Source organism: Agelaius phoeniceus, chromosome 6 (assembly GCF_051311805.1).
Source record: "Agelaius phoeniceus isolate bAgePho1 chromosome 6, bAgePho1.hap1, whole genome shotgun sequence".
NCBI classification, from domain to species: Eukaryota; Metazoa; Chordata; class Aves; order Passeriformes; family Icteridae; genus Agelaius; species Agelaius phoeniceus.
In genome coordinates this window covers 21761768-22852841 of record NC_135270.1, presented here as the reverse complement: position 1 = coordinate 22852841, position 1091074 = coordinate 21761768, and the positions used below count along the sequence as shown (strand labels likewise).

General features: G+C 36.8%; 2 protein-coding genes and 1 long non-coding RNA gene across 15 annotated transcripts; all 3 read left to right on the top strand.

Annotated features, from left to right (window-relative positions):
* The first annotated feature begins 115123 nt into the window (after window positions 1-115123).
* LOC143694344 (uncharacterized) lies at window positions 115124-176160 on the top strand. 3 transcript variants are annotated; one of them, XR_013182745.1, is made up of 7 exons: window positions 115124-115586; window positions 115850-115929; window positions 161660-161726; window positions 162567-162809; window positions 167582-168047; window positions 172521-172593; window positions 173442-176160. XR_013182745.1 is itself a non-coding variant. In XM_077180005.1 (7 exons), exons 4-7 carry the CDS (start codon window positions 162757-162759, stop codon window positions 173642-173644), a joined length of 375 nt encoding a protein of 124 aa, XP_077036120.1. In that variant the 5' UTR covers window positions 115124-115586; window positions 115850-115929; window positions 161660-161726; window positions 162567-162756; the 3' UTR covers window positions 173645-176160. The 3 variants fall into 3 exon arrangements, 1 of the variants encoding a protein (XP_077036120.1); XM_077180005.1 differs by having other exon boundaries at window positions 168002-168047; XR_013182746.1 differs by lacking the exons at window positions 115124-115586; window positions 115850-115929 and adding an exon at window positions 153752-153845 and having other exon boundaries at window positions 168002-168047.
* Window positions 176161-486527: 310367 nt separating this feature from the next.
* On the top strand, window positions 486528-971756 carry LRRC4C (leucine rich repeat containing 4C). Of its 11 annotated transcripts, none has more exons than XM_077180002.1 (8): window positions 486528-487177; window positions 687488-687576; window positions 767214-767346; window positions 873113-873198; window positions 874415-874552; window positions 919126-919258; window positions 952690-952753; window positions 969108-971756. In XM_077180002.1, the coding sequence occupies exon 8, from the start codon at window positions 969150-969152 to the stop codon at window positions 971064-971066; it is 1917 nt and encodes a 638-aa protein (XP_077036117.1). In that variant the 5' UTR covers window positions 486528-487177; window positions 687488-687576; window positions 767214-767346; window positions 873113-873198; window positions 874415-874552; window positions 919126-919258; window positions 952690-952753; window positions 969108-969149; the 3' UTR covers window positions 971067-971756. The 11 variants fall into 11 exon arrangements, with proteins under 11 accessions (XP_077036117.1, XP_077036116.1, XP_077036119.1 ...); XM_077180001.1 differs by lacking the exon at window positions 952690-952753 and adding an exon at window positions 946857-947457; XM_077179996.1 differs by lacking the exon at window positions 952690-952753 and having other exon boundaries at window positions 486529-487177.
* Window positions 971757-1005328: 33572 nt separating this feature from the next.
* On the top strand, window positions 1005329-1039517 carry LOC143694218 (uncharacterized). The gene is made up of 4 exons (XR_013182570.1): window positions 1005329-1005405; window positions 1005926-1005988; window positions 1026298-1026381; window positions 1039255-1039517. It is a non-coding gene; the product is annotated as an uncharacterized LOC143694218 (long non-coding RNA).
* Window positions 1039518-1091074: the final 51557 nt, after the last annotated feature.

Sequence of the window (1091074 nt, the reverse complement as noted above, 5' to 3'; positions counted from 1 at the left end):
CAAACCCAAGCTTGTGGCAATAACCCTGTGGTAAATTTGATAATGAAGCGGTGTCATTATACATTTGACTCCCATTCCTGTGCACTGCCCATAAATCAAGTACTCTGGAATCACTGCAAGTTCTCCAGAGGAAAAATAATTTATTTGTAAAATTAATGAAGTTTTCTGTTTTCCTCAGAGGAAAAAAATTATTCCTATCCCACAAGTTCTCCGGTTTTTGGTAGAGGACCAGCCTCAGACAGAACCATAGATGGGGCAAGAAAAGACTTCTCTTATGACAGAAGAAGACATGATTAATAAAAACTTCACACTGGAACAGTGGTTTAATCCCATGAACCAAACCTGGAAGGTTTCTGTGAATAATAAAGTGACTGAAATAGATCCATTTGTTCACTTATGCTGGATGAGCAATTGCTCGTGAATTCTTCTAAACTCACATTTTAGAACTGGGCTTAAGCCAGTAACAGAGGTTTTACATGTGAAAGGGTACAGCAATTACCCTCCATCCATTTTAAAAATCTGTGGAGATCTTTTCAGAAAAGGGTGTCCAGATATCACAAGGCAATACAATGAGTACGTAACTATATTCGCAGATGTAAAGCCTTTTATTGGCACACAAGAAAGGTATCCTGCACAGCTATAAGCACCTAGCTGCTGTCTTCAGACAAGCGCAGATTTTCCACGAATTCCTTCTAGTGTGCTCGGGTTTTCCTGCAAAATTTCTCCCTGGCGAGGCGAGAAATTTTCCCCATAGGAGCGGCAATCCCGGCGCCTGCTGCACGGACGCGCTCCCAGGCGGAGCCAGCAGGCGGCGCTCGGCCCCCGCGGAGGAGCCGCTCCCGGCCGCAGGACGGTGCCGGCCCTTGTGGCGCTGTTTCCCTGCACCCCGCAGGGCCCTCTGGAAAAACGCCTAGTCTGTTCCAAGTCACATCTCCAAATTCAGCCGAGAAAAGGGATTAGAGAAATAGAGCCGGTTTTTTCTTTCTCCCTGTTTTTTTTTTTTTTTTTCAGGTTGCTGCTTTTGTACACAGTCTGCTTGTACCCCTCTTACTGCTTACCCTGCCACAGTGTAAGCAATGTAAGAAATGTAAAACATCCTTTTAAATCGTTTGTGAATGTGTTAGTAATGCTCCTCTTTTCTACAATCCAGAAGCGCCCACAACCCCCACAAAGTGTGTGCTGGGCGCATTAACTGTGCTCAATCAGTGCTCTCGTTTGCAGACCGAAATGCTGCATGTCTTTCCACATGGGCAAGGCTGGCTAGAGATTGAAAACCCAGCCCTCTTCAGAGACTTTGATTGTCTTGTTTGTGTGGAACATTCATACAGCACTATTAGAGACAAAACATCTTGAAGAATATGAAAATGGGACTGTGAAATATGATATTTGCATGCAAGAAGACTTAAAAGCAGACATAGCATCCACAAATTGTTTATCTCAAAGAGCATCTGTGAAAGAGGGAAGACAACTGGTTTATACTGAGTTTATGCTAGTTTTGTTGAGAAGTTCCGCAATGTGTACAATGCTGGCTAGGACAAATTAATAGGACAGATAATGGGTACTCCATCCTTCATTAAAAAGACATAAAACGATTGGGATGTTACTTTTATACAGGCTGAAGTTTGGATGCATTGTGCCTCTCTGCTATGATGACCATCATTGACTTGCTATGCCATGATTCCTATCTCCTGGAGCATTTCAGTGTGAGTCTGTTGCTTCTCTGGGCTCACTCAGAACAGGTTTCATCTCTGTATTTTGCCTCTAAGCTTTTGCATTTTCACACTGCCAGTTCATGGTCCCCCACAACAGAGAAGGATCTCTTCAAACTAGAGAGTGATGGATTTGATGGGTGGACTGTTAGATGGATTAGGAGTTGCTTGGATGATTGCCTCCAGAAGGTAGTGCTCAATAACTCAGAGTCCCAATGGGCATCAGTGATGAGTTGTGTTCCTCAGGGGTCTGTATTAGGATGAGTGTTACTTATTATCATCATTAATAACATAGAAGGTGGGATCAAGAGCACCCTTAGCAGATAACATCCAGCCAAGTGGTGCAGTTGACACACATGAAGGGCAGGATGCCATCCAAAGGAAGCTGGACAAACCTGAGATGTAGGCTCAGGGGAATATCATGAGGTTTAATAAGATCAAGGGCAAGGTGCTGCACCTAGGCTGGGGCAATCCACAGTATCAATACAGGCTGGGGGATGAACAGATCCAGAACAGCCCTGCTGAGAAGGCCTTGGGGGTGCTGGGGGATAGGAAGGTGGACGTGACTCACCCATGGGCACTTGCAGCCCAGAAAGTGAAACATGTGCTGGGCTGCATCCAAAGCAGTGTAGTCAACAGGGAAAGGGAGGGGATTCTGCTCCTCTGCTCTGCTCTGGTGAGACCTTACCTGGAATTCTGGGGTCCTCAACACAGGAACGACATTGACCTATTGGAGTGAGTCCAGAGGAGACTTACCATGTTGGTCAGAGTTTTGTCTCTTGTGAGGGAAGACTGAGAGAGCTGTGATTGTTCAGCATGGAAAAGAAAAGGCTTTGGGGTGAGATAATTGCAGCCTTAGACTACTTGAAGGGAATTTACAGGAAAGATGGGGAAAGAGTTTACAAGAGTGTGTAATGACAAGACAAGGATGAACAGAGTTCAAATTGAAAGAGTGTAAGTTTAGATTAGATATTAGGAAAAAATCCTTAACTGTGAGGGTGGTCAGGTACTGGAACAGCTTGCTCAGGGATGTTGATCCCCCATCCCTGGAAGTGTTCAAGGCCAGGTTGGTTGGGGCTCTGAGCAACCTGGTTTGCTTAAAGGTGTCCCTGCCCATGGCAGGGGGGTTGGAACTGGATGATCTTCAAGGTCACCCAACCCCTTCTATGACTCTATGAAATTCCCTACCACTTGCCTCTTGCTTGATGAATTCAGCCATGGATGCTGACCCAGCTTGCACACTGAGCAGCTTGACATCCTGTACCTTCCACTGCTCCTGAGGCTGCTGCTGATGAGACAGCTGTTGCCACTGCTTCTGAAAACACGTGAGAGCTGCTCTGCAGCACAGTGACAGATTGGAAGTGCTAAAGCCACATGGCAGCAGGCTGTGAAAACTTTCCCACAGCTTCTGTGTATTTGCAGTGGCATTTGGAATGGCATGGAGCACTGTTTTCATCTGTGCTGGCTGATAAGAGTATGAAAATGACAGTGGCTACACAGAAGGAGCTAGATGGTGACAAAAGAGACAGAAGAATTTTGAGGACTGCGATTTGTTTTTAGTTGGTTCTGGCAATGTTATCCAGACATACTTCAGAAAAATCCCGGCAGTGTGGATGAAATACCTGGAATACTTGGAATGTATGCTCAAGTAGCACTTAATAATGGTCCGTGCCACCTGGATGACACACTGTGGGCTGTAGCAAGCTGTGTAAACATGGCTATGGAAACCACAGTCTGCAGCACTTGCTGTGGTCCAAGTCATAGTTGAAATAGGATCTCTAAACAGATGATTCTTTTCAACTTGGAACTTGACTAGATTAGAATGAAATAGTATTCCTCTGGCACTTTGAGCCACTCTAATGTGAAAAATCATCCTAAATAGATGCAGACCTTTGTTATAATGGAAAGAAATTGATGGCAAGTTGAATCTCTAATTACTCTGAAAAAAGAAGCAAAATATTCTTTTTCCTTCTCCCATTTCTTGAACTAGAGAAATTAGATTGCCAAAGAGTTTTTTTCTGGCTTAGCTCTAAGACTTCTGTTGTCATGGGGATGTCAATTAATGGGGTTGTTTTTTATGTTCTTAACCTAGCTGTGCCTGTTCTTAACTAAGCTTTTGCATGCAGACCAGGTCTTACACCAATCTGAAAACTCATAATAATAGGAAATGGGCTTTCTGTATAACAAAGTCTCTTCTGAAGACTTTACTGTATGCCTTAATGTTTTTTTCCTCCTCAATATCATACTTCATTAAGTAAATGAATGGATGGACATGTATTGCATACATACAAATTGGAAGATGCTGTAAACACAGGTTTTGTTAATGCACACAGATATAAGTAATCTGAACTTTACTGGCAAATTTGGCTGTGTGCAGGTCCTGCAGGTGTGCGCTGTAAGGTGCAGGCTGTTCCTGTTCTTTGTATGATCTGCAAAGACACTCGTAATATAATGCACAAATATGTGAACATACGTGCACAATGTCTGGCATCCTGCATGTGTCAAATATATAGGCGTGTGTGCAGTGCATGCCTGAGTGCATGATTACATATTTTGTTGGGTAAATACAAAATGTTTTACACTTTGTATACTCATTTGTCATAAATATGTGGGAGTCTATAGAATTCAGTGAAGAGATTTTAGAGTGTGCAGTGTGATGCATACATGAGGCTTAAAGCCTGGAAAGTATATTTTTGAGCATGTTTATATTGCATAGGCAATTCAACCTTTCCCATGAAAAATATTTAAAAATTATTCATATTTTCAATTGAGCTCTGTGTCTACCATGATTGCTAAAAATGCTGAACAGGAATAGATATTACAACAATTTCCTAGATATTTTGCATTGGAGCTCTTCAACTGTCTCCTCTACCTCAAGAAACTGTTTCTTGAAGCACATGAATATTCTGTGCTGAGTAGAAACCCTTGCTGTCTGCCAGCAAAATGTTGGTAGTGTCCTTTGTTGGCTTCCCTGGGGAGTTCATGCAAATCACTTTGAAATACAACAAACAATAAGATCCCTAAATGCTTTTAAACAAGACCAAATTAGAAAAAGCCTTCACATTGAAAACATAATTTTCAATTAGTATCTATTCAGTGGGAATGGGAATGAGGTGGGGGAGAGCTGGCATGTGAGATAAACTGGATTTGTTAACATGCCTTGAAAACACTTGCTGGCTAGCATGTCTTTTTTTCTCTTGTGAATACCTTGCTGTAATTTGGTGACATTTCCATAGTCTCTCTGCTCTTGTACTACAGCTAGAAATGAACTCTGCCCAGCAGGCGGTAGACTTGAGACAACCACCAGCCTGCTGTGTTATGCATCATGTGGAGAGCTGAGTGTTGCTGCACAGGCTCAAAGTTGGGGAAGAAAAAGTATTTTCTCTCCTCAGTCCCTACCTATTACTATCCCCCAGTTCATATAGGAGAGCACTGAACAGGGAGGTGAATAACTGAATGGCCAGAGACCAAAGTTACATCTCATCCCTCAGGAGCAACTCAATGTGTCTTTGGTAGCACTGATGTGGGAGGTGTTTTTACATGGATAGAGAGTGCTAGTCTGCAAGAAATGCACTGGAGACCCTTCACTACCTGAGTGCATTTTGGCAATATTTCTCTCTCCTTACAGAGAAAGAGCAGAAAGTTATTTGTATGCTGCAGTTGCTAACTACTAGAAGAGAGGCATGAAATACACCATAATTAGCTACTGTTTCTTTTACCCTTTATTAATTGATTAATTTATTCTTCCTACCCTCCAGCATGTGGCAGCATCGACCATTTTTCCTTGTTTTTTGCATAAGGGTGAGTGTACCTAGTCCTTTTCTTCCTGCTTTGGTTTACTTACATTGGCTTGGACCTTCTTTAGATGACCTCCTTGCCTTATTTAATTTTTTCTGTCCATTCTCACTTTCTTTTGTTTCATGTTTTTGCTCTTGTTAGGAATTATAATTTTCTTTCTCTGATCTCAGGAAATATCAGCCCTGCCATGTCTTAGCATGGCTATGCCATGTTATTTTGCCCAATATATGGAGTGGCCCATCCCTGTGTTCCTTTGTATGTGCTGTGTAGGTTACCTGCCTCTCTCTAGCATTTCAAGCCCTATGCTAGAGATACTCTTTCACATCTGTCTGTGTATCTCTGGGACCACAGGAACTCCTCAGACCAGTGCCTCTCAGCCCATCACCTGCTCAGAACAGACCCTGGGATGACCAGTGCTGCCTCAGGTCCTTAGCACTTATTTCCTCACCTTCATTCTCTGTTTTGGCAGCAGAGACTGATGGTATTTATAATGGTCAGGAGAATCCGCACAGCACCTACTGGAAAGAGGAGTCTAAAAATTCCTTTATCAAAGTGAAGGCCAGTAGCATCTGGTACTTTCAGAGGTTTTCTGTCAAGACATGGAAGTTCTAGGACACTCATTTCACTAGTTGCACCTGCTGTGCTGAAAGTATGAAGATTTTGTCACACTGTTATGAATGCTGTACCTAGCTGAGTTTCCCTGCTTTTTCAAAGAGAAAGAATTAATTAAAATATGCACATAAGAAAGTGACACAGAATATGCATATCATGTTTTCAGGGAGTGAAAGTACTTTTTTGGGGGTATGTGATGAATACACTTCAGTGAAGACAAGGGGATGTCTTAATTTCTAATTGTAGCAGTGAGAACAAAAGAACCTTATAATAAAAAAACTTCTAAGAAAGTACTTTTAACATTTTAGAACTAAAGCTAGCATGTGGTTGTGTTTTGGGGTTGTGTTGGGAAGTGTGTTGATAATGGGGAGTTATCAACAGTGCTCTGCTGAGCAGTGCTCAAGGCCTTTGCTCCTCCCTACCAGTGGGGAAGCTGGGGATGCACAAGGAGTTGGGCAGGGATACAGACAACACACCTGACCCCAAGTGACCAAAGGGACATTCCATACCTTATGGCAACATGCTCAGCTTGGGGAAGAAGATGAAGGAAGGAGAGGGATGTTCAGAGTATGGTGATTTTTTTACCCAAGTAACCAGGGTATGATGGCACCCTGCTCTCCTGGGGATGGCTGAACACCTGCCTGCCCATGGGAAGCAGTGAATGAATTCATTGCTATTTTCTGCTTATGTGCATGGCTCTTGCTTTACCTTTTAAACTGTCTTTATCTCAACCCATGGGTTTTCTCAGTTTTACCCTTCTGATTCTGTTCCCCATCCCATGGTGGGCAGTGAGTGAGCAGGTGTGTGGGGCTTGGTTGCTAGCTGTGGTTAAACCACAGAAATTCTCTCTGTGGTTCTCTCTTTTCCCAGACTCTGAAGCCAGAGGTGTTTATTATGTACATCTTCTTGTTATTCTCTGAAAAATTGTCCCTCAACTCTACAAACTGGCCATTTTCCTCTGTCCCAACATCTCATCTGTAATATATTCTGAATGAGGTCCAATGCCTTGATTCAGTGCCTCTTTCATCTCTGCATTGTTTAGACAATCCCAAGCAAATGGTTATCTAGTATAATTATATCTTTTCATGATGGAAATCTGCAGTTGCAATACAATCTTACACATACTATGGAAAACGGAGTATAATACATAGTAAGAGTGAAAAACAAATTCACTCTAGAATGATGTTGCAGACATCATATAATCTCACGACAGTTTGGAAGAGGCATAGGCTTGGCCTGAATTTGTATTTTCTAAAATGGTGTGAAACAGTGACTAGTGAAGATGTGTGAGGGTCAGCAGAGTTTGTGGCAGTTTGTGGACTGGCTACACTTTCTCCCTTACCAACTCACTCCTCTTTCCATTCTGAATTTATGACAACAGGAGACCACTGAAACACCTTCTCAGCTTTGACCGAGTATTGCCCAAACCATCTATTTTTCAGTACAAACTGAACAAACTTGGTAAGAAGATCCTCTGCAGCTACATATTCCTTCCTGCTTTGTTTGATGCGGCACTGAGAACTGTCTCCTGTAGGGGACAAGCAGGGTACAGCCTGTTTCTCTTTAGCTTAAGAGACAGTCTGGACTTTTTCTTCTGGCATGGGTTTAAATTCCTTGATTATTTTCTGCTTATAGTTTGGCTAATAATACAATCTGCAACATGAAGAGCTCTGAAAGAGAGACCTATGATTCCCCTATTAAGATACAGGCAGAAATATCAGCTACTGTCAAGGAAACAGCAAAAGGTTAACCTTCTGGACACGCACTCTTTAGAAGTTTACAATATGAACTGTTCCCTCATTAGCCTTATTGGTCCCAGTGAGGCATTCCATCTACTCCCTTTCTCTTGCCCTTGAATTTGTCCCTTTGGGCAGCCAACTCAACTAGCAATTGATTATTTATATGAAACTTAGCAAGGAGCAAGACAAAATTAAATGTCTGAATCACAAATGGAACAGAGACAAGTTTCTTAGAAACACCAGTTGTTTTCTCAGAACTCTCCATGTCATAGATGAGTGACTCTGATATCCTGTGCAAAAGAGAAATTGGGTTGGGCTGTTGTCTCTTCTGGATTTATTTAGCCGTTCCTGGAGTCAACAGGCAACCCACTCAAATGTAATCTAAAATATATGTCAAGTGATAGATAAAGGGGAATTTTGAACCAGTCTTGATTATTCAAGATCCACGAGCACTTTTTGATGATGCTAGTGCTCAAATCAAAACTCAGATCTCAAAGTACTTCTTTATATATGAAAGAGGTATGTGAATCTCTTGAATGACATGTTCACACATGACCCTTTCCCACTTGCACACCAGAAAATGTTGGAGTAGAGCTGAACTAACCCAAACTTTTTGATTCATCCCTATTAAAAGCCTATATAACTTCAATCACATTTTTAATTGTAGACAGGCTGTGGGTTTTTCTGTGCTCTTCTGAACAGCTGCAGTGTTCTCCCATGTGTTTCCTGTGTTTTATTGGCAAGTCACAGGAGTTATGAAAGGGATTAGATGATATTGTTGCCTGTGATAGCAGAGGACCAGACTCAATGACCCAGGCAGACTCTGCCAATCCTATGTCCCTATTTTCCTGTAGACGACGTAAATGATATTAGAGCTGCTGGCATGAAAGCCACAATGCTAATCTTTTTTATTATTGCTTTATCCATTTTGAGCTAGCATATCCAAATCACAGCACTTGATTTTCTGTTGTCTTGCTGCTTATGCTGTCATTTAAACTAACGCATAAAGGATGTCAGAACTTATCTGAATCAGACTGGAAAGGTTTGAAGTTTATTTTTCGCAGATGTAAAATGATTACCTATGCAGGGGGAGATTAATCCCTCACGTATATTTTGATATACCAAAACTCCAAAGCCATTCTTATACTGTTGGTCTGTGAACTTTTCTCAACGACTTAACACTTCAAAGTATAGACATGCCTGTGCAAACAAAGGATTAGGATGTTCCAGGCAGAGGATTATGAACACAGGAGAACTTCCATGCAATGAAAGTCTTCTTTTCAAGAAAATTACCATCATATATAAACATGTAGTTCTGAGACCAAATGAACTCCGATTTCCTGTGGGTTTGTATATTGTGGTTGGATTTCCCAGTATCTGTAAGGTACACACTGCAGGTGAGGCATTTCAGACAAGTTTCTTCATCAGAACTCTAATGCTGAGTGAAGATGATCATATCTCAAAAATCTTCAATTTCTCAGACATAAAAATATCAGGTAAGAGCAAGACTTACTCTGCAGCATTGTTACTAGGGCACACTAGCCAAAGAAGCTGGTGCCTTTCCTCCCATCTGTCCATTTATATGACCTGGTACAGTGCACCACTGGTAGATTCAGGAAGAAATGTGCTGCTCTGCAGCCCATCTGTGTCATGGGCCACATCCAGTTCTGCAGCTGTTTAGCTGTGAGAAGCTAATAATTCAGAGGCAGGGCTGCACATACTTTCTGTGAGATGTTGGCTGCTCCTACAAGAGCCTCTGCCTGCTTTCTGTCACCCTGGAACTCATTACAGAATAAGCATTTTTTTTGTAATGACAAGCATATAATAAAGCACCCATGACCCACTCAAACACGTGAATCTTCAGCTTGGCTCTAAATAACTCTGCAGCTCTTTTATTTTATTAAGGCCCCAAAATGGGCATTTTGTTGGCCTCTGTGAGGCAGGGAGAATTAGATTGCTTTGCACTGCATAGCTCTTTTATTATAATAAATGCATTGAGGATTGAGCTCTTTAATTAATATCTGGTAAAGAAAGGGAAGAATCTACTACTGAAGCCCTTGGGCCAGCTCAAGGAGAGGGCAAGAGTTAGAATTAGCTGGAGAAAAAGAAATGAAGCAGCTTTCTGAAAAGAATCCTCCTTGATACTCACTTTATGTCCAAGTACCATGGGAAACAGGATGTTTATTTACTGGAGGAGACATTCCAGGACCATCACAGAGAGCAAATCATGGTGTCATTTGGGTCAGCATCACATTTTATCTTTCCTGAGTCACTTTCTCTGAAGGTTCCAAAAACAACTGAGCAATGACAGTTTGGCCTTCTGCCATCTGGAAATCTGTGTGTAAAGGTTGTGGTTTCCTTTTTCTACCTGGCGAAGTGTAGCACTGGAAAATGACAGAGCAAGGTACACAGCAAGGAGGTCAAGAGCCTTTGAAAGCAGCATTCCTCTCCCCTCTCCCCTCTCCCCTTCTGTCTGTGGTGTACATGCAGTTTTGCCAGTTATTCGTATTTTCAAATTTAGGAAAAAACCTGCCTTTTTCTGGCTGGACAACCAGAAGTTTGGACTGGCAACTTTCACAGTTTCAAGTGAAGACACTGGGAGGGAGTATGCTTCTGACACATAAAACCGTTCTCCCAGGCTGGGTGGCCAGGACTGGAATGTGTTACAGATGTAACCCACACAGCTCAAACACACAAAAAATTGGGAAGATTAAATACCTCCCAATGGAAACTTTGACAGGCAATACATCTCTCATAAATATTGAATTCGCATGTAAAATAAAAGTGTAACAAAAGAAAGAACAAAGCTAGTCTTTAGCAAAATACAACAAATCATGTTGTATTCTTGAAAGAATGTCAAGAACATGTGAGTGGTAAGTACAAAATGAACTCTACAGTCTCTTTGGCAGCTCTTGCTCATTCTGCCTCCTAACTTGCAAGCTTAAACTTGCTAGCTTAAATATTTAACATTTAAGAGGCCCATTTTTTCACTGGACTGGAAGAATCCACTTAGAATCATAGAATTTTAAGGCTTGGAAGGGACCTTAATGATAATCTATTTCCATGCCTGCTGCCATGGGCAGGGACATCTCCCACCAGACCAGATTGCTCAAGGCCTTATCCAACCTGGCTTTGAACACTTCCAGGGTTGAGCCATCCACAACCTCCCTGGTTAACCAGTTCCAGTGTCTCACCAGCCTCACAGTAAGAATTCCATCCTAACATCTAGCCTAATTTTCCCTCTTTCAATTTGTACCCATCACTTCTTGTCCTAGCATTAGACTTCCTGATGAATAGTCCCTCCTCAGCTTCCCTCTAGGCTCACTTCACATACTGGAAGGTTGCTATGAGGTCTCCACACAACCTTTTCCAGGCTGAGTAGCTCTGACTTTCTCAGCCTGTCTTCATAGGGGAGGTACTCCAGTCCTTTTACCAACTTCATGGAATTGCTTCAACAGTTCCATTTCCTTATTATGCTGGGGACATTAGAACTGGATTAAGCACTCCAGATGGAGTCTCACAAGAGCGTGGTAGGGGGACAATCCTCTCCTTCAGCCTGCTGATCATGCTTCTTTGGATGCAGCCCAGGATTGGTTTGGCTTTCTGGGCTGTGAGTGGCTCATGGTGGGTTTTTCATTAACCATTGCCCTCCGGTGCTTTGCAGGGCTACTCTCAAGCACTTCTCCACTCAGCCTGTAGATGTTTCTGGGATTACTTCTATCTAGTTCCTTGCACTTTGTTGAACTTCATGACATTTGCCTCAGCACACCTCTCAATTGTGTTAAGGTCTCTTCTTCATCACTGACTCCAGAAGGTATCCCCCTTGGCTCAAGAGATGTTTTGCTTACCATCATTTACAATGGTTCAGCTCCAGTAACTGTTGGAGGGTACTGCAAAAAGTGGTGTTTAATTTTTGTATATGTTTCATTTTTAACTTATGCCATTTTGACAGAGCAGCTATACTACTTCTGGATTTGGTGCCAGCCAGGTTGGCATTAGTGGGGGTCAATGCACAAGACAGCATTGGGCAGTGCAGACAGAATTCACTCATTCTCATTCTTACATCCATGAGCTCTGAAGGAGTTGATTCAGCGTGGCTGGATTTAAGACAGAATCAAGCAAAAATGTTATGTTACCAAGTAGGGTGAAATTTAAAAGGTCCAGCCCCACAAATTTAATTCAGGTGAGCTATTACAAGGAATCAGTCACCCTTGGGAAAATAGGCTTGTGGCTACACTGTGGAAAGTTGCCTAAAATGGCACAACAGCTCCTACTTGTCTTTTCTTCCAAACCTGTTCTAGAAAGGCATAAGGAGAGGCTGGATATACAGGACCGACTTGAAGTAGCATCCTTTGGTAATTAAGATCTGACTTGCTGAATGACTTTGACGAATCTCTGAAGCACTGAACTGAAAAAACAGGAGATTCTCTTTTGGCATGCTAATACAAGCTTCTGCTATGAGCAGCTCCAAGGAACCATGCAAATACAAATGAAGTCAGAAGATGAGTTTATGAAACAAATACCAAGTTTGTCTTTCATTCTCTTTACTTTGATCTCTGCTACCAATTAAAAGATAAAAAAAATTTACAGCACATATAAGTCCAATTAGATCTTGTAATGAAATCCTCAAGTACTACTGAGGTGGAACTTGCAATAATTAGTTTTGATACATAAATAAATTTTCCAAATGCAATTTTGTTCTTTTAAGATCATGTTCCACTTTGAGTTCATAGTGTTTTATTATTTCACTGATGTGTGAGAAGTAGCTTCCAATGTTTTTGTTCCCCTGGTTCTTACAGACTCTATGCTAATGCATTAAAAATAAGGAGAATTAATGACAAATCTAATAAGTAATTATTCTAGTGGCAATGCTGGAACTGGAATTCTAGCTTTAGGAATGAGTGAGAAATATTCATAGTCCCTTAGTTTCATACCCTCATCCATCCAGAGAAGGACAAAGAAACTGGATTATCACGGCACTGAAGGCTTAACATAGATTTTACAAGTGAACAGTCAAAGTCATGGCTAAGATGCTGTGCTTGAAGTTATGATGAGTTTTGTAAGCAGCTAATAATTTCACAGGCTGCAGTAAAGATTGTCTCCTTAGTGAGGTTATTTGAATAAAACCCCAAATATCTGTCCCACGTACCCTTTTCTGGAGAAGATTTAATGCATTTATCAGGTAGAGCTCAAGCCATGCATAGGTAGAACTTTTACACTTGCTGCTTTACTACACTCCTCTAAGATTTTTTTTTTTTTATTTAAACAAAGCAAGGTACAGTCTCATAGTTTACACTAGGACAATACATAGAAAGGATGGTTTTCTGGCTAAAAATCATTACAAAAAGTGAAGATTGTGAAAGCCCCCTTTTCCGTACTGCACATTTCTGAGTTGATGTAGACCTTCATGTAGAGTAAGTTTTTGGGGCATTAGCCTATACCTTCAGAGGGTCAGAGCCTGTCCCCTTTTTTCTGGCAGTTTATGTTGTTCAGGTGTTTAAATCCTTGCTTTGAAGGAGCAATAAGTGTGTTGTAAAAATAAATACATGAATATTTATAAGAAACATATGGAAATTCAGATAAAAGTTGATTTAGTCATTCTTAAACAGCAATGTTTTCAGGTGTTTGTACCATGGCACTGGGAACTGAGTTACTGCACACAAAAGATAGGCAGATGCTAATTACCATCGCTCATGCATGGCTTATCTTCAACAGCCATAGACATTCAAATGACAGGGGCTTTCCGAGTTTTGCAGGATGCAAGGCATAGTGTTGCAGCTGCTACCAAGTCTCCCTCTTCTATCATGCTCTAAGCCCAGTCTACTGACTTATCACCTCAAAAGACTCTTCTCTGGACTCCAGTCTCGGCTGCCTTATCAGTGTACTTCTCATGCTGCCTTCTTGCTTTCTTCTGACTCTCTCTGGGAACATAATCCTAGCTCTGTCAAAATAATTTAATGCTATGTCCTTGCTGCACGTCTTAGGGTTTATCTTTGCTGCCATAGAGGGAAACTCAGGTAAGGCTTAGGCATATACATTTCAGACCTAAGTCAGTGCAGACAGTAGAAGGGGGAAAGGCCAGGCTTGTTATCCCACAACACAGTCTGTGGTCAAAAGAAACCTTTCTGAGAAGAATGGCAAGCTGCAAGGGGCTGGGAGTTGGTGGACATGGTAGACTGATGTCTTATACTCCCTGATAGCTTCTGTTGATTAAAACACCTTCCTGCTTTAAGTACCACAGAAGCCCATGCAAAGGACTTCTCACCCAATTGGCTCTTTATAGATGTTTACAGTTAACATAGGCAGGCCATGCCACTTCTACCTGGCTACAATGCTCATTCCAATGGGAATATTTTCAGCATCACAAATTGTAGATCCAGCCTGATGCACGTTGCCTGCTTTAACAATCATGCTAAAAATCTCACAGTCTTTATATTTCTGACATCAAGATTATATAAATTTCTATGGCTTTCAGTGGGAGCACACAGACTGGCTTCATTCCATCTAGTCTGGGATGTTTAAGTCAAGCACTTCACTGGGGATCAAGGTATAAAGATATCTGTAATCAAGGGAAAGAAAGTGATGCACCTCCAGATGATTACTCAGGTATAGCTAGTAACATCCCTTAGATTAACAGAACATGACAACTAACTGAAGTAACACCTCTAGTCTGGAAGCCTTATAGTTGCCTTATAGTTGCTCTGTATCCCAAATTTACAACAAAAGCACATCTCTGAAATGTGGTGGGTTTGAATTATGTGTACTGTTCATGTACTTCTTCCAAAGTACAGCTGGAGCCAAGCCAGTTTACAATGTTGTTTCAGTACCTTACAAATAACTGTCAGTGAACTCCCAGCTCCAAATACAGCTAATGGCAACATGGCTACAAAAGTCTGCTTTTGTCTCTGCTAGCAGACAACAGGCATTTTTCATCCCATGGCTGTTTAGGCAGTGAAGGTATCAACCATTTGATGGGGTGCTCTGTCATGTAATTTGCAATAAATTAGTGAAAACAAAAGAAAAACTTGCTTGTTATGACTCTCAGCAATCGTGACCATAATAAAATGTCTTTTATAAGACAAGTCAATCAAAATCTTATTTTTTAGCTGGCAAAATAAATGTCTGCATATCAAGGATACTAAATCCCACAAAAAACCATGTGCTATGGACATGCTATAGACTACCACTTACAAGAATAAGAAAGTTTAATTATCTCAAGAATCATGGGGAATCTGAATATTCATTGCATATCATCTTCACTGAATCATTTTAATTCAGCAAAAAAAAGGTGAAATGTCTTTTTCAAAACACCTGTCAGGAGCCAGGCAGCAGAGGAATCTGAGGTGTCTGGTCTCAGTGTTTATTAGAAAGTCTGTAAAATAAGCCAGTGTGTAGGAGCACACAGAAGCTGCCCATCAGCATCTCCTCAGTCCATGCACAGCCCTGGCAGTCAGCAGGGACACAGTGGAGGGATTGTGATCCCTGAACTGCCAAACCAAAGCAGGGCATTCCTCAGCTTGAAAGAGGAGGTACACCAGTAGTGGCATTTCCAGTGTTCTCAAAGAGGAAAAGAGAACTGGATGATAATATTCCAGAGCATAAATATTTTTTTACACTTTTTAAAAATGCTTAGACCTGTAGTGACACACAGCTTCCCTGAGTTTATTCCTCTCTAGGCAGACCCTTAGAGATTGATGAGATGGGTGTCAGAAAGGACGAAGAACAACTCAAAAATGGCAAAACTTCCAGTTCACGCTCCATTTCCCCATGTCCTTGGCAGGGTGCTGTGGACACTGTTCTGGAGAGGAGCTGGGTGTCACATCTCTACCCAGCAACAATGTGCTGTGATGTCTTGTCCCCTTGGTCCAAAAAGTGAGTGAACTTAAACAGGAATGGAGATGCTAATAGGCAGAGAAAATAAGGCTTTCTTCTTCACACAGAGCTTTCCCTTCTCCTTCATCCCAAAGATTTCCTCAAACCAGCAAACATGCTTTTAATTGAAAATTTTAAACCATCAATCATATAAAAGAGCTTGCCACATTCTGCACTGCCTACCACCTGCTTATGAGGAAAAAAATAGAAAGTATCAGAGGAGCATATGAATTGAATTGTACTGAAAATTTACTCAGTCAATCTTTTGGGGCTGATTTTTGTCTTTCAAAACTGATTTCACTGCACTATTTGTCTTGGTAATATAACCAGATGTGTTTTCTTCCTTCTGGGAATTGAAATGCCTCTTGCTCTAACCTGCCTGGCATCTGAAAACATTGGGGCTCTATTACCTACTGAGCATAGTCCAAGCCATTAAAACTTTTCTATTCTCCATTGTGGCCCACTTTCAGGTACCCTCTGCTCTGAACAGAAGAGACAGCTGTTGGGCTCAATAAGGCATTCCTTCAGAGATGCCTGGTCAAGTGCATGCCTTACTGTCCAGCAGTGAAAAGAGAAGATTGTGATAGACCATGAAATAGTAGACTTTACACAGGGTTTGAACACCACAGTACTTAAATATTGCTGATGTTTTACTCTGTTTCTGAAGAGAAACTGATTTTCTTGTAGCTAAAGCCTTTAATAAGAAACATCATTCTGAAGCTGCAGATTTTTGATGTAGATACTGAGAATGAGGCACTAGAAACAGAACTACAGAAAGGTTTGAATTGCGATGGGATCTTAAAGATTACCTAGTTCCAACCTCCTGGACATTGTAAGGGACACCATCTACTAGATCAGGTTTGTCAGGGCCCTATCCAGCCTGCCTTTGAACACTTTGAGGGATGGGGCATTTGCAGCTGCTCTGGGCAACCTGTTCCAATGTCTCATCAGCCTCACAGTAAAGAATTTCTTCCTTAGAACTAATCTAAACCTGCTCTCTTAGTTTAAAGCCATCCCCCCTAGCCCTATGACCTTGTAGTGGCACTCCAAAAGTCCCTCTGGCTTTTTTTAGGCTTCCTTTTGGTACTGGAAAGCAAGTTAAAGCCTGGTGTGCAGGCAGGTGACACTGCAGTTGCTCTCAGCTATCAGTATTTTTGCAAAGACATACCTCTAACATGTTTGTATTGATCTTTGAAGGAGAAGAAAACCCTTTTGACAAGAGCCAGGCTTTTTTCCTGTCTTAAATATTTCCCACAAAGGATCTGTTCCCAAAAATCCTTGGTATCATTTCTTGCCTTTTCTTGATCCTTCTTTCAAGTCTTATTCTAGAAGATTGATTTGTCTGTAGTGTCCATGGGAAATCCTCACATGCCCACTCTACACAAGCCTCTAGTCCAAGCAATTTCTCACCTGCTGCTGCTATGATCTATGGGAACAATAGATATTGACTGGTGGCTGGACATGAAGCTGTGCAAGGCTGAAGGATGCTTCTTTTATTGGGAACCAATTCCCTGCTTGCTCCATTTTCCTGTTATGAGCTCCAGAAGCAGAGATTAATGACAGCCGTTCCACTTGTTTAAACAGCTGATGTCTCAGGCCTGGCTCCCACCTGGGGCTCCCGTCTGGACAATAACAACATGCCATTTCTGAGCTAAGCAAAAAAACACTGTAAAAACCAGCAAAGTTTTAACTTCCAACTCGGCAAAGAAAATAATTTCTTCAGGAGCAGAAAACCAGTTGAGGGACAGAAAATGAGGACCACTATGGGCAGCCACAGAATTTTTACTATAGTCCATTACTACTGAATTTTCATAGGCACAGATTACACAATGCAGCCATTGCTGGGGTGAGATGCAGCTGTTGGTTATGAAGAGACACAATTGCCATAACTGTATGATGGATGTGTTCACGGTGAATGAAATGTAGAAGATGACAGGGTCAATAATAATAAATGTGTAGATACAGAGGGAGAAGCTGGAAGAATGTAACAACAAAGAAGAATAGGAAAAAGCATATGGAGCTATTTTGGGCCCCTGCAGCAAGTGTTTTGGACACAGAGAATAAAGAGGATATAGACCACAGACCAGCAAAGCTGGACCATGGATTAAAACTGATGCTTTAAAGAATGCTGACCTAGGAATAAACTTGGCATTTCTAGTTTCACGCCAAAAGACCTGGATGAAGATATATATAGCCCAAAAAAAGATGTAGGCTGCTTTGCTGCTTCTTTGGCTACAAGAGAAAGAGGTTGGCAATGTTAATGAAACATAGAGAGATAGTGTTGCTGCTTCATGTGCTGCAGTTATTCTTTGTTTACAGGACTTTGGATTCCAAGGGTCTTGTTCTGGTGTAAAAATAAAATTATTGGGGAAAATGGCCAAGAATAATAGCTAGATAAAAGGACTGCTTGAAATACTCCTACGGGTGAGTACTAAAGGTTCATTACTTTCTATTCAAAAGTTCTATAGTCAGGTAATTTTTTTTTTTAATATAACATACATACATGTTTTTCAAGTGCAAAATTTCACAATTAACTCTCAGGTGCAATCAGAGAAATAAGAAATAGGCATCATGCAGCCAATAAACTTTCCAATTATATTTTTCTTCTTCATTCCACATGAAAAATACCAGCTGAGCCTTGAGTTACATACCATTGTTACATCCTGTAGCTGCCCTTACCTTGCAGAGATGGGGGAGTTTGGAGAGTGTTATTTGGCCACTATTTATTTGACTAAGCAACAAATAGGGAAAGGAAATACTCAACCCTCCACCCCTGTCATCACCACTTTGTCTATCTCCATCTGTCATCCACACAGGCTCTTAGTGATTAAATTTATAAGCATTTGCAGACACATTGAGTGAGTACTGCTGAATCAGGAGAATCGCAGTCTGGTCTCAGCAATGAGTTAATATTTTAGGCCTCATGTTAGTTAAAGGACTTTTACAGCTCCTTGATAAAAACCCAGCTGTTATTTTCAGAGATAGTGAGCCAGAAGAGAGCTCTTAGATCCCAGTTCCTGCACTCTGAGACTTTGGGGAGGAAGAGTGAAGAAAATTTTATTTATCTGTGATGACCCAGTTTGTCTCCTATCCCTTGTTTTGGGCAAAGGAAAGCTACTAAACTTCACCAACGCAGTGAGAAGGCTGGGCTGGCCTGGCATAGCCACTCTGAGGTGTTCAAAAGGACAAACAAAAAAGTCTGGAGGGGGCTTACTCTGCAAAGTGCTTTGGCCTCAGCGAGCTGCAGAGCAGCCTGGCTGAGCTGCTTCTGCCATGATGGAACCAGATGCTCTTGTCTGCTGACCTGACTGTGCTATTCTGCAGTGATGGCCCAAAATGACAGAGTGCTATTCTTGGTGTTGACAACTTGATAAAGGCTGTCATTGCCGGGGTTGCTTGGGAGGTAAATAAAGATGGGAATTTCTACTTGGAAATTTTGCGGATTTTATTGGTATGTCAAAGAAAATCCCGTCTTTTGAGTTTACTTCGTACTATTGCTTTGGGCTTTTGTGTAACTACCAGGCTTCCCTGTGCATCCTGATGAATCAAAGAGGTTGCTATGTAAAAATCAAATAATGTGTCCTCAAAGGCTGAAATTTTGATATGTCAGATAAAGGATTTTATGGAGAGAAGATGGTGGCAAGCTGCATAAACCTCACATTTCTACTGAGAAGCAGCTTGACAGCAATTTCAGGCAAAGGAATCCTGGCTCTCAAGTTAGAACTATATGAAATAAAGCTCCATTGATCCTTCCTGAACTGTCTCACTAAATCTAGTTTGACTCTTCAAATAGCTCCTGATAAAATGAAGATTCAACCTCCAATGTAAGTCTTTAGCCACTCCTTTCCTTTTGCAAACAACACATAAATGTCAGAGTGGTTTTACTGACCTCAATAAATGCTTGCAGGCAAGCAGGGATGATCCCAGACACTGCCAATAGGAGGCCATTAAGATTGATGCTATGTTTCCACAGACTCTGTCAGCTGAGAGAACCTTTGCAGTTTTTCAGTCTGGTGGTAAGCTTGAGTCTGGTGTTGTTCAGGCAAGAGTAGCATGGGGGAAAAACCCAGGAGATTGTCTTCTTCCATTCCATGTCTGGTAAGGGCTGAGCAGCACTTGACAGGCAGCTCCCCTACAGTCAGGTGGGATGGTGATTGGAAAAGGGCAAAGTGAAAGGGAGGAGCTGCAGAGATATTTTTCTGCTTCCTACTCAGTACCAGCCAGTACCAGAGTTTGCTCATTGCGTGGGTGAGAATACATTATGCCTCAGGATGGATTTTAGGAGCAGGAGTGATTCTTTGCATTCCAGAATACTCTGACTGCTTTCTTTAGAGTCCTGAGGGGCAAATTGATCTCTAACATGAGTAAATGGATTTTCACAAGAGCTGAATAAATTCCACTCTCTTTTGTAAGAAGAATAAGAATGTTTTCAGCAGCTAGGAAAAAAAATTATGTGATAGGTCTGAAATCAAGCTCACATGTGGTATATTGTTTCTGAGTGACAGATACAAGTGTCTTCCCCTGCTCTCTCCAACAGCTTCAACCCAAGGATGCTCAAGGTGTGCAGGTACCAAATATTACAGGAATGCTCCCCTGGTGGGGTGGCAGAACAGCAGGCACACACTGACCAAGGAAGGGCTGTGCTACAGGACTTTTGGCTGCTGTGCAACTGCAAATTCTCACAGGCAGTTAAGAGACAATTAGGCTCTGCAGCAAGGAATCCAGTGCATTGTGGCTGTGTTTCTTCTGATGTTAGAGACAGAACATTGTAACATTTATTACTTGCTCAGTTTCCTGGTGCTCATTTTCAAAGCCTCCACAGGAGAACTTTGCTTTGTTAGCATGTTTCTAGCCTTGCCCTCTCATTTTGGATTTTCTACTGTACTTTACACAGATTAACAGAGGGAAGATTGAGCAGAAGGTGAGAAAACAGGATGCTGGCTCACATTTGTACATGAAAAGGAGTCTGACCTCAGCTGGAGAACAATGCAGGATAGCATATGAATGTTGATGCTACAGAAGCCTCAGATTATTTTTAGTTTTCCATCTCAAGGACAGGAACCCCATAGTGCAGGTAGAGTTTCTCTCTGAAGTTGCTAGACCACACAAAACAGGCACACACATTTATAATGAAAGAATTTTGGCCAGAGCTAAATAAAGTTGGGTTCTGCTCACAGTTACAGCAGCAAAAACTGAATAGGAGTTCTGATACCAGTGACATAATTTTGGATTTTTTCCTGAACACTGAGCAAATCTCCAGCCCTCAGTCTTCCTTCCTTTATGTTCACAGGAACTTTCTACTGAGAGTATGCATTAGTTTGTACCTCTCTTTTCATCTTTCTTTCAGCATGTAAAATCCCAGACTCAAAGTAGAATTTGGAAGTAGTAGTCAAGAAACAGATGGATCCAAAGAAGATGTAGAACTCAAAGGATGATTTTGTCTATACAGATCTCAGCATACAAGTGTTAGTGAACTTGGTGAATATCTTTTCCAAGTTTATTTCAAAGGCTTCCACTACTCTGAAGAAAGCTGGGTTTGGTCATCCCTTCCTTCTTACATTGTATTCCACTGTGATCCTTTGAAATACTTCACTGTTTCACAGGAGCTTTTCTCAGTCTAAGACATTGTCTTTGCATCTTTGAACAGAGCACAGACAAGGTAGAAACAACTGCCACTTCTTTGTTTGGTACCAGAGTGAAACTTAATTTCCAAGCAACTGCATTTGCCACCCAGACTGTGGGTCTGACAGTCCTGAGGAGTGAAGTTTCCTGTGGAGCAGAGTTATGTGTTGAAAAGCAATGACTCTTCAGAAATCTGGAAAGAAAGAGAGACTTTATCTTGCTGCATCTCATCTTCCAGGGAACTCCAGCTATTCAGTGTTTTATCCTTTCTCAATTGATTTTTTTTTTGTCATTTCAGTGAACATATACTTTGGAGGAAGCACTTGCTTCTTTATGTTTTAATCTTGTTTAAGTCAGTTCCTTGATCACAACATACCAATGATACAATATTTAGTGTATGCTCATTGCAGGTTGTTTTCAAAGACTTCCAATATTTTGTGAATCTTCTGTTTCAGCCATATCTTCTTTCCAATACTTTTTCTTCATACCTTATTTCCATTGGCTCTCCATCATACCAAAATGCCATATTTAAATCTCTTTTGCATTGTCCCTTTCTCTAATAGTGCCCTGAAAACTGCTGTTGTCAAATCCCATATTAATTTTCAGTTTATTTTTAAACTCTCTGAAGGTTTTGAACTTCAACATTTCTGGCCCTAATTAAATGACTTTAATAAAGCCATCCACATATTAAAATGTGCTAAATGATTTATCTCAGGAGAATTGTACAGCTGCAGCACTTCCTCTTTTTCTCCAGACAGAGTCTTAAACCAACAATCCCAAGAGGGCTACAGGCCTCTGACAGCCAAAATATAAATCCACATTCTGGGGAATATGAATGGATGGAATTTTGTGAGCACAATACTTGTAGGGAATGTTTTTGAGATTATGGGATATATCTGTATTTTAATTAATATCGTTGTCCTACATTCTCTTCTGAGAGAAGGGCAAAAAAGCACAATTTTAGTGAGCTCCCATAGGTTCTTTTCTGGGTAAGTGATAATATCCAGAGACAAAATTCACCAGATTAAGTCAAGGGAATCTTAAGAAAATGTCTGGTTAATGGATCTGATTTTGTGTAACAGGGAAGCTATATATTGTATGTAAAGAAACTGTAAAAGAGACTTAAAGATAGAACACTGCTTTGTAGAGGATTGAAAGCCACTCTGACAGTAGTAGGGAAACAGGAAAAGGTATCAAGGTATCAATTTAGGAGATGCATGTGAATGGAAAGGTAAGAGATTTTCCAATGGTGAGATCAAGAAGATGTTAAGTGTTGGAAGGAGAATTAAGGTTGATGAAAAGCACCATCTGTCCTTTTGTATGTTGGTTTATTTCAAACACATATTTTCACTTATATATTGGTTTATGTTTTCCTCAGCTTTTCCAAGGTAAAGTATTTTTCAAAAGAAATTGGAATAGGATTATATTTAAAAAAATTATACTCCTTTTTAGCTGAAAAAAAGGAGAAAGTTTCTGTAAATATTGTCACTAAAACCAAAACAGTATGGATATAATTTCCCAACAGAAAAAAAATGGTTTGAAACCCAGAAATAATTAAACTTTCTCACGGAGTGAAGAAGAGTGCCTTAGCTATAAAAGGGAAGAAAGAAATTGGAGCACTAGGAGTAGGACCTTGGTCTGGATGTTGGCCATAGGCATATGGTCCTCTTGCTGACTGCTGCCAAGCATTCAAAAGTCCTTGTTTTTCTGCAGTAAGAGGACAGAGGTGACTTTGTTACATTGCTAATAACTGGAGACTTATCTGTAGTTCATTTGGGAGAAGCTCTTGGTTTTGAACCAAAAGCCTGTCTGAGCATTCTTCAATCACAAGGGGGTTAATCTGCCTGACCAGTGGATTGATACACCTAAGGACAGACCACAGCACTTGTGGTTTGCAATGTCAAATTCAATACTGGCATGCATAAAGTGTTATTACCAGGCAGCTGCTTGCTGATGTGGCTAATTGTCTGAGTAACAAATTGTTTGCTAACAGCAAAGCACAGAAATCAGAAGTAAGAGATGGAAGGATCCCAGTGGCAAAGTAATAATTTATCCAAATCAGTCAGTTGGGTCTACATGAAGAATCAAGATCATAAATCATATTTTAATTTGTTGTGTCTCCTTCAAAAACTGCTCTATTTTAAGATATAAGTTTCTGTATGAAATACATGATACATTTTGAAGTCAGCTTTGCTTTGCTTTTCATTGCCGTTTATTATATCTGAAAAATATATTTCTGATTCTAGTTCAGTAAAAATCTCAGGTGTGTCAGCCTAAACAAAGAAATTCAGCCTAAACACAGGAGTAAAACGTACACAATTGTGGCTGGAAAACAAGGTGTTAACATTGTCCACCTGCTGACAAGCTCTTGCCATAGGTGAAAAATAGATTTTGCCTCAGTCCCCTCAGTTCTGATTAACCTCAGTTTGTCTGGAGTGTCTCTATTCACTTTAAAAATGGAGAGGCAATATCTGCAAAACCCAAGGTGTTCAGAGTCTGGGGATTGAAGATAAGGTCTGTTGTTCCACAGAGAAACCCAGGAACATGGAGGTCTCTATGAGTATTTTCTTCCCTTACCCTTTACCTGTCTTCCTAATGTTTAACCAGAATTTCAGGATTTAACAAAAAATTTAATCATCAAGCATGATTATTAGTTCCTAATATTCTATTTCAGTCAGTTTCTGAAGCAAACTGACTGGAAGATTCATAGTGCCACAAATTCAGGCCCAAAACATATAATTTAGATTCTTAAGAAGCTTTTTTCAACAAATTATATAAAGCGTCTGATGGGTCAGAATCTTCAAAACTTAAATATTCTTGCTTTTCTTCTGAATAGAATGATTTTTAAAATTTCCTCTTGGTGACCTTCATTCCTCTATCTGCTTCTATAATTTTTACAGGAGTTGTGATTTGTTTTCTGAACTGCCTTTGTCTGGGCTGCTTCTGTCTTGAGTGCATTTTGTTCTGGCTTGCTGTGTTACCTAAACCATTCCTTGTTCTTTGATGATATTAACAAATCGAGCTGTCTCACTGGATTGACTTTTGTCCTCATTTATTTCAGAGAGCCTTTTGGATTGAAATCTCCAAGCACATCACAACTGCCATTGTAAATCAAGCTGACAGTCAATTACAAGATGGACTATGTATTCGAACAAGGCCAGCTTTGAAAGCCCAGCTATTTCTAATACACTTACAGACCTGCAAATGCTATTTGCTTGCAGGACACAGGGATGTCCACTACATGTGAATGGCTGGTGCTGGGGTGCAGTGTAAAAAATCAGCAGCACTTTAAAAGAACTCAGAGGATTTTAGTCAAAACAGTAAGAAAAGTGTTATCTGCCTCTCAAGAAATAAATCTTAGTCGGTGGGATACTATTTTCTATGAAGGTTTATTGTGTCTGATGCATTAACAGTTGCACTGCTGACAGAGAGCAGACATGCTGGGATGTACCAAGGTGCTTCAGAAAGAAACTGGGCACATTGGAGTGGACAGGAAACTTGTGATCCATTAAGAGATGCACAATAAAGTACCTTGCACCACTTTTAGTTCTAGTAGAAAAATATTGCAGCAAGACAGTTTGTGATATGGGTGTATGTGTCTGTGAGTAAACTCCAGTTAGCACTTGGCATAGTTGATTCCTCTCCATTTGGCAATTCATCTGGTGTTCTCCCTTCTGTTGCATTTCTCAGAATAAAGTTGAAGGGGCTGTCTTCAAGTGTATGAAAAAGAGGGAGCTTAGGCTGCACAATGACCATGTTCCTGATGCGTAAGAAATGAGAGGAGTTCTGATAGATTTACCATTCTGTTATGGTCAATAAAAATCTGCAGAAATGTGGAAAGAGCACTGGCTGGACAATCCTGCAGAAAGCATACCATGGACTTTCCTCATGAGAGCTGCTTCACTGGGGTGGTGTGTATAACTCTGTATAACCTCGTATTGAAAAAGGTCTGACGAAAGCAAGGAAAATAGCCCTTACTTCTGGGAGGATGCAGGCAGTCTAGCCAAGGTGTGGCAGGACATAAGAAATGAATACACTGTGAGAGTCTCTCTGTCAGTCTTCCAGTTTATGGTGCCAGTAAATCTGCTGGCTTGATTTGAGCAATAGTAAGAATAATATACAGTAATCTAAAGAAAGAATGGTTTTGTGAGCAGGTGGTGGAAAGAGAAGTTTAATTTTTTAAAAGGGTGAATGTTGAAGCAGTTGAGGAATATCTTTTTGCCTTGGGAATCAACATATATTTTATGACTCAAAGACCTGGACTGGAAATAAAGACAGAAGTCACAACTCACATGCTGTGCTTATGTTACTAGCAGTCCTCTCTCCCTTGCCTGCAGGAACTTTCACAGCACAAGGCAAAGCACAGGAAATATAGTTGTGAAGAGTGTACCAGGATTAGCGGGGAACAGGCCTGTCCCCATCTGCTTCTATGGCCCCTACTGCTCTCCAGGAACATCCTGTCTTTGTATTAGCTTAGTCTGGGGCAGAACAAAAAGGAAAAAACACCATGGTGTTCAAGCATGATAAACTGCAGTAGATGCAGATAGTGAAATGGCCCAGTGCTGCTCTTCAGGTGCTCTACCACTGACCTGTCTACCCTCTCCAGGCTGGTAGGAGGGAGATTAATTGAGATTCTTGTCTCACATCAACTCTTTAAAAGCCCTCTTCATCATCTTGGCAAGATCCTCTTCCTTTTCTGTGCCAGGTGGACCCCATCAGTGGACCAGGTTTCCCAGAGAAATTCCCATGGTCTCAGTAGGCACACATCTCAGTAGGATGCTGCATCAGTCCTGTAACCCTTTGTTGAATTTCCGGACCTGAACGACCCTTTCAAACTCCTTTCCTTTGATTGGCAGGATTGATGAAAAAACTACCTGTGCTCCAGAGTCCCTTACCATCACTCTCAGAGCTCTGTAATCCTTGACACACCTCAGACTGCTTCTGGCTGTATCATTGGCATCCACAAGAAGCAAAAGCAATGGGTAATAGTCTGGACTGTAAAAGGCTCAGTAGTTTCTCAGTGACAACTGTGACAGGAGCCTCTGCATCACACGTTTCTAGAGAGTGTGTCAGTTTAGCCAATGAGTGCCTACATAGGTCTCAGAGGACAATGGCCTACTTCTTCCTTCCATTGCCTTTTCTTAGTTGGGCTGGTTGTTACATGGGGAGAAGATCGCGCTGCCTTACTCAGCTCCAGTCCTTTCTGATGTGATGGATCTTTCCTCGTCTGTCTGCAGAGCTATGAAACTATTCTGCAAAGGCATCTTGGGCTTCAGGGGAAGTCTTTTCCTCCTGCTGGTCCTTGCTGTTGCAAGCTTCCATTCACGGGCATTATTGGCTACCCTCCCTTCTGTGTATGCCTGTGAAGGAGTTCTTGGCGGTGGGCTGTGAGTCCACTGCAGACTGCACTTGGAAGCAGCCTTCCAGTTCCTTCTCAGCCTTCCTGATGCTAAGCAGCTCTCTCACTGCCTCCTGCAGCTCAGCCACTTGCCACACAAAGTGGGGGACAGTGTTTCTCCTGCCTCCATATTCTTGGCTGCTGGCAGCTTTGTCTGTTGATGGCATTGTCCCCAAAACTGCACAAAAACAAAAACTCCCCAACAACATTTTTTAGTGTTAGAGAATTTAGACATTAATTTATTCTGGCTAGGATGTTTTGGCCAGAATGTTCAATAGAAATCACTTCTACACATTGCCTGAGTTGTGCAGAGAAAGTAATTCCATCACACATGGTCTTTACTAGATTTTTCACATAGTTATTCAGTCAAAACCCAGAGAAATTAATTGGTTCAATGTTCTTTGGTCCCAAATCTTCTGTGCTACTCCTAGCCTGATGAGATGTTAAGCTTATCAGGCCTTGAGTGGTGAAATGCTCCTTTAAAAAGACACTTCAATTCCTTTACCCCTGGGCAAAGGTGGACAGAACCCTTGGCTAAAGCTATAAAAAATTTTTTAAACTTTGTGTCATTTCCAGCAAGATGAGACTGAAGTGAGAATGACCTGTTTGTTGGTACTAGTGGCACAAGAGGCAAGATAACAAACTGTCCCTGCTAGCTACTCAGCATCACCCATCTATTGTGTGTAGTTTTTTGTCTTTCACTCAGCTGTAACTTGAATTTGGGCCATATGTTCTGCTGTGTGGATGAAAGAAAGACTCATTCTTCTTGGACCAACAATAGTTATTCCAAACTTGCCTCAGGTGGAAGTTGTACATTGCACATTTTATTCTGGCAAGGTTATTGCAGGCAGTGCAGTCTGGTTATCAGAGTCAATTCTCAGGACAGGTGTCTACTCCATGCTATGATTGTGTCAACATCTCACCTAAAAGCTCACAATGAGTTGTGGCAGGGCAGGGGATGGATCCATAAATGCTCCCAGAACAGGAGGCAAAGTCTCCCGCTATTCCAGCAATGCTGCAAAGAGCTGTAGTGGCCCTAGATCTGCCTCAGGTATTGAAGTATTCCTAGTGAAGAAATGCCCATCACTCCAGAGGCCATACAGTATGCTTTAAGCAACTTTGAGGGCCTGTTCACTCTTTTGACACTGTTTTAGGAAAGAAACGTCAGACCTGTGTCATGGGTGATAGGGGGGGCTTCAGACAAAACTTATTAGAGAAGCCCTGTTGCTGAGCCATGAGATGCAGAGAGGACCCCCTGCACTGTAAACTCCTTCTCAGAGGAGTCTGGTGATAGCTGAGCCCAGTCTTAGACCCAGAGTGTCAACCTTGTCCTGCAGGATTAAACATGGTAAATCAGAAATATTTATATAAAATGAATTCTTTATTATGACAAATTATTAGACCAAAATATTGATCCAAATTAATTACTGCACAGTGTAAAAGCTAGAACTACTTGTAGTGTATAGTATAGTATAGTATAATGCACTATATCAAAGCAATAACATTAAAGCTATCAAAAAGAAACAATTATTAAGCAGAGATTGATGTACCTCACTATACCAATGCTCGTGTGCAGATCTCTTTCACTCAGCCTCGAGGAGTATCCTTGAAGGGCTGTCCTCACTTTAAGGGAGAAACTTCATACACACTCTCCAGGAAGGAGTATGTTGGAATAACCTATCATATAAAAGTGGACTGGGCTTTTATGGTGTAAAGTGATATGACTGCCAGTCATATGGATTTTGTTTATCCTGCAGTTTTGGTGACAGTTTATCTCCAAGTCAGCCTGGCAGTTTATCTGCCAAGTCTTTGTTTCACTATGCAATAAAAAATAAACTGTTTTTTTTTTTTTTTTTTTTTTTTTTTTTAATTGGGAGTTGATGCATCAGATTGGTTTTAGTAGAATTCAACACCAAACCCTATATGACACCCCCTGTCAGTCCACCACTGGTAGCCTTGCAAATAGGGTGTTGTCTGAGTTGCTTGACTCTATTCCAGGGCAGAGTGTCCTGCTACAACCAGCAAACAAAGTCTGCTCTGTATGCTGCAAGCTGCTTATGTATTTGTTATAAGACTCATGCAACAAAAATCAACTATGCAAGTCAATCAGAAGGTCATTTTTGAAGAGGGTGTGCACAGAAGGATCTCTGGAAATACTACTCTTTCTGTTTGACACCCCAGAAAGAAATGATGCCAGTAAGCTAGAATGAGATCAGATAATAAAGGGATGAACAAAATGACTTATTATGAAAAATATGTGAATGATATACAGACTCATTCTGGAATCTTTCTGCAGTAGAAACTTATTGTAATTAAAAATAAGGAATGTGAGAAATACACATGCCTCTGTGTAGAGTTCCAGGTATTTGTACCTGTTTCCTTATATTTTTCTTGTCCCCATATTTTTTTTAGATAAAATTTGTGGATTTCACTTTTTCCTTATCTGACTATTTATGGCTCCAGCACTGTTCTCCACCTTCATCTTATGTTTAAGTTTTTTCTTCCTTTCTTTGGTCATTTGCATGAAATCACAGATACAGCATTCTGGGGCAATTAATGCTCACCAGTTCTTTTGCACTTGCTCTGACATTCATTTTCTGGTGCTTTTATATACCCACATTTCTATTCACATGTCATTTATAACAACATAAATGCTTCCTATGTTAATAATTCTGTGACAGGTTTCTTGAATGAATGGCAATATCAGTCACTTTAAAAGTATACAGTATCAAAGAGTGAAATTTATTCTCTTGCAGGGAGCCACCGCAGGCTTTAGGTACCACGCAAGTCCCTTTGTCATGGCAGAAGAACTTGCTGAGACTTAAGCAGAGAGAAAAGTGAGATTCATTCAATAGCCTTACTTTGGCTGTCAGATCTCAGCCTGAAGGAGGGAGAGATACAGTAACTCCTAAGTATGACTAAGAAGTGAGAAAGAAAAGAGCTTTCACATGTAGTTGACAGCACTCCTGGTGCTGCAGCATGGCTGTGACAGGACTGCTGCAAAGTGCGTTGTCAGGCGGGATATGAGGATGGTCCCTTCGTGCTTGCTGCCAACTTCTGAGCTATTTGAAACCTCCTTTTGAACCACCTCTGTATTATTCCCTTTACTTCAACTGCATCACCAGTTTTAATGAGTATCACCTCATGTCATGCTGGGGAGGAGAACTCCAAGAAAACAGTATGTTTGCAAATTTGATCTAAAGTTTCAGTTAGTTCATAATATGGGCCATCTGGCATCCATGCTATTGTATTATTTTATGTGCTTGTGATTTATAGACTTCTTAGGTGTCTAAATATTGTGTTAGTTGAACTTCCTAAACAAAGAGATATTTACAGGTAACTAGAGGGCCAGGTAAACTACAGGTAAAATGGGCCAGTGTAGAACAGCACCTTATACTGGCATTTAATTTTTCAGAAGTTTAAATTATCTATACAGTTAGCATTTTTAAAGACCTTTTTTCAAGGAATAGTGAAGATACACACCCAGATTTCTTTCCCTATTCTTAAATATTTTCTCACATCCCACTTTCTTTTCTACATTAGCAATAATAAAAACAAATCCAGCATCCTTTCAAGTCATTATATCTTTGATCAATCTTCATGGAACAGTGACCCCTAATTCATACTAAGGTCTTTTTCCTCCCTTGTATTTGTGTAAGGTACCTTGTTTCATGGAAGAAATGGGTGTGCTGGGAAAGCAGTGGTGCTGTCTATGGTGCTGGAGTAGGGGAACAGGCAATAAATCCCATGAAAAGAAGATAGAATCAAAAATCTATCCCCTTCACTGCAGGAGAATGCATCTTTTGGACAAAAGATGAAATGTAGGTCTTTTTCCAAGATCTTTTGATCTTTACTTGTTCTTGAAGAGATATTCCAATACTGCTGCAACCATTTTGATTGAGGCATTTTTCTTTCATTACTCAGCAAGTAGAAATGGATTGTGATCCTTGACAGTCTATCTCCTATGCCCCTACTGTCTTTCAAACATGTCAAACTCAGGACCTAGTAAGAATTATTTTCAAATCTACAATTAAATGTTAAATTGATTTTTAATCCTCTAGTCTTTACCAATCTCATCTGAATTTGCCATAAATTGAATGGATCATTTGGTCTTAGACAAGGCTCACTACTTGGAATGAACAACTGTACACTTGGTAAGCTCAAGGCCTCTTTTAATACAGCTCCAGGATTTGGATACTCTTTGTAGGACTTAAGCAATAAAGAGACATTGAATTCAATTTCTGAACAAGAAGAAACCTTCTAAATAATTACACGGAAGTTGTGAACTATGTATCCTTCGATCTATTCCACTCATTTTCACCAAGTGATAAATGGATATGGGTATGGATATCCATATAAATGGATAAATGGATATCCATTTACTCCAGAGGGTTCTCTGTCTAGTTCTCTTTCATAACCATTTATCTGAAACACCATAATGGATGTACAGGGAAGGAGGAGGGAAAAAAGTCCCATTCTACCTTAAAACTGACAATTTCTTGATGAAGTTGTTCTCTTTCTGTGTAATTATTCAATTTCAGAAGTATGGGAATATAATACATTTCAGTTGTAGTGTTCAGATTTCATGATTAATAAAGGACCTGGGTAGGTTTTTTTTGTGGGTTGGTTTTGTTTTGTTTTTGGTTTTTTTTTTAATTTTGAAAATTTTGTACAGAGGCATTTTAGCTGAAAGAAGATATGGTATGCTTTAATATTAGACATCCCTTGAAGGAATTGGCTGGTCTAAAGATCAGGAAACTAATGACATTTTTTCATGTGTCAGGGTGACTTTTTTAAGTATATTTTAGATAATTCAGCAGTTTGTGATAATATTGTAGATTATTGTATTTCCTTCTTCAGGCTTTATATTAAATGGATAAACATTTCTGGGCAAGCAAACTCATCTCCAGTTCCAAAGTTTTTTCTCCTTGTTCTTTATAGCAATGCATTTCAATTAAAATATTTCTTATTACTCTGTTTTTTTTTTTTTTTTCTCCTGGCTTTTGTTGTGAATGATTTTTCCTGTGGAGGTAGCAGCACAAATTCTCTCTGCCTCATACTGGAAAAGGAAAACGGACATAAGACCTTGGGCTCCATGTATGGAGGCAGGGGATCTTAAACTTGCTCTCCCATTCACAGAACCAGGAACATCTCAACTTTTTTAACTGAGTCAACTGAACATTGCAGTTGCTTGTGCAAAGTAGCTTTACACCAGTGTGCATTCATTGCCTAATATGTGATTTCTTAGATATGGAAGACTGTGGCAGCACCTCTCTAGCCACAGAGAAAACACACAACTTTCCCAGGCATTGTCCTGGGGAAGGCTGTGAGCAGATCAGAAAAAAGAATGATGAACAATTCTTATCTTCACTTGCTATGCCTGTTATTGTGAACATGTGGAATGTGTTATAGAGATTTGTTTACCAAGGGGTAGTTTCTTAATTAGCCAATGGTGATAGCGTTTAGATTCAAGGACAAATTAAGTCCACCTGTATCCTGACTATCTGTAAGAGTGATAAGTTTCTTGATAAATATAGTCTAATAAAGTGATTGATCAGCCTTCTGAAAAGCATAAAGTCAATGCTAATTATTGCCCCTTTGGGGATGCCTAGTTACAACAGAAGACAGATGTGGAAGATTCATAGATATGGAAAGTCATGTTCCAAAAGGATGGACACACAGTATTTGTGTTTCGAAACCAGTTCATCTTTTCTGCAGCGCTGCTTTTAAGATTCAGGTACTTACAGTGACAAACAGTGAAGGCACCAGTTGTTCTGTGTATGAACTAGTAAAGAACATGAAGTGTTGGATGGGCATCATCTGGAGAGGCAAAAGAGAGCTGCAGTAAAGCCAGTCTATGTTTACAGAGTTCACTTTGCACAAAAGCTGTGACTCACTTGCCTTACAAATACTTTTCATGGAGAACCTTAGCAACAGAAATCTCACCTACGTGGCACTGGAGCATGGGACTGAGGTCTCTGCATGCCCACTAAGTAGGTTTTTACACATAGGTAGGGCAGTAACTCTGCCTGGGGATACTGGTTTTTGTCCTGAAAGCAGTGTGATCAGCTTAGCCAGAAGCACTGTATAAGACGTAGGTAATTGTCTCTGTATCTGGGCTGGACTTAAGTGCCTGGGGAGCTCTTTGCATGAGTGTCTCTGATTTATAGTGTAATACAGTCATGATGGAAAGCTGTTGTAGGAATGAACAAAATCTTTCACCCTGTGCTCAGGGAAAATTTGATCTATTAGAGACACAGTCTGCTTAATGTGTTCCTGATAATTCCTTCTGAATTTCTAAACTGCTATGTTGCAGTTCTTACTCATGGACATGATAAGTTAGGTGCTATCTGGTACAGAGAGACCAAAGACCCTGATGAGCAGGAGACTGTTGAGATGGGGATCTGTGCTGTCATCTTGGGTCCTGAACCTGCACACAGCCTGGCAGATCTTCAACCCTAGTGCAGGTAGGGAGCTAAGAGACAAAAAAGGGTGCTTTTGCTGTGGCACATACCTGGCATACATAAAATACCACATAAATTATCATCTCCTTTGAAAGGATAGATGCTGACAGCCTGTACTAAAGAAAATTATTTACCTGAGTAGATAACAGTAAATGCCTCACAGAGAGCTGAGCTGTACAGGTCCGGGTCTAAGATACTGCAGCTGTAATAGAGGGATGAAAATGCATGAGGTATGTTAATTGAGCAATAAATGAAATGTATGATTAAATGAAGAGGTAACCTTTCTAAGTTAATGCGTGTTATGCATTATGCCTTTGGGCTTTTCTACACTAGAAAAATAAGCTGAAGTAAGGTCATGTTGGGTTCAGTTAACTCTGACCTAAAGATGATTGCTTTGCTAGTATAGTTGTGCTGCAATGTTTTATGTCTCAAATGAGCAGGTCAAGGGGTAGCCTTGACTCCCTGCAGAGTCAGAGTGATCACAGAAACAGTGTTTTCTACCACCTGTGCTTCTGCCTTACCCACTGCCTGGAAAACCACTGCAATCTGTCCATTGTGACAGGCATCAGGCACTTGGGTGAAGTACATGACTGTGAGCAAGAACGACAGCAGGTGGTTAACTCACATTCCTGAGATTCTTCCCAGAAGAATTGGGGCATGGCTAGGAAATATGTAGGGAAACCCCCAGTCTGTTTCACCCTGCTGATGCTCAAAAAGCTTGTGAACATTGGCAGCTGTGAAGCTATTCATATGTCCAAAATCTACAGTACTGAAGAACGGGGGACTGGCTGAGAGCATTATTTCTTGATGATGAACTGATATTATGGGTAGAATGAATATATTTTTGCCAGACAGTTGTCTCATGGCTTTCTGAGTCCACCTTTGACTACTTTCTGTCTCTGTAAGGAATTTTTGACATTTGCTGTTTGGATTTAATTAGGGTGATGCAATGCCCTTAAATGGACCACTCACAGCATGTCTTGTTCTCCCGAGTCTGGAAGGAATTTTTCTTCCTTCTGCTACTGAGGTCCTCTGTAACTCTGTGGATCACGTGTGCTTCCCCATGCCTGAATGGGAAACTGCTGAGATCCCCTGAATATTGCTGGTATAAGTTGAGGCTGCCCTGCTCTTCTGTGATCAGCTATCTATAGGTACTGTTGTACTTGTTCCTACAGAGTCTGCCATTTGCTGTAGTGCATGGGTAACTCAGTGAATTCCAGCTATTTCCATTCCCACATTTGGACACTGAAGCTCATCTTAAGTTTGGCATTTCTTGTTCTGCCTAAGTGTATGTGCTTACACGCTCCACAGGCACTCTGTGATAAGACTGAGGAGGATTAAAGTAACTCAATCTGCAAATCCAGTTGTGATGCTGAGGAAGAGCCAAGCCAGATAAGCATAGCAGTCTCCATGACTCTGTGATATAAAGCAGACACACTTTGTAGTAGGTTTAAAAAGACGTTGGCAGTGAGGTGGTAGGGCCACAGCTTCATGCAGATAAATACTCATATCTTGCAACTCTACAAAGGCTTGTACATGATCTCTCTCCTTCAAGAATCACAATTACATTTACTCTGCCATGTCTCTGCTGTGTTCCAGATCCTGGTATCCCTTTTAGCCTTGCCAGGAGCAGACTCACTCAGAAGCAGCTGGGCAGCCTAGGGGAGGTCAGAGCACCAGGAATGCGATGAATGCAGAGTTCACCGACTTCTGACTGCTGTGTCTCAGATTTGAGCTGCACCAAGGTCAGTCAGGGGAGCTCAGATGGAAGAAAAAGGAGATCAGACTGAAGGCAGTAAAAATATAGGAGCTGTCCTTTGAGTATATATAAGGACTTTTTAGTCCTTTGAGTATATATAAGGACTTATTAATTTACCGCCAGTAAGTGGAGCTAAAGCTCCATGAGAGGTTATTTCTTTAAAAAACGTATGGTTAAAAATTGCTGATGGAACCTTTTTCTCCCCATTTCCTTGTATTTATTTAGTCCTTTTGTTGCACATAAACAGTCACACTGCTGGGAGCTCACGGTGTGAGCTCTTAACTTTTCTATTTCATTCCTTGAGTCATAGACAGAACACAGGATCTTTGCTGCATTGACTGTGCAGTTAGCTCTTTCCCTTGTTATTAGTTTGTTTTGCAATAGTTCTTCTCCTTGCTAGTTTCACGCTCAAATTTCCCCTGTCAGTTAAACACAAAATAATTGCACTTGTGTATATGTGAGTAGTCATGTTTGCAAGGGGACTTTCATATTCTTATTAATCTAATTAAATTAATTTCCTCAGTGGCAATACTGTGTCCAAGCTTTTGGGAAAAGCTGTCCTTTGGCTACATAGTTAGTCAGTATGTTCATGTTCATGTTCATGTTCATGTTCATGTACAATATCTAAGTTTGTATCTAGAATTTTGAGTTGCGTTACTTTAGTGCCTCTGTGCTTCCTCTCATAATTAAAAACATTTTGCAATTGCACTTATTGGTCTCCATTTTTGCCTGGTCTGAATCACTTTATGCTTTTATTCATCTTATCTCCTGTTTATAAATGTTAGCTCCCCATTTGAAAGATTTAGGCAGGAAAATACTTAGACTTATGTGTACCTTTAAGTATGGGATCTGTACAATAGATTCCAATGTGACCAGTTATAAAACCAAAAGTTAGGAATGTGATTGAGGGCTTCCTTGGATCAAGGTCATTAATACTTCACCTTGACTTATATGACTAAGAACCCAGCTCAACAGTGGACAACCAGAGACTCAGGCAGTTCTGTGCTGCTTATTTTCTCCAAATCCACTAGCAATAATACAAGTCAATAATACAAGTCCTTTGCAGACCTTTTTTTTTTTTTTCTAACCTAGGCTATTGCTTGAAGCCATAAAATGTATTTTATTGAGCTCAGCTCAATCTCTACTGATTTTGGCAAACTCTTATTTTGCTACTGCCGTGGTTGGCCATTTAACTTGAGTTCTTGGCCTGTGTTCTGGGAAAACAATGATCACAGAACAGCCCAGATCTATCATGTGTATTTGCAGCAATTCACATCTGACATTAGCAGACCCACAGCCCATTGGATCTGCCTTTTAATTTATTAAATCTGTAAAATGAGGACCTACTATCCTGCAAAATTTCAGTGTGATCCTTTAAGCATATTTTAGTGACACAGGGTGGGAAGGAGAGATCTGTGGAGTGTTGAAGAAGAGAATTTCTGGCACTTAGTTTTTCCTTAAAGTTGAGTAATTCAACCAGTTGTTGCAGACATTCTGAATCTTTTCTTCTGGGTCCCTTTCCACAGACAGTGGGAAGATATTTCAAAATCATTATATGAACACATGCACACTTGCTTGTATCCCTAAAATCTCTCTGATATGAGCAAACATTTTTGGCATTAGGGTAACACTAGAGCAAGCACCACAGCTGTTTGAGATGTGAGGGGATGAAAAAGAGGACTGGCATTGCAGGGTGAGGTTCTGCCAAAGGCATTTTTACATGAGAATATTTTTCTGCACATAAAAATGCTGTATTAAATCAAGTCAGAGCTTGCCTATCCCTGCTGTGTGCTTCATCCACAGCTGTGCCTGTAGCAACATAGACAAAGGATGTGTGGGGGCATCTATTCCTTTGCCATTCACTGGCCAGGGCCCCACAGCGATAACTGGACAAGCTCAGTGGAGATGGCAGCAGTTTCAGGAATACCTTGCCAAAGTCAACAGAAGAATAGGAATAGTTTTAGAAGGCCCTGCTTGATGAGGCTGTCTGAAGAAATAGTCTTTCAGGATAATCAAGTTAAATTATAAGGTGTTTTAGAAACACTAAAGTGATAGTATAAAAACATTTGGGTCTGAAATCTTTGTAGGCTGATTATTTTTATTCTCAAAATAATTTTATTTTGAGAATTAAAAAATTCCTTTTTTCTTTCTCATCCATTTCTGGAGACTAGGGTAACCAAAATTATTTAGGGGTTAGTTTTCATGAAAGGATGGAATTATGTCAGGTATGACACTTGAACGTTTGCTTTAGTTTCTTGACATAGGTTTAAGGTCCTGTCTATGCTTTTAATGCTTTCTGCCTTCCTGATATGCTTCATTTTCCCCTGGGAATTTCTAATACAAGCACTGGCTATGAACAATTGCTTTAAAATATGTTTTGACTTGTTCAGTACACCATTCAAGCCCTCAAACAAAAACTTTTTTTCCTTAAGCCAGTTTTATCTTCTTGAAAATGACTGTGCATTTAAGCTTTTTCCAATGAGAAAAGATGATTGGGGCATCATCTGATTGTCATTTCCATCACAGTTTTGTGCACTCAAAGCGCTTGAAATACTCTGCCAGCTCTGTACTGGCACTTCTATTGTCTTTAATGGCTGTTTGGGCAGGCATCAAAACTACTTAAACTGCTGCTCCCACACCATGAACCTTTGTCCCTTTTCACACCATTTCACCTAAATCCAAGAAAATGGCTGATTGCTACAAAGTGTGAGACAAGTGCAACATGTACTCGTAACAAGTGAGCATCTGTAGATAGTGGCAGGCAAAATGTCACCAGCCTCCAATGACTGGCATTCCTTCTGCCAGGATGAGCCACTCACAGCCAAAATAACTTGCTACCTGACAAGCTCAGGTTGTGCTTTTGCAAATGCTGAGCCTACAGCTGATCATTTGCTCTCAGCCTGATCTTGGACACTAGCAGCCTAGGACTGGGGAATTACAGCAGTCTTGCACTCACCCAGTGAGAAAATAATATGCAGTAGCAGAGTTACAAAGCTGCTAGAATCTGGCAGAACCTGATCAGAAGAGTTGGACATAACATGATGGTTCTAAGCATGAGGCCAAGGGCATGAGGATTTCTATCTCTGACCTGCAGCAGGCTGAAAGGCAGCTCAACATCTAGGCCCACACTACTGGATGGAAAGAAGATGCTTATAATAAATTCCAATTTTGAACAGACAACCTCTTATTATTTTTAATGTGCTGTCAATACAACACAAAACTCTTTACATGGCCAGAAAATGTACTACCTTTTTTCCTCTCTGAAAAAGGACTCCCCTGGACATGCAGAGGCATAATTATTACCTGCTATTTCTGTGGTAAGAATTTGTAGACTCCTAAGATGCCAGGCCATTTTCTGCCTGCTGCTCTATGAACACAATGACACACCACAGAGATGGTACAAAGGAAAATCTCAGAGAAACAGGAAGTTCCAATCCTACCCAGCAGTAGCATTCAGAGTGTGTACCCTCCAAGCTAAATTTTAGTCAAACAATGTTTTATCAACATTATCCTGTGCTTGAAGAGGCACCTCTTCAAGCAGGGCAAGAGAGTAATGATTTTATGGATTGGGTCTAGGTCCTATGGAGCAGATTGACATGCTTGAGGGATTGTCATTCCCACAAGACATCTATCCTTACCTCCAGAGAAATCAGTGAGAACTTGCTTTTCAACTCACACTCTTGGGTAGCATCTTTTGAGACAAGCTTCACACAAAGCAGGAATAACATTAAGACTGTGAATTCTCCTAACCAAAAACCAGTAAATGTTGTATTAATAAAGATAATGTTTTTATACTAGCTCAGGGACCTAGGTAGCAATCAGGCCCAAACTAGTGGATTTGGACACTGTGTTGTGTTTGCGCACCTTTTCACTCTAGATCATTGCACCATCTGGGCAATATAAGTAGGACAGCTTGGATAACGGGGTCTTAACCTGCACAAGAAACGTAGATGCAACCAAACTTGCCCTTGAAATCTTAGCTGTCCTTTTATGTCTCACAGTGTGTGCTTTCATGGTGCAGTGGCGGTACCTTTCCGTATGGAGCCTCATTCACAGCACAGCATGGGCCATGCTTGTGGACTGAGTCTGGCTTACACAGGATGTGAAATAATTTCATGTGAGATGCCTTTGTTGTGTGTTGGAGATGTTAAACAATGTGCAGCCAATAAGACAAGGACTGTCAGGAAGAAAAGCAAATTCTTGTCACTTGGCAGCTGCCTGAGATATTACAGACTGTTATGCAGTATGTTATGCTTGCTTCTCCATTTCTTTATCTATTGTGAAAAAAAATCTTCGTAGGAGATTTCTATTAGGAAGTTGGCAAGTCATTTAAAGCTTTTTTTAAAACACAGCATGTGTGTGTTTCTCATTTTCTGGGTGCCTAGCTTCTAGCTTATTTTGGCCTCAAGCCATTGAACATGTTGAGGATAGAGACCAAGACTAAGAACTTAATTTCACATCCTTTGGGAAGCTCATGTACAGAGCTGAAGACTGGTAGGTGCATTTGCCATAACCCCTGTAGCTGAACTAATGTGCTGTAGCTTTCTTCACTAGCTGGATTTTCCTACGAAGCACTGTGAGAGCTTGCCATTGAAAACTGAGGAACCCAATTCATGCACAGCATTGACCGAACGGGCTTTTTTATCAGTAGCCTTGGGTGCCTGCACCAGAACTGCCAGCTCTATGGGATGTGCACTCTGCCAGTTGGCCTAACTTGCTTGAATTCTACTTCAAGCACCTGTTTTTCATCCATGAGCTTTGGCTGAATGCAGAGAAAAGAAACAGAGCTGCTCCTCTGATTATCACTGACAATGACTGAGTGTGTAGTCTAAACTCTCCTTGGAGCACTTGAGCAAATGAAGAAGCATGATGGATACTTCCAAAAATGTACTGCACTGCTCTTTAGAGCTATATCCAGCTTTCCTTTGTCTTTGGAGAGAAGAAGAAACCCGACAGCCCATTTTAGTGTGAGTGAATGCGGGAGGAACTAATCTCAATCATATACAGTATTTTTGCATTTATGTGACATTAAATGTGCATTATGCATAGATGCTTATGAATAACATGGAATATTTGCCACAGGCATGATTAAACTGCTCTGGCCAACTTTTCAGCCATCTAGTCAAATACACTTTTTAGCAAGAGGGCAAGTACCATCCATGTCCCTGGACAGTTAATATTCCTGTGGTTAATTTCTCTTCATCCCAAGAACTGAGCACCTCTGTGTAGAGTAGTGAATGTGCCTTCTATAATCTTTGGTACTGCCAGCGATAACATGGGTTTGATTTCCATGGTCTTTCACTTGAGATTTTGATCATAACCAGCAGCTGGGTGCTTCTCTGTGTATCATATTGTCACTCCAGGCTGTTCAGAGGCCAATATTTCAAGGTCATAACTGCTGATCCCACTCTAGTCTATCCCTTATAAGCAGCTGAAGCATCTCTTTTGCTGTTTTTTGAAACATAATCTGAACTATTGGTTTTGATCATTAGGAGCAGAAGCAGCTGGTACACAGAGAGTTCCCACATTATCTACCCGGGAAGCTGAAGTCAATATCAAGTTTACCTAAATTGAAAAGAGAAGAGGAGCCAAAATGCACAATTGCCTTTGATATTTTGTTGGGTTTTTTCCCTCTGAATTACTGTGGAATACAAAGGAAAAACCAATGAAGGAAAGGGTTTTTTGTGTAAGGGGTAGGGTAGGGGGCAATCCTGACTCTACTATAGTAAGAGCTCCCAGTTGAGATAAATGGTGCTACTGTTGTGGCACCAAGCTTTATCTTGGTTTCTTGGCTGTAACATGAAAGTGAGTCTGGATCTGTCTCTGAAATTTTATGTTCTGCATTTGGCCACAATTTGTTGGCACCTAGTCCAGTGCTGCATCATGCAGGTGCTCATAGCTCTGACTTATTTGACCATCTCTGGTACAAAGTTGAGCATTGAAGGTAATAGTCAGCCTGTTCAATTTTCTGCAGTTCTGTCAAAAATATGGGAGTTTTAAGGTGCATCATATTGGGGAAGCAGAAGGGCACTAAATATTTAATACCAAAAAGTTAAATATTATCATAAATGTAATTTAATATAAATGGCTTTCAGCAAATTCTTATCCATATTTCATGATTGAAATGGGTGTCTGGCTTCTAATGTTTGCACGCAATTAACTTTAATGGGTGCAGCACATTACTTCCAATCCTTTGTCCCTCAGAGACCCTGGCCCTATCAAGAAAAGAAAATAGCAGGACATCAAACATCAGTGACAGTGAGGGTGATACAGTGTCCTGTGTATAAATCTGAAAATGACAAGTTAATAGGCTATTGATAGTTCCTGAAGTGTATCGAGACTAATTATTCTGTGTATCTGGGGGTAAATGAGAAATGGCAGGAACTCCATAAGGTAAAGATATCTAAAAATATGAATATGCATTAGCAACATATAAAGCTTCATTTTCTCGTGTCTTTGTAAAATGTGAGCCGAAGTCACTTTAAATAGGTGGTAGTCTTCCCACCGATTTAACAGGATTTAGAAGACGTCTTCAGTGAACTTTGGATGTGTATCAGGGACATCATAACAAATTTTGCTTGAGTGAGGTCAAAGAAAAGTTCTATCATCTTCCAAACACCTTCATGCCCACTAAGATCTCTTGTGAAGGGCAAGGCTGCATGATGAAGCAGACTCTATGTTTTGCAAATGATTTAAAGTGCAGAAATTGCTGGATGTTCACAAATGTCCCTCCAGATTGCATGAAGATGTGTAAGGTGTCTGATGACCTCTGAAATAACAGCAGAGATTTTTAAAGCTAAACAAATATGTCTCAGGCCATTAAACTGGACAGAAGAGAGGTTGGCACATTTGATTCCAGAAGGAATTTCTGAAATAGTGAAAGTGAAAAAAATAGGTGGTGCAAAACACATTCTAACACTAAAACTGATTTCATTGTGGGCTTCTGGGGATGAAACTCCCCAGCTTTAATTAGCATCAAACTTAACTGTCTTCTATTTCAAACCTGAATATTAATTAGTGATGCCCTTGGGGTAATCAACCCTTATGGATCTCTGAGAAAAATGAACTGATTAGTAGATTGACCTTGAGAGTTCCAATGGAAGATGATGAAAATACAGATTGTTCAACTGTGCTGTACGGTAAGCTTAGCTTAGTGTAAACTAGTGAATTGGGAAGCCCAAAGGAAGAAGGAGAAACACTTCATGAGGAGGTTAGTTACAAAAGATGCCATTCATTTTTCCACTTAAAAATGCAAGCTCTTATTGGTTTGCATTCAAGCCATGAATGGAAGTTCATCTTGAAATACTTTCAGAAGAATCTGACTTTAATTGAATGAATCCTTAAAAAAGTCCTCTGAAACATATCTCAATCGTTTCAAGTTTAATTTTTGCTGCTTCGTAGCAAGCAGTTGATGTTTTCAGGAAATGGAAATTTTGGAAAAAAATGGAGGGATACCTAGTAAAGTACACCACCATATCTGGAGTCAGGAAAATCTGCCTGTAGCTTTCTCATCATGCTATGGATTCTTTGTTAGAGTCTTCTTCTCCCTTTGTCAATAGCTGTATAAATCTGGACAAATTAAATGTTTCTCCTTGCCTTTTCTGAGTAGGAATGAAGAATAAAAATCTCCATTGTCCATGATACCTTGTGATCTGTTGATCTGAGATGCTCAGAGTGCAAAGAAAAACTTCAAAAAGTTTCTATGCCTTAGCCTCTTGCATTAAATTTTGCTGCTTCTCCTTGCTAAAGCCTGTTTCTTATATAACAGTTTATCCTCAAATAACTGTTTTATGCCATTTCCAACTTTCTTGTCCTCCAAGTACATCTTACAAAATGGAACATCTCTCTGTCTTTGTTGTGCCTTTCAACATCCTGAAGCCTCAGCTAAGAATTCCACTGCATAGGCACATGACCCAAAGTTGCCATTCAAATGTGCTTTTCAGTTTTGATTTCCCAAAAGTGATCAGAAGATGTGAAGGTGTCATTATTGCAAAGCCGTAGGTTTGTATTTCAAAGCACATTTGAAGCTAGATAAGCTGTAAAAAGTACTTTAGGCAATGAAAGAATCTCAGGCTTACACGGTAAAATAGAAAAGATAAGTAGTGATGTGCTCTTGGCACATAGTTAGGTGGTCCGGATTTTTGTTTTATTGTTATTATGGGGTAAAATCAGATAACATGATGATGTGCATTCCCTAATAGACATTTCTAATATAAGACATATAGTGATACTGAAGGGTAGATAAGAGAATTCTAACCTCTGTAAAACTCATTGATGTCATCTTACCCCTAAGAACAAGTCAAATAAAAGGCATCTATTTATAGCAGTTTGAGAAAATTTGATGCCAGTTGAAGGTTTTCATCAAATTTTCTTGATATGCTTGAAGATTCAGACTCTCAGTTTGTCACTTCAGGTATAGTGAAGCTTGAAGCAGTCAGAGGAAGTAGCCTGCTAAGGTGCCTCCTGAAGGATATGGGCTATTTGCACCACCTTCCTCCTTCAGAAGAAATCTCAAATGTAAGAGCCACCAGAAGAATTGTGTAGTGTCAGCTTGCTGTCATGATTCAGTGAAAATATCATATGTGTTCAGACTGAGGCTTGTTGACAGTAAGAAGAGGAATGTCTGCTGCTGAATGAACCAGAAGTCAAACCTCAGAGAAGACTACATGATGGTCAGATTGTGGTGTAGCATGCAGAACTGGGAATGGTTTTAGATAGATGCAGGAGGTGGATCAGGAATCAGAACAAGGGGGGCCATGGCATAGGCCACATCCCATTATTGCCTGACTTTGCAAAGGCAGAGAGGCCCAGAGAGTGGGAGCCGGGCTGTGGGTGGTGGCTGCTGTAGAGGATAAGAGTGAATGATTCCCCACCAGCAGTCTGTGGGTCCATCAGTTTAGATGCAAAATCTTGCCTAGTCAGGACTCTTCCATGTGTGTTTTGTTCTAGCTCTCCTTGGACCAATTTCCTGGGACCACATTTTCTCTGTAAGTGATGCTTCAGAAAGAGTGATCCTAGTGCACAAAGACTGCCTGGGTAAAGTACAAATTAACTGAAATTGACACCTCTGTTGCCATAGCTAAACTATTTTTGGTACCCAATGTAGTTTTTTTCAGCCAGCTAAGGTTTTGTATGCTACATTGAATTCAGCAGAGTACAAATGTACCTGCCATATAATTAGAACTAGATTTGGAATATCAGAATGCATTGAACATTCTGGGATGGTGATTTTAGTCCTTTGTAGTGCTGAATGTCTGCCAAATTTAAACTTAATGTTAGACCATTCCATTACATAGTGTTAACAAAGTCAGAAATAATCTAAATAAACTGGGTAAGAGACTGTAATTAACATTATGTAGATTGAATTTTAAATTTTCTTTCCTTCTCAATGTTATACATCTTCCTGCTCTGCTTGTAAGTGTTTTCAGAGAGAAGTTGCATTTTTTTTCTGTGTGTGACATTAATACAGGGACTCCAAACCCACTGGAATACCTCACAGAAGCACTGAAGGTCTATTGGCTTATAAAGAAACACAACACTTTTGGACCCAGACATCCTGATTGCTAAAGCTGGCAGCACTCTGAGAGGAATGTGGTGCCTGGAGGATGGGAAGCAGCTGTGAAGAGATGAGTAGAACAGTGGGGGGTGGCTGTGGACTAAAAAGCCAAGTTGTGGAGGAGTACAGTTCTGCTAATCTATTGACTAGTGTGTGTCTGAGTAAAATTTAAGGAAAAAAGACTTAGGAACTGCAGAAAAATGGGAAAGTATTTAATTCTTGCTAACATCTAACAGCTAACATTGCTGTGTCTACTTATTTCAACCAGCATTTTATAATTTCTTAATTCAGAAATAGATCTGTGTTTTGCTAAAAATCTGGAGCAAGTAAGGTGGAAGCCCAAATGACTTTCTCATAAAGTGCTGGATCCTTTAATTCCTTCATGGCAGAGGTCCTGATTACTACATATTATGGCAGTAGCTACTGTGAAATTTGCTTGTGGTTAGCTGTAGTTAAAGTAAAACCATTTGTTTCAAGTATGCTGACAAGCATCTACATTTACAATGGATTTATAAAATCTGGACCTTGGTCTGAGAAGCATCGAAGATCAGAGGGCCTAGGAAATCCTACAGCAGGTCCCAGCAGCAAGCTGGGCTCAATGATGGGGCAGCGGTAGGGGCTCAGTGCCATCATGCAATTAGTGCAGGGTCAGGCTTTTCCATGGTGACCTGTGGATCAACACTTCCTTCTGTGCACCTTGTGCAGGACTATAAGTTCATACACTGTTTTTATGGTCCAGAACTATCTTCCATTCTGTTGCTTTTAAAAGCCATAGTCACTTTTAGGATACTGGATCTCTGCCTGGTCTGCTCTTTCTAAAATTTCCTCTTCATCTAAAACTTTGACCCATAGGATCTCAATATCCTTCATGTTGTTGTGTTTTATTTTTCTATTTATTTATATGCTTAGGGGTTTTTTAGATTTTTTTTTTTAATTTTTCCCCTGGGTGAAGCAGGAGATAGGGAGAGGAAAAAAATCTACCTTTGATCAGAAGTGTTGTCAAACTAATTTTTTCCACAAGTTGCTGGCAAACTACTAATTTTTGATTACTCTGTTGCTTTGGTAAGGCAGTGATGGTACTCCACTTGAAATAGATGCATTAGGAAAAATGCATCTAGCCATCATGTTCCAACCACAAATAAAAGTCCTAATATGCTGCAAGACTCCTGGATTTAAAACAGCATTCAGGACAACATAGGCAGGCAGACTGGCTGCTTCTGCACTATCTCCTGTCAGGTTAACAATTAGTTAATTGGTGCTGCTAATTACAATGTTTATTAAGCAATCCCAGGTGGCAGGTTTACCCTTCCTATCCATATCACTGAAACATTATGAATAGGACTTCATGCACAAGTGGACGTAATGGTACTTTCTGTCTCTCTTGCACACAGACATGGTAGTGTGAGTGATATTCAACCTCCCATGTCATGTACTTCAGCTTCATCTGGGATTACTACCTGGCCTCATTTCAAAGAGAAGAATGGCATTGTTCTGTTACAGAAATGCTACTCTGTTTTGGTTGTTAACTTCTACATGCTTTGCCCAGTAGAATAAAGATGTTTGGTTTCATCAGAATTATGCCATTAATAATGCATGCGACTTACAAAGAAACAGTGATTTACATGTCCAGAGAATTGTACAAACAGTAATGCATAATAATTTGTATAGCCATAATCTCAGAAATAAGACCCAGGAAGGATGCATTAGGCTCCTGTAACCGGTTCTTTCCCATCTGCTTTCTGGGTGGCTGCAACTACTTGTTTAAAGCAAATCATCCGAGTTCCATGTTGTTGCCGGGGTACCCCACTGACTCCTGCTTCTCTAGACACCAGTTAACATTTCTGGAGTTCTGGGATTATGGTGCACTCTCATCTCATCTTCTCCCCAAGAAAGCAAAATACATCAGGCTTTTTCTCCAAGATTCTGCTTTGTACTTCTACCTAATCAATAACATTGCTCATATTTCAGGTAAAAATCCCCTGCTTTCTCTATGTTTTTATCTCTACGGGTCTTTTTTTCTCATCTCTTCTGCTTTAACTTCAAGGTAATGCAGTACATTGGTTTGAAGCACTGGCTGTAACAGGTAATGTGGATTGTATTTCTGACTGAGTTATTTTGAGATGAAAGAAAGAAGTAAGGTGTCCCTAATTCAGAGTCCTAGATCATTGAAAGTTGCAATTGTCAGCTAAAAGACACTGTGTACATACAGAGTGCTGCTGTAGGCACTCATACAGCTCCTCTATATGGCTTTCTCTATATTTCTTCTGTTAGCATGATTTGTTTGATTCTCTAGATGTTCTTCAGTCTGTAAAGCCTTTTGTGATGCATTAACCTGAATGATGCTGCATGAACTTCATGATGAGGAAAATTGTGGAAATGCACTACATGATCCAGCCTGTGGGACACAGACACTACTTTTAATTTCCTTTCTGATATAGAGGAAAAGACAAGGTGTGTTTTCCAAGCACTTTGTTCACTTTTCTGTCTTTCTGAGGCCCATGTTTCTTATCTCAGTGAAATACCCATGCCATAATGGTGAACACATAATGGTGTAGACAAATTTCCTTTTAAATACATTGCAGAAAGGACTTTTAACAAAGGCTCTCAGATGATGCCTAGAGGAAACTGTGCAAAAAGCTATTCTATTTGAAGGTGTTATACAAATTCTCTGGCAAGTGTATCATAGGAATGCTCCTATAGGTAATTTTGGAAGGATAACCAAAATGCAATCTTACATAAAGCTAGGAGGATAACCAAAACCTGAAGTGTCTTTTTTCTTTCATTCCTTAAACAATGGTTTTGCTCTTTTCCCGGCTTTTATGGAAACTGCAGGAAAGCCCTTGAGAAAGTCTCATCAGAACAAGATGCTAATTCCTGCCAATTTTAATGTTTTCTTCATAAGGCATTGACTAGAACAATTTATTTAGGGTTTCAGTGTACTCCCTGGACCATTACAGAGAGCTCTGCACATGGGCAGTTGAAAATAATTGCTGTCTGGAATAAGTTTTTGGCCTTGGTGTGTGGTTCAGCTCTAAGGAACCAAACATTTTGAGTTGAGCTGGTGGATAGTCCAGGCCCTGCTCTGTGCTGAGCTCTGAATCACATGAGGCACTAAAAGTTCACAGTGCATTGACTTCAAGAAGAGATTCTGAGGTCTGGCCAGGACATCTTGTCTTGATGAAAGGACACTTTTTCTGGCCAGTGTTTCAAAGTCCTTTTCTCCCCCATGCAGTTTTCCTTTTAACTGTTTTTTTTTTTTCCCTTAGTGTTTCGGATGCACTTTCATTTCTCTTTTAGCAGATTTTTAATTATCCTGGTGCCATACTGAGATGTGGCTGAGATGAAGACTCTAGCTGGTTTTGAGTCACATCTGCAGATCTTGTAGGAATAATCTCTATGGTAACTGACCCATGTTGGATAGAAGAAAAAATGCCGAGAACTAAAGGTTAATTGCTGTTTTGTTTATACATGTTTTGTGCAACTCCAGTGTTGCAAATTAGGTATCCAATTAGAATACAGATATTAACAGATTGAGTATCTTTTTTGTTTCTCGGACACCTGCAGAACTACTTGAAACACAGAAGAAATACTTTAGAAATAACGATTTCTTTTTATACACTCTTGTGCAGGGAGGGATTGTATCCCAGTCAACTCTTTTTTAAAAGGGGGAAGGAAGGTATTTGCCACTGCAGAGGGAACCCTTTTCCTTCATATAATAGAAAAGATCTACCTGTCATTCTTCCCCTGTCCAGAAGAAGAATAGCTTTGTGTGGTCATTGTTCTATCAGGACACCTAGAAAAAAAGCACAAGGAAAAAGCAACTAACTAAACAAATCAACAGATGAAATTTCTCTCATGTCACCCATGACAAGCTAATGTTCTGTACAAGGTTTTGGAAATCCTTTTGCTTTTCAATGTGTACACAGTGGTCCTCAAATGAAAGAGCTCAGGTCTTTAAAAATCTACTGTTGAAGTGTCTGGTTTCTCTTTCAGGGGATTTCCTAGATTCATTTAAGAAAGTAAAACATTAATTCAATTTAAGAAATGAAAGGCTTGCTGACTAGTTTTCTCTCCTTACAGTATTTTCTGTCCCTGTGAAAAGGCTTAAAAAGTACACTGCTGTGTACTTTCTAAGTAAGGGTTAAGGGTTAACTGTGTCACTTGAAGGAATACTGTTTTAAAAAAAAATTCTTCTTACTTTTCATGGGCAAATGTTATAGACATCATTCCTATATGAATGTGTAGAGAGACAGGTGTATCTGTGGTGAAATATTTAACCTGATTTACAGAAATACTGAGACAACTGGTAATTATGGATTGTAGTCAGTTTAAAGATGGGACTGCCTGATATGAATTATCATTTTAATTCCTCAAGTGTGTGCTTTTGGGTTGTGCTGCTCATGAATATACTCTTTCATCTTTTTTAGTATGTCTATCTTTTTATGAGGCTGTTTGAGACTGCTATTTTTGGCTTTCCATGAATCCAGTAAAACCTGCTTAGAAAAACTTGTATCTTTTTTGCACTTATACACACAAAAGTGACTCTCATGGGGCACACAATTGTTATCCTTCTACATGAGCATGGAAATTTCTAGTAACTTGTCATTATTTTATTCATTCTGTAGGAAGAAATGTTTCTGCATAACCATTTTTGCAATTAAAATCTTCCAACAGTTCTTAATGGACTCTGGGAAGGTCTCTCTTCTCATAGATCTTAGCAGAGTGAATTAATCTGTGTTCAAACAAAATTAGAGATGTAATTACTATAACCTTTAAGAAAATAATTATGTTCCTAACACAATCATCCATGTTTTGGGGACCATATTGCAAAGTCTTGTGGCCCCTGTTGCAGACTGACTCCTTCTCCTCATACTCCCTAACAGAATAGAAAAATTAGACTTTTGAGTCCCTTGAGTGCAAACCAGTGACCTTTGGGTTCACAGTGAAACATTTGGTATTTCTGGCTCTGTATTTCTTAGTGTTTTGGGAATTGCAACTCAGAACCTGTGAATGATATTCTAAGTGTAGGAAATCTGCTTAAATTGAATGAAGAAAAAGTTTCTAGGGATGCTCAGGTCTAATACTTTTCTAAACAGTAAAATATTTGCCATTTGTTTATGTCAGTAAAATGAGAAATATTATGACACATCAGATGCTTGGAAAATATTATCTTTCACCATACATTTCTGAAAAAATGTGATAAAATGTCCTGGAGGTCTAGATGTATTGCCTTTCTGTATTTCTAAATTAAATCTGCTCATCTGACAAATACAAAAAATGTTTTGGTTTAAAACTAAGTCCTAAATCTTCAAGGCTGCCTGCATGTTACTAACCAGAAAAACTCAACTTTTTGAATAAAGCAGTATTATTAATGATCTATGTGCTAGCTTCCTCACAAACATCTAAGTCCTGCATGATCATCAAAAATAAAGAGAAATAAATGGTTTCAGTCTGCAGAATCAGCAAAATGCTACATATTGACGTTAGAAACTGAATGGAAATGATGGCCAACATGATTTGTGTACAATGAATATTCATCATAGCATTAAAATAATATTGGAAAATGCTATCATTATAAAAATTCAAGTCTAAAAAATGCAACATGGAACAAGTTTTAGCAACACACTTAAATCCTTTCTATTTTTGATATCTCACTGTGCTGGTATCCAGTGTTTACTCAAATAAATCTGTACAGGACTAGCTGTGATTTTTATAAATAGCTCAATCTTATCTATATGGTTTTAGCAAACACATAAAGTCATATGTACTTGCAATCAGAAGATATTACATGGGTAAAAGGCATGGGTACTGTGTTACGAGGACAAGATGCTACATCACAAGTAGTAATATAAATTTGAACACACAGGAATCAACCAGATAAATAATAGGATAGGACACACCGTTAATGTAGCTAACAGGTACCTAGTAGCTATCCCTTGGGCACTCTGTGCCGTCTGATCCACCTGGCTGGAGAGTCACTGGGCTCCTTGAATTGAGATCCTCACAGAACCTGGACTCTCCTGTAAGGTAAGCCTGTCTGGTTTCAGAAAAACTGAACACAATTCGTTTTTGTCCCATCAGCTGTTTAACTGGGTTAAAGAAATATACATCAGTAAGAAGACTCACATCCATGTTTGCTGTCCTAGGATCTATACCAAACCTGTTAAAATCAGAAGGAGTTTGATGGGTTACTCTGCTAATCAGGCAACAGGTAAAAGCTCCTTTTGAAGACACCAGAAAGAGAATATCTAAACTTTTGAAGAAAAATATAACTGCTTGATCAAATTCTAGTAGTAATTATTACAAGGTACCACTCGCTGCCTTGAGCAGTCATGTAACTTGTACATGTCATTTAAGAGCTGCATACCAAGATGAAGCTATTTATGCAGCTGGGTGTGTCTTTGGAGATCTTTTGGGATGACAGACATAATAAAAACTAAAGCTGAAAATGAAAATGTCCAGGGGACCACTGTAAAGGATGAAATTAAATGTCTTTTTATAGGTAGACGTTCTTGAGTAAAGTAGGTGATTTCACCTCTGTACCTTATCACTAGTTGCTAACTAAACACGAACTGCTGCCCAGTTGTTACGTAAGATGCATATCAGGCTGACTACTTGCCTAAGGGTCTGAACACAGATGAAAGAGAAAGGCAGGTTTTTCTGTACACACTGGCTGTTTCTCTCTTGTGGAAGAAATGCCTAGTATATTTTGAGTGTGACAGCTGCCCCCCATAAATAAATATCCACTGACAAATGCTAAAGAAATTAGCCATATGAGCCTGTTCTACTTTATTAAGAGCTTCAGGGAAGAGCCTTAAAGTTATTGTAAGGATGAAAGAGGAGTGTGTTATGTATCCTGGTCACAGTCTCTGAGCTAGTGGTGTATATTATTGAAGCATTCTGTAAAGAAGCATAAATTCTCATAATTTAATAAAGAAATTATTTTGTTGCTAGTGCATATTCTATAAGGTGGATTCAAGTACACACCTCCTAACTTCTGTGACTTGAAAATAAAGACAGGCGAGGATACTAAGGTAGAAGATATCTGTTTCCCTCTGCGCTTTCTTTCAGATTTTTCTTGATGTTATGGCTCTGTTTTTATTTTATGATGAAATCTGTCTTTGCCCCAGAGTTTATCAGTAGTAATGCATTTCCATAGTACTTTAAGGCTATGAACACAATAAGCATTTATTGTGGCTTAATACACGAAGTAGTAAAGTGTCAGGATGATGATGTATTAGAGGCAAGTGAGACTCAGGAACATCTTGGGGCCATGAAGTGATGGTTCCTGAAATTTTCCTTAAGCTTATCAGAAAATCTTGTATGACCATTGTAGGAGCAGCACTGTCCATACCAGGAACTTTGGTTGCCTAGCTAAGGAGGGGGACAAGAGATATTCAGTCACCCGCAGAGAGCCTTAGAACATTATTTGACTAAATTGTAGAACAAGAGGAATAATACCACTGTTACTGGACTTTAAAAAAATCTACAGTAGTTACCATCTTGAATTATGGCCAGGATGGAGGTTGACGGGTGACTAAAGTTAATCATCTTATGATCCTGTAAACAGTGGTCCTAAGTTAGGTCCATTGAGTTCTCCTGGACCACAGCAGGCTGTGCCAGCATCTCTGTCTGAGTGGGATGCCTCTAAGAGCTTGCAAACTCTCAATTTTGCAATACTCAGAACTACCCAAAAGCTGATGGTGGCATCTGTGCTGATACCCCACTCCTTGACGCTCAAGCCTTGAATATTGAGAAATTCAAAGGCATTCAACATGACTACTTCTCTGAACTTGAGGGGAACTTTTAACTGGTCTGACATTGTACATTTACATATGGACATCTTTGTATCTTTGTGTGTTTGTCTGTGAATCAATTTAGGCACCCTGTACAACATATACTGTATGTTGCTGTCTTAAACTATAGTTAAGTCCCTGTTGTAACTGTAGTAAATTCTACTGAAAAATTTTGTAAACATCAAAGTAAGTGATAAAGTGCTGCTAAATCCTTTCAATATATGCCATTGTCCAAGTCTGAGACTAAGATTGGACCTAGCCACACCTAATCTTGAACGGGAGTTTGGAAAGCAAGGGGGCCAACTCTGACCCTTGTGCCTCAATGGGAGGGTCTCCCTTACCTGTTTGTGTCCTTACCCTTTAGCGCCTATAGTCTCTGTGTAAACCATTCAGAATTGACTGTAATATTTTTTCCTTTGTATGTTTCATCCACGTTGTAACAATAGAGTGAATCTTGCCATCAGACTTTGCCACACTTTCTTAAATTTGTATTAAACCTGCTTTTGTTAATATCTTTGATGATGATTCTCTAAGTGACCTAAACCACTCTTTTCATGACATTCATAATTTTCCCAATTCCTAATTATTTTCCTGCTCTTGATAACAAGAATGTGCTGTGTGTTTCTGGCTATGCTCATTAACTGTCCCGTGTTGTGACAGGATTCAGGATGAGAAGAAAAATTTTCTATCTTTATTGATTGATACTCTCAATTTCTTTGCCACATGCTGTCAATATGCAGACTCATAGTAGCAGCAGAATTGCATAAAAATACGTAATATGAGAAAAATTCTTGAGCTTTTCAAGAGCTGACTGAGCACAGCCCTGCTCTGAGCAGTTGGTTGTACTGGAGAGCTCCAGAGATCCCTTAAAACCTGAACTACTATATCAGTCTATATTTCTAAGACAGATTCACAATTTACAGGAGTTAGTAAGCTTTTCTTCAGAAACTATCCACATGTATGCCTAAGTCTGAAGTAAGTGTGAGGGACTTTGAAGTTTAGTGTATTACTAACCACAGGTCTGCATCACAATGTGTCATGTGGCCAACTGCTTCATTTGCTCACGTCCTTAAGTGTAAAATTGGGCAGAATGGCTAGGGTAAATTCAGGAAACAGGGACAACAAAGCTCACATTTTAAGAGCGTAGCATTTGCAACAGGAAACATCACTGCAATCACAAGGAAATTGAAGGAGGTTTCACTGGTAGCTTTGTAAATTCAGCAGTTTGGCAGGCAATCACCTGCAGTGAAAATATAATCTGCCAGGAGGTATGTGAGTGACAGCCCTTGTTTCACGGTGAAACCTCAGACCACAGGGAAAGACTTATGCTTGGGCCTAGACTACAGCTGATGGCATAAGATGAAGGGCCTCTTGGAAAAGGCTTCATCATCACAGTTTTCTCATATCATATGAATCATTCAGCTTAACTTTGGTGCTGGGTAACCCCAAACATTTAGTTTAGCAGAGGCTGACACAGCACCTGGTGCCCTGATTTCTTTCCAGGGAAGATGGAGAAAGGACTGGTATAGACATGGGTGATTTACTTCTCACAAGGTGCTGTGGTCTCTTGCATAAATACAAGCACATAAGCATTTGTCTGGCAATAAAACATTTTCTGCTGTAAGCACACAGGTTGGTACTGGCAGCTTTGGGTAATTCAGCCATTTTGTAATTTATTAAGTGTTGTCAGAGCAGACATTTTGAAATACTGGTCTCTTCATCACTGGGAAGTATTTACAGCGAGATTTTCATGTGAAAATCATTCTTGATCCATTCACTAGTATTTACCATCCCTTTGATTTTTAGGTCAAATACAAAATTATTGTTTCTTCAGGGAATCAAGTGTGAAAGTCAGACATCCCCCCTACATCCCTCTCCTGCCAAGCTGAGCACAGGTGTAAATAGGACCATAAACTAGGAGGTTATCCCTGTGCACTTTGCTTGACTGGCTAAATCTGGTACAGTGTAGTGCTAATCCATGCCTGTAACTCTTAAAAACTATGGAGATAGAAAGAAATAGCAGTTTGTTTAATAGCAATGATATTGCTGTTATATACTGACAATAATGATAATGATGGTGATTATAACAGCAACACCAACAATAGTAGCACTAATAATAATAATAATAATAATAATAATGATTGTTTATTTGCATTATTTTTAGAAATGCCTTCTTAGCTGCAGCTCAAATCAGCAAGTCAAGGCTCAAGGAATGAAGTCCATTTGCTCTGTTTTGAACAGGCTTGACTGGCAGAATGTTCCAGTCAGGGAAGATCGGCTTGCCTAAGAAGGAAATGTACATGTGAGATTTTTTTTTTTTTTTAATTGCAGATAGCCAGATATTTTTTCTTCACTGATTGGCTTTTGGGGCTTTTCTTTCAGCTGTTTTTTTTGAGAAGGCATTGTCTTGATGGACATAACTTGGTGAAATGTTTAGGTTGCTCATAACAACCATTCCTTAGAGTAATCACCACAGAGACCTAACAATCTCCTTTGCCTGACTGGTCAGCTGAGTTATTCAATGTGGTTTCTATTTTCTATGTACTGTCAAGAACAACAAATTTTTATGCATCCACAGCTTTTCACAAGTTTTCATTAATGAAAAATTTCCTGTATTTGGAAAAATATAGTCTTCTAACAAAGCAAACAAAATACAGCTGTTCAGTTCTTCACAGAAGTGAAGCTGAAAAGATGATCAGAGCGACTGACTTGACCTCAGAGCTCACTTATGTTTTGCATTTGCAGGACTGAACATGCAGTGAGAGGACTGTGACAGAAAAGAGAAAAATCATGAAGAGATGCTCTGTAAGGGCACATGCACCATGGGGGACTGAGGAATACAGGGATCTGAGATGTGCTTTGATGGTACAGGAAGATGTTACCTACACTGTGATATTCTCTATGGCATGGCCTGATCTTGTCCCTAGTGTGCACTGCACCCCTCTGCCAGGAGGGACCATGGGTCCCCTCCACCTCACCACAGACCCTTGTTTCCTTGCAGGGAAACACACAGAGAAAGTCTGGGAAGCCTCTTCAGTGTACTCAAAGAAGATCCATTGTCTGGACACAGAGACCATATAGAAACCTATTCCAAAATGCCAATGCAACCATTAGGATGAAAAAATAAGGGAGTAGAGCAGGTACTGAAACATCTGCAATCTAGAGACATGATTGACTATTGTCCAAAGACACTGAAGTGGCCAGCTATAAAGTGCTACAACACAGTGACAAAAAGAGCCAGCTGAGGTACCAATGCATGCTGAATGTACCCATGACAGATAAAGAGAGGGTCAGTGCTGGAAGGAGGAATGTCACAATTGTAAGCATGTGGGAGACAGCGAGACAAATGTCAGAAGTGTTTTGGCAGTGGTAGTCAAATATCCATTGTGGACTGTGGAAGCATTAGTGTGCCTTCCATTACCTTTGCACTAAATGTGCAGGGCTTGGCACTTTCTGGCCATAAAGTTAATTCTGTAGGTACAGAAACAGATGGATAGATAAGCTTCCAGCTGCAGAGCAGTCATCTAAGGGAAAATATGGAAGGAATGTAAATTTGTAAGCAGATCAAATGAGACTACAGAAGATATCTAATCATAGAACCCTTTGGATTGCAAGGTAGACCTAATAGGTCTCTTTCCATACACAAGAATTCTTGATCTGAAGCTTTATTATTATCCTTGTACATAGATATTTTCCTGAAGAATCTTCATTTTGGTTTTCATAATAGGGGTGAATATTGATGCTAACTAGATATTCAATACATTTTGCACTGAAAGATGTTGAATTAGGACAGTCGTTACTTTCACTTGGGCTTTTGTCCGTCATGTTTTCTTCCTACAAACAGAGTTTTGATTTAAGTGGGGGAACTACAGAGCTGAGGCAGCATCATGCATCTTGTGATCACTTGCTGTGTTGCTCTTTAGAGAAAGAAGACTAATGGAAAGAGTGGTATTGCATAAAGGAGCTGTGTAACCTATAGTCTCAGGTAAATGTGTGCCTGGCAAAATCCAACATGGATGCTTCAAAAGAAGGGCATATTTATTCTCTCATTGAGCCATGAACAATGTATCTCTGGATTTCTATTTTGACCCCTATTATTCCCTGGCCCCACCTTTGTGGTAGTGGCAGAGCCTCAGCTTTGTATGTGATACCATGCAATAATATTCAAGTTTGTCATGTTTGTTTGGAATAGAGTGCCATCAAAATACAAAGATGTAACCCTGACTTGTTACTCTGACTGTATCTAAATGGACTGGCCTTAGTCCACCTTGAGAGTGGACAAAACCAGATGAGCAATGAGGTCTCCATTGCTTGCTTTAGTCTCTGCTGCAAGCTCCTTTATTGCTCTCCCTAAAAATCACCTTTGTTCATGAGAGTGGTGTGCATAAGGAAGCACCTGCTCTCCTCCCTCACCATTTGAAAGAAGCTCTTTTATGCAATACCACTCTTTCCATGCTCTGAAATTCCATAGAGAAACCCTCTACTGTTTTTCTTAGTGAGTGCCTTGTTTCATTATGAGGCTGAGACTCTGTTAATAGGACAAATTCAAAATTAAACAAACAGATGAATGAGAAAGAGTTTTAAGGTTTTCACAGTGAAGTGCAAGTGAGCTCAGTCAGAGAGAGAAGTACAACTGGTATGTATTGACTTGCTGGATTGGTGCGTATTTAGCCACATCAACACCCAGCAAAAGTCCCTTATTTTTTGAGATTTCCTTTTTTTTCCTTGAGCAATAATAAATGCAAATGATTATATTTGGAACATATAAGCAGGGTGACATTGAGACAGCTGCATTTGTATGATTTCATCTGCTAAAGAATTTAGCTCATTTTTAAACATAAGGGTTGTTTTAGAACATATCAGCTCAAAGTGTTGTAAATTTAGTACTGTGATATAAATATTATACATATATATGTACAGACATATGCAGCCACTGGGGCTAGGTCCTCCTCCTCTGCCTCCACATTTCCAACTCAATTTATCTGAGCTAGAAAACAGTTCTAGTAGAGTAAGCTTTGCTGGTTTTCCATTCAATTTGTAGCTCTATTCAGACTGACTCTGTAGCTTTATCTCTCTGAGATAGCACATTTTAAAAAAAGGTTTTTGCATATGTTAAAATTATGGCTTCTTCATTGTAGCAGTTCTAGGCAGCATGCGAAGTTTGAGAGGAACAGACCACCCCTCCTGCCTGGCTCTCATTTCAGGCTGCTTCTGGTAAGAAAAGAGTGTGACGCCCAAGATCAGTAAACTGCTTGTGTGCAATGTGTTAACAGGTTTAGATTGTAGGGCCTGCACATGCCTGGTACTTTTCATCCTGTTCAAATTAAAGTGTGTATAAAAACCTGAAGCAACTCACTAGATTTAAATCACTTTGCATGGTCAAGACCTTAATAACCGAGCTAGTTTTACACAGAAAGTCCTACACAATGATTTGTTATACATAGGGGAATAAAGATTTCTTTCTTATGCTTCAATTTTCACAGGGAATAAAGTTGCATAATTGAGTCTGGGTGGCTTAAACACAGGGCCATAAAACAGAGCATTCCTTGTCATTCTTGCTTTTAGCTTTATCCAAGACAAATAGCATTTAAGTGTGTTATTATGTTATGACTGTTTGGTACCATCTGAAATTTTTTTATGGGCACTCACATCCCTTAATGTAAAGCAAAATTGTACCATACTTATCTGGGTCAGCTTTTGAGTCAAGAACTGAATGTACACAGAGACTGAATTTCCTTCTGGTGTCTCAAGTACGACCTGCTGTGCACTGGATATAACAGTATGTAAAGGAATCGTGTTTTGCTGCTGATACAACTTAGAGACTTTCTGCTTCAATGCTGCTTCAATTTTATTTAATACACAAATCCAATTTTCAGAAGACATTTTGGATTCCTGTGATGATGACAAAAAATGGCTCATGAAATAAAGGGACTTTTAGACACTTGTAGGTGATGATGTTAGGGGAGATTTTGGGCTCCCTTTCTAGCTGAACAGGTAACTTCATCTTGGTGCAGCCTATGATGATAAGCTGATTAACACATTTGCTCATGAGATTTTCCCTCTCACTGTTTTCTCACACATTGTGTCTCATTTATACAGAAATGGATTGACTTTTTTGAAAACCAGATGAAGATCCCATAGAATATGAATCTATGTTTCCATATCTGGATGTTCATGACTTGAATACTTCTTAAATTGTGCTGAGCTGAGTGTAGCCAGATGATGAGTAGAACCATCTGAACAATGCTTCCATCAGCCCTTTGAAGCAGATAAACCCATGAATAATTCAGCACAGGAGAGTGCCTGGCTCTTCTCTGGTAGCTTCACAATAGGTCACAAGTGACTAAGCTCAGAAGAGGATGTGTCCTCAGTATAATTAGTCTTTCTTTAACACTACTGAATTAGCACTTCTGTTTTATTGTACCCTGAAGGTAAAATGGTTATTAGGTCACAGAACAAGCAAATTATTGCTAAATGCCTTGGGCGGATTACTCAAGAGCTTCTGACTATCACTTTATTAACTACAACTTATGTCATCAGAAAATATTAAACTACCAAAATCAGTAAAAAAATACAAATGTTACTGTAAAAATCAAAAAACAGGCTACAGGGACAGAAAAGGAATTAGAATTAAGCAGTTGCCCAAGTCTGATGTGCACTATATACATAACACATCAGCCATTGTTCCCTATGTCATAGTTGTTCAAATTGTTTATGTAAGATTTCTGTTTTATTATGAGATTATTAAAAAAATACAATTTGAACATTTAGCTTGAATATAAATAAAAAAAATTATAACCCCCTCCTCTTCTCCCCCATTCCTAGGCTCAGTGTTGCTGCAAAGAGGTTCTTTCAATTGCACTAAGCTTGTTCTTTACAGAAACCTAAGGTGAGGCAACCAGGGGACTATTTTCCTGGACCAATTTCATAGCTAAATTACTTTTTCTAACCCGGCTTAGAAATTTTAGAAGGAGATCTTGTGCTTGACTAGTTCTTCCTGATAGTACCTTCCAGGTACAGGGCCCTGAACAGTGGTGCCTTGGCTGGAATCATTACATGCAGGCTTTTGGGAGCCTTCCAGGAGCTACATCCTAAGGATCCTTATGATGCTGTCCCAGAGGATTATTTTACAACTGATTTTACTGACCTGATATAGTGCAGGTACCTCAGCAGCTGTGTCGGGGTAACTTAGTGGCTCAGTGGGATGCTGGGTTAAAGAGGAGAATGAACAGCACTTGGAAGTGCAATTGGAGCCAAAGTTATCACCTTGGGAAATTAGAGTCTATGTCACTTTGGCACATAGATTTTTGGCCTGAACACTCACAGGTATGTCTCCTGGGCATTTAAGTCTGCCTGCAAGTTCCTCTGAGCCACTGTTACAACATACCCTCTGTCTTCCTCTTCCAGCAGCTGGAAGGGGTGATCAGAGTACTGATGTGGGGGATGGAGGTGCAATAGACTGACCCAGGTGCAAAAATGGTGGGATGGAGCCTGCAGACAGCTCAGCAGCAGCCTGTCCCAGATGGATGGACCCACCTGCTTGGATGACTACAGTATCAGGTTCAGTGGCAGGTGCCTGTCTATCTGATGCTTTGTCTGTGGTAGCCCTACACATGTTACACCAATCAGAGTGAGAAAGTGCTAAAAACTGATGATTGTGACTGAAATTTTCTGTTCATTTTTAGAATCATCAAGAGTGAACAGCCCCAGTTCTGGTGTTGTACTACACCTTTGTGAAGGTGTATGGATGTATTTAACAGGTGTGCATTTTAATATAAATTGTAGCCACAAATATAAATCACAGAAAAAAGACATGGAGTGGTATATTAGCTCATGAGTCAAAGATTCAGCAGAAAGTAATTTCCTAAAATCATTTTATGCTGGAAATAAATAATATTTAAACTTTTAGAGGTACATAAGTAACTTCTCAAAACTTCAGGAGTCACAAATAGAATATGGGAGTAAAATATGTTGGGAAGAATCTGAGGACCAAATTTGCCGATAGCTGTATTGCACATTTTGACATGCAACAATCAGCTACCACAAAAATTAGGAAGTTATTTTGTGGCATTTTAGAGCTTTTAAGTAGACAGAGAAATCTACATAAATTATCAAGAATTTCAGAATAAATGCACAGATTTTAAATGCACCTTGGGGTCTTCTTTAATTTTATATGGGGTTTTATTAACAGGCATCAGCTTTCAATCAAAGGGCCTGAGAAGATGAATAAATTGGTAAGGAATGGATTGCATAAAGCTGAAGCAATGGCAGCCCAGTAGGGGAGCAATCAGGGAGAGCTTTATAACAATGCAAAAGACAAATTCTCCACATTGCAGATAGCTCAGACCTTGCACATGTCAGACAGATAACTTACAGTATATTTAAGCAATGCTCTTTTTCCCTTGAGGCACTGCACATCCCATAGAACCAGGATTTTAGCTGGGCTTAATTGGTATTGCATTATTTTTGTTAGTGTGTCTAAAAAAGTTGGTTTTTGTTTCTCTAACCAGATCAACTGCCCTTCCAGGTAACCCTCCCCAGCTTATATACTGGCCATGACATTCTGTGGTGTGGAATATCCCTCTGGTTAGTTTGGGTCACCTGTCCCAGCTGTGGTCCTTCATAGTCTCTTTACAGACCTCCTCACTGGCAGAGCATGAGACGAGGAACAACAACCTATGACTCAGGAAAAACATGACTTAGCAAAAACTAAATCATTAGTGTGTTATCAACACCATTCTGCTTCCTAATCTAAAACACAGCACTGTAACAGCTACTGTAATTTTACCCTAACTGAAAGCAGGATAGGAGCTAAAGTGCTGCTATTTGTCTGCAATTAAACTTTTTTTTCCCTACTATGCAGAAGCTTCTGTTTAGAGGAAAAGATGACATAAACCCCTTTTGGATATTTGTTTGACAGCTCAGTGTTAAAGGTACTCTGCTAACCATTTCCTAGGCAGAGATGATGGCAGTATTGGATTTTCTCTCTCTTCAATAGCTGTAAGTTAATGACCTGCAAAGACTTATGAATAAAATTGTGGTAATGTGATCTAGTTAAGTCAAACTTGGAAGGAAGGTAGGTTGAGAGAGGTTTGTGTTTGGATTTTGGGATCTCCTTTTGTGTATTATACCACCATATTCCATAGTAACAAAATGTAAGACAGATGTTCCCTATAGTGCTTTTTCTTAGCAGGATGGCATTTTCTTTTGTGAGATCAAGAACCCAGAGCCCAGGAAAAATTAATGGAAAATCCCAATATAAAAACAAATTGCAAATGATTAATTTGAATGAAGCTGCTATGAAGTAAAGTCTATCAAATAGTCAAATTTCAATATTCATTAGTTTGCATCAGAGCAACAGAACTTCTTTGGGTAAGGTAAAAGGTAAACAGCTGTAAATCTGTTGCCATGCAGAGACTCGCCAACAGATTCCTGCCTTCCTACCAAAGGTCTGGTGGAAGGGGAAGGATACTGGCCCCACTCTCTTAGGTTAGCCTGGGATTAAACAAAAGGTGTTATGAAAAAATAATTGGATGCCACTTGGGTGACATTAGGCAGTGTAACTCCCAGTATTAATTGAGTTTTCATACTGTGCCCAATACAGTTTTAGCAGACTGAAGCATGGCATATTTGTGGATGTAGCAGGTTTTCTATTTGTGTAGTAGTACTATGTGCATATTATTTCATAGAAATGAGGGTAGAGCACTGCATTTGTATTCCATCTGATCCCTCCAGGACTGGAAAACCTTACAGCTGTGGACAGTAACTAAAGGTAATGATGAAACCAAGAAGTGATTTTGAGGTAGTAAACGAAAAAAAATTAGACAGAATCCGCACTCAATAACTTATCCTCCTTGAAACATGTTGAAAGATGTGCAGATAAAATGTCAGGGTTAAATTAAGATCTTAGTTATAGATATGGCTCAAAACAAAAAAAAACCCCATTTTGTGTGAGTGTCCAGAAAAACAGAATCTGACTGACTTAAAACCAAGTCTGAACATGATTTCCTATTCTGACTGATCTACAGATATTTCTTTTATCCCTTAAACTCCCTGAACAGAACAAGGACCTTGCAGTGTAATATGTTAACAAAGTTAAGTTGTATACAGTACTAGTTGTAGGTTTCCATGGCAATATCTACTAAAACTCTGTGATTTGCCAGCGCTGAAGCTGACAAAAATGAGAAAAAGAGAAACCTGTCTTTCTTATTGCTCCTCTAAGGAAAAAAATTGAGAATTCCATGTTAACCATACACAGTGACAGTTTTTCTTTACAGGTCACACAATGAATTTTCTGCAAAGGTTGTATGTTTCTAGATATCATCTAGGATGGCATGTTTTCAAATTTTCTTAGAATCTTTGGCAAGTGCTCATATTATTGTGAATGGGTAAACTCTGCAATCCACACCAGATTTTAAAGCATGTGGTCACTATTTACTTAGTGGTAACATAAGGTTTCCTTGGGCAGGAATTCCAGTTCCCATTTATGATCAGAGGTTTGTAAGGAACTTACATGTCTAAAAATTCATTATTTCTTTATCGATTAGGATTATGATTGAATTTATTCTTTCACATGGTGGTTAATGAAGACAGAAAAGAAGACAGAAGAGAGGCAGAAGATTCAACTTGGCTATCTAAGGTGTAGATGAAGTTCAATGAAATTTTGGTGCTTTTTTGGAGATATTTAAAAGCCATGAAAGGCAGCTGATGTAGATCAGCAAAGTAAGAGTTTTCTCACACAGCTCCAAGTTGTAAGAAGATGTGCAATTTGTTTTCCATAATTTTTACTATTTTTGACCTTGAAGTGAAATTAAGCATCCTTGTGAGCTGTCCTGAAAATCCTGGATTTGGCAAAATCACAAAGCCATTCTTTCTTGCTGTGACTTCACATTGCTTGTTTTCTCTTCAGCAGAAAATCAACCAAGCAAAACAGACTGAATATAAGAAAAGAATAAAACTTCCTGATGCTTAACCAGACTCACTTAGCAATCACATTCTGAGTGAAAATTCTGCTGGGTTGACTGGGTTTTAAGTTACCCATGTTTTATGTTTTCTCCCTATTAAGTTATCCATTTCTCCCTATTTAAGTTACCCATGTTTTATGATGTCTCCCTATTCCACAGCAGTGGCATTATTTATTTATATTATTTATGGATTAAATATTGCACTCTGAATTCAGCTGTGTTGGCTTTAACCAAAAAGTCTGTTTCAGCTGATGCATTGCATGGCTATTAGAGAAAACAAAATAACAGTATTCAAAACATTATTTTTTTGCTATAAAGTACTTTGATTTCTACATATTAAAACTATATGAAGGGCTGTAAATTATCCTGAGTTCTACAGATTGTAATTATTATTGTAATTATAATCTTTTTTCTAGGAAGGGATTTTACTGCTCTGGACCAGTCTTTAAACCAACATAATCCACCAAGCACTTAACAGTTCATTAACTCACCAGTGATGCTGAGTTCTGTTATTAGAAGTCTTTTATGAGGGCTACTCAGGTCTGATGGGCAAAAGGCTTAATGGGCAAAGGATCAGGCTTGTTCCTGAATTCACTGAAAGAGCTCCCAATCCAAAGGAGGAAGCAACGGATAGCTGGCTGTGAGTGTTGCCAGGATATTTCATTCTGAAGTAAAAGCTGTCAGCCTGTTATTCATGTTGATGCCTTGTCTGTAGTGTTTGCTTAGTATTGAAAAATCAGGTTTTAGCCACTTACTGATTTCAATGCAGTGATAGGACATATAATCAATTTCATCTTGCTTGATATTTGGAGCTTCCAGTTTCAGAGGGGAGTATAATATTGGGGCTGATACATAATCTGTAACAACTGGGTATGAAGTTATTACAAGAACAAATTACAGTTATTAATAAATGGTTAACTTAAGCTGCAACTAATCATAAAGCACCCTGAGTTGGAAAGACCCACAAGGATCATCAAAATCCAACTCCTGTCCTTGCACAGAGCAGTCCCAAGAGTCACACCATGTGCCTGAGGGAGTTGTCCAAACTTTTTTTGAATTCTGTCAGGTTTGGTGCTGTGACCACTTCCCTGTGGAGCCTGTTCCAGTGCTCAGCTACCCTCTGGGTGATGAACGTTTTCCTGATATCCAACATAAACCTCCCCTGACTCAGTCTCATGCCCTGTCCTTGAGTCCTGCCACTGGTCAAGAGAGTGAAGAGATTGGTACCTGCCACTTTGCTTCCCCTTGTGAGGAAGTTGTAGACCACAATATTTCCCCTCAGCCTCCTCTTCTCCAGGCTGAACAAGCCAAGTCACATTAATCACTCCTCAGCATCGTATTCCCCAGTCTGTCCCCACATCCAGGGCTGTCCCAACACAGGTGCAGAAACTGGCACAGTTCTTTGTTCAACTTCCTATGAGGAAGCTGAGGAAAACTGGCCCTAGAAAAGAGGCCTGAAGAATGCCACTGGTCACCAGCCTCATATAAAGCCATTTATTATAGCCCTTTGCATCAAAACCATGAGCCAATTTCTCACCTATTTTATGATGTGTCTATCTATTTTTTACTAATGTTTACCTAATATTTAGAATGCCATTGTATCTTTTCATTTCTCTCATATGAATCAAATTATAACCATTCTTCTGCATCCTGTGCAAGTTTACTAAGGACAACTAGAGAACACTGCTTGAATTATTCATGCTTTTAATGAAATGTGGTCATATATATTTCTAGCTTTGGACTGTTAAAGTAGAATCCTTCCCAAATCATTCTTTTATTTAAAAAAATGAACATGAGGATAGAATATACAGATTCAGGCTGACAGACACAAAATGTTTTACTTAAGTTTTATGCCTCAAAATTTGTCAGGTATTTGTTGAAGAAAATTGCATTTTCTAGAAAGAAAAATATTCTACTAAATACTCCACCACCTGCCTCATGATGGCTAACTTATAGGCAACAGCTTATTGTTTTAAGTAGATATTATTAGGAGCTACTGTACAAAATGAGCATTTTTTTAATATTAAATAGAATAGGTTTTCACTGGTATAGTTTTGTGTAACAGGGAAGTTCTGCAGTGCTTTTTTTTTTGAGTCAGAAAAAAAAAGAGGAAAAAGTCTTCCTGGCTTGCACCAGACTGTTTATGTTCTTGACTGACAAAGTATAATGACATCTAGCAGGAATTTCAGAAAACCGGGCAAATCCTGTGCCTCAGAAATGTGTGATTTATGTGGGGAAGCAAAGAGTGAGGAGTCTGTGTGCAGTATGAGCTTTCACAGGAAGTATACAATGAAAACCCAGGCTGCTTGCATTCATTAAAGAGCTCATACTGCTTTTCACAGGACAGAAATCCTTTTCCCAAATTGTGTAGTTCATAAAAAATGTATCTTAATTATCAAACTAATGAAAGATGATCTTATTATCATCTGCTAATGACCATGCCCTCCTACACTGACACAGCAGACACCTGTTGGAGAAGTTTCTGTTATAGGTTATCATTAAATATTTTTAAACACTCACTATATTGCACTCCTATAAATACATATTTTGTAAAATATTTAAATTCTAGTGGCATTGCATGAGAGAGAAAATCGATTTGACTCATTATTCTGATGGGAAGTAAGCGCAAAATGTTTGTCAGTGGGCCAAAATTAGCTACAATTAAAATAAGGATAGGGAAATCTCCATGGGTATATGGATAGTTGAACAAAAAAGCTATCCAAACCATTTGCACTCCAGCACATAAGTAAATTACTACCTGTTGGGGTCATGAAGAAAATTGTTTCAGAGGCATCTTATTTCAAAATTGTCTGACAGTTGTTAAGAACTAGACTACTTACATTTTCCCTGCTAATAGTTTTTCAAGTTTATACTATCTTCCCTGTCTCCACTATAAAATTTTTCTTGTCTCATGTAAATATGTCTATGTGAATAGCACACAGTTGCTCAAGGGAGGTGCTAAGAGTTACTGACGCAAAGGCATATTGTTATTTTTAATACTATTATTCTAATGGGAAAAAAGCAGCAAAATATTTGTTAGTAGGCCAACTATTTTCTATTACTAAACATGGCTTATAGGAAAAAAAATGCTTTATAAATCCATTGAAAGGATTTCTTCAAGTATCTGAAGACTGAGTATGGTACTGAATCCACATTCTCCATAAAATAGCTTTCACTGTGGTCGGCTTCATACTTATATATACTTAAGTATTTTGGATGCAAGGACTTTAAAATCCTTAATGTTCTGTTCCTGTACCCATGAGAGTCAATATTTCCTTTAGCTCCAGTTGCACAGAAACAGTATCTAACAGGTTAAATCTTGTAATCAAAATATAGGTAGTTTGTCACCATTTAGGCTGCTTTTGACAGTGGGACAGGCTTGAACAATGAAATGTCAAGAAAAGAGAGGGGACAGAGATGTAAACAAATGCAAAGATTCTTAGCTCTTTTCTTTGGCACTAAAAATTAGGCTGCACAGTCTGTAAGATTTTTCTACTTGCAGACTCCAAGCATTTTGAAACTGTCTCACACAGGTGTGTCCAGGATGCTTAGGCTGAGAATGTTCCAGGTAACACCTGGCTTCATTGGAACACATTTTTTTTCTATGTGAAATAGCTAAATTTGTTCGCTTAACAAGCAGATTTACCAGCAAATAGATTAGACATGGCTTTCACTCCTAATCAGTAACATGACAGCTTCTTAAGCAGACTCCTGTTCACCTATTTGGTGTTCTGTTTGAAGGAACTTGCCAATCACTATTAAGGTGTCTTAATGAGTTTAACTTGAAAAATCAGCTGCTGTGCTGCAGATATCCATCCATCAATTTGCTCCTGCACTTTCCATCAGGCATGCTTGACTGTATGGTTATTTATCTGCTAGGGCAGTAAAACTGTCCCAACTTCTCATATATTCTGATGGGCATTTAAGACACCATAATTTAGAATTATAGAGCTATAAATTCATCTTCCTTCATTGTTTAATAAGCAGACCCTAGCTTGATATTATATATGCTTCATTGTTTGTAGATCTCATGTCCTTTCTGTTATATCCATCTATCCACGTTGTTCTGGCCAAAGATAATAAGACCTTACCATAGAGAGAGACTTTATTCAGAAAAATAATTTATTCCAGTGGCTAAAGACAAAGTAATATTATAACCTATATTTACCACTGGACAATTTGTATAGACATGGCGTGAAGTGAAAATGTAATGATTTGGAAAAAAAATGAAATGTGAAATAGTGAATAAAGTTTCAAGTGGAAGGACCTCTTAAGTAGACAGCAGGGAATTTTTTCTGTGAAACTTTGCAAAATCCGAATCTTGGATAATTCTACTTTTCTGTCAACTATACTGAAATAGAGTAGTGGGAAAAAAAAGCCCCATAGAAAAAAGTTGTACAATGTCATTAAAAACAGTCTAAAAAGAAGGGAAAAAGATACACAGAAGTTCATTATCTTAACTTGAATTCCCTTTGATTAATTTGTAAAGATGTCAATTATTTTCTGTAAAGCTCAGTTAAGTATACCATATGTATGATTCTGGTCTAAGTGACTCCTAAGTCAATTGAAACTTTTGTAAATCTGTCACTGTGCATCCAAAACACAGATCTCCCTTCTGTAAGGAATACATAAGTGAAGGAAGGGTGTAGTCATGTTGTGTAATTATGGTGCAGTGGAGACATGACCCCAGAGTAAGAGAATTCGTAATCACCTAAAAGATGGACTGTACTTCTCAACACCCAAATGCATATAAAAAGGGTCAGGAAAAGACCACAAAAGAAATGTTAGAAACACAAAAATCTCCTCAGTAAGGAGGCATGGTGTCTATTCAACAGCTGCAGAAAACAAAAGAAATAAGGTAATATAAAAGGATGAAATCGGAGTCAGTGAAATAATCTTCCTGATTTCTTTCTCAAGGAGAAAAACAAATGAAAACTAGTGAAAATTATTATGCAAATAGATGTGAAGTGCTTTTTAAGATGAATATTAATTGTTGGTGCCATTAGTATTAATTGTTGGTGCCATCAGACATGATTGAGATGAAGCTTGAAGGAGGTTTCAGAAAAGAATTACACATTTATATGAATAACAAACACACAGAATGAAATTAAAATAACTGGGGCCTATTAGGTTCTTCTTATTCAATATCATGCATCTACCACATATGCTAGAACTAAACTTAGATCTATATCATACTATAATGCAGTAACAAACAACAAGAATTATACTTCTTCACTTAATGGACCCAAGAAGGCCTAAAAGGAATTATAAATGATTGACATATATAAAAGTTGTTATATGCAACAAGACCATGTGGGGCAAGCAGCCTGTACCAGTATGAAAGCCAAGTAAAAATTCTTAGAATTCTGTTTCACGTCCTGACAAGAATAAAGATTAAACAGACTGCAGAAAATCACACTACAAATAATTGAACAGCTTCTTCTCAGAAAATAATATCTTCCTAGAGAGACAATTTGCTTGGTAATTAACAGAATATTTTGCTATAAAATAGAAATTTCATGCTGTAAGTCATTACCTCCTAGGAGCAGTTTTACCCTGGCTGCTGACTGAAATGGCATTTTCTGAAGGCAACCATCCCAAGGCTGCCAAATTCTTTCACTGCAATTCATGAAGCCAATGCAGCACCTCTACTTGCATATCCCATCAAAAAGATATGAACCCTATTGGTGAAGGATAGGAAAGTGTGTGGGGAAGGGGAAAGGAGAAAGAGAGTATGGGGGTGTGTATGCGTGCAGGTGTGTGTGTTCACTCATGCCATGGGATATGGCTCTTAGAAAGTGTGAAGAGCTACTTCCAGGCCACATGGGCTAGAAGAAGGGGTAAAAAATTTTCTGGAAAAAAAGAAGGAAAGAGGAGATAAAAAAAGCAAAAGGGACTAGACAGCTGATCCCTACTTCATTTTTGGACCAGGTACAGTTTTCCTTTGTGTCACTACAATTATCTGCTGGCTTAGATAGAAGGGCATCTGCAAAGGTCTGCTTTTTCCTGGCTCAGGGAAATGGTTACCATTCATAATTAGAGATGACAAGCTAGACTATACAGACCCCATGATTTGTTTACTCTTTTGTGCAAATAATACTTAAGACGCTGCTAAACAGCCAGCTGAATTAATTTTGCCCAACCCAAAACCATCCCGAGGGAATTCACCTGTCATATCTCTACCCACACCTCAGTGCCTCGACCAGCACCACGGAGGAGTTGTGTCTCTTACTGCCTTGCAATGGCTATGATGTAGTTATTGCCAATTTCACAGTACATGTGATGGATGGGAATCAATTAAAATACTGTATTCGAGACAACAGGATGTTTACTTGGAATAATTTTTTTGATTTAGGAAATGGTAGAACTAATAAAAGAAATTGCTTCTATCAGCATTCACAATAGTTTAAAACTTATTGAGCACAGCCAGACAAGTGTTTAGTTATCTGGAGGAAAAAGCTTGAGCAATGGGCTGGAAAAGCAAGGTCTTTTAAAATATGCCCATTTTTAAGATTTAGTTTCAGTTTCTTCTTTCCCTCCTCCTTGTCAAGTAATTAAAGTTCTTGGCTTGTTTCAAAATGGCTTAGAATAAATTTCATTTTGTTAAGCACGTCAATTTTTCAGCTAGGAAAAAAAAAGACCATTAGGAATTTGCATTATCCATTACAGCCCCCTTCATGATCTGAAATTTATATGGGAAATGCTAATTGGACATTCATCATAATAAAGATAATGATTTCTGTAGTCTCCACAGTGATAATTAAGATGAAAGATGAAAATAATGCAAAGCGAACATTATATTCTTTATTTGCTGTGAATAGAGAATGGAAAATTAATTCTGTCCTTGTCTGCAGGGTAGGGGTCCAGACAGGGATAGAGGGGGACATGTACAAGAAGTTGTTTTACCTAAGACATCTGAATTTGCTCAGGGGTTGTGCTGATTTTACTCCAGTACTCAGATGAAGAAGGCTGATACTGAGTGTAACTGCTTCTTACTACTGGGAGCTGTCCTGAAGACAGATGTGACTAATGAGGTTTTGTTCATTATGCTCCACTGCACTGTGCTTGCCTTCTTTTGCTTTCCAAACAAAGTGTGCTCCCAGTTCCTTGAGGGGAAGAGTCATCTTCCATGATGTGGAGTTCTACGTGCATGCAGTGCCAGAATCAGGCTTTGTGAGTTTACTGGTCAGAATACTCATTGCCACATCTACATGTATCTGTTTTGAGATTAAAACTAAGCCAGTAAAACAAAGTTTTGTGAAATAGAAAGAATCCTACACAAAAATCTTTCTCTTATATTTTGTTTTACTCCTTCTACAAAAGAGATTTGGTGAATCAAATCCAAGATTGAGATTGTTGACTGTTATTTTTTCTGAAACTGGAATGAACTTAAACTGTCAGCTTGAAGTCTTTGGCGAACCCACACAGCACCCAAGAAAATCCAATATCACTAATTACCCATTCAGAAGGCCAGTGTGGCTCTGGATAGGTGTCATTTGTCAGGGGCTTGCTGGATACATATTTTTCAGGAAGGATTTATGGTTTCTAGGTGCCTCTGTGGGCTTCTGCTCCTGAAAAGAGGGTTGGACAGCAGAGACTACTCTGAGCCTTGGCGGAGCCACAGATTGGTTCAGGCTGGCAGGCACTGTGTAGTGTTGGGCTGAGAGCACTGTGCTGCAGGCCCCTGGGAAAGTGGCAGTCTGGAAGTAGGTGGCCAAGGCTGGACCCACCAGGCACCTTCACAAATTATCTAGTCCTGTTGTCACTGAGGGCTAATGCAAATGAGCCCCAAAAAGAGCTGGAATGACAATGCCTGGTCTGACAAGGGTTGCTCCAGCTGGTGGCTTCCCATTGCAGTAGGATGAATAATATTTGGGGAATAGAGATCTATTATTCATTCCTAGTTTTGGAGAGTGAGATCTATGGATAATGGTATCATTCAATAATCCATAAAAATATTTTACATGTGCCCAGAAACATGGAATGCAAGACAAACAATTGCACGTGCAGAAAGACAGACCACGGAATGTGGCTAAAAGCTCATTGTGTATACACTGGCACACGGTTATAAGGAGGAGACTGTACCATTTTTCTTTCCAAATGGAAAAAACCAGAGAGACAATTCAATTAATAGTGCAACTTGTCTTAATAGCTACTGGTTTTAAGCCATTTCAGTAGCATCCTACAGCTTTATGAGGCCATAATCTGGCTCCTGAAAGGAAGAACGTTGAAGACAAGTAAGATAGTGAAAAACAAGCACTATGCCTAGTGTGAAAAACTTCACATGGGGCTGTGCAAATAATTGACTTCTTGGTTTGCTTGCTGAATTATAAGGGAGAGGGGAAAGGTGGACCAGCAGCCATGAGAACAGAAAATCAATTTACTTGCTTGTTGATCCAATTGGATCAACACAAAATGAATGAACAGAAGAATAAAATTTCTTAGATGATTTTCCTCAAATACTGCTTAAAAAACAACAAAAAATTTCCTCCTTTTGGAGGTATTCCACACTACAGAAAAGTTTTGACTAGTTAACAAAGGGCATGGCATGAGTGGTTACGACATTAATCTTTGATGGAGCCATTTTAGCAGCTGCCTCTCTGCTGATGGCCTTCTGTTATCAAAAGCACAATGGAACAACTTCAGAAAAACAAGTTCTTCTGAGCTTCAAACCACTGGTCAGAACAAATACACTACCATCTTCTGGAGTTTACAAAGCCACCACTGAAATGGTTTCCATGTTTGGAGAATATCTGTGTGGGGCTATTTATTTAGTGATACTGCTTTTTGCTGAAGAAACCAGCATATTTTCTGTATATATAGTAGGGGAGAAAGTTGCAGATAATTAATTTTACTCTTGAATTGAAGCATTTCCTAGATTATAATCATATTTAGAAGGAATGGGAAATTGAGGGCCCAAGAGATAGATTTTTCAGAAAGTCCTTAGGTGCTTTAAATGTCTTAGTTCAGAGGTCTTGTCTGGAACTACTCTGATTTGGCCATAATAAGATGCCTGTCTAGAATTTTTAATATGAGACTCAATGAATTCCTGCATCAACCTGAACTTTCTTTTTTAGCTTGCTCATGCTCAAAGTTGATCTATCTTGAGCTTTCATATGCAACTCAATGTCAAGCAGGACTTCTGATAAATCATGAATGTTGAAAGCATTCAAAAAATTCTCCTGCTTCCTTTTTCGTGGTCAAATTCTACATCCGTTCCTGGACCCCCAGAGAGTCCAAGCAGAAGAAGCAAGTGCCAGACATTTCACAAACTCTTTTTCCCAGGAGGTTTCTTGACCCATTGCAATAGGCTTAAAAGAATAAAATTACTGTGATGAACTAGAATAAGAACTCAGATCCAAATCCTGCTTTTCATGGTGCTTGAGCCACTAAGTTGAATAATTGTTTTTCTGATGGTTTAATGCTTTATGGAAGACATGGCAATTATCCACAATTTTTACAGATATTCAGAGTATCTTTCATTTAATAAAGATACTTTAGCTTTTCACACACATTTTAAAGCATTGTTCATTCTGTTTAAAACAGCGTACAAAAGTTTAAAACTGACAGCTAATTGAAAGTGTGTATAATGAATTGCTCATGAAAAGGAAAGCCTGCATGATCATGTCTAGGGATGGCTGCTCTCCGCCATCCCATGCCATGTTCATGGAAAGCTCTAAAGTGATCACACTAGAAATAAATAATTATCAAATCAGAGGTGCACAGAGTGGTTCACAGGTGATGTTTACCTTCTCAGAGTTTATCTTCTTTATACTGCTTCTCTCTTTTTTTGTTTTTCTTCTCCCTCTAATCTACATAGCAATGCACACACTGTTTACAAAAGGTTGATCCTTTCTAAAGGGAATATCTTGTAAACCAAGACAATAAAGGAATGTAAAAAGATTCCACAGAAATTCCATTTTCATGTGTTTGATTTTAAAGTGCAGCAGAGATCTAGAAAAGGAGACATGGTTTCCAAGCCTCTGCCTGTGTCATCTCAGCCTTTGATTTCCTCAATTCTAATGGACTAAGTAATCTTAGGTTTTGTTTGCATTGGTATAAAAAGTTCTGAATTTCATGATCAGGCACATCAGGGAGCAAGTCTTAAACTATCACATGATTATCCATCAACTCATGTGCATGCGCACGCACACATACACACACGCGCACACGTGCACACACACACACACACAAAATAGCTTTTTAAAATTTATATAACTGCAGTTTTGGGATTATGCCCTGGTCAATTCCTAATGATGACTTAATTTTCTGCTATTCTGAGGCTATGGAAATTGATCTTGAAATAACCAACAAATCTAAGATTGTTTGGAACCCAAGAAGGTGAGGAGCCTTGTTTGCAGATAACAAGTAGTTTATTCTGCTAAGTGTCTCCTTAAAGGTACTATATAATGTCACTGGATTGAAGAATTACCTAATTTTGAAAGGAACTAGTATGATTCATTGGTGCTGCTATTTTAAGTGGTATGGCACAGCATCCTGCAAGTCCTAGGATAGAGCTTACAAAAGGCTTGTTCCTAGCCTACATCTGACATACATTGCAAGACTTCATCAAATTCAGTATTTTCTAGAATAAGAGGTAGTTAAAAAAACATACTTTACTGAATTAGCATGGTGTGTGAGGAAAAAATGAGGATGCATCTTTAATCTTAACACATTTGCTCTACATAACTGAGAATTCTTGTGTATTAAGGTAGTGTTTGTGGAGAACCATATCACAGCCAGATGTGTTCATAGGTTAATACTCACCTCCTTCACAGTAGGGTTACCAGCAACCTTAAGAAGAAAGGCAGAAGGGGGAGTGACAGTGCTTTCATGGAGCTGGCTGCAAAATAGATTGCAAGCAGGCAAGCAGGGAATTTTAAAGAGATTGAAAGATACTGTGGAATAAATAGGATATGAAAACCTTACTATGTGTCAGAATTTTTTCACAATAGTTGCTGTAAAGACAGTTTCTCTTTTGGGAAAACTCACAGCTGTGGAAGCATTTGTAACAGTATCAGGAACATTTTTTCTTAAGCAGTACTGTCTTGCAGCAGACGTTCATCAGATCCTGTTAGATAACTAGACTCAGGCAGGCAGTATTTGACTGAGGAGGCCCAGAAAGAGCATTTACAGCTGAATGGATGTTAGAAATCTGTAGGTGGCATTTTCCTTCTGGCACAGAATCAGCTGAGTGGTAGAAAAGTTGTTGTACCTTAACAAAGTCTACAAGGGCTCTCATTACAGACAGTGCACTCAATTTGTGGGTGGATAATTGTACCATGCCAAATTTCACTTTGGGTAATTCAGGTGAGTCTATTCAGCTTTATTTGGGGTTTTCAATGTTCTCCTTTGCTTCCCTTTCTATGAAGCTTTCAAGCTTTCCTTTGGGTTCCTATGGGCACCCTCCAATAGTGGGTTTGTCATAGCAAACAAAATAATAATTATTAATTTTATTAAGTTTGTAAACATAACCTAGGCCCTATGTAGATAGTGGTGGTATAAACATAGCTTTGAAGCAACTGCTTAAATATAAATGGTGAGGTGGAGAATTTCCAACTATTAAGGAAGGTGACAAAGGCCTTGCATTTTTCTGATAGTGTCCATTAAAGGACATTGTTCTCCTGTGGTTACAGGCCCATACGTATTGTATTCACTGCTCTATAAACATGCATACAAAATACAAACACCAGAGGATTATAGTATAATTAGAAGAATCTTTGTGTACCTGTTTGATTCATGTAGAATCTGTTTCCAGTCATTGATTCAGACAGAATTCGCTGAGCTGCCTCCTGAGGATGAATAACAAAACTCATGTTTCAGGAACCAGTGTTTCATGTAACTAAGAAATGATTTTGAAAGAGGCTGAATGAAGAGTTGATGACAGGAAAATGGAAATCCAGGTGACAAAAACCTTTAGTGTGTATAAGCTGGATTCTGCTGCCTTCAGCTAAAGTTTTAGTGTTCAGTCTTTGTTAAAAACTAGATTGCTTGCTCCTAAGAGAGAAAATTTTCCCATTCTCCTCTCAGTGACACTTGAGTTTAGTGCTTCCAGCTAAATAGCTAATTGCTTTTCTCAAAATAATAAAACATGCATTGGCCAAAGACAGGCTTTACTGACAAAGAAGACAGGAAGAATGGGCTTGTTATTAAAATTTCATATGGAATCATTATAAAGAATATATATAGATTTATAATTTATTTATGTGCTTACTTCTAAGCTAAAGTATTGCAACTAACCTTTACTTGGGTTTGAACTGGGAAAAAAAATACTGATGTATTTTCTTTTTGAAAATCTTTGCAGTCTCATGGCAAGTGTTTTTTTTTCCTTTTCTATGTTCTTTCACTTTTTCTCAAAATCACAAGGTGCTTCTTTCAGTTCTCAAATGAAAAGTTTGAGCATTTCTTTTAAAAAAACATCTCTCAGCAGGACTTTCACTTCAAATACTGTAATTTCTGCTGTGACTCACTGTGTTCAGCTTTGCTAAACATAGCTAACACAGTAATCCTGGGGCTGGAAACCATGTCCTAAGCCAGGGAGCTGGCTTTGATGCCTCCAAGCTGCTCCAGCCCAGTCATCTTGACTAGACAGTTCCCAATGTAATTAGGCTGCACCTTAAGCTGAGTGACCTAGAAACCTAGGCTGCACCTTAAGCTGGGTGACCTAGGACTGATGGAAGCACATATACTCCAAATCTCCATGCCTAAATGGGTGATGTCTACTGGAGTCCTTATGCAGAGTTAGTCCTCAGTACAAAGAGAATCATGTTACTGGCCGCAAATTAATTAAACTGGAAATTCCTATTCTTTTTAGGCACTATCTTATGTTTCACTCAATAGACAGTAGAATTCACTGTGGTTCAGAAACCCAAAACATGATCTATGCCTCCCTTGAAGTTCAGGGTAATATATTTGTCAGTCCTTAAGTGACTGAATCTGGTACTATGACATGAATGATATGCCTGTGGTTAAGAAAATATTCAGAATACATTCCTAAAGCAACAAGGCAACTTCTAGCTCAGCTTTGATAAAATATATCATGCCATTCAGTTTTGATACTCCTATGAGCTAGCATTCCCTCTATATCTGCAGATTACTTATATGGTCTTCATCGCTTTAGCATTTTGGTGCTATGAGATATGCACATTATAATATGCAAAACTTTAATGAGTAACTTCTTGTCTAGAGAATTAATGGGAATTCCAGATAGATGAGATTAATAGTTCTTACAGGCTGAGTGGCTCAAGTGACTTTAAACAGGATGTAGAGCTGGCTGCTCATTCAAATTCAGCCTGGGTGAGTGGTTTCCAATATTCTTCCTTTGACAAATGAGGAACTGGACTGGCTGCTGCAAAAGCAACAGAGGTGACAAGTCAAAAAGTTACTGGGACTTGGCATGAAGGAGCCATGATTTAGCAAAAGAGGCTGCAGGGGGTTTCAGATGAAAGTGAGAATTATGGTGTGGGTAGCAGTCACTGGTGACCTTCTGGGCTGGGGTAGCAAGGTGTTGTATAAGCTCCCTCTGAGCCAATAGGCCTGGGTAGGGGGAGTTGGAATGGATGCAGCAAGACACTGTGCAGGTCAATTTGAGGTGCACAGGCAGAGTGGTATGTGGGGAGTTAATATAAAACCTTCCTAACATGCTGCTGGCTTACTGCCAGCAATATTAAATCCTTGACTTTCTGCTCACAATATACACTCAGGATGGAATTTATGAACACATTGCTCAGAAAAGAGTCCCTGATCCCCACACAAGCTGTACATTTCTTTTGGCATCTTAGTTTCTTTCAGTGCTTAATCCCTCTTCACCTCCCTTGTCTTTATCTGCAAAGTCTTTTTAGCAGCTGAAAGAATATGGTTCTTAATACTTTAAATGAAGTAACACATTTACATTTTGGTGTAAATTTAGTATTGTTTGCTTTTTCCCCCCTTTTTTCTTTTGGCTTTTTTTTTTTCAGTGAGATGTCATCACCTCTTGGATTTTAGATTATAAAATGCAAGGAGGTTTTTGTGTGAATTGAGGAAGGATGAAATGTGGGTTGACAAAATTGTACTATGAAATTGAGGATTGCAAGAGGTTGTTTAACATTTTTACTCACATGTTTTTCATGGCTCTTTTTATATTCAGTTCCATATTTATATATAGCCTTCATGCTTTTCATCATGCACATTTTGATATTGGCAATTTCAAAAATCAGAAAACATATTTATCTTTTATAAAAAATTTAAATTGTGAAATTGTGCACAGTAAGTGCACACCTACACAATGAAGAGTTTTACCTGTACATATAAAAAGATTGAGAGAATTTTATTAATTTCAGTGCTGCCTTCAGGACTAAAAAGAATTTAAAAATGATATGCAGAAGCAAGCAGTCCTATCTTCTCAAAAGTCACCGATGTCCAAAAGAGATAATAAGGGCTCAGCTGCAGCCACTCAGTGCTGGGACACCCTTTGGCTTCCCTGAGGCACTTGGAGCAGTGAATGGAGACTACCATCAGCTGGCCATGGGAAATGTTCCCACACACAGTCATAGGTTAAGAGCATGTTTTTCTTCTAACTTAGATGTGAGGGAAGCCTGATGCATACTACACGTTTTGGGAAATGCAAAGAGGGATGCAGGAAAGACAGACAAAACACTATGTATGTGTATAGGTAGACTTGCAAAAGTTGACAGGTGGAAAATCAGCATTACAGCTGGCTACTTCCAGCTTTGACAACATATGGAGATGGAATGGAGTGGGCTTCAGAAGGATTTTTATTTTTCTAATTTCACATGGACAACAACATGAATTTGAGCTTGCTAATAATCACAACTTTGTGCACAACTATGCACAAAATGTGCATAGCGAAAAGATGAGACAATATTATTTTGAGCTTGTTAAATGTTTGCCCAAGCAACCAGCAGACCTTTGAGTCAGCTTGGTGTCCCAGAGATGTCATGAAGGTCCTTTACAGGTATTAGGTCCTTTTTCTATTGATGAGAAGGTAAGACTAGAATCTAAAACACTTTCTTTTGAAACACTCACCCAGCTCTAACTGAGGGCAGGTTGTATAAGGAAGGTTTGCTCTACTTCCATTCTGTAAGTAGTAGTCTTTATCTTCATCCAGAACTGTCAACCTTTATCCTCCATGAATGCTACATGAGCTTAAAGAAAGCATTTTTAAAAGTATTTGTTTATTATTTATTTACACATATATATACTTTCCATCCCATGAGAATGACCTGCAAATAATAGATCAAAACATGAGAGCATGTTGGAACATGTTTGAGCTGAAGCTATGGGCATGCTTCAGAGAGATGACAAAGTTTCTCATTTATAGAGTTCCTTTCATAACATAAAATTAACTATTTATATGGTTGATATTGTTTTATACAAAATTATGGGCTTTAAGCTTATTGTGATCATGCAAGATTGAGATGCTTCACGCAGAATAAAAAGTTTTGGGAAAATGATGGCAGTGCTGAGCAACAGTCTTAAATATATTCTAGTCGTTAGGGCCAAGTGAGTGAATGAAATAGGGAGCAGCATTATACCATTCTAGAAATCTATGCTGCGGTTGTGTGGTTGCAGCTCTGTTCTGCTCATCTTAAAAAGTATATAATAGAAATAGAAAAGATTTGGAAAATGGTCAGGATTTGTTTTCAAATGATGAGTGACTGTGAGTCCATGATTTCTTTGAGCCTGGAAAAGAGGTGACTTGAGGTCTATGAAACCATGAGTGTCACAGAGATGGTGAACACAGGCCAGTTTGCCCTGTCTTCCAAGAGGTGTTCTAAGAGTTGTCTTGCTGATGTACCAGTGGCAGGTTCCAAACTCTCCAATGAAAGTGGTTCTTCCTGTGATGGAGATGTAAACTTTGCAAATAAAACTCTATTCAGATGTGAGAAACAATCTTCCTTATTTCTTCTACCTTTACCTTCTCGGTAACTTTGGACATTATATAAAAGACTAGGCTGGGAGCTGATAGCTCCCAGCTGGCTTGCTGGAGTGATTTCTCTAGAGCAGCAAGGACTCAGTAGTAAAAAACCCAAAACTAACCCAAATAAAATCCATCAGGCCACACTTCCCTTTAAAATGGACTGAAAGCAACTAAAGCTAATTGACTAGCCACTACAACTCACATTGCTAAGTTCAAGAATGCCGTTCAGACACAATAGATCTCATATTTGTTAGTCCAGGAAGACAGGAATGGGATGAATTCTTTGTAGCTGTTGTTTCATACACTACTCCTTAGGCAATGAGAGCTTTATTGCTGAGACTACTGACACTAGATCAGATCTTTGGGAAAAAAACCCAAAAACCTACAAACATTTTATTTTGTGAATTATTACAGTTGTGGAATGAATCCCTGCTGCTGTCTTGAGTAAGCTGGGGCTGACTAATGTCTGCAGCCACAAGGAAGGAAGGTTTTGTAATCTACACTCTCTCTCAGAAGATACAATTCCAACCGCCATACTAAATCACAGGGAGCATTGCTTCTTGTCGAAAGTCTGAGATTAAGGCAACAACAATTTCCTTTTCTTAACTCTGTTTCTTGTTCTTTGTCCATCTGTCTTTAAACAAACAGGCAAGAAAAACCAAATAAAGCTGAAGCAAAGTAAATAAAAAAACAACAAAACCTTTCCAGGATGATCTTCTCCAGACCAACACTGCATTTCAGAAGTGTCTTTTTTTAGGATCTTGAATGGAATGAAATTTTACAAAAAGACACTTTATGCAAGAAATCTGTGTCAAATTAATGGTCGTCGCTCATAGCCCATTTTAAGACAAGGCTGAAGAGACTGATGTTTTACTCTTCAAAAAACAGGACGACTGTTTTTAGCATTTGTATTAGAGCATCTTTAGTTGTACAAAGTTGTAAAGTGCTGATGAGAACTGATCCTACCCAGTGGAGGGTGGCAGAAAGGGGCCCTGCCCTCCCAAGGCTCCTGTCACCTCAGCCACCTTCTGCTGAGGCTTTCTCTATTAATTTCTGCCATCCTTCCTCAGGCATGAGGAGGTATTGGTTAGTCTTCTGTGGTGCACAAACAATCAGGAATAAATTAGCTTTCCACAGCAAATAAAATTCAATTGTTTCTCTCCAAAGAGCAAAACCAATGCATTTTTTGAGTTATCATTTTAGTTAAAATAAAGTCAGCTTTCTGGCTGTTTTTTCATAAAGTCATGCACAGCAAACAGCCATGCTGCTCTGCAGTCTTTGTCCTTGACTACACTGTAACCCCTTTCCTTCAATTCTCCCAGCCCCTGCAATTACTGGTGCAAGCCTTCTTGTAACTAGAACAAGAGAAAAACTAGATCAGAGTTACAGTAAGCATTTTAACCACAGCATTCCCTAAACCAAACACTTCTCAGTCACATGAAACCCATTTGTGTTGCAGGTGATATTAGCAATGATGGGGTGGTGTCAATAACAGCAATGAGAGAACAAGGCAACTTGTCTAGACAGGCTCCTTTTCAGAGCACACTTCTCATACTTCGCTTTCACAGACCCACACCTTGGAAACTTGGAAACTGGTCACACCTTGAAATATACATGGGATTGTTGTAAAGGGACCTTTATTCCTGAAGGCCTCTGTATTTCTCAGGTTATGAACGTTTTTGCAGCACTGTTGGACATGGAGGTCTTATAGAAGCTGAGGTCACATTTTGCTGGATGGTTTATGGACCCTTGTAAAAAACATACATATACAGACTTAAATGCGTGTTTGTGGTTTATGATTATTAAAAAGACTATTATTACAGACTGTATTTTGTTAGACTCTCTTGATAATGAGAAAAATGGACAATTTTGCAATACACAAACCTTTTTTTTTCATTAGAACAAAAGCAATGAACTTCAGAGAGCAAGCTGGGATCAGTGACTCTAACGTAATTTAATTATTCTAATCAGATTGAGAATTAGAGGGAAAAGGTGACTGGTATCCATGGAAGGAAAGGTCCTAGCAAAGAGAGATGTGAGAATATTGTTAACCTCAAGGGGGAAAGAGAGGAAGATAATTATCACCTCAGGAGATGGGTCATGGGGTAAATTCCAATGTGCACTACACAGCCATGTATTTAAAACCAATATCTACAGAAAATATTTATAGTCAAACCAAGTTAAGGGAAACAAAGGTGCAAATATGGGTGCATTCTTTTTCTCTATCTTCCTCTGCTCTAACTTTCTGTAGGAAATTGCCTCTTTCACAGCTCCTGATACACATCAATCTTTAAGAGAGAAAGTATGGCCTGATGAGGTGAGGTAGCCTAACTCCAGGTGCCCTGTCAATAAATCAGCAACAGAGTTAGGAGCTGTGACCTCTCTCATCCTGATGAACCCACCAGACATAACTCCTCGCCCCTGCTGGAGGCTGAAGTTGGATCTCAGTTGAATGGTTTTCTTCCTTCTATGTTATTAGCTGTGTCTGAAAATGTTCTTTTATTAGGCAGCTTTGCTTCTAGGAGAAAATAAAAAACTGAAATAAAGGTTGAAGAATAAAATCCACCTCTGAACTTTGGAACAGCATGAAAATGAAAGCTGTTGGGAAGAATGTCTGTCTTTTAAATCACTCAACTTGGACAATAAGCAAACATCTCGATCTGGTGGAGCAGGTTCACTCTCTGGAGGGAAATAGTTTACATAGGATGAGCATTTATATTTCCCCTTTATTGTCTGATTGAATGCATAATAAAAGACAGTCCAAGTGAGAGAGAGATCATTAGCATCTGTTAATATAGGAGGATTTAATAATTTGACATATCCTGGCCAAAAGATGGGACGGAAAATTGGAGAGAAAGTAAAAAAGATAAATTAAAAATGATGTCTTCCCTAACTTTCATTGCATTATTAAAGCTCTTTCCATCTGATCTCAAATGCCATGTGGATGGGTCAATTTGCAGATTGCCATGGACATCCTAATGTTCATGTAGGCACTTCAAGACAAGCTGTCATAAATAGTTAAGTTGCCCTGGGAGCAGCGCCAAAATGCATTTCAGTGATGACTGCAGAGATGCCTGCTAAAAAGCAAACAGCACATTAGGCAGCCCTCAGAGTTATTGTGCAAATGGAGTGTGAAATTCCGGTCCATTGCTCTGCACTATAACTTTTTGTCTCCCTGATAATGATTAAGAGAAGCTTTGCTTGATTTGATGGTGGGTGGAAAGAAGGGTGTGAAAAATGGAAAAAATCTCCTTTGGATGTGTCACTTGACCTTCAGGAAACTCCAAGGGAGGGTTGGTTGCCTGATTTACACACAGAGGAATTAACTGGATTTGTTTGTTCTAAAATCTGGTGCTGAATTAAGAAGCCCAGGGATGCATGATGTGGAATCACCATAAAATAAAATGTCCCAAGCAGTTATTAAATATTTAAAAAGCAATCCTAACCTAACTGTTGGTTGAAATGAATGAAGAGGGAAAGATCATACTGTAGCCTTTGGGAAGAAATTCTATGCTTAAAACCCACAAGATCAGTACTGATTTGTGGTTCTGTGTTAATTTACTGGAAATTATTTTTTTTGCACTTTCATTATTATTATTAATGATAACACTTCATACTTTCAGACCATCTTACATCTCAAAGTATTTCAAATAATTGAGCCTCCTAGTCATAGAATGATTACTGCTGGTGGAGCACAAAGTGCAGTGCCTTAAAAGGTGGGTAAGTATCATCCCATTTTACCTCTGAGATGTAGAGGGATGTAGCGATTTGTCAGGGCTCGCTTTGGTGGCAGATGCAGGGTCAGAACATAAATTTTCTGACCTGTAGCTCCACTTAACTGTGCTGCCTGTCCAAAGCATTTGTTTCATCTGTCTTCTGCTACCAACTGATAGGCACAAAAGTAACGGCCTAGGAAAATGACCCAAAGATTGCTGAAATCAGTGGCAGTGCTTTGAAGGAGCTTTAGAGCAGCCTTAAAATTTGATCTTTAACTTCATGTGCATTTTATGTTCTGCTTTTCAAACACAGGGACCATTTAGGTTTTAAACAATGAATGCCTCCAAAATTGTGAATTACCTTTGAAACCTCAGAGGCAAACCAGAGAAAGCAGGGGTTTAGTCTGCTTAAGCACTAGGCTAAACTTCTTCCTGTAATTGTTTTTTGTGTCATGCAGTGGATAAAATATATTATAGTGTTCAAACACACACATTGGGCCAAGCTGTAGTTCTTCCAAAGAACAGATTTAGGCAAAGCATTTGTGGATTTGTCACTACCCCAGTTTTTACAGAAAACAGGATGAATGCCTTTGATTTGCAGTGAAAAGCTTTCATCAGTCACCATTTGTTACTGAAAAAAAGAAAAGAAATAGAAAACAAAGCTTAATCAGTAACTGAAAACTAGCAGGGAAAAGTTTGCTTGTGGATCTTATGACATCCTGCGTAGTTTTTCAATAGTTGCTGCAAGTTTTACTAGATTAGCTACCTCTGGGGAGAGAAGATGAGACTTTCTTTCTGCCAGTTGAACAGTTATGCTAAGTACTATGTAAGAAGTCCATGAAAGCTTTAGTGAGGCCTTGAGAGTATGCTATGATCAATTAACTAGATCAGTCTAATCCCCAAATTAAAGACATTATCCAGGCATCACAGAAGGCAAGGAAACTACACCAAATTGGAGTCACATCCTATCTAAATGAGAAGAAACAAAGTAAGAAAAAGAAGAGATGAATTATATACTCACTGCTAAAGCTGAAGCAATACATTTCCAAATTGCAATACATTTCCAAATTTCCTTAAAATTGCAGCTCTATTGTGTTGGAAAGCTCCGTAGTGGTAAATAATAAAAATATTAGTTTTCCTACTGCCTGTCAAGAATGAGAAAAATTAAAAAAAAAAAAAAAACAAACCAAACCAAAAGCCCCCAAGAATACTGAGTGTCATATATTGTGTTTCAGTCACTGTAGGGACCAACACAAGGATGCCTGTGGCTTGTGTCTTTTCTCAGCTGACAGATATAGGCTGATGGATACTTGCTTTCCATCATAAGACAGTACCTGGAGAAGCCAGTTGAAACATGGGTGACTTTGGCTGCACACTTACACACATGGGACACAGCAGCACATACTGGGATATGGAGAGGGTCTGCTTGGCCTGGCTGACCGGCCTTTGGCTCTGAGGTTCCGACGTAAGTGAATAGTCCTAGCTTGGTGAGCACAGGGTCTGAGACCACTTTGTTTCAGAGTGACTTTCCTTGGTTCAAGTTAAACTGTTCCTGTTGTACAGATGAGCTAGATGGCAGAAGCACCAGCATTTTACCAGAGTCAAATCCATGTATACATGCACAGAAGCTTGGAGTAAGCTTCTTTACTCTGAAGTTCATAGCACCTCAATTATTCCCAGTATGGATTTTTTCCTATGGTGAGTATATAAAGAACACCAGCTGAGGCTAATGGGCATTTGGAACAAGAGAGTAGCTTTGGGCAAACACTGTAAAATTAAGAATTTGTTTGACAAATTTAGTCTCCTTCTGTATTTGCAGATTATTCATGAACAGACTTGGATTTGTTCGAATCTGCAGAGCTGGTCAAACAGAATTTGCCAAGTCCTAGGCTCTCTCAGCAGTGTCCTTGACCTGGTTTGGGGAATATATTTGTGCCTAAAAATATCCAGCTAATATCACAAGGGAATATAAAGGAGAATAATGAAATAAGATGGCTTTCCAATGAATTTTCAGTTCCGAACCAGACTTGTCATCAAATACTTTAGCTGCTGTTCACCTGACTAGATGAGCAAGCTCCCTGCCTCACAGGAGGCTGAAATAAGTGTTTTGACTTTGCTACTTAGATAACCTCCAAAGCTTTATGAATAGGAAAAATGCAAACACAGGTGAATCCAACCAGAATTTTAGTTGTTTTCAATATAATTTCATCTCTGAACTGACTTCCTTCTTACCTATGTCTTGAAAAAAAATTCAGTGGTTTATTTACACAATTTAGTTGCTTGGCTACTAAAGTGTGTCAGTCACAGACGTTGACTTTTTTTTCACAAACCCACCCAGTGTTTTCAAGCCAGTTGCATAAATGTGATAGAAATGGGTTCATGTCTATACCCATAACCTTTTCTTTCTAGAAATAGCTTTTTGAGCACAAAAAACTATGTGAGTAGTTAATAAGTCCTATGCAAGTAGTCTACAGATCCTATAAAAAAAGGAATAATAGATTTTATTCAATGTGTCCAAATGCTTTTTACGTGTCTGTTTTGTACTCTCTGTTCAGTATATTTTTTTCATATATGCACTGCATATCAGAAGAGAGATTTGAGCTTAAAATATCAACCTTTTTAATTATTAACAATTATGCTATGTGATTAGTATAAATAATAACCAAGTTCTATTGAACTTTTACCAACTGGTGTGCAAAGACCCTAGGGATGATAAAACTGCTACAAAGCACATTCAAATCCCAGCAAGGTCACATGTTTCAGCTTTTGGAGGCTCTGTTTCTAAAATGAACACTGAATTTTATCCTGCATGCTGTGTGCAGTTTCAGCTAGATAAGGTCTGCAATGTTTCAAGAGTGAGTTTCTGGCAGGTGTACATGACATTTAAAGAGATATTTTCTATATTAGAAATTTACTGCATGCCTCTTCAGGTAAACCTTTCTAATGGAGTTTTCTTTACTCATGAACTTTGTCTATTCTAAACAATGAATCAAATTTACTTTAATAATTTCACAAGGTCCCTTTAAATCAATACCATTGTTTCATACATACTAATTCCTCATCCACCTTCAGCCAAATTTACTATAATGTAAGGAATGCTGTTGCAGGCTCAGGATTTCATAAATGCTCTGGATATAAGTAGGAAATGTGAAGACATTGTATGACTCTGAGTATTAGTAGCAGATAAATTTTGCATTTCATTATTACTACTTTTCTGAGCACTGCTTAACTGGAAAGCAAATCAGATGGGAATTGCAAATGGTGCCTTTAAATTCATCCCAACAATATTTATTTAGGAGCTAATAATTTTTGGCAGAAGCATGAGAAATTTTTTAATTCCAGGTGTTCAATGTAATGGTGGTGAATTTTGGTTTTTACTTGATGTTTATAATGCCTTAGCATAGTTGTTTTTGTAGCTTTCTAAAGCTTCTTTTAAATTTTTTTTTATTATTTTTGGACTGGTTGAAATATATCATACAGGAGAGGCCTCAGTGGAGTAAAATGCCAGATAATAAACCAGAGCTGAAATTGTTTTGTGTTACATATAAACTGGATGGGTTATACCCTGTACAGCTGGATAGACAATGGCCAAGGCTTTCAATTTTTAACATTATTATACATCATATAATGACTATCATATATTCCACAACAGCTGATGAATACATTTGTAGTCTGGAAATCTGAACACCCTTGAGGAAAATGCTGCAGCCAGTGACAAACCTCCTGAGCATACTCTAACATACAGACAGCCTGAACCACTCAGCACTGGGGGTGGATTACTAGAGTGTGAGGAGAAAACAGGAAGAATAGATCAGGGTGTTATCTCCTTGGTTTTGGGACACAAGCAGACATATTGAGGAAAGTGTTACAACATAAGGTCACACCTTTTTTTAAGAGGTGAAGGAGTTATAGATAACCCAGGTAGGAGCATAGATCTTTCCTTAGTTTAGAGTTTTATCTAGTCATTGAAGGGAAATATTTCCAGCAGTGAATTTGTTTTCCTTTAAGAAAAAGCAACTCAACAAGTCTGTAAAGAAGAACAAAACTGAAAATAAAGCAAAACTCAAACTGATTCTGACATCAAATGAAACATCAAACTGGGCTTCTCCAGCACCCCTAACCATGATCCTTCTGACATACCTCAAAATTGTAATTTCTAATATCTTGCATACCCAGGAGGAGGGTATGCAAGATATTGGAAATTACAATTTTGAGGTATGTATACCCATACATCAGGAGAGGACTCCTGATCTCTGTGGTTTGCTCTTTTACCTCACCATATTTCGCATCTGAAATGTTCTCTCCTTCTCTTGAATGGGAGAATTGCTTTGAGAGGAAAGTCAGGCACAGCTTGTGCAACTTGTGCTCTGGTCACCCACTGGTGACCCACTGAGGCATGGTGGGCTCATTTACAACATGCATGGGACCGAAGAAGTCTCTTTTAGCCTCTCAGGTCATGCTCTTTGTCCCAGGAAGAGTTTATGTATGGCAGAGCACAAGATCTCCTGTTGTCCTGGGACTGTATAATCTCTCCTCTGTATTATTTTGGCTCTTCCTCTCTGTGTGACAAAAAGAGGAAAAGAACAACTACACCGGAGGCAGGAGGCTGAGGGTCTACCTGCAGTGGATCTGGTACTGACAGGAAAACAGATGATGATATCAAAATGTGTTCCCTGTCTGGTCTCTGCCTTTAGAACACTGTGGGCTCCTTTCCACAGCTTCTCAAACAGCATCTTCAGGACACTTGTTCTGAGTGATCCTCACAAGAGTTTTAAGTATCAATTTGTTTCTGATGAGATATTCTGTGTTTATTCCCTGTGTGGTTTTCCATAAGATCTATAGCCGGTTGATGTCATGAACTATTACAATCACACACTCTCAAAGTGGCATAATGAGATTTTCTTCCTTTATCTGCAGTCTTCTTCTTCAACATTTTCCATAAAGACACTGTTTGTGATGAATTCATTCCTCTGATTGTGATGTAATTTGCATTTATATTGTAAGTTAGAATTTTGGAATAAAAGATTCTAGCTTTGTTTAAAACTTTGTGGCTTAGAAAATCTCATACAGTACAGATAAGTACAGATAAAAAAAAACGAAGCAGCCTTTTGTTTAATTAAGTAGGATTTTTGTCTGTGCAGGTGAGTCCTTGGATATTGTAAAAATTCTTATCTAAATCTAATGTTTAGGTCACTTTTTAATACACAACTTGCTTGAAAGCTTAAAATAGACAAAATTTCATTTAAATAGTTAAGGATATTTGCTGCCTGTGAATCTTGAATATAAATTACTACAAGCATCTATCTTCTGAGAAGTAAGCAATATATTGGACTTTGTTATTTTAATTTTCTTTTCCCAACTTCATTCATCATGCACCTGTCAGTGAAATCCATCTACTTTCTAGTCCATCAAATAAACTTGTAATAGCATTTGGTTTTGACTGGTTTTGAATAACAACTTTCAGAACAAGATGGAAATTCAGTAAACATGAATTGTGAATCTGGTCCAAAATAGATGTTTCCTACTGTGAGGAAGTAGTTGTCAGTTTTTTTCTGCCCCTAGCCAGTCATTCTTGCCCTGTGGCAGCAATGTCTTGCTTTTCCACCCCTCATTCCATTATTTTGGGGTGCTCAATAAATCTGATAACTAAAATGTTCCAAGTTAAAAAAAAAGTGAGCTAGCAAAACATCGTTTTAAACACTTGAGTCATTTTGCAACCAATGCTATTATATCATGTAGTTCTTAATATCCTGGTATGAAAATCAAAGGAATAAGTGTCTTCATGCTGAGAAGAAGGCCTAAACTGATTATTAAATGACCGGATAAAGATTATGGCTGGGTGCCAAAAGTTAGACTTGGTGTTGCATGGTATTGGCTTAGCATTAGACTTGATAGCCTACAGGATGAAAGAAGAATTAATTCTTGTACCCATAACAATTTCAGTGTCCTCCCTAAGACTGAATGACTGGTAAAGTAGCTTTGGAATGGTGGACATTTGCCTTCTAACATCATGGACCAAACCCCAACAGTTCCTGTTGAAAAACAAAAATTAGGCAACCAGCAGGCAACCATCAGACAGTAAAATTCATTTGATATGATTTTATATCTGTGGTCCTCTATAGGTATGATTTGTTCATACAGGCTGGAAGACTCCTTGCCCCATTTCAAATAAAGTTGCTTTATAAAGGTCCTTGAAAGGAAAGCTCAGGCTGTTATCAGATCACATCTGCCACACAGTAGTTCAGCTTAACAACTCTCAAAACAAGCTAGTAGGAATGTGTTAAATCTTGCTTATATAATAAGTCTTAATTTCTGTGTTTCTGATGCTGTTTGACATGGCTGGCATAGCTGGAATATTTCCTGGTTTACACATTCTTTTAGTTTGTCTTTTATTTTCCTTGCATTTTACGCAGATTCAAGTAGTCCTTTGTGAGGTAACAAAAAGTTTGAAAAAGTGCCTTAATATTTGAAAAACTGCATGTCAGGTAATGGAGATAGGAGTGCCGCAGGAAGACTGTGTTCAAGGGAACCTGACTTTTACCACTGAGTAGGAAAATATAGATTATTCTTGCAAGATTTGCTCTCTAGAATCACAGGCAATTTAGCAGCATAGCTGCATTTAGCAGAAGACATAATGGTCTTTCCTTTTAAGGCTTTGACACTGCCAGCCTGTGTACATTTTTATGCATACAAAACATACACTTTGAAGTTCAACCAGTCAGTTCTAAAAGCTATTTTTCTCGTGTGCTTATTACTCATCTGTCAGGAAAAAAATGCATATTTTGTAGGTGAATTGAAAGGCCCACTTTAAAACTGAGAAGCACTAGACTGTTTAAGATCAGCTTTAATAAGTTAGCAGTATGAGTGCTGACATTTTAAAATGACCTACGAACAGAACAGACTACAAAGTTGAAACTCATCTCCAGTTTAACCCTTGAAGTCCTAACTTCAGGCAGAGATTAGAAGGTAGCCCAAAAAATGTCTGTAAACACTGTGCTCAATGCATAATTTTTATGGGTATAAATAAATGTGTCCAGATTTCCAAGTTTGTTTGTGCTTTCATTTGGAAGAAAATAAAGGCTAAGGAGAGTATCTCCTGAGCTGTAAGAGAAACAAATTCATGAACATTTGTCAGGGTGTTTGCATAGTCCTTCTCTTTAGAGCTGAAAGATGAGAAGCATCTGGAAGAGAAGCAGAAGAGACAAGAGCAACAGCTACTTTGTGCACACCTTGCTCAGTCAGTGAAGGATGAAAACACAGCCCAATGCTGGGGCCATAGCAGCACCTTTCAGGTGAGCATGGGGCATGGGCACACAGAGAGGGCCCAAAGCATCAGACGTGCCCCAGATCTGGGAGAAGTGTAGGAATGAGGCAGCAAGAAGGAGAAGAACCTGTAGGCTGAATCTGATAACTTCATCTGCAAAATCAAACCTGTCTCTTTTGGTAGGCAGCTGTTGGCTTCAAAAGTGAGAATGGTGTTTGATAGCAGCATTGTCTGAGAACTGGAGACCAAGACATTCAATAAATGCAGTAATGAGAGGTTTGACATCTTGCACAGAAGATCCCACACTCCATACCAAACCCCACAGTTAAAACTAATTGGCGAATATGAAGGGTGAGGAACTATTTTACAGATTAGAGCAAACCTGCAGTTATGCATTGAATAATGGAACTATTTTGTGAAAATATAATGAAATGGTGTATGAATAATCCTACCTATAGCTACAACATGTTGAAATGTTTATTTACAAATATGTGTCTACTTTTCTAATCTGTTAAGAAATAAAATAAACATTATCCCCAAGTAAGTCCTTCTAGAGAAGACTGGTTTTGAAAAATGCTCCTGTTGAATCTTTTAGCCCACAATTAAAAAAAAAAATCCTTGTATTTATCTTACTACACCCAAGTCCAGGAAGACTGTCTATGAAAATACAAGAGACCTTTTTTTTAACAATTTTAATTCAGTGGTGGACTCTCTGTCACGTTTAATTAAGTTCCTCTAGTTTCCTCCAAGCATAACATTTCTCTTTTTATTGAAATGTAGCAAATAAACATGTATAGGAAGACATGCTTATCATTCAGCCAAGGCATTCTAATGTATTTAGACCTGGTGTAACAAAAGCTCAAGAGCAAAGTGACAGGTAATATGGTATGGGAGTGGGGGGGACAAAGTTACAAGGGATGATATCACATGCCTTGTATATTTGTTTTTTTATTTTCTTTTTAGAAAACATTCAAAAAAACCTTACTCTACATTGCCTAGATTTCAAATCATCGGAGGTCTTGGCTTGCAAAATGCAGATGCTCTCTGCAGAACCTGAAGACACCATTGGCAAGTGCTGCAGGAAGGCAGGTGGTGTTTTTTGCCATGTCTATGGGTTGAAGCTGCTATATTGGGTGTATGTGAATCAAACTCAGACTACGCCTTTTCATCAGGTCCTCTGACAGAAGAAAGTCAGCTGGGCAGGCTTTGGCTTTGAATGTACTTCATCTTTTCTACAGTAAAGACTGTGTAGTTGCCTAGTACTTCTTTCAAAGCCAGCAGTGCTGGTTTGAAAGAAAATGTATTTCTCAGGACACTTGCCTGTCTGCTTACTCAGTCAATTTCTGTCTGCCCACCTGATTAACTGTGTGTACCAGTGTTCTCACCATGATATCTTCAGTACCAGATCTAAATGTATTCTAAAGAAGAATCTAAAGAAGAAAGTTAAAACTTTTCTTTCTTCTGCTGCCTCTCACCACCTCCCAGAATACATATTGGCACCTGCTTGGAACAAGCACTAAAAAGGTATCAAATCCTCATCAAAAGAAGTTAAACAATAGGGGGATGGAAAAAGGAATAGAACTAATTTTTTGTAAATTGTTTATTTATGAGCTCATGATAGTTCTCTGAAGAGCAGAAAAGGAAAGGCAGGCCAAGGAAATACTTAAAGGATATATCTTAAGTTTCTGAATATTCCTCTCCTTAAGTGGAACAATCCAGGATTTTGATTCATAATACACAAAACCCTGGAAGTAATAGATCTGAGTTCTATAATGTGAGTTAATTTCCTATTAATATAACAAGTAAAATGTTAGACATGCTTAATTCAAGAGCAAAAAAGCATTTAACATCAATATGTGTTTTTCATCTACTATAAGTGACAGCCAGCTATACCACCCAGGCGCCTTAAATACCCTTGTCTTGTGAAGCATAACACTGACATCTTACTTAGATTAGAAAATAAATGATTTTACTTGTCTTTATAAAATTTTAAATCACCACCAGACAGTGGAGCTAAAGAGCCACAAGCAGGACTTGGAGCACAAGCAGGAAAATGAACTTAAGGTTTCTTTTCTACATGTTTGTGTGGAGTATGTGTATTTACAAAATAGTCAAGCAGGTATAATTCATTTCTACATGCAAGTGTTAAGTCATAATATATCTGATTGAGTGCAAAGTAAGAAGAAAGTATGTTATAGGCCAAATTGAGTCCTGTCACAAAGGAAATAACTGGTGAATTCAGAAGTGAATTTTGTCCATTGAAAAAAACACGGTACCTATTCTTTCTGGTTCCTTTGGAACAGAAACAGAAAATGCACCTATAAAGTCTTCCCCATTCAATTTATTTCATGCTGCATGCAAATGACTTAAGGCCTGTTCCAGTGAAATTGTGGGAGACTTGGTCCTGCAGTGCTTGTTGAGATGGGGAGAGGCAGAGCAGGGCAGGTTCACACCGGACAGGGGAGAAGCAGCTGTCTGTACCATCATGTTTCTGAAAGGTTGAACAATTTCACAGAACAGCTCCAGACTGTTATTTTAAAGGAAGTGACAGAGGGCTGCTGAGAAGAAATTGCGCACGGACATGCTGTGCTGAGATGCAGCAAAAAGCCTATAATTTAAGGTCCACTCTTACTGTTCTAAAAGCCTTTTCTGGCACAAGGAACGCAAAGTTTTTTGCCTTATTAGTGGTAAAATGTAAGTTTGGAGGGTTTTTTCTGTACCAAAAGATGTTTAGCTCCTTTAGGAAGACTTGAGGATCTTCCTGCTCTGATCTGCAGCTTTAATACTATTGTGTTTTTCACACAGATCTCATCCTACAGTTCATCAAAACAGACTACCTGTCCTTCTTCTATACTGCAGTCTTTTTCCACCATGGGAACTCAGATATGATGATGGTGAGTTTGGGATGCACAGAGATATCTCTACACAAAACCTGGATCATCTGTGCATTATTAGAGCTGATATCCTCTTTGTAGGAATTCAGCCACTAGAGAGACAGAGTCACAAGCATGCGAGTAGTTTTGATTCACTGCCCTGCAGCTATTGTTGAATTGTAGCACATTCATTTTAAAAATCAATTGGTATCTAGTTAATGTTTGCAATAGTGAAATAGGATTGAGTTGGATGTTGAAACCCAGGGACATTGTACAGTTGGTGACTGAAAATGAAGAGGTAATTGTCTTCACTTTGACTGCCTTATGTTGATATTATTCATATAAGTACACCAATAAAAATGGTTGCTTCAGCCCCTCATTTCATTCACTAGACAAAATAGAAGCTTATTTCCTTTTCTCAATTGATAATAGTTAATTGGTAGGCACTGCAGTCTGGAACGATACCTTGAGGAATAGTTATTAACTTCACCTCTGAGCTAAATCCTTTGGCTCCTGAGCTTGTTTAAGCAGAGATCACTGAGAAGAATGCACCCTGAAATTATTTTCAAAATGACTGCTACATACAGAAATCCTTTCCATCGTCTGGAAGGGAGGATCCTCTGCTCCATTATTTCTGTCTGCTACTGGAAAATGTTCTTGGTATTGCTACATAGTTTTTGGGGCCATGCCTCCTTCTATTTATTCTGAAAGAAATTTGCAATGTTTTTGTGAATGAGGGTTGTCTGGAACCCTGGTTGTTGGGACAATCTCAGTGGCATAAAGCTTTGCTTAATTATAGGTGGGCAGGGTACAGATAGCAGCATGCGGGCTGCTTCAGTAGGTTTCAAATCTACTTGAGGAGGGATTAGGGGTGGTGTTCAAATCTGAGCATCCATGTTGTGCTTGGCTTCTCTGCTGTCACACCAAAATAGCAAGGGTGACTACAAGTCTCACAGTGTTTCACTCAAAGCACATTCTCCCTTCAGGATCAGGATAAATATGGGAACCATGTAAGCTTAATAGTATAATAAATTGATCAGACTTTGCATTCACAGCTCCCTCTGCCTAACTCAGTCAAAGCTATCCACTTCTCCTGTGGGCCCTCCACAGCTCAGAGATAAAGTGATTTTCCTCATTGTCTTCTCAGTTAAGTTGGTTAGTGACAATTCTGAAATCCTTGGTGGACAATAATTTGTTTCAGAATTTATTTAATACTCAAAAAGCTACATTAATTTCAATGAACATTGTGAGGATGAATATGCAGGACATTAAATTTAAAATGATACTGCTGTGTCTAAAACCACTAAGAGTTTTACCTGTTATTTCTGGGTGAAGCACCTTGAAATTTTGTAGCATGACTATACAAGAGCTCGACTAGTCAGTGCACTCTGCCGCATTCCTTATGTCTAATCTAAGCCTGCTCTCTTTCAGTTTTCCACTCCTGTTTTTACAGCTTTCCTCTGGTTTGTCTCCAATAGTATACACTCTGCTAGGAGTATCAAGAGCTTGGGATATCTTGATATTGGGACAGGACAGAAATATAACTCCAATGGCACAAAAGTATGAACTGAGTAACTAGGGACAGAGCAGGGATGCAAGGTAATAGCTTCATGATGAAGCACTTCTGCATTTCTGAGGGTGACTAAGGAAGACAATACATGTCCACTCCCTCAGAGTGTCCCTCACCAGGTCATCACTAAAGCTTTACATTAATAAGCACTACATACAGCACTGAAAAAATAGTAGGAAAGAGATCATCTGGATAATAGACTGATTTTGAGCTCTGTTTGTGGAGCACTGTGGCTTTTGAAATTATCCCTCATGGACAGAAGAGTACGTGAAAGTGAGCTAAGACCAAAGCCCCAAGTAAGATAAAAGTTCATTTTCCTATTCCTAGGCCTTGTCTACAAAAGCATGTTGCACAAGTTTAATTCAGGTTATTTTTTAAATTGATATAGTTAAAAGTAATACAAATTCTTTATGGATCCAGTTAATTCAATAACTGAACTGAGACAAATCCATATAAATCAGTTATGAACCAAACCTATTCATATGGGATATGGAACAATTTAACTAAATCCATACCTATGCCTAGGTTGTAACCAAAGCAATGCAACTCTTCTGTGTCATCAAGGCTGCAATAACCCATTATTCTATCAAATCTTTTCAATTAAGCTGGAACATATTTTTGAAGCAAGTCTGTATTACTGAAACAATTTTTTAGATTTAGAACTTCTATTGTTTATGTTGTACTTATTGTATACATGGATAAAGTAAGTCTATAATTGAGATTGTTCACTAAGACATCTCTAAAAATGCAGCGGTTCATTTTCAAATACAAATCCTTTCAAGTTTCATGTTATGGACAATATTTTATCCATGTTACCAAGAGGATATTGAGCTACAGAAAAATTTCTGTCAAATATTTCCAAAAGTACTTTTTACTCAAGTCCTTAAACAGATGTGCCATAGCAGGAGGCAGACCAAGAGCACAGAACCTTACATGCCCTGAAATCTTTAGGAGAAACATCAACAGACCTACGTGGCAGCAGCAGCAGGAGGCACTGCTACGACACGGAATGAACTGTGCTGCCAAGTGAATTAAGAGGGATAAGAGCTTTCTTTTGACCCTGCTCCTCAAGTATGAATTTCTGAGCTATTGCCTGTAAATTACAAAGCTTTGATTTTCCAGTGCACAATTTAATACATGCTTTGACCTTTCAACGTGCCATATGAAACTTTGATCCTTACCAGCCGACTGTCAGGGTGAACTTTGCATAAGATGAAAACAATACATTTCAAAATCATATTCTCCCTCCCTTTTAGAAAACCCATAAAATATTTCTGAGGTGGAGAAATCTCGTCTTTATACACTGACTAAGGGTAAATGCTACAGAAGTGCTACATTTTAATGGCTATGGTCAGAAGCCTTGATTATCAAGACCTTTATGCAAGGTTGATACGAAACACAGATTGTCTAGGAAGAAGATAAATGCCTAAGAAGAATATAAATCAAGAATACTCAAAAGAATATTCTTACTTCAGCCTTACCTTGGAAAGGATGGTGAAGTCACTGACAGGGCAGTCCATTGCTCAAAATGACATTGGAACTAGGAGGTAGTTGTATAATTTCATGCACAATTATAGGGTGAGTTCAAAAGGTCTAGTTCATTCCAAATTAAGAAGAGCTGAGAGATTTCTGAACTGCTCACCTGAGAACAATGAAAATTTCATAAACACAAAATCCTGTGATATTTCTAGTCTTGCTAATGCTAAGAAAGTAAGAAAAAAGAAAACAAACCAAAAAACCCAGCAACCTCAGGATGAAGAAACTAACCCAAAAGCCCAAACAGAAAAAAAACCAGCACACAAAAAAGGTGAAAATAAATGTTTGCAGCAGAATGTACTCCTTAATTTATTTTTGTTTGTACTGGGCTTTTTCTGTCTGGAAGCCCTATAAAATCAGATTGCAATATTTTAAAGACTAGATGTATTCTGCTATTTCCCCCATGCATGGTAACCCTATATAATTTTATATCACACACTATAACCTATTTTAATCAATTTTAAAGATAAAGAAATTTGCAAATTTGTCCTCAGTAAAAAAGCTCTTCATGTTTATTCATGTTTAGCATAGATGCATCCTACTTCTTTTTTTTTTTTTTTTTTTTTTTTTTACTGAAGGATATTATGAAACCTCCCACTTCCAGAAAGACAAAAAAATCATAAATCCTCTTCTATGTGTGAGCTGCAACATTGCCCATGGAGTTGCTGTGCTGCTGGTATTTAGCTCTTTGTCTTAGACTGCACAGTGAACATCCTCAATATCAGTTCACAGTCTACTCTAAATAATTCTTCAGACCTACAAGCCTTGGATGTCAGTTTAAAGGCAAGCTTTGTCAGTTTTAAATGTCAGTTTTTTTCTAATTTGGAAAGTGACTCTAGAGGCAGCATCCCTGGTATCACAATCTTCCTTCAGTGCTTTCTCTCAGAAACATTCTGTTCCCAAGCCAAAAGATTTCCTGGCTTTCTTCTGACTGCCAGTAGGCATATACTCCCCACATTCACAGAAAACCCACCAGCATAAATCTCTCTGACTTTCCTCCCTTGTCATCATGTGATCAATGGGACTGGAAAAATGTGTGCAGATGAGTGCAGTGACAGGACTCCACAGCCCAGCAGGAGATCCCCATTGTGCTTAGCGCAGATCCTGGAGGAGGGGACACCACTCCCCTCTGACCCAAGGCAGCCTGGGGTGCACCTTCTGATGCTTGTTTGGTATGTACTAACACCCAAGCCATGCTAATTCCTGACTGTCACAGTGTACAAAGGACTCCCAGGGAGGGTGTTATAGCCTTAAAACTGGCTATACAGATTTCCACATCAGTCAAGATTGGCTTTTTGCCTCAGAGCAGTCAAGCCTATTTTGCTGCCAGTTTATGCCAGCACTACTAGCTGACCTCCTCAGCTGCTGGCATAAATTGCTGCAACACACCCCTAAATTTCCTCCACAGGGAGCAGATTTGTTGAATTAGAAGGTGCAGTCTTTAGATGGCTACTTTTCTGCATAACACGTGGAGGCCAGGAAACACAAAGAGTGCATCAACTTGATGTGTGCTCAGTGAGGAACCAAAGTGTCACAGAAGCCAGCCCTGGCTGCTGCGCTGTGGGGGCTGGGAGGACAGCAGGACCGATCCATGATAAGGGGAGACAGACATGGAAAGTGAACAGAACCATGATTACAGAGGAGAAATGAAGAGTTGCCTGACAGTGTCACACTGGGAAAGAAAAAGGCAGAGAGGATTAAGGATGGCATCAGAAGATATGTCTCACTGCTCGGTGACTCCCGCATGGCCCTGCTGGCAAGCCAAGGGGGTGGAAATGTGGTTAAAAAATACTGTCTAGGAAAGTGATGAGGGCCTGTGAATCACTGGTGATGATTCCTGCTTTTATTTTGATTGCATTAGTGGTTGTGGTGTTTCAGGACCTATTTTCAGTAAGGCATTTCCTTGGTAACAGGAATATAGTTTCAAATGCTTTTCATGTAAGACTTGGAAGTGTTAGAAACAGAAGTCCGATAGGTAAGCCTAGAATGGGACCAGATTGAATAAAAGGTGAGGCAAATTTCTTTTAACTCCTCTGTGCTATTATTAAAAGGCCACTAATTAGAGATAGAAGATAATGCTTGTAGACTTTAGCCATCTTCACCACAGCTGCAGTGGTGTTATTTGGGAATGAGAGGGAGAAAGGATAAGATTATAAATGAGAGGGATCGTAACACAGGCTTTCAGCACCACCAATTAAACTGTGCCTCGAGGACTACTTCACATTTTCAGTCATTTGGAGACCTCACAATAATTTATAGGAATAAATCACATGGTAAATCATGTGATAGCTCCCTTGCAACCTCAAATAATTGAGACTCATTGGGGTCAGCTAAAGTCAGCTGAAGTAATTTTCACTTGGTTTCTAAACATGCATTAAAAATTAGCTTTGATTCAGCTGGAGAAGGCAAAGGAAAAAACACAAATCAAAACAAGTAAAACCCAACATATGTATGTTCTCTCTGAGGTCTGCATTTGCCTGATCCACTGTAGCCTTTCAGCACCTTCTCCAGGTCCTCTCTTAATGATATTTGATAATTTTCCCTACTTAATAATTAGAATCTTGTCTTAAAAGATGTAATTTTTTTGGGTAACAGAATATGGATATGGTATATATACTTCCAATTCCAGCAAATCTGAAAACATTGTAAATGAGCACCTGGCACATTGGACAGGCGACGTTTGGGACATCCATGTTCAAGAATTGGAAGAAATTGGAATATTTGATCCAGGACTTGTGACACTAGGTTTATAAGAGATGTTAGCTAGGTAAATTTTATGCAGACGTCCAGACTTTGAGACTAGTTTCCTCTTAAACAACAGTTTGGAACAAATTTTGAAAATTTTATACATTACCTCATGTAGTTGACTTTGCAGAGATTCTCCGTTTTTTGAATTAGTACTATCCCCCTACCACATTAGTGCACTGAACCTATCTGTTATTTAAACAGCTTCCTTGTGTGGATCACTATAGGCTGCTGTCTTCTAATTGCTGAATCAAGTATGCATAAATAATTTACTGAAATTGCATTGTTGCACTTAGACAGTTTTTGAAATTACCTCATGTAACTTCATTAAACTTCAAGTCTGGAACGTTAATTTGAGGGAAGAAAAATCACTGTTTCTGTATTATTAGATCATTCAGCTGATAAACACGTTCTCAAAAAAGTCACCTGACGAGTTTCAGTCATCAGATTCAAATTGTAAATGGAATCATTGTCTATGTATTAGAAAAGCACATGCCATGTTTTGTTAACATAATCAGAAAAATGGAGCTGCCACAAATCCTTTCCCCATCTGCCAGTCATTGCACTAAATGTTTCTGCAATTTTATTAGAATCCTGTCTCTGCAGATCCTGCTCAACTGTGAAATTGGAATTGCAAACAGAAATATTACATTTCTACGTACAGTAGTGAATAAAAAGTCCAATTTTTACATGTAGAGAGACAGGGGAAATGTTTTTTTAAGACAGAAAAACAGCAGAGGGAATATCCTCTCTTTCCCCAAGTATGAGGCAGAAGGTAAAAGCGTCTGTTTCCTTTATGACATTCTCTATGACAGCAGGTAGAAACTGAGAGCAGCTTTCTGTCAGGAGCTTTAACACAGAAAGGACAAAAGACTGCCCATCCTTCTGGTCCTTGGAGAGGGTAAAGGTTAATAAACCTGAGTTGCTTTGGCTGCTGCAGATCAGACTTCCAGAATGGATGAGTCAAGGTTGGAGAAGGAGTGGGCAAGTCCTGCTGCCTAAATCCTTGCTTGTAGCCCCATTTTTACTGTACATTTGTTGCAATAATGCAAGAGATATTTATCTAGTTTTGATAACATCACTTGTATTGGATATTCCTGAAGTATTATTTCCAGAGCTGATAAAGCACAGTGGTTAAAAAGAGTTTTGTGAGTCTGATGATTGAAGAATCTTGTCTACAGGGTGTTTTCACACGTCTCTTAATAAAAAGTCTCAATATAAGGTGTTTCTCCACTTCCCCACTCTCCCTCCTCCCATCTTCCTACTCTCTTGGTATTTGTTATCATTTCTTAAAGGGTATTTTCCAAGAGTCAAATGCAAACACTTTTGCATGTTCAGTTTGCCTGCAAAGCACATTTACATACTTTCTGGAAAATGAGAAATTGAAGTGGAAAGAGGGACATGAGAAAACTCTGCTTGTTCAGCTCCTTGTGCAAGCATCCTATCTTTACCATTCAAGACACAGGAGATGTAGAAAGAATGACCTCTAGGATATCTGGAAAAAAAATAGCAATGCCTCTGTAGAGCTGCTTTTTTTTTCCACATTGACTGAAATATCTTAGCCATGAAGTTTAATCAGTCCTGCATCAGCAATACTTGATTTTTCAGCTCTTTGCATTGATTGACACTTACCTGCAAACAAAAGGTAGAAGCTACATGCACTTAGTCCAGCATTCCTAAAGAACTGCTACTATCTCCTTTCACAAGAATGAATATCCTTGTTTTTTTTCTCTTAATTTAATAGGATGTTCAAGAGCTGTTAAAAAATTTCTGTCTTTTTCCACAATTTTTTCTTCAGCAGTCTCCACCTTGGATCAAAGTCTTGATCATACTTTCTCGTAATAACTGAACTCTGGTATTAGCTATGGCTTCTTGTGATTTCTATCTAGTCTAGGCTTCTGTAATGATTCATAGAAAATAGCATGCAGAGTAGCAACTTTGTCATGCTACCTGGCTCAGGACACAGGATCTGCAGCTGCCTTCACTCTCTGATGACATTATGAATACTTCATAAATACTGCAAATCAGCCTGCTGCATTCATCTTTCTCTCTCTAATAACATTTACCCTTAAATATTTTTAAAGAAATCCAGCTACAGCTGTGTCCCCTTCTACTTCTTGCATGGGGCACAGCCCACAAGGTGTCTCTGTGCTCCCTGGTGCCAGTATGCAAAGTTCTCACTCAGGACAGGAGCAAAAGGCAGACTCCCTCTCTCTCTGGCCTGTGGGCATCAGCACCTTTCCCTTTGCTGTAGCCTGGGCTGACCTGATACCTCAGAACAAATCTGTTACAGAACAGTGTCACAGCTGGTTACAGGACTCCCCTAGGCAACATCCACCAGTCCCCACCCTAGTTACTTTTTTCTGAAGCTGCTTCTTTTTCTGTTTGCAGTTTGAAGTGTGTAGGCAGATGTTTGAGTGTCCACACATACAGAGTTCCTCTCACAGCTAAACCCTTAAAATTAACTCTCCCTCCTTCATCTTGTGGTAGACAACTATAGGTACATCCTTTTGGCACCTGTGATGTACCTATCATCTGTTGCATCTTGAAGCAATTTAAACTTGGTTCTTAATTATTTACATCAGGTTTAGTCCAGCGTTGGTAAGGTGAAATAACAGTGATGCAAAACTTGTATAAGCAGATAAGAAAAGGAGACCCCATAACTCTCTTTATAATCTGCCTTGAGTCAGCCTTCTCATAGGCTGCTTAGAAGGATTTCTTCTTGCCCCCAATTTGTAGGTTCTACAAGCTGTGCTTTTGTACAAGTCTTGTTTAATTAGGATTTTATTTTAGAATAAAGACACGCTTCCTTGGAAGGTCAGGGATGGCTAGATTTTAGTCTCAGACAATTTCCTCAAATCAAATTCATCCAAGGATAAACAATGAATTCAGAAAAGCTGTGTAATGTCCTTCTAAATGTCCCTGGATATAGGCAGGGGGCAACATATGAAGAGCTTCAACATTTTGCAGTCACACTATAATACATAATCTAACAATTTTACAGAAGAGAGATTTTCATACCTCTGCAAACTTGTCTAGAATAATTTTAAAACCTGTACTTTCTTGACAGGACCTACTCTACATTTCTGAGTTTCATATTCCATGTGAAAAAGAAACTGGCACTTTCAGCTTTACTTCAAAGAAAACCAGTGAAAAACAAAAAGCAAACACAAATTTGTTGTGAAGGTGTATCACAGGGATTTCTTTTTTAAGCTGCCATCTTGAATCTCTTCAATGTAGCCATTAAGCAGGACTGCTAGCATTTAAAAGTGTTGCATAGAGAAAGTAATAATGAAAATAACATCTTTGTAACACTGTAATGAAGAATGAGATTCTGCTTTCACCCACATTTCATTTCCTTTCGTGATGACCTTCTTGTAGTTGTCAACATGGAAGCAGGAAAATGAAGCTTACCATGGTGTAAATTTACTGTTATGACCTTGATGCATAACTAAGTCATAAAAATGGACTAAGCTAGGGTTGTGTAACAACTACAACAAATGAGCAAAGTCCTGAAGAGAAATTGAACTGATTGTCTGCAAATGTAGCTTGTTCCATAGAATGTTGAACAGTATGCAACAAAGCCAAGTCAAAGGACCACAAGCCAGAGGTTGGCAGATTTTTCTGGAGTTGCTTTACTGGCTTTAAGTGAGGATGAAGATGTGGATGCGTCTGAACACAAACTGAACAAGATTCCCAGTTCAGTTTATCCTAACTATATCCATCTAGGTCTAGATCTAGATCTTCATCTTTTTCATTATAGAAGAGTGAAAATATTTTCGCTTGCAATCTCAATTCAGTATTCCCAAACTTTTTGTTTAAGCTCAAACACTTAAAGACTTTGCCTGTATTTGGAATAGTTACAACTTTATAAAAGCCCTATCTGCTTTCTTAAGAGATATTATGAATTAATTTTCACCCCTACAAACTGTAGGGTTTTTAGCAGTAGATGTCATTGTCATCTGACTTGTCTCAAGCTCGTTTCCCAGTGGAGCACAAATACATATGACACTGCAGACTTACTCAAAATCAGACCATGACCAATTTACTCCAAGACCTCAAAGTGACATAAGAGTTTAACTTTGCATCTGATCTCATTCCTTGTGAGGCTTCCTCTTAGAGACTTAATACAGATTTTTCTGATATGATCTATAGATTTGAAGAAATGCAATGAGATCTATGGGAAGATGATTGGGGGTAAAGTTAGAGAAAACTGGGAAGTTAAGGTCACATTCTAACAAATGTTATAAGAGCACAGAAATTATAGTAAAATGCAGCTGCTACTTCCTGGATGGAATGTGGTTGGCATGCAGAAAATCTCTTCAACAATGATTTCCCCCTGCCCCCTTAAGCAAGCACCTGCAACCTTAAGCAAGTGCTAAGAGGAATGAAATGGAGGGTGGAGTGGAATGGAAACACCAAGGCCAGGCTCTGCAGGGAAGGGAACCTGATGGTGCCATGTAGCCAATAAATCGGATAGCAACTGTCAGCCAACGTCTGTGGGACATGTCCTGCTGTTGAACCAGCAACCATGGCAAAATTACTGTCCTTGGATTAACTTGCTTCATTGTAATCTCATTGCAACATCAACGCACACCTGAATCCCTGGAGTTAAAGCCAAAGTTACCTGCCTCCAAGGTACAACTGTCCCACACTGAAATTGCTCTCTGTATTTCATTGACTACATTTTAAGAGTGAAACCAGAGAATTTTACACCAGTCAGTAACAAGGGTATGTATGACTAGAGTCACTCAAGCCTCATGCAAATGTAAAGAAATAGTATAAAAATGAGGTAAGGGTGGGGAGAAATTAGGGAAGACTCCATCATAACTTCAGGAATCAGTCAACAGGCTGAATCTATATTCTCCTCCATAGAGATGCGTATTGGTTAACAACCTTACTCTGTGTACACTAAATGACTATCTCAAGATAGTCCAATTTTATATTGTCAGTGTATTTTTTATTAAAGTTTGTTATTCCATCCTTTAAGGATGCTAGCAGTTCCTGGCAGTGGATATTTAACTAGGAGTGGGGAGATCCAAGAAGGGGATCTTTCTCACTAAATTGCAGTAAAGGATTTGCCTCTGATTCACTATTGGCATGTGTCTCTAAACAAGTCAGTTGAACTGGCCTCCAATATAGCAAGCTGTTCAGTGGAGTCCCCGTAATGGGACACTGATAGACTAAGCATCCACAAGGGTCTCATCATCTCTGGGGCACTGACACACTGATCAAACATAAGAAGGTTCAAGAAAACCAGTTTTTCACTTGAAAGGATTACTAGCTGATCACTGATTTTCTGCAGTTTCTAAATCATTTATCAAATAGCAAGAACTGACATACCTCAGTGCTTCTCCTGTAAGAAGCTATGAGATGAAAGTCTTGCAGTATTTTCCCCATGGCCTGAGCTACCTTTTCTTCAAGCACAAAAAAAAATTCCCTGTTTACGTACCGGAATTATTACCTACAGTGTTAACACAGTTATAATACAACATTAATTTGGATATATTTGTTTCCATCAAATCTAGCTATTGAAAAAATAGGAATATCAACTGGGTAGCAAATATGATTTTCTTAGCTGATGGCAGGATCATATGCTGCCTAGCTGAGCATATAACACCATCCAGGGATGTCATACATTTGTGTTCTCAGGGTTTTATTACTATTTTACAGGTGGCTTCTGGATTGAGTTGTAGTAGTCTGACTCAACCTATTCTGGCTTTTTACTCCAATCCCACTGTGAGATTGAATGCTGCTCTGGTATGAATAGGGGATGACTTTTTTGAAGTCAACAGAACAGTATCAACTTGTGCCAAATGAGAATCTGTCCCATATTGCTGTTTTAATTACAGTCATGTCAGAGCTGCTGTTTCATACATATCGATTAATCAAAATGTTACAGGAAACATATGGCACCAACAGGAGAAGGGTAAAGGACATCATCTTCCACTAGGACATCCACCTTCCACAGTCTTACCACATGAATATTAAGTCATCATTGCTATCAGATAATACTTAATTCAAGTATATTTCTGTCAGGTGTACAAAACTACGGGGATATAGTCATCACTATTAGGTTGATGCAAACAGCTGTCCACATGGGATAAATTTAATGACATACTCCACATGCTGTTGAAAACTGGCTCCAGAAATCCAGCAACCTGCCACTACTCATCCTTCCAGATCCAAGCTCCCAGCTTCCAAACTGAGCTTTTCATCTTTTAACAGTGCTTAATGACAGCTGATCCTGTAACTCCATAAACAAATCAAGAGATATGGCCCAAGACCAAAATATTCTTTCCCTGAAGAGAAGTCTAGACACATCACAGTATTTTTTATTTTGCTGGCTATTTTTTTTAACACTGATTAATCCACCCAGGCTTCATTATGAAGCATCGCCAGAGGCAATTTGCATAAGCTATTTTGTGTGCATGGTTTCTCTCCATCTTTTCAATATCTTTGTATCACAGGAATCACTCTGATCTATCTTAACTAAGTGTGGTGGCACCAAGCAGCTGCTGCTCTGCCATTGTTCCAGATTTCCAGAAATATAGAACAAAGGTCCCAACCTTTTGTGGTCATTAAAGCTAGTCTTGCAATTTACCATATGGATCAAGTTGTTGTGCCGCTATGCTCTTGATGGAATCCTGTCCCTGATAATTGCTCTGCCTTTATAAATTACTCTGCTTTTCAGCTTTACACTGGTTTTCTGATTCCATTGAAGCCCTTGGGTGGTTTTGGCACTTCACTACTTAGCTCAGTGAAATTGCTTTTTAAAATTACTAAGTTGCCACTTCTAGTGCTGAATGTGACGGCAACTTCAACATCATTCAAAGATACTCAGTCGTTAAGAAAAATAATGATGAAAAATGTTGAAAGTCGAGTGCGGATTACTCAATAAACAGTTATTGTGTATGCTGGATTTTGGCCAGATAGGTTTGCATCTCTATTCTTATGAGGAGTGGCATGAAAGACACACTATTAAAGACTGGAATTGACATCAGAAGGTGTAATGTGTAGGGAAGGATACTGCTGTACAGCAATACAACTGCAATTGCTCTTGCAGGTCTGCATGCAAAGCCAACTGCTTCCATCTTTGACCCTGATTCTTCTACAAAATTACAAAGGAGGTAGATTAAGCCCTTTTCTTCCTGAAGTAAGTTTTCTACCTGGGAAATGATCTTCTAATTTCATTTGTGGCTTCATAAACTATCAGGACGGTATGTGGAGCCAGATGTAAGATAAAAACACTATGCTCTTAGTTTTGTGGGTAGTTCCTCAACTATAATTTATAGAATAGGCATAACTTAAACAAATGTCATGAGCACTTTTTTTTTCTGCATAGGAAGAATAAACTGTTTACTTAACATTTCAAATAGCATTATCCCTAAATATCTCTACTTTCATTGAGTAGACACTCTGAAAAAGATTCTCAAGCAACAAAAGATAACATCAACACTATGAGCCTGCATCTCAGGTGCATCTTCATCCAGAAACATCCGTACGATAAATGCCAAATGAAATTATTTATAAGGAAATAAAGGAAATAACTGGCCTTAATAGACTGGACTTTCTTATCTGTATCCAGAGTTATTTTTCCTGTCATTTGAGAATCATCCAGTCACCAAAAAATTTCCAAGAGAAAAAACATAGGTCTTTTGCTCCTGAGGAGAATCTGCTAATGTAACAATGTGGAAAACTAGGCCCTAAGGAGCAACTGTCAATTAATTTCACTATTACACTTCATCTGAAATGCTCATGGTTCTCTTATTAAGATATAAGCTGTTCATCTTAGAATAAAATGAGAAGTATTTGTATCATTATGCTTGCTTTCCTTTGCCATCTCACAAGGAAATGAAATAATTTTATGACTTTTCAAAAGATCCTCTAATCTTGGGCACCTTTTCTGAGACACTACAGACATTGATTTCATGGGCAGTTGCAAATGTGCAGCTGCTTAGGAAAATCTGGTGCCAAATCTCACCCTGAAGACGGTGCACTTGGAAAATATGGAACCAGGTGATTTTGTTGGATAGCCTTGAGAAGGGGCCAGACAACGGATTTCTCAGTCACATGTTTTCTCTTCAGCTGAGAACAGTGAAGATGAAAATCTTATTAAAATAATTCCTTCTAGGTGCTTACAGCCCTTTACTAGTAATATAAAACCCGCATCTTTCTGTGCACTATCTACAATGTAGAAACAATTTGCAAACAGTGAAATTAATAACTGGAAATTTTATCACAGTACTGACACCTTTCAACAGCAACCTCCAGAAGTCAGTACTTCAAGTTTGATGAAGAAAACTGAGAGGGGCAAAATCCCCTTTCTGTCCCAGAAGTAGTCCCATACACCTACTAGTAGAAAAAAGCTGCCAAGGCTTTGGGAGCTTAGCTACAATTTGTGAGCTCCAGTCACATCAGCCATGTCTGCATTTTTTAAATTTCCACATCCTAGGAGAAGGGCAACTCGATACATTACTGAATTCATATGCATTAATGTAAACCCTTTGTACATTTCCCTCAGGTCCTCCTTGGAGAGATGTCTTAACAGTGATATTTATCAAAACCTCTCACAATGTGATTTCAGAGGAGAGTTTTTGCAGACTAAGCTGTGTTAAGGTAGAGCAGGAAAGGGAATAAGAGAAAACAAGATACAATTCTTAATCTATGTATTTTCTAATTTTTAATCATTGTCTTGGGACTAGGTGCAGGTGGCACTGACCAGTTTGACACAGGCTGTATGTTAGTTTGCATTCTTATACAGAACAGGCTGACATCTTGAAAACCTGTCAAGGTTGCTACTGTCTTTTAAGAGAAGTTCTATTACCTGGGGATACAACAAAATAGTCATAAAAGTATTTCAAAAGTGTAGAAGCCTAATTGACATTTTACCCAAGATCGCAAAGAATTCAACTAACTTTTCAAAGTGATTTCTGAAGTACAAACCAAAGTCTGCACATACGCAAATTCAAGGTCATCTATGTGTTATATTTTTTCTTGCATGGAAAGCACGTTGGTGTTTTTATTCTGAACAAGACATCAGTTTAGTCATGGGGACAATGAAACCCAGGAGAGAAAACAAGAAGTCAGCATACATCTCTTCCTTCTACGATCATCTGCTCTGCACAGCTCAGTGCATAATGAGAGCTGTTACAGGCTCCCAGCCACTTGTTATTCTTCTGTTCCAGGGCAAAGTCAGCTGGCACAGCATAGACAGCCTTCACTGCTGTTTTCAGCTATCATGTTTTCCTTGTGCTGCAGTAGATGAGGATCACTCACAAAACAGGTTCCTTTCCTTCTGCTGGCCTTGCTGTGGGGTGGGCAACCCACCACAGAGATGTGTTATCAAACTAGATGAGGTTTAATAATGTCTTCTTGCAGAGAATATCTGAGCACAGGCTGAATTGTTACATGAAATGTTGCATAGAACAGTGGCTGTTCCTGAAGCTAGGATCACATGAGAAAATTTAAAGTTATGGTACAGGTAGCATTAGAATACTGCAGGGCACAATTACATAAAATAAGGAAGGTTTTTGGCAATTTGCACCCAAAGCAAAGGTGGGGACCTCTTGTTTGAATAGCTGCTTGAGCTTGAGAAAGGATGCTTACAGTCCATGTGCTGTTCTTTGTTTTCTGATAGTATAAAACTAGGTTAACATGAATCATAGTACTTTTTTTTCTTTTTGAAATTATTAACTCTATCACATTATTTATGATGTACTTGAATAAAAGCTCAATTTGAATTGATGTTGCAGTTGTACCCTTAAATAATGACTATTACAGCTGACGAGGGATGAGCTCTAAATCAGGTTTGAAATAATTAATTATTAGGTCTTAAAGATGGTTGCACATATGTTTGTTTCATTTTATCTTTGTGTCAGTGAAGTTGTGCTGAAAAATCTGTGGCTAGAGAAGCAGCTTTGTTTAGTTACCATTTGACGATAGAAGAAAAATATATTGACTGTTTCCATGTAAGCACAGGAGAAGTGTCTTTCATTCCTCATCACAAATTGCTATTCTCCCTAGTCAGCAGTTACTTGCATGGAACTTTACTGTCTCTGCAGTAAAGTTTGTATTCAACTGCTGTGGAAGGAAGGACTAGAGAGAAAGTATTTGACCTGGAAGGTCAGGCATTCCAGGGAGAGAACTTGGAGTTTTGCTGCGGGTGTCTCGTTAGCTGTAAATTCTTAACCCTGAACTACACGTGCCACTTTCATTCTCATTGCTTTTAGGTTTCAATTAAAATGCAAGCACAGGAAAACATTTCATTTCTTGGAGCTATGTACAGGCTTCTTCATGGGGACTTCTTGACCCTTGCTTCTTAAAAGAATGGAGATTCATATGTGAAAACAGAAAGACAGGTCCTGTTCTTCCTTGTAACAGTAACAACCAGAGGCCATTAGAAAGGCTATAATCCAAATTGAAGAAGAATTGAATCCATTCAATTTGGATTATAGCCTTTCTAATGGCCTCTGGTTGTTACTGAGAAAATCATAGCAGACTGACAGATATGGCCTTATATTAAAGAGATTGGGATCAAAGGGGTAGGACACCTGAGTCCAGTCAAAATTAGGCACAATTCTTCCTTAGGCTTCCAAAAATAATTTTCAAACCACTTACATTTGATCTCTCTAAAACCTTCTCTTGTTGCAGGTCTTGTTTACTTGATTGAAAGTTGTTTTTCATGAGCACTGTTTCTTAGTGTAGTATTCCTAGATGTACCATCCTAAATGTACTATTTCTAGGCTTTTAGGATCACTTAGGGTGTCTCATTTTTTTTGAAATACAAATAATATGCATAAATAGAATCTGATTTACTTAGGAAAAGAAGGTATAGTGAATACTTGGCATTTAGGTGTTTCTCTGGCCACTGGTCAGTAGGATCACAGAGAAGAAAGACAGGAAAAACTACAAGAGAAAGAATGGAATATATCTAGAAGGAAGGTTATACTGAAAAAGAAATAGGGACTTGAGAGATTGAGGTTACAGGAGGGTAGAATTGGGTACAGAGAAAAAAAGTTTTAAAAGAGGTAGAACAGAAAGAAAAGAAAAAATATGGAGGTGAGAAAGAACCTGGAAAAGAAAGAAAAATAAATGGGAAGACTAGAAAAGCAATGAAATTTGGGAGAAAAGATTTAGGAGAAACAAATACACTACAGAGAAAGAAAGAGGATAAAAGAATAAAGAAAGCATGGAGGAAAACAAAAAAACTCAGAGTACTGCAATACCTTTGTTCCCAGAGCATATGCGTCCAGTGGATATAGGAGATACAGAAAGTCATTCTGGTCCGTAATGAACTCTTGATTCTGTAGGATGGTCATTAAATACTTATATACTCATTTGTGTGACTGTCTTAGGCTAGAAACTACCTTATCACTGAAAGAACAGGACTTGTCTCTGAAGTATTTGCCTTGGGTGTATTCCAAATAAGCAGTATTTTAGCACTAAAAGAAAGCAGGAGTAGATGGAGTAGGGCAAAATTGGAGAAGAAAGATCAAGAGAAAAAACTAAAAGAAAACCCAGGTTTAAAATTACAGTTGACACCTTAGGTAATTATATTGGCAGGATCATTCAGTCTCTGCTCTATTTCATTAGGCTGCTGTACCTCTTAGCTTTTCCAGGGTGTGTTCACAATGTTTACTGTGTTTTGTTCTTCAGCAAAAATTACTGACCAGTATTATTATGATCGAGATAAATAAAGAAATAGATCAATTTATCTTGTATATTGTTTATAATAATTCAGATGCTCACTCTGACTATTCCTTGCAGTGGCATAAAGAATTGCAATCAATGGAGTGTTAGAAATTACTTATATCTTTCTTTCCAAACCTAAGCATGCTTCCCCTTGTTTTTAATCTACTAAGTGACATTAAAATAGTCATTTGGAAAATGTCCTCTGAGGCTGCTTTGTTCAGTTGACTGTTCTTGATTAGACTTGTATTAGTAGGACTGAAACCCCACTTTATAATCTGGAAGCTGTACTAAGACTTGTTCTAGTTTTATGTAATATTTTTATATTTTTATATTTTTTCATATTTAACCATACTTAAGATTATCGTGAGCCCTAGAAAAACTGTCCATACTATTTAATGATAATTTGCACTCACTCTGGAGGTTTACTGGTGCCCTGTGTTGAGGAATAAAGCTGTAGGTTCCTTATGTGGGCCTGTCTTTAGATGCGTAATCTAGACACTTAAGATATTTAGATAGATAATGGACAGATAGTATTGCTCGTTCATTTGGTAATAAGCAGGCCAGAGAATGTGTCCTGAATGGAATCAGAAATTAGTAATAGCAAGGTTCTAAATCGTTACTAGTTAAGGACATTCTTAAAATGCAAAGGTTGAGAACCCTTCTAACCTCACCTACTTTTTGGTTCTATGATAAAAGTGGTGATGTTACATGGCAGAGACTCTTTGCACATTTCCATCTATTACATGAGACAAGGATGTGTTTCTGAGGTCACAGATGCAAAAGGGACAGAAAACTAAACATATCTGTAACTGTTCATGAGATAAGTGACTCCAGTCAGCTTCTATTGTCCAGGTGATAGACCTGTCTTTCCCTCCACAACAATGATTTTCTAATTAGACTACATCAGGTCAAAAGACTTGAGTGGGCCTGTCTTAAATGGACTTTTAGATGCCTGCCATTTAAACTATGACTTAAGATAAAACACATGGACAGTTTTTCAAGAATAAAGTATGTGAAATCCATATTGTGTAGTGCCAGTAACTTGCACAGGATTTTCCTTCTTTTGTTGTACATTTTTAGAAGTTGCTTTTTTTATGAGGCAGGAATTTCAAGACAATAAAGTCTCACAGTTAAAGCAGACATATGCTGAACTCAAGAATTAGGTCTTATCTTTTCTGATGAATTCTGATGTGTTTCTTAGCAAGTTTCTTCAAATCCAAGTGGGGTTTTCAGATGGGGTCATTAACAGTTTGTTCCTTTTTCCCAGGGTGCCCAGCATGAGACTCTTTTTCCTGATTGGCAGGAGTGTGAAATCCTCACAACTATAGCTGCAGTCAATCAAGGATGTGCTTTCAGCATACAAAATCAGATTGACTGCTAAATACTCTGAAAACTTAGGTGCTACATATCTCAGAAAGTGTGCTTGGTGTTAGTGGCTGTGTTTGACTTGAACTCTCCTGTGGCTCAGTTTTAGGTCTACAATAAGAGGATAATGACAGCCTTCACTTCACCTGGGCTGGAGACGATAAATTCATTAATGTTTGCAAAGCACTTAGATATTAGTCATCACCACTATAGAAAAGTCTGCAAGGAAATGAACAGTTATGTATTCAGGGCAGGGTTTGAATGCAATGCAGTAAATAAGAACTGAGAGCACACACTGAACAATAAGAAGAAAGTCAAATATTAAAGAGCTGCTCATTAGGTACATCCTCTGAATTCTGAGCACTGATTGAGACCACAGTTCTCTGTAAATAAAAACGAGTGATCATGGAACTAAGAGATGTATTGTGATGCATACACACCAGAGGCTAAACTAGCTTTGCAGGTACTCCCTTAGTCCTGTAATTTCCTAATTGTCAATTCTTACCCTTGAAACTTTGATAAAATTCTCAAAATTGTGCACATAATTTCATTTTGATGTACATATATTAATATATACATACATCTTCTCATAAACACACAATCACAGAGCACAATCTATTTTACATGTTTTTATATCTTTCTTTTGCTTTTCCACATTTTTCTGATGCCATTTCAGCATCCAATCTGATTTATAACTGTAAATGTAGATACTATGTCTAATGACATACCTAAGTATAAATCTGAAGGTTAAATAGTTAAAAATATTAATAGATAAAATAATGACTTCTTGTAAGTAATCAAATACATTTTTCCAGACACATTTTCATCCCAATATTCCAAATTGTTAACCTGGCAGTTTCCCATATTTCTCCTTGATATATTCCGTTCATTGCTTTTTATGTTAGAGCCAGGTTTACATTTGCAAATGAAAAGCGTTAGTTTTTAGAATGATAACTTTTAATGCTGGACTCTAAAAGCACAGTGAATATAGCTAACAAAGGCATTTTAAAGATACAGAGCTAACAATGCTGCAGGTTAGAAGTGATGGATATTGTAAAACTGAGTTGCCATCACAAAAAATATTGAAGGTGAATCACTTTTATATAGAAGACAGTGCTTATTTTGCATATACAAATGAGATACAGATATAAGATGTGGTTTTTATTTAAAATAGATCTGTGTACTCCATGGTCTGCCAATATCTTAAGAAAGTCATTTACTTATGTCTGGTTTTAAGATGAGCGACAAAAATTACCTTACTGCTGTTCTGATCTGTTCTGATTCCTGTTAAAGGGCAGCTTTTCAGGATGTTTAATGGAATGTTCACTTCAGGTTTTCACCAGAACCAGAAAGTTCAACTCTGCTGTGAAACTTATACTGATGTGCCTAACTTTTGACAAATGGGGATTTATCCATTGAAGGCAGCTCTGAACAAATGCATAGAAAGGTGTGGAAAATATATAAGTAATAAACAGGGATTTCACAGGCATAGCATCCTTTTGCTATTATTGTAATCCAGACCCTTGTATGGATCACAGGCAGGATGTAGTGTCTGCATGAGGAGAGGAGCACAGGTTGAGGGATGGATAGTTTGAAGATGATAGAGAGTCTTTATACACAGATTGAAAATTATAGCTAATATTCCAACAGCACTGAACATAAGTTTACTTAGCAAACACTAGAAATGTGAATCCTCTCACTATGCTGTGCAACAGAATTTATACCATTTATAGCTTTACAGAAGAAACAATCCTGGGATCAGGCAAATCCATGAGAGACAGATTCAGGGATAAACATTTCAGTGTTGGTTTAATTTTGAGACTGATACAGTACAAGTGATGTAAAATAAATGTCAAGGTGTGATGAGTTCATCAGAAAGAATATAATTAGAGAGTGTTGATTATGTAAACAAAATACCATCCTTCTCTCATGTACAGAAAAATTAATTCCACAGAATTAATTTTGAACAAATGCTCCTCTCTGTCAGTGATTTTTCCTGATATTCATAGCCAAGGGATAAGTTGATTAAATTTATTTTTCTGATACCCACACGACCACCCTCATTTTTTGACATGGAAAGTTGCCCATGCATTCAGGCTGGTAAGATTTGGATGCGTTTTTTGTTCAGGGCCCACTCTGCAGGAAATTTGTACATGAATAACCACTAATGAAAGCTAATTAGGAGCAGTCCAATGATCTGTTTTAGAGAAGATACAGTGATTGACTTAATTCTAGGAAGTATGGATTTAAGTGGAGTATTACTTTTTATTTTCAACATTGATATTCAGGGCACAAGTGGAAAAAAAGAAGAGCTTAGATGCTGGACAATAACTCATTTGGAAAGGCAAGAAATAATTTAGAGGTGTCTGTGAATTGCAGAGAAGAGTAATGGTGTTACTGTATGTACCATGGCTCTATACCTGAAAAAATAACAGGACTTGATCAATGATAACTTATGTAGAGGAAGGATGGGAGATGATGAAGAACCAGCAGAGGCATCCCTAAGAGAATAATGATATCTTTCCCCATGGTCCACGTCGCCCTACGCAGCAGGTGTGCTTGGATTGATGAGAGCTGTGCTGAGGGCAGTCAGTAGTAATTTAGTGTGGTAGGCCATGCACAAACGACTTTTGTTACTGCTGACAGCTTCATTACAGCAGGACCATCCTTCACTTATTCTAGACCTTCTTCCATCAAGCTGAAGACAAATGCAGGAATGACTAAGGCCCTATATGTTTGCAATATTATCCTCTCCATTACTGTACCCTGGCCTGTTTTGTCTGTAAATTCTACAGTTGTACCTTTGAAGTGTACAGCAAAGAACCAGAAACATCTCTAATGCCTTCATCTGCATGCACTTACTGTATGTACTCCAAAAGATACACTAGGAGAAAATGAAAGAGGGACTTTAGCATAGTCTGAAAGTGCAGCTTTTCTGATATCTTATAGGAAATGATTTCTGGAACATGCTGGGTCACCATGGAGTCTTTTTCTTTCTGACATGGTATGAACCATCTTTCTCTAAAACTGAGTTTCCAACCAGCTTTCCAATGCCTTTTCTAAGAGAATTATTAGGTTTCTGTAAAGAAATAAAATTACCCAGACATGAGTCATCCTCCTTAATCTTTTATGTGGGTGTATGCCATAGAATGGAGCAAGGCTGCAATCAAGTCTGAAAATCTCTTTTTCTCACAGCAAGAGAGTCAAAGCAAAAGGGAATTTCTCTTTTCTGTGATAGAAAAAAGTAGCATGAAGGAAGTAAGGGGGCTGTTCAGATACTTTATACATACAAGGACTGCAGGAACACAGATTGATGGAGTAAGGAATACACAGGCCAAGGCTGCATAGAGCTAGATGCAAGAAATCAGAGGAATGAATTTTAAAGGATCTTAGACTGGAACTCTGTATTAGTGTCTCCAAATGCATGTGAGAAGGTGCATTTTTTCCTGCTGGTGAATGTGGTTTTACTAATGCTACAAGACTGATGGAATTGTTTGTGAGTTTCTATAAGCCCTGTAAAATCACTGTTTATGACAGCATTTGCCTCTGGTTGTTATCATCCCACTCAGGAGATCTGTCAGTGCCAATGCAACAACTGAGATTCTTCCTTGGGTAAGTTCTAAGTCACTTGTTAAATTATACATTCAACTACCTTAAAAAACCTCTAGACACTGTACATATAACCACTAGACTTCATAATAATATTTATAACAATAATCAGAACTTTGAATGAATATAAAGTTCTATCAAAATGTTGTATCTTGGATTTGGAAGATGTTTAAATTTATTACTCTAAGGCTGCATACCAGATAATAATGTAATAATGTTTTTTATTGACTACAGTGTCTCTAACTGCATCGCGCTATCTTTTATAGCACTCCCTACTGGAGGCTTGGCATTTCATCATGAAACTTCAGGACTTCCATGTATGAATGATCTGTGCATTTGTCACACAGTAAGTTCACTCTTGCAAGGGGCATGTGCATGTGTGCGTATCTGTAAAATTCTAACACTCCCTGCCTAGTGCAGGAACTCCTTGAAGATTCAGCTCTCTGACCAGGAATGTGCTGATTGTGTTGTAAAGAGGGGCCATCCATCTGGCACAGGCAGGCAGGATGAAGGTGCAGCCTATGTAAAATTGGTAATTGTGGACTATGACTGCACTTCAACATTAACTCAGGAAATACTGAATAAAACAAGACTTCCAGCTCTGTCCCAAAATGGCCTGAAATATGGCTATTGGGTCAAAGGCAAGAGACAGGACACACAGAACTCTAGCCTGAAGCAAAGAAACCACTGGCACAACTGGGTTGGTATAAAGTGATCACATATTCACAACTTACCAATTGCTAACTATTATAAACATGTGGCAAACAGTAGCTTTGAAGGAACACTTGTATGAAGGCAATTAAGTAGCTTTGTAAATGTTCAACCTAGGATTCTTGAGTCAATACTCTTTGTTCCATGCTTCTTAGGAAACAACTTAAAAATACTCACTGTAGCAACAGGATCCGGCAAAAAATCCAGTTATCATTCTAGTTTATTTATTTTAAAAATTATATGTTTTATATAAAACCCCTCCACATAAGTACATTATGCATGATGACTTTTCTGCCAGGTGTGGAAGTGGCAAATTTCATGAGCCATCTGGACAATTACCTAGAGAATGTTTTTCTGGAGCTGTTGGTGAATGTTCATGTGGGTAACAGCAGCAGTGGGAGAAGTAAAGTGGAGATATGGGGAAAACCTACAGCTATGAGTGAGACAGTTGGTGTAACATAAATCTTAGGCACTTCATGGAAGGGCAATAAACAGTGGAACTCTAGAAAATCAAACAGCAAATCAGAGACCAAAGCTTTATGCTGAGGAAAACACAGGGACAGAACATCTGCATTATTGGTGTACATGGTTAATATAAATTAGCATTAAAAAATAAAATCTCTAAATTTGCTCCATAGAAATTCTTCAGATTAAAATTTCATGCTTAAATGGGGAGAATATAATGCATTGTCTTGACTTCATGATGAGGAGGGGAATGCTGGTTATGTAATACTGTCAGTGAAAAGAGAACCTGCAAGGGCTGAAGACACATCTGCAATGAGACCTCTCCCATTAACGTTAGCTAAGTGTCAAGGTAAAACACTATGCAGAAGTTACATCCTTAGAAATCACTGGTGAGTGTCCCTTGAAGCAACTCTCTTCAAAAGGAAGAAAAGTTACTACAGATTCAGACTTCAACAGCAAAATTTAACTTCATAATGGATGTTGAGACTCATCCCCGTACAGGCCACCAATTGTTGGCATCAGTGCTTGGCACCAATCTGACTGTCACCATCAGTTTATCATCTCACTATAAAACTTTCATACCTTCTCTCTGTGAGTTCCCACAGGCAGCTTCTTACAACACTAACTCCTTTTCTCTTCTTCCTGCATGGCTGGCAGACTCCTTCCTGTCCCTCACACAACACACTAACCTTTACTGTCCCTTATGCGACCACCTTACCCTCACTGCTCCTCTCAACACAGCCAACAAACACCAGGTCTCCTCTCAAAGAGCTAACACACTCTTTTATAGCATCCATCCTTAGTGGACACAGCTGTGGCCTGTGAAGGGCAGGCCTTATTGGATATAGCTGTGCCCTATTAAGGGCAGGGCTGTTCTTACTCTTTGGTAATTAGTACAGCTGCAACTCCTCAGGGGCAAGATTGCCTTCAGCACTATCTCTACTCTCCTACAATCCATCCTCCCACAAATGGAAACTGTGGTAACCAGGAAACTTTTTTAAAGGATGAAGGGGAGTAATAAAAAGGGTAAAATATTTTTGAGACCTTTTAAAGGCACCTTATTGCTTCCTCAGCCTAAATTTTTATTTGTATAAAAATACTGTAAATTACAAAAAAAAGAGAATGTGGTTAAGGAAAGAGGGAAAGAGGCAATTATAAGTAAAAGGATATCCCTCAAAAAGTAGAATTTGTATCCAAAGGTGCAAAACTAGAAAATGTGTAAAAATTCTGATATACAAAATGTAAAAATACAATAACCTGTATCAACACTGATTCTGAGTATCAGTCTGCTAAAGGCATGGAAATTGGTAATACAGTCTCTCTAAAACACATGAAAACCAAACATCCTTCCCATGTCTGTAGGGCTGACAGATGGCTGAGCCATGGAAAAAGCACTGAAGGATGCTGTGGTCATTGCAGAAAGGCTGAGAGAGCTGCTTACATTAGTGCTATCCACATGGAACTTAGAGACGTTTCTGCCTTTACTTACAGGAAATGAGTCTGAAAATCTGCCTCAAAGTGAAGCATCAGCAGAAGGGGTTTTAGAGCAGATCAATAAAATGTATAATAACAAACACCATAAGAAACAGATGGTATTAACCCAAGAGTTCTCAAAGTTGCTGCTGAACTACTAACTGCTCTGAGTGAACTCTTGAATAAATTAGTGTTTATTCCAGAGAAAGAGCAGGTGGCAAGCAGAACAACCATTTTTAAAGGACCCCTGGCATCTGTGAGGGTGGGGAATAAGCACACTGTGAAATCTACAAACAAAAAAGTATGACTTTCTTATCAAACAAATGGACAGAAGCTGTGATAAAAAATAAAAATAACAGATGTGGATAAATGTGACATTTTCAGGCAGAGTCAGTAAAGCAACAATAATCTGTTCTTGAGATCTTTGGGCATGTCTCATCCTTTTGACATAATGCATTTTGATTTCCAAAACACTTTTGATCATGCTCTTGTCCAAAAGTCTGTTGATCTTAAAAGAGCATAATCTCATAAAAAAAGAGAGACTGAGAGAGTATGTCAAACATATAAGATCACAAGTAATTTGAAGAAGGTAAATAGGAATGATTATGCACTTATTTCACAAGGAACTGTGATTATTAACAGAAATAGCTTAACAAACCTGGAGTAAAAAAACCCCAGCTTTTTACTCAATGGGTAATTAAAATGTTGAACTTTCAGTCAAATCATTACAAGGTTTAAAAAGTGACTGTAAAAAGTGATAAAGTGTAGGCACACCATTAACTATTAACATAAAAAGTGTATTTAAACCCTGAGTTAATCTTTGGTCTATATACAATGGGCTGGTATAGGCCTCCTTTCATGTTCTTTCCATAAGCATCATTTTCTGATCAGTGTTAGAGAGATGCTACTGTCCACTGCTGCTATTCTTTTCACTGTTTCTCTAACTATCAGGAAAACAGAATTTTAAAAAATTCACCTAATATAATAATATTAAATATTGTATGACTCAAAAGAGCAGAGAAAGTGATGGAAATGTTATGGAGAGAGACTACCAGTAATTTTTGGTTTAACTGATATTAAAACTTGAGAAATATGTTAAATCAAATAAATTTAGTATCTCTATCTTTAAAGATATATGGGAGAAATTTATCAGAAAGGGTGGTCCTGCAACTAGAGTATTAGACTGGATTTGAACTTGATACCAAAATCCTGTCTGATGCATTGCAAAGACTCTCCAGGTTCCTCTGTTTCCCATCTTCAAAACTGGGTGACCTCCCACAGTAAGTCCCAACTTCAAGAGTGTTGTTAGCATAAGTACTTAATGTTTCAAGGCAGCCAGAAAATTTGTTTGAGAAGGCTCCTAGCAAGTTGCAGTGTCATTAATCTTTGCAATTTGTTTACAAGCCTTCAGCCACTTTTCAGTCCATGCAAAAAAGGCTTATATCCAAGCCTACCTGAATTAATTCTTGTAAGACCTTGTGAGGCGTTGAATCAATATACTGTTTTCTGTTTAACTTACTCTTGGAAGAATATTTTACATTCATATAGCTCTTCTCAACCTGAATGGTACTGAAATGCTTTGCAGACTATGTTAATACAACTGCAGCACTAAAATGCTGCACTAGCAGAAAGTGTTGAGAGAGAAAATTGCAGCCAAGGACAACAGGACAGACTGTTTCTGTTGTAAGGAATTGTTTCAAAACCCTTACTGCACAATGACTGAAGTTTGCACAGAGAAATTCTAGAATGGTCTGTCATTGATAACAGTGCTGCCAAAGCAAGAGAGAAACTGAAATATCACGGGGTGCTCAGGAATCCTGTGCCTTGCTTGGAATCCTTCCTGCTCCCATGGTGTCTATCATGCCTTCTGCTCTCCTTCTGTACCCCTGGATGTGATGAGGGCTATGCCGCTCTGAAGCAACCCTGCAGACACATCATCCCAGGGATGACGAGAAATGTGTTTCTCAGTTTTGTGGAGTTTAGATTTGCTTCAGAATCTCTGCCTTGCTGCAAAACTTTGGGAACTGGTTTAACTTTCATTCAAAAAAGGGCTGCTTCTTCTGCTGCGTAGGAGGATGTGATGCTGGAGGCAGGAGCTGTGCCTATCATCAGTTTCAGTGCCTTACCATAACTGTAAGTGTGTGGGAGTGAGATCTGGGATTTCTCCTACCTGACATTAATTTCAGGACTATTTCCATACTGCTGTAATCCATTCAGGTACTGTAGGCAAGTTTCTGATATTTGTTTTTCAAATTCCCTTTACTTGGGAGTGCTGGCAACTGTATTCTGCTCTGCCTCTTTCCCTCAAAGGCTCTTGGATTGAACTCCAGTTTTTATCTCCTTTTTGAGACATTCAGGAAAAATGGAAGTCAGGAAAATGGAAGGAATGAAGGAGCTGGAGATATAGACCAGCACACAGTGTGAAGTGAGGGCTGTGGAAAGATAGACTGGACATGCATTTTGTCTCTGCATGGAGTCTCATCTCTGCTGAGATGAGGGATCAGAAACAGAGTGAAATTCACCATTTCAAACCCTCCAGGGCAAGCAGAGAAGATACCGGTCCTCAGGGTCACACTAATGGACTCTTCATTGTCACAGCCCAGGCTCCAGGGTTACAAAGAGAAGGGAGGCAAAAGAGCCCATCAATCATGGAAGGTAATTGCTGAATTGTACATCCATGGACCTCCATTGTGAAGTGCCACCATGGTGGTGGGGGTATGTAAGAAGAGTAGGGCTGAAGGCTGTTACAGAATTTTTCTTATCTCAGACTTTGCTTTCCTGCTGCTGTTAAGTAGATGGCACTCATTTACCATAAAATGACACAAATGTCATCTGGCATTCTAAGACTTTCTCAGTGCAGCCGTGTTACTAACTGTAGAGTGTTCTTTAATGGTCCCATTACTAAAACTTCAGTGGCTACCTAAATTTCACATGTAATTTTCCTTTATGTCATTTCATACCTACAAGTAAAATTCTTTCTCTCCCTTCAACACTGGATTTATACAGCTGACTTGTGGAGGAGGACTGCTACTGACCCTGCTCTCTTCCTCCACTCCTTCTGGAATCACTTGCAAAGTTTCATCTGATTTCAGAGAAACAAAAAATCTCAGCCTGACTTTCTCTCATGACAAAAAGAAATTTCCTTAGGTCCTGAAGTCAAGGATGGCTACACAGGACCATGTTTTTAAGGTTTAAGACAAATATAAATGCTAGGCTATGAACCTGCAGCACCATCCAAAGTAATTTGCTGCTTCATGGGTTGCCTGGCAGGAAGAAGCAAGCTGAGATGTTTAGAATTTTTTTTAATATGTAATTAGAATAGATTTTATTAAGATCAAGTTTGAGTCAGATTCCCAACAATAAATCTGATGGCACATGAAGTCCTGAGAACTGCAACGCAAGCAGAACCAATATGTGAATTTTAAGTAGAGATGTCCCACTTTTCTGGCCCCCAACAAATCTCACTACTAACCTTTGCTGCCCATAATAAAACGTGCCAACCCAGTAGGTTTACTTTGACAATGGGAAAAAAGAAAAATAGCTGTAATGATTCACAAGGGATAGTTATCATTAGATCCCAAGAAAATAAGGACGTAGCACATGAGTTAGCAAAAGGCTGCTTATCCAAGCTAGATTCATTTTGCTATTGCTAAAATTTGACAGTGATAATAAATTCCATGAGGTGCAGATCAGGTTTTTGTTCTGTGCTTACAATGTCCAGCATTATGAGGTCCTGATCTACATCAGAAAGTCCTGATGTAGTCCACCAAACTATAATTAAAATAATTATAAATCTTTGCTATAAATTGTTCCTTCTCCAGTTTTTTATCCAAGCATAATGAACATGTTTTTCTGAATTGGTTTGCAAAGTACCTGTGTGAGAACTACCAAAAGAAAATGCATTGTTTTTTCCAGAACTTTTTATTGGAATTTATATTTTTGGATTTAATAGTTTTTTGTTACTTTTAACTGAAAATCCATTCATTCAAACTTTCCTTCCTCTTCCTAAGAAGCATCTGAAACAGTGGAAGGAGAAGTGGGATGGGTAGAAAGAGAGTGGAAAAAAAAAGGGGTTCAGCAGAGCTTCTGCTGAGATCAAAAGTGGAAAACCAGCTATGGTCATGTTGCCTTTAAGTATTCTTTGCCTGAGTTACATCAATACTGGGCTGTCCACCTAGAACAGAGAGGATACCTATGTAACCCAGGAGTAACTGCTGCAAGAACATGGGTTAAAATGTGCTCAGTTCTAGTCACAAATAAGCATCTTAATTCATGTGGATATTGTGACTAGACCCAGACAACAGCAAGCACATTTGTCTCTGTGCACATGGACAGTTATTGCCTGTAAATAACCTGTCTTTAAATCAGCCTTTTTCCCCATGATGTATTTAAATATATCTACCACTCTTAGCAGCTACTGTCTAATCTGCAGGATTTGGGAGACTTTCAGATTCCTGGACCCGCTGGATTTTTGGATCTAGGCATTTATTTTGGCCACATTCAGACTCATATGACACATACGACACCTGGGATGCACTTTTATTCTTTTCTGTTGCCTTCTTATCCTGGAAAGGAGCCCAGAGTAGAACTCTGTTGTTTCCTCACTGAGCTGGTTGATTGAGCAATTTTGTAAATATATCTCCATATGTACGTGGATGCTCCTGCTTTTTCTTATTACAGAGAAAGCTCATAACTAGAGCATAAAACACAGGTAATGTTTAGATTGAATGTGAAACAGTTCCACATAAAATTAGAAGAAAATCACTTCTTCCTGCAGTTTGGCCTAAAAGGAAATTAACTTAATTGAATATGGACAGCTGTATTTTGCAAAAATATTACAGCTAAAGATAATTTGGTTTTTGAAAATATTTTAGTAGACTATTTCAATTTCAATGAGATTGCTTGCTAGAAAATTAAATACATTTTCAGTTAAATGTAATAATGAATTCCATTGTCTGCACTGCTCAGGCAGAACTATAATTGTGTTTAATACAATTAAACCCAGTTTTTCTTAAAAGTAATAATGCAGACTATTGTCTACATTACTCAGGCAGAACTACAATACAATTAATGTCTCGTATTGAAGTCACTCAGAAAATGTATGTGCATTATTACATGCTCATTTTAAACATTGCATCCCCACAGCTCTCCATGCTGGTAAAAAATGCTTTTCCTCGTTCTAGTGGACCTCTGTTGTTACCAGCTGGCAACAGGTATGCACAAAGTAAATTTAGTGGTTTTATCCCAGTTGTTAGTGTACTCAAACCAGCAAGTTTTTCAAATCTCCCATCCCAAAGCATTTCTCCTCAGTTTTTGCCATCTCTCATGCCTTTTAGCTAGGGGTCTAAGTATCTTGTAAAGTGCTCCAACAATCCTGAAAGCCTCCAATGATCCCACAGTGAAAACTGCTATATACTCCGGTTAAAAAAGTATTTCTATTCTAGAATTGTAACAATTTAAGTAATTTCTAAAGCATCATAGAGTGCTTTACTCAAGAACCTGAGTGTTATACAGACTAATAAAGTAACTTATGCTTCTTGAGAAAGCAGTGAATGCTAAAAATTGTGGTAGAGTGACTGGTTTTTATAAAACATAAACAGAACATTGAAGAATAGGAATGGAAACAAAAAATTGTGGAAAGAAACAAATGTGATTTTGGTAAGGGGTTCTGTCTAACTGAGAAAATATTCATTATTCTTTTTTGAAAGAAAACCTTTAATAAGCTTTATTTCTCTTCAAAAGGTCATGAGAGGAAGAATGGGAAGATGAGGACAGGAATTTACAAAAATGATCAAAGATAGTGGAAACACAGTAAAGAGATGTAATACAAACAAATAAATGGAAATAAAGGTGGGGAAAATTCTTGGAAAATTTTTTGATATGGCTCAGAAATGTTCTGTGAGTATCAGATCAATCCTGATGACCTGCTTGGCATAATTTCTTCTAGAAGCAGAATTAACCCCGGAAAGAGCAGATCTGCTAAAACTGTTCTTTTACTTTGTTCATCTAATTTTTTTTTTGTTCTTTCTGTTCCTAAACATGAGTTTGATCTCATATGTTCACCCAATGACACAAGAAGAGAACTCCTCTTCCCCTTCCCCTCTCCCTACTTTTTTCCTATTATTCTTTTACCTCCAGAAGGCACTGAGGATGTCACTGTTGTGGAATCAACGTACAGATGCATTGCTGTATTTAGCTTCCAGCACAACTTTGACTAGCTATGGAAAATTAAAATCTTTAACATTTTCAGTAGCATTTTATCAATAAATAAAAGTATTGCTAATAATTTTGAGGCCTGGGTGGTGAAAAGACCATAAATGGATGGGAAGATTTTTGCTTCCAAGATTTGTTGCCTTGGTTGGATTCCACATCATAGCTCCCTGTTTTTCACTGAAATTTTCTTCCTACCTCTGGAGAATCAGCTTCTTTTAGGGGGTGGAGGTTTATAAATTAGGGGTATAGAAACCTGCTCCAAGAATGTTCTTCTGCATTTATGTGGATTTTGCTTAGTTCAGTTTAGCAACTACGTAAAACCTGATACAAAGATGTATTGACTGTTAGCTGTAGAATTATTTCTTTGGGTAACTCAGGAAAGTGATGATGGAGAATTTAATGGTTTTAAAGTGTCTGTGATACAAAGGGCTTCTACTGCATGGTAGGCACCTGTTGGCTGTTACGCCCATTCTAGTATTTCATTTTCAATTTGACACTCAGATTTTGTCACATTGGAGATAATTATAGTTATTTTCATTACAATAATGCCTGGAGATTTCAATCAAAATTAGAAAATTAGAAAAAATTTGCCAGGTAGTATAAAAACATATGAGAAGACATAATTCCAGCCCTGAGAAGATTACAATTTAAATAGACAGGATGCACAGTGGGAAATCTATTTGCATCTGCTGGCATCAAACCTCAGATCTTGAATACCAGACTATAAGTGGCTTGCCCAAATGTAAGTGGGATTTGATAATACATTTCCGGAGCTCCTGGCAAGTCTTTAAAAAAGGACTGCAATAGCTGCAGTGTGAAGAATTATTTGCAGTTTTCTGAAATTAAGTTCTGATCTGTAACCATTACTTATTATGTGTTGTGGAATTGGCTGTGTCCCAGCTCACTGCTGTTCTCACTCTCAGGACTCACAGATGCTGCTGTTGTATTCACTTTGACAATACACCTCACCCCAGTCCCGTTACTTCCACTGCCAGCCAAATACTCCCCACATGCCTAGACCTTCCAAAGTGTTGCTGACCTTACCTAAAAATCCTCAATTTCTCATCTTCTAAGGGGTCTAAATGATCTAAAGATGATATTAGGATTGTGCAACTAATTCTCAGCATGAATCAATAATGTAGATGTCACCTAACTCTTAATTTTGGTGATCAGTCTCAAAGCAAAACCAGCTATCCAAAGGTAAGACGCTCAGTACCTTTTGCATAGCTCAGTTTTAGCAGCTCCCTGCACTAAACAGTTTTATGGGAATATGAGGGCTGAGAAAAACATAACAGAAAATAAGTACTGAAAGACATAAAACATTTCCAGGTGGCTAAATCAGTCTAAGCAGCAATTTCATATCCAATAGAAAAAAAAAAGAAAAAATTCAAAGCCTTTTGTACTAGACCTGTTGTATCCTTCAGTGCATCATAAAGACAGAATAATTTTATTGCTGTTTACTCACAAGGAGATTGAGACCAAAGTGTTGAGCAATTACCACTTCTATTACTCATGAGACTTTTAGACTTAGATTTCATAATGTATCATGTATGTTTCTGTGTTTGGTTTTGGTGGGGAATACTGGATTTTTTTTGTTTTTTAATTTGATTCAGTTGCTTGCCTTTGAATGGAACAAAAGCAACAGCTGAATTCCTTACAGAATGCTTTGTGGTTTTGGGATGTCTACAGACATTGCTGGGAGAAATTAATCTGATGTCCTTTGTCTGTAGCTGTAAGTCAATCTCTCCAAAACCTGAAATAAATCTGAAAATATTTAAAAGGAAAAAGTTATAAAAATCATGGCTGTAAATAAAGAAGAGCCCCCCAAACATTATCTCTTATAGGCAATGCAACCTAAATCATCACAGCAGTCTTTGCAGTAACATGGAAGAAATTAATGTGGTAAGGCAAAATGGAGAAGGCTTTGCCTCTCTTTACAGTAGGTATTTATCTAGTCTTGCTGCTACACTATCTGAGCACACAAGAGTTGAAATATATTTATTCACCCAGTGCTACTAAAAATAGAAGCTTTATCTATCAGGAAGCTCCGTGAATTGCAGGTAGTCACAGTGAAAATGCAGATAGTTGAAGAGTGGGCTTGTGCAATAACTTTGGATAATCCTTTCTTTCTCATGAATAATCACAATTACCTCAGATGGAGCACATGAAAGCAGTGGTACTGTGGCTAATCTTACAGAGTTTGCCCTGTTTCCTCAGTAAGCTCCCAATGATCAGGGGAGGCACACAGCATGGATAGTAAGCTTTGCCTGAAGCTCCCACTGCACCTGTGACACACATCTCAAGAGTTAACTGGAACAAAGGATAAAAATTGAACAAAACTGTGAGCTTGTTTCCTAACATCAGCTATCCAGATGCTCCAAAAGTTCTATCCAGCCATCTATTCCTATGATCTCCTCTCAAATCAAACTACTTGAGTAGTAAAGTAGCTGAGGGTTTAACATACTGCAGTCATACAAATATTTTAATGAAACGTTCTCAGAGATTGAAATCTTCATATATTATGCATCAGCACAGGTCTGTTTACAGGTGTATTTTATGATAAGCCTCCTTGTATGCAGACCAAGCTGGCAGATGAGAGAGGATGAGTGCAAGGAAATAAGAATACCTGATGTGTTTTCATAACTTTATATTTGTTATTTATTATTCATTCACTCATTAATGACTATGCAGCCACTCACTCAGAAACAGGTAACATTCCAGGTAATTAGATTATAAAACCCACTGCAAACACTGGGCAGTGAATCCTTGCAGGACATAGCAGTTTGATTTGTGGACCCTTTGCTGAATGATCACCATTAACAGAGATGAACATGAACAAGGCACCAAAAGAACAAATTGAATGACTCGCTATGAACATATTTTCAAATCAGATTTGATGTGGAAGCATGATGCTGTTTTAGAGTGTTCTTCAGTGAGAATCTAGTGAAGCTTCACAGGTTCAGCTGTCTACTCCAGCTGAGTCAGGGCCAGGCTCAGAATCTGCTGGGACACTTTCCCTTAAAGAGAGCTATTTCTTGCATTGGGATGAGCAAATTTTTGTTTGTTTGTTTGTAGTTCTGTTTCCTTTCCTTTCCTTTCCTTTCCTTTCCTTTCCTTTCCTTTCCTTTCCTTTCCTTTCCTTTCCTTTCCTTTCCTTTCCTTTCCTTTCCTTTCCTTTCCTTTCCTTTCCTTTCCTTTCCTTTCCTTTTTTAACATATTATGAAGTATTTAAATTTAGGATATTTCTATCCCATCTTATCAGCTCCATATGGTTCATAAGTACTTCCCCTAGTTAAAATGTAGTGACTGAAAAAACAATTTTTTTCTCTAAATAGGCAGGAACAAATGTGGGGTCTTAATCAAACATGTCTAGTAAGTGACAGAAAGCAAACACTGAATTAGATGCAGGGGCCAAATTCTGTACTATAACCTCTTTTCAAATTGCTTCAGGTGTAAAGGGTATGAATGAAGCAGAGAAGGTGTAAATGCCCTGTCAAGATCAGATACATATGGGCAAGGTGGAAGTTCTGTTCATTGTCAGTGTTCATCTTAACATGAAAATTTATTTGTTTCTCCTCAAGGGGCTAAGAGCTGCTGGAAATAATCCAAATACAGAATACTCCTGTGAGTTAGCTTAGCTTTCAGGGAGTATTTTGTCTGCTCTAGTTCAGGTCCGATTGATCATACTTTAATTATTAATCAGAGAGATTAATTTCTGGCAAGTCTATTACATCAGGTTTTAACTGATAGCAAAAGCTAAGTGTAGTCCTAGAAGTTTTTGAACAGACTTGAGTTTTGGCTTACTTATCTCTTTCCTGATATGTATATATTGGTAATGATTCCCAAAGTGAAGGGATGTGGCACAAAGAGAAACAGCTGGTGAAGAAAATTAAATAGACTTAGAAAACAATAGAATAAACTCATAGAAGAAAATCCATCCAAGACCATTGAAAACAAAGAAACCACCTCTAATTCAGAGAGCTTCTGAGCTGCAGACCCATGGGTATTGATCCCCTATCCTGGTATATGTTACCTGGCACTCACCTACTCTTATATTCTGCCCTAGGCATCTGTCTAGGACACTGTTGGTAATACTGATCTGGCTGGACCGTTGTTCTCACTCGTTATAGACATATATATTTTTGTGTGACAAAATCTCAGATTTCACTAGCATTACTGTGGACATTATTGCTATGGAAACAAACTACTGTAATTGACTGTCTACACTTTAAAAATACATTAGTGTTGATGCATTTGCATCAAACCTCATAGAAATCGACGAAAACCTTTTGCATTTTTTTTACACTTCTGTGCAATGATCCAGCAATGAGGACCTGTCAGGCTAGACCAATGGCTGGCATTAATGCAGAAACATTTTAAAAGCTCCATACTGATGAACCTCTGATATCTGCATAGGGCCTTCAGGGCAAACAATTTGGTTTTTATAGTGCAAGACACAGGAGGTGAAGACTCCAGGGCTGTTCAGCCCAGAGCCTGTTTCCTCTCCTCAGGAGCTGCCAGGAAGAGGCAGAACATGAGTTCTCCAGAAGAAGCTCTTGTTACCACCCCAGCAGCTATTTGACAGCCGTCACTGTGGTTCTGTGCTGGGAATGCTACTCCATGGAAGAAGTTACCATCTAATGATATCAACTGTCTCTACAAGTCTTTGGTCCCACTATTTCTAATGGGATTATGGCAGGCATAGATTTCCTCTATAGAGTTTGTGCTGAAAGTACCATTAACTCAATTATTTATTTCAGATATTCCTCCCAAACCTTCTATGCCTGCTAAAGGCTGTCCCAGCGCTCAGGGTCACTACCTTTGTACCTTGTAAGTCCTGAAGGAGACATTTTCAGGTGTGGAATTTTTCCAGTGAGATTGCTGTGGTACACATACATCCTCCTATGCACGTGAAAAAACAGGCATCACCTCTTCTCCCCTAACTGATTAATGGTGAGGATACATTATCAGAGCTAATAGGAGTCAAATGAAGAAAGCTAGTCAAGTGAAACCGTGTAAATTGGTTCCTGTGCTTTTTCCATCTCTTCTAATACTTAATGCCAGGAATTTTCATTTGTGTCCAGCCAGAGCTAAAAGGGAAAGGATTAGAAAGTAAATAACTCCCACATCTGCACTAGGGGAGCAGTCAGCTGTTTCATTGCCCCATTTATTAGCAGGACAAAAATGTAAATTTACATCACAGAATTTTTTATCCTGTACAACCTGTCATTCTTCTTGGAAAAGCAGATGTGCATACTAGCCTTTCACCCATATGTCCATATCAGTATGTCTATGCACCTTTATTATTCTCTTCCCTGACCTATATGACCTTTACCTAGGTGAAATTATCAGTTTTCAATAGGAATTTTGCTACCAAAGGGCAGGCCAGTTTTGGTCTGATGCTCTTAGATGTTCTATTTTACCACTTTGGTTTTAGTTTAAAATTCCTACCATAAAATTCTGCTTTAGAGCCAGGTGGAGAGTCCTGTAAGCATAGACCAGGGAGTGGTGTTCTGAAGACCTAGTTCACAGACCTGCTGAAAAGATGCTGGTAGGTACACTCTGTCTAGCTTTCAATCAGCCATTGCCAAGGACTAGAGGTGGTGGGAAAGCTTATAGGGGAAAGCTGCATAGATTGGAGCAGATCATAGGTTGATACTGTCCACCTGTTTTCCATGTTGATTTCCCCTTCTGTCTCATTATCTCTCATTTATCTACCACATCAATGAATTTTAAAATCTATAATTGCCATTAAATTTTTGCCACAAAAATATGCAATACTGGAAAAATAATATGAAATGAAATGAAAATATGCAAAAGTGGAAACTATTGGTCTGCTGGAACGGAACAGAAAATTATACTGATCTTTGCAGTCCTACTGCTCCCAAGGATAATTTTGAGAAGCTGGGGAGATTTGCTGTACCAGTGAGCATTCAGAGGGGCTTGATGTCTGTTTGCCTCTGAGATTCTTTCCATGCTCTGGGCTGTTCCCATGCTTTGATATCATTACACCTTCTGTAAGACATGCTGCAGGCACCTGGGAATGCAGGGTTGCTCCTCTGGATGGGACTGAGAAATGTGCAGGGAGATAAAGAGCAAACTCATTTCCTATGCATAGAAAGATGAAATTTCTCTACATGCACATAGCTTATTGTCCCTGCAGTGGCTCTCTCTCTCTCTTTGCTTCTGTCACCCTGGTGATGGTTATCTCCCAACACTGATAGTCAAGGTGTCTCTCCACCTTGACATAGACTTTGATTCAGTAAGCCTATCTGTGTAACAGCTGTTGTGACAGAGCACAGAGTCTCAGGATTTTCTTACTTGAAAGCCAGACATATTGTCTGTTTTCTTTATCTTCTTTTCTCTTTCAGTTTTAGAAGGACTACATTAACAAAACAAATTATATAAACAGTCTGGAATGTCTTCTCTCCTTTCTCCCTTCTCCTCTGAGTATTGATTATTTGAAAGTAATGCAAAGACAATTTCCATGCATAATATTGTTATACATATCTTTCCTTTTCCCTAGTTAAAGAGTATTAAATTAAATGTGTCAAGCTGTAGGACATTGTAATCAAACACTGTGAGCACAACAGGTTTTGTCTTCTTGTTTGAATAACATTTTTCTCATTATTTTTCAGCTTGGATCCCTGGAAAACTGTAGAATCAGTTTCATTCTTTGTGTTCTCTTTTTGAAGCTTTATTTAACATCCTTCTAAATAAAAAAGCCAGTGACCACACTTGAGCCATCAACAACAAACTTTTCAACTAGCAAATTATCAGTGTGAAACTCTGAATTAATAAACAAAATGAATGCATTAAATCACAAAATGTATCTAATTCTGTATCTGACAAGCAACTATACCTCTTACTGAACTGTAAACCTATGTCTGAATAGCAACAAGCCCAGAGGAACCTGACCCAGATTTATATCTTTTATTACTACAGCAGAAATTATATGGTAATAATAATATTATCAATGCACTCCCTTTCTCAACAGTTCTGAGTGTTCCAGATACACGATTCCATGCAAATGCCTAAAAGCAGCATTCCAATAACAAACTACTTTATGTTCTACACCATTCCCGATTATCTCTACTGTTATTTTTTTCTATGTATGTATCCTATTTGTTAATAACAGTGGGAATGAACTTATGAGCTGTTCACAATTTCATTATCCTCTGGGAAGTAATCAAGGCACGTCATTGCAACCAAGCTTTTTCTTAACTGTGGTCCATGGTTGTGAGAATCACATATATCAGATTAAAAACAATTGTCAGTGATGGTTTGATGTCAATATAGGTGTTACACAAAATAACCAAGGCCCAATTTTTTTGTGACTGTGAGATTTTCTACATGAGATTTGGTGGCAATCACAAATGTGATTCAGTTTAATAAACTGAACTATTTTTAGAAAACGAAAGACTATCTCAGTATGGCTCAGCTAGAATTGCTGCATAACTTCATCTACACAGCTAAAGTGGCAATGTTGTCCATTTACTGCTAACAACCCAAGTGATCCAGTAAATACAGAAAATGAAATAGCCTATTTGCATGTCAGTATAATACCATTTTGTCCTGTTCTATTATTCCGTATCTCTCAGAATCTCTTTTTGTCTCCTCCAATAAAAGGTATGAAACAAGAAATGCTGAAAATAATAACTGGGAGCTATAAAGCCAGCTGATATCTCAAAGAATGCTGCCATTACTTCTTTGTTTGGGTCAGTACTGGACAGTCCTGACTGTTAAACACCAGTTCACTTATCCTTCACAGGACTAAAATAATATTTCATACCATACTTACTAAATTCCATAAGAAACTGCTACTCCTTTATGATCTAGCTGTTTTTGTTTTTTTTTTTTTAACTATGAAGATGCAATATTTGTATGAACAATGTGTAATGCTGGTGCAAACAGCATTGTCCTTTCAGACATTAACTAAAAGTGGTTTAGAAATCCATCAGTCATACAATTCTCACTTTATTGCTGAGCAAAGTGCACCATAACAAATGGTGCTGAGCAGAACAAAACCACAAAAAGGAACAAATGTTCAAGCTGAAGCTAGATTGGAGGAGAGAGACCTATCCTTACAAACTTGTGCTTATTTTTAAATAAATAATATTGCCTCAGGCCTGGGACATGTATAGGAATGCACAGATCTCTGTGACTAAGGGCTGCAATGTCATGTGCACTACATGCAGAGTAATATCTTCATTTCTGTGTCAAAGGAAAAGGAAAGCTTTCAAATATTTAGCAAAAAAAATTGTCTGGACACAGTAAGAAATATCTCTCTAGCAGTCATTTAACTTTAGTGAAATGCTCCTATTATTTCCAAAATTAATCAGGTATGAAAGCTCTTCTTTGTTCTTTTGAGGATAATGTCTTTATGGCAATTCATCACAGCAGCCATGAAATCTTGATGACAAATCCATAAACCCTGAAAAATATTGTAGGGAAAGTAATCTCCTAATTTAAACATGAACTAGTCTTGTTCTTATTATAACAAACAAAGGAGAAGTAATTTTCTGAGTAATGTGCACAGATATTTAGTGTGTGACTTGGAGTGTACACATCTAAAAAAACTCCAAACCCTCAGCAGTTTAATTCCCTTGTGTAGCTGGCCCAGCCCTGTCTCTCTGCTACTCCTGTGGGTGCCAACTCACCCACTGGTCTGTCTAGTCCTGCACATGCTACTGAGCTTAGTAGCAGCAGGACATTTGTCATGTCCTGACCTCATCATGATATAAAACTAAGTGTTCACCTTGCAAGAGTAAAATATGCATCTTCCAGTTATTTTCTTATAGTCCTACCACCTGCTGTTCTAGCATATCTGAGCTTTATTATTTTATTTTTTTGCTAGCTAACAGAATCAGTATTTAATCAAATCAATATTTTATTTTCCATCTGAAAATATTTTGCTTTTCAATAGCAATTCCTGTTTCAAGAAATTTCAGTTTTAGATGTCCTGATTTCAAACAGTCACATAACCTTCTGGTATGGTGATTGTTTTATTATAGTTTCTTTTTACATGGAGAAGTTAGGCACAAATGTTTTAAACTAGTTTGTCAGTATAAAAAGTTACACTGTTAATAAACCAAGGCTAGAAGTCAGAAGACTTCAGACTTTTTATTGAGTTATTTCAGCCTATGATCTGGCAAAACACATCAATAAAAACATCACGAATAATTTCTGGCATGCCCCTCTACCGCTATCTTACACAATGTTGGGCTTTAGAAAGTCCAGTTACATAAACCAGACTTTCATGCAGCTCCAATAATGTCACCCAGCTGAGGTCCAGTATTTATAAAATTGAATTAACACTATATTAACAATATATAATTTCTGTGAAATCTGATGAGTGTCACCAATATTTAAAAACTAGAATTATTTTTTTCAAGGTTAATTCCATCTATTACTGGATATTTTAACTGCCCCAGGAGCCCAAGAAGAAGCCAGCACTCATAAATTTGTGACTGGTATACAAACCTTTACCTTTTGGTAAGGTCTGATTAAGGGTTTTTTTAAAAAAAATAAAAACAAAACAAAACAAATCCACAATATATCTAGCATCAAGTTCATCCCCATCTTTTTTACCCTCTCATAATGTCCATTCTTCAGTGCCTGTGCTAGTCTGTTAGACTGGCCAGGTAATGTTTGTAGCCATCCTGCACCTCCTGCAGCAGACAAACTGGGTGCCCACAGCCCCACAGCTCCTCTGCCAGGCAGCTGAGGGGGACAGTTCTACCAGCCAAACAAAAAGACTTTCCAGACCAAAACAGTCCACAAATGATGACAGATCCGAATTTGTCAGAAGTCTTTCTAATGCCTTAGCCAGCTTGAGCAGAGAAATTCACTTTTTCTTCCAAACTAACCAGTATCACAACTATCTTCTGTCCACTTCTATGTCCCTGCTGAGTAACACCCTTATGACTTATAGGAAGTTGCTGCAACATATAAATTAGTATTTGTAAAACTCCTTTCCATGGTATCCTTCTGTCAATTCTCTTTTATTTATCATTGTAACCTATATCTGTGCACAAGAGAACAAGCAAGGACATGACTGATACATACTACATTCACAGAAACTTGAAGTAACTGTAAAAATCTAGCAGTTTTCTGAAACTGAAACATTCAAAAGAAGTGATTTGGTTTTTACAGAGTTGTGATGTGACCAGGCTACTGTCAGATCTTCAGTGTGGTGCCTTGGGACCTGAACACCTCAGCATCCCATCTGCTAGGCTGATCAGAGTTGGGTGTCCAAACAGCCTGGCATCCAACCCTCAGCTGCTTGTCAGTCTGGGCTCCCAACTTCTGGGACAGCCAAACCCACAGAGCACTTCCACAGGTTGCACACCCCAGGGAATCTGTGCTGTAAAGACCATGGGATCTCAGATCTCTAGCGCATTTACCAGAGAAGTAAAACAAGTTGGATTTTTGTCCTGAATCAACCCCAAATCACATTTCAAAGTATTGTCTGTGAAGTGGAATCCTACATCTCTGCAAATTTCATGAATTGTGTTATTAACAGCAAAGAAACACAGTACATGCAATTTTTAGTAGACCATCATCAAACACCCAACCCTCCTTCCCCCCCATCCCCCCCGCCAATGCCAGCTATTTCAAAGCTTTTATTTCATGTTATAGTAAAAGATATACATAAAATGCTTTCTCAACATAAATGGACAGAAGAAAATCAATACTTTACAAATACAAAGACCTTCCATCTTTCTATTATAGGCACTCTTGGATTTAGCCTACATACCTTAAGGTATTTGACAAATTTAACTTGGCTGTAGCAATGAGCTATACAGAACTAGAATTGATTTATCCAATGTGACATAGGAAATCTTGAAAAGAGCCAAGCCAAGAATCCAGATCTTCAGAATTCTTGTCCTATGACTTATCCATGCATTTCCTGTCACTCTGTATTTCTTTACATGGGTTACAAGGCTTGAAATTTATGCAAAGTGAGTGGAGATATGCTAGGTTGTGTTCCCTTTACTGTCATAGAAGACAGTGTTGGAAATACTTTGGTAGGCCATATAAGGAGTAATGGATTGCTCTTTGCTAATCAAGATGTCAGCTGACAGGGCACCTTTTCATCCACTGCAGTTCCAACATCAATTTACAAAGCAATAGTTTATACTAGGAATTGTCAAAATCATTAAAAATGAGAGTTTTCATAACCTGACACATGATACAGGCACTCTCAGTAGTAAGTGATGTCTGAAGTCAGTAATAAACAATGGTATATTTTATGTGTTTCCTGTTACTTTAGCTGAGTCAAACAGATATTTGAAGTGCATGCCATGATCTCCTGAGATGAAGGAATTACATAATTTCCAAAGATGAAAAAGTGGTGTATTCTATAAGACCTGAATGTGTTTGCAGTGCTAGCAATTCAACAAGAAAAAAACAGAATGTAAGTTTGGTGTTCTGGTACAGGGCTGAAGAAGTTGCTCTTGAGTACATTGCTATTCACCACACAATGAAGACAAGGTCATACTATCAGTGGTTTTTGGCTTTTGAATTCTAAAGGGTCTTTATCAGGAAGCAAAAGGAACCAGCCTGGCAGTTCTGAACACTGAACACCTTTGTAAAAAAGCTTCATCCACACACTCCTGCCAATGTGTGCCTTCAACGCCAGGCAGTGAATAGCCATAGAGCCCAGAGTATCTCTCTGCCTGGAGGTGCTCCCTCTGCATCAGAGATGAGGAAGGTCTACAGAGAGAAATGTGTGTGGTAGTGCCACTGCTCAGACTTCTCTAAACATAAACAATGGACATCAGTCTTCAGGGCTGTCAGCCTACCATTCAAGCTGGCATTAAACTCACTTTTTAAAAGAATATTACTGATTGATAGAAGAGTTTAACAAGGGCAAAACATGGATAACCTAAATGTGTGAAAAGAACAGAGGACATGTTCTTTTTCAAGAGTTTACTTCAGAGTCTAAAAGACTAATAGCAAATGGATGAAAGCAGGGAATACACCAAAGGATATTTTCAATGTTTTTTAGTGCCACAGATTTTCAGTAATAAGTGAGATGGCTAAGCTTGCATGAAAACAACAAAAGGGAAAACTTTAAAAACTGTAAGAAGAGATGCTCGTGTAAAGTTAGAGTATTCTAAAGTTAACTGTGTCCTTTCTCAAAGCCCACAGCGCTTTCCCCAAGGAAAAGTTATGGCTAGTCTAAATACTTCAGATTTCTGTTGTATAAGAAAGAGGATATCAGGATCAAGTTTTTTATAAAACAATAATCTATAAGGCAATCTGTGACTTGGTTCAGGAAAGCATGTTTCTATTGCACAGTCAAAAGAAAATTCTTGAATTGTGGTCATAGACAACTTGCTAAAGCCTTACAAACGGAAAAGATGGATTTCTAAATTTCCAAGATGTTGAAGAGTGATGGAAAAGAAGGAGCAATGGTGAAGTTATCTGAAAAATGGCTGGTAAATTTTAAAGTATCAGGAGCTACAAAAGTAGAAGCAACTGCAGCACAGAGGAGTAATGGGAAGGGCGAAGAATGAGGTTTTTTTAAAAATAACAGCAGCTGCCTTTACTTTGTGGTTAATCTGGAGATGAGAAAAATGATCAGCTCTTAAGGATCTGTGCTTCTAATAAAGAAGCTATGAGACTGGTTAACATCACTGGTGAAATCTTGTTCTACTTTGATAAAATTTTAAATGAAAAGACCCAACCAAACTAAAATCTCAGTTCCTATTAAACCAGGTTAAACATGACTCCTAAGGTCTCTTCTTGTTAAGATCATTAAATTCATTACTACATTTCCTCATACTGTCTGAAAGTTCTGGTAATCATAACTGAGAAGACTAGGAACAGGAGCAGAGTTGATATCAGATTAAAACTATAAAGCCTCTCCATAAGATTGTCAAGGATAGTCCTTTTCAAGTACATGATGTTTCTCTATTTTTTTTCTTCTTATGACTGTTTGTATCATAATAACACTTACTGGATAGAGTGAATGGTGAGCTGCATGCTCCTAGCTGTGTTTACAAATAGAAAGAGAGAGCTGGTATCCTGGAGAGCTTATCCATTAAGTAGGCAAGAAGTATGAGGAAGAAAATCTCAAAGGATTAAAGCCTGGGATGGTTAATCCTCTCTTTTTGCCCAACATATGGTTCCAGAATAGTTCATGCATACTGGGAAGATTCTGAGATACAGAGTTGTAAATGGCTGGGAGTATGTACCTTGTTTCTAATTAATTGAAAAATTCAGTTCAAATATTGTAATTTCCTTTTGAAATGTAAGAAATGTATTAAAACCTCAATAAGAAAATCACTTTAATAAAACGGATTATGCTATTCATGCACAACTCTAATTTTGTGATTAATGCAGTCTCCCTAGCTGTCTCCATGTAATCTCCCCAATCTGTCCCCATGGGACATTTCTAAGTGTTCTCAGTCTGCACTTCAGTAAGCAGGTAATATCAAAAGAAGAGACTCAAGAATGGGATCAACAAAGTTTGCTTTTGTGCACCGTCAGCTATTGCCTGTAGCAACACTAAGTTAGGTGTAACAAGAGAAGTAATGTTTTTGAGAAAAAGCTAATTTCTGGAGGTCAAAACAGACAGGAGAGCTCCACTTTTTTCCCTGTTAAGAAAATGAAACACTTTAGAGGTTTGTGAGTCAGTGGAGGATGACAGATACAAATCTTTAAATGGCATTACTTTTTGTTCTGAAGGAGGCAGCAGAGACACAAATATACTGGTATTTCCTTGTTATATGGAGGTAACAACAATAGCCTTGCATCAAAGATTCTCTCTCATTGCTGCAAAGGGATTTTTTGCTAAAGTCAAAGCAAGTACATTCAGTTTAAATTTCCACAATACTGAAATCTGATTCTGAAAAATAACAGATCATTCTAATTCAAATATGTGTAAAATTAAACTTATTGATACTAATGTAGCAAAAAATCAGTCCACCCTGTCAAATCTATATGTCTTGAGCTTCTAACATATTTAAATATTCTTTTTAATTTTTGGTTTTGCCCTTTCTTTTCACTTGAACTAGCTTATTGGATGTTTCAAGTTTCATGGGTGACGTGCTCATTCTTTAAGTCCCTAGGCATGTGCAGGCATGCAGAGGTTACTAGAGAGTGTATGCTCATTGCCTTGAAGGATGAATATTATATCCAAATAGTCTTTAAACATATACTGGAAGTTTATAAACCAGTTAACAGTGCTCTAATTCACAGGATGAAAAACCCACATCTATTATTTGTTTCAGATGCAAGAAAATAATAAAAAGAATCATAAACATCTGCCTGCTACCTAGCAGGGAGGCTGAAGAATTCCTGTACTGATGCTAAGCAACCCTGGAGGAAGAAAGCACTGACTTCGAACACAGTCCTTTCAAAAATGGTGTTACAGCAGAATCCCACCAGTACTTTCAAATCTGTTACAGCTTTCTAAAGCCACTGTGTGAATTGTCTATGACAGCACAAAAATAAGCAGTGACAGATAGGAACCCTTCATTTAAGAACACCAGGATATAATGATATTCTGAACGATAGCAAAGATGCAGCCAGTATGCAGAGGTTACCATACCTTTGCTTATGCAGCTGTTATGTGGGAATGCAATCGAAATTCTTTATTGGAAGAATCAGAAGAGTTATTTGGCACATCCTGTCAGGGAGAAATAAGCCTCACACACAGAGACTTTTTCAGATTTGGGAGATGATAAATTTTAGGGCAGATATGAAAATCTTCAGCTTGCTTTAGCATTTTAAAGGCAAGTTTTCGCAGATGTCTTAGAAGTGAATAACACCCTGCTTTTGATGGGTTGTTACTGCCATCACTTTGCTAGATGAAAGGAGACCTGCATTCTCCAAACTGAAGTGAGAGAGGTTGAAATACTTGGTTATAGAAAACTGTGGGTAGGGCCTTCTCTGGGACTGAGACAATCACTTGCCTAAAGGGGAAAATGCTCTCAGAGCATACTTCACAGACTTTACAATCACCCAGGATGTACTATATCCTCTCAGTTCTGGTTTCTGTCCTGTTGAAATAGTCCTTTGTTCTGCGGTGAAGAGTATATTTTCATGCACAGAACTTACTTACTGTTTATACTGACAGTCTACCTCATTAACTGTTAATTTACAGGTTTCCATAAAATATCTGCCACTAACAAACATGTTATACATTTAGAGACATAGTATTATCCAGTTCACTCCAATATTTATGCTAACAATATACTAGTTGGGTAAGGAAGATCACAGGAAGATTTCCTTCCCTAGCACTAATGAAAATAACTCACAGTTTTCAAACTTTTAGTCGTTCAATATTTAAATACTCAAGAAAAAAAAAAACAAAACAAACCAAAAACCATGGTTTGTGACTCATCTGGAGTGTTTACAAGTCCAGAAAAGCTATATGATCACATATGTTGGTTGTTAGATGTAGTATCCTTATGATAGCCATTACTATTAAGGGGGTCTTCAGAGCCTCCATACACTGATGAAGACAATCCAGTAGTTTTAATAAACATTTTCCTTAGAGACTGATTCTACCTAATCTTCTGGTAAGCTTCTACTCCCTTTCTCTTTTTTTCACAGTCATTGTCATGGTATCGGACTACTCTGCATTTCACTTAACCTAGTTTTTAACTCTTTTTGTTTCATATAAAATAAAAAAATCGCTAACCTCTTCTAAAATGTTGTGTGATATTCTAAATGGGTTGTAGAATGCATCACATTTTAACTGAGAGAGGCAGGCAGCTTTCTGTCATCTGACTCTGTCTTGAAAAATTAATTCTAATATCTTTTTAAAGCTCCTACACTGATAAGTCACAGCTGGGAAAGAAAATGCTTCATAAAATCAATGAGTCACTTCTGATCTGTTGCCTACTCCTCTGCTAAGGTCACCCCTGCCCGACTGCTGATTATCTGATGGAGATAACACAATGTCAATGGGTATCTCCAATGGGAAAACAAAAACCCCATAATAGCTCACCTTTTTACCTGCTGTCTGTAAAAGATATGATTTTTTCCCTAGAAACTTGTCCTTAGTAAAACAGGTACAATCTTGGAGGTCATTAAACTGAATTTAGGTAAACAGCTTCAGGGACTGTGCGCTCCTTGTCACTGTTCTTTCTGGTAAAACTTTCTGCTATGAAAGTTCCTACCAACCCTTTAATGACATTGCAGAGGATGTACACGTTTGGCTACTAAGAGGTGATCCTAGACTGTTAATCCTGCATGTTCCTGACAAAATTTGCCCTTTGATGGTCTCACTGTAAACAACATAGATCAGATCCTTTCTGATCAGAGGAAACAGCAAGCTCTTCCCATACTGGCCCTTTCCCAAAGCTGTTTTTCAAAGTGGTCATTCATTCTTCATTGACACATCCAAGCCCACACAGTTTAAACAAGTTTCAAAAAGACAGAAGCTACTTTTAAAACCTTTTGATCTTGAGCTAATTTTAAACCTACTCCAGCTGAAATATTTACTGCATGTCTTCCTCATAAATTATGTCATATTCAAAAAGTGAAAATCCTATTTCAGCATCATCATCTCAAGTGGAAAAACTGCAAATCCTCCAACAGAAAATTAGGGAACATTTGTTCTGTCTGTAACAGCTCAAGTGTGCAGCAATTTTTTTCCCTGGCACAGATGTGTTTAGGCTTGCTAGCTGAGGAAACTATTGTAGCTATTCTGCTGTGTCCCTGAAGCCAGGCATCCTATGGCTACAAATGACTGTATTATTTAATCATGAAAAGACAAGACTTTGAATAAGAGAAAGCATTTCTAAAAGAAAAGTTACCAGGAACTCTGGGATCTGACTGCATAATTCAATCTCATTCCATTTTTTGAATGAAAATGGAATGCTGCTGAAATGATGTATTTGTGCCTTGGGAATACACTCAACGAACACTGAAGTGCAATGATGTACTTTTTTCAGCCTTGGATAAAAATCAGCTTTGTCTATAAAAGTACAGGAAGATATGCTCTCTGAGCATTTCACAAACATTAATCACTTCATCCCTCCATTGGAAAGATATGCACACTGTCCTTAATTTGCAAAGTACTTAGCACTGCTTCCAGCCTTAGGGTGCATCTGAAATTCTTTGAAGGGGTTTCAGTTTTAGTAAGCATTTGGTATTTTCTACTGCAAAATATGTTTGGTAAAATACCTCTATGGAAACACTCAGTTTTGAAATGTAAAAGACATCAAATCATCAGCTATGTATGCACTTTTATATTGAATGCTACCATTTTGCTCATGTAAATGCGACACAGCTTTTTTAATTTACCAAGAAGTAACTCAAAAATAAAAGACCTGGTGAAATTCTGATGAAGCCTAAGCAACAAATACATATTGCAACTAAATACTAGCTGGCTCTTTGAGTGTACTTCATTTCTTGCCCTTTACATTTCCTTTCATCCATATCTGATTTTTTAGCTTCAGTTTTAGCAAGTCACGTTTTTACCTGTTCAGTTGCTGAGACTAAAAGCAGCTAAAAGTAAATACACGTTATAACAGTCTAAAAAAAGCAACAGATTTAGGAAAGGTGGCAAGCACAGGAAAGTAAAAGTATAGCAGCAACGCAAATATGGGAACTTTATCAGAAATAAGGTAAAAATAAATCTTATACCCCTAAAAACTAGAAAATGCTAATTTTTTTGCTGTCCCTGAGAGACAGAAATATTCCTTTAAATTGGAGCAAATAAGGAAATGTCACTTTTAGATTAATGTTTGAGATGTGAACAGATGTGTTTCTGCTGCGTTCTTAACCTTGTATGCCTGTTTAAGCTCCCACAAATGACTGAGTCCTGGCTATGGGAGATTAAAAGAACCTAAGGTTAGTGTTTAATCACATTTCACTACACCTTTCAATTAACATCTCTCTATGGTTTTCCCCTCCTGTTGACAGTGACTGTCATGGCTCATTCATAGCTCATCATTGACAAAAAGATTAAATGTTGTCCAAGGATATAGAAAATGGCAATCTGTACACTAGGGCGGAGGCAGATCACATTCAGTTTGACATCTGACTGCAGGAACTGATTCCAGAACAAGCTCTGCTTTGGTCTCTGCAGGTGTCACCAGTGCTGTAGAAGAAAACATGCAGTGCAGCTATGGGAACATTCCCTCCAGGAGCAATAGACTCAGTATTGAATAGAACACTTTACAATGGAGAGTTAAAATATTCTGGCCCTCACCTTTTACAACATTCTATATATAAAATGGCACAAATTTTCACATTAAGTGTTAATTTTGTCTTTGTTTTTTAAGACCAAAACCTCAAGTATATCTGTGAATGGAAAGGATACAACATGCCTATAGTACTGTATTGTCACATTTTAAATGCTATCACACAGATTTATATATGATCACAGAGAATTATAAATCCAGTTAGACCTGTGGCAAACAGGCTGTATAGTGAACAATATCATATAGTTTCATTTACCAATTCTTGAAAAAAACTAGGAGTCAGCTGCTTTGAAGTTGTACTTTGATCTCACTGAGACCTACAGCCCAGCTTGTAGCCAAAGAAAGGGACATGCCATGAATGAAAAATTGAGCACCAGAATTTTAGAGTAGTATCAAGAACACAAACAGAGGGAAGCTGAGACTGCTAGGAAGTCAAATTTCATTTTATAATCACTAAACTTTGGGTGGTAGCACACAAGACAGATGAAGAAATTTTTGTGGTGCTGAATCCCATGTTATGCTTTGAACCTGCTATTAAGATTAGCCAGTAATTCTAAATAGCTTCCTGAGGTCACCCCATTCACTGCACATTTAAGGTCCAAAAGAAAAGACATGCAGGTGAACAGACTAGTTAGGCATGAACTCAGACAAGCTTCATTGTTAAACTGTGATTGGATGTAAAACAAGAACATTTTCATCCCTGTCTTCAATAACACTCTTCAATCATGTTTGAAAAAATTATCTTCAGTTCACTACTACAATTATCACTCTGATTTCCTTCATGAGGTCTCAGATTTTTAGCTCCTCATCTGAGGTCATCATGTGGTCCAAAGGTGGGTGTGATACACCACCACACATTCCCTCCCTCTTCGAAGCCTCTAGGATGTTTTGCCCAACTACTTCAAAAGAAGATCAATAGGTCCTCATGCACGTATGCTTGCAGTTTCACATTTTTGCTGACACAAAATCCTTATCTTGTAACAGAAGGAAAATATTATTATTTTTCACATTGTATACACACTATATGAAAAAAACTTTATGTACTTTTACAAAGTTACCTATTCTTTATCCTAAATTGAAGTCCCTATGATAGGGACTGATATGAAGTCCTTTTTGTTTCTTTATAGGCTAGAAGATCTTCAGACAGAGTTTTCTTTTGCCCTTCCTTTGTTCCTCCCTCCTTTCCCTTCGTTCCTCCCTCCCTCCCTCCCTCTTGGCATAATTTATCGACATGGGCTGTCTGACATTTCATTGTGATGATTACCTCTGGGAAGGACACTTGATTATTAACAGGTCAGCTGGACTCTTTATGCTTAAAGAGCAAAGTTTCCCTCTCTTCCAAATGCACCCTGAGTTTAAGGATACCTAATTTAATACTTTGACTCTTTGCAAAGAGATCACAGAATATTCTGAGCTGGAAGGGATCCATCAGGATCATCAAGTCCATCTCTTAAGTGAATAGTCTATGCAGGGGTCAAATCCATGACCTTGGTGTTCCTAGCACCATGCTCTGACCAACTGAGCTCACTGATGTGCTGAAGAGAGGCTTACTAACAACTACATCAGGTATTAATGACAGATAAATTTATATCAAACATTAAATGTTCTGGAATCACTTTGTTTCTTGAGTTAAACACCCAAGGCTAATTCAGAATAGCATACCTGTACCTTTGTTTTCCATGTGTAAAACAGAACTGTACCTCTCTTCACACAGCTGATATAAATATTAATGTCTTTGCTAAGAACTATGACACAGCATCATGAAGACAATAGATTGGCCTTTAATTCTATATTCAGTGAAAGTATTAGATGGCATTTAGTAAATAAAGCATGAGAGTCTGTGCAATAAAGGCTGAAGATGAAAGGCACTATTGAACAGCTACCATTCAGTAAGTACTACCCAATTGGTGCACTAAATGAGGCAAGGGACCCACGGGAAACATTTGATCTTGTAATTAAAGACTATCAGAAAGGCATATGCAGAGGGGATCTGAATAAATGTTGCACTGGAAACATTAATTCTGGAATTTCCTAACTTCAGAGTGTTCTATTTTTCAAACTTGATTTATTTTAATGTCATTTTAAGGAAATATGTAATATATATGATATTTGCAGTCCTTTATACTAAACTGTGCTTCACTCACAGCTTCTGAGGGGAGGAATTTTATTGTCAAGGGCATCAGTGAATGGTAAAATATCTTTGAAATCGCAAAGGAGAGTGACATACCCTAAGCAGACATACTGAACATTGCCAGAATAACAATAAGATGTAAGAGTGCTGAGGCCCATTCTGTAAGTGCAGCTGTTAAAAGAAAAGTTTTTTCTGGTGAAAAGCCCCATTACTCAACAAATTTTAAGAGTAGGCACTGGAAAAGTTATGAATGAGAATGACCTTGTTTTGACAGGGAAGGTGAAAAGGCCTCATGGAATCTGAAAGAGCTCTTTCTAGATTACATCTGAGCACTGTTTCAGTCCACTTCTGCCCCGGGGTAGCTCACTGTTACACATGTGCTCACTGTTCTCTCTGCTATGGGGTTGGACTTTAACTTAAGTAAATGTGGAAAAGTTTGCAGCCAAGAGCTCTGATTACTAACTAGGGAAGATTTTGCTTAGAATCACTGACATGTCTCCTCTCAGAGGTACTTTGAAAGTGATGGTGTCACAGTCTGAGGGAGATGTGTAGCTGATTCAATTTTACCCAGAGGTTCAGCTCAGCTGCCGAGCTGACTAAATTTTTCTGCTATGCAGAACCTGGAAGTAGATTCCTAATGTGAATAATCATATCAGTATTATTACTGAACCATGACATAAAGGCATAATTTAGGATTGCATCCTATTGGTTTGACAGCTATACTTTTCCACGTCCAGAAGTCAGGCCTTGCCAGCAGGAACTCGTCTCAAAATCTCAGTCAGACTGATGAAGCTATATGCAGATAAAGCTATAAAATGCCATCGATTTTGGACTTGCCTACAAAGGGTGCAGTGCAACCTACATCACAGTCACTTCTCCTGGAATATTCACCTACTGTCAAGGAAAGTCATAGAATCAAATATCACCATCCAAACATTCTAGGGAGAGCCCTGGATTGTGGTAGGCCTGTGCTGCTTCAGTGTTGGGATCACACTATACAAAAAAAGGAGAAGCAGCTTCAATGTAGTTCTGTAGCGATCTAAGTTCTGTAGTTCTGTACTAATAGTACAGCAGAGTTAGTATCTTTTCTTAGGAGTGTGTTGCATTATGTGGGCACATCAGTATATTTAGCATAAATGTTCCCATTTAGCAAAATGGTTCCCTGCTTCATGCAAGCAGCTCAGACTGCTTTTGTCTGCAATCAGAAGCACCTTCCATCACAAAAAGTCACTTAGCCAGCTGAAAATAGGCCTTTAAGTAGTTGTGATTAATCTAAAAAAATTTTATGGTGCACAAGTCTCTCAGATGTTACTGCTAAATTCCAGTTCAAATTCTACATATCTGTATATTATGATGTGCAAAATCTAAGTGTTCATCACATTCTTCCCACACCAGACATTTAGAATACTATGATATATATCTACAAGGTACAACTGGCACATATTGCAGGTTGATCTTTATGTAAATGTACAAATTTTTAGGTCAGCAAATCAACAGAAACTACAGTTCTAATCTCATTGCAAATAATATTATTTATTTCTTCAAACTTCTACATTAAGAAATGAAAAGAAATACCTTAACACTACAAATTCACAAATACTTTTAAAACTTTAGCGTTTCTGTTCTATGCACAGCATAGTTTGTGACTTTATCAGTTTGTTTTCCTTAAAGCCAACTAAATGGCAAGAAATCTTGTCTGATCTTTCTAGTAAACACAACTTCAGACACAGAGACAGTTTTATAGTGTAAATAACAGTCAGGTTAAATTGCCACTATAAAAACATTCTACTCATGATCAGTGGTTTCTACTTTTCTAGAATGTATTTGCATTTTGACATTGCAAAAGCAGAATATTTTTTTTTTGTTCTTGTTGCTTTTGAATATATAAAGAACCCAGCCCAGCAGCTAAATCAAGATAAAAGACATCAGTATTCTCTTTTCCCTGGGATGTATCAACCATCATTAGGAATGCAGACAGTAAAAAGGCAATTTGGGACTCTGAGAGCAGGTTGCAAAAATAATTTACAGTTGTGTTCACTGTTGGCATAATACTAAATCACATCAAGACTCTTCATTTGTTCAGCCTACATTCAGTATCATATTAAAAACAAGTCTTTCCATTGGTATTTTTATTGTTTTTTGCAAATAAGATATTTTCTTCTAAAGGTCTAATGTGCCAATAGAGACATCTCTGCACAGATAGCAATTAGTTACTTACGTTGTAACGATAGACATTACAAATCAGGCACAGTGTGGAATGAAAGGAACTTATTACAGCATTTGTCAGGCAAAGTTGCTTCTCCTTCCTTTTCAATTATACGCAGGAGCAGTTCAATCAATGCTCATATATTAAATTTACTGCCAGTTTTAATTACTGAAAATCTAGGACAAACACACTGAAGTCTTACATATTTACATATTTTACGTATTTTTTCTTTCTGGAACATTTTTCTATTGAGTGCCATCTCAAAGTGCTTCATAAACTGTGAGTTAATCAAGAGAGCCACATGTAGCAATTAATAATGTTGCCCCTTTCTGTAAGCAGTCTGTACTTAAATAAATAATTTTTCTAGCATCTCAGACTGAGCAGTGGAAAAATCAGAAAACCTTCTCCGATTCTCATAATGACTCAGTTTGGTGTGTACCAAGTAAAGCTATCTTCTGTCCCCTTCAACTATGATCTGACACAAAAATACTTGTTGGGATAAAACTTCAAAATATGATTACCTTTGCTTATGTTGTTATTCTCCTCTGTTTAGAAAAACACTTTCCCTCTTTGCTGGATTCCCTAGTTTCTTCTTCCATGAGCCAGAGACTGCTGTCACTGAGACATGTTTTCACTGCTGCTGCACTGCTATGCAAACTCTCCTATCACTCAAAAACCAAAGTCTGTCTGAGTCCTTGTCCTGTCCTTGGCACAAATCTGATCTTTATACTGTGAAATATGTATACTAACCTTCTTTTCTACACTGCTTATTTTCAAGCTTTGTAACTCTGAACTCTTATTTTCAAGATCTGTAGCTCTGTAACTCTGGGTTCCAGACAGAGAAGAAACACCCAACCAGTGCAGGCATGATCCATTTCACCAAGATTAGAAGCTCGTCTTTTATGATTACAAAGTAGTTTAGATCAATAAATACCTCCCCCTCTGAAAACGTTAAAAAAAATTTTCTTGATTAGTAAATTTTAATATTCTTCTTCCTTATGCCTTTGGAAGGATAATATTCTTAAAGAAAAAAAAAAAAAACAACAAAACCCCAAACCAAAAACATTTAGCAAAAAGAGAAGTGTTTTAATCCGGACTCCAGAGTATCTCTAATCATCTGAATTTTCAGGTGCTTTTCTGAGGTGCCCTCAGACGCTGTCTGGGTCACAGGCTGCCCTTCTTGGCTTTGAGACCCCAGTTCTTTTCTCTAGTGTTAGAGCTCACAGATTATTTCCACATTACCCACTACCGTAGTGACTGACTGACATGCTTTTGTCCTTCAAAGCAAGGCTTTTACAGTGTGGTAACAGGGCTAAGAACTCATTTCCTCTGAACTGCAAATCTGAAAAGAGGCTACAACGGCTTGTGGCACCCTGTCAAATACTGTAAATTGTTCTCACAGCACCGTATTCCAAAGCCGATGGCAGTGTAAACTTATGGGTGGGTACGGTTGGAAGGTAACACCCACAGTGAGATTGTGGGGTATCAAATCTGCTCTCTGTCAAGGAGGTCAGAACAAATTGGCTCACTTCAAGAAACAGAATATTTTTTCTGTCAGGTCTTCAGAACCAGGCTAGATTCCAAATCCTATGTGTGTTAATTCCATCTTGTGTATTGCTGACTGATGATTTGTGAAAATGGAAGAAACATGAAAGAAGAAACATTTGCTCTCTTATATTTGTATTGTCTTGACAGGGAAAGAAAAAGGAAGTTTTTGTCTCTATTAAATCTTATTGATGATGCTGGCACCAAATCTGTGTCATTCTTTTTGAGAACTATTTCTGAAGTTCTGTGAATTTTATTGCAAAAACCCCCAGTAGTGCTTCAAGACAGATGGAATATAACTATTAAAAAACTCTTTGTTTTAAAAAAAAATTGAAAATATTTTATATTTAACAATGAAGTTATGAAAACCTATATGATGACTTAATTTATTACTGTACTAAAAGCATTATATGAAATGCTAGTAGAAAATGTAGTATGCTTGCTATCATAATGTTAATGGATATCAAATTACCAAGATGGTAGAAGTAAGTTGTCAAATTCCAAACATTCACTTCATTGACTTGACAACTCAAACAAACTGGCTGCAACCTCTTCCTATGGCAGAAAAGAAGCCATTATTAAAAAAAAAAAATAATTACAGATTCCATGTAAGGGAAGAAATTTGGACAGACATGATAAAAAGGTAAAAATTTTGTTTCCTCTTCAAGCCCATGAATAAAATCTGGTATAAAAAGGAGAAGATGAACTAGTTTTAGAAAGATAAAGGACTTGGTGATAAGAAAAAGTCTCTTTGATGCATTAATAATTAGTGTTTTTTCTTTTTCTTAGAGATCTTTCTTTTAGAAAAATCTAGAGATTTTTCTAAAAGAGATTTTAGAGATCTCTTTTCTTAGAGATCTTTCTTGGTCTGGAAAGATTTGCATGAGGTCAGGCCTAAAGTAACTTTGCTTAGATTTAGAAGAAAATGAAAAATAAACCAAAGATTTTGGTTGTTTTCCAATTTTCTTTCAGCTTGCCGTAATTTTTAAGACAATCATTACATATTTAATAAAAATGTAGAATAATTTAAAAAATTGATGTCATAATTAAGGACTTTAATGACTATAGAGTCAGCTTTCTAAATTATCTACATTATGCTTACCCTGTCCTCCTGCATCAGTAAAGAGAAATGTCATATACAAGAAATGCCCTATAGAAAATGATATATATATATATATATATATGCATACATATATATATAATATATGTATAAATAAAATAGGAAAAAAAATGGAATGCACCAGTGGAAATAGAATTTAAGAAGTATGAAGCAAATTATCTACTCACTGATATGAATAATGATCAAAATCCTATAATTTCAATCTCTTTGAGTTAATTCAGTCTGCATAAAAAGCACAATAAAACAAAGAAAAACATTGTTGTACAGATCACCTCAAGGACTTGCAACAGCTTATAGTACGTTAGCTTTGTAAGAAGCTTAGCAAGTGAATTTTGGGGAAGCCTTGAGTATCCAAGGGATTATTGGCCTGAGGCAATGAACCAATTATAAGAGCACAAGGGATGGCAGCATGTTTTTCTTCTCTGGCTGTATGGATCCCAAAAGATGGCTTATGATAATCTTCCATTGTGTCTTTTCCTCTTTCCCTTTCCATAAAATGCAGGCCTAGTAGTAAATGTGAAAAGTTTTTTTTGACAGCAAACATAGCAAAATGAAATATGCCTAGCAGACACAAAAAATTGGGTGCATGAGAAAACGAAAATTGTCAGTGCATCCCATTGCCCATCAGTCTCACAATATAATTATTAATTTTCTAAGGGAAGTGCATAGAATATTTCAATGAATTAAGGAGAAAGACCTGAACCTGAACGATGTTTTGAGTCTGGCTTAATCAATAGCATTAGGGAATACTGTGCTTAAATTATGAATATATTCATATTTACTGAAGCTAAGGATTGTGAAAGATGCCCTGGATGACAGGCTGAAAAAATTAATTTCTATCATTCTATTTGATCTCCAGCCTGTCAGTTATAGAGAGGGTATAGGCAATTTCATTTAGCTACGCAGTACAACTCAAGTGTGTCCTATAACACTCTGAATACAGTCAGCATTATTTATAAAACCAGCCTATGCCCTTATTTAATGATTTGGCAGTCGTGCTAAACCATTGAACCTTTTAGTGAATGGTGTTAGCTGAATGTCAATACGTACATATGATTGCCTTTCATCTGCACAGAGAAATGGTAATTAGGATTTCCATTGAATTTCTGACAGAGGCGAAGCTGAATTAAAGCCTATTTATAAATATTTTAATATCATAAAACAGCCTTAGAGCATTCAATTTGAGCAGCACTGTAAATATGCCCTTCATTATGTAAAGGTTGGCTGTTTAATAACAATATGCAAATATCTTTGCAAGAGAACTTGCTTTTTGTTTTTTTCCTTTGTTTTTTAGGCACAGTGTTTCTCCCACTGGGGAAAGTGTACAGACAACCCTACTATCACTTTCATTATTTATTTGTATGTATAGAACTTATTTATAGTTTTCAGCTGAATCAAAAACTTATAATCCTGGCAGCTTTTTTCATTAAAGTTTCTATTAAAACTTGCATAGTGTCATGGGAATATTCATTATTTACAAGTCAAAGTCTAGTTGCAGAAGCAGAAATTCAGACACTTTTTAGCATGTATGAACTGTTGCATTCCACTGACTGCAGATAGGGATCCATCCCATAAATCCAAATTCTTTCTCACACTAGAATTTCATTCACTTTGCCTGTTTCTAGATAAAGCTGATCATCTTGCTCCAAGGGTGACTTCCTGCAGCCATAAGTAAGTGACTTTATTTTGGAATCGGATTTTCTGCCCCAAAAAAGTCTGAAAACACCTAGCTTATTAGTGAACTCCTTTTTTTTTTAACACGAATTCCAATTATGTTAGGATGACGCAGAGACAGGAAAAAGGAAATCAGAATTTGAATGAATTTTGACAGATGCAGGTGAGATTTCTAGTAAACCAATAAGGTGCAAGATGTCAACCTGCCATGACAAGCAGAGGAGGCAGACCCCAACAAAACAATATTCCTGCTCACCTGTAGAACCCCAGCAAGGTTAAAGCCTATGATCTGCAAAGAAATCAAGAACATTCTGACAATTTTACTGCTAGTAAGTTATAGACCTTCGGGTTTTGTGTGGAACTGTCTTTCTATTCAGAGCAATATTATGTGTTCTGTGTCTTTTGTCTCTTTCTTTTACAACGTAGTTTCATCCTTCATCATCAACTTGTGGTAGATTAAAAAAATTAAATTCCAAATATGTTTTGGCCTTTATACATAGAATCTCTTTAATTATCTTTCTGAATTTATACAACACTGACACAAATTTGCTATCTTTCTACTTGTTCTGAAGCTTGTTGCATTAGCTGAAGTAATATACAACAATTTATAGATCATTAAGCAATTTGTTTACAATGCCAGGGATCATTTGTGACCTAATTTTTATGTGGGGGGTCAAAATGAAAGAAGCACAAAAACTTATATGTATGCTCTGAAAACTCAGACAAGTGACTTTGCAAAAGTTTTTGTGCAAGAGTCACCTCAAGGAATCATAGAGGAGAGATGGAAATGACCAAAGTGCTGGAGATGTTCCCTTCATCTCAATTGGATTTCCTAGCATGTCCATCACCGAAGACAATTACAACTACAGAATGGTGGCTCAAAAATATTAGGAACAGTTGAACTAGAAGAACACCACAAGGTACCACTTCAGCATTTACTAGTGTACCAGCAAAACAATTTTACACCTCATTTTTTACTTACTGATCATGTAGTACCATTCTGGATCACAGAGGAAAATCCCAAGTAGTTCAGTTCCTCTGTGGCAAGCATATAGCTGCTTGCCAAGGAAAAGTGAGACTTTCACTTGTCCAGGGAGACATTGCAAACCTAGCATTTGGTAGAGTATCCTGTAGGATAGCCATTGTCTCAAATATCAGTGCTGCATGGATGGAGTGCAATTTCTTGACTCGGTTACTCCTATTTCAACTGGGCAGCTCTCTAGAATAGCTTGCCTCCTTTAGTAAAAACTTGGAGGTCACTAAAAGCTTTGAAAATGGGCCTTAGCTGACATGTTTCAGCAAAGAAAACAAAATATTAAGCACTACTTATATCAGCAGTTTTGTGCTTGTGAACACAAAACATCTTGTTTATATAAACATCTGCCAAAACACAAATATAGAAGTCATGCTTTGAGGTAGCTCTCTGTATTTTTCTACATATGCTGATCTTTACTATGAAGTTAATTTTAATAGGCTGTCTAGAACTGATCAGATATTCAAGGAAAAATGAAAAATAATATTGGGTGAAATACTTTAAGATTCCACTTACAGCTTCTAAGTGTTTACTTACTGTCACACTTGAATGGCATTTTCCTTGGAAGAAATATCTCCTTTTTATTAAATCTGAAGGAAGGACACTGCTTACTGAATGGAAAAGTTGTCTTCTAAGACTGCTTTGGCCTGTCTGTGCTTACTTTATGAGAATTGACAACATATTTGACTTCCAACAAGGACACATACTCAGAGAAAATGCCATTTATCCGTGTCCAATCCAAAAGCCAAAAAGTGGGAGAACACGATGAATTAAGCAGTTGTCATGCTATTAGAAGGTCAAAACTCTAATTTTTCCTAGGAAATTAATATAATTGTAAAAAGTACAAGCTGTGACAGTGTTAACTGAGGAACCAGGGGAGTTTCAAAGATATTTCTTTAGTTCCAGTCAGGATAAGGCTTTGGTTTATATCTCCTGAGTGTCCCCACTTACTGCATTTTTATTCCTAGCTCATTAAATGGCATCCTGTCAGACCAAGGTAAACCAGACAATGTGCTCTAGTAGAATATCTACTGGGCTTCAGCTACTAATGGGTCCTCAGGCTACCAGAAAAAAGTAGATACAACTAGTCTGAAATGGAATTGCTGGTAAGGGAATAGAATTCCAATAGTGTTTATTGTCCTTGTATTGTTAATGTTTTTTTTACTCTTTATTACTGTTCTAGTATCCACTCCTATTGTACCATGCTATTCGCTAACAGTTGTATCTAATTCTCTAACTGGCAGCTTCTCCAAGGGCTTGCTTCATGTTGATCAAATATACACAAGACACATTGAAAAAGAGTTTATGGTCTTTTCCACAGGAGCAGTCTTTTTGGGGAGTTTATTGAGAAATATGAAGGTCTAGAAAAATCTTTAAAACTATTGTCATTATTTTGGTGAATTACTTTTTCTTTTAGTTCTCACAAGCAGAGGCAACAAAGAGAAGAAAAAAATGCCAGTCATGTATCGCTTTTTTTCCATGACCAGGTAGAAAGAAGATTTCTGAGCACTCTCGTCAATGGTAAATATTCATTTGATGCTTCTCTGTAATCATTGTATCATTTGTCATGAAAACATATGTATAGGTAGAATTTTCAAAGAACAGTGGCTCTGCTCTGGGAAGACAGAAAGTATCTATCTTCCACTAAAATCATATAAAAAAATTTTCATGTCAAGACTAACAAGGGTCAAAACGCAAGATGTTAATCCTGAGAAATGAGCACATTAGATCACTCCTATGTGGAATTTTTATTTTCTCTGGCTGAAGCTGACAAGTAGACACATGATATTATTAGATATGGGTCATTAAAGAGAGCTAATTAGCAAAGGCTACCTGTAGGAAAGGCTAGGGATGGGATACCACACCTCAGCATCAGGCTAAGTGCAATGTAAAGCTTGTCTACCTACTCCAGTCTCAGAAGGTACATAATTACTAACGCACCACCACAGATATTAAAGTTTGTTCCAAAAAAGCCTAATTGTCTTTTTGAACTTCCATAAGACAATTCCTGCAACCTTAGCCAAGTACTGTAAAGGTATTGTTAAGCAACCTATGATCTCAGAATTTATGACCAGGTAATAATCCATATACACTATCAGCTTTTAATTCTGAAAACTGAGGTTTTATTGTGCTCTTTCAAATTAATTCAGGAGTTAGCTTTCTTTAATCGTATTATTATAAGTCCTTTCCCTTCACAAGATAAATTTGTAATTTAAAGTTGGAATCTTCATACCATTTAATAAGACCCAGAGGAGAGAACACCATATTACAAAAATTATTCTCTATTGATTGCATTAAAATTCTGTTAATGACAGCATTTTTAAAATACCCTAGATATTGTATAGACCAGGATCCCTAGTAATTACTTTCATCTAGTAATAAAGATGTGAGAAACTAGCAAAATATACAAAACAAGCAGGATAGACGAGTGTGTTCACAGAGATTTGAGTAAGTATGGTTAAGAACAAATAGGAAGTATAGAATCCTTAAACATTCAGCTGTAGCAGTAGCAACAGCTTTTCCATGAGTTCCAGAAGAACTGTCAGCAGAGGAGCTCCAGTTTCCTGAACTGAGGCATAAGATGCCAACCCAAATTGTCCCATGAGAAGTATTTTACACATTGCAATGGCACAGTATAGAGAAAGTAAGGGATTATATGATCTGAGAACTCAGTTACAGTTTCTGAACTTTAGGAAATATCTGGTCTCCCTGTGAATTCATGGAGAATTTAAATTCCAAAAATAGAAGTTAAAAACTACAAGTACATGAGAGTCTTAATTGGTGGCTGACTTAAAAAGTATAAAAGGTGTAGATGAAACAGAGGTTCAGACAAGAGAAGTCCTTAATATGATTGGTCTGGAGTGACACAATTCCTGAAGTAATAAATAAATAATAATAAAAAAATTACCCAGGACCAATCTATCTTGCCTGCCTTTTTAGTGATAAACAGGGTGAAAACAGTGCAACCACAAGTTTGGCAATCTCTGAAAAAGATCTGACCACTTCCTGTTTTCTTTTCCTGAGTGCTAGATTTGCATCAGAGAGCTTAAGTATTGTCTGTATGAGCTGATGAAACCCAGAAGTGTTCTCCAAGATATGTACGACCTGTAACTATTGGTTTGTGCTTGTGTCAAAGAAAAAGGGAGAGGGAGAGGGATAGTGGTATATTTATTTTTCTTGTAATCAAAATATATAATAGCTTATGACAAGGTCTATTATCCCCTGGAAGGAAAAGGAAACAAGGAAATGCCTTTATGCTGCAACAAAAGCTAAATCACTTCAACTGTCAGCCTCCATTAAGACACACTGAGCAGGGACAGTGATTGCTAAGCCAATTTGTCCATCAGTTTTTGAAAAGTGCTAGCAAATATAAATAAAGAGAGACTGTGTTTCTATAGGCATTATTACAGTTGATTTCCATAGATATAAGCCACCCCTGCTGATAATATTCATGTCATTTTGGAGATCAGTGCTAGGAGCAAAATACAGCTCTGCTCCAGGATGCTGAGAAACAAAAAGTAGTATTTGTTTTTATGCTAATAAGATTGGAAGAATGTCCCTTCATCCTGGGGGGTTTATCTTTCAAAGGACATCAGTCACTTTCCTGAACCAGTGTTTAGGTTTGATTTATGCATTGTCTATCATCTCTAAATTAGGCAACCTGCATTAATAGATTTTCAAATCTTGGTTATCGTCCTGTATCCCGAAAGTTCTCCATGCAATCCAAAGTCTCTTTCCATATGGTACTGAAGCAGTCTGCCCACAGAAGAAGGTGGAAGTCTGCTAGAGGCAGAATCACTTGGGCTGATGATTTGCCAGCAGGTTCTCAGCAAGCCCATCCCATTGAGAAATGCAGCCAGTAGAATATATCCAATGTCCATGCTTCACAGGGTGGGTGTTAGTCAGGCTGAGAATTCATGATGCGGAAAGGCAGAGTGTGCTGGGTTTGGCTGGGGCAGAGTTAATCTTCTTCACAGTGACTGGTATGGGGCTGTGTTTTGGACTTGAGCTGAACACAGGGTTGGTAATACATGTTTATGAATGCCTGAGCAGAGCTCACATACAGCCAAGGCCTTTTCTGCTCAGTTGTGGCTGGGGTTGAACCATAAAACATAGAAAAAGAATCTGTTTGAAAAAGAGAGAATTACTTTTCTTGTCCAAGATGAAAATGAATGTTTTTTTTATGTAGTAGATGGGAATTTGTGGATTTGCATCTTGCATTCACTCCCACATCTAGTCTGAGCTTCAATTAGAGCAGGTAGCATAGTTTGTTTGCTTGAGGTAGCTATAGATCATAGTATCTACCTATTCACCTTTTTTTTTATTACCGACTTCATCAATGTGGGTCAAAGTACTTGCTTGAAACTGTCAAGGTAATTTACTCTGAATTCTTCCCTTGGAAATGCAGAGATACATGGAGATTAAGAAAAAGAGAAGAAAATATGAAAAGAATGTTCTTCCAAGGCTTGAAAAGAGTGGTGCATGAGTGTAAGGGCTTGGCCATGACAAGAGAAAACTTTAGACAGGGTCAATGACACATTAACTTGCTAAGTTTTACGGATGACAACTGGGCCTGTTTTTGCACAGGATAGCTCATGATACAAATATCAGAAAGTCCAAGCACTCCTCAAAGAGCTGCCTGATGGATGTCAGCTAGGCCTCCAAATATCTTTTTTTTACTGTCATCTGTATGATGAGGATAGTAACAAGTGTGATAAAGTCATGTTTAAACTCCTTAGGAGTCTAAGTCTTATGTTAGTCACATTTTAATTATTTTTTAATCAGAAATCTTATATTACCTCTTTTTAGTTCTGTGTTTGTTTCTGGTTTCACTAAAGGGATTTTTTTTTCTTCAAATGATTAGAAATTAAATGTTAACAAGCAATAATAGCAGGAAAAAGAGCTCATAGATATAGGACACGTCTTTCAGTAATATCAATTAGCATCACTAGGTTCACTGAAATCAATGTGAACTGAGTCATTGACTTCAAGAGCTCTAAAGGCCACCAGGGATGTTTTAGATGGAGATATGAAAGGAAACCTGGAGAGATTTTCAGGCAAAGGTTTTCTTTTGTTTGTAGCAATCTTACTGGTTTCCATAGGGATTTCTAATGAGAAGAAATAAAAGGGAACTGCTCACCTAGAGGATAAGAGCATATAATCAATTTAAAACAAATTAAAGATCAGGTATCATCTATAACTGTGTTTCTTCTTTTTGATTTATTTTATTCTCAAAAGAGAATTTGGAGTCCTAAGAAAACTCAAAATACTGTTAAAATTTACAGTTCTTAACAGTGAAGAAAAATCAGTTCTTAAAATCAGTTCTTAACACTGTAATAGCATTCATTAACTTCTGGAAGTGCTTCAAAATCTAAAACATGCTCTGTATTGCTATTCAGTTTGTATTTCTAGTTTCAGGGACTCATCTTCTGACTTTTGAACAAGTATGTTTTCAGCTGGTTTTAAGTCTCTGTACCTCCTCAGAGCCACCATGACTGACAGCTATGTCAGTCTCTTACTCTCTCTTACTCTCAATAGTAAGAAAGCAGGCTGATATGTGTATAATTAGTTGAGAGAGCAAAAAATTCCTGATAATATCAAGTTCTACCAACTCAGACCAGCATGTACATAAGTTTTGCTGCGCAGGGAATTTAATGAAAAAAAGATCCTAGCACAAGCTTTCCTTCCTGGAAATTGGTGTTTTGAACCTGCTTTATCAAGAGCCTAAATTGTGACTCATTGGTATTGCTAAGGTGAACTCTTAAACATAATGGCAACTGGCTTCTGCAAGAAAGTCTTCAGATGCAGACCTGTACATCTTCCTTCTTCAACCAAACATAACAAAAGAGTGATTATAAACATGGCATGGATAACTATAGAGGTTTAACTGTCTGCCTGATATAATTAGGCTCAGGAATGCCTAGGGAGTGTCTTCCAAAGCAGCAAGTGTTATGGTGTCACATGAGAGCCTTCATTGTGGTTAAGAACATCCTGGGGCTTGGTGTTCTCAATCTCTATAGACTGGTCCATTTCAGCTTTTCACTGCAAGGATTTTGGACCTAATGTCCTTCATTTTGCTGTTGGTATGTAACCATCCAAGGTGCAATCTCATTAGATGACAGTGTGGATTCCTGTGACACCTGTACTATTTGTGACTGCTATTTCCCACGAGGGAGTGGCACCGCAGAAGGCCCCTGAGATAATTGGAATTTTCAAAGCCCCAAATTATACTGAGAGAGTTTTTGTCTCTCTATACTTCTGTAAGCCCCCCAAGACTCTGGCATGTGTAAGGGAAGTTTTGTCTTCAGTTTTCTGCTCAATAAAAAGTCAGCAAAACACAGATGATGCTTTGAGCTATAGAAATATTTTGTTATCCTTTTGCCCAACATATTTTCTTACTTGAGAGTGTATTCACTTCCATTCTTATATCACATTTCTCCTAGGAATATGATATTAGGAACTTACTGCCCATAATTTCAAATTGGCCCACATATGCCTTTAGTTTTGACAAAATGATTGAAGAATGCCTAAAATAAACCTTTAAAATACTTAGTTATTCCAAGTTAACTGCCAAGATTTAACATGAAATAAAAATTTCTGGTGAAGATCAGTCCCAGAGTTTATAAAACCTTAGTAAAAAAAGAATTTTGTAGAAAGCTCAGGGGTTTAGGATTTGCAAGAGCCCTTCTCAACCCAAGCTTTGGCAGCAGATTTAGCTTCCGCATATCTGCAAGGTGTGGAGAACCTCTCTCTTGATTGCTGTGACAGAACAGCATCTTGCAAACAGCATTTGACCCTTGAGAGGCTCAGGAACTAGTCCTCCTCCTGGTATCCTTGGAAGTGGTTACATTCACTGAGGAGAGTGAACCATCAGCCTTCACTTTCCTCCTGAGCATGATCTGGGCAGCTGAGAGGAGCACAGCATTCTGCATAGGTCTGTCAAATTCTGAGCTATCAGATACTCTATGGAAAGTGAGAAGGAGGATACTTCTGAGATACTGAAGCACTTTTTGTGGAATAGACCTACTAAGAACCCTTGGGTACTGCTGCTACTACAGTCACATGTGGATAATGGAGAAAAGCTACATGTAAAGTAAAAATAATTATATCATAACACCCGATACAAGAGCCTACAAGCTCCATTAACATAAGGGAGAAGAAAAACCTTTTTCTTGAGAGTTGATAGAGTGCTTGACTTGCATAATCACCTTGTTCACATTTTCCTCTGCAACCAAACTAACAAGAAGATTTTGTAGATATAAAAATTACATATACAGACATGAATTTCCTTTATAAGATAAATACACAGGTGCATTTAGAAAATGACTGTAGACAAACAAACAACAGATATATTGAGATATTCTGTAAATGGTTGAATAGAATGGAAGGTAAAAATTATTACAGAAATGTTTGGACATCTTAAAACAACAAAGAGTTCAATATGATTTATTTAGTCAGGGTAGACTAAAATTCACTAGTATAATAACAGAACCATTTGTCTTAGCAAGTATCTTGTTATTGGTGATCAATAATGTAGCTGAGATGACTGATGGCTTTGTTTTCCTGTGGTGCCTCAGCCAGACTAAATTATTTATTTGACATGCTGCCTCTTGGCAAATGCTAGGAAACAGTGATAAGAAATTTGCATGCCTCTGTATATACCTCTGAATGAATATGAGATGTTCCTCAAACTTTTGGTGAATGACATATGGCTGTAGTTTGAGGGACAGTTTTGCTCACTGGACATGCTTTTGTCTCCTGGCATGAATAGCAATGTAGACATCAGAATGAAACCAAGAGGCTATTTTATTTTGGTTGTTGTTGTACATGACGAGGAGAAAATGATGGCATTTTGAGAAATATCCAGAATTTGAATGTCTCTGAATACTTAAGAACCTGCCTCAATTTGCCAGGATATTTAAGTTGTTAGAGACAATTTTAATTACCTTGAGACAGGGAGAAGTGTAAAAATAATAAAAGAGGATAAAAACGTATGAGCAGGATAGAGAAAAAGTCTCCTAAGCTCATTATTAGTGCCCCTGACAGTGGCCAGTGGAGGAAGATGACCTGAAGAATGAATGTAAGAGTATAGCCAGTTCAGAACAGTATTTGCCCTTTTGTATTTTGCCATTTTTGTGTCATCTGTTTTCCACACTGAAGTGTTCTTTTTTTAAATATATACAAGCTTTTCAATAACTCCAGGCATCCTTGCTCTTCTCCGTGCTGTTGTGTTACAGTCTATTAAGATATGGCAATCAAAACTGCACTCAAGGTATGTGTGGAAAAGGACTTACACATGGTTAAAAAATATTAATTTTTCCTATGTTTTCTTAATGAATAAGTAATAATACATTTTTTTTTCTTTTTATATTTAATCCTATTTTACAGCTAATTTTAAACTCTTGCTGAGCATGAAGCTGATACTTTCAAACATCTATCCACAATAATTCCAGTGTCTTTGGACAAGAAAAACATTTCTGTCTATGAAAAATGATAGTTTAGAGACAGTCATCAGGCACTGTTTTCTCCTTACACATTACTTTGGTTTTTTTCCATTTAATTTGACTTGCTGCATTACAAACCAGTTGCTTAGTATCACAAGACCCTTTTACATGACTTATTTGTCTGGCCTAGTGTGCTAGCGCCAGCCTAGAAAATGTGCTCCTGGTACTATGGTGCTGCACTGCAGCTCATAAGTTCTCCAGCAGCCACAGCTGTGGCAGGGCTTGGCATTTGTTTGGCTCTGCCAGGACACCAATGGCTCAGTGCTGGAGGATGGAAGAGGGGTTTTGCTCTTTTGTAATTCACAACTGGGGACCACCACATTGACTTCCACTGCAATTTTTCCAGTATTAGGAACTAATTTTGGTGCTCATGTCTGGCCAATTTTGTGATAAATAGCTTCCAATATCTTTGATCTTGAGATCTGTAGTGCAGCAGGATGAATCTCTTGAGTGCTGGAAAAAACTGTGTTGTGTCTTACATAGCAGCTAACAGCACTCTGAAACTTTTGTTTATTGTACCTACTCAGAGAAAATTAGTGTGCTTTGAAGAGGTAAGGCAGAATGGATGATTACATATGCTATTAGTTCTCATTTGCTTAACATAATTTCCTAATTCACAGCTCTAAAACTTTTCACAGGACCTTTAAAATACAATCAGTTTTCCTTGTCTATTTCCTAATAATTCAAACTGAGTGCAGAACCTGACATGCAATCAGGCTAATACAGGTCGATATCCATTTTCTTTCAGTTAAAGAGGAATTTTAACACAGTGATACGAGCTTTGGAATCACAAACAGCTACTGTATATCTATCTGTCTGTTTGCTGAACAGGAACGGTGGGGACTGACTCAGCTGCCTTTAGTCATGCTGAATGAAACCCACCACTGTAACTCACTAGGTAAGACAAAGCATATCACTGCTGATTAAGATAAAACTTGTTTGAGAATCATTCAACCTCTTTCATATATTTTTCATTTACATTTCATTCATAAATATAAGACTTAAACACTTTACAATTTGGTGCGATCTCACTTGGGAAAATGGAGAGGAGAAGATATTCTTCTCTAACTAGAAGAGTTTAAAATATAGCTTGTGAGATCAAAACCAAGCCCTACATAAAGTACATACAAAAAGTCCTGAAAAAAATTACCCACTTGCGTGCAGAGGGATCTTCCGCTCTGTTTTTAACATCACACAGTAATGGAAGTTGATGGCTAGAATCTGCAAATCAATTCTGCACCCAGCTGAAATTGCCACAAAAGCTTAGGATGCCATGAGGGAAGAAACTGTCAGAAGCTTGCCTAAAGACCACAGCGGATATTTGTGAATAGAACTCTGAGATGTCCAGGACTTAATTTTACATCATCTAAAAAATGCCACAGTCCCCCCAGATGATATAGCAAATTATTCATGCATAAACTTAATTACCCATATGACATTTATCACAAACATCTATCTGCATTTGCTGGTTATGATAGCCTGAATTCTGAGTTTTTAATATTGCTATGATGCAGTCATTAAAACAAATTAGGGACAGAAAAGAATTAAAATTGCTTCATTTTTTTTACAGCTAAGGTAGTTTTTGGTTTGGTAACTGTTTTCAAGGCTGAGTGACTGAGATTTTGCTGATGCACCACTCCATAGAGGTGAATAGTCTACCTGAAAGTGACTGACTTAATTCTGCTGGATCATGGTTTACAGAACATGGATAAAATGATTAAATTCAATTTGTTTCTAGGTTTCAAGGTATCATTTGCTTCTGTTTGGAAAGAAGATGAGTGCTAGAGATCAAAAAGGAGGAAAAGACCCATGGCAGACAAAATGATTGAGATGAATGGTGGACTACAAATAAAACTCTTATAAACAGTTGCACAGACAACAAGAAATCCAGAAAAAAGAAACTAGGAGAGGATTTCCATCAGGTCCGGATGAGCTTTATTGTCATACTCACCTGGCTCCTTTTCATTCTATTTCACTGCAGGTGGGTGAAGGAGATATGACAAAGTTGCATATAAAGAAATAATTGACTGTGAACATGTAGACAGGTTTAGGCTCTGGGAATACTAAGCAAATACCTATGAAAATCCTGTGAGAATGCTCAACACAATTGAGCAAAGTTGACTAGAAGAGAGTGATGTCTAGTCCAAGAGCTATGAACCCCAGTATAACTAATTCTTCTGACCCCTTAGTCACCATGATTTCCAAGGCATGCATGTGAGGGACACATTATTTATTGGGTGAGAATACTAGGACTTGACCCTTAAACATATGCACTATATAGCATACTGTATTATTCTACTAAGGTAGATTCTGCATTTTTGCATAACTTTATTTATGTTCATTTATTGTTTGAAAACAAACAAGGTCTTACTTAGAGGAGTTGTCCTTCCTTCTTCACTCTCCCTTCCATGCTGTTGTAATTCAAACCCTTTTTTGTGCCAGTTTCTCTATTAAACTGAGCTCTTGTATTAGGTTCAACACAATTTGCACAGAAAATGAGACTAACTGTCCCCTATGGTTTGGGTCATCTGAAGGATAACATCTATTGGAAGAACTGTGTGAATTTTACCTATGGAAATAGTGAGGGGGGAAGTTTAAAAGACTTTAATTAATTTGCATCCCTAAAGGTGAAGAGTTAGGCACTGTTGAGAATTAGAGAGTTAATGTGACTGTGAAAGCTACATGGGATGATTTGGTGTGTCATATTGAATTATGACAGCCTATATCCATGTCAAACAATGTATCTCAAAGGAGAGGATGTGGAAAGCCAAGGACAATTTCTAAAGGTACCACCATTATCCCTGAAGTTCCCACTTCAGAGTGGATTTTAAATAAATACTAAATGTTCCGAGCAGAAATGCAGCCAAGAAGGAACAGTTTGGAACCAAAATATACAAGGGCTCTGTAACCACAGAAAACTTCTGCAGATTGTTAGGGGAGAGATAGTTGAGACACCTCCACCACATGCTTTAAATGGTTTAAAGTCTTTTACAATGACATCATTATTTTATTTGCATTGCATATAAGATGGAAGATCAATGCATCGGCATCAATGACTGTGACAAATCTTTACACACAGGCACAGCCTCTTGCAAAGAATTTTGTGCTATTGAAAATTCTGAAAATTATATATAGAGCAGGAGTTCTTGCCCTTCCAGAGATTATTGTGGAGCCACAGGCTGCTTTATGCAGGCGGTTTTCTGAGGATAGGCACAACTGAAGATCTCATGTCAGTTGAACAATGAATTTAAAAAACCCCATCTTCATGAAATTCTGTATGCAGAAAAGAGCAACAGGTTTTTCTTAGTGCAATGATGTGCATCTAAAAGATTGCTAAGGTTCTAATAACTGTCCCATCTATCCTGATAAATGTCTAACCAGAACTCCTCCTTCCTGACCTTTGAAAACAGTCCATTTTTTGTGATAATGCCATCTTCAGAAAGACCCATTATTCACCTGCTTGAATACTGTATAGGCTGGTAAGGTTGAACAGTTCATTAATACTTCCAGTCTTGCATTTACATTGGGCATAGATAACCTGAGAATCCAATGCAAGAGATCGGTAGACAATCTGGACAGGGCTGCCATGTGCTAAAGGATGTGTTCTAGTTGCAACAGGCGAAAAAGTAATCATCCTGTCCATCAACAACACAGGTAATAGTGCAAATACAAAGCTGAGGAAAGGAACTCCTTGATTTTAGCGAGTCCATACAAAAGATACAAGAGAGATACAAAAAAGATACAAAAGATATTTGACGGGACCCATTGGTAGACATGCAAGCTGCATCATATTACTTTGGCATGAGAGTAACTCAAGCAACAAAATGATTTGGTGATAAGGGTGCTAAAAAAGGTGCTCACATCTTATCTTAATCTTTTTTTTCAACTGTTTAACAGCTAGCTTTTTAATGGCAGCTGTCTTGCAACCTCTGCTATGATCTATTTTGCTCCAGAAGTACAGACAGGGTAAGGACTACCATCCCTGTGCTGTGCTCTGAGCTCAGCATCTTAAATTCAGTGAATCTGAAGTAATATTCAGAAGAGAAAGCTTTAGTATTGGTCATAATACCATATCTAATCTAATGTAAGAGGTAACTATATAATTTGTTATATTATTTGTTATATATTATATTATTCTTTTTAAATACTACACAACTGGACTAATATTCAGTGCCTGCAACTTCTCCTTGTGTTCTGGGTTAAAAAAAACCTTCTTTGTTACCTCTTTAAAAATTGTCTTCTGAATTTTCAAGAGGTTTATCGTTATTTAAATTTTTGTTTTGGGAATCTGTGATAAAAATAACTAGAAGCACAGAATTTCCTCCTTTGCACAGCTCATTGCATCAGAATTTTCTCTTAATCTTTTACTTGCCACTACAATTTTGTTTGTAATCTCATGCATGAAATGGGCACTTTGCATGAAACATATACTTGCAGTATCTATTATTTTATTTTTGTCCTTTGTGGTTTTTTAGTGCTCACTGTGTCTTTGGCCTGTTTACACAGATGGAAAAATCCCCAGGGTCTATATTTTAATCATTTTATTAAAGTTTCTGAAATGGCTAACCTGCCTAAGTTTGGACTAGGGATATTCTGAAGTCTGTGATATATGTCTGGAAATAGATTATTCAGACACTTAGTTCAGATACTGGATTGTCTGTACCTGTACAGCTCCATTTGCTTTCAAGGGGTAGCACTGGGGACACCTGAGCTCTCAAAGTAGTCCAAGGCCTTTCTACCATGCACACTATGCAGCCTTGGAGGTGGAGAATAAAATAGAACCTGGATGTGAGCAAAGTAAATTTATCAGAATTATAGTTCTTCTTTAGTTCTCATTTTTAATAGAATATCTGTGACAATTAGACTGTTTACAGAAGTGAAAGTTTGTTAAAATCTGGTTAAGGGAAAGGACTGGGAGAGTCACCATCTCCCTGATACTGCAGCAAGCTTTACTCCAGCCCTGAACTAGGAGAACTAGCAGTTCTACTGCAACAGTATTGTTGGGTCTGTGACATCAGCCAATGCATTTCATTTTTTGCCAGAGAACTCAGTCTCTGTCATTTCACTCTGATACACTGAGAGCCTACATTTGTGTGATATTGTGCTGCAGTTTTAAAAGAGGAGCTGCTAGATGAAGTGACTAAAAGTGATCTCAAAAAGAGGATTCATTTGGGTCATTACACTGTGACAGGCACTGTGGGTCAAACTGGTGCCATCAAAGGTGAAAAGCAAATGGATTAGTCTAGTGCCCTTTGCATCCATAACCATCATACCAGATGTCAACAGTTCTACGTTTAAGCTGAAGCATCTTGGATACAGTTTCTTCCAGTTCCTGGAGTGACAGACAGTGGCTCCTCTAGCAGATTTTAACAAAACCTCTTGGGACTCAGAGCATCTTTTTTTTTCTTTTCTGTCGATTTACTTATAAAGCAGGGAACATTCCTCCTGCATCTTTCAAATCAATACCAAGGCAGCAGGGTGATCTGCATACAAATCGACTTGCAAATTTACACCCTGTCTGACTCAGCCAACGGGATTAAAAATCGTTCATGAAACAACAGCTCCCTGTAATCACATCCTGAAATCACAGGCAGATTTCAATAATAACTCAAGCATATAAAAGCCTCTTGGTTTCATATGTATTAAAAATAGTTTCTTCTCATTTTCTACCTTTTCCTTGAATAGTAACTTCCTATTTTTTTGAAAGCTTTCAGGTCTGTGTTTTATCATCCATTCTCCAAAACCCCCATCTACTTAGTGACTGGAAAGATTTTTCCTATTAACCAAAATAAAAGGCAATTGTTTATACCCCAATCTGATAGCAGACAGGATTTGGAAAAAAACCTGAGTCCTCATCACTTCACCACATATCGCAGCCACTGTCACCAAATTGTCACTAAATTTTGATGTACAATGAGCCTGGTAGTTATAATTCTACTCTCCGTGGACAGTTGCCTACTTCAGAAAAGCCATCGGTATCCTATTTAACATCTTATGAACAATATTCAATCTTTAGTAGGCAAAGCAGTTAGGCTTCCTCACTGGGCTGCTTTGATTTCTGCTTCAGATTATGACGTGACTGTGTAATTAAATGTAGTGCCTGCTGTCTATTATTACACTGCATTTTTTTTCTGGTTCACAGATTCATCTTGGTACAGTGTCATTTGCAGTTATTGTGGAAATAGAGCAGAGAAAAAGGGCTTCTCTGTAAATTGAAACAATACATAAATGCAAAAAACCATACTCCATCCTGCAGTTCCTTTTGTCCAGGAGAGCTGAAACAGAAGTCAGGAGCTGTGAACAATTTTTGTCTTTCAGTGACAGGGCTGTGAAAGACCGATTCCAGTCGGAGTTCTTGATCGCCTCATGGGGACGATCTGTCATCATTTGTCAGGGGTGATTCCTGTGTTCACAGCTTTAGAAAGAGTAGTTACTGACTGCAGGTATAATAGGATGCATGAGTTTAGAGGGCAAAGCAAGGTTTTTGGCAAACATACTTAACAATCACTGCAGAATGAATTCAGTCTGAAGTGCCTGAAATCTACTCGTATCTTTTAGTTACTTAACCATTTCAGCACTCAGAGCACAGATCTGAAACTCAGCACAAACTCCCCCAAAATGAAATGATATAAAAAGCTACAGTGTGTTAATTTTTCTCCCATTACTTTCTTTTACACAAACATAGTTATTAATTAAGCAATCTGGAAAAGCATTACTTGTAATAATTATTCTTTTACTCTTTTTTTATTAAAGGGGCAACAAATTGGCAATCCCAGGAGAAAATATTTGAGAAGATACAAATAGACTGAGTTGCTGAGAATGGATGAGACTTTAGCTCAAACCAGTCACCTTCAATGCAGCACTGGGGATCAGCACAATGGTTTGGTTTCCCTTGTGCACATAGTAAAACTGGCCTTGGCATTCATCATATATCATGTGCAACAGGCACAATGCCTGTGCTTCTTGAGTGTTTTATGAAGAATATATCTTGCAAACATCCAAATTCAAAGCAGCTTGAAACAGTGAAATGAGTTTGAAAGCAACTACCAAGTGGTTTCTTTTCCATTACATATATTGCTGCCTGCTGGCAAAGAGGAAGAGTTTCTCAGCCATGCCATTACCTCCATTGTCATTACTTAATAATGCCATTATTTGTTTTTACTGCTTCCACAGTGAGCAGCTGGGACGAGGCCGGCATGGGAAGAGGAGAGTGGGCTGTGTAAGTTGAGAGCTGTGGTGAGCGAATTCCTCTTAGAGCTGCTGGAGTGATGGTCTGGAGAGAGGGGGTACAGTACTTACTGGTGCCGCTGAGAAGGAATATTCCATGCAACATCACTACCTCTAAATGTCATCCAATCCTACTGCTGGCTGATTCCTATCAGGAATCAAATCTGAGGCTGACAAAAGGCATTACAAAGGAAAGAGCTGGAATGTGACTATTTGCTGCTCTCAATGGTCTGCTGTCCTCATCCACAGCCTGCTTTGCTCATGTCTTTGGCCTAGGGCTCACAGGACCCCATATGATGAATCCACCCCTTCTCAGTGAATTAGCAGCAGCAAGGAACAGCATCTGATTGACTTGATAGGCAGTACATTGCTCCAGTGAATTAAAATTATGAAGAATGCTTTAATGCTAAAATTAATCTGTCTTGAGAAGCTATGCCACAAATAGGGCCCTAGGCTTGCAGGTCTTAGATGCACCAGAATCTGGGGTGCAGAAGTCACAGAAGAGTTTCAGTGTAGTTTTGCAGCAACACAGAAGGGAAAAATCAGACAGTACTAACTGAAGTGCTTACTTCTTGTATTTGATAGAATAATAAAAATATTTTTATGTTAATATGTTCTGCAACACCTTTAATTCTTTTGCTTTATAAAATGACTTCTTAAAACATACTTATGCTGTGAGAACCAAAGAGAAAGCAAGTAGGTCTGCTTAATGCATGGACCTAGCAACTTGCCTGTTTAGAAAAGGCCCTCAACAGAGGCAATCAAAAACATCCTGAATGAGGTTGTAGTACCTAATTTTGATTTTCTGACTCTAGCTATTCATTCAAATGGACTCCTTATGTACTGAGGTCACCTAAAACGAAGACTGGAAAGTCTCTCCAAGGAAATTTATTTTTTGCACCTAAGCAACTACTTTTCATGTTTTCAACATATGCTCTTCACATACTTGCATGTTCAAAATACACAAACCAGACTGACTCTCATGACTAAGCTATATTTGCCTGATACAATTTTTTCTCATAGAAAAGGGCTGTGGCTATGAAACTCAATGCTGTTAGTGCTTTCACATGTGCACTAAGAACACCTATCCATTACCTAAGGTAGGACAAACAACACCCAGCAACTTCCTGTTGCTACACTGATACTTTTTGGAGATGCTGAAGAAGAGAGGTAATACAAAAATGCAAAGTGTTTTCTACTGTGCAGATCTGTGGATTTACATGGCTACATCATCCTGGCCTTTAATTGAGATCTCCTTTCACTGGTAGAGCTGGAGGCAGAACTTTTGGGATGGTGAACATGAGAAACTATGAAATGTTGCAAGCTCTTCTTGAAAACTGTCTCTGCTAATAAATCTTGGTAAATTCCAAGGGCATTGAAGCTTGTTTGCTAGAGTGGCACCTGGCATTTGGCCCATCCAAATAGCAGCTTCCCAAATTATTCCTGAGCTTTGCTTATTCCAATAAGCAGTTTGCATGCAGCACCCTGTTTCAGAAGCTCAGAAGCTCACAAAATAAACCAGCACAGGCATGGGACATCCTTTGCCAGTTGGCATCAGTATCTGGGAATGTTCCTGTTCATTTACTACCATAAGATGTAGCTGGAATGCCTGATGCACAGGGTGTGTTAATGAGGGACTGCAGCCTTCCTGGTCCCTTGGCAGTTCTGCACCTGTTTAAAGCAGCCACTGTGCATCGTAAAAGAGAAATCGTAAAGAAAACAAGGCACGGAAATGAAATGATTTCTAGACTATTTGGCTTGCACCGCTTAATAAACTCAATTTTGGAATATCTGCTTTGGTGCTCATTTTCTGGCAAGGGAGATGTAAACATGCAATCCAGCCTCTTTGGGAACACATGTCATAAGACATTAAGGAGGCAACTGGACAAATGCCAAGAAATATCTATAGGACTTTGACAGATATGCCAAATAGCAAACATCACACTTGCTAGTCATATTCCCTTGAGTCATCCTGTAATTGGGCTGTGAAATTGTGTGCCAGTGCTAAAGGCTGTGCCCACCTCCTTAGGTACAGCCAGGCAGTGAAAGGAGGGAAACGTTGCTTACATCCTCCCCATACTGGACTACTGCTAAGCTCTAAAATATCACCTGCTGACAAGGTGGGCCAAGTCTGACAGACACATGGACTGGTGCTTGACATTGGAAACTCAGTCTCAATTCAGAGTGATACAGAAATGGTGGCTATCCCAGGAGAAAATAATAATGTCAGACACAAAGCTTTTCCCTCCTTTCTCTGAGGAAAAGACAAGATGCTAGATGGAGTATGCCAAGGTGAGATTTGGCCTGCATGCCACCAGCCTGGCTGTACCTGTTTAGAACTTCCTGAGGGCTACTCCAAACTGGATTCCCAAAAAGCCAATACTGTCATATGTTGTTTAGGCCTAAATCCTATCAGCATTGTGGCACAAAGATCCCAATTCCCCCCCAATTTATCAGACCATGGTCAAGACTGTTTTATTGAATATGACAATGAGGCATGACTTTGGTCACACCAAAACTTCATCCCCTCCCCTATTACAGTAGAAACTCTGAGATAGGAACCTGGGAATGAAATGAATTACTGACAAAACAAGCAAATGAAGTAAATGGGATAGAATGTCTCTATTTCAGAGTTACTTATGATACCTGCAATGCATCAATGAACTGTAGAGCAATGCTTTACAAAAGTTATTAAGATTTGGTAATATGAGAACACATGATGATAACCACTGGGAGAGATGTGCTTAGACCTGGGGTGAGTCTATAATGTCATTCCAGAGGAATAAAAAGCACTGATGCCATAGACTTAAGCATTAGAATCTACACGGTTCTATTAACTCACAAGAGAGAAAAAATTGATAAAATGCTGTCATTAGGATGCTTTTCCTTAAGTAATTTGCAAGACCACAATTTACATGTGATACTAAAATGAAAAAAACCACTGATTTATACAGGTTTTATCACTTTGAGCTAGATGTGTACAAACCACCACAGTTCTCCTATAAAATATCACAAGCTAATAGTATCTCTGGTGTAAAAGCTATCTTAGTGCCATGTAAGAAACCAGGATAAATTTAGATTTCTGATTAAAACAGCAGTTGGTATTAGGTATACAGGAAAATTTGTAAAGAATTTTTCTGATGGAGTGTTGAAAGTACTAATTTGTATGAAGACTATGTATTATGAACTTATATGAAGATCATGCATAGTGCATATTCCTCTTTCTTTCTTGTGAAGCTAATGCAAAACTAATAGCTGGAGAGGTGCTTTCAGAAGAGTAAGGCAATGGCCTAGATAAGGAAACATCACCTGGTCAGGTATATTCTAGCCTTGACTGTTATGAACAAGTGGTTGAGATTGCTTTATGAATCACCAGCAAATTATAATAAAAACCAGATTTAATACCAAGCAACAGTATGACAGAGTTCATTGGCAAGGTTCACTCTACTGCTTACTAGGTGGTTAAGGCACACCAAGGAAAAAAAAGAGCTACAAACAAAATTCAGTCAATGAATCTAAACCGAAATTAACCAAGAACTCTGTATGTTTATGTGTGTGTGTGTGACAAAAGGATAGCAGTAGCAAGAATAAGAAGAAATATGGCCTAAAGGCTTAACAGCACTCCAGCTTAACAAAACTTAACTTATAACTTAACAATTTTAGCAAAGGAACAAGACTTTACCAGTGTTTAACTTAGCTGATAAGTTCTTTTCAGGCCTAACTCACTTAGATATATAAAGTACTCAAACCTCTAAGAGAGCAGCATTTCTCCCATGTCTGCCATAGCATTTGTATCCTTGTATGCACACAGACATAAAGAGTCAGTGCAAGGTACCTGTGACAAACTCCCTGGAAGGCCGTGAAATGCTCACCTTGGACGCCTTTGTGTCTCCTGAAGGGCCGAAGGCCTGGGCCTCGAGGAATGGGGGTTTCAGCCCGGGATCCATCCTTGTTCAGCAGCCTCTGAGCACAGCAAACAGGAGCTCCCTGGCTCTAGGAGCTGTCCCTCAGGGGGAGGTGCCTCATCACCCTCACTGCAGTCCAGGAGAGCTCCAAAGGCCTCATTTTGGATCTCTGTCCACAGGCCGCAAGTGAGGGCCTCAGTCATAACAATGTTTCACCCTGGCCACCGTTTGGGCAACTTTCTTTGAAAGTTTAAGAGCAAATATGTCATGCCATTCAGGCAAGAAAAATAGTTTCCAAGGCTGTTCATAGTAAAAAGAGCAGGAGCTCTTTAGGCAGCAGCAGTTTCTGGGAGCAGACGATGTTGCTGAGGCACTCAGGAGACGCTGAGCCCAGGTGCTGCTCGTCAAGGCTGAGGCCTAACGAGCGATTCTGGGATCCTGGTGCGGCCTGGAAAGGGGGAATGCTCCTCCACATTAACAAATGGGTTCTTTAGCTTCTGATTACTTTTTCATACCACTGAAAATCTGAGATCTGATATTGTACCATGTCTGTGTTACAGGGTGCTGGAGAAATGTGTCCTGTCTTCCTCACAGATCAGACTGACAGAGCAGTAGAGGCAGAAGAAAGAGCTGGTAAGGCTGGTACAGGCATGTCACAGCTGAAGTATCACGTTTCAACCCCTTGGATGTGGGTAACACAGCACACATACCAGTCTTCCTGTTAATTTGAAATATATGCCTTTAAGTCCTGTGTTGCATTTAGGCAACATCAATTTGCCTTGTGACTCTGTCAGTCAATGCTTCTATCTGCAGGATTGTGAGAGAGAAATCCACTGGGTACAGTGCTCATTGGCACTTCTGAAAAAACCCCACTGGTTTTGAACCCTAGCCACTGTAGGGTTTAAATTGGTGCAATCTGGCCAGACGACTGCAGATGACAGACAGGCCAGACTATTTCAGTACTGTCACAGTTTCCATAACACTATTCTGGATACACACTGTGCTCTCCTAAGTGCAAAGTAACTCAATCTTATGCAAGACAGCAGTCAGAGTGAGTGGAATAAAGGATACTTGAATTATGACTTTCTCTGATGCTACATTACATAGGGGGAAACTGAGTAGTTATTTAATCTTATAAATGTCAACTTCCCCTTCTGTGACTGTGCAGTATTTTCCTTTGCAAAACACTAGAAATCTTTAAATAAAAAGGACTACCTAGTGGTAATTTCTCCCATATAAATGCATATTCATGTCCAAGATAACATGAGATTAGTAAGTTTCTTGGCCTTTTCTCTGTACATTGAATGAATCAGGTAGGCTTATATTAGTGTTTGATTATACACAGAAGATATGATAATATATGTATTTAGTCATCATGCTATCAGAGTCAGGATGGAAGGCAAATTGAAATGTTCAGCACTTTTGTATATGAGAAACACAGACATTGCCACATGCTGAGCACAGTTATGTTTCTGTTACAGGTATACTGGATCTGGGAAGAAGTGATGTCATAACACCTGCACCTAAAAAAACTGGATTTAAAACTCTAATTTATTCCAAAATTTACTTGTTTAACTTAGTCCATAACACAACTGTAGTGCCTGTGTTAGGAAAATTGTATCTCCAAGATCTCTCTATAAAGAATAGGGTGATATATAAAGGTGATATAGGTTGGATAGGGTGAAATATAAAGTAATTTAGGCTACTTTTACTTTTTCACTAATCATAGAAGAAATCTCTGGCTAAAGGTTTTTACCAGGCTTTAATTCCATGATGATTTAAATAGAGATAAGTTCAAATCCCTGGAAAATTATTTCCTCCTCCTCCCATGTTCCAGCTATGATGCTCATCTGCCCCTCTGGTGAATGTGTTCAATGAGTGAAACTAGGAAAAAAACTATTTTTAGAGAAAAAAAACCAAAAAAAAACAACCCCAAACCAACCCAAGAAGTATCTTTCCATAAGTTTCATTTCCTGTATGGGATAATTTTGCAATATGAATTGAGGACTTGGGCTGGCCCCAGAGATTAGTCAAGTGTGATTGTCTGGAGACAAGAACACAGATCTGGGACTAAGAACAGGATCATGGCAATGCTAACTTACATCTGCTTTTCATCAAGAATGTGTGGATTTAAATAGAAAACAGAGATTGTGCACTGGAATTGAAAACAAAAGATGCCACGGAAATTCAGAAGCTGTAGATACCTGCAGAATTTCAGGCCTAATTTTGGGCTTGGCTGTAGTTATGTTTATGAGCAAAGACAAGCTTTACTCTGTATCCAGATTTGTGCAAAACAAGTGCAGAGTGAGTTCAAAACATTGTCATATCAGAATGGAAGCTGTGTCTAATTAATTCCCTTGGTACTATAGGATAATTTTCCATTGCATGCTCAACAGTATTATGTTCAATTGTGAATTTTAAGTAATCTATAATTTTGGGTATGTGGTTTTTGTAAGAAAAGTATTCCAGAGCTCCAAACCACTGCTGATGGAAATCCTTTGAATGATCCTTTATTTTCCTTAATTTACTCTTAATTTTTCTATTTACTACTTTATCTAAGTGGCAGGCATATTGATGGGAGATAATGAAATTTTAGCAAGCTTTTATCTTATCTAGAGGGAATGATAGCATGCAAATCTAGCTAATTAATAAATCAAAGCAAACTACAGCTCCAGGTTTGCCAGCACAGCATTACTTGATAACCAGTTCTCAAGAGCAAAAAAGCTCTGCAGCTGGAAAGGTGTTGGAAGTGTAAACTTCTCATAGCACAGCTGCACTGTCTTAGGAATGGGAGCTGTGTCTCAAGTCCAGACTCCCCAGGGCTTCAATGCCAGCTCATGTCTGGAGGAAGTCATATGGCTGGCAGGCTGTAGATGAGGCAAAGACTGAACTCCAACCTGGAGGCTTGAACTCCAACCCAGGCAAGCAAGTTGAGTCACCTGGCACAGTGAACTGAAGCCACAATCAGTCAGACATAAAAATGAAGTTCTACAAATGATTTCTGGGTGAGAGGAAGAGGCTGAAAATGTGTTACTTGCAACCTATCCTCAAGGTTAAGGAGAGCTAATAGACACTTGTAAGCTGCAGTTGTGTCAATAAAATATTTCCCGAGGTAGCTCATCAACTGACTCAGCAGATGAGAATTTAAAACTTCCTTTATTTGCAGGAATAAGAAGCAGCACAGCCATTATCTCACTAAATTATGTTTTTACTGGATCTCTTTCAATTAAGCACATTTCCAACAAGTCCATTCCATTTTGCACAATAATGCTCCTTAGTGCATATGTTATGGAATATGTGAGAAGAAGGACAACCAGCAATTTCAAACCTCACCTCACCAAAGCTTTCAGTAATATCTAGTAATGGCTTACTCTGCTACAGTGCCTCTCATCACAAGGGACATTGAAGCCACTTAAGAAAGCAGGGAGAGAAAATGACATCACCTTTCACCAAAATGCTGCCACTTGTGAGGACAAACACTCAAATGGCAAAGAGAATGATGGCAAATGAAGAATGCTTTCTGCCATGAAAAGCAGAAAAAATGGAAACTACATACAGCATCCCATCATGAAGAACATTTAAAACACCACCCTTCCCTCTATCCGTGGGAAAATTTCCATTAGTATTTAATAGCCACAGAATATCAGGGGGTTTCTTGATTTTACTTTCAAATTAAAAAATGACTCCTGGAAGCACAATGCCTCCTAAAAAATACCAGAGACCTTTTTATTATTAACTTGGAGTGGAAATTGTTATAATTTAATACTGCAGAACTACATCATGCAAACCCCTTAAATTTCACTGGAAGTTTCTATCTAACTACTGACCCATGTTGTGACATCTCAAAAAATCGTAGACTGAGGCAACATAATAATAATGCTACTTGGCACTTTACATCTTTAAATAACTATGGAAATGTTAATTAATTTTCACAACAGCCTAGGGAGTAAATATTTTCATACTGATTTTACAGATTAAGGGGATGAAACATAATGTGTGGACATGACTTCTCTAAGGCAATCTATCAAATAAGTGTCAGATGTGGGACTAGAATTCAAAGATTCATCAGGCTTTTAAACAATGGTGCCTGGGGCAGCCACTTATTTATTTATTAAAAGTAGCTTAAACCATTTGCAGATTCTCTTTAATATGCTATTGTACTGCGTATTGGTTATTTAAAATAAAAGCTGATTATGAGGACTTGTTTTGTTCTATTTTTACAAATAATTTTTTTATATTTCAGCCTAAATTTCAATATTCTTTTCCATAAAATTAAGTGCAGAAATCAGGTATGTTAAAATATGTTCAGAAGAGATCAGGATAGTGTATTGGAGCAGAATTCCTGTGTCAGAATAGGTGTGTCAAAATTGTCTTTCTTTCCACTGTTTGGCTGGTTCTTTTCTTAATGATATTTAATTTTTATAAAAGCAGATTGTATCCTTTAGGCCTGTTGATTTGTTTTTTATTTTATTTTTGCTTTGTAACAGTAGAGAGAAAAATTTCAGATGCATATTTTAAAAAATTATTATTATCCTAAATCTCCTGTACCCTAGAGCTCCAGCATCTTTTGGAAAGCTTTTTAGTACACCAAAACAAAAGGCTCAGAAATATAGCAACTTGTCCAACAGATCAACTCAATGGCCAAAATGCAAAGTATTTGATCAGATAAAAAACCTAATTCACCAAGCAAATACATCTCAAAATTCATATTAAATACAAGGACAAGAAATCAGATAAGACAGATGTGCTACCTTACTGCACAATGATGAAAATTTTTTGCCTGAGATAGTCCAAGAGCAAATCCCAAAGCTAAGGAGACCTCTTCTTCCTCTGCTTGATCTTCTCCCTTCTTAAGTATCTGAAGTCTAGTCTAACAGAACTAAGAGATAATGTTTTGCTCATGCTACCCTACAGCACATCTAGGAAAACACACTTTGTAATACAAAAAGCAAATGATCCACTTCCAAAATAAGCACTACTCTTTCCAGTCAGTGTCCCAGTTTTGTCAGTCTTAAGTCCCTGAATACACTTGAGAGCCAAGACTGCAGAATTCTCCTGACAGTATTAGGCCCATGCAAAATCAATCTGTTTCATTTTCTCTTATTTAGAAAAGAAGCTCTTCAGCTTCATCCTGCAGAGCATTCACTCATCTATGCCTAAACAGTGCATTTCACTTCCAGCTCACAAGAATTCATTTCATTCACTATTTGAAGACTGAGCCAGCTGAATTGAAAGCTCTATATTTTCCTATGAAAGAGAAAAAAAGAATTTCTATAAAGTCATTTGGAAGGAATTCTGATAAGAATCTGATTAGGAGTCCCACTCCAGATTTTCTAGAACTCTGTGTACATTTTAATTCTGTTACAGCTACCAACATACAGTATTGTGTTCTTTACACTTGCTTATGGCAAATATCAGTGCCATTTTGTTTTGTTTGTTGGCACGGTGTTTTCCTTCCCTGGTAGTGAGGAGTGAGGACTACCAAGGCACATTAAAATATGGGATTCCCTCTCTCCTCTGACAAGCAGAGTGTCTCAAAGACCATAACACAAGCCTTCTGCAAAAAGGCATCCCATATCTTATTCAGTTATGGCTCCTCCGTTAATCCACGCGCAGCTGATGATGCTCTGACATCCTCTAGAAATACTTTCTTGAAAAGACCTTTTCCTTGCAGTATCTGTTTCCTTGCAATACTCTGTTTCCTACGCTTTTCTATGGTGTGGTTATGTGCTCTTTGCTGTAATAAAAAGCCATAAATTTTTTCACTTTTTTGGTGGCTACTCTTCATATAAATATCATGTAATATGATGGGAATCCACAGTATGACAGAATCCACAGAATGTGCAAATGTACCTCAGTCCCAGTATAGGGAACTGTCTCAAGAAGCAATGAGCTTTGGATGCTTTAGGTTTTATACTTAATTAAATTAATTCTTCAGAGCTGGAAACAGGTCTTTTTTAAAAATTGTTGTTTGCTTTGCTTTGTGATTTTCTAAAGGTTTGTTTCAAAGAAAGTTAGGTCAGAGCATTAGTCACTGCTGTCAGCTTCTGTCATCTTTGTTCCCCTGCGACAGGATCAGAAGGGCTGTGTGCAGTCGTACCTATCTCTGTCCTAAACATGCATCAGTGGTTACCTGAAAGGCTGTGGATGAGAAACTGCCATCTCCCCTTGAATAATTGTAACAAGGAAGGAGGACGCTGTGTGCACAGGTTTGACAAAGGATTAACCTGTTTCCTCTACTGTAAAGTTGTAATGGGCTCATTCATTACTCACAGAGCTTCATGACATGTCACATGTTAGGGAATGATGCCTCTGGTTCATTCCAGGAGGTGAATGGTTAGGACAGAAGGGATGGGAGACAGACAGAAGTGCTGGAGGAGGAGGGCTAAGTTAGATAATGATAATTAACGCTGATATAAACTGGAATAACAATTAACTGATTTTAAGCAGTGTTTTAGTGCTATGAAAACATTAATTAACCTTAAATTACCATTGTTGGGTAAATATCCACCAGTACACTATGATTTGCCCAAGAAATCCACATGATTTGAGACAGCAAGAAAGAAAGAAAGAAAAAAATTGCTGGTTGCAATATGCACATATATTTGAAAAATAAAGCTGTGCAAAAGTCATTCAACCCTATGGTTTATGTCTTCACCATGCTGTAAATGGCTGTGGTTTTGGGGGCTGTCAGTTGCACAGAATGGAGCCCTGGAGCAGTGGTGAGGTGATGCTGGCTGGGATAGTCAGTCAGCCTCCCCCAGTGCATTGTCTCCACTCTAGCACAGGCAGACAGCACGTGTGATTGCCTACACTCCACTCTGGCAGCCTCCCCATGTCAGGAACCTGGCCCATTTCCCTATGCTTAAAATTTAATCAGAGATTTTACTGCTCATCAGCAGCTTAACGGGAGCAGTTAGAACTCTAAAACTTTGCATATTTTGGCTTAATTACCACTAACAGACAGATGCCACTTTCAAGCACTCTCCTTTCCCAGCCCTTGCTCCCTGCAGCTGCTCAAACCTGGAACATAAATTCATTGGTTAAATAACTGATAAGAGGCAAAATGATTAGGGATTAATGGGAAAGACAGAAATCTCCTTATTTCTCTTTGATGTTTTAATTTTGGTTATCTCTGCTAAATTGCAGTCTGTACCTCCCAACTGGCAAGATAACAACTCCTCTTTTCCCTCCTTTAAAGCAACAAGTAAACAGAGACAATATAGAATGGAAAAGATCTTGAAGTGTCAGGGCTTACTGCTACCATGTGTGATTTGTATGTATAAGCAAGTAGAATTACAACACAATAGGGGAACAGCTCCTGATGCCCCTTCTCTGGATAGACTGTTTCCATTTGGTCCTTTTTTGGGTGCTGGGTTTCTCCTTTGATAGCGGAAGTAGAGCAGCAAATAAGCAAATAAGCGAATTGTTGTTTTAAATACAGTAAAAAATGTCACAGTGAACCAGGAACAAGAATTAAAGTGTTCATGAGTGATGATGGCTGTTCCTGGGACAAAGGAGCTGTATTTATGTGGGAGAGACATTAATATCCTACTTTGTGATTTCCCATTACTTCCAAAAACCCACATTTTAAGTGCACTTGTGTTGACTGAAGCAATAAGGAAACTGGTGCATTGAAAGAGGAGCCCAATGTTCCACTTTTTAAGTTCTCCTGGAGGAATGAATTCTGTCTGCACTTCTTTTTGTTTTGTGGAACTATCCCTTGAAATGGAGGAAGAAGAAATGCTCTTCTTGTGGATCTGAATATTCTCACTAAGGATTAAATGTTTTGGAAGGCAGAGCCTAGGATGCTGTTTGTTGTCACTTATTTATAAGGTAACTTATGAGGTTAAACTAGATCTTGGATTGAATGTCTGCACTGATATCTGCTTTTCTCAGAACAATAGTTAGCTTTGGATAGAGAAAATTGTAGTGAGCTCATAAGAAAAATATTAAATGAAAAGCCGTTTCTAAATTAGCACATGGGTGGATGCATGAGCAAGCACAGGATTTGTGAAAAACAGATTCAGGATTTGTCAGTGTCAATTGAAAATTTGTCATTGCCTCCTAGAAAACAAAGTTCATACTTTTAATGATTTTTTAAAGAAATAATACCACTTAGAGGAACAGATTCTTTTATGTCCATAAACTACCTCGGGGAGAAAGGAAAGAAAAAAGCCAAAAACCCCAAAGAAACACTCAACCATGAAATCCAGCAGAACTTTCAACCAAATCACAGTCAAAACCTGATTCCCAATCCATGTGGGCCTACGATCTTGCAAAAAATATTTTCTTGCAACAGTTCTTTTACCTTGGCAGAAACCTGAGAGAATAGAAAATGAAGTTTGTTCTGTCTGTTCTGCCTGACACGTTGCATATGTGGAAGAAAATAGACAACAGAAGTTCGGGATTAACAACCCATGAAGAGCTCATTAGTACATCATGGGACAGATCCTGGTTTCCACCATGCTGCATTTGTTTCACCTCACTAACTCAAGAGAGGAGATACTGCTTGCATCTTGCCAATGCAGCAAAAGTGGCTTTCTGCACTTGTTCACCTGCCTAAATTGAGGGACACGAAGGGCAAAGTCTCAAACGGAAATAGCCCTGATGCTGTCCTGTGTTGATGTGTAAGCAGCAATGAGTCAGCAATTAGAGGTCCAGTAGATGGTGCTCAAGACTGCAGCAGAATCCTAGGTTTTGTAGAGGGTGCACTTCAGATGTTTTTTACCATACAGCTCTTTCAATCCACCTCTTATTCAGCCACCTCCCATTTATACAATGCTTTCAAAAGGGCTTCTCAGAGCTCCCAGACATTAGAGGCACCCCAAGACTGGTCTTAACTTTCACAGAGTCAGCATAAATCTGACTAAAATTAAAAAACCAAACTGTTTTTCAGATGCTGTAGTCCCAGTAAAAATTGAATATAAAAGAGGATCTCAGTATTTTTAACTTCTAATAGCTCTAGATTTCAGAGAAGGGCCTAGGGTTTGCATAGTAATATTTAACAGCCATTTTGTCTCTATTTTTTCTACTTTTCTGGATTTATCCCTGCCCATTGCAAACATATTTTTAGAAGCAGTAAGACTTTGTTCCTTACTCACCATGGCAACTGGTGGCTACACCAGCTTTACAGCTCTCTTTTCAAAACTTGGTAAGGCTGACTAAAGGTACAGTAGAAGTCTGTATTTCAGAGCATAATGATCTTTGTGTTGCATAATTATCTCTTTAGACTTGGCAAAGTATGTAATTTGTCTCATTGTATAGAGAAGAATTTGGTTTTGTTCTTTGAGTGATCAAGAGATCTGGGTTCATTTGGTATGGCCACAGACTTACTGTGTGACCTTGACTAAGCTGCTCAATCTATGGCACCTTCATTCCTGTTTGTCATGGGAGACACTTCCCTACCTTTCAAGTTGCCGGAAAACTGGACTTATTAATGCATGTGAAGATTTCTACAACTGCAATGATAGAAGCACTTAAAATGTCACAATACATTTGTATATCTTTCCAACTGACATCGGTAAAGTCATTCTTTGATAGAAAGGACATAGGAAAGTTTAAGCATTTCAACATACCTGTGATATCACAAACAGTTATTAATTTCCATATGATTCCATATATTTCATCTCCAGAATGTTCTCCCTTCAATGAACAATAGAGCCTGTGAATTCTGCAGCAAATACTTGTTCTTCTGCAAACCATTCTTGGGAGTTTTATTTTTAGATATGGGAATTAAATGACTCAATTTTCCCTCTTGTTGTCTCCTATCTCAGCAAGCAATAAAATGTCAGCACTGTGGTAGGTAAAGGGAGGGGAAAACACCTCTATTGACTGAATAGAGTTATAGCTGAATATTTTCATGAACATTCTACTGGTGCCTTAAGCACAATAAACACTGCAGGTAAAAGATATCAGAGATAACAGAAAATGAACTGAATACAAATGAAATCATTCATCGGGTGGCAAAATACCACAATTCATACGGAAGAGCATTTTACGCTTCAGCCAGTTACTGCACTTTATTTTTTCAAACTACTTTTGGCAGGTTCAGATAGAAGATGAATACAATATCCAACAAAAAATAAGATATGCTGCAGTAGTCTACCCCAGTCACTGAACTTAAATCATGAAGCATAGTGATTGAAAGATTGTTCTACGATAGGTTTCCCAATTTAGGTAAGGAATATAATTAGAAGTAAAGAGGTGAATTTCAGCTCATGTTCTGAGTGTTGAGCTTGGAATACAGGAGGTATCATCAGAGTATTTATCACTGCTTTAAATAAAGCTGGAGTTTCCATAACCCAGGGCTGTGGTTTAAACCTAGCCAGTAACACAGCTGCTCAGTCCCTCCTAGTGGGATGCAGGAAAGAACAGGAAGAGTAAAAGTAGGAAAACTCATGGTTTGAGACAAAGATAGTTCAATAGGTAAAGCAAAATCCACACACACAAGTAAAACAAAACAAGGTATTAATTCACTACTTCCCATGGGCAGACAGATGTTCAACAATCCCCAGGACAGCATGGCTCCTCCACTCCTAATGGTTACTGGGGAAAACAAATGCCATATCCCTGAAAGTCCCTTCCTTTTTGTTCTTCCCTCAGCTTTATATGCTGAGCATGACACAATATAGTCTGTAATATTGTTTGGTCACTTGGGCTCAGCTGTTCTGGCTGTGTCCCCTCCCAGCTCCTTGTGCAACCCAAGCCTGCTCACTGGTGGGATGAGATGAGAGGCAGAAAAGGCCTTGACTGTGTGGAAGTGCTGCTCAGCACTCAGCAGTAACAAAAATATGCCTGTATTATTAGCTGTGTTTCCAGCATAAAACCAAGACATAGTCTCCTATACCAGCTATACTATGAGGAAAATTAACTCTGTCCCAGCTGAACCAGAACACCAAGCCAGACTGAGACTCCAAGTAGTGTGGCCATGCTGAAAAAGTAGGTTCACTTAGGGCCTCTGATTATATATAAAGAATGTTGAACTTTTATATACTTAAAATTGTCTTCATACCCTGCTTTTCTTAAGTCTAGCCTCTCCTTAATACCTTCTCATCTACTTTTTTCATGCTCCTTTCCAGCTGACTGTGAAGTCAGCAGCAAAGAAAGCAGCAAAACTCCCTCAAGCCTTTTCTCCAAGAGTTATATAGGACATGTGCTTTCTCTGTCTAGTTCTCAGCTCTCAAACCGCTTCAAAGAATTCAGAGCATCTTGCAGGAACTCCCAGGCAGTCACCTATATCTTTCATCATATCTGCAAGCCCTTTGGTTTGACCATACAGATCACAGGTCTAGCCTCCCTTTAAATGTTACCTAGATGGAAATCAGACCTTGTCCTTAGAGTCTGAGAGTTGATGAGGTATGTCAAGAGCTGTGAAATTTCTTGTCTAAAAGCCTGACCTAACCTCTTCTCTTTCTTTCATGAGCTTCAATTTAGAGATCAGAACAGAGCTTTCCATATGTCTGATGGCATATATATTACACATACACTTAATGTATTACCTAAGATTCATATATTAGATATTACATATCTATATATCTATTGTCTATATCTATATCTGTATGTTCATCAGGTCCTCTGATGAAGTTGAGAAACAATTTATCCAGACAATATAAACTGCAAGAATTTCATATGGGGCACATCTAATGGCACTAGTAACTCTTTTCCCCAAAGGCTGCATGCAGTCAGGCTGTTGGATGGCTTCATTGAGCTCAGTCAGGCTCTATGTTCATGATCAAAAGAGTAAGAAAAAATAGCTAGGAGAATCACCAAAGATTGCCTGGTGAGTTAATAAGGATCCTGATCACACAGCAGGGATGATAGGGGGTAGGGGGGCTGTGGAAGTCTGCACAGCGTCTGCCTTCCAACTGAGCTGTACTCATGGAGTGTGTAATTAATTGTTACTGTTCATTTATTTGTACAATCAATGAATTTTCAAGTGAGTGCCACCCAGTGACAATCTAACAATTGACATGAGACAGCAAAGGCAAAGTTTCCTTCTGAATAGCAAAAGGAACTCCATTTAATTTTTTATTTTTTCAGGTCTGCCCAGACTTGCTTGCTCCAGTCTTAGGCTACAGAGGAGTCTTCTTGCCCAGAGGTGTTGTTTATGTCCCATTACTGGAAATGTTCAAGGCCAGGTTGGATGGGGCTTTGAGCATTCTGACCAAGTAGAAGGTGTCCCTGTACAGATAATTAAATCTGAATCCAAGGACAAAGTTGTGTATTTCTGAGATGTGATATCAATGAAAAATACCATGTAAATAAAAGCACATATTGTTGATTGCCCCAGTTTGAGATGAGTTAGGAGGATTTATCAAAGTTGTCTTTTCTGATTTGGACCTCACACTCCTTGTCCTTTACAAACTTTTCCTTTTCCTTATGTTACTATCCTACCTTAATGAGGCATAGCTGTGACTTTGCATAGACAGAGACTTTTAGTAGATTCTGTTTCTACTTCTATGGGATTTTTTTTTCAAATGACTTTGAATGAACTTCAAGATTAAATGAGCCAGAATTCTCTTTTCCATCCCTAACATTTTAGTTATTAATCATCCTATTTACAGCTGTTTTAAACATAGGCTATGATCTAACTTGGAGTTTATTGTATAGATGAGAAGGGATGTTGTGTGTGTGTGGGTAAGCACACAGGCAGACATTTAGGAAGCTGTGAAATCTCCATGACCTTCAGTGCAAGTTTCTCATGCTGAAGCAGCAGTTTTCTGCAAAAAATCTGCCTAGTTTAAAACAAAAATCTCATTTCAGTCTTCCTTAACTTAGGTTTAGAATATTCATTTGTCCTTCTGGATTAGTTGCTGATGAGGCCTGAGGTATTTCATTTATCTGAGCCTCTGCTCCCTGTCTGTAAAAGACAAGAACAAAGAGCCTTGCCTTTCTGCATCTGGTGCTTGAATGTTTGTGGCCTGAATCAATCATCCAGAAGTTGAGAGCTGTAACTGAGATGAAATGGGCAACTGAGTAAGAGAGAGGATTAGTTCTTGAGGCTGCTGGAAATGAAGGTCAAGATTTCTTTCCAAAGATGCACAATTAGACACAGCAATTTCTATGAAGAGAGAAACTGTTTAGGGAAGCACCTTTGACATACGCACACAGAATGCCACTTCCTACAATATTGTATGACTCATGAGTCAATGTTCAAGAAGCTTTTCCCTCCTGCAGAGCAATGAGTTTGTTATCAGCTTGCACATCTCCTAAAATATATTATACTGTGTAAAATTAATACATGCTGCCTTTTTTATTACAACTCACTATTGATTCTGGCTTATTTATAGCATATGAAAATAAAATGCTGTGGACTGTGTCCTATATGTAATTACTTCCAAAGCCTTTTATCAGTGCAGAGAACCTAGCTGTTAGAGAAGCTGTGGGTGCATTTCCTTCAGGGAAAATATAATCACTTTTTATTCCATTCTAAACCTAATTCTTGCACTATATCCTCACTGTAAATTGAGATGACAGACAGGAGCTGAAAGATTGTCAGAGCAGCTGCCATAATTTGCTGACTTCCAGCAATAAATGTTCACCTGAAACACAGTCCACAGACTTAAACTGAAAGGGCCCCATGAAGGAAAAAAGGGAGGAATTCTGTAGGGATGGTAGAGAGGAGCAATAAATCTCACATGACACAGAAGCAGAAAAATAATGACTTTTTCCATAGCGTTCAGTCTTTACTTTTTGTATTGATTATTAGGTCTCAACCTTTTATGTAAGTTCCTATAGTTTTAATATCCTTAATGTGCTCCCCATGCATTCACTAAATTGCTTTTCTGATTCACTTTCACCTCACAGCACCTGTAGGTAAGCAATAGCTAAACATTTGCAGAGCTAACCCTGCTGTCATGTTACTGGATTGCCACTAATCTGCATTTCTTTCCTGTATTGCGTTGCGTCCTGATTAATGTCCATATTCCAGTAAGGTCATATAGAGATTAGACCCATAGGAAATTGGGTTCTCCATGGACATTGTTTGGATTTAATCTTGGAAATGGGACTACTGCTCTGAAGTGACAGGAAGATTGTGGGGGGATACAATTTGGATTAATCAAAGCCTTTTTCCCTTCCCTTTTCTTGGAAGAGATGGAAAAATATTTGTGTTTCTAATTAAAAGATTTAGAGCAAATTTTGCACAACAAGGGTGCTATTTATTTCAATTTGAACATCTGCTGATATTTTGCTGGGCAGTCCTGATAAAGAAAAAACAGCCCTGATCCAGGAGTCAAAATTACTAAAAGCTAATTGAGTTTTGATATCAGCACTGTTTATCAGCAGCAGATAAGCACAATCCTTCTCCGGTGGATTTCCCACTGAAGTCAGGACTACCATCCTAAACATGCTGGAAATATGCATTTTAGTGTCTTCTCAGAGCAGGTCATAGTTTTTATATGATATCTATTTAAGGTTAAAACTACAAATTCACAACTGCGAATTAGCAGCAGTGAATGATCTATGCTGAATCAAGCAGCATTTTCCAATGAATAAGTTCCAAAATATTATGAATTAAGTTTTACAGACAATCTGGAAAAATGATGTGACATCAGTTTATGCTTCTGATGCTGTCTAGAGAAACACAAGGAAATGTTTGGAAGGCCCTTTAACAAGTGAAGTTAGAGAAAGATACTCCAGTAAACATAGTCACCACTGCTTTCAAAGTTAGATAGTACATAAGGAAAGCCAAAATACTTTTCTGTCCCCCATGACTACTACCTAGTGGCTCTAATAAATAAACTAGTTTTTTTTTTCCTTATCTACAGCAAAAAAACTTATGCTCTATATAGTTCCAGATCAGGTTCTCCTAAAGACTGTTTGAAGCATCTTCGCTATTTTCATTTGTCCTCTAATCTTTTTCTTGGCTGAGTAAGTCAGTGAAATAGGCATCTCTCTTTTTTTTTTGTTTTTTTCTTTGCTTGCATTTTTCTTGTTTTGTTTTATTAAAATGAATTAAAGAAATTAAAAGTGCACAGTGAGGGCACTTTTGCCCTCTCCCACTTACTACAGTTGTATTGCTTTTGTATGTCTAATTCCACTCACATTTTCTATCAGTTGCACCTTTTGGACAATAGCATTAATGACATGTCGGCCAGAAGTCTAGTGAATCGAGGTATATTCTTTTCTGTATTATCACAGACCTATAGAAATCTGTTTTATAAATAGACATCTTGTGTATCTTGTTTTACAGACAAGAAACCAATACAGATGTATGTACAGGTCAAAGCCTACTAACTTTTCTCAAAAAGGCTGTCCCACTAACTCGTGCTTTGAACTAGACTAAGACTCCCCAACTCAATTCATTTTCAGCTAATAGTAATCTGTTTCTTCAAAGATAAGATTATTTTTTTTTGATACTACTAAGCAGCTTATAAAGCACTTAGAATGTCTCAAACTATTTCAAGAAGTTTGTATTTTATATTGCTGGCTTTTTTCGAATTTCTTTTAAAAAGTTTTTGTGGGCAGTATTTTGTCATGTTTCCTGCTCAAGCTTTCTCTGACTTTTTCTTACTAGTGTGTTAGGAAATGGATTCTTATTTATTACAGACTTATACCAAGAGGAAAAAGAGCCCAGTTAACGCCACAAAATAGATCATAATGTGATGCTACTGTACCCTTCCTTTTCTATAAGGCTCTTTGAAGATGCAAATAAATCCATCTAAATTCTACCTTTAAAAATTTCCAGTTGTTTCTTTGATGGCTGAAGAATCTCTAGAGTAGTCATTGTTCCATTTTAACAGAGAAAGAACAGCCCCAAATCTAAATCCTTGAGGAAGTATATGATTAGAGTGAAGAAAAAAAGCCATTTGTTTTCATTGTGCTGGAAAAATACATCAGATGGGTGCAGTTTTCTTTAAAAAGAAAATCCAGAAGAAATGAAGTTTTGCATTTAATGAAGTTTATTCATCTTTCACTGTCATGAATAGAATTTTTTTCTATCACATATCTCAGTTCTAGTTGATGGTAAGGAATCAGAATAATTGCCTCAATTGTATTGACTAATATGAAGTCTGCTTCCTGATTTCCTTACATAACAGCTTTGAGATACTATTATCCTGCTCCTCTTCAAATGGACAGTAAATCAGACCTGGTAAACAGCGATCCTTTGAGAAACAAAGGATTGTGCATTCAGATAAAGAAGAGCTAACTAAGATTAAAACAGTAAGAGCTCAAATTAATTTCATACATTGCATACATATATATACATACTAAAAAAAAAAAAAGAAAAAAAAGACAACCCATAAAATATCTCCTTACCTTACCTCTTTCCAGTAAAGGGACATCTACATTTAGAAAGGGATTATGCTTCAAAAGATCTACATTCTATTGTCAGAACACCCAGCTTTGCCTTCCATAGTTAATCTCCTGTTTGCTGACATAGTTATGAAATTAGGGTATTGAAATCAATGTAGTATTTTATATATTTCAGCCTGTTTGTCTGAATCAACTCCATTTCAATACTTATTCACAATTTCCCATAATCACAATTTACTGTCAAAATATGCTGGTATAGGGTTTCATTAGTACTCAACAGCTGTAACCTAGAGTGAAGTCAGATCCTGGTGTAAATCATCCTTTTTTTCTCAGAATATAAATAAAGTTAAATAGGTGTCTTCCCTATAGGCATGTTTTAAATCTAAATTCCATTATATATAGAGAAAAATCTGAAATATTTATACAGAAATCTGGATTAAAGAAAGAAAAAAAGATCATTGTTCAAATCAGAGGGACTCTAAAGTAATATGGGAAAAGGTTTGTGATAGATGCCAAGAAATGACCTTGACAGATATTTAAAGTCTCTGTTTCGGGAGACAGAGAAAGAGGAATACAGTTGCTGATAACAGATTATAAAGTAGCACGAGAAATTATGACTCAAAAATGTCTTCAAAAGATGTAAAGAACAAAGAATGTGTATTCTTAAGATATGATCAATGTTACCACTTCCTTTAGGAACAGGATATTTGACAGAATAATTGGCAAGCTGCAATATTAATGCAAAGATAATGACTGATTAATAAGGGTTAGATACAAAAAATGAAGCAATTTCACCTTGTACATCAAGGATGCTTACTTGAGACATGATAAAAATCTTAAGGAGTAAAAAATAAAAAGGAGTCTGGCAACAGTGGGGTACTATAGATCAGTAAACCAAGATAGTATTATAGATGAGGCCTTTTGTGGCTACTTAACAGGTTATCTATAGCAAGAGATTGCATGATAACAAGAGATTTCAAATGCACACATATAGCCTGGGCAAGAAAAATGGTAGAATAGAAGATGGGGGTAGGCTATTTACCTAAATTTAATAAAAGATTTCCTTGGGGCTATTCAGAACACCTCAGTTTGGGATATTATTGCTTTGTCCAGCAATCCATGTACAAGTGATTCAACGAGTTCTTAGGCTGTTCTAATAATTTTTTGACTATAAAGGAAGGGATATGTGAAGGTAGGATTAAGCTCAAATGAAAAAGATAAAGTGATTGTATTTTCCAGCCACAAGGAAAGGATGGAAAGCAAAATGCAAACTTAAAGAAACTCTGTGTGGGTCTGTATCACTTCAGGGTGAAAGCTAAATGAAAGATAAAATATAGGCAATAGATTTTTCTGTTTGGTGTTTTTCTGCTTTCTCTTCAGAAGTTGACTCATGCTGTTGAATTTTACAATATAACCTAAGGCTGAAACAGTCTCAAATTTTTAACTGCTATCTGATAACTCATGCAAGGCAGATAAGGCATCAGAAACCTAGAAAGGACACATCTTTAAGCAAGAAAAAGGAAAGCTTGGTGACATAGCCAGCAGCTTACTCTCAAGTTCATAAAGTACTTGAACGAATAATCAAAAAATAGTATTTATGAACATTGGAATTTTTGTCAGGGAGTGAATGACAGCAAGTAATGAATACACTAAATCACACACACAATGTCTAAAAAGATAGTAGGATTTAAGAGTAAGAAGAAAGTACCAGAATTTACACAACTACACTTCAATGTTATAGTGGCAGTGTGTGGCTCTATTCTGTCTTGTCTAGTATGTTGTACCTGAGTGAGTGACTAGAAAAAATCCTTCAATTTGTACTTAGTACTGCATCATGACAACAATCAGGTGAGGCTTCAAAACTTTCCTGACATACTGGGGGAATGGTCTGAAATAACAGAATGCAGTTTAACAAAGCAAAATGCAAATTGCCACATTAATCTAAACCAACAATCCTAAACCCTTGGTAAGGTCAATGAAAAAATCAAGTGCATCTTCTAGGAAGGTTAGTTCCTTCAAATTAGTTCATATAATGCCTATTTAATATACCCATGTCCACAAAATCCTACACTCAGATTCCTCTCCTGCCTTTTAAAGAAATGTTTTTTAAAAATTGGATAATTTACAATTAGGTAGTAAATAGAAAAGTTTAGATTTATAGTCTAGTGGCTGGTGACTTGCAAGTACCAGAAATATAGAGTCCTTAATTCTAGTCTGCCATGATTTCTTTTTTTCTGTTAGCTGAAATATTCCTCCAAACAAAATCACTGAGGACAACACTGCTCTCTCTTTCCCTCTACTTCCCCATTAGTACTGTGCTTAGAAGGAGTGCAAACATTTAATTCCATTTCATTGGTCTTTTACCTGCCACTGTTCTATATTTTTCATAGTGCAAAATTTTCCATAGTGCTTGCATATCCCAGGCACAGGCATATCTAGGTGGTATTTTTCTGTGCCAGTGCTTTGGCTGTGTGAAATAGCAGGAGCCAGTAGCAGGCATTCCTTATACATGGGACAGCCTTGCATGAATTGCATGCTGAATATTAGCAGTTGCAGACATAAATTGCTGCCTTAGTTACATGGAAAATGCACATTTTTATTTTTGATACTGCTCCTGTTTTTAGGATATGCCAAGACATGATGATACAAAGACAACACAGGACTAGTTATTATAAAGTATTAGTGGAAGAAGGATTCTTGTATCCTGTAAAGAACAGCTAGTACCCTGTATGCTCTCAGTTTAATTTGTGTTATCCAGGCTGGTTTAACTATTTTTAGTATACTGGAAATTTTCTCTCCATTTTTCTTAAAAAAGCAAACATACCCTGAAAACAAACCTTGTCTGATTTTACAACACCTTATAGTCATGAGCCAGCGAGTAGCATTTTGGATTTTTTTGCAGAGATAAATCTGAAAACTCCTAAGGTTCAATTTCAGACACCCCTATACACAGGAAATTAATCACAACTATATAATTTCATTTGCAATGTTTTGCTCTGAGGATATATAAAAATACATAAAAAAAAAAAAAGCTCAGAGAATGAATTTTAGGGATTCTTATGGTAAAAACAAACGTTTAGTGGTATGAAAAATGACACATCTTGCATTGCAGCAATTTAATACATGCCCAGACTACTTTTCAGAAAAAGCATGAAACAGATTATGAGCCAAGTAAAGTTCTGGTGAAAAACTGCTACACTATTTAAAACTAAATTACATTTATTTCTATTTTTGCTATTGTACTGTGCAATAAATAGTGTTCTTTCTAGATCCATGCCTTCAGTGTCAGTGAGCACAGTTGGAGAACACAGCAAGGCTAAATGTCACACCATCTGGAACTTGAAAGTGATTTTGGCTACAAATTCAGATTTTGTATCTTGTGTTCAAAATCAAAATCTGAGAAACTATTGCTTTGGAATCTTTTTGTTCTTCTATTACTTTGATTTTATCAATTCCCCGAAGGCAATCCAATTTAGGCACTAAAAAATGCAAACTAAGTGAAAATTGAAATGTCCACTTTGCATAAATATATCATATATAGATAAATTGTACTATAAGCAGCATTTGATTTGATAGCATGGGGGGCAACCACTGACTTTTTTCCTGCTGGTGTAAATGAATTCAATTGAATGACTGTCATCATTGTCATTGACAATCAATGCTGATTTATAGCAATTTATTGACCTGTGCATTTTATGCTAACACTGACAGGCTTCCAATACAAATCAAAGAAAGTCAGTCATGCATTTCATTATAAACTTAATAATTACTTCACACTAGTCTGAAGTCTACTAATAGATTAAAATATTGGGGAAAGATTCTGATGAAAAGGTTTTGTAGAAATGGAAAGCTGTTTTATTATACTCAAGGCCTTAGGGTCTTCAGTTTTTAATTTACCCAAAAAGAACAGAGTGCCCAAATGAAGGGCTAGACTTTACCTACAGGTTTTTTCTTTGTTTATTTCTTCCAGGACAAAATAACTGTTGAAATACTATGCTATGAATGGCGCACATTTCACTGTCCTACTGAAAAAAAAGTCAAAAAACCCATGAAAAATGAGATCATTAGCTCATTTTATTTCTTTTCAAGATGGCTTGGTGCTATATAAAAAGTATATTATAGTAAATAAAGAAGTGCATTCAGTAAGTCTCAAAAATACCACTGTAAACCCAGCACAAGTAAAACTTGCACTTGCAGCTCTCCTTATAACTTTACTTACTTATCTGAATGAGACCTGTTCTGTTTCTGTTTCTGTTTCAAGCCAAACAGAAAGATTTACACAATTGCTCATAAAATTTGCCTCACTTCTTGTTCACCTCCAACATATTCACTTTTCTGCAGCTATTGTTATGGTCCCTCAGTGACTTCAGGAGGGGTCTTCTATCCGGCGCATTAGCCAGTGCTAATGTAGCTGGAAAACTCCAAAGCCAAATTCCTGTTCTGCCATCAACTCCCTTTTAATGCTTCTGGGGGAATCCCTTGGGGTGTGCCTGCAACATGGAGTCAAGTACTGCATGGAGATTGGAAACAGGAGCATTCACACGGCATTGCTCAGTGAGGAGGAGAATCATGAGACCTGAAAGCAGTCTGACCACATTTGACATTGCTATGCCAGACTCATAAGTTCAGTATTTCATCACAGCAGTGTATTTGGTTCAGAGGCTGAGCTGAAACTGTACTGCTTCACATTTGGAAGCAGCCTTGAGCATTGCTGTCTCAAGGAGGTATGCTTCACACTCCACTGCATTGTGCAGACGTGCCAGCAGTCTGCCTGAACCCTGAAACCTACCTGTAAAAGAGGGACAATGGTTTGACCTATAAAACATACAGATACAGTAAGTAATACATTTTGACAGTGTTGTAAAGTTTCCCTAGAGCTCAGTGTAGTGATGAGGGCCAGATGAATAATGCAGATGTTTGAGCACTCATGCAAAACTACACAATCCTTACATTTGTTTCCTCAGAGTTAGTGGATATTTTTGAAAGTATCACTGATTTTTCCCTTGTTCTAAGATAAGGTAAGGTCAGTAAAGGTGTCACATCCCTGAGGACACTCAAAAGACTAACATTTATGAACAGTGTCAGCTGGTATCTCTATCCACCCTCCTCCTTTGCTGTTGTCAGGACCAGGGGCTCTATTTCAAGTCAGGACTTCCCTTCCTTGGGTTGTGCTGTGGAGGTGCTTGTTTCCAGTTCTGCCTGTATCCCTAAGCCTCACAGCACAGCTGTCTCCTGCAGATTTGCCAGCAGTGCCCAGAGGAAGCAAAGTCTTGCTGTGCCTGGGGCTGTTGCAGGGCCCTATCTATGCCTGACTAAGCCCCTGCAGGCCAGTACCAACTGGTGAGCACACAGTCTGTGCAGGGCTCACCTTGGCTCCTGCCCTGACCCCCTAATCACAGACAGCTAGCCCTTGCTGCCCCCTGGCAAGTACTAGACTGGAGAGACCCAGGCTCTCCTGCTGTTCCTTTGGCAGCAGGACAGGACATACCCTGCTCTGGTGCCAAGCACAGCTCTGCTGCATTGTTCACAATTGGCTGCTTCTGCCTGGTTTTGGCCAGCAGCCTTGTGCTGCCACTCTGGAACCCTGAATGGCTGAGAAGGGGGTTAACATGAATAACAATGGGAGGCTGGATCCTAGTGATTCTTACTCTCAAACCCTGATGTCACTGAATTAGAAGTTAATGTCCTTATTAATATTCTCAGTTTTCTGAAAAGCCAGAATAATTCCTTTATCTAGTCAGAAATGTAGGACATTTGAGAGACTGATGATGTGGTGAGGAAGACAGCAATAGCCTCTTGACTTTGGAGACAAGTAGAGATTTCACCAAAAGTAGTAGACATTGAATTATGAGTCTACTGGAGGACAGGGGCATTAGCCTGCTCAGACTGTATGGAGATAAGGTACTTGCCATCCTCGTTTCAGCAGCTGACTTGCAATGATACTGTTGAATGCTTAACTGGGCTGATTTTGCTGTGTGCTAAATACTTAGCACTTGTACTGAGTTTTACATCTTCAAGGTGCTTTTTGGACACAAATTAACTGCTATCATTTTGATAGCAAGAATGAAGAGAGAAGGATTAGAAAGATCAGAATTATATCAGCAGCAGTGTATGACTGTACCACGTATTTTTCTGATTTAGACTCAAAGACCAGGTAAAACATAGCACTGATAAGAAAAGTCTGTCAGTTTTTCAGGTTAGTTCTTGCTGATAGGATCTGAAGAAATAAAGGTGAGAAGGAAATATAATAGAATTTCTACCACGCTCTTATAGAATACTTTTGAAAAAGATGCCAAAGGACTTAGAATATTTATAAAAGTGATGGGAATTTTATTCTTGGTGACTGAAAATCCCAAATTACCCACAGAAGAATATGGTATAAAATCATATTGTATATTACTAGCAATTAGTTTTCCTTTGTGTATTTTTCTTAGAAGTCACATATATTCCTTATTAATTTCCTGTTTCTTATGAAACTACCAAGGAGAGAGGCTTGGGATTAGACTGAGACTGTCTAAATACTCTGCATAGTTCATCAAGGTAACATCTGCTTCATCTGCTCTGAATCCCAAATCAATAATCAGGAGGTAAAATTTTGTGTCCATCTATTTCTGCTGTCCTGTATCATTACGGGTGGGAGAAGATAAGTGTTAGTAGGGAAGATTTGCTTGCTAGTTGTGTATGACTTCTCTTAGTGACTATTCCTTCTGTTTCAAGACAATTACCTGTATTTTCATGCACCCATAAACTTTTCAATAAGATAAATTTGATGTCAAAAGCAGAGATTTATGCCTCTATATGAAGAAACTCTTTCTTAACAGGCTCTTCTATCATCATGTAGGTCAATTAAATCCATACTAATTACACCAGTGATTTTTAGTGGAGCATGTGCTGGTGGGGCAAACACTGTCACAATCTGATGTAGGATTATTGCCAGAAACTCCTAGGGTTCCTACTGTCATATTTTTCTCTGCCTTGACTTTCATCTGCTATATCACTAAAACCATACAATCAGTGCATACAGCTACTGCCATGTTAACTCTTCCCAGTTAGACAGCAGTTCAGTTTCCCCATCTCATATTTTATGTCCATTAACAAGTTAGAACATGAGTTAAAGGCATAGAAATAATAATTATATCTTATTTTCCCTCTCCCTGGAACAGCTCAATTAATTTGTAATGAAAGTACATACACTTTAAAGTGCTTTGATCATGTTAGGTATGTGATCCTTCCAGCATCTCTACAAGGTACTGATTTCACGTTGTTTACTCATTTTGTACATCAAGAGACCAACAAAATTGGATGCCTTTCCCATGGCCTCACACAAAAAAAGGGTATGTATTGGGGGCCATGCTAAAATGAATACTTACGTTTCCAGAGCCAGTGACATTACAATGTAAGTCTGACTCAAAAATAAGTAATTTTTTCCCTTTCAAGAAAGTTTTGCACTGTTTCTCTGTAAAGCTGCTTACGGGGTATATAGTTTCTCCTTTTCTAGTCTTTGGGTATTCTTGCATTTCTTCTCTTAAAACTCCTGGTTTTCTTTGAAATGGAAACATTCAAATTGTGGTAAATTCAGCAATATTCTCTCTCATCTTCTCTGTTGCAACACTCACTTTGTTTAAACTGCATCTCATTCAAAGGCAGGAATCTCATCCACTAAATTTAGAGGACACTTTTCTGAAGGTCTGTAGGGTGCATGTACTTTGAATGAAGATATAAATGAGTTATTTGGAAGATAGTCCAGGAGGACAGGATGTGTACTCACTGTTTCAGAGGAGAACCTCAAAATTTGTTTCTCTTCTTCCTTTAAACGATCCATGCTAGGATTCCAACTCCAGAGACCAAAACAACTTCCCTTCTTTCCTTTAAGAAGCTGTGCTTAAGGAACTGAAACATGGGCAGTGATTCACCGTAAGAAAGAGCTCCTTTCAACCTTCTCTGTAATGATCCAGTCCTTGTCATTGTCTGGCTTCTCTGTCAGAGAGATTTAATGCAACAAACTTACAGTTCTTTGACAAAAGACTAGGCATAAACCTTCTAGTTTGTTGCATGAAAGAATTGCTCTGTTGTAAATGAGCTATGAATAAATGTGCCAAAGGAAAGCATCACTTTTTGTAGGTTCATATAGTATACAATAAAAACACATAGTTCCTCAGTTATAAAATCTATTGAAGTTTTTCAACAGTCCCATATTTTTAACATGCCTTCACAACTGCGAGCAGCTGCCTCTACATATGTTCCTTGATTTTTATGCCCACGTTACAATGGCACTGGAGCCCTCCTGGCTGTGCAGGCACATTTTTTATCCACCTCCAGCCTTCTGTTGCTGGGAAGGTAAATGAATTTGATAGAAGAGGAATGAGGGCATGAGGATAATATAGAATATGTGGCACAAAGTCTCTGATGGAGGTAAGGAGGATTAAAACCTAGATGTTTCTTAGCTGAACTATGGCATGTATGAAGCATTCACTCAAATATATTCAATCTGTCAGGCCTGCTATACAAGAATGCTCCTTTATACTTCATGATAGGGCCACAATTTTATATAGAGGCTTTGATCTGGAATTCTCAAAATAACTAAATAGATTTTCTATAAAAGAATGCTGTTTCTGTCATGGCTGGAGCACAGCGAGAAAAGAACTCTGCTTTGTAGTGGACTATGTAGGGATACAGGGGTATCCTCCTTTCAAGAGTGAGGAATCTGGGGGCACCAGTGGTGCACTTCAAAGGGTATTCCTCACTGTAAGTGCCATTAGAGTGAAAATAGTACTTTTCAGGTCTCATTCACACATCTTTTTAGTAAATTGACTTGGTATTGACTAGAGTGGTTTTTTTAGATTGTTGTGTAAAGAACAAAATTTGCAGCAGTTTAGGACTGGAAGTGAAGGCATACAGTCAGCTGCAGGAGCAAATGGGCAAAATGTAATTAGTCAATGAAATTTTGATGCGCAGACTTTTGTAACAGTCTTCTTTTTCTTTTTAAAGTAGAAGTATTGAGTAGCCTGCATAGTTTCACAGGCAACATTGACATAATATGAAAATGCATCTCTAAATATTGTCTTTCAGTCTTCCTAATGTTTTCAAGTTTCCTATTAACTGGTCCTACTTAATTTGTAAACTTTGATCTTTTAAGAGAATGGAGTCAGCATGCCATGCTGTGTGTGAGAGTAATGCCTGAAAAAAGACTTCATTTAAGAAAATAATCAGTGTAATTATTTATGGTGTTGTACAAAACCTGGCTACAATTCCAATCCAATTTCAGTTACTTCTTAATGTTTCTCTAGGCTCTGCAAAAAAAAAAAAAAAAAAAAAATCAAGCTGATTAATACTTCTGAACCTCAATAAACACTAAACACACTTGGTCCCTCATGACTTAACAGTGCCAGTAAGAGCTAAAGAACTTTTCCTGGTACTGCCTTCCATGAAGGAAAATTCAGGGCTTTGTCTAGTCTATTCTTAAACAGCTGTTTAAGGAAAAGAGGTTTCACACATTTCTTCTTTAAGACAATCAGAACCTAATAAATATCTCTGATAGGGAGTACCTCTTAGTCCAGCCCCAAACTGTATAGCTACCATCTGCTTGGACAAAAAGAGAAAAAGAGGAGTGGAGTGCTTTTCTCTGTCTCTCTGAGAATCAGATAAGTAGATGCTTTCTTGCACTCTTAAAGTTATCACAATGTCTTGCAGTGTGTGAGGAGAAAGCAGCATTTGCTCTACCAGCAGAATAGACCCTCGACAGTTCTCATGGGTGAGCATACAACCATTCTCTTTCAGCAAACAGGTAACTTTGGTAAGCTTATTCAGAGGCAGGGAAAAGTTAATTTGGCCACATCATATCTGTCACTGGATTCCATATGATACAGGGAGTAAGAACTCTTGGTGAATTTTTATTCCCAAATCAGAACAGCACGTTTTCTGACACATTTTATTTCTCCATGGGGATATTGCTCCCATGTGAATTCTGCATTAACAACATATTGAGCTAAGAGTGAGGAACCTCAGCATTTCTCTCCTGTGCTGCTTTCCTTTGCTTAACCTTGTCAACATGTGAAACTTCAAAATCTCATCTGAATTTCAGGTTGACGACATCTACTAGAGTGAAATTACATCTTGTCATTGAGTATGGATGGATAGAGACAGCGGGTGGTACAAAGCATATTCAGCAGTAGGAGCTGCTATTAGTCTAAGAAATTTTCTGCTTGAGTTCTGTGGCTGAGTGCCTGCCTCCTTATGCTTGTGAAATAATAGAAAACAGCCGTAGACCAGCACAGATCCATTATGCAGTCTCTTGTGGGAGTAGACGTTTTTGTCTAGTAACAGAGTTCATTCCTTCTTAGAGGAGCCCTCTGCAAGGTTTTAATCATGAAAACACATCCAGATGTCTTCGCCAATCTTTGCTGTGTGTTTATCTTAAAAGGAGTTAAGAATAAAATGAATTAAGGGAAGGAAAAAAATTGATAGTACAAGAATCCCATTTAAGTTACTGCTATTGAATCTCATCTAAGCTAAATAGTGCAGTAATTAAAGCAGTATTTACAATGCTATAAAGACAAAGCTAATTACTGGGAAATATGAGATGGATGAGGCTTTTTCGTAGGGAAACTAGTGAAGAATCAGGCCAGAGCAATAAATCCTTCAGCAACCTCATCTGTTAATCATGTTCATAATCCTCTTGCTTGTAATGATCATCTGATTTATTACCACGAAACAGGAAAGTAATGTAAGGTGAAACAACTGAGGCAGTCAAGTGAGTCAAGTTTGTAAGACTGACTAACTCTTCGTGCTGTGTGCAGGAACCAGGGCTGTGGAAAAAGTGATTTTGGGTATTGACTTGTGCCAAGAGAGTTGAGACTGAAGCAGAATCTGTCAGAAGGCAGAGGCTTCATCTTAGATAAAGCTGTGTGTTGCTTCTACACAGCAGATATTCATGGGGATCTTCTCAGAAGACCTTCCTATCATGATTTAAAATCATGGGTTTCCTAGCTATTCTAAGTTTAAGACTTTCAGGGAGGACAAATAAACCAGATTATTCTATCAAGCAAACTGGAAGAAACTATTTTAAGTACATAACTAGCCCTTAATTAAATATGGTACATTGCTTTTTAAAAAACACACCAAATGAAGTCAGAGCTTATACACTGGTTTCCATTCTCTGAAGGAGTCACTTGGCTGAGGGTGTGAAAGAATTATTTGGGAAACTGATTTTCCGGTATACCTGTTTTTTCAAAGTAAGTGAACAAGTTCCTTTTTTCATGGGTTCTTAACCAGGTAGGTAGAAGCAAAGGTCACCATAGAGTTAATTAACTAGTTAAAATATAAGAAAAGTGGGAAGGAATGGTCAGTGTTGGTAGTAGAATGAAGTCACGCAATAGAGTCTTTCTATGTCTTGTACCCTTTGGCAATTAAAACACAAGAGAAAAGGCAGATTTTCCCTCAAAGAGCTTGCAAGTCTGATGTTGAGCTTTTATCGTCCAAGACAGAGTTTCCTGACCTGACTGTTAAGTGAATTGAACTGCAAGTGGAGACTATTACAATCCCATACAGATGTTATCTTAAATCCCAAAACCAACTTTGCTGCATCAGTGTGGCTTTGCATGTAGACCATTGTCAACACTGTCCTGCTCATTGGCTGAAATTCATTTATGAAAGTGCAATGCCATGATGGCATGGTTATATAGCATTTGATGGTGATCTGTGGCAGCACAGGACCCCTGTTCCAATTCCCACTATGCTTAAATCAGACAGATCTTGAGAGAACAGAAGGCAGAGATGCCCATGTCTGGGAACCAGTGTGACCACCTGAGAACCACTGGTATATATTTAAATCTCAGAAAAAAATATAAAATGTGAAAGGAAACACAGGGCAAAATAGGAGAAACTATGAAGAAACAAAAAAATGTCTCCAGAAAGATGAAGTCATGCTTTTGAAACTCCTGAACAAAACACGGATTTGGTTTGTTATCAGTCACTGTCCATGAGCCCCAAGTTCCCCAGGTACACATTATAGCTCTCAGTCACATTACTGAGGAAAGCTTACAGCCAGTGAGAGTTGCCTGCAAATGTGAGGCTGAGTAGGACCTGCTGGTCACAGAGAGCATCTGGCACAGTGCTAGGAGAACAGGTAAGGGTGGGAACAAATAGAAAGAGAATTAAAATAATTTTTACTGTGTGAGAGCTGAATGACTGACTCTTTCCCTGAGCTGTGCAGACATACCAGGGCAATAAAATATATTTTCTAGACATGACATGCCAGCAGTGAATCACTGATGGTGACGACTGTTTTATTCTTTCTGCTTTCTAAGCCCCACAACATTATTACCCTTTTGCACTGTCAGATATTAAAATCATATTAACGATCAGGAACTGTATTAAACTGTCTGAAAATGAAATAATATGGTAGCACATTTGAAGGTTAGAGAGAGCCCTTGGGTGTTATTCACTAAACTGTAATCTACCTGCCTGCTACTCTGCAGATGAAGCAGAAAGCATTGTTTGTGGGAAACTAATTACCGCCAAGATATACACTCCCCTACCCCCAGACATGCACACAAACACTACTCTGTGCATCTCAAGCTGCTGTTGAAGCTGGGCACCTGGGAAAGGATAGTCATGTGTGCACAAACCAGTGTAACAGACAACTTCATTGCACCATCACAGTTTTCTGTAGCAGGGCCATGAAGAGAAATGTGTTGCTCCAGTTACATGCAAAGGTATGTGGGAGAGGGAAGAAAACCCATTGTCTAATGATCAGAGAAAGAATTAGAGAATTAGAGATACAGTCCATTGCCACAGCAAAATAGACAGTTACCAGGAGTAGTTAAGGAGTTCTTTGAGAGGTTACTGAAATCCCCTAGAAGAAAATAGTTTAGTCAAGGTAACAAGACCCAGCCAATTCTGACTATTGGTGTTTGTAAAAAGAGATGTCTGTGCCCCTGCCCTTACATTATTGAAGCAAATTTAATTACTGTTTAAACTTACTCTTCTCTATAACACAGGTGAGCCATTAATCCAGATTCCAAAGAAAATATAAATCAATCAGTCCCTTATGAAAGGGTTGTACTGTCATAGACGTGCCATAAATCATGTAGAAAGGTGATGCCCGAACCCTTTCTGAATTTCTATAATCTAATTTTATCCTCTCCAAAATGAAGAATGTTTTTTCTGGCAGACAATAAAATGGAGACAACTTTATTAATTATGTTTATGACACAACTGAAATGAAAGAGATCTCTAGAATTTAAGTTTGTTCTAAAAGGGTCAAATATTTTTTTTAATTTGATTTTGAGGACACAGTAGAGGAAAAAGGCAGGGAAGGGAGAAAACCATTGGAATATTTCCCCCCATATCTCGAGGGATTTTTTTAGCTCCTGCTTCTTCATGGTTCTGTAAAACTGAGTGACAAAATCTGTAAGAATGAAAGATTTTGTAAATATGAGTATTTTACAAAAAGCTTGGGGCTATCCACAGACTCTTATTTGATCTCATTGCTGAACAGGGTCACAAGTCCTACAGATGCTATGCATCAGTGAGCTTGCTACTACTGCCTTACTGATCTGGAAGCAACTACATGGTGCTTTCTCAGTGACAGTTAAAATTACAGGAATATTCATTATCATCCTATTTTTCTAACGTGGAAATATGAAGGTTTGAGATATTTTTCTCTGCAATTAAATCAACTACAGAGAAAGGACAGGACATCTGAGGTTTATTGTAGAATTCACAGATGAAAGAGGCAAACTTGTTGAGGGAGTAGTGAGAGGGACCCTCCCTATACTGCACATATATAAACTTTCACAGGAATGACTTCTATGTGTTATTTGATGTAAATAAAATAGACAAAGAACATCATCAACTGTCAGAATTACTTCCAGTTGTAGAGTCAATGTAAGTGAACATTTTTGATCAAAACAGAGCACAGTACTTCAGTAAAATGATTTGCTAGTTGATTGTGACAATTCTTTGTGTGTCAGAACAGCATTTTAATTTCACTTTACCCTGTCCATCTGAGTGCCAGCCAGACATGATGTTCTTCTACTAATGCACTCACATACTCGTGGATAAATGCTACACTAGACAATGATGCACAGGTCTCTGCACTTGCATGAGTCTGTTTGGTACCTCTTGGTACTACTTACTGGTAGTACCAAGTAAAAGATTGGTATCTCTTTGGTACTACTTACTGAGAAAATATATATTTTTCTGAGTGAATGATATTGAGAGATGATAGCTTTTTCAGGATGAGCTGCTACCACCTTGAATTGTTTAATATGCCTGTCAAATCTATCAATTCCTCAATGCTCCTATCTTCTTTATTTCTCCACTACAATTGGCTCACAATGGCAAGCAAAAAAATGCAGAAAATTCCAGCAGCACTCTCTGTTAATCACAAAAGTTCTTGATTATTGTATAGCTGCTATGGTGGATGCCACAACCCATTCATCTAGTCTTCTTTCTTTCCTAGAAAAAAAAAGCATTTATCTACTATTTCCACCTCTTTAACCATGGGCAGCTTCTGCAAAGCTGAAGGTATTAAATGACAGTTACATTTTCCCTGCTAATAGAAGATTGTGGTATTATGGTCATGCTAAACAGAGGTTGAGTGAAATGTCTTAAAAAATTGAAGTGTATCACTTTTTAATGAGGAAGTACACGTCATTATATACTGCAAGTGAGAGTCACCTGCAGCTAATAAAATGCATAGTTTATGTGCACTGAGACAAGGATATACATTGTTCTGTTCTCTCTACAGAAAGTTTTATTTTGTGAAATCTCTCTGAGATGGCATACACTGCTTAGTGGATGTCATATACTTTTGCTTTCAGTAAGCTCAAAATATATTCAAACACTTAAAAAAAAAGTTCTCCTGAGAGGTAAAAGTTGTATTTCCTAGTTGAAAATGATAATTTTAAGTCCAGCTTGATGTAAATACAATGAAAAAAGAATTACGGTGCTTTTCTGTTTCATGCAGATCATTGAACTAAATATTGAAATACTATTTCAGATATTGTTTGGGTGTTAATTAGGCTAAGCTTTGGCTGAGGTCTCTGGGAGATTAAAACCCCAGTTCTCAAAATATAATCTAATTGCAAGTATACAGCAAATGGATCATCTCAAAAGTATTTGTAAGATAGGTGCCAGAGAATCAGCTTATGTGTTTGATTTCTGCTTCATTTCCTGCTGTTCAATGTCATGCTCCAGTTAACTGTGGAAAGATTATTAATATGTGAAAACAGTTCTTAGTTGGAGTGATATTGATAAGTCATTCCAATTCATGAAGGATCATTTGTGATACAACAGCATTTGCATATTAGGTTCACCGACCTAAAATGCCTCATATATCTCCAGGACTGAGGCAAATAAACTCACATTTTGGCAAACCCCTGACATTTGGTATATGCTTTCCAGTCAGAATTAGGGTCCTGGGAGAGACTTGCTTACACCATGTGAGAGAGCATCTCTGGTCAGTGGGGTCTTAGGCAGTAGTGAAAAGGTCTCAGGGACTTTTAGTTTCCCACTTTGCCACAGAAGACCAACAGTAAGGAGGATGGTGGAATAAAACCGCAATGCATGAAGAGAAAAACCCCATCATTTATTAGATCAAAGACCCATTCTAACTAATAGCAGCCTGGCATCCTTTTGAATGAGACATATCTCTTCTGCCTTTGAAATCATAATGTGATGCTGTTTTCTGCAATCACCAGAGTAATCACAGTATTTGACATAAACTCTCCCAATATTTCTGCTGCATTCAGGATTCTGTTTTTTCCCCTTTTCAGAATGGTTGATTGGCAGACACAGCTCAATAGCTGCTGCATTGTACCCTGTAGTAGCTGCTTTTCAACAGTGTCTGTTCAGTAGTTACTTCAGACATATATACATCATTTACTTTATTGTGAGCAATTGGTATCTTTTGGAATGATGGTGACATGATTAATCTGAGTTTCACTACAGGGATATTTGAGTGAAAGCTGTCCTGCCTTTTGAGCATTTCATTTTATGCTGCTTCTCTTGTAATTATCAGCCAATACTTTTCTAATTGCATTTTGCTTTTAACAAAAATGACTATAAAATGGATAGAAATTATCCATGCCAAATGACTGTTTTTCCTGCATGCTAAACCTCTTCATAATTGCCTCCTCTGTGGGAACATAACTTGGAGGATTTTTATGTTGCTTCGAAATTCTAGGTCTTTCTGATTTGAAATTAAAAAATGGAGAGCTCCCCTTCCTGTTTAGCTCAATTTCAGGACGGGCTCAAGGCTCTCTTGAGCTATTCAGCATTCAGCCTCAGCATTCAGAATGTTGGGGCTTTGGTGTGAAAGCTCCTCCAAACATAAATGTCACTCCATCTCCCTGAAATCATACTTGTAATCCATGAGTTATGTCAAATACCTAATACTATGTCTCCCTTGTGAGTCAGTGTTAATAGACCATGGTTCCAAAAAAAAAAAGAAATTATTTTTCTGTCAGATGCTTAGGAAAAAAAAGAAAAACTGCATAGAGAGAGGCCTAAATAGAGTCCTGTTTGCCTGCTGTCCTGAATCTGTTGTGTTTACCAGCTGCCAATGAAACTATAATGAAAAATAATTACTGACTGTTCCTCCGAGTCAGTAAGTTTATAGTTCATCCCAGCAGGAGATTGAACCTCATGGGTTTTGCAGGTAATATCTGCAAATGAAACCAGACATGCTGCAAACTCCCCTTCACCCCTGTGTTTGAAAGAGATTCTGGAAGGCATTCACAGCCCAGTTGGCCATTCTGTACCAGCACTGTCATGCTGGTGCCACGTGACCTCTAACATCTGTTCCTTCACCAATTAGACCACTTCTAAAGGATAAATTAAAAACAATTCTAATTAAACACTATAATGGAACTATCAATCTGTGTTACTGAGGCAGAACAAGGATGTAATTAGTTATTGATACAAAAAGATTTGTTTAAACTGGTTTGGTTTGCTATCAGCTACCATAGGCTTTGAGTGAGCTTATACAGAACCTGAAAAGAGCCACCAATGTGTCTTTATTTTAATTGAAAGATACACAGGGGAGCAGATTCTTGTAAACTACTCAGTCATTCCATGTTCCTCACTACTTTAGGCAAGAGATTTGCCCATTTACTTTAATACTATCTCTTTTGACTGGCAATGCACTGCTTCCACTATTCAGATGATCTATTTAACATATATTGTATTCAGACTATAAGCAGCCTTTTTTTTAAATATCTAAAAACATGGAGAAGAATTCTTTACCATTGCTACCTCTGTTTCCAGACAAAATGGTGTTTTAAACTCAGACAAAATCATGCACAGTCAGATTTAAGAGAAGAGTGTGGAGAAAACATGATGACTGTATATGAAATGCAAGAGGATGTGGGAAGTTTTATCTGAATGGGAAATGAATGTGAATGTCTCTTCTTTGTATCACAGAAATTGGGTGTGTTTTTTTTGTTGGGGGGTGAACTGTGATGAATGCACAAAGTCCACAAGATTGCATTGATCAAATTCAGACGTTTTACTAAAAAGAAATATGGAAATGGCTGGAAGTGAGCTGGCTTTAGTAAACCAGTGTTGCATTTTATTCCATTTTCTTTTAATAGTTTTAATTAGTTTTCCTTCACTATTTGCTCTATAGCTCTCCATGATCTTATGGTAAGAGTAGTCCCTATGGTTACCCACATCATATTGTTCGGACTCTGTCTTAAACAGAATGAATTGTGCCTATTCCTCAAGTATTGTACCAATTCTGTTATCATAGATAAAGCTGCCACATATGCACCATTTTTAAATGTGTGGCTTCTTCATACATCTACAGCTCTCACAAAGGCTGGACTGTTCATCAAGGAAAGAAGCAGAGAAATTCTTCCAGGGGTCTACTGGAAATAGTTTGTAATCTCTGCTCCAGTTTGCATCTCCTCATCTACTTCTGCTTCCCAGGCAACAGAAGTGAGTTCTAATGGAACAAAGATCCAGATACTGTAGATATTACAGTAGAGTAGCAACTTCATCTGAGTTCTTCTCAAAACTTGAGAACAGTACCTTTCCCCAAATTAATTTTATTAGAGGATTAATTAAAAGGATAGTGTAATCTGATAGCAGTTTTTTTCTCAGTAAATATAAAAATATAGTAAAAAAATATTTTAAAAAGTATAATAGCTTTGTGTTTTGGTGTAGATTTTATTCAACCTTCAATTTGCCTGGTTGTCCATAAGAAGCCTAATAAAATTTTGTACTTTTAGAAAATAAAAATATAAAATTATTTTTGAATAGCCGGGGGAAATGGTTTGTAAAATGGAGGCAGATGGGGTTATTTTGTTCCAATAAAAGTACACCTCTACTGAGATGAGCACTGTACTCAGTCACATCTTTAACAGAATGCAAAGCCAGCACCAGGTCTCTGCTGCATAGAATTTTTCATCTGCTACCAGAAAACAATTAACTCTTTGTACAACATGGAGGCTTATTAAAAAACACTCTTCCATCAACCTGGATTTATTCTATTAAATCAAGACCAAACTATTTTCCTCATACTTAGCTCTGTCAAACTGAAGGAGGACTGCAACTAATATAAGAGAGCATTTCATTTCCAATCATAATTTTGGCACAGAGTCTTAGTTATAATCCACATATAAGAAGCCAGTGAATGACAGATACATCATAGTAAATTTGTGACATGATCATATCACCAGCCTGTTTGCTGGTGTTCATCTACAAAACTGTCAGGTTGTGACCACTCTGACTACAGACAGCTTAGGCCTGATTTAAAAGAAAAAAAAAATCTACTGAGTAAAAGCTGTTAATTTTAAAGGTAAATTCCACTGCTCAACATATTGGTTAACCCACAAGGGTTCTATTCTATGGGAACAATAAGTTATGTAGCAATTGCTAACATATTAAAAGAGCAGCATGTCTCTGTTGCAAGGCTAACAAAAATCCTACTCTGCTGCATTTTTCATTTTGTTTTGCACTCCCTTCAATGAGGCTTAACTCAACCTTTGTAGAAAAAATAATGTAAAAACCATCTGTATATGGTTTAGATCAAAACAAAGATTTATGGCCTTATCATCACTTTTTATAATCAACTTCTCTGAAGTTCATTCTTGCTTCTTTTGGCCTCCTTTTTTAGAGAGTAAAAGGAAAATATGGTAATTTTACTCTACCAGACTTAAGGCTATGATGAGAAGTGCTAAAGAATAACCAACCAGCTAATGCATCTGAGATCTCATTTGTTTTATTCATACTAATGCATTTGTGCAGTAAAAACTGTGTTTCTCCATGCCTATTAGAGAATAGTTGGTAGAGCACAATAGTGTCTCAAATTAACTGAAAATGGAATTTAAGGGCCATTCTTTTTATTCAGTTTCTGGGTATAATCTGCTAAAATATTACTTTCAAATTTATAATTGCACTTGAAGACAAGAAAATAAGAAATCATGTTACAAATTACTACAGAGGGAGGTGCTTGATGGGAGTAACATTTGTGCCATTTGCATTGCATTTTAAGGCCCAGAATTGCCACCCACCAGTTCTAGTGAGTAGCAAGCACTGCTTTATATGAGTGTGGACCAATTTTTAAGCTTTGGGAGAACAGGACACCACATACATGACACCACATTTGTCACAACATACAAAAAAACCAGGCCAAAACTTATCAGTAGAAGATAGACATGTAAGTAAGGTAGGCATAGCTGTATGGCTAATCAGCAGTGTCTCCACAGTGCCTAGGAAGATAAGATGAATCATTCTCCGAAATAAATGTGAGTTAACTCAGCTGCTCTCTATTGGCATAGATTATATCTTAAACCCATCACCATTCAAATTGCATTTCACTAGCAAAAATTATCATGCATCCAGAAAGCATTAGGATTCTACAAACAATTTCTCCCAGGTGTTGTGCCATTGAATACCATTCATCATGAGTTTCACCAAAACCTATGTCAAGTGAATATTCAGAAAATAAATGTTTCTGAGCAGATATGCAATTCACAGGGGTGAGTATTTCGGTGAATGTTTGGTTATAGTGAAAGCAGTAACAGAAATTTTTATTAAATTATAAATAGAATTTCCCTCACCACCAAGAAAAAACATGTTTTGATTCAATAGCTAATTTGTCACAAAATAAAATTAGATTAATTCAATTATTAGACCAGAAAAACATGCACAGTGATGTTTCTAACTTCAAATACAAATAAATTAGAGAAGGGCTCATTTTCCATAAAGTAAATATTCCTTTGTGTTGATGGATGCTATGGTGGCCTTTGAAAGAAAAAAAAATCCTATCTATTCAGGGTACTGGACCCAAATACAGAGTTTCTATGTTTATAAACATTGAGGATATACAGCTCAAGGTAAACAGTCCTCCCTTGTTAGAATAGAAAACAAGTTTCAGGTTCTGTTCCTCTACTAACTTGGAGAACTGTAGATTGTAGCAGATGGAATACACCATGGGACCGACTGGGGACTTTGGTAGTGTTCACAACCAGCTTCCATTATCACATTCCCTTCTAGTTTTGCCACTACTGCAGACTAAATCAAGAAAGATTAATATTTCAGAAAGGTGCTATTGCTGAATGTCCTGGGCCTTTTGTAAGTGAAATCAGTTTTCCTTGGATAAATAAAGGTTTATTATTGCTTTTTTTTTTAATTTCAGGGGGGTTTTTTTTGGTACTGGAGTGTCTCCATCAACTTCTATGTGACTGACAGAAAATTTCAGAGTATGATCTATGAAATGCCCCAGTGACTTTCACAAGCCATAGAAAATGGCCATGGGGGCCTGGTAAAGAGTGTACTGTGAATAAGGGTCTATAGCAGTCCCATGAGTTGTGCTCGTGCAACTATTTACTGCAAATCAATAACATGGTTGGAACATTAAAGGACATAGATGAAGTGATAGCACTTGTTACAATAAGGTTAGAGCTGAAAAGCCAACTGATTATGTTGCAGAACCACAGTGGAGGGGTAACCAGAAGAGAAACTTTGTGCAGATTGATACCATTCTTTTTCTTGAGATAGTGTCACATTAGTAATTAGCTGGCTAGATTAGCTAGATAGGTAGAACTTAATTATTTGGCTGTTAAGAGGATTGTACAGAGTAGAATTTTAAATAGGAGTTCAAATTTCTGAATTAAAGGCACATCTTTTAATAATTATTTAACAATTAATAAACTATTAATAGATACCAAAACCAAGTTATAGACAGGAATATCATGGGTCTAGATTTCCAGTTGAAAACAAAGAAGATTACTGTAAACCATAGTTCCAAGCAGTGAGCTCACTGCCTGCTTTGGATCAGCTGAATAAATGTCCTGTTTGCTATCAAACTGGAGTTTTGCTTTGATAACTTTCTATATACTGTGTAATGACTTACAAGGGAAAGATAATACAGTTTGGTCCATAAACCTAAGTGAAAATAGAGTGAAGTGGTGATTTGGACTGTTCAGAGACTTTTTTTATTAAGGGCCATTTCCCAAGAACTGTGAGTGTAGCCTCTATATTATTCTCTCCCTTGGAAAGAACACCCAAAGATGCAAACACCGAGCAAAGCTTGGCTGCAAAGCTACCAAGAGTAATGCATGCTGAGTTATGATTCCCCTATGATATTCCTCTGTCATGCTTTCTTGTAGAATAAATGGGAATTTATGTCATAAATCCATGGCAATTTGGCATTCAATCTTCATTCATAGTTCAGAAGTCTATTCTGGGAAGGTGATTTGCTGTCATAAGGCAAAGTGTGCAGTGGAGTTACGTATAACCTACTCCCACCTACTTAAAGCATTATCTAAGTGAAGTGACTGGATATATTTACACTATATTAAAAATTAAATTGGATGAGGTCCTCCTGTTCCTGTAAATTTCAGTATATGAACAGACTGATAGGACTGGATTTAATTTCTCCTTAATTGGTGAAGTCCTTTTGTTATGACACCTATCTCTCCCTTGACAGAGCAATGAGGAAGGCATGGATTCTGTACTTGAGCTCTCTGTGAAGGATCAGGCCTCTTAGACTGGAAATGACCTGGAAGATCATGTTTCCAAGTACTTTGGTGTTTCATTAACATTTTGGCTTATAGTCAGGAGATTTTCAAGAGCATCAGCCTGCTTCTATTATGTGGTGCCTTTGGTATATAATGATATGTGACTAAAATGGAACTTATGTAAAATATAGTGTATAATTTCATAAGGAGAAAGTTGCTTCACATTTTTTTTACTTTTTTTACAATTCTGAAAGAGAATGTGTCCTGATTTGGGCTGGAACTGCAATTTTCAGCCTGTAAACTGGGGACAGTTGGCTGGGAGGTACCAACCACTGTTTGGGGTTGGGCTGGGCATTGGTCAGTTGTTGGTAAGGAGTTGTCTTGTGCTTCACTAATCTTATTTGGGTTTTATTCCTCTTTCCCTTTTTTTCTTTTAATTATTGGTAGGATTAAATTTTAATTTATTTCACTTCTTAGACTGTTCTTATCTCAGCCCATGGATTTAACCTTTTTCTGGTTCTCTTTGCCATCCCACTGGGGATGGGAGGGAAAGAGTAGCTGTGTGGTACTTAGTTGCCAGCTGAGGTTGAACCATAACAGAATGTTATAACTTTACTGCTATTTATCGTCAGAGTGTCTTAAATGCTTCACCTCAGATCTAGACCCCATTGCTTTATGCAGTGTAAAAGGGCTGAGTACTATTTTCCACTCCTTGTCTTGACATCTGGTACTGTGTTCACCATTTAATTTCCTCCATACTTGAAATGGCTGTTTCCTGATACTTTTTAAAGTGACTTCTCAATGTATAATTTGAAAGTGCTTCGGAAACCTGCATGAATATTGTATAAATAACACTATATGAATGGCAAAGGATAACGACCATATAATTTATTGATTTTTGAGATGCTTTCCAGATTATTTATAAAATAAAGGTGCAAAGTGGGTTTAATTGCAACATTGGGTTCTAGCTGGTGTACCTACCCATTCACAGTATGGAAGTAAGTTAATTTTAGTCTAGTTGACAGCTTTAAAAACAAAACAAAACAAAACCAGAAAACACATCACATTGAAGCACATAAAAATTCTTCCAAGAGAGAAAAACAAATCTCTGCTTCTTTCATTCTGGTTACTTCTGACTTTCTCTGCAGTAATTACAGATCAGATCAGCTAGTTGAAGAAGATAGAGCACTACATTTCCTTTAATTCTTATTTTAAAAGGAAATCTTCTGCAAAAAATATTGCTTGCCCTCAAAAGCATGGAAAGTAAAAGGCTGAATTTCTTTTTGAAAAATGCTTCTCTTTCTTTGCCACCACATTTCTGATATGTAAAATATATCCCTGCAGGGCATAGAACAGAAGAGCCTGCAAAGTACTCTGTAGGAGATTCTGTGCCAAGGGTTTGGGGGTTTTTGTGCAGACTGTGGTAAAATCTGGGCAGATAAATCTAAGTGGGAGCTATGGGACATAACTGAGCTAGCACACATATAGATTTGGCAAATAAAAACGGGTTACTTAATTATATGGGAGAGAGGGTTTATCGCAAAGGGCTAGCATAAAGATTCTCACAAACAAAATGGCTTTGGTCAAAGATTTATTGCTTGAATTATTTAACTGGTTTTGATGAACATGTGATAGAGCATTGGAAATGAACTGGGTATCTCCTCAAATTTCTGAATGGCCTAATTCTCATCTCAGCTCGATGAGGACCCTTTGTTGCTACCTGGATGTTCCCAAAACAAAGGCTCTGTTATCCCTTATTTATTAAAACTCTTTAACTTAGAAGAACAGAAGAAATGTATTCAATATAAATAGTTCAGTGTAAACATTTCTGTATCATCTGGAAATTAGAGGAAAAGCTAATTATTTTTTATGTGAAACTTCCAAGCAGAGCACTCTATCTCATTTCTTTTTAATTATATTAATACCTAAATCCCCCACAAACCAGGAATATAAATCTAAACAATAATATGGTATATTAAAATTGATATTGATTATTGGGGGTAAAAGTGCTTTATAAGGAATAATAACAACCCTTTAAGATCCCTAAGGAAAAAACATCGTAATAAAACTAAAATAAATCACTACAATCCAATCAGGTTTTAAATAACTAAAACTCTTTAGTGGAATTTATGTTGTCAGAAGAGCTGTTGCTTTTAAACACAGAGCAAACAGCTGCTGCTGCTGCTGCACGCAGTTAAAGCATGCAGGAGCTGTGTCGACAATCTGCCCTCCTGATTAACTGTTCATTGACTCATTATTTCTCTCTCTGAACCGTTTTTTTTCACACTTTTGCTTTATCTTGTGTCTTCTACCTCTGTCTTTCCAAGATTGACCCTAAGGGCCTGAGAAGAGTAGGGAAGTTCATGTGGATCAGCTGCCCTAAAAGCGGCCTTTGATCTCACTTCTGCTAATAAATTAGGATTACATGATACATTGCCCTTTGCAAAATGTATCTTATAGTCTTGCCCTTCTTCTGTAGAAGGAAGCCCAGAATGTCTTATTTTAAATGGCACATGACTTTTCTTCAATATCTGTTAGAGAAGATAAGTACTTTAGAAAAGACAAATCAAAGAATTAAACCTTGCATTTTGGCTCAGAAAAATGAGATTTTTGATGGCCATTTTCTGCTGGGAGAGTTCAATGACAACTTTACACTAATTTCCAAGACAATTTCATCCGCATGCATGAACTTTCCTATCACTGAGAAGAGTTCAAGGTCCAAACTGTCATTCCTGCTCAAACTTCAGATATGCCAGGTCCAGACAATTGCATGGTTCTAGGGGAAGGTGTGACTTTGAACTCAATTCAGTATTTTATAGTAAGGAATTTTAGTGAGCAGAGGACACACTTGATGTGCTTTCAGCAGCCTGTGTTGCTAGGGAGACATGTTATAATGTAATGTTAGGAATCCAAGTGCACAAAGGCATTGTGCCTTGGTCATCCTGTCATGCAATGAAGACATGAGAAAGGTAGGAACACGAAAATCCCATTTCTCACCCATTCTAATGTGACCGTTTGATATCTGTTTAGTCAATATGAGCCCTTTTGTTCCAGGGACCTCTGATTAGTTGCTAATTTAAAGTTGCTCCAAAATAACTTTTTCAAAATCAAGTATGAATTATTTTGTTCCCTCTAGTACTTGTAACAGATGAGAGATAAGAGTTGGCTACTGTACAATGTTATGGCAGAGGAAGAGGCTGTCCCTGAATAAGTTCATCTGAAATGAAAGCCGGCAGTAAAGCACTTGAGTTACTTAATGCCACCTCGCCCATCTTCACTGTAACCACTGAGGCCTAAAGAAAAAGCTGTGGAGAGTGTCAATGTGACGTATGAAATACTGATATTGCAGGGCATGTTGCCTTACATACTTCTGACAGTCTTGCTGAAGCGATGAAATTCTGAAAGAGTAATCTGTATTATTTATAGCAAGAGAGATCTTTGTTATTTTTACTGACATGTTATGGGACAAATTGAATATTCAGTAGAACTGGTGTTTACCTTCAGTTACATTCTCTGCTGACAGGACCGAATACTTATCTGTGGCTGCAAAAATGATGCATTTCTAGTTCATTTCTGGGCTATACTCTTTGAACATATGCATACTTAGGTATGCCAGTGAAAGGTGGGAGAACTGAAGAGGGGGGCCCTGTTGCACATTAATATTGGGAACTACTGACTGGCTCTGGAAACCTCATCTAACCATACCGCAGGCTAGTGAGGTGCCATAGGGGAATGTGTCCACAGCATGCAAACAACACTAGGGCATCACCTGGTCAGCAGGCTAAAGACTCATCAGGTAGCACTGGGACTACACTCAGCCTGGTGTTGTACATCTACAGTTTATCTTATGACAGTCATAGCTCAACAAAATGAACATCTTAAGCAATAGCAGAAAATTTCCTGATTTTGAAGAGTCTTGCTTTTTCAGAAATATCATTGAGTCCAATTACATAAGAACAGATTAAAAACCACACCAGCTTGAGGAGAATTCTACAGGAAAAATTCCTGTGTAGGTAATGTTTATGTTCTACATACACTTCCCTCGGGTTTACTTTGTCCCTCAACAAAGTGAATCCAAACAGGCTGCACCACAGCATTCCAATATGTAATTCCAGGTAATAATCCATCCTTGAAAGGAACAGGAAACATTCTTTACCACTGGCTTAAATTCATCCATTTACTTGAGCAGGGGGTCACAGACACCTCTCAGATGCAGTAACACAGACTCAGTGATGCAGTGAAGTTTGAAGATAGATCCACAAATAGACCCCTGATATCACTATATGTAGACGGTTTATGTTTCAAGCTGCAGACAAAACGACACAAATGAATGGCATTGCCAAAATTGGAGCCATGACCAACAGATACTTTGAGCAAATTAGTGACATCTTGAATTGGTTCAGGTGTCATTGTTTTGCATTAAATATATATGATTTCATGCTTACATATTTTGGATATTATTGCGTTAATGAACCAATGATTTCAATGGTAGGTACTAATTCACACTGGTTCTGAAAGCGGCTTGTATGGGTGCCTGTATTATTTAGACAAATAATTAAATATGTCATATTAAATATATCAGTCCACTCCATTTGAAAATGTGGAGATCAGGTTCATCTCTGTGCCTGATATAATAAGCTTCTTCTCATGGACTTTTTTCCACCCTCCCTGAGAGCATAGGACACATAGTCATTGTCCCTGAAGGTCTGCATGCATTCATTCATTCATTCATTCATTCATTCATTCATTCATCATAATGTCGTGCATTTCTGAACTACATATTTATTTTGATTTATATGATACACTCAGGCCCTCCTATGTTTTATGAAAAGCAGGAGCAAAAAAGAATTTTTAAAAAAACCCTACAAGATGGGTTGGCCAATGCATTGCAATTTTTAAAATTCCAAATTATATTTCCTTTTGTCTAGAGGAAAAAAAAAAACGTTTGAAGAATCCTCACTGGAACATTTTACCCATTACAACAGTGTCACCACTGTCTGGTTGCATAGAACAAAATTCAAATCAAGGTATTTGACTTGGACAAAGTGTTGTTGGACGTAAACGAGATTACATGAACGTCATGTTCCATGGTTCTATAAAAATTCTATTTCTGGGCAATCAGTTTGCTCTTGGAAGATCCAAGGTCTATTTTTGAGCAAGAACTGAGTCTCATTTTGCTAACTTTTCTTCTTCTTGTGAGAAAGACAGCAAAAGGGAAAATTAGTACCTTGAAGATACAATGACCTTCACACTAAAGATTACTCATAATAGAATTTAAATTGTTAATGACTTTCATAATTGTCTTTTTGATTTTATATAATTTTGAATTCCTCTACTATAAAACATTATTCCCTTCCCCACCTCAGATGCTTCATTACGCATAATATTGCACATTAACTCTCAAATACTACATTATTTCTGTGTCATTTTGGTGCTCAGTTTGGGTTCACTGAGTTTGTAATTGGGAATCTCCTGTATTTTTTCAACAGTTGAAGACAGCATTTCATATTCTGGAAGACTACTGAGGCTATTATTTTTCATTTGATTTCTCTATAACTATGAAGTATTTAACTTAGGTCAGTACTCTTAGCAGCAGAATTACCCCCTTACTACTCTTTTTTTCTATTATTATCTTTGCTAATTGAAAGATAATTTCCATCTGAAAATTGTTCCATATCATGTCTAACAAGAATTGAAAATTCAGTCTGTGAAGTGTGCCCTAGTTTATTAAAGCAGTGTTTACAGCATCATTTTATGATTTCAACATGATAAATCCATCTCCAAATACTTGGGAAAAGTAGAGTGAGAATTTATGATATGTTCTCCTTTTGGTAAAAGAAAATTCCACTGACCAGTCTTTGCTATGACTTCTTTGTTATGCCCTTATGCTATCCACCTCTCAGAACTGATGCTTGATTTTGCAGCCTGGATTTTCAAGTTAAATTACATTGATCCTTTCTTTGACTCCTGTGTTAAAAATTATCCTGAGTGGTTTTAGCATAGTGACCCAGGAAGGTTTAAATTTAAAATGAATGACCAAGGGTTCAGCTTTAGTCCCTGTCATATTAGGAATTATACTGAAAAATCTCCAATAGTGTCCCTGTGTGCTGGAAAAATCTTTTGGATGATACCTTGTCAAAATCCTCACTTTATTCTTGCTAGTTTTATGTTAAGTTGCTGTCTGCTGGAAACACGTTTGATCACAGCTGGAGTTCAGGCCAAGGTATATTTCAGAACCCCCAAGCAACACTTCAGAGCTGTCACACTTACAGAAATGAGTGTTCTTCTGTCTCTGCCCCTCATGGGCAGGGGACAAGCTCCAGGTCCTGCTGATGACAGGTGCTACAGTACAGCCTGCATCAGCCTGCATGGGCTGTTGCAGTCAGAGCCAAGGCTTGGCTTAGTGACAGTAGCATGTGACTGACAGTCACACCAGCCAGCCTGCAGAGATCATGGCTTGCCTGGGTGAGCTCAGAATGCCCTTCTGGAGGGCACACAACAACAGTCTGAGCCAGGAGCAGTGCTGGGGTCAGGGAGACCCAGCCTGGAATTTAACCTGGCCACTCAGAAGACACTGGGGGTGCATGAGCTGTAAGGGCTGAAAAATGGATGCCTCTTAATTCTTCTTCTAATGCGGCTAGTCTTAAATGTTCCCAGGGATGGGCCATCTACCACCTCTCTGGGCCTCTCTGGGCAACCCGTCTCAGTGCTTAACCACCCTCACGGTAAAAAATTCCTCCTTTTATCAAGAAAGATCCTTCCTTTTATCTAGTTTCTAGGATTACAAACTCATCAGTTCTATGAATGATAAACCAGGTTTCATCATTTCTACTCTCAACATACCTAAAAGAATCTGAAAGTATCTCTTTTTTTTCTACTTATTTTATTCCCAGTCCATTGTGCAAAACTTAATTGAAAACTTTATTTACTGCATATGCTTATAAAGGTCTTCCAATATCAACTTCCCAGAGAAGGAAAAAAAATTATCTAGAATAAGTACCAAGTCTGGTAGTTGACACAAAAATATCTTTCCCTGCTTTGCTTCAGGAGGCACTTTTCTCATGTGAGGTCAATGTATCTTTTCTGCTGTATTTTTGACATTTGTAATATGCCAAGCCAGTATCTGTGGTATTATTATTCTTTGTTAAGTTTTTACCATTTTGTTTTAGTTTTTATTCCCTTAACAATATCCTTTTTCATTAGTTAACTCCAGTAAGTGGTGTAGCATGATAAAAGTAATGTATCATATAAGGATGGAACTTTGATTTCAGAAATGGCCAACCAACCTAACAGCTTACATTATCTCCTGAAGGTTTTCAACCTGACCTGTTGTTTTTGAGTCACAGTTCAAACTGGCATCTTTCCACGCGGTATTTTCAGTTAAGTATGAACTTCTCACCTCTGTTTCTTTTTTGTTTGTGAGGATAGTACTGATGATGACCTCAGAATTATTAGGATTTATCTGTGTAGTTCTCTGCATTAACTCCAGGGTATACTTTTCCCTACACTTTCCTCTGGTTTAGAGTTGTTTGGGATTTTTTAATCTTTAACCCAACACCTCTTCCTCTCCCTTAAGACTTGCCAGGATTCTCTAGATGCTGGCTTTCTCCCAGATAAAAATATCACTAAATCTTACTAATCTCAATAGCATAAAAATATTTTATATTCTACAGAAAAACCTCACATTCCAAAGCAAATCAAAATAACAGTCTTCACTAATCTCCTAAAGAAGTATTAACTATCAGAACATGTATGCTGATGGTATAAGGGTAGAGGCTTATATGTCTTTTTTAGGTAGCTGTTTGGCATCAGCCATATGGCCTAAATTTTATTCCTTGGTTAGTTATTGAAACATTTTCTTTTTTACATCATTTTTCAGTAGTTTTGGGTCTCTGTAAAATCAGAGCATTCTGTTAGTTTCTTCCTTTGCATTAATAATTTCTCTGCTTGTTTGTCTATTTCCAAGTCAAGAAACGTCCTTAGTTTCTCTCAGCCCTCAACTTTCAGGCAAAGAAAACTCAGGACAGAAATAGTATATTGGGTGTGCTTTTCTGGCTTTACTCTGACAGGTGATACAGTTATTTCATTAAGAGTATCCCTATTCTCTGGAAGCTGACCTTCAGCTCATCTGCAATTGTATGCAGCTAAACTCTACACTCTGCTTATTGCATAACAGGGGTAAGCTGGCCCCTGGATGGCCTAAGTTTTTACTTTTATTTTCCTACTGCTGAGTTCTTTCAGCACCGTCTTGTTTCTGGCCACATAGTGTGCATGTCTTTAGGATCAAAACCTCCTAAAGACTTAATTGTGTGACATTTCTCCCAGTGATAGGATGTGCATGAATTGTTCAGAGATACACCACGGTTGGTATAGGTATTAGCAAGCATTTTTTTTTTTACTAAGAGGGTGGTCAAACACTAGAACATGCTTTCCAGAGAGGTGAGCAGTGCCCCAAGCCTGTTAGTGTTTGAAAAATCTCTTTAAGAATATTCTTTAACTTTTGGCCAGGCAGTTGGACTAAATAATCTTTGTAGGTTCCTTCCAACTGAATGTATTCTGTTCTATTCTATTCTATGTAAAGAAGTAAATAAATACTTGCTTTTATAATAAAAAAAATACTTCTTAAATACTCATCATGAGAAGAGCTTCTTCTCTGGGGCAATAAGAAAAAATTTCACACACTAAGTGAACACGTTAGTGACAGAAATCACACAATCCATTAAAGGTCTTCTACAAACCCATTGCTTGTTGATTCAGGTTCAAGGCTCTTGTCACTATATTTCAGACAAATTCAGCTCTAAACGTTCCAATAGCTCTGTATTTCTACTCAGTATAATTCTCTTTACAATTTATTTTCTTCAGACAGAATGCAGTATTTAGGATAAACTAGCCCCCAAAATACAAATTTAACTGTTTTTACATAGCAGTACTTGGGTTCCTATAGCTATTCTCCAAATATTGGTATTTGGGGCTACATGATTTATGTGTATTATTCAAAATATTATACAAATTATGCTATTGTGTTGGGAGGGAGAAGTGCACACAGGATGTTCTTCTAAAGAAAAATAAAGGATTAGAGACTTTGATGATGCAGAGTCATCATGCTCCTCAAAGCTCTCAAAATTAAATTAGAATTTAGAAGAAAAATATGAGAAGCTATTTCCCAGTGTTCACGTATTTCAAGATGTTCTTTTCCTTTCACCTTTTGCATTCTTCATCTTCTCCTATGGTTGCTAAATGACTTCCTGATATCTAATTTTGACCCTGCTCTGAAGTGCCTGCTCCTAATTCTGTACTATTATACCTGGATGATTAACTGGCTTGTCAAATAAATCACTATGAGCACTCAGCTACCATTATTAATCTATTAATCACTTTAGCAAAGAAGAAGTTAATGCTATTCTGTCATCTTTAGACAATTCTAGAACTGAAACAGGTTGTGGACTTGAGCTTGCATTCCAATGTGACTCTGCACATGCACACCAGCAGCAATATAAAACAAAGATTATTGATAATTCAGCATTTTTGTAGAGAGATAGACTGGAATCAGGCCAGCAATAGTACATGACATTAAGATCTATTTTACAAAAAAGGCACTATCGCGTGCTTGTCTGCCTGGAGTTGACCAATGATATCATCATCAGAATGCATGGTGAGAAATGGCCACCAGGATGAGCAAAGTCTAAGAGCAATGGCCATTGTATCACTCCCATGATATCATTATATCAGAGGGATGGCTCTGAAAGGGGCCTGTTTTACCTTTCTGAGATAGGTAATTTTGTCTTGTATCTTTCAGCTCTGGGTGCCTCAGGATGCCTACCCAAGGCTTCTTTCTGTTCTTTGTATTCCTCAAGTTTTTTCCTTGTTCTAATCTCTGTTCAAGTCTTGCTTTTGCCCTGATGCCTTATTTAAGATCTGCATCAACCCTTGGCTTTTCTACTCTTCATATTCCCAATCCATCCCCGTTAAAGCTTATTCACAAATAAAATATTACAAATATTTATTTGTATTGAAGTACTTTACCTTAAAACTAACCAAAATGGTCAGAAATAGATTCACATCCTCTTCCCCATAAGAATTTAGGCATTATTGTTATGTTAAATGTATTCAGAGATAAGGAAGGGAAAATACATGTTACACTATATTCACAGGAATGCCATTGACTTAATGGCACCGAGAGGGATTTACATTGTAGAGAGAGGGAGAATTTTAAACTACAGACTTCTTTTCATTCAATATGTTCTCTCAATTCCACTATCTGAGTTTGAAGGTTTTGAATGACAAAATGGCTACTCAGATTTAGACAGGTTTAACTGGCATCAGGTTTTGGATCTTTGTTTCTTTTGTGTATCTAACAAATTACGCTTTTATGAGGAAGATTGCACTTTTGGTCTATTTGCTGTAGGAGCAACAGACATATTGCTTTGATTCATTTTTATAACCCTTCCTAAAAGCAATACATTCTTCTTTATTTATACTTAGGCTGGCTTTTTACAAACCTCAAGAGAGTGTGAGATGTTCCAGAAGAGAGATGTTGAGAAAGACATTTCTGAATGACTGCATCTTTTCTCATTGAACAGCATTAATTTTGTTATTGCATAAGAAAATGTAGTTCTATAGATTCTCAGTAACTTTTTCACCCTCTGTGAACAAAAACATAACTAACTGAAACAAAAGCCATATTTTATTACTAGTGATGAATGGGTCTTTTTACTCGGCTCCACTCTTTAGTGAATGGAGTACCAGGAACTGACAAATTTGAATTGAATTAATAATATGAACACATTATGTTTGGATTCTTCAGTCCCTGGTTTGTCTCTCCTAAGGTAGAAATAACACAAGTCTAAGAGATTGAATACAGCATTCCTTTTGTTTAAAAGCTGAGACACTCAACTTCTCTAATAATTAAGGCTGGGATAAAATATGTTGCATTTGCAGTTTCAGGCTTTGCCTTTTTTGTGTATTTGTTTCTACCAAAAACTTGTGCCCAACCAAAGCACCTGCAGGACAGCATTAGAAATGCATAGGATTTGCTGAGGCAATGTTATTAGCAGGCATTGAAAGAACAGAATTGCTGGGAGTTGGCAGAAGGCCTCAGAAGGTCCTCTCTAGGAGCTCTTCTAATCAGTTCTTGGGTCATGGCAGATAGTTTCCTCTGCCTGCAGAGCACACAATATGTTAGGAATCCCTCAGCTTTTGAGATGCAGAACTTGGTTCACTGAGCTCCCTCATGTATGGCAGACCAAGTGCAAGTAACGTTCTGACAATTCAGAAACACTAATCACAAAAATATAAAAATGTCTCCTTCAAATCAAATAAACCATAAATAAGCTCCAAGGACAAAGGTCTAGTTTGAAGACTGATAGCAGAATCCTATTGGCGTCCTGGTGGGACAAGGATGCTAAGAGTTGTGCAAATTTTTTTTTTCGAGACATCTTCAGAACCATTTGTTTAGCCTAATAACATGAAGCAAAGCAACGCTTGATGGCAAACTATTACTTGATTTGCTTGGGGACAGGTAACTTCAACTTTCCTTTGTCTTATGCATTTTATCAGAAGCTTTGATATACATTTTTTTCTATGTAGGAACTTTGGCTCATTCAATATCCAGAATGAGTGCAGAACTTTATAGATTCAGCATTGCACATGCTTCTGAGATTTTCTTCCATAAAAATTCTTGATTCATCTACTGAAAAAAAATGTTCCTTGTATAATTTTTCTGCATTTCTTATAAGGTATATGAGATACATATCCAGTTGCTGGAGTGTCTACTGGAGCATCTCCCATACTCCAAGGCTTTCAGCCATGTGCTCTGACCTCAGACTGCAGGGCAGGAAGCAATATCTTGAATCCTCTAGACCCTTCTTTTCTCTCTTAAATAGCCAGCAAATTTCTGAGGATTTCTTGTATCAAGGACACATATTATACATGCTGAGGACTGCATGCATTCTGTGCTAAGAGCTGAGAGTCCAAGCAGAGCAAATCACCTCAAAAGTCATCACTGAAGTATTTAGTGACTAGGGTTTTTTCAGTTGCTAACAAGGTAAGATTATTTTTGTATAAGAAAGCTGCCACCTTAATGTCAGCTGGGCCACAGTCAAACAGAACTTGTAAAAGCCACAATTGAATAACTTTTTTAAAAAATGAAGATTCTAGAAATAAAGTCATAATAGTATAATAACAAAGTAAGAAGATTAGCTGAGAATAGAAACAATGAAAAGGAAAACAAGCCTGTCCATTAGGAATGATAAAATATCCTGAGTAGAGATCCCTTAGAATATATACAGAGGGGAATTTGTGGGAAAACTCTAGCATTTTTTTAAGTGAATCTATTCCTTTTTCCTAGTGAAGTTGATTTTTAAAAAAGATTTGTATTAGCAATATTGGTAAGAAATGCATTACAAACAATGATTGCTGGTGGTTTAGATGAAGCAATTTTGCGCTTATCATTGTTAACCCAACATGTTAAAAATGGTAAATCAGGCTACATAAATCATTATTATGGAAAATGGGGCTAGACATGAACTCACTACATGACCTCACCACTACTCCACATCTTAAAGCAGAACCAATGAGAGCTTAAACATCCCTGGGTAGCAACCTGTCCAGTTTGCTCTTAAAAACCTTCACTGGTGGAAAATCATAAGCTCTCTAAAAAAATTGTCCTTCTACTTAACTATCTGTACAGCAGAAGGGTTCCTTAATGTTTAACCTCAATCTCCCCAGCTGCAATTTTAAACCCATAAAACTAGTTTAAAAATCATGAGATTTAAAAAGTAATATCCCTTGGGATCTTTATATTATTTGCCTTCTAGTGTTTGATCCTTTCAGATTAACCTTTCCAAATGTCTCCTAGCAGCCATGAGAACTTGAAGCTTATTTTCTGAAAAGAAAAATGAAAGTTGGATTTCTTGTAAAATAATATAACTGTAAACTGGGGTTTCAAGGGGAAAAATCCCACCCAAAATTGCAGGGCTTGTAATAAATGTACAAGAGCAAAAAACTGTCTGTGAGAAATACATGAGGACTGGTGTGCCATATTCTGTTAGTCTACATCACAACTAGGTATGCATTTATACAAATTAACACAAATTTAAGGCCTGTTTCAGAACTCCCTTAGACTGGTGAAAATATGGAGAAACATTGTTAGAGTCAGTGAAATGTAAACTGATGTAAAGTAAGAGTAGATCTCATCCTTAAGGATGCAAAGTTGTGGGGTTTCTTTTGTCAAAGAATACCTTTTTGATATTATTTCTATGAACTGTTTCCACTGAAAGAAAGGCTGGACAGAAATAAGCATGCTGTACACATTTAAGTATTATAGACCACATCAGCTGGAACAAGCAAATTTGGAGCTAGATTAATTTTTGAAAGCATTTCTAATGTTAACTAATGTGTGTTCCTGAAACCTATTTATTAGACAGCATTAATGCAAAGAGGTAATATAGCTTTGGCTACATTTCTGGGAAGTTAGATATTTTAGTTCATTCTCAGTGCAACTAATTGCAACTTTAATTTTCTATAAGTAAGGGAGAAAAAAAAATCTGGCTTAGCACTTGTAATATGCAATTTTTAACCTAATTAGAGGATCTCTCAACCCTGCATTCATTGTATTGTTGGGAAAAAAAATGCAGTAGTTATAGTAGTGCACTTCTTTGCTTTTACCAATCCTTCAGATCATCAGTGTATAGCTCTGTATTTTCTTTATCTGATGTAGGACTGAAGATGAAAGGCTGTAAGACTTTTAGACATGCTTATACCTTCCTATGCCAAAATTACTTGCTTTTGTATTTGCAGATGAGAGTACACTGCTGCTACTACCCATGCCTGACTTGGGAATTGGATTACTGCAATATGCTGTGCATGGAAATAAAATATAAATCTTATTAGAAGGAGAGCTGATGCAGGAGGCAGTGAGCTGAAACATGGGTGCTGTTTGTCAAATGCAATACAAATGATTGGCTCTGACCTATAGAGACTCTTGTGACTTCAAATGTGAAGACCAGCAGGACTTTGCAATAATGTCACAGGTGCCATCAGTGACCATGTTAAAGTACCCTGGTTTTAAAGGATCTTCCATCAATGAGTCCTCAGGGATTCATCCTGACTATCAGCTACCAATCCACAGATCTTCAGGATAAACTGCAAGCCACCTTTTTTGCCATACAACACATGTCACTAGGGTATAGCAAATGGAGAAGCTAAAATGAAGTAATAGACTAGAAAGTGGAAATGTTTGTCTAGTTCTGCCACTGACATTTGGAGAAGCCACTTTCCTTCCTTGTGCCTCTATTTTCCTTCTATAATTTATCTGTGCAGCTAAAACAAAAAATGTGAATATCTACAGCTAATTTTTTTTTTTACTTTTAGATTGGCTACAACAAAAAGAGCTAGAGGAAAACATATATACACAATCTTAGGGTTATCATTCATTGAATGAAACTTGATGCTCTTTTGCCCCAATATCTTTTCCTTAAAGTGCATCCTCCTCCAAGTATAAAGCTAATACAGCAAGAAGGAAACTGGGTTACAGACCAATTTTATAAACTTTAATATCCATGTTGGACTATTCCAAGGAACAACTGGTCTGATGCAATTTCCGTGATATGTCCTCCCAGATTTTGACAGTCAATAATCCAAATAATCATAGAATGGCTTGGGTTGGAAGGTGGAAGGGACCTTAAAGATCATGCAGTTCCAATTCCCTGCCATGGGCAGAAATGACACCCACTAGACCAGGTTGCTCAAAGCCTCATTGAACCTGACATTAAACACTTCCAGGGATGGAGCACCAAGTTTTCTAGACAATCTGTTCCAGTGCCTCACCACCCTCACAGTGAAGAATTTATTTCAAATATATAATTTAAACTTTTCCTCTTTCAATTTAAAGCCATTCCCCCTTGTTCTATACCATAAAATGCCCCTCTTTGACTTTGACTTTCTTGTAGGATTTTTTCAGATACTGCTCTGTGGTCTCCCCAGAGCCTTTTTTTCTCCAGGCTGAACCTGAACTCTCTCAGCCTGTCTTGACAGGGGAGGTGTCCCAGCCCTCTGGTCATTGCTTTGGCTCTCTTTTGGTCTTACTCCAACAGGTCTACATCCTTGTGCTGGCGCCCCAAAAGGTGGACTCAGTGCTTCAGATGGGGTGGAGTGGAGGGGGAGAATCTTCTCCCAGAGACTCCAAATGCCAGTCTGCACCTAAATGGTTCTGTGTTTTTTGCTCTTTGACTTACCCTCAACAGAGTTCTGTGATCCCTTTTTGGAAGCATTCCTGCTTTTGGCTTCCCCTATGCACTCAGAAAGAAAAGCACAATAGATATTGGTATCCATTGTGCTTCTTGTGGTTGGGGAAGAATTTTTTTTTTTCACAGTGCCTGGGAAGGGGTTGTATTTTGGACTTCTTCAGGTCTCACTTTGTGTTATAATAATCACTCATTTTTCATGAAGTCCCACATCTCTGCCAAAGGTCCAACACAGAGAGTATGTAAAGTGAACATCTGTGTTCTTTATCAGATGCCTACCACAGGAATATGCTGGAAAGCAGATTTGATTGCTACTATGGTGCTCTGTCTTTCATGTCTACTCAGTAGCTTATTTGAGAGTAACGGCTTAAAGGAACAAAGACAGTGCCTGTCTCCCTATGTGTCTGACCCTTCCTTAGTTGTGAATCAAAGAAAGGAATCAAACCAGGAAAACATAGCCCAAACAAAAGCACATGCTCAAAAAGGAAGATTTTGATTGATTTTAATGAAAAGTTCTAAATGTTTCTCTTCTGTTGTCCCAGCCTCTGACCGATAGCACACAATAAGAAAAAGAAAAAACTCGGGAATCGCATGCCACTAAACCAGAAGTTTTGTTATGTTGAATTTATTAATCAACCAAGCTACATTAATTCTCATTTTGCTGGAGATATCCATTTTAAATCAGACATTAATATATTGCAGAACTGTATAATATAATATAATATAATATAATATAATATAATATAATATAATATTATATTATATTATATTATATTATATTATATATTATAGTGGTAAAAAGGAACTATCAGGCCAGAATGTCTCCCAGGAATTGTGATCTGTTTTTGTATTAAAGTAAATAAACCCAGATATTCTTACAATAATATTTCTTGTTTACCTTGTAAAGCCATGCAAAAATGACCAGGACTTACATTTTGCCTTTCATAAAAATATGGCAGAGATCAACTTCTGTGACACTAAAAAACCAGAAAAACATTAGTCTGGAAAGACTCCCAACAGAGACGTGAAACCCATTCTCTGCTGAAGCTATTAAAATAGTGAGGCAAAACCTCATGTAGACCAATCTCCTTCTGTACAGGCAGACTCCATTTGTAATGGAGAAATAGCCAAATTATGTTCCATTTCAGCATGCAGAAAAATTATTCTACCAGGTAACCACAGATAATAAACCCAACATGAATGAATGGTCCCAGTGCCATTGGTTGCTAGACCGAAGGAACTCAGCCCAAAAGAAAACTAATGGTTTTAGCACTTACTGAGGAGAGATCCAAGACATGATCTCTCCTGAGAGACATCATGGTGTAGCATGATTATGTCCCAGTTCAAACCCCATTACTCAGAGGAACAAAAGAAAAAGAATTTCATTTCTTGGTAAATATGTAACACAAACAGAAAAGCTCCTATGTAGCATAGGTAGACAGGAGACAACGCTTTAATCTATTTGTTGACAAATCCTTCAGAGCTCAAAATCACAGCTGGGCAATGGGGTCAAAGTAAGGCCCTCTGAAAGGGCTTCCAGTTCTCACTTTTCCCAAGTACCTGTATGTGACTAGTAGAAAGGTACACTGGTAATCGGAGGTAATAAAGCAGTTCATATCCTAACACGCACATCGCAGTCGCTTTTCTGTAAGTAGAAGCTACACTTTCAGTTCTTGATCTCAACAATCATCCAGCTCCCTTCCACCAGCTAGGAGCTGAAGTGTGAGCTGGCTTCTCTTCAAGGATAAAAACTTCCTAAAATGAATGGCAAAATGAAGGATGCTGGAGCTTTTATTATATGATGGAAGAAAGGCTATTTGGTATGTTTCTAGCTTTCCTATACAGTTTGTCAGTCACTGGTGTGAGGGATTCTCTTACTGTTTTGAAGATGTTTTCCTCCTAAAGATTCTTTTCTGAAAAGGAACATAATATGAAGTTTGAATCTGAAAATGCTTCATAGTCATATACCTTGTGATTTAAGAATGCCTCCAATTAATGGAGAAGACAGGAAAAGCCTGAAGAAATAAGAAATGCTGTAGTGCAGAGCGGTATTGAATTAGACCCTGTAATTCCCAGTCCTGCAGCAAACCATGCTCAGCAGAGGCACATTGGAGACAGCATAACAAATGCAGAAGAGATTAGAGTTTGTTAAAGGAGCAGAGGCATAATTCTTTATCAAGCTCCAGAATTTACATAAAGAACTGTGACCAAGTGATAGATTCTGGGAAACACAGGACAAGTAAGAAAACTCTCAAGGCTTCTCCTGTCTGACATGGGTCTTGCTGCTGAGTGACAGGAGATGACCTAATGTATTGATGGTTGTGGACCTTTTGCTGTATATCTGAGAAAGACAGAAATAGAATGAGACAGAAAAAAAGTCCGTCTGCTGCATGTTGATCAGGTATACAGAGCAGATCTGATGCTTCTCTTTAAGCCTAGTATTTCTGAAGGGACACATTTCAGATCTGCTACGACCCTCTGGAGGCACATTGGCATTTCTGGTTACACGCTCATCATTACACTTTTTAGTTTCTGGCTTAGCATAGTAGTACTATGCTAACTACTATAGTAAACCAAATGTTACGCAGAACTTTGATATCAGAGTGTTTGAAAATGTAGAAACATGTAAAACCATGTATTCCAGTAGTATCAGCAGTGGACATGCAGATGTACGGGGAGCTGGAATGTCATAGAACCAGGTGTGCTGGAGTCATTTATCTGGACATAATTTTGCCCCTGAGCATTTAGTAAGAAATTCTAGTTCTCTTTTGCTGTAAAGTGAAACAAACTGCAATCCAGGTTATTGCACAGACTTTTGAAATGTGCTATATATAATGGAAAAGCTACATTGCTGATGGCCTCTCTCTGCAGCATTTCCACTGAAGGCAGGACAAAGTGCAGTTCCCTTTTCTTTCAGCTTTTTTTAAAACTGACACTAGAGATTTTATTTTTGTAAACTGCAATGAAAATGCCTCTTGATTATTCCATTATGATGCTGGTCTCATGGATGCAGTAGAAAATAATAACTTCTAAATTACTAAGTGTCTTAGCTCATAAAATTTCACTGTATAAATAGACTGTATTCCATGCTACTCCTGTTGGGAGCTCTATAGATTATTCTGATAAACTAGGTGGATGCCCTTCTATATACTATTATAACATATTGCATCACTGTCACTGTGGCTACTGTTCTTCTTTACCTATTTGGACTTCCAGCTTCCTAAAAGGAATTACAGCTAGGTTTCTTTTCCTTCTCTTCATTCATTAGCCAAAGGAAAGCCAGCAACAGTTAAGAAGGTGCAGGCCATATTTCAGGTGAAGGTCCCCATAAGGACTATTTGTCTGAGAAAAAAAAAGGAATGCTCTTCAAGCAGATTAGTATTTTTGCAGAATCCCAGATAAACAGCTTTCTTTCACCTTTGACATTTCACATTCAGGGATCCACTCCTTTGTCATTTCTTTTTGCTGTGCTGCTGCTTTGGTCCTTATCACACTAGTTATAGCACACATTTGACAATTTATGTGGAGCTATTCAATGAGAAAACCAAACATAACACAGAATGTGATGAATTCTCTAAGATTATCTACATAATGTTGTGCTGTTTTGCTATTCTACATACTGAAAAATTTTGGTAATGAGAAATATAATTAAGGTTTCCAGAAATATTATAATTTCAAACAGATTTTTTAAAATTATATACTAAAAGGGGACATGTTGTTCTGCAGATATTTATCCTCTGGGTTCAGATCTTTTCTCACTACTTGCTTTGGATGAACTTTGAAGTTCTTTTCTTTGCAAAATGCACTTTTCTATTTCACAGAAAATGTATTTTTACTGGAATAAAGCTATGTTCCACACATATTTTTAAAATACTCAGACCAAAAAGTCTTTTCCGTTTGAATCAGTTTTTCTACTGACTGACAGCTAGGGTATTTGGAAAGAATCAAAAGCAGGCTGAATACCTTTAAAATTAAATATATTGTGTTTTCTAGTCATATGTTGTGATTTTTGGGAGACTTTCAAATACCACTCTGACACCACTGTGTATGTCTCTCTCAGTGGCACAGTTTGACTCAATTATCCTTACTCTAAAATCTTTTGATATGAGCTGTGATAATTGGAGTTGTTTATGCTGCATTAATCTAGGAAGCTACAGATCAAAACTGCCAGAGTGTGAGATCGAGCTGACTTGGAAGAAATGAATTCTACAAGACCAGCTGCCAAAATTGCTGCAGAAACATTAGGAATAGGGGCTATGAATATGCCCTGATTTTTTTTTTCTCATGAGGCAGAAACGCATGTCACAGAGTTAGTCATGTTGATTCATGTCTAACCACTTCAGTGTTCTTTTTCTCATTGTGTTTTGTTTACAAACTGACTGAGGTGCTTATGGTGCAGACTAGGACTAGAGGCTCTGAAAGGCACTGCTGTGGGGTTTGACAGAACCTGGTTCTTGGTGAGGTAAAAAGCCTTTGACATCCTCCCTAGAGTCCAGGTAACACTTGGAGCTAAGGGATATTATTGTCACCCGGGCTGCAAAGCTCAGTTTTCCCTCTCCATGAAACCAATAGCGTCTGGCATCACAGTGCCAGAGGGAAGGAGTATCCATCTTGATCCCAGTGCTTATTGCACCTAATGATAAGAGATTGACCAAGATGTGGGTGGCTTTTGGACAACTTCTGCACTTGTGATTTTGTGGCTGCAGTTAACTAGATTCCAGGTTTCCTACAGAAGCACATGAAGTGTTGCAAACAGTTGAATCTCTGTAACTAAATTACTCCCTTTGGTTTTTAAAAAATAGGAAATTATACCTTTGGTCAACATGTTAAACACATTTACCTGAATTTCATGGAAAACTGAAATATTTGAGTATATTTGGGTTTGAGCTTCCAAAAAAATTAGGAAAGAAAACACAGATCTTTTGGGTAGCGGAAGAAAAGAGGAAGGGAATTATAATCTTAGATGACAGAAATCAGCATTTGGATAAGTGTCCCCTTCACAAAATCAACAACCACTAAAAGCCTCTGGAACCTCCCCTTTCACCCATATGGATTAATATGTAAGCATTCTACCCCAAAAAATTGCTACAAGAGGTCTTTCTTTGTGCTTTGCATTGCCTAAAATTTTTGGTCCTTTTTCATTTTCCTTTCCTCACTTTCAGGTAGTGTGAAGTTGTTGGATTGAAAATCTGGAAAAAGTAAAACACATGCAGGCAAAACTGAAAAGGCTTTTCTGACAAGGCAAGTCATTGAGTAACTTTATGGTTGGAATGTTTACATATGAACATCTCTATCTGGGAAAATACTGATGGGCTTAGACTGTCAAGTCATACTTTAATTGAATGCACTCTTATTTTTCACAACAACGTTAGACATGACATAGTACATGAAGGGCGGTTAGCGGAAGCTCTGTTAAAATTATTCCTTTGGGGAAGTCATCTGGGAGAGCAGTGATATCTTAAAAGAGGCAACTCATTTGTAGTCAGCTGGGTCTTACCAACTCAACATCAGCTGGGGCTGTAAGAGTTCTGGATGAATACTTAAGATCAAATGTTAATAAATCCAAACAAGGGCATAGTATCTTTGATGAAGTAAATCCCCATATATAATAGAATACAGAAGTTCACTCATGAATACACATAAAATGTAGATAAATCCTCACTGTGCTATTATAGGAATAGAGCCCAGAGAGAGTAATTTTGTTAATATCCTGGGCTGGAAGAAGTTTGAACTCACACTAAGTTTTATTGGCCTAGCATACAAAAGAGTCTATGAGTCCCGAGAATTTCAGCTATTTTAACATTTCATCAATTTATTCTTAATTTTTTAATATAATTTAGTATCACTACCAAGTGTCTGTTCCTATTTTCACTTTTTCATTGTTTTTTTCCCCCTTTCATTGGTCTTCTACATTCCTCCTCAGTTAAAAAAATAATAAAATCAAAACAATTGTAGGGAAGCAAAATAAATTGGGGAAGGCTCTCATAGCAGAATTAAACTTAAGGATTTTTTTTGGTGAGGAACATAGATTGTAAAATAATTTTTATGTAGAAAATATAGAGGAAAAATTAAAGTACAAAACAGAATGACCCAGGGGCAGGTAAGCAGAGGGAGCCTACAGGACATGTGGAGCTGGCTGTCTCTGTGAAGAGTTCCTTCACCATAAAAAGATTTGGGTGACATTTTTTGCAAATTATCCTAGTAAAAATTCTTCAATGTATGTCTAGAATTCCCAGAGAGAATAAATATGACTTCATTTGGCCTAGAATATCCTCTCTATCAGTTATCTCTTACACTAGAGCCTTTGCCCTAAAGTTAATGTGTTTTCTCATAGGACTGAGCTCATGTGGATAACTGGTGCAGGTGAGAAGAGAGATTTAAACAAGCCCATTTCAAAAGGCAAAACCTTATAAAGGGGTTAAATCTAATGTAGGATTTTTAATAACATTGATAGGACAGCACTTCCTAAAGTCTGAGAAAGGAAAAAACAGGTACATTTCAGTTGAATTTTTTAAACTTTTGGGAACTGGCCTTCCTGTGGATAAAAGATTTAATATTGTTAATACTACATATTTTTTGTGTTCTGGTCCATTCCATGGCAATACAAATGTCTAATTCTCTTTTCTCTCTCCTCATATGGGCCTAATTAAATCTGTTTCCCCAGGAGAGTGAAGCACACAATTTATTCTTTTTTTCAAAAGTGAAACTTGAAGGATTCATCAAACTGCATCTGGGTCTGTGTTTCTAGCCCCAAAATATTTTTCTCTGTCTGGAAGCAAAACTGTTTTATTTCTGCATATCTATGTTTATCTAGCTGTGTAATGGCGTGCAAGAATGAATTCAGAAATGTGCATTCCAGCTGGAACAAAAAGCAGTGAATGAACTTTGCAAACAGCCTTTTCAAGAGGCGAAAGCACTTGCCTGCATTTACACTCAGCTAAAGTATTGCTTTAGTGTGATTTAACATTCTATTAACCAGACAGCAATTTGTACAAGAAGTCCTCTTCATCCTTTGACCTTTGGATTATTTGGTATTGCTCTGACAAGACAACCATTTGAAGTGAGCTCTTCTGGGTCTTTCATTGTACATCTTGTGGATAAATCTCCAGTTCAGTGTGGTAATCAAAGGGTTAATGCAGGATGATTCAGAAGGGTTTAGTTGGAAAAGAACACTTAGAGCACCTCTCCTTTTTTTGTATTGCCTTGTCTGCAAATGTTCAGCCTGCTCAGCTCCTCTTCCATTACACAGCCTTGACCTGGCAACATGTCATGACAGCAAACTTGGGCTGAAAGGATGTGTCTAGGTTGTAACTTCTGCAGTGTTTGGCTAGTGGGGTGCCACATATGTGTTCAGATCTGAGACCATCTCACAAGGCAGACTGCTCTGTAATATCCAGCTTCCTTTAAATCTGGAATTTGAGGCAATAGATGGCAGTGTTGGACTAAAAACTTTGGCTGGAAAGGAAGGTGACTTAAGGGTCCTGCTGATGGCACCCTCTCTATCTGCTGCAAGAAGAGTGAACCTCTCCTCTGTGCATTGCGTGCACACCCCTGCTGCAGTCCCCCTTTGCCAGGGCTGGGAGGCTGCTCTGCACCCCTCCCGGGGTTCAGCACCCACCTCAGAGCTGCATCAATCGAGAAATAGGCTCGCCACTTCTCCTCTCCCCTTTTGATCTTTTATTGGTAATCTGATGATTAATAGCTCCAGGTGAGTAATAACAAAAGAGAAAAGTTAGTTGTATGTGCTGCTGTTATTGAATAGCAGACAGATTAAATGCTGCATGATGCTGAGGTTTTTAAATGAGAGTATTTACTTGAGTTTGCTTCCCTCTCTTGTCTGTGTATTTTTTTTTTATGCTGGTAGAGAGACTTCATTAATCAATAGATTTTACAAGGGACTATGTATTTTAGCAGCAAATTGTCAGTTACAATTCTTTGCTGCTTAGTTTGTCCTCCAGCACTGTTTACTTCATTGTTCCCTATTAATCAAAGCACCAGAGGTGAGGACAGCTAGGAAAACTTGTGCTGGATGTTTCTGTTCATTCATTTATTCTGTGATTTGTTATTCTGCCCATCTCTCAGAATCTTCCTGTGCTTACTCAAGTGGATCTATGTCATCATCCCCAGGGTTATAAGAAGAAAGCGCTGATTTTTAATTTCTACCGAGCTGAAGTCTCAATTTTTTAAGCTACAACAATGAAAGCCTCTATTTTGCAGTTTTGAGTGGTTCTGGACCAAGATGTTAAAAATTGAATCCCACAGCCCCCTCAAAGGCAGGTCAGCCTTGCCTAATTTGGCAGCTGAAGCAGTAAATCATGGATTTTAAATGTGTTGTCCAAGGTCATGATGCTGCTCAGTAGCAGAACAGGGACTAGGACACAGAATCATCACGTCTCAATTTTGTTTCTTCTCCTCTTTACCCAGATTTAGCCACCAGACTGCACTTGAAAAACTGATTTTCTAGTACAATTAAATCTTAAAAGCTGCAGGCAGAATTCTGTTTCAAATCCCACTGACAAAAACACTCATTGAGCAATGCTGATCAGCTACATTTCCCAGATGGAAAGACTGTATTTCCCTCATCAAAATTTCTCCCTGTACAAGGAAGTCTATGTGTAGACCTCCATGATTTCTTTGTATTCCTACTGCCTTTCCAGATACTTTGTTTCACTTTCAAATGTTTCTTCCACTTCCTGATAACAATGCTGTAGAGGAAGAAGCTTTGTTAATGTAATATGGAGGCGGTTCAGATTCTTGAAACAGAATAGTTGTACCAAAATTTTCAAGGCTTTAGGCTCTTAGTATTTTTGGAAACCTGGCAAAATGTAAGAGTTTTGATCAAGAAGAAATTGGTCAAATATCTTTCAGTTTATCAAGAATGCAATAATTGTACAGTAGCGATTTTGCTGCCATTGTTATTTCTTTCTTGACTTTTTGCAATGGTCTCACTCCTGGAAGAAAGAGGAAATATAACAGCATGTTGTAACAGTCTATTTGGAAATTGCTTTGATATGTGGCCTGTGAAAAATGTTGTGTGAGCTCCTGCAATGTTATTGCTCTCCAAATCAACTAGAAATAGATTGAACAGGGAGAACTGGTAGAAAGATTCAAATGCATGACTGTGGAGACAGACTAATGGTATTGCAAGAAAGTGCTGTGATGAAAGCTACCATAGGCTAAAGTTCCAATTGAGGTGAGTGTGGAAGGATTAGAGTGACTTTTATATATATACATATATATATATATATATATATATATATATATATATATATATATATATACACATATATATATATATATATGTATATACCTGTGAATTTATTGAGATTTGCAAATTAATATTTTCACTCATACTTTAGTCCACTTTTTCTGCATCTGAGACCTCCATTTTTGCCACATAAAATCATGTGAAACAATCACTACTCCATGATGTTTTTCAATTTGTCACAAAACTGGCACCATAAACATTTGTGACCAAGCAGAGATTAACAAAATTTAAGTTATAACAAAATGTTCTACTATTTAACAAATTCAGATCAAGATCTTCTGATCCTCTGGCAGGCAATCCTTGACAAGGGGAAGTTGCGTTTTAGTGCATTAGTTATTGAAAATTAGGAACTAGTAAAGGAGCTAGTAATGTTTGGGAAAGGGGAAAAAAAGGGTAAAGGAGGGCATAGTGGATTCAGTCAGCTTATTGGGAAAAGCAGATCAAAGGATAATGAATATTCATTCTCTCTCTGTGTAGAAGTTAGTGGTTTTTGGCAAGTGTGTTAGGAAAGAAAAGAAGAAGATGAATAAAAATGAAAAATATTCAAAAAACCAATCAAATTAGTAAGGTGTGTCTAGTGTATCTGATCTACTGAGTTGCCTTTAGAAATTATATTTAATGATGCACCAAAGAAAATGAAAGACAAAATTACAATCTGAAATTAAATGTTTGAGAGTTCTTTAGGAAAACTAGGAAATATTTCTTTTCCCATTTCCCTAAAACAGCTGTCCATCTAAGTCCTGCGGGGAAGTGGGTCTTTCTGAAAAAACTTTTGTGTTTTTTCATGGCCAGAGTGGTCATTTAGATTTGGACAGTAAAGCCTACTCAAAATATCCCTTACCATTGAAGCTGGCAGGAGCATAGGAGCTGCAATACTTGTTTCAATGTCACATTCTGTTTTCCTGTCTCCTTTTCAGCAATGGCAGGTAATGGATGCATCAGAAACACAGGACCATAGAAAGGTTTAGATTGAAAGGGACCTTAAAAATTGTCTTGTTCCAATTCCACTGTAATGGGCAGGGGCACCTGGTTGCTCAAAGTCCCATCCATCCTGGCCTTAAACACTTCCAGGGATGGGACATCCACAATTTCTCTGGACAACCTGTTCTAGCTCCTCAACATCCTCATAGTGAAAGATACTTGTTCAGGCATTGCACACTATAGTACATGTATATAGTGCAAAATTCTGCTCTCTTCTGGGTCTAGATAAAAATAGGATTATGTCCCAAAGTGTGCAGCTTGAAATTTATAAAATTAATTGAAGCACTAAGATATTAATCCATTTTTACTTCAATTTTTTGAAATGTAATGTTAAATATGCCCTGATTCTCTATACTTGCTGTGGGGCTATTTATTAAAAAATAATCAAATCTGTGTGTTTATCGGTCAGGCCTGAGTTCTTTGAGGGTTCAGAGCTTTGTAAAACTTTCTGCCATAACTGAATTAGAGGATAGGAATAGCAAAATGGATATAAAGTTGCAGAGTGGCAGAGAAACCAAGAAGAAAAATGGGATTTTGCACATTCTAGGTTCTGGCAGGACCAGGCAGCCTGAGCATGACTGTGACAGGATATTAAGTTTCATAGTAACTTCAGGAATATTGTTTTCTGTCTTACATCAGGAACTCTCTCAGTTTCCCCAAGACTGAAATGTTGTTCAATTAGTGAATTGCTTTTTGTGAAGAGTTCTGGTAAATGGGAAGTGCTTCATATTGGCAGTCAAGGCTACAGAATAATCATCTAGGAGATTTTGTGAAGGTCACATTGATTTAGTCATTTGCAGCCAAATTGGACAAAGCAGAGGAGATTGTTTTGTCAGCAACAGTCCTGCACTAGGATGAAACAGCCATACACAGAGGATCAGAACAAAACTTAAGTAATCAGATCTTGTATAGAGATGCTAAAGGGAATCTAAGTGAGGCACAAGGATTGTGTGGAACTTTTAGGATATTCAAAAATATTGTAGGGGAACATAGCCAACATTTAAACTGCAACTACTGATCATTTTCTTTTTTTATATGTTTTCATCATGGTAATATTAGAGGGTACAGTTATTGGATAACACTAACTGCAGGAAGGTAAAAGAAACCTGAAATCACTACTGAGCAGGAAAGAAACTTTTGGGTTCAATCTTACAATGTAGCCTGTTGATGTTTCCACTGAAACGACATCTGGTTCTGTTGTGTGTTCTATATTGTATTCCACTGTGTCCAGTCTTACATTCCTCTGTCTGTCTCTTTATGGACAGGTGTTGTGAGGTGAAAGGTGAGAGCAGATCTACTAATGGAAAAATGATTCAGGTTTACAAGTGTAATTTCTGGCTTTATCCCAATCTTTGTGGGTAAATTATATGATGTGCTTCTACCAAATTATGATTTGTTCTTCTACATAACACCCACTGAATGAGATGTGCCTTTTCCAAAGTTTATTTCCTTCTAGTGAATACTTAGATATACTAGAGCAGACTTTTTCACTGATCTGTACATATGCTAGTAGCTTGAAGTCCCAGTGTGAGTGCTGAGTGGTTCAGTTCATAAAGCAGCTAGAAAAGCCCTGTACCATTGTTGAGGGGCAATTTTTGGCCTGACATAAGTTATTATAAGAAGTGCATCAGAAATTATTGCATATTACCAATGATACTGTACTTTCTCAGTAAAGAGAATGAGGACACTGCCTCTTAAAGAGTGAAGCTAATTCTGTGGAAGATTCAGCATTTTCTCCAAGAATAAAGAATAAGACAGAAGTTGAAATGATCAGAAATCTTAGTAAAGAAGAAATCATCTATGAAATGAGCAGTTTTAAAATAATGATACTTTTTTTCCTTTTTTGAAAAGAATCACTTTGAAAACATTAATAGTCAGTAAACTCCTGTTTAAGTACGATTATTTCTGCTTTTACAAACAAAGGAAAAAACCTTGACTTTCACTGAAATCACAGGGCAATGCTACTTTTTATGCAAAGAAGAGCCCATCACTCTGCTGCTTGACTGTGAAAAAAGTCTCAGTGGCACAGAGATCCCTATGTGAGAAAACTGTGGAATTTATATTTCATGAAATTAGCCTAACTATAACTTCTGACTTTGGGGTCAATCAGCTGCCAGCAATATTTCATAATTCCACTGCCTCTTTGGTTGTGGAGTTCACCTTTGACAGCATTTTTGCCAACAGAAATACCAAGAGAGACTAAAACTGGGCCTGAAGCACCTCAGAAGCATCTGCTTTCTTAGTGAATTTAGAGGATTCTGTGTCATAAGCTGAGCCAGTGAGGTTTTGAAGATTGAGTAATCCTTCTTAGCCTTGTATCCTGCAGGGAAAGGGGCTTGGAACAACATCTAACAGCTCACACAAATGAAAAGACTCACTCAAAGGCAAAGCTGTTCACTCAAGTAGTTTTTTTCTCAAGTTCTACACTGGCTCTTAGGACTTTACTATTAGAAGAACAGAAATGGTTATATTAGGGCATCTAAATCACATTCCCCATGCTGGTCCTCTTTAAATTGTATAGAAATTCTTGAAAGGGGAATGCAACCTAATGAAATATATAGTATTATAATGCACTGTAATACAAAAAAATAAAAGTAATAGGTTACAAATGTGACTGGAGAAGAACACAAAATGAAAATTTGAGCTAGTATTTTTATATTTTACAGCTCAGATTCAAAATCTGCAGAAATCTGCAGATGAGGTGAACAATCCTGATGTGCTCTTGAGATGCATTGGGTTTGCACATGCTTATGTTTCTCTCTTCCTCTCCATGATTTCTTAATTACATACAGGGTTTTCCTTTTTGACATATGTAAGGATAGAAAAAGTTCTGTCTCAGGAGCTCCTAGTTTTTATTGGTGTAGCACTTCAGATTCGGGGATGGTTCTGAGAAGAAGTAAGAACAGTCATGAAATTCCTGATTGAAGAAAATTTTCAGAATTTCAGAGGTAAGACAAAAATTTAGGTTCTTTCCATTTTCACACAATTTCCCTTAAAGGTGTGGGGAATTCTGCTTCAGGAGGTATTGGTTGTTAGTGCTCTGGTACAACATAATGAAGGAAATCTGCCTTCAGACCTTGCATTTTTGAAAGAATATATTCATGTTTTGCTCTCAAATATACAATTTATCAACACAGTGCTCATTAAAGTTACACATGGTTCAAGACTTTCTGGTAAAACCTTTACTTTAAAAATTGTGATTTTGAATTATATGTACCTCAGATTTTCATTTAAAAAAAAGTTAAATAATCCAAATCTAAACATCCAACTCCAGAACATTCTATTTTAATGTCTAAACTATTTTTATTTTACAGTAATTTTCAACTGAATGTGAGTCTCACTATTGTGTTTTGCTGCCAAAAAGCTAGCAAAAAAATATTCAGAATACATGAAAGGAAATAGTTTCCTATTATCTCCTCATAAATGTGAAATACAAAGCTGTGTTTTGTGTCAGGTACAAACGGGCGACGTGTGTATTTGTGAATGCGAAATGTGTGGACCCCGACAATGGGAGAGCTGTGAATTCTAATAATAACTGAGGAAAATAAAGCATGGAAAAAGGCCTTTGGACCTATCTTTTGTTTGCAATTAGCCCTCGTTGATTTAGGAGCATTGGAATTAAAGCGTTAAGGATGTTGCTTTTTGCTTGCAGTTAATCCATAAAGAGCTCTGCAATAATAACCTTTTGAAGTATAATTTTAGTATATTACTTGTATCCTTGAAACTATTGCTTTGGAATATATATAAAGGAAATATGCCTATCTCACGCCTTATTGAAGCAGAGAAAAACAGCTTGAGAAAGGAAGATGACCATCACCTTAAGGATTCATGGTTTCGACCAAGGGAAGCTGGACATCACTGTTGTTAGGTTTATAGTCTCTGCAATTAAAAGGTGGACCCACATCTGGGGAGCTGGACTCCACCAGATGGGATTCATCTTCCTTCTTTCGGAAACTGGACCACCACCATCTGGGATACTCCTTTTGAGATACATCCTGAGAAACTAACATCACAATAGTGTATAGAATTGTGATGTAATAATTTGGAATAAAAATTGCTGATGAGTAAAAAATTGGAAATAGAAACTGCTGAAAAAGCTGATGAGTACCCCTATAAATACCTGTAACCCTCAACTATCGGTGTGCAGTTGGAGGGAAAACTTCCTGCACTGTACCCAGCGCTGTATTGCTCCTACTTTACCATATTAAACAATAAATTGATTGCTGCTTGAATATTGGCCTAGTCAAGTTTCTTATTCATAACATAAAGAAGAGTAAATTGCACCATATCAGTGCTCCTTATAATGAGCTGTTCAGCCATCTAAAAGATTTAAAATTATTATCAATATTAGTAGTCATAAGCCAGACTTTTATTAATTTTAAAATGTGGAGAATTTTAAATTTTTGAGAATTTCTGAAAGCAGCTAAATAAACAACCTACCTTAGCCTAGCAAAACAAACCTGACTGTGGTAAATATAGAGGTGTCTGAAAATGTATCTATATGTCAGAATTGCAAGAGAAAACACCAATAATGAGAAAGAAGTAGAAGCCTAACAGTTTGGAAAATATTCAGTGTGTGTTTCTTAATATTAAAAGATTTAAGAGGAATCCTTTTTTTATCTTTGTATTGTAGTTGTGTATTTAGGACTTTTCATCATGTTAGACATTTTCCTACTTTGCATCACAAAAATGCTTAACTGCCTCTTCTGTATAAAACACAGTGTAGCATTCTGATGAGTTTTTGTGATTGTGTGAGGAAAATTTTGAGAACAGAATTCAAGGGCAGCTGAAACTGAAATCCAAATGCTGTGAGCTTTGTCTCAGATAAGTTAAAAAGTACCTCTGGGTGAAACAGAGGTTTGTCCTTGAAGCATCATGTCTAGCTGTGTTCTTACAGGCACTTTAAACACAGGAGGAGGATACTATGGTGGCCAGCCAAAAATGGCCCTTGGTGCAAGAGACAAATTGAACAGCTCAGGAAAACACTTCATGTTGAATCAAAAAAAAAAAAAAAAAAGAAAAAAAAAAGGAAGTGTAGAGAGTAGAAATATTTGCAGAAAAGAATGTCTACCAAATAAAGCAGAAAAGCAGACAGCTTTCTTCAGGTCAACTTTCTGACATTTTTTCTTATCCAATATGAAGTAGCTTGTAATTTTGAAAATTCTTTTTGCTATCAAAGAATTGTTGAGAAGTTTTGTTGTTGGATGACCATCAAAGCATTTCAGCCATCTAGAAAGAAATTAATACTTCCATATTTTTAATATCATTTCCCCTTCTATTGGAGCTGAAAATATTTGTACAGGTTTACCCAAATTCTGCAGTTTCTGGGAGATTGGGTTTTCATTTTACTGTTTGTGAAAAAATGTCATCAAACCCTGGTCTTTAGCCTCACATTTTAAAAAGTAGATGTAGTGTGTCTTCTGCCAGCAAACCCTGATACAGAGTCTCAAAGCAAATGAAAGCAAAAATTACTGAATTTGCCACTTGCAACTTTCTAAGATTAAAGAAAGGCTATTTATTGTAAACAAGAACAAATCATATTCAGGAATAAATAAATGAACAGTGTTTTTCTTAATTTGTAAGATGAAACTAGAAGGGAGACTGAATTGTGTCTAAAACTACTTCACTGTGTGTTTCTGAGGTAAATGTCATTGCTTCTAACACAGTTTTCTTAGCACCTTCTTCACAGTTTGATGTCTGTAAGTACAATGAGTGATTCATTGCTTGTAGGGGCTGACCATCACTGACAATCAGACAGTGCAGTATCATTGGCTGATTTTTTTTTCCACATTGCAAGTCCATCAATATTTCAATTAAATATACTGGGAAAAGAATTGTCAGGTAAATGCTTGCAAATATGTTCTTGTTTTTGTACTTTCCGTTCTAGTAAATAAATGGTATGAAACCCTGCCTGCTAATCCTCAATCCTTCTCCTTATAATCACAATGTCACATTTCTTCCTGAATTTTAGGCCTTCTGAAGCCTCATAGAAGTGTCCATCTCAAACTTGCAGGCTGTGCTTGCAAGTGTAAGACCAAACTTCCACCAAATCTTGTAGAAAATGTTGATAAAAATACTGCATACTGCACTGTTAATAGCAAAATTGGCAATTGCTAGCAGCTAAGTTTCCTTTCCAAAAATTAACTGCAATATAGCTTTAAAAAGTGGCATATATTCACAACAATATATTGTAATTTGAAATACATGCCGAGGAAGGAATATCTAGATTATGTTGAAAATCTCCACATTTCTGCACAGCCATTGTAATTGTCATGATCCTATTACCCTAAATGTACCTGACTGCTGCATTTCCATTAAATCAGGCATTTAAAAAAATCTCATTTAATAGCAGAAACATGTCTTGAAATTTAAATAGAATATCTTGATGCTCATATGCAAGTAAACTTTGTTAGATAATTTGTTAGCAACTACACATAAGGTCTGTATATAAGAATAACCTAACTATATTTGTTTGCCCATTCTATAAGGACCTGGATATTCATATTTAAATTTAAAAATTAATTAGAAATCAGATGTAGTACATGACCTCTTCTTCAAATGTAGAAGTTTACAAAAGTCCATAAGGGCATTAAGTATTTATATACATAATTTTATAGAATGAGCAAACAAGGCCAAAAGAATGCTTCTATAAACATGACTTCTGTTGAACTCTAGGTTCTCACATCAATTTCTTCTCTTTTTGTGCTTGACCCCAGTGACTATATTTTGATTGGCAAGATGAGTTTTTTGAATGAAATCTCAAGTTACAACTAGTATGTGTGAGGCAGGGGTTGAGGTTCAGTTCTCCTAATGGTTCGTTCCAAGGAAAAAGTTAGGATCCTGTCATTCAGCATAAAAAGTTTAAAATCTCTGTGTTTTCCTATAATAAAGAATGTACAGTGTTAACTAAGCATTAGAAAGTAATTTATGAACATCTGATGAAGAAAAGACATTCTGACCCATATTAGTATCCCCAGAAATACACTACTGTGCCCAAGGGAAGTACAAAAAATGTATGCCTCACTTAATAAAGCTCTTGATTAAATACTGTGAATAAAATTAAGTATGCATACAGTTTCTCTTTCTGCTTTTGAAAATCTATGAGATTTCTACCAATAGCCAGAGGAAGTTTACACTGTGAATGTTTTACATAAAGAAGCTCTGATTTAAGATGTATATACAGCATTGTTTGTGTCTTTGTTTTAAAAAGAAGTGTATTTGGAAAGAAGGCTGAATCATGGCACAAAGATGAATAATTACTGTTGGTTTTACACTGACTCTTACAAGTGACATCATCCACTTCCACTGAACCTGCAGAAAGCATAATTCTCCTTCCACTGTGAAAATGAAAGTGGTGTCTCAGACACCAGAGAAACCTGTTCTAAATATATCTTGTCAGAACAGTGCATATTAGTTTTAGATGTGGGTGCATGTGTTTCTTTTTCTCTTAACCTTCTTTGTAGTTTCTCCACAAGCATGATGCAGAAACTCCTACTAAGTATTCATGGCACTTTATTATATGGTAATATTTTTTAACTGGGATCTTTCTACACCTAATTAATTAATAACTAAGAAAAGAAACATTCCACAGGCCAACAAGTAAGAAGCAGTTTGGATAGACTTACAAGTAAAAGATCAGTAGGTATACTTGGTATATTTGATGTACATTTGCAGCAGAGCAGTCACTGAGATCCATTTGATCTTGTGAAATTTTGAAACCAGTATTTACTAAGATGAACTTAGCAAAGCAGACGTCTCTGTCTCAACATTCTCTGCAAGAAAAGCTTAATGATTTGACTAAGTTAACCTAAGAGCTCTCTAGCAGATTTTTCCATGTCAAGTGTGGCTTCTTGAAGCACAAGAGAGTGCTCCATCTGTAAGTAGCAAAAGTGTAAATTTTACTCAGAAATGAACAATTCAGAATTATTTGTCCTCCTAATAAACACTTTCCTTGGTGATAGTGGTGTTGGTGGTGAGAGGGAGGAAGAAGAGATGGGGAGTAAGACAGGGAATCAAACAGTTAATTAGATATGCAAACATCAGCTTTAAGTGTGACTACTTTGAAATAATTTACTTCTCTTTAGTGTATTTGTTAAAGGTTGCAGGAATCTCCAGGGCACAGCTCTTTTTTTTTCTCTTTTTTTTTTATTTCTTTTTTTTTAAAGATGAGCTCAGTTTAGGGAATTAGCTAATTTGGGAGGACTTGATCTGTTTGTCTTTTTCATAAACTGAGTACCATTGCATTCTGTGAGCAATGTCAGTGATGCATGATGCTTGAATTAAATGTCACTTTGGCTGAGGCCATATGTCTCAGACTAGACATTTAGAGATATAATTCTCCCATTGGCTTTTACAGTAAAAAAAGAAGCTATCTACATAGACGTAAATGACAGATTAATGTTAAAATGTGAATGCTGATTATCCTGGTCATTATTGTCAAATTTGTAACTTGTATGGTGAGAGGAAAGATGTTGGGCTCAATTCCAAACTTTTACACCAGGAAAGTCTGTTTGTGAAACTTCAGCTGTCTGAATTTAGTGAGAGAACTATCTCTGTGCACACTTTAGTGGTAGACTGTTATTTAGTATTTACTTCTATCAAGTATTTACTTCTATCAAGCCTATGTTCTCAAGCACATCACTGATTTCATGTAGATTTCCAATCAGATTAAAGGTTTTCTCTTCACTTGAGTACTCAAAGGGAGGAAGAGGTTAATTTGTTCCTTCCTGAGGAAGAGTGTCCTGCATGTTTTAAGGCACAGACCCCTAGGAGATATACCCCTTGAATTTAGAAGCATATCTTCCTTTTGGCAGGAGAAGGTTCAAACAGCTCATTTAGCTCTGCAGTATTTTCTTACTCAAGTTGCTTTCCCAGCAGTCTGTGAGTCTCTGGGGAAAGAAGAAGTGGAAATCTCTGAAGCCTGAGGAGAAAATGCACAAACTTCCCAGTCAGCAGGAATGCCATCTATAGTAGACCTGGCTCTGCAGCCCAGGTTTGCATGACCTTTCAGTTGTGACTTCTGTGGCTGAGGATGTGAAAGCAACTTTAAATCATCCTGGAATTCAGGTTATGTTTACAGAGTTGAACAGACCCCAAAGAAGACCTTTGAAAACTGTTTATGCCGTCCTTTTTTATCCCTTTTACCTGGGTTAAATGAGAAAATATTAATTTATCTTTGATTTGTAGCCCTTGGATAGTCCTCTGGCAAATAATACAATTTTAAAGTTGTACTGATGACTACACCCACAAACACTAGGCACTGCACCAGCATAAGAATTAAAGCCTTTCACACCTTCTCACTGAAAATGAAAGCAAACTTGAATGAAAGACTAGGGGTTATTTGGACTAGTTTGTCTCAGTCTACCACTAAATTTACATAAAACACATTCCCTGAAAATCCACGTATTCACCGGACTGTCTATTTTAGCTTTCTTATCTACTTAATATTTCAGAGAGAGAGAGAATGATTTCCACATGATACACTGGCACAGCCCCCCTGTGTAAATACAGGGCCTTTACCTGAGCCTGCACAAATGTGTTCACCTGTGGTTCCTGTCTGCAGCATTGTGGGAAAGTGTGTACAAGCACTTAGTGACCACTGTGACCACTAATCATCTCCACTGATTTGTGGAGATGTTTAGAGTCAGAAGGTAGTATCTTAGTCTGATGACAAATGATAACCTAGGGAGAAAAGGTGGAGACATTTCTGCCTAAGCACAAGGGCTGACATACTATCCATAAATCCTGTTGTGTTTTGTTCCCGATGACACCTGCCTACCACCATCAATATTAACCTAGTTCTCATTTTACATTATCTTTAATATATCTCAGGGATTATAGGGGTGCTCAGGTACAGCTGTAAAGTTTGAGACATATAATAAAATGCTATCTTTTTTATTTTTGAGTAGTTTAAGACAAAGAGAACAGCATAGTTTTGGTGGCTTTGATCAAATGACCACAGGAGAGGTTAGAAAGGAAGGGTGATCCCTGATTATAAAAAGTTTTGGAAAACTTTTAATCATTTTCCTCTGATTGATCTAATCATTATTGTAAAAAGGGACTACAGAGTTACTGTTTCTATAACAACATTATGCCAGTATGAGTCACAAAGAGTAAGAGTTGGAGGAAGAAAGTTCTGAGTATGCAACATTTGCAGCCTTGCTTTGAACGGCATGAATGGCATATATAAATCCATACATACAAATAAGTTACTATAACACTCACAGCTTTTAATTCCAAAATTAAACAATCCAAAATACATGGGAGGTTCTCACAACAAATGCTTATTTTCTATTTTTCCTATTTCTTATCTTCCTTAGCTATTCAGGGATGAAGACAACAGGACATGAGAATAGGAAAGAACAGTAAACTCTATTTATGTATTGCAGAAAACTTTCACATATAAAAATAAACAACAAAATTAATAGATCTATCAAAGCTTTGTGAAAAAACACAAATCAGGAAAAAAAAATATGCTCTGGCAGTACTCTTTTAAACCTGTGTGAAGTTCTCTCTGAAACCATGAGAATTTTCCATTTCTCATCATAATGATACTTCAATGCTTGGGACTGCAATAAGGACTTTGTGTCCACTACTGGCTATCGATAACATACAGTCTATGCTCAAAATCACAGGTGGAAATTAATGGCCAATGTAAAACCCTGTTACTATTCCTCTTTGAAAGAAAAGAATTATTTTTTCTGTCATCAGTCATCCACCCTGCAACAAAAACTGAATGCAAGTCTTAATGCTGTGATTCATTTTTCCAGTCAGATCAAGAAAGAAATAAACCTGCAACTAAAAGTACGAAAATACTGAATTGTGTTCCTTGGAGTAACAAGACTTCTTCTGTGGGAACTGCTAGAAGAAAAAATTTCAATGTTACATTAAGGTATGGCTGAATAAAAAGGGTTGTTTTCTGTTTAAAAATCACGATCTTTCTGTGGGTGATTGAATATATGTACGGAAAGGAAAATATATGGGCAAGTGTTTGAGAAATTTTCGAACTCTACTTTTTAAATTTATTTCTTTGGGACAGAATTTAGTGCTCAAAGTTTCTTAGCCATTTGGAAGTTGATTCTGAAGTGTTTTATTCTTTTCTCATTTGTATATGTTAGCAGTACCACTGCTGTCGATTGGTACTAGGTATGTGGTGTAAGATGCATTTCCAGCTCTGTTCAGCATGCTACAAAGGTTATTGTTAAAAATCCAACATTCATCCACTGTAATTGAATCTCAGATAATATAGCCACTGGATCAGTGGCTGACATTTTAGTGACAGCCATAAAACTCTAGCACAGAGAAATATGTTGCAAAGCCCTGTTCTCTAAGTGAATCTCATACACTACAGCACTTTAGATAACAAAGATTTTTATTTCTTTCAATAATATACAGACCTTTAGAAGTATTAATGCTACATGCAAGAGTGACACACAGTTTTACCACAGCTCAGAACATCTATGGTCCACCTAACTATGTTACTCAGAAAGATTTTTGGAAAGAAAATAATGTCATGGTTTTAAGGGTGTTTATGAATGTTGATTGACAACTGGCTAAACATCAGCCAAGGTGGACAAGAAGGCCAATGGCAGCCTGGCCTGCACCAGCAATTTTGTGGCCAGCTGGACCAGGTCAGGCATTGTTCCCCTGTACTCAGCACTGTTGAGGCCACACCTTGAGTGCTGTGCCCAATCTCGTACAATGAGAAGACACTGAGGTGCTGGAGCATGTCCAGAGAAGGGCAATGGAGCTGGTGAAGGAGCACAAGTTTTGTGAGGAGCAGCTGAGAGAGCTGCAGTTGGAGAAAAGGAGGCTCAGGGGAGACTACCTCTTTTTACAACTACCTGCTTCAAATATTTCAATTCTTCTACTCTGGTTATATTTTAAAGGGTACTCACTGATTTCACAGACATTAATAATTCTGTCATTTATAACCAGAATACCTAAAACAGGTGATAAAATATCATTTATCAGTGTATATTTACAGGTGAAGTGTGGTCTATTGAAGAAAAATGACCTTTCATTAGAACAACAGAGAGAAACTATTGCCAATGGCAATGAAAGAAACCTAAGGTTTGATAGTTCAGTGACAGGATAATGGACAAGAACTTATATATTCCAAGTGTTTATTAAAGAACTTAGTTCTAATAAAATGTCAGTCTTAGCCAATGTTATGTTCTAGTGACTGGGAAAATGAAAAAGCCAATCAAGAGCTTAAGTTATCCATGCATATCAGTTCTACCTGCATAATGTTTCATTTCATTTGTACTATCCCTTTTTCACAACAAGCAAAGAAAAAAATGAGCAAAAAAAAAAGCCAAAAAGGACCATCAAATAATGTATAATGGGGGTAATAACCTGTAAGTATGTGATGTTTATGATTGTGCTACTCCTTCCAGTTAAACCACCTGTCTTAAAGTACTGAAGCACTGCAGAGTAGAGGAATTCTGGTACTAAAGAGTTCCAGTGACTATTTTTCCTATTTCCTGTGGATGAATTTTCAGTTCTGGTAATTGAAATTATACTGTTGTTATGATCCCCCAGTTAACAGACCTTACAAGACATGGAAGTTTTTATGGTCATCTGTCTTGTTTTATCAGAATGGATTGCAAAATATTCTTCAAGCCTTGTACGGTAGAAAGCAGAATGCAAAAAATTTGCATCTTTTTAGATATCACATAGATAACACTTGCACCCACTGAGGGGCAGAACTAAAATAAAACTAAAATAAAGACTTAAAATGTAACATCTGTCTGCCTCTACTTCAGAAATTACACCATCTGATGAGATATGACACTAATGTCCGCTAATATTGACTGAGGAGCAATTTCCAGTAACAGTAATAGATTCATCTTGACAACATGTTATTCAATGCCAAAAACATGCCCTTGGCTCTGTGTGGAGGGATCTTTTTGCTGTTTTGGGGAAACAGCACCAGAGAGAGAGAGACTCAGGGTTAAAGTGAGTGAAAATGTGTTTAGCAGGCTGATCTGGATGTTCTGCCTTGTTAATTCTCCCATTGCTTCAACAGACTGGAAAAGTTAGTCTGATGTGGAAAATCCCTGTGTAAGCATCCATTAAATACAGAGAAAAACTGAATATAGTAATACAAGTGTGTTCCCACATGTGCTGAATAGAAAGGAATAATGCCTCCCCGCTTGGTATGTGGCTGGCCTTCTTTGTCTAAGTCACTCCTAACTCAAACTCAGCCTGCTCTTCATGAGCAACCCTCTGCCCATTTCTGCACAGGTGTGTTATAGCAACTTGCCTGTTGCTTGTTGCCTGTTGCTTGCACCTCATGTACAGGATTCTGCATTTGCTTTTTATGGACTTTATGTGGCTCCTGTCAGCCCATGACTCCGGTCTGTTGAGGTTGCCGAGTAGCTGCTGTACACTCCAGTGCATTAACAACTGCTCACAATTCTTCGACATGCTGATGGTACATCCATCTCATCACCAAGATGGGTAAAAAAGATGATAAACACTCTCAGTTCCAGTACTGACCCATGAGGAATGCCAATAGTAATGAGCTACCAGCTGGTAGGGGAAGTAGCTGGCACAACAAGCAGAGAATCAATCCATAATTCCTTGTAAAACAGGGATTGTGCCAATAGAAATCTTGAAGTTCAAGAAGGAAAAGTGGAAAATTATGTGTTCAGGGTAACCCTCTGCACACTGTGGGCTGAGAACCAGCTGGCTGAATATCAGCCCTGCTGTAAAAGAATGCGGAGCTGTGGTGGATATAGGGTTAAATATCAATCAACACAGTGGTCTTATCTGAGTAAAGGAAACCACACACTAGACTATGAGAGGACTTTATGTGATATGGGGATGTTAAGGGATTGTATAGAACTGCTATGGACTTATGCCTGTAACACAAAGGGACAGCATAGCAAGCAGGATAATTGGATAATATCAGCTGAGGATAATATCAGCTTTCTCCACTCAGCATCGCTGATGTCATACCTGAAATACTGTGGCTACTTTTGGCTCTCCACCTCAGGAGGGATGTGGAGATACAGAGGGGTTAGTTCCAAAGACAATGAAGCCCTACTCTTCTCACTAAAGCCAGTATAAAGAGGTGCAAAAGCCACTTATCATTTATGCATGATTAGAATAGATGCTGGGGCAAAAGAGGTAATCAGGAAGCTGGATTGCAAGGGGAGAAATTACCCAGAGAGGATGCATAATTTCCATCCTTGAGATTTTCAAGGCCCTGCAGAACAAGGTCATTGTTAACCTGATCTAGAGCTTTACATGAGTAGTCAGAATCTAAAACCTCTCAGAGGTCACTTTGAAACAGAATTTCTGCAAGGATTTAACTTTCATATCTAAGAAATTATGAAAATATACTTTCCTTCTTAGTGTTCATTACCATAAACTCAGCAAATCCTAGGGTTCTAATGGGACTTGTTTGATCTCATACTAGTCTTGCAATTTTGTAGGCCATTGTGGTTTAATTTCAGTTGGCAGCTAAGTGGCTAAGACACAGCCACTCTCACTGATAGACACATACAACCTGGTGGGAAGGGGAGGATGATCAGAAAAAAGGCAAACCCTGTGGGGTTTGATAAGAACTGTTTAATAATTGAAATAAAATAATAATAAAATCCGCCTGGGTCATAAAACATAATGAACCCACCTGGATGATGGGTGAAATCTTTTTGAGTTGTACTCACTCAGGGATAGAGATCAAGTGGCTCCCTCTTGTTCTGCCTCATCCTCCTTTTCTACTGGTGGTCCTGCTTCATCCACATCTACTAAAAAGGCTGGCTTTCATTATTATTTTTTTCTTCTGTATCAGGGCAATTATACTGGCATGGGCTAGTTCTCTTGTTCAGTGCACTGCCTGTCACCAGGGCTGGAGTAACCACAGTGTCTGCCACAGGACATGCAGTAGCTGCAGTGTCTGTCACTGTGTTTTCAGATGTAGAAACCTCCTTTTCCTCTTGAGAGTATTGAATGGTATTGAAGAAGGCTTGGTGGGCATAGGTTAGGTCCCAGCACCTTGCAGTGATTTGTGTCTCTCTGGAATTGCCAGAATGACAGCATATTTTTTCCAAATATTTCACTAGTTTTTGAGATTCTGGACTTGTTCAGGGGTAGAGTTCCAAAAAATTGAAGGCATCCAGCCCTAGGCACATGCCTGTTCTATCCCTTGTACACTACCACTTATGGTTACCCAACCTAGGGGAGATTGCTAGGTGATATTAAACATTGTTAAACCTTAGAAAAGCTCCGGAACTCATCCAGCAAACTATCTTAGTTCCTAGCAATAGGTTCATATTGGTTTCAATAACTCAATGATATTAAGAAATTTCCAAGTTCTCAGATGGTGTTTCCCCATTCCCACTAAACTTGTGGGAATGTCTCCTCCATAGGCTGAGCCTCTGAGGAGAAAAGTTTAATGTAGTTAGTTTTAGTAGTTGCAGATTGTAGTTGCAGATTGATGTCTCCCAAAGTATGGAGACCACAGCAATGCTGGGTACAAATACCAGACTAGTTTCATTACAGACAGTTCTATCATATCATAACCCAGTGCTACAAAGTACAGCAACATGATAACCTTAGCCCTGTTCCCAAGGGTGGTAAATTCCAACAGGGAGCATACACTGTAAATAAGAAATAAGAAAATTAATATGAAAATTAACTCTATCCCAGCCTAAACTAGGACAAGACTGCACCAACCTTCAGGGAAACCTCAAAATGGTCGAGGCAATATCACTTCTTAGGAACATAAGAAAAAGGTAGACTTCTTTGCTCCTTCAATCTAATCCTTGTTATCATAGGCAACCATGTAATGACTGTATTTGACAGATTTGCTGCCTTTATGAACTGAAGGTACTACACTGACAGTCTCACAGGTGCAATATTGAGGTCTTCAGGATCACTGAGACAGGAGCACAGTTCACAGAAAATAATATTCTGTTCTTAAAATTCTGCCTGCTTCCTAAATTTGATGGATTTGCTTTTTGTTCCTACTTGTGGGATCTCAGCACATCGTTCCCGATGTCCAGAGATGCCAGGAGAACCCTTGGGGGTCTCGAAAATCCTGGAATGTTGCCAAGAGTGTTTGGTGGCTTGATTTTGATCCATCCACAGAAGTAACAAGAGTTTGAGGACAAGAGAATCACTTTAGAGTAAGAGGTGTAAAAGAGACACATTTAGAGGGTGAAATACAGACTTTAAGGTTTTTAGTACAGGGGGGTTATGGAGACAAGATGGAGGGATCAGGGCGTGTCTCGTTCTTCTTCTTTCTTCTTCTTGTCCTCCATCTCCTGTGATGATGTTGGCACTTGGGGATTGGTTTCTGGTGAAGGTGCACTTGCTAACATGGGTGAAAAGCATTGGGAAATAAAGGTAAATATTGTGTACGTAGATTTTAGTATAAAAAGATATGACCGCCCCGTGGGTGGTCAGAGAGTGCCTGTGACTGCTTGCAGATCAGACCTCTGTTGGGCAGACAGAAAAATTTTGTAGATAAAAAATAATAAACAACCAGAAGACCGAAAAGCTGAAGAGTCCAGACTCGTCCTTTGAATCGCGTGCCACCCAAGAACCACTCTACCCGTGTTGGGGCAGAGACAGACAGCCGAACCCGACACCTACTCAGATAGAAAGCATTCTAATTAAAGACTTATGGGAGAATTTTATTTGGTTAATTCATTGTGAATTTGGTTTCAAACAAAGGTTTCCTCAGGACGACAGATTCCTTTTGCAATTATACAGTGGATACTTGTTCCTTTGCTTTCCAAAGAGATACTTCAGTATCTTGCAAAGCCATTAATTCTTCACACATCTTCAGGCATCTCTAAAAGCAAAGTCTCATAATCTGCTAGAGATAAATATGAGCAATATACCCAGATTCAAAAAAATCTCAGAATTTAGAATACAAATGTTAGTCCTGATTTGAACTTCACGAATGACTTTTTCATTTTAGTATTGAACCGCAACAAAGTCCTTGTGTTGAATACCATGTACTTGGAGACCATTTAAGTAGTATCTGAGGTTCAGTGTTTTGATATCTCATTTTACATGACAATCTAATGACTTAGTTAAGTGACTTAGTGCTACAAAGTAGTTCAATGTAAAAAAGTTCATCTGTATACAAATGTAACAAAGCTTTTACTGCAGGAATCAAATTGTATACGCTATTTACCATGCAACAAATCAACAATTCCAGTTCTTCATTTATATGAAAACAGAAATACAACATAAAATTTGAGTTTTGTATGACGCTTACATTTTCCAGTGACAGATAAAATGGGAAAACAGAAAGACAAAAAAGATTCTTCTCTGAATAATTCCACAGCAAGTTTTGCCATAGGAATACCAGGTTTACATATTTGGTTTAAGCTCAAAACAAAACAGGAATAGAGGGAAGCATTTTTGCAAAACAAAATAAAAATAATATGCAGTTTTCTCTCTAATCACTTGATGTTTACTCACTTCCCCAAACTGTGGAGGAAAAAAAAAAATCTATCAAAATACAGGTAAAGAATCTCAAGAGAGTGACTAGTCACCTCTGCTATGCCCTTCAGATACCTGCTACAGATAGGCGATTAGTAAGTAGAATACAAGGCTAATAAAACCTGTGCTATTTATTCTGCAGTGCAGTTCTTTCTGGGCATGTTTCCTTAGAAAATTGATTAGTCTATTTATTGTGCAAACTTGAAAAATTCAAAATGATTAGACACAGCAATTTTTTAAAATCCTGCTCTTTACATCAACAGTGCCTTGATCCTTCTGGTATTGCCTATGCTAGTGTGAAAGTTGAAGTTCAGCCACCAGCATGGAAAAATATCTTGAAGGGCAATTTGACTGCATTATAATGAGGGCTGAGAAAAAAAAATGAAGCTTTCTGCCTTCACAGTGAGTCACTAAGTTTACAAGGAAAGTTTTACATGAGAGGAAAAAAGACTGCTCTTAATGCACAGAATATTGCTATGTAGATCAACTACAATATCCTTTGCTCCCCAGCCTGCTCAAACTGAAGACAGTGACAAACCTCTCTGTATTTTTAAACTCTATCTGAGAATGAAATTCCTCTGAAGTAATTAGTTAAAATAGTGGGGACTGCCTTAAATTTTGCCCATTTTGATTTTCACAGGTGCAGGAGTACTTATGTTGACGTAATCTGGAGTTCTGTTTTGCTTTCACGCATAAGGGAAGGGAAAACTGTGTTTTGGCTCCCAAAAGCTTTTTTTTTTTTTAAGTAGGACTCCTGTATGACCATGCTTGTGGCAGCAGCTAGCAAAGATCTGATTACAGCTATTCTGTATCCAGACTAATGAATCAAACAAATGCACTCCTATCTGGAAACTACAACATCAATTGCCTTAGAAATCCTACTAATCTTGGTGATTCAGGATCAGCAATTGGTCAACCGAGAGATGAATAAAGTGCTCTTCATCCCTTTTGTTTCTTTTTTGGGCTACTTGGGAAATGAATTCTTAAAAATGCCATAAGGACAATCTGCCTTCCAGATTTGTCACCCTTCTCAAGACAGAAATTTCAGTATTAACAATACCTCCAAAGCAGAGTCGAGAAGAAAACCATAGGGAAAATGTACTACTTGTACTTTCACTGGTATGTTTTCTACCGAAAAACTAAATATGGAGGAAATAAGAAATTAATTCTCTGCTCATTCTTGGAAGACAGAGAAATTATGACCTGAAATGTGCCTTAAAAATTACTGCAATTGTTATGTCTAAGCACCCAAGATTTAGTGAAATGATTTAATGAAAGAAAAATACTGGGCCCACCAACATCCAGCTTTTCAGAGGACTTGTGTTTGTCTATATCAGGAATGAAAGGGCACAGTCTAGAAGACTCCTTTCACAGATTTCTCAAAAAAAGGCTGTGGAAAGGTGTACAAGCTTATTAGATCTATTCTGCTCCATCATCTCCCAGGACAGAGAGGTGAATCTTTCACACATATTTGTAGAAATAAGTGTAGCAGAGTCGACTAGATCTTGGAGTATTAATTTTGATCTAAAGGCATGAAGATGTCTTACAGTAAGCAATAGCATAGTCTGGCACTCTTCAGCACCTCTTTCCAGCTCCATTTAGTTTAATGGGCCCTGCTGATCAAATTATTTCCATAACGATAGAGAGAGAGAAAGATGAGGAAATGCCATGACATGACTGAATCTGATCCCACATGAAGACAGACCAATGCAGTAAGCACACAAATGGGGCTTTAGTAATTTCTGATGGCTCAAGGCTGGGAGTGGGCCTCACTTAACAATGGTGAGGATAACAGGACCAAAGTTCTGTGTGCTGTCCCATTCATTTATACAGCACCAGAATAGAAATCCATTGGTATTGCTATGCAACACCTGTTCAGGGGACACAAACATTTGACATCTAATTCTGTGAGAATTTTAGAGGGCAGGAGCATGCACTAGTACTTAATGCACAAGTAGGATAACGAGCTCTGTGGTGGTTTCAGCTGTGCCAGGTTTTTTTTGCATTCTCTGACCTTGGACAAATCATTTTAGTTTTCTCTGTTGATACTCAGCTTTTCACAGGTGCAGTGAGAACCTTGTAAGAGTGCAGCTACAGTCAAGTGTACAGCATTTTACTCATGAAGAAAAGATTCAAATCTTCCTTTCAGAGATGGGTAATAAAGTAAATTTCTGACAGTAAATCAAGCAAAATCCCTTGAAAATACAGTTTGATAGGAATTTACATCTTGCTTGATGATTCATTTGAGAGATGAAAGCTTTTTTTATTATAGGAAAAAATGAACTTAAAAACAAAACGACTGAAAAATAAACTCTAAAAGCCTCAGTTTCTGCTTTCCTCTTCTTGAGCTCCAGAAAATAAATATTCTGAACACTCGTTTTATCAGGGACTCTTAAATGGAATAATTTAAGGGAAAAACAAACAGCAATTGTATGATTGTAAAAAGAAATTAGCATTTTGCTCAAAAGGAATAGCAATTAGTAATGATGACATTGTGATTTATACTAATTGAGATTAAGTCAGACAAAATGGCAACATTAGTAATCATTTGAAGTACTGTATTACTCATTATACTGTGCTTTGTAAACATCTCTCTTGAAATTAAAAAGTAATTAGTAGCATTTTAGTAATTTAATTCACTGTAATTAGGATTTAAGGGAATCTACAGCACTACTGCTAGAAGCCCTTAAGGTTTTGAATTGAAGGAATGGTGGGGTTTCTTCAATCAGCTTTTGTGGTGGCTCATTTTCTGTGGTCCACTGAGGGAAATGTTATTATTTGAAGTAGTATGAAGGTATTCATCAGAGATGGCTTGGAATGGACATATTTATCAATCTTAATCTGGTGCTGTGAACTCACTGGCTTGGAGGGGTGTTAGTAGGGTTACAGGGCCACATCTAGATCTCAATTTAAAGTCAGTCTTGACAATGGTAATATTACCTTCAAGGAAGCCTAACTATGTCCAGTGCAAAACAAGTTGTCATCTAAGCACGACAGGTGGCATGAAATTTTCCTTCTTATAGAGGATCCAGCAAAAGGAAACACTTGGGCTAGTATCTACCTAGTACTTTAAACAAGCAAGCATTCATCTCTGAAGGTAAGGTGTGTCTGCAGAATTATCCTTCTAAATGATAAAAGGACACATTTGTAGAAAATGCAGCTTATTTGACACCTTCTAGTGTGGATAATCAGCTGGCTCAAGGAAGGTGTGAAGTCCTTACCCTTATCTAAGGTGTCTCGTAAACCTTTATAGGACTTCCTGTAGGAAGTGCTTAAAGACAGTATATTAAGGGGCTGAGAAAATAAATTGTAACACACAAAACCAGCCTCATCTGTACACAAAGAAAGCGGGATAACACAGAAAGACTGGTTACCAACAATGGCTGCAGCACTATAGGAATGCTGCTTGAGGAATCCAAAGCAGGAGCTTGAAACTCCAGTGTTGCACACCCAGTTCAGACCTTTTGGTTTAAGGAGACAAACGTTTTGTTTTTCTCACTCTGTCCTGATGGGGCTATTTCAGTGGTGCTAAATAATTTAGCACTTACTGGGATACAAAACTGACTCATTCTTCTGAGTCATACACAAGAGGGAATGCGAGTTCAGGATTTGAAAACAGATTTTAACAGCTCTCATTATTGTGACCGAATACCTGAACAACCAAGAAGTTGTTTAACAGGATTGGCCTTTTTTCTGCCCCACTAAATATTATGTAAGAAGCTCTAAATCAAATTTTCTTAAAATAACCAGATATGTAATCAGAGCCAAAACTGTAACCAAATATACTAAAAGCATACTGTCATCTCAATGCATATTAAATTGTATTATGAAAATTAAAACTGTTTATAGGACTGTGGAAAGACAAAAGTGCTGAAAATCTAGTTCTGACTCTCCTAACAGGAGTGTTCAAAATGGCTCAAAAATTAAGATTCAGTTCCTCTGTATTTATTATAAAATAATCACAATAAGGAAACTGCAGTGGTTACTGTTTTCTGGTTTTAAATTAAAAAATGAAAATATTCCCTGAGACACTAGTCTAAAGTATACTTACTATGTTTATAGTTATAATTATATTTACTTAATGAAGCACTGTAATTTCTTATAAATATACCAAAAAAAGCCCATAATGGTAAATGTCTCTGACACATGTCAAAGACAAATTATCCCCCCCCAAAAAGGATTTATTTTTCTCACAGATGGGTTGCAGTAAAAGAACAGCAAAACAGCACAAGACAGAGTGGAGGAAGAAAGTGAGTGCCTGTCAAGTTGAAGTGCACTTATTTTAACATGACTTCTAAATGTAAAAAGTGGATTTTATCAGAAGATTCTTATAACATTTGAAGCTGTACAACCAAAGTATTGGCAAGCCCAGAAAACAATTTATTCTAAGAACTGATATTCATTTTTTCTTTACCAACTAGGTTGAAAAAGTCATCTGCAAGTGTTACTACTAGTGATCTACTTTTCACTACCCTTTTATAGGCTTTAGTTCATGTCCTTTCATCAAATCTTTCTGGATTTGTTCCATCTCTCAGACTCCACACCCCATTTATGCAATCCTTGCCTTATTTCCCTTCTTAGACATTCCTTCAATGTATCTTTAGGCAGGGGACAGAATAGAAGGAAAAGGGTCTAATATGTGGAGCTCCCACTGCCATTACAACCTTGGGCTGATCTCATTTTAGATGTGAGCCCTTTTGACACTTATTATCTCTTTACTGTTTATTTGCAGTATTTTATTTTTTTAAATCTACTTAATCCTGTAATTTGATTCCACAGTTTGAAATCTGCTCTTGGATGTCTTGTCATCCATTTAACACATCATTTGGGCAGAATCAGGTTCTTAAATAATAGTTGGTCCAACATTTTAGTTATACCACAAGGAAAGTGAAGGAAGAATCAGTAATCTGACATCTATTTTTCTACCTGAATTGTGTCTGATCCCTGCAGAAGCCATATGACCCGGCATATGTAAACAACAATAGGTTTCCCTGACATCTTCTGGGATTATTTTGGTTATTTTGGCTTTAAGGCATGAAAGAATGTCCCTCCATCAAGGGATGTTCTTACATTTATTGCAGATGTTTACCTGATTTTCCTGCTATCATTGGAAGAGGGCTGAGAAGTTGACCTAGAGTGTTTTATACATGCCTGCAGGATTCTGTAGGAAGACGGAAGACTGCATTGCAGCTCAGGGTACTGTAAATGAACATATTTAAAGAGGTTTCTGAACTATTTACTGTTAGAGGCTCCTTCTATCACTGCATTCTCCTGGAAAAAAGGACTATTAGGAATTTTTTTATCCGCACAGACAAGATAGAGCATGAGTGGGCTGACTATATATCAAACTAACAAACAGTTTTGTCCTGATTTTAATAGTGTTGTATTACACCTAAAAATGGAGACTGATTTATGCACAACATCCACTCTATTTATTATTTAGACTTTTCTGTGTTATCAAATTAATTTTTGACCTACCTTGGATGCTTAATTTTTATCTTTTAGTTTTCTCTACTGTGTTCAGTTCCCATCCATCACCTACATCTACTAGTTGGAACACAAACTTTACAATTTGAAATCAAGCTACCCCATCCACCATGTTTATATATTTTCAGAATCAGATGAAATTAATCAATCTGTTTTCTCAGTGTAAAAGGACTGTCAGGATATTCCTGATTCTCCTGAAAGATTGTTGTTCCCAAAGAGTTACAAAATCTGTAGACCTTGCTCTTATGAATAGTAAACAAACAATCTCACACCACACAGTTCCAACCAGCTTTGTAAAGTCAATTCACCCAGTGACAGCTGAAATCTCTCTCTTTGTTAATGTGTGCCTTGCCCATCTGGGAGAATGTACAGATCTGTAGCTGGAGGGTTTTGTATAGAAACATAATGCCAGGAAGACAAAAGCTTTATGCTCCATCAGGGTCATTCCACAGGATAAAGAATTTGGTAGTTAGAGTATTGATAGTGCATTGGAATTAATGAAGGCTGCCATGCCACTTGAATTGACATCATTTGTTCCTGTAATCACTAGTGATTCTACTGTTCCAGAATGCTCTACTACTTCCTCAAGCTCCATTAACAAACTTCCTTTTTTCTGCACAGGTGGTTTCTTCTCTCTTTTTCCTTCCTCTGCTAAAGACAATAATCATTGCCAACTTACTATCTAAATAATGAATATAGAGGAGGATGGGCCCCAGCTCAGTCCAGGCTTTAACTGTCTTTAAATCAACTATCTGTTTCCTCCACAAGAACAGCACTTTTATAATTGTCCCAATGCCAATTAACCGAGGGTTCAACTCTCCTCTGGTGCTTGTAGGTAAAAATGCCAAACTCATTTAGCAGCTGCCAAATATGCACAAACACACAGAGAACTAATAAATACTCCAGTCAATGATATTGGAATAGTGGGAATTCACTTAAGAAGATGCAGATCAATGGCATAATATAAGGGTCTGGCAGTTTGGGAATCTCTCTTTAACAAGGGGAAGTTTCTGTTATTTTTAAAAAGAAACTAATGGCTGATAGATGATGATAGTTTTGTGAGGGATATTAATGTCCCCATTGCATTCCTCTACTTTTATACATATTTCCTCTTCCTTAGGGAAAGTTCTTTATATTAAATGTGCCTCCCTTTAAGTAAGAGGAGCTGGATACATCTCCTAAGTCAGGAACATTTCTAGCTCAGCTTTGCTTTACTTCTGTCAAGTTAAAAATTGTGCCATCTGTATTTAATTCTGTACACTTGTCTCGTTTGGTTTGACGTGAACAAGGCTCCCCTGACAAATACTGCTAGAAAGAGACTGGGTGGGATTCTTCCCATGTCACTTTCCAAGAGACACCCCAAAAAAGTCAACCCTACCTTGAAAAAGGAGCTCTAAATGAGAAGGATATATGTGTGAGAGGTCTTTAAACAAAAATAAGGGAGTGGGCTGGATTTGAGAAATACTCCATCCCAAGACCTAAACTACTATTCTGAGATTGTAGTTATTTCTTTAGAACTGACAACTTTATGAGACCTCCATTATACTAAACTTTTTTGCTGTTACCTTTAAAATTTATTATTAGTCTACGGAACACAGCATAATTACTCTGCAATTACAGTGATAAAAATTGTAAACCAGGCAATTAACCTTATGACTACAGAAGTGTATTTTCAGTACAAGGAGCAAAACATGTTAGTTCAGAATAATGACACTGCCATGTACTGAGTATGACACTCATGAGACGATGATGACTTCACTTCTGTAGTTAACCTCCCTGTTACATGAGTTAGCTGCAATTACCAATATAAAATCATCCATTATATAATTGCATCGTAGTCCAAGAAAAAAATTATCTCATATCAGGGACACACTCTTGCATCTTGATTTATCTAGTAAAGCCAAATAATCTCATTCTATAGGCAACAGAAAAATAATCCCCTTTATGGGAACATTTTTAAGACTTTGCCACAGTTTTGAAGATTACATGTCTATGTTTATGTCCTAAAATTTCAATACTACTTTCAATAGTAAGACTATCAGCCCAGATCTCAGTGTGAAGGACGGGTAGCTTAGTCAAAGCTCTGCCTTGGTTAGCTGCCTGACATAGAAACATCTCAGAAAAATGAGTGAATTTTCTCTTCCATTCACAAAAATTCAAAGCAGAAAGACTGTATGTGTATTGAAATTCCAGATAGATATTAGTACAAAAAGAGTCAGCTACTGAACCCTGGCTAAACTATGTGCTTCAGGAGATAACAATTTTATTATTTCTGTATTAATTTCCTCTATTATTTTATGCCAAAAAAAAACCCCATGGAAAAGCTGAAAGAATTTCTCCTGTGTCACAGAAATTAGATCTTGAATCTTACAGTTAGATATGAGCCCTCTTGTGCAATGCAAGGTTGAAGAAGTAACAGTACAAAAGTGTCAAGAGGTTCTGCAAGAAATGTCGCTTACTGTTGTTGAGGGATGTTCTGTTATTACCTGTAAACTCTATGTGATTTTTAGCTTTAAAAAATTTCTCTCCACTGCTTGAATAGAACTACCAATAGTAATACACCACAAGTGCAGCTGTTGGCATTTCTCCCCCTTGTTCCCACATCAAAATCTCCTGTATTAGGGAGCTGGGTTTGATTTGTTAGTCATAATGAGAAAAATAAACTGAAAACATGTAACTCTATTTTGTCTCTATAAGTTCCCTCAGTAGTTTTATTTTTTCAATTTCTAGATTGAAGTATTCATGAAGTTACTACACACTGTTTCATCCTTGCACAGTTTCATCCTTCACTATTAGCAGCTCTTTTCTAGTCATGAGTAAAACTCTATTTTAATCTTTTAAAATAAAACACAACACCAAGTAATCTTAGCTGGTAGAACACAAACTATTTTCCAAAAGAGCTGTCCTGTTTTTCTCTTGAGGAAACAGAGACACAGACTTGTGAAATAAATTTCCAAGATTTTGAGGAATGTCAGTAATATCAAGAGTTCTCTCTCTTGAGCTGAAGTGCTATGCTAATTCTAGTGTTCTTTATAAAGGTATAATATAAAATACTCTGTTCAAATGCAGGAACACATGTAAACAATTTATTCAAGATAAAATATTTAAGAAAAATAGAACCTTGCCAAGTTCTGAATCCTCCCTCTCTAGCCCATGGTCAACAATTGTAGCAACCTGCAAAGACAGTTACTTATTTTGCATCAAGTACTCTGTGCTTTCGACAGTGAAATTTATTTCAAAGAGGTTCAATCCCTTAATAATCTAAGAACCTGGTGGAAATGAATGATTAATGTTGTTTCTTTTATTCACAGTTAAGATCAGAGCAGGAAGAATCTCTTGTTTCTCACAGACAACTCCTCAATCCTGTAATTAAACTTTTTCTACTAATCTGTACAATCCCAAAACATGTCACTGAAAACAACCTTTAACTGAGGTATTTAGGCCCTTCATGTTATAGGTATCCACTAGGTCCTTTAAAATATGTAAATAAAAATATATTTTACAATAAATAACTGGTAATGGCAGAAAGCTAATGAGGATTAAGCACAGATAGTGGTACAAGCACAAGAAGTGGTAAATTTGAAAATATAAGTGTTGTCATGAGGTATACGTAGTTCCTGCAGATTCAAGTTAATAGGAAAAAGAGGAGGAATTTTAGATGGGGAATTATGAAACAGATAGTAAAAGGGAAAAGTAGGTCACAAACTTTTAAGCTGCATAGGTGATTAAAATAATACTGTGGGAATTATGTCAGAGGGAGCACAGGCCCAGAAACAAACTGCTAAGAAGTAGTAAGAAACTACTGCATTGGAGGACAAAGATTTAAAAGAATAAATGCAAAGAGGAAACCCTGCCAGAATGGAATCTGTAGATTTCAGTTGAATGCAGGCAGAAAATTACTTTTTTAATCTATTTACCTCTTCTCCTGTTTTCCCAGGAATTAAAAAGCACTTCAGACAGTCCTCTGATGGACAACTCCTTAGAAGTCCAGTAGGAGGCAGAGAAAAAGATAAGAAGTCATTTTCATAAAGTGCCATGATAAAAAGATGTAGATACTGAATAGAAGATCTTCAAAGAATTAATTGAAACACTATCAAACAAGTAAATCAGAGGGAAAAAAATTTCAAACTATTCATAAAGAAACTCTTTTCTTGTGAAAATATGACAAATGGAAAGCACCAAATCTTTTTGCAATCTTCTCCTTAACGCTGGATAACTTTCTTAAGTCCAAAATGTAGTTGTTTGGAAGCTGTTTTTTTCCAGCCAGCTAGAAGAGACTACCTTCCCCCTTTCCCTGGAGTCCCACTTGTTCACTTTTACTTTGTCACCTTTGATTTATCACCTGCTAAAATGGAGGAAGAATGGAATGCAGCTCTTGAGGCTAGAATCAATACATGCTTCATGCTGACAGGCAATAGAGGAAAACTTTGGGGAACAAATGTCATTTCTGTTGGAATTGTTTGCATATTGCAAAACATCATTTGCATTGTGAAATGATGCTTTCTACATGCATTTAAAACGGTAGTAAAATTTGTAAAATACAGCAAAACAGTTCTTAAAATCAAAGAGATTTTACGGACTCTACAACATAGAAGGAAGGTACTTTGCAGGTATTTTTAGAAAACATTTTCTAGTGCTTTATTTGTATCTGTAGCTAACCTATGAGAACCATTGATGTATTTTTTCAATGAAAGCTTTATAGGACTTACTGTGGTAAAAGAACAGCAAAAGTACTAAGTTTAAAATCTCTCTTCACTGATTTTCCTCCCATCACTTGCAATGCTATGCCTTTCTTAGGTCAACATCTCCATGGACTCTCCATTAGTAACAACATCATGATTTAGTGTCCCTACCTCTACTATGCACTCTGCTCCAATTAAGTCTTCTCATATCTTTATAATTCAAAAAGTAGAAGACAATGTATAATTTAGTCTTTTTTCTTCAATCACTGTTCTTTCATGCAATTCCATCTACAGAGTTCCCATGTTTCTCTAGGCTTTCCGTCACCTTTTACCCTTTGAAAACACTTTGTAAAATCTATCACCTTCAATCATGTCAGAATCAGACTGGGGAACGGCTTCAGTTTGTCTGTCAGCTACATGGACTGTTTATTAGTTAATTTTCTTTTCCAACCAATTCTTTACGTACAACATGAAATAAAGCCATTCCAGTTTTGTCCTCTTTCTTCTCTTTTTCTGTAGGTTACCTCCTGTGTAATTATTTCCAGATCAAAGAATTTCAGAAGAGTGGTCTCTATATCCTTGCCAGTAGTTCTGGGCATACTAGAAGTGCTTATAAATTAATAAAAAGGAAATAGAACTCCAATCTTCTTATGAAACTGAGAGAATATATATGTTTTAATCCCTTCTCCAGAGAGATAGGAAGAAGCTAGGATTGAACTAAGCATTATTAAAGTCTCAGGGGGTTTATTTGCCAGGATGTATCCATGTTTGGGTGCATATATACACATATGGATGACTCCCATACTTTTCTACACAGATGTGGTTTTTGAAGTGGAATAGAAATCCATATGGTAGTGGCTAAAGCACAAGAGACTTCACAGACAAATTGCTGTCCAAATTCCTGATGGTGGGGAAGCACTATGATGTACATGCATAGAAGAACTCAAGAGGAGCTACAGTAACAGTTTGTATTAGCTTTTCTGTGTGATATCCTATGGCATTTGACAGGAACAGAGAGAGATCAAGACATTCCAAGGTTAGAGGACTAATTGAAGCAGGGAACAAAATCAAGTTGCAAAGTACCTTTTTAGCCCTAAAACTTTATTTCTGATTTTGAATAGAAAAGCTTCTTAGTGGGCTGAATATTGTCTCTGTCAGAAAATCTGTGATACTTGCACTCTCATCCACTGCATGGATGAAAAAAAATGAAAGAAAAAAAGGGAAGTCTTTACATGCAAGCAGCATAAAGCATAAGCATTTTAAGTTCTAGAATAGAACTTACAAAGAATTTTAACAAAAGAAGCTATAAAAAGTACTATCTCTATTATTCAAAAGCTCTATACTAAGAAACTTCCTTAACATTGATTTTTAATAAGAAAGACCTTTGTTTTGGAGTGCTCAGATGGCCATCCTAAAGCTCAAGATGTTACAGGAGATATTATCATCTGCTAATATACTCATATTTTAAAGGCCATGCCACAATATTAGTTCTCAATCAACTGGATGTACTGTCTGCTGTAGACCAGAGGATTGAATAAACTAACAGTAGAAATCTAATCTTAAATCATAACCTACTTTGAGTGGTTAATGGGCAACTGATCCTTTAAGATTCTTGAAATTATGTTTTTCAGTAGTATTTACTTCTCAATCCAAACCCCAAGAATGGGCTCAAATTTCAGTTCTATATTTTCAAATATGGAAACAAAAACTTTAACTCCTTTCAAGAAATAATGTTAAAAATGTATTTTACCTAATGAATTTACCTCTTTGAGATTTAACATGATGAATGTATGAAAAGACTCAAAATCAAAGAATCTTAGAAGCACAGAACCATAGAATGGCTTGGGTTAGAAGGGACCTTAAAGATCATCTAGTTATAACTGTCCTGCCAGGGACTCCTTTCACTGGATGAGGTTTCTCAGAGCTGTGTTCAGCCTGGCCACTCACAGTGGGGGGGTGTCCACAGCTCTGGGCAGCCTGTCCCAGTGCCTCACCTTCCTCACAGGAAGGGATTTCTCCCTAATATCTAATTTAAACCTGCCCTCTTTCAGTTTGAAACCATTCCCCCTTGTCCTGCACTCCATGCCCTTGTAGATTGTACCTCTCCATCTTTCTTGTAGGCTCCCTTCAGGTACTGGAAAGCCACAGTTTTGATAGTTTCAACTCATTCTCATCTTCCATATATACATAATAGACAAATTTTTATGCATTACTTTTATTCTGTGACTTATTTCATTAAAATCTACCAGGATCTCCAAAATCCCTTGTATTGAAATTTTATCATTCTGAGCTTGATTCATTGTGTTGAAAGTACCTAGTCTTCCCAGTCCTTAAGTCAAAATACCTTAAATTCATGTTATTTATTCTTGCTTCATTCATATGTTTCTGGCTAAACAAGGCATGTCTCCAGCTAAGGTGAGATATTGCTGACAACACTTAGTAATATGTGAACAGGTTGATTGATATATCCTCTTATCCTCCAAGATATAAGAAAAAATCTAATTCATTTGACATGCTAATAATACATAAATGCTTGAGCATTGTTTCTAACTTGGACATAAAGTCTGTATTGAGTAATAATCTGATGTGCATTTACAAAGCTAAATTTTCGTCCTCATCCAAAGGCTCCAAAGAATAATAGAACAAAAAAAACCTTCATTCTCAGATAAATCTATACAGATTATTTATCCAGAATAACAAAACTAGTCTGCTGAACCAATTCTGGGTGACTTTTTTCTCATTTGTTTCTCCTAATTCTGATGCTTTACTTCAGTGACTGGATTTTGAAAAATAATTATTTATAGAGATTTCATTGTAACTGACACACAGGATTTGAAGTTTAAATTAGGCTAAATATCTTTCCAACAGTGGCTTCCAAATGGCAGTTCCAGTATCTACCCATATATCCTTTGTCCTCTTCCTCAAAATGGAAAACACATGCTATTCTTTTGAATTTTCAGGATAATATCTGTAATTTTAATATTCTACAAAAAGCAGGAAAACTGAAAGAAATAATATCTTTATAATTTTCTGGGGAAAAAAAATAGAGTTTTGAGTCACACTCTTGAAAATTAAAAATCTTTTTTCATCCCACAGCCTTTTGAATTTTTTAATGTTTTTATTGTGAATTTTTTTTTACAAAACCAGGTAATCTTCAACCAGTTGAAAAAAAAAGATTCCACTATTGAAACAAATCCTTTCACAGAAATTTTTCAGTGTAAATAAAACCAGGATATTCTCCAGGTCTTTTACCCCACACTTGACCGGTACACTGAGTTTATCAAAATAATTCCAAGGAAAATAAAACAATGGCATTGATATTCAATACCATTCTTTTTTAACTACAGTTATAGACCCAGGAGCTGCTGCATCAATCTCTAAACTCAGGCAATTAAATTTTTTCAGTAAAAAACCTCTTCAGTGATAGTCTGCCTCTCTTGAGGAGATTTCCACAGGACCAAAAAGGCCTGAACACACCTAAACAAACAAAAATAATTGCAACCCATATTTTAAAAATGAAAAAAAAAACCCTCCAGAGCTCCTTTCATTAAATTTGAGCTTGTCACTTATGACTGCTCTAATGATACATTCTAAAGAGAACAATCTCAAGATATTGTTATTGGCAGGGCAAACCTCCAATTCTACCTTTCCTTTCCCTTCACTTCTTGGCATTTATGTTCTCCTCAGTGCCTTTACTAAATATTGACATGAGTATTGAATGTGTTAATTCATCTCAGTGAATAAAATCATTGTTTATACAGGTCATGTTTTTTGCTTCTCCATGTGGTATTTAGGGACATGAAATATAGTCCTCAAATAAAATTGATTTATTTCTGAAAATCATAGTATATAATCCAAAATTAATTTTAATTTTAATCTGGATTAAATATATCACTGAAATTCAATGTGAGGTTATTAAAAGTTTTGATCATCATTTTGACAACTGCTGGGGAAGAAGACATTCAAGTCAGGCTGATGATTTTAACATTGACTCTAATATATTTTTAACTTAATTGAAGAAAGGGATGAAAAATTCTTCAATACACTCTGGAATTGAATCAAAATATGCTCTTCCAAAAAATCGAAGACACTTTTAGAAAGCTGTCTAAAATATTTTAGAAGATATAACACAAATGAAGGAATAATCAGTCTCAGCTAGGCCATAGCTAAATGAACCAGTTTTGCATCCTCTAATCTACATCTATTATTGTTCTTGTGACCTGCTTCAGGGAAGAATTGCTGAATTACTGGTCTTGTTAACCAGGAGCAGAGTGCATCCTCCCCACTCATGTCTAGCCCTTTCTAAAACCAGTTTGCTATATCTACACTGCATAGCACTTGGAGCATTGCCTGCTGGGAACATATTCCATAATCTCTGTGCCTACTTGATGCAAGTACCCTTCAGCACGGCACACTGACCATCTGTCTGCCCTCATGTGCCACATTTCTGCACCAGAAAATTTTGGAAACAGCCATAAGAAGCCAAGCTCTTTTCAGAGCTCCTGGAGACAACAAGCTGCATCTGCAGCTGCCACTGCTGCATTCCCAGTGTGATAATTGTTACCATCCTGTCAGGTCTGCCACTGCAGACGCTTGTGGACCCATAACCAAGGTCAGTCTTGGGATAGGATATCAATGATCAAAAAAAATACCTTTGAGGAAGAAATGAAGAATGGACTTCTTGGTTACGTGTGGAGACCTACAAAGTTGCACTGTAGCTCAAGGAGCCCAAACCTGGACACAGGCCTGGTCTTCTCAATTTGGGAGTAGAGCATCTCTTCTCTGGACTTGGTTTTCTTTTCTGCCAGGGTGTACTGCTGGCTCACATAGAGTTTGCTGCCTGGTGGGACACTTGTGTCCTTCAGAGCTGTCTTGAACAGACAATTCCTAAATGCTCACGTTTGCAGGGTTGTTTTTCACTGAGTGTTGCACTGCCTGCCTCCCTCACGCAGGTGTTGCGCCCAGACACCGCTCCCACACAACGTGCCAGGGGCGGCAGCAGCAGCTCTCCTTCTTTCTGGGCCCACCGCCACCCACTCGGCCCCTTCCTGAGGGGCTGCAGCCTGTGGGCAGCACGGAGGAGCCTCACGAGGGAACCTCCAGCAGTACTGAGGAGCATTGACTCCAGTAATGGATATGTGAATCCCTTGGGAGCCAGTCTCATACCAGGTGGAGACTGAGGTGAGAGAGGGCTGGGGAAGTCAGGGGGCTGTGAGGGAGAACTGGCCACGGCTCCCGGCCCTCACAGGCCTGCCGGATCCGAGCTGCCTGTGGGCTGCCCATCTGGGACTGCTTCCAGCCACCCTGAGGGCCTGTACACCGCTGCTGTGACAGGCAGGAGCTCCTGACCTGCTGAGGAAACTGCAAGAGCAGCAGCACCATTTTTCATGGTGCATATGCTTGAGAATTCTGAGACAGAGCAGGGGTGAGTGTTTGTCACTCCTTGCAATGACATTTTTACAAATCATTTATTTACTTCACTTGTAGCTGCCATTAGAAATGATAATTATTCTGTTGTTGGATCTGACCAGTTTGAATTTTATACACCCAGTCCAGCAAAGTATTTAACTTTTCAATAGAAATGTCTATGCACTCACTGGTCTTTCTTGCATATGTTTATTGTTAAGTGTCCTACACAGACAGGGACAGCAGCTATTTTGATTTGGTTGGGTTTTTGTAGATTGGTTTGGTTTTTTTTGGACTCTGCATACTTTCATTTTGCTGGCAGAATTTCAATCCCAATTAGGTTCTCACCCCTGGTGTTGCTTGCTTGAATGTTCAATCATCACCACCTCAAGAACAAAGTGAAAGGACTGTTGACCTGACCTTAGTCTGAGGATTTGTCAGCAGCTGAAAGGGACACATGTTCTCTCAGGTCTTGGTCACTAACAGTGTCAAGGGCTAAAAATCTTTATGAGATAACTATCTGATTTTCATATACAGATAGTTTTGGATACAGCTTTGTCATTTAACCTTTCAAATTATGTTCTGCATTTTATTCTCTCACAGAATTTTCAAGGTAGTTTCTGTGACACGAATGATCAAACACTATAAGTGACAGCCTATCACAAGCTTTAATATATTCAGGGCATGTGGTATAGACAGTCACTTACTATGACATCATTCCCTTATTTTGAAGAACCTCATGTGGCCTTCATTTCAGAAGTAGATTTCTTCTATATTAGTAAATACAATTAGTTAGTTTGTAAAATCTTGCCAGCAAGTAGGCTGGGGGTGCACAAGAATCTGGGTGGAGATACAGCCAGCATAGTTAACCACAGCTGACCAAAGGGTTATTCCTTATCATATGATTCATGTCCAGCAATAAATCCAGGGGAAAGGAGGAAGTAAGAGACTTTTGAGTTACTGCTTTTGTCTTCACCAGTAACCATTGCATGTGGATGTTGCCCTGCTTTCTTTGGAAATGGTTAAACACCTGCTTGCTGATGAGATGTAGTGAATTAATCTCTTATTTTGTTTTGATTTTTTTGGTAGCTTTTGCTTTGTCTATTACACTGTCTTGCCTCCTGGGCTTAACCCACAACAGAAGTTGTTTTAAGAGGAGTACAGCAGTTTAACATCTCAGTAAACAGTGGAATCAATACAGGATTGGACCTGAGCATATTGAAGCAAGTTCTTCCTAAAAATGATCAGTAGGGAAATACTCAATATTAACATATAAATGGTCATTTTTATGTTTCAAAGTTAACAAGCAATAAAATGAATGTAACAGTTTAGCTGCCTTGCAGAAAATGCAGTAGGTTAGCAGCAGAATTCAAATTTTTTAGAAAATCTGTGTATTAAAGTAATACATCTACTATGCATTATGCTCTTCTTGAAAACAGATCAACAAACTTGATATGTTCTGAACAATTATTCTTACTGAGAATCATGAATACTGTGATGAGATTTCTCACCAATAACTCAAAAATGTGTAGGTTATTTACATCTTAAAAATGGAGATCTTCATGTCAGTGCCTCTTCATCTGTTTAGTTAATCAATAAGATTGGACTTCATGGATATGCAGTTTGCCTGTCTTCACAGTATTAACTAAGAATTTTGTTCCATTTTTTGTAATGTCTCTGGCTAAAGACCCAGGTTATCTTCATTGGAATTCCTGCCAGGATTTCTTCATAAAATACTCCATAACAAGAAAATTTCAAAATTAAGTGTTCTTTGGGGACCTCATAGTCTCCAAGCCCTCGTTAAATTGCCATTTATACAATATGCTTCCTAACCACCAGGGTCACTTTGCTGTGAAGGTGCATCACAAAGGGAAAGTAGTAAATCTCAGTGAATATTTCACAACCCTCTCTGGCAATTAAAGTTTTAAATGGCATCTTCTCTGCATAGCCAATAAAATGAGAATCAGAAGGCAACTGCAGGATAGCCCAGATAAAATGAGCCCACTGCTGTCTCATAATATTTCACATTGAGAGAAAGAACACACACTAAACTGAAAGACAATATACATTGTTATGGCACCTCACTGTACAGCAACAAAAACTTCTGTGGAGTTCTACTGACTCATAGGGCAAAATACAGGAGATAATTTCAAAAACACTGACTATCTTCATCATCTAAGCATTTAGAGAATGAAAATCCATTTTCTTTCTCTCTGTTTGAGAAATGCAGTCTGTTGCCAAGGATCTGCTCTTTAACTGTGAAAGGCCTTCATTGCATTCAGTCTGGACAATTTCTTCAGTGCTTCCCTTTTCCATTAAACGGGGAACAGGATTATATGGTATTTCCAGCCAATTTTAGAAGTTTTCAATCCACTGATCATGAAACACTTTTTGCAGTAACATCATAAGTGAGTGGGGCTAGACTTGCAGAAGCTGGAGGGTTGAATGTATTTTGGAAAAGTACTTTTTCTGCTTGTATTTTGGATACTTAAAAATGCTGCAGAGAGCTGTGTCAATGCACTTCTCTGTTTTAGTGCAAAAACAAGGAAGTCCAAAAATATACCCAAGAATTTTATATCTAGATACTTCTCAAGTACTAGATAATTCTCCTATTGTCTGTGAAACCTAGAGATGTTTTAAATTATATTTTGAAAAATGGGAAAACCAGGAAGGAAATTCAGGAAATTCTGGAAATGATTCAGTGAGGGTAAAACCAAGACACTGTCACATACATGTGGATGATGATATGAAAGATGCACATATATGAACTTTATTACACAAAAAACTTCACTGGTAAAGTCACAGATGAACTCTAAGCCATTAGTGATGACCCTCCATTTGTAACTTATTCCAGGTATAATATTTAAAATTTTTGATATAGTGTCATTTATTAACTCCTGTCACTGAATGTTATCTTGCTACAACTGTAGTCCATATGAATTAGTAAAAATCAGTTATTTACCAGGTGAGAACTTGAAGAAGTCAAGAAGTTCAAAATTTGCTTTTTATAGTAAAAAATAAGGAAAAAAAAAGTAAATAAGTAAGGCTGCCTCAGAATTACCTGCATGTGTCTTGACAGTCTTAATGGAACTTAAGAAAAAAGATCACTGATCTATAAACATAAAAGATCTTAAGAATTATTAAATATTCTGATGGGCTGTTTTCTTAGGTAGCTCACTTACAAATTTTGCATCTCCCAAAGTAAACTTGTATACTTAAACAAACCCTTAAATCATCAAAGCATGTTAATTTTAAAATGCTTGATTAAAATTTGGCTTTCATCAATTATTCTTTATAGCAATCTTGTGTTCCAGAGATTCTCAGCCTTCTTTAAAGTTTCACTTAATTGTGTGAAGGGGTCACTTTTTGGCATGGAAAAAAAATCCCCAATACTATCAAGGTTAAGAAATAATCAATAAACTCAGTAATTTTTAAATACAGATAATATGAAAGAATCTTGAGTCTTCCCATCTGTTACTATTTGTAGGAAGCTCCATCATGGATGTGAAGAAGAGGAATAAGATGCTGTATTGTGTTGCTGGGCAGATAGAAGTTACTCAAGACTTGAATGCTGGAACAGTAAGTCCTATAGAAACTTACAGTTGGCAGAAACTTGTTGTGAGGTAGAAATGAAACACAACTTTCTCATATGACTTTAAAATAAATTGCATTCCAGTATTGCATGATTTTTTGCATATGGGGGGTTGTGGATGCCCCATCCCTAGACGTGTTTAAGGCCAGGCTGGATGAAGCTCTGAGTAACCTGGTCTTGGGAAAGGTGTCCATGGAAGGGGGCTGGAACTAGGTGATTTATAAAGTCCCTTTCAACCCAGGTTATTCTATGATTCAGTGTTTCTATGATCTGTACTCCTAGAAGTGATGATTTTGCCATATTTTTGAAAAGCAATCAAGCACTTACATTAAAAATCAAGAAAAATGTAATGAAGGTATGTTTTTCATTCAATCTTTACAAGCTCAGGAACCCGTGTCTTTAATTCCTATGAAAAGCCATTTAAGATTCAGCATACTCTAGGCAGAAGAAAAGGAAGCACAAATTCAGATAAAAGATATTCTAGTTTTTACAGTTTTGTCTCAAAGGATTAATGACACTTATTTATAAGTGTAATACAAATCTAGCTATCTTTGAAAACCAGAGATAGCACAACAGACCCACTTGAACTTACAGTGTGTTTCAAACTGCAGAGCAAAGATAGGCTGCAGAGAATAGATGTGTGCTGTGTGGACAGGAGTGATAGAGGTGATAGAGTGATAGAGGCTTAAGTGTAATGAAAAATGATATTTCTCTGTAATCTTTTTCTTCATACAGTAAGTCTTGCAGAGAGTGCTGAAAAACACTGTTCCAAAGATCTTGAAATTAAGAAAAAATAAAAGTGCTCAAACTGGCAGGATATTTCACAGTAGAGATAATGAAGGTTTTCTTTTAAAATTATGCTTAATGCAGTGAAGTTTCACTCATCTGCATACCAAGTCCTGCAGACTCTGAACTGTCAACACTTGGTGAACTAACACACACAAGGAACACAGGAGATGAATATCAATGCAGTAGTCAAACCAAAGTAGTTCTTTACTTGAAAAATTATTTCAACTGTTTTGACCCTTCATTATTGAACAACTTATTATGCTTCTAGTTGAAAAAAAAAGAATAAAAAGAAGAAAATTGGTAAAAATCAGGAAATTTAATTTTTCTTCATTTTAACCCCAAAAGAGTAGGGTTCAAAGGAATATGCAAACCAAGTGGCAGGCTGACATACATGCAGGGGCTATTCCTCAGCTGTGCTCCTTTGTGCTTTTCCTTTATGCCTTCTCTCTGACTACATGGATGCTCTGCAGCAAAGTAGAAGTTAATTAAAGGCTAATCAAATGTTTCTAGGGCAGCCCTTTCTCTTCCTCTTTCCAGCAGCCTGCTAGTGTGATGTATGAGAGGATAATAAATCTGCTAGAGAACAGCACTACTTGGAAAGAATGCAGCTGAGTTTGTTCTGGTGATGTTGCATTGACCTGTTATTGACACTTAGAGATTAACTTTCATATAAATAACCCAGGTTTATTCTTGTGCACTGGACTTTTACAATAACCTCTTCATGTGCTTTAATTCAGCAGGCTAAGTTCTTGGAGCTTAGGGAAAGATGTCAGAAAAGAGTCCCAGGAAATACTTTAGTTCTTCTCTAGCTGTCTTTGTATAAAATATGGCAAAATCTTTCTGGCAAAAATAACCTCCTCCTCAAAGGTGAAAACTCACAAACATTTATTCCGACACTACAGGATCTTGTGGCTTTTGCAATATCCCAAGATTTACTAATTGATTTTAACAATTACACCAGGAAATAATTTTCAAGTTTTTTTCTTCTTTTTCCTCTTCTTTTTTCACCTCTTCACCTTTGAAAAGCAAGATTAGAAATTGCTCTACCTCTCCATTCCCCAGTGGCAGCTCTGACAATAAATTCACTTATCTAAATTTCATACCATCACGGTTATGACTGTGTTAAACACAGTGTCCAGTCTCACAGCCTGACACTTGGGAATCATAAATGTACCATCTCCAAGGAGAAAGCAAAGGCTATCATTGTCATTTAGTGTGACATTAAGTTGCTCCTGTGTGAAAATGTTATCTTTTGGGAATACCCAGGAACAGTTGGAGAGAGAGGAAAGAATTTCTTTGCAAAATGGTTAATCATTACTGCTTATGGTTGCCTTTGAGAATTTGAACACATAATTTGGTAATTAGCAGATTTAATTGCTTTCTGACACTGAGGATTAAGTAGCCTGCCCTGCTCTCCACTCCCAGAGCCATTAGTGTGCCTGTTGCCAAGGTCAATTGAGTGCATTTTGGAACTATTTCTCTTCTATTTCCCCCTATGAAGTGGGGACTCCAGGATGCCTAAGAACAGAGCACGTATCAAGGCTCCGTTTTCTCTCTAGTCTCTACTGCAGACAATTTCAACATAATCATACCCACTTGTTTTACTCTGTAAGCTATTATTTATGTTAAGATATCAGCCAACAAAGTTTATAAAATTTTTAGTGCTCAATACCTTTTTTCTGACACAGTGGCAATAATAATAATTACAGAAAGTGTGACAACATCACTTGACTATAGGATCAGGAAGCAGAATTCAGCTGCAGTGTTAAGTCCTATGACTTCATGTGGATTGTTTAACTTTTCTTACTTTCTCAAGTCAGGTACAATTATTTTAACTTCTATTTACTCTATTATTTATAGCCATTGCATGTTGCTTTCATCAGTCCTGAAGATGCTAGGAGCTGAAGGGAAAATGGGCCTTTGTATGCTTTTTGCAAATTTCTGTGGTTGACTTATTGAAACTAAATTCTTTATTGCAGTGATTATACTCACATGTATGCCCATGTGCTGTTTCATATTACCTGACATGCATACTGGAGTTTAATACTCACTAAGTTCCTTAAAATAATGTCAATACAAAATGAATGTCAATACAATGTCAAATTATACTATTATAAGGACCATTATCCATAGCATGAAATATATGGAGATACTATCAAAACACAAAACATTGAAATAAATGCTTTCCACTGGAACGAGGCAGCACAGATTTCTTAATTTAACTCTCCAGAAACCCAGTTTGATTTTGCACTAAGGAAAACTGCCAAGGGTTTGTTATATTAGTGAATCATTTGGAGTGGCATGGCCAAAAGAAAAACCAAGAAAAATATTCTTTGATCACTGACATAAAGGTAGAATTTGATCAATTAATTTTTTAAAAATTCTTTTTTCAAATATGGAGAAGTGATTGCACTCTAGGATTTTTAAGGAAGCTTGTGGATGGCGAAAATTTAGATGGATTTGGAACACAAACAAATTAATAGAAAAAATATTCACCTTGAAGTTTTAAATACAAAAATCTTTATCTCCAGCTGCTAAAATCCTCAAATGATACACTCATGGTTTAAACTGTAGATACGAACCTAGAGTTATATCCCAAAGAAGCACTTGATAGTTAATAGTGGAAGCTCTTACCTTTCATTTTAGACACTGTCAGACATATGGTCTGATTCAGGATATTCTTTTCTGTGAAATATGAAGACACATTCCTTCTCTACCCCAACCACCCACATACAATTTTCTCTAACTGGGAAGAATAAGAACACTGGAAGAAAGATATCATTCAGAGCATTAGGAGACTCAGCTGATGCTAGAAGAAAAATGTTTGTTTGGTTCCAACACTTATTTCATACAATAACATGTTTAAGGATGTTGATTTTGTCAAGAAATGGATTATTTGATGTGAGCCTTTGATGTTAACAACCATTTTTGTTTTGATTTCGAAGTTCATAGCCCAAGAACTCAAACATTTCAATTTCTTACGTGCAATTTAGTTTATAATTCCTTCATTATTATTCGGATTATTGCTCTCATCTTACTGGCTTTTCCACCTTGAGCTAAAGTGACATTGCAGTACTATGGGAAATCAATGTGGAAAAAAATTCTTATGCTACCACAACAATATTGATTTAGGTACAAAGACTAAATATCAGCTAATAGAATGGATAAACAGATTAAAAGTAAGAAAACACATGTTTTTGGATGTCTAATAAGTTTGTAAAAATGGGTGTAGTCTGTTGGGTAGAAAAAGGCTTGCTTGTAAAGTGCATGAAAGCTGAATAAAGCTTTCTTCAGGCATAATTAGCAGTCACTTTGCATCTGGATGTGGCCGTACACTTCAGGCTTGACCAAGATAACCAAAGGGATAGTCCAGACCAATGACATCATGCTCAGTATATAAAAAAGAAAAAAGGAAAACTGAGTATGGTGATGTTCTTGTCAAAAGTACTGCGACTTCAATGAGGATTATTTGGGCAAGCTTTGGTGCATTTCCCTGCACTTCTTGTCATCCCATTCACTTCTATGGTTTTCTCTTAGAAGAAATTAAACACTACCAAAAAAAAAAAAAAAAGAAGAGAAGAATTTAAAAACTAAGTCTTCTCCTCACCCTTTATTTATATTTCTTTTCTGATTTCAGCATTTGAATCGGAGTAATTTTGGCAAGTTTTGGTCCTTTTCACTGCACCACATTTCCTCTCAGTCCATTTGGTTGCAGGTACTCCATTTCCAAATTTCTCAGGTTTTTTCCATATATCCTTGGTTTTGATCATAGCTGCTTTTCAGAGTGTTTGTTTGACTTTGTTCTCTGATTTCGAGATTTCATTCCCTTTCCTGAAAGGAAGAGTTCCATCATTTATTTTAGGGTTTTGAGGGACACAGACTGTAAAAAGACAGCAATAAATGGTGGCTTAGTAGTATCTTTGAAGAGGTGGCCTAAATTCTGTAAGGGTACCTGGTTAATTGTACATCTAACTGGGTCACGTCTTTCATTCTTTTACCCTGTGTTTCTTGTCTTCCTTTATGCTTGTGGTTTTTCTGCAAGGGGTTTACAGCTTCATTTATGTGTTTGTGTGAATATTTGAGAGAGAGGCAATCTGAGCAAAGATGGAACACCTAGAGAATGTGCCTGAAATTAAATTGATTTTCTTAAATTGAACTGCTTCCTAAATGAAAAAAATTAATATTCAGTTTCTCTTACCAGCAGCCACAAATGAAATTTTCTCCATTTTGCCATGTAAAATTATTTGTCATGATCAGAAATGACATTTGTCCAAACCTGACTTGAAGTCTTCATAATTCCTTTTTTATTTTGTTGAATGTAAGTTTATATCAATATTATTTCTTAAATATTATATTGTAGATGTCTACAGTGAACTGGAAGGGAAAACTCCCTTTCCTATTGCTCTACACCATTTTGCCAACATCTTTAAGGTTCAACTGATTTTTGCACAGTAATGCAAGACATTTTCTTAATAGCATTATATATAAATAATATATATTTATATAGTATTATTTTATATATAGTATTATTACATATATTTCTATAGTGTTGTTGGATAACATAGAATTCCATGCTAACATAAACTATACTGGATGTATAATATACCTTCACTACTTTAAATTTGAATAGTTAGATTTAACTAGTAGTTAATTTCTATAGGTTTGGTGAATTGCCATTCCCTTCTACTCTCTTCTCTCGCCCTTATTTAGAAGGCTATTTATTCATTTTTCCTGTTAGAATATAGAGAGAATAAATTTACATAGTTCATTTTTAAGTGAAATAGCAGTCATCCTCATGACTAGAAACAAGCTTTTGTCAGCAGGTTTTGACTTTTAAAATTAATTTGAGATAAAGTTTGAACAGCAGTAAAAGTTCTTGGACAGTTCTGATTTTAAAAAAGTAGAAAAAGGTGCATCCAATATTTAGGAAGTTTTGGATTTCTCTTTTTGGCAATTAATGACACCCTTATGACAAGTGTTTATCATAGCAGGCAGACAAAAGAATAAAAAAAATGAAAGGAAGCAGTGGGGGAAAACAAACCACTCCTTATAAATTCTAAGTTTCTTTGGACAAAATAGGCAGGGAAATTTAAGGATGCCAATTGTTCTGCTTTCTTCAAATGAGAGAAAGATAAGAAGAATTACAGTAAGACAAGAATCTCTACCGGCTTAGATTTAGAAAAAATATTTATTCATATGTTTTGGATTGGTCTTTACTGTCTGCAAATTAAGGCTGGCTATGTAGTGCAAAAAACTTTTTTCAAAGCTGACCAGTGTAGTTTATTTGGATAGATATCCTGATTAATTTCAATCTCTTGTGCTGAAAAAAAGAAAAAGACATGGATGAAAGGTAAGGAATAAAATCTGGTTGATGGGTTGTTAACCTCCCAGTAAACCTATGGTACTATAATATTGCAATTATTTTTTCTTTTTTTGCTTCCTTTTTAACATCTCTTTTTATTATGCAGGTAATTACCTAATTAGTATAACACTCTTCTCTAAATATTAGAAACCATTTGCAAATACACCACAAAAAAAGTGTCTCCCAAGGTGCACTTCATCCCACTTCAGATAAACGGCTTGATTTTCAGCATTTAGTTTAAATAAATAAGCTTAGCATGTTCTCAGCAGTTAAGCGATCAAAAATGGTTTCCTTTTATCATCTTAGTAGCATATGGTGCCTTTAGGCCACCAGCAAATGAAGAGTCAAACAAGGGTATTTAGAGATTTTCTTCATGTGGGAAATAGTAAAAGTAGGCCTGTTCCTGAAAAAACCTCCAAACACAAATAGTGCTCCATGTGAGGAAAACCATAAATAGTAACTACTGCCAGATTTAACTTACATTCTTTGAATAGACCAGATCTTTTACAGCATTAAAATTGCTGTGGTGTAAAATAGCAACTCTTAAACAAGCAAGACAGGTGCCTCAAACAAGCAAAAAGAAATACCTATTACAGTAGAGCTATGTAACACAAGGTAGTTAATAAGTGACAAAGTTAAGAGGGTTTCTTTTTAGTTTAGAGAGGGAGAAGTGTAGGAAATAGTAAAGTTAAGAAGATTTCCAGAAAGCTGTAAAAGCAGGCCTTAGAAACAGAAAGAACAGAAAACTCAGAACTGGCTGCAGCTGCAAAGTCTGAAAGTAGAAAGGTTACAACAGTACAGGAAGCAAGGACATGAAACAATAGCTTGAGCTTTAGGCTTGGCTAAGGTAGACCTTAAGACTGCAGAAAAATATGCTTAGCAAAATAGTAGAAGGTTTTAAGCTTAATAATGAAGTATTGTGTATTGTAAATAGAAAGGCAGACAAGCAAGCATTGTGTGAAGCAGGTGTACGTGTACTTTTAGTCATTGGCTAGAATAATTGTCTGTAAGCTTTAGCAATGGGCTATTGGCTAGAAAGTTTTTTAAATTATCTGTAACAAAGAAATCTTTGGCTGCTGCTGGTTGTACATGAGCCCTTGCAATCTTTCTATTGTCTCAACCATGTAATGAGGCTGATGCTGCAATAAAAGCTCAAGAAATATATCTCAGCAGTCCCATCCCGTTTGTGAAAAAACCTCTAATCACACACTACAGGAGAATTCAAGTACCCCAGAGTGAGGCCTGCTTAGAGCCAAGCCTGAGACTGGGTTCAGAAATGACAGAGATGGGGAGGGAACATTTCCATAATTTGTGCTCTGTCAAAATCCTACCTTCTAGACAGACTCTGGATGACCATATATCTGCAACGAAATTGTAACAAACCTTTGGTCTATTCTAATACACAGAAATGGCTCCTGCAGGTCTAAGCCTGCAAGAATGAGCTATACAAATATAATCTGATGTAGTCATCATTTTGTTACTGTGAATGTGACAACAGTGAATGTTCCTTACTGATACTGAGCATTTTCTTTTTGCCAAGAATATTTGGAGAGGACAAATTCCTTCTTTGGCACTCCTGTATTTTGATACTTGGGCTTGCCAGATCTTAAATAACCTCTCAGGTGTTTTGAGAACAGTGTGCATGCCTTTTCACAAATCACAGGGAGCATTAAAACTTTTAAGCTGTCACCTTAGAAACTCTCCAATGGGTTTTTAATCAGGGTAATTGCCAACACACAGAACCCATCAGAAGAACTATGCACCAAAGGGCATTAGAGAGTGGAAAACTGTCAGTCAGAAACTTGTTTGTAAGGACTTCTTAACCAATGCACTTGTTTAGATAGGCAGGACTTGATCCACCAGAAGCAAAGTTACACCAAATGTAATCATTAAACATTTCCCCTGAAAAAAAAAACCAAAAACAAAAAATAAAACAAACCCAAAGAGTATGTGACAGCCACTCTGAGTAGGGTTGTATCTGAGCTACATGCATCTTTAGTCCCATTAAAAGGCCAAAGGATTTGTTGTAATATTTCCCCTGTTATATGATAAACTGGGAAATGGAAAAATCAAGAGATTACTGATATTTTTTCTCATGCTAATCCACTTGTCTGACCTTCCTAACATAGAAGTAGCAGCTTTTTCCCCCAGCAGCCCAGGTTCAAAAGTGGATTAGAGACAAAGCAGCAGAGTTAAGAACTTAAAGCATCAAAACAGAGCATTTATCAACTAAACATCCCTGTGACCTTGCTCCTCACAGAATGCAAATCTGTTTGTTATGTACCCCAGATATGAACACAGAATGTATACTTTACTCAAAATCAACAGTGTGACCTGTGAAAAACAATTTCTGCTATCAGGGACCAAAAGGCAGAGGGTTTTAAAATATTTTCTAGCGAAATATTAAGCTAAAATTCACATGTCAGGATTAACATGGGGTGTGAACCTGTGTCTCAGCAGCCACCAAATCTCTACGAAAGTTTTCTCTGATAAGTAGCTGTCTCAAGAGATCAACAAAGCTGGAAAAACAGAGCACCTGCAGATACATTTCTAACAGATATTTAACACACGACTAGAAATGAGGATAAAGGGATAATATTAATATCACCGACAATTTAATTTTCTCATTGAATACTGACACTGCTGATGGGAACATGAAAAAGATAGCACAAGAAATCAAACCCTTCCGATTATTTAAGGTATTCCTGCTGCTTATTTGAGTATTTCTTCCTTAGCAGGTAACTACATGCTTTAAGAACTATGTCTGTTGTACAGAATAGCTGCTTTTTTGCCTCTGACAGTGGTGATCTCTTAGCTTTCCACCAATTGCCAAATCCAAACGCAATGGAATGTAAGAACTATTTGTTTTCAATGAATGTTACTTTGTAAAGAGCAGATAACATTTAACACCTACGTTAGAAGCCTTGCCAAATAATTTTACTACATCTCTGAATGTAAGTACTTCTTTCTCTCAGATGGAATATTAATTTACTGAGACTAGGATAATCAGGGAGAGAAATTGATGCATGAAAGTAAATGAAGGGTCTCCCTACTCAGGATTCCACGCAGCAGGAGATGACAATTTTGTAATGACACCTAATATCATATATAAGTTGTAAGCTGCGTTAAGCACATAATTTTTAGTGTTTGTGCAGCATTAATGAAAATTAATCAATGAAAAATAACAAGTGTGGAAGAGCTAAGAGCTTCAAACTGAATAGAGAATTGCCTGAACTAAAACATAATGTACAGCCCTTATTTTCAGAAAGTTCCCTTAATAAGATTTCATTTGAGAAGATATCAGTGTGTGAACTTGATCTTATTAGCTTCATATAGTATGATCCTGTATGTCAGCACAGAATCCCCTGGCATAGATCAACATTTCTTTATATTCTAAAATGCTTGAGGACACACACAAAGACCTCACACAACTGCCTGATATAAATGCTACTGCTAATGTCGTGGTACTTGCATAGCTGGAAGCAGAGTTTGACAGTAATAGACTGGATAATAAACATTAATGTTTTCACTCTGATTTGTGCTGCTGAAGGTGTTGAGATCATCTGGGATCTGTATTATATCATAAGAGTCTATAATGTCTGTGTAAGAGGCATACACAACGTCTGGCGTCATAAGATGATTCTGGCTTTAGCAACTTGCCAGTAATACCAGTATGAACCGGAATCCAAAACAGATGAGTGGAGGGTAGCAGAGTAAAAGCACTGACCTTCCCACTCTGCCTGAGGGAGCTGTTCAAGTGATGCAATTAGACCCTAGTGTATATGCAGTAACTGTGACTTTAAAATTCCCGCCTGCGCCGCCGTTCCCGCCTGCCAGCCGACGGAGCGGGAGGAATTCGCGGTTTCTCGGTTCGGCGCGCGGGAGCCGCTCCGTCGACAGGCGCGCCCCGCTCGGCGTTCAGCTCTGCCAGAGGCGGACAAAAAGGCACGGGACCACAGACAGGGAATGGGAGGGTGTCCCTCCGACCAGGGCCAGTCCAGGTTTTAGTCCAGAACGCGGAGTAACACCCAAGGGAAGCCGCCGGATCGAAGGGCGGCGGGAGGAGGGAATACACGTGTTATATAGGAGAAACGGGAGGGGGAGAGCTCAGACAGGCAGCGAATGGGAGCCCACCGTGAGCGCGGGCTTTCTCAGAGTGACAGAACCGGTAGCCAACCAGAGAGCTCAAAGGTGGGACCCCCCCGGTACCCGGCCCAATAATTCCATGTATAACACCGAAGTTTCTGGATAAAAGGGGGGCATTTGGGGATGACAGAAAGGGCGCGAGTTTCTAGGGTAACTAGTGATGGACAGATAACTGGGAAAGAGGGGGAATTCCAGACAGAACCATTATACAGAAAAAGGGGTAACAGAACATTCCAGCTTAAACCGGGGGAGCATAATAACACAACACAACAGGTATATCCAGAAGAATTAGAGAAATCCATTCCCTGTCTCCATTATACTCAGAAGTTATGCAGTCATTTTCAGGTAACTTTTCTCTGTAATCATTTATGAGATGACATCAATGAATAAGATGGGTCAAAAGCATTTACACCACCAGTAAAACAGAAAAGCCTCCTTGTTCACCTACATTTGAGCACTGGGTAACTATATCTAATTTATCCAATTTCCAATGCTTGAACTAAATAGTGCAATCTAAAGGTGAGATTGCTGCAGTGAAATATGGGATTTTTTGAAGTAGAAATTGCCGTAACCAAAGGGTCATGAAATAAATTCTTCAGAACGATCCAAGCTAAGATAGCACCCTTGTCACAGATATTATCCAAAAATGTAAGCAAGTTGATAGAGGCAAGTATTGGTCTCTAGCTCTTCTCTAGTTAGAACAGGTTCGTGGCTTAGGTAAGAGGGGAAGTATCTGTGAAGGTATGAAGTAACACTTTCAGTATGATTAGCTCTGCTTGATAAGCAGGGCAAAAAGCAAGCTTCTTTTCACTATATGACTCCCATCAAATGCCTTTTAGTATCTTCAGCTGCAGAAGAATTGCTTTTTTGGCAGGCTTGCTCCATCTTGTCTGTGCCAGCTGGCTCTAGTATCCATGTGAATTGGGCAGTATGAACAGCCAGTACTTCCACACCTTCCTTTTCTAGATCTTCTGTCCCTGGAAAGTCACCAGGGTGATTTTATTCTGCTAGAAGTCCAACATATACTGCAAAAGAACATAGGAGAAAACCAGCTGCGTGGTACTTGAGCTGCATAACTCAAGCTTTGAATGCCTGTTCAAGAAATCTATGGATCTTGGTCTAACTCACACAGTCTAAAGAGTGATGACTCAGCACTTAGTGATGAGTAAATCTCTGTAACTGGCAGCTCTTCAGCTACCTCTATAGGAGGCTAATAACAAAACAATGATCCTGCTCCTAGCATAAAGGGAACAGCAATTTTGATGATTATTGCAGGCATAAAGAAGTTTCTGTCCCATTGCATGGATCAGCCTGATTATTGTAGTTTTTTTATTAGCTGTTTTTAATAAGAAGGTTGATAGGGAGATACAAAATTGCTTTCCCCATTATTATTTATATCTTAGGCTATAAACATTCAGTAGTTTCATTGTCTAGGAATGCATTTGCCCTTTCCTTTTTCCTCTCTTTAATACAATACAAATCTCTCCCTATAAAATGTTGGACTATTCCAATGGTAAACAATTGTAGGAATTTACCAGCCTCCGGGCAATTTAGCAAATAAATTATTGATTCAAGGACACTTAAAGCTTGTTTAACAAAACTTTAAAATTTGCTAATTTATTGTCTTTGTGTGGTTAAATTTTTAAGTCCACATAACCAAAGTCTCCCAACAATCTCAGCACATGCAAGACTCACAATGCATCCTGTAAAAGTCAATATATTCTATAATTTGCCTAGAGCATCTCAAATAAATACACAGTTGTTACAGCTGGTAGTAGCTGGGCTCTAAAATTGAAAACTTCCTCCTTCACAGGTGGAAAATCATGGATATCTCAGCATACGCTCAACCTATTCACTGAGCTTTATCACTTAGCACCTTGTGGTTCTGAGAAGGCTGATGCTGTATGGTAACATCTGAATAAGAACCATATATATACATGTGCATAAAAGGAAAGACTATTTGGGGAGCCAAACCCTCTATTTTAGTTATGCTTGGCTGATAGTTCTAACCAAAGTCCTCACAGTAGCAGACAGACCCCTTGACTATATTTCACTGAATGTGACAACCACATATCTCCACCTTCTTGCCAAGATTTTCCTGTAGTGTGGAATGCAAGAAGATAAACATGAACCTCTTAAATAAAAATGACAATATCTTTAATAAACAGGCTTGAAAATACCACGTCTCACTTTGTCTCCATGGGGCTCTATAAATGTAGGATATTTCAGATAGACTAGAGAAATGGTAGTGTTTAGTATTCCATAGCTAACCTACCTGATATTAAGGTAAATCTCTTTGTCATTATTGTTCTGCATAGTGTTTAGTTCCTGAAGATTTGCCCAACTAGGAATAGATTGGAAATACAGAGCAAGAACCATAGCCAAGGAGAGAAACTAAAGAACAATTTCATTTTCTACAGTGTGCTCAAACAGGAAGATCCTTATTGTGGTCTCTTGAAACTATCAGCTTTTCTCTTTCTTTTTGCTACTTCACCTTTCATTTCCCCCCTCTCACATTTCTATCCCTCATGAGAGGAAAAAACCACACTTGTTTCTCCAAAATGATTGCAATCACTGTATCATCTCAGATAAGTTACTAGCAGCAGGCAGAAAAGAGAAGTGTTGTAAAATACTTGTCCATGTTTTGTAAGATAAAATTTGTCAGGGAAGGATGTACTTAGAGTCTACTCTGGGGATTTTTTCCCACCTGTTCTGTTTCCACTCAGTCTCTCACACTTGCAGAAAACAAGTACTTACCAAAGGTGCTTCCAGGACTCCTACTCTTGTCTCCCAAAGCATTAGAAGGAAGAGAGAATATTCCTGGGCAAGAACTCTGGTCTTGCTCTTTGTGGTCCCCCTCTGTCCCCCTGACTGCTGGAGATAAAAATAAATCAAAACAAAAAGGCTGACTAAATGCTCCTCCCTGGCTTAGTTATATGAGGAATTTTCTCAGCATCTCCAGTAATAGCAAAATCAACTCTTTGTTATAGCATTTTGGAGACTGTACATTCTTCCTCATCACTTTATGAATTTTAGCTTACTGAGCAAATGAAAGTAAATACTTTCAGGAAAGCCAGGGTATCTCTGTCCTATGCTCTAACAATTTCATTCAGAACTTCTAAGTGAAGCAGTAAAATGAGTTGAGAGGACCAAACATTCCCTTTTCCCATTAAAAATAAGTATTTACAAGCATCAAAGATTGCTATCCTTACTTTATCAACACATAGACATGACAGATGAGAAGATAGAATAATTTGACTGAGCACTGGTTAAGTAAGACAAAGTCAGGATTAGCTGCCATGAACCTCAGTGCTTCCTCTAGTTTAAATACATAAAAAAGAAAAAGGAAAAAGAAAGATAAACTTTATAAGAAGCTTCCTAGAAACTTTGAGATATTTATTGGGAATCTGGGAAGTTAGTATTTTGTACACCTGCTTTGGTTTTAATAATCTATTATTTTTGGTATTTAATTTTCTTCTTACTTCTCAGCCATCACAACTTTCATGTAGAGTTTTACCCCAGTTGTGGTTTCTTGTTCTTGTCTTTTTTCAGACAAACAGTAATAAATCTGAAATATAAACTGAGACAATGTCAAGTTGAGACAGCCACAATACACAGAGTATCACCATACAATACCTGAGAGCTTCAACCTTTACAGAGCAACACCACATCAGAAGGCTTCAAGCATCTGCCTTTCTTTAGCCCAATCTTTTATACCCCTCATGTTCATGCACTGCACCTGTGTGCCCTCTGTTCCCTTTGGTGATTGGTCAGTGCCCCTGGGCACTCCATGGCTCATTGCTGTCAATGCTGCTCACCTGCTTTTCATAGCTGCAGCCCCACTCCCAATTACCACAAACTGTGTCCCTACAAGAGAATAGCCTCCTTCAGTAGCTTGTATCAATTATTGAGATTTATATTCTATAAACAAGCATAATTGTATTTTTCTGTACTGCACTGTACATCCCCTAGTCTTCTGATTTTTGTAGTTGTGCCTTTAAGAGCTTTGTATGCTTGGAAGCATGGCAGTTCTTTCCCAGTGTACACAATAACATTCCTGAGGTTCATAGCATCTGTTTGACAGAAATAAGAGAAGAAACATAGAAAGAAGAGGAAAATTTCTATTCCTCTTGTTGGAGTGGTTGGCAAAATACTTTTTTTTTTTTTCAAAAAACCCCACACCACTGTTTTACTGAAAGATATCTTAAACATAGTTGTATTATCTTAACATCTTAAAATATTATATAATCACACAGTCTGCATTAGATCTCCTGTACCATTACCTGGATTCTCTTTTACAAATGGTGATCAGACTGTTGGAATAAAATCATGAGTGAGAATGAGAATAGCTGCTGTTTCATTACAGGCAGAGGGAGGCTAACATGAAGGCTATCCAAGACAGAGGTTTGGGCATGAGCTTTCATACAAATAGTATTGAAAGTTCTGAAATCTTTTTTCTTGATATCACCTTGGAGACAGCTTGTGCCTAAAGAAAATGTATTGTAGGCCTTAATGTAGTAATCACTGTGAGTTGCATTTTTAATCCTTTAAAGATGTCGTTTAAATATTATCTATCCTCTATGAATATTTGATGCTCATTAAATATTCCCTGGAAAAGTAAAAATAACACTTACATTTGTTGAAAGATTTTGGCAGCAGTAATATAACCAGAATAGTTTTCACTTCTAGAATTAGTAATACATCCTCTTTCATCTCACTCTTAAATATTAGAAAGATAAATTCCCAAAGATGGAGGACAAACAATCTGGAAAAGGTCAGATGGAGCAGAATCAGAAGTAAAGCTACAAGGGAGGAACCGTGGGATATATTCCTCTCTGATTTCTTCTATAAGAGAAATATATTGTGAAACATCACTTTAAGAAAATGTATTCCAAATAGCTATACTGCCTAGATAAATCAACCCCTCTCTCCAGACTGCAGAATATCAAAAAGATGAGATAAAAGAACATAACAGAGTGGTCAAAATCAAGAGTATACCATTAATTCCATTCTCTTCCCTTTCCCTCATCCTACTATACATATGTGTGTGTAGGTCTGTACATGCTTGCACATGCACACATAGGCACTTAGCCTGGCTAGTTTAGTTTAGTTACATAAAGTGGAGCTTTCCTAGCAAAATCCCCTGTTTAACAATTGTGGTGTAAATCTGATTAGGACATATTTTTAGGCTTATGAACCTTATTTCTCAGCAATTTTTGTAGCCTGAAACTTCACAGGATAATTTTCATCCAAGAAGGATTTTTATTTTGTCATTAAAAAATATATTGTCCTTGTATTCTGATGCAATGTCAAAAGGGTTCCCCTTTTAATTTATCTAAAACTGTTTATTATTTTGTGTAAGGTTGATGTGACCTCTGTTCATCCCTCTAACAATAACAAAAAGCAGTAGTTTCTCTGTTGTCTGTTCAGTGACTGACATATCTTTTACTGAATTATTCATCTGCCCCCTATTTTAAAATTGCTTTCTCATGAGAGATTTTCATTCCAAGCAGAGTAGCAGTGTTAAGACTTTCTTAGGTGTTCTATCAGTTAAAGATGTTCCCTGTTTACAATCTTGAAGAAGCTGTAACAAGCTTTAATAGTCACAGTCATTACTGTGTGTCCTGAGTATGCAAATGCAGCAAAGCTGTTATTCCTCTCTTAACATTTCCTTCAGGGTCTGTACTGTGAGTTAACACTTGGTTATATTAGTGAGGCCAGGGAAATGATATGTTTACCACTGCAGCTCAGGAAATACATGGTTAAGTGTCAGTTATTAGCTTGGCCATAAACCTCCTTTGCAACATCAAAAAATGGCATTTATCACCTTAGGAGAAGGCTAATTAAGCTAGAGGACTTTGTTTAAATTCCCAAATAGCTTGCAGTGCATGAAGGTCCCTTGTGCATAATCCATTCTGATTCAAAATGCTACAGGAAAACAAGAGCAAGACAGAGACAGAACTGGAGGAGCAAAGGGGCCATGGATTAAAGGCACATACATTATTCAAACATTTCTCTGGCTGCAGTGGAGAATTGAATTAAATGTTTTTGAGCTTTCATTATTGGGATATGAAACTAAGTTCTTCCTTCCTGGGCAGGCAAGAGTGTCTTATCAAATGTTTAGCCAGCCATTATGAGTGGGATATATAAGTGCTGGAATTGAGTGAATATCGACGTGAGCTTGTTCTCTTTATAACTTGATACATAAACAAACTGGGACTACAAAAAGCTTTTTCTTTTTCTCTTTTTTCTCCTTCTCCTTTTCTGTAGGAACCTTTTCATTCAGGTTTCTGAAAACCATGTCCCTGATCTATAGGTATATATCTATATGAGTAGTTATGGCTCATAACTTTCAGCAGTGAGTGCAGCCATTCTGATGTGATGATGCCAGAATTGCAGCTGCAATGAGCTGTACAAAGGCTTACTTGTGGATCTGGAAAAGAAAGTGTCAATCTCAGCGTGAACACAGGAGCCTCATAGCAGTAAGAGGAATCAGAACCCTTTCTGGGCCTGGTACCCAGAAAGGAAAATGTTACCACAGATTTTACAGCAAGTAATTGCATATAGAGGGATAATTGGACATTAAAATTTTTGTTGATAACTCTATACGCTATAATAGCTTTATAACTCTGTGTGTTATAATAGCTTTACTAAAAAGGCAAGCTAACTTTTACATGAAGTAGACCACCAGATTTTTAAAGGCGTTATGGAAATAACTTGGTTTCTGACAAGACGTGGGAAAAATTTGAGCTAGCACCTGTTTGAAGGGTTTTGAAACAATTATATATACAGTCAAGAGTTGAGAAAAAGCAGATTTATTTATAATAGCAAGAAGCAAATAATTAATGCGATCCTATTCTGAAAGCAAAATAATTGCTTCAATTGGGAAGGATATGTGTGCATACAGATGTGTGAATACACATGCATGTACATGATATATGTGTTGAATACTTGCCTGCTTCAGATTTTTCCAGCTGTGAGCTATTTTATTCATTAATAGGTTATGCCCTAAAGCCAAAGTGGTTTTCCTGTCTTGCAGCTGAGTTGGTCAGCTCTGTATAAGTGTTATTCTATGTGGTTTTTGACCTTTTATCAGTTTACCTGTTGAAGAGAATCACAGTTTTGCATCTGCTCATGTCTTTGTCCCTTATTCATGGAGTTACATGTACTTTCATCTTTCTTTACACAAAATTTAATTAGTTTATTCTCACACAGTAATGTCTATTGATTTATTTCCTTATGTTTTGATTGTGCTGAGACAAATGTCTTCTCTGCTTGACTCTACTTGCATGTAAACTTAACTACCAATTACTTTTCATATATTCCCTTCCTTTGTTCTTAACAGATTGAGAACAAAATCTGTCTTTAAAATTGTATAACTATTTAGTTGGCTTTAGTTAGGAGTCATGTTGGTGAAAGTGCAGTAATTCTTTGTTTAAAAAATAATTGTGTTGTCTTTAAAGGAATTCAAGATATGCTTGCTTGTGTTATGGTCTTGTTATGGTAAATAAGCCCACTGAAATAGTGGCTCAGATAATTTTCAGTGCTTACAAGAAAAGAAGCTGAATAAAATTAATGCACATACAGAAGTGTGCAGTCTCTTAGACTAGGTTAGGAACAGAAATTGCATTGTTGATGCTTCAAGGCAACATGTAAATATTTCTGTTAATATAGTGATTCAACTGTAATGACCGTTCTGTAAGGTCACACTCAGGCCAAGGGGGAAAAGGAAAAACAGGCAGAAATTTCCTGCTCTTTGAGAAAACAAGACAATCTGGAGATAAGAGAAATTAGAGGGAAAAAGTATAGGAAAAGGATAGAAATGAATCCTAAAGTTCAGTAAGGCAGTGGAATTTCCCATGTATTGAAATAACTTTCAAATGCTTTCAAATACAAGTCTAGGTTGGGAATCCTTTCATTGCTGTTCCCTTCACCCTCTGATTAGAACTATCCTTCATTGTGATAAAGATGAAGTTCCTTAAGAGAAGTTGGAACTGTGGCTGAAAATGAGTGCTTTTCTGTTAGTTTTTGAGATGACAGCAGCACTTCACTACATTTTGTTATGAGTTGTAAAAAAGTAACTGTTGTTAGTGAGATCTACAGTAGCTAGCAATTTAGTGTGGTGGAAGTAACTCAGTAGACAAAAAAAGGTATTGAGGCCCCTACAACATTACAGGCAGTTTGGGATTCTTACTTGGGACTAGATCTATTCTTTTCTCTGGGTCAGTTATCCTCACCATGCAAAAGGGTTACAACTATCCAAAACACAAGTCTTTGGTTGCACCTCTTCTGTCCTGGAGAAGGGCTCGAAAATATGGTGCACACTCATACCAGAGAATCTTGTTTAGCTCCCTCCCAAAAGAATCTACTTAACGTGTCTTAGAATTTCTCTGCAGAGACTAACTCAAGACAAACTGGGTTAAGTGAGAGTTTATTTCAAAAGCATATTACCACCACACTAAGACACTTTCTGTTCTGTCTCTGAATATCAAAGTTATGACTTTTTGTTGGAGGAATGACTGAAAAAAAGGGGCTGATAATGGCGAGTCTTACACAAATATTTTCTCATTTTGACAGTGTTTTACCAGCTTTTTCACAGTTGCTGACATAGGAGAAAATGAATTGCAAGGTGCTTAAAGAAATCCTCTTCATAACCTTCTGTGAATGACATATTAAAGAAATCCACTCCAAGTTTTAGTCTTCTGGAGAAAACTAAGTTCATTACTAGGTTCTGTTTGGATGCCCATACCACATAGGCAGGATCAATAATGGGGATAATTCTTTTAATACTGAGCCATAAAATATTAACTCAAAGAGCAATTTTGTTGGGATAAAGTTCCAAATCCTTTCACTACTGTCACTGCTGAAGAATTATATTCTATTTTAGGTCACCTGCAATTTAACACATAAGTGCTATAAGTAAATGAGCTGTAACATGCCTTCTTTCCCATTATGTGTGTCCAGAGATATTACTGTTATCAAAAAGTTTCTCTCTACTGGTTATTACCCCTACCATAATGGAAAAGAAGTGAATTTTGTTTGGTCACAGTAGCTTCTTCTGAGAAAAGTTTTTGTTGTTTGTTTGTGGGTTTGGTTTTTTTTCATTTGGATTGGAAATAAAGCATGTGTCTTCAATTATTTGTAAGTGTCCATATATATGCAGCTCCAAAGGCACAGTAATGCTCTTCCAAAATGAACAGGTCTTTATCTCAAATTGCTTCTTGAGGCTTTTGGAAGAAAATATGTAGCCAGTCGGAGCTGCATATTAAGGCATTTATATTTGTCCTTCAACTACTTCATGTTGGTAATACTTAAGATTCTCTGACTGAATAAAAAAATTCCATTAGCAAATTGAGCTATTGGCTTGTTATGAGCTCATGCTGGTCTATCATGGTTCTAGTGTAGACGAGGGAGTCAAATGGGTATTAAGTTTATTAATCAGAATGCTACAGACTTCCTAAAAACCTCTGAAAGGTACTTTAAAAAAGTTCATTTCACTTCTTGCAAAGCTTAAAACTTCTCTACTAAAAAAAAAAAAAAAAAAAAAGAGCTTACTTCAAAATGACACATAAGAAAGTGGATGAATACAAAGTGAGATGCTGCAAATGGTGCAGGATGACACCACTGCACTCCCTGGTGATATCACACTGCTGGTATTCTCTTCTCTCACCACAGGACAGAGGAGGGGAAGGCACAACTGTATTATCTTAGCTGTTGTGATATATTAAGCCTGACATGCTGCCAAACCCCATGTGTATTAATAAGTTTCTCCCACTGATCCCCAATGGCACTCAGATGGGTTCATTGGTAGATTGTGGCAGACATTTAAACGTTTGAGCTGGGGAATTTGAGATGAACTGTCATGATTCATTATCCCTATTGAGGGAACAGTGCCAGGAAGTATCTGGTTGATGACTTGAGAGACACCTAGTAAGCAGAATAAAACCCCAACTCACTCAATAAATCCTGCAGCATTGCTGAGGGGTCTAAACCCAATGACCAATACAACACACTGCCACTTGTAATAAGCCAAGAATTAAAAGCTGCTGTTATTAGGGACTTAAACTCAAACGTTGGCAAACAATATGCTCCCAAATCACAGTCTACCACCAACTGACAGCTACTGCCTGCCCCTTGCCCGCTGGGTTATCTGGGTGTGTGTAAATGCAGATTAGAAGACAATGAATTACTGGTTACAGGAATAAACAGCTCCTGATTTCTTTTAAAATGTAGTTTTTCAAATATCCCTGCCTCCTTTTAAGGAGCTGATTGTTGAGAGCAGTGCAGAGCTGCGCCATTTTGCAGTAGTAAGTAAAAACTTTTGACTAAAAGGGTCAAGGTGACGAAGGGAAGACTGATTGCTTTTGAATCCAGCCTATATTCTATCTTCTTAGGTATTCTAAACAGAGTTCAATTGTTTTGCCTTCTATTCTTTCTCAGGTAATACACAGAATCTTCAGTGTAGTGATAATAAATCCTTATACAAACCTCTAGAGGTTTTACTGTCCAGAAGGCTATCATAGAATGTTGTAGCTCTATATTTAAAAAAACTGAACAAACACCAAGAAGTTATTTGACAGAATAAGAAGAATGCTAAAATTCTGGGGGACAGGAGTCATATTTGACCTATAACCTAATATAAGGAGAAACAGATGTGTATATCTGCCCTACTGAAATATGACTTTTCTTTATAAAGGAATGACTTTTAAAGAGATACTTTTTGTTCCATCACTGCTGGATGATTAAAGGTCTCAGGTTTCTTCACCTGCCATTGTAATTGCAAATATATTTACATATTTTTGTGAAGAAATGGATGAACCATTTTTACTGAAGTTCTTTTAAAAATCTGTAATTAACTATGTTTTGGCACCAGGACAGAATCTTCTAGCAAAAGGTTAAGCTCTGTAGCTTTACAGTTCGAGTCATATTTGCAGCACCACTTTGGTCTCTTTACACTGCTGCTTAGGCTTGCAAGCCATTGTGGATTGCTATCAGACACTTTTCAAAGACTATAAAATAAATTGTGTTTCTTCAAAAAGTATTTTCCTAAATCTCTTATCTGCCATTTGTCCTCTCATCTGTATGCATTTATTAAAGATGTGTCAGTATGAATGGTTTAGAGATGTGATTATTTAGTCTTTTTGGTGGAAGAAAAAACAGCTAAAAATACCAGAGGAGCAAATCAAATGCAGCACTCTTTCATATTTGAATGAACACCTCCATCGTTAGAGAAAATGAATTTTCTGACCTTTCCTACTATTATCCTTTGTTGTGCAGCATTCAGTATGAGTGGTGGTTTTTGCTTTGAAGGCACATTCAGTAAGTCAGCATTAGGGTACCCAGCTGCCTGGGAGCCAGGGTGCAGAAAAACAGAGGCCAATGACAGTCAGGAATGAAATGCCTTTGCAAAGCTACTATGGACAAAGGTACAATTATGTTGTATTATGATTCTTTCATGCATCTCCTAGTCTATAAGTGCAAATACACCCATTTCTCTTGTCTAGATAATGCTTTGGTTTGAAAAAGCTCATAAGGAATCCTCTTGTCTCTCATTTCTTGTTGTGCCACAATGATTTCATGTGTTTAGACAGTATAATTTGGCTTAATTGAAATCTATAGCCAAAATAAAGCTCATTTGGACCTGAATTTGTATTTAATATCTTTCAGTGTAGCAAAATAAGGAGGGTTTAATTAAGGCTCACTGATGATGTGTGCTGTCAAAAAATGCAGTATAGAACAATTTCAAATATTTTCATTGTAAAAAATATATGATAAAATGTAAACTGGATAAATAAATATCCAAATAAATACTTGAACTTTCAAATGTGGTGTTTTAAAATAAATTCATAGGTTCCAATTTTATGTTTTAATTTATCATCGTATTCTTTGTTTCTGTTTTTCTTGCAAGAAACGAGACATGCATTAGGACCCATTTTTAGGGATTATTTTTTAATATTGATTCTTTGAATATCAGCATAGTCTAAAGAACAGATGATTACTTTTTATCTGGGAAAAAAGACCCAAAGAAAAAAATGTGTGCCAAAGGTAGTATGCTTCAAAGTAAAACTCCTCAAAGCAGAAAAAGCTTGACTCTGAGATGTGTTGCTTTTTGATATAATTAATACAACAGCAGATGAGATGAAAAGTGTTGCATTAAAATTTACGTTTGATAAAACTGGTTGTCTGCTTTTTAGTATCCCCTCTGTGGGTACTGAACCTTATATATGTTATCAGTTAGTGATAGAAACAGTAGGAAAATAAAAAAGACAGAAATTCTTTCCTTCAATTTATTCTATAGAATCACAGGAAATTTTGGCTTGAATTTACAGGTGTTTAGGCTCCTCCATACCTGTGATTAGATGCAACATTAATTTACCACATATGTGTGAAAATTTTACATCCCCCAGAAATAAAAGGAGCATAAAATAAAATTAAACCTGTTCCTTTATATCTTAACTCAGGAATGTGAAGTAGATTTCAGCTCGATCATCAATTTAAATCAGCTCAGATCAGAAAGAATCAGAAAGATGCCCCTGCATGATTGCTTTAGGGCAGGATTTGATAGTTTTGAAACCAGTTTCAATGAAAAATATGTTTGATTTTCAGACCACACTAGGGAAACTAAAACTGGTTGTTACGCACTTTAGCATTGTCAGATAAAGGACTGAGGAGGGAAATAGCTTATAAAAAGCAAATAATCCTATACATAGCCTGCAGAGATCCTTCTTTTAGACTGCAGTACTTCCTAAGTAGCTACTTAGGTAAAAAGCTTGTAGTGATTCTGGATTGTGTACAGAGAATCCATTGTTTAGGGCTGTCAGTTCAGAAGCACAAGAAACCATGTTAAGAATTTGCAATTTTAGCTGTAGGCAGAAGTGGAAATGATCTCATTTGGGACAGCTACACTCTTAGTAAAGAATTTAAACAAAAAAAAATTAGAATTGGCTCCTCATCTGTAAGCAGGGGTTAGTGACTGTGTTTGGGTTCGTTTGGAATTCGTTTGGAGTTTAGATACATTGTGACTGGGTCAAGTTTTACCATGTATGTTGTGCCAAAAAAAGGAGCACTGTTCAGGATCAGGCTGGATAGGAGTGCTCAAGAAAAGCAAATGAATGGTTTTTATGGTTCCCAAAATTAACGTAGTACAAATTGGAAAATAGTTCTGACAAGATGAAGGATTTCCTGTTTTATTCTCTTTCACCTACATGTATGAAATATGAATTCATGCATATCCACAAAGAGACTAGCTGTGGGGGTTTTTCTCAAATGAACTTAGAGCATCCATCCATCCATCATCTGCAACCTCCTCTATATTTCTGTAATCAATTTTGAGTATTCATGGCTGTTTCATACAGACTGGGCACCATTCCTCCTCCAATTGGAGTGTCTTGTTAAGTTAGACAGAAGTGGCTGGTCCAGAAAATGCATTGTAGCTTATAAAAGAACGCAGGAATTCATATCAACAAACACAATGTGTTTGCTGTTTTGCAAGCAAGTAAAATATGTCTTGTGTCCTCCTCTCACTCTTTTTTCCTTCTCACTTTCTGATCACCATTTTTCTGAGTAGAGAAGAAAAAGTTCTCTAAACAGCTAACAAATTCAGTTTTGATTTGCATGTAAACTTTTCTGATTTAATTTAAATCAATAGTTGCTTACCAGAGGGCTGATTAAGCATAACAAAATTGATTTGCAAAACAAAATTATGTTTGACATAATTTGAAGGCTTCTGACTGTCAGTTATTTTGCGGGGTGTCCTACCTAGCCACAAAAATGTTTAATCAAGATTCTTTACCACTGTTGATTCCTTCTGTCAGAGGATTTAAATCACACATTTTGACTATGCAATACTATAGCTTTAGGCTGAAATATGTAAATATTTTTTATTAAAAATCAATTCAAATCCTTTTTTAAGGCCTGAGGATTACTTAAAGCAAGACAAATCCTCCTCTTAAATGACATCTTACGATCTCAAGCTCTCTGTCACAATACTATGATTAGTATATAAAACTCCATTTCATTCAATAATGAGTCTAGCTAATGTAGGTTCTAGCCACAATTAGATGCACATGGAACTACTCAGATCTGTCATTGTTTTCTTGCTCCTTTTCCTTGTAGCATTAGCAGTATTTTTTTTTTATATGCAGTAACAATTATTTGTGCTTTTAGAGCACAAGTATCTGGTTCTTGTTGCTGTTAATGAAACTCCAGGTGACCGCAAAGTGCTGCAGAGTGACAGCTGTAAAATCCTTGGTGGCCACAGGTTTTTCAGAATGCAAAACAGTCAGAAATAGGACACTTTGTGAAGACAGTCTTTTTTGTCTTAAAAGATACTAGATCTACCCACAACTCTTTCATCTACATTCTCAAGAAATAAAAAGATGGGATATTTAAAAACAGATTACTGTAATTTTAGATCCACCAACAGCTATTTCAGTTATGTTTCAAAATAAATCTTTTTCTTTTAAATCAAGTGTCAAACAGAATTACATATATAATTACCTTAGATGTCATATGTGTAAAAAGTGCTCAAGTTTTACACTGGTGTGAAATAAATATATCAGGTTATCCTTTGGCAACATTTAGTTATCAATATAACGGTTAAGGTAGTAAATCAAGAGGTGTTGTGTAAGTATGTATTTAGCCAATATAGCAAAGTTATATATTAATAAAAAAATTAGGAATGTATTCATGATTTTTCTCACTCAAGAGCCATATTCATAAAGAAAGTCCCCTCCAATTTCCCCTGTCATATTACACAAATTTATAAAAGAATCTCTGTAATTCCTGTTTTCCAAAAGGTGATACAGAAAGAGTTACCAAAACACTTTCTAGGTTTTAATAGAAAAAACCACAAAGTCATTGGTAAAGACTGAAGAGGGTGTTCTCAAAGTCAGAAGATAACTTCTCCACTTGCCAGACTGTGCCTTTTACTATTTTGTTAACATTGTGTTCAATCTCTTGTAGCAAAAGAACTGAATGGCCAGTTGGATTATTAAATACTTCTAATGGTGTTTCTATGCTTACAGTATAAACAGTGATACCATTACTCATGCCTAATAATATCTATGTCAAGAGCTGCACTGTGAAAATGAAGAAGCAATACAAACTCTTGTACCACCTTGCAGCTTCCAGATAATCCTAAACTCTCATTCAATCTTCCTTTAATAACCCAATGAAGAATACCAGAGCCTTTATCCTCAAAAATTAATCTGTCTCCTTCTCAGGGGCTACCAGCTCTGAAAGAAACTCTGCAGTTCTCAAGGTCTGACAATTTCTACAAATTTTAAATCAGGGAGGAGCAAGGTGTAGCATGGTAATCTTTTTGTTCTTATATTTGTGTTCCTATTTCCAATCACACTGAGTGAAATTCTCCCTTTCTCTCTTATTCAACATCTATATACTGTAAATTATGTTTAAATACCAAAGTGTTATTTACTGTAGCCAGAGGGGAAAAAAAAAGAGATTCTTGCCCTGAGTTCAGGGATACTCTTTGAGCTGTGCCACAGGTCTCACACAGACATGACTAGTTTTTGTAATCCCCTAAGGCTGAACCAATAAACATGATGGGAATGAAATCTCACCATGTGTATCTAATGGCCCCAAAGAGACTAACTAGAATTGGTGCTGACACAGCATTTGGCTTGTGTTAAAGGTTTAGCATACTACACAAATGCCTGTGTCTTTTAGATCATTAAAATAGGCTGTAGTGAGAGACTGTCCCAAATTACATGCTAGTGAAATGTGTACTGGTGCCATAAAAAAGCTTGCAAACTGAGGTGCTTTGCTCTGTTTGGACAGGGCAAATAACCCTAGGAAAATACAGGTGTATACATATGTCTAACTCTTGTTCAGGCAGGAAAGGCAGAGCATGAAGCAGTGAAATGTATTTTAAAGTAATACTAAAAAGTGCATAAAAAATAGAATATTAATTGTTAACAATATTATTAATTAGTTAAAAGTAAGGATTAAATTGATTAGTAATTTAATATTAAAGTACTGTAATAATATATAAAAGTATATAAATGCATGACAGTGTGAGGCAGTGATTGTTAGATGTGTGTGTGCATATATATCTATACATGTACATACACATATGTATGTATCTGTGTAAATATTGCTTAAATTTTAGGAGACCCATTTATATTGGCACACAGTGTGAATCCCATACAGAACTGTACTTTCCTCCCTGCTAACTGATGTAAGAATAGAAAAATGCCACTGAAATGAAAAGTTACTGAGGGATTCAACCAAATGAGAATCAGATTCTGAAAAATAGATGTAGTCATATATCAGAACATCTCTCTCAGTCTTTATATAGTCTTAAACATTCTAGTGTAAGAAGCACTTTGTTATAAGTGAAAGGTATTCTGTGAATAGAATTGTTTTCAGAAAATATAGATTCAAAATATTAAACTTATTATAAAAATTATTTTCAGACAGTTAATTTCTCCTTGAAAATATTTCCACTGAACAACTTCAACTGGATTTTCTTTCTTGTTCAGATGTACCCGGTTGTCATTACAGTGCAAGAGTTCTATTGTCATTATATTGCAAGGGTTCCATATTGCTAGAGTTTCATACCTTCTTGATGCTTCTCATAGGCAGCTCCTCTAGGCACTGACTCTTTCTCATGCTCATGGTAGCCAACAGACTCCCATTCCCCCTCAACCAACCAATCCACCCTTTTATAACACTCTTCTGATTGGCTACAGCTGTGGCCTGTTAAAGTCAGGCCTGCTCCTAATCCATAATTATTGGCTCAGCTCCTATTCTTTAGGGGGTGATATTACTTTTTATACTACTTTTATTTACTTCTGTTCTATCCCCCTACATACATTACATGAAGAATTGCTTTTTTTCTTTAGTGAAGTTTTTTTTTCCTACGTGCTAGGAAATCCAATTCATTTGAGAAATGCTCAGCAAAATTTATCACTCAAATATTGCAATTACAAGGAAAGCAATTTATACATTAACAGACATAGATTTCAAAAAGTTTGCTGGATTTAATACTAGCATTTCTTATTTTTGTTCTTTCCTATATGAGGATTTCTTTATTTTAGCCTTTCCTGTGAAAAATGTCTCCTATTTTTGACATTTCTCATTGCTTTCAGTTTCTTTGTTTACTTGCTATTTTATCTTTGCTATGAAATTTTGTTACTTGGGTTGCTTGAGTATTCAAGTAATAAGCCTCCCATTGCTTTTTTTTAATGATTTCTACAATTCATTGGTTTAGGCTCTATCAACCGTGTCTCAGTTAACTATAAAAGTGAGTTCTAACTGGTCCCTGCTCCATTTGTTTAATAATAAAAGTCTAAATTCAGTGCAGCCCTAAATCATGAGTTCAGGTTTTGTCCCTAAAGTAAATCAGTTTCCTTGTCAGCCATACCAGAAAATTCCTGTCAGATTGAATTGTCAGTAGATTGAAGGTCAGCTTGGGTTATTACTTTATATTTTTATACCATGTGTGCTGCTTATTGTTACTTAGTTTCCAGCAGTTCCTCAGGCTTCAGTTCATCCCACTTGACTCAATTTGTATGTTTCTTGATAGCCATGAAACATTCTAAAGGATTAATAAATAAAGTTTGTTTCTATATTTCTGATAATATTCTATATAAATGAAAGACATGATAATTCAGAGAATGAGTGTACAATTATGTGGATGAGTGTACAATTATGTACCTCACTTAACGCCTCTAAAATATAGCTAAGAAAAATTCAATAGAAGTGTTTATGAAAATTACCCAACACATATGTAATTTTCTATTGTACATGCAAAATGACCCCATTCACATGTACAGCTGTACCTACTTTTCAAAGAAGGTATGCAGTGTTATTAGTATTTGTGACCATACCAAAAATGCCTGAAAACAGCGCTTGTGGAGATCTGAGGTACCTTCCCTCTTTCCCATGAAGCTTTCCCTACTGAGATCCTATATGTGATCAGTGTCTGTGGAGGTAACAAGTGTCTAGAAAGATAGATGGCTGACTGTGAATGTCCTGAAAATGAAGGAAGTGTGAAGAGTCTGCTGCTTCCAGTACAGCACATACCAGCTCATATGGCAGTTGTCATGAACCAGAATGTAAATGCTACAATATCCTGCCTGTGTACAGGCAAGGGTGACAATTTTGGTGAAGAAATTCTTGTGTCACAGTATTGAAAGTACCTAAAGTGTCCTAACTTTCAGCTGAGACAGGCCATCTCTCAGAATCAGCCTCCTCTCTAAGAGATGCAGGTATTCATTATGCATCTTGTCCATTCTGAGGATTGAATAGGGCCTGTTTAAAATCTTGTTTCTGTCTAATTGCTGTCAATATATATTAAACCTCATTGCAAAAACAGAGCAGAGCAGGGAAATCAGCTTCACTGCTGACAGCCTGAATTAAATAGAAAGAGGTAGAAGCCAGCTTTATGCTATGTTTCTCATGGAAGAGTAGGTTTTAATTTAAATTCTGCTAAGCAATTTGGATGATCTCTAAAACAATGGCAACATAGCTGCTGAAAATTGAAATATGTTCCACAATTTCATATTTTTTTATTATATTACCCTAATTTGAACCTCATCATTCAGCTTCTACCCCTTCCCTCTGAGTGCTTGTGGAATCAGACCATACTGATAAAACTACAAACTGGCCATTTAAGAGAAAAATGAGATTATTTTCTGGAAAACATTTCTGCAGTCATCGTCTACTGCAGCCACAGGCTTATGCTTTTGGGAAGCAGTGCTCTGCCTCCAGAGCTCTTATCTCAGGAGAACCACAAGAACTAAAATTGATCTATGTGACTTTTTCTCTTTTTGCCTCTGCACACTAGCACTGAAGGCTTCCATCTTTTCTTCCTCCTTTCTAAGACTATTCCCTTGAGCAAGTTTTATCTTAGATGATGCTTCTGTAAAAATGCTCTGGTGTACCATTAATGAAACAGCTGTTATTTCCTTAAGTTCTTTCAGCTCACGCTGCTTCATACCACCTGAATTGATTCACAATGACATATGGAGAGGGACAGCTGTAGTCTTTTTAAAAATTCCTTCTTTAGAATCCAGTACTGAGTATAGTTTCAACTGTTTCAACTGTCACTTTGTTCAGCCATCTAACTGTTTACAGCAGTTGTTCAAAATTTCACTGTGTTCCTACATTTTCAAATTTCCAGTGGTATCCAAATATTTCCACTTGATTTTTTTTAACAATTTTGGTCATTTTGCTCTAAAATTCTATATCTATCATAGTAGCTCCTCTTTTGGAAAGCCCTTGAGTTCCTTAAACTTTTCAAATGTCATTAATTGATAAACTTTTGCTAGAAATCTAATAACAACAAATCGTCTGTGACAGCAAATATACTGTTGAAAAAGTCCTGTTCTATCTCTCAACAGTATGCTCTATTATGTCCATGAAATAGTAAATGTCATTTGTGTTTTCTGGGGAAACTGAGCTGAGAAACCTTAAGAGACTTTATCAAGGACACAAAATAGTCTGTCCTAATTTTAGGACTAGAGATAAACATGCATATCTTAGTTCTCTGAATTAAAGCTTAGTTTAAACCTTAAGTTTTCTGAATTAAACCTTAGTTCAGCTGTTCTGAGAAGAGGGCCTTAGGAAACCACGTCAGTGAAAACTTTTGAACTGAAATGGTAAATAGATGATCACCAAGTCTCAGCTAAAATCCAAATCCAGAAGTTTTACTGAAAAAATTGGTGCACAGGGAAAAAGGAAAATGCATGCATTTTGGAGCATAGGGGAAGTTTATAAATCTGGAAGTTAGAGAAGAACAGGTTTGATTTTCACATGTTTTGGATGCACGCTGTAATCACAAGGAGACAACTGAAGTTGAATTGGATAAGGTGAATACAGAAAGCTATTTATTTATTTATTTATTTATTTATTTATTAGAGACAAATGGTCCAAAGGAAGGGTTGAAATGAACTTCAGGATTCCATTCAGTTCACCCATCTCGAACAATGCAAAATAGATAAAAGTGCCCTCCATAATGAACAGTCAAGTTTATTGTTAAAGGTAGTTAGCAAAGGAGCTTTCACATCCTTTCTAGTCTGTCTTGCAAGGTTTTCATTCTACTGCTTCAATGCAATCAAAAATGAGGAAGTAAAGGGCTTTTGAGAATGGAGGAGAGGGATTCTTTCCACATCTCTATGCCAGGTAAATTTCATGCATAATCACTAAGGAAAGCTATCCTTCTTGTGCCTTAATTAAATAAGCCTTAAGGATGAAGTACCATGAGGGACAAGGTCATGGCGAAAACTGTAATTATTTCTAGAGCTAATGATTTTAAATGATGCATATAACTTGCATCTAATAATCTTACCCTGAGTGGCAGGTGCTATTTTGGGCTGTGTCACTTGGGAGAGGGCTTGTTTGGACACATTTCATCCCGTGTGTCTACGTTGCTTAGTGCAAAGGTTGGTGTGTGGGAAAGGTGGCTCAATATCACGCCAAGGGAAAAGGTTTTACTTTTTTGTTAGGGCAACTAAGATTGGAGAGGATGGAGAGAAGAGAAACTGAAAGAAGTGAAAAGAAAGAGATAATGTGTAAAACAGGCCAGAACGGGATATCTCTGCCTATCCACTGAGTATGAAAGGGTTTTGAAATCAAGATTCCAGAGGATGAAAGAGTTTCTTCCAATTAGAAAATTCCCAAGGCAAGAGTTCATCCCTGAGTTATAATATATCATGATTCCTTTCTTCTTTGTGTATCTTTTAAAGGCCTAGCAATGGAAAAATATATTTATCAAAATATTACTGTACATTTTATCTTTATCTTCAGAACTTAAAAACTATCAGCTGTGCATATAATCTCCAAAAATTGTGTATTTCACAGACTTTAAGGTTCATGAAGAAGGCAAGAAATCTGTGTGTTGTGAATACATTGATTTTGTGTCCCTCAGTCTTTCCAGTTATCCACAATTTAGATGAGCACTGCGCTGATGTTATAAATTATTTTACACTCTTATTGTTTATCAGGAAAAACTATACCTCTGGGTATTCTGCTTTAGAGAAGCAACTTTTTTCCCCAAAAGGGATCCAAGAGATTCTCTGAAAGTGTTCATGTTATTATAGTTTGTGTACATCACAGATCACAGCTAAATTTTCATATAATCTAAATTTTCATACTAAACTGCTTTTGTTATCTCATCTTTAAATGTGCCCAGGTAAAAACCACTTATGTGGACTCTTCTATATGGAATAAAAACCCCAACAATAAAAGAAACCCATAAAACAAAGAGATCTTAATTTCATGTTTACCAACCTGCACCAAAACATTACAGGATGAGCAGTCTACCAATATTCAATCATTTACTGGTTGTCCTGACTAACTGAGGAGGTTCCATGTGTCTGAAAATCTGACACTCATCTATAAGCAGGGCTGGGAGGAGGATCCAGGGAACTCCAGGCCTGTCAGCCTCACACTGGTGCCCAGGAAGTTTAAGGAACAGATTATCTTTGGAGTCATCACTTGGTACAGACAGAACCAGGGGATCAGGCCTAGCCAGCATGGATTAATTGAAAGACAGGTCCTGGTTAACCAACCTGATCTCCTTCTATGACGAGGATCCAGAAAACAAAGGTTATTACCATATTTACAGTAGATACTCTGCCTTGCTTAGCAGTGGGTGAAAGAATTAGCTAGACCATTTGAGTGGAACTTTCTCACTTTCTGAGAGATTTGACTTGGCTGCAACACAGATGGAACAGGCTGGCAAGCAGTAGCAAGGACAAATTTTGTTCAGTTATGGCTCATGTTGTGCCTATTGGAAGGACTAATATAGACTTTGGTCACTATATCTGTCAATCTCACACTTCCCACTGGTTCACAAGCCAAAACAAATGAAGTAAGTAAAAGAAGAAGGTAAAAATAAAAAAAATTGGAAAATAAAGAAAGCACTTGAAATAGTGAGAACAGTTCCAATACACTGATTACTTACCTGACAAGGTTTTAACAACAAGATGATCTTCACATACAGATGTTACAGCTCAAAATATTTTTAATATCATTTGGGCTTTACTTGTTTTTTTCTTTCCTGCACTGCCCACATTTCTGTGTGTCTCTCTTTAATCACATAGCACTTAGTGTCTCCTCTGCCATTCTCACTAATCATCACCTCTGATTACTAATGGCACCAGGTCTCCCTATGATTTGCCCTTTGTGGCCAGCTACTTTTAATTTGGTCTGCAGCAACAGCAAAAACGTTAGAGGCCAATTACAGAGCAGAATGATGCTTGGCAATAGGCCTAGAGGTGTATATTTTTGGTGACTTTAGAAATAATTTTACTATTATTATTTGCTAAAACTATGGGGCACACTAAGATTTCCAGTTTGGGAAATAACTTAGAGATATTACCACTCCACTCTGATTTAATCTACTATTTGAATGAAAAAAATATCCAAACCCAAATGATTTTATATTAAAGTTTTAAAACTGATGATTGGAAATCCAACTGGCTGAATTGCAATTCTAGACATGTATTAGCCACCTTTTATGATAATTTATTTACATGAGTAATACTGCTGCAGTGTTTATGTAAATAATTGTTAATCAAGGAGTAAAAACTGTTTTGAAAGAAATTGTTCATAAACAATCATGAGGTTTTCATTACTAGATTAGATTGCTACTAATCTTTGTTGTATATTGTCTGATAAAACCCAAGAAGATAATCTTAGGAAACAGCATGATATGAATAACACATCAGTTCTTATGGAAGTTTAGTAATTTCTAGTATATAACTGTTATTTACTATCTTAAATAGAATGGTAATGCTGCATTGTAATTTCAGACAAGGACTGAAACTGCAGAGAAATTTACTTTAGTTCTACTCCTGGTTTTTCTGAATGTCCTGCATTAGTAAATATACATGTAGTAAAATTCATGTAGTGAAGGAAAGGGCAGATCACCTTTACTGAGATTGAGTGGATAGGTAGGTCAGTGATTCTTTATTTCACTGTAAACTTGCATCCCAAGTAGAACTGCATCAACCAGATAAGGATTAATTTAGCATTGAAAGGAGGTAAGGACTAATTTCATATTGAAAGAATATAATTCTAAAGGATAGATCTTTCTTCACTCATGCCTCCAACAGCTTTGCTTAGAAGCAAACAGCACTACTTGTCTTTTGCTTTGAAAGTGTTGGACTTCCTTTTTGCTTCACAACTGCAATTCCTAGCAGTCTACTCCCTTGTATACTCACACGCATAGTCTTCTTTTTATGCTGAAAGAAGGTACTGAAATGAAGATGCTGAAATATTTTCTGTTCATTGTTTCATAGATATTTCAGTGGAATGGTATTTTCTAAGGCCAAGCCTGAAGGTCTTATAACCACTGCAAATACAACTACTGAGTGAAATGCTGTCATTTCTTTCCTTTCTTTCACTGAAAATTATCTTTGATCCATTCTTTATAATTCTTGTTATCTGGTACCACTACTAGTCAAGGGAATGACTGGCCTTCTCTCAGAAACAGCAGTCATATGTAAAGGCATAATAACAACTGATTCTAAAGAGCAATAGTCAGCTGTGGACAGAATGCAGACCCAGCAATAATAGGTAAAGTTGCAGGATGAAGCCAAGATGCAGTAAGAGGATTTTGTACCGTGTTTTCTGGGAGCTGGTTCTAATAGCACCTGTGATAATTCACTGCTAGTGTCCTCAAGAAAAACATGTGTCATCTTTGCCTACACAACCCATACCTGAAGCTGTAAATACAAGTAAAATTCTAAATAAATTCTTAGTAATTCTAAGTGAAATAAGCAATCTCTTAGAAGGCAAGTCAATAATATTGCGTGTCACTTGGGTTAAATTTTTATCAGTATTTGCAAAAAACACTGTAAATGAGATCAAATTATGCTCTGATAATCTGATTTCCTCTTACCAAGGAAAAAAAGTGTCTTCCAGATAGGAGACAGGAGTAAATCTATGGCTATTACAATCTAAAGATGGCACTTTCAGTAAGAGGATATTAACATTCATCAGTTGATGGTAGCAGACCATGTATGTTCTTGGGCACTCAAGGATGAACCTCAAAGACACTATGAGGTTGAGAAGCTATGAAATAACCTTGTGTACATGATAGAATATATTGGTCTCTTTATCTGAAATATTAACAGGAAAAAAAATTTAATACACATTATATAAAGATTTTAAAAGTTTGAAGGGTACTGAGAACATTTTCCATACCTAGAGGACATTATAATTGTAAGTTCTTATGTATATAGGATGACGTTTTTCAATTTTGTCCTAATGGTGCCAAACTGATGACCTTGAAATCTCTGAGCTCTAAGCACTCCTTTGCTGAACACAACAGAACAGACAGAATTACTGAAGGCTTCATTTGAACTGCAGCACCATTTGTCTGAACTTTCAGCCTCCAGGGATCTGCTCTAAGTAGCGGTGGTGCACATTCATAAGGATGTCACTTTTGGTAGCAATTTTTATGAGAATGCCTGAGGAACTTGTTCATTTCATGTAAACTACTAAAAAGATCTCTGACAGATCTTTTCAAAAGATCTCTGACTACTTTTATGGATTTGAATATATTAGCAGAGGCAGAGTCATGTTACCTAAAAGGACATCACATAGCACAGAATATAGATTACTCCTCTCTAAAAATTACCAATTCTTGTAATATATAACCCATTGACTAATTTTTGAGTATTCAAGGCAGAACACTGATTTAACTGAAGAATTCTCAGTGCACTAAAGTACATGAATCTTTAAAACAATTCTGTCAAGAAATGAAATCACCAAAATTCTGACTCATGTTAAAAAATAAATGAAGATGTAGGCCATTGCTCACAAAATCCATTATAAATTGAAATGCTTCCCACTTTGCTTGGACCATGAATAAAAGTAGGGAGATTTTTAACTTCCTGCTTCACTTTGAATCAAATTTTAGTAGTCTTACAAACTTGTCTGAAAGTGAACAGAATATACATAGTGTATTTGGCCAGGTCCATCTCACTGAACATCTAATTAATTCATTCTGGAGTGATATAAATAATAAAATATGAACAACCTTTTTAAGCTATTTTTCTTTCGAGACATATTTTTATCAGTGCTTTTTTAACACATCAGATCTTCTATTGATAAAATAAGTCTAATTTAAATTGAAAAAATGAATTTGAAGCTTCTGCTCTACCTAAAATAAATGGTTTGCATATTTTTCACAGGTTTTTCAGTAGAATTGATACAAATACTGAGTTCTCCAGCTGAGATTCAAAAGACCAATTGAGTGTAACAGAGGAGAGATAATTTAAGCTTTTCTTGTAACTAAAATTTCAAGAAGAAAAATGCAGATTTTCTTTTTAAAAGTAAAATCGCAATGCACATATTTGAGATAGTCCAGCATTAACTTTCTACACTGTTGATAGCACTAGCAAAGGTTTGCTAATATTATTTAGAAACACCACAACTTAAACACACAGATTATGGTTTGATCAAATTGAAGAGATTAAGTGTATTTAGGGAGTAATCTGATGTAGAACACTTCTTTACTCCATTCAGTTAAGTATGATTTCCCCTTCATATACTGACTGCATAAAAATTAAATTGACTAAATTTAATTTTTGATCCATCTGGCCTACTGACCATATTTCCAGTGGGAATTGCCAGGAGAAACATTCAATATTTTGATGACTCACAAACAAATACACAGCTGGAGAACTTTTAAAAAGTTATTAATTTTTTAATTTCTTCATTTTTTTCCTAATCAGTAAGTCTCTAACATTTACCCACTACAAATGTATCCACATTTTTCTGCCTGCTAATCTTGAGCTGTAAAGTCTCTGCAAAGTAGTAAAATCTTGAGCTATACAGCTTCACAGAAAGTCTAGGTTTGATTTATTTCCTTATTTGGGTTTCTTTCATCATTATTCCAGCAGTTTTGTTTATTAATGTGGTAGCTGACAGAACATTAATATCTCACACTAGTAGATAGATTTGTCGATAATGAAAGGATCAATGGGCTGAGGGTGCAGTCTGGTTGAGGTGTCAAACCTTTTTAGTACTGCTGATATTCTTCTGAAAATCCAAACTATAAAGTCAAAAGTACAGAGAGTTACATCAAAGAATTTTAATTGCAGCTAGATTGGTAATAGAATTGCCCTCTCCTGGGTATTCTTAGAAGCTGAATACATGTTTTTTCAAAGTCAGCAGCTGCACTTCAGTTGTTTCACCAAATCAATTAGGAGGTTCAGCAGAGCATGACTTAACATCTATCAGAAGAGTACTAGTATACCAGCACTTTTCTGGCATAAGAAGCCACTTTGGCTGAAGAAATGGTAACATATTTAAGCACTGAATCGTCAAAACATGAGAATGAAAAATGGAACATTAGTGCAGATGTGTAGAGACTAAAGAAGTCTAATTCTCATTAAAAGTGGCTTGTTGACATAACACTTATTGATTTTACAGGAGGCAGAACTTGAAGCAGAACCAGATCACCCCTTCTTCAAGAGTTAGTTTACATGTACATACATAAGAAAGAAAGATATCTAGTGTGCATTGGGAACAAAATAGGCAGTGCTGAGATGACTCAGTATATTTAGAATACAGAGGACACTGATGTAGTAAATAAGTTAATAACTGAATACATTTATAAATCAAGAGCTCATTCTATGAAAACTAGATAAATCATAGGAAAGAGATTGTAAGCGCTTTGGAGAGCATTGTGTCTCCTCACACTGGAGAACGTTGTGTCAGAAGGCAGGGCCTTTATCACTCCTGAGACATGATCTTCTCCTTGTTATTTGAAGCCTCTCATGGTCTGCAAGCAGACTACACTAGTGCTTACTATTCTTACCATTGGAACTTCTATCACCAACATAGTCATATTACCTCTTTTTGTACAGTCATCTCACACTCATTCCATTTCTCTCATCATAGAATCAGCTATTTTACTCATTATTGTTTCAATGACCATTGTTTTCTCCCCATATCTTCCTTCTTAAAATCTGTTATGCATAATTAATCAGGACTCTTGGAAAAGACAGGTTTACAAGGATAGAGAGGGTTCAAATAATCGCTTCATAAGTGTAACATATTATCTCTGTTTAAACTTCCTAGTAGGATTATTGGACTTTGCAGTATCATGATACTGTTGGCCCATATTTCATATCTGAACCACTATAATCCATACATTGTTTCTATGGAATTACTGCCCACCTGTCTCTCTGCAATAGCATTGGTTGAAACACTCTCTACTGTGTTTTACACACTTCTGTTTTCAGAATGCATTGTCAGGCTGCAAAAAACCTTAATTGCTTGTCCTTTGGGGACTACCCTGTTTATGGGAAGAACAAATATCAAATAGGTCTCCTTATGATAACTATTCAAGACTTAATGTCTAAATCCTTGTTGCAGATCCATTTCAAAGGATTAATTTGGCTTTCAAAAATATTTAGCTTTGAGAATCAACTAGTTGCTTCAAATTTTACTTTGATCATGAATTTTGTACAGAAAGGGTGAGGTCATAAAGAAAAACTTCTGCATTCTTTGTACTGTAAAACTGAGAGAAGCATGGAAATAATAAGGCTGTACTTAGAAAAGTTTGACATAGAGGCATTGAATTTTTAGGTTGCAAAATCAAGAACTGAAATGAGAGGTGTTGGAGGTATACACAAATGACAGGAGGGACTCCAACTCTCTTTTGATAAACTATCCTGATCACTTCCTACTTATACTTAGTGTTCTTCTTGGAAGAAAAAGATATAGTTGGAGAACAGACTTTTTTCAGTGTTGCATGCCCTGTGTGAGAGGTTGGCTTTCTTACATGCTGTTTCCCAGTTAGGAATTTGGGACTCTCTCTGTGCTGACTTGATTCCTTGATTGTAAATCACTTATAGGCAATAACCTGTGGTAACACAGTCAATAGACATGGTTGTGGTTGCAGTTAACTGCCAAAGGCTGGGATAGTAAATAAATGTGACAGGAAGGAATGTAAGTACTCAGAACAGATTAACTGAAACATAAATTAAGGAGGTAGTACAAATGAAAATACTATATTGAGGAAAGAGCTAGGAGCTCATTTAACAGTAGCTGATTTTAAGGAAGCTTTGTGTAGAACACAGAAATAAAGACATAAGGAAGGGGAAGGTTATCCAGTGACCAGATGGGACGTGAAGCATAGCAGGGAAAAAACACTATCAAGTTAAATTTGTGCCAAGAAAGCAGCATTCCACTTGTGTTAGAACCTCACAGACGACACTGTTGCTGGGCTTTTTTCCTTAAGATATTTGAACTAGGCGTCATTGACTGCATCCAGTTTACTACTTACTTTTTTTCTATAAACAATGAACTTCAAGTTATATGTTGATTTGAATTTCACTCATTGTCTTGTCAAATTAAATAGCTAATTTTTTCACCATTTCCTTATCCCAGATCTAGTCCTGTCTATAACAATATGAAGAAATTACAATACCAATTTGAAAACATATTATTTTGAAAAATAAATCACATTTTCCGTTTCTTTTTGAGCTAGATCATTACTTTAGATAATAAAAAGAAAACTAGGATACTTTTTTGATCACTTTACTGTGAAGTCTGCCTTAAAAACTTCTGATAGAAGTGTGAAATTGGTCAACACTTGTGTTCGTCTTTGCAGCAGCTTATTATTGCTGCTGCTCATCTTAGCATTTTTAATGGTGTCATGTTCCAAACATTCCAGAGCTTAAAAGTAAAGGTGATTTTCAAATACAGAGGTTTAGTAATTCTTTCCTTGATTTTCTGCAGCAGCCTAATGAGAATGACAAGTCATTGACGGAGACTCTTGCACGCAGAAATTTTTCCTCCTGTTAAATCTTTCTCATGGTTCAGTCTAGACACAATATTTTAGATCTTTTTCATGAGCAGTGTGGATAAAATGGAGATTGAGTCAAAGGGAACAGCAGTGCAAAGGCCGTGTACTTTTGCAATGACAAGTATTTATTCAGCTGTGAATGTAAAGTGCTGCTTTAATGGTTGTTCTCTGTCTTCTCTGAGGCTGCAGGAGAAGAGCTATGGGATAGATGGAATCAGTTCATAGTCTATTTATACTAAGTAAATGCAAACTGTGGGAGGCAGATGAGGGATGTATTAGCCTAAATAAAAATTATACTAGGACTATTTTTTATGACATCAAACTCTACTCTAGGCAAACGAAGTAAATTTTTTTTTCTTTGTAGTGGATTTACCTTGGTTGGATGCCAGACACCCCCCACAAGCTACTCTCTCATTCCCCCTCAACAGGAGGGGGAAGAAAATGAGAAAAAGTTCATGGTTCATGATAGAGACCGAGAAATCAGTTACCACGTGCCCAGGATAAACAGACTTGACTTGGGGAAAATCAGTTCAATTTATTGACATTTAAAAATAGTAGTATAGTGAGGAAATAAAAAGACAAAACTAAACAGACTCTTTTCCCTTCTCCCTAGGCTCAACTTCACTCCTTTATACCTGACTCTTCTATTTCCTGAAGCCCCAAGTGGCACAGGGGTATGGGGAAAAGGGGCTAGAGTTAGTTCATAACACTCTTTTCTATTCTTTCTTCCATGTGCTTTTCCTCCCTGCTTCACCATGGAGTCCCTCCCACAGGATGCAGTCCTTCACAAACTGCTCCAGTGTCCATCTTTCTTCAAGAGCTGCGCTAGCATGGGTCCTTTCCATGAAGTACTGCTTATCAGCAATGCCCTGTTCCAGCATGGATGCTCTCTGGGCCAGAGAGCTCTGTGGGCTCCTCTCCATAGGCTGCAGTTGATTCCAGAAACTAGTTTTGATGTGGGCTTCAGCATCATTCAGTCCTGATGATGATCTTCTTCACAGGCTGCAGGGGAATCACTGCTCAAGCACCTGAAGCACGTCTTCCTTCTTCTTCACTGACTTGGTGTCTGCAGGGCTGCTTCTCATATTTTTCTCACTCTTTTCTCCCACAATTGCTGGGCAGCATTTTTCACCCTTAAATATGTTATTGCTGAGGTGCCACCAGCATTGCTGATAGGCTCAGATTTGGGGACCTAAATGGAGTAATTGACCCCAACTGACACACAGAAAGCACTGAAGCCACCCTGGCAGCCCCATTGTACCCTTCCTACCAAAGTCTTGACACATAAATAAAATGTATCTTGAAAAAGTTCTTATATTTTTAAGGTATTTATGGAACTAGGAAGAAGATGTCCACATACTAGCCAAGAAGAAACAAGTTGCTTTTACAATGACACAGGGACTAAAAGGGAACAGTACTTATTTTCCTGGTGACTGTGAATAAGTTGTTAAGGCACTTAAACCTTTTTATTTAAAACACCTCTCAAATTGTATTGCTATCTATACTCTGTTTATAAGAAACATTTCGAGTAAAAAATTGCAAAAATCAGTTGCTGCAGGCAAAATTTCAACTAATTTAAAATTTTTCCAATTGAGATATGGACAACACAAGCAATACATGCAGGCCTTTCAATTAATTTTATTGCTTAGGGTTTTTTGCTTTTCTAAAAGTATATAATTGAACCTTTTTTGATCCCTTTTTCCTTTCATTTACTTCAAAAGCATAAAAAAATTGCAAACCAAATGCTGCTAGGTTCTTCATTTCTTCTGCCTGAATGATATAATCACTGTGTGCCACCCCAAGGTTTAAGGAAGCAGATGCAGCAGTTTCCATACATGCTTGTACAGCTCTGAACCAGGAGGCAACAAACAGTGTTGACAGGACAGGTCAAGTTTATGAAACATGTAAGACTTACCCTCGAGCTTTGCAGCCAAATATAGAAAGAACTTATGTATTTGACAGTTATTTTTAAAGATTCCTGTAATGTGAGTCTTGTTACCTTTGAAAGAAGATAAAAAGCACAGGCAGACAGATGCATGAACAAAAAACCAAACAAATCTTTTTCCTCCACTGGACTTCTGATGCTGACACTATGTTTTGCAGAACATCAATGGAACAACTGTGTGAATAATATTCATACAGAAAATGTCTGCCAAGGTTGTCAAAGAAGGGTATGTCAGAGTTAAGAGATGAATCATTCCAGTTCTCTAAGACAAGTGATTCTAAAGAAATTCACCTTGTTCCACATTGCACGCATTCCATGAATTTTACGCAAGATTACTGTCAAGGGAAACTGAATGTGCAGGTCAATAACACCATTTGTTTCCTATGCAGATTGAGGACAACACGTGCCAGCAGTGCATGCCAAAGTAAGGACTCAGGCAGAGATGGAGTTTTGCAGACTTTACCCAGGCTTCACTGAGCATGGCTTTTGGGCTGCTGTAACACAGCAGCTCCCTGATGGCATTCCATAGGACATGATTTTGTGGTCTTATTTGCCATGCTAAGCATGTGTTTTCATTTGCTTAATATCTAAAGCTGTTTGTGCATTAATGTATGGTTTTCTAACCATACTGGGAAAACTCAGGCTTCTGAAAATTCTGGGCACTGGTTTTTTGCACAGGTTTGCAAGCCTCTCCCAGGCACTCACTGCATTTGTGTGCATCTGTTCCTTTCCTAAGTGAATTACTGAAAACCTTCAAGACTGAGAGAATTAAACATTCTTAAAATGCCAGTATAAACACAATGAAGAAAATGCTTGAGAAGAATTGTAAGCTGTAATTTTTTTTCTGAGGTTCCTCCTATAGTAAGCATTTTAGAAAATAAACAGAGATGGTTCTTGCCCCAAGGAACCCTTATGTTTTACAGTCTTTACAAGACATGAGGAAAGGATATAATCAGGACATTCAAATCATATTTTGCCTTCACCCTACTGTTCATTTAGTTAATTAAGTCAGTTTTATTTGAAGAAAATAAAAACATTTTACCAGGGTTTTGTTTTTTTCTTTCCTCAGCTAAGCTGCAAACTTGTAAGTATTTTAGGAACATGTATATGACAATAGCCTCCAGATATGAAGGCTGTTAACAAGTTTACAGGGAACACTTCTGCTTCTACATGATACCAGTGGAAGCACTGCAGTGGGACTGCAAGAATATGGACACATTTGGGAAAAATATGTTACAGAAAATGTAAGTATGACCAAGAAAAAGGCACTACAATGAGAGTTAAGCCAACTGAGACAGCCTCTGAATTAATTAATCATTTTATTATGGTGAAGCTAGAAACCCTACATGATGCTATCCTACTTGAAGTAGCACATGAAAAAGAATGTGTTTAAAAAAGTCAGCATGTACACTAAATTTTCAAGATGATCATGCTGCATTAATCTCAAATACAGACATATTGTAAAAGAGTATTTTTAAATGCCCTTCTGATTAGAGAATTGTGTATGTGAAAATGCCTTTCTCCAGCAAACCATGTCTATTACCCAAATTTAATTTGACCTATTTTCTTTTGCATCAGAAGTATATTTTCAATAATATTTACACAGGTTAACAATTAGAGATTTATTTATAAATTCTATATTATTTTCATCTAAGAAAAAAACCAATAAAACTGTAGATTGAAATATAGATGGAGTCATTAATGTTCTATTTATATGACTATTAGAAGAAAAAATAAATGTATGAACTTACTGTTTGAAAAACATGAAGAGATGATGCTTAATTCCAAAGTACTCTGTGTGGAGAAAATCTGAACTACTACAAAGAAACCAGCTTTACATGACAAAATGAGCAATAGTCTCACTTCATGTGCCATGGAACCAGAGAAGTGCCATATTGATTAGGCTGGCTCTTAAGCTATGGGAATACTTTGAAAGGTGCATTAGATCAGGACCTATGCAGAAACTGTATATCTGGACAGTTTCCAGAGGTTAATTTTTATGGAGTTATTATGAGATGTTGCAACAGAAGCAGAATCTGCACTGTGCTTAAGAGCTGACGAGAGAACTATCCTCAGTAAATTTCCCTAATCCCATCTTCAACGTACATAGGTTTCCAGAACCTAGGAACCTGGGGTGATGAGTTCCACAGATTATTATCACACCAGAAAGTACTTTTCTGCCTTTTCACTAGAGCAGTTTCCTGACAATTTCCCAGACAGCCCTCTAGTTCCTGTGCTGCTGTTTTATTTTCTGCTTTCCTTTTATGATTTGTAGACATCTAGGACACAGCCTATTCCAGCTGTCTCTTTTCCAAATTGAAAAGCTTTATTTAGTCATTCCTTGTATGGTAGCCCTTTCCTATCAGAGTTATTATCCTCACCTCTGTCATCTTAGATTTTATGATAGTTTTTAAGATGACATACCGGAACTGAAGGAATACTCAGCATATGGAAAAATAATGTAAAAACATATCTAGTCCAATGTTCTGCTTTGTTAGAGCTTTCTTCCTAAAAATACTATGACTTGAAAAATCAGAGCATGGCATTTTTTCTGAATAAAAGCCACATATAAAGTAATCTTACATTTGGTCACTTATTTTAAAAGCTATGCTAGCCACATGGGAATTTAAAAAGTAAGGGCTTACCACTGCAAAAATTTATTTTTTCTTTTATTTCATTGTCCTCCTGAATTTGTGCAAATAGCTTATGGACTTTGTGAATGGCTGCTTATGACTTTGTGAATGGCTGCTCTGTTGTAATTGAGATGCTAAGTCTGAAGCCTAATAACAATGTAAATAAAATTGTTATATTATTCAAAATGTGTCATTTCAGTAGAAATACTGACATGCTTTGGAAATATGAAAGAAGATAGTACACAAATCAATACTTTCCACTCCCCAAGTTCCATTGTAAGCATAAGATTTTAAAAGGCTCTTTTCCAGTGTTTTATATTCAATTTAAAATGTCTGTTTAAGAAATTGTGTGATTTATTTTTGATAGGTTACACTGGTGCCCTGCTATAGCTAATATTTTGATGTTTGCTAGCATTTTGTTTGCTGTTTCTTTGAGCGTACATTTTTAAAATCTGTTTAGAAACCTCTGCTTTTCATAAGTATTGCAATGGAAATTATTCATTACTAAAGTCTTTCTGATAAAACAAAGTATAAAATCAACATCAGTGGCATTACTTTGCACATGCCATGGACATTAACGATACAACAGTAATATGCAAGGTCTTGGATAACAATACCTTCTGTTACCCAGTAGCTAAGTTATTAATGCATGCTTTAAAGTATCGGCACATTGCTCTGATTTTCCTCTTCTTCATTTTGTAATCCCAACATCTGACTTCAAGCATCTGTGACATAGCAGTTGTTTGTGCCAGGAAGGACTAGAAGGGAAAGCAGCTATCATCACCACAACACTGAGCATTGAGAATGCGATCTCTGATGAGAACATACTGAAAGGCCACTTCACAGAGACACTGCCAATGGATTTTTTATGCCACCATTGCTGCCAAAGTACACTGCAACACATCAACTTATTTCATATTGAGTTGTCTGTAGGGTATGCCAGTGTGGTATGCCAGATATGATTCAGCTGACTACGTTCACATAATATTAAATATATGTGTTTCATCAGAATGAAATAAAATGCCAAGCTAATATTTCAAACAAACTTTTGCCTTTCAGTGGAAACCATCTTACCAATTAATTTCAGGTGTTAGGCTGCTGCAAAATTTCTTTTCAGCTGCAATTTACTCATAATTATTGATCATGAACATTAGGTATTTGACATTTGTGTTGTAGCAAGTAAAATGAACAGCATCTGAGACAACTTTGCAGGAGAGCTATGTATCTGTATTGAAATCAACTGGCCCACAGAAAAAAACCCAGTCCTTGATTATATGTGTTACCTTTGATATAAGAAGATCCTACAACTTGGAGTTTCCTTTTATTTGTCAAGATCAAAGGTGAACTGTACAGTTATGTTGAGTTTTATCCAATAATGCCACTGTCACCACTGAGTGGTGACTCACTTCAGTAAATGAAGATGGGCACTGACAGAAGACTCAAGCTTGGACAGAAAAGATTTCTTAAGCTGCATTAGATCATCTTTATCTGTCATTCCAGACTTAGGCCATCCTTGTCTCTAATGTCAGCCTAGGCCAACATGTTTGTCTGACCTCAGCAGATTGCCTGCTGTCTCACTAGGAAAGTATTCCTAAAACTGAGCCTTTCCTCCCCTTTTATTTCTCATATGTTGTAGGGTCTAGGAGTAATCCTTCACCTCATGTGTTTTTCCTCTATAAGTTTCTTATCCTACTCTGCATAACAGAATTGCTGTGCATTTTTAATATGCCCTTATAATGAAATCCAGTGAAATTCATTTATGAAGCGGTCTTTAGCTAATCTTAGACTGAGAGAGTTATCATGGGATGCTCTTGACCTTTCCATTTTAGAGAATAATGCACAGCTGGGCACTTGGATTCAAGTTCTATTTAGCAGAAGAAGAATGTAAAAGTTCAGAGGGCTTACAGCATCAAAATGTCAGTCAGCATTTTGTCCCAAAATCCATTCCCAGGGTTTGGGGTTTTTATTATATTTTTGGGTTGTTTATTTATTTGTCTTTTTGGAAAATGTTGTTGCTGTTGTTGGTTTTGTTTGCTTTCTTTGTTTTAGTTTGGGGTTGTTGATATTTTTATTGTTCGCTTGGTTGTCTTCATTTGGTTGGTTCTTATGTTGGTTTTAAGGTTTTTTTGTGGGTTTTTTTTTTGGTGATTGGGTTTTCTATCTCCCCTACAAAGTAATATGCATAGTTCAGGCTGGGTTGAAATATTCTTTGTTTCTATGTGCTTCTTTTCTCATTCAGAGATAATGGCTCAGTCACACTCACCTTTTGCCAAGTGTTTAAGTCAAGTCTTCTGTCTAGATTTTTGTATCCTTAAGTATGTTTGCATAAGGATAGGAGCAGAGTGTTTCTATTTCAGTAAGGAAATGTCTAAATTTAACAGTCTCTGCAAAATTTAAGCTCCTTCATTAACTAATGGGTAATTAGAATCCTGAACAGAACAACTGAAGTAAGGCACCAGGCTAATTCTGAAGAATCTCTCAAACCCACAGGAACTGCATTAACACATGCTTAAATCACCAGCTACATGTCTGCTAAGAGAATTCCAGACCCCAAGTGTATAGAATTCTTTGCAGAACTACAGTGTGTGTTGTACATCTCACAGTTAAGAAAGTGATGATTTAGATCAAATAAACTAATAACCTGTTGTGAACACATAATTTTGTAGAACCAGAATCAAAATCTTATTTCTTTCAATAAAATTTGAAGAAACCCTAGTCCAAATACTCCAGTTATGCAGTTTCATGCTGCAAGAACAATGAAATTACAGTTCACAGAGCTTCTCTTTCTCAGTTTCTGTGGGTAGGATTCCTTTTATTTCAAGATTTTCATATTCAGAAACCAAGCTGTGGCATGCATAACTGTTTACGCAGAGCTTTCAGGGAGGTGAGAAGCAAAAACTTTGTTTTCTTGCAACAGTATCCACCCCAAATTAGAAGTAAACTTTTTTTCACAGTTACATATTAAGGTGTAGTGTTAAAAAACTAATTGTAAAGTGCATGCAGAGGTAAAAGAAGATCTAAGTACCCCATGCAGCACCATTTTCTGTATGAGCCAATATTTATAGATAGTCCTGTAGAATGAAAAGGTTTGCTATCAATGCAATTGTATGTATGGGATAAATTCGAGATTCCAATCCTCAAATTGGTGGAACACAGGTGACAAATAAATTGGCAGGAATTTCTCTTCAACTTAGTTGATGGGGGGTTGATAAACTGTGACTTTCTTTTCATTATCTCAGGGAAATGTCCAAGACATCTCTAATTGTAGTAGATAATTACAGGTAGACATTTACTCTCCTTCATGCTATGACCATCAAACCATGTCCTAATTTGACAAATTTTACATAATAACATAATTCTACAAAAGGTTTTAGGACATAGCAGTCAAAAATGATCCCTCTATGAAAGAGTTCAAAAATATTTTCCTTTTTTCTTCGTTGCAGGTGCTTGAAGTACATAGCTATAAAATTATTTGTGAAAAAATCCTATAAAAATAAGTACTATAATATTAGGAGATACTGGTGTTAAATAATAAGTGAAATGGCTCAGATAAAAGATTGTTATTTTCTATCCTTAATATTAAATATATAAAATATAATTAGGCATCATGCTATTTGAAATAAGAAACTCTATTTTAGGAAAGATAAGAAATGGTTTTGAATGCTATAAATAATCTCTATACCATGTCTACTAAGGCCCTAGCAAAAATTAAAATCTGAGCAAAATAGAATCTGAAAACCTCATAATCTAGTTATAATTAAATAACACTTATTCAGCAAATATGGGGGTTTGATCAAATTGATTTTTAGAAAAGATTTAAAGGAAGGTGAAGGCTATTGTCAAACCTGTTAAGGAACAGATTCTAGGGGATATTTTGTCACACAATTCTATTTCCCTGTGTATATTTTGTGTTGGTCAACCAATTGTGTTGGTTTTCTACTGTCTTGTTCAGCTCTCTTATCTCCCAATCTTCATTTTCTAGAGCAATTACCATTTAGTAGTATTTTTTTAGTCCAGTTAGAGGCTCTAAATATTATCTTTGTCTGAAAGAAAATAATACTACATGTAAAGAGCAAGACCTAAAATAGTCTAGAAGAAAAAAAGAGAGTGGAGATATTGTGGTCAGTCAATGTTGTAGGAGAAAGGACAATCTGCCCTTAAACTGTAGCCCATATTTCAAGGTAAAACATTTTATTTTTCTAACTCTGTGGACAGCAACACAGGCATGAAATGGTCCGTGGAGATCATGGAGTCTTCCTTGAGAGATACTATTAGGAACAGATTAGAAAAGCACTGGGGAAGAATAATATAAGCACACTGATTTTTCAACCAGTGAAAGAATTGGAGGATGTGTGAACATTGCTCTCTGCTTTGAATTTTAATATCAGATGTTAAGAGGAGCAATAGTTCTCACTTTTGCTGATACTTGTGCAATCTTCCCTGTTTTGCTTGGTAAAAACTGTAGCGTCCTGCAGAGTGCTGGAAAGTGGAGACAGAGTTCAAACAGTTTTGGCCAGAGAATCTGGACAGGTTGGAGGGATGAATATCAACCTTTGCAAACAAATACCTAACTGTAGAATGATGCCAACAAGTATTAATACTGTGCTATGAATCATGTCCTTTCCTAGCAGTGCCATTCACTAATGCTCACACTGCAGAATAATACCTTACCATGCATTGGCTTTGGCAGCCAGTCTGTGTCACCCAACTCTCTACAGTTTGTCGCCCAAAATCTCTACAGTTTTTTTCCTCTTAAATTTGATGTATTTACAAAATACTTTTAAAGCAAAACAGAAAAAGGTTTCTGACTGCTTAGCAATTCATTCCTCTAAGAAAAGAGAGAAGGTTTAATGCTTATTATTTGCAGTGATATAGCACCCAGAAATAGGAAACAGAAACAGCTCAATGACTGTTAGAAAGAGAACTGTAAATGGAAAACTTCTTTCTGTTATTGTCACCCCTACCAGAAAATGCCCATGAAATGGGTGTCAGGTAGGGATCAAGTGTGATCAATGTCAGTCATGATATTGATTACATTTTCTTTTTAAAGACAACAAAATAGAAAGGTTTCATCTATTGAACCATTCATGCTGAGAATGAGTCAGGTAAGACTTAAAGCACTCTAGACTTGTTAATAGTGAGCCTCCAGACTTTCTTTCCTACAGTCAAATACTGTTTAATTCTAAACAGATCTGTTTTGAATTTGGACTGAGTTTTATTTATATCTAAAAATAAATATTGTAGGAGTGAGTATTATTTTAGGAATTCAGCAGGGACAAAGAAAAGAACAAGAGGATGGCACAATAAAGATCCTGGTAGAGTTTCTATTATCTCCCAAAAGAATTATAACTACATTTGGAGATTTGTGCATTTCAAATTGCACAGGCTGCTGCACTATATGTGAGCTAATTTTCAAAGAGTATAAGCTTTGACCAACCATCAGACAGTCTGATTAGCATTTTACATGAGACTATTTGAATATATTCTAATTAGAAAAAGTATAGACCTATGAATATAGTGTAGTTAACAGCTATAGTGTATAGTAGTCAACTATTCTGTAGTCAACAGAATATAGTGTAGTCAACAGGATAGAAAAATCCAGGGGATTTACCTTATTCTGGTAAATACAGTGTTCTACTTTCCCAGTGAGCATTAACCAGATAAAGAACATGCAGTCAGTAACAAAACCATCAGATGAACAGCCAGAGGCTTGACCCCTGTGATCATAAAATTACTTTGGCTGCATTTTCATGAAGAGTACAGACCAGTGTCTTGGGAAAATAAAAAATTAATTATAAGTAGTATTTCTTCTCTTTCATTTCATTTGGAACTACTTCTGACATTATATTTGACTCTAAATTTCAATATATGTTGTGATGCAATAAATAGCTGAAGAACAGATGTGTTGCAATTGACATATGGAGGAATTTATTTTCTTACCTGATAGAAAAGAAGAGTTTTACATTCATTAGGCAACCTCATGTTACATCAGCCTCAAGTGAAACTTCATCAAAGTGCCCAGTAGGGTGTTGCTATAAGTTATTTGCAAATCTTGGGTAATCATAAAGGATTTCTTTCTCAAGGGATTATTCCTGTTTGTCTATAACTAATATTCACTGGAGACTTTTACAAATATTGATTTAATATTATATAGGAAACATTATCTGAGTTATTTCTGAAGTTCTGGGTACTGTGATTAGTAAATACCATTTCTGTAAGGCTAATTTTAGAGTTTTTTATTTCCTTTTTCTTATTCTGACTTTTAATATATTGTATGCAATTTAAATTATTTAGAATGATAGACACTTGTACATACCCATCTATAGTCTTACATTTTTCCTTCTTCTAGGAGGTGACAACTTTAAAGTACTTATATTTCCTAGAGACTGACTATAATTTGACTTGAGTGTAATTTATTTGTAAATCATTGGCTTATATTCAATCTAAAGTTATTCTCAGCTACTCTTTCCTTGCTATAAATGTTTCCTAACTAGAGTAACATTACAAAGCAGAGATTTGAATCAAGAAAGAGATCCCAAAGCATTTAATCAGAAATTAATATCTTATATGAAATGGAAGAGGAGTGGGGTAATGAAGGATGGAAAAAGGCCTAAAGAAAAAAATAATGCATTTTTCTTCCCAGGCTCTGAACTTTTAATAATATATGTAACTTCTGAAGTAGATTAAATATGTAAGAGAGTTTTAGGAGAGACTCCATTTCAGTACCTTTGGCCAACTAAGACTTAATATAGTCTATTAAGAAGCCAAGGAAAACTTTAAAATCACAGTGAAATTATTGCTGAATAAAAATAATTTTATGCCTTTTCAAGCATCCCTCATGGAAGGCATCTTATGTCATATTTGTATTTTGAGTTAAGAAATTTCCCTTATTCATCGTAACTTTTCCTTTTTCCTAAACACACACTTAAAAAATGTAAATTCCTTATTGTTCCTTATTGCATATCTCTTCCTATCAATGTTCATTATTCCTAGAAGAGGACAGGACTGACTTGCACACCAAAGGATAGATTCATTGATACTTGCAAAACCTACATTCTGTCTGATTTATCTGTGACCACTCATAATGAAGGATTTAAGTAATGAAAAAGTTGTAACTACAGAAAAGCAATGTTATCTTTTAGTTAATAACACGTGAAACAAAAATGAAAAAAATAGGAATCTCCAAGTGCTAGAAGTATTTATTTTCCCTTGGTCTCTTTCCAACTGTTGAATTTCAACATTTTTTGAGACTTGTGTCAATTGAACATGCCACATTCTTCTGCAGGGGTGTTTGCCTTCTGAGAATGTCTTCTGTATGTGCCAGTATTGTTACAGATCTCTTGGAGTGTGCCTATGCCTGTGTGCTAGTCATTGGAGATCAGAGGAAGGATAAATGTTTTAATAGATACTTTCCACCTGATACGAAGGCGAAGCTTCATAAGTGATTTGAGCTAGTTCTTTCCTAATTTGGGATCTTTTGTTGCATTGTGGTGGTGATAGTTGCTCACTATCACTGTTGGCAAGAAAGAGCATTTCTTATCAGAAAATGTCTTTTCAGTGGCATGGATATGATTAATAATTTTGACCAGTACTCAGGTTTACCTTTTTTTGTTTGGCTGGTTTTTGGTTTGTTAAAGTTTTTAGCTGATTCACAATTTTGAAATTCCATGTAGCATTTCATATACATGTTACACGTCTTGCTGTGTGACAGTTTCAGTTGCACCTTGCCTTGGTGACTGTGCAGAGTGATCACATTTTGGTCTTGAAGCAGGTGCAATCACACTCACAAAACCCTGCTTTAGAGGTCAGGGACTCTTTCCATTGGGTTTAAGCAATGTTTACTGCGGTGCAAATTCAGAATTACTGTAGTGTGGGTAATACTTGGTTTAGACTCTTTCTCTGTTTTGAGATTTTCAGTATAGTTATCTGTGGTCCATAGTATCATTTGTGGATTCAACACCATTATTTTCCTTAGTCTTCCTACTGTCTTATCAGGCTTTGTGATAGATATCTCTGGCACAGAGGGAGACATAACAGTCAGTAATTGCCAGTTGGAAATCTATGTGGTTCATAGTTCTGTGTAAATCAATGCTTGTCAAATATGAGTTTCAAGTACCTCAGAGGCTGCCACTTATTATGGTGTATGATCCTAGGGGCATGTTGCACCTGATCCTGTGTAATGCTGGTTAATCTTAGTTTTTTAGGAGAGCTAAGATTCTTCTCTTAGACAGACTCATGAGATAATGGTGTGTCTGTAAACGTGCTTTTCACCTGTATACAGCTGTAGCACCTTAGGTGCACTGCGTGCTGCATCCAACATTGATATACTGAATGAGTGATGGAGTGATCTCATAAGAGATTGGGCAGAATTGATGAAAGCTGTATATTTTGTTCTCCCATATAAAGCAGATATAACAGATGTTAACAGATATACATCAACATACTTCTACCTTTTCCTCACGAGTGATAAGTGGTCAATGTCATGAGGATGGAACAGTATGTTGTGTATGCTCTCAGGAGAATACTATTCTATCACTTCAGAACCTTAGAATAAGGGCCTGTAAATATTTATATTTAGACCATAAAAAGACCATAAAAGCCAGAGCTAAACCAGATTGTTTATTCTTTAATATTTAAAAAATAAATAAATAAAACAAATAACAAATAAACAAATAAATAAAATATTTATTTTGTTTTACTCTCTATGAAACTAAACAGTCCTCACACATCCCAAATATTTAGAGCGCTAATAAGATGAGCCTACACCTGCTCCCATTTATTTCTGCTGAGAACTTTCAAATACAGAAAAATATTAAGTTTGAGCAGGAAACCAAAAAATTGGTGCCTCACATAGGTAAATCATTGCCTTGGGACGTATTTTGACAGTTTGAAAGTTCATCAAGCAAATGTTTAAAACAAAGTATAATATAGTTTTATTCCTAATTTCTTCTAGCTGGAAGGGTGTTATGGTACAATAAATAATAGTAATTTTTTTTTACTGTCTTATTTATCAGAATGTGCTTTGCAAATACATTGCTTTTAGTTATAGCAACAGAGGCCATGTTATTGCTTCAACCACATGATTTTTGATATAGAATCAATATTGAAAAAAATAATGTCCTAATGGGTTCTGATACAGCAAAATCCTGTTTATGAGAGAATATGAGTTGTCTTACTTTCAGTTACTTAAAATGTTTTCCTATGATTTTTTATAATACTGCCTATTTAGTAAACATATTTATTGGGTGAAAAAAAATTAATCTACTTATTAGCCATTCCCATTAGGAATTTAGCTGATGCAGAGAAGAATACATATGGATTTAGGAATGGTGGTGAAAATTAGGAACTCTTATTATTTGTACTGAATGGAAATTAGCCCATCAGCTGTTACTTGGCACAAGATTTGTTTGGACACTTTAGGTCTGTTTTTAGCCTATGCTTCAGTATAGTTTTAGACTATGTTTGAGTCTGTATTACAGGACTTCAAATGTCAGCTTTATTGTAGATGTTAATTGTATCCTGGCTTTGTCTTTAATTAAGTCACTTTCCATTTTGTAAAACAGGACAATAATAGTGAACAATGATAGTGGTTTGGAACTAATTATAAGTTTAAATAAGGTCTCTGTCTCTAGTCTAAAACCTTTTTAGACTTTTTTAAACACCCAACTTTATTTTAAGACAAAATGCTTTTTGTTCAGTTAATATAAACTGCTCATTAGAGAATTAATATATGAAATACTTGCTGACTTGCAATCAGTGCTTGTATAGGTCTATTTAAGATGTAGGTCAGGATAGGTGAACCTTTGCTTCAGAACCTCCTGGATACTGCAGTAACAAAGCTATTCAAGCCCTAGATATATTAATATCTTAAACCATGAGAGTTCTCACTGCCCTTCTAAGTCAAAAAACAGTGTATATAAACTGCTCTTGTTGAAATATTGTATTTTAATAAGAATCAGTTTGTTGAAAGGGCTACTAAAGTAGAATGGAAGCCAGAATGGATAGCAAGAGTCTTCTGTCAGCTTTCTCTACTGTCTTAAAAGTGCTGAAGTTCCATGATTCTTTGAAAAACAAAAGGTAATAGAATACATGCATAAATTTCATCTAATTAAAAGTTAAACTGTGCTGCTTGGTAGGGCACACAAAATCTGTTCACCACACTCTTTTTGTTTTACAGCCAAATTTTGTAGTAGAAAATAGATTTTGTAAGGGCATATGCCTTCTTTTGAGCTAATAATATACTGTGAAATAATAATTGAGAACTCATAATGTTAAATCTAAGAGAAAATTCTAAAATTCAACTTCTATGAGAAAAGGAATTGTAACTTCATGTTAATGTGAGCATTTGCATCACAAGTCTGCTAGGCTTGTTTACACAGGTGGTGGATGCATAAAATCTGGCCTTTTTTGAATTGATGTCGATATAGAAGTGATAAAGAAATTGAGTCTATACAATAAATTCTAGTTCTGCAATGTATTATACAAAGAAAATTGGTGCTTAACATGTTGTTTTGATTGGCTCTTTACAAATAAGAACAACTGCTGCTGTACCTAAATGAAGCTCTCATGGTTCTTTCCCAAAAGTAAAAATATATATATTATTTGTTTGTTATGGGAAGCCCAGCACTGGAAATAACAGGAGGTAGTACTGAGTAACCTCTGTGTCCTGGCCATTCTCTCTCTGGGCTACTGCAAAAATTAAAACTGGCCTGGCCAGAACCAGGACAAGAAGCTAGGAGACCATGGTTAATATAAAGTGGCAAGAGCCACTTTTGTTTGTAAGGGATGTGTTGGGACGCATGGGGATGCTCTGACTGCTGTCTGACTGCAAGGTAAGTAAAAAAAAAGAAATCAAATTAAAATCATGGGAGCTCTGGTGGTTACTATAACTGGGGAAAGGAATCATCAGCTTGTCTACTTGCCACAGACCTAAGCCTTCTGATTCCTTTTATATATACATTAATTTACATCTGAAATGATAAATGGGAGAGTTTGATGTTTTCTGCCTAGACAGTAGATAGTTTTACTTACTGACTACCCTGAAATATCAGTTTCTTGCATGTTGCCCTCACTTTGAGCCTTCCCTGGAACACATATAACTTTACAGCTTGAACAGTTTGGCCGGCCCCTGGAATCCTAATTCTTGATGATGGAACATGACAACAGTTTGTTCCCTAAGTAATCATGTCATACCACAGGAAAGTTCTTGGCAGTGGCTAATCTCTAAGTAATCCCATCACAGGGAAATTCTTGGCAGTCACTCCTTGAAAAAAAAAAAACAACAGGGAAACTTAGTTTAAAATATTAAACCAAATAGATAACATGATCACATTAAAAAATAAAACAAGACAGGATTAAGTCAAGAGAGGGAGAAAACCAGATCTGATTGGATTTTTTCCATTGCAAATTAAAGTACAGCTGCTTGGGGCAGAGACATGATGCTAGGTTCTTCTTGCAGTAATTAGAAAGCCAGTGATGCCAAAAACTGTTTTCCCATCTGCCACTCAGTTTGCAGGATGTTCCTAAAGCCCCTCTCAGAAGGCTGGTGTTCACTAATCCCCGTCAGCCATGAAAATGGACCTACAGCCACACCAACAAAACAACCCCAGAAAGGAAACTGGGAGAGTACTTCCCTCTGTGGTCATGTTGAAAGTCTCAAGGAGGCCAAGCCTTGATCCTGAAAAGGACAAAACCATTGTTGATGTTGGTGGTTCCTATGCACATGGAGGAATGGCGGGCCTTTCTAACAATGTTTAAAGTGTTATCTTTTTATCAGTTTTGAGTTGCTTTAGAAATAGTCTTAGGATGTTTTGAAATCAGACAGATTTTATTTTCAAAATATCAAAATTCACAACTATTAAGAAAAGGTACTTAGTAATTTTCAGTTTTTGTGATGAGGAAACAATGGTGAATTAACTGAGTTTACTTGAAAAGGACTAATAAGAGAGGAGATCTCTCCTACTGGAACATAAGACCTTAGGCCACTTTTCCATAAGTGCAGTGTCTTATTCTATAATACAATTCTTTAAGCTATTCTGATTTTGTACTTGTTTGAAGATGAAGTTTCTATTGGATAACCCAGTTGCCAGGCTGATATCTATATTTCCCACATGGATTAGAACTACTTCACTAATATTCAGTAGATAGAAGTTAAACTGATCAATTTTAACATTAATATGCTATAAAAAGTCAAGAGAATATACACTCAACATGACTAAAAAATGCTTCCATATGTTTTTTGTTGCATGTGAGATGAAAGTTTCTTAAATGTAAGATGATGATTTTTGAGAGACTAATACAGAGGGCTATTACTTTTTAAATCTCTTATAAGCAGAGATATTTCAGGTATTTCACACCCATTAAGAAAAATGTGATCCAGTTCCTTAGTAAAACTAATACTGAACTTAAATATATAACACTAAATATTATAAGGCCTTATAATTTGATAGATTTTTATTGATAGATTTTAATCCATATGTAGTTGGCATGAGTTTTATGGCATTATTAAACACATTTTCACTTTGTCATCATTACAGTTTCTCACATACAAGATTGCAACAAAATGTTTAACTCTGTTTTGTTGCATGGACAAGTGAACCTGTGCTGTATTCATGCCAAGGTGTTCTCTCAATGTGCATGAGTATTCTGAATTTGCAGTGTGTAACAGTAAGACTCTTCAGAGAATTTAAGGAGAGAGATATTCTCACAGTCAGCTCCAAATGTCTCAGCACTATGCAAGTAAATAGCTAGCAGCATGAAATCCTTCAACTGAATAGCTGATGGGACTCTTTAGCTCTGGCAAGACAGAAATTGGTTGCCAATACCTGAAATGGCAGAGAATTGCAGACCAGCCCCCAACAGGAGACAACCATTGATCCTGAACCACCCACTGGGTGAGCTGGCAGAGCCTCCTGTGACAGACAGAGCTCTTAGCATGGAGGTAGAGGTCATTGCACAGCATGCTCATGGGCATGGCTTGCTAGCAATTTTTAGAAATGTTTCCAACATCTCTACTGCCCAGCAGCATTTTTTTACCTGTCTCTCAGCCTTTTTGGATGAACTGACAGTCCAGAAACTCGAGAGAGGAAGCAATCCTGTGACCTCTGCGGCAGCATGCAAACACCACTGTATGCACAACTTGTGCTCAGCAGCATTAATACAGAGAGAGAATAAACTTCTTTCAAGCAGTGGCTTAAATCAGCTACAAATAATGGCAGAAGAAAATGTATCTCTTTGGCCTTTCTTGCTTCCTTTTTGTTCATACCAATGCTACAGTACAAATCACAGGGCTACACAGAAGTCAGCTGTTTTTGTACTTTCTAGAAAATCACCCTCCAGAGGCAAATACTAAGAACTTTTGGTCACTGAGCAAGTGGTTGAAATAATTGCACAAAAGAAATACTTGTAAAATAAAAACACTTAATCATAATTAATTAGAATATTTTAGTATGACATGCTTGAATGCATCATATACAGATGAAGTTTCTTGGATGAATGTTAATAGCTAGAGTACCATTGTAACAGGTTAAGCAGCTATGATCAGAAGAAACAGTGTGTATCTGGGAGGATTTCTCAGTTATTTTAACAGATTTACTACTAGCTCACTACAGGATTCTTGGCACATAACCCAGTGTTATAGAATCATAGAATGGTAAGGGCTGGAATGGTCCATGAAGTTCATCCAGTCCCAATGACAGGGAATGAACACCTCCCAGTAGAACAGGTCACTCAAGGCCTTATCCAGCCTGGCTTTGAGCACTACCAGGACTGGCACCCACAACTTCCCTGGGCCACCTGGTCTCAGCAGCCATGCAGTTCCAGTGTCTCAGCACTCACAGTAAGGAATTTCTTCCAAGAATCTAACTTAAATTTTCCTTCTTCCAATTTGAACCCTTTACTCCTTGTTATATCACTACAGTTCCTGAAAGACTCCCTCCTCAGCTTCCCTGTAGGTGCCCTTCAGATATGGAAGATTGTAATTAGGTCTCCTTGCAATCTTTTCTTCTCCAGGCTGAACTGCCCCAACTTTCTCAGCCTGTCTTCACAGGGGAAGTGCTCCAGTCCTTTTGCCAAGTTCATGATGTCCTCTGGACTTGCTCCAACATTTCCATGTCCTTCTTATGTTGTGGACATCAGAGCTGGATGCGGCTCTCCAGGTGGGAACTCACAAGAGCAGAGTAGAGGGGGAGAATCCCCTCCTTTGCCCTGCGGGTGCCACTCCTTTGGAGGTAGTCCAGGACTGGTTTGGCTTTCTGTGCCGTGAGTGCACACTGCTGGCTCATGGTGGGTTTTTCATCAACCACCACACCCAAGAACTTCTCTGCAGGGCTGCTTTTAATCACTTTGAGCTTTAGTGTACTCCCATGCTAATGATGGAAATCAGGCATATTTAACTGTTCTGAGAATACACAGAACTCTGATTTAAACTGAAGGTACATCATTTAATGCAAAAGAAAGCACTTTTGGCTGTCCATGTGGGTGTTAGACTGGCTGTTACCAAACTTACCAGATACTTTAAATTACTAGAGAGTTCCAGAGAACACTGTATGTAATAAAATTGAGTTAAAAATTAGGTACACATCACAGCAAAGTGTTTTTAACATTTTTCATAATGGATATGTCATGAAAGAAGATGTTTACCTTGCAAAAAATATAATTTTGCCAGGCCAGCAGAAAAATCAACCCAAAATGAATCTCCACTCATGATACAGAAGTAATGACATATGAATATATTTTGCAAAAAAGTAGGAATGCAGGACAGCTTGATTTATTACATAAATAAATGTAAGGCGTATTAGTAAGATTAGTGTATAAGGGTGTTAGCACAAATCAAAATATGCAGTACAAAATTCAATTGCTTGCTGCACAATAGAAGTACAGCACCCTAATGGAGAAGATATAGTATATCATAAAAAAAGCAGAGTGGTTTCCAAGTATTAAATATATTAATGTTATTAATAATAGGGTAGTGCAAGATCTTGTGCCTGTTCTTATTAAACATACTCATTAATAACCTGAACCTAAGAGTAACATTTTTAATGAAATTTGCTGCTACTGATGACTTTGTGAAGTTTCAAGCCCTCTCAAAGTATATTAAGACACCTAAAAAGCCCAGCAATAGGACTGAAATTTAATATAGAATCAGTCTGTGAAATGCATGTGCTACAATTTTGCTATCTTCACTGCATAATGAACTGAAGTTTTACAATTCCAGAGACATACATAAATATAACATGCATATGAAAGACATCCAAAAATGTGGCTTCTGTTGGAGAGAAAAGCCTGAGAATCATGAACCTTAAACACTAGACTGTGATAGAAGAGCTATTGAAAATTATTTTACAGTGCAATATGGATGTATTTTGGGCTGCACATACATATGCATCCTACAACATGGCAGGAACATTTTATCTACAAGTCTAGGGTGCCATAGGACCCCTACCTTCAATATGTGCACACCATCAGACACATGGTGGAGTAAAAAAAAAAATATTTGGAAAAATGGATATGATACCTGCATAATAAGTCATAGCCGGAATACAGAGTTTAAAGTTAGCAAATTGTTCTAGGGAATCTGCAGAAGTGTGAAAACAAGCAAGCATGCAAAAAGTTCACAGATCTAAGGATATCTTACCTATGTCAGAAGTATAAAAATTATGAGTAAATATCCATTAGTGCTTTTAAATAAGAAATGGCCAGTTTCTGTATCAGTCACAGAAGTTTTGGAAGTGATGGTTAGCTTGGGTCTTCTGTATGGATGTATGGTCTGAGGCCTTGACAAAATAGTTTCTTTACATGGGACAATACCTCTCACAAGAAAATAGGGCAGTTATATCATCTGGTACTGCAAAAGCTAAATTGGCAAATAATGATAGAAAAGCAACAGTCCTTGGAGTTGTAAAGTTAGCTCAGTGGATTAGGAGGGATGTAGAGATCTTCCCCCAGCTTCTATAAATATTATCCATATTTTTATCCATCAATATCAAGTTCATACCATATCTGGTAGGTTAAAGATATTAAAGCATGAGTTTTTCAAATTTCACTGAAACAAGCCACAAACACATTTATATTTTCATCTTTCATAAATTTGAAAAAAGTTGTATCTAAAAACACTGTATGAGAAATATCAAAGCAGTTTAAATGATTTGTCGGAAGTTAAATAGGAAACAGTCACATATTTCATAGGAAAGATTCACCTGAGATGTTCCTTTGGCTTGGATCCGTCTGTCATTACAGCACAGTGCATACTGTGCCTCATATTGATTCACGTGCTGCTCAGATATGTCAAGATGGAAGTGTTCAAGGCCAGGTTGGAAGGGGCTCTGAGCACACTGGGCTACAGGAAGACATCCGTGTCCATGGCAAAGAGTTTGGAACTAAATGATCTTTGAGGTCCCTCCTAACTCAGGCCGTACTTTGATTCCTTGACAAACAGATGTTTTTTAGAGATCCTAAGTGCCTGGTGGGCTGCTGCCAAAATAGTTTAACTGCTGTTAGTGCTATAGGACCAAGAGATGGGAAGGTGTCCACTGGGTTTTATCCTTGTAAGTTATCAAAAATAATTGAATGTAAGACCCTGTTAGTGTTTTTCACAGTAAATAATATATTTGCTGAATGTGTTAAATGTTCTCTACACAGATGATAAAACCTTAAGCTGCCAGTTACAGTAATTTTACTGCAGTTTTGTTACTGGTTGTCTATATCATACTGAAGTTTTTTCAGTGCTTTAGTGAAGAGGAGAAATTTTCCTTCAGCATGGTGAGGATTTCTGGTATTAAAATAAATTATATATTGTAGAGTGCAGGCAAATAAGCACAGTAATGCCAAGTTTAATATACAAGTAAAAAGGCCATATATGCCACTATTTTGAAAAAAAATAGAAGATGAAAAAGTAAACTGAGTTGTCAAATTATGTTAAATATTTTCAAGCCTCTCAATTATGTGGCAGTAATAATGACCAAAAAAATATAAATCAACACACCTTACTCAGCACATCAGAACAGTTGTGGGTGAGGAGCAGCTTGAACCTGAAGTTCAAAGGAAAGTAAAAGTTTAAAACTGTATGGTATCATATTCAGTGTCCCATGGCACATAAAGAGCAATATACTGTCATTCATGCTAACATTAACTACTATAATATTTCAGGTAAAAGAGTATATGTCTCTAAGGGATAATACATTCAATTAATTAGGGATCACAGTCAGGAATAGGTTCTCAAATAATTTCTGCTATTCCCCACAAGATAATTTCAGAACTGTCAGTAATATAAATGAAAAACTGTAGCAACGCTATCTGGCACTAATTATAGCACTTACCCCTACTGTGATAGTAAAGATTGCCTCCTGCAATGGTAATAACTAACATTTGAATGGTGCCTTTCATCTCCAAAAATCCCCAAATACTCTACAAATTAGAAATTTGATCTTTCTGGGTATATGCAAATCCTTGATGAAGGATGTCTGAGACAGAAAGAGTATTGCTTTTTTTAACATCTATGTGTCTGATGACCCTGTAGACTTTATCCAGAAGCATACATTGATTTTTGGAAGTTAAATTACTCAGACTTAAAAAATCATTTAGACATGAGGAATAAAACCAAGTGTGCAAACGATATCTCCAAACCCTCAAACAGTGTTTAATTGGCACAAAAATATTCAAAGAATTGTACTTTTTAATGAAGTTTCTTTTCCTTCCTCCCTCTTTGCATAAATATAATTTTCCTTTACCCAGTTACTCACCTGTAAATATACAAAACTCCTTGTAGCAGAGGCATGGCTCAGTATACATATTTGTTATATGTTTTTACCAGTATTAATTCTACCATCACCACACAGGAATAACTCCCATCAGTTTATGTGACACATTTAGAAATAGGAATTTATTAAACAGACCTTCTTCATGTTATGACTGAGCCAGCCTCGAGGTTAATAAACGATATAAATGAACTATTTTTCTAGATTGAAATGACTGCAGAAATGGGCTATTTTATCAAGGCAAATGTGGCTACTGACAGTGACATCTGGGCTGGGTATGTCACTGAGACACAGGCACTTATGAAAAGATTGAGGGGCCTTTGCAGACCCCAGAAGTGAGGAATCTGTTTTCTGGCTCACCTGTGACTCAGTGGTAAGAGCACCTCAACTGATCTTCCTCACGAGCATGGTTATTCACCTTGTTAGAGGAATGAAAGCTCATTTTGGCTTAGCATTTTTTAATACAGAAGAGATAAAACTTCACTTCTGATTTATCTTTTTTAATGTTAAACTGTATTTTCTTCATCAGCCAGTGAGATTTCATATAGAGGAAGGAAAAGTTCTTGTTCATTGCAGATGCATAACACCTAAGCTGGGGCTCTGAAATTCTCAGAGAGCTTTAGAGAAAAGTCAGAAATGTAAGTGTTTGCAAATTTAGGCTTTAATCGAGGTGCTAGCCCAGCTTTAGCAGAGCACTGAAGTACATTTTTGAGACTAGTTTACTTTGATGGAATATAAGCACCTGCTTAAATTGAAACACATATTTAAATAAGCACCTGCTTAAGTGATTTGCTGAAATTGAGTTTCCACTACTCTCTCTGGGAGAGCCTTTATGCCCTTCTCAGCAGTAAGCATCAATAAAGAGACCTGATTACATTATAAAATGTCTAACAAATACTGTTTAATGCTGACTTTTTAGGTCATCACTTCTGGGAATAGCAAATAGTTTTTACTTTGCCAGGTGAGATTAATTTCTAAATAAATGAGGCTACAAAGTACCCTACACAGCACCTGTGGGCTGTTCTACTCCTGTAACTGGAGAGATAAAACAGATAATGATGTTTTTTAAAATCTTCCAGTTTGAAATATGTGGCAATATATTTTGTTTATTTTTCTCATTAAAAAAGAAAAGAAAAGAAAAAATCACAGACAGCTAGAAATATTATAGGTAAAATAATGGACAATGATTTCCTCTTGTAGCTGTGCTTTAAAACAAAATGCTGATTTTTTTTTCTCTCTGTAGTGTTAAAACATGCCAGCATGGATGTAAATGGAATGTACAAATAGAGGAAGACTGACCATCTCTCTTAAGAAGCTGCTAGTTTCTAATAAATACCCTCACTATTTGGAGCTTTCTAAAAGTTTTATTTCAAATTGGGAGAAAACAAGTAGTCTTTATTAACAAAACCTAACTGCTGTCAGTGCAAGTAAAGTAAGGCTTACTTATGCTATTCAAATTTAATCGTGTCCAGTATGAATCTGCTCTACTAATCACTTAATATTATTAAATTCCCATTAAACAACAAATCTATATTTTTCTTTGACAATTTTTATGCATTGCTTCATCATTGGTGTCACCTACTAATATGATTTTTTAGAAGATTTTGCTTTGAAAGAGACATAAAAGAGGCTGACAGAGATCTGTCATAGAGGGCCTGTGCAGATAGGCCTGTTGTGAGATAGCGCTGGTTCCCTTACCACTAAGAGGAAGTTACTGCCTTTCCTTGGCTAATTGGGTTCTTAAAAACCCATAAACATAAAAATGGAAAAAACATGGGAAAGAAACCTGATAGAGAGGATAGGGAGGACTGACTGTCTTTAAATGGCTGAATACACTCTAGAATGGAAGGGGTCTGCTTAGGATAGATTGGTCCCTTCCCACTTCTAATCCATCCCCAGAAGAATCTGCTCTACTGCTGAAAGGAGTGAGACATAGGTAACTACTGTCAACCCACTCAGACAGTGTTGGATTAGTGTTCAGTCAGGATTTAATGAGGGTTTCTGTGGTAAAGTGCATTTAACTCTGCCATACCAAATTTTAGTTCCTTGAAAAGGAATATATTGAGCATTTCCCTAAAAACTTCAGTGATGAACACAAATATTAAAATTATAATCTTTGCAGTTTGACATTTCAAGTGTGTTCCAAATGCATCCAAATGAGGTAGGAGGAAGAAGATGGCAAAAATTACTTTCAAATATAGATGTCCAAACCCCAATTTGAAATTAACACATCTGGGATAACTCACCTGAAAATTCTGTTTGGAGATCAAACAAATCTTCCATTTAACACATTGCTCAATCGTCTATGAAAATATCCATTCCAAAATAAATCATAATGAAAACCAAGAAAACAGATGCTTTCAATTGAATGCTTAGAACCCCAAATCACTGTTTTTCTGTATAGAAAGAGATTATTTTCACCTTCTTGATTCTTGCTATATTTTAGCATAATTTTAAAATATGTAAGTTAAAAAAAGAAAAATAAATAGAAACTCATCTGTTTCTTTGAATCCTTTATTATGATATATAAATTTATACATTATATATATGAATATAAAGAAAAAATGGCCTTCTAAACATCTGAGAGTTTCCTCAATGGTATTAGCACTTTTTAATTACACTCCAGAAGAACCACATTCATGATTTTTCAAGCACAACTGTTCATGACTTTGCCTTCTGTAGAATGTGGTAAGAAAATTACCACTTGAAATAGGAGAAATATGGGCACTTCTGCAGTCAAAGATTTCTGCAGCCCTGTTCCTGTGTGGCATAGATTTGTCCTGCTCAAGCCATTATTAATTAACATGATGCCATGAATAAATGAAGGTCTAGATAATCCCCCTGCACAGAAGTTTCCAACATTTTCAAAGGTTTTGCTGAAGCCTTCTATGGTATGCAGTTCAGATTTTACAATGTTTGAAAAATCAAAGCACCTTCCTTTTTTTTTCATGTTTGTTTTTTTTTAATCCGTGTTCATGAAATAGGTGGGTGAAAGACAGTCTGGGGAGCTGGTTGATCTTGCAGGCTGTCTTGTGGTGCAGAACTGAGTATTCAGAGTTGCTTTTGGTTGTTTGATTACAATGAAATCTCAAGGCCGCTGACTGGAAAAAATCCACTTTGTTTTGTAAGCCAGTTGTAACTTGATGCAACAATGTCTTTCTGTGCAAGTACCCAGAGAAATATAAATGCTTCAGCAGGGTGTTAACGTCTAAGCCGATAATATAATTGTTAAATTTTCCAGTCCCAATTACTGTTACCTTCTGGCCAAAAGGGGAAGCTATTTTTTCTTTCTGTATTTTACTTTACTCAGTAGTGGCAAGCAATTACCTCCACGTTAAAACTTTGAAAAATGTAGATTAAAGGTAAGAGGATGAGGTTAAAATGCTGAAGAATCTTATTTCCAGCTAAAGGAATAATTTAGTTCTCATAAGTTCAGTGATAACAGAAAACATCAGACTAGTCTTACTTCCTTTTACATTTTCTAAATAGCTGTTCTAGGAAAAATGGACTCTATAATGTCATTTGTTTACCTATTTCTGTAGTTCACCTCTTCTCATTTTCATTTAAGAAAATACAAGCCCAGCACCTTACTTAACCTCAAATTAACTTCTAACTCAAAATCAGGTTTCTCTACCACCTATTTTTCTCTATTGAGAAAAAAGCCCCCATCTACACTATATTTTTGCAGCTGTATATAAAACTTAATAGGTTCCATTGTACATGTGATAGAATTAATTTTTTTTGCCTGAATATATTATAAATCATTGTGTCAAAGACTACAACTCTCAATTCGTCAAGAAATTTAATGATCTGTTTAATTCAGAACACTCACAGTTCATTCAAGTAAGCACCCCACATGTTGGATCAGTTTCCAATGCCATTAGTGTATATAGGGTCAGGTGCCTTCCTGCCTGCCTTTCCTCTGCTTCTCTCTTTCTGTCTCTCTTCCTTTCACTTTTTTTATGTGTGCTGGTTTTGCATTATAGCAACAGGTAAGCAGCTTATATATTCATAGCATGTAAGAGAAACCCAATGGCGCTTCTGATACAAGAGCAATTGCCATTTGTAGATCTTGTCTCACAGTTCTGCCTCAGGCCAGAATCCAAACTCGGCTTCGTCTTTTGCTCATTAAATGTATCTATTTTTCATATAAGAAAAAAATTCTTAACAGATTTAGTTCCTTGTGGAAGTAGGCATCAAAACTCAACAGTTAATGAAAGAAATAACAGGAGATCAGGATTACAGACAGCCTCCTCAGTCACAAATGTTCAATTCAAATAGTCATGAGTCTATGAGGCAGATAAGTTGTTTTGCTACATTATAAAATTTGTCCCTAAGCTTTTCTTTATGTATGCATGCAACAAACATTTACAGTGGCCTAGGCAGAATTATTCATTTCCACTTGTTCCAGCTGTTTCTAACTATTTCTGAACGTAGCACTTACCAAAGGAAATGCAACAGGTTATTTTTTAAAAAACATGTAACGGAGTGATTTTTACACTGCTAACTTTTCCTATGGCTGCTTGGATTCTTGTCACTCAAATGAAAGAGTTATTTTGAAAAACATAAAAGTCCTTGACTCTATCTTTTTAAGCCCTTTTAAGGCAGAAGTGCTGCTTGCCTTTTTCCAACTGTTTGGTATTTCTTTGCTATTTCTTTTTGCAGCCTTTAGACTGGGTCTTCCATACTTTTGCTGAACCTCCAGCCCTCTTGGGACTAAACCTGACATGTAATGGTCATTGTAATGCTTTCAGGTGAGAGCATGAATCAGTGCTGGAAACTCTCATGTTCTACTTTGAGGAATCCAATATGAATACTGTGATTCACATTATAGAGAATGCCATATTAAAATGAGATGCCTACTGCAATGCTGCATTAGCACTTTTTGACTTTGCACTGCTCTGAAAAAAACAAATTAGCTCTGTCCCTGCCCAACGCTCACAAGAACATGTGTTCCAATGAGCTTATCACCACAGCACTCCAAAGAGGGGCTATCAACTTTTGAGGCTTTCAAAAATAATTCCATCTTTCCTAGAGAGAGACAATTCCGTGAAGAGGGAAGACAGGTCTTCTTTTCCCTTCACATAATTCAGCCGTTCACCCCGAAACTGATGCACAACTTCATCTGTTTCCCATCAGGCTTCCCTTTCCCTGTTTTTGAAACAGTAACTTACAATTTTTTTGTATAATTCCAAGCCATGTTTTAGCAGACTGTGTTTCCTGTCGTTTGTTAATAAAGGCTAAGGCCAGTGTACCTCTGGGTGGCGTGCTAAAGCCTCAGAAAGCACAGCTGACTCTGCCTAAATTGTCTCAGTCTGACCTGTGCAGTGACATGTGCTTGCTCCTTTCATCTCCTAGAACTGGTAACTCTGATGTTCCGTAGGTGTCCTTTTGAGTGTTTTCATTGTTTATTTTGATTATTTTATCAACTCTACTTCTCTTTTGTGCTTGATTTAACAAATGAGGCATAAAATATCATAAAAAAAAGTCCTTTTAGGGGGAGTATTTTAACAGTGAGAGATATTAACACAGTATCATGTAAAGCTGGAAAACAAATTGAAGATTGAAATAGATTGGAAACTCATAAATAACTTTCTTTTAGGCTTTGGTTACATGTAAATTGATTTATTTGTTGAAAAATACTGTATAGCTCCATTGAAGAAGCCATAACATTCCAATGCTCTACTACTTGTTTTAGCTGCAAAAGTCTCATCATGCAATATGTGCAGTAAATTTTTTGAGGTAAATCAAATCCTCCACTAAACTATGTCCTTAAGTGCCACATCTACATGTTTTTTGAACACCTCCAGAGATGGTCCCTCAACCACTGCCCTGGGCAGCTTATTCCAGTGCCTAACTTCCCTTTTAAAGAAAAACTTTTTCCTAATGTCTAATTTAAACATCCCTGTTACAACTTGAGGCCGCTTCCTTGTTACCTGGGAGAAGAGACAAATCTTCACCCTGTTACAACCTCCTTTCAGATGAGGTTTGAGAACCTCCTATACCTAAATGCTGGAACACAAATAGTCATATATCTGTCCTAGGAAAAATGATAACTGGTGTCTTCCTCCAACAGGGATGGTTTGCACTTCCAGCTATTCTCTGGCCCAAAGGCCATTTGAAAGTCAGGCAGAAGGATTCATGGATTCATGGTTCTGAGAGTGATAACCAGCCTGTTCTTCACCACCATTTTTCCCCGAGACTTATCAGAGCACTTGAAATTGTAGTATGTGAGCAATGCATCTCAGAATGATGAAAAAGGCAGCCAGCAGTAGCCTGTCACCATCAGAATAATTTATCTAGCCCAAAGTCTTTTGCCAGAAGACCATCTCAAGAAAAATGGCATTCAAGAGCAGGTAGAGGGCCAGGTAAGTAGACCTAGTTGACCTCCTGTAACATCATATAACTCATATAATCTATGATTTGTAGTGTTAGAGTAGGTGCTCATTTTGTAGCCAGCACTAAACTTAATGCTAAATCTAACTTCCAAGTGTTCCCTTCATGTTTAAGTTGGCTAAGGACAGCTAAGAAACAAAATGTAAAATCATCTCTCTCTCTTGCATGGGAAATTTTGATTTTCCAGATTTGTTTTCATCAAAAAAAAAATCAAGCTGAAATGCCAGAATTTCTTGTGAAACATATAATTATGTTTATATTTTAATTGATAATATTAATATATCCCTTTTCCCATTACATTAAACTGAGTTGCCATGTTAGTCTATCTGGAAGTCCTTCTTCAGGGGCATATGGAAATAAATGGGGTCGGAAATAGAGAGATTTCCAAGGGGCAGTGTGACTACTTAGATCAATAAACAGACTGAAGGTAGACCATCTCCAAAACAAACATTATGGAGGCCTACATTTTGCATTAAATCATTGTTATTATGAAAAACTGGTCATTCCTTATATTTATAATGAATATCTGTTCTGATCCTAGCAAGTCATCATTGTATATGATCTTCTTACAGACTTGTTTCTATGTTTACATTTGTATATCCATACAAGGTACTACATGTTGATTTAGGAAGCTCCAAAGAGGCTCCAGACATTTTTGAAAATGACGTGCAAAATCAGATGTCAATGAGAGATGATGCATAAGACAAATTAACTAACACCTGCAAGTACAACTCCTCAAAAATCCCAGTGTGTAAGTATGGTGATAAGAAATAAGACAGTCCCTTTATTCATTCACCTCACTACTGCAAGTGATAGTTGGATTTTTTTTTTTATAGACAATTTTCCAGGTGTTCTCACATTATCCTTATGGCCTCATATGAGGGGAAACCATGGGAGCCATCTCTACCTCACCACGATCTAACAGCAATATAAAACTAGGTTAGTTCTAGATCATTCCCACTGAATACGTACTTAAGCAGCTATGTACGTGTTTTCCAACTTAGGGCTCATAAATGGATTTATAGTAGTAATTCAACAGTAAAAATAATCTTGATATCATTATTATGACATTTCATCATGCAGTGTCTGCAATAATTTGTAATTGTCATTTATGCCATTGACTTAAATAGCAATTATACGTATACATAAGCCCATACAGACATAACCAATGGGTTAAACTTAGAGGCTGGGAAAGCATTTAAACTTCCTGGCTGCAAAATGAAATTCTTTAGTAGGGTATGTAGAAACTGTCTTTAAACAAATGAGCCCATTGCTGGGTATCAGAATCCAAATGGGAAATGCTATTTAGTGGTTAGAAAAAAATTGTCTGTACGGTGAGGAATAGATTAGGCTACCTCACAGTGACTGAGCAGAGATAATAGAAGATTATATGAATGTGGAAATAGCAATTTCCAATGGGCCTTGTAACACTTGTAGCATGTATCCGAAAAGTCAGAACATGGTAGAATGGTTCTACCTTTCCTTGCTAAATAAAAGATGTGCTCCAGACATTTGCCTGACTGAACCTTGTGCAACCATAAGTTTGCTGACTCTTCTGCTCTATTTAGGACTGGCTATTTAAACAGTTACACTAACAGAATGGTTTTATTTTGAACAGAGAACATGCCCCTGTAGCCAAATTTCTGAAAATAGCAGTTCTAGCCTCTCAATTTTGTGGCATCCTCTGCACTATTTTATTTGACTTTCCAAAATAAAATTATTTGAAATCTTTAACTTTTAAAAAACCTCACCACAGAATCAAAGAATCATATAATATCCTGAGTTGGAAGGGACCCACAAGGAATCATTGAAGTCCAACTCCTGGCCCTGGGGAGGCTGTTCCAGTGCCCAAACACCCTCTGTGTGAAAAATCTTTTTCTGATATACAGCCTAAGCCTCCCCTGACACAGCCTCATGCCATTCCCTCAGGCCCTGTCACCAGTGACCAGAGAAAAGACATCAGTGCCTATCCCTCTGCTTCCCCTCTGTGAGGAAGCTGTGATGAGGTCTCCCCTCAGTCTCCTCTTCTCCAGCCTGAACAGTGACCTCAACTGCTCTTAAGGCCCTTCACCATCTTCATTGCTCTCCTTTGGTCACTCTCTAATAGCTTTACATCATTTTTATATTGTGGCACCCACACCTGCCCTCAGCACTCGATATGAGGCTGCCCCAGCGCAGAGCAGAGTGGGACAATCCCTTACCTTGCCCAGCTGGTGATGTTGTGCCTGATGTCCCCCAGGACAGGGTTGGCCCTCCTGGCTGCCAAGGGCCCTGTTGACTTATACTTAATTTGCCATTGACCAGGAACCTCAGGTTCCTTTCTACAGGGGAGGATTCTCCAGCCTCTAGTTCCCCAGTTTGTCTATACTTCCAGGGTTGCCCTGTTCCAGATGCAGAATCTGGCACTTGCCCTTAAACTTCTATGATTCTTGATTGCCCAGCTCTCTAATTTGTCAGGGTCTCTCTGCCTTTGAAGGAGTCAACATCTCATCCCAATTTATTTTTGTTGGCACGTTTACTTAGTGTACCTTCAAGTCCTCCATCCAAGTCATTTATCATCCATGCTCTACAGGAATCTCCTGGGCAGTGTGTGCCTGGCTGTCTTTCCAGCAGAAAGCAGGGTGGCTGAAGCTCCCCATGAACACCAGGGCCTGTGAGAGAGGCTCCATCTAGCTGACTGTAGAAATCTGACTTTCTCTTCCTGATGGGGTGGCTTGTAGCAAACACCCACCCACAGCAGTGTCACCCATGTTGCCTGCTCCTTAATTCTTACCCATCATCTCTTTTCTTGTTTTTCATGCAGCCCTAGGCAGACCTCGATATAACCCAGCTGCTCTCTCACATAAAGAGCAGTTTCACCACCTCACATTGCTGGCCTGTCTTTTCTAAAAAGTACGTAGCCATCCATGATAGCATTCCAGTCATGTGAGCTATCCCACCATGTCTCTGTAACTGCAATGAGATCCTGGCCCTGCAACCTCACACAGATCTCTAATTTTTCCTGTTCTTTCCCCATGCTGTGCGCATTGGTGTACAAGCATTTCAGAGAGGTAATCAAGTGTGCAGATTTCCCACCAAGGGTGCAAGAGGCTCCACCACAGCCATACACACCCTCAAGGTGGTTTGGCTTCTGGATCTTGTTTTGGGGGGCAGATAAGGAACATTTGTCACTGCTCTGGTGGGCCTGGCTTATTCCCAGCTGGATGTGAACACTGTCTCTTTGGATGCCCTGCCCCGAGTCCTTCAGCTTAAAGACTGCTTCACCAAGATGGCCAGCCTACTGCCAGATATTCCCTTTCCTCTTCTAGACAGGTGGATGTATATTTGAAATATATTTGAAGGCATGATTCATAGAGTTGGAAGATAGTGTTCTAAATTAGTTGCCAAAAATAGAAAAGAATGAAAGAGGTTTATCTGTCCTTGTCAATGATGCAAGATTAACAAACTCAACAGCTTCCCTGGGGTACCTTGAGACTCTATTTGGTACTGAGATGTTGTGCAAAACTTCAAATTTTTCACAGTACTATTAAGCACACAACAGAGAAAGTTGTTCTCGCAGCCAAGGTACTGTCTCCAGATATTTTTTTTAACAAATGATGGCCTGAGCAGCCAGCTGGACTTAAAGCTAGAATCAGATTTTCAAAATTCAAGAATCTGAAAATAGTTATGGCATGTTATCAAAATAGTTTTATTGATGAGATGATGCTCCACATACTTCAGAAGTTGCTTCCACCTTGTCTTTTGTCCAAAGAAAAAAAATCATAGAAAATTGGAACACACAGAATTATGGCAATGATTCCATCAGGACTAGAGGGGTGCCAGAAGTGCTTTCACCAAAAAAAAAGTAGACAAAAGAAGACAAACATGACAGAGGGTTCTCTGCAAGCTGTGGCAACCTGTATATTTCTCTGCTTCTCTGACCTGCCTTTGAAGAGGGAGACTTCAGTTGTGTTGCTTAATTGTCAATGGTTATTTTATGAATCCTGGACTTTTTATTAAAAAAAAGTTGCCTACAAGCTGTTCTGCTACAGCTTGAGTTTGAAAACAACAGAGAAACAAGGTAAGAAATACCTTTCCTGTTATGGATTCATCTGGTTTTCTTGGTGTTAGGCACTAGAAGGATATCCAGTTCAATTTTACCTCTCTTAAAACTGGTGTTTCTACTCACCATATCTCTCAGAATGTTGTCTTTAATAACCTGGACTGAATGTTGTCTAATACTTTGCTACTTTACATTAACAGAAAGGGTGAGCATAATGCCACCACATCAAAAGCATGTTTCCCATATACATTTACACTCTCTTTGTAGAGTAAATGATAACATATTGAGGGTCTTGGTTCAAATTTCTTTCTAATCTTCTTATACTTTATTTTTAACAAGCTATATTTAAAGCTGCATTAAAACTTAATTTTTGTGTGGCATTTTCCTTCTATCATTATTTTTCACCTGGTTTTAGTTAATGTTTGAACAGTTCTTTGAAGAGCAAGCACCAAGTCTTGGGTTTTCTTTCCTTCTATGTGAGTGGAAAAGCCTGACAGCCCTATACATAAAGATGAATGAATGACTTATAAATAATTTGAGCAGTGACTGCTGCTCCTTTATCATTCAGTTATATCCTTTTCATTGACTAATGTGGAATTGCAGGGAGCCCTGTATATAAAAAGAGCTATGTACTTTCATCTCTTTAAGCAGCAGAGCACCTAACTGCTAAATATATGTGCATTCAAACACAAAGAATTATGTAAAGATGTAGAATATGCCCTAGGTGACTTGTTTAGCCTTAAGGACTTGTCATTTCTTTCTAAGAGGATGAAAGAGTGTGATGGGAAAACAAACACACTATCATTCAGATAGAGAGCTCACCAATCCCACTGACTGCAGTACTCCTGGCAAGTTATTGTGTCAGTTCTACAGGTGAGCAAACTGAGATATGAGGGTGACATTACTAGAGAAAAATCTTTTAGCATCTCTGCATGTTGAACAGTTCATTTGACTCGAGGGTTTTTATGATGGACAAGCAAGAATGAGAGGTTACTGTTGAATATTGGATTAGCACTTGCCCTAGAATTTTCTGTACTATTGTCTCTTCCCCTTTCTTTAACTAGGAAGACCATGTTTGAGATGTATTTTTGGGGGGACCTTAAAAAATACACATATACTGTGTCAACAAGCTTTCTCCATAGGGATAGATATTAATTACTGAACATGAATGATGTCTAAGGAATTTTCATTGTGATCTATGATGTGATAGTGAATAACAAAAGAAGCACTATTAGTTTGCCTCTTATTATCAGATATTGCTGCTTTCTTTGTACAGAATGGCCATTTGTCAGCACTTAATAGTGGAACTTCAGAAAATGTGTTCATATGATAAGTAAGTTGCAGGTATGATGGGCTTTTCTAGGAGATCATTATAGCACTTGCTGGGAAGCATGCAGAGGAATAAGGTTTCTCACGAGTCTCTGATGAAGTGATATGTCATATGTTGCATCAAAAGCAGATGGTAAGTCAGTCACACCATATTCATCATCACTTCTGATTCTTGAAAGACTGAACCAGCAGATATCAGACAAGAGTGGATGCTCATGAGCTTCCATGCCTCTACTGCTAACTCTTATTTCCTGAGGACAGGCTCTGCAAGACATTTCAGCCTGCCAACTGCATACAGAAAAAGAGGAAGACACACTGTATACTTCAACTTTGAAGAAGGTTAAAAATGTCTTTTCACACTTTTCTGCTGTCCATATCCTGATAAAATATTGTAATATACTGTCTATACTTTTTCTTCTGTTACAGTCTTTATTTTCATTTTGCACGAGAAAGGGATTTTTTCAAGTTCCATGACTGAAATCAAGTTACTCCTCTCTTCCAAGTGTCCTTGTTCAATGGAATGTTAGGAGACTGTCATCCTAATAAATTTCCCTAGAGTAGCCAAAGAACTGCAAAATGCAGCTGAACTGGATAGCATAAGCTGTTCTAAGAACTCTATGGTAGAGACAGCATTGCTCAGCATTACCCAGGAAATTTCATGGACTTGTCTCAAGACAGACTATGAACCACAAAGGTCACAAATTACTTTGCAACATCAGCTTATCTTGGAAAATACAGGTGAGGGAGGTTGAAGTTCCTTAGTTCCCTCCACTGTCTGCAAGTCAATTGTTTTTAAAAAAGATAATGAAGGATGAGAGACTTCCATTCCTTCCCTTGTTCCAGTTTATTTTATCAGGTATAACATATTCACCAGTTCAGGCCTCCTCATTTCCAGTGGCCAGCACCTAAGAAGACACAATCAAGGCAACAGGAAATGGAAGTTGCTACCTGGACCAAAACTGTATAAATGAATAGAATGAGATCATATTCCTCTTGTTGGTACAGCTGTACAGAGACGTGGGAAACTCTTGTCTCAGCTAGCGGGTATTAAATATTGGGACAATAACCCATTTTCTGCACTGATACAGTGATATATTGTCAATTCTTTGTTTTCACTGGGAGGTATTGATTCCCCATAGGAGTTGGTGTTTGATAGAGTTCAGATTTTACTTCAGTATTATAAGTTCTGATTGCATTTATTACAGAAACTATCTTTCTGGTGCTTTTGACTTCAAGGGAAAACTTTTTAGGCATAAAAGTACTTCCCAAATTCTATATTGCCTTTTTTTTTTTTTCACAAGTAGAATCTTTGTTGCAGACACACTGCTCAGTTCTTCCATGAAGAGCTTCACAGAATATATAGGAGTATTTCTAAGAAAGATCTTGACAACCATGCCATGCATAGAAGCACACAGGTCATTGGCTCCTTCAGTCTCATTTAATAACGTTATATCCCTTAGAAATTTGCAACAGCCTGCTTTGATAATTGCTACAAGCCTTTAGGTGCCAGATGGGTCTCTCTTAGGAGGGATGTACTTTCCAATACTTTACAAAAAAGACTCCACACTTCATTAAGTTGGAAAGGACCACTCTCCCTCTCCCAGAGACATTATTAATTTGCCATGTTTTGGCAGGACAGCATGTCCATGGAGAAGAGAGCAGAAGCTGCTGAGAAGCAAGCACACCTTATACAAATAATTCCAACCTTAGTTCTTCACAGGAAATTAAAAAGTTGTGTTTTGTACACACAGATTATACAGCTTTGGAGTAATTTATTAAGACAATTATAGTCATTCCACCATAATATTTTTTTGCCTTCTGTAAGTTAAAATCCATACAGACTATTTTTCCTCTCTGCTCAAGTGTCTTGTGCCAGAAAACAGTTGAAAAGAGCCATGTTATGGGGGATCATTCTGGAGGATAGTATGATAGCATACCAAGGCACACACAATGCTCAGTTTTCCATGCCTGTGGCTTGGAAACAGTTTTTTACCATTAGATTGAGAAAAAGAACATCTACTGAGCCCTTTCATGCCTTAGAGTATCTTAGAAACCCCAAAAATGGAAAACAATTACATAATTATGACCTGGTTTGCTTACCTGGTTGTGATTAAATCCTTGTGAAGGTTTTATGGGAGTGATTCTGTTTATTTCTTTAGTCAGTCTCTAAGTTATGCTTACAGTGCACTAGCTGCATATGTCTGATTATTTTGCTCCTAAAGATCACTGGTTTACTGGAAATAATTTTCCAGGAATCTAGCAGTACAATTTTTATTCCTGTGAGATAAATCACAATAGTGTGAGCACATCCTTATAGATGTCAGAGCTCTGACAGTACAGATATTGCAACATCTGTCAGAGCAAAATTATATTAATGATGTGTTCCGTCATTTATTCCAAATCTAACCACTATATGTCTTTTACTTTTGTAGATCTGCGAAACTGCAACTGATTTAACAAAAATTCCTCTTCTCACCCTAATACAGTGTCATTGTCTCAGACAGCAACTAAGGGCAACACAGGCACTAGCTCAGTCTGCTCCCCACTCTCCTGTGACAAGAAGAAATGTAAGAATGGAAGTCTTGTGCATTGAGATAAGAATAATTTAATAATTGAAACAAAAGAAAATATTACCATTACAATAATAGTAATAATTTTAATGGAAATGAGAGAAATACAAGAAATAACACTTGAGAGAAAAAAGTGGTGCACATTTCAGTTTCTCATCACCAGCTGAGTGTCCCTGAGCACCTTCCAGACAGCTCCCCCAGTTTGCATGCTGGGTGTGGCATCCTATGGGGTGGAAAATCCTTTTGGCCAGTTCAAGTCAGCTGTCTTGGCTATGCTCCCTCCCAGCTTCTTGTGCACCTGCTTCTTGTCAGAGGCTGGGAAACAGAAAATTCTTGACTTAGAAGAAGTGCTACTTACAACCAAAATCTCAATGTGTTGTCAATATTATTGTCATACTAAATCCAAAACACAACACATACCAGTTACTAAAAAGAAAATGAACCCTCTCCCAGCCAAAACCAGGACAGGCGATCAAACCACGCATTCTAAAATTGCACATTCTGGCATTCAAATCCTTATCAACCTCTCTGATCTAACAACATGGCATGACAAATCTTCTCTGATATAAGCTTATGAGAATTTAGTTCTAAAATACTCCTTTCGCACTCTGTTTACATCCTCCTGTTTGTAGGAGCAGACAAGACTAAAAATAATGTATATGAGAAGTTAAATTATTTTTTAAAATATGCACAAGAATATCTGATGGGCTGAAGACAGCCTTAGGAAGTCATCAGAGCCTGTATTTATCAAAGTAGTTAGTGACTTTGACAGCCTAGCTGCCAGAGGGGTGACCTTTTGCCTCATTTTCACAGATCCAATTAATCATTTGGAATCTATGTGAAAAGAAGATGATCAGAGTAATGTTAAATCTGTACATACATTGCTCAGACTGTGAGTTCTCAAATGGAGACAAAGACTGTACCCTAATTTTTGTCTATTAATAATGACATTTTTTCCGCTAACTGGGGTTTAAGAATTTGGCATCTGGATCCTTAATTCTCTTTAGTGAAATATGTGAGATTGCCCATCTTGTTTATAAAATAAGAGCAGACGGGCTGTGTCGAAACTGAGTCTTACAGATTAGCAAATCATAAACTGCCATGCTCTGGTAAATAACAGTGATAAAATAACTTCACTTTTTATTGATATTCCACTGTTCTGGAAAAACAAAAGCTATTAAACAGGAAAATGAGAAAGGTTGTTTTTCTCTCCCATAACTTACTCTACTAGGCAGACATCAAACAAGACCAACAGGGAAGCTTGGTTCATAAACTGAAGTATATGATGCTTTATTCACCGTGAAAAATTGCATGGTGCCTTGAGACCTCTTGTTGATGTATATGCAGAAATCTCTGCCTCTTAGAATGAAGATCATGCACAACATGGTACTGTGAGGAGTAGGTGAGGTCCAGCAGAATAATGCCTCTAGGCTTGTGGTACAGAAGAGAGGGAAGAGGGAGAGTTGGCATATAGAGAACAAAAAGAATATTAGTTTCCCTTCTTCCATTTTCAGTTTTGCCGTCTTACGTGTGTGACCTGATAGAAACAAATGTTTAGTTTACTGTCCTGAATACTCTTTTTCTTTGCTTATCTGTCAGATGGGTACCAAATGAAGACACAGACAATAGATAATGATCCATCCAAGCTTGAAAGAGCTTTTCTCAACTAGTGGATAACAGCTCCTGTGGGAACTATGAAGTGGAAGCAGGGATTAAAAAAGTGAGTTGCTGAAAATTTTGCTAGAACTCAAAATATATCTAGTTCTCTGCCTTTCAAGATTCAATTTTCTCTAATCATTTTAAAGCATAAACACACAAATTGTGCATTCTTGTCAATGACATTTCCTTTTTATTTATTCAACAGGGTTACCAGCCAGGGAATGATGGCAAAAGATGTCTTAAGTCACTAGTACCTCTACAGTCTGATGGCAAGAGACAAAGTAAGCAGCAGCTAGGACTGGGTGGTTCATTTGTTACACAGTTAGCTTTGAAAGTTTTCTCTAGCCTAGCCAAAAGGCTGTCATTCTGTAACTTGTAGTTCTTGTGAAAGCAAGAAAAACCAAAACTCCCAACATTTTTCTTATTTTGAAAGACTCTGCACAACATGTTTGGCCTGTCAGCTAAGACTCTTTGGAACTGAAAATATGGCCTTAAGGACAAGGAAGACACACCTTCCCTTGATTATATTCTGTCTCTGTCATAACAAAACAAGATTTTTACTGTTGAGTTACAAAACAAAGTAAGGTTTGGGGGAGCTGTCTTAGTATATTTTGACAAATCTCTTCTTTCTTGTGCCAACTAAGGCATCACAATATAAATTAGTTGCTCCAAACAGCTTACTACCGTAATTAACTCTGCTACGCTCTAGGGTCAGAAATAGCTGGTTTATAACTGTTGCAAATCAAAGTGCTCTGCCATCCAAGCAGTCACTTACCAAGAGACCATGACACCTCATCCTTTAGATGGATATTGCATGAAAACACCCTTTTTTATTTGTCCCTGTGAGGCTGAATGGGCATCCACTATAAAATTGTGCTGAGGGAAATGGGAGTTGAATCATTGATGCATTTAACAATGCATAACCTTTATTATTCTGCTCCCAGGAGCATTGAATTTGCATGGCTTAGCAATTTGCAAGCTGTAATGACAGCACTTAGGACAGACATCAGTAGCAGCAATAGAGATCCAGTGAGAAGAGTAGACATAGCCCAGCTTCAGAACTTGCAGAGATATTACAGAGCTGTTCAGCCACTGGGTAATAGCCCCTAATTCCTTGGATATTCTCTGTAAGACACCATTATCCTTGCTAAAGCTATTTGCTTTTAATATGGTTATAATGTGTAACACTATCCAGAAATCGGAGGGATCCGGCCATTATGTTTTCAGTATTTTCTATTTTCCCTACTATGCTTTATCTAGTCAAGAGGTAAGAGAAAACCATGCTGTGTGATAATGCAACTATGTCTGGAACAAAAAACCCACTACCTATGGCCCAGTGGAACAGCATGTCAATCAGTAGATATATTTTTGTATGAGCAGATGAATATAGAAAGATAAAGTTAAGCTACCATTAAATATCTTTAAATCAGGCTAAAATATCTAAGTGTTTTTGTTCTAGCTAGAATAGTTAGGTATTCCTAATATTCTTAAAGCAAATTTATTTCATATTGGTGTCCATTAGATGGTGAAATAGTATTTAACCTATTGGAAATATAGTGCATATGAAATAAAAGTTAAATAATATTTTTTTCTGGCTCCATTTAAAAGATTTTTAGATTTGTTACAGCAATATATTACATGAAAACATTTTGTATTTACTTATGAGCTGAATGCTTTTTGATTTCTTGGGGTGATTAAGGCAGGCAGATATGTCTATGAGCAGGGTATTATTTTCACTTGATCACTGGTCAGGATTGGTGACACTAATTTATTGGGGACTAATTTTCCCCAATATTCTTGTCTGTCACTGAAAAGTCATAGGAGATGATAGGAAAAATCCTTGTGCTTTGCTTGAGAATAAAAAAATATGAGATGTGCAACAGGTGGTGGTGCATTCAAATACTACATTCTTTCAGAAAAAGATGATTATGAGCAATGGTTTATCAGTTTCTCAAGTCTAAACCTTATCAGAATAAGGCAATGAGGTAAGAGATCACTAATTGTATCTGATGACAGAAAAGAGGTGCTGATTACAAAGGAAAGAGGAGGACAGGAAGAGGAAATAGGAGAAAGAAAAGCTGACCAGGGAGTAGATAGGTGTCACAGGCAGAAAAGCAGTCGGGTGAGCACATGCTGCCAAACAAAATTGTATTCCAAAATTCACAAACAAATACAAGTTATGAGACATGTGAAGTATGTTTAGTATTCTTACAGCTGCCTGGGGTTTGTACTCTTTCAAATGAAGAACTGTGTGTTAAATCAAGGACTGACCTTTGAATTTTAATCAAAGTTATTTTAATGGAGCATAGAAAGCAAAGGCAGACCGGTGAGTTTACCAGAAATTATTATAAATTTTCTAAGTAATTAGAAAGCATAAGGAAATGTGCTTATCTTTTAACAGGTAACTTACCTCCTTATACTCTGTTAAAACTTCAAGCAATGGATTCTGAGAGTCTTCTGCTTGGAACAATGGAGAAAGAGGCTCAGTTAATTAGGAGTTAGATGATATGCACTGTCCAGTAAAAATCCACCAGTATCTAAGTTGATACAATGGAATGCTGTTTTACTAATATAAATTGCATTCATTCACAGAAGAAAGTAAATAATTTCAGGGTATCAGCCTCTGGAATACACCCAGATGTTGCTCTTTAGCTAAGGCATCTATCACAATGAAAGGGTAATTCAAAGCAAGATCCCTAAACATTTGCAGGTTGGATTTTCTTTGAATTATTGTATTTAGAGTAGGTATGCAGTGAGAAACTATATATAGATTAAGAATTCAGTTTGTGTTACTGGAAAACACTGTAAAAATTAGAAGTTATTAATAAAAAGCATTTTAAAATAAATTATGGTGGGTTGAAATGTAATTGTATAGCTTTGTATTGTATTGGGCTGAATTTAAAGTTATGTGTACTGGAAATTTAATGACTCCTGACTTTTGAACAGGGCTGCACTAATTAATCAATTGGTAATTACAGCTGTGATTAACAGCTGTGATCATGACTGGTAACAAGTATTGATTAATTCCCCAATAATTCTGGCACAGTTTAGAGTAAGAAGCACTTTGCAGGATGCAGGAAGCATGATTAACAAAAGCAATAATAAAAACACTTTCATTACAGAGCTGTCTTGGGGGAAAAAGATTTGTGAAAGTGGGAAACCTAGGTAGATTCACAAAGTAAAGCAGCAAAAGATTGCCTTAATGAATGAGAATGATTGGGAAAAGTGGGTGCATTTTTTCATAATGATAAATTTGTTCCAGACTTACAGTTGTTATGTCCCCACTACTGAAGTCTTTTTTCATAACAATAGTGTGTTCATTTTAAACTGGACTCAGAAACTTTTTATTCCCATAAAAAATAACATTTACACACTTTGCAAAGTGGCATGTGAATAGAGGCTCATTTTCTACTCCTACAAAGAGCTACTAATGACAGGCATAAGGCAATGAAATATACATCTGCTAACCAAAGCTGACAATTTCATTTTGTGACAATGTCTTCAATTTTACTTTCTTTGTTCCCTAGCAGAACTGAAAAGAAAGCTTTTGAGAATGTTTGGAAAAAGCAGGATATTTCAAACATATCTATTCAAAACCAAACTCTCAGTTTCATATGGTCAAAAATAGGTGGATATTTATGTTATCTACTGGCCAGATCATCGGCATATCCAGCTAGGGGGCCAAGGGTCCTATTCCTTTACAGCTGGCACAAAGATTTTAGCCTAAGACATCTGTGGGCCAAGTGCAGAATGAGCTTGAATCTGGATATATGCAATAAAAATAGAAAGCCTTCTGGTTAGCTAAACAAACAAAAAAAACAAAGAAAAAAACTCCCACAAACAAACAAAGCAACAAAAAAATAACATTGCTGTTAATATTGTAAAGGATGTAGATGAAAAGAAAATTTTTCCTAATGTGTCATTTATTGCATATCAACTTTGGGCACCATACCTATATACTATGAAAGAAAAGTGAGTATGAACTGTTATATTTATCCTCTGGAGAACTACCAGCAACAGGATGTTTTTTTGCAGTGGACTTCTATCAGTTGGGATGAGAAAAAAATCAGTCAGAATCGAGAACTTCTTTCCCAATTCCATGATCTTCCCATGCAATTTAGAACAGAGACTTCTGAGTCAAAATAATTTTTATACTCTCAACTCTTGCCATTTTATTATGATCTTTGTTGTTTATTATGATATTAATGTTTTGGCTCTGGAAAGTTCAGTCAGCTGAATATATGAGTAGTAAACCATTTAAAAAGAAAACTTAATATTTGCTAAAAGCAAAAAGAACTTACTCATTCCCTTGATTTTAAAGATTAGTTTGAGAGGCACAGGTGGATGGCATGTCATAGGTGACTTTTACCTTTGAAATTAGGAGACAAGGCATGAAAATAAGTTGTAGCTCTAACTTCTAAGCTTATCCCATGATTTCTAAACATGACATTTTTATGAGATATGGATATGCTGTTTAAAGCAGCTATCACAAAGAAAGTTTCTCCTTCTAGAGGTCTTTTGTGTCTTTGTAGATCCCTTTGTCTTTATAGAGCTTTCCTTCAGCAAAATCAGATATCCTTGTATAACCCTGTAAGATGGGCAAGGCCCTGACAATGTTGTCCTCTACCCCCAACTGTTTCCATGATCCCAAAGTAGTGTTGCATGAAGGAAGGAAATGGGGTAGGTGAGGGGAGAGAGAGAGAGGGACTTTTTCATATGTAGTGAAGATTTTCCCACCAAGGCAGTTTAAATGTAGTACAAGTGACTAAATTTAGGCCCTCCTCAATGAAGTCTATATTTAAAAACTACCAAACACTGTGAGTGTTCGCATTCAGGACCATGTAAATGGTGATCCAGTATCTAAAGAACTAGGAATCAAGAGCAGATATAGCTGGTTCCTTTATCACCAAATACATTTTATTTAGAAATTTTTGTTCATAAAAAATTTGGAGAGACAGTTGAAAGCCCTGCTTGGTTCCTGAATATTTATAAGGGTGGCTGGTTCCTGCTGCAGCTGGGATTCTGTGGCCTGTGGCTCACATGTCCATCTGCAAAACTTAAACTGTAGGTATGGGCTAGGGGTCCAGGGTCCTTGACAAAGCATCTAGAAGTGGTCAGAGATCTGCCTGAGGTGAGGCTTTTCAGGTTATGTAGTTTTTCCAGGCCTTCTGCCTTTGTGATCTGAGCTGTATCTTGGAATAGGCAGCTAGGATGTGTCTCACTCTGGATCTGGTAACTCAAGATTTTCAAATATTTGTAAACTCAGCTGCCATCTTGAGACTTGTTGCAGCGTTTTTGTTCCTTTTACCTTTGATTAGGTATGGGGAGTAGCTTAGAAATTAAAAGCCCTGGGAGTTTTAGTTGAAATTAGAGGCCTTAGGCTTTGGATTTCTACACTCCTTTGTTTAAGCAAACTGCAACATTTCTACAGTTTTGTTTTGAATTTTATTTCTCTATATTTAGAAATTCCTATCTTTTTTTCCTATTTTTTCAAAACAAAGACAGCTTTTTTTTCCTAGAAGATCAACTTTTCTTTCAGGGCAGCCAACCATTCAACTACCTCTGCTCAGGAAACCTGAATTGTACTTTTAACACCTGGTTAGATGATGACACCTCTGTTTCAGTTTCTTTATTTCTAAAACTATATCTATGATAATCCTGATTCTATTTTTGTTGTATCTTATATATTAGAGCTGAGCTAAATGCTGCTTGTACATCATGAGTGAACCCATTAAATTACATGCATGAATATTTGAGGGTGACATCAGGTTCAGATTTAGTCTGAGAACAGGGGGATTTAATTTCCTCCATACAGACAATTTTCAGAGATTTGATTGTCGGAAGAGAAATGGACAAAAATCCTACCCCTGATTACTTTAGAATAATATTTGCTTAATATGCATCAGAAAGGTTCAGATCAAAAAATCAGAGGATTCAGAGGTCATACATTCCAAGAGTATATACATTAAGGGTATATATATCAAGGGTATGAAAATATCTGTATATTCTAGTGAGCACAACTGATTATGGTTTACTGCATGACAAGGTTTCTTATTATAAAAATTAATCTCATTGAATCGCTTCTAGCACTGTTGTGAGGAGAAAGGAGCAGGCTGAATCATGGTAGGTACAAGTTTAATTTTTCTGTGGTCCCTTGGAATCTTTTTGCTTTCATGTGAGGGATTAGCACATCTTTTTCTATATAATTTCCATCCATCTTGCATTGAAACAGAGGAAGGAAGGGGAGGATGAGGGTGATCACCTCTGTATCAGGTATATATAGAGCAAAGCAGCTAAATTTGGCCAAATCCATAAATTTCCTTAATCAAGCAATTTCATTCCCAGGCAACAGGTAGTATCAATTAGAGTGTGCTTTCATATGCTAATATCTACAGACTTCTCTTTCAGAACAGGCACAGTAACAGGACCTTTACAGAAAGCAGAGGAGAGAGGACAACAGATTAGGAGGAATTATTAGATCTGAAAGCATTACAATTTAATGAATAGTTGTAGAGTTACCCTTTGCCCACCAATAAACATTCCAGGCTATGATTTACCAAGTTTGAGAGACCTTGCTAGCCAGTTAGTGGTACAACTGGAAAATTTGAATCGACTTATTTTCTAGTAGTTCTACTTCTCTTGTCATTAGTCTATTTTATTTTCATTACACAAATGGGATTTCTTTATCTACATGGTGTATTATGCACCACACAGAAGGGATATCTGGTCCAAATGCCTTCTACCTTTGCTCCCAGAGAGATTCAGAGTCCAAAGCTGGCTCTTCCCTAGAAGGTGACTGTAGGAAAACAGATACTATGCATATGCATGTAAGGACGCACTTTCTCTATGGAACCAATCTGATAAAACTACCAGAAACAGAACAAATAATTCATATAGCATTTTCTTATGTTGTCTTTTTCTAGTATCACAAAAGTGTGCATTTGCATTTGCTGTCTTAATTGTGGGTAAATAAAATCACAAAATACACTTTGCTGTTTAGCAAGTGCGTAACCTTAGTTATGAGTTGCATTCGAATACAGTTTATTTGGCCCACAGGTGCCAGGAGGCTGCAGTAGTTGTCTGCATTGTGATAATATGTAGGCAAGACATCACAGGACTTTTCTTTCATATGCTGGTTTGAAAGAAAATGGGCACCAAATGATCTGTATTTCACTCTGCTCTTGTGGTCATTTGCAGTGTAAGAAGAATCAGTGTGAAGAAAGATAGAGATCACACCAAAGCCTGCAAAGGCAGCAGACACAAGCAGCTGTGGAAACAGAACATGAAAGGCAAGAGACCTACACACATATTGACAGGATCCACCTATAAGGAACTGCATGCTGTGCGGTGAATTTATCTCATGTATATTTCCTTGGGAGAAAGCAAAGTTTGCCTTCCTGACAGGAGGGTAGGAAGAAACACCAAAAGAGAAATTATGTGAATATTTTCTTCCCAGAAGATAGTCTATCTCAAAGGAAAAAACTATTTACTATTCTTAAAAACAGCTTCTTTTTTGTGTCTCAGCAGGTAAAATTGGAACTTTCTCACACTTGAGGAATATTTCTAAACACTGAAATATATATATGTGCTTCATGCATAAAATTTTCTACCTAAAGAAGTGTCAGGAAAAAATATATAACTCTAAAGGTGGATGGAGTGCACCTGTAATGCTATTAAACTCTATAGGATGATGGTCATTCAACTCAGTTCCTCATTCTCCCTATAGTATGCCTACATCCTGTTCGTGACATTTTTACAGTAAAAATGCCCAAAACACTTAGAGTAATTAACCTTGAAAAATGAATAGTATGAGAGAAACCTTGACTGATGCCATGGAGTGTATGATACAACAAAACATTTCTATTTTCTAAAGCTTTTCTTGTATTTTTTAAAGCTGGCAGATTATTCATAGGAATGTGATGACCACAATAACATCTGCTACAAAGCAATGGAAATTTAAAGGCATCTTTTAACTGAGGAAACAGCCCTGTGATTTGCTGTCAATTAGAAACCTGCAGGGAGATTCATAGAAAGATCCCATCAAGAGGTAACAGTTTAATAAAAATTCATTTAATTTTTATGTAGCTGTTCAACAAAACCTTCTAATTACCTCACAACCATGCAGTTAAATTACATCAGAAATTATAAAACCTCTCAGAGTAATACATAATTAAAATAGTCAATCAAATTTAGAAGAAATGTGTGGAAGTTTCTTGAAAAAGAAGATGAATCTATGAACCTTCTACATAGTTCTTTAATAGCTATGATAATGATGTAGATTCCACTTATGGGATTCCTTTTTGACTCTATGGGCATTGAAGATATTTACTTACTTTCCATGAAGATGACACCAAGCTTAGTGGTTGCTGTTGACACACCTGAGGGATAGGATGCCATCCAGAGGAACCTGAACAAGATCAAGAAGCGGGACCATGGGAATCTCATGAGGTTTAATAAGTCCAAGTGCAAGGTGCAGCACCTGGGTCAGGGCAACCATGGGTATCAACATAGGCTGAGGAATGGACAGATCAAGAGCAGCCTGGCCAAGAAGGACTTGGGGGTGTTGGTGGATGAGAGGCTGGACATGACCTGGCCATATGCCCTTGCAGACCAGAAAGTCAAATGCATGAAAAGCAGTGTGGCCAGCAGGTCGAGAGAGGGGATTCTGCCTCTCTGCTCTGGAGAGACCCCACCTGGAGTGCTGCACCCAGCTCTGGGATTCTCAATGTAAGAAGAACCTGACCTACTGAAATAGTCCAGAGGATGTCCATGAAGATAGTCAGAAAGCTGGAGACCTCTCTTAAAAAGATAGACTGAGAAGGTTGGGGTTATTCAGCCTGGAGAAGAGAAAGCTCAGGGGTTACTTTATTGCAGTTATACAGTACTCAAAGGGGCTCTATAAGAAAAAAGGGGAAAAAATTTTAGTAGTACCTGTTACAATAGGACAATGAGTAGCAGTTTTAAATTAAAAGAGAAAATATTTAGTTTAGATATAAGTTTTTTACAACAAGAGTGCTGAAACATTGGCACAGGTTGCTCAGAGAGGCGGTGGGGTGGATGTCCCATCTCTGGGAACATTCAGTGGCAGGTTGGACAGGGCTCTGAGCAGCCTTCTCTAGTTGAAGATGTCCCTATTCATTGCAGAGGGGGTGAACCAGAGGAATTTTAAAGGTGCCTTCTAACCCTAAATATCTTATGATCTTATGGTAAGTTGTTTTAGACCCTGACTAGAACTTGCAAAAACATAAAACCACCATCTGTTTAGCTAGAAAGAATATGGGTTATAGCATAGAACAGGAAAGGAGGAAAAAATCTCCCTATTTTGGAATTGTTGCCCAAAAATTTGGAATTGAAACACCTGACTTTGGACAACATCATTAAGAGCCATGGAAATGCACCTTTTTAATACACAGGTGTCTAGATTCTAGATTTCTTTTGTCTCCTCTGTTCTCAGTACAAAACTGCCAAGTGAGCAGCATGGGGGCGGCTCCTCAAGGGAAGGTGAGCTGACAGCCAGGCAGCACAGGGACCTCTCTGACAAGGGCTCCATCCCATGGGGCTCCAGAGTCAAGCCAGGGAGTCAAGTTAAGAAAGCAGAGTCAGGACTGGCAAGGTACCAGGCAGGCATGGCACACCCATGGTGCAGCTCAGTCAAGGATCAGGGGCCAGGGCATGACCTCAGCTGCAGTTCTGGAGCCCAAGAATGTAGGGAGCACACTTGGAGCCTTAGGGTGGGGCATCTCTCAGTTTTTTCTCACAGCTTAGCTGTTTGCACAGAAGCCTGGCTCAAGGCGCACTGTAGCAGGGCAGACCCCAAGGACTGTGATGGAAAAGGGGAGAGGTTGCATAAGAAGACTGAAAAAGAAGCTGCATACAGGCTGGTCAGGGCAATTAGGCCCTGTTGCTGCACCCAGTGCTTTCATATCTCGAATATGTGTCAAAACGTAGTTTGAGTACTTACAAAGATGGGCAATAAACCTAAATCAGCAACTTCCTATGCTTCACCCATATATTTATCCCTAGAAATGAGGGAAAATAAAATGAGCTGTGACTTTTATTTCTGTAATAAATGTAAGTATTGCTTAAGATTCACCTAAATTCCAATTTTAATTCTTTGATGGCTATTTATAGTCTTCTTTCATGCATGAGTAGATAGACAGAGATATATGTCAGTGTTTAATTCTCCCTGTGACTAAATGATTATAATATAACTCACTCTCCATGATACACTGGTGTGTCTTACTGAATCTGCCAAGCGAAATGCATGTGTCCATGGAGAAGGATCAAAGCTGCAGAATCACAGAATTGTTTCATTTAAAAGGAACCTCTTGCGATTGTCTGTTCATGTCCTTTCAAATACCCTAAATTTGCTTTCCGATAGAATAACTCTAATCAATGATGCTTTTCTTTAGGAATACTAATTTCTTGGTTATCTTTTGTTTATGCAAGGTTCTTGGTTTTCTCTACTTTTACTTCTGTTCTTAGTTTTATTATGTTCCCTGATCAATTAACAGAGTTCCAAAGTTTTTTTCACCAGGTACTCAAATGATGAGTCATCCATCCACTGGGATAGTCTTTTGTACACTTCCTCACACAGTTATGATTTTCTCAATAGTAATGCACAAAATTTTCTCTCAAATTTCATTAATATTTTCAGATGGCTTCGTATATTGATGTGCTTTCTCCTCTTGAGCTAACTTCTGCATACATTTGTGTAATTAAACTGAGGAAATTTTAATTTCCAAGTTGTGAATACAACATATAGAAGGAGAAGATTGCATCGACTGTGGAGCTACTGCTTGTACAAATGCCTGTGTAATCTCTGAGTAGACTAAGCTACTACACTGCAAAGAGCAATTAACATATCTTTATTTTACATATATACACTTTGTTGAATTTTTTGTGTCTGTGTTCTGTAGCTTTCATATCATACTTGTAGAAAAATGAATTGTATAAGTAAATTTCATAAGGAACGCTTGCTTTGTGGTGCTGTCTTTGGACAGATATAAAAAGGCAAATGAGAAAAAAAAGCAACAATAGAAAAAGATGGATACTGGCAGCAACTGAGATTTGCTCAGTGGGTGAGAGTATGGTGCTAATAATGCCACAGGTGCAGGTTTGATCCCTGTATTGGGCCATTCAATTAAGAATTGGTATTAATGATGCTTGTGGGTCCCTTCCAACTCAGAATATTCTGTGATTCTCTAACTGAAGCCAGAGTTTGTATTTAGGAGATGTTAAACTGGCATAATTGATCTCTATCCAACCCTGTTGTCTGACAGCTTTGAAATGTCTCTTCTCCGTCCTCCATGTGAGGTCCTACAACAACCCATTACCCTGTTGAAATCCAGCAGCTGTTTCCTGGGCAGGGAGAGAAGCACTGCTAGAGTAGAGAGATTAGGCAGATGATAGCTCAGTGCAGAAACACAGGTAAGGGAAAGAAATGCAGTCACCATTCAGACCAATAAAAGAAACAGAATTAGCAAAATCATAAAAGACTCATGAGATGATAGCACAGGAATTACATTGCAGAGAAATTGCTTGAATGTGCGATGTGTGTGATGATAGCAGCAGCTATTAACTGTGGCCTAATTTCACATGGTATGTACTCAGAACCATGATTCCACTGCAGTGTCAGTGGGTCTTGCCCTCTGTACAGTCACTCCATGTTAGTTCAGCTAGGGGTTTTCCCAAACTAATGCAAGTTAAACTGTGGGGAAAAAACCCCAAAAAAACAACAACAACAAAAAAACAAAAACAAAAAAAAAAACAAAAAAAACCCACAAAAAAAACAACAAAAAAAAAAGAAGCCCCATACTAGAAAAAGCAAGAGTTTTATCAAGTTAACTCAAGGTCTTTATTAACTCCCTACTTTATGTTTTTTTAACCTTTTACATATGCAATACAACCCTGAAAATGTCCAAAAGTTTTCCAGTGGTATCTTGATTTACACAGAACACCACTGTATTGCTCATCATTAACATCACAGAAGGATCCCAGTAAACACACCAAGTATCCTCATGCATTTTTCCATTAACAACTTAGTGAATGATGTCACACCACAGGGTTAACTAATTACATTTTTAATTATTCTCTGAAATTAAAGTTAGTTATATTTAGAACTTATTTAATTTAAATAGTCAAACCATATTTCATGTGCCTACTGTAGATATTTTCAGAACTTCCTACTCTTTGCTCCACCACAGACATAATTTACAGGAAAGTTTTCGGTGCAATTTCAAGAAGAAAAGCCAGAATATCTTTTCCAATTCTAATGATAACAAGCAGCCTCATCTCCCTGCACTTTTAAAGTGGGTTGGTAAGGAATATTTGTTATTCAGCACAATATGCCGCAGTGACATTTCTTATCATTACAGCACTATGGGACCAGAGGATTCATAAACAGTATTTGCGTCCTTTTGATGCTGGGGCTGTGCTCAGTTGAAAGAACCCCCAGGCTATTTCTCTACTTCCAAAAGTTGGTATACTGTTTCCTGGAGAAAACTAACTAACTAACTAACTAACTAAGAATTTATAAACAAAACATGCACCAAAACCAAGAGTAACATTAATTACTGCATTTATTTGGCTGTAACAAAAGCAAAAAGATAGCTTAAAGGTTACAAGAGAATCACAAATGGAGAATAGTGTCCCACAGATTCTCTTCTAGAGGTGTATAATTACATAAAACCCCTGAAGATAACCATGAAGCATTTCAAAATTCAGGACTTATTATTCCTGTTTCCCTTAAATTCTGCATCCATATGGTTCTTTCTGAAGGTTTTGATTTACTTGACATCTTTGAAAATTAAACATATTTAGTATAAAATCCCTTTTATTGTTGCAAAGACAGAGACCTTTTAAAATCTGCCATTCATTTTGACTTCAAAACTGATACTATTTATTAATATTTTCAAAAATGTTCAAACAATTTCTAAAGGAAAAAGGACAAGATTCATGTCCAAAGATGTTCTAAGTAAAAGGACTGGGAATGAATGGCAATGGCAGACCAGGAGCAGGTGCAAGAAATGAAGCAGCTGTGGAATGAGGCATGGGGAGCTGAGCCAAGCTGAGCACTGCCTCCACAGCTGTCTGGAAAAGTGATGGTGCAACACAGACAGTCTGGTTCTGGGGTTTTGTCTGTCATTGTTTTCCAATGTCATGGGTTGGGGATGGGAAACACCAGCAGTGGGAACAGCCACAATCCTGTCTCTGTCTTGGTCACCACGCAGAACTAAGTTGAGGTGGTAAGCAACATTTTAGGGACAGAACCTTCTCTTTCTGTGTACTTTTGTTCTTAATATTGTTGCTGTTACTGTGTGCTCCTTATTCCATTTGTGTTTGTTTTCATTGAATTATTATCCCAACCTAGAGTCTCTGCCCTTGTTCTTCTCTTGCTGGCAGGGGTGGTGGGGAAGGGAGTGGATAATTTGGAATTTAATTTCTGTGGCTGTCTGTGTAACAAGAAAGGCTTAACAATGTGAGACTTAAATATGTGAGCGTCACTTTGACATAGGTTCTTGGAAGGCCTTGTAAACTGTAAGGTGTGATGACCACCCCAAATGCACTGAAATTAATGCACTCTATACAAGAAAACATTTCTGTTGTACCGCTGCTGGTTTCAGAACCAAGAATTTACACATTTAAAAAATAATTTCCACATAACATACTTTTCTTTTGGTTTTTTCCTCACATGAAAGCTAGCAAGCAGCTGCTATTCATGCAAATACACTTGTTCAAAGGCAAGGCAGGCTGCTTCAGCTGATGACTTAAAATAAACCCCTGTATTTCTTGAAAATATTTTTTCTTACTCCATTAAGTATAGAATTGCTAGGGTTTTCTTTCCTTTTTCTTTTCTTTTTTTGGCAGTGCTTTGTCCCTAGTGAATATTAAGGTGCCTCCTCTCATGAAACAGAGGAGCAAATCAATACAATGTCTTCATTTGTTGTGGGCATTTGTGGCTGTAGCAAACCTAAGAGTGTCTTGGGGCAGTCTCAAAGCTTGTTTTCTACTCAAAGAAAAATTGCACAAGACAAAAATATGCCTCTGAGGTTTAATTATCCTTCTTGGTTACCTCTCACAAGAAAAATAATTTACTGTAGCTCTCTGAGTTTTTCCATGGCCAAGATACCTGTACTTGTTGCTTTTTTTCTTGCCAGTGGTAAATAGGTCTTTAAAAATGAATTGTTTCTCCTTCCTTTTTTTCCCTGAGCTCTCAAGAGTTTCTCTCTTCTGCACAGGTGTGCAAATGTGGTGATGGAGCCTAGGAGAAAAATTAATCTAATACTCCCCATGTCTGCTTTTCAGTTGATGTATTATGTTTGCCACCTGCTTTTTCACTTACAGGGATGGAAGTCTCAATTATGGAATGGTTTTCTGATCCCCATTGTTCTCCATCAGCTCTTTCATTGGGCATAAAATTTTTCTTTCCTTCTTGGCTGCCTTATTTCTTAACATTTTGCTAAGATAATTTTTAAAAACCACTAAATTTTCCTTGAAATTTAGAGTGGAAGCCTTACTTCCACTCTAAGTAGAAAAAAGAAAGCTTTTTAGTAATATGGCCCATACCGGCCGTATTAGGAAAAAGTTTCCATCATCTCATTTCTGTGGAGTTGCCTGAATCGTCTAAGGAATAAAACCACTGGTGGGGCAGTTTAGAACAAGATATGTCCTCATATTCTGTGATACTGTTGAGTGACTGGTACCTTCTGATTCTTCTCTATCTGGTACTTCTGAAATTTTTACTGAATATACCTTATTTAATGGCATATTTCCCACAGGATAACACTTGCTTCTCCTGCATAAATGAAAAATGAAATATAAAAATCAACCCTGTCATGTTGTGAGGGTCTGATGCAGCATCTTTCACTCCCACGACATTTGTTGTTCCAACTGACTGGAATCTTTCCAATGGCTCTGCATGATTTGAGGCCCTTGAAATTTTTCCAGCAGCACTGTGAAGGCCAGGACAGAGGCCTCATTGATGATCTGGAAAGGAGGTGTACATTTTGGACCAGTTTTCCAGCTGCTAATATAGGTTGTGCTGTGGAGATGCAGACTGTTGCAGAGGGCATGCATGATGAAATTGTGAAAGGACTGGCCTCCCTATCAGGAATCACCAAACATAATTACCCCACATTTCTGCAAAATAAATTCTGTGTAGTTTTATGAGCCAGAAATAATGAATATATTTTATCCCACAGATTTACTGAGAGAGTAGTTGACTATGTCCTGTGTGGTCATTAGAATAGCCAGGCAACAGAATTCATAAGAAGTAACTTTCTGCTGTATTTTTCATTCACACAGAGAGTTGTAATGGTAGAAGAGATGTTAATTAACTTTGTTCAGTAATATTTTTGCTCAGAAACTTACTTCATTACATTCATCTGTTATGTTAAATGTAGAGATAAGAAGAGATTTAAGATTCTCAGCCCACTAGAATGATGATAAAAGACTAAAGCAAGTATCATCTCCAGCAGATTATGGCAGGAAAATTACGGTCTGGATTTTGAAACCTTTTCTTATCCTTTTTCTTTTTCTTTTTGGCCTAGAGCTACCAGGGTCCTCTCCAACTACTTTTTACCTAATTGCTTTTTCACTGCTTGTGGAATCATTTTAGTCTTTGCTGGATGTTTTCCAGCCTCTCCTACCAGAATTGGCTGAATTATATATGCTTGGAGAGAAAAATGAAATGAAAATATCTGGTGCTATAATAAAAAGTATCATAAAGAAAAGATTTTTACTCAGGTGTTTATTAGTGTAGAACACAGGATGGATAATTTTGGTTTGCTAATTAATGACAGCAAGTTGCCCATGGTTCTGAGGCCAGCTGAGTGTGGTTACCTGCTGGACAGGAGCATTGACTGGAGTAGGAACAAACAGTGGAAGGCATCAGGCCTTGGGCACTGTCACTACCAACCCTGTGGCAGCACCAGTGCCTAGGACACTGTCACTTCACTGGGGTGACAGGCTGTGCTGCTCCCAGGAGGGACCAGAGAGGGTGAGGGCCCAGTGGGGAGCAGGGCCAGAGCTGGGTTGCTGCTTTGCAGGGGCTGCATGGGGCCCAGGACAGTGCAGGCAGCAAGGGCAGAACCCTGGCTCTGGGCAGCCGTGTTCATTGCCAGCTCCTCCAGCTTCCTTGGGTGATGTAGGTTTTACAGTGCTCCTCTCCTAAAAACAACTAGGTACTTCAATGTTTCAGAAACAATATTTCCTTTTTTTTTTTTTTGCCTGGAGGGAAAGGATAAACTGTAATGATTTCCAAGGTTTAATATGACATTCTGCTACTTAGTGATTGCTTTCTTTATCCATATACTGCCTGGATACACAAACTCCATTTGCAGCTCTGGTACATATATCTAGCTGTATTGTTTTGATCTGGCCTCATGAGAATGGTGTTTGACAGTGAATGTCAATTTGCAAAACGTGTTGTCTGCACTTCTTGAAAACAAAGCAAGATACTGATTTTTGAATTATATTTTTAAGCCAACTATAAAGGTCTGTTTTTTTAACATTAATTTCAATGAAGTATCAGAGCTTAAAGGATTTAATTATGACACAAAGTGGAAACAGCCCTTAGAGAACTTATATTCTTGATGACCTTTCCCACATGTTCTTCAGTAAGAACAATAATTTTGGGACTTGGCTGGAAAATGGATTATACTGACAGAAAAGTGTAATTTTTTAATATTTGCTGAGGAAGATCATGCACTTGAACCACATGCCAGTTACATCAATAGAAATACTTTTCAATACTTTTCAATTGTGGCTTGTTCTGTTGGTGTTGTATAGAAAACAAGGAATGACAGCATGAGATTTGGAAAGAAAGATAAAAGAACACTATAACAAATGGACTGGTTAAAAGATAAGCTATATACAAACACTTTGTACACCAAAGTAGATGAAGAATTATCTATTGTGGTTTTAATGAGGTTTTGTTAGCAGTAATAAACACTTAGGATAGAAATCTAGCCTGTGTATCAAGCAACCATCCTAACCACAGAAATTTTTTGGTTGTCAAAAACTTTAAGGTTTTTGTCTCTGTGGCCTTTTAAAATCAGGTAACAATATATATCTTTTAACAGGTTTTGTGTTTTGTTTTTAGGTTATTTCCAAGCATGTGGTAATTTTCAAGGGTGCTGTTTATGAGTGTCCTGGGCTGGGGTTACTGGGTTATTGGTAACCCCAGTGTGCTAGAGGGCTGTTCATGAGTGTGCTGGACTGCTGCGGTGAGTCTGCAGCCATTTCACTCAGCTGCGCTGTGTTCTAACATTTCATGTGTTCTGATACACAATTTCACTGGGTTTGCAATAGCTGGAAAGAAAGGAAGGGTTTGTGCTTACACAGCACAGGTTAAGACATAAAAGGTGCAGTGGAAGACTTGTAGGTGCCAGGGATTGCGTGAACAGTCAGGGTTGCTTGTCATATTCTATCAAGTACTAGGGGCAACATGGATGTGGGCTTTACTGCGGTGGTGGAGAATCTGATCAAGCAGAATACCTTGTATTGATGCCTTGAGAGGCTATGTAGAGCAGAGGCTAGACAGTGTTAAGGGAAAATGGTAGGTATTTATTAAAATGCCTTCAAAGGACACACCTTGGACAGTACAAGACAGCCCGGCCGAGGCTACACCCAAGATAGAAATGGGTCATGAGTTTTCACACTTTTATAAGTTTTGGTCCATGTATTTATTGGGGTTAATTGTCTAATTACAGCTTCAGGTTATGAAGTCTCATCCTCCCAGATTGCTCTCCTCAGTTTGCTGTTGTTTATACTTTTTGGGACTGAAGCTGTAATGGTGTCCTTGGTTCTCAGGCTGGAAAAGGATTGTTTTGTCTAAATAAACTGTGAAGAGAACTTGCTAACACTTTATACAAAGTTCAGAGTTATATACTAATGCAGTACAGAATCTGGAAAATATGAAAGCTGAGAATTAAGGCATCAGTATGATAACCGCTCAAAAGCACTTGAAACTTTTGTTACACTTCAACACAGGGGGGATATTATTCTTTTGATTTTTGGTAGAGACTGGGTCTTTTCCCTTTTTTAGACTAAAACTGGAGAGGATCCTGGAAAGATTCCTTATCACACACCCTAAAGATGTATGAATGCAGTAGCAAACACTTCCTAAAACTCTGTTTTCTCTGTTATGCAGTCATATTACAGGAATATAATGATTCTTTTGATTTGGTCCTATGAAACTCCATGCAGATTTGGCTTGAAAAGTACACTTACCTTATTTTCTTCTGCTGAAACATCAAAGTGCATAGGGGTAACCTGACTCTCATACGGGAGTTCTATGTAGTAAAGTGTCTGAGCAAATATCTTATTTACAATCTTTAAGGACACTGTTAGATTGCAGCAGAGGAAATGTATATTCTGGCCACAGTGGTCTGATGACATGGCTGTATGTGGCTTCTGGACCAGAGCTGACTCACATTAGTCAACTGGAAATGCAAACAAAAGAATTCACACATGTGCACACACCTCACAAGCCCTCTGTCTTTAGACATCTTTGAAAGTCCAATCAGATTACTGAATATAGGTACCAATAATGTACCAAATAATGATATCAAAATCATGGAATCTTAATTCCAGGTTAGAGACTCAGCTGTTTCACCTCCTGTTATAAGAACTATCAAAAATAGTGTTCCATTTTGCTGTTAGTTTCACAAAGAAGAAAGAGATGACAGAAGATGACCAAGTGATTATAGAGAATTTGCAGGAAAGTTAGTTATAGTATCTGTGTATGTGTGCATGTCTATGCAAATCTTCTGACTTCTAAATTCAACTAAACCTTACACAGGCTCATTGGGGAAACAAAGCTTCATGATATTGTTTTTATGGACTGGGTTTTATAATTGGGCTTTGCACTTTAGAGTGTGAACAGTGCATAGTATTTGCAGGATGCTGAAAAAACACTTTCCCAAAAACTTCCTTACCAATGTTAAACCTAATTTAAATAGCTTTAGCTTTAGTTTAATAATTTAAAACTGATATAATTAAGTATTTTTCAAAGGAAAATACATGCTGATGTCTCTGCATACTATTAAATATTTAAGTGAACACCATTTCTGCAAATTTTGTGATGGAAAATAACTTTACCAAAGCAGATCAAATGAGCACATCATGTCTCCCTAGTACTAAATGTATCCTTCTCTTTGAATTATTCACCACTATATATCTACTTATGTACACAAAAAACATGCAGTAACTGTACAAAGCAGAGCTTGAGTGAGTTGAGTGAGTCTATTGAAAGGATGCTTTCAATAAGCTCTGTCATATTTCAAATTGCAGATCAAGCACAAAACAGGTAAGGATTTTCATGAAAATTACTGATGTGAGAGTTGTGAGAATTAGAACAGCAAACTAGTGAGAGAACAACATGGTGTATGAGACTGTCTCTTGGGGAGAGATTAATTGATGAGTATGAATGGAGCAAAGGAATATTGTGCACTGTTCACTTTGGCCTCATTATCATGCCAGAACTTAGTTATGTAAAGCACTGAAATACAAAGCTGCTCTTACTTTGACACTGTATGTTCTAGATGAGAACTCTGCACTGCACACAGATATTAGCCAGCTGGTTTGTCTTCAGCAGCTCTATACAGCCACAGCTTAAGCAGAGAGTGCTATCAGGAAACAACTCTGATGTCAATTTACTGAAACAAGTCAGTCTTTCCTTATTCATAGGATACATTTATTCTTGGCTTTGCCTACCAAAGCTAATCTCTGAAAGAAAGATGGATAAACTCCCCTGGTTTGTGTAATCTCTTGTAAATATGCTTTAAACTGAGCAGATGTCAAATTGTCATGCTTCTAATGTCGCACGTGTATGAAAGTTTATGACATGCGTGGCAGCATGCTTCAGCAGCAGAGCTAATGCCATTAGTAACACAGCAGTCAGACATCACAAAGTAGAAATAACAAAATTGGTAAGAAGAATGTGCAAGAGGCCAATCGCCTTAAATCAATCCCATCTCACATGACAGAACAGGGCTACAGTTCTAGCCCTCTTAATTTCCTGTTTTTCTAAGTCTTAGCAGTAAAAGCATGCATCATCATAAGAAGAAAGAAATGTCTCCAGGTCTTTCCTTTAGCAAGGAAGAAAAATTCTGATTCCTCTCAGACCTACAAGATAACAGGAAGATGCTGACCCTTGAAAAGGAGTTTGAGTAATACCACAGTTACTCAGTCTGAGTGATTCTAAGCTAACACACTGTAAGTCAGGACACCAGAGACCACAAATAGAGCTACGATGTGGATACAGAGGCAAAATTATCTTCTGTGCCATCAGAGACACTGGCTTGTGACAGATAATGGTCAGAACTTACTAATGGTGAAATGTGCTTTTTGTACTTAATTCTTGTTTTTTTTCAATTTGCCTAAGTTTTTCAATCAGCTGGGATTGATGGCATCAGACTGCAGGAATACAAAAGGCAATCAGAAAATGTCAAAGCCATCCAAATGCTGACTACCAATTGTGACTCAGTGGGCTAAAAAACAGTGGTATTTTTCTTCCAGCTAACTTGCCCAATCTAGCCACAAGTCTTACCATACTGGTAGCTGGATGCCTTCCTGATGTCCCCATCATGACTAAACTATCCTAAGTTACACCTACTCACTCACTGACAACAGGGCAGTTGTTAGGAGGCAGTGCTGTGACTTGGCAGCTGTTAGGTCTGCAACTGCACAGCAAATTAAAGATTGTAAGGCTTTATCAGCAACCTTTACAGATTGCTTTATCAAAGAAAAAGAAGATAAGGTAAATGTTTTGACTTTTTTCAGTACAAGCCCTTAGGTTTTTTTATATGAATCTGCAAAGAATTTTAAATCTTTCTCTGAAGACTTCATACAGCCATATGGATAATGAGAAGTGAAACTTGTCTCCAAAAAGATGTATTGGCAGTTTTATTCCCTTCAGTCCATGCTTGGATTCTGGCTGTTTGCTGTGAGAGGTGTCAGACAGCTGAGCATCAGAAACATCTCATGCTGGCCATACTCATGATAGGCAGGTACCACATGTCACCTTCACTTTCCCTAATGCAAGGAGACAATGTCATGAGGAGCTTCAGTGAAGATTTACAGTCCATTGAGATACCTTTTTCTCTTCTCAGGAGCTAATGTAAGCAATAAAGTACACAAACTCATGGAGCTACATAACTCTTTTTGTCAGCTCTGTCATTTGGATTCAATATATCCCATACTAGGTGACAGGAGTGTCTGCTATTCTGTGGTGAATGTTCTGAAAAACCAAGCATAGCACCCACCTCTTCCCTTACCACACAACCCAACAAGCAGAATCAAGCCTTTGGACAACAGCAACACAAGCCTTGCAGGTGCAATAATTTATTTGCAAGTGCTTTTCTAGCTAGATCTGCATTTTTGCTTTCATCATGCCATTCTCTTTAATTCTTGGCAGTATTATTTCTCTAGGTCAAAAGTAAAGCAGTGTAATTGTAAAGAAAGGGGTATTCTTCTCCTTTTCATAATGGCAAAGTGAAAGTTCCAAAGAGATTTGTCACTTTCAGGAAATGAAAACTTGTGATGAATGTTTATATAACTTTTGATTTAACTTATGTCAGTGTTTTTTCAATATTTGTCAGCACTATTGTCAGAATAAACAGCAAGTTGGGACAAACTGGCAAGTCTGTGTATGCTGCTTTTTTTACTGAACTGAAGTGTGGTGCTGCCTATCATAAATCTGTTTCAGTAAAAATTAGGACAGTCTCTTCACTTCTGGAGCACAGTGAAGGAGGAGAAATATGATGGCCAAAAAATAGCTGTGATGTGACAGGTATTACCGTTGCCACAGGTAAATCAGTCTGGGAAAGGTTAATTTTTGTTGCAGTTGTTACTGCAGAGATCTGAGTTGCTACTTAGATGACCAGAGCTTTGTCACAATATTGTGCAGGCTGACAAATGACTTTGTGCAAGAAAGGTGTTCTGCTTCCTAGGTGATATTTCAGGTGACATTTATTAGTTAGTAATAACACAATGCATTTTATTTATATATACATGTGTAGGAAATTATTCATAGAGCTGCGCAGGAGAATCAACGATTTTTCCAACACAATCCATGCTTACTACATTGTCCAGAAGTTCGGTATCCTTGCTTATATCTGAAGGGGAAGAGGCAGAGGGAGCCAGTATTTTGTTGGACATAGACAAGGGATGGGTGAATAAGGAAGTCTACTATAACATCTGGATAGATGTTAATTTAAGAGACTGATGTAACTGGTCATACCAGTCATCTGTAGAAAATTCCTATATTTGATATTCGCTAGCAATCTGGGCTTAAGAAATTCAGTAAGAATAAGATGCCTCAAGGTTCTTTTCTTTAGATCTGGAAGATTCATTCAAGCTAAGTCTATTCTCTCCTTTTAAACTGTAGCAAACTGATAAACACTTGTAAAATATTTTAATCCTGTAATATCTTCAATTTCTCTTGTAAAATAATTAAAATATTGTAAAATATTTTAATCCTGTAATATCTCCAATTAATATAAGAGCTGAAATGGGAGATTTTTTTAATATAATGAAATGTGTATCCAAAAAAAAAAATAAAACCCAACCCAAGGAACTAGAAAATATTTAAATTAGAAAAATGAATGTGCTTAGGTAATTATGTCAGGACTTTTGTATGGTTTCTTTTTAACCAGGTACCAGTTAAAAAGCTCTGAGCTACTGCCTTATTATTCTTCTCTATTTGACACTTGAAGGAAAGAAAATTATGTCCTAATTTTACTTTAATTTTCTTGTTTGTGTCCTTTTACTCATAATTAATATGTTTTGTACTGCAGGAGGGTGAATTATATGCTCGTTATAGAATTAATTAAAGTCAGATTAAGACAATTGATTCCCCAACACCCTCCCTGCTGTGATAAGACTTTGGGGGGATTTTTGCCACCTCAGGCATTATTACAGTCTCTTATTTCCTCCGGAATGAGTCTTCCTAAAAGAAGGAATGCAATTGTACCTATTTGTTTTCAGTTTCATTAGATTTACTCAGCATTTCAGTCTTGCTTGAAATTTGGAAAATTGCATTAAACAATCTGGAGCCAACTTTTTCCTTGGTTTTAGGGTTTTTTTTGTGTGGTTGACTTGGGTTTTTTTCCAGTTTTTCCTGACAGGTTCTTCCCAAGTCTCAGTGGTCTCTGGTCCTACAGCAGGGATACCTATGTGTGTAGAAGTAAATCATGGAATTCAGTAAAGAGTATCTCCAGTGACTGCTCCCCACAGCCTCTCTGCTCATCTCTCTCCTTTGTATCTTCTGGATGAAGCTCAAGGGCTTACATCAAACAGATGACTGTAGATATCTCATTGAAATGTGAACATTTGGACTACACTCTCTAGGCAGATAACAGTCCTGTTTTGTTGTTTTATCCAAGCACAAACAGAATCTACTGTGGGTAACAAGAGAGTAGTACATATTGTAGTACATGTTTATGGTTTAAAAGATAACAAATCAAGAAAAAAAGGTAAAACGATGTTTACATTCCCTAGAGAACTGTAAATTGAAGCATTGGAGTTCTTACTTGACTCCAAGACTGAGAAAAGCAAAGACTAAAAACAGAATGTGTAAGTGAGAAGTTCAAAAGCAAGTGAGTAAGCACATTAGATGTGGTGCTGTAGGTGGAAAAAGCAAGCACAAAATCTTAGAATTGGTGTGTCTTGCCCTGGCAGATGAGTTCCATACTCAAAGGAACTCAGTGAGTTGTGGCTACACTGGAGCTGTTTAGTACACAGGTTGAGCAGTACTTCCCCCAGCACTATGCTGTTTCCCCCTGACAAAATCATAAGGAAAGAAACTGAGAATAAGGATAAATTAATAATTTTCAGAGAATTAAATTAAATGCCCAGTACAACTACCTGAAGTTCTCAGCAAGAAAAACACTTTTCCTTTTAATAGAGTTCTTTGCTGTTTAAAATATTAAAAATTATTTAAAAATTTTTAATGAAAAGTATGTCACCTGCTGCAACATTAGTAAGTGCTTCCCAGCTGTGATTGTGATGGTGATATGGAGAAAGTGTTTGTATTCTCAAATTATTGCATTTGTACAGTATTCAACTTGTAGTTTACTTCAATATTTTTTGAGACTGCATTTCTTATCCTTTTTGTCTTTGTCTTTGTCTTTTTCTGCTGAATTTTATATCCTTTTAATAAGAAAGTTATTTTGCTCTGCATTTTTCAAGGGAGTCATGAAGGTTCATTCTATTTTGTTGAAGTGTCTTTTTTGTTAGAACAGCAGATAGCCACTCACTAATTAAAGTAAATGGCACACATTAATGTCTCTGTGGTGCTTTCTTTATTTCAGATTGATATACCTTGTCACCTATTTCTCCCTTTTGATAAGGAAGATATCTGTGCCCTTCATTTACTTGTGTAGTTTTGTAATGTTTACCCTGATTTATGGAATATCACTGTACACTGTAGTGAGATCAGTGATCTTTGAGCTGTTTTATAATTTCTGACACTGGTTTGGTAAGTGATCTGAGCAAGTCTATGACAAGTAATTGTTACTTGAATTGGCAGTTTTGGACATTGCTAAAAACCCTACTGAGACTGAGCTTTGCGATGTTTACATTTATTAGTACAAATCATACTAAACCCACTGGAATAGTAGAGCATCCTACTTCAAGCTTGCTTAGCTACCTTATGGAATAATCACTCTTGGAAACAACACCTGTTCAAAGTGATTTCCCCAGTCTTACAGGTAATTTGTGGTAAACAAGGACCTCAACATAGATTGCATAATGCTTTTTTATCTCAGTGTCTCACTTCAGTAAGCTCAGGTGCCCTTAAAAAAGTTGCCTCTAGCATTAAGTGTATTCCAATTTATTAATCTACCTTTAATTGTGTGTAGTGCAAAAGTGGTTAATTATTTTAATGCTACAGGATGAACTGAAACTTGGAAATGTTAATGCTAATCTTCTTTTCCTAACCATGTTTTTCAGAAAGGGAGGAAAATCTGGAGACTCACAACATTAAAGAATAACAGACATTCTTAACTGATCTCTGTCAGGTCCTGTGTGCAACTATTTCTCTTCACTATACCTGCATTTTTTACCCGTTTCTAGAACACTATGATACAAATCCTCTTTTCTATCACCAGGCCAGGAGACATATCACTGCAAAAAAACCTGGCTTGATTCCACGACTGAAAGAAATATCTGCATGTCAGCAACTCATTGTGGTGTAGAATGAAATTAAAATAAAACACTTGTCAAGGCATGAAAGTCTAATAAGTCTTCTAAACTTATATATTGAGATTTATATTCTCTTTTGAAGTGGATACAAATGTATCTGACACACTGTTCCTTGTTCAGGTGATCTTGATGAATGTAGCTAATTGTTCTACTGCTGTTATCTATTGCAGGTTGCCTAATAACTCTTCATAAAATGCCTGTGTTGCTACTCCTTCAGTCATTGAAAGGATGCTATAAAGTGGAACTATTAGAGTCACCCTTTAAGGTGCCACACTAAAGGCTGATAACACCAAAGCCTGAAAAGTAAGACCACAGTAATAGGTGAAAGAAGCATTAGAGGCTGTAGCAGGAGTGACAGTAAGAATTTGTGAGATTTTATTGTTTATTATTTTAAAATGATCAAACTCTAGTAGAAGGTGTCTCTGCAGGGGAATTGAAACTAGATGATCTTTAAGTTTCCTTCCAACCCAAATCATTCATTTTCAGTCTTTGGGCCAAGAGGGAGGTAACAAAGCTTTTCTCCTTTCTTCCTTTTCTTCTATCACTATTCTTGGAGGACTTTGCAAGGCCAAGAAGTTTTAAGGAAAGGCAAAGGAAAACAACCTAAATGGTCTGAGATCTAAAGGTAGGATTTGAGGTTTTTTGTATTTTTTTATTGTCAAGGCACAGCTGAAAGCCTTGGTTTTGATTTAGCTTTTTGGACACAGTCAGAAAGTTTTCTGAACTAAGGTGTACTAAGGGGATTACTATAGATCAATTGTAGAAGAGTTAAAAATAGTCCTCTAAATGGGTGCTGTTACAGAGAATAAAGAAGTGTATCCTGGAGGAATTTAACTGTGCTCTTTAGAAAATTGATGATGTCCTATATTCACTTGAAAAAAGAGGGGTTTTTCCAGGGCAGGTGTGAATTAAGTCAACAGAAAACTGCAGAGGCAAATTAATGCTACTCTGCTGGTCAATAGATTAGGAAACTAAAATATGCACAGCAGTTAAATGGATCCTCCAAGGCCTTTGGTCTGTGAGGAATTCAGGAGACTTGATGCAGGTAAACAATCACCTGGAAGGGAAACTGTTGACTACACAAATTCTATCAGTCTATTTCAATAACATCCAAGTGAATAAACTAACTTTTTTTACAGAACAGTCAAATGTCCTCAATGAGCTCTTTCAGGTTGAGATTTGAATATATGCCTAATTTTCCTGTTGCATGACTTAGGAGTTTCTACCTGAGTTATGTTTTTTTCCTTTAAGAAAGTAGGAATATCCATATATACACAATTAGATGGAAAGTGCATATTTGCCACAACCTTAACTGGTCAGCAGCTTGTATGACTGAGGCCCTATTTCTGTGTGTGAACTCCTATTCAGCAGAGCATTCTTGTGCTTATCTTTGACCCCAGCATTAATCACTAACAAACATGGTTGGACAAATGAGATAATTAGCAGTTTTGAAATAAGATCTTTTTTTCTTGCACTCCAAAGTAAATAGCATCCTACTGAAGAACTGGGAAAGTAGCAAGATTAATTTTCTTTTTCTCCAGGGCTTCCAAGTGAGCCCTTTCATGGGAAAAGCACATGTAAGTAAAGAACCTCATTCATACTCAAATCTATCAATATTTCTTCAGAAAATTTAATGATAGGAACAGTAATAAGCTCAAAGTTTTTTCCTCAATTTGTGTCCTGTTACAACTAAATTGATCTCAAGTGATTAAAAGAATGATTGTTTTAAAAGCTAATAGTTGTGTTGGTCTTTCTCGATTTTCTGTTACTGAAATGAACTTGATTTTGAAATAGACATTTGGTATGCACCCATGATTTCTGGGCATTAGCCTCTGGATGTACATAGCTGAACAGTTAGTCAACATCTCTAAAAAATACAAACATTGACTTTTCAAGGTTATGATGAAGGTACTTTCACTCCAGTGTAAAATTTTTCAAATAAGAGGCTTAGAGCTTATCTTTTCTGTTAATATAGATTTGTTTCTTCCTCCATCCATAGACTGACCTTGGTGATTTTACTTTCTGGGAAAACTAAAGTGTATTGTCTTTACAGTGTTTGTACCTCACATATGTCAGTTTCAGAGGTTAAAAAAACCCCAGTACTTTTTAAGGTAACAAAACCTTTGCCTTTGTTCAAGAAAAATCTTCAGAAATAGTTCATTCACTTCTGAAGGGTCTCATGGTTTGTAGAAGTCATATGTGGAGATTTTGCTTCAGATACAAAAATCTCAGCAACTCTAAAATAGAGAAACAGGAGAGTCTGTAGATAACTATAACTAACAGGATAGCTTTATCTAGATTGCAGCATCCCACACAATATTTGATATTTCCATAGCACATTCTAGATTTATAAAACCTGAGAACACCTCTGGAAGGTGGAAAATGCTAATCTCCCCATTCTTATACACTTAGAAAGTAGGTCATGTTAATTCATTTAATGAAAAGATATTAATTCATTAATGAAAAGATATTAATTCATTTAATGAAAAGATTTTCCTTCTCTTTTGTTCCACAATGATAAACTTTTTTTTGAACTGTCAGTCAAAACAAGGTGTAAAGACCACATCGCAGGACAAATGGCGTATAAATGGATTTTGTAAATTCTTTCATATCTATGCAAATATGACAAGAAGAAGGCTTCCAAATGTGAATGGTTAAAACACAGCACAGTTCACAAACTGCTAGATCAGCCTCTCAGTAGCAGCCATTTTCAGTATATTGCTTTTGGAAGTCAAAAAACATGAGAACTTTTCTTACACTAAAAGTTAACCCCATTCCACTACAGAATGGGCCAGAATTTGGGAGTAGGGTAATGTATGGTAATGTTAAGATGTGCAAATAGGTGCTTTTAGCACCTTTTCACAACTCCATTTCCAGTGCTGCTCTGTGCCAGAGTGCACAATTATTGAAAATGAGGGGCTGCCTTGGTCACAGGAATGAATATGCATCAGCTGAGTATGAAATAGCTGGCTGAATAATAAGTTCTTATGTAGCTCTATAAATGTGAAGCTAGTTCCTCTGAATGGATTAACATGTGCAATTATTCTAGGCACTTACACATTTATTTAGATTACATCCTATGTTTTATTTACATCAATTATAGGCTTATGTGGATTTGCAACCATATCTACTGGCTTTAGTAGCCAACTAAGAAGTGTAGCAGAGTTGTTTGGGATATTCTGGTCTTATGTCAGCCTGTCCTTAACAAATGCCATTCCACTTTGACAAAAAATAGTATCTTTTTCCATTAGAAGGGCTGCCTTGAAAATGCAGATACTGTCGCTGTTTTGTCCGGCTTAATTGCTGATTTAACATCAGTGTGGTCAACTGACCATGCTAATAGGATTTATGCATAGGTTGAAGAAATTGTCCTCTATGTTCTCACTAAAGAGGTTCTGAGCACAGGTGCCAATACGACAGCTTGTGGCCTCCCTGCTGCACAGACTCTGATCCAGAATACTGGCATCTTGAAAGAATCCTAATAGGCACAGTAAAATTGAATGCTACAGCAATGTGTACAAATAACTGGCCTCTTTCTTTTTCCCTCTTCCACAGAGCATGAGATCTGGAGTACTGGATCATCTATGTATAAAGGAAGTCCTTGACCAGAAATGTCAAGGACAGAAAAAGCCAGATTTTTTTTAATATTTAGCTTTGAAAAATCCTCACATTTCAGAGTAGAAGATTAGCAAGGATATAAGCCAATCGAGTTGATAAGATGCCTAGCGGATACCAGAGATAAACGGCTTTATTTTGTGTTTATCTTGTAGAGGCTAAATTTTGTCCTTACTGTCTTCTCTTTCTACATCTATCTTGGAGGTTCTTTACAGATGAAAAGTTTACTGAAGGCTCTCTGCAAGGAGGCACAATTCCATATCCTGCTGGAAACTTTTTCGGCATATCACTAAAACATAGGTTTTACAATGATTAAAGAGGGGAACTGAACAAAATCAATGACATTCAGTCCAAGAGGCACCAGAAAATGGTGCAGTTTGTAATATCTGATAAAGGAATGACTCTGAGTGCCACAAGCTTTCCTCAATGTGTGACAGGAAAGGCATTTGAGCCCTGAAACAGTGCTGCTTATGAAATAATGGACTGTAATCTAAACCATCTTGCTACAGAGAGGAATAAAGTCATAATGGGACAAAAAAGCTTGAATTTGTGTTCCCACCCCCAAAGTTTGGACACAGCTGAAAACACATAGAGTTTACATTCTGTCATATGACACAATCATCAAAAGTTGCAGCAGGTTAATTGGACTGCTAAGCCAGCATCTGGGGAAATCTAAAGGCAACAATTAATGTGTCCTAAAGCTGCTGAACATCAAAGAGAGAAAACTCTCTGGTAGTTGTTACTTATTGCTTTTTCACTCTCCTTTTTTTACAGCAGGGACAGCTACCTTAGGCATCCCAGTGTACGACTGCCTGTTCTAACATGGCTTTTATCACCATCATTCAGAGCCCCATGAGGGCAGGGAACCATTTCTTATGATGTACATCTGAGTTGGGAAATCCACCTTTAGGTAGTTCTGAGGGCTGAAGCAGAGGTAATGAGACAAGGCAGGCCCATTTTCACCAGAGTTCAGGGAGTAGAAGATTAATTAGTTGAAACAGTCTCCCCTTGGGATTGACTTTAAAAGGCAAAATATGTTGAAATAAAGTATCTCCAATCTAACTTTTAGTCTCAGTGGCCCTACATGTCAAGCAAAAGAGTATCAGTTTCCTCATTAATCAAACAGGTAAAACCAAAGCAGAGAACACATTATGTGTTTTGAAGGGATCAGGGTTTGGGCTTACCGCTGTGACTCATGATAACCCATATATCTTGTGCTGTTTGTGCTGTAATAAAATGACAGCACCATGGTGACATTGACGCCATGCTGACAATGCTATTCAAGTAGCATTGGGATGTGTCTTGCTTGTTTTCCCAGTGGATGCAAAATTTTTTCCAGCTCCTCTCTCATGAAGACTTGGTCAGCAGCTGCACTTCAGATCCAAGTTTAGTAGTGAAATTCTTGCAGGGTATGCAGAAAAAGAGCCAATGTTGTGCTATTAATATTTATACTTTGGGTTTTCTATCTCTCACTATTTCTTCGCTGTCTGTTGAAGACCTGTCTTTTTGCTATGCCAAGTGCAGCTCAGCTTCCCAGTCTGCAGTGCCTTCACACACCCTGGGGCCAGCACAGACAGTACTAACTGATGGTGAGCTGAGCACAGTAACCACTTCAGGAGCTGAGATACAGAGGCATCCTTTGTTCAATTATTTCCTCCTGATGGAGCTCTGTTGAATTTCTGAACACTGATTTCCTTTCTCATTATTTGCTTAATTCAATTGCATGGCCTGAAATTCTGTTTTCTGGGAAGAGAAGGCTCTTCCGTACACACCCCTTTGAGCTTTGGGGACTCTACCAATTTGTTTGCTGCTGGTAGATAGAAGCAGACAGCTTCGTCCTGTTCTTGCCAATTAAAATATGCAATGCTTTCTCATTCCTTCTTCTTCTCTGTAGATATCTCTTCTAATTCTATTGCTTCACTTTTTTATTATTAAATTTTCTTTGCTCTTAAGTTTTTCTTAAAATAAAGAAACAATCCAGCAAATAATGGAATTGTTTAGGTTGGAAAAGACCTCTTAGATCATAGTAAGTTACTATTAACTCAGCACTGCCAAGTCCACCAGTAAACCATGTTCCCAAAGTGCCACACCTGCATGTCTTTTAAATACCTTCAGGAATGAGGAGTCAGCCACTTCCATGGACAACCTGGTCCAACACTTGATAACCTTTCCAGTGAAGCATTTTTTCCTAATATGCAATTTAAACCTTCCCTGGTACAACTTGAGAGCATTTCCTCTTTCCCGTCACTTGTTACCTGGGAGAAAGACCAACTCCCATTTGGGTACAACTTCCTTTTAGGTCTCCACTCTTTTTCTTCAGATGAAACAGCCCAAACTCCTCATAAGACTTGTGCTCTAAATCCTTTATCAGCTTTTTGCTCTAACATCTCAATATGCTTCTTGATGGGCCAAAAACTGGACACAGTATTTGAGGTGTGGCCTTACCAGTGCCAGGTCCAGGGGGGTGATCACTGCCCTGGTCCTGCTGGCCACACTATTGCTGATACAAGCCAGGGTGTATACTTTTGAGGTCCTGTGAATTCCATTTACTGGATGGCTGATTGGTTTTCCTGGAACAGAAGAGATTTTGGCAGGAGATAAAATGAGAATATTTACCACTTCTATTTATCACTTCTAAAATCCTAAATGATGTGTGTATTTAAAGAAGCCCTTAAACTCCTTTTGGGACTGCAATATTATAATTTCCCTTTGCAAATTTCTATTCTGAATATAAGGTTTCTATATTACTATCTAAAAAATTAAGTAGTTGTTAACTAAACCACAACTAATTGCTACAGGGTAAAAATGCTTTTGTACCACCACAACTTCTCTAATGTTGTATTAACTTGCTGGTTGGAGGAATATTTAGGATGAGAAGCTTGATCCATATTAGCACTCCTAAAACCAATTCCTGGATAGATTTAAAAGCTTTGTGTTTGTGTTTTGCCTCTAAGATACTAAAAACTCAGTGCACCAAATGGAGAGTTCCAAATTTTCAAAACTAAGTCCAGTCAGCATTTTCCCTTCTAAACTACTATTCCATATACTTGATGAATATCCAGGGTCTATCACAAGGGGCAATTTCCACTGAGACTGAGATTCTTTAGTAGGGTGTTTGGCAGTGCGCCCTTTCAAGAAAAGCAAGGGGAAAGGACACCAGATAGTGTTTGGTTTCAAGAATGTCTAGGGGATCCATATTAGCTTCTTCAGTTTTCTGAGCTAACTGGAGACCACATGGCCTCCAAGTATCCCTTGTAATCAAACTTCTCCATGTTTCAAAACTAGTCTGATGTTCCAGCTGTTGGTCTGCTGTAAGTGTTCATGTAATTACTTGAGCACGCTATAAGAATTTCAACAGAAAGTTCCTAGGGTGCCTTTTCTGTTTTTCTGAGCTTAACATTGAACTGTCCAGTGCTAAAGGCTAGTAACTACAACTAAAAGGTATAGGTGTCCACTGCTGTTACTACACTCAAAACAAACAGGAGAGCTACTTGCATCCTGCCTCTTATTATAGCGTTGTCTAAACAGTTCTGATAGCACTGAGGCTTTCAGTACTTGATAGGGACTAATAAATTCATGTGCTTAGAAGTAAGTGTAAGAAGCAATGTGGTATGATCCCTTGGACTCTTGCTATGAAAAATCAGTGGTTGTGAGCTTTCAGTAAGATCTTCTGTAGTAATTAACCATTTCTAACTTTATCCACCAACCACATTCTCTGTGCTCAGTGGAATTAAGCATCTCAGCTCATTAGCTGATATTCCTGGGCAAGTCAAGATGTTGAAAGACTATTATGTGTAATCCTAATCCTTGATTTCCTATCATCTTTATCCCAGGATTATTGAATCAGCAGGCAGATGAACTTTAGTTTGTGATCCTCTGGCATGGTTCCAGGTACTGTAATATCTGAGATGATTTGCAAGGCATTTATACATTTTCAATAGGAGGGAAAATTCTCTAAACAACTCCAAATTAGCTGAAGAACAGGAGGAAGAAAATCCATGAATTATTTACAAGTGAACATATGCTCCCTCCCATTCTTTTTTGCACATGGCTTGTCAAACATCTTTTTCGTACATTTGGAAGCTCTAAGGAAAATACTGGTCAGGCAAATGTATGTACATCTAGATGTCCACAAGCAGGTGTAGTAAAGCAAAATCTTCAATAAAATATTGTCACAGACAGAATGTCCACATTATGTTTACATGCTTAGTACTGATGTTTTTCAGAGGCTACTCAGTCATGGGCCTGAAATCTGTGAGTGTGTACTGAGGGAGCTGTACATGAGTATAGAGGTTTGCATGTTAGGTTTTGGTCAGCAAAGTGCTAATGATCATTATTTCTGAATATTAAAGATTTTTTCCATTTGTCTTTTCATTTTGTGAGGGAGTAACAATATGGGGTTCTTTTTTAATCTGGGTAAGAGCTTTTGATGGATGTTATATAATCCAAAGTTTCTTAATGTTTTAGGCTTAAAATTTAGTGCATTCAAATAACATTTAAACATTTAAAGGCATACTGTAAAAAACACCAAAGTCATAAATTTTCCTAGAGAACTGAAAGCCTCGCTTCCTCTTGGACAGAGGTTCCTGATTTAGTTTTTCCTCTTCTTGATTAAATTAGTCTCAAAAGATGTATCTTAAAATATGTCCACAAAACACAATGCAGTACTATGGTCTCCTGAGTTATCTGTGGAACAGTCAACATGAAGCAAGCCACAACATGAGACCATACAGAGAAACTGCCCTACAGCCTTGAAGCAGTATATCCCATGTCAACAAGCTCTGTGTCTTAGGAGGGAGTATTTGAGGCCTCTGTTACTAGTCAGACCTCTCAAACCAGTTTATTTGGCACCAATATAGAGCCTCAGCCCAGTCCACGCTCTAGGACATTGCTGTTAGGACCTTTGAGAATTTTATTTTTAACCCCCTGTCCTGCAAGTTGCATATCTGTAAAACAGAAAAGGCAAAAATGCAACAGTACCTCTTATGCATTTGTTAACTGTTTTTTCATCTATTCATGAAGAATTTATGTAAATAACAAGCAATGTTAGAAAATACACACAGACACACACAAAACAGTGTTGTAACCATGATCATCTGTAGCAAATGTCTCCACAGATGTGCAAGACCTATCACCATCTTCCAGCAAAGCACTTGGATTTTTGTGCCTCTTTGCTGAAGACTTTGTTTTGTTGCCAGTAATTGCAATTATTCTAGTAATGACACTCTGTAAGTGACATCCTTGCATTCTCAAAGCTTGCTATCAAAGCTGACAGCTCTCATACAACATGTTAGCTTTCCCAAGGGGAATGCCAGTCAAATTCCCTTCTTGCACTTTACTGTTCCACCTTAGGCATGTGCATGCACGTGTGCACACAGCTTCCGGGGGCTGAAACAGCAGATCCTTTCTGTTAGGTGCCCCAGAAGAATTTCACCGCAGAATTCCAGTAGAAGTACCAAAACAGGTTCCATATTTCCCTCTCTCTCTGGTGACCACCTACTCCACCTGTTTATTGTTGCCTGCATCTGGCTTGGGGAAATGCAGGGACCTCGTTATCAGTCAGAACCACACATGCAGCAGCTGCCAGCTGGTTTGCTAAAACTTGGAGAGCTGTTTCCAATACATCAGTAAGCATTTGTTATGATAAAAGTGCTGACATAATTGCAACGTGAAGCAAGTTTAAAGTGTCAATTTACATCAAGGACACTAGTCAAACACTTTTGAAAAAAAAAAAGAACAAAAAATTCTTTGTGATGCTTTGTTCTTCCCATCCTGTATTAAACAGAAACAGTGAGTGGTCCTTGGAAAAAGCAGATTTCAGATTCTGTTGCAGAGCAAAAATCTCCTGTAATCTTTGCAATTTTATAGAGTTTTCAAAGTAAATATCAGAATAAAAAAGGTCATTAATTTTCATGTTTCTGTGGATCACTATAGATAAAAAGTAATTGCTAACCTTGTTCTGGAAAGGAATTGGCAGAAATGATAATGTGTTTTTTTGCAAGTAAGATTGTTTGTATGAAGAATTGTTACATGGCAACCTCCTTCTGCTTGAAAAAAAAATACCATCTTATTAAACTGTGAATAATTTCTACATTAAGTTAATAACCCAATGCCAGGAATTTTTTCCAGAACTGTTGCATTTTTGTGTACAGAAATAAGATTTTCTATTTTTATTATTCAGTTTATCTGCATCTTAGATGAATGCTAATGTTTATACCTTTCACTATCCACTGAAGAAAACAGATATGTATTGCTATATTTTTATAGAACACCTCTCATATAAAGATTTTATAGATGTTCATTTGTTGACTCTTAGAGCTGTGTAAATCCAGAAACCAATGGTTAAAGAAAATGTCTGTGGAGGTTATGTGGCTGTTCATATTGGAGGCAGGGGAACATTGGCAACTGGAAGGAAACTCAGGTGAGTTCCAAAAAATTCAGTTAAAGATATCACAGATCAAATACTAAAAAAGTAGAGACTTCCAAGCTCTAAAAATGGTAAAGGTCACTTCTAAAAAAAGTGGCTTCCTAAAAAACAACAATTTATTTAGACTAAGAAAAATTTCTTACTCTTCTGATTGATTTTGTATATCTTGAATGAAAGCAGTTAGAATTTTAATCCCTATCATCCTGAATGACTTAGTGAAATAGGAAAAACAAAAGTATGTTCACTGAGAAAAGCAGGAAGACCAAGATTTACAAATGAAGGCCACCTGTTGTCATGATGCAGTGTGAATTTAATGGGTGTTTTAATGTTCAGTGCTCCAGTGAGTAACAGATACTGCTCCTAGCTCCCTCTTATAATATTTTCTCCTAATCTACGGTGGTAGACTGCTGTGATTTCCACCTGTGTTTTCAAACAGATCGTACTCATTTCAGTTTAAGAACTACAAGTGTGATGATGGTGAAAGTAAAATCTCTGTGAGAAAACACAACACTCCAGTTTTACTCCTGTAGGAATGTGCAGCATTCCTGAATTTAAAATGTCATTCAGCTTTGCAATAGAGCAGGCATAAGATCAAAACTGCATGAGGTTGCATAATCTATATATGCTCAACTTGGATATGTGATGAGAATCACCCCAATAATAAAATTAAGCAGAGGTATTGGGCCTACATGAAAGAATCTGTGGAGAAATTTTCCCTGTCTAACCATTCAGGCAGTCTGGCAGTCACACTCCCACCACCAGACACATTCACTTCTGCCCCTGACACTGTCTGATGCCCCTTTGCAGCAGGTGGCTCCAGTGAGCTGACAGGAGCTTTGCTTGATTCCCTCTCTGCACACCCCACACTCACAGTCAGACAAGATTTCCTTACCAGCTCAACTTTTGGGTTCCCATAGGAGAGTCTCAGACATTCCTCTAAGGTATTCCTTAAAGCATTGTATTTGCAGTGCAGTAACACAGAAACAGCTTGAGCTGATGCCTCTGAGGAGGCAGGGAGATCACTCCTCAGCCTCCTTTTTCCCAGTTTAAACACCCCCAGCCTCAGCTGCTTCTCCTAAGTCTTGTGCTCCATACCCTTCCCCAGCTCCACTGCCCTTCCCTGGACATGCTCCAACACCTCAATGTCCTTCTTGTCATGAGGGGCCCAAAACCGGACACAAGACTTGAGGTGTGGCCTCACCAGTGCTGAGTACAGGAGGAAAATCACTGTCCTGGTCCTGCTGGCCACACCATTGCTGATACAGGCCAGGATGCCTTTGGCCTTCTTGGCCACCTGGCCACATGCTGGCTCGTGTTCAGCTGACTGTGGACCAGTACCCAGGTCTTTTTCCACTGGGCAGTCTTCCAGCCAATCTTCCTCAGCCTGGAGCACTGCATGGGGTTGTTGTGACCTAAGTGCAGGACCTGACTGTTGAACCTGACACAATTGGCCTCAGCCCATCAATCCAGCCTGCCCAAATCCCACTGCAGAGCATTCCTGCCCTCCAGCAGACCAACCCTCCTGCCCCATGTGGTGTCATCTGTGAACTGAGTGAGGGTGCACACAGTCCTCTTGTCCAGGTAATTGATAAAGATATAAATCAGGACTGTCCCCAGCACTGAGCCCCAGGGAACACCATTGTGACTGTCTGCCAGCTGGATTTAATACCAGCTGCCTACAGGCTTCTTTTAGCTCTGTGAGGAGACATGGCTGCTATCACTCCTGGTCCTGCCCAGGTCGCATCAGCCACTGTTGCGTGAGCTGCCAGCTCCTGGCAGCTCCCTCAGGAGAGCTTTAGCAATTCTGAAATAGCTTACAAATTTATCTTGAGTTTTGTCAAGCTCTTCACGTCACTTCACTGAAACCTACATAAAGAGATTTTATCCATTTTAATTAGGGAATAACAGAAACTAACTCAGTGAAGGATAAAATCTATATTGAAACAGTACAAAATAGTTTTTCACATTCCTAGTTTGACATGATTCCCTGGAAAAGGGAGATTTTATGCCATATGAAGAAAAATAATCTGAACTGACAGAAGATTTTATACCTCTGGTGTTGTAGTTCTACATTAAAATCTATGTTGTAAGTCATGGAGCTCTGTCTCGAGCTGTAACATACTTGTAAGATTTGGTCACAACTGCAACACTTATCATAAATAATAATTTAGTTTGTTAAATGTTTCAGAAACCAGCTTAATGTCAATCAGCATATCCAGGTGGAAATGAGTTTGCCTTTCTAAACAAGGAGCTTAAAGTGGTAATCAGCCAGCTACCTTCAGATTATATATATCTTTCCAGTGTTTATTTATTCAGCAATGATAGGTTGACAGCTGGCATTAGCAAAAGAGTTCTGAACTTAGTTAAAATCTAACCAGTCAGATGGAACAACACATGCTAAAACAACATACCTTAGGTTCATCACTCAGGGAATAAAAGCTGTGGGGAGGTGACATTTCATTCCACAGAAGGATTCATACTTGAACATGTATGAAAGTTAAATAATTTCAAAATTTTCTGTAATAAAAAAAATTAAAATTCTTTGCTCCTGAAAAATAATTTCAGACCCATTGGACCATCATATGATCTAATACATTATCAAAGTATTTGAAGTAAGTGATTTCAAAATACAGCATGAAATGTTGTGTTTTGATGTTTAATTGAGTGCTACATGAGCTATAAAAGCATTTGAGTTGTAAGAAAGATGCAGGAGACAAACACTTCTCATTTAACAGTGTTAGCACAATATTAGTTGTGACTTCCCCAAGATAATATCACAATCTGCTTGTTTAACTGTGATTTTCAAAATACCAAACATGTACCATGAAATAAGGTTTTATCTTCTATATTCATTTATTAAATTAGTTCCTAGCACCTGTATTCATCTTCTCTGTTTTTATTACAGTCAGCTGAACCAACCAGTTCAGGAAGTTTATCCAGAAATGAATTTTTTACTAGAATGAAGTAGAAATGAGATGGTATAGAAAAGACACATGTAGTGGTAGTATTTTTGTTTAGTTGCTTGGTTGGGGTTTTTCTTGGTGGAAACAAGCAAACTTAATATTCCAGTTGAGTTTAAAATATTTTCTGATCAAAGGGCTATAACAGAAATCTTTTCAATCTTATGGTTATATCTGTACTATTCCCTTTAAGCTGCAGGGGTCTTCCACTGTGCATGTCAGCCCCACTGAAGTCTTTCCTGTCCGTATAAAGTTGCCTAAAAAAAGCCTTTGTGGAGATTATGTAACCAACCATTGTCAAAAGTAAGGAAGAAGCATTTATATGGGCATATTTTTATAAGCACAACCATATACAAACCATTTACCTTACAAAGCATTTACATTATATCATATCCCTAAAAATTTTAATTTATTTTCAAACCTGTCCATTCTTGGGTAAATTTACCCAACCAAGCAGTTGCCTTGTGAACTTTGAGGTGGGCTAAAGTTTCTTTAAAAATGTTTTTATTCCCCTTAAACAAAAGTACAAATATCAACTGCATGCAAAACAGTCTGTTTGTTTCAGAAGTGCCTAGTGCCTGAAAGTGAACATGCAAACATACACAACAGTAAATGTATCTCTCTAGGGAGAGAAAGGGGGGAGTGGGTCGCAGTTGTAATCCCACTGCCGTTAGCAGTGGCTCTCTAAGAGGGTCAGAGCAGTTTCTCAGCCTGATATCAGGTCTTTATGACAGATAGAGATTTGCTTTTCTTCAGAGTGGCCTGATTTATGAAAAACTGACCAAATAGTTGATGCTAAGGCATCCTGTTTCTTTTGCTTGCAAAATCTAATCCAAAACCAAATAGAAGGATTTTAGCTCACATAGAACATAAATGAAGCAGTATTGAGTGTGCCTGTTCTTTGCTTTATCTTCCTCCAGTAGTTAGGGACTTTTGTTCTTTGTTTGCTTGTTTGTTTTTTCTTGTCACTTTTGACAAAGATGCAAGAATTCTGATATTTTTATCTTTTTGGAAATGCATTGTATACTCAGCTTTTTCCCAGCTGATTTCACATCTACTCACTGCAGAGTAGAAATGTTCTGTATGGTAATACAGCCTGCTGCTTGTGTATTTACCATGACACCTTTCAGTGCAGTGTACATCAACTGGCTTTTTCTCTCCAGTCTGCAAAAAGTAGTCTTTTGAGATAGTGTTAGAAATTAACCTCTGTGTGGGTTTTTTTCATTGTTTTTTATTGTTTGATTGACCACTTGTGTGTTTATTTATGATTATTGTCTAAGAGGGTAACAGCTTCCTAATAATTAGTTATTGTACTTTCCCATTTAAAGTATTATTATTCTTTGATATCACTTACTCTTTGTCAGGTAATTAATTTTTAATTACACTGTTTAAAGCAAAATGCCCTGTTGTTTTTTCACTATTTTGCCAGCAATATTAATTCAATAAAAATTTTTTAAATACCCTTTTTAATACTTAATACACTGTTTTCTGCTTGAAGACATAAAAATATATGAGGCAGAATATTTCCATGTAGTTTCAAAGAAAGTAAAGCCTGGAGTTAGTTAAAACAAGCTTTACACCATACTCCTTGTGTAAGTGGAAATTTCCAGGCCTATGAGCAGGAATTTCACTAAACAGATAAAATAATTTCAGAAAACTGAACAATCCAGACTGGATCAGTTACAAGGTAGACAATTGTTGCTTATGTCTGGCAAGAAACTTGTAGCTGAAAGATACACAATAATTTATGTCCAATGCTGACAAATGGTTACAGGTCAAAACAAGCAAAACTTGTCTTTTTTTTCTGAAACAAATATCCCATTGCAGACCTGTCAGTCATAATAAGATGCACTATGCTGAAGTGATGTAAAACCACAAATAAAAACATTCAATAATAGCTAAAGAAAATTAAAGTGTCTTCTGCCCACGTAGAAGACCTTTCTGTCTCACCCATGTCTTTGCTAATGAAAACAGATTTAAGAGGTGGGGTATTTATTATGGCAGAAAGTTAAAGAAAAGGACTTGTCAGTTTGATGGAAGATGTTATTTGTGAAACAAAAACAGAACATAAATTGCAAGACTAACTCGGTAAGGGCCAGCCCTGCATGGGTAATATGTATCTTGCATAGGCATAGGTTTATTTCTTCTAGTCAATGTAAACAGCTTGTTATCATTCTGGACTAAAAGATAGCAGAAGATTGAACAAGTGGAAATGAGTGTATGGAGCACGTCTTGTATAATACTTTCCAAATACAACTTGCTGTGAGTGGAAAAATTAAATTGTTCTATACGGCTTAATGATATAATCTTGGAAGAAAAAGATTGTTTACTATGTAAGAAGTACTGTGGAGATTATCCCAGCTTTACCACAGAAGGGCAACTTATTCAGTCATTTGTTGGCATCTTTGAATCTTAGTTATCTATTGCCTCTTTTATGTGTGAAAGTTGGGTCAGCCTGATCTTAAGCCTTGACTTTTGTGATCACAAATAGTACTTAGATGGATTTCCAGACTTCTTCCAAAAATGCATGACTATAAAACAAGTGAGAACTAGTTATAGAACCAATTTCCAGTTGGTATGCAAGTCTGATGCACTTATTTTTCATTTGTTTACAAGTTTATAGAGAACTTGCATCCCTATTAAAAGTCTGAAGCCCTGCTGAATAAATCCACGGGTGGATTTATAAATGACAGGGTTACCTCTATGTATGGTCTAGATCTAATGGTTTATCAAAATCAACCTTATAGTCTTTACTATTATGAAAGAGCTATTTACAGAGAACAAAGAAGAGGAACTATTTATTAAGAGAAGTCAGTTCAGAATGGATTTGAACCTTGCTGGGGACAGTTTTCATGTATCAATTTTAAAACTTTCAATAGAGCATGCAGTGATATAAACATGCATCTCTGGACTATTTTTCCTGATATCAAGGAGAAATATAAGTAGAAGTAAATTTTTTAATGCAGTCATAAAAAATTAATATGTAATTTTCCAGGTACTTTCAGTCGTACACCCCCCCACTGCAAACAATCTCAACTTGCTTTCTTCTAAAGTAAACAGAAAGAGGTAGCTAAATTAATACAAAATTGTTAGTGAAATAGCTAGAAATAAATTTCAGTCAGACATAGTTGCAACTTGCTACTGAAGGTTTAGTTTTCAAGGCCGTGTTTCACAATCCCCTTTCCAGGCCGCACCAGGATCCCAGAATCGCTCGTTGGGCCTCAGCCTTGACGAGCAGCACCTGGGCTCAGCATCTCCTGAGTGCCTCAGGAACATCGTCTGCTCCCAGAAAATGCTGCTGCCTAAAGAGCTCCTGCTCTTTTTATTATGAACAGCCTTGGAAACTATTTTTCTTGCCTGAATGGCATGACATATTTGCTCTTAAACTTTCAAAGAAAGTTGCCCAAACGGTGGCCAGGGTGAAACATTGTTATGACTGAGGCCCTCACTTGCGGCCTGTGGACAGAGATCCAAAATGAGGCCTTTGGAGCTCTCCTGGACTGCAGTGAGAGTGATGAGCCACCTCCCCCTGAGGGACAGCTCCTAGAGCCAGGGAGCTCCTGTTTGCTGTACTCAGAGGCTGCTGAACAAGGATGGATCCCGGGCTGAAACCCCCATTCCTCGAGGCCCAGGCCTTCGGCCCTTCAGGAGACACAAAGACGTCCAAGGTGAGCATTTTGCTGCCTTCCAGGGAGTTTGTCACAGGTACCTTGCACTGACTCTTTATGTCTGTGTGCATACAAGGATACAAATGCTATGGCAGACATGGGAGAAATGCTGCTCTCTTAGAGGTTTGAGTACTTTATATATCTAAGTGGGTTAGGCCTTGAAACAAGTTTAATATAAGTTATAAGCTAAGTGAAATGCTGGTAAGTCTTGATCCTTTGCTAAATTGTTAAGCTTTAGATATAAGTTTAAGTACTGTCAAGTTTGAATGCTGTTAAATCTTTAGGCTGAATTTCTTTTCATTCTTGCCATTCCTATCCTTTTGTCACACACACATACACACACACTGTTCTCAGTTAATTTCGGCACACACACACACAAAAACAAATAGTTCCTGGTATATTTCACTTTGGATTGATTGACTGGATTTTGTTTGTAGCATGTTTTTCCTTTGGTGTGCCTTAACCACCTAGTAAGCAGTAGAGTGAACCTTGCCAATGAAATTTGTCATCCATTGCTTTATATTACATCTGATTTTTACTGATGCCCTCACTGCTGATTTTTTTAAAGTGATCTCAAGCACTCATTATTAACAGTTTTATATATCATATCATTGCTATGTTTCAAAAGCCAATAAAATCTTTTCTGTAAAGAAAAACAAAATCTGTTTTTAGAATATACGCATTGTGTGTGTCTAATTATTTTAATTACAACCACTCTTTCAGTAATTGTGCTAAGAAAACACCACTAAATACAGTTAAACTAAATAAAGGATGGCGAGGCTACTTCCCCACTCCTTCTCAAAGTCAGTAGAAACTTCAAGGCAGTTGGCACAAATACTTGAATATAAAAGGAATGTCACTAGATGATAGAAAGTTTTGTTCAGATAAATTCTGTTGTTTAATTTGGGAAAACCCCCCCCATAGTATTACTTTCCAAAGTCATTATTTATCACATCAAAACTAAAACTAATTTGATATTTTCACTGGGAATCTGGAGAACTCATAGGATATTATCCATAGTCTTTAAAAATCAGAGTAGTCAGACATTAGCTTTCAGCTTTGAAATAAAAAGGGAAATCTTCTGTTCATGTTTTACTTTGCATGATAACTGAAAATTTTAGAGCCTGGTTCTATTTTCTACTTGTATATTTAGTATTGATTAACTGCGGCACAGAGCCTTAGCAGGTGTCATTAAAATTAAAATTCCTTTCTATACAGGAAATGAAATGGAGTTCAATGTAAATCTCATTCCATTGTCAATTTACAGATTTTTTTTGTGTGCGTGTCTTTAAAAGAAAAAAAATACCTGCTTGTTGTATTTATGATTGACCCAGCAATTTCAACTGCAAATAATATGAGCAGATGGCTGTTAGAAAATTAAAGACACCAAGACTAAAATCTTATCTGAATATAGAAAAAAAAAAAGTGTATTTTTTTTAATGCTTACCAGGAGCCAGCTCCAGGGTCTGAGCTGTGTCAGTTACAGCCAAGCAAGTACAAATACTGTGCTAGGTATGGAGATACAGATCTTGATGGTCAGAAGGAATGGCAGCAAGAATTTACTAAAATATCTACAATATTTTCCTGCTGAGTTAAGTTCTGATCATAACAAAGTTAATTGTATTTCTAATTTCTACTTATTTTTAAATGAACAGAGACATCACAAACATGGTTGACTTAAGCCTTCTCCTGGTGTTCGGGATTCATATGATCACACACTTTTCCTGTGAGCTGGTGTGTGCTGAAGAGAAAACCCACTTTGAATTTGGACTGTCATAGGGTGTTTGAGGCAACCCTACCTGAAACTAAAGCAGGGACAGTACAAGTATGCCATCAGCTGAAGTGAGAGGAGGGGACATCTTGGAATGACATAACCAATCAAAGGTGGCCAGCAGACCCTGTCTGCAATAAATCATTGCTCTGGTACTTGCCCTGTGCAAAACTCCCTGTGTCCAGGCAGTTATGAAGGGGTGAGTGACTAGATACCTAGTAACCAAATAAACACCAAGATAAACCAGAGAATTTTTTAAGAAAATAAGTACAAAAATTTTTTAGGATAGGGTTAGGAAGTTTGCTGAAGGAAGAGGAGAAGATAGGTGGATCATGGGTAAATCACATAAGGAACGGAAGTTCTGATAAACATTTCTTATCATGAATGACTAGCAGGAAAGGGTTGCTACATATCTAGATCCACACTTCGTTCTATAATATCCCATTGAGTAGGCTTGTGTTCTGAGTTATACTTAAACATAGTTGAAAACCTTTGTTGATGGATATCAAAGATTAATAAATAACTTGAGACAAATTTTTAACCTTTTTCTCTTCTGCACCTAATTTTTTTTCTGGGGTTGTTATCTTTTTTAATTAGATGAATACTTACCACAAAAATTAAATACCTGTGATCAACAATAAAAAATGCCTGTGATATTCATGAGTTTTAACTCAATAAACAGTAGAAGCATAGAAGCTAAATTCAATTACAGTAGTACTACAAGGGAAAGCCATGTCCATTCCCCATGGAACAATAAGTTTGACCTGCCAAGAATCCATTATAACTGAGGTCAACTTTGGATGCAGATTTTGTGTAGTAAAAGCAAATGTTATGTGAAGTGACCATGGATCTGGTTTGAATTTTGTTAAATGTATAATTTCCTTAGAATGAAATGAATGTCAGTGAGGGATAAATGCACAAGGTACACTGGGCTGATAAATATGCCAGCTTTAAATCAAAATGGAAAGTTGAAGTCTGGATTGTGCTGTCACCTTAATGTTTTTCATGAGATGAGATAAGAGCATAAGTGTTGCTGACATCTTTTCATTAAAATCCTTTCATAAGGATTTTTCTTCCTGAGAAGCTGAGAGGCTCCAGGAGCAACATGTAAACAATGGTTATCTGCTGCTGTGGAATGCAACAGGTGCATCTGGGATTGGCCCATCTTGGATGTTTAGAATTAATGGCCAATCCTAGCCCAGTTATCTTGGACTCTCTGTCCGACCCACAGTCCTTTGTTTCCATTCCTTTCTATTCTTAGCTTAGCTAGCCTTCTGAGATGAAACTTTTCCTTCTATTCTTTTTAGTATAGTTATAATGTAATATATATATCATAAAATAATAAATCAAGCCTTCTGAACATGGACTCAACATTTTTCTCTCTTCCCTCACCTGAAAACCCCTGTGACCACTGTCACACATAAGCCTCATGTCTTAGGTTAAGACTCTTTTTGGGGAACCTGAATCCTGCTTTTTTAGGTAGGATATGCCTAATAGCTATTCCATCTGCTGAAGTTCGAAATCCTCAGCTCACTTTTCATTATAAATATATGAACTTGCCCATTTAAAAAAAAGAATCTGTAAAAAAAACAGCATCGTGGCAATGAAAAGTTCAATTTCTATCTTTCAAGCACCAAAAGTTCTCATTTTTATTCTGTCTGACAATTTGACATGAATAGGATGGAGATGCTACATAAGGTGATACAAAAACTGATGAATTGTCTCCTGCCTCTGGGTACAAATCAATCATCATTGTTAAATATTATAGATCAATTCATTTCAGGCACACATACTGCATGTTATGAATGGGTTCTCCTTTAAAAAGATTTCATGGTCTGTGTTTATATTGCAAAAGAGGATGTTTTACACTGTTTGAGTTCCATCAATGATGGCTTGGTGGATGAAAATTATTGCTCTGATTGATAAATCAACATCAGGTCAGCATTAATTTAAAATAAGGACTACCTTATATAGGATTGACTTTTTCTGGAAGTGCACCTGAGGGGCAGGGCCCTGAGCACATCCACATTCTCCTGGGGCTCTGGCAGCAGGGCCCAGGCCACCACAGCCCAAAGCTGCTCCCCTCCTGCTGGAGGTGTTCAGGTGAAGCTCCACAGCACCACTGTGGTGAGGCCTGGGACAGAGCTGACCCCCACCCCATGGGAGCTCACCTGGGATAAGGGTTTAGTGCTAAAGCCCACTGAGGATCCCATTCCCACTGCCTCACAGCTGGGCCACTGCCTGGTCCTAGTTCTGGACCCCACTGCTCCTGTTCTGGACCCCGTATATCTGAGATTTTCATAATCTTTGAAGATTAAGGCTCAAAATACTCTCAAGTGTATGAGGAGTGTTACTTGGCAGATGAAAGAAATTAAGAATGAGCCCTTGTTCTCTGTCTCAGATATGTATTTTGGTGATGACTTTAAGTCTCTAGACCTTTCAAAATGCCTATGTTTACTGAAGCATACAGGTACATTACATGAAGGGCTTTAAAGCATTCACTTCAGACTCCTGATGTCTGTCTGTATATATGGTGTGCATCGGGTTTCTTCATTTTGTCATGTCAGTTTTAAAGCCAGTACAGGAATGAAAGTGGTGTAGGGCAATACTTTAGGATCTCAGAATTGTTCTGAAAAGAAACTCAACAAAAAGCACTTGGTTTTTTTGTTCTGGAACTGGTCAGGTCTAGGCTGACCCACCAACTGTCTGGCTGTGAATCCCATGGATGTGTCTGGAAATCCCAGATCAGCTGCTATGAGAGGACTTGATCTCTGGCAATGAACTGGGGCTGAATATTCCCAAGATCAGAAATGTAAAGAGACTCGTAGTTCAGAAGCTGTGCCTTAATTTTGATCCCAAGCAATGGGAAGGGAGCAGCAGCAATCAGAAACCATTCTACAGTTACAGCTTGATGCAACACTGTAAGCCACTACAGAAGTACAAATATTAATTTTAGGTGTATCCCAGACAACTCAAAATTAGCTTTGCCATGAGTTCTAAAAGGGGAAGTAAGAACTGGGATCTAAACTGTCTGGAATTTAAAAAGCAGATATGTCCCAGGAGGTCTTTCCCATATGAATGCTGGGTTGATTTCTGTTCCCAAAAGTGTCCTGTGTTCTTACTGACAAAGTCTGTCTGTGCTAGCTTAGATATTGCTGTCTTACACAGCAACATATGCACAGAAGACAAGCACTGCAATATTACAAATTCAGAGATGGTTTACCCACACTGCCATCTACAGAATGTTACACAGATCAGCAAATTATGAGAGATGTTATGTTAACAGATTCTCCCTTTTTTCTTTTTCTCTTTTTTTTTTTTTTTTTGGTAAGTGCATATGGCTCACTCATGTATTTTCTTTCATGGATTTACATGGATTTACAATGGTAAAGTACAGTGCTGTACTGTGAACACCCTTCCAAGTGTTTCTGTCTAGCAATCTTACAGATCATTCCATCTTATTAATTTCTGTTTTGTGGCTGGTGTGCATTTTACTGCAACCTTCTCAGTCTTCTTGTCGGACACCCTGTGAGAGTGTGCTACCTTAACAAATAGTCTGTTAGGTCTATTGCCCAGTACTGTAGTTCAGTGCACAGTCCCAGGGTTCACAGGAGCTCACTCACTGCCCATCCCGTTAGTTATTCCGTGAAGATCCCAAGGAACCTCACTTTAGCTTAATTGTGGTAATACTGTGCTGACATGTGACCAGTGTGAGCAGATGAGAAGCTCCAGTGCCCAGCTAAGTGCCTTTTAATGTTTGCCCAGTAGTCACAGTTCTGCTGCTGTTCCATTCATGACCCAGGAAACATTTAGAGTAGAAGAAAAAGTTTAAAGCTGTTTCATTTAAAGTACCACACTAGGGAGAAATAGCAAAGCATACAATCTCATCAGCAAGTCTTGGCAGTTATATGGGAGATAAAGGAGGCTGAGAAGTATTGTGTATGTTCAAGAATCCTCTAAATATACTGTAAAAATACACCACTTGTCATTCTTAATGATTCTCTGCTGCCACTTACAGTGATTGGAGCTCCATTTACAGGGTTTTTTTCATTTGAAAGCATTTCAGTCTTGGAACAAATTGAGTAGATCACAGAGAGTTCACATTTCAAGGTGCTGAACAAAAAGTTCCCTGGTTTGGATGGTTTTTGTAATTTACTTCTGCCAAGATTTTTTCCCAGGCACATAATACACTGTATTGCTGGTATACAGAACTTTGACTTGTGTAAATAAATGAGCCACAGGAGGAACTGCTATATTCTCCTGTTTGAATGATTCATGCACATACAGCAGTAGGAAATAACATACTATACCGAATCGTACAGAAGTAGCCAGTGTTGCTGGCACAACAATGGGATGGGATGCCTAGCATTGAAAGATAATGAGATTTCCACTGAGCTGCATATGTATAGTAAGCCCTTGGGATTCAGTCTAAGCATGAAAAATAGACAGGAGATTATGAGAAGAAAGAGAGCTGAAGATAAACTTTTAAGATCATTCTTCAAAAAAGAGCTTAATTTTTAAGCGTTTACAATAGATCCTCCAGAGAAGAGTTCAGACATTGTTTTTCATATTCAGGAAGTATTACCTCAATCCTGATCCATCACTCTGCCCTGATGTTTTCAAAGGCTGAGGGATTTCTTTCTGTCCCTCAAGAATAAATAAAAGGAATGAAAACAAAATCTTCCCTGACTTTATTCCTGTTTTTAGATGCCTTACCAGAAGTTGTCTCTGGAAGTGTATATTATCAGTCTCTCATTTTAGAAATGAGGGAGGTTGTCCTCATGATGACATCCATTTTGTCTTGCAAAGAATGGCAACCTTCAAAGATCCAAACAAACCAGCTTCTTACAGGTATAGATGAGAAAACTCACCACAGTCAACAGAAAGCCTGACACTGACTTCAGAGGAGCCTTGTGTGGACTAAGGTCAGGAGTTGATCTGCTGTGAATGGGTGAGAGTGGTTGGGAAACAGGAACTGGTCTGAACAGTCAATCAAAATTAAATCACATTAATAATAATTAAATAAATTAAACTTTTTTCCTGTTCCCTGTTTCTCCTCTCTCTCTAAAAGCAGTGCAGAACACTTTGAGAATTCTCCTCATGCTTTGTGCAGCTGAAGTGCCTGTATCTCCCTCCTGCTGCTTGCATCATAGGCATGTTTGTACCTACAACCAACAGGACTGTGGAAAGACCTGTTGGCTAAACTGTTTACAGATGAGAGCAGCATCCTCTGCAAGTTTAATCTGACCTTACTCTAATTAGATACTCTTTTGCCAGCTGAAGATCAAGGAAAGGAAATGAATACTGTATATATCTAAATACTAATTAACCATAGAGAGATCTTTCAGTTGGAAAAGTGTTAGGAAAAATCTATATTATTTCTATGTATGTTTAAAAAATATTTATAAGCAACCTTTTATGAACTTATGTTTTGGCCAATCCACAGAATAACAGAATATTATGAGTTGGAACAGACCCACAAGGATCTTTGTGTTCAACAGTCTAACTCTTCAGGTTGGTAGTGTTAAATCAGAATGAAAGTGAAACATGAAGTATTTTATCAACTATACTGAATCAAAATTCATCTTGGGCCTTTCCAGGAGAAATTTCTGTGACTATTTTATGTGTATATATATATATATTTGGTTGGGGCTTTTTTGGAAAAAAAATCAAAAAGATCCATATTTTGCAAGCAGCAGAAGAATGATAATATTAGCATGCTCCTAGAAAGTTATATGACAAAGTTCAGATCCCCTGTAAAGGCAGTGAATCCCTGAAATCAATGACCAATAAAAATGGGAACAGATCTCAGAATCTCTTCTGTCATCTTTTAATCTTTTAATGTGTTTTTAATCCCTCAGGTTTTGAAGTTTCTTTAAAAACCTCTCGTACATGTTGTTTCCCTGTGTTGCTTGACTTAGAGAATGATAATGGCAATCTTGCTGGAAAGTTTTAGTGGGTTTTTTTAATGATTACTAGTAGTAATGTCTACAAATGGTAATCCTCTTACAAGCAAAAGTAATTAGTCAGACAGTGACAAAAGAAGGAGAAAGCAAGTGACTGAAGTGATTTGCCTTTGCATCCATGTATAGCTGAATTATAGACTCATTCATTCTCTACTTTATGTGTTACATTATGTTGGATCACTATGTTTGCAGCACAGTATTTTTTTCATGCTGTGTGCTGGAGGTTTGGGCAATGAATGTTTTCTATGTTGTTCTCCTAATAAATGCGCATTCAGTAACCAATTCAGCTGTTAATTCTGAAGAATATTAACTATTTACTTGAATAAGTAGTTCTTCCTGGAAGGTATTTATAACTTCCCAGAGCCCAACCACTCACTTCCCATCTAAAAAACTTAGAAAAAAAGAACAAAAATCGCTTATGCAAAATGCTGAAACTGCCTTTAGTTCTGAATTCTGCGGCTCCACCTATCATTTGTGTCTTACCTGGTTTTGACAGCTGTTTTCAGGGCATGAGGAAAATCTTGATTACTGGAAATATTTTTTTTAAATACCAGAGTAATTAATGAGCTTTGTGGTAAATTAGCAATAAAAGTATATTTTGAAGTAAAGGTTGCTGCTCAACAGAGTAATATTCATTTTCTGAAAAACTCCTCTTTCTCAAGAAGAAAAGATTCTGAAGAATCTAGCACATGGATTTGCCAGGCTTATGATCCCAAATTTCCAAATTAACCATTTAGACCACAGGCAGAATTAGTTGGAGAAAAGGTAAAAAGATGTGCAAAGGCAGAATTAGACCCCTGGAGCTCAGTCATTTTGCTAGATTGTAGTTCACCATTGCCTCTGATCTGCATTGCACGCTCCAATCCCTCAACAGCTACAAAAACACTATATCAACTCCATTCCCCTAGCATCACTGCCAAGAGCCTCGTGTCAGGTACTCTCCGCAATTAACAAGCAGAAAATGCCTACTGTCACAGGTGGAAGAGCTGAACCATTTCCAGGAACTGGGAAGGGAAAGCAGGACATTCCTGTTAATGCCTTTTCCATTTCTTCATTCCAAACAGACAAAAGGAGCTGTGCTGTATCAGACTGCTGCAGCCAATTTTTGTCACTGCTATTGCTTTGCTTAGTTCCTTGAAAACAAGCAGCTTGCTGGGGGAAACTTTATTAAGAACAATGTGAATTTTTCTTCTGACTATTCTGACTTAAAAATGCTTCTGAGATAGAAAAAACTTTAAAAAGTTGGTTTATTTGCTCTTTTCCCATCACACGTATTCCCTGATGGTTCAGATCTATTCTGTGTCTTCAGAACTTGCATTCTTGTGAAGGAAAGGGATGCATGTCTGGAGCATACCATCAGCATTTTGATAAGGGCACATAGGACAGATGTATAAGTTCGTCCCTGAGACTTATTTGCAGTTCCTGTCTTTTCCTCCACTGTACAGCAGAGGCGTTTCACAGATTCTACTCTAAAAAGAGCTAAGTGATTTGGGGATTTGTTTTATCTTCTTTTTTCCCCTTGTATTTTGTTTTGGAAATAGTAAACTTTCTGGACTCAGTATCCCCAGACTATTTGCAGTGTCAAAATGAGTTCTCCTGTGTCATTTGATCTGATTACTGAGTAATGCTAATGGAGGATATAGTAATGAAATCGGAAGTGTTTGGATTTTGATTGTTTTGCCAACAGTAAAGATAAAATATTTTTATTCTAAATAGACTGGAATTCCTAATAGCAGAGAGGGCAGCAGCTGTCTAAGTGAAAATAAGAAAAAGAAAACATGCCACATTTGGTTCAGATCAAAAGTTGTGGAGTTTTTAAAGTTTAGCTACTGAATTTAAAAATCAATTATTTTCACAGCTCCTCCTGAGAAGTCATAACAAACAGTACTTTTCTGTCTGAACTTTTCCCACCCTAGAGAATCCTTAATACATCCTTCAGTGCAGGATGCATGAAGATTGTAGCAATCAACAAAACCACTAAAGCATTTATTGTGGAAAGCATGATCTAGATTCAATTGCTGCTGGGCACTGGCTATGTGCAGTGCAGATCTGTTAAGGATCTTACTGAAAATTTCTAATGGACCTGTGGTGCACTGATTCAGTGTCAAGAAGTGCTGAAACAAAGTCTCAGTCAGAAACATGTCAGTGCCCCATCTGGCAAAAGAGCATGCCCCATTAAGACTGTTTTAAATCACAGAAACTTCTTCCTAGAGAAATACTTCCAGGGCTTTAGAAGGAAGAAGTTCAAACACAGTTGAATTTTTGTGGGAGTACAGAATCAAATACTGAAGACACATCAAAAGTCCTAATCATCCTCCATCCATGCCAGAGGTTACACCTGAACCGGTTCATCAGCTGCTAAACACTTACTGATACATTGCCAATCTTCATATCTATGGATGTTGTTCACTTTCCTGTGTTTTGCTTAAAGAAGTTGCTCAGTCAATGTCCCTTCAGTTTGGGAATCTGCCTATTTAATGCTAAGGTTATATTAAAACTACAAGGTGTAATTGGAACTGGTCCTTGTTTTTGTGTTAGAAGCTAGCTTTAGGTGGATTATCCATGTAGCAATTAAGGCTGTTCCACGGTGTGCCCTAAGCAGGATCAGTGTGCTGATGTCGCACAGCGGTCCAGGCACGTGGGTGTTTCCAGGCAACAGCCCTCCCTGAAGTGCTGTCACCAGCAGCCCAGCAAGCTGCCTGCCTTGCCCAACAACTGGGTGCTGCCAGGCTGGCCAAAGCCACCTTCTCCATCTGCACCTGGAGCGTGGCTGAATCCAAGGGCAGTCACTGCTGCCCTGGATAACAACTGCCTACAGCCTGTGTATTGATACAGTAACTCAGAAGGCATAACAGAGCTGTTATCTTCTTGTTTTAACCATCAGCAAACTGGAGCACAGAAATTATTTGGTTTAGGTAATCCAGAAATTTTGTAGAGGAAACAAAAATAAATTCCAGTTGACTGGAGAACTGTCCTTTCCCTATGAGATCACACGTGCATTTTTTGATCTCTTACAAAAAGAGAAAAACTTTCAAGAATATAGATTCGTTTTATATAGGGATCTCAAAGGATCCCAAAGTGTGGATGTCAGATTTGAACTCTGGGTTGCCTAGGGTTATTGAAATCCTTTAAAAATAGCTTGCTGCACATAGCTGCACACAGCACAGAGCACTGCTGTGGCCGTTAATCACAGCACTGTGTAAACATATTTTCCGTTTAGAATTCAGCATACATTTAATCCTTCAGTTCAGAGAAATGCTGACAACAAAGAATTTTCATCTGGCAGATTAATTTCTCTTTTGTTACCTCTTCAGAAAATCCTACACTGGTATCTCATATTCTCTCTAAATCTTCCAGAGAGTACCGGGAATTGGATGTACCTGCAGTCAACAGTTGCCAAAATCTAGTTTATAACTGATAGACAACCATCCCAAAAAATAACTGAAGATGTTTGTATAAGATGGTGAGGAAAAAGGACACTTGAAAGAACAGAGTTGCAGGAAAGTCTTTTTAGGTCTGTATTCCCCTTGTTGATACTACATGAGGGTTCTAAAGACAGCCCTAACTTCTCATAGGCATTAAGGAACTGTGATTTATCACAGTTCAGGAGGGCAGCAGCAGCAAGAACATGAAGTTATATTTTACTAGAAATAATGAAGTAGTTCTGAGTGGTTTGCATTTCCATCCCTGGGGAATGATCTACCTCTGAACTGAGGAAAATGCAACTTTTACAAGTATGCTTTCCATGGATGCTATTTAGTTTCATGAACAGAAGTAATCTATTGTGTTAGTAGTACAGACATCATTACAGTAGCACAGCCAATTAAAGACATCAATAGATAATACAATCTAGAAATAGTGACTACATAGCATGCAAAATAGCATAGCCAGGCCTCTAGTTTCTCAGACAGAATGTGAAAGATCTGGATTTGCCAGTGCACCAACTGCATTATGTCCTTCAATTCTCTTGCAGTGCACTGTGGTGCTGTGAACTCTTAACTGTTGCCTTAAGCTTCAAGGAAAAACTACTTAGGTAGCAGATGAGGTAGTACTTTTGCATGACTTTGTCAGCAGTCTAGGAACCACCAGGAAAAAAATATGCAACTTATGAGACAAAGTACTTGTTAGAGCTTCTACATCTCTTGCTTCTACTACCACTCAGTAACAAATTAGGTCAAATATCTATGACCATGACCAATACTCTGCACCAAAGTTTTTCATACAGTGCTGGAGGCATCAGTTCACACTGAAAATTTCTAATGGACCTGTGGTGCACTGATTCAGTGTCAAGAAGTGCTGAAACAAAGCAAAAGCAATGCCTTGGCAGCACTACTGATCCCCTGTGGCACAGCATGCACTCATACACCAGGATGGTGTTGTAGAGGGGAGAATTGGAGAGAGAGAGGATAACAACTTTATTAAAAATGACTGCTCCTGCTAGAACAGAAGAGAAGGGAGATATTAGTGGACCTGCTGACTGTGCACAGAGAGAACAGATGTTGGAGGTTAATGGAGCATTAGTAAAAGAAAGAAAATCAAAATCTTCTAATCCCTGGAATGGTTATTTTAGTCAGACGATTCTTTACCTGGAATGCACAAGGTTTAATCCTAGTTGAAATATAAAGTAACACACTGCATAGCCTTGTTCAGCAGAGCTATACTTGGCTCCAGGATTGGCCTCTCTGAATTTCTCACTCTCAGAAGTCTTACCTGCAGCCATTGCTATCAACCTAATTTAACTGTAATCTTTGTCTCTCCAAATACACATAAAGACTGGAATCTTCCTTCTGAGGAATTATTTTGGAACATCAGGAACAACTGATTAAAAAAAGAAAATGGATACTTACATCAAGGAAAAAAATTATGTAGTATATAAACATGCCCTGTATTTATGTTGTAGTTACAAGACATAAATTAACAGCTTGTTTGCTGTTTTACCAGCAGTAAATTGCAGAGATAAGTGATTTCCAACTGGTAATAATTACTTTTCTAGTAATAATAAAGATTCCATCTGACATTGTAAAAATATAATTTATAACTTCAGGATTCTGTTTTCCTTTAATAGGGAGACAGGCCTGGAAGCTCCGAAACTCCTTATGAGAATTGTTTAAAGATCACTGTGTGAATTTCATTGCCAACTAAAAGAATTGTGTGCTGACAGACTTAAAAACTGAAATCAATTGTTTATTGAAAGAAGCCTCAAGGTAGTGAAAAAAGATAGCAAAGTATTCTCAGGCTGCTCAGCTGAAGTGTCTCAGAGTTCAGTCTAGCTAAGTGGCCATATATCCTGGCTTTTCAGATGACATTCATTTCTCTCAGGAACTGCTTGGGGCACTCTGGAGGTGTTCAGGTTTTGAGTTGATTAGAAAAAGGTTTTTTGTTTTTTAACCACAAACTGTTTCCTTTTTGCTGCACTGAACATTAATGATTCTTCTTCAGTGTCTCATGACAAATTCAATCAGACACCAGGTTAGTAGGAAACTTCTGTATCCTGAGAAACACAAACACACAACTGTTGAGTTATAAGCTGGCAACAGTGATGCTAAATAATTTCTTTTAAAGATGCTTCTGCATGACTATTGCATTTACTCAGAAATATAATCCAAAGTGAAGTGAGTAGTTTGCTTCTTTGTTTTAATGAAAAGTTTTTCTGAGTGGTAAAAAATGGAAACCAGATCAGTCTTATTTAACACATAGTCTGCTTGTGAACTATGAGGCTGCAGTTTATAAACAGAAAGAATGAGGCTAGAAGCTGGGTATAGGCAACAGGCTGTTGGCCTTTAGTTTGTTCTAGAATTAATGCTTAGCTCAGGTGGTACAGTGATGAGCCCAGTGCTAAGCAGAAAGTGTGTTTGTGCTGTCAATACATTTCTTCTCCCTTAGTCCAGAGCCCGGTTACCCATATTTGTCTCTTCCACACATACACCAGGTCAGCTTCCAGGTTCCTTCTGCAGGCAGCCAGCTTCAAGTATTTCAATAGTATAAAGAACAACAGAGAAATGACTTATAAATGTCTGGGTGTCAAAGTGAAGCTATTAGATTGAGAAAATAAAAATCTAAGCTAAATAATTGCAGAATTTTCATAAAAGGGAAACATTCTTAACTGTGAGGGGAAGAAGCAGAAACCTCATCTCTTGGGGCTTTAATAGCACACCAGAGCAGAAAAAATATTCACAAATATTGTTTTTTTGTGAAAAGTAGATGCACTTCATAAGGTTATTTCAATGAAGAAGCACTTCAGAGAAAAATACTATATTGGTAGAAAAACAAATAGAATTATTTAGTAGTAGTGTTTTCCATATGTAATTTCAGGACGTATTTTATTAACAGTGTTGTAAACTGTATCTTAGAGAGTCCTCTATACAAAACCAGTTTCTTTTGTTTTGCTCTCACATCCTCCATGGTAATAACAAAGGTATTGTCAAGCAACCTAATGACTCCTGCTATTTCATTCTCTGCACCTCTTAATGCCAAATCCTTCAGAAGAGCAGAGATTGTCATACTGGGCTAGACCAGGATCCTATCTCAGAGGAAGAACAGCAGGACATTTGTTTCTGAATATTTAGGAAGCAACACACAGCATAACTGTATGAGCTATCCATTGAAACACAGTTTGCAGCCCCATTTCCTGAGCTGGAAGCTGCCTCTAGACCAGAAGAAGAAGTAAAAATAGTCTTTTAATGTCCCTGATCTGACACTGAGTCTCACAGTTGATAAGTATGAAAATTTACATTCTCTTAATTCTAACTGCAACCATGAATTTGATTAATATTGAAAATGAATGATTTGTGATCAAAACTTTAGGGTAATTTAGCTGTAATTGCGTATTTCCTATTTTTATTGCTCGTTATCATTCTAAATCTTAATTACCAGCTATAGCACCAAAATATCTTAAATGTATGGGTTTCTTAGTGTCAACAATATCTTTCAAAAGAAGGCATTATACATTCAATAATTTATACAGTGAATGAGTGTGAACACATGAGCAATAAAAGAAGCAGACCTTGCAAAGAGCCAGGTAAATAGGATGTGAAATTTTGGTAAATTTAAGACTCTAAGGAGTTTAAAAACTTTTACATATGTTGGACACTGGATTTTTGGGTTTGGGGGGGCATTCAGATAATAGCATCATTAGCAAAGAAACAAGAAGCTAAGTGGGACATTATATAAATGATGGTGACAGTTTAAATTTTGCAACTGTCATTTCAATTCAGAGTTTAGACTCATATATTTGTCTAATTATTGGTGCTCTTGGCTCTGTATCAAAAACGTCCTTGAATCATCAAACAGACAATCCCAGTTGTACAAATGCTAGTAGTTACCAATAGATATATGTCTTATTAAATATTGGCCATGTAAATTAAGCAATGTTCTAGTTATCTCTGTATGCATATATCATGGCAAACCATTAGGGAATTATATTCTTTTTACACAAACCTTCATTTGGCCATATACATGAGATTTAGTCACTTCCCATTCTAATCAGCCACTCAGAGTAGTTGCAAGAAATTAAACAGCAGCTGTTTTCTGCCTACCATATTAAATGGCTGCATTGCATTAGTCAATGCAGTCATGTTTCACCCACTCACTCTCTTCAGATCTCTTTTTCATTGTCTGCTACAGGGAAAATTTTATCTGAGAGCAAGAAGAAGAGGTGTAAGTTTAATATTCTGAAGTGGCAGGCTCCCACAAGTCCAAAAGTCCCTATATTTTTTTCAGTATACTTTGGATTCCTGACAAGATGGAAGATTGTGTATAAATGTGAGAAATTAATTTAGTATCATATTTCTTTCAGCAAGAAAACAAATATTTCTTAGGTGGTCTGAGACATAGTCCTGGCAGCTGAAAGGAGTAAGATACAGAAGAGTTCTTCATTTCTCTTAGTTTAAAATTACTTTTTAGAAAGAAAACTGCAGATTCAATTAAAAAGTTTAAACGTAGTGTTCGTTTTCCTGTATTAGCTCATCCATCAATTCTGATGAAATGGAGCTGGCTTGGTGGAGTGTATCATTGGAAGAGTATTTCATATATACCTCACTCCTCCAAAATATTCCTCCAAAATGCTGATTTTCCACTTGGCACTGGAAAACCACCACAAAGGGAGTGATTGCTGAGAAAGTGGGAGAAAAAGGAGACATACTGCTGTGCCACTCTTAAATTTGCCAAGAACACCTGTTTTTTGACAGCAGTAGGAAATAACAATAGAAGGTAGTTAGGTAGAATGAAAAATCAAAAAATGTGAAGAGTCTGTAAGGAACAGTTTAGATTAAAGAATAGCTAAAAGCTATTATGTGCATTGTCATTTCATCCATTTCACACAAAAGAGCTTCACAGAAGCTCTGGCATATAGACACATTTGTTCTATATGTGATTGCTCTAATGAAGATTATGGCTCAGAGCATATTCCATCACCATTCCTCCAAAGTCAAGAGACTGCAGTGAACTTTCTTACAGGCAACTACAGCCAAATGGCTTCTACTGTCCACACACCCCCTCTTGATAGTTAAAAGTGAAGAACAAACACAAATGTGGCTCATGCCAAGATGGATGAATTTGTCCAGTCAGGGTGCCCTCACCAGAGTCGACAGTTATGTGTTGCCTGTTCTATGGTCATGCCTAGGACAGCTTTCCTCTGTATGAAAATGAATTTTCCTCCATGAAGATCATTCTGTTAAATTATACTACAAATGACACAGGCTGGTACAGCTACTGTGGTTCTTTGGGGGAAAAGCAAAGCCATGTTCGCAACAGCAAAATCCTGCTGGAAGTATCTATTACAAGATGTGACTACACATCACTGCCTTCAAGATGGATGGCATAATAAAGAAGTGAAAGAGGGCACTTCTCAATTCAAATTGACACAGTGAATCCCAGAAAGCCTATTTTAACAAGATTCAATGACTCCAGGACAGAACTCTTACAACTACATTTCTAACTTTCTCTCTTTTTCTACCCAGTCATCAATACTTTCAGGACTTATATGCCTTTGCTGTGGGTAGGAGCTGGTAACTTGGGAACTCAAACTGTTAAAAATCTGTGTCTGTGACCTGAAAGCAGTATTCAGATAAGGTGGCCTGATTGGGCACACATTGTCTGCAGCAAGCTCTGCTTTTCATATCAGAAATTAAAGGCTCTGCTGAAGTTTGCATGTGTTTTAGACTCAAGAGTTTTGACTGGCTGAGGAGGCACCACTAAGTGAGAAGTTAGAGAAAAGCAAAAAGCTGAGGGCAGTAGAAGGAACTTAGAGGGTAGAGACATGGAGGAGACAAAGCAGCCATCAACAAAGTTAAAATTGAATTTTTTTAAGAAAACCCATAATATTGCGGGAGTGAGGAGTTTACTCTCCCTTTCAGATTTGATGCCCCTCCTTTTATTATCTTCCCTCTATAAATCCCTTCTTGCAAACTCCACTGAACAGAAATTCCAGGAACAGAGTCATTTTTGCTCAAGCCACTTAGCAATAAGGCTGGCAATATGAATTGCCAGTCACATCAGGCTATTGTTGCAATCCCTTGTAAGAAGAAATTGGACCTGTTTTATAGGTCACATCACTTTTTAAAAAATGTAACCCAAGCAACACTGATTTAGGCTAACATGGAAACACACATCTGAAGCCATTAAACCAAAATGACAATGTGGGGGATGGAACAGAGTCAGACAGGGGCTGGAAACAAAATATTATTTCTCCTGTGCTGTCTTTAATTATGAAGCATAAGTATAAAATTCTTTGTAGCAAGTTCAATAAGAAAATCTAGTGGGAAGCAATTAGCACCACCAGGGTCCTTTTAAACACTGCATCATCCACACAGTGCCTTTGGGGATCAGAGAGGGAAATCTGAGTTCTTGCTCATTGTTGGAGTCCCATGTGGGGAAATTAGAAAGTAACATGTACTTGTAGGCAGTAACAGCCAGCCTAATAGCCCACTGACTGAGGTGACATAATATACCAGCAAGAGTCTGCTCCTGAAATCACATTGCTGTGGCTGCTGCTGGCTGCTACCCAGTTAAAATAATGTGCAAGGACAAGCCAGATCAAATAATCCAAAATGCAATGAAGTGGGACATGAGTTTATACCTTTAACAAAAGTTTTCTGAAACTTCTTCACTGGTAAAGGCGTTATCCAGCTGGACAAATAAATCTCCTGAGAAGTATCTTAAAATTAGAAAACAGAAGCTTTGGCTTCTTCAATCCAAGCTGGCAGGAATATGAGATTTTTGCTAATCAGATAACAGAGACACCATTTATGACAGGTGAAGATCTAATATATTTCTACCTATCTAAGTGAGACTTATTAAAAGCTGAATTCTACCTAGTATCTTTATTTTTGATTGAATAATTTTTAAAGCAGTAGAGGTATTTCACAACTCTCAATTTCTTGACTGCAAAACTAACAAGTAGCTTTAAGAGGCCAGGTTTGCGGCAGTTTCAAGACTGAATACAGAATAATCAAGGGTATATTCTATTGTAAAGATCAGGGAAAGAAACAGATAGTCTTGCTTCACTCCAATTCTAGGCCTGTCAAGGACCAGTTTGATGATGTGATGATGGCATCTAAATTGGCAAGAGATTTTTTTAGTGCTGAATTATAGAACTCCCTGCATGAAAACTGTTCTCACTGTAAAAGCCTCTTGCCCTGATTTGCTCCTTTTAGTCCCTTTCTAACCCAGCTACCAAAGCAATTTCTGGACCTTCTGCTTGGTCTTGGTAGGAAAGGGAGAAACCACGTGCTTCAAATCACCTCAGCCACAAAGCATAGAAAGTCATAGTGTTTGCTGTACAGCTGTCATCTGTAAATACACTTAACAATCTTAGACATCAATTTCTAGATATAGATTATCCTAAACTGAATCAAACACATTGGAGATAGTAGAAATTGTTCCAGTGCAGGTGTTAATTCTTTGAAATGTCATTTTCAGCTATGACATTTAGTTTGCTTTTGCTTTTAGATCATGACACATGCTATGAAAACTTTTTCTGAAGAAGGAGATATAGGAAGAGAGTGGGAAAGTTGACAGTTCTTTTGAGTCTGTCTCCCAGGCATTCATACTAGAAGCATTTGTTCTTTTAGTTTTCATAAGCAATGTCATGGTTTTCACAGTTACCTGATTTTTTTTCCCAATTGAAACCACTGTGGCTGTAGCTACAAGGCAGTGGATATGGGGAATTAATTATTGAGGAAAGTGGATGGTAGAGAATAAATGCAGTGACTCTGAAATTAAATGAATGCAGAGAAGAGAAAATAAAATGTGAGTTAAAGAGCAGTAAATCTTACACAGGAAGGGAGCAAGGCAATTGTGAATGGGTCCAAATACTCCCTTACAACTTCTGTGATGACTGCAGATGGTGATGAGGTGACATTTTATGGTTACTCTCCTGACCTAGACATAAACCAAACATTAAGGGGCTATTTGCAGAAATTGTCTTTCTCTTGAGGCTCTCAGCTGTCTCCGTGAATGCTTCATCCCTTTTTCTTTCCTTCACTTTCTGTTTCTATAGGCAAAGATGATGAGTTTTATACCCTCTGATGTTTCTCAGTAGAATGTCAGCCTCAAAAATTTATCTTGAAAATTTCTCTCCTCCCCCATCTATCTTCTCTCTTCTGTCTCAGGGTGACATCTGGTGTATTGGCTGAGGTCTCCAGGCAGCTTTGTACAGCTCCAGACTCGCCTAGGGCAGCTGGCTGGAGTGATCAAAAGGGACGACTGAGTTGTTTTGTTTTTGCTGAATGTCGGTTTCTTTAAGTCACCTTTGGGTTCTGGGGATCATCAGAACAGCTTTTTATTTGCAACTGACTTGCACACAGTCTTAATGTTGGAGGAATGGAAGCAGACTTCAAAGAAACCTACAGTTTTCTTTAGTTCTTGAAATGTGCTCTCCTTCCCCATCTCCAGTATACTAACTAAATGGAAGAAACTTTCACCTTGGAAAAAATGGTGCTTCTTTTTGATGACATGTTCTGTTGTGTACTGGGGAGTCAATAAATTTTCTCCACATTTGTTCAGGGGAAGGGCAAAACTGCCTTTGTTGACAGCAAAGATAATTTTCATCAGAAATGAAGCAACTTTAGGAGGCTTCTTATGTGGATATCCTCAGAAAGAATGTTTATGATGAATTTCCCCTGTCTTGCCAGATTGTCTTAATCTTTTATCCCAGCTTACTTTCAACTTCTCACCTGCTTGTTTCCTTGACATAAATATTAGAGAAAATCTTTCTAATGCAGTTTCTAAGTCATTTTTTTTTTAGGCTCTTTGTATTTTTCCCTTATCTCCTTCCTGTTTGTATCAAACTCTTCTTCTTTCTACTTTTTTCCCCCCCGATTATGAGTGGGTTTTGTTTTGCCTTCACTCACGAGATCTTTTCCTGATCTTTTTCTACTCTGCCTCTTTGGGCTACCACAGCTACATTGTCCATGATATTCAAAAAGCTGCTTCTCATGTCTATGACTTAATCCTACACCTCATGCCCCTTGCCTAACCCACCTTAATTGACCTCTGAAGCTAATGCTCCTTGAGCCTTTGCTCTGACTGGACAGGAGGTGGAACGGTGATTGTTGTGAGCTAATCCTAGTGCCAAACACCTTGAGCGCTAGACAGACAACATTTGTGTTCTCCTAAATTCCAGAGGAAAAAAGACCTTTTCACGCAGAAAATCAAAGTACAGAAGCATTCTGTTCACCATCTCATCTAATCTGAGAGGTAACTGGCATAAGAGACAGCTTTGTCACGTCTGCCAGTTTTCCTGAAGCAAAGCATTTCAGTGCCCAGAGAAATGCTTTGGAAGGATAAGCATCTCAGACTGTTTCAAGGTGCCTTTGTCTTCAAAAAGATAACTGTTTTGAGATAGATTATAAAGTTTTTATACACTAAGAGAAGGAACTCAGGATTTTGCCATGGGCTTAAAGTAGATTTGCATAGTACAGTGTGCCTCTGCTGAAATGCCCTCAGAGTCTGTAAGAATTTGGTGCTTAAGCAGAGCTACAAGAACTGCAGTTACTTTATTGAACTCCAAAACTATATGATAAACCTTTTCCATATTTATGGAGTGCAGTCTTATAACCTACCTTAGGGTTTGTACCATTTTGTGGACTGCTTCATAGCAGAAAATCCACCAGCCATGGTGCTCAGTTCTATCCAAGATATAATTGTTCTTTAAGGAGATCCTGATCTAATGGATTGATTGTAAAAGTTCAGGTTTCTAGCCATTACCTGTGGCTTGAAGAGATATTTGCTCACAGTGGTAACAGCATTCTTTGTGTAATAACTGGAGTAATTTGCCTTCATCTCAGGAGTGTAAGCCGAACTGCACCCTGAACATATCACCCAGCTACCTCATCTTCCAACCTGACAGCCTCCAGGGTTCCTCAGGACACTTTGGACATCCAATATATACCAGAAAATAATCAGCTATGAATACATTAGCCTCAAGGTCTGCTGAATATCACAGCTTGAAATGCAGGATATGACTGCTAGCTGAATTTTTGTTTAAGAGCACAGTGCAGCATTACCGTGTGTTCAATGTGAGAAATCATTAGATGCGACATGACAAACTACTCAGTCATTCAGCCAGAGGTATTAAGGGAGCTGAAGATAGTGTACTTCAAAAGGAGCTAAAATCCTAGAGTGGCTAAGGCTATCTCTCTATTAACAAAGACAACTCTCCAAAGGAGAGGCTGCAGCCTTTGCAGGGTCCAAAGGTAAAGGAAAAGAACATTGGTAAGGGCAGTAAAAATATTACCTGGGAATAGAAGGGGCGATTTAAATTGAATAAAAAGAAAATCAAGCGGTCAGGTTTACTGGTAACTTCCTGGTAGCTGAGTTCATCAGTGGGAACTGAAGTCTGCACTCCTATTGTCCTAATTCAGTCTGGTGAAAAGCCAGGCCTCTTGCTTCTACAGAAAATAAATAATGTTGCTGTTTAAGGAATCTTGCTTTATTCACTCTTGTATGCTCTATTTTTCTAGAGTAAACTATATCCTTTCAGTCAACAGAACAGCACCCAAACACATGTTTGAAAGTGCAGCTGGAAGGATGGATTTTTGTCCTAAAGGTTGAATCCAACTAAATCCCAAGGAACTGGTTGTGCTTCCAGGGACAGGCTGAAGCCTGTTTTCACACATCATACAACAAAAATAATAGAAATCAATAAAGCAGCCCATTGGAGGAGGAAGAGCAAGGCTTTACAAGCATCAGATAATGTGATTTATCCAATAAGACATGTGAAAAACAGAGTCATCTTCAAAAATTAAAAAAAAAAACCAGTGGAATAAATGAATGTCTGACACATTGTCTTTAGAAAGAGTAGTCCCCAGAAAAAAATGAGTGATTTGTTTTGTTTTCCTTTTTTTTTACCCACACACATTTGTCAGTTGTGTCTTGAGAGGCAAGATTCAAATTCCCTTTCATTTCAGGTACTTCTCACATTTACATTACCATAGAAATTATGATTATTCGTTTTCCCCTGACAAAGGCTGATTTATGAATATTTTTAAAGGAACTAAACTTTTTCTTGCCTTGGCAAAAATGCTGTTTTTCCCATTTCCTATTGTCATCTTCAAATGATTCACAAATTGAAGTTTTCTTCCTTTTCTGATTACAAGTAGTTGAATTGAAAAAAGTCCTTCTGCAACTATTTTAGGTTCTTTTCTTGGCTTTTAGTAAGTCTCTAAACATTTTGTCTAAGTGCATTGCTTAAATGTGTTTTGTGGGCACTACCACCATATTTCAGGTAGATAATTATGGTTAACAAATGGTCTTTAATGGATCTGGTTTTACTTGCCCAGGCAGCATGGAAATAGAAGTGGTTTGGAGAGCATTTTTAAATTACTGGAGTGAATATTGCTTCATGTATTGCTTTCACCAAAACTAAGGGAGTCCTACAGCTGTTTGGCAAGGTGTGCAGTCTGAGTTTTGAGCTCTGAGAATGTTGTGTATTCAGAGCAATTACCTGGACAGGAAAGTTCCTACTTGAAATGTTTGCATTCATAGCCCTAATTTAATGTTTCCTGGTCAAACTCAAATGAGGTGTGGGTTTTTGTTGGGTTGAGATTTTCTTGTTTTGTTTCGGTTGGTTTTTTTTCCAGTGTGGAAAACCCTACCCTTACAGTTTTGCACGTGTTGCTTATATAGTGATTCTGTTTGGATTCTGATTTCACAAGTACTTTTTCTGAAAATCAGTTGCTCAGCTGTTCATAGTGTTGACAAAAGAAATTGTATTACTCAATGGGAATAATTTGTTCTGTGACACTTATGAGTTCTTTACTTTTTCATAAAGCATGATTTCTCACAAGTGGGACATATTTTTACCAACAGTTCATTAAATACCTACAAGACAGGAAACACCATTGGTTTTTGTGCTCCAGGATTTTCACCAAACGGGGAGCAGCAGTAGAATTTCATCAGATCTCACTAGTAAAATTTTGCATCATCTTCGCAAGACTCAGACTGCTCTAAGAAAGAATCACAAATACCTAAGCACAGCTTTATCCATGCTAAGGTGGCAGTGTTGGATACAGATGCCACCCAGCTCACCATACACTAGCTCTAGGAGTTTTACTGGAGCTAAAGGTCTTTGATGGAAAGAGCAGTGACGCATATTACAGAAAAATGTCCAGACCAGCTTTAAAATGCTGCTAAACTGAAGACCTGACATGGGCTACATTCTGGCTGTGCTGAACTGTAACTGCTTCAGGAGAATTAATAAGGTCAAAGCAAACAGCATGAGAAACTAGAGCATGAGCTTCAAAATGCCTTGTCCTGTGGAGGTAGAAACTATTCCACAGGATGTGAAAGAAATCTAATGTGATTTTAATCCTAAATCATGCTGATGAATTGTTAGAAAAAACAAGTAATGCCAGTTAAGACAAAGGTGTCCCTAATCCAAGTGTTTGGATCCACCACACTTTTGTTTAGATTTGTGAGATGAAAAATGAGTGATAAGAGTGACCACAAGGGTCAATGGGTACCATCACTTTCCTTGTGACAAAAACATGATCTGTATCATGCATTCGGTTCAAATATGTGAGATTAAATACTGTTTTGCTTCTGACTAGTCTTCTGTTAAGGCATCAGAAAATAACTGTATGGTAAAGGTGGAAATCAAGGCATCTGTAAAAGAATTTGTCAGAGAAAAAAAATTTATTAGTTTCCCTGGTGGCACCTTCTATTGCAGTGCACCAGTGTACATCTCTAAGTCATGTATATGTGTAAATAGGAAACTTCGTTATCTGACACCTACATTTTCAGTCTGGATTCCCAAGGTTCTTAATATCACAAAGGGAGCACAGACATAAATTAATCCCTCTTTTGTTGTATTTCAAAGCACTGGAATTTTATGATACATTTCATTAGGTCCAGGATAATGCCAGCCACTGATATCCAGAAAACAGAAAAGAACACTTTCATCTTGGTACAAATGTCAATTTGGGAAAGTTATTTTTTTTGCACTAGAGAAGCCATCAAGTAAACTGATTGACTCTAGTGTCACAAACCTCAAGGAAAATAAATCATCTTTGTGAATAGGAACAGTTGTTAGAATGAACTAATTTGTGGTATATTTGAAAACATGATAAATAAGTGGTAAGAAATACATGTGACAGAATCAGAAAATAGGGATATTCACCGGACTCTAAACATCTGTTCAAAAATCTACATCTAGAATTATGAAACTAATCTGCACCCAGATTTGCCTATCACAAATATGGAGCCATAACATTTGGCAGAATTTCCAGTCAAAGGATACAATTTCATCGTCCTGGTTCTGACCAGGGCATAGTTCATTTTTGCAGTAGGCGGGAGGGGGCATGGACAGGACCCAGAGGTTATTTTGCACCACCTCATGTCACTGCTAAGGGCAGGGGGAGGGAATTTCCTCCGAAGGGAAGGGGTCTCTTCAGCAGAGTGTGAAGGAGGGAGCAGTTAGGTGTTGTTTATGGCTAGGGGGGTTCCCTATGATTCACCAACCTCTCTCTTTTACCCTGTCATTACCTGCTGTTCATTTTCTTATCTCACTGCTGTTTCAGGATTGTTCTTATCTCAACTCATAATCTTTACCTTTTTTGCCTCCAATTCTCCTCCCAGGCCATTCACAGGGGGTTGGAGGGGGCAGGGGAGTGGTTTGGAGCGTCTCAGTTGGAGTGCTAAATTGAGGAGCACCATTCCTAGACCATGGCAGTCATATATAACAACATTAACCATTTTACTAGGACATGGTTTTCAATACAGTTACAAAAGATATATCTAAACCAGAGAAAATCAAGATGTGATTTTGGAAAGAACTGACAAACTTGACTACTGAAGATCTGAATCTGCCTCAGTCTTGAAGATACATATGTTGCTAAAGTCAAAGGAGAAATCTGCTTTCTTTCCATTTTCACAAAACTTTGTCTTTTCTTCAGGAGTTCTACAAAGTCTTTCATGAGACCTTGCTGTAAAATTTAATTTTCCTGTTTGTGAATGAATACATTTATATTTAGGACATACAGGGGTTTTTCCCCTTCATCAACTGTGTCTCAACATCAGGTACAGTAGTAGTGATTCTCCATCAACAGGAAATATATATAAAGCAGGTTTATCAGTCAGTCTATTTTAGATTAAAGATGTAATAATCACACATTTCAAAATGTCTTGCATTAATCAACAGCAAGTAGAGCAACAAGTAATGAGCCAGAAGCTCTTATGGCAAATGAAGACATTTAGAATTCAATACAGTGAAGACCTCCTATAAAAAACCTCTCAAAAAATCAAGATCACCACTGTCTAACCAGATAACTTTGGCAGATAAGAATTGCTATACTCAATACTGTCTTATCTGTTTCAGAAGCAACAGATGCTTCAAAAGTTATTACCTGCTAAGTGGAAAATTACAGACCAGATGGAGCTAATTAATTTGCAATTTTAAAATTGCCACAAACTAGATTATGTAATTAATTTTATGCAAGATATGGTTATGCAAAAGATAGGTCTGCCACTTTTAAGACATCGAAAACATTCATAACTGTTATATAAGCTGATGGATGCTATGGAGTTGGATAAGCATCTACAAATTCCTGTGTGTAGCAAGCTTTGGTGGAAAATTGCAAACCTGGATAATAAACTTTTAGAGAGCTCTGAAACTTGATGTTAATCTGGCAGCTCTTTGATCTCAGCTGACACCTCTGCTTGGAAGGAAATAGAGAAAAAAATGCAAGTTTGCCTTTGCCTAGCTACAAATCAAGTTACAAAATATTTTTCCAAATGGGAATGTGTATTTCTACAACTTAGTTGAAGCTGTGAACCACGGAGGTGTCTGTGCTTCCCTGTTAGACTCCTACAGTTGTTGCTTTAACTCCTTAATATATTAAAAAAAGCTTTCTTATTGTAGAAGTGCACAGCAAATAGTCAAGTGATTAGAGGACTCAACCTTCTAAAATTAATCAATAAACCTAGAGATATTTTGAGATTTTTTCATGTGTACACACACACACACACACACACACACACACACACACACACACATATATATATATATATATGCATGAATACATAAATAAATGACTCAAGATCAAGATTTGCTCTATAGTTTTTAAAAAGATTTTTTTCCCTTGTCTTTTGCTCAGTTTGGATATTTTTCATACAGAAAAAAATTCAACCATATTTGTGAAGCCATATAAAAACCTTTTAGTTAAACCCTGTGGGACAGAGTGTTTACTGTTTATCAAAAGATTTGAGCTATTTCTCCTAAGAACAACATGCTCAGGACTCTCATCTTACTCTTTATTCAACAGCATCATCGCTTCCTTGACATGAAACAGACAGGGGAACATTTCCAGTCAGATAATGAATTTTCTTCTCATAGAGAAGCAGGAGGACACAATTTTCACCTCTTCCCTCACCGCTGTTGTGCACAGCTGTAGCACTCCTTTCACCACAGTGCACTGTGCAGCTCTCTGGGCACTCTCACACCAGGGGTTTCAGATCCTCTCCTGACTGATCCCAAGGCACCATACAGAGTGATGTATCTAACAGAGCAGGGGAAAAGGTATGAAAGACTAACTTGGGAACTCTTCATTTCTTGTATAAATATAAATAACTTAATAGATCATTCAATTGCTTTCCACTTTTGTGTTCTGTGTACTAGAATGAAGAGAGCTTTCTAAGTCCATAAATGCCTATACAAGAAACCCTTTAAAACTGCAGCATGTTCTTATATTTTCAATTTATTTTGTACTTTCTTTTCATGGCATGTGGCACTTCATTGTAGCTAAGAATTCTGTATTTGGCTGCTTCAGGGACATTACAGACTGTTTCTAATGAAGGGAAAGATGTATAGGTGACTCCACTGCCCTGCATCCTTTGTTATGTTTATTTTGGGGTTTTTTTTAATAGCATAGTTAACCTTCACCTTGATCTTCATTTTCTTTAGCATCTTTGAAAATAAGTTACTGTGAGATTCTATCTCGCTAAATCCTGACTGACCACAGGCTGTGGTCTAAGGACAATCTGAATCTTCTTGGAAAATACCAAAGGGCATTTTGCAAGGGTGAAAAGAGATCTGACCCAGAGATTCATATGTAAAATCATTATTTGGTATAAGTCTTCCCCCAGAAGAGCTACTTGGGAGATTTTTCCATCACTTCAGTTCACATAACCTTGCTTACAGGAAAATGGCAAGAAAAAGCTACGAGGAGATTTAAAGTATTAGGGATCATGGGAAATTTAGAATCCCGGTAAAACTGGGCACAATATATCTGAAACAAAATATCTAAAATTTGAAATGCTGAAATCCTCTCCCACTGACTGATCCTTTAATGAAATAATAGAATGGATGTCTCCCTTGCAGTGGCAAACTCATACACTCAAACATGAAGTAAGTTACAGTGCAACAAGGAAAACCTCTGCAAATTTGTTGAGTTCTCTTTATGGCCATTGAAACATTTTTTTCTTCTACCTGATGTTTTCAAGAGCACTTAAAATGTATTAATAATTATTTTAGTCTTTTAAATCAGGTACTATAACTGTTATTTTCTTCATTAAACAAAAAGACAATGCCATAAACCATTTTTCCAGGTGTTATTTGGTGAACAAAAGAAGCAATCTCAGAAAGAAACTGAAAATTAAGTATAGAAATAAATAGAAAAATTGATATTAATTTTAGTAATATGCATGCAATTAATGCTCCTTTCCAACTTTAGGTTTTTGTGGGTTTTTTTCCAATTTAACTTCCTCAGTATATTCTGAATTAGTATATTGAAAATGGAGTGGGAGATAACACATTAAATAACCAAACATGAATAGGAAGTTTCATCTTACTCGGCTTTCTTGTGTTCTTTTATATCAGTAAACTACAATAGCAACTTAAAAAGAGTCTACATTCATAGAATGGACTACAGGGATTACTTTTCCCCACATGTCATTTAAAAGGACAAATGCACTGATATATAAAGGAGCCACTTATGATTCTGAGGACAAACATGGACTGTTCTCATGACAGCTAAACTTCATAAATGGGCCTATCATATTTTAAATTCAGAATCATTAAGTCCAAAACATGAAGGATACACTTAAATGAGCAAATAGATAGCTTTGTGTGAGGACTAAAGATATAAATGTATCTTGGCCAGATAGGACAAGAGCTAAAACAGCAGCTTATGACAAAATCAGACCTTTTCTAATGCCCGTCTTTGAGACCTTAGAACTCTATTATGCAAAAAAAAAGGGAATATTCTGATCCCAGTCATTTTTATAGAACAAAACTCTCGTGATGTCACAAGCTACAAAGCCAGAAGTTGATTTGCACTATACATCAGTTTCTGGCTGCACCCTTTCCTATGACAGGTGAGATGGAAGAAAAAATAACTTGGGCACCAGAACTTTTCACTTGAACCCCCAGGACTTTGTAATCTTCCTGGATTCTGCACATGTTCTGGCTTGCAGTGTCATTCCTTCCCCTCAGCAAAGGGGAGCAGTGGAGAGCAGTCTATAATTGTGTGATGCCCTTTCAGCATCACCACACAAGCACAGCTCCCCAAGGATAGCACCTCTCCCAACCACTTCAGGGTGGCACATGGCACTTTGGTGTCCCTTAACAGAGTCACTCACTGCCAACACTCTTTTTTTCCTGCGGTATCCACTGACAGCTGCTGGTACAGTTTGTCTTTGCAGTCCTTGTTTGTGGGTGTCTGTAGCTGTTCAAGCTTCAGATCTGGCTTTGCTTGTGATGATGGAGGGTAAAGACTGAAGAGCGATCCTGATTTTGTGGCTCACCAGGGTCTAAAGTGCCTCATTCTTTGTGGTATCTGCCACAGGAGCAAAGTTCTGTAACCACTGATCCATTTCCTCAGCTACTCTAATGCTGTGCTGCATTTAAAGAGACCCTGAAACACATCATCAAGCTGTGCACATCTTTTCCATGTACTGATATTTTCTTCAGGAAAAGGGAGCAAAGTTTCATTGCAACCTACTGTCTGTACTGAAGCATCCTTCTTTACCAGTCCAGTGTGGGTGGAAGCATCAGACATCTCAGGGTCTTTCTCTGTAATAACACTTGTTTTTTAACACTCTGACACAAGTGCCCACCATCCTGGCAGAGAGTAGAGCACTTCTGTGGGCTGTGGATCTACAAGATGCACAGCCCTTCTTACATAACCTTCTATACAAACTGCTGCTCCCTCTATCTGATCCCTCTTAATTCCTATTTTCATGCCCTGCAGCAGATTAGATGATGATTTATCCTCTAAGATATCTTCAGCTAACTGACCCATCAAGGATGGTTTGTGACTGAGCCCATCATCAGGGAGCTCAGTGGTAAACTAAACAGACATCTGTACTCACCTGCTCTTTCTAGACTCCAGAATAAATCCTTCACCCCAACTTTCTAAAGCTTTTAGAAAATATTTGGACTATATGTATTCTTTTAAAAATATTTATAGAAGTTTTGCTACAACTAAGCTGCGATTGGTATTTCACGTTATCCACTGATGAAATTCTGCATCTCAGATGAAGTTCTATTATTTCCTCTTTTCATATCCTACGTGGCCACTTGCCAGCACTCTTTCTGCTGGCAGACAGTCATGTGGTAATGATTAACTGACACTGATGATCTATTTCTCTTAGTTCTTTTGCCCAGGACTTCCCATCCAAAACAACTTAAAAAGGAAGAGAACAAAATAAGTGAATTATTTCAAGAAGTGTGAAAAGAAAATACATTCTAAAGTTTTTTGGTTTTGAAACAACTGTAGTTATTTAGTTCTATTAAATGAGACTTACCAAAATTGCAAGTAAGCCTTGCCTGCTTACTCGCAATTTTGATAAGAAAATATATCCTGGAAAGTCAATGATAGAACTGCATCACAGGATCAGGGAAAAGGAGCCTCTAGAGATCAATTAGTCCACCAACAACCTGGTCAGGAACACTCTCAACATGAAATCATCTTTCCTAAGATCTCAGGATTTGAATTCCCACATTAACAATACATTCAGAATGGAAGAAATGAAGGGGCTAAAGAAATGAGAAATCCTTCAGTGCATCTTCTGTTTTTCCATTTTGTGTTCATGAATCTCCTTGCAGACGTAACTAAAATTAGTAGAGAGAAAAATGTAACTTGTTAGTATTCCTAACAGAGGTGGAAGAAAAACTGTGATGTGCAATTTGGTGGCTCCCCATCCTTAAAACCATAAATTATAAATCATAGATGACTACTATGAAATTATCAGTCTGCATTGTTTTATGAACTACCAGGAGAGTGGATTGTGTTTCTTAATACACATTCAGGTTTCAGTGTGTGATGAGAAATAAATCTTACATCTTAGCCTAATTTTATTTTTTTTTATATCATGCTTTTCTTTTATTTGTTGAAGACGGACACTTAGCTTATAAAATGTATGTATTCTCTGGCAATCTGCACCTGGTCTATGACTAGAATATTATTACTGAGAAGGTGTATAATCAATCATAGCAAAAGTAAGGCTTGCTGTACTATGCTATTTGATGATAAGTCCCCTTTTAGATTTGAGACCGAGTTCTAGGTGCTCAGGCACGTTCACTTTTTTGATATTGTTAGTCTGGAATTGTCTAAAGAAAAAATATTTAACTTAAAGGTTAAAGTACTAGTTTCTTTATCTAACTGGAAAAACAGTCAAATTGGATTTACATTTCAGAAATTGGCAAGAAGCAACAGAGGAATAGAACTGTGGCTAAGTAAAAATGTGTTTTTTTTCCTGACTGGCACTGATTTCCCTTATGACTTTCCTCACTGTGTCATAATGATGAAATTAATGTGTGGGTTCACTCTGTAAAAGGTCAGTGTGTCCAGAGAAAAAATCCCTGAAGTGGAGCTGCCCTGGATTTATTATCAGGCTTCTTGAGGAGTTCACCCATAGAATTCAAGAATGATCCTGAAGCCAAAGGCATACATGAGATGACTATTTTCTCCTGCACAGCATGGATTGCCACAGACTTGCACCTCTGTGTGTTTTGTTCTAGTCACAAACTGTTCAACATCTCCCTGGGTCACCCCAGCTCACTTTACTTTACTCTTAGAACGGAGCTCCTGAATTTGGTGATCCCTCCAAGCTCTGCAAAGAAAACAGAAGCATTCACAGACACTTGGATATCATCTGGATGTTATATATTTTTATGCAAATAAAATACTTTTTATTGGTCATCTGGGTAGAGAAGCAACAGTGCTGAGCAAAAATGCCTTTTTGCCAGATTCCTGGCAGTCACACAGCACATTTACTGCAGTGCTTTCCTAAATGTCTTTTCTCTGGTGCTGATGTCTGCTTTCCTCTCCCTCTCACTCTCCTGCAGTTTCTATGAAAAGCTGTGTTTCATATGACTTATCTGATCTGCAGCACAGGGCAGGTAGGTGTTCAGATATTTCTGGGAAGGTGTTTACCTCAGGTTATTATTCTCACTCAGTTTCTGAATGGTCATTTGGCTCTAGGTGAAACCTCAAAGTGAATAACCCATAGCAATATTTTGACTCTCAGAAGTCATCCTCTGCTGAAATTATTTGTGGGAACTGCTCTACACTACATTCAAATACTAGAAAGGATACTTAAAGTCAACATTGACATTCTCAATGTCAACAATTACTAAACAATGCTTTTATTTTAATGCATATAAACCCAAGTTTTCAAATATTATTATTCCCAGAGAGGTTCGGGTTATGTTTTTAGGGAACATACATACAGGGGAAAAAAAAGGAAAAAAAAAAGGTAAATAAAAAAGTTCATATATCACTTGGTGATTAAGAAGAAGTGCTCATTTGATTCTGGGACAGCATCAGTTGTCCTGGTTTTTGGTAGTTCAAATGGAGATAACGTTTTAAGAGAGCTGTACATGCTGTATAACAATTCCTTCCAAAAATAAATTTTTTTTTATTACTGTAAATAAATTTTCTTGTAAAGCTGAAAAAAGTAGAAACATTCAGAACTTCAGTATCACTCATAATTATGTTTTGCAGCATCCTTAAACTTCTGAAAGAAGCATGTAAAGAGGAAACCTAGTTAGGGAGTGACACATTAAAACAGAGATTTTCTTCAGCTATAAAAATTATTGTAATAAGGATACTTCTTTACTTGTGGGAGAGTTCAGAGGCGACTCCAATGGCAATTCCAAACTTACTGGACAAGTTTTGCCCATATGAGCTTGTGGATTTGGCAGAAGAAAGAGAAAGAAGCATTAATGCTGTACAAAGTATGCCTACGATTTTTGTTGTATTTTATTATTTATCACCTGCTATGTACATAAAGGCTTTTTCCTACTCCACCTGCCTTTGCCCTGTAATAGTCATCACCCTACAAGCCTGCTACTGCTCATGCAATATTAACATTTACGATCCTGCCAAAATGTTTAGAACAGAAGCCAGAATATGCTTGCACGCATGCACACACCAGGGATGGCATACTTTCAGATCACAGAGGCAATATCCCAAGCATATGAATGCACTATGTAAGCAGAACTGGAGGGATTAGAAAAACTGGAGAACTTGGCTGCAATTGACTGTATGATTAAAAGGTTAAGAAAAGCCTTTCCAGTAATTTTTCTCAGCATAATTATTCAACGCACTGCTTCTCACAGGGTGGAATGCATTAAGCGAGACTGCTTCTGAACTGGACCTGTAGTTGTAGTTCAAGGTGATTTTTCTTTTAATAGAAGCCCATTATATTTACAGAAGGCACAGAAATGCTATATAAATTTGAGTTTAAAATCTTCTCTTCTGTTCAGAGACAGCCGGGTATTTTAGAGGAGAGAGAGACACATCTAATGTTCGCCTGAGAGCATGCAATGTGAATATTATCATAATTGTAACAAATATTATTTTTCTCATGGTTTATTAGATAAAGTAGAATCATTGGATAAACAGCCTCAGTTCAAGCAGTCTCTGCTAACTTGTTAAAATAGATAACCTTATAGAACCTTATAGAAATGTGAACAACAGAAAAGAAGAGGTGTCCCCATCACAGCACAATGAGGTTGGATCTAATCCTGCAAGTGCCTGGTGAGGCTGTATCGTTAACAGTGAGCATTTCAAATTCATAGTCAAAAGGCTTAGCATGAGGAAAGGTGTTTTATTTTCACTTCAAAAATCACTGGAAGTTCTAATTATACTTTTCACTTTCATAAAGTTATAAATCATATGATCTCAAAAGGCATTGCAATCCCTGATGAACTTAATCTCATAATGCCCAAGAAATAGAAAGCTTCTTTAAATAATATTTGCTAGGGCTTATGGGAAACTGCTAGCTCAGCCAAGCATAAAACCAGATCTCCTTACCACTTTATCTGTGCTTCAGTCATCAAAAAAACTGTCTAACTAATAGCTCTCACCTTCTAATTTTATTTTCTTAATTTTCTTTCAGTGAGATAACTCTGGTCTTCTTAACAGGCATAAAAAAACTTTGACCAAATAAAGTTACCAACTAATTTTCTGGAAAATCAGAGTAGTTCTCAGCTAGATATCATTTTTTCAAGTATCTATATAAAAGGTTTACACTTTAATTAAAATGAGTAACAGTAAATTACAGGGAAATGTTGTTTAAGAAGCCAAACATAATGAATACCATCTCTATTTAATGAAAATTTGCCTGCAACTATATGTAGGGTGACTTCAATGAATTTGATTACTGGAGATCTTACATAAATTGTTAGCAGATTTGTGTGTGTGAGAAATAGCTACTCTTCATAGTTTAGGAAGGTTTATTAAACCTTATCAAAAATACAACAGATGACCGAATAAAGAAAAAAGATTACGGCACTGGGAGCAAAAGATTTTCCCCGCCATGTGCTCAGCTCCCTCAAAATGGAGATTTTCCCTTTCTAACCCTTTAATACCCTCCCCAAATTCTGCCCATCAACCCCTTCTTCGCTGCCCAGTGGTGGAGATCTCTTCCTCAAATCCTGATTGGAGGTCAGATGTCACCATAGTGACAAGCCAGCCCTCCCAGATGTCCCTTGATAACCACGCAAGGGGGTACAAAACTATAAATCTATAAACTTTTCTTAACCTATACACATGATATTTGCCCAATAATGGTGAGAGTCAATCATCATATTACTCATCTAACACACTGTGTTTGCTTTTTTGGGGGTTTTGTTTTGGTTTTCTTTTCATTTTCAACCGTCTCTTCAGTCTTTCATGGAAAATGTTCTTTCTCACCCTTTCCGTATCACAGAATGAAACAGTAGAAATTACCTTTTTTAATGGTAGGAATAGATCATTAATGCTTCTGAAATTTTTCCTGTGTGTCTCAAATCAACAGAATTTGAGACTTTCAATGAGAAAGTGAAGTCTAAAGAGAAGTGCTTTAGACATAGAAACACTGTCAAATGCTTTCTATTCCCTGAAAGGCAGAATGGAACATGAACCCTTCTAAATTCTGAGTCATAGTATAGGTCTTTCATGAGAAATGGGAGAAACCCAAGTAAAGAAAACACATAGATCAGCGAGACTTTAAGGAGGCAGGGACCTGACTGTGCCTAAATATAATGATTAGAAATAAAATCAGAAGAAAGAAAATATCTGAAGGAGGTGCAAACAATATTTTTTTCTTTTATGTAAATTAGTAAAATAATATGAATTAGTTAAGCAGTCTTTTACCATTTACAGGTGATATGAATATGTATTATTACTAGAAATATAGTCAACCTGCTATCTAAATTACCTGAGTAACTGCTGTTTATGGCTGTGGTATAGGTGGCAGATGTGATTGTACTACATCTTAAAGGGTGATAAAATTTGAAAACGTATGTAACATTTAACCAATGCCTTTTTAAAATCTCTTTGAATCTCAATTGTTTGGGACTAATGATTGTGATCTAGATTAGATGCCTGAGATGTGTAACTTTTGCAAAAAAATCTTAGAGGGACAAAGAGGTTTGCAAGTCCTAATGTCAAGAAAGTTTGATTTTGTTCCAATGTGTTTACCTTGCGACTTTCTGTAAGCCATCAATATCACATGGATTAGGAATTAAATGCTGTGGTTGCAAAATCTGGGTTTTATGTGAAAACTGAAGGTAAAATTAAAAGCTGATGTTATGCTGTTAAACTAGAATAGGTAGCATTTAATAGGCTGAAAAGAATGTGCACACTCAAAGGAGAGCAAATCTTTTTGCTGTGGAATCTGAACAATTACTAAAGTCTGTGTTACAAAGGTGCTTGTTTCTGACAGATGATCACTGGTAGATTGCAGCTTTTTGCGTCCATATCTTCATAAAACTGGAAACAGTCAGCTGCCTGAACAATTTTCAATGTACAAAGAACAAAAATGAATATATAAATTGGGTAAAGGGAAAGATAAACCCTGACTATCAATAGAGATCAACATAGAAATATTATCTTGAACTACTGGCTTGAACATAAAGGGAAGAAAAAATAGGGTGTATTTCATAGAAAAATTATACACTTAGTTTTCTTAGACTCTGAAATAGTCCACGGGAGCACTGGTGGACCTAGGCTGAACATTCACAAATAGCTAGGACAAATTAGTAGCTATAAAGCAATACAAAACAATTCTCTATCTATCAGATAATATAATTGCTATTATTGTTGATTTCTCATTTCTAAAAGTGCTTTCAAGGTGTCTTGGTGATTGAGTTTACAAAAAAATCTTGTCCTATCCACTCTGCACTGCGCATATAGCATACTGGTTGACTTCAGTATTTCATATTAATCCCAGTCCTAGCAAGCCCATTTGCTTTCTGTTGTTCCTATGTGGTTGTTGTGTTGTTTTTACTGCTGCCCTTTTACTACTGCAATTTCCCTCCTACCTTGCTGACTTTGGCAGTCAGTGAACAATTTTGAGGAGCTAATCAGGCTTTTACAGCTTTCCCGTGAAGAGGTAGTGGAGTAGCACCTTGTCAGACAGTGCTTGGTGGACAGGCCTTAGTACTTCATGATGCTTTTTCTATACTTTTTTCGACACACAAAGATCTTTGTCCACACAGCTGATACAAATACATACAAGCAAAAGTGATTTATGTTTAATTAAAATGCCTTCCACAGCTTGACTGAGCATAAAAGTCTTTCAAAAATACATCCCCCAAGTAAGGACTCTAGGGAAACATTTACAAAACAAGATAAAAATGAAAAAAGCACAACACAATTACTTAGCAAGCCAAATTCTAATTTAATAATTCATGCCTTTCCTCCATGCCATTAGTTGAGATGAGGAAGTGGGCATAGTGGCTAAGTGTTCAAAAAGGACTTGTAAATGTACACTTTGAACTTTCTGAATATTTCAGCTTTCTGTATGGGTCAACAGAACCAGTTCCTTGAGGAGAAGTGCATCCTCATCCTAGGAATTATCATTTGATTTATTAATCATTCAAGCTAACTCCTAGTTGTAATTTCTGTAGTTCATTAGGACTTCATTTTTCTCATTATTTGCCTCAGTACCTACTTCAAGCTTTTATTCTTTCCTCCTTAATTCATGTTGTTGAAGAAAATGACCTTTTTATTTCCCTTAAGCCTTTATTTATTTTTATGCTCATGTAAACAAAGAGAGAGTCATCTGAGTCTAATTGTCACCAATATACAAAATATAGACACTAATTTATCTACATTTTCCCATAATAATACCTTAAATATCTTCTCTCTCTATTTCACAGGTGCAGAAGACATTTTTCAGGTAACAAAGCTTGCTAAACCCAGTCCCAAATCTCCCTATTTTGACTACTGAACAACGCTACTTGTCTTTTAGTATTAAATACCTGGTGTCAGGCTGTCTCCAACTAGCATTACAGATGTATCATAAATTGTTTTAAACATGGTAGCCAGTTAAAGGTCTGAGATTACTACTCTACCATATATTGTATTCTGGTGATGTAAATAGAGCTCATTGGTGCGTCCTGGCTGAGCCTTAGGTCCTCATTATATAGTGGGTTAATTATGCCATGTTAAGCAAGAGGCAGGAGAAGAAGAAGAGTAGATTCATTTTTGCTCCTCATGGCATATTCTGACACTTCAAGGAGAAAACAATTCAAACACATATTTTTATGGCATTTGAAAAAAATGTGAATTCAGTAGGGATTTACAGGACAGGAAAACAGTGAATACTTGTCATATTTATTGTGGAATTAGGTTTCTTATAGAGGAGCAGTGTGAGAGTTATACGATGGCTTATTGTAGTCCAATGACACTCCAACTCCCTTTTCCTGTTTAAGGAATACTGAAAAGAAATGTGAACCATTATATGCTACATTCACTATAAAACTGCAGAGGGTTTGTGTGGAGTTTTTGGGGTTTTTTTTTAAGGTTGGGATTAAATGTGCAAGACGTTATTTTTCGTTTGGACTCAGATGTTTATTAGTTTTTATTTATATTACAGTCTCAAACTGTGAGTTCTACAGTACTTTAACAAACTAAAAACAGAGCTGTATCTTTCTCTCTACAAGGCTTTTTAAGGATAAACTGTTTAATTAAGAAATGACACAAATTATTTTTACTTTTAACTCAATAACTAACTACTTGTGGTTTGTAATGTGGACTTTTTTATTTAATTACACAATATCACCCAAACCCATGAAGAAGAAGGTTAAGAAGGACTCTGCCTTAAAACTTTCATCTTGTTTTATGTATATTACTATATTCTAAAACCTTAAACTCCAAGTTTTCTGCCATGTGATATTACACACTTCTATTCAAGTTACTCATAATTTTAGTTCTATCATTAATTCTTATTAATATCTTTAATTTTGGAAGCCTTCTCCATGGCCTCAGGTCAAGTTAGGGGTCAGTGCCTCTTAGCACAGAAAGTCTAAAATTCTCAATAACTAGGGTTCCAACAGGTTTCTGTCAAAGGGATTATACACTGAAACTGTACAAATGCATTTATTTTATGAAGTGAGCTTTTATACACCATTCCACTGTAGTTAATTATACCCATGACTCTTACCTGTGAGTGGTAAGAGTTCAATCAACTTACATTTTGAGAGTTTGCACTCTTGATATTGCAGGAGGTGGCATCAAGCCTTGTAGCTCTACCACAATACTCCTACACCTCTGATTCACTTAAGTGAAACAGTTGTTCTCCATGAAGATCAGGATGGATTGATGTCCATTAGGAACTTTCCATCAGCCTTAACATGTCTGTGTGTGTTACTGCCGCCCTTCATCACTCCTCTCTGTCAGCCTCCTGGCAGTCGGATATTCCCCAGCCTGTTTTCTGTGGACAGCTGTAACAGAAGCATTGGGTAAGTATGAAGGGAGAATGGGAGAAGCTGGCTGTGGAAGGTGCTGAAGAAAACAGTGGCAGAGAGAAGCTAACAAGAATAGCCGGTCTTGATGGTCCCAACATTAGCAGCCATCAGGATGCCAGCACAGGGAGGGGTAGGAGATGGGTGGTGAGAGGCAGGTAGGGAACTCTGATGACTGATAGCAGCAGAGAGATTAATGACCCCTTAATTAGGGAGCAATCAACCTAAAAAATGAGCAGAAGAGATTGTTTTACTAGTTGGCATCCACTGTCACCTGTTCAACCACAAGAAATGCTGTAAAGATCACTTGGATAAAGTCTTGGTTTCATGATTGCCAGTGCTGCTACTTGGATGCACATGGGTAGTGCTGGAAATATGTAAGTATAAATATGTCTGTGGTAGTTAGTGAAATCAGTTTTGATACAAAAATGAAATTATCCTCTCCTGCTATGATATTGCTTATTGAACTTTGCTACCTTGTTGCTACAACCCTCCATCAGTTTCCCACAAATCAATAGCTGTCAAAATACAGTTATACAGCCAGGCAGTGCTCATCATTAAAATGGAGAGATGGGCAAAAAATCTATTCCATAGAATTAAATATACAGGTAGCAAAGGTTCAAGCAAGTTCATCACTAATGCTGCAACAACATCACTAAAACTGTCCTCTTTCTCCCCATGCTGAGCTTTCTTCTATCTTCCATTTTCTGGAAGATGTGTCTCACACAAGTTATGTGTTGCAGCTGAATGCCAAACATGCTTTTTCTCCTACAAATAGTGTGGAATAGGTTAAGAATCTTAATCATCATTGTATTAATACAAAAGCCTTTTTTTCCCATTAAGACTTGCTCCTCATTTGTCAAATGTCATTTACCACAATTGATTTGTATCCTGCTAATTTGAAGTAATTCATCTGAGATTGAAAATAAGAATTAAAAATAGTTGCATAAATGACACATTCTTTTACAGGATTACTATTACAAGACATTTGTCTAATGGGCTTCAATGTATTATTGATTTTCTATCATTGCATTTTCTAAAATTAGAATGATTATTTAATTCATTTTTCTCATCATCCTATCTTGTGTTATGGCTCTCTGAAATTGAAAGTGCATTATACTGTGGATCTCTGTATTTTCTTCTACTGCTGTGGTAGCACACAGCTTTCCTCCACAGCTCAGACTTCTAATGTGGGTTCTTTTATTAGGCTGTATAGAAATGTTACATGGGTTGGCAGAGCCAAATAGCAGATTCAAGACCACTAGATGGAGGCTGACAGAAACAAAGATGGAACAAGGAAAAATAGGCAGCAGGAAAATATAAATAAGGACTGAGGAAACATAACATCACCATGTAGCTGTAGTACCTGGAGATTCAGTCCTGAAATTTCTTATTCTACCATTGATTTGCTGTGTTAATGTCCTAAACACCAACTGGGTGGTGGAAAAGAATTCTAGATTTTAATTTTACACATCTTCCTTATAATTCAGATTGGAGGAGAGGTGACCAAAATCCACGTCCCAAATGAAAGCTATGTTAGCCAGCTATAGATAGTTTTGTCCAGTATGAAGAAGCATGCAAGCTAAATTTGAACAAAGTTGCAAACATAGATTCTTAAAATGTTGAATATATTTGTCCTATCCTATTAATTAAAAAAAGTGGGTCACTGGATCATCTGTACCTAATATGCTGTTTTATCATTAAAACTGTAGAAAACATTTATATCTAATGACATTTAGTAAAGTTTTCATAAGCCAAGCTGCACATAATTATTTTTTATTTTTTTCACTGCATGCATGTGAGTTGTCTCTGACCTTTCATCCTCTTCTTGGCTTTTTAGATTCATCTCAAAATGAGATCTTATTGTCATGCAAACTCAGTCAATAAGCTGGGGAGAAACTTCAACTGAGATTTGTAATTGTCACAATCACCCTTCTAAATAAACAACTGATAGGGAAAAGGTTGGCTGGAAGAAGACTGGAAAGTGAGGCATGAAAAATCTCCTGTTCAGACAGTGGAAGAGCACATTAATCAGTCTCTTTGTGTACTTTTCCTCAGGTCTAGTGCATACCACCATCTAGTGGCTCTGAATATAGTATGGAAAATGACGCTTTATTATAATTCTTTTTGATGTTTGAAATTAAAAATCCTCAAATAAACTTTTACAGGAACCATTATTGGTAATGTAACATTTCCTGCAGCATTAAGCCCATCAGAATTACATGTGAGATTGCAAACTGTCTTGGCCTTGACTAGGACTGAAGTGCCATGCCAGAACACAAGGCGATGGAGGCAGGAGATAAATATCCCCTAGTCCCATTCTTCTCTCTTCTTGGCACTGAGAGCCTCTGAAAAAGAAGGCATAATACTAATCTATAGAAGGGCAGAACTCCTGCCTTTAATAAGGAGGGTTGCACACACCTTAACTGTAACAATATGTTAGTGTGCAGTCAATTAAAAAAAATTACTTTGCATCTACCTCACAACTCCTTTTCAAAACTGTTACCATAATAATTTATGGTAGACCTTCCTGCTGTAGTAAACTAGATAAACACAGTGGCATAATATGGGATTTTTAATTATGGACTTTGAGACCTGATGTGAATAGCAACTCTGTGGAATCACATTAACCAAAACTGAATACCTGAGCATAATTTAGTGCATGAGCTGCGCTGATCCTGAAACTCTTTCATGACTGGTAAGGCTTCATATAACAGTGTTTTCCTACATAGAGAAATCTTAATCAGTCTACGTACAGTCATCTTAATCTGATCTTGATTTCAACAAGGCAAAAGTAGTCCCATTAGACAAGATGCTGAGCATAGGGAAGTCATGGGATAGAAGATGGAGACAAGGAAAGACTCACAGACTAGATGCTGCTTTTTAATTCTATCAGTCAAGTGATAAATTCTAATTTCTTCTTGTCAATTCAGGCTATATTGAAACTAGGAATGACTCATTCAAGAGAGCTGGCTGGAAGAGGGACTGGAGGCATTTTTCCATGTAGTTCAGAGGCAGGACTGGGCTTAGCAGGTGAATTTTCCATACATAGTGACAAGTAACCCCACATTGCTAAGGTGGGCGGAACGCTGAACTATAGCTAGGAAGCAGAAAATAAAGGAAAAGGAAGAGTAGAGGAAAACATGCAAAAATAAATGGAAGGTCAGATGACATATCTGTGAGTTACAGAGTACTGGGTTGTTCAGAATACTTCCAGCAAGATCAGTCCCTCTTTCCTAATACAGTGAAGTCCCACAAATTTATTCTGAGACATATCTCTTAATAACTTTGCTCAAACAAATGAGCAACACAGTAACATAAAACCACAACCTACTCTTCTAGCAGTACGCATGTATTTTATTTTAGGGATGCTAACAATTCTTCCACACAACTGTTTTCCCATGGAAATTAGCCTGTGACTGGACACAAAGATTTTCTTTCCATTAGTAGCCAGTACTCCCTGTGGTGAAAATGAAATCAAAGAAAACAAATCAGCTTTATCAGTTGGCTTTTCAGAAAGCAATTTTGGAGAGAGCATTCCTATCATGATCACTGGTAAATTTGTGGAACAAGAATAATTTCCATCAAAAATACTGTTATGCAATACATTTATCTCAATATTTTTTTCTCAATTTCTGCAGTAGAAATCATCAAAGATGCTTTGAGCGGTGCCAGATATCCTGCTGGTTCCTCATAAAAAGCACAGTTTAGTGCTATTATGGCATTTTAGCCAATACTCTCTCTCTCTAATTATTTTTGGTTCTTTTCTGCACACTCAAAAGAGTTGAATATGTGATGGAGGTTGTGACAATATGTTTAGTATCTAAAACTGTTCATACTAACAGTGACAGAAATGAGCAATTTAGACTTTTTTTGGCACTTAGAATGTGTCTTACTTTAAGTTTATTGCACAAAAGGAAATACATAAATTTTGGATATGTAAGAAAGAGTAATTAATTGAGGAAAATTAATTTTTTTACTATTTATACTTAAAGTGCTTATAACTCATAAAACATCTTTTTAAAAGAAAGGCAGTTAGAAAGAGTGAAGGAAATACAGAAATTGAACAAATGGAGAGAGTAAATGTGTTCATTTGTTTAGCTGATTAGAGAAAAAAAATAAGAGTTGATAAATAATTATATAGCATCTTCACTAACAAAAAAAATGTTAGATATTAAAGAAGGTCTACAGTATGATGAAGACCTATGTAGCAATAAATTATGTCTATAATTTTAAGAATTAAAATTGGAGATATGGCCCACATCTTTAGCTGTAAGGGTAATTAACCATTGCAAAATATTACTTTGGAAAATTGTTCATTCTTTATCTCTTCAATAAAGGCACATATTATGGTCCTGCAATCAAGAGTGACTGGATGGAATTCTCTGGTTCGTTAGACAGAAGGTAGAATTCAGATGATAAAACTGTATTTTACTTGCCTTAAAAATCAATAAAAGGGTTGTAATTTCAAGCCCTAAGTATCATAAAGAAAACTAATCATGCAAATCTGATATGTCTGTGTTATAATGATTCTTAGTGAGAAAGAATGTCAGAATAATGAAGTGCAAAAGGAACATTCTCTTCTGCTGCTTCTTCTGCCTGTCTCCATATGGTCACAACTTTGGGACTTGTCATCATATCTATTTCTTCATTATACATAACAGTTCTAGATTGATCCTGGAAATAGTTGTTTGCAGCCAAGCCTAATGTACTGGATTTAAGTGCAGTGTTTTCAGTCACTAGACCCACAATTTGTGGGCAGTCCTTATTAGTTCACAGCTTTACTCTGGCAGCATTATGGGGGAAGGAGTTGTCAGAAGGGTAAAGTGCTGAGTACTTCACTTCATGTGTGAAACAGTAATATTTGCTTCTAATAACTTTCTTCCAGGCTGCATCTTCCCACAAAACACATGGAATTGTGGTGCATTTTCATGCCAACTGATCTGTTAGATAACTCTATTTGCAATACAGAAGAACTCTGTTTTAATGGGTATATTCTGTGTCCTCACCCTTCTTTTTCATGGCTACTTTAGAAACAGTATAAGAAGTTACACATAGTAACACAAATTTGGGAGGGGAGGTGCTGCATACAGGTGCAAAAGATTGTTTCTGCTTAAGACCCACAGAAATATATCTATAATGGTCATAAATAGTTATAGAAGGAGAAAAAAATGCATTCCTAATTTCATTCCTCAGGAGAGAGGGAGAGAGATAACTTATAAAGATAATCAAATAGAGAAAGATCAGCCAATATTAACATCCTGAATAATAATACAGAGATTGAGCAAAGAGATTTAAACACTGCAACACACCCTGGAAAAGAAAATCCATTTTTCTGATAGCAGTTATTGAAGATGAGCTATGGCAAAACATAGTTTACAGAATGAATGTGCAACTACAGCACAGTAATAAAAAATATCTTAGTATACAATGTGGAATAGCCAGATGTCCTTTTGGGGCAGATCTTGTTACCCATCAGTTCAATGGGTATCTGTAATACCAGTCTTCATCATGAGAATCAAGTTTGGTTTCCAGCCTATGTGCCCTGATAGCCAATTACTTATTCTTCCATGATTTCTTTTGTAGACTGTTTTGCTCTATTCTAGGCATTAAATACTTTTGTTAAAATCACATTTTTCACATTCTGCTATGCAGGTTCTTCACACCAATTTATATCTTGGGTCTATATCTTTTATTCACATAAAGTAAATTCTTGTTTAGACTTAAATTTACCACACCAAAGTCAATTGGATTAGGTAGTTTCAGTGCTCTTTTTACATATTTAATAATTTTAATTTTTTAGTCTCTGATAATTCCACTAAATTAGTAGCATAGAAAAATGTGTCAAGCATATATCATCCTTAAAAAAAATATAAACCAGAGAAATGTTAGACATGAAATGTCTTGAATCTCCTATTGACAGCTGTACCCATCGGAAACATTAATCCACTTTAAAAGCAAGGCAAATGGCTACTTTTGAATTTGGGCAGTACCTTCTTTGCTCTTGTCCTCAGCTACATGCCACAAAATGAGTCAACCAACAAATTTAAATAAAGAGGATTTTGCACTGTCTGCAGAAAAATTATTCAAGTAAGTTGTGGCAGTAAAAATGCTTTATCTTTAGTTGGGGCAATGGGGCAATTGAGCAGCCACAAAAGACTAAATGTACTTTGTATCTAAAAGCTGATTTCCAGTTGCCAACCCTCTAAGAATCTTGCCAATTTATATTTGATTTTTACTCATTAGGAATATAATGAGTAAAAAAAATCCTAACTTTTAATAAGCCAAAACTCACCTCATCTGTGGATTATTTGATATAATGAACTAGAATGATAATAATCATCCAGTTACAAATCTGGGCTTTTAATTGCACAGCCCCCCAGCTAATCACATACGATTGCATTTATCAGTGGGCTTAGTCAAACCCCACAAACAAAAGCCATTACAAAGATCCTCATTTAGGGTATGCTTTTAGATTGATGTTTTCTTTGGAGAAAGGAGTAGTCTCAGGTTTCTTTGATTTGTATACCCAGGACAATGTTCATAAACACCTTAGGACTGAAGAGTGGTAGGGTGGGTCCATCACCATATTGTTCCTTTGTCTTGAGCCAAACGCGGCGAGGCAGGGCAAGTTTTGCAGTGTTTTTCTGCTGCCTACATCTCTTTTCTCCAGCCCATTATCTTTGGTCTTGGCTCTAATTTTACAGTGTCATTTTTAGCTAGTGGCAGTTATGATTTTTTTCAGCCTTCTAGAGTTTTTATTGCCAAATTAATATAGCCTTACGATACCTTAGTACATTTTGGAATTTTACCATAGGTATTTAAAGAGAACTCAGGTTATTTTTCTGTAAAATGTAATGATTGATACAAACTATGAATCTCTGTATATAAAGCTATGTGTATAAAAATAGGTGAAAAACTGATTAACAGAGCTTTTGGGACAGTGTTATTTTGTTAGTTTCCATGTGATCTTTTGTTGTTCTGTTAGTTGTCTGTGTGGTCGCACACACAAGTACAGGGATAGCCCTACTTTGTCAGGAGTTTAATTATTTTCTCATCTATACTTGGGTTTGAAGCTTTGAAGCTTACTGAGGCAAAGTATGTGGGCAGCACAGCTGTCACCCTTGTTGCTGTAGTTCCGAATACGGTAGTCCTGATTCCCATTGTACTGCAATTAATCTTCTGCTTTGCACTAATGGATGAACAAGCATATTTACTGCAGCATAAAATTCTAATTATTTCCTGAACAGATGCATAAAGGGGATTTAAATTAATGGCAAGTGACAAATGTGATAAATGTAGATAACATCTGTAAATACTAATATTCTGCATTGCAGACATTTTTTCAATACTCAGTTTCTATACCTCCATAGGGTGTCGTCCTGTTTGTAATGAAGCTCTGTCCCAGCCAGATGTTTCAGGCACCATCTGACTCCCTCTGGAGACACCCCTGCCCAGCAGGCATGGCTGAGTTGTATTGGATTCACAATGATTGCACTCCCTAATTCTCCAGCAAGGTGTTTAGAGGCCTCCTTTCATCCCAACTCCTTTGCTTTATAATCACGCAGTATTTCTGATCACAAGCTTACAAGTGAGGTCTTCATCCTCCTCTCTGAACTGAATTGCCTTTAATGTATTATGTAGAGACAAAACAGATTTGAGTTTATTTAGAAAATTCTCTACATAGTAAGTTTGCTAGATGACCACATGTGGTTCCCATGCTAGCAATGAGAACTTTAACAATGTAGCACCTAATATTTGCCATGTCTCTAGGGAACATTAACCTAAATTTTCATCTGCAATGCTTCCAGGAGTGATCACTACATGACATACAATCCTTCTTCCTTCACACAGAACAGACATATTCTAGGATCTACTACTCCAGACCCATCAGGGCCTGGCTTGACTTGGCAAAGGATCTCTTATTTTTATGTCATGTAGATTCTCAGTTTTTGTCTGGGCAAACATATGTATCGATTTGCTACTTTAGCAATAGGTCAAAGCATTTTAGTGAATGCATCTTGCAGGCTATATCCCTTGACAACACAAGGGTAGTACCCGGTCTGGGCAGCTTTACTAATGCTTTCATACAAATATGGGGGAGGAGGAGGGGGATGGGATGACTAAGAGTGTTGAGCTTACAATTTTTTATCTTTTCATTGTTCCGATTTTTGTCTACAGTTATTCCTGTCTTCTTTCATTTAGTCTAAGACACTTTTGAGATGTCCATGACTTCAGAAATTCACATAGTTTTCCTTCTTTGTCAGTATCCATTCAATGTTGTCCCCAATCTTTTAGTTCCCCTTGTTCAAAAATAGCATTTCTGTGCAATTTTTGTCACTTTCTTGTTCTGTCTTTTGTCTGGCAGTGTCACTGTTCCACCTTGCCCACTACTGTTATCAGCTCCTTACACCTCCTTTTCAAGTGTGCATTAGATTTAGATATCACTATAATGATGCAACAGGGACTCCAAAAGTGCCACAAATTAGATTTAAAAGTGTATATTAAAATAAGCTCTCTCTTTCCCTGCATACCAAGAGGGATATTAGGAGAAACTAGGATAACTGCAGGTTTACCATTCTCTGGAAATCAATGGCACAAGTAGCAGAATACAAATGCAGACAAATACAAATGAAAGTTAGCATAGTATACCAGTAGAATTAACAAGATAAAAACTTAGGTTTTAATCAGAATACATTTGTCATAGAATATTTTAAGATGCATTTATGCTGCTACCTTTTAGCAGTTAACTTCTGCCCAAAGGTACGAAGGTTTACATTCTAGTAAATTTTTATCATGTCTAGGTTCTCATTATCCATGTAAATGTATAATTCTTTATTAATTCCATTTAAGCTCTTAACCTCAATTATATCCTGTCGCAACAAGTTCCACAGGTTAATGACGTATCATGCTTAAAAATTTCTGTTTTCATCAGCTTTATATTTATCTTTTAACATCCTTTCTTTATGACCCTAATACAATTTATGTAATTCCCTAGAAACTGTCTTTCTTGTACTCCAGCTCGGGGTTCTTTTTTTTTTTCCTTTTCTCAAGCACAGAAAAGTCTGACAGTTTGCCATTTTATATTATTTTAAATAAAGCATATCTGAAATAATTAAAACATGTGAGACTCGATGTCAAAAAAATTTTTTGACCTCAGGATCATCTGATGGAAGACCTTCAAATATTTTATTTGATAAATAGAAGTAATCCAGAAGGTTATAATGAATAAAATATAATTTCTGAAGCAGACACTTTGTGTAGAAAAAATAGCTCTCCACTCAAACTATTATGCTTGTTAGCAAACTTGATATAGTGTTAATTAAGTTTTTCAACCTGAAACTGCAAAACATGAATAAAATAAAACTTGAAACACCTTGTTTCTCAAAAGCCTAACCAAACCAAAAGACCATGGATGCTACTAGCAAAGAACTGGACTGCTACAAACAGTTAGCTCTACCATGGAAATGTATTTCTCAGGTTATATTTTTCAAATACAGAAACACAGTATTAGCAAAGATAAAATCTGTAGAGATAGACTTTATAGAGGTAGTGTCCTTTGTAGTTTTATAAGTGTTATATATAACTATATATATAACCTTGTCTTTTGTGGTCATTGACTGATATACTCATTTTATTGGAAATGTATATATGAGAAATCAATGTTGCCAAAGTATTATTAGATTTCTAGAACTGTTTCCTAATTCTAATTTTCCAAAAGGCTTATCAAATGAAACATTATGACATATTTAATGATTGAACTTAATTTTGCTTAATGAATGCATTCAAATTTTTTCCTCTCAGTTTTCCCATATTAATTCTGGTATGGGATTGTTGTAGAAAGATTGTGATAGATTATCAGAAGATTGGCTATCAAAACATTGTTTACAACAGAATCATTCTTTGTGCTTTTTGAGGCCACATGTAGTTCCAGTGGATACACCAGGAAATATTTTATTATGTATGAGACATGCTGATCTAAAATGTCTGCATAAAAACTGTTAAGCTCTGCTTTAGTTTCCCTGAGCAGATAAAGGAAGTTCCATTTTCTTTGACTGAGCTCCTTTCAAGCGCAGCACTCTGTAAAAGGGCTTGTAGAATTTCACTTTACCAAGGAAAACAACCAGATTTCCTGAATGATTTGAAGTGCATTGTCAGGATGATACCACCCCCCAATCAAGTCCACCCCAATGTCTTTAGGGTACTCTGTAAATTTGGAGAGGTAAAGAGAGACAAGCAAGTACAGGTAGCTCTTGTGCCCTCCATAAAGGAATAGCTCTTGACTTTTGAACTGGTCTCATTGATCTAAAACTGTGGGAAGAATCAGCTTGGAAGCTCACTGGACCACATCTTCTGTGACTGACACTTCAAAGAAGAGTTTAAGTTCAGTTCTTCACCCTTGTCGGTTCTACATTTACACAAGTATAGAAAAATAAATCCTTAAAAATGAGGATTTAAAATAGACTCAACTTTCTTGAATCCATTTTTCTGGCACAAGTTCAATGGACTGAGTTTTATGAAAACTTCAAGAAGAATGAAAATGGAGGTGAAGGTTCATTTTTAATGCATCCTTCTGTGTAGCTTTCCCAGTCTCTGCAGTCTCTTCTACATAAAAATTCCAAACAATTCTTAGGGCTTCTGAGATGTGATAACCTTCCTCCTTTTACCTCTGTTGTGTACAACTACAAGTGAATTCCAGAATGTCATCAGCCCCATAGCTCATAATTATTTCAGCACAAATCCTCAAAGACTAAGTATCATGCCTCATGGTACACTGCTTATTTGTGGATGCTTAGCTAAATCACACTTGATAAAATAATACAAATTTTAATGCATCTTATTTGATAAAATTCACAGCAGACTTATTAGAAGTCTGACATAAAGTAAAAATATTTCTTAAAATAGAGCAATATCAGTAATTTTGTGCTGGACTTGTGAAAATGTAGAAAGTCATCTGTCTTCCCAATAGTCAGGCTCAGAAACAATGACAGACATGGGAACAGAACCAAATCTTCCCATGTATGATCCCTGTGACAATATTGCCTTTCCTTGCATGTTCCGTAGTGCTCTCAGGCTCTTTGTGTTCAAGAAACAGTGGGTGAGAGCTTTCAGACTGTAATTCAAGTAGAATAGAGTTTTTGAAGTATGTGATAGAGTTATTTTCCCTTTTGGTAATCTGTCTTCCATTACTAATTGTAAGAAACAGGGAAAAAATCAATTTGAAAGACATTTTTCATTATAAAGTTTGCTTTCTTTTTCCTTCTCTTAACACTAAACTTTAAAACGAAAGGTCACTTCAATATTAAAAAAAAAAAAAAAAGAAAACTCTTGCTCCAAAAAGATTAGAACGAAACAATTTCCCTTATGAAGAATGTTTTTTCACTTTTCCTTAAGAAAATACCAATCAAATTGGTATATTCATGTTAAAGGTTGGGGGGTTTTAACAAAGAAAGTACTTTCTAGAAGAAAAAAAATTCAGCAGGCCTAATGAAGGTTTTATGTTTGAGACATGGATAGAAAACTCAATAATTCATGAGGTAAAATAAGACCTAGTTAATTGTAGCTTAGTGGCTGCGCCCTTCAAATCTAACAGAAGGGAACTTGTTTAGTCACAAAGTCAAATGATTCAAACATATTCTAGCAAGTATGTACATGGATAAGGAATAGCTGCTTTGGACAGACTTGTTTTTGACCAAATCTAAATCTACTTTCAGACTACTCTCCAGGTCAGCTACCAGTTACAACACTCTTATCAGTTCAGCTGAGCAAAAAGGTTGCTGTAGGCTAGGAGTGTCAGAACAATCTCATTTCAGATGGTGATTTTTATGCAATTCTCAGATTGTGCTACATGACACGCTGCAGCATTATATAAATGAACAAACGTAAAGCATACATTACTTGCCCTAACTGAGTGAAAATGGCAGCAAGTTATGAACAGGCACATGCAAACTATTTCTTTACAGTAGGCAGAGGTTTGCCATGGCTCACTAGGGATCTGTGTGCATCGAGGGACAGCTGTTTATTATGGCACAGTTCATAGTGAGGGGCCTTTGTTCATCCACAGCTGAAGGCGTTGGTCCTGGGTAGAGCATGCAGAGGCTTTCTTTCCTTGCCTCAATAAAAATCCCCTTTTCTTTGGGAGAAGAGGAGGAGTAGCACTAGTGCCAGTGTGGATTTTGGGACTTAGTGGTGCCACAGAATGGCTTTGGGAGAACAGAGGATGGCTATTTCAAAAGGACCATTGGTTTAGATATAGACAAAGACCACAGTGCTCTACTCAAGTAGCTCATGGGTGACTTCATAGGCCTCAGGGTAGCCAGTGGAAGGAAAAAAACCTTATTTAGGGATATAGCCTTGCTTCAGGCAATTTCAGAACTTCTCATGAAATCTTACTGTGAAAAACTCCCTAGGGAACCATAAGAACTGCAGCCAGTGAAAAGCTGCAGAGAAAACACAACAGATCAAACTTTCTGTCAGGCTGGCCGGCTGACCATCAGCTTTCATGGCTCCAGTGATTGTCTTTTTCTAACAAGTATGAATATGTACTAGAGCAGGATTTCAGAACCAAAGACTGCACTGAAAAAAAAGAGTTTGTAAGACCCCTAGTATCTTGTGAAACAACTCTTCTTTCTCAAAGACAGATGGTGTCCAATATGAGTGCCTGTATTCATCTGCCCTATGATGACAGCTGAGAGAAATCATTCATGCAAAAAGATGATAGCACTTAACAAGCAAAATCTGTAGTTTATTAATAATTAAAAATTATTCCCATGTTCTCTTACTGATTGAATATTTAATCATTTGTTCAGTCAATACCAATGTCTCATTTATTATTCATTAAAGATAAATACTTTGTAGTGCTTCTGGATTGAAATGTGTTACACCAAGATTATTAAGAGCACCCAGAGTTGATTTATTATTTAGAAATCGATTAAACTTTTGTACAGAATTTAATGACTTAAATAACCTTTCAGATTTTTAAAGTCAATAATAAGTTTTATTTAAAAAATCTGTTATATGAACACAAGCAGTGATGGTGAAAAAAGAAACTCTCAGACCTGAGTTTAATAATTAAACTGAGATGGTTTGGGAGAGAAACACATCACTAATATCAGACCTTGCTGACACAGACAGAATGACTTCCTTTTATTTTAACGTAAAAGTACAACACTACAAGCTGTGCCGTAAGCTTGCAACCACTTTGTCCAGTCTTCTGAGGAATCATCAGAACTCTACTCCATCCCCTCATTTTTTCCCCCTTCACATTTTGTTACTTGACTTTTTGAAGGGACTTATGTATGATTTATGGAAGTTTTTCTGTAGCTCTTCTTCTTTGTCTGTATCCTGAATAAAGCCAAAGATCAGGAAAGGAGAGTTCATTGCTTCACATCCTCTCAGTGGTAACTTACCACCTGAGGAGTATAAGGAGATGAGACCCTTCTTTCTTCTCTGCAAGTGGACAGTCAGCCTAGCAGCAAAAGGTCTGCTGTCTCTCTCTCTAAAAAGGTTTCTGACTTGACTCATAGTGACTAACTGCTTAGTGAAACCAGTCTCCAAAATGAAAAGTCTCTGATTTTTATAACTCCTTAATTGCTGGGGCAAAGCTGGAGACTGCAGCCAAGGTGAAGAAATCGCATTTACTTGAGAAGACAAAGAAGACAGTGAGTCATAGCTGAGTGGATCAAATGAAAACTAGCTATTGTTTATACCTTCCGATTAGAGATCTCTGGCTATATATGTTGTGCAAAAATTGTGAAAAAAAGGAATAGATCAGTTTATTAGTTTGTCATAACTAAAGAAAAAGTCTCTTGAGTCTCTTGAGAGAAAAACAGGTTTTTCTCTACTACTTTCTTTTCAAGCTTTCTATTTAAGGTTTGGAGCCCTTCTTCCTTCTTTCAAATAATGCAGGCCTTCCCAACCTCACTAAAAGAAATTTTCTGATCATTCTTTTCTCAAACACGGGAAACAGTGAATTCAACTACCTAGAAATATCTATTGTTTAGTCTTGCAGACTGTAAGTGCATGGACTGTAATGGCATGGCTGCCATATGGTTTCTTTTTCCTCCAGCAAACCACATTTCCTGAAGTACCTTTGTTTTCCCATGCTTCTCAGGATGACAAAGCAGGCATCAGAGGAGAGAACCCTGATAGATCATAGCTATCCCCTTCAACCCCCTCAGAGAAGGTTTAAAAGTTCAGTGGAGACAATATTTACAAAATTTAGTGATATTCTCTCCCATTCTGGTCTATCTGTACTCAAGAAGACTAGGGACCACTTATGCTATCCCAAGGTAGATTTCCTCCTCTCAAAAGCAGATCTTCCTTTTTTCTGAGTGTTCACATTGCTGAGATTACAGACATGCGCATTTTCCATGTACTTTTCGGAGATAGACAATATTTCTCTGCACATTTTCTTTGCAGATTCAGTCCTATTTCATAAAGAGTGAATGTAAATATCAGACAGAACAAGCAGAAAGGTTTTAAAACAATTGTTGAAAAAGTGCCAAAGTTTTTTGTGCAGCAAAGCAAGGGTCCCCCGTGTTCAGTGCAGAGGTGGCTGTAGCAGAGCATCAGAGCTGGCAGGAATGACGGAGGCTGCTTCATTATGGAAAGACTTGGTGGAGAAGAGAGGCTTGAGGAAAAGAAAGTTTTGTATGTAGACTTTGGCTGCATCCTACCAAGCTAGAGAATTATCAGTGAGTGCCCTGCCATGGGAAGGAGTAACATCTCATCTGTCATACCAGAGACAAGTTAAAATAATTCCTACTCTGTATGTGTCCACAAAGGCTCCTGAGAGCATTTCCTCATTAAAAGTGAAGGGTAGAGACAGAGTGTAAATATCACTACTTTTCTGTAGTTCTACCTGATGTTGGTTTTATTGAATAAAAGCCCTCCTTTTCCTTAGATTCAGATGGGTGGAAAAGGAGTGTGTCTAGGCTGAGAAAGGCTGCTCGGTGTCGCTGTGAGACACTGGAACTGAATACAGTAGGGTGAAATTCTGGAAGAAATGTGATTCAGGGGTAAAGAGAGGATGAAAGTGTTGGTCTGGGGAAGTCTTCAATAAAGACAAATTTACTAATAGTTATAAATGCAAAATATCCATCAATATATTTCTAAACATGTAATTAAGGTTAGTGTACATGTGTCAAATTCTATAATTAATTTCTGCATGTTGTAATTATAGAAAACCAGAAGAAAATTGGTAGATTACAGTACAATTAACATAAAAAATCATTAGAAAAGACATAAGAAAGGCAGTTTTGAGTACTTCAGGAAACGTTTTGGGGTTAGGTAAAGAATTTTGGCTCTTAATTTTTTGTAAAAACTTAACAGTGTTAACTCCTCACTGACAAAATGATTTCTGTGTTCCAAAACGATTTGAAGTGTTCCCAGGGTGCTGCTTAATGCAATATATCAGAAAGAAAAAGAGTCACTAAAAAGACAGGACTTTGACACTTTTAAGTATGACTTTAAATTAGCTTTTAGTGAAGAAAATGTAACCAGCTAGGAAGAAAGGAAAAAGAATTTAAAATAAATAAATCTTTGGAGATGTGGAGTGGATTGTGTGCTGTAGAAGATTCTGGTAACTTGAAAGCTTTGCACTTACAGAGACCCATCTCAAAAATTAATCACATCAAGAGAAACACTTTCATCTGAAAATGACTTTGCTGGGCCTATTTATAACAGACTTCATGGATCAAATTCTTCGAAAATATAGTTAATGAGATTTTCAGTGGGACTCAGAGCCAGTATAGGACCTGAAACTCATTTGAAGTCTTTTACATGTTATGGCTGGAATATTTTAATGTTGTTTTAAAAAGAGATGTGTTTCTATCAGTTTATAACTAATCAGATCATTGGTGTGAAGATTTAGGGCTTTGTGTTCTTTGGTATTTATTTTGCCTTTACATATATTGAGAGGAGTGTAATTCCATTAAACCGAAAAAAAAAAAGGTAGTAAAAATGCATTTTTTACATTCTTAGAAACAAGAAAGTAAAGCAAAAAATACATCCTTCTCTTAATATGATGAACTGTTCAAATGCTCTGGTTTCAGTTTGTGGGTCACATCAGAATCTAGCATATTATGATTTGTATGGATATCTCAAAGATTTTCAGAATACATGATGTGACTAATTTAGTATTGATGTCAAACATCTATTGTGACTTCATGCAGATCAGTGAACTGCTAGTTTTGGGCACAGTACTTACACTTCTCACTGGTCCTACTGCCTCAAGGGAATATTTTTGTGGATTAGAATCTTTATTTTGTTTATGAGTCTGCAAGTTTAAAAGTTTGTTAAAATTATTTTTAATATTTAGCATTATGTCTTTGAACCTTAGATTTTGTTGTAAAATGCTGAAAAATATTAGAGTGATTTTTATATATTTAAATATTTCAATATAATACAAATAAATTAAAAGGCAGCATTCAAATACTGCAGTCTTTCCCTGCCCCCTCCCCACATTTCTATATGACATCTTACTCAAAGCCATGGTATGGGAATATGTGTGATATAAATGGATTTCCTCCCTGCCTTTGTTTTGGTTCTAAAAAGCATCTTCCATTTACTGTGTGGGATTTCAAGTTTGGAGACTGAATCTTTTTTCTCCCTATAACGATATTGATCCCTGTGTAGTCCAAAGCCTTAGGAATTATAGTCATAAATTCCATGACAAAAGCACTAGAGTTTTCCAGCACTTCCCTCCTATGGAATGAAGAGAAATGGTCAGGAGAATGCAAGGTTTGAGGTCTTGATATTTGGTGAGTTTCTTTTACTTGACTCTTTCCTGGCAAGTAACCTCCCATAGACATACAAAGAAGGGAAGACTAAAGGAAATGGAGTTTATTGCTGGCTTAAGCTACTAGAAGGTATTTTTCAGCTCTGAGGCAGGGATTTTACTCTCCTAAAGGAGACAATGTTTAGATGTCCAGTCTACTCAAACATACTGAATAATTGATAACTCCCATCATGACCTGTGAAAAATACTTTTCAGAGATTCTCCTTATGACTGATAATGGAAAAATGGATGACAACTCCGGATCTTCTCCCAGCTTTTTTTGGGAATCTGTAAGAAGCCAAAAGAGTATGCAGTTTCACAACTCTGCCTAAGGCAAGCTGCTTATTAATTAAAGTGTCATAATCCATCAGAAATACTTGACCACATTATGAAAGGGTCAGACTGTAATCTCTTGAAGGATGGGGAATTAAAACCTTTGACAAATTCATTTTTAAAAATAGTAATTTGTTTTCTTTTTCTGAATTTGATCCCACACTCTTAGACTATAACCAAATTACCAGGAGACTATTCTTCAGTGGGGAATAACCAGCTGACAGTTTTCCTGTATGTGTGTATATATATATATGTGTGTGTGTGTGTGTGTGTGTATATATGTATATACATACACATAGACACATATATGTATGTGTGTATATAGATATATATAGATATAGATATAGATAGATAGATAGATAGACATATGTGATTTCTGGATACTGAATTTGCATTTTAACCTCTAAAGGCTTTATGATTTGTGTTTGTGTCACTTGATTCTCTCCTGACACATAGCATTAAAATAATTTGACTCAGGTATGGGTAAGTCCCAGTAGAAAACATGCCTAATGGACAAGTTTAAATGAAAACGTCTCTAGCAGCTTGCTACTAGAGCATTCAGGCATAAGGGGCAATGACTTGGGCTCAAATGTCAAAACTTTCCGTTTTCTGATAATACTGAAGGCTTTCCAGAAAATACCATGCCTCATCCAGTTCTAGTCAATGCTAGCAAAGAGAAAATTGATTTTCAATATTACAATTTTGCCTAACTTCATACATGGAATCCAAGGGATGAAGTATCCCTTAAAGAGAGAGTTCTCTAAAGTTTGTGAATAAAAACTGTGGTAAGACTGATATTAGATTTCAGATTTCAGAATTGCAAGTGTTGGATGGACAAGCAGGAAATATTACAACAGAAGACAGTCTTAACAGAAACTGTATTTCAGCAACAAGCCTTGATGCACATTTACATACCAAGGCCCGCTCTGGGAATGACCACCTCATTGTTTAGGTGATTTTGGGCCAAATGATTCTCTTCTCTGCCTGAATGCTTTGCACAGAAGATTTTGTGCTAAGGTGTTACCATTGTACAGCCTTCCCAAATCCCTGTAAGCGCTTCAGACTGTGCTAACCTCTGTGGGGCTGTGAAAAGCCCATCTGTTCATTGTCTTTTGACCGTTGCACATTAGCTGTGATGAGATTTTGTTTATAGCTTTCCTAATATAATGGGTTGGATGTTACCCTTGTCTTTATGTTGCTATGGCATGGGCTTGCAGTTATAAATTTACATTCCCTTCCTTTGCAGGCAGTTGCTGGCAGTATGATGTCGAGTGGAATCTAATTGCAAAATAAATTCACCTCAAGAGACCTTTTTTTTAAAATAAATCAAAATATACATTTAGAAATAAATCTTTGTATAGCCACATTAGTTCACAGAAAATCTGCTTATTAAATGTTAAACATGACTAAAAATACTTATTTAAGAAGTAGTTTGAGAGCTACATCTGATTTGACTCTAGATCAGCAATGGACATTCTGATGTTGCTAGACACTTATTTTTGATTGTGTATAAAATTTTCTTTACAGATATCCAATCTGTTTTACTGCAAGTTTGACATCAGCAGAAGTCATGGAGACTCAAGAAGGTTACTTATCATTTCCCACTGTATGAAGTAAGAACTTTACTTTTCAAAACATGTACAAGAGCTTTATCAAAATTATCTCTGAAGGGCTGCTATGAATACTAGAGCAGGCAAATACACGTGACTTAGGAGAAATCCCATGCCAATTTAATAAAGCTTCTGATACGTTCAGGCACAGTTTGAGATACTTGTCTAAAGTCTAAATCAAGCTGTTGTGGATTTAGTCTCATGACTCTGTTCATTGCTGATTCACCCTTAAATTTAAATTGAGATTTTGTTAAGAGTCATTTGAATCTCTGCTATTTTACTGTTCCCATATTTTTCTAATAAATGAATAGTTGTTAATTATTGCAGTTGAAATGTCTCTTTTGGTATCAGGTCCTTTTTTTTGCTTCCTTTTTGTCTTATCACCATTGACACCATTTCAGTTGACAGTTCCTCTATAATTTTGCTAATGCTGCCAAAGTCCAGAGAATTCACTGGCTAAGTACCAACAGCCTTATTTCTTTCACAAGGGGCTACCTCCTAACAGTGAAATCCCTAACTGGTGCTCCACACAACCCCTCTGCTTCGAGCGCGTTAGGTGTATGAAGTGATGTAAAATAGTATTGTCCAAATCTGTGGGAGTTTGAGGGCTTGTACCTTTTTTTCTTTAATATATTTTGATCCTTAGGAAGCGAAGCTCTGGTCTATTGATGTGATGAAAACTAATTTCTCTCTTGCAAGCACTTTCATTCAAGTCATAAACAACCTCCACATGACATTTTTGGGTCTCACCCAGCTCCTGTTTAAAATATATCTAAAAGGTGCTTAGCACATCATGGCCTACATTATGCTGAGGTGATTTCACAACCAACTTGGGAGCTACTTTCTCATTACTGCCCATCTGTACCCAGTCTTGTACTAAAGATCTTATTGAAAGCTTACATTTTGTGGATTGCATATTGCTGAATGAATTTGGAATGCAACAGGCACCTTCTGCATTTGTTTTTAAAAGGCTACAGTCAGTTCATCTGATCTTATGGGTGATGTTCATTTTTCTTCCTATGCTGAAAAAAATGAGTAGTTCCAAAATTACAGAAGCACAGATTTGGAATAAAATGTTGTTGACATGTCCATAGGTTTTTGGGTTTTTTTATACTTTGGGACATAAGTCAACTTGAATGAGCAGAAATTTCATATCTTCTTCTTCTTCCAAAGTCTCTTGAACATTACTCTGAAACATGGAACTGCTTCACCTTGGGGTCAGAGCCTTTTACTACATGGAAAACTTATTTAATCCACTTATGGTTTCTCTGTTTCAGGCAAATGAGTAGTTCATTGATGCAATGGAAGAATTACAGAATAACTGCAATGAAAGCACAGGCAAGCCAGATACTAAGATATCACAGCAGATCCATTCTTTGAAACAGTTCACCTGTGCAAGTTTTCACCACAAAAGTACATCCTGGGTGAGTACCGGAGGAAACAATGAGTTACACTAATTCTGCTAGGATTCTTACTTGGATCACATATAGTTTGTTTCTCTACTACTTTAGACCTTTATTTGCAATGAGCAAGTGAAAAGTAGATATGAAATACAGCTATTCTACCTCTGGCAAAATCATAGATAGTCTATATAGAGGGAGATTACAAATGGCAAAACAGCAGATAGTTTAGCCTACACACTTCACAGAATTATGTTTCAAGCTGACTATGAGATGGTGTTTGCAAAATCTAGATAAAATCTCCTGAACAAATGTATCAGATTTACAGACAGGTTTTAGAGAAATTAAGGTGAAGTATAGAATAAAATATGTCTGTCTAACAAGGTTTGACTAGATATTAATTAATATAACATTTTCTATTTATGTATCAGCAGTGCAAAGAAACTATGAAGAAGGCCTCAAATAAAAGCTTCCACAATAGAACCACTGAGTAACTGTACAGTTACTATTATCAGCATGAATGCAGCCTATTAGGCTTGTGCAGTTAAAATATAAATTGATCTGAGTCCGAACTTCTGAAATGACTGCTTGCTCTGCTGAGAAATTGGTCTTTTTAGTAATTTGCTATAAGTGATTTCAAATCCCAATCATTGTTTTGCTGTTAATTACACATTTTCCTGAGATAGTCTAATGGAAGGCTTAAAAATAGAAATACAAATCAGGTTTACCCATGCTATTAATTCTTCACCCTTTCCAGGCTGTCATTGCAACTGTCTCTGTCTTCCTCAAACTGTCAGTCTGAGTTCTTTTTTTGAGGCCAAGGAACAGCATCATTAACAGGCTAGTGGTAAAGGAATATCCAAATGGAAAACATCTCTTCTGAATTTTTTATATCTGCCCTGTAGATTACTAGCAAGGCTGTGCAAATGACTGCAAATGTGGAGAATGTACAGATGTATTAGTGACTGAAAGAAAAAGATGGTTAAAAAGATACTTACATTGTGTCACTAATCAAAAGGTACTTCTACACTGTCATTATCTCCCCAGCTTTGTTTGATAAGATAAAAAGATTGAATTTTTATAACACTGTCAATGTAAAACATTTCTGTTATCCTTGCGTAACTTCTGAGTGTCTTTTCTCCACCCTTTCAACTTTTCTAAATGCATGAGAATCTGAATACAGTGTTCTATTTTTTGTTTCATCAATCACATGCAAATACACTCTTCTTGTGCCCACTACAACCTGTTCATTTATTGAGGGATCTTAATTTCCAATTTGACAAAACTGCATACTAGATGCTTGTCTTGAGTTGCTAGACTGCTCTGACTCTTTTTATGTTTATCTGATTCTTAAGATGAAGTCCTCCTTCAATGTATTTTGGCTGACTGTGTTGGCTTGGTTGAGATAATACCTAACTTCACTTTTAACTGCATTATAACAGTTCTCCATATCAGTTATTGGTCCATATGAAATGAGGAAAAAATAATTTGTCATGGCTAGATGGTTAGAATGTAGAATGAATGCTCTGTGTTTAGACCACAAGTTAGGTTTAGATTTTTTCTTCCTTCAAATATATCAAAATATCAAATGCAAAATGCAAATCCCAAATGGATGCCAATAACCAAGATCAGGTAGCTACTGAGATAACTCGGAAAAAAGAAGAGTGAACTTCTCTAAATAAAGTCTCGGTGTACTCAATTTTGTAAGCACTTTAAGCTCTTGCTAATTCAATAGATTGCAGGTGATTTTTCAAAAAGCTACTCAGAATTTCTATTATAACATCTGTGTGGATTATTTACTCACAGTGAGTAAAATGAAAAATATGCAAGTGAAATATATGAATTTGAAATTAAGTACAACATTTAATATTCCCTTTTAATTGGGATAAAGTTTTAAAAGCTGGCCTGGCAGCATCATCCTTCTGTGCCTCAGACAGTGGAGCATTTCTGCTTTCTCTTTGCAGAATTTTGCCAGTCTGACTCTATTAAAAAATTCATTATTAGACAGACAACATTGCTGAAACAAGAGAGGACACATAATCCATAGGACGGAGAAAATGGGTATAGTATTTGTTTGATTTAGAATGAGCTTGGACTATCGTGGTACCTTGAAGTTAGGAGAAAGGGAGGAAATTTAGGAAAGAGAAGTAAGAAAAAAAATTAGGCTGTGTGTGCCATTAATTTTATCGGTAACTGTGTTATTTTTATGAGCAAGGAATAAATGTTACTGTTGAGCATTGCAAACCAAGTTATTCATTTCTGTTCTAAGAAATGCCTCTAAGTATCACAAAAAGCTTGAACTCCGCCAAATAATGCATATTCTTAATAAGTATGAGCCATGAACATGAATGGAGCCAGGATCATTGGCACTTTGTCTCTTTAGTGTAACCAGGAGGTGAAAGCATCAGGAAAAATTACAGGATTCACAGAAAAACCTAGAGATTCTGAGAGACTGCTTTCAGCTGTCAGACACTAACTTTTTTCTGGTTTGTGCAATGCTGCCAGAACTTGAGAAACAAGTTAGTCATAGTCCCTTTTTTAAGCTGGTGCAAAAAATGGGATGAAAAATTGAGTAGAAGCAAATAGGGACCAATCATTAGATTAAGATTATAGAATGACAACATCCATAAAGTATGTGAGAAATAAAAATAACCAATAAAATGAGGGATGTTATTTTAAAAGTCAAGTCCTGTTAGGGAATATTTTCTAATAGAAAAAGCAGAAAATTAATTATTCACTGAATTTATTACTTTCTTCTATTTTTATATAATGTTCATCACATTGCAAATAAGACACAGTGCAAATACTTTCAAGGAAAAAAGACTTGACAGCTGATATGTAGTAACCTGGTGGCAGAAATAGGAATGGAATCCATTAGAAAAGTGATTAGAGATCTGAGAAGTTCCAGAAAAAAATAACAAAGAGGAAAAAATATGTTTACAAGATTTTAGTGAGGTAAAACTAAAGATGCTGGGGGGAAAAAAATACAAAAATACAAGTGATACAAATTTTTTTTCAAGGAAGTTTTAACCATTTTGACCAGTAAAGAAGATGATATCTAGAAACCTGCCCAGCCTTTGACCGTTTCTCCTCATTTGGAGACAGTTACTGTCAGCTGAAGTGATTACTGACCAATTCCTGGTCATGACAGCATGACAGAATGAGCAGAAATACCCCAATATTAGCATCTTAAACTGTTGTGAACACTGGACTTCATAGGTAGCTTTGGCAGGAAACCAGAAATTCTACTTGTCTAGAAGTTCTCACATTTTGTAAATAATTTTTGTCATCAATCAAGTGGAAAAGCTGACATTTCAGAATGTTTGATAGACAGGTTTTTTGGTTTTTCAAAGGAAAAAAAATCCCAAAAATTGAAGTACTTTCTTTCAATTGTGTAGACAAAACACACCAAACAATATAAACAGATGAAACAATACTGAATTCAATCCTGCATTATAACTTTGAAATTTTTAAGAAAATATTTCGGAATGTTTCCAGCATGGGCATATTATTGTGAAATAGTTTTTCCCATGAAACAGCATTGTCCAAACAAGATACTATCTTTTGTAGCCTCTGTCTATCTAATTTCCCTAAAAATACCTGCACAATAAAAATAATGTAATAGCTAAATAAAGAATGGTTGCCATCTTTCAATGGGTTGTTTTAAGAGATAGCAAAATGCTTAACTATATTTATCTAAAAAAATTTTTATACATTTTTCATGCTAGAAAATAATTTCCATATTGATGTTCTCATAATTGAAAATAATATTCACCAGATCATTTTGAAATATAGGTAAACAATAACTGAAAATATCAATGAAAATTTTAAACTGAACTCAAATAGAATGATGGCCAACCTCTTGTTCAGTTTATCCCATTCAAAAAATCATACAAGACATTATTTCTCTTTCTTGAATGAGTCAGACTGATTAAATGTATATGAACTGTTGCTGTTAAAATGAGTTTAAGAAAAACTCATTTGCATTTTCTTTTAAACATAATATAATTATTCAGACTTCAAATGTCTTTTCATAACATTTGTGATAGCAGAGTGTGAGGACTTGAAGCACACTGAATATGTGAAGGAATTTCAAGTCAATCAAAATGAAATTTGCACTAAGATAACCACAAACATTATTGCAGAAAAATTCCTAGTTTCAGCTTGAAAAATTTGAAGGTCAATTTCTAATTTGATGGTAACTTGCTGATATACGTTCTAGAGAATATCTGAAGGTATTTTATTTTAGAATAGGTGATTGTCAAAAATCAGATCGTTATTTAGTAGTTTCATACTGAATTCTTGTATTCAGTTTTCCAGAAAAAACCCAAACTTATGCCCATGGTGGACTCTGATAGGAGAAATTAGAAAAAGGTCAATACTCATCTTTCTTTCCAACATCATCTTTATGAGGAAATTGCACTCTGAGCTCCCATATACAATTTGAAGACTAGAAATGCTGTAAAGATTAGTCTTGTAATGTTATGTAAAAACTTCGTCTGAAAATTATTTCTATAGCCTTCATAATATGGCTATTTTGCAGATCCATAAATTGAATCTCGGCATAGGACAATTATTTCCAAATGAGAGATCTAAAGTTCTGGTGACTAAATAGAGTTCTTTGCTTTCCCCATAGCCCCAAAGTCAGTGCTATGGTTGAGAACATATTTCCTTTTCAGCTTGGTAGCTTAGTTCTGACAATCTTTTGATGCACAGTGAGATTTAGTATTTGGATAGGAACAGCTTGCACTTCTATGGTGATTGCTTATCAAAGTCACAGATAAACTGAAGTCTTAACTCTGACATTACTCATAGGAATTCATGGCATTGATTTCAAGAGAGCTGGTCTTGACACTGCTTCCTTCATCCATTGGAAAGAAAAATTTCAATCCTGAGTTCAAATCAGCTATTGGATTCGTACTATTCAGCTATATTTCTCGTACTATTTAAGAGACAAAGTTAAGAGAATCCCCTTTTTCCCTCCCTATATTCAAAATTATGAACACCAAACAGGTTCTCAGAATCAGGCACTCCTTTGGGTTGGAAGGGACCTCCTGAGGTCTCAAGTCAAGCCTTCTGTTCAGAGCAGTTTAACACTGGGCATAAACCATGCTCCTTAAGGTTTTGTTCATTTATGTGACCTCCATGAAGACCTCCAGAAACTGCATTATATCCTTACAGAAAAAAAAAAAAAAGTGTTTTTCTCTCATAAAACTGGTGAGTTTTATGAGAGAACATCTATTATATTTTGCTGGCTGATGTGCTAAAGCTTTCCCTTTTTTCATATCCACAGTATGATGCTATCATAAGCCAAAATATTTCAGCATAAAATTGGTATTGTGAGGAGGAGGATTTAGAGCAGAAATACCACACACTGGAGGTGGACTAGAATAACTGGTCAAACTTTGATGGTTTTATTGAGACTTGTAATTTATTCTTCCACAAATTGACAGGGAAAATGAGAGAGGAAAACTGACAAGTCCTTAGGCTTTGAGACTTTATAAAATTTCCTCCAAGACTGAGGGTTCTAAAACTCTTCCTACTGGAGTTTAGATAGTATTTATTAGACAAAGATAATGACTTTTTATTTTCAGTCACTTCATGAAAATTGTAATTTTCTTGTCTTGTCTGATCAAAAAATTTACACAATTTATGTGTCAAAATGAACCCTGAATATTTGGATCACTTGCTTCTGGACCACTTGCTTTCCATGAGTTGTCAATGAATGAAGCTGAAGTTTTCTGTCTAGCTCAGTAGCTCAGCTGTCTTCAGGTAAGACTGCATGGAGGGTTGATTGGTTGTAGCAAGAGAACCCTTCTCTTGCTAGAGTTGGAGTTTAGAGTAAATATCACCTCGGAATTTCTCTTGCTTTGTGTCAGATGTAGTATGCGTTGTAAGTTATATTTCTGAAATAACATAGGAATGCCAGTGTAGGAGGTTCTTTGACATCTTTATCTGGTACCAGAATAATATTGTCTAAATGTGTTGCAATTTATGATAGAGAAAGTGTCATAAATCAACATGTAAGATGCTGGTTAAAATGGAACATTTTTGTTACAAGATGTCAGGTTGTACCATATTGATTTTTTGTGTATGTGCCATGTAAGACAATTTTTGGTCTGTTTTCTGTTGTATGGATTTGAATTAGAACACATATGAATGCATATTCAGTGAAGATTATTTCTCTGTGTTTCACCTTCAGAAATACAAATGCTTCATCATTTAAACTGGTCAGAAGAACATTGAAATAATCTTTTTATGATGGCTAAGTTGCATTAATTTTCTTTTCACTTTACTATTCAGCCAATAACCTAAGAGGCTGATTAGGTCCTGTTTGGATATTTCAACTGTCATGTTAAAGCTGCTAAAATTAATATTTCAATCACTAGAGTTAGTATTGGAGGGATTTGAATAGTCAAAACATGGAGCTAGAAAAAAGCCCTTTCCAAATAGAATTTTGGTTGTCACTGCCCTCTTATCTTTCATGTGATATATTTATGCATAACTCAGTCTGAAATTCTTCAGACTCCCATCTTAACTATGAGCTTGGGATGTTAATAGATGCACCTGTCATTGTCTCAGTGTGAGTGGCCTTTATAAAAATGCTGGTGATATAATGGTAATGGTGTCTCACAGCTGTGTCTGGGGGAAAATCCAGGCATCCTTACAGTGTGTTTGGAGTTTAAATCACCTCAGATTTTTATCTGAGGTCAGGTTCCAATCTCATTCCCTGTAACTCAGGTGAAAAAATGTCTGGGGCTAAATGCAGATATCAGCATCTTTAATGTTATCCATGCAAAACAAGGGTCAAATTTTTTTACAGAATGAAGGTTTAGTTAAATAAAAGAGGATTTCAATTTCGTCCTTATTTGATATAGGCTTTTTTTTTCTTTTTCTTAAAAGGCAATCAATCTTCAAGTAAAAAAGAAAAGGAAAATCTCTGTCTATGCTTGCTTGTATATTCATAAGCAGACTTAAATAATTTAGTAAGAGCTTAATCCTTTTCATTTTTAAATACATTACATTAATCCATTTATATGAGATCATTATTTCTGCCTCTTCTGTGAAACAGATATTTGTTACCTAAAACAGTCTTTTCAGTGGGGGGAATAAAAAAGAAAAAGAAGAGAAAAAGATTACAAACTTCCACAAATAAGAGTAGATACAAGGTTTGTTCCCATTACAGTTTGCATGCTGGTAGCTTTTTCCCCACCTCACAGATGGTTAATACTAGCCCACAATCTGAAGCCAAGGTCAGTTTCAGTTTTCCTGTATAACACTGTTAGCTCAGGCTCTGCTTTCCATGCTTTGCCCTCTGCTCAGCCCCAGGCACCCTTTGCACTTGGTGGCTCTTTCCTTCACCTGGACTGTCCATTAAGGAAGCACCTAAATCCAATGCAGGAGCATATTTATGCTGCACAGCTCTCTCTTCAGAAAGTTTGCAGATATCTAGCCCAGATAACATACAAGATGGCATTTCTAATCATTAAGAGCCCATTACAGTAAATTCATCCTAAATCCTTTTCAAAGGCCAGGCTAACTTCGAAGTCTCTCAGGAGCTATATGTGCCCTTTGCAGATCAGGTTTTTTGTGTTCCCACAATTTGTAATTAAGCTGAAGCATTGCTTGCAACAGGGCACTGTGAATGCTTAAACATTTACATAGTGTCAAAAAGCAATTAGACAAATTAGAGTGGAAAATAGATCCATGAGGGTGTTATTAACTACAGGGATAACACTTTTGGTTCAGGAAATCACAAAGCCATAAACCCTTGCAGCTGGGAAAGCATATCAGAGAGTCACCACTGTGTGACCTCTGGGCAAGCACTCACATATGGCCATCTCCCATAGCAGGATGCCAGGCTAGATGAACTTTTATGCTGATCTGCTGCTGCCACTTTCCCAGACAAATGCCAGTAAAACTTTCCCTAACGGAAGGTTAGATCTATTTCTTTGTAGTCAATGACAACTTTGCTGGAGTCAACAAGCCGCTGGGGCCATTCTATCTAAGCTGATTACAGATCTGACAGTGTTGAAGATACTTGTTGTATGAGTGTGGCTAATTGTGAAGAAATGGGTGTGTATAGTTGTGATCATTTCTGTAGTGTGGATGTATAAATTGAAAATATGTGTTGAAATTTAACTAAATTTTATTAATGACAAAAGGGCCATAGTTAGCTGGTGCTCATACACATGAATAAAATGGCTGGAAGGCTGCAGACTGTTCATAAGAGCTTTACAAAGAACAAGTGATTCTCTCTTTGTCACTCACATGGAGAAAAGAAAGTTTGCTAACTGATAAAGTTTCTGGGATTTATCTTGTCTCTTATAACAATAGCAATATGTGAAAGGAGGCTGAGTAGGATATAGAAAAATACTCACCTGTTCAAATATCTCTATCATGATAAATGAATTAATTTGTACTTAGATTCACTGCATTAGCTCAATTTCTATAGCTCCTTTCATCCAAATGTGTTCTCCTTAAGTGCCATTCAGATTTATTCAATGAGTATATAAATGAGGGACAGAAAACACTGACATTTTTTTAGCACTACAAAGCAACTCGACCTAAATCTGCACGGCAGGAGGAGACGTTAATATTCATTGTTCACATGTAGATAACATCTCCACTGAATCAAGAGCTGTCTGCGCACATGTTTTTGCAGTGAAATTTGGAGTTACATCAGCAGCTAGTTCTGCCCACAGTCCCAAAAGCAGCACAGAAGTGCAAGCTGATGGAAGAGTACAGGTGTTACTGATGCAAAATTTAAGGAATGATTAGAAGATTCCCAAATGACTGGGAAAACAATTACCAAGACCATCAGCCTCTGTGCTTAAGGGCATTTAAATTGCCACCGAATAGCTCAGGAAAGATTTACATATGTTATGCTACAAGGCTACTCCAGTTGCATTTTCTTCTGCTTTCCACTGAAGCATTAGATAAAGGACAATCTGTCTGCCAAAACAGTTGAATAATTTATTTCACAGAGGCATTTGCTTACAGAATTCATTCATTATATTTACATAGGGTATTCTCATGGACTCATAGTGTCTAAGTTAATTGGTCTTCCTATATGTATACAAACCTGATAAACAATTCTAAAGATGCACAGAAATGCAATTTAAAATTCTCTCCAGTCGCTAGTTATGCTGCATATTTTATTAAATCTCTTTGCAGGATTTTTCCAGCATTGGTGTACCTAAAAGTGTCATAAAAGGACACTGTAGGGCTGGTTATCCAGGAAACAAATGTCATGGCACTATCTGTAAAAGGTTTTACCCACTTAAGAGTTCAGCAGGGAAATTGAAGAACAAGAGGCAGGCTCATGAATTAAAATTACGTGTCTTATTTCATCATTTTCATTGCTATTAGCATGATCACAGTTGGTGGTCCTAAAATTAAGATGGTTTTTTGTGCACTTAATTTTAAAGGATGAAAACATTCTACTTAATTCACCAACAAAAACAAATTTCAAAATTTAATGTTCTGTTATTAAATACTTTCGTTTAAAAACCTATTTCTTTAAAGATTATTATGAAGGATAATGTGTTTTATTGCAATTCTAAGCTAATACTGTTTGGAACTGTTGTATAAACACTGGCATAATAACATTAGTTTTGCTTTCAGGGTTTGGCTAGAGGAAAATGGTACATTTGCTAAATGCTTTATACCAAGAAATAGGTATTACCAATATTTGCATACTGTATTTCACTAATTTCTCTTGGTTCGTAGCTGGTCCCATTTACAGTAGAGATTATGTGCTGAAAGACAGGGACCACTGATCCATTGCAAAGATTGCTTACATTCCAGACTGTTCCAGTCTGTTTCATTATGTTTCTGTTAAACTGTTTTTCATATTTTTCTGAGGACTGAGATGAAAATCTCTAAAGATGTTAGAGATTATGTGCTTTTGTTGAACATGAGTTGTCCTCCATACTGGACTTTGGACCCCTAGAGAGGCATGTTGGATTATTAAGATCACCTTTGACCTCAATGCAGCAGGGTCTTGCACTGTCTCAAAAGGTGAAAACCATCCTTGACCTTGAAAGCCAGGCACAGTGATCCAATGGGAAAAGCACCTTTATTTCTGGAATTCAGTGGAGTATTAGGCGGTTTGTTTTCTGTTTGGTTTTTTTTTTGGGTTTTTTTTTTTTTAAGGGTTTAAATAATGTAACTTAACTGTAGTAAACAGAAACCATTTCAAAATCATAACTTTGTGAAATTAAAAGCTGTGAAATAGCCTGTTTCTTTAAAGATTATGTGAAAAGTAGTAACTGTTAGTGCAATTCTATATCCATGGTTAATGTTAGAAGTACGGAGAGGGAAGAAACGAGGTTTTGTCCATATTAGTTCATCACCTCTTCCCAACAGGAAACAGACAGGCCAGATGTCAATGAAAATGAAAGCAGTTTCAATTTTTAAACCATCATTGACCAAGTCTGGTTATTATCTCCCTGAGATCTATTCAGTGCATCACTGGGTCAGATTCTGCCTTTCTCCAGTTCTAATTGCATCAAAGTGTTACAAAAGTAGGATAATATTTAGTATGCTCAGGCATGGGAGTTTGAAGTTAAGCAGCTAAATTTGAGAAGTACAGCTGTCTGTCTGGAAATTCTTTCCAGATTCCATTTACAGTGTTGTATGTAAGGTGTGTCCACACCATAGCTTTTATTTTGCCTTTAGCATGTCTGCACTCCACCTGATGACAAACAAATTTTGACAAACTGTATGACTTGCCTTTGGGCCCCATTGCAAGCAGATTTTTAGCACAAACACAATACCCTTCCTCACCAGTCTCACAAGACCTTCATCATTACATGAAGAAATAACTACGTGAACATCCACATAGGTGTTTATACACTGTTGTTTGGTGATGTTCCTGCTACCAGGCTGCACAATCACAGCAACACTATCAGGGAGGCACTTCATGGCTTTCTGTGATGAAACCACAGATAGCAGTAGGTGGAAAGATACAGCCTTAAGGAGGGATGTGTTATACATCCTAAATATAATATTTATTTTAAAACTCTCTGAAGGGTGAACAGAGCCGCTAGTGTGTTGCGTTTCTAGGACAGAGACAAAAGCTGCTGATGGGATCGTATTAACTCTGTGTATGTAGTATTCCTCATAAGGGATAAATATTTTAGGAAGGATATATAACTCTTACTATGGTGCTGGGGCTTACCTGTCTCCATTTATCTCTGATTATGAATTCAGACCAAGTAAGGACTTGGATTACTCTTTTCTCAAGTAACCCAGCCTGAAGATAGAGAAGTTATCCAGGAAATAGTTGGGATGATTTCATATGCCAAACATTCAGTTAGCAGACTGGCATAAGATATTTTAGCACTTAAGGATATGAGAAAGTGTAGAGGGATGTGAACCTAGAGAGATTTCCAGTGTGATTCTGTAGGATGATAGACTTACCCCACTATATCTATACCATGAAAGTGAATGGTAAAATGAGTTTTACCATTATACCCCACTATATCTTACCCCACTATATCTATACCATGAAAGTGAATGGTAAAATGAGTTTTACCATTATACCCCACTATATCTTACCCCACTATATCTATACCATGAAAGTGAATGGTAAAATGAGTTAGAAAGGACAGTGATAGGATAACTTACCACTTACAAGATTAGAAAACCCAAAAGCTTTTTTGTTTGCTTGCTTTTTTAGATATTACAATAAAAAATAATTTTCCTTATGATCTCTGCTCTACAGAGTGATTCAAACTACCTGAAGTTCTGCCTAAAGGTAATGTAATATACACATATACTTTCCAGAAGTATATGTAATAACATTAAGAATACTGCAAGGCAGCAATTTTTCTGAGCATTTTTGTCTTTGTGTGACTGCATCAGAAAAGAAAGTTACTGTTTACTGTATATTCTGTGATTCTTTATTGACCTGTCATTTTGAGAGGCTTTGAGAAGTCAGAATGGCCACAATTGTACCTTCCAACCTTCAGTGAAAATGCCATTCCTGGTTTGCTTTGCAAGCCTGAGAACAAGCTCTCTGTTGAATGCTAAAGAACCACAAGCCTTAAGAAATGAAGTGGAATATTTGATGCTGTCTGAAAAACATGCTGACCAAGACAAATTTTGCAGAGAAAAATCTAAAGAATTTCAAACTTTTGTGTCCAAAGGATGGCACTCTTCACAGTCTAGACAGTCTATTGTAGAGAGTTTTATCTTTTTATCTCCAGAAATTCTTTTGTTCTAAGCAAAAAATATTTTACCTAGAGTGGGGACAATTTAGCCAGATTACTATTGTATGGTCCTGAACAGAACATGTTTGCAGAGGACAAATAAAATCAGACCTGCTGAGCTTGATACAAACTAGTTTCACAGGACTATATCCCAAAGACTCAGCTAAGAAAGGAAGCATCTTGTGATTAAACCCCCAGATACAAGTACTAATTAAGAAACTGAAGGAAAAGACTCCATCAAAAAATTAGAAGAGGTTTTGTTAGAGAGACTAGGAGGGAGACAAAGCTATTGCCTGCTTAAATGATCGGTATTTTGAAGAATAAACTGTTTCTGTCCCATATATTTTCATCTTTCTTTAACTTAGAAGAGGTTATATGTTTTTCTCTCATTCTGTTTTAGACACTTCACCTTGTTAAAGGTGAGTATACTCATATGGATGTTGGAAAGATAATAGGTGTTACCATATGTGACAATTGCCTTTTGTCAGTATGAGGCTTTGAACTTGCTTGAAGAATAGCAGGAGTTCTGGAAGGGAATGGGCAGCCAATTTACCTTTCAGGGTCCCTGGAGGGAACCCTGCTGAAAACATTAAAAGTGGCTGACTTTTCAGGCTGTGTGGTTTCATGTGCATGCATCCATTTAAGGTTTGCCAGGAGACCAGATACAGAAACTTGAATTTCTTTATTTGCCCAGATGTGTATTACCTGGTTAACAAAAAAGAGTTTAGAGGATACTGAATATCTCTATACCTAAGAAACATTAAAAATCATGGCCCATGTTCTGTTTAGTCATTGGACTTTAAGTCTTCAAATTGAATGTGAATATAACATTTTTAATCTTATTACAGGTCAGGAATTTAATGCATTGACTTTGCCACAGGTCAGGATTTCAAGGCATTAACCCAGATGTGTTTAGGAGAACTTATGTGACCACACATGGTTCATGGTCTCTAAAGACAGTCTTACTAGACTCTGGTTACTGAAACATAAATGTTGCATCATGCATTGTGTTTGGAATAACCTTTTGTGCTTGTTCAGGGAGTGCGAATGGAACAGTGGAAATTTTGCCACAGTATTTCATATTTAGAATTAAATTATGGCACAGAGGAAACACAGAATATAATTGTGATTGAGCAAAAAGAAGCTATGAAAATTTAAGAGTAATTTATTTGTCTTGAACATTAAAGTAATACAGTTATTACAGACCTGGAATCAGGGACATACTTTTCCTCATCTATTTAAAAAATATATATTGCTCAGGGAACCTACCTGATAACTATTCTGGAAGCTTTTGCACAGGTTCCCCTATATGCTGAAAATAGCCTTGGGGAATGTAAAACCTAAATAACAATACTTGGTAAAAGGATTAGAAGAATTAGAGTCAGTCTGCAAGGTGAGTGTTGACAAAGGCAACAGCAACAACTCCAACAGCTGCTACAGTAAGTTCTGAGCACTAGAATGAGCTGGGCAGGGAGCTCCTAGAGGCAGAGAAGCTGAGCAACAGCTGAGAGACCTGAGTCACCAGACCCTGAGCCACACAGGATGACCTGGAAGAAGCAATGAACAATGGCAGTCGGTGACTTCTCACTGCAGGGGACAGGGACACCCATCTGCCCACCTAACCTCTGTCCTGAAGAGTTTGTTGCCTGCTAGGACCTTGAATCAGAGATGTCACAGAAAGACTGCCAAGGCTTCTCAACATGCCTGGCTATTATCCCCTGTAAGTCTTTCATGTAGGCATTGATGAAAACAAGGGGAAACTTGAAACCTTCATCCATGTTTTCAGAGCTCTGGGGACACAGACGTGTCCTGAGGTAGTGCTGAGGTAGTTTTCTCCATGATACTTTCAGTTATGGTAAATGTTGAAGGAAAAACTGATTTACCAAATAAATGACTAGCTACATTGCTGGTGTTGTCAAGAGGGGCTTGGTTTCCATAACCATGGGACCCTGTCTGCTGGCAGTTGATAGGGAGAGATGAGATCCACCTCACTCCTGTCATTATTCAAGCATAAGCAGGAAATACACAGGAGATGAAAGCAGGGTCAGCTCACTTGGAACAAATATTGCTAATAACACAAAGCCAGGAGGAGGGGCCCATATCCCAGAGGACTGTGCAGCCCTTCAGAGGGAACCTGACTGGAGAGGTGGGCAGGAGGGAACCTTCTGAAATTCAACAAAGACAAATGCAGGGTCCTTCAGCTGGGGAGGAATAACCCCAGTCTTGGGGGAACCTCCTGGAAAGCAGCTCTGTGGAAAAGGACCTAGGGGTCCTGCTGACAACAAGCTGTCCATGACCAGGAGTGCCCTTGTGGCCAAGAAGGACAATGGGATCCTGAGCTGCATTAGGAAGAGCTTTGCTGGCAGGTCATAGGAGGTGATCCTGCCCCCTACTCAGCTCTCTACAGCTCAGCTCATCTGTGTCCAGTTCTGGACTCCTCAGTACAAGAAAGACTTGGAGCTCCTGGAGTGGGTCTAGTGGAGGGCTATGAAGATGATGTGGGGGTTGAAGCTCAGGAGCACAGACTGAGGGAGCTGTGCCTGTTCGGCCTCCAGAAGAGATGATTGGGAGGGGCCTCATCAATGTCTATATGAAGGGAGGATATCAAGAGGATGGATCAGACTCTTCTTCATGGTGCTGAGCAATAGGACAGGAGACAAAAATCAGGAACTGATGCACAGGAAATTCCATCTGAATATGAGGAAAACTTCTTTACCATGTGGGTGACCATGCACTGGAACAAATTCCCCAGAGAGGGTATGGAGTGTTCCTTATTGGAAATATTCAGGAACCATCTGGACACAGTCCAGTGCAATGAGCCAGAGGATGACCCTGTTTCAGCAGTGAGGTTGGACCAGATGACCTCTGTGGTCACTTCCAACCTGGCACATTTTGTGATTAATATCACAACATATCCTGAGCATGGGAGGAAGTAAAGGAGGGCTATTGAAGGACTAATGGATTTGAAAGGAAGAAAGTATGAAAGCAGTGGATGTTGTGATTCAATTGGGTTACAGAAAGACTTTAGTCTAAGACTAAAGATTTCATATGTGCAGTGTAGGAAAATTTTAATTTGAAAAGGAGAAAAGAAAAAATTTGGAACCATATTGTCAGGCAAAAATATGGATAAAGTACTGGTGCATAGCTCACTAAAACTCGATGACTGTTCAGTATTCATAAGCAATTAATTTCTGCTAGCAGCTTTTAAATGGTTATTTCATGTTCCTAAACATATATGCCAGCTCTTCAGTTCTGTGCCCACTTGACCAAAGTTATAATATTTTCCTTTCAGCTAAGGCAAATTTTATATGGAAAAATGCAAATACAAGAATTTCATGCCCCAGGTCTGAATTTTTAATCCAACAAACTCTCTCTTGCCCCTTCACAGCACATCACACTAGATTTTACATGCAAATGTATTGAAACAGTGCAGCTTCGGTCCCCCCTCTGGTGGGAATGAGCAGAACTGCAAATGCTACAAAAGGGTTTTGTAGCTAATGGTCAGATCAATAGCACTGGAAACAAACTCTTTTGTTCCTTTTCTGAGCCCTTGCCTCATGCACTTTGTTTTGTGCTAGTTGTGCTTTTTCTTTATTCCCAGTGTCATAAGACTGCTCTGAAAAAAAGAGACACCAAAAAAAAAAAAAAAAAGACATGCTATGTAACAATGACAGAACAGCTGTATTTCTGTGTTACTATTCCAATGACCTGTGGAAAGTAATAAAGAATGTTTGCTCCTCTAATTTGCCTCAGATATAAACTAGACATCTTATGGTTTCACGAGTCATAGCAACAGGCAAGAATGAAACTCTTAGATTGTTTTAATAGGAGTTTCCATTCTCATGTATGAGATCATATCCCTTGCCTTTACCTTAAAAAGACTGGTAGAAATTTGTATATTTGGCTGTAGAAAGTGCACATATTGATCCATTTCAAAAATACAGTGAACTCTTTTTCCTTTTATAAATTTTCATAAAGAGGTAAAATAAGAGAAGTGTGATAAGATCCAATTAAAATTTGAAAAATGATTAAAGATGTTCTAGAAAAGAGCAGAGAACTTTCTGTTCTTACTTCTTGACAATCAAGATTTTAAAGAATAAGGATGTAGACTGAACATCAGAAACATTTGTTCAGTTTGAGATTATACAAAGCAATACTGCAATAATACCTCTTAGTTTTGTACATCTTCCTTTATAGGACCCATATTTCTTAATAGAAAATTATATGTAATACAAGAGAAACATTTACATGCAAAATGAATTTAAAATTTCTTTATTATGTGGAGGTTTTGCTGAAAATAATGTCTACCTCATTCTTGAATTTTCAAAGTACTTTATTTTCCCTGTGTCTAGAAGTAAAGATTTTAATCTTGTGTGAAACTAAAGTTGAAATGTCATCTTCTTTTCTTCTGAAAATTGGAGCAGAGTTCTAATCCAGAGTCTCGACAGTGAATAATGCTCCATGAATTCCCTGATCATATTGTAGACTTGTGAAACTCAGTGACAAACTTATGAAAAAACAAACCTACCCCCCAAATTCAAACTTAATAATTTTTCTACTTCTAAAATGATTGTTAAATATTCTAAAATTACAACATCATTTTGAGAAAAATTTCAGACTACTGTTAAATCCCAAAAATGTTTCTGTCTGCCTTTGCCTAGCTCAATAGCACTGTAGGTATAGTTATTTAAAACTGATCTTAAAAATTGACATTATAGATAAAAAAATCTAAAACAAGGAAAAACTTCAAATGGAATTTGTTCCATGGCTAGAGAAACATGGCAAAAATTATATTAACACCACATTTTCAGGAAACAGGCAGCAGAACACAAATTTGTCAGAATGGCAAATAAAAGAAATTTCAGAGAAAACAAAACAATAGGTGCTAGGCATAAAAAAGTTAAGTGATGTTAAGAGAAGGTTAAAAAAACCCCTATCAAAATATGGTTAAGGCTTGAATGATATATCAGGAAACATTTTGTAAAAATACTCTAATGTCAGAAAACACTGAATAACTGGAAAAGCTACATCAGGCAAGTAAATCATACTGAGTAGAAATTCTAGTTGATAGAATTAAGTAACAGTAGAAACTTAATTTTTCCTTTAGCATCTAGTTTTTGAAATAGGCTCAGATTTCTAACCTCGTCAAGAGCCTACATAAGAGGTGGAATATTTTGAGAGCTAGAAAAATGCCTGCCCTCTAGGTAGATTTAGTGAACAAGAAATTAGGTTGAACACAAGTTTGGTATTTTTGAAAACTGAAAGCCCAAGTATTTTGTGGCATCTACACATAGACGTAAAAAAAGTTTATATGAAGAATATCTGTTCTTCTTTTCTGAATAATAAACTGCACATAAAAGGAGATGTTTTATGACCTTTGGTGATGCTCTAACAGTCATAGGGTAAAGCGAACAGAAAACGCAGCAAAGAACCATGGGCAGAGTAACAGAAGGATGGCAATCTGGCCCAGAAAAGGTCAAATGGTAAAGTAAAAGAACTTCTGAAAGCTCTTGCTTTGAAAGAAGGAGCAAATATAGTGTCTGTTTCTTTCTATGATCAGGCTCATGGCGTCTGCAAATAAATAGGACTGCATCAATGAAATATACAATGCTAAATCAGTGTTTTCTTCAAAGGTAAAAGACTACAAAATTTGATTTTTTACAGTTTTGTCTATCAAGCAGTAATGATATTTTTCTCGGTGTGCAATAGAATTCATGTAGTTACTTTTTTTTTAGTACAGCTGTCATGTCAAAAGCTTCTCCTTTTAGAAGAAGTATTTACCACAGAGAATATATGGGACTTTGGTGTTTATAAAACCTAAAGTAGCAGCTTCTCCAGAAATAAAAATAAATTATTTCTCAACTGCAGAAATTTGACAGCCAAAAAGAAAAGTCTGAAGGCAGTTGGAAAGCTGTATGACAGGAAGGAATCACAGAATCACAGAGTCATAGAATGGTTTGGGTTGGAAGGGACCTTAAAGACCACCTGTTCCAACACAGTTGCCACAGGCAGTGAACCTCCCACTAGACTAGGTTGCTCAAAGTTCCATCCAGCCTGACCTTCAACAGTTCAAGGAATGGAACTGTTCCACCACATCTCTGGGCAACCTGTTTCAGTGCCTCACCACCCTCACAGTGAAGAATTTCTTCCTAATACCTAATCTAAGTCTACCCTCCTTCAGCTTAAAGCAATTCCCTGCTGTCCTATCACTATGTGCCCTTGCAAAAAGTCCCTCTCCAGCTCTCCTTTAGGTCTCCTTTAGGTACTGGAAGACACTCTATGTTCTCTCTGGAGCTTGCTCGTATCCAGGCTGAACAACCCCAACTCTGTCAGCCTGTCCTGTTTTCATAGCAGAGATGCTACAGCCCTCTGATCACCTTTGTGGCCTCCTTTGGGCTCACTTCAGCAGGCCCCCATCCTTCTTATGCTGGGGACCCCAGAGCTGGATGCATCACTCCAGATGGGGTACCAGGAGAGCAGTGGGGAGGAGGATCACCCCTCCCCTTGCCCTCTGGCCATGCTGCTTTTGATGCAGGCAAGGACACAGATGGTTCTGGGCTGACATTGCTGAGTCATCCTCACATCAACCACTACCCCCCCGCCCCCCAAGTCAGTCTTTGTTCTCAGCGCTTCTTTCATATATCCATGTTTGGAATTGCCCTGACCCAGGTGCAGGACCTTGCACTTGGCCTTTTTGAACTTGTTGAAATTTGCACAGGCCCAGCTTTCAAGTCTGCTGAGACTCATCTGGAAGGCATCCAGAAGGGAGTGCTCTCCTAATCCAAACGCAGATGGGCAAGGCTGTGAAGCTGTGCAGCTATCTCTATTTCAAGAAATACCCAAATGCATGGGCAAGTTGTAACCTGGCCTCTTGCCCCTAACCCTAGCTCTGACACTAGGCTGTGTTTGATGATTTTATTTAAAAAATTCAAACATATAAGTTATTCCTAGTAACATTGATCCATGTGTCAGTTTCCCCATTGCAAATGCTGCGTTATGAAAGTCCCAAGAAGGATGACTATTTAGAGAGCTATTGATCTCAGACTACTTCTTAGCATATAATACAGAATTGTTTTGCCTATATATTTTCTCAGTGTTTTCTGATTCTGATATAATAAAAGTTATTCTGAGCTAGCAATCTATTTACTTAATATTTAAGTAAATATTAGAATAGTCCATGGATAGTGCAAAGCTAACTGTCAAACCATCAAAACATCTGTTGTGTAAGAAGCCAGGGTCTGTCTTTTGCTAATAGAATTGCAGTATTCCCTCTGTGATTTAATGCTGTCATGTGTAGAGAAAGCAATAGATTCTAGTCTCGTGCCTGCTTTTTATAAAAAAATATTTTCCTTTGTTATGTGAGTTCATTCTTTGATATATAGCATGAAACATCAATAACAGAGTAAGGGAAAATGAATAAATTAAAACATTTCTGTTTAAATATAATTTGTCAATTAAAGGATCACAAAGCAATTTTAAGAAAGCATTGCATGCAGTGAGTACACAGAAGTTGAATGGAGTCTTTCCACAGAATTTCCTGGGCTTTGGATCAAGGCTTAAAGAACTCTATTAGCACCCCACTGAAGTAAAATATGACTGGGAAAAGTCAAAAATAGAAGAGATGCTTAAGTTATAGACTCTGATATAAGATTACTGTGAATAGAACTGAAAAATATTTTCAGTCTTATATCATATACCTCAGATATGTTGCCAGTCAGAAATCACATTCATTTTAAGGCCTTGAGGCACTACACAGAAATCAGTAAACACTTCTAGTATTAGAAGAGTATTGTGAGTACTAAATGCAGCAGGATAGAACAAAGTTAACCTGTTGGATTTCTGTTTGTAGAAGAATGTAAGAGAAATAGCAAAGACTCCAACTCTTCCACTGAATGTAACTCATCATTTTTTATTGACCATCTTGAAGCATAAAGATCACTGTTTGTCTTGGGGAAATTATATTTGCTTATTTAAAACAATTTACTTGGAAATAGCTATGAAATATTAAGGATAGCCTGAAAAACAGAGCTTTCTACTCAACGTCCTTGCAGAATTATCTGATTCAGTGGTCAAATGAGTTTAAAATAATGGCCTTCAGAAACATTTTATTTGATTTACAGCAATTTTCTTCTCTTTTCAACTCTTAAAAAAACAACAGCATATTGACATAGTTTAATATCCTGTGGTTCAAAACAGTTCCAGGCATTCTATGGAACAGCCCTAATCTATAAAATATGGTCTTCTTTCTGCAAATCATTACATCCCTGAGTAATTTTATGTACAAGAGTTATTCCAGGGATTTGCAAGCACTCTTTACACCTCCTCCCTTAATCATTCACAGAGTGTGTACACTAAAGGCACACAGGTAAATGCTTGTCTAAATAATGCATCAAATTAAAAAGCTGGGTGTTTCAAATTCACCTGTAACTTTCAGAAAGGTACTGTGATTTTTTAAAACCATACTGATTACAGGATGCAACAGAATTCATGCAGCAAGTAGAAAGCAACACTGAAGAAAATAATGGAGAAATATGTCTTGAAGTTGCCAAGATTTGTTAAACTGTGTGAACGATATTTCATACCAATAGCATGAGAAATGTAGAAATCAATTTTGTAGTAGCAGGACTATGACGACAGAGGAGGACAGCTGGAAGTGACAAGCAGGAGCTGCTTAGAAAGAGAAGAAAGAGGGTTATTTAGTGATACACTTATTGTGAGAGGTGGTCCCCATGTCAGTGCATAAAACTGGAGCACAGATAGCTGATGCAGTGATGCTTAGCTGTGGCAGGGACTGTGGAGTGATACTGTGGAATGATAGATGTGAGAGCTCTTGGCACCACTGACAGATAATTAGGGAAATTGGCAAGACTGGGGGGAAGAAAGCTGAAATCTATTGTGCACATAAAGAAGATGAAAACCTGTTGTTGGGAGGAATATAAGGGCTTTTATCTCCCGTAAGTAAGGAGGGAATTGAAAGCTCTCTGATGAAGGTAAGAACTTAGTGTCAGAGAGTGGAGGATAACCTGAAGAATGACAATTTTCCAAGCTTGAGCCTGCTGCCTTGTAGAGAGCTTGCCATTTGTAAATGAGAAGCTTTCGACAGGGGAGAAATATAGAGGCAAAAATACAATTTGGTGTCTGCAAAGGCGGGTGTTACAGAGATTCATGGAAAACATTGGCAAAAATGCAGTGTAAGGCTGAATGCTGTGATATTTTTAAGATGACTTTGAACTTAATCAAAGCGAACCACAACAGTTCAGTTTTAGCTGTAATAATAATAATAAACATGGCAATGTACCTTAGAGTCATTCAGTCAACTTCCTCTGGAAATCTCATGCCTGTCACTAAATGCCTGTCACTGTTGAAATCTGCATTAAGCAAACTATCTGTTGGACCTTAGGTATAGACTCTAAAGGAGATAGGAATGTCCATGTAGATTGGAGTGTCAAATACTGAAAGAAAACACCGAATCCAAGAATAGCTGTGCTTGTTCAGGCCAAAGGATCCTCCTAATACTGTACCCCTAGTGAGTGGAGATAAGGGCAAGTTGGCTGGCAAACAGAAGAGCCTAGACTCTGTTTGCTATTACTGTGTTAAATCAGGTTGCTTTCAATCACAGGTTACTGAGAAAAGTTTTTATAGCTGTGGCCACACTTTACTGCAACATATATGTATTTTCTTTACTCACATAAAGTGTATTTAAAAGAATTCATTTACCCTGTGTTTCTTACCTGGGAATCCATCATTTGACTGGTAATTATAATGACTGTTCTTTGTACTTGTATTTTTTAGGGAGTGGGCTGTAGGTAAAGCACCTTGTATTCTTTAGATGTTTATATCTTATTAATTTCATTGAGAGTTAGACAACTAATGAGAAGGTACATGCCTGAAAACCTTTGATAAGTTAGGCCTTTGTTTCTGCAAACAGATGCTATGCTGCTGATAGTACTGCAACAGAGTGAAGTTGCACTGGATGGTTTTTTACGTATGCAAGGAATTGCCTTGGTCTTAGATAGACCAAGACCTTTTCTTTTTAAATGCCCTACAAAGTACTCTGCAACTTAGTGAAGTTACCTAAGCTCAGCAGATCTCAGGTCTTCTCTAGCCACTTTGTTACCAACATCTGTCTCTTTTCAAGACACAATTCAAGGCAAAATTTTCAAGATGGTTGTGGAAATAGAGGGCCAGATAACTAAAAATTAACAGAAAGGTGAAAAATAGATGCAAATAGCAATGCATTTTATATATTTCAATTTAATTTCTATACAATGCATATATACACTTCTTGATTAGGAAGGGAAGCAAAACACTTTCTTGGGTTAAAGATCTGTTTTCATGGCTATCTAAATGTCTTTGTCTCAGTAACACCAATACCCTCTATATTGCATTCCACATGTCCAGACTGAAAATGAATCTCTTTAAAGCTTTCTGTTTGTCTCCTATTACTGGCTCCAGATAGAGAGGAGAAATGTGTTTGAATGGAGATTTTGGTTCTTTTGGGTGTATTTAGATGTACAAGACTGCCAAAACATGCTTGGTCTTAACAGTGATTCCCCAAGAAGGCTGTGAGACTTTCAATTTTATTGCTGAAGTGAGTCTACAACTAAAATGGTTTCCTTGCCTCTTATGTGCAATTTTCTCATGGTTACACTGGGGAGCAGAACCTGATTGTATAATAAAATTTACTTAGTATGCAAAATTCTAGATATGGAATCAATGAAGGTGCTCAAATAGAATTTTATAGTGATGATGAGTGACAGATAAACCAGCTCCCTCTTCTAAAACTGGACTAGCTCAATGAGGCCATTGAATTGTAGGTGTTCAATAATATCAGAAAAGCCAGTGGTTGCTTAATTTTAGTAAATTCAGTAAAAATCCAGTAAATGCAGGTTTAAAAATGCAAATCTTGCAGAGCTTTTTCAAAAAGAATTGCTTCTGTGTTTCTTTTTCAAAGAATATATTGTCTATATGATTCATGTAGTTGATGCACTGTGTAAACTGTGATCCCAGTGGCTGACTACCAGCAAGGTGCAGATGGGTTAGTTTAACTGATGTAAAGTGCATACAGTTGTATAGATTCTCTCATGAGCAAAAGAGAATCAGCTTGAAGAATTTTTACTATACCATGTTTCCAACTAAACCAATTTTCTAGTTGTTGATTTGAGTGTTCAGAGAGAAGGAAATTGTGCAGAACAAACCAAACCCTGAGGAAAGACATGTCCCTTGCCTTCCCCAGGTTCAGCTTAACTCAAACACTGCTCCACCCCACTTCCTATGCCCAACTTTCCTCAGTTTTGTTCACATGTAGCTCCCCAATTCCTTTGGAGTGGAGATGGAAAGCACAGGGTCCAGGATTAGCACAGAACCATTCCTATCTGCTTCTCTCCTGGTGACCCACAGCTGGGGTCCTGCGAGGCTGTTTCTGCCCCAGGGCAGGTCACCCACTGCTGAAGTGTTGGGGTCAGTAAGTTGCTTACACCAGCACTGCAGCCATCTGGAACTGGTTGTGAGTGGCCTGGGGCAGTTCATGTCCTCCTCTGGGCAGTGCTGCAGCTCCTACTACTTAAACTGGTTCAGGTGCAATACACACTTCTAGATTTTAACAGGAACTCACCTATTTTTTAATTTTTTAACAGATATCTGGTAGAATTTCAGAAAATTTAATCATGAAATTAAATCTCTACTACATAGGGTAGCTGAACAACAGTAAAACACTAAGAAGGGCTGAAACACAAGTTTCAGTCACTTGCTAATAGTGAGATTCTTTCTGCATCAGTGCATGGAAAGATGTTTATGTATGCAATGGGAGGTGCAGCTTCCTGGATGGATACAGGTTGTGACAGGAAGATAATTTTGGGTTTTTTGAGAGTAAGAATGGTGGATGTTGTAGCTGCAGCTCTGCTGGCAATGTTTGCTCTGAAGATTTGGTTCCTTTTAGTTCTTCCTCATTTCTTTTTCAGAACTGCTACTTGGACTGCATTGTCCATCACAAAAGCAAATTTGGATGTAAACTCTGGAATCCTAATAAAGACAACAGAGATGCTAATGGAGACACTGAGATCAGGATCAAGGCGACTAGTATAAGACAACAGCTTGCTGAAATGGCTGTTTTTAAAGCCTGAGGTGAAAGATATATAATCAGTATTTTTCTTCTGAGAAATGATAAGCATATTTCTCTTGTTAATAAGAAACAAAATCTTTCTGAACTTGAATTATTCAGCTGGGTGTATAGCGTTCCCCTTCCTCCCCTTCCCTGTAGTTGGCATCCTACTTTTAGACAACTATACAAAAATTTTCTTTTCATTTTGCAACATGTGGCAATGAATGAATACCCTTACTTGAATTAGAGACCAACAAAAGTTGGTCTATTTGAAGAATACTACCGAATGCTAGTACTTTTGCATTGAGTAGTATTCTTCAAATAAATCCCTTGATGTGTAAAACAACATTTCTTCCCTCACTATATGTACAAAATCCTCCAACAGTCCTGAGATTTTATATATTACAGTGACTTCTACAGTGACATTTTGAATATGAAACTTTTTCTGAAGAGAATTATGGAACTAAGACTACTTTTTTTAAGACAATTTGCCCTCAGTGCCGCACTGGACTCGGGTATACACAACTGTAGTGTGCCTTACCAGAAGGCAGTGGATGCAAAAATTCTTTTAGCATCCTGTAGAAGTTATTTGGGCTGAGGTATTCTACCTTTTATTTTCAAGAGGCTAAAATATTTCTGCTCAGCTGCACTGAGTAACTCAATTAAATGTGGCAAGACCTCCACAAGTCTAAGCCCTCCGTATCTTCCTGCTCTGAGCAGCTCAGTCCAGGTGCTCAAATTTATAGGATAACAATCAAGCCAGTGTAGTCACAGGATTAATCTCATGTGGCTCCAGGTGTGTGGGTATGAATGTGTTTATATGTAGGTTCACAGAAATAGTTGGTAAATACAGTTTTATATCAGTAAGTTTTAGAGGCAAAAAAAAGCTTATACCAGCTTATCAGTAGACTGTACCTTACAGCAGCGCTTGTCTTTTACAGGGAACCGGTGCAGGTTTGTGTGTGCACAAATGGCAGAAACAGAAGTTTCACTGGGAAATTCCCTAAGCTCGTTAGTGAGATCATTCAAACACTGATCTACTAAAATAAAAGAAATACAAGTTCTAAGAATGCCTCATTAGTAGCAAGTAACACATGCATAACTGAAGCACATGCAAGTTGTGATGACTTCTTAACGCCACATAATGGGGGAAGCAGAGGGCACAAAAATCTTGCCCACTAAGCCACAAGTGATGAGTAGCTCTAGTGTCCCACCCATTAAAGATTTCTTTGTGGTTTAGCTGGAGCGATAGGAATAACCTTTGAGTGTTTTTATGCTGGTGGCTGCATCACTTGCTTTTATTCTAAATGCTGCTAAACTTGCGGTTTTGCTGTGACTGACCTTGCACCTTATTCACTGCAACTGTTTCAATTGACTTCCTGGGAACAAAATCACAAAGCAAAAGGCTTTTCCATGGGTTTTATCCTTAGACCATATGAAACCTTAATGTCTACTAATATTCTACTGTTATTTTTCCCTGTTCTTATCTTATAAGAAGGTAATATGATGCCCATTTTAATACGGAACAAAAGTTCAGAACATTTCAGATTAAAAAAAATCCTAGCCACGATACAAGGAGACCAAGATTTTGGATTTCATGCTCTTTGGCACATCCTAACTACCAGCAGCTGTGAGGGATCAGTACTAAGCTGGTGGAGCATATTTGACAGTACTTGCAGCAATCAGTGCTCAGCTGGGTGGGGGTAGTACAGCTTTTCAGGTGTTGCCTGGGAGGAGTCTTGGGAGCTTGCAGTGATAAAAGGAGTTTGAGCCAATACAGAATGTTTTTGGGTTTTCTCCCCTTCCATGCATCTGAGAATCTTTGTCTAGATCAGACCTCCTAGTAGGGTTGTATTTTTTGGGGAATGGCTCCTGGCTCTGGGGAAGTTTTCTGTGAAAACAGCTGAGAAGCACCTGAGGAGTCGGCTTGTAGGACTGGTGAGTAATGCACATGTGGTGTTGTGTTTAAATTGCCTTTATCTACCTAATGGAAAATACTGATTATGGACTGATGCATGGAAATGAAAAAGATGGATGCATAAAATTCTTCCTCTTCTTCAGGCATATAAAGTGACTATGCTCAGGGAACATTAGTATGCTTTGTAGCTTTTTCTAAGGTTAAATAACCTATGTTTAAAGGCTGTGCAAAAGTTTATGATATTTGGTATAGTGGGGTATCCAAAATAACTGTGTGGAAATACCACATGAGAATACATGTGCATTTTCTGTAAGAGGACACTGTCTGGGTTAGTCACTTGGGCAGCGGGGAGCCTGGTTTCTTCCTAGCCGTGAGTTCTCTGCATCCTCCAATTTTTAGAGGAGTACTCTAGTCCTTTGGACTTATCTGACGTGTACTGTTTCTTTCCTTTTTATCTCTTAATGCAAATTCAGCTTTACGTTCCTGCAATTTTTAGTCCTTCTCGACTCTCTCTGTTTCAGCCACTTTGGCCTCCACCCTTTGGTGGCCTGGCTGCCGGCCCAAATAACACTCTGTTGAATGGGTGTCAACAGGGTGCATTTAGGTTTTGCATGTTTGTCTTACAAGTTCGTAATACTTTCAAAATATGGATGGAAATTGTCTGATACCAGGGAGTGCTGCTTGCTAAATATAAAGTTATTCTAAAGCCCCAGTATGCTAGAAAAACTCACTGGATTAGCTGTTACACTGTGCTTAGCAAATCAAAGTAATTTTACTGTAATTTTTGCTTTCTGAAGTTTTGGAATTAATTATTTCCAAACTGCTTAGCCTGAAGGAGGTACTTGACAGGAGATGTATAATCCAGAAGTGCTACAGTTCTGTAAAATTCTCAATTATCAATGAAAAAGTATTTCTGAAGTTTTTTGCTTTTGTTTAGAGTGAATATTATAATCAAATAACCTTCATCATGCATGGTAAAATCAACACTTTTTAACAGTTTAGTGCATTATCCTTTTGAAAAGGAAAATAAAAATTAATGCTTTCTTGTTAGAGGTTTTCTAATACTTAAAGTGGCAACAAAATCCTTGTTTTTCTTCTTTACTTGTGTTTTTTTGAAAAACCGCACCAGCTGTTTGGGTTTTCTCCGTTGACTCGTGGTAGCTAGCAATGGAAAGGAGTTAATTCATTAGGTCACCTAATGCCCCTTGCTTGCATAAGATTATTCACTATTGAATTCTTATTTTGTCCGGTTTCATTTCAAGTGAGACTTATTCTAGGATTTATGTTATTTCTTCTGAATGACATTTCCAAAGCTGAAAATTATCTGATTATCATGCATAGTTTTCTGTTTTACAATTTAAACTATTATTTACTTTAATTTCATCTAACCTTTCTTAGTGAAAGTGTTTTATTATGTAAAATAACTTTCCTGATTAGAATTCAGGATATATTTATTTTGTGTCTATATGTTTACATATGCTTCTAAGAGTTATGTTTCCTGCCAGTCTTTTGTTTCCAGAGGACCTAAATAAAGTTAATATTTAAGTAGCTTTTCTCTTCTTAATCTTGAATTAATTCAGACAACTTAGCACAAAACATGTTTTGTCTCACACAAATTATTTTCAGTTTAGGTTAAATTATGAATAGCTTGTATTTATTTGTTTTTGAGCCAAAGTCCTATAACAAACTGCTGGTGGTAGCAACTGGCAACCACTGGACCCTACTGAGTCTTCAAATGCATGTGAGTTGCTTTTGATGAATGTTATTAATGGAGTAATCTACTATTGAAGGAAGTGAGTTTTGGTTGGATTCCTTTAAGATATTCTAAACAAGGATATTTCTGCAAGTTTTCTAAGATGCTTACTTCCTCTCTTGTATTGTAACTTGTTAAGCCTTTAATTGTGCTTTGTCTCTTGCTTAATCCTTCAGCCTTCTATTCATGTGAAAGCAGTATTTGTTTTAGTCTTATAGGAGTCTCAATTTCAGTCACAAATTTTCAGGCTTGTCCCATCTCTCCCTTCACTACCCCCTCCCCCAGCATTTTCCCTTTTTGTTTTTCTGTTCTACACTACCACTCCAGTCAATGTCTTCTGGGGTTCTTATGGTCATTCAAAGATATCATTACTCTAACTTCACAGAATATGGGGAGTTGTTTTTCTGTAACAGCTTCTTTCTTCCTACCCCTTGCTCTCTTTTTGTTTTCTCTCTCACCTGTGGCAGAGAGAGCAAGCTCACCAAAATGGCAGGTAGGAGGAAACTCGTACCCAGTTCCGTAAGTTTTCACTACATGTCCAAAATATATTTGATGGACCCTTTCAGGCTCTCTTAATTATGCTTTCAATAATTGCAGCTGACTGCAGGGCAAGCAGGTGTCAGAAAAATCCACAAATGCCTGAGGTTTATGTCCAAAAAGGACACAGAGGGGTCCTGCAACTTCATTTGAATAAAGGGAGAGAGTCCACTGAGGCATACAGTCATGGGGTTTTGGAGGGTGCAGCCTCCTTTTATCCTAAACTCCCGCGCATGTTGCCTTCTTTCTTTCCTCACTGGCTGAGGTATAAGGAAGGTACAGCCTTCCTGAATCCCCTACCCCATATGTGCCCTTGAACCCACCATTTTATCCCAAAATTCAGAAACTCAGGCCTGTACAGGCCCTTGTCTGTTTCAGGAACCAAGCTGCCTGGGCTCTGCAACAAATCTGCTGCCCCAAGTTAGGAGAGACATTAAGACCCATTTCACTCCTTCATCCATCAAATTGTTTGGAAAGACATTAGGACACATCTTTCCTATCACAGGGGATTAAGGTAGAATTGGGATATGAATCTTTGTATTGACTGCAGTACAGGGAAACCTTGATCTCTCTATCATCCTGATCAAGTAGGTACAGAACAAAAGTTGTCAAGCAGAACAAATTGTGGTCCTGCTCTAGACTGACAAAGAATATGGAGGTAGCATTAATAAGAACAGGCAATTAACTTTTTAAAGCACTTTTCTCTAGGGTTAAACTTCAAAGGTTTTTTTTTCTCCTGATTGTCACCAACAGGTCACTGAATCCTTTAGATTTTATATGGAACTCATCTATTTGCATGACAACATGTATGGCAGGGTACTTTCTGTAATGTGATTGCAGGTTAATAGTAGTTAACCATCTGCTAATACTAATATGAAACACAAACACCTGCATGAAAAGAATCTGTCTGAACTACTCACTCAAGCACTTCTGGGCCTGGGAGAATTTAGTCTTCTACTCACAAATAGAGGCACCTAAAAGAAAAGAAATTATAGTGCCCTAAGGTATGAACTCTTGCAAACAGTGACTGTAAAGGGAGTCTGAGAGAAAAAAAATTGGGTGCAAGATCACAAGTGAAAGGACTGCTGTCTTTAAGGGTACTTAAATGCTCTTTTTTCTGAGACCAATAAGAAAGAAAAAAACAAGCTGGCCTTAAGTCCAAAATGATCTCTTGTTTGTAAGCTTAACATTTAGCACAAGTAAAGATATCTTTTGCTGTCTGTTGCCCATGGTGATATGTAGGTGTTAGTATAAAGAGGAAAGGAAAATCTTGTGCAAAAAATGTTTCACTGCATGTGAGAGATAGGGCTAGAATGGCTGATGAAAATTGATTAATGGGAAAGTGAGTCATCTGAGTTTAACATCCTCTATGAGCATATGTTTTTGAAGTAATAGAACTCAGTGCTCATGCAGTGGATCTTTACAGCATTAACTCTGAGATCTTTTAGGCTCTGGAACAGTCTTGCTTGAAAAATGATGGAGACCCCATTGTTCATACTTTAAAATTAGACCACAAGCCAGTGAATGTACGTTAGAGTGCAGCAACAAGGAGGTTTACTTGGTTGAGAGAGATGGACATCATGGATCTTGTTCCTTGATCAGCCTAAATATGTAACTATTTTCTTAAGGCTTTCCACCTTAATGTGTGAACTTCATGGAGCACAGGACTAACCTGTAAGGTCTTAAAACTACAGCTGTGTTTTATTAATGTTTAGTTTAATAGTTTAACTCTGTTTTGAAGTGAAAGTAGCTTTTATTTTGTAAATCTTTCAGTAGCTGTTGATATCTTGATTGGTCACAAGCCTTTGTCTTCACTGTGAAGTGAAATGTCTTATTTCAGGCCCAGCTTGGGTCAACCTTTAAAGGACTAAAATGCTGTTTTCGAAATTGCGTCAATGAGTGAAAGAGCAGGCTTGTCACAAAACTCTTCTGAGTATAAAACTCACAAAGGCTGAGATCTTTGTCCTTTCTTTGAATCTTGATTTTTTTTTTTTGATTCACTATAATTTGTTTCTGCATGCCAACAGTTTAATGACTTAAGTGTCAGCTTGCAACTTTGTAAATATTCTAAAGCAATTTTGCTAAATATTGTGCAGTCAGAAGCCTACTAGAAGGCATTTTGAACTCTCCCAATCATCTTGGTAATCTGCAACAGTGTTTTGATAAACACAGAAAGAGCACCTTTGTGACCGAAGAGAACTAATTTTACACTCATCCTGCTATTTGCCTTGTTTAGCAATGTTAGTCCCACTACTGCTCAAGCTGGTTTTCTGGATTCCTGTGCAGACAAGTGAGACTTGAAAGGAAACCAGGAGTTGGCACTAGAGGGAAAGTGAGAGTCTCTGGAGAGCAGGAATATTGATAAAAACATACCTTAGGCATTCCTAATTGAAGTCAGAAAACTTGAATCAGTGTAAAAAAAAAAAACTGCTGATGGGCACAAGCAGTACAGAGAGGTTAGTCAAAGCTCCTGGACAATTAAAGCATTTGAGAATTGAAATATTGGTTCAAGATGTATGTCCAATCACATCTTCCAATTTTTCTCTTTTTATTTTTTTTACCTGAATGTATGCTGAGTTCAAGGTCATGAAAAGAGTTATGACCAAATCAAAAAATCAAATTAAATTATTCTTGCTGCTTAGAAAATGAATTCCTCTCAGGAACTTAAATAAGCTAGTGCCATACCCTGGTCTTTTTGATATCAGTATTTCTTTAGCATAGGATAAATAAATCTAAGATGTTTAAGTTTAGTTTAGTAACTTTCATCTTGTTTCATAAACAGTGATCAGTATTTAAGGCTACCTGTATATGCCAGCAATCCAGATGTTTTTAGCAAGTGCACAATTATGTGAGAATAAAGTCTAGACTATTACTTGGTCTCTTTTACTATTACTTTGTCTCTTTTCACTAAAAGATGTGCTGCATGCTTCTTGAAACCTGTCTCTCTAGAGGGAGGAAGAGATACAATGGTCCCAGAGAAATGTAAGCAAATGTAAAAAGAATGCTCATGTTAGCTCAGGCTGAGGGTCTGTGTATTGGATCTGTGTCTTCTCCTTGCAGCAGCAGCTGCTGAAGGACGGAAAGAAGGAACTAAAAAAAGAGTTTATTTGCCCTGTTGACCAGAGAAGAAAAAAACATAATTTCCTTTGGAAAGGGAGTGGAAGTGTTGTGGGGGAATAGGTATAAATCAGAATATAAACAGTTGTATAAGATTTTAGGCTTTGGAGTCTGTGGGCATAGGCTTTTAAGATATAGGTAGATAGATAGTCTCATGAGCTGAACTTCTGAAACAGACTTTGTTTTTCATGCTTTCAAACAAGGTTTTAAACTTTCCTTTGAAGGAAGAAAGATAAAGAAACATGTACTTATATTTTTTTACTTCTGATTTTTCATCAAATTATTTTTTTCTTTTTTGCCTAAGATATTAGGGTTGGAAAATGTCTTTAAATAATAGCATCCAAATAGCAGAAAAACAAAGTGATTGATTTGTATTTCAGCATTGCAGAATTAATCTGAAATTACAGGCTTGAGACACTAAATTAAAGTTTTTAGGCAGAAGACTGGAACTTGATGGTAAGTCTATTGGAACTAAAAATACCCACAATGTAAGCTACTCAATTTTTCAAAATAGCTGGTTAGAAAAAAGCAAACTGTCACTCTATGAAAAGCCTGTCTTTATTTTAGGGCAGTAAATAATGAAATATTGTATTTAGTGTGTTTCTCAAGTTCTGAGGAACTCACTTGAGTTGCTCAGTGGATTGACTGTGAGTTTTAAGATATAAAGAACATGAAGAATGTGTTTGCTGCAGTTTTGCTTTTGTGCCTTTTCCCTGGAGGAAAGGTTTAAGATGATACTATTATTGCTATTACTCATATGTCTATTGCAACAGTAATGCATAGACCCTTACAGATTGTCTGCAAAGTTCTTGTAGCAGCAGAAATCTGTTTACCACTGATCTTGAATATAAACTTTGCAAATATTTCTTAAGTTAGCTGGCAATTAATTTTTCTCTTCTCCAGGTAATACATTCTCTTGTTGCTTTTCTACTTTCTTTCACTGTTTTCTCTGAAAAATATTTGTGGTTAATAATAGGCTTCACAACTCCCAGGAGAAAGATCATTGTGATCACTTTTCCAAAAACCTCAGTATTGCGCAGTTCAGCTCTCAAGTTGTCTCAAGTCCAGCAGTGGCAGTGGATACTTGGCTTCCTTACTAACAGCTGCCACTGCCCTCTAGCAGAGGCAGGAGAAGCTGCATTTGCTGCTTCACAGTCACTTCAGTTTTGAGGTCGGTGCATAAATTTACAGCACCCATTGATCCTGACTTTGTTAGGACTGCACCAAGCCAAATGGTGGATGAGAAACTGGTGTATATTTTCTTCTGATGATTGTCACTAGGGTGCTCATTGGGGGTTAGTGTGAACTCTGGAAGCTGTAACTCTTCAAACTTCATCAGCCAGGGGTGCCTGCTTGTACTGGGTGCCAGCCTCAGCCTGTCTCCAGGGACCTCTTGGGTCATCTTTCACTCCTGCTGTGGTCTTGCTAATACTTTCTCAGTGTGGGAATCAGACTCATAAATATGATTATTACTACACAAAGGAACTGGAAATTAAGAGGAAACAAGGGAACTGGATGCAAACAGCATATGGAATATGGGGCATCACTAAATCAAATGATGCCAATATAATAATAAAATGAAATATTGCAGAAATATTTGAGGGGCTTCTGGAGGATTTTTGCGTGGGAGCATGTGTGCTGGGTCAGCACTTTCTCTGTTGAGGGCTTTGCTGAGCTATAAGCTTGTGTTCTTCACTTGTGCTGAATTTCAGAAATTTTCAGAGGAGTGACATTGATATTAACTGACAGGTCATCAAATTCAGCTGAATGAGGTGAGGGCTAGAATGAGGGGGAGCTGAAGTCAAGTTTCTTTTGTTTTTTCCCCTTGGGAGATGGGACGGAGGAAGGGAGTGGTATATCCACCTGGTGTATATTGCATTGTAAACTGCCTTTGTTTTAACCAAAATGGGGGAACAAAACCAAAGATGTTTGTAAGACTGTTGTAATCAGGAGAGTGATGAGATGACCTAAGTGCAGCCTGTTTTTGGGGAAAAACTGAAATCAAACAGCAAGAAAAACCTCTTGGAGTGCAAAGAATATTTTTTCCTTTTGATTAATGTGAAAGTAATTAGCAGGTAGTATGGCTTTAAAAATGACATAAGGACAGGTGAGGTAGGACAAAAGTCTTTGCCTGCACCTTTGGGATTATGATGACCAATATTTGGAAGATACCAGTTTATTCTTGGGCGAAATTTCATCTTTCTTTTTCCTCTCTTCTTTAGCATGTATTCTGTGTCATGGAAATTAGAATGCAAGTCAGTTTAATTACTTTTGCTGTTGTTCCAGTCCCATGGATTGTAAATATTAGATTTATGAATAGATTTAATTAGCTCTGGAGCTTTTTTTAATATACTCAAGCAATTCTGACTGCACCTAGAAAAAGGTCATGAAAAAAGCTGTCCACAATGGACTTTGGTCTAGACATGAGGTCTTCCTTATAGTTAGAGCTATAAGTGTTATATCCTTGATGAACTTGTTAATCTGAGAGTAGCAAAATTATTCATACCACAGTCTTAGAAAACAGAACCTGCCATTAGCTTCATTAGTATGTGCTCTGGGATGATAGACTCTAAAAGTAGGAAGTGTCAGTGTAGTGCTATACTTCTGTGGCATTTTGGTCACTGCATGAGGTGGAAAAGGTTAGTGAGGAGTGTTTGACTGAAGAGAGCAAAGTCAATATGAAGGGCAGGTGAATGCATCAGGGCCTCTCAGCATGAGGAAATGAGTCCAGGCTGCTTATGACAGAAGACTATGAATCTGTGAGTGGCATACTAAAGTGTGCAGAGCACTCCTATCTGATTTTTTTGTGGCACAGATAATTGAAGGTTGGCACAGTGTACTTGGGAAATGCCACCATTTGCTTCCCTTGATTAGTGACAGTGACCAATGCAGGCAAAACTTTGGCTAGATGGATCTTCAGTCCAAGCTGCTGTGGCTGCTCGTGTTCCTATGTAGATAGGCATGTTTATGTTTGTGGATGACCAAGAATCCTCTCTAAGATCCACAAGTCAAGAAAACAGCAACATAAGATGTCATGCAGTGATTTGGAATAGGATGGAGGGCGAAGAAAGGCTAGGGTGGAGAAGGAAAATAATTGCAGCAAAGAAAAAAACGGCAACAATATACTAATTCTCCTGTTGGTACAGCGGATTTTCATATAAATACATCATTTTAGATTTAAATTATACAACAATTTAAGCTGAAGAAGTGAACAAAAGCCCAAGTGGTTATGTGTCATTTGTAAAACAGTGCAGGTCTTCCATCTTCTGAAACTGTGTCCTACATTTCTCTTTCCAGGTACCACAGCCTCCTTATCATGCTGTGTGGCTTTGCAAGTTCACTGGCTGTTAAAACTGCAGGGTTTACTTAACAGTGGAAGAGTTTTACTCCACATTAGTACTAAATATCGTGGCCACCATGCTTATGGATTTTGCCTTGTTACATTGCAGTCCTTTGTGCTACAGTAGCAGTAAAACTGCCACAGTCAGTGGCAAAGCAAAAGCTGCTTTGCCAGCTACTCCATGGTTGGTGTACCTAAAACTCCCCAAAGCACTTCCACCGTGTTCAATTACAGTTTGCTTGCTAAAACCTGTGGTGGTAGCTCTTTCTGATATGAAGCACCAAACTCATTTCATGTAGCTCATTCTTTAGGGAGCTTTGTCATGTGTATTTGGCTGCTCAGACCAATGAGCTGGTTCCTTAACAGTCCCTCATGGTTATAATTTACTGTAGTAATCCCTGAGCTGCTTCTGAGGAATGGTTTATTTTTGTTTTCATGTTTCTGAAGGGGTCTCAATCTTCAGTCTCCTGAAGGAGTCTGAAATGTCATCTGCTGCAAAAAGCTGAAATCATGGATGACGAGTGAGACAGCAGCGTTTGCATCCTGAACCTGATGCAGAGGGTCTGAATTACCTGTGGGAAAGCAAAGGCAATATGTCTGTTTTCCTATTTCATGAGTGAATTACAGCTAGGACTTGTACTTACCACAGCAGAATACTCAGGTTAGTGAACCAATGCAGGTCAGTTATTTAGGCAATAAAAGGAAAATCTGTTTTGGTTCTTGGACTGAGAACTCTAAACTCATTTCATAAGTGAAAGGTTTTGGCAAAACAATTCTCACTAAAGGAGGGAATTTCAAGCACCTTCGTAAATGCAGTGCTGGATGTCTGCCTCCACTGACATTCTAATTTTTTCTTTTCCTGCTAGAAGTCTTTTCTTTTCTAAAAATATTTTCTTGACTCTGCATATCACTGCCTAATCTAAAGATGGATAATAAAGTGCTGATTTTAAAATCCCAACTGGTTCAGGATATAAGAATGACTTTTAAAATATTGCTAAAATTATCTGTTTGGAACAAATTTTTGAACTGATTATGCTCTTCTGGCTGTAGTGTGGTTTCTACACTACCAACCCCCCACTCCCTCCCCCTATAACCATTGCTGCTGTCCTAATCTTCTAGACCGTTCAGTGCCCTCCTCTTATCCTAAGTAAAATACAATTGCTGGCTCCGGTATTCATTAGGTGATAATCCAGATTAATTCAGACTTTGATGTAGAAACAAGTCCTATTTCAGCTGCCAAGAAATCCAGATTGCCCCATGGAAAATGCACACACGCATGCACATACACACACACACACACGCAGTATGTAGAATGCCTTAAAGAAACTGTAGCTAACCACCTTATTAGTATTCCTCCCTCCTCTGTGTTTCACTTGCAGCAACAGAGGGCTGAGCAAAATGCAGTAGAACAGGGACAGAGACAGAGCTGGCAATCATCTCGGTGCAGGCTGCTGAATGTAGGGGGTGGGGGGGATGCAGCAAAGCAAGATTAATAACCTTGCCATAATCCTGTGCACCCTGGAAGGAGATACCTCCGGTGACTGAGCTGTTCTTGTCTTGATTAATTGGACTGAGTGAATGAGTGGCTGGCAATCCACCTGGTTTGGAGGCGACCCCCTGGTTTTGCTGCTCTCTGAATCCTCTACCCATCTGGGAAGGTAACAGTGAGACATACCATCTGCAGCACACACAGCAGCTATTGGAGGCTACTACTGACAGTTTGCACTACAGTTTTTTGGTGAGCAAGAAGCCAGGTATATTGTACAGTAGGATATTTCTGTGCTCAAGCTACTGAATTTCACAATCTGGTCCTTCAGCAACCCCCTACGCTCCCTTTCCAATTGCCTTTGAGTTCTGGGCTTACTTTTGGCATAGTCTCCTGGATGCATTTTGCTGGGGATGGAAGAGCAGTAAATGGAACCTCTGAAAACTAATTGTTTTGCTTCTGGGTGACTTGAGAAAGAAAAAAGCTTTAAGAATCACATCCACTTGGAGGAATTTAAATTTCTCTCTGAGAAGTTTATAGAGGAACTGTACTAAAGGTAAGTCCAGGGGATTGTCTGCCCCTTCTGTTTCCTTGTTTGTTTCCTGCTTGCTTAAAGTAGGGGAAAAAGGCTAAAACGTTAATACTGGGTGCATACAGAGTATGGTGTTTGTAAAGTCTGTGCTTGTAATTTGCATCCCCTTTTTACTTCCTTTTCTGCTTTTTTTTTTCCTCCTTCCCCTGCCATTTGCACAGTAAAAATGCTTGCAAAATAATAATCTATAGGGCTCCTGGAAAATGTTAGTTAAATAGCACTATAAAGCTCCTTTTATTTCAAAGGTATTAGAATTTCTAGGAAGAGAAATCTTTTTATTAAACAAGCTAAAATATTTGGGAAGTATCTTGAATGGGCAAGAAATATATAGCTCTTAGAGTATCTTCAATAGAAGCCTCCATATTTTCATAAATCTTGTCTAGTTTTTTCTCTGCATTTCAGTCAGCTCTGGAATGATGAATATGTAAGTACAAAGCTGTTTCTGCTGCTGTTAGCCGAAGAAGGTAGCAGAATAGAAATTTGTGGATTTGTGCATCCACTTACATGAAGTTCGTCTGTTTGCTTCTCATTAACCTTTTGAATGCTGCTTTCTTTTTTTTTTTTTTTTTGGCTACAGAATTTATGCAATATGCAGGACCAAGCAGTAATAACTCTTATGGTATAAAGTGCCAATCACAAATGGGTTTTTGTGGGCCATTAATTTTTGGGATGGGGTTGCTACTAAGCACTCAGGTGATGAAAGTAAATGCTTCATCCAGCATGGTTCATTGCACTCCAGAATTTCTGGAGATCTATCAGTTGTATTGCTCTGGTGCTACTCAGTATTTAAGCCTGGCACTTTGCCTCCCCCTGCACCCCCTTCCACAATGCAGTTTCTACTGTAACAGTATGACTGCTTTAGCCTTTCCCATTGTTCCATTAAATAATATAAATAAAATACCATTGCACTACAATAGAATCAGAGCTCTTGTAGTTGAGTCTTTTTTTTTTTTATTGCTGCACTGATAGTACTTAGCATTCCCAAGGAGGTAAACAAATCTGTAAATACATTTCAAAGATGCTTCATTCTCCAAGTGCAATTGCTAGGTACTCATGCCTTTTCAATTAAATGACTATGAATGGCTAATATTGAACAATACAGCATCTCTTTGAAATACTGCATAGCTGGATATGTACTGTAAAAAGACAGGGATCAACATAGAGTTCTACTGAGTAATCAGATGTTCAGGTGCTTCTATGTGTGTATGCAAAGAAAAGGGGAATTACATCAGATTTGTAAATACAAAGGCACGTTAGATAGGATGATCTGTTTGGTACAAAGTATAATGACCCTTGTAATAGATCCTGTGTTGTAAAGCTAAAAACTTAATGAAAAGGCTCTGCTTCAGAGTAATCGAATCACTTTATATTATTGCATCCTGTCAGTCAGTCCCTCTATTTCCCACTGGTTTTGCATAATAGCTTTAAAGATGGATTAAGGAAGAAAGGAGAACTGGTTATAGGTGTGTTTCCCCTCATTTTCTGGAAGTGATGCTTCTGTGTTGCATGTGCATTTACTGTATATGATTATGACAACCAGATCTTTCTGGGCAGGATGCAGTTTTCCATAGTTTTCCCATGTTGTACTTTGCTCAAGCCCCAAATGCATGCTGCATCAGAATCTTACTTCACCAGGCAATAAGCTGTGTTTTAACTATGGGGAACAGACTCTGTGTAATGAGGGCCAAAAAAAAGTGTGTGTGAGAAGAGATGACAACTCATGATTTTTAGAGCCTTACCCTGGTTTTAGAATTGAAGTACTGAATGAGACTATCAAAGCAGAGATGTTGACTGGATGAAAGCAGGGGACAAATGTTCTGGTTGGAGATGAAACTTTCATGTTCTGGCAAAAAAGACAGAAATGCGAAATGCATTCTTCACTTCCATTTCTGTATATTCTGATACATGGAATAAAATTTAGTCGTGTTGCCTCAAACTGAGTGGAAGAGCAGTAGCCTGTATGCTGGAAAAGAAGTATGTCATCACTCTTTATAGCGTCCAGCTGCTATTAATCATCTGTTTTTATGTAGTCATGCTTTTCCATTATCTCCTTATATTGCGGACTAAAGCAAATGCTGGTTATTTGGCATTTTAACAGGCTCACTGAAGAGGAAACCTTGTGCTTCTCTTCCCATGTTCCCCCAGTTGTGTTGGCTTAGATTTTCATTAGAACTTTACTGGAATTTTGCTTCTGATTTCTTAATTATACTGTCACACTTGTTATTTTGGTATCTCTTATACGTGATATTGTATCGAACATAACATGTTATTATAGAATCAATTTAATTTTCTAGTACTTTTGTTATTCTCATGGTAAGAGTGGAAATTTATAATACTCAGTTTTAGCAGGTTTTATGTGGAAACAGGCTTTAACACCAGTTGGACCATGTTGGGGTTTTTTGTTTTTAAAAACCCAAACCAGTAGTCAAATCTATAAAAGGAATTTTGTTTCATTTTAATGATCCTTGAATTTAACTTTTATTTCATAGTGTAATGCCCCATATGCCTTCAGTCTCACCTAATATGTAAAATGCTTTCTTCTCTGTACTCTTTGACTGCCTGTGTGAGCTCAATCCACTGTGCTCTGTGCATCTTGCTGGAATTTGATGGGAAGGCCTGCAAAGATCTTGCAGTAAGTGTGTCATAGGTAAAGTGTCTCAGTAGGAATATGGGGACAATGAGGTTCTCATGAACTGAATTGTCTAAATGTTATTGTAAGAATAAGTGGAAGATAATAGAAATTTCTTTTTCACTTAGTTCCAGTTAATTGAGCAGCTTCCTTTTCTTGTTGCTGAAGTCAGCCAACCAGGCACTAACCTTCTCCAGCACATGTTTCTGTGTTTCTAAGACCCAGGGTACTTTACACATGAATTCTTTCTTTCTTCTGGAACAAGCTGGACTGACAACTGGTAAGGCAATCTTGAAGCAGTGCAGTGGCATAGAAGTAAGGGGAGGATGGAAGAGAGATCTACCAGCAATTCCAGGACTTAAACCAAAAGAACCAGTTCTGTGGGAAGGCAGAAACCATCATTTTGATTGCTGACTCCCTGTGTTGGTCTGTAATATTATCTTACACTAATGTGATGACACTGGCCTGGTTTTGAAATAAGGAGGCAGAAAAGAGTAGTTTTTCAGAACATATTGCTTATAATGGTGTACTACTTTGACAAATACTCTGATCACTTGAAATTCATGCAGGTGGACTTTGGGTTCTTAACTCTTTAAAAGAATTAATAGTAAGTAAAATTTACTTTTTTTTCCACTTGAAGAAAAATGAATTTACAAATACATCCCTTGAATTGACAAGTTAGGTGAAAGAAGTAAATTACATTCCACATACCCCCACCCCCTTCCCACCTTCTCTTTTACTCTCCTTCCCATTTCTTTTCATTCTGTGTCAAAGGATAAGGTTTAGGAGTGAAGGAGTCACCAAAATTCCTTTTCCTAAGCTAGCAAGCAAACATGGTAGGTAATATGCTGCTTAAGAGTCTTGAATCTAATCCAAATTAATTGTAATTTCTAAAACCAATTTCAGTATTCCTAGTTGGAAGTGTGAAAGTGAAGTTTATTTGGGAGATTTGTTTAATTCTTTAGCTTGTTAAAAAGACAGTTAATTGAGTTGTTTAGGGAAGACACCCATTGTGATGCTATTTATTTGTCTTCTCACAGATTGAGGTAGCTAAGGAGGCATCTTTTAATAGTAAGAGTTCCTTATATTTTTTCAAATTAGTGTGGAAGTGTATGTACTTTTGAGTTATATAACAAAAATTTTAAAAATGAGAGCATGTTTATTTAGACATTGTGGCTTTCAGGAGGAGTGGCCCAAAAGAGTAGCTTTGAGAGCATGGTACATATATACAGGTGGGAATCTGCTTCCAGAGGTTGTTACTTCTCAGACTGCTCAAGTAGTGATGGTGAAATTCTCAAAGTGAAGATCAAATGACCCAGTGGAATGCTGAGTTTCAACAGCCGTTTCATATTGCCAAGGAGGAAACTTAGCGTTTTGGTGTTCTCACAATCTGCAAGATGCTGCTGTGTAAGAGCTCTTGCTGCCAAACTTAGAGTGGTTACATAAGGTAGAATCCTATTGATCCTGGGGGAGGATGGTGGGCAGAGATTTCTTCAGAAACTGGAGACTTTCTCAGAACAGATACTGCAGAGGCAGAACTGTACCAAGAAATCTAGGTCTCTTCCCAGTGCATATTGAAGAAACTTTTTGCACAGACAGGTGTTTTGTAATTTGCCAAAATTTCTTTACTCAACTGGCCATCAGTGGTAAGTATTCTTTGTGTTCTGTGCCTTGCGGAGGTGAACAGAAAGGTATAAAACAAAAACGTGCCTCAATGAAGCTCATAACTGCAGATGTAAAGGGCTTCTCTTCATGCATTTTTTAGATGTCATTGAGCTTGTGACCTGTAGCCAGCAGATTTTTCCATGAGGCCCATTCCAATCTCTTTGGTATTTTTAGATCTTGTTTTGGTAGGTTAAATTTATGTCAAGGACCCATGAAGTCCAGCATGTACTAGTAACTACAGAATATGTTCTAGTCCCATTGTCTGTCCTGCTTACAAAAGTAAGAGCAGACTTATGTCAGCTTCTGTTTAACTTCTCTGAAACAGCTGATTTGGTATGAAGGAAAGATGGTGAATGCAGTGGGAGGGTAGTAACACTCTTAAGGAAATGTTTGCTTAATTTCATTTAACTTCCTGTGGGAGCATTAGAGGCCCTCTCCTTACTCTAGTTTAGTTGTAGGAGAAAATGCAACATGGGGCTGTCAAGGAGTGGGCATGTATTTTATAGACTCTTTGCTCACTCTTTGAAATTTGTCTACCAGTGTATAAACTTTACTGTCTTTTCTGGTGACCCAGCAATAAATTGGCATATGAGAAAGAACAGCAATGCTTCTATACTGGCTGTGGTGCATCACTAGCTTATTTAGTACATTAAAGACATCATTCTGGTATGATTATGTAAATCTAGGGATGGCACCTCTTCGTCTGTGTGATTTCCCCCTCACCACTTACTGCTCATCAGTTAAACATTCTTGAAAGCATAGTTAGTAGTTACTAGTTGAAGGGACAAAGCGAAGGTGAATGTTCTGAGGGTTAAACCTTTCAAGAGAGGCTCTCATGTTGGGGCTCCTTTCGTTTCAATCTATTTTTCATTTTCTCTGGAGTGTCTCATAGGGGTGCATTTCATGTAAACCTGTAAATCTTCACAATACTCTTGGTTATTTCAGGAAGAAAATTATGCACGTTGAAATGAAATGATCTTCCTACTTAAAACCTGCAAGAGTAGCTGCCTTCTGAAAAGCAGAAAGTTCAATAGGAAAAAATGGAGAGAAAAGGGTGAAATAAGATGAACTCAGAGATTTACCTCTAAGGCAAAAGTAGTTTCCTATTTTTTGCAAGAATAGAAATAGGGATTGCATTGTTCAGACTGCATGTGGAAGAAAGTTTTAATTTTGCATGCAAAATGTATTTTGGCAGTTTGGCTGGGAGAAAATGGGTTGTAGAGTGTTCTTTTAAATTTTCAAGCATATGCTTCAGAAATTAGTCAGGTCTCAAGTCTCCATTTTTATTTTGAATAAGGCTAATAGCACAAGTGATGTTATGAAAACTCCATAAGAGATTTGGAACTTTCTTGAAAAAAAGCCTTGAAAACTTAAGGCTTGGATTTGTCTAGGAAACTTGAGCTGCAGTTCTTTAAATAAAGGAAGAATATATTAAGTAAAAATTAAACACAAGTCAGAACAGAACTTCATGGAAGTGCTACCCCTACAAAGACTCTTCAGTTATTGTATTGCAATTGAGTTGTAATATTAAAGTCATGTTCTTTATCTGTTCAGATATGCAATCATTCCTCTCATTAACTAAAAATAGTTAAGATCAGTTGAATTTAAAAATGGGAAGTAAACTGAGGCACACAGAGGAGGTAATTTACTAAGTAGGTATGCAAGAAGCTAAGTATCCAGAAATGGCTTCAAATCAAGTGACCAATACATTGAAAATTTGTATTGTGTAATAGAACTGAATGGGTAGGTATTTTCATTACTGGAAAAGAAAAGGTTATGATATCTGGAGATCATGAACTAGACCTCAGAATATTTGACAAAGGCAGTTTTTACATAATGAGTCAGGTCTTCTGTGAAAAATATATGCCAGAAGTGTGAAAACTTTGACCATCTTCAGAAACTAAAAAATTGATAGCTTTATTTTATCGGCTCTAGAATATGCAGAGGAATATGGTTGAGTTAATGTATGGCTGAATACATGCAACCTGTCATCAGGAAGTAAACATGTTTCTTTCTGCTCTTCATGTTTCGTATAACACCTATTCCATGTGATTTTTTTTTACTCTGAAATTTGCAGGGGGATGCTCGCAGTGGAGTGGGCTGTGTGTGGTAGCATTGCTCAGAGGTGTTTTTGTTTCCCTGTGACCCTCAGGACAGTGTCCATGCTCTTTACTGGAGAGCAAAGTGGCCTCGGGGAGCAAGGATTGCCCTGGTTCTCTTTGGCTCTTCCTACCCTGCAACTACCATGTGATTTAGACGAACGGTAAAGGGAGAGAGAGTCTAGCCTGACTTGTGAGCTTCCCTTTTCCTCCCTTCTCATTGATATTCAAGGCTTGCTGCAGTAACCCGATGCCCTCCTTTTACAGAAGTCACAACCCTTTCAGACCACAAAAGATCCCTTCAGACCGGGATTCCCTTGACAATCAGCTTTATAGTTTAAGCAGCTTTATGCAATACTGACAACAGTGACAGTTGAGAGAGGTAACTAGGAGACTTCTTGTATTATAAATACTTGGCTTGGGAGTGTGTGCTTAAGGGTCTTAAGCTGCCTAAAAGAGTCTCTTAATCTGCCTTAATTCTTCTTATTATATTATTTTTCTGAAGTAGGTGGAGATGCACAATCTTTCTTTTAATTTAGATGAGAAGAAAAGTTCCACACCTGTCTCATTGCACATTATATTTTTCATATGCTATTGTATGATTTATACGTTCTACTAGACATATTTGCAGAATGTAGGAAGAAAGGAGAAAAGGAGGAGTCTGTCCAAAACCCTTGTTTTTATAGAATGTATTTTCCCATTTGAAATCAAAGCTTTCCTTTGAATCATGAACACTTCAATGATTTTTCCATCTGGAATGTAATGGAAGATTCTGAGATCTGGCAATGGAGAAGACTATCTTCCTTATCTCCTATCTCTCTGTGACATAAACCTACTTTGTCTCTGTCTAGGAATGAGCCAACTTGAAATGTTTGTTGGTATCAGCAGGAATCAAGCTTCCCCCAAAACATCATTTTCTTTATGCATTTGGATATGGTAAGGGAAACTGTGGGAGAACACAGGACAGCCTATAAAGTCATGGCCTTGAGGATGCAGCAGAAGTAGAGATGGATAAAGTTACTGCTCTGATATTCATAAATGTTTACTTTGCTGGTAGAAATGTATTTTGCTATTATTGAGGGAGGAGAAAAGCCATGACTTGCCAAAATGTGCTTTCTAAATCTGAATATTTAGAAAAATAACATTCCTTTCTAAATGTAACATGAGTAATTATTTCCTAAATTTATTTTGTTCTAGTTTAATGTCTATTATACAATGAGAGTGCTTTCTTTTAAGCAGAAACCATGCCTGAGCTTTTAACAGTTAAAATCTTTTACTTCTGAACGTTGCTGGTGGTTGTCTTTCTTTCCATGTTGTTTAACTATAATTGGTGTACTAGAAGGCTCCTTGCATGATCTTGTCCAGGCCCTTGGGCAGTGGAAATGAGTAGGTACTTCCAATAAGGATATCAGTTTATGAGAAAAGACATTTGACCTCCAGTCATTCTACAAATTATTGTCTAAATAGTACTTTTCAGATGTAGGTGCATTTCTGGAGTCACTTCAGGCTGAGACCTGTTTAATTATTTAAGCCTAGTGGTGAGCACTACAAGAAGCAGTGGAGAAAAGGTCACTGGAGCAAGAAGAGCATATCTTCTACAAAAGACCCTGATGTACCACTTGATTTTAGTAGGATAAATACACAGACACTAGGAAACATTAAGAATTTAAGGTTTCATGGGCTTCTTACCATTGCTAGTAATGGGACTGGAAATTGCCTTTTGTTAGTGTAATACTGTTTGAATTTTTAATATTACAAAGCAAAACAAGTGCTTTGTTTCCTTTTCTGAAACAAATTGTGAATATGCTCTTACATGAAAAGTGTTTTGAGGAAGACTGCTAGTGTAATACTATGGTGGTTTGGTTTTCTTTTAACATCACATCTTAAAAGCAGCTACTTGAGCTGTTGGGATTTTTTTTCAGTTCTCTAGAGTCTCAATTTTATGATTTGATGTTATCATTGAAAAGGAGTTTGTGTGGATGATATGAGATGAAACTAATGTGTTTTGTCCTGACTTTTGTCCCAGATTGGAAGTCTGTTAGATTGTGTTGTTTTGGTAGACAAAAGAAAGCAATACCCCTCAATTGTCTCATTGCCCTATCCGTTAGACATAATCCCTAACAGTACTGGAAATATGTGCTGCCTTTAAATCTAGGCTAGTACTCTAGTACTTTTATAGGGAGCAGGCTCTTTTTCTGTGCTTGTTGACATTAACAGTGTTTAGGTAAGTATAAAAAAAAAGTTTAGGAAAAAATAGTCTTATTTGATCTACTGCAGGTGTATATAGCTACTTTTTGATCTGTCTTACTTCCTTTTGCTTTCTCTGTGACCAGTTTTCCTGTAGGGTAAAGAGTGTACAGATTTATGTACTGTATAGACTACTAAAACTGTTATTGAGCAATTGCATTATGCTGGTAAATTGCTCCCCAGTGCATGGTTGCTGCCCCTCAGGACAAAAATGAGAATCTTCCCTGCTGCCACCCTATGTCCTTCCGATGCCATTTCTGATTAACTTGCTTTCTCTGCATTACAGTAACAAATATCTTTAATGGCTTTTCATTATACATATGATGCCCCAAGTTTCATCAAATGAGGAAACACTTTTACTTGCTTGGGCTTTCAATTTCTACTTGCAGGCACTCAGCGAGCAGTAATTTTTTTGGATTTATTGTTCAATAGATGATGAAATGCAGTCATTTTGCAAGAGATAAAGCAATACTTTGCTTTAGAGATCAAACTGTTTAAACTGGCAGAACTGGAACAAAATGGGTTGTCCAAGCAATGCATTGTTGTACGGTCAAGACTGTGGTTCAGATATTTGGTCTTTTGCTACCTGTGACCTTTAGTGCCAAAAATTTTTCTATTAAGCTGCTCATTCCCAGGCAGGAGTGAGGGTCAGTACACCAGTGTTGCCTTGCTGCTGCCTTTTGCATTACCTTTATTGCTAAGTAGGTTTAAAACTGCACTGCGGTAGTGCAGTACACATGGAGAAATGGATCACTTTGGGCATGCCTGAATCTGAAATACCTGCAACAAGCCCTTGCTAGGACTGGTGCAACTGCTATTCACATTGGATGAGGGCAATAAAAGTGGATCACCATGTCACATAGTGGGCAACTTTTGTGTCATTAGCAGTGTTACTTTTGGCTTTGTTTGTGAGTATTGCCATCGTAATTTCAGTCTTGTTCTTTGCTTGCTTTGCATACCCTTAGCTGGTAAGGATGGAGATGAAAATATGCAAGCAACTTCTGACTCATTCTCTTCACATAACTTGAGAAGGATTAAGCAAGAGTTGAGTCACTAAAAGTCACTAAATCAACCATGAAATTGTGACTAGCTGTATTGGAGGCTGTGACTTGCTTTCCATTGTTTTGCATAGCCCCTCATTCACAGTAGGTGTGAAATCCAGCCACAGTTTGTACAGCAGCTTATGCTAATACACCATGTTACAAATCCTGCTCTGGAATTACAGGGTTGATTCTGTTTCCCCTGAGGGCAGAAACAGCAAAGTAGGACTGTGAGATCAGTTTGAATAATAGAGATAAATATTACAAAACCCATACAGGTGTTGAGCTGCTTTAATTGCTGTGTAGCTGCATAGGGAAACATGAGGACAGATAGTGCTCTGAGGACACTGGCTGGTAGAACTCCAAATGAATAGCTGGACCATGCAGCAGCTCCAGGGCTTAGGGATCTGATAGCAGTCCAGCCAGCTGTTCCCAGCAAAGGCTCTGATTGCAGTCTTTGGTAAAATAACACCTGTAGCAAGAGTTTTAACAAAGTTCAGATTATGTTGCCTTGTACCTTACAGGCATGAATTTAGAGGAATCTCTGCCTCCTGAAGATGATCTGCATGGTGTTTAATTGATATGAAGATTATAGGCTTCCATCAAAAAGTAATGTGACTGTGGTGATTACTCTTAAATTTATGGACTATAATAAAACATTTATACGGCATATTCCTGTTAAATTAGCCCATAGCATCTATTGTTTGGGGTGTTATTTTCTATTGAACTTGATTTGAGGATCTGAATGTAGAAAATTATTATTAAAAAGCAAGTTTTCATTACCTCATCCACCTTAGTATGTATTCCTTTACAGAGCAAATATATTTAGGTTCTCATTTACAGTTGAAGCATAAAAAAGCACTCAACATTTTACCCCTTCATATCTGTTGTAGTACAAGTTTGTTTAAAATGGTTCAAAAAGATGGTGGCTTTGAGTTCTGATTGTGGAAATTAATGCATTAAGGACTTGCAAATTCACAACAGATGATGAAACTATGTGGCATTTAAATTTTCAGTTCTAGGATATGACAGAGACAAAATTGAAACAATATTGTTTACATTCATTACTATGTATGTGTAGTCTTCCCTGAGAAAACTTAAAAATAATTTAAAATTCCAAATCTGAATAAGAAAAAGCACTGAGTCCTTCAAGACAGTCCCTACCACCCTCTGCATAAATACAACTATTATTTAAATAATACAATTAGTAAAACTTTAGTCTTATGATGTTCTGTCACTGTCAGAATGAGGTTGTGTCCATATCAAAATACTTTGGGCTAGTTTCTTTTATGAAATAACCTGAACTGACTTTGCCTTTTGACTTCAGATCTTCATAAATACAAATACCTCTCTTGTCTCTGCTGCCTTCATTGCTCTCTTAACACTGCATGACACAAACATTTTCAGATTTTATTCAGAGAGTAACACAGTATTTATTTAGAAATCCATTCCTGTTCTCATGTATGCAGCTAGAAATATCGTGTCTGTGAGCATATACACTCATCTATTATTTCAGAAGTTTCAAATGCTTCTGCCATAATCACTTATGCTAAAACAGAAGCTGATTTTCTGTCCAAAACATTAAAACTTCTTGTACTTGTGAGGCGACCAACTATCTGAAAATATTTAGATTACTTTTTTTTTTTTTTTTAGCCTGTAGAAAAAGCATTAAGTTTCAGCTGGCGTGGGCCCTGCCTAGTCTCCAAACATTGGTTTTGTGTTCACTGACCACAGGCATTTTTGCCTCCTCTCCCATAGAAGCTTTCTCCTTTGAGTTTCCTCTGCAAATCTTGAGCAAGATTGGAGCCCAGCATTTAAAGACCATTTAAGTGAGCCATATCTCTACTTCAAATCTTTTCATCTCTTCTCTTTGCTGTTTTTTTCTGGACTCCTTACTGAGTTTTATCACGATTGAGAGCAGTTTAAAATCGGTTTGTTTTCTTCGTGACCTGGAGGTGCTTAAAGCGTAGCTCTTCAAGAAGCGCCTCTTCTAAATTCAGTGTACAGTGGTGCAGCATAAGCCTTTGGAGCAGCCACCAGCAGGGCTCATGGAGCACCGGTCCGGCTGCTTCTCCTGCCGAATTGCACTGGCAAGGGGAAGAGGGGAGTGGGGAGGCAGCTGGGCTGACCGCGATAAAGCATCGTGCCGCTAAGTGAGCAAGCGGAGATGGTGCTAACAACTCATTAGTTCATTAGCTGTGGGTGTTGTTGTGGCTTAATATGCTTATTGCAAGCATGTAAATCCAATAAAGAATAGGTGAAATGACCTTATTACCTCTCCCAATCTCCCCCCTCCCTTTTGTCATAACTGTACCGTCTCTGCTGCAGGTATATAATTTGTTACCCGCTTTGATCTGAAAAGCTAGCTAAGGCTCAGGGCATTGCATACTGTGTTAAGAAGAGATGATGACAGTGCTTTTGCTGAATCTGTTCATTGAGTATGGAAGGAATTGGGCAACAGAACAACAACCTAAGCTTACTTCACTGATCAGTTTAAAAAAGAGGGCTTTAATGTTCAGAAGAAGAAATGAGCAACTTTTGTTTGTAGTGCATTAGTTTTGATCACTCCCTCTGATCTTTTTTTTTTTTTTTGCATGGAACTGGATTGGCTAATATGACCACTAGTCATTCAGCCCTGTTAGGGATGCAGGGGTTGCTGTATAAGGCTCTTGGTTTGATGAAGGAGACTAAAACTATCTTGTAACTATAATGAATAATGGTTGTTTGCACCTTGGAACAATGAAAATTTTAACCCATTTCTTTCCTGGATGGAAGAACACAAATACTCTACACCCCTCTCTTATATTTTTAGTTTTTTATTTTTTTTGGCACAGGGTTCTTCATCCATGTTGGATTTGGTTACTGTTGAGAGTCAAAAAGTAAATGACAGTACTTTGGATTTATAAAGTACTTGTTCAGTTCATAAATGAAAAATGCCTATTTTCTGTTGAAAGAGGGAAAACTCTATGGCTGCTTAGGCACTAGAATAGCTGGAGTTAGTTATCTTTAGAAATCAGACCAATGTAAAGTGTTCAGAGCTCTGTTTCGTGATTCTTGTAGATTTAGGTGAACATAGTTGCATAACTTTTACCTTAGTCAGCTTTTAAGGTAGCTTTTAAGTCATAAGGTCTTAAATTTGGAAGATTTGACATTCTAGGTTCTACCCTAGATGAAAGCTTTTCAGCAAAGTGCTATGGCCAAGGGCTAAAACTTGTGCAGAGTCCAAAGCTGCAAAATACTGAAGTTTTCTTTAATTATGGCAATTTGAAACTGGCCCAAATAGAAGTTATGACTATAAAAATTAAACCTATGACTCTGTCAGAAAACCAGTCATGTCCAGACTCTAACGACTTGGAAAGTGATTGCATATCCATAGTGAAGCTCACTACCAGTGTAACAGAATGTTTGACTGAATTCAAGTAACTGTTATTTCAATTTTTCTGTTAATCCACTTGACTCTTGAAGTACAATACCTTATTCTTACTTGCTATATAGAACTAGTCTTGCAGTAGGAAATTCAGTGGCTTGATTTGCAGATGGACTAAGTGATTTCATAAGTCATTAATATTAATGAATCCATCAGTGGGGAAACAATCTTGCAATTCTACTTGTTCTAAGTGTGTAAGCATGATTAATTTTAGATTCAACCTGGAAATACAAAGTGGCTTTTTTTTTCCCCTCCCCATTAAAAAAAATCTGCATCTGTTAAATGGAAGTGTTCATGAATTTGTGGAGGGATAGAGTGTAAGAAAATAGTGCAGAAGGTAGTCTCACACCTGAGGAGCTGCAGCTGTACCAATCACCAAAGATTAGGAACAGGCCTGCTTTTGATAGGCCACAGCTGTGTCTAATAGAAGACAAGTGATAGAAGACAAGTGCTACAAAAAAGTGGGTTAGCTGGGTGAGGAGAGAGATGGAGTTTGTTGGTTGTACTGTGAAGAGAGTTGGAGTTTGTTGGCTGTGCCATGAAGAAATCAGTGCTGTGAGGAGATGCCCATGAGAAATCACCAAGAAGGTATGGAAGGTTTACAATAAGATGACAACATGAAGTTTTGTAAGCTTGGAGAAAGAACAGAACAGTTCTTGAAGTAGTTCAGGGCTATTTGGAAAAGCATTGTGGAAGTAGGACTGTTCTTCTGTGTTTCTTTCAACTATCAAAATTACTTCAAGAACTGCCAGTCTTTTCTGAAAGTGTTACTCCTTGTGGCAGCTTATTAAGTGGCAGCTCATGCTAGGACTTTATGTGTATATGTGAAAGGCTATGGCACAAATCAAACACACATAGAGGACTGTAATACATATGTTACTGGTAATAAGCTACATTCACATGATGGAAATTATTCTAATACACACGTGGGCAAGTGAGGTGCTCATAGTAAGGCATGCTAGAGATCTATGCCTTTAAAGCACTTTATAGCCATTAAAAAAAACAGCATTCTTTTGATTAAAAAAAAACCAACAACAAACAGAAAATGCTGCTGAAATACTGGTGATTGTGGTATGTTTGTGTTGGGGTAGCACTTTAAGAGCATCTTGCTGCTTAGCTAATGCTTACTCATTGATTCTGTTTTCATATAGGCAACAAGTTGGGGTATTTTTTTGGTGGAAGTCCAGTGCAGCATTGGGTATGCCAGTGAACAAGATATAAGTTTTCCTTCAGAAAAATCCACCTGTATGTTGAAATTGTGCAAATGCCATAAAATTGTAATAAAATGTACCATAGTTTATTCCATGCCACAAGTTAAGGTATTTATCTTTTTGTTTAGGATATTAAAGAATGCATGAATAGTTTAACACATGGCAAGCTACTTCCAAATAACTCTTCAAAGGACTAGAACAGAAGTGTGAAGTAAAAAAAAAATTAAAAATCAATGTTTTCTTGGTTTCTTCTTTAGCTTTGAAGAGTAATATCAGTGTCCAAAAAAAACAGTTTTCTGCACTGTAAATGATTCTTTCTCCTGCTTAGAACCAGACCTTTATTAATAGTTTGTATGGTTGTCAGTAATTTTAGAACTCTTTTGAAAACAGTTATTTGCTTCCACTTCTGTCTCACTTTCTGTTCTTATCTGTGTAAACTTTGTCCTTTTCTGGGAAGAAAGACACTTTTCTTTCCCTCTGGAAATCTCACTTGACATTTAGCAAGGGATGTTTGTAAGAATGTCAGATTGATGAGGGCTGTTTGCTGAAGTCTCACAATGTTCATTCAGCTGAACAATATCTGTTGTTAACAGCTATAATTATTATGAGCAGGTTTAAAAGGACAAGCTTATTGCTGTACTTTGGCAAAATGCAGTTGAGCTGCTGGTTATTCAATAGTAATACTTGGCACATTATGTTGCTTTTTATCAAAGTGCTTATGGATATTGACTAATTAAATGCATCAGAGGCTATCTGTAGGTCGCTTGGTTGAGGGGAAGTAAATAACTTATTACAGTTATACACAAACTTAGTACAGTTTGTGAGTGTTTGGGTTCATAATGACAGACAAGAAATGGAGATATGGCCTTTGTAGTGGAGATATGACTCTTTTGCTGAGGTTTTGTTTAGGGCTTTCAGACTTGGCTTCACATTTTCATAAACCTGTGGGAATCCAGTAACTACAAATGAATCATTAAAGTTGACTGTCATTGAGTCAAAACATATAAAGCTTTTCTTCTCTGGTAAGACAAGACAGCACTGAAATCAAGGTGAAGCAGCGCAGATCACCTTACTGAAGGTGTTGGAAGCTGCTTACAAGTAAGAAGTTCCAGGAAACTTGGGCAAACTAAATGACTTTTGGAATTACAAATGTGCAGTATTTACAATACAAGCAACATGACCCACAAGTTATATTCCTGAATCTTACTGTCTATAGTTTGTATCTGGGACCTCTTTTATTGGACAAGTTGCTAGTGATGGTTGTTCTGCAAAGAAAAATGAAGTAAAGCACTGCAGAAAAATGAAACAAATTAGCTTACTTGGACTTAACACAATTGTCATGAGTCTTCTAATGTTTCTTAGCTAATCAAGCATGGGATGTGTAATAAGCAAGCGCTTCCTGTCTTACATTAAATATATTGTACTTGATTATGTAGACAGCTCTGGGCAGATATGTAATCAGATAAGTACTTGAGCCCAGGCTCTAGTGACTATTTGCTAATTGATAAAAAGATGGCTGCATAGTAGCCTAAATGGTAATTGGGCCATATGTTAGGAAAGGGAAGCACGTGTTTTGCTAGCTGAATGTACCTGGCAGAGCAGAACACGACAATACCTTACCCATGTATTTCATGTATATGAAACAGGAAACTAGAAATCATCATGTAGCTATATAGGTACTGGAAATGGGAAGCTCTTTTCCTAAAGTTTTGAGATAACATGGTGTTTGTGGAAGTCTTTGTATTGGTCATCCTGCTAGTTTGAAGCATAAAGAAATATCTACATAAATTTCTCTTAGGGTTTGGGGGAAGGTGGTAGCAAGTGAATTTCAATACATTAATTTCCAAGCATCATAAACTGTGTAATTTGCTGTTTGGGCATTTATATAAATTATTACAAAGAATTATGAAATAACATTTAGCTGATTATTATTCCTAGTTAACTGACATATGCTCAGACCAGCTGTACTGAGCTTGAAATCATCTGACATATTCGAGCCTTTTAGACTTGAGAGCAGTTATCAAGAGATCTCAAAAATGGATTTTCTTGTATCTTGTGTGTTCCTTTTGCATAAGCAAGCAGAATTGACTTTGAAAAGTTCTCCATGATTACTAATTCTTATTGTGGCATTAAAGCCGCATTTGTTTCAGAATGCTTGCATGTGTGGTAGGTGACTCTTCATAATCTGACACTTATCAGGGCACATAAATCAAAGTTAAGCTTTTAAAAATTCAGGCCTTTGTTCGCTCTGATGTTGTTTAGATTTAGTTATCATATTTTAACTGTACACCGTCTCACTCCCCACTTTGTGTCTGCAGCTCTGGACAAAACATTGCTGATGATCATGAGACTCTGGCTGCTCACTGACATTGCTGGGAAATTGTAGCCCTTGCCACCCTGGGCTGACTTTTTGGCTGGCAAGGTGTTTTTCTTTTAAGTCCTGAGGTGCTGGTAAATAATTATGGAGAAGATCATTCACCTTTCTGTAGGTTTGCTAACTTCCTGTGAGCCTTAGTCCCCACTTTACAGCCTCTCTTTTGATGAAATTTTCCAAACTGACCCCAATTCATTGTTAGGGTGATACATAAACCTTAAATACACAAAGCTTCTGGGTGTGCTTTTTAGTATTTTTTTCTACTTAACTTTATTGTGATGTCTCATTATTAGGTGTTATGTTCATTTTGGGAATGATTTCTGATGAAATGGAGTTTATGAAGGGAGCGACCAACCCACTGAGAGGCTACTAATTTGGATAGATTAAAGGATAATCTTCTTTAGGTGTGAATTTGAAAGGATAGTGTCTGTCCACAGGATGATCAGCTGTACTTGTATAATTTTTGGCAGATGTCTAATTTCTTTTTAAAGACCTCCAATGATGAAGACTATGCAGACTCCCTAGGCACATTTGTCCCTTACATGAAGCTAGTGAACAGTCACTGAGAAGTTGGCTGTAGAGTTTCAATATTTATTAATGCATTCAGGGCCCTCATCTGTACACCAATATACTTGTCCTTATTCCCATCAGCATGTGCTGGATGACTTCACAGATTAGAATCCTTTAACTAGAGCATGGAAAATTCTGCCAGAGATTAACATTTCCAGGCCCAGTGCACTTTGTATGTTCTGCCAGACTATTGCTGGGAAACATGCAGGTTTGGTTTTACTTGGAACTGGTTCTAGGGAAACTTCTTCTGGAACCTGCTTGAGTAGAGACAGCTGCTAAGGATAGTCATGTGATGAAACATGTAGGATTTTGTTTCTTCCTAGTGTCTTGTGGCTTACTATCTGGAGTCACTTTGCTTATAACTATGTGATCTTCCCTCCAGCAACGGAGTATGTTTTCATAAACAGAACAGAATTGATTTGATAATGCTTTATGTGAGTAGGGATATTTCCATACCCAAAAGGTAGGGATACCAGATAAATGGTAAGAGCAGATGGCACTGTCATTATCAGAGGAAAACAACTAAAGAAGTTTCTTAAGAGGGGGAAGTGAATCAAAGAATTCTGTGCATAAGCATGCTCTCAGCTGTCTTTGTATACTTAGAATTTCAGATTCAGCTCTGCTGCTTTTGCTACTTTGCTCTGCTTTCAGCTAGAAGCAAGTCCTCCCTTTGATTCATAGGCAAAGAACCATGGCAGAGCTGTTGACCAAGGAAGCAGCTGGGTGGGAGGACATAATAAAGAACTGATCTCCCGTGGCTAGAGTAAGTCTCAGAGTACTGAGTGACCAAAAGGAGGAACAGAGATGGAACAAGGTGGGGATAGTGTCAGTTGTGGAAAATAAACTTTGTTCAAGCATCTGGAGCTAAGCAATTTCTTTGTTTATTTCTCAAAGTGTGCTGTCCAGTTTTATCTCCCATATGTGTTTAGCTGCTTGCAGTGCTTGCTTGCTAAGATTTATGAAGTCTGCATAATGTGACTGCATGCTGATCAGCTTTCCTTTTAGAGTACTGAGTTGGTGTAATTGCCTCTAAGATGAACCAAATCAGTGCTGAAACTTTGGCTGTGGGAGAAATGCAGTCCTGTGGTCTTAGTTTGGGGCTAGAAATGTAAATTTTGGTGTGTTGCCCACTGCTTTGCGAGTAGGTTTTTGTCACCAAGTCACCACCCAGCAACAGAAAAAAATGGAAACCCAAAACAACTTTTGTAGAGCTGGCTCTGTAAATGAAACATTCACCACTCTGTCTGGAGATGGTTTCTTGATTTTAAAGTGGTTGGAGACATTGGCGTACACATTTGTAGTACAAAACGTTTTGTCATGTGTACTTTTCATGTCACTATTAAAATTTTAAATTTTATTTCTTATTATCATGTAGTTGTGGGTTTTTTCTGATGTGAGTCCTAGTTAATAAAAAATGTTTTCCCTAGACTTTTTTGTTTGTATTTTTAAAAACATAATTGAAAGTATTCCTTTCCCCTCTACTGAATTCTTATTTTTGTCGCTGAGTCGCCTGCTTCGCATATCATGTGTTAACTGATATTTTTACTTGCTATTTTATTACATTGGTTCTTAGTCTCTCCAGAATATGTTTCTATTGTGCTATTTGCTGTGCAAATGTAGGAGAGAGCTGCAAGATACTGTGCTTTCATGTGTGAGCTGGGGGAGCAAAGATTGTTTGGACTCAGAAGAAATTATGGTGTGTGGAAGGTTCTTGTATCTTAAACATGATGTAGGCAAAAAGAAAAAAAAATCTATTTTAGGAGTCAGGTTCTCTATTTATAGTTCTTTGCACACCTTTCTAAGAGACACATTTGAAGCTGCATCATCTGACGTGATCTAGCAATCAGCCCTCTGAGAAGGTGCTCTTTGAAGGAAAAGACACGGAGAGGCTACGGGAGATCAAAGAGCAGGTTCCTTAGTGGCCCCCATTGCGCCGATTCCCTGCGCAAAGCCCTTCGCTGCCTCGCCGCTCACCCGCAGGAGCAGAGCGCTGCCGGCCGCCCCGGGGATGCCGCTCGCCGCTCCCGCCGAGGCGGCTGCCCCGCGGCCACGCTCCCGGGCGCTGCGGCACTCGCTCCTCGGCAGCGGGCCCGCTCCCGGCTGTCAGCTTCCAGGATGCTGCCGGCAGCCGGAGAGGAGCCCTGGAGTCCCTAGTGGTAACGACAGGGAAACAAACAGCTCCTTTTTCCCTCTTTATCCTCGGCAAAGAATGGGACCGGCACCGCAGCTGCACCGTGGTGAGCACTAACCGGCGGCTTTGCTCGGTACCACTTGCAGACCTCCTTTTCTTTTGGCATGCTATATTTGCCTCCTTAGCCGTATGGCTGCTGTTTTGTGTCACACTTGCAATAAATTCTCACCAGGACTTCTCTGTCCTTCCAATTTTCTTGTGTATTTTCTTGTATTGCAGTGTCTTTATCCTGAGGGAGCTGCTGCAACTGAAGAACAGTAGGAGTAAATAAGCTGCTTTGCATGCCTTACTTGTTTTCCTTTTACCTTCAGGCCAAGTTCTTGATACTGCAAAACAAAATTTTCTTCTATACTCTGTCAGAACCTGTGAGCACTCTTTTTGTACTAATTTTTATCATTTTAGTGGGACCCAGGGTAAAAATTGACTTGTTACTATCAACCTGTGTACCTTCTAGGAAAAATGCTTGTAAAAGGTTGTGTGTGCGCTGTGATATTCACGATGTAGATTAGGATGCGAATCTCAAATGCCGGCAGTACTATTGGATGTTGCCAGGTACTGCTTCTCCTCTGGTTTTCCACCTTTCAGCTGAGGTACCTTGTCTCTTAGCTACTTCTAATTTTTTGCTGATGTTTTTATGGAATATTTTGCAGTTCTGTAGATGTTTGATTATTACTTTGTTCTGAAATCTATTCTGCCATTTCGATACCCACAACCTCTTGCCCCTTGCTTGTGGCTTTACACTATGCAGAGCAAAGAACAGTTTTGCAATCTGGTGGGTGCCAGTGGTAAAAAGCTTGGTCAAAACAAACAGGTCCAGTGACAATTAGTGACTTATGTTGTGTATTGAACAGGCAGGGTACAAGTGTTTGTGTTTCACCAAGTGTGAAGTAGGATGTAGCAGACTGGTAGGGTCTGTAGCAAAGGACAAATGTAACCTTAAGTGGGATTTGTATCCATGTATCCAGGTTGCTTTCTGTCATCCTGTAACCAAGGGCTCAGAAGTCATGTGTCACTTTCTGCAGTATTGATGCTGTAAGTGGAGTTGCTTAAGGCTGTGTATTAAACCTCACTACAGGTATAATTTAACTATTCTCTCTTCAGTTGCAGAAGAGAGAAGAGCACTGTCTCTGTACCTTGTCACCCCGTATGTGCTGCAAAAGATTTTTCTGTCATATCTATACCCCACATGTATTTCGTTCCTCTTGCATAATTCATTGTTGAAGAATTTGCATTTCCCTGAAGTTGAAAGTTCCAAGAGTGCATTGTAATGATGAGAGAAATGGGAGCAGAAGAAGCTGACTGGGTTTGTTTTTTTTTTGACCTAGCACTTCTGCAAATTTATTTATTGTACAAATATCTCTTAAGTAAGAGGCAGTTGAACTGGTGCCAGTGGAATATTTCAGACTTTAAAAGTGACAAGGCCCATTTATATTCATACTTGGAAAAGCATTTTCTGAGCTGCCTCAGCACAAGGTGACCATCTGTCTGTGTCCCCTGCTAACCTGGCAGTGAGGGAGAGCTGAACCTTTGGCTGTCTCCTGCATACAGACACCCATGAACCCTTTTTCTCCCTAAAGTCAGCTGTTTACTGCAGGTTTGATATGGGAAGCAGTCATGGACAAATGGGCTACTGTTTTGGGCAGATATACAACAGGGAGGTTTTGGTGTGGTACCATGTAGAGAGGTGTTGTCACAGATAATAACATCCAAGTAGCCTATACAAGAACCAGTCTCTAGTAGTTGGGGATAAAACACATAGGATATGTGTTGGGATAGCTACAGCTGTTTGAGAGATCTCACTATTCTTGAATAAGAGTTAAGCATGTATGCTAAAGCATACATGTGGCTTTCTTTACAGATCATTGTGCAAATATCTTTCATGTGAGAATCCTTTCTTTTAAGGCAGATGAGTAAAGGATACTTCCAAGAAACTCTCTTGGCTATTACATATTAGTAACTTAGGTTGTGGTTTATTTTTTTTTAATGGATTTAACATAGCTTGCATCAACAAGGACTTAAAAGCCCATAATAAAAGAAACGTGGTGAGAGAGCAATTAGCCCTCATTGAGGGGTACTCTGTTATGCTACATCATTGAGTCATGGGAATACCCACTTTTGTCCTAGATCTCCCCAGTACTGTCTTCCTTTTTAGGGTGTCACTCTAAAGGCTTCAACCTCTATTAGAGTTTAGCACTGTGAGCATGCAAGGGAGGCCATATAAGGTTCATCACAATATCAGTAATGCTGTTGATGCAGCACATGCTGCTCTTGATGGAATGATGCAAACCTAAAAGACAAGGTAATCAATTGTAGCTGAGAAGTACTTAGCTGGGGGAGAGGGCATGCTGAAAGGCTGGTATGACCTTTCCAGATCATAACTCCTTTTAGTATAATTAATGAAAATCCCCTTGCTGAAATGAAATATCTATGTGCTTTTTTTTTTTGGGGGGGGAGGGCAGTAAAAGTGGGGCGAGGAGTTTAAAACAGGTTTTGAAGAACTTAAATGACCAAATCTTGTTGTGAAAAAAGGAAGATTGTAAAGAATTAGGCAGCTCAGGTATGCACTGTTTCACTGTCAAATTATTGAAATTAATGTCTGTGTCACTGTTTGCGTCACTGCAACATGTCTTCTGACACCTCTGGCAATTTCCCTCTTGACTGAGAATCATTTTTCATCTTCATGATGCACCAGGAATCTTTTATCAGTGCTGCAGAAGTGCAGTGTATGTATTCATAGCTTGGCTTTGAAAGAGAGGTGCTTACAATAGGTTAAGAACTCAGGCAACCATAATTTCCCTTTTGGCAATGCTCTGTTTGATTCTCTTTTGCACATCAAATAAGTACACTGGAGGTCAAGGGAAGTGAGCAGTGCAACAAACCTGAATGCTGACTGACACTGCCTAGAAGCCTGTTAGTTAAAACTTGTGTTCAGACCATGCTGCCACTGGTTCTGTGTTTAAAAACAAAAATGTTTTCAGCTTTCTGCCAACATCCAGAGCTGTCCAATTTAAATTAATCAGTTATTTGTCACTGTCTGGCATATTTTTTTCTGAGTTGTTATACGTTTTTTGTTGTTGTTTTCCTCCCATGTTTTACTGGAGCAACAATAGCATGGAGACATTTGTCTTGCAGAAAAAAATCTCTAAGAATCATTCAAACATGTTTCTTTGGCTTTGTCATAGTAAATTTGTATGTCTAGGAAATGAGACTGGTTGCTTGTTGTTTTCTTCTAGTGCTGCTTCTCAGTGGTTAGGTACAATCTTGGACTGCTTCCCTTGAGAAACACAAACAGTAGTATGATATTTAATTCTTTCACAACCAAAACCATCAAGTGAAAGTAAAATTGATGTAAAATAGATTTTGTGAAAAATACTCTATTCCTGTTGCATGGTGGATAAAAGACCTAACTGATTTTAAGTTTTAGAAATATGTATATGGGGTTTTATGGGGGGATTTGGGTTATTATTTTTGAAACAGCAAAACTGCTAGGACTTAGAGCATTTATGTGTGTGTGTGTGTTTATTTTTAAAAACTCCATCCAGTCACAGGGTACTACTGTAACAGCCAGACATTCCATAGAGCAGAGTGATTATGAAGTGAATTTCTTACCTTAGGAAAGAAAATTGCTTTCTAGTCATCCAGAGCTGTAGTCAACACATCTATTTCTTCTCACTTCAAGAATATGGTTTCCAGAGTTAAATTCTTGGAACAACTGTCAACAGGTTAACATGTGGCAGAGAGAGAGTGTTCCATCAGTAGTTGCTTTTAAATCTAGAGTTACCTTTATTATGGATTGTGCTGTTAGTGCACTGCTTCCTATAACCTTAATGCAGTGTGGCTGAAAATCGGGAAAGTATTCAAGAATGGCTCACTTGGTTGCTTCTAAAATTCACAACCACCTTCACATCTTATGATAGAGACAAATCTGGATTCGAACTGCTGAACAGTTTCCTACAGGCTGTGTCATAGCAGCAGTGTCCTTGTAGAAAGGTCCCATTGCATTTACAGAGTTTGGAAAGCAAGTTAGAGAGCTCCAAGGGTTTTGTTTTATGAAAATGCTGTTGGAATATCAGCAAAATGAGACATTTGTGAATGGTTGGCTTTTTCGAAACACTTCCAAAAGCAGTAAACAGAGGCAAATACGGAGACAAGATTTTATCAGTCCTTTCCTCCCCAACAGCTACACATGTGAAAGCAGATAATATTTCATTGCTGAGAAAAAACTTATTCTAAATGTTTATTCTTCAGCTAAAAGGGGCAGTACTGATGCCGCTGAAGTCTTAATGATGTTTTGGAGAAAGACTTAATGATAAATTTTGGAAGAGGAGTATTAACAATAGTCATCTTACACGATCTTTTTAGTCTTAAGCTTCAGTACTGAAGTAATTTCTTACAATTCAGGAAGGCTGATGTAAACACAATACTTCTGAGATTAATATGAATCCTGTAGCATTTTGCAGACCTTCAGTTGTGTAAAGAACTGGAGCAAAATCATCATTCCCTAATTTGGCAATAGAGACTTGCCTTGTTTTTGAGCAGGATGTGTGGCCTCCTTTAACCTTTCCACCTCTAAGGATATCAACACATGGAAATGAGGATTTGTCAAAGATAGTGTATTGTGGTGCGTTTGCTCCAGTTGCTGTTCACCTGTGTTAGTCTGACCCAGTTGAGAGATGGAAATGGGCCTTTTGTATTCAGCAATACACACTTAGCTCAGCCTTTATGGCTGGTGATGGAGTAGACATAACTTTTTGGATGCCAATAGAAAGCACATTTGTTTAATTGACTCTGATCCTTCACTCTTACCTGCCCAGTGGGATGCTTTAAAAAGAGCATGTTCTTCTGCATAGATTGTATTGAACAGTGAAGGTTTGCTTGATGCAAAAATTATTCACTGCATGTCTGCCATCTGTTCTCCCAGTCTTTCAGTGCTCAATCTGATCAGTAGAGCTCCTCAATTATTCGAGTGAAAAAACCTTGAGTGAGAAAATGGCATTAGTGTTTTATGCCACTTTTTCTGGCTGAATAAACAATACTGGAGTGTACAAATAATTAATAGATACTTCCTGTTGGGTTTCAGCTATATTATTATGGGACATTTTGTCTGCTAAAATATGAGCCTTGCACTACCTCTGCAGGCATAAATTATCTGTTTTTTTGTTTTGAAGGATAGCTTGTTGGCCTAAAGGCAATTTTTTTCATTTACAATGTACTATAGTTTTCACATTCGTTTTCCAGTGCACACCCCCATATGCTGTGTGTTACCTCCCTACATACAGTAATGTACCTTAACAAAGAATCAAATCTAAGTCTTTGTGTATATAACTGAAAGCTGGTGTTGAATAGAGCTGACCAACAAAAAAATCTAAGACACAGTAATTTACAATAAAAGCAAAATCATGAAATGTGTTGGTGCCTTTTTTCCCTGTCCATGTGGGATTAGGGTATTGCTGTGGGAGCTTGGGATGCAGGTTCCAGTTTTGATTCCTGCAAAGTAATTTAGCAGGCAAAAGCTGCTGGCCTCAATTAGGCAAAATAAGGACCCAAACCTGAACATTGTGCTACAAATCTCACCAGTGGCCTCTTGTTGAGATGGCTGTACCTCTGTGTTTTCCTTTTTTCAACAATCAGAATTGCCTACCAAAGTTTATCTAACACTGCTCAAATGTAATTTTGTCTGAAATTGCAGGAGGTCAGAGTACACATTGAAATTTTCTTTTCCTGCTTCTAGGCATCACAAGAATAATATAAAGAGATTCAATTCTGCCGTTTCCCTTCTGACACTGACAGTGAAATTTACTTTTTTATATGGTAAATTTAATCCCGCTTGAGTACTATAAATGTGTGTATGTATGAGCATGTGTTTGCAGGGCTGTTTCCTGATCAAGACCTAAGTGAGCTTAAGGTAGGTTTGATGCTGGCTCACTCCACAGGATTTTGTTTCATTGCATTGAAAAGTTGAAGTGCACAGAAGTTTCAATCAAGTTAAAGCTACACAAAACTCAAAATAGCATGAGTTCATGACATTATATATGCTAACTGGATGTAACAAAGTTGTTGATTTATCAGACTGCTGCCTATTCCTTCAGTATGCTGAAAATTTGTAGGAAGTACTGGTTAAAGTTGCTATAGAAAATTTCAGGCTGTTCTGTTCTTACCTTTGTAAAGATTTCAGAGTTCTGTTTTTTTTGTCTCTTAATCTTTCTTTTGGTTGCTATGTTGCCCTATTCCTAAATATTAAAGGTGACTTCTGTGTAGAACTGAATTTATGTGCTTAAGGTCAGTAAAGTTTTTTAAAGTCTCCTATTGTAGAACAGAAGAACAAAGCAGTTTCTTTATTGTTCAGAGAACACTGATGCATTTGTTGACCACCAACACCTTTTCTACAGTTTTAGGGGATGTAAAGAAGGTATTGTATTAATTGAACCCGATCCAAATGAACTGGTACGGTTTGTGTTATGAAAATATTTTAGCAAGCTCATTATAATGTTTCTATCAGAATCAATACACTAATGAAAACAGAACTGAGTGTAAAAAAAATTTAGTCCAAAATCTAACACTGTTTTCTACAAAGGCTTATTAGGGGAAGTCAATTACATATGGATATGGAAGGTACCTTCCATATGGATATGGAAGGTACGTTGATCAGAACTAATGGAATGTTTGTGATTGAGTTTTCCATAAACCAAGGAAAAGGAGCTAGCAGAATCTTGTCTCTGAATTATGTAATGTAATGAGGCATGTTACTGAAGTCATAGAGTAGTTAGGTTTTGAAAAGAAGTCGAAGGTCATTGAGTTCAACCATTAACCCAGCACCACTGTGTTCACCACTTAATGATGTCATCAAATGCCTCAGCCACATGTTCTCTTCGAATGCTTCCAGGGATGGTGAGTCAACTGCTTCCTTGGCCAGCCTGTTATGGTATTTGATAACCCTTTCAGTGAATAAATTTTTCTTAATATTCCATTGGAACCTCCCCCGGCAAAGCTCAAGGCCATTTCCTCTCCTCCTTTCACTTGTTACCTGGAAGAAAGCAAGCCACACCTGGCTATACATTCCTTTTAGGCAGTTGTAGAAGTGCTAAGCTTTACCCTGAACCTTCTTTTCCCCAGGCTAAACACCCTTAGCTCCCTCATGCATTTCTCACAGGAATTGTTCTCCAGACCCTTCACCACCTCTGTTGCCCTTCTCTGGATGTGCTCCAACACTTCAATGTCCTTCTTGTCATGAGGGGCCCAAAACTGGACACAGCACTTGAGAAGCAGCCTCACCAGTGCTGAGTACAGTAGGACAATCCCTGCCCTGGTCCTGCTGGCTGTATTATTGTTGGCCAGGATGCTATTTGCCTCCTTTGCCACCTGGCCAAATGCTGGCTCATGTTCAGCTGGTTGTAGATCAGCACCCCCAGGTCCTTTTCTTCTGGGCAGTTTCCCAGCCACTCTTCCCCAGCCTGTTGTGCTGCATGGAGTTGTTGTGACCCAACACTCTGCCTTGTTGAACCTCGTACCCTTGCTTCATCCCAACAATCTGGCCTGTCCAGATCCCTCTGGAGACCCTTCCTGCCCTACAGCAGATCAGCACTCCCACCCAGCTTGGGGTTGTGTGTGAACTTGACAGAAGGTGCACTTCAATCCCTTTGCCCACATTACTGATATTAAGCAGGACTGGTCCCAGTACTGAACCCCAGGGAACAGCACCTGTGACCAGCCACCAGCTGAATTTAAGGACATTCACCACCATGCTCTGGGCTCAGCCATCCAGCCAGTTTTTACCCAGTGGAAAGTACACACCACTACACCACGAGAAGCCAGCTTCTCCAGGAGAGTCGTGTGGGAAGCTTTCACTTTACTGAAGTGCAGGTAGACTATCCACAGCCTTTTCCTCATAGGGAAATGGGTTGCATTGTCATAGGAGATCAAGTCAGTGATGCAGGATCTGTCTTTCCCAATCTCATGCTGTCTGGGCCTTACTCCCTAGCTGTGCTGCATGTCAGATGATCTGTTCTGTGACTTTTCCTGGCACTGAAGTCAGGCTGACAGGCCTTAAACTTGGGCTCATCCAGGATTTGAACCTGAGACCTCTTGTACCCTGTGGGACATCATACTCCTAGATCAACAAGCTGATATGGATATATTGATATGTATGGATATATCATTATTGCTCTCACTCCTGAATATTGGAAAATAAAAAAAGAAAATAACCAAAACCAAAAAAACCCCAAAGACTTTAATTTTCATTAGGAACTTACAAAACTCAAGAAAGTAAAGCCAAACTCTTGTTATTTCATTGCAATATTCTGAATGACGAATATACATGGAAGGACCTAGGGTGACAAAAGGAATCTGAATTGGCAAAGATCTGATGGATGGAGAAATTGTTCTATTTGAGTCTTTTTAAGTTCAAAGTGGCTTTTAAAGAACTTGTGAAGTTATAAAGCTAATTCAGTGCAGTGAAGGGCAAGGTAACACACTCTAGAAAGCAGTTTGAAATACTCAAACCCCACTGATGGGTCCTAAGTTAAATTCTGCTTTTCAATCACACAGTTGTCTTTGTTACTGGATTACTGAAAATATCTGCTTAGTGCTCAGTTATGGTTAAAATGATTAAAAAATTACACTTAACAATAGTTTTTGAAGAAGAAAGTGTTGAGAACATACTAGAAACACATGTTGCTGTTTAGCAGAGCATATGTAAAGTATTTTTTGGTTTGTTGTTTTGTGGGTTTTTTGGCCTTTTTCTTCATTTTGGTGAAGAACAGAGGGGGCAGGGCTAGGAAGAAAACAGTAGAAAGAAATAAGAAACTCTTTATTTCTTTGTGGTCTTAGTGGAAAAGTTTCCATTGATTGAAGGACCATATGAGCAAGACTTTTGTGGGGGACTGTGATCAATGTTTTAAATAGGGAAGAATAAAGATAACAAGAACTCTGGGCTTTTAAGAAGTCTTAAGTTATTACTAAATAAAGAGAAGTTCAGTAAATCTAGATGACACAGTCTTTATTATTTATTTCTGCTTTTGGACAAGTAGGGATAACATGTTTATTTAATGAGGAGAGTGGAAAAAATAGTCTTTTCAAGTAGCACTTGCAGAAAAATTAGTTTTATTTGCTCTTGATGCGTAAATAGCTTAAAAATCTCATGTTGTCCCTCTGAACATTTTCCTGAGAACAATAAAAAGAAAATAGAGAAAATGGGGTAAGAAAGAAATATCTTGCATCTCTCTCTCACTGCTCTTCTCAAACAGAATAAATGAGACTAAGTCAATTTTTCTTGAAACTGGAGAACTAGAGAAAATTAAGAATTTTTTTTTATTATTTTGAGTATAGGTCTATAAAAAAAAGCTGTGCCATACCAATTTCTGTGCTTCTAAATGTGTGCTGGGTGCTGACCATCACATGTAGAAAGATACCTTTCTTAAAGAAAGGTGCCTTCAGATCTGCAGCCTACCTGTGATTTAATCTAAAGAGTCTTTGTTGCTCTTGTATCAGGTGAGGCCACATCTTAGACATCGGTGGTTATGGTGATGATTGCTTACATTACATATACAATTTTTGTCTAGTATTATTTGCCTCATCTATATCTCTTTAACTGTTGTGCCATGACCCTCAAAGGGATGGCCTTGTACATACAATACCTAAGAACCTGCAGAACTATGGAACATAATAGGTTATCTTAGAACTGCAGGGCTCTTTAAAAGATGGTAAAGTGAAAAGAGGGGCTCCCATGTCTTAAAATATGCATAAATTATTACTTCATTTCTGTTTCAGGCATTGGTGACACAACTCCTATGGTTTATGATATGAGTGGCCTGAGGCAACAGAATTTAAGAAATAATGTGCTCCATTATTCTCTATAATGAGTTTAGCATACAACAAGAGTGTGTACTGGCCGTTTGCTAAGGACTGTGGTCTTCAGGGTGCAGAGTAACTGAGTTTTACCTGTGTGTATTAGAGGTGTTGAAATGACTGAAATGGACTTTGTCAGCAGTATAAATCTGTTAACACTTTCTTGAATATGAAGTGTGAGAACACTTGTTTTCTTACAATGTTAGCAGTAAGCCTTGAGCCAGATAGTGAATATAGGGGGGATTTTTATGTGTTGCAGGTTTTGTTGGTTTCTTGTTTTGCCAGTGGCAGGGTTTGTTTCACTTAAGGGCACTGTGGCTGTTACATATGCTCACATGCTCTTCTATCCTTGGGATTTTTTAGATAAAATATTCTCATTTGTCTTTGGGATTTTTTTCCCCTCCTTTGTCTTTGAAAAAAAAAGTTAAGTTGTCCTGCAAATGTTGAAAACTCTGAATCTTGAACACTTCTCTTTTTGCAGAACCTGATCTGCAAAAGCAATAGTAGCTCAAGCCTCTGAATTCACCTGGTATATCTACAGGTTTTCCTGGAAAGGTCTCTGGGACTGATTTAACTAGTTCAGTACTGGGACAGAAAAAATATTATAGGCTTCTCTGTTAAGACGGTTAAATAGGATAGTAGATCTTTAGGTAGGAAAAAGTTTTAATCTTCCTTTGTTTTTCATTGGCACAAATTACATAGAGGAAAAGCACTAGACAGTTTTAGAAAAAGTCATTAGAATGGATTACATCTTCCAGAAGACTGTTGCTTTCATTAGAATATCTGATAACTTTGATTCTCCCTCCTCCACCAATTCTTTTTCTCAGCTCATGGGAGAGTATTCCTTTCCCAAAGAAGTATTGCAAAGATGATGTGATAATCTTAGTAGGGATATGCTAATGGCTAGATTAATCTGAAATATCTTGTGAAGTTAAAATTTTCTTTTATTTAGAATGTGTTGATATTTGTATGTCAAGCATTATAAGGGCAAATCAATTTGTTTTCAGGAGTTGCTTCTTGATACTCATGGGTGCTGTATATTTTTTTTGGTCAAATAATACACCTGTGATGAAGAATGGCAGTATATTTGTGGTGCTTTTATACATGAATTTTACCAGTCTGTACTTCAGTGCTATGGAAATAGTACTCACACACACGCTCCAACCAAAGAAAAATCCTAAGCTGGGAAAAAACACAAATGTGCAGTGCAAAACAAAACTGCTATAGAGAGAAAGGAATTCTCTGCAGGGTTCCTATAACATTTTTAATTATTTCCTGTTATAGTATTTTTTCTGCAATAATTGTCAAGTTTTTTTTTTTACCTCTGACTATTTAGAAAGTATTTTCAACTTTTTTTATTCGTGTCTGGGCAGGATGGGGAAATTCAGAGAGAACATAATATATCAAAATACTAAAAGAGGTCTGATGGAATAAGATGGAACCAGAAATTCTGTATAGTTCCCTAATAACATGCTTAGAAAAATGCAGCTTTAAAATGCAAAAAACACTAGAAAAGCAAACAAGCTATGCTGTTTATTATTGGTGCACATTTGCATAACTCAATAGTTCATAAGCCTACATTAAAATGTTTCTGGTTATGAACACAATATAACATGACACATGCTAATTGTAAAAATGTATTTTAGTTGACTGAAGTATTTATGATGGTGTTTAGCACAATTACAGATGTTCAAAATTACACTCAGTGTTAACTGTTGTGCTCTAGCAAATTAGTGTTTCCAATTAATTGTCCTGCTGAATGTGTGATTACAGAATATCCCTTCTCAGACTTCAACATCATGGGCAATAGCTAGAGAAAAGTAATTAAACTTTCCAGTGTATATTTGGGTGCTAATCATTTCACTGTTGTTCCCCTGCTCCAGTAAGCTGTCATGAAATTTTATTTATTTTTGTTTTTCCCATGAAGATGGTAATTCCTTGTACTTTTACACTTTAAAAGTCTTGGTGAAGTTACCTAGATAACTTGTCATTCATAAAAGCATTTGTCCAAAGGTGCATGATTATCCCAATTTTTTTGTTATTGGACCTAAATGGGATAGAAAAGCATAGTCTTTCCACTGAATGATTTATAAAGACAACTGCCTGTAAATCCTATCAACTTTTGACATCATTTTACCTATGTCTAGATCTTTTCTCTGGACTCAAAATTACATGATTTTCTGATACCTACTTGCCATGTCCGTCAATGAGCAAACAATGTGTGTTAACCATTGTGAAAACAAAGTGATATGTACAGTCACTTAAGACTTTAGAATTTTTTTTGCTCATTGTAGATGCAGATGCATATGTTCTACATATGATTTTATGAATAAAAATTAGCATCAAGATTAACACAGATGAAGGCAAATAGTATTTATGCTTAATAAATTATTTTTGTTTAAAGTCCATAAATTACTTACATGAAGGCATTGTTAGAGCTTCAGAAGCAATGATCACAGAGGACAATTGTTATTGGAGTTTTTCAAAAATGTTTCTTTAACCTTCTTGGAACTGGAACACCAAATTCACTGGCACATCTGTGATGGCGTGTTCTTTGTAGGTGCTTTTTCAAAATCATAATTGGTTTAACTCTGAACCCTATGGTGAGATGATCTCTAAAGTCATAATTTTTAACTTACAGGACAACCATTTATCTGGCATGCTTTATTGAAAGCATCAACTTTGATGAAAACCAGTGTGAATCTCTTTAGCTATGTTCATGATCACTTAATTGGCAGATTCATATTAGGGAATAGCCATTATCAAGTCACAACTCTTGTGGGCTTATTCTGCTACCTTGCATTACCCTGGTATCTTACCTGAAAGAAAAGTATAAGTATATCCATAGGAATAGGATTACATTTGAATTGCTCCTTGACCATAGCCAGAAAAATTCTTAGTGGAATCTATTTGCAATGTTTGTGTCAGGATGATGATGTACACCCAGCAGGCTCTGAGAAGTAGCTTTCCTGCCCATTCAGAGTTAAGAGGCCCCAATTGCACTCTCTAACTGGGGATACTGTGAGGTTGCATGTAATGGGAGATGTCTGCACCTACCTGATGCAGGTGACACTTTACAGAACCTGCAATTTGAAGTGGTCTTATGACATCCTACTCCTACCAAGCTTACCTGACCTTCCTTCCAGAGGTGATGGATTCTTTTGTTTCCCTAATCTCTAGTCTTAAATTCTCTTTTTAACCAAGCTGGTCCTCTTCCCTGACAACTTGTCTTTCTACACCTAGCTACAGCCTGCTCCTGAACATTAAATTATTATTTTTTTAAGCACATCCAGCTTTCCTGGGCTCCTTTGCCCTTCAGGACTGACTCCCAAGGGATTCTGTCTACCAGTGTCCTTTAACAGATCTAGCAGGGCACCTCCCCTTGAAGGCTCACTTATCAGTTGTGTTAGGAAGTTGTCTTCTGCATCCTCTGGGAATCTTCTGGGTTGCTTCCTCTCTGCTGTGTTGTATTTCCAATAGCCATCTGAAGTTGAAATTTCCCATGAGTACCAAGTGCTGTTATAGATGATATCCACAGATATTAGTGCTGGGTGCTTAAATGGTACCTCCCTCACAGGCAACTTCTGCTCCAGTTGCTGTTCAGGAAAGATGGATCCAGCCTGAGAAGTGACATCAGTAATCCTTCCAAGTCTTGTTCAATTTGTTTGATTAAATCATTAGGCTTATAAAGCTCAGGTGCTAGAAATTTAAACTTAATGGTGTGAGGGTTGATAGATGTTTTTGTGTGCTGCTAAGACACCTCATCTGCAATACTTTTCCTAAAGCACCATATCTGATCTGAAACTGATCAATGTACATAACAATGGATGAGACTGGATTTGTAGGCTACCAAATTGATTTATGGCCTTGATTCCTAGATATTTTTGTAGAGTAATGCTTGAAGTTAGTTTGCAAGAAAGGTTCTCAGGTAGTCAGTAGGGAGATGCAATTACTTACTAAGCATGTCACGCTTACAGGAGGAGGATATGTTTATTATTTTGTCTCTTGAAATGCTATCACTGCTTTATAGGAATTAAAAACTGACTGCTCTTTTTAAAGTGCCTAAGAAGTTTAGCACCTGTGTGGGTCTCTGCCTGGAAGCTGAAGGCAATCCTTTCAGAATGCTCAAACCAGTTAAATAATTGTATCAAAGTGAAATAGAAATAAATCCTTACTGTTGCAAGAGGTGCTATAATCTTGAACAAACTGTTAGATTGGGCAGCACGAAAGGGTGTATATGTCCTTCATATTTTGCATTTACTTCCTCGTGATAATGCCTAAAATATTGAAGGTATGTACCTTAACACTTGCTAGTTTAGGGAAAGTATTCGGCCCCAATGTTCTTCTGTCAGAACCAAGTAAAATTGTGGAGTTATGTAATAAACCATGGATTTATTGTTGGCAGATGTAGGGAATATATACTGAAGCTCATAAAAAATGCATTTCATATCAAATATTTGTATTAATGGAGGAGTTAGCCTCAGAATTAAATTATTGGAAGTCAGAAAACATGCAAGTCCAGATAGAGGCTCTCAGTTCAAGACCTCTAATTCCCTCTATTTTTAAAGTTTCTATAGTGCTTTTGTATTTTTGTGGGTTTTTTTTTTTTGTGAAGAGGGCAAGTAATACAAACTAATGTATGAATTGGAAAGTGTTGTGTACATTTTTAGAGAGAAGTTGTAATGTAAAAATAAATGAAGTCTACTTATAGAATGGGAGGGAGGCCATTTATGCTGTAATATGTCACCATATGTTGAAGTAAGGAGCTCTCTTTATGGACTTGTAGCCTTCCTTACTATTCTTAGCAATTTGCTTTTTATTTATAATATAGCTAATTGGAGCTCCATAGAGGGTTTTTTGTCAAAGTCATATTTCTTGCAGCATCAAGAGCATGCTAAGTACAACATGGATTTTTTGAGCCAACAGTAGCCATTTCCATTGGAAGTTTTTTTTTAATCACCTCCCCTGATATTTTTTCTCCTTCCTGTATCCTTTTCTGAATTCTATTTCTATTTTCATTACAACTCCTCAAACATTTGTTTCTTTTATGTGGATTTTGGGTCCATGTCTCCTCTGACCCTGCCTCATGTTGTCTTTCTTTATGAGGAGAATGGAACATGGAGTTCATTGCTCTGTTTTCTCCTCACTGCTACTTGGACCTTTTCTGCCACTTAGAACTTAAAAAATAGGCTCCAACTTTGTCTCAATGAACTTGTTAAAAGAGAATTAATTGTGATTTTTTTTTTTTAAGCTTTTTTCCCTAGGGGAAGCACACAACCTTCCTTCCCCTGTCTGCATGTCTCTACATTTTAGTCTTTCAGTTGGTCACCACCAGTATTAATTGAATATAGAAGGTAAGAGAAATCAAAGGTACTAGTTAATAGAATTTTTAAAATTAAAATGACTGCATAGATGTACAAGTGAATTCAAACCAAAGAAAAACTCAAGTATTGATGGAAATATAACATATTATGCACAAGAAATCTAACTACAAAGTGTATAACCATTTATATGTTTCTGGGAGGGGAAGCTTTGCCCAAAACTTGGGAGTTATTAGAGACAGGCATCCTGACATTCTGTAAGGGTTTTTTGTGTTTTGTTTGAATCTGTAAGAGTGCTCTGTCACAGAATATTTTATTAAATCCTTAAAATGTCAGTTTGCTTGCCTTGGTGGCTTCAGTCTTCTCCATTCACTAGTTAAGCTGTCTTTTCTTGCTGAGCTTTTCCTGTCTGTTGCTGGATGCTCATTGTGGCACAATGCTGCAGGTAATGCATCAAAATAGTTTTTTAGGCTCAGAGAGGAAAAGTATTTGCCTTGTAACTTCTCCCATTGTGCCCAAAGGTATCCTCCTGTTCAGTGACCTAGTGAATGACAAAGAGAAATGAAAGGGGACTTCTGTCTTCATGCTCTGCGCTGCTGGAAGGAGGGAAGCCCAGCTGCTTTTAGACAGCAAGACTGAGGACAGAACCAAATTACACACTGTGAATAATTAGAACAACATGGATTTAATATCATTATTGCCAGGCATTATTGTAGTCATTTCATCGCAACTGCTTTGTTCCTGGTTTCTGTAAATAACATCAGGTTCTAGGCAATCAGAGAAAACAAATTCAGATTCAGTTACCTAAGTTATTGCTCATATACTTCTCCAGTTTTTCTTTTGCCTCTTCAATATAATATTTTTCTTTGACCTAGATAACTTTTCATTTGACTCCTTAAACACAGTAACAGAAATGTTAAGAATATTGTTCCTTCTTTTGGATGATTTTGAATAGCCTTTCATTGATCCTCTTCCATTGTATTTTGAATTTCAACAGCCTTGTGGCACATGGATAGGTACTGCCTTCTAAATGGTAAACAATAAGAACCAGTGGAGGAAGTATGAGGAAGGGGAGAGAAAGAGGCTTTGTGGCTATAAAAATCAGAAGTGGTGTTGGTGGCTGTAGTAACTCTGAAGGTCAGCACTCTATAAATGTTAAATTCCATCTTCTGTGAGATGTGACCAATGAAAAATTTGGGTGTAATCTGTGACATCCACCAATGAGCCATAGGACTGCGTGCACTGAGTAGTACAGATGTCTTCTGGAGAATGGAATAATGGAGTTTAAGGTCTGTAATTAAGAAGTCCAGAATAGAAAATTTGGATGTAGCTTTATGGTGAAAAAATATTTACATAATAAATGTTTCCTGGTCATATTGTTGATTTGATGAGACTTCTTTTTGCCGGGGCGGGGGGGGGCTGGGACAGTGAAAACTAAGCTTTTAAAGGGAGTTGCACAGTGCAGGTGGCCACTACATGTATTAGCACTGCTAAGTCAGATTTATTTAGTAATTTATTCCTGAAGCAGACCATACCTGTATAATTTGATATTCCGGTGGATGAGGAATCTGAGATACTGCCAGTAACTTGCATATGGAAGCCGTTTGCTCTGGAAATCATCCCTTTTGCGATGCTCTGACTTCTAGCCCTACATAAACTGGCCAGATGTCAGTCAGAAGCTGCACTCATGTTGTCTGCAAGGGATAGGTTTACACTGGTGAGCTGCTTTACATCAGGACTGTGGTTTTGGTATTGGTGCCCCAGTGTTTGTGCTTGCCTTGCTTTGGCTTATCTCATAAGTTGGTCATGGAGCCCAAAACGTGACTTTTAGATGAGCCTGTTTGAGGCAAGGTCATCTCCAGTGTTCCAGCACTGAATTAGTGCTTGGCTGCTGGACTCAGTCTGGGGACAGTCAGAAGTGCATTGCTGGCACGTGTGCCATTTGAGTGCTGAGTTGCTCCTGCTGGGCTGTAGCTCCTCAACTTGGCAGAACTATTTGCCAGCACAACCATAGCTTTTGGCACAAAAGCCATGGGTTACTGACTGCTGCAGCAAAAACACAATGATCACTAGGGGTGAGTTAGATCTGAACAGAAAATCTTAATAGTGTCTCTGTCTGACTTGAGTGCTTGACCTAATGATGACTATATATCTGGTTTTGTAATGTGTTGATGGAAGGTGTTTTTTCCAAAGCTGTGTAATACTTTGGATATACTTTTTTTTTTAAGTGGCAAAGATCTGATTTTCATTTCTATTTTATTTTTACTGTTAATTCCTCATTGCTGAATTGCCATTCATGGTTCCTTTTGTCTCACAACACTTTCTCTGTTATTTTTCTGTGTCTCTTTTGTGTGATTTTAATTGACTACTTCCTTCTTAATTAGATATATGGCTACAACTTTGAGAGAAAAACTCTGGCAATTGATTTCCCACTTCAAATATGTGTTTTGAATATTTCTAATGTTGATACAGTGCTATTAAATCATAGCAGAGAACCTTAATGTCAGCCTAGCTTACTTAGGTGATTTTGAGATAGCATTTTTTTTCTGGTATCCTTTCTAATGCTTTGGTCAATGGGGAGAATAATCCCCCAAGCCCATCTGCTTCTAATATTTGTGTGAAAATAAGAGCTGGGTTTTGAATGAAAATGGGAGCTGAGTTTACTTATAATTTTCAGGTGGATAATCTCTGGTGGTTGTTGTATTTTGTCAGGGTATCAGCATCCAAAAAAAGTCATGAAACCAGCTGAGCTAGGAAGGTTAAGGAAGCAGCTACTCTGCATCTCTGTAGTAATCCCATAGAAGTGAGACTGCTGGAGAATCAAAAACATTTAGGGTGAGGAAATCAAATGGAATAATATTTTTTTTAAAGAATACTCTGACTTCAGCAGCCACAGCACTGTATTCTATTTTCCATACATTTTTGAAAGCTAAGCTGGAGCTGGTGAAGTTAGTGTAACATACTGTGTAAAGTATTTTTCATGCAAGGCCTGTTTCCCAAAATTCTTCAGGGTTGAACAATGTGGCTTTATTGTGATACCAAAATTTATTGTACTGATGGGGGTGAGGGAACACTGAAATTGGATGATGTGAACAGTTTTGTTGTTTTAAAGTATTTACTATTTACAAAACAAGCCAAAACTTTTCTGTATTAAAAGCGTTGTTCAACAGCAGCACATTATCTTATCATGTTTGCTCTATTTTTTAAACTGGAAAGCAAATACACTTAAGACTGTTGTGAAGATGTTGGTCCAGTGGTCTCAAACATACATGAGTGCTCTTTTTTTATATGAAACAACATGATGTTTTTAAACCCTTAGAAACACAGGAGGATCTTAAAATTTTTAAAGGTTTAACTAGGTTTCATCTCACATTGAGAAAAAATTAATTTGATCTGAATCTGTTTGCTTGCTCCTTTCAATTACTAGGAAGGCCTCTTAATCATCTCTGATATTCCCTTTTAATTTAGATAGTGTATGGTCAAATTAAAATCTTAAATGACTTGATCCTTTTACCTTAAAGTTTCTCATATAGTACCTATGTGTGATTTTAAAAATACTTACTTGGAATAGTCAATACTTGTGTGCCCTAAATATATTCAGACTTTCTTTTTGAAATGGTTCATATTTAGAGCATGGGTGAAACCTGTTTATGTTGCTGTTTAAATATTTTGCCAAGTCTGGGAAATTTCCAGAGGAAAACCAGAATGCTCACAATGTATTCCTTAGCAAGGTATTCAGGACACCATAAAATAACAAAAATCTTCTCAAACACAGTTCTTGTTACCCACAGCTTTTGTATGACTTTCAACACCAGCTGGTAGATCTTTATATAAGGAACATAAGAATAGTTGCAGCATCATTTTCAACTCTACTGAAACAAAATGAAATGCCTTGGGACAATGTCTCTACTTGCACATATTTTAAACCTTCCAGTAAGGATGTGCATTCTTATGTAATATTATTAACTTTCTCTGATGCTTTTGATGCACCCCAGTGAAATTATACCAGCACTTGCAGGTTTTTGTACCTACTGGGTTGAGAAAGACAGCACAACCTATGTTAATGGGTTGTAAATAGCATTGTTTAAGCTTGTCTTACAGCTCCACTAGGTTTTGATATGCTTTTCTGCCCTCATAAATATTTATACTCATCCATGCTTGACAGCTGAAGAAAATCTGTCCAAGCAAGTCTTTTGGCCTAATCCATGTAAATTTATAGAAGTTCCTTTCTGGAGTGCTGAAGGCAGAGAAAACAACTGGAGTGCTGCTGTGGTAATCTCCATCCTAACCACACGTCAGCAACAAACTCACTGTCTTGTGACATGGGGAGTGAGAGTGGTTCAACATTCCTCATCATCTGAATAAACTAAATGTTTGCAGTGCAAAACACTACTCTGTGTCCTGCCATTAATTGTTAAAACTTTAAAGATTTAAAACTGTGAATATTATCAATATCATGAATTGGAAGAGCAGCTCTTTACCATACTCATGCCTCTTCATCTATGGAACAATAATTCTACTTTTTTCCTGTGTTGTACTGTTGGTGCGAATATGGGAGTGCTTATGGAACACTTATGTGTTCTGGGAAACATAGTGAATGGCTAGGAAACCCTGAACTGTAAAGGTCTCAAACCAGCAGAATCTGCCTTGTAATAAATTAAGGGAAGCTAACAAGAGGAACCTAGTTTTGGATAGCTTACAGCATACTGGCAGGATTGTGTTAGAAGGATATCTATCCTTTATTAGGGTTTTAAGGATATTCAGCTATTGTAGGTGCTAAAAATAGTGGTAGAGGTGGTATAAAAGTCCCAAAGATTTTTCCTCCTAGGAGAGGAGGTAGCATGGCAATATGGGTAGCAGATTCCTGCAACTCCTAGCTCTTTTCCTATTTGATAATGATGATCCAATTACTGTTGGGAGTCAATGAGTTTTGAATGCCTTTCTGTTTGCAGCAACTTGAACTGAGTTTGCTCTGATTAAATGTGTTCAGACATAGTTGGTGCCCTCTAGGTGCTCGAGTGCTGGTGAGAGGAGTAAGGGTAGGAGCAGCTGGATACATTTGGCTAGCTGCAGGTTTTGCAGATGTGGGAGAAAAGATGGCATGTAAGTGAGCATGTAGGAGCCCTCCCCTCTGGCAAGATGTCAGGATCCATTTGGCAGACTGACGCTCAGCCTGAACGAGGGCTGAGCCTGCCTTGGAGAGCCCAGCTGAGGCAGGTGCTTGTGCACTTGGCAGCAGTTTGGGCTCTGGGCTTTGCTGTCTTGGGAAGGAGGGGTCTGCTGGAGACTGATAAATTGCTGTGACAAAGAGGTGCTTTGCCTTGTGATGATGTTATGGAGTAACTGCACTGTAAAGAACTGATTTAAGTGCATGTTCAGCACAGCTGGTACTGCATCACAACGGTTTTTCTAACGTACTTATAGCAGAGAATGTGTTAATGCCTCTCACTCTATTCCTTAACGTAGTTAGGGATAAATGTTTGAAGTAAGTTTCAGTTAAGCTGTTTAGTTCAGTTAGGTTCATTTCCAACTCACTGTACCTTGCTTATGTGACTGAACTACTTGAACCCTGTGGACAATATTACACATCTATGACATGGTGGTTGTGGTGCAGAAGGTCTGAAGACTGAAGTTGACTATCAGTACTGAAAGCATTACTGTGCAGGGTGGGATTTGTGCCATTTAATATGTCTAGTACAGCATTTAGCATCTGGCCTAAACTGTAGTTCTATCTCTTCTCCTATACCCGTAGAGGAAAGGAAAAGATTACTTCTCTCAAATAATTTAGACTATTTACATCTTTTACACATCTAGAGTATGGTGAATCATATTTATGGCAGTAGATATTGCCTTAAATGGATTAGCTAAAGTATGTTGGAAAATTTAGTTGTCTAACCTATAAAGTTAAATTACTCTAAGTTGATCTTTATATGCAGGCCAACTGGTGTCTTGCAATTGGTTTTGTAAAGATATGAGCATAGATGTATGAGACCTATCAACTGTTTGGTATTAACCTGCCCCCTTTCCTTTCTAAAATACAACACAAAAATAATTCTAAATTTAATTTTCTTATTTTCACTGGGTGACTTAAAAAGCCAAAACAAATGTAAAAAGCTGGAAAAAAATTAGAGAATTCCAGGTTCTAAGTCTATTTACTCCTAGTTGTGGCCTAGACAATTGAAGAAAAACAAGGAAAAGATTTTGATCTTAGTAAATGCTGCTTCTGTAGTGGGCTTAAATATAATTCAAATGGTAATCTTATGGTTAAAAACAAATCAAAAGAGAAAAAAATCAGCAAAACAAGTCTGTGAACTATAGATGTTTTGCATTTGGAAACTGGGTACACTTGATTAAAGCTCTCATTAAGCCATATTAACTACAGAACATTTTCCGTGTATTTAACGTATATTTTGTGTCATGTTTTGGCATATGACCAGACAAAATAATAAAACTTCCATTTGGGAGTTCAGAATAAAATCTTTTTGCCAAAGCCTGTTTGCTTTAATTCTCCTTTAGATTTAGCCAATTGAGTGATGTGGCTGTGGTCTGTAATCATTTTGCTTGCTTAAGCATATGTGATATAAAAAATAGTGTTTATAATGCAGTTGTCACATTGATGCACAAGGATGTGCTAGCTCAGGGTATCCATTGCTGATACGTACATGGTTTCTCAGCTGTAGGTGTTGAGAGATATATTGTTAGCTTAGATTTTTCCAGGAGAATGAATCTTTAGAACCTTTAGCAATGTTCAGTCAAGTCTGAACTTTTGGTGCTCCAAATGGCCAGGAGCCATCATCTTTGGACCTTTAAATGGTATAGGGGAATGGAAAGCTTATGAGTCTACTGATATAATAGCATGGCAATGGGATTAGTGTTGATTACTTTGTTCAGGAGAGAGGCTTGATTGAGGGTGATGTCTGGCGATATTACGTTAGGTTGCTGTGTAATCCACTCTGTAATAGCTGTTGTCAGCTTTGACTTTGGCCATTAATCACAGTTTGTCCTCCACACGTACTCAGCTGGGGTTGAACACCATGAGCCTTCCCTGTACAGCTATCTGTGATTCAATATCAAATTCTACTCAGTGTATCACCAGTCAGGCTACATCAGACTGTTTTCAATCACAGTGAAATGTAGAGCTAGAAAAGACCTCTCTTCTCTATCTGTTTTCAAATACTTTTCCAACTCTTAACCTTGACCTAGATTTGTGTAGCTCTCCCAAGGGAGAATTTGTAGTTTGTCCAAGTACAATGCCTTATATGCAAACATTCCTTGTGTGTGCTATATCTATCTAAAGTGAACAGCAAATGATATTGTCATTTTGAAGGGTTATATTTCTATATATAAACTTACTCCTTATGTGTTATCTGATAATTTGACATACTAGTATTTTAATGGGAAACCAGTTTATTTCTAGAAGTCATTGTAACTTCCTCATAACTTGCTCTAAAACTCAGTTCTAATCAGATCCAATAAGATCTGATATCTCTTCTATGGAGACCAGCTTATCTTCATCACAACTTTGTATTTACACAAAGATCATTCCCCAAGATTTAGTTACTTGCATCTCATTTATGTGAGGCTGTCTGAGGAGCTGGGTGTACTTGTTCACTAGTTCTTTCCCCTTTCAAAAAATTATTGTTCAGAAGGAAAGATAATTACAAGGTTGAAGATGAATGGTCTAATCCACTGCCTTGAATTTCCTCACTTTCCTGTGCTATTCATATTTTTTGGCTGGGTATGGGAAGCACAAGTTGAATGTGGATTTCCATGCTGGCTGCTGTCTGTCCACTGCCACCTGTTTCTTTCCAGGAGAATATCTCAGGTGTGCACCAGTTCTCTAGCTCATGATTTTGGGGAATTGCAGGTTAGTCTCCTGTACCTTTTATATATACCATGTGCTTTTAAATTCTGGAGCAAGGAAGTTTTTTGACTTGGAAACAGAAACTTGGAAAGAGCTCTGCTGCCTGTTGTCTACAAACCCCAGGAAACTTGGGAAGTTTAATCTCCTCTGCCTAGGGATGAACTGCTTTTATCTGTCACCTCTTGTCTGTTAATGTTAAAGCAATCCTGCTTGGCAAAATTGCTCATTTGCCCCAGCTCTTCTGAAGAAAAACAACTTTCTTAGTATTTTAAACCAGGTTTTTTCTTGTTGCCGCTTGAGTTAGCAGCTCTTCATACTCTAGTCTCTTAGTTCCTCTGGCCAGAGAAACAGTCTGACTTCTGGGGCTTGGGTGAAAAAGGACTGGTTCAACTGAGAAATTGCTATAAAAGTAGCTTCAGTAAATGCCCTTATGGCTCCAAAGTTGATAATAAAGGGTAGGATTCAATGCAAGGCCACTGAAATATAGAAATTGAAAGCCAGAATTTTGGGGACCTGGTGAAGTTGTCTCTGTTAGTACCTCAGTGATGAAAGTTGAGAGGACTTTTACTCTTGACTCCACCTGGTGTATTTTCTAAATCTAAAACTGAATTACTTCAAGTGATTTTACAACCTTTATTTTGCTATTTATATTGTTTTCTTTTAAGAGGAATTGTCTTTAAGTATAAAACACACTTCTGTAATGTGACTAAAAAACTTGAACAGTGTTTTGGGATTTTTTTCTGTTATTTTCACCCAACATAGATCAGAATTTAAATACATTTATGAGATTATATTCCTTCTGGAAGAACACTTTAAGCACAAAATAGCATAACAAAGCTTTGGAACCTTCAATGAAAAGGTTAATGTAACAAATGCCCACACAGTTAATGCTCTTCCATACATGTTATTGTTTTATTGTGTGATCAGAAAAAGTTATGACAAAAACGACAAGGACTGAGATTGCTTAATTGGTGTTGACCTCTGTGTCTTTATTTTGTAGCTCTCTTTGTTAGTTCCCCTGGCAGCTGTAGCAGTTGGTAGCTAAACCAAATATAGTCTGGAAAACTGCATCCTAGAGAAAATGTTGACCATCTAAGAAACATGATGTGAATTCTGATCTGTGCCTAGAAGATATTTTTCACTTAGTTGCTATTCAGACTGACTCAATTTAGAATGTTTTGTGCTGTTCCCAGTCTCATTCTTTCCACAGAAAGGTAAAAAGTAGATGGAAAGAGATAAGGAACTGTTGATGAAAACTGGTAATGATATCTCGAAAGTAATTTGAATAGAATAATTGGAAGATTGAATTAAGCAGGTATGAAAAAAGCATGCCTGATTCTATTTTTTGCAGGGTCAGGCAGTCAGAAGGATCAAGGTTTTTTAAAATACCCAGTGCGGGAGTAATGGAATAGGGACATAACCAAAGAATTTTTCTGTGGAAAGGGAGGTTGTCCAGTAGGTGATGAACAGTAGTTATTGGACAGTGTTCTGAGGCCACATTAGAGCTGTAGTTGGAATCAGAAAGAGAAGCTGTATTCACATGACTATTGCTTTACCAGGTGTTAGAGGAGCGATAGCTGGGATTTCCTCATTGACTTCGAGGAGCATAAGAGAACAAACAGCTCGATTAAGTGACCTTACTGTATCTGCTTTCAGTTCTGAAAATGAATCTAGACCAGTGTGAGTATCCTTATCAGTCATGCCATCTGCAGTGACTGTGCTGCTGCAGCCATCCTGTTTGAATTGCTAGAGAGATGTTTCAAGTTTATACCATCTGTGCTAATGCTGTAAAAGTTCTGCTGGCTGCCGGACACTTGTTTTCCCCTGTGTTTTAATTCCATTCTCTTGGACAGGCAGCTTGAAGCTTTTTCTGTGCTAGGAAATGGAAATTTCAGCGTTGTCATGTTTATGACTTGTTTACATTTCCCAGCCACTGATTATTTTGGGTTTTCTCCATATGATGCTTCCTGTCTGTGCATTTAAAATTTTGCTCTGCTCCTGGAATAAGCTTATTTCTCCTTTGTGCTGTCTGTTATCTCTTGGGTCCAATTTTTGCTGTTTAATTCCACTTAATATTGAGTGGTTGTTCTTTCATTTTTTTTGTGGGGGGTTTTAGGTTTTTTTTTGTTATTGATGGTGGAGGGAATTTCTTGTCTTGTTTGTTTGCTTTTGTTTAGAAAGCCGTCTGTTTGAATTCAGTTTGCTTAATGAGAAGAATTTTGTGGAGCAAAGTTCTGAATGATCCTTCCCTCCTCTGCCCTGTGACTTTGTCGTGAGGAGCACTGCTGTTAGTAGTCCATTAAATATTAATGGCTCTCTTTGCAATTTCTCTCTAATGTGCTTTATTTTGGTGCCAGTCCAAGCTGTGGAAATGAAAACCCCCTCGGGACCTTATGTAGAATGTAATTTGCTCTGCAGTTTTGGCTGTAAACATGATAATAAATTAGAGGATGTAATGAATATTCATTGAAGCGCACAAGGGTTTTCTTCACCAATGTCTGCTTATTGGTTTCTCTCCAAACTATACCTGATGAGATGAGCATGGATGTTGGCAGCCCCAGTGGCTTGATAAGTTCACTGTGTGATGTTTTTTCCTTGGAAAAATATACTCTAAAAAAGATCCCCAAAGTGCCTTGTCCTTGCAAAATTCATAGGAGAAAACCAACCCCTTGGTGTTTCAGTCTGTTTATTGTAAGTAAGCTGCATCCATCTACAAGTCATAAGTTAGAGTTGTAGATGGATGCAGCTTCACTGCCTTAGTTATCCTTGTGCTGGGATTCAGGCCAATTTCTCTCACTGGAGTGAGAGGTGGTTTGATAATCTGCTTCATGTGTTTTGTCAAGTCCTATTCCTCAGCAGGTTTAGGCCAGGTCATAAAATTTAGTTCATAGCAAAGGAAAAAAAGAAAAGATTTTTTTCCCACATTTCAGTACAGTTTCATCCTTGATAAGAAAACTTTTTCCACTTTTGGTACTACTTCTCACTTTAGTCCTTTTCAATACTGATTCTCTTTTGGACTAATTGGAAATTTATTGTATATGTAGAGGAAGAGAAAGGGCTTGTCACAGTTAATTTGTGCAGTTGTCATGGGAGATTGTTAAATTCTAAGTACTCCTAAATTTAAAAAAAATCAGAGTAAACTGTCTACCTAATTATCTCTCAGCATAAAACTATTTATAGAATATCACTAAGTATCAAGCACACTAAATATGCTGCACAGGCTTTGGATAAGAAAAGCTTCAGTTTAAGAAAACTCAGATTGTAAGTGGCCTGAATCTTGTTCTTCTCTCCTTTTGCACTAAGTAAACACTATGAATCAGTTACCTTTTTCTAATACTTTCATTTAGCAATTGCATGCAGTTTTTCTATAAAACTTTTTAAGTAAAGAGTTTTGATGGAGGGGTTTTTTTTGCTTGCTTCTGTTTTTTTTTTTTTTTTAAACTACTTTCTCAACCACTTTGAGAGGGATACAAAGTATGTGTTTCCATAGTCTATTGAGTAGTTTATTGGCTTGGGATATTTAAGAGAATCCAGGCAATCTCTGGTCTGATTGAGACAAAGCAGCACTTTGAATCTGGATCTGTCACAGCCTGATCATGGACTTTAATACCTGTAAGGCAATAGAGTGTGTATTTTTCCTTTATGCTGGATCATTTGGAGGCACAAATAAAGATCAATGTTTTTCAGTCCAGAGTAAGTGATTTCTTAACTCTCTTTGCTTGCTTCTTTTCCATTCAGTTTGATGCTTTTTGATGCTGTGATTCTTTATGAGGAAGTTCACACTTTATCAGGCATTTCTGTATTAAAACTGTTCTGGTGTTGAGAATTTACATATCATAGTGCCACGGTGGGAATGGCTAGAAAAAGAAATTTATCTTCCCAAAATGGGATTACGGTCTCATTGGCTAGCTTCACTAAACATCTTGCCTATGTGTATAGGAAATCTAAAATAGTTCAGCAGAATGTCTTTCTTGTCTGATACCTTTTGTTACCTTTCAGGTTTTGCTACTTGCACGTCTTACTCTACCTTATTTGTCTAACTCCATAATAAGCCTCTGTTTGCCCCTTTGCAATTAATTATATTTATGTTTAGCTTGGTTAGAAATGCTGGCTGTTGGCTATATAATTAATGATGTAACAATGTCACACGATACTTATCAGTTCTTGCTGGTTATGCTATTTTTGTTGCCTTATGCTTGTGCTCAAGGCATTTTAATATTAATTATGTCTTGCTGAGTTTGATTTTACTTGGAGTGCAACAAGTTTCTCTGCTTCAGAAGCACCAATGGTTCTCTGCTGGTGCTGGCAGAAAGAGTCTTTTGAAGTGTTTACATTTGTGACACAGATGTCAATGTTGCTTATTTATTCTTCTGTCTTACTTGGTGGTGTAAATAGATCAGAGTATTGTGGGATTCCTCATTTGAAATGTTGACTCAAACAGAAATAAGATGCCTTAATTAGGGAAATACTATTACCTTCCTAAAAAAAGCTTATCTAATGATTTTTAAGTATGATGACTTAGTCAGTAACTCACCTTAGCATCCCTTCTCTCACCAGTAACCTCATACTATGTTATCTAGGTGGTCACTTCTGCTGTCAAATGGGTAACTGACTTGTTACTATACAAATGATAGGAAATAAAAACTCTTTCATTCTATAGTTTCTGGAATGCAGAATCCCCAACAGCAGTGCTAATGCAGAATGCCTGGGAAAAACCTGACTTTGAACACTACAGGATTGCGATTTCTGGGAAGTTTCAGAAGAAGGGAACAGCTGGTCCCTTCTTGAAATATGCTCACTACTGGTAATACTGTATCTATAATAAATGTAGAAGAACTGCTTCAGCCTTACCTTGTCAGCTACTTTGTTTGCTTGGTTAATAAACTTTATTATACTGGACTAAAGATTAAAACTGAGTGCCAGTGTTTTCTGACAATAACAGTCACATAATGAGATAGTTCAGAACCTGGCCTTGCCCAGCACGACTGCGCTTTTGATGGACCATGTTCTGGCAGTGTCTTGAGCAATGCTTCCCTCTTCTTAGCTTACAGGTCTCTTGAAACACACACACACCAGAGCTTTGTGTGTTCTGCTGGTGATAAAGCCCAGGTCCCTTGCCAAATGCAGGATCCTCTGTACTTGTAGCTTCTCATCGAGCCAAGCCAAATTCCCAAGTTGCAGCTGTTGGCATCTTCAGCCCCTTGGTTCCTGGATGCTTAGAAAGAGCTCATGCATCTCTTGCAGCAGCCTGGGCTCAACACAGCCCTCTCCTGAGAGCCCTGTGTATCGAGAGTATTTCTGGATTATTCTTGGTATCAGCGATTCTATCTTTAAAGCAATTTCTCAAAGTTCAAACTGTGTCAGTTCATGGCTAAATTATCTTCAAAGCAGCTCTGCCATTAAATACAGATCTTTGTAGTCCCTATCTCTGGTTAGATCATCTTTCCTTTCTGTAGCTAATCTATTTCTAACATTTCCCAGTATATGGATTTATCACCCTAATACCTGTACTGTGGTATGCTTTCTGATTTTTGCTGTCATAGTATATGCTTTAAGACAAGGTTTGTTCAACATTGCATTTTAAAAAAAAAGGTAAGCTGCTAACAGTACTAATAGTTGAAATATACTTTAAAAAAAGGTATTTTCCTGATGTCCTACATTGTAGAGAAGGAAGACTCTGCAATAAAAGAGAGAGACTATGAAACAAAAAGGAGAGACTTGTTCAGACATGAGAGAAGCAAGGTAAATTGGCGCCCGTACAAACAGCTTGGTTGCAATTGTAAGAACATTTTTAGTGCCTCTGGATATTTCTTATCACTAAACCATAAGATGTAGCTGCTTTTTTGAAGTACTAAAGTGGTTACTTGGTCTAATTAGTCTGCATCAAGCAGTAGGAAGTTATGAAGACCAAAGAGGGACATGCTACCTTCAGAGGAAATTATGTGTAATGGAGATAATAATATTATCTAAAAAAAAAATACATTAAAGCCAGGTGTACTCCACATTCTGGATTCAGTTCATACTTCTTGCATGAAGACATACCATGCCATGACTTATCCAAAGCCTTTCAAAATTATTAATACATTTGGATATAGTGTTTTCATTTGTCAGTTATAGGATACAGCTTTTATATGAACCTTTTCCATATCTTAGCAAGAGTCTGTGTTACTTGGAACTGACTGTGAGAAGGTGATAAAGAATGTGTGACTATATTGGCTGTTCTTTTGGCTCAGCTATGTGTGTTGTCATTAATCTGTGATTAATTAGTAGATGACTTTAATGTCTATGTATAGCCTGGGATATAAAAGGATTATGCTGATAAAATGTAAAGTATATGGTTTTGAGATTAAGTCCTCTTATTGCCACAAATTATATTTGATCTTCAGCTAATACTCTGGAAGGAATTAAAAAATAATAATAAAGAAACCTATCCTTTATCAAATTTCCTTCCAATATCTATAGTGTTGGGGTTTTTTTTTTGGTTTTGTATTTTTTTGTGGGTTTTGTGGTTTGTTGTTTTTTTTTTTAATTTGGCACCTAGTTAGGAAGGGATGGTAAAATAACCTAGCAAGATGTTTCAGGAGGAATCTGGAGCTCTGGGTCTCTGAAGTTCCTTGTCGATTAATTTATTTTTGTAACAGTTGCGTTTTAGTGTAGGCACTTAAATTTTGAGGATGATGAAATGAAAAGAAGGGAAATATTTGTCAAAAACTTCATCAGCAAGGGCCTTGGAAGGATCGAAATGTAGCAGTTTCTCTTAGCAGTTTTTTAAATACTGTCCAAATTTATTAAACAAAAACTTTGATAGTTGACCTAGTTAATGATCTTGTGGACAAAAGAATATAGAACAGGCTTTAAGTTAAAGCCACGGTGAACTTGTTTTTCCTGGTTTTATTTTATTTTTTTCTTCTTCTCTCATTTTTTCTCTTTTTTTATCTTCCTTAACTGATAATTCTAGGAACTTGAGAACTCTGCTTTTTTCCTTCATTTAGTTTTCCCAGTGCAGTATTGAAAGTGGCAGCACACCAGAGACTATGGATAACTTGATAAAATTTATTTTAAAATGAGATCTCATTGTCTTTTCACCATTCCTTATCACCTGCCTCTTTTCTTTGAGATATCAGAACTAATTTAGTTTTACAGAAAATTGTGTACATTTAGCTATCAATTATTTTTCTGTCTCCTGGCTAAGAAATTCAGAAATGTGAGTTAAAATGTCCTAAGTGTTGTATTATTATTGTGATTATCACTCACTTATTTGAGGAAAAAAGGGGCTTTTTTCATTAGGGGTATATTAGTTTACTTGTGATCACAAATGGACAACAAAAGTTTCCAATCAGAATTTAAAACTGACTTTCCAGTACCAACTCCAGAAACATAAGTGAAAGTTGATTTGCACAGATTATAGTACAAATATATATAAATTTTTATCTTTTTATTTCTGTTGAATTGAGAACTAGGACCTTTTCACAGTATTTCAGAAAATCAATGCACCTTTACCTCTTTCATTAATGGTTTCCATTAACTCTTCAATTATCAGAATAACAGCAGGTAAATGTATAAAGCAAGGGCCAACTGTGGTGCAAAAATAAGTATCTGGGAAAGAGCTACATAGAGCTATATAATTATTAAAGAATAACTCAGATCCCAGAATCATTGTGTTGAATGACCTAGTATTGCATATTTTGCTTTGAAAAGTGACAGTAAAAGTAGGTATTTTTGTTTATCACATATAGACATAAAATTTTTTTTGCAAGTTAATGACCCTCTGTCTCTAGCAAGGTTATAACCACTGGAGGACTTTGATTCCATAAATGAAACTTAATTAGATATGAAGCTGCATGAGTCAGAACAGAGTCCAGCTGGCTCACTTGACTATAGAACTAACAGCAATGAAACCAATAAGAGCTTTTGTCAACAAATTCATTAGTGGAGACTGTGCTGGCTAAGAACAACCATTTTTAATAGTTTTTTTGGTTTTATATTAAAACCTTCTCTTGGACTTTGAATGAACATGAAGAATGGTTCATAATGCTTGATGCAGCACTGTTTAAAGCATGTTATGAACCCTAATGAGTTGCTCATTCACTTCTCATCACATCACTTCTGTTTCTCCAGTGAGGACAGAAAAATGCTCATTTTGCTAATATCTATGCCTTGCATAAATAGCACAGGACAAAATGTAACTATTGACATTGCTTCCTGTTCATCACTTGAGTGTCTTTGCTCAATTATCCCAGCAGCTGGATGAATAGGATTCAAGGTCTGGTTTCCCTATTTTGCATTAAATATAAATAAGATAACAAATGAAAGTTTGATTAGAAGGATGGCTCCTGTATATGGCAGTCAAAACAGGAAAGGACTTGGATATTTACTCTTTATGTTTAGGCCAGCCTCTAAAGGTAGATGTTGGTATTTTAGCCCCGCTTCACACTACACAGTTGTTAATTTTACTGAGTGTTCCATTGTATCAGATTTTTTCCTTTCTATCTTGTTTCACTTTTTGCTGGTTTTTTTTTTTTTCCCCTCTTGCCAGCCTAGTTGGGAGGTTCTTTACTGTGGTAGTTCTAGAGGAAGTAGTGTTAAATAAGAGGAATAGATAATTTTAAATATCTTACATTTATTTTTTTTCTTTCTTCTAGATGGTTAATGCAAAGTAGAAATATATTACTGTGTTGGTATCTACTAGAGATTTTGAAAGAGGCCAAATCAATGACATGAGTGTTTAGGAGAGGGGAGCAAGTGACTTCCCTGAGAAAAATTTTGTTGGGGGAGCTTTGCAGAATGGATTTCTTCTGCATTTTTAGTGGCATGGGCAATAATGGTGAGGAAAAAAAACAGGTAATTCAAAGGAAGGCAGAAAACCTCCAGTCCAGAAATAAAAAGCATCTGCCTTAACAAAAAATAGAGCATATTCCTTGTTCCTGTAATGTTGAATTTGCTGTAAATTTATCATCTTCCTCACTCTTTCTACAAATCGGTGAGAAGCCTGCTTGCTTGTGGTGATGGTACCAAGAACAATGTATTAACTGTGTATTAATTCTATACCCTGTTATTATAGCCTTCCCTCCTTCCCTCATTTTCCTTAGGAAAATGGGGAATAATATGTGGATATGGGGAGGGGAAATCCTATGCATCCCTTTCCATCTGGATTCATACAGACAGTGTCATACAGACACTTTCTTGCAACTGCTATTAAGAATGGAGTGCAGATAACAAAGCAGGTATATGCTGCATTTTGTATTTAAAATATTTGTATACTAGAGGTGAGATAGGCAGAACTTGCAGGGCCTAATGTTAGGGAGAATAAGGATAGTGGATGTATGAGGGGAAATTTACATGACAAACGTGATGCTGGGGGACTATACTCTGGCAATAGAATGACAAGTCTAGCCAAGGCTGGAATATCAGATTATGTTTTTTGGATATACTAAAAGAACAGTGAAGAGTTTAAGGTTATATCCTTTGGTCTTTGCCTTTATTATGGTCCATTCTCATCTGAACCTGTGGAGGGATAGAATGTAAGAAAATAGTGCAGAAGGTAGTCTCACACCTGAGGAGTTGCAGCTGTACTAACCACCAAAGATATTAGCAACACACCTGCCTTAATAGGTCACAGCTGTGTCCAATAAGAAGATGAGTGCTACAACAGAGTGGGTTAGCTGGGTGAGATGATAGCAATGGAGTTTGTCGGCTATACTGTGAAGGAGTCAGTGCTGCAAGGAGATGCCCATGAGAAATCACCAAGAAGGTATGGGAGCTTTTGAAATATGATGACAGCATGAACCTATGTTACTATCACCATTTTTTGACCACAAAATTTACCTGTAGGAGAAGGGAAACACTAAAAAAAAACAATAACAAAGTACTGATGTTTCAGTTGTGAAGACAAGAAATTCCCTGAACTTCAGTGTGAAAATTGAGATGGATCCTGGTTTCGTTGTCATCATGGCCTAGTGAAGAATTAGCAAAAGTTTATGTTCTTTAATTAATGATATAGCAATGGAGTGCATCTGCCCGTGACTTCTGAGTATATCTGGGACTAGCAAGAGTTGGATGGGCACGTTGGGTGTAGGGTGTGGTTTGGTGGAGTTCTGTTTTGCTTTGAGGCATTCTGGATAGAAGCATCTTCTGTAATGCAACTGCTGAGTTATTGGGCTAATCTTTATGAATTTTCTAATTTCTAAAGAATGAAATGTGATTGGTGTATATATCATGAAATGAACTTACTGTATTGTCCCAGAATATTATTTGATTAAAAGGAATAGGTAAGGTGTCGGGAGAGGAAAAGGTGGTTGTGTGTATCCGTGTAATTGAATGAGATCTGTTGCTTTTGACCTGATTAAATAGTCCACTTTATCTCCTTCTGCTGTTGGCCTCTTGAGTCATAAATAATCCTTGGGATCTGCACAGTGATGAAGTTGCTGTATGCAATGGATTTCACACCCTTGCTATAATCTGAGCATGTTGTGATGCCATACTGTATGTGTGTAGATATGTATGAAATTTGAGTGAAACTACTGACTTTTGATATGCAAAATATAAGCAGACTAGTCAGATTTTCAGTTCATGCAAGTCTTGAGTGTTATCTCTATGAGAGCTTAAGTGAGATTTAGTAAATAACTTGAACAGCACACAGAAAGGGCAAGTTCTTGTTTCTGTTTTTTCCTAAGCGATATTTAAACCCCATATTTACAAATCCCTGTGCAGATGCAGTTGCAATACAGAAGTCTCACTGAAGTCTGGTCTTCTGCTGTTAAGAAACACAATCCTCCACCCTTGGAAGTGAAGAGATGGAATTTGTATGCTTTTTGCAGATTAGATTTTACAGGGCAAATTCATATTGGAAATTTGAGTTCCTCTCAAGCACTTAACAATGGCAAATGTTCCAAAGCTAGATTAATATTCTTTTACCAAGTCTTTGTTATAATGTACCTCCCACCTTGACAATCTGCTTAATCTCTTCTGCCCAGAGGGCAGTGCTCTTCTGTAGTCCAGTGCCTGTCCTATGCAGCTGCAATAGATAGGCAAGTCATATTCTGGTCTAGTGTTGAGAGCTTTTATGAAATTTTTCTGTGTGTCAGGCTGTGTTCTGTGTCCAGGCTGTGTCTCTGTGATGCAGTAATTTGAGATATACAGGAAGCTTTTTTTGGTAGGGGGAATTAAAAATGTTAAAGTGCTTTCAGATCAAAGATTGATTTCTAAAAGGCAGTAGTAACTTCAGTCTTTACTAGGTCATTTACCCTAACTCACCTGTCTACCCTACAGCTGTGTGCTTACAGATCTGTGAGTTCTGAATTACTACTTTTTCATTTTGACTTACCTTTCTTTCTCAGCCATGCTGGTAGATCTGAATTTTTGTGAATGTCAGTGTAACATACAAAAAAAAAAAAACCAAAAAACCCCAAAAACCAAAAGGAAACATAGTCCTTTAATTGTACTTTGAATATTTAGTGAAAGTACTATTAACCAACTTCAGAGGACATTATAAATGGTCATATTAACATTTTCAGTAAGCTTCTGTTGCTGCATTGAGCAAATAATTGCTTTGGCTTAGCTGGTCTTACTGCAGTTTACATCAACTGAGGATCTCACTGTAGCTGGAAGCAGCAGTTCTCATGATTGCTTTGCTTTTCTGCTTGTTCCAGCACATAAATGAAGCACAAGCTTGTATCTGTTCTTTTTATGAAATTTATTCTGCTTATATTTTACAAGGTAGGTCTTACTGAATGCTAATGAAAGCCACACCTGTCTGCTAAATTAAGAACAAAGAATGTAGTTCATTTGCTGTTCATCAAAATCAGTGTTTCCTTTGGATGAAAGCTTGTGTCTACTGATGCCAGTGACAGCCACCTGCATATGTCTGACAACATAATATAGACATTGGTAATATGCTGCAGAGTAGGAGAAGAACGGGAATTGCTGTACTCCAGATGGAATAAACCCAGAAAAACTGTAGTGCTAATTAGGCAGATGACCCCATGTGATGAATTTACTTTCTCTTCTACTCAGTGAAAGTGGTGTAATGTAGTCATTTCCAAGTCCTTCTGTACGTTGCCTCCTCTGCTTATTCAAGAGTAAATGCTGCAAAGAATCATAGAAAACTGTGAAATTATTCTAATCTACATCTTAGAACAGGGAACTGCTCTTTTAAATATAGTAATTTGAGCAGAAAAGGAGTAGTTGGAGCATAATGCTGATGTTTTGGTATTTCAGAATGTGTGACAAATTGCTCAGCTTAACTTTATGCTTAAATATAAAAAAACTTTACAAACCTAAGCAGGTCAAAAACCACTGACTGCTTTGCCATCTTTTAGTACATGCAAATGAGTCTCAGCACTCCCATTCTATGTAAGTGCTAGTGAAGTGGCCATTTCCATCAGCAAGAAACTTACCACTTGTAGCATAACAGTGTAATGTTGCAGATAACTTCATTCTCCACGAAATTGCTGTGACTGAATTTGCCATTGATTGGTCCCAGTGATATCAAGTGGTGTACTTGTGGTAGTGAATTTAAGTTGAAGAACTTAGAGAATCAGCTGCATTGAATCACTAGAAAATAGGAATTCAAAGCCAAGTTCAGAGCAGATACATTATATTTTTAAATGTGTTGTGTTTTTTAATTATTACTTTTCCTGTTAAGCTGTTTTGAAATTTTTCATGTATAAATAAATATGTATATGTTCTTCTGAATGTATTTCTTTGGTTCAGAATAGAAAAAAAAATACAAACCAAAGGGCTAGATCCTTTTTTTTTAAAGTCTAAGTAGACAATAATGGTGATAAAAAATGTTTAGAAGAACTTACTTTGTGCTTCTCTGTGCATTTACTGTTGTCAGGCTCTGTTTTTATCTTCTCAAGTGCCTTGTTACATTAGCTGAAATGATCCTTATCTCGTTTTGTAGACTGACAAGGACAAATTCTGAAACCATGTTTGAAACAAATGACATAAATGTGATGGAAAAGTTTTATGTAGAGACATTAGGGTTTTTCAGTTACTAAGGTAGCTTTTATATTAGCCTGAATAACAACAGGCTGCTTTATTAAAAACAATGATCAATCATGCCTAGTGGAAATGAAACCGAGGTTAATTATGGGGTGGGGATCATGGAAACTATAATGAACCATAGTGCTCATAACACGAAAACATCCCATTCAAAAAACAAATATATTCAAAATGTTCAGGAAGGAAGGTCATAAAAGAAGTACTCTTCTTTTTTGTTGGTATTATGGTGGGGTTTTTTATGGTTTTGTTTAGTTTTCTTTTCAAACTGTTATGCTGCATAGTGAATATGCATAGTGAATTCCATATGGCAAACAATGTAATATCTCCTCACAAGAGCCATTGGGATGGCCTGATGCTGGAGTTCTTCAGTGCTATCTGAGGTTCTTTTTGTGTTCACATGATAAAATAAATGGAAGGAGAATAAGTGAGTGGAAAATTAATGTATCCTTGTGAGCCATTCAGCCCACAAGTAAGGGGAGCTGTGTATCCACTTGTTGAACACGATTAGGACACAGATGTGGCACATAAAACATTTTGTTTTGCTTGGTTAACTCTCAGATGGATTTGTTCCAGCATCTGAAAGGTGCACAGGAATTGGTAGGGTAGAAGCAATGGGTTGATTACTACTTGACAGGTTTTATGTCAGCTTAAAGCAATGAACTACAGTGCTTGCACAGTTGAGCTAAGAGTGACATGCAGCTGAAGGGCAGGGCTGCTTTTTCCTTTGCTTCTACCTGTTTCTAGTCTTGCTTTTTTTGTCTATGTTTGTGTGTGTAGGGTGGTGGTGTTTGTTTTTTTAGTTTATGTAGCTGCACAAAATAATCAAATATCTACTAATCCAGCAGTGGATTAATTTCTAGGAAACTGAACTTGCATGTCTCTTTGTTGTTAATGTTTAGCTTGCAGCTAAGTACTAACCTATTAAATACAAGGTTTGTTGATCTAAGATAATCATGAACCCTTTTTTGAAGACAACTTGCATCTCATTTCTGTTTTAATTTTGAGATGCACACTTTCTAAAAGGGGGTTACACCTAAGAGGACATATTAACTTTCGGTCCTAGGACTGACAAAGAGCTGTTGATGTTTGACTGCTGCCTTACTACCCTCACCTAATGCCAGGTACTTCCTCCCAGTGAGTCACTGGTATCACCAATATGATGAGTGCCTGGTGTATCACTAACATGCAGTCCAATGCAGTTCTGATTTAAATGTCTTATCTTCTTATGTAAATGACATAGGGAGCTATAAAAACAGATGGCAGACTTGGTAACAAAGTCCTTTCTATTTTTTGTCACCTACTGTCAAGTTTATGGGTTCATGAGTGTCACTTCCATATACTTCTTGTTAACTTGTGTAGAAGAAGAGCTCCACACTTTTGTGCTGTTGGGTCTTCGCAGTTTAGTTTAGCTACTTGTTAATCTGACAAGAGTGCTTAACATTTCATTTTGTAATTCAATCTCTCTTTTTCTGAGCTTCTCCCTGTGATTCTGGGATGGGAGGCATACATTGGAGATCTTATGCATATTAAAGATTTTAAGATTTTTTTAAAAAAACAATCTGGTTTGTGCATGGTAATGAAATAACAATTTAAGCTATAGTATCAAACAAATAATTCATAGTGAATTCCTGGCCATAGAGGTTACAGATAAAGGGGATGTGTGTGCACACAATCTGAAGTAGCATAATTAAATCTGTGAGTCATGTCTGTCTGAAATGCATAATATTTCAATGGTAAGGAAAACAGGGCTTTTATGAGCTTGGAAATTAAGAGCATAGATGTTCTGATGTGTTTTCATGAAAATGAACTTCATTAATTTTTTTCCAGCTAATTTATATCAGATACCATTTTGTTTATTAAAATAATGCATCTGGTTTACAAAATGTTAAACATTCAGTCTCTGAAGTTGGACCTTGCTGAAGACTTGCTGACCTTGAAGAGTACAAACAAAACAGTGCTGTTTACATCTTGTTGCCAACAGTGTTGGCTAAAACTAGGTGTACTGAAGTGGCTGGTTTTGAGTATAGCTTCTGGGTGAATGTAGTTAGCCAACAGGATTTTCAGGGAAGCAGGTTGAAGGATGTTTGGGAAGTGTGAGAGGCTTGTTTGGATGCAGGCTTGTGCTCAGTACAGTTGTAGCATAAATCTAGAGCATGCCTTCTGTTTGCAATTTGTGCAATATTTCTTGTATTGTGGGGAAAGTGGGAAGTGGTGGCAAGCTTTGGGTTTTTATTTTTTATTTTTTTCCCCGGAATAGAGGCTACTCTAGTAATTGATATACTGTATGGTGGTATTGTATATAGGCTTCCACTTTCAGACCTATCATGCCAGGATATATGCCCAGAAAACACATAATCCTCACTTGAATTTTTATATTTAAGTGAATAAAACAAGTCTTTTCCAAGAGAATGGGGATAGGAGAAATTGTTCTGATGGATGTGAAGCACAGCTTTCTCAGAGAACAGATTGCCTGTGACTTGTCGGTAAGTTTTAATGAACAGTTGTAAAAAGTTAAATAACCCTCAAAAAACTCAACAACCCCCTGCTCCCAACATTTATCCACAAATGGATCACTCAGGAGACCCTGGAGGAAACGTGAACATTGTCCCAAATATTCTGGATCTCTTTTCTGCTCAATGAATAGAGGATGACACTTGATGTGAATCACTGACAAAGCAGGTGCACACAGGGTGCTAATGTATTTTGGTTCGGCTTTTGTGGAAGAATGGTGCTGTACAACTTGTGATTTCTGCCAAGCATAGAGGGAAATTGTGTTCAAAAAGAGTCTTCTAGATACATCAGAACCTCTCTAAAATCATGGCTACAGTCTTGAGGATGTATGGACTGGGCTAGAACACAGACTGAAAAGGAAGAAAGACAATTATCAGCCTGCCAGAATATGAGAAGAAATCATGTAACTGCTAAACTCAGTGTTGGGAGCACAATTACTCTTCTTCCTATTTTTAAGATTAATTGGAATGGCTCGTTTCTAAATTTAATCTTGACTAAGTGGTAACTAAAATATGGCTATTTCAGTCCCTGGATTTGAAATGTGAAAAAGAAAATTATGATCTCATTAAGAAAGACTAAGTAGGTGAAAAAGAAATGATGTTGCAATCACGTAAAATGATGTTACTTCTTTCCAAATTCCTGGTAAGTAGGAGCAAGTGATCTAGAATACTTGCATGTTCACAATATAAAATTTAAGCACAGTTACTATTACTTATTGTTGCCAAATCACAGAAGAAAATGGATTATTCAGTTGTGTTACCTTTAAACTGATGAGTGGAAAATGCTTTAGCACTGATGGTTTCAACTTCGATGTCATGTGCTAGAGATGTAATGTTGCCAGTGGTGCATGGTGTCCCCTGCCCTCCCAGCTTAAACAACTTTAGCACTTGTATGGACTTCAAGTTCCATGTTCAAAACCCTTAGATACAATGTAAAGTGTTTTATAGTGCACATAAATCAGATGTAATAAAACATAACATAACTAAAAAGTGTATGTTGTAATAGGATTTTGACTTATGTGCAAGAAGAAAGCTCCAAACCAATAGAAATCATGCCAGATTCTCAATGCAGCTAGGTGCAGCTGCAAACAGATGAGATTCCTGAACTAGGAGAGGAGATTTGGGGAGAAGACGAACTGATGCTTGGGAAGTGTTTTGAGGATGTTTTATGGTTATGATCTTAAAAAGCATGATTAACGGGTCAAAACAAAGTTTGTAGAGAAAATGAAACTTTAGAAATGTAAAATTTATCTTAAATCACTTGGACTTTTTTTTTAGTAACTACAAAAGGGAGCATAAAATGACACTGAAGTTCCTCAGGGTATAGACAAAAGGATGATGTACAGAAATTGTGTTGAAAATATGCGTATTATATTAATAGAATACATTTCATCTTTTTATAAACAAGCATGTATGTCTTGGGGAAAAAAGGAAATATAAGGAGATGGAAATCTAATCACATAGAACCAGCGGTACTACTACCAATAATTCAGGAAGGATTAAATGCTTTGTTTTTGTTTTGGAAAAGTACTAATTTATACAGCTAACCGATAATTCTTTTCCATTTTGCTAGTAGTCTTTGTTGAAGTAGAGTATTTTTATCTTTGATTTCTATCAGTATATTTGGATTGAGTTTCTGCAAGATATTTTAAAACTTATCTGGACAAATCATCTGTAACATTGGTATAGCCTAAATCTTGGAGCATTAGGGAAATTCCAGATGAAGGTTAATAGTGTTGTATCAGTGATTAAAAAGAACAAAGAATGGAAGCATGTTCAACCTAAGACCTGCATTTTAAGTGTAAAAAGTAATATAATTAATTCTAATCAGTAAAAATAATTTTAAAAAGCACAACCAGAGTAGCTTTTTAGTTTTTAATTAAATTCCAAGTGTATCTGATATTACTTGAAGTTAGAACCTTTTCAGCTCAAAATCTTATACTCACTCATTAGTCCCAGATGAGACTTGCATAATCTCTCTGGAATGCATGATGATCTGCGGTAAATGAAATTTGTAATTACCACAAAGTTAAGAGTTGTGCAAGGTATGCAGAATTATGTCTAAATCCTGACATTTTAGAGACCTTAGGGGAGTGAGGTTGGGATTCCCACTCCGTGCTCTCTTCTTGATGTCAGTTTTAGGTTGGACCTTTAAGATCAAGGATCAGGAGGTTCTTCTACTAGAAGTAAAAGTTCAGTAAAGTGCATATTTCTCCTTGCAGTATGAGTATGTATACACATGTTGGTGAAATAAAGGTGGTACTTTTGGTTGTCTGGTGGCAGTGGCTCAGGTGTCTTGGTATTAGAGATGTATTTCTGCTAAAGTCCCTCAGGAATCAGTTCCTAGCCCCACACTCCTTAATGTTATTAACGTGGAGGAAAGCTATACAGTGGTTAAGATCTCTGGTGATATGGAATAAAATTGGCAGTTGTCAAGATTCATGTGAAGGTAATGTTATTATTAGGAAGCCAAGATGCAATTTGTGAGTTGAAAATTAGTAGAATTAAGCATTTCCCCTGTAAATACAAACAACTTGCAAAATTAAATGTTTAGAGACTGTAATGGTAGATGATCCAGAAATGACCGTAAAAATACTGCCTAAGCATGTTCTACTGTAAAATAAAAGCTGGGAGAAGTCAACAGAATAGCAAAGAAATCTTTTCAAATAAGACTTGAAGTGTGTCTTTTCAGTGAGGAAAACATGGATGAAAGCTGCCACCAGGCAACAGGAGAGAAAACTAATGAAACAGCTGTGAAAAATATGGCAGAAGACTATTTGAGACTACTTACAGAGAAAAAGGTTGTGACAGGAAGATGATATTTTCTATGCAATGTATTGAAGCATCTGTTCTTTGGGTTTTGCTCTTGTTTGTATCAACATTTGGCATTAGGGCATGTGGTTGCATCCTACTTGAGAAAGGAAAAAATGAAAGCTGGTGTTTAATTCCTTAGCTAAAGGATGGGAGTTCAAAAGTGCTGTTTTAAGTTGTCATTCTTGCATTCTGTTGGTAACATGCCTCAGTTTCCTCATCTGAATAAAAGGCCATGAGGGTATTACTGTAAGAGATTGAGTTGAGTTTGAAATAATTAAATACTGTGAGGTACTTTCAGGAAGATATTTCTAGATCTAAATTAGTAGTGTAATGGTGAAAGAAAAGCATAATCTGAGATGTTTCACTGTTGGTTATTTTTCAGGATAATTAATTTTTAAAGAGAAGGATAAGGGGAGAATCTATCTTTTATTGGGTAAGCTTCATTAAAGACATGCACATAGCCCATCAATAATGAGACTCTTCGTCTCCATGAGCTTCCTTGTCTATTCATTTTTCTTTCCCACCTGCACGCACAATGGTGGCTGTTTGCTCCCACATACATTCAACAATGCATCATTTGTAAGCTGGCCCTCATTCATTTCATCCCTGTTTGAAAGGCCTGACAGAAAACCCTGTGAAAAGCCTTTCAATGCAAATGCCAGTTTAATGACTTGGTTCATTCAGCAGAGGGTAATCTGAGATAACTTGACTTGTCCTCACTGCAAATACAAGAAAATGTTTTCGTAAAGCCTTGGACGTGTCATGTTTTTTAACAAGATGCTTTCAGTTTGCAAACAGAATGTAGTGACTTTAGTTTTTTGCTTAAATAAAATCTTGTCATTTTTCTGCATTGTCAACCTCCCACACCTCTGGAGGAACACACTGGAACAACCTTCCACACATTTGGAACCCACCCATGTGTGGGTTCCTGTTGCCCTTGCTCTGTATCCTCTAAAATGCACCTGCCTTTTAAAGGTTGGATTTTCTTCATTTCCTTGGCAGACCAGCAGTTCCTCATGAGGATAAACCATTGTTTGATTGGCTCTATCTGAACATGTTTAAATATCAAATTATTGGGAAATTACTAGTGTAGCTACTCTTGTTAAAGCCAAAGAACAAACACATTTAGTCTGTTTCAAAAGCCTGCATTGTGGCTTGGTCTTGGGACACGTATTCTTATATTAATTCTCATTTCTAAATCATTTGTTTACTGGATTTTCTCACAGAAAGACGAGACCAAAGTTATGAAAACAAAATAATGGATCTCTCTAGGCAGTTTGTGTCTGTTTGGGACAGAATTTGATGAGAATGGTTGTAGCATCGATGTTATAAAACAAATTACGGAGTTTATTTTCTGTTTAAGTTTGAAAAACCCACATTAGAGTTATTGCAAAGCTTTGAGGAACTGACCAGGGATAGAATCAATGGGGCTTACAGAGACTATGATAATTTATTAAAATTAATCATGACAGAAATTGAGAGCAACTGCCTTTCCTGTAGGTTGTTTGACCAAGATTATGAATATAGCAGTGGGATGTCTTTTCTGTGACAGACCTCTATGAAGCAAGAGCATAAATTTCTCATATCAAGTTTGACCATTGTTCTTAGTGTTGCAAAAGTGATTCCAATATAATATTCATTTCAATTGCTTCCTCCACTTGCACATTAACGTTCCACAAATGGTAGTAAAATATTTTAAATTGTCTTCTGTTTCAATGTAATTTTTGAAAGAGATATTTAACTAATGTTTTGAATCTGATGGATATTGTCAAATCAGTAATGGAATATGCCACAAGAGTGCCAGACTTGACATTTTCTTGTTGCTGCTAATCAATATTAGGCACAGGCCACTCATTTTGGTGGTAGCTCCTCTAAGTGCATGGAAATCAGACTGGATAAGTGGAATGTAAGACTGAGTATTCTAGAAAGGAGAAGAGGGAAGAAAACAAAGCACCTTTAGTGTTATCAAGTTTCCTCTAAGTCTTTGATAACATGTTCCTTCTGGAGTTGTTCTTAAAAAAAGGCACAATATTTTCGGTGTCATTTGATTAGGCATGGTATGGTAATCTTAGTATGGTAACATGCTGGTTTCAGCTGGGATGGAGTTAATATCTTTCACAGATGCTGTGAAAGTTTGGGGCTGTGTTTTGGACTTGTGTTGAGCACAGGGTTGATAATACGGAGATATTTTTGTTATTGCTGAGCAGGGCTCACACAGAGCCAAGGCCTTTTTTGCTTTCCATGCTGCCATGGTGGTGAGGAAGCTGAGGGTGCATGGGAGATTGAGAGGAGACACAGCCAAGACAAATGGCCCAAAGTGACCCAAGGGATATTCCAGACCATATAGCATCATGCTCAGCACGTATAGTGGAGGGAAGAAGGAGGAGGAAATAGGGGACGTTTGGAATGATGGGGTTTCGTTACAAGTAACTTTTATGTGTGCTGGGGCCCAGTTCTCCTGGCTAAATGCCTGCTTGTCCATGGGAAGAAGTAAATTAATTAATTCTTTGGTCTGCTTTGCTAGTAGGCCTAGCTTTTGCTTTCCCTTTTAAACTGTCATTTTCTCAACCCAAGTTTTCCAGCTTTTATCCTTCCGATTCTCTCCATGATCTCAGTGGGAATGAGGGAGTGAGTGAGTGTACTTGACTACTGGCTGGGGTTAAATCATGACAGGTAATTAGGTAATTGCATTCTTTATATTTATAGTGTTTAGCCATATGTGCTCGTTACTAATATTTCATAACCAGGTGATCAGTTTTGTCTCTATTTTACTGAGGGAGACTGAGTCAAAGGCTAAGACATTAGTCTAAATCTTGATAGAGCTGGTTTTGGGACAAGTAGCAGTTTGTGCTTCTGTGGCCAGAAACCTAAACCTGTCTTGTGAATCAGCTTCTAAAAATTGGTGGGAGACACACCTCATCTATTCCAAGCTCAACAACTTCAAAAGCAACTCCACTGAAGATCTCCAGTTACGTGTGTCCTGTAGAAGATTCAAATATAAGCCTCTTGAATGAAGTATTCACCACTACAAATACTCTTTTAAAATTAGTACCCAAGTATATATCAGCTCAATTACCTTCAATCTCTTTGCTTCTATTCTGTGCTATAGGAATTCTATTAGGAAAAATAACAGAGCACGTGCCACAATACCCATGGATAGGCTGTGCTTTTGTGTGTGCTTATGTTTGGTTGCCCTTGACACACACACAGACACAAATGAAAAATGAAACACTGTAGCCTCTACTATTATGAAGCGGAGCAGAGGTGTGTTAGGAAATGACATTCATATGATTAACAGCAGAAGCATTTGACAAAACATATTGCATTTAGCAGAAAAAGTATTGATAGTAAAAGTGACAGAGTATGTTAGTTGATCTTTGAGTCTAAACTTAGTTATTCTTATATGAATATATCTTCTTTATGGGTAGATGGGGGTTTTTGGGTTTGTTTGTTTTTGTTTGTGTGCTTTTTTTGCATCATGCATTGTTTCATTGTTTTTCCATTGGACTGACGGTCTGCTCATGTGACTTTCATTAACAAGTAATCTGATGGGGTATTGATCTAATCTAATTTGTGTTATTAAACTATCTTGTGTAATTTAGAAAAATCCATGTCTTTTTGCAGCACAAAATTATACTCCTATGTGTGAAAGGAGAAATAGCTGCCTCAAATGGTTCATGGATTGAACAGATAAATTTATCCTGACTTGTCCAAAGTGAGAAAGCAGGCTACAGTGATAGGACCATAAATAGTGACTTTTAGGCTTGTAACTTCAACTTTGTGCTGGAATTCAATCTCTTTTTCAGTACACACCACTGAGATTGCTCTAGTGTAAGGGAAGGAATGACCCCTGTGACTGAGCTATTGCTGATGTGAAATGTACTGCATCTGAATACCTGAAGTCTGTTTGACCTTCCCTAAAGCACATCCTGTGTCACCTGGATAGGCAGCAGGCTGCTACCAGAGCATATATAACTACTGTCCTTCTGCTGCGCCCTCCTTGCTGACTCAAAGGCAAGGCAGTTTTCAGTTGGGCAGCTGGCAGTTTATCCAAGGGATACGTGCCTGTAGGTATCTGCATTTATGAGAGGGGAAGTATGTGGTAAAATGAAAATTAAGCAGGAATGCTGTGGATTTGTTCTTGTTTGGCACAAATGAGAAATCCCTGTGGTAGGTGTCCCTGTCCTCATTTTTCTGTTGTTTTCTGGATAATACCTGGTACTAAAACTGAAAAAATGCAGCTATTAAACTAAATAAAATGATGACAAGGCTCAAAGATTCACTAGGTGAGTCTTTTAACTCCCCAGGAACAGGAGGATAACTCAAAAATTTAAAGAACTTGTCATTTAATCTGGCTATTATAAATTTATTTTAATTGAAAAATAGATTGGATTCTAATAGTTCTGAGGCACTTTGCATTTTCAGTTGTTTTTTCTTTAGGGAGAGGATACTATGATAGGTATTTCAGAAATATCAACTCACTGAGCATTCTTACAGGGATATGCAAATGCTGGACTTCAACCTGGACCACAAGTAAACTTGTTGCTAGTCCTTTCCAGTTTCTCAAATGTTCCATTCTTCTGGGACAGCCTGCATTTTCCTGTCTTAAGATCCTAGGATCATAGAATATGCTGTATTGAGAGGTACCCATCGGGATGATTAAGTCCAACTCCTGGGTATGCCCAGGACATTCCCAAGAATATTACCACATATCTGAAAGCATTGTCCAAATGCTGTTTGAACTCAGACTTGGTGTTGTGACTTTGCTGGGGAGGCTGTTCCAGTGCCCAATTGTTCTTCTCTGGGTGAAGAACAATTTCCTGATATCCAACCTAAACTTCATGGCATATCCTTGAGTCCTGTCACTGATCACAAGAGTGAATAAGATCTGCCCCTCTGCTTCCCCTTGTGAGGGTGTTGAGGACCACAGTGCCATCTCACCTGAGTCTCCTCTTCTCCAGGCTGAACAGACCAAGTGCCTTCAGCAGCTCCTCATACAGCTTCCCCTCCAAACCCTGCTCCATCCTCATGGCCCTCCTTTGGACACTCTCTAATAGCTTTGTTATTTTTGTGTTGTGGCACCCAAGACTGCCCCCAGCACTCGAGGTGAGGCTGCCCCAGTGCAGAGCAGAGGGGACAATCCCCTCCCTTTCTGGCTGGGGATGCTGTGCCTGATGCCCCCAGGACAGGGTTGGCCCTCCTGGTTGCCAGGGCCCTGCTGACTCAGATCCAACTTGCCATAAACAGAACCCCCATGTCCTTTTCCTGTGGCACTGCTCTACAGCCTCTCATTTCCTAATCTATATGCACAACCAGGGTTGCCGTGTCCCAGGTGCAGAATCTGGCACTTGCCCTTGTTAAACTTTATATGGCTGGTGAATGTCCATCTCTCTGGTCTCTCTGCAGGGCCTCTCTGCCTTCCAGGGAGTTGACAGCTCCTATTAGTTTCATGTTGTCAGCAAATTTACTATTTCTTTGAGTCCCCCAAGCCAAGTTTTAACAAAGATGTTGAGGAGAGCTGACCCAGGGATGGAGCCCTGTGGAGCCCCACCAGTGACCAAATGCCAGGCTGATGTCACCATATTCCCTTTAAGTCTTTGTGCCTGACCTGTGAGAGCCAGTTGCTCACCCATTATGGGATGTGTCTATCCAGTTGTGTGCTGGATGTTTTGTCCAGGATACTGTTAGAGACAGTATCAAAAGCTATGTTCAAGTCTGAAAAGATGACATCTACTGGCTTTTCTAGATCAACTGGGTGGGTTATCCTGTCCTAGATGAAAATCAGGTTCAACAAGTAGGATTTTGCTCTCATAAAGCTGTGCTGGCTGTACCCAATGACTGAGTTGTCCTCAAGGAGTTTTTCAACACCTCCCGGAATAATCTTTTCCATACTTCTACCAGGCACTGAAGTGAGACTGGCAGGCCTGTATTTTCTGGGGTTGTCCTTTTTGCCCTTCTCGAGAACCAGGACAATGTTGGGCTGTTTCTTGTCAGCTGGGACCCCTGTGGATTCCCAAGATGGCTCAAAAATTGAGAGGGACTATGGTGATATTAAATAGCACCTTGAGGATTCTCAGATTGATCTTTTTAGGCCCGATAGATTTGTAGGGATGCAGCTGGAGCAGCAGGTCCTACACAAGTTCAGGGTCAACTGGGGGTTGATCAATCTCATAGTCATGGTCCTCCAGCTCAGGGCAGTGACACACCCTTGACCCACCATCTGTGTCTTTCTCATGTTAGGGTACAGGTAGATCTCATTTCTTGGGTTGCTTGTAAAGATAGTAACCAACACCATAAGGCATAGAGAAGACTTGTATTTCCTTCTAGGGGTCTTCAGCAAAATCATTTTGCAGCCCCTGGAGAAGGAATTGAATTGCTATTGTACAGTGAAAAAAAAAAAGGTTTGCCTATATTTTTTCAGGGGAGAGTGAAGTAAAAGGCTTATAAACATCTGGTATGTAAATCATACAGAAGGGAAGTAATATAACTGAGGAGTAACAGAGCATGCAGGTAGAAATGCTTGAGTCCTAGTAATGTAATCAATTGAACTTATTTGTCTCTGCTGCTGAAAGCAGTGTGTGCTCATAGCTCAAAAACAGGCAGTGAGTCTATGTGCCAGAGCAAACGAAGTCAGTCTGCTCACCTCCTAAATAGGCATGTGTTATGTATGTACATATATATTTATGTACCTGCAGTCACATGTCTATATTAAGCTAGGAAAAGAAAGGCAGGAAATTTTGATATGAGCCATGAGAAAATCAGTTTTGCAGAGGGGACTGTGACACCAAATGCTGATCATAGATATATCTATATATATCACTGTGTGAAAGGAGTCACACTTGTGGACACTTAGCTCTAAAAAGCCTAATGGAAAGACGCTACAGGATCTCAAATGGGTTTTTGATGCAGAGTGAGATATACTACTATAAGAGACTCTGCCTTTAATAAATTTACAGGCTGTTGTGCTTTTAGTTTGAATTCTAAAAATATTTCTTACTACAGAACTATTTCAATTATGACATAGTTGAGCTCTTAAGCCACCAGGTAAAGGCTTGGAACAGTAAGTAATTGCAAAAAGGAAGCAGTCTGAAATCATGTAAATTGAATGAGTGAGGAAATGAAGAATGATCTGTTGAGCAATGAAACTGAGTGGAGGGGAACAGACATGGTAAATGTCTCAGTAGATGTGAAAGGGAAGGGGGAAATATTTTTGTGTAATGAAGAAACAAAAGTAAAGCATCAGCAAAACCAATCCTCCTATTGGTTGTATGCATTTTTTAGCAATGTTTTAGACTACAGAATGAAATATTTGAGTGTTAATTCTTGAAAGGTTTTCAGGAGGCTTTTACCTTATACCTTAGTGATGGGAAGTAACATATGGAAATCAGGAAGTTTCATCTCAGTTTTCACTTCCAAAATCCTTATTTCTTCCAAATACTTTGCTGGGGAGTAGTCTGGTGAGTAACGCATCTTTAGACACATTACTTTGTACTGTATAATATTTTTTCAGAAATTGTTTGCCTTGCAATAGAGAGATTGGAGTTTTTATGTGTTTCTCAGTGAAGGTGATTATTTTTGATAAGGTGCCAATAATGTTTTTTTAGACTATGCAGATAAGCTAGGCACAAGGCTGCTTCTCATGTAATGTATTTATTATTATTTCATTGAGGAGTATACATTGAGTCTGAATGCATTTAATCAAGTCTTCATACTCAGAACAGGTTCTTTGGTTTTATACATGTAATGGAATATCTTGGGTCAACCTTGGGTTTGATTCCTTTTCTAACAGGCTCAGAGGTAAATTTGCCAAAGCCATGTAGTAGATTCATGGAAAATCTAGGAAGTTTTATTTAGATGATTTTTAATATTTTTTCTTGCTATATTAAAAAAAACCAAAAAACCAAAAAAAACAACCCACAACAAAATAAGAGAAAAATCCCAAACCAATCCCAAAACTAGCCAACCAAAGAAACACCGAAGTATTTTTAAAAAATTGTTATTGAAATGGACCATCACTCAAGTAATGAACTTGAGTGCTGGTCATTAGTGTGAGGTAGAGAGCCCAAGAGAATCCTGAAACTCTGAGGTTCTGGAGTTCAGACAAAGAGAATTTCAAGACAAGTTAAGTTCAGGCAAGTCAAACAAATTTTATTTGCAGTGGACAGTAACTGTAGCTATGACTCTCTTCCTCTCTTCCAATTCTTAGGCCAAGCTAGAATTAAGACTTTGTGTTTGAAATTTTGGAGTGCTTTTAAATACTATCAGATTCAGATTATCATGTAAACACTGAATTTTGATTGCTATATTTGTGCTATACTTTCATTTCAAGGATCTGCAGAAGTGACACCTCTGTTGACAAGCTGAAGATGCATTTTTAGGTTTTTATGATATGTTTCCCCTAGTATTACAGGCCTTTAAATGGAGTTCCCTAAGTCAGATTTTATCAGCTATCTAATTTATCACAGCTTAATGGTAGTTGTTAAGAAACATAACATGAGTTCTTGACATTGTTTGTTATTTTACAGAAAAAAATATATATATCTCCAACTGCTTTATGACATGAATTTGCAGCTTCCTTGGATCTGATCCTGTGAAGTGTTTAGCTGCTGTTAAGATTAGTAATGTTATTTACCTCTCCCAAATGTAAGAGTTTTCAGAGTATTTATTGAAGTGGTTTTATCCGGTTTTGTTTCTGTACAAGTCATGCAGTCAATTTTCGGGATTTAAATGCGCCATTTGTTATTTTAGCTTTCACTGACATGTCAAGTGTATCATTTTCAGAACTCATCTGTAGCACTAATCCAAATTTGATACTTTCCTAACTAAAAAGAAAAGCTGCATGGCTTGTTTTCGTATATTGTATGAATATTTATACTTTTTCTGCATCTCTATAAATTTGAAAACAGTGAGATGAATGAAAGTAGTGAGTCAGAGAGGACAGTGTGTGTGATACTAACAGAAATTTATTATTCAATTTCTTCTTAAGACCTGATGACTTAAAGGATGCAGTCCACATTCATTCTGTCAGATCTTTAACTCTCAGAGATTGGAGATTGGAGATTTAGGTTTTTCCACTTTGTGGAGGCCCTTGGATTACTCCCAAACCAGTGTATAAAACCTGAGAGAATACTTATAAATACACCACTTAAATTTGTATCTTTCACTTGTTTTGTTCCTCTCTGGAAATTAACTGCACTATTTCCAGAAGTTGTGTTTTTCTTTCAGATGTCTGAAACTGCTCAGCTTTGTATAGAAATGTCTAGACTTTAGTGTGATAAAGGCCAGGTTACATATCTAGCTTAGAAATTATACTGCTATAATAGGCTCTTACCCTTCTTCACTCTTCCCTGTCTGAGCTTGGATTCCATTTTTTCTCTCCTTTTGCTTTACTTCAGTGACTCATTGTGTTCTGCCTAGTGTACCCTGAAGCCTAAAACTTGATGCCAAGTTGATTTATCACAGTCATGAATTTCTAAAAACTTGGTTCTGCTGGTTAGTCAAGAGAAGGGAAGCTAAAGAAAAAACATTAACAAATGAGAACAGTTTTGTGTGACCATCATTTTCAAATCACTATCATGTTTAAGCTTTTAATTATTGGTTCATTGGGCTATTTTTTTAGAAAACCTATTTGCAGATTTCTTGTACCTTTTCTGAATTAACTTGAAGACAAACTGGATTAATCTGAGAAGGTACAGGCTTTTGGCAGTGCATTATTGCCACTAGCCTCTTCATATCTAGCTGGAATAGTGGATTCTGTAGTTGGCCAGTAGTGGTTCCTTTCACGCTTGATCCCTCTTTTGAGATGCAGTATCCTAAGTTTATCTAATCTGCCAATCTTCTTTATAGAGTGTAGTGGGCTTGGAAAGCTGAAGGAAGGACTGCAGAATCATTGTAAACCAGGAGTATTCTCTACAGTTACAGAATACACTTTTTACTCTCTGTGGAAGATAAGACTTATGTACTGTCTCCTGGGAGAGTCCTTATTTTTGAGAAGGAGGTGTTTATTTAAGAAGATCTGTCCCAAAAAATGTTTTCAAACAATATTCAAGTGTTATTGAAAGGGGTAACTTTTCTCCTTGTTTTGCACCGGCCTCATTTGTAGCCTTCAATTATTGTGAATTTAGCAGGGTGTGTTCATTAGTCTGCAGAAAAAAATTTTCAAAATATTAATAGCTTATTTGGCAAATAAGCTATGGTGACTCTTACTACCCAAATCTGTGGAGAGTTGAATCAGATTTTGTTTATCTGTGGACACTTTTTGTGTGTTTTCTACTATCACATAACTTATGATCAGTAAGGGGGAAACAATATTGCAAATATTTTCAGTCTGGAAGACAGATACCCTAGGACTGATTAAAAATCCTCACTTTTGCGAAAAGGCATCTTTATAATCTGGAAAATGACAAGGATTTGATGAGCTTCTTCATTTCCATTCCAAGCCAAACCCTCTGCATGGTTGCTGTAAAACTGGCTCATTGGTCTCCTTTGGGGCCAGTCTGGTTTGTGGTCTTATAATATGATGAAATCCAGTAGCAGATAAAATGAATTCATGGCTGATAGTAAAATAAAGACTTATTTAATATATTAGCAGCATCTTAACTTCAGGATCTGTCTGAGGTGAAATTAGTGCAAAGCTGGGAGGATATTGACTGAAAATATATATGTTCTATACATTCATTGAACTTTTTACCCTAATTGCTACTGTCTTCATAAACTTTCACTGTCCATGAAAGGTCAATGTTGGGCTTAAGGTATGACTAAGGCCCTACAAACAAAGTAGCATTCAGAGCCAATGTTTTTGGGTGTCTTGCAATTTAGACTCCTGGGCTGACCAATCTGTTAGTTATTTAAAAATGGCATAATCTGTGAGCTAGCTACATCCCTGCTGAAACTGAGAGAACATTGCTGGAAATGGCTGTGATATCAACTGTTAGAGAAAATATTTATCATTTTCCTAGAACCATAGAATGGATTGGGTTGGAAGGACTTTCCCCACCTCAGTCAGGGAATAACTATAGAGGAATCAATTCACTAATGACTGATGTTGCAGAGCCCTTTGTCTTGCTTAAGGATTTTCATCATTTATTTTTATGTTCTTATGTTCATGTCAGTAAGGAAAGGAGAAAAGGAAAACTTAATCACAAAATCAATTCTGATCAAACCAAGGTAGGCAATCCAAGCATCATAAATTCAGGAAGCCCAAATTTGGTTTTCATGTAGTAGTCAAGACATTTGTGCATTAGACACACAAAAGTTGAAGATTGAAATCAGAACTGAATTTATGGCTTTTGAGGGAATCTTGAATGGGATTTCGGCCTAATTTTTTACACTAACTTTCTATATGTATGCACGTATTTATATTGTACAAACAAAAACCCAAACAACTCTACTGTTTATTCCAAAGATGATAAATATAAATCAAGCTGTTTATCTCACCAGAGGGATGTCTTATGAAGATATGCTCCTCTGTGTTCTTTGTAGTAGGCTTTTCATCATTGCTATTACAGCCTTTTCTGCCTGAAATCCTGTAGTGTTTTTCACCCCCACTTAGAGTTTCAATTTGTTGACTGGCCAAGGATTTGTCAGGATTGTGAGTAGTAGGTCCACTTCCCACTTAGATGATTTTTTAATGTAGGGTAGAGAAGCACATGAATACACCTGTTGCTTACATTTTGCAGTATTATATTTTCCCTTAAAAGATACTGCAGCCTTTTAAAGAATGTTTAAATTACATGTTCATGTGGCACAATCTGAGAGGAGCATGACTGTACCTCTAGGCTGACTCTTATGTACAGGCTGGCACAAGGCACTTGCAGGGGCTTTTGAGATCAAGTTTAGGCCCATGTTACATTTGGCTGAAAACATCTCCAAATGTGTGCTGGCTAAAATGTCAGAGAAAAAAAGACATCTTTTCCTTGTGAATAGAGAACTAGTTTTTTTAAAATCTAGAATTAGAATCATTAACAGTATAAATCATCTAGGGAGGTTCTGTGTGAAGTGCTTTCTTGAGAGGAATGAAAGGTTCAACACAGTGTTAATACAAGTGTAAGTGGTCCTACTGTAGACAGTTTAATTTTTTTTCCTTGTTTGGCTAAAAGAAGATTGGTTAATGCTTCTATAGGGAATGCAGCTGCTTGAAGAAAAGCAAACAGAGAAAACAATGACTTTTCTTGCTGGTATAAAATGCAAAGTACCGTGCCAAAAGAGGCCTTTTAAAAATTCTTTAATAATAGTCTCAATTTTCAGTAACTCTTTTAAAGCAGAAAGAAGCAGCATAGCATTCCCAGGATATCTGATGGGTACAATGACAGTTGACTCCAGACTTGTTGTACCTTATGATTACATAGGTTGACTTTACTTACATTTGTCTGTGGCTTTACCCACATATCGAATGACTGCCTTGGACCATATGTCTGTCTTTTCTGAATAGTAGAGCACTGCTAAAGGGTACAGTTTGTGTTGCAGTTGGGCAATACTTAAAATAGGAAGAAGGTAGAGAGTAATGGAGCTCTGCCACCCACAGCGCTAATTAAATTTATTAATGTGAAAGGAAAACATCCTCACAAGTTACTCAGGGCTAATGGACTTCTGGGGTTTTTTTCCTGTTTATTTTGTTTTCAGCAGAGTAATAGGCAATGAAAGTACCTATTGCTTTGAGGGTACTTGGTGAGAAGAAACTGAGGATAAGTTTCATTAAAATTCCTTTTATAATTGAGGAAAATTTGTCTAAGAAGCTTACATTTGAGTTAGATGTTGGAGGAACTTGTTTACTATTCCTAATGAAAGAATGAGTTGTAAGATTTCTAGTGTATCTAAGCATCAGTCGTATCACCCGAGTTCCTCTTCTGAAGAAATTGCTGTGGTCTGTGGACCCTCCCTGTCCAGGGGGTGGGACTGGGGCACAGGCTGGGGGCAGCCTCAGCCCCAGGGCATCAGAAAGCTCCATGGGACAGACAAAGGCTGGGCCAGGATGCTGGCCCTTGGGTGAGGTTTAGGATCAGGCTTGGTAACGTGAACTCAGACACTGCTTCAGGATGGCTCAGCACGGCCATGGGGGTGGATTGGGACATCAGCATCTTCTGCCTGTTTTCTCTGTGGAGTTTGAATGCAACAGTTGGTGTCATTGCACACCCTGGTCCTGCATTAGACAGAAATCACTGTTTTCTGTCTCTTCCATTTCACAGAAATAAATGCTCATTTTACCCTTTCAAATTCCCATTGTCAGTGATGTTTGCAATTTAATGTTCAGCACTGATTCTTTGCTCTATCTGCCAGGTAATTTAGTACACATGACCACTGCTGCTGACAAAAATGATTGGTTTGAATGAGCAGACTATGAAATTTGTTCTTAGACAATGTATTCCTTGTGTTGTGAGGAAAAAAGGCTCCCTGATGTCAGCCACATGTAAATTCTCAATTTCAATGAGAAAGGAAAATATTCCTGTTTTCAAAAATAGGCAGAATTTTCATAACTTGATAAAGAACATTAGTATATTCCTGCTGTGACAGGTACCAGCTTTTTTGTACTTTGGGTGTGTTTGAATATGATCTTAATGTTATTTCTGAATTTTAAAGGTAGGCTCTGATTTTGAGTATTAATATTGGTAATAGGATATAATAGCACAAATTTTCTCTTAACATAGCATTTTGTAATGTATAGCTACTTTTGCACAGAAGAATAGTATAAACTGAATCTATGAATTTGTAAAAAAGGAAAGTGTCTCTAGGAGAAAAAAGGAGAAAAAAAGGAAAGTTTCTTCTAGGAGAAGAACAGGTATGAAAATTCAAGTAAGTCTGAAGTTGAGAGCCCTGATAGCAGAGCTGCAAGACTGGAATGACTATTCAGAATGTCCACTTAATCTTTTCCTTTCAAAATATCCATTCCTCTTTTTCAGCATTTGATTTTTTGTGTCCCATGGTTGTTTTTACAGTTTCAGTAATCTGAGATTACTACATGCTTAGATTTATAGATTATTAATCCAATGAATGACACTCAATAAAATGTTTGTTAGGGTACAGCAGGTTTCATATTTGGTAGGCAAGAATTCTTGCCTTGTTTCTAACAGCAGAATATGAAAGATTTTTCTTTTCTGTCCCCAGCTCTATTCAGCAAATGTACTTCTGGTACAGTAAGAAGCCCTTTTGGGGAATGTAGCTTTTCCCTTTTTCTAGATATAATGATTACCCCTGAATATAACCATTATCCCTAACCTTTAATTTGCACAGATGAATGGTTCACTACATATAATTTCATGGCTATGGTACCAGAACTCCTGCGTAATGATTGGTTCATCAGTCCAAGGCTATCTAAGGTGCAAGTCAGCTTACATGCAAAACTATTCCATTACCAGGAGCCAGACACTTATTTTTCTCCCTCCTAAGTCCTGCTTTAGCTGAGAGAAGTCAAAGACCAAATCAACATCTGTTAATTGAGAATGCTGGCATTAATTTAAACAAAGAAAGTTTTTGGGTTTGAAAATCTTAGAAAAGCAGTTGCCTGTGATGACTGCAGCTGAGAAGCAGCAGCTGTACTGACTTAATGTAGGAATTTAAAGAACTAAATTGCTCTCAGAATGTTCTCAAAAAGTTATAAGCACTCAGTGAATGTTGACTTTGTTGTATACTTATAAACTGTTTAGTTACTTCTGACAGATCCATATTTCTTTCATCACTAGCTGACCTGTGGAAGGCATAATGACTTGGAGCATTTGCACTTTATTCACATTTTAAGGTCTATTGACAGTCTATGTTACTATTAAATTTCTGAATTAGGCAGTCTATGGTAAAGAACTTCAGTAGTTTGATTTAGTAGAAGTGCCAGAAGTAAATAAGACTGCCAATGCAATGGTGGCATGTCAATTTAAAACAGATTGTGATTACAGCACTTTCTGTGTGTCAGCTCAACTTCATGAAGAGAGCCTGAACTCTGCCTCTGTGGCAGTTTTCAAGAACATCAAACTAATCCTGTATATGTAGGCTTGACGAAAAGGTGACAATAGTTACAAACAGTCATCATTAAAGGCTAGTGTGGGACACCTGTGAATGAGCATCTAGGCTTAGGTAGAAAGACTGCAAAATGGGCAATGTGACTGTTTTGTGGAACAAGTACATAAAACATAGTTTCCAATAGATCAGAGATAATTAAATTATCTTTCCATGAGTGGCCTAGTTCCCAGAGGGTGGGAAGATGTAGCCCTGAAAGGTGTGCTTGCGACAAAGTTTAGGTACTGGGTGCTTCTGAAACCCTTCCAAAAAAGCTGTTCCTGACTCTTTACTGCAATTGTGCAAAGACCTGGAGCAATTGTGCAAAGTCTGCACTGAGGCAGACCTCTGGCCTCCTTACCTAGGCCCATTTCTTCTCTCTTTGTACCAAATCCTTTCAAATACTGCTGCCTGAAATCAAAATTACCAGATATATCTGGAATTAGATACTAATGATTCTAAGTATGAAGCTCCTCATACTAACACCTTACTTGCTTTTATACCTTAATTGTATTCACTCCAAATGTGATAACTTTTCTGATGTTGTATACATGCATTCAGGTATTTCAGCCTTTATTCCTTGTATGAGTAGAGAGTGGGGACATGTCATCTGTCTTTCAGAGGTGAAATGCTCGAATCTTGTTAATCACTTTAAATGAGAAAACACACAATGCAAAATGCCATGCTTTGAACTCTGGGACTTTGTCACTTAACTGTTGAATAGTCTAAATCAGTTTAAATAATTTTCCCACCATTCAGTTTTTTTATGTGGTTTTTCATATTATCTCACAAGAGTCTTTTATTTGGATCTCTAATAGAATAATTTTGTAAAGCTACTTTGTGCTGAGACTGGTCTTCATGTATGTCCTGTGAAGGGCAACAAGCAATAGTAAATTATCTGGGCATATCCATGGAGCCTTTGAAATGTCAGAGAGTTCTGGTATAATCCTTCCTGTTCATGTCAGTCTTGGTAATATCCTTTTTATCACTGGGAAAAGGACAGGATTTATAAAACATCAGCAAATATGTATTGCTCATCAGGAGCAATCCATAGGCAGCATTATTGGATTTACTGACTCTGATGGGACAGCTGATAAGACTTTTCTGGTCAGCAGCCCTCAGGGACATGAGGAAGTCAGCCTTTATTTTTCCTTGAAACAGGCCAGTCTTCTGTTATCTTTGCTTTGACTTTTTCAAGTATTTTGTGGCCTTGGATCAGGCACCTCCTCACACCTTGAATTAACATTTTCAGCAAGAATATGAGCCAAGGTCAAGGTCACACCTTAGTAGTGCACTGGGGTGCCAGTGAGACTATGTGCTCTTGAGCAAACCTCCCTGTTCAGTTGGCATATATTCTGGGATTAGGGATGTCTCATGAAGGATACTTATGTATGTGAAGTATGTAAAGCTGAATTTTAAAAATAAACTTCAGAAAGTCAACAGCAAACAGGTTCTGAACACTAAATGATAGATAAAATGCTTCTGTCTATTAGATCTGATTGCACAGAGAAAAGCTCTGGGCTGCTGTGTGTAATGGATCATTAAACCCAATGAAATCAACTGCCTTAGGTCAATACTGATGTTAGGCCATTCATATTATTTGGAACAGCAAATATTTCATGGTGTCCTTTAAAATTAGAACACTTTCACTGTTATTTTCCCACCTCCATTTCTGTATTAATGAGAAGGAGCATGCTAGTCATATTATTTCTTACCTTTCTTCAGTTCATGCTTTAGATTTTTTTTTGGAAGTTCTTTAAATTGGCATTTTAGTGTCAAAGAAGAAAGAAGACAGTTATGGACTTGGGATGGAAGAGTTATTTAGTTTTATATATGTGATAAAGCAGAGAATCCAAAAAATGTTATGGTTTCTTTAAACTTTTTTTTCCAGGTGTTTTTCCATTTTTATAATTTTAAATTTATACCTTAGCACCATTGCGCATATGCACATCAGCTGTATTCGCTTTCTGCCATTTGTATTATTCCTGTGTTTTGTTGATTGTTAAAAACACAGGAATAATAAGGGATCTCTCTCAATCTCTTCTTTATCAGTGCTGCTATCCTGCTGAAAATCTGAGGGTGGAGGTTTTATCAGTTGTCCCTTAGCTGCTTCACTCTCCTGATTAACTTTTCTCTAATCAGAACCTTCCCAGACGACAGCAGGGACAACAGGTTATAGTTGTAGCATTATGCAGTATGGAGAGGCATCTCTGACATAAATTTGAACACCCATTCAAATAGTTGTAGGCTGGAGTTAAATTTCTGCTCAGCTGCCCTTTAGCCTGGCCAAACAAGTTCAGCTCGGGTTTTATGCCCAAAGCACTTAAGCTATTTTAAGATGCTTGTGCCTTCTGCAAATGAATATTTTTGTTCTTTTTCTATGCCTCATTTTGTTTTCTGTGTTTTTACAGGCTCCTGAGCCTCTTGGTTCTTCCTTTGTCAACCTTTTCAGACACAGTTGAACCATAATTCTGTATTTGTATCATTATACCTGTAATGTCTTTGAAAAGTGGTTGTAATCTTTAGGTAGAGAGCTCTTACAGTAGTCTTTATGAACTATAAACCACCCTTTTGACAGAATAGGTGTTTTATCTGTAATGTTACCTTCATGGGTAGATACTAATGCAGAATACTTAGTGGATTGTGGGAAATATTTATAAGTGAGCTATTTTGGATCATTTAAGTTATGATAGCTTGCTACTAATGAGAACATCTAATAAATTGGCAGATAAACAGCAGCTTGCTGTCTTTCAGTGTGTATTTAGAAACCCTCCGTATAAATGTCATAAAGATTTTCGCAGTGGTATCTCAAGTGCACTGACATATTTGTTATGCAGAGTCAGTGGCTGTCAGATTGTTTTCTTCTAATGCTTACTTTTCACTGTTTGGGCATGAGCTTTCTTGGGAGATAAAATTTTCTAAAAGAAATATCTTTTGTCCCTTTTGTGTTTGCTATGAGATAATACAGTGAAAAATTGCCACATAGAATTCTCCAGCCTATGCTTCAGTTATTGGTGATGGAACTATTTTTCAGCTGACATCTAGTTCTGAGGCATAAATATGACTATGAGGATATTATTTATGCAAGATGCCACTTAAGAAGCGGTATATCAGCAGTACTCAGAATATACAGCAAATGAGCTCATAAGAGCTCCCTTTTTTACAGGCTCCTACGTCACAAGAGCTCATTTTGTCTGCAATGAATATGTTTACCAACTCAATGGCAGTGATTAGGAATTTTCAGTTCCACTCAAATTAAGTACATATTAGGTGATGGCACAGAATGAGCTGTCTGACCTCAGTGTCTCCCACCACTCCTGCTATATGCAGCCAGAACAAGTCGTTAGCAGAGAGTTTGAAAAGGGGCCCTAAAGAGTCATATCTTTATGCTAGGATAAAGGGATAAAAAGCAGCCAAAGCAGAAAGATGATGATGGACTATTTGCTGGGGGCACATCCCAGAAGGAATGTTTGAGCTTCTTCAGAATCATGGTGTGTTTTAACAGTGCAAATGTCTAATGTTACTTTCTGTTAGGTCTGAGTGATGGTATCTAGAGTAAAATCCTTAAAGAGAGACATGGGAAGTTTGAAAAAGTCATATACTGTCTTGATAAACCTTGCATTTGTGTTACTATGCTTATTTTTTAGAACACTGTGTTGAAATGAATTGCTACCCCTCTACAGAAGTGCAGTTCACTTCGGGCTTCCACATTTTCTCCTGCTATGATCCTCTATTTGTTATTTACCAGTGTAAGGAGACTGGCAATTTCAGTTAGCCACAGAAGAAGGAAGACTACTTTAAAAATGCCAGGCTGCTCTTTTTCAGATTTAGCTCAAAAACAGCCTGTGTTTTTTGCTTCACTCCAATGTTAATTGTATTATTCATCCTTATGTTTTTCTAGAAGGTATCACTGATATAACTTTCTGCACTTTGAGGAGATTTTTAGCTATTCGATCTGCATTAGAATAACATTTTTCTATGTACTTTTTCATCTGTTGCGTTCATAATAAGATATTTGGGCTGCTTTATCTGCTTAAAGCGATTTGGAAACATTAAAAACCACAGCTTCAAAATGTCAGGGTTGATGACATTAATATAGATAATTGTTTGCTGTTTAAATACAGTTGATCAGCTTTGCCGTGTTGAAGATGGGGATGCTTTCCAATGACACTGTTGAGGTGAAGAGTTGCAGCTAACCTCCACTTTGTTTCCAAAAAAAAAAATCCCATTGTATGCATTAGATAAAAGATCTACTTAAGGAAGACTGAAATTATCATATTCTCCACAAGTAAAAAATACAATGTGCAAAAACCTATGCAGTGCTTCACGTAATGTAAATGTCTACATGTTATTCAGTTTACCTTCTTGCTTCTGTATGTCTAATCACACATATTTTGACCAAAATATGTTTTCTGATGAAAGTATATCCTTTCAGGAAGGATACAGCTTTGATTACAGCATACTTGAGTGTCAGATGCTGCACAAGATGTCTATTATGATGTCTGCAGTTCCACAAGTATTGAATGAAAATACTAAGTTGTTGAATTGCTGCTTAGCTTTTCTAGCTGAAAGATTTAGTAGGTGATTTGATGTGTTGTTTCCATATGTGCTAGAAATAACTCAGTAAAGTTCCTGTCCTCCTCCCCTCCACTGAGAAACAGTGAAAGCAATTATGGGTGTAGTAGACCTGAATCACAGAACTTTAATTGAATTTGAATCAACTGGGTTGGTTTGCTGACTTGTTTGTTGATTTGTTTCCTCTAAACTATGATTCCCTAAAGGAGCACCTGCAAGGACTAGACTTTCTGACTGACATCCAGAATTGTGTGCCAGTTAAACCTTTGGATGAACCATTTTAGGACAGACAGCTCAAAGGCAGACTGACCAGCAGAGGGGAGCAAATCACAGAGCCCTACAGAAACTCGGGTAGGCTCCATACAGTCCAAAATCAGGGTGACTCAGGTGGTCCTGCTTGGGGATAGGAAAATCTTTGATTTAATGTAAATGGTCCTGGCATTCTTTGTCCTGGCATTCTTAAACCTTGTGACTGTATGTAAATGGTAATCCAAATGGAAAATGAAAATGTAATTTGAAATGTTGGACTTTCTCAAAGAACAGAAAGTATTACTATTAATTTGATTTGAATTTGTTGGGATTTATTTTTTGGGGGGGTTTTCTTTTCAGTTGTTAGACTTTCTGGATAATTTGGGGCATTGCTAGCCCAAGAAAGTCAGAACTGAGAGCAAGTAAATCCTGGCACCATGTTAATTATACATAATGTTTGCATAGTTTTGTACCTTCAGGAGTGATGAACATGTATTATGGTTATTTGAAAATCTTAGCTGATATTTTGAGATGAGAAACTTTGAGATTAAATGTAGCACTTTAGATTAATTTCTTTCAGTGATGGGATGGCTGTAAATTAAAAACTGAAAGAATGGGATGGGAGCAGTTAAGGAAATGTGGCCACATCATGTGAAATGTCAGGACTTGATAAGCCTAGGATTAGTTCTGCCCAGGAGAAGAACTTTCCTGTATGGGAGGCAGACATAACTGCAGTGGCAGCTGCAATGCAGCGTTGCTGGCTGGGATCCCTGTGTGAGGGCTGTGCCACAGGTGCAGTGCATGCCCAGCTCCCACTGGTGCCTCCTCCTCTGCTGTTGCTGCAGGGCTCTGCCTGCTGCTGAGGTCCATACTGCCCACACTCAGTGCAGGAGGGAAATACAACAAAAGTTGAAAGTGTAGAAGTAATGGTGGAAGGATATGGGAATAAATCACACAGACTCCATTTTCTTCCTAGTGGAAAAAGCCCCTTTATTCTAGTAACTCGTTTATATAGAGTTTAACAGACCTCTTTGACTCCAATTGGTTAGTAGTGTTCTTGCCAATTACTTTATTGGTTTGTAACAAATTGTTATTCTGTTTTCATTGGTCACTCAAACCCCTGGTGTGTATGTGCAGGAAAAGTTGTTTGTGAGAGGTAGTTTTCATTTTTCTAATGGTGTAAAAACAGTTTATACAGGTACTAGTTGTTTTTCACCCAGGAATAGATTGCTGTGTTAACTAACTGCTCATGCCAGGATTGCTTTGACATGGGAACTTGCAAAGTGCTAGCTTGACAAGGCCTGTCACTGATTCCATGAGAGCAGTCTTGATTTTATAAAGCCTTTTTTTATGATTTTTCTACCTTACTGCAATGGAAGGAGACCTACCTGTCCCTCTGGTAACAAGCATTCCTGGTTAGTAATGGTTTTGTAGGGGTTTGCCTCATGACTAGTGTTGATGGTAACTGTACTCTCTGCATTCAAGAGAAGGCCACTCAAATAGGAAGAAGTAATGGAAATTTGTGCTTTCTTGGAAGTCATATGATTTTTATTTTTTCTCTGTGCTCAGGTTTAAAATACTCATAAGATTATTTAATGATGTGATTATGGAATTTACTTAATATTTATTCCCCATGACAATAAAGTTATTGCCCATCGGTACTCCATCTTCTGTTGTATGTAGTGACAGATAGCTCCACTCCACAGAGTATTGATGGAGGTGATTGTTAAGGACAATTTTTCATAACTGCAAATTCATAATGAATAAATAGGCCAGGAAGAGCTGCAATTTGCAAGTTTGATCTTCAAACTACTCTGAATTGTAGCAAAACAATTCCTTACATGGTTTTCTTCAGTTTCTGGTGAAAAAGCTATGCTCATGTGGCATTTGTGTATAGCTTAGTTTAATGTTAGCGTATCCTAATGATGTTTGTACTATTGTTAAAACTCCATCACTTACACAACACTTCTGAGGGAACTTGAGCAAGCGAAAGTAGACTTATGACCACCTAGTGTGGAAGAGAAAGAAGGGAATCATTCCCCAGGAATGCAACCCAGGGAGCTTCTTTCCTCTCTTGTTCTTTATGCGTGTCTTGTATTTCCATTTCACAACTGTACATATCAGTACTGGCCATCTATCTTACATTTCTGTGCATAGCTTGAACACAGGATGCTACTTTTTGATTTATATGACCAATAATTATTTGTTCTTCTTGACTTACATACAAGATGGACATAGGACATACCTAGTCTTCATAAACTGCCTTTTGAAATAAGTTGTTTATTTGCGTGGTGTGATTTAAAATAATCTGTTTACTGGTTTCTTATGCTGGACTGTGGCATTGCTAAGGCATTGAGTCGTGCTTCATGTTGACATTATTCAGTGTCCTCTTTTATTACTTGTGTTATAGCAAAGTTAAATCCCTCTGCTTTTCTTACAGCAAAAGAAAAAATTATTGAATTCCTGTGTTACTGAATCAGATGTCTCTATGTAAAAGGGTTAAACTACTTCGGTGTGGCTGAAAGTGGAGGAATTCTCTTAATTAGGAGCTACTTTAAATACATTCTCACAGGGATTATCAGCATTTCAATAGGGCAGTTTTTTGGTTCCTTTCCCAATACCTGGATTAGTGTATCTGTCTAAAGTTTTTATGACTCTTAGTTCCTGTCACAGTGTCTCTGAAATACAGTATTTGGCTCATATGACTCACTACCTTTGGATAATTAATTTCTTAATATTTTACATATATTCTTCCAGTAATTTAAAAAGATTTTCTTTTCTGACTTTGATTAATTCATTCGCTTGCTTTTTTTAAACCAGTGAAAAACCAGGCAAGTTAATCTATGTATGAAGCTTTTTTTTTTAACCTCAGCTAGCAAAGAGAAAGAAGAGGTGATGTAATTCATGTTGCCTTAGTTGCCAAACAGGAAACAAATACAGGGAGACATGTTGACATGTTGACTGAGAATGTAGGTACTTGGCTGTACCTGCTAAGTGTGTATGTATCTGGAATAAAGTGTGCTCTCCATGAGGGCTGGGCAGGATTTCTCCTGTGAGCTGCTCTGAACATGAAGGTTACCATGTGTCATCCTGCAGAGCAGGAGCTGCTTGTGAAACAACAGTGCATAACTTCAGATAATGTTTGGATCAGCATGACTGTGGGTGGTAGAATCAGGGACCCTGATACCTACTGAAAAAAGGAGCTATAAAAAAACCCTGTCAGCTGAGGTAATGTAGACAAGTCATATAACATGTAAAAGAACTTACTGAACTGTGAAGACTGACATTTGCATCATAAAATCAGGCTTTGTTTAACTAAGTTAATGCATTTTAAGTTTGTTCTGTCTCTTGGTGTAATAAAATAGGAACGATGAATGATTAAAATTGAGAACAGAACGGATTCCATTTTTTAAACCACATCAGGTTTAATTCAGTAGATATATTAATTTTTCATTTTGTCATTGTTGAAAGCAATGAAAGGTTTCCATGAGCACTGTGCTTATGCATGGCACTAAGTTTGACCTTCACATGCAAGTAATTTGAATTGTGCATTTAGTACAAAGCAATTCTGAGATCCTGAATGAAGTGTCCCTTTTTTCCTGCCTCCTTTCCTTCTACAAAACTAAGGGACTTTTCCTCACACCATTTAAAACTAGTGGTTTTTGTTGTTGCTATGAAATTACCAGATAGCTTGGCGATGAGAATAATACCAAATTCTCCTTGTGCTTTCTTCTCTCCCACCAGTTCTTCTATCTCAGCAGCACCACTTCACCAGCCTTTTTATATTCCATAAACTTCTGCTGTGATATACCCCCTTTTTGCATGAAAAAGTGTACGGATATTTTTTCACTTGGGCAAAAGCTTTTCCTAACTCAATTATGCTTATGATTAATTTGGTAATTTTTCAAAGTGTCCCTGTTTCATTGTTGTAACATTTCTCAGGTGAAGAGAAAATGAGGTTAAATTTTCAAAGTAGCCAGTACTTAGTTGATTGATTTCTGTTTACTTGGACAACACTTACCTGAAGCTTACCTGATACCTATGTCTGCATCAATGGTCCCTTTGAGAAATCCTAGTCCCTCCTTTTCCCTATTCTTTAATGTCATTTTATGCAAGCGAAATTGCTTGTTTTGGCTGCACAGTAACACTATTTTTAAATAACTCCTCAGAGGAATTTTCTATTACCCTAGGTTCATTCTTTTTTACATTAATCTTTATGAGCAATTTTGTTCATAGTGGTAACAAGCAGATAGAAACCTCCAAGCAGGGAGAATATTTAGAAAACTCCATAAAATAATTGAACTGGCATCTTTTGGGGCAGAATAAAATGACCAAAAGGAACATGTCTTACTTTCTACTTAAAATCAGAGTTTTGTGGCTGTATCCATCAAAGATCATAAATTTTCTCTTCTTCAAGGCTGACTAAAAAAACCTGCAAGTCAAATTAGTAAAATGTCCAAATGATCACGCTGGCTAAATTATGGTGATTGGGAACTTAGAATACAGCCTGAAATGTTCCTAACTTGCTCTGTTAGAGGTTGCTGAAGTTTAAAGGCACAGCTTGACACTAGAATTTTCTGCTGACCCCATTAGTATAACCTCTTCTCCTGTTCTGTCCTATAGTGGGTTTATTACTGGTGGTAAGTTTTGATAATTGTGGTGTATGTCTTACATTATTTTAAAAGTAGGTAGTATTTGCTTCCTTAAGGCACTTGCTTTGTGTGTGGTGGCATGTGGGTTTTTAATTTTAATGATTATTAATACAAAGCTTTTGGGTACCAGAGTAAAAACCATTGTGATAGAATTCTTACAATGTGAGTTACCGCTGAGACTGCAGGAGCAGAAGTACTCTACACTCATGTAATCACTGGTGAATTTTCGGTAGGCAAATTGCAGTTGCAGTGCTTAAATTGGTTTAGTGCACTAGGGAAGACATCTTAAGCATTTTAATAAATAGGAAGAGTTTTAATTCTGTTTTATACCTACACCAAAAGATAAATTTCCCAGTGAAATTGCTTTCTTTTATGAAGTGGAGAACACCATGTTCATCTTTGCATGGCTTCCTGAAATTTAATCTAACCTTCCATCTGCCTTGCATAGCAGACCACCAAATTGTGCTTTGCCTGGCTTGCTTACTTTAGCAAGACAAATACATGAGACAGCATTGGCTGTGTTTTTCTCAGCTTTTTTATTTAACTCAGGGTTTCCTACCAAACTGTAGTTTTAGGGCAAAAGCAGCACCTAATATCCATTTTCCAAACTTCTTTTAAATATTTAACATCTTTCTAGTGACTCCTCACTCTTTTATCTTTCTAGTTATTTTCCCCCAGTAGCTTCCTTTCCTCCCCAGCAGGTGCCAACTTGGCACGGTGCAGGCTTCCTCTAACTTGGTGCTGTGGCTGTTTCCAAGGCTGTTTAACAGGGAGCTCTTATGTGAGGAAGTGCAGCTGGAATTTTGCTCTTCCTCTTGCTCTCCTTGGTGCTCCCCCCTCTTTCCCCCGGTTTGCTCAGCAGCAGCAGTGCCCTTGCAGCCTGGTGAGCCGGGGAGCAGGACCACTTTGTCACCTGCCAGGAGCCAGCCTCACGCCCGGCTAGGCAGCCTGCCATGGGAGCTTGGAGAGATGCTCCCTTCAGTTAGGAGAACATGCAGCACACAAGGCTGGAGCTGCACGGAGCTGCCGTGCATCTTTTCTAGGAGAAATGGCACACGGGACAGTCACCAGTCTGTCCTCTCTTTGCATTTCCTTCTGCATGAGCTTCAAAATGAAATCCAGTGTGTCTCATGAAATGCACAGGGACATTATTTCTGTTTTTCTTGCTTTAAAAGCAATAAACTTGTGCCTTTGTTAATGGGACAACTGAGATAATGAATCTATTCAAGAAGAATTGACAACAATGATCTTGGAACAAATTACTACTTTGGTGTTAAAATGGAGTAAAATGGCACTACTGCCTGTTGTTAATTTTATTGTTCTCTATTGTATCTGAACTATTAAAAAAATGGCTTTGTGAAGTTTATCTTATTAAGGAAATAAGATGTTCAAGAACGAGAAAGATACAAAGGAGGGATATATTATCACTTGTTGCCAAATTTGTCTATTTTAGAGCAAAGTTTTGTTGTATCTTAATCATTATTAACTAAAATATCTTCACCGCAGTTAAGTAAATTTTTATTAGAAAAGTGTAAGTCTTAGTTTTAATATAAGCACTAATATTAGTATGAATTAAGGATTAGCATTATTATAGGCTTTAGTATTGCATTTTGGAGACCGTAGAAGTCACAGGCATGTAAATTACTTACCCAAGGTTTTATAATAAATCAGTGGTAGAGACAGAACAGGCGAGCATCCAGGCACTGTTAGTGCTTTTGTATAGAGAGGCTGGAGAATGTCTGGAGAGTGAATCTTTAAACGACATGTTTCTTGTAATCTCAGTCTCTCTTTTCTTTCTTGCACAGTAATTAGAGGAGGGAGGCTGGGGAGAAAAAGAGAGGATTAGTAACTTCAGAACTTACTCAGACTGTACAGATACCAGTGATAAGTTTGAATAGATGTAACATGGCGGGGGGGACCAGTGCATCTCGGAGAAAATCTGCACTGTTGCAAGAGGCACCAATATCAACAAAACTGTAGGTTAAAGTGCAGTTCATGTTTATTGTGTCTGTCTGTGTAATCATGCATATGTGCTGCTGCCAGTGATGGAGAGGGAACAGGATATGCAGAACCTCAGCACAGCATCTACTGCTCTCTGAAAGTGGTTGTGCTGGAAATGTCTAAACTAGACTTTGCCTCCTGGAGTGGCACTGAGTGTCAGAAACCTATAGCTGCATCCTGTTGAGACAAAACATGACTGTGCCCTCAAACCAAGTAACACACTGGTGCAGTCAGTCAGTCTGCCAGCTGAAGCATTTTGCTTTAGACATGCTCACACCTTCCTAAGGAACAGCATCACTGTAATGCTTGTTTATTGTTGCTTCCTTGGCTGTATGTGCAAATTTGATCCTCTGAATTTTTAAATGGCCACAGTGTGCAGGGAATCACATAGAGGAGAGCTGTTATAGACTTGCCAGTTCACTCCCTCAGATTGCATCTCCCTCACTGAGGCTCTTTATCACTGCTCTCATTAAATTTGTTCTCTGCACCTGATTAAGTAGAGAATTTACGATATTTTACCCTTAGTGTTATCTAGGCTGCATGCTTGGGAAGTTAGTTAAAGGTTTGCATCATGTGCTGTTCTGCTTTAACCATGGTATTTCAAAGTTTTGTCCTTTAAAGTAGGAGGGGATTAGGGTTGGTACATTTGATTAAGAAGGTTAATGGTATCTTGGGGTGCATTAGAAGGACATTGCCAGCAGGTGAGGGCAGGTGATCCTGCCCCTCTACTCAGCTCTGGTGAGGCACATCTGCAGTGCTGTGTCCAGTTCTGGGCTCCTCAGGACTGGAGAGCTTCTGGAACAGGTTCAGTTCAGGGATAGAAGGATGATTATGGGACTGTAGCAACAAGTAAAAGTTGAGGGAGCTGGGCCTGTTCAGTCTCCAGAACAAAAGACTGAGAAGGGACCTTATCAACATCCATTAGTATGTGAAGGGAGGATGTCAAGAAGTTGAATCCAGGCTTCTTGGTGCCAAGCAACAGGACAAGAGGCAACAGGCAGAAACTGATGCGCAGGAAGTTCCACCTGAACATGAGGAGGAACTTCACTGTGCATGTGACCAATCACCAGAACAGGTTGTCCAGAGAGGTTGTGGAGTCTCCCTCACTGGAGATGTTAAAGAACTGGTTCACTGATCGAAAGCATGGAAGAGACTACTCTGCATATGCATTTTTCTCTCTCAAAAACAAACTGCAAACTCTTTCCAGAAAGCATATCCACAGCATGATGACTAAGTTCCTGGATTCTGGGGACAGGAAATGGTGGGAGTCTTTTCCTTCACCTTTCAGACGATTTGACTGTTGGTTGCCTTATTTATAGGAAATTGAATTTTTTTTCAAGGCTTAATTTTTTTTAGTTATGCTTTGCTAATAAAAACAGAAAATCTCCAAATGAGGTTTTCCTTGTTTCCATTTGTGTGCTTGTTGTGTATAAGTCTGTCTACAGACATCTGAAACTACTTCTTAGCCTGCTTTTGGATCAAAAGGATTGGATATGAGCAGTGCTGACCAAACCAGCCCCAAACTAAGATCACTTCCACGCTTATTAGGCTTCTTTTACACACTCAAGATGGTGGTGACCCTAAATGTCTGAATCTACACTTCTAGTCAAACTACCCTGCTCATCAGAAATTTGAACCCATTCTCTAATGCTAGGTTGTATTAAAAAATGTGGGGGGTGTGTGTGGAGGGTGTTTATTTAATTTTAATATTTAGATATGTGTGTAAGTGTACCTATTCTCATTACTGCTATTCTGTTGGTCTGCATGTTGCCCTGAGAACACATTTGAAAATATTTTTTGTCATAGGTTCAACAATCAAAATACCAAATTTTGGAATAATTCAAGAATATCTGCCCAATAGGTAAATTATAAGACATGTATATCTGTTTAATTTATCTACTGTGAAAGAATAATTGCATAGGTTTTCAGCAGTTTTACAGTCATGAGGCATATATGAGTCATGCACAACCCATGAGGGAATAGAGAGAATATATAAGGTGCTATTATGGTATCATACACTGGTATTTCTGCTAGGCTTGATACCAGATGCACTATTTGGTTTAATTCTCAACCTGTGTTGGAGTAGTTGTAGCAAAAAAATCTGTTTTTGCAGCTCTCCTGGAATTGTCTGAGTGCCAGAAAATACTACACTCCTTTATCACTGCTGCCAAAGAAAGAATAGATGCCACTGATCTTGATAGTGGGCATCACTTACTTGTAAGTTTACAGGTTTCCCCAGTTCTTTCAACACCTGTCAGGAAGACTGCCTAAATCAATTCATAATGGACAGAACCTGACCAACACTTTAAAATTATAGCTTATTAGATTGTTCTTGCTATGTTTCCTTTTTCTCTTTTTATATATTTCTCTGCTTTCCTTCCTGAAATTCATTACCACCAGCAACAAATGGTTAGAAAAGGACAGCTCACTCTGATTCTTAACAGTTGTGTATTTGTTTTCCATTTCAAAAACCAAAATAAATAAAAAATACATTATAATGTGGTTGGAATAGATTGAATCTCCACTGTAAGAGTCAACCTTGTTTCTTAGAAGAAATCTAACCTATTCTCCCATAGACATTGTGGAAGTAGATAATATTGTTGTTGTTATTGTTGCTAATATTATTATTTTATTAGATGTTTTGTGCCTTAGGGAAAGGAGTATGGGGTGGCAGTTGCTACGGAAACTGGTTTGAAAGAATGTTATCGGGAATCTGTGGATCTGTTTCTAAGACAGCTGTCAATGTGGACATAAACTAGACCTAGCCTCATTAGTTAGGTGCTTTCTTTCAGGAGGTGGTGGTTGTTAATCTGATATTTTCCATATTTGAGAGATTTTGTTGTGCAATTCTGCTTATTTACAAGAACAGGATGGCTGTTAATGGAGTCAATGTTTTCATTAATTTCTTTTTGTTATATATTCTAATGCTAAGTCAAGTTGTTTGTGTTCTGTTTTTTTATTTTCTTCCCCCAGACACTACTAAGGAAAAGTTTTTTTGTTTGTGGTTCCACAAATGCTGGTGGCATGTTTCCCAGAAATACAAGGTGGTAAACTCATATGACAGAATACAGACTTTTAGTATGCTCAAAGTCTTTATCCTTATGAGTTGGTCCTTGGGGTGATAATTCAGCCATACAGTTTTTTTCATAGCTTTAGCTGTTTTGCCTCATTAGTCTTATACCCTCATCTCCTCTTTCCATAGCTCTTCTATGCATAAAGTAGAGAATCCATTTTAATCAGCCAGTGTCATCTGAGCCAATTGCTGCCTTTGGGGAACTGAATGCAGACTCTTAACTCTGCTTTTTTTAGCAGTTCCTTGCAAGGCATTTCAACAAATATACAGTTTTCTTAGTAGGGAAGCAGTGGTTATTCTGTGTTTGTGTCCTCATGCACTCTGAAACTTATATATAGCTTATTTTTTTATTTTTCAAACATTCTCTTAAGGGACATTTATAGAACAGAGTCTATCATGTAACCTCTGGATGTGAAGTTTCCCCTACATCTGCTTATCCCAGGAAATGTTTATTTGGCTAGCAGTTAATCATATTGGCCAACTAGACGAGTAATTATTTTCGATGTGATAGTTGGGTTTATTTTGAGTCCTTTATCATTCTTCACTCTCTTCACTCTATTTGTCATTTCATTATATTTCAGTGTTTTATATCTCTCCTTTGTGCAACTTTCATCAAATGCATGAAATGCAGTTCAAGGGCAAAGTATTGACAGGCAGAGCAGAAGTTGTATTATGCAGAATGGTCACTTCATTCTCAGATTTAATAAATCAGTAGTAGTGTAGTTTTCTCTCTTTTCCTTTTTATTACATAATTCACCAAATGAAAGTGATCATAAATATTTGTATATTAGTTTTCATTGCTAGCTTGTGTAAAAATTAATGACAACTTAGAGAAAAGTGCTGGAACTGAATGTAGGCCTCTATCTCCACATTCCTATAGCAGCTCCTTAATGCAAACCTGTAGCCTGTGAATAAAAGCCATTGCAGCTTTTCTGCCATGCTGTCACTTCATTAGGCCCCTGTGTGTCCTCCTTCTACTGAATCCTGTCATTCCATTCCAGATCTCATTCCTGTAAGCAGGATCTGGTGTTGCTTATGATCTTTTTCAGGATGCAAATAGCTGCTTTCTTGAAGTCACCAGATATGGCAAAGTAGTTTCATTATGCATGAGTTAATAGTGGTGACATTGCTAAAGTATTTTGTGGCTTCATACAGTACTGGACCAAGCTAAGTGAACCTGAGCTGCTCTGTCTCTATTTATGATAGCTTCTACTAATGCAGTCATCTTGTTTTGAATTGACTTGCTTGCACAAGTAAATGTACAAGCCCTCCTACCCTGATAAATTTTTCCTGTGCTGATAAGGTTGCAGGAAGAAAACATTCTACTTTGTAAAGGGTGGAAATTGTATAATGGGATTAAGCAGTCTGTGACATTTGCATTTTAAACCAGTACGCTTAATGACTATATGAGTAGGTTCAATTTAACTTTCATTCAGGATGAAACTTAGTCATTATGACTGTTTAAATGTCATTTCCCTACACCTGTGTATATGTAGTGTTAGCTGATAATAGTAGTTGAATGAAATTTGATCATCAAACACCCATTTCATCTATGCAGTTTTTCATTTTTGAAATTGATTTCAATGATTCAAACTTGGGGGAGTGGGTTTGTTTGTTAAGCATAGTTTTGGTCATTCAATTCTTGGACTACATTATGCCAAACATTCCTAGAGCTGCATTTCACAGTTAGAGATCTGTGTCTGGTTGCAGCACACTCCTGATACCTGCTCCAGCACTTCAGTGCACTGTAAGTTATTAGGAACTTAGCAAGAACGTGAAACAAGCGCTCTTTTCATGATATTGGACATTCTGCAATAATTTTACAGGATGTCCTCGTCTGTTCATTTTAAGAACAACAGAATCAAAATAAGGAATGCTGCTGGCAGATAAATAGAAATTTTAAATAAAATTTTTCTGTGGTAACATTGAGAGAAACTTGGGCAATTGCTTTCATCTGCTATTTGCAGAGGAGCCTGAGATCTTAATGCATCTTATTACAAATCTATTTATAGATGTACATCCAGATATACACATAAAAATATGATCTTTCAGTTTATATCTTTTCTTGAATACTGTTTTCAATGTCTTAGTTTATGCAATATTTGAGGAACATTCCATTTAGAAATATTTCTGTGGAAAAAAGAGCTCTTGTTTTGCTTAAAATGCTTTCTCGAAATGATTGTAAAGGACAGGCAATATTTATCCCAGGATTTTATTCAAATTGTTTGGCTCAGACTTTTTATCATCTGTTTAACCAGTGATCAATGGTCCTTGATTTGCTTTGTGACTTATCTCAAAATCGTCCAAATTTTCGTCTGGAAGATGAGGCTATAAAATTCACTAATACAGCCTTTCATCCACCCTCTGCTCCCTATTAATAAAATTATTAGGAACAACATTTAGTCCTATTGTAGTCATGGGATTAAAGCACGGCAGAAAATTCCTACATAGTTCTATTTATGCAGAGATTTCTGGTGGATTCCAGAGGGTTTATAAACCCAAATGTCATTGGAATTCTGTGGAAGCTTCTGAGAATCTGAACCATTTTACTGTGTCCCATTTTACTGTCACTTCACTGTCAGTTTAAAAGGTAAAAAAAAAACAAAAACAGAAAAGAGAGGGAAACAGAAAACCCCTCACACTTGGTGATTTGTTCTTGGTTACTATAGTGATGAATCCTGTATGAAAACCCACACAGTTCTGACTGAAATCCAGACATGCAGATACTTGTCAGAAAAGAAAACAAAGGAAGAACAAATTCAACAGCATAACATTGAATGGTGGTGTGAACAAAATCTATTTGGATGAAATTATTTACCTGAATTTTAATCTGGATCTTATTGTTTTAGACACAGATGTTAAATAGTTCTTTCAGACTGTAAGCACAGAAAGCATAAATACTTGGTGGAGCATGGTGCAGGTAGTCTAAAATTAAACTCAGTGTACAGTCCTGGCTGATAGTCTCATGGAAGGTGACACCTTCAGTATTCAACCTTTTATATGTCCTTTATCCAAATGTAGGTACCATTGCAATTGTTTTTACAGTAGACTCCCTCTGTGTCTGCAAAATTTCTAGACATTTATCTACTTGGAGCTTTGGTTTCCTTTTCTTTCTAGTAAGATTTGGTCACTCGCAATGTAGCTTCTGTAGGCTCTGAGCTTGGCTTTTGCTTCTGGCCTTAACCCTGTAGCTTATAGGTCCCGAGTCTGTAGGTACTTCCAGACCCTCTTCAAGCTGTGAGGTTTCCTGTACCTTGTCCCCAGAGCATTTCCTCCTTGAGGCAGTGACAGGATGTTCCTTAGCTTCTCCTCCAAAGGTATTCTGTCCACATTATTTTTTGTTCCTATTCAGTTGAACTGGGAATTTCACTCCAATTTTCATTGTCATTATGGTGGTCTTTTCTGAATGCTGTTTTTTAATAGGGCTCTTATGGAGTTTAAGAATTTCCACTTTAAGGCTTTTAGAAAGAAGTTAGAGATTCTTGTACTTCATAGAAATACAGATGGTTAAATATATGATCTAAATTATGCAATGAGATCTGTTTGGTTTGCTTCCCACCTGGTAAAGGAGGGTCAGAAAGTGCAGACAGCTCTGCTGCCTGGACTGATTCCAATTCTGAAACTTGCCCAACTGCAGTATTTCTGGGTTGAGAGAACCACTAAAACATATAAATTCTTTAATCTGTTGAGACATCAGCATTCTTTAGCCTGGAAATCCATGAATGGTCTTTCAAATATTTTAAGCTAGATGCTAGGATACCTAAGACACTGGTGGTGAGAAAAGCAGAAAGTAGCTCCCTTAATGTGGTATTGTATTTTCACATTTCTCACTATCAAACCTTTTCTGATCTGGGTTGTGTTGGACTGGCACATGCACCCAGTGGTCTAAGAATTCAGCTGTGGGCAGGAGAACTAGTTCCTGCTTCTGCAACAGGTCCTCTGGCAGTCCTGAGTCTGAGTCCTCATGGTCCTGTCATCTGGCAGGACTAGAAGCATGGAGAGATTGCTCATAGCCCAGGGTCTCAGGTCTGGGCCCCTCAGCTCATTAGTAAGCAGTGGTAAGGATGTGATACCCCAATGGTCTCAGCATCTTGTTCACAAACTCTTGAGTTTTTACTCTCTTTACAGCTCTGAGGTTATCCCAGTTATGGGTTTAAGATAGAAAATATTCTTTAGTTTCAGTAGATATTCATCCCAAAGAGGAGGATAATCTTGAAATCTCAGATTAAATATCACAACTGGCCAAAGTTGCTCATATTCACACTCTAATTCTTCACTTTGTCATTGTCGTATCTGAACTTTTCAACAGAGGTTGTACGCTACTCTGTCTTCGCAGCATATACTATTCAAACTTAATAAACCTACCACTCTGAGCAAATTATCCTAGTGAAACAATTCACCTTTGAATGTTTATCTGCTATCTCAAGTCAGAAAAATAATCTCATTAAAGATGCTAATAAATTAAGCTAATTATTTCAATCCTATCTATTAATGACTACTATATTACATGGATCAAAAGGCTGACTTTAAAATGTTTATATCTCATTATTAATAATTACTTCTATTAAGCTTTCATCTTTAATGTTGCCTCAGTGCTTTACCTGAGCAATGAAAATGCTTTTAAAAAAATGGTAATTTCATTGTTGCTGTTTAGAAATATAGAAGATACCAGTCTGGCTTTTAAGAGTGTTTGCAAAGCTTGGCTCTTACTGGTAACAGCCATGTGTAGTAGACCATGCAGAATTTTATGGATGACTTATACAATGTCACTTCCACATGATCTAGACCTGCATGTACTGTGTATAACATGTATTTGTACAAAGTCAACTCAGTGGGATTTGGTGATGATCCTTTTATCTTGAAGCCAGTTTTAATGGGGCTATAACAATTCAATCTTCATTTGTCAATGTGCCGACAGTGTCCTCCTCCGTGTTCTGAAAAGTCACTTGTAAATTAGGTCAGCAATTTTTGTCTACTGGAGCTCTATGAGGTAACAACAGTGGTTACAGTGAAATGTGATTAAAACAAGCTTACCTCAAAAAACCTTATTAAAAACTCCTTCCCCTGTTCCATGCTGCCCTAGGCAAGTGGGAGAAAGAAACAATGGCAAGTCCTTTCCTGTTTATGGTTACTCAATCAGAATTCATTTTGGACCATATCCAGGAGTTGCCTTGTTTTTCAAACTAGTGACATATCTACCTGTTTTTTCTTGAGGCTAAACAATATTTGGTGTTTTTCAAAATGTTCAGGCCCCTCCAAGATAGGAAGTTTTTGATCGTAGAAAATTTTTTCTGAAGCCCATATTTAGTTTCTGCTGTGAGGCATGAAAATTGAACTGCATTGTGTGTGTATTAAGTATAGTGAAATTGTTAATTTGATTGTCTCTATATTTACACTATCTCTAGATGGTGTCTGTAAATTATATGTACGTAAATAAAATTTAATTTTCTTTTTGCTCAGTTCTAAGGTTTGAAGTCAAAGATTATATTTTTTGGCATCTAAAATACATTTTGATATGTGACTTAATTAAGTTTTGTCAGTGCTGGTGGGCTTTTAAGGTAGGTTCACTCTGCCATGGCTGGAGCAGGTGCTATTAGAACCCCATACTCTGTTCTGAAATTTTGGGAGGTGCTACACCCCAAAATCACACTCACATCAGTTAGGGGAGGGTTCATTATCTATTGAACTGAAAGTCAGCCATTTTAGATTAAATAATCAAGTAGTATGGATTAGTGTGGATTATTAAATAATCAAGTAGTATGGATTAAGTATCTGAAGCAGTTAAAATGTTGTCCTGTTTTATTTAACTGTGATGCTGCTAATTTCTGGCTAATGGCTGGCTGATGGTGAGGGACATTAATGGGATCTTCTGCAAGTCCATTCTGAGTCCAGATAGGTTGGAGAGAAGTCTCTTGGTTTGTTTTAAGAACATGAGTTTTGTTGGTTACTGTGACACAGCTCGAGCATGGTAGTTCATTAAGCTTATCACACTTAAGCTCTGTGCCTATGATTTTAAGCTTCAATTAAATGAGATGAACAGTGCCTTCTGAAAATGGGACTTACTGCTCATATCTTGCTTAGAGACTTGTGAAAAACTGACATTTATTTTGTTCTTCAAGCAATTCTTCATGTGACACCAATTAAGAATTTTGTTGGTCGTGACTCATTTGTTAGGGGTAAATGTCCAAATAGTAAAATGACTCAGCATTAACTTGTAGTAGAAGTAATTGATCTGAATAGGTATCTCTTTGCCAGCCAAGTAGTTTGCTAAAATTATAATTAAAAAATAGACAATTAAAGAAATTAAGTGATTTTATTAGAAAGTTAATCAGCTCACGTATTGAACTAAAAAAAGTTTTAAATGGTGATAATAGCCAATTTCTTGAAAATTATATTTGCATTGTTCATCCCATTTTTTTTTTTGCATTTTTCTCTTACCAGAATGAAAGTATTCTATATATGACTTTTCCTATAGATACTTGATTATTTCTAAAAAAAACCCGAAAACCCATTGTGCACCATGCAGATCTTGTTCTTTATAGTGTTGGATCAAAACTGAAGATTTTTGTTTTGCTGCTTCTTTCCTTTATTGCTGTGGGCGGCAATGAACATACAGGGCAAAGGTCATTCAGGTTTTTGGGTTTTTTTTCTTTAGACATGGGCTGTTGGTCACTGTTAAGCAATAGGACAAAGAGTACAAATAGTTGTTCCCAAATTCTAAATATGTGTGACCTATCCCAAAAGATTTTTATTGCTGTTTTTTACTCCTGGTTTATCTGTTTCTTCTTTCAGTTCCCAATAATTTTTTTTTGATGGTCGGTATACCTTCAAAACAGATGCTGCTTGTGAAGAGTATTTCACACTGGGGATTTCGATACTTGTTTGAGCCTCAAGGAATTGTTTCAATATTTGTAACACCAAAATTAGTCCTTCTTTATAATACTGCTTTTTGTAATTTCTCTAGAAAAGGGAAATAAGAAATTTAAAATAATTGGTATATGACAAGAAGAGCATCTGTTGAGTCAGGAAGATAGGGTCTAGACTTGGATAATAAGCTTGCTTGAAAATAATTTTTGTATCTCTATCCAGAAAAAAAAAAAAAAAGGTGAGGCACCAGTCTTATTGCTGAAAGTCTGTTCTAGAATATAATTTCTCTCATGATTAAACCCCCTTTTTAATATCCCAACCTCTTCGCAAACTTTAGAATTGTTTATTTGTTGTATCTGGTATGCCTTACATTGTAGCACTTGTTTAGAAAAAAAGACAACCAGTCTTCCCTTAAAGACTCATTGGGAAGGATTTTTTATTTCCCTGGTCATCTATCTCAATGTAGTTTCACTTCTGCTCCCACCAATTTGCATCGTTGCTTTTTTTTTATGGTTAGAATTTTACTGACTGCTACTTGCAGCTGTTGGCAAGGCTTTTCATGCCTTGCCTTGTTTTCCTTGAAAAGTCTTTATAATTCCAAGTGTTTTGTGTATCACATGACCATTAGCAAACTATGTTCCTGCTTTTCTTAAACTTTTCTCAAAGACTGTAGAAAGGTGTGTAAATGAGATGCCCTGGAAGGCAATGCTCTGCTTTACCACCTGGACATGGAAGCCGCATGAACTGCAGAATCCAACCAGTCTGTTGAGGCACAGGGCTCTTCTGAACCTGTTACTCCTACGTGTCACAAATCAGGGTAAATAAGGCTATTATATGCCATTGTGTACAGGTATTTTTAAGAGATTGGTAATTGCAGTGTTCTAAGAAAAAAAAATACCACCACCTCCACATACATGCATTCAGCCCTCCCCTTCACCCTCTCAATAAAAACAAAACAAAAAAAGGCAAAAAAAGATCACTTGGTTTATTTTGTGGATTTAGTAATTTAGTGTTTGGGGGGTTGGTAAAGAATAGCAATGAAAATAACAAAGTGCTGAAGTGCTGTTCTTTTAGGAAATATCTTTATTTTTTTTTTCCTACTCTGTAAGCATATTTGAATATATTAACAAGGAACACTAAGCCTCAAGGATAAAACTGCAGTCTGAAAATGCATTTTCCCAAATTCAAAAATGTGTTGTTTCCAATTGTTTTTCTTTATTAAGTCCTGGTCTGCTGTAGAGAGACTGATATTATGAGATCCTCTTCTCACCTGGAAAATTAATGAAATTAATGAGTCTTGCTTAAGTGCTGCTGTGGTTTGTGCTGTGGTTTTTGTTTTTTTTTTTTATTGTTGTCCTTTCTGAAATTTTTTAAATTTAATTTTTATTTGAAGTACAAGGAAATTCTCTGCAATAGCCTTTTGCTTGTCCATATAACTGAGGGGAGCAACATTTCTTCAATCATAGATGTTGGACATTGACTGACTGGACATTGGGTGCTCTCAAAGCCGCTCTGTCACATCTCTTTGGTGTCACTTCCCTCTTCAGCTGCATGGGGGAGAGAAAACATAATGAAAGGCTCATAGGTTGAGTTAAGGATCAAATGACAAATTACTGTCATGAACAGAACAGACTTGACTTGGGGACTTTAATTGAATTTATTGACTATCAAATTCAGAGTGGGGTAATGAGAAATGAAATTAAATCTTAAAATACCTTGCCCCCGTCTATCCCTTTCTGCTGGGCTTAATATTATTCTCAAATGCTGTGCCTCCTCACCTTGAGCAGTGCAGGGATGCAGGGAATATGGGGGCTGTGCTGTGGTCAGTTGATCACATGTCTCTATATCTCCTTTCTCCTCAAAGGGAGGACTCCTCACAGTTCCCTGCTCCAGCCTGGGTCCCCCCCAACAGGAGGCAGTCCTCCATGAGCTTCTCCAGCAAGAGTCCTTCCAACAGGCTGCAGCTCTTCATGAGCTGCTCCAGTGTGGATCCTTTCCAAGGGGTGCAGTCCATCCAAGGGGTGTTCCAGCATGGGTTTCCTGCAGGTCACAAGTCTTGCCAGGGGAGTCTCTGCTCCTCTGCCTGGAGCACCTCCTGTCCCTCCTCATTCACTGCCCTGGGTGTCTGCAGAGCTCTTTGTCTCACATATGCTCACTTCTCCCTGCTCTGATTTTTTTTCTCCTTTAAATGTGTTATCACAATGGTGTTTCCACGGTCGCTGATGGGCTCAGCCTTGGCCAGCAACAAGTCCAGCTTGGATCTGGCTGGAGTCAGCTCTATTAGGCATGGGGAAAGCTGCTGGCAGCTTCTCACAGCCACCCCTGTAGTCCCCTCACTACCATTGCCATGTAAATCCAATACAACAGGCAACACAATTAGGTGGCACAGCTTTTACTTTGTTAAATAATACAGCCTGCCATTTTTGGGTAAAAATTTATTTCCCTTCTTATAATTTGTGGCTATTCCAAATTTATACTAATCTTACAGATGAGCACCATGATATTAGTTCTATAAATTATTTTTCAATTAGAGGATTAAAGATTAATATCAAGATACCAGTTGAGGAACAGAGTGGATATTGGACCATATGAGGCAATATTATTATTGTTTAAAAGGTTACAGCCTTGAAAGTGTGTGCATAAACTGACCATTATCATTAATCTCTCTGATACATATTATGCTACACATAACACCTATAAAACCCATCTTGAGAAATTATAGTTTGTATACATACAGTAGTGTGATATATTTCAGGATGCGTGTCAGGGTCTCCTGATTTAGTGAGGTGGGGGAATTAGTTGCTTAAATATTTTCGTAGATCTCATGTTTAGTTATGGGAATAAAGCAGTAACTTTGTGCTATTAAACCTCAACGTGAAAAGAGTATTACAGCCTCATTAAGACCATTTAGTTGAGCAATTCCTGTTCCTGAGAGTTTTAACAGAAGCAGAATTTTAAAAAGTTATCAAGAAATAAATAGTGACTGGATATTTGCTTGTCTCAATTGTTTACAAAGGGTCCTGATATGTCTCAGTAAACTCTGGCTTGGATGTGAGGAAACAAAGCAGTTTAATGATTTTGAGAATATTCTGGTTTTTACTTATTTTTTGAATTCAAGATGTTTTAGGTACACTAGAACAAACTTAAAAATAGACTGCATCTCTTGGATGCAGTAAGGAGCCTTCTGACAAGACACTGATGGGTTAAAAATGCTGCTGCCACTAGGTGTCACGCTGGGATCATCTCTCAGAGCATGGGATTATTAGAGGTACTGGATGAAGGAGTGGGATCTCCTGTATGCATTTCAGTATCGAAAATGGCTGATTTTGCAGGCCCTGACAGCCCTGTGCCTACCCCTTGTATCTGGAACGTTCACGCATCTCATTGTGTGAGAGGGGTCGATGCTACATAACCTAAAGCCAACACAGGTGTTGGACATTTCCTCTTTCATCTGATGTCTTTCACAGACAGCCTCAAGTCACACACACCTGCTTAGGAAAATGTGTTAAAATTGCTTCATGTGGGCGAACATGGTAATTATGGAGAAAAAACATATGATTTTTTTTAATCCTCCTCCAGTGTTTCTATCATATAAAGCTCAAATGAGCCAAAAAAAAAGAGAAGAACACCCAAACAACCAGCAACCTGAACATAATGCAGCTTTTTATAAACAAGGGCCCTTGAAGGAAAACTGGTTTCATAAGCAGGGAACACATTGTCAAACACTGAACTTGCTATTTATTGAAATTAGTTTTATAATATGTAATTGAGAATACAAAGTCATGATGGGGGCAATGTTTGGTTTTGTTGTTTTTAATAAGCCTGCTGTGCTGTGTTTTTTTTCTGTACTTCACTCCTGCCCTCAATCAAAATTATCACATTTCTTAACATTTCCCTAGCACGGACGTTGTACAAATATGTGTAAATACTTGATGGAAGGGAAAACAGATGAATCAGATGCCTGATGAAAGGAGAAGAGGATATGGGCACAAATTTGAAAAACTGGAATTTCTAGGCTTGCGAAAGGACAAACTTCTAACTGTGTGGTGATTGATTCCCCAAAGTGTCGCTCAGAGAGGTTGTACAATATTGCTGGGGATACTGGAAAACCACCTGGATATGATGCCCCTTGAGCAAGGCAGTTGAATTTAGGTGATCTCCAGAGATGACTTCCAGACTCAACCATTCTGTGCTTCTGGGTGTTTCCAGTCTGCCTGTTGGATCATCACTGGGAATACTTAAAAAACAAGCAAAAAAACCCAAACCCACAAAACAAGACAAAAAACCCCACCAACCAAAAAATGCAAACACCTGCAAAAAACCCCTACCAAATAAAATTGTAATACATTATTTTAAACATTGTGGTCATAGACTTTAATTGTCAGACACCAAAGAATTTGGAATAGGTTTTTATTGTTTGTGTTTATTTCTCCCAAAAAGGGAGAAAATATCCCTCTTTCTTTGCATCATATGCTATAAGTCTAATAGGTTATAAAGATCTATGTTTTGAATTTGTTAAATTTACTCTTTTGTTCATAGCTTGTACATGGCTGAAACACTCAGGTACTGGGAATAATTTCTCACTGTTCTGAAGCTGATTTATGGTACTTCTCTCTCCAGCAGCCGTTTCTGTGCTGGAAATTGAAGTATAACTTGGGTGTATATATAAACATCCCCATGCACACAAACTTTCCTCTGACATTTCCAGTGTCATGAATGACAGCCTTACTAGGGAAACCTGAGCTGACCAGAGGCAAAAGGGCTTGTAGCCACTTAGAGGATAACATATTATGCAGTATCTGTCCATCAGTGTGATGTTCATGCCTTACAGACTCAGGTGTATCTACACCAGGAGAGGTGTGCCCTCCATCACACAAAATGTGTTTTCATTTCTGTTACATAACTGCTGAGTCTCAGTCTCCTACCTGAATTCTCCATTTATAAATATGAAGCAGATTTCCTTAGAAGTTTTTCCACAAAAAAAAGGATAGTATATATAGGCCAATGCAGTGTGGTGACACATATGCTGCAAGCTCACACAATGGGCTCTCCTGGGTTTCTGTTCTGTATGTGTGAATTCTGTTATCTCAGATGTGCTAAGATACAAAAAAACTTAGTTATACTTACAAGTATCTTTTTTGCCTGTTGATATGTATCCATTTGTTGTCTTGGCGTACATCTATCAACAAATGCTTTATTCCAAGGGTTGCTGGTTTGTTGCATAGTGTTCAGCACAGTGAGACACTGATTTGTGTTCTTTGTGCCTAGTCAACATGGTGGTGAAAAGTTTATTACTGGCAATTAAAGAAGCAGAAGGTTTTCTTATTCCTTTGATTTGGTGTTTTCATTAAGAATGTGTGTGAAGTAATAATGAATATATTTGTACATGACAGCATCTTGGGAGGACTCTTGGATGCTTAGGAAGACAGTGTTGGAATGTAACATTTTTGTGGCTCCTGGGAAGAAATGACCTAAAAAGGAAATATACAAAATGTGTGAAGATAAATTCCAAGTGCTGTAAATAAAGGAAAGCACACACACAGGTAAAAAATATATAAGAGATTAGACAATGCAGCATTCAGAAGCACACAGGGAGTTTCAGGAAATACGATTTTATAGAAAAACAAGAAATATTTTGCTGTTGCAGGATAGTCAAATCTGTTGGTGCTTATGGAAGAATTATGAGGCGGTTGGGCTTTGTCTGGCAGTGATGGGAATGGGGCCAAATGACCAACAGGTTATTTGCCTATGAAATCCCCTTGTTTGGCAGGATGGTGAAGAGATGTAGGCAACTTGGAGAAGACTGTGTTTGGAATATAAAGAACTCATAGCAAAGCATATTAATGGTGTCTTGGAGATAAGGAAGGAAGAGTTATACCTGGATGGAAAGTAGGGGTGAGGTTCAGGCTTTAAGATATTTTCATTCCAATAAAGTTAATGATTTAAAACTCAGATCTGCACAGTACTTTCTTGATATAGGACAAAAATTTAGCTGCAGAAACAGTGGCATGCAGTACATTTTAATTCTGGCTGTATGAAAATACTGAGATATAGTGAAAACAAAATTCTCAAAAAATTTGTCATTACCAGCATTTAAGACTTTTTTTAGTTCCAGCAAAATGTCAATATATTGAGATAAAAGAACAGCTCTGTGAGCAGTTTGGTGACTGGACACTTTTCTGGATCACCAGGTGTCCACCAGCCTGGGCTTCTGCTTCTGTCAATCTTGTCTGTTGTAGAGAGTTCTCATTTAAAAAAAAAATCTATTAGATATTAATAAAATTGAAATTTAATCTGGTGATGTGAATAACGTTTGTTTCATCTAGACTATTTTTATACTGCCTAATTAATAATTGGTAAAGACTGCTCCATCTTTGAAATTTCACCTTAGTGAAAAAACATTTCCTTCTCCCCAAGAGTGTATATATGGGCTTGTATGATTGATAATGCCTTAAACTGTTACTTGTTTGTTCCTTCTCATGTTGTTAGTGAGGATGGGCATTGACAGTTAGCCATACATCCGTTCAGTTTTTTATTCTTCAGTAAGATGGTAACATGGGATTTGTAATCATCTTCCTTTGGATAGATGATTAATGATGGGCAAGTACAGTGAATGCATTTTCTAGTTTAATGAAGAATATTTATGCAAATGAGCGGTAATTAATGGTATTGCCATGTGACAGATTTTAGAAATAGGTGCCTGACATTCACTTTTTGGACATGTGAGTATTTGGTCTAGCATCTGAAACTTAGTAGCTGCTGCTTTAGGAGATGTAATGTTCCTCTCAAGTATGAAGCTCAAGTGTTTTTTAGTTACCTTTTTTGTGGATTTCAGAGCTCAGTTTAAGATTTTTTTTTTCTGCTTTGAAAGCACCTGTGTAGAATTTTTTCACCATAGAATTTAACTTGCTTAAGAAAAAAAACCAAAACCAACCAAACAAAAAAAACCCCAAAACCAAACCTTAAACATGTAGCATGGCAAATCTGATTTAGCTGTAGATCCTATTACACAAATATGGTATTTGGCTAATTAAAAGTTAAGTATTGTACCAATATCCATAATAATTGGAGAGAAGAAAAGATGCTTATCATCTTGTTCTGTCTTAGCTTAAGGAATGAAGAGACAGACTGAACAATGATTCACTTAACTAATTTTCTATTAACTAAATTTTTAGCTGTTTGTTGTTTAAAAGGTCTTATCTCATATTTTGGCTGTTTGTGATTTATCCTAACAAACTGGAAGCAAGTTTTATAAGAGGTAAAGGATGTATATAAATCCAGCTTCAGCCTTTTGAAAGAGATAAAAAGCTCAGGAAATGGAAAACCATAATGAATAATTTATATTTTCATGGATTTCTTTTTTGTAATATTGATTAAAGGCATGGTGTTGACCATAGTCTTCTCTTTAAACAAAGGCAGTACCAAGCATTCCTTGCTCTTGGGCTTCCAGAGTAATGGACTAGATGATCATTGAAGTTTTTTTCCAACACAATCCATTCTATACTTGTATCAATTTTCTAAAACATACAAAAAAACAAACATTGCGTTTCTAGTAAAGAAATTCTAGAATATTCAATTGAGTTCCAGTCTGTGTGTCTTGCAATTTTTTATTCAGCCACATTGGATGATGTTCACGTGGGCCTTCATCAATCAATCTAACCTTTATTTGCTGCTGCTTTCTCTACCTGCTTGTTCCTAGCTACTAACCCCTGTCAAAAATTTACCCTTCACTATCAGTCCTGGTTGAACCTTCACTATCAGTCCTGGTTGAACCCCAGCTGGTGACTGCACACCATAGAGCTCCTTGCTCACACTGCAGCCCTCTAGTGGCATGGGGAAGAGGATTGGAAAAAGGTAAAACCTGTGGGATAAGAAACATTTTAGTAATCCAACTATGGTAAAATATAATTATATTAATACTAGTAATGAAAAGAGAAACAAAAAGAGGCAAAGAGAGAAATAAAACCCAAGAAAGACAAGTGATGCACAAGTTGCTCACCACCTACTGACTGATGCTCAGCTTGTTCCCAAGCACCAATCAGCACCTTCGAGCCAACTCCTCCAAGCTGATATACCAGACATGCTGTTCTATGTTATGGCTTAGCCCTTTGGGTAGTTTGAGTCAGCTGCCCCAGTATTCTGCCTCTCAGTTTTATCGCATTAAGAGACTGAAAAGTCCTTGATGTAAGGTGAGCACTCTTAAGCAACAACTAAAACATCTGTGTTTTCAGCATTATTCTCATACTAAGCACAAAACCCCCAGCACTCTCCCTGCCACTAGGAAGAAAATTGACTCTATCCCAGCTGCAACCAGAACAGGTATGATCTTTTATTAAAAACCAAAAACCCAGGCAACATAGATTATTTCACAGTTCTGATTTGGGTGGCTCTCCAGGTACAGGAAAAAATTAGTTGGAAAGACAATTGAATTTATTGCTATCAGAGTTAGTGTTCAGTTAGAAGAGTTATTTTTAACTATTGCTAGTCACAGATACTAATATGTAATACTGACTTACCTCAAGGTCTTAATTCTCTTTACCAAAAACTATGGATTGTTTTACTCAACAGAGCAATGCAACTGCTTTTAGACATGTACTGTAAACTAGATTTCCAGCTGGAAAAAAACTAGCTCATAAATATTTTAAAAGATAATTTTTTTTTCTTTCATATCTTTTATTTAGGATCCAATGATTAGTGCAAGTCCCCAGAATTTTGAAAGTGCTCACTGCAATTTATTTGCTACTAAAATCTAATTAATTGTAGGCAAAGAAAATGGAAGGTCTTGTTTGCCAGACACCTTGTCTGTGGTGAAGTTCGCTTTGGAACAAACTGTTTAAATAGAAGGGGTTTGCATAGTCTGAATGAACTTTGAGAAGACATTCAAATGTCACATTTCTCTGAATCTTGTCACAGTCCTCATCTCTTCAGAGGCTTATCTTCTGCTAGCTGTTTACTCAGAAAAGAGTGTTAGAATCTATATTTTAACAGTCTTTTTCTTGGGGATTTTTTGACATTGGTGTGTCCTTGTTTCACAGAGCATGTCTTCACTGAATGGAATTAATGAGTTTTATCATAGGCTGTGTGCTGCAAACATCTAAGGACAATTACCTGTAAAGCCAGCTAGTAGGAGTTTGCTTCTCTGTCTGCATTTTGTTGATCTGGAAGAGGTTGAATGATCCTAATATTCTTTGTACTATAAGGTACAAAACACCACTGGTGTCACATAGATGTCACACTGCGTGTATGACATACATTCATGTATCTTATAACATGTTAGGAACCAGGGGTCTTGTGTTTGCCTTGCTAAACGTTTTGCATCTCCAGGACTTGCCTGTAATCTCACTGAGACCATTGGGATTTCAGTTACAGACTGAATTTTTTCACTAAGTCTGAGGAAACAGTAATAACTTATTCTTTCTTAAGGTGTTAGTTAGTATCTACTAGAAAATTTACTGCCTTTCCTCAGTTTTGGTTTAGAAGTCAACCTTTTGAACCCAATTAGTATATTTGTGATTTTCTAACGGACTTCAGGAAGGAAAATATTAGAAGTACAATCTCAACTTCAAAAGTGATAGTTGCTTTTATGAGCTGATGGACTAGGGCAAGAATAACAGAGCATTGGTAGGAAAAGTGGGGAAATCGTAATTTCTTTAACTTAAAATTTAGTACACCTGGGAATGATAAGGCATGAAACCTGAATAGAGATAAAGATAAGGTACATCAGTTTTTGATTCTGGCATGTAGGAAATATAGCTTAATTTTGTTTCCCTCTCTCAAAGAGGAAAATCTATTTTAAAGGTTCTCATACAGGACTTTTGTTTTTTCTTTTTTTTTTTTTAAGTTTACTATAGGATACATTAGGCAATTTTGAAGAATTTTAATTACAGATGGATTTTGTGTGTGATTTTCCATGAACTGTATTTATATGAAATTACTATATGCTGTGTATGTTTGGAGTTCTATTTTTCAATCTCTAGACTGATTGATAGAAATTTATGTCTATCATTACAATTTTCCCAGGTGTATACCTACAGAAACTAAAGTGACACAGAATATGATATTTGGCCAGGATATTGCAGTAAAAGCTTCAGTGGGGACTGAGGGGAGAGATTGTCATCTCTAATCTTATCCTTCTCCTCTTGGCCATACAATTCTTTTAGAGGATTCTGTTTGCTTTAGTACTTTGACAGTGGCTGAATGTATTCCTAATGGAAAAAGAAGCAAATTATTAAAAAAGATACTTTTTTCCCCTCTTTTTAAGTAAAGAAATATAAATAAAAGGAAAAGGGAATTATTCATATTATCTGAAGTATTGTTAGGAATTAAAGTTGTTTTGAGGTTGGGGACAAGGAATGCTTAAGAGAAGCTTGGAAACATCACAAAAGTGTAAGCCCTATGCAGCAGATTGCTATGTAGAAAAATATTATGGATTTTAGGACATTTTGCTCTGTCTCCTGAGACCACAAGGTTGCTTTATCATGAAGGTATACACCATGAAAAACCACAGATTGGTAGAATTTTTTAAAACAATATATTTATATAAAGAAGTTTTAAGCAAAAATATTTCACTTTAAGACTTTCATTTCTTGTGGGACCAAGTGGATAAATTTTTTTGTGCAAGGCTTCAGAAAAGGATTTTTCTCCATGTCCAGAAAGGATGTGTTGTACCCTTGGAGCAAGAGCTCTTTCCTTATGTATCCCACCCTCCAAGTTTTATGTCAACTTTATGACATAAAGACAGACATACAGACATCTGTATAACATGGTTGAGATATTTTTCCCTAAAAACATTACCAGTTATTCATGTTGACATTTCCATGTTTCCAAGCTGGAGCACAGTGTTTTGCAAATGGTTAATTTTTTCCTGCTTTGTCAAGCTGATTGGTTTCCGTGACTTTGCTCAGTGTTTTGGAGTGTACAGTGGACCTGAGTCTCACTTTAGTTATAAAAGTGATAGGCAGGGTAATGATCTATTACAAAATAGATCTTGATTGCATAATGTTAACCATAAGCACATTAAATTTTTCTCCTGTGCATTTGGCTGACAGGCTATTAGTCCTTGTGCTGTTACAATTACCAAGATAACCATAATACAAAAAAACATGCTCCATTTGTGGGAAATTGTGAGAGTTGAAATTACTGAAAAGATGCAATTTAAGACAAAATTAAAACAGTGTATTTACCATAAAATGATTGAGATTCATGAAGTAGATAAGAAATATTTTTTGTGTGACTGTTGGCAAGACTGAGAGATGAGAAAACAGATTTAGAGGAGGAGGTAGATAATCCTTGGAAGATGAATGAAAAGAGGTTTGATGACACATGCTGGTTTAGGGCTCTCATGTCTAAGTGATGGGGTGGGAATAATGTTTATCAAGCACAAGGTGAGTGGGTTGGTTGTCTCCTTTTGCCCAGAAAAACATTGGTTTTGCTGGCATTGTTCACAGCATGTGTAGTTCCATGTGTTCTTTGTATGGACTTTGACTTCTGGGCTTCACAAATTTTCTGTCTAGGTGCTTTTCTAGCATAATTTTGATTTCCCTACTGTGACAGATTGTAATCTGTACAGGGTGAGTTACAGTTGGAACTGGGCGACTTTCTCTGCTTGGCTGAATGCTATTGGTTTGTTGATGGCTTATTCAGTACTTTTTCAACAGTTTCTTCCTGAATTTTTATTCTCAGATCAGTTACAATTTAGTATGTTAAGTTCATCTCAGTTTTTGAAAGTAGTAAGATTGGTCCTTACCCTTATATGATTTATAAATGACTATATTTTTTGCTCTCTCATATAAACCCCACATTCCCTTTCCTGCTTTTTACATTAAGTGCATAACTTAATGTAAAGTTGGTTTCACAGTCCTTCTTGTCTGGCTTTAACACTGTTCAATGTTCTTCAGATGCCCTGGCCATATAGAAGCTTTATTGTCTGTCAGGACTCCAGCCCCTCCAGCCCTTCTTTCAGGCAGTCTTTTTGCTCTTGCTGTTATGGTTCAGTGATGAGAACAACCAAGGCTACGGCCTTGGTTCTAATTCTACCAAAATCATTCTGGACGACTTTTAACAAATCCCACTAAAAGTGTGATTCCTCATAAGCAACAATATCAGGTCCACAGGTTTCATGTCGTCTGCTACCTTTTCTGAAAATAATTTTGGAATTGTGTATGTATGCAAATCAACTCTACCATGAGTGCACAGTGATTGCAGTACACTTACAATATCTAAAGCCTGTTGAAACTCTTCTGTACAGGAAATGTGCATGAGAAATATGGTGGAACCACTCATTTTCTGGTTCTCACTCATTTTAGGAAATCTAATGTATCAAGTAAAGGGCATCTGCTACCATGCTTCGATACAACAGAAGCAGATTTTAAAATTTATTTAGATGTAGCATTCCCATCATTAGCTGAGAGAGATAATTAGTACATTTAAGAAAGTATTGATATGAAATTTAAAAATCCCTGGGCAGGAATAACAACATAATTTTGTTGTCTGGTGTTATTTCAGCTTTTTACCATTTTCTTCTCTTTGTGTAATAGCTTGCTTAAACAAATATTCTCTGGATAGCTCCCCTGCTGCAGTTTGGAAAATCAGATAAGCACAATATAGTGGAAGAGGAAGGAAAAAATACATTCAGTTTGAAGGCAGAACTGCAAACTAATGGAAAGGAAAACATCGTTTCAGGGTCAGCCAAAACAGTTGAATTGAGACAATTCACACCTGAATTGAGACATAAGGCGTCAATTCCTTCTTTAAAGTATTTTAAACTACTCAATTTTTTTTTCTTTTAAATTGGGTAATTTTCAAAAAAGCTGTTTTGAATGAAATACATTATTTATAAACTCCAAAAACTTCTTAATGCAAAATAATATGGTGGCTGAAAGTTTCTTTAAAAAGAAGATACTAGTTGGTATTTGAAATGTTCCTTTTTTATCTCAAAATATTGAGCTTTGAATTGAATACATATTAATTGAATTCAGATTAATGTTTTTTTTCTCCAAGACTTTTAAAAATAGTTATGCTGCTTATCAGCAAATCTTTATCATACAGGATAATGAGAACCAAAAAAAAGAAGGTAGGAAGGGAATCTCTGCTGTGGAGAGAATTAAAAAGAATCAATTTGTCATGTCAGAATTTCTTTACAAATCAAGTGGAAGACAGAGGAATTACATCTATGAAAATTGTTTTTAACAGCAGTGAATGTGATACCTCACAGTGGTTTTAATTGTTGGAATATGTGGCACATTGTTTCCTGACATTTCAGATTGTCCTGCCATTACCCAGGCTGCCATTACCATGTTATCCAATTTCTTCATGCTGCTAACCTAGTACTTAAAATTGTCATTAACCAGTAGGAAAACTCTTATTTATTTACAACTGGTGTTTAAAACTGCTGCAGCTTGTGCTGTACTGAGTGATTTCATTTACACATTGATACCCTTCCCACTCCACTAGAAGGAATTCAGTTTTCTGTATGCTCCTTTTGTGTGTTAGTTAATCTATTCAACTTCTACAATTATCTTACTTCCAAAAGTCATCATATTTCTCCTTTTTTTTTTTTTTGCGGTTTCTCTTTTTTGCTTCACCTTTGCTCAAGACTAAATTTCTTCCCATAGTTTGAATTTCTATTTCAGAGAATTGTCTTCTAAAAGTCCAAACACTGACTTTCCTCTTCATCTCTTCTGGATACAGACTTTCCTATGGCATTTCTCACTAGACTGTGTCAGATCTTATTAGGGACAGAAAGGCGTCGGGGATACAAAATTCTTGAACATCATAACCTTTGTTGTGTACAAGTGGAACTGCTGTGTACCTTCATGCCAAAGCTTTAAAAATTTGTTTATACATGTTACTAAGGGCTGTGCCCTCAATCCACAGCCCAGACAGAAGTATAATCAAAAGTATTTGTTATGTCCTTACAATGCTTTCTAAAAAGCTTTCTTTCCTTACCTAAATTTACAAGAAGTGTAAAAAGGTTTTTGCACTTTCCTTTAAAAGTGATTGAGTTCAGTAAACTGATTAGCAATCCACCTATGCTGGCCACACAGAGCTAGACAGGTTTTCAATTACCATTAAATATTTTACTACCTTTTAAAGTGCTGAATTTTCAAAAGTTCTGCTGAATTAGATTGAACCATGAAATGTTCTGGCACCTTGGATGAAAGCTGTTAATAATTTTCATACTGTTTTTTCTTTGTTTCATCTTCTCTGTGTTTTCTGGGGTTTGCATTATTACCTGATAACTCCAAAATTTGAATTCATGTATGAAAAATGAGATAATACCACTTGTCTCTATGGATTGGAAGGGTACTAAGCTGTGAAGCCTTTCCCTTGGGTCTAGGGAGTCTCAAATGAGTTTTCTTTTTCTGGAGCTGAAGGTAGAAGAAAAAGAAAAATTCAAAACATGCAAGAAAGAGATGAGATATTGAAATGATGGTGCTGAGCCAGAATCATTAAGTGCTTCCCAACAACTCCACAAAATAGTAATTTCTGTGCACTTTGTGATCCACTGTTGATGATAAAGTAACACATGGCTTTGAGAATTGTATACTTGACTCATTCATCATTGTTGTACTCATAGGATGGACTTCACTTTAGGGTCTGCCTTGAGGGCTGGGAAGACAATGTGAAACAAGCACTGGAGGCTGCAGTCAAGCAAACTGGTCTTGTTGCAGGAGTGGCTGCTTGCACTGAGGGTAAAGCTAGGTGAACACTGTGTAGGTGAATGACAACTTGCAAAAGAAATGAATTGAAAACTTATAAAAGGAGGGCAAGAATTCTGAATCAATAGGGCTAAAAAAAAGAAGGATGCAAAAGTTTGGACAAAATGTCCTTATGAAGCTGGCAGACTAAGCAGGATGAGGATGAAAACCTTTTTCTAAATTTTGAGCAGGAGAAGATTGTCTAGAAACATAGCTGGAAAAAATGCTTTATTAGACCAGAAAGAGATATTTTCTGCTGATCTGGAGAAGAACTAGTACCCAAGTCATTGGAAAACGGAGTCCTTGGGCTCACTGCTGACTTCACCAGTGGGAATATATTTGCATTTTATGAAATGGTCTAAAGCCCATCATTCACCTCTTAGATAGTTTTTAGTAATTGCAATGTCTTTAATAAGTGATATAAATCTTGAATTGTTCCTGCTAGGAGGCAGACTTGACTTCAAATCTATTTAAAAATATATATATTAGAGGGAAAAAAATTGGAAGCTGTCCAAAAGCCTGAAGCAAGATAGGTTTATCTTTTTGTGTCTGACATATCTAAATATCTCCTCTGGATCTTTGGCACTGAAAATACCCCAGCGATTTAGATAAAAGGTTTGTGATTTTTTTCCCTTCAGATGCTTTTAAGAAAATTAGATACTTGTTGGGATAGTTGAACCTTTTTTTGAGGCTTTCGAAACATATCAGTAAAAAAATAACAACAAAACAAGAGATTTTTTGATAGCTATTGAAGAGCATTTAAAGATGTTTGGTTCTCCTCCTGCATATACAACTAGAAATTTCTCAACATTCATCAGGGAAGAACATTTGAGGAGCAGTTTGAATATTTCTGCATGATTTGACTCCAAGGGATAGAGCTTCGAGGAAAATTTTAAGGTACGTTGGCAGAGCTCGAGGGGACGAGTTTGACCCTGTCATAGCCTAAGCAGTGTTTTCTCATGAAAAATTCATTCTTCATTCCTAAAGCTTTGTCACTGAGAGAGAATGTATTTAATGGAAAAAAGTATAAACTTTTCTACACATCCAGAAAGTAAAATAAATATAGTATAAAGTGCAGTAGAAGTATATTATCCCTATAATAACTTTGCACTTGAAATAGCTTTGTTTTTCTGATGCTACCAGTCCTCTAAACTAATTTTTTATTCTTAAATATAAAACTAATGCAAAACCATCTCCAAGAATATAAAATATTCTTAAATATAAAACTAATGCAAAACCATCTCCGACTTTTTGGTCGGAAATACAGCAAAGGTTTTCTTCTATTGAGATATAAGGGGTTTATCAACCATATCTGCTAGTCTGGCTTTTGAAGAATTTATTTTGATTGAAACATTCTCTGGTCATTTTCAAAGCTATTTTCTTCTTCACATAGGAAAGCCTCAAGTTGATTTTTCAACCTGATGAGGAATTTCTACTGTCTTTTTAGATGGAGGGAAAATACAGTTTAAACAATTGTATTAGACCTGCAGGAAGCTTACAGACATTGTGATGTGCTCATAAGCATGACCTTTTAAACTCTGTTGGGCAAATTCATTACTCTTAGATTTTTTTGGTTTTAATCCAGCAAGGCTGGTACTTTAGTTTGGCAAGTATTTTAGTCATTTGTTTAAACTGTCACCTGTACTTGTTGAGAAGAATTTGCTTTCTGTTTGTGAGCATTGCCATAGAGATATGTGGCTACATAAGACCTCAGTATAGAACAACTCATAGACAGACTTCAGTACAAAATTGGATGAAATTTACCTATGGGAATAAGGAAGCTTAGAAATCCTGGAAGAAATCCCTGCAGATGCTTTCTAAAATTAGGTGTAAATAGGATGAGGGAACTCAGAGCTGAAAAAAGAAGAGAATGGAGAAAACCAATATTTTTTAACCTGCTGAAAAAATGGTAAAATATTACTTATGCCAAGTCTGCTGTTAGTACTGGCAGCCATTGATAGATCAGAATTTGTAGATGCCTACAGGGTCAATTGTTGTTATATTAACATTTGTATGTCAGACTGTAATTCTGTGTGACATTTGGTATTAAAGCTACAAATCCTGATCTTAGGAGCTTATAAACTAGCTTGAATCATTGGGAAGAAATAACATAGAGTGACAACAGTCCCATATTTTGTGTCTCTGCCATAAAAGTTGAATGACTTTCTTTTCCAGCAAGTAAAGTGCCTACTCTACTTCTAATGACTGACAGAACTTGAGTATCTGGATAGCAGTTTTGGGCGGATTCTTTCCTCTGAAATGAGGAGCACCAATATCATATACACAAGATAAAATTAAAGAGTTGACCTTTTTATTTTCCAGTTGCCTCAATTACTGGAGTTTGAAAATTATTTTGAAATTCTTTAAGTCCTGCAAATAAGATTCCCATTGTTCATTCATTTGTATATTATCATGGCATGTTACATTAAAGACTAGAAGACGCCTAAGTATTTGCTGGTTCAGAAAGATCCTTTGCCAATACCTTCATTCACCCAGTTGAACTGCTCCAGCACCAGCCAGCCCTGCAACTGAGTGCCTGTGGGGAGGTTTCCTGAGCTGGGAAGCCCTCAGGGAGTGGTGAGACTGGCTGGGAGCTGCAGCTGCCAGAGAACAGGCTGCCCAGGGAAGTGGTTGAGTTACCATACCTGGTAACACCATCATTGTTTCAGTGACTCTATGATAATCTGTCCTGAAGAGCACCCATGACTTGACCAAAAAAAGAGATTGGATGAGGTATTCTGGAAACTCCTTGTCTATGAGCATAGTTATTAAAATGTGGGAAATGTGGGGTATTTTTTTGAGGAGGTAGAAGGTGAAATGTGAAAGCCATCACTAGCTTAGAAGTAAATACATAAACAAGTAAGGAAATACTGCATCTGCAAAATGCAGTCTCCACATCTTGATCTTTGAGTAGGTGGAATAAGATCTTGGAATAAGCATTTTGGAAAAAGCATTTTCTATAGTAATTTTTGTAGATCTTGCAGTTTGATGTCTTATATACTGTTTTCCCAAGTTAAGACTAGTCTCAACTTAGTATATGATGCCCTTGCCATTAGAAAAGAGTAATGTATCTGAAGAAAAAATTATTTTTATCAGTTCCTTCAATCTGTTTTATTTCAGGAATGTTTTCTTTAGAGTATCCGCCTTGTGGTCTCCTGTCAGAGACCAAGGAATTGTACCATGATTTCTTTTACCAACTGTCTATGCTGACCAAGTGGTAGTCTCTAGTCAAGACAGGCAATCCTGTTTGGATTGCTTGGTAGTTCTAGAAGTCTCATCCTGGGAAGAATTTCCCATTCCTAATCTGAAAATACTGTCAACTGATCTGGAACATAATGTTTAAGGTTTGTGAAGAGAAAAGATGAGTTGTGGTGTGTCCTTGACAAAATAACTCCATCCTTCCCTGGCATATTCTATAATGTTAAGAAGAAGCACAAAAGCCTGTACGTTCTTCTCCCTCTACGAACTGCAGACACTACATTTCTCATTTAACTAGCAAAATTGCTAGTGGCTGCCTTCCTGCAGGATGACACCCTTTAAAAGGCACACTGGATAGATTCTAGTGTAAGGAACATGCTTTGGAAGTTTCTTTGTTTACTCTTTACAATGTTACTTGGATTTCGCTAGAGATTTATGCTTTGAGGTGATATGTCACAGGTCATGATGACTGCAGCATGGTCTTGAAAGAAAATCGTAGAGGAAAAACCTCTAGTATACTGATAAAAGCTAAAAGATGTTTCCCTGAGTAGAAACTTTTTGGATATTGAGAAAATTATGTCCTCTTGAGTTGCTAGAAATGCTTCTTTCTTGGCGATAGCTTTACATTTGTTGAAAATTAATGTAGATGCTAAGCTTCATAGCTTTAAATGAAATGCTGATAAAATATGCAAAAAACCAGAAATATGATGTTCTATGCCTTTATGTAGCTTTATATCTTTATAATCCAGTACTGCTTGTGTCAAAAACCAGTAAAAATTAAAACAACTGAGACACATGGGTGTCACTTGAATTAAGTGTTCTGCTTAGAAAGCTTGGAAATGAAATGAATGATTAGGAATCAGGGATTTTGAGAGGACTTAATTAGAATTAGAATGAATGTGGGGAAAATAACCTACTCTCGCACACGCATTAGAAGAACGGAAAGTGAATGCTTATTTCAGTTTGTTCTCATTGGCTATTAAAATATATCTGATTTTAAAAAACCCTCCTAGTTAAAATAGTTACATAACATTTTTTTTTATGGATCTAGTTACTGATTTGGGAGGGTAGAAGAAGAAAGAAGAGATGGTGAGGATGAGGGAAAGCTCATGTTGAAAAGCAATATGGTACATAGGAAAGTTCATGTTAAAAAGCAGTATAGGGAAAGCACAGTTTCTCCACAGTACTTTCAATGCTGGGAGGTGTGTCAGAATTTGAATGTTGTATCTTTGAACACATTTCTTTCTCTGAGGAAGGGAACTTCCTTTGCTTTTCTCCAGTTGGATGTGTGAACTCTGACACAACATTTCAATTTTATAAATAAGCTTAAGTATCAAAGCACTGAAAAACCTCTACTTTTGCTTTTGTCCTGTTTCTCAAAGAAAAGCAGGGAGGTAACAGAATGTGTGATGAAGAGTAGGACTAAGTAGCAACTTCATGTTTTGGCTGCTTTACATTTTATAAGCGAATCCAGTGCACTGTTGAGTGCTCATCCCTAACTATCCAAAGAGAATAATGGAAAGCCCAGTTAGAGGGAATAATACTCTTCTTTAAGCATGAAAGACTCAGGCATTTGAACAGCAGTCTGATTGTCATTACTTCTTCCAGCTGTTCTGGTTATCAAGTTGGAAATGGATCATTGCTTCATTTTGCATCATTTCACAATTCATAATGATAAATGTTTTTTAATAATCAAAGATGTCAGGCTATAATAATAAAGTGAAAATATACTGAGTTGTTCAGTCAGCTTCTAGGTTAAGACTCCTAAGGTAAAAGAAAAACAGAAACACTTTTGAACACGATGACTCTTCATTCTCTCCATGAAATGGAACTGCCCACATGCCCTTTCCATTTTACCTTGATTGCCAATTGATTTCCAGAATTTATTTCTATAAAATATCTGATTTTTTGAGCAGGGTTAGCTCTGAATTTAACCATATCTAGTCATGTCTGAATTTCAGCTTCTGGACAGCATGATTGAACTCTGAATAGCTTAGGTTATTTCCAAAGCCTTTGTGAAAGACTGGTTATGTGGCATGCTTCAGCCTTAGCATACTAATACGCCAACTAAGGAAGCAATTTCCATTGTGATTTTTAGGTGGCTGCCTTCTCCAGAATAGCAAGCTTAGCTCAGTATCCAGAGTCACTAAGCAAGGTCCTGGCATACAGGTACAAAAGCGCACTTCCACAAAGGTGAGCTAATTGTCAAACAGGTTAGAATTACAAATTCTCACTATTTTACACCAGTCCTGGAAGTCACAATGAATTCCTTGATCAACTGGACTTTCAAATATTTTTACTTAATGTCTTCCTCTCTTCCCAACACAGTAATTAGATTTCTCTGCCTCTATTAAATTCTTAATTTCTGGAACTAAACTTTGAAACAGAACAAAGTGAGGCATCCTAACTGCTGCTGTGCTGATCAGTTCAAGATTGAATCCTTGGTTTATGACTCCTGTATTTTAATTTCCTATAGGCAGATCAAAATATTAGTGCTGGAATTACTCTTGTAGTGTTCTTATCTTTCTTCAGGCCCTTTTATCTAAAGAATACTTGGTTCTAGAGAGCTAGAACTGAAAGCTAAAGGATTTTTCTTCCCAAGTCTAAATTTCCTTTTGGTCAGTAACTTTATTTCAAGTTATAGTGGTTACTGAATCAGTGTCATTTCTAAATGTCTAATTCATAGTAGGTTGATGAACCAAAAGGTATCAATAAATGTGTAATATTTCATACTGCCCTAACCTTTTCCTGTTAGAATCATGACCCACAAATGGTGGCACCTTCCAGAGTATAATACCATCCTACTGTTCTCTAACTATTGCAATTATGTTGCAGAGCTCCCATTAATCATAAAGTCAGAATCAATATGTGCTGGACTATCTATATGATTTTAATATGAGCAGTGTCCTTTTTCAGGAAATTTTTTAAAATAGTAGATGTTTTATTTCTTGCCTTCAAAAAAGTTACTTTTGTAACTCATGAAGCAGGAGTGAAAGAACATAATATCAAAGAGTAGAGAAAGTAGAATATATTTATCACTTATATTCTTTTTTTGCACCTCTCTGAATAATACCTATAGCAAAAATATAATGTCTTGGAATCAGATGATAAATGAAGTAAATAAGTAGGCAGGGAAAATTCTGAAAAATACATAGTAGTGTCCTCACAAATTCCTGAGCAGATAGTCGGCTTACCAGACTGTTACTTGATTTGTTGTTGTTACTTTAATCTTTCTAAAAAGTCACAAGATTTTGGCCACTCACTGCTCCTGTGAAATCAGTTGGGAGCTGCAGATATTTAGTGAAAATATCTTCTGTGGTGCTTAGTACTTGAAACTTTGTATTGAAAACAAAATTTCCTTATATCGTGCATTTGATAATAAAAATGTGGTAGTTACTACAGCCAAAGTATCTTAAATCTTCAGAGATAAATGACCTACAGAGCTCAAATCACAAAATTGGTCATTTAGATTATTCTTGATTTTCTCTTTGAAATAATGCATAAATGAACAGGCGGCAAACAATCCAAACCCTGTGAAATTCTTCTCCGGTGTAGCATAAAATCTGATGAATACTTTTAAAATACTCTTAGTTTCTTAGGCACAAACCTCTTGCCCTTTGATCTGTTATGTGCTTATCTACCAATCTGTGACAGAGCAGGAGCCTTATAAGCAACATTCAACAAAAGGCAAAGACAGGCTATGATATCTAACAATACTAAATCTTTCAACACATATTTTCCTCTATATGTGCAGATATAAAAAGTGCAATGACTCTGCATGGATAGAGGCATGATATTAACTACTTATTTCAAATCTACTTATATATTTGTGATCTAATTGTGCAGTCCTAATTCTGTGAGAGACAAAATGACACATAGGAAATAGTAGACAGCAAAAACCAGATCTCTTAAGTGGACTGCTTCTCAGTACAACTCAGTTTTCATGGATCTTAAAATAATCACAAGATAGCTATGAATCAAGTAGAAGAATTGCATTATGAGTTGGAGAAAATGACAGAGGCAGGATGGCAGAGGAAGAGGGATATTTTTCAGTTGATAGAATCTAGAAAAGATTTTTGTAATTAAGAGGTTATTGTTATTGGAAATTGAAGGAAGGTAAAGAAAAGATTTTTACTAGTTTCTTTGCAATGCCTCTTATTTTTTACTTCAGTGCGATGGCTGGAGGCTTCATGAAAACTCTAGTAGTTTGGAGGATGGATTTTTTTTTTTCAGCAAACTTACTTCCATTACAAACTTGAACAGAGGTTAAATTGAGAGAATGCTTTGGCAAAGATTTTCTGTCCTTTAACTTTGATTATTCATATTCCCAGGAAGAGAACTATGTATTAATTTTTCATTGGTGCCAAGAAGCACAAGAAAAAGATCCTTAGTCTTTTATGTTTCAAATCAACTTTTTTGCAACCCCTGCAGTACTCATTTCCAAAGCTGCTGTCCTATAGCAAGTTAAGTATTACTTCAGAGATGAAGCTTAGCATTATTACAAGTAGGAGTTTTTAGGGGAAACAGAGGACAAAGTGAAAGATGAATGTTATGTAGGACATAATGGTGGATACAACTGGATCCACAGCACACAAAAATAATAGGTTTACAAAATGGGTTTTAAGAGCCTCCTTGGCTAACAGATGTAAATTGGCAGGAAAAAAAAATAACAATCTTTTATGACGTGCTGTTTCGTGATTTGGTTTGATTTTGGGGTGGCTACCACTTCCTCTCAGCACCTGTTGCAAGTCTCACTGTTTTCAAGGGACATTTTCAGTGTTACTGATACTTTTTGAATGGATTCTACCTTGTGTCTTAGTGGACCTGCTGGAGTTATACTTTTAAGGTCTGCTTCTCCAAAGTTTTCTGATTGAGCCCTTTTACTGGCAGCTAATGGGCTTTGACAATTTATGCTTGATCCTGGGCTTGACAATGTACTGTTTCTATTAATGATACCTTGTGTTTGTGGATAGTTGTGTAATTCTCTTGCATATCCCAGTGTCTCACACAGAAGTTGTTTGGGGACGTCCAGAAATACATATTTTTAAAATCTCTCTTTATGTTTGTGATTTGAGAGTTGGTAGACCTATTAGCAGTATGGAGATTTTCATCTTTTCTCACTAGCATACTGAAAAGCTGTTAGAATCAGCTTTGAAGTTCCATTGATTTTAAACAAATAATTAAAGTTAATTTCCTAACAAATTGATTTGGGTTGAACAGCCCCATAACTGCTACAAATTCACTGAACAAAGTGAAGACACAATGAGTTCAGTTATCAAGCTTTTGTCATTCATCAACAAGCTAATCTGAGTCATCATTTTTTGCTTAGTAATAATTGCTCTCATTCATCATTTGTTCTGCCTTTATTTTTTTTCTATTTAATTTACTGTAAACCAGGCTCATCAAGAGAAATAGTTGGGATGTTGAGTGTTGAAAATGTGCCTTGGAGCAACCCACAAGCAATGTTATAGCACGTTTTATAGGGCCGTCCATGCTTGGGAGTGTGCTCTCCAGAGGCGTCGATCAGAGCTGCTCAGCCTGAGCTTGCAGCAGGTGATTAACATGCTACCTGTGGAGCACAAAGGACTGGTTTGTTCATTCTGCAGAGAAGCTTCAGCAAAGCTTTTCTTACAATGTGGTTCTCTTTCTCTGAGGTGCAAAAGAACCGCTAGGCTGCTATACTTCTCCAACCTAAATAGTATTTTTTTCACTAAAGAAAGATGGGTGCATACTCAGATTACATTTTTTCACTCTGTTAAGAAAAGTGCTTTCACTGCTTTTACTTGTTCCATGCACATAATTTAAAAACACTTACCACTGCAAAATGCTAATGAGTGCTGTGATTTTGTGACTTGGATCATCTGTCTGCTCTAAGAAAGAAAATGATACCATCAGATAAACCTATGGTGTGCGTCTGTTTGTATGCTTATAGCTACTGTCATACAATAAGTAGGAGTAATAGTGATTTGCATATTTCCTGGGACATTTTCCATGCTGATTTATTTACCAAAATTGCTGATATTGATGCAACTCTACTCGGAATGGTGGGACTTTGCAGCATAGTATCTACCTTGTTTAAATGATCTAATCAACCTGGATTAGATCTATTGCTAGTGCAAGAGTAATTTGGAGGGAGGAAGGCTGCTAGTGTTATTGCTCATTATTAATCTTTGACCTGGAAGAAGAAGAAGATTAATAATCTCTTTTATCCATACTTTTAAATTATATTTTCATTTAAGAGTTTTGCCATAGCTTTAATAATGTTTTGTATCTTCCTCTTGACTTCTATTGATTTTATATTAATTTTCTTTGGAAATGTTAAGCTACTGAACATTATGATAATGTAAGTAGCCTTTGTTAATGTATTTTACAAAAAAACTTTTTTCCTGTTTATTCTTACATCTTTTGTTTAATATGGGTGGATCAAAGGTGTTTACTTCCTTATAGGTCTCTCAGAAGTGACAGAAGTTTTATGTTAAAAGCTGTCGGCATTTTAGGCAAAAGTTAAGTAATAACAAACTCTGAGTGGCTGTAATATGGTTGGAGTTAGCACAGCCAAAATTAGCTTGTTAGGGAATCTGGGGAAATGTAGGTAAACTTTCATGGTCCCAGCTGATGTAGGCTTTATTATGGGCATTCACTATCCTTTGTTGTGGGAATTATTGTGCAATTAAGTGTAAAATATTAGGTAAGTTTTAATGCTATGTTTTCTTGTGAAAAGAACTGAAGGAATGTTTTGTATGATACTAAGCTACATTATGTTAAAAGAAATCTCATTTCTTTGATCCATTGACCCACTAGAGAAGGTTATGACTGTACTCAAAAATTCTATTCTATTTTTGATCACTTTTTTCCAAGAGAGTCTTGTGAGTTAGAGACAGCTAATGGGAGAAGTATTATTCTTTGTCCTTGGCTAGGAACAAACACAGAGCAACTGTTGAAGACAGAGGACAGGGAGTAGGTAATAAATCCTGTGGCATATGTGTGAAGGAAGTTGAGACTCAGTACAGCATCATTTTCTTTTTTGTGGTAATCGTTTTTTTTGCCCTGTTCCTGCAACTTCCATGTCAAATCGTAGTATTTTTGCTGTGTTAGCATTATGAGTAACTGCTCTTTGGGAAAGAGGTGCAGTTTATTGTTAAGATTTGATAAGAAAGCTGCAGCAGTCCTCTATATACTTTCATCAGTAAATCATGAATTTGACATCAACTTCAGGTTTAGAACTGTAATTTTTAAGTAATTTTTTAACTATTTAATTTATTGAAACCAATAATTTATTTGTATTTTGACTTTCTCTGAAAGAGAAATGCTTTGTTTAGGGAGGGGGGAAGACCCTGAATGTAGGTGCGTGGACTTTGTCCAGTTTAGAAATAAGTGGACTTGTTCTTAGCATCTTCTCAATTAGCACAGAAAAATAATTCTGGCATTTAGCCTTAGGATTTCCCAGGCCCCCAAGGTCACTGAAATTATATCCATGAAGGATAAAGCGCTACTGTTCTTAAAATGTCTTGAATTCTAACTCTTCAGTGACACCATCTTCCTCTCTACCTGCTTCAATCCAGTGAAGCCCAAGTGATTGCCAAAGCACCTTGTTGTGGACATCCCCTCTAATAACTATTTTTTTAGTACACTCTCTTTCTGCTGTTTCTTCTGGTTTGATGTATCTCAAGCAAGAACTGGATCCTATATCCTATTCATCAATGCATATATCTTGTGGATTTTTTTGTTATTTGTCAGAATACAGGCACCATGTGCATATGTACAGTACATGTACTCTCCTGCTTATATTTGACAGATGTGTGTATGTTCTCACTTTAGGAAGATTTTGAGTTCATTTCATAAAGAGAGGGTTTATTCAGATCATTAAATCCTACACAGTTCTAGTAATAAAACAAAATCTGCCTGCACAGTGTTGAATCTTTTCTGTGACTCAGACAACATCACCTTCCCCCAGCTTGTTGAGTCACTAAGCAGATTGGTTTTTAATACCAAATTTATTTGGATAACCTTGACTGTAGCCAGTATCAGTTGGATATGGGATATAGATGCTACATTCCTGTAGAATGTTTTATTTTGGAGGTGATGTCAAAATACTGTATTTCTAGAATGTAGGTGAAGTTACATAATAATGAGATAATTATTTGTGCAAGTAATAAAGAGAGGCCTTACTGGTGCTCAGTTTTGGGGACTTGAGAGCATCTTATGTGAGGAAATACTGATCATAGGAGAGTCTCAATCTTTTCTGTACTCAATTCTGCAGTACACAGTTTTTTGTCTGTATCAGACAATGTCTGATATCAATTATATATCCATGTATGATACAAAACAAGCTTCTGTGTACACTTTCTTTCAGTTTTTCTTCCACCTTGCCTGGGTGTTATCATGTTATGCAAAATCATGAATCGTGAGATGTTCTACAAAAATGATTTAACACGCTGGTCAATTAATTTGAGGTTTCCTTTTTACAGACCCTTTTGGAGGTCTGTGTCACTGATTTCAGAAGTTCCCTTTTCAGCTATTTAGTCATTAATAATGTTACAAGCTTTGTCTGGTGTTCTGTCTCTAATTGTAAACAACATTGAGAAAAAGGTAGGTCTTCTTTTGAGTATTAAATCTTAAAATAATGATAATCAGTGTGCTGTTTTTCTGACCCTTGTTTGCTTTTCTACTGGTGCTTCAGCACAGTTTGAATTGGTTTAACTTGTTGCTATGGCCTGCAGTAATGCTTATAGAAATAGTATTTGAAGCTACATAATATGAACTGAGTTTAGTTTTCCTCCAATTTCCATGGATTTTCTCCTAATGAGAAGGAAATTTTAGAAGATATAGAGGTTTTCTGGTGTGTTTGCTCCTTTTTCTACTATTTCAATTTCTTTTCATATGGCCTATTTTTTCACATTTTTTTCATGTGATATAGAGCAATAGGCATAGAAGAAAGATGAAGGAAAATTAAAATAGGCAAAAATATTATGTTTTTCCAATGAGAAACAGTCAGTGGAGTTTTGGGATAAATGTTTATTTTTAATGCTACAAAGCATTGGTCTAAAATGCTCAGTATCATAGATTTTGGCTTTCTAACAGCACTGCTAAGTTCTTGGGTTCCCACAAACACTGATCCTTTGAAGGTACTAGAAGATGCAGAGAAGCAAGCAATCCTTTAACCTCACAAGTTGTAGAAATAAAAAATGGGCAGGTTTGGTTTATTACCTTTTATTGAGAGGTCTCCTGGTAAATACCACATGCAAGCAAACCCCTGTCTGTGTAAACCCCTGTCTTGCTCTTTGAACAGCTTTTCATTGTTCTGCCTTTTCACCTGTTATAAGTATAGAAGCACAAAGTTGTCAGCCTGTAAGCATTTTTTCACGTTGACACAAAATGTGCTACAGAATCACTATCTGGCATCATAGCAGGCTTGGATTGAGCTGCTGCTGATGGCTGTTTTGACAGGTGAGACCCAGTAAAGGGGTAGGTCTGTTCTGTGGATAATATGATAAAAATGGAAAATTATATATAGATTCCTGCTTTCTTTTCTAAATGAATCAGAATAACTCAAAGTCTCATGAATTGTAAGCAAATTCAAATAAATAGAAGTATATCAAAAGGTGGGTTGAGGCCAGTATTAGATTTACAGTGTTTCTTTACTAGATTGTTTTCTTGCCTCTTGTGTGATCTGGACCTGCCCTCGTTCATCTTGTATCACTTGCTTCTAATTGTTTTCCCTTGGGAAATTACTCTTGCCAAAGTAGTCACAGAAAATGCTTAGTTGTTAAAGTATCCCAATTTGTTTTCTAATATGGTTAGTGAATCTACAATTTTTCCTTCATCTTCTACTGAAAACATACTAAAAAATGCCCCGTTTCAGAAAGTTAGACAATTGGTTCCTAGGTTTTTGGTGGAAATTCCCTTGGTTGTTATACAGATGTCTAGAGAAGACTGCAGGTCCCTGTGCTGGGTCTTTAAGGCAGTGGCCCACAGCTTTGCCATCTGTTACACAGGTGCACGATATAACCTAAGGCTATAGGGACAACAAAAAAAAGCTTAGAAGTCGGAGTAGCATTGATAGATTAATATATTGGACTGTTGTGGGATTGTAGATATCTGCATTTTAATCATTTTTGTTTTGATGCTTACTGAGCTTAATTCTTCTTTTTGCATTTCTTCCCAAATATATGGAAAATATGTTCTTTTTAAATGTTCTTTTTCCCCCATTCATATGTAAGAATGCTGTTCTGAAGAACAGAACTATGTGTTCAAATTCATACATGTGTGCATTTCTGAATCTGCACATTTGGGTAGATGTATGTTGGTACACAGCTTTTTAAAGAAAAGATTCACTGAGTTGTTCTTGCATTCCAGCTAATGGTCTTTGTATACCACTGTAAGAAAATGCTGCTGTAAAGAGCAGACATAAGCAGTGGAACACAGATGCCTGTACCACTTTTCTTATCATATCTTGATAAGAAAAGTGGTAGAGGCATCTATGTTCCACTGCTCATGTCTGTGACTAGTGCAAGGTTAGCTTTTCTCTTGCTCTTCTGTAATTAATAGCAATTGAATCAGTATTAAATGGCATTAACATAAATGAAGCTGAATATTGAAAATAAAATTGGATATGTTAAAACCAATTCAGAATTTTTGTTTTAATTCCTGAGAGGAATAAATCCTGATGTCTGACATTTACTTCAAGCTTTTATCATTTATTTCTGCATCAGTTAGATTTGCTTAAAATTTAAAGACACTTTTGGTGTTCATGATGCTTAGAATTATGTTAAGAAAAACCAGGTGAGCTCAAAAGGGATATGTGTATATGGGCACTATTTCAGCCAAAGGTCTGATGTGCTTTGCAGTAAACCAAAAGGACCCATTTAAAATGCTAATTCTGGAACTTTTGGCTGGGGGGAAAAAAGTACAAATTTTAGCCAACTTTTATTACTGAATTTTTGTTTTGAGGTTTCAGAAGGATGTATTTTTGTCTATAGTCCTCTGTCAGAACAAAAATTTGCATTTGTTTTCAGAGAAGTTTCTTCCCTTTTGCCCTATCTTTTTGCTGCTAGAGAAGCAGTAAAGAAGATTCACTGAAACTGCCACTTTTTGACTGCAGTTTCTGCAGTCGGTGAGAGATAATTTAGTTTTGCTTAAGTTTCTTCTGCTGAAATGGTTAGTTCTTTTTGTGTGTGGCTGGAAGGAGAGAGTAGAATATGAAAAGAAAGTTCTCAGTATATCTTTAAAAACCTTATTCTTCCATCATTTGCTATTCTTTATTGTTTCTTCAGATTCAAAAAAAAATTGTCTCCTAACAGGGTTTTTAAATTTATTTCAGCTGCAAGCAATTTCAAGTTAAATCCCAAAGTCCTTACTAGTCTCTTTTTCATTTGCACACTCTTTTTAAAGTGCAGTTCATTTCCCAAAATATTATTCTTATGTGAGGTGATTTTTCTTCTTAAGAAATTCTTACTTTAAATTGCACTGGAAACTGATAATATGTTGTTCTTGCTTACAGTAATCATGTTGCCCATGTGGGAATAGATGGTTACTTAGAAGTTTTGCTCTTCAACTTTAGGATCTTACAGTTTTTAAAGGATGTATATTAGGTCTTGGCTCCTGTAGGATCTCTTCTAGATTCTGTAGGTTAGTATTTGTCTCATGAAAGGAAATTGCTTGAATTTTATATATAAATTTTAAATTCAGTGAATATTTTTTGTAATTTTTTACTTTGAAGGTTTTCTTTTCACTTGTTGTAGTAGGGATAATAGAAATAACCTTTGTTTATTACTTTTTTCCTGCTGTATTTCACTTGAGTTGCTAAATTTCAAATTTTCAATGGAGTAAATAACATAGGTATTTGGATATTTGTGTGGTTCTTGATGAGTGCTGTTTGGGATGCAGCTGGGTATATCTAGCCCATGATTTCTCATGTGTGTACCCATGGGATACTTCTGTGCATGTACAGATTGCTAAAATCAAATCAATGAAGTGTCACTTAGTAGGGAAGGGAGATTTAGGGTGAAATTTTCAAAGGTGACAGGTGAATCCAGAAAGGACTTGGAGAATGTGTCAGATGATTTTTTTTCTTTCCATTTCATGACCAAATTGAATCTAATCCTTATTACCTATCCAGGTAGTTCTAAATATCACAATTCATCTTGAAATCTATCTTGAAATATTGTTTCACAATTGACATTTTTGTTTCAAGTTTTGTGCTGATGTTGACTCAGTTTGAACACAAAATATTTGGTTTTAATAATTTTCTTTTTTCTCCTTGAGAATTTTATTATATGAATAATTGTCTTGCTTTGTAATGTTATTTTTTAAAAATTGCATTTTCATCTGCCAATGAGAAATTATTTAGTCTCTCACTGCTTTTCCTTTGTTTCTTTGGTAAATTTTTTTTTACCAAAGTGCTGATGACTTCACAGCATCAATAAAAAGAAGTTTGTTCAATTTCGCCAGACCTTAGCAAGAAATTAGGACAGAAGTCCTTGGTATCACATTTTTCATATTTCTTTTTAACTAGATCATGATACAAGAAGAAGCATCCACAAATCTTTCTCCTTTCAATCATTGGTCATTTAAAGCACATCTGATTCCCTGATGAGGTCTTCAGAAGTGAAATGGTAATTATAGCACGTGCTTTCTTTTTTGCTTTTTTTTGGCATAGCAAAATGCCAAAGTTTGACTTTCTCTCACTTCTGACCGAAGTTCAAGTAATGAGACTGAGATTGTGCTTGCTTTCTACCCTTTAGATTAATCTGTTTTACTTTTTAACATTTTATCCATACGTTTGAAAAGGATCTCCTCTACTTTTGTCTCGCTGGGTCGGAGCTTTCTTTTCATCTGTTTCACTTGATTGTTTCTCTGGCAGCTTTCCCTTGAGAAGCAAGTTAGTACATCCATAAAAAGAATTATTAAGTCTTACTTTTGAACAAATTTTCAAATATTTGTGGGTTGAAAATAGTGGGAAAGAAAATCCGAAATTCCAGAAATACTTTTCACCCCTCCAAAACAAGTTCAGAAGAAGTTGTGATAAATTTAGGAAAAAGAATTTGCAAATTTAGAACTGTTTGAGAATTTTATGAATTTGCATGCTGCACACAAACAATTGTGAGTTTATAGGATGAGTATTCTTAGAAATAATATCTTTTTGAGAACAGGTTCATGAAAACCTCTGTGTAGAACAAAGATAAATTTGATGTATTTTATCACTGTTTTTTCTTGTCAACCTCATTGACACTACACAAAGAATTTTTACCTTTTCTTTAAAAAATTCTTTGTGGACAGCTGAATGGAATAAAGATGATAATATGGCAGCTTGTGTGAGTGAGAGCAAAAGCCCAAACCTTTTCTAACATGGAGATTGTTTTTGCTTTTGTTTGTCTTATTACACAGATTTATTTATTTTTCTTTTGGGTCTGGAAATGAAAAACCAAAAAAGTGATCTGCTTTTGAACAAAGTCAAATATTATAAATGTTTTCTAAATCTTGCATGGCTGTTAGGAGTGAAAACTGTTTTGAAAGCTTTGCAAGTGTCTCTTTTAGGAAGTCTTCTGTTTCAGTTTCAAATAAAGTTTAATTACAAAGGAAGGCTTGACTTCTCCCATGAGTATTTTCTTGTAATAATCTTTCTAATGTAGTGGTCCTCTTATAAATAACAAATGTTCTTAGTTTTGGAACATGTGGATATTTATTGAAATGTGTACACTCCTGCTGGGCTGTTAAAAATATCTGTTCAGGGATGAAAATTGATATATTCATCAGGTCTGACATCTGTTACAATTGAATATTTACATTTTATGTTCCCTTGATAGCCCTCAAGAGATAAGAGAGGACTGCTTTTCCCTTTCTATGTACATCTGTAGTTGATTAGCATGTTTCAAATGTATTGTTAGTAATTATTGTTTTGCTGTCTTCAGAGTTCTTGCATCTATTAAAAATGTAATGAATTGGAGTTTAGTAGTTACTCTTTATATTTTTGGTTCAATATTCCTTGCACTTGGTAGCAACAACTGTTACCTATTCCATACTGTGTAGTGTCTGTACTCCTCTGGAAAAGCAGACCTTCCATGTACATACTATAAACTTAGGAAACTGGAAATAGTATTATTTTCAGATCCACTTGGAGACATCAATTATCCTCATGGTGAAATCTTGCATCAGTTCACCACAAGAAGCAGTTCAGGCAGTAGCTGTTTATTTTGTGCTCAGTAGCCTGTAGTCCCTATTTTTGGCCAGGTTGCCAAGGTCTATGTACTATTCTCAGCCTTGGATCAATAATGTTAAAAAAGACTGAATCTGAAAGATTTAACAAAGCAGTCAATACTGAGGGCATCTCTAATCACCTGTGCTCTGGAAAACAACGTTCAAGTCAAAAAATTGAATGGTAAATCTGTTGATCATCACTTTATACTTAGCTTCAACCTTCAGGGGAATCTGATCTCTGAAAACCAAGTAAATGCTAAGGTAGTTCTGAGTGGATACTGTGGCACTTTCTTTGCATGAAAGTAGTCACCACAACTCCTGTCAGATAGCGGACAAGAATGCAATATAGTTCTGTGATGTTATTGTATATTTTGCTTTTTTTGTCTGACCTGGAAGATAGGTGAGAGAGTAATCATAACAGACATTCAAGTTTTTAGGAGAAACTGATTATGATTTTGAGAAGGTCCTTATTTTTAAAATTTTTAATAGAAATTAACTTTATTTTTCGCAGTTTTCTTACTCTTATTCTGTAAGGTAAGGTCATGCTCTTCCCCTGAAGAAATGTAAATAGTTGTAATTATGAAAAAATGAAAATATGTTTTTATTTTTGGATCTGAGACAGAAATTCATTTTTTGAATGACTGTTCTGTAAAGTTACACTTTTATTTAAGTTTATGAATGGAGTCTATATTTTTATGCCACTTGTGAGAGGTGCTTCAAAAATGCATAAAACTTTATCAGCTTCTTGACAATGAAGTGTTTGTTCAAAGGAGTCTGTTAAACTATGTTCTCAATGTAATTAACCTATTAAAAAACATGTGTTAATTCTCACATTCTTATGTACAAGTGGCTACTTAAGGGCACACAAATGACCTTCTGCATCCCAGGTTTAGCATTACCTGAAGAACTTCGTATCTTTTGGTCTGCTTGGAAGGTTATACTTGAAGATTTTTCTGTGCACATTGGTTTTATGGGCATTAAACCTGCCAAGTGAAAAATCATTGTGGATCATTAAGTGGATAAGTGAATACACAATTACAGTTTTCTTTAGGGGGAAAATACTTTGCAAGCTACTAGCAAAAAAAAACCTTGAAGCATTTGTACTTTTCTTTTGACTGGTTAAGATAAATGATCTTTGGCGTTTATAATAAATCATGGAATTGCTGAAGGGTGTACAAAAGGATTAGAAATCTTGATTGGAATTTCAGTGGAAGATTAGAAATTGTATACAGAGGTGGAGAAATGAAAGTTTGTTATAATTCCTTTTTTCTGAAACGTATGGAGTTTACCTTGCTTTTCTGGAACAAGGTCTCCTCACTTTAGTAACTTGGTCATCTTACCATTACTTGCTGATCCAGGCGTATAAATGTGATCTCAGTTCCCAAAGAGTAGGATTTTCATTTTAAGGTAAAATTCTGCATTGAGTCTTATAATAAAATGTCCAATTTTAAGAAGGTAAGTCCTTTTGAAAAAGCACCTTGCCCACTGAGAACTAAAACTCGGGTGTTTTCAAATCTCCCTAGTGACTGCTCAAGAGCGTAAAACTAATGATTTAAGTTCAGATGTGGTTGTGTGTGTAGACTGGGGAATGAGATGCTGGAGAGAAGCACTGTGGAAAGGGACCTGGGGGTCCTGGTCTATGGCAAGTGGGATCTGAGCCAGCAGGGCCCTGGCAGCCAGGAGGGCCAGGCCTGTCCTGGGGCATCAGGGACAGCATTGCCAGCCAGAAAGGGAGGGGATTGTCCCATTCTGCTCTGCACTGGGGCAGCCTCATCTTGAATATTGTCTGCAGGGTGCCACAATATAGGAAAGACATCAAGAGATTAGAGAAGGGCCATGAGGATGGTGAAGGGCCTAGAGGGGAAGCCATGTGAGGAGTTGCTGAAGTCACTTGGTTTGTTCAGCCTGGAGGAGAGGAGACAGGAGGGCGACTTCATTGCAGTTACAACTTCCTCCTGAGTGGAAGAGGAGGGGCAGACACTGATCTCTTCTCTCTGGTGACCAGTGAGAGGACCCAAGGGAATGTTGTGAAGTTGTGTCAGGGGAGGTTTAGGCTGGGTATCAGGAAAAGGTGTTTTATCCAGAGGGTGGTCAGACACTGAACAGGCTCCTCAGGGAAGAGGTCATGGCACCAAGCCTGACAGAGTTGAAGTGTTTGGACAATGCTGCCAGGTACATGGTGTGACTCTTGGAGTGTCCTGTGCAGGACCAGGGGCTGGGCTCCATGACCCTGATAGGTCACTTTGTCAGGATATTCTATGATTCTATAAAATATTATGTATGTGGTGGGGGTTTAAATAGTTTGGTATGAAGGCAAATAGCATCTATTTTTAATATTGCTTTCTGTGTAAAATATGGCCCTTAAAGAACTTTTAAATAATAGGATTTCACAGAATCATAGAATAGTTGAAATTGGAGAAGGGAAAATTTGTAACTGTATGTATATTTTACATATATTCAGGACTCGAAGAGAGAACAAAATTTTAGTGCATATAGAGGACAGGTAGTAATGTGTTTATAAAACATTATGTACCTTTCATGCTTGTCAAAATTTCATGTTGAAATAGTGCAAATAGCTTAAAAATATCCTAACATTCTTAGGTTTTTAAAGCTAGCTGTATTGTAGCTCTGTTTTTAAAGTTAGCTGTAGTCAGTCCCTCTCTTCTTTTCCTTCTGTAAAGTATTTGCCATTTTTTGCTTTTTGCCTCATTGTTAAGAAACAATTTCAAAGGATGGTTTATATAGCCATGGAGATGGTTTATTATATATTTAGTCCTATATTAAATGTGAAGGTAAGTAAATGAAGTGCAGAAATGAGGTGGTATTAAATACAGTATAGAGGTAGACTTCATAAAATGTTAAATTGGAGGAGAAATTACTAGCAAGAATATGAGAAGAAAATGAAAATTGTGTGTGCAGTCACAGAGATTGGTGGAAGGGGCAAGGGATAATGGTAATGAGGGCTGAGCAGCGAAGATGTTAGGTTTGAAATAGGAGGTTAAGGAAGCCCTGTATGAGGCAGAAATTCAGGGTAAAAGGACAGATTTATTTGTGAGGTGTAAACACAGCTCTTTGAAAGGCTCCTAAGAAGTAAGCAAAGAAAAAACCACCCTCCTTATTCCATGAGTGGGATAGCTCTATTCCATAAGCAGGCTATGCTCTTCAAATACCATGAGGTTCAAATCCAAATGGAGAGAGGGATGAGCAGTCCCAGCACGTGGCTTCCCTAGTATTTACCAATCTAGTAGCAGTTGAGATCTGTAATCCCAGAGAACTGAGTCCATCCATCTTTGGAGTGTAACTGCATGCTCCTTTTTGGTCTAGTAGCTCTTTCTATTAGCCTTTGATGCTGTCAATTTAGGCCATGTCACATTGTCTGTATGCATTTAGAAAGGCCCACTGAACTCTAAATTATAACACTGTGTTTCAGAAAAATTAGCCATCTTTCCAATTATTTTTCAATATTTCTGACTTTGGCAGGGGCATTCCCTGGGAATTTATCATACTGAATTCTTTATGTGAAAGGAAGTAAGAAAATTAATTATCTCAGCTAAGATAAAAGTCTTAAGCTTGGATGAAGTCTTAATACTTTGAAGGTGAACTTTGATTTGCATGTGAAAACAACGGAGATCTTTAAATCCACGTACAAAAGAGAGATTCCTCAGCTGGTATTGGATTAAGTTAGTGGTAGATATAGGGTGGAATAGTGTTTACTTATGTGGTTTTTAAGCAAAATACAATACTGGTGGCAAATTAGATCATATTCAGAGCAGTTAATGAGAGAAACTTAATTCAGTTGATGAATGGGTAAGTTCATATCTTTGTAGGTCTGACATAATACTTTACTGCTGTAGCATGACTCTGCTGATAGATCACTGAGCACTTTACAAACTTTAATTAAATGAGTTCAAACATAATCTTGGCAAATGTTTTCAGGAATAAAGCCGTTCAGCAGAATACCTAGCTGGAAAGAAATGTACAGAATATTGTACAGACCTCATGTCTGATGTTTTTGAATTAGAGTAAGGCCTTGTTTGTAATTATTTGCTCATATCTGCTGGCACTTGGAATTTTTACTGCAGTTGGAATTCTCCTGATTTATTTTTATTCGAATAATAGTAGTACACCAGAATCACAGAACTTGTTTCTGTATTGGCAAATTCAGTTGAATTCTGTGTGGTGCAGTCTCTCATTCCCATTCCCCCAAAATTTTGCATATTTTTACGTTCATATTTTTACTGTAATTTCAGAAATGAATACTTGTTTAAGGGTTTGTTGCAGTTGAGTTAAAAACTCCTAAAACTGCATTTGTCTACTGTGAGGTGTCAGAAGTCTTAACCCAACTCTGCCATGTGCTACTTGAGCAGGGCAGAACTGCTCTCTGCTCCAGATTGTGTCTAATCTAAAGAGCAGATCAATAGCACTGAGTGTGAGAACATGATAATATGTTGAAGTAAAACTGGTTGATTTGATGGCAGTACCAGTTTCAGTACAGTGACAGCAGACTGACTATTAACAGGAGCCAGAGATTCAGGAAGCCCCGAAGCTAGCATGATCTAAGGAAGGTAAGATGGTAACACAATGTGCATTATCTCTTTCCAGAATCTTAGTGCTGTGCTGTTCCTGCACTTCCAACATTTTCTTACACAAGAGAAGTTGTGTGTGTTTGATAAACGGTGAGAAACTGTTCAGTTGTTTACTGTACTGAATCCAAAAGCTTTGAATTGCATATAGCAAGTTCTCAGATTAGTAATTCATTGCCATGCATCAGTGTATCCATATTGATTTCTTATTGGAGGTTTGGCTGAAGTTGTAGGGGGTTTTTCTCTATTAGATAATTTTTAGTTCCTTGTAAGCTTTACCCTTCATTCTTACCCAACAAATAAACTGGGATCTAAATAGCTAATTTTTAACATGTTTTTTTCTAATGAAAATGCTTAAACTTCCTTTTTGCTTTGCTACCAATGGAAAGGAAAAGGCAGATAGCTCAGACAAACGGGCAAAACATGAGTTGGGAAGGGTTACAGCAGCATTGCATTTTGCATTCTGTGATACATTCCTGATATAATTAGCTCTTACCTTGAAAATTACAACATTAATTCACAGTAGTTCATCACACCTTGCACACACCAATTCTATAGCTTATTTAAATGCATTAGTCCTCCACATGCTTGCTTGTTTTGAAGGGATCCAAATTCCAGAGCCAACAGTTGCTAAATATTTCCATCTTCAGAACAACATTTATGATTGTTGCTTCCTTTTCAGAAGTTTTGGATGTATTTTCTCCTGAATTATTAGTTTTTTTTATTATTCTGATATTAGAGGGGGGGAAATGCAATGTCAAGTCTGGTGCAGAACGATGATGACATCTTTGGTTTTATCAAAACATTTAACTTGATTACAGTCAGCCATAATCAATTACATGTAATTTCCAGTATGTGCCTTTTAAACAATATAATGTCTGGGATCAAGCCGGATATTACAAATTAAATGAGAGCTGCTGTCCAAGGTTTTCTAACAGTGATTATTTCGGAAGAGGAAATAGCAAAGAACGTTCTTACTGGCAGAGCCCGATCTAAAACCAAATAGTGTAATTTTGCTAGTAAACTTTTATTTTATCTTTTTTGAAGGTATGCTATTCAAAGTGGATTTGTTTAATGACATCAAGCAAAGAAATTTATGAAAAGCAATATCAAATACAGTACTGAAAACTCACACTGTGGATCAACATTAGGATCACACGTAACCTGATTTTTGGAGACTTGACTAGAATTTGATATGAATCTTACAGATTTTATGACAATGAGAGGTCAGTGTTGTCATCTTCCTCAGTGACTGAGTAGCTTCCAGCTGCATTAGGTTTTCAAGTAGATTGAATGGGTAGGCTGTTGAAATTAAATTTACAGCACACCTGAGGAAGGTTAGAGGAATTATTTCTCCCTTTCCTCTTCTGTAAGCATCAATGTTTTTGATGTGGAAATGCACAAGGGAGATACAGGACATACACAAGTCACCTTGTTAGCTTGAAGCCAACAGTCAGAGAAGACAAGCTGCACTGTATCACAGAAACCAGGCTAGTTTTTAAATACGTTACATATTCTCTTATTCTTGTGGCTGGGAGGCTTTTCTGCAATTGCCTAAAAGGAAGGTAAAAGCTCGCTGTGGAAGAATCATAACAAATGCGCTCTGGGCCAGAAGACCAATGGTCAATCTGGCCTAATATTCTGCACTGAAAGGGTTCATGAGAGCCCTGGGGAGGGAGAGAGCACCCCCCAAACCTGGATGATTTCAGTAGGTCCTACTCCTGTACTTGTGTCCTCATTTAGAGTTGGGGGTGCTAGAATCAAGAGAGTTGGACTTCTCCTGTTCCTAGGCATATCAATGCCTAGTAATTGTTGTTCTTCTCTAAAACTAGAATCATGTCACTACTATGGCATCAATATACTTGGTGAATGAACACATGCATTCTTTTCTTTTAGGTGACCAATACTTAAAATACGTGTGCTATATTTAATCATTTGATTTTGTGGTGCTGAGTATGACTATTGGTTAATGAATCAAAGATAAATCTTTTTGTAGAAATACCCTCCATAGTCCCTCCCTTTTCAATGCTACTGTTTTCATTTAGCACAAATCAGATATTTAACATAATAAATTTTTTTATTAGTGTCTCATGTATTCTAAAATTTTGGCCCTGTTAGAAAAAATTCCCTTCTTAAAAGCAAGCGAGTCTTTTTTTTCTCCTTATTTCAGGTACTTTTTTGGTTTATCCTTTTTAAGTCCTGGTTTCATTCATTCTGTTCTAGTTTTTGTGCTGGAATTTATTTCACACAGTTTTCTCATTGTAAGTGAAAATGGCTTGACTTTGAGGCCTGAGGAGTAGTATGTCACCACCTCTAGATAATGGATATGAGCTTTGACTGTTTTTTTTTTTTTTCCATTAAATTTAATGCCTTCTTAAGGGACTGATATGCTGCTTTTTTTAAGCAGCAGCTTGTTGCACTGACTCATTTCCAGTTGTTCCTGGATCAGGATGCTGCTGGTTATAGCTTCTCTCATTGTATAATAATAATTTTGAATTTGTATTTTCGTAAGTAGTAATAGTAAAAAAAATCAGATTATTTTCTGCAGTGTTGATTCCTAAGTGATTTTCAGAAGACTCTTCTGCCTCTGGCACTGTGTATTAAAACCATTATCCTACCATATAGTGTAATAATGACAGAACACATGCTGTGTAATGTAAACTTACAATCCAGTTCTAGGCAGATCTTATTAGACTGTCAATCTCTCTGAGTAACAGCAATGACATAACCAATGACATAAATACCCCCCTGCCCCCCAAAAGAACCCAAAAACTCAAAAAAATCCAAATACCCTTCTCTCCTTCCCACCCCATCCATCCTGATAGCAGTAAAAATTGTTTTCAGATCTGTCAAGTGATTTTGCATTGTCAAAGGTTTTTCTTCCTTTTCAGGTACTTTTTTATTTAATCTTGCTTTCCTTGCATCACCAAGGAAAGTAAATTCAATCTAGACTACATGTAATCTAGTGAATAATGTGGCATCATGTTATTTTTCCTTTGAAGAAGGAATTTGTTTTCTTTCAAAACAGGCCGTCTTCAGGAGTTTAGGAGAATCTCAGGAATACAGATGTTAGAAATTAAACGTGCTATAACAATTCTGTGCATCTGGATCTGATTTTATACAAAGCAGTGAAGCTGCCTGTCATGTTGTCTGTTTTGTTTATAAACTAGGAGTACAATCTAAGACTCACTGACTAAATATTTCTCAGGCTCTAATAACTTCTTCTTCTATGGATGTTTGTGTGTTAGGGAAGCATTGCCACAGCAGCCATGCAGATAATTAAGTTCCTTGTAGAAAGCTATTCCAGGCTGTGAGGAAGTAGAGGCAGCATTTTTGAGCCCTAACTTGAGCCTCATCCATAGTTTCAAAGCTTTCACTGACACAACCTTCTGGTGAGAGAAGAGGGTGCCCTGGGAGGGAGAGGGGTGGGAAGCGCTTCTTGCAACATCACAATGAATTTCTCTTTCCTCTGAGGGTCAGGTTCCCTTTACTTTAAAACTCACTTATATAGACATGTTGACAGAAAATTTTCTATTTCTTGGTGGTTCTGTGTTATATTGTGCTTCAAGTTATGTGAATAGTTATAGAAACAATATCTGTTTCTGAGCTCATCTTTATCCTCTGAGCATCACAACACTGAGATTTCTCAGTTTTCTCTCAGCTTTGCTCTGCAGGCAAAAGAAGTCTGGGACACCAGAAAGGGACATTCTGCCTGCTTTCATGCCTGTTCAGGTGACAGACAGGCTCTACCTAGGGTGCTGCTTGGTATGACTGCCCCTTGAGATTCCCATTAGTCATCTATCTGATGAGGCAGTAGAGGGAGACAAGCATTTCAGTCTCTTGTTGCTACAAGACAGTGATGTGACCCTCTGGTTACAGCAGCAACATGCTTTATTCCTTTATTTTTCACATAACCTTATGGATTTTTTAATCTTGCCTAAAATATCCAGTTCATGAAGGAAGAGAGAAAAACCCCTCTTTCTTCAAATTTCTTTTTATGCAGCTTGTTTGTGATCATAATTTGTTACATCATTTGCATCTGGTACTTTCTTTGGACATGAAGAAAGAGAAAATAAACAAGAAATAAGGAATAAAACATCGCTCATAATGATGAGCTTTTTCTTATACCCCAGTGGGGTTTTTTTCCCCCCACTTAGGGAATGACTTGTGATCTTGTCATCTTGAATGTTTGATAGGCACCCTGTACTACAGAAATAAGTAAATCCATCATCTTGGTGTGATGTGTACCCATCAGCTGAGACACAAGAGAATGTGTTGGATGTGTAAATAATTGCATAGGAATTTTGTACTGTTCCTTAAATAGGCAGTATGTGTATACCAATGTCTTGGAAGAAAATTTGCTGCTGCAATTTATATATGAATAATAATATGAATAATCTGAAGGTCACTTCATCATTTATAGGAAATCTTCCATCTGCCATGTGAATTGTATCTTAATGTTTCCATTGAGTTCTCTGAGTGGTTTTCCTACTCTCATAAAGGCAAATTCTCACACCCACAAGGATCACTGGCTAAAAAATCATACTCCAAATCTCTTGAGCATGCATATTACTGAAGTGTTTGTCTTGCTCTTTCTGTGACTAATTGCTAGAGGAGAGGGTTTGGATTTGTGCTCTTCCCCTCCACACTCTGGTTTACAGTGTGTTTTCCCTGTGTGGTTCTGTCATGGCAGGGTTACCTGCAGCTTCCCTGGCTGGCACATAAAAGGGATTGATGTGCTGCAAGTGCACTGCTCTAGGCTGAATTCTCTAGTGGGACACGTGGCCAAATGAACAACCTGATGGACCAGTGGTTGTAGGTGCTTTATACTGAATATTTGCCAGGAACTGAATCTTTGAAATCCAAGGTAAACATACTGGGAATGGAAAAAGGAAATTAATGCTGCTAAGAGAATACTTGGTAGCCAGTGGAATTGGCTAATAACTTTCAATTGCTTGCTTAGTAGCAGGGAGGAAACAGACCTTTTAAAATTAGGAAATCCTCCATTTGGCCCACACACAGGAAGAAGATCCAATATTCTGCCCTGAAACAGCCAACAGTGCTTGAGCAAGGGGGAAAACGTTTATTATAAGTTGTTTACTGCCAAATGATTATTTAACATTCTAAATATCCTGAAGAAATAGGCCAGCTCTGTGATAAAATATTTACAGTTCTCGGGCCAGCAGAGGTGTATGGGGGGGTGGACAGAGTGTTGTCTGTGACCTAGATATATCTGAAGTCTTGCTAGATGGCAGAATATGATCTGAGAGGGGTGATCCCTGAAGATTTCTATCACATGTCAAAACCAGGGTGGTTGTGAAATGTTTCTCTTGCTGAGATTCTCACATCTGAAAAACCACTTATCAAGCCCTTCCCAATTTATTTCTTACATCTAAATTACTTTGAGTGCTCTTACACTTCTGTTGTTATTTACCTTATGTTTTATAAACTGCAATAGTTTGTCACTTAGAGAATTGAGTTTTCTGTGTGTTGTACAAGGGAAGAGAGCAAAAGGAAGTGGAGAGCCTTTGAGACAATTGAGGCTTTTAAAAAAATTACCAATTTTTCTCTCTTGGAAGATTTAATTCTTTAGATTTTCCAAAGATGAAAAGGATGCTCCATGGGCAAGATGATTGCCCAGTGGCTACTTTTTAATGGGATGTTAAAAAGTAGAGGGCCTGGGATCTGCCATTTTTACCAAATAGAGCTGGTTAATAATTTAAAAGAGCCCTACACTCCCTTGATTTTTTTTTTTTTTTTTCTCAGCAACTCACTCATATACCCTGCTGCAGATGAGGTCTCTACCATATGGTTTTCTATATTCTAATAGGTTGCAATCTTGTTGAACAATCTTGAACTGATTGCTTTGCACACCTTAAGATATGGAAAGATTTACAAGGACATAATAGGGATATGCAAGTGGGTGGTAGGAGAAGGAGCTTCCCATTGTGACCCTCTTGTTGATTCGACTAGAAAGTTGCATTTAAAAAGCTGTATTAATATTTTGGTTTGGCCTTTTCTTCTTCCTGTCTTATTTTTCTGTGATGCTGAGAAGTTTATAATTCCACTGAGACCCTTCATCGCTGCAAAACTGCTGTGCATTATACAGTAAATTAACATTTTCTAATATTGCAAACAATATTTTCAGAAGACATAGGACTATAATCAGCACTTATGAGTTTTTCAATCAATATTTATTTTGCTGGAGAAATTAATAATGAAATGTTTGTTATGCAATTATCCTCTTCTTATAATTTCATACTTTTTAAAAGGCATGATTATATATTCTGTAGCTTAAATAAATTTACACTAAGAAACCTTGATATATGGAGGAAAGTAAATAAAAATAAAATGTTGAAATTAGACCAATTTGCTTCTATTTTCCATGTGGCTTTTTGGTTCATTATTAATAACTAATCTTTTGTTTGTGGTGGTTTTTCCCCCCACAAAATAAGGTGGACTTCTTTTGTCCCTAAGAAATTCAGTATATACAGGAATTTTTATCTTATCCTTTCCTTATGGATGAAAGTGATCTAGTTCATCTTATTGGGTATGTACAACATCAGATTATGCTTCCTAAAGGGGAGAAAAATCACTAATTTTTTCTTTGATTAATTTCGGCTGAAATGGGAGGTACAATTGCAGATTCCACATTTTTCCAAGTGAGAACTGTGTTGCTTTGGTCAAGTTTGATAGACAGTAGGACTGTAGTTTATACAATGATTTCTGTTCCTTTAAGATTGAGTACCAACTCCCTTTGTGTCCTAACTCACAGAAGTGTGCGAAATTAACCTGGAATCTAATGTAAGTGTTCACTTTTCAACAACTTCATGTATCAGTAGAACACCAAGTTGATTGAAAAATTGTGGCTGTTCCTAGGTTATTTTACATTAACCAGGGATGCTTAAGTAGGTGTCTTTAATCTTAGTTTTTTGTGTGTCTTTCAGTAATTTGTTGTGTTTGGGTACTTCTGTCACAAGAGTAGCTTAAATTTATACTGGCATTTGGCTTTGCAATTTATTTAAAACACTAAAAGGAGTTCTATATTCATCCAGAAAGAGTTTATAATGTATTTATTTTTTTCTTGAGTAAGACTATTAGGCAGATGTAATAATATAATTTTGTTTCACACTTGTTGTTTCTTTATCTCTAAAATAAGCAAATGGGAGTCAGAAACATCCCAGAAATACAGCTACAGTGTAACCATAGACTGTATGCTGTATACAGGTCTTTTCAGCTGCTAATAACTGTTACACATCAAATGATCCTTTTGGGTCCATTCCAACTCAGAATATTCTGAGATTCTGTAAAATGTTGGTAATATATATACTTTCAGATTGTTGATCAGTTTTGGTCTGTTTGTAATCAATAAATGGACAGAGTTTAAATGAGTTGAACTGTGTTGAATTTGTCTTCTAGACAGTAATTCAACTTATAATTAAAAACTAACGGTCAAGCAAGTTAAATGAAAATTTTAGTCTCTTGGTTTGTAAAAACTCTGCTTGTGTTTGTGGTTCTGATAATTTTGCTAAAGATGTATATATTTTTATGTCAGCTGTTTCACTTTTGCATAATTTAGAGAAAATATTAAAGGGTATTTTTGATTGAAAAACTGTCAGGAAAAATAAAGAGGAAACCAAATGCTCCTTAGTTGTTTCAGACTCCAGTAAAAAGTAAATCTCCAGATTATCTTTTTTCATTTTTTTACCTCTACCTAGTATGAAGTAAAGAGTGATAAGACTTTCAAAGTTGGGGCAAAAATGATCCATATTACAGAAATCTACATGTCTGTCACATCTCCCCAATCTTCTGGGACTGGGTGAATTTAAGACAGAAGATTGCATGAAGGATCTGACGAAGGCTCAGGAGACAATAGGATTGTTGGGGATAATGTGAATAATGGGATTATGTGTCTCAGTACTCAGAAATTCATGCTAGTATACTCAAAGTATGCTGTGTATCCTGGGCCTAGAACAAAGTCTGGATTTCAGCCAGATGTTGGATGTTCAGGGGCTGCAATTTGGAACTCAGCCTGAAGGCTTGCCCCAAAAGGGGCACAAACCAGATCTGTGAAAGTAGCATTGTTTGTCTTAAAGCATTTCTGCCATTTTTCTTTCTACTTCACTGGAAGAAGCTAGGCATAATATCCCTTACTCTCCCTCTGGTCTAACAGGAAAAGCTAAAGATAAACAAGGTTGAGAAATGGCTCAATTGTCTGTAATGAAAAAAATGTGCTTGGTGGACACTTTCATTTTACAGCTATTACCCTTAGGGCCCTCCTTATTCTCTCAACTCGCTTTTGCCGATGATTAAAGTCTTGACTGATCATTATTCTCTGAGGTACTTTTGTAGGATTTATGGCTTTGAAGTGGTTGTCATATGTGCCACTAAGCTACTTCACGCTTTTTTTTATCCCATCCTGGCACCTCCTACAGCCATATAGGGTTTGGCTTTAATGGAACTGGAATCATAGCAGCTTTGCCAGAGAGAAAGGGTTTGAGAGACATTTAGTACAAAGAAAAACTTTTAAAAACAGAATCAGAATGTTTTACATGAGCATTTGTGGGCAAATTTTAATTTGGTGGAAGTGTTTTCTGGCTTTTTTTCCATTACTCTTCAAGTGATTAAATCTTGATCAAGTATGGAAGGTATATTTTTGTTTTGTGTGCACAGCACAAGAAGGTAAAGAATTTTTTATGTTTGCTTTAAAGAAAAAAATAAACCTGAATTTTAAACTGTGCATTTATAGAGTTATTGTAGGAATACCAAAGAATATTAGAGATGCTACACCAGGTCAGTGGAATATACTCCCTATGGGATCCTGACCAGGATGGCTAAACCATAGCAACCCAGATGTGAAGACAATAAACTGAGTCACAGAGTGCATAGTGCTGAGGCAAATCCTGAGTTAGAATTTTGCAGGTCCTCATCAGCCATGATCAAAACCGTTACTTCAGAAACTTAGAACAATGAAGTATAAAATATTGTGTCAATATTCACTGCATGAACTGAGATGGGTGAAATACTTCAAGTACTGCAAAACTTCTGGTCTCTTCAAGAGAGTGAGAAAAACTCAGGCAGTATGAAATAACTGATCTGGGAAGGGAGCTATAATGAAGAGAAATTTTAGTGTAATCTAGATTGAAGTTTTTCATATGAAAAGCCATTGGAACAGAGGCTGTGTCTCCTCAGCAGGTGGAAAAGAAAAGATATCCAGGCTGCAGGACAAATAAAAAGCTGCTGAGGTCAGGGCTAGTAGCATTTTCAAACTCACTATTGTCAGGGTACTCTGTATATATCTGTGTGAGAGTTTAGCTAGATTTGAACTCCAAACTGCCTCACATGACCACTTGAGGGAAGAAAGGAAGCACTGTGTTCTTGATCTTACTTTGCTCTATACTCTTGTGATAGTCACTCAAGGAAGCAAATGCCAGTGTTATTCTTCAGTGTATTTGTGTTTTCTGTAGTGGTTGCTCAGTAGTTCCTCAGTTGAGCTGACAGAACTTTTTTTTGATAGGCTCTGGTGTATGGTGTTGAATCATCTAAGTTAAACAAGAAAACTTCTTTCAGAGGCAGTAGGGCTGGTGGTCCTTACAGAATATAATCTGCCACTGGTGAGTATTATCACCTCATGTGATGATGGTGAGGTGATTTCTGTTGGCTTATCCTCATGGGACACCAACAAGCAGTGCTACCGGTCTGCTTTTAATGTGTATTGGGAAATAGTGGCTTCTTAAAAGTAAGATCTAATACTTAATGTCACTAATCCAAAAAATGAAAGCAAAGAATGTTTTCAGGATTTAATCATCATCATGTTTAAAACAAGAATGCCATGGCCATAGTTGCCTGTGGTCTTAGAAAGGTGAAGTAGCTGACAGGATAAGGATTTTCCTTCCCATATCTATTTATAACACTTGTTTTGCAAGCTACCAGAGTACATTTTGTACTAATCACAGGTCCTTCAGTTAGTCTCCAAGACTATCTAGTAATTTGATTACCCACTGAGAACTGGAAAAAGGAAAAAGAATTGTGTCCTAATCTGATGTTAGAAAACCTTTTAAAAGGTCTTGATTTTATTGGCTGTTTAGGAATGACAGCTTTAGTTCTGGCAGTTTCAGGGAAAGGACAGGAGAAAGAATTGTGTTTCCTTGTCAAGTGTCATACTCTAAATGCACTTGGTAGAGCCATTTAGAGCTGTAATGTCAATATAGCCTCTTTTGTTGAGGTTTCCATCTCAAATGCAGAGGTGAGCTGCTACATACTCCAGCTGATCTAGGTGACAGGCTTTACCTTTCTCCTGTAGCACATCCTCCTCTCCATTCTTCTTACCTTGTTCTCTGTGTCAGATATTGTCTCCCACGGCTTCCAGTTTTTTCCTTTTCTCTCGACATGCTGTCTGCCATTGACTCCCCACGAAATGAAGCAAGGCTCCAAGACAGAATTTTGCAACTACCCTGCAGGCCAGAGTATCTGCTGCAGGGATAAGAGCACCATGAGGTGGCCAGCCAAGAGGCAGCCAGCCACTTGGACTAGGTGGATGCCATCTGGCATCCCTGTCAGCACCTATTTGCTGGCCAAAATACACCAGCTCTGACTGCTTAGCTGCGCTCCCAGAACGTACGTGCTGCTTTTTCAACTTGTATGGAAAGCTCAGTGTCTCGCACAGACTATCTGATTTGGATTGTATTTTGTCTGTAGTATGTGGCCTGTTGTTTTCATTTTGTTTATTTGGGTTACATTTAGGGATTGCTCTTCAGAATAAACCCTCTTTTGTCATCATTTTCTGAAGAATTTTTAGCACTTCACTTTCTTTGCTGTTGCAAGTCAGACTTTCATGCAAGACACTATAAGCTGACTTTTTTTTCTCTCTCTTTCTCAATACCTTTTTTTATAAAACAACCAGCGACAAAACACTCATTATTTCTTTAGAGGGTGTGGGAAGAGACAGCATAGAAAATTCCGCTTTACAGCTTCTCCTGAACTTCCAAAACTATTGGATTCTTTGACCCAGGCAGTTTAATGAAAGCTGTGGCACTGTACCCTGTTCTGTCACAAAGAACCTGTAAGTACTTTTGATTGCTCTTGTAAAGTGTCTTTCTCTAGAAATGGCACCTGTGCTTGACATTTTTAATGCTAAATAGCAAAGTTCAAGGACAGAAAAACTGCAGTGAAGGTGTTGTGTGAATTTCAATCTCTGTGATTTATTTTGTGCTTTTGGAAAAATTATTTTTCTATTATTTGAATCAAATTGAGCCCTGAAACATTTTTAAACATTTTTGTTCTTCCTTTGTAAACAACCAGTTCAAAAATGAATTTGGGTTTTTTGACCCTAACTTGCTAAGTTCATCAGTTTGCCTGAATTTAGAAGATGTAATTGAGCAAAACAAACCCTCATACATATACCCCCTTTGTCATACTTCACAAAGTTTCAAGGCCAGTACTAGAATCTGGGAGTTTTCTCCCTGAATCTGGGAGATTCAATGGAAATGGTATCTGTCACTACCAGGATCTAGGGCTTAAGAGATCTGGGATAGGGCCTGTAGAACTTCTGCTCATTGAAATCAGCATTTTGCAAGTTAGAGTTTGAGTTTTAAAGAGAAGCAATACATTTCAACGGGGAATAGAATCCCAACATGAATGAGAAGGCTACTCTGTTAAAATAGGATTGAAGACATTAATGCATTAGATGAAAAATAATTGTATTTCTGTATTGCTGTTAATTTAATACTTTTGAACAGGTTTAATACGATAACAAGTGAAGACAGCTGATGGTAAGACATTGGGAGAGAACGTTTATCAAGCCAGCTCTATAAAGCTTGTCTATTTAACATTAAAATACTGCTGGTTAATATGTTTCTGAATTCCAGCAGGAAAAACAGCTGGGATAAGTCCTGTGCTGTAAACTGTGTTGTTCTGCTGTGATGTTACCTTCTAGTCCCCTTGTTGCTGCTCTCTTGATTAGCTTTACATGAGAATGTGCTTGGTAGCAGTTGGGTTTTCTGCTGTGAAGGAAGAGGAAATACATCTTTTGTCAGTGGACTGTAGTTTTTCCCTTTTTTCTGAGTAACTTGTTTGTATTGGAAATGTTGTTTGTGGTTAGGATTAAGGTTGAGAGAGTCTAAGAGCCTACAGCTCCTGAAGCTCTGGGGCTGGAAAAGGCATGCCAAGGCCATCCCAGAAAGGCCCCAGCACTGCTGCTCCTACATTTTATCTGGTCTGGACCACCCCTAATTATGAGGTTAGGGTTAGGGTAGAGGTGACTGTAGCGAGTAGGTAAATGGAGTTTGAATCAGCCTATGCCCCCCTGCAATGACTTCTTGTTAACCCTTGAGAACTTTTCCAGGTTACTTCAGCATCTTGATGTTCATTTTCATCATGCCTTTGGAGATAATTGTAAAATAAACCTTTGTCTCTTTCATAGAAAGTTGCTTTACCTACTCTTCCTCTGTTTAGTTCCTTGAGTGTTAATATCTAAATTGATTTTTAGAGCATTTTCAGATTTTTTTTATTCTTTTAACCATGTGAGAAAACTAAAAATTTCATGTTTCCTCATATCCAAAATCTAAAATAACTACAAACCCAGAAAAATAAGTCAGAGAAAACAGGAGATAAATTGCTGTCGTCATAGCAGTTGTCTGCTAAATCACCTTAGCATTTGCTTGCAGTTGGAGATAAACAGTTATCAGTGACTATTATGGCATTCCCATTAATTGTTTCTGCTTATTCTCTAAAAGTATTTTTTGGAAGCTGAATGATTTAGTTTTCTGACAGCTAATAATAGGAATTAGGAAAGAGAGGACTGGCATCTGCTCAGAAAGCCTTGCAGAAGTGATGAATCTGCCATGGGGAATACAGACACTCTGTTCTGATACTTAAGAGGCCATAATGGTACTGAAGGGAAAAGGAAACCACAGGGACCCTATTTAGGGACTGGGAGTCAGATAATGGGAGAACAAAGATGAAGACTATGATGATTCAGAAATGAACACTATAAAGATTGTGTGGTGGGAAATGAAAAAGAGAAGTTAGAAGTGCAGCAGAGGACAAACTGAGAAACTGATACATCTGCTTGCATTTTTGGGGATGAAAGTTATTTCTGTTTTGGGGAAAAGGGACATTAGTGGCATCAGCCGTACTGTGATGGCTAAGGATAAAAATAAATAGACTGGAGAGGAGGATATCTGCAAAGAAATACAGAGCTTACAGCAATGGGGGCTTCCTCCATCATGAACAAAAGGCTAGAGCGTTATGATGGGTATTAGCTGCACAGGTGTTATAAGGACACACACAGAACACAGGAAAAAGAAAACAGTGATTGTGTGGACAGGGTTAGGGCCCTTCCATTTGTTCTTATGGGCCCATATTGCTTATCCTCTATCACTCGGGAAGAGAGCTTCTGTGGCTTTTGGCGTGGAAAAGATCAAGACAGAGAAGAAGTGCTGGGATAGCAGGGAGCATGTCAAGGAACCACTGTGTGTTAAATGAACTTGGCTGTCAGAAATGCTGAATGTTTAATTCCTCTGAAAATGTTTGTCAAGTATATAATTTTTGAGCAATAATGGGGTTGTTTTAAGTGTTGCACAATTGGTGTGTTTCACCACTGCTTTGATGTGAAGATGCCATTTGTCCTACACTTGTGTATATTTGCTGTCTTATTTATTGGACTTTTAGTGATGTCCAGCCTTGGAAAAAATCAAGAAATCTGATCAGGAGAATTAGCCATGGGATAAAATTAAATTCACCTATGTTTGTGAATTGGAATTTTAATGTCTGGCAAAGCACAGTTGTAAATCACACAAATCTGTGGTCATATTAATGTAGTTATTTATATATTATTGCTACCATAAAAGTTTTATAGGGCTTATGGTGGGCTAAGGTTTTGTGCCTTTTGACAACATTTCCAATCTGAAAGAGTGGGGAGACACAATCCAAGTGCACAAGTATTTTAATCTTAATGATTTGCATGCTTTACATCTTGCCAAGTGGAACAGTAATTCAGTTCCCCATGGCAGATGCTTTGTGTTTGGAAGCCTAATTTTAAAAGAGTACGCTTGGAAGGCTTTTTGAATGACTTTTTGTTCATACATTACCTGATGTCAGTGATGTGTGTGGTACTGTCAGTTACCCATCTCTGTTAGGAACAGCAACTTGTTGAACTTGGATAGCACATTTCTATGGACATTTTAGTGACTCTTCTTTTAAACATCTGTGAGTTTGGCTTGTGAGGCTGACCATTCAGAGTTCCAGCTGTACCTAATGTGTACTGCATTTGCAGCCCCTATTCAAAGCCAGGTTCTCAAATGGGGATGCAAGTTGCATCTATCATACCATCCAGACTCACATTTTTTACATCCTTATTTTCTGGAAGTTCACAAGATCTCATTTGGAGGTGGTATCAATCCTTTTTTGTAGTATGCAAATGACACTGAAATCTTGGCTGTCAATCTGTGCATGGAGTAAAAGAGTACTTCATTTAAACATGAAAAAGAGGGTAGACATGCAGTAAATGCAGGCTGTGGTGTGATAGAGGAGAGCCTTTAGGGAGGTTTACATAATTATTAGCAAAAACCTGCTAATCTTCATAAGAAGAAAGTTATTATAGGGAGAGGTTTTGGAGACTGCAAGGATGGCAGCTTCATCTGAACTGCCTCTAGAATCCTGTGGGAAATTAAATAGCTAGCAAGGATTTCAAGTTGGCTTGTTTTCCAGCATTCCTAATCTGCTTACTTCATGATAGGGTTTGATGCAATAATATACTTTCTGTATTGCAAGCTGCTCAGTTTGAGTCCTTACAGTTTATATTTTGGCATGAAAAAATAAAAAAAATGCTGTCTTAGCTCTCCCATCACAGTCACTTTACTTATCCATGAAAAGAAATTGGGGTTAGAGAGGCTTAGAAGGTTTCACAATAAGATAAGAGGCAAGGGCTATATTAATCACAAAAATAGCAATATGAGGGGGAAAAATAAAAAGAGAGTATAAGCTTGTCCGTATCCTTTCAGGATAACCTTAGCAAACCCAAATCTGGGTATTTTCAGTAATGTCTGGAGCACTAGAACAGTGGAGTGCATTGCCATTTGACAACCATTAACCCATTCTGACAGTGGAAGATAACCATAGTAAGAGGCATTAATATGAGAATAGATTTTTAGAATTTTAAAGTGCAGAGTTCTGTTTTGAAGAAACAGAACTCTTTGTCCTTTTCTCTACTGATTTTTGCATCAGGAACTACACAAATAACAGTAGTTATGGCTGCAAGTGTATGTGCTCTGTAGGAGCAGACCAAGATAAGCATGGTTAATAATGGAGAAATGACCAGGTACACTTGTAACTGAGAACTGGTTGGAAATCAGGAGTCCTTCTCTCAATTCTGTGTTGGGTGGGATCATGGTAAAACAAAAAGAAATAGGGGTTTGTTGTTATCTTTTGAAAGTCTATTTGATTTCTTAAGGCCTGAATAAATCTGAAGCCATTTGAATTCTGATTTAAATATCTTCGTTTCCTGTGCAGAAAAAAATCTAAATATCTATTTTTAGTTAATTTGCATTTATTCTAAATTTATAAGCTATCTGGTCTTGAAAGGATGTATAGAAGTTCAGAAGTGAGTACAATTTGGCAAATTTATAACTGTATTTTATATAATTCTAGATTTCATATTTCTGCTCAAAGTTTTTTGCTTCTGGATTACAGCACAGTGATAATTTTGATGTAGTGCCCTTGAACATATTTGCTTTCAGATGTTCATATCTGTTAGTCTTTGCCATCTTTAGATTCTCCCCTTCTCTGCTGTCTCTCCCAAAGACCCCCCTGGAATGCTATTGTGTTAAATCTAATTTTAAAAGTAGCCAATAGACATTGCAACATGTTAAACCATTATGCTTCTTCCTGACCTTAGTTCATAAGAGCAAGCATTGTATAGAGTTTCTGTTACTTAATTGGTATTGCTGTCTCTTACTGTGTTAGTATGGGCTGGAAAGTAGTTCTTAGCAGGTTTTCATTGTAGCAAAATCTATGTGGTGTACATTCAAGGGAGTTTCCAAGATCCAGGAAAAAGAAATTTAGCTATGGCTCATGGTGATCGGGAATAATTCTTGGTTAAAAAAAAGAAAAAAAATTCAAACTCATCTGTTTTGGTTTGTTAAAGCTTTATTTTTTGTGAAATCACTTTGTGAGAAGATGTGTTTGATTGCTGCATTGAATTCATTGCAGAGCATCATGTGACTTTCTGTGTAACTCAGTGAGGGGGAAGGTGTTGGAGATATTTCATACCTACTCTTTTCTTAGTTAGGAGTGTTTAAAGTTGATTTCAATTGCATAGCAGATTTGCATGTTGACTTGCTATTTTAATTAGTTGTTGATTATATTTTTTAAATCCAAAAATGAGTTTGGGTGGCTGCTTATATTTACCATACAGGAAGAGATGAGTGCCACATATATAATATGAAATCTGTGACCCTCTTTCCTGCTCTTGAATCATGGAGAACATATAAGACAGCCTTCTGTCAAAAATCCTGAGTACACATTATAAATAAATATTACCCTGGACAGTCATAAATAACATTCTTAGCTTTTAATGCATAATTAACATTGAATACCAGCTAGTGATACAGCTGAATAATTATGCCACATTTTAAGACTATTTCTGTCTGCTTCAGCCACAGTCAAGCAGTTAAAATATGGCCAGTTCTTTGGGGTTTGGCACAGTAATATGTAGCTACAAATTCCCAGTGAGCTCTTTAAAAGTCTAATTAGTAACAACCATTAGTGTTGGATTATTACTCTGGTTTAGGCACTAAATAAACAGCCTGCTTTTGTAGGGTAAAGTCCTACAACGTGCTCAGAGTACCAGCTACGAGGGTTCATTTTGCTCTTCCTCCTAAATCAGAGTCCCTTCAGTTACCCGGTGGTCTAAGTGGCTGAACCCAGTAATGCTTAACTCTGCTGTGTATCCATGTCCTGATTCCCTGTGGCCAGGACACCCCAACATGCAGGAGGAGCTGAAAGCCCCCCCTAGATCACATATTTGGTGGAGACCTGTGCTGAGGTGTCTGCTTACAGTAAATACAGCCAAGAGAATGATTAGCTGAGCCTGCCAGTATGAAATCTGGTGAGGTTTGGTGAGAAGACTGATCTGGGAGGGTACAGTCCAGTTACTTCCATGAGTTTGTCCTCAGCCCTGTCCTTGAGCAATTCATTGGGTCACAACATGCAACACAGCCAGGTTCAGAGGAGCAGACTACCAGCTGCAGTGTGATGTAAAATGTGCAAGTATACAATTGGAAAGCTGATTTTGGAATAAAACCCTACAGCTGCATTTCTGTGTTTTAGCCTGTAAGATGCCGTAGGGGTAGTAAAGTGTTGTCTAAATTTAAAGGGCGTTGTGTTCCCTTGTTTTCTCATATACAAGTATTACCTTGTATATGAGAAAACAATGTTTTCTGAATGTTGTGGCATTGACCCAATTTAGCATTAGCATTCTAAGAGATATTTTCCAGAGGTTTCAGTGAAAGAAGAGCAGAGAGTTGTAGCAAGATGCATGGATTTACAAGTATTTGTTGCAAGCTTCATGGTACAAAAAACCTGGCATGCACTGGAGAATGATAGCTGTCCACTGACTTGTATGTAAAGCCACTTTATGCTCAATAGCTGCATTTTGTCAATACATTCAGTAGTTGTTATGATTTATATTTTATATGTATATTGGTAGTATATTTCGCATTGGGTTTAAAAATTGTGCACAGATTATGCAGTATAAGGCCACGCATATCAGTGAAGGTCTAGGAAACAAATTATTTAAAATGCTAATTGTCTTGTTTTCAAAGTGTTTCTATCTAGTACAGTCAAAAAGTACATATAACTTTGAATACTAAATGAAAGTACAATATTTTCAATGCTACTTAGGACTTCTGCCTGCCTGCTGCTAGCTAATAGTAAGTGTTATTAGAAATAGTTATCTTCTGTCTTTTAGGGCTTTATCTTTTAGTGACAAAAAGTCTCTTTAATTTGTGAGTTTTTAGATTTTTATCAAAGAGTAGTTATCTATTTTGATCCCTGGTTATTAATTGAAGAGCTGATTTCCAAAATAATTATATTGCTCTAATCTGACTTTATGTTGGAGTTGGTGGCTATTGAGTTACTCTTCCTGTATGTAACTATTTCTTTGAGATTTTATTCCACTCAAATCACTGTCTAATGTCTACATGCTTTCAAGGTTGTCAGTTTAGAACATCTATTCATCTTGGTTCTATGCAACAAGTGTTTTCAGATCCTTAAAAATGGTAATGATAAATCATATGTTTCAATATAGTTTTACTAGGGGATTTATGTGAGATATATTCCTACTCTGTAGCTGAACTTCATATATTCATAGAGGGGATACAATTACTGTTGGACTTACTGGGATACTGCAGTGAGGACTTAGATAATACATGCTGGTTTTTTAACACTTTCTTCATTCTTCTTTAAATGTGGCAACTTGTTTGTTTCTAACCACATTCTGGTGTAAGTGGGGAGAAAGGCCATGTGTTTACCTGAGTTTTTAATTAATCTGCTGTATCTTAGATTGTCTAGCTAGGAGTTCTCAATTTTTTCCCACACCTCTCTTAATTCCATTACCTAATTTCTTTATAGTACACTTTGTTCTTTCCCTAGCTTTATTTACCCAGACAGGTGATAGGAATGACTCTAGCAGGAACACTGTAGGCATATTATCCCAAGTTCTTCTGAGGAGGCTGATGCCGTGGCCTTGGACATTTACTTCATTTCTTTTCACTGCTCTGGATCCAAGGAATTTTCACTGCTGTAAAACTCTGTTTGCTAATGCAATCCAATAACTGATATTTCTGGCATGAATTCATCCTTGCTGGAAATAGCCCCATTGCTTTCAGGAGAGCTATTTTAGGGATGGATTTAGTCATCTGGCTTGTTAAATTATGTCCTTTTCTTTTCCTTGATTTCCTTCTTTCCCACAATGTGAAATCTGTAGTCTGCTCTCTTGGGTCAGCATTTTATTTTCCATGTGAAATATATGTCCTGACTCCAAGGCCATAAACTATACAAACAGCTTCTATTATATTAAGTATAATGCGAAGTATTTATTCAGCCACTGAGTAGGAGAAGTAGAATACTGGAAGGTCTACTAATATTTGCCAAAATGTGTTCTTTTGCATGAAAGAGACAAGGTAATAATGTGTAAGATTACATTTATTCTGTGCTGTACTTTGAATTTCAAGAGATAACAGAAAATCAGGAGGGGAAGGAGTTGAGATAAAACATGTGGATTAAGCAGCTGACATCCAACAGACCTGAGAGCATCAGAGTAGTCCCAGGAACTGCCTTACTCTGAGTGATTTTGTCCATGTAAATCCTTGGCTTTTCATATCTGCAAGGCTATTTTGCTAGTTCTGCTAATGATTCAGCTTAGCTTTTTTTCTTTTTTTTTTTTTTTTGGTAAGGTCTATGTCATCTGTGAAGGAATGGGTATAATTGTGAATTTGATCTTTTGTCAGTCCTTCAAAGCAGGCTGTTCAGTGCATCTTAGAACACCCTTATGCATCCACTACAAAGGAAGTGGAATTCCAGAAAATTGGTTTTATATTCTGTGCCTGAATTTCCCGTAGATCAAAACAGAGTTGCAACAGCTATCCAGACCAATGAAAAATCATCCTAGGTGTCTGAGGCCTCTCTTTTATTAGGTTAGGTTTTTCTTCCAGTTCTGAAGAATGAATGTACAAGACTGAGTCACACATTTGCAAATATATGGAATATTAAAACTAATGGATATGAAAACTAACTTATTATACTGAATATTAAAATTAGTAGCTAAAAATGTAATGGAAGAAGTACAGATTAATAAGATTGATTTTATTGGTGGTGGTTTTTTGTTTTCTTTTGTTTTTGTCCTCTTCATACAAATTTGCTGCATGTCAAATTTGCTACAAATTTGATGATTGCCCTTCTGGATCTTTCTGGCTTCATTAGCAACTATATAGTCTGTACAGAACATAACTGAAGAACTTTGGCATGTGAATTTGAAAAGACAAGCACCAATTACTGATACTCTGTTCGTGTGGAGAAGCTTTTGTTCATGTTTCAGGGCATGATGTGATCAGTTTAAAACACTTATGATAAAACAATCTAAAAATGGGGTTACAGAGACTGGCAATGTTTTGTTGCTTGATTTGCCCACGTTAATTGTGGAGGGATAAAATGTAAGAAAATAGTGCAGAAGGTAGTCTCACACCTGAGGAGCTGCAGCTGTACTAATCACCAAAGATTAGGAACAGGCCTGCTCTTAATAGGCCACAGCTGTGTCCAATAAGAAGAAGAGTGCTGCAAAAGAGTGGGTTAGCTGGGTGAGGAGAGAGATGGAGTTTGTTGGTTGTGCTGTGAGGAAGAAGGAGTCAGTGCTGTGAGGAGCTGCACGTGAGAAATTACCGAGAAGGTATGAGAACCTTTGCAGTAAGATGACAACAGTTAATGACAGTTTTTGGGGTCTTACACTGGATCAAAGTCATTTCAGAGACTAAGCATTGTCAGAAGTAGAGGCTGTGCAACCAAGAGATGAGATGAATAGGCCAGGATCAGAAATGAATTCAGAAGGAATTAATAAAACTGCACTACACGTAACCAATAAATGTAGTTTGTCTTGCTTCCTGCTGCCCAGATACTTCAAGGCTTCAAGGTGCGAAATATATGTTCTAAACAGGGATTCTGGAATATTTGGACAAATGTATGTGGCAAATTGCTAAAATCTTTACAGAAAGCAAAAGGCCTTGTGGATAAATACATGGAGGAAAGGTCAGAATAGCTTTGTAAAGTGAATCCCTCTGTACAAAGCACTGAGCAGGGGAATAAGAAAGCAACTCCTTGAATAGGTGAATTAGCAATTTAAACATGGGAAACACAGGGAAGGAACAAATGATCAGTTCCCAAAGTCACCAGAGGAACTGAAAGATATTTGTGCTGGGACAAGGGCTACCTATCATATGGAACAATGTACTACTGGGAGTAAGAAAGCCTCTTGATAGCTGTAAATAGAAATACTAAAGTTAAATTGAAGAAATGAAGGAGGATCTTACACAACTCAGTAGCTGCATAATAAAGTGGCAAATGAAATTTTGTGTGGGTAAGGGCTAGATTTTCCACAAGAAAAATGTAAATTTTGATGCTGTATATGAAATGTTGAAAGCTGAAATGACTTTTAGTAGTCAGAAGGAACATTTGTGAGGTTATACAGCAAAAAGTCCCTAAAGGTATCAATTTAGTATCTGGTTGCAAATAAAAAGAAATAGAAAAACAAACTAACTGAAAGAAATTATTAGAAAGCAGATAACTTGGATCACTGTGTAAATCCGAGGTTTACCCTAATCTTAGTTATTTTATCCCCTAATCACTTAAATCTTTAATATCATCACATATAGATATTAATACCTAGAGGTTGGGAGATATGAATGATATTGCTCATGACTGGCATTCTGATGAAACCAGCTTTTGGCTATTGCCTGAACTCAGATGGAACATTTGAAATAAAACAGTATGACAAATCTTGCTGTTTTCTCTTATAGGACAGTAGAATAAATAAAATATCATCTGACTTCTTTTTCTACAGTCCATGAGAAAATTAGTTTCTCTTTAGCATATGTGCTTTGTCTGTTCTTTAGCACTTGACAATCACACCCAATAGCATTTATTATCTTGGATTTGGGAACTTTTCTAACAAATGGCAATGTCTAAAAATTTGCTGTGTCTTACTCATCAAATTTTACCTCAAATCTAGAAGTATTTTATTCTAGTTTGTAGTCATGCAAAAAGATAAGAACCCCTATTTTTATTCTCTATTTTCTTGGTTTTTTTCATGGATTTTATTATCATGCTCTTGGTATCTCTATCACACTAAGAGAAAATGTCCTTCGAAGTGCTCAGCACTTTAAAAGCAGGATGGAAGGGAAGGCCAGAAGTTTCATCAGGTATCTGCTGAGATCTTCCTGTTTAGAAATTGAAGAGTACTGGCCAAAAAACTGATGCTTTTCCAGAAGGAGTTTTTTGACCCAGTGTACAGCTGGTTTGCTGATAGGCATTAAGAAAACAACAGCTAGCAATAACATCAGCTTCAGAGCAACAACAGTTTTCCTTAGCTGCTCTTCATGTGTGTGAAGAAAAGAATGAAGCAGTCAGGTGTAACGTGGGAACCAACAGGACTGAGACCCATCTGTCACCTCAGCACACCTTTCCTATTAGATGGGTGGGAACACTAGAACCTTCTACATGCCCTGTAAAAGCTGCTGTTTCCTGATGTGTTTTCATTTTGTACGGTAAGGCATGAAATCATAATTTCAGACTCAGCAAGTCTGGTCACCTGGAATAAAATGCATGACAGATCAGACTATTTAAAGCATTAATTATCAGCTATTCATTACAAATGTGGTCTCTTCTTCTCCTTACCTTTTAATACATCCCTGTTCCTGTGATTGTAATAGTAATTCATAAATATCAGCTATTTTTAGTAAATGATTTTCAACAACAAATGGCATGAAATGAACCACTGAAAATGAGTGATTTATTTGCTTTGGTTATTTATTATTCACTGCTTGGGGTATAGCTGGTCTGTACATAATGTGTTTTTATTTTATCATAGATGACTGACAATTTTTAATATTTAGAATAATGAATTTTTAATTTAGAGAATGGTGATATAGAGTTAACTCTTATTCTGATTTCTGACATTTTTCAGTTATTTTTATTTACATAGAGTTCTTTAAGTTATCCAGTTTAAATGCAAATGTAAAAAACCTGGAGGCGCACAGTTCTACAGTGGCAGGAGCTACGATTGGGAGAAGTGTGTGTAGGGGAGCCCTTCCACCAAGACAGTCCTACACAATGACAGGAACTCATGTTTTGGACTATGGAGATTTACTTTAATATCTGAGTTTGTATTTTATGTCTAGTGGATATGCACTAGTCCCTGCAATGCTGTTAAATCATGTCAAGAATCTATATAAAATTCTGTGCTTGATCTTTTCTTCTGCCTTCCCTGTCTTATGTTTTCTTTTCCATGATGCTATCATTTACCATATGTGGGTTAAGAAAATGAGGGTTAGACTTATCAGTTCCTTGTTTGCTTAACCTGCTAATTTACTTTGCCTGGAATATGATAAATGAACAATTTGTTAGAATATCTGTTGGATTTAGAAATGGGAAGAGATTTTTTTCTTTTGTTCTGCTGGCACTAAGATGTATAACAGAGAGCACTACTTCTACAGGCCTCCTGAAAAACTAACTTACAGCATGAGAGCTTTTTGGTGATTTGAGAGACATTATGTTAATGGCAAAATGATAAATGATTCCTTGTCTGCTGTGGAGTAAAGATAGGAAATAGAGATCAGGATAGCATCGTCAGATGCCTTGTGAGAAAAAATCAGTAAGTGAACAAAAAATTAAAGGAACAAAACTACATTACATTCAGAGGCAAACCAAGGAAATGAGGTCTAAATAAAATTACCGCTATGCAAGTAGTAACTATACATAATTTATAGACAGCCCAAAGAAGCATAAAACTTGATGCCCTGCAATAGCCATGTTAATCGACAATTTTGAAATGTTGCTTTGATCTGCATCTTTCATCCATACTCCTATTATTTTGATAGATAGTAATGTTAAAGGTGAATGTCTTAGTGAGATTTCATTTGCATTTGAAGCAGTCTTGTACTTTTGTCTCCTTTTCAAGCATCTCAGCAATCTAATTTTTTTTTTTTATTTTAATGTTAAATTTATGTGTGCAAAAGCTAATGGGATATTAAGCCATTTTAAAGCTCTGGAATGCGAATAGAGAAGATTTTCAGATGTTAATTGAAACTGGCAAGTGCGATCGAATAGCAGAAGGCTATTGTTAAAATTAAAATAGGTCTAATTTAGAGAGAATATTTCTGATAACAAGAGGAGTTTGTGCATAGTGACATTTGCTGGAGACTTGCACAGACCTTTGGCTTGTGGAGAGGAAGCCATATGCAGAGATGTGACAAACTCTTCTGCTACTGCTCTTGAGATGTTCCATGTTATAACTGTGAATCTGGAATTAGCTGGGAAGTGAGCTTCCACTTTTCTACTAAAATATGGAGTAAGGGGGCTCCTTCTCCCGTTAGACCTGGAGCCTTGTGCTAACTCACAAAAATAACTGTGAATCTTCTCACATCTTTGGCTGGATGTTGGCATGTTGCTTAGCCCTGGGAAGGGTGAGGGAAGAACACTACTGGATCAAACAGAAAACTCAGTGCTAATACTTTCCTTTATTTTTCAGTATGGGGTTTTTTTGTGTGGTTTTGTTTTGTTTTTCTTTTTTCCTTGTGTGTGTGTGTTTTTTCATTGGAAGTGTGATTTCCAATGTCTCTGTGGTGAGGACTCTGAGACAGGTGGCAGAAGCTCAATGCAATGCAAAAGGTTCAAACCCCACTAATGCAGTTTATAAGTAATTGTGTCAAGCTCACTGAAAATTACCAATCCAAATTAGCACAAGATGGATTTTTTTTTTAATTGTTTCTTTTTAAAGCTTGGGAAACTCCAAAAGAGGTAGCGGCAGCAGCAAAGTTTACTATTTGTTATGTGCAGATTCACATTAAATTATGGGTCAGCATGCAATTTCTGGTACAATTGTGTTCTTCATTTGCAAACTGGAAGCTTTGTTTATGCACTGAAAAACACAGCAATCAGGTGAGTGACTGCACAGAAATATTAGAATGAAAAGATGGGTGAATCTGGGAGGTGCGGAGGGGAAATACATATTATAGAATAAATGTGTCCATTTTAATATTTCCACCTACTCTCATTATGGTGATACTATGTGGTTCTTATCCTAATTTTTTTTGGCCTTCATACTTTCTTGAGAGAAGGAGTATCTGGGGGGATGAAACTGTAAAAAACCGCAATTTGTCAGGCTGTCCTCTGCAAGCTGTAGGTCCTGAAAACACTTTGGGTAGAAGGCTAACTTTGAAATCTTTCTGCTCTCGAGCATTGGACCTTTTTTATTTATGTCCTACAAAACACAGGTAAATTTTATTTCCCTTCTTTATCCATTTAATCAGAAATGATAGTGAAGTGGTAAAAACATGCAGGAATGGCCTCCAAGAGGTAAACAAAGAGCAACTTTTTAGTAGGACCTTCTCTTGTAGAAAAGAAGTAGAGGATTCTGGAGCTGCTGCCAATGGCTGTAATGGAGTCAGGTTTTACCCCCTTGCCTAAAGGAGACCTATAGCCTTCCTTTCATGAATGTGCAATATTGAGTACTCTATCTGCATCTTTGAGTTTTTCAACAAGGGAGTTTCCAAAAATTTGCCAGGATTTCCCAGTGTTTCCACATATTTCCAAAAGTTTGTGGGAAAAAGTTTAAGCAACCTTTTGTTTTCTCCTTGTACTGACTGTTAGTAAAAGACTATCATTACTAAAACATTGCAAATTCTGCCATCTGTCTTTTATACTGTTAACTGAAATATTTTGGCTGTTAAGCTATAGTCTGGCTCACAGAATCCAATATAAAAATATCAGCAGATGAAACAGAATGATATTGAGGAGAATATTAGGAAGGAAAGAAAAAGAAATTTCTTGGGGAGGGGAGAAAGAAAACCAAAGGAACACAAATTAAATGGCACATGAAGGAAAGGAGTCACAAGTTATGTATTCCCAGAATGAAGCAATTTTGAATGAGAACAGCAATCAGCTGAGGTAAATAGAGCAGGAAAGTATATTTGCCCCAGCAGATAGAAATATCTGTATTTTATTTGCCAGAGTTATTTTTCCACAGTAAAAAGAAGCTGGAAAGGTGAATTACTGAAACCATACTGTCATGCTTCCTTTTGGTTTTTTTTCCACCTCCAACTACTTTTGCCTCTTCTCATCTTTTCTCTGGAGGTAAATGGGCCATGATTTCTTTGCTGTGACACCTTTCCTTCTGCTTTTTTGTTCAAACAACCCCAACCAAACTGTCATTTTGTGTTCAGGGTATCTCAACAGAACCTTTGGGATATTGATAGTAGGGGGAAGAAACAAAAGGGGAAAAATACATTAATGTATCAGTAATGTACATAATGATCATAAAGTAACATTAATCCACATGGCAACCATAGGCTTCAATCCTCAGCATCAGAACTCTGAATTTTGGCCATGTAGACTATATAGATATGGTTTGCAGGATAATTTGTGGTCTATATCTGAAATCAAATTTAAATAGCAACTACATCAGAAATGTTTTCTTTACTGTAGAACAAAGCAACTAAAAAAATATTAGTCTCATACTGCAGAAAAGTCAATTTGAACCCATCTCTAAGAGTGAACAGTTACTCATTTTAACATTTTTAAAGGGAAAGAAACCCCTGTGTTCCTCTTCTCTGATAAAGCTTTCAGAAGCTATTCAGAACAGAAATTTCATAAAACAAATTTATGTGTTCCATAACTATGCTTTCTATCTGTGTTGTGATTGTTCCTCTCCCCGTTCATGGTTCTTGTCTTGCTTCAGATGAAGTACATGTGCTTGAAACTGTGGGCCTGGGTTGAGAGATGCACTTTGTTAGAATCTACATATTAACATATTGGTATTGGGATGAAAATTGAAAGGGACAACTAATTCCATTTAAGTACAAAGAAAAGGTAGAGAAAACTAGAGAAAAGTTAAATGCATTTGCAGCATCCTTAAACCAACTGTGGATCTTAAGAGAAATAGTGAAGTGTTTTTGTATTTAATGGAAACCTAAATAAACTGTAGTTAATGACATAGCTGTATTTAGGCAGAAACTGCCCTTGACTTTCTAGAAACACAAACTATTTATTGCTGCCATTTAGGTATTAAACTATGGAAAGCTATTGGTACTGTTGCTTGTTTAGCTTAAGTTATATGGAACAGTGAAATTGGCTCAATTCTTAGTACTCTTGAACAGTTTATATTCAGTATTCTTCCCCAGTGCCACAAATCATTGCTGTCTTGAATAATGTAATAGAAAAAGTTTGGTTTGGGTTGGAAGGGCCCTTGAACATCACCAAGTTCTGACCCCCCTGCCATGGGCAGTAACCTTCCACTAGAGCAGGTTGCTCAGGGCCCCATCCAACCTGGCCTTGAACCTGGCCAGGGATGAGGCATCCACACTGTCTCTGGGAAATCTGTTCCTGTGCCTCACCATCCACACAGTAAATAATTCCTTCCTAATATTTAAACTAAACATGTTTCAGTTTAAAACCATTCCTCCTTGTCCTATCACTACATGCCCTCATAAAGTGACCCTCTCCAGCCTTCTTGTGGGCTCCCTTTAAGATGCTGTAAGTTCTCTGAGTCTTCCCCAGTCTTAAGAACCCCATTTCTCTATGATTTTCCTTGTAGGAGAAGGGGAGATGCTTCACTCACCTGTTTATCTTCAGGGCTCTCATTGCTTAATATATGTAATGAAAACATAAAAATGTGAATGTTGGTCAGCTCCTCCAGTGACTTTGTTCTATGCTCTTTATTGGCTCTAGTATCAGGAAGTCACTCTCAAAGTTGGTAAGAACTCCAACTTTCCTTATATGTGCTAATAATATAATATTTTATATTTGATTCTCTTGCATTAGTGTAAGACTATGTCCACTTTGTCAACTAAGAAATGTGATCTTTCTAGCATGTACCACAATACTACTTAGGTGGCATTACAAGGATTTTGTGGCATTGAGAAAATGTGAGAATCCTCTTACACTCTGCTAAGTAAAATACCTGCAACTGCCAGAACCTGCATGAAAATTCACATGCAATATGTAAATGATGCTGGAGAAATGAAGTTGGATTAGCAGACTTAAGGGGATTTATAATGAAATAAAGGGAAACCTAGCACCTTAGGGACTTCCCCCCCAAAAATCATTGCAGCAATGCTCTTTTTTTGCTGATACCAGTCATTTGAACATTTCAGTGTTTAGTAAAATACTTTTCATTATGTTGAACAGTAGACATTTTTTCCAGCAGATATATTCAAGTATAATTAATGGTATGCTTAGAGTAACGCTTCTTTGAAATCTTAATTTGATCTATATCATTATGTGAAGTGTTAATTTTTACAAGGTCTTGGCCAAAATCCACTGATGTTAATTACAGTTAGCAGATCAAGTTTCACCTGACAGATTCCAATGAAGACAATTGTTTTATTTCTTTCTTTCAGCATTACTAGAGTCCCTTTACAGATGTCAAGTACAGCCCTGGAGATTTATTCATCAGAAAGAATGTTAGTAATATACTGAAGTGGAAGGTGTAATTCAAGGATTTAAATTTTAATTTTCAGATTATTTTGTAGATTAATGTTATTAATAAGAAAAAATAAAAAGCTTTCAGTAATAACTTATTATGGATTTCAGTCTGTAAGGCAAAGAATTTCTGGTGGTTTTTTTACTAACATACTCTAGGCAGTGGAGTTAAATTAAACTGGTTTTACAATTTAGTATATTGCTTACTTCAGTGAGACTACTTATGAAATTATTTTTCTGGCCTTGTGGCTGCATATATGTAACCATGCAGTCCAATGCAGTTTCAGAAGCTATATTACTAGAACAAGAATTTAACTTCTGAGATAAAGTCTGAGTTATATTTTGTGGTATAAATCTTTTTCTTGTTCCTTCTGCTGTTTGACTCCCTCATAGTATTTTCTCTACTATTTTATTTGTTTTTAAATACCAATGGATAAACTGATATGTAAGACATGGGCAATTTATTCTGTGTTTCCGTAAGTATGATTTTATAGGATAGAAAAATTAATTAATACTGTTTCATAGGAGAACCGCTACAGTTTTTTTCCAAGAATGCAAAAGATTTCCATCTTTAACCTCAAATACTAGTTCAATCACATGACACAACAGCTATTGAATGGATGGCAAGAACCCATGCTTTCCTAAGAAGAAATTTTGTTTGCTTTTAGTGAATCACAGTGGCTTTTTGAAAATGCTAGAAGGCTGAGGTTATCTTACTGCTTTTTTAATTTTAATGATAATGCACTTTGTGTCATTGAGGCTATTTAAGGAAAAATCACTTTGTTGAAGCATCCATGATACAGTCAATGCATAGTGAGGAGATTGGTTTCCTACCTTGCATTAAATGCAGCTTGGCAGTGTGGAAAAAAAAAAAGACAAACCAAAATCAACAAAACTTTGGGGTTTGTTTGTTGGTTCAGGGGTTTTTTTTGTGTGTCGGGGGGGTTCATGTGTTTTTGTTTGTTTGGGTTTTTTGCTAGCAAATATTTATGGGTGTGATGGAAAACATGACTTGGTAAATGCCCAAGATCTCAGCTGGTAGCTTTGGAGGGACTGGTGAGCCACTTCACCCTCCTAAAGAGATCTTAACTGCTCCATCATGAAGGTGTAAAAGAGACAGCTTTCAAAACTGCTACTAGCTTTCAAAATCTTTTTTTTGGTTACTCACAGTAACCAGGGGTTTGCTTCAGATGCAAAGTCATAAATTTCTACAGTTGCATGAGAATCACAGCAGGAAGTTGATATAGAAGCCAGTTTCTAATTCTGTTGATGGCACATGTGAGATTGATAGCTGAAAGGAAGTAAGCCCAAATTTTGGCCATTAAAAAAAAAGCTCCTTATTATTTAAATACTTCATGATTATTTTAGAACTTGACTGATGAACTCTGAACTTCTTGAGGTGACAGCAGAGTGCCAGTACTTCTTTTCCTGTCCTAGGTGAGTGATGGTTTCTGCCTGAAGCCACTATCTTTCAAGTCACTGTTTATACCAATCTTTGGTCTAACTCCGAAAACACATTGCCAGCTGTACTTAAGGTATCTTTTTTCTCTTCAAATAAACAAACAACACCAAGTATAATATAGTCCCTCTCTTTTACACCTCTCTGCATTATAACCTTAGTGCTTCTAATGCAGCAAGTGTACAAGAGCTTATTACTTCATAACCTTCTGAGTACTAAGTTTTGGATTGTTTTTTAATTAACATTTTAATTGCTCATCAAAGTAATTGAAAACTGTGTTGGAAAAATTGTTCATTTACTAATCCCTCTGGTACCAGTTAACACTAAGCTTTTCTCAAGGTCAAACACACTCCTGTGGTGGTGGTAACTTTCTTTGCTGACATGATGCCAAAGGCTTGGTGGGTAGAGATGTTTTTACCATGCCTTGCAATCTGTCTCTGCCTGTGGTGGGGGAACAAAGGTATTATTCTGTGGATAGCTGCTTAGGCAACATTTGCTCTGAGATGTATTGCCTTATCGCTTCTGAAAGCCAGCATTCAGTGGCTGGAAGGGCACAAGATGAGCCTTGAGAAATTAATGCTGGTAGGGAAAGTTCCATTTATGACAGTACTCTCGGACTGTGCATGCTCTCAGGGATGCTCATCCCATTGCTGAAATATGATCACTGGAATCTAAGCTAAGGCTCAGTTCCTGGAACTGTCTAGGGAAGACATTGAACAGGCAAGGATTCAAGCAGGCTGGGCCATATTAAGCTGGAAGCTGTGCTAAAAGGGTATGAAATGATTGTTTAGATATAGTTTAAACAAGCTCTATGAGTCTTCACTAATTCTTACAGGAAGCAATGAAATGACCTCCCTAATCAATTTGTCTTGTCTTACTTTGAATCTGCTTTGGAAAATCTTGCTTGTTGTCTTCTGGCCTCAAGTTTTATGTTTTATCTTGCAATAAACTTACCCTTCTTCAGCTAGACATCTCTGCTGAAAGGACTCAGCAGACTGTTGACAGGGAGCTCAGAGAGAATATTGAAATGTGGGATTTATCTATTTTCACTTAAAATCTACAGTTTCAAATAATTGGTGTGATGTACTGGGAATTATTTTGCCTTCCCACTTGTGCAAAGGCAACAGTGATTATTGTTGTATGGTCTATAATTTGGTGTGTGAAAAATTAAAATTTTGTTAATTTCTTCTTTTTACATAATTTCCTCAAATTTCCTTTTTGTTCATTCTTTTTGAAGGGGATTTGGGCATCAGAATCTTCATAAACTGGTTATGTGTCTTTATGCAATACCAAGCAATGCAATTTACAAGTTTTCTCCCTGATACCTAGTTTTTTTACTAAAAATGCTTTGTTTTGAAATGTCAGTACCCTCCTTCTCTGAGGAATTAAAATGTAATGAATTGGAGCAAATTTTTTCATTTCAGAAATAGGTTTCTGTCCCAATTTATGGGGTTTTTTTACAATATTTGTGAGTTTTTTCATAGAAGAGTTGCATAAATATATCAGATATCACATGTGAATTCCAGATCTTGACAAAGTTGAGCATCTTTTCTCCAATCCAGACCCTCTGCGTGACTTGAAGATGGATAATTTGTTCTTTTACCTGCTTTAACTGTATGAAAAATTGCTTAGATATATTCTGTACTTGAAAGTATTGCCCATTCAGTGGCAATTTATTCGGATTTTTAAGAGCAAGTAACTGATCACAGTGCTTGATAGAGTTAGTATATGTTCTTTTAAGTCCATATAAGCTCATGTTAAAGATTTATTTTTGCATCCGTGTTAAGAGATACACCTTAATCTTTTCAATCAACCAGTTTGTGAAGCAAAAGTACATTGAAAATTGAGCAAGAAAAAGAAATCATTGAAGTAATTTTGATAAACCTTCAAAGTGCCCCTGGTCACAGAACATCTGAAGTCTTAGAAAAGCCCATTTTACTTTGTGCTCATTGGCAAATTAGTATAAATTGCTAGCTGAGCTTGCAGTTGATGTGTAATTGGCTCATCGTCACTGGAAAGGCTTAAGATGGGGAAGTACTCTGGTTATTGCCTTGGAAATTATAAATAGTAAGTGTCTGCTATGTTTGAAATGAAAATAAAACAGCTAGAGACTGACCCATTGAAACACTTCATACTTTTCCTTGCTAGCAGGAGATCCTCAGTGAGGCAGATCAAATGTAATTATTGAGAGAACATAAAGAAAACATCTTTGTTTGCCCTGTTGTAATGAGGACAGCTCAGCAGGATTGGTCCTGAGTGTGCTGGCTTCTGACTGGGGTACAGGCTTGTACACTGCAGAGTTGGCAGGGGTCTTGGTTGTTTAATTACATGGAGTCATTTTTGCTTTTGCAAGCACTAGTAACTTTCTTTTATAAAGAGGCAGGAGCTTGCAATACTTAATACACACTTCATGTCCTGAAGGTGCTTTTCAATTATTAGGCAATTAGTGTGAATGCCACTTGGGTGTAGTTGTATCCCTTTGTATGTATGTTGTAATGACAGATACAACCTAAACCTGAAGATGTTCATTTACAGATGGAGAAACAAAGCAAAAGGAGTTCTTTTGGTATGTCTGAAATCATGTTCAAATAATTCAAAGGAGTTGTTTTCCATGTGATAGCTAATCAATGACCAATTTAGGAATTCGACTTTGTAGTGAACTCCTGATACTTTTATATGAGATGAGGGTTTCTTTTCTTGAATTCAGATGTTTGAGTCTTGACTTCCAATTCTTGTACCAATCTTTCTTTTCCAAGTACTAATTTGAGCATTGTTTAAACTGTTAGGAAGGAAAGAGTATTTTTACTTTGCTTTAGGTGAGAATGCTCATTTCTTAAAGGTACGTTAGTTTAATCTCTAAGAAGTCCTCTATATCTAAAGAGGACAAAGAGGATCTTTTATCAGTTGACGATGAGCAGAAATCTAACGGAGAGGTCTGAGTTGTTCTCTGAAGATTCTCTTGCTCACTGTGGATTATATAAGGCCCCAAGGGAGACAAGTCTCTCAACTTCATTATTTAATATTAGGCAATGTTAATATGCTCTTCTGTCCTCCTGAAAGTCTAGGATTTGAGTTTCTTACAAGAAAGAGCTTTGACAATGAACATCTATATACATGAAAGACTAGGACTTTGAAATATGAAAACAGCAAGCTATGTATGTCAATAATATACAAACAACACATCTAAAAAGTAACTCATCTTGCACTACAGATTATAACATTTCTTAGTGATCATATCATGATCTTAAATTCTTTGGATACTGAGCAGCATTGGAACTGAAAAGGTTTTATTAGTGATACAAAAATAGTGGGGCACCCACATTTTATATTAATATATGCTCAAAATCAGAATTTTGTTAGGTTTCTCAGTGTGGAATATATTTAGCCACAAACAAGACTTTGAAGTTACAAACAATCTTGAATTATTTTTCCAATGGGAAATCCCAACAAATTGGCATTGTTCTCTTTCATTTCCAATTCAAAGTGAAAAAGTGAGTATGTTGTTTCTTAAATAATTTTTTATAGTTTCAAAAGGTGTTAGTGCATGCAGTTCAAATCGTATTGATTTGAATAAAGGATATCATAGGGATTAATATTTGCCTCATCAAAGCAACATTGTAACGTTATTTAAATTAAATGGGAATGTAGAGTGATTAATTTTGACATTGCTCTCTATGAAATTCTGTCCACAACATTCTTGCAAAATGCCACTTTTACTGGTGGAAAACTGTTTTCCTAGTTTTCGCCAGTTCTTATAGAAAAGTATTGGTCTCATACACATCCATAATTTGGACTATATGGACTACAATAACTTTTGCCTGAACACATGGAGCATTGCATTTTAAATTTCTAATTGGTTGCAATTTTCATTTTTTTCCTCCCTTTCATAAAAAACATACTTGGTCAAAAGTGACTTAGGTTAGGAAAAAGAGTAGGGAAAATTGGATGGCTTCTTATTTCCATTTTAATATTTCAGATTAATCTTAAACATTAAAATAGTGATCCCCTCATTAAGTAAAATTGCTTTTCACTATGATAAGATTGATTGCAAGTGGGTCATTTATTGAACTGCAACATACTTTTAAATGCTGTGCCTTGTGTCTGAACCTGGCCTGAGTGTGCCACAGGTTCAGTGTGTGCTCTTCCTTTTATATTCTAGGTTGTCTCTTTGTGATTACAAGTACCAGTCAGAATCCTTAATCCCTCCAGAATGGGTGTGACTGTACTTTCAGTTTTACTGAGCTTGGGATCAAGTCCTTGTGATAGGAAAATATTGTTGCAGAGCTGACTTTCTGCATGTAAATCATGCTGTTTTTCCTTTGGTTTACATTCTTCAGAGATGTAGTTTTCTCACATGATTGATTCTGTGTGTGAAAAACAACCAAACATACAGGAGATATTTTCTTTATGGTTGTGTTACTATTGTCTTCCTCTGTCTGCTCGCCTGGAATAGGAAGGAAAATCTTACAAGAGCTTAGCAGTAGCAAACAGTGTATTAAGAAATGAAAATATCACTGTTAAGGTAAAATACTAAAGCTTTTTTTTTTCAGTAAGGAAAGGATGAAGAAGTTTAATAGTTCTGTTACAATGTACGATATGGTTGTATGTTGATTCACCATGGGTACAAGCTTCTGCTTGTGAGAAATTGTTTTCCAAAAAAACCTTAATGTAAAATTCCAAGTAATGCAGAAACATTCTTGTTTGTTTATTTCCAAAGGCTTTCTTTTGGTCTGAGTTCAGTTTGAGAGTTTAGGGATTTGTTGACCAATCCAGAAACTTGACTTTTCTAGTCTGATAGAATATTCTCTCCTCATTTGCATCATCTATGTACATGTGCCTTAAGCAGTAGTGACTAACATCTGACACATGCCTGGCACACATTTGCTCAAGCAGAGAAAGATGAAAAACTGTTTTTGTGGATTGTTTCTTCACTGTCTGGTTTTCTACATAAGCAGAAAGCAGGACACACCTATGAGCTGGGATGTTTCATTGCTTGTGAACTTTGGACTAATACTTTGTGGATGTGGGGTGCTAGAGATTTTATGGTTTACTTTGAGGATTTTTTTTCTAATTATTTTTAACATATATACAGTGATTAATGGAGATTTCCACAGAGAGGAATTTTCAATAGCAGCCTACCAATATTGTACTCATAGTTTTACTAGTACTCTAGTCACTGGATTGTTGCCTGTTCTCCCTTCCTTTGTGTATGGGAGGGATAGGGAAGGGCTGGGTGTAGGTATCCTCCTGAAAGGTAGTAGAAATAAGCATTTGACTGTTAGAGTAGTTGTTGTTTAATGCATTGGATCAAAAATGTTTGTATTGATGAGATCTTCAAATTATTTTATGTACTTTAAAACCAAGGATGAACCCCTTAAAGAAAGCATGTAGGATGCTGTGCATGGTATGCATAAGTACAGCAATAGGATGAAATGCACAACAAAACTGTTGAGTGAGAAGTATTTTTAAAAATTAAATTTCATAGAATCGCTAAAGTTGAAAAATACCTCTAAGATCATCTATCAACCATTAACCATATCATCCACTGTGAGCTGACACTGTGAGCTCTTCTACTAAACCGTGCCCCTAAGCACCACACCTAGACATTTTTTTCCACTCTTCCAAGTACAGTGGTTCCACCACTTCCCTGGGAAGCCTGTCCTAATGCTTAATAATCCTTTCAGTGAAGACTTTTTTTCCTAATATGCAATCTAAGTCTTTCTCAGCAAAATTTGAGGCCATTTGCTCTCGTCCTGCCACTTGTTACCTGGGAGAGGAGCAAACCCCACCTTGCAACAGCCTCCTTTAAGGTACTTGTAGAGAGTGATAAAGTCTCTGCTAAGGAAACTACTTTTCCTGATTATCCAGGAGCCACTCTGGCAGTCGCACGTGCCCCACCTGAGCTGGAGCAGTCTCAGCTGCACAGCCCCCACTCACACAGTCACACCAGGTTTCCTTAGGACTCGAGCACTGCCCTGGTTCTGCAGGTTCTGGCCACGCTATTCCTGCTACAGGCCAGGATGCCATTGGCCTGTTTGGCCACTTGAGCACACTGCTGATTTATGTTCAGTCTGCTGGCAATTTCTCCTTCCTCCCCCCCTCCCTCATCCCTTCCTTCTTCCTTCTTCATTATTATTTTCTCATTATTATAATTTCATTATTATTTACTACCTATTTTTATATATTTTTTTATGTACCTTTTAACAGTGGATCAGTTATGTGATCATTTGATCTGGCCTGTTGATCCCTGTAGCAGTGGCTATATTTGTGAATAATTAGAGTTGGTGCCTGTGAATCTTCATCTGCTGTGAGCAGCAATATTAGAGAAAGTATAAACTGCTGCTGTACATTATATAGTTGTATTCCACAGAATAGTTTTGTTTTTCAATTTGTTATTCTCTCATTACCCTCAAAATGGTAATTTCTTGTTTCTGTGTGTTTTTTCTGGCTTTTGATTTATGCTATATATTAAATGCTTCATAGTTATTAACTACTGAGTGCTTTGCTTTTCCTTTATAACATTGTTTGACTGTCCTTTTATTGAGACAAAAGAAGTGATAAAATAATGAAAAAATAAATACACCAGGATTTTTTAGGTTCATTTTATCATCTGATGACTACAGAACCTGGGGGAGGTGACTGAATTTACCTCTGACAGGACTGTGAAAGGAGACGTGTGCTAGTTTTCCATCAGAAGGAGGTAGTAGTGTGTAGACAGAAAAAGAGCAGCAGGATTCTTCACGAGTGTTCACAACAGCTAGGGGAGCAGAATTTCAGGATATTAGAGCACATTTAGCAGGCAGTGTAAGCAAAGCCTCTATGTGCTTCAGCCTCTAGACATAGTAGAGGATGACTAAACCCAGTAAGCATATTGAACAGTATTTTTAAAATACTGTCTCAGACTTAATGTCTTTGGTATAAGTAAACTATTATAATCCTGGAAAAAAAAAATATGAAAGGAAAAAGGAGAGGATCTATTCTAGAAAATAGTTATTTCGTCTTATGTTTGTTCTCCTCTCAAACAGCTAATGGGGAGGGATGGAAGATAAAAAAATTATAATACTGTTAAACAATAATCAGGAAATAAAAAATTTTGTAATTTTTTATTGAGTTGGTTTTCTGCAAAATGAAGCAGTTTCCTTTTCCAGAGACTCAGAGAAACAAACACTTCACCAGTTTTAAACAATTTTGCATTTCCTCCTGGCTGATCTTTTATGGTTTTTCTTCTCTGACTCATGCCAAGAGCTATTTCAGCTTGACATGCTGCAAGTGCATTTTCTGTCTGTAATGAAATGGAGAAATGTGAATGATGGATGTGTGGTAGGCTTGCTCACTCCTCTATGCCTTGCTATTGATAAGTAAGCTGGGGTAGCCAGAAATGAACTTGTATTTACTTCAAAGCCATCTGGGCTCCCTTCATTCAAGTTGTCTGTAGCACTGTGGGTGTCCTCTTGTCCTTGCAGTGATTCATACCTCTTGCTGCAGAAGATTTCTACTTTTCTCTTTACCTCAGACCTTGTAAATAAGTCAAATGAAACAGGTCAGTTTTTACGTGGCATCTTTAAAATGTATGATCTTTATGATGTATGATTTCCTCTTCTGCAGACAGCTGGAACTCTCCATGGTAGCTCTATTAACTTTAGGAGCATGTATTTTTCACTGGATTTCTATAGTGCATACATATTGATATTTCTGTAGCCGGACTCCAATCTGTTGTTGCTCAGTTTACAAGCGTAAAGTGAGAGTGGTGTTTCCTTACACCATACAGACTCTTTTGTAGCCTTGCTAGTTAACATCAGTAACATTTCACATAGCGAGGGTCAGTTGCTGACAGTCAGAGTTACATCTAAAGCTTGTCAGCTTCTTCATGAATAATATATTTCTGATTTTACTTTGTGTATTTCACATGTCCACACTGATTCACTGGATATTGCATCCATGGTTAAGTGTCCTCTGCCACTATTATACGGCATTTTAACTTTGTGCTCATTATCTGCTTCCTGTTAGAGGAGGCTGATAAGAAGGTTATGAGCACTTCTGACTAGTGTCAGTTCAGTTTGGGTGCTAGGTTTGTCATTTCCTACCAATTTAGCTTTCAGCTATGTGTGGAATTCTTTTTTCACTAAATGAAGGTGAAGCTGACCAAAAAGTTCCTGTATCTTACCTCTCCCTTTGTTTCAGCAAATTAATTTCAAGTCATTTTAAGGTCTCACTTAACTTCTAAATGCTTGAAATAGACAAATCTGTAATATTTTTCCCTCTATTTGAGATAAATTAAACATTTGTGAAAGCAGTCCGGACGAGTAAAACTCAGTCACATCAAGGAAATATAAATAGTCTAATGGATTGGGAAAACAGGTCTAAATTCTGACCTAGTCTTTATCCCTGTAGGAAGATAAAAGGTATTGTACTTGTGAAACCCATGGATTCTGTAGCATGCAATTGGACAATCCCCACTTATGTCTCCATGCATTTGGCAGAAATCTTAAAACCAAAAAAATCCCTCCTCCCCCTTACAATTACTGTTTTGCCCACCTAACAATGTTGCTACTTGAGCTTTGGTTCATGCATTAGTATTTGTTTTAGCAAACATTAGATCTGAAAAAATATCTTGAGCAAGCTAACCAGAAGTTCTCCATGTCTCCAGTCACAAAGAGTCTTCAAAATGAGAATGTTATATGCTAGCTATTTTATATAGCTGCTGGATTTTTAAGAGACATTAACCATCTACAGTTCCCAGTAGGGGTAGGTTTGTTTCATATTCTTTTCTTAAACTCCTGTACTGATTCTGCAGTCTTCCATAATATGAGATATTTTGTTGTGTGCTTTCACTTTCCATTACAGATAATTAAAAAAAAAAAAAGGTGGCTAGAAAATTAACCTTCAGAAGCTGAATAGTGTGAGTTGAAGGGGCTCATAGTTCTGGGCTAGCTGATATCCAGTAAATTCTCAGTTTCTAATTTTGACCCTTGACAGTGTTTTCAGCCAGAAGCTGTAGTAAGAACATATTAATCTAAAGCTGTATAATCCATTCCTTTTGTTACAGTATTTATTATTTTTTAAAACTACAAGCAGCTTGAATCTTGAGCATTGAGATTATCTTTTCTCTCTACTGTAATTAACAGTATCTTCTCAATTCAGCTGTGAGTTGCTAACTGCTTAGGATGTTCTTATCCCACTGAAAACTTGAAATATTTAAAATTATATGTGAGAGTGTCCATAATGTGGTTCTAGGAGGGGAAACAATTTTGAAATAAGTCCCACTTTAAATAGGAGATGCTGGTTATTCCTAGGTTTAAGGGACTAAAGTTATTAATGTAAAATTTCAGGCCATTAGATACATATTTTCCCGTATTCTTCTCTGATCTTTAAAGTGGTTCTTGTGTCTTTTCTTCTTTCTTGCTGAGAATGTTAGTATTCAACACATAATATGCTATTAAGACTCCCTAAGTATTAGAAATCTGACCATCCTTATGTTAGGTTGTTGTGGTGAGATTCTCTGATATAATTGATATATAATTGTTACTGAGGGGAGACCTCATTGGGGTCTAGAGCATCCTCATGAGGGGAAGTGGAGGGGCAGATCTCTTCTCCCTGGTAACCAGGACAGGACACGAGACAGTGGCATAAAGATCTGTCAGGAAGGTTTATTAGGTTGGATATCAGGAAAAGATTCTTCCCCCAGAGCTGTCTGGGCACTGGAACAGGCTCCCCAGGGAAGTGGTCACAGCGCCAGCCTGATAGAGTTCAAGAGGTGCTTGGACAATTTTTTCAGGCACAGGGTGTGATTTTTGGGGCTGCCCTGTGCAGGGCCAGGAGGTGGACTTGATGATCCTTATGGGCGCCTTCCAACTCAGGATATTCTGTGATTATATGCTATTAGATGATAGAGATGTCTTTATTGACATCAAGCTTGAAGACCTCCTTGTTGTTCTATCAAGTGAAATTTAGGGTTATAAAACTGCAATAGCTTGAAAAAATGCTCCAGTAAATACCTGAACTTGAAAATTAGGCTACTGCATCTTGATGGAGAAGTGCTGAGATGAGTAATTTAGTTTTCCAAAGGCCTGTAGCTCAGTCCTAAAACGCTTTTCAATGCTGCTGATAATTAATAAAAAAATACTACTTTGGGTTTGAAACACCTTATTTTTTGATTACTGATTTGATTTTGTATTACAGTAGAGAAGCCTAGGGTAGATTTTACTGGAGATTTGTGTGTCTGGGAAAAAGGGAAGTGAAGCCATGTTTATTTTGACATACTGTTTTCATATCCTGGCTAGTATCATTGAAAATTAGCATAGTTGTTCCACCACTTTAATGTAGAATTTATCATTTAATGTTGGAACATATAACTTAGAAAAAGTGTATAGGTTAGAATCACAAAATAAATCTCTTACTATTATGAGACTATGTATGTATCATCTAGACTTTTCAGTGAAATCCTAATTTTTAGCTACTTCTCGTTGTATGCATTTTGTCTGCAAGTTCTTTCAGTGGGAGAACAATGAATGGCCTAATGAATAGACAGTTTGCTTGAGTCTTGCTTCCTTGTCTTTATGAATGGGTAGGGACTTGGCTGCCCCACTTGCAGAAAATGTCCAGCTTGGTTTTTGTTTGTGGTATTTTTTATAGTGGTGTGGGTGGTTTTTTCACTGTTTTTTCTTTTTTTTTGTATATTAAATTTCCATTTACAGCAGCTTCCACAGCAGCCCTAAAAGAGGTTGTTCTTGATGGCTGAATGTAATGACACACCTTATAAAAGAAATGGGAGCAGGTCTTTTTGCTGCTTGATTAAATACGTATTATTTAATGTCTTTTAAGCTAAAATTTTCTGAAGAGCCATTAAATGGTGTAGATGAATGATGAATTTTCAAAGCACAAGCTTCTCTTCAACTTAATCATAGGATCTCTGATATTTTAATTATGTTTCAAGGCCTCTTGAAATGACAAGGTTGATATGAGAAAATAACACGCAATCACAAAATAACTGCATGTTATGTTTTTCAAAACACTGAGGTAGCTACATAATAATTAGTTTTGGAGCTATTAAATGAAAACGCACAGCAGTATTCAGGAATATGTGATTACCCGGAAGATTTCTTTATTAAATCTCTACCTTGTATTAAACAATAGGTGTCCCACTTCCTTCCTTTATGCAATACCTTGTGTTAGATGATGTTAAAGTATTTTCCAAATTTGGTTAAATTAATTGCTGGGGCAAATTGGCTCAAAGCAAAGGCGTGATATCAGTGACTAAGCGTGGACATTAGTTAAGACTGAGTGATGCTGTATAATAGGAGAGTGGACAAAAGAGGAATACTGCTTTTTGACAAAGAGGTTTTCAGTGCAAAGAGAGATGTACTTCAACAATGGCGTTGTCAGGTCTGAATTCCATATTTGAATCTTATGGTCCAAACTCAATCAAGAAGTTTTTATCTCTTTTACAAATATTAGATAATTTTTATAGGTTATTAATGAGTTGGAAAAAATGTACCATATTTTCCTGAATAGACATTGAACACTTTAACATTTTTTTCTAATTTATAATCCTAATTATGTTTCTTATTTACTTTGTTGTAGTACACCAGTATTTTAAGAGTTACTATAAAGATCTTCCATTCTCTACTCCCCTCCCCACAAAGAGTAATCAGAACTCAAGGCAGGACACTCACTTGCTGAAGGACAAATACACTGGGGGAAAGTTTCAGCTCCCAAGCAGCAAGTCTGCAAGAAAGATGTTTGATTCCAGACAGGTTCAACACCTGAGTAGCAAAAGGTGTGCAGTAAAGCCTGTAACACACCAAGGAAGAGATATGTTTGCATCTAAAAAGTCAGCTTATACATCAATGCTTCCTTCCCTTTATTATAATAATAATAGCAGCAGCAATGATAACAATAGTAATAGTTAGGATTATGTGAATCTGGCATCTGTTTTACAAAACATTGAATCACCTGTGGGAACTGCAAGGACAATAATGGATTGAACAGATCTGGATGTGAATAGTAATATGGAGTGAATTCAAAATAGGCACACAATGACACAGAAAGCTCAGGCAATTGTGCTTTACCATGTGTAGTGAGTCAGAAGAGATGTTTAATAATGAATAATATCAGAAAGAGGTACATTCACAGCATAGTAAATTTTAAAAAGGCTAACTATAAAACAATTTGTGTGGCTAAGATCGTTTGTACCTAGGGTGCCTAAAGTTTAGGAAGGAGGTTAAATCAATGTGCCAGATGTACCAGGTGGAAGTAATAGTTGATGGCAAACATGACTGGATTGCATTTGCTCTAGCTGATGCTTTGGGGACTGCAAAGTATTCTGGCAAGCATAGTTAAATGGTCATACTCAATATTGAAAGAAATGCACTGAAATTTGTTTTATAAGTATCTTTTGAACACAGAACTCTGAGAAATTCTTTCTGTGGCTGAATTGTCCATTGTCATTAAATCAGGTGTAAAAAGGCTTGGGTTTTCCTTCAAGACTGTGTAAGAAAAACTACAGGATTTGAAAATGAGGATTTGGTTGCTTGTCTTTGCCAAAACACAGACCAAGTTATCTATCTTGAAGGAACTAAAGTGCTAGAAAATGTTTAAGAAACCAGATATTGTAGAAATCATTGCTAACAAAGAATATATAATGTATCACCATAGTTGCTGACAGTCTGAAAGTGAAAGATAATTAAAAATGCTTCTTGAATTACAGGTTTTGTTATAAATGGCAGAGTTAGCAGGAAGATTAATTGCTTTTGGCAGCAGCTGAATTTTTATCCATTTTTGAAGGAAGCACAGAAGTATTTCTACTCATACATTACTATGACTTTTGAGAATGTTTTTGCCATTTTCTGAGCCTGAGAAAATGGACGCCCAGCGTATACATAATTTTCAAATGCAATAGAGAGTCATAGATGCACCTTTCTAAGCTATATGTTTACTATGAACATTTGAAGTTTCATTCTGATTTTGGAAAAAAATACTCTACTTAGTAATTGAAGTCTTAAAAAAAAGCATCCTTTTCTATTAGTTCAAGAATTGAGACCTATACTGCATTATATTTTTTATTTTAGCTTGAAATATTTTCTTTTTCAAACTTTCCTTGGGTTAGAATAAGTAAAAAATCAAATTCCCTCTGCCCCCCTCCCTTATTCATTTCACCCCCACTCACTGCTGTGTCTGTTAGGTAAACAAAATTCCAACTAGGTGTTTTCCTTGTATTTTTCAAGGATGATAGAGGGTGGAGTGTGGTCTCAAAATATTGATTTGGGAAAAGCTCAGTCCCCAAGTGATGCGTTAATGGAAGTAAATGCTTGAGAGTTTGGGTTTTTTGGTCCCTCCCCTTCAATGGTCTCTTAATTGTCTTCCCTCTGCATTCCAAATGTTAGATAAGACTGTTTGGTCATTTCACTACAGACAGAGGTCTCAAATATTTTCCAAGAGCATTTATTTCTTCATTCAATGTCACAGAGAAATAGTAACGAGACTGCTCTCACTGGAGGCACGCTGATTGTTTTTAAAAGATATTTCAGGACCATGAGTGAGTTTTTATTATACTGCTTTTGCTGTTCTGCAATGTGGCAAATTGCTGCTTTGTGGCAGCAGAAGTGGACTAAAACATCTGTAAAACTGAGTGGCATTAACTGATCTGACAATATAATTAGTCTACAACAGAGAAGTGTCAGAGTATGCAATTGTTTGTTCTAGATTCAGTCAGGATAATATCCAAACATCTCCAACTTTAAAAAAAAGCTTCTTAATGATCAGCACCTCTATTGCTACATTCTATACTGCATGCAAAATAAAGCAGGTAAGTAAGATATCAACAACCTTATCCTTAGTATGCAGAGATAGATGCAATTCTTGCAGCTCACTGTGAGGTGACAGGTGCTTGATAGAGAAAGCAGCACAAAGGAGCTGGAGCTGTTCCTGCATATGGAGCTGTCTGCTAACTGTCTAGAATTAGAGTCCTCTGTTTATGAGACTGCCTCCCTTGAGGTTTTGTCTAATTTTAACAGGAGCTGCTCAGTTGAGGCTGACAGAATTCAGCTAGAGATACAGCAGCAAGATAGATAACATGTAATCAGAGAGTAACACTTAGGGAGAACCTGTGGTGTCCTCATGCCAGCATAACGACCTTGTGTTTATTAAAATAAATATCCTCGAGCAAGACGGTGCCAAGGAGTTCAATAACAGAAACATTTTCCTGTCCTCCTGCTGCTGAGTGAACAGTCTGAAGGTGCTGCCTCTAATTGAAAGCATTCTGCTTGCTCATAACAGTTAAGGCTGATTTATTTGTTTATGACAAATAACTGCATGCAGAGTACATGGGAAAGGGGTGGTGTAAGGCAAAACTGAGTTAAATTTTCCAGCTGTGCTGAGGAATGACAGCAGATTCCCCGCACTGTTCTTGTAAGTGATGCTGATGATGGTAAAAATAAGGAAATAAAAATGTATCAGGGCTGTTGCAGGCATTTTTCTGATTTACAGGTAGGTCTATTTTTTCAGAGACACTTTTATATGGCATCTTGACATCTTCAAATGTCTGTGGGTCTGATAGGAATATGTACCATGCCAACTTGACTTACTATGTGAGACCCAAACAGGCAAAACAGGAACCTAAACCGGTCACCAGCAGTCTTGTGTTGTTGATAGTACTTCTATCCAGATACGCATGGTCCTGAGCCACCTGCTCTAATGAACCTGAGTTTAGAGACAAAGATTGGACTTGGGTCATCTTCAGAGGTCCCCCAACTTCAACTATTGTGTCATTCTGTGAAATTGTCTGCTGATAGCTCCTTGGTTGTCAAGTGACATTTCCCCAAAATACCCCCACAAGATGGAAAATTCTTGAGTTATGGAACTGACAGAATAGCTCATGGTGATGCAGTCATCTTTACGATGTAGAATACAATCAAGTATGCTTGTCATTCCTGATACTTCTTTTTCAGGAGGATTTGATTTCATGGACAGCAACTGTGGGGATTGCTTGGTGCAGTTGCTACTTAGTGTATAGCCAGATGAGATCAGGTATTTGAGGATTTTACTCACTCAGGTTTTTAGTATTTCCAAAGATGGACATACACATCTTTCTGAGAAGCCAGCTGAATATTTGATAGCCATCATGGTGATTTTTTTACTTTAGACTTAAATGCAAGTTTAAGCAGATGGCTCTTGTTGCAGTGTTTATCTCCTTTCACGTGTCACTGGCATTGTTGAGGCAGGTCTCTCTATTCTTGACAGCTCCCCACTAGGCATTAAGGTAAGATGGCCCATGAATTTTCTCTTCTGAAGACCAACCAGCCTCATTTTTCCATCTTCCTTATCCATCATGTACATCAGGCTCTAACTCATACTGGCTGCAGTTCAGTACCTCAACATGTCTTATAATCTGTGTTTTATACACGAAGTACCGATGGACAGCAGTTGAGTCTCACAAATGCTGTAGAGGGAAATAATCACTTTGCTCAATCTGCTGGCTGTCACATCTTTGCTGATGTAGCCCTGTGTGCAGCTGGCATGGGTTACTCCATCCCAGCGGCAGGACTTTGCATTTGCCCTTGTCAGACTTCATTAGGTCTCTGTCAGCCCATGTCTGTGGAAGGCCAAAGTGCCTCTGAAGGGACTGATTGCAGGGACAGAGGCATCACAATTTCCAAATTATATTTTATTGCATTATCTTCCACATGGATAGGTGGTTTGTGTGTAGTTTTTTTTTTTTTTTTCCTTAGGACTAATTTGGTTCTTCCTTTTGATGCAGTTTAAATCTGTTACTCTTGGTCATATAATCCCTAGGCATGGAAAATTAATTCATGCTATCCTCTTTTTTGCAGCTTTGAAGGTATTTGGAAACTTATCATAATGTCCGATTACTCTTTTATTGTTTTCTTTCCTCCTTCTTTTTCACAGCTCTTAATCTCTTTGTAATTTTTCTTGTTTTCTCTGGACTATCTGCAGTTGACCCTAATCTTCACGGAAATGCCTGAAATTTGATTCTTTATCCTTGACAAGTGCAGTAGAGGATAATTTCCAAGCTTTTCAAGGCTGTGTATTAGCAGGTATATCCCAAATACAATTTACTGCTTTTACAACAGCATAAAATTAGGTTTAGCTCCTGGACCATAAAAACCTCCAAATCCTTTTCTGTGAAACCATTTTTCCACACTACCTCACTATTTGTGTAGGAGGGTGATGACCCTACATTCAAAATATTGTCCACCTTTAAGGATAATTTTGCTTCATTCTTTAAATCATAGTTACACATTGTCAAGATGACAACCACTTGGAAGCTCAGAATTGAAAGTTATGTTTTATGTTTCAGTATCCTCATCATTAATGAAAACACTGAGTGAGCCTGAATCATGAGGAAACTTCAACAGATGTGTTTGTTTCATTTTTTGAAATGGCATTGATAAAGCCTGTTGAAAATTTTCTCTGAGCAACTTTGCCTCTGTGATAATCTGTTTTCCTCAGTGTTGTCCTTTTCCTCCTGGTTATATTGGCTGGGGTAGTATCAAAACCCTGAATTCATGCGGTGGTATAGGAAACCATCATAAAACCTTGTATGTTGTAGCAGAAAGAAATTTCTACTTGTTGCACATTTGATTGTTTTGATGATCTCCCAGTGTTTTTCTGAGAACTTAAATTTACTTAAAATCCTCACAACTGCTCAGCTGTGTTTTGTTCCCAAGTGTAGAAAGTTTTTGCCCTCTTCTGGTTTCACCATTGTGCTGTATAGAAATATTGTTATCAAACAACATGTCAAGTATCAGAAAATTGTCATAGGACACTGTATATGCCACTAAGAGGTATTCACACAATATTCTTTTCCCAATAGAGAGCTATTTAGTTAAATGTCTTAATTGTCATGAGGCTGAATTCTTTCTATTTAATATTGATGTTTATATGATGGGAATAGGCGACTAGGTCCTGCTGTAGATCTGCACACCTTTGTAAAACCTAGATTATCATGTGATCAGTGTAGCTGCTTGGCATGCAGAGGACCACCACTCCTTTGTTCCTTGCTCTGATTCTTCTGCTTCATAAATTTTTAGGGTTAGTCATAATTTTTCTGGCTCTCTGTGGGTTTCTGTTACTGTCTCCCAGAAATATGAAGAGGTCTGTAATTTGGTAAGCAAAATATTTTTTAATCCATCTGGGCTGTATTCTGTTGCCATGAAATATATCCTGTGATCAAAAGATGAGCCTTTCTAGACCTTTCTCTGCCCAAGCACACATTGTCTTTGCATCTGCTTTCTCCTTGAGCCCCTGAACGTTTACCTGAAAGTACTGAAAACCAAAAATCTGATTATGCCGACCCTTAAACCACTACTTTCCTTTATAGATACCTTTTATTTTCTTAGAGAAGTCCCTAACAATAGCAGTATCTGCATGATTTGTTTATATTCACTAAAACAAGTCAGTAGCTTTAGCGGAAATTTTTCAGATACAGCTTCAAAATGGCACACTATCTCCCAGAACTTCATGTAGTTGTATTAGGAATACTTTAAGAATTGAAATACCCTAATTTCAAAAGGAAGAGGAAAGCAAATTTCAATCGGATTGCTTTCTCACCCCAGATTCTATATGGCTCCATATTGACTATGGATACCTGCCAAGATAACTTTGATTAGGTCATCTCATCAATAAGCAATGTCCTTCCAGGAAACCACTTTAATTCAATTAATGTGCCAAGTCAAGCTAGGTCAGAATTGAAATTCAGTAGATATTTGTATTGCAGTGACATTTGTTAATTACATTCAGTTTTACATAAGGGACCTCATCAGAGAAAGGCCTTAAAGGGGGAAACAGAAGCATTCAATTGTAATCAAGACATCAATGTACATTCTGTGAAGGTAGAGGAAATTTACAGTACATGTGTCAGATTCTCCGTAGAGAATTTAAAAAATTTACCAGAGAGATACAGGGGGGAGGGGAGAACAGCAGTCAAGTGAAAGGCATTTAAGTGGAACCTCATAGATGAATATAAAGCCCAAACAGCAAAGATAATTGAAGAGAAGAAACACACATACCTTCAAAAAATAGGATCAAGATAAAATTATGTTAAGATAAAACATACACTTTATGTATGATTACATGCAGTAATTGCTGAGAAAATACTAGAAATTAATGCAAGTCACCTTATAATAGTATTTGTGAGACGATCTCAACATATCTTCATATTTAAAATATTGTTCATATTTAAAATATTGAAAACAGGCAGGCAGCAACATTGTACTTGATCACAATTTCACTCTAATAGCAAACTTCTGACATGACATTTTAAAGTCTGCCAAATTTAAACAAGAAGATAATAGAGAAGATGATAATGTACATCATGTACTTTTGTTAATTGACAGTATAAGTAGAGTTAGATGATTTCTGGTAGAAATAGTCACAAAGTGCTGCAGTGGATAGTTAAATGAGTTTTGTATGCTCCAGCATTACATGAAAGAGAAAATATAAAACATGTTAATGTCTGAATGCTTAATTTTTGCTAGAAATATTTAAGTAGTTAAAAGTTGTTTGCCTCATATTTTACTTAATGTGATCTTGTGCTGATTTCTCAGGAGCATTTAAATATCCTCTATCCCAAAAACATTTCTGAGTTAAAAGGCAAACATCAAGCAAGATGGTGAAAAGTGACACTGTTTTTCTGTACATCCATGGGACTGCTCTATATATTAATGTCCAAATTGGCTGTCCTGTAATGCAAATGCAAATTGCTGAATTCAGAGAAGAGGTTCAAGAAAGGCCAGTGATCTGGGAAATATTTACCAGTGAAAGATTTGAGAAATTCAGTCTGCTAAATTTATCAAAGTGTTGATTGAGAGATGATCTTGGAATAGCTTTCAAGTATGTTCTTAAGGAAGAGATTGTTCCTTACCAAAGTTGCAGATATGGTCTTACCATCCATATATAAAACAAAACAACGCGAGAAATAAAAAAAATAAAAAAAAAAAAAAAAAAGAGCATTTAATGTAACACAGCACAGCAGAATTTCTTCTTTCTTTAATCATGCTGTTCACTTCAAGGTCTCAAGGCTTTGCATGGGAGGAAGACCCACTAATTCCAGTCTCCCAGTTACGACAATTATTATGTTTTGTGGATATCAGTAACATGACTGAATGTAAAGGAGCACTTTAAGACAACTGTCTCTAATCCTTTTCAGGACCTGATTTGTTAGCCTTACTGTTTCCATACATCTTCAACGGATGATGCAACTTTTTGAAGCATAGAGCATTAAATCAGTAACAGACATTCGCTAAAATGAAATTGGAGTGGTTGGTAATGCTGTGGGATTTATAGCCAATAACAACAGGCAGGTGCTCAGACAGATTTATTGTTGTTGTACAATGATGTGAAGAAACCTCGGCAGGAGAGCAAGAACCTGCTTTTACTGTTTACTTAATGCAGTCTTCTAAGGAAAACACCACATTTCTGAATTTGGGTGATTTTATTGACTCTGTTGCTACCTGAATGAGGTCTGAATTGCAGCCACCAAATGAATTTGTTATGTCAGATTTGAAGCTCCAGCCTCCTCTAACAAATAAAAAACCCCAAAATTGGATGGGGGGATACTGGCAATCTTATTGTTCTGTTCAGCCATTACTGCTGTGAGGAGGTGAAAAAAGCAAATATCCAGGGATATTTGGTTTGGTTTGATGACATATGGAAGCATGGCCCATACAGCCAATACAAGATATGATCATGTTGTATTTTGTGAATCCTGCATGATAGTGGAAAAAAAAGCTGTTTGTCATCATTACTTGTCCACCCTACTAATAGCAGAGCTGTCATCCAGACTGATTACCCCAATGCAACAGAAACTGCAGTGGAAGTGCCAAACTAATTGCAGTAGCTAGAACAGAACAATAACTTTTTTTAGGCAATTTAGTGACTAATTTAGTCAAGCAAGCACTAAGTGTAGGGCAATAAAGATTTTTTTCCTATTTTTTTTGAGTTTGTTTTATGGTAATTATGTGTGTTCAGGCCAATTTTTATCTAAATAGATAATTGATTTTTCTTTTGTTGAGAACAGTGTTTAACAAAATCATTTATAGTCAGCTTTAAGCATATTTTAAAAAATGTATTCCTAATTCAAAAATAGGTGTTTGAATCTGATTCAAACAAGGTCTTATAGTTTGGTTTTTTTTAGTCTGGAAAAAGAAACAATTGACATTACTTGCAATGTAACCAAGGTGGTTTCTAAACTTGGTCCCATATTTCTGCACATGAATTCTAAAAGCTCTGGATACACAGATCTATTTTATCACCGAAATCTTATTTAATTTGCAGTTATAAGGCACCATGGACACAATTTCAAAAATAAAATGGGACTTGGGCTGTGAAATATATTCTTTTAATGTCATATAATATTTAGTAAGCCTATGAAAGTAATGAGAATATTATCGTGGAATAAAGCTATGCTTATGTCTCAGGTTCATGGATTTTATGGAAGAATAACCTCATCCTAGACCTTGTGAGATTTCCATACCTATGCTGTATAATTTCCAAGTAGACATGTTCTTAGCTGCTAATTTCCAATGCAGATGAAAGAGTCCTTCAGTAGCAAGATTTCAGTCTTTTGCCAGCAGCTTAAATTTTCATTTAAGACAATGTTTAAGAAGCATTCAGAAGATAATGTAGCAGAACTCATTAAGAGAAGGCATCAGTGTAATACACAGGATATTCTATTACCACAAACTACTAAGTCAAAAAAAAAAGTGTTTTCAGAAATGTATTAAATCAACTGAAGTAGGACTGCTACTTAGTGGGAACTTCTCAGCAAAAAATTGACTTGAAAGAAATGGTAAAATTTGCTACAAATGATTATTCATATATGCTTTAGCAAAGTGAAAGTGGTTTTTTAGGAAAAGAGATCATGTTGGCTTGTAGGTGTAGGTTCAAGAAGAGGTGCGTGCACCTACACAAAACTACCAGGTCTTAAAGTCCAAAAGAGAATGTGATCTCATACATGCAATAAACATATGTAATGCAGTTGTAACTGGATAAAGTTTCAGAGCAGAGCTCTTTGAGATAAGAGAAAAAAATCTCTAAATAATGAATGTGTTCAAAAACTAAGCAATGTTTCTCCAAAAAGAATCCTTCATCATAGCTTAAGATCACAAAAAGGGGACATTGAAAGCTCTCAGACTGCTTCACCTAAACTATTAAGGGAATGGATTTGTATAACTTATAATACTTAAATATTAGTATAAAATATTTAATATAGATATTTTCCATAAGTATTACAGGATAGTTGAGGTTGGTGGTCAAGCCTCCTGCTCACAGCCAGGACAGCTTGGGGTCAGACTGCTCCTGGCCTTACCCAGATGAGTCTTGAACATTTGCAGGGACACCAACACTGTGTAGTTTCTGTCAAGAGCCTCATTTAAAGCTTGATTATTTTCATGACAGAGAAGTCAGAACCTCTCTTGTTTCAACTTGTGTGTGCTTTCATGTCTTCCTCCCTTACACCACTGCAAAGAAATCCTCCTGTAGAAACTGCCCCTGCCACCTCCCAACCTCCTGTGTTACTTGTTCCGAACACTCCCAGCTCTCTCACTTTCTCCTCACAGATCGAGTGAATCTAACCCTGACCATCACAGTGGCCCTTCACTGGACTTGCTCCTGTTTATTCTAATATTTTCTGTATTGAGAGAGAGAAAGTGTTGCTTTCAGTAATTAAAAGTGAAAAAATTGGCTTTTGTGTACAAGTTCTCTTATAACTAGATTTTGAGTTTTGTCCCGCAGTTTGGGGACACACTGCTTCTCAGTAGAGTCATAAGGCTTCCTGCCATACTTGGCAGTTTGCCTCATCTCAGATTTCATGGGAGATCTCAGAATGGAAGATGAAGATAAACAAGGACAACACAGAAAATACCTCACCCTTCTCTCCACTGGAAATCCCATGAAATCCCACCATGTGCTACTTTTTTTTTTCCCCCTTAAGGAAATTTTTCTTTAGAGACTATTTGGATCACAATTTTCATTTACTCAAGACTGCAGAAAAACATCCTTCTGTGATTCAGTCAGCTACTGTGGTTTTCCCTGTGAAAGCTTAATGTCTACATAGTTTCAAGCAAATTTATTTTGATGTGATTGCAGCCCTTTTTTTCCACCTTTATGGCAAGTTGTTGATGCAGAGGAGAGGAAACTTGGTGGTCCAGTCCAAATGCATAAAGCGTACCAATTGTATGGTATGACAAAAGAAAGTAAAAAATATGTATTTGTTACCATAGCAACCACAAAACTCTTCCTCTGACTGCATTGAAAAAGAATATCTATTCTTTCCTCCTGAGCTGTTAAGAAACTATATCTGAAGCATTATCTGTGAGATACTCTACAATGAACTGAAATGCATATTTATTAAACTGAGACCTTCACCCCTAAGAAATCATTGTATCCATGCAAGGATATCACAAAACTTTTAGTTTTCATTGGAACTTTATAAAAATTAATTTTAATTAAAAATATTTTATACAGAAAACATGATGAAAATCTGAATTGTGTAGTGTATTCTGCTGTATTTTTTGTTCCTGTTCTGTTCCAGAAATCCTAGCATGGGGATGGAAAAGTTTATGGAAAATTGAACTAAAGTCACCATTGGTACGGTATTATTTAGTTTCTCACTGAGGAATGTCAGTTGTTAAAATGACCAAGACATTATTACAGACAGAACTGCTTTTGAATTTGGTCTTTTATGCTTTTGTCCTCATAGCTGATTTTTTTTTTTTTGCCAGTTAGTACTATGTGTTTCCAGTTTGCTCCAGTATATTGTGGAATATGCTGTGGTGTGGGTAAGGATAAAGTGATGCATCCTTTTAGGTAAAATTATTTTAGTTGCTGTGATTTCAGTTTGATTGTCTGCTCCTGCTTCAATACTTCCAGCACATCTGATGACACTCTTAGCAAAAGATATTCTGAGTTTAGCAGGCTACTTCATTGCTTCGTAGAGTCTTCAGGAGAAGTATTTAATTTTATTCCTGTCTTGCATGTAATTAATGAAATTCAAAGAGTTTTATAGTCATACTGAGTCATACATTCAGTCAAACTGAGGTAATATGAGTTGAATAACTTGCAAAGGAAGGTGTTTGTTTGGGTTTTCGTTTTTGTCCTTCCCAAATCAAACCTTTCTCTTTATTTGTGCATTCCCTTGATGGAGCAATTTTCTCTTAAAATACAAAGTGACATTCGAATAAAATTGAATCAATTTTGTTAAATTTTTCTAGGAAGATAGTTTTAGAAGCATCGCAATGAAGTTTATTTTTCTTCTTCCCCATTTTGAATTTCATAATGTGCTTATAGGACTTTACAATATTTTGCACTCAAAGCCATCAAAGTTCCTAATTCCCTTAGGTGCTAAAAAAAAAGTAATTTTTTTTCTAGTGTTCTCTAACTTTTGAGGCCGGAGGATTACTGTGCGTGGTGAATACATACTAGAGCCAAGAATACAGCATTTTAAAGTATCAGACTAGCATTTTAATCAATGTGCACTGTGATTTGCCACAGTATTTCACCTTTAAAGAATGTCTGTAATTTAAAAAATCCAGTCTTTGTACAGAATTTACTCATTTTCCTGTACTGATATTTAATTGCTAATGGTATATTTTTGGGTGCCGTTTGTCTTCCATTTTCAGTAGGCTGACATGGTGATATCTGCCTCAAATCTACATATTAGTTGTCTACCCTCATTTAAGGAAATTGGCTGTGCTTGAGTGACTGTCTCTGCTAGAGTTTATTTCCCTCCTCCATATCTGTGGTATGACTTGGGGTAATATAACCATGGTCATGTTAGTGAAACACCTCAGCCTGTCTTAGAGCTGCACTAAAAATGGCTAATAAAGGAATTTTGTTTCTTCAACTGCACGGTTGTAGTTACCTAGAAAGATGCAGAGTAGATCTGCTGAGCTGCTTATATGAAGTAAGTGAAAATGCAGTTCAGTGGCACAACTGTAATTTTTAAATAAATGTACCTCTCTGCTGAAAAATAAGTGTTACTGTGTTCCACAGACAGGGTGCTGTTTGATTCTTTCTCCAGCTACCTTTTCACCCCTACTCAGAAACTGTCATGCATTTTGAGCAGCTTCTGCTCTGTAATTTCATGAGCAATTTTTGCTTAAACTCTAAGGTTAAAATAAAAAAAAATATCCATGTTAATTATAGGGTAATAAGAGCAAACATTTCCTCTGGATATTTATTGTATTGTATAGTGTAGACCTGTGCTGTGGAAGTGAAGAGTTTAGGTGGTAGAGAATTAAGCATTTTGTGTACAACATGGAGGTGACATAATCACTCTTCAGTACAGAAGAAATAAAACAACTTTCAGCAGCTACTGTTCTCTTTCTTAGATTAGGCTTCTTTTGCATTCTATGACAAACTCCACAGTTACACAGCTTTTCTCTGTTTTTGTATTACGATTTTGTTGTCAGCAGTGATTGTTGGCTCTTTGCTGACCTGAGAGCAAACTGACCCTCAGCCAGATATTCACCTCTCTGACTCTGTATGCTACATACAGTATCTTCATCATTCAAGACATCTTCAAAGCATCAAAATTTACCAACATCCTGGAAACATTTCCTCTCCTGCTTCTCATAATGTGCCTTTTTTCCCCTTTTTACTTTCAGAGAAACCTGCCTTTTTTTTTTTTTTAATCCTTTTTATGAATTCCCTTAGAGTTGTGGCATGTTCAGAAATGTTCTTTATAATATATACTGTTCCCATACCACTATGTTAAGTCTGAATTATATGCATTTTTGGGGGGATTCTTTCAAATTCTCTGGCAAAATAGTTTTGGCATGAGATAAAATGGTATAGTCAGAGCTATTTCTGCTCCAATTAATCTTTACATTAAAAGGTGTTTCACATACCACTACAGAAGTGAAAATTAATCTTTCTGAAAATTGCCAATTTCCATCAGCATTGTAGCTGGCTAAAAAACTGTTCCTAGGACATGTAAAATTAAACTGAAGGAATCTTTTTCCTGACCTTCAAGCAGGCTAGTGTTACTAGCTTCCAGTAAAACTGCAGATGATATATTTTCGGGAAATAAATTAAAAAATGATTAATTTAGGCAGACTCAAGAACAATCTTAGCAATGTTGAGAGTTATCAGGTTACAGGACATTGAAATTTCTCATAACTTTCATATTTATCCTAACACTGCACTGGTCAACAGACAAGAAAATATGTTCTTAGAGACAACATTGACCAAAATGAAATAGAAGCACAGAAGTTGAATTAGTCTGTTGACCTTGTCTATCTATGTCCTAATCTCCTGTAATGAGTTACCTGTTGCTTCACTGCTCATAGCAGCAGTGTAAGTCATCTTATGTGTGGGGTCTTTGAATAATGGAAGAGTTGAGTAAATTTGCAGGAGTAATAACCTCCCCACTGTGCCGTCCAGCCCATCCATTTTTTCACATGCTGTGCTGCATCATGTAAATAATCACTCCTAAAACGAGGCACCTCTATTTGCTGCTTCTGTGCCCAGTTGTGTTGACTAAAGAGAAGGTGTAATATTTTTGCTCTTTGGTGTTTTTGTTTTGATTCTGCTTAAGGAATTTATTATGATGGTTTATATTGAAATCCTGGTAAATTAGGTACTTTGATATAAAGTTGTAGTTATTTTTAATATTTATCTAGCAAATCACAGAAACTTTTTGTTTTGACTAAAGCATATTTATGCTGCCCCGAATTTGTTCTTTAGAGTATTCCCTGGTCATTTATTCAGTACAGCATCCATCAGAGCTTTGAAAGGTGTCAGGTAAAGGTTCTTGAAACTAACATTCAGGAATAGCTGTTAATGATGTGCCCTTTCCCAGAGATCTTAGCTGTCTGCCTTACCCTTAAAAATTAAATATTAGATCAGACTTGAAACATAAACTTTTTGGTCTCTTGATACTTGCCACAAGCTTCTATTATAACTTTACAAAGACCTATTTTTAGAAATTTATGGTGTCTCTCATGTTATGATTCTTAGTGTGAAAAATAAACACATTCTGCAGAAAGCATGGGCACATTATTTGGCTCTTATTTGCTTCCAAAGCACCTAGTGGCCATCTTCCACAGGCTGTTGTGGAGGTGGTTTTCTTCTCAGTGTTTTATGCTTTCTGTTGCTGAAACAAGTTACGTGTCAGGCAGGAGAAAAGGAAGTTATGCTCCTCTGATGACTGCTATATTTAAATGACTGCTCAATGTAGTCTTTGTTAGTTTGAGTAAGCATTCATCAATTTCCTGTGTGCTTGCCTGAAGGTGCAAGTTCTATGTCTTTAGGAAGGAGCTTTTTTTCTCGTTTTACTGTTTTCAGGTCTGAGTATGTAGCTATAAAATTTATATTTTGTATTTGAAGGAATGAATGAGATCCTGAACATTTGTGCTTTCCTTCAACAGAAATACATTCTGTGACAAAGTATTCTTAGCAATAATCTGACCATGAAGGTGCCCGGTGATGTACTCAGATCAGATTACTCCACTATTGTAAGATTTAGAGTAACATGAGAATTTAGAAATTAAAAATGCTGAAACTTGTGGTAGCTGTGATGTAATGTATTTTCTCTGAGACAGTCATATATTCTACCTATAATCTACAAAGAGAAGTAAATATAAACGTGTAAGCATGGATATAGGAAACCAACAGAGTAAGATGGCAGTAAAATGTAAAAAAAGCTGGAATCAAACATAAATGGGGAGAATTAAGGAAAAGACTGGCCTTTCCAAACCAGAGACACAGGAGCTGATGGTTTGATCTCAGTTGGGCTTGCAGCTCTGCCCCAGCAAAGTTTGTAAGAACAGGACTGACAGCATCCTGATGGGGCAAGAGGGCAGCTGTCCTGCTTGGGACTCCACAGCAGCCGTCAGCCATGCACACCTTTCTGGCTCTTGTCAGTACCTAAAACAGGCACCAGTACCAGTCAGGTCTCATACTGGAAGAGAGAGTGCTTTTGTAGTTACAAGAGTAGAGCATTGATCTTCTGGGTAAGATCTTTTAAAAGACTAGCTCCAAGAATGAGTTAGGGCATGAAAGTGTTGGGATTGACGTTTTGAGTACAGGTTGTACTTACAAACTGGTTACTGCACATTTGCAGCTCTAGTGTGCATGATGTGTTTAGAGCCTTGGTGCTGTGCCATGGTACCTGACTTTGAATCAGGGTGCTCCTGATCAAGGTTTTCTTACTGACTACTTCTACTCAACGAGTTTGACTAAGCAAGGCTTAGGAAATCAGTTTTCTTTTGTGAGTTGCTACTGTCAGGAATACAGGTTAGTCACTGTAAAACTGTTGTTAAGAATAGACAATTCATACCCTTGCAGTGCTGGCACTGAGAATTACCAGCATACTGTAGCCTTAAAGCTGTGCAGAGTTTAGAACATTTGTCTGAGTCCTTGTGCAACAATTATTGCCTTGTTAGTAGATTCATGACCTGACATTTGCTACTGTCATCATAACAACCATTGTTGTAAGAAAACAATATTCAGACCTGAACTGGTTCAATGCCTGACTCCTGGGAAAACACAACTGACACTAATTTACAATCTCAAAATATGCTGGGAATTCCTATTATTTTTCCTTGTGTTGCTCCAGTCTGTCCCCTTGAGGCAGTAAGAAGGAAAAGAAATAAGGTAGAGAAACTGATATATGTTGACGAAATACAATTGCTTCCCTTAAGTATTCTTAAGGCCTCAGTCATCTTTCAGATATTTGGGATAGAATGCAGTGGGTGTGGGGAAATCAGAGCTCTGTTTCACTGATTTTTTTTTTTCCTTTAATTTTCAGTATGTCATACTTACTTAATTTTCAGGGTTCCCTTCTTCTCCCACCATAAGAAATTAATCAAACACTTCTGATTTAAATGTTTCTTAATTTTTAACTAACTATTAAAAAATAGCAGTTAATTTCTATTTTCCTGCTTTAGTGATCAGCATTATTTGAATCCTTCATTTGAGTAGTTCGTTGATTTAATCATTATCATCATCATTATAGCCCTGGAATCTATTTCTCATTTTCTCCTTTTAAAATATGCCTATTATAAGCATTTTAAAAGTATCTTATTTGTCTGAAAGTTTTTTTAAACTCCTTCAAAGGACAGGGGAAAATAGAATACAAGTGAGTCTTGAGTATTGATGTGAAATAGTTTTCTGGGTCTGTGTTTCTATCACTTCAAGGTCTCATCTTGAGAGGAATGTTGCCTGGGAACTGAGAACCAGGAGAAAGATTCTCCCTTACTAATAACACAGTCTTTTCATCTTTCATCCTTACCTTCAGGTGTTTTCTGTGTCTGGGGAAGCTGGCCTGAAAATTCATAATCCTAGTTGTGAGACCAGAGTTGATAAATGTTTTCATAGGAATGTTTAAGCAGAAAAGAGACAGGTGGCCAGGATTCGTTGATATTAGCAATGGAGAACAAATACATGAAGTAATGGTTATAAAATTACTTTGACATGGTATGTTACTTCTCGGAAAACATAAATACCGAAAAGAGTTGAGTATAGCTCTAAGTAGATCTTGCACTAAAGACTTACACTTCTGCACCAAGAGCAATCTGCTTCAAAAAGAATGAGATTTCAAACCTGGGAAAATGTAATTTTATATACAATTCTCTATAATTTTACATAGGTATATGCCTAAAACTACTTTAACATCTTAAGTGGATGGGAGAATGGACTATGTTATTCAGCATGAGATCATGACTCAGAAAAAATAATACAAAAAGAGAATGGCCATTATGCCTTAGTAGGAGCAGGAGGGAAGGGTGGGAGCACTTGTAAGTGAATCTGAAAGATTTGCAAAAAGACTGTTTGATGTGCAAGAATTATGGACAGAAATCAAAACAAGCAGCAGGGCATCTTTCTGAAATACTGTCTGCATTCTATAAAAATAATGGTATTAATTGATATTCTCCTAGTCTATTGCCTGCTAATTCCCTTCATAACCAGTAGATCTCTCCAGGGTATATACTGAAATCACTCCACTTATTGTTTTACTAAATTCGCCTCACATACCTGCTCAAATTCCCTCTGATCTCTAGCCTTATACAACCTTCAGTTCACCTTCAGAGTCCTTTGCAATTCTTAACTTTTTGTTTCAGTGCTGAGGTCTTTTAGGTCTTACCCTCTGAAGCTTTTGTACCCATTTTGGATGGAATAGCATTAATTTTCTTTGGAGTAGCCTGTGCTGAAAACTCTGTTGATAACACAAGAATGTTTTTGTTATTTCTGAGCAGAGCTTACACAAAATCAGAACCTGATTTTCACCCCCCACTTCCCAGCAGTGAGCAGACTGGGGCTGCACAAGGAGCTGGGAGGGGACACACCAGGACAGCTGAGCCCAACCATCCAAAGGGATATTACAGACCATAATGTGTCATGCTCAGCAATGAAACAGTGAGGGGGAGAAAAGAGCAGGTACTGCCCTTGCTTAGGTACTGGTTGAACCTGGTCAGCTGGTGGTGAGCAATGAGTTTAGTCAGATTTTTTTTTTTAAATCATTAGTTTTTCTTGTTGTTTTTTTTTTTTTTTTAGGGGGTGGAAAAGGCATCTACCTTTTTTTTGTCGTATTCAACTATTCCAACATATGACTTTTCACACTTTTAACATTGCAATCCTTCTTACACAGCAGGTCAAAAAGTAAGCAAGCAGTTGGGTGTGTTCAGCTGCTTACTGGCTTTAAAAAGGGATATTTATTCAATTCTACACATAATTTCCTTCATTTATTTCTTTCACTTTCAGCCCTATACCTTCTCTCCTGCTTCTTTTAGCACTTGGAATGACTTCTAGAATGCATTAATTTTCCTTTCTTCTGATCACCTTTCAAACTTTCCTTGCAGATTCTTTTTCAGAGACTTTCAATGTAGCGTGGTCTCCCACTGTTGTGACGTCAGTTAGCAATAAACTGATTCTTGTTCAAACCCTAAATTAAAAGATGAGGACAAAAGTATGGTGATAAGTGTTATATTATGGGCTTTATTTGTTTGGCTGTTGGACTGGATTAGTCTGGATTCTGCTTACATGGTGCTACAAGGTTTTATGTGGTGTTTTGTAGTGAATCTGCTGGTAATACAGCAGTGTAGTTTTCTGAAACCACCGATGAATAATTAGCTGGTTTTTAATATGTAGGTCAAAATTGTGAACTGATTTTTGATTAGCAAGTTAATAATTGCTTAATAATAACATTGTTAATTTGAATTTTTTATTTCATGTTCCTTAAGTTCATCTATAGATAATTCACAAATACTTTCAAGCTCATAGCTAACGCTTGTTAAATTTTTATTAGTTTCAATGAGCTGCATAGTTTTATTTTTCTATTGAAAGGTTATACAACTAGTCAGTGACACTGAAAATTTTGAATTATGTATTAAAGGGGGTGGGTTGGTGTCAATTAACTTCTTCATATGTTTTCCATGTGATTTTCAATTTACTTCAGTATATATTCTAATATTTGCTTTTGGGTTTATTCATAGTGCCTAGCTTCTTTCCTGATCTAAAACACCCTCAAAAATGAGGTGTAATTTGACCAATACAAATTTAAATAAAAAGATTAAATGAATATTTAAATGAGGGCAAATCAACATCTGAAAATATATATGACAATTTTCAGAAAGCATTTATTTTCATATGTAATCCCTCTGCTTTGGGAAGTCACCTAGGATTCCTATTTTAGTACAACCGTGGCTGTGGTTCTTTTACTTAACTGATACAGAAAGCTCTTCTGCCTATTCATAAGACTATTTCTATTCTGAATAGAACATTAAGGTTTTAATTCTGTTTAAAAGCAGTGATTATAAGCAAAATTTCAATTGTACCTTAGGATAAATTTTAACTTTAGCAAACATCTGTGTTCTGTTATGACAAAAATTTTCATATGTACAGGTGGGGGCATGAGTATAAATAAGTCAAATGGTTGCAAATATTGTATAATAGAATTTAATTACCATTTGATAATTGCTTTCATGAATGTTATTGACTTTTAGATATGATATCGACAAGCATCTGCTTTGGCAACTGGTAGGAACTTCTGAAAATATTCTGTATTTTTCTTATCCATGTGTTTAACAGTAGTCAGATGGGAGCCACCACCCCATGAGGTCTGGCAAAAAAATCAGTGTTATTGCCTGCTATCCACTTATGATTTCTAATTTTATTATGACTGACAGTTTATTATTAAGTTATTGCAGTTCTTGCATTATGTTTTTTGTTTTATAAATACTCCATCAGATTTATGTGAATGACATTGGGTTCCCATGGCATTGTCTGGACTGCTTTTAGGTTGCCTGCTGTTTTGATGCTGTTTGTAGTTTCATGCAAGCATTTGGATTTTAAGCAGGCATTTCATGTTTGAACACCTGTTGGAAAAGAAGCCCTTTACTACATTCACAAGATGTAAAGAATTTGTCAAGATCTGGGTTACATGTTTATAAATACAGTAAAGTTTAAGTAACATCTTACACTTTAATTATGAGCCAGTCTCAGAACTGAAATGTAACATGAATTGTTTTCTCAGGTCTGTTTTAACTGATATGATTCCCTTTCTGCTTGCTTTTGAGCGTGTAGAACTACAGCAACCAGACTGGCATTAGTTTCTTTCCATGCAGAGCTTCAATTTCAGATCTTAAAGCTGGTAAAGCCTGCTTAAACACATGCACTGGCCTTGTTTTTTCTGAGCTGTGTACCTGTGCTCCATCAGTAATCTCAAGAATCTTTCACTTCCCCTTGGCTAAATTTGAAGATGAAGAAACATCGCAAAGTTCATGAGGGAGGTACAGGAAATCAAGTGAGTCTTGGATATGTTAACCTGCAAATTTTGAGTGTCCCTCGTCAGGACACCTTAAAATCCATTGATTTCAACCAGCACAGTTTTGTGAGTGACCAGGACTCACCCTGCCTGATTCTCTGTGGGTTTTTTCACCCTCAAAACATATGGACTGCCAGAAATTAAATAGAATTTGCTTTCTGCATCTTCCTTTCTCCTCCAGAGATTTGGCCCTGCACTATATGGCAAATACAGGAATAATGTTCAAAATAGAATTGTAAAGCATTTGGCTAAAAAGAGGAAAGACTAGCTAATCTAATGCCTACAACATATTTATTTCTTCTCTCTTTGTGGGAGGCAACAGCCCTGTTCATGGTTCTGAAAAGATTCTGCATTTTTTCATAATGTTAGTAAATTGTGAAAATAGGTTGGTTACAATAATATTTTGTCTGGGCAGTCTTGGCATTGTTTACTCCATTTATTAGGGCAGGAGGATGCACTAGGAAAGCCTAAGTCTCTCTAGTGGTGTTGCAAACGAAAACTTCCAAAGTCTTTGTAATTTAGTTGAGATATGCAGTGTAACTGTTAAACCCAAAGCAACATTACCTGATGTCATGAAGGTTCCTGCAGCTACAGACGGCACTTTTTGCAATAAACTGACTAATTTCTCAGAAGGTCTGTATGACTTCTGGAAGCTCAAAGTGCTACTCAATTAATTCACTTCCTATGAGCACCTTTCACTGATTGTTCCTTGTGCAGCAGCTGTAAAACAAACAAAGCTGAAAGGAGAGAAGCTTGTGAATTGCAGGCACCTACTGTACCTTAATGGCTCTGTGTGGAACCAGTGCCTTAGAAAGATAGTTTGAAGCTATCACCTTTCCTTTTGGATAAAGCACAAAACTACCCAAGCTCTCCTGTAGTAAGTACATTATCTGCTGCTTAGCTTTTGAGCTGTAGAAATACTGACCAAAACCTGAGCTCTTCCAGATAATTCAGTGTAGCTGTTTAACTTCTGAAATTTCTGTTTTAGTAACACCAGCACTAGCTTGAATTTTTTTGTACTGCACTTGTGTTGACTCTTAGACAGTTGCATTCTGAATTCTCAGAGGGATTTTGATTGAAAAGTTGTCCATGGCACTGCTGTGTTTGCGTTCTAATGTTTTTAAGGCAAAGAAATAATTTGAAATGTAAGAGCAATGTTTCATAAGCTTCAGGTATGCTAACTCCTTTTCAGTATGAAATTTCAGCCTGACGCAAAGTCCTTAACTGGCCCTTCTGTTTACCCAACACTACTGAAATTTGGCACAATTCAGTCTTTTTTTTTTTTTTCAGCAAAAAAAGTCTCTGTTGTTACATTTCCTCTCTATTTCGCTCATTATAAGCATTGTTTTAGTTGCCTCTACACTATTACCTTATGCTCCTCTAAGTTAATATAAAGGGACTGACTAGCACTGGACACATTTTGTTGTGGCCTAATTGGCTGGCCTTGTTTCAACTCTGCTGCTCTTTCTGTCATCTAGAAAACTTCATTTACCTTGCATGGTAGTGCTATGGGTTGCCTTTGTTGCCAACTGCTCCCCCTCAAAAAAAGCCAAACCAAACCAAAAAAGTGTGGTAGAAAAGCAACATAGAGATGTGGTTATGTGGAGTGGAAATGTCTCTTTAAGGATAAATTTGGAAAGACTGGGTCAAAATGTGTCTTATAGCTACAGAAAGGGTTATAAGACTTTATAAAGGGAAAATGATGAAAAAAAGATGAGTTATTCAGTGAATCATCATGAAAAAGGGTTAATTAAAAGCCTACTTTTAATAATGAATTAAAATACAGGCAATAATAATTGAAACTGGAAGTAGTTGAGTAACTAGAAACTGTTACTGTTGGAGAACTTGCAGGACAGACGAGTTGAAAAGAGTCAGCATTGCACCTAGCTTGGCCTTTTAGGGGACTATAAAGTACATTTAACTCATTACTCTGCTGCTAAAGTAGCAAGTTAAAATAAAATGAAGTACAAATGCAATAGAAATGTATGTATGACATAGTAATATTTCCATTTAACTGTGGATGGGGCATTTTCTTTACATCTGGGCACTGGAGAAGTTTTGATAAATGGAGAAGTTGTGATAATAGGAAACAAAAGCCAGTGAAATTACCCAAGGTTTGTAGTGTGGGTTTTTACACTGAGGAGTGAGTTTTCATTCTTTTCTTCATTTCATTGTTTTCATTCTCACTGCAGCTGACAAGAAAAATTGTGGTTTTTATTTTCTAGTTTTAAACATTGGCAATACAATATTAAGGATAACAGAACAATGGAAGAATACTGTCATGGATGTTCTCTGCTAATAGTTTCTTGAAGTAACTAGAGGGCAATTAGGCAGAAGGCTGTCTGAACATCCTTGATTCTATTTCAGTAGATTAATGTATGTGCTAGTTGATTAGTTGAACTCTTCTGAAGTCCTGCATTTGGAGAATATTAATAAATAAAAGTTACAGTGCTCTGGGGGTGTGGATGTTGAAAACGTCATACATATTTTGCTTGTCTTTCAGCTTGCCATGTTTAATCATTATGGTTCTCTTAGCTACAATGTTTCAAGCTCAAGACCCTCTGCAGTGTAGACAGCACTAATTATAAAGCCCTTGACTAATTTTTGTGTAAAATTTTATAATTACATCAATATTGCATCATGTTGATTAAATGTGGTTTCATATTTAGAGTATCTCACCTTAATTCCCTTTCTTCCCTTACTGCTTTTTCCTCCTAAACTCACAGTGTTAAACTTTCAGTAGTGATTATTAAAACATAAAATGTTTTTGCATGAGAAGATAATTGGTTTCAGCGCTTCGTGTTTAATAGTGATAATTTTGGTCACTACTTGAGCATGGACTGTGAGACAAACTATTTTAGAGGACTTCATATTTTTATTTCTTCATAAAGCCATTATAATCTTCCTCTTCTCTGAATTATCTTCTGTGAAGTGCCATACCAATGACTTCTTAAATGTCAGTAAATGGATTTTTTTTCCCCCAAATTTTACATTTCTCTGGTTTAATTTCATTTTTCCTCACTCAAATTTCTAATATTTCTACTTAAGTGATCTTTACATACATACTCAGTATATTCACAATAAGCAGATGGTACCAGGGGCTAGACATTTCTGTGTGGTCACTGCAGGTCACAATTACACTTATACTCTTAGGTGGCAATCCTAATATTATGTGGCCACACACAAGAGTGTGAAACAAAGCTTCACTACATTATCCAAGGCAGAGAGGCTGCATTGTTAAGCAGGAATAAGTTATCTTTTAGTTGGTCCTGTGGAGACATTTCTATGAGAGTCAAAGTAGGTGAGCTGCACATTAATAAATCTTTTGAAGTTTTTTCTTGTAAGAGATAGTGAGGGAAAGGCTACACATGCCTAAATTTTACATGGAAAGATAATTTTACTGCTTCGTGCATTTGTTTACTCTCTGTGAACCCATACATGACTTTTGAACAACTGGAAGCTGTCAAACCAGGCAAGGAGCTATTGGGAATAAAGGAATCCTAGAACAGGCTGAGTCGGAAGGGCCCTTTTAAAGGTCATCTGGTTCAACCCCTTTGTTGTGGGCAGGGACAACTTCCACTAAATCAAGTTGCTTGTAGCCAGTCTGTGTTTCTTTATGGTTAGATAAATGCAGGATGTCAGAATTACTGTTCCATAACATGCTGACAAAACTGGAAAGCTGTATCATGCTACCAGCACTCATTCCATGAGCACCTGCATGCCATCCCTTATTTCTTTGTAAGAATTTGATGAAGCTTTAGAGTGTGTGTGGACTTAGTAGACATAACCTAACATATTCTCTCACTGAAAATATTACCTTCAGTAATATTTTCAGTAAAGTAATAATATTTTCTCTCAGTCTTGAAAGGTTAAAAATTACTAAAAGCTTCTAAGTAATTTTTTCCTTATTTTGTTTAGTGTCCTTATCTGTAGGATGGCTGAGTACTGGTTCACAGGGGTCAAAAACAGTAAGGAAAAAAACCTAATAATTTAGTTATTCAGTTAAAAATATTCAGGAATCTGAAGGAATACATTCACTTGTCAAAAATGCTTCAAATTCCCTGTTGACAGCAAGTTACACAACAGTGATGGAAATCTTATAATGTTTTGTTATTTTAGGATAAGAAACGAGACTTGCTAACTAGGGTTTGTTTACAGGTACTGTATACTGATTTTTTAAAATCAGTATAATTTCCTACTAGAAGGAAAGTTATGCCCTCTTAAGCTTCTGTCAGAGCAGTAGAAATGAACTGTACATAGAGCATATATTCACATGTATATATGTATAGAGTAGTCTTCATTTTCTTGCCAGCCTATTCCACTCTTAAATTGATTTTACTGCAAGAGTCTATTATTCAGCCTACCTGTTTCTTTTTTTCATGTGTTCTCATTAATACATATTGAAAAGGGATAAAGGAAGGTATGCTGGGATATAATATGCAGGATTTTCTTCAGATCCTTTTCCCATTAATATTCAAGGAAAATCTGATTTTTTTTTACATAAGAAAAATGTTAGGGTTTTTTTTGGACACGATTCCATTTTCTGTTAGACTATTTGTGAAAAGCATTTTTGGTAGATATTGAGAATACTTTATTCTTGAAAATAAAACCTTTGTTCCTGGTGATACAGAATAAAACAGAAATATTGAACTCCCTGCAGCTCAAGTAACACTAACCTATACATTAAACATACCTTGAGTATTAAAAAATATTAAGATTTTACTTCCCCTTACAAATGAAGATTTAATTATGCAGGGTTTTTAATGAAATTGTTCCTGTAAATTTCCCAGCTGTGGTAATGTATTTTCAATTTATTATCACATTGTGGCTACAAAAAAAAAACAAACTGTGAATAATTTGACCTCACTTATATTTTTTTTATTATTTGTTTTTGTCTTTCAGAAATCAATTCTTTATTGCAAGAAATTGTGATTATTTATTGATTGAGAAAGAAAACAGACTGATGCTCTCTTGGGTCTTCTGAACAATATGTAAGTTAAAGTTTTCTGTAACCCTGATCATTTCTTCAATTTAGGTCGAGATTATTATTTGATTTTAGCAAAGAAACCATTGGCTAGAGATGTTTCTTAATGTATTTTTTTAATCACAGCAGCAGCTAAGGTACAGTGGCAGATTGTCTGAGGTAATACCTTTTGAAAGGTATTTTTATCCCCTTGTTTTACTTTGCACATTAATATTCATCAGGTTCTTCTAATCATTTGTAAGCTTCTCATAGGCAGGTTCATAGCAGCACAAGTTAAAATCCATCATAATTGTTAAGCAAAGCTCTGAAAAAAAAAAAATTATACAGGGCCTACCTGCTCAGCAAAATGATCTGGCACTAAATAAGTGCCTTTATGCCTTAACTTCCCCCCAAAATAGCAGTATTGTGACCTTTTCTGGTAGGAACTGCAAAAACACAACGACACAGTGGCTGAGAGAAGTGTAAAATCTGATTAAAATTTTCAGTTTGAAGGAGATGCTAAGTAGTATTAATGACCTTCTCTGACTTAATGCACTAGTACAGAAAGGGAGGCTAAAAAGTCCGTTTGCTCTTTCCCAGGGCTATATGTGTGGAACAATGTCGCCGCTCAGTAGCAGCATGGTTTCTGCTATTGCTAGTGGAACAACAGACTTGTCTCCTGTTGATGTTTGATTTCATTGCCATAAGCATTTCCTGCCTGATAAAGGCACAGTTCTTGAGGTTCATGTTGGATCTCTGTTATTTGTTTGACTTTTGAAAGGCTAATTGATTCAGCTTTGTTCAAGGCGTTGTCTTGGTCTTTTCTGTGCATAGATATTTGTGGGGACAATTCATGGGCTCCAGTGTTAGGAGACTCAATAGTCATGCACTCACACAGAAAGAGGACTTTGAACATCCTGGTTTTCAGTGTTTTCAGTATGATTTCTGTCACTGTTTTTAGAAATGCTCCAGTCCATGAGTAGAAGAGATGTCACGGGCTGAGGTGATGTGCCATATCTAGTGACTAGTCAGAACTTAAATGTGAGGTTTGACACACAGCCAGCCAATTTGTCTTTGTTCAGGGGAACTTTCCAACTACTCTAAAAGTAAATTACCTAATATAAGATGGTATTTTCACAAATAAATTAATTGAAGGAACAAGTGGTTTGAATGTGTTCAACTGTAGGTGGGGATTCTCAAACTGGGATGCAAAAGCAGTGTGTCTGTGCTCTCTACTGAAAAAATGACAAGAAGAAGCTGCAAAATGGGTGTCTGGACAAAAAGTTCAAGATGTGCTGTCAAAATTCTTGTTTTAGCTGAGCAGTTGACACACATGTTTGTAGCTTCCTAGAGGATTAGACTGACAGAAAAATAAAAGCACTGGGCATCCCTTTATCAACATCTAGATAGTTTTTTTCTGACTCATAAATACTTTCAGTGTCATGATCAGAGGATTTAAGATCAAGGTTTTCATTGTTAGGGAAAACAATATAATTTTCTTCATTATGTTGGGAAGATGAAGTCTTTTATTTGATATGCTCATTAGATTTTGTGATAGAAGCCATCAATTTGAAATAAAAAATTAAATGTCTTAGTACCATTTTATTGTGCAGACTAAGAGTTAGGTTGCAGCTGGCCTAAAATGACTGCAGAGCTACTGGCTATACCTGATCAGGAAGCCTCAACTTTCCATATGTGACATCCCATCATTTACATTTTCTGCTATTGCCATTTTTGGAAGCCTGGTCCTTCTCTCTTCATTTTGGAAGACTCCTAGTCCCTGTTGTTGTAAAAGGTTAGCAAAAGCTGTGCTGCATGCAGTACTAATTTATTTACACCCCCCCCCCCCCCCCCCCCCCAGTCTAGGAGCTAACAAGATAACTAAACACACGTGCTGCAAGTCTTTGATTTTCAGCACATGCAGCAATCAAAGGAATTCTGGCAGCCACAGGGTGGTGTCAGTACTGGTGAGAACTGATCTACATTTTGCAAGTTTTTTTTTCACATTAGAAAATGCAGATTAGTGGAAACTAAAATCTGTGTCCTCAGCCTTTCATCCCAACTGACTTCCTGATAACCTTTAGGAATAACAGTGCTTTTTCACTGGTAGCTAATTAAACACAGTTCTCTCATGGAAGCTGTATGCCACAAAGCCTGCAAGTTAGAAATTGGACTGTGCCCCTAGTTGGGGTGTTTTGGTGCTAGAAGTAGCTCCTAGGAACTCTGAAGGCCTGGAAGATGGGGTTGGGGCTGGAGTCCTCTGTGCTTTTAAAAGGCTTGTCTTGCTCAGAGCACTTCACTTCTGGGGTTAACTCCCAACTTCCAGATCAGTTTACAGGATTTTTAAGTACTTGGCAGTACATTGAGGATCTGTGAACCTGGGGCAGCTCATGATAAGTTTTGTTTTTGTACTGCCTTAATATCTTTCATTTGCTTGAGTTCTGCCTGATTCAGTTTGTTCTGTGTGTTTGTTTTTTTTTAATCATTATTTGATAGAATAGAAATTCTGTTAGGAGTTTTATTGCTGTGTGATTTGGGGGGTGAAAAAATAATCATCTGAGTAGTGCTGATAATAATCCAGGTACATAATGTTTTAAAGAGGTTTCATGTGGATATTATTCTTCAGCTGAAAACATTGTTTGGGAATGATTGATTTAATTATTTTCTCCAGGTAGAGACTTGGCTTCTAACTGGAAGCATTTTATGCTGTGTAGTTACTTGAGGCACTGTTATTTTCAATTCAACAGGAAACGGCTCTAAGTAAGAGCACAGAAATGAGTGACAAAGTAAGAGCACAGAAATGAGTGACATTGTGTTAGGGGGCTGCATATCTCAAAATACACAGCTTCAGCCTGCATGCAAAAACATCATTTAGCTGTGATAATAGAAATTAGATTTCAATCAGTATGCTCTTTGTTATTAATCCATTTTTCTCCTTTCATCTGAAGAGGTCCTAATAACATGTTAGGCAAATCACACTCTTTAAGAGCTGATTTGAAATAAAAATGCTTTTGAAGCCTTGTAATTTCAGGCATGCATTTTGTAATAATAATATGTTTCCTTGCTGCTAATGTATTGACGCATACTTGTAAATGTGCACAATGTTTTTCTTTTATTTTGGTCCAAGTTTATTGTTAGGAATTAAATAATTCTTCCTATTTAAGCAAATTTGTGAGGAAACCATAGGAGGTACAGTAAGAACATTAGATTTGAAGACCTAATAAAGACCTTAAGTTCTAAGGACTGGTTATTAATTTGGAAGGTTGAAGGCCTGAGGTTAGTTTTTTCCTTTGGGGCAGAAGTGATGGTGTTTCAAGTAGTTATAAATCTTTGATGTTTCATCAGTTTCAATTACTGTCTGAAGGTGAGGAATTTGTAGTGTGCGCACCCAAGCAAACACTTCTGAGTACATTCTGCATAGGAGCACTCTCATATAGCTTAGGTTGTTATTGGAGTCTCAACTGCACAACTTCATACAGCTTCATTCTAGCAGACATTTTTTGTGATGCAGAGAAAGAAACTTATATGAAGGCTTTTGATAGGCTACTGAGATTATCATTTTGGTTTCTAGGGCCAGCTTGAAGAACAAAAGAATTACTGTCAAAGATGTTGTGAATTTACTGCTAATTTAGTAACATTTCTCAGTTTCATCTGCTGTTTTTAGTCTAGCAAATCTTAGCTACCTAATATCTCCCTTTAAAAACACCCTTTTGAGGCAGGTGGGGTTGGGGAGAGTATACAACTCCCCTCTGTGAATGTGGCTATAATGCTCTATCTGAGCATACCACTTCCTGACAGTCTCCCTTTGTGCCACCCCAAAAGAGGGTGGTGTGGTGTGCCACCCCAAAAGAGGGTGGTGTGCCCAAAATCCTTGTCTTAAGGACCTTAAAGGGGCCTCTCAGTATTATTGTCTGCTCTCCTACAATTTTGCTGCTTCTTGTAGGGTTGATTTCACCACACACCCTTTTTCTTTTAGAGTCTTGCTTTTCAGCATCCTTAAAGCTGTGTGAGTGAAATTGGATTGGATGAGTAGGATCCTCTGGTCCATGCTGCCACACATGAATTGACAGCCCATGGACAACAAAACCCCACTCAACCTGCAAAGGGTCATCTGGATGAATGGGGCCAAGAGATTCATATATTCCTGTCTCAAAAGCCAGTAGCTTTAGGACCTCCTCATGTACCAGTGTCCAGTTACAAGAAGCTGTTTTTCTGGTTAAATCATAAAAAGGCCCGGCTATGATGGAAAATAATTAGGAGAATGCTTCCTCCAAAGCCCTGGTAATAAGGGACACAGCCAGGTGCATCTTTGGGCAATCTTTGTGTTTCTATCTGCTCTGGCCTCCCGTGGCCATCCTTCCTCAGGAGGTGCTTCTGCCCTGACAGCCACTACTGGACAAGACTGGGCCTGCAGGGCAGGGGTGGGGCCTTGCTTCCAGTGTGCTAGCGACTGACAGCTGCACTAGAGGCTCCAAAGGGGATGGGGGCTGGGGCAGAGCACTATTCCACCTTTGCTGAACTTGATCTGCCCCCTCCCACACGTCCCGTAGCTGTTTTGAGCCAGACATCATTTTTTTCAGTCTTTCTCAGACTGCTGAGGTACTGGGCTTATTAAAAATTGATTTGAAATGTATCAAGCATTAATGACTGTGAGAAAGTACAGCTAATATTATTGGGTGTCTGAGCTACTTCCACACACCCAGGGAAGCATGTGAAAGATTAAAAGAAGGCTTTGATTAGAATACATCAAAACCCCATGCAGTTCAATCTAGTTGTCATAAACCATCAAGTTTTTTGTGCTTAAATTAAATTTACTTTATTTCTCTTATTTATATTCTTTATTTCTATTAAGTATTTGCATTTCTTAGATATTTTCATCCTCATCAACTTAATACAATGTTATTTATGCCATGAATCACATGTTAAATACAACTTTATTCACAAAAATTAAAAGCTCTACTGATTCATTTATAGGTTTTCAGTTTTCAGACTTCAGATCTGGCTGACAGTAAAATTACTACAAAATTATTTTGTCATCCTAGTCTCTTTGGAACAGGAATAAGATATGTCCTGTACATCACCAGTTTATGGTCTTGGCATTTAAAATATTTCTGGTAGACATGGCATGGTTGATACCAAGCTGAAGCTTCTTAAGTTATATCCTAAGTGTTGGCAAATGTCATTTTCCCCCCGACCCCCCACTTGTGTCCTTAGAGCTTTGATATATTTACATACAAACAGCTTCTGAAGGTGAAGAAATTAAACATGTTATCCACTGTGATTCTCCATGACTGTCTTTTAAAATGTCAGAACAGCAATTCCAAATTTGGATTTGCCCAGATTGGAGCGCTCTTGGTTTTGCAGACAGGCTTGGAGGACTGTTTAGCTCTTAAGCCCTTATTGTTATATGGTCCTGAGATCTTTTAGGCCAAGGAAGTAAAAGCTCTCATAGGTGACTGAAAAGTAGGAAAATAGTTTGATTTTGTATATACTTGTTATGGACTATTTTTCTGCTAAACAGAGGGAAGTTTTCTTGGTGCAGACTCAGGGATGCTGCTTTGCTAGAGAGTTTTCTCTTGTTTCCAGTTGTTACTTGTCTTGGCTGCTGCAGAGGTGCAGGGCTGCTGTCACACAGCTGGCAGCTTGGCCCTAACACAGGGAGCAGCTGTCCATGCACTGGGTGTCAGCTGAAAGGTTGCAGCTGGGTTTGGAAGTGAGGTGTGTGCCAAGACCAAATAGGTGATGAAGCGATCTTTTTTTGGAGGAAAATTTTGATAGATGTCTTACAGTACTTGAACCTGATATACCAAAGAGGTGTGAGAGCTGCTCTTCTCCCCAGTTCTAAAAAGTGGTGTTTGAATTTCCCTATTTTTGAGGTATTGATGTCAAACCCGCTGTTGGGTGCTTCTTTGTTGCTGCTGTTTTACTGGCATCCTGACAATCCTTCTCTTTGTTGAAGTTTCATTCTGTTACAATTCTTCTGTTTGATAAATGTTCCAAACTGCTTTATTAAAAGAAGCCAGGATACTCTAGTGATTCTTACCAAGTGTATCCCACATTTGTTGTTTGTTGAGCAAAGGTACAGAATTCATATGCTAAAGTTGTATCTGTGGTGTGAAAAATGGATACACAAAGAATTTTAGCTCTTTTTCATCTCTGGAAACTGCATTGTACCTGAAAATAAATTCCAGCTCTAATATGCATTTCTGTTGCGGCCATAGTAAATGTTATTATTATTTTTCTCATAAAAAATTAAGGTAAATATTTGGTAGTGTAGTTTTACATTTTCTGTGCACAGTTGTTTTTCTAGCAGATCTGCTTCCCTCAAAGATAAGATGCCAGGCTGTGATTTATATATATATATGTCTGTCTAAATAATCTAAATATCGATGTCATAAAGATGATGTATCACTTCAGTTCTGGTATTCATTGCCAATTTTGTTAGAGAATTGTCACTTCTGCAAATGGAAATACTTCAAGCATTGGGGAAGAGTAATTAAGTTTGGATAATGCTATTTGGCTAAAATAAAACTAAACTAATTTCTTCACTAAATTCAATTCCAAATCTATTCAGAGTCCTGGAATATTAATTTACCAATATCCTATCCACCACACACATAGTCACTCACTCATGTTTGCTACCTAATTCTATTTTGTTCCTTTGGAAGATAGATACTGTCCGCTATAAAAAATGTCTGTGCTAATTCTCAGTCATTCTGGTTATCTGTGTATTTGTATATTATATTTCTTTAAGGTAACCTGCCTTGCTATTTAAGAAAACAATGCTGCTCCTTATGGTATGGCTATGACCACATACTTCCACCTGAAGCAGCCATATGTTTTCTCACATTGACTCCCACTGTAATGAGACTAGTAGGAAAGGAAAAGAAAGGCAAGTGAAAATACAGGTTTATGAAAAATATCAGCTACTTAACATCACTTGAACTAGTAAAATAAATTCTGGTGAAGAATTTTTCTTTACTAGGTGATGTAGCTAAAAATACATGGTAAATCACCAACAGTTGGCTTACATGAGTACAAATAAAGAACATGATTGATAAATAAAGCACATAGTTCTCTAGCTCATCTTGCACAGAGAAAGGCAAAGATGCAATAAAATAGGAAACCTGAAATTTCACAAGGTGATTAGCACAAAATAATTAAATGCTATGAATTGTTTTATTAAGCAGACATTTTATTGAACAGTCACCCCAGTTCTGTTGCTGTCACCTACATAAGCTTAGATCACATTAAAGTCTGCATTGTTTCCTACTAGATATGCACAGATCCTAAGTCTTGGGGGGGGGACCTGTGGCTAGAGTAATCTGTGAATGTTATCAGGCAATGTGAAAAATATGGCTACTGTCACCCTAAACACATCTGGGATGAATCAGAGCATCAGTGTAGCTTTAAATGTCCCTGCTGCTGCACACCATGAACCTGAAAATGGATCACTTCTGTTCTCCAGAACACAGCCAAAATGTCTCAGTAACAGAATGAGAGAGCTTCCACAAGCTGTCTCAAGGCTCTGAGGGTATAATTTTTGGAAAGCTCCTTGGCTGAGCCCAGAGTAGTAAAGATTGGTAGCACTTTCTGTAATGGTCTGCAGCAGCTCTTTTCGATCAGCCTGTGAGCTTTGAATGAGTCAATAACAATGCAAGGACAGACTATATTTTTACATCTTAGGACACAGTTGGTAGGAATACTCTTTTGGGTGTGGAGAGCAGCATTAAATGAAAGAGCTGACCAAAACTATTACTGTAACTGTTCTGGAGATAAAGAGTAGTCTGTTCTAATGTCCTGGTCTGAATTATAGGAGACAGACATCTCAATGCAGGTATAATCCTAGCTATTAGATATTCTTATATCCCTCTCTTGTTTTTTCTCAACTTGAGACAACTGCATTTCTGTGAGCTTTAGATGGTTTGGTTTGAAAGAAAAAAAAAAAAGAAAAGGGTCAAAAATTTAAAGTAACTTCAGAAATGTGGGTGTCAAAGAAATCCATTTGAGGATGCTGTGATTTTTCCTAGGGGAGTAGTTCTGTTTGAGATTACTATGAGACAAAGCTATCACTTAAGAAAATATGGGATTTTACATGCGCTTCATACTCCTGGCATCTCCATTAGAAAGTACTTAAATGATTTCCTGTTTCAAATATTGTTAACTTGAATAAATGCCCACGTTTCATGCTCCAATTACTGTACATATTTTTAATGCTAATATCTTAGTAAAACAATTGGTAAAAATAGTGGTGTAAAAATGGTGAACACCTAATTTATATTTCCTATATGAAAAATAGAAAATATAAAAGAAAGCAACTTTTGTTTCCCTTTCACTGTATTAGTCCATTTTGAGACGCTTCTCAAGCTTCCATGGAAACATTTAGCCAGAGACCTGGAAAAGATCAGAAATATGAGCAGCAAGCTCTGACTTCATGCACTCTTTGTGCCCCTTCTGCCAAGACAGAGCAAATGTATATTTGTTACTCCTCAGTGCATGTTATCAATCAGCAGCAAAAAAGAGGACAGATAGAGAAGATGTCATTCAGGGTGAGAGTGGTATTTTTTGTAATTCTTCATTATGCCTTCTATTTGCTGGTGTTATTGTCCTCCTAGGCCCTAAAGAACACTTTAAAGAACAATTCAAAGAAGGTTTGGTACCATACTGACTACATTTCAATGTCATTAACTACTCCTCCATCTCATAGACATTCTATCATGGTATTCCGAACATTTCCTTTTTCAATTCTCTTTCATTTTCATAAGCAGCTATCTGAATGGCCAACAAAGTAAAAAAGTCTCTCTTTCCAATACATGTAGCCAGAGGGCACATCAGATGTATAAAATGGACTGAAAGAATATCCAGTGACACTAAGTGGTGGTGGATCATGCAGAAAGATAAAATTCTGTTGATGCAATGATGATGGAGATATATTATACTACAAATACAGAATGAAATCTTTTTATCTTCACCTCTGTTCACAGTAGGTGTTATGTTTTCACTTAGGGAAAGTAACCTTTGTAACCTTTTGTTCTGTTTGGATGGAGTAATTGATGTTTGCATCTGTGCTATATTTGCTCTCTTTAGAAAACAAAACCCAACAAGACTTTCCTGAAAAATATTTAAGCTTTACAGAACAAATCAGACATGCTTTATGGAGCGTTAGCTCCATCTCTTTACTGACAGTTATTCCTGTTTTGCGTAATACTTCCCAGACGATAATTATTAAATGCTATCAGATGGTTGATATTTTCCAAAGAAGTCATTATACTTGCCATCATGTCATTATAGGATTTACCTTTTGCTGTGGTTTTTTTTGTGCATTTTTTTTTTTTTGCTGCTAAAACACAGAAAGTGATTACTTCACATAGAATAAAAACCCCCAAAACGCCTTTAAAAGCATTTGCATGTTCTTTTTGAACATGTAATAGTTTATGTAAGCTTATCCATAAATTATTCAGCATTTGTTGAGTGTAAATGTGGCTCATTGGGCTTGCTGCAGTTGGACTTTCCCAATCTAAATGACTGTTCAGCTTACAGTTGGCAATTCTGTTATAGTTGCTAGTTTAAGGCAAGGAAGGACTGCAGATGGAACACCCTGGTTTTGTTATGGGAATCCCATCTCCCAAATGTTTTGACTTCTACTCTCAGAAAACTACCCCAAGCATTTGCTTGTGTACAGGATAGGAAGAGAGATGCATTATCACTGTGTATAATAGTCCTTTATTAAAGGAAGTCTTCATACCAGCCTAAATACACTTCATCAAAGTAACTTAGTAAACTGAGACATGGATGTTCTTCAGATTAAAAAAAAAGAAAGAATAAAACAGTATATATATAGGAAGTCCAAGTTGAAGAAATAGGCTACAAACTCAGAGAAGTCTTCCACATGTACAGGAAGGTTCAAAGAAAACTCATGAATGGGATGGTAGAAGCAAGTAAGTACATGTAAGGGGAAGAATTGCTATCTGTAAATGTATTGACAAATTGGCAAATTCATGGTTGAAATTCTACAGAAATAATAGGATCTTTATATGTACTAATAGATTAGACTGTCCCATCTCTTGAATTTTTGGATTGGGGTGTGCGCAGAGGACCTTCACCAAAAAATAAACTTGTGTAAATCATGTTTACAGAAGATTGCAGAAATAAAACTTCAAATGAAAGCTTGAAGAATAAAACAAGAAAGGATATGGTAGCAAAGATATTTTTTTTTGTAAAACATGCTGTCTGACTCTGAAGAACTAGTGCATGACAAATGTTTTTCAGTATTTCCTTGTGCTTTGTTTTTACCAAGAGGGATAATACTGCTTTTGAAATGAAAAATTGAAGGAAGAGCTGACAGTGGAGTTTATTCCCTGATAAGACTTGCTGAGCTCCAGAGCCCTACCCTTAGGAGAACTTTTGTTTCTCAGACAGAGGCTATTGAAGAGGAGCCTGATTTTTTGCAAGACAGGTGTAAGTCTAGTTTGCTACTGTAGGAAAACATTCATAAAATTCAGTTTTAACTCTTGAGAAATTTTCTCCTGTGCTACATAGTGTGTTGCTACTGAGCTCATAAGAAAAACTATTTTACTAAATACAAAAATTTTAGCAAACTTCACTTATGCTACTTTTTAGGTCAAGAAGAGTAAAATGAAAAGGGGTGATGTCAGTAAAAGCCTCACCAAAGATCAGAGTGATTAAGGTAACACAAAAGTAAAAGCCAGATACTATTTACAAATCAGAGCTGTTTCATTGTCAAATTAAGCAGAATAAATAAGCAAAGAAGACAGCAGTCTCAGTATTGTATGGTTTTTTGAGTGGCTGGCAGGTTTAGGGGAGAAAGATTTTATTTTTTTTCCCCAGTCCCCCTGGTGAACTGTGTACATGCAATGTTTTGCACTCAGAGGTTTTAAGGAAAAAAAATTAACTAACTTCTCATTTGTTATTACTTTGTCTTTCTGAAAACTTAAAATGATAGGCATGATTCCTTTTAATATGGAGCCTGAAACATACAGGAAGTGTACAGCATTTATATCTAAAATTTAGGATGTTTTCTAATATATTTTAATCCCTGGGAACAGTCAGTTAGATTTTCTGAGATAATATTTCACTTCTGATCCAATCCAAGTGATTTATCCTGATGCATTTGGCAGACAAATTATCTGCTTAAATGTTGATGATGCTACCAAGACTAATCTCCTAGAGATAACAGCATTTAATGGTTAGAACAATACTGAGAGTGGCTGTTTGTTGGTTGCATCATTGATAAACTGTCTGGACATTAAATATTTATTTTCCTTGTTTGGTACATATGAGCAAGTGTTCATCTGTTGCGGGTCAGTTGTAAGAACCTTAAAATTGCACCAAAACCTGTTGTAAAAACTAAGTGAAAACAATAGTCCTCCTTTTCTACTGGTAGGCTAAACTGTATGATGCTTATATATACACCTTGTGATTTCCAAAATAGTTCCTGAAGGAAGAAAAACTGTTGGCTCCTGGCTTATTGCAGTGAAACTGTGCAAGCTCAGAATAGTTCTGGCACTAGCAAGCTGGTTCTGGTAATAACAAGCTATACTTACATTGTAGGAATCTAAACCAGCCCCATGCTATCAGAACATGCTACTGGGAAATTAACTCCACCCCAGCCAAACCCAGCACAACTTACTACACTGTTGTAGTGCGTTTTTTTACTTTGTAATACTTTGAAGTAGTTTTGTTTTGTATCCCCATATTTTTCCCAAATGGTTTATCCCAGACTGTGCCCCCCTCCCTTTACCTGTGTTATCCCTCTCCCGGGATGAGATCATCCCCAAACCCCCACCCTGGCTCTCTGTCAATCACTCAGCATCCCATCCCCTCCATCCAGAAGTTTCTGTCCAAGTCTCGAGTGATCAGCCAGAGGCCAGGGGGCAGCCCCCCAAGCCTTGCCCCATACGCTGTCCTATATGTCTGTCCCCCAGTACCCATCCCTTAGGGTCACTTATTGGTTGGTAAAATGTTCTCTACTTTTGGTTTCCACCTCCCTTTAAATGTGACCTTGGCACATCTCCCGGGGCTCTCGGCAGGAAGCCCCCTGAGGTGCAGGAGCTCCTTTGGGACTCATAATAAAACCTTGGATTAACCCCTGCTAAGAGTCGGCCCTTTCTCTTCTACCCGTGTCTCTGGTGTCTCTTGGGCTGCACAGGCGCCCAGCCCAGGTGCCCTCAGTACCCTCGGGGCACACACAGAGAGTGTCTTCCCTCAGCCCAGGTGCCCTCAGTACCCTCGGGGCACACACAGAGAGTGTCTCCCTGCCAGCCCAGGTGCCCTCAGTACCCTCGGGGCACACACAGACAGTGTCTCCCTGCCAGCCCAGGTGCCCTCAGCACCCTCGGGGCACACACAGACAGTGTCTCCCTGCCAGCCCAGGTGCCCTCAGTACCCTCGGGGCACACACAGACAGTGTCTCCCTGCTGTCAGCCCAGGTGCCCTCAGTACCCTCGGGGCACACACAGACAGTGTCTCCCCGCCAGCCCAGGTGCCCTCAGCACCCTCGGGGCACAGAGAGTGTCTCCCTGCCAGCCCAGGTGCCCTCAGCACCCTCAGGGCACAGAGAGTGTCTCCCCCCAGCCCAGGTGCCCTCAGCACCCTCGGGGCACGCACAGACAGTGTCTCCCTGCCAGCCCAGGTGCCCTCAGTACCCTCGGGCACACACAGAGAGTGTCTCCCTGCTGCCAGCCCAGGTGCCCTCAGCACCCTCGGGGCACACACAGACAGTGTCTCCCCCCAGCCCAGGTGCCCTCAGTACCCTCGGGGCACACACAGACAGTGTCTCCCTGCCAGCCCAGGTGCCCTCAGCACCCTCGGGGCACACACAGAGAGTGTCTCCCCCCCAGCCCAGGTGCCCTCAGCACCCTCGGGGCACACACAGACAGTGTCTCCCTGCCAGCCCAGGTGCCCTCAGCACCCTCGGGGCACACACAGACAGTGTCTCCCTGCCAGCCCAGGTGCCCTCAGTACCCTCGGGCACACACAGACAGTGTCTCCCTGCTGCCAGCCCAGGTGCCCTCAGCACCCTCGGGGCACACACAGACAGTGTCTCCCCCCAGCCCAGGTGCCCTCAGTACCCTCGGGGCACACACAGACAGTGTCTCCCTGCCAGCCCAGGTGCCCTCAGCACCCTCGGGGCACACACAGACAGTGTCTCCCCGCTGTCGGCCGTGTCGGGGCTGCCCCCCGGTGTCTGCCAACGCGGGACTGGCCCAGGGCTCCTGAGAGGCTCGCAGAGAGACCGAGACGCTACACAAAACAGCACTTTGTTCACAAATTTTGTGAACAACCAGCCTATTATCTTTGCAGATACTCAACAATGTTTGCAGTGTATCAATAAAGCTGCACCACCCTTACATCACCTTGACGAGGTGAAAAATTGTCTGACATTCTGGTAATGTAGCCTGTATATGCTCTGAAGCAAGAAAAAGAAAAGGATGTATATTTCTTTAGAGAGAGAGAGAGAAACCTAGATGCAGGAAAAAGAAGCAAATGGAATTGGTGGTATGACACAGGAACAGGTAAATCATGAGCTATATTTTTATAATATTTTTAGTTCTTAATTTAGTTTATTTAAAGCTTTGAGATATTTACACTTAATTTCAGAAGAAATTTTCATTTTGCCTTTGAAATCTTCATGTTTTACTAATCTAATGAAAAAAGAAATAATGATATTCGCAAATGAATAATTCTACTTCACTTACATTTCTTCAGTGGTGCAGAAAGTTGTCAAATACAAACCCATAAAAATTATTATGCCAAAAAAACAGCATTCAACAGTTATATCATGGCTCTAAAGATTTTTTCAAAAAATCTGAATGTATTTTGTGTATGTGTAAAAACCAAATTTCTGATATTTCAGATTTATTTTAGGAATACAAAATTCTTGATCTGTGTACTATTTGAATTAGCCATCAGTTTAGAATCCCAGATAACAGAAGCCTGATCAATTTTAGATGGCACAAATCAACTAAGTTGATAAACTGAAGTCAGCTCCACTCTGAAGGAAGTGATACATCATTAAGTGATAGCTCAGACAAAAACAATCTGAATAAAAGGTGCAGTCACTCCTAGACTGAGCTAGAAAAGCCTAACACTTTCTTAGCTCACCACTGGATTTTGTTAGTGGGTTTGTGAAGTGTGTTACAAGAGCCCCCTACTGCTCTCAGCTTTAAAAATGAATGTTATACTTACTGATTATTTATTAGATACTTTGAGATGAATTGTAGAAAAAAATGAAAATTTGATAAGCATGTTTCAAGTAATTCTCGAGCTTTGTTCATCTTTGGCAAAAGGTGCAGGAAACCAAACTGGTTACGAATATAAATAAGGGCTTTTTTATTGTTTATTATATACTTTAAGAGAAATTCAGCTGATCGTTATTTCTCAGTGAGACTTCATTTCTATGGGATATTTCCAAGCAACTATAAATTAAACTATTAGCCTATACTACTGCTAATATTTTAACTGAGTGAGCACAACTCCTTCTTTTTTGTTTTGCCTCATTATACTTATCTTATTGCATAGTACAGGTTATGATCAATCATGATTCAAATATAAGTTTAGGTTGTTTTCCCAGTTCTTTTGCCTTCAGTCTGACAGCTGCTCCCTTGACATCTCCCCAGACTAGGCAGACCTTAGAAGTAAATAATGACAGGCAAACGAAGAACTGTCTCTCATGCTGACAGTCATTTTTCATTCCTGAAAGATACTGTCAGTTTCTTGGATGACTGCTTGAGCTTCTTGGACTGCAGCCACATTTGTTTTGTTTTTGAGAAGTTCAAGAGATAGCAGTGTGAAATGAGTGACCCTTTTCATCCTTCATCTTGAAAAACGAAATTGAGTTTGCTTAATTTCGACATAAACTTAGAATTTTCTCTTCCTTTCTTCAGTCACAGTGAATGTAAATGGAATTTTATTCCCATAAAAGTGTTTTCGGTAACTTCATCCACTGATTTTTTTTCTGGGAGTCAAAATGGACAAACATGTCACTAACAGTATTTTTTTTTTGCACATGCAGTTTGCTAATGTGTTTCAGTAGTATTTCTGATCCCTTCAAATAAGTGCTGTTATGAAGAATTAGAAACAAAGAAGAAACAACTTTGCTTTAACAAAGTAACCACAGGATGTTAATGAATAATTCCTGCACTGAAATTAGAATTTTTTCTGCTCTTATTATTTCAATGAGGATGCAGTGTCATAAGACCTATAGAGTAAATCTTGTGTACAAGAGGGTAAACCCACAAATAGCAGGAACAGAAAATTCTGACTGACCCATTAGATAAAAGTTGTTCAACAAATCTGTAAGGAAAATAGATAAATCGCTAAAAGGTATATTTTTTCTTTTCCGGTCATAGAAGAGAAAAACAGGCAGTGTGCACTTTTCCAGTGAAAATGGAATGAATGAAAGGTTCAATAGCATTCTCCATGGAGGGCCTGGAAATGTAAATATAAATGAAGCACTTTCATCATGACAGTGCATCCAAAAAATCCTTTGAATTTAGGCCAAACAGCCCTAGAGAAAATGAGAAATTCCTAATGCTTCCTGCCAAAGAAAAATAAATATGATTCCAAATTGAAACTCATGACAACAGTTGCATATCTGTTGTTATGTTATACAGAGGAAATGTTGTTTGATTATACATGAAAACCAATTGTAGGTCATGGATTTTAACCCTCAATACAAACAGAAGATAGGGTAACTGTTGATCTTCTAGCCTCACTTCATGATGTTCTTTTCAACGAAATATACAGGTAAATTTAGATTTACAAAAAAAAAAAGGCAAATTGCATTAAATTTCATTCAACAAAAATACGTAGAAATTTTGGTGGCAATACAGTTTGTGTGCTTGTGTCTTTTGTTGCTTTCTGAAATCTTCCCTTTGGTACCTTGGGCTTTATATTTCATCTCCTTGCAGATGTAAAGTATTTATAATGCAGGTACTTAACATAGAGCAGGATGTTTCAGAATTCCAAATTATTCCTTGTTAAATAGTAAGCTCATTTGTACGTGTTCTTGTCACTACATGGAAAACCTTGATAGTAAGTCTGGGTTTTTTTTCCTCAAAGGGATATATCCAAAATGTCTCTTGAAAAACTCACATCAGAGGAAATAAGCGTGCCATGCTAGTAATGGATGTTAAAGTGAATGGAGAAATAGCATTAAGAAGGAAATACCATTATATTTGGTGCATAGCTAGCCTGAGTAATCTATACAATTATAGAAATTACAGAAATCAGGTATTCAGAAAGGGATTAGGCATGTAGAATTAATAATGAGAGTATCTGCAATGGCATTAGTGAAGAGCATATCTGTAAGGATTATAGTATTTATTATTACAGGAGGTACGTTCAACACATTCTTAGTATTAGAGATAAATGTGCTTCTTTGGCTAAAGTATAATTGTAAAAGTCTCATTTCACTATTCTATTTAGGTTAAAATAATGGAGCAACTCTGATTTAACATGGCACCTTGAAAATCAGGGATTTTTTTTTTGAGTTGCAGATATACTGTAATGTTGAAGGCAACAGGAATAGAATGGGGGGAAATTCCAAATACAAGAGGGAGAAATTTCAGTGATAGATGTCTTTGTCTTGGCAGCACAGAGCATCATCTTGTTTTTGGTTAATCGCTGTACAAATTTTATAGTCTATAATTATCTTTAATTATAGAGATACACAACCATTATTATACTGAAAGGAAGATGATAGTTGTGCACAGTTAAACATCCTTCTTCTATGTCTCTATTTCTGGAAAAGAGTATGGAATTATAATACTCGTAGGTGTTTCTTCTGTCAGTTTTGGAGCAGTATACATAACAATTATTTCTATTACCAACTTTCATCACTCATTAAACAACTTTGAAGAACTGGGAGAAATATCTTGCTTTGTGTCAGTAGCTGGCAAAGCAAAGTTGTAGAACAGGAAGATGAAGCTATAACTGTATTAGTGTTTCACTCTCCAAATGATCCAAGGCACTGGCCTAGTACTGCTCGGGAAGGGTGGGCCTTTGTCACCCAAAATTTATCCTGGCTGCTTCTCAGTCCGAAGTGAATGAGTAGTTTCAAGGTCAGGAAGGAAATCCTGTTGGCACTTAAGAGATCCAAACCAGGATTTGGACAGCAAGCAGTCTGGAAATGTGCCTGAAAAAAGCTCCAGTGTGGATTTGCTGCTCCCCGAGGGAAAGAACCTTCGCTGTGCCGGTTGGACCATATTGAAACTGTTCAATGCTGTGACAGTACTTGATTACACAGCTGGGAAGGAGTTAGAAAAGGAAAAGCAGTATATCTTATTTTCAAAATTTGAGATGTGGTTTTGCTTCTGAACAAGCAGGAGTATATCATGGAGTATATTAGTCTCGGTCAACGCTGGTAGTGTAGCTCCAGATCATTCTTCTGAATATTATTTCTCAGAAAAGGCTTCTTTCTGGAGTCAGCACCCCTTAATTTACCAAAAATTAGGCAAAGAAACATATCAGTGATATATATAATCTGATGATGAGTTGCAGTTTTAATAAATACGTGTTTTGCTGATACTACTTTTTACTGAAGAAGGAGAAAAAGTACAGGAAAATGAGCATTTATATAATGATATAATTATATGTTCTTTGTAATATCTTTGTTGTGTTTCACTTTTTTTTTTGTTTGGTCTGAAAACAAGTACTACATTTGTAAGACCATGTGGTACATAAAATGGCAAAAATGGAGTCACTGACTGCTCAGTTCCTTTGGTTTTAACCAGAGAACAAAAAAAAAAGTATTATTTTTATGCCATTTACAGGTCAAGGAAGTACATTCCCCTTACTTTCATTTTCAGCAGCCTTCTCTGCCCATCCCACTTTATCTTTCATTTAAAAGATTTGATCAGAAAAATACTCATGCCATCTTCCCTTTTCCAAGCAAAACTGGAATATACTAAACACTCTAAGTTGATTCAAAGCAAAACTGTGGATACAATGGCAGAGATCTGGCAGCTTCCCAGTGGCTTCCTGCACCTTGTTTCTTTCTGTGTCTCGTGCAGAGTAGGGAGGAGGGACTGCCCTTGTCCATGTGTAATACATGTGAGACGTGCAAAGAATGCTCATCTCAGATGCACAGCCAGGCATTGGAATGATGGCAGGCCCCTACATGATCAGATTTAAATTTTATTTAAAGGCTTGTCTTCTTCGGTTTGAATCTGCCTTCAGTGTCATCTATTGGTACTACTCACTTGGGTCTGTGTAATACTTGGCTTCATTTTGTTAACAAAACTTTGAACTTAGGAGGTACAGGGATTGAAAAACCTGATGCAATTAATAAATTTGAGGAAGGAGCTTCTGAGATAACTCATAAATATTCTCTTTTTTTATTATGATTGCATTATTTACTTGAGATTTTATCTGCTTTCTCCTTCAAGGGGCTCCTTTGTTTTAAAATTCTTTTATTAGGAGTCTTGGAGACATGCAAAGCATGGCTTCAAGCTTTCCCTACCACTTTATGTCAGAGGTGCTTAACTGAGGTGGAGGTTTTGTAATTGGAGGAAATTTTACATAAATGCATTTCTAGGTTTCGCTTTTTGTTACGTCTGCCCAGACAAGAAAATGAACCTTGTGTTATTTGTGATATGCTGCTTTGATGGTCATCTTATTCAAATATCTGTCCATTAGGGATGTCCATGCTACCCTAAAATACATTTCACAAAAACAGCTCAAAATGCATAAAATTACCTTCTTTTAACCAAAATGGTCCTAAAGAGCACCAGCCTAGTGATTCACATCTCTCTTAATTCGTGAATCATGTGCTTTTTCTCTTGCAACAATTATTGGCTGTAACGGTAGCTGATCAACTTTCCTCTCTTTGCTGAAGAGAACTTTTATTTCATAGTACAGTACTATTTTTATAACACAATTTAAAAGAATCCTAATTTAGGGATATTTTTAATAGTCTTAGAGTCATCTTTTGAATATTAGCTGAGCCAGGTAATTATTATCCAATATTTCTTTTCCATTTACCAGATTACTCTTCAGTTATTGTAGAGGTAGACAAAGATTACTTTGCCATCTGAGGTAGGAATACATTGCTTGACATATAGAGAAGTCCAGACATAATTTTCCAGGAGTCAGCATGAAAGTTATATACTTAAGTATGATTATTTATGTATTTTAAGGGTATAAATGTTTTGAAATTCTACTGGTTTTTTATAGTCTGATTTGTTACCTTTTTCTATTCGGGGTTTTTTTTTTTCCTCTTTCTTCTCACATCTAATATCAGCATGTATGATAGAGCAGCAACTTTGAAAATTGTCAGTTCTTTAAGTGGGGCTCTGTCATTACAAGATCACCCAAGGCAAATTGAATCTTAAAATCTTCCAGGCAGTGAATGAGGAATTTGTAGCAGAGGTAAAGAAAATAAAATTTCGGCCATAAATATATACTGTGAAGGTCTCTTTTATTTGTTCCATATTCAGGTGATGATTTCAAATTACAGTAAACAATAGCATCTACAATACTCAGAGGAGTAATAGCTTCCTTTATGAGGGAGGTCTGGAAGAGGATGACATAATTAACATAGAAAAATGAGAAGTGAGAGGGGACTGTCTTTATTTTCTCTAAATGCATGAAAACACAAGTAAGTGCCAGAGCAGGAAAAATCCATTAAAATCTGGGGCTGGCAGAGAGGCAAATGGAGAAATTAGGCATGAATACGTTTTGATGGAGTATTTTAAGTATTGTATAACCTAGCTAGAAAAGAGCTAACTTTCTGGGAAAAGGGAGAATTATTAGCACAATGCTTGGCAGCTTCTGATAGTTATGACTATATTTGCTTGCAGCAAGAAGTTGGATCCAGTGACCTCTGAATTCTCAGATATATTTTTGTTGCTAATTTTTCTCCCTTTCTCAATATGCAATATTTTCTTTTCTGTCTTTGGATGCCTATGTACTTTTCTGAGAGAAGAGAATTTTTTTTCATTTCTTTCCCTTTAGTCAGTAGGTCTTCCCTAGGAGAACTGCAAAAGGAAGACTGAAAACATAAGTAAAAACAGCTGTTCTGCTGAGTGCTTTCATTGAAAATACCAGAGCAGTTGGGACCAACTTCAAAATGTGTCTTGATTCCAGGAAGTCTTGGTAGTCGGGCTGTAGGCAAACTTAAAAGGTCTTTATAGTCCTCTGAGGGCTTGGACAACGGGGAATGGTTGGAAAAGGGAATATGGTGAAACCTGTAAATGAGTGAATCTCTATTCCATATGGGCACCAGCGAGTATCACATTTTAATAGCTTTCTTTCATTCTTCATGTTCAAGTTACATTAAGTAAAACAATTAAACGGAAGCAATTAATAGTAGAAATGGATGTAACAAGCTGATATCATCTAAAAGTCTTGAATTTCAGAAAGGGTCAGTGTTTAAGGGCTGTGCTGATAAGGTAAATCGCTGTAAAAAACTATTATGGTACAGCAAATCCATTATCCAGAACTGAAACACAACCCTTCCTCTGGGGTGATGTATGGCAGCAATTCAATAGCACACACAAACACTGGAGAGTAAAAAGAGATTAAAATGACAGGACTGTAACCGTATGGTCACCACTGCAGTAAGTATATAAAAGGGAAAAAAAACTTTCAGATGATGCAAGAATTTTTTTCTTTACTTCTACTGGGAGAGGTTAATAAGAAAAACTGAAGAAATTCTCAGAGAACCCTTTGTTCACAGGGCTGAATTATTTTACAAATGCTGAAATTCAAATCCCATCTGCTAATAATTCAGTTCAGAATACACTTGAAAAAGCTTGTGATGGGATGAACTTTTACAGCTAATTTGAGGCTTCGTCAATAACTCTTTTGAGAGCTGTTGAATTGTTGGAATTTGAAGCGAAAAAGGACATTTTTGAGTGTCAGCAATGTGCATTATGGCTATGCTTGTTGGTATTTCCCTTGGAATGCTGGAATTTTGGAAGCTGTGTGTAAGAGCGGATCCTATATGGAGAAGATTTCATGTTTGGCCTTGCTCATGTTTATCAAATTTCAGCTAATTTGAAATCTGCCTAAAAAAATAAAAGGGTCTTTAAATTCAGTGGCACCCAAGAATGACGTTTTTTACTGGTTTTATCCAATTTGGGAAGGCAGGAACAAAGACCAAACAGATGACACAAATCAAAGAAAGGTCTTTCCATAGTAGTTTCTCTGTGATGGAAAAAGAAGAAAATCCTCTGTTTAGAATCTTGAAATGCTGGAGTGTGCAGAACAGGCTTGGTGCAGAGGAAGGAGATGCCCTCTGTTCATGCTCACAACATGAACTTCCTTTGCTGACACCCAGTTTTCTCTCTTTGATTAGATTCAGTAGATCTGTAATTGCCCTTCTTTCATGATGACTTTTGTGCTCGTGAAAAGGTATCAATTGACAACCCTGAAGATTAAAATCCTTTCTTGGAGATTAGTATGGAGTATACAAATGCAATGGGGTTTTTGAAATTGTCAGTGCACTTCAAGCCTCAACCATTGAAACCTTGTTTAAAAATTGGGTAAGCTCTGTCTCCACAACCTATTTACAGAAGAGTTATTCTGTTAAAGTAGCATGCCATGATTATATTCTTTTTTAATTTTCTAATACTAATTCACTTTGCTTGATAATTTTCGCTGTTCTTTTGAGGGTTGAACGAAGTTGAGCGTTTGGGCTTTCCCCAAGTCATACTTTGTTGTGGCCTCTATTGGTTTAAACAATTCAGACATGCACACATCCTTGACCCTAGTAAATTTCTGTACAACCATTCAAAGTGTTGAAACCAATTCCAATTAAAAATATGCCTCTTGTTTTTATGTAATACTTATATAGCTCTTGTACTGGTTTGCATTGTAGTCAAATTTGCATCTTATGCTGAGCTCAAACAAGTAAATTCAAAGATACCAAATATCGCTGGTAAAGCAGTGTTATGATGTAACTAATAGTGACTGACTGCTTAATTTCAAGTAATTTTTTAGTTACTTTGAATGCAAACAGTTATCAAAAATAATGGTTTCAAAGCCAGACATGGCCCAGTATGGAAAGAATTGTTCTTAAAGATAACTTAGCCAGCTTTTAAGTGAAAAAATAAGATTTTTTCTCTAATTCTGAAATGTATTTTAGACTTTGAAAACAGTTTATACACAAAGTAGCACTTTCTTTTCTGCATTAATACTGTAGCCAGAGGGAAAGGCCTTGCAAATTAATACTAATAAAACCACAATATTCAATTCCTTTACAAAAAAGAAAAAAACAGCACAGTATAAACAGTTTGTAGTTTGTAGGCCAAATAATCTAATAGTCCATACTCCATTTCTGGAGAAGATGTTTCTAAATAGAAAATATTTCCAGTGAATTTGTTTACCTGAACACAAACTGCAACAAGCAATTAAAAAAATCAACACTAAGTTTTATTTAGAAACTATTTCACTCTTTTAGAACTGGAACAGATTATAGTAAGACTCACTCTGTGTCTGTGTTTGTGCAGAAGGATAAAATCTGATTACACAGATGCAATTCTTGGGAAACAGAGGTTTTGTGACCCCACTAAACAGTGTACATTGCATTGAGATGTACCAGTGAATGGATGAACCAACTCTCCTGCTGCTCTACAGCAGCAGGTCTTTACTGGTAAAAATTGCAGTTTATTTGGAACTTTTTACAGTACTCCGTATTTTGCTGGTGTCCAGCTCCAGCACTGAGATTTCTCTGAAATCTGTCCTAATTTAGTCAAACCAGGAAATTTCTCTTTGATGGTGGGTTGTTGTTTTGTTTTACTTGCTTAACTAATGTTTCATTCTTTTCACCACATCAAATTTAGCCCAAGTTTCTGTGCTTAGTTTTAAGGAGCATGATACAATATTCATGTCAGAAAGGGAAAATATATGCCCTGACTTTTTGAGTTTGTGCTGTGTTGCATGCTAAAAATGTGATATGTTTGTGATGTGTTGCCTTCTACAAAAAGCAGCCCAGGTAACTTGCTTGTACATGTTTTTACTAGAAAGGAGAATAGGAGATACTGAACAAGAAGAGAGGTAACATTCATAGTTGCTGCAGTACATTTGTGATCGATTTGAAACAATTTACACTTCAAATAATATCTAAAGTTGTTAAAGTATCTTAATATCATAATTCTTTTCTTTTTCAAATAGCACAGTTGAGGTGCTGTGATGCTGAGATGCTTGATAAGAGTCAGCATATGGAAGGGATATCATCTTTGGTTGCTAATACCCTAGCATAAAATGAACAAATATGAATGAAAATATACTTTGTTTGTTTGTATGCCTATCTAAGATTAAAGTAAAAATCAAGCCCAAAATCAAACATAAGTTTCTCAGATGGAACTGCCTCAAAAATTGCTTACTGGACAATATCTTTATTCAGCACACACATAACTTTTAAAGAGAGCCTTTTAAAAAAATTCTAGTACATCTACAGTCAATTAAGATGGCCTATGGAAAGAAAATCAGTTGTTTTATGACCTTTTGACAAATGAAAAAAAAACCACAAAACCCCACTGTTTTAAGGTAGTTTAATTGCCTAAAGATTGGTGGTTATGTAAATATTTGGCAATAATTTTTGAATGAAGGCAACTTCATGTTTTCCATCTTTTATCCCGTCCATGAATCCATTTCAAAGTTAAGACAGATTACTGTAAAATCTGTGTTTTCATCTCTCTAATTTTAAATTATAAGCACATTAAAGAAGTATGAAATTTTTTTTACACCCACATTAAAAAAGTCACATCTAATGTTTGACATACCAATAAAAGTTTTTACAGATAGAGTTTATATGATACACTGTATAATGAGTCCATGGCAAGAAGTTTTTATTGTGCCATTTGGACTTTCTGTAGTGTTATTTTCTTTGACATATTTACCCAGGAGCTGGAGGCAGATGTCTTGACCTTTTTATCAATATGTCACTTCATTGGATATGTGTTGAAATTAGGGAAAAGATGGGGACATAGAAAGGAAAAAATCAGAGAGAAATAGGTGCTGAATGACTCAGAGATATTAACACTTCTAATATGTTGAAAAGGAAGTAAAGGCTTCTTTTGTAGCCAGCTAAATGAAACATAAACTACTTTTTCTTTTATTCTTCATATCCTATTGAACTTAAGGGCATAGGCTATATGGCTGAAGAATTGACTTCTAATACTTCTGCAGTAGTTATTAATTTCAGATTAGAAATATTTAACTCTTAAACCTCTTAAGCCGTCCAAAATAAGACAAATAACTCTATCTTTGGAAAATGAAAACAAGGAAAAAACTTCTCAGTATGACTACATGTCTTCAGTCTGCTTGCACTCAAGTGACACAGTGACACATGACTGATTAGCTCACCAACTAAAGTTTATAACCTCTGTTACACAACAAATGTAGGTATAATATTAAACTATTCCTACTAATTATAGAACTCTGTCTTGCTAATGATAATTCAACTTCAGATTTTGGTATTTAATTTCTTAAGGACACGCTTCCTAATCAGAACTAGATACACTTTCTTTGCCAGTGAAATCTGTGATTTTTAACTGATACACTTGTAGGAAGCCCTTAGAGTTTCTAAAACAAGAAAATTTTTTTATTTGAACACTTCCGTAATAGTTGTTATCATCAGACAAAATAGACAGAAACATTAGGGAGAGTGGCGTGTGTAGCACCAGCTTGATGCTTTTTAAATTTGCAGTGGAGGCTTGATTTAGTTGCCTAAATCTAGCCTCCAGCTGCCTTTCCAGATGGGCATGAGTCTCCCATAGATCCTGTTATATCTGCCAGACTCCTGACAATGTCTCACATAATCCTGGAGCATGACAAATAGCATTAGACGTTTATACTTAAGCAACAGATTGAGCCCTGTATGTTTAAATATCAAGAGTATATGTCATTAAGCTTTACTGGGGGACTTCAAGAAGCATTGTGAAAAAGTAAAGCATTTCTGAGCTGGGATCAGAACAGACTCAGGAGTTTAGTTCATTGTGAGTCAGGATTTAACTGCGGGCTATCAAAGGAGACATTAGTTTGAGTTCCATATGAAATTAATCTTTTCTAGACCCAGGTCAAATTCGGTATTGATTTGGAATAAGGATTTTAGCTATCCCAAATAAAGTGTTCTAATGATTCTATATTAAAAATAAAAAAAAAAAAAAAATAAAATAAAAAAAAAAAACACCAGACCAAAAAATAAAAACCCAAACAGAATGAAAATACAAAAAGAAAAAGAGAAAAAGAGGAATATATTTCCAAAAACCAGTGATATTACTTCTGGTTTCTTTTCTGTTTGAAAGTTTGGCTAATTCTACTCTGTCTCAAAGCACCCTGTGGTTTTTAAATGGATAGGATATTTACATCTACCTACTAATCTAAAGGGCTGACAGTGTTCATCTGTGCTGTTAAACCACTGCTGTGTTCTGTCTCATAGTTGGCTGCACTTCAGTAGTAAATGGAATTAGTCTATTATTATAGAGTTGTGAAGTGCTTTGAGGTCTGTCAGGATGTATATCTTGTGATGGCATGCCAAATAGGTAAATACCTCAACCATTTTACACTCTTTAAAAAAGAGGAAAAAAATATTAAATTATACATTGTCATTGTCATTATTATTATTTCCACTTTTTAACTTTACAGGAAACAAAAAACCTGAGGAAGAAGTGTTACACTGAGAATTTTCCAGTCACCTTTTTTTCAGAAATACACAATAGGTATTCCTACAGCGATGAAATATATTCACCTGAATTTTTTCTAGGTTTCAGCTCCTAAATTTGTTACTTCTTTTAATGTTTAGGGAGATGAGGAATTAATGCAGCATTGTATGTCTTTGCATTGGACATTCAGGAAACTTTCGTGTTTTTTTCGCTCTTTTGTAGGAAGGATATTCAACACTTTTCACAAAACTAAAGAGGAGGAAAAAATAGTCTCACTATCTGATGTGTTTTAGTGACCTCAATAGTGATATCATCCAAAAATGATAGGGGCCTCTGGAGATTGTTTTGTCAGGCTGCACACTTGAAGCAAAACCAGCTTATTTTGGATGAAGATGCTCTTGAAGCTTGTTCAGTTAAATTCTGAACATGTCCAAAAATGTAAATTCCCCAGCTTCTCTGGGCACCTGTTTCAGTATTTGATCACTGTCAGTGTGAAAGGGTTTTTCCTTATATCTAATTAGAATTTTCCTTCAAGCATCTTGTCTGTTGCCTCTCACCCTGGCACTGTGTGCCTCCAGATTATTCTGGAGGGTCTGTCTTTACCTTCTCACTAAGTAGTTAACTGTGACAGTAAGATCACACATTAGATTTCTTTTTTTTAGGAATAGAATTGAGCCAGTTACCTCAGCATCTTGTGGCAAATTGGATTCTCCAGTACCCTAGGTATATTCCTGACCCTTTGCTGAATTTATAGGAATGGTTTTTCATTCTGGCATGACAGTATCTTATACGTGGAATCTCAAAATTAAAGCACAGTATTGAAGATGTAGTCCCAAAGATACAGAATTGAGGGCAATAATCACTTGTCTTAACTCACTGAGCACAAGCTCTATTGCTTAGTATGATTTACATCATGTTTATAACAAGGACATATTGCTGTTATGCTTCTTTCTCTCCAGAGAGTCCTGCTGCACAGGTTGTTCTATTCTAAGTGCAAGAAGTTTGCATTTTCCTTTATTAAGTTTCATTTATGCAGTGCATGAATGCCTGCAGCATGGGAATCTCACAGGAGGAACGAGAAGTCGATGTGCAGTCACAGAGCTATTATCTCATTGGAATCACAAAGTGGTAAAGGATAGGTTACATAATTAGGGGGCTGCTTTGGATGTGTACTTGCTGCTGAGAGGATCAGGATGGGAAGGAAGAGGACATGTGCTCTGTCCAGTTTTGAATCTGTAGCTGTGTCTCAGGAAAGACAAGGAGCTGCTTGGGAACTTAAGAGTGTGGAATTTTGATGGGCATCTGCTATAGACAATCTGATCAAGAAGAAAAAGTAGATCAAGCCTCTTTCTGGAGAACTAGACAAAGTGTCAGTATCACAAGCATTAATCTTTAGTGTGCACTTGAACATCTTCTGCAAAGACACCTTTGGAGTCCAGGTCTCTTGCTGACCAGGGAAGATGATCCAGTAGACCTGCTAGGGCCAAATAAGGCAGACATGGTCAGACTTGTGGAGTCTTGAGGGAGGAGTAACCATGGAATTCTGGCTGTTTTAAGTTCTGGTAGCTCACCATGCTTGAATTTTGTGACAGTCAGACACTGAGAAAACATGCTTAACATGCTGTAGGTTGGTACTAAGAGTTTGCATTGTCAGCTTGATGACACTGTAGGTGAGTGCTGGAGATTGGTGTAGTGTGTGGTCTGCTAGAGTCTTGATTGCCACTATTTTTTAATGAACTTTTTTGTGGGGTTTTATGGTGGTTTTGCTTGTTTGTTTGTTTTGCATTTTTGTTTGGTTTTTTTTTTTTGTTTTTTAACAAAAAGATGCAAAAATATCAGATAAATGGGGACAGAGGTATTTTGGGAAGGCTAGCCCCAAATAATTAATATTGAAATGTTCTCACAAATTGCTTTGGAACTCTATTATTTATGCAGAGGGGAGAAGGAATCCTCCCCTCACCCAAACCTTTAAGGGAATATCCCTGTATTTGCTTCAAGGTGGATGACTGAGAAACACTATTACATTTTGGTAATTCTTCATGAACAAAAAAAAAAAGGAACAGAAATGTCAGGGTTTTAAATTTCTTTTCAAGACAAACCAATATCTGAGCGACAGAATAACAAATAGAAGCAAATTACAGACAGAATGATTTAAAAATAATGTGTAAAAGGTTAATTTTTTGACAGTAGCAGTGAGGGCCTTTTTTTTCCTTGGGCTCTTATTTTGTACTAAATATCTGACAGTTTTGAAATAAACTGGCTTCTTTACTGAGTGATCTGGAAAAACAATTGGCTTGGCAAAAGCAGGCTGATAAAATATTGCAGTGTCATCTTTACAATGCCAGAATATTGGAAAATAATCACAGACTGTTTTCCATTGTAAAATGAGGGATAAAGATGAAATGGATTAATGTTGCTTCTAATGATGTACAATATAGTAATTGCAATTTTTATGGTATTTAGCTTTCAAACAATAATTTAATTCATTTGAAGAACCTACTATGAACTTGCATAAAATATTTCTTTCTATGTTCAGGCCCTAGCAGAGGGAATTCCTATGAACTGCCAAAGTAAGACTTGCATTAAGGTTCACAGAGTTTTAAATACCTGCTGTCATGTAAAAAATTCCCTCATTTCAGGGCTTGTGTTTTCTTCTGGGAATGCATTGATGAGGAAGTTTTTGAAGAACTGTGAAACTAAACAGAAAACAAAGCAATAAATATGCTCAGGGGTAACAGAAGTTTGGCTTCTGATATTAAGAGTGCCTAGTCCTTTTTACCTTGCTGGGATTTATGAAACAAACATAAAAAATTACAAAATAAAAACAAAAGTACTATTTAAACTGGTAGAGAAACTCCAGTAGAATGGCATTGGGAAATATTAAATTTTCAGTCATATTCCAAAATGTATGTAACTTACTGGGAAATAAGTAAACAGGCTTTTCTACAGCCCAAAAAATTATGATTCATGGTAGTGGCAAGGGTAAGTTGTAATACAGTCTAAAAAGAGAGGACAGTACCAGGTGTGTTTGAATAAATAGATTCCAGGTGGTATAATCTCCAAATATTGGATGCCACATGGAAGATAAATTTTTCATGAACTGCATCCCAGTATACAAGATAATCTAAGATATGAAACATTTGCACCAAGGTTAAAAATACTCAAAAATAAGTGAAATGTCAAGTATATTTCTAGCTGTTATTTCAGTTAGCAAAAGCCATTTCAAAATCTCTTGACAAACATAAAGGAAAACATGAGTGTGTGAATTTTGAATAGGTCCCTTTTTTCCCAATTCCAATTTAAAATCCTGAGAACTGCTGGTTGTGAAAAGATTACAATAGCGCATGCACTGCGGGTCACAGTTTAGCTGGAAACCTGAGATCAATGCAAAAACCCTAAAGACACAGCTAGCTACAAAGCCCACAAGTGTCATCACTGGTTAGTCATAACATATGTACATTTTGGATTCCAAAATGCACATACAGAATTCAACAGGCATGTTTATCGATTTTGTTCCCCCCTGATTTGGAAATGACTAGGTACACAGTGTCTTTTCAGAGGGACAATTTGCATGAAATAAATAGTTTTGAATGTCTGCAAATTCTTTTTTTTCTGTAAATCTGGACTTAGGTTATGTATGAAGCTGGCAATAACCCTACTGAGTGAAAGTTAGAGTGGGATCATATTCCATTCTCTCAATCTTCTTGCTAAACTATATGGACTTTGGGTTCCCTATAGCTCTGAAAAGTGTCTTTCTGTCACCACTCTGGTTTCACTTGTAGAAATCTATTTTGTACTTATTTCAGTAAATCCCACAATGATATGTTGAGATGCCTTTTTTTTTTTGCAGTTCTTCAGTGCAAAGCGTCTTGAGAAATGTGAACTAGTCATTCCAGCAGTGTCTCATAATTCCTGGTGGTAGCAACAGTTGCAATGCACCAGAGAGAAAACAAAACACAGGATTTCTCCTGCTCCTTTAAGTAAATAACTACATGTATAATTTGCTTTGGTGGCCCAAAACTAACAGTGTTATCTGCTGTGCTGGCATCATTACAGAAAAATGTTTAGGACAGAAAGAGGCAGCTGAGGGTGTGGGAGCATCTTACTGGAGACACATTATGGAACCAGGCACCACTTTGGGTAGCAACAGCCTTGAAGGGCTGTGGCTGCAGCAAGGATGCTAAGAAAGAGCTGCAGGAAAACCTGAAGGAGCAGAGAACATCTGAGAAAAGGGGCAAAAAGCAAAGTGTGGGAGAGTAAAGCAGGAAGAACAACAAAGCATTTGAGGGAAACTTCTCTGTGCATGACCCTGACATCCAAGTGTTTGCTTGATTGTATTCTTTTTCTGCCCCATGCCTCACTTGCTTTACTGCTTTAATTAGCAGTAAATTAAACCAAGTAGAAATTCCCCAATTCGAGATTCTTTGTTACATGTACACATGAGGCTGAAAAAGGAGATTGCATACATAGCACTAAAATAAACCCACAGTGACTCAAAACCTGAAGAGCTTAATTTCTAAAGATAAGCCTGATGTTAGGTAGCGGTTGTTTTCTTAGAACACCTGTATTTTAGCTTTTCAGCCTGGGAAAGCAAATATTTGCAACCAACCATATTTCTGGTAACGTATGAGATTGTTTCTACTACCTCCCTCATGCTCTTAAATACTCTCTCACATGGCTTTTCGTGCAAAGGATAAGCAGGAGGTAGTGCTGACATTATTCCCTTGGGATTTTATAAAGTCCTAAGCATTTGCTTAGTTTGAAAATAATTAGAAATTAAGAAAAAACATTTCCAAAAGCAAATGTAAATGTTTTTGTTACATTTTTGCTTTAAGTATGCATTTAAGTAAAAGACCCTTCCCCCATATACACCCACATACAGAAACTATAGGAACACCCTTTTGAATTCTCGCTCTCTGCACTGCAAATGTCTCTTCATCCTTAAATTTTATATTTAGTTATATAGTTAAAACCAGTTAAGACTGCTGGTTTTAATAATTTAATAGTTATTAAAACTGCTGATTTTAATATGCCACTCAAATGTATAATTGGGTTCCCATGTATTTTGAGGCTTGTTGCCCTAGGGTTTTCTTTCTTTGTGGAGTTTAGTGGTCATAGATCATTTAAGCAAATCAATTTTTTGTAGAGTTTTGAGGAAAGTGATCTGTTGCTATGTCTTTCAAAGTCAAAGCAAAGACATGCCCCACCCCCACCACACCCTCAGCTTCTGGAAAAAAGTTTGAAGATTTGCGTTCTTCCTTCAATGTGATTTGCATTCTTCCTATGAGATCGGCCACCTGGATTGATGAAACTTGGTGATGACGTTTTCTTTATCCCAGTGAACATATTCTGTAGAGGTACCCTATGCATGCATTTATGGAATCCAGACATCGTTGTATTCATCTCAAAAAAAACCCAACAAACCAACAACCAACCAACCAAAAACAAACAAACAAACAATCAAAACTAAAACCCAAAAAAACCAAAGAAAACCAAACCCAGACCCCAAAAAACCCCATGAATATCATGGAATGGTTTGGGTTGGGAGGGACCTTAAAGGCTATTTAGTAATGATGATGTTTAGAAGGTAAAGAGGAGCATGTACGTAGAATCAAACAGTTTACAGTCACCAAGATAAAATACTATTGCGCCTTCCCTTGGTGTATTCTAGGGTAGTGTTAATTTTCCTAACAGATAGTTGGATAGATTAAAAATACAAAAAATAATACAATTATTTCCTCTCCCGTAAGCTATTTTCTTTGATTTTAAACAAAAAATTATAAGAAATATCCCTTATTTTAAACTTATACCCTGTGCTTTCTATGAAAAATGCATACCTATTGCCTCTAAATTTAATTTCTTCTATGTAATTGCACACAAACTATCACTTTACCTCATGTTTTCTTCATGCTTTTACTATAGGACATAAAATGAGTTTGAAGCAGTGAAAATCTTACTGCCTCCCATGCTGTCACTACTGTTTTTACTACTAGCTTCTCTGACATTTCAGTACCAATCTTCAGTCCTATGATGCTAGGACTGACAGAAACTCTAGTGAGCAAAAGTCAACAGAAATCTTTGGGTTGTGTGGAGTAAGTGGGAAGTTAAAATATTCCAGCAGTGAAAAACTGCTTACTTTCAGTGAAAAATTTCTTTCGCTGAATATCATCTCCACTGTTTTTTGCAGCCTCCTCTAATCAGTGCTGTTCTTCTGTTGTTCAGCCTGGAAATCTAAGCACTATGGATGTATGTTGTGGATGAACTCAAAGTGTGAGGTGTGTATTGGAATGGTGTAAAAGATAGGTCACAAGATTTCAAGCTGAAATAAAGGAGATGCTGTCCAAGGAGAAGTCTGGCCAGCCTGCCAAGAGGCATGCTAAATGGGAATGTGTTATAGAATATGACTTAGAGATGCAAGGTGCATTTTAAACTTAGCAGATAGTGCAAAGCATATCGAGAAAAAATAGACTCTCTGTTGTTGATAAAAATCTTTTCTCTCTATTGTGTTTAATACAATTGTTGTAAAAAAATTATTTCTATCATAGATCCTGAGATATATATAAAAGCACACTAGAAAAATATTATTTAATTTTTTCCCCCACTAAATGTACAGGTGTACCATAATTTGGTATTGATGATTGGTTTGCCTTCTTTATACTCAATTACTATCAATCCCACTGGATCTCTTCTAGTCTATTATCTGAAAGTTATTTTGATAGTAAACTCTATAAATACAGTTTTGCAGAGAATTAAATTCTTATTTTAGCCACAGCATTATTTTGCTTTGGAGAACACAGCAATAATAGGAGTCTTTTCTTACTGCTTCCTTTTCAGTTAAATGGTATATATATCATAAATTTATCAAGCTGAATGGGCACTGATTAGCTGCACCTTTTAGACCTTGTACTACTAGTAACTAGAGAGGATTTTCCCTGGAGATAATTTTGTAGAGAAAAGGGATCTGAGATCTGTTTGGACATTGACCCTAAAATTCCTGCATGAGTGATTCTTTATTTTGCTAAAGGTTTTGTTTTCCTTTAGGGAAAAAAGTCCCAACAACATAGTAGCATATCAGGTAAAACCAAAATTATAATCAGAGATTCATTTCATATATTGTAGATTTGTGATTCAGGAGGGGTATAGCAATCCAGATGAAATGGGCAGCAAGTGTTTGGAATTTGGCAGCTGTGTCATTTCCTGCTGCTTAATCTGTTCATTTTAGTGTCAAAAGGAATTACAAGATAGACCAATCACCAGAGTGACATTAAGAAAATCTGTTCTTTTCATTGCTCTGCCTGATGTTTTAGCAGGTGAATTGTGCTGAATATTATTACACTGATTAGAGTAAGCATTAGGGTCATTGGAGGGTCAAGTTTTCCTTCTTTGACTCAATGTATAACACTGCTTTCAGAACCCTCCAAATGGCCTAACACCTCTCTCACTTATCTCTTACAAAAAAGTATATTTTACAGAAAATGCAATCTCTCCTTCTTTCTCAAAGGACACACTGGAGGTGCAATGGAATAGAGGCCTATCATCCTGCTGAATTACTCTGTTTGGGAAGGTGGTGATAATGTCTCTAAGTGGCTTCAGTAATCTACTTCTTTCTCCTCACTCTCCCTGGGAAAACCATTTGAGATTATTCTGCTCTAGAAGGGAGCAGAAACAGCTAGGGCTTGAAATAGCTCTAAAGGATTTGAGTGTAGTTGCAAATCCTGTAGAAGCAAAATACCTTCTGATCTCTTAAACTTTACTGCATCTGCAAAACTAGACTGCAACTCAAGTGTATCTTGACTTTAGGACTTTGTTTACATTTGAAATAATTGTAGGAGATAGGTCTGTGAGAGAAAGATATTGATGGGAAAATTCAAGATAAAGGTTTTACTTGGTCTAATTGCTTCATTTTAGATGATTTTTGTGGTATAATAGCAAGTGGCATATGGTTATATGGTAATTTAAAAAAAATTATCTCTAGTTTACCCAAAAAGTGAAAGATTTGTGAAAAGATAAATGAAGACCTTAAACATCCAGCTTAAATATATAACAAAGCTAACCAACTTTTACTGCTTTACATTACCTGGTCTTGGTCAAATCAATGAGTCTTCTTCCTCCATTTTTCTATATATCTTACTGTTAAGGATGTCAATTTTCATACATTACCCCAGCCAATCACTGACAGTGATAACTTCTGAGGTTACCTATTGTTTCACTTAAACAAGCATGTAAGAAATGATGTATTTGCAGTTTGTGTAGAGTCACACACAGTTCAACAGAAAATCAAAAGCTGGCAAGTCAGCACAAGTTTAATATATTTATGAAGATATAATATCATGTACTTGATATTCTCAGTTGCCAAACTGTGTTCAGAAGCCCAATTGGACATATCCTGCCTCAGAATTTAGATATGGGAGAGGCTTGTGAAGAAATTTATGTAGTTCCACTTCTTGGAGGAATAAATTCAACCTATTTATTTATTAAATCATATATTGAAATAAAATATAGATTTCTATATTTCCTAATTCTCACTTTCCTTTTGGAAAAAAACCCAAGTTATGTTCAATCAATGTTCAATCCCCATATATATTTTAATAATGCTGGGATTGCTACTTTTAGTTACATTACAGGTATTTGTGTCTACAATAAAACCTAATCTAAGAAACTTTTTAATATTGTTATTAAAACCCTTTTAGATATTTCTTATCTTTTTGTGTCTTTGTAATAATTTCTGATCTCCCTTTCATCAGTGTATGCCATCTTTACCACTACAATTCTGACTCTGTCCACTGTAGTATGTCATCTTTCTTGTATTTATCAAAATTGACAATTGTCAAGAAATGCTGGTAGTTCTCACTGTCTCTTTCAAAGGGGTGTTATGCTCTCTATGTGGAGTCTAGCTCAGAGATAGAAGATAAATCTACAATTTTTCTGCTATTCTTAGAAAGTTTTCTTCTTAAGAAGTATGACAGCAGGAACTTTTGCCACTAATGTTTTGAAATATATTAAGATGTTATCAGTTATGATGCCAGGATATACATACATGTTATCCACCAGAAATTAGTAAATAATGCTATCAGATTTAAAAAAGAAAGTTAAAAATAGGTGAAATATGCATGGTAAAAAAATCCATGCATGGAAATGTAGTACAATGTGCTTAACTTGTTCCATGAAACTTGCCTCTTTTCAAGTGTATTTAGTTTTCCAAGATAAAACAGTGGATGATGTAGTGGATAAAAGTAGCTGCTTCTTGTTGTGAGCTAAAAATATGTCTTATTGTATCTTCATTCAAATACAGTGAAAGAAAAGCAATTTTTACTTTCCAGAGGGTACCTTGATAGGACAGCCCATCAGCAAGAAACTGGCCATACCTGACAGGGACACGGGACATGTTCATAGTGGCTAAGGAGGCCCGCTTTTCCATAGCTGGGATTAGTTATGAGTGGCAGTGTGTCTGATGCTGAAAAACATGGCCTGACATGCTACATTTGTCACTCTTGTTCTAATTTTTTCTCTGGGTTATATGACTGTTAAGGAAAGGAGGGTTTTCTAAGTATAATGAAAATACTCTCTGGTTAGTAGTTTTCATGGATAGAAGATATTTTCTGTGATAGAAGCTGATAGATTCCTATTGAATGTATCCCATAAATGAAAGCAACTCATTACTTTAAATGGCACATGAATCTATGTATTAGAAAATACAAATAAGAGAATGATATCAGAGTACCTTTTGTGCCTTCTACCTGAAACTGTTTGCTTTGTAGCAATATTTAAAGGTTGCTCAATACTGCACACTGTTAACAATGATACAGTACTGGGGGTCTATGGCCTGTTATCAGAACTAATCACTGTACAGAGAGAGCTCATGCTTTGCCTGAAGGTCTTGCAAGCTGAACTACTTGCTATTCTTCTATGTTTCAGTGAATGTGCTAAACAACAGAGTGTACACTAGGGAAAACAAATACTATCTGCCTGGTCTTGATGGCTAATCTGATAGAAATTAAAGATGAGAATCATTGTATTGGGTTTGAGCGGCAACTTTTGAGGTTGGAGAGTACAGGGGCAGCTTCAGTAAGAAGCTGCGGGAACCTTTAGAGACGCTGACTAAAGCTGAGCCCATCAGCAATAGTAATAGTACCCCTGTGATACCTTATTCAAAAATAGCGAGAGAAATCCCTGTTGCAGAACAGCAGCCAGAGTGAGACTAATGTGAGAAAAACAGCCCTGCAGACACCAAGGTCAGTGCAGAAAGAGAGGCAGGAGGTGTTCCAGAGCAGAGATTCCTCTGCAGCCTGTGGAGCAGCCTGTGTTGAGCCAGGCTGTGCCCCTGCAGCCCATGGGGGTCCGTGGTGAGGCAAATATCTACTTTCAGTCCATGGAGGAACCCATGCTGGAAGAGGTGGATTTCCAAAGGAGGCTGTTACCCCGTGGGAAGCCCGCACTTCAGTGCGGTCTCCTGGCAGCACCTGTGGATTTGTGGGATAGACCCACACTGGGGCAGGCTCCTGCAGGATTTGTGACTCCACAGGGAACTCAGGCTGGAGCCGCCTGGTCCTGAAGGACTTTTCCCTTTCCTGGGGAGAAAAGCCATGTTAGAGCAGTTCATGAGCTGCAGCCTGTGGGAAGGAGTCATGTTGGAGAAGTTCATGGAGAATTGTATCCAATGGGATGTATCCCATGCTGAAGCAGGGGAAGAGTGTGAGTCCTCCCTCTGAGGAGGAGGGATGAGGGGAGATGTGATGAACTGACTGTAATCCCCCTTCTCTGAGCCTCTGTGCCATTCTCATGGGAAGATGGAGAGAAAATTGTGGGAGTGAGACTGAGCCCAGGAGCAAGCAGGGAGTGAGAGGAAGTTGTTTGAAGGTTTAGTTTTTATTTCTCATTATCCTGCAGTGACTTCATTGGCAATAAATTAAATTAATAAATTAAATTTATTCTCTGAGGTGAGTCTGTCTTTCCCGTGATAGTAATTGTGAGTGATCTCCCTTGTCCTTAGCTTGACTCATGAGTCTTTTGTTATATTTACTGTCTCCTGTCTAGGTGGGGAAGGGGAGTGATAGAAAAGCTTGTTGGGCACCTTTCATGCAGTCAGGGTCACCCCACCACTGTCATTTAGAGTTTAAAAATAGGTAAAGAAGATGAGACCACCTTGACGCCAATGTTTTTCTATTATTGTATGTAGGTGTGAAATCTCAAGGTTACTTTAAAGAATTAATGGGTTGTAGTTAATTCAGTCATGCACCCTAACTCATCACACTAGAGGAAACCTTGGTGATAAAGGATGACCCCTCACAACAAATTGTATCTAGGAGGCTAGATCAAACACCAAAATGTGAGTTTCCACAAGTTGCTGCTCTAAATAGTGATTGAAATACTTCAGGGACTCATAGCTGACAGCCCAATGTTCAAGAAAGATGATGAATGAAAAGGTGGATAATTGCAAGGCAAACATCTGACAGTTTCATTTAGTTAAAATTCTAACTACAGTTATTTGGAAGGATTGATTTTATTTTGCTTTGCAAGGGACCAAGTAGGAGGCAAGGAGCAAGTGCAGGAGGCAGCTCAGTAAAAGAATGCCTATTTTGACCTGTGATACTGACTAGACCATGCATTTTACCAAGAAAAAATACTATACAAGCTGTGTAACACAGCAATTGTTAGCTTTGCTGAAGGTTGATTTTAGATTCAAATTTGATTTAGATTTTTACAGCCAACATGACTTGTGTCTTCTGGATATGCTTTGAGGTCTGGACTTCCTTAAAATAACACTATATACAAATATGAATTCACATAACTCTCTACTTGCCTATTCTAAAATGGATTGAATCATTCAGAATCTGAACTAGTATCTTTGTCTAGCATAGTAAATTGTGTTATCCCAGGAGGGATTGAGTGGGAACATTCCTATTGTGTATTTTGCTATTTAGAGGCCAGTGTTGTTGCTCCTGGAGTGGGAGAACCCTTTGAAATGGTGCTGGTTTTGCTCTGTGTTATATTTTGTCCTTTGAAAAGCATTATTCTGAGATAAACTCATGTGTGCATCCAGCTGTTTCATGGGGCAGAAACTTTTGCAGGGATGGTTCATGCTTTGGATAGGTTTCCACTGAACACTTTTGAAAAGTAATGTTACTGCTCTTCATTACTGGGGATGTCTCACTGTTTTCATTACTTGTAGAAGAAGCTGTGTTTCTTTCCTCTTACAATGCTGTCAAATACTTAGCAGGGATATTACTGAAAATAAATCAATAGCAATAGTACAGTAATGCAAGTGCTTCTCTCTCATGAGAAGTGGAGAACAGCATAGTTAGCATGGAAGGTTACAGGCAGCCATACTTCATATATATCTCAATGGATTTTGTACACAAACTCTGCATTTAATGTTTCAGCCCATTTGCTATTATAATTGGACTAAGTGAATCTAAGATAAAATAAAGCTGAAATCCTGAATTTCTTACACCATTTTCAGAGAGTGATGAAGTGAAACCATTACTTAAAAGCTGTATTTTTTTTTTTAGAGGACAAGGTTGCTAAAAGAAATGTATACTTTTTAGAATTAATAGTATAATTTCATTAGAAATGAGGGGCCTCTTGTAAGAGAGTAGAGTAACAGAGAAGAAGAGAGAGGAAAAAACCTGCACTGTTGAGGATTCCAAATTTCTCTTTCTGTCTGAGACTGCTAAAAATGATGTATAGTCAAATAAAAATTACCATTTAAATAAGATTTTAAGCACCAGAAAATGATGTACAAAATGTACAGAAGGATATGAGGAGGTCCTCCAGCCCATCTTTGGATATTTCTATGTCCTTGTCCTCCAGAAGACAACATCTGCAGTGTACACTTCCTGAAACATAATCTAACTGAATTTTACAACATTACTGATCCATTGGTGATGTGTTCTAATGCTTGCTTGTAGAAATTACCCTAAAATGTGTTGTCTTTGTGATAATTGGGTAATATTTCTTTTTGAGCTACCCAGAATGCTTAATAGAGAGTAGTTTAATCTCTTTACAGTGGTCTTTTACATCCCTCAGTTGTGTCCTCTCTAAACTGAATAACAGCTATTTGTTTCATTTGCTGTCACGTTTGTTTTACTTGCTGTCACAAAGTACAGATTCAAGATCACTGTTTGCTGTCTAGAAGTTTGACTTCCCATTACAGAGATAATTTTGAATTAAAACTTTTCCAGGGCAGAGTAGTCTAAAAATACGATTTCCTTTGTCTCAAAGACAATTTCTAGTCTACGCTTTAAGGTTTCATAATTACTTTTTTCATTAAACCTGCTTATTCTTACTTGAGGTCACTTTCTGACCAGCAATATTCCATTTTCCACTGATCTTTACAGGTCAGTAAGTTCAGTTACACTTATTTAACCATAAGAAGTACATTTTTTCGTCTGTTGGTACATCTGGATAAGATTGGGTTTTATGCTCAGAAATGTGATGAAACTCTCAGTAGTTCATTTACATGTGAGATTTTAAGCTTACTATCCATGAAGTATTTCAGTTAGCAGGAACTGTTGCTTAAAGGGGCACATTGCTGCTGTGAATGCTGGCTCTGTGCTGAGCCTTTCGGCACAGTCTGCAAGGCAGATTGTCTTACAGCACTTCATTTGAAACACCTTCACTCGTTGATTTACGGATGTTTTTCTTGAACGTGCTGAGAGTATCAACCTGCCTGAGGCTTTTCATAACATGGTTTTTTTTGGTTGTCTTGATCTCGTCATTGTCTTTCATGTAGCATGTCAGTAAATGGGCATTAGGTTCAAGTTCTTTCTTTGAAACCCATTGACTCTTAGTTGCCTCAAATAACACTAAGAATAAAACTAAGACCTGTCTGTAATTAAACTTATTAGCCTCCTATACTAGAGATATTAGATTTTGCTTTACTCTTTATGCTTGTGGACACATATACATAATTTAGTTCTCCTGCATATCAACTATAAACAACAGAGATTCTCAGTTTTAGGATAAGGTTGCTCATTCATTTTGCTTTGTCTGTGTTTTTGGATGGATTATTCTTCCAGTGTGGCATTTTAAGGATTTATCAAACATGTGTGGAATTTGGTAAATGAAATAAATTTTGAGAATTTATTTCTTTTATAATTTTCAAAGTTGGAACATGAGTTTTGCAACATTTCATATTTTCTTAATGTTATTCACTGGTAGTTATTTCCTGGAATAGAAACACTACAAAGTGAGGTAGTTGGGTTTCCCTCCATTTAGATAAAATTCATATTCATTTCCAGGTTTGCTTTGTTTTTTTTTTTCATGTTAGTTGTTTTGTTAGTTCAAACGGATCCATACACATAGATTAATACCTAAAACCATCACTGAATCATGTTTATGATTTTTATATTTTTTTTACACATGCATTGACGTAAATAAGAGGCATTATGTGTTTACAACTTGTGAAAGTCCAGATGGTTTTGATGCAAAGGACCCTGAGTACCCATATGTGGCTAAATAAACAAATGTGTGTTGATTTTCAATGCTTCTACACAACAAACATTCCTACTGACTAGAAGAAAAGACCAAGATGCCAACCAGAACTTCTAGAATACCTGCTACCTTTGTTTATTTACTGTTTGAAGTGTTTAAAAACTGTGCATCCACAAAGAAAAAAATAGAGATCTATCATAGTACTAGGATTGACATATTTTCCTTTTCCACTTCTCAAGTTCTTGCAGAATTGTATTCAATTTCTTTAAATGGCAAGAGAACTAAAATAGCTTGCTGTTCTGTTAGAGAAACTTTAATTATAGTGCTTGCAGGTGAGAAGAGAGGCAGTAGGTCATGTCTTTATTAAAACATATCTAATTAAGTAGTGTGGATAAAGCTTGCCCTTCTTACAATATGTCACATTTTTGATAAAATTCTGACAGCTGATTGGGCTGGAGTTAAAGAGTAAGTTTCAGGTCAACCAGTGCCCTCAGATGTTGCTTTGCCATTGAAGCCACACTCAGCCAAGGCAACAGGAGTCAGTTTTAATGAGGCTGGAACTGCCTCTGAAGGAGACAGATCATGAATTAGTCATACAAGAAGAAGGAGACATAAAGGTACATACAGAGGATCTAAAGCAGTTTTGGCAAACAAAGAAAGGTGATTTCCTACTGATGGCCCTCACAAGTCCTTCAAAATGAAAGTAACAAATGGCAGAGGCATTGTCACTAGGTTGTGATGACATTTCTTTAGAAGCTGGTTGTTGTCAAGGATATAACTCTAAAGAAGAATCAGAGAAGGGCTTTTCTGATTTTTGGTTGACATCTCCTATTTATCCTTGTGCATGGCAGACTGCTTCAAATGGTGGCAAGGTTTGTCTCACCCCATAACTGCGATATCCATTTTGTGTTTATAGCTACATGAGCAAATGATGATGTCAAAGTAGTGAATTTTGATGGAAAATCTCAAGTCTGATTTATTGGTAATTAAAATTAAACCTTGAAAGAAAATCTGTTCATAAAAACTGGCTTATCAGTGAAGGGGCTGACATTTCTGTGATTTCTTTCCTACTTCATATTCTGGAGTGTGTCACCCAACGTCAGTAAATTTATCCTCATAATGAAGTTATGATTTAATAAAATACTATTGCATCTGTTTACTTATCTGTTTACTTAGAAATAACTGAGGCAAAACTTGAGTGGACAGGCCTTAACACTATATTTCTTTTATTTTATTATTTATGATTAATTTTTTATTGCATTATAACTACTAGTCTCTTAGACCTTTTGAAAACCCAGTATTTAGAGTAGATATATTGAACAGTTGAATTATATTGATGTTACTCTGTAATGTTCAACCTCCAAATCCAGCAAAATTCTTGCAGAAGCAAATTACAGTTTTAATATGGAGAGGATTTGAGGAAACCGAGCCCCCCTGTAATGAAGTCACTTGCTTAAGGTTGCATGAGTAGTCCAAAAGAGAGGAGATTTAGGAGTGGACCACAAGCACAAGACCATCTTTCCTCCTTGTTAGTAATGGATCTGAGTAGAAATACATCTGTCTTGTTGTTGGTTTTAGATAAGAAAATGGAGTTGTCACAAATACACTTACTGATTTTTTTCAGAAAGCTGAGAAAATATAAATCTTGATATTCTTTTCCTGCATGCGCTGTCATTATAAAAGCTATGCCAGTTAGAGGTTTTTAACTAATTTATTAGTTTGATGCATCATAAATCAAATAACTCGGTAGTTTTATTCACTATAGGCAGAAATACTTGCATTATTCTCAACTTTTCCAGTATAGCTAATACTCGCAATTCTGCAAACCTTAACTACTGTGAGTGGTTCCAGCTCAGTCAATTAGTTTAATGAAGCTAACTTAGAGATATAGGAATTAATTCACTGCTGAAAAATAAGCTACAACAAACTATGTTCTTTGTGATAATTTATGCAAAAAACCACTTTTGATTCTAGGATACAGTGGCAAAATATTCCAGTAATTAAACATGTCAGAACATATATTAAACTGTTTCAAGAACTGCTTCCTGGCATAAGATAGCATTTTATTCTTTAGATGTTATTTGAGTATGCAGAACATTACAGTCTGTGCTCAACTGAATTAGCACAATTGAACATTCTCACTATTTAAAGCCTTTAAAACCCTGAATTAGATCCTAAAAACCTCCATTCTCTTATTTTCTGAATTTTGTGATTGTTTTGGTTGCTTGGCTCTTTGGTTTTTTAGGGGGAATTCTTTGTAATGGTTCGGTGTTTTTTATTTTCTTTCATCTTTTTATACAGGCAGCATTAAAATCTGGTTACTGAGAAAAGCATGAAAATTACAATTTTGCAAAACAGATTCATTCTTGGACTAGTGTTTTAAAGATAAACCCAGCATAACAAAATATGCTAAGACAATAAGACTTGTCAGCATTACTAATGATGTAAAGCTCTTTTCAAATAATCTTCCTTCTCCAAAATGATTGGTGAATTTGATCATTATATCTAATTAATTTTCATTTTAATGAAAGACAAATGGTATAGTAGTTAGCATATGTGGGGCCTTTCTGTGTCAGTGTTAATTTTAAGAAAGCAATCTCAAAGCAGTTTTCTAATAAAATTTGTGTAGACTGAAAGCACAATCAGGGGTGGCATGGACCAGTTTCTTAGGGGCTCAGGGCTCCAAGGCTACAGACCTCCCTAAGACAAGGAATATTTCCAGTCTATACTGCTGTTCTGTTTTACTTAAAATATATTAGAATGTCTTGACTTTTCTTCTGGCTACCAATGTGTGTCCACAGAGATAAAGCCCTTCCTTTTCAAAGAGAAATATATACCCATCAAAAAATCCCAGGATACGTGATCATGTTTATTTATCCAGATTGTCATGTCTTTTTCTGTTGGTCATGTTTTAGTGTTGGGATCAGTGAGCTATGAAGCAGTATATTTCTGAGTTTTCCTCTGACTAGCAAAGAGTCTAGAGGATGATCATTTCCTCTCTACTTGGACCAATTTTCTTTACAACTGAACAGAGACTTTTAATTGTTTGGCAGGAAACCAACATGTTTACTGAAAGAAAGTAAACTTCCTCAGACTTTTCAGAGCTTCTCCCTAATGGTTTTTTTCAATGCCTGATAATTTTATAGTTTTGTGAATATACTAATTTAACATGAAAATCCAAATAACAAGGGAAGAGCCTAGAAACAGGAGTACCTGCTAGTTCTTATTACTTCTGTTATAGTCAGGACAATATTCTGAATATTCCTCAACTACTTCTTCAGAGTCTTATTCACAAAAAAACCCACTAGTTAACTCAATTGAGAATCTTCTATATACTTTTGAAGTTTCCTATTGATTTAATCTTTACTTTTACTCGATTATCAAATGTACAAATCTATAATTATTCCAAATAGAAAAATAAAACATTTTAATTTGACATATTGAGCATCTACTAATAAAGAAGATTTAAATGCTCAAATGAAAAGAATTAAAATACATGCGTTGGTCTGGTTTGACAGCAAGCTTATAAGCTGTAATGATGCTTATAGTTCATTTTCTGGTGATGGAATTCAATGGTTTAGGGGCTCTGAGTATCTAAAAATAATTAAGAAAAAGTCACATTGGAAAGACTGACATTTCAATAACAATCAATACCCTTATGACATCAGAAAAATACAGATGTTCAGACAGTATGCCAGATTCTGAGTGGATGTAGCTGTTTTCCAAACTAGACAAGTTTCTGAAGATAGCTAATCTGCTCTCTGAAGCAGTTACTGAAATAGAGCTGCAATGAGTTATGCCTCCCCAGGACTTTCCTATGCAAAATTTATTCTACTCAAGTAAAACTGCCTTTACAACGTAAAGCTGCCTTTAAACCCTCACCATTTGAAGTTGCAGATAATGCAGTACTTTAAGTGCAAACAAGTTTCTGTGTATTCTGCTAGGTTCTTATTCTTAGCATCAGTGAAGTGTGAAGATAGGCTTGTGACTTTTGTATCATATTCCCAAGTAACTTATTAAAACTGACTCTTATGTTTTAGAGATGATTGTTAAAGTGAACAACTTCATTGAGATGAATAAAGAAAATATCTTTTCCCTGAAGCATCTTTGCCATCTTTTCAGGCCATTATTTGCAGCAGGACCTTGTATCAAATTTGCATATGAAAAGTTGTTTTCAAAATTATGAGGTCCAGCAATGTTTTCTTGACTTCTTCCTATGTTTAAGTTACAGATTCAGTACTTCAAAAACTCATAAAGTTTGGTTGAAATCAACCAAAAATGTCTTTCTACTTTTTTACTACTTTTCTCATGGAATCACTTTCAAGAGGTAGCAAGTATAACAAATATTTAACTTGCTAGTCTGTTACTTTATTAGTCAAAATTAGAAATGGATTTACTTTTCTTCCAAATACTTGTCACACTTGTAAGCTTGTGAGATCCTAAAGGGAAGATCTTAACAGAATATAAATCTGCTTTGTTTGCTATCAAGCAGCAAAGTACATGTTTGTTAATTTTGATCAGTTACTATCAAATTTGATGATATTTTATCAAATAGCTATCTCCTGCTCTTGAAAAATGAACTACTGGTTTATTCTGCTGAATTGAAATGACCCTCACCCCCAAAATCTCTTTTATGCTGTAGCATTTTATAGTGTGGTATTCAACTGTTGGCACATTGACTGCACCCAATCAAGGATTGCTTTACATTTGATCACATTTTGACTCAATAACATGTCGAGCTATGCAGATAATTTTTTCACATAATTTCAGTTTGGCTACAAAACAAAGAATTAAATTAAGCATAAATTAAATGGGTTTGGCTTTCTCTAACAAGAAAATTTTTCATTTGTCATGTCAGGTTTAATGGATGCATGAGAAATGCTTAATTTCAGAGGGTTTTGTGTTTTTTTGGTTTTGTTTGTGGTTTGTTTTTTTTTTTTTGTTTTTTTTTTTTTGTTCAAAGCAGGGGAGTTTTTCAAATAAATTCCTAAATTGCATGAAAAGTTGAAACAGAGCAAGAAATAATGGTTGTTCTGATGACACATCTATTATGCTCCCAGAAAATGGTATTTAGAGAGATCAGCTGATAGGTGAAATGATATGATTTAGCCGTTTATCTCTTAGAGTATTTTTATATGGGTATTCCTCTTCTGCAAGCAGTACCCCTTGCCTTGCGTGACACGGTACTATCCAAGTTGATGGAAAGTTTAGTTTCTCTAAAACTTAATCAGTGTAAATATGTTTTATACAACATTAATAATTTTGAATAACAAACATTAACTGTTACTAAATAGACTTTAAAATAATTTCAGTTCAAAGATAAAAAATAGGTTTTTTGTAATATGTTGCACATGACTAGCTATTTTTGTATTATTTGTAACAATAATTGAAACATTAAATACTTCTTAGAAAGATTATCCATTAAATTAAACTTTTGACTATCACTAATCAAAGATTTATATGAATATCTTTACCTAAAGCCAATTCCTAGTCATATATGTTCATGTTTCCATTATATTAATTTGAAAGGAGCTACTGCAGAGAATGAAGTGAATGCATGACTCTTGGTTAAATATTAAGGTCTCAGGATTTTGCTCATACTTTAATTGTACACTGTGTAATGAGAGAAACACACATCCACATTTTATTTACATTTTATATTAGAAAAATTAAGGAGACATCTAAAGAGCTTTCTGAAACTGAAAAAATTAATTTTTATGATGTATGCATTAGAAAAGTAGACAAAGTCAAATATCTTGGTTTAGTTAATAGCATTTTTGATATAATAATAGGAAATATCCATTTAAGGACAATCTAGACTGAGGTAGGAACAGGAATTACATATACAACAGACTTTTCTGATCCTAAAATACATTCCAGCCTCTTTTATGTGCAAACCACATAAGAGCAGCTGGTAATAGCTGCTAAGAGTCCATCTTATTAGCATTGCTGCTTTTAAAAATAATTAATTCCCAGATCTGTACCTAAGGAATAAGATTGTATAGAACTGAGGTAATTGAGAAGACCTGTGAGAAAGTAAGATGAGCATATGAAACCAGTCCCCTTCTTTTACCTAACATACACTGTCCTTCCCAGACCTAACCATATCTTTGTAAAGCAGTGAGCTTTGGGGGCTGTGATTTTGAGCCAGTGCTTGCCTTCTCTGTGTTTGTCAGCGCAAGAGTTACAGTGTCATGAACAGAAATTTCTTTTCCAGTGCTGGAAGGCAGAAAGGGAAGGCAAAGAAAGTGTAAACATCTTGGTTTATTGCTGATGCAGAAATTCTGCTTTTAATAAGGATGAAGAAAACATAAGCAATTGCCAAAATGGTTATTTTGGATGTCTGTATTAGTTCTGTTATTCCTCTGTGCAGCAAAAAATGTCACCGTAGCACACATTTTTTGAATGATGAAAAGAATATATGTCAGTTTTGTGTCATTTCTTGTTTTAGGAGCTTTTCCTCCACCAACAAAGTTTTATAAAATGTTTGTAATGAGCTGTGAATTCAGCAAAGATTGCATGATGAATTTTAGTGTAAGTTAGAATGACGAATTGCAGCTGTAGAAATCGTATTCATGATGGTCAAATACACTCCACAAAGGCATGTGTGTGCACGTTGAACAGATTATCTGCCAAAAGGGAACGTAGGGCAGTTGACTTTAGCTGTACTATAAAATCTCTTTATGTACCAGTGGCATTTAGAAATTTGTAAAATGTTTGTAGAAAGCAGACTTGCCAACTGTTGACATGTTTTCTAAAAAAGCCATTTCTGTACATGTAAGCACTTGGTATCAGCTGCTTCACAGGGTCAAGTTTAAATGAAATGAAATGTGCAATAATCCTGGCCATTAACAGTAAGAAAGTTAAATACAAGTCAAAAACAATTAGTCTAAGTTTAATTTCATTTTAGGTCATCTGCTAGGAAAATTTGGTTATCTGTGTATTAGAAAAGTTTAGGGCACAAAAAGGGTTTCCTTAGTGGGCAGAACCTATAATGCTCCATAAAATTAGGCTCCTCTAATAAGTCTGTATACATTTCGTTTCTGGTCTGTGTCTTTGAAGGTGGTTCATGCGTTTGCTCTGAGTGTAGAAGCAAAAGTTCTGGTACATGAGTCTCTGATATTGCAGGGGAAGGATCCATGTTTCCAGTCCATGATGAACTTTATGTTGTGTGAGCCAAGATTAGCCAAATATCTGAGGGTTTTGGAAAAATTTTTTTAATTTACTAGAGTATGTTGGAATTTCCTGAATGCTGTTTCATAACTGGCAGAGGATGTATTTCTGGAAAATCTGTTTGTGGTACTAAGAGCAAAAAGTGTGAAGAAATTCAGAAGAAAATTTGGGCACTAGAAAGCATTAGAGAGAATCATCAGGGGTATATTTACTAATCAGTGAATGCATATGGCTTGCTGAACTGTATCATTTTACATAGGCGGGTAATACCTTAACTGGCATACAAAGCAAAAGATACCTGAACATCCTTAGTATACAGAGGCATTAATTACTCAGTTAACTAATACTTTTTTGTTTGTGTTTGGATTTTTTTTGTTTTGTTTTTTTTTTTTAACTCTGTTGAATTAGAACTGAAGTATCAAGGCCTAAGATTTTTGCCAGCTTTGCCATTTGATTCATCTTCAGTTTTCTGATTAGGAGAGATCCCAGGCATTTCCTGTGTCTGGGATTTTGAACTAATACTTGAGAGAGGAAAAAAATTTAATTTGGGAAAATTTGAGGCATCTTCCTTGCTTTGTTGTACTTTTGTAATTTTTCACAGAAGTGAATTCAATTTTCAGCTTTGAAAAAAACACAAATGCTTTGAGACAGGACCTTTTATTTAGTTCTTTGTAAGCTTTCTGCTAAATCAGAGGGCAATATGCATATTTTTGTAAAATAATTCTTTGTATAATGCATTTCACCTCACTGGCTCAGTTATTTATAAAATGTGCATTCCTAATGATTGTTTTTAATCTAAGATTCCTTTTGTTTGTGGTTTAGTTATGTTAAAAGGAAGTGCTGAAAATGAAAGACAGAAAAAATAATTTATCAAATGAATCATATGAGAAAACTCTGTGCAAAAATTCAGCAGTCCTCATTTAATTCCTAATTGGAATATTTTCATGAAAGATTGTCTACCTTAATTATTCTAGTTTACCAGAGAACTAATAATAAGAAAACTTACGTAGCTGATTGTATTTGATCTGCTGCCATTAAAATATCTATGCTCAAATGTAGTTCCTCATCTAAAATACAGATTACAATGAAGTGAGAGAGAGCATGAAGAAAGTAAACATAATCAGAGGATAGTTTGGTATGGCCTAAATGTCTAAAACTGGCGAAAATTTTCATGCTAGAGAAATTGAAAAATGCAGTCATCCTGAGTCCTAAATATCATTGAAAATTGATTGCAATCAGAAAATAAAAGTATACTGTTGAATAAGGGTTATATTACAACAGAGAAATGTTACTTATTTGACAAAACCAGGTACTATTATAATACTTTCTTGTATTTGTTTGTTTGTTCTTTTACAGAATCACAGTCTTTAGAAAAATAACTGTTACCCTTTCTGAGGGAAAGATCTAATGGCATTTTTTTGGGGAGAATTCATTTTATAAAATCATTTTTTGAGATCTGCTTAAGTATCTCTCTTTTGTGGTTTATAAAGTGAACCTGAATATTCGTGTTTCAGTTAAGTTTCTAAATAAGGTAAAAGACAGGAATACAGTAAAATATTTTAAGTCTGAAGCTCTATGTCAGTGAGTTTCATAGAATCCTAGAATGGTTTGGGTTTGAAGTAACTTTTAGAGGTCATCTGGCCCAACTGTACTGCAGTGAGCAGGAATATCTTTAGCTAGATCATGTTGCTCAGAGCCCTGTCCAACCTGACCTTGAACAATTCCAGGGATGGGAACTTTTATGGTTTTTCAGGGTCAGGAATCCAGAAATTCTAAACTAGAACTTTTATTTGTGGTCAGCACCAGGTAATTTTTTAGGTGTCAAGTTGTATCTATCTTATCAGTGTAAAAGCTGTTTATTGGAAGAACATGGACTACAGAATTTGCAGATCAACTAAGTTATCTGCAGATGAAGTATTTTGCATTTGTTGGCAGGAATTTCTGTATCCAAGCACTTTCAGCTACAGAAACCCAGTACAAGAGAACTTTGGAAGCAAATCCAAACTGTTCTGCTTAACTGTTTGGACTTTTGGCCGTGACAAAAAAAACATGGTGCTGCAGGCATATTATGAAAGAGATACAAAATTGCAAAACGCTTTTGGGTTTGGCTTGTTAGTTGAGCTTTAAAGGAAAAAGATTCATATATCACTATGTCATAAAATATATTTACAAGAAACAGAATTTACTAATATAAAGGTTGGGAGGAGCCTCAGCTGTAGGTACCATGAGATGGTGGACTTCACTATATGGTGAGGAGGAAGCAGGGAAATGAGTAAGAGTGCAGCCATGGTCTTCAGAAGAGCTAACTTTATCTTCTTCAGGGATTTTCTTGGAATAATCACATGGGAACATGTGGGAAGAGGAGTCCAAGATATATTCAAGGTTGGTTGATATTCAAGGATCACTTCCTCCAGGCTTAAGAACAATGCATTCTAATAAGCAAGAAATTGGGCAAAGGGGAGAAAAGACCTCCATGGGTGACTAGAGAACCTCTGTCATTCCTCAAGTAGGAGGAGGAAATACACAGGAGTTGGAAACACAGTGGGGCCACTAGGATGAATTTAGAAATGTTTTCAGAGAAAGTAGAAATGGGGATAAGCCCAAGGCCCATCTGGAATTAAATCAGGTCAAGGGTGTCATGGACAGCAAGAAGGGCTGCTTTAAAAACACCAATAAGAAAAGGAAAACTAAGGATAATGTGGACCCATTATCACCAGGGTGAATATGCTAAATGCAGGCAGGGTCCTGGTTATCAAGGATGCAGAGGAGGCACAATTACTGAAATACTTCTTTGCATTGGTCTTCATTGACAAAAACAGCCCCTGGGAATCTCTTACCTAGAAGGGTAAAGGAATGTTAGAAGACTTTCCCTTGGTCAAAGAGGATTGGGTTAGAGGACACCTAGGAAATTTGTCATCTACAAGTCCATGGGCCCCAAGGGATGTATCCATTACTGCTGGGAAAACTAGTGGACACAGGGATGAGGACACAGGGTCATCTTTGAAAGGTCATGGTGATGGAGAGACATGTTTGAGACATGTTTTGCAAGAAAGCAAAAGTTTCCCCAGTCTTCAAAAATAGCAAGAAGGAGGATCCAGGGAACCACTGGTCAGTCAGTCTCAGCTCAGTCCCTAATGACCAGCTCATTCTGGAGGCCATCTCTAACCACAGGGATTACAAGAAGATGATCAGGAGTAGTCAGTATGAATTCATTAAAATTGAATCATGCATGATCAATCTGAATTCCTTCTACAGTGAAAAGTGAAACAACTATCTAGATGGATGATGGGGGAGAGAAGTGGATATTGTCAGTCTCAGCTTTATCCAAGCTGTTGACAGTGTCTTTCCCAACATTCTTGTAGGCAAACTCAGGAAGGATGGACTGGATGAGTGAACAGTGAGGTGGATTGAGAACTGGCTGAGTGGCAGGTCCCAGAAAGACATAATCAACAGCACAGGGTATGGTGGGACCCGTGTCATTGGTACTGTCCACCAGGGCTCCATACTGGGCCCACTGGTGTTTAAAGAATTCATCACTGACTTGGAGGAAGGGGCAGAGTTCCCTGCAGACACAAAGCCAGGAGGAGTGGCTCATACCCCAGAGAGCTGTGCAACCCTTCAGAAGGGCCTGGACAGGCTGGAGAGATGGGCAGAGAGGGACCTTCTGCAATTCAACAAAGGCAGGTGCAGGTCCTGCTCCTGGGCAGGAACAGCCCCCTGCAGCAGCACAGGCTGGGGCTGAGCTCTTGGAAAGCAGCTCTGTGGAGAAGGACCGGGGGTCCTGGTGGAAAACAAGCTGTCCATGAGCAGCAGTGGCCAAGAAGGCCAGTGGGATCCTGGGGTGCATTTGGAGCAGCAGTACCAGCAGGCCAAGGGAAATGATCCTGCCCCTCTACTCAGCCCTGGTGAGGCACATCTGGAATTCTGTGTCCAGTTCTGGGCTCCTCAGGACAAGAGAGATTTGGAGCTCCTACACCAAGTTCAGTGAGGGGCAACAAAAGTGATTTAGGAACAGGAGCATCTCTCTTACAAGGAAAGGTTAAGGGAGCCTGTTCAGTTTCAAGAAAAGACTGAGAGGGGACCTCATCAATTTCAGTATCTGGAGGGAGGGTGTCAGGGGATGGAGCCAGGCCGTTCTCAGTGATGCCAAGCAATAGGATAAGAGACAGTGGGCAGAAAGTGAGGAACAGGAAGTTCAAGTACACATGAGGAAGAACTTTACTGTGACTGAGGAGCACTGGAACAGATTGCCCAGAGGGGCTGTGGAATCCCCCTCACTGAAGATATTCTAGAACTGTCTGGACAGAGTCCTGTGACATGCACTCTAGGATGACCCTGGCTGAGCATGGAGGTTGGACCAGATGACCTACTGTGGTCACTCCCACACATTTTGTGATTCTGTGATGATATTAATATCATTCTAGTATTATTAATGCTAGTAAACGGGCATAACCCATTTAAAGTGTCCATATCCTAATCTCAAGCTATGCTAAATTTATTTCTCAGATTAAGGTTTAGCAACATTGGCTTCAGTCTTTCAGGGGGCTATGATCCTGCTCCAGTGAAGTCCGTAAGCATGTATTTAATTTAATATGAATGTATTTAAGTTAATACAAATAACTTCCTGATATTAGTTTTTCATTGAAATTTAGGTGTACATGTGAGGCCTTCACTGGATTGAGATAAAAATATGTCTTGTTTTGCTGGCTGAATTTACCAGGACAAGGGTGTCAATCAAATATCAGAGTTATAGCTGTCTGGTAGGGTTCTGTGTAAATATAATTCACGGTTCTGTGTAAATATAATTCACTATGACATTTGTCTCAAATTATTGTCATAATTTTTATATTTGGGACTTGCAATTCTGGAATTCCTCTGCCACTTTCAGTTGTATTGTTTTGAATAGTTTCTCCTTACCAAGGGGGACAGTAGCTGATTTCCTTGCAATTTGCTTAAGTTAGATGGGAGGTTGTTTGGCTTCTTTGATCAGGTATGAATAAAAGTAGCCATGAACGTTAGCCCCCTGCTTGCACACACACTTTAGTAGAAGTAGTAATTGTTCAGGGCCACTCTGGCTTAACCAGAGGATGTAACAAAACACTACTGTGGTAAGGTGAGACGTGGCTAAAAGCAAATCTGCCAAAATATAATTAAGGTAAATGGAAACCTATATTAATGAAACTCATTAAGAAGCTGATGCAGGAAGAAAATGTGGTTTGAGAATAATTATTTGAAAGCAAAATCATCAAGGCTTATTCTGTGAAGTAAAAAACAGTTGTGCATTCAATGACAGTTTGAAATTAAAAGAAAGTAAAAAATTGCAAATCAATAACAATAAAAAGTGCACTAAGCTAATGGATCCCTTGTTTCAAATTGAAAGTGACAGTTTTGAATTCTGGAGTAAATCTTTAGTGATGGCTCTTTTCATTACCACACAGCAGCCCTTGCCATTTTAGCTTCCATAGCTGTACTCACTCGGCTATGTGCTGCTTTGATCTATGACTCTATTTGCCATGCCTTTCAGGGATAGGGAAGTGGGAACTCATTACTGAAAAACACCCGAGTGATTTGGAAGATAGATTTTCATGTCACCAGCTGATCCCTGAGGCTCAACATCCATCCTTTGAACAGAAAGTTAAGTAAAACCTGAGAAGATGTTTTCCATGTTTCTCTTTTGAAAGGGACCTTGCTGACTAACTGATTTAATGGGCATATCTGTTTACAGGCACTTCTGTGTTTTCCAGTAGAGTAAATGCTTTTCCTTGTAGAGAACAAATCGCTTGGTGGTTTTTTTTGGTTCTGTCTCTTGAGTTTAGCTGTGTGATATTCCCATTATACTTTGCACTGCTGATGCTTGACTTGTAGGAGTTGAAATAATCAGAACTGATTAGAATAATCAGGATGCAATAGCTCAATATTATACCATCGGAAAAGATTCTGTAGGCAGAGGTGCTTTAGTCTCCCCCGTTTCCCTAATTTCCTTTATACTAAAAGGATAATTTTCTTTAAGACATTTGTCATAATTTTTGCTCTTTAGTACTTCTAAAATATTTTATTTAGAAAAGAAAAATCTGATGCACCCTATGTTTACTGGTATATTAAAGCATGTGCTTCAAGACAGCAGCTGGGTTGTATGAATAATTAGGTTTGTTTTGTTTCTCAGGATAAATAAAGGATGACTCCACCAAAAATTGCACAAGACTTATGTTTTAACTTTATTAAAAATATTCCTATTTTTTTATGTTTTTAACAATAATGTCTATCATTTCTGTAGTGAATGCGTGAAAAAAATATGGTTGTGAGAAGACATAACCAACTTTGTAAAACATTAGAAGTCTTTGAAATAAATATTTCTATGAACACTTTTTCAAAGTAGCCATAAAATAATAATAATTTGTTCCATTCTACAAACAGAATAAATCTTCTGCTTAATATGTGGTAGACAGCTACTCTGCTATCATGTAAAATATTTGGACGGCATTAGATTGGATAATCTAACGATTGCTGGAAATAGTGGGGTTCACTTTGATATTGTCTAAATCATTTAGACAATACAGATAATTGGAATTTTTTGGGAACTTAATTATTTCTAAATATATTATATGCCTATTTCCTTTATCCTTGAATTTGGGGTCTAGTCCTCTGCCTCTGCAGTCATGAGTTTTAGATTATTCATGCACCCATTCCCCCAGGAAAAAAAAAGGTTAAAATGAACTGAGGCTGAGAGAGTTGGGACTGTTTAGCCTGGAAAACACAAACTTCAGGAGGGAAATGTATTCATGACTATGAATACCTTAGAGGAGACTGTAAAGAAGACAGAGACATGCTCTTTTCAGCATTGCCCAGTAAGAGGACCAGAGGCAAGAGGCAAAGAGTCAAACTGGAACACAGGAAGTTCCCTAAGAACATCAGAAACAGCACTGGGATAGGTTGCAGTACTGGAATAGGTTGAAGTACTGGGAAAGGATGTCATGGAGTCTCCCTCTTAGGAGATTTTCAGGAGCCATCTGGAGACTGTCTAACATATGTGTTAAGATGTTAGTAGAGCTTTGTCATTGTTTGGTGATGCAGTTGAGCTTCCACCAATGGAAGCAACAGTGCTGCTATTGATTTCAATGACAGAAGTAGGTGCTTAGTTAGGAGTTTTATTTTTTATTACTGTTGTGCGTACTGTATTAAAGAAGAATTAGAACTGGGAACTTCAATTTGAATGTTGTATTTTTGGTTTAGCTGATAGCTTGGCCTGTGACCTGGAGCAAACTGTTTTAATAATTTGTGCCTTCATTTTGCAATTTGTAGAACCCAGACAATAAAATGTATCCACCTTGCAGGGATGTTGTTTCAATCAGTGCTTGTGAAGTGCTCCAGAGATAAAAGACTGTGTAGCAATAGGAACTGCTGTTATTTTTATATCATTATAATAATATATGTTAGCTCTCTGAAATTAATCTTTATCTTATAAAAGATAAAGATTATAACTCACTCCTGGATACCTCTCTACGCATTATAATTTCCTCTATATACGGAAGATATATGTCACATTGGTATATATTTGTATGGAATTTTATATCTCTATGCACTGTGTTTCATGAGATAATAGATATTTTTAAAGCTGGTGGAAATAATTCTTGTTTATTGACTATAATGATTTTACTTGGGTGACGTTATATTTTTTATCTATTTTTAAAATGTATTATAATTAATAATTAATTGTTTTTAAGTGGGACTAAAATAAAACATTGTGTCATATGGCTTTATAGGATTTTTTGAAGTGTACCTGTATGAAAATCATAATGTGCACTTCCTTTAGTAACTGCATTATTGCATATCAAACCTTAGAATAGGTACAGTGTGTCACCTTGAAGAATGAAAGTTATTTACTGCACACAATGTCTAATATATTACTTTTATTGTATCTGAATTAAACCAGGGTTTGTTACATGACATTTGCTTGCAGGGCTGAATCCCTCAAGTATTAATCAAACATATTGCATAATGCAAAAACTGTTTTGAAGAGAAAAAGCTATGCAAAGTAGTATTAACAATAGGTGATGTAGTGTCTACTAATTGATGTTCTTGTCTTATGTATCAGATCACTTTTAGTGGCAGGTAACTTAGTGAATGATGAAGGGCCTGGAGATTTCTTGGTCTGCTCACCCTGGAGAAAAAGAGACTGAGGGGAGACCTCATTGTGGCCTGAGCCTTCCTCACAAGGGAAATCAGAGGGGCAGACACTAATCTATTCTCTGTGATCACAATAAACTGTGTCGGGGGATGTTTAGTTTAGATATCAGGAAAAGGTTTTTCACCTAGAGGGGGTTTGGGTGAACAGGCTCCCCAGGAAGTGGCCACAGTACCAAACCTGACAGAGTTCCAGAAGTGCTAAGACAACATTCTCAGGTGCATGGTGTGACTCTTGGGGTGTCTTGTGCAGGGCCAGGGGGTGGACCTGATGATCCTTGTGGATCCCTTTTTACTTAGGTTAGTCTATGGATCTCTCCATCATGTGCAAACATTTTTCTATAAATATTATCAGCTAATATTAATTATTTAAATTGAATGATATTAATTTATCATTGATTGTTTAAAATTGTTTCATGCAAATTATATATTTTTTGCACACTGTTATTTAGATAGCATAAATAATAAGCAGATATGTAAAGAATATATTTGATTGTGAAATCTAATACATTTTTAATTGTTTTGCTGTATGTAGTTATCATATAATGGTCAGCCAAAGTTATTACTAGCTCATAAAGACATGTAGATGATGGCTGAGTGATTGCTGCAGAAACTAACAGGGACTTCAGTTAAGGTGTTGCTGCTTTGAGCTGTATTTTTGACCAGTCTCAGTCCTCTCATCTCTTGGACCACAGGACCGATTTTTCAGTGAATCTCAGAAGCAGTTTAATGTGGTTTGTGTGGTTTTGAGTTAAAACATTCGATATCCTTCCATGCAGCAGTTTGCAGTAGCAGCGGAGGAGCGTTACCTACATATTAGTTCTGTTGTTGGGTGGAAAGCTGTAGTAAGGAGGTTGTTAGGGTGAAAAACAGAAAGTTACACAGTCATAGGGGCTTTTTGCAATTGTTTGACCAAAGCCAGATTTATACTTCTTTTGATTTAATTTAAAAATAGGTTCATAGTTAAGTGCCGTGACATGTTTATGTATCTGTGAGTACAGGTATCTATAAAACTATTTGCACTGTGAAGATTGAATCCTGAGGTGAATATTTGCAGACTGAAGTGACTTTTTCTGATCTAGATGAATTATTATGCTATTTCATTTCTAAGGGAAGGTCTGTCATCAAAATCCATGTCATTTTACAAGTATGTTATACTGCTAATAATGAGTAATAGGAGAGTAATTAAGCATCGCTTCTGCCACAAACAAATATTGTACCATATGTTTTTCATTAGTACTTCAGTTTCTTCTTTTGCATTAGTTTTACACATTGAAATAAATGAAGCACTAAATAAAAGGAGTCTCTAATGTCATTAATGTTGCCACTTTTACTTTGAATGGATGTTTTGCAACCATTTTAACCTCAAGCAAAGAAGCTGTTGCCCCACTCAGCCTAACTTAATTGATGTCACAGCTGAACAGAAGTGATTCATCCACAGCAACTCTGTTTTCATGAAGTTAGATACATAATGAGATAAAGAGTACATTCAAGTCATGCAGAGTATTTAATCTGGAAGTTAAAGTGTCTACTCACAAAATAAGACTTTTAACAACTGACAATTTTGATCTTGAACGTGCTTCTTTTCTACTTGCACAAGCATTAAAATATTTCAATGGTCTGTACTTATATTTTGCAAGACATGCTTCAGAAGACAGTTCTTAGTCTCCCTGTAAAAAAAAAACAAACCCAAAAAAACCCCCAGAATGCTCTGAAGTAGAAGAAAGCTTGATTAAGGTCTTTCAGAATATTTGAACTTGACAGAAATATTGTTCTCAGTAGAAGCTTTGCCTTGGATTGAAATGGAGTCAGGGTTCAATCTCTTAAGTCTAAATACTTCTCACTTTATCCAAACTGGGAAACTGAAGTAAGCTGTGAAAAAAACCCAAACCTGTAATTCAGACATTGAATTTGTGGTTTGGTGTTTTCTTCAACTATGGAAAAAATTTTTTAGCAACCATATTAATCCATTGGCTTTCCTGGTAATGTTTCAAAATCCCTCTCTAGTCATCAATTTGTGTCTTCATAAAGGTGTGTTAGTTGTTCCTTTCCTTCTTTCTCTCTTTGCTTTTTTTTCCCTTCCTATTGCCAATCATACATCAAACTGGTGACTTTCATGTCAAATACAATATATTAATAGTTTAGCACAGTTTTTGTCCTGCAGTCTTTTAACAGTGTTTGCTTCCATGTGAGTATTTTTAATTGGGACACTGATAGGAATATTATTCATTACTGAGTTGTATATATCATGCATGTGACTTACTTTTTTTTTTCCTTTCACTCACCTGCCTGTATTTAAAAAAAAAAGATGACAAAAAAGATTATTTTTTTAGCAAAGTATTTGATTGATTTTAAAGTGAATTATATGAAAGAAAACTTGTCAGGATTGGCAGGTTTCTGAAAATACTTCGCAGTGAGTTTCATTTGCTAAAACAGTATTAATGAAAGTCACGAAGATCCATTCATTCAATAATAATGGAATTATGCGTTTTACTTATGCATTCTCCATTAAGAAAAAATCACTTCGCTTCTGCTAAACATTTTTTTTGATGCACGATGTTTTTTTATGTCTTCCCAGGAATAATTTTTGTTGAGATGTAAGTAAGAATTAAGTATTGCATTAAGTATTAAGTAAGAATAGGATTGCAGTTCTTGTAAGAGACAATAACCTTTTGTGCAGAGTTGGACTGCCAGCTTCCCAAAGTTGTAAGATATTAAACTCATGCTCAAGTGGGACTGTATTTGAGCTCTACTTAAAAAGGCTGGGAAAGTCACTCCATTCAAACTGAAAAAGAGATTTGAGAAGTATGAAGGGCAGAAAGAAAGGAGAGCATAAATGGAAGAGAGGATGTAATGCATGCAAGCCTATTTCATAGAAAGGACAGGGGAGGGTCCAAATGAAAAATGAAGCTTGTACAATCTTTACGTCTGGTAATGTTAGTGAATTACCCTCTGATGGTATAAACAGATGAGTCAGAAACAGGATGATGGAACAGATTTCAGAATAATGAGTAAAATTTTTAGTATAGCTAACTGCTGGTTTATCCTGCTGTTGGAACAGTAATTTATACAGAGCGCTGGTGATTATTAAAATGGTAATCAAAATTATGAATCATATATGCTTAATGAGACATTTGATGTGAGATGCAAGTTTGCATTGAAATGAAGCTCCATGTTGCAGAGTGAAGGGAGTAGCCCACCATCACAACATTTCTGAGAGTATGAGTTAATGAAAGAAATGGCACAATTCTGACCAGATGTACTATGGATTTTCTTATTGCAATTGAATTCATTGTTACTTTGGAAGAAAGACAAGAAAAGCTGTATAGGCTCTTGTCGTCTTAAAGTGTTTATGTGGCCTGCAGAAAGTACTGCAACTCTCAAGTTAAAAGAATTAAATTAAAATTAATCTAATTAAATTATGTTATTGAGAAAATATCATGTTGCTTTTGCTCACAAAAACATGTTGTTAATGTTGTTATTCAAAAAATGCTTATGTTCAAATTCATGAATAATTTTCTAGTCTTTTTTTAGCAGAATATTTTATCCTGAAAAGGTGCCAATCTGCCAGAAAGTCCAAATTATTTTATTGAATTTTCATAATCTAAATTAATGTCAAGAGTAAGATTTTTTGGATGGTGAAATGTCATTTCTATACAGTATTTACCTCTAAATCACTTGAGGAAAAAAACCAAATAAATCCCTATGGAGCATAGGGTTTTTCTTATGGAGCATTTTTGTCCAGTATTACATGAGAGGGGCAAGTTAGAGGCTACCTCTTTATTTGATGGATGCAATATTTTTTTTTCCCATTAAAGAAAGGCTGTCCATTAGAGTACACTCTGGGATTGCATTATATATAGATAGAGTAATATAATTATTGTTCCTAGAGCAGAATTAGAGGAAATTTATCCTGGCAGAAAGGAAGTAGATTTGTGGTTTCCAAATTATTGATAACAAATTATTTCTATAGGCTGAAAAAAAGAAACACTGATTTCATTAAAGATTTCTGTAGGGAATTTTCAAATCATCCTGAAGTGTGTTGGTCTGTGAAGGTACTAAGTAGTTTATAATACATATTTTACTTGGGATTTCTCTGACATTACATCATATAATCAGGGATGCTGCAATTTTTCTGTTGTTATATTTAATAAAACGTGAAAGCTCCAGTACAAAAAACATGCATTCCTTAAATAGCAGATTCATTTAGAAATGAGTAGTTGTGCTCAGTGGTCATTAACATCACGCAATGCCAATTCATTTGTGCTTGTTTGTTCTTTGTTGGTTGGGTTTTCTTATGTTGTTGTTTGCGGTTTTTTGCTTGTTTGGGTTGTGGTTTAGCTCCAGCTGGCAACTAAGCCCTACACAAGGGGATGTGGGAGAGATTTAGAAGAGCAAAAGAGAATAAACTTGTGGGTTGAGATAAAGACAATTTAATAGGTAAAGCAGAAGCTGTCCTCCAAGGAAAGCAAAACAAGGATTAATTCACTGTTCCTGTGGGCAGGTTTTAAGCCATACCCATAAAAGGCAGTGCCCCATCACGTGCAATGGTTACTCAGGAAAACAAACACTATCACTCCAAAGGTCCCCATGCTACCTTCCTTTTCCCCCAGATTTATATGCTGAGCACGACAAAGAATGATCTGAAATATCCCTATGGTCATTTGGAGTCAGCTGTCCCAGCTATGTTCCCTCCCAACTTCTTAAGCATCTCCAGCCTCCTTGCTGGGGAGAAGCAGAAAAGGCCTTGAAACTGTGCAAGGGCCACTCAGCAATAACAAAAACATCTCTATATTACCAACCCTCTGCTCAGCACAAATCCAAAACACATCCCCCTACCCACCACTTGGAAGAAAATTAACTCTGCCCCAGCCAAAACCAGCAGAGTTTTCTTTTTCTGTATATTGGCCTTTAATGGTGACCAAGAGCTACACAGACTATTTGTGTGTATTTCTGCCATTTGTAAAATTGGTCAAACTCCTGTGAAGATTCCTATGTGTTGTTAATTTAGATTACAATTCAAGGTTGGGGAAAGAAACAAAAAGACATTTTTTATACTTAGCTAGAATCTCTGTAAAATACTGCTAGACATTTCCATAAATTTTGATGGAAATTTTAAATGAGTGTTCAAATTCAGGAATCACTGTGTGTGACCGTGTTCACAGGGGTTCTTGGATGAGGGAAGAGACGAGAATGTTGACTCCATGATCAGAAGGCTTGATTCATTATTTTATGATATATAGATATTACATTATAACTATACTAAAAAGAAAAGAAAGAAAAGGTTCCTCAGAAGGCTAAGCTAAGAATAGAAAAGAAAAGAATGAAAACAAAAGGCAGCTCTCTCGGACTCTGTCCGAGATATCTGTCTTGTTGGCCATTAATTATAAACATCCAAGGGGGCCAATCACAGGTGGACCTGTTGCATTCCAGGACAGCAGCAGATAATAATTGTTTACATTTGTAGCTGAAACTTCTCAGCTTCAGCAGGAAAATCCTAAAGAAAAGATTTTCACAAAAAGATGTCTGCGACAATTGTGTAGTTCTTATGTCTATGTGTTGTAGAAGTACTAATGTTTCATTACTTGGAGTTATCAGACCATGCTTTCTTAATATTCACTACTCCCTGCCAGCCCCCATCCCACTCTTCTGCTCACAAAACTATTTTCACAACTTAGTTCACAATAGTGTGGATGATTTCAGGAGAGGAAGAATAGCACAACAGACTTTACTCTTCAGTACTGATATTTGCTATGCAAAGTTCAGAGAATCAGAAAATTAGTGTTAAAAGTGGTTGAGATATTTCTCTGTAGATAGCAATGGAGCAATTGTATTAAATGTCATAGTTTCTGTTATCGCTTTTCTGAAGATGACAGCACTATAAAACGCTGCCAACATTTGTATGGTACCGTAAATGTATCTAACAACTGGCCTTCATCTTCTCTTATACCAAGAAATGAATTAAGTATGTTTACAGTTGGCAGCAATCCATTTCAGTTCTGGGATATAGCACTGGAATTGTGCTTCTCCCCATCCTTTTCTCTGATGCCCTTTTAAGTGCATGATGGCATTTGCACAGTTTATAGCCCCTTTCTATATGAAAGAAAATTGTAAGCCTTTGTCTTTTGACAGTAGAAGAGAATTACTGATCATTTAAATATGCGCTTTGTCCAAATAACTGATTCATATTTGAGTATTCATAATGTCTTTTGTTAGTTTCAGTGAAAAAGAAGAACAACATGAAAAATACAGAGACTCACACTTTAAAAAATATTATTAAGATATATGTTTCAGAGTAAAAGCAAATATCTGTCATTGTTCCTCCTCTCCAAGTTTTCCTGTAGTAATTCAAGCCAAAAAGAAACTAAACAACGTAGCAGTAGAAAAATGCCTTAGATTTTTACATTGTTTTTCTTGTACGTTTAGTGTTGCACCATTGATCTTGTATTGGCTCAAATAATGAAAATCAGTTTCATGAGGTAATTATTCTACAACAACTTAATTACTCTGCAAAAATTATGCTACAATTTTCATCAAATATAGTGCATTTACTGTAAAAAAATTGGGATGGAATTATGGTTGATTCAAATGTTTGCCATGTGAGGCATGACATATATGGAGAGACGGGTATAATTTGTGGCAAGAGAGCAGGTAAAGGTCCATCGAAGATTGTGCCTCACTCTCTGGACCAGTCTGGCTGGCTTTTGCTTTACAGAAAGAGAGGGTGAACAGGATATGCTCCATTTAAAGGTAGAAAGCAGTAATTTGTTGACAGAGACATGAAGGATTAACTAGAATTAGCAATAAGCTTAGGCTGACCACTAACATGCTTCATCACCCTCAATGAGGCAATTAGGGGTGGGTCAGGGTCAGCTGCTGCTGCTCTGTAGAATAGGATGGTCTGTGATGTTCTTGTATTGCCATGTTCTAGCTGTTTTCCCCCTTAGGTATTTATACATTTCATTGCATCAGTGTTCTTTTCTCTTGAATCCTGAGCTGCCTCATAGCTCTTTTCTTCTCTATTTTACCTCTGCAGCTTTACCTTTCATGTCTCACTTGACTATAGGCAAAGTAGTTTGTCACAGCTCCTTCCTGTAAATGAATGGGTTTCTTAAAAGTCCTAGCCAATTTTATGCCCAAGTCAAAACAAATATGGAGTCAAAGAAAAATGAACCCCTCCAGAGAGAAATAGAGATCTATTTTTTGATTTCAGGGACTGATCTACAGCTCAAACCTGAAGTGGTCTTCATTCTATTAAGTCAATAGAGTGTTACTGTTGAACTAATGAGGCCAAAAATTTCCTCTTAAGTCTCTAGGTGCTCATTCCTGAGACTTTTCAGCAATTACTCTGCTTAACTGCATTTTAAATTAATAATAGTGGTTTTATTTGGATACATATGTAATGCTGCTTGTTGACAGATGATGTGCATATATGGTTTTTTTTAAGATGTACATTTTGTAACTCATTTAACCAATAGAAAGGTGACTTTTTTCCCCCAAGAGCTAACCTAATTTTTAGAGGCAGGATTCCACAAACATTTTAGATTCTTGAAGAGTCAGAGAAAAGTAACATGGACACAAATTTAGGTTACAGTAGAAAAGAGTTGATGTACTTATAAACAGGTTTGCATTTGAGCTGCCCAGGGTGAAACTTCTGTTCTGAATGTTTCCCTTCTTGATTTCCAGAGTACCATAACAGGTGCAGTGGCAAGGTTGCCAAATGGATTGATATTTTACTTGTCTTTCATTTTCAACTCTACACATCTCATCCATTGTGTGTTTCTACAATATTTGTTAGCATACTCTTCCCTCTCAACTTTGAACCAGTACCAGGAACTGAAAGCAGTGGCTGAAGAAGAGACATGATTGGGAAATGAAGCAGTTTGTAGGAGTATACAAAACTCTTAAGTCTCTCATCTAGCCATGACCTGCTTGTCGCAGAATGTCAGTGTAATATCCTTCCTGCTAATGTGTTGACTCTAATCTGTCTGCATGGGGAAAAAAAAAATGTTAAAACTGCTTTAAGCTCTGCTTTTGGAATCTATCCAGAAATATTTTTCCTTAAGTTTGTGAGAAAAGGCTGCCAGGATTCCATGAGTCCCTAAATGTCCTCCTCATAAACATTGCATTAATAATGTTCTTGGTCAGCAGTTTTACAGAGAACTGATCCAAGGATATACAGAGAGTAAACCAGGATATGAGTGACAAGGCTAGACTTCCTGCCAAAAAAAAAAAAAAAAAAAAAAAAGAAAAAAAAAGTCTTTGTTTCATGCTTCATTTTCAGAGCTAGTTCAGCTGATTGGTCGTGAAAGTGGAGTATATGCTCTTGGTATCTGCAGTATCACCTGTCTTTCCTCTTAATCTATTGAGAAGTTTGTTTGCAAGTCTAGAGCTTTTCCTCTCTGTCATAAACTTGTGGCTGGGCAAGCCCACCCCCTAAACTTACATCTCAGATGCATATTTCTGAGAAGTTTATAAAGTCATATCAACTTTTAAAATTAAATAAAAGTTATACCAGCATCCATTGTATCTGAATTTTCATTCATATAAAAATGGTTAACTGAATGCAGGAAGAAGAGAAACACAGACAGAAAGTGAAAAAACTATAAAGAAAATGCTATGGACTGAATTGCCTGACCTAAACTAGATCAAATTTCACGTCTGTTTTGCAACAAAATAAATTGTGTATTAGTAGCTTTTGCAAAAAATTGAGCACCATTGGATGACAAAACTTTAAAGAGAGCTAAAATCTATTTACTAGTGGCATATGTGATTCAGTAGGTGGTGCTCTTCCCTCTACAGATCATTTATGAATCAAACATTGAGGCTGTGATAGACTGATGCCTCATATACCTTGACCCCAGACATCTGTGTTTTTTTAGTTATTCAATAGACCATGTCACAACAATAATGACAGTAAGGATTAAGAGCATGTTTCAGATGAAGCTTGTTTTTTTCTATGTGTGCATATCTTTCCTTTTGTCTTGCTCCTTCCCCTCAAGTGTAAACATGAACTGGGGCCTGGATATTCTCTTAGTCCTGTGCCCTAAAGCATCTCTGACTCAAGTGACCATGTTGACTTGTTTCTGTCTCATTTGCCTAGTAGGTTTCGTAATCATAATTAGTCATATCTCTTGTATTTTCTTTTTTTTTTCACTGGAAGATCAGCCCTTCTGTTGCTAACAAATATCCCTTCCTTGTCTCATTGCCCTTAAAGCCCCCCTCCCACCACCACCAAAAAAAAAAGGCAAAAAGCCAAACACTCTCATAATTCTCTCAGGTATGGATAACAAACTGAGTCTCATGGGTTTTCAAGTACTTACTTTTTATTTATACCTTCGTTGCAATGTTTTTCTAATAATAGTCTCTCCAGCATGTTCTTCAGAACCCAAGAAAGCAGGACACTGATAGGTGTCCTGATGGTTTCTCAGGTCTTTTCATTAATGCATTGAAAGGAATCCTAGATTTAGTTCTGGATGCTTGTCAATTCTAACAAATATTCATTCCACCACTCCTTTCTCAGGCACCTCAACTACTTTTTTAAACCTTTGTTTCATGTAGTTGGGGAAGAGACCTCAGAAGATGATTGTGGAAAGCTGCTCATTGGAAATCTCTACATTCTTATTGACACTCCTTTGAGTGCTATCACAAAGCAGCCACTCAGCTGTTCTCAGCATCTGGAATCTAAAAGGAATGATCTTGTTCTTCCAATTTATAATGTAGAGGTGCCAAACAGGCATCATTGAATTATTACGTCTTCTTTGACCTTACTAAGCTATGTATCAACACATAATATTTACTCAAGCTTTTCTGAGTCAACTTTAAATACAAACACATGGCACTATTTGGTGTGTTAGTAATGTTCCGTTCTCATCTTTTTCACTTGTGCTTCAGGGGCTCAGCCACGAGGAGTGACCAAGGTCTCACAGGCTTCTCTGTCACTGTAATACAAACTTGTACACGTGAAACCATATTTCTGTAGGTGTGTGAACATAAGCTTATACGGACATAATTTTTACAGGAACTCTAAATGTTTTTTTTCTGTGAGGCATCGAGTCTAGCTTAAAGTCTTATATAAATGCTGCACAATGAATTTAGGCTGCTAAAGTGCTTTGATGTTAAATGATTCCTGTATATGTACAGCAGTCGTCATAAAAATGTCAACTCCTGCCAGAAAATCATTATAGATTCAATTTTTGTTTTGAAGCAACATTCTTCTGGATTGTTGGCATTCATATATCTGTTGACAGTTTTTGATTTTTAATAATTATTGCATGTTTCTTCTTTTTATCCTAAGTTCTTTTGTTTTGACTATAACTATGGCATTATCATGTTTCCATTAATTTTTCTTTTGAGACTGACTGTCTAAAGACATGGTAAAAGGTAAGTAGATCTTTAAGACTGTTCTAAGCTTTTGTTTTGTATGATATGTGTTACTAATAATTCCCTACAGTAAAATAATCTATGAACTTTATTATGATTGACTGATGTTTCAGAAAGAAAGCACAACAGCTGTATATTATTTCTAATTGAAATTACCAAGCTTCTTAGCACTATGCAAGTGAGTCTTTGAAACAGAAACCATCCAATTTAGATTATATGGATTATAATTAAATCATTTTACATTTGCAGGAGCAATTGCCATCTTAGCAAGACCTTTTCGCAGAACAGTAATGCCATATGTCTTTGCATCTATATAGGTGTATATACTTTTGAAATATTTAAATAAATCAAAATTTAATCTTAAAATAGATAAATACAACAGCACATTCTCTATGGAAATTTTAGTAGTAATGCAATGCAATTCCTGTTCTTGAGATAAAGGAATGATATTTTTCTTCAAATTATTTTTGTCCACAATTTTAAAGAGTGATACCAGATCGTTTGCTTAACTGAATGGTGTGTTGACTTTAGCACAGTTGCAGCAATTACTTGACTGAATTTCTTTTGTGATCTTATTTAAGAAACATAGGATTTATTTTTATTTGCAAGATGACTGCTAATTTAGGATCCTAGAATCTGAGGTACATCACTTCAGCACATTTTGTCTTTCCACTTTCCACGGATTCTAAGTGCCCTTAATTTCTTTGAAAGTCAGTTTGAAATGCAGGTGCTTATCAACCCTTCAAAAGAGGCCATATATGACTCAAACCTGCAGGCATTGTCATGTAAAGTTAAGAAATCTTTTGCCTTTAACAATAGTTTCTTCCAAGTGGGTGGTGATGAGAACGAGCTAGTAGTATATCTACTGACACTGTTTCTGCACTGCCGATGAGGAGAAAATTTAATTCTCCAAGGCTGTCAATCCAGCATGAAATTCAGATATTTTTAAAATTATTATTTTAGCTCTGTGAGTCATTCTGTGATACATAAGGATATGTGCAATAAATAGATAATAGGTCAGATCTAGCCAAAGTGTTTCAGTGTGACACTGAAGATGCACTTGTTATGCTTTTTTGTCTTTGTGTCATTTTGCAGCAGTATTTCTAGATATGTGAAATCAATGATTCAAGTTTAGGTAATTAGACTTTAAATTCTGCTCATTATCTTCATAATAAGAAAAAAAAAATCCCACCAAGAAAATATAGCAAGAGTGTGTGGTTGTCATTTCAGACACAGATTCATGTCTCAGTCTGAGTCAGTTCCACTTATCATATCTGATCTCTCAAAACAAGTCCTGCAACAGAACTGATAACACATAATGCTGTATGAAAACAGAAGTACTCATGTAGATCTAAAATTCTCCATAATTCTAGTAGCAGTTTGTTTGCTGCACAAACAAGAATTTTGATTATCATTGATTTAGCCTTAATGAATACAGATGTATTTAGTCATGCAGTTATTTTGCATTTAGATATCTAGCCATAATATTTGACTCAGTGATATTGTCAGCATTGATGCTGAGAATTTAAAATGCTAAACACTGATGAGTGTTCTCAGTAGTATGTAGAAAAGTTTGTTATAAATTGTTGTTTGTTTTTTTCCTCAGCGGAATATGTTAAAGAGTAATAATGGAGAATAAACTATATTAAGTACTTTTCTCCTTTTCTCTTACTGTTTAGCACATTGCTTCTTTTTCTTGTCATGAGAAAATTGTACCTCACAAACCTTCTTCATGTTGCAAATCTTGTAGAAGTTCTCCACCTCTTTTTTAACTTTCAAAATTTGTCCATTGCATATCAGCATACAGCAATGTATGATACCTATAAATGAGTTAAAATCTCAGCATACACAATCTGACATAGTTAGATTTTAGAGCTGGATTCCTCTAAAAATTTAGGAGATTATTTTAGAATAAGAATTATGAAATCCATTGACTGTACCAATCAGTTTAATATTTATCTTCCTTTACTATGTTGATCATAATTTAAGCTTCCTCTTGATATAGTATTTCTATCATTTTTTTGTAACTTTTCACAATATACCTATGACAACTTGCTATTAATTAGATATTTAAAACCATATAGAGCTGCCACGCTTTGTCCCACTGTAGGTGTCAGGCATCAATATCAAAAAACTAATTCCAAACTCTTCCTATCATATCTCTGAGCTGATTCAGTAGGAGAGTGAATTTAAAATACAAAATTGGTTTGACTTTCACTTCACTCTGTAGAGAATTCTTTTTAAGGGCAGGCACACAGTCATTTCAGAAATTCTGAGAGCAAGAGGAGAGGACTTGTGATTTAAAGTTAACACAGTAAAAGGTCATCAAAAGAATGAGCATATTTCTGCTAGTGAAGAGGTCTATGAGTTACCTATCAGAGAAAGGTATCTGATATTGCTATTGTGTCATGAATATGTCCTCCAGAAACTAAGTAGAAGCATCTAATGGGAACAAATATTTTAACCAGTCCTAAGGAAATGGAACCAATTCATGGTTTAGCTCTTACACATGTGTTTACAACATATTCTTTCTTTATGATGATCTCTATATTCTAATTTCCTGCAACCTGTGAGTCATTCTGAGAGAAAAATGGATGAGAAAATCGCATGGTAAAAAAGCTGGCACCTTTATTTTCCCTAGTTCTGCTATCTTTAGGAGGAAAAACAAATATGCAATTACATTTTGTTATTGGAATTTCAAGAATTGTATCTATAAATTGTGTTAGTTTTCCCCAAACAGGGTTATAAATTATAAACAACAGATCTGATCCTGTTTTTTTTAATCTTTCACTTCTGTACTGGCAAAGAGAGATTTTTCTTATTACTGTTGGCTTTTTATTGTCAAATAACTGGAGATGGTGGTCTTATAATGCAAGTTTCCAGGGACTGTTGTTGCAGTATTTGTTGAGGCAGTGAGAAAACTTTAATTTAGCTCTCCTTGACACAGCAGGACTTTTAGACACCTCAGCCTGTTTCATTCCTTGGAGGTCTGCAGACTCTGCCATCCTCTCATTCTAGTTCACATTCTTATTTTCCCTTAGTCTTCTGTCACATGAAAAGTCTTAAGACACTTCATCACCTCTTTTTTGCCCATGGCAATAAATATATTCAGAAAGTGAATATACTGTATTTTTGAGTAATCTGCTTCAGACAACTCTTTTCAATGTGGTATTTAACCAAGAATCAGGCCCTGTATAGGTGAAGAAATCAAGGCATAAGAAATAGAGGGGTTTGACAGTGTTGCTATGCTTTGGTGTTAAATCTCATTAATGTTTAAAAGTGAGTTATTTCTCATTCAGATTAATATAAGTGTTTTCATTTAACCTGGAGGGTTTTTTTCTCCAAACAAAGTTTTTATATTCTCTTCCCAATTATGTAAATCAAAAGTTTTTTCTCCTTTGGGTGTTGGATTCAGACAGGAGTAGGTATTTAGTTTTGAAAAATCAATAAGATTAATTCCTGACATGGAATATAAAATAATTCTATGGGAGGAAGGGAAATAGGACCTTTATTTCTATCTGTATGTTGTCTCTGAGAAGTTATTAATATGGCCTTCATAATTTCATCTGAGGAGAAATATTTAGTGAGATAAATCAGTAAGTCATTGTATGTTGATACCATGGCTTGTCTGTATCTAGTGCTCACCAAGTTTTGACTGCAGATCTAAAAAGGTTTCTACCTCCAGTCTGTTTTTCCTCCTCAACCCATTTGTTGTTCTGGAGAATGCTAATCTTGGTGTCTTTTTTACTTTGTATTGGAGTTTCTCACATAGTTCAACTGCTTTACTACTATTTTGAAACATTTTTAGGAAAAAAATAGGAGAAAAAAAAGCCTGAATAAACAAATTCTAGCAAGAATTTGTTTCAGTGTTCAACTTTCACTGTTTGTGGTGTAATCAGTAAAAGAAAATGTCTGGAATATTGCAACACCTACTCAATGTGCGTGCATATCATTGTATCCACCCATAACAAATCCGTCAGAAATGCCAGGGTGATGAGGAATGATTAATGGTAGGAGCTACTGAAGTAAACAGCCATACAAGTAGGAATAATTGTAGGACTCAGTTTTGCATGGATTTCTGGCTGGTTTTGAGACCTTTTATATTTTATATATGCCTAAAGTACCACCATTGTTTTTCTTCTGAAAGGTAAGTGTCATAAAGATTTTTGATTTCCAAATCCAATAGTGTATTTTAAGGGTAATCGTGGGCATCATAATAGGATATACTAAGTGGCTCACTGACTAATTTTCAAACTGAAGAAATGCATAGTTTTGGAAATTACTTATGGAGAATAAGTATGTGAATATGGTCAAGATTATTTCTGGTGTGAGAATACAGCTGACCAGAGCCTAAATCAATTAAAACTGATTTTGTTGTTGTAATACACCTTACTGACACTGAGTTTCTCTTCTACAAGACCACCAGATCATGTACTTCCTTTCTTAAAATCAATTTAGCTTGTCTTAAAAAACAAAATTCCCTGAATTTTGTTGACTGTAAATTTGAAAGGACAGTTGTCCCCACTTCTCAGAGTGGAAATGAACAAATCAGAAAATGCACCATCTTAATGTTCAGAAGTCTTCTTCTGGTTTTATTAAGAAATGCATTAGGTTATGCACATTTGATTTTATGACATTGCCCTTTATACTAAAAGTTCTCTGTGTCTTTCTAATTTTAACAAGCCAATACATTTATAGACTGTAATTGTATCTTCTCTTAACCTTCATTTTTCTAAAGTGAATGAGCTAAGCATTTTCAAGTTCCTCTTATAAGATTGGATTCTGTTCTTTTGATGATGATCCTGTTATCTTCTACAGCTTGAATTAATATTCCTTGCAAATGCATTGTGAGCTACTGAAGTCCAGATTAGGTTTTGTACAGTTGCATTAAAAGTGGAACAAGACCAACTGATTCATTATGGTCTTAGTTGTCCAGTAATTTCTAGTAGCATTAAACTATTCACCTTAGTCCTTCCAGATACAGTTTATAAGATTGCACTATTTACTGTAAATCCTTTTTACTGAGTAAGTGAAGGACCTTGGATATACCAGTAACTGTCATCCAATTTCTTTTCTCCATTTTCAGATGCTTGAATAAACACAGATAAAAAAATCAGAGCTTATAAGCATGAATAAACCCCAAGTATTTTTTGTTTAAAACATTTGTCAAATATGGATGGATAATATACTTTCTGTCAAACTAGGTTGCTTTGTATTACATTCCACATATACCTGTGTCTTAGATTACTTTTATCTCATGATTTTTTTCTGAAAATTCCCAGATCTGCAGTTCTTGGGAACATTTCTCCCTCTGCTTTTGAGTAACTTTAGTATTTATTCCTCTATAATCGAATAGAATCATATATTTGTATGTATATATATATACACACATATGTGTGTATATATATTCACATATACATATGTGTATATCTGTCTATATGTTTTTCTATATATATATATGCACATATATGTGTGTGTATATAGGTATGTCTGTGCTAGTAAATTATATAACAATCTTTGACCTTCCCTCTTTTACTCTTTATTTGCCTGAGACTTTGGCTTGTGCTCATTCAAATCAGAAATTAAAGCAATTATCACAAAAGAAAGTTATGGTTTTCCATGTGAATCTACTTAAATTCCTAAAAAGTCTGAATGAAGACGATAGAATAATCTTATTTCTTGGCATCATATGATCATGCTGGATATCTAGACTGCACAGCCCAGCCACTTCAATGCCAAATCTCTGATACCTCTGCCTGATTAATGGACTCTATGCAAAGAAACAATGTATGGTTAAGTTGTTTATCCCTCCATGTGACTATTTTGTTTTCCACTGTTGTGAACACATCTCCATGTTTGTTTTTTCAATAGTGCAGTGATTTAACGATCAAGTCACTGCATTATTGATTGTTATGGATTTGAAAAAATAAAAAAAAATTGTCTGCTTTTATTGTCTTTCAAAATTGTTATGTTTTAATAACGTTCATAAAATTTCCAATGTCCTACCAAGGTTAACTTTCAGGTTAATTCAAGTTTACTTCAGCTGGAAAAAAGTAATCTTTGTCTCTTTTTCCATCTAGTCTCTGAATGGGTATGTAATTTCTTGATTAACGTCTTTGCATCCACCTCAGATAGTGATTTGTTTTTCTTTTGTTTTCCTTCTTCTGCAATATATGCATTTAGAGAAGTCACGTGCAACTGGTGTATCAGCAGTTATACAATACTCATGGGACCTTACAATATTTGCAACTGTAAATTGGGACTACAAGTCCACTGTAGATTTGCTGACTTCTCCTGAATTAAATTAAGAGTTAAAGAGGGGTGAGCAATATTAATTATTACGATAAGGTGTTTTAAAATTTTAAAAAGTAGAAATACTTTGCTGATGAGTGGAATATTTTCATATTATCTGTGGACAGGAGGGCAAAGAAACTGCTGTGATCAGAAGTGTCATATGATCCTTGATCTGTGGCCATCTGGACATGTATGTGACTAATGGGAGACGATCATATAAAGCAGCAAAAAGAGATGATAGATTGTTTTTATCATGTCTTTCTTTTTATCTCTCTATCTACTTAGTTGCAGAGGTTGAACTTCACTGAGATTGTCAACAAAGCAATTATTCCACTCATTGGTCAATGTGTGTTCATTTTCCGCTGATTGCTGCAGGGATCGATGCAGTGTGTGCTGATCTTTTCTCAGGTTCATTTTTCCAAGGGCAGTTATGTGTAATCCTCATAGTGTGGTTTAACCCCAGCCAGCAGCCAAGTACCACGGTGCTGCTCACAGCCTCCCTCACCCTGCACCCTGCGCTGGGGTGGGCAGAGAATCCCAAGAGCAACAGTGCTTCTGGGTTGGCATAAAGGCAGTTTGATAGATAAAGCAAAAATCATGCATGCAAGTAAACCAAGACAAGGAATTCATTCACCCCTTCCCGGTGGTTCTATATGCATAAAGCTTACTGGGGAAGACAAATGCCATCACTCTGATCATGTTCCCAGCCAGCCCCTTCCTTCCACCCTAATATACTGAGCATGATGCCATATGGTGTGGCATGTCCCTTTGATCAGCTGGGGACAGCTGTCCTGAGTCCCCTCCCAGCTTCTTGTGTACAGCTCCTCACTGGTGCTGTGGGGTAAGGAGCAGAAAAGCCCTTGACTCTATGCAACCACTGCTCAGCAGTAAAAAAAAGCTCCCTGTGTTGTCAAAACCTTCCAGCACAAAACCAAATCCAACCCCGTAGGGATACTAGGAAAAGAAATAACTCTATCCCAGCCAAAACCAGCACACCTCAGTTCATCTGTTCCATAATAATAGGTCATAACTTATGATTAATAGTTTGGAAGCTGTTGAAATAATAATTCACACATAGGGAAAATCATGCTCAAGGAGTGGTAGAAACTTTCCTCTCTCCCTTATGAAATCATTGTAGTAGATGCTATGGTTTATGTGATTTTTTTTTTTTAATTTTTATTGTGCTGATACCTTTTTATTTTATCTTTTTAATTTATTAAAGAAGGGCATATATGTGTTTTCACAGACTTAGAGGGGAGGTTCTATTCAGAGATGGATCTGGGCAGAGATGGAAGGAATTGCAAATCAGTGGGTTCTCTGGAAAAAAGCCAAACTTTTGTCTTCCATTTACTTTAGTATGTACCTACAGGCATGCCTTATTGCTGAAATAAATAAATACTATTAAAAAAAAACCAATTTGGGTCTTTCACCAAAAGTGCTTGCTGTTATTTTATGATGTGAAAAATGTCTTTTAATTGAAATTAATCTCTGGAGTGTAAAATGACTTAGGGCAGTATTTGCAAGAAGTGACTTTATATAGCATTCTGAACTACATATAATGAAATAAATCAAATTATACTGAACATAAACAGAACCCCATGGCAACTCTCAGTATAATGCTGCCTGTGAAAGGATTCTAAGGAAGATAAGATATATGGGCTTTATCCAGTTACAAACCTCTGTTTGGATCAAAGGCTTTTGAGAAAATTGAGATATAGACTGATATTTGCTTGAGCTATGCTATTTCTAGTACATATGGATTAGTTTTACTAGAAAATATCAAGAACTAAATCTGTAAATCTACAAAGGACAATAAGAAATATATATTTCTGTAGCAGTTTAAGTTATAGATTTTCAGGCATTTTTCTGTTTGCTTGCTTGCTTGTTTCATTTTTCATTTCAGTCATATTTAAGTAATGATGGGCATGGTTTATTTTGACTTTCTCAGGGATAAGAACCTGTCTTACATTCATAAATTGCAGTTTGTGTATCAGCTTGTCTTCAATTCTGAGCACACTGTAAGGAAGGGATAATAAGATACTTTTTACAATATCAATTCCTTTTATGAGGCTCAAATTCTATTTCCAAGGTGTTTGTAAAATACAATACCAAATCCATAAATTCAGGCTAATCTAATTGTATGATGATCCGTATTTATATAGCAATTATGTATATCCATGTATTTATGAGACTCAGTCCTTTTTTGACCTTAATTAGGTATGAAGTAAAGTTTTTAGATGTATGTGAATTCTAGAAGTTTACAAATAAATTCTGTGATATATATTTTTCAAAAAAAATTCATTGCTGATGAATAAACATGAAGCTTTTTTTCAATGTAAATATAAATATTTTCTTGTTTTGCAACCTTTACTTTTCTAATTAAAGCTAAATACTGTTCTGTCTTGATAAATTGAATCATTGAAGTTTGCCAATCATGGTGTGAAAAATAGTTGCAGTATCCGCATACGTAAATACTAATTATGATATGATTATTCCCTGTGTCCAGAAGTTTGTTCTCCTCTTTGTGGGAAGGAAATTCTATATTGACTTTCTCACTGAATAGCATCTTTCTCACAGTATATGAAGATGACTTAAGTCCAGATATAATTTGTTCTGAAACCCTGTAATGACTCACAGCTTCAGTTCTTTCTGTGTAAGCCCCAGTGTAGACATTCATGTTCCAGAATGTGTCATATCTTGATTTAGTTTAAGCCAGCTAAAAATGACTTAAATCAATATAATTCAGTGTTAAAGTTAGGAATGTTTACACAGAGGCTTAAAATATCAGTAGTGTTTACACTGAAATTTCATGCAAACTGTATACATAAGCCGACATTTGAAAGCTGTACAACCAGTAAAAACTTCCATTGCACTATCCCTTTTCCCAGTCTATCAAGAACCTAGCTTGCACCTCAAGCTGTTCCTGTTACATTTAGGAGCTGAAGGGACACATTTGAACATGATGTGAAAAGATTTTCCTCTCAGGAAACCTTTTGTGCCTGGGAGAGGGCACTCTGAATCAGCTGGTGGTGCTCCTTCACGGTTTTTTTAACTGCGCAGCTTCCTTTGCAAGGATGAGGGGGAGGCCCTCCTCCTGTTTTCTTTTGAACACAAATGCATCCTGGGCTGTGATTGAATGTCCCCTTAATTAAGTATAGCTATTTTCACTCTGGTTTGAAGCATATCTAATCTTCCATACCTGTGTGAGATGGGTATTTGCTTGCCATGTGCTTTGTGTAGTATTAATTCTGCATGGGTGTTCCTGACTCCATTCAAAGCCGGACACTAGGGAATGGGTTGAAAAAGGTGGTTCATGGCAGCGAAAACTATTTTCTTTTTTGTTGCTCACACTTTTTGTTTGTTAGGAATGGAGAAATAGAGAAGATTTTATAGAGGAGGGAAATGAAATTATCATTGGGACCGGAGAAGTACCCTGTGAAAAGAAATCAGGCAGTTTAAAGCAATGACAGATAAGAAAATATCTTTGTAAAAAGTGCCTAAAGTGTGGCTTATCCCCCATGCAGTGGTAAAGAAATGGTTTATCAACATGTCTTTAATTCATTTTACATGGGTGGAAACTATATCTCCAAAAGCTCTATGGTGGTTCATGCATGCAAGGAATTTTTCTGTGTGATACATGAATGTTGTTCAAGAAAGAAAACAGTAACCTTTTTTTAAATCACTATGGTTGAGTTCTGAATCAACTTACTTCACTGTGTCCCAGAAGCCTTTCTTAGAATTAGAGTAGCAAACATTTTAATTTATTTTCCCTAGGTGATAAGTAAGAGAAATAGATGTGCACATTTTATGTCACATTCTGACCATTCCAAAAAATTGTATGATCTATTGTCTTAGTAGGAACAATTGAGTCACTTCCATAAAATCCCAAGTATAAATCTAACCAAGACTTCTACAATGTGGTATATTGACTTAATCTGTTTGGGAGTTAGATTCTTTTCAGCACAGAACCATCATGAAACAAGAAAATAGTACCCCATTCAGGTACTGAAAATTTACATCCTTTAGGAAATTCTGGATGTCTAGATGAGCCTGCAGAATGCTTTTTTTTTTTTCATAGCATTATGCAATGGGAAGGAGAATCCAAATAATTCAGTCTTAGCCATCACTCATCAGGGAACAGTAATAACATGAATTTTTCAAATTTTCACATTTGCAATGTGAAATAATTTGACCTTGCTGTTTCTGTGAGGGACAAGAAAAGTGGTGAAAGTAAGGCTTTATTTAAATACAATATGATGAGAGATGAGAGAATTTGTCCTTTCATGAGCATGTAATCTTTGCTGTGGAAACAGAGAAATCACATCAGACTGAGAAAGAGTATTTTTAAAAGAGAAAATGGAATGTAGTGATATTAGTACATGGGCAAACTACAAGAAAGCAAAACAAATTCAGAATTTGAAATTAAAGAGTCAAAAATTAATTTCAAGTTTTGAGGCAGTAACAGGTTGCTGAACTATAGTAGAATGTTTTAACAACAAAACACTGTGCTACTAGTAGATTAAAGGTCAGTCTTTTCTTCAGTGGCCATTGTATGGTAGGAACATGATTAGGAAATAGTATTGTGTGATGTTAGAGGCAGGATGAGAAACAAATCAATGCTTACTTGAGCACATCCTCAAAACATTGCATGCATTTGAAACCTGGGATTGGATCCTCTTCACAGATCCCTTCCAACTTCAAAGATTTTCAGCGATTCCCAAACACAGAATGAAAATTGTTCAGTAATGAATGATAATGTGTAATTGCATTTAAACTCTAGTCAGTTCCTCAGTGGTAATTACAATACTTGTTTAACAATTGGATTATTGATTAGTGCTGTTATTACTTTTGTTATGAGAAAACAACATCTGTATGAGTTTGTTATCATTGTTATATACATTTTATAAATAGTTCTGTCTATTGTTTACACATACAAATATAAAGTATACAATGAATTACTATTGTCATTTTACAGGTGGAAAACATAGGACAAAAGATTAAATCCTTCTGCTCAGTGCATTTCTAAGCATAATGCCCATTTCCACCCTTGGTGACCCATTTGAAATATTTGGGTGAATTAGAAACAGAACTTCTTCAGTCAGAGTCACTGTCACCAGTTCCTGTTCCAGCATTCCTTTCCCTGGACTCTGTTTGAGAGCAGAAGAGGAACTGACTGATGGTAGTTACCAGCATACACACAGGGCATATGTGAGTGTGAGCTCTCTGTGCTTGTTGAAACACTTCAGATAACTGCTGGTAAAGCTGGATTAATATTCAGTACTAATTGATTCTGTGCTGTATTAAAAAACACAAAACAGATTAAGAAATTTTTAACGAAGAATTACCTTAACAGTTTACTATGAGGTGGTTGTAACATCTGTAATTATAGAATAATCTTCACTGCCACAAATAAGAAAAGTATGTGATCTAATTTGCAGACTGGAATGTCATCTGACCCCTTCATCTACTGTTGCCAAAGGTAGTTTGTGTCATCCTTGGCAAGGATAAACTACTAATGGCAGGCAAAATATTTTAGGTTAATTTAAAATCTAGTAATTTGTAATAATTTTTAAGATGATATGTACCTTCTGTTTTTTGACAGAGTGGTTCTCATAATTTTAATGGTACAATTAGGCCAAATTCTCATCTTCATGCAGCACAGGAGAAAAATCTCTTTCTACAATGAAATTTTCAAATGATCCTGCTGATTAAGTTTCAGAATAGCTGTGACTTTTAGTTTTCCCTTATATAATAGTAAATTAAGCTGTGGTATAATCTGTGACTGTGAATGTGTCTGATGGGTTTTTCTCTCGTGTCTATTTTTGTCCCCTGATTATTCTCATTTATTATGGAAGATGAATAATATATCAGTGGTGTAGGTGTATATATAAAGCATTTATTTCCTTCATTGAAGAATGACTTTTTTTATTTTTATATTTTATTTCCTATATGTTGTATTATAATATTTTTATATAGGATTCAGTGTTTCTATTTCTATTTTTATATTTCATAAATATGAAGAAGAATGTATTTTTAACATCTATGCCCAAATAGAAATTCTTTCTGATGATAAGAAACTACTAGACCCCTCCAGTTAAGTTTTAAATGATGATTTTGCTGTTCTAGGTACCAAAGCTAATCTATCTTATATACATAGAAAGCAGTCAGCAGAGACAATTTACAGCTAATTAATAAACCCACTGGATCACAATAAGCTAATAAAGGCAAGTGATAATGTGTCTTTGGGGTAGAAAAATGACTCTTAGGAGAAAACAAGATAGAAGTGTTCAAAACATTTATTTTAAATCCACACTGCATATTAACTAGATACCTCCATTTTAGTATTTCAGAAGTATTATCAATGTAGCAGATATGATACATAGGAGAAAGTGCAAATATTACAATATATCAAATTAAGGAATGTTACTGCATTTTTGTTTCTGAGTTTTCCCTCACACATTGCCTCTGAACACAGAAGAAATGAGCCTTCTGGTATTCAAGTGATTTCATATTTTCTATGGAAGTATTTGATGTTTGTCATGAACTTGTCAAATATGATCTTTTGATTAATTAGAGACCACTCTGTTTACCATTAGATTTTTTTTTTGCTTCAAAGGAGAAATTACATTTCCAGGTATTTGAATAGCTACATTGTGCAAAATTAACATAGTACACACTTGCCTTAGAATTTTGTTTTCCTCAGTAGAGTAAGTGCTACTATAAAGTAGTAGTTCCTATAGCTACTATAAAGTAGCTCCAGACTAACAATATATATATATATATATATATATATATATATATATATATATATATATATATATATAAGTAACCATTAATGACTGTCACACATATATAAAACTACAGTGGAATCAGTATGATGAAAAGCTTGTCCTAGGGGATAAAAAAAAAAAAATACTGTTCAGATCTGCTGCTAGCAGGGAAGATTTATGTATGTCGTGGTGATGATAGCAGACATTTAAGTCCTGTCAGGAATTAGCTCTACTGTCAGAGAGAGTTTGTGCACAAAGAATTTCCAAGTTCCCAGGTGCTCCCTAGCATTGTATATTTGGCCTTGAATGTAGAGCTCCTGCCAAGTGCTATAAAATGCTATAAACATTGGAAAACCCAACCCACAATAAAATAAATGGCTGCATTTCAATGTATGCAGCTCAGAAAAGGATAATGATTTTTCTTTGTCTTTGAGTTCTGGTGTGAATTGGCAAATATTAGTCTGGTAAATGGGCTAATGCCTGTAGTATAGACTACCCACTTTGTGGTGTCTCAAGAACAGGTTCCAAATTATTATTAAAGTTATTGTTGATTAAGAGAAGCAGAACAGAATATAAGTCAAAACCAGATGAATTCTCTTTAATTTTCTTTGTTTATAGATTGCATGTTTAAAGTGGTCTGCCTAAAAAATTTTAACTGTTTGCACTTTATAGGTGTTTTTATTTCATAATTATTAACAAGATTTTTATGTTCATTCTAAAGCACATGATAATCTCATGCTCTGTCACTATGAGACACACCATAACATGAAATGCGTTTTTTTCCCCCTCAACATGGACAGGTTGCCAGAAAAAAAAGGAATGTGCAATGGAGATTGTTAATACAATCATATCCTAAGACACCTGTTGGGAAAATAAATACACATCACTTTGACATGAAGGACAATTAACAGTGCCATGTATTACTGAGGACAGGTAAACTGAAAATTACTTTCCTTCCATTCCTTCATTCATTAATACTGTGTGTCTATTTAGGCCTGCTATTATTTTCTTCCCAAACTTTGTTCTTGCCTGTTCATTTATAAATTTCATATATTCACAAAAGGTGTTATAAGAAAAAAATTGTATAAATGGGTGACTGGTTCTCAGTGTTTACAACAGATCTCAAAAAGACTTTTAAGTTTGAAACTGTAGGTTCTCCACTGATAGCAGATGCAAATTATAGGGAATGAATTTATTGTGACTCATCTGTGTCAGTCTTGTAGTCGTTTGTTTGTGCTTAATGTATAAAGTAGAGCTAAGCATTAATCAGTAACAGTCAGAGAAGTCTGTGTGCATTCCAAGGGATTTGGGGTGCAATAAGCATGGAACTTTTTATTAGAACATTAGTGTGTGCTGATGGGAGCACAGTCCTGTGTTTTGTATTTGTACAGAGGAATACCAAATCACGAGAGAAATTTAGAGTACAGAACATTTTTCAACCTGATTTTTTGTTTTGTTGCCTTTTTTGTGCAGTCATGATTGTGAAAAGGGAATTCTGATGGCTACCAGCACTGGAATGGAAATTTTACATTTTCCTTTTTCATATAGCTAAATAGATTTTGAAACCTTTTCTAGGTTAATAATCAGTTTTGATTTTTCTTTTTTCCTTGTAAAAGCACTTTTTGAGACTTTATCCTACATGCTATTAAGTAAGAATTATTTTGTGTTTTGAGTTCGATAACCCTCCAGATCCTAAAAAAAGCTTCCAAGTTAAAAAAGCCAATCCTAAAAAAAAACTAGAAATAATGATACTAAAAGAATATCAAAATTTTTTTCAATTATCTTTCTTTCCCCTCAAAGAAGGATAATCTCTATAAATCAAAGAAGAATATTTTTTTTTCTAAAGAATGATTTGTTTTCTTTTTAGTATTTCCAAATAGAAAATGTATATGTATAGGAAACCATTTTACTGAAGGGCAGTTTTTAGTATGCTTTATGGTAGAATGTTACTCTTTTTTTCTAATATTGCTACTAGAAATTACTGGGCAGTGATGGCTGTCATGTTTTGGAGACTGCTGAGAGGTGTTTTGAGAAAGTTTTTGGTGTGTTGGTGCAATAAATTGGAGAACTTGTAATGAGGGTGATGAGCTAAATTAGAATTAATTTTCATTTGTTGGTATTTATTTAAAGGCAAAAAAAAATAGAAATTAAATTTTCAAAATAAATGTGAAAGCATCATGGAAGTAGCCTTGTCTGAATTGATATTTAGTCCTTTGTTCTCTTCCCTGTAGGAAAAAAAGATTTAAAACTAATGTGTTACTGTAGGTATTCTATTACGGCCACTTGTCTGTGAGAATTCCTATCTCAAATCTGTACACCACCTGCAGGGTGGAATTCTGCTCATTTGTTTTTGTATGTCTTAGAGCTTCAGATTTTTGTTTGGTGGGTATTTTTGGTTGGTTGGTTTTGGTTTTCTTGTTTCAGTGTTTTTTGGTCACTATATTAAATTACTCAAATCATATGTTTGTGTATAGATAGTATCACTTTCAGGCTTATATTTACAGAAATATTTTTTAAAATACATTCTGGGATTGTTTTTTTGCACTTCAGAAGAGAACTGTTATCTGAGGATTAAAATTAACATTCTACAAATCTCTGCTTGAAATGTATAGGTTTTTATAATGTTGAGGAAGCACAAATGGCATATATGGTGTTTGTATTATCTAATTACCCATACTGTTGTCTTCTGAATAAAACTAGCACTTGTATTGGGGTTGCGCTGCGAGGTTTTGGTAGCTGGAGGGTTACAGGGGTGGTTTCTGTGGGCAGCTGCCAGAGCCTCCCACTGTGTCTGATGGAGCTGATGCCATTGGGCTCCAGGATGGACCCACCACTGAGCCCTCAGCCATGGTGGTAGCGCCTCTGAGATAACAGTTTTAAAAAAGGGATTAAAAAATCCACCTGCACAACAGGCAGCAGCAGTGACAAGAGAGAATATATGAAGGAAAGAGCTCAACAGACAGGTCAGTGAAGAATGAGAAGGAGGAGATTTCCCTGCAGCCTGCAGTGGAGCAGATCCACCTGTCCAGATGAGGAGGGGAGTCCCGACTGTCCTTTCAGGGACAGCTGGTATCCAGCCAGGGTCAACCCACTGCAGCTTGCCATGATAATGCATGGATTTATTACAGCAGTAATCTATTTATTTTCCCTTTCCATCTCATATGGTAGGTGTGCAGGTTCTCCAGGATCAACAAAACTTACTATCTAATGGAACATAAATTGTACAAACCTATAGCATTTAAAATACAGTGCACTAAATACACTTGTTATGATATGGCAATTTTTTTATGGGTGGCTTGGCTTTAAATACTGTCTGTGTTTAAACATATTTTATTGTGATGGAAGCAGAAATTGGAATTTATGACAGATTTTAATGCCAAAAAAAAAGCAGGTAGATTATATGTACTTTAGCAACAATTCCTTTATAAAAGTCTCAGCAGAAAGCAACTTTATCTTCTTCAGCTGGTGTAACTTGAGGAAATGCAAGGTGATAAACTTGAAAATTTTCCTATCTTTTGAACAGCAGTGAGCTTATGTAAAACTAATCTGCTTTCTGAATAACTTGGCCCATCTGCAATTTATTTACAACAGAACAAATCTTTTAAAATATGTCTCAGAAAGCCCTTAGGTTGAGCTATACCTTCTATCACTTAGGAGATAAATAGAAGTGCCTTAGTAATTCTGTTATTATGGGTCAAATTCCAGAATTCATTCTCAAAGTCTTAGACAGCTAACCTTTTTTGAGGGAAGATAAAGCAAACATTCCAAATAATGGCCATTATAAGCCATCAAAGGATGACATATAAATAGCATTTATTTTCAAAATTTCATACTCATGTTGGGTAATGAATTGGATCCACTGAACCTTTGTCCTCTCGTAGTTTGTCATCTGCACCTGCAAAATTTCCTTGGAGTTTTTCCCCAGGAAAAGGGCGAGAACCAATGCACTGTCAGAAAAGCAGACACAATGCTTGAAGGTTCTGCAGGCTTCATGTACAAAACAGCAATTGAAAATAATGGGTCAGTACTTTGCAGCTTTGTGACTTTGTAATCCAGATTGTACAGTCCTCAAAATCCTCTGATATGAAGTATGAAAAATGTTGTCAATATTTAGGCTTTAATGTGCTCCAAAGGATCAGCTTGACCATGAATGTACTATGCTTAAAGACTGATGCTTGAAAAATCTGAAACGGTAGCCTTGCAATCATAAATTCATATATCCTTAACTTCTTGGAAAATCATCCTTCCTGTTTAAGATTTTCTAACTGACTAAATTGCAAAGCAACAGCTATTTTAGTAACAGCTTCTATTAGGTGAGAAATGTTAAAAACTTCAGTATTAGTAGTTATTGCTACTCTTGAGCTTCTCATACTTAGAAGCAGGAAGAAACTAATTACTGTGTGATCAAAGGGGGAGGGCAAAAATAGCAGAAGTACAGAAGTCCAAATGTCAAACACTAAAAGCTAAAGCAAATATATTTTAAAATATTTGAAACACTTTTGTGTCACCTTATGTGACATTCAAGAGGAATGTTATTCCAGTTGTTATCCCAGAATGTGAAGAACAGGCTGAAAGTGCTCAGTTAGTCCTCAAGGAACTGACCTGCCATCAGCAGGTGAAGGTATTTTGGAAGATAGTATAAATTTTTGCAGCCACTAGATGATGACACCTGATTCATCTGCAGAAAGGTGAATCTGCTTTCTGCTCAGGAGCTGGCTCACTGCTTCTGCTGGCACATTTCACTGATGTGATTGTGGGATTATGTTCTTTTGAACTTTCACTTAACATTCGAGATCAGTAAAACTTTATCCTGGTCCTCAAAACATCCTATATTTGTGGTTAAAACTTTTCCCATGGGTTTTCTTCCTTTTCAGAGACATCATTTGCCACTGAATCCATGTCCCTCAATATGGTTTAAAAATCTCTAGAAAACTTGGACTGTATTTGAATTATAATGAAATGTGAAAGCGGGGAATTCTGAAATGTTCCAGGGTATTTGAATTTTTAACTTCATATCATTTTAAATTAAAAATCGAGCTATAATAGTTGTATTTAAAAGACAACAGAAATGCCTCTCAATTTGTAAACGTATGTTGGATTATAGGATGTCCTGTAAATACTAAAATTAATTATTTGGGAAGAAAATAATTAGAGCAATGGAAATTAAACATTAGTATTTTACATCCATATTATTTTCTTTATATTGTATTTTTAATGTAGTTCAAGAGAACATTTTCACAAGTGAAAACTGCAGCAGAATTCCAGTTGAAATACACAAGATTCATGTTTTGCATTTCCCACAGTGTCTAAAATATTCAGGGTAAATCTGTAGGGATTGTGTGTTCCCTAAGGCATATGAGGTTTGTGGCCAGCTCTGCTTCTGATTGAAGGTGTGGACTGCATTGCCTGGACTATACTGTACACTACACTGCCCACATTGTGACAATAGCTTTGGGACTCAAATGACCATTCCTCTTCACTCTTCCTGTTGCCATCCCAGGTAGTTTTCACGTGAAGCTATGTCATTATGTTGCTGGTCAAACATTGTACTTAGAATCTCCTACAGTCTAAATTCCCTGTGGAAGGACATGACACTGTTATTATGGAAGACTCCTCTCAAGTTTCCATTTGCCAGGAAATAAATAGCACTGTTTAGGAAAATGATCAGTACAGCAAAAGCTACTGAATGTACTGGGTTTAGAACTTTTACAGTTCTTAATAATACCTCATTTCTTTAATTCACAACTCCCTCACCACAGTTCAAGAAAAACAAACCAAACCAGTGAAAATAGAGCCATGCGTTTCAACCTAGATATGATAACAGGCACCATCTTGGAATGTAGCACAATTGAGTAGCAAAATAATGTTATGACTTTTCTTTCTCTTACTGGTCTGTGCATAGATGTCCTACAATTTGAGATCCGAACCACTTGAATGCATAACTTCTTTCTCTTTCATATGTACATCTCTTTTATTTCTTCTTTCTATTTTTTTTGACACACAACCCTTCATATTTCCAATTTTGCAAAATCATGGCATACCAAAACTTAGAGATTCAGGAGTGAAAATTTCCCACATTATGGGAGTGAAGATTACTGAAATAAATATAAAGAATATGAGCCTCTGTCATGGCTTATGATACAGTATTATAGACTGAGAAGGTGAATTAATGAGCGAAGTAGAGAGTATAAGGGAAGATCAAACCTTCATGGTTAAGTGTATTATCATGGGAGCATCACACAAAAACGTATATGATCAAATAATTAGTTGCAAGACTAGAAAGGTCTTTAAAAATATTATCTTCTACTGTCTTGATTCAGAAATCTGGCTTCATGTGTGCGATTTAATGAAACTTAAAGTGCTCTCAAATTACTGATACCAGCAGGTCTCTGTATATAAGTTATTGTGTCTTTAACTGCATGTTAGTAGTCCACATTCAATTGAAAATGAAGGAATTAATACAGAAAGAAATGGGTATAATTTTCAGTGAACACTAGAAATAGGCGTAAAATTGTTTGAGGTGTATATGAGAACCCCCTGAGCAAGACTGACATATGGCTGGTGATATCCCATAGGGAACTGTGGAATGCAAGGCGGTAATGATAATTCTTCTCAGAAAATAAAGGTCACAAGTGATAGCAAGTGCCAAGAAAGCATCAGGGATTTTTTTAGAGCCTACTGGGTCAGTAAAACCTCAGTAGGCTCATGTATTTTTTTTAACTGTAAAAAAACCTATTCAATTTGGATTTGGGAGAATAAGGACTTGTGAGTGAAGTAGAGAAAACACTTCATCCTACCCTGAGCCAATGCCTGTTTCTTCTAGGGGGATATATTAGTTTTAGGAGGTTATGCATTGGAGCCCTTGACCTGATTTCCAGCTGTGTTGATTTCCCAAAAATCCAAAGTCAGTATAAGCTAAGGCAGGAAGCATTTCAGGGAATCAGTTCCTATATTTTTATATATGGATGCTGTTATGGATAAATAAAATGCATTTCTGAATATTTCATATACTATATAAAAGTATATTTCAAATCAACATATATATAAGGAATATTTGTAATAATAAATGATTGAATGAAGTAACTGGAAGCTCACTTTTTTCCTTCTAGATTATTCATGTTATATAGAGAATTATGAAAAATAATTATCTTTTTAAATTTTTTAATGGTAGTAGTGATCATTCCAGCTTCTGAATGATGGATATTCATATGGCAAAAGTTTTTTTGTCAGCAAGTTAGCTCCAAGTGCAACTGGCATGTACTTGACTTTTAGGGAATAGAAATTAAGTCATGTTATTGATGCAACTGGATAAGTCTTAAGGTATGTAAACAGAAGAAACTAAAGCAAAAGACAGTATAATAGGATGACTATTAACAATTTTGCACATGGAGGATTTCAGGTTTTCAATTATGTCTTTGCAATCTAACACTTCCTGACCCATTTATTTCTTTGTAGTTATTGACTTCAGAAATATATATTGATTTATGTGTAACCTATGCAAATACACATAGAAATATGAAAATGTTTGTGATATACTGAGTTTTATGGAAAAAAAAATTGAAGACTGCATGTAATAATGCTGGAAAATTATTTAATTAGCTATACTAACTTTTAGCTATACTAACCTATATTTGGAATTCAGTTACTTCATTGTGTCTCTCTATCAAACATCTGCTTGTTTGTGCTTGGAAAAAATTTTCCCCTATCTTACCAAATATAATAGACTGAATTTGAAAATACCAGTTTTTTTTTTGTTAAGGGGAAGTTGCCTCCTGGTTTTTTTTGTTTGTTTTTTTTTGTCTCATACAGGTTTTCCTCCCAGACCAACATTTATGTTTTCCAAAAATTTGTCACAAATGTCTTTATATCTGACTTGTTCACAAGGTCTCTTTACAAATTTTCTTTTCATGGTACATGGAATGGTTTTCTTTGATGTGCAAACTGCTGGTGTACAGAGATCCATTGTTCTCTAGATTGGTAGCTTCCTGTCTGCTGTGTTGTCGTGTTCTTGTTGCTCAGCATTTACTGTCCAGTTCTTCTGTGTTTATAAAAAGTTATTGTGATGCAGCTTGTATCTGCACCTGCACTACAGGAACAACTTCTTACCATGGCTGCCACCAGAGTTAGTATCATTGCTCATAATTCACTGCTGATAGAGATTTTTGTGTTTCTAATTTTTATATAAACTGCATTGATTTGGGAAATTTCATGACTTAGTATAGATAAGCTTGTGAATACCTTCATTTAAAGACTCAGTCTGTCTATATGATTTAATTTTAACTAACTTGAATTCACTAAACTGCAATTTAACTATCCACCTATCCATCAGGCTTTATGATGAATTTTTGCACTATGGGACTCATGTATGAAAGTTACAGGATTGGGGTTTTTTTTTAGACATATGGATAACAGCAACAAATTTAATTAAAAAAATAACAAATTACTGATTTGAATTCTGTGAAATGTATATGCCTGGAAAAAGACTGGACTCTATAGAAATATTTTAGTGCCCACTAATCTATTTGTCCTGTTTCCAAATGTAAGGTTTTAGTCCACTAGACTTCTTATGTCTAAATAATCTGTACCAGGTTACTTGAGAAATCCTCAGAATATAGTCTTGCATTTCATGTTAATATCAAAATACTGTGCTCTGTTATATTTTAGTATTATTATTAATCTGCTTCCTCTTATTTCTTGACAAATGAGAGCTTGCTCAGTATGGTTAGGATTCCTTGTTAACAGTAGTTGATGGCATTAGATAAAGCTATATTTCTTTAGCAATTCCATTAATAGGATATTCTCAGATTCTTGTAGCTTTACAGATTTGGGCCATAAAAACTTTGGTTTTGCAAAAACCTTTGTAAAAATAACTAAGGAATTTTAAACCATAATGTTTGCTGTAGTACTTTTTCTGGGTTACTGCCAGTATAACTGGGAAAATCACTCATGAGATTATTTCTGCAATTATATAGAGCTATAGATCTAGCAAAGTGCATACCTTATATAGCAAAACAAGAGAAAACGAAAATAGCAGAGTGGAGAGAAGAGTGAAGGAAAGTAATTTCACTGTGGTTTTGTGAGATGTAGCACTGTGTTCACTCACATTTGATATTATGGCAGGCATACAGCTCCTCACTCTGTCATCTGTCCTTCACAACAGATGCATGAGGTGTATGTGGACAGTGTGTGGACCTAGTTCAAGCCAGAATTCTGTAATTATTATCTTTTTCGTCCTCTGAGGAATTCCCCTCTCATTGGATTAGGTTACTTTCAATCCTTTAGCCTCTGGTAATACAAGGAAATAAAGACTGACTGTGAAACTGAGTCTAATTACTGACTGGGAGGCTGTGTGCAGCTTTTTAACATTAGAATTCCTTTCAGAGTAACAAGCAGGTGGGATCATAGGGAAGAAATGAATGCTTTTGTTCAGCTTTTGCATTTGCATGCTCTTTTTTATTAGATATGTAAAAATTTAATAGATGTAAATTAAGGATTGTCTTTATGGAACCTTAGCTTAATAAACAACCTGTGCTTTCTAAATGATTTTACAAAGTAAGATTTAGGTTCATTACACTTCCCTAAAACTGCAGGCTTTGACTTTTTTTTTTTCTTTTTTTTTTGTTCTTTTCGGTCACAAATGCAGGTTAGGTCTCCTATCAAGGGCGAGTTTAGTCCAGTATCACTAGATTTTTATGCAATTCACTGGCAGTTGAAAGGTCCCTATATTTAGAATAATAGGGAATCAGTGTTCTGAGGAAAAGACAAAGCATGAGAGGAAGATAAAAAACCTGCAAGTTTTGTCATGGTGTGGTCTGTGGTAATGGCTTTTGGATGTCATGCTATCAAAGTGGATCCAAATGCAAGGAAGAGGGAGATGAGGGTAGTAGCATCTTGTCTGGGGCTGATCAGTGTGTCTGTTTCATTTGCCCAAGGTGTCTTCAGACCTATTCCCATTCCTGTCATTTCAGAAAGAGCTTAGAAGCTTTCTTCTCCAAAGGAAATTTGCTTTAATACTTAATAATTTATGAAATGTTTGCATCACTTTAAAATTTTCATGCTGTTACTGGGTTTTTTGAAGAGTGTGGAGAGTAAAACTGTAATGCTCTGTTCTAACTTTAGTCTCCTTTCCATTCAGATATCAGGAGTTTTCATACAGCCACTGTGCTGCTCACTTATTTTGTGGTGGATGACAGTGGTTGCATAAAAGGTATTTTTTAATTTTATTCTAGAAAAAGGGTCACAAATTTTCTGATCCTGGTATGACCAGCGCCAAAATCTTCGTGTGTCTGAGAGCTGCAAGATGTATACAGTGTACCTCAGAAAACTGGCATTAGCAGAGTAGTTCATGGGTGGAGGACCATAGCAGCTTCTTAGGGGTTTTCCTCTGAGACAAAAACACCATTAAATCAGCATAGCCACACAAGAAGAAATAAAATATTTAGGTGGTGGGTAGCTACTAATATTTTTTGGAAACTTTCTGTAAAAGCTTTCCTAAAGTCAGTAGAGCAGGGCAGATTTAGGCCATCTGAAAATTTATTACTTATATTTTAGAAATTAAAATTATTTGCCATTAAGGATGCTGACTTGACCATGGTTTCATTGTACAGATGGGATTGACATCAAATTTCCGAAGACACTTTACTTTCAGCAAATGCATGGCAAGTCTGTTTTGATCTTACTGTGCCCATTTAATCATTACTTTTTGCTGCTGCTGCTAATAATGGTGCCCATTTTAGTTTGACTGGTGATTTTTCTGAACATCAGTCTGCTATGCACTGTGCTGAGATCCACTAAATTTATTTCAAATTACAAGTGAGAACATCCCACCCTTTACTCCTCCACACACTGCTCTTAATATAGGGATTGTATTCACATCAAAGCTGTCAGAATGTTTCTGTGATCTCATTAGCTATACTTATTTCTACCTACAGAATATGTGAATCATCAACTGAAACAGCACTAAAGACCAACTGCTAAAACTCACATGGCTATAAGTATATCTGTGCTGAGAAGAGATATGTTCTCAAGTCAGGAGATTCAAGTTTTTAAAATGGCTAGCTCTGCAGACCTAAAAAGGGGTTAAGTCATTTTTTGAGATGAATTTGGGCCTAAAGTCTTTAACATAGAAGTAAAATTTTTAAATCCATAATAAGTACTTTTATCATTTCACATAGCCTATAAGTAAAACCCCTTTCTGTTTATATAACACTGAAGGAATTGCACCAACATTATGTTTTAATGTTTGTGGATTTTTTTTCTCTGTTTTTATTTTCTTTGTTAAAATACAGGGTTTAATTTTACAACTGTGTGAGGTAAATTAGATAGGTGGTACCAAACAGAAATTAGCTCAGTTAATTCAGCCAATTTAAATCCTTATGTATATAAACATTCACTGTAGGGGAGTGAAATCCTTTTAAATGAGAAAATGAAGAGAAATTGGACATAGAAGCTAGGTGTTAAATAAATGAGGTAGATACATTGGTGGTGGATGATGGCAGGCATAAGATCTACACAGCAAAAAATCAAAACTATTCTGATCTCCAGCTGCTGGTTACTAATACTGTTTGAAGGTCATTTTAGCAGCTCAAGTGGGAAGTGTGGTGACTGGAAACTAAAATCTGTAACAATCAGCAGCCATTTCTGGAGGGGCTGGGCAATATGAGTGTGTCAGCAAGTTGAAGCTGGTAGCTCTCTGAAAGTTGAGGACGCTTCCTCTTCATGGATGTGAGAAATGAGTCTAACAGAAAAGATAGAGAATTCAGACTTGGTTTGTTGGTCATCAAATTCTTCTAATTCTGTATCTTCTTTCTTTGCAGTTAAGGGGGAAACAATTTATAGACTTGTCAAAGTGAGACTTTTTTCTCTTTTGACAACTAATGTAAAGTAGGGGAAACAGAAAACACTTTATCTTCTCTCTCTCCTTCATTGAAACATAGATATGCAATTGAAAAGCATTCTTTTCACAGAGGAGCTCCATGTGTCACTGCCACGCACAACTCCTCTGGGCCCCTGCACAACCAATCTAGTGGAATAAGTGAATGTCTGACCAATCAAAACAAATCTCACACCAGTGCACAAGCACACTCATTCTGAATTGCAGGAGAAACAGCTTTTCCTGGCATAGCTTTTCAGGAGTTTGTGTCTGTATCTGTTTCACTTCAATACAGTACCTTAGAACTAGGATTAAGGATTCCTACTTACACAACAGACAGTTCATCTTTCCAGAATTAAATGCCTTTTTTTTTTTTACCTTTTTGAGTTATAAAGTTCATGCAAATAGAGAAATGAGTTTTGCAAGAGGTCATGTGTACAGCATAATTTCCCCTGTGATACTGTGGGGAATTTCCTAAACTCTCAGTCTGAGATCCAAGTATGTCACATCAAAATTGCAAGTCCTTAATAATGTCTTGCAATCATGTCAGCTTAATTTCAGATGCTGGAAAACCTCTGGTAGGTATTGAGTGGACAATCTTAATTGTTTCCACATCATGCTATATCATTCTGAGGCAAATTTTCATAGGCCAAAAGGTAAAACTACTAAGTACCATTTGGGTGTGTACCTCCAAAAGGAAAAGTTAGTGTGTATATGCAAACCATGCAAACATTCTTCTCACGTAAATTGGCTGAATATTATGAAGATTTACATGAACAGTGACCTTTGAAAATCTGGTATTTCAGTATCATGAAGTCAAGTAATAAATTTTGTGATACAGTATAGCTGATTTAGCTGATTCTCTTTACTGCCAGTCTGCATATGTGTGTCTAGATCAAGGAACTGAGAATTTCAGTGCAAAGGCTTTGAATGTCCTGCAGTCAGCTTGTGTCCAGTCAGGCTGACTGCATTTGGAAACCAGGGAGTAAGAAGGAGTTGGCAGTGGCAGCTTGCCAAAGGCAAATGAAGATAGCAGCATGAGCTTTGGGAGAGGGTGGAGAGGAGTCTGTGGGAGGGAGCAGTCCTGTGATAGTCTAATATGTCTATTTTAATCTATTGTTTAATTTATCTCATTTATCTATTTTATCTCTGTATTTTTTATTTATCTTATTTCTATTTTACTGTAAGCAGCGAGGCTGCAGTATCAAGAAAAACAGCATGAGAAACAGCCTCAGCCAATATAAATCAGTGTACTTTATTTGAAGGCAGAGAATCTGGCCATTAATATAATGTAAAGTTACTGGATTTTGATTTCTAGGAGCATTGACTGAGCACACACACCTCAGGGTAAAGTAAATGGAAGAGACAGGCTCAGTATCTCTGAAAATCAGGCCCATGATTTCTAATAGGTCATAGGCATTTATAAAAGAAGAATTAAATTCTGCTGTATTGCTGTATTTTAAAGCCTGTGAGCCCACCACCTTAGCCACCGTTACAGAGCTGTGTGTGTAAGCAGATATAATTCAGCTTATGGAGAGTCCTGGTTTTGGTCTTTTTGTGGGTTTTTTGTGGGTTTTCTTTTCCTTTTTCTTATTCTAGTTTAATTATTGAAACTTGCTTTCTTTCAGATATATTTTCTGCGTTATGATCAACCATGTATAGATCCCAGTGTTTTAATTAATGCATTTCATAAAGAGATAGTGCATTAGGAGAGATGGGATAGGCTGGATAATACCTATGAAATGTTTGGGGAAACTGAGTACAAACTTTTCTGGGACATCTGCTGAAGCTTTAAATACAAATTCTTTTCCAGTGGGAAGTAGGCAAAGGCTAGAAAATTACCTTGGAATTTACCCCCTTTCTAGTTCAGGCAAGGAGCATTAACAATATCAGGTCCAACTGAATTTTGCCTGTGCTGTGATCTGTCCATCCTCGAGGCACATACTGCCCATGAAGGCTAGAGAATAAGAGTTATTTTGTTCAAGGAATTTTCATACACATAGGGAGTCCTGATTATTCACTCTGCAAATAATGATTAAAAACTAAGTGCTATGCTTAACCAGATTTTGAGTTGTGTTACTGTGTATGTTTGTATGGATAGGAAAAAGGAAGCATGGGCCATAAGTCAAAAACCTGAAGTAATGTAAACTTCTGTTACACTTGACATTTGAGCTTTTCCAGTGAGCTCTTTGTGTAAAAGTCCATTCCTGGGCATTACTGTCACTTCTGCTTTCTCTATGGAACATTAACTCTGTTTTCATTGCTCACATCTAGCAATGATCAGATGAAGCATGGCATATCCAAGCTGATAACCTATGATTTGCTTTTTTTATGTACAGACATAGACACATATTTCAGTACTGACTTCTTTTGTTAAAATGCTGGTTGTTCCATGCAGAAAAAAAAAAAAAAGAAAGAAACCAACCCAAACAACAAAAATCTTTCAATCAATTTTTAATTTTTTTCTTCCTTTGCTGATGAAATTTTTAAAGATGTGCTTGTGAAATGATACAACTCTCCCATCAAGCTGGATCTTAACAGGTCATAAGGCAGCTCAAGCTCATCATACATTGCATCTTCTATGCAAGTTGACTCAATCCTGAGTCATCTCAGGATTGAATTTTTTAGGATGAAAAGAATTACAGGAGGGATGTACCTCTGCTGTTTTGGAGAGTTGCTAGTGAAAGCCTTGCCTTGGGAACTAAGACCGATAAGTTACTCCTTTGACCTTCCATTTCTGGATACCTAACTGCAATCTGAGATACCCACTGAGCCTCCAGCCAAGAGAGGGCTCCTAAGTGCTGCAGTCCACTGCAAACTGTGGAGATTTTGCAAAACTGTTCATGTGGCAGCTTGAGAGCAATGTGCACAACTCAGCTATGTGCTGTGGGCAGAGGGGCTGTGGTGACAAGGCAGCTGGAGACTGAAACACTGGTGAAATTCTTGATCTGGGGTGAAGTGAAACTATTTATTTGCAGAAGACTTAGTTTTATCTGGTTTTCTATTTATTTGCTATTGCACCAAATTACCTGTTAATAACTCTTATTAAATTTAGGATGATGTGAGCTAGGGTGCTAGGATAGAAAGTTTGAACCTCTATACATTTTGAGTGTTATCTGAAGTATTATTAAATATTTTCTATTAATAGGGCTATCATGTAACTTGTAACATAGATGATAACTATGATTATGATGCACAGGAGTGAGACGGTCTAGCAGAGGATATAAGGAAGAATGTGATGGGAGCAGAGGGATAGAAAGAAAACTATGGAGATGGTAAAATGAGAGTGATTACAACCAAGTATTATCTATTACCACTTTTGAAGTACTAATTTTTTCCTTACCCTCACAGGCTCTTCTAGTCTACATAAGAAGAGAGGGCAAAGCTGAAACTGTGTCATACAGAGGAAAGTGAGAGTTAAGCCAATAGCCTCAAGACTTAATGTTCCATTGGTCATTTTGTTGAAAAACAGTGGAGTAAGTAAGGGAAGGTAGAATAATCTTGCATTTGTAGCTGTGCTGTGTTTCTTCTCTTGAGCACTGGGTGTTAGGTAACTTTGAAAGGAAAAAGTGCAGGTTTGCTGCAGAGTTAAGCATCTTCCATAGTTGAAGTCACTAACATGAAGTCACTAACTCACTAGGAATATCTTATTACCATATGTGATAGTCATTAATTTTCAGAATTGCTCAACTCTTCGTGCAGATCTGTGACATTTTCAGATTTAGAGGCTGCCAAGTGTGTGAACTTCACTAATTTTCATATAGTGTGTGGAAAATTATCCAGAATGTTTTACATTAAAATTCAAGGTTCATACAGCACACCTTCCATATAGCACTGCTGCAGATTAAATTCACTTATACATTAGGAAAGGTGCCAATGCAATCATAATAGAAGGCTGAAGTGCTGAAATGATGAAGTAGTTCTTTTGCTGCCTTCCTTGGCACATGTTCAGCACCTCACTTTGATTCAAACATCATACCCTATTTGGTAAGACTCTTGAGAGTAATAATAAATTATCTAATATGAGACTGATTTGTTAGGAGATGATGTGAAACGCACAGGAAAGCTGCTATGAAATAACCACAGATTTTTCAGATCATGCATATAACAAATCTGGAAATTTAGTTTTCATGCCTGTGTACTTCTGAATAAAGAACTTACAGTGGCTCTTCAGTAGATGTCACAGGAATATAGTCCTGCTTTGGACATGTGCGACAGATAGAAAAGCAACCAGTCCCCCAATCTCATCAGCTGGACTAAGCCCACTGAATGTTTTTGCTCACAAAGAGATGTCATCTGTGTCAAATTCATGTAGCATGCCATTTTTCTGTGCACTCAGACTGATTGATTAGTTCCCAGTCATTCCAAATGTATTTCTGTTAAATAGTCTGTAGAGCTGATTACGTTTGAAAGGATTTTTTTCATAGAAGAAAGGTCATTAATCCCAAAAGCACTTTAGAAAGGAACTGCTGCCTTTGACATTTTATTTTTGTTTCAGCATTTTCCATAGATATACTGTGTGCATTAATTTCTATTGGAAATGTTATCAAAATGTTTATTGAGTGTTCTAGCTTGAGGCTGATCTGATATGTGGTGAATGATACAGAACATTTTGATTACTTCCTAATAATTCCCCAGGTACTTAAATGAACAAAAAAGACATTGATTAAGAGACAGAGTAAGGTGAAAACAATATTTTATACTGTTTTAAAAAAAAATGTATTTTTTCATTGTTAAAATTTCTAACACATTCTAATGCTAGAAAGCATTCTTTCCTCTCCAGTAATTTCAATTTCAAAATATCATTTGGAGACACTTTTAAAAAGTTTTATAGGAAGATGTTAAACAGATACTGTGTTCCACTTTCAGATTTTAAGGTCTGTATGTATTGATGTGCTGGACATTTCAAAATATATATAAACAAGTATAGGCAAATACATAAATATGGATGTACAAGTAGTTATAGTAAAAAAGAATACTGATTTGTTAGTAAAGGGCAGATAAATAATGGCAATAAACATAAAAGCTGTACCTTTTTTTCTGATTCAGAAGTACAGGTAAAAATATGACTGCGTATCTTTTTAATATGATAAATTATTTCTTATACAAGGCTGCACTCAAAAGTGTGAGAGCTGTAATTAGGCACAGATTGATGGTATCATTGAACAGTGAAAACCAGGGAGAGATCTTGTTCTCAATAATTGCTCTAGATTGAAATCTAATAATAAAGTCTGGCATCAGGACACCTCTACTAGGAATTTAGGTAAAATCTGTGGATTTACCAGTTGGAGGTGGTGGGAGAAGGAGGGAATCTGAACATATTGGTCAGACAATGACTATCTGCTGACACTGTTAAGTAGCAGGGAAATGACAAAGCAGGTTCTAGAAGGAATTCACAGGGAATTATTAGCTGCCTTAGAGGAACACTGGTGTCATTTTTTTAATAGGCAATATGGCAGTTTAGAGAACATGACATAACATGGTCTGAGTAGTGCAGTCCAGCTGAAGCTGAGAGATGGTTTTCTCTAAACATATCAGGGAGAATAAATATGTTAAAAGACAATATTAAAACCATATAAGTTGTTATTAACCAATCATAAACTGAAGAAAGTCTGCAATAAGTCATGAAGTGTGGTTCTAAAATGAGTTCTAAGTAGAGTCAGAGAAACTAAATGGTTTTAAGGTGAGGTTTGAAATAAGGGTTATGTAAATATGGCCAAAAATTTCTGCCATAAGTAGGGACATATTGATATCTGATGTTCTGTTTTATCTAAAGGATGTTGAAAGTAGTCTTGGCAGCCTCTAATTTGCACTTGTATTTGTGTTAATTTTAAACTTCAAAGCTTTCCTGGTCATTTATTGAGGTCAAGAAGGTGGTTTTGAAACTTTCCATAAGTTTTTTTTTTCCTCCTTTCTCTGCTGCAATTGCAAAATTCAGTTTTTAAATTACCAGAAATAAAACTCAAGGGAAGGTAATATGGTAGCAAATTACACTGGAGTTAAATTCTGCTGTTTTGTTGGTGTATCCTTAGGGTTTGTTGGTGTAAATTTAGGTTTAAGTTATTCTCCATATTTAGAATCAGAATGAAATTTAATCTCATCTGTTCAAGTTAATATGGCTATCAAGTTAGTATGTTAGTACAGCTGTTTTTTTTTTTGTTCTGTCCTTTTTCTAAATTGTGATGGTATTTTGAGGATTTCTTTTTCTCTCTTCATTCCCAGGGATGTATAGTTCCATTTTCTAGGGTGATCTGGAAACTATATGAAAGAAATTCCTTGCTATCATTCATCATAGGATATGATATTACAGTTGTCTTTGATGTCTTCTGTTCTTTTTCTGTGGCTCATTATAGTTGTGGAATTCAATCTCTTGCTGTGTTACACATGGATGGCCAAACAACCCTAGCAAAGAACTACAGAAATCACTGAGAAATAATTCTGACAAAAATGCCTCTTTTTTTTTTCCCCAGTGTAGAATTGATATTTTAGTATATGTGGACTTACAAGCTGCTGGAAGATCTTTCTGCAGTATTAATGCTTCACTGGGAAAAAAGTAATTGGATGAAGACAAAATAGGTTGTCTCCCTTTTGTCTGTACAAAGAAAAATGGCAGTTGTAAGAACCCACGTGTAGGGCCAGCTTGAAAGGCAGAATTCTGATATGTGAGAAATTTTCTTTCAAGAACCACAGAGAAAGATGAAAGGCTGTTAAGCTCAGAGAAGCTATTTCACTTTCAGAACATCTGTGGTTCTTCATGGGTGTTCTCAAGACCAACTCATACTAGTAGACAGAGCATATAACAATTGTGCTTGGAATCATAGATTAATATCCTGAGTTGGAAGGGACCTACAAGGATCATCGAGTCCAACACCTGACCCTATAAAGGACAATACCAAGAACTGCATTGTGTGCCTGAGTGTGTTGTACAAATCCTTCTTAAATTCGCATAGATTTGATGCAGCAATTACTTCCCTGGGGAGCCTGCTCCAGTGCCTAACCACTCTCTGGGTGAAAAACCTTTTCCTAATATCCAACTTAAACCTCCTGTGACTCAGCTTCATGCTGTTCCCTTGGTTCCTGTCAGAACCAGTCACCAGATAGAGATGAGTCTCTCCTTCCTTTTCTTTTTGCAAAGAAGTTGTAGACTGTGATGAGGCCTTCTGTCAGTCTCCTCCAGGCTAAGCAGACCAAGTGACCTCAGCCATTCCTCATATGGCTTCCCCTGTACACCCTGATCTCACACATGGGCCTCTTTTGGAGTCTACACTTCGTGGAGCCCTTATTTATAATTTAGATATACAAATAGTAGCAGGTGCTGTGTGTGCAAAGACTTCTTCGCTAATTACATAGTTTCGATATTCTTGGTTTTCAATATTATTGGTGTATAAGAGCTGAATTTTTCTTCTCCCTGAGAATTCTTCCTGCTTAAAAGAAATGTGAATACTCAGGGTTTTGTAATCTTGTAGGCAGCCATTATTTTGACCTAGAAATGGCTTCAAGAAACTCTTGTAGGGTCATGTAAGGAGTGAGAATGGTCTGGGGTAAAAGCTGTGTATGAGATCCTTGCACTGTACCACAACTGGAAGATGTGCTGGAGCTTTGATAGAGTTGCTGTAACCTGAAGGGGTCATGAACCTGACATTTTAGTAGCATGCTCACACAAATGAGTAGTCTTAAAACCAAAAATGGTAAGCTTTTAATCAGGAGGGGATGGGGAGATGAATAAAGGACTTGAATGTTAACTGAATGTTCCAACCAAAATTAAATCTTTGGGTGACTTAAGTAGAGAAAGCAATTTGTCAAGCTGAGTAGATGTGAAAGTGGGAGGCTTTGGGCATGGACATTGATCATTTTGGCTGCAATGATTTTGCATTTTGCCATTAATTTATAATTTTATTGCTCACTTAAAAGGCAAAGAGCATTAATCTCCATCCCATTTAACGTAAAAATTGAGTTTACTCTAGGTTTGTAAAGGGTATCACAAGCAGAGAATGTTTAGGTACTGAAGTGTGAATGGATAACATGAGTATAGGAGGAAGGGGCTGGACTGGGGACTGTGGTAGCATGTGCTTTATAGTGTTTTTTTGGCCTTGTATGTTCTTTTGCTTGCTTTTCGCTACTTCAGGGATATAAGGCTGCAGAAAATCTGGCGTAGTCTGGATAAGGATTTGCTTTGTGGCAGTCATACTATATCTTATGAAATCTCTCCTATTGAAAATCTTAGGGTGTTTATTGGTTTTCCTTAGTGTAACAGTCATGGGAGTGAATGCAAGTCTCCCATATGTTAAAAATACCTGATAATTAGGAGTGTAGAATAGAATACGCAGAGTATTCCAAGTGACACCTAAAATTCAAAGAGCAGATTACTAAAATAACCATTATCATTACACAACAAATGAAATATATTGAGTTTCTACATTTTGTCGTTTTTATTATTGACATTTTTTATAAAGAACTGGCCTAGAAACTTTTATAGGTAAAATAATTTTTTTTGTTTTAGTGTGACCTCTTTGTTGAATTATCTTCAAAATTTAGAAGCAATCAAATAATATATTCCACCTTTAGATTCTAACTTCAAAGTATAGCAAGAGAACATTTTAAAACATAGCAAAGATATCTCTGTATTAAAATAGTGTTTGATTGGCTTGCTATAATCTCTGACTTCAAATATCAGATTATTTCTATTTTCTAGGGACGCAAAACTTTTATACTGATGGCAACAGTTCTGTTCCCAGATAACACATAGCACATGAGTGAATGAATAAAAGTGTAAAAATTATATATGTAATCATGAGTGTAGGAACCTGTGCTCCAATTCTTATCTACTGTGGATGTGAATTGTTAATGCTGTGTAACAAACATGATTTCCCAGGTGTTTGTATATTTGTGGTATCAGCTATTAAACAGGATAAGGGTTCAGTAGCTGGAAAAATAAATACTGACTTCAGTTATTACTGCTGGTCAATATTTTCATTCATGATTTTGAAATGACGATTTTCTGTGTTGGATTTCAAGTGCAAGGACATTAACTTCTGTCAATTCTGTGAAAAATTCACAAATTTAATAACAATTTTGTGTGTGAACAGAGGCTTTAAAAACCTTTCATTTTAACAATTTTACGTAAATAAGAGCTTTCTCAGGACCGGCCCTCTCAATCAGGTTTAATAAGTTGAGACAGTTGATTTTGGAATGGATCAATGATTAAATTTGCTATCACACAAATAGACAGGGCATAGACAAAAAGATTTTCCCAATGTTTCTTTGCCTCACTGTCATTCAAATGAACAACCACTAAATTTTGCTTTATTCTAGATAGTTTTGTGTTAGGTATTATACTTTCTGTGTCATAATTAATAATAATGATGATAACTTTTGAAAGTTAAAAGTTTTGATTTAGCTCAGCATGTCTCCTGATTCATTAATGTCTTTAACAGTGTCATGTAAGAGCAAATGCTCCATCAAGCAGTAGCACTTCAATCATAAAAGACTGTAATAGCAGAAGTATTAGAACTCTCATGTTCTGAAACCTCTTGGTTTTTTGCATCTTATGCTCTAAATTGGACCAGTTATTATCTATCTTATCTCATTTCAAACAAGAAAAACAACCCTTTACTTTTACATACAACCTTTTATTCCTTGAGGGTACCTAAGGGCTGCTTGTGTACAACATTTATTATTTTACCTTTAGATATGCAGCTCTGGAAATTCTGAAATCTGGAAATCTGGAAAATTCCAGGTCTGGACTGGAACAAAGTGGAATGCTTACAGGCTCAAATTGCCTGCTCTCTCAGGGTGACAGTTCTTTATAAGTTCTTTGTAAGGAGAAAGCAAATTATGCAACCTGTTCTAAAATCCACATGCAAGTTTTGCCAACACTGGAATTGGAAGACTAAGCATATATTGGGGAATATTATGGGAAATAACCTTTTGTTTTCCTGTTGTGGCTTTCAGCTCAGGACCTTCTCATATTTTCTATATGTTAATAAACTTGTCTTCAAAACCCTGATAGCAGTGCACATTCTTTTTTTTCCAAAATTACCTGTGTCTGTTTAACAGATGTATCTGAGAGATATCAAACCACTAATCTATGCATGGCTATAGTATAATTCTGAACACTCTCAAATTCTGAGTTGAGTTCACATTTAAAAATTTACATATGTGATTGTCCAGCACTTGTGATAAATGTTGAAACGTGATCCAGCAGTTCTCATTTCAAGCTATTTTGTCAACTGATGAGCTCAAGCTCTCCAGCATCTCTGTTAATCACATAAGTAGCAAACTGAATAAAGGTTTAAAATAGGCACCCACATTCAATTGTTATGAAGGGTACAGCAGTACTGTTAAACAAGATCTTCTTCTAAGTTTATTATCAAGGAATACAGAGGAAAAAGCAGCTCCTCTCTGTGTGGTTTGGATAAATCTTTTTATTCCCCCTGCCTCTTCATCCCTCATGCTACCCATGCAGATTAAAACAGCTCAGAGCTCACTAGATTATTCTTTTCTGAACTGTTCCAGCTTAATTTAAAATCCTAATTTTACTGGGCATCTCATTATTTATACTCACAAGTGCTACAGCTGCTGGGGGATCTATTTGACTGCAGTGTCTTCTGAGGCAGATCAAAACATTATTTCACATGTTATTTTTAGTATTTGAGACAGATAAATGCCTGGTAATCTTTTTGATATTAGGTGAGCTGCATTTGTGCTCCAGTGACTACAGAACTATTTTGAATTTATTCCTATTGCTAATGTTTTTGCTTTTCCACCTCCACTCTTTCTAGTTTTCCTGCCCACCATGTAAAATATCTATATTTTCATTATTATTAGAAACAGTTCTCCTACAACCTGACTGCTAGTACTTCTGGGGTGATCGATATTTGATTCCATTTTAATGCTAACCAGCTACACTAGGGAGGTATATAGCTTAGCTGTTATCTTCTGAGAGTCTTAAAATTGGAAATAGTCTAAATAAGTCTTGGCATGTACAATAAGAACAACAGCTTTCAACAGTCTGAAATTGTTTTGTTGGTTTTTTGGGTTTTTTTCCCTTCCTCCATATAAAGCAAAAGTACAGAAATATACTAATGTTTTTGTCTGCATCATCCTTTTTCTATATTGAGATATAGATTTGGGAGTCAATCTGTGAACAGCTTGTGAATTATTGCTGTGATTATATGTCAATCCTCTTTTATTGTCATATTTTTGCTCCTTATGTCTTGTCTTCAGAAGACATTTAACAGGTTACATGATCTGGAGTTTAGAAGCCAGTTGTCTAAATGGAAAAAACCCCATGGCTATATGTCAACTCTTTTTATTCAGACTAGGTTCAAAGAATTACTGTTTTAAGGGAGTAGGAACATCTTGCAAAAAATGGTGATAAGTTGTTGATGTAAGGCTCTAAAAGTCCAGTAGAGAAAGTTTTCTGAGGTAGCCCAAAGGGAAAAAAAACACAAAAAATGGGAGGGAAGGAGGTGTGTTTAAGCAAGGATTTAAAAAATTTTAAAAAGACTTCTCAGCCCTGAGCATGTGTGAATGAAGTAAGGATGACTACCATAATACTGTAGATAGCAAAATGTCTCTAGAGAATCCAAAACAAGAAATTATACATAAGTTAGTATTTGATTCAGTCAAATAATAGTTTTATGTGTTTCAAAGCTTAAAGATGCTTAGTGTTAGGAAATCACTAAAAAAATATGTTTGTCTTTCCTTAAACTAACATTTCCATCTGAAATTTCATACTGTGAACCAGCACCCATGGACTTATAACCCAGGAAAATCTGGGTGTTTAAACTAGTGACATTTGTTGTTTCACCATCCAGTCTTGTGTCACCATTTTCTGTTGGGAGCCTTTGTAGGTTGAAATTAAAAGTGTGTCATGAAATCACCTTCAGTCAATGAACTTTGAAGAGATCACAGGCAAATATTTTTGTGTTGTTTCTCAGGAACCATGTTTTCTTGGTGCACAGTCCTGGGTAACCCGTTCTTCGTGTTTCCCAGGAGTACAGGGGACAGACTGTTGTGTGGAATGCGAAGCTGTGCAGGTGCCTAGGTGTCTCATCTGCATCTTGACTAACGTGGGGGATGAATCTTGATAATGCTTTCCACTTCAATAGACTTTAATGAGATTTCAGGTAATCTATTTTGCTTCATGTCTAAATATTTTTCTTGATTTATTTATAATTGAACCTTGAATATAAGCCTATAGGCTATTTGCTTAAAACAAGCATGAATTCATGCACACATGTATGTATAGCATTTTTATATCTCAATATATTCTTGCCAGAAAAAAAAGTCTTTATTCTTTTCAAGGGGAGTTACAGTTTTAGCATAATGAAAATCTGATTATCATAGTTGAAAAGAAGGAAAAAAATGTATTTCCAAAAAATTTTGTGTCATTTTTTCATCAAGAGTAGTAAACATGGCATACAGATAGAATTCCAATTTTTAAAATGGTTGCTGCCTATTCAATAGAAATATCTCCATCTCTCCATTTCCCTGAGGTTAATGATCTACCTAACTAAAATACTATGGGAACTTTTATTGTCCTTCTTCTTCCTCTCTGTCTTGGTCTTTTTTTTCTCCTTTTCTGCTTTTAGATCTTTTTCTTATTTTTCCCTCTTATTACATTTTCCTTTTTTGTTTTTTTCCATTTCTTTTTTAAGGCTTGATTTTACCTTTTTAGTAGCAATGTCAGATCTGTGCAGTGGAAATTATGTGGACTCTTAATCATAGAATTGCACAATATGCTGGGTTGGAAGGGACAATTCCAAGTTATCAACTTTTCAGAGTCATTGCAGGCATATTGTGAATTAATTCACAGCAAAATTTATAGGATTTGAGACTTTACTCATCTACATGTGAACAGGTCCACTGAGTTGCTATTGGGTGTGAATAAAATAACATCCTATTGTATATCAGTGATATAGCTTTTTTATACAGTTATGCAATTTTAGATCCTGTCCTTCCTGCCTAAAAAAGAAATGAAGCCTGAAAATTGTGAAAAATTTATTCTCATTTCAAGGCTGTTCTTTCATCTAACTTATTATACTGCCATCAACTTCAAATCATGCAAAAGCTGCCCTTTTCATACTGAAGTATGATGAATAGGTATTTAATGAAGGCTTATCAAAAAAATTGTACAAGAATGCAGTAATATCAGCAGAACATTAGTGTGCTGATATCTAGGGCATACACTAGCACAGTAGCTGCCCTTTATGGACATAATTAGTGTAGTTTTTCAGCATATGGACTGACTTTCCTGGGGAAGTACAGCCATGTTCTTTACACGATATATTCAATAACATGCTGGTTATGTGCTAGGAACACACTCCCCAGTTTTCAGAGCTGGAGTAGATGTGATGTTTGGTTGTACCTGATAAGCTCTGTTCTGAGATAACATATGGCACACGTTAAGCACAGCTGCTGTGCTGTGCTTAATTTGACAGTGAGAAAGAGCTTCACAGTAATGGTAACTGTTTGCCAGAATTATAGAATACATGGAAACCATGGACAATAAGTCTTTATATAGACATCCTAACCTTTAATATTCATAGCTGTGTCTATGGTGTCTCATCAGCAACCAGATCAGATTTTCAGTAATAGAATTACAGTGCTATTATTTGGTGAGTTTTGGTTGGGATGTCCACCTAAAGGCAAGTTTAAATGACATAATTTTCTGGTTATATTTCTAGCATGTGAGAAATTACTTTTCCCTCTTCTAGTGTCTGGAAGAGCTGAGCTGGAACAGTCTTAGCTGTGCATCTTCCCGTTCTTATCTTTCACGAAATACTTAACATAAAGCTTTTAGCTCTTTATGCATTTAGTACATTTTGTCTTCTAGTATTATATTATAATGTAAATAAGACAAGGTTGTTTGGGAAGAGGGTATTACAAATTTCAAATTGCTTATTTTCCTCAGCCTTATAAGCATTAATTAATATTCACCCATCTGTCTCCCTGTACTTCCTGCCTCTCTTCTCATGCAAATAAGGCTATCAGTTTAGTGTGCAGGCTGTCAGGCCATTAAGGGGCGCTTTGTGCTAATGCATTGCAAAAAATGAATCTTCTTGTTTCTTATAGTTAAGAGGCTGGCTTTGAAAAAGCATACCTCCAACTATGAAAACATAAATAAAATCTAATGCCAGACAAAATCTAATCATCAGAACTATGTGTTTTAACAGCTTATGAGAAGTGTGCAAGGGAAGAGTGAGGTGCATCCCTGCAGGAGTCTTCATCATGAAATAAGTCAAGGAACTGACTAAAAGGCTGTCTAGGTAGGACGTTGATGAAATCAACACAGGATAAAGACCAATGTCTTAAGGCATTTGGCAGCCTAATCTCATATAAAATCAATCACATGAATCTTTTAGGTTGGAGAAGACCTCTAAAATCAACAAGTCCAACCACTGATGTTCTCGACATTGTTAACTAGACAATAGCACTCAGTGCCACGTCCATTCATTTCTTGAATGCCTCCAAGGATGGTGACTCCACCATCTCCCTGGGTAGCCCACTCCAGTGCTTAACAACCCCTTCTGTGAAGAAATTCCTCCTGATGTCCAACAGAAGCCTCCCTTGGTGCAACGTGAGGCTATGACCTCTCTCCTGTTATTAGTTGTCTGACAAAAGAGACCAATCCCTACTTGGTTACAGCCTCCTTTCAGGAACTTATAGAGAGTGATAAGGTCTCCCTTGAGCCTCCTTTCCTCCAGGCTAAACAACCCCAGCTCCCTCAGCTGCTCCTTGTGAGACTTGCGCTCCAGACTCTTCCCAGCTCAGTTGCCCTTCTCTGGACACACTCCAGCACCTCAGTAGGAGGGGCCTCCAGCACCAGAGTCTGAGGCACCTAGTGAGGGCCCCCAAACTGAACACAGGATTTTAGGTAGATCATCACCAGTGCCAAGTACATCCTGGTCCTGCTGGTCACAATATTCTTGCTACAACCCAGGATGCCACTGGACTTCTTGTCCACCTGGGCCCACATGGACTCACATTCAGCACCCCCAGGTCTTTTGTGCTGGGCATCTCTTCAGCCACGCTTCTGCAAGCCTGTAGCAGTGCCTGGGGTTGTTGTGACTAAAATGCAGGACCCAGCACTATCTTTTGAAACTTATACCATTGGTCTTGGTCCTTGGTCATCTATCCAGCCTTTCCACATCCCTCTACAAAATCTTCCTACCTCCAGCAGATGAATGCTCCTGCTCAACTTAGTGTCATTCCCAGACACTTGTGTCTTCCTAAGGTTGAATATTTCATGATTCTGCAATCTTAAATCATTCCTGCTGAAAATTATGAGATTTTCTGTTTTGAAGGTGGACAGGGGAGAGTAAAGTGATGGCTGAAACTTGATTGTTGGTGGTCTGCACGTGTTTTAGTGAATCTTATTCCCTTATTTGTCATCTGCCCTAAATTTTTTAGTATCTTCATCTATTGCAATTCTTAAAATATTAGACACAGGCTGAATGATAGATCCACCAAGAGACATTCTTGACTCTGGGACAATCTATGAAATTAGGCATCTGAACAGTAGACTTCATATATTTGCACTATCTGAAAAGCATCCATAGTTATAGCAGTAAGTAGGAGAGGGGAACTTTAAAAGCCCTCCAGTATGAGAACAGCTTGTATTGCATATAAGTTACTCCTTTTAAAAACTGAAGAGGGCTGTCTGTTTTCTTTGTTTTTCAAGTGCTCATTTCTGATCATAACTATTCTGAAAAGTGAATCATAATGGAATGAACTTTTTAGCTTCTCTCATTTCCTGGTAGAAATATGCCTTGGAGCTTGAGGATTTATCTCTCTCTGAAATTATTCTATTTCACATGTTCTCATTAAGCCTATTAAGTCTAATGCTTATCTGAATTCTATTAATCTCATTTTGTGTGCTATCTTAGCACAGCTAAAACTATATATTGAGGGTGCTTCATTTTAAACTTAAAAAAAAAATCCTGCTTTTGGCTTTAATTGAATATAGCCTTCTTCTTTGAATGATAAAGATAAGAATCTCTAGGGAAGTTCTTCCAGTCAGGGTTGCCAAATTTGGAGTATCTCTTTTGCATTGTCCATATAACTGTCTAATCACCACAGATTGTTGGGTAATCTTCAAATCATGAGCAGGTGGCCAAGATCACCCATGTTAGGGCCTTGAGTGTACTAATATCTCTAATGACCCAGAGCAGCCTCAACTGTGGCCTCCATCCATATCTCTGTCTGTAAACCAAAGAGTTCTGTGTTGGCTCAGTCTGGAGTCTTCAGTCTCTGTCTGAGCTGTGCTGGCAGTGTTGGTTGCTGACTGGCTCAGCCATTTGTGTGCACAGACACAGATCCTGTTGTTCTGTGTCCTAACCCATGCACTGGTATCCTATCTTGACCTGTGCCTCTGAACCTGCTCACTGACCTCTGGATAACATCTCACCCTGATTACCTATAATTGCTTCTGACCCACAGACTGTTTTCCTGGTTTGATCTGGGACCTGCCCTATGGCTATGCATCTCCCTGCTGATTTGCACTCTTGGTTGAACTTGACCATTTTCTCTCCTACCTCTCCGATGGTGCTCTGCCTTGCTAACCTTTTTATCTCATTTGGCTTCTGTCTCCTCATCACTTAGGGAGCAGCTAACCCTTGTTAGATGATCATTCTGCATTCAGATCTGTGATGAGGAATGATAGCAGAATTACAGTCTATGAAAGCTGCCTCATCATGCTTTGTGACATGATGGTCAAATACAGACTGAGAAAGCACAGAGTTTAAAAACAGGCATATTTTGGAACCCTTTTTAGAATATTGTGAAACTATTTATATTTGTGTAGTGTCATCTCTACCACATCAGACATAGTACATAAACAGAAAGGAAAAGTTCAGTTCTGAAAGTAGCCACAGAAATAAGCGGGGCTGTATTAAGACTCTTAGAATTTGATTAAAAACAAATCTGGTCTTGGAAGACATTCTAATTTTAGGAACTGGGCTGCAAATTGGCAGCTGACTTATAAGTAGTCTTTGAAAATACCCATAAATAGTGGCATGTCTTGTGGAACCCAATTTTCATGTAGTACTTTTTGTGACCACTAGGTCACAATCAGTAGGCAAATTGCAGTTACTGGAAAAAGGGACAAGTATGGACTAAAGTCAGAACACTGCTGTCATGCTCTCTGCTGCTGTGTTCAATCTGTTCTCTTTGTGTTGAGTCTGACTGCCTTAAGAAATGCTTTACTGTGGAGATAATTTTGGCTAGCCACACCAGACATGAGACCAGCCAGTACCAAATACCATTTCCACAATTTGTTGGTATTGCACAAGTGTATCCAAGCTAGCTAGGCAATTGTTTTATTCATGCTTGAAGAATGTCACTGGGAGTAAGTTCCTGGATCTAGTATTGGAAAGAATCCTGTCATCCTCATTACTATTTATAAGACCTGTATTAGCTAGTGCCAAATCCTGCTCTGGAATAGAGAAATGGAAATCTAGTGGGTAATAGAAATGCTAAAACTTTACTTACCTGTCCCTCTGGTAGAATGATTATGAATTTGGGGGAAAGAGTTCTTGAAAGTGTAGTCACTTGGTGGAAGAACTTGCTGGGATTTTCTTGCTCTTGTTCGAGTGGGTCTCATGGCAAGGCCCTTGGATATTCTGCAGCCAGGACTTTTCTTGCTCTCCCTTTCTACTCAAAGTGCATTACACAGCTATTGACTGAGATCTCTTTGTACTTCGTACAAGTTTTCTAACACATAGTCTAGGATAGCCTTTACAAATCAAGGGTACTGCTCTTGCTCATGACTATTGTAGTTGTTGACCTTCAAAATGACTGTCAACAACAAACTATCCTGTTCTAGAAAAACAGACTTGTTTGATAATATATATGTCATATATACTCATGGCACAGTATGTATGGTAAGATGTATGTTAAAGACACATACCTTCCTAAATCAGACAAGATCTTAAAATTTTTCAGTTGTCCAGTGCTTGTCCTGGCTGGCACACAATTGCTGTATCCATTTGGTCAGACAAGTACACCTCAAAGCTATTTATAGTGTTTTGATATTCTAAGTTTTTGCTGTTTGTTTACTTTTTCTTTGCAAAAGATAAGACTTACTGGTGAAATTACCACTGAGTATCCTTTCTAACTTGGTACAATTAAGATGGTTGTATTTTCTATGGTTGTATTTTCTGTAATGTTCAATGTTAAGTTTGTAAGGATAGATTGAAGGTTTTCCTTCACCAAAAGCTAGGGTGTGATGTGTCCTGAAGTTGAAATACTGTAGAAGAGGCAGTAATGGTACTTTTCAGACTGCATGCTGCGTCAGCTTAGTATGGGTTGGATTTTAAAATGCCTTTAGAAGGAGAATGTTTCTGGTTCCTTCCTTTCTTCTTTCAAGTAATTAGTCCTAAAATGCTTCTGAAGTTCCTCTGATACAGCCAATACCTAAATAAGACAGTGTTAAAATGGTCAATGATGAAATCAGGAAAATACTTTGTTAGAAATTGAAGACTAAGTAGTGTAGATACTGATTTTCATTAGATAGTTACATATTTCAATAACTAAATACATCTGAAAGTAGCTTGTGAATGCATGTGTGTTCATCACACAATTATTGCTTTGCTCATCAGAATAGTATCATGCCTATGCTGTATTTGAGAGATCAGGTATAAGTATCATATTGCATATGACATTACCTGGAAGTTGACTGCATGGTTTTGGAAAAAAATTTCTAAACCTCAAGGGCAACATTTTCTCAGTTTATTACACTCTGTTTATTACATATTTTTAGTAGCTGAAGTGTTTCCTTAGAAAATATCATAAGAAGACAAATGCAAATATTGAGATTAGTACATGAGTTGAAAAATGATGCAGCATATTTTGAGGCTTTTATCTCTAGTTTCTGAGCTGTAAAGTCACTTATAGTTCATGCATCTATGCCTGTTTCTCACAGATTGAAAAAAAAAGCGAGAAAAAGTGAGCTTCAGCTTTTCATTGTTTATTATGTTAAAAACAAAACCTCTACAAGTGTCAGATAAAAAAATAATGGATTTTCCATTAGTTCAAGAAACTACTTCAAGTGTGCAGATTAAAAAAAAGGGTCCTTAACAAAATGGTTTTGGTAACATTGAAATTTCTTTTAAATTGAGTTGCCAGAACAAAGAACAAGTCTAGACTAGGCTTTTGAAACCTATTTGAAACAGAAGAAAATTTTATGAAGTTGAGTTTATTCACTGCTTAGCTGAAAAGCTTATTGTATTTAGAAATGCCTCCAAAACAAGTTTGGACTTGTAAACAAGCAATTTTACTCCTGAAGTACTTACACTTAAAGAAAGGTTATGTATTTTAACATAGGATTTAGACCCGTCTCACAGCTGCACCTAAGGACACTTTTCTTTGCTCCACAGGTGAAAAAGTTTTGTGTTGCTAATAGAGAGCTAAGAGGCACTTCTTGTTTCCCTTCATTTTTTTCTTGTTTCCCTTTTTTTTTCATTTTCTCTTTATCAGCCTTTGCGTAAGAATGCTCTGGGAGTATGTACAAGAAAAGGAAGCCGTAAATCATCCTTTCCCATATGAGGTAAACACCTTCATGTTTTTTGGCCTTCCTTCTCAAGCTGTTTTATTTACTCCATTTCTTCTTTGATGTTATTTTTAGTGAGTCTAGGAATCATATGTCAGATCTGGATAGCATCCATGTTAATCTGTTTGTTCAAAAAGCAATTAGATAATTTGATGATTAAATAATGTGCCTATTCTAGAAAGCTCTTTGAGTACATATTGAAGTGTGAGATATTTGGATCAACCAAGGTAGGAGAAAGCACTGAATTAACTATTTCACATGTGTGTTATAGGCATGTAAAACCTTGTGATACATTATAGATGTGGAGGAAGGTATTGGTGGTAATCTAGAGCTTTTTGTTAGCATTTAGGACTTTTCATTGAAGAACATAAATTATTATTATTATTATTGTTGTTGTTGTTGTGTGTATATTAATTTTAGAATTCACAAACAAGACTTTTGTGGTTGTACTTGGGAAGTCCAGAGATGAATGAGATTTTCTTCCAGTGAAGTAACTGAAAACCTTTTCAAGTTGATATAGTTTACCCATTGCATATTTACCCTCCAAAGATGAGCTTGAAAGGCTATGAAGACTGATTTTATCAGTCACACTTAACCTCTGAATCCAAAGGACCTTTTACTTAGCACTTGAGGAAATACTGAAGGCACTTTTCTATTTACAGCTTTTGACAATGCAGTAAGCCTCAAAGGCCTTTCTTCCTAAATTAAATAAAATCTGTAGTGCAAACTATGCAAATGTGTTTTGTCATTCGCCCCCCAGAGGTGCCTCTTAGCATTTTATCTCAGTGAGCATGATTAAGTTAGAGTAGTGGTTTTCCTACAAGCACCTGTTGTACATCTAAAGTGAAAAGTTAAAAAAAAAAGATAGATATTGGGGAAAAAACTTACATCTCATGGCTTTTTGCCATGTCTCTTTTCTCATCAGGGAATGACATTAGCACTGCCAGCTCTAAATGTGAAATCACTGTACGATATCCACCACTAAGAGTGTTTCTGATGATTTCATGTGTGAGGTTTCTGTGCCCTAGCCTAAGCTTTCTTATTCCAGTTAGATAAAATTTAAGGTTCTCAGCACTTGAATAGACTATGCTAGTAATCCATGTAGCTCAGACAGAACTTATTGCAGATGAAAACTAGGGCTGTGGGGTAGGAAGTTCAGAAAATATCTTTTTTGACTTCATCATGCAGTAGCATAGAAATTAATTGCACAGAGGGTAATGTCAGCTCCCGTCAGCAGAGCCTGAGTCTAGTTAGCAAAAATGTGGATGTTACAGTCTGTGAATTTTTGATTACTAGATGATGTATAATAAGCAGGAAGAATGGTTTACATCCTTTATTGACAGAAAATGTGTACAGGGTGATTAGTGCCCTTGTCAAGTAACCAGGTAATGTTGTATCTCACTGCCACAGGTCTGTGGTTTTCCTCATGAAGAGATCATCTGATTGATGTGCTTTCCATTCTCCATGCTTCAAAAAGAAGTTTTTTTTGACAATAATCTGTCATTGGTGGTGTTAAGTCATTCCATACCAGGACTTCTGCATTTTAAGTTTATACATAGTTTAAAATGTTTTAATTTCAAGGCTATCTAAATCTAACTCAGCTTGAGTAAATGAAGGTAATAATGTAGTGACTGACACTACTGAAGCCTTTCTTCAAGTATCATTTTTATTTAATTAAGCCTCAACCATCTGACTTCTCCTCAACCAAGAACACTCAGGACTCCATCATAATCAGAACAATTAAGACTAAATATTGATCCGTTATCATAGCAGGAGCAATGATCTGTCTTTTAGAGACTGTATCATACCACAGTCAAGTAAGTATTGCAGAAATAGAAGATATAATAAGATATAGCCATATATTAGGTACAGCTCTGAAAATGAGAAATTGCACCCTAGATAATGTACAGACCTTCTGAAAAGTGCATGATTATCAGGGGAGTTTGCTTAGTAGATAATGATGTATTATTGAGAATGGAACTGTGTAAGTTGAAGTGCTGGTAAAAGATGAGGGTAAACCTTCAAGCTGTTGAGGCGTAATAACTGGCTGGAGACACAGTAGGTGTTTTGTCTATTCATCTCCTACAAAGCCCATTTTTTTCCCCTACATTTTCTTTTAATTTCCATAGGTAGTTGTCCAAAGAAATCAACCATGAAAGGTATATGAGTTCAGTGAGCAACCAAAAAGCTTGAGCTAGTAAATGCACAGCCTCCAGCCATGCTCCTGGTGCCTTTTTCTTCAGTTGTCTTAGTAGCTTTATGTATCTATGATGGATGATGTGATACAGGATACTGACAAAACTGTAAGATTCTCAGACATCTCTAAGGCTGCAAAAGAAGCTCTATGTGTTTGTGAGTATGCTGGCATTAAAATTAATATTGCCAGAACAGCATTTTAATGGTTTTATACAGTAGACCTACTACAGCTACTGTAAACTACAGTATGAGTTTAACTTTACTAATGACAAAGAGATTATCTATAGCTGTATGGGTAAGACATGGGTCTCTGGTGGTTTTAATGACAACAATTCCTCTCTTGCATTGTGTTTTCTAAAAATCTTGGGGAAAATCTATGTGTATAGGAAAAAATATCTGGCAAGATTCTGAGAAACCTTAACTAAGGTAGAAGAAGGAAACATAGTAAGAATGAAGATTTTTAGTTAAGTGTATTTAGGCCTGCTTATCCTAGAGCAGTTTCTCTACCTTTTTTTGAAAACCAAAACACAGCAGAGTATCTCCTTATAAGAAATCAGGATTCCAATCAAAGAAATAGTGAAACTATTTGTGAAGTTTAATAGTTTGTCTCCTTGCCATTCAAATATTCCATGAGTAAATAAGCTGAATAACTGTTATTCAGTTATGATATTTCCACTGGAGAAGTATTGAAACTATAATAACTTTGTTGGCTGCAGAGCTGTTTTGAATCATGGTGGAGAAATAGGGATTTCAAGTCTAATGCCTTTTGAAAGAGAATGAGAAGCTGAGAAAAGATTTCAGAAGTGTATGGTCAGCAGCTAATGGACAATTGCACAGCTTTGCTCAGATTTTCCTGAAGAAAGGTGATGTGGTTGTTTCCTCAAACTTCCCTATGTTGTCTTAAGAGCAAAAGATGGTTGGAATGGTGTTTCTCTCTACAACCAAATAATGACTGGTATTTTCTCTGAGGTACACAAATAGAAAATGTAGAAACTTAGATATATATGTGTATATAGATGTATGTGTAAACCTTCATGTATTTGTGTATGTGTATTTTTATATCTGCATATATAGATAGAGTCAAACACAGGGGTGTTTGACTAGAGATCTCCAGAGTCCTTCCCACTTCTAATACTTCTTTGACAGATAACAATTTGAAAATGAGAGAGCATTTGCTACAGGTAGGTAGCTAGCTCACTGCAGTGTAGAATTTAAAAGATGGTGTAATATTTAGGCAATTCTGGCTTTTTTTTCCCCTTTGGTAAGCCCAGTTCTTTACTTGGAATGCAACAGTCTCTCCATGTAAAAAATAGCCTGCATTTTCATGCGAAGTATTACTTGGTTTTCCTTAAGCATTGGGTGCTCCTTCTGCTCTCATGACAAATAGTGAGTTCCTCTATTTTACACAGACTGGAGGACCTCAGTGGGACAGGCTGTTTCTAGAAATCTAACTTTGTTGTGCTGAGTACTCAGTTACAGAGATTGAGCAACCCTGAACATGATGTGAGTATTATTTTATCTGCAAATAAATTCCTAAAAGGGCTGTCTAGGTGTGTTCTTACTCTATGCTCTATTTAATTTTCCTGTGTTCTCTAATTTTTAGTAGACAGTAGAAATTTTATCATATTATAAGGCATAAAAGGTGATCAGTATCCAATGCATTTTATGGGTCTGTGGGGTTTTTTTTAAATGTCACCTTCATTGTTAAGAACAAATAGCATGTAAGAGCAAATTTTATTTTTGCTTTAAGCAAGCGCGAAGCAAGCAAACTAAAACTTCGTTCTGTTATAGTAATTGAATCTTAGAAGAGGGGACTGTGCACTGCAGAATTTGGGTAAAATTGAAGTACCACATAGAAATTCAAGGCAGCCTCATTTTTGATATTTAAAGGGGTAATATAATAGCTTAAAAGTATTTTCATGACTGTGATGGATTCCATAAAAATTATCAGCAGATTGATCTGAAATACTGGCTATCTTGGTAGATTTGTATGCAGCACTCAATGGTTTTGTTTAAGCTTCAATATTATTTGTTTGTAGCAAGAAAACCAGATTTCACAGGATATCCTTAGTATCCTAACAAGATGTTACTTTGTAGCTGTTACTTTTCTTTACTCATCCAAAGAAGAACTAATATTTAAATTTATTGTTCACTGTTTTTTTAAAGCAATTGTCCTATATTTTTCTTCTTCCTTGTGTTTTGACTTCATTGAAATTAATATAGCTAATCCTGTGTGATACCTTTCAATAAAAGTTTTACACACCCCAAATCATCTTTCATATCCCAATGATTTAGCTCTTATCGATTTAATCAGTAGTGAAGAAAATTATTGTAGTCTGATGCACTTGGAGTTTTTCACAATTGCTATCAAAAAGATTTTTATTGACCAACTTTATTTACCAAATATTCACTTAAGCCTAACACAAAGATCCATGCGGCACTGAGATTACAACAATTTACAGGTAAAACATGTGTCACCTAAAGAAAGTAAAAAGCTCTTGTCATCATGCACTTCTGTAACATTGGATTTCTCTAAACAATATATTTGTGGTTCATGCTGGCATTGGAGCTTTGAGCAAGTTGACTCATTTAGTGCTGGCTTCAAGGTCTATGTGTTTCTGATCTATATGAATATTAGTATAAGTAGAAAATTCTTGCCATGGTTTTAGAATTCAAATGCTATTTGGTATTCAGGTGATATATATCACACTTGAAGGCATGCTTGCAAAATGGATAAATGGTTTCTGAAAAAGTTTACAAGGAAATTACAAGTAAATCAGTGATTAAGGCTGATTGCAAAGACACATGGGATGGCAAAGCTGCTGTTTTTCCTTGCATCTGTCTTGAACCTCCAGTGCACAGAAACTGAAATGTACACAGTAAACACTCTCCACATGGCCCAGATCACTACTGGTACTCTTGGAATCTAGTCTCAGCATTTGGAAAGTTTCAACATAAGTCATAATTTCATAAGTCATAAACTTCAGATGAAATTTATGTAAGGGCAACTCTCTGTACAGGACTGTCCTTTTCACTAATGAAATCTGAGTGCTCTACTGAGACAGTGGCCTTTTCTATCTTATTCATCTCCCTGAAAAAACAGGGTAAACTCTCAGAGACCATTTCTTTGTTGCCTTATAAATATACTGCGTTGAGGGGGGAAAAAAAAACCAAGAGAAATTAAATTGCTTTAATTTAGTTCAGGCAAATAAATACAGAAGTGTTTGGTTCCTTTTATTATCTTACAAAAGCTCTCCTATTGGCTTCTTAAAGCCACCAGAATAATCTAAACCCAAAACAACATGCAGTTTATGCAACAGAAAACTGAAAAAGAGAGTGTAAGGGAATGAGTTATAGTTTTGAGACTTGTTTTTTTTGCCTTCATTTCATTCATGGGTTCAGCAACCATGTAATGAATTTGTAGAATAATACAGAATTATTTCACTTAGTTTTCCTGGGGTAGCTAAGTTCATAAACTGCATGCAGTCTTGAAATAGATATTTTCATTATATCTGTAAAGTCCCAAGTTGAGCACTCTGATAATATCTGGTGTGTGTGGTGTAAATAGTTCGCAGAATGCAGTTGTGATCTTCAGCTTAGATCATTCAGCAGGTCTGATTTGAGTTCTCACTTTACAATTCTCCCCCTTGAATTATGACTGTGATATTCTCTAATAAAATAATTTCATCATGGCAAAGCTGTGTTTGTTTAACATGAAAAAGGTATATTTTAGAGAAATATAGAAAAAAGTATATTTTAAACTCTTGTACCTTTTCTATCGGTATCTGACCATTTACATGAGGATCTTAGACTAATCTTCCAAAAGGCCCTTCCAGGCTTCCCTTTCTCTCTGTTTGTCTTCCTGTCAGAGCTCAATGAGTCCTCATGGACCCTGGCAATTCTTACTGGACATGATGCAATGTTTTAAGTATTTTCATGCTTTGTTCTCTTCTGGTAAAAGTCAGCTTTTTTTATTCTGAGTGTTAATGATTTTAAAAGCTTATATCTTTCTTATTTTTAAACAACTTGCAAGGTTGTGTGTTCTTGTATAGGAAGTCAAACTGTTCCTCTTTTTCCTCCCAAACCCTAGTAAAGCTAAGGTGCAAAGACAAAAGAAACAGATGTATATAATTTTACAGTATCTTCTACTCCCTGTTCCAACCATACATAGTATATTTATAAATTTATTGTCACTTTATTTAGCATTACACATAAACTATTTATTTGAGATTCTACACTACTACACATAGCATCTTTACTGCTCTTCTGATTTATCACAACCTACCATAGTTTGTAAATGTATGGAATGTAGGAAGTCCTAAATGTGCAAAAGGACACAGCATTTTTGAAGAGTAAAACATGGTTAATTCTCCCAATGACCACGTTGTCACTGACTGCTGAAGCAGAGAGTTTAGATGCAAGCAACTTACCTATATTTGTATTCATTAGTGAGTGGTTCAGCAGTCACTGGGAATTTGCATGGAGTGAAGTGGGCTAATTTAGTTACATAAATCTTAAAGAAATTCATTAGCCCACCTCCTGTCCTCTTATGTTTTAAGGCAAAACTCAGATGAAAGGCAAACATACAAAAAACCTTCATGCTTCCAGCAGTTTGATTCCTCATGGAATCTGGTGGAGAATCCTATGCTGTTTAGTTAGAATCTTGCTGTGAGACAGCCTCCAGAATAGCATAATAATAGGGAATGGTGTCTCAAAGAATTGCAGAAGTGGCTATTTTTTAGTCACTAGAAGAAATCTTTTCTAGATGAGTAACTAACAGATTATATTCTCACAGGCTCAGTCCATTTGCCAGTAGAAACAGACATCCTGGGTATTGTCAGTCATCAGTTGTACTAGGTGGGCACGTCATCTGGAAGACACAGAGCATGTTAAATAAACACTTTAACAAATGCTTTAATTTCTAAACCCAGGGTCTGATCTTTTGAAAATGCAATTAGTATGGAGCAACCTTAGAGATGCAGCCCTACTTCTGTTATTAAGTGCAGTGTCTGTACTCTCAAGTGTTAAAAACTCCCTCATAATCTTGTGCCTATCCATTCTAAGTTTCAAAATAACTTTCAAAGACATTGGTTGTGTCTATCTGCAATATGAATGAGTCTAAGAGGTTCATCTTGGTACATCATATGGTGAATGGAAATTTCCTTAGGAAAGACCCCTGATAGTGCTGGTTTCATATGGACAAGTGGATTGTACCATTTATTTTCCTAGGGGTGAGAAGATTGTTCTTAAAAGCAGAAAATTACTCTAATTTTTCATCTTTGCCGAAACTTTGTCTTTTTTGTTTGCTGAAACTAAATTCTTTACACGAGAAACAGTTTTGATTAGTCAATCAACTTGAAATAACATATAGAATGGAAAGGAGAAGACTTCTAAAAGTGTTGAAATGTTTTGTTTCAAAATTATTTTCTTACTAAATAGCAAATTTTTAATTTGAAATACTGGCAATTTTTTTTTCTCAAAAAAAAAAAATCAAAAAATAAGATCAAGATTGCAAAATTAAATATTTTAGCTGTCCCCAGCTGAGCCTGTTGAGAAATTTCTGACTGTCTATTTAAAATTCTTTTGAAGTAAGAAAAGTAATATATTAGTAGAGGACAAAAACATCCCATCCAGTTCTTGCAGTTCCTCTATAAGAGGAGGTACTCTATAAGAGGAGGTACTGTTGAGATCCATGGGAAGGAAATAGCCTCCTAAACCTGCAAAGTGAAGCAGCTGCCTGTTACAGGTGTGGCACACATCAATGCACTCATTTACATATAGATATGTGACATAATTTAGGCATAGCGGCATCCTGAAGTAAACATTTGAAACAACTTCCAGGTGTTAGTGTAAACACTGATTTGGTATTTCAAGTGCATGACACAGTGTTCTTGTAGGAGATTCTGACAGTGAAAGGGTCTGCACTTTCTACCATATAGAATCTAAATAGAATTGCAAATCAGAATTACTCAGTACTCCTGATTCTGGCCCTTTTAACAAACTGAAATTCAAAATAAAACCAGCCTTTACTTGTTTCACTTTGCTTTCCAGATGTTTCTTGTCCTTTCAGAACTTGAATGTAGGCAAATTCCTATAGAAAATGCTTTCAAATTAAGATCTATTTGTAATCTGAATCTGAAAAATATCTATGTTTTTCAAACATTCTTTGTATATTTTGAAATAAAATTTAACAGCTGACTTTCACGTGAATATATCTCCTCTCCTCCTAAATTAGCATAGTGTCCAAATTTTAAAAAAATTACCAGATCTCCGCACCATTATATTTCCTTCTCTTAACAAGAATGTACTGTAGTATTTAAAGTCACATATTGTAGAGGAATTGCTTAACATAACCCACCTTGCTTCCTATATTAAATATAATGGAGAAATCTGTGTGTTGATTGACCCCAGAGAAATTTGCTTCCTGGCTAAAAAAGTTGGTACCATTGTATAAGGTGAGCAGAAATAATTCTGCAATAATTTGGACATCTAATTAAGGTGTTTGAGCACAGACTTTGAAGTAAGTAGAAATATTTTACTTGTCTGTTCATCTGTTGATGTTGGCTTAAAATATCTTTCATGAAAACAATCTTCTTTTGAGGAGGCTAGAAATATACTCTTTAATGCTCAGTGAAGCAGAATGGGATCAAAACCTCCTTAAATGCCTCATGATCAGCTGTTAGGAAATTTTAGTAGAACATCATATGTCCAACGGGCTCAAAAAAGTTGCAGCAAGCTAATCTTTACTCTGACTTGAGTTTGGATCATAGATTCCTTAAATGTTGAATTCACTGGTAAACAAGAAAGCTTGATTGTATGTTTAAATTTTTGTCAGGAGGTTCTCATCTGAGGATGAGACAACCATAGTGAGATGTCCCAGTTGCATGTGGAGCTTTGACAGCATATTTCTTCGGACCGTGGGACAAGGCAGTGCTATTAACATAAACGCTGTCAGATGCTGCATTGGATCTGTTGACTGTGTTGATTGCTGACATCTCATTTTCTCTATCTCTCAGGGGGTGGAGGGGAAGTGGTGGTGTATTGAGTGTTGAGCCTTCTTAAAATAGCTTCTGAAATGATCATTTGCAGCCCAAGTTTTCTGATAGGTGTCACAGTTTGCTGTTGCTAAATTCCAGTGTGGCCACTTATTCTAATACTGGATGCCTCATATGCTAATGAAATCATATATACCACATATATATGGGGTATTCAGAAATCATATATACCACATTTAAGTTCTGCTGTTTGATTTAGAATCTTAGAGTTGTAGAATCATAGACTGGTTTAGGTTGGAATGGACCTTTAAAGATCATCTAGTTCCACCCTCCCTGCCATGGGCAGGGACACCTTCTACTCTGCCTAGTTGCGCAAAGTCGCATCCAAATTGTCCGTGAGCATTTCTGATGATGCACTGCTTCTCTGTGCAACCTGTTCTTGTGCTTCACTACCCTCAGAGTGAAAAATTTCTTCCTTATATCTAACCCTCCCTCATTTATTTTAAAGCCATTCCTTCTTGTCTTAAAGCTACATACCCTTGAGAATGGGCCCTGTCCATCTTTCTTGTAGGCTGCTCCAACTATAACTCATAAATTATTTAGAGTACCTTGATGCTGGTTTTTAAAAAAAAAACTAACCTTAGAATTCATGCAATTACTGGTGGTATATTTAGCAATGATGTTAGAATGATTGCAGAAAAGGGACTTAGGAAAAGGTGAAGTTCTTTTAAAAACAGAACAGACTGACTTGAAGAAAAGTTTCTGAGACACAAAATAGATAAAGAATTAAGAAAAGTGAGAAAATAATTGCTTCAAACCAGTGGCCTTCAGGAATATGCCATAGTTCACTGAACTGGACCAAATTATCTAACAAATATATTCAATAACTTGTTGTGACTAAGGGTAAGACAGAATGTTTACGAGAAATTATTTTCTTGAAAAATAGCATTTGGTTTAAAGTGAGGAAACACGTAAGATGCTGTTAAAAACGGGAAACACAAATAAGCAACTTGTACCTAGCTTTCACAGAAATCAGAGTTCTGCTTAATTGAAGGCATTGAAATTCAGGCATCCCATTTTATTCCTAGCTAAGCTGAGATGCAAGCTTTGGTACACCATCAATTATGGTAACTTTAATGCTTTATTTCAGGTTTTTAAAAAGTTTTGACTCTCACTCCAGGTTAAGATACAGACTCCAGTAAGTCATACCCATCATATCCTTTATTTCTAGCAGTGATAAATATCCATTCCATTGAACACCAAATTTGGCCCTCTAGGTTTCTCTGTGATGCCTCTGTGAACCACTGTGCAAGAGATATTTTAGTCAGACGTTTGGCTTCCACTGGAGTACAGATGAATTTGTTCTGCCATCATTATTTGGAAAAAACAATTTTTGTCCTTTCTATTCTAGGTTAGCCATCTAACACTGCTGATAATGACAAGGGAAAGAAAAAAAATGAGCCACTTTCGTGTTAACCTCATTGCATTATGCCTTCAAGCTCAGTTTTAACATACAGCAGGACAAAGAATATTATATCTGTGCTGGGATTTTGCTGTAGCTATTGATTTTCTGTTTAAAGCTCTTGGTGGTTAATTGTGGCAATATAAAACACCAAAATAGTTGCATAAGAGTAAGGTTTTGTCCTTGGTGGAGTTAATACATTATCTTGATTAATCAAATTTCTTTGGTTGTTTTATGGAACATCAGAGCACAAGAGAATAGTGTGAAATCTGTTTATTTCCACAGGCAAGCAAAGTGCTAAATCAGAGGTAAGTCCCCAAATGGTATTTAAATAGAGGGAAAAATAATCCCCTTCTAAAGGTCTAATAGAAAGTGCTGGCTACTTGTCTGCTACCATCTGTAAGTGAGAATTGTTTCATCAGGTTTTCTGTATATATTTTGCTATTGGCCAAGGCATGTGTATATTTTTAGCTATTTGTTTTCTGTCTATAAACTATGTTTACCAAGGCACTCATCCATAAAGAAACAGAAAATCATACAAACAACTTTTTGCAATGACTGCTCACATTTCTTGAAGTCTTTATACTGATTTCAAGAGAGCCATCTGAAATGTCCCTTACTTGAAGAAATGACAATCAGATACCCCAGCTGTTAGGTAAATGTCCCCATGATGAAAACTCTACTTGTTAACAAGCCAACCTGTAATCCCAAGAGATTTCCACCTTTTTTAAGCTATGAAACAATATTATTGACCGGGATCTTACCTGCTTGGACTCTATTTTGTCCTTCTGTGCAAAGTTTGTAAAAAGTTTCAAGCTGTCTTTTCTGTTTTCTGTCTTGTGTTTGTGTCTTGGAAATGGGAATAGAATTCTATTCCTTCTCCCCAAAGTCAGTGCTATTTTTAATGAACTCTAATGGGTTTCTTTGAACTTCATCATTACTGCAGATATATAAATAGTAAACAATAATTCCAGGACACTGATATTTAAGGATTATGAACTATGAGTAACCCAAGTTACCCAAACAGCTTTTCTGTGGCAGTCTTGCAACAGAGTGCTTTGCAGTTTCCCCTCGTAAACGTGTGCAGTGCAGTATATTATAAACTTATAATTCCATACACATATATCCTATGTCAATAAACCTTTCAAAAAGGCTTTTTTTTTTGTTTTGCCATGGTGAAACAGAAATTGTAAAGCTGTTGACATTCAGTGTCTTCTACTTGCTTTTCCTTGCCTTGATGTAATTCATGTACTGTAAGAACCCTCTTTGCTATTGCCAGACAAAAGTGTGTTCATAATTTTTTTAAGCATTCATGGGTAAGGGCATAAAATTTTTTTAATTCCCCTCATAAATTAAAAAACCCAAACAACACCACTTATTGGCCACATAAAAAAAACCCCGTGACTGCTACATCCTCACATGGGATTGCAGGTGTGGGTATGTTAAGTACTGGAGAAAGAGGTAGTTGTGTTGAGGAGATGGCACTAACAACTTGCTTTGAGGAAAAAAATGGAGCAAAAAAAGATACTCAGTGGTGTAGAATGTCTGGGCAAGGAATATGGACTAGGACACCAAGAAGGATACACAGCTCACATATGTCAGAGGGGGGTCATGCTGCAGGTTGTTCTTGAGACAATTGTGATTGCATTAGCAGTGCTGAGCTTGACATTAAATGTCATGTTCAATTCCAGCTTATTGAAGGTGATACCTCTGGCTGTAAAAGTGGTGAAAAGGCAGATGAATGTTTTATCTAATAACTACTGGGAGATCTGTGGGAGTTTGGCCAAACACTGATGAAAGGAATAGGGAAAAATGTGTCTACAATGTTGTGTATTGAGCAGTGCTTTTCTATGTGAAGATTTAATTCAGTTTCTCTCTCTTTGCCTATATCTTATTATAACAGAAAGGGGTAGGTTTACAACTGTTATTTCCAATCAAAAGATTTTTTTCTGTGTTTGTTTCAGCACAGTACATGTGTGGTCTGTATCACTGGGCACTACAGAACCGCTGTGCAAACATATAATTTGACACCTAATATTTTTTCATTGGCTTATTGGGGTTTAGCCACTTGTTTAAGAAACATTGCTTTCTTGAATAGGTACAAGACAGAAATAAGGCTAATCATCTGATTTTCCAATTAACATTGAAATCCTCATGAATGAATAGTAGATTAGATAGCTACATGTACAGCAGACATCTCCAGCATGTCCATTTCATGCTATGAAATTGAACATGTAAAACTCCTGGGCAAACACAAAAAATTATTTGAATTATATTTGGAAAAATTTTGCGATAGAAATAGAAAAACATTTCTGCAAACAAGAGTTATAGGCTAGCCCCAAAGGAGGGTCTTCAGTATGGTTTCATGTTTGATGCTCAACTACTTTTATGACAAACTAAACCAAGATCATTCACTGTTTATCTCCAGTTCCTACTGAAACAGGGAATAAGTGGAAGTGTGAACTGTGAGTATATTCTAAAACTTCTTCCAAGAACACTTTTGAATAGTAATTTTTTGAGTCTCTGCTGCTTGTAGTCAGGCAGAATTGTTGCATGCTATGTCATCCCACCTGAGACCCTATTTTAAGCCTAGGTCATCAGGCACCTTCATGAGTGCCTGGGTATGATTTGGAATTAGGCAGTCATCCATCAGCAACTGGAAGTTAGGTGCATCATTATTACTATTTGCACTGATGGAAAAGTCAAATTCAAAAAAAGGCTGAGGGTGAGAGAGCGGACAAACTAACGCCCACTAGGATTCTGTCTTCCTCTACTTCTAAGTTGTGTACGGACAGGTATAAAACAGAAACATGAGGTGCATACCTCAATATTGTCATGGTATATTAACAAGTGACCTCTTGATCAAAGGGGTTTATGAAATTCTTTCAGAGTAGAGCCCTTGCAAGCACTTATGGAATATTGTAAGTAAGTTATCCAGCTCTTCACTATGAGATACTGGAATGAAGAGTATCAAAAATACTTGAGTAGAGTTCACTTTAACAGTTAGAAGTCTTGATAGTAAAGATGACCTTGAAATAATTGCCAGAATAGCATGATATGGTAAAGATTCATATACAACAAAGATGGAGAGAGCATGGAGTGACAGAGCAAGGAGGAATGATTTTAAGATGGAAGAGAGTAGGTTTAGATTAGATATTAGGAAAAAATTATTTATTGAGGGTGGTGAGGCACTGGAACCAAATGCCTTGAGAAGTTGTGAATGCCCCACTCCTGGGAGTGTTCAAGGCGTGATTGGATGGGACTTGGAGCAACCTGGTCTAGTGAAAGGTGTCCCTGCTTACGAGAGGGAAAGAGTTGGAACAAAATGGCCTTTAAGGTCCCTTACAATCCAAGTCATTCTATGACTGTGATTCTTGTTTCATTTACACTAATCCCATCCTAGTGTTATTCTTCCAAAAGCAGATGAATTAATTGTGAATTTCATTAAGATTTATATTTACTCATAGGAATTTTTGTCTGGTATTGTGTTTGTATTGAGAATCAGAATGCTTTGCTGAAGAGTAGTTTGAGTGACTTTTGGAGTTTTTTGCCTCAATAAGGTAGAGAAGCAGCACTATTAACTTGACTGGAAGTGGAATAATGGGAGCTAGGTAGGCCTGTTTTGTGTCACTACATGCTGAATACTTTTACCTGGAGAATTACTCAAATTTTTAGTCTAGAGAGTTAGTTCTAAGCTTGATTAATTACATTATTGCTTCATTTTATTAGTGTAATGTCCTCATTTCATGAATATGCATTTTTGCTTAATGTCTATGTAATACATTGCTGATAGTCCTTAATGCATGATAATATTTTTCAGATTCTAAAGTCTGAACTTTTTTTATTATTTTATTCAGTAAAGTTTAAAAAAAAAAAGTTATTTTCATTTCTTCATATTGAGAGGAATTGATATTCAGAGGTATATCCTTGTCATCAATTTTTGGTTACTCAGGCATCTAATTAATAGACTCTAATATGACTCAAAGTATTAAAATTTGAGTCCTAAAGTAGTCCCTGAAATCAGTTAAGTGTATCCAAAAGTTGATTTAGAGCATTTAAATAATGTCAGAAGAAAAAATATAATATCTGACTTGCATAAGATGAAATAAATTTATGTGAAGGAACTCACACTTTAAAACTGGATAGTATTTCACTTATATTCCTAAGAAAATCCTTAATGTCAATCTTAAGCAAATAAATATATTGTATTTTGAAGAAGGGATTCTGTACTTTAAGTTTGAGAATCCAATAAACAAGCAATTTCCACAGCAGTTGAAACTATTTGCTTTAAAATAGAGGGGAGGTTTTTGTATTTTGAAAGCTGTACATGATCTAAATTTTTACATTCCTACATTTCATCTATGGTAAGAGTTTGCTAATAGATGATCCACTAGAAAATTTTTTAAAAAGCAAAAAAACTGTATTAATCCAAGTACGTTACCTTCAAGAACAACGCCTAGTAAATACAACTACATTAAAAAAAAAAAAAAACAAACAAAAAGGCAAAACAAAAACCCAAAATATTTTAATCATGATTGAGAGTTATGATATTAAGAGGAAAAAGGATTTAGGTAGTCTCCAATATCTTTTGCAGGACATTTAATAAGCATCAGTGTTTTACTTAAGTATAAAGACCTGAAGGAACCTAAAGAAAAGTATTTTCCTGTTGAAAATATTTTGCACTTCTGACTGTGCTAAGATTAGAGAGATAAAAAAATAAAAACTTTGCTTATAGTGTTCTTTATATTCCATACAAAATATGGTTTGAAAATCCATACTAGAAAATACAATGTGGACAACTTAAAGCATGATAACAATGATAAAAACAAATAATTTAAGATTCTGCATCACAAAAAGGTATGCATAATCTAGCCAACAGTCATTTTTTGACACGTTGTACTTCCCAGTAGGTTACAGAAAACAAAAACATCTTGTGACAGAAGGAAATAGAGTATCTAAATAACACAAATTGATAAAGAAAATCCCTCCAAGAAAACACTTCACAATTGCATAATCAATTATATGCTAACCAAGCACTGTGAAAATGATTTGCAGTGAGCTAATGTAACAGGAGTAAAGCCATAATTATTCGCATAACAAATACGTTTGTGAAATCTGGAGTTTTCTTGGAAATAGTTTTTGGAAATAGCATATTTTTGTGAATAGTCTTATTTTGGATGTGTTTTTCAATTTCATCTCATCTCTACTTTGAAATTTTAATAGATGGATCTATAGCAGGGGAACATCAGTGTTACTGTCATCACAATTGTACCCTCTGACATGAAATATTGAATTAGTTCTGAGATGAAAAAAATTGCCATTATTCTTGCTTTGAACCTAAGGTAAAATAGTCTAAAATACCTTGGAAACATTGACAGGAAGGGATCGTGACAAACTTTTGATATCTGAATCCATTGCAACACTTGAAAATCAAATAGATATGTGTGACATTGCAGGCTGACAAAAGTAAGCTCATTGCATTTGTATTAATTGGAGACCAAGTGAGCTCAGCGTGATGTTGAGCCCAAAATGCTGTCAGTGTACGTCGACTCTCAGCAAGGCTTGCTGTCTTAGAATGAGTATCACATTAATTCCATTTCCATAGCTCCTATGTGGGAAGAATGAGACACCTTCTATAATTGTTGGTGTTTCTAGAAAGAGTTTTATAATACTTCTGACATTCATGTGTGAAAAACAATGCCTAGAACAGGGCTGTAAGTGGGAGGAAGGGGGTTGAAGTGAAAGAAGTGTGAACAGTGTTATGCTCTTAGGTCTGATGTCTCACAGATGATGCAGCCTCTGTGAGAAGGCAGGATACTCCAGGTCAGACAGCACACCTGATCTAACCTACCCCAGAGTTCCCTCAGGGAGAAAAGGAATGTCTTGCCATTTAGTGGGTTCACATGATCATACTCAAAACAATAGTTTTATTGTTGTTGTTTTTTTGTTTTTTAAGATTGAGGAGTTATGATTGCTGCTCATCAATCCCATTCATATTCTCAATATATAGAGGCAAAAATCTTTTTTGCCTACAGCTGTGTCTGTGAATCATTCATATTTGGTGGTTAACCTTTGTCTCTAGTTGTACTTCCTAAAATGGTGATCGTGAGACTTGGCAATATTCTTTGACTGTAGCACACTGGAAAATTATAATACTCCTGACTCTTCTAACATGTTTTAATGTAGTCTGAGATGCTTGCCCACCACCATGTCAGCCTCCAGCTGAGTCACTGAACAGAATGATCTAAGATTCCATGACTTCTTCACAAGCTTCCAGTCACTTACTTACATTTACAAGACGGTTTGTAGTGAAATCAAGAATCCCTGGATGTCTTGATTTAGATTTTAAGTGCTTGGTACATAACTGTCATCATTTCCTTAAATAACAAGCCTTGACAGCTCTGGAAATCAGGCTACATACATGTAGGTACCTGAGTGTCTAGATAGCATGAATTCTAGGTAGAGGTAGGACTGAGATTAATCTTTTTAATCTAGATTGGTAAACAACACTGAGAGGTACCTAAAGATGTGGTGATTACCCATCACTTCTAAAATGAAAATATTTTGTTAAAATAAAAACTGGAACTGAAATAGAAAAGTAGTGCAAAAACACTGGGTGAGACACATCAAGATATTTTGTCCAGGATGCCATGGTACATAATGATAGCAGTAACACCTCCTCATATAGTCTTTGCTCATGTGGCCAGCACTTTCATATCTGTGTGTTAAATCTTTGTCAGTAGATCTTGTCAGGGAAGGGCTCATGAGATCTCAAGTAAGAATTATCTCCTCCCCACCTCCCTTGTTGATAGCTAAATCAATTAATGAAGTAATTGTGTGAGGATTGAGAAGTATTCTCAATTAATGATTTAAAGATTTTTTTTTTCTTTGTTTCTTTGCTCTAGTTTGAGCAGCATCTTGTTCTGCAAATTGCATGTCTTTGGAAGGAGGTGATATGAAAGTAAACAGTCTCTCTAGGAAACATTCAGGTGAAATAAATTTCATTTTTTAAGCAAAACAATTCTGCAAAAATGTTGAAGACCATATGATGCTGAGGCAGAAATCATGTCATGTAGTGAGAAATTACTACAAAGATTATAGAAAAAATGCAGAAGAATTTTACCTCCCAATGGAATATAAGGAATTATTTAGGATAGGCTGAATGCTTTATCAATGTACAAATTTGTCAAAGATATGAATAGATTCATTGGAAGTATGTGTGAATCTTTGAGGGTTTTGAAGAACTGTCTATCTTTGGTAATGTTTTGTTAACCTTTCTGCAGTGTTGATGTCATTCCCACAATATGTTTGCTCCCAGTGCACACATGAAACTGTTACATGACTAAGAACCAGGATGCTGATTCCACTTGGTTCAGTGTGTTCAGGGAGGGCGTGGGGGAGAGAGGTTCTGTATTTCCTACAGAACCTCAGCAGCGTGACTTTTAAAACATTATACAATACAACTTATGAACATATACAGGAAATATATACCATGTATATAGGAATAATACTACTAAAATCAACACTGCTGCATAATCTGAGCTCCAGACTTTTCTTAGAACTAAAATCTGTCCTTTCAGACAGACTATCCTTAAGATTGAAATTAGATTACTTCAACACTGATCATTAATTATATTTGGGGACATAAGAATTCTTTTAGAAATCAATGTAAGAAAGATCTTTGATTAGGAGCAGTATTTTTTTTTTATCCTGAATTTACTGCTGCAAAAGCAGAGGTATTTGCTAGAGGATGCACAGCATTTGATTTGTGTACTTTGGGGTGAGCATTTGGAATAGCCACTGTTAGTTCTTTAAATACGAACATGTATATGCCAGATCAGCCCTGTAGGCTTTTCTTGAGTGAGCAATGCTGGCAGGTGACTGCTTTGCTCTTCAGGCTGCACTCTGGGCCTTCCTTCGCAACCCATTCATGCATTCTCTGATGTCTCTGCTATTTAAGATTAAGGACATGTTTAAGCATGATGCTGGATCAGAGCTTCAGTGCAGTGCCAGCACTCTGTTCAGCAGAGCGCGGTGAAATGCTCTGCTGTAGAGCATGCTGAGATGAAGAGAGGTGTGGTGAACACAGTAACAAGAATATTATTCTTTGATTCTGTTTACCAGGTGAAGCCTCACCTGTGCTGAATGACTTGGCAGCAGTACATCTGTGTGCCCTCCTGGGATGCAGCCATGAGCATTTTACCAAAGTTCAAATCATAACTAAACTATATTTAGATGTATTGTAACATCGTGAAAATGTTGTTTGGGAGTTCAGGAATTTTAATTGACTATTCAAAATTTGCATATTGTGTTTGTTATGTGCCTTTTATGACTGTATCCTACTCCTTTCTCATTCATATTCTAGATTCCACCAAAAGTGTGTCTATGAGGCAGGGAGGTGTACAAATTTCTTTTAAAAATAGTTAAGATGGGAAGGTAGGTGGGGAGAAATAATATGTTCTCAGGGTCTGTTGTTAACAGGGTTTGTTGTTGTTTTGTGCTGGTTTTGTTTTCCCACTAGCAGAATTTCCTCTCTGTGTGCAGCATCCAGGTAATTCAGCTGGCTGTAATTAACTCATACCTCTTGGTGCCTTCAGACATACCATGATTCAGATGAAGACTCTATACCTTTGGTTGTGGTATTTGTTTGGTACAGCCTAAGCATTAGTAGGGGAGTTCTAAAGATTGCCTTGCACCTAGGATGAAATGCAGGTTTAAGACAAGTGATGCAGAAAGGCTCATGTTCATGTAACAGCCAGATAAAAACTGAAAGGAACATGAGGGTAATTTAAAAACAGCTTTCCTAGATAAAACACCTTTGCGGCAGCTTCCATGCTCCAGAGAATGCAATGAGATGTATGGCATGGGGAGAGTGTCTGAGAAAGTAAAGTTTCTCCAAATACTTTGAGAATGCTGTTCTCAAAGTATTTGGAGGAACTTTTGGGCTGGCTGCTTCTCCATGTATTTGGTTTTTGCCTATTAAAAGTCCTTTAAGCAGTGCAATGTTGGAAGTGAGCTGCATCATATCTTGCTATCCAAATTCAGAAAGAATATATTTAGTGTTTTTTTATGAATAGTTATCATTTTCTTAAGAAACAACAAAAAAAAAAAAAAAGAAAAAACAGAAGGCATATCTGAATAGTTATATAAAAACAGAGATGAAAGCTGTTATGTTGTGGGCATAGAACTTAAAGGCTGTGCGAAAGTACTTAAAGGTAATGGAGGTATTAAGTCAAGTTTTAAATACCTTCTCCAGCTCTGGACTAAATTTGTGGTTTGCAACACGTGTCTCTTCTGCAGTGATGGATTTGTATTTTAATTTGTATTGTTTAAGCTCCATAAGTCAAGGACTATGGATAATAAAAAGAAAAACTGAAAGGAAAATGTTTCCTTTCATTATTGTAAATCTGGTAATCTAGTTTCCCTTTACTGTCTGAATGTTAGAGGTCAGATGTGTGCAAAGAGATGTGAGTATCAGTGAGAAGTCTCTGCAAATATATCCATAGACTGAAATTCCACTCAGATCAGATGCTGCTCTTAATCCTTTAGGTAAAACAGATGAGATAGTATATTTTTTGTGTGACCAATATATCTATGTTTTGTGGACAGAAAACATATCAGAGTAGGGTCCTTTTTTCATAGTGGAAAGCCTTCTTTAATACTTTTGAATAGTATTTTTCGAGTGCATCTTGTACTGTATATTGGAGATTGCTTTCAACACTATATCTAGAGAAACATAGCAAGGAGTAAAAGGCTTTTCAAAGCCAGAATTAATAAATTCTGCAGATATACACTGTGGGACATCGCTAGATCAATTAGAAATTAGCTACTTCTTTTCCAAGAAATGCATGGGGGCAGAATTCACAGCCTATGTTGTGATGTGCATAATATTTCCTGCTTTCAGTTGCTGCTGTGTGTGACTAAAAAAATGGAAGATCATCATAAACAACAAATAAATTGTATGCTACATGTGCTATTCTGTAGTTTAAAAGTATTTTTTTCTCTTTTGGTTATCCTAAAGGTCATTTGGTCGATTTTAGTAAATATGGTTTATAAATAATGATGGCCCAAATGCCACAGGGTTTAAGGATTAGTTGTTTCTCAAGGAATATAATAACCTATTACACAGAAGTGTTTTGCTTGGAAAGACAAGTTATTGACAGGAAAATGCATGTATAAAACAAGAAGTAATGTTTATTTGGCAAATTTTGTTTTTATAATTAAGCCATCTGGTATATCTAGTGAGACCATACAAATAGCAGTGTATAGTTGTCCTAGAAACACATGTTTACAGAATACCTGTGGTGCTTCTTACCAGAAAGTTCTCAAGGTATGAAGATCCAGAAGAAATTATTTCCAGAGTAGGTGCAGTGCTTTGAAATGAATAGTTAACAAAAAGCATCTATTCAGTGGGTTAGCTACAGGTGATTTTAACTATAAACCAAGGAAGGCTGAGTGACACCACCTCCTCTGTGAATGACCCATAAATCATTCCATTACACATAGCTGGCTAAAACACCAAACTTGTCCCCCTTAGGTATTTGAGTCTGTGCTGGTTGTTTTGATAAAAAAGAATTGTTTCAGTGTAGTATTGAGCTCTAATACAAGGTTGAAACTAGCAAACAGCAAACCAAGGGTCATACTGAGAAGCCTAGCATGCCAGTTAAATGATATGAAGAGAACTGAATGGAGATAATTTATATGTGCTCAGTAATTTTGATATATAAAAATTATTACTTGTAATATTCAGGTAAAGTTGATGTTGCTACTAATTTCATTCTTTTCTACAAGAAAAGTTTCTGAACCTGGAAGTTCTGGTATCTTTGGGAGCTGGATTTAGATCATAATCCAAATTTGTTTTCCCCTAAATATTTTGTTACAATGTATACCAAGGAAAATTAATGAAAATAGAGTATTTAATACTGAAAAACTGAAATTCTTTACTACCTTGCATTTGTAGCTGAACTTGCACATACATTTCATTTTATCTAGCTGTGATAATTATAACAGTTTGAAAATAAAAGTCTGAAATTTCTATGCTGAAGAATCAGACCTTATTTGTTTATTGATATAAATAACTAGTTTGAAGATAAGCTTCAAAACTCAAAGGCTGTCATAAGGTCAAAACAAAGCTCTTTGTATCTGCGATATTTAATTAAGTGTGATAATTCTTCTTACATTCCATATAATAACACACAGTCTGGGGGAATTTGTTTGGTGTTCTCAGATTGCTGACATTCTACAGAGACTCATTATTTAAATGAGCTTCCTGAAAAGAAGATTTGAACTATGACCACTGTACATTCACAAGATATTTTGTACCTGATATTGAACTTAGTGTTGTTCCAATGAGAAATAATATGGAACTGTTGAAGATAAATTATTTTTATTTTGATCTAACATTGAAGAATTATAATGTTTCACTTTTCATCTTAGAAATGACAGAACCCTATAATCATAAAATGGTTTGGGTTGACAAGGACCTTAAAGATTATCTAGTTCCAATGCCCCTGCTGTTGACAGGGACACCTTTCACTACACCTGGTAGTTCATCCAACCTGTCCTTCGACACTTTCAGGAATGGGACATCTTTTCTGGACAACATGCTCCAGTACCATACCACCCTCACAGTAAAGAATTTTTTTTTTCCTTCTGTCTCATCTAATCCTACTTTCTTTCACTTTAAAGATATTCCTTCTTGTCTTATTGCTATGTATCCTTATGAAAATCCCCCTCCATCTTTCTTGTAGGCTCTCTTTGGGTACAGGAAGTCCATGCTGAGGTCTTCCAAGAGCTTTCTCTTCTTCAGGCTAAATAACTGCAACTCTCTTTGCCTGTCTTCATAGGAGAGGTGCTCCATCCCTCTGGTCAATATCAGTGTGTCTGCCAGACACACTCCAATAGATCCACGTCCTTACATTGGGAATACCAGAACTGGATGCCTTACTCCAGGTGAGGTCTCACATGGGCTGAGAAGAAAGGAAGATTCACCTCCTTTAATCTGTTGGCCACACTGCTTTGGATGCAGCCCAGAATACATTTGACATTTTGAGCTGTGAGTGCACATTGCTGGGTGATGTCCAGCCTCTCACTCACCAGCATCCCAACTCCTCAGGACTGCTCTTAATCCATTCTTGGACCAGCCTGTATTGGGATTATCCTGACCTAGGTGCAGGACTTCCCACTTGGCCTTGTTGAATTCATGAGGGTCAGATGGGCCTGTTAACAGGGCTCAAGCCTGTTAATGTCCTTATGGATGGCATCCTTCCTTCCAGTGTGTCATCTGCACCACACAGCTTGGTGTCATTGACAAACTTGCTGGGGATGTGCTCAGTGCCACTGTCCATGTCACCAACAAAAATGCTAAACAGGGCTGGTGCCAAGCCTAGAGGGACACTTCAGGAATACATGGGGACCATCACTGATCTCCACTTGGATATCAATCACTGACTGTAACTACGAGATATTTGATATGATCAGCCATAAGCAGAAAAGAGTTCACTTGAATACAATAATTTAGATGTTCAGTTGTTATTACTTAAAAAAGAAATCCTTACCAAAAGAAATCCTTATTGTAAGCATGGTATTATAACTGTCATATGAGAGGGACAGTTTTTTTTATCATTAAGGATACTTCAAAAGGAACATTGATTTCAGATACTTTAAGAAACTGAGACTCAATAGTTGTTGCTCGTCTTTTTGAAGATTTAGCAGCTGGAAAATAATGACTGTTTATGATTCTTATAGAATGAATTTGACCAGCAGATTTTTCAGGGAATCTAATATTAACCTGAAGTTTCAGCCTCCTTCTGAATCCTGGTGATTTTGTTTTTTATTCTTAAATTTGTCTGACACCTCTCTATTGTTGTACTGAAATAGAAAAAAACACAACAAAGCACCCAACCCTCCCACCACCCTCTGCCAAAAAACCTCAAACAATGCCCAAAACATCAATCCTCTTTATTGTTCTCTCTTTTAGATAGTTACACTTTGGCTTTCTGTAAAAATATTTTTCTATACTAGGGTGTACTTTTCTAAACTGGAGTATCTTTACTATAAAATTCCATGTGATTCTTAAAGGGAGAAACAACTGCATAAATATAGGTTTAGTCCTTTACCACCTTTACATTCAAATAACATTCACGTCTTTTTTTCTGCACTTCATTTGTCAACCTTCGAATTCCAGTTTTCCCACTTGAGTAATCTGTTCATTATGGCCCATCTGTCATAACTTCAGGATGAGAACATGTCTTAAACCAGAAGAATCACTTTTGCATCATGTTTCTGGTGTTTGTGTCTAGCATGCCCATTTATTGAGACCTACCTGGGGCTTCCTGACTTGCTTATCTTTTTGGGGATATGTGTTTGAAAAGCTATGAGCTTTTCCATATGCTAATGCAGTAAGTTGTGATTTACTTTCCTCTGAGTAGAGATCTTAAAGGACTTACACAGAAGATTATATCTTATGCAGTTCTCTGTCATTTACCATACATTTGGAGCCAGCAAAATGAGTCCAGATAAAAAATTAAAATCTTCCCCATAGCACTTCATGTTGATTTTTAATTATGAAGTGTGGCTTGTAAAACTGGGATTAGAACCAGTTTTCTCCAGTATCAGCAGGACAGCTCTTTGGGTAGGAATTCCCAAACTGGTTTGTTTGCCACTTAACAGCCAATGGAGTCTGTTGTGTATGCCACAAAGGAGTGTTTGCATAGCAGCCATCCTCAGCAGAGCATGCTGATTGCCAGGGCTGTAACAGCTGCGATATTTTTTCCAGCTGCTCAGAGAGCAGAACTTTTTGCAAATGAGCTGTCAGAAAACCCTTCAGCTGTGCACTCTTGATGCTGACTTCTTCCCAGACCACGCCACAGTATTAGTAGTAGCTACATGTCCATTTCTGTCACTGGTCCATTAGTATCATTTTTGTGTCCAAGATGAATTCACACCACCTTTGTGGAAATTTTTTTGCCAGTAAGATGAGTTTTGTGCTCCTCTATGTGATGTCTAATCTTTCAGTGACTTTCTGCTTTTGGAAGTCTACCAGCTTGGATGTTGCTAGAATATACCTTTATGAGATATTGTGAAAAGCTTGTTTGAACTCTTTAGTTAAAGGTAGAGAGTGAGAGAAAAGATGTAGGATGTTTGGCACTAAAGAGACAGAAAGACTTGTTCCAAATACTAAGGTTCTTATCTGTGTAAATGACAGCAGGGCTTGCCTTAAAAAAAATAAATGAAAAGTTAACATCATAATAAAAGAATAAATTATTTATTTATTTTTCACACTTTGAGCCCCAGAGCAAGCTCTGGATGATGTCCATAATAGATTCCCCTTTTCTATAACCAAGGACAGAGATTTAAAATGGTTACTATTTGTAGAATTTCTTAGGAAAGAAAAATTAAGAAAATCAGTCTTGAGTTAAAATTGAGTTTTGTTTTGGTTTTTTTTTTAATATCATTGTCCAGCAAAATACTACAAAAAAAACTACTCTTCAAAAATGCTAAAATGCTACTAACATTTTAGTAGCTAGAATAGAGAATATTTCCTTTTTATGAAGCTATTTGTTCCAGTAATCTTGAGAATATGGTCGCAAAGCAGGCGATGTGTGTCTCCACCCTCTTGACAATCTTTGTTCTTCAAAGTGTTGTCATTTATATCTACCTGTGCAAGTCTAGGATATATTTTCTGTGAAAGCAAATTGAAGGTGAAGAATCTAGCTGAACATTTATGCACCATCAAGCAGCAGAGAAGACATAAATTATCATATATTCATTAAGTAAATTAAACATGACACCTTCAGGGCTATATGTAACTTAAAAGCACCAAAATGGAAATGAGATAGATGCAACACCAGTTAGTGGTAGAAAAGCAAAAAATGCTCTATAAAGAAATAAAATTACATTCTCATATGACTTAGAAGACAGGTGACTTCCCAAATCTATTAGAACCTCTGCCTCTTATGAAAAAATATTGTTTTAAATGATGCCCCAGCTAACAGGAGATTAAGCATAAAGACTATCCAAAACTTATTTTAAAAACTTTGGTTATCGTTTCAGATCTATAGTTTGTTTTTTGAACTGTTATACAAAGAGTACGGCCATGGAAGTGTAAGCCAAAACACTTGTAACAAAAATGTAAATGCAATAGAAATTTCACAAACTCAAGAGGAATTTGCCTCTAGGAGGTAATGAAAAACAAAACCAGAAAAACAAAACTGTCCTTCCCTAAAAAAAATTAAAAAGCTTGGAAGTATGGGAAATCAATTTCCCTTCTTTAAAATAACCATTTTAAAGAGTTTTGCTGGCTGCTCTAGTTATATTTCCAGTCTCGTCTTCTCTCTTAATATACTACCTGAAATCAGTTTAAAATATTAATTTTATTAACATGTAAACAAGAAAGCAAACAAAAACAATAACCTAGTTTAAAAGGTAGGTTTCTGGATTGCACAGACATGTCAGATTGCCATCTGGTAAAAGGATGCTGTATTTATTGCTTTCTACTTTTTTGTCCCTACACTGCTCAGGCGACATCAATGTCATATGCTTGTTTGCTTCTTAATGTATAGGGAAATACATACAAAAAGGCCAACAAAATGTAAAGCAAGTTATTTTTGCTAAAGCCTCAATGAGAATGAAAGGGCCTCAGAAACAGCTAGGTTAGTTCAAGAATCGAAGTAGATGTGTCTGTGTGGCGGAGGATCTGCATCTTAATTTACCTTTCCAGCTGAGATTTTACTTACTTGATTAGCATGATGGTAGTTTCTATGCTTTTGAGAACTAAGATCAGGAGGGTCCTTAGGATTCTCCAGTAAATCCTATTTTACCAGCTGTTTAAAGTTTGCTCAAAAGTTTGTACTTTGATAATGCACTTAAAAGCACAACTCCCTACTGGAGTGCATGAGTCATAAAAGCAGTACCTGCAGTTTAATTGGAGTTTAATTCCCAGCTGTTTTTTTTAAATCTTCACATACAGTGTATTTTGTAATGGGAATCTAGATATACTTTTGAGATTTTTCTTAATAATTTCTCCTCCTTTTCTTAAGTTGTGTCTTGGTGCGCTATAAGCTGCTTGAAAGCCTTGCTCACTTAAGGCATGACTATAGAACAAACACTCAAGTCAAACAGTGTTGTATCTGACAGGAGTATGACTAGTTTTAATTAAGATACACATAAGCAGAGGTTTTGTGCTATCTAGAGTCTCTTATACACCAACAGCCTTTTAGACCGTACTCCTGTGTCTGAGAATTCAGAAATTTAGTGACTGTCCCTGGGTGCCTGTAAAAATGATGAACTTTATTTTCTGTAGAACAGACAGGATTTTGAAAAGCCACAGGAGGTTATTAGCCAGTGCTATTTTAAAATTTATTTCCTTTTCAGTTTGGGATGAAGGTTCTACTTGTAACATAATTTAACATGGCATAATGCTTTCTTCCTGACACATGTTGACAGAATGTGGGAAATTGAACGAGACTGGCAGAAATCGCAATAGGGATTTGTGTAAATTTCACTGCAAACTTGTGTCAATGAAATCAAGATATATTTAAAATAAGTTTCCAAGGGACATAACTAGCTCTTTTAGCTGAAGAAGATCTTTATTTTAGCTGGAAAATTAATTTGCCATAAAAGTAGATGTTAAATTACAGGCTAAAAAACTTAGTCAAATTATTGGTTGCTTTTTCTTTTAAAGATAAATATATATTAGCTATTTCTGGGTTCACATGGAATTTCTAATATTCAGATCCTGGATATCACTTTGAATTTACTCAAGACATCAGAGAAGTTTTGCATTCCTTAATATGTGTGCATTGGAAGATGGTCATTCGAAATGATGGGCATCTTTCAAGATTGGTATGGATTTGATTGCCAACTTTTAAGTGTTGACGTTGATGGCCCCAAAAGTTCACTGTTACCGTTGTGTCTTTTTATATTTATTTTATATATGTTTCAGGAAAGTTACACTTGCTTTTCCTGTGCCTCACTAAACAAACTTGTAACCAGTTTGGTCAAGCTAAAGCCAGGCTAATGAAACTTCCTGAATCTATAGGATGGGGTTGCAGCCTGGATCAGCTACAGCTGCCTTCTTTACAAAATGTGTCTGCCTGAGAAGGTAATGAACCCATGGCCTTTCAAAATACTGATGGATATTCAATTCTAAGATATTCAATTCAGATAAAAGACACCAGCATCTGTGCCTGTTAGATTTTAGATATATTTGCACATTTCCCTGGAGAGAAGTTACGTGGCAGCTGAAAGAATCATATTGATATGTCATAGCTATGACAGTTTAGGATGATGTCTGTCTGTGCTTGCTATTAATTTCTCACATTCATTTTCATCATTTACCCTATGACTAATAATAAACCTGATTCAGTTAGTGATTCTTTGCAGACATTGAAATATGAAGCTATCATCTGCATCTGCTTGAAATTATTCCTAATTATTCCAATTATTCCAATCCTTAAGGTTTATATGGATTAGGAAGATCCTGGAATGCCTGGAACCATAAGAACTTGACTTGTTTATCTTTTTCTCTTCTTCTAAAGGAAAAACTTGTGATGCAGAATACTACATAAGAAAACATGGTGTAGTTTCCCAGATAGATGGAGAATGACAGGTGATCATGCATTTTTATTTAAACTACTCTTTCATAGGAATTCTTGTGATTATATAAAACGACAGTCTCCAGAATAGATATAGATCATGGCTTCTTTTAAAGTAAAAGTGCTTTTTACCAAAATGCATTTAATCTTTCATGTTAGGAAGTTCCTTAAATGATCCTTAAGTGTAATATATTTATAATCATTACTTCATAATAGATTCTTACATAAATGTCATGAATGATTGGTTTAGGTCATATAAAGAAGCACTGGCAAAAGTCAGTTTAATACAAATTTCCAATAACAGGAAAAAGTTTGATGGCAATGTTCACTCTATTACTTATTAGATATCCCAAGTTATCCCCTGAGTTTCTTATAAGGTCAAGGGAAGAGGTATTGCCTAACTCATTACTCAGATCTGAGGACTAAAGAGAATTCCGGAGATTTTAGAGCAGCCTGAGGAGGTGGGGAAACACACCACGCCAGTGATTCGTGACATCTGCTACAGGATACAACACATGATCCTAATTGCTCATCTTCCTACTTAAGTTCTACCCACCCTGTGAAAGAGGACAAAAAATGGGCTTAAACATTGGCTCTACTACTGGAAAATTTTATAAAGAATAAATAAGTACCTACTTCTGCAGAAATTTATAAAAATAGTCACACATTATGAGAGGCAGTGTGGGACAAGGGGAGCAGGGAGTGGGGAAATGGGATCAGCCAAAAAGAGGGAATATCCCTTCTTGTTATTTTGTGCTTTTATCCATCCATCAATATCAGTGCTGCCTTTAATAATATTCCTCACTGCATTGCTTTTAATTTGGAGATAAAATGAATTGGCCAGCAGAGATCAAAAATACCCTGCAAGGACAGATGTGCACTTATTTCAATTACAGATTTTGAAGAAAGCACTGGTATTGTGCAAAGAGGAACTTTTAAAAGCAAGTTCTACATACAGATAATAGAAATTTTGGATGGATTTTTGAACATGGCATTTACTTTCTGAGGAGTGAATGGTAGGGAACAGTGATTAGACAACAGTTTCCTCTCCTATTTACTGGTGACATCAGACTGGAACCAAAATAATTTCTGTGAAACTTTTGAAGACTTAAGACATCTATGACATGAGATAATGAGTTTATGGGTGCACAAGAGAGACACAACTTTTGAGCAATTTCAGCTAAAGGGAAAAAACCCAAGACACCTGCTAGAGGATGCTAATGATGAACATTACCTTATTGCCATCCCAATACATTCTCAACCCAATAACATCTTGTAATAAAAAAGGTGGACCATTGACATTTCCTGCTTATAAACTGTTCCCAAAGCTTCCCAGCTACTTGGTAAATCTTTGGAATCATCCTCAGACTGTGAACGCCATATAAGAAGTGAAATCCTTCTGAAGTGTAGTTATCCTGAACTCAGGGCCTCCAGATTTTTTGTCTCTTTTAGGAAAGTACTCCACTCTTCCTTTTCAATTCCTTCACCTGAAAATGGGTTTTATTTAGAATTGAATTAAATTGATTTTTTTTCCAGGATGGGATTTTTTTCTGTGGGATATTGTTTTTGTAGGCAATGCTTCAGTTTTACTTTATCCCACTGCTTGAGGGACACAGTATGTTACCATCTCAATACTGCAACTTTTAAGGAAATATTTTTGGCCTGTGAAGGCATTTCTTGCTGGAGGGGCATAGGAAAATGCAGTTGAGACAGCTACCATGTGAGTGAAAATATCAACTGCCTCTTTGACATCAAGCAGAATATTCTTGTTCTATACCTAAATACTTCCTGTAAATGAAAGATTGGCTTAACCCACTCTAATGAATGTGGGGTGCAGAGATAACATGAAGAAGCTGTTCAGCAACAATGTGACTCTCCCACATTTTGTTCCTTTTGCATGGGTGATTGCCCAGGAGGTTTCTGTTCACCAATATTCACTGAACATCTATACTTTAAAAGCTGAAAATGCAGACTTCTCGTATATTTTCATCTCAGTACGGTGACATGTATGATATTGTTGTCGCTGAAGTTGTTATTGATTCTCTGTTGTCTCTGAATCAGGTATTTTCACAGTGCCAAAAAAACAGAAAATAGATTATTTGGCCAGGAAAATACATTTCTATAAAAATAACAGTGTTCAGAAAATTTGAGGTTACCTAATAATGATCTAAGTTGACTATAAAACCAGATTCCAAAGTACTGTTTTCTCATATCACAAGGCCGAGTCTATTAAAGGAGTAGATCTTTCTTTTAATGAAAATCCATCTTCTGCATTTCTTTATATATTGAAGGTTAAAGAATAAATTAAGAGTTGGGATTCCTCTTTTTCTCATAGAAGGTAGCAAAAAGTAGCCAAAAATATTTGGATCCAGTTTCCATAAAACTGATGGGCTTGTTCTTTGGGATATCCTGTGGCTTTTAATCAGAGGATCACTTGATGCCTACATTGATCTCTGGATCAGGCACAGCTTGCATGTGTGTGCACATGCTGCTTCCTACAATGACATGAAGGTGGTAGCAGTTGGGCAGCATATGCTGCTAGTCTGCTGCATGGCTACACTGAATCTGCCCATTAAAGCTGTGTGTAAATAGAGCTCAGTGGTGATTGATGGGTCTGGATGTTTTCTTACAACACATGGATATGGATTTCCAGGTATTTTTATGCTTTGCTTTCTGGTTGGGTATTGTTTTGGGCAGTTGAGACACTTAATCTATTTCTGATTGGATTCATCCTGTTACTGTAGGAGATGCTGTGAAAAGATCATAATCTTCTTTAGGGTTAAACTATTTTGATACCTGATATACCATATTACTGAAAAAATACCTAGCTGGTGTTTTTCTGAAATTGCTTTTAAAACTAATAGAAAATATTATATTAATTCCAAATGAAATTTAAAACCAAATATTTGTAAGAAGTAGGAGTTACTTGTGTTTCCTAATATATCTGCACAATTTTTGTAGTGTTTTTGTTGTTATAAATTATGGTCAATGCTGTTCAAATTCAAAGGTAAGTAAAAACTGTATTCTAATTTCTTAAGTACTTTTCTCTATATTTTTCTCAAATTAGAGAGTTTCTTCTTTATTTTTGACTTGTAATTGCCTTGCTTTAGTCCTGTGATTACTACAATTTTGCGTTTATTTCATTAACCAGCATGACAATCTTTGATGTCTTGCTCTGTGCAAAAGTCATTTGAAGCAAGTTTAAATGAAAACATTAAAAAGACAGTACAGTAATATGATACAGTTTTATGGAATTTTATATCTACTCTGATTTATTGAGCTTGTATTCTGTCATGAATAATTGTTGAATGATAGCACTGAGTCATTTTGAAGTATTCACTTTTCTAGCTGACTGTGAGGGCAGACTTAAATTGTGGGGCTCCCAGAGAAGTGAGGATGATATATGCCCCATGACCCTGACAAGTTCTGTTGTTGACAGTGTTAATGAGTTTTCATCTTTTCTTCACAACCTTACAGAACTGTAAAAATCATGACAGGTCAGTGTACAACAATCAGGAAAAAAGTGGGACAGGAGGAGCATCAGGGTCAAGTATGCAGTCAACCATGACAAAAGCCATTTACTTAAATTATAAAATGTTATCTGAATGGCTGGAAATTTATATATTGACTATAACTAAAATTCATTTTACTTCCTGGAGCTTATGCTGATTAGAAACTCTTAATGATCATTTCTTTTAAATTAATGATCATCTGGAAGACCAATGGTTCAGACTCTGACAGGGACAAAACTAGGCTGCCCAGCAATGCTTAGCCCTCTTAATAGAATATGGATTATTTTTATGGATGCTACAGTTTCAAGCTGGTATCCATAAGGCATAGCTAGAAGCCAGATTCCATTACTTTAACTCTTTTAATTGCCTGTGTGATCTGTCTGCATTCTCTCTTTCTGGTTGTGGGGACTGTGTTGGATCAGCCCCTTCTAAAATCTGAATTTGTTCCAAAGTACTCCAGAGCTCTATATTTTAGTACTCATGCCCATGCTGGGGAAAAAAAAAGTCTGTTAGAAAACTACTGTGGTAAATGAGTAACTAAATTAATCAACTTTCTCATCATCACAACAAACAGAGCTTCCTGCTTCAAGCATCTATCTTTACTTTTTGTAAAAATGGGAAAAAAACCCAGACTCTCATAATAATGCAGTGAGCTCTCAGGCTCATCTCACTGTAAATTTTAAAAAGGTCTTAGAAGGCCACAGTGATGCTGAAATTCAGTGACCCTTGCTTGAGCAGTGATAACATGCACTAATACTCCAGTGCAAGCCTATCGTGAGGAGAATGGACTCCCCTGCTAGCCTCAAACCTCAAGGAGTTCAAAGTGGTTATTGTCAGTGTGTAGGGTTTTCTTTTGCAAGACAGAAATATGCAATTACTGCACAATAATAGAAGGATGGGTATTCATTGAAAATACTAAAACAATGAAGAAATCAGCAATGTTTGTGGCTCAACTCTGTTTATTCTCTACCCAGCCATCCCCCTGCATTTAATTGCTCTGTTCCTCTGCTTTGCCATTTACACCATCAGTGTTTGTGTAGTGAGAGCACATCCCTTGCTACCTCATCACACAGCTGTATATTTTGGGATAGAGCTTTGGAAATGTAGGTTCTGCTGTTCAGATGAAGTGAGGTTTGCTCCCAATCCAAGAGGAAAGGGAAGAGGGTGTTTTGTGATTCCAGTTCACAGCCTGTTTTCCTGTGGGACTGTGTATCCAGACACTGGGCTTGAGGGACATCAATAGTTAAACCTACATTTTAAAGGATTATACTTGGCATTTAGACAGATATATATATATATATATATATATATATATATATATGTATCTGAATTTCAAGGTCATTAACACTTAGAAAAGTACATCTCATAGTTGTCCTGAGGGCAATTACTATACCTGCTTTGTTGACAAAATGAGGTACACAGTGGACAGTCATTCTTAAACACAGCATTAGTACAAAAATCAGTGCACCAACTAAGAAATCAGGATTTAAGAGTGTAGTACTTCTATATCTACTCTCAAATAGGGATTAATTTCTCCCTAAAGAGACCAAAATTTAAAGTTTTAAAAGTATTTCCTGTGTCTGTGCTGTTTTAAAAGTATTTTTCTGTGTGTCTGTACTGAGCTAATTGTGGCTTTAGTTCAGACTTCTTGAATATCTACATACTTCTTTGTAGATAGTAAAAGCAGAATATATTTTGTAGTGAATACAGTATACGTCAAACTTAGTTGTTATGCCACCAAATTGCTATTTAGAACTGGCTTTTAGAGATAACCTTAGAAACATCCTTTTCCTACCTCCTTTAAAGTAATGTTCAAATCAGAATATAGAGTGGTTTTTGCCTCCAATGGAAAGGCAGCACTACTTCTTCCACTACCCACAGGACAGTAAATGTTCATTTGATCATGACAAAGCTTTATAGTCAGTATGGTGATTAAAAGGGAGATGTTTGCATCGTGGAGTTGACTCTTTGAATTTACTTTGGGGAAATTGTGAGGAGATACTGCTACTGAGACAGGCAGTGTCATGTCAGCGGTTCTAAATACCAATTTGACTTTAAAGGAAGGGAAGAGAATGCAATATAAAGCATTACAATACAGTAATACAGTTGCCTGTTGTTTTCATTGCACCTTGGAAAACAAGAGAAGTGAAATGGCATGTTGAGCGTGCCGTGAAAGGCAAGAACAATGAGCTAGCTTTGCCTCTGAGTGAATATGGAGCTGAAGACAAATAGCAACAACACCAGGTGTGCTCATTACACAGCAGAGTGCTTTCTGGGCTGTATATTCATGGTAATTTGCATTCATGGAGCACTATTGATCCAAGGTGACCCATGCAAATGCCCATACGGTGGCTAAGGGTGTTACCTGAGGTCAGGAACCATAGGAGAGGACCAGCAGTGTTGTGAGGCTTGGATGGCTTCAGTTCAGTTCCAATCTGTGCAACAGAGTTGAGTTCAGTTCCAGTCTCTGGTTTGAGACAGGTAATTTCATCTTGTTTGACTCTTCTTTTTTTTTTTTTTTCTGGAACTGTATCAACAAGTATTAGTCTGATTTTTGTGTTCCTTCTCTAAGGGCTACCTCCCATACTAGAAGGGATACCACCGGACTGTCACAAAAACAAACCCACCACACCACAAAAGCAGAAAGAGGAGTTTGGGTATCTAGGAAATTTTTCAGTCCTTACATGGCATGCATCTAAACCTGGAACTAATAGAAACTTAATTTGATGTTAATTCTGCAGGTTCCTTTAACATTTTACAACTCTTAGTTGGATCAGTAGTATTTCACTATCTTTATACATTCTACTGAACTATCACTAATAATGCCTAACAGCTGCATCTGAATGGTTTCCAAACCTTTAATTATCTGGCAAGAAAAACTGAGTTGTTCAGCATTAGACTAGTTGCCTAAAAGAAATATATAAACATTATGTCCTACTCAGAGGATTTTTTTTGTACTCATAATTGTCTGACTTAGGTTTTTGAAAGCACTATATTCAGTTTAAAAACAGACATGTTAAAAGAAAATCTTCTAATGCAGGAGGTAGTGATTATCATAGTGAATTCAATATTGCTTGAAGTATTTCTATAAAATAAACATACTGTTAACATGATTTAAAAGTCTCTAGACTGTTGTCTAAACGTGATTTTATCCCAGCTGCCCTCATCTAACTTTGAAAAAATCCCAACATAAACTTTCAGTGATTGTATAAAAACAGATTTCTACTGTATCTCTATTTAGGAAGAAAATCAAATATTTACTGTTTGTTACCAGGGTGAATATCTGATCCAACAGTCAAGAAACTTGAAGGTGAAAAGAATGGGTGTTCCCAAAGTTTGCATAATTTAGTACAGCTAGTATTCCTCTGCTGTAAATTTGAAATTAAGGGTGCACACACCTTACTGCATAATTCAAGCAGACTCTCCTCTTGTATAGCAACTGCTTTTTTGGAGGTGACAAATGAAATAATATTTAAATTTCCAGAGATTTCCAATTTTTAAAAACAACACGGCAGATATACAAATGTGTTTTGGCATCCAGGAAAAGATTATTAGTCAAGAATTAATCTTATTTATTTCATCGAGGTCTTAGATGAAAGTTGTTGTTTTGGATCTTCCTTAAACCTCTCTGTCTTCCTGTCTGGTTTTATCTGACTATATAAATTTGATAACATGATCCTTTTGTACTGAAAATCTGGAATTTTTTCTCATTCCCTGCCATGAACTTGAATTAGTATGAGCTTAAAGAAACGGCTTTAAGGAAACAAGAAACTTATAAGATACATTCAGTTTGCAAAAAATATATTGAACATATAATTTATATTGGATTAGCAGTTCAATAAGATCTAATATATGAATCTGTTGCTCATTATTCTTTCTTTTATAGTTATTTTTCAGGTGTTAGAACCTATGGTTTATATTTTTATTGTGGCTACTGCCTTTCAAACACAATTTCTTAAAGACAGTATTATATTAGACATTTTCTTAATATAGGAAATAATATTTTTCTTCTGTTAAATTGTAGTAAGAGACTCCAAAAGACAAGAAATAGGAAGCAGAACAAAAGAAGCCCATCAAAAGTGACATAGCAGAAATATATAGAGGTAGCATTTTTATTTAAGACTGAATATATTAGTGCTTGGAAAATAATAGATTTTTCCAGATGTGATAAAAGAAAAAAGGTAATTTTGTTTAAATTGATTGGAAAACTTCCAAAATAGAAGAGAATAAAAGTTAATCAAATGCCATTATATGCAGAATATTTTACCATTACAATGTTTAATTCTGTGCTATGGCACTTGGTTCCGGTATATTTAACATATTTTTATTCCTCAATACACACCTTGTCAGTTTTATTTTAGAAGAGCCAAATAAAAATGAAAATATATTTTCCTGGATAACCTACATATATACACCCTTTGTGTTCTCTAGAATGTCTTCCCTTTCCGACCAAATTAAGGTGCCTGGTCAAAGGTGAGGAGTAATGGTGAGTGCAGCAACAATTAACTTATTTGCACCAATTGACATCTGGGCAGCTCTGGGGGAGTCCTCTGTTCCTTTCTTCCTTCTGACATTTTCATCTAATAGTTTGACACTTTAGGAAAATTATGATTTCTGCCTTTTTTATTTTTTTCTTTCCTGTTAAAGGGCTTTTGATACAGATCAATGCATCTGAATGTCCCTTAATTTTTAATGGTGTGGCAATGTTAGACACTGGCAGCTGGAAGCCTAAATTGAGCAGATGACAGCAAAGTAATGGACATTTTCAACCACTTATTCTGTCTGACCTTGTGTTTAATATCAAAGGGTAAATGTTCATTTTTCTTGGAAACATTGAAAATTGAGGGAATACAAAGGCAAGTGAGAATCTGATCTTGCTTAGACATACCATAATATTTTTACAGGAAATAGGCACATCTCACATTTCACCCTGTCTTTTAGAAAAATGAGGATGGATGCATCCTACTTCATTTGAGGTGATTATAGATGGTGTGTTCTGGATGCCTATCAGTAATTCCTTTAGCCCTATGAAATACTGTGACAAAAATTAAGAAAAAATGAAAGAAAATCATGACATTTGCCTGGATGGAGATTGATGATATAACCTTATACTTCTGACCCATCCAATGGCCAACTCCACATCTTAAAAATCCAAAGTGTTTTGGCATTTTCTTAGGATTTGTGCTTTGGTTTTTAGGTGGAGTTTTGGGGGTTTGGGGTTTTTTTGGTTTTTTTTTCAGATGCAGATAAGATTCAAGCAATCCAGCATCTATCACTGTGAGTTGTGTACTTCTAATACCCACTGCTGCTCTGGAGTCTTCTCTATGACAAGCAGAGATTAGCAGTCTGTATTCCTGAAGCATGAGGGATTAGTACTCCAACATTCATAGGCTGACTGCACATTGCATATTTAAATATTTCCAGCTGTCTTAGGATATCTGTAGTGCAGTTTGTCAGCAAAATTATTAAAATCAAACTTGCATTTTCCAATCTTAAACAGATCTTTAAAATTTTGGTGCTACTATGATGATAGTTTAATAATTTTTTAATATTTTTGTATATTAAATCTAGATTTATTTTAATGACATGTAGAGGCAGTTCTCATGATGATGTATCTAATGTCTGTACATAGATATATGTATTTTTAATTGAGAAAAAGCTTTAATTTTCCTTTATTTAGGTAAAACCACTTGTCTTTCCACCCTGTAGTCACATATTGATTGTACCTGTAAATGTTATTTCCTTTATTTCAGTGAGAGTAGAATTAGAAGCTTGTTTCATGAGGGATTTTTCCAAATTACTTATTTGTCAAAACAGTGCACTGGAACTCGTAAAGAACTTCATGATTTGCCATTCGGTATGATCACAAAAATGTCATCATTGGGAGTTCAGGAGATCTCTTGCTTGAAATCAGAGATATTGCCAAAAATTTCAGTTATATGTTGTTAAAAAAAAAACCAAAATGCACAGATTTTTGTAAGGTGGTATAGAGGCTGGTCCATACAATAGCAAAAGCTGATGTTCTTTGTTGATGTGACTTTTACACAATCAACTACAATAATTTTTCTACAGTATGAATGGCCTAATGAGAACTTGCAGGTGAGCAGGCAGAACCTGGAAAATAGGTGAAAATAACATGTGTCAACAGGGAGGTGGGGTGGGAAAGTTGTAAGGATACTTCTCAGAATATTTCTGAGGATATTTCTGGAATATTTTCAGGATGTTTTATTTAGTGTTGCTAGAAATAGAGACAGAGAAGGTCTTGACCATCCTCAATGTTAAAATTAGGAAATAAGACTGACACTATGAATGTCAATTTGGTAATCTTCATGTCATAATCAAATACAATTTGGTTAATTATATTTCACCTTTGAAATTTTATTCTTCTCTCTCCACTACAATGGCTATAATGAATGGCCTCTTTCTTCCTTTACATTTTTCCTTCCAAGAATTTTGCTTGGTCAATGCAAAATCAGCCTAAAAGATTACATTAGTAATTATACCAGTAGAGATTTTCCCTTTCCTTTTCCCCTATCTGATAGAAATGTCTTTGTAGTTTGAAAGCTAATGAAGAACGGCTGTCTTCAGGAATAGCTGAAGTGTTCCTGAAAATTAAAGGCATTTGCCTGCTTCTGCCATGCCTAGAGCCTTAGCTGAAAAAAAAGGGTACATTTTGATAACTTGTTCTTATTAGTGCCTATTAGACAATTTAGGCACATGTGTTGGCTTATGCCACCTCTAGGATATAGGCTATACTGTTTAGAAATCATTAGCATGGGACAAAACACCCTGTCAGTGGCATTTTTACCTGTTCCTCTAGAAACTGAAAAAAGTGTGACTCTGTGAGCTCTACAAATCCTTGGCTCAGCTCAACAGCTGCACAGCTCTTCAGCCTCACTGCCAGACCCCATTTCCCTGGGACAACTGAGCCCTTAGAAAATTAATTCCCATGTCCCCATAAACTTTTCCTTACACAGGAAATATATCTTAAGCAGGTACTTCCCATGATGTCTCCATTCTTATATTTCCTAGTCCTCTGGGAAAATTTAGGCAATGGTCTGAATAGTTTTGGGATATTTGTGAGAGTCAGATTAATTATATAATTGTTATTATTAACAATTATCAACAAATATTGTTATAATATTACTAATGTTATTATTACAATAGGTCTTCCTGTGCAAATGTGTGTTTGTTTTACACTTGTGCCTACAAAGTTTGAACAGAACATGTTTGTTAAAATCTATAGAAGTGGCTTCTGGAGAAGCAAAGAGAAGAACCTTTCATTGCACTTCTGAAATGCATCATTGACATGCAGTGGAGGGAATAAGCATTAAATTTAATTAATAATGGATTTTTTTTCACCTTTCAGCTTTGAAAAGAGAATGTTTCTCACATTCTGTAGAGTTTTATTTTATTAACCACACAAAGAGAAATAATGCTTCATTTAACTATGTCAAAACCAATCTAAACTCTCTGCTATTTACTTTCCTTTCTACAAATTTTAATGCATTTTTAATTCCACACCACTGGTTGGCAAACCAACCATTGAAGTTATTGCTGCCCTGTAATGTATTTCAGTCATTTCTAATAAACCTGGACCTTAAGATGATTTATTATTATCTCTCTACTATGAAAATGGATTTGCTGCCTGTGCTGGGTTTCAGCCTTCATTACTATGGGAAGATACATATAAGATTGAAGAAACAAAAATAACTTATCAGAATACAGACAACTTCTAATTTTGTGTTCTTTTGCAAGGGAAAAAAAAACCAAACATGTTTGAGGAAGAAAATACAGAAAATGGATGATTTTTTTATGCATTTAAAGGAAATTTTCCTGAAATTACAGCAATAGGAAGATCAAAAGTTATTTTAGCAGGAGCTTTTATTATAAAATCTGTGGGTTTTTTCTCTTTGAAATTAACCCTGACATATTTTGTAGCTACTTTCTTAAGCTATTATGGAAATATATACATTTATTTTAAAAAAGTCTGTATGTTAAAAATTTATTTAAGATTTCAACAAGAAGGTTGGAAAATCATACAAAAATAAAATAACTGATGTATGATTAAAATATCATATCAAAATGTAACATAAAACATCCTTGTCCTTTGAATTTGTTTGTTCAAATACAGCAAGTCACAATACTCATTTTCTGAAAGTCATATCGAAAATGCCTTGTTCATCACATCTATTACAGGAAAATAATTACCTTCAAAGAAAACTCTTTTATGGTAAGTTCTGTACAAGCCAGAGTGGTAGACAATTGAGTTCATGTTATTCTCATCCTTGATTTCTGGAGAAATTCATTGTGTCCTTAACAGTTTTTCTGGTTTTTAGAATTATTTTGCTCCTATTGTTCTGACTGTTCCTTGTAACCCAACTTTTACATACTGAGTGTTTTTCATGGGCAAGGAAAAAGATTTTCAGCTGCTGTTATGACTGGCAGCTGAGCAGTTTTTTCAATCTCAATCCTTCAAACTGAGCTTATTTTATTCAGAAATTGCCCAAGGAATGTCAGTGAAAGTGAACAAATCTTCATTTATTCCTGCTTGTGGCTAGAGGCTCTCAGTTTCTGGAGCAGATACTTTGTGAACTCCTATAGTCTTCTGTAATGATTAACCTTTCTTAAAAGAGCTAACAAAACCTTTAAAGTTACTTTCAGCCTATTTTGAAGGGAGGAGCTATTTCAGAAAATTATATCCTGCAAAATTTCCTTGAAATATTTACTTTGTGTCTGTAGTAGTTTAAATTAACCATGTTTGTCTTTAATAACTACACTGTATGGCCTCTGAGCTGTAATTTGGCTACTGAAAGATGACATTAGGCAAGCTTGATTGCCTCCTAATACCGCACATATTCTGAAAAATCAGCTGTTTTAGCTTTACAATGTTTACCTTCTAGGAATTTGCAGCCTTCACCTAGCCAGCTGACACTGGGGACAGTTTTGTAGTTTTATCATATCTTCATGCATCTTCGTCTCTGTGGTAAACCTTGTTTCTGTAGAATCTGAGTGTAAAGTACCCACACGGTACATAGAACAAATCTGTTCTTACAAATTACTTTGGTAATGTAAAAATACACTTGGCACTTTGTGATTCAGCTTATCTATTTTTAAAAAGTAGATAATGGCAAGGTATGCTAATAGTTTTTTGCTCCTAGTGCATTACCAACAATAATTCTACTAGATATGTATTTAAATATATCAGCTCTTCTGAGAAGTTCAAGATCCAATAGATGTAAATGTGCTAAGGTTTTTAAAGCATCTTGGAAGGTCAAATTAGTCCCTTCTCATGATACTCTGCAGTAATCTACACTCTAGTCAGTAGGAGATTGAAATGCAAGCTAGATTGCAAATGGAATGCAGTTATAAACTATATTACAGAGGAAAGAGATCTCATGTAGATGTTATTGATATGTATCAGCTAGCTTTTTCACAGCAACTATAAAAAATAAATGCCAATCCATATTTTCTACAGAAAATTAAAGAATTCATACAGGGCTTATTTGGGTTTTTTTGGTTGGTTTTGTTTTTGGGTTTGTTTTTTTTTCTTTTGATTGGGTTTTGTTTTGCTTTTTTAATTTTTATTCTACCTTCTTGTTGTTCTGTTGGATTTTCTGTCTTTATCATTAGGTGTCATTCTCCAAGCAGGTGAGAGGAAATCTCCACTTCCATTTATGCATTCTTTTTGGTTTTCTTCTTCACACTGGTGGCATACTTCCCCATATGTTGAACTTCTTCAGTATCTGACCATAAAATCTCAGAGGTGGTAGGATCAAAGAATAAAGTTTTTTAAGGTGTGGATAAGAGTGATGACAATTATTAGAGCTCAGAGGATTTACAAGTTAAAATTAATTGAGCCTGATAGGCAGTATGTAGTTTAGCAGAATGAATTGAGTTTTGGAAAAAGGATCAAAGGGAGAGCTGTATAATCACCTCTAAAGGATATAAACTGCAATGGCTGAATTGTGCTAGTCAGTCGCTGACTCCATGTGGACAGTGCAGAGAACTATGTTCAGAGCCCGGGGTATAGAAAGAAAGAAGTTATCCTGTCTTCAGGAAAAGAGGGCAGGTCATTTCATACCTTGGTGTCAAATGATGATAAGGAGAACAAGTAATTTTATGATTTAGAGCACACCTTTTGAACTGGCTAATACAGGCAACTCTTCTGCCATTCTCTCTATGAGGCAGGCACAATCAGCCCCAAATACCAAAACAATTTAACACTGAAAATTGTAAGTAAGTACCACCACGAAATAACCTGACAGTGGAACATAATTGTGATGAACTGATTTATTGGATCCTTTGGAACTGGAAGTAACTGAGCCAAGGTGCAAATCTCAATTCAATATTCTAGATATTCAGTGCAGAAGTTTTATGCCAATTTCAGGTTGAGAGCCTTTTTCATACCTACCGTAAAACTATACGAACACCATTCTCTAAATATCCCCTCAAAACGTGAATTTTTTATCTAGAATTTGATTACTATTTGAGCTGAACATTTCATGTTTTCTGAAGCCCTTGAAAGCCATCAAGACCAATTTCCTTCCACTCTCTGCCCTACAGCATGTTTTTATCTCTGCAAAATATCTTTTATATATTAGAAAGAAAAAAAAAGAAAACCACTGTCAGGATGCTGACACAGTGAAACACTTTGCTCAGGGAGGTTGTGGGGTATTATCCAGAGGAACCTGCTCTGGTTGACCTTACTTTGAGAGGAGAGCTTAGATGAGATGATCTCCAGAGTCCTCTTCCACCTTCAAGTATTTTGTGATTGTTTGAACTTTGGCTCCCCTAGCTGAATAATGATTAGAAACTTATGTCATTTTTTACAATATGTATTTCTTTTTTCTAAAGAACACTGCTTGCAACGAATCCTTTGGAACCTTTGCTTGAAAATTATTTTTAAAAAATTTTCAATTCCAAGAGCAGAATAAACTTCAGCATATCTACTTTAAACTTTAATTCAACAGACAAATCTTTTAAAACCTTGTTGAGTTGTAAGAAAATATTTTTTTTTCCTGGCAAATTAATAGGCCTATTTTATTACTGGATTCTGTGTAATATTTAGGTTTACACAATGGAATTGTTCTTGTGTGTTAAAGTTGTAAAAGTACTGCTTGCTAATAGTTTTTAGTTTTATTCTTGAAATAAATAATCCTAATTTATGTGATTTTAGTTACGAACAAGTGCATAAATGCTTTTTGCAGTCAATCTCTAGTACTGGTATTTATTTTGGTAGAAAGAGAAGTCTAATAAAAATGAAAGACCAGTTTACACTAAATTGATGAGTTGTAGTGGCTTCCTTCAATCTAGCACACTAAAATGTCTAATTCCTGAAGAATTATTTTAGCTGTTAAGAAATCAAGAAATAAATGCTGCACGCCTCAACCAATCAAAGGAATATAAATGCCTCAAGGGAAAGTTGAAATGAAAATAGATAGGCTGTTTTCAAATGCTGAAAAACAGGAAAATCAATATGACAGGCTTGGGGTTTGCCGCCACTAAAATCCCCAAGTTTATCTTGGCTTGAAGCATTTTCAGCAATCACTCCAATTATCTAATTGCGTGGATTGTGGATTATGAGGTGGTGACTGTGGTTTGGTTTGGTTGATTTTTTACTCTTGATTGAGATACATGGTTGGTCTCAGCATCTTCACAGCATCAGAAAACTCTGTGGCAATGTCTGCTGTTCAATCTAGAGCAGATGTTGCTGTTTTGAAAGTAGCTGTGTCAAAGTGGCACACACATCAAGTTGTAATCTAAGATGTCTGGTGGGATAAATGACATTTTGCAAAGAAATAACAAAAGTATAAATCTATCCAAAATCTGTTATCTGAAGTGTGTTTCTAATTCCATGTGCATACCTTTCCAGGAATAAAGAGGAAACAAATGATATTGATTCCTTCATCTGCCTAGAGGCAAGAGTCTGAAATTTGTAATTTACAATACTTTATGTCACAGGATTCCCAGCATTAGGACAATATCTGGATTAACTAATAAAACATAGATTTCTTCTAGGAACTAATGTTGACTCCTACCCAGATGAGAGGAAAAATTAGATTTCATTAAGTATTTTAAACTACTTTTTTGACAGAGTTTTATCTTTTGTGTAATCTTTTTATTTTCCATGTCCTTTGTGAAATATTTTGTGTTTGAAAAGTGCTACAGAACTTCCATAGTATCTGATAAACCATGTGAGCCTGCATGTTGTAATCCTATTCCAGCTTTATCTTGTATGCATGTAAAATGTTTTTCAGCATTGTAGGTGTTAAAGGAAGCTGTTTAAAAACATAATTTGGAAGACCATGTCTCGTCTCATAATCTTCTTTCCTGCTGTCACTGGAAAAGTGGAGACATCCTTCCCAAATGTCTGAAGTCTGGGGGTGCTGATGATAAGACTTGCATCATTCTATATTCACCATGTGTATTCATTTCCCACAAGAGCATGTACTCTAAGAACATAATTCCTGTTTATTTACAAAGTAGTTGTATATGGACTGCAAAACCTCTATCAAAAAAAAAAAAACAACAACAAAAAACTCTCTTTCCCATATTCTTCTTTATTTGGGATTTTACAAAAGGATTATTAGTCAACTGAATATTTCTGTGATATTTGATTGGATGAATAGACTGAACTGATTTTTTTTCTTTAGTTATTGAATATTGTAACTGGGCTTGAAAGAACTGGTTGTGAATTCCAGGTAATTGCTTGTACATATGACTTTAAAGAAGTCTTTAATCTCTGCCCTTTCTAGTCTCAAGTATTAATGAGAATATTTGTGATATTGTCTTTAAAAATCATACTCACATGTTGACTCACAAGTCTTAGAAAAAAATTTCTGTCTTTGTATTTTTGTTCTTTGAAAGGTAGTGACAGGGTGCGAGACCCACATAGGTAAATAAAAGGTAGAAAAAGTTAATGAATTCATCTAATTAAAATATTATTTCTTCTAATACTCTATAAAAGTAGGTGAAGTTTCATCTTCAATTTTTACCAAAGTTTTGGACGAAAAGGGTTGAATTTTGAATTTATGGAAATTAAGAATTAGTCAGGCTATATTTCACTGTGTAACTCAGATTTCCTCCAAATTAATTCATGATTGGAAGACCCACACTCACCTGCAGAGATAAACACTGATGGTTTTTTCACAAGCTGCAATAACAAATCTCTTCATACAGTCTTATTTATGTTTTGCTTCTATGATTTTCTCCACACACTTCTAATGGATGGATAAAATGTGATTACACTGAATAGGTAAGTAATGCTTTATTTTCAACACATTTTCACCTGTCTGAAATCAGATTGGTATCTTCTTCAATCTATTGGTTATTTGCAAATATTTGGTGGTTAAATTACAGTAATAATTTTTCTGTAGTTCAGTAAGCAGCGACTAAATGTGGGTTTTTGAATTTTTAAATATGAAAGAAATTATTTTATAAATCTCTGACTTCAGCTTCTTCTCTGAATAAATACATAGGATGAATTGAAAATACTCTGCTGCAGATATTTGCAGACTGACAGTAATTTTTGAGAAAGATCCCTTCTAGTAAGCCTACTAGACTATGTTCAGATGGAAAAAAATGAACAAATGAACAAAAAACCCCAAATAAACAACACCAAAAACAAAACAAACAAAGAAAATTAGCTGAGTTAACCCCAAACAAACCAACTGGGGGGTGAACACTGAAAATTCTTAAGGCACTAATATTTGCCTAACATTAGTAATGATATTACATTGCATTAACTGTCAAGTGAGTATACAGATATAATTTCTTTCCCCTGAAATACCTTGGCCTGCACTAAAGAAAAGTACAAATCAAGTTTCTTCTTCACTGTACCGAAAAATGTTCAGTCTCCTATGCAGTGGATAAAATTATTTCAAAGACCAAGGTTCAAGTCCTCCCTTGTGTTTGGAGAGGTACCTTCATCTGTTCCTGTCTTAGGTAGAAGAAATGAGGAGGAAAGTCTTTCTCTAAAAGCCTTCCCTTCTTTAAGGGAGGGAGCCATCTCTCAAAGAGCTGACTCTGCTGAGTGTAGTTTCCATGAATGCTGTCCTACTGAGCAACAGGCTTGCATCTGAGAATGAGAATGACCGAGAGAGTGGCCTCTGCCCTTCTTTAAACCTGCTTTTTCTGACACCAGGATCTCTGAGGATTTAGGTGCTCTTAGTGCTTTAAAGTAGCATCAGTTCAACATGCTGAAAGGCTGCATTCAGTTCAGACTGGCTTAAGCAAATGGAAGAGTATACAAAACACTGGTCTTGCTCTTTTTGTTGGAAGAAAAATATTTTTTAGAAATAATTTGATCCATTTATTGTCCTGCCTTTATTATTCAATTTTTGAGAAAGCAAAGTAGTAAAGCTGAACGTTGTAAATTCCTGAAGTGGAAGGAAAAGTAGTTAGCTCTGGGAATATTTAGATTTTCTTTTGACTCAGTTTGCACTTTTCAACATTCAGTCAATTATGTTTTATGATACTGTTAATTTTATTCTGCATTCCTTTCAAAGATAATGTATATATATAATGTATAGATAACCTTTATACCTCTATAATGTATAGATAACCTTTGTTTGTATTGACTGTGTTTACAGGAAATGAAAAAATTATCTTAAGGAATTTTGGAGAAGCAGTTTTAGAGGTCTTTCTGATGAGTGTAGAATAGAATTAAGCAAAGGGCTAGCAACAAAGAAAATAAAAAACTGACAGAATTAAGAACTTAGTTCTCAATTAATCTTGGTTAAAGTGTTTTAATATTAATTGTCTTTTTCAAGAATATGAACAGATTAACCTCTGTGGTCTCAAGCACTTAATCCCATCAGGACATACTTTGCTAGGTATGGTATGCAAATGTGTGATGGATATAATTTGAGAATATTCTGATAAAAGTCTTTTTTGTGTGTGAGCATTACTTGTGTAGACTCTATACACACACATATTTAATCACTTTTTAAAGAATATATAATACTCTATTTTGGGTTGTGAGCTTTGAAATAAAAAAAAAGCTACAAACTCTCACTTAATGGCCCTGACATTTATTTTTATTCTATAGATATGCAGTTAATCAAGATGCACTGTCTCTGATAAAAATATTTCTTCTCAGGATGTTAAGATTGCACATCTATTGTTATCTTCCCAAGGACACAAAAAGCCATGAGTTTTCTGTTGCTAAGGAAGGCTGGAATACATATGTCAAGTATCTTATGTGATCTTCATTATTGTAGTATTGTAGAATTCTCAAAACAGATGGGGAAGCGTAGAATGAAATAAGTTGCAAAATCACACAGGAAGTCAATTGCAGATATAGAAACATAAATGAGTCTCTCAGTTTGTTTAATATAAAATTGTCCCCTCATTGTAAGAAAGATGCATTATCTGAAGTAAGAAACTTGTGCATAAGCATTCCAGAAATTATAACAAGCTGTTAATAATGGCAAAATTAAGGTCTTATAATTATCAAGGGTTCCCTGCTTCATTGTTGTTCTCTTGAAGTTGCCTTTTTAAATTCTTTTAATTATTATTAACTAAGAAAAAATCCTCTTAGCTGATTTCTTTTATTCACAAATATGATTTTTTTTCAATCAGAAAAATGAGAAATGACCCTGAAATTTGCCATCCCCTAAGTCTTCTATTTCCTAACACTGGTTCTGAAAGCTGTGTTTGGTATTTAACTGCATGGTGTAGACTGCATCTGGTATTTCCCTGCATACTGGAAGGTACTCATGCTTTTCAGCATTGTTATTTTTTTCCCCTATGGTCAGGGTTAATGAGGTCTTGCTTTGTAATAACAGATGTAAAAACAAAATTTTAATTACCCATCTGTATCCTCATTTTCATCTCAATTTCTTCTTTATTTTTGGGCTATACTGTTTTATTGACTGTGATTATGATTTCTTTTATGGAATCTTTTACCTTCAGAGTCCCATAAAAAGCTTTGCATACACTTTGACCGGAGCTGCAATGGGGTTGCTGTTGGATCCCGCAGAAATAGGCAGGCATATCCCAGGAACTGGATTTTACTGATCAAATCTAGTACAAAAAGTTAGTTATATTCTGCAGCCAAAATGCTATTAAGGCAAATACTTCTGACTTCAAGGTACCAAATCTTTAATCAGCATAAAACACTGCTCCTTTGGACCGCAAATAATTGAAGCTATTTATCATGTGCTTAGCGGTTAAATGAACTATTTCTGTGCTGGAATGCTACAGCTGTTTGTTAACACTGCACAGTTCCAGAACAGTTGAAGTGAAGAAACAGAAAACAACCTACTTGAAATGTATGTAATTTCCTCAAACTATGATTAGTTCTGAAGACTCTAAAACAAATGATAGTCAGATTTTCTCCAAAAGCATGCCATTTCAATAAGATTTTGTGGCTAGTGATGAACCTGAGATGAAAAGGTTGTGTTCATTAGAGGTTTTACATGCCAAGCTTACATGCTGGCTTAGATTGTTTCGCTGAAAAAAGGATTCCAACCTGGCTGATATGTTGCTGATACTGCATTCAGAAATACCGCTATGTTTTTTGTGTTTTTCTCTCCAAGTACAGCTAATCCTGCTCTGGCATTGTTTTGCAATCAGAACCTGAAACTGTATTGCAATATTATTACAGCAGTCTGCAGTAAAGGTAGGGTGTTGTTTTTACAAAATTATTTAGATTTTATGCTGTAGTGTAAGCGAAGGATAGTGTTGTAGTATATTTAATTACCTTTTTTTTTCCTCCTCCTGTTTATGGCATGGACTTAATTTGGTTAATTTCCCTGTCAGTTAAACTTCCACTGGCATATTTCTTTGGTTTTATAAATCTTTATCTTGGTAGATATGCTTGAATGGTAGTGTTTCCTGGATTAATTTTTGGCACAAAGGCTTTATCCTATCTCCAGCTCTGATGTTTAATCCAACATGATAATGTGTTTTTGCAAAGCATGGAGACTCGTGTGTTAGTGGGCAGCAACCGGCACTTCAGAATTTGGAAGCTGTTTCTAGAATCTCCACCTTATGTTGTCTAAAATGGAAATTACTTTATTAAAAATAACTTTATTCGCCTCAGTGCACCTGTTTCTATGCAACAGCAAAGGCACCTGTGTCCTATTAATACTTACATTATGCAGCACATTTGGAAATGTTATAACTCAGGTGGATTATCCTCCTGGGAACCACACACATCGCTCCTGCCTCGGCTCTTTCTCTATCTATATGTCAAGTGGTTAAATGATTTTTGGGTTACTTCAATGTGTTTGCAGCCTGAATTCTTAAAACATGCTACTGAGGCAAGTAAAAAGAAACTTATTCCAGATGGCTGGTAGCAATCTCCACGTTTTTCTCTATTCAAATTGTCCAACATCTTTTTTGAATCCATCCGTTCTTTTGTACTGCCATTTAAAATGAGAGGTACATAGCTGGTAGGTCATCTACAGTTGGTTGTTTCTAAGTCAGACTGTTGTTCAGCTAGCAATTATAATGTCTCTCATGCTGCTTCTTGTCTAGGTCAATTATTTTTGTTATAGTATCAAAGGTTTTGGAAATTCATTTAAGATGATTTGCTATTTTGTTATTGTACAAATATTAATTTAATTTTTACATTAAAATATGACAACTGCAACTCAAGCATCAGGGGACTCCCACAGAAAAGATGAGCAAGAAATTCACTTATTTTTCCCTGACTCTTATTCATTTAGCTTTAATACCAATAATGTAAATTGACATCAAGGCTATGGAAATAGGTTCCATATTACTTGTTAGTTAAATATGATGTGAAACTTTTTATTTTCTGGTGTGGCATCACTGTGTATGGCTAGAAGTAGTATCCTAGGAAATGGCCAATACATTTACTTTTCATATTTAGTAGCCAAAACTGACTGTGTGGAGTATTAATCCCACCTAAGTTATCAAACTCAATGGTGATCATACAAGATCTTTATTTCTGCTGATTTAGAATAATGCCTTAGCTACTTCATAGTTTTTCCTAATTCAGTATTTTAAAAGATAACTCTTACTAAATAGGTTTTTGCGGTGTTATACAGCAAGGAAGCCTACTCTGAGTAGTATATCAATCATTCAGGATGATTTGGACTCTATTGGAAGGACCTGAACAGGATAATTAGTCTACCTCCATCTTCAAAAATAAAATGAACATAGTAACTAATTCCTGACATATATTTATCTAGCCTGTACTTAAAACCATCACCTAGACTTCAACGGATCCCTTGCCTGACCGGTAGGCCATGTGAAATCTCACAGAACCTGATTTTCCTTTTTAAAAATGTTTGGGCCTTTTTTCTGGTTGTAGTTACTATTTTCTTCCTGTCTTCTAATGACATATTAAGTTGATGAAAGTTTGAACTGCTGATGTCCTTGAGAAGATATGATTGTTTATTCACAGTGCCTTCATTGTATTTATTTGGTTGTAAACATGAATAATAATAATATCTTGACAGACATGTTTTTTAACCTGATGTCTTACATGGGAAGAACACAGTAACAAGTGTCTTTTCCTTTCTTTGAATTAAAAAAAATGGATGGCATAAAATGTATGGACAAAGTATAGCTTGTGTTAGAAGTCTGCTATCAGTTGTGTCAGGTCTATAGCAATCATTAGTCAGAGAGTGAGGTTAGTAAGGAATATTTACGTGCTTTTAGCGTAGTAAGGACCTTGTTGGTTGGTTGTTTTTTTGAGTTCCCTTCCAGAGCCTGGAGCAGTCTCAGATGTTATGTAGTGAAATGCTTACAAGTGGTTGTAAGTGGTTGTTGGGAGAACTGTGTAAAATAGGGGAACTAATGTGAAAGATCTGTTATATATCTGTCACAGCTCCAATAAAAATTCTGTTCATATAGTGTTCTTCCAAACAGGCTTTTCAGGAGCTTTTAAATTAATTAATGTCCTGTCATCTCTTTAAATGGTTCCTACATGTTTTAGTTCATTGGAAAACTTGTGAGACATTCTGTTTGCATTCTGGCTAAAGAAAAGAAAATTATATCAGTCTCCAGGGCAGCCAGTTTAGATAGCATTACATACTAAACACCACTTTTTTTTTTTTCCTGTAGAAATCAAGCTTATTAATTATTTTCTTTTTTTGTTGTATTTCTTTGAAAAATACATTTTCACCTACTTGCTCTTTGCTCTGTGTAAAATGGAAGCTGATGCTGTCTCTTTTGAGCAGATGCCTTCATTTCTCAGTGTTTCAATTGAGATCCAAATTCCAAGTACTTGCATGGAACAAATAATTTTTATTTTCTTTTTCTGATGCTTTCCTAGGTGAGTTCCTAGTCAAATCCTGACAATTTGTGAAGATTGTACATTTTAGTAGAAGGTATACTCTGTTCTTATGAGAGTGAAAACATGTATGACAATTGCAGCATATGATGTATAAAATGGTTGTGGTTATTCTGTTAACCATACGTCTGCTTCTACCGTGGTTCTGATGAGTCTTATTCTTCTGCTAGAAGCAGAGAATTTGTGCCCGTAATTGAAAAAGTATTAAGTTAATTTTGATTAAATATCTCTTTTCAGATAAAAAATATTTAAGAAAGGATCATGGATTGTTTGTAAAATAAATCTCTTTAAAGGACTAAAGGACTGTTGTAATTGCCAACATACAAACCTCAAAGTGGATTAGGAATAGGATTTGTAAATGGACTAAGGCAATACTATGGATACAGGATTTTGAAAATCTCAGTAATGTGCTCTTTTTCTTGTACAGTTTCCAAAGCAGGAAACTTCTCTTTCTGTTTATATGTACATTCATATCTCAGATTCCTTCAGGACTGGTCTTCGTGAGTGAATCAGTGTCAATGATTGTAACTGTAAAATTCACAATTTTAATGTTGGTTACTAGTCTGCCTTTGAAATTTGTCCTAAGCCCCATTCCTAGCAAGAGTTAAAATATTTAAAGTCATTTTCTTGAGGTAAGAATTAACTGAAAATATAATAATCACATTTTACTGTCTTCTGGTTCTGGTTTTGATGTGTCGTGGGCTTGGCTTTTTTTTCTGTCATCTTATATTTGGCTAAACTAGAACTGAAAACTTAGTTTTCACTACTAGAGACAACTCTTACAATTCTTTTATTTTGTATCTTAGGATTCTTGTCATATCACCATGCTGATTTAAGTCTGTAGCACATTACAGCATTTTAAATTGACATTTGGTTCTGCCATATGTCATTCTGTGCTGTGGCACACCAGAGTAATATCATGCTTTATCAAGTTTATCAATACTTAATCTATCCTTAACATAGTTTTATCTAATCCATCTATTCATTTGACTTATGCTGTTAGTCACTAAATGCCAGGGTGCAGACACATGGTTTCTCCTGGAAGATGCTATTTTGATGCTGTAGTTTAGGAGAAGTTTACTAGTGGTGTAGCCAAAAGGTGATTCTGTTGCATTTTAGCATTTCTCAGATAAAATTTCAAATTGATTGATTTGGAGATTTTACCAGCAAGCTACGGGGATTTATCTAGAAGACTAAAAGGCTAAGGTATGAATGTGTAAATTAAAAGGGTGATTTTTTTCCTTTGTTTTAGTTAGTTTCTCAGTGTCTGTGTTGCATTTATCTACCCAGAATTACCTAATTATGACATTAAGGCTGATTCCATCCATTTGGATTCTATTTAAGTCAGGGCAGGGAGTCAGAAGAAAATTCATTAAGAAAAATGAAGAGGCACGACTGGTTAACAGTGTTTGTACCCCTATTATATCTCACAACTCAGCAAAACAGTTTTCAGAAAATGGATTGCTAAATAAAGTTAAGAAGAGCAGGTAGACAACAAATACAACAGATAAAACAATGTTCTGGGGAGATTATATTTTTAATAATATCATAATCTTTTTCATTCTTTAAAAAAAATACATTCCAAAGTGGGATCTGGGTAGGGAAAGAACATTAGGATCTGGATATGGGAAAGAACATTTCTGGTCTGCAGTGATTTGCCCATTCAATCATGCTGTAAAAAACGCTATGCATAACAGCTCAAATAAGGTGGAAAATTTCTAAGAAAAAAATATATGACTCCATGGAAAAGAGGTTGATTTTGCACATATCTATCTGGAGGTTGGTTGTTCACTTTGTTTTACTGCTGTCTTGGCCGCGATAAGTCAACACAACAAAAATGAAAACTTGACAATACTGGAAGTATTTTACTAGAAATCAAATTAGCTTGAAAACAAGCTGTAAATGTGTAGAAGGGGAAACTGTAAAAGGACAGGAATTTTAACTTCTGTAATTATTATTGTCACCTCTAGGAGTGTTATGAATAATTTGCTTCTGTTCCTTTCATTTGCTCTTGCATAGAATGCTATTCTGAATGAATGCTATGGAATGTGGAGGAAGCTCAGTCTGTCCTTAGAAAAATAAAGTTAGGAAATTTTGCTGTCTGGTCTGTGTTTTCCATTTAATGTAACCTTTTAAAGCATACATATGTACATGTCCTTTGAAATGACCTATGGAAAAGGAAGTTTTTCGAATACCATGTGAATATATTTTCACAATGGATAATTGTTGCAGGAACCTGAGTTTTTAACATGATGCATTCTATTCTTTCTTTTATCTGTTGATCACTAACAACTTAATCTAAAGCCCAGTGAAATGCATGAAAGTATTTTTTCCATTGTCTTTCCTCTAAGATTACAGTCACTTGTGTAATGGAAATCAATGAGATTTTTAATGTATGCGATAAAAAATCTAGTTACTAAAATACTTTACTGACTGATAGGGGTTCTTTCTCTGAATATTTATATCTATATTTTGATCTATATGGATCTTAGTAGATGTTAAATCTCTAGTTTCCTGCATTGAAACTGCCTTACCTGTATCTTCTTTCTCCACTCCAAAGAAAAAGCCATGACAATAAGGTCAGTAGTAGATAGTCTTAAATTTTGTTGATATGATAAACTCATATTTATTCCTAGAAAGGTTAATAGTTGGCAATATTTTGTAGGCAAGTCATGATTCAGAGACCAGAATGGAAGTGTATCAGCAGACAATCAATCCTTTCTAATAATTTTTCATCCCTCAGTGTATCTATCATGTAAGTGTTCATTAAGTACTTGTGAATTTAATTTTTCATTATATAGAAACTTGTTAATGGCTGTTAAGTGGCTTAGGAGCCTAATTCTCATAATCACAAATTAATTAAATAAGTAGAAACCAGAAACCCATTGAAAACCAATTAGTCGTAGGTCTGTGAGTGTCATTTACACTAGAGAAAATGAAATTTATGCTTCTAAATAGTTTAGGCACTTGAATATTTTCATGCTATTTCACTTCTAAAAAACAGATACAACATTTTCTGGTATCACTTATTGAATATGTAATAAATATTTATGTGTATTTTTTATTTTTTTTTAAACACTTCGTATGAACAAACCAAGCATTCTACTCAGTAAATTTTAGGTCCAACAGGCATAAAGAGTTGAGTAAATTCCTATGTTCTAGTTGAAGATACTTCATTGTCAGAAGGCTCAGATTATAGAGACCTCTGAGCCTCAAAAGCCTTACATGTTTCCTACAAAGGGCATGACTAATGGTGAGGTCTGTGTTCTGTTTACGAGTATATTATGAATGGAATATAGCAAAGAGGAGTAAACTGCTAAAGAAGCTCCTGGAATTGCCGGCACATAAATTCCTTCCAGTTTTAATACGGATTTGATTAATAGTGTGTTTGCAGGAAGCTCGCATGTTGCTCTTGTGACTCCTATTCTTGGATTTCTTAGTGGTAAAGTTCCAGATCTCACCAACCTCAAACAGCATGAATGAACATCTGCTGCCCTCATAAACTTTCGTTAGATATCTTCCCTGGTGCCTCTGAGTGCAAGCCTGAGCATAGCCTTGGAGAGGTATTACATGGGGCAGATGGCCAAATTAAAATTATTTCCTTATATAGCACAGATACAGTATTAAATCTACATAAATCAGTCCAAAAAACTACATAATACAGAGGAGGGGGAAGAGAACTGTGGCTTGATGTATAAAAATATAATACTGAATTATCTTATTAAAAAAAAAAATCCATAGGTGGGAAAGTTTAGGAGTGAAAAACTAATACTAGTGTCTTAAAATAAGAGGTTCTTTTATGCTATTTTTTGCATAAATGGAGGACATATATTATGCTGGCAACTCCATATGCATCACAATATGTAGTGAATATATATATATGTACATATACAATGAGGGAGGAATTAAAAAAAAACAACAACTGTGTATGTTTAAATGTTTTGTTCTTGAGGGCTTTTGCTTTCAGAAGTAAGTCTGCTTTCCTCAGTCATAAATATAACAAGTATTGTTACACAATTTTAAATCTTAATCGGATTATTCCAATAACATAGAGCCCATTATGAAAAATGGAATCTAAGTAATATTTTAAACTAATTATTTATGCAAAAACTATATGGGTGTCGATGAAATGCACAACATTTCTTTAATAATTCGCACATTATCTTCATCCAGTAATAGGAATTACTATAACTTTAACCAAAATAATATTTTCCAAAAAGGTCCTTCACAAGTAATGTGAAGGGGGCTTTTTCCTAAGAACAAAAAAGATGAAATTTTGATCTTCTTTTATGTCTTAGAATTTGAGATATATATAACAGATGGGCAGGGAGGATTGCCACTAATTTTTAAATCCATTTAAATCCATTTCACATTCCATGTGAAATGGAATAAATATCAATGCAGCCAATGTAGTATTTTCTATCTTTACTATGTAGTTTTTCATTGTATTTTCTGGAAATGTTAGAATTGCAATATATTTAACCAAAAGATTATTGTCAGTATATAGCTTCATATATCTCCTTTCTAAGCTTCTGGTCTAGTGAGAAGAAAGATGAGGGCAGGATGGCCCTCAATGACAGGCTGCTGAAGGATCCTATTCGATCTGTATTGGGTATGGCAGCATCTCAAATGAATAAATTCAGGTAGTCCAGGAATATGAACCTATTTGCAATTAATCCATTGCAGTTGTGATCTGCAAATGTCACAGATTTCACTGTTTGTCCAGCTTGCTATTAGCAAAAGTGTGCTTGGAACAAGACAAAGCATAGCATACAGATATTCCAGGACTTAGTCCATGCTTCTCTAACTAATTAATCAAATACTGTCTTTTGGAAAGCAAATAAATCAGCTCCTCAGAGAAATGTCTTCTTTTCTGTTTCACAAAGTACTTGCCCTGACTAAAACTCCACATGAAACTGTTTCATGCTAGTAGACAACAGTCACTCTGCTTAGAGAGGAAGTCTGTAATTCTTATGCAAAAAAATCCTCCCACTCCAGAGTGGTTTACTGTGTCATTTCAGAAATCTGTCTCTAGTCTATGTATTTTAATGTCAATAGAATATGCTTCTGTTTTTTATCCCTAAATGTTTTGGCAAACATGAAAGTGATCAGTTGACCATCTGATAGACTCAGTGAAGTTGCCTGTCAGACTTCTCAAGTTGCTGACTCCATCTGGTATGAAGTCAGGAAAACTGACTGAAAAGAAGTTCTGGTTTTATTTTTTGACTCTATAACCTTTTCAGTGAGTTCAAGCCATGAATTCAAACCAGCCATAAGAAAGGCCAGGTAATTACTTTGTGATAAGAAGAGCAGCACTGAAGGCTTTGCCTGGGGCTCTGAACACTGATTGTCGGATAAAACTCAGCAAAGTCCATGGCCCCAAAGGACTGCTGAGGCTGGACTGCTGTAGGCTAATATGCTTAGAGGAAAGGTCAGGCACTTGTGGAAGCCTGAACAGCAGACTGTCTCTGAGCTCTGTGGCTGGCAGTGTTCAGGAGCTGAGTGGGGAGCACAAAGGGATTGATTTAAATGAGTTAACTGATTCCTCTTTTCCTTAGGCCCACATTCCCCAGGCATGTGAGCGGGTGTTTGTACTGTCACTGCAAAGCACTGGAGCTCTAATGCAAGCCTCCTGCATAACTGGAGTGGGACATGAATATTGGATGTCTCAGGCCTTGGATCTAAAAGTTTGCCCCCATCCTTATTTCATGCAGTTACATTATAAGGAGTGTTTGGAGGAGGAAGAAATTATTTTTTCTCTTCTACATGTCAGGTTATTTCTAGGAAAATAGTATTCTTGGTTACATCCTATTACATATTGGCCTCCCACCTGATATGAGTGGCTAATAGTTTCTATTGGCAACCACTGAAAAATCAGAGAAGCTTTTTAGCTTTGATTTATGAGAGAAGCCAGAATAATGCTCAGGAAGAGCATAGTAGAGGTTTCACTTTCAGTAATTCTCATCTCTGCCTCATTTCATCTGAGTTCTGTTAGGAACACAGCCAGGTGCCTTCAGCATAGCCACAGCCTTCAATAGTTGCTTCCACAAGCAGTGATTACACATGAAAGGATGGAGGACTGCTGGGATTCCTCTTAAATTTGTAAATACAGTAGCTTTCATTTACTTGAACATCTTGCTTTTAATATTGTGTAAGAAGGATAGACTAATTAGTAACACTGCCAAAAGTAGGTGGTCATTTAAAACTTGTCTCTACCTAATGAACTTTCTTTGTTACCAGTGTTTGGTTTGGTTTGGTTTGGTTTTTTTAATACTTCCCTTTTTTTTTTTTAATTCACTTAAAACTACTGCAAGATATAAACATTTTTCATCTGGGAACAAATTTGTCTTCTAAATAAAATTAATCTATTGACTAGATTGCTCTCATAGTCAGAAGCTGCATTTATCTTCTTAATCCTCTCAATCATAAATTTAAATATGAATCGTACAGCTAGCCATTGCAGAAAAATAGTTGGAGGATGTTTGTCTGATTGTCAGGGTAATTTTGCAAGATTCTCAGTATGCTATTTGAAAATGGCAGTTGGTTGGGGTATTAAATTCTGCTCCAGTCATAAAAGTATTCTTCTTGAAAGATAAAAATGAAAAGAAAAAGGGGTTTATGTAACACCATTTTCCCTTTCAACAATCTTGGTGTTTTCTTCCATATCTGCATCTTGCATTATTGTTCTTCTCTATGTCCTCTTCCTTTATCTGAATCATAGGAGATATTTTAAAACCTACTGGAGTGGAAAACTACAAACTAAAGAAAACTTCCTTCTCTACTGAAATAATTGAGTCAGAAGGAATCCCTGTCACTGGCTTCTTTCCTGAATTGTCTAAATAGACACCTCTCAAAACAATTTGGAAATCATGAAGTTGAGATCTCCGCCTATTTTGATGTAAATTACTAAACAGTCACCAGCAGGTAGTAATTTAACTTCCAACCTGACTGGTGGTTGTGAATGTACCCAGGAAAACACCTTCAAATGGGTTAACTAAATGAATGTTTATATTTCACATCTACTGTTCAGTCTCACTCTGGCTTTACTTCTTGATTAGGTTTTGAGGGATGAAATGTTCCTGGTAGTTTTTTGTTATTTCTTTGCCTTTAATTAAGGACTAAATTGTACCTTCTGTTGCCAACTAAACTAATAACTTCAGTGTGAAAAATATGAAGATTCTTTAGTCCCTATGAAGTTTTTTGGGTGGAAATAAAGGTAGAATATGCATAAATCTTGTAAAGCTTCCACATATACATAAGAATTGCAGTTTTACTACTATGATCTCAACATGGATCTCTGACAAATAACTACTTATTGGACCTACTGGAAGGATGTGTTTTGTATTCAATTTAGGAAAGAAATTGAAGTAATTTTTTTCACATAAAAATAATATGGGTTGATAAAAATAATATTCAGCAAAAGATAATTTTTATCTCATTGGAATCTTATTGTTTGTGTTTTAAATACGTACATGCATACATATACTCATACATACATATATATACACACACATATATATACATATACATACATGCGTATATATTTATTTTCTCAGTATAAGATAGGAGCTTCACATAAATTGCAAACCTTTAGTCTCCTTGCTTTGCCCAGAAAACTTGGAATTCACTTGTTTGGGGAAATCTGTAGATGACCTAAAATGCTGTTTTTCTTCTGGGTAAATAATGGAGGTATGGGGGCAAGCAGAATGGCATTGATATGCTCCAGTGATTGGAGGTTTTTACTGTGTCAGAAAAAATCCATTGATTTTGTTTGCTTTGGTATGACCATGGATTTGCTTATATATCAGTAGATAAAGTAGACAAGATGAGTCTTTGAAATGAAATAACATGTCAGCTAGGTTGCAGTTGTATGTTCATGGGAGATGTTAATGCCACAGTAGAACATATGACTGCTCCCTTCTCCTGTGAGGGACCATAATGTATATAGGAAAAAAAAAAACAAAAAACAAAAAACCCGAAAATTAGGAGGAAAAGGGTCTTGCATAAAATATGAACATGGCCAGAAATGCTCTCTCAAAATAACAGAACTGTAACCAAAATAACTGAGGGCATGGTTGTCGCCTTTAGGTTCATGTGTGGAGGTCATCAGCAGTTTTTTCTGGTAGTGTCTGTGTGCAGGTACTTGCAGGCTCTGGTGCTCATGCATACACAGCAGAGGTTTTAAAAAGCACTCTGGTGCCTTGAAATGACTTCTCGGAATGAGTGTCTGTGACAGTGCTAAATGTTTCCTAGCAGGGGAGTGCCATAGGCACTTTTAATAGAATTTAGAAGCTGATAGAAAGAGGCAAACTGTATGCTGAAATCCTGCTGTCTATCTGCAGCACAAGTCTAGCAGACGGGAACAGCAAAACCTTCTGACATTCAGTAAACCCCGTAAGAGGTCTCCAGAGGGATTGCTTCTAGGAGTTGAACCATAACCTTTTCCTCTATGAACATCACAGTCTTTGTCTCACTGCGAAAAATGCTGGCCAGTGCTCTAAACTTGGTGTTGCCTATGACATTGGCATCTTTTCCTTGAGAGGTAAGAGAAACATGCTAATCTATTTCATATAGACAATAAAGACTGCTGTCTTCTGGCTGGGATAGATGGAGTGTTTCCTCCCATTGGCTTAATAGTAGAGGGTTTTCTGTAGTGTTGTCACTACGGCAGTGCATATAATATACCCTCATCTATGAAACCATAATTGCTGGCCTGCCAGTCCCTAATGTAACTTTCTTGGGAAAAAAGTATTTGTGGTGTTGTGATTCTGAGGAGAAAAGTGAGTGCTGGCCTATTTGGTGCAGGTGACTTCTAAGAAAATAATAGAATAACTTATCGGTCTATTGTCTGCAACTAGCTTTCCGCTCCCTGAAATTTTGTTAAAGATATTGGAAGTGTTCCAGGTATAATATTTCTGGATATGTTTTTAATTAAATTCTGTACTGCGGAACTGAGAATAATCAGCAGTATTTATCAAATACTATAGGTGAGGTATTTCAAATGTAGAGTTTTGAAATTTTGAAAATATGGCTGGCCTTGTTTTGCTGAAATTTTCTGCTCCTGAAAATGAAGAAGGATGTGTTTTTCCAGGCCATGGTGTTGAGTACAAAATGAAGTATTTTGATGAAGGAAATCAGGACATTATTCATGTCACTTATCCATAGCAGAGATGCATCCAGAAAGTTGCTTTGCAATGAAAGCCAAAAGAGTTTTATGTTATCTGCAAAGTTAATGTAGCAGGGTCTGACAAATAATTTCTCTGTTCATGACATACAGCCAGTGACCCTGGAAATCTGGAAGGATCCTTCTCTCTAAGGCATTATTATTCATTAGAATAGAATATTAATTAGAATTAATAAAAATAGAATATTTTGCATTAAATTTTATAATTAAAAAAAATAAATTATTGACACCAGTAATGATTTGGGCCATCCCTATGGTGCTGCTTGAATCAAGGCACTCTATGAGACTAGACGATTCAACTTCCTATATGCTTAGAATACTTTTCAGTAAAATTGGAAAGCTTTTCAGTAAAATTGGAAAGTCTACTTTCCTGTCTACTCTGCTGTAATTTGGAATAATTGAAAGTGGAATGGCTGGGTATCAACTCATATAGTCTAAATGTCCATGTACCAGTTGGCATTTACTTCTGCTTTAAGCTACACTCTATTCAGCTAAAAGTTTTTACCTATACATTCTGCTGTTTTGATTGTAAGTACTGGGAACATTTGCAGCCTCTTCTGTTCACTTCATAGTCGGTAACTTTATCAGTTCTACATGTGCCAAATACTGCTCTGCAGCATCTGGCTGTTAAGCTGTTTTATCTCCCTGGGAAAATTTTGGTTTAAACCCATGACTAACAATCATATAAAGATATGTCCAAGACAGATGCCTTTCAACTTGCCTAACATTTGATATTGATGTGTATAATAAAGTTAGTCTACTTCTCAGAACTCTCTAGGTCATTTAGGCTCTCCTGAGCCCAAGGAGAGTTTGAAGAAATCACTTATTTCTGTGTTTCATCTTGAGATCTTCAAAACACAAGATTTATGTCATAATTTTTTTCCACATTTGAGTCTTGCTGCTTCAATGCTTGTAGTTGTGAAGACCAAAACTATGCATGTGTCTTGAAAGTATATATGAAGCAGTAATGAAAAGCTGGTATATATACATGTACTTGGCTAAATACACTGAATAGATTTCCAATAAGAAACAGTATGAACACTGGAAGAAATAAGCAGGCAATATGTATTCTTACTGTTACCTTTCTAATGGTAATTCTCAAAAAAACAAATGTTAAAGCAGAAACATTTTCCTTGTTTCTAAACGGGAATTTTTCCCTATGCCTTTTTAGAATAATTTTTGTTTTCTTAATCATGTTACAAAGGGGCTTCTACCTCTTGGAAAATGGCATCGCTGTTTGAGAATGACAGGAAAATTTATCTATTCTGTGTTTAAAACAACCATAGAACTTAATTGGTGAGTAAATGAATACTTTTTCATATATTTAAAATGTGAGTTTGCTTAAAACATATTTGAAATATGTGTGGCTTTAGGTCAAATTACACCATGCTGTATGATTCCAAAATACTCTTTTGTTTATATACTAAAGATGTGAGTTCTGTGGTACTTCTATACCCACCTAATATAGATAAGGTACGCAGACTTTTGTTTTTAGAAGATATAAAAATCATGGACAAACACTAAAAAATGTGAATATTACCAATATTATATTGGAATGAACCAATGCACACTATTTTATATTTCTTATAAAGAATGTTGGAGTGAGGGGGAAAAAAAAAAAGTTGGGGTAGCCCAGTACAGGTTTTTGCTGGAATAGAACTATCCAAAATGGCAACGTGACCATACAATGAAGCTTGATACCTTTTCCTGTAGAGGGCACTACAGTTTGAGAAGCATCTTCTTGTTAGTAAGTAATTCTGCTACTGGGACACAGAGCAAGCAGATACTAAAAAGATAACCTGCTTATTACTGCAAAAATATCAACTCATTACAGCACATTATGAAATATCCATGACTTTGGAAATTATTTGGTTGTTGTATCATTCCATTTCACGGTAGGGGATGTGCACAAAACAGAAGAAGTTTCTGTGGTACAAAAAAATTTTGAAGAGAAGCTTCACCGGGGAACTGGTCACACCACGTATTATATAAGTGTTGAAGAATTATCAACAGTTGTTATTTTTGTGTAAACATTATTCTTCCATTTATTTAAACAGAGAACATTTTTTCCTATCTCAGTTTATCATGTTAGGAATTCAGTTGGTTGTCTTCATCATGTCATTGCTGCTTCACTTGTCCATTCCACATTACCATTCTACCCTCTTAAAAAGAGCAAAGAATAAAGATGAAGGGAAAAAATGAATGAGGAACTCCTATTGTTCTGTACAACAGCTTTTTTGTGGGCTATTTGAGACTTTTTTCTTTTTTAAAATTGTGTGTTCTGCCAAGAGGTTTAGAGAACACAAACCTTTTCAATACTCTTGTAAAATAACAGGGAGATGTATATTTTTTTTTTACAGTCACCAGCATTTGAAGGGAAATTACCTCAAAATAATTATAAGATTGGCTGGTTTTTATCCTATTTATTGGGTATGCTGTAAACATTTTAAATCCACTGAATGCCAGCTAAGGCCAAAGTAGTTTTTCTTTTTTCCCATTTTATGTATATCTGTGATTTTTGTCTTAGTGATTTTATTCTTATATTCATCATCAGCCATAGTAGTTGTTGCAGATTTGTGCTGAGGGTTTCAGTACAAGTCTTACGAGGCTCATGCTAATGCTGTCTAGACTGTTTCTATTTAAATTGTGAGAATGTGACCTACTTTCATCTCTGTCACTGCATCTGTGGATTCTCCTATTCATGTCATATTAATTCATCCAAGTTTAATGATTGTCCTGCCTCATTAGCTGGGCTTACAGGACACATATGGGAGACCTCAGCCAGGCCAAAACGTGTTTTTCAGTCATGCCAAGAACATGTCACTATGTTTATCGTGCCCTTTGTGACCTGGTGATCCCAAGTAAATATGCCTAGTAGCTATTATTAATGGTTGCTGAGATAGATTTCACAAAGTTTAAAAAAATCACTTATGATAGCCTGTCCATCTGTACTTTAATGATGAATGAGTCATGTTCACTCCTATGCATGCAGATTCAGCAACAAGAATAGAGTTTTAATGCTGACTTTCCTTGGAGCACTGAATAGAAAAAAATACCTTTGGCTTTTAATCTGTAACTTGATGCTACATTTCATTACAGCTTTTGCCAAAATTTGATGGGGTTTTTTTGCCTCTGTAAATGTAGAAGTTTCTTGAATCTCTTCCACTGCTATTTGCTTTTTTTCCTGCTATCCATCAGTTAATTAGTACAATAGAAAGCATGTCAACATAATTCACTAAAGAAACTTCACTGGACATAAGATGTTTCAGGTAGCTGATCATGAAGGATCTGGATTTGTCAGTTAAGTATTTAGATCCTCTGGAATATTTCAGCAATTTCATAGTGAAATTGCCTCAGACTTTTCTTAAAACAATGGAGTTTCAGATCTAGTATTTTCATAAGCATTACTATTTTAAATATTAGTCTCTTCATGGTATAGAACAAAATATTTTTTAATTAAAGAAGAAAATAAAAATATCTCAAGTTATCCAGTTAATAGATTAAGTTAAAATACTAAAATTTTATTAACAACTTACTTGATTTTTCTGTCCCCCAAGCTTATCACTGCTTATTTTGTCTAATTAGGGATGGTTTTCAAGGGGTTGAAGAGTGAAATTATTGCATGTTAAGGTGGTAAATTTGGCTTTCTGACTTAGTTGTTGAAATGTTGCAGACTGTGGGGAGTTAACAGTTCCATAATGAGATTTAGTTGGTGTTTATTAATTTATTCTTCTTGTCATACTACAGTGAAATTGAAACACAATACTTCTGATAGACAGCAATGCATGGGCAAGATCAGAAAAGTGTCCTGGAAGTTAGGTGATTAGGACCTGACTGTTGTGAATCTTCAGAGAGATGATTCTGAAAGACATAAACATCCCTTGCCTAATGAGATGTTCTAGGTGTGGTCAGTATTAGACTATAATTAGTTAATTTACTTATCACTCAGATATAGGAGTTATTCTACATATAGCTTGCTGCTAACTTATCTATAGGAGGTCTGCTGTATCTTAGCAGATGAAATAGTCACTGTGCAAAGCTTCACACAGGAGCCATAGACTATTTTAAATTCTCAAGTAAAAGCTGAGTGGTTTATAAATGGTTGCTAGGCCTTCTGGTAGGTTTCTACACCACTGTATGTTGCACTGTATATATCCCTATGAATTAAGATCTTTGACAGCAGGAGTATGGTGTGGTTACTGAAATACAAACTGTGTTCAGCATACAGCTGGCTTCAGTACATGGCAGACAGTTGTCTTCATTACTCTACTGTTTAAATTAAAGGAAAAACAGATCATCCTAAAACTAGATAATTAACAAATTCTCATGGAAATTTTTTTAGAACTTCAGAATCTAAGTACCTTTCACTGAGATAATTAATAATCCTTTTTAAGGATTGCAGGGTTTTTTTTGTTTGTTTGGGGTTTTTTTTGGTTTTTTATTTTTTTGTTGTTTGGGCACTTATGTTTAGAGTTTTTTGGTTTTGCATTTTTTTGGAGAGAGGTGGGTGGGTTTATTGGTGTTCGGTGGGGATTTTTTGATGTGGAAATTCAATTAATGTGAATATTTTCCTTATAAATCTTTCTCAATATGAAACAGAGCTGCTATGAGCATAAGTGTCTCGTTGTGTTTGGACTGGATCATCCAAAAGTGAGTGTACATTTGCAATTAGGTGTGACTCACACAGTATTAAAACTCTGCAGTGTATTAGTTTAATTGTATATAAAATGCAAGAAAATGTAAAACTTAGAATAAGGTTTCTAATAGCAGAAGAAAAGCTTTCCTTCTTAGTTAAAAAGCCTCTGTCATGTTAGCATTACTGCATTAACTGAAGAAACAGGAATCCTGAAAGAATTTATTTACAGTTGCAAATCCATCAAAAGGAGAAGGGACTGAAACCAAACAAGGCTAAATGATTCATTCAAGGAGTTCAAGAAATCTTGGATTTAGTGGAACACTGAGGGGGTTCCAAGTGCAAGCCTTGGATGCAAAGCTGTGGGGTATTTTTGAATACCAGAGCTCTCAAGACCCTGTTCGACCTCTGATTTATAGGTTGACATTTACAAAGTTTTAACTACTGGTTGGAAATATTATTAAAAAATTCATTGAGATGAACTCAATTATTTTGCAATTAATTTATTGATTAAAATTGTAGGTACCAAAAGTTTCTGTTTAAAACCTAATGGATTTGAGAATGACATAGAACATATGGTATTTAGAATTCTTTTCCTCTGTGCTTTTTTTTTTGGGAAGTGCTCCTTGCTGCCTTATGTCAAGCACTCAGCAACTGCACATGTCAGTATCTTTTTGTAACTTCCCAGAACAGCCTAAAATGGTTAAGTTTACAGGAATACACTTGTTTTCTATAATTCATTCTTAAAAGAAATCTGCAAAATGGAAAACAGGTTGGATTCAGTCACATATAAGTAGAGATGTAGCCTCCCTTACCAAAAATATCAAAGTGTTAGTGTAACATACAATTTTTCTATATATGCCTATTCAGATAGTATGGCCTAAATGTTACACAGGTTTTTGAGTTGTTTTATGATCAGTGATGATGTGATGAGTTGAGTAACAGAATTTTTATTTTTCACTTTCTCCCCAGAGACATTTTACTCATTAAAATTCAGTTACAGGGAGTATGTGGTCTTCATACTATGTAAGATTAAAAAAGTCATATAGTGTAAAAGCTGAAAAAGCACTGTAGGATGGTACTCAGCACTAATGCTCTTATTAAACCCAGCAATATACTTAAAGATATTTTCAGAGGGTAGTTTTTTCTCTCCTAATAAAACCCACACAGGCATTTTGTGGGAATGACAGAGACATCACTGCATGCAATAGTTGTTTGTACCTTGTCATGCATCAACTTTGTCTCATTTCAAATGTAGAAGGAACAGTTGAAAATCATCACTCTGAGTCACACACTGTGACATTTTTCCATCTTCATTTTTTGCTGTACTATTTATTGGTTTTTTTTTCTCTGTGTCCTAAATTGCTGATCTAAATTACAAAAATCTAGAAATATGGGTATCTGGAATGGATTTTTCAGATGATGTGAATTTAAGCAAGTGGGATTAAAGTGGCATGTGGTCTTTATTCCTTCTAAGACACCGTAGTGTGTTTAATACAGAAGCTTCAAATGGGAAAAAATAATGGAAACCAAACAAACAAAAACTGGATGAAAAATCATAATGCTAAGTACAGACAGAACCATCTGAATAGCAAATACTAGCTGTGTTACTAGAATGATTTGGGAGTCACTTAACACTGAATCTCACAAAGCAATGCAGAAAACATATGATGCAGAAAACAACTCAGAAGTACTTGATGATGTGGACAAAACACTTATAAACTGATTGACACTTTCACAAGTAGTTTTTAAATGTGTACATGGCAATCTTGGCAATGTTATATGAAAAAATTATTTCCTAAGGGCAGATTGTGTATCTGTTAATAATTAGGATTTTGAGGTTATTTTAAGAGTTTGTATTTTAACCTTTGACTTTGAAAGACAAAATTATGAATGCATGCATGGGGATGATCTTACAGCTAATCCTTTAAAATTCAAAATCAAAAAGAAAAAGTACACAGGTGTCAAAATAAATTAAAATTTTCTCTCATTTTCTTTCTATTAAAACCAATTTTGAAAAAATAATTTCAGAACAAAAGGCACATTGATCTTGTATGCAGTGTTTTTGCTTTGGATTTCTGAGGGTTTTAATAGAATTTGAAATTCAGCTTCAAAAAGGAGCTATTGAGCTAATACATATCTTGGCAATGAGGAGAAAGAAGGTCTAGAAAAACTGGCATTTCAGAAAGAACTGAAACAAGTGACACTGAAAAGAAGAGAAGAATGAGGTATGGAAGTGGGGGAATAGTAGAATTTTTCAGTGCATAAAAAGTTGTGGCAAACAAAGGCAACCCATGCTGAATGTGCGCAGGATATGTTGGTTAATATTGGATATGGTTTCTGTAGGATATGGGTTTATACTGTGACAAATTTTTCCATGTTGTTAATGGAAATCTCATTCTAATATAGACACTGAAATATTGGACCATAAGGCAGTAGAATATCTATTACTAAATTCTTCCTGAACAATGTAGAGTGCTTATCAAAAAGGGTGACAGTCTAACTTGTGAGAGAAGGTAGAGCAGTAAAAATATTACCTGTTTAAAGGAACTAATTTTCTAACTATAAAATGGGATAGATGACTTCTAGATTCAAGGTGAAGATTATTTTTACATTCAAACCTCATAAAATTAATTAATTTCCAAATTGTAGTGTTTCTTTTGTAGTGGCATTTAAAGTACAAACCTGTTCTTAGTTTTGAAATGGCAAACAGACTGGTTTGTACTACTGCTAACACTTGAAAATATTCATAATATATTTCTGCTATTTACAGCCTGTCTTCAGACCTTCAGAATACAAAGCAGCAGTGATTTTCCCATAGATTGCAGAAATGAGTTGTTTTCCTGAAACAGAAACTCTAATAAAATAAATTAATTTAACTGATGGCTTAAAATTATGACAGTGACTTACAAGATGCAAACAAACTGTTTATGGTTATGTGGGAGCCGGTCTGTGAGAAGTAAGTGCAAGAAATTCACAAAATCACTCTGAGCTAAATATACAGAATTATTTGTTAAGGGAAATTAATTGACTTTTCCCCCTGGTGCTTACTTCTTACAGACAATTAAAGCATGGTAAGTCCAACAAGTAGATGTGTGAAAATCAAAGGTTTTACTCCAATTCTAGTGGCAAGATGGCTATTTGTGGCAAACTTGAGTGACATTAGAACTTCTTCATTTTGTCTTGTACTTTTCTAGTAGCTTGAGAATTATTCAAGGTTGAATTGATTTGCATGAATCAGTATTTAAAAAAAGTCTGTCAAATGCAGGCATAAAATATGTTCTTTTCAATTTAAGGTCATACAAACACAAATGTTTGGAAAAAAAGTCTGTGTGCAACCACTCTTTCCACTTCACCACTGTGAAGTGAAATTACATAGCAACAGATTTGAGTATTATTAGAGTGGTTATTGAAAGCAAGGAGAAAATCAAGAGTTGACTCATGTATTGCTGAATTTACCTGAAATGGGGAGCATACAAGTTTGTTTATTTCTGTTTGATGATTTGAACATTTTGGAAGTAGAATCACAATCAAGGTTACTGTGCAGTTTGAAGAAAGTTGTGGTTACATATTCTTAAAGCTAGTAATTTTATTCCCCCTACTCCTCCAGTTTTCTTCTTTTGCTGTAAATTAAGCTACATTTTTGCTTTAACTCATACAGGTGCCAAGAATGATTTATAATAATAAGTCTGCAAGTTAGTCTTGCTTATTTTCTCCTTTTAGCTGTGTTCTGTTGGAGATACAGGACTATCTTTTACAGTTAAAATTTTTATTTTTGAGGAATAAAAAATAGAAATCACTCTTGGTTTTTTTTAAGACTTCATATTATTTTTTTTTAATTATTACTGATGGATGTTTTAAGAGTTGTTGACAATGTATCCTAACTCCTTAAATGACCTATTTAGTATAATTCATATGCAACACAGTAGGCATAGGTCAAAACATCTCTCTGCAATCTCCCAGACAGTCTTTCAGAAGTCTGGTGTCATGTCCTATATACATGGAAGAAAGGTATCCACAGCCAGAAGTGCATTCTGCTGCATCAGTGTCACCTTTATCAACATCTGTACAAAATTCCTTGATGAAACTGTTACATAAATCTTCTTAACAATACATAGTTGTTGTGAACAGGTAATGAGATTATAAGGAAAAAATTTGGTCTCCTTTTTCTCTATTTTTTTTTATCAGTTGGTTTTGTTTCAGAGGCCTTGATGCTTTGATAGTGCTGGCAGGAGCAGAGGAAGACTGTCAGAGTGAGACATCTCCATTGCTTGTCTGAACTTTGGCATAAGAATGACAGTTGTCAGGAAAAACTCAACATATATGCTGATCCCCAGTTGATTTTTCATGTCTTCTGATAATTTAGACTTCACTATCCTCATATGATATGTTAAATTTTTTTCAGTATGTCCAGGTTATTTCCTCTAGGTTACTATTTACAGCTATAAATTCACACAAAATTATTTTTACTCTGCTTGTGTGGGGCAGACGAGATAAGTGTATGCATACACACATACTTAGGTATTATAAAACAAGAATAGCTGACAGACATTTTATAAAGGTGAAAATAAAAAAATAGAATCATAGAATATTCTGAGTTGGAAAGAACTCACAGGGGTCACTCAAGTCCAACCTCTGGCCCTGCAATTCAGCTTTTCTTATGAAGGTAATTCTGACAAAGTCAATGTATATAAATTGCTTGAGCAGGTCCAGTAGGAACTGGCTGGTAATCATTAGAAATATCTGAGAATAAACCCTTGGTGCACATTTGGCCTCCCATTTCAATGGACATCCACTATGACCACAAACATAGTGGTCAAACTGTCTTATGCATTTACAGTTTTCTCAAGTATCATTCAAAAGCAGGATCTTTTTATAATCTCTGTAATTCTCTTCCTTAGTATATTCATATCCTAAAATTACATATGACTAAATATTGTATTTTATATAATTTTATTTTGATTAAATATTTTACGTAGACTTACATATCAGAGTATTAGAAAAAACCTTTATATGCTTTTTATCAAGATTTTCAAACTTGCCACATTTTCATGAAATGTCTTTTTAGTCTGGCTTCTAAAAATTCAGAAAGATATGCCATATCTAAAAACATTATAAATTTATGTAGGCTAAAGTAGACCAGTTTCATCTGGAATGATCCAATGTAATTTGAAATGGAAAATACAGCTGCTTCTGACATATTTGGGTAAAAGTTATCTATATTAGTTATACTTTATTTATTTGAAAGACTGGGACTTGAGATGAACATTTTTGTGTTGGATAATTCATTCTAACTTTATTTTTAATAGTGAATAAATCCAGCACACCAGAGTATCACAAGGAACAGCAGGATATCAATAAAACTCAGAGAATAAAAGCAGATGTCCCATAATGCCCTGTTGACAATCTTGCATAAAGATCATCACTTCTTTAGCTAATAAACTTGTTGAGGTACTGGGGATACAAGTGTTCTCTCATCATTCTTAATACCTTGATCCTGCTGTTCCGGTTTTAAGGTTGCCTTTTCAATATTTTCATTCTACTTTTAAAGGTATAATATTTGGTGAAATATTTCTAGTGCCTAGATTAGCAGAATGGGTGCTATTTATTCCTCTGAGACCATGCAGTAGGTTCCTATTCAATATACAACAACTACCAGCATTGTAATGCTGAATTCAGCTCCCAGGAAAGCATAGACAATATTCCTAAGCAATTCCTTCTCACCGTAGCTCCCAGTTTTCATATTAATAATAGGGGGAAAATCCCTAAAACTCTGGGATGGTTAGAAAACAGGTAAGATATGCCAGAGACATTGTGGGCTCTTGTAGGTGTTGCATGTCTCTGCTGGATGTGCCTTGAGATACTCGTTCTAATCAGATATATTTGAAGCAGGACACTGGACTGGTGACCCCTTCCAAAGTAATGGCTCATTAATTTAATTTGTCCCTTGTAAATATTATTGGGAAAAAACCCCAAAAAAACAACAAAACAAATCAAAAGAGAACACCAACAAAAGCCAAACCAAGAACGTTCTAGGAAGAGTATCACATTCTGCAACAGTATATTTCCTCTCTTCTTTGTCTTTAACTTCCCTGGTTGTTCAATAAGAAGTGTAAAGATGAGGTAGTTTTTATAAAAAGTTTGGCGAAAGTCATAGGATAACAATTCTGAATCTTATGAAAAATTAATTATACATGGTGCAGTGCTTATTGAAAGAAATTGACTTTTTAATGAAGATATGAATACATAAATCCTTTCTAGTTTTCATTTTTATATTCATCCTGACCTTCCCATATCACCTTTGCCCTCAGCCATGTTGTTCTAAATTGCTTGCTTACTGTTGTTCTAAAATTGTTCAGTGAGTTTGGAAATGGTCAGACAATGAGGAACATGTTTTGTACTGCTTAGACCATTAAGCTCCTGATCGAGTTAGAAAGTTTTGTTCAGGTCCTTTGTCATCAATGTCTTTTGAATAATGATAAAGAAAGATGGTGACATGATGGTGACAATATTGTCTTTTACCTACTAAAATTTTGAAAGAAATTGAACACAAATCCCAATTCTAGCTGTTGATGTGAAAGTTCTGTGTGGTAATTATTGCAAAACACTTACCAGAAGTTTTGAGGCTGGTATGCTTTGTGGGTCTGTGAGATGATGCCTATATATGGATTGTAGACACACTGCCATGAAAAGACCTGCATCAGTACAACTTAATGTGTGGGTGTTTTCTTAATTGAAAGGTAATAAGTTTACAGGGTTTCATAGATAGATAAATACTAAAATGCTACTAACAAATTGGTATTCTTGATAGAGGAGCATGATAATTAATTGCTCTTAATAGCTTCCTTGGAAATGCACTTCACCTCAATCATTACTGCTCAAACTCATGGTCTAACAAGGAAAATTACCATATGATTTTTATCATATTATCAAGTGTATTCTGAAATAAATATAATGAGTGAAGTATAGATAATGTTTGGAAGTGCTGATACCAGCTGCCTGAAAGTCTCTCGCAAGGTTGGTTGCAACACACTGCAGTAATGTTTTATGACCTGGTAAGTCTGTTTGAGGATTCTCTGAATTTCTGCTAAAGCCTGACTTTAAAGTAAACCAAAATCCCTAAACAGAGACTGCTAATGTGTATGGGAAAAGAAAACAGAAAGAAGCAGAAAAATTGAAGAAGTTATCTCAATATTGCAATCATTTTAAAGATGGGACTGAAAAATAAACTTGCACATTGTGATTTCATTGTTTGCAAATACTCAAGGAAGCAAATTCTTGTCAGAAAAAAACTTCGATTTTTGTTCATAAAAGCTAATTTTCAAATACATAGAAACTAAGTTTGATTTTTTTATATCTATAAATTGATAATTTCATATTCAAGAAATTAAGACTGCCTTCTTTGTCTAAGTGACTCATTTGTTTTTTGTGTGTGTGTTTGAACCTGATGCCTATATCCGATTTCCTTTGCTGACTTATTTATTTTCATTCTTCCTGGGTGATTTTAGGCTTTGTATTTGTGCTTTCTCTGACCCTGCAGATTCTACCTTCTCTTGTTAACCTTTCTTCCTCAATGCAAAGCACTGTGCTGACGTTGGTACCCATGCAACTTCTAGAGCATTTTACCTGTTCTTTGTTCAGATCACTTTCTCCAAGACTGATGATATATCTTGTTGGATAATATTTAATGGCTACTTTGCATAGAGAATTCTGACCACCTCAGGAAGCCCTTTTAGATATGTCTCCATTTGTAATGGGTGAATTTTGTTGATAGTAACCAGTTGATGATCCCTTTGCTTGTGTTGCCAGATCCATTTCGCAAAGAGCAGCAAACTTGTGCCTGGATTGTTACAGAGGTATTTTCCCCAAATGACCTGTGCTTCTGCAGCCCCTCAGTGCTGTTCAGCACTGATAAGGTGCATGCTCTCTGCTGTGCATTATGACAGTCTGAGTGACATGCCATGCAATGAATAATAATGTGTCATAGCTGCAAGTAGTTAGAGCTTCCCTCACTTCTAGCACCTCGCCTAATGTGCCTCTCCCACACACATTTGTGACAAAGGGCTGAGGTATATTTATATACTTGCTCTCATTTAACCAAAGCAGAAATTCTTGTCATTCTAGAGCTTAGCATATAAGGTCTTCATCAGCATGGTTGCCCTATAAATATCCCACTTAAATATCTTAGAGAACCAAATCCCAAGGATGGGCATTGGTATAATACAAAACTAGCCCAGAGAAAAAACATCAATCAGTTTGCTAAAGTGGGACTATATAAAATGCAGGTATTTGAAGTTTTTTTGCAGCAAGGTACAGAAGAGGTATCTCAAATATATCCCGTCTTAGTATTAGCATATTCTGGAAATAAATTCCCATCTGTGAATAAATTGCCTAATGCATATTCTCTCTGCATAGAATTGCCCCAGTAATTATGACAAGCTGCAGTTTGTTTTGAGTTTTTAGGGTTTTTTTAACTGACCAGCAGGCTTAATGACTGACTCATATCTTGCCATGCACTGCCTCCCACCTAATACCATAGTGACAAGCTGCTCGTTTTCTTCTGCTCAAAAGAAATAAGGAATAGAAATTAAGTCTTTTGAAAAATGGGGTAGTTGTCAATATCAGTATGATTAAACTGACCTGGATGGTGCTGACTACCTGCAAGGTTACACATAGACCTTAAACATTTAGCATGTATTAATTACTGTTATATTAGGAAACAAAAAAATAGTATTCTTTTCTGGAAGGCTTCTAAAGATGAAAACATATGGGAGTTAGCTGATTAATGCACTTAGACAAAATCTGTAAATCACAGAATTTTCCAAATCCACACATTTAAGCACCTTTTAGAATATCTTTTAGAGACTTTGTTTGCAGAATAAAGTCAGGTTTTGTGATGCTCTGATGTTGCTCAGACAATTTTAAAGTGAAGAATTTCAGCAAGTGCAAATTCTTATGTGAGCAATAAGAATTTAAGAATTTTTGATCTTAAACACATTAATTTAATAGGAACAATGCCAATGCTGCTCTGCCTAAAAAACAAACAAACAAAAAATCCTAAACTATTGAGTTCAAGGACCAATCCGCATCAGTCTCTCTAAAAATATATACTTTTTAGTATCTAAAATATAGTTTATTTTCAAATATATATCTAAATTTTGTCAATTATTTCTCACACATTTTGGAATATTCTTTTGTATAAATAGCTATTCCTTAAATATTTCTGACTATAAAACCTCCATGTCAATTACATTCAAACATTAAAGCATCTAGACATTTCCATTTTTCATGATAAACATCATGTACATAGGTTATGTATCTCAAAAAAAGGCAGAAAAAAACCAATTTTTGATTCTTCTATCTGCAGTAGTCATGCAGGAAAAGAAACAGCAATTTACATACCATTCTGTGATTTTCAATAGCTATGTGAATTCTCAAAAAAATGCTAAGGGACAACAATTCTGTAAAAAAGACCACATTGAAACCACATATTTATTGTTTGTTTTCATATCAATAAATAAAAAGGGATAGATTTCTTTTTTGTTTGTATTTATTTTCCTAAAAAACCTGAGGGCAGGAGCATTAAATAAAAAAACCAAACTGATTTGTCTTTAATTATCATATTTCTTGGGACATATTTTAATATGAAATTGAAACAGTTTTTGCAACCTTAATTTTTTTGAGAGATTGCATTAAAATTTTTCTTTGAACCTAATATTATTCTTCTAAATTTCTCTTCCAGAAATGAAATGCTAGTAAAATGTACTGTATGTGCTTTAGTATTATAGATGGTTAATTCCTGCTTCCAATTCTATGCCTTCATGGATGGAGTTACTAAATGTGTTTTCCAAAAATGATGACTCATTGTAGTTGGCTCGTCTTTGGAGAACACATTTTAACTGGAGCTGGATTTAGCAAATATTGCTGTGCTGCTTTTGAAAATAAGGCCCACTTGAAACATTTTAAGTGAAAGGTCATTTCCCTTGACCTCCTGATTTTTACAAAATGTATTTTCCATTAAGTTTTGACGAACTTTTGGAAATTTGTCTTCAGCCTCTTATTCTAATTTTTTTAATATCAGGCCTTCTTATTGTTCATAGACTATCAGTACTGTGATTTTAGAAGCCAGTAGTGCTCCTTATCTCCTATAGATTTTTTATATTTTACATTTCCACTGACATGCACAAAGGAGTGTAAAGCAAATACAATTTAAAGGAAATGCAGCCTCAATCTAAGCTAGGAGAAAAGTGCAAGGAGAGAGAAATAGAAGGTCTGAAAAACCAAAAAGCATTTAGTATAACTGGATCAAATCCAGACTTCTGTGCATCACATCTTGTGGTTCCTTTGCTTTTTTCCCCACACTCAAACAATTTATAATAATCATGATGTGCATCTTAAAGCAATGTTACACCCCTTACAGGTGTTTTATCCTGTTCATCACCAGAAGTAATCGTTTTAACAAGAAACTCTTCCCAAGACCTTGAAGATCAGATGTGATTCAGTAAGGTGAGTATTGATTTAATACTTAGTATTGATTTAATATTTAGTACCATTCCACCTGGGAATGAAATTCAGAGAGTTTGTAGGAAAACTAATTTAGCCTAAATTATCACTGAATAAAAAATAATTAAGAAGAAAATATTGTTTATCAATACAATAAAAATAAAATAGTAATTGGAATATTTAAAATATTTTTTAAGAAAATAAATATTCTTTAAATAATCATTTTTCTTGCCATCACAATCACCACTTGTGACTGATGGCATTTCTTCTTATCAGGGTGTCTAATATGGGGTAAATAAAGAATGAGAAAAGTTCTCAACCACAGATTTTTTAAGAACTTTTCAAAGGATCCTGCCCTGATGGGGACAAAGAAGTTTATTCGTATTAAACCTGTTTCCTCTCATTGTCTCCAAAATTAAGAGTTATCTTTTCCACTTGTAACATTTCCAGGGCTTAAGTGCAACTCCAATAAAATTGGTCTTGGCTGTTCTTCTGCTTATAGTGCTTTGCGAAGCGAAAGTTATGGAACAATCTTGTCTTCCTTTTTAGAAATGACAATACAGCGGACTAGGCAGGCTGTTGGTCTGTTCTAGAGTGGCAGTAACCCAGTAAATTCCAAAAGAGTTTCAAGAGGCTCAGCATTGTCTTGTAGTGTTCCATCCATCTCTCTAAGATCATACTGAAAGATGATTAGGTGTTTCATATGCCCTTTAAATGATGTAAAGTTTTAATGTGTTTGTGGTGATAGAAGGGAGAGCTGAGCACCTGATGAGAAAATCCAGAGAAATTAAAGGTGAAGAGTAATTGTTTTAAGTAACCTATACCATAGTTCAGAACATTAGTGAGTATAAATACCGTACTTATTGCCTTTGTTCATTTCTAGGCCCTAAATTGTTTTCTGACTTCACATCCTTCTAGCTGCTGTCAACATCTGTCAATTGACATTTATACTATAACACGCTCAGGGATCTTAATTTATTTGATATCAGGTATTGACTGCTAGGGTACAGAAAAGAATTATAATTATTTAGAGGGATGGCTTTTTTACCCTATTTGCTACCTTATATTTTCCAATCTGCCTTGCCTGGTGTAGTGCACATCATGTGGTGATTATGGGGTTGGGTCATGCACAGACACTACTGGAAGACTCTACAGTCCCCAAATAAAGGTGAGTCCTTCCTGTTTAACACATGCAGTAAGTATTATTTCCATTTTACAGGTAGAGAGGCAGGTGTGGAGAGAGTCAAACAGCCCATCTTGAGATCATGCAAAGACTCTGGAAATACAATTCCAGTGAGTCCTGGCTATAACACTTTTGATGCCCACATCACTAGCAGCAGTCCTACAAGCACCAACGGTAAGAAATCAGGTCCTTATATAATATGCATTGTAGTATTTCAATCCATTTGAATTTAGACAAATCTGGGGAAAAAAAAGCTTAGGTTGTTTACTGGTGGCCAAGGATGAGCCATTAGTGTTTAAGGAGAAAAAAAAATAAAAGGAAAAGGGAGTAGAAAAAAAAATTGCTATGAAGGTACAGGGTTTTTTTCATATTGACAAATGAGGATGAAGTGAAAATATTTTCTCATGTACAGATGATTCCCCAATATTGGACATAGGAATAGAAGATGCTGAAGATACTTAGCTGAAGGAATTTATTTTATATGTACCTGAAAAGAGATCTTGAAAATTAAATTTATCTGCTTTGGAAATGTTATTTATGCCACAAAATTTTCTTATTTTCCCCTCCTTGACGATTTTCCCTCTCTATGCAACATTTATTTTCCTCCCCAGTTTATTGAAAGCTGTAACTTTCTTTGCATGGTTAAAGCAAACCATCCTGCTTGTTGTGATGAAAATTTAGAGATCTTGGATGTTACCTTTTCTTTGGCTCAGAAGTTAAATTGTAAATCTTTTCCCTGTATCAGAATTTCACTTTAAATAAATGCTAAGCATAAGGACAAGGTAGGAAAATATGGCTGCTAGGTTGTCTCTCATTAAAGTTTTGAAGTATATGTGGTTAGGATTTAATTCTCAATATGTGGAAATTGTATTTTCCAGTCACAATAACTCCACAGGAGAAGAAATTAGCATGTCTGATACATTCATCTCTGTGTCAAAGTATCATATTTTTGCTATTTAATATTCACTGAGGGAAAAAAAAGGCTGTCACACTATAAAGATATTATTTTCAAACAGATGGATCATTCCTGCCCAAATCTAGTTGTCTATATTCTTAAATTTTCATTCTCAAAAATTTAATTTAAAAGAAACTGCCCCTCTTTGTTACTCTACTAACTTTTTCCAATCTCAATAATTATATAATTGTGTGATTTAGAAAACCAAGTACATATTAAATGGGCCATGGATATAAAATAAAGAATGCTCTATTCTCATTTACACCTGCATTAATCTGGAGATGGTCCATTGAAATCAAAGGAGTAATTCCTCCCTATGGAATGAATTCATGACAGCTTAATGTCAATGGTGGTCAGTCCTAGAAAGGAGAGAATTCTTCTCAATCCAAATTCTAAGCCTTAAATTAGTAGCATAAGAAAATCACAGGATTTGGGTACTATTCTCAGAACAGCTATATGGTGAAAACCCTTGAAATTTATATGTCCTAGTCAGAATTGCAACACAATTCAAAGAGCTGAATTAGGAAACGTTTACCTTTTTTCTTTCTCATATTTTTTTTCCTCAAAGCATAATTCATTTTAGAAAACAAAAGAGACCCTCTGCTAGTGAAGAGTTGAATGCTAAGCACATAACTCTCATAAGCTCACAGTAAATGAGAAACTAAGAGCACTTTAGAAAAAATATTTTTACCAGTTAAATATGAGGTTTCTTATTTTCCTTTTATGTAAATACTTCTATGGACTGTTAAATTGCAGAATCATAGAGTACTGGAGGGTGGAAGGGACCTTCTAAGGTCACATAGCCCATCCCCACTGCTCAAGCAGGTTCACCTGGAGCAAGTTGCTTGGTGTCGTGTCCAGATGGCTTCTGAATATTACCATGGGGGGGAAGACTCCACAACCTCCCTGGGCAACCTGTGCCAGTGCTCTTACTGTCATAGTAAAAAATGTTTCATGATATTCAGAGGGAACCTCTGGTGTTTCGGTGTGTGCCCACTGCCTGTGGTTCTGTCACTGGGAATCACTGTCTCATCTCTGTCCCCTTTGCACCCTTCCTTCATGCACATGTAGACATTAATAAGATTCCACCAAGCCTCCAGTTCTCCAGGCTAAAGAGTCTCAGTTCTTCCAACCTTTGCCCACAGGAAAAATGCTCCAATATGTTGTCCTTATACTGCCTTGTTGGACTATCCATTCTGTCCATGTCTCTCTTGTGGTGAGCAGTTCAGATCTGGACACAGCACTCCAGGTGTGACCTCTCTGGGGCTGAGCAGAGAGGAAGAATCACCTCCCTCCACCTGTTGGCAATGCTTTGCCTGGTGCAGCCCAGGATAACATTAGGTCTCTTGATCAGCTTGGGGAAATGGTTTTGTCTCTGCATAACAGAAAATTTGACAATAAGTGATTCCGTTCCATAAGAAGAAATTCTAGAAAGTCTCTCCAAACAGCAGGCTGTTTTCAGTCATGGATGGTTAGCATGGAAGATGAAAATTTGTACAAATGTACAACAATTCTAAATTTGTCTTATTTAACCAATTGCACAAGAAACATGCAATAAATATACGGAAGTTTTGAGAATGTGGTTCCCCTCAAATGTAAACAAGAAACCCCACCATTCAGTTCCATCTTTATCAGAAACAGTTGTTATTATGATATTATGAAGAGATGAGCTTATTGAACAGTCAGGTACACATCTCTGTGCCAAAATCACATGCTGTGGTTTTATCTAGATTTTCCTGGAAGGAAGATATCTTTTCTTTTACTTCTTCCAAGCTGCAATGACCCAGTAGAAATTACTTGCAAAAAAAATAACTCCCTAGAACTGTAAACATCAGGAAAAAAAAGCCCATGAAAATTAATAAATGAGACAGTATCATTCAATTGCTAATTTTGATGGTATGCACCTGATTTTACTGCTTTTTGTATTTAAAAAAAATTAAACAATAATCAGTGAAATCACATAAACAGGAAATTATGTACTGTGGGCTCCAATTACAATAGAATATTTACGTTATTTCTTTTAGATTATATATGATATATTTTATACAGTATGAGAGTTTTAGGAGATCCATTGAATTAATGAATTGATTAATAAGCTTGATCCTAGATCTGTACAGTCAAAAGTATTTGAAAGTAGAAAGCTACTTCAAGTACTCTCTCCATATGCAAACATATTTTTGTCAGCAAAACTAAATAAAATAGAAAGAATAATATTTTATTTTATTTATGATTTCCTAATTTTTATTTAAAAGGATGGTGGGACTGTCAACTGACTTAGGAAAATGTTGCAATTGTTTTCACTTTGTCTAAGTAAAGCAATCTGTTTTACTGTTTTTTCCATCAAAATTTGGTTCTGTTAATTCAATTACAATGTTTCTCTTCTCCTCTGTTTAGGGTCAGAATCCTTTTCTCTTAGTCTTTAGCCACATTTCTCTTCCACCAAATGACTGAATATTGTGAATGTTTGGTCATTTCCACTACTCTCTTCCAGTGTTAGTCATACACAGAGCTCTGTAGCTGGCCTTGTCTGCTGGAAAGGAAACAATCTATATAGCAATCTTTATAACAATCTGTTCTTCGTGTTTATGATGTGAATATTTGCCAGTACATACATTTGAATCTTGTTATCCTTCCATACTCAGGACTGGGCAAGATTGAAGGCAATAGACAAACAACAGTGTTTCAAGGCAACAATATATAATGTGCTGGAGGAAAAATGTAACAGTTCTCTCCAGAGTTAATGATAGCCTTTTAACATTTGATTAAGAAATGAGTTATTGTGATAGTACCAAAATATTTATTTTAAATAGGTTTCACACATGTGTGAAATATATGCTTCTAAAACAGATAAATTCAATTATATTTTTTATTTTGTTTAGTATAAGGATATTTACTTTTTCATGTAGCATGGAATGTTATCCTGTAAATATTGCAAACTAGCTTGCTTGAAAGTTATGTTCTAAGAAACTAATCACACTATCTTCTATGTTTATTGGGTGATAAAGCCTAATTGATGTATTAAAGATAACAAACTTTGAGATCATATCATAGCCTAGAGCATGTTGCAGTTTTGATATAGCCTAGAGCATGTTGCAGTTTTGATATTTTTTGTTTAGCCACACATATGCCAGCAAATATATTATCTTTGTATATAGAAAGATATGTAATATATTTAAGCAGTTATCTGTTGGAAATATGTATTTTGATGTCATTTGAAAATGCACATATTTCTATCATAAGTATCACTTTGAATCAACAGAGATACTGTAGCTACAGCAGACTTTCTGTCTTAGATTCTGATTGGATGCCCAAAATTGTGTATCTTCTGCACCTGTATATTTGTTTAATTCAATTATAGAAACCTTCGCTTTCACTCACAGATTCTTTAATAGTAGCAAGAATTTTTTCAGGAACTTCTTTAAAAAACAGTGGAGGAAACATATTAGACTGTTTTGTTTTTATCCTTCTGCGAAAAGGAGCAACCTTGTGGTTTTTTGGATTTTGAGTAGTTAAAAGAAAAAGACTCTCATAAGATGTTTGTAGACCCAAAATACACCAGCAGCATCAGTGAATCAGACAGGAACAAAATAAGCTCACCAACTGAGAAAAAGATTGTTACTTGTCAGCAAGTAACTTGTTACTTCATGTCCTACCACACTTGCAACCTTCCTCAAAAAAACCCAGAGACTTTTTCAGCATAATTGAAAGACTGCTATGTTTGGGTTATTTATTATTGCTACACACTCAGCCTTTCACCCATTGCAGGTAATTTGTGTTTTCCACTGATTTCAGGGATAGTAAGATCAGATGATAAATGCACCCAGTTCCAGTTGCTTAACTTATATCTAGTAGGACCTTCTCATCAGATAGCCTGTTGAGTCAGTAGAATAAATCTGAAAGTCAATGTTAATGATTCAGTAAGTGTTACTTGACTGAATTCAGCTAGCTTATGGATTTTGTAATTCTGGAAAAACTTCTAATATGACATAGAACTTACACTTTATTTTATATTCCCATATGTCAATTTCACACAAGAGCTGAAGCCTGAGTAAGGATACCAAACATATCTTTACTATTTGAGGGAGGACTGAGCAAAGAGCTAGTTATGTTACTATGTGCATGGAATAACTCAGTTACTGCCTAATATTTGAAGTTTGCTATAATTACCATTAAAGCACCTGACTTTTTTTTTTTTTTTGGGTTGTATGGAGGAGTTGGATCTATAAATAATATCTTTCTGATTTTAAGAGAGACAAATGCCAGCACATACATTGCACATTTTCTGTTTCCATGAAGTGAGTATTGTATCTGACCTTACACATACAAAATTTTCTGTAAAATTTCCATTGAACTTAGATCCCTGAGAGAAACAAGACATGAGCCCAATTCTGAGCACATTAGGTAATATAGATAGGTGCATCTAACATACCTGGGTAAGCAGGTAAGAGCACAAAAAACATGTCAGTATTTCAGTAACTCAAATTAGAGAGCCAGTTCAGAAAACTCCAAAATGCATGTCTGAAGTCATTCTAATCAAACTGTGGCAGATTTGATAGGCGAGCCCAGATGTTGCATTACTGCATTGCTGTCACAGCTTACTGAAGGTAGGACTTAAACTTATTGAAACATCGAAGCTGTTCAAAGGGCTTTTGCCCTTGAACAACTGCCAAAATGGAATTTTAGGTAATTTTTATGTGCATACAAGTTTTAAAAAAACATTGATTTCTGTAATTGGAAAACAGATTGTCTTTCAATGCAAATTATTTTAATTGTTACAGTTTTTGCAAAGATAACTTTATACCTTGTTTCATATTACTATTGCGCCTCTACATCGGTGGCCAGAGCTGGTACCTGTGAATACTGGTTGCCCTGTACTTCTTTTGCAGACAACTTTATACCTCATTTCATCTTGCTGTCATTTACTCTGCCTCATCGGCTAGGCTGGAACCTGAGAATACTGGTTGAACTGTCAGAATCAGGCAGGCTTTTAAGAAAATGAGTTTTGACATTCCTTTCCTTAAGATGATCCCTTGTTTTTCAATTACTGCTTTCTGACTTGGAGATTTCTTAAGGTAACCCTGAGTTTGTTCCCAGTCTGTCAAGCAGGTGGCAGCAATGCCACGTCGGAGCAGCTCCCGGCCCCTTTCCCTGACATCAAGTGTTAATGCAATTGACCAATCAGTGCTAAGATGATGGGAGGTAATTGGGTAATTGTATTTTACTGATCACAAGCAAAGAAAAAGGGAAGGGGGGAGAGAAGAAGGGGAGAGAGGGGGGAAAGAAAGAAGAAAAAAAAAAAAAAAAGAAACAAACCGCAGCAGAGGAAGAGGGGAGAGAACGGAAGGGGAGAAGGAGGAGTGTAGCCAAAGCGACCAGCCCTGGGACATTTGCTAATCCTAGGGTGCCACTGAAAGGTGGGGAGTAAGGGAAAGCCAGAGCGACTGAAAAGCGGAGCTACTCCCAGCAACAACAGCAGCTGTCAGGAACTGGATATACACGTACATGCGTCCCTACATGCTCACACGGGCAGAATTCAAGCTGCAGCTCATAGGAGGAGGGAAGCGTTTCGGCTGTGCAAAGGGCTATGCATGTCAGGGATGAAACTAAAAGCTGAAAGAAGCGGCTGCGCTCCTGGGACTGTGTCATCTTGGAAGGGAGGGAGGCAGGAAGGAAGGAAGGAAGAAAAGGGGGAAGATAACTGGCATGTGGAAGAAGATGGGAGACTAACTCACTGCCGTGCAGAAGGGAAATCCAACTTGTACATCTGAAATACACCAGGCTCATCTTGGAAATGAGATCAGACCTGCATTGAAACACAGAAAGGGAGGAAAAAGGAGGCAGAGACGGGAGAGCTTTTATCCTTTTTCCTCTCTCCCTTTCTCTCTCTCTCCTCAAAGAAATAGAAGTTTATCCGTCTCAGTGCTTCTGGATTCATAGAGCTGCTGGACAAAAGATGGAGAGGAAGCTAAAATGAAAAGCAAAGTATGCTTCTGAAATTTACAGCTAAAAGGACAAATCACATCTTCTCGGGTTTCTTTGTGCCCTATCGGGGGAGTTTTAACGTCTGAAGGATTTTGAAAAGTGGGGGGGGAAAGGCGAGAGTGGGCATTAAAAATACCCATCCCAAGTGTTTAAAAAATAACGAGGTGATGGATTTATCCTTGACAGCTGGTGGGAGCCTTGAATCTTTCTCTACTCCCTCTCTTCTTCATTTCATTTAATGTGAAATTATGAAAATGCAGAGGAGTTGGAGGGAAGGCAAAAGGATATAACGTGGAGTTTGAAACAAGGAGAGGGTGCTGATGCTGTGGATTGCTGGCTTCTTGCCGAAATCAAAAATCCAATTGCGCACTGGGTTGTGATTGGAAATCTAATCAGATCTTTGGAGAGGGGGGAGAGAGACTAAAACTTTATTGTTTTGACAGACAAGAATAAAAATTTAAATGCAAGAGGAGATTCTTCTCTAAAGGAGTGTGGGGGTATAGAGGAAAATAAGAATGGGAATCCCCACTCTAATGTGGAGACACATGGATTGGATAATTGATAGTGCAGCAAAGAAGGAGCAAAAAGAAAATTGTCTGGCAAGACCTGGATCCTAAGTGTCACAACAAAATTACATTAAAAGAATGCAGATGGAGGATTGCTTAAAAGGAAATACAGTTATTTCTGCTCTCCAGAGAAAAAACAAATAGAGAGCAATGGGGAGCAGTGGAGCCAGAGAGGCAGAAAACCTCAGAAAAAGGAAATTAGGCAAATGATCCACAGTGGAATGAAAAGTTTCAGAAAGGAAAAGGACCATTCATCCTTCTCAAGGATTTTTGTTTTTTTCCTGTTATTTTAAACCACTACTCTTCAGTGGAGGCAACCATCAACATTACTACTACAGAAATTTTAAGCAGAAAAGTTGAAAGCCACCGAGAAAATAAGGACAGAGAAGAAGAAAGCAAATTGCCAGAGGGGAGAGTTCAGCAGTGTTGGGTTGGATTGGCACCTGTATGGACTGAAATTGCTGGGAAATTGCAATTGGATATCCTTTTTTTTTTTTAATTTCCTTTCTTGTTTTTAATTTTGTTTTGGTTGCTGAAATGAAATAGTTTTCTAACCCCTCCCCCACCCTGGTTTTTCATAATCACTCGGATTTCCAGCTGGATAGCCTTTGAGGATAACAGTGAGTACACTTTTAATTTTATTATTTTTTGGAAAAGGAAATATGCCCCATTGCCTTTCTTCTTTCATCCTTATTCCTCTTTTCTCGGTCTTTCCCCCCACCTGAATAAAGAACCTGACTGTTTTTTGATAATGGCTGGAAGGGGGCGGTTGGGAAGAGAGAAGGGAAGGAATGAGAATAGAACTGAATTCTCACAGTAGCTCAAATTCCTAAAACTCGAGCCTTGGTGTAGGGTGTTACAGACACCTGCCTGTGTGTCTCTATAGCATTTGTAAACGTTTGCTAGCAAAGAAATCTTTTAAGAAAGCCCTTGCAGTGAGTGGGGGGTGCTGCCTGATTGCCCAGTCTCTACAAACAGATGCAAGTTGCATGGAATTAGATGCACAGAGGAGGTTTATTTATTTACAAAGTGTTTAAAATAGTTCAAGGCTCTAATTTGAATGCTGGTATCCAGTCTGACATTGCAGATCAATATGGTGTATTTACAGGAACATTTTATAATCAAGCAGGGAGGTGAAGGATGGCTTTTGGCGGGAGTGGGGGGGTGTGGGGCAAGGGCTTTTAATGGATTTTGAGATGCAGCTCCAAGAGAAATGACATGTTTTACACCACATTGCTAAGAAAGGACAGTAATATGCAGAGAGAGGATATTCTCCTATTGAAGGGGAGTTTAGGGAACTGCTGTACTGGCCACCCATGCCCTCTGGATCTCCTAGGAAATTCTTTGTGATTTTGTGGTGAATCCTTCAGGCTTCCCTTGGACTTTCATTGCAGTTAAAAGAGATTTACTTTGATTGACAAGCAGTGAGAGGATTCTGAGGTGTCAGGAGACTTTCTTTATTATGCTGGTAATGAAAATAATTAAAAAGTGGCTTGTAAATGGTGGGCTTCAGAAATTAGCGATGTTGTGTAGCAGACCAGTAAATATCTCTCCCTTCCTGGAGAAATGTCGTGTGGGAGTGTGGAATAAAGGGAGGATAACATGATGTTTAAAATAGAGGTCCATGTTTTCCTGTGGGGAAGAGTGTTACTTCCGTCCCCTCTCCTGGCATGACTGCATAGCTTGTGAGTAGGGAGTTTTCTTTCTTTTACTTCCCTTTCTGTCCTCCTCGCCTCTGCCCTCTTCAGCCTTGGCCTTCACATATTAAGGTTCCAGCTGAAGGGATTAGGCCAAAACTGGTGCAGAATGAGAGGGAGAAACAACTAGTTAAATGAACCATTGAATAGGAATGGATTTTTGTTGGGTTCTTTTTGCAGGCAAGGTGCAGAACTAGCTTTGCCACTCATTTTACTTTTCTCTAGCAGCAATATTCTGGAGAAGGGGAAAGCGGTCAGGGAGGAAAGAAGTGTTGGTAGATCCAGATTTTAGCTCTTTTAATTTCTGGCAGTATTTCTCACTTCACAAGCTGCCTGCATGAAACAACACAAAAAAGGGCTGTAACTTCCCTGGATAAATACATAAACCATTATTAGCCTCTTTGTTTTTTCCCCCTTTCTTCATTCACTTACATCACTACTGTTACTTCATGTAAATGTCCTGAATCTTTTGCCGTAATGGAAATGAGAACTTCTGCCCCTCAAATGTGTCCCATGTGATTCTGTTTGGAGGTCATGCCTCTTAAACATTGGCTATTTGAGAAGGCTTAATCAATTCTGCACCTAAGGAAATCTCTGGGAGTTTTTGTTTGGCCACGCGAACAAATCCGACCCTTTGTGCAGTTGTGTTCAGGAAAAGAAGGAAGCAGGCACAGCAAAAATTGTTCCTTCCAGCTCCAATTGCTCTCATCCATCTCAATATAGCTAAATTGTTTTAGTGTGAAGTGCTTTAGCCTCCTTTTTTTTCTCTGGGCCCATGTTTCCTGGTGGGACACTAAATGGGTAATAAGTTTGTCAGCATCTGCAAACAAGTGCAAAACTCTCTCTTGTTTATTCCTTCATGTATCATGATAAGTCTGTGCCCTGTTGTGGGCTACACTTACATCAGCAGTTGCAGCAACAGAAAAGCTAAATTTATGTTAAGCTGCTGCTCAGTAATTACTGAAGGAAAAAGAAGCTGGCTAAGGAAAAGGCATCTCCAAGCTTTTCCCTGGATTGCTCTCAAGTGAACACATAAACAGAAAATTTGATAGAGCAACTCCAATTTTTGCCAATAGAAAGCTGTCATAGGTGCCCCATTCATTTTGTACAATAACTAGCAGGAGTATTTTCTTGACATGATAAAGAAGCACTGGGAAAATTTAGTCACCAGTTTGGGCTGAAATAGGCAAACCTTATCAACATTAAAAAGCTAGGGATGTGTGTCTGCTTCCAAAGAGGCAACAGTTTCACACTTCAGTGAATCATTCACTTAATACAGTAGCCAAAAGACACATGGAACAGCCCAGAGTTTAACTCCTTCAATATCAAAGTGGGAATGAGTATAGCATTTCTCAGTATTTGCGCTGAGGCTTATCCAGAGCCCAAAGGGCTGATCATAAAATAAACAGCCTAAATATTAATCCAAACATCCAGCCAAGTGGAAGCAACATATCTCCTCAACCAGGGGCAGGAGCTGGCTGTCTCTGCTACTTCCCTCACAGGTGTCTGAGCACAGGTGTGTCATTCAGTGGCATATGCTGGTCCTGAGGGCTGTCTCCTCTTCAAACCATGATGATTGATCTCCTCTTCAAACCAGGATGATATTTTTGGTAGTGACCCCAGGAAGCTGGGATTTTAGCACTGTACAGGGAACAATTATGTGTATATTTAGGGACTAAATGCAGGGAGAAAGATAAAGCTGCATTGGAAGGTCCTGCTCTGCTTGGTGTAATTGTTTTCCAGAAGGTCGGAGATCAAACCTCAAACTTGAGGCAAAGTGTTAAGTTTTTGATGCAAGGGGGTGGCTGCTCTATGTCTTTTCTCATGTCAGGAATGATTTGTACTGATCTAGAATTGAAGCAGGTTCAGTTTGCTGGAGCGGCAAATTGTGTCACAGTATCTCCCAGCCTGATACCACTGACAAGTGAAAAATGAGCTTTTAAATTAGGTGAGACCCAAGAAAAAAATGCTGTAGATGTGAGCCAATACAAGCAATTATGTGGGACTGGAGAAAAACAAAGGGATTCCAGAAGTGTTGCTATGGCTTCCTATATGTAGGCTTTAAAATTATTTGCCTGTGACCTAAAAAACTGTCTCCTATTTGATGTGAAGATTCTTGCTGTTGCAATATGAGGCAGGAAGATTTTGGATGGGGCTCAAGACAGGATTTTAGCACATTTTGAGAGAGCTTGTTGCTGGTGAAAAATCCCAAGCCAGGCTAGCCAAGTTGCAGCATATTCACTGAAGGAGTGCACTGTGCACTCAGCAGCAGCGTGAGAGAGAGAGAGCCTCCATCTCTGTCTTGCCAGAGTGGCTTTGTGTTGGCTTTGAGATATGCTTTTGTTTCTGATGGCTAGCGAGGAAAAGAGGGGAGAAGGAAGGGTGATGGAATTAGTGCCATTTCCAGTCTTGGATGAAAATTACTCTGAAGATATTCATGTTGGAACCTGCTAAGTATTTTCTAGAGTAGTGAAGCTGACTGGATTTTGAGTTAGTATTCTCAGGGGCCTTTCATCCCATTACCAGCTGCTCTGTGAAAGTCATAAACAAAAACCAGCCTCCTTCAGCCCCCACAGGATAACCCAGATGAGAAGAATTTAGAAATAGCAGCAGCCATGCTGATCTGGAAGGTGGCCTTGCAGCAATGCTTGACTCTAGCAGCTTAGAGAAGGAGCAGCCTTTGGAAAGGATCCTGCCTCTACTTCCTGTCATGGCAGAAGGCATTGGGGATTAGCTTGTGACACTTTAGAGTGGTTCATTTGATGACTTTATTCACAAAAAAAAAAAAAAAAAAAAAAAGGGGCCTGTTATTTAACTGTACTCTCATGGTCATGTTTTTGATCCTAAGGAGTAGAAATGGGGACACAAGAAGGGAGATGATTATGCCAGTGGTGTGTTGCAATACATGGAAGTGAATTAATGCGTAGTTCCTGGTAGGGGGCCTGGCTATTTTGCTATCTGTTAGTGAAAAAGGCAAAAATCAGAAGCTTGTGCATGCACATAATAAAAGAGAATCAGGATTTACATTTGGTATCCAAGGAAGCGAGAGCAGAATCCTGCAGGGCTTTCTGTTCATTGTTTAAATGTTGCCATAGCGATATCTCAGGGCACAAGTTACATGTTTTCCTCTTCTGGAGTTGAGCTTTGCTTCTCTCTCTCTCTCAATCTCCCTCTCTCTCTGTCTTTTTCGATATTCTAAACTACCAGGAATATCTCCACAGCAGAACTTTGCACAGCAATAGGAAAAGGTGTTTTCAAGCTGCATTATCTGATGGCATATATGCCTGTATATCTTCACTGATACTTGCTAATATGTTGGAAACCCAGTTAGAAGAAAATTGTTGGATAGAATTGGAGTGTGAGACTTGTTGTTGTTAGGACATGGAGCATATTACAATATTTTCTGTAGTGGTGATATGTTAATTGGATAGCTGCAGGCAAGCAAAGTGTAGCAGTCGCTGACAATTAGAAACAACAATGAACGTTCCAGGACTGGATCTATTCCTTGGGCATATTAAAATGCATTTCAGGTATATACCATAGCTTGTGTAAATTTAAATACTAACATATATCTTGGAATTCTGTTTTCACTGTGCCAAGACAAGATTTACCTTTGCTGCTTGTGAAAGGGAGAGAGGCAGCATTAGACCACTGAATAAAATCTGCCATAGTTTTGCTGCCAAGCTTGTACTCGTTATGTCATGACTGTGGGGGAGCAATATAACCAGGAACCAGCAGAATTAAAAAGGAAACCAAGCACCCTCAAAACAAGGCAAAATATTCCATCAACTATTTCACTCGCAACTAGATACTCAGAAGTTTCACAGCAAGATAAGTTAAATAAATAATGTTTTCTCTGCAAATGAGCAGCAATTCAGAGCATTCATTAATGCTCTTTGTGTTTGAGGGATCAGTTAGTTAACAACTATGGGATTATGGGATTCATGTGATCCTGTGCATTAAAATTATCCTCAGGAATGTGGATGTGATTTCCTTTCATATTTGTACAGACACTACAGTATGACTGACTTCTAGAAGGCCCAGGAGTTGGTGCTTTTATTTCACCATACGTATAAGAGTCATTGCCCAAAGGATCTGACCTGATGCTGAAAAACAGTGGTAGTAAGTTTCAGAAAGTATTAGTTTCCTTCAGATCTGCAGCACATTTTGATTTTGCTTACAAACCTCTCTTCACTTTCATGGCAATAATCTCTTCCCTCCCATGCCGTGTTACATGGGAAATAAAGCCAAGCACACAAAGAGCCTGGTTATCCTTGTGGGGGTGCAGCAAGAGTCATAACAGTGCAGGTTTCCTCACACTGCTTATCATCACACCTTAGACATGATCTTCAGCTGAAGACTATCTTAAGATCTTAAGCAGGCACTAATTCTGTTCATATGCTTTGAACTTACCCCAGAATCCTTGCAATGGCAAAAAAGGTGGCCACCTGTGGCTGGGATGGGAGCTACTCACCTCACTTCTCATGCACTGTGCCCACTCATCAAGTTACTGAAGATCATCAGGTTCCATTGTCTCAATTGGAAATTATGATGGTAGGGAATAGAGGAGGAAATTTTCATCATACTGAATCCTAATCAGCTATAAAGCAACATTTAACTTTCTTGTAAATCTCCAAAAACAGCTATTAGTGGACTGTTCATGTAAGAGAAGAGGGTGACAGTCTCTCCATGAACTGGTATAAGTGAGAATTTTTTCTTGCAGGAATGAATTAAAAGAATTGGGGTTTTTTTATTCACTATTGCTCATTTTTTAGTCATCATTTAGCATTGTAAAGTGTATGAACTAGTTGGCTCTGTAATAACCCTTCCATGCAACCAGTTTAATTCCTTTTACATTTATTTTCTTCTGTCATTGTGAGAACATAAAGCCAGATTTGCTCCAATTGATCTCAATAAAATATTTAGTAATTACTTCAGCAGGACAGATCTTGCTCTGTAGGTTTTTGTTTTCTTTTTTCTTTATCTCCAGAGCTAAATAATCAAATACGTTTTTATATTTACAGATATAAAAAGATAATCCGAATGTCATGTTGAGTTAATATGCCACAAGTTTCAGAATTTCCAAAGGCTCTATGCTCCTTTGCCATCCCTGCTGTCATTCTAGGTATTAGTGCATCTTTTTCGTCAGTGTCTAATGGAATAATTGATGAATTAATCTCACTGCAACAGCAAAACCTGATCTTATATTAACAAAAGTAGCTGTTTTTAAAGTTAGATATTTTAGGTCTGAATTCTCAGCCTTAAGATGGTGTAATCTCTGTGTATTGATTATGCATGTCAATAACTGAATATTGTGACATGTTAGAATCATTTTAACAAAAATGCTATAGTTTTTATTTTAAAAGAGGCTAGAAGAGGTTTTACAGGGACAGAAGGAAGTGGGTTAGGGAATCATGCTTTTCTCTCCCTCAATACATGCAAGTTTCAAATGAAACATGCACAAATATAGTCAGTTCCATGAGCTTCTTTACCAAAGGGCATATATGCTGTGTTAAGGGTTCTTTGCTTAGCTGTTTGGTTCTACAAGGATTTTCTTTGCCCCTACTCAGTTTGTGAGCCCTTATTGGACAGGCAGCTTCTTCTACAAGTGATTATATATTATTTTTCCGGAGGAAAGGTTTTATATTTGCTACATCCGTTAGAGAACTGAGGTTCATTTTTGTTAAGGTTGTTGATGACACAGCTACCAGAGGGGAAGGATGGTGACCCCATTAGCCTTTCAGGTTGCTCATATGCAGTGCACAGTCTACTACTTCAATAAGAGTTTTATTGCATTTAACGCCCGTGTGAATTTTGACTGTATATGGTGCAGGGAATTAAAACCATAATGGATTTCTCCTTTGAACCAGAAAGAGGTCAGGAAACCTCACCTTCAGTGAATGTTCATGTTGATATCCCTCTTTCTGTAATGTGCATTTTCCTGAGTGGTCTGGCCCTGAAGATTGAGTTACATACATTAAGTGAAGGCCCGGAGGTATCTGTTAAAGACTACTGAATCAAACCATAGTGGAGGATGGCTCAGTCCTTAGGTAACTTTCCATAACATGTGGAAAAAATAATTGCATTTTTAATGGGAAATTTCAGGTTTGACGATATGTATGAAAATGTCATGCAGCAGTAGTAGAATGTCATTAAGGATTGCAAAGAAGTATGTTAATAAATACCGATCACAAAAGGTATTGCATCTTATTTAAAATATCACCCAGATAAGACTTTTTTTTGTGTCTGTGGCAAAGAAAGGTAAAGTTGATGATTACCTATGGCCAGATCAAAGATAAAAAGCAGTCAATGATGCTGCTTCAGAAATCCCTGTCCTCTAAACTTGAGAAAAATTATGAGAAAAATTGATTGGAAAGGACATATAAACAGAAGGCTATGAATATAAACTGGTCAGTTTCTAGGAATATATTTTTTTGCCATGAAAAAACCCAATTTATAAAAGAGTTTATATTTGACTTTGAGTCTGTCTTTGATACAAGGGAAAAGGACAAAAAAATTAATAATTACACCAATAATTATATCAAAACAGACTAGTACATAGTAGGGAAGAAAAAGGAAATAATATAACAATTTCTATTAAAAAATTAGGTTTAAAAGGAGTACAATTGATGTCATAGGAGAGCAGTGTTGTGATTGTGTGGAAGTCTTAGAATACACCAGAAATAAGGGAGTATTGATGTTCTTTTGTTGTTTTTATTGTCCACATTCTGTGAAGAGCTATTGGCAGTAGTGATGCATCGCTGTCAGAATAATTCAACTAATATTTCCATTCTGTATCTGGAAAAAATATTATTAAATTTTTTTGTTATGAAAAGAGAAAGCAAGTTAAAGGATTTGGGGAATATTTATTAGGGGACAAATATTCTTAGCAATGTTTTACTTTTTGAAAAAGTTGTCTACAGTATATGTCCAGAAAGCATTCTAATGCTACAGGTGAAACTTGTATAGATTTGGTAACCATTGACCATTTCCCCTGACATAAATTTTAAGCAAAGTAACTGAAAAAACAATATAGGATTCATCCAGTAGAAACTTAAGGCAGGGAAAAGCTTTATGTCAATAGTATGGCATTATTGGAATTATTTTGTATTAAGCAAACAATTTGACCCTTTTATACTGCCTGGCTGTAGATAGAAGTTACCATGGAAATAAAGTACACTCAAACTTTAAAAAAACATGGGATATTCAAGTAGCTTAGAAGCACTTTTAAGATGTTTAAGAGTAAGTATTATGAGGAAATATTTTTAATGGATTATACGGATATTGTAACTCTTTTTACAATAATAATACCAATGTTCTAGCAAAATCATTGATAGAAAATTACACTTAATATAAGAGTAGAGCCCACAGTTAGCAAAATGACCTTGATAAGAGTGTCTATTAGGATGGGTATGTGAGGGCAAACTGAGTGAATAAGATTAACTGAGCTGAGAGGACATTTCCCAAATCTGCTAAAGAAGAGAATTGGAAAAAACCCCAAAACAAACAGAAACAAGCCCTTAAACTAAGAAAAAAGCACAAACAACCCTCCAATAATAAAAAAAAAAAAATAAAAGCCCAATGAAACCAAGTTTGAATAAGAGTCTGAAAGAAGCATGAAGTTTTTAAAGCATAAACAGCTGGACAAGTTAGAGAAACAGAGCAAAACCACTTGTGTGATGTTGCCAGACATTGACCCCTCCCTTTGCAGCCTTCAGTTTGGTCTGACCAAGCTGTGCTGGACACCGTGAGGAGCCAACACCAATCTGGTGGTGTGACTGCACAGGGTGACCTACACCTTGTAAGAGCATGCATGAGCTGGGAGTGCTTTCTTCCCAGCCTATCCACTGGCAGATAGCATGGGAACAGCCCAAACTGGAAACCCGTGTCTCGAGGTGCAGAGTGAGCAAACAGGGGAGCCTGTGCTCCCAGGAGTGTGGGTGTGCTCATAACCAGCACGGCCTGTGAGGATATCTGAGTGATGTTGCTTTAGAGGTTTAATTATATGAAGTTTTAAAAAAGTTTTTAGGTATTTATTGCCATTTTTAAAGTGTCTAGTATGGTGGGGTTTTTGTTGTATTGTTGATTCTGAGGTGGCAGAGAGTGCCTGTTAATTAAATGTCTTTGGCCATAGTGATGTGATTTCAAGCACATGGATTGAGAAGTTTTTCCTTGAGACCAAGTGAGGCAGCGTGATAAATAAGACAGGCATACTGAGTAATATTGGATGCTAAATGTGACATATAAGAAGGACAAATTCTGAACAAGGGACACTCTGTAAAACCAACTCTGAAGAGAATTTGATATTGCAACAGGCAAGAATTTCCACATGAGCTCCCACTGTGCTAGTGTTAAAAAATATTATGACATTCCAGAGAAACTGAATAGTGATTTTACCAATGTCTGTAGGAAAACTGGAATGCTGTTTGCATATGAATTTGTCCACACTTTAAAAATTTTGTTGAAAAGAATAGAGCCACAAAAATATTCAGTGCTGAATAAAAAGGAAAAGTTTAGTACTTTAACATCGATCTATTCATTAAGAAGCTCAAGGACTGATGTGATTATTTTAAGAGGAAAAAAAATAGATGTTTAAATGTTTTGTAATATACCAAATAAAATTCTAAGAAGAAGCAATAGATTCTGCTGAGGTCTCATAAATTCATGCTAGAAATTAAGGGTATAATTTTATGTTGAAAATAATTTACCATTTTAAAAATTCCAAGAGAAGTATTTTCTCTATCTCTTGGGGTCCTTGTCTTTTTGGAAGACTGTTGTAGTGAAGTGTGCCTTATTGTGTTTTGTACATTTTGACAATTCGGAAAGGCAGAGTAGATGATTCTGAGGTTCCTGTGCCTGCAGGTAGAAGGAATGTAGCCTGAACACCTATAACCAGGCTTCCAATCCTGTCATCAACATATATATGTAGCTATGAGCAAAATACCCCAAAGGGTGTCACTTGGCTGTCCATCATTCCCTCTCTGCTGAGATTGTTATCAGAACACCAAAGAAGTTTTTGGGTCATCTGCTGCTTGATGACAGTACTCTGACTCAGTGCCTTAGACTTCTGCTTGGTTGGAAAACTGTCCTTTGAAATCTGTGAATTTGTCAAATCTGAAATGCTCTATAAAGATGAATTTTGAGGGTTATGCTGTGGGTGAACAAATACCTGAACAAATACCGTGTGTATTTAGATGGTCCCTCGGTACCCGATCCACTAACTTATTTATGTGACCAAGCTTCTACCTCCAGAGTTCTCTCCCCAGTGTAGATGTTTGCAAGCTTTAGGTGTTGTACTTCTGAAACACTGTCTTTTCAGCAACCTGGGCCTCCAGCTGCAGAAGTCTATTTCTTTAAGCTGACCCAGGGGTTCAACATCTAAATGAAAACCAACCAAAATTATTGTCTCTGAGCTCGTGTCCATTTTATGCTTCTGATATGAATCTGGATATGAATTTCTGCAGTAGTTGGTCAGGTGGTACCTATTTTGCAATAGATGACAGTCTTCTTTCCAGGTCTGAAATAGACTAAATATAGAGGTGTCAAAGATGTTACATCCGACATGTTCTTTGCTTACAGAACACTAAAGATTGCTTTGAACACATTCTTTTCTTGCTGTCAATGGCTCCTAAGAATTTCAGATTAGAAATGTGCATTGCTATCCTCATGAAATACCTTCATTGGTGGGCTTGATTTTACTTATTTATTTCTTTTGCTAATTCCTGTCTTAGGTTTGGGAAGACAGAGGGGAAGAAAAGATTAAGTGAACTTTCCTCTGCATCTCTGCAGGTAGTAGCTTTTGGTAGTATAGGTTGAAATTAAATGCAGTCTCAATGGACTATCTTTTCATATTTCTAGTTACTCTTCACCTTCCTTGGACACTGATTGCGCTAAATATTTCTGAAAAATTGCTGATGGAAATAAAAAATACATATACATCTTTCATACTTACTGGTGAGGTAGATGTTCACTTTCTCTCTTTAGAATTCTGTAGTCCAAGTCAATTTTTTCATATAAATTGGGTTTCTTCCATTCATGAGCCTTCCTAGAGTAGTGTGCCATTTCACTGTTACAGCTGAGTGGTTAGCCCAAAAGGTTCTGGAATGCTGCTCTGAAGTAGCAAAGGGCATTCCTAATGTTAGAAAGCTCTGGGTGAGTTTAGAGACAGTTATACTTCTTACCTCGCTGCTCTTTTCTGTGTTCTCCTTTTTGCACCCTCTACTTTGCCTTTGGATAAATAACAGTACTTTTGCAGGAATTATAAAAATGAATTGGGTGATCTCATGTACTTGTTTATAGGAGAAAACAGCATGCCTCACATGAGTATAAAACACTAAGCTGCACTGAGCTTGCACTAATATTGCTGGCATAGATAGTTCATGTTAGGTTATATTATCCAAAAGGCCTCTTAATAATGACTGAGAATATCTCTCTAAGTAGTCAGTGTAGTAATCAGCATTTTGAAAATCCATATCCCATCTTAATCCTTATGCATTATTCCACATGTGTGTTCCATATAGTGTAGTCCTGGATTATCAAGGAAGGAGACTGAATATCCTTTACTGCTCCCTTACAACAGAAACCAGTAAATTTCCCTACTACTGAAATCCTGTTTGGGATGGTCCTTTTCTCTTGCTTCCCTCCCAGTCCCTTCTGCAAGTTCTCTTGTCAGAAGCTGGTGTGACTACTTTTCAAACCATTGACCTAGCTTGGGACAAGGCACATGTTTACAGAGACCAACACAGACTTGGTTTACTTAACTAGGAAATCTAACTGTGATAGGGCTGTTCCTTAATCTTTGACTAGGGGCCCTTATGAACTTTATCTGTCAATAGATCTTCTCTCTCCTCAGTGGCAGCAGAATTCCAAAGCTCTTTCTCTCACACTGTGTTTCCAAAGAGTACTGTGCTGCCAGAGGTCTCTGGAAGACTAGAACTATCAGAGAATGATCATGGCACTGGGGAGAGGTACGTGAGGAGATTGGAAGAAAGTGCGCTGTTGCCTGATTCTGAGGATTTCTGTGGCTTATTTTAATGAAAAGTTAAAAACTTCTCGGATACAACACTGTTCTTGTCAGCTTTTTCATGCAGATGGAGCTACGGACTAAAATGAAGCCTCAGTGAAACTAAAACAGATTCTATATTGAGGCAGAAATGTACTAGAGGAGCTGTCAGTTTAATTTCACTGGCATGAGCTGAGCTTCTTCCACTGCTAAAGCTATATATTTCTATAAGGGTATGTATGTGTATTTAAGTATATAGATTGTTCCTGAAAGTTTTGTAGTGTATTTGGCCTTATGATATATTAAAGTGATAATTTTTTTTTGTTTGTTTTGGTAGGAGTGGGATATAAATCTCCACACATTAGTCATCTAGATTTTTGATGATTTATGATACTAACTACATGGCAGTTGGGTAAAAAAGGAACTGCTTTCAGAAAGGTTTAAAAATAAATTTTTTGCAAAACAAGTAATGAAACTATCACCCATCTCCCAAAAGCAAGAAAACATATCAGATCTTGTTTGACATCTTTCTTCCCTCTATAATTTCAAATTGTAGGTTTTGAAAGAAAAATGCAATTAGGACATACATTTAAATATAGTAGAATGGTCAGTCTTGTGCACTGTAGTGGGCAGCTCTAGAGATTTCTTAACTCTGACCTTTCTGTGGCTTCTTACTCATTGTTTGGAACAAACCACACAGACTCTATGTGCCCCTTTTTACTTCTTTGTAACTTACCAGAAATTGCATTCTCATATTGCAGGACAGATCCTGTGCATGCACAATGTATGCAGCCAGCACTCTCTATTTTTAAGAGTTCAGATATCAAAACAAATTTAGTGTAATTTAAGAAGTGGGAGTGGGATTTAAGGACAGATTTTGTGAACATAAGATTTAAGTTTCATTAAAGGTACTTTATTAAAAGGCATTTTGTAAGCACAGTTTTTATTGCAATCTGTGTCGCCATACACAAAACAGTGTCTGAGTGCAGAGTAAGCAATGAAAACAAAAAATGATATACATCTTTTAAATATTCCTTTTATTAAATAATTCTGAAAACATGGGTCAATTTTTTTCTTGTCTTTGCATGGCTAAGAAGGGTTTTTCCTGATTTGCCAATGTCAATTTCATACCCCTATTTTACATTCAGACTCTTAGTGATTTTTCCTATTAACTTTATTCTGGGCATATATTGAATTGCACAAAAAAACCCAAAAATTTCCTTCCTTAAAATTAAGCAAGATTATAAGCCTACAAAAATCCTTACTTTTAAGAGTTCATAATTGCAAACATATGCTTATTTAAATATTGTTTTAATATTCCAGCTCTAAACAAGTAGATAAGGAGCATTCAAGCAAAACTTTATCAGGCTTTCTGCATATTTTACACCAAAATTCTTATTAATTTATTTTCATTTCATATACTATAATGGTTGAAAAGCACAAATTTTATTTTTCGAGGACTGTGAAATTTTATGTACTCTATTGTCAACGTTCAGAAACATTAGGAATATAAAGATCTTTTTGTCATAATTCATAACATTGAGTGCTTCCATTTGAAATGATGTGCCACCTTGTTATGCATTTAGAAGATGAACCACTTCCTACAGATGGAGGACTGGTTTCTATAGCACCCCACTGATATAGAGATGTCCCTTTTTTACCTCAAACCCAGGACATATCTCCTTTCAATCTCCTCTCTAGTTCTGCAGGCACTCATCCTCTCCCTTCTGTGCAAACAAGCAGATGGAGAGTATATGGACTTGAAATGTGACTCAGAGGTCAAGAGATTTAGAGTCTCGGGAGGAAAGTGAAATTCACAGCTAAGGACAATTTACTGTGACCAACCTACCCCCAGGAAACTCCCAGCACAGCCAAAGGGCTTGGTGATGTCTCGATTTCTCACATTGTCAGTTGCCATGAGTTTGCACAGGAAGGCATGTCTGCTACTGAATCAGAAATACTGTGATGAATAAAAACTGTTTATTTGAGAAAGGGTTTTAAGATCAGAAATTTGTCTGAATGTAATGTTTCCAGTGTACTGTGCTTTTACATAAATCACTGTTTATAAATTACAAACTCAGTACAATAACATTTTGTCAGACTTAGGGAAAGGGAATAAATGTAGTGTAAGGTTCCTTCTTTTTTTTTCACTTTTTTTTTTAAATTTATGACTGTGGAGGTAACAATACAATTAAAACACTGAAATGGATATCACCTGCTTACTTGCCTCCACTTGGCACATAAAGGATCTTTTATGAATTGAGTTTAATGTAGAATCTTCGTCTTTTGGTGTTGTGTTACTTTGAGTAGCTTTGGTGAATTGCTTAATTGTGTATTGATTTCATAATCATTCTGGATTTTATTCTTTCCCCCCCTTCCTCCACCCTCCTAATTTCATCCTTTTTAAAAAGTTCTTGGAAAATTTACATGAATTCAGAGACTCTTATCAAAGTTTTGTGCATTGCATAAATTCCACATTGCCAGAATGATCAGGATAGAAGTTACACAGAGGTACCTCAATAGTTAACTAACCAGATAAAGGAGAAATTGTCCACATGGTCAGAATTCAGTTCTCACATTGGAGGCAGAAGATAGTTATGGCAAATCTTGCAACAGGCTACTCCCACAGGGTCATATTTTATTAAACTGAGAAAATTGGATGAGTCAGAGCCATGACTGTCTAGGAATTTAAAGAAAATAATTGACACTTTTGTCTCCCAAACATACTGTATTTTTCTTTATTTTTCTGGTGGGTGTTAGGTTAAGAGATGTCTGCATAAGCTTCTGTTGATGAAGAGAACATGATGGTACTTTTTTTTGCATTTTGCTTTGGTTTGCATTCCACAAAGGAGATCTGCTTCATACATGACTTTTCTACAAATTAGACTCCTCTCCTTTACTATTCATCAAAAAAATCCTGACAATGTTCCTCTATTTTTTAAATCCATCTGATTTGCCTGTTCTGTAATAGCAGAGTTGTTCTGCTATTATGGGAATAGTGTATGTGCAACAGTGGACTCAAAGTAGAAAGCTAAAGGACCACTTCAAATTTTAGCATGGCAAATTTCCCTCCACCCTCTGAGTTCATAAATGAAAATAATTGGGCTACAATGCCAAGAAATTAGTATCCTAACACAACTCCACAATGCTGTGAAAACATAGCATTGCATAACTATGATTCCACTGAATGGTATCATTATGACTAAAATTATCTAACGTTGTGTTGCCTTTTTGTTCAAATCTGGCAAGAATCAGACTAGCTCACCACGGTACACAATACGTTTTCTAAATATGGGTGAAAAACTAGAACATTCTTCAGAACAAGTATTGCCTAAATCCAACAGAAGCGAATGGAAAATTCTGGCCTTATTTGGTGATACTTTCTTGCATTGAAATGTGATCAGCACATCACTCATCTTTAGAAGGAAGTAAATGCCTGTTACCAGATGGAAAATAAATTAAACTGAGCATTTATCATTCTTCAGGCAGTAAGTGCAAAAGCAGAAATATTTTTAAAATACTAATCTGCAATATTTTAAAAGATCTGAAATTTTTTAAAAATCCTGTTTTTTAAAATGTAAATTAAAGATCATTGTATTTTGGCTCAAGCTACCCGTACACTTACCCAATCGGTGTGCATAGGTATTCCTAGCTTCATTCTTCTTGAATAAATGTGAATGAGATTTGAGTAAATGAGAGACAGTTGTTATGCACCATGACTAAAAAGCAAGAAGTGATGGTCTGGGGCAAATTCTCTTCGAACAACAAGCATACACAACATTAACGCCTTGGGACAAAGGATCCTCAATTTAGATTTTACGGACTTTGTGTTTCTAGTTTCTTTATCACCACTATTCCAGAAGGCATGGGAATTAGCTACCACCGTTATCTGTGGTAGCAGAGGGTATAAACTGAAGCCCTGAATCTTCAGTTCATTAGGTAAGTCAACTAAACCTATATCTGAGCACTTTACATACATAGTTTGTGTCAAAGAATCTCAAAAGCTGCAGTTCTCATGGATTTCAGCTCCTATGATACCATTAAAAATTATTGACTTCTAACATAAAATAAATCATGTATTTAATCAGAACTGTCTTTCAAATAAAAAAGAGTTAGTGTAGATTGGTTTTACGTTTATCTTTTCAAAGCTTATGTTGTTAGATTATGTCAGTGTGCTTGAATAGACTGGAAGATGTATGGTCAAAGTCCGATGGTACAGCCTATACAAACATTAAATAGAATTGATAAACATAATTTAGCTTAGCTCTGCAATTGCCTTTATTGCTAGATCCAATCTCTATGTATATACAACATAGGTGCCCTAAGTCCAGTCCTGCAGTATGTATATCAAAGTGGCATGTACAGCATTTCCATGGTGTGCTTTATCTTTCTTCCTTACCTGATTCTTTTATAAAATCTTTTTTCTGTTTGCTAAGATTGAAGTATTCCAGAGAACATACATAGTGACCAACTTGCTGTGATAGTAACTCTCTGTGTTGCACTGAGGAAAATATAACACCATTTAATATCAAATGTGCAATCAAGGAACAGCTGGGTTCCTTTTGCAGTGTCCCAGAGCTGGCCAAGAAAATTAAATCAAAAGTCATTGAGTAATTATTCTCATTGTTGGTATTGATGCATTAGATCCTATCTAAGTCCAAATAGAGTGCCCCAATCATTAAAAGAACCATTTCCCCCTTTCATCCCTCCTTCATCCAAAGGCATTTAATGCCGTGCTAATTCCTAAAAGAAATTGTAATTTTCTATATTTTTCCCATGCTTCTACCACTGTTCTGTGTTGTTATACAGGTAAAATGGACTTAAGGAATACCAGAGTGATCAAGATACAGTAACCCAGAGATGTTAGCATTAAATTGAGTCCTTTTCCTAAAAAACAATAATTTTATACTTGCTTTTGTCTAGGACAGAGTAAGTGCAGCAAAATTTAGCAGCTTTTACATGTAAATATTATAGAACATTATTTGGTTAGAAACATACTAATTAATAACAAATGGAGGAACAAAAGCACCCAACACTTGAAATAATGCTAACAAATATAAAAGCAAAGAAGTGTATTAAAAAGTATAATTACTTCATGACCATAAGACTCACACCTATCTGAGTTCTTCAACTCCTTCAGTAGGGAAAGGAATATCTGAGAAGAATCTCAGGAAGGGAATTGTGGTTTAGTTACAGTTAAAAATCAGACAATGCCTTGATCCATAAAGAAAACAATTTATTGCAATCTGTTCATTTTATTGCCTTCTTTACATAAGCCTTTTTCACAGCTTTCCCCTGTGTCGGCGAAGCAGTGTTAAGGCTCTCCCTTCTACTTCTTCTATCATCTTTTCTGAAAAGGAAGTTTTTGTAGACTGTGATCTGGGTACAACCTGCAGGAATCGGGGTGCTTTGTTGGATCAGGACTAGATCTCTCTGCCGTGCAGGACTGAGCCATTGAAGAGAAATGCAAGTTGCTATAATAAGCCAAGTGTAAAATAGGATTACAAAGTCATTAGAGGCTGGAGTTGTTCAGCACCTTTTAGACTCTTGGGAAACTAATGAAAGTGGGCTTAGAACTAAGCATTCTGTTCTTTCAAAATAGTGGTTATTAATTGTAAAAATTTAATTATTTGGCATAATATCGGATTATAATGCATATAGAATCGAATTTATGATACCTATAAAAGTATTTCCATTATGTAAAAAATATTAAACCATGGTTGGTGTTTTTCCCCTATGTCTGTTTCTGCAAGTTGGACATTTAGATAACAAAAAAGTTTTTTATTCTACTTTTTTTCTAAGATTTATGGACCTTTTTTCAAACCTGAGTGCCTAAATCCTTCAAACTACATAAAATTGTTAAACTTCTACTTAATTCTTGCATATTTTAAGTTTTTAATTAATTTTATGGTTTATTTATGAGAAAATATTTGTGAATATATCTATGCAAGTGTTGCTACTTTTATAATTAAATAAAACCAGGAAAATTATTGCATGGAAAGGACTATTAGAAATCACCATGACCACCTGCCCTCCCAAAGTACTCAGAGGAAATGCTTGTGCTCAGCCTGGCATGCAGTGGGACTTCCCAGTTGGAGTTTCCCTTAACAGTCAGTGTGCTCTGAGCTCTGCTGGCTGCAGACATTTGCACTCCTTGAACTTTCAGATATTTCTGTTGACTCAGGCCTTAAGTTTTTTCAAAATCCCCTTTTTTCAGGAAATCAACTATGTAATGGCATTTGCAAATATGGTTCTGGGCTTAGATTGCTTTTTTCTAGATTCAAGAAATTGGGGCTGACTTCCCTTTTTCATTAAATAGAAAGAATAACTGTCTTTTATAACACATTATTTTCTCTGCTTTCCTCACATAGTTTCTCTGGTTTGCAGGTGTATGATAAATATACATTATTTTGTTATGATTGATCATTCTATAAGCATAGCATCAAAGGTAAATATTGTGGATACCTTTCCATTTTCAGCCAGAACTGAGTGCCTAGGCCCAGGATATGGCAGCTAAGAGATCCAGATACTGCTGTAGTTATTTGGCTCCAGATCTCCATTAGAGCAAGGCTAGTTTTCAATCATAACTCAGTTTTGCCTCTCATACTTTGCTCAGAGGACTGGGTCCTGATTTCCAAAACATGTTGAGAATAACCTGATCAAACAAAACAGAATTCCAAAATCTGTCAAGTTGGGACTTATTGTAAAGCAGCTTTGTTAGCTGTTCTCAGTGTTCTGTAAAGATAACAAAAAACCCTTTTCCTATAAAAAAATATGGAATATTCAGAAAAAACTGCTCCTTTTTTTATACATAATAGACATAACATATCACTGTGTCTTATGCTCCTTATAATTGCCCTAAAATGAGCCTGGTTGGAGGTAATAATTTCTTACTCAACTGTCCTTTAAAAATGATGGAGCATTTAAGTAAAGTTAGGCTAAACCATTTGTTCTTCCAAGGTAATTGGCCACTTATCTCACAATACCTATCCCAAGAGGTGGTAAGGGTTACCAAGGCAAGAAACCTACCAAGTTCTACTTGACTTCATTTGACTGCCTTAATATTTCTTCCCGTTCATCAGAAATGAATACAAATATTGTGATTGGGTTAGGGTTGTTTGGTTTTTTGTTTTAGTGGTATTTTTGGGTTTTTTTTGTTGGCTGGCTTGGTTTGGCTTTTTGTGGGATTTTTTGGGTGTGGGGGGTTTTCTATGATGTGATTTTTAATTTCAAAGTTTTCTTTCATGGTATTATAAATAAGAGAATAAAAACTCTTAAGATCTCCTTGGAATTCAAACCAGACTAGTGTTTAGTGGGAACCAGCAATACTTCCATAGTATTCTTTGGGATTTTTTTTCCAAACTTAGCTCAGTACATATAGTTTTTCAGGGATGCAAAGCTAAATTTTATTCCAAGTACTTTTTGTACATTCTTCTGTCTAGATTTCCTCCATTCTGCAGGTTCTTATGATATACAAGGTATCAGTGGGGCATGAGACTGTAGTACCACAAATTATTTATGTTTTACTTTGTTATTACTTATTACTTATTTTAGTCTTACTTTATTCATATCTATTTACTTATTTGAAACTTATTTGTTTACTTTTTATATGTTTTATTTAGTGAACTTTTCTATTTTCTTACCCCACAGTCCCAGACTGTGGGACCCCACAGTCCCAGAACCCCTGTTATTCCATTCTTTTGTGTCTCCAGTCCATTCTGCCAATTGTTCAATTTCACCAGCGTTTAGGACTAATTTATTAGAGGATGTGAAATATATGAGTTTAAATCATATTTTCAGACTATCAACCAAAAATGGTTTTTTTCCTGGAGCTGAAGTGAGAAGGATGATAAGACCTGCGGAGAATTAAAAAAAAAAATCAAATTATGTCCTACATGAAGAAAAAAATGGGGAAAGATTTACTTTCTTTAAAAGAACCTGCTCTTGCACACCAAATACCATCAAGTCTGTTAAACAACTCTCTATATGAAGATTCTTCTATTGCATGTACCCCAACAAAGTGCAGTAGATTTTTCATAATCCCCCAACTGCAGACTACAAGTCAAGTTAATCAAACTAAATAAAATGTTTTTGTTTTTTATTTTTTAATTTCTTTTATTGAGACCAAAAACTTTGGCATTTTATTGAATGACATGAAATTTCCATTTCTTAATATTGTAATAGTGACAATATTGAGAGGATTGAGATACAAAAATCTTTTATTTCAGACACTTGTTACAAGAGACTGAAAATAGATAAATTTGGTATTGAAAAAGTAATAAGCATTTCATAAGAGGCATAACTTCTTTAAAATAATTTAAGTATTAGCAGCTATTGGCAGAAAATATACTATTAGGATACTAGTAATTATCTTTGTATTTTTCTTCCTTTTCTCTTTGACATTTAAAAATGTCTGGAAAAAATTATTGGAAAAAATTGAATATTACTAAAAACTTGATAGAAATTCATGACACTTCCCCTTTAGAAGATACAGAGCATTTCAACAAGCATGTACAGATACTCTTGTATTTGAAATTGTTTCCCAGCAAAGCCAAAACTGGTTTGAGGTTGTTTTTTTTTTAACAAGGAGAGAGAAGCATTTATATTCTTTTGCCATCAAGAGCTTTTGAATACTACTTTCTAGACTTGTATTAACATTAAATCTTTTCTCTAAAATGCTTGCAGGCTTCTAGGCTTTTTGCTCTCTTTGGAAGAGCCTTAGTCTATTCTTTGTGAATGAACTTTGTATATGGATGCAGATGCTTGTGGTAAACAGTCATGATACTTAACATTTTCTCCAGCCCAAATCTTTCCTCACTCATTCATCTACTTTTTTATAAGGTCATTGACTTTTGTGATAGGTGACCTTATAAAAAACATGTGACTACAGAAAACTACATTTTAAGAGAGAGGAATGTTGAACACTGTGTCCAGATGTTCCTTAAAATAGGTTTTCAGATATAAAAAACCAAATGTGAAAACATTTGGGTAAACATAGTGATTATACAGATTGTTCCTTTAAAGCCAGAGGAAAAAGAAGGGAAATGAGGTCACATCTATTTTGATAGTGCTTTCAAAGGGAAGAGGAAGGGAGAAAGAAAATGAAAGAAAGAGGTGTTAAAATGTAGTGGTGCTCCAGAATGATTGACTAGAAGAAGTAATCTCAAAGACAAAAAAGCAAATATAGATGATTTAGCCTTCTGTGTCATCAGTGCACAATTGTTTCATGCTGTCTCATGCTTTGTCTACTCTATTTCCAAATGTTCCTGCCTTACAGAATTATGTCTCTATTGGATAGATTTTAGTCTCATGAAGTGTTTTGCTGATATTCAGCTTATTACCTTCATTTCATACTATTGTTGTTTTATTGGCATTTCATTCTTGCTGTATCATGCTAAATTTTCTTTCTCAAGATCTGTAACCTTCAGATATTCAGAAAATCATGTGGGTTTTTTTATTTGCTTGTGCTTGTTTGTGTTTTTTTTTTGTTGTTTTTGTTTTTTGTTTTTTTTTTTTTTTTTTAATTGTCGTGTTGGACTGGTCTGTCCTTCTAAAATGAGCTTTTCTGGTTACTCTCTCATCTCTGAATATCCTGCTTGTCATTATAATTTTGGCTGCAAGATTGCTTAGACTTAGGGTGACTTGGCACCCATGATTGCATCAGACTCATGTAAAGTATAGGAAGGAGCAATGGACTAAGATAATGTGAGATATACTGGTAAAATTTCTTTGCCATCCAATAATGCTTTGGATCAAAAATTCCTTCCGATATCAGCCATATACATGATTGAGGCTGTGATGATTGGCAGTATCTCCTCCTCAGAGACCATCATTCCTTGTCAGTGGAGAAGAGCTGGGGCAAAGGACAAGTTTTTGATTTCCCTCTGCCCTGAAGGCAAATTTGAGAGAAAATTTGGTTTTTTTTTCTATCAGCTTTGAATCACTCTTCTGAAGATTTTCTTTACACTTAGGCTGCCACTAATCCAGCATAGATGAGATTCAGTATATCTGTATTAACAATGCATATGTAGTTTAAAGTTTTAAAGTAATTCAAAAATTCATACCCACTTTAATTTTTATTCATTTAAATACAAAATAATTTGAATAATAGTGTAATGAAACTTTAAAAATCTGTAGAAATCCATTTATGAGATGAGATATTTTATTGATTTTTCACTGATTACAATCATTCCACTTCTCAGAAAATGATTAAAATTACATAGTCCTTTTTCAGGGGAGTGGATTACCATACATGATTTAATATTCTGTGTTGGATGTGTTGGTATGCAAGTAACCAAGTTTAAATACCTGCAAAGTCTGAATTTAAATAACAGTGATGATGCCTAACTTTGAATTCACTGGGACTTTAGTAACCCTGAAGTTCAGGCTGTATGGTTTCCATCACTGTATACTCAAAATCAGAACTTTAGTGCCTAAGTTTATTTCTTTTATTGCTCAAAAACAAACCCAAAGAGCTAAAACAACAACAAAAAAAATCCCTTTGGCTATAATTCAGCCCTTTAGACCCCCTAGACTTTCAGTAGAGCACCAAGATAAGATTAGAGATGTTTCATTTATTGTATCACATTTTTACATGATTTAGTGCATTCAGATGAAGACTATTACTTGTGAGGTTAATAGACCCGAGCTGCAGTGTTTTGTTTGTTTTTTTTCCTCATAGCAGCATTTGTAGTGAGATAGATACTTCCCAGAAATTAAGAAAAAAATTCAGTCTCTGCTGAAAAGAGACATTATGCATGTATTATTGATTCAGTGAATGGCAAAAGAAAGGGAAAGCATTAATGTTTTTTGCATTTCACAGGAAGAAATAAAGAAAAAAAATAGGTGAAGTCACAAAATTAGCAGTGTATTAAACAAGTGACCCAAGAATGTGTTATGTATGCATATTCAGATTGTTGTGCTGCTATCCAGAGGGATCTTGAAGGGCTGGAGAAATGGGCTGACAGGAACCTCATGAAATTCAACACAGAGAGATGCAAAGTTTTGTACCTGAGGAGGAACCAACCCCTTGCACTAGTGCAGGGCCAGAGGCAAATGCATCTAGGGGCATGAGAATGGGTTTTGTATCAGATGATTTACAGAGGTCCCTTTCAACCTTAGCCATTCTGTGGTTCTACAGTATTCCAATACACTGCTCTGTGTAAGAACTATACTAATGAAATTACTGTTTCACTGTTTATGGAACTCTCAGTGACTGCTGTCATCGGGTCAGGCCTTTTGTAGCAGCTGATGACCTTCTGAAACAGCTGAAGCCAGTTGTACTGAAGAATTGCCAATCTAAAATAATTGGTGTTAGAAACTAATATAATTAATTGAAATTTATAAATTACTACTTTTTTATTTATTATTTTAAATATTCTGTGTTTCAGAATAAGTTGCTGTTGGTATTATAAGGTTTAGTTTATGTAGGTATATGACATGTACAAAAAAACCCCCAGAAAAGTGTATTCTTTTATACTGAAAAATTGGCAATGGGTGTTCTATGAAGCACCATCACCAAATGAAGTAGTAGGTGATAAGTTATATATGCATATATTAAAAAAACCCAAGGGTGATAATGATTCCATTAGTATTAAAGTTCATAATAATGCCTTTCCAGCAGACCAATTACCAGTAGATGAGAACAGCTGTCACAGATGCAATTGTACACATCACAAAGTTTTGTGTGAAAGAGTTTCTTATTATAGAAAAATTAAATGCTTGCTAGCAGATGACTTCTGTTCTGGAAAAATTAGTTTTTTCAAGTGTGATCAGGAGGCTTGTCCCATCACCATATAACTTCTCTGGCTTTATTTCCCTTTGTCCTTATCTTGCTCTATATCACAGGATCAAGAAGTCCAAGACAATATTTTTTACACAAATTTGTTCTTAGTCTTTAATGGTCTTAAGATGATTACTGAGATCACTTACTGGATTGCTATGCAGACTGTTGCCTTTATTATTATCACATTACTGTTCAGCAAGGACAAGATATTTTTGAATTTTCAAAAGCTACCTTTGGTCTGTGAGAGGGATTTTCTATTCCTGTTCTGCTATCTATCAAACTATTAGTTGTCCTCACACATAGCTTAGTTCTTATTGACTGTTTGGTAGTATTGGAGTGACATTTGAGTTTTTGGTTTTTTTTTTTTTTTTAATTGAATGGTATGTTTCTTTATCATAGAGACTTAGTTTTAGCTGATACATGGATCCCAGTGTGTCCTAATGTGAGTCACTGGAAATGCTTGTTTAATTTCTGCATCCAACTTCCTGTGATTGGATATACAGGTGGGAATACCACAGATGTCATTAATTTACTGAAACTTGGTTTTCAATTTTTGTATCATTTCAAGCTCCATTGACTAGGTTGCCTGTTATACTAATTGTTGATTATATAGTGCGTGTGCTGAAAATGTATCTGAATTGTATGCAAATGTAAAGCATTAGTATAGATATTTGTATATAGATATTATATAGTATAAATATCAGAAAGATATGAAATTCAGAACTCTTATTTTCTGATTCCCAGTTGGTTGACCAGTCCACTGGAAGTTCTATAAGCCTGAAATTATATTTAAATACAGAGATTTCCTTTTTAAATGAAATTGGTTTTGATGCTGCAATTGCAGTAACTAATGTCTTGGTCTTATGGTAAATATGATTCCACTGCCTGATTTTAGAGACCATTGAGAGCTGCTAGGATTCTGAGTAAACAGTTTTATTAGGAATTTAATTCTGTTGAGTGCTGAGAATCTTCTCTTCCTCCTAAATGCTGCTGAGGGTTGCTAGGCACCTCAAAGGGTTAGTGAGTATCACAGCTTGCTTAGCACATGGTACTACATATGTCATTTGCAATCTCTGAGTAGAACAAACTTCTACTGCTGTCACTGTAGATTATTCTCTGTGCTTTTGGGGTTGTTTTGCTGTGCTTAAAATGTGAGTGTGTCCCTCATAAAATGGTAACATTCTGTGGATGGGGCCTGCTGGATCCAGCAAAAATAAATCACTGAAGACATGGGAACTGAAGAGATTTCAGATTTTTTTGTATAAAAGCAATAATAGTTCTTCTGAAAAATTCATAGAAAACCTCTCCAAAACATCAAACCAGCCAATGACAAACACAGTGTGACAGTAATAATAAATCTTAATTTTCTTACAGTCGTTTTTAGGCCTTGTTCTTTAAGTATTGTTTGTTGTGACATGTGGGTTCCCACATACTCTGTGTAATGCCAGCAGTATACAGGATGCACACACCACAACACAAGCAGATCCCCAAAGCCTCAGGGTATTGAACTGCCTTTTTGTTTCATGTATCCTCTTGCAGAACGACTCACAGAATGACATGCTTTACTGCATGTCACCTTAGTGCTTTATTATTAGCCTTTGTAAAGGTCAGATGGGCCTGACTCAAATTCAAGAGGAAACAATGCTGTACAAAGTTTTCCCCTCACTGAAGGACCTGCATATTTTTCTGAGCTCTGCAACAGTATTTTTAATATCATGTCGAAAACAGAGAACCATTTTCAATTCCCATTGTGGTAATCAATGAGATGTAAAATTGCAGCAGTTCCATGCTGCCTAGAGCCTCTCCTGACAAACCTCGTTTGGTTTGTCAGAATGCATAAAGCACTCATAGGAGCGTAGCATTAGCTCTGTTTCTCTGTGATGTGAACAAGCACAGAAAGAAACCTGCTCTTAAGGAGACATTTTCATTTGCTTAAATAGCTCTGCCATGGCTGCAGTACAGCAAAATCTTCCTTTGCTATGCATATTTCTTAGGATGGTAATCAGAACCATTAGCTAGCTGTATGTGTGATTCAGAAAAGCAATAAACCCATGGGCTAGCTCAACAATTATTTAACTTCTGAGAAGTAATTCACAGATAGAAAGTCAGTCAAGGTAACAGTCCAGGTATGCTGTATATGCTGTACTTTATTAGCATATTTGTGATTACTCAGGAAGGTTATGCTTGTCACTGTGCTGCTGTCTGTGACCATCTGGAACTTAATAAGATATAATGTAGAATTTGCATCCTTCTTTTACACAGACCAGAAAACTCTTTCACCTGAAGTAAAATAAATTTTCTAAGTACTAGCAACTCTAAGCCATTGAAAGAAGCAAGCAGTCAGGAATCCACTGAATTATGAGCATATAAATTCATTTGATAGTTCCTTAGAAACTCCTTTACAATATATATTTAGGAGGAAGAAATGTTCCATGCTGGATGTTTTGAAAACATGCAGTGTATGGTCCCGGATTTTTGCCTGTGGGTGTCATTATGGATGGAGTGATTGGGTAGCTTGTGGCATTAGCAATGGGTGAGAAGCTCCTTGTCTATGCCTCTGATGCTGATAACTGCAGTCATCCCTTATCAATTCCTTGGAGGTGTTTATAAAGTGCTCTGTTCTCATTCCCTCTGCTGCTGAAGCAACCATCAGTTTTGTATAATGACATTTCTCCTGACTACCTTAGCTGATAAGCAAAGAATTGAATGAATGTTTGTAAATTAGGTATTCTTTCTCTGCACTGATTTTTCTTTAAGCATAGAAATTAAGGAGGTTGCAAGTTTCCATCTCATTCTAGAATTGACTTTCAGAACTATATGCCAATTTTCTTTGTTTAATTTTGATTTTTCTAATGAATAAATATGAGTAAAAATGCAACAGCTAGCATTTCCAAGCTTTCACAAATTGTGTTAAACATCTTGACAGGACCAACTACAACAAAAAAAGTTTAGTAATACATGCTTCAAGTATTCCATCTACTTTCTTAATTAGCAAATCAACAAAATATGAGTTTTCACCTCATGACTGTATTGCGTGATTCAAATGGAAGAAAACACAGACTTTAGAGATAATAACATGTTAGCCCTGACAAGAGAGTAAATGAAGAACTGGATATGCTGGAATCACTGTCTCCATGTGGCTGTGTCAGGAGCTTGGGTGCTGAACTCATCGGTGATGAGATTTTGGCCCACAGGCTAGGGGAAATCAGTGAAAGTGTGGAGAATGATCTGTAAAGAGGTCTGAAATTCTTCATGAGAGAATTTAATATTTCTCTAAACCACTAAACCTACCATCTTAGACAAAGATATGTCAAAAATATGATGGTTTCTGAACTCCAATTTCTGAAGTCTGATAGCAGCATAATTTGCTGGGTTTGTGAGTTTTCTTAGGGATTTTTAGTTGCTTGGGTAGAATATCTGCTTCTCAAGTTGAAAGTTAGACTGATTATACTGGATCCCAGCCAAAGACTAAATTTTATTTCTAAAGAGTATTTGAAGAAAGGGGGGAAATCACAGGAATTTGCTATAAAATTTCAAATTTATGGGGGTTTTATTTGTTAGGTTTTTTAGTTGTTTGTTTGTTTGTGTTTTGGGGTTTTTTTACTCAGTTTTGTAGCAAGATTGAGATTCCTTCTTATTACATTGATACCTGTTGAAATTTTTACAATATAGATTGCCATTTGAATCTGTGGTTTGACATGTTTGAAAAGTTCCATAACTATTTGTTTAAGGATGTGTTATTTTACTTTTTTTCTTTCCACCCCACTCAGGAGTTCAGTATAATTGTTGTACATTTCCTTAAGTTACTGAATGCAAGCATAAAACATGGTATAGGATTTATTTTATATTTTGTGTCTGAAACTTGGTCCCCTGGTCAATGTGTGCTGCTGCTTGACAAGTTAAGCAGTGGTGCAGCACAATTCCCTTTCCTGTGGAGAAATTGCCTCACAAGTTCCTGCATAGTCCAGCCCTGGACAAGTGCAGTCACATAAGGTGTGATTATTTTTTTTCCTTCTTTTTTTACTTTCCCTTATCTTGGATAAAAATGACCTTTCATACAAAATGTTATGAATGTTCAAGACAAAAATTCAAAAAGTGATAAAGTTTGTAGCCTTAAATAATTTAGATAAAACTTGTAACATGTTTTTTTTGGAGAGGCTAAACATTTGGTAGGTCTCAGTCAGGTGCTCTCTTCATCCTTCTTGAAATATGACTAGGCAAGAATACATGCAGGGGTTTTGTTTACTGTAGATTTAATTGAGCTGAAATCTCTTCAGCTCTGTTCAAAAGGTTTTCATGAGTGCACTGTGAAGGAGAACAAACTTGTTTTCTAGGGTGTATTTCAATATACTGATCAATATATTGTATCTAATATCCATAGATAAGGGTCTTTGTAATACTCTGGTGAGCAGTGTCTAATGTAGACTACAAAGGCCACAACTGATTTCCAGACCAGCTTTGGACTACTGATCTTGAAGGTACATTTTATATGATCTTGTTACTATGGTCATAATCCCAGTACTATCTTCCCACGTCCAGATTGCCACCTTGTGTGCTCCCTCTTTTCCTTTTGTCCCCAGAAATTTTGCATGGCTAGCAAGCCTGATTCTTCTTCAGGGGCATGAAGTCTACCTTATTATGTTTGCAACAACCTGAAAAGAGGTTGTAGTGAGGTGGAAGTTTCTGTTCTCTCAGGTAACAAGTGGCAGGAAGAGAAGAAATGGCCTCAAGCTGTGTCAGGGGAGGTTTAGACTGGATATTAGGAAAAAATTCCTCACAGAAGGAGCTGTCAAGCATTGGATCAGACTGCCCAGGGAAGTGGTTCCATCCCAGTCACCATACCTGGAAGTGTTCAAAAGACGTGGTTTTGGCAGCTGAGGCCATGGTTTTATGGTGAACATTGTGGTGTCGCTCGTTGATGGTTAGGCTTGGTGACCATAGATGTCTTTTCCAACCTTAGTGCTGTGAAATAAATATTTTCTAGAAGAGCTTCAGTTCAAACTGAAGCAGGAATTGAACTGAGTATCCCTCATTCCTTGCAAGTAGTTTATCTACTAGATTATATGCAAAAGAAGAAAGTTTGCACTGCTGCTCTTTCAAATAACCAATCTTTTTTCCCCTAGGATGTGTGGATACTCTGCACTTTTAATTATGTGTAAAAAAATATTATGGATTATTACACATTCATTGCACTGTATCTAAAAAAATTAGACTAAATTTAAGTGTAGAATTAAAAAAATAAAAAAGGTGAAAGGGTGATTTCACCATTCCTTATTTGCAATAAAAAGGTGATATTAATGCAGGTACAACTGTAATTCCCAGACCATTGAAATGAATACTTGAGATGATAAAATTCTGCTTGCAAATATTCTTAAAATGCTTAACCAGATAACCTGCTTGCAAAGTCAAAGTCTAAGTCTGCTCTGAGACTTTATAAGGCCTACAGGTTACTAATCTTACTTGATTCCAAATTTGCCATGTGAAAATGGGCACTGCATATTTTGGAGAGAAAAATGTACAAGCTGAGTTCATGTATCTTAATGAGGGTTCATAAGCTGGGCACCACTGCCTGTGGTTGTTTGTGCCATTTTCTATCAGATTTTTTCATTATGCTTGCGTGGATACTTCTTTTGCATGAATACGGTTTTGACAGTTTTGGAAAACTGGAGTATTGAGCTGGAACTGATGGTATTTTTCACATCTTGGTAATCAGTGTAACAGGAAGCAAATGTTCCTGGTAGAGATCTGGTGACTATTCCCATTTTACTCTTCAGAAGGAAGAGAACTTGTTTTAAACTGAACGTAATTTCCAAAACACCTTCTCTTTAAAGGAAAAAAAATATTTTTATGTCCTTTTCATGTTTAAAGCCTCAGTTTTTTTTCCTGGAATGTGCAAATATTTTCTTGCCTGTTTCTAGCTGTTAAGGTTGGATCATCCCATCTGAACCATCAGCATTGTGCTAGATGACCAATGACACATAATCAATCTGTAATTTTTAGGTTTTAATTGCTTTTAGCTATACTTATTTTTGGAATTTTTTTGAAAATATTATTAGCAGAGAAATACATCGCTAATTTATGAACAATTTGCAGATAAAGCAACTGACATTTTTAACTGCTTTGCTTTGTACTACTAGACTACACTGTTGGAATAGCACTAAAATATTTTGATCTTTAATGGCTCTACATCAATTGTTTGGTGGGGTTTTTCAGTTTTCAATAACAATTTGGGGATTTTTCCCTGTTCTTTTGCAGGTAACAATGCATGCCACCTTCCAGCAATGGAAGACTCAGCTATTTCTACTCAGTATGTTGCAGGGAATAATATTAGCTGTGCTTCAGTCCCTGTTTGTCAGTCTCCACCTTATGTTCACCTCAGGAGTAACAATGATATGTGACTCTGCACATATACTGTAAATAAATCACCTTCTTCATTAGTATTAGATAAATCGTATTCTTCAAATCTTCTGAAAGAAGTTCTTCAGCTACAAAGCAGGCACCTTTCAACATCTTTCTTTTTCATAACTCAGGGAATAAGTTTTTTTCCCATGTGCAACACCAGCAAATGATGTCACTTTCTTTCACAACACCTTGAGGGTACAAAGGGCAGAAAATAGATTAAATAAGGGGATATGTCTTTTGCATTATTAATATAATTGAAATTTTCTTTATTTGGAAACTCTCTGATGTGGGAAATGAATTGTAATTAGGAAATATCCACACGAACTAGTGAATAGGAGCATCCTGTAATTCCTTTCATGTAACAGAATTAAAAAATTGCTTGGATCACAACAGATCTTAAGGGTTATTTAGTGCCAGCCGTTTGTGTTCCATGCTTTGTTTCTGAAACTGATTTACATAAATTCACTTCTAATTAATGATTGAAAACTCTACAAAACGATATTAAGTTGGTAAAAGATTTGCGAAATTTTGATATAAGCAACATATACATCAGCAGAGGAATAGAAAATAGGAATAATTCACATAAATAATAACAATAACAATACTACTAACAATAGAGAATTTCAGTTTTCATTTTGAAAAGAAAAAAAAGGGTTTAGCTGCTCTTCCAAAATAGTGACTTGTGTCTTACTGTGATTAAAATAGGACTCTGGAACTCATAATTGCTTTCTGAATTTTTCTGTGGCTCTAGATCTGTTAAGATGATCACCTTCCTTTTTTTGCAGAGATAAAGATCCTCACAGACTCCTTTGATGATATTACCTTCTGGTATAGCAAAATTCCTTATAATTATTGCTTAGCTGGAGCTACATCAGATATGCTATTAGGGAAGGTGAATATAAGGTTAAAATTATCAGTTCAGTAGAATTCAGTAGCACTTATCCTGTTGCTTTGTTGACAACATGGGTTGTTTTTCTACCTAGCATGAAGATTTTGTTTTTCTCTGTGGCCCAGTCTCTGTTTCATTTCAGCCATACTGAATTTAGCACTTGATGGAGTAGGCACTAATTTATTTTTTTCTGTATTTAAAGTGCTAGAAAACACTATCAAATGTTCTTCGATCTCTTTTCTTTCTGTTTGTGAATATCCTACTGTGTTATACAAACACAGCAGGGATGAAAGCTAAAACAAATGCATATTTGTGTCTACAGTACAAAAATGTGTATTTATAGATGAACAAACCAGGTCAAATCTTTCACAGTAAAAAATAAATTAAACAGCCATTTGTCAGATGAGTATCTGGAGACCATTATTAAGAGTCAATAGAACTGGTCTTAAAATGGGGGAAATATTGTCAGGGGAAAATATTTTTAATGGCATTTTGTGTTTGTAAGCACACACAGACACTCATATTAAAAAGACACCAGTTTTCACACTGTACTGCTGCTCTGAAATGAATCACTCACAGCTTTGTATTAGTTAGGCTGAGCAAGACAAATAGTCGAGAAGATTGGTTTAACACATATTAACTCGTTTATCGATTAGACGTACAAAAACATTTCCAATCAATAGTGTATGAGTGAATATCTTTGCTGCAGCAGATCAGAGAGAAAATTATTTTAGAATTTAGAAGGTGCACCTTATTTGAATTGGTTTTGGAGAGATAGCCATGCAGAATTACCTAATCCTCATCTGTTTAACTCAAATGCAGAAATATTAAAATAATTAGCATACCAGACATACAACTATTCCTTGGTTTGCTTCCATCTGGAATTCTTGAAAGAAGAAAAAGGAGAAGTATATATAGAAAGAAGAAAAAGTGCAGTATATATAGAAAGTACAGGTTTTATGCAAGAGAATAATTCTTACTCAGGGTTTAACTAAGATAAAATATCAGGAAAAAACATAATTATGACCTTGGCCATAAATAATCAGAGTTTTGGAGGTTTAGCAAATTCTAAAGTCTAAAATAGTTCTGCTCTTTTAAGCATGTTAAATAAAATAGGGCTCTGAAATGGCAGAATATGTCAAAAACTGAAGGGAATGAGAGCTAGTTAGAACACCTTTTTGAACCATTAAGGAAACAGCAGTAGCTTGTGTTACTGCACAGTGAGTCAGCACTCAGAGGTGAGATTTAGCTCTAAATTCTTCATATTTACTGCTAGTATAGAATTTGTATACACACACCTTTCTTTTAGGAGCTTTCTAGTATTTTCTCTTTGTATCCTGAGGTTAAAGTCTTATGTGGGCATAGCATGCTATGATTTTCTGTTTTATTGGTTTTATTCTTGTTATTTAACATGTAAGTAACCAGAGCTCACACACATTTCTACTAACAGCTTGCAAGTGATTCAGATTCATAAATAACAGAATTTAATGCTATTTCACACATCCTAGCCTACCCAAGACTTCACGAGCAGGCAGATAAGGCCTTGAATCTACAAGAAACCAGTGCTCTTCTGGAATGGCAAATCAGGGCCAGACGTAGTAACAGAGTATAAGAACCTCCTTTCTTTTGGCAGTTGAATGTTACCCTGTTAGTGATATTTATTAAAAATAGCAGGAACTGGGTAACTGTTTTTTCTCTTCTGCTTATTTGTGTTCTTTACTGTCATCATTGTAGCATATGTTACTATGTTTAGTCTTTCTTTAATAAATATTCTTTTTACTGCAGATTTTTTCATCCATTTGCAATCTATAAAAATATAGCTGTTTGGGAACAATCACTAAAGCCCAGTTATAACTTCAATGAGTTTTTCTTACTTATTGCCATAATGAATTGTCAGAAAATATTTAAATATTTTAGACCAAATTTTGATCAGTTATTGGCCTAAGTCTGAAGTAAAATCAGTGCACTTGAAATGAGGAGATGTTGGAATAATAATATTGATTGTTTTGAAAAGGTTTCTTGCAATTCTCGTTGCTGAGTTAGTTATTCAAGCAAAGATTATATTTTCATGTTGATCATAATTTTCTTGTTCTCTTTTTCCCATTAAAGCTTCATTTGCTCTGTAATTACCTTTTTCCACACCCTCCCTAGAATTTCATTTTTCTGTAGTCCATATCCAGAAACTGAAGGCATTTTGCATCTCTTTGTTGAGGAAGGGAGGGAGGAAGGAAGGGAGGGCAGGAGGATTGTATCTCTTTTTAGTGTTCTCTTCTTTTGGGAGCATAAATGCGTGGCAGGTGAGGATTTCCAGTGTAAATGTAGTAGATTTAGTACCTAATTATAGTCTCTGAAATTTTGAATGGGGCTGCATGGAACTTATTTTTCCATATGCCCTGAGAAAGTTCATTTTCTCTGGTTGAATTTCCTTTTCTAGCTGCTTTAGCATGGTTCAGTTTTATTCATTCTGTAGAAAACCCTATTATACATTTTCTTAAATAAAAATGCATGAAGAAGTTTTTCTCTATTGTCTATTTACATGCCCTTGAACTTATTAAAAGCAGACTTCTCACAAAATAAGTGAGAAAACAGACGTGAGTCTGTGGTTCTGGTACCCTTCAGTAGGTTTATTTTCAGAGAGTTTGACTTAACATTTAAAAACATATGTAATTGTGATCATACTTTGTAAGGGGAGGAAACACCACATGCTCAAGTTTTGCTATAATAATCATGCTCTGTGAAAAATGAACATACGTATGGAAACTCATTTTCAATAAGCAACTACTTAGTTTTGGATTATATTTGGAATTTATTTGTATTACAATAACTCAGAGGAGTACAGATTGAGATATTTGCTGCTAACTACAAATTTACATTACTGTGTGGAATGACAGAGGGAATCGAACTTGAAAAATTGTTTATTGTTAGTCCATGAATAGAAAAAAGAAATTCTATATCTCTGTTTACTTCTAGTAACTTTCTTCCTCCTGTTTATTGAATATTTTTCCTTATTTTAGTTTCTATGAGTATTTTCACTGTTTGTAAGTTGCTCTACAAAATGTCATTCTTTTAACCAGCAGGTAATTTTTGAATAATTCCTATCATTCGTGTTGTTACTTTTATTTTATTTAATTGGACACCGATATACCACCCAGCCAATATACCAATATTTTTATTGCCTGTTACAATATTGAGGAGATTTTTAAAAATATATTCTTTCCCTCCTGTTGAATTGGGAGTAAGTTTTTACTGATTCATAACTATATGTAAACACCAAGATTTAAAAATGCTTCCATAATCCTACAATTTACGACAACCTAATCTTTATGTATGTAGCCCTGTTGGTAAGAAATTGAGTGGAAGTTAGAAGATCTGGTTTCAGATTTATGTTCTGTCACAGATCCCCTGCATTTCCTTTAAGGACAAAACATAGCTAAAGGTCAACTTAATCAGGAAAAAAATAGGATTGAGTGATTAAGGTATATTGAGATATCTTAAGACATATTGATTTGTTGTGTTTCAGGCTTCAGTGTGATCCAGAAGTAAATGCAACCTCTTCTGTCGGAGCTCAGGGTTGGAAGTGGTGAGACACAAACCCTACATCCCCACCCTGTGACTGCAAACTACAAATACCTGGCATTTCTTTACCATATCATTTGAGAGAGCCTGTTAAGCTTTTCAGGGCACATATTTGACCATCCCTTCCTCTCTCTCTTGTTTTTTTTCCCCTTCTTTTCGATTGGAGGAGATTGCTGTGTTGATAAGGGCATAAAGTATTTGCAAAGTGCTGGTTGAATAGAACTAGCAAGAGTTCTATTCTTAGATAGAATATTCTGCATATTCTACTCTATTCTGCGTATTCTTAATGTAGCATAGAGATATTTTCTGTGAAATCCCCAATTTTGCACTTATAATGAAGGAAAAAAAACAAACCCCAAACAACAGAAAAACCCCTGAGGAAATAGTCTTTTCCATGCAAAGCTGATGGCTGGCTCAGGGAAAGGCAGTCCATATCCTGTTTCAAACTACTTATTATAACAAGCAGTCCCATCCAAACCTTCCAGATTGTCCTGCTTTGAGTCACAGACACAGCAGATCTGCTTTAGTCTCCATTTCCCTCTAGAGCTTGGTAGATACTGGAACTGTTGGTGACCCAGAGCAGTAGCACAAACTGTCTTTATGTTAAGTAAGAGCTGCAGGCTGCATGAGCACAGTAACCTTACATAAGCACCTAGGAATCCAGGGTGAAAAAACTTATCAATGAATCAAACCAACAGGGAGGGCAAGAAATACCAGTGCCTGTTACATCAGTAGCTTTCTACAGAGACTAAGCTTTTGTCTAACAGAAACAGCTTTTTCCCAAGCAAAATCAAGGAGGCAGGTACCTCTGCAACACCGAGGACTGTGTCTTCACTGAGACACTGAGATTACATGTTTGGAATCCACTGTTAGAAGGAAGGAACAAACAGCTCTTTGTTTCTGCATCCTCCTTATAGACATTCTCATAAATAAATATATAAATGAAAACTCTCCAGAATTAGTATAGACTAAGAAAGCTCTGTGGAGGTTGCTAGGCAGCCAAGGCCAAAGGAATAGAAAGCAGGCAGGTCTTTGAAAAACAGAATCAGTTACTTATAGGTTATCTGAAGTCATGATTTTCTCAATTGTCTTTTGTCATAAACAAGAGATAGTAGAATTTATTTTTCTTTTGCAAATTAACAATTTTTTTTAAAAGAGTAAAAAAAAAAAAAGCCTGTTTTATATCTCATACTGATCTGTGTTTTGAAGCTATGAAATTTTATGCATGATTATTGTTTATAATCTTTACTTACTACTGATACAGAAATTTGATGCAGTATATAGAGGCTATAAATTGAAAACTGTTTATCAAATTAATTGATTTTTAAAGTTTTTTTCAATTTTAATTTTTGCTATGGTGTGCATATAAGACTCTAGAACAAGAAAGTTTCCAACGCTGGAAGGAATGCCTTGCCCTCAAGAGGTGTACACAGACAAGTTTCACTGTCACTAATGACAGGAAAAGACCTGAATTCAACCACCTTGCCCTCTGTGGTGTATGATGAAGCTACTTATTACAGAAATACAGAAGTAACCACCCCCTTCCTATTACTGCTAAGTATGCAAAAATACAGGCATTTCCAACAGGCAAGGCAAGGTTGTCATCTCTAAGATTAGGTGATCACATTATTGACTAATTGCTGCCTTTGAAATCTCTGTTTGTATTGTTCCTTAAAAGTCTTGAAATAACTGTGCCTTCAGCAGTTCTGCCACACCTACATATATTGAGGGGGCACTGTATTCCTACAACTCCCCTCCCTTCTCAGATTGTGTGTGACAGCTCTACATCATGGTTTAGTCTACCTGAGTTATTCTCTCTCAATAGCATCAATTTATGTCTAGAGAAAATTTAACTACTGCATCACAGTTTCTCAATCTGTGTTTCTTCCACAGGGTGGATGCTGTGGGGGGGTCCAGGCAGCTCTGTGGAACAGTCTCCAATGGGCTAGTAGGATGAGAAGGTCCAGGGGTAGTTTGGGAAACGAGGAGAAACATCACCTCCCAAGACGGTAACCCTACTGAAAAGGTAATTCACGTTAGGATATTGTTATGCAAGTCAGCTTTTCAGGCTCCATGGATGTGTTGGAATGCATGGCAGCAAACTGGTAGAGAAGGGGAGCACAAACCTTTGTTGTTATCTGACTTTTCATGCAGCATCCCTTGAATATCTTTCCCGAGCTTCTTAAACTGTGCTGAGTTTCAATTCCCATCCTTGTGTGAGAGAGAATTTGGATGCTGTATCTTACAGGGGTTTTCTTGTTTTCCTGTGGACCTGTTAGAGAATACAAATCACGAATTTACAGTAACTTTCCAATAAATTTATAGGAATTAAAATTCTTTATAGGAATTAAAATTCTGAAAATGCCAGCTTATAAGCCCTGTAACAATTTAGCAGAGTAAAATGTTCTTTCACAGGGAAAGCTAATAGTTGAATTTTTAAAAGTACATAATCATGTCTTATTGGGTTCTTTCAATATCACCTTAGCTACTGTGCTTGTGGAGACTCTCTTCCTACCCTGAAGCTTTAACTATGGATGCTTTTGTTCCCAGCATTTCAGAAGTCCAAGAGAATGTGCAAACTAAAAATGTGTCATCCCTCAGAATAACTGTAATACTTTCTCCTTCATGTTGAAAGTTGAGCCATGAAGCATGAAAAAATTTTCTGCAGTCCCAAAAACCCAGCTCCATGGTGTATTTTTGAGCCCAGTTAACTTATCATATGTCCATGCTATACACACATTTCTTGGTTCTCAGCTAAAATTGTTTGCTGAACAAACAGATTTTATTCACTTATCCTAAACCAATCATTTCCCATGGTATGTTTTGAAATATCTGACAGACTGCCTTGCTTCTTCCCTTTATTAATGCGCCTTAATGTATGCAGAGTGCAAGAAAAATAACAATGGAAAATCACACTGGTAGAAAATAAAATGGGATTTTTGATGCAAAATTTTTGTAAGGATCTATTCCCACATCTCATGAGACACCGAAAAACCATAAAATATCATTTAATGGGGAAATATTTTTCTTTGCTCAGTATAGATGTTTTGGCTGGTTGAATACTAGGTTAGGCTTTCAAATGTGTCTGGGAAATACCTTCCTTTTGTTGCTGATGAGCTCCCTCCAGCTCCTTGACATTTATTCATTAAAACAGTTGAGAGAATCTACTGCTACAATTCACAAAGTTGTCACAGAAGAAAGGTTTGATACAAGAAAGGGAGGCCTTTCCTCCTGCATTTATACATGTGGTGATAGTTTTCAGCTTATGATCTACTTTTCAACAACCTAGCTTCTCCAGACCTAATTTGGTTTTCTATTATCTAGTCAAAATGAGTTTATGGGGCTTTTTTTTAGTGAGGGCCCAGTAGTCTTCACAAAAAATGGCACCAATTTGTCTTTGATACTTTACTGTAAACAAAAGACAGGAATAGCTTGCTTGTGGTTGGAACTGGTCTGAGATCCAGAGGACCCAGTGTCAGTCCTTTACTGTGTTTCAGGCATCTTGGTTGCATTTTTCTACCTGCATTGTGGGCAAACTCTCATGGAACTTCTGTAATGTTCCTTTGCTGATGCTTTAGTGATAATCCTTTCTTGAAGGGGAAAAAGTATCTTTGCCCAATAGTTAATAGGTGTCATTAAAAGAGCTTTAAACTAGATTTGAAGCAAGAAAGGGATAAGACCAGGTTCACTAGTGAAAAGCCTGGGGGTAGCATGTCGATGTTTGTGGGATGGTGTGCTAGCAGGTCCATCAGTCTGCTCAATGATGTGCTGAGCACGTTTGAAATGCCTTTATACTAATATACACAGCGTGAGCAGTGTAGTGGGGTTGACCCTGGCCAGATGCCCAGTACCCACCAAAGCTTCTCTGTCAATCCCCTCCACCCCTGGACAGAAGAGAGAAAATATAAAGAACATTTAATGGGTTGAGATAAGGGCTGGGAGAGATCACTCCACAAATACCATCATGGGCAAAACAGACTCAAACTGGGGATATTAATTGAACTTATTACTAAAAAAAATCAGAGCAGGATAATGAGAGGTAAAATAAATCTTAAAAACACACTCCTCCATCCCTCCCTCATTCCCAGCTCCACCTCCCCACGTCCATGAGTGCATGGAGACAGGGAATGAGGGTTCTGACCAGGTTATCCCAGGTTGTTTCTGCCACTGCTCATGGAGAGGAATCCTTCCCCCGATCCAGTGTGGGGTCCCTCCCAAGGGAGATGGTTCTCTATGAACTTCTCCACTAAAAGTCCATCCCACAGGCAACAGTTCTCCATAAATTTCTGCACTTGAACCACAAGAGCAAGTGCAGGATTCTCCACTGGGGACAGTGTGGTTGTATGTACAAATCAGAGGAAGAGTCTGGAGAGCAGCCCTGCAGAATGAGATCTGGGGAACTGGGTCAGTAGCAAATTGAATATGCAGTGCCCTGGTAACCAAAGGAGCCATCTGTGTCCTGGGGTGGATCAGGCACAGCATCATTGGTTGGTTGAGGGAGATTATTGTCCCACTCTACACTGCAGCCCCACCTCGAGTACTGAGTGCAGTTTTGGGGACCTCAAAAGAAGCACATTGACCTATTAGACTCTGTCCACAGGAACCCACATGGTGAAAGGTCCTAAGAGCAAGACTCATGAGAAGCATCTAAGGTTGCTTTGCTCAGCTTGGAGAAGAAAAGGCTGGGGTGACCCCATTGCAGTCTAGAACTTCCCTGGGGGGGCAGCAAAGAGGAAGGTGCTGATTTCTTCTCTCTAGTGGCCAGCAAAAAGACACAGGGAAATGGAATACAGCTGCACTAGGGGAACTTCAGATTGGAGGTTCTTCACCCAGTGGGTGGTTGGTCACTGGCACAGGCTTCTCCAGGGAAATGGTCATGGCCCTAAGCCTGAGAGAGTTCAAGGAGCAGCTGGATGATGCTGTTAGTCACATGATTTAGTTTTAGGTTGTCCTGTGGGAAACAGGGAGTTGTGCTTGACGATCCTTTCAACTTCACGTATTCTATGGTTCTATGAATCCAACAGTGCCATAGAGAATCATTTGTATTTCAGGCTTTACACTGGAAAAAGACATTACAACCCCTCAAGACAAATAGGGAAAGAAATTGAAATTAGAGGAGATGACATTGTGATATCCTCATCTGCAACATATTAAGTGAGGTTTGAACTTCTCCACTCCTAAAACTTCCTGAGAAATAGGAAACCTAATGGATTGGTGTTTCAGTCTCCGATTCCCTGCTTAAATTGTGTTTCATGTGAACTATTCTTGAAATGCCATTTGGACTGAAGGTAGGAGAAGATAAGAGTGCTGTTTTAATATAACTTGAGATCTTGATGTTAAAAGGTAATTTATATTTTCAGTAAGAGGCTTTCATCTTCATTGGACTCTAGTGATATTGATCTGATATCAGTACTAAGTATATATCCTTGAATTCTGACCAGATTCTGCTTCTGGTATGAATGACAAGTGTTTCGCATTGTCCTAGCAAATAGAACTCTTTCTGTACATTTCTTTGGCTGGTCAGTTTACAAGTGGCTGCATTTTGCTGGTCTGTTTGATCAATATTTTCTTTTGGTACATTTTAAGATTAATGGGTCTGAATTTTCAGTCTTTGTGCCCCTTTGAGGATATTTAGAGTAAAGCCATAGTAGTCAATGCAGGGTTTGATTTTGTTTCCTGTTTTGTAACAGCTGAGGAACCAGTTGTCTTCCATGATTTATGGAAAACTCCAAACCTTTCAAATTAAGTGAAGTGTATACAGCTTCAAAATTATGTTCTTAAACATAATGTAAATCTCCATTTGAAAATGAGGCATGCTCTAGAGTTTGAAACAGAACAGAAGAAATGCGATATTCAAACCAAAACAGAAGTTCTTTTCACCTAACAAATCCCATAGCCGTGTTTAGAACAAAGCTTGTCTCTTGAACGGCTGTGTGGGCAAAACTAGCTCTACACAGCTGGAGATTAATAAGACTACAGTCACAAAGCATGAGCATGGAAAACTGGCAGTACCCCTTGCTAGCAGGCAAGAAAGCACCAAGAGATCTTGAGGTTTTGTCTTAGAAGAAAGAACCCTTAGGCGGAACCAAAGTCAATACCCCTTAAGAGGCAAATAGAGACGGGACAGCAGCAATTCCTTCAATATTTCAGAAAAGGGCTAAAGCCTGTGACATGGGAAGGATAGACCATTAGATCTCTGAAATTATCTGAGAAATCAAATATGAAAAGGATGAGCTACCAGCCAGCCTTCACCTGCATTACTGAATGCCATTTAAATTACTCTCTCCACAGCTGATAACAATATTTATAATAGTTTTCTTATGGTTCATATTGTTTTTGATTAAACTTACTGTGTGAAATTCTTCTTTGATTAGAAAATGGTTGAAAAGCTCGTCCCCTTTGTGTGTCAGATACCAATGATTCAGTCTCTCAAGTTATTTCTTTCTTTTCCTCATCTCTGTAGGCTTGGGCTTTCTTCATCTGCCTTTTTTTTTCTCTTATTTTTTCTCTTATTTTTTCTCTGTTATTATGTAACTTCTTTCCAGTTATGTTCCTCTTAGTTTGATAAATTATGATTTCCCCTTTCAGTTCTCAAGTTCTGTTGTGATAGGTAGCAGAAAACTGGTCATCTGATACTGAAGGAGAGCAGGTTGTGGTATTTACTCTTTGTAAGGATGGATGTTCAGGTACTTTCCTCTGAATATTGTGATTCCTGTACTGTTCCAGAATTATGTCCTGCAATTTTTAACATTTCCTTTAACAGAAATTTTGCTTTGACTATAGTAGAATAAAACTGGGTGTGGAAGGGTTGATCTGAATACCAAATAGATTTTTTCCCCCCTTATTCCCTTGACATATTGGGGATTTGGAAAACATAAGTTGTTGATTAGGCAATATAAAATTGATAGATAACAAAATATCAGCTTCAAATTGCTTTAAACTTTTACTTGCAAAAGAGAACATATTTAAGCAGGGTAAAGCGGAGGGAAAGAATTTACTCTCAAATGCTTCAGGTTGATCACTTTTTATTGAGATGACATTTGCATCTGCTGGAGAAGGTGAGATCTCGGTGAGAAATTTTTAACATACCAGAAATCAGATGCATAACATATTTTGTTTATATCCAGTGTCTGATGTAATATTTATCATGAAGCTATTGAAATCTGAAAGACTGAAGAAGTGAAGATTGAACAGTCTGGATTAGGCAATGTGACTATTAACAAAGCAGATGAATCCACCTTACATACACAAATTACCTGACTGCAGCTAGAACTTCCCAGGACATTTAAATCTATCCAAATAATCTACCCAAAGTAGCAGGGATGGAAGTTATTCTTGTGGAACCTCATAAAGTGAGGGGAAGGGGGAGAATTCATGTCTATTTGGCCTTTGAGCAAGAGCACATCAAAAGAAATGTGCATGAGGGATGTGAATGAAACATACTTGTAAGGTTAGAATAGAATGGTGATTTATGGTGGGTTTTGGGGTTTATTTTTATCTTGCAATCCTCTGTTTCCTTGCTTTATATAAAGCAAATCTCAAATTTTGCTAGGTCTAACTTTTGTCTGTGTAAGCCTGTCTTATTTTCAGGAGCAAGATGCATCACAGTGAGACAGTAGGGCTGTCTGCAGAGCTAGAGGTGAAAGGTCAGGAGAATATGAGAGCAGTGGAAAAGGAGCTGCATCTCGAGATCCCAGTGCTGAGAGTGCTTCCTGCTGCTCTGTTAAGCATTCTTATGGGAACTGTGAATGCCAAGTATCAGCCTTTGGGAAGGAATTCCCTCTGGCAGAACAGTTCTCTGTTCCTCCTGCTTAGAAGCAGATGGCAAAGAGGAAACCCACATCACCAGGCAGACCTGGGTATTCTGTGCCTCTCTAGGCTGAAGATTGCTTTAATCCAGTAAGTCATTGTTCATTTCAGTCACACAGATATTTGAACTGACTTAGAAAAACCTGAAAATTATTTAGAGGGTAATCCCTGCACTTTTTATATAAAGCAAATGAGCAGTGCGAACTGATTTTATGCCACATGGAACATAGCAGCTAACAGAACTAAACTGTGAATATATTTCTAATATATTACAGCATTGCTTTATATTAGCCAAGTTGATTATTATACTTTGTCATAATATTAATTCTAATAGTTTTCTAACATTGTTATGATATGGCAGTGCCTTTGATATTTTATGAAAAGAGCTGTTTGAGCCCAAAATAAAAGAGAGGTCTATATCATTCAGATGCTGCAATGAGGGAAGCAATATATTTAATCCTCTTGATTTACAGCTATTGACTTCTATTTCTTTTAAAACTTTTTTACTGGGATGAATACAAGAGTATTTGACTTCAGAGTCATTCACTCCTTTAGATACATGAAGTAACACTGTACACAATGAGCCTCTGATGAATACAGAAAAATATGCTACATCAGAACAAAAATGACAGTGCATGGGTTAATTTATTTAATAACCAAGCAACATAGAAGTGCTAAACTTCTCTGAATATTGCATTCAAAAATGTGATTCTATAGCAAAATTTCACGTTTAGAAGCAGTATAGGTGAAAATGAGTAGGTAATTTATCTTTGCAACTTCTGTTTGATCATCACTTCAGTTTTGCAAAGACACAGAGATGCAGCATTAAGAAAGTTGCAGGGGGTAGAACATCTTCCCTATTGACTTTGATCTGGAAATCTGGGCCATTTTCTCCACAGAAAGCTCTACTTTGAATTTATTATTGCATTTATTTATAGTTCTTTGAGGATCTGAGATACTACAATTGAAAATTACCTTAAAATGTCTAAATAGAGTAAAGCTGTCTTAGTTATGGACATTGCATAGAGAGAGGTAAGGATGATCCTGTCACCAGTCCCATACACTGCCTTGAAAGTAAAGTAGCCCTTTTTATAACAAGGGATTAATAGCTAAACCAGAAAATATTGTACAGTGGTTTAAGTATCCCTATTTAATTTTGCTAGGAATACAAAAGTTTTGGCAACACACAGTCCAATATTTTTTGAGTTATAAGCAGGCGATCTTCCTATTTCTCCTGTCCTGATCTCTTCTAAGCATATAGTAAGCATTGCAACTAGCTGTTGAGTTCCACAATAATGATAAATGTTGTCAAATATCCACTAGTGACAATTCTGGGAGTCACCATAATCCATTCTTTTACTGCAGCTAAAAGTTAAATTTAAAACTACCAGTATCAGGAAGAAGGGTTTTATAAGTAGAAATTGTCATTTGATACAGAATTTTTGATAATTTAAAATTAAATTACATTTAAAAATGTAATTAAAAAAAAAAAAAGGTGTCATGCTCCAAAAAGAAAAAAGTTAAAAATGAGGCTTGCGCACTGAATTGGATTGATCTATGTTAGCAATAACAAATTCAAACTGCATATAAACTTTGTGCATCCTGGATGGTTGCAGAGTGAAATCAATGATCATTCTTGCTTGCATCAAATTTCTTATTTACCTGATTAGCAGCAAAAGAGTGGAAAATATGGGTTTAGGTATGTGTGTAAAGCAATGACACCATTGTTGTGCCTCTGCTATGTCAGTCAGGTGATCAGAGAGTGATAGTTGATGAATCTCTGGAGCATTGGATCAAAAGCAGATCATGGTTTGCATCCTTTCTTAACTCCATGTTTGTGAAGTATGGTTTCATTGCTATTTTCTTCAGTACCACTCCCAGGCTTTTTTCCTTCTAATGGTTCTGTTCAGACAAAATGCCACCAGAAATTTCTTTCTGATGACCTTTCCACTGTCCCAGTATAACAGGCTGATGAGATTCAAATGACAGCTGAAGCTTAATTAGAAAATCTGCATAAACAAGATGTACAGCCATTCACAATAGATGTATTTTTTTATATTTTTATTTTCTACTTTTGCTTGAATAAAAAACACAATATGAATAAGGTGAAAAGAGAAATCAGATTTTCATGGGGTTTAATCTGATGTGTGAGAAATGTAAAGCTAATCTTCTATTTAGGAGTGCTTTGCTTGAACTTATTGGCATGCATCCTCCTTTCCACTTTGCTAAATGTGTTCTTCAGCTTCCTTCATTTATGAATATGGAATATTAGACTTTACTTGTCTTACTTGCCAGAGTTTCATATATTCCTGAGCCAAGTGTGAACAGAGAATTTTCTATACTAGAGACTAATGTGGAATTTGGTGAGAATTTTGGTGTTAATACTGTAAGCTATGCTGTACACAGAATGAAATAGCAAGAAGACTTTGTTCTATTCAACTTAAAACTGACTTCCTAAAAAAAAGTATTCTAGGTTCTCATAGGATATCATATTATTCATTCCTCTATTTTAAAATTTTTAATATAATCAAGGAAGATGTAAAAACTAACTTAGGGGTCATTCAGATGGGAAAGTTTTTTTATTATAATGAAGGATATAGCTTCCACTTTTAGTCTCAGAAACAGATTTCAGCATATTTTCCAGGCATTTGCTACTTTTGATCTCGGAAGTAATCATGGAACAAACAAGAGAATAAGAAAAAGTGAACATTTTCAGAACACAGTGAACTGGTAAACATAGCCTGATTTGAAACCTCTTAATTCTGATGGAAAGATACTCTCTGACTTCCAAGAGGAATGCTGAAGCTTTGCCTTTAGAATATATTGCCTGTCCATTCAGGTCTATGAAGATATATACACCCTTGAATTTTTGTTTATTTTGCTGTCATGCTAGCTTGGACAGAAAATTCTTGACTGTTGATTAAATTGCATGTATGGATTTTGATGATTTCCACATTACCACAGGTAAAGGAGATAAACGTCAACAGAGTTATAAACAAGTGAAATTAATATAGGATGGGCTAATTTAGAATGCAGAAGAGCTGGGGTTTTGCTACAATACTTAAGTTTTATTTGGAAAAAAAAAATTAAATTATGTCAGTTCAGAGGGAAGTTTTAGAGCCGTTGATATATGGTGCTTAGAACCATACCTGCCATGCTGTCATTTCAAAGACATCACATTATCTCCAGTGCCCTGAAGAGGAAAAGGACAAATTCAGTCTCATTATTATATATTATGTTCTTCACTTGAAACGGCTCCATATTCCCTAGTCATGCCTATGAATTTAGTACATATAAGGAGTTACATTGAACTGGATATGTAGACAATTATGTTGATCCTTACCTTTCTCTATATATATATCTTTATTAATTATTTTGAGCATTAAAATGAAACTAAATTTATGAGGTTTGTGAAACTTATTAATGGTAAATTAAATTGGATTTCTTAGCTTTGTTATTTTACTCAAATTTTAATGGTTTTTTATTATTTTTTCTGTGTTACCTGTATGACAATTGCGATAGGAGTGTGCATGCACAGTCCATTAACAGCTCTACTTTTTACTTTCGTCATTTTCTGAACCAGAAATTTGCCATTTTTCACCTTCTTTGTTTCCCCAGTTCAGAAGGAATGTAGTACATATGTAAGGATTGCTATGGTAGAAAATCCTTTGTATTTTCAGTAAAATGTGGGAGGGATAGAATGGTTATACTGCATACATCAATATAAATATTATTATATTATTCTCAAGTGCGTGATCATGTTTTAGTCATTCCTTCCCTTACATTCACCATCCATTCAGACCTTGCCTCATTTGTTGCAGAGGATGACTTAAAAAGGGGGTGCAAAGACATTTTGGGATTTTTTTTGAATACTTGGCTTTGCAATTGAAATCTTTTTTTTTTTGTTTTGTTTTTTGGTATTTTTTAGTTAAAGCACATTGCTTCTGTTTTAGATATAATACAATTTTTCCTGCTATTATTAGGAATTTAAAACCCTTTCACTGCATACTCGGAACTCCCAGTATAAACAGCTGGAGATCTGCACATGGAGGGGAAGCAGACTATTGAGTTGAGATCAGCAGTGCATCTGAGAAGGAGGGCTCTTCCCCAAACCAGATTTTTTTCCTCTGACAGTAGGTAGTACAAAAAGAGAGGATGTCAAGGACTAAATACTCCAGATGCCCTGACTTGTGCTGCTATTTGCATATTTTACACTCCATCAGTTTCTCTCCAAAAGAAAGATGCATGCATTTATAATATGACATTTGGTTTAACTTGGTATTGTTAATATAAGTTAAAAGGAAAATTGATTAGCTTTCCATTTCTTTCCTTCTGCAACTCTGAAGAGATGTTTTTGGTCTCCTTTGATGTACTCTTACTCTGCATTTAATCAATGCTTCTGTGTTCACTTTGTGTTGTATTCTATCCTTGCAGTCTTCAAGAGCCTCATCATGTCATGGAAAACGCTGAAAACAATTCTTCTTGGAAACAATTCTGCCATCATCTTATTGATTTTGTCTGCATTAAAAAGATTTAAAAAAAAAATTATATTGCTGACTCACCCTGTCCTTCTCCACTTCAGATATGAAGAGTGGTTTCCTTATACCCTCTGTCCTTCTGTCTTCCATATTGGTGTTCTAGTTAGTAATTAGTCCTTGTCCCTGTGTCCTCTAGCTCTATTTCCACCCCATCCTGACAGAGTAGTACATTTTGTGTAAGTTTATTCTGTCCCTGCTGTTTGCCCCTACGACTGTTAATGGGGCTGCACGATGAAATAGAAAAATCTATTTTAAACTTATTCTGCCTTTACAGGAAGGCTTGTTATTAACCTGAGAGTTGTAACCCTCTTTTCCAGAAATCTCTGCAGTGAGTGGAATTGTACCAGCACAACCAAATGTGTGTTCAAGGGATGGAAATCTGGCTGGGGACACAGGAGGCAGGATCTTCCAGAGAAAGACAGAGTTGCCAAGAGAAATGGCTGTGGAACAATGGTTCTATTCCCTTGCCATCTCTCCTCAGATCTTTTACTTTATTGATTACATTTAGGTAACTTTCCAAAAGTTAAAGACCCTCTCAGCTCATCTGTTTTGGCGTGATCTCCACTAATCAGTATTAACAAATCCCCCCAGGACAGGCGAGTAAAAAACAACTGCACTTATTGACTTCTTCATTTTAGAGGAGTTGAACTGTTTCCAGCAATTAAAGGTAATTTGAGTTTTCTGGGAAGTGTAAAAATTGGAGTAAGTAATAATAGTGTCTCTTATTTCACACCCCTGCGGGGACTGAGCTGTTGCTCACTGATAGCTCTCTTTTTAACCTTTGTGTGACCTTCAAGGGGTTTATGACTCACCATCAGAACATCATACTAATCTGGTGCCCTACTTGGTCTCAGATGTCACCTTTCTGTGAGTAAAATGTGTCATCTGCTCTTGTCCTATGCCTCTGCTCCTTTGGAACACAATCAGGAGAAATACAACATGGAGTATTGGTACTACTAGGAGATTTATGGCAGGAATGTGAAGCCATGCATGCACTGAACTTGTTAAGCAGTTCACGTTAACTAGGCACAAGTAGGTAGGAGCCAAGCATGTGAGACCCAATCAGACAGAACCTCAGGACAAGGAATGACAAGTGATGACATAAAGATGGTGCCTTCTTACCTAGTTTTTGCTCTTAGCTATCTTTACAGTCTGTTTTAGTGACAGAGATATATGTTTCATAAAATTGTGCCAAACCTGTGTTGCTACAGGAGGAGCTGGCTCCTGTTCCACTGTAAGGATTGTGACTTGTCAAGAATTTTATGTTTGGGGAGGATGATGTAAGGTGCTGAAAACTGTTGGGCTTAGTTTCCAATCTAGAGTTTGAGATCGTATCACTTACAAAGAATGGGTATTCTTCCCCATTAGTGGACAAAAAAGACTGCAGTTTCTCCATGTTTTTAATTTAAAATTTTTTTTAAATTTTATTTTAATTTTTGTTGTTTGGTTGGTTTGATGTGTTTTGCTTCATTTTTACTTATATTACCCACTGAGAGATGTAGATTTAAAACTTGTTTTAATTTTTTTCTCATCATCTTTTGGGATTATCTTGAGCTAATTCCAATCTGGTTTAATCTCAAATGTTCTTGTTGATATTGCTTATCAAAGTAAATTATTAGTAAAGTTAAAGTTTTTACAGGTGCTGCAAGACATTCCTCAATACCAGCATGTGGGGTTGGTATGATGAAATAAAATAATTTTCTGATTTTTTAAAATAATTTACTGTTGTTTTTTTTTTTTCAAGTTTATAGCAGGGTAAAATTTGATACTTACATGATATGACTATAATTTGAAATTATTGAAATTATTTCAATCATGCAGTATTTGCCTTCTCCATTCTAAAGAATACAAGGGATTCTTCTTTTCTTATTTTTTATTTCCTGGTTTCTTTTCTGTCATTGTGTTCATTCATATAATATGTTCACATAACGAATGAATTTTACAATTTTGGCAACTACAATCCATATGATGTGGAAAGTGTTCCAATATAGCATAAAGGGAACAGGAGTGAAGCCCAAGAAAATCAGACAGAAAGGTTAAACCTTAGACCAAAGTCAGCTCCTGCAGGACATTGTACAACTCCAACACATCCCTCCTCTTTTGACTACAGTTTATGTGCTTTTCTGTTAAATACCTGGTTTTTATGAGCCTCAGAGCATTCCCAGAAGTTTTATTGTACCACTTCAAGTAATAACTGATACTGTGAGGATCTAAGTACTTTTATGTTCTGTTCCAAGTTGTGAGGCTTTTGGGGTGACCCATATTTTCCATTATTTGGACCTCTAGCATAGTGCTGCAATCATAACCTTTATGTCTGAAGGCTTAGATATTTGGCATATTATGAGTGTAAGAGGAAAAACTAGCTGCATTTTGAAACCAATGTTATAGAAATCTTTTTTCAAATAATCATGCAAATGCATTTCATTCTCTTTGGCTATTGTGCCTATTACACTCTGAGCTCAGAAAATACCTGGACAGATACATAATTGAGAACTTAATCAGTAGTGCTGCTTTACTCATGACCCTCATATGAAAAAAGCTGGTTATTGGGGAGCTAGAAGCCTCTAAGATGAATGATGAAAAAAATAATAGGTAGTATTTAAAAATACTGTGATTTGCCTTTTTTCTTTTCTTTTGGATGAAACAAGAAAACCTAATGTGGAAACTTTGATTTGATATTATTTTCTTAGTGGTAGCTTGCTTTAATGCATGTCTTTAAATAGTGTGGTGTTTTGAATAGGAACTATGACCAGACTTGTGTGGACAATAAGCAACAAGTGATCAATGGTGAATATCTAGAATTGAAAAGAGTGAGAAAAGATCACAAGCAGAAGAAAACAAGATAGGCATCTATATTGTTTGTTAAAGAGCTCTGTGGTAATCAAGTTTTAGAGATTCTTAATTTTAAAATTTTAGCTGCTTTCTTAAGTGATATATCTAGTGTGGGAGATGCAGTTACATTGCTGCAAGCAAAGCTGCAGCAGAAATATATGCTGTAGATAAGTATTTAAAATGACAGTGGTGCGTGCATAGAAGAAACCTGACAAGTTGCGAAAATTGGAACTATATCTCTGTATCACTTCTTCCATGATATTCTGGGAACTATGTTAACAGGAAACAGGAATAATCCTAATGAAACATGATCTCTTCTCTATTCCAAACTACTATAAACTGAGTCTGACTGCTTACTGCACTGGTGACATTTTTAATCCAATATAATGGATTCCAGCACTTGTCTGGGCAGCTGTTGAAATCCCCCATTGATTGCAACCTATGCCATCTTTTTATCTGCCTGTTTTGCATCTCAATTATCATCTCCACCTCATTTTACCTCTTGTGATCAGGTGGATATCTAGCGAATTTCTACTATGAAAATGACAGTTCATGTTAGGCTGTTGTCTCAGTTGATAATGAAATCACACTTCAGAGGAAAAACTTATTTATTTTCCATGTTTTCCAGGCTTAGTATTCTCATTGCTCCTCACTGAGTTTTGAACCTTTAGTGCACTTACTTTTAAATCTGTAATGGTCAAGACTCTCTTTCATGGATAGAACATATATGTCTCCTTACTGTCTTGTTCATATAAGAAATTTGAAGTCTCAGCCCATAGTCTTCAAGGGAATTGAGGGGCCCAATTTGTTCATTTACCACTGTTTTGTATATACACTCTTGGGTATGTCACTTAAGCTGCCTAAATTTAATGGTGTTTAAAATGAATACCATAAGCTTAATTCACTGGATTATTGTGATCTAATTAATGATTCCTTTGAAAAACCCTTTGAAGTTCCCATTTATAAGGTGCTTTATAAATATGCAATAGTCATAGCAATAAGTTTATTTTATTTCCTATGTTTCAGCCCAATATCATGTGGATTTGGGAATGCTACTTTGTTTTACTCTCCCCACACATAGAGCTTTCCTTTGTGGGTCATAACTAAGTTCTCTCACTTCTCAGATGCACTCCTAAGTAATGACTGTTTCTTGTGCATAGATGTATCAAAGAGAATTTTAAAGATTTATTATTCATACGCCATATGAATCACCGGAGTTCTTCATTCTAAGATAAGCCTTTTGAAAAATGTAGATTATTTTCCTTTCAACCTTGTCTGCAGTTTAGAAGCATGCAGTGAAAATGTGCTGTTTACAGGTGAGGGATAGATCCTGCACTGAGAGTCTTAAAGAGGCCTGAACATGTGGACTATTATTAATACTGTTTGGTACCATAAAATATTACCCAACAGCACTGCAGGTGGGGTCTCACCAGAGCAGAGCAGAGGGGCAGAATCTCCTCCCTTGCCCTTGCTTTGGATGCAGCCCAGGATATATTTGGCTTTCTGGGATGCAGGCACACATTGCTGGGTCTTGTTCAGCTTTTCATCCACCAGTAGCCTCAGCCCTTCTCAGCAGGGCTGCTCTCAATCCTTTCATCCCCCAGCATGTATCGACACCAGGGGTTGCCCTGACCCAGGTGCAGGAGCTTCCACTTGGCCTTGTTAAACTTCATGAGATACTTATGGGGGCACTTCTGCAACAAATTTCCTTTCTATATTAAAATCTACTTCAGTTTTGTATGTGACAAGAATTTCATTGCATGGTGCAAGTACATCTCATACATAAGTAAGAACGTGGCTGTACTAAGTACTTTTATGATCAGGATCCAAGAATCCAAGGCATCCTCATCTGGTGTTAGAGCAAAATACTGCATTTTATTTATCTCTTATTTAGACTTCTAGATCACCTTATTTTCAAATTATTCCTCTAGCAAGTTGATGAGAATTAAGAACTCGGACAATTTAACAGCTGAACTGGCTTTTCAGAAAATTGCCAAGTTATTGGCATCACTGACAATTTGCCTGGCACTGTTATATCTAATGCAAGATGACTGATTTCATTAAGGCTGGAATAGTAGCTGTAGGAGAGGCAGACAACTGAGGTAATAGTTCTTTACCCAACTGTTGCTTAATCACTTCTATTTATTGGTCAAAAAAGGATTAAATAATATTTATCTATACAAATCTAGTTGACATCAATTTATGTGAGTTTATAAAACTAAAAGAACAGAATAGGCAGAACCTTTGTAATATGCCTGAGAACAATATTAGCATTATTTGAGTTTAAGGAATAAAATGGGGAAAATATTAATAGACTGTCAGATAATAATAAATACACATGTAATGCTGTAGTAAGAATTATTCTTCATGTCTTTCACACTCTTTTACAAATATTGGAAACACAGCATCTGCAAACTTTAATTATATCCTCACTGCTCCACTGAAAGTTAATATTTTTAACCCTGATGAAAAGTCATGTAGCAGGTTTGGGTTGTTTTAATAAATTTTGAACTGTCTCTTAATCTTGGAAAAAAACTCAGAACAAGCAGAACATAGTCCTTTTTTCCTGTATTTATATTTAATTTGCAATAGTACCTCAATCATTTTAAACATTTACTTATGTAACTATATAAAACACTGAGATAAGTTTATTACATGATCAAAGTAAGTATGAATTCATGAAATCTAAAGTTTAGGAAGCATTTTATAACAGATGAGAAAAAATTCTAAAGTCTAGTTTTTTATCCTTTATCTATATAGTCTCAACTAAGAAATTGCTACTTGCAGGAGTTTTATAGTAGGAGTATAGTAGGAATTGTGTTTGACATGGGGTTCATATGATAGTTTCACATGTTGTTGCCTTTGTTGTTGAAGGAATATATGTGGTATTAAAGTTCTGAATATTTTTCTCAGTTTCCTGTAATTTAGGAAGCAATCACTCAAAGAATTACCAAGACATTGATTTTATTGTATCAAGGCTCTGATTTCTGAAAGTGCTTATATAACAGCATCTCTAAAAGGTGCTGATGTCTGGGCTTAGGCAAAAGCATCTGTTTTCAAAATTCTGACCCTGGTAACTTCTGTGAGAGCCCATAGGGATTGAGAGACATAAGAAATACTGTAGCTTGAACCTTGATCTTTTGCATTTCTTTCTTCTAATAGTTCTACATTAAATACAAAGGAATATTTAAAATGGAAAAATACTGTTGAAGAAATGATGGATATTAAAGAAACAGAGAACATGAAGAAGAACCATGCAATTGGTAGTTTAATTTCTAAGTCTTTCTGCTCTGGTTTTATTATTCTCTGTATTTAAATATTAATAGAGTCAGTGCTACTTAACCAAAGTCGTTCGTATCATCTCACTAGCCTACATGGAATCAAGGCAGAATGAACTTCAGTTCTCTAAGTGAGCAGGAGATAACAATGCAGCATGACACAGAAATGATTGAATTTTCCAGCAGTGTTTGTGCAATGCTTGCTAATTTACAAGGGCATTTTCAAGTGATTCAGTGACTGGGATTCCTTGGGGGCAGTTCTCTTGGGCACTGAAACTGAATCAACATTTAAATGGTTTTACTTTTGGAGTAGCTTAGAAAAATCATAAGTAAATAGATTTTTTTAAAATATAATTAATACAGCAACTGCAAATCATGCGAGGATCATTTGCTTTTTGAAAGGAAAGAAAACTGCTCTCATTTGGCTGAGTATTTTGCACTGTATTTTTTAGAACTGTGAAGAAATGTAAAATGCAGGTTGCTGGAATAAGACAAGTCCAAGTACTCACTGATCTGGATGAATCAACTCCCCGTTTAGTAAATAATGAATCTGCTGTAGAGGAAATAAACTGAGCTGTAATCAAGCTGAATTCAGAGATCTGAATTCTCCCTGTTTTGCCACTGATGTGCCTGTGCCAAAGCATCCCACTTTTCCCTGCTTGAGGTCCACTTTGGCTAGAAAGAGGAGAGGCAATGACCCCTTCCAAAAGAACATCCAAGTAAATAATTTTGAAATCACAATGGGTTATTTCCATCTCTTAGGTGTTCCCTCCAACCTCCAGGAACTCCTATTGTTATTACGTTTTCCTTTGTAACGTCCCCTAGATGTTTAAAAATATGATGATTAATGTTCTGCTGCAGTGCCCACATTTCAGTAGCAGAGCATAAGGAGGATTGCCTTGCTCCTGTAAATGTACTTTTTCTGTGTACTTGCAGCTGCTAGACATTTGCCATGTTGGTGCAATAAATACCTGTGCTCTCTTGAATGCTGTAACATCTAATAAATACAGAATTTCAGGGCTAGATATCTCTTTTCATAACAAGAAGGAAGGTGACATTTTAGCAAAGACATAGAGTGTGAGCAAGAAACAAATCTCCTGCTCTTGCCTTCTTGATATTATTGGAAGTCTAGAAAAAGTCAAATCAAAAGTCATTTTAATTAAACAATGACTTTGGTAAGTTTTTGGCTTCAATGAAACTGCTCAGACTTCATTTTTGCTAATTGCCACCCATGGGTCTATATTAACTCTTTTTAAAAAAAAACTTTCTCACTATATAAGATAATATTATGAGTACCATATTTATGGAGTACTTGATGATTAAATGTTTTTTTCTCTTACAAAATCAATGGAACGAAAGTCATAAAATTCAGTTCTAGAAGCCTCTAGGGAGATAGAAACCCCAAAATGGCAATCCTTTGTAATCAAAATGAGAAAAAATTATTTTTCTCTTTGTTTTTTTTCTAATGAACTCTTGAGATTTTAAACATTGCAAAAGAGGTTCTTGGAACAAGAAAAGTTGCTGATTGCCTACAGTAGCACACTAGAGAATTCAGAAAAACAGATATATTTCCTCTGATTCATATATAGCAAAACATTTGAAAGTTAAGCCAGTCTTGCTAAAGAAGTAATTCAGATTCTAGGGTGTGAAGACTGTTGCTTGACTCTTAGTGTTGGTGTTACTATTTTACATGCCCTTCCAATTCCTTGAATTTTCCTTGACTGCCCTAACTGTGAAGTAAAGATAAATTCTCAGTGTCCTTTGGCTGAATCTGCATCAGGCCCCTCAGCTTCTGCCAGTCTAAAGATGCTAAAACTTTGCAGGTTTACCCAATGAGGGTCCTTCCCCAAATCTGTGTCCCTGACACCATCTAGTAGTGAAATTTCTAGTAGCACTAAACTTTTGAAACAGCAGGCAACTTCTGTCTCTGAACTAATGCTTCTTTTTGCTAGGCTATTACCTAGAAAAAAGCTGCAAGATTTTCATTTGTTTTAAGCTTTTTTGCACATACTTATTAAGATATGGGTTTTGGGTTTGGGTGATTGGTTTGGGATTTTTTGTTTGCTTTTTTGGTTGCTAAACCAGTTGGTTTATCTCCTTGTACAAATAACTCAAAAGTAAAGCTAAAGAACTAAAGAACTAAAGAACTGCAAGGACTGCTGGGAATTGGGTAGCATTGATGATTAATGGCCTCCTGCCTCTGAAAACTGAAAGTCAGATATGAAATTTCTTTGATAACAAAACTGGAATTTCATATTTTAGTTCATATACATATTCAAACTTATATTACTATGTGTGCATGCTTTCTTCCTGACAGGCACTTGAACTTTCCATCAATTCTTTTATTGGTTACCAAAATGCTTTCAATTAAAAGGGTTATGTTGTAATTTCTGTTGCTGTAAAAGCCTTTGGAGGTTATGAAATTACTTTGGATTTGACAGGAAACTCAGATACAGTGGCTACATAGACCCACAATGGTTAAGATTCAAATCAGAGTATGTCAGTTAAGTTTGGGGAGCTAGTAGTAAACATATTGAACTAATCTCAGAAGGAAGGTGGTTAAAACTAGCTGATGCTTCCCAGGAACAATAACAATGTTTGTGAATATAATTACAGGTAGAGCTCCTGAAGTCTGGCTTGGCTGCAAAATCTGTTTAAAAACATAGGCTTTTAATTTTTCTTTTTTTCTTCTACTCTTACTCCTATTCTCGTGACACTGAAGTGAATTTCATTAGATCTTTACTTTGGAATCTGCTTTTATTTATTTCAGGCTTATGAAACCATATTATCTCTTTCTGGGTTTGGCTTCAGAGGCACAGTGTGAGAACCATTATACTTGGACTTATGGAAACACTTTTATATGAATTATAACTGGAGATTTCTACCCTACCCAGGCAAATGGCTGCAAATGTCCTCTTTGGCAGAAGATATTTCTCTCTGTTGGAGGTTATTGCTATGTATCTTTCATGGTACTGAGAAGTTTGAAAATACTCAAAAAAATAGGGGATGTTTGGCAGCAGTGTATGATCATAATTAGCAGCTAATTTCTTCCATTTTGAAGATGCCACTCTATAAAATAATGGGGAAACTGTGCTGGCTCCAGGGCAATGTATACTGCAGCAGTGTACAACTGGTCACTAACCAGGAGTGACACCAGGCAGAGCCATGCTTTAGAGTTTTTATCCACATCATTAAACAACTGGAGTTTTGCCCACAAGTTCGAACAGAAGACTGATGCTGGAGAGCTTGGGTCATAAATGTGCTCTTGATTTTTTTTAATGGGATTAGACAATTTTGCCTCTGTCCTCACTTTTAAGGTCAATTTTGGGGTAAGATTCTCTCAGCATTACCACCATGATTTGCATTTCCAGATGTTACTACAATAAATGCAATACCTATGATGAAAAATATAGTTCACCTTTTCATAAACATTGAGTGCAAAGTATACATTAGCCTTGATTGAATAGATCAGCCTTCAGTCAGTAAGACCTACCTATTATTCAGATAGATCTAAGAATATGTTTAATGTGTCTCCAACCCATGTTATCAATCTAGATTGTTAAATCTGTCCTCAAAGGACACAGTTGCTGTTTTTTCTTATAGTCGGAAAAAGTGTGGAGTATTCCCCAATCTCCTTTTCTTTTTAGGTGAGTCATTGCCATCAGCAGATTTATAGAGATTAGTCAGCTATTTGTTTTCATTTCAGAATGGGGATAGGCCTTAATGAAAAAGAAAACACTACTGACTTTAGAGTTAAGGGAGGGCACAAGGCAGTTTGTGTAAATCTCATTGCAGCTCATTACTTTAAACTCTAGAAACAAGAGTGTTTATCGAACACTAGAGATCTAGCAGATCTATATGTCCAGCTTTGACTGTGGAACCATGAAGAAGCCCTTTCACTTAGGTCATTCAGCCCAGATTTTACACTAGCCTCAAATGTGCTGAGTCAAGCCTGTAGGAGCGGAGCAAGCTTGGCAAGAGCAGTCATGTGAAGCAGAGCTTACTGCAAAGACTCAGGCACTTCCAAACCACAGTCTTACATATCCAGGGCAACATCAGATACACAGCCAATTCTCTCAGCTAGGCTCCCTGAAAAATCTTAGCTTTAATGTAATTAAGCAGCAGAGTGAGCTCCATTCGCCTTGATAGTGCGAGCCTCGCACACCTTGCTAACAGTTTCACTGTGTTGCTACATTATGTCTCTACTTTGATTAGGCCCAGATACATTTAATTAGCAGGTTGTTTGATCAATTAGATAATGAACCCTAAAGTCACCTTCTTGCTTAGATGTGCTTTGAAAAACAATTTTAGTCTTAGTGACAGATCTTCGAGAAAGAAAAGAGGAGAAACCAATGTAATTAAAACGTGAGTGCACAAAAATGCCTATATGACTCTGGAGCATGAAACTAAAATTACTTTGAACTCTAAAACATAGAAGACATTGAGTTCAATGAATGTAAACACCAAGGTTTTCCACTGAGTTATCATTTGATTATGTCTGTGATGAATCCAAGAAAGATATTTGAAAGTGTCCTTGCTCCCACATCATTGATTTCTCTAACACCACAGCTGGGCTAGTACTGAGTCAAAATTTAATGGTTTAGTGCTTATGCAGCACTCTCATAAAATGCTCCTGATTTTGTAATGAATAGTAGTAGGTAAAAAACCAAAAATGAGAAAAAAACCCAACCCAAATGAAACCAAAAATCCCATGACCATTTACTAGAAAATATTTACTAGCAAAATTCTGACATAGTGGGATGGAAAGAGATGGAAGTTTACCTTCAGACAATCAGAAATTGCCTCAACTGTGTTGAGTATGTGGAATTTGGAATAAGGATGTATCAAGGTTCATCTTGGCTTGTGACATTATGAGCAGGCCACATTATTCCATGCAATAAAAATAAATGATAGGGGAAAAAAGTGAATTATTTTCAGGGATTGGCTTCTCTCCATATCTGTAGGTTTTTCTTTGCTTCTGTATTTGTGCTTTGCAATTTCAGCTTCTTCATTTGAAAGATGTTCCTACCATACTGAATCCTGGGGTATAAGTAAAGAATTAATATTTCATGCAAAATAAGTTGCAGTGGCAATTAACATGTCAATTCTTTAATAGCTACAGTGACTATATAAGGATCTAAAAACTGATCAAATTCTACTGCTGGCACCAAAATTTTGGCCAAATACATAATCAAGGTACAAAGAGTGATTTTTTTTTCCCCAAAGTGATTAAGGAGGTAGAAACAATCTAGAAGGAGTGGGAATGAGAAACAAGAATTTGTGTGCGTGCGCACAAATGTGTGCCCATGTTGGAATGTACGTGTCTATAACATTCTTGCGTCAAATATTTCTGTTTGTTGTGCTTTCTTCTCATGAGTGTTAACTTTGAAGCCCACTTAGTAGGGAAAGGAATTCGCTGTTTCCTATTCATCTAATTTAACTGTGTAGCATTGGCAGTATGTAAACTGTTCCAAACCAGGAAAATGAAGTATTTCTGTCTGCATTCCTGGTAAATAGTAAGGAATCCTGTAATTACTTTGGTATTTTTTTTGTAATGTGGTAGAGCATGGTGTATTGTCTAGAAGAGTTCCAGTGGAAATACTTGATAGAATTTTTCTTTCAGACTTCTAGCCCATCTGTAGAATTTTTTATTATTTTGCTCTGTTATTGGAAAACACTTCCACTGACTCAACAAATTTATACTCTGCTTGAATTAGGAGAGATATCCTGAAGATTGTGATTCTTATTTTTTAAAATAGTGGACTTAAGGAAATCATAAATGTAATGAGCTGGTACCGACAGCATTAAAACATCCCACTCCAAATGCAGATATCAATCCAATAAAGACAGGGTTAATTATTTTCTCTTGGCTCCAACTGCCATCAATGCTAAGTATTTAAGAGATTTTTTTTCTTGAACATCATTCATACTTTGTGGGATGTGTTCTGCATTTTCTTTTTTGAGCTTTAGCCATACACTTGTTTTCATATTTAGGTCCCAAATTCATGCAGAAAAGCAAAATTATAAACCTCCCCATGTCTAACAAAGTCATTATTGTGTTTATTCTTTCCATTTTTTTCTCATATCAATGTCCTACCCCCTTTTTCATTTCTGTAGGAGGTCTCTCACTCAGGACAATTAGTCCTTTGAAACATCTGATCAACATATTTCTTATAAAGCATGTTATTGTTAATATTTCTGGACTCCAACTACCTAACAGGAACACAAGAAAGGCCTTTCCTTTCTTGTCAGACCAAAGGTCCATGTATTTCAGTATATTTTACATGTAGTGGCACACAGTAGATATACAGGAAACATTATCGGAAAAGAACAAAACAAAAAAACAAACAAACAAAACTAATAATAACAATAATGTATTAATTTACTCTCTAGTATTTTCAACTTAAAACTTTGTTGGGATGTTATTTTTGTGATACTCTTGATAGTTTGTCATTCTGCTAGCTTGTCTCCTTGCATCAGTTTTTGATGCAAGGTCACCTGGCTAACTGCTTTTAACATGATGAATGCCTCAATATAAGGGTGGTATTACTGGCCCAGGTATTCTTTTTCTATAAGGAATTATATGAACATGCCAAAGGCCTAGAGCTTGTCAACTGTTTTTACTTCCTTCCTAGCTAGGTATTTGTCTTTCCAGTTAAGATTAATTTCTGAGCCTGGAGTAGATTTATATTTATTACTTCCTATTGGTTTGGTCTTCCAAAAACTCACCTAGCATCCATTTCTGGATAACTATCTGCTTTCTGAAAAAATATTTATTTCTGTGTCATGACGCATATGCTTTTTTATTTTCTAATGCTCGTATAGAGAGATGCAGCAAAACTGGACACAGTGCTCCAGGTGAGGCCTCACCAGGATAGAGATGATGAGCAGGATCACCTCTCCCAGTCTGCTGGCAATGCTCTTCTTAGTGTGCCCCAGGATCCCATTGGCCTTCTTGGCCAAAAGGCCACTGCTGCTCATGGACAGCTTGTTTTCCACCAGGACCCCCAGGTCCTTCTCCACAGAGCTGCTTTCCAGGAGCTCAGCCCCAGCCTGGGCTGCTGCAGGGGGCTGTTCCTGCCCAGGAGCAGGACCTGCACCTGCCTTTGTTGAATTGCAGAAGGTCCCTCTCTGCCCATCTCTCCAGCCTGTCCAGGCCCTTCTCAAGGGTTGCACAGCTCTCTGGGGTATGGGCCACTCCTCCTGGCTTTGTGTCTGTAGGAACTTGCTGAGGAGGCCTCTGCCCCTTCCTCCAAGGCCTTGATGAATTAGGTAAACCAGACTGGGCCCAGTATTGAACCCTGGGGGACACCACCGGTGACAGGGCCCCAGCCAGACCCTGTGAGCTGAACATGACCCTCAGGGATCTGCCACTCAGCCAGTTCTCAACCCACCTGACTGTCCATTAATCCAGCTCACACTTCCTGAGTTTACCTATGATAATATTACAGCGGTCAGTGTCAAAAGCCTTGAGGAAGTAATACATTTAAAGAGGGAATGGCAAGGCAAGGTTTTCTGGTTTTTCCCTAATAATTCCTGATGCTATAAGATTTTTTTCTGTAGAGTTAACCACTGTCACATCACAATCCTCCTGTGCACAGCTGCTTCCCTGCATTACAGAATGCATTTATCTGAATTGTCCTTACCATCCTCTCACCATCCTGTTCTTCCTACATGTGCCTTGTAGGAAGAACAGGATTTCTGCAGAGGATGATGAAAGTCTTTACCTCAAAACTGTAGGGATGAATGAAAGTCTTTACCTCAAAAATAAATAATAAGAGTAAAAAAAGGAATTGCAGAATAAACTTCACGAATTCCATGTGTACTAGGAAGTCTAAGATACTGTTTCAAACAAACTAAAGTGAGAAAAATAACTAAAACATTAAGGTTCCTGAGCTACCCAGGAAACCTGTATTCTTTCTTACATAAGCTTAGGTGCAAAGATGGGCAACAAGAATTTTGGAGATTTAGGTTAAGCCAGAACTCCAAAGGAAAAAGCCCCAGGACCACCAGGTCCCTCATTCCACAGTGGGCAGAGAGATGGTCTTAGATAATAGCGCTGAACAGGGCTGACACTCTTTCTGGACTTCCCACTCCACTGGAAGCTCTGACAAATTTGTTTTATTTCCAAGGATTCAGTAAAAGAAAAAAAAAAGTCTTGTAAAACTCCTGACCAGTCTTATTATTCAGCCCACTAAGCATAAAATCAAATCTAGGAGGTGACCATTAACTCTCAGGGAAATCTGTCCTTATTTTATTAAAAAAGAAAAAAAAAAACCAACAAAAAAGCAGTGGATATTTACACATGGACTGTAGCAATTTCTGCAGAAAATTCCAATATATACCTGTGGCCAGTAGTCATTGTAAAGAGCAGAAAGTATAATATCTGAGTGTAGGATGGTAAAATAATTTGACATTTTAAAATAATACCTCATTATAAATTGTAAGAATTGTCAATAGCAGCACAATGACTCACCAAAGCAGGTAACTCATTATCATGACCTAAATAGAAAAGAAGTAGGAATGACTCTGTTAAAAATAAAAGATTAAGGCATCCTGAGGAAGGACAAAGACCAGCAGCTGAATTTGAGGAAGTCAATATAGAAACATTCATATTTTTAAATGTTAAGCTTATTTATTCTTTTTCATGCAATAATAAAGCCTAACCACAGGACATACATGAATTTTGAACTCTGCCTTGTATGTAGAGAATCCTGGGAAGCATGCCTGCTCACACAGTGTTACTAATAATAGCATAAATTATTAAAGCAGACAGAATTTTTATAGCTAATGAATGTGCGCTTTGCACTTGCAGCGCAGAGAATGAATAAACACCAATAAGGTTTTGTTTCTGCAGTTCATGTGCCAACATAATACTGTTATTTGTGATCAGAGCTTTGCAGGAAAATGTTAAAAAAAAAAGTGAAAAAGAGGCAAATAATCCCTAGTGTTTAAATTAAATTTTCTGTTGACAGTACATTCCTGTAATAGTTGTTTCTTTAATGGAAAATATAAATAAATAAAAAGCACACATTTAAATATGTGTCAAATGGCTTTGATAATCTCATTCTTGAGATTGACATTGCTCTTCAAAATCTTTCTAATAAACAAAAATTAATTTTTGTATGTAGGAAAAAAATAAATTTTAGACAGATCTTAAGATCTTACATTTTAGAGAGATCTACGAGAACAGTAATTAAAAAAATGCTTTGTCTTTGAGCTGAAAAGATAGGGAACTAGGAAATATAAAAAATAGTTTTGTCAATAATTTCTGTACCTTGCTGTCTTTTTGAATGCTTAATCCTTATTTGTAGCCACCATCAATAAAACAACTTTAAAATATATTTTGAGCATGTTATGTTCAGGCATTTGAGTTGCTTTCAAAGAGTCAGCTTCAGAACAATTAATGGCATAATATCTGGGACCTGGTCATTGATTTTAATGAAGTCAGACTAGCTGGGGTTAGCGTAAATTGTTAGAAATGCTAGGTAAATTGGGAAATATAGAGACAGACTTTGACAGCTGTGGTCTTAAGAATTTTATGGCAGTTTTCTGCATTTCTTGTATAACATATTTTGCTGAATATTTCTAATTCTTTTTAAAGGATGTTGCTGATGCAAATGAAGTTGCAATGCATTCACTCATGTTTTATCCTTATGCATATACATACTTAGTTTTAAATGTGGTACAGAAGGAAATGCCATAGATTTATTTTTGAACTGTGGTCACGGGAGTTTTAATTGCTTCTTTATGTGAAAAGCTTTTCGTCAACAACTTTGGAACATGCCTTGTCCTCTAATTACTCTTTCTGCAAAAATTGTCCATGCTCAGAGTTTCTCTGACTGCTTTTTTCCTCATTACTCTCTGCCCACTTTTAGAGTATGAATAGCTATCAGTACGTGATTTTTCTTTCATATCCTGCCAAGGGAGGTCTCTACTGTGCACAGCAATGTGTTGGTGATTTAAAAGAATCCTTCTCTGCAGGAAGCAATAACACTAGAAATGATTTAAACAAAACCTAAAATGTCACCTTAGACTAATGAAATTCCTTCATCAAGCAACACAGAGTTGACACTTCTGTGAGACCCTTTAAAACTCAGATTAAGAAGAGAGTATTAAACTTGAAATGACAGAAAACAAAACCAGCTCTGTTTCCCCTAGAAATAGTTGAGAACAGTATGTTGATTATTCTCAGACAAGCTGATTTCACAGGCAGTGACTCTAACTCAGCATAAAGAACAGCTAACAACATGGCTTTAGATGGCTGGCAAAGTTATCTGTTGTTCATCATTTAAAAAATGAAATAGCCGTCTTGGAGCTGGCCCATCTGTAGCTTCACTCATATGTCCCCTCATATGCAGGGAGACAGTTGAGGAACTGCCTTACTGGCTCAACCTAGAGATTATTTTCTTCCATTTTTCCCATCCTGGAGAGTGGGCAGTACAAGTGCTCTAGTGGAAAAATATAGAATTCCTTGACAGATGGCAGTTATAAAATAACCTGTGTGTAACAGAGTTTTCTTTTAAACTAATCTCAATAAATATATCAATGTGTGCTGTGAATTGCAGGGCTTTGTCATGCTTTTATTCAGTTCAGTAAAGTTGTGTGTTTAAACATCTTGAGATATTCGCAATACCAATTGATCCCCACATTTAAATCTAGACAAACCTCTACTCTAGTGATACCTCTTGGTGAATAGCAGAGACCAGCTGCTTTTTTGGGGAGGGCATCAGTGTTTATAGAGGTTCCTTGGTTTTAGTGGAGCGCAGATGTGAGAGCACAGCACTGGGGAACTGTTTCTGAGAGCTGCAGCTTTCCTGAATAAGGACTTTTACATGTCCTATAGGGACACTCTGGTATCACTTCACAACACTACATTTGGCTGCACAAGACTGAAAAAAAAGACATTCATAACATTTAGGCTGAGTCCTTAGGTTGGAATCTTCAGCTTCTTTTAGGTTCAATTAGAAATGGGAACTTAACTCAGATAGTCCCTGCACACACCACCATTTCCCTCTCAGCTGCTCAGCTGCATGTGAAAGCTTAGATGTAATTTTGCCTTGGGCACAGAGCCAGTCCCTGCAACACTGAAAGAAGTGATAGTTCAGGGCTGCTCTTTTACATCTTTTCATCACTGCTGAGTGTTGTTTTACTTTCCTCATTTCAGAAAGAAACCCATCATCCAGTGTGTGGGCTGTCAGCAGCTCCCTCGCGCTCTCATTTTCTGCTGCGGTACAGCCCGATGGGGACTGCTGGCCATCCACGATGTTTCCACAGCCCGCCTGCTCTGCCCCCAGCTTTCCAGCCTCCCTTGCCTGCAGGATGTGCCCATAAATTCTCCCTGCAGACACGGCCCTGCACGCAGTGTGATCGGCACGGCAGCAGCCGCAGTTATCTAGAGAGATGTCTGCTTCCTGCAGGGAGAGATTTTACCACATTGGATCCGGTCACACAACCATGACATCCAGCATCTTGCTTTAAGCAATGACCAGTACCTGATGTTTCAAATGAAGCTGAAAGCACCTAACAATGTAACTGGAGAACTGTGTGTGGCAGAAGGGAAGCGTTTTTTTGACTGGCTCTGGGTGCCTATGGAATTGAAAACCCAGCTATTTCCATAATAAACCATAAAGCCATGACTCCCTTCTGTGTCTGGAGCTGGACTTAGGAATACTTTAGCAATAATGACAAGCTGTCTTTAATTGGTCTGGGGAAAAAACATAGTGAGAGCCAGAGATGACATCTGCAGCACAGGCTTGGAGAAAAAGGTATTTTCTATCTACTTGAATTTACAGGCAAGTTGGAATTTTCCTGGCCAAACTAACAAAACCATTGACTGACATGCTGCTAAAACTAGCACACTGTGCTGTGAACACTGGTTCATTATATTTTATTGCTGATTGCAGGGCTGCTGGTATGGAACACTGTGTTCAGATAAAGCTCCTGTGAAGCACCAATGTGAAATAGGGGGACCCTGATAACTGTACAAATTAAGATACCTTTTAATGGGGTATAAAAGAACAGCCCATACACAGTTGTTTTTAGAAACTGATAGTGATTTTCCTGTTCTAGTGAACAGGTAATTTTTAAAACCTGTGATCTTTGCTGATTTTTATTATCTGTGGTAATTTTGATTGAATTGTTTATGCTGGCAGTGATAATAAGACTAAAATGTTCTGTTTAACGTAATTTGATTTTCAAGGTTTCAGAAGGACTAAAACCATGGGTGACAAATTTTTAGATGAAATCTTTGATCATGCAGAGATTTAGGAGGTCATCTTAGTGCATGCTGAATCCCAGCTGCAGTGAGCTGCACATTTCTGTTATGCTGCTGGATGTGTTTTCGAATGAAACATTTAATCCAGCACCTATAGTATTTTTTAGTGATATAAGGGTGCCAATTTCACCATATGAACAGGTTTTTTTAAAAAGAAACAGGATTTCAACAAGGGAAGATTTCCCATGTGAATCTATCTTAGAAAAGTTGGGGTGAATTTTAGACAGGCTACACAGATCTGTTCCTCTGTTGTTAGACTTGTTTCCCTCTGCTTTAAAGTCCAAAGGATAAACTAGAACGAAAAATTTAATGTAATTAAAACACTGAGATATCAACTTTTTTTTTTTTTAAGTGGGGTTTTTATTACATAAGAACATATATTTGCCAATTCAGCAAGACACATAAGAAGAAGATTTTTGAGTAATTCTTGGGACTGGAATGTAATTCTCTCATGTTTGTGTCTGGCCCAACACAGACACCACTAATTAAGGGAATGCTCTTTTGGTTCACTGTGCAGAGATTAGCTTCATTTCAGTGAAGGCAAAATCTTGGGTCCTGATTTAAAATTAGGTATTGCAGACATTCCACAGAGGAAAGCTCATTGAAATGTCTCCTTGGGTACATGCAGTTCCCTGCATTTGTGCTTAGTAGTAGAGCATAATTAGATTTCAAATTAATGGATCATGTGACTACCTCAAACAAGGCTAGGCTAGGGTGAGTCAGTGGGCAAGTGAGTTAATTTCCCCTTTTGAGACCTTAATTCCAGTCCCTATCTCTTTTTAAGTATGTGTCCCTATGAAATATATACGTTTTGGTATATTTATATATTCACCTCTCAGCTAACAACAGAATAGACAGCCAGCTGGGCTAACATCTTTGGAAGGATGAAACAGCACTTGTAAATGTCATGATTTGTCTGGAAGCCCAAGCCACAAACAAGTATCTGAGGAACTGGTCTCAGCAGCTTTAAGGCATGATTATTCTTTGAAATAGAAAATGGTAACGAAGACACTCATCTTCCCATTTCATTACTTCTCCCCAGAAGCAATTCAGTTTCATTTGCATGACACAATATTCAGGTTGTTGAATCCAAGTCTCTCAGGACTGTCTCAAAGGACTGGTAATGGTTTCAGATCCTCTGCATAAACATCCACTGCATACTATAATTCTGCACTTTCTCCACTCCATAATTTTTTCTTATTTCTATCTGGAGTACACACACTAATGAAAGGGGTGGATGACCTTAAATTAGAGGACATCACAACACGGCTTTCTTTCTAGTTTAGAAATAGATGATCTGTGTATTACTCAACTGAGCCCAATAGAAGGCTTTTAAAACTCCAGAAAAATGACTATGAACAATGCAAAAACAAGTTGCAAAGAGTAGCTCTGGCTCAGATCCTCAAAATTAGGTAGACACCTTACTCCTACTTTAGGAATTAAAGACTTGATTATCATGAAGCATGCTGGCTTCAGTCCTTTAAATCTCCATGTATTTGTGCTTATCTCCAAATGACTCACAAAAAAATGTGTATGAGGGAGAGAGAACCCAATGTAGCATTTAACAGGCATAAAAATAGTAGAGATCTTCTACAAATTGAACAGGACTGTATTTCTTTTCTTCTTAAAACGTGGAGTGTTATGAACCTCTTGTGAGAAGAAAGTATTTTTCTAATTATTTTACTGGGGCCAGCAGTTCCTCCCCAGAACCTAACTAAAATTATTTCCTTAGATTGTGGTTGGGGGTTATCTTGTAGGATGGATAAAACTCTCTTGTAAAGTCTGTAGAAATTAAATTCTTTAGATTTTTATCCCCAGGCTCTGCAAAAGAAATTCCAGGCTTTTGAATAGTTTATTATCATCAAAACCACTGTGTACATTTCATGGTATTGCATAACAGGCTATTTTTCAGTAAGTTCTGTTTGCAGTAATTTTGGATGAGTGGAAGAGATGAAGTAAAAAATTTTTAAAAAATTAAAAGAAAGTAGCTTATTAAGAAGATACATTTTCTAGATTTTTTTCACAAGTCCTATGTTTTTGGCATTATTTACCTATTTACCACTTAAGTTATAACAGATGGTCAGAGGACTAATTGACCATAAATCAATTATTCTATTTAATTTATAATTACAGAAGAGTATTTTTCATCTTTAGTTTGCTGGTGTGCAACCTTTTCAGTTGGTTTTTCACACCACATGAGTCAGTGGCACTAATGAGCCAGATATGGTGGTAGTAATTAGCTGAAATGAGCTTCTTGATTCTCCCCACCCCCCCACCCCCCACCCCGTGATTTCTTTTTATTAATTTTTTTTATCTGACCCTTTATTGAGAAAGACTCTATAACTCTGTGATCTTGAGTCAGGAAGCTACTCTGCTGAGTTTCAAGATCAAATCAGCTTTAGCTCAGACTGAGTAATGACCTCAACAGCATATTTTAGCAGTAGGGTATAAATTTATAATCCTCAGTATTGCAGAACAAAAGTTCTGCTACAAGTGCTACAGGAATTGCCCCATTAGCTGTGGCACAGGACATAGTTTTCTTCAACTAAGAGTTGCAAATAATGGCAAATGTCACATACACAGCCCAGCTTTACTGTGAATGAACAAGGGGCATGGTAAAAAATCCCTACACTGCTTACAAAAGCCAAGTTTGAATTCTGTTTTTCTATAACAGGTTTAAGATTAACTTGTGAAGACTGATCTTTAGATACATCAGGTATCTGATACTACATGTAGGCAAGGAAGTATAGGGGGGGAAAAGTTCCTGAAAGACTGAATTTTTGGACAAATGCTACTTTCATTTCCAGCAAACCTAGAGTTCTACCCTATGAAGTGAGTATGAATTTTTTTTTTTTCCTATAACAGCATTTTGATTGATACTGTAAAATATTTCAATATTACACGTTTAAATGCATTTTGGACAATAAACTATAGGTGTTAAACTACAGAACAATTTTTGAAGTTCATTCTCTTGGCAAAGACGTTTTTGCATTTTTGAGATTTTGCAGCCAGCTGCTTTAAGCAAAAGAAAAATAGTAGCTCATACTTTTGAGAAAGGAATAAGCATCAAAGATTATGGGTACTTTTTTTTAGTACAGTCCTGATAGTTTTACACATTTTTTTCCTAACTTAACTGAAGTGCTGTGAGGCCTCACTAAGATCAAACATTCAAAATAACGAAAGGCTTTTACCTTTAATTGTTAATTCATGCTTAAGATAAATCTGTCACTTTAAACAGAAAGGTGGTATTTCTGCATATTGCATAAGAGAATATGATACTGTTAAGGGCTATGACATTTGCCTGAAGGGACAAGTGGGAAACAGCAGTGTCATAGAAACATTCCCACTTTTCTTCTGAAGTCCTCTTAATTTCCATTGGTCAGTGGCACATGAGTTATCCTTGAGTGAGGTGACTGGGAAAATAGGGGAGATGAAATGATTAGTTTAATTTCTGCTGTTCAAAACAGCTGATTATTTAGTACCAGTTGATGAAAGTATATCTAAGGTAGATTTAATATTATTGTGAAAACAACATTGTTTATACTAAAAAAGAAAGCTTGAACTTGAGACTTTTGATTCTGATTTTGTTTGTTAATTTTGGCGTGGCTTTGGCAAGTTATAATTCATCAGAAGAGGAGTGAAAATGGAATTTAAATTTAAGTACTTATAATCTAAACCTTTTAATGTCTTCATTCCAGAGGAAAGACTCCCATGCATATCAAACACTGAGTTCCTCATAGCCATCATCCACATCTACTAGGAATCTCCTCTTGTTTATTCCTTGTGACAGAAATCCAATTGTCATTGCAAAGGACAGAGACAGAAATTGTTGTAGAGGATCTTTGTGACCCTAGTGTTGATTAAATGGAAACATTTTTGAGAAATATTGCATTAAATATAATTTCCATAAGAATATAATGAACTAATTACCAGACAAATATTTTAAAAAACTAATCTTCATTCTTGCTCATTAACAGTGAACAAAGAGGGACGGTATCCTTTGTTGTTATTGCTTTTCTTAAATGTATGTACTTTGGCCTGCAGTTACCTGAACCAGCACTTGGACAAAAATGTTGGATCAGGAGTTTGAGAAACTATTTAAATGGATGCAGTGAGACAGAGCCGGTGCCAGTGAAGCTTCACTGATTTATACAAGCTGTAGATCTGGCCTATGAATTTTATTTTTGACAGTAGCCACTATTACAGCACAGTCAGGACTTTCTACAGGCATTCTTCATGACACAGAGCACTGGCTCAGCATCCATAACTAATTTGGTGTTGAATGAAGCGATCGCTATGCACTGAATTGGTATTGAAACTTCCCATTGAGAGAACATTCCAAAAATAGCAAAATTCAGCATGTGTTCAGAAAAAAAGGACCTTTTACTCAGGAGCATAAAAAGTCAGGTCATTTTAGTTGTAGTATGAACTGTGGATCTTTGAATTTTACTCATGCTTTTGATGATTGTGCCACTGTATAATGGGCAGAGTGGCATGGCCAAGGATCGTTGGATTGAAAATGGAATTGGTCATTATTCCTTGCAGACTGCAAGGAAGGTGAAGCAAAGCCTAGTTCAAAATCCTTGAATCAACAGTCTGAAAATCAGAATTTCATGAGGACAGCAGTAGTTCTGTACCAACTTCCAGGTATACTGTCTGCTGTTTTTGCATTGTATGTTCATATTGTTCAGCAATGACTGATAAAATTCCTCTCATTTCCTAGTATGTTCTTACTTTGCCTTTTGGGAGATGAAGAATAACATTGAAGAGCAATTGAATATGATCTAGTAAGTGCATTTCTCACTCTTAAGTACAGCTTGTTAAATTTCATTTTGAGAAATGAAGCTGTCTTTAGTATAAATGTGAGGGATCCTGGTGAGAAAAAAAGCCCCCCAAACCATTAAAAGAAAAAAATATTTTCTTTTTGCTGCTATATAGTTTTAAAATTAGCAATTTGTGCTACACTTAAGGAAAAAAAGAAATTGCTGACAACTTGGAAACCAGACTGCAGGTAAATTAAATTTTAAAATAAGGATTTAGTATTCTTTAAGAAGGAGAAATGAATTTTGTCAGTTCTGAGAAGACCCTTAATTAAATTGAAAGGTGCCTTACTATGCTACTTTTATACATTAAGGAGGAACTATTAAACTGTTTTGGTGACTTCAGTATTCTGAAGTCTTGCTGGGCTGCTTTGTAGAGCTGCAGAAAATGTTCCATCTTTAAACAGCTGTAAAGTATTCTGAAAAGATTTCAATATAGATTTGCTCTCTTCTTGTGGTTACCTATAGAGTGCACTCTAAATCCCAGTATTTGCCACTGAACATTAATTTGTCACCTGTTTTAGTAAGAAATGTTGCTCAGGGCAGTCTGGACAGCAGATACTGAATGCTAATAGATCCTAGCAAATGATAGTTACTCTCTGAGGAAGAGGTAAAGTAATTCATGGCTGTTTCCCAAGTTATCTCTCACACCCTGTCTCACTCAGGACAAATGTCAGGGAAAAGACACTGGAACATGCTTCTGAAAATACCGATATAAAGATTATCAGTGTGCTTAGCTTACTGTTAGCTAAAGGATGCAGGGTACCAGTCTCTTCCCATTTGGTACCTAGCTTCGTGTCTCCCTTAAAAAGGATTCATTGCATCTGCTGAAAGAAATGGAAAGTTGCAAGAAGCTATTTTGTCAAATTTGTAAAAGCAGATTGTTCTCCCAATCTAATTCTACAGCGGTGTTTTAGTGTTGTTCTGACAGAAATAACTGTTCTTTAACATGATAGAGGTGAATGAGAAATCCACCCCACTTGGAATCAAATCCTTTTCCAAATATGTATTTTCCAAAACACTAGGGAAGTTTACTGTAATTACTTTATGTCAAATTTGAGCATAGATATATAGTCCACTTTTCTAAACTTTCTAAAGTTTCCCTTTGATTTCAGTTGAAGACAGAAGCCTTCAGTATTTCTTGATATAACATGGTAAACTATAAAAAACCTGCTGTGAGTCTCTCCAGAAATACTTAGGTTTCAGTGGGAAATAAAGTGACTGTGATAGAGAGAGAGGTAGATGGATGGATGGATGGATATTGTTTTTCAGTGAAGGATTTTAGGAAAAACCTAAATAAAAGTTAATATATAACTCTAATCTATTGCCATCTATTAATATAAAACCTCTTAAATTTCATGTACACCAGACAACATTGTAAAAGAGGAGATAAGAACCTCTTTCCTTGATGTGGATTATGTCTGCTGTTTTTATTTCATAATTTTGATTGCAACCCTACAATTTATAGCAATAAGGAAGAAAAAAGAGAAAAAGAAAGGAAATACCTCATTATTCAGAAAAAGGAAAGTTTATTTCTTGAGAACTAAAACAAGGTCCGCTCTTAAGGTATGATTACTAGTCTTTCAGCATTCAGCAACCAGACTTCTTTATTTCATGGTTAAAACAATTAGTTTTGTCATTACCATTCTAAACCTAATTTATAAAAGCTCCATTTTCATAGCAGTTGGCTGTCTGAACCTCTTGATATTCATAAACCCATGAAATTATAGAATAGTTTGGGTTGGATGGGACCTTAAAGATCATCCAGTCCAACCCACCCCCAACATCTACTAGACCAGGGTACTCAAAGCCCCATCCAGCCTGGCCTTGCACAATTCCAGGAATGGGGCATTCACAACTTCTCTGGGCAGCCTGTTCAAGTGCCTCACAGTAAAGAATTTCTTCCTGATATCTGATCTATGTCGGCCTTCTTTCATTTTAAAGCCACTTTGTCATGTTCCATTATTGCATGCCCTTGTAAAAAGACCCTCTCCAGCTTTCTTGTATGCCCCATTTAGGTGTTGGAAGGGTGCTCTAAGGTGTCCCAAGAAAGCTAATTTTTCAAGAAGGGATAAGTTTAGTTTAGAGGGTTCCAAGGATCACAACCTTCAACTGAAATAAAAATCATCTGGTTTTATTGACTTGAATGAAACAACTCTAGTTTATCCCATCTGGGAAATTGGTCTCAGTTCAGACAATTTCCTAGAATTACAGAGAAAAATGTTGCCTTCACTCTATTGAAAAGGAAAAAAAGTTATAAAGAGCAGCCACAGGAAAGGATAATGTATATCACTTTCTTTTCCCTATATATTTTTTTTTCCATCATTCCCTCCCAGCTAGTCATAGCTTAGATTTAGATCTATGGCTGCAGTGTTAGAGGAAATTCTTAAATCTGTGCATGTTCCTTATCTCTGATACACAGCAGCTGTCCTGTCTTCCATGAAATACTTCTGTGATTTAGATTCCAGCTCAGAAATCAGGTCTAGTAAAGGAAATCTCTGTCCTTCTATGTGAAGAATGTGAGGCAGAACTCCCTGAAGTCTTTGCTGGTTCTAGTTGCTGTGATTACATTTTGTCACTTTCTGAGCATTCTCAAGCACTGAATATATGAACAGCAGCATGAATAAAGAAATTAAGGTGCTTTTCTGAAGATGCTTAAACCCAAGTTTTAAAACCATTCTTGCAGATCAAAGGCAGACAATGACAGACAATTACTTGGTAATAGCTGCCATTAGGCATTCTTGCACAAGTGGATACATCTAGAAATAGGCAAAGAACTGCATTTGCCTTTAGGCAGATAGCAACATCCACTCTACAGTTAATTGCATAATCTTCTGGTCTAAAAAGTGCACTATGTGAGGCAGGTCTGCAAGTCATCACAGTATTGGGGATATACATGCTGTTTGTCATTGATATTTAATGCCAATTAGCACTTATATTCATCATTGCTTTTAGTAGCTCACAAGTACATGGAACTGGTGCGAAATACTCTGGTGGGAGAATGTCTGATCATGCCAAAAGTCTTTGGATACTTCACAGGAGGAAGTATCATGCATTATCCATATTTATTATAAGTGCTTACATGGGTGCCTGCTAATGACACCTTGGAAATATTTCATGTCCTTGTCCTCATGCATCTTTCTGGAGTAGGAAGAACAATACACAAGGATCCAGAAAATAATTTTGAGCCAAGGAGAACTAGATACATTAACACTTTTGTCCTTCAACTGTATTTTTGATGTGCTCTGGCTAGAGCAACAGTTAGAATTAAAAAATTCAGAAAGTTCTTTCTTGATAGAAGACAAACAAGTAGCTTTTTAAAAAGAGTGTTGAGGTATCTTTAGGTGTATTAGGTATAGCTATGCATGTAAAAAATGCATGAGTTTGAATGAAAACTTTACTGGCTATGTTGTGTTTTATTATTATCTTTAACCATTGACCAGATCATCTGTTGCCCATAGTAACTCTTTATTTTTCAATGAACAGAATGAAAAAAATAACCTAAATTCAGTACTTGGGTCTTTATCAGTAACATTCTCCTTTGCTGGAAGCTTATTTGTTACCATAAGGTATGACAGCTGCTTTAAATCAGCTGCATTAATATATTGACATTTTAAAATATTGTACTACTGCTTTTTTTGTAGCTGCCTTTTATATATAGGAACTCTTTTTTAGCTGTCTCAGTTACTATTTTTTCCTTTTATGTTCTCTGATAGTTTTAATTAAATGAAAATTATATTTTCATATCCTTGAAAACTATCCTAAAAGAATGTCATCAAAGCCCTAGTGCTTACATCAGCAATAATCTGCAGTTGGCACTATATAGCAAATTCTTATTGATATATGGCATGGAGTTCTGACTCCACTGAAACTAAATGCAAAACTCCCTTTGGTTTCTGTGGGAGTAAATTTTTACCTATGATTGTCTCTCATAGAACTAGTTAAAAATGCAAGTGTGTGGTGAGCTCATGCACACAGAATACTGTATCAGCTTTTAAGAGTCTGAACAGCTGAACAAGCAGGCACCTCTGATGATACTGGGCATTAGACCCTTTTGGTAACGTGAAGCAGACACAGCACTGTAGTGAAAATTATCATCTGCTAAAGTATCGTAAGCTAGCTTTCCTGGATCTGATATGACTTTCACATTAATGTAATAATATTTTGAATTTGGCCAGTGATTTTGACAAGCAGGCTATAAGGAGCCTGTGTAAAGAAGATATTTCATTAAATAAAGATGTATGCATCAAATTTAAAACCATGTCTATATGAAAGGTAATCTATTATTTTTCTCTATAAGACTTCCTGTAGTATGAAGTTCCAGAGAGATAACATCTATTCTATCTTTATAATTTATGATTCTTGGATTTATAGGTTGTCTGGACAAATACAGAATAACTCATATATGTTGCCACATTTTCTCACAAATTCCTCTAAAGCCTTGGATTTTCACCAAGCTTCATTCAAAGATCTCTTAGGCAGATATATATTACCAATTCTTGAATCAGATGACATTCTGAAAAGATATGCACTGTCTTGAATACATCAAGAAAACACATTGGGATGGATGATACAGGATTTTGCTAGTATCATATTTCAGCACATATTGAAACACAATATTAAATTACTCCAGGATTAATTTAACATTTGAATAAAATTAAAACTGGTTAAAAAAAAAATATTTTGCCCTGTTAAAGTGGTTGACACAGTTAAAAAATGGACCTAGTTCTGTCTCATTATTTTTGTTTCCAGTGCCTGACTGAGCTAGCTTGTTAAAGGATGTTTATTCCCTGTTAAGGTAAAATCCAAATGTCATCTTATATGTGCATGTGTGACCCTATGACTATGCTTTATACAAAGATATTTGGGGGTTAATGAACTAATTATTGGAATCTAGAAATTAAAACTTTAGTAATTAGTCACTTTAGAGTGAAACTGGTTTTGAAACATTATTTTTCAACAGTACTGTAAACAACATGAGTCTTTTACCAGGTCAGAAACATGTGTTTGTTAGAGAAAAATTGACATTTGAAAGAATATGGCGAATGAAAATGAAATTTGTAGAGCTTATATCAGTCTGACCTCATGGCAGAGAAGGGCATGGAGTAGATTGCCTTGAGGGCCATTGCACAGCAGGTATAGGACAAGCAGGGGATCAGGGCCAGCCAGGGTGGGTTTTGGAAAAGCAGGTCTTGCTTCACTAACCTGATCTCCATCTGTGACAAGGTGACCCACCTAGTGGATCCGGGAAGGGCTGCGGATGTTGTCTTCTTGGAATTTAGTAAAGCCTTTGTCTTCCGCAGCATTTTCCTAGAGAAAATAACTTCCCATGGTGTAGACAGGTAAACAATTCATTGGGTAAAACTTTGGCTGGATAGCTGGGCATAGAGAGTGGTGCTGAATGGAGCTAAATCCACTTGGTCTTCCCTTTCCTCCTTCAGCTACTGAAATTAGTTCTCTGAAGGTGAACTGTTGTTCTTTTTCAAGGGCTTTAAATTTCCTTAGTTGGATAGATCCAAATGATAATGAATGTCACATTTTGCCAGTTATACAATCTTATGGAAGGAATTTTCTTTCAGCTTTTATCATTGTAGTAATTTTATCATTATCATTGTTGGAAGGATTGGACTGTGTCTCAAGTGAACCAGACTGATGTCTGTGCTTTGCTGTTTGGGTAGAAGAGTCCCATGAGTTTCAAGTAAGAGTAGCATTATAAATTGCAGTTTCAAACTCCTGAAGTATTTCTTCAGATTTGCCATTTATAGTGGCAACAATTTGCAGCAAATACTTGATAATACATGTATTGCATCTGGCCAGGGTGGAGTGTGAAGCTCATGTTTGCAAAGTATCTTATATACACATCCTAAATTTTGGTAAATAATTTAATCCATTATTGCCTCAGTTTCTTCAGCTGTAAAAAAGAATAATATTACCTGTCTTTTTCCAGAGGCCTTGTGAAGGTGTGTTTACGTTTGACATCTAATACAGCAGTCCAGGGAATGCTGAATTGACGCCAAAAACTCCCATTGTGTGTAAAGGGCCCTGGGGTCACTATATTCAAGCAATTTCCAATAACACAACTCTCAGGTCAAAGTTTGTTGTTCAGATCCAGGAAAATACTTGTAAGTAGTTGTTATAGTCCCCCTGAGTCACCACATAGTTTCACTCTTAATTTTATTTCACTAGCTGCCTCCTAAATTGAATTGAAACATTCTCCCACTTGTGATATTTAAAGGTGTACAAATGCTGTGCACAAGAGAACCTGTGACCTGCTCATTGCCCAGCAGTGATAGAGCTGGTAATAATGTGCTTGCTATTCTGGCTGTACTGCACTTTGGTAACACCTAGGGTTTAATTGAAATACACCCTGACACTGGTTTTGTTCATGAAGCATAGAATGGACATAATTACTATGAATCTACTGAGGGATATTATGGCAAAATGTCGTATTACTAATTTTGGCTCCTCACTCTCTTTGGGGGAAAAAAAAAATCACAGATTTCAGTAAAAAACAATGTGCTGCAGTTTCATAGAAGTCCTAAAACAAGTAATTTTCCAAAAAATTAACTTCTTATATTTCTCTGTACCTATTTTTTCTTTCAAACACTATCACAGTAGGATAATTGCATTGCCCCTAACAGTTTCATATTCCTTCATAATTAAATAAACAGCTTGTAAATTGCAGACCACAAAGTGCCTGTGTTCCACTCTTACCTTAAGGGGTTTCCATAGTTACAAGGACAAGAAGTTTAACCATCATTTGCCAGACTCAAGGCTATTTGCAGCCTTAACTTTTTAACTCATGTCTCTTTTTCTCTTTGTTGCTTTGTTTATTAACAGAATGAGGGAGTAATTTGGACTCAGTTAGCCACTACAAATGCAATGATGCAAAATGGACTCTGGTGCTTTAGTGTGTTGTTAGCTGGGTATTTTTTTCCCAGAAGGAATTTTGAAATAATACATATTAACAATACAGCCTATCGTTATCAAGGTTATGAAATATCTACCAAGCACTTCTTCAACTCAGCATCAAATAATTTAGCAGTTTAAAAAGGAAAACAGGAAAACACTCTTCTTGACACGTCATCATGGCATAGAAGTATTTAGGCAGATACCTATTCTAAATCATACTGCAAAAAAAATTGATGCAGATTTTCCATGGCTGCTTTAATATAATTTCCTTTCATCCCTCAGTCTCCTCTGTTTTACATACTACAAAGTTCATTTGGAAAAACTGCAGTTATTATTGTACAAACTCGATCTTTTCATGCCACTGAAACGGACAATTCTCTGATTTGTTAATATCAAAGTAATCTTCAAATTTTTTAAAGTTACTTTGGCTTTTACCAGGGTATCTCTGTTGCCAAATTGTAGAGAGGTATAGAAAACTGCTACTGCATTACATGTTCGTCAAACTAAAATAATTTTGTCTTCTTGTGTATGTTATCTGCTGAGGTCCAGAGCTCAGCAAGGCTCAGAGGATGGTGCGTATGGGTGACAAGATTATTCAGCATTAGCACATTCAGTAGACAAGTGCAAATATTGTAATTTACTAAATAATGTTTTGGACTTTAAAAACTAGATTCAAATTCTCTTGGGTTAGGATGAAACTTTCTTAAGTGCAGGTATATACTCTAATTTTTTTTTTTATTTATTTGTTTGTTTGTTTGTCTTCATCATACTGGCTACATTCATATATGCATTCTTAGGTTGTTCTGACCTGACATTTCCCACATCTCTTTTTATCATTTGTGAGTAGTGAGAAAATTCTGAAAGTAATCAGAGCTAATACCTTGGATTCCATGAGCCTTACACATTTTCACCTTTTCATTTTTGAAAAGACACAAACTTTAATATTATATAAAGTAACAGATTTTTTACCTACCAGTTTGAAATGTTCTAGTACATTTTTTAAAAGGATGTTAATTTACAATTTAATGTTTACATGTATAAAAATTGATATTATTATACTGGAGCAAAACTAGTTTGTTTGAAATAAAGTATCACTGTAATATGTCTAAATAGATGTTCAATCACTCCTAAAACCAGAAAATACTATGGTACTTCAAAAAAATTGCCCCAGTATGACAGGACTAAAACCTGTGCTGTTTTGGACCAGTGCTTTTGAACAGCATATAGTTTTTATTAAGGGTTGTTTTTGTGCTAATTTTTTTGTGGTTCTCAGATGTCTTCCGAACATGGATCTGTAATTTTTGTTTGATAATGAATGAAAAAAGAATTTAAAAACATAGTTTTAGAAATTGTGCAGTTTAATTATTGCTCACTGAGATACTTCTGTCATAAGATAGGCAAGTCTTGAAGGTCTTGTTGGACTTTCTCTTATATCATGGTTGGCGCATGAGGTGCCATGACAGACTTCTGTAATTAAGAGAATTTTATTATCAGGCTATTGTAAAATTTCTACTGTTCAGTTGTCCATTTTCCCCTACATAAATATCTGTCCAGAAAGAGATACAAGATGAAACAAACAACAAAATGACAGAGAAAATGTATTTAATGAACTGAATTAGTGAAGCAAAATGGAACTTCAGTAACCCAGGGGGATCAGTGATGAGGTAGAAAACCTTTTTACCTTTATGTAATTGGTTTGAATCAAGCCCAAGTCAATACAGAACAAAAGTTCCTAATGTCTATACGGGGTCTCAAGAAAATGAATCCAAATTAACTTTGAAAAGGGACTAGCTAAACTACATTACATCCTTTTATGGACACTCTTAATTGAAGTTACAGTGGCCTTGATTCAATTTAGCTTAAATTAAATTCTAAATAAGAATGTCCACACTAAGATTTAATGCAATAGAATTAACCCACTTAAAAGTTAATTCCAATTAAAATTCTAGAATGTTTCTGGGTGCACTAAAACCAAGCTGTATTGTGGTGGCTTTTATTGAAAGAATTTTAGCTCATTGTGAATAGTTCATAGATTGCTCCTATTAATACAATTGTGAATAGTTTGAACAGAGAAGTTAGGATTGCTCTGTCCTCATCACCCTTGGAGTGACTCCCTGGAGTGGCATCCAGGGAGAGGACAACAAAGAAGTAGTATAATTCCTCTTAAGATATCTAAGTTTGTCCTAAGGAAATATTCATTACATATTATCTGATGTTTTCTATCATTTTACTGTGAAATTAGTTTTACTGAGGATACAAACTGCAAATGATGCTTAAAATTATATTTATAAATAAAGAGAAATAGAAAACTGATTGAGATTCAAAATATCTTAATTTCTAGCTAAAATGCAAATATTTTTGCTTGGACCAATGTGCACTCAAATTCTCATTTTTAAAAGGTTTATTTCATATTCTTTTCTTTTACCTGATGTTAAAGAGAAAATTTTAAACCTTAGGAAGAAATGAGAGAGGAAACATGAAATCATGCTGGGAAATGAGGTGGGTGAAATAAAGCTGGTTTCTGTATAACAAAATGAAAGACAAGAAGAAAAAGGCAGACTGGGTCAAACTCACCCTTGATTGAACTCCACTGAAATCAGTGGTGATTCAGGAGGATTGAATGTGTCCAATCACATTTAGGTCTTTCAGATCAGTGTCTTAGTGATTCAGTTGAGTCTTAAAAGGCTTGCAGGAGAGAACTAGGAAGTGTCTGTGGTACAGCAATATCCTCTCTGCCTCCGACACTTGAATGCTTCAAGGGGCCACAGAACTATGTCCCAGAGCAAAACAGTGAAACATGCAAAGAGAAGAATAATTTGCATTGTGAGTGTTTTGATTGTCTGGTCTCATGAGTAATCAGTTTGCATTTCAGGGCTGTCTATCTAGCCTGCTTTGGCCTCCACTGTATTTAACTAAAAATAAAATAAAAAACAAATAGATAAAAACTGCTGGGGTTTGAAACCTCACAGGATTTTAGACATTATTTCAATGGCTCCCTTAACTGCTGTTGAGACTTTTAAAGTCCTATAGCAGTGAAAAGGGAAAACCGATTTTGAACAATGTAGATAAAGTTACCCAGTTCTATAGTCATAGACATGGGGTTTCATTGTAGATCAATCTATTAGAAAAAAGCCAAACACCTCTGACCAGAGTCAATCCATGAAGAAATAAAAAATAAGATTAGGAAAAGGAAACCATTTTAAAATGGTAAAGCTACTGTAAACCATTTAATTGATTTTTCATGATGCATTATAGCTGTCTGTTGAGAGCATAGCATGTGTTCCTTTGTTAATGACAAAAGCATCCCATGGAAAAAGAGAATGGTGTCATTGTACTGTGTAGGGGCATGAAACAGCATGCAAACTGCTTGCACTGCTCTTGAACAGAGAGCTCAAGTCCTTGAGGGTTCAGCCAGGTGGAAAGGTATTTCCAGAGAGGAAAGGGGGGAGGTGAGGTGGGCAGGAGATTATGGTGAGTGAATCCCTGGCAGTGTAGTTCCATTGGCCCAACCCTGCACAGCCATATGGGGACACACATGTGAGGCTGCTGGAGCATTTGCAGAGCAGATGTTGGTAGAGCATTTCTGACCCCGGTGGAACTCCCTGCCCACAGCTCAGTCTCTATTCCGGGATGAAGGCTAACCCTTGTGTGTTTCAGTACTTTGTGGAGCTAAAGCATATTGTGTGCGTGTCTACCCTGAAATTCCCTTGGCTGCTTCTGCTGCCATTGCTGCCAAAAGGAGATCAGTCTCAGGCCCTTGGAGCATTCAGAGTTCCTGAAAAGAGAGTCAAAAGAGTTACTTCTGCATAAGGTCGTCCTGGGATTTGGACCTATTTTTACTGCTGTACTCCAAGCTCTGTTCCATACAGAAACTATTTTCAATTCTCTGGTGCTGATGCTACCGGAAGAGACTTCCCAGCATAATTAGCTGCTTGACGCACCTAGCTCCTCTTCACATGCTTGGAAATCTGCTGTTTAATTTGCAACTGTAGAGTGGCTTGTTCTCTGAAAAAATGCAGATATCATTGCAAAGGGTTTTTCTCTCAGAAAACCTCTTTAAAAGGGTATAAGGTACAGCGGACATAACTGTGCTATATAGAGTGAAGCAAAGATGATTTTCTGAATGCGTCCACATATTTGTCAACTTGAAAAAAATTGAAAAAAGTGATTTGAATGCTTCTCCTCCTGAAATTTTCTGGGACATGGCTGAGGGAAAGCTTTTGTGATTTAACAGTTCTTCAGCTGAGACTTAACTGTGATGAATTTGTGATGATGTAATTTTACTGTGATAGTTTAAACACCTGATTCTTGATAAATTCTGTCTGTATTTTCAGTGCAGCACATATCACATCTCAATTTTTTTCATGGCAAGGGTACAGCATGAACCAAAGTGTGCTACATCATACTGTATCTTAAACCATATATTGGGATAAAGTCATGGCCTTTGCACTGCACAGCTCTGCTGCTGAGACAGTTTTTCATAGACCCACAGACAAGACAGAAAGCAAAGCATGAGTTGCCAACAGCAACTAAACTGCCAGCTAAGGGTCACTGGAGCTTGGGGTCACTGGAGCTTGGGGAAATATCTTTGCCACCTGCCATACCTCATTAGGCAGATCTTTGCAAATGGCGTGGAAGTTCTCTTTTGTTATCAAAGATCCCCATTACAGGAAAATCCTTCAGCAATCAGAGGGAGCACAGTCACCTTCTCCTGGTAGTATAGCAAGAGAACAAAGCACATCAGACCCAAGACCTCATTACAAAAAAAAAAAAAAAAACGAGGTAATATTACAAGGCCCATAAAGAAGGCACCTCTGCAGACACATTTGGCAAAGTTACATTTCAATAGGGTAACCACGGCATCCTCCAAGCTGTCCCTGAGGAAAGTTGCACTGTGCTTAGCTGCAGAGGTAGATTAGCTCTGTCATTCCTTGCTTCATCTTCTGTACTGGACCTTAAGAGGGCAGAGCTTTTAGCTCAGAGGAAAATGTGTGGTACATTGAGAGTAACAGAGAGTTACTCTCTATAACTTTTCAGATAAGCTATAGAGAGGAGAATATGCACATCAAATGTCAATTTCAAAAAAGAGATTTTTTATTTCCGTGAAAATAGAAAACAAAATGAACGGCTCTCCATATATGTTTGGGAATGTCTCTATGGCCATAAAGAGAACATACATTATTGTGCTAAAAAACCAGATGACTGTGGTAATTAGAGCAGTGCCACAGACAGACTAAAGGCCATGTTTGGAAACACATTTGATAATTGTACTGTGTGTAGGGAACCAACTGTGCAGTAAGGAAATTCTTAACATTTTAAACTAAATTTTTAGTCTATACAGCAGAGGGCACTAGTGATATTGAATTGACTGTAGAGTTGCTATTTTGATACTAGAAAAATGAAAAAAAATAATACTTAGAAGACAAAGAGGTGTCAACAAGGACTAAAGAAGCTGGTTGATGGTCTGTGTTCCATGTGCAGGCTTGTAAAGCTAAACCTGCAGTGTTTCTAGCATAAATAGGAATTGAATAGCAAATTACTCTAGTACAGAGCTCCAGATGGATCTTTATGTAAAGCCCATTAAAATATTTCCATAACACCCTTCAAGGCTTTAAATTAATTTTCCACTGTTATTTTATGCTGGCTAATTTTTTTCCAGGGTGTTTCCAAGATATTTATGATTTAAAATTGCCCTTATATGAAATACCTGCATCAAGAGTTCCTAATTCTTTAAGCTCTGAGCCCTGAATAACAGCCAATACAAAAGAAGGGATCTTTTTACTACATTCTTCCAGCCACCAGGAATCTTAATGCCATATTTCAGCCTCATGCAAACCTCAGTAGATGGAAGTGAGGATTAGCAAGGTATTGCCTAGTATATTTTCTGCTGGTCATGGTCACTTTTTTGGATCATCATCTCCCCTGTACTTTAGCAGCACCAAGTCCACTTAGTGTAGTCTTGTCCTAAAAACAGGAGCCATTTTGCTTTCTGTACTAACAAAGAACAGGGCAAAAAGACAAGTAATATAAATAAGTCCAAAGTTAAATCAAATGGTGGCTGCAAAAGCTAAGATTTGCTCTCACTGCCTCCTGGAAAATGTTGCAGAGGGATGGAAATATAGATATTCTGTACTTATATATTAAGCAAGATACGGCTTAGACACAGAAAGATCAAACATACCAATACATGTGAAAACATATCTAGAACTTTGTATTCACATATCACAAAATGTCTTCAGAATTATAGACTCAGAGAAGTTATCAATTAGTCAGTAACCAAACTTGTATTTGAAGTATGCACAGATTTGAATTTTACGGAAACCTGTCGGTGTCAGATTTCCCTGGAGGTCTTTGATAGATGGTTGTACTGAGGCATATGTTTGATTGAGACATCCCTAGCACAGGACTAGGGAGAACAGTAAATGTAAAAGCCACAGGCGATTTTGGCTCAAGAAAAAAGCTGTTCCTTGTGAATGATTCATTGTTTCAGTCAATAGCCAAAAATAGGAAGGATATAGGGAATTTGTCATAAGAAGATAAAAGCATTTCTTTCAAAAATCTTTTTGCAACTGAGACATGTCAACACTTTGGTTTGGGTTAGACAACATTTACTGATCAGTCTCATAACAGGGTAATTTATTTGTTGTAATAATGTACTCAAGTAAATTTTTTTTTTTTTTTTTTGCCCATGGAGCATATGTGTAGTGATGAAAAGGGAAGATTTTCTGGATGAAGAACTAGGTAAAGGAAATGTTGGGAGATACCCTCAGGTTCAAGTAATTGGAACAGGAGAAAAGTGCCTTGGAGTACTTGCAGCAGGGCTTGGGATCATCAGCTTCAGGGTGGCTAGAAAAGAGCAGCTGAAGGGACTTGGTGCATTCAGAGCCTGATGTTGAAGGTGCTTGCTCTCTCCCATGGCCTTTCTTATTTCTCTGTACTTTTTTGTTCTACGAATGCTGTAGTTTTCCTGGTCCCTCAGGGAATCCAGGATACAGGACTGAGACCAGACAATGACAAAAAGATAGAGAAACTATATGACATCCAACAAAGGTGGTCTTTAGTAGTGAATTGGTCTAAGATTCTTGTGCCTCTGCAAGCCCAGTGTTCTGCCTGTGCCTCACCAGCCTTGTACACAAGGATAACTGGCAGTTCTGAAGGCAGACATAGCAGTGTTCTCATGCCAGTTTCAGTAAAGACAAAAATATTGCACCAGTGCAATGGTAAAATAATTAGTTTGTTGTGTTTCTGTGTCTGTTTTAGTACTTGTTAATGGAATTCATTATTCACTCCAAGTCCTTAGGATACAAGTTTTAGAAGAATTTTGAAAATGAGAAAGGAAAAACAAATTAATGCACAAAAAAAAAAATTAAAAGGGTGATAAAAATGCTAATACAATCACTTAACTATCACAGATGATGGTTAATTACTATTCAGCAAAATTCATGGATCACAGGTCTTAACTAAGAACCCTAAAATTGATATAAGGCTCTAATAGAATTCTTTTGACCTCAACGGCAGGTTTTTCTTCATAACTGTGTAAGAAGGATGGGAACTATGGCCTTTTCACCTGCTTTTTGAGTGCAGTTTTACTGCAGATGGACTTTTGCAAGCAAACTTGAATTTTAGTGGTTGGAGTGTTTTCCCATACATCCTGTTCAGCACCTCTGAAGAGATAAGTGACCTTGTGAGCCTGCAGTGAAAAGGAAGGTGTGTAGAGCAGCGACCCCTCATCCAGTCTAGTACATCATCCTGAAGCTGATGTTCAGGAGTGCAGGTGTTGGCAGAGGGAAGGGATGGAGGGGTGGGAGCAGTAACATCTAACACTACAGCCGCAGGGTTCTCCAGAGTCATGGGACAGAAGTGTAAGCTGCAGAGACAGAAGTGACTTGCTCAAGGTTGCAAAACACATTAGTTTCATGAATCTTTCATAACAAGAATGATGTTTTATAAATAGCACATATAGAGAGATCAAACATGCAGATATAGCCCAGAATTTCTAGTTCTCTTCACAGTTTTTTAACCATTCTATTGGCTTTTTCTGCAGTAAATTATTAAAAATGAGATGAGAACACTTGCTAGCTCTGAACCCTTATAACAGTTTTTTTTAAAAATGCAGAAATGAATTCTCAAAAACACATTGTCTGAATATACAATTAGAAAAAAAAAGTGTTTCATTAAGTGAATTGCTGTGAGATGAAAGTTAATATATTTTTCCTGGTTTGGTGATTTTTTTTGATGGGGTTTTTTTTCAGCTTTTTTTTTTTTAAAGAAAGGTCTCTATTTTTTATGAAAAATGAATCAGTTTGGAGTCTGGAGTGGAAAACTGTTGCCTTATGGTATTTTGTTTTAATGAATATATATGTACTATCCATCTGGGTGCTCTGGGTTATAAATATGCTTTAAGCTTGCTGTAATTTCTAAGACTTCACTTTTGGCTGATTTATAAGAAATTTCATTAATCTCAGCAACAGAGGAATCTTGAACTGAGCAGCAGATTGGAAATGAACCGAAGGCTGGGGACTATAAAAACTGCCACACATGTATCAGTACTGAAGTTCTTAAAATGGTAATGACCATTTGTAGTGTGAAGGTCTTTTTCCCTTTGCAGTAAGAATTTTTTGGGAATTTTTTCAAGGTGCCAATGAAACTGCCAACCCTGCAGCTACAGGGATATTTTTCAGCATTTAAATAAATGGCTATTCTCATTTCTGTGTTCAGTACATATTTGCTAATGAGTGTTTCTCTGCTGCTCGTGCCAAACAAAAGAATTGAAGAGGCCATATCATTAAATTGGATGATGCTCAGTATGCTTCTTTATTTTAATTTTTAAATTTTTTTAATTCTTACAGGCAAGATCTTGCCCTGTCATCTGCATGACACTCAGTTTTAGAGATTTACTTCTAGCTAAACTCTGATTCAGGAATCATGTTTGTATAGACAGAGATTTTTACCCAATCCAGAAACTTGCTTTTCATATTGTCTGTTCTCCTTCAACATGTAAAAAAGGTTAACACCTTGAATACTCTGATAATTCCTATCTTAGTAGATTCCTATGTTGCTAACTTTTGCCTTTGGAGATGCTTGTCCTTTCTTTCAACTCTCCCCTGAGTTACATTTCTTTTAGGTATTCATTGTGATTGAACTTCTTATCTGCCATCCACCTGTATACACTGTACATTGGAATGTGCAGGAGAACTAATGTATGGCTATTTCTTATCTCATTGCCAGTTGCAGCTGACATACATATCTGTACGGAAAAGTAATATTAGAAATTCTATACCTGCTCTCACTATCGAATTTCAAGAAATTGGTAGAGTTGACTGAAAGGACTTGAAAAGCCTTTGTTGAGAGAACACAATTATTTGAGATTAATTTAATGTTATCCTTCTCATTTCTTCCTTTCTTTCAGACGATTCAAACTCCAGAAGGACCAACACCAAATAAATTATGAATGTTGAACAAGATGACCTTACATCCACAGCAGATAATGATAGGTCCTAGGTTTAACAGGGCCCTATTTGACCCCCTGCTTGTGGTGCTGTTGGCTCTTCAGCTTCTTGTGGTGGCTGGTCTAGTGAGGGCCCAAACTTGCCCTTCTGTCTGCTCCTGCAGCAACCAGTTCAGTAAAGTGATTTGTGTACGGAAAAATCTTAGAGACGTGCCAGACGGCATCTCCACCAACACCCGGCTACTCAATCTCCATGAGAACCAGATTCAAATCATTAAAGTTAATAGCTTCAAGCATCTGAGGCACCTAGAAATCCTGCAGCTCAGCAGGAATCACATCAGAACAATTGAAATAGGGGCTTTCAATGGTCTGGCCAATCTCAACACTTTGGAACTCTTTGACAATCGTCTGACCACTATCCCAAATGGGGCTTTTGTATACCTATCAAAACTGAAGGAACTGTGGTTGAGAAACAACCCCATTGAGAGCATCCCTTCTTATGCTTTTAACAGAATCCCTTCTCTCCGGAGGTTGGATTTGGGGGAATTGAAAAGGCTTTCATACATCTCAGAAGGTGCCTTTGAAGGTCTGTCCAACTTGAGGTATTTGAACCTTGCCATGTGCAATCTTCGAGAGATTCCTAACCTTACTCCGCTTGTAAAACTGGATGAGTTAGATCTTTCTGGGAATCATCTGACTGCCATCCGGCCAGGTTCTTTCCAAGGGTTGATGCATCTTCAGAAATTGTGGATGATACAGTCCCAGATTCAAGTGATAGAAAGAAATGCTTTTGATAACCTTCAGTCACTTGTAGAGATCAACCTGGCACACAACAATCTAACACTACTGCCTCATGACCTGTTCACACCGCTCCGCCTAGAAAGGATCCACTTGCATCACAATCCTTGGAACTGCAACTGTGATATCCTTTGGCTCAGCTGGTGGATTAAAGACAAGGCACCCTCCAACACTGCATGCTGTGCCCGTTGCCACACACCCCCCAGTTTAAAAGGAAGATACATTGGTGAGCTGGACCTGAATTACTTCACATGTTATGCTCCAGTCATAGTGGAGCCACCAGCAGACCTCAACGTCACAGAAGGCATGGCTGCAGAGATGAAATGCCGGGCATCGACCTCCCTGACCTCCGTATCTTGGATTACTCCAAATGGATCTGTAATGACACATGGGGCATACAGAGTTCGGATTGCTGTGCTCAGTGATGGCACATTAAATTTTACCAAGGTAACTGTGCAAGACACGGGTTTGTACACATGCATGGTGAGTAACTCTGTCGGGAATACCACGGCTTCTGCCACGCTGAATGTGACTGCCCTGGATAACCCTGGTTACACGTACTTTTCAACCGTCACAGTAGAGACTGTGGAACCTTCTCAGGATGAGGCACAGACCACAGAGCAGGTTGGGCCCACACCAGTTACCAACTGGGAAACCATTAACATGACAACCTCACTCACTCCACAGAGCACAAGATCAACAGAAAAAACGTTCACCATTCCTGTGACGGACGCAAACAACGGGATCCCAGGAATAGATGAGGTTATGAAGACTACCAAAATCATAATTGGTTGTTTTGTGGCTATCACTCTCATGGCTGCTGTGATGCTGGTAATTTTCTACAAAATGAGGAAACAGCATCACCGGCAGAGCCATCATGCTCCAACACGGACTGTAGAGATCATTAATGTGGATGATGAGCTTACAGGTGACACACCCATAGAGAGTCATTTGCCCATGCCAGCAATAGAGCATGAGCACTTAAATCACTATAACTCTTATAAATCTCCTTTCAACCACACAACAACAGTTAACACAATAAATTCAATACACAGTTCAGTGCATGAACCGTTATTGATCCGAATGAACTCGAAAGACAATGTTCAAGAGACTCAAATCTAAAACATTTATGACATTAAGGGGTGGGGTGGGGGGACAACAAAAGATGGTTTATAAAACAAATGACACAAATGACTGGGCTAAATCTACTGTTTCAAAAGTGTCTTTACAAAGAAAAAGAAATTTATTTATTAAAAATTCTATTGTGATCTAAAGCAGACAAAATTATGTGTATTCCTCAGAACCTGTTTTTGCTGCAGTTATTTACCCTCCTCGTTCCCGTTTTCCTGCCCAACCTACCCTGACTCCCATTTGCCATATTTTTCATAGGAGATCTTGATTCCCTAAAAGAACTGATCTAGGAAATTTTGTAAGAATTCTGTTACACTTTGGGAATTTTTATGGTGAATTCTAGTGGTGAGATTCGGTCTATTTTGTCACTTTCTCTTTTTTCTTTTGTTTTCTCATGCCCTTTTTGAAATTATTCAACAGAGAATGGAGTAATAACAGTAACTTTGCAAGTGAGAAAAAGAAGTAAACCTTTTTTTCTCCATGTAATGATTTGCTCTGTACTTACCGAAAGCACCATTCTGTGAAAAAAAAATGGAAAAAAAAGTAAAAAAAATCAAACCAAAAATTAATTTACTTGTGAAAGCCTATAAAACCCATGATCTTTTAAGCAATTCTAGAACCAGAATTTGTAGTTCAAACACTAAACTAAGATTATAAATAAAATGTTGGTTTTTTTCTGTACTTGGATATAGCTCATTCTTAGTGTGGCTTTAAACATCAGAAGTTTGTTAAAATTCTTATGATAATATGCTCTGATGGTCCAAAACACAATCACTTTAAAGAGAATAATTAAATCATTTTGGATCATTACTGAAGGATATCACAGTTTTCATTTTAGTTTGTGAAAACAACATACTGGCAAACAAGGGTGTTTGATTTCTAATGCAAGATTGAGATCATTCCTTCTAATGGTGTGTGCAATTATCTCTATTATATCACAAGATACTTTTCACAATGTGAAAACACTTTTCACAGTGTGCCAGAAAAAGTTTTGCAAGGAACTTCAGTTGCCTCTGAATTTATTAGACAAAACTAAAAACTTTTTTTCTGTTTTTTTATTATTTATAACTGTCAATAAGAAAATTCGTCTTTATATCAAAGCTAGTGGTTTCCAGTTCAGTTGTTCTGGGACTTCTAGGTACAAATATGAAAAAAGCTTAGCCATAAAAATACCTGTAATAAGAACTGTATCCCAATGTGCAAAATCAAATCAACATGCTCTTCATGGAGTAAATCACAGGAAAAAATCTGAGGATTTTGGTTTAAAGAATAGAAAGAACAAAGTCAGATAAATCAGAGGATATTTTAAGTTACTGTAATTTGCGCGACAATTAGACTCCCTGTAGAGCACCCAGTTTCCATTAATTTAAACTCAGACTCATGTACCAATGGGAAATGCACACCCTCTGCCTTTCTGTTTATATACATTCTCTGGATTTAGCTTATTGGTATAGGACTGGTGTATACTGTGCTTGCTGAAAGCTAAAAGGAAGGCTTTCCATAAGAAAACCCACTTCAGGACATTGTGTTCTTCCAAGCAGAAGTTCTGCCAAGTTAAACTTTATGCATTGGCAGCTGAACAGAAGCATTTTAAGATTATTCAAATTAGGACAAAAAAAAGAATCTTGTATATGATTTCTGAATGCCTTTTCACCTGTTTTCTTTCTTAACCACCCTTACTGAGGGTTTCTGGGGCCTTGTGCCAGGCAAATAAAATTCTTAGCAAAATCTGTTTGGATCTTTCTAGTATGGAATAACATGCAGGATGAAGACCCCACTGAAAAATATACTTCTATTCTGCAAGTTTAAGATGGAATTCTGATAGGTTGAGGAGGTAAACATCTGTTGGATGCACAGTTCTCAAGGTTGCAAGTGAATGTTGTAGTACAAAGGCCTGATTTAAAGACGACACAGTGGAGATAGGTGACAATGAATCACACCCTGCAAGGAGTCTGATAAGTATAATACCGAATGAAACCCAAAGTTCTATAACAATCTCTAAGAAACATTTGGCAAGGCATTATCCTTTGATGTGCTACACGAAAAATAATATCAACTCAAAGGGAATTTTAATAGAGGGCAAACATGGACCTGAATGTAAAATATTGCAGCTGGGTTTCTTAGGTTTCCCTGTTTCTTCAAAATGCAATTGAATATTTCATTGGTGATTTCTTTTAAGCATTGTGATAGATTCTGTACAAAATGACTACAGTTGCACATTCCTATGTATTCTTTGCCCACCTGGCTAGGAACAGTCTGTTCATGGCCAATGCTAATCTGAAAATTGAAAAAAAATTCAATTCAGGAAACCTAAATCTGGACAATTTAAATCTGTAATTAATGCATTTATGTTAACAAATTATGGCTACGCTAACCAATATTTGTGAAAGCAGTTATGGTCAACATGGTTTTATAAGCACGTAGTATTTTACTAACCCCAAAAATAGGTTAGTAGGAGGCCTATAAGAAAACAGATATAGTTACTGTCAGGTACAACACTGGGTCAGTGACAATCTTTGATCCTTTTTGCAGTAATACAAAATACTCTCAATGACTGTTTTAAACAATATATTCATTCTTACTGAGTGTTAATCTAGTTTTATTGGCTAATCAAAAAAACAGATATTTCTGCTTGCTCATAATAATCATAAAGGAACATCATTGGGGTGTGTTTGTTTGGGTAAGTATATATCTGTTACATGTCAGTGATATTAGGTGTGATTTTCCCATCATGTTCCCTATCCTTCTTGGAACCACAGATATTATTTCTGATTCCTTCCTACTTCTACAAAACACTCAGTACTTTTGCAGGTGAATTAAATACCACAGTTAGCAAAGATCACAGTTTAAATTATGAATTGAGCTCTGTAATAAAGTAAATTGAATGCCGTGCTCTCTAGTTTTGATGCTCAAATCACATGCCAATGCCTCCTGTTACTGCTCCAGAGACAACAATGTTAAGAAGCCTCTATCTCCTGTATGACAGAGCATAACTGACAGAAATTCTAATGAAATTTCTCTTGCAGGTGACCACATTGTGTGTGATGTAAAGCGATTGTGCAAAAAAATTTGTGTTCTTGATTATGATCTGTCACTTCCTGGTGGGCTCATGAGAAATGATGAATTGTTCAGTTCGTTTGATGGAGTTTGAAGATGTTTATCTGCTGTCCTGTGCAAACAGAAATTGCAAAGCATTTTCTTTCTAGAATATTCATCAAGTCTTGCGAATCTTGCCATATGAAGAAATAACAGGCGTAAAAGCAAACCAAGTCAGTTCCATTCAATTCATCATAGAAGATGGACATTTTATTTTCCTTCCAAAAGGGCTGAATGTATGAAAAGTAATAGATTGATTGTATTTTTTGCTAAAATATTCTAACACATTAAAAATTATATTTAATTGTTTCAAGGTTCCCTGTCCCCACTGGCACAGGTTAATGACAGAATTAGAGAACAGACAAGTAAATTAATATTGTACTTTATTATACCAGCTTTTTAGTCTTTTGAAAATGTTTCATAACAGCTGTTACAAGCTTTTATATGTCAGGTAGACCATTAATATAGTCTTTTCAACAAGGGGCATGGAAAATCTCTTCAACTTTTTCACCCCTATCTAAAGGTTATAGTCCATTTTTACATGACCTAAATACATTATTTTTGAAATTCTCACTGTTTTTATTTAAGTCCAGAAGGTGAAGGTCTAAGAAATATTAGGAGCTACCTTGCAATTTCATACCAAAAGAAGTAAATGAAGAAATAATTTCTCCTTATCTTCTAGATGTAATAAACACAGTTGGGCTTTAGTTCCTGGGTTTCTGTTTTTCTTAGTGGAATAATTTAATTTATATTTTTCTCATTTGTGCATGTGTTGCCAAGAAAAATCTCATTTCTAAAATTTAATCTGCAGTTAGTCCAAAGGTAGTGTTGGACATTTTATTACAGAGGTGATATTATACATTAGTATTGTAAAAAACTAACACATGGAGCCACCACCAGTGGTTCATCAGCAAAAGACGAGCTTGGGTAAATTCTGTGAAACCTACCAGGTAAATGTGCAATTCCTGTTAGCCCTGCAACCTCTCTTATGGGTTGCTGGTGCCTTGTGAGAACACTGTGGTTGTATCTAGTTTGTGGATGGAAGAGCACAGCAGGGCAGAAGAGATTTGGGTTGGGAATAACTTCATTGACTGCTCCCCACTTAAGAGCATAGATGCAGCAGTAATCAGCATAACAGCTAATGGCTCAGGTCCAGACAGTGTATTATTAAAAATGAGGAATTTTTTTTTAATTCTTTTACCACATTTAATCACAAGTTGGTTGTAAGGCTTAATGCATACTAAACAATGGGAAACTTGAAGAATAAAAAAAGTAACGGATTTACAGTGTAAGTTTTACACAAATGGCAAAATCATGCTTTGAAAAAATATGAACATTGGTTTGATTGACTCTAGGATAGGTTTTTCAGTATTAACTTGATTAAGGCAGTCTCAAGCTGTCAAGGGAAATATAGGTTGGATATTAGGAAGAAGTTTTTTACAGAAAGAGTGATAAAATTCTGGAATGGCCTGCCTGGGGAGGTGGTGGAGTCACCACCCCTGGATGTGCTTAAAAAATGATTGGATATGGCACTTGGTGCTATGGTTTAGTTGAGGTGTTAGGGCATGGGTTGGATGATCTTCATGATCTCGATGATCTTTAAGGTCTCTGCCAAACTAGTCATTCTGTGAATTCTGTGAAGACAAATGAAATCTGTACTTCAATAGTTACATGCTATTTATTTTAATAAGAATAAACTATGATTTTGTTAGGTGAGAAATGTGTAAGGAAATATTCAGTTTAATTTGTCTTGGTTTTACTCCTTCCTCTCATGTTTATAACATACACCCAGATTGTCTGGTAATCAGCTCTCCAAGGGGCCAAATCAGTGAATTCTGACTGACTTTCATAAGAGATATCTTTCATGTAGTGTAACTCCAGTGAGGTATGAAATCTTGGAATGAGGGGGAGACACTGAATTGATTACATCCTCAAATGATATTATGATCATCTTTTGTAAAATAAGATAGAGAAAAATAGTTTGTAATTTTTGAGAACTTTGAAAAGAAAATATTTTTTAAGATAGAAATTCTTAGCAGAAAAAAACCCCAACAAACCAGAATAAATTAGATTATTATTGGACTTGAAAGGAACAGTAAGATGTAATGTTCAAAGCAAGAAGTGGGAGCTATATATCCCAGATAATTATTACATATTTTCTATCGGCACAATTTGTAAACTCAAAAATATTTGCTTTTTTGTGTATCATGAAGCTTCTACAAGGATTCTAACTGCTTTATCCATACTTTCCTGTTTTCTTCTTGCATTTTGCAGTACATGCATGATAAAATCTGGGCTGTCAACTCTGCAACAAGTTCTCACACAGAGTGTGAAAGGAAATTCTCTTAAATCATCCAAATTCCACTTATTGGAGGTGCATGTCTGGTACTCTCTGGGGCTTTTTTCAGTCTACTTGAAATGTCTTGTGCAACGAGAGGTTCCTTAGTTTCTTTGATTCTCTGCTATTATAGCAATATATGATTAATATCTTAGTTTGGAGAAGTTTTTGCAGGGATTATATTTTCATCAAATTTTAAATATAAACTGCAATTTCATTTTATTTTAGTAAAACATTTTGAACTCTATTGACTTGGAAAAATACTTTTGTTTTTTTCACAGCAGCTTAGTTAAATGCAACTAAATTTCAAAAATGAAAAATGAAAAAAAAATTGAAAGAGAAACTATCTTGGAATGCTCTGCATGCAGATGGGGTCTGTATATATGTATAATTTAAAAATTGACTCTACAGGTGAGTTTAAAGGAATAAAGGAAGATATTTATAAAAAAGAAAATAAAGGAAAATAAATGAGCCAAGAGAGAATCTAGTAAAACAGAACTGGAGTTAGTGGACCACAGAATTAATCCAACCCCTGTAACTAATTTAATTCCATAAGATGTTATTAAATTTGATTCAATTTGCTCATTTAATTCCTCAAAAGGACAGTTAGTTGTCTAAAAAAGGAGGTGGAAAGATGAGTTCTGGTTTTGTCAGTACCCGCATGATATCAAGCAGGTTTTCCCTTTCCTTGCCCTCCTGGGCTTGCCATTGCTGTTGAGCTGTTCAATTCCCATTTTCTGCAACTGCCTTCCCGAGGCACCCGCCCATCCAGCCTGTGTTGGGAGTGAATTCCAATGGTCAGTGAGACAAGCACATGTCAGTGTTGTGCTCCTAAAGCAGGGCCCCTGCAGTACTTGGTGTTTTAGTTCCCTAATTCCTAAACAACTCATTCCTATCTGATAACACAAAGTAGTTTCATAAATAATGCATAAGTTTTGAATATTGTATATAAGATTAAGGCTGTTGATCACATGCCACATGTTAATCTATCTTCCACGTTGAAAGAGTATTTTTTTTTCCTGTTGGAATATATGTTTCTTGTGATGAAGAAAGATCAAAATCAAGAATCTGATAAAATTATAAAGACTTGAAAGAATTATCAATGCTGTTGAATATTAAGACTATAAAAGGATTATGAATTGTATAAAACTACAATTAGGAAACAAAAAAAGGCAGTAAATAGAAATGCTCCAAGATTCGTAGAAAACAAATATCTAAATAAAGTTATCATGACATTAACAGACTGAATAAAACAAAGGAACTGACAACTTTGATGGCTTTTGCTAAAACTTCCTGGGCAGAGATTGTTCTGTTCTCCTATTTTTATTTTCTAAATAAATTCTATTTCTTATGTTGGCAGTGTTTCCATCAGGATAGACATAAGTAATTATTGTTGGAAATATTGTCCCCTCCTGTTTCTATCTGGAGAAACACTGGCTCTGGATGTTTATTTTTTCAACTCCCTGCTGATTTCTGACACTCCTGTGGGGAAGCAATCAATTCCATACTGCAAAAAGCTTTTGTCCACATAACACAACAATAACATAATAAAGAGCTGAACTTAGCAATGAAGAATAAAATAAAATGCAGTAGTAATGGCGAGGGAAGTGTCCCGAGAAAACAAACATTACAGGAGGAGAAAAAATATATTGAAAAGATGAAGGAAGTTGAGGGAGAGTGTGAAGCTATGCTTTCCTTCTCATTTTGTGCATTGTGTTCCTTGGTATAGCTGGATCATATTTGAATCCATTGATGAATTAATTTTAAATACATCACACTGGAAACTCTTTTAGAGATTATTTTAAAAGTAATAAAAGCAAAATTTTTTAGACTTGTGTGGGTCAAAAAAGTCACAGGGAACTATTTAAGTTGTTATGATGTTGTACTAGGACACTTAAAGATTACTGTAGCAAGAGATTGAAGTTGGAATTCTGAAAAATAAACTGTTCATACTTTACAGGTAGAAAATAATTTCACAAAAGAAAAAGTAGACATTTGGGAGAGCCCAGTTGGCAATTTCTGCATGTACGTATAATTTTAGCATTAACTTCTGCTGATTTTGAAATTGGATTTATAAAAATCAACCTGAAAGAAGCACTGGAATGCATAGACTGGACAAAGATGGCGCTAGTGAAAAAATTCATTTAGTAGAACTTCCCATTTTTATCCTTTGAAGTTATTTTCAGTAATACAATATTTTTATTAGGAACTAAGAAGAAGCTCACATTTTTTCCCCTTTATCTCCTCAAGTGGGGATAACATTTTAGGGTATTAGAATTTTGGGGAAAAAAAAGGAAAGATGCCTTGTGAAACACGTGGTAATTTTGTAACATGCTTTTGTTTTGTTTTAAGTTGTTTTTTCTTGCCTTTACAAAATAATAGAAGGAAATTGTAAAATAGAAAAATTGTCTCTGATGAAATTTCAGAAGGTGCAAGATATCCTTATTATTTTCACACAAAATTTATATGTCCCTACTGTTTTCTTAACTTCGTTCTAATTTGCTGGCACAAAAGGGTAGAAAGCCCAAATAAGTCTTCCTTATAATTTTTTCATGATCCTTTAGGTTATGAATATGCTGGGTTTTTTCACTAATGAAATTAATATTAAATGGATTTTATTATGTTTCAGATTAGAAGCCTTTTCCTTTGTCTCTATTTACAGTTTCATTTTTTTTCCTGTACCTTCACTTTTCACTCAGCATATTTTTTAATTAAAAAGCTAAATCTTTTTAATTATGTATTTTCTCCATGATACAGGGTTGTAGGATGCTGTGTTTCATCCCAAACTTTCTGGTAGAATCTGGTCTCATTCAGTACCCTCATAGCATTTTTTGGTTGTACCACTCTCTGTCTCTAATTGAGAGTCAGTCTCTATGGTCATCAGGAATTTTTCCTCGACACAAACTCAAAGTAAATGGAAGTGCAGAACAGTATGAGTGCCCAGCACTTGCTATGAGCCTCAGCAGCACAACGTGGTAATTTCAAACTGTCCAGGTTTCTGTGGCAGTTGTGGCTTGGCTGCAGGACATCAGCAGAACAGCCTGCCCTGAGTGAGGTAATTAATATCTTGTGCATATCTTAACACAGGAAAATTTTACCTCTGAAGAGGAGAAGAATTATACTCTGTCTCCTCTGAAGTGTGTTTTACAACCCAAGTGGAAAAAAAGCTGCTTGGTTTTTTGTTTGTTTTGAGGTGTTTTTTTTAATTTAAAAATTCGGAAATCTATTTAAAGTTTAGATTACTGCGACCATATTTCATGCACGGTTGATGGAGGTGCCACAAGACTGTCATTTAGCTGATATCACTGAAGAGTTGGATCAGCCTACTTCTAAATGGATTTTCCTTGTGCTGATCACAGATAATTACAGGTCTTTTTTTAAATACCTTTTAAGTACTGATAGCACAGCTATGGAAGCACATTGTTAGGAATGATGCCAAAATTTTACAGTTGTGCAAATTCATCACATCTAATCCACTGGTAGTGGTCTGTTGCTTTAGTTTAATTTTAAAGTTGTGATCTGACATGTGTTGCTATATTGGTTCAGTAGGGGAAAATATTTTGTTCTTTTAAAATGTTAATTAAGTCCTAGGAGAATTGATGGGCTGAGAACCAAGTCTTTCACATTGCTTTGCTGTGACAGTGCTGCAGCTTTGATTTTAAGGGTATACCAGAACACATGAAAAGTGTTCATCCCTTCCAAGTCTTCTGGGACAGATGCAGTTCTCTGTCTGGGCATTTACTCTGAGATATAAACTCTATCAGACACATACCAGACACATTGCAAATAGGCCACAGGACATTCACCATGGGGTAATAAGCATTGATACCTCTTGCTTCTGAGTTTGGCCTTGGGTTAAATTTCTGTATCTTCATTTAAGTTTCCATCAAGTGCTCTATCTTAGTGCAGCTGCAAAGTGTTTGATAGCTGCCAGCCTGTCTTTGCAGGGTAAGTTATGCAGAATTAAAAGTGTCATCCCTCTGTGTCTGTTGTTCAGACACAAACTGCTCTGTCTCCATCCCCTATGGAATCTTCCAATAATCTTGTTTCTCTGCAATCCTAATTGGCATGATTAATTCTTTTTATTCCATTTCATTTCTCAGGGTCTTTCCAAGGAATGGCACGAGTAATGGCAAGAAGAAAGAAGTTGGTGATTTTACTTCCAGAACATATGTGCATCCAGATAATCAGAGAAGCACAGAATGGCTTGGGTTGGAAGGGAGCTGATAGATCATCTAGGCCTATAGATCATCTAGTTCCATAGGCAGGGACAACGTTTGGGTAAAGCGCCCATGAAAAGTAGTACTACAAGAAACAGATCAGTCAAGACACAAAAGATTAGAAACAAATATAAGTCCATTCTTTCCTCTATTGTAGACAGACACACACACACAGATATGCACACACAAACCCATTCCTTTTATGCTTTTCATCAGGTCTGCTCTGGAAAGCAATGCAGATTCAGAGGAAATGCAGTGCACTTCTCTTTGGGTGGTTAGGTTGCCCACTGGCATCTGTGGCAGAGGAGGAAAATGAGACAAAGAGGCTTTCACCAAAGGTGAAAGTTCTGGTGTGGACAAAGTCCCCCTATCCCTGAGGTAAGGGCTGACCCCATGTATACAGTGCAGTGAGTCTGGAGAATCTACTCTATTACAGGACAATATGGTTCCTCATGTATAAACAGTGGGAAAGAGTACTCAAGTTTATGTAACTGAAAGTGGGAGAAAGTGAATATCTCTTTCAGTAGTAATTCTAGTTTGCCACTGGTCTTTGTAATCAATATGAAAAAACTCTTCATTTCACTTTTTGTAGCAATTTTCCCTTTCGTGAAATGTGTTGGGAAACACAGACATGAAAAGCAGTGTGAATGCTGTTTCATTACTGCTGTTGCTCTCTTTGCTGGGGTTGGAGTATTTTTCTTTTCTTTTGTGTTTCTCAAGCATTAAATGCTCCTCTGAGAATTTCAAGTGAAAGGGTCAGTGAGTCACTGTCTCCAAGTAAAACTAATACAGGATTTTATGGTACTTGAAGGATATGGCACTTTTGCCTGTTGTGCACCTGTGACATCACTGCCGAAGGCATTGACAGTACAGTCATACAGAGTGAGATGTGAGCAAACAGTGGAACACCCTTGCTTCTCTTGTAGCTTTCTCAAACATTAGCTTTGACAGAAAGGGCAAAGCAATCAGTGATTCCATCCTCTCGGAAGAAAGTGAAGGGATGCAGGAGAGGTACAGGTACACATGGATGAAGCAATCAGAACAGACTCAGAGATGGGGGGATGTATTTCATTTGGGAAAAGTTGTAGGAAATATCTTCTCTATTCCTCAGAAAAAGGCTTCTCTTGAATAGGTAAGCTCTTGCAGATTGTTGTGGGAATTTTTTGCCCTTTAAGAGCACGTTCAGGCTTATCTGTTTCAATCTTATCTTAAATATGGACTGTGAAGTATTCCCTCTTCAAGAAAATTGATTCAACTAAAGGGCAGAAAGCCTTTATGGAAAGGAAACAACACATTAAACTAGAATTTAACTCTGTCTTGTAAACTGAGTGGAAATTCATGCTGACAGGGGTAAGGAGGAATTGCTGTCATTTACTGCTTCGCTAAATCTTTCCACTGGAGCCTTTCAGGCAGTTTACAAATACTTGTTCACAATTTCCCTCCTCTTCAGCTCTTAGAGGGAAGCTTCGATAAAGTCTGGGTTGTTTCCTCCTGATGTGGAGTGAGTGAGGTGAACACCTGGGCCGTGGGGGTTCCTCTGCTGGGGCTTTTCCCCAGGATATATTGGGGCACATTTTGGGAGGGGAAGCTTTGGCAGCTCGTGGATGGGAGGAGAAATAAGCCTGCTGAGACCCTGCAGGGATGTTGAGCTGAGCTGTGCCCTTCTGTGATGGAAAACCAGGTTTGCCAGGAATGCACAGGTGTTGCAGAGTTTGCAGCTAGCAGTGAGTTGAGTGAGGGACACACTGAGCTAGGGGAAGGAAATAGATTTGTAAATAGCTCTAGCATCAGTTCTGCTTCCTTTTATCTGTTCAGACAACAAATTATTTTAGTATATATGAAGAAACTTTAAAGTCTCTTATTTTTGTATTTTAAATAATTTTTCAAGATCTTTGGGCTCAATGTGGACTCAGATCAAAGCTGAAAATAAACTGTTTTCTTTTTTTCCAAAGTAGAATGGCTAAGTGTAAAAAAGCAGTATAAATGCTGAAGAGAATGAGTGATTATGAAAGTTATTTGTATTTAACAATTTTTTAAAATCTTAGTTGAATAATAAATTATTATCAGCAGAAGATTCACTGAGTAAATCTTTCATAACCAGCACAGCTTAAACATTTTAATTGTATTTCTTTACCTGATGATTAACCTTGTCTCATTGCTAATACCAGCAAATTGTTCTAATACCAAGAAGATAATGAGGCAAAATTATGCATGACAACAGTAAAATTCTTTATTTTCTCAGACCAGCATAGGATAAAAATCTGGTGTAGATATAAGGGGGAAATTTGACTTGTTGTCTTCTAATACTGTCCATTTCTGGGAGCAGGGGAAAGGGAAGTTATATTCTGTAGCTCTTTATTTCACTAACAAACAACCTCAAACCCAGAGAAAAATCTGGGGGATTGTGATCTTTTCCAAAGTGCCACAAGTTTTCCTGGCTCTCAAAACATTTTCCCAAAACGCAAAATATAAAAGTTTCTGGACAATGTAATTGAAGAAAAATAATTTTGAAACAGATGAAAAGTCACTAACAAAATATTTGCATCAGCATTTCAGTTCTTAATTTAGGAGAAGTGGGTTGTATGGTTAAAAATTCTCTTTTTTTGCCATCATGAATGATTGTCTAGAAGAAAAACATGTAAGCAAATGTGGTGTTGCTGTTGTCATTGTCTAAGCGAGTTAAGATAGAAATGTCAATGACAAATGTGGGTAAGAATAGAATTTAGTTTTGCAGTGTTTCTTTTTTTGAGATAAATCAAAAATTTAATGTGATTTCACAAAATATCTGAGAGGATTTATTTTCATTATAGTTATGGTTTTCTGGGGATTTTGCCGACTTAAGAGCATTCAGATGTAATTTTAATTAAAAAAACATTTTATTGAAAAACTGTCCATGAAGGAGACTAAGGAGTTGTCAGTTGTCTGTGGTTACTGAACCGTGAGAAAAGGGGACTTCATTACAAGAGTATAATATGAGGAGAAAGCCTTATCTTGGATGAAGCCAGAGAGAATAGTTTGTGGAAGGGTTTGAGGGCAAGTTGTGCAGCTGGTGTGATGCAGAGGAGAGAGCTGTCAGAGCTGCAGGCTGTAGGCTACTGGGATAGGTGATCTCATTAGGCACCAGTCTGATGTAATCACTGCTCATGCTGCTGTGCTGCTGGGTGCTGGACAGTGAATTTGTACTTTAATAGAGTCACAGTTTGAGATTCATGATATGTAACAATACCAAAACTGTTCAGTGAATGTCCAGGTCCTGCTTTTTTTTCCTTTTTGTTGGTGATGCTGGGTCACATTGGTTTCACCTTCAAATGAGCTCTGCATATTCTGAGGCGTAAATGATGCTGGGGGGAATGCTGAGAGGGCAGATCCTGTGGCTAAGGGAAAGACCCAAAGAGCAAGTCCTGGAATGGAGTGGGATGCACATCTTAGAAAGCTAGAAAATATATCTCTTGACAGAGAAAAGGCCTGCAGGAAATCGGATTTGATGGTCAAAAGGAAACTAGTAAAGGAGAAGGATGAGATCTGCCCCTTCCTCCTTTGTCTCATGGGTCTTGTGTTCTAAAACAGTAGAATTGTAATACCTGATATGATATTGATACTTCATTTAAAAGAGTCCAAATCAAAATGTTATCATCTGTTAACTGCTACAGCTGGCTTAAACTCTTCAAGAAGACTAAGTCAAGAACCTCAAATACTTAAGCAAAGAACCTCAAATACTTGGTAGATGAATCTGCGCATTCTAACTTGGTAAGTGTGACATCAGTCAATTTCATTTTAATTCAGTGCCTCAGGACTGGCTGTGAAGACTGCATAAATAAATTTTATGCTATCAAGAACATGCTCCTCTTACTGTAACTGTCATCTGTCTTCCAGCTTTCTCCAACAACTTCCTCATCTGTAGGATTTGTTAACTGCTTCGCATAGCTTTCACAGTATCATAATAAATTAACAAAATGTCCACAGATTGAAGTCTTAGATTAAAAACAAAACAAAACAAACCTACTCAAAAGTACCCTAAACCTTGGTGTGTGTATGTGAAAAACAGACAGAAAACTCTGTGTGTGTGTGTGAGAAGCAAAACACTGGAGTTTAAGGGATTTCTGATGCTGTTATATCCAGAGAGCAGACAAGATGTTTGCAAAAACAATAAATGCTCTATACCTTCCCCCCATGCCCCCAGGTAATAGTTATTTTGTGAAAGGATTTTCCCTTAAAAAGCACAACGCACTCAGGGTTATGTAGCCAGGCCTTTTGAAATCAGAATCTGGCTGCTCAGGCAACCATGACCACATTTTAAATTGCTTGATTATTTGTCTATGGGGGATGACAGTTTTATTGCCTGAAATAACACAATTATGTTGCATCCCTCAATGCAATGACTGTCAAAAAGAGTAGATAAAGAAATAGACTGAGCTAGTTTTGAGTATATTTTGGACAGTAATTATTTGAGGATACAAACAGGAATTGTGAGGCAATACCCAAGAGATGGGAAATCTCACTTATGAATAAACTGTATTTAAAATGTTTTCGAGCTTCTAAGGTTATTAACCCTCTTTTGTGCTGTAAGCCATGTAGACTAGAAGTGATTAAATTGCACCTGTTTGTCAATGAATCAATTCCACTGCAATGTGGAGGAAAGAGCATAACTCACCCATCAGAGAGTGTTTGTAGCCAAAAAGAATTGAATTGTGCTGCTCCTGAATTGTGTTGCAAAGAGCCACTTTCACTTCTCATTGAAATTCTGTAAATTAACTCTGCACCTTTATTTGAATACACAAGAGTGTTACACCTTCTCTTTTATAATGGCTGTATAATAATTTCCAGCAATAAAACCAGGGTGACTTTCAAGTCCAAGTAGCAAGATGCATGCCTTGTATTTTGGAACTGTCTCTCCTTCATCTTTCTGAGTTTTCAATTTACTTTTCCTCCCTGTGTTGCAAGTAGTTTGCAATTGAAATTTGAAGGAAGATAGTGCCGGACCAGGTCTGTGGTGAGGGCTGTTCTGAAATTCCACAGGTGCTGTGTAGTCTACAGGAAGGTTACCAGTGGTCAATTTGGCATGGGACTGTTACCTACAAAGAGTTAAGAAAAAATTATTCTTTAGGTTCCAGTTTGTTCTCCAACAGTTTGATCTGTTCATTATAAAATTGGCAAATAAGGAATTACAGAAGAGAACCAGAATGCTCTGGCTCCACAGAGCATATGCCTTTGATCTGTAACAAAGATTCTGGTTCCTTAAGTTATTGCTGTTTGTGTGTTCATTGTTTTGTTTTTTTCCAATGCATTCCAATTCCCACTCTCGAATCCCAGTTTTGCAATATATATGTACCAGAATATATATGTATATATATATACAAGAATATGTGTATATATGAAAATAGATATATATATATATATGCATGTATTCTTGTATATTTATATATGACTTTGTGCATCTTTAGTTTCCTGCAGCTAAAATAACTTGAAGTGTTTTTGATTAGAGCTGCCCAAATTAGAAAGTTGACTGCAGAGCACAACTTCCATATGTACGTGAGAACAAATGCGAATATGATATATTACATAGAAAAACAGCATCATATTGGGAAGGAACAAGGAAATAGACCAGGAAACAGCAGACAAATTGAAAAAAAGCCCTGCTAGGACTGCTGCATTCAGGTGATTAATATGGACAGATTGTTAACCTAAGCTTGAAGAGGAACTAGGGTAAAAACAAACTCAAGCAAAAATTTTTAAAATTATACAATTTGTTAACTCCATTTTCTGTAGTACGAAGTTGCAATATGGGAGAAGGTAAATAGAATTCTGCAGAAGGTGATGAGATCCAACCGCATGAAATCATGTCAGGTGTCCCACTTCTTCCAGGAAGCAAATAACTAAAACTTAGAGATGCATAAAAGGCACATGGAAGCCAACAATCTCCAGAACAGTGATGTATCTTTTACATAACTGATTAAAACTGGAAGAGTGCATCTGAGAACATAACTTTTTTGTTTAACATAAGATTAATAACTTATTAGGAAGTTTGTCTTCATAATGAAGATAAATGATGAGTTTATACTGACTTTACAGAATTTTTTCAAAGTGATTTTATTCAATTGTCAGTTTGTGAACAAAATTATTGATATTTAAGTTTTTTAATGAAGACTACTGCTATGAAGAGCACTCACACAGATTTAATTTCTTGTAATATATGTTTATTTGGTTTGAGATTGATGACTGAGCCTCTTTGGGAGGAGGCTGAATGTGAGTATGTATATGTGTGTGGGGAACTCTACTCATAAATGTCTTCAATGAAACCAAAAGCAGTCTTATCAACATTCTTTTCTCTCATGTGCAGCATGTGAACTGAATAACATTTTTCTTTTAATAAGCCTATAAAGCTTTTGGGGCAAATCTGTAGTCCTTTGTCACAAAGTGAGCTCAAACTTTTAAGTGTAAATGAAAAAAAATTTTAAAAAACCAACTTGACCTTATTTATTTGTTCTTTTTGAAAGCATACTCTTGGGAGAAAGCAAGCACTTTCAAATATCATTATAGAAGCAATGAAATAGATGTAATATTTATATATCTTAATGGCATGATGTGAGCTGAATCATGCTGAAGGATGTGCCAACCCTTTCATATATCATAAAGGAAAACATTAAGCCCCATGCAAAATTCATCTCATGCTGACTCTTTTAAAGCTTATCAGGAATTTTTAGTGGTATGATTATTTGTTTTTAATTTGTTTTGGTTTAATTTCTTTGTTGTCAATGGAGAGCAGCTCTTCTTACAGTTTTTCAGTGGAGCCAGCAACAGAAAAAAGTAAACAAAGGCATATGAAATTGTCTTCCAGGATATTTGCTTTCAGAGGCAAATTCTGCTACTATTTAAAGTCACTTTCACTGAGCTACAAATAAGTATTCATCTTTGAACAATCCACTGAAGAGTTTTCAAGCTTTTTCTATCAAGAGTTCTTAAATCAAATCCTATTTTTTTTCTGCACAATTCTACTAGTGAATGACTTCAGTTTAAAGGAACGTATTATTTGGGTTTAACCCTTAATGTGAAATGTGGAATCTTTTATCTCACATAAATTCATTTTCAGAAAATGTACCTGAGGATGCAGAATTTTGCAAACTTGACTCCTAACTATGACAGCTAATTATCAGTGTGTTACTGGAAATTGCTGCAAGTTTTTTGTTGACTATAGTAGGGTTTGACCATTTTATAGGTTTTCCAGTTCTTTACCCTGCAAAAAATGCTTCTCTCTTTTGATTTAATGAACTTATTCTTCAAGGTTAATTCTGTTCTCTAAGAACTATGTAGTCATTTAAGAGCAGTTCCTTTTTTTGGAAGTACCCTGGGTTGAGGTGTACAATAATATGCATTCATGGGTTTTCTGGAAACAATAATCACTGATAGATTGTTTAGGTCAGATTTTCTTTGTTTGAAAGAAAATTTTAAATAGAAACTCAAGTTATGATGAAGTTACCATGTTGACACAGTGCTTCTCATATCCTCTTGGCAGACTTCTGTGCTGCTGTGAGTCCCAAAGAGGAGAGCAGTTTGTTACATACATGAGTAATCCTTTCCATATTTACAATGCTCTTCACATTGTCATTGGAGCAAAACCTTTCCCTGGGGGTCACTAGAGCTGTGTTTGGTGCTTGGTGGTTTGCCTGTGCTGAGACAGGGAATACTAAAAGATGACCAAGTCTGCTCACAATGAAGCAATGAGTGCTATGTCTTGGCACAAGGAATTTCTAAATTTTATGCTGTTGCTCTCTGATATTTTGATGGTGATACAGGTTTCTGTGTGCAGATTCTCAGAAAATCAAGTTTGAGTATGTCTGCTGACCTTGCAGGAGTTGTACTTCAGTATCTAAACCAAATATCTCATGTGTGATTCCAGATAAATTACTAGTTATTCCTCCCACTGTACCTTTTTGTTTTAAATTTTGCTCTGTTCTTCTATTTCTATGAAATAATAAAGCAGATCATGGATCTGGATAGGCATTTGTATCTATTATGAGTACCTGCAATTATACACCTCCAGGGTAAGAGAACTTTGCATCACAATCCCCATGACAATTGCAACCATCTAGACAGTGTATAGTTTACATTATTCCCAGACGAATATTTACTATTCAGGGTCATATCTGAAACACAGACAAGCAATTCAAATGATATTCAAGGCTGGGAGAAAATATAGTGTGTTTGGGTGAGTTGTATTTGATTGGTTGTTTGGTTGTTTTCTTAGGTAAACAGAGAATTCTGTTCCTGCTGTTAATTCAAAGACACTGAGGACTTAAAGATGGTAGAGTCAATAAAATTATACATTCTATGGCATATTTAAAATGCAATATGTTGGAAAGTAAGTTTTTATGCTAAATTATGTGTGATCAGATTTCTGGGGGTCGAAAATATTTGCTGTTGTCAGTTGTGCAGGAAGATTATTCTAGCTCCATACAGCAATATCAACAGCTAGGAAGCAAGCATGTCATGCTGATCACAGGACCTGCAGAGCACTTGCTTATTGTTTGGGATCATTACAATTTACATGATACAAACCATGGAGCGGACTCAGGTGGAGCATCATTATTTTTTTCCCAGTTCCTGATCATTGTATTATTGTTTTGAGTGCTAGTCTGTGGCTTGGAAGAATTCTGTCACTACTGCTCTTCTCAGGGAAAAGAGAAAAGAGGTCTAATGGAGTCAAAGGGAATTTACTATAAAGAGATGTGATGTTAAAGTGATGGGATGTAGCAAAAGCCAGGTGACTGAATGAGCAGTGTTATTTCATCACATCTTAGAACATCTGTGATTTGCAGGAAGTTGTCTAATTTACACTGTCATATGATTTTCTAATGTTTCTCTATGAAAGAGCAAGGGGGTAACCTTGGACTATTAGTCTCTTAGAAAATTTATCTTTTAAAGGAAATGACTGAAGTAGATCATTGAAGACTGGGGCAGACACAAGAGTCTCCAGGCTTTCAAATGCTGTCAATTAGAAAGTTCAATGGCAAGTGCTGTAGAAGGAAATCAGAAATTAGTTTTGAAGGGAGAGCTTCTGTGGTGAAGAAGATAATGAACATGATTCAAATCTACCTTGACCAACTGAGTAACTGAATTGCTGTCAAGTATCTCTTTTGCTAATTATAGAGAGATTAACAAACTCCAACATTGCCATTATAACTCTTTGTGGCTGTACCATGAAGGCAAAAATATGGTGTAACCAGGTTTGTTGTGGAAGGTTGATGTACACATGTGCATCTTTTTTTTGTTTCCTCAAAGGTGCTTCTGAATCCTGCTGGAAGTGAAAAACTACATACACATGCATAATTTCAATATTTCCACAATAATCTGAGATATGCTTACATGAAAGTATGAAGAAGACGCATACATAAACATATGTACTTATTTATGTTCTGTTGCTTCATCTGAAGTCTTAAAGCATGTTTGACATATCAGTTATGGAATAGCACACTGTTCATAATGGCCTCTTGAAATTCTGAGAGGGTACATCATGTTCAGATAGGAGATAATGCAATTTTTCAGCAGATGGTTACAGTTGATATCCCTGTGGAATATGTGGAAAAGGCACCATGGCTCTGTTCTGACAAAAAGACTGCCTTGGTGGCCAGCAATGGGCACATAGACACACAACTTCAAGATGTAATTCTACCAGCTGGGTCTGATGGCAAATTCTGATTTCTGTATTTGTAATTAACAAATTACTGAAGTTCATGCCCAAACCCAAAAGCCTGCTTTGGGCTGGCTTATGAAATCCTTCTGGTTACCTAGCAACAAGCAGGAAGTGGGGGAGCAGGAGGGCTGAGGCAATACACGGCAGCAATAGTGTCAGCTCAGCGAAGCAGACTTTATATAGGTCGCTGTTTTTATATAGGTATCTCTGCCAAATGATTATAGTTACTGAAACGCAATAGCTGTGAGTGTGACATGGCCTGACAGTAGCATATCCTCACGTGAACCTGCCAGAGTGGCAGCTTCCATGCCCAATATATTCTCAGATCTTTGGAAGAAGAATAAAATATCAGTACAAGAGGAGGATGGCAAAGCAGAACAGAACAGAGCATTAGACTGGAGATTAATTGGCTCTTTTCAAATATGCAAGGTTCTATTTTTCTCATGCCCTGTAAAAGTACTGTCTTGTACAGAGATAAAAAAGTTTTCATTTTTCAGTTTCTGTCTGCACTAAAAATATCAAATATACTTCCCAAGGATTTCAGTATGCACTCATCCATTGACATATTTTAACTTCTGTGCCTGAAAGAAAAAAAAAAAACTAAAAAAACACAAAACTACTGATTCAGTTCTTGTTTATTAAATAAATTCTGGTGTTAGTATGTCCAATACTCTTATATTCCAATATTTTGAGTTTGAGCATATTGATGGGAAAGTGGAGAGAAAAATAGTTATAGTAGAGTTTGAGGAAACAATATATTAAATGTCCCTGTTTATAAATCCATTCAGTAAACATAGTATAATAAGATTTCATTTTAATATCTGCTTTTTGTATAGAAGAATCCTATTCTTAAGTAAAAATTTATAAGAATTCAGTGTTAGGAAGAATGTAATTGCCTTTATTTAAAAATATACACTTGATACTTAAAAAAAAATTTAAAATGCTTGAAGTTCTAGTTCTGAAAATATGTACTAATTCACTGACATTGGTCAGAGATTTTTTTAAGATAAAAGAAGAAACTGAACCAGGGTAGTCATTATCCATAATGAGGAAAAAGCTAATTTCTCCATTGAATTTGGAGTGCTTTAAAGTGGGTACAGGTTTGGTGGTTTTTTTTTTTTTTTAGGTTTTTTTTGGTAGGTTGTTGGGTTTTTTTCTATAAACAAGGAAACAAACCTAGATTTCATTCTGAAAACCTGTGATCCTGCTGATACCATCTTTGAATCTTTGCTTTCTGTAGGACCTGTCTTTTTCCTCTTTTCCCTTGTATTAAACTGTATGAAATAAATTCTTCTTCTTCACTGCAGTAATGGATCCCACTGCTTAAACATTTACAACTTCATCACTATAAAATGTTTGATGGTTATTATAAACTATTTAATGAGATGTCATAAACTACAGATACAAGTGATCCCCTCTAATCCTCCTCAGAACCATCCTCCTTAGCCCGCTGCTGTAAAACATTAAAAGCCTTCTTTGTTATGTGTTAATTGGTATTAATGGGGTTAATCTTTGCAAAGTAGAGATAATCTCACTGTAGTCAGACATTCTAGGAAGAACTTAATTAACCAAAGGCAAAAAAAATGGAAATATAGAAAGACTTGCATACTGATGCAGCTCCATAGTCACACATGCAGATGTTGGGCTGCATTGTTTATTTTCAGAATGAACAGGTCTCAAAACCAGAGCTGTACAGTCATCATGGAATCAGAGAACGATTTGGGTTGGAAGGGACTTTAAAGGTCACCTAGTTCCAACCCCCCCTGCCATTGGCAGGGACATTTTCCACCACACCAGCTTGCTCAAAGCCCCATCCAGCCTGGCCTTGGATAATTTTAAGGTAAATCTAGTGTCTAATCTTTCAGTTTAAAGCCATTCCCCCTTGTCCTATCACTATATGTCCCTCTCCATTGACAGTCCCTGTACCCCAGCAAGAGGAATCTATTGAGCGAAACACTGATTTTTTGTTTATTTATTTATTTATTTCATTTCACTATCTTCATGATTTCTTAAAATTTATGAGGCGAGATTTCCTGTCTTACAAAAGGAAAAGGAAAAGACAGAAAATAAGCTGCACTTTGTATAACTATTCAGTCTTCTAGATAAATATGGTAATAGAAGACCCAGAAAAGTTTATCCAAGTGAAAATACAATTTAATTGAACACAAGTAAGTACAGAATGGGATTTGTTTTCATATATAGGTATATTTGCTGGAGAGAGATAGCATGGTCACAAAAGGAGAGGCAGTGATTGTAGAATACTGCCTTGTAAAAAACTGTTCCACACAGACTTGTGCTTTTTGGGGCCTTTTCTTTTACAATCTTTATAGTTTCAGTATTCGTTGTCTGTGGGTTAAGATTATCTGTCATCTTCACATTATTAACATCTGCGTTCTCTTTTTTAAGATCTACAGCCTCTGGTGACTGGAGTTTTAAAGGGCATTTCTGTAGAAGTTGACTTTCACACAGTAGTCAACCTGATTGGATCTTCTTCCTTGAAGATTGAACAAAATTTTCAAGTATATTTTATCATTTTCTAAAACAATTTAATCGTTGTAGCTGTTTGGGAAGATAAGTGAAGCTATCTCCATATTTTAGAAGGAATAGTGCTGTTTAACTGTTCTCTATCGTGTTGCTGTTTGTTCATTAAACTGTTTAGCATCAGTGTAAAGTTTCTATTCCTTCCCTTGAGCTAGGACTTCATTCCCCAGTGTGGAAGCTTTAAACTGGTTTTGTCAGTTGTCAGTGGCTTCTCATTGTTTGGTACTGATCTGCTATTTTTTTGTGAGCTTTCATAAATATAATTAAGCTCCCTTGTTTCTTGACATTTAGAACATATAAAATCTCCATTTTAGCTTCAAATGGAACCAGATATGTAGTTTAAAAAATTATTTTAATAGCCTGGATAAGCAGCTCCCAGTGACTGATGAGTTCAGATTTCACGTTCGAACATCCTTTTTCATGATGTATAACAGTGCTTCAAATCAAATAGAAAGAAATAACACTTAAAAAAATTTCCATCCATTATGTGTGATAATGATCCAGACATTCAGATTTGATTACTACAATAATGGCAAATTCTACTGATACACTCTTCTACTGGTGCCAAAATGTGAAACTGCTATATTTTTCCTTCTTTTCCTTTGGAAATTTTGGCTATAGAAGGTTAAAAATTCCTAAGTTAAACTTATAGACAATTTAATATTCCTCTGGATATGACAGCTCAACTTGAGCTGTTATCTGTATTTTTAAGATTTTGAGCAAAATTGTAATATATATATGAATGTTTGTAGCCCTCATGCAGAAGGGTGTTGGAGAATTGATTGACTTACAAAACTGGTCCTGTTCCTCCAGCCATTTTTTTGACCCATATGCAACTCTTATTGCAATGTCCTTTCTGTTGAAGCAAAATGCAGACATTTTTATGCCAGATGCTCAAAAATTCTTTGAAAACACAACCTATTGATTTAAAAGAAAAAATGTTATATGGTTACATTTTATATATGATAGATTTCCTTATGTACGAGAGCACACAAGGAAATAAAAATAATTGTTATGGTTTTTAATAGTGAGAAACTAGAAAGTCCAGGGAAAGAAAGTACAGAAGGAATATATACTATGTCTGTACATAGCTGGTTCCACAGAGACAGAAAATGGCAACTTCCTCTATAAGAAGTATAGGCAGCAATTCTCATTTGCAAACACAGGGTAAAAAGATATTGTAATACACAATTCCATTTTTAATAAAGAACAGGATAATTTCAGTGTGAATGGAACTTCATTTCCATCTCTAAATTACAATATAGTGGATACTACTGAAGATAATCTGAAATGAGTGCTTTCATTCTTTAGGAGTTTAAAAAGTATCAGCATTTGTAGAGTTAAATTTGAAACAAATATTTTTCCCATGAAGTACAAGATGCTGAAGGCAATTTTTGTTTTTTTCCTGAAGTATTAAAGAGATTTTCCCCTGAATTTAATCTTATTGCTCTAGTAAGTTCACCATATATTTTTCAGTTTGCATATTTAGAGATTCAACTGTCATAGCACCTTTGAATTAATGATGGAAAAAGCTGCATTTAGTACCCCCACACTACAACCAACAACAACAAAAAATCCCTCTAAGAGGTATTTTGCCCTTGAGGAATAATTTGCTTCCTATGTTCATTTTTATCAGATGCTGGATACTTTTTAAGCAAATTTGCCACAATAAAAAATTGGTTCTTTGCTTTGATTATATTTACAAAAATAATAGGCAAGTAGTATTTTTTTAGACTGTTGTAGAAACAGCCACACCATGCAACCTAGAAATCTCTCTTGGAAGAGCTAATGGTAGATGCCTGGGAGAAATATCTTGTTGAAAACCATAAAAATGAAATGGTAGCATAGAAATACACTTCCCCAAGCTTATATTCTAAGCTACTTACAATCAGCAGCTTGGGCATTCCAGTACAAGAGGTTGCATTGTGTTAATTATCCTTGATGGCCCTTACTTCCATGGACCTCTCTAGCCACTTTATAAACACGTATGGGTTTGTAACATCCAGTGGCAATGTTTTCCATAATTTAATTACATATAGCATGGAAAAGTGCATCAGTTTATTTTATACCTGCTCCCTAGTGATTTCATTTAATGCCTCTTAGTTTTTCTCTTATGTGGAAAAAATGAATAAACATGCCCATTCTCTTTCTTCATGCCATCCATGATATCACTTTTTTTCATATGTCCTGTTCATTTATCCTCCTTCAGACTGAGGATTTGTCTAGCTAATTTTTCTCTACTTTCAATCAGTGCAAAGCTTCAGATTATCATTGCTCTCTTCTATTTTCTAGGAACATTTTTAAGAACTCTTCTAGATCTCCAGTATTTTTAAGATGAGGCAATGAAAAAAAAGAAAATAATATTCCAGGTGTAGAACTAACATCATTGGAACGATAGTGCTTCCTGTTCTCTCTGTAAATGTCCTAGTAACTTTGAACATCTGTTAGCCTTTCTGATTGCTTTTGAGCTTCATGCTTTGAGTTGATGATTTCAAAGAAATACCAGCGCTGATATCAAGATTTTTCTCCTGAATTGCTGTAGATCCTTTGGAGTCTACTGCTGTGTATGTTTAGCTAGAGAAGTCCCTTCCCATGTGGTTTATTTGCATACTACTGCTAGTTTGTCTGTGCATATTCATAATTCAGGCTGACTGCTGATTAATGTTGGTTTCTGAAAAGCAGCTGTGTGACCCCAAGGAGATGCATGCATTAAACCCCAACAACTCATTTTGTGTAGGCTGCTGAACAGATATGAGACGAAAATGACTCCTGCTCTCTGTTCACCTGGGCTAATTTCAAACCACTGTCATAGGAGTGAAATGCTCTGTATCTTGTTAGAAGTCTCTGGAGTTTACCCAGTCAGATCCATTTGTGATTCAAAATTTATTTATCTTGAAATATGTGCTCTGCTCCTTATAGACCTGAAAATAAATAAGAGATTTATACATTTTCTCTTTGCAAGTTCTAAAGGAAGATAAATATTTAAAAAAAAAAAAAAAGTCACCAATCCTGCTACCAAGAAACAAATCCTTTAGTTATTTACAGATACCAAAGTGTCAAATGAAATTGTACTCTTTTCTCACCACAACTTCATGTATACATACAAATTAGCATTAATTTGATGATCCATTGATGAAACCTAATGGCCATTGTCTGAGTGCCCTGGGTATTATTCAAGCTTCTAAACACAGCAGAGTAAGTCTTTGAAATGATTTTTTTTCTCTAAATGAAAGAGAGCAGGACTATCTGACCCAAACTTGAGTGTTGCTTATCAATGTTAGCATTAATTTTCTAAGACTGCAAGAAGTAGCACACAATCATGTTCCCAAAGGTGTGTTGGTATGTTCTGCCACTTCCTATTATGTACATTTAGGACACATTGTTTTAATTATAAAAAGTAGTATCAAAAAGCTTTAAAAATATATAAATCCAAAGAATTTATAAATTCAAAGCTATGTCTCAGGATAATATATTGCCACTATTTAACATGTAAGTACCTATTAGAATGCATTATGCATGTGCTCCTTTATCTGCTTTTAAAGCACTCATGTCAGAGTTCTGAAGTCCTTCTGCACTAGACACCATTCTCCAGAGTACTGAGTTCACCCTGTAACAAAAATAACTCAGTTGCCTGCTTCTTGGTGTCAAATTATCTGTCCTTATGGTGGTAATCATTACAGAATCAGACATATCACAGCACCTAAATAATGTCTGGGGTAGGGAAGTATTTTCTTTTTTCACTTCACAAACGTCATTGTGAAGAAGTTTAAAAATGCCAAGAAATATAAACTGTGGCCTCAGACTACTGCTGTGACTGCCCAAAGCTTCTGAAATCACCACTGTGGGATGACTGTCCTCCAGCCCTGGCTGAAAGCTAGGAAGGACCAAACACACCCCAGTAAAAAGCACAAGATGGATCAACAAGGGGCATGGCCAGACATTCTTCAGTCAGAGGCTGAAACCATGAGCAGTGGTCAGCGTTCTCACTGAAGCTGAGGTGAGTTAATGGAGGTTAGAGCTGACAATGAGATCAGATCTGGTAACTTTATACTTAAACTGTAGGTAAATGAAGATTAGGTCAAGCAAGTAATTCAGTATTGCAGCCTCCTCAGTAAGTGATAGGTTTTCTTTTAATTATGAATGGTTTCTGTAAAGCCCAAAGGCTTCTTTGGGTGAATTCATAGATCCTACTGTGAAGGGAATGGACTTTTCATCTTCACCATCTTTGATTGCTAAAAATCCTCTGTCCTTTTGTTTTCTCTCACAGCTTCATCATTTCAATAGATTTTATATTATCTGCACTTAGATTATTAGGGTTTATCATAGCAAACAGACTTTTAAATTGCATAAGGAAATTCATACACAAGGAGGAAGAAAATTATTATGGGACAGGTACCTAGAGACATGAAAAAGTAAAATGTATTTTAAAATAAAGCCACAATAGTTTATTTTATAATTTCAGGATTATCTATTTGTAATCAACCATTTCCAAAGTAAATGCATCACACTGAGATAAATGGGAAGTAGGGTGAGTTAGTTCATTCCAAACCTTTATATAATGACTGCTCCATAATTGATGGGAAAAAGCAGAATAAAATAGCCACAGCCTAATACTTTTGAGAAGTGGCACCAGAACTTTTCTTTCTTGTTAATGTTTTAGTAAGATTTGTGATTAATTAGCCTGCTCATTTTTACATGTACAGCCTTCACTGTGATGATAGAGGCAGTGGCACAGTGTAGCACAGAAGGACCCACGTGGCCGTGGCAACCACAGGCGATATCCTATGGAGAGCTATGTTCTGAACAAACCCTTATTCTGCTTCCTGTGCTCCAAGTAAGAGTCTTTTAACTTAATTGGGCTCTAAGGCTTTACCATAATTTCCCTGCCTATCTGTGAGGGAATGAAGCCTTGGGAAAAGTGCTAGAATTCCTTTTACAGCTGGCATCCTTCAGCCAGTTATCAGGGATACCAGCAGTGATAATTTGCCTATAAGTGGTGTCTGCAAACTCATTCTGTGTGAACACAGTTGCTTAAAGTGCTTTGGTTTTGCCAACACTATCAAAAACCCTTTGCCTTTAGCTGCTTGAGCTCACTAATAAGCAGTGTCCTTTTACTCAAGCTTCATGTGGCAGGAGTCTGCCTAGTATTTTGCACTGTATTTTCTGGCATTCATCAGAGATTGTTCTTAATAGGTGTTAAAATTAGGAGGCTGTAACAATCTTCCATTTCACTACTCAGCTATATTCCATTATGGTCCAATTTTGTAAATCTTTTCTCCCCCAAAAGGATGCCCTCAAATGTATGTACTAAGTTTTATAGGTAGTAATACATAGATATTAAAATAGGTCCCAAGTGTTCTATAAGTTATTGTGAAAAGACTATGTCTACCTGCAATGCAGTTTTAGAGACAGACAAACTGAGATTTGGAAGGTCAAAAGAAGTGTAAATCAGTGACTTAGACTGCATATGTTCTTAGTTCAAGATGAAACAAGATAAAATATTATGGCAAGTTCCTCAACTGTCAATACAGATGTGTGCATTTACCAAAAAATATATATTACACCTAAATACTAAAAGTATCTACACATATATGAATCTGTATATGACTGTCTTTCCTGAGATAAGAACCATTCTATGAAAAAAAACCAAACATTCCATGCTCCTCTATTATATAAGCTTTTAATAAATTAGGTACAGTGCAATTAAACACCACAATCTGTTTGTGTAGGTACACATAAACAAAATGCTGGCATAATGATAATTAACCTTACTTTCACCCCAGATTTAAATTAAGTAAATGCTTTGTAAGGGAAAGCCTGTCTCCTGCCTTGCCTGCTTTGTGGCTCCCTAGGAAGGTCTGATTTCTTCTGCAACTGTTATTGATCCTGATCTGTTTGAGTCAGTGGCATATTTAATCAATTCAGAGAAGGTCATACAAGTGTTTCTGCAGCACACACAGTAGATGCTTTAACTAACAGTTATTGAAGTCAATCAATATTGATCATCAAAGTTTCACCAGGGCTTGTGCTGTGGAGAAGAAAATACAGTTTTTCCTGTACAGCAGGTTGAGATCACAGAATGATAGAATCATTAATTTTGGAAAAGACCTCTAAGATCATCAAGTCCAACCATTAACCCAGCACTGCCATGGTCACTGCTAAACCATGTCCCTGAGTGCCACATCTATGTGTCTTTTAAGCACCTTTCCAGGAATTCCACCAGCTCCCTGGGCAGCCTGTTCCACTGCCTTGACACCCTTCAGTGAAGCAATTTTTTTCATAATACTCAATCTAGGCTTCCCCCCTGGCACAACTTGAAGTTATTGCCTCCAGGAAATGTTGTCAAAAGCTTTACTAACGTCCAGGTAGAACATCCACAGCCTTTCCCTCATCCACTAAAAGGATCTCCCTCTCATAAGAAGGAGATCAGGCTGCTCAAGCAGGACCAGTCATTCACAAACCTGCACTGGCTGGGCCTGATCCTCTGGCTGTCCTGCATATGCCATGTGATGGCACCCAGGATGATCTGCTCCACGGCCTCCCCTGGCACCAAAGCCAGACTGATAGGTTGCTAGTTCCCTGACTCCTCCTTCCAACACCTCCTGTATATGGGCATCACATTTGCTGAGTTCCAGTCAGCTGGGATCTCTCTGGTGAGCCAGGACTCCTGGTATATGACTGAAAGTGGCTTGCTGAGCTGTAACCCCAGCTCCCTCAGGACATTTGGGTGAATTTTATCTGGCTCCATAGAGTTGTGTGTGTCTAAGTGGAGCAGCAGGTTGCTGACCATTTTCTCCTGGGTTATGGGGGTTTCATTCTGTTCCCTGTTTCTACCTTCTGTCCCTGTTGTCAACTCAGGGGGCAGGAAACCTGAAGACATTTCATTTTGCCATTAACAACTGAGGCAAAGAAGGCATTAAGTACCTCAACTTTTTCCTCAACCTTCGTCACTAGGTTTTTCCCTTCATCCAATAAAGGATGGAAATTCTCTCTAGACCTCCTTTTTAGAAGTCCTTTTGCTGATGATGTGTTTGTAAAAAAAAAAAAAAATAAAAAAATTATTGTTTTCCTTTACGGCCACAGCCAGATCAAATTCTAGCTGGGATTTGGCCCATCACAACATCCTTTTACTCTTCCTGAGTTGCCTGCCCCTTCATCAACAGTTATAAACTTTTTTTTCCCTGAGTTCCAGCCAAAGTTCTTTGTTAAGACAGGTTGGTCTTCTAGCCCACTGGCTCATTACTTGGAACATGTGGATAGTCTGCTCCTGTACCTTTAAATTATCCTCCTTGAAACATGTCCAGCCTTCCTGGACTCCTTTACCCTTCAAGATTGCCTCCCAAAGGACTCTCTCAGCCAGTCTCATAAACAGGACAAGGTCTGCTGTCTGGAAACAGTCAATCATTTGATAATCACTGTGTCTAAGATGGCCTCCAGCTGTCACATCACCCAGCAGTCTTTCCCTGTTCACAAACAACAGGTCCAGTGGGACAGCTTCCCAAAGTGGCTCACTCAACAGCTGTCAGGAAGTTGTCTGCCACACACTCCAGGAACCTCTCAGACTGATTTCTTGTACTCTGCCCTCTTGTACTTTCAGCAGATATTTGGTAAGTTGAAGTCCCTCATGGGAGCAAGGACTAGTGATTGGTGAGATTTTTTTCCAGTTGCCTATAGAGTGTTTCATCTGTCTTTTCATCCTGGTTGGGCAGTCTATAACAGACTACCAGTTGGATATCTGCCTTGCTGGCCTTTCCCCTGATTCTTATCCATAAATGCTCAACCCTATTTATGGCCACCCCTTGGAGCACTCCCGTTGTGCAAGTCATCTTGCCGTGTTTCCATCCCAAAGTTAACCCCATTTGTAATGTCATTGTGGATTCTGAGTCCTCAGCACCAAGTGTTCTGCTCTACCAACTTAGCCAGAGAGTCCTAATGAGATCACACAGAGCAGAGCATTAACTCAGTTTTAAATAGATTTAAATAGAGTGACAGAAATGTTCTACACATGAAAAATATTTGAGACAATGCAAATCACCATGATTGCTCAAGCTTCCTTTAAGGTTAAGAGTTCATTATTAAAAAAAATGTTGCAGTACTTTGATCCAAAGTACTGTAGCTAACAGAAGTGCTGAAATCATATGAAAAAGAGCAATATCATAAAATTTTTGTTCAAAAATCATAAAACAAGTCCACTCAAAATTTTGCCTGAGGCTGGACACTACATGCTGTGTCAAGTTTGTTGAGCAAGTATTGTCTCAGTGATTATAAACATTTTAATTTAGGTATATTATTGTTCTGCTAAAAAGAATCTGTTTAACAACTTCATATACTACATGAGTTTAAAGACATGCTAATACAGTTTCAGACCTATTACTTTTTAATCAAGTCATATTAAATTGTTCCACAATGTGTGTTCCAACATGGTGGAATGCATTTAGAAAAGACTAAAGTCTGTCAGGAGGAAGCTGTTTTCAAAAGTCAAATATAGTTTCAGACTGTAACAGGCAAAATAGTTTCAGGACGAGCAGAGAAATTTTGATACCACTGTACAAATCACTGGTAAGAATGCATCCAGAGCAAATGTCCATGGCTGCTAAACTCAAAGAAGAGCAGGTAAAGACAAGCACAAATAAAATTATCAAGAGAAGAGAGAACCTGTTTTATGGACTAGAATAATGTGATGTTCAACCAAGTAAAGCTAAGACTGAGAGCAGAGAGGATTGTTCACCATGAATGTCTCACGAGATAAACATCAGAGATGAAGAAAACTGCTTAAGCTGAAGGACAATTTAAGCACTAGAATAAATGGAGATAAACTGACTAGGAGTGAATTTAGTCCATAAGGAGACTGGAATGAGGCTTTCTCTTGTTATATAACCATATTATATCAACTTAAATTATTTGTGAATGAGAACCCACAAGGAAGTCACCACTCAAAGGAGGAGCCAAAGTGAAATGACCACTCAGAGACCTTCGATTTTCCATCCTTATACTTTAGAGGTTAAGGACAGCATTAATCTTCACAGAATTTTGAAGAATTTTCCCTGTAAATATGCTTTTATTTTTTTAGAAACATTTGTACCAGATTGCTCGCAGCCTCATAGAGCAGAAAAGGATTTATTAAGGATTCACAAAGAATATGAATATAAATGTATAACCTGGAAAACAAAATTATTGAACTTATATGTGTCATGTATTTTGATAGTAAATTACAGCTTACACTAAATTTTTTGGGGATTTAAACGTCCATCTCATTATAAATAAATTGAATTCAACCATGTTATCCATCTGGAACTCTCAGCAAAGGTAATTAAATACATAATAATAAAAAGAGGGTGATGAACATCTTTGTAGCATCTCAGCTTTGCATGTAAATAGCACCCAAACATTGAATTGTGAGGGATGGCAACAAATGAAAAGGAATTTGCTCTTAATAACAGCTTCATAAATTTGATGCTGGCTTCTCTAAAGTTGATTGTGGTGTTGAATTCTCTGAAGTTAATACTAATTTATATCAGTATATTCAGGAACAAAATGTGTTTTAGATTCACTTATGTAAGTTAAATGCATTTTAAATGAGTGAAAAAATTATGTAAAGTTCACTGAATTAAATGCCATTAAGTAATCAGGACTGTACTAATATAGATTTACTCAGACCTAGATGGGAGTTCAACTCAATGGATTTTTTTGCTACTGGTCTTTAAAAGATCTAGTTTTCATAAATTTTTACTGTCACTGGTGGTCAAATGCCTTTTTTTTTTTTTGCATATGCAGTTGCTTGGGTTGTTTTTGTTGTTGTTGTTTGGGGGTTTTTTGTTGCTTTTGTTTAGTTTTTTCCTTTTTTTTTCTTTCTGGAATGTGCATTAAGAGATTAAACATCTGAAATATGAGATATCAAATAGCTGTGGTTGGAGAGATTCTTTCTCACCATTATCTCACTTTTTTTGCCATAGATAATTAAAGTACATTCCAGGTTTCTTTCTCCTTTCATTTTTATTGCTCTATTACGAAAACTTTTGAAAAATTCTTTATTTTGGTTAAAGTGGGGAAGAATATATGTTGAAATGACCGGTTAGCTAAAAAATTAGAAAAATATCAGTTAGCCAAAGGTTTCGGTATGATTTGCCCTGAAACAGTAAGGGAGTCAGTATGGATTGAATTATTTCCCATTAGAAAGTTATGGGATTATGGTAATTTAAAAATATCAAATAATTGGTTTCAGGTTTAGTGAATATTAAAATTATTTTAGCCTGACAAACAGATATATTTCTTAAAAGTTAAGTAATTTCCAATAGTTTCTTGTTGATTGTCAAGGACTTTATGCCTGCCAAATAAAAAGTAGGCTCTTAACCTGTGTTCTCACACTCAGTGATAAACTACAAAAACAAATCCAGCTTTATAGTTCATTGATTTTACACTAGTTCTGCCCTTCTGAAGGATATTTTTTTCCATGCACATAAAGTGGGGGTAGAATAAAAAAGAATTATTATTTTCACGGAATTACAGACACTGTTCCTTGCAAGTATTAATTTTTGCCTTGAGGGAAAGGTATCTGTTTTGAAGGTATCATGGACAAGGCAGAATTAAGGAAATACATTTCTGTATTTCAACTATAACTGCTAGAGTATACTCATAATTTCCATTTGTATTAATCTTTGCAGTTCCCAGCACTTTTTCAGGCCAAGCACTAAACTCATTGAATTTCTTCACAGGTGAGATGAACTGCTGAATGAGAGGAAATAAAGTTCTTGAAGTACATGAAGGAAATAATAGCAATGATGCAGCCACAGTACACTTTAAAGTATCTGCTGTTTCAGAGTAAGAAACTACCTACTGACTGTGTTCTACTAATCTTTATTTACTTTGCTTATAAGTAGTGTCTTGGAGGCAAAAAAAAAAAAATATATATATATATACACATAAAAAATCTTTAACTTTGCCACTATGTGGAACAATTTTTTTTGTTCTGATTATTTTCCTAGAGCAACAATCTTTTGATGAGTGCACAGTAGATGGTTTCAAAAATCATTTTCTGTTCATTGCTATCTATTTTTTTCCTCAGAAATATAACAATAAAGAATATTGAATCATTAGTAAGCTATTTGATGTCTTTAACACCTTAGTATCAGTCAAGAATTTAAAACTGTTCTCCTTAAAAACTCACAGAATGTGCAAGGAAGCTGAGAAAAATAGCTAAAATTTTGTTTCAATTTTGCACCTGTGCTTCCATATCTAGTAATCATATTTTTTTCATTTTACATAAGTTGTGCTTTATGAATTTATTTTATTATTACTTGATGTTAAACAACATTTTTAATGTAATGAATTTGAATTAGAAATCCTTGTGCTTTGCTGAGGAGCACTGATGTGGCAGTCATTATTCAGGGCAGACAGTTTTCTAAAGTAAATAATGTTCTTCAGTTTCTGCCTTCAGAAGTCAGAGCAGAGCTAAACAGACACTTCAGAGCTCTGAAATCCAAGTGTTTTCGAACTAGATGGGCATCCAGAGACCATCCTATCAATGATCTTTACTCATTAGACACAGTTAAGCTGGAAGTTTGATAACAAGGTGTATTGCCCATCAGAAGGTACTGTAGGTTCTTATTTGTGAGCAGTGCTGTAATGATGCATCTTAAATCACAACCCTGAAGAGAATACAAGTAGATTGCATCCAACTGGAAAGAAATTAATTAAGAAGAGTCAAGCCAGAATCCATTTATTTGTCTTTGGCAATCTGGCAATTTTTTTTGTTAGCTTTTTCCCTTTCAAAAGCTATTTTAAGTACCTATTATTTTGAATACATCTAATTACAATTTCTATGTTTGAAGCAAGCATGTGTATCTCACAAAGTATAGGAAAAATAGAACTACAGAAAATTTTAAAAAACATATTTTATGCAATAGTCCCAGTCATTCTATTCCTATTTTGCTTGTATAAATTCTCCCAAATTATCTTCAACTACTTTATAAACTGAATGTAAAAAAAAATAAAAAATAAAAAGAAACCAAGGATTTTTTCCCTGTGCTGAACCAGATCCAAGTTCTATTTCTGAGAGTGTATGCATATGTAATTTCAAAAAAATACAATAACGCCCAATAACTAGTGTTTCAGACAAAGCTGTAAAATTTCCACATTCATTTTTGTCTTTGTTTTTCACATTTTGGATGCATCCTGAATCAGAGGTTATTCTGAATTTAATTTTCTTTCTAAATTTTGAAATTTGATTCTTAGAATTCAGAATATCATTGATTTTTAAAAAAAACATTCAGCCCATTTTATACTTTTGATAGAATATAACCTTTCCATTATCATAAGCAACACAGTTTAATCCTGTGGTATTGAAATAATAAAAAAGCTGGTTTTTTTATAGTGTTTTTCGACTTTGATTTCCCATTTTCTGCAGAGATAAGATCATGTGACCATTCTCCAAACTGTACTATACTTAAGGTAAGTGGTAGAAAAAGCAGCTTTCCAGTTCACTTAGGTAAATATTCATACTGCACAAAATTATTCTGTTTAATTCTATAATAAAGTAAAAGCATGCATGATCTTAGACCACTTAAGCATTCTTTCATTGTGCAAGTTTTGCCAATGCATACTGATTTCAGTAAGTGTCAAAGGGATCCTTCAGATTACTGGATTTAGTAGAAATGCATTGCAGAAATGAGTTGCTTGTTAGTTCCTGTATTTGGAAGAATTATTCACACTGAATAGAATTTCTGAACTTTTTTAACACATCCTAATTGTCAAACAGCTTCTTTTTTTAATTTTTTAATTTATCATTTTTGGTGTGAAGAAAATGTATTTATGGTATTAACAATTATAGTACAAGATGAAAACATAAACCATGCCAAAAACAAACAAGCAAAATAATCTCATTTTTTATATATTGTGATCAATTTTGTGACGTGAGCCTATGGATTTGGATCACCAGAGAGAAATAGTCCTCTGCCTTTGTCTTCCCCAGGAAGTGTTACGTGTGATCCTCTTTCCTGGGAATGGCTAAAAACCTGCCTGCCTGTGGGAAGTGGTGAGTGAATTCCTTGTTTGGCTCTGCTTGCCTTTACCTATTAAACTGTTTTTATTTAAATCCATGAGTTTTCTCACTTTTTCTGTAGCAATTCTTTCCTTCATTGCCCTGGAGGGGTGTGGGAATGGGCAAGGGCCTGGATGGAGCTCAGCTGCCAGCTGGGGCTAAGCCATAGCAGCATGACCCCAGCAAATCTGTGTTTCTGTACTGCTTTTTCCCCCTGGACTATTGGCTTATTGGTCTGAACAGCAGACAAATCCCAGCCATTTCTCAAATAGCTATCAAAATATTTCATAAGAAATATTGATTACAATAAAAAGTTCAGAGCTTCTCAGTCTCTTGAGGGTTGCTTGTTCCTCAGATGTAGGCCCACACATTCATCATTTCTCATTTGCTGAGTCTCAGTTGGACATTGAACTTGTGATTACCCCATTCATCTTGGTAACACCTTCAGGAGGAGGGACAGTGATGGTGTGTCTCCCATGCCTTCCACTGCCCTGCTTAGGCCACAGCCACCAGTGGGGGTGGTGACTGCTGTATCCAGCTTACTCTGGACTTTGGGGGATGGATGGCAGCACGGTAGCCAAGGGCTGTCTGGATCAGTGACCCAGATGTCTTGCTGGTATGCAAATACAAATGAATCATCTGACTTTATAAACAGCGGGCAGCCCAGGGCCCGCTGAGCTCTCCTGCGCAGCAGCAGGCTGTACGCCAGGATCTCCCTTGGCTGAGGCACCTCCCAAGGTCGTCCCTTGAGGCTGGGACTCCTTGCTGCAGCTCATCATCAGTAAGTGATTGGTGGCATGCTTAACTTTGACATCACCTCTAGTGTCTGGGGACCTCAGTGATGACAGGTTAAAAGGCTGGAGGAGTGCTTCAAGACAACAAATGACCACAGGCCTTCAGAATTAAGATAGTGGTGGAAAAGGCACCTGTTTGTGTATTGCACTGTATATAAAACCAGGAACTATGCTCCTATAATTGTCTTTGACTTAAAAAGCATGGTACAAGGCTAAGGTAGAATAAATACTGTTACAAATAAATGAATGCTAATGATAAATAATAAAACTACTAAATGTCACAAAATTATGTAAAGCCTGGCACAAAGTTTGCTGCAAGCACTAGTGACTTATTAGAACTGCAGTTCAGCAGCTGCTGATTATGTCATTTATGAACTAGAACAGACTAAGAACAGTAAATTAGAGAATTTACAGTAGGCTGGCGATAGATCAGCATGTTTTAAGGTCTTCCTCCAGGGATGCTTTGTTCACCACAATTTATCAGGTGTTGAAACTCACAGAAATGGCCTTTGAAAGAACAAACTTGACTAGCTGTTGATTTTAAGCCATACTGTTGAATATTTTATAAAAGTTTGCTGCTAGGACTTTTTAGCAGTGATGCATATAAATAAAGCTTTGATATAATGTATATGCTATTAATTCTGGGTCTTATAATAAGTTTTATCTCTGGGCTTGAATGCCTCATACAGATAACCACTCTTATTTCAGATTTTGGGGCTAGATTGACATTTACATGAAATACAGGTTTGTGTTTACATTTTTTATTATGCATCATCCTATCTTCCACATCATCAGATGCAAACCAGAAATAAATGTAAGTTTCTGAAAAACACTCCATGAAAATGGTGGTATTTGTATCATGCAAAGGTCTCAGGAGATTTAATACCACCTTTGATGAGTGCAAAGCAATGGGACAAATTTAAAATATCAATGCCTTGTTCTAATTTGCAATTTAAAAACCATTGCCTGGGGTAAATTAAACTTTTAATGGCCCTGTAAATGAAGCTGTGGAAATTTTCATGACTTAGGTTCTTCTTTGGCCTCTTCCAGCTGAGTGTAATAAATTCCAAATGCAACTTGCTTTCTGATATCCCCAAGTCTGTTTTCTTTCTACACCCTCTAGCAGTTTTCATTTTCTACTCCTACCCTTGAGTCCTTGAATTGTTCCATGGGTTGGTACCAATATGCCATGACTACTACAGCTGCTTGCTCTGACAAAGCCTGCTATTTATTTCTGGTTTTTGATCATAAGTCACTCATCTTTTCCAGTTTGTATGGGTAATTTTGGTGATAAAAATCTAAAAAATGAGGAAAGCGCAATTTAAGTACCTTTGTTAAGGTACTTAGTAAAAACCAAAAGTTACATGGATGAAAATGAAAATGAAAATGTCTTTCACATGCAACCCAGGGCTGGAAGACCTACAATGATAAAACAGTGACTTTGGTAATTCTTTGAAATCTTTCAGGTGAGCCCAGTAGTATACCATTTTATGAAACTACCTAGCCAGAAAAAAAAAAAAAAAAAAAAAAAAAAAAAGCATTTGGGAAAAATATTTTCCAGAAGCAATGGAACAATTTTGGGACAATAAATGATTTTTCACTTGACTCTACAGTCTGCAGAGAAGATGACAGACTGGTATTTTAATGTTAGCAGCTGTAAAAATTTTCCCCTTGAAAATCTTTTAAATGAGAAATACAGAGGACTCTTTGCCTCTGTGACATCCAGCTAAATATTAAGTTGTCCCAGATTCTGCTCACTTTCCTTTTCTCCATTCTACTTCTTTTTTTTTTTTTTTCTTTTTTTTCTTCCCATCAAAGATGGTGTTACATCTCCTGAGTCATCCTTTCCTGTGTTCTGAAAGTCTGGTCACAAGCCTGGGGCAGCTTTCACCACCTTATCAGACAAAGTAGAGCAATGGGAAGGTGTCAGAGCCATTTCTAAGTGCTCAGTGTCTTGGAAAGGGTAAGGAGGCACTGCAGGCTAAAAGCAGGGCTGACAGGAGTGAGACTGTGTGGTGCTGAGGATGTCAATATAACTGAAAGACACAAAGTTGATGATACCCAAGTACCACAGATAGTAAAATTATTTTCTTTCTCATATAAGTAATGACATTGTACAACATTTTATTTCCCTGACTGCATAGGTCCCTTGAGTAATTCAGAGAATTATGAAGACTGCAGTTTACAATTTTTTCTCATGTAAAATGAACAAAGCTTCTAGTAAATTATAACTATTCAAGCAATAGAAGGCCTAAATATATATTATATATATATTTAATTGACATTGAAGACAACAGTGTGCTTACATAAAAACAAATTATTATTAAATCTGTAGGCATGATTCAAATCTCTACATTAGTCCTGCATGAGAATGTGGTACAGCTTCACATTTTGGGTATGGCAATATGGCATAGTTATTGCATAGCTAGGAAGGAAGATGCAGGGGCTTTTTTGATGTTCACTCATGTACTTGGCTTCAGTCTGTGTTCATATCAGAGCATATATGAAGTGACCTACTTAGCTTCAATCTTGTAGTAAGCTTTTCTTTTTCATAGTCATTAAACCTTTTTTTTTATAGTAAATTTTAGAATTTTGAAAGTATCTGGCATGCTGGTAATCACTAGGAAGTTTACATGGTTAATACATTGTAGTTTCTTTCTCCTCCTTGACTTGCAGAGTTAGATTTCTATTGGGATCTTCAAAATTCAGTAACTTTCAGATTTTTTCTAGATTCAGATTAAACCAATCCTTAGTCTCCTCTGTTTTTGAAGTTCCAGCTGCAGCTCATGATCGCTTTGGGGTTCCCATACTAATAATAATTTGATGCATTGGCATATGTATATCTCCTTTAAATCCAGGCTTACAAGTAATTTATTAAAATAATTCATAATTAATTGAGTTTCTAATTTGCCTTTTGGTGAAGCACCCCTGGATGCACAGCATTAACAGTTCTATTGAAGTGTGGCCTGATTAACTGATTAATAGATTTTGCTTTTTACAGGAGCTTCTTACATATGTAAGCATAATTATATTCTATCACTTTCAGGGAAAAATGGAGTAATTGAGGCAGAGAAATGCTTTGGTCTTGTTATTTAATTAATTACATGTTCTGTGAAAAAGCCAGATTGACAACTCTGAAGAATCAAGTTCTCTTTATTCATAGCACTATTGAGCACTGAGATGACCCCCTCACCTGGTACCCATATCTCCCTTGTGCTTATCAGTGTGCTCCAACCCCAAGTAGTATCAATGTAGAAGGATCAGTTTATTGCAGAATGCTGATTTGTTTTGAATTTAATGATTTAAATTCTTCTTATTTTCTAATTATTTTCTCTACCTCCCAAAGTCCTTTCCTGTGGTATTTGGATAGGATTTGCCTCCTCATAGTATCTCTGGAACGTTCAAAGGTCACCTCTTTTATTAGAAAAATGATGGGTTTGGAGTTCAGAAGGGTACCATTCAATCCTTGCAATGTATTTAACATAAAAAAGACCATGATGGCTCTACCTTCTCTGTAGGAAAGGAAAAGAAAATCTCTCCTAACCTTAGCACTTGCTAAGAAGGTAGACATATTTTTAGAAAATATTTGAAAGTTCATTCACTTGTATATCTGGTGTGTGGTTCCTTGGAATCTTCCAAAATCTATACAGAAATAATCTGAGGATTTATAGTGATATTTTGTATATTGCTAGTGATAACTATTTGTAGGAGTGACAGATGCGTGTCCATATTCCTACAACCTTTAACCCATAAAGAGAATGCTATTTGTCGAGCACCTGCAAGAAAAAAATTAAGACTAGTTTCATCTACTTCAGATGACAAGAAAAAGTATTTCAGACTGGCATGAAAATTACAGGTGCTTTAAAGAAAGAAGTGTATCACCTCCTGCACAGTAGCATTTGAAATTAAGAAGAGACAAATGATGAAACTGTTGTTCATTACCATAAGTAATGAAGTCTGACTAGGTTTGACAGGAAAAGCTTCATTGCCCATAGAGAAACAAGCTGATATATAGCAAGCAACTAGTGCCACAAAGCCTTTGAGGAAAATACAATTTATTTTAATGAAAATTGCTTATGTGTACTTGTTCCTTATTTCCTGACATGAGCTGCGGTGTTGTGCACATTGCTTTATCTCTGGCCATTGAAAGTATTTAAGAGTAGACATTTCTCCATTTTGTAGCATACCTTAGTTGTTTGGGGCTTTTTCTTTATTTTTTTTTTTGTATTCAACTCCTCTTTAAACACTGCATTTTGTTGTTGACTTGAAACACTTTCTGAAATTTTATTTCTGTGCATTTGAGACATGTTGCTGATGCACCTGACTCCTTCACATTCTTTCTTTCTTTGCTAGGACTTTTTGGCAGAGATGCATGTAAGTAAAGCTGGTACTGGTATTAAGGTTTCACAGTTTCACTACTGATGGAGATCAGCATATCATCCAGTCCCAGTCTAAAATTTTTCAGTTCTTCAGTGGTTATTTTTATACAGGTTAGATCCTGAAGGCTCTGTTTGTTTATGCTGATTGCCATTCAAAGTGGATACAGAGTAAAGTGTCATTATAGTAACATTTCCTTGCTCTGTGCTCCTTTCCTGTGACTTACCTGAAACACTGTAGGCAGTTAAGATGTGTTTCATTACAATAACAGGGCATCTCCTAAGCCAGGGAGTATTCATAGCCTAAAACATTCACCTTGGAAAATAACCTTTCTTTCTTCTCTACTGATTGAAGTTCTTGCTGACTAACTGCTATAGTGAATAAATCTCCACTACATGGTGCAAAATAATTCTTACCAAAGAAACAAGCCTGAGTCCTCTGTTTCCTTGAGGGAAAGATCTGGAGTTAAATGAGCAGGCAGCAAAGTTTTAACCCTAAATTGTGTTTACTTCTAAAATCATATCTTTCAACTATGACACTAAAGTCCTGGAAATGCCTTTGTAGCAGAAAATTGTGGGGGGATCCTTCAGCTGTTACTGTGATTCACTGCTGCCCGTAGCCCTTCATGTCTTCCCAATGTCAGGACTCATGCTCCTTCACCTCTCCTGTGTATCACAAACAGTAGTAATTCTTATCTGTAGCTCTCTACTATTTCAATGAATCATTTTGATCTCAGCCTGAGCAGCTTTCTAAAGTAACTCTCCTGTACTCCTGAGGCAGCTTTGTCAGGACACCTCAGTCCCAATCTTTGACATTGCTGGCATCTGGATCTCTCTTGCACAGAAATGCACAGACATTGAAAAAATTCTGTGGTGCTTTTGAATATGCAAAAGTGTGAGAGAAAATATGAGCATTCCAAGGAATTTTAATGAACTTTATTTCTGTCTTTATGTTCTTTTTGTTGTTGTTTTTGATTATGAGCTCTATGTCAAATCAACTCTCTCTGGTATATCTGCCTGCTTTTGTAGGGTTCTGGATGGAGAGCTGACACTTTTTTGGAGTCAGCATAGTTAAACTGGCATGCCAGCCTCATCCTTTCAAGCAATTTTGAAATATGAAGTGAGATTGTAAGTAATGTTACAAAAAGAAAAGCCCAAGTACTTTGAATCTAAAATGTTCTCTCACACTCTTTTTTTTCACCCCCAAGAAGATTAAATTAGTTCAGTACAGCTCTGGTTATAATGATCTGGTTCCTGATGCTAGTGTGATTAAACTGGGTGCATTAAAGTAAGCAATGATAAATTAAAAGCACAGTAGAAATCTTAGTGGGTGTGAACAGATGAGTAATCTTAATTGGAAATAAAATATACCCATTATTCTGTGCTATAAATGGACTTTTATATTATAAATTGAAGAGATAACTACTTGATGTGTGATGCAGCGCCACATCAGAGAGAAGTTCAGCACAAGTGTCTGTAGTAAAGCCTTTTCTTAGTTCATTAAGGACAAACACAAGTTTCCAAGGTGCCTCAGTAGCATTTCTTTGCACGTGCAAAACTAGTTGCAAGTAATGACCTTTCTGGTAAACATTCAAAATTTTCAAATTACTTTTAGAAAATCCCTTGTAAATACTTTTCTTAAAAGTGGTTTCATAGTATATTCACATTCATTCTTCTTCCCAGCACTTTCCAGACTAAATAACACAGTCAGTACTCTTTTGAAATCCATACAAAATGACAGGAATCTCAAAGTAAGAAGTGATTACCTAAGGCCCAAAGCATCTAAGAAAAACTATGTCTTTCAGTTTAATAGTTCCACATGACCAACATGTACGATGGGATTCTCCATACAGAGTGTATGAAATATACTTCTCATGATCGGTGTTTGAGATTGGTGTTCTCATGTTATGAGAACTTGTTTTTTATTCCAAAGTAATATTCACTATTATCTTCCTTCATTAGTAGAGTCTCATGAAATTTCCATTACTTCTCAGTAGGAAGAGAAAAATGGTCTGTGTGGGTTGGGTTGGCTTTTGATAACACAAAACCTTATTTAATCCTATTAACTCAAAACTTTCCAATCCCTGTCAAATTTCAAGAGTCTATTACATACAATTCTAGTTGTGAATAAACTCTAAGAAATGTTTGAGGCTGTCCCCTCTGTGATTGCTGTGTTGAGAGCTACATAGATCCTACATTCAAAAGAAGAATTACAAAATATCTCCGTTCCTAGGACCTAAGAATTTCAGAGCATTTGGTTCTCTAGAAGAAAGTCTAAGGTGTAATTGTCACTTCTGCCACATATAACTTTGTTGACCTTAAATGAAGTGGTAGTCTTAAAGAGTGTAAAACCCAAAAAATTATGTCACTACAATTATGAACAAGAATGAGAAAATTAGTTCCAGTTCTTTCCTCTGGAAACTAAAGCTCAAAATTTATAAAAATGAGAGACTTTTGCTTCTGAAACAAAGATTTGACCCATAGAGCCAGAGGACCAGTGAAAGAAATGATCATATAACTTCTACTCTAATTAGGCTGCAATACAGCAATGAACCAACCTAGATAATTAACTGAACAAAGAATAACCATGTCAGCTCTGGGTGCTGACAGCTGGTGCTCTGTGTTTGCCAACATGCCCTGTTGTGTTAAATTTAATTACACTGAAATATCCTGCATATACTGTATTTGAATTAAAAGATTTTATTTTGCTGTAAGGAGCACTGTTCTTCATGCAGCTCAGCAATCTGTGGACTGAAGGTTACAGGGACAGAGAACTCGCTAAGTTGGAAACGATGATCTAATAACTTTTTTTTCTACTTTACACCTATGACCCTCATTTTAAAAATTATTCACATGCGGGTGACTGCCAAATTCTTGCTGTCTGCTTTATACAACATTTACACTGATCCTAAACTGCACAGGATCTGAAGCAGCCACCTTATGAGCTCATATATCACATTTATAAGTATCTCTAGAGACAGGTAGTGCAGAGATACAGATAATGCAGAAAGATATTCTATAGACTGCAAAGTTTGAGGGCTTGTAGTCTTGAATTACAAGTGGAAAACAAGGTATGTTCTGGCTTTGCACATGCTTTCCTTATGCCAGTCCAATTTCACTAAAGCATAATTTATTTGCTTCTTTCTTGAATTATAAAAAAATTAATCTATGAGTTAATCCCGAGAAAGAATGCAAAATTGGTAAGTGTCCTGCATTAGAGTCACTAACCCTGGAATCAGCTTTTCTAATTGGTCTAAGGAAGACTGTGTTAATCCTTACATTCAATGTATGTTGTAAATCTTATGTATCATTTCCATTTTATTCTAGCACCAGAGGTAGCAAGTCTTAGAGTGACCTTTATGCCGTTTGTTTTTCAGTTAAGTAAATTACATCATTGTGTCCAGTTTGGGCCTTTTATAAATCTAAAATGAATACATTTCTGCCACTCTCCACAAGATTAGACTAATATTAATGAAAACCTCAAAGTATGTTATTCATTTTTTCCCTGTTAAATCTATAGATTTATTTTTTTAATAGAAGAATTATGCTGGCTGTAAGGTGAGTGGATTTGAATAATTGAATTCCTCCACAATCAAATTCAAAGTAAACCCAGTATTTAGTAGAGATTCAATGCATTTGCAATACCTTGGAGTAGACTCTCAGTAAAAAAATAGTAAGGCCTCCTTTCTCTTAGGAATTTTCTGGAATCAGAAGGCAGCACAGTGCATGAAGAATTTAAGTTCCTCTGTCTAAACTAACACTAAATTCCAACCTTAAGCAAGATGCTTGTAACTATATGATCCTATTCAACCACCCCTTTTCCTTGTGCCCCAGAGCTCAGGAATTTGCAAGAAAATGCTGCTCTGCTTCTAGTATGCAGTTAGGAAATATTTATATCTACATACAAGATAATCTTTCCAGTTGTAGTTGGAAATGGTGTTCTCTCACCTTTCTTATTATAACAGTAATTGTTACAGTTGTTAAACAAAAAGGTGAAAATTCAGTTTGCCTGATGTAGCTAAAATCTGTCTCCTAGAAGACAATCTTAATCACTAGGCTCCAGATTTGAGGATGCTTCTTGAACCTAGCCCAGAAAGTGTTTGCTGGCTCTGAGTGGAATGGCACAGCTTTTCTTGTTGACATTCTTAAACTGCATTCTTGCTCCCAAGCTGATGTTTCTGCTATGCAAAGTGACAACTGGGAACAGCTCTTAGCACATTCTGTGAGTGGGGGTTGATCTATGCCAGCAAGGTCAAACATTCCTTGAGAATAATCAGGGGAGAGCATTTCCTAACATATAAGTAGATGTGACCATTCTAGATTCAGGTGTGAGCTATGGAACTTGCGAGCCTGGAGCCTTTCTTTGTGTGCTCAAATGTGTAACTTGAAGGACAATGGACCTTTGATACAGAGCACTGCCAGAGGCTGCTGATATACACAAGGTTAAGGACATGCATGTGAATTATTTTCACTGGTAAAGACCTAGCAGTTTAAGAAATACCCAGACAATACCATTTCCCCACAAGTTTAGAAGTAATAATTTAATAGCAGAGTCCTTAAATCTTTTGTAATATTTACTGGTAGATGTGTGCATGCCTTTGGTGCTGTTCTGGTAACAATTAATTCACAAGGATAATTATATGCTCTGGCAGGGATATAACAGTGAACATTCAACTCTTTATTAATTCCAAGAGATGATTTTTAGCATATGGTTGACAAATTCTTCATTCTTTATTTGGATTTTTTACTTTGCTTTCTCTTTTCACTTATGCTGTCTTCGGTGGACAGCTTCAGTCCAGTTACTTAGCATGAGGCTGTCAGGCTTCCTCGCTGGATTTATCAAAGGCAACCACACAAATGAATAAAGTTCAGACTGACATTCTCTGAGGTTATACAGTTTAAACAAATTCACATTGGCCCTTTTTTTGACAATAACTCTCCTTACACACCTTGCATTGCCCTCTTTTTTATGTTCCCCTCAGACTAATTACCACCCTTTAACCTGCAGTGACTTTAACATCAAATCTCTGTTCTGCAGCTACCAGTAGTGCAAGTTGAAGTAAATGGCTTAAAGAATTTGGGGCAGTGGTAGAATTGGAAGGTGATTAATAAGGTTTTCTTCCTATGTTTTATTGGCTGACATTGCCACCCTGTGAATTCCTGTCCTTCCTCCTAAAGGGATATACACATGTCCATTTGGAAATGACATGTGTTATTGTGTTTCTGTGTTTCTGTATTGTGTTTCTGTGTTTCTGCCTCTTGGCACTGAAAATAATGAGCTGAAACTTTAGTGAGTCTTTTAATTCACAACAACTGCTTTATTTCATTTTGTGTTCCTTAGCATGACTTAGAAAAAAAAAATTAAGTGTTAGAAATATAAACTATTTAGCATCAGATTTTGCATATGACAACCAAACTAATGATTCAGTAATTATAGACTTCCAAGAAGGCTGACTAATATATCTCAAAATAGATTTGATTTGATCAGCTATTGGAAATTACATCCTTTTCCAGGAGCTAAGTTTAGAAAATTGTTCTCATATCAATATAATGCATTTGCTCCAGTAAACATTTTTCCATCTTGGTATTAGCAGTTCCTCAATCTTAAAGAAGTATTTCTTACATCTAAATACCTTAATTTTTGAAGTAAGCTATCTAATTCCATGAAGGTACTCTGTATAGCTCACACCAACAACTCATAGCTGCTTGTTATGCAACCAAAGCTGTAAGACATCCTTGGCATGTTGCAGGTTTTTCATAAACACTGGAATAGGATCCATTATCATATCTGTCAAACCATAGTGTAAGTGAAAAATATGAGCTCTGCCTCCTAACTTACTGTAACAGGAGTCCTGGAAAGGCATCTTTGTGGCTGTCAGTGTGAATGTTTCTCTGGTGCACTTAAATTATTTTTTAACTCTCCAGCTTTTTATGTGACAGTATTGCAGGAAAGACCAAGTCCATATTGGGTTGGATGTTTTCTCAGGTTCTTGTGGAAATCAGCATCAGAGATAATCAGCAGCTTTACATGCTAAGGGAGAGTAATTATTCTAAAATATCAAAACAGCTATGGGAGTCTTGTGAGGTTTTTCACTGTGTTGCAAAGCTTTCAGATCAAATGTCTCCAATTTGTAGGCAGAAGACTATCTAGGGAAGAAAGGATCTGCTGTTCTTTTAGCTTATTTATTAATTATAATTTTGTTTCTTTTTTATGAGTCTTAAATCTAAAATGTAATTTGTGGTCTGCTACTCATACTGGGAGTTTTATGTTTCACACTCGTTGATTTTAAAGATTCAGTGGCCAAATTCTGTTTCCATGATGTCTGCACAAATCTTCTTATTCTCCTGGAAGTGGGGGAAGTCAAAAATATCCTCTTATAGACTACAGTAACATTGATGAGTTAAGGAAGATGTTTAACTGCTGTTACTTATTCTTTTTGCATATTGGAGAAAAAAAGCTTTAACCTCTAGAAAAACTCTCAAATACTTTTCTCAACAGTTCTCAACATGAGAATAGGGGCAAAATAATATTTCTCTAGCAGAATGAATATTTGAGAAATATAAGGTACCAATTCTAAATCCTTCAGTTGTAATCTTGGAAAAATCAGGCAATGAAGTACTGAATGCATAGCTGGAAACCTTATAAAATGTCTTTTTGTTAATGAAATTAAAATTCCCACAGAAATATTTCTCTTCTGAGCTCCTGAAATGAAGAAAAGGTTTTTGTGAGCTTTCCCATTTATTAACTTCTTAAAAACCATACCGCAATTTATTAAAACAAGGGTTGTGAACAGGGCTGTAAGTGAAAGTTCACAGTGAAATACAAAGAGGGCATTGCAGAGCCACCTACCTGGTGTCACTTAAGATAAAGCAGACAAACAGGTAAAAAAGAGATATTTCCCTTTTCTGCAGCATATTTCCAAAAGCAAAACTTGTCTTAGTCATTTTGGCTTAATTTAACCTGTAACACACTGTGATAGGTGTTAGTAAGATACAGAGTGTGGCAATTCAGCTTTCTTTATGTCAAATACAACGTAAAATGAGTAAAATGAGTTAGCTAAAAAAAAAAAATATCCAGGTGTCTTTGGAATAACAGGGCCAGTGCTTTTAAAAGCTGGGATGTAAGATAATTATAGTACTAAAAAAGCCCGTTTTGCCTATATTATGGCTTTCTAAGTTATTAGAAAAAACCAGTATCACTATAGTTGTTAGTATCCATGTGCAGAGTAGATTATATTGCCTACTTTTAAGAAGGCAGGCTCAGTAAAATCCCTGAAGTATCTTACGTCCTCACTAAAGCCAAAAAATACTTTATTCATAAAGGACTCCTCAATCATGAAAATCCCTCTGAGCATTTTAGTAATTAACCTCTTCATTCACTCTATCATATACATGTCTGGAATTGTGTTTTTACACGGAGTGTCAGTTAGAATCCCTCCACTCAAATCCAAATCTCTACATAGTTACAGGATATACATTCTCAAAAAATAATCTTACGTGAAAACTTTAATGTCCTGGATATGTACTGAACCATATTGGGGGGCCAATGTAATGAAATCAAAAAGGTCCAATTGGATGTGGATATTAGAGTTGGGGTTTTTTCAGGTATTTAGATAGACAGGGATCAAACTGTGTCTAATCTCCAAATGACATTAGAAATCATAAAAATGCATGAAGAATCTTTTAAGTTCTGAAAAAGTAGTAAAACCCTGGTGGAGCAGTTATTGTGTTCCAACTTATTTGACTGCAATAGGAAGTACATAAATATATCCAAGGACAAAACTCTACCTTTGAGGTTTGAAAGCTTGATGATGCTGTACTTTTTTTGGACACAAAAGGTGTTAAATAGTTTCAGAGACCTGAATGGTCCTGTAATGAATCTCAGTAATGAAGAAGTTACTCAGAATGAATGGAGATAATTAACAGATTGAAGTTGTGAAAGCAACAAGTAATTAGATTGTTGGTGGATAATTTGTTTCCAGAGACATTTTTACTATCTGGTCATATGCTATATTTTGTTCTTATCTTTATATTCAAAAGAAAATTGTCTTCAAATCTTGGCTTATGCCCAGTGTGATCTCGAATATTAAGTTACTTGAAGAGAAGTAGGTACTGTTTAAAAATATTCCTTTTAGCAGTTGCCCACAAGTCTCATTTTAATTTTAAATAACAGTTGTTTCTATTTTGTTATGATGGTTGTACTGTCATGATACCATAGGTATTGATATAATTCTCTATTTTTGGACACTGTACACACTATTAGTAATGAAGGTCTTAAGTAAGGGACTACGGTAGTCTCATCAGAAAGGCCAATAAGGAAACTATAGAAGTTCACGGGATCAAAAAAACTGATGGGAAATGATAGATATGAAATCTGAAGTGACTTATTGAACATGAATTTGTACACATTGCTAGACTCTGGTATAAAGATAACCCTGGATCATGCACAGTCTGACTTAAACCTGTCCTGTGTTTCTTTCCTTTATACATGGTAGATCTGGGGCTTCTTTTCAGTCCTATAATCTTGTCCTATAAAATGTCTTTTGTTCCTCTCTGTGGAAGAGTTGAAATTGTTGCTCTTTCCCTTTCCTTTATGTTCGGCCCTCATATGGATAGCATTACTATTTCATACTTGATTTTCCTTCTTCCAAATACAGTTTTTGTTCTTCTGCGTTCCATCATTTGAACATATATTTTTGTTTCTTGCCTTTTTTCCTATCTGGGTGATTTTTAAATAGTCCAAGAACTATTCATAATGATTTCTAAAAATAAGTGTAGTCAGTGCCTCTGGCCAACTTAATTTGATGGAGTTTTTTTCAAGATTAATGTTATTGTCAATTGTATTTTTTTCTCCTTAAGAATTTTTTCTATGACTCTGTCACTTGGTAATCCATAGTCCTTGAAAGCAAACCAAAGTACATTGCTTTTCTGTGCTCTAACTCAACAATCCAGTCAGCTAGAACAGGCAAAATGGAACACACAACCTAATAACATTTACATTGATTGGATGTGAACTTCAGTTACTGCAGTCTAGCTGTGCCCAGAAGGATTGGGAATTTGGTGGATTTTCATTTGTGGTTTTGTTTAAGAGAGAGATGGTGTGAAGACAGTGTGGTTCTGCATTGATGAGGGGTACTTAGAATCTTTTCTGACTTCTTCTCTGACTTCTTCTCCAGGGTGCTTAAAATTCCCTTGTCTTGGCAGAAGTACATTTCCATTAGGAATGGGACAGTAGGAATTTCCTTTTAGTCTGATGAAGACAGACAATTCTCTGTTTTTATATTATGAAGAACTGTATAATCTCTGACAACATGTCACATAACCTGACTGCCACTTACTGATTGGAAGAGCTTGTTCTAGTTAACCTTTTATCATCTCCAAATATGAGCATTTGACAGAATGATATGAAAAGTAAATATTTTTCACCATTATATGAAATTTCTTTTTAGCCACAGAAATCCAATTAAGTTTACAAAATCATGTCCTCCAACATTAAAAAAATGTAGTCAGAGATAATACCAGTTAAACATTGGGTGTCTTTAATCAAAATTTGAAAGGATCTTGCTGGATCCAGGCCTGACTTGTTAAAGTTTGGTGCATCTGCTTGTCACTAAGAAAAGCAGTGAGTTATAGTCTGTGTTTCATAATTCATTTGCTCTGGGTCATTGCAGATCCAAGTTTTTTTCTGCAGGCATCAGGAGATGTACATATCTTCTATGATAATGATGGCTAGAAGCATGCCATGATCCTGAGGACCTTTTCTCTACTGATCTATATTATTGCAATGTCAGACTCCAATGAACTTGTTGTCTAATCCATATAGACAATTTTCCTATGGAATATTGTTAGTTATAAATTTAATAGGGGTGGCAAATTTTTGTCTGATTTAATTGTTGTAGAAGTACATTAATAATTATTACACCAAATATAAATCTATGGATAGATAAAAAGAAAAGGACATACTGTGTGATTATTTGAGGCTTTATTGTTCTTAGGACAGCTTGGCAAGGTACATAAAAATGATCATTGCTCCACCTTAGTGGAGCATAGTGAACAGTTTATTAAATGAATATGCTCAGGATTATATAATTGGTTGATTGAATTCTCTTCTGCTTTGGTTGAAAACTGCCACTCTGATTGCACAGACTTTACAGGATAGAGTGCAACTGCTAAGCAAGTTTGTTTTTGGTTGGATCAATTCAGAAAGGTAAAAATAGTCTGCAAATAGGCTGATTTGGGCAGTGAAAATTAATGTATAGGCCATGGTGTGAAAAGGTTAAACTTTTAGCTACGGAACAAATATGAAAGCAAGGAAAGGTACTTTTGGAGAAAATGAACTGAAGAAAAGATGGTTTTAAGAGTCTACTTACATCCCATTAGCACGGTTTCTGATGCTTTTTGAGCTTTTAGTATTGCACTGTGTAGGCATCTTAGCAAAAAAAAAAAAGAAGCCAACAGGAACCAAGCGCGGTTGATATAACTGGCAATCATGAAATGACACATGAGTTAAGAGAGAAGGGGAGTATGGGCTTAGTGTACTGGGCAAACCCAGTGAGAAGTCCATTATCACATGGGAAGACTGCAAAACATTGCTTAAACTGCATTAAAAAGGAGTGACACTGTTTTACTGCCTTCTTTTTGCCAGCTGTGGTTTCATATTGAAGTGCTTTGTGGAGATAGAAGACATTGAAACACAATGCAAAAGTGAAAGATCTAGTTCACAATTTTGACACAGGGATTAATTCATAATTCAAATAATTCATTGGTGGAATTCTTGGGGTGACTGTAATCCAAAGCCTGAGAAATTACTCATCTGCGAGCATGTATATGAGAAATCAGACATTAATGAAGATGGGCTGTGTCAGTGGATGAAAAGAATCAGGAGACATTTTATGCAAGAAGTCTCTTTCTGTATGAGGCTGAAAGATGATGACTGGCTTCCTAAGGACATATTTGTTATTTTAGGGAAAAAAAAGAAAATGGCACACCTTCATTATCATAGGGGATTTTAATCAGAGAGGCTTGCTAAAATATTTACCAATATTTAAATATTGCTAGAATTTCTAAAAATTATGGATTACATGTTCATCAATCAGAAGAGGCTGTCCAAGGTGTAAGAAAAACTTTTCATTAGGAATGATTTCATTATGGAAAAAAACCTGTGATCTATATATTATAGAGAAAAAATAACAGAAGGGAAAATGCAAAAGGTTTCTGGAAGTCACACTGAAACCATTTTATTATATAAAAGAAAAAAGTTGAAAACACTCATATTTTTTAAACTATATATTGTTTAAGAGTAGAAGAGGAAGGAAATACTGCTAACTAACCAAGAAAAAAGGAAAATTACAGCATTTAATGTAATAAAACTACTTAAGAGGAAATGGATAAAAGAAAGGAAAAAAATCTTCCCTCAATGACAGATCTTTGAGAAACTTTTTAAGAGTAAAGAATTTTCACAGTAGTACTAGTATAGTATAATATTACTTTTTAATTTAGAGAGAAAAATAACACAAAATCCATGTAGCACACTTTAAAGAGCAAGGTAGTAGGTCTGAAAAATATACCACAAACTGAGTTGCTGTATTTTCAGAGAGAGAACAAAGTAATTGCTCATTGTCTATGTGCTATTAGTATCCATGGCTTGGAAGGGGAACATCAAATCATAGGTGACAAAGTTTGAAAGTGATACAGTAGTTTGTGAATTAGTAATAAGAAAGAAATGTCCCTGGCACAAAACCATCTGGATTCTTTATTAGTTGGCATAACTAAATAGAATATTTTATTGTTATCAAATAGAAAGGAGTTTGTAAAGAACAGGAATGTGAGCAGTGTTTTCTAGGCAGGGGACCTGAAAGTGAGACCACAGACCTTCCTTCCATACTATATTCGAGAGGATTAATGCCTATTTTATATTTGTGTATTTTGCTGCCATAATTACTATTGGTATACTTTATCCAATTCTTGTGCACTAGGTGGGAATAATAATGAAAATTGGAGAAGGTTCAAATAAAATCTACTGTGTTCTCTTAGGGACTGATATCCTGAATTTTGCTAATTCCAGTTTAGGATTTCCTATTGACTTTCTTCTGATTTTACTTAGTCTGTTTTCTCAGTCATTATAGTCCTGAGTTGGAGATCAGAGATAACTACAGACAGTCATGGGAACATGGAACAGTCATGTGGTTAAAATCTGGTAGTGGCAATAGGTTGGTATTTGAGTAAATCATTGGCTTTGACTGATAATTTAACTTTTGTTAATTGTGGTTTGCTCTCTGTCTTTGAGCATGACGATTGTCTAAGTAAAACGTGTGTTTAAGTGTATACATTTCTCAGAGTTTTACTGTGCTTACCAGACAATATTCCTTTTTTTTAATTTCTAGTGAGAAAAAAGTGAGAACCTGATAAATACTCTATTATGTGGGACTGAAGGTCTATCTAGCCCACTGTTCTTCCCCCAACAGTGACAACAGCAGGTTTTACTTTTGTCAGGAACTGTGGTGATAGGAGGAAGCAAGAAATGTTAAAAGAGAGAAAAGCCCTTCCCATATGCTTTCCCTGTGTCCTCCCCCTCTTCCCTCACACTTTACTCACCTCTCTCAGCTCTCCTACTACTCTGTCTTCACCACAAAATTTTGCAACCCAAAACTTTCAGCTTTTAGGAAAATTAAATTTTGCTCTTGGTGCTGCTAGTGTTTTAGAACTGTCTTTGTTTTATAATAAATATGTAAGAAACTGACTGATGCTTAAAATACTAAACTGTATATTAAAATAACAAATACTTCAATAAATAGAAATGAATCTCCAAAGTGAGCCTGATATAGATGTAAATGTTTTGATGTAAATCCCAAAAGTGAGCTGTTAGTTTTGATGGCACGTAGTGCTGCAATGGCACATATAAAAAGGAGAGAAGTGTTTTCCTAATGAAACATTGTTGCCTAAAGGGTAGAAGTGGGGAGCAAACCAAAAGACAATGCACGTCCACCTAGGACATCTGCAATTGTGTAATTGAAGAGGTTATTTATTCTCCAATATTTAACATATAACAAATTTCTCCATTTCATGAGACATAATCAAAAACTTTGCAATAAAACAGAAGAGCAAAACTGCTTAGATAGGACTTGAACAGGATAACATCACATCAAGATGCAACCTACTGCTGAATTAAAATTGGGCAGTAATGAGTAATGCTGCACAAATATAACAGAGAAGTATTTGGGAACACTCATTTTCAGTTAAAGAATGAATTTACTTTTCAAACCTCTCCTTAATTTCATGGTCATTTCTGTAAAGCCAAGTTCAGAATTCTACAAGTATGCATATCAGTTTATATTTGTATTTGAATGATGTGCAGATTCCTTTTTCATAAAACTTACCAGAACACATTACAATTTCTTGTGGTCAGAGAAACCACAGCTTGAAACATTATGGCTCTCATTAATTCATTCAATGCTTCTAAAAAAAACCTTTCAGGCACTTGTTAAAATGCTAAATTCTACAGGCTCCTGATATTCTGTCATGACCTGCTCTATCTGTGATGAAAACATAGCATCAGTTTTAGTGTGCACATGAGCAGTAACAGAAAGTTTTGAATTCCAGAAAGAGTTAGAAAGCTCTTTTCTATCCATCTAAAATAAAGTCAAAGTGATAAAAAGAATTGTCTAGTAATTAATGGCTTTCTAACATACCAAGAAATGGAACCTCTGGAGAGTGAAGCATAAACACTGTAAGTTTAGATTGGAAGTGAGGTCTGTATTTTCTAACTGTTGCAGTAAAAGGATGTAAACTTGCATTGTTCACCCAAGGCTTGGCGTTTCATGCCTCATGCAGGAATTATTGGGTGAGCCTCACTGACGCTGTGGTATGCATCATGGCAGGAGATCTAAGCCTTCTGATTGTAGAAGCAATAAAAGCCACCCAATCCACCAAAACCTCTCAAGTCACTTAGACTACTCAGATGTGTAAAGCCAAGGCTTCAGTGCTCTGCTTCCTCAGGCTCAGCTGTTCTATGATTTCAAGACATTGCTCTCAGTCTTTGCTCAAGAGCAGTGAGCGCGCTTTCCCCAGCTGGCACAGGGTTTGTTCCTTTTTCTGTTTGACTGATAGCACCAGCCACACATAACACAGAGGAGGTGAGCCAAAAGAACATGATGTTGTTTTTAACTGGGGGAGTCATGCTTACACAGTAGGGCAAAAAACATGAAACACACAGAAGTTGCAGTAAACACTTATCAAATAGGTAGTGAAAAGGAAAATTTCCTTTGTCAATGCTTGCTTGCTCTTCTAGTCTGCCTCATTTCTGACGTTCAAGAGAATCTGTCTTCAAAGGTACTTAAGACAAAAATAAAATTTCTGACATCTCAGGAATAGAAAGAACAGTGAATAATGAGAAAATATTTGTGTTGCTCCTCAAATCAAAGCAAAACTTGAAAGCATTAATAAAAAAGACACCCTGAGTAGCTAAACCTGTATTAATACCAGAGGGATGACAGGATGATTTAAAACATAGTTACAATTCATTTTGAAGTGTTCAAAGGTGTAATCTCTAACTTGAGATGATCCTTCCTGAACTTTTACACCCTTTTTATTTGTCTTTTTCAGGGTCATAAGTACATGATTATCTCTTGCAAACTGAAATGAGAATATGCAAATTAAATACTTCTTATACTGAAGGCAGACCTAAAAGCCTTGCTTTCAGAGAGCACAGTTTTCATGAAAACATGTAATATTTTTGACTGTCATGGAGCAACTGAGAGACTGATGCTAGTAGATCAGTGTATGATATTGAATCTGATAATTTTTCAGTTGAAGTTTATGGTCACAAGAACTGAACACCTCTTCTTCAGACCTCTTGAAAATGTCATGGATGATCTCACATAGACTCTAACCATCTAACTGGGTCAATGGGTGGGGTTTTTTGTATTCACAGTGGCTAAAAATGCAAGATGGAAGTCACGAGTCCTGATAAACAGACCCAGTCCACACACATATATTGAGCAGCATTAGTATGGATTTACCTTCTTTTTGTGGTCTCAGAAAACAGCTAAAAAATTCTAATCACTCCACTTGTTTCCTTGAAACACAGAATAATTTTGGGAAGGGGAGTAGGACAATATTTCTTTTCTTATATTAGATTTGTCAGCCATGGTGAAGAGTTTCAACCCATTGGATTCCAAGTCACGGGTGATAACTTCACTGCAAGGAAACCACAAAGCAGGTAATGTACCTCTTCTGCAAAAATGGTGCTGGAATGACTTGTTAACTAAATGTCCTAGGAGACAAAAGCTTGCTGCACATTAGTATTCACCTTCCCCACAGTCAAAAGCAGTCATCCAGCTACAATTCCCAGACTTCCCAGCCTGTCTCCTCCCTCCTGCCCTCCCTCTTTATCATATATAAATGGGTTTCATGTTTCAGATCTGAATGTTAATGAATTATTAAAAGTGTAATTATGAGTACATATTTACACTTCAAAGTTTAAGTGTGAGATGTTTGCTCTTCACAAATATGATTGGTTTAGCAGAAAACTTAGGTCCATTTTTTCTCCCTCTTCATAGGAATTTTCTCTTATGAATCTTTGTAAATCTTACATACAAATGTAAAAATAGGTGAAGCTATCTTCTAGATCATCTCAAATCAGTAATTGTGAATAGAGATGATAAGAAGTAGGAGAAAAAATAATTGAAATAATTTCATCCTGCTTGTTTTTCTTGGTGTTTGAGAGGTGGTAACTGTAATTCTTTTTCAGAATTCATAAAGGTCATTCTTGATATGGTCTTTATGCTGTAGATTATCTATGCATAGTACACCATGTCAAAATGTCATTTAATTTCCAGAGTGTTTAATTTCCAATTTTGTAAGGGTTTTCATAGTTTTAATGTCTATCTGTATAAAATATATATAAACCTGGAGCTCAGATTTTAGGGAGAATTAAACGCTTAACTTCTATATATTCCCTTGAAAATTCATCTCTCACATTTTCACCCTTCCCCCCCACACTTTTAAAATTTTTATTACCAGCTATATAAACCTTCAATTTTTAATCTATTTTTAAAGTCTGAGTTTTGGTCTTAATGATATCTTTTGGGATTGAGTGCTGCAAGTGGACTAGATGTTATACACAGTCTTTTTATATGTTTTTTATCTCTTTTTTAAAAGCATTCAAAACAATTTAAGATCTTTAAAGCTGACTAATATTATCTTACAGAATATTTATTCTTCAAAAACAGAGAAGCAGTTTATTTGTTTTTTATTTATTTATCTTTTTTTTTAATGTATATATATTCTACCAGGAATTTGTGTTTCAGAACTGTGCACATGTTAAGAAATTACATAATGCATCTTCCTGTCAGGGCTATTTTTTACTTCCTCAGCAGGAATAATATTTTATATTCCTGTTACCAGATATTTTTTCTGCAAAATCAATACTCTTGAGTGACTCAGATGTCACAAAAACCTGTCAATAACACTAACAATTAAAATTTCTTGCTTCAGTAATAATTCTTTTCAATATTTTTAGACTATTAGCATCTGAAACCTCAAGACACTTGTCAAGTCATGTCGGCACAGTCTTTTGTAGAGAGCATCTCCAGGTTTATCTTAGTCAACAGTGATCCCTTTTGGAATATTTTGCAGAGAAAGTCTCATTTTAGCCCACAATAATCTTCTTGGGTCTGAAGTCCAGAGTGTAGCAGTCTATATCACTGGTGCTTCAGCCCCCATAAGCATCTCAGGAAGTCAATAAAACAGGAATTTCTTCAGAGAAGAAAAACATTAAATTTTGAAACCACTGAATTGTCAGGACAGTTCCTCTGTTCCCCATTTATGATACTTGTCTACACAAGATGAGCAAGAGTTTCTACTTCTTTCAGGTGTTTATGGATATGTGAAATGACAAACACAAGTATTTGATTTTACAGACATATGAAAATTTTGAGAAAGAAAAAGATAATAGAGACAAGGAATATCACTCCCCAAATTAAAATATATGATAGGAGGTTAACAGATACAAACTACAATTTTACATACTTCTTATTATAATTAGGCAAAACCTCCAGTGAGATCAAAACATTGTAACATCAAATCACTTGCGCACATGGCTCATTCCATTTTACTTATTTTGTTTTCTAGAAAAAAAGTCTCTCTGCCTCAAGCTTTAGTGAAGTGTTTTGATTCTATATTTGTACAAGACAATGCATTCCTGAATGAATTTAGGAGATTGATTCATTACATTTCAGAAAGTACAGGTTACTTCCTTGTCTCAGGCACCAAAACAGTGTAAGATTACGAAGAGGTAACATTCTTCCGTACATTATTTGTTACTGTTTCTGGGTTTTATACAGTAGGTGAAAACATGGTGGCCAGATTCCCGTCTTTTCCCATTTTTGCTCACACAAAACTATTTGTTTGGTGAAATGGGTGTTCATAATAAGGAAGAATTGTGTAAAAGTTTTTCAAAGATTTCTTTCTAGCTTCTGGCTCAACTGAGTTTCTGAAACGAAAATGTGGACCTGTTTCTATATTTACTCCTCCTTCAAGTCCATGGTAGCTGCATGTGACACAATTTAGAAAACAGATGTACTTTAAAGATAAATATCTGATTTAGGACTTAGAATGGATCTTTGAATGTTCTGCAGTAGATGATTAGTATAGGATTGTGGTCTTCTTAACATTTGGAAAATTATTCTGTCAAAAAAACAACAAAAAAAAATGTTTTGTCTTAGAAACACCTTGTTCTGTGTTTATTGTCCTGGAAAGCTGCTGAGTAGCACAAGCAATCCTGTTGAGATTTGTGCTTACCAGAAATAAATGGAAAAGGCCTGGGATGGTCCATTTGGTTTGTAAATGAGAAAAAGAAAGTTGCTTAATTCTAATAAAAGTTCAGCTGTGAAAAAAACAATTTGCAAAGAGCACAGGGATTATGTTATACTTAGATACTGATGCAGGGAGCAGACTGAAGGTCTTCCAAGTATGCTGCTTCATTGGCTGCAGAGCTATTTCCCCATTCTCCATGGTTCAACGATTATTTAAATATTTTCTAGAATGTAGAAGAGTTTCAATGGAAGTGACACTTCTCAGGAAGTGTAAAAGCTTATATCTGCTAATGTTCTGACCTAGTTGAGCATTTAAGAAGCAGCAGTATTGCTGGCTTTTTATAGGCTAAGTATAGCTCAGGTATCTAACTCCAGTAAAGACATAGCCATGAGTAATAACTGGCTGAAAGTATCACCGTGGTTGAGAAAATGAGGCAAAGAACTATTACTTTTCTTGGTATTTTGTGCTGGGGAACTGTGACTTCCTGGCTTGTAGAAATCCTTTTTTTTTCCTTTGGTGGGGGGGGGAGGGTTTGTTGGTTTGGTTTGGTTTGATTTGGTTTGGTTTGGTTTGTTTTCTTTTTTTAGTTAAACATGCATTATATGGGCATCCTGGGCATCCACCTTGGAAGTTTTAATACCCTAACAGGGAGGCAGGCGAGAAATAGGAAGTGAAAGTTGTTGATATTCTAGTTTAACGTGACAGGAAATAAGGAGGTAATGTCCTTCTGAACCTGAAATGTCCTTCCACAAGTGCATAATGCACACATAAGCGCATCACAAATTGCCCAAGTTGAAGAAAATGTAATCACTACAAGAAATGGTGAGACAGACACTCATCTGAACCCAATGCAATTAAAGTTGTGCCCACAGTATTGTGCACATGGTTAATGAATCAATTATAAAGACTAAGAGCCTATTCTTCTCTTAAGGCACAGATGTAATTTCTGCTGACTCTAAATGACTTTTTCAAATCATAAGTCATTTACATATCTAAAGTAAAGAAACATATATGTATATACAACAAAGATAATGTTAAAATTAAGCAGAGATAATGTAAAAAATTAACTAGGACTCCTACAGGTAGTCCATTCCATTCCATTCCAATTTTTCTATTCCTTTAATTCATAAGAGTGCTAAGATTTTCCATCATACTGTGCATCAGTGGTGCTTAACAGCAATGGAAATTCATTACTGTTAGGAAAGATACCTTGACCTAGTGTTGACTATGTGTGTCATAGTATAGATGAGCTTTCTTTTTCCATTAATGTTTGGGTAGTGTCTTCCTTAAGGACTCGCAATAGACAAGAGCAAGTGGATGATACTGAAAAGGGGTCGGAGTATTGCACTAAAGACAGGAGATAAATAAACAATCATAGTGAATATTCAACATGAATTGAGCATTTTCTTTAGTCTTCTTTGAGAACATACTTCATTAATTTTTGTTGATGTAGCAATTTATACTTGTACAAAAGGGATGACAAATTTAAGGTATAAGTTATTTCCATAGTAAGCTGTTTTCTGGCACTTCTATATGTCTAGAAGTATCTTCAGACTGTAAGTAGGTGGACATTCAGATCATCTGTTATCTGGAACCTAGACATGTGACATATGTTCTTCTCTAGAAATGCTATTTAAAGATTGTGGGCTCTTTCCTACATCTTCTAAATCATTGGTTTATTACGGTTGCTGACTTTACAGATGACATTCTTTTTAATAAAGAGAAGATTTTTTGTGCCACAGATGCTTTTGGTCACCTGTGAATATAAGACCTTATGTACTAGACAGCCTTCCTTCAAAATTTATGGGAATTAAAACCACCTTCCACAAATGCGCATAAATAAGTCTTAATAAGAAGGTGTATTGTTGAAGCAGACAGCAATTCAGCATTAAATAAATATATGTACACTGTGTTTTACAATGTTCAATCAGCTCTAGTGCTCAGTTTCCCTGCCAGAGTTATCTGCTGCACTCTCAGGTTCTCTTCATGCTGCTTGATCTATCTTACTGCACATAACACGTAACTTACTGGGTCTAGATTTGTACTTAGCGCTCCTTATTCAAAATGAACCATGAAAAAGATGCAAGACTTTTTTTCAATATTGCAATCTCTTCAGAAAATCAGATAATAACTGTCTGATTCATTATTTATGAAACTGTGCATTCAGGACAGTTGAAGAAATAACAGGCAAAATATTCTCTCATTGTGCTGTGTATGGTTCAGTAGCTCATTAATTGCTGTCTTGCTGTCTGTCTGAACATATACTTAAATACCCTTCTGACTATATGTACTTTGCTGAATGAAGGCTTAAATGTATGTCTGCTAGAGTTGTGATAATCTGCCGAATTATGTATTTTGTGTGGATTGGACTGTGTGTATTTAAACACTGCTCACTAAATTTTCTTGGAAAATGGTCCTTGCATGAGCATAGATACAACTGGGTCAAGACAGAATTTTTCTGGAGAAAGAATATGATGATAGCTAATAATAACAACGTGGATGGATGCTATAATGGACGAAAAGGGGTTTATCTTATTCCTCTTTAAAAAAGGATGAGGATTTTGACATAACTTGTTCATGAAGCACTGCAGTCAAAGTCAATGTTCTTTTTATGAAGATATTGTAGGTGTTCAGATTTTTAAAGGAAGATAGTAACAAGTAAGTTTAATGGAAGGGAGGAGTCAGAGAATTACATTAGCTGTGTTCAAATAGACATCCATGAGGAAAACTCATGACTAAAGTCTTGAGATTTTTTTTCTGCACAGGAAGAAAAAAGGACTGGAACTCTTGGGAATAATTTATATAGAAACAGAAGATAAATTTATGTCAATAAGTGACACAAATCCAGACTGGATAAAAAACAGATCATGTAGTCAGTTGCCCTTCGCCAACAGCTAAACTCCCACCCTTGAGGTCAGTCCTCTGTCCCAGGAGATGGGAAGGAAAAAAATTAAGGAAGGCAAAAGGAATTGGGTTGAGACAATTAAACTAATGAAAAAAGCAAACACTGTGTGTGCAAGTGAAGCAAAATAAGGAATTGATTCAGTACTTGCCATCAGCAGGCAGATTTCCATCTGCTTTCTGGGAATAAGGGCCTCAGCATGCATAATGGCTGATTGGGATGACAAATGAATGTCCCTTCCTTTCTTTCTCTATCCTTCCCCCAGTTATTACTGCTGATCACAATATCAAATGGTGTGGAATATCCCTTTGGTCAGCAGGGGTCAGCTGTCCTGACTGTTCCCTCCCAACTTCTTGCCCCCCCTCCTCACTTTGGTGAGGCAGAGGTGGTGGAGAGCAAAACAGAAGGCGGCACTGAGGTGTGTTATCAAGCATGTGTGCTATCAACCCTGTCTGAGTCATTAACACAGGGTACAGAACCACACAGGCTACTATGAAGGAAGTGAATTTCATAACTTCATTCCAGCATGACGCTCTCCTCTGCACAGGTGGGAAGGAGATGATGAAAGTTTACGCCTTGCAGCAGAATTAGAGAGAAGGTAAGAGTACACAGAAGCCAGGGCAGAATATCCAGCAGCTGTCAAGAGAAGGGAACAGGCAGAAATAGGAAAGGAAAAATAATGGGAACTAAATGGAGGTCAAGACTGCTGCACTGAGTATGCAGTGGCTTCACTAGGTAGCTTTATGTAGGCAGTTTAGCAATTAAAGAAGCCTTAAATAAAGGACAAAAATTACACAGGTGGAAATTGTAAAGTGTGACAGTGATCACAAGGGTTTTTGGATGAGGGAAGAGACGAGAATGTTGACTCTATGTTTAGAAGGCTTGATTTATTATTTTATGATATACATATATTACATTATAACTATACTAAAAAGAAATAGAAGTACAGGTTTCCTCAGAAGCTAGCTAAGCTAAGAATAGAATAAGAAGATTGAAAACAAAAGGTAGCTCTCTTGGACTCTGTCCGAGATATCCCTGTTTTGATTGGCCGTTAATTATAAACATTCAAGATGGCTCAATCAAAAATCCACCTGTTGCATTCTACAGCAGCAGATAACTATTGTTTACATATTGTTTCTGAGGCCCCAGCTTCTCAGAAGGGAGAAAAATCCCAAGAAAAGATTTTTCACAAAAGATGTCTGTGACAGTAAAGGATGTATTCAACCATTTCAGTGCTAATAAGAATAACCACACTTTTTTTTTATTGTTTCTAAACATAAGGAAAACAGAGACACAAAGATGGAGACGCACACACAGAGGCAAAAATTAAAACATGCTGTCATTTTAACTACGTTTGTATGCAATTGGTTCCTGCTAGCCTGAGAGGAGGTTATAGACCCTAAATGTCCAGTTCAGAGGCTTATATTGGAACAAACTTAAAAAATCCTGGTTTTTCTTACAGTGAAAGCAGCCCTCAAATTTTTAATTTTTAATTTTCCAGTTCTGAACATACATGATTCTTTTTTTATCTCATATACATTGTTACTGACTTCAGATAAAATCAGTTTATCTAACTTATTTAATTTCTAAAAGATCCAAAGTTTGATAAATCATGTTAATTATGTTCTCTTTCCAAATAATTTCCATTAGCTACTGTCAACTTATTGTAGCAGATATAAACCAATTTAGAAGAGTTTTCTTCAGTCTTTAGCACTCGAATAGCCACCACAAATGCATTATGAATGTAAATACTGTATTGGCTCCATGAGATGCTGGATAAAAACTTTAATTTCTCTACAGTGATGTGTAATTTCTGTTAAAAGTTTATATGCATTTTAGATTTTAGAGCATTTTTTAATAAAATGTGACTGCTTGTTATGAGATTACTGCCAATAAGAATATAAGATACCAGGGTTCAAGTCTACGTATTATGCCAATAAATTTTTTGAAATATAATGTTCCTATTCATTTTTAAAGGATATGTCTACAAACAAGTTTATACTTTTTGTGCTGAATTCAAAGAAGAAACCCTCATTTATCTTGAACCCTTACGTCTAAGATGCAAGTATAAATACATACAACAACAGCAGGAAACACCTAAATATTGCAGAATTGAGTACAAGCAGTGTAAGATTGTTATTTCTTCTGAAGTTCTCAGAAGAACCGTTTAGGCTGTAATGTAAACATATTCATAATGTTTACATTACAGCCTAAACTAATTGGATTTTCCTCCTTTTCAATCATCTTTAAAAAGCCATGCCAAATTCACGTTTCAGGCTACTGTAATTTACTAACTTTATAATCTAGTGGGTAAACGAGAAAGGGCATGTGATTCCTGTGATTTATGGTGGTTTAGACTGTTCAGGAGAAAACGAGGTCTCTGGAATCGTTAAATTAAAAGTTATTTGAGCTGCTAGTAAAATCATTTTATATGCCCTTATGAGGTACAGCAGAATTGGGATCTTTCCTAATGAGGAGATGCAAATGTGTGGGTATTTGCAACATATAGAAACTGTAACTTTCCAACTGATAGATGACTCTCAATAAAACCTGTTTGAAATACTCATTAATTATCCTTGAAGTTAGCTAAGGAGGACTGTAGGGAAAATATGAAGATAATGTCATTTAAAAAATGCTGCTTAGTAGCTCTTCTGAAGAGATGAGGACAGCTAAAATATCAGTCATTCCCAAGACAGAGGAATTAGTTTTATTGGTAGAAAATATAAGTAGCAAATCAAAGTCAAACATTTTCATTATTGAGGCCTAGAATAGTGGGGACATATGCCATAAATGACGGCAATTGCCAGAGCCAGCTTGAACAGTCTCACTATCAAGTGATATACTTGCATACATAATTACAAATGTGGAACTGAAATGCATTTAACACATTGCTCAGACTGAGCCAATTTTTATAATTGATCAGAATACAAAATCATGGCATGCTGATAAGAAACAATTCTATCTGGACTATATTTATATGTATATGAAATAGTCCCTCGATGCATCTCAATCTCTCTCTTAGCACCCTGCCTGATGGTATTCTACTTCATATAGTCTTTTACTTTATATAGTCTGAGATTTTTAGGTATTGTAATATATATATATATATATATATATATGTCTATGTGCTTATGAATATGGGCATATCAAGATACATGAAGTCTTTTTGGCACATGAATGGAAAATTACTGAATTTTTTTCTGAAAATTGTTCTTACAGCGTATTTATGTCTGATAGATCTACTTTGGTGAAGGAGAATTTATTTTTAAGGAAAATGAATGCTGCACTTTCACTACATTGCTTTGAAAATCCTTTTCAATTTCTTTCAGACACAAAGTATAAAATTCCTAACAAGATTTTTAAAGATGGTACACACAGAGATAGAGATTTCAGTTTATTTAGATCCTGGTGAAAATTTCAAAAAGGACATATCCAAGATTTCTGCCTTAATCTGGTGTATTGTGTGCTTTAAATTTTACAGCACACATCATATAGTGCAGAGAATTCCATAAGCAGCACCAGGGGGTACAACAAGGGATAAGCCATTAAAATCCAGAGAACTTCCAATGTACAAAATTGTTGATGTTGTATTGTGTATTTGCTTCATGTTTCTACTCTTCTACATGTGGTGTAGCTCAAGGGAGTCTAAAGCTCCATCAGATACACTAACACTCCAACATTTTTAAATACTAATTAGGACTTCTGTGTAGGTCTAAAAGAGGACACATAGTCATAAGCTGTCTTGCATTTTCTGTCACTGGCCTGATTAGTCTAATGTCCCTAAAGGAAAGTGTATTAACTAAAGCAGGAGGAGAGCATCTTGCATAGTTTTGTGGTTAGAGCGACTTCAAGCAAAATAATATGTAAGCCGGATGCTGTTTGGCCTAAGGAAAGAATGAAACCCATTCCTCTGATTGTTGGATGAGAATACCACACATAATGTAGTGTAATTTCCAGCACACTCCATCAGCAGTATAATGAGCAATGTCCTGACAGCTACTGTGCATCCTGTGAATGTGTGTTAGTGTTGCATAGAGCAGCAGGCTCTATGGCTCCCAGGGTGTCCTGATTTTCACAGCTGTTCAATAGCTCTGAAATGTAAGCCTCTACTTTTGTATTTAGAAAAAATTAGAGAATTTCAACTTTGAACGACTATTTGTTTTCAGATTATAACTGGGGACTGACATGTATACAATTTTATAGAAATCCACATGCATTGCAAATTTAAATAGATGTTTGATCTTTACTAGGCTTCCAGAATGTAGCTTGTCAACAAGTTCATCCTCCCAAACATCTTGTGTGGTAGGTTTGTTAGCTGGTAGATATAATTTTTATCCTCCCTTAAAAGTAGAAAAACTGACAGGAGAAAATGAAGTCATTGTTGTCTTTATTTTTGGGGATGCCCTGACAACAGAAAGCATACTAGGTTTATGTAAGAATATTGGATGCACAGCTTATGAAAGAATAAGCCTACCTGAAAATTGTCAAGAGCAACCCACTTTCAATCATTCCTTCTTTGTTAAGTATGTAAAAATGACAGATAAAAAATCCTCCCTACGCAGTATTAAAGGGCAATATGGTACTAAAAAAAAAAGACAAAATTTATTCAGTTTTGTCATTTTTGCTTTAACCAGTATAGTTCCTGAAGGACAGAATAATTATACCCATAAGACTCGCAGAGAATAGAAGTGCTGGAAATGTGCTGTAGTGGAATCAAATCAATAACTCTGAGACTACTTTGAGCTCATTTTAAATATTACTCTCTGCTCTCCCTAGATTTGAACTATTGATTTAGAAATTTCTGTCAAGCCTTCTTTTCTGCATAATTATGTCCTATACTTGTTTCTGTTGTTTGCTTGTTTGTTTTTTGTAATGAAACTAGAAAATTTGATTCTTGGATGAATGCATAATTGATTATGAAAAGGCTTAAGTTTGATGCTCAGCTTTCCCACTTTTTCCAGGTAATTCTTGTTTTCATAAACATGAATGTAATTTGGAAAGCTATATGAGGTATCATGAATTAACTCTAGTCTTTTCAAATAGGAGCAGGTGAGGTACAGATATCTTTGGATAAATGCAAAACTTAATATAAGTTAAGTATTTGAGTAGATTATGAACTGAATGTTTTCTTAAAGATTTTCTTTCTGTTTTGTCTAAAGAATTGCATTGAAATGTGAGCAGAAATGGGTGATCGACTGCATTAGCTTAAGGCTCATTCTCTGAGGTGCTGAGTAGCCTTCATTTTCATGGAAGGGAGCTGAGACAACTTAGCATTTCAGAGATATTTGCACTGAGTGGTTAGATAAGTACCTTTCTTAAGAAACAGATATATTTGCAGAATTTTATCTCTTCCAGAGATTTGCTCAACCATAGAGATATAGTTTAGAATCTGGAAAAATTTAGTTAAATCTGCTGGAAGCATTAAAATGTACATAGAAGTTTGCATTCCCCACCCCATTCCCCCCACCTCGCCCCTGAGTTCTCTTGGAATATGGAACAGAACAATTTTCTTCTATGGTTGAACATTTCTCTTAAGTTCCTAAAATGCATTGAGTGATAGAAAATTATGTACTTCCCATTTATTCAGAATAAACTCCAATCTGCCAAATGTTACTTCTGAAAAAATTAAGAGAAACATAAACATTACATAAATACTCCTATGAACACATTTAGATGGTATACACTTCTATTATTAATTATGATTGGACTAAAACATGGATAGTACATGACCTATGAATTTAAAGAATAGTTTTGTGAGGGGATTGCATTTTTCTAGGGTTGTGTGAGGGGGTTTGAAACCCAATATTGTCATTTGCTGTGGCTTTCATTGTTACAATATTTCACTGTTACAGTCCAAAAACCTAGTGAAAGTTATGATAAAAAACACAAGCGTTTCAAGGTGCTTCTCTCTGTGAATACAACATTAGTTTCTGGGTCTTGAAGTCATACACAGTCACAGCATGGATTCTCTGAATGAAGCAGCAAACCATGGAATCATCCAGGTTGGAGAATAACCTTAAGATCATCAAGTCCAATGTAAACATACTACTATCAAGTCCAGCAAGTATAAACCATGTAGACATGGTGTTCTTAAGCACCATGTCTACATGCCTTTTAGGTTCCTCTGGGAATGGCAATTCAACCGCTTCCCTCAGAAACCCATTCCAGTGCTTAACAATCCTTTTGGTGAAGAATTTTTTTCCTAAAATGGAATCTAAACTTTCCCTGGCTCAACTTGAGGCTGTTTCCTTTTGTACTATCACTTGTTGCTAGGGAAAGGAGATCCACCTCTCTACAACCTCCAAACTATCCACAGCCTTTTCCTCATCCACTGGGCAGGTCACCTTGTCCTAGAAGGAGACATGTTGGTCAAGCAGGACTTGTCTCTCCTACACCTGTGCTGGCTGGGCCAGATATCCTGGCTGTTCTGCACGTGCCAGGTGATGGCACTCAAGATGATCTGCTCCATGACCTTTCTCAGCACCAAAGCCAGACTGACAGACCTATAGTTCCCCAGATCCTCCTTCTGGCCCTTGTTGTAGGTGAACATGTATAATGATACTGATCATCCATGATCTAAAGGCTCTTTTTAAGTCTTTGAATCACAAAATTTTCTGCATACTTCACTGGCTTACGAACTGTGTACCTGTTCTTTCTGCCCTTGAGAAAGACAGAGCTTTTTTTTTCCTCTACAATAGATCTTCTGTTTTAACTCTTAGTAAGTAATAATCTACTGAATTTTAATGCTTTAGATTGTATGTAACAATGTGTATATGTATATGTATAAATAGTTAAATACGTTACCAGTATCACTGGTTATGTATTTAATATTTGTGAGGAACTACAGTAGTTTGGAGCCTAATCCATGAAAACAGAGTTAAGAGTTTTCAAAATGCTTTTAAAAAGTGGCAGACATATCTAAAGTCATATGAAATAGGCACAAAAGTCTGTAGATGTGAAAAAGGTGTTGCACCACATAATTGTGGAATTTGCTGTTAGTATTACCAGCATGCAGGCAGTAGACACACGTTTATATCACAAAAGATGGTAAAGAGTGTTGTTAAATTTAGATGGACAACTGAAATCTAAACAAGAATGTTTTAGCACTATGTAAATTTAATTGGATGGAATTGGACCAAAGGGTCAAAGATGTTTATGCAATCCTGTTACTGTTCAATGCAGAGAATAAGGTCAAGGTTCAAGCAAAACATGGAGGAAAACAGAATTCTTGATCTTATAGAATGCTAATAAACCCTAGATAGAAGCTCTAAACTGCAAAACAGACTAAATTTAGGCTCTCCGCTTTTTTTTCTAGAAATGACTGCTGCATGGTCTGTTAAGGCCCTTTTTATTCTTTGGTTGTTCTTCCCTCAGGAAAAGAATTGATTTACAGAGAAAAGGAAACAGACCAGGAGGCAGAGTGGAAAGGACAAGAGGACTATCCCATGTGTTTCAAATTGCATTCATCATAGGTCATGATTGAACACCAGCTACCCTCTGGTCCAAACAGGCTGATAACCTCCCATTTATATAAGATGCATTACTCATTTAATTCATTTACTGTGTGAATAAATTGAAGACTGAATCCACTGAGTACATCTTTGCAGAGCAATAGCATAAGTGTCGAGGATATAGCATTACTCTGTGAGTGGTAAGTTTTGCTTTGTTTTCAAGTTAAACTTAAAGAAATACAGTACTGAAACAATGTCAATCTCAGAGCTTTGAAAGAGTTAAATCTACACTCAGTTTTTAAAAATATTTTACTCAAATTTAGAATTTTATATTTCAAGATATATATATATATATATATCAAGGAACAAAACTGTGAAAGAAAGCTTATAATGATATTAATTAAAAAACAAAATAACTGTCAGTTCCTTCAAAATGGAGATAATAATGCTTTTAGTCAGGGAAAAAAACCCATGAATAAAGCAGAGTTCTTTAGAAACAATAATGTAAATCAGTTCATTCTGATATGACCTCAGTGGCTTACCAGAAGCACCTGGAAATCTTTATTGATAGTGAGCAGTTTTTGCTGGAGACTTGGCTTTATTGCAGTGCTGATCTGTTCTCAGCTGTCAGTGAGATTTCAGAGTGCAGCCTTGGAACTTCTGGTGGAGTTGGAAAAAGCTGTGAGTTTCTTATTGTCTAGGTGAGGAATTTTGGGGAAAGTAACAAACTTTAAAAGTGTTCTTACAATATCTGAGAGTATCACAATCAGATCTTGCCACTGACACAATCCTGGAGAACCACAATCAGTCAAAGAACTGGGAAGAGATTAAAGACATTTTATAAGTTCTCATTTGCCTAAAGATTGAAAATGCAATTATCTTAAAAATATTCTGGTGTAGATTGCAGGAATAAGATTCTTCAAAAATATTAGCTATTAAAAATGAAACAATTTAGAAATATAGAAGATGTGATGGCCAATACAAAGCAACAAAAAATTATTGCAATTTTATCCGACATTATCCATTTAGATCTCTTGATTTTTATTTTTCTAGCATCTTGGTACTAGTTGGTAACACTTCTGTGAATTGCCAGTATAGCATAAATGTATCCTATAGAGAAGAAAATCGTTAATGGTTTGCCTGGGGCAGGGGGTTGTGCAGTTTTGGGGGTTTTTTGTTCTTAAAATTGTTTCTTATTTTAAAAGGAAACATATTTTGTCTGCAAACACTCCTCCCTCAGGTCATGGAAATAGCAAAATGCTTTCAATAGCTGCTTGTTACCAGTTATGAAAAAGAAATAACCCTTTTTTCTATTCATGTAGTAGTCAGAAAGGAAACTGCATTAAAAAGATGAGTTGTCAAATGTTTGAAAATTGATAGTGAATCACCATATGAAGCTGTTAATGATATTTTTGACTTTAGATATGACACCTTTTTTACTGCAAGGAGGAAGGAAAAGGAATATTTTCACCAACCTAAATGTCCAGTTCACACATAATACAGCAGAACAAAGAACAGTACATATAATTATGACTTGATTCTCATGACTGCTTAGCTAACAATATCTAACACTTTTCATCTGTCTAAAAGTTATTTCATGATATCCTAAAAATGTCTTTTAATATAGCTTTATATGTATAACTAAACCATATAATATAACTAAACCATCCTGGCTGTACATGAGTTACACTTGATGATATGCTTGAGCATAAAATGTATTAATAAAAGGCTACTTTCCTAAAAACTGGATATGGCAAATTCTTTCTTATTAAATTAATGTTTAAGATAGTAATACTAAAAAAAGTAAACTCATCCTTTTCAGTGTTAAATGCATGAACAGAATGATGGACTTCTTTTTAGAGAATAAAGAAAAAAAGAAAAAGTATTTTTTCAGGAACATTTTGTTTTATTCAGAGATTAAATTTTGATGAAGATTGGATGATGTGAGTTATTTGCATAAAGAACTGTTTAATATAATATGTAAATCCCTGGAAGTGTTCAGGGCCAGATTGGATGGAACTCTGAGCAACCTGGTCTAGTGAAAGATGTCCCTGCCCATGGCAAGAGAGTTGGAACTGAATAACCTTTAAAGTTCCTTCCAACTCAAACCACTCTTCAATTCTGTAATGCTTTGGAAGTTCTGTGCTGTGTTATGGTCCAATGTTTTATAATCCATTTCAGGTTTTCTCCATTTTTCAGAATTCATAAAATACATTGCATTACTTTCTATATTAAAATCATGGAAATACTACAAGTATATATATTGTTTGAATGTAATCAGATATGGATAAATTATAGATTTAGTTTTTAACTTACCTTAATTTCATATTAATTTTATTAAATTTATAAACATTTTAAATATTTTTAATAAAATGCTTGAATTGATATAGATATATATAAAATACATAGTCATATAAAACTAAATTGAATTCTGTTTGGATGTTTGAGGATACTTGTCAGAAAAATCATTATATGGTTTAAGAGGTGTTTCTCTACAACAAATCTTAAAGTAAACCATATCTTGTTTTTTATTAGGTCATACCTCTCTGCATCAAAGCAAGGGAGTCTTAATTCTAATGACAGAGCAGAGAACCAGAACTGAATCTGGAGTAAATTAGCAGTTGTCTGCCTTTTTTTGCGGCATCTTTGCAAATTATCATCTTCTCTTTTCTGTACAGCTGCTGTAAGAAATACATCTCTGATCCTGAAAGGTATTTTTGCCCATTACAGTACTATATGTAATAAACAGCTAAGGGTTGCATTTGCCAGCGTTAAGTGATGATCACAGAATGCAGTTCTGTCCCGCTCTCTTCTGTCTCTGTTAGTACAACATCTGGGAAAGACAATGAGTATATGAGTCAGTTTATAAAACCTATTTTTTTCTGTAATGATATACAGAAAAGATAATGAAAAATAATTATTTCTTTTATCTCATCCACATATGCTAATAATTTTATTAAGCTGTTGGTTTTGGGTTTTTTTACATGCAGGGTATAATCTGTGAGCTTGAGGATTCCTTAACAATTTGTACTACTTCTACCTTAATGTGAGTGTTTCACTTTCTGAACAACCAAGCAGTATTTTGCACAGGTAAAAATGCAGATACAAGTTCCAAGCAACAAAAAAATCAGACCTTAAATATGCATTTTGAGCCTTCATTTTCTTTGTGCTCCTTAAACATGAGTCACTCTTGGCAGGAACAGCCAGGCTTTCACGTGCACACAAATGGTATTCTGTTTTGACTGGCTATGCTTCAGTAAATGATTTATATATTAACAAAGAGTCAATGACAGACTGATTTTGGATCTGGAGCCCTGGACTGAATCCATTGCAGACTCTGGCACTGATGATTCCTGATTGTTAGTGTTCACAGTGGCAGCATTGGCAGGGTATTAAACAAAAACTTATTTCTGTCTTCTGAATTGCTGTCTTCAACAACTCATGATTTCTTGTTCAGTTGATCCCTAAATGTAGCAGATAATAAGACAGAAATGGGGGACAAGTATAAGCCAAATTATCTGAGAAATCATCCTTATTATTATTTATACCTTTTCCTCACAGAGGTGGTAGAATATTCAGGAAGTGTAGGTGTTCGTAACTACTGTAAATATCTGCGGGGTTTTGTCTGCAGTGAGAACAGCTGTGAAGTTTAGCTAAATAATCTGGCTTTGCTGATAGGCATAGGCTGTTTTTTCAAGTCATATGAACAATGTGTTACTTAAAACCAGATTCAGTTTTTGAAAACAGAACATTTTACTTACTTTTTTTTTTTAATATGTTATTTCCTCATTGGGAAAAAAAAAAAGTTTTCTTTTTTTTCTTTTTTCACTTCATCCTGTCAGTATTTCCAGATTCACATATTGTTTTATCACTAGCTCAGAAGACTTAAAACTGAAGCAAGCTTTGAATTATTCTAGTAAATGTTGGTGAAAAGAAAGGGAAAGTGATGACATTGCCTGCAACAGAAGTATTTTGTAGGAAATAATGTTTATAACTTTTTATTCAAGTCAGCTCAATTTTATAACTGAGCCACCACTGAAATGACAAAAGCTCATTCATAAATTTGCAAAAAGAGTACAATGTTTAAGGGTGAAAACTACTACATTGTACCAAGGCAAACAGATGTTTGTTGTGATCTGAGGCTGAAGAAAGTAACAAAACTCTCAGAATAAAGAGCAGGAAATCTTAAGGTCTTAAATTTTTCTTCTCTAACAAAGATCACAAAAAGAACTAAAAAAGTTCTTCAATTGTCATCCTTAGGAAAAAATTGAAAATTTCAGCTGTAGAAAGCACAACTCTTCTGGTGGAATCATCAGTCAGCTTACATAAGGCTATTCAGTCAGAACCCTAATGTCTGGACATGGTTGGCATTTGACTGCAACACCCACAAGAATAATCAAGGAAATGCAGGAAGTAATGCCAATTATTTAGTCCATGGGTTTGTTGAATAAATAGCCTGAGATAAAGCAAAAGTCTTCAGACTTCATGCTTTACTTTAAATGCTACCAGCTGGATTCTTTAAAAAAAATAAAGGAGTTGAGCCACTTGTGCTGCTGTTTATTGTGCTGTAGGAACAAAGAGCAACCCCTACATCGTGCATCTCCTCTTAATGTTAAGGACTTCACAAGCAAGCAGCAGAGGGAACAATAATAAAAGCTTACAATATTTGTTTCAAAGGAATTTGAGAAGCAGAGGGAAAAGACCGTTTAAGTATGTTTTGGAAGCAGAAGTAGCAATCTTGTGGTTTTTTTTACCTTGACTGTTGTATTTATTTTTCATTGCTTTTCAACTTGGTAGTGAAATGAGGGTCTGAAAGCAAAGGAAGCTTTTTAAAGACTTAGTAATTTTTGGAGGATTTTTCTGATGCTTTAAAGGTCACTAGTGAAAGAATTTTGATGGTGCAAGCATCCAAATTGTCCCCAAAGATATTTGTCTCTTTTCAATAGGTAACAGATTTAGCCCTAATGTTATACATGGATAAACTTTATAGCTTTGGTTGGTTATCAAGAGTTTATCCTTGGTGTTGTTTTTTTGGTTTTGTTTTTTGTTTGTATGGGTTTTTTTGGTTTTTTTGGGGGGGTAGGGGGTGGTGGTGGCACTTGTTGGTTTGGTTTGATTAGGTTTGGTTTGGTTTGAATTGTTTTTTTCCTAAAATGTGCTTTAATCCAAATAAAGAAATTACTGTTTTTCACTTTACACCAGTCTTTATTTCACTTGAGGTAAAATTTAAACTTGAGTGCTTAGAAATTCTTCAGGATGGCATGTATCAAAGTATAGTCTCAATGAGACTCTAAAACTGCCCCATAAGGCCCAACCCCAACTATTTATGAATTCAATGGCAACAGAAGTCTTTGGGAATTTTTACTGAATGATAGAGATTCATGTGATGAAAAGGAGAACAGTTCCTAAAATCAGATACAGTATTAGTATTTACTTTCCTTCTGTTCTCAAAGTTTACCAGTTCACTGTAGGTATCTTATACAGTTAATTGAAATTAAATTCAATAATGAATGCATTTTTGATGCATTGAGATAACTCTAAATCCATGCTTCTTTTGTTTCTTTTGTTTCTTTTTTTAATAACAATATATAATTATTTTTTTCTTTCTTTAATTTCAAAAACTAGCAGGAGAAGAGCTGAAATGGGTATCACTGAGGTGTTTTAATATTATGGAAAAACAGGCAGATATTGTGTTTTATGTTTCAGGCTCAGAGGTTATTCTTTCCTGATAATACAAAGCCAGAGCCAATATGTTAATCAAAACCAAATGCACGGCATCCCTTGAAAAATGTCTTATTTAAAAAGGTCTAGTCCTTAGTTGAGTTATGAATAGTGTAATAATTTCCTTATACAAATGCTCATTCACACAATTTTTTAACTAGAACATTTCAAGTGTTTCTTACTTGTGCAAAGTATCTGTGTAGATATGGGAGAACTTGCAAGGACTTCCATTACTTAAAGCCGTGCAAACCTGAAGAAAATGGCTTAACTTACATGCTGATATTGTTTACCTTCTTACCTTATTTGCATGTAGCTAGTGTCAGAATCGGACCCATTTTTTCTTGCTGAATGTAAGGAACCTGAAAAGGACCAATTTTTGGAAAGCAAAAGCCATCTTTCAAATCAAACAGCAAAAAATACCGTTTTTAACATTTGGTAGTGCAGCTCATGTGCCACACAGGAGAGTCTGATGGCTTTTTTGATGACTGGGTGGTGACTATGCAGCTCTGCTCAGTTTTACATTACTCTGCTTGGATTGGATTTGTCTGGCAGAGAGTATTCCTGTGGTTTGAGTAAAAAAGGGAGAGAAATATGATTAATTTGTTCTTTTTAAGCATAAATGCATCCCCATAAGGTGTTGATTTTGTGATTTCCAAATATGAAAGGACAGGGAAAATGCCTCCGGGCAGCTACAGGTATTTGCAGCTTGGGTTGAAATAGGTCCAATCAGCCCCTAGTTTTCTGCAGTTTTGCAAAAAAACAACTTTTTGCATGAATACCTTTGAAAAACACCCAAAGGATTCAGTAATTCATCTCTTAATTAGAAGAAACTTCCCAAGAAACCTGTTTCTCTTAAATATGGGAACTTCCAGCTTGAATTGAAGTATGAAGTCTATTTAAAAGTCCTTGGGGCTCTCTTAACTTGACTACTGGTTGTTGGAACTTTTTAAATGACTGAAAAAATTCTCCTCAAAGAGAGAGATTACAAGCACCATATTTATAAGCTAAATCTTCAATTATTCTCTTTTTATTGAGGCTAGATTCTACCGTCTTGAAAAGGAATAACATTTTTCTATGCATAAGGCCTGGTTCAATCCTAGCCATCAACCCACAGGATAGTGTGAGTAGAGGAAAAAAGGATTAACTGTAGACATTGGAACCTGATAATTCTTAAGCCTTAGTTTTTCTTCAAACTTCAGGTACTAAAAGAACAGCAAAATCAAGATATGGATATATCCAGTTCTAGAAAGGAACATAATACATCATGGGAGTTCTTAGACAAAATGTACAAGACCATATAAGGCTATCAGACATTTTCTTATTTTCTTCAAGTATGAATGGACTTTATTTATGCTCCCTAATTTTTAATTAACATACTGGACCTTAGGGGTCCTTGGAGCCCTGAACCCCCTTGAGTTCCAGAGAACTCAAGTAGGTTTGATTCAGTAAGGCACTGTACTCCAATTCAGTAAAAACATTAGAGCTGAACATTTTAGAATGTTTTCAGGATAGAATTTAACATCTATCTAATTGACTGTCTTAGTGGAATCTCAAAAAACATTTTTGTTATTCCTTCTTACCAAATACCTCATGAATTAAAAAAAATGCATTATTTTACCTCAGTTGTCTCTGAAACAAAAGTAATGTTTTATATTCAGGTTTTAAATAATTTAGTTTTCCCCTTTTTTAAATAGATATACAAAGGTTGTGCCGGTATACCTGCATTTTTCAAATTCCTATTTCTGTCCAATCAAAATTGATGGTGCATTGCTAGCATAAACTAAAGGCAGTGGGAAACAACAGAGAAATTCCTATTGCGTGGAGACCTTGTCAAGAGAGTTACTGCATAGTTCTCTGGATAAATATGTGCTGAAACACTGAGATCAGCAACAATCACTGCCTCTTACACTGTAGAAACTGAAGTTAAAGAATCGTATAAGGTGTTCAGCAGAAGTCAGATTTTTAATTTTTTTTTTTCTTTTGGTCAGGAAATTACCTTCTTGCAAATTTGACCTTCATATTATTTGAACAAAATAAGGCAAATTTAATCCTATTGGAGCATGGGGATAACAATAAATTTATTTTGTTCATTCTTGTGGACATATATCTTCACTTTTCCTTCACTAGTCAAAGTATCAGGTTTTTGATCAGGAGGAGATTTCTATTTTTCACCCAAAAAAAAAGAATGTTAGAGGGTGGCTTTATATGGTTTCAGTTATGTCAAAAAGATAAAGCAGCCTGTTAATCTAGCATTGTCTGATAGAAGACAGAAAAGCTTTTAAGGCATTTTTTCTTTATTTATTTCTTAAATAACATGTAATTATCTGGAAGAATTTTTAAAAACTCAGGGGAAGGAGGCTGTACTTTTAGCTAGAATATTTCTTCGCCTGAGTAAGCAGAAACAAGTGTCTGCCTTTGATAACTGTGCAGACATTAGACTGAATATTAAAGAGGGTTGGCAGCTACAGTATAAACTGGGGCACTTGCCATTTCTGGACAAAATGTGTCATTCTTACTGGAAAGTCAGCAAGTAAATGCACCAGCATTTTGTCTGGTGTGGTTCTTTTTCGGCAAACTTGAAAATGAAGAAAAAATGAGCTGAACTGGGAATTCTTTAATCTAGTTATTTTCAGGAGATGAGTTTCCAATTTACCTTTAAATGTTGTGTTGTTATTTAGTGGCACACCAGAGCTCAGGGAGGTTGGCTGCATGTATAAAAAAGTGCTGGATAAAAACACAGATAGTAAATAAATAAAAAAAAGACTGCTCTGGTCATTACAAAGCTTACAAATTTTTGGACAGGCAGAAGGGTAAATCAGTCTGCAGTATCTCCCTGACAAACCATGTACACCCAGCCAGTGTTCTGTAATGTGCTATACTGTAAAACACTGCTTGCATGACTACTGCTACAGTAGTCATAGACTACTACATGACCCTGTGTTCCTGAAAAAGCTGCATGTCTGATATTGCTGAGATTGCTACCTGCTCTCAGTTTAGGTACTGCACATTTTAATCCTTGGAGAAGCTGGAGTTATTTAAAAGCAGTGTCTCTCTGCTGTGGGGTAAAGTTGGCATGGAGATGGCAAATACTTGTAGCGAGGACCAAAACTTGAACCTTTTCTCACTGGTATCAAATATGAAAGATCAATAGCTTTTTTACTTGGAGAGCTGGACTGCTGCTCTGGAAATGCTGGTAGCTCTTATCATCAGCTCACATCCATGAACAAATGGACCTGTGCTTGATTTCTCGTGCTGATGGTGTTTTGCACACCTGCAAACAGCAGGTGTGCAAAACCCTTATAGTCTTTAAGTGCAACATCTCTGTGACCTGATTATATGAGCGAGATCTTCATAGTTTTTGTATCCTACTTTCTGCCTCTACTGCTTTAGTTTGATGCCTGTGATATGAGGAAACCTTTATTCAGCTCAAGTACCTAGCACAACAAATTTCTGTGGAGTAAGAAATGACTGGTCTGCATGAAATTTCTAGACATGTTCTAGTTAAGTGAGAACTAATATTTCAAAAATGTGAAATCCACATTTGCCATTAACAGTTCTTTGAGACATCTGTTTATTTGATATTGGGAGCAATGTATTTAATAATACCTGGTTGATCTTTTTAAATTGCATTGCAGATGTTCACCAGAGTTACTTGTAGAAGTACAATTAAAATGTAATTTTTATATTTTTAGTAATCGTGACCATGTTTTTGCTTTCTCTCCCACTGATCCTGGTAGGCCAAAATTCTACCATGTGAACAAACCTTCTTCAGGACTCCTGAAGTTATTCTGAGTTCCTCATCTTTGCTGTCACCTTCCTGCTTTTTTTCAGCTTTTCCTGTCTCCTTGTTTTGCTATGGGATTGTAGTTATCATATTCAGAGCAATTTGCACTTCTATAGCTAAGCTCTCAAAGTGCTGATCAAACATTAATAATGCTTCACAGTGGAGCTGCTTAATATTTTGATCACCTTTTTCATGGAACACACATATTCATCACAACCAGGAACATGTTTTGATAAATTTTCCATTTAGAAAACATTCTGACAGAGTTCTGAAGCAGGCAAAGCCTGCATATTTCAACAAGAGTTTCACATATCTTGCAAATAGTTTTTCATTTAAATGATAATTAATAATTGAAAGAAAGTGAAGCCAAATGAAGCATCTTAAAAGCATAAAAATAATTTTAAAAATAGAATGATAAAATTTGAATTGATCAAATGATTAGTTTTGAAATATTTGCAAAATTCCAGCTCAGTGTCCTATTTGAGATCAAGGAAAAAAATGCAAAAGGGAGTTGAAGTGTGTGAATAAATCACTGACCTGTGTTGCATTAAATACCAAATTTTGTCCTGAAAAAAATGCCAAGAAAAAAGATAATTTGCATATTCTAATGTATACCTAATGTGTAATTAGTAAAATCTCAGGTCACTTACAGATATAATTCTTTTTCTGACTATTCACAGGAACACTTTCTGCAGTAAGCAATAGCAGGCAATCCCAACAGCAGCATTCACTTTTCTGTTTTCTTATTGTTCTAAACTACAGCTGACATTGTCTCACACCAATTAATGCCTTTAATGATTTTTAGGCTAAGAATGTTGGAATCCCTAATATTCATTGGCAAAATTAAGGTTCTGGTACATTTAACATTAATGATTTAACTTACTGGCTCTGTAGATATTATCTTTGTGTTTTAAACAAATTCATATATATTAACACAGTTAAGTGCTATTGTGCAGTGCATTGTACCATTTAAAAAGCAGGAGACATGAGCAGGTGGACAAGGGCTGATTTAACCCCTGCGTGCATTGGCATCACACTGCATATAAGACACACGACACGCAGGCCTCATATAAATGAGAAATTTCAGGCAGCAGTCAAAGGAAATCACTTAGAGATTGTTTTTGTGAGAGTCTTGGTTTGAAACTGATCTGATCTGTTTATGGACAGATGACATCAATGCTAAATACTGAGGAAGGAGACAATACACAATAATTATTCCCAAAGTTATTTTCTAAGACCTGGGTAGGAAGCTTCATTCAGTAGGGTCCTGGGGGGCTATGGAAAGATGCTCAGCTCTCTGCTGGAAGATGCACAAAATTCATGCTTCATAGCAGCACTCAGTATCTTCCAGGATGAAGCCCATCAAGATCATCAAGCACACTGATCTGAGTGCAGTCTGATCCAAGATTTTAATTTAATTTCTGCTCTCCAGAATCAGGAAGTTCATCAGTAAGATCCGCTGTCATTTGGCACAATGGGATTATAGGGTCAGCAATTAGATGCTGTCATGAAGACAATATGCTTAGCACTGGAATTTCTTATTCCTTTCCCATTTAGAAATTATCTTCTGCATTTAGTTGATTTTTCTCAGCAATTAAATGTATAGGTTTTAAATAATTATTTCTTGGCTACATCAGTGTTAAACTTCATTCAGCTGATAACCCTGAGTGGGGCCAAATTACAATGGGGAACTAAAGGAAGTATACTCTTGTAGTAAGTAGTCTCTTATCCAATTTTGTAGTCTCTTATCTTAATCCAACTCTGTTGTATTTTTTGTTTGTTTGATTTCCTAATATTCTATTCAAATATGACAGAAGGCATATTAATAGGACTTGTCTTGCAGTCAGTTCTCTTAATCCCACAGATCTTTCCTAAGTTAGTCAGTGTAACCTTGCTTTGTGGAAGAACAAATTCTTCCTTCCTTGCTTTGTGGAAGAACAAATTCTTCCTTTGTGGAAGTGGACTCTAGACTCTGTGTTGGGCTAACCAAACCAAAGGAACATTCAATCAAGCCCTGCTCAGCCATGGCAGGCTCTTATTGAAAACAGGAAAATGTCTCCTCTCTTGCTGAAGTGGTGGGCAAACAGTACTCAAAATAAAGTTCTTGTACTCCTATGGTTGAGAAATTTATCTAGAAATGGGGAAGATTTTGCTCTTAATACCTATTCAGCAAAGTTTTGCATAAAAAAAATTTTACATGGATGTGAAATATAGAATCAAGTCTAGGAATGAGGACTAGAAATCAGGACTCCATTTTCTTCTTTCTCATTTTCTCTCAGCCTATGCTGCATGCTTAAAATATCAAGAATTGTTTTCATATATCTTTGAAAGATTTTAGCTTTAGAAGGCAATTGTCTAGGGAGGAATGTCAGATGGGTTTTTTTTCCAAAGTGGCCATTGCTCAGTTTTTACTCAGCTAGTTCTAAATGTGTCTCTTTTCAGTATCCAATTGGCTTTTGATTTTGTTTTGAGACGTCTTGCATAATGCAGGGAGAAGTATATGCCTAACATAGCTTTCTGTGCTCCACTTCAGAGAAATTGGAGAGTAATGTGGGAGGGAGTGAGAAGTTCTCAAAAAGCTCCCAGAATCTACCTTTACCTATCAAAATTCTTTATGTCTTGCCTAAGGACAAAGAAAAAAAAAATCTGTGTCGTGCTGAGAACTGAATTTTTTTTCACGTGTTTTTTTCCTCAAGCACATGTCTATTCTTTCTAAGGGCTGACCCAGTGTAGCTTAATTTATGAAATCTGATCAGAATGCAATTCTTTTTAAAATTCTGACTAATTTACTTTTTATGTTATTGTAAAAGTTTCAAGCAATAGTTAAGATGTGATTCTGCAATTTCAGATTTTGCAGAGAAGGCCTAGCTCTACCTTGCAATTAGCCCAGTTGGTCATGGTGATAATGACATCAATGTTATGGCTTCAATCCCTATGCAGGCCACTTACTTAAGAGTTGCACTCAATCATCCTTGCTGGTCCCTTCCAACTCAGATTATTCTGTGGATCTATGCCTGGCATGTGTGGGCTTCTCTGGGCTATCCTAGCAACATCAGAATTCTGGCAGGGCTAACCTGTGCCCATTATATCTGTAAAACATTAGAAACACCTTTGACTTCCTGTCTTCTGAATACATTCCATTTCATAATGAACTACACCCCTGCTGTATTTTAAGTTTTTAAAACTGGCACCAGTAATGCAGCACTCAGTCTGCTCCATAGGAATTGAAAGATGAAAACAATGATCAGCCAAAGGCTGTTTATTTATTTATTTATTTATTTATTTATCCTTTGCTGAACATGCAAATAGTTCAGTACCATAAAAAGTTATTATTGCTGCAGTAGAGATATCCCAGCATCTGGTTATTGGTGTATAGAAAGGAGAGCTATACTTTTGAGAGTGGAGTTTTCTTATAAAGCATTGCAACTACTGGGTTTATGAGCATCTAAAGATTCTCCAGTGTTCAATGTTTTATATTTACAGGGCTCTAGATTCAGGAGAATTTCAGACCAGTGATGAACAGCGAAATGCTTGATTAAAAATAAACCTCTTAAAATCACAACAGTTTCTGGCTTTTCTTCCTCTGCAGTTTCCAAGGAATTCTTACAGCAGTATGATAGAAAGTATGATTTGATTTTATGACTTTTTTAAAGTCATAGTTTAAAGTTAAAATAACTCCACTTCTACGCTGGAAGTAGTTTTATACTAGGAAAAGGAGAAATGGTTGAGAGATTTTATGGTCTGCAGATGAAATGGAAACCTTGCCCCCAAGTTCTGTTTGCAAGGAAGCAGAGAAATTGCAATCTTTAATGGCTGCACTCTTTTGAACATTGAAAGGTTAAAAAAGAGAAAGAATTATAGAAAGACCTTCTGTATCCCATAGCTGTGCATTTCCAACAGATATATTTTATTTTTTTTTAATTCAACTAAAGATAGCCTGAATTACTAGCTGTGCTCCCCCTTAGTTTTCCTGAGGTACACTCAAACTTTTAAAACACTCCATTTATGTTACTTTTACATAAATCTCCACAGAAGCAAAAAATTGAACTAGCTCATCGCTTACCAGTTTTTGAGAAGAGAACAATATCAATTTTATGAATCTGGCTTTTGCCTGTGCTGCAAGATGGAATCTGGTAAGTAAGAAAACATATATCTATTGGCCTGTGCTTTAGCAATAGGCTGTCACAGCTGTGGCAGCAAACTTTGGCTGTAAGAATGGTTTCCAGTCAATAAGACTCTTGAGACAGTTTCAGTCTGGGTCTAAGATGTTAGTTCATAACTTACAATATAACCTGACAGTAAGCCGTCTCTTTATTTTCTGTTTTCATTGGCAGGTCTTGAAAAGTCCAGTTCTACCTGTTGTTTTGGGCACTCAGGTGCCTTCTTCCTGATGTCATTTTGTCTATATGGAAAACAGTTTCATTAAGAAGCCAAAGCTACAGGCTTATATATAGGAAAAATGGATAAAAATTGGAGAGTTTCAAGTCAGACACAAAGAAAGCTTCCTGAATTAAGTGTATCAATCTCTAATAAGATTTAAATTGCTAAAAAAAAAGCAAAGATATTAACAGAATAATACTTCATGAAAGTACTTTCAGAACTCCATGAAATTAAGTGACCATCTGAAAAAAAATGAACTATGTCATTCTGCTTTTTTAATATTTGTGTGATGAAAACTTGTATTTCTAATGGCCTAGGAGAAAGACCCAGCCAGTCATCAAAATGATAAAGAAGTTTAGAAAATACTGCACTGCCAGAAAGATTTTCCTTTTTAAGATATCAGCTTCATATAGGTAATAAGGAGGAAGAAGGCTTGTAGAAATGTTTTCCATCATTTTGAAACCATTAATCTGGAGGACTCCTGATTTAAATCTAGATTATGACTGAAAGTCTACAACCACCATAAGGGTTTATGAAACTTACTGTCTTGAACTTAAAATAGCAATTGAATTTTTCAAGCTGATGGAACATTTTCAATTGAGAGTTGAACAATATTACAGGGTATTTACTTCACAAATTAATGATTGTTCCAGTTTATGAAGACATTCCCTTGTCAATTTTGAAAAGTTACAAAAGATGAGACAAGTAGAACAGTCATATAGCCTGGAAGGAGGTTAATCACACCAAGTTTTGATGTCTTCCTGATGATTGTGCAAATTGTTTTTTAGATTATACTGAACATATTAGGTTGGTGTTGACTCCAGTGAGAGCCTGGACAGCTGTTTTGTAGAGATGGATTTACACTGTAAATATCAAGGTGGGGTGAAAGCATCTTATGAAATTCAATACAGAAAGAAAAGGAGTACTCAGTTATACAGGTTGTACTTCCTAAAAGTGTGGGGAGCAATGGAAGATGCTGAAACAAGATTTTTGTCTCTTCATTAAGCCAATAATGTTCTGCCTTTGTAAAAAGATTATGTGCTTCTTAGAAGGAAAAATATTTTGCAACATATAAAGGAAAGGGAAAAAAACCAACAGAATTATACATGAGAGAGCAAGAAGAATTATTTTCAGGAATGTGTAACTACTGGAAATTATTCAAGAGGCAGTTTGTGGGTGGAATCAGACCTCACTGAATAGGATATATGAGAAGGACATGAGGCATAAACCAGTATGATAAATACCTGAGTTAAAATAATGAGAGAAAATAGAAATAGAATGTATACATAGAGAACTGAATATGTACTGGGCAAATAATTTTTTACTATATTACCCAAACTGTGTGTTTAAATAAAATATAATTTTAAAATTTTGTTATTGTTTTAGAAAATAGAGGATGTCAGCTAAAGTTGACATATCAGATAAAGCATTCTTTTTGAGAAAAAGAAATAATGAAGAATTTAAGCCCACGGAACTGTAAGTTTTAAAATGACTAGAGTACATAGTGAAACAAAACCAAGACACCAGACAGAAACAGCATTATTAAAAAATTAAGTCACAGAACATGTCTCAGATATATGAAATGTGGAAAACCAGCTATAGCAATGGTGGACATTCAATCATAATTCAATTTTGTGCATTTATATGGTTTTTTAGAAAGGTATAAATCAATCTAAACACATAAGTCTAAAGCCAGTGTAACCACATTCTAATAGTCTCAAAAAAAAAAAAAGCCATTTGAATAATTGGCACACACATGCAAATAAAAGGTAGCAATTTATTGACTTTGGGATTATCACTAATTAGCAAAATTTTTGACATGACTTTTAAAAGAAGACTACCAGACTATATAATCACCAAATGATAAAAACAAAGAGATTAAATTCTAATGGATAGTAGAAAAAGGTCAAAGAGAAAATATGCCACTGAGATTAGCCCAGTTGATTAGAGAATGATGCTAATAATGGCAAGGTTTCATCCCTGTATGGGGCATTCACTTAGGAGTACTTGATGATTCTTGTGGGTCTCTTCCAACTCAGAATATTCTGTGATAATGTGATAGAAGACCATGTGTGACCTTTGCAGGATGCAAGGTAGTGCTGTGTGCAGGATGACTTCCAGTGAAAGAGATTTTGTATGAAATTATTCTTTGGTTCTCAAAGATGACTGTTAAATGAGAACAAATTTAGGAGCTGAAACCTTCTTGTACAGTAGAAAGATGAGGGGAAATAAGCATAAATCTCTAAAATGCTTAAACTACAAAGGAGAAGAGAGTAGGTTAAACAGCACAATCTACAAACAAGCTAGAAATCCAATGCAAAAATTTAGTAGAACTAAATGCTGAGTACTAAGTTGAATCAGAGAATGCTTGTGTTTTATACATTACAAATACATATTACTTTAGAGAATAAATTATGCCAAATACTCACAGCTACAGAGCTTTGGACACTGAAACAAGCTCCCCAGGGAAGTGATCACAGCACCAAGCCTGCCAGAGTTCCAGAAGTCTTGGGACAATTCTATCAGGTACACGTGGTAACTCTTGGGGTTATCTGGTGCAGGGCCAGAATATGGCCTTGGTGATCCTTGTGCACCCCTTCAAACTCAAGATATTCTTTGATTCTGTGAATGCTTCTGAGTGAGACTAATGTTATGAACACCTTGAGTTCATGTGTCCCTAACACAAATTCTTGAAAACATTTATTAGTTATACTAACCTTAAAAATATAAGAGTACATGGAGCACACATTAATCACACCACCTGTGAATACTGCCTGCTGTCTGCTGCTTGTCCTCTGCCCACTCTCTCTATCCTCACTGCTTATTCCCCTTTGTCTGGAATGTATTTCATGATTTCTCAAATGCAGTTTCTATAGCTGGTATTGAAATTCTTTCAAAGATTCACTTTTTCTTCAATTCCAGCAAATATAGTCCCAGTAACTTCTCTCCCATGGTGTTTTGACAGAAGAGAAAAAGAGGTATGTCAAAGAAGCATAAAACAATTTCAAATATTCACTTTCCTGTTGCTACCATCTTTTTATGTCTATTCTTTCTTGTAGTATTTTATATGCATAAGACTATCTTTGCATTTGTACTTCCTTAGCCACAGCAAGTATCATTGTTGTTACCTAAAAAAGAGACAACACTTTACTCAATGACTTGGAGGCACATTTTATAATTTGTTGCTGCAAAAGGCCTTGCTCTCCATTCAGCTACCACATAGAGCAGCAGCATAATGGTTCCACTGTCAATTGAATTGCAGGTCTAAATGGTGTAGATGAAGGAAGAACCTAATAGGGAGAAATTACAAGAATTAGGAGACTGGTGAGCTATTGGTGAGGATCCTATCTGGCCGTTATCTTCTTAGTTGCTTTCAGGCATCATTGGTGCTGTGTGCTGGATTGTGCTCAAGGAGCATAGAAGGAAACACAACCCACTGACAGAGAGGATCACAGACTATTCAGCATTTCACTTTCCAAGTGAGATCTAGTTTTCATTTGCCTGTTTGGATACAATATAAGCCCTGGTACTTTTGCTGATCATTAAAATGATGCAGCTCTGATATAAATGTCACCCCTGGACAGCTACATTGAAATTCTAGGAGGTGCTAGGGATATTCAGCAAATTACTGAGCTTGACTTTGCAACAGTGGAAACTATAGGGCCTGTACAGTATTTCTTCCTGTGAACTGGAAGCAGAGGTGGACAAAAAATAGAAGTGGTACCCAGAAGCATATATACATAATTTTTTAGGTCTATTCTTCCTATTCTTCCCTCTTTTCTGTGTGACTTTCATAAATTAAGCTGTCAATCCCAGAAATCTCAGTTCTTGAGATATGTTCTCATCTAGGGCAAAAGAAAAATTACTGGCTTTCTCTCAGAGGCCATCATAGAGTGGCTACATATCACTATACCATCTTAAAAAAAAAACAAAAAACAAACCAAAAAAAAAGGAACAAACCCCTCTCTTCTGCAGAATGTGCTAGAGATTGAGCATAAGTTAATAGTATATATATATGAAAATGTAAACATATACTACTTCCTAACTTCATCCTGCTTGGGCATGCAGAAGGTGGGTCAAAAGAACAGAGAATTCACAGTGGACATGTGAATTTTGGGTTAAGGTTTTGTAACTTGCAAGATGAAATAATGCTCTCGTATGGTCTTACTCCTTGTGCAGTCCCCTGCTGCCACATTCCCTTCTGTAAGTCAAGTCACTGAAGTTTTAAGGTAAAAGACCCACTTTCCACTAAAGTGAAAAGCAGTTTTCTACATGTTTGGGACTTAGTCTTTTCCAAGTATTTTATTTAATTGGGTTTGAATGCTATTGAAATCTCAGGATTCATTCCTTTCAAATGAAATAATGATGTTTTATTGACTCAACTTTTGGGTGACCTGTTAGAGACACAGAAAAAAAGCATCATTTGAAAAAAATACTGTTCATCAACCCTCCAGAAAAAAGACATTTTCCCAAATATTGAGGAAAGCAAGCCAAAAATAGGGTTTTTTTTGTTGTTGAGGTTGTTGTTCTCTGCTCTTCTTAGTACTTTGTTCACATGCAGATTATACATTGGTGTGCTTTATGTAATTACAGGCAAATAAATAGTGACGTATATATGTAAAAAAGATATGAATCAAACAATTTTTTGGTAGTTATTGGCTTGCCAAAGTAACTAAAACTAGAAAAAAATTGTACTAAAAATAGGAAAATATTAATTGCTTTCATTTCATTGCTTCATTCATAAATAGTTATAAACAACATCAAAAAGGAAAAGGAACTTTTATAGGTATGACATGCTAAACTAAACTAGGCAGAGTACCAAAGTGTGTGTTGTAAAGAAATAGTGATCTGAAAAAAATCATGCTGAAAGCATGTGAAAAAGTATGCTCAAAATAAACTCCTAATCTTTTCTAACAGAAAAACTTTGGATCTGAAATGCATGCTTTTTGCCTTCAAAAGCTGAGATTTAGTTTTCTTTCTGATCTCCTTTATAAATAATCATCTCAAAAATAGTAATAGGACGAAATCCAAAAGTGCAAACAATTGAGGGAGAATAAGCTTCAGAAGGGAAATTTTGGAAATTTCTGGAGAGAAGTTATAGATACAATTTTTGGACTAATCTCTCCTCTGCTAAGTCAAAAGCAGAAGAAAAAATAATTGAAAGATCACTATTTATTCCTTCTTTGTTCTGAAAGTGTTCAATTTCTCTTTAGAGGAAGATTTGCTGATTCATGTGGCATAGAGAGCAGAAATGTCCTCAATTTCTGCAGAGTGAAAACATCAGCAATTTTTCAGCATGAAGAGACAGAAAGCTTGACTAAAAATACATAAAAGCACATTTGGAATAAGAGGAAAAACAAGCTAAAAATATTACTTGGATGAGCATAACCTATTTAGGTGCTGTACAACCACTGCTAGATTATGTAGTCCCATATTTCCAGTGTTTTTACAAGGTCATCCATTAACCCTGATTTCTTTTCAAAATGTCTCGATTCAACTGTATTCAGCAGAGCTGTTGTTTAGATGCACACATTTACCTTTAGCTCTTCAGTTCACTTCATCCTTTGATTGCAACCCTCCTTTTAAATGAGTGACTCATCTATGGTGATTGAAATTACCAGTCTGAGAATAGAGTAAAATTCAGCATAAACATTTGAGTCAACTTCAAAGAAGTCATGCTGATTTTTAATTTTTTTTTCCATTCCTTACATGGTAAGGAGAGTGTGGACTTAAACCTGTGTGAGCACTGAGACTGCAATCAGTTTTTGGTACTGGGTATCCATATTTCGTGAATAGTTATTTGGATTTTTCTCCTATTTCTTCTCTCCATCATCTCTAATACCAATAGGCAGCTACCTATTTACAAACACAGCTGATAAAGTGTTGCAGGGGAAAGTAACTATATTCATGTTGATTTTTTTCAATAAGAAATAAGCCCCATCACAGTTGGTATCACTTCTATCTTCTGCTGCATTATAGTGAGCTACACAAACCTCCTGGGGTGCACAAACCTTCAGAATACTTTTAGGATATTCAGAAAAATGAAGAACAAAATCAGGTAACAATTCTGGAAATCCAGATCAGGAGGTCCTAGAAAGCTGAGTGAATTTCTATGAGGGAAAGGAATTCTTGAAGCTCTGAGACTGTTTTTCTGAGTTGGAGGAGCAGGAGCATCTGCTCCTGCACTTAAAAAGCACCTGGTCAGACACTCAGATGCAGAAAAACGTATGTTCCTTGTCTGTCTCCAAGTAAAAATGCTCCTATTTTGAACTAGCTTATGGTTAAGCAGCTTTTAAAAATCACCTAGTCCCTGGTACCCCTCTTGATGTTACTGTGTCCCAAAAGATGGTAGAATCCCATGCTTCCTAGAAGTCCAGGCCTGAAAGATGATGAATTGAAGTAGTTTTCAGAAGCAGATCATCAAATAGGAAATACTTGTTGTCAAAAAGTGTTTGTGTATTAAAATAATTTCTGATATTAAAAAATATTATTTCCTTGCAAAATTACAACAGCTACCCTCTGGTCAGCTGATGCTTTCACTGGGTGAAATGTTACAAGCAGTCTAGGAAGCAGGAGTGTTAATAAAGCATGAAACACAGAGGTAAAACTCAATCATTTGGGGTAAATCTACCAGTTTTCTCCTCATCAATTTATCTCTGTTAATATAGATGATACAGCTTTTTTTTTTTAAGGAAAAAGCAGGCTGTCTGTTTTTTGTTGTTGTTGTTTTGATTTTTTTTTTTTTTTTGTGGGTATGAAAATGCAGAATTTTCTTATCTAGGAAGGGCAAATTATGAAAGATGTCAAAATCACGATAGATAAATGCATTTCATCCCTTCTAGCACTTAATAATTCCTGTCTTACTGTGATAGGACCAATCATAGAGATGCGCTTTCAATCTTCACACAGTGCCAAGAAACAGCTTGAGATTTTTGCTGGGAGATTGCCAGCTCCTCAGGGAAAGGGTTATTTTGCAAAATAGATGGAACAAGCCACCTTCATGGTGGTGAGGTATCCTATTCAGAAAGCAAGAGAAACTTTGAGAACTTACAAAGGCTTGAAACAAGCCTATTGTGGAGTTTGTTGACTTTTTTTTTTCCAAAATGTTCAGCCAAAAGATACTGTACAAGTTCCACCAAGCCTATTTCACAGAGCATCCCAAACCCAAGCTCTCCAGCCTTCAAGTTGAGAGTGCAGCAAATAGCCTCTTTGCAAAGGTAAGGTCCTTGTTCCATCTCAAGGGAATGAGTTTTCCCACTACAAAGTCAGTATGGATTTGGTTTTGCATGGAATATGGTCTGGAGATAAAGATCCTTCATGGAGTCTATACTATATCAATAGAAAGCACTTGTGCTTCTTTCTGATGAATTGAGGGAGTAACAGTATCTTGGAAAGTGCAGAGACAAGCCTTCATTCATCCCTCTCAGGAAATAGAAGAGGAGGGATGGCATTAAAAGAACCCAAAACCCAAGTCAAAAGAAAAACAATCAAGCGAACAAAACCAAAAACAAGACAAAACAAAGCTGATGAAACAAACTACTTTAGGCATTTCCCTCTAGCAAATCAGTACTAGATGCAATAGTGGCAATAATGATTAGCCATGGTGAATTTCAGGAAGTTAAACGAAACCCTAACTCACAAAACCTGAGCTATTCTCCCAGCAGGTCAGTCCCAAGGGAATATCTATTAGACAGCCTACTGTGACATCTGAATCTCTGCACATTCAGTAAAGAAGGGGAAAGAAGCTGAATTAAGATACGAAGTAATAGAACTGGTGCACGCTGACCCCTTAGAGGGATTTGTTACAAACACTGTAATGCCCAGCACGTGCATCCCCAGAGGCTTTTGAGACCGTGGTATCAAATAAAGTACACCTGACAGGTTTCTGGGTTGCCAGGTTTTTCTTGCTGAAAATACATGCTTCAAGTTTTATGCCCGAGTCTCCTGACACAAACAGAAAAAATTAAAGGAAGCAAATACAACAGAAGCAAGAGACTGTTGAGAAATTTTCAGTTATCTTCATGATGAAATTTTATCTTCATGATGAAATCCTGGCTTACAGGAGTTGGACAGTAATGTTAAGTGGCAAACCATGATAGCTGAATACACTTCTGATTGTCAGTTGCCAACAGATTTTTGGGTGACAAGAGGAATTCAATCTGACACTTTCAGAAGCATGACTGCCAATTTTGTGAGAAATATGTTTTGCCTCCTAATCCTCAACTTTATCCACCGCCCTTCCCAGACAGGCCAGTTTCCATAAAAAGCTGGGAGGATCTCCTTCAGTGTCCCAGTGGTATTCACCTGTAATCCCCAGCAGGTTTTTCTGGCTTGCTGGCTATATATCTATAAACATCAAACAGATTGCACTTATTTTTTTCTCTCAGTAGTATTAGAAGTTTGGAATGGTTTGTAGAATACTCTCTTGCAATTATTAGATCCAATTGGTAAGGAGGTAAAGGGATTAGTCTCTGCATTTTTAATCCCTAAAATGAAGGGAGGTATTCCAAAGCATACGTACAAAAATACAGTAATAAACAACAATATATAAACACCTATATTTTGGATTTTGAATGTTAATACTACACACTCCTGGCATACACTTTTCCCCAAATCAGATGTTGTCTTCAGGTCACTTATACTCTGTGGAAATCCTGAAAGTGGAAGATGGATGGGTCAAAATACATCCACAGATTTCCTGAGCCTGCTTAGCTGATGCTCAGCTGCCACTGACAAAAGAAATTTTATAATATTTTGAGCCAAACCATTGACCTAACAGATTCTTACCACTGGCAAATTTCCTGATATCTCATTTTAACTGTGGCATCCATTAAGGTTTTTTTTTTTTAAAAAACAGAGCGTCTCTGCATGTTATTGGGTAGACATTTTCAAGATTCAGCTGGTATGAATATTTACTGGAAATGCCAATAACCACCATGGAGGACTAATGAAAACATAGGAACACATCTTTCCTAATTTTTAACTCAAAATATTATCTAGTTACACATTCACAGATTGAAAATTATCATATGGTCAATAAAAAAGCACATTTTGTTTATCATTACTCTAAAACCAAATTAAAATTCTTTCCCTTCTTCAGACTGTTTTATATGTAAATTTCATCTATATATTTTAGATGCTTAAATGTATAGAATGACTAGCAGAAAGAAAAAAGCATATGAGAATGCCAAAAGCTATGATGCCTTGATATTTTAAAACAATTATGTCTGCAAAAAATAACACATAGGACCATGTGTATGTCTATTTGTGGGCAAAAGCTGAAAACTATCGTGAGCCAAATTTTTTTGTGAGGTTTTATGGGGATAGAGGGCTTGGAGGAAGATAAGAAAGAGTGTTGTGGATAAAGTCTGTTATTTGAAAAGACAAAAGTATACCTAGAAAGTTTTGAAATATGACATCACTTTTTCACAATTTGAACTTCAGGCAGAATATTGACATTAAATCAATTTGGTGATATGAAAGGGCTTCACTTAAGAAAGGAAAAAGAGAAATCTAAACTGAGATTGAAGTATCCCTCAGCCCCATCTTACTTTATTCTCAACAGCAACAAAGTCAAACAAGGCTATCAAGAACAAAACCCCAGAAGGGAGTAATTTTGTTTTCCTTTGAAAACTTCTATGTTTATGAAGACATTGTCTGGGTTTCTGCCTTTAGAATATTAACTAAGCTTTGTTTAAGAGGAAGGCACAGAGTGTGCCAGGAAACAGGAATTAGTCTCTAGTCATGGAATTTATTCTCAGTTGTAGTGATGTGTGAACATGAAGCAACTTCTCAGCTATGGTCAGCTGAAAGAGAGGTGAAGTACTGCATTCTCAGCCTCATAGCAAACGTCTGACAAGTAGAAATAGTTTATGAATAATAGCTAATGCAGTATGCTCAGCTTTCTTATTTCATCTCTCTCCTTGTGTTATAAATCCACACTGGCATGAATATAATTTTTACTTGCTAAGCCTCCTGGGGAAGGGAAATAAATAAAAATTAGCATTTGACCAAATGAATCGATTTGAGATCTGCATTGAATGCTTTGTATTCACTGTGTGATGGATGTACTGCCTCTTTCTTTCTGCTTAGGAGTTATTTAAAGGTCCAGCTGAAATGAGTTTCATAATGAAGGAATGCATGAAAACAAGTACTGCAAAGAGCCATTGTGCTGTCCCTCTATCTGACTTACAGGAGTAAATGCAGTAAAGGAAATATGAGCAGGAGGATGCTAATGAAACATTGACAGGAGGAGTGATAAGTAAAGCAAGACTGTCAATAGAATCTTAAAGAAACAATGACAGCAGTATAAGCAGCAGCACAAGCCCTTCACACTGTTTTTTGGGGTTTTTTCTGTTTTTTTTCACAGCTGGAGCTTTACATACTTGAAGCATTTTAAGCATCTTGAAATTCTGATCATTTATGCCTTATAAATGCCAGTCCAAATAGGAGCTATGTTCATTGCATTAAAACCAAGGAAATATGTGTTAGCATTTTTTATATTTTCCTAAAGTAACTGCAGGTTTATTTTTTCCAGGGCACTTTCTAACTTTGCAGCTAAGGGCCAGTTCTATATGATTTTCATCTATGTTATTGGAATTATTGGCTGAGAGATCTCAAAAAGGAGAAAGAAATTAAAATCACAAAACATTTAGAGGGAAAAGCAATCTAATTGCAAATAAGACAAATTAATTCTTCAGTCATGTTTCCTATAGGAAAACTGTGAAATTCCCTAGAAAGTATCCAGGAAAATTCAAGTAGCCTAAAAAGCATTTTTCAAACCAATTACTCAGTCTCCTAATCAAAAATAATGGTAAAATACAGAGTGAAGAATTAAAATGTATAAAATAATTAAAGAAATTCATAATTTTAATCTTTCTTCCTCTTCATTAAGAGAAGCTTGTGGGTAGAAATAGTGATGAAATGGTGACTAACTACCCTGAACTTCAGTGATAAAGTTTATTCAGAATAAAATTGTGTAAATTGACAGTACAGGTTAATGTATGGATCTATTCCCACTAAAAAGCATTAAACCTACCTGTGAAATAGATAGTATATGGATTAGCACTAGAGAAAGATATCATTTCCATCAGTAATGGCAGGAAAATAAGGAAGACTAACTAAACATTCAAGTAGAGCAGGCAAGGAGTTACTGTTAGGAAGGATGGAGGCAGGGCAGGTGAGGAGATGCATTCCAGGAGTACATCCCCGTCCTGTGCACTGATGTTGCTGAATGTCCCTGTCATGTCACACGCTGAGGAAGGAGGCTTAGTCCTGACCTGTGTCCATTCTGAAAGGCAGAACAATAGAAATAAAACCAAATACAGATTATTGAAATAAGTATGGATTTCTGAGAGCTGAAAGTGATGATGGAACAAGAAGGGGAAGAGGAAAAACAGATATTGTCTTTCACACCGATTTATTTCATTTGGAAACAGCTGGACTGAGAAGAGTCTTTAAAGATTTTGTAATATGCCTTTAAAAAGGTGTTTCCAGTCTGTTTCCTTTTGGGTGCTGGGAATGTAATCAGTTCATTGCCTTTCAGCAGGCACTCAAGACAGAGGGCAAAAATCAAGATCCTATTATTCTGAGAGGGTCATTGTAATTCTTTCCAGCCCATTAGGCACAAATATATTTGTAGACAATTCCATAATTGCAGAATATCACTGAGGATTTCACTAATTAATGTAAAACCAAACCTGTGCTGTATTAATACCATGCAAGCTGTATATTTTCTCTTTAATTGAACATAGGGAAGGGCTTGTATGTTTTGATTTACATGATGAAATTTTTCAGTGTAAGGTTTTACTGGCCTACATATGATCTATATTGATGTAAAAAAAAAAAAAACCCAAACAGAAATAAATCAGAGAATGAAGTGCCTTTGTCATTCCTGTTGGAGAATTTGCTGCTAGAGGCAAATATTGACATTGTGATATCCAGGGGCCAAATATGATAAAACTGTTGTAATGATGAGTTTTCAGTCACACACTTTCCCCTTCTGCAATTCCATGAGAATTTCATCTCCCATTTTAACTTCAGTGTCCAAAACCATGTTTGGACCTTGCCATGGTTTACTTGGTATAACCTGCCTTAGAAAATCTGTGTTAGGCATAAATTGTGAATCAATTTTTTCCTAACACAGAACTTCAAAAGGCTGCACTAGGAATAATATATTAGAATCACTATTGTTTAGGCATAAAAAGAATCTTTTAGCTTGATACAAATACTTGCACGTTGTTTTCAAAATAAGGTACATAAAATTATAATTAGTTTATGGGTATCAATTTACAATTTCTATTACAAGTCATTAATTTTAAAAATCACAATTAAGTGCACCCTACCAGTGTAGAAGCCCTAGCAAACAAAAATGCATATTAAATGGGGAAAATTAAAGCTTTATTTTAAAAATGACATAGTGCTTACTTGCTCATAGGGCATCAGAGTAGCGATGTTGGTAAGTGAGCTATGGTCTTCATCCTAGGCCACACACTCTATGGGATATTATGATGCTTCTGGAATTACCCTGGCACTTTTATAGCTCCAAAAATACTTGTTTCTCCTTCACATGATTCCATTAGAGGAATTAATAATGATTTATCACTTATTGTAAGGATTTATTCCTTCAGTAAAAATGAAAAGAGACAACTTGAATATAGATCATACATATTCCTCATCTGTAACTTTGACACTATTTCCATTGGTTTTCATTCTGCTGAGTTTGACTTCTTTTTTTTCTCTAATTCTTTCCCTCCTGCTGGTTTCATTTGGCTGATGTTAATATATCTTTTGTCTGAGTACTGCATACCTTCACTGAAATTATAACTTTGGTTATTTTTATTTTCTTCATTATTTCACAGATGTGAAAAACTGGAGGTTGGTAAATACTTCAGTGAAGCTGATCAGACATTGCAAGGTCCTTCCTTTCCTCCTGCATCCTCACTGGGGATGTGACTGCTGTGTTTCTTTGACACTTTTAATTTTTTTTCTTTCAAAGTTTCCGTACTCTAAATTCATCCCAGTATACAATATATTCAAATCAGTTATTTGATATTACATTAGTTTTGCAACTCAAAGAAAAGCTGCAATCCAAATATTTTGCAGGAAAGTATGGAATTGTAAGTGATATTTAGCAATTGTTAACCAATTTGGGGTTCAAATAAAGATAGAATCCTAAACACAAAACTTTAAGTAGGTTAAAATATGTGGTTTTCTTTAGTGGAAAGCTTTCAACTACCAGCAAACCTGCCTTTGTGCATTTGAGGTATTTTGATTTATGGTAAGAGCTGTGAAACCACAGGCTCTACAGACAGAGCACATATTTAAAGGTTAAGTCCTCATTATGTTGCACTACTATTACAAGTGTAGCACAGTTTTTGAATGATTCTTATCCTAGCAGCATTTGCTGAACTGTGCCACAAAATCTTTACAGACTTATCCTGGAAATGGAGTTGTAGCTAAACTACATTACAGCTGTATCTTCAGCTGTACTTCTATAATGTTCCTCATCAGTTCTCATCTAGGTCTTGGTATTCATCTGCTGTCTTTGAATTCATGCTGTAATTTTAAGGCCCATGGAGCAGGAACAACATTTATTACATGTTTATAATCAAGAAAAGAAATCAGATCTTATGATTTGTACACAAAAATATATTTTAGAAATATGAAAAAAAAGAAAATAATAGTAATCACAATAAACAACCAAACCAATTAAAATGCAATTCTACTCTATGACTGCACGTTGAACATTTTGTAAGTTAATTATGGCATTTCCTGAAGAAATAACAGATGCCTCCTCTATACCATGATATGTGCATTTGAATGCTACAGACTGAAGTGACAAAAATTGTTCCCAAAAGTTTAACCAAAGAAATATCATGCACACAAGCACTCACAGACAGTAAAGACAGGAACAATAGACAAGGAGATTCCAGAACATAAATTTGTGATCCTTAAATTTTTATATAGCTTCATTATTTCTGTACGATATTTGAAAATCTGTCTGTCTTATACCTGTCACATGGTGCTTGAACATCAAGAAGAATAGTCTGCACTTACATAGTACATTTTCCTCAGACATCTTTAAATGCTTCACAGGCAATTGAATCTCTAAAATGCTGTTTGAGACTGAGAATCATTGTTTTTTCAACGATTCCACTTATTTTGTAATTGTACAGTTTTCACAGAAAATCTGTAACATATTAACACTGGAATCTAATCATGTAAACTGTTTGTCCTAAACTTCTCTTCAATAAAATGTAAGTTCTATATTATTAGTATCAATATTATTGCATCTGTCTTTACTATAATTTTAAACATAATTTATGTAATAAAGAATGTGAAGCAAACTAATGTATGAATAACAACTCTGTTTGGAAAGAGAGATGTCCTAGTCACTGCCTTGCATTAATTTTTAACTGTTCCTACAGTTGCATGTTTCTGTAGAGCTTCAATTTTATTTAATTTCCTTTTTTGTTTACTGTGAATGAATATCAAGCAGGCTTTTTAGATACAGATTCTTTCATGACATTTTCATTTAAAGACAATGGTAGAAAGCTTAGAGTGGTATTGAGAAAAAAAAGCCCTTGAATTTGATTACTGTTCTAGAAAATCAATATGGTTCTCTAGTATTTTATGTCTAAGATGGAAAACATAGAATCACTTTCAATGATTAAGATAGTTTCAGTGAAAAAATATGAAATAACATCTGTTTTTCATAGGACTTTTCTTCTGACTCTTCATTTCTTTTTGTGTTTTATACATTTAAGATATTTTGCTTTTCTTATTTAGTTTAATCCTACCTGGATGGCTTCCAGTATGCAATGCATTTCCTAAAGACAGTTATGTGTCAGAAAGTTTTTTCAGGACTGGGACCTGTTTTGAAAACAGAGCTCTGCTACAAAATGTGGTTCAGCCCCTGACCCCAACCAATGCCATAAGCTTCCATGGAGAAAAATTGAAGGAGATGGAGAAAAATAGGCCCTTCTATTTCCTAAAATTGCATGTCTTATGTTAATAGTTTGTTGCCTTGTCTGAAAATAATGAGTCTATTCCCCATTTTGCTGAAGGAAACAGAAGGGTAAAAGACTCCAAGTGGCCTCAATGAGGACTGTGAGAGCAAGAAGTCCTGATACTTGGTGAGTGCAACGTGTGCCTGCTAATGACAGCTAAATTTAAATACTCTCTCTCTCTGTTTGAATACCAGCCCTAACTCCCTTGCTCAGCTTGAAATCAATTAAATTAATTAACTTCAGAACATTAATTCCTAATTTACTGCAGCCTTCCTGTGATATGAGTGAAGCCTGGATTCCTTCTCAGTAGATAATATCTTTGTGCTAACAGTCTTGGGCTTCTGAGACACCTTGACTGATCTACTCTGCTCTTAGGTGTGTTGATGTTTCATTCATTTTCACTTTCAAGCTCAAATGCTTGAAGGTCCAGATCCTGCAATACCTACACCCTTGGCTTTTAAAGAGTTTAAAGGACTGGTAGCTGAAGTAAGATTTGAAAGTCTTTGGAACACGCAGATGAAGCAGAGCGATGCTGCAGCAGGGAATGCACCTGGGCATGGCAGCTGCTGCCTGGGCTTTGCTGTCCCTCTACACGGGTGGATAACAAGTGCAAAGTCTTGTCAGGGCAGCATGACCTATCCTGGCAATTAAGCCCAAGTAGCAATGGATGCAGTAGCTGGTAAAAGTATGGACTCTGAGAACCTTTGTAATAAAAAAGTCATGTTGCATAACCACAAATGAGCATCTCAGGATGGTTTACTACAAGGTTTTACTCTTTCCAGAGCTGTAGGGTTTCCTTCCTGCCATTGGCCACCAAATTTTTTTTTTCTTTGTTTGATTCCTGAGGCAGGTACTGACAGTGGAATACATATCATGTTAAAGAAAATGAGTCATTGAGAGAACTAATGAATCCATTTCTTTGTCTCTAATTTTTGTATTATCCTAGAACATCATTTATGTACATGTGAAAAATAGAGGAACACAAATTTGGGGATCACTGTAATAAAATTTCAGATCATTCTGTAAAGTCTGCATATTGGTTTCTCTGCTATAGGCAGATAGACAAGCACAGGACATCAGGATATCTGTCAAAATATTGTTACAGTGCTTAAAGTGTTAATGTTTTTGTAGTCTTTGGAAGCAGAGTTATGTTTTATAACAATCTTATGAGGAAAGCGAGTGCTATTATTGGTTTTGATGTTTTAGTCTCAGACAGATAAAACAGCAGCTTCCAAACTAGAGATTTTTTTAAAAATAACATCTTGCATTTGTTCTGTAACTATTATATTAACGGTCTAAGGACTAGAGGCTGGAATTGCCTCTGTGTCTCTTCCTTTGGTAGCTGTTGCAGAGGTTTAGTCAGCATTGTTTGTGCCAGTGTGCTATCACTGCTTAGTGATGGTTGTTGAAGCATCATCAGAGGGTGCCAGCTATGCTTCTCAAAAGACACATGGAAAATTTTTTAATTGGTAGGTCAACATGTAACAGCAGCTGTTGTGTTTTGTATGTAGGGCATCAGACAGGTATAAAAACACTGATTCCCGTTTTTACTGGTGGGAGGTTTCAACAGGTTCAGGCTCCTGGCTTTAGCCAAAATGTTCTTTGATATGAAAATTGCATTGATTGGCTCTAAGCTTCTTGAAGCAGTCCCATTCTGGAGCTTTACTGGTTCCCACCTGGCCTGCGTTCAGTTTCTGACTCTCAGGTTGCCAACAATTTTGCGAAGTACAGCCAAAGTTTTTATCATTCCAAGGGACTTTAGGATCATCAGCATGCAGATCTTCCTGTTTGTTCCTTCTTTTATCTGACAACTGTCTATAAGGCCATCTTGAAGGAGAAACCATCATGCCCACTATTGTGATCTTGTGACATATATTGATTCCCTGTTGCCAGTTAAGAGAGCCTTGAATTTGTCTTTGAGTGCTACAGCTCTGCAACCCAGCATTCTGCAGCAAAGTATCTTACCTTCAGGTTATAAAGCAGATGATGATTACAGACATTGAATAAAAATGTAAGTAAATTGCTAAAAAAGCGGGCAAGACTTGTTTGCAAAAACATTTGTGAATCCAGAGAAGAAATGCCAGTGTTATTCATGTCCTTGTACTTATAAAGCAGTATAATTAAGAGAAGAAGTATAATTTTTTGGCTAATTTCAATAAAATATTTTCATCGTTTGAGTTTTGTCTCTATTTTATATTCAAACATTGTTCTATGATGTATTTGAAGGCAGATTATTTTTTAGAAACGTGGTAATTATAATCCAAATCCAGTGACTGTTATTCACTTGAGCAACTATTTACATGAAAATTATTCGTTAAAAACATAAAAACAGCAAAAGCTATTGTCTTGAATTTATTTTAAGGAGATGTTTGATGAAGAAAAGCTTGTAGCCATAAGTCCAAGTGTACAACTAGCTGAGCAATATCTTCATTAAAATATTTGGTAGTTTGAAAGCAGATGTTTAGAAAAGCCATATAACACTTTATGTAAAATCACCTGTGTTGTTCTGGGAATTCTTCAGAAATGTCATGTTTTGAAGAGTCTTTGTGGGGAAAAGTTTGTTTCAAATAATTGCTGTAATTTTTGTACATGTCTAGGCTAGCATGAGGTCAGGATATTGCCATATTTTCTATTTTCTATGTAAAATATAAGCCAGACTAAGGCACAGTACTAGCAAGCTATTTAGTATTTATTAGTGTCTATTTACTATTTATTAGTGCCTTCTCTATTTAGCTTTGCTGTGTGTGAAATGGAGCTCTTCAAGGCAGTATCTTTGTACAGCTGAGAAGACAAAGGATTCTGAACAGGCAGTATGAACAGGACTACTGCAAGTTTTGCTCACTTTGCTATTAATTTATTTATATTTTATTCAATATTATTGGAAATTTCCCCCCCCCAGCTAACATTATAAGCCTTCATACCACAACCAGTGGCAAGCAGCACTTTCCCTAAGGCTCATGCTATTAAAAACATGTTAATGCACAGTGACAGTGCCCTTAGATCACTACACCTACAGGACTAAGAGAGTAAAATAGGACTAACAATAACTTAAAGCCACAGCAAACCCAGGGATAACTTCTGTCATGAACAGGTACAGCCTGTGCCACTTAGAGTTAGGGAAATAGTGCCTGGCCCTGTTTTATTTGTCACTGTAGATATATTCTCACCTGTACACTCTTAGTCCCATACTTATAGGCTTGCGGTTACTTGTGGATTAAAGTTTTGTTGCATTGGGAAGTGGAGAAATAGGAAACAGACTCTTGAAATGAGTACACAGCTACTATCTCAGGGACAAAGTATGCATGCTCCCTCTGCTTTTTAATACAGTTGTTAAAGAAATCACTTGCTCGCTTATCAAAAGCACAGAAAAATAATCTGTTTGAGGAAATAAATATATACAGTCAATTTTACTTCTGAGCCAAAGAGGGTATTTCCAGGTAACTTGAGGTACATGTTCCGTGGAGTTGCTATAAAAGAAAATTAACTGATTTTTTTAAGTTTTATTCTCTATGGATTTATTTTTATTGCATAATTTATGACCAAATATTCTACTGAAGGTAAGTGCCATTTTCCAAGCAGACATGTAGGCTGAAGAAATAATTCAGACTCTTTTTCATTTGGGGTTTCATTACACCTAGGGAATGACCTAGTTCAACCCTACTTAATTTTTAATATCTCATGAAAACACTGCCCATGGTGTATAGCTGAATGCACAGTGAAGAGCTGAGTTGGCCTATGATTTGTGATTAAAATTATATTTAAGGCAAACAAACAAGTACAGATGAACTTGATCAGAAAAAACAGAATAATTAGATCAGTCTTTAGCCAGTTGGTGAAGTGAGAGAATGCTTTCAGCTGCTTATCATGCTCTCTGGGCTTAATTGAGTTTCTGACCAATTTACCTCTGCTTTTAATTGCAGCACAATGTAATATTCCAGAATCCTTATTTATTCCCTCATTCTCAAAATAGTGCCACTGATTTCCATGAGAGTGTACCTATGGCAGGGAATCATATCACAGCTGTTAGAGCTGTTATGGTACAGATATCAAAAACTATTATCTTGCGTAATTTTTGAGATAGCCTTCCTGTTATTCATTTGTCAGAAATTTTGCTTTTACTACCTTGTCTTTCCTTTTCATAGAAATATTTTTAATGTAATGTCTTAAAGTTACCATCACTGTCAGAGGTGGACTTTGATCCTTATGTGTTCCTTCCAACTCAGGACGTTCTATAATTCTATAATAACATTATGTGTTCCTATCCATTCATGGTCCAAAATGACATTATGATGCAGGTAGTGGTTTTGTTGGAAGGGGATTAAGAGGGGCTTTGGGGAGAGGGCAGCATGGAAATCCAGATTTGTTTTGTACAGGTATTTCAGTGGTCCAGTGCCTGTCACTGCAATGATCTAAGTGCAGGCAATGACCTCTTAGTGCGCAACCCCATCATCCACCCTCCCCCCCCCCCAAAAAAAAAAACCCTAACCTCATTTCTCATAAATAAATTGGAAAGATGGATAAATTATTATCAGCACTCTTAAACCATCCTGGCTTTACATGGCTTATCAAGGTCTTCCCTATCAACAACTTCCTCTCACTGTATTGGGAGAAAGAGGGTGAAAGAAAAGCAAACAAGCAAAAAGGCTGCACACTAGCCTGAGGCTGAAGTAAATGTATTTTAAAACTATGCCCAGACACTGTGACAAGAGCAATGTGCTGTGAAGGGGTTGGCAGCATCCAGCTGGAGGAATTAAATCTTGCTTGTCTAGCAAACACTTAATAACTTTTTGCAGCGATGATGGAAATGAATAATCCAGATCCGCCTGTAGGATGTCTGTTACCAAGAAAGGCATATTTAGGAAGTGTTTTTTGTCTCCAAACCAGTTGGCTATGTCCTGACTGTAAAGAAATAGAACTTCATAGTACAGTGAAATAAAAGTTCTCCAGTTTTGGCATAAAATTGATGTTTGCCAAGTCTGGGATACTACACAGAGCTAGTACTAAGAATCTTTCACTGAACAGAGCACTCATGGATCAGAATTTACATCATTGTAACTTAAACACTATCTTAAATATATTAGAAAATGAAATTATTTCTATGCCCCTACTATTATGTGATTTCTCTTCCTGTATGAATCCTAGATCATTCTAACAAAAATTCTCACTCACATGTTATGAATCCAGAAGGTGAAAAATAGTTCTTCCACCTTGTGTGAATCAGACCTTTCATTTTAGAGGAGGTGACCTTCTTATTTCTCCATCATTGCTAAAGTTATATTCTAAACATTGAGGGGATAAAAAAGTGTTAAGAACTCCCAAAATATCTGTAAAATATTTCTGGTACTTTTATTACAATGCTACTGTGCTGCAGGTACTTAATTTTAAAATAGGTGTCTAATTTTCTTTCTATTAGAGCTGTGGGCATTTGGGAAAGCAAGCCCGGTGGGTTGGTTATCTTTTGTTATATAAATAAATTCCTTAATTATTTTAATTAAATGAAGTTCTTAAGACATAGCAGCAGCTTAATTAGAAACAATGGAGGAAAAAAATATTTAAAATCAGGTCAATGTGAAAATAAATCAGAAGAAAGACACTAGAGAAAATAGAAACAAATGTCCCCAATAATCCAAATTTTAGGCTGAGTGTAGCTAGTGCCAATCAGAACATGCAAATGATAAGATCACATTTACACTTCCTGTGAACTTGAAATTTGGAGCTCACAATGGTAAACTGCTACAAAACTGAGAGCAATATTTGTGCTGGGCTTTGGGATACATATTTAAACAAATATAAATATGGATTTTTCTTGATACATTCCTTGCAAGGGAAATTATTGTGACAAGGACCTATAATAGACTTTATTTAGTGCAGAGAGTATCACTGTAAGGTGTACTTAAATGCAGATTTAGTTCCTCAGGGTAGACAAGAGAACTCTGTTTTCCATACTGATGCAAAACCCTTTAGCAAATATTTTGTGGCACTTTTTTTCAGAGGTATTATTTATTTAGGTAAGAAAGTGCAACTTTGGACTCCAGAATTTCATTGATAGATCTGCCAGTGGGAGGCCAACTTATTTTCTGTGAGTCTTAGCACGTGAAATTTAATTGCCTGTTTTTAAAAAGTGCTTTGGGAGCTGAAGTTCTCATGCTTGGTTGATTATTTCTGGCTCTCCAGCACAATTTGCAGCCTGTACACTTGTGTCAGCATAACTGTGTGCAGGATTGTGTTGAAAAGCAGATTCACAAAATGATCCAGGTTTAAAAGAAGCCTCCTGAAGTGTTTGTTTATTTAATTCTGATCATGATTTGAATCATCCAGTTTATATTAAGACTCTTAAAACTGTTGTAAGATGAAGAGGCAATAAAGTGATACTGGGATAGGATTGAACAGTGGGGGTGAGAGTTTTGGGAATTGCTAAAGCCAAATTTTATGCCAGAAATATTTTGAATAAACAGAAGCATTTTTCATAGTTGCTGGAAGGGATTTCCTACCTTCCATCCATGCTCCATCAGGTGACAGACTGCCAGTTGAAATATTAAATTTTGTGTATTATTACTGAGTGCATCACTTTCAGGGAAAGGAAAAAAAACCCCAAAAAAACAAAACAAGTAAATATAAACCTATAATATTTTATTTTCCCTACCTACAGATACCTTTTGAGATGATTGATGCCATTTTTTAAAATCAAAGACTTGATTTGATTAAAATTTTTAGTGTCTCTGAAACACAGACAGTTCTAAAATTTTTTGCTCTGAAAAATGAATAAATGAACTGATAAGTAAATTGTTACTCTTGAATGCATATTTTTGTAGCAGTGTTTTTCTCCCAGACAGACCCATGGGAAAGTAGAATTGCCAAATTATTGCATTGCATCAGAATATCATCAGTCAAAACTAAAATTACAGAAAAATGCTATTTTTCAGAAGAAATGGAAGCACCTTAAATTTTGCTATGAGATTTGTGCTTCTTCTTTTCTTTCTTTTCTTTTCTTTTTTTTTCTTTTCTTTTCTCTTTTCTTTTCTTTTCTTTTCTTTTCTTTTCTTTTCTTTTCTTTTCTTTTCTTTTCTTTTCTCTCCTCTCCTCTCCTCTCCTCTCCTCTCCTCTCCTCTCCTCTCCTCTCCTCTCCTCTCCTCTTTTTTCTGTCTTCTTTCTTGAAAGTGTTAAGGTTTAAACAAAAGAGGGATTGTCAAAGAACATTGTTGGATAAAGCTTTGTATCCCCTAGGACAAGGGAGTGGAAAAGGAGAATAAAGAAAGGAAACACAACCTAGATGTGAAATGAAGGAACAATAGGCACATTGCTGAAGCTGGCAGAGGACAAACAATAAAAATGTCATCCTTTGGCACCAGTGTCCCAAAGGTTTTTTTGTAATTGCTCCAGGGGACCAAATTGCTGAGCCATGATACAGTATTTGCTCAATTAAAGCTAATAATAAGATGCAACTGTGGTGATACAAAAGCACATTGAGGTCTGATGACATCAGTGCCAAAAGAGACATATGGATACTAATGGTAGAGGTTTTCTTTTCCCAAGTTAACATGGCCACCAAGAGATTCATAAGGTATTTCCCACTAGGCAACATGAAAGACACTCCTGATAATACTCATGGCAGAAATGCAGTTCAGCAGGCAAAATAATTCAACCAAGTAGGGTTGGAGTTTTATTTCTGTCTCTGGTAGTTCTTTTCTTGTACTGCTAACTTGAATTTCAGGTTTTAATTAGAGCAAGTGCTCAGTCAGAATTCATCTGAAACTGCTGTGCTGCAAAGCAGAAACCAAAAAATTGTGTAGCTTTCATCTGAACAGATAAATCCCTTTTATGTTGTCCAAAATTTGAATGATTTGGCATACAATATTTGTATGTTTCTGGTGTGTTTTTTCAGACCAGGCTTGAGATTGAGTTTGTGCCTGAATTTACACAGCCAATTGAGTTTGTGCCATTTGCACAGCCAATGCACTAATCCTGTCTCACTGTCCTTCTAACTTCTGTAGTGCTTTGGTCAGGGAAAGGCTGGGATGTGGGTACAGGCATAATAATTCTGCTCTCTGCAAGGGTGAAGTGGTACTGTGGTGATGCCTGCTTATTAACACTGTTTGCAGGCATTTGCTCTTTTCCATTCTGCTCCAGAAGAAAGACAAACAGGTCACATTAAACTATGGGTAAAGAGAAGTGGGAAACTGTTCACACACAAATATGTTGCCCTGGCTGGTCAATTTTGATATCTAAGCAATTTTTTTTCTGTTTTCCCTTGGGATCAAGAATTTTAAACTAATCATCTGTGATTTACAGTGATTTGGCTAATTGTTCTGAAACAAAAAGGAGGACAAGACTTTCCACAAGGAGATTAGCTCAGTGCCCTTCACCTCTCCTCCAAGCCACAATTTGTGCCCTAATCCCAACAAAGTAAGGCTAGGTCCACAGGATCAGAGCACAAATATCAGACCCAAATCAGGCATGTCAGCAAAGCTCTGTTTCAGATGCTGTGTTTTACACAGAAATACGTGGCTATGTGTTCTTCACACTCCAACTTTGTCACATTTATCTGTCATTTCACCTGATAGAACCTCAGATGCTGAACACCAGCTTTCTGATGTAAAAAAAATCAAAAGGAGGTTCTGGTTATGTTTAAGGATCCATATGCATGGAATAGTTTTTAATCTAACACTTAACAGCTCTAATATATAACTAATGCAGTATTACTGTAGTTAAAAATGCAAATGAATTAAATTTAAAGATAGCCCTAACAGAGGATTACACTGGCATGATGATACCAATCTAATTATGATGGTATATTTTCCCATATAAGCCCTAACCATTAATTTTTTTTTTTTTTCAAATTTACATAAGAAACAAGTTCTGGAATAGATTTAAAAGCAACACCTGCACAATATGCCTTTCCAGGAGTTCCATATCACATACACAAATGCCCTTTCCCCAGATTACTTCATTTTATGTTGAAATTGCTTCTAAACAAGAAGAATGAAAGCCAAATTTCACTTCTGTATCTAGCATGGATTCTTTGTCAGAACTGTCACTAGTAAAACCTGACAATAATTTGCTTTTTTCATCAAAGGTTTAGAGCACAATCATCTCACGTTAAAATCAATAAAAATTTTATCATTGAATTGTAGTGAGGAAAACTCTCTCAAACCTCTAAATTCTAAGCTCTTTCTTCTGCTTCAAATAGTGTTCATGGCATTACCTACCAAACAAATTCTTTCTTGAGAAGGGTGAATCCATATGGTCTAACGTGTGTCTTGAGAGCTGTAACAGTTCAAAAAATTCAGGTTTCTTGGAAGTTAATATGTGTGTGTTGTGAAGTAAAAAGCTCTGTAATTTTAAATTTCTGTATATTCCTATATTTTTTCATGTTAAATCACAAAAAAGAAGACCAGAAATACGGATGGAGGGATGGATGTGGACTGACAGATCAAACAGATCATGAATTATTCACGTAAAAAAAAAAAGGAGAGATAATTTTAGTCACATACTGATTGCAGTTCAGTGTAATCAGAACTTGAAGGGTTTTTGGTTTTGTTTTTGGTGGGGTTTTTTTGTTTGTTTTTTTGTTTTTTGTTGTTGTTGGGTTTGTTTGTTTGTTTGTTTTGTTTTATTTTTTGTGAGACTTGGAAAATAAGAAAAGGTTCATAACAGATCCCACATTTCTTTATATTTGTTTACAATCAGCAAAGTGATGCTATCAACATAATATTTTTGGACTTTAAATCTACTCAGCCACTATATAAATGGATTTGACATAGTGCATAGTCTGCTGCTAAGATTTATGGTGAGCATTTATTAAAGTATTAAGGAGCAATGAAGCTGTTCGGGGTTGTGCTACTATATATTTTGCTGCATATTTACCCTAAAGGAATGCATAAACATAGTAAGCATTTCAGCAACTAAAATTAAAAATACATTTTTTCCCTAATGCTTGCATTGCTTTGGAAATTCTTACATGACCAGATTGGGGGTAGGTGGCAGAGGAGGAAGGGGAAAGAAGCACGTTCTACTATGCTGGAATTTAAATTGAATTTAAGTGGATTAAAATATTTGCTTTGATATGGATACCTTCAGTACTCAAGGCATTTAATGTCTTAAAATAATATGTGAATTAAATATTCTGAGCTATGCCCATAAAAAGATTTATGTTCCTAAGCCTGAGATATTGGTCAGTTCTCAGTTTCACTGCTATGTGGCCCTGGCAAATGCTCATATTCCAATATTCCAACAGCACCTCCTTTTCCCCTCAGTAAAGTTCCTTGAGCACCTAAAAATCTGCTTCTGAATGCTCCCTAGAGTAACTCAGTCTGCACCAAGCTAACCATCTAAGGATGAATTCATGCTTACACATTTCCTTGGGCAGGAAAATGATCCTTCTGCCTTTTGTAGGGATCACCCACTCTGCCTTCAGCTGTGACTGCTCGTGGGTGCCTAGGATAGCCTCCAAGCATTAGAGAAGTGGGCATTACCACCTCCTTTCCTGCAGCACTCACCAGTTCTTCAGCAATCTGAGGTTCAGAGACTTCCTGAATTGAATTTTGTCTTGTATTAAATAGCTCTTGATGTGCATGTTTTTCTTCCAGACTTTTTAAAGAAGCTTTTGAAGAGTTTCAGCACTCAAAATATTCAGATGATACAGTTAAACTATTGCACAGATTAAAAAGTTTTTGTATCAAGGAGTATTTCTGTTCATTCATTTTGAATCTCTTATGATGATCTTTCTTTCTTTTTTTTTTCTTTAGTAGATGAGTCCTATTTATTTTTTCCATGCCACCTCCAATTTTACAAACCTTCATCATGTTCCCTGCTCATCCTTCTCATCCAGATGGAAAACTATAAATTATATATTTTTTCATCATACAAAATCCATAGCATGTCTTTGAATATCACTTCCAGACTTCCCCGTATCTTCTCCATTTTAGCATATTCTTTTGAAATAGAAAGGCTAGAACTGAGCAGGTATTCCACATTCAGATGTACCATGGATTTAGCTATGGCATACCAAGGCTTCCTCTTTTGATTTCTGTTCCTTTTGAAATAGTTCCTGGCCTTTTATTTCCTTTCTCAATAATTATTCATAGCTCTATACTTTCTGGAATTTATGATTATAAATCCATATCACAATCATAAATAATAGGAAATTTTTTAGATCCCGCTTATATACACGTAAACTAAGAATAGTTTTCTCTATATGCATTGCTTAATATTTATTATTATTTAATTTTTTCTGCTCTTTTGTTATGTAGCTACTCAGTATTATGAAGTCCTACTTTGCTGCAGACCATCAAATTTCTTTCCTTTAGAAATTTATTTGTTGCAGTAACTTGGCCACCTCCTTCATTTCATCTCCTTTTCTGATTAATTTGTGATTATATGAAACAACACAGATACCAATGCAGAGCCACATGTGAGATGATCCTCTGCTTTAAAAACTGACTGCTCTCACCATATTTCCTATATGTTACAAAATCTTTATCCATGTGAAAATGTTTCTTTTCATTTAGACAGCCTAATTTCTTTAAGAGGTTTTGATGAAAGACTTTGCAAAATGTTATTTGAAAATCAAAGCAGGCCATGCCAGCCAAATGTCTCTTGCCAATATGCTTATCAACTTGTTCAATGAATTTCACTGGATTTTTGTGATGTGAGTCATGCTGATTCTTCACCAATATATAACTTTTAATCCATGTGGTCCTTTAATTTCATTTTTAGAAAGCATTATATCAATTTACATGATAAAGATATCAGATTTACCCATCTGCAGACAAGTTTAGGAGCCTAGGAGGCCAGGGAAGGGCAGACCTTAAAAGCATGGCTTCGTGATGCTAAAGCCCTTTGTGAAATTAAGCTATATTTGCAGGAAATAAAATTCATAAAGGATATACAGGTATTTTTAAGCTGAAACAAAATTTTGATGCTGATCTCTCAATTCATGATTCAGACTTTTCATACTAGGGCCTTAACTGGTTATTAATATTCTAACTGCCTAAATTTGCTTTCTCTATCATTCCCTGTATGAAAGTTATGTATTATCTCGTCTTCTTGGCTGCTAAGCAACCGCAATAATGCCTCTCACAGTCAGCCTAACAGATAGCCCTGACTGCTGTTCGCTTGGTCTACTGGTGGTAATAGTACATGAATGTAAATAGGAGATGGTAGCAATGGCAATAACAGAACAAATGTTACTGGAACTGATGAAAAATCTAAAGTTAAAGCTTAGGCTGTATAGGTAGCTGAGAGAGTTTCATGACAGGGTCTTAAATTTAAGGAAGAGAAGCAATCACTGTTGTGGGAGTGAGCTGGCAACTCATTAATCGTGAATTAATTTCTGTATTTAACAGCTTATGAGCAGTGTTAATCATATTAGTGTCTGAGTTTTTATAATCAGCAGTGGATTTATTCTCAGATCATCTGAGTTACATTAGAAGCATTATTTCTTTTGATTTACTGAGACACAAAAAGACATGTAGATCTTGCTTAATTTAGCACCTATGTAAACCTCAGCGAGTGAAGAATTAAGATCTTAAAATCTATCCCCATCAAAAAGATAATATTTAAAATATTAAATATTAGTATTTCACATAGATGTGGGATTTTTGGGTGGGACTAAATGGTAAGGATTTTGTTTTTCATTGTTTTCAGATGATTAAACTTCAATCTCACGACACAGATTTTGAAGTATCTATCTACAACAATAATTACATTCTTTTCTTATTAGTAATTTTCTTATTTTGATGGCCAAGGCTTTCTTCAACATGAGGCAAAGTTGAGAAAACTTTAGCATTACCTTTTGCTATTTTAAACCACAAAACTCCATCCATACACAAAAATTCCAGCAAATTTCGTTCAAATAGAAATTATTAAGACTTCAAAGCTGTAAACTACATTCTTTACAGTGTCTCTTCAAAAGGGAAATTTTGTGTGACCACACTGCACCAAAGAGCAAGAGTTGTTCTCAAGTGTCAAATGATTGCCAGGATAGTTCTTGTTACCTATTTCTTGCCACTGAAATTAATCCACTTGTTCATACACAACTGAAGCCCTATTAGACGGTAACAAATTTTGTCTAATAATCCAGTACTTAGCATGTTATAATAACACTTTTCTTCTTCTGAGTGTTTTGCTAGCTTTACCAGGAGAAGCTAAAATTAGAAAGAATGACCTCAAGGTCAAATGCTCTTTTCACTGAAAACAAATTCTCAAAAAAAAGTCAAAGAGCATTAAAACCAATTAGGAAAGTACAATGTGCTAATGGAACAAAAGCAAGAATTCTTCCTACAGAATATAAACTAAACCTGGCAAAGGAGATCAAAAGCATGAAGTACTTAAAGGTGGGAACATGCTATTGAAATATTCTGTGTGTTACTTGTGGTTCATTTGCTACCTTAGTGTCTGATTTTAAACAATAGTTTTATCCAATTTCTGTCTCATACTTCTACCTGTCTTTTGATGAAAAGATCTTACAATCTTCCCCTTTGCAGTAGGAACACAGTATGTCTCTATATAGTTACAGTAGTACAAGGATTTGTTTTTTAAATAGGTCATGTTAAAATTTTGTATTAGTGCTCCAAACAAGAATAAAAGGGTAGGAAAAATCTTCATGTTTCAAAAGGTTATTTCTGACTAATACTGACAATATTGATCTTAAAAATGTTACATTCTTCTTATATACAGTAATTTCATTACAATAAGTGTACCAGAACATTTTAAAAATTACAGTGGAGGTGCATACTTTTAAAATTTGTGACTTTGAACTACAGATGCAATATCAATTTCAGTAAAACTGCTTGGCAGATCAGTTTGTTATATTCTTCACGTCATATCATCTGACATGCTGTTTTACATGTTTTAGAAAGTGAAAATTTCTAGACATAGATTATTGGAGAGCAAGTTGAAAGTAATCAATCATTGAAAGTAATTAGGAAGTCCATGCAACATGACAATTTCCCAGGTACAAAACTTGATAGAAGCATATCAAATCTTTCTAAACAGGTACTGCTCATATTCAACAGAGTTGTTAAGGAAGCTCACTAGACAGAATAAAGAGGAATGGTTGGCAATATGTAAGGAGGAAAATTTGGAACCTTTTTCATATTAAGTGTTGTTTTCAGCAATGAAGGCTGGGATAGTCGAAAACTTCATTGATACTTACAGGAAATTGAACATATGTATGTGCATGATCTTTAATAAGACAGATTACTGTAATTACAAAATTATGGCCCACTTTTTACATAAATGACATTGGAAAAACTAGAAGTCATTCCAGCAAAACCGACTAGAATAACTCAATAAATGAAAACATCACCTTAAGGAGAAAGTGCTAGGTAGCCAAAAAGAAATCCCATAAAACTTGTTTTCTGCAAGTTGCTGGACTGGTACAGAGCAAAATTAAATATAGTAAAGTCAACAGAATCTGAGGTGCTGAGAAGCTGGAGAGGTAAAATCTATCTGGCTCCATCTGACAGCAATTAATAGTATGCAGTATATTCTAGATGCTGTACAGCATTACTTTGCAGATCAAGCCTTCTTATTCCAGTTACATATTTAAAATATGAGATACCAGATGCCTCAACATTGGTCGTGAATACTGCTACAAAATTCAAATTATTTTCTATACGTGAAAAGTATGAAAGGTAGTTTGGTTTTTTTCCCCTTAACTATTCTGGTTTCCATCTAAGACTCAATGACTAATACAAAAATATATTAGACAGACCTTGCTGGATATTTGTCTTCAGAATATTTTTTCTAGGAAAAGAATAGGTTTAGCAAAGTAACCAAAGTCTTCATGGGAATGTTTTCTAGAATTGAGCTGGAAGTAATTTCTACTTCAGAATGGATTGGTGATTATAGCACTCAATTGAATTTAAAGCTATCCTTTGCCTCACCCCACTTCTTCCTTACTCAGCTAATAGTCACAGCCTGTGTTTCAAATCTCTCTGGCAGATGCCCTAAACCCTCCCTTCTTCCAGCCCAGGTTATCAACCATTCTAATGTACTTATTCTTTTTGTAAGAGAAACAATTTCTCAAACCCAAGGTTTGCACAATTTAAACTTCTTCCTTAGCTTTTTGCAGGTTAGTCACTGTGTCAAGTGGAGAAAGGTGCATCTGGGTTTACTCAGTGTCCAGTTCCAGTGCTCCACTCAGTGCTCACCTGCAACATTTTCTTCTGCTGCTCTATTTGTCTATAGCAGTGAGAGAAAACTTCAGAACTCATTTAGGGATATTTATTTTTAGACAGCTATTGACAGACAGAAATGCTCACATGAAATCGCAGAATTCATACAAAATGGTGAAAAATAACAATTGGAACAGCTAAATTACAAAACAAAAAAACAACAAAATGCTCGCACACTCAAGGAAAGAAATGCCAACAAGAAATGTTTTTTCTATTTTTAAAAAAGAAAAGCTGATGCAACAGATCAAGCTCTAGTGCACTTTGCTCAGTGCCAGAGCTACGAAAAGTAAAAATGGATTCATGTAAATTTTCAGCCTCCAGGTTCTCACTCCTGGGCTACTACACTCACCAATGATTAGCTCAGAAGCTTGGCAGACAGTAGCACTTTGCCTGCAACTCTGCCAATGGGAATTACTCAAGCATAGAGAATAATCTCAGATAAAGCAGCTGTGAGGAAAAGTCACAGACAGAAAGCCTTTTAGGGACATACAGATGAATTCTTAGTTCTTGTCATTTAGCTAGCACATCACAACATGAGTAAAGAACATATATACATTATATATATATATATGTGTGTGTGTGTGTGTGTGTGTGTGTGTGTGTACAGACCATGATATTTGTGTTGGGTTTTTCTATCCTTGGAAAAAAATGTGTAAGTTGCATTTCTAAGCAATGATTCTAAGGCATCACAGAAGACTATTTTTAGGTTATACCCTCAGTGGAAATCTGTATTTTCTATGGAGCTATGATGAAAATTTTTGTTTATAATCTGGCCTCTTTTTTTTAAAGGTTATACTCAAATAGCCAAAATAATATAAGGATTACACATGAGGTGTTTCCTGACAGAGAGTAAACAGAGTTCAAGCTGATTTTGGTGCATTCACTCCATCTAGAAAATATTTCCTCTGGCATTTCCTATGAGAAAGAGATTGAAATAGTCAGAACCCAGCACGAGAGGGAAATTTTTCAATTCTCTTGCATTCTGCATAACCTACAGATCATGTAGGTTAAACACTATCTTAAGATGTTGTGCATGTAGCACAGCCAGACTATGAAGCACAGAGATCAGAGGTGGCTTCACCCCATGTGAGCTGAATGTAAAGGAAAGCAATAACGTCTGAAAATTTAGGTAGAAGTGCCCGGTTATAGTATGCATTGCTACAACTTTAAGGAGGAAGGGAAGGTAGAGAAATTGATAGAGCTATTAACTTTTGTCTCTTCATGTGTTTTCAAAGACCATATGCTCTCATGCAGTTAAAAACCAGCTTCCTAACAACGTTAGTATCAAGGTGACTTTGATTCTAGCTGCCCCAGTCCTCTGTGGTTGCTCTCTGCACTGCTTTAAACCAAAAGGGATCTGTGACATTATTTATTAGAGAAACCGCTGTTCTTTGGATTCTTCAGATCTTTGGGAAGATAGTTCAAAGCTGTCAATCCCTTTAAGGGAGAAATTTAGAAAGGTAAAAAGAAAAAAACAACATACCCAGGGAGTGATAGGGAGAAAGTAGATGTCAGGGCTCTTCCTTGAATCATGCAAGGCATGGATAATTTAGCACACCTGCTATTTCCCAGAGAATAAGACAAGTAATTAGGTACATATCCATGTGCAAATTTGAGATGTAGGAATCCACTCACTGCTTCTTTGTGGCTTCTAAAAACATCATGAAAGCTTCTTATGCTCGTTGACAGTACTTCTTCCCCCAGTCCAGAGGCCATTGCACTATCTGTGCCTATAGATTATGTCATTCAATCAATAAGGAAGCCTTTACATGCAGTTCCTTTAACTCTGGCACCTGTTAAGTGGGGCTGGTGTGCTTACTGGAATATCTATTCCCATAATTATCTGTGCTTACTTAACCTGTATTACATGATTCCATTAACTCTTAGCAAATATCTTCACCAAGGCACAATGATACACTGCATTTTCACAAAGTTCAGAAGAGCAATGTGAGATGTCAGGATAAAGTAATCAGTAAATATGTCTTTTTTCCTCAGTAATATTTAGCACTTGAGGAGATGGATGGAATACTTTAATGTAAAAATAGAAACTCTTATTTTTCAAAACATGACATTTTTGCTTTTGCTTGCTGTCCAAATACTGGCACTGAAAGGTGCCAGTGGCCTAAGCACTCTATACATCATAACTTTTTAATACTTTCCTTGGTATCACACAACATCTAATGATTGAGAGTAGTTTTTAAAGAGTGCCTTTATAAACAGTTTCATTTGATAAAAGGAAAGAGGGATAGCGTTCCTTGTTTCTACCTAAAATGATTAGGATCAAAACTAATTTTCAGCATTCATAATGCTCATAATTCAATATATACGGACTATTTTTGGATTAATAAAATTTTAAAATGCTAATAGGAGATAATTGTGGCTTTGCCAGAATATTATTATGCCTAAGATGCTCCAGTTCTGTTTCTCCGTAGCACGCTGAGAACCTACTGGCTTGCCTTGCTCTTTTGCATAAGCATAAAGCTTAGCCTACAGCATTTTATTTCCTTTTACCATTATCAACAAGAGCATAGCTATAAATATTAACTTTCCTGAAATACATTTGTTGCAGAAACATAACCAAGAAACTTCCCTCTCATCTTATGTTATGTTATTACTTGCTTTCTATACCAGATGTTCTTCTGCCTGTGAGACTGTTCTTGTTTGGGGAGACATTTAGGACCTCACAGAGTCTGATAGAAGGGTGGTCAGAGATTGGAGGGGGGTTCATATCAAAGAGTTTCAAGATTGTCAGAGGCCAAGACCTAAATATTTTCTCTCTTTTTAGAAAAAGGCTTATGTTATTCTACATATACAATGAAGCTACTGTGGGAAGTGCAGGGATGATGAATGTTAAATTACAGATAGCAGCTTCAAGCTATCTATTAAATATCACTCAGTTTGTATAAGCCTCTTCAAAGGTTTCAAAAGAACATAGCTATAGGATCCTCAATTATCTTGCTCGGGAAGACTTTCTCTCTTTTCCGTACAAAGTGTCTGGTTAAGAATATTTAAGGCAACAGTGACAAGCTAAATATCATATAACGTGTCAGAGCTGTGTTGTCTTATCCAAGCCCATCAAGGAGGGAATCACTCCAGTGTCTCTGGCAGACCAAGGTGTGCTGTTAGAGCATTGTGAGCACACAGGTTCAATGCAGCAGAGCAAAGACAGAGGTATTTTGGCAGCACTTGCTGTGCCAAAGCAGTCGGGTGCTCACCAGCTTGTGCCCTTGCAGGCAAACAGAATCTCCCTGTAGCATTTTGGGGCAGCATGGTGGGGCAGAGCAGAGCACAGCATAGCCCCAGCTCAGAGCCTCCAAAGCAGCCAAAAGCTGGAATTGCTGAACCTGAAGGCTCCAGCAAGAGAAGCCAGGGACCACAATCCTCTTGAGGGCAGAAGTTTGACAGAAAGGCAGTCTTTTGGCACAAGGTTTTTTACCTAAAGCTTGGTTCAAAAAAGCCCTTCAGCCCCACCCACCTTGGCCAAAGTAACTCCCAAGGAAATGGATGAGTGCATTGCAGTCAGGTATTGACAGATTTTTGGCAGACAAGATTTGTTCAGAGCCTTCCCAACTTTCTGTCAGGACCTTGGTAATGTTGAAATGGGGCTTGTTAAATATTTGATTTTCAGGAATCTACATTCTCCAACAGATGATTTTTCAGCTGAAGAATTTCTGTCGGGTTCTGACAAACTTTCCTGTACTTGGCATATTTGACCTTTCAGCAGCTTTCCTGCTAGTTCTGACACATATGGCTCAACTCAGTGCCATGAGGTGCTTCATTTTTACTAGCAAAAAATTTGTCCCTTTATAGTGAGAGATGGTAACATAGCATTTAAAATCACAGTCTGCTCTAACTCACAGCATACCTCTGTTCAGTTTAAGTGTACATCATTTAATTTTTAGCATTATACACCAGGAGTGGATTGGGACATCAATCCCAATTCATGAATTTCCTCAGATGATAAAAACCAGGCAGAAATTTTTTTTTTGCAAAATATAAACATTATCTGCAAATATTCATCTTGGTTTTTAATGTGGTTTGAAAGAAGAGCAGCAACAACTTGGCATTGAAATAAATTTGATTTTGTTTCTAATTAAGCAAAAATGAGTACAGAAATTCAATAAAAGCAAGCATTAACTGGAGGATTGAGTCAGTTACCTTTTTCTATTATACTATAATCATGTTATATAGAGAGGCTTTCATGACCTTTAGAGCCACTTGAGAATCTAACAAACAGCATCAGGTCCCACTCTGTCAGCAGCCAAGATTTTTATCAATGTAGTACTGTTACGGCCAGTAAGATTTTGTGCTTTTAGATGTCATTTTGTTTTAATCTAGAATTTTAAAATGTTCTACCTTTTATTTTTATACCATACACTAAGCTGTTGCTTAGCAAAGTAAGTGCAACATTCAATATATATATAGTGCATGGACTTATGCCACTAACCTCATCTTGTTTCCATGGTTTTCTCTGGTTCTCCACACATCTAGTCTGTTTTTAAATCGGGTGTTATACATATCTTTGGGAGGAGGAATTATCAGGCAGTGGCAAACAGAACCTGAGAGAGCTGGGGCCTTCAGATGATACTGCTACTTGTTTAACCTGGGATAACCAGCTAAAAGACTGGATATCTGGATGCTCAAGGTCTATTTATGCTTCTGTCACCAAGCTATTCTATGAACTGAGGCAAATCACTCTACCTCATTAAAAAAATGGCATAAGGCTTTTGCAGAGCCACCAACAAAACCCTACTTCTTCATGCATATTTCTGGTGATATATTTTCTTTTCTTGCAGAAATTTTTTTTTGAAAATACTTGGTTTTCATTTGTTTGGTAAAAGCAAAATTGAAATGCCTTTTCCTGCCAAAATAGTTGGCTTGAAACGGAAAAAAACTCCCACTTTATTTCCCAGTAAAAAGGAACTTAGAGGAAAAAAAGAATAAGGTATTGAATAAATCATTTTCTGCTAGGGAAAAGGTGCTTTGGAGGAAATATTTATTAGTTCTGGTACTGTATGTCTGAGATATCTTACCAAAACAGGCTGCCTAAAATGAAATGTGGGCAGGTGGGAGATGGGATAAATTATGCTAGAAGTAAATTAGACTTCTATTGTGTTATTGTTCAATGCTTAGGGAAAGAAAAGATTTAATGGTCCAACTGATCTCTAAGATTCTCTCTACTCACTTCCAAATTTGTTATAATATTTACTTCTGGCTTACAGAAGCATGAAAACCACCAATGAACATTTGTAGACATGGTATAATAAAAATTCAGATAGTCAATTTACATTTGGGCAAACAGTTTTCAAATATCAGAAATGCAGAAAACATGACCAAGAAATCTGCTAAAATAAAGAATCAATTGATCGGGAGTTGTCACGTTTCTCATATTTCAATTTACAACAAAAAGTCAAAAAGCCTTAAGGGGAAGAATTTTCCTACATTCCTGCCTGTGCCTGCAATCCTGGCCTACACTGTGGGGACAGATATCAGTGCATGACATCTAGTGGTAGATGAAAGAGATCCATCGATCCGTGCTATCAAGGAAAGATTCTTAAATTACTGCAGCCACCTGTACCCAGCAGAAACAAAAATTACTCCTATTTTAAGCCAGGTAATCATATAAGAAAAATCTATTATTTAAGCATCCCCAGACAATACATCCAGACTGCACTGGAGAATCCATTTCAAGACGTTGGTCAGCATTCTCAGCTGAAGGAAATATTTTAGCTTTCTGAATTCCCTTCACTGGGTTGTTTTTTTTTTTTTTTGTTTCTTCCTCCCCTTCACTTTCCTTTTCCCTTCTGGCTAACAAACAGTTCCTAAAACTAGTTTGATGTGTCTTTTCAGAACTACTTTTCAGAAAAATTGATACTTTACTAAGAAATATTTTTTCAGAGGTGTTTGTAATTTTTCTAAAAATAAGACTTCCCTAAATGAGAAAAAAACCAAAACCAACATAATCCAAGCCATAACTACAACAACAAAAGCTAAAACACTTCCAGCTCCAAAGTGAAACTTCTTTCTCAATCCTGCAGCAAGGCACTACAAGTTCAAAATGGGGAATATGGAAGAGTTTTTAATCTGGAAAAAATAATTCTCATAAAGCACCAGATTGTCTTATTTCAAATGAGGTTCCAGATGAGTTGGCCTGATAACAGAATGTTAAAGTGAAACTCTCAGCCCAAAATATTAAAATCAGCAAGTGTTGACAATTGCAAACTGGATTTTTTTGTTAAATAAATCCTTGAGAAATTATAACTGGATAGTGCCAGTTGTGCCACTCTAAGTCATCAAGTATACCTGTCTCCCATGTGTTTCTCTAATATAAAATTCATCTAAACTCTTTCAAAGTTAGAATATTTGGAAAACAATATGTCAACCACTGGGTGGGAATGACATAGTTTTTTTTCCTTTGGACATTTTCATGCTAGTCCTGATTTTTCTGACATATTGAGCAACCATAAAATGGAAAATATTAGTGATAGAATGCCCAGCCTTGGAGGTGTATTGGCTGCTTTCCACCGAGAGCAATGAAGGCCAGAGCGTGGAAGGTTTAGCAGGTACAAGAACCTTGTGGTGTTGCAGCCCTGTGTATGAAGGGGGAGAAATCAGGGCTGAGCTGGGCTGATGGAGGGAGGCAGTTGAGACTCAGCTGTTATTCAGACAAACGTCCACATAAATAGACATGGGCATGAATCTGAATTATCATTCTGAACTCTACCTCCTGGACCATATAGCAGTAATAACCATTAACCTTTTCTAAGGTCTGAATACAGAGATCATCCATTTAACATAATGGCAAAGACATCGCAGGGACAGAATGCGGCACATAAAGAACAGAAATGAACTGTGAAAGGACAGTGCAGAGAGGAATTTCTACTCAGCCTCCTTCAGGAACAATGACCTTTGCAGAGTCCTTAGTTTTACTGAGAGTTCATACAGCTGCTGAAGAAACATTCAGAAATATTTGTTATATAATGTGAAACCATAATACAGCATGAGTTACTTTTGGTAAGCAGTAATATCTAATTAAGCTGCAATCAGTGTGTCTTTTGAATCACACTTTTTCTAGTACCTCTGCAAGACAGCACTAAAAACTCCTTATGATGAACTGTTTAGAAAGGGACAGATATGATAAAAATAGTAAAAAGATGACCTTTTGTACAGAGCTACTGTTGGAATTGTTGCCATTACCCATTTGAAGGATGGGGAATTACAGCAAGACTGGGTAAAGAAGAACAAACTGGTAACTCTAGATGTAAAATAGGACAGAACATGCTTGTTCCTGTAGTTCCTCCCAATTTTCCTTCCTTGATGCAACCCCCGACACTCCTTGCCTCCCATTTGCATGCTCTACCCCTCTCTCTCTCTCTCTCTCTCTCTCTCTCTCTCTCTCTCTGTCTCCACGGTAACAGCAGCGCTGGGATTTTGCTGCTGTTACTGCATGCCTTGGATGCTTCCTTTGCACAGGGAACCCCTCACCCAGCCCTGCTGGGGCTTGGATGTTACAGCATCACCCACAGCAACTCTCCATGTATCCCAAGGGCCAACAGCTGTCAGACACCCTGAGCTGCAGTATCACGTGTACTGTATTCCTTTTGGCTGTGGGTGGTTTATGCTGACAGGTGCTGAGGACAAAGGCAGGAGCTTTCTAACACTTGTGAG

Bases quoted from the DNA above. Each gene is read 5' to 3' on its own strand.
- LOC143694344 (XM_077180005.1), top strand. From the start codon at position 162,757: ATGAGCTTTATTGTCATACTCACCTGGCTCCTTTTCATTCTATTTCAC. The intron at 168,048-172,520 runs GTAAGTTGAGAG...TCTGTGTTACAG, and splicing joins GGAAGAGGAGAGTGGGCTGT to GGTGCTGGAGAAATGTGTCC. The intron at 172,594-173,441 runs GTAAGGCTGGTA...TTTCTGTTACAG, and splicing joins AGAGGCAGAAGAAAGAGCTG to GTATACTGGATCTGGGAAGA.
- LRRC4C (XM_077180004.1), top strand. From the start codon at position 969,150: ATGTTGAACAAGATGACCTTACATCCACAGCAGATAATGATAGGTCCT.